At 35.9% G+C, this 1,063,104-nt stretch overlaps 6 protein-coding genes and 1 long non-coding RNA gene across 19 annotated transcripts; 2 read left to right on the top strand and 5 right to left on the bottom strand.

Annotated features, from left to right (window-relative positions):
• Positions 1-13,510: 13,510 nt before the first annotated feature.
• Positions 13,511-190,107, top strand: Dhc1 (dynein axonemal heavy chain 1). Its single transcript, XM_081764457.1, has 57 exons — positions 13,511-13,704; positions 23,297-23,486; positions 25,140-25,375; positions 26,553-26,834; positions 32,381-32,619; positions 36,356-36,596; positions 38,569-38,768; positions 40,230-40,394; positions 43,144-43,296; positions 43,527-43,734; positions 48,464-48,625; positions 50,573-50,797; positions 52,712-52,884; positions 56,812-56,990; positions 59,157-59,344; positions 59,653-59,847; positions 60,183-60,321; positions 65,025-65,182; positions 69,527-69,645; positions 70,097-70,224; positions 75,698-75,894; positions 80,230-80,415; positions 82,661-82,985; positions 85,874-86,016; positions 91,194-91,328; positions 93,336-93,576; positions 98,610-98,815; positions 100,226-100,389; positions 104,543-104,665; positions 109,510-109,702; positions 110,982-111,112; positions 111,501-111,649; positions 114,549-114,718; positions 120,965-121,191; positions 123,074-123,296; positions 125,386-125,584; positions 130,339-130,484; positions 131,985-132,200; positions 137,060-137,325; positions 139,112-139,280; positions 142,513-142,668; positions 144,760-144,915; positions 145,528-145,684; positions 148,606-148,736; positions 153,686-153,939; positions 156,467-156,657; positions 161,241-161,362; positions 164,629-164,797; positions 167,146-167,298; positions 169,403-169,629; positions 172,016-172,093; positions 174,940-175,134; positions 177,225-177,487; positions 181,612-181,768; positions 183,622-183,834; positions 184,836-184,988; positions 188,971-190,107. The coding sequence occupies exons 1-57, from the start codon at positions 13,639-13,641 to the stop codon at positions 189,355-189,357; spliced, it is 10,617 nt and encodes a 3,538-aa protein (XP_081620583.1). The 5' UTR covers positions 13,511-13,638; the 3' UTR covers positions 189,358-190,107.
• A 15,575-nt stretch (positions 190,108-205,682) lies between these two features.
• On the bottom strand, positions 205,683-301,283 carry Fbl6 (F-box and leucine-rich repeat protein 6). 3 transcript variants are annotated; one of them, XM_081764459.1, is made up of 9 exons: positions 301,220-301,283; positions 241,036-242,293; positions 237,246-237,409; positions 234,947-235,116; positions 229,461-229,601; positions 227,630-227,797; positions 224,505-224,715; positions 219,426-219,585; positions 205,683-215,280 (listed from the first exon to the last, which is right to left on the bottom strand). In XM_081764459.1, exons 2-9 carry the CDS (start codon positions 242,118-242,120, stop codon positions 215,028-215,030), a joined length of 2,352 nt encoding a protein of 783 aa, XP_081620585.1. In that variant the 5' UTR covers positions 242,121-242,293; positions 301,220-301,283; the 3' UTR covers positions 205,683-215,027. The 3 variants fall into 3 exon arrangements, with proteins under 3 accessions (XP_081620585.1, XP_081620584.1, XP_081620586.1); XM_081764458.1 differs by having other exon boundaries at positions 301,069-301,246; XM_081764460.1 differs by lacking the exon at positions 301,220-301,283 and adding an exon at positions 297,319-297,339.
• A 35,515-nt stretch (positions 301,284-336,798) lies between these two features.
• Positions 336,799-365,148, bottom strand: LOC145690001 (uncharacterized). The gene is made up of 4 exons (XR_014132134.1): positions 364,901-365,148; positions 344,604-344,807; positions 343,932-344,031; positions 336,799-336,922 (listed from the first exon to the last, which is right to left on the bottom strand). It is a non-coding gene; the product is annotated as an uncharacterized LOC145690001 (long non-coding RNA).
• raw (NDT-like domain-containing protein raw) lies at positions 363,109-845,128 on the top strand. 10 transcript variants are annotated; one of them, XM_081764465.1, is made up of 16 exons: positions 363,109-363,677; positions 498,397-498,625; positions 759,185-759,294; positions 785,269-785,383; positions 794,193-794,272; positions 802,216-802,328; positions 804,937-805,151; positions 808,151-808,259; positions 810,657-810,751; positions 813,949-814,012; positions 817,462-817,531; positions 821,962-822,147; positions 829,483-829,627; positions 830,487-830,631; positions 840,555-840,638; positions 841,642-845,128. In XM_081764465.1, exons 2-16 carry the CDS (start codon positions 498,594-498,596, stop codon positions 841,777-841,779), a joined length of 1,701 nt encoding a protein of 566 aa, XP_081620591.1. In that variant the 5' UTR covers positions 363,109-363,677; positions 498,397-498,593; the 3' UTR covers positions 841,780-845,128. The 10 variants fall into 10 exon arrangements, with proteins under 10 accessions (XP_081620591.1, XP_081620594.1, XP_081620589.1 ...); XM_081764468.1 differs by having other exon boundaries at positions 821,962-822,060; XM_081764463.1 differs by having other exon boundaries at positions 363,110-363,677; positions 817,462-817,540.
• LOC145689997 (uncharacterized) lies at positions 708,496-717,719 on the bottom strand. The gene is made up of 2 exons (XM_081764462.1): positions 716,331-717,719; positions 708,496-711,487 (listed from the first exon to the last, which is right to left on the bottom strand). Exon 2 carries the CDS (start codon positions 711,474-711,476, stop codon positions 709,494-709,496), a length of 1,983 nt encoding a protein of 660 aa, XP_081620588.1. The 5' UTR covers positions 711,477-711,487; positions 716,331-717,719; the 3' UTR covers positions 708,496-709,493.
• Positions 845,129-870,947: 25,819 nt separating the features above from the next.
• Positions 870,948-906,143, bottom strand: LOC145690002 (selenoprotein F). The gene is made up of 5 exons (XM_081764473.1): positions 905,977-906,143; positions 890,304-890,422; positions 881,176-881,291; positions 876,428-876,537; positions 870,948-871,236 (listed from the first exon to the last, which is right to left on the bottom strand). The coding sequence occupies exons 1-5, from the start codon at positions 906,022-906,024 to the stop codon at positions 871,135-871,137; spliced, it is 495 nt and encodes a 164-aa protein (XP_081620599.1). The 5' UTR covers positions 906,025-906,143; the 3' UTR covers positions 870,948-871,134.
• Positions 906,144-945,886: 39,743 nt separating this feature from the next.
• Pep (Protein on ecdysone puffs) lies at positions 945,887-1,016,576 on the bottom strand. 2 transcript variants are annotated; one of them, XM_081764476.1, is made up of 14 exons: positions 1,016,429-1,016,576; positions 999,889-1,000,195; positions 995,334-995,474; positions 990,279-990,487; positions 984,812-984,857; positions 982,524-982,613; positions 976,166-976,267; positions 971,516-971,662; positions 969,349-969,450; positions 968,358-968,442; positions 966,044-966,265; positions 961,201-961,340; positions 953,199-953,261; positions 945,887-947,625 (listed from the first exon to the last, which is right to left on the bottom strand). In XM_081764476.1, the coding sequence occupies exons 2-14, from the start codon at positions 1,000,183-1,000,185 to the stop codon at positions 947,149-947,151; spliced, it is 2,121 nt and encodes a 706-aa protein (XP_081620602.1). In that variant the 5' UTR covers positions 1,000,186-1,000,195; positions 1,016,429-1,016,576; the 3' UTR covers positions 945,887-947,148. The 2 variants fall into 2 exon arrangements, with proteins under 2 accessions (XP_081620602.1, XP_081620601.1); XM_081764475.1 differs by having other exon boundaries at positions 953,193-953,261.
• Positions 1,016,577-1,063,104: the final 46,528 nt, after the last annotated feature.

A 1,063,104-nucleotide genomic window follows, 5' to 3' on the forward strand; every position in this document is an offset into this window, starting at 1 on the left:
TATCTAAACTGAACATGTCATTTATGGTTAAATATAAAAGTAAAATAAGTAATAGTAACATAAATTACATGGATAGCTTACAATTTTGCAGACATCATTGGTAAAACCTAAAGTAGAATGAGCAATTATTACTTGCAGTGTATGTAGAAAATATTATTATTATTATTATTATTATTATTATTATTATTATTATTATTATTATTATTATTATTATTATTATTATTACTTCGGTGAAAGTGTTCTGAAGATTGAAAACAATAAATTTCAAAAATGTGTGTACTAAACTTACACAACAATACAACTAGCTTGCAGGGCGCGTGTCATAAACAGCAGTAATCAAAACACAGCAGTAGACAAGCGAATCAAACTGGGAAGTGTTATGGAAGCTAAATATAACAGAGTATAACTTTTGGGTTGGAGACTGTATTTAGTTAAAAACAATGGTGTAGAATAACGATTGTAAAATCCATCGAACGATACAGTTTTTAGTATAAAATATTAAAGTATTCATTTTCTTTTACGCACTTGTATCTTAATGCACGAGAAGTGGTCAGTAAGTGAGGTAACAAAGCCTGCAGTGAAACCAGGGGCGGATCCAGGGGGGAACAGATCGGGGCAATCGCCCCCCCCCCAGAAGAAGGAACTTTCTTATTTTATATATATAAATAAAACTCATCCCAATGTTTGGAGCCCTTAAAAGTAGCAGTATGACAACCCACCGCCCCCCCCCAGAAGTTGGTCCTGGATCCGCCCCTGAGTGAAACGTGTATATATTATATCTTAACACCAATACAGCCAATAGACAGTGTGCTACATACATTAGGTTATTTTGCGACGTGGTCTCCATTGAGGTACTTGTCGCTTAATGGGATTAGTTTGAAGATTCCTTCCTGATAAAACTCTGTCCTTCCTAGTTCAGCCACGTTATCACGAAGTGTTCATCTCCCCGTCTGAAGCGAAGCAACGGCCTCCTAAGTTCCCAGTTCTGTCATCAAATGCCGTAACATGATTCCCCTCTTGTCCTGAATCAACTCCTCCACGCGAGTTGTGTTCAAATCTGTTGATGCTATGCTGGGTCGGCCAAATGCGCTCCTCATCGGTGACGTTTTCTCTACCAGCTGCAAACTTTCAACACCATTTTGCAAACATGCTGATGAGACATTACAGTCTCTTTGTAAACCTCTACCGAGTGCCGATGAATTTCAGCCGCGGTTACATGTTTCGCCCACAGAAATCGAATAACTAAGTGGACTTCTTTGTGAGGACACTTTTTTTCCAAACGAGTCGCCATTTGTGTTTTCCTATAATCAGCGCCGTAGGTGACGGATGGCTGAAACTGTGCAGAGTTGCCAACTCCATGTGGTAAAATTACCGCACACTCCTCATTCCTCTATCACAAAAGAAACTCCAGAAATAACGGCCTTGTAACTTTAGTTTCTGATCCTTCCTCGTATAAAAATAAAGTAAAATAAAATATTTACCTTAAGTGCGATTATAATTCAGTGGCTTTTTCGCTGTTACTTTCATCAGTGAACATTGAATCGAGGAAAATTGAGAGCCTCGACTGTGTTCACATTTCTCTTAATTTACCAAACTTTGTGTCCAATTCGAGTGTTTCAGTTTCTCTATCCTTCCAGCAACAACTTCTTCTGCCAATCTTATCTCTACTCCTAAGTACTTATAAAACAAATTACCACACATAATAATTAAAAAGAGTAATAAATATTAAATTGTAATCTGAAACATCCGCTATATACACCTTTCTGTAGTTCAAATCAACGTTCCTTAATGAAAGTCACAGCCAAAGAGTTACTGAAAAATTGGTCAGGAAATAAATTACAACCACATTTAAGGTAAACATTTTATTTTACTTCATTAAATAGTTTTCAGTAGTTTGTCTATACCATAAAGCAACTTCTCTTACGACTATATATATATATATATATATTTGGTCTAGGAATTAATTCGTGCGGTTGGTACGCACACATTGAAGCTGTAGTACAAACACAAAATACATAAATACCTTAAGAAAAATATTGTCCATCGCTAGCCACCACTTTCGCCCATCTGTCAGGCAATGTACGGATTCCGTGGCGAAAGAAGTCCTCATCCTTGGAAGCGGTCCAGTCAGAGACCCATGTTTCGATATCTTCTGAAGAAGTAAACCGCTGTCCAATCAAATCGTTGTTCATGCAATCGAACAAGTAGTAGTCCGAAGGAGCAACGTCTGGTGAATACGGCAGGTGGGGTAAAACTTCCCATCCGACATTTTCTAAATATGTTTTGACCGGTTTTGCGACATGTGGGCGAGCGTTATCATGTTGAACAATAAGTTTATCATGTCTGTTCTCCCATTCTGGTCGTGTTCTGGCCAGAGCTTGCTTCAAACGCATTAATTGTCGTCGATAACGTTCTCCATTCATAGTTTCACCCGGTTGCAGCAGCTCATAGTACACCACACCTTTCATATCCCACCATATGCACAGCATAACCTTTGCACAGTGAATATCTCGTTTTGGTTGTGATGGACCTGGTTCACCTGGTTTCACCCAGGCCTTTTTTCGTTTAGGGTTCTCGTAATGGATCCACTTCTCATCACTCGTAATAATTCGATGCAGAAACCCCTTTCTGCTCTGTCGTTGAAGCAGCAATTCGCAAATGGTTTTTCGTCTTTCAACGTCTCTGTCTTTCAATTCATGTGGAACCCAATGTGACATCTTTTGAATCATTCCCATGGTTTTCAAGCGTTTGGAGACTGTTGTTTGATCAACGCCTAATGCTGCTGCAAGTTGTTCCTGCGTTTGACACGAATCCTGCTCGAGCAATGCTGTCAATTCTTCGTCTTGAAATTTTTTTGGCTGTCCAGCTCGCTCTTGGTCTGCCAAGCCGAAATCACCACTTCTAAACCGTGCAAACCACTTCTGACACGTTCGCTCAGCTAGAGCATGGTCACCATACACTTCCACCAAAATACGATGACTTTCAGTCGCACTTTTCTGCATGTTAAAGTAATGCAGCAGGACACCCCGCAAAAACACTTTATCAGGCACAAATTGCGCCATGTTCACTTAACTACAAACTGGTGTTGTTGACGCTTTAATCCACTGCCCTATACTACGAACGATACGCGATGATAGGGGTTTGCAACACATGTGTGGATACACGGAACTGTGGGACGCTCCGTTCGTTGCGCCATCTCTTGTCCAACCGCACGAATTAATTCCTAGACCAAATATATATATATATATATATGTTTAGGATTTTTTCATACTAAAGCATTATAGTGACAAATTAATAAACATTGCCGATTATGCGGGTTTTTCGTTTAGTCATGTTGGTTTGTCAGATGAGTAGCAGGAATAATAGGGAGTTTGCTGTATTATTTATGTGTTAGATAAATATTTTCTAATATCTGCGTGAATTTCTTTTCATAGGGTACAGTTAACAGCAAAAGTTTGTTCGTTTTCTTTATATATGTGTATTATTTTGTTAGAACTTCCGATCCAATTATAGTACAACTTTCAGCCCCATACAGAAAACTACATTTTCTCTACTTCAAAGAAAATCCTATGTAAAATTGGTCAGTTTCAAAATTGTAGGACAAAGAAATGTAATTTCACTGTAGACTGAACAAATATGAAGTGTGTGCATGGATTTCCACAAGGAGAGGCAAGAGGGGCGCGTGGCTTCTCCCTGGAATTCAAGTGAATCAATAACTTAAATTAATTTTTCCGACCACGAGCAATATTCTAAGTCTCTCCAATGATTTCTAAATTTCTTTACGTTTCCATCTTCTGTTATAAAAATATCTGTTGTACTATACTAAGTGGTCAGCTAGAATACGAAAGCATTTGTCTCTTTACTGAAAACTACGCCGTAAATGCCGGGATGGTACTATACAAATCAGCCTCTAAGCAACTCTTATATATGTCCTTTTCCTTGCACCATTCGGAGCTGAACCTTATACCGGGTGAGTGAAAAATTAACTAAGTATTTTTAATACTGCATAAGAATTACAATATTACTGATTTCATGTTGAAAACAGTGCCATAATATAGAATGTTTATTAAGATTTCACATTATTCATTGCAAAATCTTAATAAACACTTTATATTATGACACTTGGTTCATTGACCGCTGAAAGTAACAAGCGCAATGTAAACAAACATGGTGGACCAGAGCATTTTTTAAGCTACCTTTTTGTATCCAAATGGATACCCAGGCCCAGCACTTGGATACCGAGGCCCAGCAGTTTGGATACGCAGTACACTTCATAAATCTTTAAATTACTGGAAGAGTACTTAAACAATAAATTATTTGAATTACTGTAAATTTAAAATTAATTCAACAGGCTATGGTTTTGTGACTATATATATATATATATATATATATATATATATATATATCTTGTATTCTGTGGATAGGTATAAAATAGAGAAGCTTCATTCTTGAAATTTCAAATATTCCTCTTTCCTTCGTTTTGCAAACTAGTTTTCTAGCCACTCTACTCCAATACAGAGATAGTTAATAGACCGACTAAAGAGATAGAAAGGTTGAAGCCGAACTCTCACATATAACTGTTCAAATGACATTTGGCGTATATACCTTTTGAATAATCTGTGAGAGAAAATAACACAAGAAAACAACTTGCTATTTGTATATTTAATTTTTACGAAATTGAATTTTTACTTATCTTTAACTTATAACACTGTTTTGGTTCGTTACAATTAGGACTCATTATTTCTAATAAAATAGTGTGAATAGAACTTTTACACTTTTGGGGAACACTTTGCGTTGCGAAGATAGCCAGTTGTGTTTCCGACATGACAACCTAAGAACGAAAATGGTGAGATGTAGAGCAAGAATGAGCTGCTGATTCAGAGTGTTGACGCTAGAGGCGGATATAGACGTAAAAACTGAGGGACAGCCAGAACCCAGACTATGATAAGTATATCATGAGTTTACTATAAACTTTCAAAAATATATAAATAATAGGTTAAATTATTTTAGCTATTACTTTCAGTGGCGAATTTACGCAGGCGAGAAAGGGGCTGGCTTGTCCAAAATTTTAGGATTTATATAGAAAACGAATCAAATGTTACTCATAACCTTCAAGCCCATCATTTTGTATGTCATTATTTCAAAAGTATACATTATACAATATATATATCTTTGTGCGTTTGAATTTCGCTGTGTGTCAAGGGCCTTTTGCGCCTGGATACCCAGTAGCGATTTCTTAAAAAATGCATTGTGGTGGACTACCTATCTGTTTATGAGCAAGTTCAGATCAATGCGCTGGACCTCACGAATAGACAGCAAAAATCTAGATTTCAGTCTGTTCTTTTTTTTGGGGGGGGGTGGGGGGTCTATACTAAAGAGAAAATGTACAAGTCCAAACCTTGCATAGTAGAGGCACAGGATGCATGGATTCTTCTTCTTCTTCTGAGCCTTTTTCTCAGTTAGCTGGGGTCGGTTTTTGGGATCGCTGTTTTCCACCTGTTTTATCTTGTGTCGTATCCGTTGTGGCATCACACTGCATCATATCATTCTTAACACAATCTCCGCCACTTCTTCTTTGGCCGACCTCGGGCTCGTTTCCCACTTGTATCTACTCGGTGAGCTACGTATTTCAAAGGTTTTCTTCTTACATGCCCAAACCATCTCAGTCTATTTTCTTGCACATTTTCTACTACTGGTCTCACCTTTACTGTTCCCTGGATCACTTCATTCTTAATTTTGTCATTCCGCGTCGCTTCATACATCCACCGGAAATTTCAACCAACACCCCAATTGACTTTCTTCAGAAAAGTATCAATTGTATCCCTGACCGTTTGAGGAAGCTGGTTAACAGCACAGGTGCCCATCTTGAGATTGAACATGTTCTTTTTTCTTTTATTTTCTTATTTAACAAAGGGCATGTACGTGTCTTTTTTTCTTTTTTTTTTCTTTGTAATAAATCAGAATCAATATTACAGAATTTATAACAGTTTTTTAACATCTAGTTACTTTTTACTCACCTGTATACCAAAATGCCATAAAAAAATTACAAATCAAAGGACTACAAGCTTTGCTCCCTCCTGCAAAAACTCCTGTGGACATCCATGAGTATTTGTGTGAATCAGTAGTGTGTGTATTTGTATCTAGTGTATCTTTATATAAATACATGTATGCTGTATTTGTTGTATAATTATGAATAAGATTTCTTTTTAAAAATATATTGCACTTAGTTCTTATTTATACATTTGTAGGAAATGCTTTCTACATATAACGTGTAGTAAGTTTTACCACACAAGAAAGTACACATGCGTTCAAATTGCATGAAGAAAATGCACTGTAACTAGCTTTCAAAGAAGTTATGTCAGTCGGCTGAATCAAACCACTATAAACTGACTAGAGCGAGCAATTCATATCACTAAGTATACATTCTTAACATATGGACACAAATGATCATTGCACAGTATTTAAAAAAAAATCTTAAAAAACACATTTTGTTATAAAACAGTACACAGAACACGCACCACAGAAAAGCACATTCAAAATAAATTGATCTTCAATATTTCTGCTTCTCCTTGTGTGTATTCTAGTCAAATTTTCGTTTCCATTCTGAAATTATTGTCAAGATGATAAAAGTGAAGCACTTGAGAGAGTAAAGGAGAACATAGATTGAGGAGGAAGCAAATTAATAATTCCTTTCGTATACTTGTTCACAAGGAACATAAGTAACACATAGTCTCTGAGCAAAGCATGTAATTCCTTTGTTGTGAAAACGTATACTCGTTCACAAGGAGGATAAGTAACACATAGTCTCTGAGCAAAGCACATAATTCCTACGTATACTTGTCCACAAGGAGGATAAGTAACACATAGTCTCTGAGCAAAGCGTATAATTCCTTTTGTTGTGAAAACGTATACTCGTTCACCAGGTGCATAGTCTCTGAGCAAAGCACATAATTCCTACGTATACTTGTTCACAAGGAGGATAAGTAACACTAGTCATTGAGCAAAGCACATAATTCCTTTTGTTGTGAAAACGTATATTCGTTTAAAAGAAGCCTAAGTAACACATAGTCTCTGAACAAAGCACATAATTCCTTTTTTTATGAAAACATATACTGGTTCACAAGGAGTATAAGTAACACATAGTCTCTGAGCAAAGCTCAATGTTCTTATTAAAATATCGATGTGTAACAATTTCACCCACAAACTAAACCTTTAGCTTAGGTTTAGTTAGTTAGCAAAACTGTTACATGTTTTAATAAAAACGTACTTTGCTCAGACACTATGTGTTATTAGTATTTTGAATTACTAAAGCAAAGCGAACATGAACCAAATAGTTAAAGGAGCATAAGGAATATCGAAGATCAGTTCCTCTTCTTTAGCATTTAGTCATTATTAAGGTTTAATATTCATTAAATAATAGTTTAAGCCAGGGGTTTTCAATCTTCTGATGCTCGAAAGGCTGTAGAAAGTAAGAAGAAAAAACGTTATGAATTTTTTTAAAAATGAAGAAAATGAAGATGTTTTTCAATGTTTGTTTTACTTATTTCAATTCTTTTGCACATGCTTCAATACATGTTTGTTGTAGATATTCGTCATAAGTGGCGTCGCCTGTTTTTTTTAGAAATGGATTTAGCCTCTTTAAAGAGATTAGAAACTTTCGTCAAATATCAGTAACATAATATTTTCTAAACCAAACAATATACTCATACAATTAATTATCTTATTTTCAATTTCAATTTGAAGGAGTCAATCTATTAACCGAATATCCAATTCAAGGGTCTATGACCAACATCATCATAAAGTAATAATACATATTTCTACTTGAAAAGCATTCGTAGACTCAAATTTTACGGAATCTATTTCTGTCCGGACAAGTTTATTGATGCACGGACAAGGAACATCCGTGTCAGGCAGGGTCAGAAATACAGTCATCATGGTGCTGAGTTGAGACCAGTTTCGTGTGGTAATCTCTAATTTCAAAGTGGTTTTAGACGCAAATGATTGTCGAAGATGTTTGCGACAAGGATTTGTAAGCGGTATACCTTCGAAAGCAATAACTGCTTTCGAGAATTTGGAAACTATAGACACTGTATGATAAATCTAGGAGTGGAAGGCTTACAATGCCCAAACTGGGTATCACGAGAAAATCTAAGATCAAACGCTTAGAAATTAGACGAAGAACTGAAGATGGATCGACAACATTGGTCATGATAATAATCTATGAACATTTACAGCTAAAAGATATGTTATCTGCTGGTTGCCACGCGTGTTGACAGAGACACAAAAGCAAACTAGGATCTGTTGGCGTACCGGGTGAGTTTAATGGTGTAACATCAAAACGTAGTCACAGACAATGAAACATAGACATACTATCATTTTGATCCTAAAGTAAACACTAATCAATGTCTATATTCATGATTAAAGTCAGAGATCACGAAAGGTCCGCTGTGACTTCCACGGGGTGTGGGAAAGAAGATGGGTTTTATTATTGTTATTATTATCATTTTCAAGATCAAGTCTGGTGAAAGGTTTCAATTAAAACACAAAGGAATGTAGAGACTACAGTTTAGTGTACAAAAATTTGCCTTCCTTACATCCTCAGGGAATTGCGCAAAGGCAAGGCATCGTGAAATCCTGCTTCACCCCGACAACACCATCTCTCATACGACTATTATGACAGTTATCATCTTGACTGGAAACTAAATGAAAGTATTATCGCATCATTCATGTTCGCCGAAGTTGGCAGCATGCAAGTACTTTCTGCTACCCGGCCTTAAGGAATGACTCAAGGGAATCAAATTTGATGTTATCATGTTGATGTGTCTTCATAGAATTAGAAGGACTGCTTTCGAAGTTGATTTTCAAGAATCGACATGGGTGTTGCTAAGAACTACCTTGAACAGTTATAAAGCTCCGCGAGGTTCGGACAACTGTAAGTATATTATTCTGAAACAAATTCTAATTTACAGAGCAACATTTCTGAGGTAACAATCATCAGGTTTGGCACCTTTTATACTCCGAAAGCCATAGCTAACGCGAAAGATGAATTTAACACTGGAATAGAAGATAAAAATTATTATTTTTAAGAAATATTATTAACAGTCCGGCAATCAGGAAACGAGACTGAGTTTTTGATGTGAAGTTGATTTTGGCAGGGAAGTTTTTCGTTGCCCGAACACGTGCATCTTGCATGTGATCGGAACACGTGCAGAAATTTCCAGTTAGGCCGGTCGCCAGTGTATCGCGTTGCGCGGCTACGTACAGACTGGGCTTATGATATTTGTTCACAGTTTCAACAATGGATAAAGAGTAAATATCAAGTTCTGTGTTTCCTTAGGGGAAACTCCGATGGAAACATTTGAGATGTTGAAAAGATTTATGAAGACAATTGCCTTTCTCATTGTTGAGGTATTAATGGATTAAGAGGATCTGTGCTGGTAGGGAGTCTGTGAAAGATGGCGAGTTCCGAGGTCTAAGCCGATCTGTCAGAGCAACTGAAATAATTGATAACATTCGGAATTCATTTTGGATTACCAAAATGCAAGTGTCAGAGCAAATATCAAATCTCGTGTAGGTGAATAAGGAGACTGTTCGCCAAATAATAACGGAGAGTTTTAGAGAAACGGTAACTCTGTGCACGTCTTGTGCTCGAGTCCTTAATGGAGGACCAGAAAATGGCTGAAAAAGAGCTGTGGTTTTTGCCCTAAAAGTTTTTGTGTGTCACCACACCGCGCATACTCGGCAGATTTGCCCCCTGCGATAACTTTATTTTCCTCAAATTAAAAGTACCACTGAAGTGTTGATCTTTTGACGATGTTCCAATGATCCAGTAAGTAGTGACAAGGGGCTTGAGCACTATTATAGTCCAGGATTTAAAGAAGTCATTCCATGACTTACTGAAATGTGTAAAGCGATATTTGAACTAAGAAGGTTCCTATTTTGAATAACCGAGGTAAGTTGATTCTACTTGTTATTCATTTATTTTCTACAGCCTCAGGCGCCTTTTCTAATTGGCTCACTTGGGTATTATTATTAAATATGGAATCAATAACTTCATACGTGAAACTTAAAAAATAAAATATAAACTTTATAAAATAGAAATTGTTCTCGTCTAAGCGTCTTTAAAGCTGAATTAATGATAATGTTACTGATCGGAGTCAGATTTATTGTCCTGGATAGGTTAAAAAAATATCCTCAGATTGAAGATTGAAACACTCTGGTTTAAACTAATTTTATATATATAATATATACATTCACGAATATTTCCGAAAATTCTAGCTTTTTTCACCTGATTTGTTTCATAACGTTAACATTTGAAGAGCACTGAATCTGGCCGATATAGAAATATGATATTAATGATTAAAAAAAAGAAAAACACACACTTTAAGAAGTTTTACCGTATTTGCCTGCTTATTAGACGCCTTACCTTACTATATTAGACATTTACCTTCATTTTTTCCCCTTTGAAAATTAGTAAAAAAAAAAGTGCGTCTCAAACGCCGAGATTTGGGTTATTTCAATTTCAGTATCCTAAGTTGGTTGATGCCTGCCTTACTGTGTAATATGACTTCCATTGTGTTAGAAAATCGAAGATAGTTTATGATAAATCTTATCAAAAATATGAAACATAAGTATTTCTGACATTTTAAACTTTGTTAATATTAAAACCTCATTGAGAAACATAACTAGATTTACTACTAATAATATGATATTAAATGCAATTAACATCGAATTTTTAGAAATTTAGTTATTATATTCTGCTAGACGCGGAAGTAAGATAGCGTACGCAACAGTATTCCAGTTACGCACCGTTCAATGACTCAGTACGTATAACTTGGATATAAAATCTCTGTTTAATATTTCACAGTATGTATTCTTTTCACTGGGCGCGCTTACATTAAAGGCATTCCCAAATGTGCATCAATTCTGCAGTTTAGTTAAGCATTCGTAACCCCATTCGTACACAGCAAAAAAATGAGGTGGTGAATTAACACAAAATGACTACCACTTTAGCTACTTAGCCACTTTAGATACTTGTGTGTTAACTCAACATCAAGGAAATCGCCTTCCGAACATATCAGAAATAACTAGTTACTGTGAGAATTTGCATTGGTTTTTATTGCTTGGTATAAGCAAAGCTTTATGCAGCATATTTGGCATTTATACCAAGTAGCTTAGTTTAGTTAAGTTTAGTTTATTTTCATCTTTTCTGTACATAGAGGTTGGAGAAAACCAGGTACATAGGACACGTCAGAAAATAATACATCAAATTACAGACAAAGATAATAATAAAAACTAAAAAAGTAAAAAGTAAAATAAGACACTAAAAAAAAAGTTAGATTACAATTGATAACAAAAATAATAGTAGCAAAGAATACACCTAAATATATACATAGTTTAAGAATTACACTCTAGATATTCAGAAACGCTATAATAGGCTTTATCTACAAGAAATTTTAACTCTTCATTCTTAAACATCTTTGTTTTATTAATGTTTTTAAAATGCTGGGGTAAGTGATTATACAATCTTGTACACACAGGGTACACACTGTTTCCAGTTGAGCTATAATTTTGTTGCGAGACATAAACATCCGTAGTTAGCCTTGTATTATGTGAATGTATAGAAGATGTAACTGTAAAGGAATGCCAATTAGTCTTAGTAAAGATAATGCTTTTCTATATGTACAGAGATAGGAGCGTTAGAATTCTATGGAGTTTAAATATTTCTTTACAAGATTATTTTGGTTTCACGTTAAAAATAGTACGTGTGGCTTTTTTTCTGTATGCGGAAGATGTATAAGGCAAGGTGCAATGCTTCCCAAAAAATAACTCCAAAACTGAGAAGTGAATATATCTTACCACAGTGTAATAAAAGCAAGGTATGTGGAGAGACGGTGCCTTTTTGTCTATATAAAGCAAAATTTAGACTGAATAATTTATTGTTTGAGCTTAAAATATGTTATTTCAAGACAAGTCTATCTTGAATAATTAATGCTAAGAATTTTGCTGAACACAAATAATTAAAAGTAGAGAACCGTTCTTTATTGATAGAGTTTTCAGCAATTTGTCAAGAAATATACCACTTTCGAATGAGTAGTTTATTACGTAACACAATGGCTGCAAAAAAAGCTGAATACAGTTTTTAATAACAGCCAATGGGATTTCATCTACACCTGCGGACTGCGAATCCGAAAGATTTTTTTTTTTTTAGAAGAGAAGAGAGTTCACTAGTTGTATTCCTAATAAACTAAAGATGGCGAAAGTTATACCGCTTCACAAAAAGGGCAATACTGATGATGTAAAAAATTACCGGCCGATATCTGTTCTCTCTGTATTCTCGAAAGTTTTATGCTCGATATGCTGCACTATCACGATTAAATAGCCTTTTGCAGTCCTATAATATTATCTCGCCCCTTCAACACGGTTTCAAAAATCTAAATCAACAGACACTGCGGTTTTCGGTTGTTTTGGTGCAAGTCTCCAACACATTAAATGATAAGGAATATGCAATAGGCTTATTCATCCATTTTTCTGAAGCTTTACATAACGTGAATCACGAGGCTTTATTACAAACACTTTACAATTATGGCATAAAGAGTACGTCTACAACTGCTTTTCTTCATGTTTACTGAACAGGAAACAGCTTAATGAATAACGTTCTATGCTTTCTGTAATCAGTCACAATAATATTTTTCTAAATTTACGAATTGTTTGACAACATTTACATGAGTAGCAGTTAGTTCATCTTCTATTCTTACGTGCTAAGACATAAGACTAACAGATAAGGAGAACAAATGGCAGAATTACTATTTATGTAACTGTTGGCAGACAATTCACAGGTTTACAAAACTATTATTGTGGCTGATTACAGAAGACAAAATGTTATTCGTTACTTGGCATAAATGCCAAATATACTGCATAAAACTTTGCTCATACTAAACAATAAAAACCAATGCAAATACTTACAACCAGTAAAGAGTTACCTTTCTGATATGCTCAGAAGGCGATATCACTAGTGTTGAATTAATACACACACGTAACGCTCTAAAGTGATAGTCATTTCGTGCTGTTTCAAGTTTTTTTTTTTTTTCTGTGTAGTCCTTGCTAAAAGTATCACTTGATATTTAAAAAGAATAATCTTTATAATATGAAGCGAGAATACTTTTTCCTTAAAGGCGTGTTTTATACGTCGTTCGATTTACATGTCGGCAAATGCGGTATATCAAACGCACTTTTACTATTAAATATTTTAATTTGTGTTCAGCTTTTAAATGTATTATCTTCCTTGTTCTGTCCATTCATCTCTTTCTTTCTTCTTCTCTTTTGTATTGACGCTTCGTGTAATTGTCGCCGTTCTTCAATTCTTCTCTTTCTCTATCTTTTCCTCTTCTTCCTTGTCTGTCCTTCCATCTGCGTTATGTGTGCTGTATGGTGAACTTGTTCCACTGCGAGAAGTCTGGGTGGAAGAAAATTGCAGCTGCAAGACCAGCTATCCATGACTTTGCCTCTAAACTTCGTCGACAGGCTGGCCACAAGAAGAAGGATGACGCCAAAAGGAGACGTCGAAGGTTCTACCGAGCAACGTCAGAAGAAAAACCTAGCTTTCCTGTTCAACAGAGAAACTTTTACAACCACGTGATGGAAAACAAAGAGATTGTTAAAACGATGGCAATGCTCTCTACATGTACGCAGTATGTAAAGAAAGTAAGATCAGGTTCAAGGTATATTAAGGAACATTCTAAAGATAGTTGATATACATATTAATTTAGATAATCAATACTTTTCTGACCAGAGTATATACTCTTTTATTAAAATTAAAATAAGTCGTGGCAGTTTCAATAACTTATCTTCATCAGACGTTAACTGGCAGAAATATTTTTGTAACGTTAAGTTATTATTGTTGTATAATTTTAATTATTTCATTTTATAATTTTTAAATTTTAATATGTAAAAATAAGGTACTGTTATAACTCACTGTTTTATTTTAATTTTTTTAGTATAACTTTTTTATACGCAGATGAAATTATTGGAGATTATCAGTGCGGATTTAGACGAAATCGATCAACTATCGACCAAATATTTACCATTCGCCAAATACTCGAAAAGAAGTGGGAATACAATACCCCGGTACATCAACTATTTATTGATTTTAGAAAGGCTTACGACTCGGTTAGGAGAGAAACATTATACAACGTTCTTACAGAGCTTGGAATACCGAGAAAGCTAATTAGATTAATTAGATATGTTTAAGTGAATCCCAAAGTAAAGTCCGGGTAGGAAAATTTTTGTCCACGAGCTTCCACGTCGAAAATGGCCTGAAACAAGGAGATGCGTTGTCGCCATTATTATTTAACTTTGTGCTGGAATACGCCATAAGGAAAATCAAAGATAACAACCAGGGCCTAGAGTTGAACGTCATTCACCAGGTTATGGCATATGCTGATGATGTAAATTTAATAGGGGATGATAGGGGAACAGTAGAAATAAATGCAGAGATATTATTAAACGCTTGCATACGGCAAATTGTGGAGGCGTTAAAATATTAAATAATACTTTTGATAAAGTGGATACTTTCAAATATTTAGGATCAATATTAACAGACAAAAATGATATTCACGAAGAAATTAAATGTCGACTAAAAGCAGGGAATTCGTGTTACTATTCGGTTCAAAATCTCTTGTCGTCGCGAATTCTGTCGAGGAATTTGAAGCTTAAAATATATAAAACGATAATCATGCCTGTTGTTCTGTATGGTTGCGAAACATGGTCGCTTACTCTGAGGGAAGAACATAGACTGAAAGTATTTGAGAACAGGATCCTGAGAAGAATATTCGGACCCAAGAGGAACGAGAATGGGGAATGGCGGAAGCTTCATAACGAGGAACTACATAGTTTATACGGTTTACCCAACATTGTTAGGGTCGTCAAGTCTAGGAGGCTTAGGTGGGCAGGTCATGTAGCTAGAATGGAAGAAAGTAGAAACGCTTTCAAAGTCTTGACTGGTAGACCCATAGGAAAACGACCATTAGGAAGACCTAGGCGCAGATGGGATGATAATATCAAGATGGATCTCGCAGAGATAGGAATACAAAGTAGAAACTGGATCCAATTAGCTAAGGATAGAAGTCAGTGGAGAGCTTTTGTGAACGCGGCACTGAACCTCCGGGTTCCATAAGCCATAGAGTTAGTTAGTTTTTTATAACTTTTTTATAATCATTATTATTTTCACTTTTCTCTTTTATTATTAAAATGTTACTTCAAATATTTTAATAAATTACAGTCTCTTGCTCTGGATCTTCATCATATCATTGTGGCATTGGAGTTTTATATTTCCCATCTAAATGTACTAAAAGTCTTTCACCTGTTAAAAAAAAAAAAAAAAAAAAACGAACAATGTATTAAATTTATGCAATCTGTTTATAAAATAAATATGAAAATAAAAAGAAAACAACAAAAAATAAAATAAATTACATATTAAAAATTTAAAATTATAAGATGAAACAATTAAAATTATACAACAATAATAATTTAATGTTATGAAGATATTTCTGCCAGTTAACGTCTGATAAAGATAAGTTATTGAAACTGCTACGACTTATTTTAATTTTAATATGTAAGTATATACTCTGCTCAGCAAAGTATTAACTATTTAAGTAATAGTTCCAGAGTCAGTATGAATGAAGTTTCATATCAATTTAATGGAAATATCTGAGAAAAGGAGTACCTTATCAGATTAATATACCGTTAGACCACCATTCGCCCTCAGAACAGCTCTGATGTAACGTAGAACGGAGTCATAGAGGCCGTGAATGGTAGCAAGTAGAATATTACAGCATTCTGCGTGCAGTGTATCACTCAATTTCGTGAGAGAAGATGAAGACGGAAATTTGCATCGGATTCGTGTATCCAAAATTAACCACAGATGTTCAATTGTGTTTAGATTCGGGAATTAGACGGACCAGGGGAAGTATTCAACTTTACCCCGATGTTGCTCAGACTTCGCTGCAACAGTTCCAGCTTTCCAGCTTTGTGAATGGGCGCATTTTCATCTTAGAGTATGGCATCATTACTCGGAAACAATACCTGGACCATAGGAAACATTAGTTCCCTATAATGGCGACATATTCATGGGTATAACACGACCGGTAGCGTCAGCATATGACCCACTGGAAACCAGAATATTGCAGCCCACAGTGTCACAGAGCCGCTCGCAGACATTGCGGATCATACGGTTCTTTGGGGGTCCTCCACATATAAATACGGTCCGTGATTTAAAATAAGGTGAATGGTGACTCATCCGACCATACCGCACCTTTCCAGTCATCAGTGGTTTATGTTGCACGCTCACAGCACCATTGGTGTCGTGCTAAAGCCTGTCGTGATGGTTCCTTATCAGCTGTTTCGCCCGTGCAACCCGATTCTGCATTTTCTTGTCTCGTAACCCGCGGCGAACTATGATTGTCAACACAAGTTGTAGGAGGTGATGCTTAAGTTCTTCTGTCACTTGCATCGAAATCGCACCACGGTTCTGAGTGACAACCCGTTTTAATACTCGTTGGGACGTGTTACTAAGAATCCGACCACTATTCCTCTTTGCTGATCTGGTTTATAGGCCATCATCCCTTGTGACACACCCTACATACTTGTCTCTTTCATCACGTTCGCACAACATAACCGAACATCAAGAATTTGCACTTTTAAGAAATCAGAGAGGGCATCCGACATCATCTGCTCAATTCATTGCACACTGAGCTACTTCTACTACTTCTCACGTAGTACACGGTTTGCCATAACACAACACTAACAAGGCTAGGCACTGCGGTACCCGCCTGACCATTGTCAATCCAGACATTTGACGTATTTCCAACTCGAGCTGTTTCCATTAAATTCATAAGTAGACTTATCTGTAGAAATGAGTATGAAATAAAGAAACATTTGCAACCATGTGATAAAAACTAAAGATATATATTTTTTTAATTATGGCAATGCTGTCAATGTGTATGCAGTATCTGTAAAGGTAAGAATAGGTTCAAAGTATGTTTAAGAAACACGTTAAAAATAATAAAATTGATTACAAAGGCAAGAAATGTTTACAATCACGTGATGGAAAACAGAGATTGTTGAAGGCGATGGTAATATTTTCTGCGTGTAGGCAATATGCGAAAAAAAAAAGTAAGAATAGATTTAAGGTATATTAAGGAACACATCAAAGATGGTAGAAACGATTATACCATATAACAAAAATATTTTTACAGTTACCATGATGGGAAACAAATAGATTGTTAAAAAGATGGTTATGCTTTCTACTTGTACAGAGTATGTGTGAAAGGTAAGAATAAATTCAAAATATATTAAAGCAACATTTCTCATGTTGTGGCCCACGGACTACAAGTGATCCTCGTGATTTACCCTTGTGGTTCTTTCAGATTAAACATTAGTCTGAAAGGGACAAACAAAAGAAGAAAAAAAAAAAAAAGAAATAAACTTCAAGTGAATTCCGTATCACATACTATAGTTGAGAATTTCAAATAAAGTTTCTCTTTTATACTCTCTTTTGTCCCTCATTCTTTTCTTTCATCGTACCTCCTTTCACATCCGTCCGAAACAGTTATTTCTCAAACAACATCCCAACCACTCTCTCTTCCTAATTAATCCTAAAATTATTCTTTTCCCTTATGCCAGGCTTTCCCAACCTGGGGTCCGCAAGACGATCTCAGGGGGTCTGGAAGCCAATCTGAGAAACCCACACACACGGTGGTGAGAAATACACCATTTTAAGTTAAATGATCGAATTAATAATTACAAGTCAATTTGTGTCATTTTAATCCTGACATTTCCAACTTAATGCCTGAAAGACAATACCAACCATCACATTGACTGAAGTTGTATACCTCGATTAGTCATATACTCACTATCATGTTAACCTGTTGAAGTAAATACATTTCATTTTTTTTTTTTTTTTTTCAGAAAAATACTTTGTTTCTATACCTGATGGGTAGGCTATTGTACTTTAGTTTTGTTTCGTATTTGATTTATTTATATATTTGCAACATTTTAGTCAAGGTGTCCGGCACCAGGTTCAAAACCTAGGACCACTTGATTACGGAGTAGATATCATACCACTCTAATATGATTATACTACATCAAAGAAAAAGAAAAAATACCCACACGCATAAAGATAAAATTATATACACAGTACATATAATATGAACTAACATGGGAAAGAAATATAAATACTAACCGTATATATTGCAAGAAGTCCTTTACATGTATTGTAGACTCTAAAAACGGGCCGCAGTGTGGAAAAGGTTGAGAAAGACTGCTTTATGCTATTTCCATCACTTCCTTATAATCCAGAAAGTATTCTCTATTTTTCTTCACCTTATGTTTTGAAAATTTCTAATTGTTCCCTACTGCTTTTGCGTCTTCCTGTACTCCTTGTCTATAGTGTAAAACTTTGTCTCATAGGTAGAGCATTTAATAAAAGAGCGTCCGGAATCGACTCCCACTACCAGTTTTATTATAAAATCTTCCACTATAAAAGTATTTTCACAAAATACTATACAAAATAATCTCTCTAATATGAAAGGTTAGAAATAGGTAGTCTTTGACCGTAAGGTCGCAGATAGGATCTCCACAGAGCCCCGTAGCAGGCTAAGCGGCTGAGGTTAGGATTCCCAGACAGAGCTCCGTAGCAGGCTAAGCCAGGAGATAGGATAGGCGTAGTCCCGTAGCAGACTAGAGGCCTGGGGTTAGGTTACTCCAAAAGTCCCGTAGCAGACTAGAGGAGGGTCACCAGAAAACTGGTGTCGAGTTGTCTTCGTCCATCCAATTTATAGGGTCCTTTGGGTGGCGGTGGCGCTGCTGCTCCGATGTCTTCTGTTCCGTGGGAGCTAGAAGCCGTCGTCTGCATGTGGCTGTAGATCCATCTGGTGGAAGATCCTCTTGCCGAACCACGTGGTGGTATTTGCAAACACTGATGCGTGGAACTGTTTGTTTATAATATCACATAGGATATTACAATAGAGTATAATACTCTACTCGAAAGCTTCTTTTTCTTAACTCTTTTCGAGAGACTTACACTCTTCTTCCTTCTTAGTCCTCATTGCGCCCATTCTTGCTTTTATTTGATACGCGCGCTTCATGTCTTCACAGATACTGCTACCTAGGCACTGATGACTAATTGTCATCTGTTCTAATGACTAATTGTCATCTGTTCTAATACCTTCTTCCTTACTTCTCTCATATTTGATACAGTGAGTTTGAAACAAGTACCTAATTCAGTTGTAAGAATTATTTACAATCTGTGGACAGAAATCTTTAAAGAGCTTAAGATAGAAAGCTTAAAGACAGGAACGTCATTTCAGATTTTGCTTGGGGGGGGGGGGGGCAAGATCCCTTGATATAAGTAAAATTTCGCGTTTTTCACTAATTTACTACTATTCTATTGATAAAATCTATATACATCTCAAACTCAGGGGGATCAAATGCCCCTCCCTGCCCGCCCCTGCTTAAATATGAAATATTTCCAAAATCACCAAAAGTGGACGTGGTTTCCTTGTACAGTGAACGTTGTTAGAAAATGTTATTGAAATCATAATTGACGTAAAACAAAAAGTTTTATATATATTTATCTCATATCTACGGATGCAGGTGCGCATGTAGATAAAGATGTTGCGAGTGCAAATAAAGATAGAAAGTCTGTAGATAAGACACGCATAGGGATACGATATTTTATATAAACACAGACCTCTATTCATAGTTTTAATGAACTCGATTGGTATATTATTTGTATCTGCTACTTTTCCGCTTCTTATCTCAGATATCGCTTTCTCAAATTCAATAAAGAATCATAAATCCTTTATCATCCTAATTAACTGTATTTTCCTCTTCAACATCTGGGCTACGTGATCTATCCTTGCTTCTATACAAATTCTCAGTGTACTCTTTGCATTCTCCCCAAATTTCGTTTCACATCCTGATGTATTTTTATTTTTATATGCTACTGTCATTTTAATGTTCCCTTGTATCCTTCCAATTTCGATAGATTTCACGTACCTGTACATTTCGTTATATTTTACTACTCTTTCTAACTACCTTACGACATTCTCACATTTTAGTTTGTAAAATTCTTCCGTTGCTCTGTCTTCGAAGTTCGTGATTTATGTTTCAGTACATCTTTTTGTTTCTTTTGTATTATCCTGTTTTCAGTCTTTCCTTTCTCTTATTTTCTGCAAAATCCCTTCTCTAGCCCATGGTTTCTTCGCCATTTTCTATTCATGTTACTCTATTATTTATTCTGCAACTTGATGAATGCATAGTTGAATTTACTCCTACTGCACAACACTAGCTACCTCTATCTTTTCCGCGTTTACTTTTCTTTGTCTTTACATGTGTATTATTTATTTATTTATTTTTATTTTTATTTTATTTTATTTTATTTTATTTTATTTTATTTTATTTTATTTTATTTTATTTTATTTTATTTTATTGTTTTTATTTTTATTTTTTATTTTTATTTTTTTTAATTTTTTTTTTTTTTTTTTTTTTTAACCCAACGTCTTGTTTCTTGCTTTACTCCTTGGTTATATTATTTAATTGGATATCCATTTCGGCCAGCACAAAGCAGTCAGAGAAAATGTCGGTCTTGGATATATGTTCACTTTCTTTGTGTTACTCCGATAACTTTCCTATTTGATACCTTGCCATCTATTCAGGACTTTCGTGTACGTCTTCTTCTCTTGTACTGGTTGAGTCAAGTGTTCCAAATTACGAGTGAATTCTGTCTGTGAAGATTGACCAATCTCCATCTTCTCTTTTATTTCACTCACCCGAATCATATTTATCATAGAACTTTCCTATATTTCCCTAATTTATTTTCTCATAATTTATTTCTATTTTTTAAATTGTTTCTGGAGTGGTCGGTGCTTACGTTACTAGCTGATTTAGAAGAGTGGTTTGTGTGTGTGTGTGGGGAGGGGGTAAGCACTTCCTGGGCAATGGATGACTTTTACATTAAACAAAACAGAATAAAATAGTTCACTATTATAATTAATAATTAATTGTAATGTATTTAACACCATATTACAATAATAATAATAAATTGTAATGTGCTGCGAATAGTATAGCACGCAATGTTCGAAATGAGTCAAGGAAAGTAAGAAAATAGTTCTTACATTTTGTTTAATTTCTCTTTACATCAGGATGTAATTTTGCACAATTGTAGAGGGGAAAAAAGCTAGTACACAAACTGTAATTTTAAAAAGTAGGGGAGCACCGTTCTTCCACTTCAATCGCTTACCATGTGAACATTATGTCAACTGCTGTGAGTAGCATGTTTGAATGATAGAAGTACGTGTCAGTTTAGAGCCTTACAACGACGCCATCGTAGGAAACAATTAAATAATAACAGTTAGCAGGGAAACGTGCTGATGTCTGTGTCACAGAACCAACTCAACTTAGAAGGAAAAAAAATTTTTGGGAGGGGCGACCTGTCCACCCACCTTATGGGTACGCCACTGGCTTACGTCTTTATTACTGCTTGGTCCTTCTGTTACCCTCCAAGTCTTGACACAACAACCGTATCATTATCAAATTCTACTCTTAATATCATCTCTTTCAGACGCTTCAGCAGAATTATTCCCACACTATTATGATCATCTTTGTCAACATCTGAGTGAAATATCATACATCCACGGTTTCTCAATTCCCCATTACCTTCTCATTACTACCTCCCTTTCATTTATCTTTCTTTTTCCTTTTTACTGTTTATTTAGGAATATCCTGTCCCAAAGAGAATCAATACATGCCCAGTTCGCACCGCTTCGCCAGAACCGGTTGTTAAAATATTTCGAGTTCGCAGAACCGTTTGTTATACCGAGACATCAACACACACACACACACATCCACATGATCTAGCCAAGAGTAAAAGAAAGAAGCCAAACAAACTTGTGAAATCACCTCTGTACTTTCCCCCTCGCTTGCATTGTTGTGGAAAGAAACAACTTTGAATTGTTTCAATTCAATGGACAGTCAGAAATTTGAGTATGAATTCCGGAATACTGAGATATGTGAGTGTAACGAATGTGATACTTATCTAATGACTATTATGTGTGTTACCTACCTGTTTTTGAACGACTCCAATATCTTCATTAGTTCCGGAGATATGCACCTTCGAAGCAATGTGTACGAAATAACCTTCGAAGCAATGTGTACGAAATAGAATGGTCTTTTCATCGATATCTCGATCAATTACTTGTCATGACCCATACTATTATTCCATAAAATATAGCCCTTTCCTGGCGGGACACCCTATATATATAAAGAACCGGTTGTAAAAAAAATTAGAATAGTACCACTGTTTATGCCAGTACATTTCTTACGCGTTGCAGATTTTAAATAGGCAGTTTCTAACGTAAAATATATTACGTGAAATATATTGAGTGGAAATACTTGAGAGTTATTTCTTCTTTTTTCTTATACTTTACTTGTCCTTCTGATGTTAGTTCAAACAACAACATTCCATTGCAATAGTGGCCAGACATTCTTCAAAAGTAGAAGACTTTGGTTTCATGTGGTTAAATACTAGAGGCATTCTATTTCAAGTGTACCCTCGGAAAATATGTGAAAAATACTTCAGCTACATCCCCGCCAACCTCTTAAGGACGAAACTTTCTCTTTGCTTTGGGGAAAAAAGTGAACGACCTCGGCTGTGTTTCCAATTTGTCATTCAGTGGTTTGGTCTTGACAAGTGAAGATCGTAGGCTACTTAGAAATGGCTAACAAGATAGTGCACAACGAAGCCCATGAAATAATACGGAATGTTTCAATGTGGAAACCCTGCCCGAATCCAGTTATTGAAAGATCTCGGCCAAAGCAATTTGTCCCTCCTCTTTCGAGGGAGGTACTGGAAAACACACATTGACAGCAGCGTCAGTGGAAAAACACTTGAAATCGAAAGACTCTACCAAAAGTTCTTGAATACATTCTTTAAGAAAGTAACAAGATACTACAGTAATAAGAATTAATTTGTAAGTAGAAGCATAATAATGACAGATTGTCATGAATCGTTATTTTTTGTATCTATTTGTTTCCTAGCAACTTGAAAATAGATAAGGCGATAATAAAAAAAAACAACGTTTATTTTCCAGTTAACTAATAACAGATATCCATGCTCCAATTTTTTATAAAATAAAAGTAGCATTTGTTGTACTTCTAGTGAAAATATTGCACTGAGAAAGACATGAAATAGAAATTCTTAGTTGTTTCTTTTTTTTTTTTTTTTTTTATTATGTAGGATCTAACCAGTTTTCTTAAAAGATGGAAGTGTTATAATTTCCTGTGGAAAAATGAACAATTGCGTAAAGAATTGAATCAAGCTAGTCTCACAGAATTTGAATCGTTGTTACATCTTCATGTGGATATGGATCAACAACTTCTTATGGAGCCTGATCTTCACGTTTTCGGATGCCTTGCAGTTTCTACAGGTTGTTATTACATATAATATGTAGATTGTAAATTAGCTTAGATAAGTAGCTTTTGTTGGATAAGTTTTTACTTGTTGAAGCAATAGTTTTCTCGGGTGCATTATTCAGAATCTATTAAACCATATAGCACATTACATTAATCCTGATATGGGTAGATTATTAAAAAAAAAATCATTTATTTTTCTTTTTTAATATTAATAATGTGTTGGATTGGTCTTAGACTCTGTTTGTTATTGAACTACAAATGTACCCTTCTATTACCTTACTTTTAACATCCTGAAATTGATTATCTTTTCCTCTCAAAAATTAGAACCTGACATTGATTTTTCCAGCTCCAGCCACTTACGAAAAAGGACCTCACTATCAGGGCCGACCCTAGGCAATTTGCTATCCCGTGCAATGGCATCTTTCCCCTCCCCCCTCCCCCGAGAAAGAAAAAATCTTAGCCACAATTTTAAGTATGCTACCCTATTATGAACAACGAAGAGGAGGGAAGTTCACTCGCACTCAGAAAGGCCTAAACACTACAAATACAAACTCGTTCTGTCTGTTTTTCTTTAAATAATAATGTATTATGTTAGTGAAAGATAGCGCACACGCACACCTGCAGAGGGAAGATAGTAATCCTTTTTATAGAATTCAATATCAAGCTTCTTCAATCTCAGTATATCAGTTTACAATTCCAGTACAACTCGCTCTTTTATCTTTATTTCTTGATTTCCCTTGTACACCTGTTATTTTTTTTTAAAAAAAAGAACTTGTTTCCATCTTCAATGATAAGAAACTTGTTTGTGACAAAGGCAAGACTAGTTTTGATATCAAAACTGTGATAACTAGTTAAATGGAACAGGTGTTCGCTACTGTTCGAAAATTGAGTTCTTGTGTTTAACAACAATCAAGCAGTTCATGCTGGGATTTGTTTGACCATTTGCTTTAGCACTGTCCATATAATCTTAAACTAATGAGGCCTTAAACATGATTTATGAATGCAGTATCGAAATGGAAGGTCAGCTTAGTAAATTTATCTACCATCATCACGAAGTCTGTTTCCAACAAGAAATATTTTTTTTTTAAATAATATAGTTATGACAGATTTTGGCGCTTCTCGAAACTTCCCACCTCGTGCAAATGCACGTGTTGCATATATGGTAGAGCCGGCCCTGCTCAACTATTAAACACTAAAATCCGATAGCATATTAAGTCTAGACTGATAGCGTGGGCTTGAATTCCGCTCTCTTGGAGGTAAGATATTATGGTGGTGAACCGCCTTTATGGTGAAGTTGATCTTACATGATGGTCTACAGATACACTCGCCAATTGGATAGGTTTCAAGCTCCGGTCAATAGTATATGTCCTATTCTTCATAAAGTGTTCTCCAAGACACATAGCTGATTTTATATTAAAATGGCAACAGTTATGCGCATTCAACGCTGCACATATCTGATTTTCTTTCTGACCCCTAACAAACAATGAATTCGTTTTTTTCTCTCTCTCCCCTATAAAGTAATAAATTTTACACATAGCAGTTTTTAAGAGCGCAGCGACGATATATCGTTACTTTTGTAATACCATTAACAGCCTTGACCATGTGTAAAATGTTTAAAATTTCTTCATTATATGTTTAAATATAAATTGTATTTGTTTCCTTTCCAGAAAAATTGAAATTTGGTCTTCTCACTGAAATAAAATCTTGCACATACGCCATCGGTCAAGCTTTAAAAAAGAAGTACAAACGAGAAATGGACTACGTGTATGCAGTAATGAGTGACATGGATCGAAAGCTAGAAAGACCAATCAGAGATCTTGATGACGTAAGACAAGTTATGGATATTCTTAAGAAAGTTCGAGAGCAAGAAGTTGACATGGAGTTAAAAATTGATCCTGTAGAGGTAAGGTTTAAGTTAGTTTGTTTATTTGTTTGCTAATACCCCGAATCTGTATCAAACAGAAGTTTACTTAACGTTTGAACCCATAAATATGGACTATCACATGCAAATCAAGGATCAAAGATACAAAAGATTTTTTTTTTCGTCACGTATATTGAGAAACGATTTATTTGGTCGTCATATATAAAAAAAGTTAGAAAAACTTACTTCTCAATGCGTCCTACTTTTGAAATTCCCGTACAGTTTCAACAAGTCTACTTTCCTTCCTCGGCGACTATTAGTACCGGTCAATGGTACAAGATGGCACTGTTCTATCATAGAATGTGATGTAATTTTACAGTAAGAATTTCAAAACTACTATATATGTATGGGGCGGGAACGTGGACTTTACGTAAAGATGATGAAAAACGACTGGAAGCATTCGAAATGTGAGTGTGGAGAAGAATAGAAAGAATTAGTTGGGTCGAGCGGAAAACGAATGAGTGGGTGTTAGAAATGGTGGGGGAGAAAAGAACACTTTTAGATATTGTTAAGAAGAGGAAGAGAAACTTGCTGGGACATTGCCTAAGAAGAAATTGTATCATGAGGGACGTCCCAGGGGGTATGGTGGCGGGAAAGAGAGGCAGAGGGCGAAGGAGACTACAATTAATGGATGATATAAAAACAGAAAGATCATAAGTGAAGACGAAGAGGTTAGTGGAGGACCGTGGAGCATGGAAGCTTCTCAACTGCTGCAAGTGACCTGCCTGTAAGGGCAGAATACCTATGATGATGATATATGTCAATTTCGTTCTTTGAGTGACAGTTTTCCTAGTTACTTGCATGCGTGCAGAATGTGCCCTCTCTACATATTTGATTCAATTTATGTATTATGATGATCATAAATTTATCATGTATAAAAGAATTGGAAGAAAAGTAGTACTGGTCACCCCTTATTTTGGGACAGGGCAGGAACACTTAAGAAACCAGTGTGTTTGTAGAGAAACCAGTGACAATCTTAGAATATGAAAATCTTTGTAGCGCTGAAAGATAAAAATAAATAATTATTCTTGTACTTGTGTAAAAGCTTATTTTTTTATTTTACATATTATTATTTTTTAAAAAAATTTAAGAAACAAACGTGAAAATTAAATAAATAAAATCAAACTGACTAACATTGTTTCCCTTGTCTGTCTTTTAGGAAGCTTTCAATGTGATTACACGATACGACATTCCAGTAACACGAGAAGAACTTGACCAAGTAGATAATCTGAGATATTCGTGGCAAAAGCTCCAGGCAAGAGCACTTGATGTCCACGTTCTGCTTCTGACAATGCAACCTCACTTTGAAGATGATCTCAGCAGAAATTTGATCAAGTTTAAACAAGACAATATAGATTTCTGCAGCGACTACAGGAACACAGGACCAATGATGCCCGGTCTCTCTCCAAGAGAAGCGTCAGACAGACTGGTTCTATTTCAGGTAAATGTTTTCATTTTATAATGAGACTAGCCCTTGGCTAGGTAGGGGCTCTGCCTCCAGAACCCCACAATTGCATCAACAGTGAATTTCGTGCATTTGCTCTTAATATTTCTTAAATTTAGCCAGCTGGAGGCTTCGCCAGCCTTTGCTCGACCTACGACCTCACACCTCTTAAACCCACAATTTTACCGAATTTCAAGTTTCTTTTCGTATTCCAACTATCTAGAAGATAAGATTCTGTATCCCAAGAAAATGATATAACGGTAGACATCATTTAGCATAACATGGGAATTTCTTCATCTCCCCTTTAAACCCCTTAAAAACTAAAAATATTCACTTTTGGCAATTTGCCTGTAGATTAGTCCCGGAAGGCTACAATCATGACAAATTTCATCATTCTAATCCTGCCGGAAGTGTCTAAAAATTTTGGTTTATAGAAAATGTCCCATATAAATAAAATGGGAAAGATTATTTAGTTTCCCATAAAATTACTCTAAAGTTAGAATTTTTTATTTTTGGTGATTAGTTGGGTAACGCTAACAGAAACGTAAAAGCATACCAGATTTCGAGTTTTTACTCCAATTCCAAGTACCTAAAATACGAGATTATAAGTCCAAAAAAAGGTCCATTTAAGTAACATGGAAATCTTTAGACCCCCTAAAAAATTAAAAATATTCACTTTCGGCAATTTTTCTTTGAGTTAGTCCCGAAAAACTACAATCATGCTAAATTTAGTCATTGTTGCCCTACAGGAAGTGGGGTGTAGAAGATGTTCCATATAAATAACATGCGAAAAATTTTTTAATTGTCCATAAAACCACTCTAAAGTTGAAAATTTTTATTATTGGTGATTTACTTAGATAACGGTAACGAAAACGTACAAGCATACCGAATTTCAAGTTGTTATTCCAATTCTAACTACCTAAAATATGAGATTATAAGTTTTAAAAAATCCATTTAAATAACATGGAGAATTTCTTCATCCCTCTTTTAGACCCCTAAAACTTATAAATATTCACTTTTGGCAATTTTCTGTTAGTTAGTCCCGAAAAGCTTCAATCATGCCAAATTTCAACTTTCCACGTCAACCGGAAGTATCCCTTTATTTTATGTCAGTTCATGTAGTTTTATATATAGTTAGGAAAAGATGATCAAACAGCGAGGAAATTGTCATCATTTTGTATGTGTAGAGAAATAATGGAATATTTTTTACAAAAAGTATTTTCAAAGAGGGCTAGCACTTTTAGAAATTAAATGTTATTTCATTTCACTGAAAGAATGATTTGAGTTACTAAAATTTGGACTAAAACTGTTGTAATACTAATAGTGCTCATATTAAATATGGGCCCTAGATCAAAAACTATTCTCTGGTCTTTGTTTCAACATCCTGGTCGTTTGACAACTCAACTCTTTAATAATAATAATAATAATAATAATAAATTTTCTTCAAACCTACCTCTAGTGCCTTTGTCCTCATTGCCTGCTCCCTATGAATAGCACTACTTTATCTCAGTGAGTGATCTCGGACACAGAAATATCTGCTTCATTATAGACACCTATAAGTTGTTTGCACCAATATTCTAAATTAAAAAGTAACAGAGACAGTATTTTGTAAATCCTTCGCCAACTGGATCCAATTTCTACTTCGTATTTCTATTTCTGCGAGACCCATCTTAATATTATCCTCCCATCTACGCCTAGGTCTTCCTAATGGTCGTTTTCCGATTGGTCTTCCAGTTAAGACTTTGAAAGCTTTCCTACCTTCTTCCATCCTGGTCACCCACCTGAGCCTCCTAAACATTGTTCGGCATAAGCTCTAAACTGCGATAAACAAAACCACGTGAAACTAAATCTCGCTGATTTGCTGTTGTCCTACCGACGCTTGTACTCCTCCGCAAAATAGTTCATGTGATTGGATTATTACTTTTACTATGAAGCTTCATATAAAACTGGTATATTATTATAAATGTCAAAAATATAATACGGATTATCTAATAATACTGCAATCGAGTATGTTAATGAAACAATAGAAATAAACACTAAGCATGCGCAGTAATTATAGCGCCAATTGAACTGTGAAGGCGCGATCTGCTTTTAAAGTCTGAAAGATGACTGGCATGAATCCCGGTTCCGCGAGTGTTGTGGTGAAACACCTCAAGGCGAACCTTTACTCACTAAGCAACAATTGTTTACCAGCGAAATTCAAATATATTTTTTAAATCTTTCGAGCTTTTTCTTTCTTTTCCGCTGCTACTGTAAGTATCTGGACAACACGAGACAATATTGTCAAAATGCACGTGTATATTTTGCTCCTCCCCGTGGGGAGTGGGAGTGATACATCACTAGCCAATCGTATTTATGACAAGCGAAAGGATAAAAATATTTTGTTTATCGGAGTTTAGAGCTTACGCTGAACAGGGAATAGATTTGATAATCCTACAACATACTAATAAAAGAAATTCTATGTCATGTGTTTTAATCTCGTACTCATAAAATACTATATTTCTCAGTTCTGGTGTGCCATTTTGCAATAGTATATTTTCAACTCATAAACAAATCAAATCAAATAAAGCATTTAATTATATATATATAATTTTGAAGAGCAATGATCTTAATGTTAAGGCCTGATAATTTATAAGTTCAGGCACTCCATGCATACGTGGTTAATTGGTTCCATGAACTTTCAAAATCCCGTGTTCCCGGTCTATTTACAAGGGATTTAAATTGAATCAGTTCGTTACAAAAATATTGAATAATCAACAAATTAAAAGTTAAAGAAATAATTACTTTCATAAACTAAATAATGCAGAAAATCGTTTAAAACATATAAATGTTGTAAACAGATAGTCTAAAGTAACTCAGTCTACGGCCAAGGGAACCGTAGGTTCAATGCCACATTCATAGAAGCTCTCCATTGACTTCTGTCCTGAGTCAATTGGATCTAATGTCTACTTTGTATTCTAGGGTTGATAGTGGTCAGGGAAGTCAGGAAAATGGTGCAGGTCAGAGAAGTTCAGGGAAAAAGACTGGAAATCAGGGAAAGTCAGGGAAATTTTATAAAATAATGAGCCAACCATTGCTCAGATTTTTATGGGAGATAAGTAGAATGTACGTATAAGCAATTGATTACTATTTGTCTCTATAGAATAAATGTTCTCATATATAAATATTCGTTATTTATTCCTTATTTATATGTCAAGTCAACGACATCCGACACCTGTCATGAAAATCAGGGAATTTCCTGGCAAAGATCAGGGAGAAGTCAGGGAAATACATTTCTCCAGATCAGTAGGAACCCTGTATTCCTATTTCTGTTAGATCCATCCTAATATTCTCCTCTCATCTACGCCTAGATATCCCTAATGGTGTTTTTCTGAATAGGTCTTTTCCAGTTAAAATTTTGAAAGTGTTTGTACTTTTTCCTATTCTGGCTACTTGACCTACCCACCTGTGCCTCCTAGACGTAATGGCCCAAACAGTATTAGGTAAACTGTATATATTATGCCGTTCCTCGTTATGAAGTTTCCCCATTCCTGTACCAGTTGGATCCAAGTATTGGCCTTTAGGATTTTATTTTAAAATATTTTCAGTCTGCATTCTTCCCTCAGAGTAAGCGACCATGTTTCGCAACCATACAGTACAGTGTATAAACGATAATTAAGCACGTTTATATAATTTAAGCTTCAAGCTTTTCTATAGTATTTGCGAACGCCAAAGATTTTGAACTGAACAATAACACGAATTCCCTGCTTTCAGTCGATATTTACTCTTTTCTAGATATGGACAAGAGATTTCTTCCGTTGTAAATGAACTCTTTCAGTTTTTACGTTGTACACCATAAATTCATATGTCCTGGAAAAATTAGGGAATCCGTCTACTAGAGGTCAGTGTTCTACCACTGAACCACTGTGTTTCAATTCTTCGATTCCAAGTAATATCATCATATCGCAAGCCAATACTGTCAATTCGACTTATACATTATTCTATCTGTAATGTATACATGCTATATACTAACTTTAGTTTGGTTGTTTTTAAAAATTGGAATTGGCAATCATATTACCAATTCGTAAATACATGTAATAAAATAAACTGATATGCAAGATATTCATGCATATTACTCTGATATCATAACCATATATTTAAGAAATTATTATGCATTTATTATTTGTTTGTGTAAAATTTCATACACGAAATGACATGTGTATTAACCAATGTAGGATGAATTCTCCATTATATGTTCTGACAAGCCTAATGAGTAAAGCCAATAGCTAGAAAACTTGCTTAAACTTTTTAATATATATATTGACATAATTCTACTTACGAGGGGCGTCCAATAAGCTATCTATCTAAATAGGAAGAAATAGGCCCGTATCCACGGAGAGGCTAGGGGGCGGACCTCCCTAAACTTTGGCTGGCCCCCCTAAAAGTTTCTCAGTAGGGTTGCAAATGAACTATAGTATGGTGATGAAGTATAATATGATTGGGTCGGGCCCCTCCAACTTCTACCGGGCCCCCCTAAATTTTTGGGCTGGCTACGGGCCTGGGAAGAAATGCAGATAGGTTCACCTAGTCATCACCGTTTTTCGATGTAGTCCGCATGGAGGTCTATGCACCGTCGCCGCTTTGTGGGCAACAAAGAAATCCCAAAGAAAAAAAAATTGTATTTGTCATGGCGTGCAAACCACTGGAAAACAGGCTGTGGAGTTTCGTTGTTTGTCGAAAAACGTTTGTCCCTGCAGGTGTTTTTTTCAGGTCTCGGAAGAAGAAATAGTCACTATGGTCCATGTCCGGACTGTACAAAGGAGAATTCAACACTTGAAAACCACAGTTAGCAATGGCAGCCTGAACCTTCCGGACCGTGTGCACTGGCGCTGCTTTTGTGCAGGCGTGAGCATTCTGAGGACCCAACGAGCACAGTTCCTTAACATGCCCAAGGGGTTATGTAGAATCGTCAGGAGGGATCCTTTGGATATGCCACATGCTGCTGCAATCTCGGCGACCTTTACACGGTGATCCTGAGGGACCATGTCCTCAACTTTGCGGCACATTTCCGTGGTGACTGCATTTGCAGGACTCCCGGAGCTGTGGTCATCCAATGGACTCCCATCTCCACTTGAATTGCTTTGACCAGTATTTGCCTAGATGCTGCATTCCAGTACACTTTCGCGAGTCGCTTGTGGATCTCCTTTGGTCCCTTCCCTTCTTTAGTGAGAAACTTGATGACCGAGCGGTGCTCCAACTTCTGCAAATCCATTGTTCGCGGCGTCACACAAACATTCGCTACGCGGCGTAATACAAACACTGCTCACGCCCACCGTGTTGCTCCGACTGACCTCAAATTGCGCAGAGGGGTTCCCCACAGTGATCTTGGCGTACATGTCAGACGTCATTTTCCTCCACCTCTCCCTTCCTGTCTAGGTAGATAACTTATTGAATATCCCTCGTGTTTGAAATTTTTGTTAATTTCGTCTCGTTTTATTATCATATCGTACTAAAACTCATAAATTATTAAGCAGTCTAACTTGCTCGTATAATTGGTTTTATAGAATCGTTTTGATGCTTTATGGAGAAAGATGCAAACTTATCAAAGTGGTGAGGAACTCTTTGGGCTGGAAGTCACTGAATACCCTGAACTGTCACAGATTCGCAAAGAACTGAATCTTCTACAAAAGTTATACAAATTGTACAATGATGTTATTGATCGAGTTGCTAGTTATTACGACATTCCTTGGGGTGAAGTGAACATTGAAGAGATCAACAATGAACTAATGGAGTTCCAAAACAGGTGAGACCACTTCTTTCTCTTTTGTTTATGATCAGATGTGTTTTTTAAGTCTAAATATTTGGGCCTTTAAATACCAGAATAATAATAAAGTTGAAGAGAATGGTGGAATATTTTCTGAAAGAACAACACGTAATATATTGACTTTTATTGGCGAAAATCTTGCAATATTTTCTGAAACTATCTTTAAGGTAACATTGTAATAATTTTATATCACTTGGAATGTCATAATGTTACTTCATCGTAATAAATAAAGTTATTTATTTATTTATATTAGGGATGGCCAATTCCGGAATTATTATTTCTCGGAATCCGAAAAAAGTAAAACAGTGCCAGTAAAAGAATCCAATCATGAAAGGTTCGGCGTAGATTTTAACCAATTGTTAAACAGTAATTCTGTTTTATATTTGCAACGTTATATGCGATACAAATACTACTGAATCACAATTTTCCAAAAGAATTTAAATTTCATAACCTATGGTAAAGGAGGTAACTATAGACTTTAAGACTTCATGTAAACATCAAAATGTACACACAAAATGAATATCAAAAGGAAAATTTTATAAGACACGTGAACTCACTGATTTCACTTTGTCATTTACGTAATCATTTTTAACATGTTATTTATGTTTATTTAACATGTTAATTTTTAACATGTTATTGTTTTTTATCTTTATTCAGTTGAATTTATTAGAAATCCTTATATAATGTGTATATGGTGTTCAAAAAGTAACTATGCAGTTCATGACTTGCCGTCTTTTATTTTCCATAAACCACTTTAAACAACTGAAATTAACTCGAAGCTAAACTTTAATGTTATGGAAGTTATAAGAGATGCTGGAAGTGATCCCCTTGCACTTGAAGACACAGTTATACACGTTTCTGCATGTTCTTGAAGACGTTGTGCAGAACATCGGGAGTGATGTTCCGAATGTGACGTGTCAGTGCAGCTTGGAGTTCTTGCATGGTGTGCGGATTGCCTTCATAGGCATTTCCCTTCAACGTACCCCATAGAAAGTAATCCATTGGAGGCAAGAGATGCAAGTGCAGCTTCTACTGCTGAGGTAAACTTGTCTCCATTGGGGGAACACATGTTCCACAAGTAACAGTCTTTGTTCAATCGTCAGCATGATGACCTGGATCCCAATAATGTCACACAAGACGTTGGTCTTCAATCAAACCGGACCTGTTAATAAATACAAATACCTGGTCAAATATGGTTCAAATATGTTAAACAATGGAAAATGTTGTATTACTAATTGACAATCATATCAGTCATCACTTAGTACACCACAAGATGGCACTGCATAGTTACTTTCTGAATACCCGGTATATATATATATATACTAGCATCAATTGCCCGCTTTGCTGAGTTAAATTAAGAAAATATAGTAATATGTTCCATTAGTCAGTCACTTTTTACTATTACTAAAGCGCACTTTGATATTAGTCATTTCCGATTATTTTTATATATCCACACCTACCCATGTTGCAAGACGCGACATCGAAAGTTTCATTGTTCATCTCAGCGACCCAGAAAACTATAACTGGATAGTGATGTTGGTCATTTTGATCATTTTTATATATCTCTTCCTCCCCCTCCCCCAAGTTACGGGACTGAATTTGGATTTAAACGGCATCAGAAATGTCATCGTTCATCTCAGCGACCCCAAAAACTATAGATTCGACACTAATATCGGTCATTTTCGATCCTATTTAAATGTCTCTCTCCTCCTCCTCCCTTAAGTTACACCATCAAAGTGATATGACAAAAAACATCTCAGGTTCGAACTTCATCTAGGTTGAAAATTTGATCGAGATCGGTCCGGTGGTTCAAGAGTTATCACGTTTTATATATATATATATATCCCCCTTCCACCCCCCTCCCTTAAGTTTTACCGTCAAAGTGAAATGATACAAAGCATCTCAGGCCCAAACTCATCTTTGTTAAAAATTTGATCGAGATTGATCGTTTGCTTTAAGAGTTATTAAGTTTTATTTATTTTTAACTCCTATCTTTCCCTTCCCTAAGTTCTGTCGTCAAAGTGAATAGATAAATACCAACCCAGACCTGAACCTCATTCATCTGTGTTGAAAATTTGATCCAGGTCGGTCGGGTGGTTCAAGAGTGATGAAATCACAAAGACAGTCACTTTCATATTTATTTTTTACATATATCTCTCCCCTCCTCTACCCCTTCCTCAAGTTCTACTGCCAAAGTGATATCATAAAAACCACCCCAGGTCCAAACCGAAAACATATATTTACATCTTTTGTAGTAAACGCAATGAAATCTATCATCCTACTTACAGATTTTTATAATTCCTGAATCTTCTTTATACTTCCGAACTTTCAACTCTCCCTTGGAGTCTTAATCACGGAGGTTAAAAACAGGAAGAAAAAATAGAAACATCGCAGAATAAAAAGGAATGGACTTACCAAGGAAAGAGCTGTGTTGTTTGTACATTCAACAGGTATCAAAGAAAAAAATTGAAAAAAAAAATATTTTTGCATGCCATACGTCTCACTTCCTTAAAAACAGATTTACAGACAGAGATTGAACACCTGATGAAAGTGGGTAGTCTGAATGGGTACCCAGCTTCATAATTAAATAATTGATGTAATCAGGTTAAAAGGAATTTAAGTTCCGATAAACCTGAAACCGACATGAAAGATAAAAAAATGGATTGGATTGCCTATTTTTCCCAGATTGACAACTGAATTAAATACGTAAAATCTATACACAATACGATTTTCGTACAGCCGTAAAACCCCCGAAAACTTTAGAAAGGAACATCACCCAATTTAAGAATTATTACACGGATCCCAACGAAAGATTAGGTATTTACGAAATGCAGTTGCCAAAAGAACTATATAGGCAAAACTAAAAGAAATTTAAAAGTCTGAATAAAGGAACACATTAGGGATTCAAAAGCGGAAAATCTAGCGTCAGGTTTATTGAAACATTTAAAAGAAACGCAACACAGGGTAGAAGATTTAAAAATTTTATTTGAAACAAGAAATGAAGTAGAGAGACTGGTTCTTGAAAATTTATTTATTCATTGAAAAAAAAAAAAAAAAAAAAAAACTAAAGTTAAATTTAGACAAGAGATGGTTAAGTGATGGATCAGAGACGGTAATTACAACATTTTTACGGCATTGGCATGACAATAAAAATAACAATATAAGTTGGCAACTTCCAACAAGAAACAGGAAAGACACGCAAATTGACACTACGATATTTTAATATAGTTCATTTTATCTGGAGATCGCTGACACACTGGATAACGATTTTTTTTTCACAGCTCTTCCCTTGGTAAGTCCGTTCCTTTTTATTCCTTGATGTATCAATTCTTTTTCTTCCTGTTTTTAACCTCCGTGGCCAAGGCTCCAGGGAGAGTCGAAAGTTTGGAAGTTTAAAGAATATTCAGGAATTACGGAACTCTGTAAGTAGAAGGTAGATAGTTAGATAGTTTTCCTGAGCGTGGTTTTGCAATGTTTGTATTTGCTTTTACTCTAATATTTGCAATCTGGAACAAAATACTACTTTCGCTTTGCATTTAGGTCCTTTGCCCATATTTTTTAACAAAGAAAATGGCGATTACCATCATGAGAACTAGAAGAATGTGACGTCACATTACTTCAGTAAATTGGAAACACTAGCAAACAAAAAAAGGTTTGAATTTATAATTTATTTCAAATCATAGTATTTATTTTAATCTTTTTGTTTACGCTGCAGATGTCGTAAACTTCCTAAAGGACTTAAAGAATGGCCTGCGTTTCATGCTCTGAAGAAAACAATTGACGATTTCAACGATATGTGTCCATTGCTAGAGTTAATGGCTAATAAGGCTATGAAACCACGCCATTGGCAGAGGATCATGGAAGTCACTCAATACAACTTTGAGCTGGAAACTGAAGGATTTTGTCTCAAGAATATCCTGGAAGCACCATTGCTGCAACATAAAGAAGACATTGAGGTAAACTTTCGTATAATATAATTAAAGAATTTGTTTTGTAGATTTTTTTCAACAATCAACTAAGAATTTAAAGTTTGTCAAAATACAAATTAAACATAACTTTCTTACAAGGCTGTTTAATTCTTTATTATAAATTAACGAGAAATGTTACAGTTTCGGAAGTATATCACTTCCTTCTTCAGACTACTATTCCAACTGAAATCCTAGGTAACATAACGTAAGAGAGATAACAAATTATGTTATGTTATCTAGGATTTCAGTTGGAATAGTAGTCTGTAGAAGGAAGTGATATACTTCCGAAACTGTAACATTTCTCGTTAATTTATAATAAAGAATTAAACAGCCTTGTAAGAAAGTTATGTTTAATTTGTATTTAAGATGGACACAAGGCCTTTTTATAAAAATTTGTCAAAATAATAACGTAATATATATAGAATAAAATATCAAGAAACGCAATATTGTTCACCAAAGTAATTATATAAAAACGATTATATAAACGTTTCTTTCTATGATTTTCAGGTAACACGTCGTGTATTTTAATTCTAAACCAAAGTTCGTTTTGCTGATCTTATTGCCAGCTTCTGCAAGATTAGTATGGACGGTTTAGAATTAAAATACATAAGATATGTGAAATACATAGACAGAAATAATGACCTCTTGTCGTGAAAGTTTAAAACAACAAATAACCATTATCAAGAGTGAAGTATATCTTCTAAAATTTCAACAAGGAAGTTTTGTATTACATATGAAAATTTGTTAAAGATTAAAAGGATATTTAGAAAAAATGTTAAATGCAGCTTTTCAAAATGTACCATAATTTCCAATAGATTTTTAAGTTCTCTGGTTGATTAACACAAAAGATTAAGCAATTAACAATCTTGTAATTGCTGAAGCTATGTACGAACTTACATGACTTTTAGAAAAGCTTCATTTTAAGATCTTTTTCTGTAATGTTTAAAAATAACTAATATTATGAATGTTGAGAACATTTTATACATGTTGAAAGTAAAAAAATAAAACTCAAGTATTCCAAATCAAAATTTCTTTCGAAACTTGTGAAGCTTAAATGATACTGCACGAAAATTTCATAGAAATGTTTTGTTCTTTAAAGATTAGTATTATAGCAATGTAATCATTCCTCTTTATGAACGAATGTCAATACATGATTTGAGAATTAAATCTTTGAGTTTTACATCCCACGGTTATGCCGGTTAGGCTAAAGGAGACGGTGATGATGAGTAATGAGTGAAATGGTGGAATGGAGAAAGTGGAAGGAAACGGGAGAACCCCGAGAAAACCCACGCACACGGTGTTTGTCCACCACAAAGTTTACTTGGCGGGGACTGGGATCGAACCCGGGACCCCAAGCACCAGAGGTGAACGCTCTACCACTGAGCCACCGCGGCCCCCGATTTGAGAATTATTCTGCAATTAAAACAAAATATATATTCACGGATTTAGTTTGAAAATGTTAATTCCATAATATTCATTATATTTTCAAAAATCTTTTGAAATAATTTATTGAAACTGGTTTTTATGAGAATACTTTAATTTCATGTTTTAAGTTTGACGCAATTATGAAGCTACTTGCCATGTGAAGTAGAGTTCCACAGCAATACATTTTCTCTAAGAATATATGCCTCTATCTCCATTTCATAGAAAAGGGAGTTTTCTTTTTCTCGAACCTTTGATGGAAACTTCTCTTGAGGAATTTACTAATCTTTGTTCAAATTGGTCCGAAATTTAACGTGTTTTGCCATCTCGCTCTCTCTCTCACACACTATGTGTTTCTCTAAATCCTTAAATATCTGCTCCATTCCTCTTTCAGAATCGTTCAAATGTAAGTACAAGTAAGTTCGTTACTCTAAAACTCCTGTGTTCTGTTCTACTTACATCTTATACGTCAGATACTTCACAAATACTCCTGTTTTTCTTTCATTAAAAAGAATACTTTTTTGTGTGTTCCCTTTAGGATATATGTATCTCAGCCATGAAGGAAAAGGATATTGAGGCTAAACTTAGACAAGTGACTAATGAATGGTCCGTGCATGAACTTACTTTTATGACATTTAACAACCGAGGAGAGTTGCTGCTGCGAGGCGACACTACTGCAGAAACTATTGGACAACTTGAAGATAGTCTCATGGTTCTTGGATCGTTGCTTTCCAATAGGTCAGTATATAAGCATTATTATTGTCACATATATACATGTAAATCCTACTGAATCAAGGCTAATAATTACAAGCAACAATTATTGTACTGTTACAGTAAGTTTGCGTTTTTTATTGTATTTATTAGCCTTGACTCAGTGGAACTTAGACTAAGATTGAAAGCAAGGCGGGATATTGAGTATTCACATAAATATGTTCGACTATGGCATTGTAACGAGAATTGTATGTTTTTATTGTGTTTATTAGCCTTAACTCAGTGGAACTTAGACTGAGATTGAACGCAAAGCGGGATATTGAGTATTCACATAAATGTGTTCGACTACGGCATTGTAACGAGAATTGTATGTTTTTATTGTATTTATTAGCCTTGACTCAGTGGAACTTAGACTGAGATTGAAAACAAGGCGGGATATTGAATATTCATATAAACGTGTAAATTTCATCTAGTCAAGCTTAATAAATACAGATATCGACTACGGCATTGTAACGAAAATTGTATATTTTAGTTGTATTTATCAGCCTTGACTTAATGAAACTTAGACTGAAACTTAAAGCAAGGCGGGTTATTGTGCATTCATATAGACATGTAAATTCCATTGAGTCAAGGCTAGTAAATATAACTAACGACTGCGGCGTTGTAACGAGACTTGTATGCTTTTATTGTATTTATTAGCTTTGACTCAGTTGAACTTACGCAAAGTAGATATTTTATATTTATACAAATGTAAACTTCCGTTGAGTCAAGGCTAATAAAACGTAGAAATAAATAACTGCGGTACTGTGAAAATTATTACATCTTATATGTCGCTCTCACTCAGAGGAAATTACACAAATAGATAGCAACGTGGAATAATGTATATCCATATAAACGTGTCGTGCTACTAAATTTGGTATTTTCTTATTTGTAAAGATTCATTCGCATTTACACATACGTTTCATAAACCATGATGCTTAGTAACATGATGCTTTCTTTCCTATTTATGTATTTTGTATTTTTTTAAACTATTTTCTTAAGAATCAAAAATGAAGTATTACGTTTCTGATGCTAATTTTGTAGGTTAATATTTTCTAATTTTGTTAGTTAATATTTTCTAATTTTGTTAGTTAATATTTTCTAATTTTGTTAGTTAATATTTTCTAATTTTATAGATTAATATTTTCTAATTTTGTAGGTTAACATTTTCTAATTTTGTAGCTTAATATTTTCTAATTCTGTAGGTTCTAATTTGGTAGAATCTAATTTTAGAGGTTAATTATTTCTAATTTTGTAGGTTAATTTTCTAATTTTGTGGGTTAATATTTTCTAATCCTGTGGGTTAATATTTCCAGAACATGCAGTTTATTACGAACAACTATTTAAGTATTTTGATAGTTACAAAACAATTTATTTACTATACATTTAATTTTGATAGATATAAAGTATTAGAGTATTGTCTACTTAAATATATGTCTTTTTTTGTAGGTATAATGCTCCATTCAGGAAGCAGATTCAACAGTGGGTCTCTGATTTGTCTAATACTAACGAAATTCTCGAAAGGTGGCTTCTGGTTCAAAATATGTGGGTCTACCTGGAAGCCGTATTTGTAGGTGGTGATATTGCAAAACAATTACCAAAAGAAGCCAAAAGGTAAGTTTTTCTCTTCACTTATTTTCTTAATAAACGAACTTAAATGCAGAAGTATTTATTCTATGGCAGATTTTATCAATATAAGAGGTGGATTAATAATAATAATAATAATAATAATAATAATAATAATAATAATAATAATAATAATAATAATAATAATAATAATAATAAAGAAAGCTAGTAATCAAGAGATGCATTTGCAAAATTTCACAAATTCACTATTATTTTCAAGAAGAATGATAAACACAAGAGTCACGTAGTGTATGGGAGCAGTGTAGTTGGGAGTGTAGTTTTCTTTCTTTTAATTAGACCTAAAGATCTGAATTTTAATAATCAATATATAAATAAACTCAAAAGATATTCACCTTGTTCTTGTGTATCCTGTTACGGATTTGTTAGAAAAAGAAAATAACATTAAACATCGAATTTTCGCTATCTAATGTTAGCATTGTCAAGATACGGTAAAAAAAAAAAAAAATGTTTTACAGGTAGTAGAATGGATTGGAATGAAGCCAATAGATAATAATTATATGCATTGCTATATCAGTACTCTACTTCTTGAGACTTTCGGCCATTTTCACAGTATACAAATCTTAAGTCCTTGTGCTTCTTCTTTTCTTGTTGACAGCGAACACACGATATGCTATCTACTATTAGACTTATAGACCTATCTTTGTACGGGCAATGAAGATTTTTTGATCACTTTATCAATGGCCTGTTCTGTATCGTTCAAGTTATTTGAAAAATACAATTAATACATAAACCTTAATACCTTAATTTCTAATACATCTTTCACTCTAAATGTGTCAGAATGTACAAAGTCCATTCAAATCAATCACCCGAAAAGTTGTACAAAAAATACAAATCTTGGACAAACTTTGTGCTGCTTCGTTATTTTTTTTGTGGTGTCCTGGAACTATTATCAGATGGGCCTGGGACGCCAGCCAGGCGAACGGGATGCTGGGAATCAGTGAAACAAGATGGCAGTACCCTTGTAGATTTGCACCAGCATGGAGCAGCGGAGTGTCACTGGAACACACCTCCCACAAACTTTCTTGAATATCAGTACGTCATGAATAATATGATTGGCTAATGTTCATTTTTACTGTACTATCACTCACCGTAGCAGCCTGTTTTCCCGTACCAACTCATCAACTCTCATAATGTTGTTTCCGTGACTCCACACACAGAGTGTCCTAGGCATGGCGAATCTTCAACACTTGTTACACCCCGTTTGAATTTATCTGCTCACTTGTACACTTGTGTTCGACTCAAACAATTTTCATCATATTGCACCGTCATCCGACGATGAATTTTGATTGGTTTCAGCCCTTCAGCTAATAGAAATCTAGTGACAATCCGCTGCTCCATGTTGGTGCAAACCTGCAAGGGTGCTGCCATCGTGCTTTACTGATTCCTAACATCCTGTTTGCGAGGCAGGCGTGCCAGTCCTATCTGATAATAGTTTTAGACACAAGTTTTGCATTTTTTTATACAACTTTTCCGGTTATTTATTGAATGGACCATATACATTATCCTGACCTTTATTTGGCGATACCTGAACGAAACTCGAAATTTCAGACCTCCATGACTAGTTGTAGAATCAAATTGGAATTATCAAACTGTGCTGAACAAAATAATTTGATCATAATATGTAACGGAATTGATAATTTGAAGCTCGATCCCTACATTTACTATTACTACCAAAACGCTGTGATATTAAGAGCTTAGCTTAGATTATCGGCTTATCTTTTAGCTCGATTTATTAGTAATTAAATGGTATCTCGTCGTATTGTCTTAAATTTTAGGTAGGAGTGACAACTCAGAGAAATAAAATTTTTCTTGGTAAATGCCATATGTATTGCAAGTTTTTTATCTTTATGATAAACTTTTTATTTATTTATATTTATCTTGTAATCATACAATGAACAGTTTCGAAGAAAAGATAAAAAGAATTCTAATTAGTTGTACGACTCCTAGTTGCAGGTCAGTGGCTGCAACTGAGAAGCTTCCATGTTACACGATCTTCCACTAACCTCTTCGTCTTTGCGTGCGATTTTTCGGTTTTCATATCGTCCATTAATCGTAGTCTCTTTCTCCCCATCCCTCTCTTTCCTGCCACCATACCCTCCAGCACGTACCTTGTGATACAGTTTCTTCTTATCCAATGTCCCAATCAGTTTCTTTTCTTCTTAATAATATCTATTTTTTTTCTCCCCCACCATTTCTAACACCCTATCATTCGCTTTTCCGCTCGACCCCGCTAATTCTCTCCATTCTTCTCCACACCCACATTTCGAAAGCTTCCAGTCGTTTTGCATCATTTTTACGTAATACCCATGTCTCCGACCCATACAGCACAATACTCCACACGAAGCATTTTATGAGACTTGTTCTCAACTCTGTATTCAAGGTCCCACAAGATAGACTCTTCTTCCTCCTAAAGGCTTCTTTCGCCATTCCTATCTTTGCTTTTATTTCACTTTCACATTTCACATCATCACTAATAATATTACCCAGATATCGAAAAAGTAGTCACCTGTTCTGTTTTCTACCCTCCTACTTTTATATATGACACCGACTTCTTCATTCCAATCATCATGGCTTTTGTCTTTCTAACATTTGTTTTCATTCCATATTCTTCACAGCCCTTCCTCAAGTTTCCCAACATCTTATCGATTTTCTCTTCAGATTTTTGTGATGTGGGACCAAATAATTTGTTTACTAATTGCTGCTAATTTTATTGTAGGTTTAGTAAGATAGATAAATCTTGGCAGAAGATAATGCAACGAGCTCATGAGACACCAGGTGTTGTGGCTTGCTGTGTAGGAGACGATATGTTAAAACAATTGCTTCCTCATCTCCAGGAGCAATTAGAACTGTGTCAAAAGTCATTAAGTGGGTAAGTACTCATCTAAATTCATATCAACAAATAACAGTTGTGTACTGGAAACATTTGTACTGTATTTAAATCATTATTCGAGCAATTTATTCAAATTTTGTAGAACGCATAATTAACTATTCGAAAGTTGTGAGTTTTAGTATTACCAACTTTTAACAACTAGTTGGGATAAAACGCTTAAGTGTTTGATAACATTATAAACCTCTGATGTTGACAATTATTTCTTACAGCTACTTGGAAAGAAAACGAATGATGTTTCCCAGGTTTTTCTTCGTGTCAGATCCAGCTCTTCTTGAAATCCTTGGTCAAGCATCAGATTCCCATACTATTCAAAATCATTTACTGTCAATCTTTGATAACACTCGCTACGTTCGATTTCATGACATGGAATATAACAAGATTCTTGCCATTGTGTCTTCGGAAGGAGAAGTCATTCAGGTAAATAACAGTTAAAAATAGATCGAATACTATACCGGTATTAGTTCAGTAAACTCACGATTTGATTTGGTTTGATTTTGAGTTTAGCGTCCCTTTCAGTAGCCAGGCTATAATGGGACGGGGACCTACAGCTTAAAATAGGATCCGAACCACATGAGCTCCTACAGGGAATTGAACCGATATCTTGCACGCCCCAAAAGTTCGTACGCCAACCGCTTAGCCAAGAGTGAGCTAAAACCCACGATTTAACGGATCTCGACTGACCAAATGTAGTTGGAGAAAGAAACCGCTGAGGAAAAAAATTCGATAAGGCTTTTAAAAGACATGACGACAGATGTGATTGTAACGGCGACAGATGTGTTTCTAATATGACAATAGTTTTCACATACAGTGTTTTTTTTTTCACCCTTTTAGTGCGCAGTTGTAAAAATTCATTGTTACTAATATGGTACGCACATTAAATATTTTACATTTACATTATACAGCACAACTTCAAGTATAATATCCAATATTAAATGTGAATCATAACGTATAATTAGCGAATTAACGGACTTCCGATTTTATGGATATCCTTCACCTTAATTAACTCGTTAAATGGAGAGTTTATTATGTTGTAAAAGTATCTTACAAAAATTAATCCTGTGATCAACATGTATTTTTTAAATGTAATTTAATTTCGGTTCATAGATCTATAAAATAAATTTTCTTGGTTTTACAACTAATTGATTTGTCGTAATAATGTCACGCTATTTATTTGTAAGATAGTATGCTGCCCTGCTAAGCGAAAAGGCCTTATCTCCATTTCACATACTTTCGAGAAAATAAGCAAAAAGCGTTTTGGCTTAGGCTGTACGTTCAAATTTGTTGTATTTCAGTAAAACTTTATTAAATATATTTTCACGATCTACAATTTGTGTGGTAATACAGTTAAATATTTTTGCTTATGAATTGCCACTTAAGGTCTTTTTGCTTACTTTCAGTTACAGTTTTGAACATAAGGTAAATACTCATGACGTCATTACCCCCTACCTATTGGTCAAACCACGTCAATTTCACTTTAGGTAGATGCAGAATTGTTGTACGAACATTCCCATACCAATATCTCGATTTTCGAAAAATGTGGAGTTAAGGTCTTTTCGCTTAGGACGGCAGTATGATAGTATCATTATTTGGAAGTTTCAGAATAATGGAAACGAAAGTAACAGAACTATAGTTTCCTTTCGAATTTGAATACTATTCAATATTTCTAATGCTATTTAGAACTCTTCGAACTAAAAAGCTTATATATATTAGTATTGCACAACTCTTCCCCTCTGCTAAAATGTTAGTGCCTTTGGCGCCAGAGATCCGGTTCGATTCCATCTGGGAAGTCGCAGGTACAGTGTGTCCATATAGTTGCGCAACCCAAAGTTTGATTGCGTATATCTTTTGATTTAAGAATGATAAAGACCTGAAACTTGAAACACATGTAAGCATGTTCTATGTAGAAATTTTCGAGATTATGACCAATGCTGGAACTTGTAATGTTTTTGTGTAACGAAAGAAATTACCGTAAATAAAAAAATGTGCAAAATGAAGGAAAATCAATATTCAGTTGCAGAAAACTGGTTTCCTGTGGGTAAATTTCTGTATATATGCACAGTATGCATTAATATTTATCCATTGGTGCGAAAATGTGACAATGCTGATGCAGTGTTGCCATATAAAAAGGCTATTTAATGTTAGTTTTTTTTTTTTACAGAAACGCGACCCTTGGCAACACTGTTGTCGTAAAATTATTCCAACAGGTGTATTTTAGGTTAATTAATGATAAGCAATGAGAATTTGCACATAATTAATAACATGAATTTTTGTGCAAAATTCGCTTTTTATATATATATAAATGTTGATGGTACTGTACATATACACAGGAATTCACCCGCAGGAAACCAGTTTTCTGCAACTGAATATTGATTTTGTTCCTTTTGCACATTTTTTTATTTTATTTTTTTTATTTTACACTTAACGGTAATTTCTTTCGTTACTACACAAAAACATTCCAAGTTCCAGCATGGGTCATGATCTCGAAAATATCTACATAGAACATGCTTACATTTGTTTCAAGTCTCAGGTTTATACGAGGGTCACTACGAAAGTTTTGAGATATGAAATAACTTACATACTTAAAATCAATTTAACACTTACACTTTTTCAAAGTATTCATCGTTAGACTGTACACACGTTTGCATCCTCGAAAACCACTTTTGGAAGCAGGGTTGCCAGGCTTTTTCTTCAAGTGTTGAAAGTTCATTCTCGTAAGCCACTAGGGCTGCAAAATCTCTTCCCACGCATGCGATCTTTGATCCTGGGGAACAGAAAAAAAATAACACGGGGCCAGGTCAGGGCTATACGGCGAATGAGTCATAAGTTTGACCTCCGTAGATTCTAAAAACTGAATTGTGATGTTGGCTGTGTGTGCGGACGCGTTGTCATGGTGAAGCAGGATCGCACGCAATCCAGTTCTTGGACGCCGTTCCCGAAGCTTCTGGAACACTTTTGTTAGGCAAACAGTGGCGTACCACTGAGCAGTAACAGTCCTTTGTTCTTCAAGTAGACCAGTTTCAACATGGCAAGATTTGGAGAAGAAAGTTTCTACCATCTTCTTCCCCACACTTCGCGGTCGCTTCACTTTCGTGAGTGGATTTTTGTCTGGAAAGATCGAAACTGTAGACGGCGTTTATTTTCAGGGTCAAATTGATAGATCCAAGTCTCATCACCAGTAACAATGTCCAAGACGCGTCGAGAATTGACTCCATCAAATCTTGCAAGCATTTCTTCACACCATTCCACACGCATGCGTTTCTGCTGTTCAGTCAAAGTGTGAGGCACCCAACGAGATGAAACCTTCCTGAGCCGAAGATGATAATGAAGAATTTTTGTTACTACTGGCGATCCAATGTTCACTGTAGATTCAATGTCCTTGAAAGTTGTTCGACGATTTTCTCGAATCATTTGTTCCACAGCGGTAATGTTTTCATCTGACACAGCTGTTGCCGGACGTCCAGCTCTCTCTTCATCTTTAAGCGATGTCCGGCCTCTTCTGAATTCACCAAACCCCGAAAAATTGTAGCACGGGAAGGAGCAAGGTCCCCAAATGCCCCCCGCAAACGGTCAAGGCTTTGTGGCTCGTTCAAACCACTTTTGAAATCGTAAAGGATCATTGCCCGAAAATGTTCCCTTTCGAGCTCCATTCTAGACAGCCGAATACTGCTCACATCAACAAACAAGTGAAGGCGATACGGCATCGCCGATAAGCGAGGCAAGTTGAAACTTGCTTCCCTTCTTTGTTCTGGATACCACTACCGAACGCAATTGTTGGAATTCAGATACTGTGCCACAACAATGCGTATCTCAAAACTTTCGTAGTGACCCTTGTATCATACTTGGATCAAAAGATATACGCATTCAAACTTTGAGTTGCGCAACTTTACGGAGATATTGTAGTTCAGAGATTGAGAGTTTACTTCACAAGGAGAATATCAAGGTTACAAATTTCGTCAGTTTAGAGATTAACTTTCAAATATTTTGTGATTCCACCATTGTCTCAAAGATACAACATATTGAAAAGAAACTATTTAAAAGTCTAATGATGTTTAGAAAATTATTTCTATGTATATTTTCATATAAGTTTCCATACTCAGCAAGTCAAATACAAGATATATACATGTTTATTTTACAAAATAATGACGGGAAAAAAGCAATTTTTATTCGGTGTTACTACATAACACTAACAATGGTTGGAAAAATAATTTTTGTACATTGTTATCGCATGCTTTTATTAACAATGTTTAGAAATAATAACACGTGTTGCTACGAGAAACTAAAGATGTAGTAAAATAGAGAAAATTGGAGAGTATTTATCGAATACTATATAAAGAATTTGTAGTTAAAAAGAGAGCTAGTGATTATTATGTTTTGTATAAAATAATTTTGTTGGTTTACATTTTCTCATTACTTAGTTTGAAAAGGCAGACACTGAGTATTCTATTTTATATAGATTAATCTTTAGTATTTTGTTTTTATCTTATTTTTTTATACGAGTAGCTACTTCTTTTTTGTCTTATTTACTAGTTAATTGTATCTTATTACTTGATGACGAATTTTTTATGTTAGAACTTATTACCCTGTGACTTAAAAAACTTATCAGTTTATATGTTATTACTTTTATAATTTATTATTAACTGACCTTAAAAAATAAGCTCGTTCTCAGTTCAGCCTTATTCTGGGTATATTCGTGCATAACTTCAATATAGGTGCAACATTTTTTTAAAGAGTATTCCTTCCCGGCAATCCCATAACTTCGATATAGGTGCAACAGTTTTTTATAGAGTATTCCTTTCAGGCGGCCCCATAACTTCGATATGTGTGCAAATTTCTTTAAAGAGTATTTCTTCCCGGCGGCCCCATATAAATTTCTTTAGGATTTGGTGTAGTTTGGAGCTGCACCATGCAACACCTTAACGGATCCTATGTTAAAGTAGGTTAAATTTTTTGTTTAATAAAATTTTATAATTATTGTTTTAGAAACTTTTTCTTCTTTACGTCTTATAACTGTATAGCTTACTTGTTTATTGTATGTCGTTAATTTCAGAAATCATATACTACTCGTTTTTGTATTTCGTATAGAATAATTTTGTGGTTTTGTTTTTATTTTTTATTTAATATTTTTATTTATCTCATTACTTCACAGTTAGAAAAGGCTGTTCGTGCAGAAGGTAGTGTAGAAACGTGGCTAACAGCTCTTCTGAATTCATCACAACTTTCCATCCATTGTATCATTCGACAAGCGTCTACAATGATCAATGATCCAAATGTCAATATGCTTCAATTCTTGGAGAAAATGCCAGCTCAAGTAAGTATACCGTGATATAACATTCAGTTATAATTAACTCATGAGTAGTAGCGCAACTAAATGTAGATGAATACAAATAATTTTGTCATTTGCAACATTAACAAAACTTGTTATTTTCCAAAATGGTTCCGAGCAACTTGGTTCTTAGGGGAAAAAACATGTTCCACACTTGTTTTCGTGTAGATGTATTTCTTTTACCTCATTAGCTTGATCCATTTAAAGTTTTAACTTTTAAGAAAACGGGGGGGGGGGATTTCAATTGGCGGAAAGCCAATAATAACATCATAATAACATAACATATCATAATAACATTTAAAAAGAAAGGAAGAATAAACTCTGGTAGATATAGTAAAGAAGATCAGGCAAAACTTACATTTGTGAATGAATCTATGCTGATAATTGAAGCAGCCATCACCACCACTCCCTACGACGCCTGATCTTTGAGAGCGTTCCTTCGCTTGGACGTCCGGTCCTTACAATAGCCTCACCACTCTCTAAGGCGCCTGGACTTTGAGTTTTATTCTCCTCCCTAGAACGCTATGTCTCTGAGAGGTACCTTACATACACTCCTTGGTCTGGAGTTGGCCTATGGCCATGGACTTCTCATACATACTCATAACGGAGTTGGCCTATCGTCCTAAACTTCTCATATATACTTATAACGGAGTTGGTCTATGGCCCTGGACTTTTGATATATACTCAAAACAGAAATGGCCTATGGCCCTCGACTTTTGATAGACACTCATAACGGAGTTCCCTATGGGCCAGGACTTTTGATATATACTCATAATGGAGCTGGTGTATGGCCTCGGACTTTTGATACATATTCATAACGTAGTTGGCCTATGGCACAGGATTATTGATATATACTCATAACTTAGTTGGCCTGTGGCCCAGGACTTTTGATATATACTAATAACAGAGTTGGCCTATGGCCTCGGATTTTTTATATATATTCATAAGGGAGTTGGCCTATGGCTCTGGACTTTTGATATATACTCATAACGGAGCAGGCCTATGGTCTTGGACTTTGATAAATATTCATAACGGAGCAGGCCTATGGCCCCAGACTTTGATACATACTCATAACGCAGTTAGCCTATGGCCCCAGACTTTTGATACATACTCATAACGGAATTGGCCTATGGCCCTCTACTTTAGGTACATACTCATAACGAAGTTGCCCTATGACCCTGGATTTTTTAGACACTCATAATGGAGTTGGCCTATGGGCCTGGACTTTTGATATATAATCATAACGGAGCTGGCGTATGGCCTCGGACTTTTTATGTATATTCATAACGGAGTTGGCCTGTGGCCCTGTATTTTTTTATATATACTCATAACGGAGTTGGTCTATGGCCCCGGCCTTTGGTAATACTGATAACGAACTTGGCCTATGGCCCCGGACTTTTGATATATACTCATAACGTAGTTGGTTTATGGCCCAGGACTTTTGATACATACAACGGTGTTGGCCTTTTTTCTTGGACTTCTGATACATACTAATAACGAAGTTGGCGTATGGCCCTGGACTTCTGATACATACTCGTAACTGAGTTGGCCTATGGGTCCGGACTTCTGATATATCTCATAACGGAGTTGGCCTATGGCCTCGAACTTTTGATATACTCATAACGGAGTTAGCCTGTGGCCCCGGACTTTTGATACATACTTATAACAGAGTTGGCCTGTGGCCCCGGGAAGGTGTGAGACTTGTTTACAGGTTAGATACATATCGGAAAGCAATGATAAATAAATATTGTCTTTATATCTGTTACGGGTATACAAGCTGGCTTTGAACTCTTCAAGTATGTGAAAGGCATTTTATTCTATTTATTTACTTATTTATTGTGTTTCCAGAATAAGTGTAAAATTATGTGTTACTTTAAGTTAAGTACAAATGTAATCTTAGCAGTAGTAAATATCCTCCCTCATTTCTTCCAGATTGGTCTGTTGGGAATTCAAATGATTTGGACCAGAGATGCAGAAGTCGCTTTGTCTCAGGCGAGAGTAGATAAGAAAATTATGTCCGAGACCAACAATAAATTTTTGGAATTGCTCAACACTTTGATTGACCAAACGACTCGAGATCTTCTTCGAATTGAAAGAATTAAATTCGAAACACTCATCACAATCCATGTACATCAGCGAGACATATTCGATTCTTTGGTAAGCATATTATGTCCTGTACTACAAGTAAAATATGCATCATTATTAAGGAAATGAGCGTCACTGTTAAAAGAATGAGTGTCAGTGTTAATATTCAAAATATATATATATATATATTTCAATCCATATATTGTCTTCACTAAGTTCCTTTGTCACGGCGCTACCAAATCCTTCGAATAGCTTATTGTTTAGGTTTTATTAACTCTTGAATCGATAATCATTAAACGTTATTTATCATATTTTTATACACGCAATGTAATAAACACATATCATGTTCCCCAAGTCCTCTTAAGACTGTTCATTATTCTTTTGAATTGCGAGAACTCAAAATATGTCGTTTAGGAGTTAATCCGGTAAACCAGGGGCGCCCGAAGAAAAGTTTCCAGAGGGGGCCCATCTCCATGATAGCTATATTACGTCTGGTATTTCTAGTATTTAATATACGTGGTTTGCTACATTACGTATACATTTTCGTGAGCCAGAGGGAGGGGGCCCACCCTGCCCTTCCCTTCGGGCGCCCAAGCGGTAAACTCGTTTTGTGGTTTGCTGGATTTGCGTAGTTATGCTACGTGAATGGTAGAATCATGCATTATTGAAAATATACTCTTCTATACCAGTGGTTCTCAACCGGTGTGTCGCGCAGACCCACAGGATGTGTCACGAAATGTTAGAATTAAAAGTTATGATGCATTGAATAATTATTTAGAATCAATCTTGAGACACACTGTATGAGTCAACGCCTTCAGTCAAGGCAGCAATAATTCTCATTATTACATAGAGCTATTACCTCATAGAAACCTATAGTCTTCAACTACTGTAATTTATAATACTGTTAATTTAAAAACTCAAGTAAGTGTGTCGGGATGTCGTGAGAATTCAGTCTGTCCCATATAGGTTGTAGGTAGAACGTGTTAATAAAAAGAGTGTCCGGAATCGACTCCCACTACTGGCTTTTATTATAAAATTCATTAAAAACAGTATTTCACAAAAAAAAATACTACAAAGATAATCTCTCTATTCTTGTAAGGTTAGAGATAAGTAGTATTTGACCGAGAGGTCGCAGACAGGATCTCCACAAAGCCCCGTAGCAGACTAGGCAGAGTGGCGTTAGGGTTCCCCAATGCTCCGTGGCAAGCAGTGAGGAGGTCAGGTGGTCACAGAGCCCCGAAGCAGGCCAAGCGACTGAGGTTAGGATTCCCAACAGAGCCCCGAAGCAGGCTAATCCAGGAGAAAGGTAAAGCCAAGAGTCCCAAAGCAGACTAGAGGCTTGGGGTTAGGTTACTCCTAATGTTCCGAAGCAAACAGTAGGAGGGACACCAGTGAACTGGTACTGGTCCGCTGTCGGCTTCTGAATTTATAGATCCCCAGACGGAGATGGCGCTACTGCTCCGATGTCGTCGTCTGCTTCATGGGAGGAGCCAGAAGTCCATCGTCTGCAGGTTGTAGTGGATCCACGTGGTGTGTAGCATCTTCTCGTAAAACCATGTGGTGGTGTTTACAAACATAAGCGAAAAGAGTTGTTTGTACACAATACCACGTGGGACATTACAATATAGTGTGTCATCAGTCAGAAAAGCTTGAGAACCACTGTTCTATACAATTTATTGACCGTCCGTAATTTCAAGGAAACTAATGATAAAAGATAATTCTCTTTCAAAAACATTTATGGTGACCTGAAGAACTTATCCATTGTATTTTTTCTTCTAATTTTGAAAGATAGTTGCATTGGATAATCAACTATTGAATAAACATGAATATAAGGTTTCTTCAATTAAGTTAGGGATCCAGTGCTAAATTAAACAAATATATTTAACCTTAAGTTATAACGTTTAAACTGTGTTTGTGTGGCCTAGTGTTTCCTTGACTTATAATGACTTTCTTGAAGCTAACGTAATATCAACTTGATTTTCGTAGTGTCGCATGAACATTAGGTCTGTGAACGACTTTGAGTGGCTCAAACAGTGCAGATTCTATTTCAAAGAAGACGCTGACAAGACCTGGATCGCCATAACAGACGTTAATTTTACCTATCAAAATGAATATCTCGGTTGTACAGACAGACTTGTAATAACTCCTCTTACTGACAGGTATTTTTCACATTTCTTTTTGCACAGATATACATGCTTGCTACACTTAGTAACCACAAAAGTTAAAACACTTGTATGAGGTTTTCTGCACTTGATAATTGCATAATTAATATTTATCTGCACCCTTATAGGAATACTGTTATATATTCTTTCTCGTTCAAGCTCTAAACTAGACCATTTTTATATTCTGAAAAGCATTTTTTTTTATCCTAAAATTATACACTTTTGATCAAGAACTAGTGCGATAATATTTTCTTAAGCACATTTTTGCAACTGACTTTAGAACATCCAAGAGTAATGGATAGTATTTTCTCCTGAAACTATCAACGTTCGAACAATATAAGCTACTGATTCTTCATATTTTAATGCATGAATTCTTTAATTGTTGTCTTTTAATTAATTTAAATGAAAATTAATTCTAGAAGCAGGCACCACAAAATGTCCTGCATTGATCCACTGTAGTGTTATTGCACTTTACAACTCTGTTAGAATTAGGAACTGAGGTTGGAAACTAGAAGAGTAGCTATACTCAGCCCAGAAAGGCTTTTTAAAGAAAATTATACACTATATATTCCAAGAGAGTAATTGACATATTTTTATTACACAATTTGAAATCTGAGAAGGACGAGAAACGCTTACTGCAGCTAGCGGCATCCAAAAAAGAAAAGATCATTCCTAACTAGCAGCTTAAATTGTACTAAGGAAGAAGCTGGTCAAGTGACATGGGCGTCTCTGGCATGTTAAAATTAAGGGGGGGAGGGACGGTGACGACTAGAATGCTAGTAGACAACTAAAGTTACGTCAAAATTATGAGTAAACTGGAATCTACTTTACTAATGGCATCCGCTCTTTCTACCTTTTCCAACACACTTCATCATAATTTTCTTCCATCACTGGTAGACTACTTGCCGAAAAGAAATTAAATTTATATATAATATGGTTCTTAGGTAATTTCTTCACCTTGTCAGTCGTACCGGGGAATTCCTACTCAGTGTTCTTAAATGCATTTGCAGCAATGTAGTTTTATAGTCCTCATATATTTCGATTTCTTAGCTAACAAAATCTTAACTCTCTGAAGGAAGTCTTACGATGACACTTGACTTGATTGCGAATTTCGAATTTTTGATATTCATTCTTCTGTATTCTTAATAAATTCAAAGGGTATATTGTCTACCTTTTGTTCTTCATTTCGCAGTATGTTTTTAAACTTGTCCAATGAACCATCCTCGATTACTTCGTTTTCCGTTTTAATGTCTAAAATGTACGGTTGATTCTTGCTGTCATCCGGTTCCTCAATGTATTCTTTCTATGTTCCTCAAACTCAATTCGCTCATTAAACACTCTTTTCTATCTTTAGTTTCTATATTGTCATAGTAGTTGTCTCTTGCTGCCCTTCCACAGTATTCGCATGAGATTTACTCTCATATATAATATTCAAATTTATCTACCTTTTTAAATTCCTCTTGTCATCTTCGCTTCTATTGTAGATTTCCCTTCTTAATTTGCAGATAAACTTTCTATACATCCTTTCCTTCCCTTCCCCAGTCTCCCTTCGTCATGGAAACCAGTTGTTGCTGGTTAAGTAATAAAAAAATTGTGTGCCTGCAGCCGAGACTACTTTGACTAACCAAGAACCATAACTTAAAAAAAAAAAAAAAAAATCCTTCTTTGAAAGTGACACACATCAGGCGGACATTCTAAACACATTAATCCAATGTTTAAGAACAGACATATCTTTAATTTGTTTTTACTTCTTCCACATAGATCTAAATAGTTTCAGCATTGATCCATTTATCTCGTACTCAAAATATTTGGGAAGGGACGCGTCCCCCCGCCAGAGACGCCCGTATATATATATATATATATATATATATATATATATATATATATATATATATATATATATACGTACATGGTGTATTGAACTGTATGGTTTGGAAACTTGGACATTACGGAAGTTAGAGAAGAAATATTTAGAGAGTTTCGAAATAGGGTATTTGAAGGAAGGTGGAGAAGATAAAATGGACAGGGAGAGTAACAAATGAAGATTTTTGAAACAGATAGGAGAGAAAAGGATGCTTTTAGCCAGAATCCTTCGTAGGAAGCAGTGGCGGCTTTAGCGGGTAAGGCACAGGCCTACCCAAAATTTTTCAAAAATATATAAACGCTAAAAGATACAATAAAGAGTAAATATTTTTTCACTATTTATATTAATGGTAGATAATTATTTAACAAATAGCATCAAAAATTACTTTAAAAGTAATTTCCTACTGTCATCAGTCAATCAAATGTATATATGCATCCATAAGCGAGGGAGCGGACCTACCCAAAATTAAAATCCTAAAGCCGTCCCTGGTAGGAAGGCCAATTTTGATTCGACACACCTTGGGAAGAAATTACCTTCATAACGCCGTACAGGAAAAGATGGAATGTAAGTGATAAGTAGGAAGAACACAACTGATCGATGATTTGAAAACTAGAAGAAAATATTGGTAGTTGAAAGAGGAAGCTGAAGATCGAGAAATGTGGAATTAACAATTTCAGACCCGAACCAAATGGTGGGTGGGGTGGGGAAAGTTCTATTAGTCCCATGCTCTGCGGAGAAACAGAATACGTAATAATAAAATAATAATTCGAAATACTTCTTTTAACATTGCTTTTATGAGCTTTTCTAGATTTTGCAACTACTATTGTTGTGGTCTTAAGTCATATTCATGTGAAAATCAAATTACTTTTTATGAAAGCATCTTGCACTTTTGTGATGAAAAAGTTACTAATTGAATTTGGGTAAAACTGGATCGATTGTGTTATTGAAGGCTTTCTGCAATGAGATTTCTTGATGAAGCACTGGAAATTAAAACATCCAATATTGAAAAACTATATATCAAAAGCTTGGATGCCAAATGATTTGACTCCAAACTAAAATTTTTCAGGAGTGAGACTTGAAGTTTACCTCTGTTATGTTGACAGCCAAAACCATAACGTATTGATAAATAAAACCATAAGTATGTAGTTTATGGTTTTATAATTTACTGTTTGTAAAAATCTTTTTTGAAAAGTTGCCCATCTATAAAAGTGAATGAATGCATTAGTCCATTTTTTTTTTTTTTTTTTTTTTTTTATGTTCTGGAGTTAGACCATTTGGCGTCCAAGCAATCCACATATTCATCAACTTCTTGGAATTGCTTTCAATATTCTAGATTTATTAACTATCACTTTGATTTCAATTTAGTTGTTGCAGTGATTACGAAGGCAGTCCAGAAATGGAAAATCCCGCCTCTTGTGAGGTGCGTTCTGTGATTAGGTTTTTTGTTGGCAAAAATTCACAAGTCAATTGAAATTCATCACCAACTGGAAGTGTATGGACATGGAATAATGAGTGAAGGCCGAGTGAGGGACGTCCACACACTGCCGAAGCGTACCCGAGAGCTCTTGGATGGTTTTGTATGGGAGGTGTTCGATCACCCACTATACAACCCGGATTTGGTGCCGAGCGATTATCACCTCTTTCCAGCAATAAAGACATGGCTCACTACACAACGCTTTCATATTGACGGCAAACTGTATGCCGGTGTAAGCCAGTGGTTGAAATCGCAGGCGGCAAATTTTTACCGCGATGGTATTGAAAAACCTATGCCACGGTATGATAAGTGTCTTAATTTGCTATTATGTGGGAAAATAGCTTAAGAGTGTGCCTTTCAAATGAATATAATACAATTTGGTTTGTTCATTCTGTTAATTGTTTTTATTTCAAAATGTCTGTTGCTTTGTGGACAGCCCTCGTATTATTTATAATATTATAAAAGTGTAGTAACTCTTGATAAGATTTTGTGAAAGTGTTGTAAACAATGATTTTAAAAAATATAAACTTTACCGTGTATTTGCACGTCTTGTGATTACTGTAGTAAAACGAAATATTTCTTGCAGATGCTACATTACTTTAGCACAAGCTCTGTCCATGAGTATGGGAGGTGCTCCTTGTGGTCCTGCAGGAACTGGTAAAACTGAAACAGTAAAAGATATGGGGAAAACGTTGGCCAAATATGTAGTTGTTTTCAACTGTTCTGATCAAATGGATTACAGAGGCCTTGGCCGGATATATAAAGGTTAGTTTATCCAGTCATCTACTTCAGTCTTTTCCATAATTGTTTGAAATATTTCACATACACTAATTGTTCGCTCAATGAAGGCTTTGTAACAAATTTTACTTTTCATACTGTTTCTTGTTTACTACATTAAAAACTTTCACTCCGTCGTCGTATCTTTTGATTGGATCATTCGCTCTATAGGATGTTACAAACATTTGTCACAATATTTTAGGAATAGAATTCTCAAATTAATATATATATATATATATATATATATATATATATATATATATATATATATATATATATATATATATATATATGTAAAAGTTCATGTCGACCTGCTAAAAACGTGAAAAAATGAACTCTAAAGGTCCATAGTTCCACTACTGAGACCAATTGTAGTCGCATCAACACATTACTGAGGAACTAGTATGTGAACTACCCAAATATCCATCTTTCAGAACCTCCGTTACTTGCACAATCATTTTTTAGAGAGGCTGTTTGGGAGTACTTGATCACTCTCCACCTACCTCTCTAAAAATTGGTGTGTAAGTACTGGAGCATTCTTAAACATGGATATTTGGATAGTTCGCATACCAGTTTCTCAGTAATATCTCGACCCGACTACGATAGGTCCCATACTAATGGAGCTATGGACTTCTAAAGATCACTTGTTTCACGTTTTCGGCATCCTATAACTCCCAAACTATCCACTTCTGAGCGCATATCCATATGGACTTTTTTTTTTCTTATTTTAATGGGAGGAATCTGTTTCCAAAATATTGTAACACATGTTTGTAACACCCTGTATATAAGTCACGTCGTCATAGCTTTATTTTATTTCTTATCCTTGTATAAATCTTTGTATATGTTACTGATTTACTAGACGTGATCAGTCCATTTTTCCAATGATTATTATCTTCGTCCCGTTGAATAGTGAGGCTTTTGCGTCTATAGCGTGTTAGAACAACTTTTCTCTGTGAAGTTTGGTTTCTATTCTACCCCTTTCGGGTGTTTATCGTTATAGACACAACTATAAAGCCATGTCAACCTTATCACTAAAGTGTTTTTTCAGTATTGAAATTGATTTGAAAGTTACAGCATGAACTGTACCAAATTAGCCCGTTTAACTAGGACAAATAGCTGGTTCGAACTAAAATTATTAACATTAATAATTGTAAGAAATAACGGTAGAAAAGTAACACGAGACATATATAAATTGTTTTAAGATGGTATCAAACTAGTAAAAGTGTGAAAAAAGTAAAATTGTTTAACAATGAAAAATTGAAACTAGTGAGAACTTAACACTCATGTACTTCTCTGTCCGGCAGCCATCTTGATGTTTTAAAATTCAATCAAGTCTTGTTTATCATTTCATATATACTGATTGTCTTCAGTTAAGTTTCCTAGATACAGTACTACTTAATTATTTGAATTTAAGTTTTATTATTACGTACTTGTACAAGTAATTATTAAGCATTGTTTGTATATATTGTCTGATTCACATACACATAATACATATATAACCAGTCTTCAATGCTATTGTTTGAGACACTGAAATAATTGTAACTTGTAACTTAAGGCTATATTATATTGATATCTATATACAACAGTTTGTCAAGAATAAATCATCTCTAGCTAATATCTTTTGCATTTGGCAGTCTAATGGCTTGTTATGAAATTTTTAGTTTTAATTTCAAATTCTGCCACCGTTGTTGAGTTACCAACATAAATAAAAATGAAAACTGACTATGTTTGTGACTTAATAACTCTTGCAGCACCCGAACGATCTCGGTCAAATTTTGAACATAGATGAGGTTCGGACCTGAGATGGTTTTTATCACTTCACTTTGACGGTGTAACTTAGAGAAGGGGGAGGGATATATATATATATATATATATATATATATATATATATATATATATATATATATATATATAGGGTGGGTTAAAATAAGTGTTACAAGCCAATATCTCGCGAACTGTACATCAAATAAGAAAAATATTAAGAGTCAATGTACAGTACCGAGGGGCCTATAAAATGAGTCAAACTAGAGGTTATAACTATTATTATTCTACCAAGAAATGTTTTATTCATATGAATACTATTACAATTCTGCAAATATTATTAGATCTATGATTACAAATTTACATTGTACCGATATAAAATTTTCTTTCCAGGCCTTGCTCAGTCAGGTTCTTGGGGTTGTTTCGATGAATTCAATCGAATTGAACTTCCTGTATTATCTGTAGCAGCTCAACAAGTAGCAGTAGTACTGTCAGCTAAAAAAGAAAAGAAGAAACAGTTTGTGTTTACCGATGGCGATACTATAACATTATGTCCAGAGTTTGGCATTTTTATTACAATGGTAAGTTTTACTTCTAAGTTGTGTTAAGCTACACTTTGTTAAATGGGTGACTAAAAATATTGTGTTCGTTAGATACAAAAGTTTCTATCTATTTTCGGGAAAAACACATTTAACTCACAATAACAGTAACACATTTTTTCGTAGGTGATCGAAAAATACTATTTAGAGAGCAAAGAAATTACTGTAATTTAATACCAATTTGCTACTTAAGAATTTAAAAATAATAATTTATTTATTTATTTTATTTATTTATTTATTTATTTATTTATTTATTTATTTATTTATTACTTACAATATTTACTTTATAGAACCCTGGCTATGCTGGTCGAAAAGAGCTACCTGAAAATCTGAAGATCCAATTTCGAACAGTAGCCATGATGGTTCCAGATCGTCAGATCATTATCAGGGTGAAACTAGCCAGTTGTGGTTTTCTTGAGAACATAACACTTGCTAGGAAATTTTATACCCTGTACAAGCTATGCGAAGAACAACTAACGAAACAAGTAAGTTTATTATATCTTTTTGTTTAAAATATGATTTAAATTGGATACGATTCAGTTATATTAAATATAAAGCTATTCTTTTTCAAAACTTAACAATTGAATGATAAAATTTATCCTGAAAACATGTTACTTTTAATGAGAAATAGTACTAACTTTCATTTTCAAGAAAACTTACAAGTCGAACTTGAAAAATTCTGAGAATACGCAGAGGTTGTATGAATAATACTTTATCGAGGTTTTAAATAAAAATATTTACAATGATAATAATGCCCCCTGAAGCAGAAAATGATTCTGTTTTAACAGGTAAAACATTCTGAAGTACTTTCGTTTTCTAGGTGCACTACGATTTTGGTCTCCGGAATATTCTGTCCGTTCTTCGAACTTTAGGAGCTGCTAAGAGAGTGAACTCGAAGGATTCTGAAAGCACAATTGTTATGCGTGTTCTTAGAGATATGAATCTCTCAAAGTTAATAGGTAAGTAACTAATCACAAACAAGAAAAATATACAGGGTGTCCATAAAAATACTATCATAGTTTAAAGTGGTATTACGTCGCTTTTGAAAATCTGTTTAAATGAAATTGGTCACATTTGAAAGAAAAACTCAAATATTTTTACTGTATTTCATAGACATTGAATGTGGGTCCCACAAGTGGCGATGCAGACATCAAGACGATATTCCAAAATGAAATGAAATGAAATCTTTAAGTTTTACGTCCCACAGTTATGCCGGTTAGGCTAAAGGAGACGGTGATGATGAGAGATGAGTGAAATGGTGAAATGAAAAAAGTGGGAGAAAACGGGAGAACCCCGGAGAAACCCACGAGCACGGTGTTTGTCCACCACAAAGTCCACACGGCGCGAGCTTGGATCGTACCAGGGACCCGAAGCACCGGAGATGAACACTCTACCACTGAGCCATCGCGCCCGCAAGGCGATATTCCATTCACGCCACACATGTTCCAATATGTCTAATGAAGTGAACTGGATGAAATGGATTTGATGACATATGCATCCACGATCCAGAAAATCACGTGCGAAGTAGGAGCCTGATATTGAAACCTTCGCCTAAAAGCACGCTGAACCTGCACCAGACTCTGCGTGATGTGATATTCCGAAACACATCAACTTCGTTCTTGCGGGGTCGCCATAACTCCTTAAAACTTACTCTTTAATAACAGCACAACACAACGAAAGGAAATGAATTTACGTTAGCCCATTATGACATAACAGTAGAGAAACATAAAAGCTTCCCATGTGACCTTCAGTAGAAACAGCAACTGTCTGCTAAATATCCAACAATGAACCCATATTGACTAATCACAAAGTAAACATGAGTAAATTTATTTTTTCTGTGTTCGATCCTATCCATTATTGACATTGTTACCCATTGTTGTTCATTGTTGACATTCACAAAAATATTTGAGATTTTCTTTCGACCAATTTAATTTAAATACGATTATCCAAAGCTACGAAATACCACTTTAAAATATGATAGTATTTTTATGGACATCCTGTATAATGGTACAATTTGAAACTATGATGTCCATTTTCAAATATTTCCTTACGTAACAACTTCGACCAAATGGACTGAATTTTATATGTAATGTCACCATATGAGATGGAGATCTCATTTATTATTATTATTATTATTATTATTATTATTATTATTATTATTATTATTATTATTATTATTATTATTATTATTATTATTTACTAATTTTAGTTAATTGTTTCTCTTAAAGCAGACGATCAAATAGTTTTATTCAAGAGGATTAAGGAGCTAGGTGAAGGTGTTTATGGAATATGAGATTGAGTAACATGCACAGCAGAGTTGCTTTATGTAACTCAATGATTTTGTACTTCCTCATATCTGAATGCAAATTATGCTGTTAGGCGTAATCTGTGTTTAATCCATTTTTGAAATAAAGTAATGCCTCGGCAAATTACTACACATTCGGCAATTCCGGATTGCAACATATCCTCAAAATACCAAATATAAAATACCCGAAAAGCTTTGACAGAAAACAGCTTCTTCTTTGTCGTCTCAACCACAAGTTGGTAGGCAACATAGAAATTTTAAAACTTTTCTCTCTCTTGGAAGAGCTGTTTTATACTTTGATAAGGTTTCTTACTCGTAACTGCGTATAGATATTCTATCCTTGGTCTTCCTCTTCGTGGTTTTCCTTCTATCTTTCTCTCTATCAACACGGTGATCCAATCGGAGTGCCGAATAAGATGCCCAAGCATGCTGTTTCTTCTTTTTTCCTATTATTTTTATGATCTGTCGTCCTTCATTAGCTTCCTTTAGTACGTCTTCACTCCTTTTCCTTTCGGTTCCTGATATGCGCAGCATTCTGCGCCAACACCACATTTCAAATGCTTTCAGCTTGGGATATTTCAGCTTTTCTCAACATCCACGTCTCTGATCCGTAAAGCGCCAAGCTCCATACCAGGGTCTTAATAAATCGTTTTCGAACGTCCAACGACACATTTCTTGACGTTAGCAGTCCTCTTTTCCTATTGAACGCTTGTTTAGTCTGCGCTATTCTTGAACTTACGTCTTTTTCACTTCTTTTGTCCGAGGATATTAGACTTCCTAAATCTTAACGTCTTCGATTTTCTCTCCCTCTAGCCATACATTTGCCTCTTCCTGTCCTGCTCTTGTGCACTTTATCACTGGTTTTCTTCTTATTTATCTTCATTTTGCATGTTTTTCCAGTTGGTCGTTCAAGTTTGAAAGTGCTTCCTGCAAGTCCTTTTCGTTCTCCACTATCAGAGCTATGTCATCAGCAAATCTTATTGCGCTGAAAACATGACCATTTACTTTTACTCTTTTCTCGTTTTTATCAAAGAATTCAGCTAAAATGAAAACCGCTAGAGAGAAAAATTATCTTGGTTGGTTTGTGATGTCACCATATCTGACATCCAGAGATATGATATACAGAATATATCTAAGGAGTTACATTTAGAAAAACCTCCTTAGGAGTTTAGTCATACAAAAATCGTTTTAGTTTCGTGTGTCACACTTTTATATAGATTCTTGTTTAAGGTAAGCTTTTGGATATTCATTTCTATATAATTTACGTTTACATAATACATTATAAAGACGGTATGTTATGTTTTTAGATAGTTCTATGCAAGAAGCATTTAGCTTTTCAGGTAAAATACATTCTATTTATTTAATTTAGTACTACGTAAAATTTTAATAACTTATGTATCAATTTTACATTATCTATTCCATTTTGACGTTGAAAGAACAATATTAACTACAGCGTTGTATCTGACAAACATTTTGTCATGTGGAATTTCTCTAAATATCATTGATGTAGCCTCAAAGTCCGTATTGGAATTTAATAAAACATTATTGACTTTTACTTTTCAGGAAATTTACTTTATTTCATGCTATATGCAAGTTCTACTTGCATGACTATATAAACAGAATAGTATTTCTTACTTGTCGGTACCGATAGATTAACATCTCTTATTTCAAACTGTCTTCTTTCAACTGCTGTCTTCCAATCACTGTTACAGTATTTAACAATTACAGTGATTTCAGTATTTAACAGTGTAATTGTTAAATCAGTGTCAGTATTTAACAATTACACAGCCGCACAAACAAAAATAAATTCTGTGTACCGGACCCCAGGGTATGGATTCGATGAACTTTGATATACAGAATCAAAATTTCGAAACCCCAGGAAGATCGGTTATGTCAGTTTTTTGTTATGGGCGAAATTTTTTGTTCTGGGCGAAACATTTGAGCGATTTTGGATAGGGAGAATATACGTAACACAGCAATACAAAAAAAAAAAAAGTTCTGTGCAGTGAACACCAGGGTATGGAGTCTATGTATTTTGTTACACAGAATCCAAATACAAAACCCGAGGAACATGGATCGTGTTAATTTTTTTTATATGCGAAAAACAGATAATGCATCAATACAAAAAAAAGTTCTGTGCAGCAGACCCCATTGTATGGATTCGATGTATTTTGTTACACAGAATCCAAATTACAAAACCCCAGGAAGATCGATTGTGTCAATTTTTTATGAGCGAAAAACACGTAACACAGCAATACAAAAAAAAAAAAAAAAAAAAAAGTTCTGTGAAGCGGACCCCAGGGTATTGATTCGATGTATTTTGTTACACAGAATCCAAATACAAAACCCCAGGAACATGGATCGTGTCAATTTTTTATAGGCGAAAAACACGTAACACAGCAATACAAAAAAAAGTTCTGTGCAGCGGACCCCAGGGTATGAATTCGATGTATTTTGTTACATTGAATCTAAATTTCGAAACCCCAGGACGATTGACCGTGTCAATTTTTTGTTATGGGTGAAAAACTTGAGCGATTTTGGGTAGGGAGAATACACGTAGCAAAGCCATACAAAAATAAATAAATAAATACATACATAAAATAAAATAAAATAAAATAAAGGTCTGTGCATCAAACCCCAGGGTATGGATTCGATATAGTTTGTTACACAGAATCCAAATTTCAAAATCCCTAGACGATTGACCATGTATATTTCTTTCTATGGGCGAAAAACTTGAGCGATTTTGGATAGGGAGGATACACGTAATACAGCTATACAAAAACAAAGGTTCTGTGCAGCGGACCTCAGGGTATTGATTCGATATTTTGTTATACAGAATCAAAATTTCTAAATTCTAGGACTACTGATTATGTCTATTTTGTTTTGTAGGCGAAAAATGTATGTCCTCCCTATCCAAAATCAGTCAAATTTTTCGTCTATAAACATTTGACACGATCAATCGTCCTGGGGTTTCGAAAGTTGGATTCTGTTTAACAAAATACATCGAATACATACCCTGGGGTCCGGTGCACAGAACTTTTTTTTTATTTATTTATTTTGTGTGTGGGTGGGTAGCTGCATTATTATTGTTTTATCTTATTTATAATATTGATTCCATGAATGCAGAAGATGGAGAGAAGGCCAAAAATTATATATGTAATTCATAGGTCATGAATAATTTACGAAAACAAAAAGAAAATGTCTTGTTTCTTAAACGTCTGACCAAGTGGAGGTAGCAAAATTTCTTGATTGGAATGTTAAAACCTCTGAATTTACTTTTAATATTAAAGGTGGATTTAATTCAAAATGTAAATCTATTTATATGTTTATATTTATTATCTTTTCTTGTGTTTCTAGACGAAGATGAGCCACTGTTTATGTCTTTGGTGACAGACTTATTTCCAAATCAAATATTGGAGAAAACTACGTATGCTGAATTAGAATCCGCCATTGAAAAAGCTACATTAGAAGCTGGACTTGTCTATCATCCACCGTGGGTGCTTAAACTTATACAAGTAAATATATATATGCATTTTCTTTTTAATATTCATGTTTTCGTATTAGAAACATAATACTTGTCAGACATAGTAAAAAAATTCACATTGTCTAAGTTTAATGACATTAGATTGTTGAAATAATAAGCTGTGTCATTTCTGTTGGCTATTATCTCGAGTATCCTTTCAACAATATTCAATGAATTTTGTTTATATTATTCAAAGTTATATTTAATATTTATTGAAATTAGACTGCTGGTATTCGAAATATTATTCATAATATATGCTCTACTGATTATACAACACACCAGTACTTCAAAAGTGATATTATTGATTCAGAAGTAAATTACTTTCTGGATTATACATAAAATTTGTTTTATCGATTTTGTGTGAAACTACATGAGAATATATCCTCAATTACCTCATTTTGTTCAACTTGGCACTAGCTTGCTAGTATCTTTGGAAAATAAATGAAAGTTTTTGAGCTGTAGTTAAACATAAGTCAAAGTTAGTTTTTGAGCTGCAGTTAAACATAAATGGAAGTGTTTTGAGCTATAGTTAAGCATAAATGGATGTGTTGAGAGCTGTAGTTAAACATAAATAGAAGTTTTTATAAGCTATAGTTAAACATAAATAAAAGTTTTGGAGCTGTAGTTAAACATAAATAAAAGTCTTTTTCAGTCGTAATTAAACATAAACGAAAGTTTTTTAAGCTATAGTTAAACATAAATAAAAGTTTTGGAGCTGTAGTTAAACATAAATAAGTCTTTTTCAGTCGTAATTAAACATAAACGAAAGTTTTTTAAGCTGTAGTTAAGCATAAATAAAAGTTTTGAAGCTAAAGTTAAACATAAATGAAAGTTTTTTGAGTTGTAATTTAACATAAATGAAAGTTTTTTAAGCTGTAGTTAAACATAAATAAAAGTTTTGGAGCTGTAGTTAAACATAAATAAAAGTTTTGGAGCTGTAGTTAAACATAAATGAAAGTTTTTTGAGTTGTAATTAAACATAAATGTAATTAAAGTTTTTTAAGCTATAGTTAAACATAAATAAAAGTTTTGGAGCTGTAGTTAAACATAAATAAGTCTTTTTCAGTCGTAATTAAACATAAACGAAAGTTTTTTAAGCTGTAGTTAAGCATAAATAAAAGTTTTGGAGCTGAAGTTAAACATAAATGAAAGTTTTTTGAGTTGTAATTTAACATAAATGAAAGTTTTTTAAGCTGTAGTTAAACATAAATAAAAGTTTTGGAGCTGTAGTTAAACATAAATAAAAGTTTTGGAGCTGTACTTAAACATAAATGAAAGTTTTTTGAGTTGTAATTAAACATAAATGTAATTAAAGTTTTTTAAGCTATAGTTAAACATAAATAAAAGTTTTGGAGCTGTAGTTAAACATAAATAAGTCTTTTTCAGTCGTAATTAAACATAAACGAAAGTTTTTTAAGCTGTAGTTAAGCATAAATAAAAGTTTTGGAGCTGAAGTTAAACATAAATGAAAGTTTTTTGAGTTGTAATTTAACATAAATGAAAGTTTTTTAAGCTGTAGTTAAACATAAATAAAAGTTTTGGAGCTGTAGTTAAACATAAATAAAAGTTTTGGAGCTGTAGTTAAACATAAATGAAAGTTTTTTGAGTTGTAATTAAACATAAATGTAATTAAAGTTTTTTAAGCTATAGTTAAACATAAATAAAAGTTTTGGAGCTGTGGTTAAACATAAATAAGTCTTTTTCAGTCGTAATTAAACATAAACGAAAGTTTTTTAAACTGTAGTTAAGCATAAATAAAAGTTTTGGAGCTGAAGTTAAACATAAATGAAAGTTTTTTGAGTTGTAATTTAACATAAATGAAAGTTTTTTAAGCTGTAGTTAAACATAAATAAAAGTTTTAGAGCTGTAGTTAAACATAAATGAAAGTTTTTTAAGCTGTAGTTAAACATAAATGAAAGTTTTTTGAGTTGTAATTAAACATAAATGTAATTAAAGTTTTTTAAGCTATAGTTAAACATAAATAAAAGTTTTGGAGCTGTGGTTAAACATAAACAAGTCTTTTTCAGTCGTAATTAAACATAAACGAAAGTTTTTTAAACTGTAGTTAAGCATAAATAAAAGTTTTGGAGCTGAAGTTAAACATAAATGAAAGTTTTTTGAGTTGTAATTAAACATAAATGAAAGTTTTTTGAGTTGTAATTAAACATAAATGAAAGTTTTTTAAGCTGTAGTTAAACATAAATAAAAGTTTTGGAGCTGTAGTTGATCATAAATGAAAGTTTTTTGAGTTGTAATTAAACATAAATGTAATTAAAGTTTTTTAAGCTATAGTTAAACATAAATAAAAGTTTTGGAGCTGTGGTTAAACATAAATAAGTCTTTTTCAGTCGTAATTAAACATAAACGAAAGTTTTTTAAACTGTAGTTAAGCATAAATAAAAGTTTTGGAGCTGAAGTTAAACATAAATGAAAGTTTTTTGAGTTGTAATTTAACATAAATGAAAGTTTTTTAAGCTGTAGTTAAACATAAATAAAAGTTTTAAAGTTGTAGTTAAACATAAATGAAAGTTTTTTAAGCTGTAGTTAAACATAAATGAAAGTTTTTTGAGTTGTAATTAAACATAAATGTAATTAAAGTTTTTTAAGCTATAGTTAAACATAAATAAAAGTTTTGGAGCTGTGGTTAAACATAAACAAGTCTTTTTCAGTCGTAATTAAACATAAACGAAAGTTTTTTAAACTGTAGTTAAGCATAAATAAAAGTTTTGGAGCTGAAGTTAAACATAAATGAAAGTTTTTTGAGTTGTAATTAAACATAAATGAAAGTTTTTTGAGTTGTAATTAAACATAAATGAAAGTTTTTTAAGCTGTAGTTAAACATAAATAAAAGTTTTGGAGCTGTAGTTGATCATAAATGAAAGTTTTTTGAGTTGTAATTAAACATAAATGTAATTAAAGTTTTTTAAGCTATAGTTAAACATAAATAAAAGTTTTGGAGCTGTAGTTAACAATAAATGAAAGTTTTCTGAGTTGTAATTAAACATAAATAAAAGTTTTTTAAGCTGTAGTTAAACATAAATAAAAGTTTTGGAGCTGTAGCTAAACATAAATGAAAGTTTTTTGAGTTGTAATTAAACATAAATAAAAGTTTTTTAAGCTGTAGTTAAACATAAATAAAAGTTTTGGAGCTGTAGTTAAACATAAATGAAAGTTTTTTGAGTTGTAATTAAACATAAATGAAAGTTTTTTAAGCTGTAGTTAAACATAAATGAAAGTTTTTTGAGTTGTAATTAAACATAAATGAAAGTTTTTTGAGTTGTAGTTAAACATAAATAAAAGTTTTGGAGCTGTAGTTAAACATAAATGAAAGTTTTTTGAGTTGTAATTAAACATAAATGAAAGTTTTTAAGCTGTAGTTAAACATAAATGAAAGTTTTTTGAGTTGTAATTAAACATAAAGTTTTTAAGCTGTAGTTAAACATAAATGAAAGTTTTTTGAGTTGTAATTAAACATAAATGAAAGTTTTTAAGCTGTAGTTAAACATAAATGAAAGATTTTTGAGTTGTAGTTAAACATAAATAAAAGTTTTGGAGCTGTAGTTAAACATAAATGAAAGTTTTTTGAGTTGTAATTAAACACAAATAAAAGTTTTTTAGGCTGTAGTTAAACATAAATAAAAGTTTTGGAGCTGTAGTTAAACATAAATGAAAGTTTTTTGAGTTGTAATTAAACATAAATGAAAGTTTTTAAGCTGTAATTAAACATAAATGAGAGACTTTTGAGCTGTAGTTAAAACATAAATCAAAGTTATTTGTGTTGCGAAACTATAAATAAAACTTTTTTGAGCTGTAGTTAAATATAAATGAAAGCTTTTTGAGCTGCATAAACAAAACTTGTTTGAGCTGAAGTTAAACATAAATGAAAGTTTTTTGAGCTGTAGTTAAACCTAAATGAAACTTGTTTGAACCGTAGCTAAACATAAATGAAAGTATTTTGAGTTGTAGTTCAACATACATATAACAGCTGTATATCATTAACCATACTACATACTGTGCTCTTGTTATTGTCATAATAAAAGGCCTGAGAGTATACTCTAATATCATATTCATTTTAATAGATGCTATGGTTATTGCAGCATCAATTTTTAGATTTAAGAAAAATTAGTTTCTCTCGAAAACTACACATGAGGATTTACATTCGCCCATATCATATTTTTCAGGCCAATGAGATCTGTCGATTGATATATATGTTCCATCCTTGAACATATTTTTTATTCGTGATACTCAATAATATTGTAAAATTTGATTAATGAGCTATCAAATCTAGCGATTTATTAAGCAATTTGCAAATAATTTACATTACGATTTCTTGTAGTTGTACGAGACACAAAGAGTTCGACACGGAATTATGACTTTAGGTCCGACTGGTGCTGGGAAAACAACTTGTATTCAAACGCTTATGAAGGCTATGACAGCTTGTGGAGAACAACATAGGTTAGTAATGAATAATTGTAGTTGTTATTATTATTATTATTATTAGTAGTAGTAGTAGTAGTAGTAGTAGGAGTAGTAGTAGTAGTAGTAGTATCGGTATCAGACTTCCAAACTATGCTATGTATAAGAATTGGAAATCCTATGGAATAACTATGTTCGTCTGATTTAAACTATTGAACAAGGGTCCAGAAAAGTGGTTGAAACTATGCAGGAATATTCTTAAGACGCAATCAAGGAAGAAGTGTTTCTTCCTGAGCAATTAGATTTAAAAAAATGCGTTAGTCTTTAAGTAAATAAGCTTAAAATAATTTCAGTTTTTTGTATTTCTTTGAAAGCCACAGAATTAATACCATACATTAAAATCACATTACTACGATTATTGTGTATAAGTTATTTGGTGTTGCGCTATAGACTTTACTGTTTCAAATAAACCAGTATTTATATTCTGTAGGGAAATGAGGATGAATCCCAAAGCTATTACAGCTGCTCAGATGTTTGGAAGACTCGATGTTGCAACAAATGATTGGACAGATGGAATATTTTCAGCTCTATGGAGGAAAACGTTGAAAATTAAACCAGGTTTTTATATATCATTCTTAGTATTTAGTGGAGAATAGGATTAAATACCAAAACTAGATTAAGTATTTCTCCTGGTTATATAATTGTTGGTGTAAATGTGAACATACCACAACATACGTGTTGTTTTTTTATCAGTAGCTTCAAAAGAAACAGAAAAGTTTGAGTAGAATTCTCGATAATTCACAATTAGGAAAAGGGTGCTTACTTAATGTGTCATATTCTGTGTTATTAAGAGCAGAAACGGTTAAAGTGAATGCTGTCACTCACCTCAATTGGGGAATCTTCGTCAAGATGCTTATTATATTCCAAATTCTAATGTTGTTATCGTCACCAGTAATTACACCATGACAGATCTGTAAAGAAGAGACACATGATTAACATTTTCATAACCAAATTTAAATTTTATACATAAGTGACCAGATTGGAATGAAGTATTAAATGGGAACAAAGCACAAAGTGAAACGAATAGTGAGAAGTAAAAATACTAAACAAGACAAATCTTCTTTAGAATATTTTTACACCTTAAAAATGAACAAAAATAGTTTAAACTGTTAAGTGTTAAATAGTTTTTTTGTGCTTTGTGAATATTTAGAGTGTTTCGTTAGTGCAGATATAAACATTTCATAATATCTCAGTAATTTCTTCCAGTTTGCGGTAGAAGTGTTAGCGATCATGGCCCAGCCCAGGCTAAAATATCGAGTATTAAGTTTTAATAGAGATTTAAAAAAAACATTAGATGTAAAGTGGCTTTCTTTGCTATCTCACTTTGTAGTAATAAATACGAAAAATCTTCAGCGAAAAAAATAAGGAAAACAGTTTATGATATTATTTACGCTATTTGCAGAACAGGCTCTACTGGTATGTATCATATGCCAGTATTCCCTATGGACGTACTTTGATGAGTTACTAAAATCTGAATTTTAAGCGTAGATTTTTTTTAAATCTTATGCAAAATTGGATATCATATAATGAATTTTGAGAACAATTTCTATTATTGTATAGTATTACTAATACGATTTTAAGAAAAAAAAGTAGTAAAATTTTTACGTTAATAAGTAGTTGATCCTGCTGAAGAACCTCGAGAAAACTCACAGACACGTGTCTGTCCATCACAAACTCACATGGCTTGGATTCGAAGGGAGATTCTTCACACCAGAACTGATCACTCTGTCACTGAGCTATGTTGTCCTCTAACCTGTTGTTTATTGTTGAAATAGTTGATTACGTAACAATTGTTTGTCTATACAATCCCGTTTTTTGTCCAGGCTTTCTTTGTCTATATTCATTCCTGAATTTATGGTTCTAATGAAATATGACTCATAAAAATTTGTTTCAACTAATGATGCAGCTTTGTGAATGACCTCAAGACCTTAATTTTTTTATTGTGACAATTTGAAATGTTTCAATAATCCAGAAACAGCGGACTCCCCCGTTTTAAATACCCCTAACATATTGCACACGCATTAGGTAAGCATCCTTCTCCTTAATTTAATAGCATGCACCTCTGACTTATCAATTTACAAATAATTACTATCACTAAGCAAAAGAAAATTTTATTCGTATTGCTCCATCCATTCATTTACACTCACAAAGAACGTATGAAGTTGGATACGATTTTGCTGGCTATTATGTGTCCCTAAACTTACGATCATGTTATAGTTATCGTTTATTGCAAAGAAGCCTTTGGCGACTCAAATGAGATGCGAAATCGAAATAATGAAATGTAGTAAATGGTATTAAATTTATTAATAAGATTTTGGGTATACTAATAAACCCTGGAAATCTCAGGGTTGTGAAACAAGCTTTTTTCTAGTTACATATGAGATATAATAATATATACCGTGTAACAAGAAAGTCATGAACATATATATAATATTATTAATAATCTTTCAATGATACGAAAAAGTTATCTATATTTTCAAAAAAAAAGTAAGAAAGAAAGAGAAAAAAGAAAAGAAAAAAAAGAAAAACTTCATAGTTTTAATTCATAAGCTTACTGCTTAACATAATACATGCATTTCTACCCCAAAACTTACATTAAGTATTGTTCGTAATATATTTGTCTCTTAAATGTCAATAAAGGGTATTTCGAAGCGGAAACATAAAATGAATTACTTACCGCAAAATAAAGAAAACATTATCTCATACATTTAAAAAGTACACTATATTGAATAAATAATTAATACTTTTCTGACCCGAGTATATACTTATTATTTTTAAAATTAAAATAAGGCGTAACAGTCTCAATAACTTAACGTTATTTTCATCAGACGTTACCTGGAAGAGATATCTTGTTAACATTAAATGATTATTGTTATATAATTCTAATTGTTACATTTTTATAATTTTAAATTTTTAATATGAAACAATTAAGTATTGTTATAAATGATTGTTTCATTTTAAATTTATAATTTAACTGGTTTCTCAATTATTATTATTATTATTATTATTATTATTATTATTATTATTATTATTATTATTATTATTATTATTATTATTATTACACTTTTCCCTTTTATTGTTATTATTTTAATAAATTATTCCAAATATCGGTTAATTTTAAAGTTTCTCTCTATTCAATGTTCTATCACATAATTTTATTTCTATTGCTTCTCTGAATAATTTCGGCCTACACCTAGACAACGAAAGCTTTCGAGTGTCCGTCGCCCTTCGACTAGGAGCAAATATATGTGAACAACATCATTGCCCAAGGTGCAATGCTCTCGTAGATAAAAGAGGTTTACACGCATGTCTGTTATGCAAAAGCACTGCCGGCAGACATTCACGCCATTCGAGTGTGAATGAGATCATTTTGAGAGCCTTAACATCCGCAGGAGTGCCAGCAGTGAGAGAACCAATTGGGTGCAGCCGTTCAGACGGAAAAAGGCAGAATGGTATGACCTTAGTGCCCTGGAAGCAAGGAAAGGCGTTGATTTGGGATTTCACTTACTCAGACACTTATGCACCCTCCAATCTAAAATTTTCGTCGACCAAAGCAGGACTTATCGCTGCACGAAGAGCAAAAGAAAAAAGAAATAAATACGTTAATCTCCTAGATAAGTATTGGTTTATTGCAATAGCAATTGAATCTAGTGGATCCTGGGATCAAGAGGGCGCAAAATTTATTAACGAAATTGGCAAACGTATATCCATTAAATCAGGAGACACTCGAGCTAAATCTTTTCTAATTCAACGCATTAGCATGGCCATTCAACGAGGGAACGTAGCCGCTATTATGGGCACGTTGCCCACTGGTAAAGAACTGGAAGAAATTTTTCTTTTATAATTTCTGAAGGCGTCTAGTACACTAAGAGCATTGAAATTTGGAAATAAAGTTAGAGAGATCTAGAATACATTTGAGCCCCAAATCTTCTGGGAGTTAAAGCGTCAAGCAATACATTATACAGAACTGTTAACCCGAAGAAAACCAATTCTGGTTTTCCCTTTCTCAGCAGAGAGCACAGTAGGTCAAATGCAATGTCCTAGAGGAAAGTAGCATGGCTTTGGAGATCTCGGAGGCAGAAGACGTTCCGGTTAAAGAGGAGTTGATATCAACATTTTTATTGCTGTTTAAAAGTATTTTGATAATTATTTGAATCATTATTATTATTTTAAAAATTTGTAAAGAATCATATATTCAGCCGAGGTTTTCATCTAAGAATATCGGAAAACTAATTGTTGTATACGTTATATTCGAGTTTCTATTTGTTTCTGTAATTTGTAAATTTTTAAATATATACGAGTATATTTCTTCTATCTATGATTTTTATCTTTCAATTCTTTCTAACAATCTATCCTATAATTCATGTATTTGAATTCCATTTGTCCAGTTCATTAATATTTCTTTCTTTCTTTCTTTCTTAATCCTCCGTGCTTCTTTCCAATTTCTTCTTATTGTTCCATTCTCTTTTTCTAGACGATGGGCCCCTTCCTAATGTATATCATGCCCCGTTTCTTTAACATGTTTGTATATAGCATTGTTCTCTCTTTCAAGCCTCACATTCTCCCTATGTTTAACTCTTTCCTTAAGCTTTTTCCCTGTTTCTTTAGTGTATAACATATTACATTTCTTACACTTCACTTCATACACTACTCCTTCTTCTTCTTCATTTATGTCTTTCCTCCTATTTTCTCATTTTCTTAACCACTTCCAGGACTCTGTTCTCCTTTTCTGTATGTCTTCACACCACTCTTTCTTAATAAGTTCTACAAATATACTACTGATTGTTTCATATTAAAATTTAAAATTATAAAATGTAACAATTAGAATTATACAACAATAATAATTTAATATTATGAAGATATCTCCTCCAGGTACAACTGATAAAGATAATGTTAAGTTATTGAAACTGTTACGCCTTATTTAAATTTTTTTTTAAAAAAATAAGTATGTACTCTAATCAGAATAGTATTAATTATTTATGTAGTAGTTTCCGAGTCGAGATGAATGAAGTTACACTATGTTAGGGTTAAGTTCCAAAATTGGTTGCCCGTTTCTAGCAAATCTTTGAAAATTTACTGGGAAGAAGTCGATAATTTGCTCGTTTCTGTGCTTGATAATATATAAGGAGAGCGGAAGTTGTTTTTTTTTTTTTTTTTAAATATAAATTGTTATAAATATGGGACTATTTGGCAGGCGAAAGAAACTTCTTCGCGCAAGGTTACTGCATGGTTGGAATGCGGGAAAGTACCAAACATTTGGGTATCTGTACATAGCCGTAGGTGTATAAAGACGCTCCATTTGATATCCTTACGCAGAGGTGAGAAATTACTCTCTATTAACTTTAACAAAATGGGTCAAAACTTCCCCAAGCTAACCCGACACTAGCTAGCCAAGCGATCCGAAAAATTGATTTTTAAATTTTCGTAGCTGTTATTACGATTTTTGTCGAAAACCACGCGGATGACCAACTTCGGAATAAATGCAGTGTAGAGTAGTAAATGTTACGTGAATTTGGTTTAAACAGGGCAGATGTGGGAAATTTAAGTAAAGTAAAGGGAATGTGTATATCAATTAATCACTTCTACAAATAACAGTAAGAGCGAAAAATACACTTGCTCCTCAACAGCAATTGAACATAAAATGTTCGCTGAAATCAAAGAACAAATCAAAATTTGTAGGTGATTGAAAGTTTCCTTTACCAAAATAATGCTGGTGTTATTTGCACAAATGATCAATTTGCGTTCCAGTGATTTAAGGTTCATGAGGTTACATATTTTTAGAGAAACCAAGAGAAAATAAAATAGTTCCTTGTACTTATTCATTCTGTTTCTACAAATATGAAAAAGATTCAGAGTGTGATTCATACAACAGCGTAAGTTATTTTCACTAAGGATCAGGACAGAAGCCTTTGAAACTGTATACAAATTTCCCTCAAACGGAGACTTAAAGTGAGCCTTTTTTGGTAATACAATATGCTTTCTATCACATGACTAATGCTGCAATTTATAAATTTTAATATTCGATTTCCAGAGGATCACGTGTGGCTGGTATTAGATGGACCTGTGGACAGCATCTGGATTGAAAATCTGAATTCCGTGTTAGATGACAACAAAACCTTAACGCTGGCAAATGGTGACAGACTTCCAATGGCAGCCACGTGTAAAATTATTTTTGAACCTCATAACATTGATAATGCTTCTCCCGCCACAGTCTCAAGAAATGGCATGGTTAGTATAAGAATATATCATGACTTGATGTTTCAGAGGAGTATACAATGGTGCTTCATTATGGATTATATATTTAAACAGCAGTTAATTTAACACATACAGAGCTTCGCGGCTATTTTGCATGTGGATCCGTTTTTTGGAAACTATGTATTGTATCTTTCCAATTGCTTCATCAACTTCCTGGTTTCCTCTTTCTAAAATTTCTCCATCTGAGCCCCGAGCTACGTCTTCAATTTCGTAATCAATTAGTTTGAAACGTCTGAAAATCCCATTTACGCATGGGATATGTTAAGCAATATATCTATATAATAATCAGCAATTGTTTCTGCCTTATCAGTTTCATAGTAGAGGGGAAAACTTGACGCTTAACCCTCTTACTTTTAGTATTAATTTTATAAGATAATACAGATTTTGATGTATCTAGAGCAGTGATTGCCAAACCGTCGATTGCGAGCTATTAGTAGATCGTGTTAACTCTCCGGTTGGCTAACCTTGATTCCTGCACTGAGCTGATGCTAATGACAGGTGCCTCTGACCAAGGACATTATAAAATAGAGGATATGCTCATACGTATCTTCATCATATGAACTCAATGAAGCCAAAAAACAACCGAGCATCGTCTGAGCCGGAACGTCTGATTGGCTACTCACGTTTCCGCCATGATTGTTGGCTCGAAACATTGCGATCTTAGTGGCGCGGTGTGGGCAAAGTAGGTGTGGCGAAGCTGTGACGTATGGCTTCACGATTTTGTTGTATGAGCAGATCCTCTATTTTATAACATCCTTGCCTCTGACGACAACAACTGCTTATTTCTCCCGAGCAACTGCCATTGTCAACCTCATCTCACAGTTGATTGTATACGAGTGGAGATGTGCACGTTATGTTTTTCGTGTGTATATTAGACATTTGCTGTTTTCGTGTGTATATTAGACATTTGCTATGTTTTTCATGTGTATATTAGACATTTGCTGTTTTTCGTGTGTATATTAGTTATTTGCTATGTTTTTCATGTGTATATTAGACATTTGCTATGTTTTTCGTGTGTATATTAGACATTTGCTGTTTTTCGTGTGTATATTAGACATTTGCTATGTTTTTCATGTGTATATTAGATATTTGCTGTTTTTCGTGTGTATATTAGACATTTGCTGTTTTTCGTGTGTATATTAGACATTTGCTATGTTTTTCATGTGTATATTAGACATTTGCTATGTTTTTCGTATGATATTAGACATTTGCTAACTTGAGATTGAATAGCTTGATTTCATATTTACTAGAAATGTAAGTTTATAGGCAATGAACAAATGTATAATTTTGTTAAAAAAAAAAAAAAAAAAAAAAAAAAAGATAGTTCTTTTGGTTGATAGCTCACAGTAGAATTTAAAAACGATACTGTAGCTCAGAAGCTTTATAAGTTTGGCGACCACTGATCTAGAGGGTGGAGGCTTAAGCTCAGCTTTGATTTACAGATTACAGGACTTTTAGATTCAAATCAATTGCTGGATTCATAATCTGAAAGTGGATAGGTATCTTTGTGTACATCAGGATACATTACACTTTTTCGCAACAATTTGCATACATTATTTAATCAGTGAGTTGGAAAAAGGTACAAATTCCAGAAAATAGGCAAGCTAAACTGAGATAACGGTACCCTTTTTTAAATTTAAAGGTACCGACCTCCAGCGGCGTTTTAAAGGACGTTAACGCTCTTTGTAAGAAGAAAAGAGGGTAGTGCAAGTTTTGCTCTTAGTTGGCCATATTTTAACCTTTTTTGCCAGGGGAAAGTAAGAAAACTATCACAGCTTTCATGTTTCTATTCTTTATCAAGAAAAAAAGTGTTAGTAGTTTATCTGACATAGTTACTTGACACTGCACAGTTTATCTGACATGTGTAAAAATTGTTGACGGTGATCGCAAATGAATGCAAATGAAACATTAACATAAATTCAAAATTTAAGTTATTTTTGTTACCGGCGGCTTAGCGCCACTAAGCGGGTGCTCATGGTCGCCTTGTGATGAAAACGCATCTGCCAACATCCCTTGAGAGAAATAAGTAGCATGTTTCTTAATTTTAGATCCTCTATACTGAGATAATGTGGAAAAGTATGAGTAGAAAATGAAACATATTCCTGGAATGTGTTCATTTCTTCACGCAGTGTCGGAAAGTTGAAGTGTTTGGAATATGTTCCTTTGCAACTCATCTAGTCAATTGCAAAGCGTTTTCTTCTTCTTCGGAGCTCCTTGTCTAGCCGATGGGGCACAAATTTTGATAGCTACCATGAGCTAAACAAATAACTAACTAACTAATTCTATGGGCTATGGAACCTGGAAGTTCAATGCCGCATTTACGAAAGATCTACATTGATTTCTATCCTTAGCCAACTGGATCCAACGTCTACTTTGTATTCCTATTTCTGAGAGATCCATCTTAATATTGTCTTCCCATCTGTGCCTAGGTCTTCCTAATGGTCATTTTCCAATTGAATTTTCAGTTAAAGCTTTAAAAGCGTTCCTTCATTCTTCCATCCTGGCTACATGACGTGCACACCTGAGCCTCCTAGATTTAATGACCTTAACAATTTTCGCTAAACGGTATAAATTATGTAGTTCCTAGTTATGAAGTTTCCGCCATTCCCCATTCCCGTTCCTCTTGGGTCCGAATATTCGTCTCAGGATCTTGTTCTCAAATACTTTCAGTCTACGTTCTTCCCTCAGAGTAAGCGACCATGTTTCGCAACTATACAGCACAACGGGCAGGATTATTGTTTTATATATTTTAAGCTTGAAATTTCTCGACAAAAATCGCGACGACGAAAGATTTTGATCTGAATAACAACACGGAGCAAACAAGTAGGTGTTGTAATATTGAGAAGTTACTTGTACGGACTAAGCAATAAACGTGTTTGATACTGTGAGATTTTCATGAAGACAAATCTCAATTTTTCATAGCCAGACGTCCAAGCAATAATCAACTTAAAAGGTGTTTATTCGACACAGTCTCGTCATTATGGGAATAATGTAAATTTCTCATACTCTGATGTATGAGCCATACTTCAAATATATTTAAATGTAGAAAGTTGTTTTTACTTTCCAGAAAACAACTTAAGAATAATAGAATAGCTTGAAAGGCTATTTTCGAAAGTTCAGTCTGAGTTCATATTATGATTGTCTTTGAAAATTCTAACACTTCCAGGCCCTCCTCGTTGGTGTGGTGATAGCGCGCGCCTTTGGTTCACTGGTCCTGGGTTCAATTCCCGGTGGGAGAGCACAAATGTTTACTTTCACAATCATTCAGTTTTATTAATGATCCATCTTCTTTAGCCTAAAGGACATACGCGTGGGACGTTAAACTAAAAAAATTCATTTTTCTAGCATTTGTAGATCACACAATTTAATGGGATACATAAAGAATTAGAAGATTATATCGCTCACTTCTCCATTCCAAAAGAGTTCGGTTTCCCAGATGGGTAACTTGAAAGTAAAGAACTTTCTTTAGTAAAATTCTCCGTTACCTTTTCTATTAGATTGTAGAAAATTATCTCCTGATAACTCTGTAATATTCAATCTAAAAATTATATCATTACTAATTAGAAAATATTTTATAAAATTAAAACTCATAAAAGAAAACCGTAGAATTCGTCAAAATCAAGTTTGAGAGATCACCATATTCAGTGGCGTATTTAGGGGGTGGGCTATCGGGCTCAAGCTCCCCCTTCCCCGAAATAAATTTGTTACATGCACAATTTCATTAAAATTTGTTGGGACCCGAAAGGAAAAATATATGTGCTTATTCACGTATTGTGCATAGCCCTCCCCGAGAAATATAAGTGCTGTTTCTAGTAATAAGATGGAGTAAAACTTTGGACTGCTATGTGTACTGATAAAGTGCTGTAAAACTTTGTACTGCTGTGTGTACTGATAAAGTCTATAAAATGTACTATTATGTGTAGTGATAAAGTGCTGTATAGAATGTATTGACCAAATTAACATGAAAAACATGTCAAGCTTCGTTTTTATATATACAGCAAAAGAAGATATTAACAAACGGATATGTTTCTTTATTCTTTGAACATTAGCTACGATTTGAATTTATTTTTTAATTGTATTGAGTATTTATCTTCATTATTTCGAGTTACAGTTTAGTGCCTATTTCTTTTTAAATTTTAAGTACCTATTTGCCTGCCTATTTTTCAAGTTTTTAATGCCTAAGCATCGGTCTCTATCTATAACATTAAACTTTCCGTTACAGGACTCCTTCGTTATTTATAGAAATAAATTACTATCATTCATGGTTATATATATGAAATAACATGCCTTTGTTACTTGTCATTTCAGGTGTATATGAGCTCGTCCGGCCTTGATTGGAAACCGATTCTAGAAGCCTGGTTAAAAACTCGCACTGTACGAGAAAGAAACTTATTCCATGATCTCTTCCACAAATCGTTTGAAGAATTGTACTCATTTGGAACTCAGAATTTCAATTTTGTTATGAAGGTTCTTCAGTGTAATATTATTTTACAGGTATTGTAAAGCGAAACATAAGCTTTCTTTATCTAATAAATGAATGTTTTGTTAATAATCATAAGAAAAATCTATTTTGAAATCCAAGTATTTTTTCATTATTGCTTAACGATAAATTTAAAAATATTTATCTTGCAAAATGGTACAAATACAGCAATAGTGATTGAGTAATCTTATCAAATCAAATTAGCGTATTGGTATTAACCCGCCGTAGCACGCGCCGCGGAGTCACACTCCGCGGATAGAGAAATTTTAGTTTTCTTAGAACTGTTAAAGGGGTTTGTGCTGTAAAATATACGTGGTGAATTGTCAGAAACATCGCAAAGAAAATATTAAACAATTTAATATCGGTTCAATACAAAATATGCATTAAAATGAGATAAATAAATAAATATTGCGAAGTGAGACTCCGCGCGCGTGCCTTGATGTTACAATTGACCACGCGGCATATGAAGGGTTAATACGCTACAATACGGCACAAGCTACGGTAAAACTCACTATACCAATGAATTTCCGAGAAAATTGTACTTGAATTTGATATATCACTTGCACGTATTCCTATTTGGAAAACCGTAAGTTTAATCCAATATGGCGGATCCAAGATGGCGGCCGGGTTGAATAACATGTGTCAGAAAAGCAGTACTTTATCCAATTTGTTTTGCATATGCCCACATTCATGTCCAGTTACATTTAAAGAAACTAAAAGCAATTTTGTGTCCGAGCGTTATAGTAGTGTATGATTGAATTCTGGATACATATAAAAGCCCATAAATATGCAAATTACCCATATGGGCCGCTAAAATTAGTAGAATACATATTGGGCTGTGCAGAACTTTGCATTTGAATCAATTTTACACGAATCCCGAGGGGACACTTCGCGAATGTACCTTGTTAGAATAAATGAGTAGCTGAATTATTGCTATTCTTAATTACAGATCCACACAAAAGCTATTCACTCATTGAAGACAATGTTAACCCTCTAGAGCGGTGGTTCTCAAAGTTGACCCGCGGGACCTAGCCAGTGGGTCCGCAACGGCTCAAAATTGAAAAGCGTTGAAATAAAAGAACTCACAGCTGTTATGCAAGAAGTGTTTTTAAGATTAAGAAACTGCATCTATGGGCAGTATAAGTACGAAATAGTAACTATTCATCATTTCAAGAATTTCATTGATTGTTCTGGTGAAAAACTCTACTGAAATGCACAAAACACTTGCAGGACACTTGACAGCATTAGCTGCAAGTTTTCGAGAATATTTCCGTCCCACAACCTGGTAATTATTGGATTGAAAATCCTTTCACTAATGTAGAAATCTATGTCACACAAGGTATTCATCTCCCTAAAACAGAACAAGATCAGTTATTGGAACTACCCTACGATACTTATGGAAAAACGTTTTCAAAGAAAATGAACTTTGTAGCTTTTGGTTGCGTGTGCTCTGTGAGTATGAAGAGTTGTCTAAAATGGCGCTGCAATATTTGATGAATTTCCAAGACCTTCTCTGCTCTTTGCAGTATTAAAACCTTAAAATGAAATCGTCTTAATGTGGAATCGGACCTAAGATTGATGGTGACAAAACATTCCCGATTTCAGTGCAATTATGGAAAAACACAAAGAATTTCATTCCTCACATTAGTAACCCCACATTTGAGAACATTATTTATCAAATGGATTTCCTTTTTAAAAAATGATTTTCAGTCTTGAAAGTTACTGTATATTCAATTGAAATTTCGTTCACTAGGAAACAATCCTGTATCTTTAGATAAATTACTTATTGCATTATTTTTCTTGATCTTTTTATTGTTAGGGGTAATTCTAATTAGTATATGTTTTTAATACCATGTGAAATTGTAGATAGCGTTGCAAGGGGTCCGCATATCACTTTCCGATCGAACAGGGGGTCCGCGTTATCGGAAAGTTTGAAAACCGCTGCTCTTGAGTTTACCGTATACTTTTATATTAGCCGTTAGAAATATTATAAATAGTTCAAAACTGTAATATGACACGTGAAGTTTCATTTAATATTTTCCAGATAATACCAGTATATTTCATAAATTGGGCAGGACAAAGGCGATATTTGGTGTACCTCAAGGTAGTGTTCTTGATCCGTTAATCTTCCTATTATCGATGGAAGAATTACTATGAATGCACAAAAGAGCTAATATGTTTAAAGAAGAATTTAGATCGTCTTTGAAATTATTATGAATAATAATAATAATAATAATAAAACGTGTGATTTCTCTTTAGATGTTGATCCTTTTGGATGGTCTTGTTCCACACCAGGAAGAGGATGATAAAGAATCGGAGGAAGCACAACCAGTAGAAGAAGATGATAAAGAACTAGTAGATGAGGAAGAAGAAGAGAAAAATAAAGTAGAAAACCCACGGCTCTCAAATGTACATCTTCAGAGATTGTATGTATTTTCCCTTGTTTGGGGAATGGGAGCATTGCTTGAGAGTGAAGACAGATTAAAAATGGATGAATTTCTTCGCAAAGACTTGGAATTAGATTTCCCTCCCGTTGAAGATACTCCAGGATCAACTGTCTTTGATTTCGTCGTTACCTCAGAAGGTGAGTTATATGTTGGTAAAACAAATATTGTATTCCAGATACGTCTAAATTTGTCCAAGAACTTAGCCATTACAGTATACTAACAAGCAAAATATCGTTATTATTCAGCTAGTCATTCTTAATAAAATTCAACTGTTTGGCCTTGTGAGCAGGTTATATTAAACTGAAACCAACTGCAAATAAAGTACACATACTTCCACTAGCGTCTCTGGCATGTAAAATATGGGAGCATCAAAGAAACTGATTTAAATGGTACTACCTAGCCCAACCTGTTTATTATCTTCGATTCCATTTGTTACCTTTCTGCTTACCTTCACGGACCCCCTGAGATATATCAAGAACTCTGTTATAATCGTTTCACAGCCTGAATGTTGTATTCCAAATAAATATAATTATTATTATTTATTATGTTATTCTGCCGTTAGTAAATAAATTAAATTAGAATAAAATATTCAATATTTTGTAATTCAAATTATTGGGGGACGCGTCCCCCTCGTACACCCCCACCCACCCGCCCCCGCCAGAGTATATTTCACGCCCGTGCATACTTCACAAACAATTATAGAACTTTTCGATACTACTGCATTACCCACGTCAGACAAAGATGTTTGATGAAGAAACTGATATAGTATCGAAATGTTACACTGTATATTGTGTTTAGGGAGTTGAGTTTACAAAAGCTTCTTAATATATTTACTCTTTGTGTCCCGCCCATATTCACGAAGAAATTAAATATCGACTGAAACCAGAAAAATAAACACACTGCTGAACAAGACTGCACTTGTTTAATACAAAAACACATTTACACGTCATATGTGTAAATGTGTTTTTATATTAAATAAGTACAGTCTTGTTCAGCAGTGTGTTTATTTTTCTGATTTTATTCGCAAGACGTTGACTATGAGTGTGTGTCAGACTGAAACCAGGGATTTTTTTTTTTTTTGTTCAAAATCTTTTGTCGTCGGGAATCCTGTAGGGGAATTTAAAACTTAAAATATATAAAACGATAATCATGCCTGTTGTTCTATATGGTTGCGAAACATGGTCGCTTACTCTGAGGGAAGAACGTAGACTGAAAATATTTGAGAACAATATCCTAAGACTAATATTCGGACCCAAGAGGAACGGGAGTGGGGAATGGCGGAAACTTCATAACGAAGAACTACTTAATTTATACGGTTTACTAAACATTGTTAAGATAATCAAGTCTAAGAGGGTCAGGTGGGGAAGTAATGTAGCGAGAATGGAAGAAAGTAGGCACGCTGTCAAAGTTTAAACTGCAAAACGACCATTAGGAAGACCTAGGCGCAGATGAGAGGACAATATTAAGATGGATCTCGCACAAATAAAAATACAAAGTAGAAATGGATCCAGTTGGCTAAGGATAGAAGTTAATGGAGAGCTTTTATGAACGTGGCATGAACATCTGGGTTGCATAGGCCATGGAGAGAGAGAGAGTATGCGTGTGTGTCCGCCCGCCTGAGAGACAAGAAAGCCAAGGAACTGTTTGATGGATCACCAACAATTTTGCCCAGGATGTTGAGGTTTAAGAGTTGCAGATCGAGTTCATTCATGGAAGCAGGCCCGTGAGTGCTATTCTGTGCTCTAGCACAGGGCACAGAATTTAGGGGGCGGCAAAATTTTGATTTTTTTTTTAAATCACAACAAAGTAACATTTAAAACTAGTAACGCGCCGAGTCCCGTGCAAGCGCGAGAAAATATGTTAATGTGTTTAATTCGCTGTAATTACTAATTAGCTAGCTTATCTGATTATTTTTAGAAAGTCATCCTCTCCCTCCCTCAGCCCAAGATATGAGGATGAACTTGAACATCATGGAAACTGATACCGTTAAATTTAACGACCTCGAAAATTACGAATTCAACACTAATATCTGTCGTTATCGATTACTTTTAAAATCTCGCCCTCCCTCCCTGGGGAGTGGAATATGACCTTGAAGTTGAATTGTTTTAAAACTCGCTATTCATCTTAGCGACCCCAAAAGCTATGAATTCAACTCTAATATTCATCGTTTTCGAGGGGGCGGCAAATTTTGTGCGGGGAGGCGGCAAATTATTTAGAGCACAGGGACGCTTAATATATAAATACGGGCCTGGATGGAGGTGATGCACCCACAGTTTTAACATTGATCACTATAGGGCAAAAACGGTAATAGATAGCGAGAAGCGGCTTCCTGTAATAAATTAAGCGTCCCAAGAATACATTTCATCTGCATCCTGAACTCTCTTCTAAGACCGAAAGTGATTGAACCACTACAATTTCCTGTTTTATTATTGATTAACGTAGAGGAAAAATGATAAGAGATAGCGAAAACCGGTTTCTTTGGAATCGATTTAGCGTTCTACCTTACCACTTTCTGTCTTAACCTTTTGTTCAAACCGAAAGTGGCAGAAATCAACCGCTTCCGGTTTTAACATTGATTCGCTATAAAGTAAAAACTGTAAATAGTTAGCGAGAAGCTGTTTTATCCAATCAATTAAACACTCCAAGAATATATTCCATCACTACTCTACGATGGGGACACTCGGTGGAAAAAGGGTAAAAGATTTTTCAGGCCGGCCATCCTGATTGAGGTTTTCCTGGGGTTTTTCTCATTCACACCAGGTAAAGACCGGGATGACGAAAAGGGCCTACTATTATCCAAACCACTGTTCGAATTGATGTACTTCCAGCAGGGTTTGAACTTCCAAACACGCATATCGAAAATAAGCACTCTACCCATAAGGCTGAGAGAAATCCTGAAAGCAAATACGTATTGATAAAGAGTACTTAATACTTTTTTTTTGGTACTATAAAACCAAATAAGAGAATGCTGCTTTTTTTTTTCCTCGATGCTATTTGTTGTTTAAAATACGTATTATTATTTTAGGAAACTGGGATCACTGGAGTAGTTTGGTTACTTCATACATGTATCCAGAACACACCACACCAGACTATAGTTCAATTTTAGTTCCAACAGTGGACAGCGTCAGAATTGATTATCTTATTAATATTATCATTAAGCAAAATAAGGTAAGTACTCGACTTGTAACTATATATATACAGGGTGTTACAAAAATTTGTCACACTATTTTGGGAATAGAAAAAAGTTCACATTGACCTGTGATCGGAAGTGCATAGTTTCGAGTTACAGGATGATGAAAACGTGGAAAAAAAAATTAACTTTAACGGTCCATAGTTCCACTACTATAGGACCGATCGTAGTTGGGTCAAGACATCACTGAGAAACTAGTATGTGAACTATGCAAATATCCATCTTTCAGAACCTCCGATACTTACACAATCATTTTTAGAGAGTCTGTTTGGGAGTGCTTGATCACTCTCCATCTACCTCTCTAAAAATTGGTGTGCAAGTACTGGAGCATTCTTAAACATGGATATTTTGGAAGTTCACATACCAGTTCCTCAGTGATGTCTTGACTCGACTACAATAGGTCCCAATGTAGTGGAGCTATGAACATTTAAAGTTCATTTGTTTCACGTTTTCGGGACCCTATAACTCCGAAAGTATCCACTTTTGAGCACAGGTCGATATGAACTTTTATTATGCATTCGGATTTGTTTACATAAAACATTACACAATGATGGCTTGAAACAAACTTATCATCTATTCTTGTATCAGTGCCGTGCCATGAGGGGAGGGGAAGCGGGGCAACGACCCCGGGCAAAATTCGGGGGTCGAAAGGAAAGAAGGATAGAAAAAAGAGGAGACCTCATTTGGAATCAGGAGGTAAATGTGAGAGGAACGCGAGAGAACGGCGTCCCCCACCTCCAAAAATATGTACAGCGTCCCCCCAGTTCCTAAATAATTACAATGGTCAAAGATAGGCAGGGGGACGTTGTGACGTCATGTCGCTAGTACCATCCCCCTACATTTTCAGATCCACATTTACCCCTGCTTGGAATATTACTAACATGAACTCAAATCCTCTTCCTGCTTTAGGAAGTGGTCCTGTAATGTTACTCATGTTAAAAAATATATATATGTGCACATATATAAAATGTAAAGAAAAAGTAATAAGAAGTGCTCAAAATCAAGCAAAAGCGAAGTTTATTTTTCAAAATTTACGTTTCGCTCCAACCATGGTGGCGCTTCGCTGTCGACCTCACTCAGTTATAGGAGCGCCCGACATATACTCTCGCACTGATTTTCCACGGCACGGCACTGTCTTGTAATATTAGGCCACCAACATAGACAATTACACAAAAATTTGGTTTTATTGTGTATTAGATTATATACTTGATTATAATTTGCCTACCGTGAGCATTTTGGTACAAGCCGCCACTGTTTCGATACCGATCGCTTTCTTTCGTCAAGACGAGTTGATTGATACACACACACACACACACACACATATATATATATATATATATATATATATATATATATATATATATATATATATATATATATATATATATATATATATATATATGGAATCGATGGAAAATACTCCAACCCGGAAACTGTATTATTCCCAAAAATAGATTTTGATAAGCTCAGATATTATTTTGATACTTGGTTGCAAAGTGATATTTTTTTACTAGCTAACACATCTTACTTTTTCTGTTTTCACATTTAGTTTTACCTCTGAATTCTGAAAAACCAACAACATATATATTGTAGTTGTAGTAAATCTAAGCTCAACCTATCCTAAAATACATTCACCTGAGCTTTTGTACTGTATTAATCAAATTCAAACCCGTCTATATAGATACACGTAGCTACAATAATTTACGCTTCCTCACTGTTTATATTCCTCATTTGCCTCAGATATTATGTTATTTTACTTTAACCACCTCTTTCTTTTCCATAAAATCCTTCCGCACAAGAAATATTAATGTATATTTTTATGTATTAATATATTTTTATTTTTATGACTTGAGCTTCTTTGTATTTCTTAGAAAGAAAAGCTAGAGTACTTGAATTTCCCGTCCAACTTTATGATACTTCCCGATAAATACCACCTTTACGAAGACACTTATGTGTCAAGTGGAGAGGATGACGTGCTACAGTGAAATTTAGAGGTATGTCGGTGGTACTTCACTACCAGAAGGTCCACCCCTACCGAATTGGTCTAAATGGAGTAGCCAGACGAAGAATGTTCTGAGAGAAGGCAGCAGTTCTCCAGTAGCCAAGTTGGCGGAAATCATAGTGATTGGTGCGGCAACTTGGACATTAGTCCCAGGCATGGTCAGAGAGACTTTAACGGCTGGGATACTGCGGGGTGAAAGGCAGTATCACTCTAACCACCACTCTATTTTTCCCTAGTTTTCTGGCAGCAAAAAGAGAACATGTGTACGATGGTCTTTCGCAGGTCAAAATATAGCTGCGGAGGTAAAATATCCCCGCATTCGGATATCCGGGAGGGAGATGGCTTGGGAATGACTATTGGACGAGAAAGTAACAATAAGGGGAAGATAGATAGGGAAAGAAAGACAAACAAGAGCAAAAAAAGTTTAGGACAGTGACATGGAACGTATGTACCTTGTTACAGGGAGGGAAATTAGAAAATCTTAAAGAGAAACGAAACGAAATCATCTAGATTTGGCAGGAGTCTATGAAGGTAAATGGAAAAATGAAAATGAAATCTTTGAGTTTTATGTCCCATGGTTATACCGGTTAGGCTAAAGGAGACGGTGATGATGAGTGATGAATGAAATGGTGGAATGAAGAAAGTGGGAGGAAACGGGAGAACCCCGAGGAAACCAACGCACATGGTTTTGTCCACCACAAAGTTCACTTGGCGGGGGCTAGGATCCGGGACCCCAAGCACCAGAGGTAAACGCTCTACCACTAAGCCACCACGGCCCCGGAAAGGTAATGGAGTGTTGAACAGCGAAAAATATTGAATGTTTTACTCATGTAATGAAAAAATTCTTGATAAGCGCTCAAAAAAAGAAGGTAGTGAAAATAAAATTTGTTGATGATAAAACTTACGATGTTAAGACTTAAAGGAAAAAAGAAGGATCTAGTAGTGATACAAACATACGTACCGACGACTTCGCATACATGATAATGATGATTTATGATACTATGTTAATATGAGATTAAATACAAACCCATTTATTCTTTTTTAAAAGTACTAAAAAGTATAATAAAATGACCCAAGTTTTTATTAACTCATGTATTTGATAATGATGTAAACTACTGTATTTATATGTGTATTGATACCAATTGTATATTTAGACTTTATGTAGAAGCAAACCACATGCTAAAAAATCACAAGGAATATTGATAAAGGAAAAAATAATATTTTGTATGCGTGTACTTACATATTACATGAAATCTTGCAGAAGCCTAGTCAAAGTCAATGAACTTCTTGTCTTAAACTTTGTCCAGCTCGTGAAAGAGTCATATTTTATGCACAGATTATACTTAGTTTTGATTTATAAGCAGACTAAAAATCCTTGCTGCCAATTTCCTCTTTGAAATGGCTCTGTCCTGTGAAATTTGTTTGTTCCTTTCAAATTTTCTTCTTCTAAGAGATGGGAAGAATATTTTAATGTACTGAGTGTGTACATGGTATTTGTTACTTTTTCGTTTCTTTATTTTTCATCACTCAGTGGTCGTTATTTTGGCATTTTTTTTAAATACTATTGTTTTATTTATTTTATAATAACTTGTTAATATTTATAGAATTGGCAGTTTTGTGTATTAATTATTAAAGAAAATGTTATTGCTGCCAAGTGATAACTTTGCTATTGTTATGAATAATGATAGTTGAAAAATTGTATGACGAAGACATAACAATTATTTCTATGTTAATTGTTATGAATACACAAAGAAGTAATATAATACAAGGTTAACCTAAATGATTAATCGAGTTTCAAAGCACTGTTTATTTACAAGTGTACGACCTACAAAGATGGGTTATACATGAAAAGATACATACACTCAACAAGCTTTTGGTACCTTCTACAAAAATTTCAATGTGTGCGCCTTTTGTCGCTGAATATCAATTTTCCCGCAATATCATCATCATCTTCCGTAGCTTGCTATATTCGGGTACAAAATTTTTAAAAAATGAAAATCGTTGAGTTTTACGTCCCACGGTTATACCGGCTAGGCTAAAGGAGACGGTGATAATGAGAAATGAATGAAATGGTGGAATGAAAAAGTGGGAGGAAACAAGAGAAGCCCGAGGACACCCACGCTCACGGTGTTTATCCACCACAAGGTTCACTTGGTGGGAGCAGGGTTTGAACCCGGGACCTCATGCACCAGAGGTGAACGCTCTACCACTAATCGGCGGACATAATCATCTGGAGTCAGTGTTGTAACAGTTGCAAACGGTAGTGTTTGAAATGTAAACGCCACCGCAAAACATTCCACACTGTTTTCTGCGGAATACCCAAATCACGGCTTGCACGAATGGTTGATTTTTTGTGAGCTGCGCTCAAAGCTCTGTCTTACGCACTCCATGATTTCCTCTGGGACACGCAGTCGCCCCGTATATTTTCCTTTACATAGACAACCAGTATCACGAAATTGGCGAAAAACAACGCAAAATGCTCTGGTGACCAGATGCAGCTTTTTAACGTATGCATGCTGAACGCTCGTAACCGACGAACACTTCGCATATTCTAATACACAAAAATTCTTCTCTTGCTTTGCCGTCATCTTGTAGAGTACCGTCACAGGCCTGTCATCTAGCATGCACGCGAGCCATGAAGAGGGCTTTTTAAACTTAATGAGTGTATCTATCTTTCCATATATCATCTTTCTTTGTACGTCGTACACTTGTAAATAAACAGTGCTTTGAAACTCGATGAATCATTTAGGCTAAGCCTGTATTACATTGAAAGTTTTATGTTACTTAAATATTTTTGTCGCTGTCGAGAGTGGAATGATTGTCTAAGAAAAATTGAAAGAAAAGTGAATATTATAGGATATTCATCTGTGATGCTTAGTTTTCTTTCGCGTTTACCCTGAACAATCGTCTTGCTTTTAGCTGACAAAAATATTTGACCTAAAACATGTTATTTAATAAAAGATTATCTGAAGTATAACATTAGCGATATATTAATTTATTACTAGATTATTAAATTAAGATTACAGTATTATTAAATTGATATTAAATATATGATACAATATGATTATGAAACGATATCAGGATTATAATGTTATAAATAATAACTAAATATCCATATATTAATTTATTTGACTTCTTTATTTTATAACGTAGCCGGTGCTTCTGATCGGAGAACAAGGCTCAGGAAAGACTTTGATGATGAGTAGCTACATGAAGAAATGCAACCCAGAAACACACATGCACAGAACTTTCAATTTTTCCTCTGCAACATCTCCATACCAGTTTCAGGTGAGTGGGAAACAGAGAGTGTTCTCGCTGCTCTTTCAACACTGTCACAGTTGTTTATGAGTATCCAAACCCACATTTTATTTATTTATTTATTTATTTATTTTTGATATACCAGGATATGATGAATATCGAGTTTGTGCGTAAATGAAAAGAAATGTTACGCTCTGACCATTACTTTTTTATTTATTTCTTTTTGGGAAAGAGATGCAGTAAATCAAGCTTCAGTGATACCTAGCCAGCAATTAGCAAACAGATACATTCCATTTTACAATAAGTCATTTAGAAAAAATAAAGAAATAAAAAGAAGTGTTTGAAGGTTTATCACTTTTTAGGTTGTATTTGAGAGTAAGTATAGTATTCATTTCGTTTTAGTTTAATTCAAGACCTCAGGGAGAATGTAAAAGAGATTATTTAAATAATAAATAAAAGTCATTTGAAAGTAATTCATTTTACAGTCTTGATCTTCCATCTCTAAGGAATGCGTCTTTGAACACTTTTATTGTAAGCCAATTGATCTTTAAAAGAAAAAACCTGCAGATGAATGAACAGCGTTTTGTAGAATTTTATTGATCAACGCTGTTATGGCTATAACTTTAAGAAATAGCTTTGAAATGATATTTGAATTAAGGGAAAGATAATAGATAGTGGCGGAACTATAGAGAAGGATCTAAAAAATCTGCTGAAAATTATTTTCGGTTTGTTTAAAGAAAACAAGGACAGTGATATTTCAAATTTTACACTTGAACAAAGAAAAAACTGATTATATATAGTAGAATTCCGTCACCACTTTACGTGGAAACCCTGGGAAATCCTCAATCAGAGTGTTGCCCAGGTTTTGAACCTAGGCCCTCCCTAATAGTGAGCCACGGCCAATTTATATATAGTCGTGTCTTTCAAAGCATGTCAAACACGAATAGCCCGCCACAAAATTTTAGTGCTCCCTTAAACATATTCTAGCAACACTATTGAGTCAAAGAAACCTGAAAATAAACTTGTAAGTCAATTTAGATACCTCACATCACCACATCGAAAGTCACTTCTCGGGGCCAGCGTTTACTATTGACTCAAACAACTGTATTATTATTATTTACGTAATTCTAACCATAAATACTTATTTCATCACTTACATTCTTTTCTTTCTATGATTTCTAAAAGGAAATTTAGATATAAAATTGTCACCCTGTAAGTCTTCACAACCGAGTGGATGGACAAACTCAACTGGAAGAGTCAGTAAGATCGAATTTCGTAGGCCTGTGTTCCCCTGTGCAACTTAACTAGCCTCACACAGGAGATGTAAGCCTTAGCATTTGTTTTTTTCTGCGTCACTGTTCACTAGCGTGAATATACTTGTTTCAGCTTGATTATTGTGTGTTGCAGTCAAGTTAGGTGCTTTAAATAATGAGTTCGTCAAAACCTAAATGTTTAAGTGGTGCTCAGAAACGCAGATTAGCTCGAGAACGGAAACAAGTAACTCAGAAATTGTCCAAAAAAATCGGGTCCATCATTTTGACTTGCCCTGTACATGTGCATTAGATTTATAATATTATTTAATTATTCAGTGTAGTGGGTTGATTTTAAATGCCCTCTAAATTCTTTTCACTAATGTGAAGGAGTTTATAAACTGTTAATACAAAAGAAGTGACTGTGTAATGACTGATAAATATAATGAATGTTTATCAGAATCTTCCTATTTGTTAAAAAAAAAAAAAAAAAAAAAAAAACTAGAGTTATTACAGTTAAATATTAAGGGGTTCAGGATGATATAAAGTAAAGCATTTGGAGCTCTCGTTTTTCAGTTCCCTAGCAAGCACTTACCAAAAATAAATAAATAAATAAATAAAAATGAAAAGCTGGTGGTTGATCAAGAACATAACACAAACAAACAAAAAAAAGTCCAAGAGGTATTCCTAAGCAGGAAATTTGTGGACGATTCTTTATATTTTTTATTAATTTATTTTTAAATTTAATAATAATAATAATAATACTTAAGATTTTTTTCCTTTGTAGAAAACAATTGAAAGTTACGTGGAAAAGCGAGTGGGGAATACATTAGGACCACCTGCTGGAAGAAAAATGATCGTATTTATTGATGACGTAAACCTACCGCAAATCAATGAATGGGGAGATCAGGTGACCAATGAAATTGTAAGGCAAACGATGGATATGAATGGATTCTACAGTCTCGAGAAACCAGGAGAATTTATTACAATCGTTGATGTTCTGTTTGTTGGAGCTATGGGTCAGCCAGGTGAAGTATTTTAAAATGTTCTGTGTCAGTGGTTCTCAAACTTTCCGATAACCCGAACCCCCTGTTCATTTGGAAAGTGATCTGCAGACCCCGTTGCAATGCTGTCTGAAATTTCACATGATATTAAAAAATATACTAATTAGAATTTTTTTTTTAAAAAAAAAAGTATTATTGTTTCAGAGTTGTTCTTACCTTTGCTGGAAAGGAAGCGGTTAAAAACCAATGTTGTGCGTGTATCTCATTTTAATATTTTTTATCTTTTCACAAATTGATTGAATCAAAGCAACGTTCTTATTTCTCTGTTGCGATCTATCTTCCAAGACAATTTTACATTATCCGCATGCAATTTGAGTGAAAAGTTATTCGCAGTGGCGGATCTAGGAACATATTTTGGGAGGGGTTTCTCATCGTATTTTTTTTAGAAATCCCAGCATTGGAGGGGAAGGCTTGATGTTTATAAGCATAGGAATGACTGACATTTACTTATTTTTTTTAAAAAAAATCTGGAATTTATTGTGGTGGTGGGAGCTTTCCTCCACTTGAAGATGATATCCATGAAATTCCGAGGCGTCGTGCAGTTAATGTACAACATTTGAAAAAGTGGCCTAACAAAGAAGGCATTTCTCTCACATGAAGTAGTTCTGTATAACTGTTGACCAGCTTCAGGGCAGAAATTAAGTAAAGTAGGAAAACATTTAAATTTACGAACGTAGGTATAATTTCTAATTGCTTTCTTTTTAGTAGCTGAAAAAATATTTCTTGCATAACAGCTGTGCATTCTATTTTATTACAACACATGTCAATATTTAGGTGTCATAGACCCCCTGGATAGGTCTCGCGCACTCCACTTTGAGAACAACTGTTCTATGTTGATAAGATTAATGTGACTTAAGTAATAATTTCGTAGTGTAAAATAAGTAAACTTATCGTATCTCTTAATCTTAGAACATTAAGCGATGGAAAGATGGACATAGTGGTTTAGTGGTAGAGTGCCCACGTCTGGTTGGAGGACTCTCTGGTTCAATCTCCGGGCATTGGTGGACAACATCGTGTCCGCGAACTTGCGTGGAGTTCGTCCATTTCTTCCCACATTCTCATACACCAATTCTTTCACCATCATTCACTTTAACCCTCGCACTGCCAACGTAGGGGGCGGGTACTTTGTGCCCACCACAGTATGTTTTTTGTAATTACTGTTTTAATTATTTCTTTAAAATTGTGAAATAATATGTTATTGTTCAACATGTTTAGTTAGAGCGTATAAATTGCGGTAGTACAAATTGAACGTTAGTATGTCTCATAAATTTGCTATTTTAAGTTAGTGGACATAAAGTAACCTCCTCCCCCCGTTGGTAGGAAATGTGACTGACACTTAGAAGTGTCACTCCTAGATGGCGGTATAATAAATATCTATTAGTCTTATCCTGTATACTATTTAGTTCAGTCAATGATGTGTCGTAAACTATAATTTTACGTCTACGCGATTGTCTACTGTAATCTATACGTAATCTAAATTACACCTTTTCCCGTGTAGACAACCACTATCAAATGTAAGGAAGAATTTCGTTGCTCGTTTGTTCATATTTCCTTATTCAGTTGTTTTGCTTCGGTGCAGCGAAAGATTACGGAAACGACTAACATATAAAAAGTAGAGGGAATTATCTAATCTGTATGTTTACTCTGCTCTGCACAGGGGCGGATCCAGGACCGACTTCTGGGGGGCGGTGGGTTGTCAAACTGCTACTTTTAAGGGCTCCAAACTTTGGGATGGGTTTTATTTATATATATAAAATAAGAAAGCTTTCTTTTCTGGGGGGGCGATCGCTCCGATCGCCCCCCTGGATCCGCCCCTGGCTCTGCACATACCACTTCCTTAGATTTTCCACTTCGAGCACTGCTTTTATAATCAAATTTACAAAACTAATTCTCACGTGTGGGCTTCCAGTCTTGAATCTGCTGTATTTGCCATTTTTTTCTTGCATATTTTACAAAATGCATAATATTTTTCATTTTCCTTCATCAAGACGAAACTAAGTATTCGAAAGTTATTATTCGCTGGTCTAGGCATTTTATTTTGTACGCAATTTCGCAAGGTAACGACAAAATAAAGCTCCTTTCTTGTCCACGACGCCATATTAAATTACGTGTTGTTGACATATTCTACATAGTCTACGTTGTTTACATTGTCTACGCATAGTTGACACGAAAACGTAAACTATCGTTTTTTACGCGTAGACGCACATCTCTGACTTCAGTCACTGCAGATTTTTGTAAAAGCTTCTAATTGTTTTCTTGTGCGAGATATATTTCATCTTAACAGCTGGGTACCAAATTACCCTCCCCTTCTTTGGTAGTCCACGTTACAGAAAATACCTAGGTAGTGCGGAAGTTACAAAAAATTCCTAGGTAGTGCGGAAGTTACAAAAAATACCTAGGTAGTGCGAAAGTTGCAAAAAAGTACCTAGGTAGTGCGAAAGTTACAAAAAATACCTAGGTAGTGCGAAAGTTACAAAAAATACCTAGGTAGTGCGAAAGTTACAAAAAATACCTAGGTAGTGCGAAAGTTACAAAAAATACCTAGGTAGTTGCGAAAGTTACAAAAATACCTGGATAGTGCGAAAGTTGCAAAAATACCTAGGTAGTGCGAAAGTTACAAAAAATACCTAGGTAGTGCGAAAGTTACAAAAATACCTAGGTAGTGTGAAAGTTGCAAAATAAATACCTAGATAGTGCGAAAGTTGCAAAAAAAAATACCTAGGTAGTGCGAAAGTTGCAAAAATACCTAGGTAGTGCGAAAGTTACAAAAAAATACCTAGGTAGTGCGAAAGTTACAAAAATACCTAGGTAGTGCGAATGTTACAAAAATACCTAGGTAGTGCGAAAGTTACAAAAATACCTAGATAGTGCGAAAGTTGCAAAAAAATACCTAGGTAGTGCAAAAGTTACAAAAAATACCTAGGTAGTGCGAAAGTTACAAGAAATACCTAGGTAGTGCGGAAGTTACAAAAAATACCTACGTAGTGCGAAAGTTACAAGAAATACCTAGGTAGTGCGAAAGTTGCAAAAAATACCTAGGTAGTGCGAAAGTTACAAAAATACCTAGGTAGTGTGAAAGTTGCAAAATAAATACCTAGATAATGCGAAAGTTGCAAAAAAAATACCTAGGTAGTGCGAAAGTTTCAAAAAATACCTAGGTAGTGCGAAAGTTGAAAAAAAATACCTAGGTAGTGCCCCGAAAGTTACAAAAAATACCTAAGTAGTTGCGAAAGTTACAAAAATACCTAGATAGTGCGAAAGTTGCAAAAATACCTAGGTAGTGCGAAAGTTACAAAAATACCTAGGTAGTGAGAAAGTTACAAAAATACCTAGGTAGTGCGAATGTTACAAAAAATACCTAGGTAGTGCGAAAGTTACAAAAATACCTAGATAGTGCGAAAGTTGCAAAAAATACCTAGGTAGTGCGAAAGTTACAAAAAATACCTAGGTAGTGCGAAAGTTACAAGAAATACCTAGGTAGTGCGGAAGTTACAAAAATACCTAGGTAGTGCGAAAGTTACAAGAAATACCTAGGTAGTGCGGAAGTTAGTCAATCATCCGTCTCCTTTAGGCTAAAGGGCCTAAGAGTGAGACGTTAAAATTGAAATGTCGTTTCATTAAACAAAGAAATACAGTCTTTTTGCGAAAGATATAGTTACAGAGTTACATTGGCTTTTTTTCAAGATTACTAGTATTTAATATTAGTTTGTTAGTGGAGCATTCATAAACCTAATACAGATAGTTATCAAAAAAATGGAAATACCCGAAGAAAATTTAGTTTACTTGATTAATATGTCGTCTGAGTACCTATAGTAAGCTAGATTCATCATGGAAAGTATACATATAAGTCATTAATGGTTTTCAAATGAATATTGTACCGTTCTTGATGCAGTGTAGTACCCAGTTCCGTCTGCTCCGGAGTCTTACAGACGATCACCTAACAGCGACCAGGCTCTATACATGTATCCCCAGTGTTTCTGCTTCACACATCTTATGTATAAGCAAACTATAAGTGTCTCCATTATTTTGATAACTATCTGTACGTCTATTTTGCAAAATATTGTTCGGTATTCTTACTTTTATTCCTGAGATTGGAATACTTAAATTGCTATGAAGTTTTATTTTAAAAATCTTCCTGTCATGTGTTACTATTATAATTTTCTGACTTACTTACTAGTTACATTTCTTATATTTTGCTATTTATTCTTTTAGAATTTTCATGTTTCCTTTGAATTCCATCTTGTTTCAGTATCTTATTGGATCAAAAGATCCAATATATTTCAATCAAAAAGTTTCTTGTACGCCTTATATCTGGAGTCAATATACATATAGTGTAGCAACACCCAAACTATCACTGAACTCAATATGATGTGCTTATTCTGTAGAAAATAGGAAAACTAGATTTAGGGGCCGTTCACAAATTTTGTAGCCCCTAACCCAAAAACTAATTATTGGCCAAGATCACAATCTTTTAATGCATTTTTTTTGGATCATTCCTAAAATTATTGGCTAAGATCGGAATCTTTTTATCCATTTTTTTTATCATTCCTAAAATTCTTGGCTAAGATTGCAATCTTTTGATGCATTTTTTGGATCATTTCTAAAATTCTTGGCTAAGATCGGAATCTTTTGATACATTTTTTATCATTCCTAAAATTCTTCGCTAAGATTGTAAACTTTTGATGCATTTTTTGGATCATTCCTAAAATTCTTAGCTAAAATCGCAATCTTTTGATGCATTTTTTTTATCATTCCTAAAATTCTTGGCTAAGATCGCAATCTTTTGATCCATTTTTTTATCATTCCTAAAATTCTTGTTCTTCTTCTTCTTTGTTCTGATTTTCGTTTCAACACATACACCTCAATTCAAAAAACTCAATTCAGAACATTAGAAATTTTCTCTTTTGTTTAACGAACGTGATAAAATAAATGGTAAGCTGTATATTTATTTCTTATGATGTCCTACTGCACAATAGAATAACTATGATTTCATTCAGGTGGAGGACGAAATGACATTCCATCAAGACTTAAACGCCAGTTTTGTGTATTTAATTGTACGATTCCTACGGATGAATCTATTGATAAGATTTTTAGTGTAATTGGTGTTGGTCATTATAATGCCAAAAGAGGATTTATACCAGAAGTACGAGAGCTTGTCAAACGACTCGTTCCTTTAACGAGACATCTTTGGCAAAGGACACGGGTACGTATAGTTTAAACACTATACTTTCTGTAACTATGAGAAATGTAAGTTTATAAACGGTAACGAAAACCAAAAGGAACAATTTCTTAGACTAAGAACAATAACATGTAGATATACAGAAATAATTATGAAATTCAGTGGTAATATAAGGGAATAAGCCAAATTCGTACAAAATTGTGATATTTGCATGCATGGAATGGTATGTACATAATTCCAATTTATATGGATTTAATTTAATAGATATCTTATATCGTGCTATAAAAGCAAAAAATAGACCGTAATCAATTTGTAATTTAAGACAATAATTTTCAACTTAAGTAGACGATATGGACCAATGTCTGTCTTTACAAACACACTTTTAGGTGTGAACTTGAAAAGATTATATCCGGTATCACTGTTACCAGCTTGGAAATATATGTGATTCCTTTTCACTTGACGAAAAAAGTTAAGTTTGGGTGAGAGACTTTTAAAATCCTAACACGAAAAGTTCGGTCGAAAGTGAAATTGTAATCGTCTGCCTGTTCGAGTATGGGTAAAGGATGAATCTGAGCATTGCAGAAGTAGTAGTAATTGTTGATAAATACAGGGTGATTGAAAGTCCCACTTTCAAAATGCTGTTTAAAAAAAAAAAAAATTAAAAACTGGTAAGAATGAATTCAAATTTGAACTGAATATAGTTGAAGAAAGAGATAATGGTATGGCATAAGAAAAAAGTTCCAAAGATTATCAAAGATGGCGCTATAGGTGGCATAACGAAAGTGGATTCGGCAACAAGTGACATTTTGAATCGAAATATGAAGCCTTTGGCATGAGTAGCACATTAAACAAAGTGTGCTGTTTAATGTGCATGATTGTTCCGGTTTGGTGACGGACAAAATGACTTCCAAGTCATTCTACAGTTGTGGCACTGTTAGTGGAAAGCCCATCCACACACAAGGATGCGCAAGGTCGTACCACATTGAATGGGAAAAATCGGTTTTTAATTATCCTTAGGCCAAAAACCGCATAAAAGTAATTGAATTATTCGGCTTTTAATTGTCCTTGGGTCAAAAACCACATATAAAAAGCAGATAATAATTAAAGCACATAACCCACTTTGGTTATGCCGCTTACAGCGCCATCTGCTGTTACATTTTGGAACTTTTTTTCTTATGCCGTACCGTTTCCCTCTTCTTCAAATATATTCAGTTCAAATTTGAAGTCATTCTGATCAGTAGTTCTTTTCTTACACCATTTTGAAAGTATGACTTTAATTATAATCATCCTGTATATAGAGAGAAACTAGATTTCTCATATGTAAAAAACGGAAACAAATGTTGCCAGTCCTACATTACAGTATATGAGGTTGAAGAAATCGCAATCTAGTTTTAACACTGCATACATTTGTTATAAAATGTCTCTTCTTTACAGGCTACTTTGTTACCAACTCCAGCCAAATTTCATTATGTGTTCAATTTGAGAGACTTATCAAGAATTTGGCAAGGAATGGTGGGTACACTTAGCACAGTCATCGATTCCGAAAAGGTTATGATGCTTCTTTGGAAGAACGAGTGCACTAGAGTATTTGCCGATAGGTAAGTTCTATCCTATAATAATAATAGTAATAATAATAGCCTTTGGTGGTGAGTAATAGGCTTTCCGCTTTTTCTCATTGAATATAATCACTGCTCGCAATATTGTGATATTTATTTCCACGATGCTGGTGGAAATGCGAAAGTTCGAAAAGGATAGACTCAAATTATTCTGCTACATATTTTTTGCGGTGAGTAGTAGCTTTTCCGCTTTTTCTCAAAGTTCTATCCTATTAAGAAAAAATGTGTCTTTCCTTGTAACAAATATAATAGTTTTTTTTTTCGATTCTACTGTTAATTATTATAACATTCAATAAAAGAAAGAAGTGAAGAAAACCTTAATATCGAGAAAAAACTTGAATTTGACATTAAATAAATATTAACGTTCCATGAAAAAGTCGAAAAAGTGGTTTTTGACTGACCTTGTCGATGTATCTACAAAAGCCTAAAGAACATATTGCTCAAGTCTTAAAAGATTTAAGCTTACGATTTTCAAGTAATTCTTCAGCGGGGAAGAGTGTTTGTATTTTTTTTTCTAATCCAAAAATAAGAGAAGTTTACTAGTGATTAATAATCTAAAATTACGATTGTTTCTAAAATCAACTGCTTATGGAACATGAGAAACACATTATAACATAATGAAAGAATTTTGCGACCGTATTAATATTATGTTGCGAAACATACTCGCTTACTTTGAGGGAAGAACGTAGGCAGAAAGTATTTGAGAACAATATCCCGAGACGAATATTCGAACCCAAAAGGAACGGGAATGGGGAATGACGGAAACTTCGTAACGAGAAACTGCATAATTTATACCGTTCACCAAATATTGTTAGGATCAATCTAGTCTAGGAAGCTCAGGTGGGTAGGTCATGTAGCCAGGAGAGAAGAAATTAGGAACGTTTTCAAAGTTTTGACAGTATGGCGCTAAATTCGTTGTACAAAAGCAGAGGAGTGATTCCTGAGAGAAAAACAAGCAAAAAAGTTCCAAAGTTCCAATAAACATAGGGCGAAAACCCCATCATTTACGTGTTATAGGCTGCCGAAAACATGAAAAAATGAATTCTAAAGGTCCATAGCTCCAAAACTATGGAACCTACTGTAGTCGGGTCAAGACTTTACTTAGGAACTAGTATGTGCTCTATCCAAAAATACATGTTTTAGAATCCTAAGGTACTCACGCAACAATTTTTATGGAGGTAGTTGGAGAGTAATTTATATCATAGTCCCATAGTCAAACTCCCTCTATAAAAATTGTTTTGGATGCACCTCAGGATTCCGAAACACGCATTTTTGGATAGGGCACATACTAGTTCCTAAGTGAAGTCTTGATCCGACCAAGGTAGGTCTCATAGTTTTGGAGCTATGAACCTTTAAAATTCATTTTTTCATGATTTCGGCAGCCTATAACACGTAAACGATGGGGTTTTCGCCCTATGTTTATAGGAACTTTTTTTGTTTGTTTTACTTTCAGGAATCACTCTTCTGGTTTTGTACAACGAATTTAGCGCCATACTGTATATATATATACAGTATATACAGTGGCGTATTTGGGGGGCTTCCGGGCTTAAGCCCTCCCGAAATCTTACTATAGTAAAGTATATGAAATATCTTGCTGAATTTTCACATTTTCAAAGCCCCCCCCCCGAAAGTTAGCAAAGCCCCCCCGAAACAAAATCGTAAATACGCCACTGATATATAATTATATAACTCTGGGGTATTGAATAAGAGTGTGATGTCCCTCATAATTGGTGGTCTATAACCACCACTTCGTACTGATATACGAAATGTGTATAATTTCATTATTTCCATTGATGTTGCTGCAACAAGATAATTGTAACGAACTTATTGCAAAATGTAATTTAAGCCTATTGTTCCTAAGGATACCAAACCACTTGGTGAACAGCCCTATTTGGGGTCTCAGCCGCTCCAACGCCATCTGTTAGCGACCGACTGAACTACGTCCAGCGTAGCGAATACGTGGTCAGCGTGCTTCGTCGCCCTGTCTCTAACATTCGTAGCTGTCACGTCTTTTATTCACATGACTCCCCAGTTTGCCTCACGACGTTGAGTGGACGCCGAAATTTGGGAAACACTGATTGGGAATCGAACCTGGGACCACGCGGACGTGAGTCCAACACTCTATCCATTAGACTACGGTGTCCCCTGTTTCTGAAGATGGATACTCAATAAATATTTCCGAAATATTGAGACCTTAAAACAATATTGGTCTACATAGGTACTAAAAGGTTTACCAAACATTGTTAGGGTTATCTAATCTAGGAGGCTTAGGTGGGAAGGTCATGTATCCAGGATGGAAGAAAGTAGAAACGCTTTCAAAGTCTTGACTGGAAGACCAATCGGGAAACGACCATTAGGAAGACCTAGGCGCAGATGGGAGGACAATACTAAGATGGATCTCGCAGAGATTGGAATACAAATAGAAACTGGATGCAGTTAGCTAAGGATAGAAGTCAGTGGAGAGCTTTTGTGAACGTGGCATTGAACCTCCGGGCTCCATAAGCCATAGAGTTAGTTGGTTAGTTAGGTACTATAAAGGTTATTACACTCTTCTTTATTATGATATAGCAATTTCGTTCAAATTCTATAAATAAGTATCTCATTAATAACTCTACAGTGTGATATAATTCATTTTCCTGCAAACATTTTAGAAAGAACAAGCTGAACCTGCGCTCTCTACACAGCGCACCATTCACATATGAGCATGAATCACCTTGTCATTCCTCACAACATCTGTACAGACACGTCTTGATACCATAAAAGGGAGATTTTTTCGATTATTTTTTTCAATATCTCGCACCGTTTGCAAGATTTTAGCCTACTTCCGGTTGGAGTTTCTAATTTATGTACGATCAGTGTTTTCTTACTTCTTGCATGGAGTTTGTAAAGCAAATACATTACAGACACTATTAATTATAATGTCAGTGATATATGCTGTTAATTGGGCAAAACACTCCAAACAATAAAGGCTCATCTTAGGCTGAAGAAATGGTTATCCTTCGTTTACCATTACTATTTGGCCATGAAACAAACGCCTGAGAGTATACAACTTCTGTATACAAGTTTGTTGTGTTGGAATGTATAACTCTTAAGATATGGTGCTTTACTTTTATAAAATTTCAACACTTCCAATGTACCCCTAAAAATGTAATAAAGAAATATCAGGCTTTTTTAAACATTCAATTAGGACTAAACAATGTACACAAAATTTGCAATCGATCAGTGAGAACGACATCTTTCTAGAGCCTGTAGTTCCCGAGAACTCACTGTCGAAAGGATTGGCCACAAACATATAAACTTTTCTAGCATTCTAATATATAGGTAGTTTCCTACGTAAGAGTGAGCTATGGATAATTTTATCGGAAACAACTATAACGAGTTTGGCCATATTTCTAAATATTTCATTAATGCTTCAAACATGACGACATTCCTTTTAAAAAATGTAGTTTACAGATAGCAGTGAATTGGCTGCGCTGTTGGAGAATCCGATAACAGATCTCAGCTGAACGGGAAACCATACCTTTTAAAGGAGATGCATACCTTTTATTATATGAGGCGTATAGTTTCTAAATCCGCCATCTCCTTCATAAAATGTTTCGAGAAAAAAAGGAAAAACTGATAATTCAGAGATTATGTGAGATAAAATTTTCTTTTTAGAAAGACTTTCCTACTTTCTGAACATTCATTATAACTACCAAATGATAAAAATCTCTCTCATCGTGTCGGGCATGGAAAGGAATACCAGTAAATCTACTTATCTATTTTTTTTTTTTTTTTTTTTTTTTTTTTTTTTGAAAATTGGAGATGGCGGATTTAGAAACTATACGCCTCATATACAAAGAGAAATATTGATATAAATTCTTGCATTGACTAATATTTGGTCTTTAACGTTAAATTGACATTATAAGAACTGTAAAATTAATATTCTCTTTACAAATCTTGATGATTGAGATTTGAACCATATGTTCTAGCATATTTTTTTTTAAAATCAAATCTTGGTTTAGATTACATTTCATTGCGTTTACTACAAAGAATGTGAAGTAGATACGTAGTAGAAGTCTGAGAGACTGATATTACCAGTTGAAGTTAGATATATTTGTAATACAATTACTGTGCGTTTCAATTTTCTTTCAAGATTCACACTTGAAGCTGACATGAAGTGGTTTGATAATGAACTGACGAAAGTAGTGGAGGAAATTTTGGGCCCCAACTATTTAAAGATGTGTGAAAAGAGCAGCATATTCGTTGATTTCATGAGGTAAGTTTTATACCTGTTTAAAAGTACTTTTTATTGTTAATTAAATGTAAGCATATTGAAAGGGTATATCGAAAGCGGTTGTATAGTAGTACATTGGTAGAGCGCTCACTTCTGATGCGAGGGGTCTCTGCTTTAGTTCCAGGCCATATCCAGTGGATAACATCTTATCCGTGGGTTTTCTCAAAGTTCTTCGGTTTCCAATTCTTTTATAATCATTCACTTCCACTAAGATCCTGACATACTAAAACTAATACAAAATTTACCATTTTTCTTTTACTTGTTATCCATAAGTGAAAGGAAATAATGAAATGCAACTTACCACAATCATAGATAATGTTATTCTACAACACAAAATATGAACCTGAAGAATTTTCAGTGTTGCCATCTATAGAAATTACAGTGTTGTCAGAATAACATTTCCCCAAAAATCTAAGTTAAGGTAGCGATTAGAGGAAAGAACTCAACTGCATTTGATTACGTGTCATGTTGTTTTGGTATCCTGTGAACTACTTTTTAAATAACATTATTATTTAATTTTAATAACTGTATGTTAGAACTATTTTGTTTATTACGAACTAAATATAACTATTACCTAGGTATACTGTAATTTCTATGGATGGCAACAGGTTCATACTTTCTATTATAGAATAACATTATCTATGATTGAGGTAAGTTGCATTTCATTATCTCCTTTTACTTATGAATAAACAAGCAAAAGAAACCTGATAAATTTTGTATTGGTTTTAGTAAGACAGACTCTTAATCTGCCGTCTTCTTTAGCCTACATAGCCTGTCCATGGGATGTAAAAGAAGATCAAAGAAAGGGTATTCCAGGCAAGTATTTATTGCCAGATGCTACGCTCACCATTCTTCGTATGTAAGAGTCTAGGATGAATTAGCAATTTACGTTAGTTTTGGGTTAAATTGAATTTGAGATAACCCAAGAATGAACTACCTGAGTTTCAAAAAACATTTTCTCTGCTTGACGCTGTGTACTGCTTCATTGTTATACTTTGACTATTTGAAGCAGGACCAGCAATAAAAATGTACTCAAGATTCATATACAGTATTATTATTATTATTATTATTATTATTATTATTATTATTATTATTATTATTATTATTATTATTATTATTATTATTATTATTATTATTGATAGTAGTAGTAGTAATAGTAGTATTTTCTCCACTCCTCATCTGAGCAGGCGATATAGGAATATACAAATCATCCAAGTATATTACTGAGCTCCTCCATCACTAAGTGGTTAGTGTACGCGCCTTCGGCATTTGAGACCCGGCTTCGATTCCCGGCGGGAGCTCATATGGTTCGAATTCCACGTTAATCAGTAAGTCTACGTCTCATATAGCCTCGCTGCTGAAAGGGATGTTAAACTCAAAATCAACTCAACCCAAGTATATTACTTTTCCTCTCTGTTTTTGCATTAGTCTGGGCTTTGTAGGAAGTTTCAGTATCTTTTTTATTCTGAATTTTCTTCTGTATTATTATTATTATTATTATTATTATTATTATTATTATTATTTTACTAGATTAAGTTTAACTCAAAATTAACCTAAATCCTCGGGTTCTCCGATCATTGGCACAGACAAAGAATTCAAAACTTAAACTGCGGATTGTCCACTGAGTACTTGGTTACAGGGTTGTGTTTTACATGTGAAAGATTATTTATGATCTGTACAGATCGTGTGAAACATTTTGATTGAAAAAAAAAACTGTTTCACTTGATCTTCATTGAGATAGAGATTTTGTAATAGACAGTGGCGTATTTACGATTTTGTTTCGGGGGGGCTTTGCCTGAAATTGTTGAAATTCTGCAAGATATTTCATATACTCTACTATAGTAAATAAGATTTCGGGGCTTAAGCCCCCCCCCCTAAATACGCCATTGGTAATAGATAATATGAAATTTAACATTACACAGAGCATTGGTGAAATTTATTCAGCTTCCATTTCCCACGCAACTGTCTGTCATGCGTTGTCGTATTATTTGCTGCAGTAGAAGTTACAAACCGTTCGAGTTCTCCCAAATCACAGGAAACCACTACTCGTTTTCTGACTGCATTAAATCATTAGCACAAACAACAACTACACATTAAAACTCCTCATTTAACATAAATGACAATGCCAGATTTGATTCATTAGTTCTCACTGAACGACAGTAGTATATCTTGATTTATGAACTTTCACTAAATGACAATGAAATAATTTATTGAGTAGTTCTTGCGAAACAACAAGAGCATAATTTGATTGATTAGCTTTCGTTAAATGATAGTTTCATAATTTTTTTTTATTCGTTCACTCTTAACAACAATAGCATGGTTTGATTCAATAGTTCTAACTGGACGACTAAAACATAATTTTATTGAGTAGTTCTCAGTAATGACAATGGCTTGATTTAATTGACTAGTTCTCACTGAATGACGATAAATTAATTTGATTGGTTAGTTCTCATTAAATGATAATATCGTAATTTAATTGATTAGTTCACTTTTAACTACAATGGCATGATTTGATTGGTTAGTTCACATTAATAACCATGCTATAACTTAATTGACTAACTCTTCACTGAAAGATAATGATCTAATTTGATTACTAGCTCTCACTAAACGACGAAACCGTAATTTAATTGATTAGTTCTCACTGAACGACAATAGCAAAATTTTTATTTATTAGTTAGTTACATAGTTACATTACATATTAGCTAGTTATCTAAATTACAATGGCATAATATAATTGATTAGCTTTCGTTAAACAACAATCGCATGGTTTGGTTGATTAGTTCTTACTGAACGACAATAGCATAACTTGATTGATTATTTCTCACTAATAGCATAAGTTGATTGATTAGCTCTCACTAAACACCAATGACATGATTTAATTAATTAGTTTTCACTAAACAATAACAAGATAATTTGATTGATTAGCTCTCAGTAAAGAACAATGGCATGGTTCAGTCGATTAGCTCTCACTAGCAACAATACCATAATTTGATTGATTATTCTCAGTAAACAACAATGTGGTATTTGGATTGATTAGCTCTCACTAAACAACAATAGAATAATTTGATTAATTAACTCTAAGCCAAAATTAACCAAATAGTTTGCCAATTTTATAGAAGTAGATCAGTTTTGGACCGACAAATTGTACAGCCAATTGTTCATGAGATTCTAGTTGATTAGTTAAAATTTTATGGGGTCTATCTAAATTTCGTAACTTCTAATACACACACACACACACACACACACACTAATTATTAATATGCCAATTACTTAGGCTGTATAAGATTATTCGTAACATACAGTACAGGGCTGGCTGGTTTAAACCAAAAAACAAAAAATGTTCGTAAAAGTGTAAGTGTTCGTAAAATCTTGATGAACACACATTTGTGGTTATCACGTTTCACTCCCATATATTATTCGTACTGTATTCAGACCTAAATTCCCCATCCAGTGCTCAAAGAGATTATGCTACAAAAGCAACTTTTGTTCTTTTTATAACGTTATGAATGTTTCTTTTGTGATTTTTTAATAGTTTGTTCTTATTGTTATGCAATTCCTATCAAAGAAAAATTCTAAATATTGTTTCGTTTTAATAATGTTTACTGTTGGTAAAATACATCAAAGTGCCGTACTTTTGGGGGGAAGAGGGTCATACAAAACCCCACCAGAGGCATTTATTGAAATCAGAAGTATCTTTGGTATCTATTTATGTATAAATGGGTCAGAACCAAAGTGGATTCAAATAATTCCTATCTTCATTCACTTTTCTTACTGATATGCAAATTAAGTTGTTGTATTTCTTTAACTTAGACTAATAAAAGTTGTAGTAAACTAACTTGGACTAAATTAGTTCTTCTGTACTCTGCAGTATTTTGAAATTGTCCATATGTGATTCTGTATAATGGTTTCACTTGTGCAACTGTTTATTTTTTTGTCCTTGTGAAATGGCTCTTGACAATTATATTAACAAGTATGTAAAGATCAGTACAATGTATTTTTTATCAGGAGTCCTTCGTGAGTGAGTCGGCAGACGTACCGCCAGTTAATCCTGGTTTCGAGTTCAAATAGAGGAAAATTTCTCTCGGATGTAAGCCGAGAAGCGGTTTGGATTTCGCTTTAAGCTTATGTAACCCGATTGTTGTATAATAACACCAAGGCGAAACAAACTTATTTCTGTCCATGTGTGATATAAATACATAGAGCAAATTATTTAAACCAAAAAAATCTGGTTTAAACCAAAAAAAAAAAAAAACGGGTTTAAACCAAAAACCCTGTTTTTTTTTGGTTTTTTCAATAAAAACCATGGTTTTTGCCAACCCTGATACAGTATATTCGTATTGCAACTTTACTCAAGATGCTCGTTGATTAATTACAGTAGAACCCCTCTCGTCCTCCCACGGCTGGTACACCACTCCGGTTGACTCGACCATGCTCGAACCGAACTAGTCCCGACTCGTCGGTGACTCACAAAGCCCATTGTCATTCAATGCCGCCGCGGCAAGTAATTTTTTACTATAGACTTACCTAGTAACTACTGTACATACAGTATATATTGCTTTCTACAATAATAATAACAGCTTTTGTGCAGTTTTTTTTTGCAATGCTTTTACTGTACAGAACAATGCAGTCATTTTTTAGTTCCGAGATTGTTTATTTTACTGTAAATCCGTGTTTTTCTGTATTTTCAGATAATCCTACCTTTTTTGCATTCAGACCATACTTCCAGTCCCAAAGGTGACGGATTAGAGGGGTTCTACTGTAATATTATTTAAACTGACCACAAAACTGAAAATTTCATGCATGAAGTCTATTTTATTCTATTCCAGGGACGCTCCAGAACCAACTGGTGAAGAAGGTGAAGACGCTGATATGGAGTTGCCTAAGGTGTATGAACCTGTTTATGAACTTCAAACCCTGCGAGAACGTCTTGAGATGTTCCTTTCTCAGTACAATGAGATGGTTAGAGGCGCAGGAATGGATCTTGTCTTCTTTCCAGATGCAATGCTTCATCTTGTTAAGGTTAAATTGCTTGCTTTTATATTTATTTCCTTTAATTCATGCGATCTGCCGCAACTGGGCTTTGATGTTTCATCCAGTCCAGCACTCCAACGCAGTTTCTAACAAATATTCTGTCAACTTCATGAACGGATTTTATTTTTTTGCCTTACAATAACAAAATACCTTTCAACACACCACATTTATAGAATGAAAACAAGTTGTGCTGATTACAATTACGAAAAATAATATGTTATTCGACTTACGAATATTTTAAATCAAAATTACTTGTATTAATTTTCATTTAGTGGTTGACACAAATAGAAAATTTTCAATGTCTCTCTTATTTGACACATTGTGTAATCAAAGCATTAAAACAGAAACATTAAATAACTTACACTAAAAATACAAATCTCTGAGCAAAGCAACGTTTAATTTTAAAAGTAATAAATGTGTGACAGTGTCGCCAACTAACTGAACATGTTGGCTTCATCAAATACTGTGTGACAGTGACAGTGTCTGATGAAGCCAACATGTTCAGTTAGTTGGCGACACTGTCACACATTTATTACTTTTAAAATTAAACGTTGCTTTGCTCAGCAATTTGTATTTTTAGTGTAAGTTATTTAAAATAGCAAAGCTAGTATGAATCAGTTAGTTATAGAAACATTAAAATGTAAACATAACTGTTATAAATAATTAGAAACTCATATGAATGAAATTACATATTTATTTCAAGATAAAGTTGTAAATATCAGTACGAGGGAAAAAGAATTTTCTTTAACTTTTCGCAACTTAGGTAAGATTATTATTTTTTTTTAAATTTCTCTTTTAATTATTGGAGAACCACAAGTGCTTTACTGTCATGATTGGGGCCAGACTTTGTAGACAAATGGCATGTCACATCCTGCTCTCTATTTGACGGATTTATAGCAGGAGAGTTAAGTTCACTAGCTTCAGCCTGTAGTACGTATCTACGTACTTTTAGATGAGGTTCCATTAAGCTTCAATCATCATTTTTACAGTCTATTTATTTCCTCTTTTGTGAGGAATTGTCAGATGTGATGACAAATTTGAAAATAAATTGATACAGCACCTGTTCCTATTTTATTTGTTTCGAGTAATTTCTACTTTATTCTAGTTTACAATATTAAAAACATTACCTTAAGATGAACATTATTCTCAAAGCTCTTTTCACCTTTGAGAAAACACTAGAAATGTCTTAATTACAATAGAAAACTGAATATTCGACCTGTATAATCATTTATTGTTAAACAGAATATTTTGTGTTTTCCACTCACAGGTTTCTCGAGTAATACGTCATCCTAGAGGCAATGTGATGCTAGTAGGTGTTGGAGGTTCTGGTAAACAGTCCCTTACGCGGTTAGCGTCTTTCATAGCTGGCTACAAAACCTTTCAAATATCTCTTACAAGGTAAGTAGTTCATCTTTAATCTCTCTTTAATTTTTTAATAATTTTAGATAAGTGGAAAAATGTTGAAATACATATATTTCTTGGTTTATTGTTAAGTAAGACGGTTGAGGAGATTTCTAATAAACAAAAGCAAACACTACTTATCTTCCTTTATTCTACTTTACTGCGAAATTATTGAACAGTTTCAAGACAGGTAATAAAGAAATGATTACTGGAGAAGAACAAATAGAATTTATTACATATGAACTTTATTCTCCAAAATTAAAATATTAGGTACATAAAAACAAGCATCATATAGAGAGAATTGGTTACCTTGAAATTCCTCTATTGGATTATGTCACTCGTATCGCATTTTAATCACTAATATTCTTTATTTATTTACTTTCAGATCCTACAATGTAAGTAATTTTCTAGAAGACTTAAAAACTCTCTACCGCACTTGTGGAGTCCAAGGCAAAGGAACAACTTTTATCTTTACGGATTTGGATATTAAAGAAGAAGGTTTTCTTGAATACCTAAACAATGTTTTATCATCAGGTAACATTATATGCGCTTTCATATTTCTTAATTTTTTTTTTTTTCACATGATGATTATTTTGTATTTTATGAATTTATCTTCCAGAAGGTCATTTTTGTAAAATCGTACACTTAATCCAAGATATACCTACTGTATAAGAAGAGTGCTTGAGGCTAAAGGTCAACTGAATTCATTTTTGTAAAGCTAAAATTCTAATGGTTGTATGCGTGTGACCTACACTTTACCACATAGAGCATTCTTCATTTCCGAGAATTATTGTCTAACAAGGGAACTTGATCACCTTCGCACCACCATGCTCAAGATACTTAATAAAAGATATAAATATGGCCCTGAAAACAGTCAGAATAAAATAATTTAACAATAGGGGAAAAGTACAGAAGAATCTACAAATGAAGAACGGAAGAACACAATCTGTCTCCCTTACACTGGCAACACTTCTGGAAAGTTTAGCGGACTATTCGCCAGGTACGACATTAGAACAGTACATAAACTTCCAGCAAAAATAAAGAAAACTTACTGCGACCAGCCAAAGGCGATCTGGGCCTTCGAATACCTGAGGTTTACCGCATTCCATGTGAATTTGGCAAGGTATACATTGGACAAACAGGAAGGACTATTGAAGCCAGATGCAAAACACAACAGTTACATGAGATTAAACGAACCAGAAACATCCGGGCTGGCCGAATATAGAATCAATCAGAAACCTAAGATTTTATTCACAGATACTAAAATAATAGCAAAATGCTCAAGAGTTTGGGATAGAAGGATAAAAGAAGCTGTTGCAATCACGCAAGAAAAAATGAACTATAAGAGAGACACAGGATTCTAACTGAGTCAAGCATTGACACCAATCATATCCCACCATTTCAAGTACCAATCAGAAGCCGCCATTTCAACCACCAATCAGAAGAGTCCAATCACACACACATGAAGTATATATTCTATGCACTCTATTACCCCCTTATATTTGCCTGAAGATGAGGACAATGTCAGTCCTCGAAACGTTGCAAGATACAACAGATAGCCTGGCTGCTACCCCGAGAAGACCTGTTTGCGACCTGAGACATTATTCGCTGTAATATGAAAATTATTTGTTTGGTTGGTTTGGAGTTTAGCGGCCACTTCAGCACCGAGTCCATATAAGGTGAACATACGTGGCATCCGAACCACATGAGCCCCTACTGAAGGTTGAACCTGGATCTCCCATGAAGAAAGCGCGTAAACTAACTATATAGCCATGAGAGAGCTGTAATATTGAAGTTCTTGTTACAATTAATCATTGCACCTTTCCTTTTGAAACTTTTTCAAATTTCATCAGAAGCAGATCAAACATATAGATTGAAAAGCTACGGTAAAATTAAAGATAACCAAGTGGACATTTCTTCACTAAGCACGTAGCTGAAACTTAACTTTAAATGAACAATTTTATAAAAACTTTGTACCAGAGTAAGGATAATTCCTTTCTATATTGTAGTAAAAACAAAAAAAAAAAAAAAAAAAAAAAGAAAAAAACTAGTATTATAGCAATTATCCTTATTTATAATTATAATAAACTAAACCTGATCTAATACATTAAAGTCTTTATATTGTTTACGCAAATTATGTATAGTAAAGGAGGTAAAATACCAGTATTAAAGGAAATGATTTTACGTACCTTAATTTACTTTTAATGGTTTGTAATCCTTGTATTTTACTTATTTTTCTTATGCAATTAAAGTTGAAATTATGTTTTTAACCTAACAAACACAACAAACTTCGATATTAATGTTTTAAGTTAAAGGGTTCACAAAAATTTTTCGTACCTCCGTGATTTTTTTTTTTTAATTTTACATAAGTCTAAGAAACGAATAGAGCATAGGAATTGACTACTTTGCATCACAGTGACGAAATTAAGAAGTCTTTCTTTTTCTTAATAACCTTTAAATACATTTTTATAATTTACTGTTGAACATCGGAAGAGTTTTACAGTGAACATTGAGAGGTTGTTTTCAGTGGAATATGTGTGGAGAAGTGAACAAATAACTGACATCTAAATTCCCACTCGGTGTAATCTTCATAAAGTAATTTCCTCTGAAGATGCTCACAGAAGGAAAGTGAGTGAAATATAAAGAATCGCAGGGTTCGTAAAATAAGTTATTTTTTTTATTAAACCTGATCATCTAAATACTACAGATACCAAAGATTATGACCGATTAGATAGTGAACATTCAATCGAATAATACGTGGTTAACATACTGGTACCCCATGCTATTGTTTCTGGTTTTCCAGCCTTAGTTGTATATCACTTTATTCAGGTACACTCATGTGAAAAATTATTGTCGCATGTCTATAAATATGTTGCTCTAGGAATATAATTTGATATCGAATTCGCCCGGTATTTCTTATAATGTTATTGTGTGTATAATCAACAAAGACATGGATGTGACAAATTTCATGTCAAAAGAGCAGTAAATAAGAATAATAAAACGAAAATAAAACTTTATTGTCCATTTAGGAACATTTTGTTTTACTCATTCTAATTTTCGTATTTATAATTCTTTTCCTATGAAATTTACCACAAATATACATTTCCCGATTATACACATAGTATCAATATTAAAAGTACCCTGCAAAATCATTATCAAATTATATTCTTGCAAGAAGACAGTTATAGATATGCGACAATAATTTTGGACATGAGTGTACCTTACTAATTTCTTCCCAATGGTTGCCATTTAAGGAATGTTAGTACAATATGAAGTATTATTTCCTGAAAAATCTTACCAAAGAAACTTAAGTCTTTAGTTACAATTGTCATAATAATAATAATAATTAAATGTTGATTTTCAATTATATTTAGTAGCGTCATAAGACCACTTTTGGTACTAATAGCCTGTGACCACATTGTGTCTATTTCAGGTGTAATATCCAATCTGTTTACTCGTGATGAGCAGCAGGAAATTATTTCAGAATTGACACCAATCATGAAACGAGAGCAACCAAAGAAGAATCCTACACACGAAACCGTAATGGACTTCTTCCTTACTCGTACCTGCCAAAATCTTCATGTTGTCTTATGCTTCTCGCCGGTAAGTAAGCTTGTGTTACAATTTCGTCAATAAGGCTTTAAAATTACTTGTTTCTATCTACTCAAAATACTAATTTGATGTATTTGTTAATTTTTTTTTCTTTTAGAGAAATGAAGAGAAAGATTAATTAAACTATTAATAATCATGTTAGGAAATCAATTCTACCTATATGGGAGCATGTTAGTTTAATGGTGAAGCGCTCACTCTTGGTACTAAGGATCTGAAGTTCAATACCAGGCCATGTGAATTTGTGATGAATAACGTCGGATTTTCTCAAGGCCCTTTCTCCCATATTTTCATTCCACCAATTTGATAAGCATTCAATTTCATTAATCATCCGCCTTCTTTAAGATATAACCATGAAATGATAAGTTAAAGAAAACGTTTTCAGTTCTAACTAGAATATACAGGGTGGTCCATTTATAAGGATAGTAGTAAATATCTCAGAAATTGTAAAAAGCAGAGAAGCGAAATTTTGCACCAAGAAACTATAGGGAAGGGGACAACGTCCTAGGTATGTTTCAACATCATCGGATGAACAGTGTTGCTAACCCAATATAAAGTTATGTTTTTTTTTTTTTTTTTTTCAAATGGTACAACGTCAGATTATTAAATATTTCAAATCAACATGCCAAACGAAAACTTAAAATATCACATTTATAATTCAGTGCTGCAAACTAAGGATGTTATTGTATCACAAACATCCAAAGATTGGAAATCTCTATTACACATGCAGCACATTGGAGATGGATAGGATAATGCACATCGAAAGGAACTTAGCGTTGGATATCATGGTCATGGTATGACTTGTTTCGAATGAATAAGAATGCAGTTACAGGATTGATTTTTTTTATTTTTTGAAAGAATTTAATTCCAAAAAAAAAAAATGCTTAGGTAAGTATCATATCTAGTTGCTTGTATGGTATGTGAGACACATACAAATTATTTTGCCGTTTACAGCACTTTAATATCTCAATTCGTTCCGGAGATACAATAAACATTGCTGAAGTTTGCAACACTGCTTAAATCATGTAATTGCGAGAACTTGTAATTACAGCTACTAAAAGCTATTGCTGTAATGCTAAAAAAAAAAAGAGAAGGAAAACAACAATAATTGTCAATAATTTCCACAAATACGCCATTTTCAGCAGTGTTGGGTACGATCAATGTTTATTGTATCTCCGGAACGAATTGAGACATTAAAGTGCTGTAAACGGCAAAATAATTTGTATATGCATTGCAAACCATAAAAGCAACTAGATATGATACTTACGCAAGCATTTCTTCAAAATAAAGCCTTTCAAAAAAATTCAAAATTTTCAGTCCCCGTAACGTCGTTCCTATTCACATACCATTTACATACAAACAAGTCATACATGACCATGGTATCCAACGCTAAGGTACTTCCGATATACATTATCTTCCTACCTATCTCCGTTGTTGCGCTGTATATGTGATAGAAGCTTCCAAACTTTGGATATTTGTCATACTATAATATTCTTAGTTTGCAACACTGAGTAATAAATGTGGTATTTTAAATTTTCGTTTGGCATGTTGATTTGAAACATATAATAATCTGAGGTAGTGCCACTTGTAAAAACATAGCTTTATATTGGGTTGGCAACACTGTTCATCCGATAATGCTACAAAATACCTAAGATGTTGTTCCCCTCCCTGTAGTTTTGGTATAATATTTTGCTCCTCTGCCTTTTACGCTTTCTGAGGTATTTACTATCATTATAAATGGACCACCCTGTGTATGTTTATAAACTTTTCATCGAACAAATTCATCTTACATGATTTCTTTCTAAATTTGTATGCAGCACTATTTCTACGAGGTAAAAATTATTATGAAGATTATGAGAAAAGATTATGAAAAGAGGAAATAGATATACATTATATTAAAACAATTATTTATGCAATGTGGTATCAAATATAGCTTAATATAAATTCATAATAACTTAGTAAGTTAACAGAAATGTACAGATAATAGTAAAATTTTTGAAGACTTGAATAAAATCATAGATTAGCGTGATTTAAATAAACTGCAACTATATATAATATAAATAAGTGTAAAAGTGTAACCTTTAATAGTAAAAATAAATTAGTTAAATATATATATATACAGAATTAATAATATTCAAATAGAGGCTGTTACATGGGTTAGAGATCTTGGTGTAAGTTTTGATTGTAAATTAATATTTGGTAACCATCAAGTTAGTGTTATAAACTCAGCAAATAGAGCCTTGGGTTTTGTTATCAGAAACACAAAAATATTTTCACAACGAGCAGTAATTATTAAGTTATATGTAATCCTAGTTAGGAGCAAACTAGAGTTTCATCGGCAATCTGGAGTCCCCACTTTAAGAGAGACATCCAATCAATTGAGGTGATTCAAAACAAATTTTTCAGGTATTTATATTATAAAACATTTAAATCAGGTTCAACAACTTATTTATCAGTGTCGTTTTTACGCTCGCTATTCAATCTAAGTAGTTTAAAAAATAGAAGAACTGTACATTCCGTTATTTTAAGAAATATATTGACAAATAGAATTAATAGTTCAATACTGTTGCAATATATTCTTTCCTCTGTACCAAAATATCGCTCCAGAAATCAAAATATCTTTTATATATTTATGTCGAAAAGTTCAACTCATGCATACTCCCTATTATACGAAGCTCGCGCCAAGTGAACATTGTGGTGGACACACACGGTGTGCGTGGGTTTTCTCGGGGTTCTCATGTTTCCTTCCATTTTCTTCCTTCCACCATTTCATTTATTTGTCATCACCGTCTCCTTTAGCCTAATTGGCATAACCGTAGGACGTAAAAACTTAAAGATTAAAGATTTTAAGAATGTTGAGAATCTATAATAAATTAAATAATAGGATAGACTTATTTTCAAATGGAAAATTTAAATTTGTTAAACTTCTATATGAAATATTGAATAATGATCATGTATGATTTATCATTGTTTAACTTACTGATATATGTGTATATTATTTTCTCATGGCTGGATTGTACATTCTTTCCTTTTTATTTTATTTTTTTTTATCTTTTCCTTTCCTTTTTTCTCTCTTTCCATGTTTTACTTTTTCTTCTTTGTAAGATTCATGTTATCTTCAATTATGTACGTCAAAAATGTATGTTATGGGCGTATGCTTGTGTACTTTCATGTAAATAAATAAATAAAATCAATCTCCATTTCATAAAAAGATAGTTAAGAAATACTTTTGGAAATAATATGTAGATAGAAACACTGTTCAGATTACAAACATACTAAATAGTAGATGCCCTTTCCACTGGTCTAGTGGCTAGCGCGTGTGCCTTTAATGCACGAGATCCCGGGTTCGATTCCCGGCGTACGCAAATTTAAACTGTAGACCTACGTCTCATATAGTTTCGGTGCTGGAAAAGGACGCTAAAGTTCAACAAACAAACTAATAAAAAACAAACAAATAAAATAAACAATAGAACTCAATACATTAATATGAAAAAACACTCTTATGATATCGTTGCTTAATGTAAGCTAGTTCTCATTGGGACTTCCTAAATTATCTTTTTTTTTTTTTTTTCGTCTTCTATATCCTAACCCTGTAAGTCTAGAAAACAATTGTAACAGTAACACAAAGTACTGCATAAAGGTTTAGAGTTACTAAAGCTTTGAACTAACGCTAGGGGAAGGTGTTGTACCTTTGAACACCTGTGATTTTCTTGAATTCAGAGCTATCTAGGTACAGTGATTAAAATTTGTTTGAAAGAGTAAATGAAAAAAAAAAAAGCACTACAAACGCGTTTGGCTGTTGTTTACTGAGTGTTGTGCTGAGTAATGTTCCTTTTAATTTTTTCACCCCCAAAACGAAGATTTTTTGTAGTTACCTTTCGAGTTTTGTGCTCTTCGGTTTTCGCAACTTGTGATATTTATTTGTCCAAACTTGGGGTAGAATCGTTGGTGAATACAGTAATATTTTTAGTTTTAACTTCTGTTCAATATTTAAGCTAGTGAAGAATTTTTTTTTTTTCGTAATGATGGCCCTCTTGTACCTATGAACATTAATGCATCGTGTACCTTTGAACGATAAATAATACTGTTTAAAGCTACACCATGTAAGTAGTTAAAACAATTGATATATTTTATATAGGTTAGGTTAAGATATAAAGTTATTAATTATAATTTTAAGTAGTTTCTAAATATTTGCTTATTGTATAATATATAAGGTTATGTTAAAAGAGCTGTATATGCTCAACTTTATTGTTCACAAGTTTTTGTTAGAACTTCTCTTCAATTTTTAATTTAATTAATAAAATTTCAATTCTGGGGAATTGTTTATAGCTAAACCTTTTATTACAATTTATAACTATTAATATTTGTGGCTTCTTTTTATATTATTGCCTTAGAAACATTGTAATTATCAATTTGTTCAAAGGTACAAGAGGGTCTGTTCAATGGTACATGACCATAATGTACCTATGAACAAAACGGATGTTTTCTTATTATATCCTATAAAAGATACTGTAATTATGTAACACGTTTAAAAATCATCCTATCTGATAGCAAAGAGATGGCACTTCAAATATACAACAAAAATTGGGGGAAAAGTGTTGAATATTAGCACCAAAATTTCGAAGACTCTAAAAGTGTTCACAGGTACAACGCCTTCCCCTATAATTTATTGTATACTATAAGTATTGTCAATGAGTGATCGGTCATTGTCCAGGATCAGAACCAATGCAATTAAAAAATTTGTAATAGTATGCGTAGATATTCCACGACTTACAGGAACCAATAAAAACATCTTATCCTTCCATATGAAGCTGAAAAATGGACCATTATATGAGACATGTACTTTTTCTGACCTATTAACAGGGATAAAGGTATCAAAGGAAATTACTAAAATATCGTTGTGTGCCTATGCTACTGAGGCTTACCTGGGCTCAGAGGCACAGCGCACACTAAACGCTCTTTTCCAGATGAGGTTTCCATACCTACAAATCTAGAACGTATTCTCATGTTTATTTTACGAGGGAGATTATTAGAGTAAATGAAAGGTACACAAATTTCGTGGAGGAAATTGTTAGCAAAAGGAAAACATTCATTAATAGCAAAGGTAGTGTGTGAGGCTCAATGCGAGTACCTTTGTTCTCTAAAATGAATCTGATTTGGAATTTAGTTTCTAGAAAAATTTTGATCAGTGTCGGACTGAAAACAACACTTAGCCTAAAACAGACATTCAGACGGGAGAGCGGAGTTATAGGCATTTGTAAAGAAACTGCAATAGATTCAGATTTATGTCAATGAATGCTTACTACTTACGGACTTAAAGTTTTCCATTCCAGTTCATCGCAATTGGCACCAACACTCACACAAACACTTCACTACTGCACAGTTTGTAGAAGTTGTTCGGTGGCACTTGTTTAGTCCATAAAGATGAATGGAAAGTCCTCTAATTCATTGGACATCAAAATTGCTAGAAGTTCAATCCTGAGCGGTGACCAATGAGGAGTTGGGGTCCCAGCATCATAGGTGGCTAGCAATCGTCTTTTCCCTTCTCTTCTGTGAGGGCGATGTTTTTCGGTGGCTTCCCTCTTTTTGGCAGGACGTCGAGGGTATCTTCTAAATACTCTGAAGTATCCAAAGAATTATAAAACAGTCTTTTTACGTATTGGATGTCTTCTTTCTCATATTAAATTTGTCTTTCGATGATTAAGTTAAACAAAATAGGATGAGCTCGCACACGGAGATCTTGCGCGACAGAGTTTTGGAGGCAGAAGTCATCATATTACAAATCGTTGGTCTTATTTGTAGCTTCGAATGGCGTCCTTCGAGCGATGAAGCGTCCATATCTCAGCAAATTGATTTCCTGGCGATGGGAACGGTCTCTTCAATGTATTCCTATCTTAGGTTTGCAGTTTCGTTGATTTTTTTCAATCTTATGCTCTATCTGCATGTCTGTTTCCCGGCTAATGTTGAAGGCCGATTTAATGAAGTAAGAAAAGTAATTGTTTCTATGCAATGAAAATTAATTTAGAATAGTTGAGTTTTTCTCCGATTATTTCCTTTTACTCGTTCTTATTTATTTTTGCTTTCTTTCTATAAATTACAAATTAGATGAATTTTACGATATTGTTAAGCTTAACTTTATTTGGAAATCATCGAGTTGTCAGTATAATTAAATATTGTAATTGAATGTCAACCAATATTGCCAAGATTGTTTTTCTTAAATGATTGATTGAATAATTTCAGGTGGGAGAGAAGTTTCGTAATCGAGCTCTTCGTTTCCCTGCTCTTGTGTCTGGATGTACCATCGACTGGTTCCAACCGTGGCCAAGAGATGCATTGGTCTCTGTAGCTGAACATTTCTTAATGGATTTTGAGATCGCCTGTACTGCCAAAGTTAAAAAAGAACTCGTTTGTGCTCTTGGCTATATTCAGGATGTTGTATCTTCAACATCTGTGGAGTATTTTCAGAGGTAACGATTCCACTGACTAGTCAATACTATAATTAACAGCACGTAATATATTGTTACTAGACTATAAGTACAGGGTAAGCATAAATGATTCAGTCATTTTGAAAAGGCTATATTTTCAAAAGTATTACACGCACACACGTCAAAGATATATGAAAAAGAACCACAAACTCACCAAGTTCGTACACCTTCTGTAAATGTTCAATATGTGCTTCTTTGGTGACATGACACACGTCCAGGCGATACTGGAGTTCATTCCATACATTCTGTAACATAGTCCTGTCAATTTTCTGCACTGCAGCACTGATGCATTCTTTGAGCTCGACTAAAGATTGCGGTAGTGGGGGTACGTAAACACGATCCTTAACGTACCCCAACAGGAAGAAGTCGCAGAACGTTAAATCAGGAGATCTGGAAAGCCAGGTGCTTTTCCTTTTACACAAGCAACCAGTGTCCTTGAATTGCCAATACCACCACAAAATGCTTTGTTGACATGGCTGTTCTTTTCCTTACTCTCTTCCTGAAAGCGCGTTGCACAGCTATAAAGACGAACATCTGGCATATTCAAGCAAACAAAATCTTTTTTTTCTTGCTTTCCCTCCATTTTCGACAGGTACTAACCTCGTACTGCTACACTGTGAGACCCGATCTTAAATATAATGGACTCGTGCTGCCACACAGTACAAACTTCGCGGGTTCGTGGTGCTTTTCATATATCTATCATGTGTGCACTTGTAATGCTTTTGAAAATATAACATTTTCAAAACGAATAAATCATTTATGCTAACCCCGTATAATGTGGTATCAAGTAAATAGTTCGTTGCTCATAATTAGTAGTGGTAGAGATCTAAATTAGTGCAAGGTAAGATTTATAGAGTTAAAGATGATAAACTAAAAATATGAAGTTAGGTCTATTTGCTTCATACTCCATTTGTAATATCTTCATTTAGTGTGTATAAGGTAAAGACTTCTATAATGATAGTTATTGTGCTGAGCTCTGCCAAGACGAAAACTGGCTGTCGTGAAACTCGAAAAGAACCTAATGAATGACTAATTGTATGAATGTGTATCAGTATTGTCTGTTCTCTATGCCCAGGCCCATAGCCAGCCAAAAAATGTAGGGGGGGGGCAATTCAACCATGTTGTAGTTCATCATCATTATATAGTTCATTTGCAAGCCTATCGTAAAATTTTAGGAGCCACTAAAAATTTAGAGGGGATACGTACCCCCGTGGATACGGGCTTGTCTATACTTGTCTAAGTGTGTGAATGATAATAATCACAATATAATTTTTTCTTCATTTAAGAAAGATAGAATACCAACATGGACAAAAAAGGTTGAGTTGAGTTGATTTTGAGTTTAACGTCTCTTTCAGCAACGAGGCTATATGAGTCGGGACCTACTGATTAACGGAATTGGAACCACATTAAGTTCCTGCCGGGAATCGAACTCGGGTCTCCCACGCCAAAGGATCGTACAGGGGTAAAAGAGGGCCCACTTTTGTATGAAAACTATATCTTTTCCTGGATTCTGAAACTATGGTGTATATATATATATGATACTGACAGAAAAGTTGTTGATTTTAGTTTAGCGTCCCTTTCAACAGCGAGGCTATATGAGACGTGGACCTACTGATTGACGTGGAATCCGAACCACATGAGCTCCCGCCGGGAATCGAACCCGGGTCTCCCACGCCAAAGGCGCGTACGCTAACCGCTTAGCCACGGAGGAGCTCCTGACAGAAAAGTCCATAAAATAATTATTTGGATTCAAATTAAGGCTATGTTAAAATTTTAAATAAGTTATATTTTTAGAATATTACCTTTTGTTTTCCGTGAAATTTTAAAAATATATCTTATGGTACATAATATTTCTTGTGAACAGATTTCGACGAGCAACACATGTGACTCCGAAGTCTTACCTGAATTTCATTGGAGGCTACAAAACCATTTATCAACAAAAGCAAGTGGAACTAGGCCAAGGTGCTGAAAGGATGGATACAGGATTAGCTAAGCTGGAGGAAGCTTCCAAGTCTGTCGAAATACTCAAACAAGAACTGGCTGTTATGGAACAAGAACTTGCACTAGCTTCTGAAACAGCAGAGAGGGTATAATCTTTAGTTATTGTTTCCTATGTTACCATAAACTTCAAGATTAGAAGTGTAGTCATCCCAGAAAAGTACGTTTTAATTTAGGTTAATATAAAAATGAAGAACAAATAATTGTGTATATAGTGAAGATGATAATTATGCCGATATCAAGATTCGTAGACACCCCAAAACTGTACTTTTGAGTCTTTTCAAATAAATATTTTTCACTTATTATTTTTCAAATAAATAAATAAATAAAGAAAGAAAGAAAGAAAGAAAAATTTGTAAATATTTTTCAAATAAATATTTTTATTTATTTATACATGTTTCTTGGTATTACCGACATTGATGGTCTTAAGCACGTCACATATGAAGAATAACATCCCTCGGCGAGCACAGTATCTGGGAAGGAGGAAGAAGGAAGTGGCCTGAGATCCGTATGTTAGGTACCAACCCGGCATTTGTCTAGTGTCAATGAGGAAAACTGATGAGAAACCCTCATTCAGGATAACCCTTTGTTACACCTTTTCGACCAAATGTCTTCACCGGGTATCGAACCTAGAACCACTCGCACAAAGGCAAGAACGTTAGCGACTACACTACCCAGGCCACTTTTCCAATAAATAGACACGATATATATATATTTTTTCAATTGAATTATTATATGTATAACTTTCAATATCTGATATTAAGTTCCCACCCATTTGGAGGTATATAATACTTAAAATCTGATTAATCTAATCATTCAAAAAATAATTAAAGCACAGTAGTATTATTTGAGGAATTACCTATTTCATCGATTAATTTTAAGATAAATATTCCAATTAATAAAGTACTTAACTTTCTGAATTACAGCATGAACATTAGTAACGTATAAACTTAGCAAAGCAAAGCAGAAAACTTTGTATATTGTGTAATCATTATTAGATAAAGATTTCCTACACTGCACCTTTCTTTAGTGTTACTTTTTTGTGTATTCATTTATATATTCTTACGTTTATTCGTAGGTAGTTAAGACTTATAATGACTCATTATTTTACACAATATTATTTATATTGCATTACGTAGTTATCTGTCTGTTTCCTCTCTCTCTCTTTGTGTAAATTCAGCAATCAATTTTCACCCACTTCTACTATATATATATATATATATATATATATATATATATATATATATATGTGTGTGTGTGTGTGTGTGTGTGTGTGCATTATTTATGACCAAATTTAACCTGAACTCAGAATGTATTCATACAAGCATTATCCAGATAGTTTCTCCAACACAAGATGTTATAACTTATTCAAATATTCCTTATCTCAACACAAGATGTCATACTTACTCAGGTAGTCCTTATCTCCAACACGTTTTGTACTCAAATTGCCGTGATCTTCAATACAAAATGTTTCTAGTTACGCAAATAGTCCTTTAATTCAACACAGAATGTTACAACTTACTCATATAGTTCTTAATTATAACACAAGATGTTTCGAATAATGTAAATAATCCCTATATTCTACACAAGATTACTACTTACTCAAAAAGTCTTTAGCTCAATATAAGATATTTCAACTTAACCAAATAATCCTTACCTTCAACATGAGGTGTTACTATTTACTCGAACATTCTTTATCTCCAACACTAGATATAACTGCTTACTCAAATATTCCTTATCTCCAACACAAGATGTTACTACTTACTCAAATAGTCCCTATCCAACATGAGATGTTAGTATTTACGAAAACACAAGATATTACTATTTACACAAATAGTCCTTATCTCTAAACACAAGATGTTACTATTTATTCAAAAATTCATTAACGCAAACAGAAGATAGTTACTTACACACATACTCCATCTCTCGAGGACAAGATGTTACCATTAGTACATTGATTGATAAACCAGGCTTTATTTTTTGATTCCGAATCTCGTCAGGCAACAGACAGCGAAGTTAATGATATCTATGAACGTGACTCTTTACTATTAGGAGTTAGCGTGATACAGTGACATGTTTGTCTTTTATAAATAGGATTATTTATTTTTTTTTAATGAATTCAATTCCGTAGATATAAATTTTATATACTACTTCTCTGCATTTTTTGCTCTTCTGAAGGTATTGCAAGAAGTAACGGAAAGAGCAAGCCAAGCAGAGAAAGTGAAGGACCAAGTGCAAAAAGTAAAAGAGAAAGCTGAAGCTCTGGTGGAATGTATTGCAGAAGAAAAAGCAAGAGCCGAGATAAAACTAGAAGCTGCGAAACCTGCTCTTGAAGAAGCAGAAGCCGCTCTCAACACTATTAAACCTGCCCACATAGGTAACAATGTCTTCAAAATAAATATTGGAAATTTATTATTATTATTATTATTATTATTATTATTATTATTATTATTATTATTATTATTAGTAGTAGTAGTAGTAGTAGTAGTAGTAGTAGTAGTAGTAGTAGTAGTAGTAGTAGTAATAGTAGTAGTAGTAGTAGTAGTATTGTGGCATTATGGCAAATCACTTTTTTAAATTCAGAAGTTTCTACCACACTTTCTATCACATTCCTAAGAAAATATTTTTTTTTCTCAAACACTTTTCTAACCACTTCCTCTCTATTGTTCAAAATTAGACGATTGTGGTAGTTCCTGTGGAGATGTGGTTCTTATAATTTCAAGTACTTGAGCAAAAAATCTACAATACTCTTTTCAATTTCTGATAAAAAAAAGAAAAAAAAGAAAAACAATATTCCCAGTTATTACTCCTAATGTTCTTTATGTACAACATTACAAATATATGAAAGTCAATCATATTCAGAATGAAACACTATAAGATACTTAAAATTGCCAGTATACTTTATTATTATAGGAGAAATATTTTTTAGATTGGGAACTTCAGAACTATTTTATAGAAAAAAAAAAACAATATATAACGTACTATTTTTTTGTATAGTTGTAGAAAGTAAAACTTTAAGGAGAAATATTTTCTCAGACATATTCGTTGGAAGTTGTTAGATAAAACTAAACCAATTACTGTAAACCGATTAAAATCATAAAACTTTAAAATATCCGTACTATTGCATTTGAATCCAACCAAACCTGATAAATTTCAGGCGAAATATTAGATAAAATTCATTAAATTACATTTTTTTAGTGTACAGAAATAGGTCAGTTTGATTTTTTCATCTCTTTCCTCCATTTAAAATACACATGCACATTATTTTGAACTAGGAAAACAAATCACTCAACAAAGCAACGTTTATTTTAAAATAAACGTTGCTTTGTTTAATAAACGTTGCTTTGTTTTCCTAGTTTAAGTTATTTAAAATTACAAAGTTAGTATGAACCAGTTAGTTATGCACATTATGTGAAACTTCTTGTCAAATTTGGGAGATTTTTTGTACAAAATTTCAAAACATATTTTGGATTATATTAGTGAATATTTAGAGTCTACAATTTATTATTTTTTTACTATAAAAAGAGAAAACTTCCTTTTATTTTAATATTTTATTCCTTTTAACTACTGTAGGAGCAAAAATATGTAACTCGTATATCTGTAGTAGAATCTAAATTTTAATGCTTCTGCTAGACTGTTAGTATTTGTAAATTTTTGAAAGATTATTAATTATGATCTAGCATAAATTAAAAAGAAAATAAAATTACCTATTTATTTGCTTATATTTTAGGATCATTATTATAAAATTTAGAAATTATTGTCGCAAATTGAGAAGTCCCTTTCATTTTCATATAATAAGCACCTTATATTAAGCAAATCAGTGAGAAACTAAATACATCCTTTTGCATGTCCAGGATAATTTTCTTCCCTTTCTGTCTCATCTTCCACCATACCTCCTATCGCATCTTCTCCCAGAATACGATTTATTTTCCTCTGGCGTAAATATACGGGAACTTATAATTTCATTGCAAGTATATGTGTGTTTGTCGGGGGAGGGGCAGGAACTGAACAGAATTCGGTGGGCGAGTAGCTCAATTGTGTAAGAAATGAAGATCGCTATATTTGATGGCCAAACTTGGCCAAGGTCTCCTTGCATGTGGTACTTTATTTGCACTTTCTATGGAAATTAATGTTTAAACAGGTATGAGGGTCAAAGGCGGCTGTGTTTTACAGCTTTACACGTCGGGGGCTGCTGAGGGGTCACTGACTATGTTCCGCATTTTTTTAAATATCCTAATTTCTTTCCATCGTTTTAATTATTTACAGTCTTATTAATTTAATTAAACTTTTAATGTTGCAATCGTGTTTTGTTTTAAAGACGACTTACTGCATTTGTCATCCGAGTTGCAATAAATTAGGGTCTTATTGTTATCCAATATGGTGGAACAAAAACATTCGAATTTTTAAATTTTATTTCTAGTAGTGTTGAAAGTTTACCTTTTGATGCAGAAAAGACAAAACTAAAATTTTTGGGTAATCGGAGCACGCAAGTACGATAGTGTTTCATAAATTTAAAATTTCATGTACAATTTCAGCCCCTTTCGCTCTTTTATTTGCACTATAAAAACCTGTATTGTACTTGTTATGTCTGTTTATTGATGAAACAAACTTGTGAGCAGGGGAAGATGAAGCAATTTAAATTTATGATGAAGTTAAAAAAAATTAAATCATAAGCCAAAAGTGAGCAAAAAATATATCTTTTTAAACGAAAAATTACTGTATTCGAAGATAGAATTATTACTCCTTCTCCTCCCCCCCCCCCAAAAAAATAGTTTATTTCTTCAATAAAAAGAAATAAGTACAAACAATGTTTTTGTAGTGCAAATAAAAGAAGAGTGAAAGAGACTGAAATGGAATAAGAAATGTCATATTTGTGAAACTTTATCCTCCTTGCGGCACCGCAAGGCATACTTCAGTTACCATAAAATGTTATTTTTCTTTTTTTAACACCAAAAGGCAACTTTTCCGCACTATTAGAAATAAAATTTTACAAGTTCGAGTTTTTTCGTTACTTATTGACCAATCATTGTGATATAACTTTGATTTTTAACATTCTTATAATTTTATTTTTTACAGTATAACCAGGGGTGCCCACAAGGGGGGGGCTATGACGCAAATTGCGTCATTGAAATATTTGGGGGGGAGGTAAAAATCTATATAAATATGTTTGAGAGGGTGTAAAAATTAATCGAAAATATATTTTTTCATGGAAGAACACCTACGGATAGGCAATTGAGGGGGGACATAAGGAGGGTGGGTACCACTGGTATAACTACCAAATATTGTTGCAACGTAAAGTGTGGCCGTAGTACCTCAGTAACTAGAGCTCATCTCTGGTCCGTGGGATCTCTGGTTTGATGTCAATTCGTGCCAAGTGGGCTTTGTGGTGGACCAACATTATGTGCATAGGTTTTCTCGGGGTTCTCTCTTTTCTCTATTTTTTTTATCCCACAATTTCATTCATTTTCATCGTCACCGTCTCTTTGAGCCTATATCAGAACCGGCCCTAGGCAATTTGACGCCCTCCCCCTTTCCTCAGAAAGAACAAATCATAAAAGCCACGATTTTAAGAATGCTACACCATCATGAACAATGAAGTGGAGGGAAAGGAATGCATTCGCACTCAGAAAGGCCTATACACTACAAATACAATTTTGTTGTATCTGTTTTTTTTCTTCTTCTTTAAATAATAATCTATTATCTTAGTGAAAGATAAAGCAAACACACCTGCAGATGAAAGTAGTCCTTTTCATAGAATTCAATATCGAGCTTCAATCTCAATATATCAGTTTGCAATTCCAGTGCAATTAGCTCTGTTATCTTTATTTCTTGATTTTTATTCTACATATGTTAAAGAAAATTTTTTTAAAAAAATGTTTCCACCTTTAATGATAAGGGACTTGTTTGTGACAAAGACAAGACTAGTTTTCATATCAAAACTGTGATAAACGGAACAAGTTTTTGCTAATGCTCGAGAATTGAGTTCTTGTATTTGGTAACACTCAAGCAATTCATGCTGGGATTTGTTTGATCATTTGTCTTAGCACTGTCTGTATAACCTTAAACTAATGCGACCTAAACATGATTTATGGATGTAGTATTCAAATAGAAGGTCAGCTTAGTAAATTTAACTATCATTATCACGAAGTCTGTTTCCAACAAGAAATATCTATTTCAAATAATATAGTTATGACAAATTTTGCCGCCCAGTCCAATGCACGTGTTGCACATATGGTAGAGCCGGCTCTGGCCTACAAAGTATAATCGTGGGACGTAAAACTGAAAAACTTCATTTCATTTTACAAAGTAAAATATAAGTTAAATTGGTGATCTTATTTTTTTCATAATTCATTACAAGTAATAGTGTTAAATCAGCATTTAGCCTGTATAATTCAATACCCCGGAGCGTAGGTAGCGACATCTATTCGAGGAACTATTTATTATTAGAACTAGTGCGACGTACAAACTAAGAATTTCCGGTTTATCATTAAGGTAAAAATGTGAGGGAAAATTTTTAAAAAGAGGAGAAAAGTTATATATAAATTTGAATTGAACTTAAGATTGTGACAACATTTGATTGTTACATATTGCAAAATAAAATTAAAACATTGTTAACAATTAAAATTATACCTGGGGGCCAAGGTGGCTCAGTGGTAGAGCGTTCATCTCTGGTGCATGGGGTCCCTGGTTCGATCCCAACTAATGCCAAGTGAACTTTCTGGTGAACAAACACTGTGTGCGAGGATTTTCTCGGGATTCTTCCGTTTCCTTCCACTTTCTTCATTCCATCATTTCTTTCATTTCTCATCACCGTCTTTAGCCTAGCCGGGACGTAAAACTTAAAGATTTTATTCTTTTATTTTTTAAAAATTATACCTCAGTATTAAATAACTATACCCAAATTTGTTGTAAGTCGGATGAAGCATCAAAAGTTTAATTTAATCAATTATAAATATCTACTTGAAAATTTTAAGGGAGTTACTCTTCCGTCTCTTACTTTTGCTAATACTTAAATATTGCTCTCCTATTCCATCATTCATTTCTATACCCATTATTTTTAATTCTCTGTTGATATTTTGTTAAATCTTATTTATAATTATATTAAACAAAAAATAACTTTTATTTTCTCAGCTACCGTTAGAAAATTAGGACGCCCTCCGCACCTTATTATGCGAATAATGGACTGTGTACTTATATTTTTCCAACGAAAGCTTCATCCAATTATTCCGGACACAGCTGCACCTTGTCCTAAACCATCATGGGCGGAATCTCTCAAGGTAAGTCAGCGTAACATGATTGTACTGTATTTTTGAAATGCTTTTGGGTTCTTATATATATATATATAATTAAAATAACATCAGAATATAATATAAGAATTCTAATGTAATAAGGATAATGTCTGGCACATCACACGTTAACTTAATAATACAACAGACCTTACTATGCCCGTATATATATCCAGTTATATATTTCAAGTACAGGTAATGATGTGTGGAAGCAAACAAGTTTCTCTTCTTCTTCTTCTTCTTCTTCTTTAATCAGATAACAAAATCTCAGATATACAAATATACAAAATCTCATATGTTCCTCTTAACTCTTAATTATGCAGATAGAAATACCAGGGACAATATCGTATATCAAGGCAAATACACACTGCTGTTCCCTTCTCTGTTACGATGTACAGTGAAAAAATTAACATGATGAACCAATAGTCAAAATTAAATAACAGAAATTATAACGTCTTCATTTCTGAAACAGAGTAGTCATTGTCTAAAATGCACTCAGACAACGAATTGTCCAAAAAGCCAGAACGCAAAAAGTATACTAGACTGAAACTTCGAACAAGAATGAGATTTCATTGACCAGCAAACCACTCACTAAATGTACACTTAGTCTGTATAATACTTCACATAGATCCTGTTTCTTCTAGAGAGTGCTCTTGAACATTTGTTCTTTCAGAAAACCTAGGTGTGCTATACCGTATTTATTCGATTATAACCCGACATTGATTGTAAAGCTGCCCTTCCCCTTCGGAATTCAGAACGAAAATTAAAATTTCAAAAATTAAAAAAAAAAAAAAAGAAAGAAAAAAGAAAAAGAAAGAAAGGCTATTAATGAAGTATACAATGCACAAGGAATAAAATTTCTTTTTGTGTAAAGAAAGTTATTCTTCCTACTCGGAATACTTAAACATCTGCTAAATTTAAACGTGTTCGTATTTCTTTCTTGATTACAAACCAAAATCCAATTCAATTGAAAGAAAATCTACTGACTTGGCAGTACTAGTCTACATGGATGGCTTTTGGTGATATTTTTGGAACGTTTTTCTATTGCGTCGATAAATGGTGTCGTCTACTTTACCGCCCTTGCTAAAATTGCTGCTTATAAGCCGAAGTAATTATTTGAACTAGGATTTTTTAGGTGGCTTACAATCAAGTAAATACGGTATCTCATACTGTTTGTGGCGCAGTCTTAATTCTTATCCAAGTGTCCTTCCTCTAAATTGAGTTTAGGCTATTTTGTCCTACTGCTAGTATTATAAGATTCACATAGATTCCTTTTTGTTGAAAAGTTGTTTGGTGGATAATCTTATTTTTAGACGGCAGTTGTGTTCTGTTAACGTATGATGCATTTAATTTTGATCATTAGATATGTAAATTCTTGGTATCACAAACCTTCATCCCATGACAAATAAAGGGAGAAAATAAGTTCTTGAAATATCTCAGTGGATAAATATGCTAGTTACAGTTTATAATGTTTCTAATTTTTTCTATCAGATGATGGCAAGTGCCACATTTTTGTTGCAACTACAAAATTATCCCAAAGACATAATCAATGATGAAATGGTAGAGTTTTTGATGCCCTATTTTGAAATGGAGGACTACAATATGGATATGGCCAAAAGAGTGTGTGGAGATGTAGCTGGCCTTCTTTCATGGACGAAAGCAATGGCATTCTTTTTCAGTGTCAATAAAGAAGTTCTTCCACTAAAGGTTAGTAACGCACCTTTCTTAGAATTATGATACATTGTCATCTGTTGTTGACACATTAACAATTCCACGTTTAACAGAAGAACAGGTTTTTTTTTTTTTTACAACATTTCAGTCGATTAACCATCAACTTTTATCTGATCAGTTTCTTCAAATGTAAAATAAAACAGGAAACAGTTATATATGTATATGTCTCCTATAAGTAATAAAGTATGTGTTAAAACATTCTTAACATTTTGTGCACATAATCACTTAGTTATATGACATATATATACACTGACAAGGAGAATTACGGAAGTGTAACTCAAACATTCGAATGAATCTTTGCATACTTGTAGAACGTCGAAAAATAATCAACACGTATTTTTGTATTTCGGCAATGGTGCAGGTTTAAGGGTAGAAACCACCTTTGAACGTTGGGGATGGTCTCCAAGCATAGAAAACAGTCATTTAATATAGAAGAAAACATACTACCAGGGGAGTTTAGGACAAAATCTGACTTCAAAATTGCAAAATTCAAAATTGCGAATCCAATATGGCGATTGCAATTACAAAAAGTCTTCTGGTTTGAAATGCTCTGCAATTAACCAAAAACAATCATAGTTGACAGAAGTTACTGTGAGAAGGTTGAAGATCGATTTGAAATCCCTTTCTGTAGTTATTTTAATGGGTGCTTAACTAAAGAGCGTCTCTGCACCTCTCACTGTTCGGAGTGCTTATTGAAAGTGAGTCACCTCGCCGCTCACTAGTCAGGGTGCTTAATCATACTGATTTATAGTATATTTGAGTCCCGTGTTAAACTTTGAAGAACGCAATAGGCGCTAAATTGTGAAAGTAGGTTTAATTCTGATAATATAATATATTCGTACTTTAACTCTGATGTCCAAAATTTTTGTGTTCACTTTCTTGAGCGTTAAAATGGATTGTTAAATGGAATTTAAATAAGTATCCCAAACAGTGAAAAGTTAAGGGACTCGCTTTTAATAAACGCCCCGAATAGTGCGAGGGGATAGGACTCGCTATAAATAAGCACCCTGAATAGTGAGAGGTGCAGAGACGCTCTTTAATCAAGCATCCCGTTAAAATAACTACAGAAAGGGGGTTTCAAATCGGTCTGCAACCTTCTCGCAGTAACCTCTGTCAATTAATTGTTCTTGGCTAACTGCAGAGCATTTCAAACCAGAAGACTATTTGTAATTGTAATCACCATATTGGATCCATCATATTGAATTTTGTAATTTTGACGTCAGATTCTGAATCAGCTGTTCTAAGCCTCCCCCCACTGGCAGTGTTTTCTTCTACATTAAATGACTGATTTCTATGCTTGGAGACCACCCCCAAGGTTCAAAGGGTGGTTTCAACCCTTAAACTCGCGCCATTGCCGAAATAAAAAAATACGTGTCGATTATTTTTTGATGTTCTACAAATATGTGAAGTTTCATTCAAATCGGTGAGTTACACTTCCTTCAGTCTCCTTGTGAGTGTTCACTGAATTGCGACCATCCCTTCACACAAAGGAAGTGTGACCAGCAGCCGAGTTGATTACATGATCACTCCGACTGGTAATGTTGCAGAGAAAGAACACACTCGAGGCTACATGTTGGCAGACAGCCTCGGGTACTGTTATAATGGTAAGTAGGCAGGATTTGTTAGTATTCCAATAGAGCATAATTGTGGGTACCCAAGCAATAGGTGCATCAATAACCCATACAGCAATACTTGTCGGATGCGCCCGTTCGCGTGTAGTGAAGATGTACAAGGAGTGGGAAGAAAATTGGGTAACTGTCTCCAAGAGACGGAACTGCAGAGGCGTACGGAAGTTCAAAACGTGGGGTGAGCGTAGCGTCAAGCAGCTCGTGACAGCCAACGCACCATCAATGTCCTGGAATTACGTGACCAATACAATGGTGGGTGCACAATACCCACATCCCACGCAACTATACAGCATACACTGGCACGCATGAAGTTCCACAGCAGACGACTCACCCGTCACCCACTCCTTACGACTCGTAACCTCCGACTTTGCCGCATTGGGGACAAGAACACCCTAATTGAACCATAGATGATTGGAAAAGAGTGTGTTGATCCGATAAATCACGGTTTGTGCTACTCCACTCGGACAGGCGTGTGCATTGTGTGGCGTCAACAGCACGAAGCTATGGAACCCTCGTGCATGGTGCGTACTGTACGGGCAGGTTAGGGCGACTGTATGGTTTGGGGATGCCTTTGTTAGTATGGACTGGGACTGTTGGTGAGTATGGACCACAGCGAGACATCTGTTGTGTGCTTCCATGTTTTTGAGGATCACGTACACCCTACTTTTTTTTTTTTTTTTTTTCAACACTTCTATCCACACGAAGAGGCATTTTCCAGGAAGACAATGCACGATGCCACCAAGTCAGGATTGTACTTACTTGGGATGTTGTGGAACGAGCTCTTCGCACCATGACTCCTGCACCGACATCTGTGGGCTCATTGTAGGATGTCGTCAGGAGTATATGGTGTCAGATCCCCGTGGAAACATATCAGGAACTATCAGAATCCATGCCACGCGTATCCAGGCCGTCCTCTGAGCAAAAGGTGGACCAACAAATTATTAGATAGGTGGTCGCAATTCAGTGAGCATTCAGTGTATATAGAAAGAGAGAGATATATACAGAAGATGTTAACAGTCTCCTGTTTCAGCTTCAATTTTACATTTGAAGAAACTAGCCATGAAAGTTGAAGCCTAATCAACTGATATTGTCTGGAAAATATATATTTAAAAAACTACGCAATACCAAGGTGGGAATATTATTCTTTTACAAGCTTGTTCTTCACACATGGAGAATACGTGTAAGGGAAATATTTGAATTCCCTTCTCTCTTAGGATATACATTTCAATGAAAGTGTAATGCCCAGACTGAAAATGTAGGCGGTTTACAGGCGCCTGCGAAACATGCATAAACAGGCATATTTCTACAGGCGCCTGAAAATGGAACACTTTTAAACGCATGAGACAGGTATCGATTTTTTTCACGATCATTACATGTTCATTTCACGGAAACAGGTAGTTTTCATGTTGATAGGCAATGTATTCAGTTGCAACGTGAAAAATGCGTGTAAACAACATGTAGAGAGTGGAAAGACATGTACGTAACCGGCATATTCCATGTAGTTGACAAATACGTTACCTCATGAGGATCTGACGATAGCTGCTTTTCATACATGTTAAATACATGGGAAATACAGGTGTTAGCGAATTAATGGGCGTGTTAGCGGAATATACATGTAAAGTACATTGCATTAAGTACTATACACGTGTCAGGACCTTACATATGTGCATGACAAACTGGAGACTTGGTGCCTGAATATTACATGTTTCCTACACCTGTAACATTAATGATTCACTCCAATCAACCGTGTTCATTGCATGCACCTTTTTAACCCACTTATTGGCAATCATGATCATTGCATTTTCCGTTTACCTGCACATTGCATATAGGTGAGTTCACACTTCGCATGTACACGGAGATAATACAGGCAATGTATTCAGTTGTAATCCCATGTATTATACATGTGTATTATACAGGACCTTGCATAGCGGATGTCGAATTGGAGACTTGTGCCTGAATATTGCACGTCTCCTATGCCTATAACGTGAATGTTTAGCTCCAATCCATCTTGTTCACCACACGTATCTGTTTAATCCATTTATTGGCAATCATGATCATTGTATGTTCTCGTCCACCTGTACATTGCCTTTACACTGCACGTAGGGGAGTTACACACTTCGCATGTACACGAAAATGATAAATGTAAAATAACATATTCTACATCATGCGTTTTCCATGCTATACGCTAATACATGGTATTTACATGTAATGCGAATGTCACACATGTATATTACATGTTGATTAACATGCACCTTTCTTGTACTTTTCATTCTTAGTGTATTGCGAATGTTATCAACAATCCATTCAAGGTACTTTACATACACATATTCCCTCCATTTACTTGCATGTGAGTGACTACGTGTACATTGCATGTTCTCATTTTAATGTACAGGCTCTGTACAACGCATGTTTCCATGCAAAATTTCCAACAGAAGTTTAATACTTTTTCGACATGCATATCACCTGAAGACAATGTGCCTGTAATATTTTCTTTACATGTGTTTTCGTCGAAACAGGCGCCTGTATAATGCCTGTCAAAATCTGGCAGGCTTTTATAGGCAGTTCCATGTACAAAACATTGCATGTTTCCTCAAAAATTTTCATAATAGATGATAATAATCCATACAGTACTCTGCTTTCGGCATACATTTTGAAATACCTTATTCCCACAGAATATAAACTTTAATTAAAGTGACATTATAAAAATCCACTTTGACGTTGTTATTATATTTCAAAGGTCATTACAAGCGTATCAGCTTTTTTTTCCGACCCCGAAAGCTATAAATTCGACAGTATTCTCGGTCATTTTGGATATTTCTGTAATTGGTAATAAGGAATCGTATTCATAATTCCATCACTTTTAAATTCAAATTCATGTCAATATCCTTATAGGATTCTTTAGAAGACATAGATTGTCTTTTTCTAGAAAAAAAAACTACGTATTTCATACGACATAAAGCATTAAGTAACTGCAAGAATCCTTGATTATTTATTTTCATTTTATTTTCCTCCATTAATATAATGTATTCTCTTCTCTTCTGTTTGTTGTTTATAACTTACTCCTCCCCATACTTCAACAGTGTTTCTTCCTCTTTTTGTAATTACTTTATCCTTCTGTAGCATAATATTTTATCTCGTTAGTAGAGCTATATTTCAACTGTTACCGTTTGTACATTTCTAATATTACATTTTCTACGAAAAATTTAGGCGAATTTGGCTCTACAAGAGGCCCGGCTGAAACAAGCTATGGAAGACCTTGCGTGTGCCGAAAGAGAATTGGAAGAACGAGAGCAAGCGTTGCAAGAAGTTAAAGAACAGTATGACGCTGCTGTCGCAGAGAAACAAAGATTAACGGATGCTGCAAACGTGTGTCTCCGAAAAATGACGGCAGCAACTGCACTTATCAATGGACTGGGAGGAGAGAAGATTCGTTGGACACAGCAAAGCAAAGATTTCAAGGAGCAGTTAGGGAGGTAGATACGTTCAGATTTATAAATTCAGTTTATTCCTGTTGTTTAACACCATATTATTGTACAAATTTTGTACACATGATATAGAAAACAGTCGTTTAACATCATTTTATTGTACAAATTTTGTACACATGATACAGAATGGGTGTAGAAAACTCATTTAACATCATTTAATTGTACAAATTTTGTACACATGATACAGAATGGGTGTAGAAAACAGTCGTTTAACATCATTTTATTGTATTAATTTTTCTACATGATACAGAATGGGTGCAGAAAACTCGTTTAACATCATTTTATTGTACAAATTTTGTACACATGATACAGAATGGGTGTAGAAAACAGTCGTTTAACATCATTTTATTGTATTAATTTTTCTACATGATACAGAATGGGTGCAGAAAACTCGTTTAACATCATTTTATTGTACAAATTTTGTACACATGATCCAGAATGGGTGTAGAAAACAGTCGTTTAACATCATTTTATTGTACAAATTTTGTACACATGGTACAGAATGGGTCTAGAAAACAGCAACGTACCCTCTAGAATTTGAATTAGTGAACGTAATTTTGAATAGATTAACCACTTCCAGGATTTCGAAATTAGTAACTTTCAAGTAACTCCAAGATATCGATAACTGACAATATATCTCGAGTGGAGAACAGGTTGATGACATATTTCTTGAACAATAACATTTTTATTATGAATGGGAGCAGATAGTTTCAGAAATATAAGTTTTTCCGATATATTTTAAGTGCTTATACGGCAATCATTTTTAAAAGTAAAAGTATAGTGAAAACTTAAACGGCAATGATTTAAAAAGTAAAAGTATAGTGAAAACAATACTTGGTTAATAGCAGAAATTGATGCACGTTAATAATAATTATTTAGTAACTTATATTTTATTAGTATAAAAATAAATTCACTGTTGAGAAAAAGAAAAAATGTGTTGAAAAGATTTTTTTTTAATGTAATGCATGTCAAGAAGAAATGGGAGGTTTTGTTAATTGTCTTGTTATCGATGTTCGTATTTAATAATGTAGAGCAGTGTTCCGCGACCTTTTTCTACTTGCGGCACGGCATAAATTACCCATAACTCAACACGACACACCAAAATAATAGTAAATTCGCTCAGAAAAGTTTTATAGGACATTATTACTATGAATGAATATTGTAATCAACCTATTATTAATATATTTTATGATATATTGTTGTTATAGTATGATTATTAAACAGAAATCAGAAACATAAATTAAAATTTATTATCGTAGGTAAATATGATGGATTTAAACCCCACAAATGAAGTTATTCTATAGTAGGAAATAAACTTTCCGTTACAATTAAAGTAAATTGAAAATTCAATGCGTTATTACTGTTCTAGAAGCCTCCAAAGTTTACAGTTTGTGATACTGTAATACTTTCAGTTCGTAACTCTGAATAATTATTGTAATATTATAAGTTTACATTTAATATGTCGATTTGAAATATGTAATATTCTGATGTAGAACTATTTAAAAAAATACAACTTTATATTGAGTTGACAACACTAAAACCTGGTAACATTGCAGACTATGTTAAATAACGCTTCTCTGTCGATATTTATACACTGCAAGATTTTAGCGTTTTCTATTTATTAGTTTAAAATTTACAAGGCGTTACAAGATTAATGGTCCACCGTGTATCTTCAATATTTCCTACAAATATCATATTCAGTTTATAGTACAATAATTAAACATGATTTTGATTCAATTTGACATTAGTTTGTTTTCTTTTTTTCGTCTTTAAGGCTTGTTGGAGATGTGTTACTTGCAACAGCATTCTTATCCTATTGTGGTCCATACAACCAAGAATTTCGAGGAAACCTATTAGAAAGCTGGATGGATATTCTTAAAACCAGGAAAATTCCATTTACTATAGATTTGAACATCATTAACATGCTTGTTGATAGTTCAACGGTATGATAATTATTAACAATAGATTTAGACTTAACCTAAAAAAGATTCTAACCTCTAGTTAATATTTAAGTGTAACGAATAGAACTAGATAATGTGATTATTCATTCTACTAGTCAATGTCAAGAGCAGCTGCTCAGTAGACAACGCTGGCGAGTCCATGAGTTAACAGCTCACCCATCGCTACAACCAAATCAAAGCTAGTTTGCATGTGGTTTGTTCTGCTATAGTATCAGCTGTTTGCTTGTCCTATTGTGTTCTTGTAAATTGTATGTATTACATAAAAACACATATACATTGACTAGAAAAGTAAAAACATTTGAATTTTCGACAAGAACGAAAAAAACAACTTTAAAGTGTGTGATATTCACAAAAAAAAAAAAAAAAAAAAAAAAAATATGACTGTAGGACAGTCTAAAGTTATCTTTTCCCTACAAGCGACAAGGCAGACTTCCAAAAGCAGATAGGAGTAATACCTATGGCACTCACCGGGTAACGGTGACTCAGTGGTACGGCGCTCATTTATGGTGCGTGAGGTCCCAGATTCGATCCTATCTCTTACTAAATGGACTTTGTGGCCGACCAGACACTGCGTGTGTGTGTTTTCTCGAGATTTTCCTATTTTCTTCCACTTTCTTTATTCTAGAAGTTTATTCTTTATTATCCTAGTTAGTTCGTATCCTATGATCATCGTTTCCCTTAGCCTCGGAGCATAATCATGGTACATCAAACTATAAAAAAGAAGAAGAGAGGAAGAGAATCTCTGACACTCATGAAAAGGCATTATTATAATAAAAGTTAACAATAATGGGAAAAAAATATTCATTCTTTCTAGATCAAAATGGAAATAGAAACCTAATTTAGTGTTCCTATATGCCCTAATCTTTCTAAGTATCATAGTAAATCTATTAAGAATCGGACACTCGACCCTTCCACATGAGTCTGTAAGGTCAAAATCTCAATAAATATAAGAACCAGAAAAACAAACTAAATTTAATAAAGCTTAGGAAATTACTTCGTAAGTAACAAAAGATTAATAAGAATGAATAAAATTTGGGATAAAGCAAGAGAACGGCGTCACTAAAAATAAAGTGAAGAGGGAATCAGATGCTCAACAAATATAGCTCGAGAAATCACATGTAAGGAAATCCAGAGTCGAAACAGAAATTTTATGAAGACTCAAGCTAATATGAAATATCAGGTTTCCTGCCTTTACGTCAAACAACTCAAAAATTGTAATAATAATCTGGTCTAACCTTTCTCCATCCCTTCCTTCTAGAATTTCCACAATTCTTGCAACGGAATAAGATAGGTGCATTGTAAACTGGAAAGACCTTAAATATCAATGTCGTTGTTCATGATAAAGAACAGAGGTAACTACATGAAAATTTATGGTGATTTTACCTGGAATGAGTCATATTTCTGATGTTCCTCTACTATTACTGTTATTTAATATTTTATTCTTTATGTTTCTATCCTTCCGTGTCTGATGAAGAAACAGTGAAAGTTCTTATCTGTATTTTACTCTTTTTGTGTGTGAGTGATAATAATATGTCTATCTAATTTCTCGTAAGTAATTTGTTTTCAATGCCTACTTTAGGATTCCTTTGTTCCAATCATATGTAGAAATTCGTTAATACAGATGATATAATTTATATATATGATATGATATTTATATAATTAGACAAGATAGTTAAAATAATTCAATTAATCGTGTTTGAATAAATATAAGATTAATAATGAATAACAAAAGTTACCGAAACACCTAAATGGCGACTGCAGAAGTAAATAATTATATGCAGAAGTAACTGTTGTGGAAAAAGAGTCAAGGTTTGTCAATTTCTCCTCTTAAATTCTGAATTCTTGTAAAGAAAAGAGTGCACAGGTGTAGAGCAAGGAAATTGTTTCATTAACTCTACACTGTTATTTCTATAGAGAAGCTTTTCATAAATATAGTGCAGGTTACAAACAAGGAATGTTAAGAGCATTACATTAGTAATCATTATTTCTACAGTGAAGGAAAGTTATCAAAAATATAGTTCTTCAATCAACGTACATTTTTTAAAGCTAACTCACGGAGTAGTGGAGTATTTTGTGGGCTACCGGGCTTACCGAAGGTAGCCCTAGAATTTTACAAAATAAAGTTATTATAATATAACTAAATTATATTGATAATTTTATACTTTAGTATATTATTTCAATGATACAAGTTTCTGAGAACTGTATGTATTTAGAAAGATCCACTAATTTCTTTGCATGCACTCTGTCTCGCTAACTTAAGAGGTCTTCGATATGACAACGCAGCAGAAACCACTCTCTAGCTACTACAGCTCTAGCACCGCATTCCCCTTCGCTCCATCTCCACCTACAGAGTATGAACGGGCTACCGGGTAACAGCAGTTGCCTCTAGAGAAATCGGTTTCTTGGGTGTGAGCAAAGAGTAAAGGAAAATTATATGTGTACTGACAAGGCATTTTTGGGGTCTCTGGGAATTGTCTCGGATATCTTGAGCCTCGTTCCGTAGCGGTTTGAGTCAACGCAACGAAAATTTTGTTTTATAGTATTTTGCGATAGTTGGCATAACTGTTATAAATACCTGTTTCATTATTTGCGTTTCGTTGCCAAGGCTCTTATAGATTGAGGCTCCATCTTTGGGTAATCTCCTATTTCAGCGTTCTTTACTACTCGGACAGCTTCGATTTACTCTGGTGAGTAGAGTTACGACCTATCCAAAGTAAAATGTAGGGTTACTTCATGGAACAAATGAAGGTAGAAATGTGTGATCGTTTTTCCGTAATTAATATAAGTCTTGCTATGAAGAGAAAACCATATTTACCTATTTGATAAAAGGAAAGTGTGTTCTAAAGTTTTTTCTTATTTTGAATACTGTACGGTATAATAACGGGGAAACTAAACACCAATAATAATAATAATAATAATAATAATAATAATAATAATAATAATAATAATAATAATAATAATAATAATAATAATAATATAATAATAATAATAATAATAATATATGTGTTATAAAAGTTAGTGGTAGTCCAAGCCATCAAACCAGTATACACCACTAGTACGGAGGAAAGCAGAAAATCACTGTTAAAACGTCTGCGCGTAGAATTGCTATTTGAATGCTTTGATAAGTACTGAACTTCTATTATTATTAGGTATGCATTCTATGTTCAATTTAGTAAGTGATTTCTAATATCAAATTGTTCTGTTGCTGTTATAGGTATCAGAGTGGACGCTACAAGGTCTTCCAAACGATGAATTATCAGTACAAAATGCTTTGATAGTAACCAAGTCTAGTTCGTATCCTCTGCTCATAGATCCACAAAATCAAGGGAAAATGTGGATTAAGAATAAGGAGATGAGCAACGAACTGCAGGTAAATTTAATAGTTTGTTTCTTAGTAACGTTACAATGATAGTTGCCAATATCAAGTATTGTATATTTTATGAAGAATATTAATTACTCTAAGCTCCTTTGAGCGACTTAATTGTAGCATTCTGATTGGAGAATTCATTATTTTTTTTAACAAAAGAGACACTGACCAAAGCTTAAAACTTTACTTTATTTTAAATTATAATTTGTAACTGTTTCGGATATCTAACATATCCTTCTTCAGACACGATCGAAATTAATGAAAATACAGACATATATATAAATGTTGTTATAACAAGTTTAAATTAAAGGTTAAAGAATTTAAAGGTTAAAGAATTTAAACTCTGTTATAACAACATTTATATAAATGTCTGTATTTTCATTAATTTCGATCGTGTCTGAAGAAGGATATGTTAGATATCCGAAACAGTTACAAATTATAATTTAAAATAAAGTAAAGTTTTAAGCTTTGGTCAATGTCTCTTTTGTTAAAACAATTAATCCAAAGCCATGAATAGTCTTACTATCATTATTTCTGTACAGCGATTACCTTCTTTCTATTTTCGGATTTATCATCTTGAGAATTTTTGTAACGAAATAACAACGTGAGGTCAAAGACTAACTTTTCTAATGAAATGTTATGTTAATTTACCTCTGAGATGACTTTTGGATGTTATTATAAAGTAAAATATGAACAGTAGCTATGAGGAATGCAAATATTTTAAAATCAATAGTTTTAACCAGCTTATTATTTTTCCAGCTTAAAAATTAACAAAGCTGTTTCATATGTAACTTCCTTACAGTCAGTGGCGTATTTAGCGTGGCTATCAGACTCAAGTCCCCCCCCCCCCCCCCGAAATAAATTTGTTAGTTTTTCGCATTCCACATACAACAGTAATCCTTCTTACTATTTCTAATAATTTCATTAGCTTTTCCATTTTCTTATGCTCTTTGTTCAGAAATAATACTGTATTTGTTAAATTTCATTCCATGTAAGAACTGCGTTCTTTTTCTTCCTTTCGTCCATTCTACACTTTTGTTTTATTTTCTTAGTTGTTACTTTCTTTCGTTTCTCCTATCATACTTTCGACCGTTGTTAGTTGTAATTAAGTCGGCCGTCGCGTTGTCAGTAACACCAAAACTAAGAGGAGCTGAGAAGCAAAACTAGTGTTGCAGACCAACTTGCACGGATGTCAACATAACGGGACTTTAGTTATTATAGCAAAGGAATATTTACATCTTTTAGTTATAAAGAAAGGGAAATGTTTGAATTAAAGAAAATCAAGAGGAGGGAATAAGTAGTCCGGGAAATTAGGTAGGCCAAGAGGATACTTCCTTTGTCTTCTATGAATAGAATAAAAAGTTAGATTCACTGCTAAATTTTTGTGTGTATCGTGACTGACTTACATTTCTTTTCCTTATCGCGGGATCTGTATTTAATTTTAAACGATAGGTTACTTATTTTTCTAAAATGTGCCGCCACCAAATTTCATACCTCCCCTCGTACATTTTCTTCTTGATAATTTAGGTATTATCTTATCTTTCCGTTATTTCTGCCCACTCTCAATCAATATTTTCATTCCTCATACCTGGAAGTGTCATTATACAAATATTAAAGGAAGGAAAATGAACTTCATTAAAATTTCTCGGCACCCAAAAGGAAAAATATAAGTTCTTATTCACGTGTTGTGCATAGCACCTCTCCCTCTCTCTTCGAAACTAAATCCTAAATACTCCACTGCTTACAACTAAGACTGATTTCTTGTATCTACATGTGATGTAAGAGAATATTATACTGTTTATTAATCCAATTCGTACAGATGTATAATGAATAGAGGAAAAAAATATCTTTACATTTTCTGCTTGCCAATATATGAGATTTCTTTTACAATAATAATGAACGATCACATGTATTTTACAAATTGAAAGTACTTTTTGTACCTATAGAACTTCTATAAAATTACTGGAAGTTATTCTCTAATATTGAGAAAATTAAACTGTAAATTCTTGTTAATTATTTTTTACTCTAACATGTTTTAGACAACTCTAACATGTTTGGACATGTTCACTCTTTTTTCTTACGTTTTGTTTCTAGATAACTTCTCTTAATCATAAATACTTCCGCACTCATTTGGAAGACAGTTTATCATTGGGTAGACCTTTGCTCATTGAAGATGTGGGAGAAGAGCTGGATCCTGTAATCGACAACGTATTGGAAAAGAATTTTATCAAATCTGGGAGCATCGAAAAGGTAAAAACATTGTATTGTAGAATTACAGATTTGATATATTTGAACTAATACACTTCTGTCTCTCAGTCTTTGTAAGTTTAATAATAATAATAATTTTTCTCAGTGCCAGAAACAACTTATTAGCAAAAATACAGCACATTGTGTGATATCAGAGTACTTTATTACGATACAAAATATTATTATTATTATTATTATTATTATTATTATTATTATTATTATTATTATTATTATTATTATTATTTAATAATAATAATAATAATAATAATAATAATAAACAAAAAACTGTAAAAAGGAGGAAACTAATATAAAACGATGTAAATAAAAGTCAATTAAACAAAATAATTGGTTGTCATGTTTTTAAAATTCTCCAAATTTGAATGTAATTAAAAACAAACAAAAAAAGTTAAGAACAGCAGTCTTAAAATTACCAATTAGTGCTTCTGTTTTGAAAAATATAAAACCCCATAGCCCAAAATGTATCCCAGCTAGATTTCAATTTCGCTCAATACATTTTATCTACTGTAGCTTTAAATATATCCTTTTAATTATGGTCACAGTGTATTGTTTTATGTTACATTTACATTATTTCATTAATATACTCTTTCGTGATAGGTTGTGGTTGGAGACAAAGAGTGTGATGTGATGCCAGGATTCATGTTGTATATCACTACAAAGCTCCCCAATCCAGCATATTCACCAGAAGTTAGTGCTAAAACTGCTATCATTGATTTCACCGTAACCATGCAAGGACTTGAAGATCAACTGCTAGGTAGATATTTCATATGCAAAAGACGCTTCTTTGCTTTCTTTCGGATGTCTTAATTAAACAAGAAGGTGCAGAATAGTTCCTGCTTTTACCCAGAAAGAGTAGAGCTAGAGGGATGAAATTACAGAGTTATTAAACATATTCCCCCTAAGACTGATATACTTGGTACAGTGATGTTATAGCTTTTCTAAGCTTAACGAATAAAATTCCGTTGATTGGACCTGAAACTAGATCCTCCGTAGCATGTTGGATGTCAGAAATATCCTCAAAATGATGTCCCTTGAGATGTTACTTCAAGTTTGGGAACAACTGGTAAGCAGAGGAAGCCAAGTGAGGCAAACAAAGTGGGACGGCGGATCAATTGGAATTATTCTAGGGTGTTTAATCTGACAGCCAGCAATTTGGGATGTGTGAGCAAAGTAATTAGCGTACAAAATGAGAATCTCTTTGTACAACTTTCTGCGGTGTTTCGTCTTAATTTCCTCATGCAGTTGGTTCAGTAGGTTAATATAAACTCGCTGATGATACTAGAATTTCGAGGTAGGAAGCCCATTCCGTTTTTGGGACAGAATATCGTCTTTGCCCCAGGGAATTGATCTTCTTTGCTGATTTCTGGGTGTGAAACTTCTGTGGGCACGAGACCCGGAGTGGCGCCGTCCCATGAGTGATTCTTCTTTCAGGATCATAGATATGGAACCAGGTTTTATCTTCAGTAAGTAATCGGACAAAAAATTATCAGCACTAGCCTCAAAACGGGCCAAAACTGCCTTCAATGCTTCAACTTGTTCCTTTTTCTGATGATCGTTCAGCGATTTCGACACTGACTTTACTGAATAATTGCCCTGATGCTACTGAACCCATCACGCTTCCGTAAGATGTTCAGTATCTGGGCCATTTTTAAGCAGATATTCGCCCGTTCTGAAGGATCAGTTCATGGGTAGCATCACATGTTGCCAGGTCGGAGATTGAAGGGCACACATTGCAGGGCTCAACTTCAACTGTAAAATGGCCAATCTTGAAACTCGCAATCCTTCCCCAATGTTTGTGATATCTCAGTGTCAATGCCCTCCCTAGACTTCCTGAAGAAACAAAAACTTTACAACAGCTCGATATTACAAAGCTGTGAAACTTGCTTAAGCCTCTACCATCACTGCTTCCAGCCTAAAATACAAAGTAAATACATTAATCAAAAGAAAACTATATTTTCCAAATTACATACTAAGGTACTAAGCTTTCATATGAACTACACTCAAGGATTTATGTTGATGAGAGAGGGCCAAAGACAGGAACTTTTCAGCTTCCCTTCGTATATTTCGTAAACTTCTCATTTTGTGAAATATATTTGGAGTCTATTTTTAAAGCTGCTAATCTTGTAATACGATTTTCACGAGTCATAAAATATCACGAAGCAGAAACAGTAGAATAATAGTAAATCATTTCTAAATCCTAATGCTAATACATCTAGTCTATCATAACTAATGCAATTGTAAAATGTTTTATTTTGAAAAATTTCACACAAGTATTACAAGACTAGTAGTTTTGAGACATAGATCTCTGGTTGTAATAACATTAGTGAATTTTTGAATCTTGTAGAACATGATAAATGATTCGTATGAAAATAAAGCTTAAATTTTACTAATCTTGTTTCTAAATATGAGAATTCAATTGCTAATTCATTGTCGAGTTTTCGTTGCCACACTGACAGCATTTTCAGGATAAAAGATAAGAAAGTAAGTTGTGACGATAAGGTAGATAGGAAAAACTATTTAAGTATCTGTAATATGTAAACACTGAAACACAATTGTTAGTCATTTATTCAATTGCTTCCACAAAGTTGCGAACTAAGCATATTTTTCGTATCTTCGGAAACTTAGATGGCTTATGAAATTCAAAGATCAAATTCATATAAACATAATAATTATTTTTTTTCTTATGTTTATGGAAAACTTCGAAAATAGTTTGATGCAATGCTTATGTAAGTGCATTTTCGAATTATAGACATTTATAACAAATTTTTAATTTCTATAACTTTACCTTAGTTACCCACATTCCTTACCGTGAGATACAACACTGTGGTACCTCATGCGCTTTACCGCCTTTGGTCCGAGCGGTCCCGTGTTTGATTCCCGGTGCAGACACTCGGTCAAAAGATACTTAAAAAATCTTTTTCAGGCCAGTCATCCTGAGTGAGATTTCCCTAATTTACACCAGACAAGTGCCGGGATGGTAACTAACATAACAGTTCCAGGTCGCTTCCTTTCTTCCCCATGCCTTTCTTCCTCCTCAATTTCCAGGATAGTGTGATCGCCGAGGAACGTCATCCTTCATATGTGACATGCTAACATAGTCATAGATGCCGAAAGCCCAGAGCAGGTTCCGTATTTTGACAATTGACAAGAACTATCCAGGAGCACGTGGATGAACGTCTTCCAATTATTGACCTAGAAGCGATGACTACAAGAAATCTAGTCAAAAACTCCTGGAAACCAGGAAGTTGAAGATCAGACAGAGTTCGAATCAGACACGGAGATACGCGAACAGACTTTTGAGAGGAGAACGTCCAACTGCTCTGGCAGATGGAGCCGATTATAGTCGCAGACATCAATGTATACCCTCTACCAAAGTACGGAACTTATGGACTCTCAAGCAACAAACTACCTTTCCACTTTTTTCTGAGTCATGCTGCAGCTATTTGATATTGAATCTATTGACTTTTATTTTTAACTTAATTATTAACATATCACTTTACCTCTGGAATTCTGTGATTCATTCTCCACCACATTATTAGTTTGGAGCATCTCCTACTTTTTGCTTACCCTTTAAGTATTGGTTGTTATTACATTTTCCTATTTCGACTGGATGCTACTCCAGTCTGGTTGAGATACATACATCCCTAAACCTATAGCTCTAACAATATTTTTCAGGTCGGGTGATTCTGATGGAGAAGTCTGATTTGGAAGCAGAAAGAGTGGCTCTTTTTGAGTCTGTTATGCAAAATCAGAGAAGCATGAAGGAACTTGAGACTAATCTGCTATGTCGATTGACATCAATTAAGGTAGAGTAATGTCATTCTAGAACTATTGAGTCTTTCTTTGTGTACACTATAAATCTTTATTTACTCTAAATTTAGCGAATAACAAAAGAGGAAAGTAATCAATATTGGAAATTTTGTCTTTCCTCTAAGATCGTAACATTTCCAGTAACTATTAAATAGACTGTTCTTATTATCTTTCCTTATAACTTAGTGATCTGTGAATGCAATTTTGGAAGACGTGGAACTTTTAGCGCGATATTAACAGAAAAACTATTAATTCATTTAGTAACATTTTATTAATAGATTCTAAAATTATCATAAATAATAATCATTGTTATTATGTTCGATTCAAAATTTCAGAAAAACAGGTAGAGACCGTAAAGGAAAACCTAATGGTCTTTATAAAATATAATATTAAAAGATCTTTATAATCATATGCCTTAGGTAATGATTGTTCCTTCTTGTCTTATAGAAATTCTGGTAATAACATAATACATCATAATACTTTTTGGAAACTCTGGTATTTCTTTCATCGGTAGTAGTTGTAAGAAAATTGGTATTGTTAATTTCAAACAGTTGGAACGTGGAAAGGTATAAACGAAATTGAAATATAGAATTACACATATAGACAATAAAAGCTATTAAGAAAACAAACATGTTTAGAAATAGGCGTTGTGATTTTCAGTCGTTTGTATGAAGTGATTAATCTTTTTAAGCTGTATGGAATCGATTTTTTGTGACTGACTTCAATCATCGAGAAGAATTCAATGACAAGAACCGAAGTTAGTCCAAGTTCCCAGTATCAATGTTAAATATCGATTTAAGTTTCAGTGTAGAAAGTTTCAAATGTTTTTCTATCAGTAATAAAAGTGGATCTTTAAAATGCGTTATATGGCTGTATTGCATGCTTATGTTTCATAATAATAATAATAATAATAATAATAATAATAATAATAATAATAATAATAATAATAATAATAATAATAATAATAATAATAATAATAATAATAATAATAATATGTTCTATTTGCAGTGTTTTCATAATAGAATAAAAAAGGATCCTAATATAAAGTGTCTATATTTTTCTTCGATTTTTCAGTGTAGCGTTACTAATATTGACCTTTTTAATGTTATCATATCCTTTACTAAAACAAAATGTTTACAAATAGATACTCAGTAGTCGAATAGGGCTGGTATGAACTGGTCTGGCGTACCGGTACTAAATTAAGATGCGAAAAATCATACCAACCATAAAATTTTACAATAACCAGTACTATATTGAAGTAATGTCCAAGTGTACATTCATTCATTTGTCGTCTCTCTCTCTCTCTCTCTCTCTTGCTCTCGCTGTCTGTTCTTCATTTAACCTTCGACACATTAATAATGCTGTGCACTTGTTTTAGGCACTTCTGCAGTAACGCTGATAGTATAATTTGCACGTGAGAAAAGTACAGTAACTTAAAAAAGAAAGTGGCAATTTTGATAAAAGAAGAGCTATGAAAAATGATAACTTGTTTAACAGTTTCTCAAAAAATACATCTAAGATAGATCTGTGCATACTAGCATACAGGTAGTAATTTGTTTCCGATTCGATCACTGGATTTATCTTAGTTAATAGATAACCAAAATAAATAATACTTATACGGTCATTTAGATATTAAATAAATACCACTCATAACACGTAGATATGTTGTATCCATTTTAGAAACTTTCTGCTGAGCCCTCGTATTAAAAAATTCCTGGAAATATATTTTTTTTTCAAATGTACACTCATGTTCAAAATTATTATCGCATGTCTATAAGTATGTCGTTGTAGAAATATAATTTGATAACGAATTCGCCCGGTATTTCTTATAATGTTAGTATGTTGTGGATAGTCGGCAAAGACATGTATATGGCAAATTTCATGTCAAAAGAGCAATAAATAAGAATAATAAAACAAAAATAAAATTTTCTTGTCCATTTAGCAACAGTTTGTTTTACTCACCCTAATTTTCGTATTTATAATTCTTTTCCTATGAAATTTACCACAAATATACATTTTCCCGATTATACACATAGTATCAGTATTAAAAGTATCCTGCAAAATTATTATCAAATTATATTCTTACAAGAAGACAGTTATAGATATGCACATGCACATTTTGGACATGAGTGTACATACATATGAGGAGTCTAGTATCAAAATCCGCCACATCCATTTCGCTAGTTGTGAGTAATCTCGTAAAACGTGCTGTAAAGTTCCATATACACGCGTACAAAATCCCATATTTGAACTAGTTTTTTAGTATGAAATATTAAGCTTTTAAACAAAATTCTGTTTCCGTGGATTTCCTTTAGATCAAACATGTAATAAGCGATATATAACTCAATTTCGGTAAAAAATTGATTTGGTGGCTTTTGATACTAAACGCCTCATATACCAGGTACATTTGACAGTGAAAGATGTTGGCTTCGCCTAATGTTGTGCTGGACTCTTTCACTTTTTCTTGTTTGGTAAAGGGAAAAGGAAAAGAAAAAAAAGAGAAAATACCTCAACAACGCCTCTCAAGAAGTGGAATCATTGTTAAATTTTACAATTACCTCAGAGATTCAGTTATTCAGCTTACGTTCTCAGCTAAATTGGGAATTTCCCTTTGGTAAAATGTAGATGTAAGAGCCTATCGACTTGCAGCGACTGTGCTCAGTGCAAATTAGTGTTATAGATGCGCCCCCTAAAATAGATGCAGAAATTAAAACTATTTATGATAGTTCATTAACGTCAAAATACTGTATATGAATAGTGTGATGTTACTGTGAGAAAATCTCATAAACAATAGTTATTTTGTGTACCCGGTTACGAAAAAGAATAATGTTTGGAACTGAATGTTTACGACCCAAGTTTATGTTGTGCGCTATCATCTCCAGAAGAATAAGGATACATCATTTAAAATGCCAGGGAATCCAGAAAAATTTATTTACATGTTATTTAGAAAAAATGAATAACTAATTATCACTAATGGAACAGTGACTGTAGGTGTAGATCGGTGAACCCCGTTTTCTGCGAGTGATATACAAAATGTAATATTTGGGCCTATTACAAAAAAGTGTCTTGTTACATCAAAGTCAATCAAATTAATGTATCAATAGGTATACAAAGTATATTCCAATTTATAATTTAAAGTGTTTCGTGTATTGTTGATGTGCATTAAAATGTAAAAATTCAAGTTTTCCGTATCTTTTCAAAATTATATAATTACGCAATATAACGTAATAGTATAAATCTATATTTTAAGGCATGAAAATATAATATTTAACATGTTCTTTCTGTTTTAGAATATTTAAATTAGTGATTATACAACTCAACAATATTTATATTATTAAGATGTATCAGCACTAGCGGCACAATTAGAATCTACCTTTAGCGTATATTCCCCAAATGTTCTGACCCAAACTCTGGTTTCCGAACTATTTAGTTCAGTGGCTCTATCGTTCGCTTGGATTGGTGTCTCCGAACCAGGCTTGCCAACTATACGATAGTTTATTATGATAATGATAATTTAAGCTTTAATGCTTTATACGATAATGCTTTTGCAATAATAGGTGAATACGGGCCCGCAACCAGACACAGAAGTTTGGGGGCCCATGAATAAGATAGGGGGGCCCAAGTCATTAAAAATTATCTTACAAATATCTAAGTTGTGATTTTTGTATTAATAATAGCATTTTGTATTGATGTCTGCAGGGGACATGAAAAGTTTAGGGGAGCCATGCCCCCTGGCCCCCTTCTAGTTGCGGACCTGAGTGAATATACGATAACTTTAGAACGCACTCTCTTTTGCAGTATTTGAATGTGCAAATAAATTGTAGATGTGCATTAAATAATTATAAAACAAACACACTGAGGTTTTAAAGAGTCTTTCCCGCTAAAATACATCAATAACGATTTGAGAATTGGCAAACGGCAATCCTGCATCCATTTTTCAAATTCAATTACGTTTAGTTGGGGTGGAATTATTGTTGTTGATCAGAGTAGTGTTAATAAGAATTCTAATAAATGGTGAGGAGTTGTTCAGAATAGTGTTAATAAGAATTTTAATAAATGGTGAGGAGTTGTTCAGAGTAGTGTTAATAAGGATTTTAATAAATGGTGAGGAGTTGTTCAGAGTAGCGTTAATAAGGATTTTAATAAATGATGAGGAGTTGTTCAGAGTAGTGTTAATAAGGATTTTAATAAATGATGAGGAGTTGTTCAGAGTAGCGTTAATAAGGATTTTAATAAATGGTGAGGAGTTGTTCAGAGGAGTGTTAATAAGGATTTTAATAAATGGTGAGGAGTTGTTCAGAGTAGCGTTAATAAGGATTTTAATAAATGGTGAGGAGTTGTTCAGAGTAGCGTTAATAAGGATTTTAATAAATGGTGAGGAGTTGTTCAGAGTAGCGTTAATAAGGATTTTAATAAATGGTGAGGAGTTGTTCAGAGTAGTGTTAACAAGAATTTTAATAAATGGTGAGGAGTTGTTCAGAGTAGTGTTAACAAGAATTTTAATAAATGGTGAGAAGTTGTTCAGAGTAGTGTTAATAAGGATTTTAATAAATGGTGAGAAGTTGTTCAGAGTATTGTTAATAAGGATTTTAATAGATGGTGAGGAGTTGTTCAGAGTAGTGCTAATAAGGATTTTAATAAATGGTGAGCAAAGTGACACCGATTTGGAGTTCCAAGCTGAAGATTACTAGATAAGTTTACTATATGTTATTGCTATTATTAGTAGTATTATATTTGTTTCTACAATTATGACGTGCATGACGATTATATGATAATTTTAAAAACGAACATCGATAATTTTTTCTTTGAGGTTGGCAACTCTGCTCCGAACCAATATCGAGACTAACCTAAAGTTATACATTTACTGTGATTTATCTTCTGTCCGCGCTGGGAGAAATAATATAATATTTTATTTTGTTATTCTTGTTTTATTTTAATTAATTAGGGCTCCCTTGTGGATGATGAAGCATTGATCGAAGTACTTCAGGTGACAAAAACAACAGCGGAAGAAGTGAACCAAAAATTGAAAGTGTCTGCACACACTGAGAAAAAGATAAATGTGGCTAGAGAAGAATATCGGGCTGTAGCTGCCAGAGGCTCCATCCTCTATTTTCTTATTGTGGAAATGAGCAATGTGAATGTTATGTATCAGAATTCTTTGAAACAGTTTCTTACAATATTCGATAACTCTATCACAAAGTAAGTATATTTTGTGTGTATTTAAAGAACATTAAAAAAACACTCGCTTATTATTTTAGCACTCATCTCCATTTCCGAACAGATATTTTTAACTATTTATTTGCCATATTTCAAGGAAAAATCGTTTCTTTTCATCAGATAGCAACAGTTGCGTATTTTACATTATGCTGTTTCTTATTCACATATCGTACCTTTTCTAATCCTTATATCTTGTTACAATTGAGAAAAACCAATAAATTTTTATATGTTCCTGTCTTCCCCATTTGTTAGAAATTATCTATACATTAAAATACTAGGCTAATATGGTTGCGGACGTTTACATGTTTGTGGTCAATTTTTTTGACAATGATATCTCGGAAACCACAAGCTCTAGAAAAATGCCGTATTCACTGATCGATTGCAAATTTTACGTAGATTGTTCAGTTCTAATTGAATATTTTTAAAAAATGGCCGTTATTTTTTATTACATTATTTAGGGATACACTGGAAATATTGAAATTTTAAAAATTAAAGCATCATATCTTACGAATTATACATTCCAACAGCACACATTTGTATATGCGGTTAGTATATCTCTTCGGCGTTTGTTTCTTAGCCAAATTATAATGAAGGATAACCATTTCTCAAGTCTAAGATAAAACTTTATCGTTTGGAGTGTTTTGCCCAATGAACATCATATATCACTGACATTATAATTAATTTTGTGTGTGTAACGTATTTGCTTATTATATACTGCACGCAAGAAAAACAAACATTGATCATAGATGAATTAGAAACTCCAACCAGAAGCAGGCTCAAATCTTACAAACAGTGCACGATACTGAAAAAATAATTGAAAAAATCTCCCCTTTATGGTACCGCTTGCTGATTTTTATCAAGACGTCTTTCACTTGTGTCTGTAAAGGGACATGTACAGATGTTGTGAGGAATGACAAGGAGATTCATGCTTATATGTGAATGATGCACTGTGTAGAGAGCACAGGTTCAGCTAGTCATTACTAAAAATCCGTAGACTCCTGTATCTTTTGTCGAACTTACGCAAAAACTAATAAATTTGAACGAATTAAGGCAAACACAAATCAATATTTTTTTTAAGTGTACCTCAATAAATAATTTTGCGCATAACAAGAACTACCAATTATGTACAATATCAGTTGGTATTATTTAACATGAAAAGATTGTTTTCACAATAATACCGGTACCAACTGGTACAGATTATTATTTTCGTTGCTAACCTATGTATATATCATAGTTGCCAATTCATAAATGGAATTTTTCTCACTTAGCGGTTTTTGTGAGAATACATATTTCATTAAAAAATAATAAGGTACGAGTATTAACATCGTTTTATATTAATGTAATTAATGATCATAGCATCCCATTCCTTATCCAAAAATTCTATTAAGCCCCGTTTTACTTCGTCCTTATGTAAGAAACTTCGAACACACTTCTTTCTATTAGAGACGGAAAGCGGTGCAGACCTTTACTACCTTGAATATTATAAGAATATTAAAATTATAAGGATGCAGTGTATGAAACAAGAGTTAATCACCCTCATAATCGTCATAAATTTCCGATTCCATCATTCTTCCGGACGAATTGTATATGAGGTTTCTCAACGACTTATTTCAGTTTCTAGTGTATCTGATTAGTTAGCGCGTGATTTCAGGCTTCATTTTGGTGAGAGAACGGAATTTTCGATGTTGTTTCAGTGTCGTGAGGAAATTGAGAAGCTACTTAAATTAAGATATAATGAACATAGATCTGAAAAACCAAGAATAACAAATACAGAAGCCAAATGTACTGACGGCACAATATCTGAAATAAACGCTATCTCGGGGCTGCGGTGGCTCAGTGGAAGAGCCTTCATCTCTGGTGTGTTGGATCCCAGCTTGCGCCAAGGGGACTTCGTGGTGAACAAACACCATGTGCGTAGGTTTTCTCGAAGTTTCCATTTCCACCACCTTTATTCATGTCACCATTGCATTCAATTTTCATCATCGTCTCTTTTAGCCTGGCCGGCATAATCGTGGGACATAAAACTAAAAATTTCATTTCATTTACATTTTTTCAAGTGCTATCTCGCTGTGATAGTTCATTGCCTTTGGTAAACCCAAGAAATATCCTTATTTTATTTCTTCGGCAACATTTAGAGTTGCTTCAAGGAACATTTGTTGTTCTGCGAAGCACACTTTGATAAGCAACGATACAGAGGAATATTATTATGTAGAAAGAGTCTATAGTCATACCAATTTATCCATTCTGTAGTTATGAATCAAAGAAATGTTATCCTGAGTAAATTTTCTTCTTAAACTGACTGTACAAAATAGTTTATATAACTTTAGATTATATTATGTATCTTGAACATAGATATTCATAATATCTTACTTTGTGTCTGCCATTTTCTTAGTTCTTTCTTGTGACTACTTATATATGAGCGGAATTGTTTGTGTTTCTGTCTTTTATATGTATTATTCAAGAAAATTTTGTTTGAACGTTATAATAATTTTAAATATTATGATTCCAGGTCAGAGAAAAATTCAAATACCGCTGACAGGATTAATAATATCCTGAAATACTTGACACATGAAGTATGGGCGTTCACTATGCGAAGTTTGTATGAGAAACACAAAGCTCTTTTCACCCTCATGCTGGCTATGAAAATTGACTGCCATGCAGGGACAATATCGCATGATGAATTCATGTCTTTTATTAAAGGTAAAAGAAAAATTATTAATTTTTGTAAATATTGCGGGAGGATACAAAATGTCACACCTAAGGAATATATCACATTATATACTTAAGAGCTTGCCTTACTAAAAATAATACAAAATTTACAATTTTTTCCTTTTGCTTGTTTTTCATAAGTGAAAGGAGATAATGAAATACAACTTACCAAATCATAGATAATGTTATTCTACAACAGAAAATATGAACCTGAAGAATTTTCAGTTTTGTCATCCATGGGAATTACAGTGTTGCCAGAATAATATTTCCCCCAAAATCTAAGTTAAGGCAGCGACTAGAGAAACAAACTCAACTGCATTTGATTACGTATCATGTTGTTTTGGTATCCTGTGAACTACTTTTTAAAAACACTATTATTTAATTTTAATTACTGTATGTTAAAACTGTATATTAGAACTAAGAAACTAATCACAACTATTATTTAAAAATAAGTTCACTGGATACTAAAACAACTATACGTAATCAAATGCCATTGAGTTAGTTCTTCTAGTAGTTGCCTTAACTTAAATTTTGCGGGAATTGTTATTCTGGTAACACTGTAAATTTTATGAATGGCAACACTGAAAATTCTTCAGGTTCGTATTTTCTGTTGTAAAATAACATTATCTATGATTGTAGTAAGTTGCATTTCATTATCTCCTTTCACTTATGAAACACAAGCAAAAGAAAAATGGTAAATCTTGCATTATTTTTAGTAAGGCAGACTCTTAAGAATAAAATGTAAAGAGACATGATAGTGAAAATGCGATGAACTAGGGCATCTTAGGGCAGTGGTTCTCAACGGTTGTGTCGTGACACACTAAGTGTCGCGCAGTTCCATAAAGTGTGTCGTGAAATGTGGGAATTTAATGAGCCTAAAAGTCAGAATGAATTTAGAGACAAACTGTAATTGTCAGTGCCTCCAACGGCTGGAGCAATGCTCAATACTATTTATAGAGTCACTACTTTTTAGAAACTTATAGTTTTACACTATTGTCAGTGGCGTACACCACAAGGAGAGTTTCGGGATTTTAACCCTCTTAAGCACGATATTATAACAAAAGCAACATTTATTATATTAAGATATGCATGTCCTGAAAGGAAACGAGATTAAATGCTTGATGAAACTCTGCGTATTCCACTGATGTGAAATTTATATAATTTTAATATATGAAATAAGTGTGTCACGATGTCATAGGTGTAAGTAAAGTGTGTCGTCAGTCAAAAAAGATTGAGAACCACTGAGCTAGGCAAACGAACGTAGTGAACAAGTTAACGTAGTGTGAAAGTGAGTTGTGTATTATGGTAAAATTTCAATATTAGTTATGAATTATTCATTAATTGGGAAATAGAACTCTTTGTTGGGAGACGCGGTGGCTTAGTGGTAGAGCGTTCACCTCCGGTGTTTGGGATCCCTGGTTCGATTCCAGCTCGCGCCGTGTGGACTTTGTGGTGGACAAACACCGTGCTCGTGGGTTTTTTCAGGGTTCTCCCGTTTCCTCCCACTTCTTCATTCCACCATTTCACTCATTTCTCATTATCGCCGTCTTCTTTAACCTAACCGACATAAGCGTGGGACGTTAAACTTAAAGATTTCATTTTTTTAAAAAAATTTGTTTTCGAATGCTTATGGTTGCACTTAGTACATTTTCTTAACAATTCTATCTTAAAATTGCGTTCCAAGCTTCAGTTGGATAGAGAATAAAGAATTTGGGAAATATTCCAGTTTGTGCGTGGGTATAATGAATTTCAGATTGTGTTTCGAGCCTGTATATTTAAGTGATGGGATATTTTTAAAGTGATGAACTTTGGCGATGTTTTTTTTTTTTTTTCAGTACTTTGTGGTGTATTTTAGTTTAGCACTCTCGATGTACGAGGATAAGTAAAAAATTATCGGCAATGTAGCTATAACTTTCCTTACATTGTTTATACTGGTCCCTGTACTTGTTTATTTTATTGTTATGGTGTTGTGGTCATGCTATGAAAGTTTTATCCCAATTCCTCCATTTGTCTTATTTTGTTGCAGATAGATCATGGCCACTCCTTTAGAAGTTTGCGCCAAAGAGGAACAACAAGTAGTGATCCGGTTTTTGTGGTCGAAAGGTATATCAGGGGCTGCAATCTATCAAACACTTTCAGGACAATACGAGAACAGTGTCTTGCCGCAACGGAGTGTCTACGAATGGATTGAAAAATTCAAAAATAGTCGCACGCGAGTGGGCTTATGAAACCCAAGTCTGTTGTGGATTACTTCGTACGCAGAACCATGACTAATTTCCAGAACGATATGCCAATTCATCAATAGTCACTTGTCTGTCTAAGAGAACTATGTCATGTTCTGCTTGTTGTTCCTCTTTGACGCAAACTTCTCACCAAGCCGCCATGATCTATCTGCAACAAAAATAAAACAAACAGAGGAATTAGCATCAAACTTTCATAGCATGACCACAACAGCATAACAATAAAATAAACGAGGACAGAGATCAGTATAAACAAAGTAAGAAACATTATAGCTACTTTGCGGATAGTTTTGACTTACCGTCGTACTTATATAGCATGCTATCATTTTGATTCACAATAGAGAACAGAAGCACAAGGTGGCCCAAAAGTAGGTATACAGTGCCGTACTGATGACATTTTATATAATTTTCTTTTTGTCATCCATTCAGGTAGTGACTTAGTTTCTATATTATTTGTTCTTAATCTGTCTTAACTCATACCTTAAGCTTGGAACAGACAGAAGCAAATAAACTAATTATCTTAATAAACTAAAATGTCATACTTTGTAGTATAATCAAAAGTTAACATTAGACATTGAACGCACATATGCCTTGTAAATACTCTATAGCCGCTTTGCTTTTGATATATTATTGATTGCTATATTGTTGGTAATACATTTGAGTGTGTTTATATTACATATTACATTATTATATATATAATTGCATTGTTACTATAGAAACGCTTAATTTGAGTGATGTGTGATAAGAAGTGATTGTAAACTATATTTATTTAATTCAATTTCCTAATGAGACAAATGTAAGTACATAAATGATATATTTACTTATAGAATAGCTAGCTGAAATGTCCGTTCTTCGCACGAGAAAAATAGGATTACGGAAAATATTTGAATGGTATATTTGAATCCCCTTCCCCACTTAGGATACACATTGTCGTTTCTAATCGTTTCTAAAAACTTTCCAGAAGATTCTATTCGACTAAACTTGGACTTAAATGTCATTCGAACTGTTACCAATCAGCTTAGCGATACCGAAAAAAAAACTATGGACTTGACATTAATATCGAACGTTTTCGATTTTTTTATATGTCACCCCTTCCCACTCCTACTGCAAGGGGTGCTAGGGGTGTGTTGTCCCCCCAGTATTTTTTTTTCAGACTTTAAGTCTTACATGTACTAAGTTTGGTTAAAATTGCTCCACGCGTATCAGAGTTATGATGGAACATATATACATACATATTTATCTATAGAGAGAGATTTATCAAATATCTCAATGTTCTATTCTCTCAAGTAGGAGGGAAGAAAATAGAACAAGTGACTAGTTTTCGATACCTAGGCAGTATTATTAGTGATGATATGAAGTGTGAACGTGAAATAAAAGCAAGGATAGGAATGGCAAAAGAAACCTTAAGGAGAAAGAACTCTATTTTGTAGGACCTTGAATAAAAAATTGAGAAAAAGACTCATAAAATGCTTCATGTCGAGTATTGTACTTTATGGTTCAGAAACATGAACATCACGCAAAAATGATGTAAAACCACTGGAAGCTTTCGAAATGTAGGTGTGGAGAAGAATGGAGAAAATTAGCTGGGTCGATAGGAAAACGAGTGAGAGGAGGTTAGATATGGTGGGGGGGGAGAAAAGAACAATTTTAAATATTATTAAGAAGAGGAAGAGAAACTGGTTGGGACATTGGCTAAGAAGGAACTGTATCATGAGGAATGTGCTAAAGGGTATGGTGGCAGGAAAGAGAGGGAGAGGGCGAAGGAGATTACAATTAATGGACGATATCAAAACAGAGAAATCATACGTGAAGACGAAAAGGTTAGCGGAAGACCGTGGAGCATGGAAGCTTCACAGGGGCAGCAAGTGACCTGCCAATAATGGCAGAAGACCTATAATATAAATTTTTGCATATGTGTGACAAACTATTCTTCTAAAATATCTAAAAAAAAATAATAATAATAAATAAGTACAAGATCAATTTTTTAAAAAGTCATTTTGTTGCATCAAAGATATTTTTACCGAAGAAAAAAGAATTGTATACCGAATTAACTGAAGCAAAATTATTGTGAACACTTATTTGATTGAGCATAAAATAAGGAAATAAGTCTCTTATGACATCAATTATATTGTTACAATTACGACCCCCCCCCAAAAAAAAACTAAACCAAAATTAATACTATTTCAAACTAGAAAGAATACTTTGATGATTATTATACTTTAATTTAAAAGTTTTTAAGTGTTCATTTCCTTCTTAATTTTAATTTTAAAATAAGGAAGTTACAACTTTTAGAACGGGAATTGTGCAATGACTTCTTTTTAATATTGCTTATAGGTGGAGCGTCTCTGGATTTGAATGCTGTTCGTCCGAAACCATTTAGATGGATTTTAGATATCACGTGGTTGAATTTAGTGGAGATAAGCAAGCTAAAAACATTCAGTGATGTTTTAGAAAGGGTAAGTTAAATGTGTTGCTACAGCAGAAAGAAATTTTTAAAAACGATCCATATTAATTTTTCCTTTCTTGTTAATATTGCCGCCTAATCGTCGTTGATATATTTAACATAATATGATGGATGTTCCAAAAATAAGTTTATAAGGAATGTTTGGTAATAATCATATTTTATGTTGTACAATCCAGTGCATTGTGTGCTACAGTGAGCACTTCATTTTTCAACATACTCGCCAAGATGATTGAGTTATTTGTATAATCGTGAGATGAGCTTGTCAATATTACTTTCGTAAGCTGTGGATTCCTGATAGTTGAGCTAGCGTTGTACCCCTGCTTTTAGATCTTCATGACTTTAGAACATGTACCCTTCAAGATGACGCCGTGTAAACGTTAATTCTTCCTGAAGTCTGAACTTCCGCTAAAAAGGAACCAATTTCATTCTAGAGAAGGCATTATGCGGAATACGACGGCCCAGCTCAAAACTATTTCGAAAAATTCATTCAAAAATTGCTTCGAATAATGGCAGGACGGCTGACAGCTGTGCACATTTTCAAGGGGACTACTCTGAAGGATATTATAGAATTATTGTGCGGTATCTGAGTAACGTATTTTTATCAACCAAAGATTCGATATTCTTGAATTCACCTCGTATTTTAATTTATAATTCTTTCCGAGATCGTTTCGTTAGTTCTCAGCTTTCTCTTTGTATATTAACACATCAAAATGAAAGAGAATGCAACCATTTACGTAGCACAAAGACGTCCAAGAGACATTAATCTCGGGATTTGTAACAAGCTGAGATTCTCAACTCAGCTTCCTTCATCACAACCCTACAATTACTATTCTTATGTATTTGTTAGTGTTTTCTAAAAAGACATTTATCTTTCACATGTCTACGATTAAGATAGTGACCAATGCATTCTTGGAAAAATTAAAATGGACAATGATTTACCAGATGTAGAATTTTGTGCTAAAGTTGATTGTCGATATTTCAACAAAACTAACAATGGAATGTTTGTTTGTAAGTTGTGATTTTGAAATCGTCTTAATTTTCTAGATTTTATTTAAGTTATTGCCCTCATGCGTGTCTTAGGACAGCTTGTAATACGCTATTAAAATATCCTAATTAATATTTTATTAAAATTAATCCATTACAATATTATTAGTGTTTTATTGCTAAAAAGATCGTCCAAAAATGGAATATATATACCGTTCGATAAACCACATTGAACTAAACAAAAATGACACACTTAAGAGTATGTAGTTCATGGGTAGTTTTTGAGAAAATAAAAAAAAAAAACATTTTTATGGCGTTAAAAAGTATATCGTTCGTTGCCTTTATCGATTGATAGTTTTTATTCTGCTGGAACAGATTGATTTGTTTACTTATGTAAGTTTTTTATTCTGCTGGAACAGATTGATTTGTCTTATTTATCTAAGTTTTTTATTCTGCTAAACCAGATTGATTTGTTTTATTTATGTAACTTTTTATTCTGCTGGAATAGATTGATTTGTTTATTTAAGTAAGCTTTTTAATCTACTAGAACAGATCGATTTGTTTGCTTATGTACGTTTTTATTTTGCTGGAACAGATTGATTTGTTTATTTAAGTATTTTTTTATTCTGTTAGACCAGATTGATTTGTTTTATTTATGTAAGTTTTTTATTCTTCTGGAACAGATTTATTTATTTATTTATTTAAGTATTTTATTCTGCTGGAACAGATTGATTTGGTTATTTATGTAAGTTTTTTATTCTGCTGGAACAGATTGATTTGTTTATTTTTGTAAGATTTTATTCTGCTGGAACAGATTGATTTGTTTTATTTATGTAACTTGTTTGATTCCGCTGCACCAGATTGATTTGTTTATTTATGTAAGTTTTTTATTCTGCTGGAATAGATTGATTTGTTTATTTAAGTAAGCTTTTTATTCTACTAGAACAGATCGATTTGTTTCCTTATGTACATTTTTATTTTGCTGGAACAAATTGATTTGTTTATTTAAGTATTTTTTTTATTCTGCTAGACCATATTGATTTGTTTTATTTATGTAAGTTTTTTATTCTTCTGGAACAGATTGATTTGTTTATTTATTTAATTTTTTTATTCTGCTGGAACAGATTGATTTGTTTATTTAAGTAAGTTTTTTATTCTGCCAGAACAGATTGATTTGTTTCCTTATGTAAGATTTATTTTGCTGGAACAGATTGATTTGTTTACTTACGTAAGTTTTTATTTTGCTGGAACAGATTGATTTGATTATTTATGTAGGTTCTTATTCTCTGAAACAGATTTATTTATTTATTTATTTATTTAAGTATTTTATTCTGCTGGAATAGATTGATTTGATTCTTTATGTAAGTTTTTTATTCTGCTGGAACAGATTGATTTGTTTATTTTTGTAAGATTTTATTCTGCTGGAACAGATTGATTTGTTTATTTTTATAAGATTTTATTCTGCTGGAACAGATTGATTTGTTTTATTTATGTAACTTGTTTGATTCAGCTGCATCAGATTGATTTGTTTATTCATGTAAGTTTTTTATTCTGCCAGAACAGATTGATTTGCTTCCTTATGTAAGATTTATTTTGCTGGAACAGATTGATTTGTTTACTTACGTAAGTTTTTATTTTGCTGGAACAGATTGATTTGATTATTTATGTAGGTTCTTATTCTCTGGAACAGATTTATTTATTTATTTTATTCTGCTGGAACAGATTGATTTGTTTATTTTTGTAAGATTTTATTCTGCTGGAACAGATTGATTTGTGTATTTTTGTAAGATTTTATTCTGCTGGAACAGATTGATTTGTTTATTTTTGTAAGATTTTATTCTGCTGGAACAGATTGATTTGTTTTATTTATGTAACTTGTTTGATTCAGCTGCATCAGATTGATTTGTTTATTCATGTAAGTTTTTTATTCTGCTGGAACAGATTGATTTTGTTTATATACTGTATATGAAAACTATGCTGTCAAGTAGCAGATTATATATAATATCGTTTGAGCTAATATTCATACACCTCTTTCTAACAGTTATGCTTATACTACTTGTAAATTTACCCTACCATTGATGTGTATTAAATTTGCCAACAAATGCTTTTTTTTTCATACTTTTGTTTTAAATTTGAAGTGCGCATTAGATTTGCATAATACGTTATATACTTTGGAATAATATATTTTGTTGGAATAAATGTCGAACTGAAAAAAAGGGGAAAAAAACTTTGCAGTGTGTTTTACCTAATAAATGAAAAATGAAACTTTTACAGATTGAGCAAAATGAGAAGGAATGGAAATATTGGTACGAGAAGGAGAAACCTGAGAAAGAAGAGATTCCTTGTGGCTACGGGAAATCCCTTGACGTCTTTCGAAAGCTTCTCTTAATTCGTTCATGGAGTCCTGATCGAACGCTCTCACAAGCACGAGAATATATTATGGGTAATTAATTACTACATGTTGAATTTTTAACTAATCAAGAGTAAAAAAAAATAACATGCATTAACTCCATAGTTGGTCCATTGCATATCAAATTAACACAACTCCCATCAGACCAGATCAGATTCTCATTAAATTTTGGCGACGTGGTTAAGGACATGAACTAACATAAAATATTGGGTTTTAGTGGTGTATGATATTCATGTAGTAGGGTTGCCAACATACTAAAAGATACAGTAGTAGTAAAGCAAAACCGACCAAAGTACCAAGTACAGTAAAACCTGTCTTTAGCAGAATCGAAGGAGACTCGCAAAAAATTCTGTTAAAGATAGGTTTCTGGTTAACGAACGTAGGCTTATGCAAAAACAAAAAGTTCATTTATATAATGGACATACTAAGATAAAATAAGATGCTGTACATACCTTAGTTAATTTACAGTATTTTTTTGTACTATGAATTAATACATGCATAACTTACAATGAACAGAAAAAGTACCGTACATACGTTACCTTAAATTTTCCAGTAGTCAAGGAGGCTTTTTTGTACACATCGTTGCTTATCTGCTCAACTTTCCATAGACTTCAACCTGAAAATCCACACTAAGCATATGAGTGTCATTTCAATGTATGGCAAATGTTGCAGTTCCTTTAAACTTTTGACAGAATGTTGATAAGTCTTTAGCCTGTCTTGTTCTTCCAACTGGATACCTTATTTCTCTTCTTCTTCCACCTCCTTTTTTTTCTTCTCCTTTCAGATTTACCGTATAATTCCCAATTAAAGTATGTATATCCATCGTGTCTGCTTCGGTTTGTATATCACTGTCTATTTTGCTAAAAATATATATCTAACCTCTCATAGGATGTCTAAAAACTTTCTAAATCCTGCACTCCGAAACTTGAAATTTTCCGTTAAGAGACTTATTTTGATTTTCGTTGTCTGTATAATATAGTTTCCATTTAATGAAGGGAATTTAACACAATTTTCGCCAGTAAATTCATGGGACCGTGAAATATTTCCATTTGACAAGTTTCCGTTTAATAAAGGGTTCGTCAAATATAGGTTTTACAGTATATGTTAATAATATTGGTGAATAAGGCAATGTTACATTGCCGAAATTGTTACCAAGTATTGTTAATATATATTTGGTGCTTTAGTCAGTTTTGTTGTACTAGTAAAAAGAAAGCTCTAATGAACAAGATACAAGTTAAAAGATGCAGTATTTCAGCATACAACCTCACCGAAAAAATAATTCATAACTTTGTTTCTCAGATAAGACTTTTTTGTCTTAGGATTATTTCGAACTAAAGAAATATAATTAGTAATAATAAGATACTGCAAATTTTAAAATTCATTAGCACATTTTAATGTAACATTTTGCTTTAAATATCTCAAAAAGATTTGTTTTCTGTAAAACTAATACTTCACTATTTCACTCTTTGAATGAAATTTTAAGCACTAAATTGATGTTTAACAATTCTTCAGCATATGTGTATTTGCATATGGACCTAGAATCTTTTTAAATATTTTTTTCTTTTGTTTTTGACAATGACTTATTAGAATCAAAAGTGTTGGCAGTACTGTATTTAGGAACTTCGCTAGTCACTTTTGCTGTCGGCGCCCTCAACTACATGTTTCACCACCCCTTCATCCATAACTTAAAAATAAAACTTATATAACTAATTTATGCTTAATTAGTGAATTAACAATTTATTACAGTTAAATACTATTCAAAGGTGCTACAACTACAACTATGTAACAACAAATAACAAATGGGAAACATGTTCTGAATTATTTTTAGATTTCTTACGCTTTCATTAAACAGAATAGTAAAAAAGGAGTGTTTATGAAATAGTATATTTGCTCTTGATTTTTTAACTTTTTCATACGAAAAAATTTAAAATTTTATTTAATTTTTAAATTTTGAGCCCTTCAAAAATTTTTCGCTCTAGGCATGGGCCTAGTTGACCCAATGGGAAATGCGGCACTGAGTGTTGGTACACATTTTTAGCTTATTATACAGAATATATTTTGGTGTCATCATACCATGTGAATATCTCATACTTACCGTCCATATACTTGTGAAGGACTCCTCTGTATTATATATGTGTGATTCAAATCTACAAAAAAATTAATTTCCAATAAATTTAGAAACTTATTTTATTAAAAATTGTATCCACACCTGTTATGATCACATGAACTAAAATTAACTGACTTACTATAGTTTCAATTTTTTATAAGCTTTTTATATCTATATAAACTAACTAATTTATATTTCATATCCATGAGTCTTATCCTTATATTTTTATTATGTTTTTAAAACGAAATACTAATGAAATATATCGTTTTTACAGAATCCTTAGGACCAGAATATGGAGAAGCAATTATCTTGGATCTAGAGCAAACTTGGGCAGAATCCGAGCCTCAGACTCCTCTCATCTGCTTATTGTCTATTGGTTCAGATCCTTCTCCTCAAATAGCTTCACTTGCTAAGCAGAAGGACCTTTGTAAGTAGCAATTTGTAATAATTGTAAATTATGATTTGGTTGTTCTCCTGGCGCCACATGAGCTTCTATAAAGAATGAATTCGAATATCGCATATCAAAGGCGGAAACGACAACCACTTGATGTTATATTGTTTTGTAAATGACAAGTCTGTTGAATTTAAAGAAAATAAACTTTTCGAACGCTTTTGATTTTCATGCTCATTGTTGAACTAGCTTGAGTTAATTTGTTGTCTTAAGAATACAGTCAAAGGTTTGCTAGATTTATCAAAGCAATATTGGATTAATCAGTCATTTTGACTCACTTGTTTTTGAAACAGATTTTAAAAACTTTTCTCTTCTGTTGTTAGTGAAAACAAGGAAATCTAGTGTATCATCAAATCATAGATGGCCATTTTGCAGTGGACTCGCTCGGGCTCGCGCTCACTTCTTTCAACTGAGCTCGCACCCACTTGGGCTCGCGTTCACTTCTTTCAACTGAGCTCGCACTCACTTGGGCTCGCGTTTACTTCTTTCAACTGAGCTCGCACTCACTTGGGCTCGCGTTCACTTCTTTCAACTGAGCTCGCACTCACTCGGGCTCGCGTTCACTTCTTTCAGCTGAGCTCGCACTCACTTGGGCTCGCGTTCACTTCTTTCAACTGAGCTCGCACTCACTTGGGCTCGCGCTCACTTCTTTCAACTGAGCTCGCACTCACTTGGGCTCGCGTTCACTTCTTTCAACTGGCCTCGCGCTCACTTCTTTTAACTGAGCTCACACTCACTCGGGCTCACGCTCAACTTTCTCAACTGATCTCGCGCTTGCGCTTAATTATTGTACCCGAGCCCAGTTGAGCGCGAGTGACGAGCTTGCAGGCTCGCGAGTTTCGATACCTATTCATCAAAGTAAAAGATCTATGTAATAGTCATCAACAAAGACACGATAAAGAAAAAACAGCTGAACAAAGCGTTTTTAGAATTAGCGTGCCGTTCTTAAACTATAAAAGAGAACAAAGGAAAAAGTAAAAAATAGTCCGTAAAAAATATTGATCACTTGTCACATTCGGCCATATTGAATACTGTGCTACAATGATTTCAGAAAAAATGTGTGACTAGGTCCAGAATTGATATCAACCGAAGAAAAAACACTAGAAATACAGCGAAACAGTAATATACTTGGAGAACTCGTGTATTACTGAAACGCCTGTTCAGATAAGGAGGAACGAAAAATACTACATCTACTTCTTTTTCTTCTTCTTCTTCCTCTTGTATTATTATTATTAATCTTTTCCACTTCTATTATTATTATTATTATTATTATTATTATTATTATTATTATTATTATTATTATTATTATTATTATTATTATTATTATTATTTTACTACAGGATGGAAAGTTGGAAAATACTATTGTAATTCAGTATAAAAAGCAACCTCATGGTATATACTCGTTACCGGTAGATGAAATAAGTTGAGTAAGGAATAGCCAAGCACAGAATAACAGACATAAATTGTAAATGGCAGTATCTGTATGAAAATAATCGTATGTGTATATTGAATAGTCAAAATAACATGGTATATGTCGAAGTGATAATCTAGTAAGGGTAAAAAACATACTGGCACTAAATATGTACAGTATTTACATGTAAGTGTAACATAAAGGTCACATACTGTCGTTTTCACACATTTTGATTACTGTTATCCCTAGATACAATTTTGTAAAGATTTTTTTTTTTTTTTAAGTAGTTTAGACCTTCATATAAGCTGACGACTTAAATACGTTGAATATTTTTCTTATGAAATCAAGGGGCCAAAGGGTTTAAAGAATGGGATTTCTGTTTAAATAACTTCAATAAACATAATATAAGATGAAAATACTATATTTTGTCCATCTATATCTCACCATTTCTCCTACATAACCTGCACATAATTTAATATTTTTAATCTGATAATAAGGTTTATGTGTTTCTTTCTTTCCTCTTTACCCAAAGGCTCTGTCTCCTAATTTTTAGCACCCTAAAATTCGTTAAATGTTGAACTGATGATACGCTAAAGATATTCGAGAGAACATAAATATTAACTAGCAATTTTGTGTGTACATATAATTAAAAACTATTATTATTTACAGCGTTGAAATCTGTCTCTATGGGTCAAGGTCAGGAAAGCCATGCCCGTCAACTAATATCTGATTCGATGGCTAATGGAGGTTGGGTCCTTCTCCAAAATATTCATCTAACGCTACCTTTTTGTAGTGAAATAATGGATGCCATTTTGGAAACTGAAACAGTGAAAGATTCCTTTCGCATGTGGTTGACGACAGAAGTACATACAGAATTTCCTATTGGATTACTTCAGGTAAATGACATGCAAATGTTTTTCCTAAGAGAATACCAAAATCCTAAGGCCATTCAGAAATAAAATAACCGTGTTGGTGTGAAACATAAAACACACATGATGTGTGCAAAACATGTAGACACTACATACCTTATTCTGCTTCGCCATGCACATTCTAGCACAAAAGATTAATCGGACAATAACTACATACCTTACTCTACTTTTCAACACACTCGCCATACACATTCTAGCACAAAAAATTTATGAACAGTAATTACATACTTTACCTTACTTTCAACATTTACGCCATACACATTTTAGCACAAAAGACTTATGAGCAGTAACTACATACTTTACCCTACTTTTCAACGTTTTCGCCTTACACATTCTAGCACAAAAGATTTATGAACAATAGTTACATACTTTACCCTACTTTTCAACGTTCACGCCATACACATTCTAACACAAAAGATTTATGGAGCAATAGCAATGTATCTTACTCTACTTTTCAATGTTTTCGCCATACACATTCTAGCACAAAAAAATTATGAACAGTAATTACATACTTTATCCTACTTTCAACGTTTACGCCACACACATTCTAACACAAAAGATTTGTGTGGCATAATTACATACTTTACCCTACTTTTCAACGTTTACGCCATACACAGCCTAACACAAAAGATTTATGGAATGTACCTTACTCTACTTTTCAGCATTATTAATCATGAACGTTCAAACACTTATCATAGCGTGATATCAGTTTTTCTACACCATCATTATAGTATGTTGCCGTCAATATATTCAAAGCGTTTTTAATCTCACTAGCAATGGAAAAGTGCTTTCGCGACTGAGAATCTTTCAATTTCTGGAACAAATGGAAATAAATGACCTTTGCACCTAACCTATTAGAAAACTTGAGAAAGGGCTATGAAGAATATAGAAAGAAAATAAACAACAGAAAGACAAGAGCTATCGTGATTGGAACGAAGCGATCAGTGTCAAATAAAAAAGTAGGAGGGGAGAAAATAGAACAGTTGACTAGTTTTCGATGCCTGGATAAAATTATTACTGATGACATGAACTGTGAACGTGAAATAAAAGCGAAGGTAGGAATGGCAAAAGAAGCACTTCGAAGGAAGAAAAGTATATTTTGTGAATCCTTGAATATTTTAGAAAACTACTCATAAAATGCTTCATATTAAGTATTGTACTACATAAATAAAAATATGACATTACGCAAAAGCAATTTAAAAAACTGAAAGTCTTTGAAATATGACTATAGAGAAGAATGGAGAAATTAAAACATTTATTTTAATTTAACGGTAACGCCCCACGACTATGTACCATGGCTAAAGAAGACGGTAATGATGATATAGATGATAATGATAGTGTGAAGGAAGTGGGAGTTATCGGGAGAAACCTGAAGAAACCCACGCACACGGTGCAATGGTCACTTGGCGCCGGCTGAGATCGAACCAGGGTTCCCATGTGCCAGAGGTGACCACTGAACCACCGCGGCCCTTGGAAAGAAGGAAAAACGGAGAGAATTCGAAAGGAAAACGAATAAGGAGGTGTTAGAAATAGTGTGGGAGAAAATAACAATTTTAGATCAATTAAAAAGAGAAATATAGACTGATTGGGACACTTTCTGAGAAAAAAAAACTGTATTACAAGGAACGTGCTAGAGAGTACGGTGACAGGAAAAAGAGATAGATGCGAAAGACGCTTCAGTTGAAGACTACTAATACATAAAAAAAAACATGCGTGAAGACGACGAGGTTAGTTGAAGTCCGGTACATTGAAGGTTCTCAGTTACGGCAACTAATCTGCTAATAATGGCAGAATACCTATGATGATGATGATGCACCATACAGTTGGTTGATTCTCAATTTTATAGAACATGTTCAGAGTTCATATTCACGTTTGTACTATCTTGTTCCTTAGCTCAATCTCAGGGGTTCTACGTTAAGATAGTGCATTCTCCAGTCGAAAGCATTTTCTTATTGCAGTTACCGAAATAATGACCAAAGTTTTTAGTAGTAAAATTATTTCAGAAATTGAACAGAAAGTATCTAGTTTTATCAGCGTCATGTAGAAAAAGTCTTAATTATACAAAATTTCCTTCTTTCTTCATCTGTTAGTATTTCCAAAATAACTTGAATATGAAAATAATAGTAATTTATATAAGGAAAATTTTACTATTTCTAAAGCTCAATCGTTACGTACACTTCATAAATTTTCAAACAAATTGTAATGACATCTGATGTTCATTATAACATAGTTCGCTACTCAGAAGTTTTCTCTCATTATTTACGCATTCATATTCCTTACGAGCTGGTATTTTACTTTGTTGAAGTTTCAAAACCAAATGCATGTTCTAATCTTGTTTTTCTTACTATTACAGATGGCCATTAAATTTACTAACGAACCTCCTCAAGGAATTAGAGCCAGCTTGAAAAGAACATATCAAAATATTACACAGGTCAGTAAAATCAATAGTACATATGACTGCGTAATTTTTGTTTTCCATTTGTATTTTTAAAGGAAAATAAAGAAAGAGAAAGAAAATATATCACAAGGACATCGTACGAAATTTACAGGACTCATTCATTCTTAAACAAATATGGCATGGATGTAAATTTTATCTATCACAAAGGCAGTATATGTCGCACGGAATTGACAGGACTCATCCAATCTTTAACAAATATGTCATGGATGTAGATTTTATCTATCACAAAGGCAGTATGTTTCGTACGGAATTTACAGGACTCATCCAATCTTTAACAAATATGGCATGGATGTAGATTTTATCTATCGCAAAGACAGTATTGTCGTACGGAATTTACAGGACTCATCCAATCTTTAACAAATATGGCATGGATGTAGATTTTATCTATCGCAAAGACAGTATTGTCGTACGGAATTTACAGGACTCATCCAATCTTTAACAAATATGGCATGGATGTAGATTTTATCTATCACAAAGGCAGTAAGTGTCGTACGGAATTTACAGGACTCATCCAATCTTTAACAAATATGGCATGGATGTAGATTTTATCTATCGCAAAGACAGTATTGTCGTACGGAATTTACAGGACTCATCCAATCTTTAACAAATATGGCATGGATGTAGATTTTATCTATCGCAAAGACAGTATTGTCGTACGGAATTTACAGGACTCATCCATTCTTTAACAAATATGGCATGGATGTAGATTTTATCTATCACAAAGGCAGTATGTGTCGTACGGAATTTACAGGACTCATCCAACCTTTAACAAATATGGCATGGATGTAGATTTTATCTATCGCAAAGACAGTATTGTCGTACGGAATTTACAGGACTCATCCAATCTTTAACAAATATGGCATGGATGTAGATTTTATCTATCACAAAGGCAGTATGTCGTCGCTGCGTCTCGAAGAATCGCTATGTGTTAAAACCACAACTTTTCAGGAGAAGCAAAAACCATTCCGAACTTTTAAAATTTTGCCAAATATACACGGAAACACTTGAAAAATATAAAATTGGTTCTGCGTTACCTTGCTTTAACAATATTATATTACTCTTTCTGTGTTTACGTAGCTCATATCAGTTTACCTTTTGCGCCTTTATAAGCACATAGAGGATCTGTATACCTTAATCAAGGTGTACGTGATAAGAACCTGAATTTCTTATTATTTTTTCTTCGTTGTGGCGAAACAATAGAATATTCACTTATCACATTATAATGGACGCTGCCTGACAGCTTTCAGGTTTATTTGCACGACATAACTCATTTTCGACAAAAATGTCACATAGCGGTTCTTCGAGGCGCAGCGACGATATGTCGTACGGAATTTACAGGACTCATCCAATCTTATATAAATATGGCATGGATGTAGATTTTACTTATCACAAAGGCAGTATATGTCGTGCTGAATTTACAGGACTCATCCAGTCTTTAACAAATATGGCATGGATGTAGATTTTATCTATCACAAAGGCAGAATATGTCGTACGGAATTTACAGGACTCATCCAGTCTTTAACAAATATGGCATGGATGTAGATCTTATCTATCTCACGGACAAAATATATCGTACAGAATTTACAGGGTTCTTCCGATCTTTAACAAATATGGCATAGATGTATATCTATTTTATTTAATGCTCGTGTGAAATATTTGAACTTAAATAGTATATATTGTACGTGATCTACAGGACTCTTCCAATCTTGACCAAACTTGGCATTGAAGTACACTTTAGCTTGCTTGCTATGTATGTTAATTATTTTCCTGTGTAGATAGAAGTTATGGGCCAGCAAAACTCGGGTTTGGATTTGGTCAAATTTTTGCAAGAGAAAAAATCACTAATTGCAATTTGGAACATAAACTTGGGGAAAATATATGAACAAAAATGTTAAATGTTAAATCGGGGTTAAACATTAAGTAAATGAAGTGTGTAGTTATAATCAAGATTTGCTAAAATCAATAAAGAACGATTAAGCGTTAAGTAAATGAAGTGTGTACTTCTAAAAAAGATTTGCTAAAATCAATAAAGGATGGTTAAATATTAAGTAAATGAAGTGTGTAGTTAGAACGATTAAGCGTTAAGTAAATGAAGTGTGTACTTCTGAAAAAGATTTGCTAAAATCAATAAAGGATGGTTAAATATTAAGTAAATGAAGTGTGTAGTTATAATCAAGATTTTCTAAAATCAATAAAGAACGATTAAGCGTTAAGTAAATGAAGTGTGTACTTCTGAAAAAGATTTGCTAAAATCAATAAAGGATGGTTAAATATTAAGTAAATGAAGTGTGTAGTTATAATCAAGATTTGTTAAATTTAATAAAGAACGATTAAGCGTTAAGTAAATGAAGTGTGTACTTATAATAAAGATTTGCTAAAATCAATAAAGGATGGATAAACGTCAAGTAAATGCAGTGTGTACTTATAATAAAGATTTACTAAAATCAATAAACGATACTTAAACGTTAAGTAAATTAAGTGTGTACATATAATAAAGATTTCCTAAAATCAATAAAGGACTTATAAACGTTCAGTAAATGAAGTATGTACTTATAATAAAGATTTCTTAAAATCGATAAAAGATCATGAAACGTATACTTACTGTATAATAAAGATTTGCTAAAATCAACGAAGGACGATTGTTTCTGCAATTATTTCACAGGAACTTATTACTAGTTAATGTAAACAAATACTTAAAAAAAGAAGAAGTGTAATGTTGCCCTGTAACTTTTGTGTAAATGTTGTAGTCAATCCTTCTTGTAACCTCTTAGAATATTATTTCTTTTAAAGTAAGCTGTTTCTTTTCTTATCTTCTGTAGGACACTTTGGACTACACTTCACAATCTCAGTGGCCTCCATTGCTTTATGCTGTAGCATTCTTACACACGGTCGTACAAGAAAGACGGAAATTTGGACCGCTTGGCTGGAACGTTCCGTATGAATTCAATCAAGCTGACTTCACAGCAAGCGTCCAGTTCATTCAGAACCATTTAGATGACATTGATCCCAAGAAAGTAAGACATTTTTCCTTTTTTAAAAAAATAAGTAAACAACGGTCATAGTTTATTTACGTGAGAGTTCATGTAGCAAATAATAAATTCTACAGGAGCATAGCTTTTTGCAGATGTTATGGTCGTGAAAGTAACCACAACTATGTTTTATTGGTATCCACAGGCAAAATGGTACATGCCCAATCTGTACACGCAATGTTATGTGTATTCTCAGATTTTTTAAGTTCGACTTAGGCAAGAAAATAGCATTGTCAAAAAAGCTACATAACCTTGATATTTCTGTATGAAAATGCACCTGAAATTACACTTTCATCTTCAAAAATGGCGCAAACTTTTGCACAATAGCATCTTTCACTGAAATTATTGGAAATGTACTATGATCACGAATTTATAAACCATGTTATTTATATTAATTAAGCCTGAATGTTTTCCCAGAACATGCTACTCCTGATGCCTACCATTTTCTTTGCATTTCTTAAGTGTTGTAAGAATGGTGTTGTTTACATCAGAGTGTGCATGAGTGTACTCGAAGTTCTCCCGTTTTCTCTCACTTTCTCCATTCCACCATTATCATCAATCTCATCATTACCGTCTTTCTTAGCCTAGGAGCATAACGTGGAACATTAAAGTTAAAAAAAAAAAAAAAAAAAACTTTCATTAGAAATTTGCAATTGTAAAAGAATCTATACTTGATTACTTTCATCTTACATTATAATAGTATGTGACTGTATATAATGTATATTTTCTAATAAATAATTGCTGTTTATTATAGAAATATATGAAGAACATAGGTAGAAATAAAGTATGTCTCAAGAAACAAACTATGTTAAAATTAAACTTTAATGTTTAAAAGTTAATCCATATTCTTCTATATAACAGAACTGTATCTGTTTATTTCTCTGGGATAGCATTTATTTTTACCTTTCCAAGGATCAATATTAACAGAGGAAAACCATATTCACGAAGAAATTAAGTGTCGATTTAAAGCAAGGAATTCGTGTTATTATTCAGTTCAAAATCTCTTGTTTTCGCAAATTCTGTCGAGGAATTTGAAACTTAAAATATATAAAACGATAATCATACCTGTTGTTCTGTATGGTTGAGAAACATGGTCGCTTACTCTAAGGGAAGAACGTAGACTGAAAGTATTTGAGAACAAGGATCCTGAGACGAATATTCGAACCCAAGAGGCACGGGAAGGGGGAATGGCGGAAACTTGAAAACGAGGAACTACATAATTTATATAGTATACTAAACATTGTTAAGGTCATCAAATCTAGAAGGCTCAGGTGGGCAGGTCATGTAGCCAGGATGGAAGAAAGTATGGACGCTTTCAAAGTTTTGAGTGGAAATCCAATCGGAAAACGACCATTAGGAAGACCTAGGCACAGATAGGAGGACAATATTAAAATGGATCTCGCAGAAATAGGAATACACAAAGTCAGAACTGAATCCAGTTGGCTAAGGATAGAAGTCAGTGGAGAGCTTTTGTGAACGCGGCATTGAATCTTCGGGTTCCATTGGGCATAGAGTTAGTTAGTTAGCATAACTAACAAAAAATACGCAACTTTTGTCAGGATGTTGCTCTGTTTTCATAATTGTGTAACACTTTTTGGTTTACCTTCGTATAGCAGCAAATATTGTAACATAATATATTTGAAATAATTGTACTCGTATAATAACTTTTCTAAACATTTCATTTTTACATATTCCCAATGAATTTGGATTAATGTCAAAAAAGCACTAAAAATGTGAGGCTCTAATGCTGGAGTTGGAAAGTGATAAGGATTATACATTTACAAATAAAAACGTTTTCTTTCGAAATATCTCCAAGGAGTGGAGTCTCTCTGGAAAAAAAAAAAAAAAAAAAAGTGAGACCAAAGGAAGATAGCTAACTGGAACGTCCGCCCAGCAAGCAAGAAATAACGATTTTTGTCTCCACCTATATAGCGACCAGAGTTTTCTTGTTTTCTCAGCTTGGTTATTGCCTAACTTTATATACGTTAGCCATCTATGCTAATATTCTTGCTATTAAACTTGCATTTTAAAACCCTGTTTTTGCTAAAGAAAGATTTTATTTTGTGATTTCATAGGGAATATCATGGCCAACGGTTTGCTACATGCTTGGTGAGGTCCAATATGGCGGTAGAGTAACTGACGACTTTGACAAAAGACTTCTCATAACGTTTACCCATGTTTGGTTCTGTGATGCTCTTCTGCGGCCTGGGTTTGAATTCTACAAAGACTATAAAGTTCCTATGATGAAGAATCTACAAGGATATTTGGATTATATCAACGGTCTTCCATTGACTGATTCTCCTGAAGTGTTTGGCCTACACAGCAATGCCGATATTACGTAAGAAAGTTGATTCATTGACTTTATATATTTAACTATATTTTGTTATATTAGTTATACATGGTAATCCGTATAAAACGTTTAAGCAAATCGCAACGAATGTGTGCAATCAATTCTGAATTATACAGTAATTGTGGAAGAGTCATGTTGTCACAATAAGTATTTAAAAATTAAAATGCTCTCCCCCCCCCCCTCTTTCTGCAAATACAAATTAACCCGTAGCGCCACATTCTGTGATTTTTGCTGAACTGAACGAACAATGATGCCAGCTTCATGTTAATTTTTCCAGTGTTTTTGGGCAATTATAGACGAAGTGTGGTTTCATCTCTCAGGCTACGTCAACATTTCAAATAGCAGATATTATGTTACAGAAAAGCCTAATTTTATTGTCACAATACTGCCGCATTCTGAAAAGGTTGATGTCTCGTGTGCATTGTCTTCTTTGTGAAGTGTTAACTTTAATAATAATAATAATAATAATACGTGAACACTGATGACATCGATTTGACAGATGACACTATGTGTCACACATCTAACGCTTCCATACGATTCATAAAGTATCTTCTTTGACGACCGCATAACTTCAAAGAGATCATATAGCCTCCCCAATCACCTGACTTGAACCACTCCTGATTCAGTGAGGACATGAAACGCAAACGTGAAATAAAAGCAAGGATAGGAATTACGAAAGAAATATTTAGGAAAAAGACAAACCGATTTTGTGTCTTTGGGTAAAAAAGTTAAGAAAAAAAGTTATAAAATGTTTCGTCAGAAATATGAAGCAGAATCATGGTTTTAAGCAAAAACTATAAGAAAAAACTAAAGGCTTTCAAAATGTTGGCGTGGAGAAGAATGGGAAGAATCAGCTACGTTGTACAGAAAATGAATGAGAAAGTGTTTTAAAGAGTAGGGAAGAAAAGGACAATTTTAGATGTAATTAGAAGAGGGAGATAAATTGCTTGGGACATTGACTGTATCGTGAGGAACGTGCTGAAGGTATGGTAAGAAGAAGAGAGCTTTTCAATTTGCAGCAAGTGTCCTGCAAGTAATGGCATAATATCTACAATTAAGGATGAGGTGCATGACAGTCGTCCAAGAACACTGGATGAACTGAGCGAAACCATCAGTAATGAAATTAACAACAATATTTCAACAAATAACACAGAATATCGAGTAATGGATGTTCACAGAAAAGTGGAGGACATTCGTAGCACTTCCTCAGACAAAGTAATTCTCCCGAATTTACTGTATAACAAAACCAACTGCACATGCTTATTGTGATTTGTTAAATTGTATGTGTTCGAAAATTATAAAGGCTTATCATTACGGGTCCCAAGACCTGAAGAATGTTGAAAACTCAGGTAGTTCAGCTTCCTCATAAAACATCCTGGAAAAGTCAGGGAATTTCATAAGCTGAAAAAAACATGGAAGAGTCAGAAAATTTTAAGTATTAAATTTTACATCTCAGAATACATTTGGCTTGCCCGGCTTTTTGGTAGAGGATATTTTTGTTTGTAAAATAATTAGTTTGTTTTGCAAAATTTATCTACCTATATACACACTATATACATGTACAGTCAGCGACAAGAGTTCGTTCCGTTAGGTAAAATTTATTTTGGGAATAACGGTGGAACCTACACCGTTTCACCGAGTTTCAAGGATGGAACGTACAGAAAATTATATTCTTTTAAATTTACTGAAAACTGTTCTCAAATTGTCCTTCCATTCTGGAATTATTTATAAAACTAATGTTATCAAACAGAAGGATCTTTTGTCGTTGATTGTTCATGCGTAATAACTGAGTAATCCCCTGATTGGGAAAAATATAGTTGTTTTTTTACACGTAGTATATATAGACCTGGAAAATCGTAAATCCTGTCCTGGAAAGCTTGGAAAATCGTAAATCCTGTCCTGGAAAGCTTGGAAAATCGTAAATCCTGACCTGGAAAGCTTGGAAAAAGGGAATTCGAGCTCGCCAAATAAGTGGCAACCCTGTTTATCTGATAAGTTTAATTAGTCTACGAACTACACATCATCTGCATTTTGTTCGTCCATTTCTTTTTACTTTCTCAAAATGTGTTGTTATTTTCAACTGCCATGTTTTAAAGCTTATTATTACGATATAGTTGTCACTGTTATGCAAATTTATACAGGTTCTGAAAAGAACTGGAATGTATTGCACTGAAACTATCAAAAATTGGAATCGTATAGAGTGCAACTTGTATGATGGCACCTATCCAACGCTGAATCGGAAAACTATTATGACCCTAAATAATGAAAGATAATTTGGGTGCCTACTGTTCAAATTGAAAGATGAGTAGGTTTATTTGTTGATTTCTGCAAGGCATTCGACAGTGTTGAATATTCTCTTCTATTTATAAAACTTCAGAAATTTGGTATTAGAGGTGTAGTACATGAGTGGTCTTGCTCGTACCTGGCAAACAGAAAACAAGTAGAAAAAACACAAAAAACAATTAACAATAAGGAAGTCACGTTTTTATTCAAAACTGCTACTGTGCTGGTGTTCCTCAAGGCTAAATTCTTGGGCCAATTCTTTTTTTATTGTACATAATTGATCTTGTTCAATTTATGTATCACCAACATATTATACTATGCTGATTATGTAAATGTCCTTGTAACAGTGGATAATACAGATGAACTAAAAAGTAAATTAAAGCAAACAGTGGAACGTTTGATAAAATGGGCATCTTAAAATCAAGTGATGATAAATGCAAAGAAAACAAAAGCACTAAATTTTCATTACTCTTGTACACCTCGAATAGTATCTCTCATTATGATAAATTCAACTTTTGTTGATTATTCAAAATCCACTAGATTTTTAGGCGTTAAAATAAGCAATAAATTAACATGGGATGCGCATATTACTGAGTTAAATAACAAATTAAGCAATATATGTTTTGTCATTTATAAATTATGTGATTTGGTGTCAAAAGAAACTTTGTTGTTGTTGTACTATGGTAAGCTTCAATTCTTGTTAAGTTATGGAATAATTTTTTGGGAAGCTTCCTATTTCAGTGTTACTACTTTTCGTCTACAGAAAAAGGCAATAAGATCTATTTTTAATCTATCATCAAGAGCCTAATGCAAAAGGGTCTTTCAGTCAAAAAAAATTTTAACTGTATTTTGCCTATACATACACAAAAGCATCATATATGTAAAGAGAAATGAAAGTATTTTTCTTCATGTTGACGACGTACATTCATACAGCACACAACAAAGGAGTAACATATTCACATCATACTAAAACTCTGCGTGCACCAAATAAAGTGTTCTTCCTATGTCCGCTAAGTTGTATAATAAGCTCCCGACTTACTTGAAGGATCTCAAAAGCATACTGAAATTCAGAAATAAACTGTTCAATTTTTTATGTAACAAAATGTATTATGACATTAATGAATACTTGGTGATAGTTTGCAAATTAATGTAATATCAATTATATTGAAAAAAACTTTATATTATTTGACAAGTCCTATGTACTGGTCTCTGACCGATAATAGATGAAATGGACAAACAAAAGAATGAATGAATGAAAGTAGATGACTGGACTGCGACTTAAACCCGAGATCTTCGGCGTACCGTGCTGATGCATTAAGCACTACGCTACCCAAGCTGCTTCGCTGAACAGCCATACACCTTCTCACTCTTGAAGTCGATTCTCTTTCACTTAGATCACATGGCTTGTACCACAACCTAGCTGTTGTGCTTGTTTATTTTACGCAGTCTAAAAAAAGTGAATAAATAAAAATCCATCATCTGTACACGCACATACACATAAGCAACAGAAATTGATATATTCCCCAAAACATGGCAACATGACAAACCTGTCAGTATCATCGACTACCATGTAACCGCGCATAAATAAGTCCCACACTGAGTTTGGTGATATTTTACCCCGTCTACGATGTGGCGGCACTGGGTAGCATCTGTACAGATAAAACCGTATAGCGTTACTGATGCGCAGATGTATACTATCTAAAATAAAACAACTCACCTCGGAAACCCGTAACTAATTCACATTACAAGACTACTATTGTTACTAATTCGTATAAAAAATGACATTATGAGACTATTGTTGTTTCTAATTCATATAAATAATATTGCAGCTACCAAATCCAAACAGCCAAAGGAATTCTGGACACCATATTAAGTGTACAACCGAAAGAAGGTGGAAGCCAAGGAGGAGAAACCCGGGAGACAGTTGTTTATAGACTGGCTGAAGACATGCTAGAGAAACTACCAAAGCCTTATAATAATTTTGATGTAAGTAGCACATTTTTAAAAGCTATTTTAATACATTTTCAAACTATAAGGGTCTGACTTTTCGTTACTATAGTAAGTCGGACTCATTTTATGTTGGAAGAAATATAAATTGACATTAGTGTATACCTAAGCAATGAAGTCATAATTACTAGTTCTTGCACAAGTGCTAAAACTATCTTAATATTTAAACTATTCATCCATTCATATGTTTAATTTCTAGTTGTTCATATACGTTTCAATTCAAAGAAACTGGCATCCTACCCCTGTGCTACTGATTAGTGGACATATATGTACTAGTAAGTTACCTTGTTGCACTCTTTAGTTAGTACTATACAGGCTGATTATAATTAATGTCCCACTTTCAAAATGGTGTAGAAAAAAAAAAAAAGAATCGCTGGTCAGAATGACTTCAAATTTGAACTGAATATACTTGAAGAAGGGGGAAACAGTATGGCATAAGAGAAAAAACGTTCCAAAGTTTATCAATAAATGGCGCTGTAAACGGCATAACTAAAGTGGATTCGACTACAAGCGACATTTTGAATCGAAATACGATGGCTTTGGTATGAGTTGCGCATTAAACCAACTGTACTGTTCAATATGCATGATTGTTTCGGTTTTGTGACGGAAGAAATATTTCCAAGTCATTCAACAGTTGTGGCACTGTTAGTGGAAAGCCCATCCACCGCAGCAAGGAAGTAATTTTTCCGTCACAAAACCGAGACAATCGTGCACATTGGACAATACAGTTAATTTAAGTGCAACTCATGCCAAAGCCACCGTATTTCGATTCAAAATGTCACTTGTAGCCGAATTCATTTTAGTTATGAGGCTTACAGCGCCATTTATTGATACAGTTTGGAACTTTTTTCTGTAAACTAAAGTCATTCGGAACTAAAGTCATTTTGACCAGTGTTTCTTTTTTTACAGCATTTTGAAAATGGGACTTTAATTATAATCACCCTGTATAATACACATATATTACGTATCTTTATATTTTATGTACCATAATTAGAATGTTTATCGTCTATCCATGATGTATCTTATAACATGCAGCGCTTCCTATACTTTGACCTCTCTCAGAATAAATAAAAATTAATTAATAAATAGTACCTGTATTGAAATCTCTTTCACCGAATTTTCTGTCAACCATTAAACAATATGATAATTTAACCAACTCGACACGATACTTTAGATATAGAAAATTCCAACGCTGGAGGCTCCTAGTCTCCATTTCTCTTATTGAAACTTACGTGTTATGCTTCTATAAGTTTTATTTTGCTATCTGAACCAGATTGTCTACTGTATTTTTAAACAAATTAGAATGGCTTAGAAATCAGAGCAACGCGTCTTTGCCAGTAGATTTACTTAGTTACTTTGCCAACAGAAGAGTCGAAAACATGAAGTAAGAATATTATTTTATAAGAAAATAGAATGTGATCTTCACGCATGTCGGCATCGAGTGATGAAAGGTAATTGGTTGGAAATATTTAATCTCTCTTTAATAAAAACAGTTCCGTTCTTGCATGAAAATAGCATTAGGTGCCAAGATGCTAAGATTAACTCTTAGTTCTGACGGAAAGTTACAATGGTTTTCTTTCTTGCTGAGTACTTGCTTTCTCGTGATTATGTTCTATAGCTGGACTATGCAGTCCACTTAGGAGTAATTTATGCGGAGAAAGGTAAAATAATACAAACAAAATTAATAGGAAAGGCCTATCCTTTTTCTCAAGATCTCATAATATAATTCCCCATTGAACACAATAAAAGAAAGGATACCACATATTTAATATTAATTATGTTTGTAGGAACTGATATATGAACATTACTTTAATTCATTTTTGCTTTAACAGGTTCGGGAATCCCTGAAACAAATGGGTGCATTGTTGCCGATGAACATATTCTTGAGACAGGAGATCGACCGCATCCAACGAGTGATACTTATCGTACGAAGTACACTCTCCGATCTTAAACTAGCAATAGACGGCACCATTGTCATGAGTCAAGGACTACGTGAAGCGCTGGACGCCATGTACGATGCTAGAATTCCAGAAAAATGGAAAAAGGTAAGGGTGTAGAACTAAACAACTCACAAAATTTGGCAATGGTTGAACAATTGTGCTGATCATATTATTATTTCTTTACTTTTAATTTTGCTAGTCTGAGCTCTGTTTATTTATTTAGTTATTTCCTAGACCTGGTCAGCTTGTTGTTGAGATATGACACCTTATAACTGATGACAATATATTTTTATAAATTATAGAAACAGTAATAACAGTTAAATTGTAGAACATCCTTACAGTGTTAAATAGCACACTAAATATACGGGAATGGTAATTTTTCATACAGTAATACAAGAGTACAAACTTGTCATTGTAGTATATCTATTACCGATTGGTTGGTGGGATTTGAGCTTAGCTTCCCTTTCAGCAACGAGGCTATATGAGCCGTGAACATATGCATCAACATATACAGGGTGTTTCAATCATCACAACAATATTCGGGAGGTGATTCCTCAAATGAAATGAAATGAAATCTTTGAGTTTTACGTCCTACGGTTATGCCGGTTAGGCTAAAGGACACGGTGATGACGAGTAATGAATGAAATGGTGGAATGAACAAAGTGGGAGGAAACGGGAGAACCCCGAGGAAATCCACGCACACGGTGTTTGTCCACCACAAAGTTCACTTGGCGGAAGGTGATTCCTGACATCAAGATAAGACAAAAAGTATAGACTAACCTGGGTGCTCAAATACATTCTTTCGGAGTTATAGGCTGCCGAAAACATGAAAAAATGAACTTTAAAGGTCCATAGCTCCAATACTATGGGGACCTACCGTAGTCAGGTCAAAAGTTTATACAGGAACTAGTACGTTCCCTATCCAAATATCCAAGTTTCAGATTCCTGCGGTACTCCCGCAACAATTTTTATAGCAGTATTTGGTGAATACTTCAAATTATATGCCCGTAGCTAAACTCACTACCTACTAAATTCAAATCAACCAATCAAAGATATAACCTAGAGCACAACTGATACAATACTATTTCTGGCTGTATGTTTTATAGATTTCCTGGGAATCAGCCACTCTTGGTTTCTGGTACACAGAACTTCTGGAAAGAGATGTTCAGTTCAGAAAATGGATTCAGACAGGAAGACCCCGCGTTTTCTGGATGACTGGATTTTTTAATCCACAAGGATTTTTAACAGCCATGAGACAGGTAGGTCTCTCATCAACTCGAATCATTACATTTGAGTTTCTGGTCAGCATAAAAATGAAATGAAATATTTTAGTTTAACGTCCCACGATTATGTCTTTTAGGCTAAAGAAGATGATAATTAAGGTAAATGAATGATCATGGAAGAATTGGTGGAATGAGAAAGTGGAAGGAAACGGGAAAATAGTGATACAGAGTACTAACTAATACTTCCTTTCGTGTATCTTGTAATTGTGGTGCCTACAATTCATAGTTCCATATTTACGTTTAAACATGTTTCTTAAGTATATGGATAGGACTTGATACTGTTTTTTTCAGGTTCTTTCATTTTCTCGCTAATTTTACTTTCAGTATCGATTCAAAAAAGCAGCAAATTGAGAACCATTCTTTTAATGTTTCGGGATTCTCGTTTACTTGTGTTACTAAAATCGAATTACTAGAATACAAGCATTCATAATGATCTAACGCAATATGGTGTTTTCTTCCTTTATCATTATTATTATTATTATTATTATTATTATTATTATTATTATTATTATTATTATTATTATTATTATTATTATTATTAGGGTCACACAAGTAGGATTATAAGATTGTAATATTAGTATGACCGTCTGTCCGCTACTTCACACGACAAATCTTGAATAAAAGCGAATTTTTAATTTTTTTCTATAGAGCAATTAGCTGGGTTGATTTCGTTAATAGTCAATCCGTTAAGATCTTCACGGGTAACTGAGACTTTAACGGTAGTTATCCATATCCCATTTTCAACTATTGAAACAAAGGTAATAGAAGTTACGCATTGTGCTGTTAGATGGCAGCAAATATCCTCCAGCGGTTGACATCTATCGGACGAAATTAAAACTTCTAGTGCGTTATCCTTTTTACTGTCTGTCAGTTTATTATTATTATTATTATTATTATTATTATTATTATTATTATTATTATTATTATTATTATTATTATTATTATTATTATTATTATTATTAAAATTGCGCAGCAGAATACATAATTAGGGTTTGTTTCAAATAGTAATAATACGATAACATTGACTAACTGCTGATGGATCCTAAAAGGATATATAATGAATAATTTACATAAGAGCAGTGTTACCTTGTATCGTGAAATAGTTGCACTTCAATCAGATAATTTCGGTATACCATGACACCTTTATTGATGGTTTCTAAAGGCTACTAATCTGGCAACATACATGGCGGTTCCTCTCTAGCAGTGAAATCTTTCTGAGAAGGGGAAGGAGGGAGAATTGACAACCTTACTTCTCAAAACTGAAATAAATTATGCTTCTTGAAGATAGTACGATGTATATAATTTATAAACTTAGCACTGTTTTACTCACAGGAAGGAGGTTAAATCAAATCCACGGGAATGTTGTCCCCAATTTAGAGGCATTTCGATATCTCAAAAGGTGTCAGTGCTTATTGAAACTGTTTCACTAAAGTTCAACTACTTCGTGATGCAAGATAAAACTGTTCTTACTTGAATTAACATTTTGACCATCTAAGAAAATAGACTGATAAAGCAGAAGAACAATGGATCAGAACTAAAAGTATATAAATAAATAAAAAATCCAAATTAACTTGGATATAAAAAGTAGATTGATGTTGGGGTATGTTGGAATCAAAATCTGAAAAAAAAATGTTTAGGTCAAAAAAGAAAAGATGAACGATCGGGTACGAGATTAAGATTTAGGATTTAGATTTCTGGGCTTTCGGCATCTAAGGCCATTTAGCCCTTCACGTTTTGAGAGATGACGTCCCTCGGTGAGCACACTATCCGGGAAAGGGGAAGCAACCTGGGACCTATAAGTTAGGTACCACCCCGACATTTGTCTGGTGTGAATGAGGAAAACCCAGGAAAACCTCATTCAGGGTGGCTGGCCTGAAAAAGCGTTTTTACACTTTTTCGACCGAGTGCCCCCACCGGGAATCGAACCCGGGAAATCGGGTACGAGAGAAAGTCGTAATATACACATCACGAATCAGGGGCGGATCCAGAGGATTGATCGGGGTGATTTCCCCTCCAGAAGAGGAAACTTTCTTATTTTATATATATAAATAAAACTCATCCCAAAGTTTGAAGCCCTTAAAAGTAGCAGTATGACAACCCACTGCCCCCCCCCCCCAGAAGTCGGTCCTGGATCCGCCCCTGTCACGAATGGATATCAAATGAATAATTAAATCGAGATGTCTGCAATTGGTAGGACATGATTTTTGCATTATTTTATCCACAGAAAATTTTAATTAGGTATCTTTTGGATAGGCAAAGAAAGAAAGAAAGAAAAAAGGATGTGAAGGTAAAATAAAGTTGTACGAGGCTTGTTCAGAAATTAGGTTTGTAAAGATCATAAATATGCATAAAATATTTGTTGATTAAAGTACATCATATACACATTGTTTCACATCAGTTATCGTCATTATTAACATATTTAGTAACATTAACTAATTCGTGGAGCCAGCTTCTGTATTCCCGACTCATACAAGATTGCCGGTTATACGTTGAATCACTTAATTTCTCTTGGCATGATTAATCCCACTGCATGTGATATATTGTGGAGGTTCCTATCAGCCATTAAAACAAGAGGAGGGAAATTGGCAAAGCGTGTTTTAGGATGCTTCACAATAACAGTACGATCCAATAACAATTATCATTTTTATGTTTCTGTGAATATTAAACCAGACGCCGTCAGTTTGAGATTTGAGGATTTGGGAATGCAGAAGCTAGCAGTACGTTTTAACAAATATTTAGATGATTCTCATCACTATGTGATAAAATAGATATGTACAGTTGATTTATTCTTAGGTATAGTTATGAGAAGTAATTAAATCTTTTGTGAGTTGTGAAATTACTTTCAGGCTACGCTATATTGAAGCGGTGGGATATAATAATATTAATATTTATTTGTGTGTGTGTTTTGACAATAAATCTCAGGAGTTTCTAAACTATAAGTTATGTAGAATGTAAATCAAATAATATTACTTCAATGTAACACAATATCAATGTTCGTCATAGGTTTTGGACTTTTAATTAGTGGTTGAAACTACCTTATGTTCTTAAAACTTAAGGTTTTAACTTAATGATACAAAACGATGGGTGCTAATTAATAATAATAAAAGTACGATATTCACCTGAAGCATCTGATTACAAAACAAACGCAATTAGTTTCAGTCATAAATTCTTGAATCGTCTGTGCGATTTTTTTCTAAACCTACATAGCAAAGAATCATATTTTTGCCAATTTTTCTTCCTTGTAGAAATTGCAATTTGATAAAGATTTTTCTTAGGCTTCCTTGCTTTATAGCTTGACTAGTTTTCTTATCACCACTATGTAAACTTGAAGTAAAAAAGGGATCGTCGTGGCTCAAAGGTAGAATGTTCACCTCTGGTGTGGGAGATCCGTGATTCGATCCCAGCTCGCACCAAATGGTCTTTGTGGTGTACAAACACAATTTGCGTTGGTTTTCTTGGGTTCCTTCCCCTTTCTTCATTCCACAATTTAATTCATTCTCATCATCGCCTTTAGGCTATACGGCATAATCGTGGAACGTAAAACTAAAAAAGAATCACTTCATTTCCAAGTAAATGAACGTATGTAGATTGCTTATCTGTGCACAAAAAAAAAAAAAAAAAAACAGTTATTTCACGCCACTAATAGCGTATATAAAACCGATTATTGCTACTTGTAAGGCAATAACAAATGAGATCTTAAAGTTGCTTTTGTTTTTTTTAATCAATGCTTCAGAGGAATAACAAGCGTAAGGTGTATAATACAATTTGAATTATTAATATAGTTTTTACCTACAAAAAACTAACACAGGAGTGTCCAGTATGAAAACAACACAGACTATATTTTTAACTTCTGAACTAATGGTATAGGTTAGGAACTCGGTACTAAATAATTTTCTCATTTTTTTGTGAGTTTGTAATAAAGGAATTATAAACTAATTTCTTTAATGTTTTATAACAGGAAGTAACCAGAGCTCATAAAGGATGGGCACTAGATTCTGTTGTGCTTCAAAATCTGATAACACGTTACAATAAAGAAGACTTACAAGATACTCCACCAGAGGGCGTCTATGTTCATGGGCTCTTTCTGGAAGGAGCTAGTCTTGATCGTAAAACAGGGAAACTTATGGAGAGCAAACCTAAGGTTCTCTATGAGCAAATGCCTGTCATATATATTTATGCTATTAATACAACGGCGGGGAAGGATCCTCGCTTATATGAGTGTCCTATTTATAGAAAACCATTGAGAACGGACCAAAAATACGTTGGATCAATTGATTTTGAGACTGACAATAATCCTCGACATTGGACGCTTAGAGGAGTGGCTCTTCTGTGTGACATAAAGTAGTCTTTTTAACAAAACAATATATAAAGTATGTATATTTGTAACTAGTAAAATCTTGATGTAGCGAACTCCAGTATAACGAAATATTAGGAACTGATAAATTATGTTTAGTTCTCTTCCCATTTCACTATTTAATGTGTGCTAGAACATTTTATTTTAAGAAATTTCGAATTTTCAGTATAATAAATGAAAATTTCGTCTTTCTGCCTATACTTACTTTAATTTTTCAAAATATAAAAGAATGTCATCTTGTTCTATATTTTAAATATTTTTCTTGTTACACTACATTTTATTCAGATGATATGGTAGCCACTTTTTATACCTGTACGCGCTCGGTCGAGCAGCATACGATCTGAAAGTAATCAATGAGTGTTATTCGATTTAGTAAACATTGTGTACTTTCCAGTACAAGAAGTAATACTATTGATTAAGTGGGAGCGCATAGTTTAAAATCAACCAATGAACGTGATGATTTTATATCTGTTGACTTACCATTTCGTTTATTCAGAACTAGCTCGGGAAAGTAATGCTTCCGGAAGTACGAACGAAATACACGGTTCTTGCCACGTAGCATTCATATAGCAGAAATCAAACGCTTGCTGTTGTCAGCTCTCGTGACCGAGCGTGCTAGCGCTACGTGCTAGTAATGGAAATCGCTTTTTACGTGGGTTCAAACCCGGCCCACGGAAAGTTTTTTTTTAAATTTTTATAACACTTTTTTCATTAAAATAAGATGAAAATAATACTCAAAAAGTGATTTACTTTACTTTTGTGCAGATAAGTAGTAGTAGTAGTAGTAGTAGTAGTAGGAATGGATTAGAAGCCCTGCAAGGTTTGTTTCGTTCCACCTTAATTCCCATTATATAAATTTTGTGACCAATTTAAAACAGCTGGCTAGGATAGCGCGTAAAACAGCTGGCTAGAGTAGCGCGCGAAAAAACGTACTTCCGGGAGCATTACTCTCCCGAGCGGGTCGTGTTTATTCACGTTGCATCTCGCCAGTGTAACCAGGTAAAGGTATAAATCTCCCAGTGTAGAATTTTTGGAGTGGGAAAAAAGAATTGAAGAAATATTTAATTTGAACATCTGAACTGTACACTATATTATGTATATATAGAGACTTTTGGAAATTTCATGACGGCCTTAGGGTGAGTCCAGAAAATTGACCTATTACCCTTCTCCGCCCATTACATGGTAGTGAAACAGATATTTTTTCTGAAATCCGATGTTGCCAACAAATTCGAACTCCATGACAGCTCTCAGCTAAAATAGGATGGGGTGAGTAAAAACTGATCTCCGTTACTTGAGTAAGGAATGGAATGTTTTAAATGTTTTGGCGAAGAAAAAAGTAGCCTGGAAGCTGCGATTCCTTCGTGTTGCTTTGTTATTTGACACTTCAACAGAATATCTTTCTTCTTCCGTTAAGAACGAGCGAACCATATGTGCAGGCCAGTTGGTTAATGTTTGTTCATCTCCCTGTTCTCTATATAGAAAGAATGACATAAACAAAGAAGGCAAGAAATACATTTTGGCATTTTTTAAAAAGATAAACATGAATGCATCTATTGAAAAAAAAAACACGAGGAAGATTTTAATCTATATAAAAGTATCTTCAATTCTTCAATTCTAGTCGAATAACAATATCTGAAATGCATGATGAAGAAGTAACTTTCTCATTTACATAATAGATAAGGCAACAAGATATCAAAAATTTACGAATAGTGTATTTCAATTATATTTTACATTTTATTAAATTACATTATTTTTAATTATTTTATTACATAATTACACTATATTTTACATCGATTATTTTTATAGAATTCTTCACTAGAGCATAGGCCGTCTAAATTAATTTTCTTTTACTGAGTTTTCCTCATGACACCGGAAGAACATAGACATAATATTAAATTTTCTTCTTTCTCTTCGTTATTTGATAGTGTTATGTATAGGCCACGGGGTATAGATCGAGTTACCCAGGATGACTATGGTTAGTTATTAGCGGAACAACTATTCTCATCTATTATATTATTATTATTGCTGAGAGGTATTTACGTATTTAATAGAGATCTAGGTATAGTTTGAATGAATTTTAACATTATAATGAGAAATGGGGAAAAAATTTGGAAAGGATGCTGACAAATAATAAGTAAAAGGTAGTATCTCACAATTCGTTTGAGAGGAAAACGAAAATCGTAGACAATTCTGTCAAGAATTCTCGCATAATTTTGTAAACTTTCCAATTGTAATGTGAAATTTAGCACCAGGAAATGTTGTTTTACTATTATAGTTAATTTAATATGCTTTGTTTCGGATTGATTCCCGACCAAACACAGAATTTTCAGTTTTTAATTTACATCTTTAGATAATTGAATTAAGAAAGAGGGAACCTTGGCCTAGAACAACAATCAAGAAAGCAATGTGATAACCACACATGACACAATTTGCCTTCGTTGTAACATTAAATTATTATTTTTATTACCGCTAATCATAAAATTATTTATTAACTGGCTGAAGAACCGGCGTTCACGGGAAGAGTAGATTTATGGAGAATATTTGAAATGTGAATCATATTTGAACCCTTTTTTCGCATTTAGAACAGGTATTTAAATGGAAATTAAATTATAAAAGGTTAGACGACCCAAGTACTATTTTCAAAAATTGATTTTAAACTGTTTAACAGCTTTTGACATATTCTATATTTGAACCCTTTCCCCCTAGGATACGCCTTTAATGAAAGTGACATGAAAGAAATCCGACTCTTATAAAAAAGTTCATGTATGTACACTTCTTATAAAAAGTGTAGGTAAAGTCACTTCTTATGAAAAAAGTTCATGTAGGTAATTTTCCTCGAATGAAATTTTCTCAAAACATGTCGCTCGTATTTTATGTTTAAGCAATAACTGCAGCATAATATGATATACTTTAAGAAATTAGAGTGAGAAAATTTAGTGGAGTGGCCTGTATCTTTTATTACATATTGAGAAAATAGTTATAGAATTTTTCCTCTTAAAGTGGAATTTCACAAAATGCTGGAGCAAATGTTCACTTACTTTTAATACTGAGTTTATATACTGTTTCATCTCCCTAACATGTCGCAAAATATCCTATTCTTGAAATACATTTTAAACCCTATTCCTCCACCTTAGCATATACATTTTGATGACATAACAAGTGACTATCGTTTTACTGTAATTAAAACTTTCAAACTATGCGAATTCAAGAAGGAGATTAAAACATATTCTTGGGACACTAAATCGATTGCAAAAAGCCGTTTCTTGTTTTACTCATTTAAAAGCAAATATTTTACTCATTATTTAATTAATATTCTTAATTTTATCGAAACAAAGTTGAAATAGGCAAAATAAATAAATAATAACAGAATTCATTCTCCTTAATAGTTGAAAGTGGTGTATATTTTGTATTTTAATACATACTTTTTAAGAATAAATTATGACATTTGCATTAAATAGTGAATATTACACATGATTTCTTGCTATAGATAGATCAGACAATAAAAATATGGTGTACTCTGAAATATTAATAATCGTGTACTTTTTTTTTTTTTTTTTTTTTTTTTTTTTTTTTTTTACTAGCATTAACACAAAATAGAGCATGTACCTTTCGTTGGCGAGGGGCAGAAAAGAGCAAAGTGGAATCCCAAATCCACGGCAAGGGGGAAAAAGAAAGAGAGGAAAGTGACCTCTTAAACCACGTGTGTAAGTCATAAATCAGAGTATAACAGAGACCAAAACTATGGCAACGTTGGTGGATACACATTTACTTACAATGTCACTAGTAAGAGGATACGAGTGTTCGGACATTGCCGAAACCACCCACGGAGAGCTTTCTTGTTCTTTCTACGACTTTATATATATATATATATATATATATATACAAATTTTCCTCTCATCTTATTAACTTTTCTTTGTCTAAATTCGTGTAGAAATAATGTAGATCGTGCGGTAGACATAACAATAGGCGATTTCTTGAGAATTGACTTATTTCAGTATAAGAAATTTTTACTGTAACATCGAAGGTCCACAAAAGTTCGTTATACTGGAATTCTGCTGTAGTATTTGTAATTTAACAATGTAAATACTATAAATAGGTCGTATAAGCATCTATGTTGGCTTTTCTTTCAAAATCTTTTATTTGCAATCTTCTTCATAGAAGCTCGTTTGTCAATAAAAATGAAAATAATAGAGAAAATTTGTGTTTTTTGTACTTTTTATATTTCAGTGGCGAGTCTTGAGGTAAGTTACATCAGTAAAAATTAAATTTTATCGCTATTTTGTTCTAATTAGCAACCTAGTCCTAATTAGTTAGCTATTTAATTAGTATACAGCAATTAAGACAAGTTTTTTATTCTTAACCTGTTACAATAAAAGTTTAATATTTTTTTACTGATGTGATTTACCTCAAGAGCAACTATTGCAATATTTTATCACATACTGGGTGATTATAAATTATTCATCGGGTTTGAAAAGACTGTATTTAAAAATATATAACACGTTCAATAACGAATAATACGTGAAAATATACAGAATCTGTCCAAGTTTCATGCATCCTGTTACAAATGGCAGGACATCCTGTTGATGTGGCTTCCTTTCGTCACGCGACACACATCTTTGCGGTAGTTTAGATCGCCTCGCACGTGCTCTAGCATATCCCTACTAATAGACTAGATTGGGTTAGATTTAAGTTTCGCGTCCCGTTCAGCAACGAGGCTGTAGGAAACGTGGACCTACAGCTGAATGTGAGATTTAAACCATATGAGCTCCCGCCGGGAATTAAACCGGGTCTCCCACGCCAACGATGCGTACGCTATCCACATAGCCACAAGGGAGTTATGTCTTAGTAATGGCCGTCAATTCAATTCTGGGGCTCACTCAAAGTTGTTGATACATAAAAGTCACGTACACTGTCTCTCTCACATGCTCCCAAACAGGGAAAAGAACACAAACTGTCAGATCGGGAGATCTAGGAAGTCGCAGGAGAAGCGTTAAGTCATCTTCGATCCTTTGTCCAATCCAACGGTGTGGAAGTTCTTTGTTCAGGTAGCGAGGCATTCCAATGTGCCTATGGAGCGGTGCCCCATTAAGTTGGAATGTGAACTTACTGGAATCCTCTCTCACTTGTGGAAGCTCACTCTATATCTAGAAATGACATACCCCTCACAGTGTTTTCCGCGAAGAAAATAGACGACATTTTGGAAACTAGGTTTGTGCTACCATGGTTCACCACAAGTCAAGAATACGAATATGTAAAATTAAAATTATATGTGCGCATGAGAGGATGATTAAAACTAACAAAAAATTGGCTACTTACCAATGAGTCTTCCCTTGGAAAGCCTAAGCACTTTTTAGACGTTTCGGAACTCACAGCTGGTTCCTTCCTCACTGGCAAGGTGAAAGAGATTAAAACAGATAGGAGATAAAAGGTATAAAACAAGGAATACATACCACTATATAAATAAATGTAATGTAAAGAGTCGATCATGAGATGAATGAGCAAACCGAAGTACAAATAAGAGTGGACTGAGTTAAAGAAAGTGCGGTGTCTATTTTACGTCAATATTGCCAGATTCAAAGTAGGTATCAAAGGTAGGTACCCTAGTTCTATCAATGTTGCCAATATCAAAGTTCAATGCAGGTTTGTATTTATGAATAAAGAATGATTCTTTGATCTCCCGTTGTTTCTTTGTTTTCGCTGAACCTATTACATTAACCTGTTTTATATTATGTGTATGTTGTTTTAAATGAAGCGCCAAACCCGACATGCCCTCTTCTTGTGACTTTTTTGATTGTCTAACAGTTCCTTAATTCGAGTGGTAATATTACTTTTCGTTTGGCCTATATATAAGGAGTCATATTCGAATTGAACGCGGTAAATGCCTGACTTATTTAGTGGATCAACAAAATAACTTTTGAATCCGATGAGATGTTTTTGTAGACTTTTTTTTTGGGGGGGGGGGGATACTTGAAGCAGATATGTTATGCTTTGCAAGAATAAGTTGAATTTTTTCGATAATTGTGGAAAGTAAAGAATTCCTATCCGAGTTTTCGCTTCTTTGGAAGTGACTATTTTGGGGACTTGCAACAATCTGCGTGTTTGATTAAACCACTTTTTTAAAATACACAACTTATAACCGTTTTCTTGTCCTATTTTGTGTAAAAACTGTATTTCGTCATTAAGATCTTTTTGACGATTACAAATTAATAATGCTCTGCAGAAGAAATTCTTCCAAATATTAGTCTTGTACAATGGCGGATGAGCTGACTGTTGATGTATGCAAGTAGTACCTGTATTAGGTTTTCGATATACTTTTGTTATAAATTTGTTATGTGATCGGGTAATCAGTAAGTCTAAAAATGGAAGACAGTTATCAGATTCACGTTCAAGGATGAGCTTTAGCCTAGGATGCTGATTGTTGAATTGTTCAAATATTTGTACAAGTGTATTTTCGTCACGTACAAGTAGTAAAATGTCGTCAGCATAACGGTAATATCTAATATATTTAAATGTATTCTGCTGTAAAATAGAAGTTTCAATCTGATTTAAAACAATATTGAGGATAGTGTGTTACCCATGGCTAAGCCATCATTCTGAGAGAAGTAATGATTTTCAAATTGGAATACATTGATTTTTAAACAGACCTCAAGTAATTGTAATAAAAAAAAGTAGTTGTAATTATTTTTGGCGCTTCATTGTAATTATAATTAGTTGGCGCTTCATTTAAAACAACATACACATAATATAAAACAGGTTAATGTAATAGGTTCAGTAAAAACAAAGAAACAACGGGACATCAAAGAATCATTCTTTATTCATAAATACAAACCTGATTTGAACCTTGATACTGGCAACATTGATAGAACTTGGGTACCTACCTTTGATGCCTACTTTGAATCGGGCAATATTGACGTAACATAGACACCGCGATTTCTTTAATTCATTCCACTCATTTTTGTACTTTGCTTTGCTCGTTCATCTCAGGATCGACTCTTTACATTACATTTATTTATATAGTGGTATGTATTCCTTGTTTTACACCTTTTATCTCCTATCCGTTTTAGTCCCTTTCACCTTGCCACTGAGGAAGGAACCAGCTGTGAGTTCCGAAACGCCTAAAAAGTGCTTAGGCTTTCCAAGGGAGGATTCATTGGTAAGTAGTCAATTGTTTGTTAATGTGAAATTAAACTTTAAAATGTGTTCTTTCGTTTTATCACATTAGTACAAACGTATTCTATTAAAATTTTTCGACCCATTTCACTTAAAAACCCGACGAATCATTCATCATCACCCTGTATACGAGAAATGTAAATATAAACTGAAGAGTACAATGTGAAAGCGTCATTTCCCCAACGTATTTTTATTTACAACAAAGAAAAGCAGTTAACATTTATATATGCGTTGAAGATGGAAATATTGTATGGTTTCGAAATATCAGTAACAAAAACGAAAACATCGCACGACACAAAGTTCTATTTTTCTCGATGAACATCAGATATAAGCTGTATATCAAATATAAACAGTATATAAGAATATAAGTTGTAGAAAATGTTCTGACATTAGGTATCTACCACAATATTACATTTGTAATAACGTTGTGCATATAGCAAGGCTAATTTTTAATTTGCCCTTTTCTATTCCGAATGTAAGAAACATCACCTGGTAATTTATTCACATGATTCTATTATAGTAAATATTAAGAATCAGTTATAATGTTGATCATCTTAAAATAGATTTTCCTACATTCGATAGACAATAGAGATAGACGCTTTCTTCACTTTACTTTCTGTCATATTCTTCGAGGAACACAATATCTTTTCATTGTCAGATGATAAATGTAATAGAAATTAAATAAACATAGACAACAACAACACAAAAAAAGAGTCGTTTATCATCCTTAGCAAGAATTGAAGAAAAATTAGCCTTGTATTAAAATAAGGTACAATGATCTAAGAAATTCGATACCAGCGACTTATCGAATTGGCCTGAATATTGTACATCTTCGAATATAATACAAATTTAAATTTTTGAGACAATTTTAATAAAATACACAGCATAAAGTATTATACATACTTTGAAATCATTATACAGGTGTTCTAGGAATAAACCGACAAATTTGCATACGTGTTCAGGTCCTGAGTACAAGAAAAAAGTTTATCTGCAACTTTGGTCGGAAACGTCTAATTACGGAAATGGAGTCAATTTAATGTAATTATTTAATAGAGTTAGTCATAGGGTGGCTACTCTAACAGCACAATTACATAGCAGACATATGCCTATCATTTTCCCTCGGGTACATGGGAATGTGCCCAGTACGTGTCTTATGTACCTATGAGAGAGAAATCACTTACTAGTTAGATGGCAAGTGATAGTCACAGTTTATGTCCGCCCCTAGGCACATGCCTGACATGAACCTGAAGAACGTGTCTAATATATTGTAGGTATGTTCTTGGCAGGAGCGAATATCGTTCACGGCATTTTAAGTACATTCCACTCACGTACAGGACATATGTTTGGGCTGTTCAGTACATGCTTTGCATATGCCTGGCATGTACCTTTCTTCTAAGCGATTGTGTACTAGAAGCAACAAATGCATCAAAGTGGGAGATGAATTTAGAAGAAAGAGATGACATAACTGATGAATAAAAGTTAAGATGGATCTTTCATATACATGTGATCAGTTAATTATTTATGTATGTTAGGGATAAAGAATAAGAACGTACTCAAAATTATCAATTTCACCAAGAGTACTGCTTATGTAAGGGAAGGAGTCCGGGTGTTTGAGATGGGTGTAGAAATTACATCCCTGAGTGCAAGAGCAGTTTAAGTTGACACTGCGAAAATAAAACAGAGAAACAGCGGCGCAAAGTCTATTTGCAGTGTCTTCGACAGCCCCAAATAAAATTTCCCCATTGCATCTCATCAACAAATTATACTACCTAAAAATATTCAAAAAATAAATAGAACAGTTAACATACCGTATACGTACATAAGTACTGCATTTAGGTCCACAATTGGTCTACCAATCTTGTCTTAGGCAAGAACTCTATTTCCATAAGTACAAACCATTTTATAGTAATAGGCTTATTATTTTTACTTCACAAAACACACAGATACTATTATCTCTTGCCATTTGAAACAGGAACAGGGAGTGGAGCAGAAAGCGCGAGAAACCGTTGCATGTTACTGCGCATGAGCAAATGCAGACAGCTGACTGTCATTCGTGCGTCGCTGCAGATATGAATTATGTATCATAAGTATCTGGAAAGTATGTACCTAAAGGACATATCTCTAACATGAAAGGTATATGTCCCAAATGACGACATCAAAACTGTGACAGTGCGAAACTGAGAAAGGTATATAAATGCTATATTTGTGGTATATAGTCGCAAATATCAATTAGGTGTAACAAGTACTTAAAATTTTAGGTAGATGAAGTACATGCTTGACACATGAATACCAATGGGCCAATTGTCGGGTACCTAAAAAGTAGCTGGGACACTTAAATGGCACATGCCTAACACATCTTGTGCTGTTAGGGCACACTGAATAAAATAACCGAGAGGCTTCGCATACGTGTTCATGACCTCAATAAAGAGAAAAAAATATCTGTGGTTTGGTCGGAAACACAAACAAATCAAATATCGTACGACAATAATAGTAAATTAAAGCATTGCTCTAAGGTATTATTTTCATTGTTCACACTGTTTTACTTGTTACACGTTGTTGCGAGGTGATAAAGGGTCATGGTAACACTTTCTTGTTCTAACAGAGAGGACCATAGTAAATTTGCAATGCATAATTTGTTAGTTGTTTTATTCAGAGTATCCACCCTACTACTAATTCCACTAATTACCTTAAATTGGTTCATGCTCCATAATCAAGTGTTTCCGACTAAAGTTGCAGATAAACTTTCTTCTTGTATTGAAGTCCTGAACCTTTATGCAAAGTTTGTCAATTTATTTTCAGAACACCCTGTATAATTGAAAACTTGCCAATTTAAAGCTATTTTTAAGATTTAAATCCTAGAATCTTCCTACATCATCTTCTTCTGATAGTATCACTCTGGATCAATAGTCTAATGATATAATCAAATCGATTTAAATATCTCGTGGAAACGTAGTGAAAATACATTAATAGCAAATTTTTGGTGTCAATCCCAAATGGAATTTCAAGTTAATATTCCATGTATAAACCCTTTAAACTAAAAGAGATGGTAATTAACTCTTTGCGATTCTTTTATATTTTCTGGGTTTATCTGAACAGATGTGAATTAGTTTCCAAATTAAAGCGTTGGTATATAACGATTTATTTTTCAAATATTATACAAAAATACATGGGTGCTTGAAGATATCAGAAAGTAATCCTGTCATTCTACATGTTATGAAGTATTTCTTCTGTTTTCTTTTTTCTGTTCGGTATATTTTGAAGCAAATACCCGCATGTAGTACAGATTTACGTGAACATGTTTCACAAAAATTAACTGTCTCTTTTCTGCTGCTCTTTCCTCCTGTCATTATACAAAATATAGCGCATGTTTCCTTTCCAGCTTTACATAAAAATGCATCATACCGTTCAACCTTTCCTCTTGGTACATACTTGATGCTTCTTCCTGCCTTTCGTCGCCTTCCAGCTGTTTTTTTTTTTTTTTTTCTGAAAACATTGTGACTCATAGATTGTGTTTGATTCAGTTGTGTTCTGAGTGTAAAAGTACATAACTGTTTACTACTGCTACTTCCACAAGCCAAAGAAAGCGAGCATTAACACTCAACATTGGGTGAAATCAACTGCGAAAAGCATATCGGCCATGATTCGACATCTGACTAGAATTAACAAAATTAAATGTCGAGAGTCCCACTTGACAAAGGGTAACAGAGAGTTCATGAACATTGAAATAAATGGTGGAATGCGAATGTGGGACGAAAGGGAAACCCACGGACATTGTGTTAATCAAATCAGATCATCTATTCCTTTTGTATATCTAACCTTGACAAGTCATTCAACGGCATGGCACGGTCCCGTGTCATGCGTGCTATGAAACACACTTTCATTTTCAAGTATGAAAGACTAGTCTATGATTATAATATGAATTTTTCTTTTATACTAACAATATTGTATTATATTTGGGCCAATGTAATTCATTAAACTGCTAGGAAGACACAATTCGTACCTACCTTCATAAATATATTGTACAAAAAAAAAAAAAAAAAATTAGCTTTAATGAAACAGGGTTGATTATGTAATTACATACGTATACTCATCTTTCTGGTCAATAAAACTTTAGAACTACTATAATGTGTGATTTTGTTTTCTCCCAACACTGAAACTACATATTTATTGGGTGGTTGGGCTTTACATATTTATTGGTATTGTAGTGTACCTATGGTAAAACATCCGTGCAGTCAATAGCTGATGTCTGCTACTCGTAAAGGAATAATAGATAAGGGATTTACAGTTTTTGAGGACGGGGGCTCTATATCCGATCATTTCCAAATTCTAATTAACGGTATTGAATGCTGCGGCATCTTTGTTTTTAACCCATTGACTTATATGAGGATTATTTTTGTTTTGTTTTCTTTGACCTGAACTCGAGTTTTAATGGTTTGATTTTGGCAAGCTTCTAGAATACACCTCCACCACTCAGAGGCCAAGTTGGACAAAGTGAATTAGGATAAAGTAAACTATTTCAAACTATTAACCAATCAAAATAGCACTTGCATAAAAGGATTTCTTTCAATAATATACATTATAAAATAAAAATGGGGACAGAGCCTCTCCACACCCCAAATGTATATTATTTTAGAATATATGTTATTAGAAGAAATCCTTTAATGGAAGTGGAATTTTCATTAATTAATCATTTCAAAGAATTTATTTTGTCGTAATTCACCCAACTTGTCCTAAAAAACAAAAGTATCCAGAACATCAATAACATCAATATACCCATTGCGAACAAACGAATTTCGATTTTGTAAACCCACAAAACCCAAATACACATACAAACACAATAAAATCAAGATAGAACACTAAAAGAAACTATAAAAGGTACACAGAACACACAGGGTATACAGAAATATATTGCAATATATATAAGTACTTCGACAGATTCACACAATACAATCGTTTATACATCATATCTGTCCTTAACGGGGCGATCTGTTGTGTTTATACACCACAACCATCTCTAAAGGATTTTTAACTACGCTCCATACATTTTTTAAAAAAAAATATCTAATAGAGAATCATGAATATAAGATATTTAGGAAGTGGGCCAGAGAGCATTTATAAAATGTTATTTAATAAACTACAAACTGCTTCCAAGACTTTCTTTACAGATCTACAATTTTGGGCTGCAGTTTTCTGATGTCATACTTCTCCGACACTCACATTTCTGTACAGCTACTAATTTTATTTAATAGCATTTTGTATTAAATAGCTTACTTTCGAAAATGTCCATTAGCATCGTATTTGCCAACGCATAAGACGCTTTCCTTTTCTTCTTTGAGAAGTACAAAAATTGAATGCGTCTTATACGCCCATACACAGATTTTTACTTCAATTACACTAAGTATTCCCGATTCTGTGTTGTTTTATGTCTTCCTTGTTTCCTTACCGGGTGTTAAACTCACGGCCCTCGATTCATCCCGAGAAAAGAACAATATAATTCACTTGCAAATTAAATAAGTTTTGACGAAAGCAAATGAAAATAAGTTCTGACGAAAGAAAATAAAAATAAGTTCTGACCAAAGCAAACCATTATTATTAATCTATGATACATATAGCATTATATTGCAATATAGCATTGCCTTTATCAGATACATTAAGCATTGCCTTCATCAGATACATTAAGTATTGCCTACCTCAGATACATTAAGCATTGCCTTCGTCAGATACATTATATCTTAAACAGAAAATGTGCACACACTTCTCAAATTGTACTAAGAGCTCCTTCGTGGCTAAGTGGTTAGCGTACGCGCCTTTGGCGTGGGAGACCCGGGTTCGATTCCCGGCAGGAGCTCATGTGGTTCGGATTCCACGTTAAGCAGTAGGTCCACGTCTCATTTAGCCTAGCTGTTGAAAGGGACGCTAAACTAAAATCAACTCAACTCAACTCAAATTGTACTAAGTACAAAATAAGTTGAAGGAAACGTGTACCGGGAAGCTTCAGCGTTGAAGACTGAAATTGAAAAAAGGTTGCGTGATATCAGACCTATCGAAGATGAGCTCTCCGTTTTTTTTTTTTTTTTTTTTTCTTTTTTTTTTTAAACCAACGTTGGGAATGTGCTAGCCCATTTACAAACGGAATTAATAGAAATTCGGTACGTCTCGACTCTTAAAGCAAATATTCAGTGAAGTGGATATCCCAAACTTTTACAAATACTTCCCAGAAATTAGCAAATTTTCATCGTAATCAATTTCCGCGTTCGGTTGTAGGTTATCATTGCGAATAACTTTTCTCATTTACAAAAAGGAAGAAATCCTCAGCAAGATCCAGATTAGCAGACATTTGTCTGACCTTTTTCTCTCAAAATTGCTAATGCGAGTAACGTATCTCCCGACAGACGAAAGTTGGTTGTAGGAGAAAGTTGCTAGGTGTCGATAAAGAAAGAATAAATATCCATTTACTACAATACTTGGAATTCATAATGTTTCTTCTATTTTGTAAAGAGCAAGTATTAGGTAAGGTTTTATGTATTTACTCACTTTTTCAATAGAGCATTAAGTATGAAAATATATATATATATATTTTCCTTCTTTCTTTGCGACCTGCATTATGGAGAAGTCACGTAATTTCGTCACTTCTACTGTCAACCTAAGTGCAAGGTTCCGGACGTCATATTTCGATTCCAAACAACACGTCTGCTAGGTAAAGAAAGATAGGCCGATGTGTGTAATACTTTTATGTAAATATTTTTTCTTGCCTTTCATACTTTTGATTCATTTTCTCTCTAATGTTTCTTCTTTCCAAAATTTACAGAAAAATTGGAATTTCCTCTTCCATTATAATATTTATCGGTCAGCACAAAAAATATAACCAATGTAAGTTCCGTATGTAGGTTTTGACGTACAGTAGGATGTCAAAAATCCGAACGTGGTCCTAAGAAGCTTTTTACATTTTGTCTTAGCGCTAGCGATAAACAAACAATAGGATTGTCCGTCGGTGTTATATGAAGTCAGTGTTTTTACAAAAGCTCATTCATATGTAACTATTTATCATACGTATTTTTATTTTTATTTTCCCTTAGGCTTATACAAGTTATGTTTTAAGTGTGAGTTACAAGAACAGTGTAATTGAGTGTACAAGCAGGTTCTTCAGAAACATTAAATGTAAGTAGCCTTACGTACGGTATTGTAATTACTGTATGTAATGTATAACCATTGTATCGATAAAAGAGCATACCGTACAGTATATTTAAGCCTAAATGGCATTTTCTTGGTCATTTTCGAAAATACGAACTAACTGTGGTCCCAATTAGTTCGTTCATTGTACACTGATGAGTATTTGGGCCCACTTTAGGTACGAGTGCCTTACAGTGTGCAACAACATTCCAGCTCTGTAGAGTTCAGCAACTCAGCAAATGCAGTTTAAATATAATCGCCGCATTTTACTTGTTTCATAGTATGCATGTTTTTCTCTGGACTCAATGAATGTGCTGTATACATTCCCAGACGTGCGTGCGATTATACATTTAGCTAACTTTGTTAACTTCGTATATGTTTCTTGTTAGAATACCACTTTTTTATACTTCCAACAAAAATCTTTGAAAATGCAGTGAAAACATTCTTGTTCAAAATTCAATACAGAACATAGGGTGCGTCTTACAAGTCGGGAATGTGGTACTTATTTTTATTGCTTTACAAATACAAGAAAACATTGTGGGAACACTAAAAGAGAGCATCAGGTAAGAAACTATATGAGCTGTCTGTAGTTAGACTGAACTAACTATATTTTCGTGGGAAATTAGCCTTTTCGGGAACAGTGACAACTTGACACGAATTAACTGCCATTGAGACATGGGTTTCACGTAATCATCGCTTCACTTTCTATACCTAGCTTTTTGAGGCATAAGAATCGGTATGGAATACACGTAACTCAAAAGATTTCATGCTTAAACTTAGAAATTGGCTAAAATGGAGTTAAGTTCACTGCAGTTTCACACAGACAAAATAATAATAGTGTAACTGAGTGTAATTATTATTTGTCTACGTGAATATGGAAGAAGTAGTCACGGACAAAAGAAGCAACTCTATTTTAGGTCATTTATCAACGCTTGTGACTAGCTGAGCTCTCTGAAATTAGAGTGAACTAACTACACTCGCCAATTTAAGCATGAGATTATTTGAGTAACGGGTATTCCACACTAAGGGCCAGCTCTACCATATGTGCAACACGTGCACTTGCACGGGATTGGCAAAATCTGTCATAACTAAATATTATATAAAAATAAATATTTCTTGTTGGAAACAGACTTCAGGATAATGGTAGTTAAATTTAATAAGCTAACCTTCTATCTGAATACTACATTTATAAATTAAGTTTAGGTCGCATTAATTTAAGGTCACACGAACAGTGCTAAAGCAAATGGTCAAACAAATCCCAGTATGAGTTACTTGATTGTTGTCAAATAAAAGAACCTAATTGTCGGACAGTGGCGAACACGTTCCACTTAGTTAGTTATCATAGCTTTGATATGAAAAATAGTCTTGTCTTTGTCACAAGTAGCTTATTGCTGAAGAAGAAAACAAGTTTATTTATTTATTTTTAATGGGAACAGTGACTACTTCATACGAACTGCTGCCATTGGAATATGGGTTTCACGTGATCTTTGTGTCAGTTTCTATACTTAGTTTGTTGTGGCGTGAGGTGTAGTGTAGATTGTGGATAGAGCCAGCCCTAAGCAATTTACCCCCTGCAGTAACATTCTTCGCCCCCCTTTCTCCAGAAGGAACAAATCTTAAAAGCCCCGAGGGAACAACGAAGGGGGAGGGAAAGGGCACTCGCACACAGAAAGGGCTAAACACTACAAATACAATCTCGTTGTGTCTGCTTTTTAAATTAATAATGTATTATGTTAGTGAAATATAAAGCAAACATACCTTAGAGGAAAGATGGTAATTCTTTTTGTAGAATTCAATATCGAGCATCAATCTAGATATATCAGTTTGCAATTCCAGTGCAATTAGCTCTGTTTACCTTTATTTCTTGACTTTCCTTGACTAATTCTCCACAGTACGTAAATGCAGTTAGTTCACTCTGGCTTCAGACAGTTCACATGTTAAAAGATCTTCCATTCAACAATAAAAACTCAATAATGTGAACAGTACAGACTTTTTTTTTTATTATATTATGTGCATTTACAAGAAAACTCCAATAATATCGGCTTTTAAAAACGTTTTAGTACTGTACATAAAATTAGATCTTCATGTTCTACACATACTTGAAATATAATGTCAAATTGATATATTCTGTACAAGTAACACTTTATTTTTTCATATTATTATTATTATTATTATTATTATTAAGGTGGGTGATCTTGGATCATTTTCTTTTCTTTTCTTCAACCAATATTCCATTTTATAAATTCACGTCTGAGGTAGGTTACATGCAGCAGTTTTAGAGCATTATACATGGTAGTTAAAATTAATAGAAAAAAAACATTGTATTGTGCAGTAAAACCTTGTTATAAACATAAAAAAATAATACTTGCATAGAACTCAATATTATTATTATTTTTTTTTTTTTAGAATGAATTTGATTGTACTTTGCATTTATTTGCTTCGTTATATATGTGTGTGTCATACATTTTACATTTATAAAGCACCAAAAAATGTAATAATATTTTGTAGATGTAATAATATTTTGCAAAACAAATAATTTATTAAGTGGCCCATTAGTAACTTTCATAAGTCTGTAACATTTTCATGGATTCGAGGCTTGAATTTTGCATTCTTATTTCAACTTCTGTCACAATATAAATTCATCTACAGACGACTTATCCTTTCCTTCACATAAATACGTTCAACCATTCTATTCTTCCATAAAGGAAATCGATGGGTCAAATATACGGAAATTTACACGATTTCAGAGATAGCTTTTATATTATTCACGTAAGGCTGGGAATTTCGGAGACAGCTTTATATTATTCACGTAAGGCTGGAAATTTCAGAGACAGCTTTTATATTATTCACGTAAGGCTGGAAATTTCAGACAGCTGTTATATTATTTACGTAAGACCGGAAATTTCAGAGAGAGTTTTTATATTATTCACGTAAGGCTGGAAATTTCAGACAGCTTTTATATTATTCACGTAAGGCTGGAAATTTCAGACAGCTTTTATATTATTTACGTAAGACCGGAAATTTCAAAGACAGCTTTTATATTATTCACGTAAGGCTGGAAATTTCAGAGACAGCTTTTATATTATTCACGGAAGGCTGGAAATTTCTGGAGTCGAGTTTAAGATCTCTTACGCTATACTAGCTGAAATTCCCGTTCTTCATACGGAAGTGTAGGTTTATAAAAAGTATTTGAACCCCTCCCTCATAACTTTGGATACGCCCTTTCATCAAAGTGACATGATAAATAGGTCGACTTACAATAGATACTATGATCCAAAGTCCATTTCAAACGGGTCAGCCGTTCTCCCGTGAAGCGATGATGACTAACAACAGATAACAGCCATTTCAGTTTAAATATATAAAGCTATAATCAGGCCTGTTGTGCTGTATGGTTGCAAAACATTGTTACTTACTCTGAGGGAAGAATGCAGACTGAAAGTATTTGACAATAAAATCCTGAGACGAATATTCGGACCCAAGCAGAACAGGAATGGGGAATGGCGGAAACTTCATAACGAGTAACTACATAATTTATACGGTTTACCAAATATTGTTAAGGTCACCAAGTCTAGGAAGTTCTGGTGAGCAGGTCATGTAGCTAGAATGGAAGAAAGTAGGAACGCTTTCGAAGTTTTAACTGGAAATCCAATCGGAAAACGACCATTAGGAAGACCTAGGCTCAGATGGGAGGATAATATTAAGATGCATCTCGCAGAAATAGGAATCCAAAGTAGAAACTGGGTCCAGTTGGCTAAGAATAGAAGTCAGTGGAAAAATTTTGTGAACGAGGCATTGAACCTCCGAGTTTCATAGGCCATAGAGTTAGTTAGTTAAGTTTATCTAAAGGGCATAATCGTGGAACGTTACACTGAAAGATTTCATTTCATTTTCAAATGTTTGTTAATTTGACTAATCAGATCGTTTCTCCTTTACTGGACGGAGAATTTAGAAACGCTAAGCATTCTTCATTTGTTTGTCATGTTATTAATTTAAAAATACGTTAAAAAGCAAATACATCACCGAGATTTCAACATCAAATTAACCAACACAACATTACAAATTCAAAGTGAAATATTTTAAACTTTTTTTTTATGTATGTAATCGAATCAAAAATAAGTCACAGACTTACAATGTTACAACGTTAAATTTATCTATACATTTGCAACGCCATTTTGTTAAAAATAATAAACAATGCACAATTTTATTAACTTTTTTTTGAATCATTATAACGCAAAGTTAGGCAAACATTTTGATCTGTACGATAATAATCACGTACACGTAACCAAAGAAACTAGCTGATTATTATTTAATCCATATTAATCAGATAATTTCATATCTGCACTGACATGTTACCATTCGTATTAATGTAATGGTTTGCATACACAGTCTCCATCTTCAGAACACACATACCTTTTTAATTTAAGATAAATAACAAAACTGAACTGACACTGATTTCTATCTTACTGGGAGTATTGCACGAGATGACTAAAACGTTAAAATCAAGATTTACTCTTGCATACTTTCGACAAAGGTCAAAGACCAGTTATTGCATAGTATTCACAAAGGATCTTGATTTCGCATTAAAAGCATGTAATAGAAGCAACGATGAAAGTTTTAACATGATATGATTGAACATGAACTTCCCAATAACTTTCTTACAGAAAGCTTGATTCATGACGGGGTTAAACAGTCTCACTTCTGATGCCTCCATTATACTTTAACCAATCAAATAAGCAACTTTTGGTAGTACAAAAAGTCATAGTCCACAGCTTTCATTTTTGTTACTCTTACTAAATTTTTCTTTTTACTTTCCTCAGAAGATAAAAGAAATAATCTTTTTTTAGTTTCTTCAGAAGCTAAAATCATTTTTTTAATTTCCTCAGAAGATATAAGCATTTCCTTAGTTTATTGAGAAGATAAAAACATTTTTTTTACTTTCCTCAGAAGATAAAAAATCTTTTTTTTAAAGTTTCCTCAGAAGATAAAAGCTTTTTTAAATTTCCTCAGAATATATTAACTTTTTTTTTTAGTTTTTTCACAAAAGAAAACTTTTTTTTACTTTCCTCAGAAGATGAAAAGCAATAATGTTTAGTTTCCTCAGAAGATAAAAGCTTCTTTTTTTAATTTCCTTAGAAGAGCTAAGCATTTTTTTAAGTTTATTGAGAAGATCCTCAGAAGATTAAAAAAATAAGCTTTTTAGTTTCCTCAAAAAACATTTCCGTTTGGTTTCCTCAGAAGATTAAAAAAAAAATCTATGTTTCTTCAGAATATACAAACAATTCAACTCGAAGAATATTCACAGAATGAAATGAGCATAGGCATACAAAGAGAAAACTAAACTTGATGCTCTGAAATGATCGTGACTCGGCTTTGATTCCTGATAAAGAAAAACGGTTCGGATTCATTTTGAAAATTATTATGCTTAATATTTCCAGCCTGAACATAAAGTATTATTATAATAATAAAAAATAATACCCATAAAACGTACATATACTGGTACATAAGAAATATAATGCACTTTACTTATTGTGATGCACAAACAGAATATACCGTCAAGCACATTGCATGAATTATTTCTGATTAATAGAACTTTGTTGCACTTGTTTTAAGAAGAAACTAGAATCTTAAATATTAACCTGGACTAAGTTACTGATATTACCGCTATATATCTATCATAGAACACAATGTCGCTAGAAAATTAGCGATAACTCTTTATCTGTAAGTAGTGACGATCTATGTTTCATGCTAGTATTGGCATATTTTTCACTATTATTGCTATTTTGTTAAAATAAATAGAAAAAGAAACATTCGTGGTTATATTGCACTATGCAACGCCATTTACCTGCTAAATCTTTACTAAGTCTCATATACGGAATCTGAAAATTTTTGTTTCTTAAAATATCTTGTTGAAGTGCTTTTTTAGTATTTTGTTTTCGATTTCCTAGCCCACTATAATTTATACTGAATTAATAAAATACGTATCTTTTTAATCTATTGTATTAATAACTTGAGGGGAAAGGATTGGTTTCAACAGTAGAAACTCTGTCAGAATCGGAGGTTATTTTTAAATCTTTACTACATAAGCGGCAGTATAATTTATATTTATATGGACATTACCTATATTTATACTATCGGTGTAGTACATATATTGTTAGCTACTCACTTTCTCGCATTTTTATGTTTCTATATGACTTATGTGCAGAAATTCATACGGAATCTTACTTGGTATATATCTCACTGGACACTGATCGCTGCCCTTAATAAGAGTGCTTTAAGTGGTTCTTAAGTCGAATGTTAGCCCCTTAAGAGCCTGACATACTAAAAATGATACAAAATTTACCATTTTTCTTTCGCTTGTTTCTCATAAGTGAAAGGAGATAATGAAATGCAACTTGCCACAATCATAGATAATGTTATTCTACAACAGAAAATATGAACCAGAGGAATTACAGTGTTGTCAGAATAATATTTCCCCCAAAATCTAAGTTAAGATAACGATTAGGGGAACGAACTCAATTGCATTTTATTACGTATCATGTTGTTTTGGTATCCTGTGAACTACTTTTTAAATAACATTATTATTTAATTTTAATAACTGTATATTAAAACTATTTTGTTTATTACAATCTAAATACAACTATTATTTAAAAAATAGTTCACAGGGTATCAAAACAACATGATACGTAATCAAATGCAGTTGAGTTCGTTCTTCTAGCCTCTGCCTTAACTTAGATTTTGGGGGAAATATTATTCTGGCAACACTGTAATTCCCATGGATGACAAAACTGAAAATTCTTCAGTATGGTAAATACTGCAGCAGGCATTGAAGGACACTCCCGTAATCATACAAATTTTGTACAATATTACAATCATGATAAACGTAGACTCATTACTACATATAGCACAAAATATCAAGTGTCCTTACACTTATCACTTGATTAATAATTGCACAACCTTTCATAACCAGCTACCTTTGTTTTCAGACACCTTACACATGTAACCGAAGTCATCCTTTCGTCTGAGTTTCGGGCTTAGATAAATGAACATCAGGGCGAATTAAGAATACACATATTACATTTTAATGAACTTTAAAGATAGAACACGACTGAATTCCAGAAGCAATGTGTCTGATGGTATGCCACACGGGATCCTTTTCTAACTTTCGTCAGAGTACCCGGGTCATATAAGACAAACAAAAACACAAGTAGAACTGTACTTCAGAATCTTGTACAATATCCTTTCTAGACAAATTCGTCATCATTATAATTAAATCAGTAACATTAATTAATCTGTTAACATGAACATTAATGACTAATTGAGCCTTGTGTTCCATTAAATTGACTAGATTGCTTATTGTGTGCACCTATACTGAGGAGAGAAAAAATGAAGAGCCAATAGAATTTACAGCATAAATGATTTTTTAAAAGAGAAAAGAACTTAATAAATGTGAAGTAAGAATGAATTTCTTCCTTACAGAAAATGAAATGTGTGAAAATATGTGAAAATAAATTAGTAATATATATATACGGTAAATGAAGTCCATGTTTAAAACGTCGAAATACATTTCCTTGATTCAAAAACAAATGCCTTCCAATAATCCACAGATTTCACAATGTAACTGCATTTCACTCTGCTTAAAATATTGTCGACAAAGGGCCTTTATACAAATTATGAACATACGGCATGATTTTGTGTTTGCTTTTTCCTTGCTATGTACAGCCGACTTTTAAAACAATGTTGCTTTTGAAGGCAAGTACTTTAGAAAACAAATAATTTATTATAGTTGCAGAGAATAAATAAGAAACCTATTTATATAAACAGAAAACAATTAAACAGGGAACATTTCAGAAGTGTCCATATTAGCAAATAAATATTAACAACCTAAAAAACATCTTGAGAAGAGCCTTAAAAACAGAATAGTGATAATTTAGTTTAAAAGTATAAAAAGAAATATAAATAAGATAATTTCTAAAAGGAAACAGCACTGTTCATGAAACATAAATTAGATATAATTAAATGTATTGTAGATTTGCAATAATCACGTCCGTTCATAAGGTCAATAATTTACAATTGATTAGTGCTATTATACAGGGTGTTACTAATATGTGTGACAAAATTTTGGGAACAAATTCTTCACATTAAAATAAGAAAAAAAAATGTTCATGTGGACCTGTGCTCAAAAGTGGATAGATTCGAAGTTATAGGGTCCCGAAAACATGAAACAAGTGAGCTTTAAAAGTTTAACAACTCCATTATTATGAGACCTATCGTAGTCGGGTCAAGACATCACTGAGGAACTGGTACGGTAGCTATCGAAATATACATGTTCAACCCTTATCCGGGCAAGACATTTTTGTAACGTAAACAGGCAACCGGGGCCTGTCAGGCCCAGTATATATTTTAAGTGCAGAACACTCAAAATTCAATGTCTGTTGCCGCATACTGTTCCGACTAAAGGTTACAATAGTCATGTGTTCAATATATAATTATGTGACAATTTGATCTAATATTTGACAGGAATTTCACTAAAGTTATACGCGGCCTCCTAGGCCCCGGTTGCCCGGTTACGTCAGGAAAAGATTTTCAAATTTAAAAAAAAAAAAAAAAAAAAAAAAAAATAGCTTTACCAACTCGATATGTTCATGATTTTAACTTCGACGAAAGATAGAAGAATTCAGTATTTTATGTCTTCGAAATATGTATGTTATTGAGAAATTTTAGAAAAATGAAGCTACTGGGCCTGGGAGGCCCCGGTTGCCCGGATAAGGGTTAAGAATGCTACAGTACTTGCATACCAATTTTTAGAGAGGTAGGTGGAGAGTGATCAAGTACTCCCAAACAGCCTCTCTAAAAGTGATTGAGCAAGTACAGGAGGTTCTAAAAGATGGATATTTGGATAGTTTACATACTACAAAGTCGTTGCTCAGTGATGTCTTGACCCGACTACGATCGGTTCTATAGTAGTGGAACTATGGACCTTTAAAGTTCTTTCTTTTTCACGTTTTTAGCACCGTATAACTACGAAACTATGCTTTTCCGACCACAGGCTCATATGAACTTTTTTCTTATTTTGATATCAGAATCTATTCTCAAAATAGTGACAATTTTTTCGTAACATCCTGTATAAATTTTGCATAAATATATTAACTATGATTTATTAACATCTAATGTGGTAGTCTATCAAAATATATATAAACAAAATGCTTGCCTTCTATCAGATCTTCAAAAACAACAGGTATAGTTAGAATATAAAGCAGACATATTTATATTTATATATATATATATGTATAATATATATATTGTAAATAATCATTTGGTATTTCGTTGATAAATGGAGAGAATATTTGTTTCTTATAACAAACAACTTACAAAAACATTCATTTATTCCTTACTTGCCTCTTTATAAATTTTTGCATAGTAATATAATACAGAAAGTTTTACATTATTTTTTCTTATCATTTCGTAAATCTAAATAAAGTTTATGTTTTTTTAATCTTAAATTAATTAATTTACTTATTTATAAATAAATAAAAAGATTTCATTAATATTGTTAACAAGGTTTTACTGGTAAAATCATATTCTTTATATATTTATACATGAGAATTATTTTTTTTTGCGAAATATGATCATGGGTGGAGCTATGGGGGGAAGGGGCAAAATAAAAATGCCACCTATAAGATGGCCAGCTACCAAGATTTGTCAAAATTTACCACGGACTGTTCCCCAGCAGACAACTCCGCCCATGAAATGTGATGCAATTTTTTTTCTTAATTTAAAATAATAAATTATTTTTTTTCTAATATAAAGAGTTCATTATATATAATTTATCAACATATTCATTGTATTAGTTTTACTAATACAGTTATTATAAGTACTCTTTATTATTTCTTTCTAAATTTTAAAAAATAATCTTCACAATCAGGAATTAAAAAAACACAAGAAATCTGCATTTTTCCTCAATAACCATGGTAAGATATTTCTTTTCATTTTTTTATTTTTTTAAATGTCTATGATTTGTAATATTTGGCAGTGAATTCATCCTACAAGGTTTCGTCACTAAGTTTCTCAAATGACATAATTAAAATACAGTCTACTGACCAGATAATATATATATGTATATATATATATATATATACTACTTTGCATTGCAACAATACAAAGGTTTATTTATTTTTTTTTAAAAAAAAAAAGATCAACCATTGCTGTAATGTGTAAATTTTTCAATGCTTATCCAAACAAACAAAAAATTCTATAAAGTCTATTTTCTTAGTTTACCAATTCTTTTGTTCCATATATTTTAAAAACATTTTCTTTTTTCACTTATGGAATGGCTTCCAATAAAAATCTGTCTTTGATATTTAACACATAACAAGTTTTCTATATTTTTTTCTTTCTCAATTCTAGTGAGTTAAAAAACGATTTATTAAAAATAAACAAATTTAAAATGTAATTTCTTATTTTTTTACCTTGATATTGTACTTTCTCTATACATTAAAAAAATGACACAATACATACATATATTATATATTTATATTTATATTTATATTTATATAATATACAAAGCTCTTGTGCAGGTTGGCAAGTATATTTTTTTTAGCTTTCAACTTTATATTTTTTTATTTTTTGAAAAATAAATGTTGCTGTAACATAAACACACAACAAATAGAGAATTTTCTTATACATTTTTTTATACAGAATATTCTTAATTTTGTTTTTATTTAAAAGACAGGTCAGTTTGAAAACAAATTGACCTATACACTTAATCACAGGAATTTGCTGATTTTTTTTAGAACACATACACTACTTAAAAATGAAAATTCTGGACAATACATAAAGCATTTTATTTGTATTTTGTTTTTACTTACATATATTTGTTATATATATCTATATATATATATCCTCTCTTTACCACACAATTAAATACATTTTTAACAGTATTTCACACAACAACGAATTTTTGTGTAAAAAGAAGCTCTCAAGAGAGATTTTTTTCCTTTTTTTATTTCTTAAAATAACTCATCATCTCTTGTATTTAACGTTAATTTTACTTCTTTTTGTCTAAGTTTCTCCACAGCTACTCGATGGCGTAAACTATACACGGAGTTCTGCAGGTACACTTCAACAAACTTGTCTTGCACGAGTTTTCACTGGTTCTGTTTTTCACTAATTTACCTTTCACTGTTGACGGTACCATAAAAAATACTAACACAATAATATTTATATTTATATATATATTTATAGATCTGTTTTATACAAATGAAAAAAACCAACTTCTTTCAAGAGATCCACTTTTCTTTTTTTTTTCTTCAGAAAAAACTACACTACTTATCATTATCAGCTGAGCTTTCTTTATCACGATTCTCATCATCGTCTTCGGCGTCGTCTGTTTTATCAAATTTCCCCCCTTCCATTGCAGTTCGTAATTCTTCCAGCTCATAGCCTTCGTATAATCGCTTCATCCCACGAGGCAATGCGCGACACGACGACAAGTTCAGAGAGATCAGCTGCGGACATTGTGACAGGACAGCTTTGACGGGATTCAAGCTAACCGAGGAACCGCATAAATTCAGAACCCTATAGTTCCAAGAACAAAGAAAGAAAAAAAAGTACAAGATTAGATATGAGTTGGGCTACACGATCTCAACATTTATTTATTTTATTCTTTTTAATTATTTTTTTAAAAAATTCTAATAAGTTTACTAGGAATCTCTTTTTCAACTGTTGAAGCTGAAATCACTACAATTCGTTTGAGCCAAGATAACATAGCAATTATACTTTGATTTTATTTTACTGGCTATTCATATACATGAGTCCTTCAATATATAAGTTTCCCTAAGCTGTAAAAAACATATTTTTAAGATGTATTTGTAAACTAAACATACATGTATAGATGGATGATTCCTCCCTTCTCCATATAACTCCCATTGAAATTCAGGGATTTGTTTCACCGTTGTACCAATTTGTCCAAACCCTTTGAAAAAAAAGGGGGGAAGGGGGCTCTGGCTATTTAGCACCCTCCTCATATTCCGCTTCACTTCTTCATAACCAGTTGACAGGAGACCAGATCGCTTATGTCGAATTTCAGGGAAACACAATTCGACATAAGCGACCAGGTCTCTTCTTGGTGATAACGCCCACCCCCACTCAGCACGCAAACAAGTCACAAAACTTAAGCATTAGGTTGGGAACAACTGTCCCACTCTCCATATAGCTTCAATTTAGCACCGGGTTACTTCCATCTTTTTCCGGTGTTAAAGTCTGCATTGCAAGGTGAACGTTTCGAAACAGATGAAGAAGTGAAGGCGGAATGTGACGAAATACTGAATAGCCAGAACCCTGATTTTTTTGCAAAGGATTTGAAGAAATTGGTACAACCGTGAGACAAATGCCTGAATCTCAATGGGAAGTATGTGCAGAGGTAAGGAAGGACCCACCTACACATGTATAATCCAAAAATGTATCTTAAAAAATAAATATTTTATAGCTTAGGGGAAACTTTTATATTGAACAACCGACGTACAGAAGCACTCTACCCTTTTCTTCTATCTTATCCTTCTTATTTCTTACCCTTTCTTTCTTGTCGTTCTTTTTCCTCATCATTTCTGCTTCGGTTTTTTCTTCCTTATCCTTTCTTCTTTCCTACCCTTTCTTCTCTTAAGGAAGAAAGCAACTGAACAACGAAGTGAAATAGTTCCAACAAAATAGCATGGATAATGGCTCCAAGATTGTTTTTACTTATGTATAATTGATTTCTGGTGAGGGAACCACACGTGACAGTAGGTACTGGTCCGTGTGATGTTTTCTTCTCATGTTGGATGAGATTATTGTGTGCACTTTTTTACACCCGACCTAGTAACTGACCTCCTAGTCTTTTCTTTCCTCTTATAAAATTACTAAGTATAGTACTAGTTTTCCATCTTTAATTATTGTAAGATTTTTCAAAACCCTTAATTAAAAAATAAAATCCAAAAATCTTTATCTTGCGTAAAAAGAATAGCTATTTTAATATGTTTGATATTGCTTACACAATGAAACTTATCAACACCATTCTTTAGTTTACTCAAAAGAAAAGAAATGGAAAATGCACTTGCCAATTTACTCGGTTTACCAGTAACTTGTAAGTACGGGGGTGATTCTCAATGTAAGCTACCAAGAACTCTCACGTGTATAATTCCTAGTTATGCTCGAATTCCCAGCCAGGTTGCAGTCGGTATCCACTTTTTGGTCACACACCCGTAGTTAGATGGTGCATATATTGCGTCAGACCCTCCCAGTTGTGAGGTAGTGACCCCTCATTTCTCTATAAAGTACATTACACTATGGTTAGAAGGGATATTTGATAAATCATAGAACAGCACTGTTCATCCTTGTTTTTTTCCGTCCTTTCTCCCGTATTTTTTTTTTCTTTCTTCGCTCGTCTAGCTACAACAAATAGTATATGTATGTTTGGTTACTTTTCGAATTGAGAGATCTGGTACCATTGCTATTGGTAAAAGTTCACGTGACTGCAGTTCTGCATTTTGATTGGTTAATATGTCTTCTCTCAGCGATATATAGGGACCAAGTGAAAGGGCTCATCACTTGTCCTCTTCAATGGTATGTAGAGGATCTCTCTTATAACTTTTGTAAAAGAAAAAAAAAAGTTTATTTTTATTAGTGTTATCACTCGTTACCCTGTTATATGATTCAATATACTAAAGAATTTTGTTAGTTAAATCGAAGACAGTAAATATATATATATATATTATTTTACGTTGTTTCTCTGATTTATAATTGAAGGCAGTAGGCATATTGAAACCAATTTCAAGTTAAAACATGTGGTGTACCATGATGTTATGGAAAAAGCACGTGTATATATGAAATCCATAATCAAAGATAATTCAAGATTCGTATATGTTTTATTCTACGTGCCAACTGTACACGTTTATTCTTGTTATATTTTGATTTATTTTTTTTTTTATTTTGTTAATAAAATTTTGTTATATTAACTTTATTCTAAAGTGTTATTTGTCAAGTTAAAAATATCTACTCAATCGTGCAATTAATGAAGGCTGAATATTTAAATGTGCTTAATAACTCTCTCTTTTCCAGTTATATTCTCACTGTTACGTGAGCTAAGCGACATTGTAAAATACATACTTGTTGGGGATACCTTTCTCAGGAAGGCTAACTTTCGTTTTTGTTTTGCAAAAAAAAGGAAAAGATCGTATTTGACCAGCAGCGTACGCAGGAATTTATTTCGAGGGGGGGAGTTCAAACTCAATATGGGGGTATTTTATATTAAAATTACTAAAATTGCCCCTAAAATTAGGCTAAATTTATATAAGTAAAAAATTTCGGGGGAGGGGGCTGCGTACGTCCCTTTTTTTTTTTCTGCGCTCAAGGAAACACAGTCAAATATGGAAGTGCATAGTGTTATCAAATTTCTGCGTCTATGGAGCGCCTCATCAGCAGAAATCCATCGTCAACTTGTTGAGGTGTATCATTAGTGTTCTGTCACGAAAACAGTGTGGGTATGGTTTACTGAGTTCCATAACGGCTAGCCAGCTAGCAAGATGAGTAAGCGCTTTTATATCATCCCTATCCGAAGACTTTTGGTTGGCGATTGACAACGATAAGAAAACTCAAGCACGCCGTCACGATGTGGTTTCCGAGATTGGACGCAAATTCCTCTCTTGCTGGCATCGGTGCTTGAGTGGACCGTTCGAACAAATGAATGGACAAGCATGATGACTATGTTGAAAAGCGATATGTACCAGTGTCCTATTACTGTATATCTGTCTGTTGAATAAACGGTGTTCATGAGAGCTCTTGTTACCCATACTACTGGGTACATTTGTCTGTTGAATAAAGTGTGTTCATGAAAGCTCTTGTTACCATACTACTGTCTGTTGAATAAATGTGTTCATGAGAGCTTTTGTTACTATACTACTATGTATATTTGCTGTTTGATAAAGTGTGTTCATGTGAGCTCTTGTTATCATACTATTGTCTGTTGAATAAAATGTGTTCATGAGAGCTTTCGTTACCATACTACTATGTATATTTGCTGTTTAATAAAGTGTGTTCATGTGAGCTCTTGTTACCATACTATTGTCTGTTGAATAAAATGTGTTCATGAGAGCTTTTGTTACTATACTACTATGTATATTTGCTGTTTGATAAAGTGTGTTCATGTGAGCTCTTGTTACCATACTATTGTCTGTTGAATAAAATGTGTTCATGAGAGCTTTTGTTACTATACTACTATGTATATTTGCTGTTTGATAAAGTGTGTTCATGTGAGCTCTTGTTATCATACTATTGTCTGTTGAATAAAATGTGTTCATGAGAGCTTTCGTTATCATACTACTATGTATATTTGCTGTTTGATAAAGTGTGTTCATGTGAGCTCTTGTTACCATACTATTGTCTGTTGAATAAAATGTGTTCATGAGAGCTTTCGTTACCATACTACTATGTATATTTGCTGTTTGATAAAGTGTGTTCATGTGAGCTCTTGTTACCATACTACTGTCTGTTGAATAAAAGGTGTTCATGAGAGCTTTCGTTACCATACTACTATGTATATTTGCTGTTTGATAAAATGTGTTCATGAGAGCTCTTGATACCATACATTTTGAATTACCTTCGTTTATCTTGCTAGTGCAATTTCGGTCGAATTACAGGGATGGTAATTTCTATAGATTTTACTGTAAATATAATAGATATCTTCTTACCTTAATGGTGATTCAGCCCCTCTTTCGGCTAAAGCATTAACTGCCATATCAAGCGCTTGAGTAGCAGAACTCCAGGCCAGATCTACTTCAATTAAACTGTGACTCCACTTCTGAGCAATCAGTTCTAGGCCGTCCCCAGATAACCGCGTTGCGTAACATCCTAACAAAAAATATATATGCACAAATAACCAAAACTCATCAATAACAGCATTTTTCATTTGTTCTATATTTGGTTTTTCTACATATAAAACATGAATCATAATGACAGTATTTATCATACTTGTTGATCCTCAGGACTTATCCGTATAACAAACTTCGTTTGGAAGTAACTTTAAAATGCTTAGTACGTGTGTGAAATATTTTGTTGTGCAGACTTTCGATTCCCTACTGCTCACATTATTTACGCAAATTATGTACAGGGTGGCCGAAAAGTAGGTATACAGTTCCGAACTGATCGGCTCATGGCATTTTATATAATTTACTTATTGTTAACCATACATTGGCATTGGCTTAATTTCTTCATTATTTGTTCTTAATTTCTTTTCACTTATACGTGAAGCTCGGAACACACCGAAGCAAATAAATGCATTATCTTACTAAATTAAAATGTCACATTTGATCGATGCTGGTCTGTATTCCTACTTTTGGGCTACCCTGTATAATAAAGAAAATGAATAATTTTACGTACCTTTGCCTAGTTCAATTTATTTTAATCCTTATATTTCCCTCGCTTCAGTGAGATTCTTTGGAGAATATATTTAAAACGTAAATCGAGTGGAGATTCACATGTTGCTAATTTGGTTTCTTTCTCACAGCTATTTTGCCAGGAAAACTTCTCAAAGTCTGCAAAACTCCTAAGAACTTAAACAATTACTTATTTTTTAAAAAATGCATTAATAAACTAATCAGAAAAAAAAAAAACAATTTACGCACTCATCACTACAATTCATAGTTGATAGGTATATGAATTATAATGGCGGATGAATTGTAATGGTAGGTGTATAAATATTTTTTTTTTTTTCCTTGGCTAGTCTATTAATGTATTTTTGAAGTTCTTAGGAGTTTTGCAGAGTTTAAAAAGTTGCTTCTGGTGGAATATCTCTGAGAAAGAGATCAAATTGACAATATATATACATTTTCACTCGATTTAAATTTCAGAAAGTAAAATTCTCCAAAAGAAATATAAAGATTAAAATAAATAAAACTACGAAAAGGCACATAAAATATGCAGTGAGCGGGATTCAAACTCAGGACACCAGTCTAATATTCTCGATCGTTTGACCCATGTTGACATGACCGATGTTTGACCGGCGATCAAAGAAATAATTGACTCAACTCCTGAGTTACGCTGGAATATATTTAAAAAGTTATATATATATATTTTATATATATATTTTTAAAAAAAGACTACCACTGAAAAGTTTACAAACACTTCGGATTTATGTAAATATCTACTGTGAATTTGTTATTTCCGTACGAGAACTTTGCTGCCGCGTCTCAGAGGCACTTCTGCCTACAACATAAAATGAGACGACAGTTGAACCGAGATCTGAGGAGGTACTGCACATGACATGTCTAATTATAATTTTTAAAATTGAAACCAAAAAAAGACAATTTTATATTGATATTGCAAACAAAAGTATGGAAAACAAGGCAATGTATCGCTTTGTTTGAAAGATGTAGACGTAAGGGATCAATGTAATGACAACATTTTGCAATTCTTTATACCTTGTTAATATGTTAGCATTGAAAAAGTCAAAAATGCAATATTTCAAGGTGGATCGCCACCCAAAAGTCAGTAAATATATTAGCTCATTGCCTTAACTTCTGGGCAATGAAACGTTACATATTATAAATATTGTACTATAAGATAGAGTAATGTTTCAGCTACAGCACAAGACACTGATTCATTTGGTTGTGTTTCCTGGTATCGAAAAATGTAACAAATAAAAGAAAATATTTGATTCGTTTTACAATGAGCGCACAAGATTGTACTTACAAGAAGTGCTCAGTTTTACAAAATGTTTATTTGTATGTGTAAAGTAGTTTAAAGTAACCATCTTATTACGAAATAGATATATTGTTTGACCGTTTTTCGTGTTATGTTTCATATTTTATTTAAATATTAATTTACATTTAAGGAAATAGATTTTGAAACGAAACTTGCGCAGAACGTCTTAATGCGTTGTTGCCAAATTTGTACGTTTACTGTAGTAGTCACAATAAGAAAATTCCTGGATTCTAGCGTTACAGTTCGAGAAGCGGAATTGCGGTAAGGGTCGAAAACTAATTTTTCCAGTAAGTATCCAAGCAGAATTCCATGAGCACTTCCTTTGTTATCTGGCAACGCCACACTATTTAAGCAACGTTTAGCATAGCACTGGGAACATCTAGTGATCCACCTTAAAAAGTGTTTACGATGGTTTCGTATGCTCCATTGTTGCTCGTTAAAACAAGATGATGAGCATTAAATATACTCTCCCAATGAGCGACAATTGAGCATAGAAAATTGTACATGTAAACACTTTTCAAAGGTGTGTGTGTTTTTTAATATATATATATATATATATATATATATATATATATATATATATATATACGTTAGCGTATCAACACGATATAAGAAACTGCAAAATTTGGAAAACTGGTTTTCCTTTCAAATTTCTGTCACTCTATTGATCCCCTACATCTATATATTTCTAACAAAACTAATAAATAGTCTCCCTTCCACACTTTTGTTTATACTATGCAATATCTACTTTCTTTTTTTTAACCAATTTAAAAAAAAAAATTAATCATTTGCAGTACTTCTCAGATCCCGATTCAAGTGTCGTCAAATTTTATACTTTAGTCAGGAGTACCTCTGACACTCGCCGCCAAAGTTTTCGTGGCAAAATAATAGATTCACAGTAGATGTTCACAAAAATCCACGATATTCGAACACTTTTGATCGGTAGTGTCGAATAACACCAAAGTTATTTCATTTCAGTCACACTTTGGTGTAGCTTCAAGCTGATAGCTGAATCGTGGTTAATCCTGTTCGGATCAGCCATTTTGTTTTGAATCGTGTAAAAGTATACGGTATTTCTTTGGGCAAGCTAAAGGAAGCAGACATGTTATTTTCTTGAATTATCGGCCAATAAGTGTTAGAAGTTTTTTTTTTTTTTTTTTCTAAAAGAACTACAAACAGCATAATTAAATCAGAACCTATCAAAAAGAATATAATTCAATGAACTGATAGAATACATATAAGATAATAAAAAAAAAAAAAATCATCTTGAGCACTTAAGCAGCCATGCTTTTACTACATGGACACATTTCAACGATTGCTTGTTGACATCCTGACCACGTATCTATTAAGGAATTTTTACTTACTTTTTGTATTCAATTACCGGTAACATTCTTGTACTTAGGGGGGAAAAATTCCCTGACATTAAACACAACACTGAATTTTCTTGAAAAGAACCCACTTGAAGGGATCATGTACAGTACTTCATTATCTTTACAATGTGTGGCTTCATGTTATGTCTTTGGTTCAAACTCAACAATTTTATGGGCGCAGATTCAAGAGTTTTATCTGTGAGTTTGAAACTAAGATATCACAGAAAGCTAGGGCCATGCCGTGAAAAATCAGCGCCCGGGGCGAGAGTATACGACGGCGCCCTCAAACATATTCCAAGCATTTTTTCCTCTTTTTTTTCCTTTTTTCTCCCGAATATTTCGCCCCCCTTACTTCGGCGCCCGGGGTCGTCGCTCCGTTCCCCCTCCCCCGGCACGGCCCTGCAGAAAGCTACACATTGAGAAGGTACTGAAGTACATTAACCCTTCAAATGGTTGTCCGTCTGTTAGGGAGACAATAAATGAATAAATAAATAAAAGTCTGCCCATGTGTTCGTTTAAATGGGAGACAAAAACTCAATAACTACTTGATGAGATAACTAACTTGATAAGATCAATTTTGGCCACGCTGTGGAATATCAAGAGTTAGAAATTAAGTTCGTTGACAAGGATGATCTATCCGCTGAAAGTGATACAAATCAATCATTTCCGGTTTTTATGTTGACCACTATAGAGCAAAAACAGTAACAGATAGCAAGAAGAGGTCTGCTGCAATCAGTTAAGCGCCTCAAGAACACATTTGTCCTCTAGTTTTAACTCTCTACTAAAACTGGAAATCACAGCAATCCACTATAACTTTCAGTTTCAATATTAATCTACACAGAGCGAAACTGATAAGAGATAGCTAGAAGCTGGTTTCCTTTTCTTTTTTCTTTTTTAAATCGATTTACCGTTTTAAGAATAACTATCATTTCTCCTAACTCTCTATTCAAAACGGAAGTGGCAGAAATCAACCATTTCCTGTTTTAACGTTAATCGCTACAGAATAAAAACTGCAATCAGTAGACGGTTTTCTGCAATCAGTTAAGCATCCCAGCATTCCATTTCTACTCTAATCTCGCCACTAAAACCGTTCAGTTTTAATATTAATTGGGGAAATAATATTCACACCATACAAACTAAACTCCTTCGTATGGTGTACACGTGATGCTGTTACTTGTTTCTAAAGTGCACAAACGTTACCGGTAATGCGAGTTTACAAAGCAACGTGAACATTTATTAGTAGATAGTACTAAAGAAGACGACAAGCAGTCGTTAAAACGTGTATACGAAAAGTAAAAACCACGAAAGCTTCAGTCAATTCATGATCATTTTTTTATTATTAAAGATATAACTCAGTACGAAGTGACAATTGCCAACTTCACAAGACAGTGTCAAAGAGAAATTAACGTATTTCTAAAACTGTTAAATATTCCTTTCCACTTCCTACGAAACGTGACCATTCTCCAATAAAGCAAGTTAGTAAAAGCAACAGTAATTGGTAATAGTGTGGTTTTAATACAACCTCTTTGAATATAGCTCGCTCTACAGTTCATATATTAAGTAAGTTACAAACAGTAATCATAGCCAAACTTCTCTAAAAGTGTTCTTTTATTAAAATTGTCAATGACACAAGCAAATATTACGCCTATTATTTTGTCATGCTTCATTCTATCAACAAAAGAGTCTTGCCTTTCTTACCCGACATGAACAAGTGTTCTAAATCCCACGCTGGCACTCGCACTAGACTGGAATCTGAAATCCTCGAGCAGCCTCTAACGTTCAGTTTCCTTAACTTATGAGACAACTTGAGAATTCGTTCGACCGAGCTGTCATCCATTCCAGCCCAGTAGCTCTTTCCGTCCACATCTATGCATAGTTCTTCTAACATAGGAAAACCTGGAGAGGCCACCTAACAAAAGAATAACTCTTTTGGAATCCGGTTCATAAATAATTTTTCAACTTTAATCAAATTTTGTTTTTGTTGAAGGTGATCAGTCATTTTTAAAGAGCTTTCACAATTTGAGGGTACTAGCTTTTGCTCCCACGCCTTTGGTTCTCCGTACATTATAGGTAATCAAAAGCACTAATTGTTTCCATTTAACATGTTTTTTCTTAAGTTTGACCACTACTCAATATGCAGTAAAAAATGTAACGAACCGTTGGAATCGTATTACATTAAGGGTCTTCACTACAGCGAAATTAAACTACCGCTAATTTTAGAGTTTTTCTGTAATATCTTCAAAACAAATAAAAATATTGGAAAAGCAGAACGTAGTAAACTAGACAATACGATTTTGTATGTGATACCTTTACCACAATTCATCTATCTGCTTTTGCTATGCTGCTATTTACAGAACTCGCAAAAAATGCTAAATCTATCTACAGTTGCAAATCGAAAGCAGATAGATGAGTTGTGATAACGGTATCATATGCAAAATCGTATTGTCTAGTTCACTACGCTTCTGCGTTTCGAATATTTTTATTTGTTTTGAAGATATTACTGAAAAACACTACAATTAGCGGAAGTTTAATTTCGCTGTAGTGAAGACCCTTAATGAATACTTTCACTTTTGCCATCTAAATGCAATCAAAAATAAATAAATAAATAAATAAAATACAGAAACACAGAGCATTCAAAAATAAATAAAGAAATAAACAAAGCATCAGAATATGTAGAATGCTTCCTAATTATACGAATTCATCTAATATTAATAGAGAATTGAAAATGGAAGTACTGAACTACAGGGCATGTAAATACTTGTTCCGTTACACAACCAGTAGCATGATACATGCAATGACTTCAAGCTAATACTTGTTCTCACCTCAATCTGATTACTTGTATCTCATAGAAAAGAATTAACTATTTTAGTATGCGGATTGTTAATTTATTTCTCACATCTATTAGTTTGTGGTCACGAGACATGTCGTACCTAGAGCAGACAATTACTAACATAATTTTTGATGTAAGCATGCATATTTTTGTTCTGACTTTCGATGCTTATACAAATAAATCGCACTTCAAATACTCAAAAAGAAATCATATGGTTTAAGTCTGACATAGGAAAATGAACTAAATAGTATGAAAGCATCTTAGAAGCACACAGTTTGTTGAGAAAATTTCTACCAAGTAGGGTTCGGTAGCCGTAGAAGTTTTCATCAAATTTATGAAAGTAAACTTCGTGCATTCTGTTCGAGGGCATATTTAATGTAACTACGATTTCTAAATACACATTCATTCTTCATGATGCTAATTTCCAAACGGTCTCTATATTCTGCATAAAAATACATAAATAAATAAATAAATAAGAAAATAAGAAAATAAAAGTAAGTTTGAGAAAGATTTGATTTAAAAAAAGAAGGGTAACTATTCTTTTCTACAACAAAATACATATTGTACAACATGTCATTGCTCTTGAAATGAATACGAAATTAAGTGAAGTTTCTAGTTAAATGACGCACAATTATGCTCCGAGGCTTAGGGAAACGGTACTATTGCTTTTACACGTATTGACTTGAAATTAACCGAAGATTTTTTTTTTAATAATAATAAAGAGTCGGAGAACTTTAAACCTGCAACTCTGTTTTCTGTGACAGTTGATATTACAGTTCAAGGTTGTTTTGAGGTTAATTTGGTTTGACAATTCATCTGGAATAGACTCAAGCCGGAGCAACGTTTGCAAATTGTGCAACTTTATTTTGAAAAACCATGGTTCATTTCGACAAACTCATCAGGCATTATGCGAACTTTACGGTGCTCATAATCGTCCATCAGAGAGATTAATTCGAGAAACTATGGAGCGTTTTCGCAATACATTTACTCTAAATGATAAGACGCATCCCATAAGATGTCGTCACCGTTTGGTGCGCTCTATGGGCTAGTGGAATCATTGGTCCGCATGTCTTCAAAACTGATGCTGGTCAAAACGTTACAGTTAACGGTGAGCGGTACAGAGACATGATTACTAACTTCTTTGTGCCTCAATTGGAAGACATTAATGTTGCAGACATGTGGTTTCAGCAGGGCAGCGCCACATGCCACAAAGCGCACGCCACAATTAATTTACTGAAAGAAACATTTGACGAACGATGAATTTCACGAAATGGATTTGTTAACTGGCCACCCCATCCGTGGATTTGACGCTATTAGATTATTTTCTCTGCGGATATGTAAAATCGCATATCTACGCCGAGAAACCAGAAACAATTGAGCCAACAGTCGACGCGTTATTGCCGAAATACAGCCTGATGTACTGCGAAGAGTGTCTGAAAATTGGGCCTCCAGATTACGCCATGTACGATCCAGCCACAGTGTTCACATGCCCGAAATCATTATCGAACTTCAATGTCATAAAATGATCTGTTAAATAAAGCCAATTTCTTGGATATTAAAAACATTTTTGTGTGTTTTATTTCAACATAAAATTCTCCGCCTCTAAAAAAAATACCCAATATTACTTCGTCTTTATTATAGCATCCTTATTCAATCTTAAAATTGTGTTTCGAAGTTCAGAAAGGCAGTCGCGGGCTCACCTGGGCACAACACTTAATGTTAGAACAACAAAACATATTGATTGTGTTCAAGAACTGTTGCTCTTGAAGGTTGAGAGTCTACGATCTTACACAAGTCTTTCCCCAAATATCTAACTTTCATACAATATGTTCAGATTTATTCGCACTTACTACATCTCGAATTTCTGAGCAAACGTTTTACCCATTACCCACTGAAAACAACAGATTTTTTTCTAACAACTTATATAAAACGATATATGGCAGCAGAAATGTACATAAGTTTGAAGAAAGAGTTAAAATACTATATTTCTAACCTGCTCTTTCAAGGATGAAGGCGCTAATGCAATTTCACTGTTTGACAAACGCAGAATACGAAGCTTTTGACACCCTTTTTGGAGTTTCTCGATGTTAATAGCTGCCGCCGTTTGAGCCATTGTTCGTATATTTGTTACATCTAGTACTTGGAGGTTTGGACAATTCTCCTGGAATAAAAATAAAACACGTAAAATAATTATCAGATATAAAAATTCATAAGGATTATTTATAAGTATTACACAGAAGAACAAAAGGTACGGGACATCATACTGAACTTTCTCAATCCAAATCTTTATACTAAATCTTGTTATATTGGTCTTCTTAATGAAACCCCTTCTTGTGAAATACGAACAAAATTATAAGGCGTTTCCGGATAATTTCGCCCAAAGAAAACCCATCCCCAAAAGAAAATTACCACTTGTAGATTGCTGCATAAGAAATTACTTATGCCATATGTTTGGGTTAATCATGAGATTATCTGTTTATGAAATATCAACAAAATCATCTGAATTGTATTTCACAAAACTGTCAAAAACTCATCTTCCCTTGTGGATATACAGGGTGTTTCAAAACAATACCGACAACTTTTGGGAGGTGATTCCTGACACCAAGATAAGGCAAAAAGTATAGACCAACATAGGTGCACAAATGATTTCTTTCGGAGTTACAAGCTGTGGAAAACATGAAAAAATTAACTTTAAAGGTCCATAGCTCCAGAACTATGGAACTTACCGTAGTCGGGTCAAGAGTTCACTTAGGAAATAATATGTGCGCTATCCAAAAATACATGTTTCAGAATCTTAAGGTACTCACACAACAAGTTTTATAGATGGAAATTGGCTACGGGCATATAATTTGAAGTACTCACTAACTACCTCTATAAAAATTGTTGCAGAAGTACTGCAGGATTCTGAAACTTGGATATTTGGATAGGGCACATACTACTTCCTAAGCGAAGTCTTGACCCGACTGCAATACGTCTCATAGTTTTGAAGCTATTGACCTTTAAAGTTCATTTTTTCATGTTTTCGGCAGCCTATAACTCCAAAAGGAAGCATTTGGAACCCAAGTTGGTCTATACTTTTTGTCTTATTTTGGTGTCAGGGATCACCTCCCAAACATTGTCGGTGTTGTTTTGAAATACCCTGTATATGGAAGTGATTTACGCAGTATTATAGGAATAGTTACGAAAGATGAAAAAAAAAAATCTCATAAGTTGTTTTTAAGAAAAACCGCCCGAAAAAAAAAATTCCAATAATAAATTACCGCTCGTAAACAACCGGATAACACATGTGCTAAAAGGTTATCCTTCATACCGCACTTAATTGGCGTTGTACAACGCGAAAATTTTCTCTGGTGACGAGAATCGGAAATATTGAATTTTCTCATACTAATCGCTTCTGCATGTTCTCAAATACACTCACAACAAGTTCGGTTGCATTCCGTCACCTGATTACTATCCAGTTTCCTGGACAGCAATACTTTAATTATGATAACCTAGTATATATTTATTACGATAACCTGGCCATTTTAAAACAGACTGAAATATGTAGCAAAGTAGATTTTGTTCTTCTCTTTATATACTGTTTCAGAATTACCTTATAACCATATACTTATAACCAGGCCCGTATCCACGGGGGGCCGGCCCCCCCTAAACTTTGGCTGGCCCCCATAAAATTTCACGGTAGGCATGCAAATGAACTATAATATGGTGATGAAGTATAATATGATAGGGTCGGGCCCCCCCTTACTTCTACCGGGCCCCCCTAAATTTTTGGGCTGGCTACGGGCCTGCTTATAACTATATATACCGTATACCTATATACTTACAGCAATCGCTGAAACAATTTGTGACAATCCAGAGACATGGTTATACGCAAGGACTAGCTGTGTCAATCTACTTCCCATCCCCTTAGCAAGACTGCACAAAGACATCAAGGAAACAGCGCTTCGAGGGTTGCTGCTCTCAGTCTGCAAAACAAATAAGATTGCAGTTCTTTACAAATACAAATTCGGTTGATTAAGTCTTTTCATTAATACAATATATTCCGTTTCAACATACACAGAAATTGAAAAATAAAATGAAATCTTTAAGTTTTACGTTCCACGGTTAGGCCGGTTAGGCTAAAGGAGACGGTGATGATGAGGGATGAGTGAAATGGTGGAATGAAGAAAGTGGTCAACATACACAGAGTTTTTGGACTTCAATTTTAGTTTCGTAACAAATATAAAATTTCAAGTTTCAATCTCGTAACAACTATAAATTTTGCTGATTCATTTTCTTTACATACACACATTTTTAAGTATAGGGTGTTTCAAAAAGAATGTCCTGATTTTAAAAGTCCATATGTATTGATAAAAACATACTACAAAAATGGGATAAATTGCAAGATACTCACAAAATCTTAAAGTTTTAGCTATGCTGTTACAAGTGCCCTATGTGTCCACCACCAGCAGCACGAATAACATCTTGACGATAGCTAAATTTGTCATAAACTTAGGTCAGAGAGGTCGACTTGGACTCTTACCTTCGACAAGCATCCTGTCTCTGCAAATTGGCGATACCAACGACGAATGTTTTTGGCTGCAGGCGGATCAATGCCAAAATGCCAACGAAAAGCACGCTGGACCGATATCACTGACTCAGTCTTTGCAAACTGCAGCACATAAAACGCCTTCTGTTGAGCGGACGCCATCTTACTTCTGACTGATTGCACACTGAGAAGACGCATTGACTGACATCTAACGGCAATTTTCTGAAACTCTAGGCCACGCCCATTTAAACAACACTCATTTCCTTGCCGATACGTCCCATGTTCCGTAATTATTACCGTCCAACATTAGTCATTCTTTTTGAAACACGGTGTAATTGTTTCTTTTAAAAAATTAAAATTTCTTGTTTCAATTCTTAACGAATATAAATTCATTGGTTCAATATACTAACAAATACAAATTTTGATCTAATCTTGCAAAATAAGCCTTACAAACATAAATGTTCTTACATCAATATATATATATATTAACACATTAATTTAAACAAAAGGACAAATATTGTTGTCTCTATAATGTGTCAAGGTTTGTTATTTTCCTACTATATTTCGCAAACCGCACATTCGTTTATTCATCCAGTCCTCCAGATTACTTTTCAAAACTGCTTCTTAATTCATATTTTCTTCTTTCTGTTTCTTCTTGTGTTCGGTAAAAAATTAACTTCAGCACTTAATGAAATTCCAGTACACAGTAATGAAAAACCAGTACACAGAAATTCCAGCTACCTATATGCCTCTATATACAGGGTGTCCCATAAGTCCGTTTACACAGGCCATCTCGGTAACTATTGAAGATACGAAAAAATGATAAGTGAGCAATGTTATTGGAAAGTATGCGTTTTCAATCTAAAACGTTGGAACTTTCCGAATTGGACCAACCGTTTGGTCTCTACACTGTTATATCACCCAATGGTGTATATATATATATATATATATATATATATATATATATATATATATATATATATATATATATATATATAAAAAGCAACGTTGCCATATCTTTGTTGGACAACAATGACGGAAAAAGTGTGTGGTTTGAAGTATCCTGGACCAAGGAGAATAGAAGGGATGACCACAATGAAGGATATAAAGAAAAATCACACGCGGCGTAAATTCAAGGCAGTGGCGTCACCATGAGAAGGGGGACAGGTACGAAAAAGAAAGTGACTTGAATTTAGCCCTTTCTAATTGTGTTCAATTGTACTCTTGTCTAGTCTCGATGACATTACTTAGCCATTAGTACCAGTTTGCCGTGAATAAATTTAATTCATTTTTTTTTTCGTACCTTTTCCCCTCCCTTCTGATGGTGACGCCACTGTTTTGGATTGACGTCGCGTGTGATCTTTCTTCATATTCTTTATTGTGGTCGTCCCTTCTCTCCTTGGTCCAGGATACTTCAAACCGCACACTCTTTCCTTAATTGTTGTCCAACAAAGATATGGCAACGTTGCATTTTTCTTTACCTTTGGGCGCTATACCAATGTAGAGCCCAAACGGTTGGTCCAATTCGGAAAATTCCAACATTTTAAATTGAAAACACATACTTTCCAGTAACATTGCTCTCTTTATCATTTTCTCGTATCTTCAATAGTTACCGAGATGGCCTATGTAAACGGACTTATGGAACACTCTGTATATGTACAGGTACTTAAAAAATAATAAATGACGTCTGTGATGAGTGTTTATACATGTATCGTTTCAAGCTTATCACTGGAGCTCTTTCTCAATATTATCTGGTACAACACACGGATGTTTAATCGTGAATTAATTTTTCTGTACTTTCCCACCGCGACCATACTCACCAAGGCACAGGCGGTAGCCACTAGACCAGTGGGGAGGTCATCTTTTAATCTAGTAAAGTTAATTTTGTTCTTGGTAAGACTGAAAAAAGACCTCCAGTGCTAAGCTCGGGAAGTTTCATATATATTACAAATTCATTTAGAAGGGTAATTGGGAGTTGTTTTTCAATGTAGAGATAAGCTCCCTCTCATATCCGTTCAATACCAATGAACTCATAATTTGGAACAAAGGAATTCCAAACTATCAGGACTGGTAAATGAATTACTCAGTACAAATGGAGATAACATCTTCACACACATAAGAAAAAAGAACATTATAAGTGCTTTCTGGACATTCTACAACTATTTTTCTGCTATTTATTTTTATCTTTAATTTCTTCCCCTCTTTTGATGAAGTATTTAGCGAAAGTCCTTGTAGTATGTTTTCTAGTATGTCTGTGTGTTAGGGATGGCCACATTTTTTTTTTTCGAAAAATGGCTTTTTCGAAAACGAAAAATCAAAAACGAAATCTCCGAAAATCGAAAAACAGATTTTTCGAAAAAGGCCATCCCTAGTGTGTGTGATTATTTTCTGTATTTTCTGGAACACACACACAAAAAAATGCCTGATACATAAACTCTTTCCCTCTTACTGTTTTCGGATTTTAAAAACTTGCTGTCTCGAAAAAAAAAAGTATTCAGAGGAGAGTTTCGGAAAAACTCATTTCCAACGAGTCTAAAAAAAAACGCCTAAAAGTTATGAAATTTGAAAAATAGTTTTCAAGGGTGGAGAGAGTGTTTTAGGTATGTCTTGGCTTTCGGAAAATTAATGCAGGGACGATCTTGAAGACTGGAAACGAAGGGGTTCAGAACTTTACTAAATACCCAGAGTGATTCCTACGATACGATTCAGTATTTTGCATTAATATTTTCCATCGCCGGCAAAAATAAATCATTAAAAACTGGATACTTAAGTTAATTTGCTAACAGATTCCTGTTAGTCTATTGAATTATTAAACATTTTATGTTTGTCTTCATAATGTTTGATTCCCACTAATTGTTTTAATTATAGCAGTTGTGCTACTGAATTGTGCTAAGTAGAAAAGTGTAAAATTTCACACCCGTCTTTCATTCACTTCTCTATCTGGTTACCATCTCAGAATAACAACAGAACTTCTCAAGGCTAGTTTAAAACAAACATACAAAAATGTACATCACAAAGGAAGGCAATTCTGAAATTATTACGAGGTAAAAACAAGAGGTTATGAGAAGTTCTCTGGTTCAATGTTAATAGATGTAGAAACACCGTTAGTTTGAAGAACAAATATGGCAGTCTCGCTCTATTCAGTGCATAGTGTTTTACAGTGAAGTTACTTCATTTCAGGAGCGGACAGGGTTACAGAATTATTTCTCGGGTGGGTGTGTAAAGTGAGATGTTTCCAAAAACTTAATTTTGAGATAAATAAAATTTAAAGTGTATTCTTTGCACACCAAAACCCAAGAAATCGCAAGTTACCTTGAGATATAAATGCTGAAGCTGTCTTTCTCCCGCATATTAGAAGAAAAATAAAAATGAAATACAGAGCACTTCAACATATAATCCTGTGTACTAAAGAATATGATCGTTAAGATGATTGTTCCTTTTATTCATTAACGATCTCCCTGATCATATATTTTAAAGTGACAAATTGCTTTTTGCAGATGACCTCAAAATATACGATAGGATAAAGACCATCCATGACTGTCTTAATTTACAACGTGACATGGAAAATATTGCTAATTGGTGTTCTCTTAACAAACTTAATGTAAACATAAACAAATGTAACATTTTATCGTTTACCAGAAACAAAAGTCAAATAGAGTTTGATTACTCAATGAATCAGATCTTACTAAATAGATTAAATTCAGTCAAAGATCTTGGAGTTATATTTGATACGAAAGTGACATTTAATAAGCATATCGAGAAAATAGTTAATGAATCTCTCAAGATGTTAGGGTTCATAATTAGAACTGGACAGGAATTTAACAATATTACCACACTAATAAAAATGTATTAGTCCTATGTCCGATCAAAACTGGAGTCAGGGTGTCTACTAAAATTCCAAAATGAAATTTCTTGATATTTTCGTGACCTTTTCCTTCCCAAACCATAACATTTAGTAAAATTCTCAAGAGCGAATTGGGCCGAATTTTCATGCATGCGATAGAAGCGTGCTTTCTTTCCGATTTTGTAGCATCTAAAGCCGACCAGAAACATTTTGGTGGTGAATTTTGACGTTTTATAGAACAAAATTTTCCTATCTACACATATTTGCACAGATGAAAAAAATTCGTGACCCAAAAGCTAAATTTCGTGACTTTCATGACCGTATTCTGATTTCGTGACTTTTTCAGGACTTTTGTGATCCCCTGTAGAATATGCTGCTGTGATCTGGAACTCATCACAACGGCAATACCAACACCAACTGGAAAAAGTCCAATCTAAATTTATCAAATACTTGGTATACAAGAGAACTGGAATATACTATCTTATGAAAATTATCTAACATTAATAGACAACTTCCGTATCCCTATACATGAACAAAGGCGAAACGTGATAGATCTTTTTTCTCCATGAAATAGCACAAAACGAGTTTAATTGTACGGATATCGTATCGACACTAAATTTTCGTATCCCAACACTTAGAACTCGTGCTAACTCTGGCCTGTTCTATTGCAAAAAAGCAAGGACCACCAATCTGGAGAACTATATGTTAAAAAAAAATGTAAATTTATTTTGTAAAACACCAACACTATAGTTGGGTTTATGTCTGTTGTGTTGATGACAAATAAATAAATTAAAGTTGTCAAAAATCAAGTCTAAGAAATATCACGACCGAATTCATAGCTAAAAATTTTCATTTTTAGTATAAATGACTGTGTTGAAATGCATACCTTATTTATTTATTTATTTATCCTCTCTATAAAACTGTTTAAATAAACTTACTGTGATGCTAGACAAATCCAACTGCGCTAAATTTGTACATTTTTCCAGCAAGAATTTCATGTGCTCCGAAGTTAGTCGTATCCAACCTGCTAAGCTTATTCCTTTTAGTTGTGGACAGTGATTAGCAATTGTTTCCAGCACTGACGTCGTGTCCATTACTTTCCAACCTCCTAGAAGGAACAATAAAATACCGAAAAATAGTTACAAAAACTTTAATTGTTTGAGTTCGGATCCTTAATTTACTGTTTATAAATTAACACTAATCAAAAATAATTTAAAGAAATGACTTGGAGAGAACTACAACACTAAAGGACATTTTCGTCCGTTATTTGATTTTCCAACAAAAAGGGAGGGGGAAAAATCACTAACTAATAACCCTATGGCCTAAGAAACCTGAAGGTTCAATGCTAAATTCACGAAAGCTCTCCACTGACTTCTGTCCTTAGCCAACTACATTCAGTTTCCACTTTGTACTCCTTTTACTGCGAGATTCATCTTACTATTGCCCTCTCATGTGCGCCTAGGTATTCCTGATGGTCTTTTCTTCGCCTGGGTTTACAGTTTAAATTTTGAAAGCATTCTTAATTTCTTCTTCTGACTACATGGTCTGTACACCTGAATCACCTAGACTTAGTGACCCTAACAACCAGGGCCGGCTCTACCACATGTGCAATACGTGCATTTGCACGGCGCGGCATGTTTCAACGGGTCGCAAAACCTATTGTAACTACATAGGTAAAATAAATATTTCTTGTTGGAAACAGAAGTCAATTCTTGATGATGGAACTTAAATTTACTAAGCTCACCTTCTATTTGAATACTACATTCATAAATCATGTTTAGGTCGCATTAGTTTACGGTCACATGAACAGTGCCAAAGCAAATGGTCAAACAAATCCCAGCATGAATTGCTTGATTGTTGTCAAATACAAGAACTCGAACAGTAGCGAACACCTGTTCCATTTAGTTAGTTATTACAGTTTTGATATGAAAACTAGTCTTGTCTTGGAAGTTCCTTATCACCGAAGGTAGCAAGAAGTTTTTTTTTTCTATTTTTAATTTTTTTACAGATGTAGAAGGAAAATTAAGAAATAAAGATAAAGGAGCTAATTGCACTGGAATTGCAAACTGATATATTGAGATTGCAGCTCGATATTGAATTCTATAGAAAGGATCACCATCTTTCCTCTGCAGATGTGTTTGCTTATTTAAAGAAACGAAGACGCAACGATACTGTATTTGTAGTGTTTAGGCCTTTCTGTGTACGAGTGCTTTTCCCTCCTCTCCGTTGTTCATGATGGCGTAGCATACTTAAAATCGTGACTTTTAAGATTTCTTCTTTTTGGAGAAAGGTGTGGACGGCAAATAATGCCATTGCACGAGCCAGCAAATTGCCTAGAGCGGGCCCTTCTAATAATGTTTGGTAAATTGTACAAATTATGCAGTTTCTCGCTATGAAGTTCCATCGTTCTCCACTTCCGCCCTCTTGGGTGTGAATATTCTCCTCAGAATTTTAAGTGTTTTCAGTCTGCTTTCTTCCCTCAAAGAAGCGACAAAATTACTGCATTGTTAATTACAGTATACAACAACAAAACCAAAATCAAGACCTTCATTAAAAAATCTACATATTTTACGCATTTTGATTTTCCAGTGCCCAAAATAAAGTTTTAGTGATTTTCAGTTCTCAAAATAACGCTCTAGTGAATTTTAAGTAACCAAAATAGTTTTAGTGATTTTTCAGTGGTTAAAATAAAATTTTAGTAATTTTTCACTGGCAAGAATAAAGTTTTAGTGATATTTCAGTGCACAAAATAAAGTTTTTGTGATTTTTCAGTGGTTAAAATAAAGTTTTAGTAATTTTTCAGTGACCAAAATAAAGTTTTAGTGATTTTTCAATGCCCAAAAAGTTTTAGTGATTTTTCAGTGGTTAAAATAAAATTTTAGTAATTTTTCATTGGCCAGAATAAAGTTTTAGTGATATTTCAGTGCACAAAATAAAGTTTTTGTGATTTTTCAGTGGTTAAAATAAAGTTTTAGTAGTTTTTCAGTGGCCGAAATAAAGTTTTTGTGATTTTTCAATCCTCAAAAGAGTTTTAGTAATTTTTCAGTCGTCAAAATAAAGTTTTAGAGATTTTTCAGTGGTTAAAATAAAGTTTCAGTAATTTTTCAGTGGCCAAAATAAAGTTTTAGTGATTTTTCAGTTCCCAAAATAAAGTTTTAGAAAAAAATTCCAAAATATATGAACTAATACATAATCTCTCTATTGTTTGAAGCACGTACGAAGCAAGAGTTTTCTTACCTAAACTTAATTCTTGTACTTCACTTAATCGGTGTTGACAAAGCCAATTAAGTTTGCCATCGGTTCGAAAACGTCCTTTCATCCATTTTGAACTTAGATCAATGTTTCGCCACAACGATGGATTTAATGCCACATTTCTCCACAGCCTGCACACTCGGGCAGCCCTGAAAAATACGTATCAAAGTATTATTGCACATTGAAAACAAAAAATCGTTCTTTTTATATATAGTAAAAATAGACGAACTTTCTTCACACATGAAACCGTTCAGTTTCCAATCAAATCACCCCAAATTTTATTAGGCTTGTATAAAACGCAAAAGCTCTAAATGATATGATAACTTTGAAAATTAAGTCGTGTAGTGCTTACTAGAACATTTTATGGCATGTATAAAGGTCTCACTGTCGCCAATACATAGCAGCACGTTTTTCCTACCTTTCCATTATATTTTGTATGGAGAGACAACATTCAAAATTACCGTATTCAAACCGTGCAGGTCAAGTTTTGGCACACCACTCGAATTAATTGCTGAAAAAATTATAATTCACTAATTTGCTTCTTATTGTTCTTCTATAAGAACCGGAGCGCTGAGCGACATGACATTACCTCATTTAGAATAAGGCCATAAGCGAATTCAAGGCCATGTTTACGATTTGCGTATAAATACGGCGCAGTGTCAGGACGTATGGCATAAAAATTACAGAGCAAAAAACACAAACCAACCTGTCCTGGGCGGCCACTAAAAAGCATGAATGCTACTAGACCGAAACCCAGGGAAAGGCGAAGCTAGTGGGCCCAGGGAGAAGGCATTGTAAGCGAAGGTAGTGAAAACAAGTAGTTTTTGGCAATGATAAGTTTCAATAGCACTTATCATGGTTTCACACTAGAACCGTAACGCTTCATTTGTAAACTTAAAATACAGCTTGTGTACATTGTGCAGAAATACACCGGCGTTAGACAATAGTATTTAATATAGTAATCTTTCATATGCACTCACTTATTTTATACGTCGTAAAGTATTTGTAATGATTTTACACTAGTAACGCTGCAGTTGTAAACCTAAAATACAGCTGTGTTACTTTGTATTTAATTCTGTCGCCTACAGATGTTTGTTCTTAATAAATATGTCTTTTTCATGCAGACTATTGAATTTTACCTGCAAATTTTGCAAACTGTGGTGTCTCAAAACATGACCAGTACTATTCAAACTTTATACTCAACTGCTTCTGCTGCAGTCTTCATGAGAAGTATACAAGAACACGAGTTAAGATTTTACTTCGTTTATGACAGGCCCGCAACCAGAGGGAGGCTAGGGGACCTGCCGCCCTAAACTCTTCGTGGCCCCTAGACCTTAATACAAAATGCTATTTTTAGTGCAAAAAATACAATTTAGATATTTGTAAGGGAATTTTTAATGACTTGCTTCCCCTCCGTCCAAAATCTCTGTGACTGGTTTCGGGCCTGTTTTATGATATTAAGCATAATAGTTAAGCATAAAAGGAAACAGTTACGTGAAAACTATATCCAAAAATTTCTTGATTTGATTGACGAAATAAGCACACAGTAAATTGTGATAAATAGGAAGGAAGCAATAGCTGTTTGAGTGGAAGTCTAAAATTTACCTCAAAAAATGGAAATCCTAAAAGGATTAATGCTGATGGATTTGAATCGTTACGAAGTTCATTGAAATCACTACTTTCTAGCGTAACTTAGAGATTAGATAAAAAGTTGTCGAAAAAGTTATTCTCGAAGGACAGGTTGAGAGTTCTACTACTACTGTAGCTAGGTCAGTGGTTTCCCAACATTTTCTCACTGATGACACACATTACGCCTACGACATCTCGACACATTTGCTTGATTTTTTTAATAAAATAAATTTTAGTATCAGTGGCGTATACAGTTTCCTCACGGCGGGATTTCAAGGAAAAATGAAATCAATCTTATATGCTCTTAGGGAGACCTATACTAGCATGCACTTTCCCACTAATAAAGAAAAGATTTCGACCAAGAATTTGACAATTAATACTATTTCACTCTTATTGATGACCTACTATGCCTACTTCTTGCCTCTAAAGGATTTTGTTGGCGATTAAAGTACACACACACACACACACACATATATATATATATATATATATATATATATATATATATATATATATACAGTTGCGGATCCAGGATATGATCAAGGGAGGGGCTAAGCCATAGTTTGCCGTTTTATCCAGTGTAAAGCAGGATTGAAGTCCAGCTTATCCTGTGTAAACCTGAGCGTCAAGGGGGGGACTATAGCCCCTTAGCCCACCCTTGGATCCGCCTTGTATATATATATATATATATATATATATATATATACAGAGTGTTAATGAAATACACCGACAAATTGTAAGAGGCGATTCCTCACATCAAAATAAGAGAAAAAGTTCATATGGACCTGTGGGGAAAAGTGCATAGTTTCAGAGCTAGGGCTGTCCAAAATCGCGAAAAAAACAAATATCAAGAGGCCCTATTTCGAATTCGAGAAACTGTGGATGGTGTTCGTTATCAGCGTAAAGGAAGTCATGCACATGCAGTACAAAAATGTACATTTTATTAATATTTAATAGATATACAGATTATTCCCTGCAGGATGAAATTCCCAGACAAACCATCAACCGAATTTTGAGATATGCTCTGATTTCATGATTGGCCCGAAGTAGGTAAACGATACGTCTTGATAGCAGTGAACACGTTATCCTTTGGCGCGATGTCGGAAGGATCATCAGCAGCACGGTTTCTCGTACTCGGGAAAACTCATGCTGTGATGTTTTCTTTCACGCTTATAAGTGAAGAAAACGTGAAATATACCGTGACGAAATACATCGCATCACACATTATTTCGAACACACACACACACACACACACACAAAAAAAAAAAAACATGTAGCTTCCGGTTCCTAACACTTCTGACTTCCCTCCGAAGCATTGGATGTCTAATTGTTGTTAAGGCGTACCTCCTGACTACTTTGGACCCTCCTTGAAATCAGGGTATATCTGAAAATACTATTGAAAGCTTATCTGAGAATTACACCCTGTAGGAAATACCCTGTACTCTTATTGAAAATTGCTGAAATATGCACTTTTGGATTGTGTATGGTTGGCTTCCTTTACACTGAGAAGGACCATCATCCACAGTTTCCGGAATTGGAAACAGGGCTTGTTGAAATTTAGCTTTTTGCGATTTTGGACAGTCCTAGCTCTGAAACTATGCACTTTACACCATAGGTCCATATGATGTGATTTCCTCTTATTTTGATGTGAGGAATCATCTCTCACAGTTTGTCGGTATAGTTCATTAACACCCTGTATATATATACAGGCGCGGATCCAAGGGGACGGCTATAGGGGCTACTATAGCCCCCCTTGATGATCAGATATACACAGGTATACACTGGATAAAATGGGCTGCAATCCTACTTTCTTTACACTGGATAAAGCAGCAAACTATGGTTTAGCCCCTCCCTTGATCATATCCTGGATCCGCTGCTAATCCCATATATATATATTTCTCTTTATACCTTTTCCAAAATAATAATAATAATAATAATAATAATAATAATAATAATAATAATAATAATAATAATAATAATAATAATAATAATAATAATAATAATAATAATGCCAAAATATTTCTCTATATGGGATCTTTCCCCTAGGTTGACAATACTGCTCAACACTATTAACGAAGAAGAACACATTTCAAAATAAGATAAAACTAATTCATTTAATTTAGGAGATTAATTAATTAATTCTTACCTGCACAGAAAAGGTAAACACCCATCTTCCTGAATAACCATTGCAAATATTTTAGTAAGAATCTGCGGGTCTAGTTCACACGCCCATCCGCTCTGAGGGGTACCATCGACCGTTTTACACACTTCAAACTGCTTCCGTGGATCCATATCGATGTCCGAGACGTTATTCCTTCTTCTGGACGTGTGAGTGCCGCCATTTTCCTTCCGTTTGTGTTTCTTCGAACGATCCTTCTTCTTATGCTTTTTTGATTGCACTTGAGACGGCGATTTCTTGATTTTAATTTTGATGCAATTTTTATCCGGTGATATTTGACTTTGATACAACACAGCTCCCGGCTTCTTCCTCTTGGAAGAGTTACGAGTCCTCGAACTGGAGGAATTCATTTTGCGCTTTCGGCCGCGATGCACACTGTTCTCAGCTTTGTCATGAATATCATGAATTCTGTTCCTGGTTTCTCTCTTATTCGCGCTCACAGAGCACATAGAACATGCACAGTTGGAATTTACCGATTTTTTACACACAGTATTATCTACGCTAGTGACACGCCCACTTGAGTCATTATTACTGTCCTCATCAACCTCCATTTTAACATTGCACTTTTCGTCCTCGTTATTTTGTACACTGGGTGGATGAATCTCGGAGGTAGTATTATCCACTTCCGATTTGACTTCATTCGGAGGTTCTTTGACCTCAGAGTTTTTACTACTGTTATCGGCTTCTGCTGTCACTTTCTTCTCACCAGACCTATCTGCTTCGCGAACACTTTGCGGGGATGACTTTGTGTCATCCACTTCGGAGGAGTTATTGCCGTTTTCACCAATGGTAGGGTCTTGTATGTCGTCGGGTTGCGAACTGTCTGGAGTTACCACGGGACTCTTTTTGGCATCCACACAATTAACAAGTTCACCACTATCAGTAGTCGAAACGGCAGTGTCGTCATCCACGCTATTACACAGATTTTGCACCGAAGTTATTTTTGACGACGAAATATGTGCTTTTATAACCCCACCCGTTGAAATAATCGTACCAGAGTCAGCGACTTGTGTCCCAGAATTATCGTCACTTTTTCGATCTTTTTCATCCATATTGGTGGCTTCAAAGTGTGGTAGGGAATTTTTAATTTTATATTATACTTCTTGCATCATCATAGCCGTTCGCCAACATCTTGATATTGCTCACTGCAGACAGCAGCTTAGACTAATAGGCCAGTGAGTAATTCTGTGAGGCAGGTGAAGGATTCTGGGCCAACTTCGGCATCCTATAACGAAGAGAGAGAGACAAAAAAAATTAGTAAATCACTTTATTTCTTACACGAAAACTATATTTAGTACATATATACACACTATTTAAATTTTTATATACAATATTTATATGAATGCTAGGTGAAATGCCGGTTCTTGGCACGGAGAAAATGAAATCTTTAAGTTTTACGTCCCACAGTTATGCCGGCTAGGCTAAAGGAGATGGTGATGCTGAGAGATGAATGAAATGATGGAACGAAGTAAGTGGGAGGAAACGGGAGAACCCCGAGGAAACCCACGCACAAGGGCGCCTGTTGTGATTTCCAAGGGGGGGGCACGTATAAGCGACATTTCAAATGTAGTTCAAATTTTGCGGTAAACTATTCTAAAATATCTATTGGGTTTTAGATCTTCCGAAGCACAATTTCATCTAAAGGGGGGCGGGTCGAACGCCCCATCTTGCCATCCTGATGGTCGCCCTTGCCCACGCACATGGTTTTTGTCCACCACAAGGTTCACTTAGCGGGAGCCGGGATCGAACCCGGGACCACATGCACCAGAGGTGAACGTTCTACCACTGAGCCACCGTGGTCCCCTCCTTCTTCGCACGAAGAGAATAATAGCTTTATAGAAAGTATTTGAATCCCTTCCAACAACTTGCAATATTCATTTCAGTGAATATAAAGATAAAAATTTCTAATGTCACCCTTACTCCTACCCACGGTGGCTCAGTGGTAGAGCTCTTACTTCTAATGCGAGGAGACCCTGGTTCGATCCCCGGCCAAGTAATTTTGTGGCGGACAACATCGTGTACGTGGGTTTTCTAGGGATATTCCCGTTTCCTCCCACATTCTCATTCCACCAAACCTTCCATTATCATTCACTTGCTTTAATAATTCGTCTCCCTTAGCCTAACGGGTAGGGCTATAACCGAGGGACGTTAAACTGAAATATTTCATTTAATTTCATATTTCGATTGCAGAAAACTTTTTTTTTTTTTTTTTTTGTTCTATGGCAATCAACGTTGAACCGGAAATTATTCTTTTGCCACTTTCGGTCTGAATAAAGGGTTCAAGGGTGCAGGGGCGTCATATGAGGAGAGCAACCCCGCGAGTTTGAGAAACACATGCTTTTTAATAAATTGTTAACTAATATACTAATAATAATAAAAAAATCGTCAAACTCATGTCGCTTGACAATCTTGCCACCCACCCACCCCTGTGGCAAAATCTGAAATGACGCTACTGCAAAGAACGAGGGAGAACACAGGGCCGGCACCACTATATGTGCAACACGTGCATTATGCACGGCTGTCATAACTATATTATTTAAAATAAATATTTCTTGTTGAAAAGAGATTTTATGATGATAGTTACATTTACCGAGCTGACCTTCTATTTGAATATTACATTCATAAATCATGTTTAGGTCGCATTAGTTTAAGGTTACATGGACAGTGGTAAAGCAAATGGTCAAACAAATCCCGGCATGAATTGCTTGATTGTTGTCAAATACAAGAACTCACTTCTCGAACAGTAGCAAACACATGTTCCATTTAGTTAGTCATCGCAGTTTTGATATGAACACTAGTCTTGTTTTTGTCACAAGTTCCTTATCATTGAAGTGGAAACATATTTTTTAACAGGTGTAGAAGGAAAATCAAGAAATAAAGATAAAAGAGCTAGTTGCACTGGAATTGCAAACTAATATATTGACATTGAAGCTCGGTATTGAATTATATAAAAAGGATCACCATCTTTCCTCTGCAAGTGTGTGTGCTTTATCTTTCACTAACATAATATATTATTATTTTAAAGAAAATAAGACACAACGAGATTGTATTTGTAGTGTTTAGGCCTTTCTGAATGCGAGTGCACTTTCCCTCCCCTTCGTTGTTCATGATTGGTAGCTTACTTAAAATCGTGGCTTTTATGATTTGTTCTCTTTGGAGAAAGGTGTGAGAAATGACATCATTGCACAGGGCGGAAAATTGACTAGGCCGGCTCTGGGAGAATATATTCTTAGGATGCTGATTTTTTTTTAAAATCCCGCTTTTCGCTCTTTCTTACCGTTTTCAATCTGATAGCTGCAGAAATGCGGATATAGCCATTCTGTAAACTTTGCAACACATGCGTAGCATAGTTTGAATTGAAGTGTAAGAAAACAGACACCTTATCTCCTGACAAAATTAGTTTGCGACGCTTTATGGTAAACTATGTACTACACTACTTTATGGTAGACATACAGCTATGCACTACGAGAAAGTACTAACGAACTATTAATAAACGACAATCATGATAAATTGATGGGAACGAGGCAGAATGAGCATTTCGTCGGACACTAATGCAAGAGAGTGAGCGTACGTATCGAGCGATCTAATCGTAGCAGTAGAAGCCGGACGGAGCAAAAGTCTCTCCTCTCGAGGTGCGAATAAAGGAATGAGGCCACACGTCGGTCGGTCGCTGAAGGGGGAAAGGAAACAGAAAGGGTGAAAAGCGCGAGCGAGAGATAGCGATTGGTCTAAAGGACGGGAAGAGCTTGGGAAGCACATATTCTACACCTATATTACACATGTTGTTATAGCATTGTTACCAGTTTATTGACGTCTTCTTTGGCACGCAAAGAAGAATAAAATCATTTTCTATCGATTCTCGTAACCGACATGGAATACAACTACTGGAATCCTTTAATACTAGTCAAGATTTTGATTGTTTAAAGAACAAGGGCGGCTTTAGGATTTTAATTTTGGGTAGGCCCGCTCCCTGGCTTATGGAAACGTATACACATTTGATTGATAAATTACAGTAGGAAATTACTTTTGCAGCAGTAGTTGATGCTATTTGTTAAATAATTATCTACTATTACTATAAATAGCGGAAAATGTATTTCCTCTTTATTGTGTCTTTTACCGTTTACATATTTTTTCAAAATCTTTGGACAGCCGTGCCTACCTGGTCTACCCGCTAGTGCCGCCACTGTTAAACAATCGAATCACTCAATGAATGAAAATTTACAAATACTCCAGTTTAAATATGTAGTCAATTATAAGGCAGTGGCGGCTCTTGAGGGTAACCACATACAGAGTGATCAGAAAGTCCCCTTACCTCCTATGTATTACATAGATGTTAATGATTTATTATTATTATTATTATTATTATTATTATTATTATTATTATTATTATTATTATTATTATTATTATTATTATTATTATTATTATTATTATTATTGTAGGTACTGATGAGCACTTACAACACGGAGGAAAATATCGTAATGAGCACATGAGCTCACGAACAATCTCATACAGGAAAATAAATGAGAGATATACAGCATGATTTCGCTGTAACGTTTCAGAAATAGTAAAAATAGTGAAATATATATAATCACACTACCTCAAAGTTGCCCTGTGCCATGATCCCAGATTAATACAATGTGATCGTCTATGAATATGTGGACACGTGATAAGGGGTCATGGGACTTTATGATCACTCTGTAGGTAAAGATTGGAATTTTATCGCTACACACTTAGAGAAGAGAATTTTACTCCCCTTAGCTCGTAGCGATAACATTTACCTCCTTCACTAAGTCCCAAGGGGCAAGATCTAGCTAGCTCATAATACCAACACACTGTAGCACCTGCGCCATCTTGCGGGGAGCGTCGGAATTGTGTAAAACGTCAGTTATGCTTGGTTTGTCGAAGTATACAGCGCTACCGGTATCTTACAGCGAACAGCAGAACTAAAATATGTTCTCGAAAAAGTTCTGCTGTGTGATCGCTTGTCTGGAAGATTCAAGTATTTTTGAATGTTTTCGAATATGTTCAAAGCACCGAGGACGCGTGGTATGAATACGGGAAACAATCAAGAGTTAGTCAGTTCCAACTTTTCAGTTCGAAGCAACAAGTGTGATCTTAAAAGGGAAATAGAATGCGACTAGTGTGTTTTGGGACTAAAGTTTCTTAGTGAAAATTCAATATGTTTAATTTTGAATATGACAAAACCAGCGTATTTATTTAGAACCCTGGCTTGTAATGGTATTAATTAACACTACTGAAGTGACATGCCTTTTGTGTGAAGTTGTAAAAATATGGAAGAGAAAGGAAAGATGGATAGTGAGTACAGAACATCCAGTGGTGTATTTAGGGGGTGGCTATCCGGTTCAAGCCCACCCTCGAAATAAATTTCTTATATGCACTTTATTAAAATTTGTCGGCACCGAAAAAGAAAAATATAAGCGCTTATTCACGTGTTGTACGTAGCCTCCCGCGAAACAAAATCGTAAATACGCCACTGAGAACATTTAAAGAACAATGGGGATATTAATATTTCGGGATTTCGTCAAGTTATAAAAATAAGGCAATGTGTGTGTAATTTGCAATGAAATAATATCAGTCTTCAAAGAATGCAATATTTAAAACGTCATTTTGAGACTAAACATTCTCAGAATTACTCCAAATTTACAGGAAGCCTACGTTTTTTAAAAAAAATGAGTATTTGAAAGGCGGTTTGAAATCTCAACTTTTTTTTTTTTTTTTTTAAAGAAAGTAAATGCTGAACAGAAAACAGAAAGGGACCTGTGCTAGTTTGCTCGTGGCTCATTCAATACCGAAATGGAAAATCATTTACTGACCGCGAATTAATCAAGAATTGCATGACTGCAGCTCTAGAAGAAATGTGTTCAGAAAAACTCATTTATTTTTAAAATATCAGTTTGTCAGCAAACACTGTAGCTCGATAGGGATGCGCACGAGACAAGATTTGTGGCTCTCTCGTCTCGAAAATGTGCTGTAAAAGTGATGTCTCGACTCGAAAAATGTATATTTTTCTATTGAAAGAGCCGTCTTGACTCGAATTTTGTCAGGAAAACCCGTCTCGACTCGTCTCGTGCGCATCCCTATAGCTCGAAGAGGAGATAATATTGCAGAAAATATCACCTCAATTGCCTGACAAAAATCGACACTTGGAGTAGTTCTCTTTCACTCTGGATGAGTAAACAGATGTTTTAGATAGATACTGCTCAGGTGTTACTTTTTATTCGAAGAATAGATAAAAATTACAAAGTGTATGAGCAGTTGCTTGGTATTCACAGCATTCACTGCACAACTACTGGAGAAGTTATTTTTTTAAAGCAGTTGAAAATGCTGTTCAGAAAAACAAACTTTTTAATAAAATAATAATAAAGTGTGTCACTACCGGTTGTGACAAAATCAACTATAGAAAAAATGCATTCATGAAAAAAAGAAACGTGAATGCGGCTTACTACAAAACATCGGTTGAGCGTCTCCGACAGAGGGTCAAGCGCGTCCGTTCTCACCTCGTTGACAAGTGGGTGCTTCACCACGACAACGCGCTGGCTCACACAGAACTGTTGGTAGGTGAATTTCTGCCCAAGGTAAGCGTGGCAACGCTGCCTCAAAAGGGTGCTCAAGGGGGAGGTGTTTTGCGTTAATGCAAGAGGTTCAAGCCACCACGACCGCAGCATTAAAGAAGTTGTCAGTCAGGAGCTTCCAGGACGGTTACGACCAGTGGAAAAATCGTTATACTCGCTGTATTGAGGCTCAAACAAAGTGCCTACATTGAAGTATATTGACAGCAGTTGCAATTGTCATCAATAAATTGTTTGCGAATAAATAAGTTCGAATACGGTACTTTCAGAACGGGCATTTTAGAATAGGAATGACTATGCCTTAATGGCGCCAATCTATTGATACACTCCTCAACAAGACATGAAAGCAATAATAATAAAAAAAAAAAAGTGCCACCATTTGCTGTTTTGGAGAAGTTAGTTTCAATGAACAAGTTATTTCCCTTTCTCTCTACAGTTTACTGATCTCCAGAAACACACAACAGTAAAATATGGTGTCAAAAGGTTTCTAAGAAATGAAGATTACGTAGGTGTCCAAAATATAGAGGTGAACTGAACATTAGGAACAACGTCTCTTCAACAAGACTAGACATACAAGCGACTGACCTGCCGAGTATTAAGTAATGTATATCTTACGGGAAAGTGCAGGTTCTACATAAATGAGGCCACGTTAGACAGGTGGTCGACTAAACAGCTTTTACTGTATATACAGTATAGTTCACTTTCTCGTTAAAGAAAAAAAAGTTTAGACGCTGCAGATTCAGTGGAAACATGGGAGTAACAAGTCTGCAGGCAACAGCGAATGATAGGGAGAAAATATGAAGGTTAGAGGAGAAGACCGTGACTTTTGAACTAGTGGTTGGCATAACTCATAAACGCAGGGATTATTTAAAAGGAACAGCCTTCCATATTTCCTGACTGCAAGCCTGGAGAGGGAATTTCGCTCAGTTATTTAATTTTCCCACTCTTTTCTTGGTTAAGCCTACGTGCAGAATTATTATTATTATTTTTTTTTTTCAGTGTAGCAACAAACCAGTTCATTCAAGAAAACCAACATCACTAGAAAAGGAGCCAATACTCGTAACTCCGTCTTGAAGTCTGATTTTATCTTACAAAGTTGGCAAACTGTTGTGCATTTATTTTGCACTTTTTTTTTAGTGCAAAAAATCGAAGGAACTTGGAAAGAAAGAAAGAAAAAAGAACTAAACAATCAAAGATAGCTTATTTGTTTGAGCATAAAAGTTGACGGTAATCTTCAGCCTATAAGCACGTAGGTCCCACGACGACAAGCGGCAGCGTATCAACACACATAATCACGGATCACGTGGAAACGGAAGACTCAAGGTCATGTAAGTTACCTTACGGAAGACAACGAAACGAACACAACCAAATATTACAGAATAAAAGAAGTGCAAGTGACGAAATCTCGTGCCGCACACGCAGCACAGGTGCATACTATCTACAGCCAGGGAGAAAAAGAGGGAGCCACTCCACTCGTCTCACAACTTCCGCGAACTGTTCTGCCGATGGCAAACGGCGCAACAAGGGGGTAAAAGAATCCTGCTTTGCGCCGTGTTCTCTCCCTAGTATAGACGTAACTAGAGGGAAAGAGCATACGGGTAACTAAAGGGGGGTCGGCTCCCCTCCCTAGAATACCGTTGGATCACAGACTGAAGGTATGGTAGTCTTTTCAATTCTCAGAAGTAAGGGGCCATGCACCCCAGCAAAATTACGTAAATGGGCAAAATTGGATTAGAGATTCTCTAAAACACGTTGATACCAAAGATTTCTTTTATGGATGCCAATAATGGGTTAACTTCATCATAGTTGTGCAAAGCGATTTTGTATTAACGTTTGCTGTTACTATAGGCTACCTAACATTGTCAAGCTGACTACTTCGTCCTGCCATGTTTATTTTCTGTTTACGGCTTTGAAACCTGAATGTCATACAAAGGGTCGCAGTGGCTCAGTGGTAGAGCGTTCACCTGGCGTGCCTGAAAATAAAGATTCACATAGTACATTTATTTCTTTTATTAAATTGCAGCCAAAAATTAAAGATGCGACTTATACACGTATTTTTTAATGCAGCTAAAAATTAAAGGTGCAGCTTATACACGTATTTTTAATGCAACCGAAATGTAAGATGCAGCTTATGCACATATTTTTAATGCAGCTAACAATTAAAGGTGCAGCTTATACATTATTTTTTTTATGCACCCAAAAAATTAGAGATGGGGCTTATACAACGAGGATGCAGTGAATAGGAAAAATCCAAATGATAGGTCAAGTAATTTCCATGAAACGCACGTAACATAATAGGATGACAGGTTCTGAGAAATTAATTACGCTTACTTGAACAATGCATTAATATTTTTTATGGCTTTATTAAATCATTTCAAACTCGGAAGCCATTTATTTTATTTTATTAGTAAAGAAAGAATAATATGTCCTCATCTCCTTGTTTTGTAATGGTATTGCAGCCGTTTCGCTGAGAATCTTTTTCCCATCTAAATATGCGTTTGGCAAAATAAAGAACTGCTGACAAGGTAATCAGACCATGTTTGTTAGTGCATTAGAAAGTAGGTCTACGTCGAGGCATGCAATCGCTATCATTTTTGTGCAATGACCAAAGCATAAAACGGATAAAGATGCACTACTCTTCCTCTTCGAAAGATTTTTTTTTTAGAAGCTTTTAAAATAGCATTAAACTATGTTTAATGCATTCCATATGATTTTGTTTCTACGTATACCAAGGGCAATGTTTCCAATTGCTTTTGTCTCTGCCATATGTGCACGCGTGAATTTGCACGGAGTGGCAAGTTTCATGGGAGCGCAAATGTGTCATATCTAACATCAATATTTCTTGTTGGAAATTTGCTTCATGATGATGGTAGTTAAATTTACTAAGCTGACCTCCTATTTGAATACTACATTCATAAATCATGTTTAGGTCGCATTAGTTTAAGGTCACGTGGACATTGCTAAAGCAAATGATCAAACAAATATCAGCATGGATTAGTTCATTGTTGTCAAATAACAAAAAACTCAATTATCGAAAAGTAGGGAACACCTGTTAGTAGTAGTGGCCCCGTTATGGCCAGCCGAGTCAGCAAAAATTTTTGTGACGTCATAGGTCAAAGGTCAATGACCTTGGCCCGGGGTCAATGACCGAGGGGTACCTAGGACCACCCCCTCTAAATTTTGGCAGGGGTACAATGGCCCACCCCTTAAATTTTGGCAGGGGTACATAGGACCACCCCCCTTAAATTTTGGAAATTGCCAAATCTAAAAATTGGGTATGGTAGCCTAGGACCATAGTATGTACCTCTATCAGTATTGGGTGTCTATGTCGTTCCCTTTCATGGGTAAAAAATTGCCAAAAATTCAAATTTCGGGGGTTTTTGACCTAATTTATCCCCTTTGATGAGGTGTTATTACCTTATATAGTTATATGGGCGTATACAGGGGTTCATTACCTTTTATAAGACATGGGTATATTAATGCACCCCTTGAAAAATTTGGGAGGGGTACCTTGGCCCACCCCTTCAATTTTGGAAATTGCCCAATTTCAACATTTGGTATTATAGTACAGGACCCTAATATGTATTATGATAAATTTGGATGGTCCACCTCGTTTCCTTTTAGGGGTACCAAATTGCCAAAAATATAAACGTAAGCAATACGTTGTACCACGTGTTTGGTTTTTGGCTCAATTTATCCCCTTTGATGAGATGTTATTACCTTATATGGTTATATGGTCATGTATAGGGGTCCATTACCTTTCATAAGACATGGGTATATTAATGCACCCCGGGAGGGGTACCATGGCCCACCCCTTAAATTTTGGAAATTGCCCAATTTCAACATTGGGTATTATAGTATTGGACCCTAACATGTATTATGATAAATTTGGGTGGTCCACCTCGTTCCCTTTTAGGGGTACAAAATTGCCAAATTTTAGTACAACCACATGTTTGGTTTTTTGGCTCATTTTATTCCCTTGGATGAGGTCCTATTACCTTATATGGTTATATGGTCATGTATAGGGGTCCATTATCTATTATAAGACATGGGTACATTGGTGCACCCCGGGAGGGGTACCTTGGCCCACCCCTTAAATTTTGGAAATTGCCCAATTTCAACATTTGGTATTATAGTACAGGACCTCAATATGTATCATGATAAATTTGGATGGTCCACATCGTTCCCTTGTAGGGGTACAAAAATTGCCAAAATATAAACGTTGTACCACGTGTTTGTTTTTTTTGGTCCATTTTATCCCCTTTGATGAGATTCTATGATTACAGGGGTTCATTTCTTATCATAAGACATGGGCACCCTTCTTAAATTTTGGCAATGGGGGTCCACTGAAATTGTCCAATTGAAGCATAGTACAGGACCTCAATATGTTTCGGTGGTCCTATTACCAAATTTGTTTAGTACAACCACGTGTTCGGTTACTGACTCAATTAAGGTTATAAGGTATGGATGGGTATCCCCTTTTCAATTTGGTAGGACCCTTCGGGTGTAGTACAGTCACGTGATCGATGATTTGGTTTTAATGCGCGACGAGGTCCCTGGTCAATGTTCTCTAGGAATTAGGTGGAAACTTTGCACAGGGTTCTCGTCTTATATCGCACAGTTCTTTAGGAGAATCTGATAACGTTGTATATGGAATGGACAATAAAAACACATAAATAAGCATAAATTGTATTTTATTCATTTTTCTGGTTTCTTCTTTTTCTTTCTTATTGACAATGTTTGTATACTGAGCTGGGTTTCTTCATTAGACTGCCTCCTCTTCTTGATTGCGATGATTTGTTTCCATGTTTTGCAGCATAGCACCCGTTTGCAAAGCTTCGTATTGTGAATTCTGTAAAAAAAGAACGAGGAAAAAGATGATTAGTATAGAAATAGATGATGATAAAACAAATACACTTACAATGATAAATATGATAAAATTACCTGGAAGGTATATTGCAACAGTCTACGATCATTAACCGTGGGTACTGTTGTGAACAAATATTGAATTTCACGCAGAGATTTTCCTTGGGCTTTACAGCACAAATAAAAATAAGCATAATAGCCACATACGGATGAACCAAGACTTTGCATTTGGCTATTATTATATTTATAGTATATACAATGAAGTTTTAAGAATGCAACATGTTGTGGTACATAAGGAGGAAGGCCATAGCTGTCAAAATATTCTCCAACACCGCGATGATCAATATAAATTGCAATCCAATGACTTCCTAGTTTTGTGGATGGATCTGTATTTACAATGATTGCCAGAGGAAGAGAAATCCGTGAGGGCAACTCATCGCTTGCAAATACCCCGGTAAAATGATTTCTGAATAATGGACTACCGTGTAAAGCACTAGCTAATTGTAATGTATTCAACATCGTGAATGGAAATGATACATAACGTATACGTACCTTGTAATTTAAAAGTCCAGGATAATGTTGCGCTGGTGGTCTATCTCTAGGAGTGAGGAAAACTCTCCATACACAATACAGTTTGCAGGTGCTGCTAATTTCTCTTGGAAATGAACTTCCAATCGGATGGCTCCATGTCGTTGTAAATTCCAATAGTGACAATCTCCAGCAGAAGAATCGGGAGTTAGGTCAAATACAAACAGTGTATATCCATTCTTGTAGTCGGCTCTTGAAATTGTATTTCCAGTATTGGTAAAATGTATGCCAGAGCCTGAGAACAATGTGTGGTACGATGAAATGTAGAGATTTTCTTCAAAGTTGGGTTGCAATGGTTTTGAAGGTACAGCTTTTCCATCCACGTACAGTGTAAAGAAATTAATGTTTAGATGTTGAAATTCAAATGGATTGGTGGTAATAGTTCCACTGGATGCTTCATTCGATGTAAATCCTACAATAATACGATTTGGCAATGTTCCCATAAACAGGTTATCAATAGTTTTGGATTGTATATCCTTCGGGATGGTAAATGATTTCATTTGAACCCTTGTCAGAGGATACTTTGCCGGTGTAGATTGTAAAATTTTATTGTGTGCCAATTTGACACTAGGGCTGATGCTGACTTTTTTCACCTGCAACGATGCATCTAGAATATTGATTTTTGCACTGACACCACTTTCACCGGCCATGAGACAAAAGTTTGGCTTTGCAGGAATAAGTTTCACACGTAATTCCACTCCATGAATTAAAAATTTATCTTGATTAAAAATGTCACAATGAAGATGTCCAATCATATCGAATTTCATACTTTGTTTTGTCAGTTCATAGCGTTGTTGAAATCCTTTGTTCTCACTTGTGGTTGCGTTCATATGACCAGCCGTATCTTGAAACCACATTGCTGTTTGTAAATGTGTATTTTTAGCTCCATCACTATAATTGAGTAGTTTTTCCATGTACGAACGATATGGATGATTATGTGACGGAAATGAAATCAGTTTATTGTTCAAGTAGATTTGTACTTCACTAAACATAGCATTTAGAAAATCATTGACAGGTGCAATTGCTTTATCCGTATTGATGAAGGAGGAACCATCTGGTTTCACAATTTGTGCTTGGATGTATAATAAGGTTTGTGGTAAATCAATATATTCATCACTGCTACCACTCACTACAAATTCTATTGGTGAATTTTCAGCTATTGAACTAATTGGTTTGTAGCCAATAATACGATTGTCCAGAACACTGGTTTGCGTGGGCAACGTTGAAAAAATGTCCAATTCACTTTTTACACATTCACAGGATTGATGATGTAAGAAAGCCATCGTTGAATTAATCAAAAATATCTGGTGACGATGCCAATGATCTCTTCTTCTTCTTATGTGATAATTTACGTCTCTTTGTAGGATTGATGGTGTTGTTGATCGTTGGAAGGTCAACCTCAAACTGAGAGCAGTCATCCCATTTTCGTTTATGATATCCACTTCCCAGCATAGTTTTCAACTTGTTTTTAGCTTTTTCTTGTAAATTTGATTTTGCCTCTTGCATACGTTGATGAAACGATTCTTCCAGCGGTTGATTCGAGATCACAACATCATTAATCATATTGGCACCTGATTTTAATAATTCTTTTCCCACAGTTTTAGCGCCTTGCTTCACAAGTGGTAACACTGAACGAAATAAGCCACCAAGGAAACTTCCAATGCCATGTCCTGCTTGATAGGGACTTCCCACATAGACGTTGCCGATACCGGATAACGCTTGCTTTTGGTAGTATTGCAAATACGGATCAGTCATGACGACGACGACGGAAATGTAGTTTTGTACACACCGTTCCAAAGGTGAATGGCATAGGATGACCTGTGCTATCCCTTATATCGATTTGTATTTGCTCAAAATTCATTTTTTCCACCGGAACATAATGTGCAGGATTAAAGATTTGTACTGCATGACTTCCAAAAGTATGATTCACAGGATCCATGTTGACAATTCGTAGCAAGGGTACCATTGTATCTCCAACAATGACAGATTCAATAATGTCACAATAGACGTACATTTGTGATGGTAAGCCTAATCGTACATCCGGTGTATATTGTCCCTTTTCCATATCTTTTAAATCACTTTTCGGGTCAAATCCAAGCATTAAACTAACACTTGGTGACAATTGTACAGAAGTATGGATTTCCTTTTTGGGATGTCTTATGAGGCATATATTATTAGTTGCGTCATGAGATATAAATAAATTGGTTTCTTTATGATGTATATTAATTGCATGAATAAGATCCCGTATATTGTTATAATAGCGTACAGGGATCGTTACAACCTTCCACGGTTCTTGATCATTACTACTTGATGATTTGTAATATATTTTATTGTTTTTACTGTTAATGTTCAGCAAAGAATGTGGATAATGAATCTCTACAATTGCCACATCCCATTTCTGGCGAAACTCTACACGTCGTTGTAATTTCGTAATATATGAAGTCAATGTATTTTCTGGAAAATAATCCATGGAACTATTACTGGGAAGTGTAACGTAAAAATCTTGATCAGGTTCCATTCTTCTTCTTCTTCTTCAATGAAGTTGCAGGGATCCACGAATTGAATGATGAAGGATATCCTTTCCACTGGACGAGATACTCCTTTCTGCGACCTTTTGTTCTTGTACGTAATATTTTATCGATGAGGAACGTCGAAGGGAGCGGTACTGGTTGTAATTCTTCTCTGTAGAAAACACCATCGATAAGTTGATGATTTAAATCCTCTAGTCGATACACTGGTGGGTTTCTTGGTACAATGGCTTTTACTCTGAATATTTCCCAAGTCCAGTTCTCGAGGTAACCCTTGTCAAAGATACGTTTTGTTTTACTTATACGAACAGTATCACCAACAGATAAATCCGTATCTTGTTTTGAACGTTGTAGCTTTTTGTCGTATAAGTTATGCCACACCTCCAGTAAATTGTCCTGAGAAACGTTTGCAGGTGCCATTTTAATACTGGAATGCCGACTTTCATTGTATGCTTTTACAAGTAAAGGCAATACTTTGATGTAATTGTATGTTTGATATTTGGTAAAGTATTTCCACATACGATGTTTCAATGTCTGATTAAATCTTTCTGCGATGCTGGCTTTAATATCTGGATCCTTTGTTGTAACATGTTGCACATTGTGTTTCCTGAGAAACTTTTGTACTGTCTTGTTGGTAAATTCAGTTCCTTGATCACTACGTAGTACAATTGGTTTCCTCTCCTGGAAAATCATTTCAAATGCATTCACTATATCCTCGGCACTTTTTGATTTTAGTGGTACAGCCCACCCGTACCGACTAAACACATCAATCACTGTAAGAATATAGCGGTAATTGTCATTATAGTTTTGAAGGGATTGTAAATCATTTAAATCACATTCCCATTGATCATCAATATTGTTGACAAGATAAAAATCTCTACGGAAACGACGACGTACAGGACGATGTAACGTGTAGGTAGGTTGTTTGTTTAACCAAAGTTTTATTTTGGTTAGAGGTATAGATTTTCCTGTGGCTTGCCATAATTTCTTTGCAGTAGAAAATGATGCAGGATGTGCTGGATTGTAATAAATGGATTTCAACTTTTTGTTCATGGTTTGTACGTTGACCATTGTGGAATGATACGTTTTCTTTTTGGTCGGACTTCTAAAACATCATCATCATCATCTTCTTCTTCTTCTTCTCCGGAAGAAAATAATTCAGGTGCCGGTTTTGGTGGTGCAGATCCTTCAGATGCTGATGTACTATTATGCTTGACAATATAGTTTAATCTCCGTGGATTACCAATCAATTCTTGAGGTGTGTTTGACGATGCAAGGTAGTTGCAAAACAATTCCCAGCCTTGAGGATTAGAATGTTTCCTCGGTCGAGTCACATCGCACATTAAATCTACAATATTGGATCCATATAGTTTATTATCGTTGATGTACACTGTTCCTTTATGATCCCACGTAATTGCGTCATCTTGTTTTAAACGACGGAATAGTAGTTCGGCTTTCTTACGATACATTTGTGGTATTGCGGCTAAAATTTCTTGTTTCGTGCTATCGTCAACATTCGGGACGTCACCATCAGGTTTCATTGATGTAATTGTAAGTGGTATTGGTTCTTCTTGTTTACGTATCACATAAAGATATTTCTGTAATATTCTATTGTACTGATTCCATTTTTCTTCATCACTTGGATACGATGTATTCAATATGGATTGCATTTCACGATCGAGATTAGATTCTCGATTTTCACTCACACGGGATGATGATGCATGCATTCGTTGAAGCATTTCTGGTGGCACTAAAACCATCTTCTTGCTGTGTTCCATGATGTTTATTGTTTAAACAAAATACTGGATAACACACTTCCTACAATAGGTGCAAGTAATGCAGGTAAGAATCCTCCTTGTTGTACGGCTAAATGTTTCTTCTTTTTATCCAATGATTTTGTATTGTCTACGAGATAGCGGAGCGTGTTCTTGTAACGCTTTAATCTTGACTTCTGCGCACTTGTCAGTGGAACATTGCCTTTTAAGACATTATAACAACATTCACAAATACTATGAATCAATGAAGCGTCTGCATTGGCAATAATAGCTTTACGCAATCTTGGTTTAGCTTTGTGCAGAGCACGTAGCAGATCAGCGTGTTTCACTGTAGGAGACATCGTGACAGACTAAGTCATTCTTTTCACATGCACAATAATTTAAACATGTTTTGTTGGTACGTAAACATAATGATGCAAATCGTCGGGAAAAATATTTGTACGAAATCGCATTTCATCGGGTGTATCTTGTTTAAGATCCATCAGTAAATAACCATGTGGATTTCTTGTTGCGTCTGCATAACTTTCTTGTAGAAACAGTGGATGCTCAGGCATGATTTGATAACTCATATGCTTGATTTGTGACTTGTCACGTGGATTTTTAAACAACACCAAATACGAACAATTTAAACTCATATTTCTATTTGCTTTACTTTGATGAAATACATTTTGTGTTATAAAAATCACACTAATATTTCGATGATGTGATCCTTTTGTGAACATATCAACAATATCACTATTCACTTCTCGCATATGGTCATCAATAATAATCAAATGTGGTCCATCTTGAGGCTGAAAATCTTTCATTCGTGGAAGTCCTTCGTGAAATTCTACTGGAACCGGCATTGTTGCATACACGTCTTGCCATTCTGCATAATACCAGTATATCTTACGAAATATTGCATTGATCATGGTTGGAAGATGTGACAGTAATCGTTTCACAAAATACGTTTTTCCACACCCACTAGGCCCTGCGAGAATACAGGTAAATGGATGTTTCCACTGTGTATCCATGATGAACACTAACACCTTGTTTCAAAAATGATGCGTATTTAAAGCGAGTACAATTTTTTTTTGTTTTAGTTTGTAAATTCTTGCACTCACTGGTGTGAAAAGGAAAAAAAACTGTTCATCTGTTTATCGAGTAGTTGAAAACCGTTTATTTGTTAATCGAATAGTTGAAAACCGTTTATTTGTTATTCGAATAGTTAAAAACCGGATAAAATTTAACGGTTAACCGTGAAAGCTGATCACTGTTTGATTTAAATTCTATTTGAAAATTTTTCGTTTCAAAAATTTTGTTGAAAATTTTTTGTTTCAAATTTTTTTCAAATTTTTGTTTGAAATTTTTTTGTTTGTAAATTTATTCTTTCAAAATTTTTTGTTTGAAAATGTTTCAATTTTTTTTGTTGAAAATTTTTGTTTTGAAATTTTTGTTTTCAAAATTTTGTTTGAAATTTTTTTCGTTTGAAATTTTTTAATTTTTTTGTTGCAAAATTTTTGTTTAAATTTTTTTTGTTCGAAATTTTTGTTTTGAAATTTTTCGTTTCCAATTTTTTTTTGTTTAAAATTTTTTTGTTTCAAACTAAAAAACTTTTTGTTTGAAATTTAAGTTTAAAAAATGTTCGAATTTTTTGTTTAAAATTTTTTGTTTGAACATTTTTGTTTCGAAATTTTTTCGTTTCAATTTTTGTTTTCATTTTTTTTAGTTTGAAAAGTTGAAAAAAAAAGTTTTAAATGCCAAGAATCTTTCCTAGAGAACATTGACCAGGGACCTCGTCGCGCATTAAAACCAAATCATCGATCACGTGACTGTACTACACCCGAAGGGTCCTACCAAATTGAAAAGGGGATACCCATCCATACCTTATAACCTTAATTGAGTCAGTAACCGAACACGTGGTTGTACTAAACAAATTTGGTAATAGGACCACCGAAACATATTGAGGTCCTGTACTATGCTTCAATTGGACAATTTCAGTGGACCCCCATTGCCAAAATTTAAGAAGGGTGCCCATGTCTTATGATAAGAAATGAACCCCTGTAATCATAGAATCTCATCAAAGGGGATAAAATGGACCAAAAAAAACAAACACGTGGTACAACGTTTATATTTTGGCAATTTTTGTACCCCTACAAGGGAACGATGTGGACCATCCAAATTTATCATGATACATATTGAGGTCCTGTACTATAATACCAAATGTTGAAATTGGGCAATTTCCAAAATTTAAGGGGTGGGCCAAGGTACCCCTCCCGGGGTGCACCAATGTACCCATGTCTTATAATAGATAATGGACCCCTATACATGACCATATAACCATATAAGGTAATAGGACCTCATCCAAGGGAATAAAATGAGCCAAAAAACCAAACATGTGGTTGTACTAAAATTTGGCAATTTTGTACCCCTAAAAGGGAACGAGGTGGACCACCCAAATTTATCATAATACATGTTAGGGTCCAATACTATAATACCCAATGTTGAAATTGGGCAATTTCCAAAATTTAAGGGGTGGGCCATGGTACCCCTCCCGGGGTGCATTAATATACCCATGTCTTATGAAAGGTAATGGACCCCTATACATGACCATATAACCATATAAGGTAATAACATCTCATCAAAGGGGATAAATTGAGCCAAAAACCAAACACGTGGTACAACGTATTGCTTACGTTTATATTTTTGGCAATTTGGTACCCCTAAAAGGAAACGAGGTGGACCATCCAAATTTATCATAATACATATTAGGGTCCTGTACTATAATACCAAATGTTGAAATTGGGCAATTTCCAAAATTGAAGGGGTGGGCCAAGGTACCCCTCCCAAATTTTTCAAGGGGTGCATTAATATACCCATGTCTTATAAAAGGTAATGAACCCCTGTATACGCCCATATAACTATATAAGGTAATAACACCTCATCAAAGGGGATAAATTAGGTCAAAAACCCCCGAAATTTCAATTTTTGGCAATTTTTTACCCATGAAAGGGAACGACATAGACACCCAATACTGATAGAGGTACATACTATGGTCCTAGGCTACCATACCCAATTTTTAGATTTGGCAATTTCCAAAATTTAAGGGGGGTGGTCCTATGTACCCCTGCCAAAATTTAGGGGGTGGGCCAAGGTACCCCTGCCAAAATTTAGAGGGGGTGGTCCTAGGTACCCCTCGGTCATTGACCCCGGGCCAAGGTCATTGACCTTTGACCTATGACGTCACAAAAATTTTTGCTGACTCGGCTCAATATACGCCGACCCCTACTACTCTGTTCCATTTAGTTAGTTAACACAGTTTTGATATGAAAACTAGTCTTGTCTTTGTCACAAACAAGTTCCTTATCACTGAAGGTGGAAACAAGTTTTATTTCTAAATTTTTAACAGATGTAAAAGGAAAATCAAGAAATAAAGATAGAAATAGTTGCACTGGGATTGCAAACTTTATACTGAGATGGAAGCTCGGTATTGAATTCTATAAAAAGATTACTTTTTTCCTCTGCAAGTGTGTTAGCTTTATCTTTCACTAGCAAAATGAAATGAAATGAAATCTTTGAGGTTTACGTCCCACGGTTATGCCGGTTAGGCTAAAGGAGACGGTGATGATGAGTAATGAATGAAATGGCGTAATGAAGAAAGTGGGAGGAAACGGGAGAACCCCGAGGAAACTCACGCACACGGTGTTTGTCCACCACAAAGTTCACTTGGCGGAGGCTGAGATCCCTTCGTTGTTCATGGTGGGATAGCATACTTAAAATTGTGGCTTTCAAAATTTGTTCTTTCTGGAGAAAGGGGCCCGGAAAACGATGCCATTGCACGGGGCCGCAAATTTCCTAAAGCCGGCTCTGCGTATTAAGGAAAATCATATTTCATAATAAAAGCGTTTGTATATTTGGACAATGTAAGGTGAACGCAAGTCTCATGTCTTACCATGGTCCTGGGTCTATGTCTCATATAGTCAACCTCCTGGATGCTGAAAAGGACGCTAAATTTCAACCATCCATATCTCCATCCATAAAATTTCAGAATTTAACGTCCTCAGTAGCAATACCAGGAGACAATCCTTCCGTTAAGGTTCTTCACTACAGCGAAATTAAACTACCGCTAATTTTAGTGTTTTTCTGTAATATCTTCAAAACAAATAAAAATATTCGAAAAGTAGAAACGTAGTGAACTAGATTATACGATTTTGCATGTGATACCATTATCACAACTCAACTATCTGCTTTTGATTTGCAACTGTAGATGGATTTAGCATTTTTTGCTGGTTCTGTAAATACGGCCAGGGTTGGCAAAAACCATGATTTTTATTGAAAAAAACAAAAAAACAAGTTTTTTTGTTTAAACCAGTTTTTTTTTTGTTTTGTTTTGTTTAAATAATTTTCTCTATGTATTTATATCACATATGGACAGAAATAAGCTTGTTTTGCCTTGGTTTTAGTATGCAACAACCGGGTTATGCTGGAAGGGGTCACATAAGCTTAAAGCGTAATCCAAACCACTTCTTGGCTTACATACAGGAGAAATTGTCCTCCATTGAACTCGAAACCGGGACTAACTGGCCACAAATGCAATAAGTTTGCCGACTCACTCACGAAGGACTCCTGATAAAAATACGTTGACTGATCTTTACATATTTGTTAATATAATCGTCAAGAGTCATTAGGACAAAAGGACAAAAAGATAAACAATTGCACAAGTGGAACCATTATACAGAATTACATATGGACAGTTTCAAAGTACTACAGAGTACAGAAGAACTAATTTAGTCTAAGTCACTTGAGTTGAGTTGAGTTTAGTTTAGCGTCCCTTTCAGCAGCGAGGCTATATGAGACGTGGACCTACTGATTAACGTGGAATCCGAACCACATGCTGCCATTAGTCTAAGTCAGTTCATTACGACTTTTATTAGTCCAAGTTAAAGAAATATAACGACTTACTTTGCACATCAGTAAGAAAAGTGAATAAAGATACGAATTATTTGAGTCCACTTTGGCTCTGACCCATTTATACATAAATAGTTACCAAAGAATCTTTCCTCTCGTGGGGTTTGTATGACCCCCTCCCAAAAAAGTACAGTAATTCGATGTATTTTATCAATAGTAAACATTATTAAAACGAAATAATGTTTAGAATTTTCCTTTGGTTGCATAAAAATAATAATAAACTATAAAAAAATTACAAAAGAAACATCCATAAAGTTACATGAAAAAAGTTGCTTTTGTAATATAATCTCTTTGAGTAAAGAATGGGGAATTTAGGTCTGAATATAGTACGAATAATATATGGGAGTGAAACGTGATAACCCACAAATGTGTGTTCATCGAGATTTTGCGAATAGTTACACTTTTAAGAAAAAAATTCGTTGTTTGGTTTAAACCATGGTTTAACCAGCCAACCCTGATAGCGGCATAGCAAAAGCAGATAGGTGGTGAATTGTGGTAAAAGTATCACATGCAAAATCGTATTGTCTAGTTCACTACGTTTCTGTTTTTCCAATATTTTTATTTGTTTTGAAGATATTACAGAAAAACTCTAAAATTAGCGGTAGTTTAATTTCGTTGTAGTGAAGACCCTTTACTACAACACGAAACGTGTCCTTAGTTGTGGGTTTATCAATTTTCCTTACAGTGCAAGAGTAGCTGCCTCAATTCGAGCGTACATCATAAGAGCTTACATGTCTTGAAATGAACTATACGTATATTGTAACTTATTGTATAGTCAACACCAAAAGTCCATACCTCCCATCTGGCCAATCGTGCTGGTCGATCAGATAAAATTTTTGACTCCAGAAAATTGAACCTCTTTCAATGGACATTTATACTGATCTGTATTATTATTATTATTATTATTATTATTATTATTATTATTATTATTATTATTATTATTATTATTATTATTATTACTATATAAAACTGTGCTATAAAATACTTGAGAACTAGTTGATTACGGAAACACTTCCTTTCGCTCATGCGTTTATTCTAACTAGTGGAAATTTGCTATTGACTTTCGGTCTGTTACTCGTGCAACGTCAAGCAAAATAGCTTGTTTCTGTTGCCTTGTTATAAGCAGTGGATTTTTGCACTGATTGAATCTCTGTATCTCCATAACTAAGAAATATTTTTTCTAATATTTTTGGTGTGTGTTAAGACTAGTTCTAGACGATAATATTATTAAATTACGAATTTTGGTCGGGAAGGAAATGTCCATTTAGTTGAAATTCGATTTTCTAGCGTTCAATCAGTAGACGATTCAAACGAAATTCTGTTTACACAGTCGACTGAGCTAAAAGTAAAGTCATTTTAACTACAATCTACCCATCGACTAACTGAAAACTATCTTTAAGAGCCTGCCATGCTAAAAATAATCAAAATTTACCATTTTTCTTTTGCTTGTTTTTCATAAGTGAAAAGAGATAATGAAATGCAACTTACCAGTCACAAGACAATGTTATTCTACAACAGAAAATGTGAACCTGAAGAATTTTCAGTGTTGCCATCCAAATTACAGTGTTGCTAAAATACAATTCCCCCAAAATTTAAGTAAAGACCGCGACTAGAGGAACGAACTCAACTGCATTTGATTACGTATCATGTTGTTTTGGTGTCCTATGAACTACTTCTTAAATAATAGTTGTATTTAGTTTGTAATAAACAAAAAAGTTTTAACATACAGTTCTTAAAATTAAATAATAAAGTTATTTAAAACGTAGTTCAAAGGATACCAAAACAATCAAATGCAGTTAAGTTCGTTCCTCTAGTCGCTGTCTTAATTTAGATTTTAGGAGAAATGTTATTCTGGCAAAACTATAATTTCTATGGATGGCAACACTGCAAATTCTTTAGGTTCATATTTTCTCTTGTAGAATGACATTATCTATGACTGTTGTAAGTTGCATTTCATTATCTCCTTTCACTTATGAATAAACAAGCAAAAGAAAAATGGTAAATTTTGTATTATTTTTAGTAAGGCAGGCCCGCAAGGGTGGAAACCAAAACACTGCTCAGGTTTGAAACGCTTATGCCTTTTGGCTAAAGGGGCTAAAGGGGGGTTGATTAATGAAAGTTATTGCTAATGAAAAAAAAATGGTCGAGAGAAATTGTGGGAGAGGAACGGGAGAAACCCGAGAACATACACCCACTGAACAATGCTGTTCACGACAAAGCCCACTTGGTACGAGGTGGGATCGAACCAGAGACTCTAGCACCAGAAATGAGCGTTCCTGCTCAGGTTTGAATGTAATTACTATACTTTCAAAAAAAATTGAACTGGGAAAGATTTTCTTAGCGCTTCATTCAATCTTATTCGTAAACATATGACTGACGCAAATGCACAGAAAGGTTTAGATACATTGCTAAAGCTGTCTTTTTGGCACAGACAACCGTCACACCTTTACTCTGATAATATCTTTAAAAAAAAAACGCACTAACTGCGATTTTCGTGAACTCCCGCGAAAACAAGCTTCTAACACAGTCTGGCTTCAGCGGCTTCATTGAAAGAATGGGGGCAAATTATCTTTCCCCCTCCCTTCTTACAATCCATTTCTACTTCACACAGGAGGGAATGCGACGATTACCTACCTGCATCGAAACCTGTTCCCGCCGAGACTTGCCTGCTTGCGCTGAGGAGCAGGAGACAGGTTCTACGCTTGACCCCGGCGATCGTTGCTTTGAAATCCCACGCTGAAAGGTAAGAGAGAGAAGCTTTTGCTCTTCGATATGACAAGAGGAAAGGCAAGAATCCTCGCGAATACATGTTTCCGCAGACACGCCCGTTCCTTCCTCATCTGATCATACATTCCACCAACAACGTTGGTGCTCATAGGCGGTTTTCATAGTGCAAGTTGCGCCCTTGATTTTTTTTTTGGGGGGGGGGGGAGGGGAGTGAAAGCGGCGACATAATTTTCCATTCCAAATAACAAATCGAAATTACACCCAGGGCCGTGTCGTGGGAGGGAGAGCGGGACGACGGCCTCGGGCGCCGAAGTAAGGGAGCGAAAAATTCGGGAGAAAAAAGGAAAAAAGATGTGAAAAATTGCTTGGTATATTTGTATGGGGGCGCCGTCGTATATTCTCGCCCCAGGCACTGATTTTCCACGGCACGGCCCTGCTTACACCACACCATAATGATGCCATATCGAATTACACCATAATTAGGGTGACCAGATGTACACTTTTGAAGGTTCAAATACTCTTTCTCTCTTTTTTTTTTCTTGCCCAATGTCATTATTTATTCATTGTCTGCGCTATATCAAACTGATTTGACATAAAAGCATTTAAAATTGAAAAGTTCCTATTAATTAATTTTAGGAATACTAAAAAATGAGTCATCTTAACGAAAACAGTGACTTAACAATTCATTCTTGCAACCGTACTCAGGTCAGGAAGTAATACAGTAAAACTTGTTTTCAACGGACCCTTTATTAAAACTGAAACTTGTGTTAAACGGTGGCGAAAATTATGTTAAATCCCCTTCAATAAAAGAAAAATGTATTACGCGGACAACGGAAATCAAAACAAGCCTCTGAACGGAAAACTTCAAATTTTGGAGTGCAGCACTTAGAAAGTGTTTGGACGTGGATATCCTATGAGAGTTTGAATATATTTTTAGCAAAACAGGCAATGACATGCAAACGGAAGCAGACACGACGGATATAGATGTTTTAGTTGAAAATTATACGGAAAGACTGAAAGGGGAAGAGGAAGTCGAACAAAAAGAGAAATAAGGCATTGAGTTGGGAGAATAGTGTAGGCTAACGATTTATCAAGATTCTGTCAAAAGATTAAAGAAACTGTAACATTTACCTTACTTCAAAATGACACTGATATGTTACTGTGGTTTCTCAAGAAAGTTAAACAGACAAGCAGCAATGTGTACAGAAAACCCTCTTTGACTAATTGTGTGTACAGTATTTTTTTTTTTCTGTTCATTGTAGGTTTTGCGTATATTAATGCGTAATAGAAATAAGTATTTTATACTTTAAGTCCAACATCGTATTTTATCTCAGTATGTCCATTATACGCATGCACTTTATTATTATTATTATTATTATTATTATTATTATTATTTTGCATAGTTCTACCTTCGTTAACCGGAAACCTATCTTTAACGGAAGCCGTTCGATTCCGCTAAAGACAGGTTTTATTGTATATTCGAACATGTCAAAACTAAAAGTAAATATTATCTTCTCTGCGAAGATCAGCTTACCATTTACCGGTTGGATTCCAGTTTAGTGTCCCCATCAGCACCGAGGTTATATAAGACGTGCACCTACCGATTCAGATTGCATTCAAATTTTTCAAGTATCTCCCATCAGGAATCGAACCCGGGACCTCATGAATGAGCACTAGTCACTAGACCAAGGAGTGCTAGCTTATCGCTTATGTCACATGGTCATGTTCTCTGTTGAAACGATGCAACTACCGTACACACGAACTACAGATCCCCGTCTAACATGGCATAATGTATGTGTTATGGCTGGCTATACGTATATTCTTCTCACACTCTTTTATTTTGCCAAAATACACAAAGAAGAAACCTATGTGGTGTGCGTAGGTTACATGCGTAAATCCTGTAGTTTTTGGACTTAACGTACGACTGGTAACATCCTGCAGCAAACGTGTTTTATACGTATTTTCCGTATAAGAGTTCCCAATAAACGTACTTTCCATACGAAAGATAGAACTGAATATAGGTAATCAGGATTTTACATACAGATGGGCGTATAGAACATATAGTTGACTATGTCATATACGTATACGTACGGAAGACTGTTAGACGTTGTATATACGGAAGACTTAGATATCAGATATCCCGCAGCGGCATGATGTAACATCTAAGTGGGAAAAGACAATATGTATGTAGTATATGGATAGCATATCCCCCCACATATTTCAGTAGTAAACATGAATTCTGTATATTTGTGCAATATACCACTGTCAGGATAACGGATTTTTCTCTGGATGTTTCTGGTCCCCCTAACCATAATTATGCTTCTAACACGGCAAAGCGGGTTATCATGGTTTCGACAAAATCAAATTCGGAATATCGGTCTTTCTACAACCTGTTTTTTTTTTTTTTTTGGTTTTTTTTTTTTTTTTTTTTTAATATACAAGCTGGTTTTGCCCTTCCTTAGCGGCAACAGGACTCGTTTGTAAATTCTCAGTCAAAATCCGCTGGCACGAGCTCCAAACTCACTCCTGTCTGTTCTGAAATTTTGTCGATTGAGAGACGACGATCCTCGTTGATTTTTGGTATTCTTAAATGTTTTCGTCATTTCAAGATAAAGGGCGCCCAGAGCCAACATGACCTTCAACAGTCATTTTACCATGGTTTAAAGCACCCAAACCACTCGAAAACGTGTGCACGGCTCATGACATCTTTCTTGAGAGCCTGTTGAAGCATTTGGTAAGCTTTCGTTGCCGATTTCTTCAAGCTGGAAGCAAAATTTCAAACACCCTTTGTTCCTTTAAATCTGTCATAACGATTTCGCAAGCGGAAAAACGAGAACAGTTAAGAAAAACAACATCATGATCAAACGTTAACCTCCTACGCAGAGTTTAGACCGGCCAACAAAAATCGCCGTCTGGAGGGGTGCCACGTGAGTACCCACCGGCTAACAAGAATCGCCATCCAGAGGGTGCCACGTGAGTTTACACCAGCCAAGAAGAATCGTCGTCTGGACGGGTGCCACATCAGTTTACACCAGCCAACAAGAATCGCCGTCTACACGGGTGCTACATGAGTTTACACCGGCCAACAAGAATCGCCGTCTAGAGGGATACCACATGAATTTACACCAGCCAACTAGAATCGCCGTCTGGACGGCTGCTACATGAGTTTACACAGGCCAACAAGAATCACCGTCTAGAGGGGTACCACATGAGTTTACACCGGTCAACAAGAATCGCCGTCTAGAAGGGTACCACATGAATTTACACCAGCCAACAAGAATCGCCGTCTGGACGGTTGCTACATGAGTTTACACAGGCCAACAAGAATCACCGTCTAGAGGGGTACCACATGAGTTTACACCGGTCAACAAGAATCGCCGTCTAGAAGGGTACCACATGAATTTACACCAGCCAACAAGAATCGCCGTCTGGACGGCTGCTACATGAGTTTACACAGGCCAACAAGAATCACCGTCTAGAGGGGTACCACATGAGTTTACACCAGCCAACAAGAATCGCCGTCTGGACGGCTGCTACATGAGTTTACACCAGCCAACAAGAATCGCCGTCTAGAGGTGTACAGTGCTCTTAGTGTAACAAATGTCAGGAAAAATTACCTGCATTGGATTGTCGCTTCATGTGAACAAGGGATCTACTACGTTAATTGTCAGGGCAATGGCTGGATTGTGATCAACGTCCGCAAGCATCCAGTAATGGTCAAGAGACATGTCTTCACGCTGAACGACAATGCTCGCCCATATGTCGCGCAAAGGACTATGGGCGCACACTTATTATGAGTTGCAGTATGAAACCCATATTCCCCAATATCTTTCCCACTGACTATCAGCTTCTCTGGCATTTCGACCTCGAGAGGGAACCTTCTCTGATGATCAGACAGCAATGTTCGACTGAGAACTTCGCATTGGAGGCTCCTCACTTCTTCTGCCACAGAATCCATTGGCTGGCTGAATGACGGGCGAAAGTATATGCACACGTGCAGCGACTATTTTGATTAATCAGGTATTGTACTTTCCAGCTTTTTCTTTCCTTTTTAAGATGGTAGAGGCTCTGGAAATCTGGAAATCGCGCCCTTGACGGATATTTCATTCGCACCACCATATCATTATGCCATATGATGACAATAAAGTCAACAGTCAATAAGAAAGAGAGAGAGAGATTTGACTTTAACTTGGTAGTCCATGTTTGGGATTAAATAGTACCTCCTTTACGTCCTTTTTACCAGCGAGGCTATATAAGACAAGTGGGATCTGAGCTACCGTAATGAACCTCCCACCGATAATAGAACCCAGAACCTCGTTCAGAGAAGGAACATATGCAAGTTAGTTTAGGTAAAAATAAATAAATAAATAAGGCCTAGATGCATCATTTCTAAAGCCTCTGCATTAAAAAAAGAAAAGAAAAGAATGAAAACTATCTAGCTTCTATCGTGAAGGAAGGTGATATATAGCCTTGGTTTGAAAAATCTTTAAGTTTAACCTCCCACGATTATGCCCGATAGGCTAAAAGAGACGGTGATGACGAGAAATTAATGCAATGGTGGAATAAATAAAGTGGGAGAAAACGTAATAAGCCCGAGAAAACAAACGCATACGGTGTTTGTTTAGCACAAAGTTAACTTGGAGCCAGCTGGAATTGAATCAGACCCCACGCCATTGAGCCACCGCCAAGGGCGCCGATCCTGGGGGCCGAGGGGGCCCGGGCCCCTCAAAGCTAATGTGGGCCCCCTATTATATTTATGAGTATACAATTTTTGGCATAATTTGAGTGCAATTTGTCTTAAAAATCTTTATATATATACCTTCTGCATCTGAATGGGCCCCCCCAAAATTTACAGAGAAATCGGCGCCCTTGCCCACCGCGGCCTCTAGCCTTAGCGTTAATGTCTCCGTTAAATCACCAATCAATCGTTGTAGTACAATATATTCCCTCTGTAACAACAAAACTGAGTCATTCTGCATCACAAGAATAATAAGAACCATTAGGCTGTATATGTACGTATCTAGTAAAATTGACCAACATCACATTCAAGATTCCGTGTAGGACTGGTGTCAGCCAACAGGAATACGAGAGTTTGCAGCTTCAAATTTGACGTCAGTTTACTTGCAAGTGAGGAAACCCTTAAAAGAATTTTGCTAAACTCAACGACTGACTCCGTTCTCTGTCTGTAGCCTTAAAGGCGATAAGAAGCAACATATGCAATATCGATTTCACTTTTCGTGCACCACATTAGCAGCGTTCGAAAAGTACGAAAGGAGCTCTTCATTTGCTAATAATAATAATAATAATAATAATAATAATAATAATAATAATTACAGATTTCTACTTATTAATAAAGAACTCTTAAATTCTTCCTACTATTACATCTGCTTTTGGTGGTTTCAAATTCGAGTGTGAACATAATTTTCACGTGTGAGGCAATCGGGGAATTACTTAAATTAAGATAGAGGCACAGTGGATCAACAAGAGCGTTCGCTTCTGGTGCGAGAGTCCCTGGTACGATCCCGGCGACGCGAATTTATGGTGACAACATCGTGATCGTGTATTTTCTCGGGGTTCTCCCATTTCTTCCCACATTCTTGTTCCACCAATCGTTTCATAATCATTCGCTTCCACCAATCATCAGTCTTCTTTACAAGGGCGCTGATTTCTCTTTAAATTTGGGGGGGGGGCATTCAGATGCAGAAGGTATATATATATATATATATATATATATATATATATATATATATATATATATATATATATATATATATATATATATATATATATATATATTAGGATTTTAAGACAAATTGCACTCAAATTATGCCAAATATTGTATATTCATAAATACAATAGGGGGGCCCATATGAGCTTTGGGCGTTCACCTCTGGTGCTTGGGGTCCCGGGTTCGATCCCAGCCAAGTGAACTTTGTGGTAGACAAACACCGTGTGCGTGGGTTTTCTCGGGGTTCTCCCGTTTCCTCCCACTTTCTTCATCCCACCATATCATTCATTTCTCATCTTCACCGCTTCCTTTAGCCTAACCGGCATAAGCGTGGGACGTAAAACTCAAAGATTTCATTTTTTATTTTCATTTCATGAGTTTTGGGGGGCCTGTCCCCCTCCCAGGATCGGCGCCCTTGCTTCTTTAGCCTAAAAAGGAAATAAATGGATTTATTTGATTCGATTAAGATGCAGAGAATTCCTCTTCAGGAAAACTGTACTAAACACACATTATCGCCAATCAAAATCGTAGACCTACTTAATTTTAAAGAGCTCTGAATATGAAACGCGTCAATGCTTATCGGGAAACTTCTGAATATCTTTAATAAAGCTTTACTAAAACAGAAACGTTTAAAGTTTAGTGAGAAAACGTTTAGATAAATATTTTGCTAATTATACTGAGAGAAATTCGTTATCCGGGCACCGGTATATTGTACAAATATATGGAAACCTTATGTTTACTACGGGAATCTGTACACATATGCTACATACATATTGCCCTTTTCCCGTGCTTAGATGTTACATTATGCCGGTGCAGGATGTCTGAACATCTGACAGTCTTCCGTATATTACGTATGTTACATACATAAGCTATATGTTTCATACGTCCATCTGTATGTGAGATCCCGATCACCTATATACAGTTGTGTCTTTCGTACGTTAAGTATACGTTTATTGGGAACACGTATACGGAAAGTACGAATAACCAGGGGCGTCATTTCAGACTTCGCTTGAGGGGGGCAAGAGCATTACCGACATAAAACTTTCACGTTTTGTACTAGTATATTAGTAGACAATCGATTAAAGTATATGTATTCCTCAAACTCTTGGGAGCGGGGCAATTTCCCCCTCCTGCCCTCTAAATGACGTCCTTGAAACATTTGTTTTCTGTTATATTTTTGCTGCAGGATGTTGCATAGGGTTACGCGTTAAGTCTAAAAACTACACGATTTACGCATGTAACCTACGTATTTACGTATGCCACATACTTTTCTTCTCAATGTAAATATTTCGCAAAACAAGTTTATTACAGATAAATGAAACGATTTGCGAAACGTTTAGCTACTAATGATTAAATGCTTCACAAATTTGTAAGTAACTAATAAGTGTTTTGCGAAATCATTTAGCTGGTTAATAAACGTTCCGGAAAACGTGTAAGTAATTACTTATTTCCCTAAATATTTTAGCTATTTTTTTCTAAAACGTTTTTCCATAACAAAAATGGACAATTATAAACATTTCAAAGATTAAATCTGTAAATCTGTAGTAGGAGGAACTATTCTACAACTTTGTATAGTGAACGTAATTATAAATTCCTTATGGATTGAGGAAATTTCGACTTCGTATGTTTGTATATAACCATAATTTAAAGTTACTTTGCCATAATATAACCATAATTTAAAGTTACTTGCCGAACGACGTGTTCTCTTTATCAACTACTGTATACAGAACGGAAACCTTTTGATTACTTGATTGGAATAAACTCACAGCCACAATCTTATATAGCCTGGAATCGAACTAGGAATCAATGTATCAGAGATGTGTACTTTACCACTGTGCCATCGTGACCCCTGGTTAACTAATTGGAGTATAACGAACTTCTTCAACATTGCACCTATGTCAAGCGAGATTTAGCCCTTAAATTGGGATCCCAGACACTATTCTGATTTGTGTTAGGGATGGGCAAAACTGTTTTTTTTAAATAAAAACCGGAATCAGGAACCGGATTCTTTCTTCAAAACCGGTTCTATTTTTGAAACTGTTTCGGTATTTGTGTCCGCCAGTAATTTGTATCCGAGTAAAGTAACCCGCGAGACGAGACGAGAAAGGATCTTCCTCCGAGACGAGATGAGAAAGAATTTTTTCTGCGAGATGAGACGAAACAGAATCTTCCTTCGAGATGAGACAGAATTTTACTAATGAAGTTCGAGATGAAGCAGAGTTTTCCTCTGGGACGGGACGAGACGAGACAGAATTTTACTGACGAGATTCGAGATGAGTGATTTTTTTTCGAGACGAGACGAGACATAAATTTTCTGACGAGATTCGGGATGAAGCAGAATTTTTCTCCGAAACGAGACGAGACAGAATTTTCCTGACTAGATTCAAGATGAGTCAGATTTTCCCTCCGAGACGAGATGGAATAATTTACTCCGAGATTAGACAGAATTTTTCTTTGAGAGGAGACGACACAAAATTTTCCTGACGATTCGAAAGACAATCTTCCTCCGAGATGAGACGAGACAGAATTTTCCCGATCAGATTCGAGCTCAGAAGAGATGTTTTAACAGCAGAAACATGTACGTTTTCCGATACATGACATCACTTTCAGAACACCTTTTCGAGGCAAGATAACCCCAATTCTTGTCTCGTGGGAAACACTAATCCTAGGTGACCCACCTCCAGTGCAAACTGAACCCAGATCTACGCGCACAAAAAGCACGTATGTTACCGATTTGGCCACAAAGGGGCAGAAAGAAAGTTTTTTTTTTCAACGTAACTTCTTTTCGGTACAAAGCTAGAATTTTTAGAAAAGACATGGATGAAGAAATGAAAGAAGTAGGAACGGATAAAGAAGGCTTCAGCGAGTATCTTCATTGGATTTCCGTCCAATCTGGCCAATTTTATCTATTCTTCTTCATATCTACATTTAGAAACCCTCGCATTCTTTTGCGACACTTATCTTTCTACTTGTAGAGTATAGTATTCCACATGAGTCATTCAATTCAGCCATGTGTAACAGCCGGCCCTCGGGCCGGTTACCGCCCACTGAACCCTTTCATCCGGCCCGCCTGATCCGATATTGGCGATGCATTTCTTACGTGATCTCTTAATCTGAATTGATTTTTTTCTTGGATAACTAATGTCCGGTTAAAAATTTCCTTTGCGTTGGAACATCCAATTTACCATCGATCACTAAGAGATTACTAGCTCAGAACATGATGGATCAAGTTTCCCACTAAAATAGTAAGTACATAGATTTTTCTGAGTTTCTTTAGTAAGTAAATATTTTGATTACCGTTATAGCAGTTTTTTTTTCTGTTTCTGAAGTGTTTCTGTACAATGAACAAGTTTCTTCATTGATGGCGGCTTTAGCGGGTAAGCCGGGTAGGCACGGACCTACCCAAAAATTTTGAAAAATATATAAATGCTAAAAAATACAATAAAGAGTAAATATATTTTCCACTAATTATATTAATGGTAGATAATTTATTTAACAAATAGCATCAATCACTACTGTAAAAATAATTTCCTACTGTCATTAATGAATCAAATGTGTATATCCATAAGCGAGGGAGCGGGCCTACCCAAAATTAAAATTCTAAAGCCACCCCTCCATTGAACTGGCTACTCAGTTCAGCGGCGGATCCAGGGGGCGATCGGGGCGGTCACCCCCCATAAGAGGAAACTTTCTTATTTTATATATATAAATAAAACCCATCCCAAAGTTTGGAGCCCTTAAAAGTAGCAGTATGACAACCCACTGCCCCCCCCCCCAGAAGTCGGTCCTGGATCCGCCCCTGACTCAGTTCTTGTAAAAATGTTATACATTGTCTAGTACGGCTCTCGACACTAGTAAGTCCTTTGTGAGTGGCTCACCCTCTGTTTCAACGTGCGCATGCCTGTTTTATACAAACTGCTTCGTTACAATCAACATTAGCCTGTAGTGGATCTAGGCCGGGGCCGGGGAACCTAGCCCCTCTCCAGTTTTTGAGTGACAAAATTGATTGAAGCTATTATTTATATATTTTTGAAAGTTTAAAGTAAACTCATGATATAACTAATATAGTCTGGGGTCTTGGCTGCCTGCCTCCTCCCCCCAGTTTTTATCTTCTAGATCCGCCACTGAGATGGACTTTTTGTCTTCGCATATTCTTGCAAATTTTCGTCTAATTTCTATGAATTTTCTCTTGATTTTCAGCCACATCATTTGCAAACAATTTACATCTAATCCTCAAGGCTTCTACTGAAATACAGTCTTTCGTATTAAAGTCCGGCATTACTATTTCTTCTAGATAGATATAAAGTAACGTTGGTAAGACGTCAACATTCCTGTACATCTCTCCACTTTCATTTACATTGCCTTCTGTCTACCCTTCCCCCTTGCCATTATTTATAATGTATTGACCTTTTGAAAAATTAACGATAAGCCACGCTTATCGGACAAGGACTGGTTTTTGTATTTATCAACATCGCAAGTACGTTTGATTGTTAGTCAAGAGTTGAATAGCCTTCTAAAGCGTTTAACCGTTTATTTATATCTAGATAAACACTTAAACTATATTGTAATTTTTCACTCTATTATCCCTAATGTAGAATGAACTGAAGGCATACTAAATACTAAATAATAGCGTACTGCAATTTACATGGGCAGTAGGTAATATGCCTATTCATTAGGCGGAAAGAATAGATTTATGGAAAATATTTGCAAGGTTTTATATAGACAGTATCTGAAAGTTCATTCTTTGCATGGGAAGAATAGATTTATGGAAAATATTTGCAAGGTTTTATATAGACAGTACCTGAAAATTCATTCCTTGCGTGGGAAGAATATATTTATGGAAAATATTTGCAAGGTTTTATATGGACAATACCCGAAATTTCTATTCTTTGCGCGGGAAGGATAGATTTATGGAAAATATTTGCAATATTTTATGTAGACAGTACCTGAAAATTCATTCTTTGCATGAGAAGAATAGATTTATGGAAAATATTTTCAAGGTTTTATATAGACAGTACCTGAAAATTCATTCCTTCAGCGGGAAGAATAGATTTATGGAAAATATTTGCAATATTTTATATAGACAGTACCTGAAAATTTATTTTTTGCATGGGAAGAATAGATTTATGGAAAATATTTGCAAGTTTTTATATAGACAGTACCTGAAAGTTCATTCTTTGCGCGGGAAGAATATATTTATGGAAAACATTTGCAAGGTACAGCTATTTTAATCCGTTTCTTCCCTTTGGGTATTTAAATCGAAATACAATTATAAAAATCCTATTACACAAATGTGCCAAATACATTCAAAAATTCATTTCAAAATGATGTAGCCATTATTCCTAGTGAAAATTTAAACCCACTCCTTTCTTACGGTACACATTTCAATCAAAGTGTAATGATCAAAATTCAAATCGACTCAAGAGCTAATTATATCAGAAATTCATTTTAAACAGATCAACAATTTTCTTAGTTCTGTAATTTTAATAAGAGAAAACGAGGAATTAAAATATTACAGAAACGCACCCTCCCCCTTAATTTTCGAAAACGATGGTACACATTTAGGATTATTTTAAAGGGAATTCGAGTTTCATCTCCTTTACATGGTTTCTTGGATACTGGTAGAATGAAGAGAAGGAAACGGGAAAATCCGGAGAAAATCTACGTATATAGTGTCTGTCCACTACAAACGTCTACTTGGCGGGAGCTAAAATCGAACCAGGGACCCTATTGCACCAGAGGTACGCGCTAAACTACTGAGCCACAATAGCCCCAATTCCTTTCCATATCAATTCTTCCGAAAGCACTTATCATGCACTTATATCAACACTACCGTGGTCCTGTAATCTCGTTCTTTCAGACGAGATAGTGTAGTGGGAAACGATTAATATGATTCAAGCCCCAGTCGTCATTCGGAGTCCCTGCCTTTCATAACCTCGGTGTTGCAGGACAAAGATAAAATCTCGAATTCAAGCAGCACTTATAGCACAACATATTATAGACCAAACTGGTTTTATAAAAACCGAAAACCGGTTTGTAAAAAAGTTGAAAACCCCAAACCGAAATTTCGTTTTTAACTGAAGCCAATTTGATATAAAACCAAAATTGAATCCCTAATGAGTTGAAGAAACCGGTAATTGGAATTACGCATTACAAAGTCAAATTATATATAAACAGTGTGTTTCAAAACAACACCGACAACGTTTAGGAGATGATTCCTGACACCAAAATAAGCCAAAAAGAATAGACCAACCTGGGTGCATAAATGCTTCCTTTCGCAGTTATAGGCTGCCGAAATCATGAAAAAAAATGAACTTTAAAGGTCCATAGGTCCGAAAGTATGGGATCTATCCATGTTTCAGAATCCTGCGGTACTTCCGCGACAATTTTTTTATACAGAGTGACTACTTCAAGTTATATAGACGTAGCCAAATTCCTTCTATAAAAATTGTTGCGGGAGTACCTTAGGATTCGGAAACATTTTTTTTTTTTTTTTTATTTGGATAGCGCACATATTAGTTCCTTAGTAAAATTTTGACCCGACTGCGGTAGCTCCAGCAGTTTTGGAGCTATGGACCTTTACAGTTTATTTTATCATGTTTCCGGTAGCCTGTAACTCCGAAAGGAAGCATTTCTGTACCCAGGTTGGTCTATACTTTATCTCTTACCTTGCTGTCAGGAATCACCTCGCAAATGTTGTCAGTGTTGTTTTGAAACACTCTCAGTATATATATATATATATATATATATATATATATATATATATATATATATATATAGGGGCGGATCCAGGATATGATCAAGGGAGGGGCTAAACCATATTTTGCCGTTTTATCCAGTGTAAAGCAGGATTGAAGCCCATCTTATCCTGTGTATACCTGAGCGTCAAGGGGAGGGCTAGCTCCCCCTTGGATCCGCCACTGTGTATATATATATATGTGCCCCTTTTGAAAAGGCATCTCTAAAAATGTGTGTGTGACACGGATCGCTTATTTTTTAACGTGGAGTTTATATACCACGTTTAATTTTTCTAACTTGACAGGATCGCGAGATAATTTTCGAATACCGTATGTGTTGCACCTCACTCTCTCCTTAGGATACGTATTGTAATCTTTAATCAAAAATAATATGATAAAATTATTAAGTTAGGTCATGGTCTACTCAGGAACCCAAATCATGAAAAACGGTGCTGCGATCTAGGAAAAGTATGCCGCCAGACAACGTTAACTTCCATTTTGTTTACAGTACTTATGTAGATTAGTGGTATGACAAAGTGTGGGGGAAAAGAGAATTACGAGAAAACCCATGGAAACGATGTTGTTCGTCTCTTATTTACATAAACTCTGATCAATAAAAAAAATCAAGTCTGCACATTAAAGAATAAGAATTCTATGATCCATCGTCTTAAAAAAAAAATACTGGTTTTTCAAAATATCAGTATATTAATTAGTAGTAAGAAGAAAATCCGGTTATTCGATTTTTGATTTTTTAGATAAACCGAAACTGGTTTTTGTAAAAAAAAAAAAAAAAAAAACTAACTAAAAAGTGTTTTTTTTTTTTAAACAAACAGTTTCGGTTTTAAAACCGATATCATAAATGGGTTTCAGTTTTCTATGAAAAACCGATCCGATTTTGGAGAAATCTGAAATGTTGGTTTTACGTTTTTTTTTTTTTTTTTGTACAAAACGGTTTTTTTTATTTTGATAAAGAAAAGGAAATGTGGGTGTGAAGAAGAAGTGAAAGAATTAGTTTGGGTGAGCTAAAAAACGAATGAGAAGGTGTTACAAATGGTAGGGGAGAAAAGAACCATTTTAGATATTATTAAGAAGAGACAAAGAAACTAGTTGGGATATTGGCTAAGGAACTGTATCATGAGGGACGTGACGTGCTATAGGATATGGAGGCAGAAAAGAGAGGGAGAGGGCGAAGAAGACTACAATTAATGGACGGTATCTAAATAGAAAAATCGTATGTGAAGACCAAGAGGTTAGCGGAAGACCGTGGAGCATGGAAGCTTCTCAGCTGCAGCAAGTGATCTGCCAATAATGGCAGAATAACTATGATGATGATTATTTCAACATCTCTGTTTAAATTAAAATGAATGTTGGTATTGTGGTGTTGTGAAGCGCACATGATCAGAAATGCAGTGCGGAGGGGGGGGGGGCGTCACGTAACAGTAGGGTTGGCTAGTTTAAACCAAGGTGGTTTAAAATAGGGATGAGCACATTTTCCGGAAAAACGGAAAATATTTTTCCGGAAAAACGAAAGACGGAAAATGTTATTTCCGGAAACCGGAGTTTAAACCAGCTGTTTTTTTTTTAAATAAACCAACTGATTTAAACCGAAAAACAAAAAATGTTAGTAAAAGTATGTGTTCGTAAAATCTTGATGAACACACATTTGTGGGTTATCGCGTGTCACTCCCGCATATTATTCGTATTATATTCAGACCTAAATTCCCCATTCATTACTCAAAGAGATTAAACTACTAAAGCAACTTTTTTTATATAAGTTTATGAATGTTTCTTTTGTGATTTTTTTTATCGTTTATTATTATTGTTATGCAACTGCAATCAAAGAAAAATTCTAAATATTGTTTCGTTTTAATGATGTTTACTATTGATAAAATTTATCGAAATACCGTACGTTTTTTTTTTTTTTTAGGAGGGGGTCATACAAAACCCAGGAGAGGCATCTACTGAAATCAGAAGTATCTTTTGTATCTATTTATGTATAAAAATGGGTCAGAGCCAAAGTGAACTCAAATAATTCGTATCTTTATTCACTTTTCTTACTGATATGCAAATTAAGTTATTGTATTTCTTTAACTTGGATTAATAAAAGTCGTAGTGAACTAACTTGGACTTAATTAGTTCTTCTGTACTCTGCAGTATTTGGAACTGTCCACATGTAATTCTGTATAATGACATCAGTTGTGCAACTGTTTACCTCTTTGTCCTTCTCAAATGACTCTTGACAATTAGACAATTATATTAAAAGTATGTAAAGATCAGTACAACCTATCAGCAGGGACGTAGTGTCCATTAAGGCTATAAGGCTTAGCCTATCCATTTATTTATACGTCAGCCTGAAATGTTGCTTTTGGACATTGATACAATTAATTTTATTAAAGTCGATTTGAGAGTGTTTGTGTCTGATGAAGAGGACGTTAGGTCCTTGAAACTGTAACACATTGTAAGTATAGTTTTTAATATATTTCATTCTGCTCTGGTCAGAACTGTGTTTTATTTGTTACTCTACTTATCCAGAGCCATGGAGTTTAAATAATTGATTGGAATTTTTTAGTAATCTATTGACTGTCTAATAAATTGGAATCGTATATGTAAGGAGAGTATGAAGCAAAGCCACTCTTATGCTATTTCTTGCATTATATGATAAACATATTGCATGAATTAGCATTTTTCTATCAAGCATTACAGCCAGGGCCGCAGTTAGAACAATAAGATGTAATCGTTTTAGTAAGGGCGGGATCGTGCTTTTTTGGTGGAGAGAAGAGGTAACTTGAATTCACTTTACACTGATTTATAATACAACAAACAATTATAAGTTTGAGGGAACTGGGCCCCTCTTAGCCATCCTTTAGCTACGAATCTAATTTCAGCCTACCCATTTCAAACTTTCACGCTACGTTACTGTCTATCAGGAGTCCTTCGTGAGTGAGTCGGCAGACGTATCTCATTTGTGGCCACTTAGTCCCGGTTTCGAGTTCAAATGGAGGACAATTTGTTTCGGATGTAAGTCGAGAAACGGTTTGGACTCCGCTTTAAGTTTATGTGAGCCCTACCAGCATAACCCGGTTGTTGCATAATAACACCAAGGTGAAACAAACTTATTTCTGACCATATGTGATATAAATACAAAGAGCAAATTATTTAAACCAAAAAAGACCTGGTTTAAACAACAACAAAAAAGGCTTAAACGAAAAACCTTTTTTTTTGTTTTTCAATAAAAAACCATGGGTTTTGCCAACCCTGCGTACCAGCACAACAATGTTAAGCGTCGTTTCTACGCAACTGTCTATTACAAGTACGCTGTTAAAATTCCACTCAACTTCAACCACCAACAAAACCAATACAGTCGTTAAAGAAATTCTTACTTGTACCCTCTGACTTTATTATTATTACTATTATTCGAAGCAGAAGGGAATACATTAAAAATTCGAGTTACCGAGTTTTTCGAGTTACCAAGATGGCTACAACAAAAATTTGAGATATTGAGGTTCCGCGTTCTACATTAAAAATGACTACATAACCTCTGTAACTGGAAGTTTTATTATTTATTTATTTATTTATTTATTTATTTATTTATTTATTTATTTATTTCGACTTATTTTACATGTCGAGGTTAAGGCTATATGAAGCCTTATCTAACACCTAAACATGATAGAAAATTGAAAAATCAAAGAATATAGTTAACAATAGTAAAAAAAAAAAAAAAAAAAGTTAGAAAGTAAAAAAAACACACACACAAGAAACAGACGGTCATTTGAACACACACAAATACAATATAGTGCTACACGAAAGTACATACATGTTACAATATGTAATAAATGTTGAGTTTTTTATCTTTTCGGACTTGTAAAAGTTCCACAGAAGAAGAGTTATTGATCTAGAAAATGGTGGAGGGGGAAGCTTTCATGTCTAGACATGAGTAAGACACAATTACTGTATACGCATTAGCAACAATGACTACGTAAAAGCATAGAATTATAGCTTCAAGTTATCGAGGTCACGTCACGAGAAATTCGACTTATAGATGTAAACTTCGACTTGAAGAGTTTCACAGATACGAAAATTCGAGAAGCCGAAGTTATGATTATAGAATCTTTAGAATTTGACTTACCGAGATTGTAATTCTTAAATATTCGATTTACAGAGGTTATTTTAACATTGAGTCTTATTGGAGAGTTCAAGGGAGTGTGAAAAAAGTCGACGGATCAGGGAATTCGAGTTATCGAAGTCCAACTATTATTATTATTATTATTATTATTATTATTATTATTATTATTATTCAACTTTCGCTTCTTTTTTTTTTTTTTTCTTACACTGAGAAAAAAAATGTAGGTGACGTACTTAAAAAGATAGGTTCCATGCGTAATTCGTGTAGTTTTTGGACTTAACGTACAACAGACGTATAACTGAAAACGAACGTTTTATAATACTTTCCTTATAAGTGTTCCATCTATACGTACTTTCCATATGAAACAATATAGGCGGTCAGGATCTCACATACAAATGGACGTATATAACATATAGCTAACGAAGGTAACATAAGTATATGCATGTGATATACGGAAAACTGTTAGATGTCAGACATCCTGCAACGGCATGATGTAACATTTAAGGACAGTGCCTATGCAGCATACGGATAACGTATGCTCCGTACTGATTTCTATAGTAAGCAAGAGGATACCGTATATTTGTACAATATACCGCTGTCCGGAGAACGGATTTTTCTCTGTGTATCAAGTTATCCTCGAACATGTGCCCCTAGACCCGAGCTTAGTGATAATCTGGCGCTGATATTATGAGTTGCCTAATTTGAGGGATGTGTCATATACTCCATACTTTCAGAACCTCCAGAACGTGTGACTCCCATTAACCTTTATACACCGGACAGGAAATTGAACGAAATCGAAGACTCTTACGTTGGTGGCCCTGGTGACCTCCCTAACAATCACAGAGTAATGATTGATACCTCGTTGGAAAGCTTATGGAACACTGATTCCAACGAGGTAACACTTGTGCAACTTTAGCCCTATTCGTATAAGAAGAAGAAACAAAACAAATCCTAAAAAACATGAAAAAATAGAATTTGAAGGGACCTGGCAACCCTTAGACACTCTACACTGACAAAATGAAGCTATGTGTAGGCAATACTCTTGTGACAACAATATTAAAAAATGGTATCCTTGTTGCAATACATGGCGAGATAAAATTTCAGAATAAAATTTCTATGAAACGTCCTATATATCATTTTCGAAGGGCTGTTGCACTTGACATAGCCCCGTAATACATGTAATATGCACATCTTTTTTTTCATCATTGTTCGTAGAACATACAAAAAATAATAATAATAATAATATGCTTTTAGACCAATTCAGTGAAAAGATGTCGTATATACAACCGTCCAGAAAATAGATGTAATTTACGCCAATATACTGAGACTCAAAAAAACTGGGCAATTTTGCCCCTCCCCTACTCCCCTTCATATACGCAACAAGTACTTTTGCATGGTATTAGCGTGTAGGGGATTATCTCAATGCTTCACACACCAACTTTTATGGCTGAATCCAAGGGGAAATTTCCCTCAAAGAAAAACTTATGCAAGAAAACAAAAAACATGAACTTTATTTTTCCCTTCTCCGCTGTGGTACCCCACACATACATAAAATGCATATCGGCGACAAGTTTCAACCTTCAGAAACACATTGATACCAAAATTAACTTCCTAGCATAATTAGGGGTTGAGCTATTAAGGTTTAAAAAATTGACGCAGCAGTTGCGTCCTTCGGCGTTTAAAGGTTAATCCCCGCGAGACGAAAATCATAAAAATGTCTTCGTACGCGATTATGTCTAGTAAAGATCCATATGTGTAGAAACGTTTGTGGTGCTAGCTGACATCTTTCTATGCGAAAATCTGATGACACGCACAATATCAACCAGACACGAGTTATGTTAACATCCATTGATTTTCAGCGTCTTTTTTTAAAGATTAAAATGTACTTATTATCGACTTTTGAAGGCATTTTTTCAAAAAGTTTCAAACATATTTATTATTGATTTTTGGCGGTTTTCACAATTTCAAACATATTTATTATTGATTCTTGGCGGTTTTTAAAATTTCAAACATATTTATTATTGATTTTTGGCGGTTTTCACAATTTCAAACATATTTATTATTGGTTCTTGGCAGTTTTCAAAATTGCAAACATATTTATTATTGATTTTTTGGCGTTTTTCAAAATTTTAAACATATTTGAGTTTTGGCGGTTTTCAAAATTGCACACATATTTATTATTGATTTTTGACAGTTTTCAAAATTTCACATTTATTGTTGATTTTTGGCGGTTTTGAAAATTTCATATATTTATTGTTGATTTTTAGCGGTTTACAAAATTTCAAACATACTTGGAAAGAAGGAAAATAAGTTACAACTCTGATGTGACTATTTCTTGCAAATTTTGTAGCTACTGGAAAAAATCTGAAACAAGCAGATAGGATCTTATTAAGATTAACTTAGAACTTAATAACAAATTGCTGCAATTGACCTTTACTAGGGATGCGCACGAGACAAGATTTGTGGCTGTCTCGACTCGAAAATATGCCGTAAAAGTGATGTCTCGATTCGAAAAATGTATATTTCTCTATTGGAAGAGCCGTGTCTCGACTCGAATTTTGTCAGGAAAATCCCGTCTCGACTCGTCTCGTGCGCATCCCTAATCTTTACTCTTACCGTACTCTAAACTGAATGAATGGCTGTCAGTTGCGTTCCTATTATTCACTTGTTAACTTATAGAAATGCTATACACAAGCCACATGGTTGCAATTACAATCAGTGCCGTGCCGTGGAAAATCAGCGCCCGGGGCGAGAGTATGCGACGGCCCCCCCGTACATATGAGTGAGGTCGTCAGACCAGTTGCAAAGCACAACCATGGTTGGCGCGAATAGTAAGAAAATTTTCAAAAATAAACCCGGCTTTTTCTTTATTTTGAGCACTTTTTATTACTATTTTCCTTCCATTTTATATATGTACCATGAATTTTCCTAACATGAGTAACATTATAGGACCACTTCCTAAAGCAGGAAGAGAATTTAAGTATATACTAGTAATATTCCAAGCAATTTTTCCTCTCTTTTTTTCTTTCCTTCTTTTTTCTTTCTTCCTCCTCAATTTTTCGCCCCCTTACTTCAGCGCCCGAGGCTGTCGCTCCGCTCCCCCTCCTCCCACGGTATTGATTACAATGAATAGTAATAATTTACTGTCAGATCAATGTTCAGTATTTTCGTTTGTTAAGGTTTAGCTTTCCTTTTCAGTACCGAGGCCATTAGAGACGTGGATCTGCAGTTTAAAGTCACAGTTTTTTCTCCTCACGTTAAACACTCCGATATAAAACATGCTTCACAGTTACAATATGTGAAACTCATTTTTAAGCATTCCTCTTTATACAAGCCCACTTTCGCGTTCTTACACCATCTTGTGCTAGAACTGAATGCTACTTGAAGAAAATTGGTCGAAATCAAGATTTGGATTACATGGTTAATGCGCTGAACAAAAATTGGAAATTAGATATTGTTTTTACCACAAGTTCTTCATTCATAAATTCTGAATTAGAAAAAAGAAAAAAAAATCTGACACTCTTGATGCTATAACATTACGGCAAAACCCAAGTTGGAAAGTTTAGCACTAAATCAACTTAGAGGCCTAATCACTGCGAAATTAAAATACCTATAATTTTACATTAATTATGTGGTATCTTCAAATAGATAAAAGATAATCAAAATGTGGAACAAGAGCGCGCTAGACAATATTATTTTGCATGAGGTACCGTTATCACGAGTCACCTAGTAGCTTTCCATTTGCAGTCATTTAGAAACGCGAAAAAATAAATGCCGATTTTCTAAATGACTGTAAATCGAAAACAGATAGCGTGAGTCGTGATAAAGGTAACTGATGTAAAATAATATTGTCTAGCGAGCACTTGTTCCACTTTTCGATTACCTTTTATCTATTTGAAGATATCACATAATTATTGTAAAATTAGCAGTATTTTAATTTCGCCGTAGACTGACAACGTCGGTTGTCAGTTATTCGATGTAATTCCACAATAGTTGTTTTAATTGCTCCTTTGCAAGCTTTTTTAACAATTTTATTAGGGCATTATCAATTACACCGACTCAAATAAGTAATTCATGACTGTGTAAAAGGCATTCTAAAAGTGTTTAAAGATCGGAAGAAACTTATGTGACTATTGTTGGTTATACGCAAAGATAGTAAGCTTTTTCATCCCATTAAAATTAAAATAGTGTTTTTTCGTTGTTTGTTTGTTTTCCTTGTTGTTTATATAAGTTTAATACCCCATATTAGCACGGAGGTTGAGTGGCCCAAAAGTAGGTATACAGTCCTGCATCGATTAAGTATGACATTTTAATTGATTAAGTTAATGAATTTATTTGCTTCGGTTAGTTCCGAGCTTAAGGTATAACTGAAAAGACATTAAGAACAAATAATGAAGAAACTAAGTTAACCTTTATGGATAAATTTAAGTAAATGATATAAAATGCCATGAGCCGATTATTACGGGACTGTATACCTACTTTTGGGCCACCCTGTGAGACGTGGACCTAACACCATACCGTTTAAGGAGGAAACCGAACAACTATAATGTTTTTAAATATTCTCCAACCAGAAATCTAAACCGGGATCCCGTATACCAAAGGCGTAAGTTCTAGACGGTATACTAACAGGAAGGCCTGTTTGTCCATTGTAAACACAATGATTATCTTCTTACGCCCTTTTAAGTGACATTTCTTTGTTGATGCTTTCATTTATATTTACGCTGCTTTCAACGCTAAATGTAACCAAATTTTACATACAACAAGCTTTGAAATCAAGTGTACGTGTCCTTTACGTTCTTAACGCAGTGCCGTGCCGTGGAAAATCAGCGCCCAACGCGAGAGTATAAGACGGGTGTTCGTACATATGATAGAGGTTGACAGACCAGCCGTGAAGCGCCACAATGGTTGGCGCGAAACGTAAGACAATTTTCAAAAACAAACCCTGCTTTTCCTTGATTTTGAGTAGTTTGTACTACTTTTTTCTTCCATTTTATATATGTGCAAAAGCATTTTAAAATTAAATGAAATCTTTGAGTTTTACGTCCCACGATTATGCCGGTTAAGCTAAAGGAGACGGTGATTATGAGAAATGAGTGAAATGGTGGAATGAAGAAAGTGGGAGGAAACGGAAGAACCCCGAGAAAACCCACGAGCACGGTGTTTGTCCACCACAGAGTCCACATGGCGCGAGCTGGGATCGAACCAGGGACCTCAAGCACCGGAGGTGAACGCTCTACTGCAAAAGCATTTTCCTAGTATAAATCTGAATATGGTCAAATTACATATTAGATTGAAACACTAGTAATTCCACACATTCCAAGTAATTTTTCCTCTATCTTTTTCTTTCCTTCTTAGCTTTTCTCTTTTTTCTCCCGAACTTTGCGGCCCCCCTTAGTTCAGTGCCCGAGCCCGTCGCACTTCTCGTCCACTACGACACGGTACTGTCTTAACGAGAATGGCACGCGGGATCCTGCAAACCGAAGGCGAAAGATTTAGACATTACGTGTTTGTTGTTTCAATGCAGACACTATAGCTCAGTGTTATTCTATTATGTGAAAAACAGCTGACTTCATACAATTGTGCTGATAAAATTATTTTTTAAAAAAAATCACATTTATTGTAAAAGTACAGTGAATAACTGACGAATACGTTGTCAATCAATCGTTATTAAGTTAGGCAGTGCAAAGGTTTTCAAACTGGGTATCGTATAGTAACATCAACGATGTTATTTTTTTTTTTTTTTTTTTTTAACTCTCTTCCAACCTTCCCATACTACAAAATATCATATTATCATTCATTTGCATTCTGCGGCGCCGATTATCTAAACAGTTTGAGAAGCTCTTCGAAATTTGTACGTTTCGTTATCAGATATCCGAGCGAAGACCGCCAAAAAGGTGAAGCAAACCTTGGAAGGGAAGAGGCGGAGAGATTTCTCGGCCACGAAGGATCGGCGCCCCTACTTGCAATTTCTCAGCTCGCGCTAAGTGGACTTTGTGCTGGACAAACACCGTGTGCGTGGATTTTCTCGGTGTTCTCCCCTTTCCTCTCACTTTCTTCATTCCACCATTTCCTTCATTTCTCATCATTACCGTCTTCTTTAGCCTAGCCGGCATAATCGTGGGACGTAAAACTGAAAGATTTCATTTCATTTCCTATTTGTAATTACACCAGTTTCTAGCCATTGGATTTCAGATATTTTTAAGCTACAGGACTTTTCAATACATGAAAGGTGGGAGTACTGCTATGAAAAGCACAATAGGATCTCTGTCCTCACGAGCCACTTCCTGAAACCCCGTCTCTAGCTTATAAGCGCGCTATTTCCAAGTGGTCAAAATATGATGTCAGACGAGCAGCATACAGAAACAAGCAGGACCAAGGCAAAAGAAGAGTGTAGAGAAGGGTTGCCAGTATACAAATAATTATGGATCCACAAGTGATTAAAAAAAAAAACTTTCAACCTCTTGTTTGTCTTTCATTACTGCCCTCAAATTCCTCTTATATTCTCTATATATTTGTTTTCCTTCAAAATGGGAAATTACGATTCAATAGAGGAAATAATTGCTGCGTATCAGTTTCTGTAAAACTTTGGGAGAGAGTGAGGTTCATCGAGATAATGGTATTTCATTATGACACATCTACAGATATTCAGATTCTAGTGAGTCCAAAGCCCGCTTTAGGGGCTGCGAGTACCCTCTGTCCTCAGAATTGATGCTCGTGACCAGGAGATATTTTAAAAGACTCTAGGCTTCCCGTATTTCTCTACTATAAATGTACAGCACGCATTGTCAAACAAAACAAGAAAACAAAATAAAAGATTTCTACGCATACGTATCATCATTATAGGTATTCTGTCATTATTGGCAGGTCACTTGTCGCAGCTGAGAAGTTTTCATGCTCTATGATATGTCGTTAACCTCTTCGTCTTCACGTACGATTTTTCTGTTTCGATATCGTCCATTAATTGTAGTCTCCTTTGCCACCTCCCTCTCTTTCCTGCCAGCATACCCTCTACCACGTTCCTCATGATACAGTTCCTTCTTAGCCAATGTCCCAACCAGTTTCTCTTCCTCTTCTTAATAATGTCTAAAATTGTTATTTTCTCACCCACCATTTCTAACACCCTCTTCATTCGTTTTCACTCGACCCGGCTAATTCTCTCCAATTTTCTCCATACCCACATTTCGAACGCTTCCAGCCGTTTTTCGAGATTTTTGTGTAATATCCATGTTTCCGCCCAGCATAGTACAACACTCCACATGAAAAGTGTTATGAGTCTTTCTTCTTAATTTTTTATTCAAGGTCCCATAAAACAGACTTTTCTTCCTCCTAAAAGCTTCTTTCGCCATTCCTATCCTTGCTTTTATTTCACGTTCACACTTCATATTATAACTAATAATACTACCCAGGTATCGAAAACTATTCACTTGTTCTATTTTCTCCTCTCTCACTTCTATATTTGATACTAACCGCTTCGTTCCAATCACCATGGCTTTTGTCTTTCTGACATTAAAGTTTATTTTAATTCCATATTCTTCACAGCCCTTCCTCAAGTTTTCTAGCTTTTCGTTTCAGATTCTATACGTCAGGGGCGGATCCAGGACCGACTTCTGGGGAAGAGGGCGGTGGGTTGTCATACTGCTACTTTTAAGGGCTCCAAACTTTGGGATGGGTTTTATTTATATATATAAAATAACAAAGTTTTCTCTTCTGGGAGGGGCGATTGCCCCGATCGCCCTCCCCCCCCCCGGATTCTCCCCGTACTATACGTATGCAATACCTAAATACATTAAACTTACCGTATACTATGGTAGTATACTATGAAAAACATTATAGATCATTACCCACGAAATTACAGCTTTTCTATTATTCAATAGTGGAAGTATTTCATGTATGTACCATACACTATAAAAACTTGAATGTTTAAAAACCGCTGGGGAGTACGAGGGAGGTCCGTATCCAGGAAACCCCCTAAATTTTTGCTGGCCCCCCTAAAATTTTCACGGTAGGCTTGCAAATGAACTATAATATGGTGATGTACTATAATATGGTTGGATCGGGCCCCCCGTAACTTCAGCCGCTCCCCCTCCCTTACATTTTTGGGCTGGCTACGGGCCTGGTATGAGGGTTGATGTTTTCGCTCTTTCTCAACTATCGATTTTAGAATTCGAGTTCGAGATAAAGATCGATTAAGATAAAAGAAGTTCAAGGATGAAATGTTACAGTTCCTCCATGAAGCCAGCTACTGAGAACGTCCTCCCTGACATGGTTTAAATAATGTAACTGCCTGTAATAATGACCAAATCCAGGACAGATGTGGGTCCTGTATAACCTTCACACACAACAGGAAAATGGACTTTAAATTACAGAACGATTGGCAATTCCATATATATGTATATATGCTTTTATATAATTATTATTCTTTCAAGTTCTATCATTGTCACTAGTGTGTGCTGTAATTGTGTTTTAGTCATGTCTAGACATGAAAGCCACCCTCCATCTATTTCTAGGCCGATAACTCTTCTTCTTCCTTCCGTAAATCAACCGAAGCTTGTTTACTGTGTGGTCATCTTATTTAATTTAAGAAGCTTCCAGAACTTATAGAGATTAGTCACTTTTAATGAGAAAGAAGGAACATCGATATCTCTAATTTTTGTTGTCGTCACGTAACTCGAACCTTCAGCTTCGAGTTAACGAAGTCCCCATATATATACATATATAGGGTGCCAGACGTCCCGGTTTTCCGGGACAGTCCCAGTTTTCAACGAAAAGGGCTTTCGGGACGCCTGTTTGTCCCGGGTTTCGTTCTTCAGATTGAAAAAAAATTCAACCCGCAAGAACTAGTATGTCTCATCTGAAAACGAAAGGTACTATTTCTGACTAAAATTATGACGCACCAAAGTAAAAAAAAAAAAAAAAAAAAAAAAAGTATCTCTTCGATCATAAATGGGAGAGTGTGTCGTAATTGCCGCAATATTTAGGGCCTGTTAAAAAAAAAAAAATTGGAATTCGGAATAAGGGACACTAGGCAGCTTTCCGTATGTTACCTTTAAACATTATTTATACATCCTTTGTGGGACTTCATTTGTGTTAACTGTATATAGAATGAAGTGCGAAATCATGAGTACGAACCTGGAAAAGACAGGTGATTGATTGATTCTGACCAAATGAGTAGAAACCGTGATTTTATATATAGCCTGAGATTGGTGTCCCGGTTTTTCGCTTACAAAATCTGGTAACTATATATATATATATATAATTGCTGTTTAAGATTGTGTTTCAGTTGGATGAAGTGTTTATTTGCCCAGTGTTACTGATTAGTTAGCGAGCCCGCAGTCCGACATTCGATTTCCGGTGAAGAGCGATACACTATTTCCGGTATTGATGTACCACTCTTAACGAACTAAGGGAACCTGGATTAAGAGGTAGCGTATTCGGTCTAGGAAACCAGATATTTAAAGGCACTGTACTCAATGCGCTGACCACGCCATCATTTAAAAACTAATGTGTGCGCCGTCTGGCCGTTCATAGCTATTTGTGGACTTATGTGGCAAGGAGTTTTAGTTTCATTTAAGAGTTTTGATCCCGGCGAAATTAAAATACCGCTAATTTTACAGTAATTATGTGATATCTTCAAAATAGATAAAAAAAAATAATTGAAATATGGAACAAGAGCGCGCAATATTATTTTGCGTGAGGTACCGTTATCACAAGTCACCTAGCGGCTTTCCGTTTTCAGCTGTTTAGAAACGCGAAAATAAATGCCGATTTTCAAAATGACTCGAAATCGAAAGCAGCTAAGTGAGTCGTGATTACGGTTTCTCATGTAAAATAATATTGTCTAGGGAGATCTTGTTCCACATTTCGATTTTTTTTTATCTATTTGAAGATATCACATAATTACTGTAAAATTAGCGGTATTTTAATTTCGCCGAGATAAAGACTCTTAAGGGTTATGTTGTTTTTAATGAATAATATACGCGTTATTTGACTGTGTGCTGTTTCTCCCAAAGATAAATTGAAAGAAAATGTCAAATGCTAATAAATTCAAAATAAAAAAGTTCGCTTCTGCACAACAGAATTAAATAAATAAATTAAAATTGAATAAATTACCCATCCTGCGGTAAGCAGTTCGCAAATGAAATCGTCCAGGCACACGCCTTTGATAGTTTTGCTTTAGTGACAGACTGTTTTACAGTGGATCAACTTTTTTAGTATATCACGGTATCTTTGTGGATTTAGGCTTGTTATTTTAGAGCAGTGGTTCCCAATTGGTGTGTCGCGCAGTCTCATAGTGTAAGTCGCAAAATTTTTCAATTTAAAAATCATGAAGCATTTAATAATGGCTAAAATTAATTTTGAGGCAGTCTATGCCTCCAGTGGCAGTAACACTCCCCAGTGCTACATAGAGTCAGTACTAAATAGAAACTTTTATTAGTTTTACACTACCTAGGAACTATAATTTACGACGGATGGTCCAAAAATAAAGTTACAAAGCATAAAATATTTATGCTATTCACTGTAACTTAACGAAAATTTATATGTTGATTAACCCTTATCCGGGCAAGACATTTTTGTAACGTAAACGGGCAACCGGGGCCTGTGAGGCCCAGTATATATTTTAAGTGCAGAATACACAAAATCAATGCCTATTGTCACTTACTGTTCAGACTAGTCTAGAATGTACCGGTATATATTTTTATCAAGCAGCGAAACTTCGTGTCACGCTTTTGTAAGCCGTCCAAGCAGAATAGCATATCCGGTCTAGACATTTTTGTAACGTAAACGGGCAACCGGGGCCTGTCGGGCCCAGTATATATTTTAAGTGCAAAACACTCAAAATTCAATGTCTGTTGCCGCATACTGTTCCGACTAAAGGTTACAATAGTCACGTGTTCAATATATAATTATGTGACAATTTGATCTAATATTTGACAGGAATTTCACTAAAGTTATACGGGGCCTCCTAGGCCCCGGTTGCCCGCTTACGTCAGGAAAAGATTTTCAAATTAAAAAAAAAAAAAAAAGAGCTTTACCAACTCGATATGTTCATGATTTTAACTTCGACGAAAGATAGAAGAATTCAGTATTTTATGTCTTCGAAATATGTATGGTTATTGAGAAATTTTAGGAAAATGAAGCTACTGGGCCTGGGAGGCCCCGGTTGCCCGGATAAGGGTTAATAACGTCTGTCTTGGTGTAGGTTGGAAGACTTCGGATTCTGACCATGTATACCTGGGAAGAGGATATTAAAAATGATGACTCGTCTGGAAAATTGGTCAGGAGAAGTTAGATCGGTGGCACGGTTCCTGTGGGCCAACTACATTACACATTCATAAGCAGATTGTAGAGATGTACGGAGAGGACTAAATTTCAAAGCAATATGTAGTGAAATGATGTCATGCCTTCAAAGAAAGACGGACCAATATTATTCATGACAACCTGGGACACAGCAGTACATCCAGTACTGCAACGACAGACTTTACGCTTGGAATGACTAGAGCACCCCTTCTATAGCCCTGACCTAGTCCCAGTAACTTTCACCTTTTCCCTGTTCTAATGCAAAAAAGGGCTTGCTACCATTATCTGACAAGCGATTATGTCAAACCCGCTGCCTCGCGGTGACTACGAGAACTTGACGCGTATTTCTATGCAAATGGTATAGAAAACTTTATCTGCCGTTGTGATAAGCGGTTGAATAAAAACTATGATTACATCGAGCAGTATTGTTGAGTGCCCTCTATCTTCAGGTGTGTTCATTTTCCAATTATGTCTCACATATACGCCATAATAGGCTTTGTTTCTTTATCTTTTTTTTTTTTTTTTTTGATCATTCCTCGCATATTATTATTATTAATAATAAAAGATCAAATAAGCGTGTCACGATGTATTGCGCGTTCAGTAAAATGTGTCGTCTGTGGAAAAATAGGTTGGGAACCACTGTTTTAGAGTAATAATGATTATATCAAACCAAACAAAATGCAAAACGTTACAACAATAATTGAGAATAAAGAATTGTTCCAAATATTGATTTTCTTTTTGGCGGTTCCTCTGAGTTCTGCTGGCTTAGTCTACTTTGTTTTAGTCAGAAATCTGATACTGTAACCAATGAAAATGCATTAACCCTAGAAAGGCAAACTTCACTATTAACTCATTAAAGGTAAACATACGTAATATTTACGTACACACTAAATAATGATCTATAAATATACGATTCATATAGAAACTCTTATTGTTGGTTTGTTCAAGGTTCCAAAATTGAAGTTTTATTGTTTAGATAGTATTACAGCACAACTATTATCCAGGGCCGTAATTTGTGGGGGCAGGGGTGACAACTGCAACCTAGGAAAGCTCCCCGTGGTTTGAGAGGACCCATTTTAAGAAGAAATTTTCTAACTTCATATACGGTACGAACATGAAATTAAAAATGAAGCATCAAACAGATTCGCTAATTACATTAACAAAACAGCACACAAAAGGTAAATAAAACAAAAATGAATCGTGAGCCCATTTCAGTAAACAAATATTTATTCGTATGGCTTTGAGATTTGTCAATATTGTCTCCTTAATTAATTTTTATGTATGGAACGGGCCCAGGGGTGTAAGTAACGGCACCGCAGATCTTGCCGTGTGGGAGGGCCCGCAGGCTCCGGGGACCCATAAAGAGTAAGAGAAAATGGAAAGAGAGGGGGCACAAGAATTAGAAAAACAACTTTTTCTAGGGGGCCCAAATACACATATTAATGCTTTCCCCCTGCCCCCCAGAAAAAATCTAAGTTACGGCGCTGCTATTGTCCTAAATCCTTTACAAGTACATAGAAAAAAAGCAAAATAAACATTATTAACACTTAAGAACAAACTCTGAGAAAGTCTAGATATATCACTGTTTATTTTTGTTATTAGGAAATATTGAATTCATATTGAATAGTTCTTTCACATTATATGTCAGATTGGTTCGCACACAGTTATAACAATTTTGATTTGATGTTCACCACGTACTGGCTTATTGCAGTTATAGCAGTGTTCCTTCTTGAGATCTTCCCACTTGAATCTGTCATTGGATTTGTGTTCCAAGGACTATTCTTTCCTAGCAATTCACTAATACCACTAACTTCCACTTGCCTTTCGTCAAATGTAAGTTCATTTGCCTTCTCATTTCTAAAATATACTGCCGTCTCTGTGTGATTTTATCCAGATTCCTCTCTTGAATGCGTGGCGAAACTGCTATTTTCGTTTTTACTACATGTGGAAACTTTCCGCTTATTTGGTTGGATTTGAGATTTCACATTCTACAGTTCGAATTCCTGACACAAAATGTTGTTCAATATCATTTTCACTGGGGTATAATCTGGATCTTTGTCGGAGTCATCTGCTTCTTCTTCTGATCTCACATCAAGTTCAGCGTTATCTTCTTCCATTTCTGAATCTGAGGTTCCTCTAATATCCGTAAAATAGCTTCCTCGTTATTTATTGCATCACACTCGACCATTTTTGAAATAATAATTAAATATTTACGAATGACAATAGTCCATTGATGGTAAACATACGTAAAAAATGCGTGCAAGAAAACTAACGCTAAAGGTAAACACACGCTAAACTTACGTATAAGATTTTACGTTAAAAGGTAAACATACGCCAAATTTACGTATAAGGTTCTACACTCAATCGTTTGGCAGAGCCAACATAACACCTATCGAAGTAATTAACGTCGGAACTTCAAGCCAAATAACCCGCGATAGCATATCTAGAGGTTTGTATTTCTACACACAGTTCCTGCTATGTCACATCAGTGTTTCCAACTCGTACACGTAAAATTTACGTAGTTTACCTTTCTAGGGTTAAACACAATAATGTACACTCATGTCCAAAATGATTGTCGCATATCTATAACTGTGTTCTTGTGTAAGAATATAATTCGATAATGATTTTGCAGCGTACTTTTAATACTGATACTATCTGTATAATCGGAAAATGTATATTTGTGGTAAATTTCATAAGAAAATGATTATAAATATGAGAATTAGAATGACTAAAACAAAATGTTGCTAAATGGACAAGAAAGTTTTATTTTCGTTTTATTGTTCTTATTTACTGCTCTTTTGACATGAAATTTTCCACATACATCTCTTTGCCGATTATACACATACAAACATTATAAGAAATACCGGGCGAATTCGTCATCAAATTATATTCCTACAACAACATATTCATAGACATACGACAATAATTTTCGACTTGAGTGTACCTATGCAAAACACTTCTGATTCAATTGCCTTTGTTAATATGCAAAAAATACTAAATTATACACATATGATACATATCAGTGTTTAAAATTTTATATGATTCCTTTTGGTGTATTGTGAGTACATAAGGATAATATGTGAGACGGAACCTCCTGTTTAAAATGAGATCTGAACCACTCAGCGTGTTCGTATCCAAAGTAAAAGCCTGCACTGAAAATCAAAAACTGGAAGCATGTACGTTAGTCACTCACCTACAAACAAACAGAATTTCTTGTTTATGGGCGCTGAGTTCAATTCCCGTTCGGGACACTTGGGTCGAGAAAATGAAAATGCTTTTTCAGGCCAGCCATCTTGCGTGAGGTTTTCCTGGGTTTTTCTCATTCACACGAGACAAATGCCGGGATGGTACCTAACAAACAAGTCCTTCCTTTCCTTTTCTCGAATAGTGTGATCACTGAGGGACATCATCTTTCATATGCGACAGCCTAACATGGTCATAGATTCTGAAAGCCCAGAAATCCTTGTTTATGTACGCATTTATTGTTGATGAAAATGAAATGAAATGTTTGAGTTTTACGTCCCACGGTTATGCCGGCTAGGCTAAAGGAAACGGTTAAGATGAGTAATGAATGAAATGGCGGAATGAAGAAAGTGGGAGGAAACGGGAGAACTTCGAGAAAACCCACGAGCACGGTGTTTGTCCACCACAAAGTCCACACGGCGCGAGCTGGGATCGAACCAGGGGCCCCAAGCACCGGAGGTGAACGCTCTATCACTGAGCCACCGCGCCCCCCACATTTATAGTTGATGTTTCTAATGTAAAATGATCAGCCGTCAAATTACTTCAAATTCTCTGAACAGGTTGAAATCCAGAACAGATCCAGGGTAATCTGGCACAGGGCCGTAACTTGTAGGGAGGAAGGGGGCAACTGTCCCCCAGGGAAGCTCCCATCCGTTCGAGGGGGGGGGGCACTTTAAGACAAAATTTTCTTACTCTATATACAATACGAACATGAAATTATAAATGAAGCATCTAACAGATTCACTACATTACATAAACAAAACAGTACACAAAAGATAAATAAAACAAATATGATACGTAGACCCATTTCAGTGAAAAATGTCTACTATTAGGGGCCCTACAAATAATCATATGACTTTGAGATTTGTCAATATTGTCCCCTTAATTGTCATATACGGAACGGGTGCAGGGGCGTAACTAATGGCCCCGCAGACCTTGCGTGCGGAAGGGCCCACATTCTCCAGGGACCCATAAAGAGTAAGAGAAAGATGAAAAGAAAGGGCCCAAGAATTATAAAAAACAACTTTTCCTAGAGAGCCCAAATACGCGTATTAATGCTTGCCCCTCCGGAAAAAAAAATCTAAGTTACGGCACTGACCTGGCAAGATGGGATTACACGAAAATGCAACTGTGGAGAAGACCAGACTGTTGAGCTGTCGACAATGTCCAATGTCCTGCAAGTAAGATGTCCTATACAGGGTCTCAAACAATGCACTAATTTTAGCTAAGTTTTCGTTAAGTGTTACATATTTGTAAGTCTGTAAATATGCATGTATGTTTCTGATAAGAGAAGAATTATATACATTTATTTATATTTACACTTTATCCTTGACTACGACCAGACATCAAATCACTGCAGGAAAAAAATGTTTCTGGCAATTAGCTAGCGACACAGTGACACAGCGTTAAATGCTCAGAGTGATACACAATGTAAATAATCCCTAGCAACTAACGCCGTACCCACATGGAACTTGGGAGTTAGAAACCTCCACTCCAAAATTCTCTGAGATTTACAGTATATAGGCTAAAATGGATAATTCTAATTCGTCATTTTTAAGCCTCTCTGAACAGGGGCGGATCCAGGGGCGATGGGGCAATTCCCCCCTCCCAGAAGAGGAAACCTTCTTATTTTATATATAAATAAAACCCATCCCAGAGTTTGGAGTTCTTAAAAGTAGCTCCAAGTAGCAGTATTACAACCCCCGATGGCAGAACTTCGTTTGTCTTTCTGCGATGAGCTTTTGTGTCAAAAGTTTGCAGGAGAAAAACACTTGTGATTCTTAAAAATACGCTTTTTGAGGCGTAAAAAACAGTTCAACTATATTTATGCGAGTAGTTCGTGCATTTAAGATACCTACACATAGCAGGCATGCTTTTGTACTTTTCTGTTGACTTTTTTTTTTTTAATCCTCTGGCAATTTTTCTGCACAGGCACGGCAAATTTTCTGCGATCACATCGCAGATCGCGGCATGTTCTGCTATGGGGTTAAAACCCACCGCCTCCCCCGAGAAGTCCGTCCTGGATCCGCCCCTGTCTCTGAATTACATAATTATGATTACTTTAATGAATGATTCAATTCTTCTTTGTGAAGTTAACTGTTTGTTTATCATAATCAAAATGCATTTAATTATGAATCATTGCCTGCTAGCTTGTGTAAGCGCAACGACTAATATTGTTCTTCCAGATACACATCAACAAAACTAAACAGGAGAAAATTAAAAAGAAAAATATATCGATAGGGATTATAAAAGACGTTCCGATGGTGATTTTGATACCGATTCAATTGTTTCTCTCCTGACAAGCAATTGATTAAAAGACTTAACGACAATTGATTAAAATAAATGCAAACGATTCATGTAATCAAATCATTTTTCCATTCAACTTAGATGATCGAAATAAATGATTTACGAGAAGCGAGAAAGCATATTAATCTCAACTTCCTCCCTCCCCCCGCCCGAGATTTTTGTCTGAATTGTAGAGCTGCAATAAGATTATACAGGGCATACAACTCAGTATGATGTGCTTATTCCGTAGAAAATAGGAAAACTTGATTTCGGGGCCATTCAAAAACTCTGTGGCTCCTGATCCAAAAATGCATCAAAAGTACCAATATATTTCAATCAAAAATTTTCTTGTACGCCTTATATATGTCTGGAGAACTACATAGAGTGTACCCAAACCGAAACTATCGGTTAACTCAGTATGGTGTGCTTATTATTTAATATAGTAGCTACATATATTAAATACTCTAGTAGGGGAGTAGCAAATTTAATAAGTTTTGATATGTATTTCCAAAAACCGAACCTCTTTCGAAAATGCAGGGAGGTCAACTGCTCCCTCTTCTCCCCATTGCCAACGCCCTTGTATACAAGTTTTATTTTCAGTCTGTCTTACATGTCCATTAGACCGATCTAGCACTGATTTCTTTTTTATTTTTACTTTATTTATTTATTTTTATTTGATTTCTTTTTTATTTTTACTTTATTTATTTATTTTTATTTGACCTTTTTTATTTTTACTTTATTTATTTATTTTTATTTTATTTTTTTTTTGTATAAAAATATTTCTTTCTCAATATTCGAACTATTATTCCTGTATTAAATTGTTGGACAATTATTTTGAATATTTTATTAGAATAATTAATTATTGATTTTTTAGTTTAACGTCTCACGATTATGCACCGAGAATACGGAAGCCAGTGATGATGAGATGGATGGTATTGGTAAAATGATTATAAAGTGGGAAAAAGCGGGAGAACCCACGCACACGGTGTTTGTCCACCACAAAGCCCACTTGGCGGGAGCTGGGATCTAATCAGGAACCATACGCGCTAGAGATGAGTGACACTGGAATTTTAAACAGGCCCGTATCCAGGGGGTCTAGGCCCCCCTAAAATTTTCACGGTAGACTGGCAAATAAACTATAATATGGTGATGAATTATAATATGGTTGCATCGGGGCCCCCTTAACTTCAACCGGGGCCCCCTTAACTTCAGCCGGGTCCCCCTACATTTTGGGGCTGGCTACAGGCCTGATTTTAAAAGAATCGCTCTGAAGCCTAGATTCATAAAAATTAACAATGCAACTACTTTATGATTTAAACGCTAATTTTCAGTGCTCAATTTCATTTTGCGATTTCTAAATATTAATATCTATATTTCATGGCTCATATCACTCAAAATTAATCTTTGAAAAATAACCCGATGAAAAATTTAAAAAAAATAAAATAAATGGAACCCAAAACAGAATAATTAATCTTAGCAAACCTGCATTAAATAACAATGTTATTAATCAAAGGTTCTCTTAGTTATCAAAACTGCTCATCACAGAACGTTCTGCTGCCGTCACAGACACAGAAAACTTTTATCTTAATTTTTCTTTCAACACAGCCTCAATACATTGTAATCATAGCAAAATTATTTATTTTGGCGCACTCACAAACCATCTAAATTAAAATTAATAATAATTTACATTATAGAAAATTTTAAAAGTAATTAATTAGAATGAAATATTATTTATATATATTAAAACAGTATGTTTGTTTTATTTGTTCTCTGTTTGGTTAAAAATTATGTTTTCATAACAGAACCCATTCATCAGGTCTTATGCCACTGCAGACAACATATCTGTAAATCGATTCTCGTATTCTACGATTTTGAATTTTTGGGCGGGAATAATACATTTTCATCAAAATCTCGCGTTATGCTGATATAATTACCATTATCAAGCGTCTACCACTCATTGGTGACATTTTAAAACATTTTTGTGATTTTTTATACGGATTAAAACGAATAATTATGAGGAAAATTAACGTTAAGCACAGTGTAATCGATGTGGATCAGTCAATTTGTACGTACAATCCGAACTCTCTTCACAGCAGATTTTAGATGTTATTTTGCTGTAATCACCTTTAAATTCAGAAGAATAATATTTATTTTTTGAATATCACGTAACGTTTAAAGGTTTCTTTGGTCGTAACAAATTGTAGACACTATTTTTTCTCCGCTGTATGTTCGCCAGACTATAATTATCGAAGACGCTATCTCCTACGAAGATAAAATACCTGTCAGAAGCACTGTTTTTAACTTTTAAAACACGACTTTCTTTATTCAACAAATAATATAGAACTAAATTTTTACTAGTAATTGGGTCTAGTTAACGAAATCACATTTAACTTTATAATCTTGCCCGTAACTGCTTGCGCTTTCCCGTGTATATATATTATGCTCTACATACTTACACAGCACACCAGCACCAGCATCGTTTGTTGGGGCTGGGCGAAGAAGCTTTACTTCTCTTCGTGACAATCGTTATGCACTAAACCCAACACAAACACGACAAACTTACCTCGACACAAGCACAATCATTTGAAGTTTTGTGATTCTCCGTTGCAAAATAATAACTATTCCAAATAACTTGTTGAAAAACACTTTCACCTTACAGTAAAAACTCACTAAACTCTTAATTTAACAGAAATAATACATTTTGTGCCACTGACCTTCTACCTACCGGAAGCATCACCGCTTCCAAATTTTAACACCAGGTGCCACTACCGTTGCAACGCTACCAGAGTATTTATAAAATTCAGATATATGCGCAACAGAATTTTGAGTCGAAAGAAGAAAAGAAGGGAATGTGTATAAATATTCGTATTGTGAATATGATGCACATAAATATGTAATGTACAGTATTTTAATCTTTTGCTATGAAAGGAAAAATTCTTTCACAGAAGGAAAGAAGATTTGAAAACCCTGAAATGTATTTAAACAACGTAGGAAAGAAATATTGTACAAATGCACAGCGCGAACAATTTAAATAGCAAATTAGCAGCAAAGATAGGTGAAATACAATTAAAAGTGTTCTGTTTATAAACGAAACAAATTAATTTTAATATAAAAAATATAGTATTTTAGTGCTACTCTAGACTGTACGGTAAAGTAAATATATTGAAACTTGTTTTGTTTATGTGGTTCATTGATCGTCCTAGGTCGGTCGTGTACTATCCCATGAATGATAAACCAGTGAGTGAGTGAATTCTCTGTAGGTTTTGTTTAGCTAATCCCTAATCAGGTCTATTGGGACTGAGGGGCATATTAAAACTGTCAGGTGGTTCTTTTTTCTTCTTCTGATTTAAGTAAAGTGTAAACTTCGGATCAAAGATATTCTATTTATAATTAGATTAGGCTGCAGCTGGATTACTGGGAATTCAATTTTAGGGGGGAGCTTCGATCACATATACAGTAGACCTTCGGATTACGAACTTAATCCGTTAGATAATGCTTTTCGTAAACTGAAATTTTCTCCTAAATCGAAATTATTTTTCCAATTGAAATTAATGTAAGTACAATTTATCCGTTATACTCACAGACAATGCTACTGTATGTATATTTTACATTTTAAGTGATTCTCTGTAAATGAAATAAAAATAAAATTATTCTCTGTCAAATGAAAAATTATCTCTTGACAAATAAGTAACACTAAATTAAATGAAGCTGTAGGCTTAAAAACATAAAATGTTAAAAAGAAAGATAAATAATTTTTAAACAGAGATCCTGACGGAGAATGTTTATGACACATATGCAAAAGTATTCCTGCCAGCCTGGAAATTGTTGTACAGGTGTGTGTGTGTGTGTGTTTGCGCGTTCGTTCCCTGAAATATTGTTCATAAACCGAGGAATAATTGTTCACAAAATTTGTTCGTAAATCAGTGGTGCCCCCCCTCATGTCCATGACGCACCCCCCTCAATTGCCTATCCGCAGGTGTTCTTCCATGAAAAAAAATCTTTTCGATTAATTTTTACACCCTCTCAAACATATTTATATAGATTTTTAACCCCCCAAATATTTCAATGACGCAGTTTGCGTCATCGCCCCCCCCTTGTGGGCACCCCTGCGTAAATCCGAATTGTTCACAAAACGGGAGGTTAGTAACTCATAGGTTCACTGTATATCCTCTTATGCCTATGGGTGACGCACCGCATGGTCACCCATAGATTAGTGCAAGGGAGACAATTGCCCCCTCTGGATATTCAAAAGAGGTTCAGACTTGCTTACGCGTATACTACAGCATTTAATGTATTATTATAATATATTTACTGGAGCTAATAGCTATGCAATATACATTATAACTGGGCATTAAGCCTGTTGTGCTGTCCTTATGAAATAAATAAATAAATAAATAAATAAACTACGTAAACAATCGTTGTTTTTCCTGAAGCGTAATACGCACGAGTTTAAAGTGTGTGTATATGTGTACTTCCGTTTGTACTGGAATGTCTGTCTTTCGCCCCTCTGCCTTGGAATAAAAACCTGTGCACATCCCTTAATACTTCTACTGGCATCACTGACGGACCTAGAATGTAAAAACTGGGGGCAGTCAGAACCCAGATTATGATAGGTAGGCTATCATGAGTTTACATTTTTTTCTTGGATCCTACAGAAGTCTCCAACTTTTTCTTACTCTTGCTGGATATTATGGCTAAGTTTGACGTGGATATTGTCGATCTCAAATATTGTTTTACACATTGCATGACAGACAAATTGCAACTGAAAATATATTACAAAGGAACTAGCGCTCTATCTAAATATCTATGTGTAATTCCTTAAACCGCTTGGGATAGGTCCTATAGTTTCTAAGGCAGGGCGTTTCGAAACATGGTTTTTCGAATTTTCGGCGGTTCATAACTCTGAAAGGAGACGTTTTTCGACCTATGATTATAAGAACTTTTTTCTTTCATTTCCTATAAGGAATCACCTCCCAAAGTTTGTCGGCGGAGTTACCTACCACCCTGTCAGTGGCGTATTTAGGGGGGTGGCTTCCGGGCTTAAGATCCCCCCCCGAAATCTTGAAATGAAATGAAATCTTTAAGTTTTACGTCCCACGGTTATGCCGGTTAGGCTAAAGGAGACGGTGATGATGAGTGATGAATGAAATGGTGGAATGAAGAAAGTGGGAGGAAACGGGAGAATCCCGAGAAAACCCACGCACACGGTGTTTGTCCACCACAAAGTTCACTTGGCGGGGGCTGGGATCGAACCCGGGACCCCAAGCACCAGAGGTGAACGCTCTACCACTGAGCCACCGCGCCCCCCCCCCGAAATCTTACTTAGTATAGTAAAGTAAATGAAATATCTTGCAGAATTTTCACATTTCCAGGCAAAGCCCCCCCCGAAAGTGAGCAAAGCCCCTCCCGAAACAAAATTGTAAATACGCCACTGCACCCTGTATATAATATTTAACAAAATTCCAATAAAGGATAGAAGGCAATTCTTACTATAAACTTTGAAAAAAATATAAATAATAGCTTCAATTATTTCTGTTGAAGCAGTACTCTGCTAAAAACAGTAAAGAGGATCATGCAAGAACACTTTATGAATGAAACTGCTTGCTTTTATAATAAGATTTAAGAATACCTATCTAAATATTTTCGCCTTGATGTTTATGCAACCCGTTACTCTCAAACGTTTTGAGATTTGCATATTAGTATCGCGCGAAACTTATATTTATGAATGAATGGTGTGTGGACCGTTACTCGTGAAAATCTTAAAGAATTCACGTCATTAACAAACCCGTCTGAGATAATCGTTCTAGCTGTTTATTGAAAAACCAAAATTCAAAAATTCGCTTTCGTTTTCAAGAGTTATCGTGAGAAATAACAGACGTACGGACAAATGGGTGGGCGTAATAACATTACAACCTTATAAGAATCAATAACATGATCCTAATAGTAACATTACAACCGTATAAGGCACACTGGCGTGATCGTAATAATAACATTACAACCGTATAAGGCCCACTAGCATAATAATAATAATAAATTACATTATAAGGACCACTAGCACGATGTTAATAGTAACATTACAACCTTATAAGGCCTACTACCATGATTTTAATAGTAAGATTACAACTTTATAAGGCCCACTAGCGTAATGTTCATAGCAACATTACAACATTGTAAGGTCTACTAGCGTAATCCTAATAGTATCATTACAATATTATAGGGCCCACTAGCGTGATCCTAATAGTATCATTACAATCTAATAAGACCCACTAAGGTTATCATAATACCAAAGTACAACCTTATAAGGCCCACTAGTGTGATCCTAAGAGTAACATTACAACCTTGAAAGGCCCACTAGCGTGATGTTCATAGCAACATTACTACCTTTTAAGGCCCACTAGCTTGATCCTAATAGTAACATTACAACCCTGTAAGCCTACTAGCGTGATCATAATAGTAACTTACAATCTTATAAGGCTCACTTATGTGATCCTAAGAGTAACAGTAGAACGTTATAAGGCATACTAGTGTGATCCTAATAGTAACATTTCAATCGTATGAGGCCCACTAGCATAATCCTAATAGTAACTAGAACCATATAGGGACCACTAGCATGATGCTAATAGTAACATTATAACTTTATACGGCCTACTACCATCATTTTAATAGTAAGATTATAACCTTATAAGGCCCTTTAATAGTAACACAATAGTAATTACAATCTTGTATGGTCTACTAGCGTAATCCTACACAGTAAAAAATTGTTGTGTTAATTCAACTCAATTTTAACACAGGGTAATGGTTCCAGCGTGACTACCACTATGCCGGCGTTAGTTCAACACATACCCCGCGGTGTTGGCGTGTAAAACAAGGGGTGTGTTACGTCTTTAACACACAACCGGTGTTGAGCCGTGCCGTAAGCGTTAATGAACCACAATATTACTCCCCAAAAATATGTTAAATCACCTATATGCGTAATGTGTTTACATTATGCTGAGTTTAAAAAAAAAACACTTTAAACAAGTAAAAAAAATACTCCAGTGGCGGGGGGCACGAACCTTTCAAATTACTAGCTGCGTGCTTTCCGACTTGGCCACGGAGGCGATGAAGAAAACGTCGCTTGTAGAGGTATAAATTGTTGAGGTCTTTTGAATTTGGCTAATCAGAGTGCTCCTTTAAGCCGCGTATATTCGACGATAACCGTTCGGGATAAGATAAAATCTGCTCGCCATGTAGACCTAATTTTATAACAAAATGACTTCTGTCTATTTACTTTATTTTATAGTTCTTCCATATTCACTTTCAAATGATCGGCTTCAGTTGCCATCTAATGAAGTTGATGCATTTGTTGCTTCTAGTACACAATCGCTTAGGAAAAGAAGCAATAAATGCATCAAATGTAGGAGATGAATTTAGAACACCTAAATTGCACATACCTAGCACATCTTGTGCTGTTAGGGTTTCTTCAGAAACATTGCGCGGTTGAAAACACATTGCGCGGTTTGCATTTTGAAATTTTGCGTATACCTGAATTTGTTTAAGTATTTCTTTCTACTGTGTTTGTCTGTAGCTTCAATTCCCTTTATAATTAGATGCCCAACATATTTGACAATCACGCAGAAAACAACACCGAAGATCAGTGCTTAAAGTGACATCAGATGAGGTGACGGAATGGAACAAATATGACCACTCAGAGCAGTAATTTTCATAGACTCCTAAAGAGCATCTCTACTCCTGAAATTTTTGCACCATTTTTGACGTGAAAAATCTATAGAAAGAGAGAGAGAGAGAGAGAGAGAGAGAGAGAGAGAGGACTAATATGTAAATGTTTTACTCTCCACTATCGTCAGCCTAACAGGAATAAATGTTTATAAAATGATTTTGCTTTCCTAAGATTTTATGATCTAAATGTGGAAAAACACGGATGGTACGTTTACTTAAACATCGCATTTACAATAACATTGTGATCCAACGCAGCCTTAAGTGCATTAAAAGTAGAAAACACATATATCCTCATAGCTTTTTCGTCTCGTTTTCAAGATTTTGTAGACACTCTCGTCTCGTCTGGTCTCTAGTATCTAGTATTTAATTATTCTTTTCAACCTCATTTCCATTTTCAGAAGCTTCTTCTAGTCTCATCTCGTGTTCAACATTAATTTTCTTATAATTGTAAGGACAGAAGTCCAGACAATGTGAAAAGAATAATTTTGATTAAAAAAAAAAAAAAAAAAAGCTCTGTCAATGCCAGGGGCGGATCCAGATTAAACATTTTAGGCTGGTGGTACGGTAGTTAGATTTTTTTTTTTTTTTTTTTTTTTTTTTTTTTTTTGAAGAAGGTGGAATTGCTCGCACAAATGTTGAAAAAGAAACGAAGAGCACAAATTCTACAATTGAATAAGATGATAGGGAATTGATATTTACTTTCGAAACAGCAACAACGAAATCTTTGATAGTACAAATATATTTGTCGATTCAATGCTAACGACGTACTTATTTTTATTTGTAAAATCCGTTTTCTTTTTTCCTAAAAGCAAATTACAATTTAAATCAGTTATTTTTACTGGTATGCCATACCGGCCGATTTTCTAACTTTCGGATGCATAACCGGCTCATACCGGCTCACTTTAAGCACTGCCGAAGATTCTACACTTGTGTTAATTTAACACACAGACTGTGTGTCATTTCAACTACCGGAATTTGACACACAACTCCAAATGGAGAGTGAGTTGTTCTAACCACTTGTTTGTGTTATATTTTTTTAACACAATCGTGTTAACACATAGGCATGTCGTTGAAATAACACAACGATTTTTTTTACAGTGTAATAGTAACATTACAACTTGTAAGACCTACTATCGTGATCCTAATAGTAACATTACAAACCTTGTAAGACCACTAGCGTGATCCTAATAGTAACATTACAATCTTGTAAGGCTCACTATCATGATCATAATAATAACATTACAACCTTGTAAGACCCATTAGCGTAATCATAATCATAACATTACAACCTTGTAAGACCGACTAGCGTGATCATAATAGTAACTTGCAACCTTATAAGGCCCACTAGTGTAATCCTAAGAGTAAAATTAGAACGTTACAAGGTCTACTAGTGTGATCCCAATAGTAACATTACAACCTTAAGGACATATTGCAATATAAACACAATTCAATGAATATACGGCTAGATTAAGTAAATGGTGGCAAAATTTTTATTGTATTTACAAATTACTATAGAACATAATGGTAAATACTTTCGTGACATTGATTGTCTTGGATAATATTCCGATCTGAGACTTCACAGTTCATTAGCTGATAATATATTTAACAACAGACAACAATTATACATCAAACATATTGTTTATATATATATATATATATATATATATATATAGTGGCGGATCCAAGGGGAGCTATAGGGGCTATATGGTTTAGCCCCTCCCTTGATCATATCCTGTATCCGCCCCTATATATATTGTTTATGTTTATATATATAAACAATTATTATTATTATTATTATTATTATTATTATTATTATTATTATTATTATTATTATTATTATTATTATTATTATTATTATTAATTATTTGACGATAACGTTACAAATAGGAATCAATACTGAAAACAGTTATCTAAGCAGAGTTGATTGGTTGATTTGTTTTTACGTTCTGTCAGTAACGAAGCTATGCGGGATGAAATTTAGAGATTAAAGTCAGATCTGAAGCACTGTGGACTATAGTGCCTTCGATGGTCTACCACCAGAAATCGAACCTGAGACCTCATTCACAAAAGATACACTTTAGCCATGAGACTAGAGAGGAGGACACACACCAGGAAGACCTGTGAAAAGAAACCGATCAATCAGGATTTCCATCGTAATATAAACCGCTTAAAGAGCAATCTTATCAATTAACTCGGAAGTACTCACTTTTGCTTTTCTAATTTTCTTTCTTTTTCAGTTCTTTAAGATTATTTATAAAATATTATGTGTTACTAGGAACTTGCAGCATTACAAGGCCAAGGCAAGGAATAGGAGTATTAAAACCAGAATGCCCCCGTAGAGACTGCGCCAAGAGCATTGCCAGAATGAACTTAAAAAGAATTAGAGACATGGAGACGGAAGGATAACTGTGATAGTTCCTACATGTAAAAGTATATATTTTTATCCGCAGCTTCTGTTTCTCGCAGAAATTCGAAAAATATAATCTCTCTTTGACTTACGGTTGCCGAGATATGGATCCTTAAATCTCCCGAAATTCGAATTTTCTTTTGGTCAGTATCTGAGGAACGTCAGTGGCCACCGGTTCCTATTTGGTACCAAAATTTTTACCATCCTCTTAGGTATTGGTCAACACCAATACGATCTCTCTGTGTTTTACGGTTACCGAGATATGGCTCCTTAAATCTCCCGAAATCGGTCAATATCTCGGGAACGTTAAGTCATAGAGAGATCATATTGATGTTTGTCAATACCTAAAAGTATGGTAAACATTTTGGTACGATATTAACTGGTGGCCACTGGCCAAATCAGTGGCCAGTTGGACAGTGGCTACCGCTTCCCATTTGGTACCAAAATGCTCACCATTCTCTTAGGTATTGATCGACACCAATGTCATCTCTCACTTTCTCAGATAAACAGACAGACAGGCACACATAAACACACACACACAGACATAGGGAATTCAGTAACGAACTTTTTAAATTCGTTGAAAATTAAATGTTTATACTCGAAAATAAAAACATTAAATTTGCATACTCCTATCCCTACCCAAATACTGTTTCTTGCCTTGGTCTTGACAATGCTGGAAGTTGTGAGCTAAAATTCTACGCACAGCATTTTTTTTTTAAATAGAGAAACAAGAGTGGATATTTTTTGAGTTTATTGATTGTTGGTACATATTTAAGGGAGCATCTTAACATTTGCCTGATAGGACTGTAAAACCTCAGTCTTAATGGCAAAGCGCAAAAACCTACCCAAGATAAACCATTTTGCGAAAAACTCCTACTTAAAACCACAGCCAATGATGATTTCAAGGAGTAGCCTTGGGAGGAAATTTCCAAGGGAGCTACGAAACCCCTCCGAAAGTATATATCCGATTATGCTCAGTGTGTCTTACCAGTATTTTCAACATTACTTTTCATCCCAGTCAGTGTTTCTTCCAAATCTGTTTTTGGGGCACACTGCCCCCCGGAGCTCTGAGAGTACCCCCCCCCCTTCACGGAGCAGACCAAAATAATACGTTTATAATATAATAATAAATAGAATAGTATCAGCAGTGCCCCCACTCGAAACATTTTTTCAAAAATTTTCTGAAAGAAACACTGATCCCCGTACATTCAACGTATTTCCCAGGAGAAATTTCTGAAATCACTGCTGCCCATGGCCACAGTTTTTTGGAGGTCTGTTTAGGTTCAGGTTGCGTAAAGGTCATGTTGTGTTGTGTTCTCGTGTGGCTATTATCTGTAAAAGATTGTACAGATATAATGTGAATATATTAAAAATGTCTGAGAAGATGTAAGAAAATATAATATGAGAAAGACGAATATCCTTTGATTCCTTCGTACGCATGAAATTGAATTCTGCTTTTAATTGTCTCTTAGTCTTAAAATTTTTTTTGTCAATCGATGTAGTTGCACTAATTTTTTTTTCTGTACCCTTCAAACAATCTTCAAATAGTGCTTAGGGCTAAGCATTATTTGAAAAGATGCAAAACAATTATTGTACTTTTAAAAAACTTGAAAAAAAACGTGAAAAATACCATTTCTTAATTGAAAAAAATCAACAGGAAAAAATTACAAGTCCAATTGGATACCCAGCGTTAAATTCTAGGTTTGTGCATTATTGTAGCTACTGAAAATAAACAGTAATTACTTCAGAAAATACTTTTTTTTTTTTTTTTGTCAAATAAACAAATTTATCCTGACAGGGGCACAACCTGGACAGTTCAAGTGTCGTGGTAGTTGCCTAACATCACGGGGGTTAATGTTATCTCGCCAAGCCAAGTTCTATACTATGACAGTTCGCAGTTTGAGAAAAATTTTCCTAATCGAGGAAAATTTCGTAAGTAAATTTAGAAAAAAAAAAAAGGAAAAAGGGATTTTTTCAATAAAACGTGAAAATCCAGGGAATTTCCCGCGCTGACTGATTGACCAATAAGAATCCTTAAATTTCTCTTTGTTCTTCAGGAATATATCAAAGTAGCATAATTTGGACTCAGTATTGACTGGATGTATTTGTGTATATATATATTTTTTTTTAAATGAAGAAACCAAAAAATAATAAAAAAGAAAAGAATTTAAAAACAATGCCTGGAGTATGCCGTGCTTATATTTAAACGAAGCAACTCAGTCATTTTGCGATTATTCATAATTTCGCTTTCCATGAAGATACTGCAACGAAAATTGACTGTGTCACTAAACTACCCCAGACCATGTTCTATATAAAGCTTCAATGTTTTATCTCAAATCATTTACATGATATAGGGTCGTGAAACCCTTCCTCACTCTCAAATAAAAAAAAAAAAGGAGAGAGAAAAAACACTGAAAAAAATAAAATCTTTAAGATTTACATCCCACGATTATGCCGGTTAGGCTAAAGGAAACAGTGATGATGAGGGAGGAGTGAAATGGTGCAATGAATAAGGTGGGAGGAAACGGGAGAACCCCGAGAAAACCTACGAGCACGGTGTTTGTCCACCACAAAGTCCACACGGCGCGAGCTGGGATCGAACCAGGGACCCCAAGCACCGGACGTGAACGCTCTACTACTGAGCCACCGCGCCTCCCCTCCCCCCAAAAAACACTGACTGACTAATTAAAACCTATATGGTACTTTCTGTAGGCAGTGGTTATAATTTAGCCCAAATGTACGATTGAAATTTGATACAAATTTACGATTTGAGACACAAGTAAAGCAAAATCCAAAAACTGAAAATTTCCCCCTCCAAGGTGTAAAAATAGCGGACAGGAACCAAATTTTCTTACAGTTCCCTCACACGGCTCAAAACCTATGGAGTACTTCCTGTAGACATAGAAACTTGAAATTTGGCACAAATGTAAAATTTGTAATGCACGTAAAGGGGGGAAAAATTCGAAAACTTAATACTGCCCCTTCCAAAGAGGGAAGTTAGGTAGCAAAATTACATATTATTTCGTCTATTATGACAACGATTCAAAACCTATAGAATGCTTCCTATAAAAATGGAAATTTAAAATTTGATAGAAATGTAGATTTTGTAATATAGGGGCATGGAAGTGCGCCAAGCCAAGTTTAGTACGCCGCTTGTTTATTTAGACGACGGAACTTAACACTTTTTTTTCTCCAACATTCATAATTTCATTTCCCATAAGCATAGTGAAATGAAAATTACCTACATTATTAACGTGTACCAGGTCATGGCCTATATACGTAAAATTTCAGTTTTATCTCAAACTTTTTATGAGATAGTTTTTATGATATATGAGGAATGATCAGAAAGTAAGGTTACAAAACCTGCAGTGAAACGTGTATGTATTATTTCATACAGCCAATACATTGTACTATTGAAATGTACGAGGGGTGATCAGAAAGAAAGGTTACAAAGCCTGCAGTGAAACGTGTATGTATTATTTCATACAGCCAATACATTGTACTATTGAAATGTACGAGGGGTGATCAGAAAGAAAGGTTACAAAGCCTCCAGTGAAACGTGTATGTATTATTTCATACAGCCAATACATTGTACTATTGAAATGTACGAGGGGTGATCAGAAAGAAAGGTTACAAAGCCTCCAGTGAAACGTGTATGTATTATTTCATACAGCCAATACATTGTACTATTGAAATGTACGAGGGGTGATCAGAAAGAAAGGTTACAAAGCCTCCAGTGAAACGTGTATGTATTATTTCATACAGCCAATACATTGTACTATTGAAATGTACGAGGGGTGATCAGAAAGAAAGGTTACAAAGCCTCCAGTGAAACGTGTATGTATTATTTCATACAGCCAATACATTGTACTATTGAAATGTACGAGGAGTGATCAGAAAGTATGGTTACAAAACCTGCAGTGAAACGTGTATGTATTATTTCATACAGCCAATACATTGTACTATTGAAATGTACGAGGGGTGATCAGAAAGAAAGGTTACAAAACCTGCAGTGAAACGTGTATGTATTATTTCATACAGCCAATACATTGTACTATTGAAATGTACGAGGGGTGATCAGAAAGAAAGGTTACAAGGCCTGCAGTGAAACGTGTATGTATTATTTCATACAGCCAATACATTGTACTATTGAAAGGTACGAGGAGTGATCAGAAAGTATGGTTACAAAACCTGCAGTGAAACGTGTATGTATTATTTCATACAGCCAATACATTGTACTATTGAAATGTACGAGGGGTGATCAGAAAGAAAGGTTACAAAGCCTGCAGTGAAACGTGTATGTATTATTTCATACAGCCAATACATTGTACTATTGAAATGTACGAGGGGTGATCAGAAAGAAAGGTTACAAAGCCTCCAGTGAAACGTGTATGTATTATTTCATACAGCCAATACATTGTACTATTGAAATGTACGAGGGGTGATCAGAAAGAAAGGTTACAAAGCCTCCAGTGAAACGTGTATGTATTATTTCATACAGCCAATACATTGTACTATTGAAATGTACGAGGGGTGATCAGAAAGAAAGGTTACAAAGCCTCCAGTGAAACGTGTATGTATTATTTCATACAGCCAATACATTGTACTATTGAAATGTACGAGGGGTGATCAGAAAGAAAGGTTACAAAGCCTGCAGTGAAACGTGTATGTATTATTTCATACAGCCAATACATTGTACTATTGAAATGTACGAGGGGTGATCAGAAAGAAAGGTTACAAAGCCTGCAGTGAAACGTGTATGTATTATTTCATACAGCCAATACATTGTACTATTGAAATGTACGAGGAGTGATCAGAAAGTATGGTTACAAAACCTGCAGTGAAACGTGTATGTATTATTTCATACAGCCAATACATTGTACTATTGAAATGTACGAGGGGTGATCAGAAAGAAAGGTTACAAAACCTGCAGTGAAACGTGTATGTATTATTTCATACAGCCAATACATTGTACTATTGAAATGTACGAGGAGTGATCAGAAAGAAAGGTTACAAAACCTGCAGTGAAACGTGTATGTATTATTTCATACAGCCAATACATTGTACTATTGAAATGTACGAGGGGTGATCAGAAAGAAAGGTTACAAAGCCTGCAGTGAAACGTGTATGTATTATTTCATACAGCCAATACATTGCACTATTGAAATGTACGACGGGTGATCAGAAAGAAAGGTTACAAAGCCTGCAGTGAAACGTGTATGTATTATTTCATACAGCCAATACATTGTAGTATTGAAATGTACGAGGAGTGATCAGAAAGAAAGGTTACAAAGCCTGCAGTGAAACGTGTATGTATTATTTCATACAGCCAATACATTGTACTATTGAAATGTACGAGGAGTGATCAGAAAGAAAGGTTACAAAGCCTGCAGTGAAACGTGTATGTATTATTTCATACAGCCAATACATTGTAGTATTGAAATGTACGAGGAGTGATCAGAAAGAAAGGTTACAAAGCCTGCAGTGAAACGTGTATGTATTATTTCATACAGCCAATACATTGTACTATTGAAATGTACGAGGGGTGATCAGAAAGAAAGGTTACAAAGCCTGCAGTGAAACGTGTATGTATTATTTCATACAGCCAATACATTGTACTATTGAAATGTACGAGGGGTGATCAGAAAGAAAGGTTACAAAGCCTGCAGTGAAACGTGTATGTATTATTTCATACAGCCAATACATTGTACTATTGAAATGTACGAGGGGTGATCAGAAAGAAAGGTTACAAAGCCTGCAGTGAAACGTGTATGTATTATTTCATACAGCCAATACATTGTACTATTGAAATGTACGACGGGTGATCAGAAAGAAAGGTTAAAAAACCTGCAGTGAAATGTGTATGTATTATTTCATACAGCCAATACATTGTACTATTGAAATGTACGAGGAGTGATCAGAAAGAAAGGTTACAAAGCCTGCAGTGAAACGTGTATGTATTATTTCATACAGCCAATACATTGCACTATTGAAATGTACGACGGGTGATCAGAAAGAAAGGTTACAAAGCCTGCAGTGAAACGTGTATGTATTATTTCATACAGCCAATACATTGTACTATTGAAATGTACGAGGGGTGATCAGAAAGAAAGGTTACAAAGCCTGCAGTGAAACGTGTATGTATTATTTCATACAGCCAATACATTGTACTATTGAAATGTACGAGGAGTGATCAGAAAGAAAGGTTACAAAACCTGCAGTGAAACGTGTATGTATTATTTCATACAGCCAATACATTGTAGTATTGAAATGTACGAGGAGTGATCAGAAAGAAAGGTTACAAAGCCTGCAGTGAAACGTGTATGTATTATTTCATACAGCCAATACATTGTAGTATTGAAATGTACGACGGGTGATCAGAAAGAAAGGTTACAAAGCCTGCAGTGAAACGTGTATGTATTATTTCATACAGCCAATACATTGTACTATTGAAATGTACGAGGGGTGATCAGAAAGAAAGGTTACAAAGCCTGCAGTGAAACGTGTATGTATTATTTCATACAGCCAATACATTGTACTATTGAAATGTACGAGGGGTGATCAGAAAGAAAGGTTACAAAGCCTCCAGTGAAACGTGTATGTATTATTTCATACAGGCAATACATTGTACTATTGAAATGTACGAGGAGTGATCAGAAAGAAAGGTTACAAAACCTGCAGTGAAACGTGTATGTATTATTTCATACAGCCAATACATTGTAGTATTGAAATGTACGAGGAGTGATCAGAAAGAAAGATTACAAAGCCTGTAGTGAAACGTGTATGTATTATTTCATACAGCCAATACATTGTACTATTGAAATGTACGACGGGTGATCAGAAAGAAAGGTTACAAGGCCTGCAGTGAAACGTGTATGTATTATTTCATACAGCCAATACATTGTACTATTGAAAGGTACGAGGAGTGATCAGAAAGTATGGTTACAAAACCTGCAGTGAAACGTGTATGTATTATTTCATACAGCCAATACATTGTACTATTGAAATGTACGAGGGGTGATCAGAAAGAAAGGTTACAAAGCCTGCAGTGAAACGTGTATGTATTATTTCATACAGCCAATACATTGTACTATTGAAATGTACGAGGGGTGATCAGAAAGAAAGGTTAAAAAACCTGCAGTGAAATGTGTATGTATTATTTCATACAGCCAATACATTGTAGTATTGAAATGTACGAGGGGTGATCAGAAAGAAAGGTTACAAAACCTGCAGTGAAACGTGTATATATTATTTCATACAGCCAATACATTGTACTATTGAAATGTACGACGGGTGATCAGAAAGAAAGGTTACAAAGCCTGCAGTGAAACGTGTATGTATTATTTCATACAGCCAATACATTGTACTATTGAAATGTACGAGGAGTGATCAGAAAGAAAGGTTACAAAACCTGCAGTGAAACGTGTATGTATTATTTCATACAGCCAATACATTGTAGTATTGAAATGTACGAGGAGTGATCAGAAAGAAAGGTTACAAAGCCTGCAGTGAAACGTGTATGTATTATTTCATACAGCCAATACATTGTACTATTGAAATGTACGACGGGTGATCAGAAAGAAAGGTTACAAAGCCTGCAGTGAAACGTGTATGTATTATTTCATACAGCCAATACATTGTAGTATTGAAATGTACGAGGGGTGATCAGAAAGAAATGTTAAAAAACCTGCAGTGAAATGTGTATGTATTATTTCATACAGCCAATACATTGTACTATTGAAATGTACGAGGGGTGATCAGAAAAAAAGGTTACAAAGCCTGCAGTGAAACGTCTATGTATTATTTCATACAGCCAATACATTGTACTATTAAAATGTACGAGGGGTGATCAGAAAGAAAGGTTTAAAAACCTGCAGTGAAATGTGTATGTATTATTTCATACAGCCAATACATTGTACTATTGAAATGTACGAGGGGTGATCAGAAAGAAAGGTTACAAAGCCTGCAGTGAAACGCGTATGTATTATTTCATACAGCCAATACATTGTACTATTGAAATGTACGAGGGATGATCAGAAAGAAAGGTTACAAAGCCTGCAGTGAAACGTCTATGTATTATTTCATACAGCCAATACATTGTACTATTGAAATGTACGAGGGGTGATCAGAAAGAAAGGTTAAAAAACCTGCAGTGAAATGTGTATGTATTATTTCATACAGCCAATACATTGTACTATTGAAATGTACGAGATGTGATCAGAAAGAATGGTTAAAAAGCCTGCAGTGAAACGTGTATGTATTATTTCATACAGCCAATACATTGTACTATTGAAATGTACGAGGGGTGATCAGAAAGAAAGGTTAAAAAACCTAAAACATACCACAACAAGAATTATAACTCTACCTGTCTCCATAGCCGAATGGTGAGGCTCCGAAGTTGACCATGTCTTCTACAATTCATAAATTGTACTCCCCGTCTTTGATGGCCCATTACTTGGCGAGAAAATTTTTTTCGACGAAACAAAAAAATATGGGTCTCTTAAAAACATGTCTAGTTGCTATAAAAAAAAGTTTCAACAATATCTGAGATGGTGATGGTGCAATTTTATATTTTTTTGCCTGAGTTGAAATGGAGGGCACCTACAGCCAATACAGCCAACAAATAGTACATACATTAGGTTATTTTTCGACACAGTCTCCAGTATCGGTTGAAGCACTTGTCACATCGGGATAAGTTTGAAGAAAACAATCCTGTCCTTGCGTGTTCACTCACGTTGTCATGAAATGTTTCGCCTCCTCGTCTGAAACGAAGCAACGTACACCTAGGTGCTCCTTCAAGTGTGGGAAGAGGTAAAAGTCGCTCTTACAGGGAGGTCCGGGTTGTAGGGAGGGTGGTCGATTATGTCCCAGCGAAATTGCTTCAACAGCGTGGGGGTCTTCTGGCCTGTATGCGGACGCGCGTTGTCGTGAAGGAAGATGATGCCCTCGATGAGAAGTCCTGGCTATTTCCTCCTGATTACGGATAGTCTCTCCGTAAACCAGCTGCCGGTGGATTTCAGTCGCGGTTACATGTTTCGCCCACAGAAATCGAATAACTGAGCGAACATTTTCGCGAGACTAGTTTTTCAAACAAGTCGAAAGTTGTGTTTACCTGTAACTAGCGCCGCATGTGGTGGGGCTGAAACTCTCCATAGATGCCAACTCCATGTATTTAAATTACTGTGCACTCCTCATTCCTCTATAACAGACGAAAGTCCGAAAATATCGACCTTGTAACCTTAGTTTCTGATCATACCTCGTATAATATAGCCCCTAATTTTCCTCTTCAAAAACGTGCTACCAACAATGAAACTCTCTCAACAATGGAAGAAACAATAAGTCAGAAAAAACTGGGCGATTTATTATCTACTTGTTGATTGAACTTATCTTTTGAACAAAGTCTGAATATTGATCTCTTGAATTAGATTTAATTATTTTGAATATTGTCGCTTTCTACAAAATAAACTGGAAATGTAGGGGTAATCTGGTGCCATCTATTGGTGATTAGCACTCCTTTAAACTCACCTTAATCTTCTAAGTTTATAAGAAAGAAGTTTTGTCTGACTGATTTACTCCCAAGTCGAGCTGTTTAAACTAGAAACTTGAAATTTGGAGAATACAATACATAGAATTTGTGACGTAAGATATCACTTACGAAGGATTTTTGGAAATTCAATGACGAAAGGGGCGAAATGGGGGAGGTTATAATTACTAGAAGTTGACTATGTATTTGATAGACTCGCCCTATAAAATAATTAAACACTGTTTTATCTTTTATATATCGGGTGTTCTAAAAATGGTACCCATGGACAACAGACATATATTCTACAGGTCAAAATAAAGCGAAAATGCTACATAATGGTAACAGCCTTTGGGGTTTCATTCAACCGCTGTGGGGAAACAAAAATTTCATTAGGTGGCAACCTCGTAAATTAAGTTGGAAACATTAGCATTGTTCGAGGAATCCATCAAGGAATTACAGCGATTGTCAGGATAATAGATGGTGCTAGTATCAACATGTACAGACTATAATTTCCTTCTGGAAAGAATCGGTGTAATTATTTGGTGGATTGATACATCTATGCTATGGTCCTTTATGTACGATGTTTCAGATGTTTCATAATCCTAAGGTATTCACGCAATAATTTTTATAAAAGGAGTTTGCCTACGGGCATATAATTTCAAGTACTCACTAACTCCCTCTATAAAAATTATTGCATGAGTACCTTGGGATTCTGGAACATGTATTTTTGGATAGAGCACATACTAGTTCCTAAGTGAAGTCTTGACCCGACTACGATAGGTCTCATAGTTTTGGAGCTATGGACCTCTAAGGTTCATTTTTCATGATTTTGGCAGCCTATAACTCCGAAATGAAGCATTTGTGCACCCAGGTTGGTCTATATTTTTTGTCTTATCTTGGTGTCAGGAATCACCTCCCAAACGTTGTCGACCTTGTTTTTAAAACCCTGTACATATATATACTAGAAGGGAAGAAAAGTGTTAGTAAGAGAGAAGGATGGAGGTTGCATTTATTATACAATAAGATGATCATATCTCAAAATCACTTACAGTTAGAGACATGCAATTTTGGTATTTAGACTTTTCATTTTAACACATTCGCTGTGTTACGAGTCACCGGTGGCTCGTGCGATATTTCGTTTCTGTGCTGTGCCGTTTTATGCATTCTAGTACCTCTGTTCGTTTGTGGTATTTTCGTTTGTACAGATTTTGAACATTACTGGTATCCATGTGCTACACGAATCACCGGTGACGTGTGACTCGTATAACACTGAGATCCGAACTTAGTTTTACACTGCCGCAGCGAACGTGTTAAATAATTAACACTGGTTTGAACTTTTTTTTTTTCATACTTGACCTAGAAGATGAGTGGTCCACTAAGATTGGGTTCAAATTTCGTGGAAGACTTTGAATTCAGATTAGGATTGCCAACTCTGGAAAATAAAAAAAACCGGCACCCTTTAAAATTCCCCATGATATATGTCTAAGTTTGAAGTATCTCTGTTCGGACTCATCTATGGGATTGAAATGTGCTATCGTGAACAAAAGTGCATTAGCCCCTGTATTCTGCATATCCTTAATACATTCACTAATAAGCTTAATAGATACATTGTGCTATAAATGAGAAATTGAAATCGGCATTGACAGGGGTGGACTGGCCATAATCAAGTACCGGTCCGATGGCCGCTGCGCCCTCCTCACATCAGTGCCTTTGCGCCCTCCTCGGAAGGGGCTAAGACCTGTCTTAGCCTCGGAAAGGCGCACAGTTTCCTCTCTGAACACAATTTAAAAAAAAGAAAACAAAGCTACATAATTATTTTATAAATTCGCTAGCCTTTGGCCAGCTAGGGCTCCACCCCAGACCCCGATATTTGCTCGGCCTGCGACCTCGCTCTTTCTGTATTTGGCTTTGGGAATGTCATTATAATGATCTTAGGGATCTTGAAATTTACAGATTTGACTCTAATATCGGTCATTTTGGATGATTTTTATATATCAACCCTCCCATCCCCACTGCTCCGCCCCCAGATCCCGTCTTTACTCGGCCTACGGCCTTGCCCTTTCTGTTTTAGGCTTTGGTGGTACCATTAATGATCTCAGCGACTTCGAAATACGGTGTATATTGATTTGACTATAATCTCGGTCATTTTGGAACATTTTTACATGTCTCTTCCCCCCCCCCCCCACTCCCGCCGTTAGGGGCACTAGTGGCGTTAGATAAAAACAAGACTCCGTTCAAGACTTACAGATGAACATCTGGAATCATTGTTCTTGATGAACTCAGAAAGAGACATTCTGACCAAAATAGACAACAATCTTATTATTGACAAAATGTGTGAGAAAAGCAAGGAGATGCGAAGGCTCCTTCAAGCATAAAACAGTGACTTTACTTTCATTTTCCAGTTTTGTTTTTGAATTTCTTTTTTCGCTAGGTAGGTATATAATTCTAAATTTACTTTTGTTAATTTGTAGTAAATGTTTCATGTATACTTTTTATTAACGGTTTTAAAAATAGATGAAAAATAATTTAATGTTATGATGAACATAGCTTTAAAAGGACAGAAGCCCCAAACTTTACTCAAATCTACTTTGTGATGGACAAACACCGTGTGGGGGGTTTTTCTCGGGGATCTCCCGTTTCCTCCCACTTCCTTCATTCCACCATTTTCATTCATCTCTCATCATCACCGTCTCCTTTAGCCTAACCGGCATAACCGTAGGACGTAAAACTCAAAAAATTCATTTCATTTCATTTAACTCAAATCTTAGTTATAATTAGCCGTTTCCGGTACCCGGCTTTTTGGGCTATTTTTTAGACTTTCAGTCAAGCAGCTACTGCATCGTCACTATTTATCCTAGGATCATGGTTCATACCTCATTCTCTTCAGAATGGAGCTGGCGTTCAAATGGTACCACTTGCATGCTCATACCATATACCAGGAGCGGGAAAAATGATGTCAAAGGGAAAATTTTGGAGGGAAATTTTTTCTCGCACTTTGGACCCCTCTTGAGTGGCCCTGTGTGAACGTAACCATCTAAAAAAATCTGATAAATAGTACTTGGTATACTGAATGTGTGTGCCAAATTTCAAGTTTCTATCTTGAATACTAAGGGCGGGAGAAATTTTATCAGGAATTCCCACCGTGCCCCAAATTACCGTAAAACACCATGATCTCAGGTAAAAAATTTCCTGAGACATCCCTAATTACCCTAGGGTCATGTGTCGCCCATCATTCTCTTCAGCTTAAAACTGCCTTTCATGCGGTATGACTCACGTGTCTCCATCATGTATCTAAGGCGGGAAAATCCCGAAAAAAAGGTATTTTTTGGGTCTAAATATCCTTTTTTTCAACTTTTAGTCCCTCTGGACCCCCCCTGTTTTAACGCAGAGATCTGAAAAAATCTGATAAATACTACTAGGTGGGCTGAATGTTTATGCACAATTCCAATATTCCAGGTACAAAAGTAAGCCCGCCAAAAAAATATATACCGACAATGTCCCATATTCCCGTATACAGAGGGAAATTTTTAAACATTCCCTGAGACATCCCTACTTACCCCATGATCATGGTGTGCACATCATTCTCTTCAGAATAGAACTGCCTTTCAGGCGGTACCATTTACTTGTCTCCATCATGTATCTAAGGCGAGAAAATCCCATGAAAGGGATTTTTGGTAAAAATTTCCCTTTTTTAAGGTTTAGCCCCTCTGTACCCCCCTGTTTTAACACAGAAGTACGAAAAAAATCTGTTAAATACTCCTCGGTGGACTGAATGTTTGTGCACAATTTCAATCTTCTAGGTGCAAAAATAAGCCTTCAAAAAATAATACCAAAAATGTCCAAAATTCACCTATACAGAAGTATATTTTGATAAAAATTCCCTGACACTCCCCTAATTACCCTAGGGTCATGTGTCGCCCATCATTCTCTTCAGAATAGAACTGCCTTTCAGGCGGTACCATTCACTTGTCTCCATCATGTATCTAAGGCGGGAAAATCGTGAAGAAAGAGATTTTTTGGTTAAAATATCCCTTTTTCAACTCTTTGCCCCTCTGGATCCCCCCTGTTTTAACGCAGAAATCTGAAAAAAATCTGGTAAATACTATTCGGTGGACTGAATATTTGTGCAAAATTTCAATCTTCTACGTGCAAAAATAAGCCCGCCAAAAAATAATGAACATAGACCGGCCCCGCAATATTAAAAGAAAATATATTTTAGAATTATGACGGCATCACCTCCTATGTCTCGACGCAGGAAGGTGTGAAACCATACGTAAGGTCTTCTACAATGCCTCTGGACTTGAAAAACAAACAAACAAACAAACAAAAGAAACCGGACGAAAAAGCTCAAATAGGAGAGTTATAACGCAATGTACCATGAAACACCCCGTATGGTACAAATTGTACCATGGGATCCCCAAAGGGTTAGGCTGTTAACAAATGTAGCTGAAGAATTTAAACAACTGGTGTGATTTTTGTAGTCTCAGTTAAAGTGTGCAGATTTATATAGGCCTAACATATTTAGTACTCAATGTAACTTTGTTTATGAAAATATTGAATTTGTATAATTCTATCGTGATTAACTGCAATAGCTACTTAATCTTTTGTTGTTTTTTGTGTACTAATTTCCCGGGGGAAGCCCCCCGGTACTTTCTTTTATTAGGAGGGGGTATTCCATACAAGCGAAAGCCTCGGATGGACGGCGCCCTCCCAGAGTATGTGACCGCGCCCTTTTTACATAGCCAGTCCACCCCTGGGCATTGATCATTTTATTGTATTTACCAGTATTTTTGCCACTTTTTAAAATATTATCGAAACAGATGAACAAAAGTATTTTAATCTTTACGTGACAATTTTGGATTTGGAGAATGAAATGTATTATTTAAACTTCAACTACAGGAAATTGCTTTAAGAAGTCCTTTTTCATTCTCAATAAATGTATAAAATTCCTTACAAGTAAATTTCAAATTTTCCCTGATACAATCCCTGTAATATCTTTAAAATTATCTAAACACATAAACAAAATATATTAGTTGATAGATGGTGGAAGATGACAATTTTGGATTTACAGAATGAAAGTTTTTTTTTTTTTTAATCTATACTTTGAATTACATGAAATTGCTTCGAACTAGATACACATTTGAAAAACCAGTCATAAAGGGGTTCATAAGAAGTTTGTACCGGTCACCGGCTTTAATCAAAATAACAGCAATATTTTCGACCAGGCCGGTAAAAAAAAAAAAAAAAAAAAAAAAAAAGCCAGTTGGCGACCCTAATTCAGCTGAATTCTGTATGAAAGACGAACAAGGAGAAACATGAATTAAATTACCCACTGTGCCACGTTGCTGTAACATTTGCTACTTTAATGGTAAGTCATCATACCTAAAGTCTTTCCAGCCTTAGAAAAAAGTAGATGTAAACAAACCCACCTGACTACCAGTCGGTCGATGACCAGTGATTGATTGTTAATCTCACTGCACTAGTATCCTACCGCAATATAATCCCTAGTAAAATAATAATTTTGAATAAAGATATCTGAATTTATCCTGCATTTTGTGATAAGAAACGCAAGATATATAATATTTAACAAGAGATGTAACTTTATTTCAACCATACCTGTACTTAGACAAAGTATTCACTGCGCATGCTTATGCGTTCGCGCGCTGGCTCCGCTCATTTGAAATTGTAGAATGCAGAGTTTCATGGCGACGATGAGTGACAATAATCCATCTTCATCTTGTGTTATAAACCACAAGAGAGGACAACAGGAACAGAGGCAATCTCGTTTATAAAACGATTTGAGAAAATACATATTTCCAGCATAGTAGTACTTAGTGTCAGTGCATTAATTATTTACCAACCAAGCGTAGTCTTACACTTCGGAAATTATGCGACGACAGAAAGCTAGCAGACGATCTTGCTGTTCACGCCTCTCGCTGCTGAAACACATGTCAGCCGCGGAGCAATACATTTCGCTTTGTTTACGTCTACTTTGTTCTAAGGCTGGAAAGACTTTATGTCGTGGGTCAACAGAACATGATCCATTCTGATCCATCATGAATCACCAAACTCACTCTGCTCAGTGCGTTGCAGACAGCATCTTCTGAACATTGGTAAATTTGTCTACGTTTTACTTTGAAGGCCACCATTTTTCTTCTCTTTTCGTTTGTTTCTGTTTACTTACCTAACATGGGTATATCTAAGGGAAAAAAAAAAAAACCTCAGGCACTTTTGGATATTGATATTTGAAGCGCTTGCAGGATAAAGGTAGTATGTAACAAATTGAATATGATGGGAAAATTGACTTTTACAACTTTGTCCGTTAACATACCACCTTCATCGTTTCTAAATATCTGCACTAGGACGAGGACTCACCAAATAATATGTTAGGTAGCGTGAGTAGCATATAACACGTGCATGAACAGCCAGAAGGCAACATTTCAAAAAATGAAACATAACACCTTTATTCTCCAAGCGCTTCATTTGTAATTGTAATAATAGCAATAGGACTTAACTACAGCTCACAGATGACAAGAAGAACCCTAAAACAGGGGTAGCGGGAAAAAGCCAACGACACGATCAAGTCCATTTTCGATTTTAGATGTGTGGTCTATACTTAGATGTCGTCTGTTACTCCCGGTAGTTATCTGTGTGCTATTCTGTGGTGTCATTTGAAACCCCCGTGTGAAAAGTGGGCGAGCCCATATCTACGTCGCACTACTTCTGTTAGGGTTCTTCTCGTCATCTGTGAGCTGTACTTCGCTTTCGAGACAGTCGAGTTTTACTTTTTTTTTTCTTTTTACGTTGGTCGTCTTCACCTTGATTTGAGACTACAATTTCATCCTATTTTTCACTGAAGGAAATTGTTATATATGATATTTAAATTGAAATTTATCGCAATATGGAACATGACAAGTACTTTATTATTTTGTATCGTAAAAGTCAGATCTACCGGTATTGTAACAGAACGGTGCTTGAGCGATTGACCGTAGAAATTCAAACTCCGATTAGTGATAATTTGACAGCCTTGTTTTATTACAAGTGTAAACTTTTTAGTCAGTGGAGAGGAGAGAGTGAATCATGGGTCAAAGTTGATGACGATGAATTTTGGTGAGTCAGACGGTGGGTTATGGCGGGTCATGGATCCAGTGGGTCATGGGTCACAGTGAGTGGTGGGTCAGTGGTTCATGGATCAAGTTTTCATTGACCCACGCCATCTCAGATTTATGAATATTCCCCCCTCTCCTGAATCGAAATGGATTCATTCGTGATTAAATGGTTAGCAAGAGAGAGAGAGAAAGAAGAGAGAGTGTTTCGGTATTGGTTGTATTTCCTGAAGTTCATATCCTCCAGTAATCAGTAGATTCACGCACCATATGTGGGCTTAGTACTGAAAATGGATTTTAAGTTTCAAAACTAACAACATCAAATTTAAGTGACCAAATTTTGGAAACTTATGGAGAAGATGAGTTTGCTTGCTGACTACTGAATGTGAAAGCTTCCCAGCTGCAAATTTTGATATTAATTGCCAGCGCCGTACGAAAACTTGCGTGGAAGAGGCTTCAAGCTCCCGCGTTCATATCGATTCAGGACACGCATGATCTTTGTAATCTTAACATGGTAAATAGTATTAATTGTACTTAATATACAGAGTGTCTCAATTTAAATGTATACACTCTTTGAAAGACTGTGATACTAATGATTATTATGATACGGAAAAGTTTCACAATTTAGACGTAATGTGAACGAATGTAGAAACCAGCCATTTATCGGAGATGTCCAAATTGTTGGCCATTGTACAGCTCACAGATGACAAGAAGAACCCTAAAACAGGGGTAGCGGGGAAAGGTCAACGACACGGTCAAGTCCATTTTCGGTTTTTGAGGTGTGGTTTATACTTAGATGTCATCTGCTACTCCGGGTAGTTATCTGTGTGCTATTCCGTGGTGTCATTTGAAACCCCCGTGAAAAAAGTGGGCGAGCCCATACCTACGTCACACTACTTCTGCTAGGGTTCTTCTCGTCATCTGTGAGCTGTAGTCTATACACAGCTGACAACACTCACGGATGGAATCCAAAACATTCCTAATCGTTGCAATTTGTATTTGGGCACATTTGTTTTCAATGGCTTCTTTCAAGTCATTGATTGTAGCTGGTCTTGTGCTATAAAGATTGTGTTTGACATGACCCCCCCCCACACACACACAAAAAATCCATATGTGTCAAATCCGGGGAGCGTGGAGTGTTTCGTCGAATCCATCTGTTCAGTAGATGTTCGTCAGGGTTCGTCTTACGTCGTATGATAATGGAGAGGTGCTGAAAATACCATTTTTAACAGTTATGAGCTGTTGAAAACTGTAACATTTAAATGTAAAAGGTAAAAAATGTTATACAGTGTAAGTGTATACATTTTATTGGGACACTCTATACTGTAAATGGGGTGATTAAAGTTACGTATCACCTCCCCACATGTAACAATTGTTATATAACACGATGATTATTACCAACTTGATGGGTTTGGAAAATATAAAGTTGGAACAAAACAGTGATTTCCTGTTATTGTTCATTTTGTTAGTTTGTTTGCTCCAAAAGTTGAGCATTCCTTTTGAGCACTGAGGTTCAGAGATGGGCACCCTGATTCACTTTTGCCCTCAAGAGGCCCACTCTCACCCTAATTTTTTATGTTGTTATTCATACCTTGACGAGATAACGTTTCAAAATAACCAAATCTTTTATTTTTTTTAACCTTATTCCAACCTTAATTTTTACATTACCTTTTAACATTTATCAGAAACCAGGATAAAATGTGCCGATTGTCTCTTTAATTTCTTATTTTTTTCCAATGACTGAATTTCTTGTAAAAAGTTTGTTTCTTTCTTCAATACACTACTTGTTCATACAAGAAATTAGTAACACTCAGTATACTGTGTAACTAGCAGCCAGAAGCGGAACTTTTTAAAGGGATATTTTGCGAACCGTTTGATTTTTTTATCGAAACATCGGTCGACTTTCTAAAAAAAAAAAAAAATCCCGTTAAAAACGGGACGTCTAGCCACCCTGCACTAGACGAGTGTGAATGATCGGCTAATCTCGTAGATGTTAATGAACACAGATCTGCTCATTGCCAGTGGCGTATAATGGTTTAATGGCTTGGGCTACCACTATAAGAATAAGAATAATAAATATTTATTGTCGTTAAACAACATGATGTAATGGACAACGTCAAAATTTAAGTTTGCGTACATATAATATTTACAATATTATAGTTAATCTATACAATACTTTATATTTTACCCAGTACTACTTTTCTATTCTAATCCTGAAATTTCTTCCTGAAATTCTGAAATACTATATGTACACTTTTCGAACAGCCTTTTTACAAAAACATTTAAAATTTTTAATCTCCATTTCTCTCACTCTAAGTGGCAATAGGTTATACAATTTCATTCCTATATATTTATAACTATTTTGCGTTTTGCACAACCGCACATGGGGAATATCTATTTTATTTTTGCGCCTTGTATTGTGAGTGAACACTACTTCGAGTAACATAATTTGTACAGTTTTCTTTGATATGATGTACAAGGACGGGATGGTCATTATTTCAAAATCTTTGAAAAAATGTCTACAAGATTCTCTCTCTGGAATTCCTGTTATCGTTCTTGACGCTTTTTTTTTTTTTTTTTTTTTTTTTGCCACTTAAATACTGTTTGTGTATGGGAAGAATTACCCCATAATAGTGTGCTATGCGACAGATGAGAGTGAAAGAAAGCATAATATGCAGTGATTAGTAGACTTTTACTTATAGATATTTTTAATTTGCGTAACACGTATACTGCCCTTGATATATATATATATATATATATATATATATATATATATATATATATATATATATATATATATATATATATATATATATATATATATATATATATATTTACAAAGTTGCCTAGTATGCACATTTCTTGTCTAAGTATATCCCTAATAGATTAACTGAGGAACATTCTTCTGAATCAGTTGTGGAGCAGCTGAGATGAAAGTATAACTTATCTGTTTTATTGTGATTCAAATGTGATTATTGTGATTCATTCAATATACCAGAAATAGAAAAGGTCCAATGACATTTCCCTGTGGCACTCCTGTTAATATTTCAAGAATGTTTGACTGTTTATTTTGTACACACACAACTTGTTTTCTACTTTCTAGATAGGACTTGATCAATAAAGCTCAGTTCCTCTGACCCCATAATGGTGTAATTTCTGAATCAATATTTCATGTGAAACAGTATCAAAAACCTTACTTAAATCTAATAATGTTGCGCAAGCGAATGAACTGTTTTAAAAAGGCATCAATTATCTCAGACACAAATTTTTCAACAGCTTTAATTGTGGACATACCTTTCCGAAACCCACATTGTGCACCCACTAACCTTTATAACACCTGTATTATTATTGTTATTATTATTATTATTATTATTATTATTATTATTATTATTAGTAGTAGTAGTAGTAGTAGTAGTAGTAGTAGTAGTAGTAGTAGTAGTAATAATAATAATAATAATAATAATAATAGTAGTAGTAGTAGTAGTAGTAGTAGTAGTAGTAGTAGTAGTAGTTGTTGTTGTTGTTGTTGTTGTTGTTGTTGTATTGGAATCTAGTTTCTACGTTATTATACAGTCTTCAAAATAAGAAAAAGACTTACAACACACTTTCTTTTTATGAAGTAGATAAATATGATTTGCTCTCCACTAGAAAGACTTTTTTTTTCTATTATCTTAGTAGTTACTACAGGAAAACTATTCTACATTTCTATCTTCATTTGCTGCCCGAAGTATCCCTATATTTTGCTTTGGATAAGTTGTAAACCTACTCACACCCAGAAATTTATGTTAAGGGGGATCCAAGCTTTAGGGTGGCAATACTAGAAGACGCTACGTCTATGTAGTATTGAAAGGGTATTTATTATTCTGCATCCGAAAAGACGATAAGTAATTGTAAAATACTTCCATCTACATTTTCAGAGAAAAAGTTATAGAACTAGATTATATGAAATCTAATTCTATTTCATATTCGTACAAAAAAAATATGAAATCTTTCACTTTTACGTCCCACGATTATGCCAATTAGGATAAAGGAGACGGTGATGATGAGAAATGAATGACGTGGTGGTATGAAGAAAGTGAGAGAAAACGGGAGAACCCCGAGAAAACTCATGAGCACTGTGCTTGTCCACCACAAAGTTCACTTGGCTTGAGCGGGGATCGAACCAAGTATACCATCACTAGAAGTGAACGCTCTACCACTGAACTGCCTTATAACAGAAAGAGTACAGATGAAGTGTAAAATCAAATTTTCATGCTACATCAATCATTTCCCTATTAAACAAATATAGTTTTATTGAGAAAGTGTAGAAATAGATGTTGAGTTAGGATATTTTAAAGGAGTTTCGGACCCATTGGATCCCCCATGGGTTCGCCACTGTGTGCGAGTTATAAGGAATACTGAAACAAGCGATTAGCAACGGAATCTCACAAGGCACATTAGCGAAGTGTCCCCTCGGGATTCGTGTAAAATTGATTTGAATCCAAAGTTCTCAGCGGCCCAATGTGTATTGTACTAATTTTAGCGGCCCATACGAGTAATTTGCATATTTATGGGCCTTCATATATCCGGAATTCATACACTACTATAACGCTCGGACACAAATTGCTTTTAGTTTCGTTAAATGTAAATGGACATGAATATGAGTATATGAAAAACAAATTGCATCAAATACGGCTTCTCTGACACATGTTACTCACTCCGGCCGCCATCTTGGATCCGCCATATTGAGTTTAACTTTCGGTTTTTCAAATGGGAATAGGTGCAAGTGATATATCAAATTCATGTAGAATTTTCTCGGAAATCCACTGCTGTAGTTAATTTTACCGTAGCTTGTACCGTTTGGAAGATATTGCATATTAAATCCCTCCAGGCACTTCGCAAATAGACATTTTAGAGTAATATCAGTTAAGGTAACGATGTTGACAAATCAAAACAATTTCTAACTGCAAGAAAACTGTAGGCAGTGGCGTATTTAAGAGGGGGCTACCGGGCTTAAGCCGCCCCCAAAATTTTGTTTACTATCTTAAAGTAAATGAAATATCTTGCAGAATGTTCACATTTCCAGAAATAAAGTTGCAAGGCCCCCGAAACAAAATCGTAAACACGCACTGACTGTAGGTATAAACAAACTCTTTACAACATTGGTGTTATAATCTTATTACATTTCTGTGAGTGGTTGTTATTACTTTCATGTTATACCATAACAAGGAAGTATTCTATTACTGTCAAAATACCTAATGTAAATGAAGATACGACCAGATTTGGGTGAAGACCTACCATTTCCGTATTTATGTCTGTGCGTATGTATGTATTTACGTCCAGGGAATATTTCGTCAACAATAAATCGTTTAAAATATTACATATACACACGGGGAACTGCACAATTTTCTATTTTTTTCAACATTCGTGAAGTGCCTGACATTTAACATGCAATACTTTGCAAACGTTACAAGCTACGTTAAAATTAACTACACCAATGAATTTCCGAGAAAGTTTTATATGAACTTGATGTATCACATGCATCTATTCCCATTTGAAAAACCGAAAGTTGAATCCAATATGACGGATTCAAGATGGCGGCAGGGATGGGTAACATGTATCAGAGAAGCAGTACTTAATCCTATTTGTTTTGCATATAGCCGCATTCATCTCCAAATATATCTAAAGAAACTAAAAGCAATTTTGTGACCGAGCTTTATAGAAGTGGTTGACTAAATTCCGGATTTATGAAGACCCATAAATATGCAAATTACCCATATGGACCGCTAAAATTAGTACAATACACATTGGGCCGCGGAGAACTTTACATTTGAATCAATTTTACACGAATCCCGAGGGGACACTTCGCGAATATGCCTTGTCAGTCTGTAAGTGCCTTCGCAACGTAACGCAAATAATGAAACAAGTTCATATAACTATGTCGATTAGCGGAGAATACTGTAAAACACAGTGGCGGACCCAAGGGAGGGCCTGGGGGACCAGGCCCCCTTGCTCAAAATCTTGGCTTCTCTAGTGCCCCCCCCCCCACACACATACAGAGTGACACTGCTATAGGTCTATAAACGGTGAGTTGATAGTGGCCACAAGTGAAACTACTATCGAAACATCTCTCGTCAGTGAATACCAATTTTTATCACAGATTTATATTTGTTCCCCGTCAAAATATGCATTTTTGAGAAAATTAAGCATTAAGCATCTCTGAGAAAATTACATTGTAGGAATTATGCAGAACAGTAAATCAGTGGTGACATGATTTTTCAACAGGATATACTAATTAATGCCTCTCCTTCAAGTCTAATCTCAAAACTTACAATATTAATTTAGCACCGACTACAGGATAGTAACGTTAAGTTACTTCAACTACATTTGTCTTTGTTTTAAGGCTTTAAAACATCCGAGATTAAGAGGATAGAAATAAGGAAAATGAGTCAATATGGCCATAAAATTTCCCTAGTGACAAAGAGGAAGAATCTTGGTCATCTCCTCAGTCGAAATATTATCCACGAGGGATCGATCACACCATCTTCCGAATCTTAAGCTGATGTTCTACCGCTGAGCTTTGGCCATTAGATGTGGGTGTGAAGTGTTTCTGTATTTGAATTCACGCAAAATTCTAAAAACTAGTGAAGGTAAACAAGCGAAAGAAAGAAAAAGGCCACATATACTTCTTTTGCTGTAAGGAGTCCCGATTGAAATGTCTGTTCTAACACTGTTTGATATTAGGGAAAGATAAACACATTTCCTCTTTTTGCTTCAAGGAGTGCTCACTTTTTTTTATCATTTTAATAAAGTAAAGGCACATTCATTACTCAGTTTTAGAGCTCAAGTGTAAAAGTAATCAAAAATAATTGAACTACGGCCCGATCAAAACAAGATGCTGCAACCGGGGCAATGCCCCGAGCGCCAGCAAACTAATCTGTGTGTTTATTGGTGTAGATGTAGATGAAGGGGATACTAATCGTAAAATTTGCCCTGGGCACCAAATGTCTAGTTTCACTGATTAGGCTACCATATTTTTAGAGCGTAAAATCGGGACATTTCTCTGGGATATTAAGAATACATGATAATTATTGGCAGTTTACTTTAAAGTGAAACTTAAATTTCAAGAGCAAGGCTTATAATTTAAAGTGGGTTGGAACGGCAAATCAGTGTTCTGTTAGAGTTCAGTTCCTGTTTCTGTGCGACGTTTGTCTCGTATGCATTTTTGTCATTGTACATCATTTTTTACTTTATTAATAATACAGTTTATCCACCAAACAACTATTTATATTATTATGCGGTATTAAACCAAATTTGGAACTTGTGATATTTATTTACTTCTATTATTTCATCCGGAAAATTAGTGTGATCTGTACAAGAGAGAAAGCTTTCGGGATGGTAAAATTTGAGATGACTGCTGCCATGCTGTAACTTTGAGCTTTGCCTTATCTCGAGTAGATGCTGACATATCGGAAGGTTTGATTCTTGTAGATTCACTAGTTCAAACGCTGTCGAAGATGAGGTCTGGAGAATATGACTCTCAACGAACAACATTCGAACAAATTTGTCAAGAATATTTGTGGATATGCAAAGAAAAGGGTCTTGAAATTCCAGAGCCGGAAACAGATAGAATATAGGGGTTCCTCGTAGAAACGAACTAGACATTCGCCATCGAAATATCACAAATTTATTTTGTATGAATCTCTTCCTTCATTGGAGGCAGAAAACGAATTTTCTAAAAATAATATACTAAGAGACATTTTTTCTGCCTACTATTGATAAGGCAATCACTGAGGCGGAAAAACGCTTTGGATCATGTAGCAAAATCAATAGATCAATCACCACTCTACATCCAAAAAGTGAAAACTTCCTAAATTACATTGTGGAGCATATGGCCCCGTATTATGGAAGTGATCTGGAAATATTCAAATAAGAACTCAAAATCCTCCCAAACACAATTAAGTTGTATGAAGACGAAAGAAAACCAAAGTTGATTCCTTGATTAATTTCGTTGATCTTTGCGTCTACTAAAACGCATTCCTAGAAAACTACAAGCTAGATATCAACTCTGTGACTGTATCAATTTCTAGTGCTACTTGTGAAAACCCATTTTCATGTTTGAAAAGATTAAAGACATAGGTCTATAGGCTATTCAATAACTGATGATAGGTTGAAAAACTTAGGATTACTTATATTGAAGAAAATTGCTAATTCGTTAGATCTTGAAGAAGTTGTTGATAAGTTTGCTGCTACCCACAAGAATAGAAAGATCCTCTTTTAAGTAGAGGCCTATAAGTTTTTTTTTTTTTTTAACCTGTAAAAGTGTATTTCTCTGCTTCGACTTAAATCAACCAGCCACACATATTTTAAGGCCTTGATTAAATAACTACTTACTTATATTAGAAATCAATTGTATTAATGTATCCTAGTTGTTTGAAGTAGTAAATTTTTACATTTGCACGGTAAAAGAGTAAAGTCATGAACAACAAAGATGAAAACATTCACCTTAAAGTCACACACACACACACACACACACACACACATACATATATATATATATATATATATATATATATATATATATTTATGTGAATTTATGTGAATAAAATTTTTCATTCATTGGAGATGGCCCCCTCAAAATTTTCTTGGACCCTTCATTGGCCCCCCTGAAAAAATTCTAGCTACGCTACTGGTAAAACATAAAATTTGTGTTGCGTTGATGCAAATCGCTACGGAACGAGGCTCAAGATGCCCGAGACAATTCCTGGAGACCCCCAACCCAAAATGCATTGTCATTCTCGTATGACATCCCTTTACCTTCGCTCACGCCCAAGAAACCGATTACTCTAGAGGCAACTGGTGTTACCTGCTAGCCCGTTCGTACGCTATGGGTGGTGGTGGAGGGAAGGGGAATGCGCTCATAACTACACGATTCTTCTTGTAGTTGAGAAGTCGAGGAGGTATCCTGCTGCGTTGCCAGACTGAAAATCTGAAGATAGCAAGACCGAATGCGGGATAAAAATTTAGTAGATGTTTTTAAATACATATATTTCGCAGAAACTTTTAACAATGAAAGAAGATACTAAAGTATAAAATTATCAATATAGATTAGTTTATATTATATTAACTTTATTTTGTATTATTCTAGGGCTACAAAGTACGCCACTGTTCATTGTATCGAATCACATTGTATTGGAGAAAATGTCCGAGAAATGGAACAATAGAATGATAATTTCTATTAGCTACCAATGTTACAAACTATGGTTGGTATATAATACCTACGTGAAACGTGTCTCAATGACATACTTCATAGGTACAGATATCTGGCCAGATTGTACTCACGTGAAACGTGTCTAGATGATAAATTTCATAGTTGGAGATATCTGGCTAGGTCAGTGGTTCTCAACCTTTTTTGACTGACGGCATACTTTACTGAACGTCCTGATCATCACTACACACCTGTTTAATAATAATAATAATAATAATAATAATAATAATAATAATAATAATAATAATAATAATAATAATAATAATAATAATAATAATAATATACCCATTGTAATAGTGAATTCGATTAGCATTTATAATGACTCTATATAGCACTGAGCATTATTGCTACCGCTGGAGGTGTTGACTGGTACAGTCTGTCTCGATTTTAACTAATTATTATTAAAATCTTCATGATTTTTAAATTCTGAAAATTTCGCAACATACCTTAGATGATTGCGTGACACACTAGTGTGTCGCGACACATCAGTTGAGAACCACTTCCTTAAACACATCGCAAGTACAGGTGTATTTTGAACACTAAGGGCAATTCCTGTTATTCACTGTTATAATGCTTTCTAGACATTTTTGTTCATTAAGAGAACACTTAAGGACATTTTTAGACTTTAAACAATGACCCCGTTTCTAAAGTATGTCTAAACATGTTCTCAAGTGTTCTATCAGTGAACAAAAATGTCTAGAATTCATTAGAAGAGTAGTTAATAGGAAGTGTTCAAAATGTACCTGAACTTCTGATTTAACCAATGAGTATCCGGAAACAGAAATAACCTTCAAACAGTGTGTCCGTATGCGGACAGTGCGTTAGGATACATTACACATTACCATTTATGCATATAGAAGTTGTTTCTGCCCTATTCTTTGGAAACATCAGAAGTTCAGGTATTTTGATCACTCTAAAGGCAGTTTCTATTATGCACTGTTATGATGCATTCTAGACTTTTATCTTCAGTAATGGAACACTTCAGAACATCTTTGGACATGTTAAACAATAACCCCGTTTCTAAAATATGTTCAAACGTGTATTTTGCAGAGTAATTTCAGTGACTGTATTGAGCCGGACACAACTAAATTCTAATTACGTCAGTTTTAGAAGCGAAAACCCAAAAACAATGGAGGCGTGATGGCTCAGAAGCAGAGGGTTCAACTTTGGTGCATGTAGCCCCTGGTATGATTCCAGCTTGCGCCAAGTCGTTTTGTTGTAGACAAACACCGTATGCGTAGGTTCTCTTCTTGGAATTCTTCCGTTTCGTCCCACTTTCTTTATTCTTCAATTTGATTCATTATAATGATAATCATCATCATTATCATCTCCTTTGGCCTATACGACATAATTGTGGGCATGGGCGGCAATTAAGGGGGCAATTTCCCCCACTTTTTTAAAGTGACCCTTTAATGCATATAGTTTCACTTGGAAAGTTTTGGTATGTATTACTGTTTCATACAAAAAAATGATGCCATATAATATTTGCCGTTGCATGAGTACGTATTAGTTATTTGTCTTCCCGTGGAGTTAAGAAAGCTACAGGAACTCAGGGGCGCCGATTCCAGGGGGCCGGGAGGCCCGGACCCCCAAAGCTCATGTGAGCCCCCGCATTGTATTTATGAATATACAATATTTGGCATAATTTTAATGCATAATTTGTCAAAAATTCCTCATATATGCCTTCTGCATCTGAATGGGCCCCTTCCAAATTTACAGACAAATTGGCGTCCCTGTAGAAACCGTGTTTTAATTGCCACGGATAATGGTGCAAAAATTAACCTATTGGAGCAACAATTAAAACGTTCTTTCATTTCTTCTTACAAGGGCTCGATATGTTAGTCGGCCGTTTCGAAACTAATTGAGAGAGCATTTCGAAAAAAAAAATCTTTCTGAAGTTATTCTTTAATTGCACAAAAATCGACAATTCCGAAAATGTATTTTCTTCTTTCTAATAATAAGGAATATTGATTAAAAATAGACTAATAAGAAACAACTACCTTATCAATTCTTTAGTTTACAGCATTTATATGATACTCCTGTATCTCATAGTGTCTAATGAAACCAAAAACGTTAGTTGGTGAAACTGTCACAAGTATTTAGTTTTTGCTCAGCAAATAATAAGTTAGCATTTAAGATGTTCCGCAGGAACAAATTCACGGTGAAAGAAAAAAGTTTATTTATTTATTTATTTACTTTTACTATTCTATACTACATGTATGCTGAGAATCTAGTTGAAATATTAGTATATAATTAAGTTTAACAGCTGAGTAGCGTATTTCAGAGTTGATTTTAATGTCTTATAGGTATAGGAATCCCAACTTTTATAAAGTAATTTATACAGAAGTTTACATTAATTCATACGTTGTTTTATCTGAAGATTTGTATCCATCAACGTGGTGGAAAATGTCTGACCTACAAAACAAGCAAATGAAATATTACTTGATACAATAAGAGAAAAGGAAAAGAAGTAAAAAAAATATATGTTTATATAATTAATATATATATTAGGGATGGCCAAAATTTTCCGGAATCCGGATTCCGGAAATTTTGTTTTCCGGAATCGGAAAATTTACTTTCCGGAATTCGGAAAAATTCCGGAATTCGGAAAAATTCCGGATTTCGGAAAAATTCCGGAATTCGGAAAAATTCCGGAATTCGGAAAAATTCCGGATTTCGGAAAAATTCCGGAATTCAGAAAAATTCCGGAATTCGGAAAAACTCCGACATTCGGAAAAATTCCGGATTTCGGAAAAATTCCGACATTCGGAAAAATTCCGGAATTCAGAAAAATTCCGGATTTCGGAAAAATTCCGGAATTCGGAAAAATTCCGACATTCGGAAAAAATCCGGAATTTAGAAAAATTCCGGAATTCGGAAAAAATCCGGAATTCGGAAAAAATCCGGAATTTTTCCGAGATCCGGAATTTTTCCGATTTTACTTTCCGGATTCCGGAAAGTAAAAATTCTGGAATTGCCCATCCTTAGCTAGTAGTTGTTAAAAGAGAAACACAATAATGAATAGGCTATATATACTGTATTAATTTCTTGTAGTTGGATATGTCTTTATCATTTACGTAGACAATTGCTACTGCAGTTATTTACTACTTTATGAGAAAGATCTTATTTTCACACACAAAAAAGTCGCCAGTATGTCTCAAACATTATCGCGTTCCCACCTGCAGCTGCTCCAAAGCACTGGAAACTACTTTTTAATCAGGCGAAAGGCAGTGAAGGAAAATAAATCTCAACAAATATTCTAATAACATTCGCTTATTGTCAACATACCTACAGTGAGCGCAGAAAGTGTTCGTACACCGTGCATACTTTATATTGAAAACAGCTAGCATGAGAACGGGAGGTGGAAAATATATATATAACCAGAATTAAGACTACACATTCATACATTTTATTTCTATATACAAGAGAAAGGCCAAACAAACACAATCACTGTTTTGTTCAGAAGAAAAGAGAGAATTCCTTTTTTGTAAACGCAAAAAGTCACCGTACACTTATGCTTGAATTAATGCTTATAAAGTATATTACGTTATTTAATATTTTGTGGGATTACCCTGTGCGTTAATGATTGTCTGTAGTCTTCGTGGCATTGATTTCACCTGTAGTAGTTCGTAGTTCTGTAGCTTCGGGACTGATTATGTCCCATTCTTCTTGAATAGCTTTTCTTAGGCCTTCTTTAGTAGACAAGCTGTGGCTTCTGATTCTTGTCTCCAGAACAGATCATAGATGTTCTATGGGGTTCATGTCTGGGGATTGGGGAGGTGTGCGAAGCTGTTTCAAGGTATTATAGAGTCAGGGGCGGGTCCAGAGGGGGGCGATCGCCCCCCCCCCACAAGAGGAAACTCTTATTTTATATATAAATAAACCCATCCATAACAAGTTTGGAGCTCTTAAAAGTAGCAGTATTACCGCCGACCGCCCCCCCCCCCAGAAGTCCGTCCTGGATCCGCCCCTGGCAAACCTTGCAGACAGGCCTTGTTCAACAGTACAAACAATAATTGCGATGTATAATGTTTCTATCACTGTGCGAAACCATAAAAAAATAATAATAAAAAAAAAAAGAACTGGAAGACCAAGAGTGTTGAGTGAACAAGTTAAACGTTACATTATTAGGGAAAGAAAAAAGGTTCCAAAAAGTAGTGCTGTGCAATTGGCAACGGATCTGGAAACACGCGGTGTTAAAGTATCAGCCAGTACAGTGCGGAATATTTGCAGGGTATCATGGTCGGATAGCCAGGAAAATGTTCTGGGTGAACAAGACAAATCGTATAAAGAGACTAAAGTTTGAAAAAGAGTATAAAGATAAGGGATCAGGCTTCTTTCTGGAATAGGGTCATATTTTCGGACGAAAATAAATTTAATTTTATCGAGTCCAATGGGAGGCGTATGGTATGGCGCAAGGTGAATACAGAGATGAATCCTCAAAATCTCGTCTCTAAAGTAAGACACGGAGGAGGGTCCGTGCTCGTCTGGAGTTGTATGAGTGCCTCAGGAGTGGGTCGTCTCCACCTTATCGATGGAGTGATGATCCACAAAGTGTATATGAACATATTAAAGGAATATCTCCATACTAGTGCGCAGAAGATGGTTCTTGAAAACAATTTATTGTTCAGCAAGACAACGACTCCAAACATACAGCGGAAAATACTCGATTGTGGCTACTCTATACAGGGGCGGATCCAGGACGGACTTCTGGGGAAGGGGCGGTCGGCAGTAATACTGCTACTTTTAAGAGCTCCAAACTTGTTATGGATGGGTTTATTTATATATAAAATAAGAAAGTTTCCTCGTGTGGGGGGGGGCGATGGCCCCGATCGCCCCCCTCTCGATCTGCCCCTGAGGTTTGCTATCTTTCTCAAAGACTTACCCTTCTTATGCACTTTAATAATTACTTTTCTTGTCTCCTCATTTGTTTCTGTTCGGTTGCTTCCCATTTCGACAGCCCACCGTGCAGTTTTTTCACTCCTATTCACAACTAAACTCATTCTGTTACTCGTCATGCTATACAGAGGTGTATACTCAGGTGAATACTAGTGAACCCCAGTTGTGGTATCTTTGTTTCGTATTCGTACGTCAGGTGTACGATCACTTTTTGCGTCTACTCTATATATTTTCTACGGAATTTATTTACTTTCTGACCATTAAACTTGTCTTTGTGGTTCTTTATTGATATATTCATAAAGCTTAGTTTTCATTATTCATATTGTGTGTGTTATTACACTTCTTAAATTTTCTGTTTCTTTTTCGCAGGCATTCTCGTTTCAATAGCATAGGTGTACGAACACTTTCTGCGCTCACTGTATGTACAGTAAATACAAATTTATAATTTTTGACTTTACGAAGTATACAATGTAATTGTTCAATAATTAACATAAGCAGGCATTCATTAATTTATATTAATATAATAGTTAACAAAACTAATAAGCGGGTGATTGATGACTCAGTGGTAGAGTTTTCATCTATGGTATTCTAACCCAGGGCATGTGGGTTTTAGATGGCTAATTTTGTGTTCGAAAATTTTCCCGGTGGTACTCTTGGTTCCCTTTCTTATATTTGTTCCATCATCACTCATTAACGAATTTAGTTTATCAAAACTCTATAGCTATATATTCATTCTGTCCGTCAGTGTAACAAATAGTCTCAAGAACTATGTGATGGATTACCAATCAATTTTGGCCATGATGTACAGAGTCAATAGTTAAGAATCGAGTTCCCTGATGAATGTAATATTCAAACCGGAAGCGGTACAAATCAACCATTTCCGGTTTTAACGTTAATCATTATATAGTAAATATGGTAATAGATAGCGAGAAGCGGTTTCCAGTAATCGACATATATAACATTCATGTAGATAGAATGTTACCCAGTTTGTGCATCTGCTGAAAATAATGAGCTTAGGTATTTAGAGAGCATTTTCCGCTTTAGAAAATGTGTGCTTGGTAAAGAATGTAGAGAATTAGCTGAGTCAGGCACGTAGCTAGAATATGGTAATAGGAAGGGGGGGATCTGTCACGAAATACTGTGGTTATTTACCAGGGGCTCAATCATTCTAAACTATTTTATTGGCAACATATATTGGTTCGTTTAGCCAAGATTTCTAATGGGGGCATGATATGAAATACTGTGGTTACACACCAGAGGCTCGATCAATCTAAATATTTTACTGACAACATACCCATATTGATTGGTTAGGACAATAAAATGAGGATATATTAGTAAGTATTTTAATAAGAAGCTATGAAGAAATCTCGAGTAAAAGAATATAAAAAAAGTATTGAAAAAGATATCGTCTTCCGAGGTCATTCGAACGGTGTTGAGAATTTTGCGTCTGGGAAATTTGCGCCCTACCTCAAGAACAGGGAAAATTGCGCCTGCGATGTACCTCCACCGGGAAGTTTGAGCCCTGCGAAATAAAAGAACCTATTGGAGCTTACGCATTTCCTCGGAGGGACTGACATTACAGCATAAACAATCCTCCCCCCACAACCATGCCATTTGTGATTTATTTTCATTGTGGCTATATAAGGGGAGAATAAACTTCAATATAAACCAAAAGAACACAACGGATCAACGCAATCACTGCTTCTTCCAGAGATGATTTTGGGGGAACACTGGCCTCCCCAGAGCTCTCAGAGTGCCCCCTCGGAGGAGACCAAAATAATACGTCTATAATATAATAATAAATAGAATAGTACCAGCAGTGACCCCCCTCCGGAATACTAAATGTGCCCCCCGGAACATTTTTCCTGAAAGAACAACTGAACGCAATTGTGTGTTTGAAGTGTAATTCCAGCAAGTAAACACACTGTACATAGTTCTCTTGATAATATAACTGAACTGATTTTACATTCACTTTACATTTTCTTTTCTATATTTTGTGTCCTGAAAAGCCAAACAACTCTCAAGGATTGTGAACAGAGATATCTGGGTAGAGCCAAACAGCCTTTTGTAGATTAAATTATACTCTTTGATTATATTAATAAATAATTATATATCAGTCATTTATACGTTTATTGTAAATTTTGTAGTATAATGAAAAATTGTATTTGTATGGATTGCCCTTTAGTGAACTAAAATTGTATTTTTTTCATTTGTTCGGAATATTATAACGGATGGAGTAACTCACTGAGACGATGAGAGGCAAGCCTAGTTCAAGTGCGAGTGGAAGTTACTTTACACAATACAATAATAAGTTGAATTGTAGGGCGCTAACATCCCAGTGCAAATATATAGCCGGCGCATTTTCCCCTCTTTTTGGGGTAGGGCGCAAACATTCCAGTGCAAATATATTGCGAGCGCATTTTTTCCTATTTTTGTGGTAGGGCGCAAAATTCTCGAATTCAAGGAAAATATAATGTCCGTGAAGTTGACAAGCCACTTATGTCAGACTCCAATTTCGACTTTAAACGTCGCTAGTGCTACGTTAGTGTTCGATAGTGACGCAAATCGTTAGTACTCCAACTGCATGCCAACACGCCCACTTCTAAGAATCATCTCAAAAGTGAGGTTAACCTTTAGAGCAAGTAAGTGCTCATTGGTGCCATTAACATTAACGTTAAAGCCTCCATCGTACGGCCCTTTGAGTAATAATAACACCACGTTTTTTGCTAGTCTCAATGCGTCCCTATATTCTCGCGAATATTCTGACGTGCCCAAGTTAGTTACTTTTTTTGGGGGGACTATTGTTTATGTTATTGTTTATTGTTTATTGCTAATCTGCAGAGTAGTCCTTACATTAATATGCCATTGTCCTTGATAATCATTGCGTATTTACAAGCAATTTGTTATTACTGTTAGAAGATATCAAAAAACAACAGATAAAATCTACTACTTAACGGTTCATATTTTTCTTTTACAGTACATAAACGATTAATAATAATAATAATAATAATAATAATAATAATAATAATAATAATAATAATAATAATAATAATAATAATAATAATAATAATAATAAGACTATTCCAGCATAAAAGTTATCAATTGCATCACACTGGCAACAAGCGACGCATATTTTAACTTCATAAAAAATCGTTTCTCACGATTTTCTGGAAAACTACGTATGATAACATCTTCATTATGTCAAGTTGTTTATCTCAGTGTGATATATGTCTTACCTCTGGACAATATCACAGTAAAACGAAAATTAAATACTAGGAGTGCATCGTACTTTTGGACTACATCTCATTAACCATGGGAAGATTGAGTAGTGTATACTTTAGGATGTAAGTTTCAGCTTAACTTGCATCATACATTCTTAGGATTACAAAAAGGAAATTTGTTCGTTTGCATTTGAACAAAATTCTTAGGATTACAAAAAGAAAAAATAATTTTTCCGAATTCCGGAATTTTTCCGAAATCCGGAATTTTTCCGAATTCCGGAATTTTTCTGAATTCCAGATTTTTTCCGAATTCCGGAATTTTTCCGAATTCCGAATTTTTTCCGAATTCCGAATTTTTTCCGAATTCCGGAATTTTTCCGAATTCCGGAATTTTTCCGAAATCCGGATTTTTTCCGAAATCCGGATTTTTTCCGAAATCCGGATTTTTTCCGAAATCCGGATTTTTTCCGAAATCCGGAATTTTCCCGAATTCCGGAATTTTTCCGAATTCCGGATTTTTTCTGAATTCCGGAATTTTTCCGAATTCCGGAATTTTTCCGAAATCCGGAATTTTTCCGAATTCCGGAATTTTTCCGAATTCCGGAATTTTCCGATTTTACTTTCCGGATTCCGGAAAGTAAAAATTCCGGAATTGGCCATCCCTAATATATATATATATATATATATATATATATATATATTGAAATAAAATAATTATGGTATATAGAGGAATACAGTTCGTATGAGTAAGAAAAAAGAGAAATATAAGATATAATTACAATAAAAGAAACATACATTAACTCTTAAGTAGGAAGACGTTTAAATACTAATGATTTTAACCGAATCTTCGGAGGACACGTTATACAAATAATACTATCGAATCTGAAAGAAACAGAACAAAATAAAGGGATTTGCACTGAAGAAAAACAACTAATTAAGTCTAAATGTTATACGATACTTACACTCACTGTTATAATAAAAGAAAATTAGATACCGAAATGAATAGTATAACTATTGTGAACTGAAGAAAAATGGATGCATTTGGTTTCAGCTCATGTGTTTAATCTTATGGAAGATAAATAACAGAAGCAATAGACTATAATTACATATTCTCACCTGATGCTGTAACAAATTAATTCAATTTGTATTAAATAGTTTTGATGAACATAAAACAATGTTATGAAAATTACGAATTTTCCTTGAAATTTATCTTACTTTATAGTCGATTTAAGAATTACATGAATGTTTTAATGATTTTCTTACTTAAAGCTGTAAATCATATAGTTTCTCATATGTTAGCTCACCTCTCATGAAGAAACTTGTTTCTTTTGATTATAGATCTTTCCCACTTCATAGAAACAGTGGGTGGCGACTCCGATATGCAGGGCCAAAACTTTCCATCACCTTTAAAGAATTATTACCAGTAACATTAGAAGACCGTAAAACGTGTTTTATTTTAGAGTTCGGCTTTAATAATATAAAAATAATGGAACTTTAATTAATTTATATCTTAAAGAAGAAACTATACTATAAATATGAGGAATATATAAGTATTTATTTTTTTGGCATGACACCCTCTACTAAAATAGGAACTGCTAGAAACCTACTACCTGTTCTAGTTTCAATATTAATTGAGAAATGTTCCGCTATACAAACCAAATTCCTTGACGTGGTGTACATGTGACACTGCTACTTGCTACCTAAATAAATCTAGCTTTTTTCCAATACAATTACAATTTCTGTACACCGTACTTTTTGAATCTCATACAAAAACTACGAACGTATATCCAATAAATTCTTGTGTGACTCTTTCCCTGATTTACGGAGTCCAACATGGAGGACCACTTACTACAGCAGCACATTTGCTAGGTCATACATAGGCTATTTTTTTGTGAAATGATTGCAAATTATCAAATGCAAAAGTAAACTTCAAAAGTACATCGATCAAACGTAATTTAAAGTTTATGTTCACCAACCAACAATTTGACGCAATTCATCCAACATCCTAATCGCCATTTTCACTTCTTTCGTAGGAGTTATGTTGGCAATTGGTTGGCAAAGCGGTCCATTACAACGTATTGCAAACGCTGGCAGTTGGCTACCTTATACGGTTTGGCACAATTATACGCTTACTGTTTGTGCTGCTAAACTAATGGACATCGTACAACCGTTCAGAACACCTGCGAAAATAGAAAAGAAAGAAAATGTTATTCCCTAGGGTTTCAAACTTACGAGACAACCTTATATTACAGAGACTTTTGTTTTTCATTGAACATGGTACAATCAAACTGGCGAATGATACATTTTGAGGTGAGAGAGGTAAGATTGACGGTAGAACGGCAAATCTTGGGGAACAGAATGGCAAATTTGATTGAAATGGTAAATTTGGGGGAGAATGGTAAATCTGGAGAACAGAATGGTGAATTTGGCTGAACTCTTAAATATGGGGAAAGAATGGTAAATCTAAAGCGTAGAATGGTGAATTTGGTTGAAATGGTAAATGTGGAGAAAGAATGGTAAATTTTGAGGAGAATGGTAAATCTGGAGAACAAAAGGGTGAATTTGGCTGAACTCTTAAATATGAGGAAAGAATGGTAAATCTGAAGGGTAGAATGGTGAATTTGGTTGAAATTGTAAATCTGGAGAAAGAATTGTAAATTTGGGGGGCCAGAATGGTAAATTTGGGGAGAATGGTAAATCTAGAGAACAAAACGGTGAATTTGGCTGAACTCTTAAATATGGGGAGAGAATGGTAAATCTGGAGGGTAAAATGTGAGTTTGTTTATTATGGTAAATCTGAAGAAAGAATGGTAAATCTGGAGGGTAAAATGTGAGTTTGTTTATTATGGTAAATCTGAAGAAAGAATGGTAAATTTGGGAGGCAGAATGGTAAATCTAGAGAACAAAATGGTGAATTTGGCTGAAATCTTAAATATGGGGAAAGAATGGTAAATCTGAAGTGTAGAATGGTGAATTTGGTTGAACTCTTAAATATGAGGAAAGAATGGTGAATATGAAGGGTAGAATAATGAATTTGGTTAAAATGGTAAATCTGGAGAAAGAATGGTAAATTTGAGGTGCAGAATGGTAAATCTAGAGAACAGAATAGTGAATGTGGCTGAACTCTTAAATATGGGGAAAGAATGGAAAATCTGGAGGGTAGAATGGTGAATTTGGTTGAAATGGTAAATCTGGAGAAAGAATGGTAAATTTGGGGGCCAGAATGGTAAATTTGGGGACAATGGTAAATCTAGAGAACAGAATGGTGAATTTGGCTGAACTCTTAAATATGGGGAAAGAATGGTAAATCTGGAGGGTAAAATGTGAATTTGATTGAAATGGTAAATCTGGAGAAAGAATGGTAAATTTGGGGGCCAGAATGGTAAATTTGGGGAGAATGATAAATCTAGAGAGAATGGTGGATTTGGCTGAACTCTTAAATATGGGGAAAGAATGGAAAATCTGGAGGGTAAAATGTGAATTTGATTGAAATGGCAAATCTGGAGAAAGAATGGTAAATTTGGGGGGCAGAATGGTGAATTTGAGGAGAATGGTAAATCTAGAGAACAGAATGGCAATTTTAGCTGAACTCTTAAATATGAGGAGAGTATGGTAAATTTGGAGGGTAGAATGGTGAATTTGATTGAAATGGCAAATCTGGAGAAAGAATGGTAAATTTGGGGGAGAATGGAAAATCTGGAAAACAAAATGGTGAATTAGGTTGAACTCTGAAATATCTGGGGAAATAATGGTAAATCTGGAGAGTAGAATGGTGAATTTATTTTAAAAGGTAAATATTTGGAAAGAATTGTAAATTTGGGGGCCAGATTAGTAAAGTGTGTAAAATGACAAAATTAGGAAGCAGAATGGTAAATTTAGGGAAAGAACGGTGAGGTTTTGGGGATAATTGCGCCCAAACTCTTAGGGGCGGTCACACCTGAATAGAGACATATATACTCGCATTAGACAGTAAGGGGCAAGAATTGATCTTGGTTGGCAATTATAAAGCTATTACAATTCTAAGCTAAGCGCTAAAGTCTCTGCGGCGTACTCAGAGTTGTTTTAACTTGTGATTAATGTCATATTAAGAGTTAGTCTAATCATATCTTAGTCAAGTCCTGACGCTAATCAGATGTAAGAGAAACTGAATACGGTTTTTTCCGTCTTGGAGTGTGAGAATTATCCTTTTTAAATCTTATAATAAATTTCAATCTTCTTCTCTCCCACTTCAATTCTGCTCATTACGTAGTGTAGAAAGTAATTTCTTCCCAAATGGTGTTCCATCCGGACTCTTTTCTCTCTCTCTCTCTCTTTCGTTCTTACTTTCCCGTCCGAACTATTCTTTTTAATTGCTTAATACTCAAATTTGAGAATCCCGGTGGGGGGCACTCGATTGAAAAAGTGTAAAAAACTTTTTTAGGCCAGATATCCTGAATGAGGTTTAATTGGGCTTTCCTCATTCACACCAGGCAAATGCCGGGGTGGTACCTAACATTTAGGTCCCAGGACGCTATCCTTCCCTTTCCTCGAATAGTGTGGTCGCTGAGGGACGCTAACATGGCCATAGATGTCGAAAGCCCAGAAATCTAAAATCCTAAAACCCAAACTTAAATTTAAGAAGTTTCCAGTCATTCATCAACGATTTTTCGGAATTAATATGTGAGGTTTCTATTCTATATAGTAGTTCGCAAGATGATTTTTTTTCTACTTAAACTTTATCTACTAACTAACTAACTAACTAACTCTATGGCCTATGGAACCCGGAGGTTCAGTGCCGCGTTCACAAAAGCCCTCCACTGACTTCTATCCTTAGCTAATTGGATCCAGTTTCTGCTTTGTATTCCTATCTCTGCGAGATCCATCTTAATATTATCCTCCCATCTGCGCCTAGGTCTTCCTAATGGTCGTTTTCCTATGGGTCTACCAGTCAAGACTTTGAAAGCGTTTCTACTTTCTTCCATTCTAGCTACATGACCTGCCCACCTAAGCCTCCTAGACTTGACGACTCTAACAATGTTGGGTAAACCGTATAAATTATGTAGTTCCTCGTTATGAAGTTTCCGCCATTCCCCATTTCCGTTCCTCTTGGGTCCAAATATTCGTCTCAGGATCCTGTTCTCAAATACTTTCAGTCTATGTTCTTCCCTCAGAGTAAGTGACCATGTTTCGCAACCATACAGAACAACAGGCATGATTATCGTTTCGTATATTTTAAGCTTCAAATTCTTTGACAGAATTCGCGACGACAAGAGATTTTGAACCGAATAGTAACACGAATTCCCTGCTTTTAGTCGACATTTAATTTCTTCGTGAATATGATTTTCGTCTGTTAATATTGATCCTAAATATTTGAAAGTATCCACTTTATCAAAAGTATTATTTAATATTTTAACGCCTCCACAACTTTATCTACGGTCATAGAAAATACTATTATGTAATCAATACTAATCTATAAAAGAGTAGAAGTGACTTATGATTACCCACGCCATACTAGTATGAAATGAATAAAAATTGAAATTTGGACAGAACGTCCTTACCCTTCCCCCCCCAAGAATGAAGTATCTCATGAATAGAGATCGGACTTTTAAGTACTTAAAAAAATTCATGAAATATGCTTGCAACTATACTGTTAAATGTGTTAAAATGTGTATTTAATATGCACTAAGAATGCAATAAAAGAGTGTATTTTCAAATATGCAACTAAGTTGTAACAACGTTTTATAGGTGAAATATAAACTCGAAAGTGTACTTTAAGGTTGGTGTAAAGGGACAAGTTTTGCCGATTGATGTTATTACGGTCTTCGTATCTCTCTCGTGTATCTTTAACCTATCACGAAAATTTACAATTTCTCTTACAAATTTCAACCTAGAGACTTCAAATTTTTAGAGGAGAAACTTCGTAACCTATTGAAGGCAACAAATCAGTGCTGATTTTTTATTTTTAATGTTCTTCATTATTGAAACAGTTCCACTGTTAAAGAATAGGATATCCATTTCAACAATCAAGCTATTTCAACAATGAAGAAAATTACAAATAAAAAATCGACATGGATTGTTGCCTTTAATTGAAGTCTTTTGTTTCTGAATTGAAGTTCCTTCTCTCAAAGTTTTGAAGTCTCTAGGTTGAAATTTATAAGAGAAATCGTGAATTTTTGTGAAAGGTAAAAATACACGAGAGAGATAAGAAGACTGTAGCGACATCTATCGGCAAAACTTGTCCCTTTACACCAACCTTAATTGTTACCTTTCAGGGACTTCTCCTCAGAATGTATTTTTATAGTAGTAACAGTTTATATATTTCTAACTTTTTAAAACAAATAAATTATGAGATTAAAATAAACAGTGATATGAGAACACGGTGCATTTACTTTACACGAACTAATACCAGCCTCGTACAAAAAAAAAAAAAAAAAAAAATCATTTTTAAGGATTTACTTCTTCCCGTAATTAGTTTACAGCAGTGGGGGTCTAGTGGGGGTCTAGTGGGCGGCCCCCTAAATTTTTACTGCCCCCTAAAATTTTCACGATAGGCTTCCAAATGAACTATAATATGGTGATGAACTATAATATGGTTCGATCGCCCCCCTCTAAATTCTACCGCCCCTCCCCTAAATTTTTGGGCTGGCTACTGGCCTGGTTTACACTATATTACGAGATGTTTCTCTAAACTTTTTGATGTCAGTTGGTGACATTTCAAGCCAAAAATGACCTCTCAACATCAACAAATGATACTGAACAATATTTATACATAGAGAGGAAGAAGTTTAGCATCTGTATTTTCTGCCAAGTTGAAATCTAACCCTTGAAGGCATTTTCCTATGACTTCAATTGTTTTGTAGGCGAAGTTTCCGGAAAAAACATTCGTCAATTTCTTTTCCAGAGCGGGCCCGAAATTAGCAAAAACTGACTGGAGTTCTGTCTCCATTACAGCGAAATTAAACTACCGCTAATTTTAGTTTTTCTGTAATATCTTCAAAACAAATAAAAATATTCGAAAAGCAGAAACGTACTGAACTAGACTATACGATTTTGTATGTGATACCATTACCACAACTCATCTGCTTTCGATTTGCAACTGTAGATAGCTTTAACATTTTTTGCGGGTTCTATAAATAGTGGCATACCAGAAGCAGATAGGTGAACTGTGGTAAAGGTATCACATGCAAAATCGTATTGTCTAGTTTACTACCGTACGTTTATGTTTTTCGAATCTTTTTATTTGTTTTGAAGATATTACAGAAAAACACGTAATATTAGCGGTAGTTTAATTTCACTGTAGTGAAGACCCTTAATAAACTTGAGCTAAGCATTCATGAGTGCCATTCCTGGCGTCTCTTGTTTCTGAATTGATGTCGGTGACACGATATTACAATGAGTCTCTTGTCGTTATCAGATTTCTCTTAACGTCTCAAATCCAGCGTGCAGTAAGAGGATATCCAATTACCACCTGCCAATCACTACGCTCAGCGAGCCACAAGTAACCAAGCTGGCAACTCCCCATAAACGTCACTACAACTTTTCGCGGGAAGTTAACGACGTTACACCTTCAGTACTATAGACAATTGAAAGCGTCTTTACTCTGCTGATCGGTTGCTACGAGAACTTAATTGTCCTACGTCCGTAGTAAAGTAGGCATTCTTTCATCCTCCTATACAAAAAGTCATTATGTAGCATAGACAGTGGCGGATTATCAAATAGACCCATACTCATGTAAGCGATGATCCTTTTGAGAAACCTCTAGTTCAATATGAGACCTTATCCCTCTTGAACCAACTAAACAGGCTGGTAACAGCTTTCATGATCACTTTTTGGAATGATATACTGCAGAGGTTCCAGAGTGTCACCGTAAAATTACAAATTGTCAACATAGATTTAACAATAGCACATGATTTATTTGAATCACTTGTGACACCGTAAAATTACAAAGTGTCAACGTAGATTTAACAATAGCACGTGATTTATTTGAATCACTTGTGTACTTTATAACTTCTCTTCGTGCGATGTTCGACTCTTATGAGCAAAAATCCATGGAGAAAACTGATATGGGTTACGAGTGTAATTATAAAAGGTTTAGAAAAAGTAACATTCAAACCGATAAAGTAAGAGACAATGAAGTTGTTTTGTTCTAACAGGAAGAGAAAAATTTAAAGTTGAGATGTTTCTCTTCCTTTGCTTGATAAATTGCACGTTCAATTAATTAGAAGAAAGGAAAGCTATAAAATAATGTCTGACAACTTCCATGGTTTTTAGTAAGTTTCTGCAAAGTTGTTCTTGTGTCATTTCTGAACGCGCAGCCAACCTTTAGGCTGCATATAAAACTGATCTGGAATCAACAATTCCAAATGAGTGTGTACATTTTGCGGGATTTCTGAAAACCAGAGGAATCTGTGACTCACCAGGAGAAATGTTAGCGTTTATGCGTAAAGAAAAGTTGCAGTCTGTGTTTCCAAATGTGGAGATCACACTAAGAATATTTTTATGTACTGCTGTAACAAACTGTTCAGCTGAACGTTCCCTTTCGGCTCTAAAAAGACTGAAGATATCTCCGTTCAACCGTGTGTAATAAATGACTGAACGAGATATCTATTCTGCACATCGAAGCAGACATCTTGACTGAGGGACACATCAACTTTGAAGAACTTATACACGAGTTTGCAGCAACCAAAGTGAGGCGGAAGCAGCTTCATTTATGACTGGTAAATTTAATTTCTCAAAACATTACATAATTTTAGGTATAGCACATACATAAAATGAATTGTTTGTATTACTTTTATTATTGATTTTTATCCTTCGCTTTTTATTTCAGTATGTTCACTAATTTTATATTAGCCTTAAAATACTGCAAATACAATTTTTCTTTTGGGAAGGGCGCACATTAAGTTTGTGCCTAGTGCGCCGACGAAGCTTAACCGCCACTGTGCATATACATTTAAATGAGTTTAAAATACAAACTAAAGCTCGACTGATTGCATACTATAAACATACATATTAAATAAAAACTTATAAAATATGTTGATTATGCTATTAAGCACCAAAATATGTATTAAGCTTTGAAATATGCATTTATATGCACTTTAATTAAAACTTCAAATTCGAACTGTATTATTGATGTTAGAAACCAGTACCATGTTTAACAGAGATGCATATAAGTAAACAAAATATGCATTTGCATAAAAAACCAATGTCTATTCATGCATGAAGTTAAGGATATGAGACCATGGGTACTTTTCATTAAAAATAAATGAACTCTTGTTTCAGCATTTTCAAAAATTCTGCTTTTAATTTGGTCAATTTTTATAACATTCATCTACCTGTATCACAAAATCCAGAAGTTGGGGAGATGAAACTTGGCATATAAGCTAGTCATTATAAATAGGGATGGGCACGAGTCGAGCTAAAACTCGACTAGACTCGAATTCAACTCGAGTTCGAGTCGAGTCAAAGGTAATTCCCTCGAGTTGAGTTCGGAGCCGAGTCACTGTTTTTGAAGTCGAGTTTCGAGGCGAGTCGAGTTCGATAAATAGCTCGCTCGTTCAGCTCATTTTTTAAATCATGACTTGATTAGACTGGAAATTGAAAACCATGAGAAATGTAAGCAGTAATGTGGAATACTTTTAGTGTTGTTCACGACAGGGGCATCTCGTCTCATACTTTTAGTGCATCTCGTGGGGTACTTTTAGTGTATCTCGTCTCGAGACGACAATATATTTTTTATAACGAGACAGCCGCAAGTGTCGTGAGCACCAATATAAGTATATACTGTAGCTCTTACCATCAAGGCTCAGCCATCAAGGCTCAACTAAGCCGATGGCTCGAACCGGCTCGGTTGGGGTGAGCAACCAGCTTGGTTCGGTTCGGCTCGATAGTGAGTGAACTGTGAGCCGAGTCGCTCGAGCCGTTGGCAAGCCGAGCAGTTTTGAATATGTTTGGCAGGCGCTCTATAACTTGTAACAATTTTTGGCTCGAGCCCGAATACTTGCTCCTCCGGAACTCAAACCCGGAACCTCGTGACCAATGTCCTTGCCTCCTGAAGACTTCTCGAAAACCAAGATCGACAGTCAATTAGTTTTTAGTATTCAGATACAAACCGCCTATTTTTCATGATTATATGATGTTGTTTTAATAATAATAATAATAATAATAATAATAATAATAATAATAATAATAATAATAATAATAATAATAATAATAATAATAATTAGTAGTAGTAGTAGTAGTAGTTAGTGTTGCCACGAGACGAGACTTCAGGCTGTCTCGTCTCGTCTCGTGCAAATCATGTCTCGCCTCGTGTCTCGTCTCGAAAAAATGCGCTCGTCCCGTCTCGTGTCTCGTCTCGAAATGGTCTGTCCCGTCTCGTTTGTCTCGTTTGTCTCATCTTGTCTCGTAAAAAATATAGCAGCGTACCATGGGAACGAAAATAAAACATAGCAGGCTGCACCATGCTAATCAAAATACAACTAAGTTACAAGTATTACCCAGAACACACAAGACAAGAAATGTCACGGTAGCTACACCGTGAAGCCTTCACCTCTGGTGTATGCGGTAGTCGGTTATATCTCGGTTAGTGCCATGTGAGCTTTGTGGTGGACAAACATCGAATGTTTGTGGGGGCCGTGGTAGGTCAGTGGTAGAGCGTTCACCTTTGGTGCTTGGGGTATCGGGTTCGGTCCCAACCCCCGCCAAATGAACTTTGTGGTGGACAAACACCGTGTGCGTGGGTTTTCTCGGGGTTCTCCCGTTTCCTCCCACTTTCTTAATTCCACCATTTCATTCATTACTCATCATCACCGTCTCCTTTAGCATAACTGGCATAACCGTGGGACGTAAAACTCAAAGATTTCATTTCATTTTTCGAATGTGTGTGTTTTCTCGAAGTTGTTTAGTATCCTACCACTTTCTTCATTCCACTAATTTTCCCATCAACATCCATTCGGGGTGGGCCAAAGTTGCCTAAAAGTCTTAAAAATGAATTCAAATAAGCTTACAAGGCAAGGACAAATAGTTTTTAAGATAATATATCTCTGCTGTTAGTTGTCTGAGGCTTCTCGACCCTGGCTTTTTTTTTTTTTTTTTTTTTTTTTTACATTCTGAAACATTGAAATTTGTTTTACCAGTTTCAATACACGAATATACAGTAAACTGCTCATAGGTACGTCGAAGATGAAGGCACTAATGTCAAATAATGTTTACACGAAAGCAAAGTTCGATGTAAAGGTGTCACCATCCACGACACTATCGTATACTATCAGCCCACTTGCTTTATAGTGTCTGTATATATATATATATATATATATATATATATATATATATATATATATATATATACATAGAAAGAGAGAGAGAGAGAGAGAGATGGAAAGATATATAGATAAATAGAGAGGTAGATATGTGTGTACGCTTTGATTTCATATATTCCAGCCTTTATGTTACCATACCAATCCAAAAACTAATTTCCATTTTAGCATGTTTAGATTTGTTGCAATTATTCTTTTTTTTTTTAAAAAAAAAAAAAAAGCTCGGAACCAAATAATTTTATTGAGTAATGGAAAGTATTTGATTGAAATTTTATATGTTACTGCACAGTAAGCTCTACTGAAAGTGACATAGTAATGGGAGCTAAACGACACGTCGGACCAAAGAATGCTTGGGGCTAGTCTTCACCTCCATGGTACAAATCTGTTCCCATAACCGCGGGGTGTGTGCCACTATATGGTGGTTGCCCCGTTTGTGTAACAAACTCATGACAGTACACCCAAATTAGCTGGTGGTCTAAAAAAGTTGATTTTTGGGTGGCCATTATGGATTAAAGTTTCTTATATTGTTCTTATATTATATTATAGTGTCTATTCGCAATCATACAACGTACATCTTCATACCAAGCCGAGCGGTCTGCGGCGATAGACCATCGGCTTGAAGGCCCTGGGTTGAGTCCCGGAAGGGTCATGTGTATGGATTTTAACAACATTTGTTTTTTCGTATTGTGTCAGGGGGCGAAATCGTACGGGATAAAAGGATTTCAGTCTGAAAAAAATGGAGAGAATATCCTCCCCAGGATACTTTCATGGGAGTAAGGAAATAGTAAAAATATAGGATATACATTTTATAGCAGATTTAAAATTATGGTTTGGATATCCTATTTCTTTTCTGTTAATTATGTTCTTCAATGTTCGAATTTTGATCATTCTCATGATATTTTCTGCTTTCAACGGAGTTCCATGAATATTATACCAAATGTTCTGTACACTCTGTAAGAAACCATTTCTGAAGATAATTTAGGTCCTAATGAATATTATTCACTAGGAAAGGGAAGTATTCCCCTCCTCTCAACATGGAAGCAGAGGGCAATTTCACACTCTGGTCAGACCAAACATTTCCGCGTAACAAAACGAAGGTCCCCTGTAAAACCTCTTCACTTAAAGTGTTATTGTTAGTATCATAAATTTGCTGAAAGCAAACAATTTCAAGGGTTCGTCGATAATATCTTTGCTTTCGTTGTCCTTCGACCGCCTTCCAAACAAAGAGGTGAATTTTACAACATCACTGCTGTATAATAAGCGAGCGATTGGTAAAATGGTAAAAGTGTGTTTTTATGTGTATGCGTGTGTGTGTGTTTGTGTGTGTGTGTGTGTGTGTGAGAGAGAGAGAGAGAGAAGAAAAATTTTAGTTGCAAGATGACATATTTCAATTGCCTTTTTCGGTTAATTTCGGTTCATATAGAATACCGTCACCAGAGTATAAAGACAAGTGTAGTCTGTTCTGTTCTCTTCCGCCATCTCAGCCAGAACTTTCAACTACAGCCTGTAATGAGTGTAGACCTTATCCAGTTTTCAAATTGAATAGGTGGTAGTGGTAGTTCGGTTTCTTGACCTTGTAAAAATCTTCCCTGTCTTTGATTTTGTTTGTCATCATTCCAGCCAGAAATGAAAAAAATGAGAATTCTTTAGTTTACAGCAAGGGGAATTGGGGACAAGACATTAAGAATGATATTCCTGGAAGCTCATGTGTCATGATTGTTTCATTCAATAGACAGAGGACACTTTTCTATGAAGGCTTTTCAACATGTTTTCACACAAACATGTCTTCTCCTTTTGCAATCTATATGACCACTGGTAATTTCAATCTTGGCCATTCCCGCCAGCGTTTTCATTTTCGAGACGAGACGAGACATTACACGAGTCGTCCCGTCTCGTCTCGTGTCTCGTCTCGTTTTCGAGACGGGACAAATAGTCTGTCTCGTCTCGTGTCTCGCCTAAAAGGTTCTGTCTCGTCTCGTGGCAACACTAGTAGTAGTAGTAGTAGTAGTAGTAGTAGTAGTAGTAGTAGTAGTAGTAGTAGTAGTAGTATCATTAATAATTACATTGTCTATGTAGAATACTTGAAGTTAGTACTTGGAACTACACATAGAATTTAGCTCGAATTGGCTTGTTTTGGCTCGACTGGACTCGAAACTCGACCCGAATTCGAGTAGTTGAAAGAAATTTTTCGAGTCGAGCTCAAAGATGTCTGCTTCTAGTCGAGCCGAGTTTCAAAGAAAACTCGCTCGTGTCCATCCCTAATTATAAATGATTGATTATGTCTTAGTGTTTCCGAAAATTCCATTCCTAAAAAGGGCAAACGTAAGCAATTTCCGACTGTTTGTTCAGAAAACGTGGAATATCAGGATTCACTTAAGTTGGAGACATGAAATTCGTTATTTAAATTCTTCACCAACAAGAAGTGAACACACGTGGCAGCGTTCCTGAAACCTTATTTTAATCGTGCTAATAATGGACACTTCTTCTCAAAGATACCGGTACCGATTTTGGAGGTCTATAGGAGCCCCCAAAGTTATCTTGGGCTCCAGGATATTTTTACTGACAACGAAACACCCAACTCTCAAATCATAGGCTATAGTAATCGATATCGTTGCTTTTGCTAGTTTGTAGTTTCATTTTAAAATAATATTACTGGACCTAAAATCTTTATTGAATCCTAGAATTGCTTACGCTTCATCAAGATCACAAGTAGTATGGTAATAAAGGATCACCCTGGAAAGAATATTAAAGAAGATAATTTACATCTGTATTAAACCGCCATTTTAAATTGAGTGTATATTGCTCGCTCGTCATTTATCTATTTGTGATACGAATTTCGGAGTGGCGGAAATTAAATGGTATAGGCTCACTGCTGAGTATCCTATTATTATGTGCATTCTGACAATTTCCATTGTTGGTAACGCTGACTTTGTTTAAATGAATTGTTGCTGTTGTTATCATGGCAACGAGAATTAATCAGTTATTAAACGATTGTGATTGCATGGCGACGGACACCTTTCCACCTGGAGTGTCATGCTCTTACAATTGTGCAATTGTGAATTTGTTCATAATTTTAAATTTTGACAAAATTTAATTTGTTTACAATTTTTATATATTATTACATCTTTTTTTATATGTCCTGAGCTTCTAACCCCCAAGTAATTTTACAAATAGTGTAAAAACAAATTTACTTAGAACAGGCGAATTCGTTCATGTTGGAACGCGCCATTTTATACAAATCTACGTTTTCAAAAACAATTAAAACAAATTTAGTGAAGAGGTCCAATAGGCTATAAGGCTGGGACATTCTTTATAAATCTCCCGAAAGGGAGATAACTAGAACTAGATTCTGATTCCGTGATATCTTGTAGGCACAGCCCTGATTACCTGTTGAGAATGCAAATTATCGTAGTATTATGTGGACTATTACACAGAAGAATTTCTGGCACTTTCTATTGTTGCTAACTTTCATTTTGTTGCTGCCTATTAAAGGTTACAAATTTACAATGGCAACGAGAATTGGTCAATTACAAACTATTCTGTGAATTATGTGTCATTATCTATCTCTATGGAAATGAATGAGTAACTAACTGATCAATGCCGAGAACAAACCATTTAAGCTAGAAACTTGAAATTTGGCAGTGCATAGGAGTTGAAACGTAAGGTACCGCTAAGAAAGGATTTTTGGAAATTTGACGAGGAAGCAGGGAAATGGAAGTGGCAATTATTATTGTAGAATAGACGTATCTCCGAATCTCTGAAGGGTAGAGACATGAAATTTGATATCTGAACTTCCCATTTAAAACAATTACACGCATATTTAAGAGTAGAGATGCAAAAAAGCCGGCTTTTTTGAATCGATGGTTTTTTTCACATAAAAAGCCGGCTTTTTTGGAAAAAAACCGAGAATTTTGGAAATTTTGGCTTTTTTCATTTTCATGATTTTTCTATCCAAATAGCTTTCTTATAGTATATTCTATAGTTAGATAAGATTTCCACGACCTGAATGCCATATTTAGCTCTGTAATTCACCATCAAGATGGATGGAGCACATATTTTACGAATTAAAGCTAACATGAAGAATGTAGTATTTGAGGGCAATTTTACAGGTTATTTAACTTTATTTTAACTTTTGAGTTATCGACATTTTTTTCCTTCTTTATATGATTTTAGTTTGTCATCCGTGTTTCATTTCTAAGAGCTTAGTACTCCAGCTTCTAGCACGAAAGTTAAACTTACGTTTCTCTATATATCCGTCAAAGCATACGTTTTTCAATATGTCCGTCAAACCGTATTTGCACATTTCTGTTATACTATAGTTGTGCAATGATTTAGCAATAATTTTCCAGATACAACCTTCAATACCAATTTATACAAATAATCAATAGCGGATTTAGAAAAGTACTTTGGGAGGGGTTTCTCTGATTGTTTCGTTTTCTAAAAAGTCCTAATTTTATTTGGGAGGTGCTTGAAGTTTATGAGTACAGGCATAACTAATATTTCGTTTCGTTTATATGTTTAGCAATAATCTTCCGGATACAACCTTGAAGATCATTTTATACTGAGAATCAGTGGCGAATTTAAAAAAGTGTTTTGGGAGGGGTTTTCTTACTACTAATGTTTAGTTTTTCTAAACATTCGTAATTTTTATTTGACGGGAGCTTAAAGTTTATGAGTAAAGGCATAACTAATAGATATTTCGTTCGTTTTAGACATTCCACAACTTTGGAGAACAGGCTTCAGTCCGAAAGACCGATCCTCTAACCTTCGCAAAACCGTCACTGCTGGTAATTAGTAATAATAACGATTTAAAAACAATAAGAAAGGAAGTCGGCCAACTCCTACACTCCTAGTCGGCCAGTACACGCACTATTTCTACATTCTCAGATGGAATGAAGGAAGGCTTTGTCAGAATGATCGAATGCTGGGTGGAATCCCGGACTTCCCGATAGAAGCGCAAAAGCCAACCACTCAGTCACGTTTGTTGTGCAGTTGTATTTAGCTTAACTTAAATATATTCCGTAGTTTTTTTTTTTTTTTTTGTTCCGTAATGATATGTTGAATCCCTCTTGTTAAAAATTCAGAAAACTTGAGGACTGGGTAAACCGTGATGGTGGTCAAGGGCGCCCATGTTGTGGTTTCCAAGGAGGGGAAGTATAAGCGACGTTTCAAAAATAGTTTCAAATTTTGCTGTAACTAATGTAAAAATCCTATTGGATTTTCAATATTCTGAAGTACATTTTCCTCTAGGGGGGGGGGCAAGTGCCCCCTTAACCCCCCTGATAGGCACCCTTGATGGTGGTTATAAAAAACTTGACTGTAGAATTTCAAGAATATACAGAACCATGTGTAGCCTTTAATTGTATCATACAAATCTAAGTATTTCTCTTATGTTTTATTTTAATTTTATTTTGTTTCAAAAAGAGGGTATGGAATATTTTGAAGTAAAAATACTACATACAATTTTGCTAGTTATTTGTGTATTTTTTGAAAGAAGTTTTTACTCTTAGGGTTGGCTCGTTTACACCAGCTGTTTTTTTTTTTTTAATAACTGGTTTAAACTAAAAAAATTAAAAGAACAAAAATGCGAATCGTGTGAACTTCATAGTGACGTTTCACATGTCAAACCATCTGCATTAGTCTGATTTCCTTTTCACCTTTTAATCAAGGTGTCCCATGTTCAATTGTCGGTCGAACCACAACCCTTCTTTCATGTGTAAACCAAGTACTCTTTCGAATGTCACTTTAAGCGAAAGTCTTCTCCTTGATAACCTCGGTATTACGTAAGGATGTTAAGCCTAAACATACAAAACGAAACCAAATTATATATTTCTGCATGCCTATTGTTTTATAAAGAAGCGAAGGTTGCTTAAATATATTGATTAAAATTGGTAAAATTTATCGATTGCCTACTTAGCTTCCAACATTAGCTTGGATTGGACTTTCAATGATATCTACATACTAAATTTGTAATTTAATACCTCAGTTTTAGAAAAATAAACACACTGCTGAACAAGACTGCACTTATTTAATATAAAAACACATTTACACGTGACGTTTCGATCTTCTATCCAAGATCCTCATCAGACGTACACTCACGTCTGATGAGGATCTTGGATAGAAGATCGAAACGTCACGTGTAAATGTGTTTTTATATTAAATAAGTGCAGTCTTGTTCAGCAGTGTGTTTATTTTTCTGATTTTATTCGCAAAACGTTGACTATGATTGTGTGTCACTCAGTTTTAGCGTACTGATTATAATACGTTGACCTTTAAATTTTACATGCAAATTAAATTTTACAGGATTTTCCCGTTATTGTTTTACATTTAAAAGAATGACGGGATTTTCCCGATGGCTAGTGCGGGAGTTTCTCAATTTAAGAAATTTACTGACCGGACTTCTTTAAGCTTATGGAACCTCTTCCAGCATAACCCCGTTGTTGAATAATAACACCAAGGCGAAACAAACTTATTTCTGTGAATATGTAATACAAATACATAAAGCAAAATATCTAAATCAAAAAACCTGGTTTAAACCCCAAAAAAGCCTGGTTTAAACTGCCCCCCCAAAACGGGTTTTTGGCATTTTCAGAAACAACCATGGTTCTTGCCAACTCTGCTTACTTTTGTATATAGGAGGTTAAAATGTGTTTATTATATACATTGGTTAATCCTTTGGAATTCATAATGTAAAAATATTGAAGTAAAATTGTTTAAAATATCTTTTCGAAATTCCTGGTTTACTTTCGAGGTTTTATATTATTATCGGCATCAACCACTAACTAAATGACTTTCTGTGTTATAGAGAAGCGAAACAAAGTCTGCTTTATCGATTTAAAGCAGAATTTTGAAAAAAGCCCAAAATTTCCCAAGCAAAAAAGCAAAGCGGAAAAAACCGAGTTTTTTTCCAAAAAAGCCGGTTTTTTTCCGAGCCCTTGCATCTCTATTTAAGAGCCTGACTTACTTTAAAAAAAAAAAATCAAAATTTACCATTTTTCATTTGCTTGTTTATTCATAAGTGAAAATGAGATAATGGAATGTAACTTATCACAACCTTAGATAATGTTATTCTACAACAGAAAATATGAACCTGAAGAATTTTCAGTGTTGCCATCCATAGAAATTACAGTGTTGCCAGAATAGCATTTCCGCCAATATTTAAGTTAAGGCAGCGACTAGAGGAACAAAGTCAACTGCATTTTGATTACGTATCATGTTGTTTTGGTTTCCTGTTAACTACTTTTTAAATAACATTATTATTTACTTGTAGTAACTGTATATTAAAACTATTTTGTTTATTACAAACTAAATACTATTATTTAACTATTATTTAAAAAGTCCATATGAACATAGGGTGGTGGTTAGGTGTGAGGATTTCAAAAGTAGATTTTGGCTACATAATAAATGAATACCGGTACCCTATAGCAGTAGCGTAGCCAGGATGTGTGTTTAGGGGGGGGGCAAGTGCTGTATAGGTACATATAGAAAAATTACAAACAAAAAATATATAAACATAAAAATATATTGAAAAATTACAAACATCAAAGTACCAAAGTACATTGTTGGACCTCTTTAGGGGGGAGGTGCTCTGGGCCCACCTTCCCTACGCCACTGCCCTATAGGCCTATATCTCAATACATAAAAATGACTTCGAGATTGTCAGTGTCATCATCAAGGAAAAACGGGTGGACCTTTTGAAATAAATTTTTGAACACAGTATTTGGCTCGTCATGGGCTTCTATCATTTAACGTTGATAAAAATGCGTAGTCTAACAGGGAAATTTGTTTAATAAAATTTTCGTAAAGAATAATGTCAAACTATTTTTGAGTGCAGAAAACGGAAGAAAAAGCTGAAGTCTGGGATGAAGGTCATAGCTCCTATTATTTAAAAAAAAAAAAAAAAAAGCCGAGCAAATTTGTGGGTCTGGGGGTGAGGTACCCAGCTATACCTCAATATTTAATTCACTCCTTTGATAGTGGCATGTTGTTGTTGTTTTAATATTAGAATGTACCGATATAGCACAATGACATCCACAGCAGTGGCGACTTTAGCGGGTAGGCACGGGCCTACCCAAAAATTTTGAAAAATATATAAACGCTAAAAGATACAATAAAGAGTAAAAATATATTTTCCGCTATTTATATTAATGGTAGATAATTATTTAACAAATAGCATCAACCATTACTGTAAAAGTAATTTCCTACTGTCAATCAATCAAATGTGTATATATGTCCAGGGCTAAAAGTGGATCTGAAAAGGTAGGGGAACGCATGACGTTACGCCGTTCCCCTTGCCTATCTTTTCTCCATTGCATTTTTTTTTAGAAAGTGGGGGGAGACGCTACAGATATTTTCCGGAAGCGGAGTACGACGTCCTCCACGTTCTCCCTCACTTTTACCCCTGTATCAATAACCGAGAGAGCGGGTCTACCCAAAATAAAAATCCTAAAGCCTCCCCTGACCCACACGACTACCAAAAGATATCCCGCCGTATGCTTTCCCTTACTAAAGTTACTGTGCGTTGTTCCTACACATCACGGAAGAAAATTAAGATTAGGTTACACATGAACGATTATTTATTTAAAACTGGGAAATGGTTGAGGAAATTAGGGTAATTGTGTATAATTAGGGAACTTGCGTGTGAGAAAATTAGGGAAATTGTAGAGACAAAATAAAACAACTTTCTGAGGGGAGTAGATTTGTCTTGTTGGTACCGGTATTCCATTGTTCATTTACACAAATAAATAAAGAAATAAATAAAAAGCGATTTTAGCTATCAATTTAAAAGGGCTTTTGATTCGCTGTAGGTTTATTCTGTTATGTTTCATCCAAGAAGCCTAACGTATAAGCTAACAGTTTTTGCGAAATTTATATTTTGAAAACATATTTTCCTCAATAAATAAATAAATCTTATAGCAAATCAAGGATGCTCCAAAGCAAAGAAAATGTTTTCACAAATGGTACAGAACTACGCTTTGCCTATCCAAATAAGGGATGGCATAACCAAACTAAACCCAGTGGAATGCTGGAAATTTGACCTTCATTTACGATATAACAGCAATTGAGTATAGCGTAATATGTTTATTTTTAATCATTAATTTATTATTCCGAGAAAAATAGACATACACAGTGTTCTTAGAGCGAATTAGCGGAAGAACGCTTAATTTCTAAAGCAAATCGGATCGTCCTAGAACCACAGTTCGGAGAATTCCCAGAGGAGAATATTACTTTCATAGAAGCAAGAGAGTATTGATTTTATCAAAACATTACGTGAAATGTCAGCCACAGCTGGCTAGCATTACAAACAAATTGAAACAATCTATTCCCAGGTTGTTAATCTCACTTTATCTTGAATGGGTGCCGCGTCCATAAACCTCAGTCATATGATTCCCCTGTTCATTCTCTCTCGGATCTCATCTGCCTGTTTCGGAATTTGAAAAATAATAACAAAAACAAAAGTACGATTCCGGGATTGGTTGACGTGACGCGGGCTTTATTGAGTTGGCACCACTCCCATTAGTACAATGTAAACATCACAGTAATAGTACATAAAAATCATGTTTTGTGACAAAAAATGACACGTGAAACGTGATATAAATAAATTAATTGTGATATTGTGTGTATATACACGGAAGTGAGAAAAGAAATATTAATGAACTTGAATAATTTCCCCGGAAAATATACTGTTACATATTTCATAAATTACAAAAAATTGTGGAATTAAATTTCGAAGATGTAGATCGTGTTCGATCTAAGGTAAGAAGATATTCATTTCCTCTACATTACATTAATTCAGTATTTTTTAAATATTATTATTTATTAAAATCTTAAGCGCACAATGCGGGTTATATGGCAGCGCTCCAACAATATGTTTAACAGTTATATAAAAAAAATTCGTAGTCACCTACCGATTTTCAGGCTACAAGACGGCCGACTAGATTTTCAGCTGCACCGTGATCGTACTTGACAATACAGTTGATATTTTAAAACAATTACTTTATTAGAAAACGAATTCGGTTCCGCAGATGGAAGCCAAAATAAATAAATAAATTTTCTAAAAAATTACGGAAACAAACTTGTACACCATGAAAAGTAAGTGAAAGGGTAAGAAAAAAATTAGCCATTTGTTATTGAAGGGTAATCAAACAGAATCTTACCTAATATCTCTCTGGGGAATATCTAACCTATTTTCTTCCCAGTAATTAATGTAACATGTTTCCCCCCATCTGCAGAACCTAATCCAAGAAGACATGATTGTCACTGTATTTATTATTATTATTAACTTCTAAACCATCCGTACAAACTCTGAGTAAAGTTTGGTATGTGGCAATCCTTTCGTACTGGTTTACTTTTGGTGCACTACTAGAAAGAATTGTTGAAAAAAATATAATTTTTCATTGTTTTTTCTTATTGTTTCCTGAATGATTTGCTGTGCGACATGAAAATATCTCGCTTGGCATAGATAAAATATAAGGGTACCATCAGAAGTAATTGTTTAAAAACCAATTCGTTTGCAATTTGCGTATAAATACGGCGTCCAGATATATGGCGTTAAAACAGTCAAAAAAAAAAAAAAAAGCCTAAGCTAGGTGGCCATTAAAAAGCACGAATGCCATCTAACCGAGTGAGGGTAGGGCAAAGCTGGTGGGTATATGCGTAATCGAGGGTAGTGAAAACAAGGTTTTTTGGCAATAATACTAGTCATGATTTCATACTAGTAGCGCTCCACCTGTAAACGTAAAATACAGGTTCTATAGACTATGCAGAAATATACCACCGGTAAAAAATAGTATCTAATAGAGTCATCTTTCATATGCACTCACTTATTTTATCCGTCGTTAAGCACTTGTAATGAGTTTACACTAATAACTCATATTGTAAACTTAAAATACGGCTGTATTACTTTGTATTTAATTCTATCACTTGCAGAAATTTGTTCTTTATAAATATGCCTTTTCATGCAAAGTATTGAAATTTACCTGTAAATCTTTCAAAGTGTGGTTAGCCAGAAGTAAACCAGCAACAATTCTTCTGCGAAAGGTTACTTTACAAAAATAGTCACTTTATGTGTTATCATATCTTTTCTTGCGAGCCCATAGAAATTCCTTTTCATAAACTAACATTTTAAAAGAATTTAACTCTGATAAAATTAGATTGTGTTAGTTGTCTTACAACTGTTTCAGTCATTATAAGAAAATCTTACACGTCGCACAATAATGAACTTTTGTACTCGTTTAGTAAACCACAAATTGGACTTTCTTTTCTTCAGCTATCATTATTGCAATACTACGTTAATTTCAGGTCTTTTTTTTTTTATTTAAGTGTTAAAAGAATAAACGTCAGTATATATATATATATATATATATAAAGCAATAAAAGAAATTTCTGAGAAATAGTCCTAAAGGTCTTACATCATAATATTAAATGTTCTGAAAGCTGGTTTTATCTGTAAATTTTCAAAAATGAGTAACAACAACTAATCAAACTTGACTCCAAATTTATAAACAGTTTATTTCAGAGCATTATTTCCCACAGAAAATTATACAACATGAGTTACAATATATTTATTTATTTTTAATTAAAAAATAGCTTGGTATAAACACAGAGTGGATGCTTAAATACTATGTGGTTCGAGGTATTCTTTAATTAAAACTATGTGTCTGGTGTTATATACAAGGGATCAAGTTGATTCCTATAATTTCTCTTTCAAGCAAATTCTGTTTTCAGTACATCTGCATTATTTTGGTACTAAATATCTGGGCTGTACGGTACTGTATAGGGTATAAAAACTGAATGTTTGTCTTTTCTACCGTATCCAGATTTATTAGAATTAGTTTTTGTACTTCGGTTCTATCTTACCATCAATTTTGAATGGTTTATGCTGTTACGAAATTACTAGAGCAACCCGCATTATGCTTTAATTTTTGTTTAATTATGCTTTATTTTTTCCAAATTATGCTTTATCGTTAATCTCAACCATTGTTTTACATTAATCGTGAATGTATAATATTTACTATACATGAAATATTCTAAATATCTTGATCTATTTATTAATATTTTATGCAACCAGTTTCTTTCATATTTATTGAACTTTCTACTTAATCCACTCTAAAGAGATATGCTTTACTCAAGTCAGTTTTTTCTGTCACTTGTGTGCGCCTTAGAGGTGCATATATACAGAAAGGGAAAGTAAAAGATGCCACCAGAAAGTACAGAAAGTGCTCAAGTTGAAGAGGTACACATAACAATATAATGTGAAGTTCTTGCATACTATTCATTGTCGGTGGAAAGTTTTCTTCTTTTCCTTTTTTCTTTTCTCCACATCAAAGGATTATACCGAAAAGTTTACAGAATAGAAATAAGTTTTTCATTGTTGCATTGTAAATATTCGTTTTAAAAAATATTAATACTGTATGTTAAAATTGCAGTTTAACAGAATTTTCCAAGAATTGTGCTATATATTTTAAATTATGCTTTATGCTTTATTTTCCAAAATTATGCTTGTAAAAATACTTTCTTCTGGACCCTTAAGACAACCACAACCATGTTCAAGGTACCAACCAAATGTGTAAATTGCTGTTATGCTTTTTATGCTTTTGGATTTCCCTAGAAATTACCAATCCTCAGGATAATCAATGAAGAATTTTGAATTTTCGGAGCATAAACTGTGAGTAATATTCTGTGAGCAGACAACCAACAGAATGCGTATGCTAGACTTTTCTTTCAATTAGGAACTAAAATCATTGTTTGAACATTTAAGTAGGAAAACCGGTATAAAACGGAATAGGATTCATACTCTGCTAATGTAATTTTGTGTTTACTACTGTACCATTAGAGTCATAATGTCAATGTTAGCGTAAAAATCCCGATAAGAATCCGTGATTGTCTTCAAATTGGTTTCTATATCCTATATTTCAAGTATTTCGAACTTTTTTCGAATTGAATGGCATTGCGGTGGTTAGCTTCTTACATGCATCATTTCTCTTTTGTCTGTGTCTGTATGAAACGCTGCCGGGTCATGGTGGCTCAGTGGAAGAACTCATCTCTGATACGAGGAATCCCTGGTTCGGTCCCAGGCCAAGTCAATTTGTGATTAACAACATCTTGTCCGTGGGTTGTCTTGGGGTTCTCTCGTTTTTGCCCACATTTATATTTCACCAATCCTTTCACAATCATTGGGCATAAAGGGCATAAGACTTAAAATAAATAATTTTCTTTTTATTGGATTTCTATAAAGTGACCTGCCAAAGAACTCTGCCTTCTTTGATATAGAAAGAGTGAAGAAAAGACACAGCTGGACCGAGAATCGAACCTGGATTCCCAGCTTACCGTGCAAATGGGTTCACCATTTCTTTTCCTGAACATCTATACATTCTATTACTCTTGAAGCGGTGTTTGACCACTCATACCACATGCATGTTTGCTTCGACAACCCAGTCTCAACGTTACAGAAAACCTCTGACAGTTGAATTTTATATTATATGATGTTAGTGGCGGAAGTAACCAATTGCATATCACACCAATTCCTCTATACATATGGCTGAACTGAGAATTGAACCTAGCTTGGGTGTACCGTGTCGATACGTTAACCATTACGCTACCCAGTCCATTTCCGCAACAGTCATACATTCTCTTATTCTTGAAATCGGGAGTCAATCACCCAAACTGTACCACAACTATTGCTTGCTTGGACAGGCCAGTGTCTACATTACAGAATGCGTCTCGTAGTTGAGTTATAAAATTATATATATGATATGGTGGATGAAATAACTTTTTTTATACCACACTAATCCTTCTATAAGTGAGATTTCAATGATATAGGAGTAAAGAGTAAAAAATGCACTTTTGGACTGACAGCAATGAATTCGCACCTATAGAGGTAGCTAGCAAGCGCACCTTTGGTGTACATGGTCTGAGCTTCGATTTCAGGTTGGAAAGCATTAAACCTGGAACGTATTACGGTGATTCGGATTCCACTTTAAACTGTAGGTCCACGTCTCGTATCGTCTTGATGCTGAAAGAGACGTTTATCTCCAATCCAATCAACATTTATAAAGAAATTGGTGTAATATAAAATCAGTATTTTTTTTTTTTTTTTTTTCATTTAACATAAATGCTCTTCTTTCTTCCTCTTTCGCACAGAATGCAAACAGGTGTTGCGTATTGATATGAAGGAGAATGGGAGATACAGTTACATTGTAGTACTTCTTGTGACATGTTCAGTGGTAACCGTACTCTTTACTACTGTTCCATTATATTACTATCAAAGCTTGCTTTACTGAAAGGTTTGAACGTGTACATCTAAATTTCTAGAACAGGGCACGAAATTAAAAAAAAAAAAATCGGTTTTACGTCCCATGGTTATGTCGGTTAGGCTAATGGAGACGGTAATAATGAGAAATGAATAAAATAGTGGAATGAAGAAAGTGGGAGGAAACGGCAGAACCCCGAGAAAATCCACGAGCATGGTGTTTGTCCACCACAAAGTAGCACGAAATTTCAGAAGTTGGTTATTGATATGAGGTAGGGTGAGAGATACGGGTATCTAGTTCTTTTTGTGACATGTGCAGTTGTAACCGTGCTTTTTACTACTGTTTCATTATATTACTATCAAAGCTTGCTTACTGTAACAGTATGGTTTTATTTCCAACATGCAAAATAAGAATAGTTTTTCTCTCTTTTTCGATATTAAATATGCATCCTGTAGTTTCCATAAGTAAGTCCAGCTTCTTTAACCTAAATAGAGCAGGAGGTTTAAAGTAATATGCTACTTGTCACTAAGCTCAGACTGTCCCTCGCAACATTAATCCCCCAACAACAGTACTTCCGAGCCCCAGTAAGTATTCTGCCATTTAATTGTTTCTTAGTTTTGCTTTTACATCTAATCACAATTTCATATCAGTTTGAAAATGAAAGCAGTTCCAGCTTAAGAAGCGTTAGCATCATTATCTTTGAAAATAGAAGCATTTAGCTATAGCTTTTGAAACGTTAGCATCATTATCTTTGAAAATAGAAGCATTTAGCTATAGCTTTTGAAACGTTAGCATCATTATCTTTGAAAATAGAAGCATTTAGCTATAGCTTTTGAAACGTTATCATCATTATCTTTGAAAATAGAAGCATTTAGCTATAGTTTTTGAAACGTTATCATCATTATCTTTGAAAATAGAAGCATTTAGCTATAGCTTTTGAAACGTTATCATCATTATCTTTGAAAATAGAAGCATTTAGCTATAGCTTTTGAAACGTTATCATCATTATCTTTGAAAATAGAAGCATTTAGCTATAGCTTTTGAAATGTTAGCATCATTGCTTCGAAAATGGAAGTAGTTGCAGGTGCGGAAAGGTTAGTACTTCAGCTTTCAAAATGGAAACAATTATAGCTTCTATTGGTTGTTGCTTGAGTTAGAGATTAGCGTCCCTTTCAGCAGCGAGACTATATGAGATATGGTCCTACAGCTTAACATGGGAACTGAACCACATGAGCTCCCACCGAAAATTGAACCCGAGTGTCTCGTACCACAGACATGTAGGCTGAGCATATAAACACTGAGCTCTTATACAGGTAGGTTCGGAAACGTTAACGTCTTCAGCTTGGAAAATGAAAACAGTTAGAGCTTCGGAAACGTTAGCATCGTCAGATTTGAAAATGAAAGCGATTAGAGCTTTGAAACGTTAGCATCATTGCTTCGAAAATAAAAGTAGTTGCGGGTTCGGAAAGGTTAGTACCTCAGCTTTGAAAATGGAAACAATTATAGCTTCTATTGGTTGTTGCTTGGGTTAGAGATTAGCGTCCCTTTCAACAGCGAGACTAAATGAGATTTTTATTTATTTATTTATTTATTTCCTCCAACAGAGAGATCTCTCCAATTATAGGAGGTGTACGCAATTGATTACATTATTATATAATAATAATAATATGTAAAACAGAAATTTATGAATGAAAATAATAAAAATAAAATTAGTAAAAGCAATAAGCAAATACAATACATAACTTTGTATGCGGACATTCCATACATCAATGCATACATTTTTGAAGCACAAACTCATACTCTCATTCTAGAATACATACATAATACATATATACACTTACATAAACATATATATATACATATACATACACCAATATTTATACATACAAATATATATATATATATATATATATATATATATATATATATATACGAACACACACATACGTATCTCGCACATTTCACATGCACACATTTATGTGCTCACCATGGATATTGTACATTACAATAACATGAAAATAGAAAATAATCAAATGTGATTACCGTAGTTAATGTAGTAATATAGCTTAATTTCGCACAAATATCTGTTCAATAATTCTTTAAATATTTTTTCTTTCAAACTTAAGTCAATGTCATCGATACTCTCAGCTATTAATGAACATAATCTTATTAAAGGTGAGTTGTTGTACGTGTTGGTTTTCGCAGTTGTATACCATAATAAGTTCCTCGTTCTTAAAGTCCTTGATTTTATATTGAATTTAATATAGTACAAAAAGTCGGGAACCGGTCAAAACCCCCACAGCCAAAACCCCCACACTCAAGAAATGTCAAAACGCCCACACGATCGGTCATAACCCCCACACAAATGGACAAATCCCCCAAACGCACGAACGGTCAAAACCCCCACAGCCAAAACCCCCACACTCAAGAAATGTCAAAACGCCCACACGATCGGTCATAATCCCCACACAAATGGACAAATCCCCCAAACGCACGAACGGTCAAAACCCCCACAGCCAAAACCCCCACACTCAAGAAATGTCAAAACGCCCACACGATCGGTCAAAACCCCCACACAAATGGACAAAACAGCCACACATAGCAACGGTCACAATCCCCACATAAATGGACAAAACCCCCACACAAATGGACAAAACTCCCACACAATCGGTCAAATCTCCCACACTCTGAAATGATCCTGGTTGTATGTCTTGCCCTTGTACTTTTTAATAACATTTTTTATTCCACTTAAACCGATGTTGCAACTATTCTTCTTGCACTGTTTTGTAATGACAGAAACACTAAGGTGGGCGTCGTAAAGAGCCGCAACAAAGACGTGCAATCACGGTATTTTCAGAGTGTGGGGGATTTGTCCGATTGTGTGGGGGTTTTGTCCATTTGTGTGGGGGTTTTGTCCATTTATGTGGAGATTATGACCGTTGCTATGTGTGGGAGTTTTGTCCATTTGTGTGGGGGTTTTGACCGATCGTGTGGGCGTTTTGACATTTCTTGAGTGTGGGGGTTTTGGCTGTGGGGGTTTTGACCGTTCGTGCGTTTGGGGGATTTGTCCATTTGTGTGGGGGTTATGACCGATCGTGTGGGCGTTTTGACATTTCTTGAGTGTGGGGGTTTTGGCTGTGGGGGTTTTGGCCGTTCGTGCGTTTGGGGGATTTGTCCATTTGTGTGGGGGTTATGACCGATCGTGTGGGCGTTTTGACATTTCTTGAGTGTGGGGGTTTTGGCTGTGGGGGTTTTGACCTAGACCCAAAAAGTCACTGTTATCGAATTTGCCATTTACTATTTTAAATAAACACATTTCTTGTAGAATAACACGTCTATCCGAAAAAGTTGCGTAATTGAATTCACCTAGTAGTCTGGAATACGAAATTTTATTAGTAATTGCAGATTGTCAGGAATACAAAGTAGAAACTGGATGCAGTTAGCTAAGGAATGAAGTCAGTGGAGAGCTTTTGTGAACGCGGCATTGAACCTCCGGGTTCCATAGGCCATAGAGTTAGTTAGTTAGTTAATTGCAGATTGTCCAGTTTTCTTGTAGTATCGATAGCTTAAAAACCTTTTCTGAATTGCTTCTAATTGATTGTTTTGAGTTACGTATTTCGTAGTCCAGATCACCAAGGCGTACCCCATCTTTAATCTTACAATAGTGTTAATACAATGTGGTCCTACAGCTTAACATGAGAACTAAACAACATGAGCTCCCACCGAAAATTGAACCCGAGTGTCTCGTACCACAGACATGTAGACTGAGCATATAAACACTGAGCTCTTATACAGGTAGGTTCCAAAACGTTAACATCTTCAGCTTGGAAAATGAAAGCAGTTAGAGCTTCGAAAACGTTAGCATCGTTAGATTTGAAAATGAAAGCGATTAGAGTTTCGAAACGTTATGATCAGCAGCTTTGTAAATGAAAGCAGTTAGATCTTAGGAAACGTTAATATTACAACTTTGATTCGGAACGTTAACATAATCAAGTTTAAAAATGTAAGCATTTAGAAATTCGAAAACGTTGTCATTAGCATCTTTAAAAATGAAAGCAGTGAGATCTTAGGAAACGTTATCATCAACTTAGAAAATTAAAGCAGTTAAAACAGTGATTCCCATCTTTCTTTACGTGGTGAATCGTTCGTAAACACTTAGCTCCTTCGTGGCTAAGTGGTTAGCATACGCGCCTTTGGCGTGGGAGACCCGGGTTCAATTCCCGGCGAAAGCTCATGTCGTAAGGATTCCACGTTAATCAGTAGGTCCCGTCTCATATAGCCTCGCTGCTCAAAGGGACGTTAAACTCAAATTCAACTCAACTCGTTCGTAAATACTGCGTACTTCATGGTCCACTGGGAGAACCGTATTAGATACCCGGTGGAAGTTAATGTGGTTCGGAAAATGATTTTTTTTAGTTTAACGTCCCGCGGTTACGCTCTTTAGGCAAAAGAAGACGGATGATTCATAAAAGTGAATGATTATGAACTTTAAAATTTTGGTTCTCTCTTATCGGGAATCGAACACGAGACCACGTGCACCAACGAGATACACGCTAGCCACCAGACCAGCGCGAAGGGTTTCCATATGGTTCGGATCCCACATTAAGCTGTAGGTCTGATATAGCCTAGGGTGACCAGACATCCTGCTTTAAACGATATTGTCCCTTGTTTCAGAAAGTCGTCCAGTGTCCCTAGAAAAACACAAACGGGACAAAATATCCCGTTTTAGGCTTGTAGTTACATAGAATACTAGTAATTTCTTGTATGAACTTCAGCAGTGTTTTCCAGGAAAGACCAATGCTTCTATAAGAAGTTAAGTCATCGAAAGAATATAAAGGGATGATCGATTTTGGTTTCTGTTAAAAGTGTTGAAAGAGAATTTAAAAATTAAAATTAGAATAAGCTTAAATAATTAAAATAAAATAAAATAAACTGGTTATTTTGAAAAGCTGGACATATCCCTCACTGGTATAAAAATGAACATAACAATGACTGTACCTAGATAGACTGTCAAATTGTGCCTGTTTGCTAAGGGTCAATTTTATTATTGTTAATTTTCTGAATCTGATCACTAAGGACCGGATTTTAAGGTGCAAAAATGTGGTAGGAAAAGGAAATAAAAGGTGCTGAAAAATCATTCAAAAAGGTGCTAACAGGATACCCTTATTAAGTGCTAGAGTATACAGTTACGTGAACATTCTTTATTTATTACACCAGCAAATATTGTTAAAAAAACTTGGCTTTAAATATTTGACATAAATTGCAGAATTGTTTTATTTATTCTCATAAATTTGTACAACATTCAACATTCTTGTAATAAACTCGGTGTTAAAAAAAAAATAATAATAATAATAATAATAATTTAGCAATATTGTGGCTTGAGAAACCGTTCCATACTACTGGGTTTTCAGAAACTTGTTATACTTGATTATGCACAACATTTCTATGGTTTCGAATGTTAATTTCTGTCGCTTGGAGTTTAGGTGATCCTTCAATATTGCTCGACATCAATGGAAACCAGTGGTGCATATCTTGTAAGCACATGGACAGGAAGTTCAGTTGACGTTGCAAAGGTTTCTACGTCCGAATTGTTTCGCAAATTCAGTTCAAAATTGTCCCTATCAAATTCGTCAAGATTGTGTCTAAATTTATGGAATATTATGTGCAAACCAGATTAAAAATAAACCATATTGTTCTGTCCATTTTTTTTTAAAAAAAAAGGACAATAAAGATGCTGAAGGATAAAAGAAGTTAAAAAAGGGGAAATTTTATTAATTTAGCAAAAAAGGTGCAACATTCACGAAAAAGGTGCAACAAAGTGCCTTCATTTCAGTTCGTTTTACGCTCAGTAATACATATTTTGAACTTTGGTTGTTTAACAACTACATTTTTAGAAAAGGTGCTGCATCTTAAAATCCACTCTCTACTGATCACCTTAATATAGTCTTACTACTGAACAGGACACTAAACTCAAATCATTCCTCCCCCCTCCCCCAATGGTTTGTAGGGTCAATTTAGAATGGTAACTAAAACAATAATAATGGGAAAGTAATTCTCGACAACTGGGAAAATAACTATCTTGTAAGATTCCGACATTCATCCAGTGGGACTTAGGGAAACATCATAACAGATCCTCAATCAGGATGGTTGAATAAATTGTATTCATGACCTAGTGTTTACAAACAGTCTACTCATATTTATTCGAAAATAGAAAATACTTAAAAGTTAAATTTTCCGTCAACATAAATGCTCAATAGAAAGAAATACGAATCCTAGCTCCAGTGGATTTGCTATGTGGAACCCACTTTGTCCGGCATTAGCTAATATGGTAATTAGTCTTTTTAAATGCTGTATTTTAAAGAATCCAGGAAAAGTATTTCAAATGATTTCGTATCCTGATGATACATTGATCATTCATAAGACTGACGGTCGATCACAATATCTTTCGAGACAGCTAAAACTTATAAATTTAGAAATTTATGTTTAAGTTGGAATTAAGAGAAAACAAACTCTATCAATTTTCTGGATCTTACTTTTTATAGACTTCAGCCAAAATTTGATAGAAAACCTACCTCCAGTAATTGCCAGTATTGTGTGCGTAAAAATTCTAGGTATCCATGGAAGGTTAAAGCTAATATAATGGATCAACATGTTCATTAGAGCATATAGATTAATATCCACTAAATAATGTTCCACCCAATTGTGTTCCTTCCCGATGAAGAAGCTATAGCAGGTGTGTCGAAACATCTATCAGCCACTAAAGATTCAGTTTAGAATGTGGAAGTTTTACACCGGGCTATATCTAATACAGTGAAACCTGTCTATGTTGGCCACCATCGGTTCCATTGAAAAGTGGCCAACTTACAGAAAATAAGTGCGATGGTGTATTTTTAGAATAGGATTTCTAGTATTACTTGATTGTAAAATTCTAATAAGCAATGGCACGAAAGCTACTTTTAAATAATGTATATTGAGTAATCATAACAATATGCAGTACTAGAAAAAAACTACAATATGTTTAATATGTGTACATACCTTTCCCTTCCTGGAAACTAGTCTGGTACACTGAATTATTCGCACTGAAAACACAACACAAACAACCACAAAATAGAAACACATGTACGCAGTTCATTGAAGTTAATATTGTAGCACACTCAGTTATTCAGATTTACAACAATAAAAACAAGTTTATAAATTGAACATTTTTATGCAGTTTATACGACCTTTTTTTCCTTTGCTACTGTTCTTGTCTATTGCAAAGTAGTCCCCTATTTTTGTCTGCTTTCTTTTCATTTTTGAAAAAATCCAATGTGATCCAATTCTGTTATACAGACGAAACATATCATCTATAAACTGAGGTTCATAAGTGGATGTGTATGCAAGAAGTTGAGACGCACATTGCAAAGCTTCTGCATGACTCATTCTTTTATCCCTTGCGTCTCCTCTTCATCTTCACTATCTTCAGACACTGACACCTTGTGCTGCCTTTCTTTTACTACAGTTTCTAAGATATATTCTGGTGTAGTTGGAATTTCTTCGTGAACAACTAAACCATCGTCGATTCGATTAATTTCATCCACTGGCACTAAATCTGCTTGAGTGTTTAACGGAAACGTGCTGATGACTTCATTTAGTCTTTCAACAATCTCAGCATCACCAGATTCACTACTTTGCACTTCGTTGTAAAATCCTGCACGACCAAAACACTTCTTTATTGTTTCCTTTGCAACTTGGTCCCAGACTCTGACTAACCAACGGATAGCGTCCAATACTGTTATTGACTTTACAAAGTCTGCCTTATTGCTACTAGCTTCAGCTGCAGTTACAACATATTGTAGCATATACTGACCATACCGAGATTTCATGTTCTGAATTATTCCCTGGTCAAGAGGCTGAACTTCTGCTGTTACATTTGGAGGGAGAAATTTCACTTCGATATTGCTAAAGTCATTTGTTTTGCGGTGGCTGGTTGCGTTGTCAATAATCAACAAAATTTTGCGATTTTGCTTTTTCATTGAACTGTTTAAATTTTCAAGCCAGTTTTCAAAAATGTCCAATGTCATTCATGCCTTTTTGTTCGAGTACCAATGAACTGGCAAATTCTTAACGTCGATTCGCTTTTCTTTGAACACCCTGGGACGTGCGGCACTACCGATCACTAATGGCTTCAACTTTTCATCAGTAGCACTAGAACACAAAAGGACACTTAATCTTTCTTTGGCAACCTTTCCTCCTTTGCATTTCTCGCCTTTCTGTACCAAACTTTTCCGTAGGAGTTGGCGGTAAAATAATCCTGTTTCATCGGCATTAAATATGTTTTCTAATGGGTAACCACTGATAACTTCATGCAATTTTGACTTCCAGTCTTCGACTACTTTTGTGTCTATACCTGCAGATTCACCGGAAAGGAAATGAAAGTTAATGTTATGACGGGATCTCAACGACTCTAACCACCCATTACTAGCATGAAAGTTTTCAATTTGAAATCTTCGGGAAATTTCCTTTGCTTTTTCCTGCAGCATCGGCCCTGTAACAGGAAATGTCCATCGCTCGACACTTATGAAAAAATTCAAGGGCTAACGAATTGACTACTTCGTGATCAGTTTTTCGTAATTTTCTTTTCCTGTCATTATTGCGGTTTTCTTCCCAGGCTTTAATAATTGAGTCCCTGTTTTTATTAATGTTCCCTACCGTAGATTTTGATACCTCAAATTGTACGGATATTGAGCGTTGACTCACATCTTTATCTATCAAATCTAACACTTCTTTTTTCTTCTTTACTCACAGTTCATTCAACTTCGTACGTTTTGAATCCATTATGAATTCATGAACTAAACACGCCCCCTTCCACTGAACACACACTCAGAAATCGGAAATCGTTTTTTCTTTCTTTCTTTCTTTCTTTCCTCTTGCTATCTGTAGAATAAGAAAATTTCATCTGAACTGACTAAACAGTGACAAACATTTTATGGTGGTTCATTCAAGACGAACAAAGCCAAGATGAGCAGGTAGCCAACTTGACAGGTTATATTGTATTGGAAGAAGTGTATTCGAAGGGTATTACATTAGGACAAGGAATCCGTAACTCAACACTTATTTTCATTACTAACAATTGCTTTATTTCAGTTTTTGTTATATACAAAACTTTCAAATTATCAAAATAAAGTTTACATATGATCACTTAATTGAAAACCGGCGTTAGACTTGGCTACACTTTTCACACAGAAATTTGAAATAGTTGTTGGGAGACTGAATATGGTTAAGTTTCAGTAGATTTCACTAAAAGGGCTTCTAAAAAACAAAAATCAGTAAGTTTTAGTTGTAAGTTAGTGCACTAACATTAAATTTATATACTTTAAATGTTGCATAGCTCGTAAACATATATATCTCCCGGGAAAGTAGACAAATGCTGGTATCGTAAAGAATATATTGCGCAATATTTATTATTATACTAGTATATGTTTCAGTGTTACGTCTCATGATTATGTAGGCTAGGTTAAAGGGAGTGGGAATGATGAGAAATGAATACAATGGTTGAATTAATAAAGTGGGAGGAAATGGGAGAACCCCGAGAAAAATATACAAACACGGTGTTTCTCCACTACGAAGCCCACTTGGTGCGAGCTGGGATCGAACCAGGGGCCCCATGCACCAGAGGTAAACGCTGTACAACTGAGCCACCGTACCCTATTGTACTAGTGTTGAGATAAAAAGAAACATGTGATGACCTTAACAAACAAATGAAGCTTTGTTACTCTGACGAAAAGCGCCCAAGGGAAGCACTTGAAATATCGGAAAGAAATACAATTGGAAGAAATATTATTTGATGATTAGCCTATTAATTACAATAATGTATTCTATACGCTTAATTAGTAACGTATAGATTAATTATATTAGTGACTGATTTAAAAGATGAAACTGAACACATAGGTAATTCAGATTTTAATGGTTGTAATTGGTTTATAATGGAAGGCTGGCAGAAATAGGCTTACAGTAGTGTTAACAGGGGGGAAAAAAAAGGTAACCAAGTGGACAAATAAATTTCCGTCCCGTTATTCCATAAGCTTGTCACTTAGACTACGAAAAATAGCAATTAAACGTAACTTACTAGCCAGCTGGAAATCTATCAATTTGGAGAATATAAAATCTAATATAGAATATAAATCTGAGCCAATATAAAATCTAATTTTTGGGTATAAACTCTTTGAGCAACGTTTACGAAATTTCGTGTTCCCGCCAAGATACTTATATTGGTGTGACATAAGCTTGTCACTTAGACTACGAAAAATAGCAATTAAACGTAACTTACTAGCCAGCTGGAAAGCTATCAATTTGGAGAATATAAAATCTAATATAGAATATAAATCTGAGCCAATATAAAATCTAATTTTTGGGTGTAAACTCTTTGAGCAACGTTTACGAAATTTCGTGTTCCCGCCAAGATACTTATATTGGTGTGACAAAGGGAGATATAGATTGAACGAGTAATGAAGGGAGTCCCGAGCTTATAAAGAAACTATTTTTAGGTTATGTAAATATTTACAAACAACTGAAAATATACTATGTTGGAGATTTAACCCTGTGCTATATCAATAACTCAAAGGAACGTTTTCGAGGCATATTTCATTAGGTCAAAAAAACAAATATCAACACCGGAAAAGAGTATTTTGACAGAGATTGGGATAACATTATTCCTAATTTCATAAACAAATGTTAAATATTTACACAGTACTAAACTTTATTTTTATTTATTTATTTATTTATTTATTTATATTTGTAGTGACGATGAACTTTACTCTTAACTTCTTATTAATATTTCCGGCACAATATACGAATGCGATTCATCAGGACGGTTTGTAAGCTTAATTACGGAGATGATATGCTATTCACGTTTTATGGTGTAACAAATAATGATTTTGCAAGCTTCAGTGTATTTTAGTATTTCACCAAATGTCGAAAATACTCTATAAAATTGCTTTATAGCTACATCCTATTTTTTGTATTTGACGTAGTCTAAAAAGTATTGAACTTTCTGCGCACGAGATGGCGGTAGTGTCTTAAATCTGTGGGTGTATGAGTCGTAGCGGGTCAGGCGTAACGTCATTTGGCAATTGACAGTTTATGTTTGTAGATGTGCAAAAAGTATGTGAATTCTTATAATGAGACGTAAGGTATTGCGCCGAGAAGGTGAATGAACTGTCCGTAAACTACATTTTACAATTTTACACCGTATTTCGATAAAGGGGCAACTCCTACGCAAGCCCTCGAAGAAATTTGTGCTGTTTGTGGACTAGATACATATCAAAAGCAACCGGCTCAGTTGCTTTCGTTCTGAAAATTAGGATTTCCGAGATACTTCTTGCAGGGGGCGACCAGTCACAGTGAAAGTGGATGAGATTCTGGCAAAAATCGGGATGGAAACGGTCATGACATCGTCAATGGGCTAAAGATCTGTCACCAAACAGCGTTAAACCATTTGGAGAAAGGTGTTTACAAAAATAACCTCGAAGTTTGGACACCACATGATCTAACTCATAAACATTTGGAACTCGATCGAAATTCTATCTGCGAATCTCGATTGAAACTGAAATTACTCGAGCCATTTCTGAAGCTGTTAATCACGCGTGATGAAAATTGGATGACCTGGGATAGTAATGTGCAAAAACGATGGTAGTCGACGCAAGTAGAAGTTCCATAGTCTTTGGCGAAATTCACACTGAAGCTCAGGAAGGGTTATGCTGTACATTTAATGGGATTGGAATGGCATCGTGCATCACGGGTTGTCGACACCTGTATTGTAGACAATTAGCGCGAGTACACAGGGGCGTAAATAAGGGCCCCGCAGACCCCACATTGCGGGAGGGGCCTCAAGCCACCAGGGGGCCCCCAAATCGTGAAGTAGGATGTAGAGAAGGAGCCCCGCTCCACGGTGTCTGCGGGAGGGCCCCCAAGCCTTTAGTTACGCCACTGCGAGTACACCTAACAATTCAAAAGAAACGGACGGAACTAGTCAACAGAAAAGGTGTCTATACTACGCTGACAATTCCAGACCGCATACATCTTGAACGACTCGTCAGAAGTTTAGAAAATCCGGCTAGGAGGTTGTAATGTATTCGCCGTATAGCCAAGATCTGGCACTGCTAGACTGTCATTTGTTTCCGTCGCTGCGGAACTCCCTGAACGAGGATTGTGAAAATAACGTATCATTTTTGTTTAAATACCAGAAACCACCGAAACTATAGCAACGGCCTTATGATGGAGCAGAAAATGGCATTTTATCGATCAAAATGGCGCATATGTTGTTTTATAATGTTATTTTCAAGTTACAATAAATGTAGTCTCAATTTTGATCTTCAAAGGTTCAGTACTTTTTAGACAACCTAATATATATATATATTAGGGATGGGCAAAACTGTTTTTTTTTATAAAAACCGAAAACCGGTTTCTATAAGAACCGAAACCCGAAAAACCGACATTTCGGTTTTCTCCAAAACCGGTTCAGTTTTCACCGAAACTGGTTTCGCTGAAAACTTTTCGAAAACACATAAGACTATTTCTGTGGAAATGGATTCAGTTTCCGGAGAACAACGAAACACCATTCTGGTCAGAAATAGAACAAATTTTGAAAAAAAAAACCGGAATCGGTTTTGAAGAAAACCGAAACCAGATCAGGTGAAAAACCGAACCGGTTTTGGAGAAAACCGAACCGGTTTTGAAGAAAACCGAAACCGGTTTCGGTGAAAAACCGAAAACCGAGAAACCGGTTTTTGTGCCCACCACTAATATATATATATATATATATATATATATATATATGACTTAAAAGTTCGCTATTTACACCTATATAAACTAATAATTCCTTTCATTGTATTTACAGATTTCTGTAATTTCTGAATATTCTTTATACTTCCGATCTTTCGACTCTCCCCTGAAGTCTTGGTCACGGAGGTTAGAAAAGAACATGACCCAATTTAAGAGTTATTACACGGATCCAACGGCGGATCTAGCCTGGGGCTGGGGAGGGTCTAGCCCCTTCCCAAGTTTTTTGAGCGACAAAAATAATTGATGCTATTATTATTATTATATATTTTTAAAAGTTTATTGTAAATGTTGGCTTTTATTCTTTATTGGAAAATTTTTGAAACATTGGATGTAGTTTCAGTTACAGTTCTTCTGTTATGCAATGTATAAAACAATACTTGAGGTCCACACTAGCGACGTCCAATGTAGCCATAATATATATCCATCGAGGAAGAGTCAGGGGCGCATCCAGGGGGGTGCCCCCCCAGAAGACGAAACTTTCTTATTTTATATATATAAATAAAACCCATCCCAAAGTTTGGAGCCCTTAAAAGTAGCAGTATGACAATCCACCCCCACCCCCAGAAGTCGGTCCTGGATCCGCCCCTGGGAAGAGTTAAGTAGGAAACTTTTTCAGAACCCAATATACTTATCATATTCTGGGGTCTGGCTGCCCCCGCAGTTTTTACCTTTCTAGATCCGCCACTGCTGACGACGGATTCCAAAGAAAAAATCGGGTGTTTACGAAGTAAAATGCAACTGCCAGCAGGCACGTAGCCAGGATATCATGAAGGGGGGGGGGGTCCGTGACATGAAGTACTATGGTCATCACACCAGGGGCTCGATCATTCTAAACTATTTTACTGGAACATATATTGGTTCGTTTAGCCAGGATTTCGTAACGGAGAGCGGGGGTGGGAGGTGGGGGGCATTAAAATCTGAATGCCCAGGAGCTCGATCAATCTAAACTACTTTACTATCAACATATATGGGTTTGTTAGAACAATAAAATGAGGATATGTTGGTGAGTATTTTTAATAACAAACTATGAGAAATCTCGAGTAAAATAATAATAATAATAATAATAATAATAATAATAATAATAATAATAATAATAATAATAACGTGCTGAAAAAGATTTTACAATATTTACATTCTTCCTCTGTTCATTCAAATATAACAATTTTCCTTTCATTATGACCCCAAATATTATAAAAAGTACATATTCACTATTATAAAAAGTACATACTTAATAATGTCTTGTAAAATATTTCAACAATATCTGCGTTTCTTTCTCTGTTGAATCAAATGTTAACAGAACTTTCTTTCCACATAAATTTTTGTTTTTATTATTCCGTCAACTACTGTCTGTTCCAAATGACAGGTTAAAGGAGCAGTAGAAAATTGTTTTTGAAATAACATGTTTGATACTGCAAGGATGTGATGAAAAATTATGATAAAAAAATGTCCTCGCTGTTACACAACAGTACTATACTTTCGGAAGCTTGAAATCTCCCTGTCTAGTAGCAGAAATTCTGAGAATTCCGCAACTTTTCTTGAAATTTCAAATTCCCTGACTCTTCCAGGATATCTCGCTTATTTCGCCACCATGTATTGCAAGTAATACAAATCTCCTTATGAGAAAGAGTAACCAAAAGCTTCCTGATTTTTTTTTTTTTGGTAAATTTTTAACGCGACCCTTCTTTTTCTCATTTCATTTTGTTTCATCCTTCCTTAATTTTTTTTTCATTTCTGGTCTCGAAGGGGGTGGGGGAGTCCGGACCCCCCATGGCTACGTGCCTGCTGCCAGGAGAGTTACATAGGCAAAACGAAAAGAAATCTTAAAAATCCGAATCAAGGAGCACATTAGAGATTCAAAAGCGGAAAGCCCGGTGTTAGGTTTATCGAAACATTTTAAAGAAACACAACACAACGTAGAAGACCCAAAAAAATTATTGAGTGTTAGAAATGAAGTAGAATGATTTGTTTTTGAAAATTTGTTTATTCATTTTAAAAAATAAATTTGGATAAGGGATTTTTAAGTAATGAATCGGACGCGGTAATTACAAAATACTCACATCATTGGCATGAGAAGAAGAATAACTCAAGCAGGAACTTCCAACAAAGAACAAAAGAGTGCACAAATAGCCTCCACCATATTCCAGGTGGCATCATCACCATTTGAAAATCACCGGCGTACGTGAAAACGTGTTTTTCAGCTCAGCTCTTCTTTTGGTAAATCCGTTCTATTTTATTCCTTAATATTTTTTATTCTTTCTGTTTTTAACCTCCGTGACCAAGACTCCAGGGGAAGTCGAAAGCCCGGAAGTATAAAGAAGATTCAGGAATTATAGAAATGATAGAATAGAATGATAGTTGTAATTTCTGAGCGTGGTATTACATTGTCTAATAATTTCTTGGTCTTTTGGCCACTGTCGAAGAATTTGTTGAAACAATGCGTCCTCTCCGTCCACACCAAAGTAGAAAAAAAATGGTATACATTTAAATACGATGTAGATAATGTAAATACGATGGATAATTAATATTGCTATAATAAATTTGTAACTAATTTGGTGGTATTTAAAAAGTCCAGTTGTTATGTACAAAATAATTTTTAATGCCATCTTATGGTAATAATATGAGATTATTGTCAACTATATATGCAAAAAATTATATAATAATTTGTTTTAAGCTATTGTGCAAAATTCGCATTTGTAAAAAGCATTTTTGTGAATGTTAATCTAATTTTTGTTAAAACTTTTAATAATATCGTCCCACTCTCTGTCTAGATACCTTGTTTCATCATTAACACTTGGATTCTTGGCTCTGATGTAGTAGGCCTCACGAACATTTCTGTCAATTTGAGAGGTAGCACGGTGTAATATAGTGATTGATATCTTAGAGAGTCCTGAAATGGTGTCTTTGTCCCTCCTAGAGTCTATAATATGCCCCTTGACTCTGGTGTTCATGTTTCTTTTAGTCATGCCAGCATGCGATTGTTCACAACCACGATGTCCTGATAAATGTCACTTTTTGAAAGTTTGTCAACAAGGTAACCCTCATACTGGCTCTGGCGTCTTTGCATATTCACAAGTATTTTTTTGGACATATATTCAAGTTATGTTTCGAGCTCCTCCGTGGCTAAGCGCTTAGCATACGCGCCTTTGGCGTGGGAGACCCGGCTTCGATTCCTGACGGGAGCTCATGTGGTTTGGATTCCACGTTAATCAGTAGGTCCCGTCTCATATAGCCTCGCTGCTGAAAAGAATGTTAAGCTCAAAATCAACTCGTCTCAAGTTATGTTTCCTTTTTAGCAATTTTAACTATTTTGGATGTCAAACATGAATTTTAGAAATGATTAAAAAAAAAAATCAAAAGTTTGAGATCTTGGTCAAGAATTTTAGAAATGATCAATAAAAAAAAAAAAAGCATCAAAAGATTGCGATTATGGCCAATAATTAGATTTTAAATTAGAGACCACAAAATTTTTGAATGGTCTCTAAATGGAGTTTTCTTATTTTTTTTACGGAATAAGCACATCATACTGAGTTAAGTGATAGTTTGGGTTTGGCCATACTGTATATAATTCTCCAGATATAAGGCGTACAAGAAAATTTTTGATTGACATACCGTATATTGGATCTTTTGATGCATTTTTGGATCAGGGGCCACGAAATTTTTGAACGGCCTCTAAATCGAGTTTTTTTTTTTTTTTTTTTTTTTTTTTTTTTTTTTTTTTAAACGAAATAAGCACATCATACTGAGTTAAATGATAGTTTGGGTTTGGCTACATTATGTGTAGTTCTCCAGATACTAGTAAATTTTTGCGTGAAATATGTTGGATCTTTTGATCAAAAAATGAAAACGATATCTATTTTGGAGTTTCTCTACTCTTGTTACAGAACATAACTATTGTATTCTAAAATATTTTTTATCATAGTCATTAGCTATACTAATTTTAGTGATGTTATTTAATTCTTTGTAATACATCTAGTGCAGGGATGCAAATAACCACTCGCCTGCAGCGAGTGGTTCGTCGGTGTGGGCGAGTATTTAATATCATACCGAAGGTAAGTAAATGATTTCTATTGTGGGATGTGTGCTAGTAGCTTTCTTCTTGGGCGACTAAAATTTTGTTGCTTATTTGCATCCCTGATCTGGTGGTAAAGTCACTAATTTGTATACTCTCAAAATAATATTATAATCCAAATATTGGCTTTAAGCTGGCAAGGATGGATCTATTTTTTAATGTTCGTAGATATAACTTCCTAGGTAATAATAGGTTTCTTGAAGATTTTTTATTGGGAGTTAATGTGATTCCTCTAGAACGTAAGATCGAAAACGTTAGTAGTATTGTCTTTTTCCTATTCCACTGTAAACTAAATTTTTGGATGATTTTGCTCTAACGTATTAAACAGTTTGTAATTATTCTTCTGTCCGATAAACTATAATCGTATCATTTCCATAACGAAAGTGTTTTATGTATCATAATTCCTCTTTTTCCAGAAGTTTGGATTCAAAATGATCAATAACAATGTTGGCTAGTAATGGTGACAGAGGACTTTCCCGTAGCTAATCCTTCTTGTTGCAGGTAGATGTTAATCCTCGAATTTGAAGTAATTGTTGCGTAGGCATACTTTGAAGATTAACAAAAAATTGGTTACTTACCAATATAACCTGCCGTGGGAAAACGAAATATTCTCCAGACGTATCGGAACAAGCTAGTTTCGACTTCAGTGTTAAGAGGCCTCATCCCGGCGAAATTAAAATACCGCTAACTTTACAGTAATTATGTGATATCTTCAAATAGATAAAAGATAATTGAAATGTGGATCAAGTGAGCCCTAGACAACATTATTTTGCGTAAGGTACCGTTATCACAAGTCACCTAGTGGCTTTCCATTTTCAGCCTTTTAGAAACGCGAAAATAAATGCCGATTTTCAAAATGGCTCGAAATCGAAAGCAGATAAGTGAATTGTGATAACGGTATCTCATGTAAAATAATATTGTCTACGGCGCTCTTGTTCCACATTTCGATTATCATTTATCTATTTGAAGACAACACATAATTACTGTAAAATTAGCGGTATTTTAATTTCGCCGGGATGAGGCCTCTCAAGGTAATAAGGACAAAAATGGATGAGAAATAATGGTATGGGGACAGGAATACATATCACCAAATGAATAATGTAAAAAAATGGACACTAAAAAAAAAAAAGAGCAGAGCATAATGGAAGAAAAAGGGATTTCAGTTTGAACTGGCCCCAGTGTACCCTGCTCGTTCTCTTTAGTAACCATTTTTTTACGTTACGTTCATTTGGTGGTATGTATTCCTGTTCCCATACCACATTTCTTTGATCCATTTTTATCCGTATTACCAGGGTTGGCTGGTTTAAACCAGCTGGTTAAAAAAAAAAAAAAAAAAAAAACTGGTTTAAACCAAAAAACGAAAAATGTTCGTAAAAGTGTGTGTTCGTAAAGTTGAGGTGACTTGATTTTGAGTTTAACGTCCCTTTCAGCAGTGAGGCTATATGTGACGGGACCTACTGATCAACGTGGAATCCGAACCACATGAGTTCCCGCGGGGAATCGAATCCGGGTCTCCCATGCCAAAGGCGCGTACGCTAACTGCTTAGCCATGAAGCTCTATAGCGTGTAACGGGTCTACTATAATATTCTTGTAATCCTGACTATTTAATCTATCCAACAGTTTATCCGTATACCCCTATTCATTTGTGTACATTAAAATAAATTTATTCCTTTAATCCGCTTTAATAAACTAGCAGTTGTTTTCTAGTAACCATTTTTTGAATTCTTTGATTAGACTATGTGTGCTTGCTGCATAAAGCCTCTTGTTATAATTGCAAATAAAAATCACCTGGAGCACATTTACATTCTAATTTAAATCTTTCTATATATTGTATATACTGTATTTGTAGTAATCCTTTGTCCACTGAAAAGATAAATTCCGGAAGTAGTAGGCACTTGTTAAAGAAACTAAATTTATATACAAATTTTTAGAATGTCTGTCTAGGACCTTATTAAGTAACTGTAAATCCATGAGGTTAACAAAAATATTGGCTAGTTTAGTATGTGACGGCTTCACAAAAGTATTGCGCAAATTTTCTCTTTGTATCTCGTTGTCTGTCACATCATTTATTATAGCATTACTACCTAGTCTTACCGTAAACATTATTCCAAAGTTTTAAGTTCATTGACACAAAATGGTCATAGATATTTTAATATCCTAATAACATGAGTTACATGGATACATTATGAACCAAAATCATAAATAATTATTCAAAATGGCCACCATTAACATGCATGTAGTCCTTAAGTCTTTGTGGTCACTCATCAATTGCAGTACGGAACATAACTGGAAAATCTACAGTTGCCTTCCTTTAAACTTTCAATATTGGGATGTCTCTTCTTGCAAGCCATCTCCTGAAGATTGGACCGAAATTTGTAGTCCAAAGGATTTAGGTCCGGACTTGCAGAAGGTCAATTTCAAGTGGGAATGAAGTCCGAAACATTTGCCTCCAGCCATTGCTGGGTTGTCCGTGCCTTGTGTGATGGGGCTGAATCCTGCTGGAAACTCCAGTTCTGTCCATGGAAGAGTGTGTTGGTGAGATTCTTGACTAGTCTTTCAAGCACTGTCTCCTGGTACACTTTGGCTGACATTTTGACCCCCTTTTGACAGGAATGGAGCTCCGGTTGTGTCCTCGTTGCTCACATCCCACCACACCATGACTGAGACAGGATGCTGACCCTCTGAGTCCTTGGATCCTTTTCACCAGCTTCTGTAGAGGATGTGGCGTATATCCTGTCATTTTGGGCATTGCAAGTCTCCTCAGCACTGAAAATCGTTTTATCAGTGAAAAGGCTGCGTAACGCTTAAGTAAGCGCTTTGCTTTTAGGAGCCTCTGGCGCTTCAGTTCATGTATGGAGTCCCAGGTCACGGCTTAACGTGCGAGACATAGACATTTTCGTTATGTTTATCTTACGAGCCATAACTGGGTTTAGTAGGACACGCGCCCCGTCACTGCTTTTACAAGTTCCGGCGTTCATATTGTGCGTGGTCTTCCTTGACGCGGATGATCTTTCACAGTTCCAGTCTCAACAAAGCACTGGATAGTGCTTTTTTTCTTTCTTTTTTTTTTTAAAACTAATTTGCAGCTTCGGGAGAGTTTTGAAAATCTCCCCTAGTGATTTGCCTACCTTGTGCAACGCTATAAACTGAAATAGTGATGTCGTCATATCTTTCCTGTTACCACGGTGATCGCAATTTTTTTTCTATACAAACGCGTGAAGCGAATGGTACATTATAAAGCTCAGGTACAAACAAGGACAATGGCTGTAAATTTATTTACAATTATAAAATGTTTTGACGACTAATAAAGTTGGTGGGAAAGGATACACATTAGAATATGGAAGCTTGCGGTTAGAAAACTTACGAATGAAATTAAAAAAAAAAAATCACAAAGAAAGAGTAACATCTAACGAACTTACTTCTAAAAGCACTACATCTCTTTGTGATAAGGTAGAAATCGAATAATTAATGTAAGTGCCGTTACCATGTAATTCACCATAAGAAGCAATTATTCACAAGAACAGCTTCCTAACGTGCAGATTGATAAACTGTCGGCACAAGGAAAGCTGTAAAAATATACGATTTTTAAAAAGAAAAAAAAAACCTTTAGAATAATGTTAATTTTATTGAAGCATTTAGACTTCTTATGCCCAGTCTTTATAATGTAAGTGCACAATATTAGTGTGTACAATATCAAGAAAGAAAGAAAGAAAAAAAACTAGCTTTAGAGAATTTTCAATCCCAAGCATCAGTGAATATAAGTCAGATGTTTTTTATATATATATTCATTATCAATTTTATTTTAAAAAATAATTAGAAACAATATAATAATAAAACATCCAATTTTGAATAGTTCAGCATGTATTTTAAACAACTGTTAAACAGTAATCCTGTTCACTTATGCAATTGTTAGATATATATATGATACTGATAAAATTGAATCAAAAATTTTCCAGAATTATTTAAAGTAAATATCTGATTGTGGACAAGGTAAGTACACTAAGACTTAATTTAACTTAAAAATGTAGAAATTCTCAAAATATACGATATCAGAGGGAAAATTTCACAAGACGTGTAAACTTGCTGATTTCAACTTCAATGCTTGTCTTGCACGTAGCAGTGTTTAACATATTTATTACCTAACTACCTTTTCTGTCTTTTTCAGTTTCATTGATTAGAAATATTTAAAAAGAAACATAAGTATTTCTTTCAATCTAATGTTTGCAATTCCGAAATATTTTATCACTGTTTTTGCTTTGCATATAGATTCTTTAGGTATTTAGGCTACTTGTTGTTTAGAAAATAAAATGGTGATCGCCATGGCAACGAGAGGGATGTGACGTCACAATATTTCAGTCCATTACGACCACACGATCTTCATACTCGCCTCATTCCATCTTGAACACTTACAACTGACTCCTTTACATTTCTTCAGTTCATCCAACAATGACTCACGCTTCTTAATACCGCTCTTGACGTCGCTCGCTTGTACTGGCGGAAGTACAGCCATCCTCAAAAGTTGGGACTGCATTTACGGTAAGACTAGGTAATATAGTTAGACAGGGCCCACAGACCTGGAAAATCAGGGAATATCAGGGGATTTGATTTTGTCAGATAAATTATCTAGAAGTTCTTTAATGTCAGCTAAATTATTGAAATGTTTTTTAATGTCAGAGAAACAAAGTAGTTGTTCTCGATAATGAAGGCAACTTTGAAGTAATAAGGTTATTTGGGATTTAGGGATCAATCAATACAACAATATAGAATAAATAGGTTACAGATGCATTAAGTTATATCAAGGTGTGTTGTGCTGTGATTCAAAGTTAGATTCCTAATTCTCAAATGAATTGAGTTACAGCATCTAATAAAATACCGCTACTTTTACAGTAATTATGTGATATCTTCAAATAGATAAAAATAATCAAAAAGTGAAATAAGAGCTTTCTAGACAATATTATTTTATATGAGATACCGTTATCACGACTCACTTATCTGCTTTCGATTTCCAGCCATTTAGAAAATCGGCATTTATTTTTGCGTTTATAAATGGCTGGAAACGGAAAGCTACTTGGTGACTCGTGATAACGGTACCTCATGCAAAATAATATTGTATAGCGAGCTCTTGTTCCACGTTTCGATTATCTTTTATCTATTTGAAGATATCACATAATTGCCGTAAAATTACTGGTATTTTAATTTCGCAATGATTAGGCATTTTTTATTTATTTTATTAATATTAAAAGTATTCTTTTCTGGAGGTTTCACATACATTTCATGAGGATCTAACAATAGTCTTCAGAACTAAACCACGAAAGTTCTCGGTAGCTGACAGTGTTCATACCATAATTGTGTGTATGATCACATAATTTCGACATACAGGTGCACCAATTTTGTTGATTTATTTTTTGTGTGGAAAAGTATACTCTTCGTGTTGATGTCATGTAAATTTCATTAGGATCTGATGGTTGTTATCGGAGCTAGAGCATCAAACTTCCCAACGTTGATGGTGTAAATATCCTAATTAACCGACTTCATGGCGTGCATGTTGAGGTATAACTTCAATACAGATGTACCAATTTTGATTATTTTTTTTTTTCAAAGTTTCAAAGAATATACTTTCTTGCAGGTCCCATATAAGTTTTATCAGGATCTTACGATAGTCTTTGGAGTTGAACCGTGAAGCTCCTTAACAGCCGATAGTCTCAGTATCGTGTGTATGTTTACGTATAATTCCGTATCGCATAGACTGATTTAAAATTTGGTCGGGAATGGGCAATAGCGGAAACTTAATGACGAGGAACTACGTAATTTATACCGTTTACAAAACATTGTTACGGTCATGAAATCTAGGAGGCTTTTCAAATGGGCAGGTCATGTAGCCAGATTGAAAGAGAGTAGAAATGCTTTCAAAGTTTTAACTGAAGTCCAATAGAAAAACGACCATTAGGAAGACCTAGGAACAGATGGGAGGACAATATTAAGATGGATCTCTCAGAAATAGGAATACAAAGTAGAAACTGGATCCAGTTGGCTAAGGATAGAAGTCAATGGAAAGCTTTTGTGAACGCGACATTAAACCTCCGGTTTCACAGGCCACAGAGTTAGTTAATTGTATATTTGGTCACGTATATTTCCCATACTGACCCATTTTATAGGAAGTTTGTGCCCTACCTTTAGATTTGGTATCTAACTAAACTAATAGTTTTGCGAAAAAGTGGGAAAATTAAACAGTCTTTTGTCAGGGAAATATTACAGGTAAATCTTTGTCAGAGAAAATCAGGGAAAACGGTTTATAAACTTTGTGGGAACCCTGTTAGAACTCCATTGTGGCTGTGTGGTTAGCGTGCAGCCCTTTGGTGCGGGAACTCATCTGGTTTGGATCCCACGTAAGCTGTAGGCCCATGTCTTATATAGCCTTCCTGCTGAACGGGACACTAAACTTATACATTAATAAGGTTATTATATCATTTATTATATATACGATTTTTTTTTCTTTCTTATGAATTCAGCCAGCTGTAGACCGAATGGAACCTAGAACTTTCTGGTCAATCTCTTCTCTTTATCTTCCCAGGACTTTTAGATTCTTTCAATTCTGACCTTTCTCTTCTCCTTGGAAATTACTAGTTTGGGCCTATGTTTAATTTGGTTTCTCCTCGAATGTGTTAATGTTGTTAGCTCGGCTTCTAAACTTCTTTCTGTTTGGATCACATCCATTGCAAGTTCACTCTCCACTGTGTTTCTTTTGACTTCTTCTATCCATTTCGTTGTGTCTTGTGATGTACTTAGAACCTTGTTTGTAAATCAGTTAGATGTCCGCTTTCTCATTAGTAGAATAATTAACACTTCTGACCAGAGTATATACACTTATTTATTAAAAACTAGAATACAGTGTAACGGTTTCGACAAGTTAACGTTATCTTCATCAGACACTAACTGAAAGAGATATCTCCAGAACATAGAAATTTATACCAAAAATGAAAGTAGAAAAGTTTATTGTTTGCATGGGAAGCCACCTGAGTTGTACTTCCCCGAGCGTCATCTGCAGGCCACCTGTCCTGTCTTAATTACCCTCCCACCTGTGCTTATGTTTTTCAAACATCTGTAACACACCTGTTGCGTATACTTGACCAATTACCTTATCGCCCTCCCCCCCTCTGGATCCGCCACTGCTTTGATGTCTATTAGACATAATTTAAAAGTAACAGACTATACTAAATATAACTGATTATAAATATAACAATACAAAAATACATATAGACATGAAAGTAAAGTATAACAATATATAAGTACATTATATAATATGTGTATATAATATGAAACTATATATATTAAATATATGGATATAATTACATGTATATCTGTCTAGTCTTCCTCTTTTTCCTCAATTTGTTTTAATAATTTATCCCATATAGATGTATTAACAGTCCACTTGTCCAGTTCATTAGTTTGTCACTTTTTTCTTTCTTTATCCTTTGAGCTTCCTTCCATTTCCTTATTATTGGTCTATTCTCCCTTTCTAGCCCCTGTACACCTTTCCAACATATATCATGCCCCATTTCTTTAACATGTTTATATATGGCATTATTTTCTCTCTTAAGTCTCACATCATCCCTGTGTTGTTTTATTCTCTCCTTAAGTTTTTTCCCTGTTTCCCCTATGTATATAATAGTGTTAATTATTCTATTAGTGAGTTCCAGAGTCGTGATGGATAGAGTTTCTCATTAGATATTCATTCTCATAAAGTTTCAGCCTTCTTTTGCGTATTGTAAGTGATCTTGTCAGTGTACCTCTAGAATCCTCATTCTTTCTTTTCTTCCAAATGCCATCAGTATTTTGTAGTCCTAGAGTTTTCCTCTTTTTTTTCTGTGTTTGCAGTTCGCTTATTTTACTTTACTTTACACGAGTTATATACTCTAAGGCATAAGACCTTCTGGTTTTACTACTGTGTCGTAGTATCAGAGCTTCTACTTTAGGTTATTGCTCGTTTGTTGTACCTGTTCTAAGTTAACATGTAGGCCAGCTCCAATTTTCTACCTCTTGCCCTGTTTGACTCTTTGTCCAATTCGTTGGATTGTATCCATTCCCCTTCATATTTGAATTTCTCTATTCTCTCAAAATTTCCCTTTTTCACCTCCAGGTGTCTCTCCCCTCGGTATCTCTTCTCGTAGGAGACTTCGAGGCTTGTTTTCTCAGCGATTTTGTGTAAACTATACAATTATATCAAGGAGATCGGGCATCATCTCTGTTCTGAGCTAAAAGTGTAAGATCATCAGTAGGGCAGGAGTTTTTCGCAAGCGAAATCGCGAAAGTTTTGCGACAAAGCCGAGAGTTGGTTTTTCAACGAACTACATCAGATTGAGTAAGGAAACAGGTATTTTGAAGTCGCGACAAAATGTGATAACTGATATTTTGAGTGAAATATGCCGCAAAACGCGACAAATTACAAATTTCTTTAAAACGCCAGTTTCAGTTGTTAAAATGCAGTGCAATGTGCTGCACTTTTCATCAGAATAATAATTTGAAGACGAGATATACAAGAAGATACTGCGCTAATGTATTGTATGTATGTTTTAACCCATTTTGCAATGTATATGTGTTTTTGCTGTATAGTAAGGATGGCCAATTCCGGAATTTTTACTTTCCGGAATCCGGAAAGGAAATCGGATTCCCGAAATATGGATTCCGGAAAATTTTGACATCCCTATTGTATAGCTAATACAATATATGGTGTTTTGAAATGGCAATCCTGAAGATACTGTGCTAGTGTATTTTAAGTTTTTGGACTTGTAAAAGAAGAAAGAAGTAATTCGTTATAACTGCATAGCGAATAAGTTCATTGTCCTAAGTAATATTATTGTTTAATACTTATGTTGGTCCTATATTAGAGTTTGTATAGAGAGCTTGTAAAATACTTTATTTAGCGACAAAATGAGAAATTTTAGATTTCAGAATGCGACAAAATACGAAATTTTTAAGTTCAAATGCGAAATGTTTAACTTCAAATTGCGAAAAATTCCTGCCCCTAATCATCAGCGAAACATTTAATTTCTAGGTTCTGACCTTTCCTCCCGAGATGTATTCTCCTTATTCCTTCCACTTCTAAGGCTTCCTCCCATGCTCTCGTGATTTTCTCCAGAATTATGTTCAAGGGGATTGGTGATAAGCTGTCCCAATGTCTGATTTCTGTTTTTATTGCAAAAGGATCAAAGATTTCTCCGAAGAACGTGATTTTCGAAGTGATGTCAGTCAGTGTTTCTTTTATTATTTCTCTCATCATCAGCGAAACATTTAATTTCTAGGTTCTGACCTTTCCTCCCGAGATGTATTCTCCTTATTCCTTCCACTTCTAAGGCTTCCTCCCATGCTCTCGTGATTTTCTCCAGAATTATGTTCAAGGGGATTGGTGATAAGCTGTCCCAATGTCTGATTCCTGGTTTTATTGCAAAAGGATCAAAGATTTCTCCGAAGAACGTGATTTTCGAAGTGATGTCAGTCAGTGTTTCTTTTATTATTTCTCTCATCATCAGCGAAACATTTAATTTCTAGGTTCTGACCTTTCCTCCCGAGATGTATTCTCCTTATTCCTTCCACTTCTAAGGCTTCCTCCCATGCTCTCGTGATTTTCTCCAGAATTATGTTCAAGGGGATTGGTGATAAGCTGTCCCAATGTCTGATTCCTGGTTTTATTGCAAAAGGATCAAAGATTTCTCCGAAGAACGTGATTTTCGAAGTGATGTCAGTCAGTGTTTCTTTTATTATTTCTCTCATCATCAGCGAAACATTTAATTTCTAGGTTCTGACCTTTCCTCCCGAGATGTATTCTCCTTATTCCTTCCACTTCTAAGGCTTCCTCCCATGCTCTCGTGATTTTCTCCAGAATTATGTTCAAGGGGATTGGTGATAAGCTGTCCCAATGTCTGATTTCTGTTTTTATTGCAAAAGGATCAAAGATTTCTCCGAAGAACGTGATTTTCGAAGTGATGTCAGTCAGTGTTTCTTTTATTATTTCTCTCATCATCAGCGAAACATTTAATTTCTAGGTTCTGACCTTTCCTCCCGAGATGTATTCTCCTTATTCCTTCCACTTCTAAGGCTTCCTCCCATGCTCTCGTGATTTTCTCCAGAATTATGTTCAAGGGGATTGGTGATAAGCTGTCCCAATGTCTGATTCCTGGTTTTATTGCAAAAGGATCAAAGATTTCTCCGAAGAACGTGATTTTCGAAGTGATGTCAGTCAGTGTTTCTTTTATTATTTCTCTCATCATCAGCGAAACATTTAATTTCTAGGTTCTGACCTTTCCTCCCGAGATGTATTCTCCTTATTCCTTCCACTTCTAAGGCTTCCTCCCATGCTCTCGTGATTTTCTCCAGAATTATGTTCAAGGGGATTGGTGATAAGCTGTCCCAATGTCTGATTCCTGGTTTTATTGCAAAAGGATCAAAGATTTCTCCGAAGAACGTGATTTTCGAAGTGATGTCAGTCAGTGTTTCTTTTATTATTTCTCTCATCATCAGCGAAACATTTAATTTCTAGGTTCTGACCTTTCCTCCCGAGATGTATTCTCCTTATTCCTTCCACTTCTAAGGCTTCCTCCCATGCTCTCGTGATTTTCTCCAGAATTATGTTCAAGGGGATTGGTGATAAGCTGTCCCAATGTCTGATTTCTGTTTTTATTGCAAAAGGATCAAAGATTTCTCCGAAGAACGTGATTTTCGAAGTGATGTCAGTCAGTGTTTCTTTTATTATTTCTCTCATCATCAGCGAAACATTTAATTTCTAGGTTCTGACCTTTCCTCCCGAGATGTATTCTCCTTATTCCTTCCACTTCTAAGGCTTCCTCCCATGCTCTCGTGATTTTCTCCAGAATTATGTTCAAGGGGATTGGTGATAAGCTGTCCCAATGTCTGATTCCTGGTTTTATTGCAAAAGGATCAAAGATTTCTCCGAAGAACGTGATTTTCGAAGTGATGTCAGTCAGTGTTTCTTTTATTATTTCTCTCATCATCAGCGAAACATTTAATTTCTAGGTTCTGACCTTTCCTCCCGAGATGTATTCTCCTTATTCCTTCCACTTCTAAGGCTTCCTCCCATGCTCTCGTGATTTTCTCCAGAATTATGTTCAAGGGGATTGGTGATAAGCTGTCCCAATGTCTGATTCCTGGTTTTATTGCAAAAGGATCAAAGATTTCTCCGAAGAACGTGATTTTCGAAGTGATGTCAGTCAGTGTTTCTTTTATTATTTCTCTCATCATCAGCGAAACATTTAATTTCTAGGTTCTGACCTTTCCTCCCGAGATGTATTCTCCTTATTCCTTCCACTTCTAAGGCTTCCTCCCATGCTCTCGTGATTTTCTCCAGAATTATGTTCAAGGGGATTGGTGATAAGCTGTCCCAATGTCTGATTTCTGTTTTTATTGCAAAAGGATCAAAGATTTCTCCGAAGAACGTGATTTTCGAAGTGATGTCAGTCAGTGTTTCTTTTATTATTTCTCTCATCATCAGCGAAACATTTAATTTCTAGGTTCTGACCTTTCCTCCCGAGATGTATTCTCCTTATTCCTTCCACTTCTAAGGCTTCCTCCCATGCTCTCGTGATTTTCTCCAGAATTATGTTCAAGGGGATTGGTGATAAGCTGTCCCAATGTCTGATTCCTGGTTTTATTGCAAAAGGATCAAAGATTTCTCCGAAGAACGTGATTTTCGAAGTGATGTCAGTCAGTGTTTCTTTTATTATTTCTCTCATTTCCCGATCAATTCCAGATTCTTCCAGAATATTAAATAAAGTTTGCCTGTTGATCGAGTCTTATGGCTTCTTGAAGTCGTCTACAAATAGTACTACAATGTTTTGGCTTCTCAGAGCTCGTGTTCTCAAAAAATTTTTGAGGCTGAATAGTTGTTCTATGCATTAACTCTGAAGCCGGCTTGATATTCACCGGTTTGTCTCTTCTTCGATTCTGTTCAGCAGGACTTCGGAGAGTATCTTAATGCGATTGAAAGTAAAGATAAAGAGATCCTTCTGTAGTTATTGATGTCTGTCTGGTTGCCCTTCTTGCAAAGTAATGAAGCCGCCTTCACCTGGTTCTTTATTATTTTTAAGCCCTTTGATTATACCCCTGACCACGTTCAGAATTGGTGTTTGTAGTCCGGGTTCTCGTAGATTAGATTCTGAGTACTCATTCTTTCCATAGGTTCTTCGCAGTTTAACTGCGTTTTGAAACAGTCAGTCTGAAATTCGCAGTTACCTTTGTCGTTCGTCACTACGCTATTATCTGCCCGTTTGAAACACATATTTGGTGGTTGATATCCCTGCCTTTAGTTCCTTTTTGAAGGTTCTGTTAAATTCTTGGGTGTTGTTCTTTTTATAATATCCTTCCAGCTTTTCTATCATTTCTTTCATGGTTTCTCTTGTATGACCGTATGATTTTGGTTGTTCTCTTCTTTTCTTTCTTAAAGTTTTCCCATCTTTCTTGAGTCCTGTTGGAGTGTTACTTCTTCCAGTCTGTAATGTGCTGTCAATAGCTTCGTCATGCTTTTCATCCCACCATCTATGTTTTCATTTTTATGCAGGATTTATGAAGCCTTCGGCTACTTTGGTCATCGACTCCCTGATCTCTTTCCAGTTGTTCGTATCCAGTTGAGACAAGTTTTCACAGTATTTATCTTTGTTCTGTTTCAGAATCTCTGTACTAATTATCGGCTTCTTGTTTGTTATCGGCTTAAACTTGGATTTCTTTACTCTCCGAGAGGTAGTGGTCTGAGTCCATTTCAGGCTTTTCTGTACGTTCAGTATTTCCTTTCAATTTTTGGCCTATGTTGGAACTTGATCGAGCTGGAAATCTGCTCGCGAGCGCCTTAAAGTACGTGGACATGAGTTTCATGCTAAAATGTCTACAGAACCTGACCAGTCTTTCCGCATTTTTGTACGTTCTTTTGTGTGCCGGATACTCTCCCACAATTTTATATATCTTCTCTCCGTGGCTGTATATGTATTGAAATCCCCAATTAGAATTTTTACGTTGCGTTGTAGACTTTTGGAGATTGTATCTCCGAGAATCTCCCAAAAGTCCTTGTAGAGGTTTTTCTCATTATTATTTATCGGGGAGAGTGCGTGAATTACTGTATAGGTTTATTTCCAGATTTACGAGACGGAACCGAGATCCTCTCCGTTGGTGAGGTGAAGTTGATGCTTCTTTTTAACTATGAAAGCCGTAACTAACATCGATACATTGAGTTTTTTTTCGCGGGGTTCCCTTTGAAAATTCTGAAGCTCTCAAATGCTATGGGATTTTCATCAAGATATCTAGTTTCTTCTAGTGGCAGTGTGCAGATGTTTCTTTTAAACCTTCAATCAGTTGATTTAATTATCCAACCTTTACGAGCGTATTGATGTTCAACGTTCACAACAGGTGTTTTTGCTTGGTTCGTATCTTGTATGCTGAGGTTCTCTGAAGCTCCAACTCTTCCTTGCATGATCACCTCTCCAGAATCCAAAGGCCTGGTTGCGCCGCTTCGTACGGTGGAAGATTTCCGTTTTTAGCTGCCTCCTGGGGTAGTTTTTCTTGAAGGTGTTCCCATCATATCCTACGTTAAAGTTGGTTGGGAGAGCAGGCGTTGCCTGTTCCTCAGAGTTGAAATTGAAATTGTAAGCCCCAGAATTGGTTCTTCCGCCTTTCAAACAGTTGAAGTTCTCCTCTTCTTCTGCCCTGGAGACAGTTGATCATTTTCTTTTTTTCGCCTCAGTTAATCCACGGATGTTGGTTTGGCCAAGCTTTATTCACACCTGTCCCGCGTATCTATAGGAGGGGCTTTCCCCATCAGTAGAGACACGATTTTGTGGTAAATAAAAATTCGCAATTTCGTTATAAAAATACGCGTAAAGCGGGATAAAATCGTGAATAAAAATTCAATGTAAGAACAGTATTTTCCTTGGCAATTACAATTAGTTACCTTTTCTTTCACCTTAATTTTCACTCATCAATCACTATGATATGAGCTTATGCAAGACTATATCAAACAATATTTGAGTTTTTTTAAAAAAAACACTAAGCATCCTCACTGAATAAAAGTATTATTTAAAGAAAAACACACACAGAGAGAACGTTAATAGAAAAAATAACTTTAGTGTTCACAGTTTTCTTATGCAAAAAACACGTAAGCATTGTTTCAATGTTTTCTGGTGTTAAATTTGTTCTTTTGTCGGTAAGTATTTCATTGTAAAAAGATAGAGCCCTCTCCACATCAACATTCGAAACTGATATGTACACTCATGTACAAAATGATTGTCGCATATCTATAATTTTCTTCTTGTAAGACATAATTTGATTACGCTTTTGTAGGATACTTTTAATACTGATACTATGTGTTTAATCGGGAAATGAATATTTGTGGTAAATTTCATAAGGAAAGAATTATAAATACGAAAATTAGTATGAGTGAAACAAAATGTTGCTAAATAGACAAGAAAGTTTTATTTTCGTTTTATTGTTCTTATTTACTGCTCTTTTGACATGAAATGTGTCACATACATGTCTTTGCCGATTATACACATACTAAAAATATAAGAAATACGGGGCAAATTCGTTATCAAATTATATTTTTACAACAACATATTTATAGACATGCGACAATAATTTTGGACAGGAGTGTACATTACTTGGAGACATTTTCCAGCGATTTCTGAATGCTGATTTAACATACCGCGCAATATTCTTAACACACTATCCACTTCACCCGTAGATACCATTTGGAGCACGCATGTAAAATTTCAAATATTCATGGTGGTCTGTTTTTTCAAAAATGAGAATTTTCATCACATTGCGTTGAAAAATTGTCACTTTTGAGTAAATTTCGTGGAATATTGGGACTTGTTGCAAATTTCGCTAATTTGACAGAATATCACGTTTAATCGCGAGCGTTATATGGCCTAACAAATGGTGAAAAAGTATATATTTTAGGTACACAACGTTTTTGCACAAAACTGATACATTTCGCGTTTTCGCGTGTCACCAAAAAGTCGTGTCTCTACCTATCAGCCATTGGGACGTACCATGTTAGTCCTTATCCCAGTATCTCATGTGAGGTTATGTTCAACCCAGACTCAGCCCAGAATTGAACCACCACATAAGCATATTGGGTACAAATATATTTAAATGCATAGAATTTCTTCTACTCTGATGTGGAAGCAGGGGACACATTGTTTCAATGAATTCAATTCGTCTTGTGGTCAGAAGAAACGAAAAAAAAAAAGTTTATATAGGCTTAAATATGGGAAAAATTATGGAGTGTCATTGTCATTTGTTGAAATATGCTGATTCTTAGAAATTGGTTATTGCTACGGAATTGCTATACCATAGAATGTGAACGTCTTCCTAACGTCTTCACAATTTAGCTTAGAAAACATCCTGATGAAAGACATTCATGTGTTATGCCGGAAATATCGATGAGAATTTAAGAGTAAAATTGATCACTATAGAAACACATGAAGTTTAGTATTGTGTAAATATGTAATATTTGGTTATGAAATTTGTAATATTATTTATCACATTTTGTAACGATAATGATCCTGCTGCAAGGACCACCAAAATTTATATAACAACAACCGCAATATTTTATATGACGACACTTATACACAGGTCCTCAGTCATAATTATAACTAGATTATATCACTAAAATCACTTAAAACAATCGGTATTGCATTTAGCTTTCCTCTCTTTTTATTGTGGCACGCAATTATTGAAATAAATGCACACCTTTATAATTATGTGTACATACTTCTATATAATGGTTCCTGAATTATATCGTTTATTTACAAAACGTTGTTATGACAACGTAAAGACAGAAACTCATCAAAATCATCATATTAGAATCAATTTTGATTCTCTTTCCTTTTCGTATTTTCTTCTTCTTCAAACTGGTTAGTGCATATTTTAAAATCATACATTGCCCGGAAATATAAGAAAAGATATTTAAAATAACACTGAAAATACAAGATGTCGTTGCATCATGTCGCCCGAACTAGAGGACTTTCTTTTATTGGATTTACAAATAAAAGAAAAGGATCCTGGACCGTTAAGTAATACATATATTAATCATTCAAGTTTTCAAATGCACCTCGTATATATGGAAATTACAATTCATATAAATATATATCATATTTATTTTTATAACAATATTATTATTATATTTATTTTAAAATTTTATCATTGACTTCATTTATTTATACTTTTCAACGACAATAAGGCACATTCGAAATTTGAATCACAAGTTATTTAATTTTAAGTCCTTTTCTGGTCCCTTAAATGCTTGTTACAAGTTAATAATTATTTACTTGGGCAGAATGAAGAAGGTTTTGAAGAAGATGTATTTGTGATATTCATATGGTTGTTCTTTGAATGAGGAAGGATCAAATATAGGATATATTCAACAAAATATAAATTAAAATGAAAATATTGACAATATTTAAAATATAACACAATAATTAACTTCTTATCAAGAACACAAATGTACGAATTGTTCCATCTGTTGATTCATTGAATTATCTGTATAGAACTCAAATAAGGTACGAATAACAAACAAAATCATAATGATATTTCAACCGAAATAAAGCAAATATCAATTGAATACGGTTTTATCTGATGCCGTAACTTTAGCTTAAGTTACATGACCCACAAATTCATTCAAGCTGCTTTGAAAGCCATAAATCGGGATACAGTCTTGCACGTTACTTACTTCTACAGTTCTTTGTTTCTTATTTTGAGAATTTGTACCATCTATGAAATTTCTACGAAATCATATTCGAACGAAATTAGATCTAATGATTACATGCTTTCTAAGTGTAAGTAATCGTACTACACTTGGATTAGGTTCAGTTACACGATCACTATTACTGTTACTACTAAGGTTAGGTTCGGTTATCTTACAGGTAAAATTAGGTTCAGTTTTAATTCGTTTTACTGGTGGCGAGATGTCGTGTCTGTACCTATTTCTTCCACAATATTCACGGTAGTCTGTCCTACCACGGTTTTTGTTTCTTCTGTAATTAGGTTCGGTTACATTACCGGTACATATGAATCTAACATTACTTTCACATTGGGATCACACTTTAATCTCACATGAATGTTTCGAATTTGGTTTCGATTAAGAGTCTTCATCCCGGCGAAATTAAAATACCGCTAATTTTACAGTAATTATGTGATATCTTCAAATAGATAAAAGATAATCGAAATGTGGAACAAGAGCGCCCTAGACAATATTATTTTACATGAGAAATCGTTATCACGACTCACTTATCTGCTTTCGATTTCGAGTCATTTTGAAAATCGGCATTTATCGTGAGGTACCGTTATCACAAGTCACCTAGCGCCTTTCCGTTTTCAGCTGTTTAGAAACGCGAAAATAAATGCTGATTTTCAAAATGACTCGAAATCGAAAGCAGATAAGTGAGTCGTGATAACGGTTTCTCATGTAAAATAATATTGTCTAGGGCGCTCTTGTTCCACATTTCGATTATCTTTTATCTATTTGAAGATATCACATAATTACTGTAAAATAAGCGGTATTTTAATTTCGCCGGGATGAAGACTCTTAAGGTTAGTTTGGTTCAGGTTAGTACTATTGCACCATTGATGGATTTTCGAAATTTTGCAATGTTACAATTAGATGGTTGAAGTCAACGCAGTGCATCACGTTCGGTAAAAGCACCATCGGATTGTTCACTATTATCATTTTGATCTTTTCGTTGAATGAACATTTCAATAGCTCTAACTCAATCGAACAATCACTACAAGCATTGGTGGGAACACACGTTCTCTTTCGGAATTTCACGAATACTGGAATCAATTTTCTCTCAGCTACATGAATCAATGTCGTGTACATATCATTGAACGGTTCTATTACAATTACTTCATCTCTATAATTAATATCATGTTGAAAGCAACCAATAGCATTCACTAGACGAAGCTTTTCGCATATTGATGCATACTAAAATCTTCATTACATGCAGCATCAGTAAAACAATCAAAAACATTCGAATGAAGAGAAAAATCGAAATAATCTAATCCTACCAATACCGCAGCATGTTTTTGTGAAAACTCAGTAAATTTCACCAATGCAAACTAGAGATCTGCATTTTCTGTCGTTTCTGTGGAAGGTTGAGGTTCATTTGGAGCACACATGCTAAGTTGTGATGAAATCTCCTCAGTAATTGACAAATTTTCCTGTAACTCCGTACTTGGATTCGCCACTTCTGTAGAATTTTGAATTTCGATGAATCTATTTAGAATTTGCTCCATTTTAAGGTCACTTTTTTCAATTCGTAGAGTAGTCTGATCGATTTTACTATTGAGTTGTGTCATCTATTCACCAAGATCTTGCTTTAATTGTCCCATCTATTGGTTCATTTGTTCAGCAAAGTCTTGCTTTAATTGTCCTATCTGTTGGTCAATTTTACTGTCAAGTTGGCTTATTCGTTGATCCATTCGGTCACCAAAATCTTGCTTTAATTGTTCTATTTGTTGCTTCGATTGTTCCATTTGTTGTTTAATGAGATCGGCCAGGTTAGAAAAGCTCATTTCCCTGTTGCCGTCTACTTCAGATGTATTTCTCATACCAGTGAGACTCATTTTAATATTTCTCGGAATTTTCGTGCCACTTCTCAACACGGTAAACTCCGTCTTGTTATCTCTTTTAGTGAGTAGCCTTATAGTCAATCTGTACTGCTGAAATTTATTATTTAGGAGATTGCCTACTTTACCTCAACGAATCATCTAAAGGTCCTGGAGCAAACAACCAAAAATTATATAACGATAATGATCCTGCGGCGAAGACCACCAAAATTTATATAACAACAACCGCAATATTTTATATGACGACACTTATACACAGGTCCTCAGTCATAATTATAACTAGATTATATCACTAAAATCACTTAAAACAATCGATATTGCATTTAGCTTTCCTCTCTTTTTATTGTGGCACACAATTATTGAAATAAATGCACACCTTTATAATTATGCGAACATACTTCTATATAATGGTTCCTGAATTATATCGTTTATTTATTTACAAAACGTTGTTATGACAACGTAAAGACAAAAACTCATCAAAATCATCATATTAGAATCAATTTTGATTCTCTTTCCTTTTCGTATTTTCTTCTTCTTCTTCAAACTGGTTAGTGCATATTTTAAAATCACACATTGCCCGGAAATATAAGAAAAGATATTTAAAATTACACTGAAATTACAAGATGTTGAAATACAAGATGTCGTTGCAATTTTCTGTCCATTTTTCGATGTTAAGATTTTGATTTTTCGTTCTAATGAAATATGCCTTAAAAACGTTTCTTTCAGTTAGTGATACAGCACAGTGTTAAAATCTGCAAAGTATGTTTAGTTGTTTGTAAATGTTAAGGTAATCTAGAAATAGCTTCTTTATAAGCTGGAGACTCCCTTAAGTGCTTTTTCAACCTAGTGTTGATATTCCTTTTTGTAATACCAATATAAGTATCATGGCGGGAACACGAAATTTCGTAAATATCGCTTAAAGACTTTATAACCAAAAATTATATATCATATTGACTCAGATCAGAGCTTTTCCAAATTGCTACATGGCTTCAAGCTGACTTCTAAGTTATGTTTCATTGATATTTTTCGTAGTCTAAATGACAAGCTATGGAATAACGGGAAGCAAATCTATTTGTACACTTAGTTGTCTTTAACTGTTAACATTACTATAAGCCTGTTTGTACCAGCCTTCCATTGTAAACCTATTAAAATCACTAAGACCTGAATTACTTATGTGTTCAATTTCATTCTTTAAATCAGCTGGTAATATATCTCATCTATAAGCTGCACTTATTAAGCGTATGGAACACATTATTGTACTTAAAAGACTACTCACCAAATAATATTCCTTCCAATGGTACTTTTTTTTTTTTTCGGTATTTCAACTGCTTCGTTCAGGCACTCTTCGTCAGGGTAACAAGGTTTAAGTCGTTTTTTTTAGGTCATCACATGTTTCTTTTTTCTCAACAGTGATATAATAATAAATATTGCGTAATATATTCTTTACGAAACTAGTAGTTGTCTACTTATCCCAAGAGGTGTAAATGTTTATGAGTTATGTAACATTTAAAGTACATAAATTGAATGTTAGTACACTCACAACTAAAACTTGTTGATTTTTGTTTTTTAGGAGTCATTTTTCCTGAAATCTACCGAAACTTAACCATATCCAATCTCTCAACAACTACGAATTTCAAATTTCTGTATGCACAGTGTAACCAAATCCAAGTTGGTTTCCAATTAAATGATCATATGTAAACTTTTTTTTTGTAAATTTGAAAATTTTGTATATAACAAAAATTGAAATAAAGTGATTGTTAATAATAAAAATATGTTTATTTTTATTAATAAAAATGGTAATAATAACATCCCAGTTATTAGCCATATTTCCCTTTACAGCGTTAAGCAATGGATTCCTTGTCCTAATGTGATACGCTTCGAATACATTTCTTTCGATATTAGAGATAGCCCAATATAAAACTTCCACATTCTAAACTGAATGTGTAGTGGCTAGGAGATGTTTTGACAGACCCAATGTAGCTTCTTTATCGGAAAGAAACACAATTGGAAGGAACATTACTTGGTAAGTATTAATCTATAGGCTCTAATGAATATGTTGATATATATAGTAGGCAACATGGTGGGGTATGTATATTTGTAGGTGACCATTTACGTTTAAAAAAAATAGATGTAAGTCAATTCGTTGTTGAATTGTATTTTGAAATAGTTGCTATTTCAATTGAAAACATGTGTATAATTTGCATCTATAGGTCATCAACAGGAAATATTAATGTATTCTTTAGGAATCTTGAAACTGCTCTTGAGTCTCTCTGTAAGAAATATAGTACGGTAATAATTTGTGGTGATATTAACATTGACTGGCTGGTTCAATCAAGAGAAAAAACAAAATGTCAATATATATTAGATATGTTTGGGTTGCAGCCCCTTATCAGAGAACCAACTAGAGGGAAATCTGCGTTAGATCAAATAATAATAAGTAAACAATACACAGAGTCAGTTACTTCTTTGAATATCTTTAAGCCAGGCTTTTCTGACCATGATGCAATAATAGGGCAAATACACACATCTCAAATATTCGTACCTACTCAATCAGAAGTTATAACAAAAAGATGTTTCTCAGAAACTAATATTAATTAATTTTTACACTTGCTAGCACAAGAAACCTGGCACAAAATATATGAAATTGGTGATACGGATGGTAAATTTAACTTTTTTCTAGATACATTTCTCTTTCACTTCAATATTGCGTTTCCCAGAAGGAACTACAGTAAGGTTAGGATGGGGAAACCATGGGTCACTATAGAAATTAGTACTTCTAAACTCAAACTACTTGAGTTATCAAAAAAACTAAAAACGTGTAAAGATGTAACACCTCAATTTATTGAATATATAAAATACTATAGAAAGACATACAAAAGATTCATAAGAACAGCAAAACTTTTACACAGTACAAATTACATCTTAGCAGCGAGAAACAAAAGTAAAGCTATGTGGAAGTTAATTAATAGTAAGATGAATAAGGTAAAAACAACAGGAATTGATGCAATAAAAATAAACTCTCAAGTAGTGTGTAACCCAGATAAGATTGCAAATCATTTTAATAAATATTTCTTAACTTTAGAAACATTTAACGCAATCAAAATAGCTCATCAAGAAAATAACTAAGCTACAGAGCGGAATACCTAAGTCGCTTTTCCTGAAACCAGCTACACCAGAGGAAATCTTACAAATAATAAAAAGCTTAAAAAGTTCCAGCTCTCTAGGTTGGGATGAAGTGCCATCCATGATTGTTAAGAAAAGTTTTCTTCTTATTGCACATCAACTCTGTAATATAATAAATAATTCATTTTTGACAGGAATTTTTGGTACGCGGCTTAAGTTAGCTAGAGTTACACCTGTATATAAAAAGGGAAGTAAATTGGAGTTAAATAATTATCGTCCTATTTGAGTTTTATCGTGCTTTTCTAAAATATTTGAGTTAGCAATGAGAGCGCGACTAAATCACTTTTTCCTTTTAAATAATGTAATATCCACAAGTCAACACGGGTTTCAAAGCCAGAAGTCAACCAACACTGCAATCTTTAATTTCATCTGATGTAGCAATGGATATAAATAAAGGAAAGCATGTAATTGGTACTTTTGTTGATTTATCTAAGGCGTTCGATTCTATAGACCATGGTATTTAGCTAGAAAAATTGTATTCTTATGGTATCAGAGGTGTGGCAAACAATTGGATAAAGTCGTATTTATTTGAACGTAGTCAAACTGTTGGCATCTGTAGAAAGGTAAATGGCAGAAGAAAAATGTTTAAATCATCTATAATGAAAGTAACAAAAGGAGTACCACAAGGATCAATATTGGGTCCTCTTTTGTTTGTTGTATATGTTAATGATTTGGTTAACAGTCTAGGCTGTGTGAAGTCAACATTGTATGCTGATGACATAAATGTTCTTGTCAGTGGAGACTCAGTAAGTGAAGCAGAAAGGCTCATTACAAAGACGCTAACAAAAATTATTAGTTGGTTAAACATAAATAAATTAACTATGAATTTAGGAAAAACTAACATTGTCAAATTTCAATTCCCGGGCCAAAGAAATGAACTTGTACAAATAACTGTAGACACTGTAGAATTATGTCAAACAACATCTATTAAATTTCTAGGAGTATATGTTAATGAAGATTTAACATGGAATACTCATGTTGAATACATTAATACTAAACTCAGTTCACTCTGCTTTGCATTCCGTAGGTTGCAAGGTAGTTTGTGCAAGGAAGCTGTCATGTCCGTATATTATAGCAAAGTTTTTTCAATAATAAACTATGGTGTTATATTTTGGGGGAATTCGAGAATAAGTGCTAGTACATTCCGAATACAGAAAAAAAATTATTAGAATAATGTTTAGTATGCCTGAACGATCCTCATGTAAAAGTATTTTTAAAAAATATAAATTATTGACATTACCTAGTTTATATATATATATATATATATATATATCGCACAATTATGTATGTAATCGAGCACAAGGATTTATTTCTTTAGCTAATAAGATTCACTCATACAATACTAGGCAGAATTGTAATATGTATATTATCCAACAGAATTATGCAAATTTTAGCAAAACTGTGTATATGAATTGTATAAAATTATATAATAAATTACCAACAAAGTATAAGGACATTAACGAAAAACGGATATTCAGAAATACTCTGTTAGAATTATTGTTAGAAAAAAGCTATTACTTTGTGGAAACTTATCTTACTGATAACATATAGAGAATGTAAATCATATCTGACAACTGTAATGCTTAATTGAGGATTATCCTCATTTTTAAGCTATGAACAGACAAATAAATATGAATGAAAATATATTCGCCTTAACCTTCCATGGATGTCTAGAATTTTTACTCTCATAATATTTGCAGTTACTAGAGGTAGGTTTTCTATCAATTTTTGGCTGGAATTTGTTGTGAAGCCTATAAAAAGTAAGGTCTCGAAATTTTGTAGAATCTTTTTTCTCTTAATTCGAACTTAATTTCAGAATTTATAAATTTTAGCTGGCTCAAAAGATATTGAGATTCATCTTCAGTCTGATGAATGAACAATATCATCAGCATTACCAATATCATCAGAAAGTATTTGAAATACTTTTCCGGATTCTTTAAAGTACAACATTGAAAGTGATTAATTACCATATCAGCTAATGGCAGAAAAAGTGGGCTCCCCATAGCTAACCCATCTTTCTGCCAATAGCAATTATCTTCGAATTTAAAATAGTTGTTAATCAGGTTCATATGAAGAATTTTCGTGAGTTCGTATATTTCAGGATCATTAAATTTGTTCTGTCTCAGCCAAAGTGTATGCAATGGCAAAGAGCAAAGGATGTGGAGTGGTGATTAACATTTCTACTGTGTACGGATGCTATTTTTAACTGATTTGCATTTAATAACGAACACGCTTTTATTTCTTCACAATATTATTATTAACAACAAAGAACCCCGCACAATTCTTATGGAAATCAGACATCGGTGGAATTGCTTGAAACCGTGATATGTTGTAGATATTGTTATCCTGAAAAAAAATCTCAATGGACACAACCACCCATCACTGACCGTTTGGCCACTACAGGGGCCACTTATTTGAAAACAGCCCAAGATAACGATATTCTGGGTTTCGGTGAAAATGACTGAATCCTGACTATCGTTATCTTGGGCTGTTTTCAGAAAAGTGGCCCCTGTGGTGGCCAAACGGTCAGTGATAGGTGGTTGTGTCCGTTGAGATTTTTTCTCAGGATAATAATATCTACAACTTATCACGGTTTCAAGCAATTCCACCGATATCCGATTTCCATAAGGATTGTGCGGGGTCCTTTGAATTTTGTCCTCCCTGCTGATCTAGCGGCTAGCACATATAGCTGTGGTGCACGTAGTCCCACATTTGATCTTCGGTGAAAGAACACACACACAAACTCACACAAAATAATTTCACTATCATTCACTTTAAATAATCATCTATGTTCTTTAGCCTATACGCAGTGGTTAAACTAAAAATTTTCATTTCAAATTTGAATTTCGATGTATTTTCTGAAATATATCTGCAAATCTACTTAGGGAGCTTGTATCCCGGATGAAAATATCCAGAAATAACAGGTCTAAACAGAAATAACATTGGCATTCCATTTTTAGGTATTTTTGGCATTTCGTAATAACTAGTAAGGGAGGCACATGACTCCCCCCCTCCTAAGCTAAACCCTTGCCGAATAACCATGAATGCGAAATAAAGTTATGCAGTTTTTAATCATGTTCAATAACAGATATAGGGTAATTTAATGTAATTCTGAGTTTCTAATTTTATAGAAATCTTTTTCCTTTTATCCATCAGAGTGAATTTATTACCTTTACCTGCCTTCATGCACCAGCATTTGTTATTTTGTAACTATCCCTGAAATTTCTTAATAAGGCAATCAAATTTTGACACGAACGGTTTATGTAGTATTTGTAAATGTAGTTCTGATTTGCGTTTTTACATTCCTATTTAAATATTTCTAGTTTTCCTGCATCATTAATCCAGAGCACTGGAGTTTTCACCGGAGTGACGAAATGTGGGAGGGTTATTTTCTGAGTAAAGGAACTAAATTTGTAACAAAATTTAAAAATACCGTGAAATTTTTTCGGTACCTTCACTTTGTTAATTAGTAAAGTTAACAAAATTTTCGCCTGTACCCATATTGTTATTATTAAAAGTATTAGCCTTAGTCTTTCTACTTGAATCAACATCTAAGCATTCAATTTGGGTGTTGATGTATATGACCTACCTTTTTAAGCATCCTCGCGGTTTAGTAGCTGCAAATTTTGAGGAGCTGAGTAGTACAAAATATGGTTGCTTAGGTTAAATTTAGGTAATAGATGTGTTACAAAGCTGGTAAATTCAGTTCATTCACTGTTCATGGTCAATATCAACCAAAATTTCAATGGAATCCCTTCTATTTACTGCTTTCCCTTTTATTTCTAACTGTTGTCATGAGACGTTGCCAGGTTCCAGTATTATAGTGTATTTATTGCAATTTTTGTTTGAAACTGCTATGATTTCATCCTAGGTTTTACTGAGATCACCTTCCTCACTAATTTAATGACTAGAGTGAGTGCCTTTAGTGCTCAAGGTTCTTTGCTCGATTTCCGATGGAAATGCATCTACCAGACGCATATATTTTAATAACGCTCAACCTTAGCCATAGGAACTAAATACACGCTTCTGATTGTTTGAAGTTATCCATTTCTTGCCACATAGCATAGATATAGCACAAATCAAATGCTAGCTGCTGTCGGTCAACGTGGTCTAGCATGCTGGCGCACGGGCGAGTAATGAAAAGTGCTTTTGGCGTGGGTTCAAACCCGGCCCAAGGAAAAGTTTTATTTTTTAAAAATAATTTTCGTAACACTTTTATCATTAAACCAAGATAAAAAAATACTTATTTGCCCTTGTACGTAATATATATAATGCATAAAAAGTGATTTACTTATGTCATGAAACGGCTGAGCGAGCGTTAGCGACCGAAGGGAGCCAGAAGCTCCGCAGGGTTCGTTTTATTTCACCTTTACCCCCATGATAATACCACGTGACATTACGTCACACTTCGATCTAAATCTAACCTCACCGCTTCTTTGTGACCAACTTAAAAAGAGTTGGCCAGGCTAGCGTGTGAAAATATAAATATGCCTACCAGACTACAGTGACTGAGATCCCATTTTAAACTATAGGTTTTGTCCTATATAACCTCGCTGCCAACAGAGGCCATAAATATTGAGATTATTTTTATCAGCATTGAACTATATATATATTGGTACATATGTGATGATTCGTATTTCTTTCTATTGTGCATTTTTGTTGGCGAAAAATTTGAACTTTGGATATATTCCATTTATTTTCGAATAAATATGGACAGACTGTTGGTAAAGACACTAGACCATGACACATTGTACGTAACTCAAAATTTTGAAAGCAAACATCAACAGCGGTCAGTTTGGTCAAGATGGTTTTACGTGTTAAACAGTAAGTAAATTGAATTTATGAGCTTCCTAAAGAAGTAGGTGTACACTAGTAATTTGCGTTCGTGCTACGCAATCGGAGAGGCAGGTTCGAATTCAGTGGCTGCGGGAACGATGACTCATTCGAGTATATCATGTTTCCAGGTTTCAGCGACCATGTTGCATGTTCGCCCCGCCAATGCTGAAGCATTATGGTCCTTTAATAGCGGTTTCACCCGTGCAACCCAACTGCGTATGTCCGTATCACGTAACTCGGGGCGGACTGTGATTGTCGACACTCGTTGTGGGAGATGCTACTTGAGGTCCTCCGTGATTTTGACCGCATTCGTATAACAGTTGTGTGATAATCCACTTGAATGCTCAGCGCGACCTGTCACTTACAGTTTAGTTCTAATGACTGTTCCTCTTCGTCGCTGTGAATTTACCATAAATTTTGTAAGTCGTCTTCGCCTTGAGCTGTCCCTAGCGACACGCTCAACACAGTTGCCACTTTCTTCACGCTCGCAACACATAACCAAGCGCCAACAATTGGTCCTCTTTGGAAGTCAGGAAGGTCACACATTTTACACTCCCACCATCTGCTCAGTTCACTGCATACTGCCGTTCTACTGCACCTCACGTAGTACAGAGTTTGCCTTAACACGCCACTATCAACAGCCAAGCGCTGCCATAACCATATGACCGTTGTCAATCGAGATATCTCATGCGTTTTCCCAAGTCCAGGTGTTTCAATATAAGTATGTAATACAGTGGTACATGATTCAATTCAATTACATATTTTGGGGGCGCGGTGGCTCAGTGGTAGAGCGTCCACATCCGGTGCTTGGGGTCACTGGTTCGATCCCAGCTCGTGCCGTGTGGACTTTGCGGTGGACAAACACCGTGCTCGTGGGTTTTCTCGGGTTCTCCCGTTTCCTCCCACTTTCTTCATTCCACCATTTTCATTCATTTCTCATCATCACCGTGTCCTTTAGCCTAACCGGCATAACCGTGGAACGTAAAACTCAAAAATTTCATTTCATTTTTCAATTAAATATTTTTGTGTTATTGAAGAAACATACTTAGAAACATACTTAGAAATGAGTAAATTGGGTTAAATTTTTATTTAATTTGGTTAAAGAATCGGAAGAATTTCATATCTAGGTTTGAGCCAATATAAACATTTTCTGCAACATTCTATTTTAGAGGGGGAGGAAGAATAATTTAGGATAGGCACCGTTTGTTCCAGCCCTTCTGTTGATACAGGTCTTATGATAGAACACAGCATGATTAATGAATTGCATCCAAAAATTATGATCAACTCATAAACTATAATGTTTTAAACTATATTGTCCAACGATGAGAAATACGAGGGCCAGGCAGAAAATAAAGATAGTTCAGTTATACAAAATTAAAAACACATTATTTATTGGAAAAATAGTTCTGTTACATACCTAAAGCTTACCTCACTTCTCTGCATTATCACCACCTTCATGTAAACTTTTGTCATATCTGTTCACGAGCTTTAGAATTCTCATGTTATGCTCTTCAGCATTTCAAAAACATTTACCGGTCAGAAACTCTTTCAGCTTAGGACCATCTTCTTTAGCCTAGCCGACATAACCCTGGGGCCTAAAACTTCTTATTTCATTATCTTTCAGTTTAGGGAGAAGGTGAAAATCGCTAGGAAAAAGACCTGAAATATAGAGTAGGTGATTAAAAATTTCTCATTCAAATTGATCCAGCAGGTCCAGGTCCAGTTTTATCGTGCACATTTTTTGTTCATTGTTGAACATTTCTTTTGTCATTACATTATCACCATACACAACTTTCATTTCCCTGTAAATTTCTACCGGTTTAACCTTTTGAGCGTTCAGAAACGGAATAACACTGCTTACCTCACAGTCAGCGGGATTTTCAGTCACGCAGTACATTTTGATCACTCCAACTTCACAAGGGCGACTTCTTCCAATCTTCACTAACAGTGTTAATAAGCACAGCTGTTACGAATCCAATTGACCCTGAAACGAAAAGAAGAGTGAGCTGCGTGGCAAAAAATGTGCGAATGGTCTTTTGTTTGAATGCCTGGGTTAATGAACTGGTATCAGAAGAGTATAACAGGAATTCTGAAGCTCGTGAACTGATACAACAAGAGTTAAATGAAGATAGTGATTATGTAGAGAAGTGAGGGAAGAGTCAGGTATGTGAAACGATTTTTTCCCAATAAATATGGTGTTTTTTTTAATATTTTGTATGACTAAACGGTCTTTATTTTCTGCATGACCCTCGTATATTAATTGATAGAACACATCAAGCTCAATAAAATGGGATGTTTGAGAGTGAATTCTGATGTGCGAGCGGTCCCGGGTTCGATTCCCAATGAGAGCACTCGTTCATAAAAGTGTAAGAATTTTTTTTGGGTTAACCATCCTGATTGAGGATTTCCTAAATTTTCCTCATTAACACCAGGCAAATGCCGGGATGGTACCTAACATGCAGGTCCCAGGCCGCTTCCTTCCTTCCCTTTCCACGGATAGTCTAATCGCCGAGGGAGGTCATCTCTCATTCGTGAATGGACTAACATAGCCATAGATTTAGAAAGCCCAGAAATCTAATTCCTAAGTTCCTTTAACAAGAAGGAGCCACGATGGCTTAGTGGTAGAGGATTCACATCTTATGCGTAGTGTCCCTGGTTCGATCCCAGCTTGCGCCGAGTGGGCTTTGTGGTAGACAAACACCGCGTACGTGGATTTTCTCGGAGTACTCCCGTTTCCTCCCACTTTATTCATTCCACTATTTCATTTATTTCTCATCTTCACCGCCTCCTTTAGCCTAGTCAGCATAATCGTGGGACGTAAAACTGAAAGATTTCATTTCATTTTTTTCTTTTTACAAGACACACAGTTCTAACATGGACACATATTCCTAACAATGACACATGCTTATTTAACAGTGATACACTTACTACTGAAGAAAGAAAAAAAACTATTAGCACTTTCGCCAATGCTTTATCAGATAAAAAGCGGAAAAGAAGGATGTGTGACAAAATTTCGTAGCCACATAGACCCACAAATTGAGTGTTTTCGGTGCTCGGTGTGGCAGTGCATTTTCCGCCAAAAGTAACATTCCTTTCGAGAGCAAACCTCATCTCCTTGCTTTATAGCGTCCCGTAAATTTGCATTCCTCGGATTGTCCCCCTTTATGTAAGTAATCAGTCTAGATCACATCTTTGTGGTGAAAAAAAAAAAAAATAGTAATACGGACAACATGACCTTGCTGAATGAATGCTGTATTTTAGCTTTTTCGGGGAGGGAGACGAGGAGATATGTTTTCATGTTTTCATTTCTGTGTTTTCAGAGTCAATAGTTACACTCAGTTTTCATTTAAAGTTTTTTTTTTTTTTTTTTTTTTCAAAAGAATTCTTGCCTTTGTGATATAGATCTAAAATACTTTGTGTTTATTGCACATATTGCCGTTTTTAAAAAGGTGTCAACAATCGGGCAATCCGTTTTGCTACGAGTTTGCTCATATGTAATTTCATGTAATATGCTGTGAATGGGTTCTCTCTTAATGTTCATTTCCCTAGCTGAACAGTTAACAGGCATGTCTGTCTTCAAGCAGTAGCTGCTCAACTTTTGCTACCATGCTTGAGTCTGTAGCCGCTGAAGGATGGCCATCTCTTGGGTTATCCCTTCCTTATATACTACATGTGCTCCGTATTTATAAACAAAGCCACGTCCTTCTTATTTGTAAACAAAAGCACATGTTCTCTTACTACAACTACTACAAGCAACCAGACGACAGTCATCATTATCATCAGGTCGTATGACAGAACAGTAACAAAAGCGCAATCGTTGTCCAGAAGGGGCTATAAAAGACGCTGCAGGACCTCCATCGTCATTAATTTCGGCCGGTCATCCTCTCTCTTAGCTTGTCTGGAGCTCTGTGGGACTTGTGCAGGAATAGTTGTGCAGACATTTATCCGAAGGCCTCCCTCGCAATAAAAGAAAATCAAGCAGGAGAGCTTCTCGTGAATTAATCATTTTCCGTAGATCTTTGGGGGTGTCTGATGCAATGTTAGGTTTGAAAATATATTGACCAAGATTACTTCATAGTTTATTAGAGGGTGATCCAGATTGTCGATTACAATTCTTGAGGTAATATTGAATACAGTAAGACAAGATGATGACATTCGAAAAGTGTGTTGGTCAGACGAAGCAAATTTTAAACTTTTAGGTGCTCTTAATAGGCGAAACTATCTATCACGCAACAGAAAACCCCCATGTAACACTTGAAAAATAGTTAAATCACCTGGGGGTTACATTTTGGGCGAACCTTTCATGTGAAGGGGTCATTAGGCCTATCTTTTTTAAATAGAACTGTTCTTAATAGAACTGTTTTAATAGACCTGTATCTTAATATGTTACAGGTCACCGTTATTCCGCAATTACGGAGACAACATGATAAAGACGACTTCTATTTACAGCAAGTGGAGCTTTTTCCCACTATGCTGTTAACAGTGCACAGGTTTCTTGACAACGAATTACCCATTCGTTGGATAAGTCGACGAGGGCCAGTTGAATGGCCACCACGAGCACCAGACCTCACCTGAATGGATTTTTTTCTTTGGGTGTCTTCTCAACGCATTTTTGAGAAAACCACACACTTTTGACCAGGGGCGGCGATTAGAGGGGACAGTTGCCCTCACTTTTTTGAAGTGATCCATAATGTGTATAGTTTCATTAGTAAATGTAAAGTTTTTGTATATATTACTGGTTCATACAAAAAAATGATGTCATATAATATGTGCCGTTGCGTGAGTACGTATTAGTTATTTGTCTTCTCTTTGAGTTAAGAAAGCTACAGGAATTGCGTTTTACCTACAATTCAAAGCAATAAATATTGCAATTGTGCATTTCTTTAAATGCCGTAACATATGCTTGAAGTATTTACTTTCATTTTCTAAGAGTAATAACATATATTTAATGGCATGTGTGGAATTAAAAATACAGTGTGTCTCAAAACAACACCGACAACGTTTGGGAGGTTATTCCTGACACCAAGATAAGACAAAAGGATAGACCAACCTGGGTGCACAAATGCTTCCTTTCGGAGTTATAGGCTGCCAAAAATATGAAAATATGAACTTTAAAGGTCCATAGCTCTAAAACTATGGGACCTACCGTAGTCGGTTCAAGACTTCACTTAGGAACTAGTATGTGATCTATCCAAATATCCATGTTTCAGAATCCTGCGGTACTTCCACAACAATTTTTATAAAGGTAGTTAGTAAGTATTTCAAATTATATGCGCGTAGCCAAACAGCTTTTACAAAAATTGCTGTGGAAGTACCACAGGATTCTGAAACATGGATATTTGGATAGATCACGTACTAGTTCCTAAGTGAAGTCTTAAACCGATTATGGTAGGTCCCATAGTTTTGGAGCTATGGACCTTTAAAGTTTTTTTTTTTTTCATGTTTTTGGCAGCCTGTAACTCCGAAAGTAAGCATTTGCGCACCCAGCTTGGCCTATACTTTTTGTCTTATCTTGGTGTAAGGAATCTCCTCCCAAACGTTGTTGGTGTTGTTTTGAAACACCCTGTATAAGTTATTCATTAATTCCCAGTTTCAATGTAACTTCTACAAAATAAGCCTTATTATTCATTACTATGATTAATATTATCCTTTCTCAGGGTGTCTATCGGTCACGAAAGTCACGAATGTCACGAAAAAGTCACGAAATCAGAAAACGGTCATGAAAGTCACGAAAAAGTCACGAAATTTAGCTTTTGGGTCACGATTTTTTTAAACTGTACAAATGTAAGTATTGATTGGAAACTTTTGTTATATAAAACGTCAAAATTCACCACCAAAAATGTCTATGGTCGGCTTTAGACGCTATCGAATCGCAAGCAAAACTCACTTATATCGCATGCATGAAAACTCGGCCTAATTCACACGCAAATTCGCTCTTGAAAATGTTAGGAAATTTTATGATTTGATAAAGAAAAGGTCACGAAAAAATCACGAAATTTCATTTTGGAATTTTAATAGACACCCTGTTTCTATTTATTTGTTTTGCAGCTTTGTTATTAAATAATCTGATCACACAATTTTCCAAACAGAATTTTAAGATGTTCTTGATGTTTAAGAGTTAAAAGGGCTAGTACCTACTTGCGTTGCTCTTGTCAATTTACTTAATAAAATATGAAATACGATATACAGTATTTTAACTAAAAAAAAGATAGTATCCTTTTAATTATACAACCTTTCGTCAAACAAAGTGTTAGAAACAACCAGAAAAATATTGAGATAAAAATATTCAGATCATGTCTTGGTTGTCCACTTTTAACGACCAAACGCCGACACTGCTTTCGACAACATAAATAATTTTGTAAGAGAAACATGACACTATTAAGAGTCCCTATCACTGCGAAATTAAAATAGCACTAATTTTACAGTAATTATGTGATATCTTCAAATAGATAAAAGATAATCGAAAAGTGGATCAAGACCTCCCTAGACGACGTTATTTTGCATGAGGTACCGTTATCACGAGTCACCTAGTAGCTTTCCGTTTGCAGTTATTTAGAAACGCGAAAATAAATGCCGATTTTCTAAATGACTGGAAATCGAAAGCAGATAAATGAGTCATGATAACGGTATCTCGCGCAGAATAATATTGTCTAGGGAGGTCTTGTTCCACTTTTCGATTATCTTTTATCTATTTGAAGATATCACATAATTACTGTAAAATTAGTTGTATTTTAATTTCGCAGTGATGAGGCCTCTTAATAACAAAAACCTCTGCGCGAAAGTACAACTGAGTGTAGAAAGTAGACTGCAAGAATGTGTAAATACTAAATGTCGGCACTTTGAGAACCTGAGACATTTTACTTAATTGTAATTTTTATGTCACTCTGTGACCTCATAAGTCATTGTCTTTTCATAATTAAGAACTCATTATATAGGCTAATATATAACAACTAATAAAGTAAACAAAACTCTTATAACTGTATACCTACTTCAGCACCCCTAAACTATTAATAAAATGGAGGCGCGGTGGCTCAGAGGTAGTGTGTTTACCTCCGGTGCTTGGGGTCCCTGGTTCGATCCCAGCTCGCGCCGCGTGGACTTTGTGATGAACAAACACCGTCCTCGTGGGTTTTCTTGGGGTTCTCCCGTATCCTCCCACTTTCTTCATTCCACCATTTCATTCATTTCTCATAATCACCGTCTCCTTTAGCCTAACAGGCATAACTGTGGGACGTAAAACTCAAAGATTTCATTTCATTTTTCTATTAATAAAATAGAAAACACTCAAAATCTACTCTTGGAAAATGAATGAGAGTCATTAGACCAAACACAGGAAGGGTAATCTACATTCTAATATAAATTGCGTACGTGTAAGCCTACAAGGAACTAACAATATTTGTATATAGCCTCTGAAAAGCCTCGTACCACTTGTTTTAGTGACTGTAAAATGATTTTTTAAAGTATTTAATTTTGTAGGCTACAGCAAAACAATAACGTAAATGTACTGTTTATATATATATATATATATATATATATATATATATATATATATATATATATATTTGGTCTAGGAATTAATTCGTGCGGGTGGACAAGAGATGGCGCAACGAACGGAGCGTCCCACAGTTCCGTGTATCCACACATGTGTTGCAAACCCCTGTCATCGCGTATCGTTCGTAGTATAGGGCAGTGGATTAAAGCGTCAACAACACCAGTTTGTAGTTAAGTGAACATGGCGCAATTTGTGCCTGATAAAGTGTTTTTGCGGGGTGTCCTGCTGCATTACTTTAACATGCAGAAAAGTGCGACTGAAAGTCATCGTATTTTGGTGGAAGTGTATGGTGACCATGCTCTAGCTGAGCGAACGTGTCAGAAGTGGTTTGCACGGTTTAGAAGTGGTGATTTCGGCTTGGCAGACCAAGAGCGAACTGGACAGCCAAAAAAATTTCAAGACGAAGAATTGACAGCATTGCTCGAGCAGGATTCGTGTCAAACGCAGGAACAACTTGCAGCAGCATTAGGCGTTGATCAAACAACAGTCTCCAAACGCTTGAAAGCCATGGGAATGATTCAAAAGATGTCACATTGGGTTCCACATGAATTGAAAGACAGAGACGTTGAAAGACGAAAAACCATTTGCGAATTGCTGCTTCAACGACAGAGCAGAAAGGGGTTTCTGCATCGAATTATTACGGGTGATGAGAAGTGGATCCATCACGAGAACCCTAAACGAAAAAAGGCCTGGGTGAAACCAGGTGAACCAGGTCCATCACAACCAAAACGAGATATTCACTGTGCAAAGGTTATGCTGTGCATATGGTGGGATATGAAAGGTGTGGTGTACTATGAGCTGCTGCAACCGGGTGAAACTATGAATGGAGAACGTTATCGACGACAATTAATGCGTTTGAAGCAAGCTCTGGCCAGAACACGACCAGAATGGGAGAACAGACATGATAAACTTATTGTTCAACATGATAACGCTCGCCCACATGTCGCAAAACCGGTCAAAACCTATTTAGAAAATGTCGGATGGGAAGTTTTACCCCACCCGCCGTATTCACCAGACGTTGCTCCTTCGGACTACTACTTGTTCGATTGCATGAACAACGATTTGATTGGACAGCGGTTTACTTCTTCAGAAGATATCGAAACATGGGTCTCTGACTGGATCGCTTCCAAGGATGAGGACTTCTTTCGCCACGGTATCCGTACATTGCCTGACAGATGGGCGAAAGTGGTGGCTAGCGATGGACAATATTTTTCTTAAGGTATTTATGTATTTTGTGTTTGTACTACAGCTTCAATGTGTGCGTACCAACAGCACGAATTAATTCCTAGACCAAATATATATATATATATATATATATATATATATATATATATATATATATATATATATATATATATATATATATATATATATATATATATATACTTTTAAGCATTAGTTCATAAAAGTCGTTTAAAATTTTATCAAAGTTCAAACTTCATTTACTTTCAGATTCAATGGACAAAATTGCGAAATTATTCAAAAGTTTTTGCTGATTTGATAATCTCAACTAAGTTTTGATCAGTTGTAACTTGAATAAACGCCTTTCTCCCCATGCTACAGTCACTTTGAATTGCAATTTATATGTGTTCTACTGTGTATTTGACGAGCCAAGAGTAGATTACTCCATGGGCGTCAATCCTATTGGGGACGTGTCCCCCCTAATAAGGTGTTTTGGGGGAATAACGCCTGACGAGGTAATAACGCCATGTGCCCGTATCTCACACAGTTTACAAGCAATCAGATATGTGGCATATGCAGTACATGTGTCGTTACTGCTGAAACCACGTGGTGGATTTGCAGTTTATAGGCGCCATTGTGTCGAGCGTGAGTGTGGAAAGAGTGTGTTAGGAGAAGGTTGGCAACGTCTGTTGTAAAATTGGAAAGGTAAGTTGTTAGTGTCCTGACATTTATTGTGCGAGTTAAAAGTTTATATTGTGTATTATTTTTATAGTTCATAGCCTATAGTTTGTAAATACAATGGCGACTAATTATCTTCCTCTCGTGGAATGTGTGATTCACATTCCGAATGAGAAACATGAATGGTTGGGGCAATAACGCCTTTTCCAAATCGGGGTAACAACGCCACGTTTTTTTTATTATTATTCGAAATTCTAAATAGTGATACTTAGTGTTGCGTCTGTCTTATGTTGTAGATGCCACGGAAATACAAGAAACGCAATCTGCGTACAGCTTGGCCCAAAGAGGTACTCGAAGCTGCCTTGACATCAGTGAAGGAAAACCAATTGTCTGTCACAGCAGCAGCAAGACTTTACAAAATACCAAGACGAACACTTAGAGATCATATTGTGAAAGGCACAACAGCAACCAAATTAGGAACAAAGCCTACTCTGTCTTCAGAACAGGAGGCCGCCTTGTGTGAAAGAATTATCAAGTTGTGTGACATTGGGTATCCTCTAACTTCAAAAGTGATTAGAAGTTCTGTGTACAAGTTTTGTGAGCAAAATAAAGTGGCGCATCGATTGCTGGATATGATTGGTTGCATATGTTCTTATCTCGACATCCAGAAATTGCAAAACGCAAAAGCCAGAAACTGAATCCAGGTAGAGCTGCGAAGCTGAATCGGGTTGTTGTAGGAGATTATTTTAATAAGCTTGAGAAGGTTATGACGGAATTGAATGTAATGAATAAACCTGAGCTTATTTACAATATGGACGAAAAGGGGTGTCGTCTAAATTTACATCATGAACCATACGTATATGCAAAAAAAGGATCAAAAAATATTCATATCGTAGGGCAAGAACATGGTGAAAGTGTATCCATTGTTGCTTGTGGTAATGCGATTGGACAAATGATTCCTCCAATGATTTTATTCAGAGGTGTTCGTATGAAGCGTGAATGGGTGATAACTTACCTGCCGGGAGTGCAGTAGGTATGACGCCGAAAGGCAGTATGACGTGTGAAATGTTCATCGAATGGCTTGCCCATTTCTCTCGGTACAAAACAGCCGAGAACTGTCTTATGATCTTTGATGGTGCCAAAAGTCATTTACATGTTTCGATTGTAGACGCTGCAGAGAGGTATGGAATAACGCTATTTTGTTTGCCAAGTCAAACAACACGCGAATTGCAACCCATGGACAAATCTGTGTTTGGTCCATTCGAAACTTACTGGGACCAGGAAGTCCGTTTGTTCCTCAAACAAAATACAGGAAGTGGGATAACCAAACAACGTTTTGGACCAATCTTCAGTAGAGCTTGGGACAAAGATGCCACACCCTCAAACTTAAAATCCGGGTTTCTTGCAACGGGTATTTTTCCCTTTCATCCAGATATTATTCCTGACCACGCATTTGCTCCTAGCCTCGTGACAGATTCATCCAAATGCTCTGATTTACCGCATGATGCTGCTGCTAGTGATAATGATGCTACTGGTTCAAGACATTCCACGTCAACGGTAGGACCGATTACAGCACAAGAAAATCTTGAAGCTGCGGAACCAGAAGATGCAAATGAAGATGAAACATCAACTTCATTCCATGATTTACTTCCAACTCCTAAAACATCAACACTCCGTAAACGATCAGCAAAAGCCATAAACAGTGTTGCCATAGTGGTGCGAAGAAACCTTTTTCAGCCTACAAAAGAACTTGGGAAAGAAACGAAAGGAAAACAAATGCAGACCTCAAAAAGTTTGGATGATATGCCATCAACTTCCAAGGGAAACTTATCGAAGCAAGCAGTAATGAAGAAATCGACTGTAACAAAGAAGCAGAAACGACAGGAAGACGAATCGTGGTATTGCCCAATTTGCGATGAAGATCGAATAATAGACATACGAATGTGTGTTATTTGTACATGAAGAATGTGTAGGCTTAACCAGATATGACAAAGAAAAATTTGTGTGTCCAAAGTGTATGCTAGTTTGAAAGCAAAAACTCATAACTTACCTACCTTTATGACTTTTACGTGTAATAACTTATATTATTAGACCCTATCTAACGTAATATTTGCATTACATTATTTGCAACCTTCGTTACACTATAAGGAAAGGATCCCAACCGTGAGAGCTGAATTTAGTTCAAACTTTGCGAAATAGGTATTTCGATGTCTCTGAGAACGGTGATGATAGTCGTCTATAACAAAGCAGCACTGCATCTAACAACTATCATCACCATTCTTAGTGAAACCAAAAATACCCATTTCACAAAGTTTGAACTAAATCCAGCTTTCACGGTTGGCAGTCTCTCCTTGTTAAAAAAATTTGAATGAATTCATTCAATTTTGGCCTTTTTAAAAGTTTCCTATATGTTCATTTACAATGTTTATTTAGTTTATTGTGTTTCTTTTGTTTTCTCGATTTCATTCACACCTCATTTATTTAACATTCAAGTTTGAACTAAACTTATTAAAAAAGTATGAACTGTTATAAACAATAAAGAACCAGGTATCACTTTGTAAATCATTATATGAAAATACAAGTAAGTGTTTCTTTGTATTTTTCAATCATTTTACGTTTTATTTAATATTTCCCTTCAAGTTGAGTATCTATTATAATTAATCTTAGAGTAAATAATGTTCATGTGTATGCCAAGTAATTAATATGGTGTTGTACTTTAGGTTGTAAGAAATTAATTCCATGGCGTTATTACCCCGGTACTATTGGCGTTATTACCCACACACGTGGGTAATAACGCCAAAATGTCTTTTTGCACAAAATGGCTTCCTCACAGTTTATTATTGCAAAGGGTGAGACGATATTTTTTTCTTGAATGGTGCAAAGACTATTCTATTGCTGAAAGCCTTTTCCACTTTTCTAAATGTTCACATAATAGTGTGAAAAATCAAAGAACCTTAAGGTGGCGTTATTCCCCCAAGTTACCTTATTTGTAAAACGGTTTTCGCCCCCTCCCCCCCGAATATTTTAAGTGTCTTAGATCAACTATGACCCAAAAGAGATACAACCTTATAGCAGTTTGCTACGTTCACAAAACAATGTTAGACAAAGTGGATGTGAAAAAATAGCACAAAAGTTTGTTTCCAATTGTCAAAAAAATGGCAGACAGTTTTAGGTCTTATGAAGGTGGAGCACGGGCATCTCTGGCGGGGGGAGGACGAGGGGGACACGTCCCTCCAATATTTTGAAGTACAAGATATTCAATATTTTATTCTAATTTAATTTATTTACTAACGACAGAATATCATTTATAAATAATAATAATAATTATATTTATTTGGGATATAATATTCAGGCTGTGAAACGATTGTAATCGAGTACTTGATATAGGCCTACTTTAGGGGGTCCGTGAAGGTAAGCAGAAAGCTAACAAATGGAATCGAAGTTAATAAACAGGTTGGGCTAGGTAGTATGATACCATTTAAGTGCCTCCCCCCATAAAGGAGAATTTTAAAAATGCTAGGACACATTCTGTTTATTTTCAATACACTGAAATTCAGCTCCGTAAGTTTAACGGCGTGCGAGGTACTAATTTTTTTTTCTCAAAAATTCGGATCCTCACTACCTCCTTAGAATATTATGCATTATAATGAAAGCAATATAACATTCCAGTTTGGATTAAGGCCTAACTATATACCAAAAGTAATTTCATTTGACTTTGCGATTTGACCGTGATGATCAGGCACACATAGTTACATTCTATTTTTTTTTATAGAATAATTTATATATTACAGTGATTCAAAAATGTATTTTTTCCAGTAGTTAGCTCCTCTAAGAACTCACAGGTCTCGAAAGCCAAGTAGTAGTATAAGTCCTATTGCTATTATTACAATTAAAAATATCAATATCCAAAAGTGCCTGAAGTTCTTTTTTCACTTAGATATATTCACCTCAGGTAAGTAAACAGAAACAAATGGAAAAGGAAGGGAAATGAAGGTCTTGAAAGTAAAACGAAGACAAATTTAGCAGTCTTCAGAAGATACTGCCTACAATGCAGTGAGCAGAGTGGGTCTGTAGATCATACTGAGTCGGTGGGTCGCAGTGGGTCATGGTGGGTGGTGGGTCGCAGTGGGTCACGGTGGGTGGTGGGTCACAGTGGATCGCATGCTGTTGACCCATGACCCACTGACCCACTTTGGAAAACTTGACGCACCGACCCACTGACCCACTCCATCTCTGGAGTATACTGTAAAGTAACAAACTGTTTTTGTGTAGATAACGAGCAGCAACGCGGGTTTAGTTTACCTTTAAAAAAATTAACTAATTTTTTAACTATTCATTGTTGAGCTTTATTTACAATGATTATAGGCTAGTAGACCTAAAACATGTTTCCAAAGCTTTATTGTTTCTGAGTATTCACTTCACATTATCTTTTATTTATTTATTTGTTCTTGACATACACTTGACAGTTGGCATCATTTAAATATAACTAAAATTGTAAAAGAAGGTTGAATTGTACAGTTTGAATAAACAAACAAACTGAAGTGCGCCTGTGTGTGTTTCAGAAAATTAAAACTAAACAATCAAAAATAAATACGTTTTTTAAAAGCTTTTGTTTGGTTTTTAAGTCAAAAATGCTTTAAAATGCAATGTAAGTGCAATGCAATGCAATGTAATATACCAGTAAATATTTTTTAAAATTTTCTTGGAGAGGATCCCCCCCCCCCGCTTTCTTAGGGTATTCCATATACCCTAGTCCGTCAGGTAGTCTGTCCTTTCCCAAAGTTTATGTACTACTAACGCCAATGCAGGCCCGTAGGCAGCAAAAAAAATGGGGGTGGCGGTAGAAGTTAGGGGGGCCCGATCCAACCATATTATAGTTCATCACCATAATATAGCTTAGCTATAGTTCATTTGCAAGTCTACCGTGAAACCTTTAATGGAACCAGTAAAAATTTAGGGGGACCTCGGCCCCCTAGACCTCCCGTGGATTCGGGCCTGCGCCAATGGATTACACTCTAGTGCGTGGCCTAATTGAAGACAATCTAAGCAATCGACCCTAGTTTAAATAAGAGCTAAGACTTACATGATCAACGATTAGGGATGGGAACATTTATCATATGTGCTCGATAGATGGCAGCAGCACTGAGGAACTTAATATGAGAGTTTTGGAGTAAAATCTGCATTGAGGTTAATGTAATAATAAAACGACAAGAAAGGATTTTTAAAAAGGTGCATACTTTTGTAAGGAATGTTTACGGAATTTCAATATAGAGTATCATATCTTCTTGAAAGTAACCACAGCCGGCTAACGTCCATGAATACATCGCTTAATGTTCGGTAATGTAATGTATTGTAATATCAATTTTACAGACCAATAAAGACATTACCGACCCCGTGGTCGGTGGATTATGTATTTTTGGGGCAGCACAACGCAGTTTGTGCTTATAAACTACAATTTGTAATGCCCATGACATCTCTAATTTTAAAGCTTGTTATTACTAACTCCACAGTTTTAGTGTTTTTCAATCAGGAACTAACATTGTTACGGTATACATTCTGTATAGGAGTTTGATTTGTCACAATATATAGGCCTACCACGTAAAAACTGAAGTTTGAATTTTTTAACGACTCAAGAGTGAAAAGTTCCTTGCCTTCGTCTGCCTGTCCATCAGCAATTGTCATTTCTCTCTGTCTTGTCACTCTACACGCAGCCCCTAATGTAAAAGCGATTTTCAAATTTGACATTATTGAGACTGCTCACATCAACTTGCTCTTGAAGTTCGCCATATATACACAATAGGCCTTCCATAGGCAGGGCCTAAGCACTAAGATTTCTGTACCCCGAAGGGTATAGGCAATAATATCATCATAGGCATGGGGGGCAAGAGGGGCAGTTGCACGCCACTTTTTGAAATGACCCCTTAGAGTATATAGTTTCATTTTGAGATGTAAAGTTTTTGTATGTATTACTGGTTCATAACAGAAAAAAATGGTGCCATATAATATTTGCAGTTGCGTAAGTACGTATTGGTTATTTGTCTTCCTGTGGAGTTAAGAAAGCTACAGGAATTGCGTTTTAATTGCAATTCAAAACAATTAATAAGCAATTGCGTATTTCTTTAAAGGCCGTAGCACATACAGTACTTGTAGTATTTACTGTCTTTCATTTTCTAAGAGTGATAACATACATTTAATGACATGTGTGGAATTAAAAATATAAGTTATTCATTAATGCCCAGTTTCAATATAACTTCTATAAAACAATCCTCATTATCCATTACTATAATAAATATTATCCTTTCTATTTATTTGTTTTGTAAATTGATATTAAATAATCTGATCACACAATTTTCGAGACAGGATTTTAAGAAAGGGCTAGTACCTACTTGCGTTGCTCTTGTCAATTTACGTAATAATATATAAAATACGATATAGGGCATTTTAACTGAAAAAGATAGTATCCTATTAGTTATACAACCTTTCGTCAAACATTGTGTTAGAAACAACCAGGAAAACTAATATTGATATACAAATATTCAGATTATGTCTTGACCCCCACTTTTAATATCCAACCGCTGCCACTGATCATAGGTATTCTGCCATTATTGGAGGTCACTTGCTGGAACTGAGAAGCTTCCATGTTTCACGGTCTTCCGGGGAAAGTGGGGTACAGTGAGACAAGAGCTTTTCTTGATTATTTGTTGCATGACGCTGGAAATGATGGATGTACAGCTCACAGATGACGAGAAGAACCCTAAAACAAGGGAAGCGGGAAAAGGTCAACGACATGGTCAAGTCCATTTTCGGTTTTTGAGGTGTGGTCTATACTTGGATGTCGTCTGCCACTCCGAGTAAAGTTATATGTGTGCTATTCCGTGGTGTCATTTTAAACCCCCGTGCGAAAAGTGGGCGAGCCCATACCTACGTCACACTACTTCTGCTAGGGTTCTTCTCGTTATCTGTGAGCTGTACAGACATGGGTTGTTGACCTTCCTATGTCACCTTAGTAGGCTAACGGGTGACGCGAATGATACAGGCTGTGAGAGAGTTAAGTGATTTTCTATTACGCAAAGTAAATTTTCTGTATTTCCTTTATGTCTGACGAAATCAAAGTAAATCAAATAATTGGAGATTAATTTTAGAGCATGAGATGCTTTATTATTTGTCGATATTTATCACAATATTGTTAAGAGTTAAACTTTTTTGTGGTTCCAAGGAAATACGTTTGACATTGATAATATGCTATTGAGGTACAGTGAGACGCTTCCTTCAAACAAAATGGAGATGTGCCCAGAGAAGAAATTATTGGCTGAGAAAAGAAACATCAAGAAAACAACAAAGAGGAAACGAGTACAAAATTAAAAGAGACGCCTTTTTGACTAAGAAGTTGATCCAGATGTAGAGGAAGAATTTTTCGAATTGTCCTCATCAGATGAAGAAATTGAATTATTACTCGAAATTGGTCCAGATGATTTTAAAGACTATCATGCAAACATAAATGAGGATGATTATGTTCTGGTACAATTTCACTGTAAAAAGGACATTTATTATATTGGGAAGGTTCTGAAGCTGGACAGTGATAATAATAACTATATAGTTAGCTTTCTGCGAAAATGTGCAGGAAATTTATTTTTCCAGTTGTTCAGGATATTGCAACTGTAAACGCAAATGACATCAAACTGAAGTTTACCTTGACCGCTAACACATTGTAAAACTAAACATCAAATGTCATACTTATCATTTTCTGTTGGTTTTCATCTTTTGGATATGTGTTGAACTTCGTAATAGAGAACGAAACATTTAAGTATGTGTATGTCTCACTCTACCCCAATAGTGGGGTACAGTGAGACGAATTGTCATATTTTGTTTATGAGTAAGTAAACCAGAGATGATAACATGAAACCAAAATAATCAATACTGTATGATAGCTTAAACTCCAACCTTCTGGTCAGTTTTTGTTTCATTTTAATATCTTATATAATACAAGAGTTATAGCCTACGGGAAAAAATATCTCATTTTACCCTAACCTCTGCGTCTACACGTACGATTTCTGTTTTGATATCGTCCATTAATAATAGTCTCATTCGGCCCCTCCTTCTCTTTCCTGCCCCCATATTCTCTAGCACGTCCTTTACGATATAGTTCGTTCTTAGCCAATGCTCCAACTAGTTCTTGTTCCTAATAATAGGCTGTCTAAAATTGATAGGCCTATTTTCTCTCCCACCATTTCTAACACCCTCTCATTCGTTTTCCGCTCGACTCAACTAATTCTCTCCATTCTTCTCCATACCCACATATCGAAAGCTTCCAGTCGTTTTTCATCATTTTTACGTAATGTCCATGTTTCTGTCCCATACAGCACAATATTCCACACGAAACATTTTATGAGTCTTATCATGAACTCTTTATTCCACACGAAACATTTTATGAGTCCTATCATCAACTCTATTCCACACGAAACATTTTATGAGTCTTATCATCAACTCTTTATTCCACACGAAACATTTTATGATCTTATCATCAACTCTATTCAACTCTTATCATCAACTCTTTATACCACACGAAACATTTTATGAGTCTTATCATTAACTTTTATCATCAACTCTTTATTCCACACGAAACATTTATGAGTCTTATCATCAACTCTTATTATCAACTCTTTATTCCACATGAAACATTTTATGAGTCTTATCATCAACTCTTTATTCAACACGAAACATTTTATGAGTCTTATCATCAACTCTTTATTCAAGGCAGGTGCGTAACTACTATGGCGCGAAACCCCGCAATGCGGGCGCCCGATACTTCCAAGGGAGCCTTTCACCCTTGCCTCCTAATAGGATTTTAGAGATGCAAACGATTCAAAAAGGTCAAACGTTATTTTGATCAGTTATGTGGAAGATAGTCGTCTCAGTGACAGTGAATCAAACTTTAGAATTAACATCTATATTAAACTATTTGACTTACTAAATTTGCAGTTACATTCTCGTTTTATATCACTGCGTAATACTGTATCCAAATTTTCCTTTTTGTTTTCTGCCAATATAATTCATCTCACTGATGATGAAATTCTAAGAAGGGCACATATACTACAAACAACTTACAGTTGTGATATTTGTTCTTCGTTTCCGATGGAAGTAATTTGGTTTTTAAAACAGCTCAAATCTGAAATACGTCTTCGGAATCATGTGTTTGATCTAACAAGGCCCTTAAGTATGAAACATACGTCATTGGCGTCTATCTTTTCAGAACTTATTATACCGCGTATTTGTTGTTTTTGACGCTCCCTGTCTGTCAGTTCTGCGGAGAGGTCGTTCTCAAAATTGAAATTAATAATAATAATAATAATAATAATAATAATAATAATAATAATAATAATAATAATAATAATAATCTGTGAGAAGCACAATGGGCCAAAATAGATTAAGTAATTTAGCACTGTTCTCAATAAGTGCGGACGAAGCTGAAAAAATTAATGTACGAGAGTTAGAAAAGGATTTTGATGACACCAGGAGTAAAAGTGCTGGGGAACGCCGTCCCCCCACCTCCAAAAATAAGTATGCTGTCCCCCAGTTCTTAAAAAAGTTACAATAGACAAAGATATTCAGGGGCTTCCCCTACTTTTCAGATCCACTTTTACCCCTGGATGACACGAAAGCAAGATGAAAACCATGTCACTATAGTAAGACACAGATAACATGATGTGTGAACTCCAATTTTAGGATCAACTAGGTGGTCAGAACGCATATTTTCGAAATACACTCAGCCCTAGCCAGAAGGCATTAGGTTTGGCAACATCGCACGGAAACAAATGAATGCTGAATTGCATTCTAACCCGTTCCTACTACTATTATTACTACTACTACTGCTATTACTACTACTACTTCTTCTTCTTCTACTACTACTACTACTACTACTACTACTACTACTACTACTACTACTACTACTACTACTTCTTCTACTACTACTACGGATCTGTATAAGTACAAGGGCAGTCTTATTTTAATAAAAGACTTTTAATGAAAAATTTAAAACATAATCGTTAAATCACTTTTCGAATATTATTTTAATCTTATTTTAACGAAAAAAGTATTATAAAAAAAATTAAAAATAATAATAAGAAAAACTTTCCTAATGCAGGATTTGAACCCACGCCAACAACGATTTTCCTTACTAGCATGTTGCGCTAAATCACTCGGCTACTACGGCCAACAGCATGTGGACTTTACTTTGTTCTATATGTAGGTCATGACTCGTGATCGCGATATAAACGTCATTCATTTTTCCTACATTGTTGCCAAGCGTAATTCCGTTTACAATGCCTTATGGCTAGAGTTCAGTGTATTTCGAAAATACGCGGTCAGAACACTTCCCGATTTCTGTTTGGCAAGTCGCTGTTGCCACGTTTTCACCCTACCCCTCTTCCCCGTCCCTTTCCTCTTCATTTTACCTAAACGTCAAAAAAAAGGAGGACGAAAGAGTCTTTTTACTTAGGATCATTTAATATTGTGTTGGTAGTAGATACAAAATTTGTTTATTTTGTAAAACTATTTTCAGACTAGCGCATGTCTCTTAATATCTAGCTTCCGTGTAGGCATTTCTATGAGTTCTTTACTCCTTTTATATATCGGCACGTTTAGGTATGTATTCTGCTGTTCCATTATTATAATTGATTTACCTTCTCTTGCACTTCGTTAAAACAAAGACCGCGGAAGATAAAAGACTACGAAAGACTTAATGATGCAATAGACTAGGCCTCCTCAACACGACCCTTTTTTTTATCACACCTTCTTGCCGGCGACCCTTAATTTCCTATTTATAAGTTTTTATTATTATTGTTATTGCTTTTATTATTAGATAATCCGTATTATATTTTTGTCATTTATAATAATATAGGAGCTTTATATGGAGCTTCACAGTAAAAGTAATAATCAAATCATATGAACTATTTTGCGGAGAAGTACAAGCGCCATTAGGCTAACAGCAATTCAGCGAGATTTAGTTTCACGTGGCTTTGTTTATCGCAGTTTAGAGCTTAGGCCGAACAGGGTTTAAATGATTGTCTTCTCACATTGTTTAAATAGGTAATGGGTTAACTCCCTGTTTGAGCTTATGTTTTCAATCCTAAGTTAAGCTGCATCATATTACTCGCTTATCTTCCCTTGCCATAACGTTCACTCAGTTCCTTCTCTGGCTAGAAAACAGATCTTGTTGAAGCATACTGAATAAAAATAAAAAGTTACTTATAGATTAAGAGAGTTTAAAAAGTTTAGGAATCAGTTTTATTCATAACTCACTGTAGAACACGTTTGTGTCTATTTGGATAGCGTACGCGCCTTTGGCGCGGAAGACCCCGGTTCGAATCCCGGTAGGAGCTCATGTGGTTCGGATCCCAAGTTAAGCTGTAGGTCCGCGTCCCACATACTCTTGCTGCTGAAACAGACGCTAAACTCAAATAAAAAAAGATCACATTATAACCAATTGTATTTATATTCATTATATAGACTATATAGACCTCATTGTTCAGCCGAGAAAGAAAAGGATATACAGATGGTGATCAGAAAAATGGAAACACCTGTAGTTGGCAACACGTCAGATGTATGGGTTAGCAGTGGTGTCGTGGCGCCCGCAGCGCCGGACCGCTGCTGGTGGTGTGTTAGGTCGGTCTCCATACTACGTCAGGTGCAGTGGAACAGCAGTGTCCAGTGGCTGCAGCAGACGGAGGTAGTGTAAAATGGGAGACCTCTCAGATTTTCAAAGAGGGCAAATTGTTGGTGCGCGGTTATGTGGAGTAAGTGTGACGGCAGTGGCTACTGTCGCGTGGAACAGTGTTGAAGGTGATGACGGCCTACACAACACACGGGAAAACCACATCGGGGAAGCAAAACAGTGGGCAAAAGAAAATCGTGAGTGACAGGTCACGCCGGGTATTAAAGCACATTGTCACGCAGAACCGTCGTGCCATTGCGGAGCAAGTGACGGAGGGACTCAATCAACACCTCTCCCACCCTGTTTCGACAATCACAGTCCGCCGCGAATTACATGACATGAACTTACGCGGTTGTGTTGCACGGGCCAAACCGCTCATCAGGGATCATAACGCTTTCGCACGCCGGAAATGGTGCCGCGACCATGCAACTTGGACCGTTGAGGACTGGAAACGTGTGATATGGTCGGATGAGTCATCCTTCACCCTATCCCCAACCACGGGCCGTGTTTATGTGTGGAGAACGCCCAAAGAAGCTTATGATCTGCAGTGTCTCCCCCCAACTGTGAAACATGGCGGCGGCTCGGTGATGCTGTGGGCCGCCATATCATGGTTTTCATTGGGTCTTGTGGTCACACTTAGCGGACGAATCACTGCTAACGATTATGTCGCAATTTTAGGAGACCACTTGCATCCTATGGTCCGGATGTTGTTCCCGGACAATGACGCCATCTTCCGGATGATAATGCACCCATTCACACAGCTGGCGTTGTTGCAGCGTGGTTTGAGGAACATCGGGATGAAGTTCAACACCTCCCCTGGCCCGCCCAATCCCCAGATCTCAACATAATTGAACATCTGTGGTCCGTCTTGGAAACACGACTCCGGCGACGATTTCCACCTCCATCCTCTCTCACAGAACTAGCCGATGCCCTGCACGAGGAATGGTGTAAAATTCCACTTGCTCCCATTCACGACCTCTATGCCTCCATCCCACGTCGCATCAAGGCTGTTCTGAAGGCGAAAGGTGGCCCGACACCATATTAATCTGGTAAGTTGCAATTTCGTTCAGGTGTTTCCATTTTTCTGATCACCATCTGTATTTCTCGAGTGCGACTCGACAATGAAGGGGAAGGGAATAACATGAACACAAGAAAATTAAACATTTTTCTTTTTGCATTAATAGTACAATATAGTTCTTATAACAACAGTAACTACTAGAGTTCATAAATTTGCAACACTGTTTTTAGTTCGCATATTTTCCGTCGATGTTGTCATCTGTGGCGCACTATAATTTTTGTTACTGTTCTTGAAGACTGACGTCACTAATTGCAAAGAGGTAAGTCCATCTTCCATTCTGAAGCTTATTGAATAAATTATATGTGTAACAAAGTGGTTTCCATTTATGAATATTTACACTTAGTACTTGCATGCATTTAACTCATTAGTCACAGATATGGGGAAGTATGGTTATTTATTATGTTATCTATCATTTCCCGAAAATTGTTGTTAAGGCGGGGGCCCTAGTTATTCTCTTGCGGGAGGGCCCATAAAACGTAGTTACGCCACTGATTCAAAGTCCCACAAAATAGTATTTTCTTTGTCCTAAAGGCTTCTCTTGCCATTCCTATCCTTTTATTTCACGTTCACACTTCATATCATCACTAATAATACTACCCAGGTCAGGGCCGTGCCATGGAAAATCAGCGCCCGGGGCGAGAGTATACGACGGCGCCCCCATACATATATTCCAAGCAATTTTTCATATCTTTTTCCTTTTTCCTCCCGAAATTTCGTCCCCCTTACTTCGGCGCCCGGGGCCGTCGCCCCGCACGCCCCCCCCCCACGGCACGGCCCTGACCCAGGTATCGAAAACTATTCACCTTTTCTAATTTCTTCCCTCCTGCTTCTGTATTTGACACCGACTCCTTCATTTGAATCACCATGGTTTTCGTCTTTCTAACATTTATTTTCATCCCATTTTTTTACAGCTCTTCCTCAAATCTTCTAACATCTTATTGATTTTCACTTCAGATTCCGCAACAAGCGACGTATCATCTGCAGACTGTATATACCTAATCATTCTATCTCCTACTGAAATGCTGTATTCATTTTGTAGGCTCATCTTCACTATCTCTTCTAGATAAATATTAAATAATGTAGGCGAGAGACAGCATCCCTGTCAAATTTCCCTTCCAATTATACTCTGTCATTTCCTCCCCTATTCTAACACTTACTTGTTAGTTCATATATGTTTCTTATGAGTCTTCGATCTTTCCATTCCAAACCAACCTTCTTTTAGAACTTTCAACAACTATTTGCAATTCACGCTGTCAAAGCCTTTTCTATATCAATAAATAGTATATACCATAGGCGCCGACTTTGGGTGGAGGGCAGGACACTTTTGGCCCCCAAATATTTAAAGGTGGGGTCCTCGTCCCCCGAATATAATTCAGTCGAGGAAGAATTAACAAAGAGAAACAGGAATTTCTGCCGTAAACTTCGTCGTGCCTTTAATTCAATATTAGGAACAGCCTTCGTATTCGATAGAAAAAGGTGTTTAATAGAGAAGTGAAGCTTTAACCAACACTCTGGCAGCACTGATATGACAAGTGAAGATCAATGCAGCGTGAACTTTGCAGCGTAGAAGCGAACCGAGATCTGGGAAGAGGGGGGGGAGAGGGCCTTCATCAAGCAAACGGCTGAATATGCTGATATATGTATTCATTGTTTGGACCCCCAATATTTTCTTCAAGTCGGCGCCTGTGCTATATACGTCGCTTTCTCTTTTTCTATGTATAGGAAGTGGGGGCATAATGACCCCTCGGGGCAGGATGTTCACCCCGGTATATAGCGGTGTCCCTCTGGTGACAAAGAATTGGTGCTACTGCACAAGCCGTAGTTAGTGTGGCACGAAATGTTTAGAAAGGGAGACGTCGCTACCTTCAATAGCGTGTGAAATAAGCGGAGAAAACCATTTTCATGGTACGTCGATATAAGGTATATAGTGAATATTCTACCTGGTGCTGAAAAAAGTAATTACTTGAATAAAACATGATACACACATAGAAAGTGAAAAAGGTGAGGCCATCAAACAATCATGCATGATTTCGTTGTAGAAGATGGTAGATAGCAGATAAAGGGTTTTTTAAAAGTTATATCGGAATTGGGGCAAAATGGCCCCTTAAAATTGTACAGAGGACAAAAATATCCCGTGTCGAATTGAACAGGGTAATATATTACCTTGTGAATAGTATGAAGTCAGTGCTCCCTATGATCGAGCGTGTGTCCCTATTTTATCATCTGTTGGCATGTTAGAGACTTAGTCTCGCAATCTTTTGATAGCCCCTCTTTTCCAGTTTGTATTTTCTTTTTCATTTAGTTTTATTTTAGTATTGTTTTCGTTTTTATAGTTTTCCGCTCATTGTTTTACTGTCGTACAACTAATTGTTTCATTAACATTTTTAATGAATAAGGAAACTAGCATTTTCTTATCGAAACAGATCATAATTTTGGTTAATATGTGTATTAGGGTGGAGTGAAAACAGGCCAAAAAAATTTTTTTTTCGAAATTCGATTTTGGATAGGGGGCAAAAGTTGCATCATATCGTAGTACTTTACCATGCAAAATTTCAATTCTCTAAAATAATTTTTAGCCGGGGCGCAATGGGCCTTAAGTTTGATAGATTTTATAAATGAGTGAAAAGAGCCCAAATTTTTATTTTTTAAAATTCGAATTCGGATATAGGGCAAAAGTTGCATCATATTGTAGCACTTTACCACCGGAAATTTCAATTCTCTAAAATAATCTTTAGCAGGAGTGCAATGGGCCTTAAGTTTGATAGGTTTTGTAAATAAATACACGTTTATTGTTCATTTGTATAATTATTAGGCAGCTCTTCGCTTGAAGGAGACTGCAAATTGAAGGTATTATGATTTGTTGTCGTGTCCAGGTAGATTTCTAAAGCTATCAAGGTTCATATTCTATGTTACAGGCTACATCAACCCAGAACTCACCACATGGAGATGGCTACCGTCGAGTTCCATCCCACTTACCCACCAGTATTCGATTGAATGTTTCATAAATTTCATTGCGTCTTCAAGCAAAATACTGCGACTTTATCTGAAAAGTAGTCATGTATTTTCTTAAGTCAAATTTGGAACGAATAAAGAAATCTCTCCTGGCTCACATACTGGCGAAGAACCTTCACTAAGTATTTTCAGTAATCTTTCCACTGCTTGCGTATAACATGGAAACTCAGGAATATCAATATTTGTACTTTCTCAAGAACAAATTCTCGCAATTTGTCATCTGTGATATGAGTCAGTATTGGCGGTTCTGTTGTTACACCCATTTTAGTTTATCATTTCTGTGTAATTACTAACCTCGAAGTTTAACACTGGCACTTGGAAGGAATGAGCTTCACGTTTACATTTTTTTCTGGATTGGAGGATTTTATTGGTAGCAAGGATTCTCGTAGCTGATCTGAGGCTAGTCACCAATCACGGCAATAAGAATATTTTCAGAATTCTCATAGAATGCATTTCTGAAAATTACTTTATTGACAAAAGTCTTGTATGGTTCTTGCAAACATCTCGAAAGTCTTATGGTCAAGAACAAATGTTTAGCTCCGTATTTGGCAAGAGGTTTCAGTTTTATGCTGAACCACACTGGTATATACTTTTAATACGAATTTAACGAGAGTTTAGAGCTCCTCTGAAGAATTTGGCATTGATATATATATAGACGCGAAAGTCTACGCACGTTTAGCACGCACGTTTAGGTATGTAGGGAGTTCTGAAGAAATCTTTCCGAAGCTGCACACTGGATTCGTCTCACAATTCACCAATGATCTACCAATAGGACCAGACAAAGTACCAGTAGTCACATCATCGATTTCTTTCAGTAAATGTTGAAGTAGTAGTTCAATGTGCAATAAATGTATGCATCACTGCAAGGGTCTCTCTAAATGGTTTTCGAGCACTCTAATCATCATCCTTTTGACTCAACATTAGTATTAGTACCATCGCAGCCGATAGCTACCATATTTCATAGGTCCACATTATTTTTTGTAATTCCCGGCAGAGGAACTAGCAGTATTCTGCTAATGCTGAAACGGTCAAAGAAGCATGGCTGAGAAATTTATTACCCGGTTCTTCAAGGAGACAATGATGATCTTTCCTCTTCATATCTCTATGACTTCCGGAGCCGGACATTGCGAATGTTTGGTCTTTCTTCCCATCAAAATAGATGGTACAAGGTTTCTCTTTATTAATTATCACTTCAGTTCTTGCACTTTTACGATTTTTCGCAATCTCTCTTTGTATTTTACTTCTATCAATTATGTTTTGCAGCTGCTCTGGATTTACAATATTAAAATCTTCCAAAACTTCAGTAGCAATAGCTGCAAGTTTTCTTCCAGTCACGACGGTTTTCTCCTTCACTTTTGCTAATGTTGGGAGGAATTTTCTCATTTCTATGCATCTAATCTGTGATTGCTTTCTTGTCTTTAAAGGATACTTCCAACTAAAATCAGGATCTTCTCCAGCTTTAGCGTGTTCTTTATTGCCTTCGTGTTTTGTTTCCAAAGATGACGAGGAGTCTAAAGATTCAATAATGTAACTGGTAATGTTTTGGTTGAAAGTTTGACAAGTTGCTTTTTGGTTTTCCTTTCTTCTCTTTTCTTTGTCCAAGTAACATCAATACCACCGATTACCATTTTTCTACTTATCCTTTGGCCTGATAAAGCACTCTCTCCGATTCAGGCATTTTGAGTGTCCTGTGCAACGACACATCGTGAAATCTAAACACTTGCAAGCTGCTATATCAAATGGTTTATTGCCCTGCTTCTTCAATTCTTGTAATTTATTTCTTCTTTCATGCTCCCTCTTACTGCCAATTTTAAAAATATTTTCAGTTTCCTGTGGTAACTGTTTATCACTATTGATACACAGCCGAGCGAAACAACAGGAATTGAAACACGTTACCAAATGTCTTTCACCTTTTCTGCTACCTTCGTGGAAACCAAATTCTCTGCTGGTTCTTTACTTCCGCCCCCTTCAGCTGCTGACGCATAAATAAATAACATGCCATAACGTCTTCGTAAGTTGGAAGCGTTCTCCATTCGCGACCTTTGGCACTACGAAACATCTTTTGTGCTCTTGACATATCTACCTTGTTGATTTTGCCATCTTCTTTATAGCACAAAACAAAAACACCAGATGTTAGACTGTAATACAGTGGTAGATAATAAAGCCATCAGTAACTACAAAAGCGCAAAACTAATCAAATCATTAACGTAGCAACACGGCCGCTAACCAGACACGTGCCCCGAGCACAGGTACAACACACTAATAACAATCGTCAAGCTGCCAAACAGTTGCACAATACTTTAGCACTTGCACGAGCGCGCGCCTTGATTTCGTTCTGTACCCTCTTATTTCCACCCACCAAACTATTATACTAGTGACTTAGTATGTCAACAAGTTCATTATACCAGAAAAAGACTGTTACTAAATAGCAAAAAAAAAAAAAAAAAAAAAAACTTCTTTATGGCAAACTAGCCAATTGATTATAGTTGATCACTTTTCGTCTAATTATTCTCATATTTCAGGGCCATTGCGCCCCGGCTAAAAATAATTTTAGTGAATTAAAAGTTATTGTTGTTATCTACTGATACAGGATGCGTCTTTTGCACCCTATCTACACTAAAACTTACAGTCTGCTTCCAGCGAAGATCTGCCAAATAGTTATATAATAAATGGAAATTGATTTACAAAATCGCAAACTTAAGGCCCCTTGCGCCCCGGCTAAAAATTATTTCAGAGAGCTGAAATTTTCCATGGTAAAGTATTATGATATGATGCAACTTTTGCTCCCTATCCAAATTCGCATTTCAAAAAAAAAAAAAAAAAAAAAAAAATTCGCTCCACCCTAATGTGTATGTTCCAATACCAGGGGGTTGGAGTAAAACGGTCATTCGCAATAGGTCCATTTATTTGCACATAGAACTTGTTTGGTAAAACTTTCACGCCTTCCATTTATTTACATATGTAGAACTAAGAATAAAGAATATTGTACTGCAAAATCATCGACTTTCCATTCATAGCAATGTCACTATTTCAATTTCATCCGTAAGATGTCCATTATGCCCCATCTCCCCTAGCTTTCACCGATCATTCTTAACAATTCCTTTGCATCTCTTGTGCCCTTATCTCTCCTGAACCCGAACTGTTCCTCCACTAGTAATGCTATGACACTTTGCGAAGGATCTAAAGTATTGCTTACAAGTACAACAAAACGCAGATTGTATGAAAGCATGCGTTGAACGTGCAAGCGTAGAAAGCCAAAAGCCAACCACGCGCCAACTAGCCGAAAGCTTTCTTCCTACTTGGGAATGCATGATGCAGATACTAATTTCTAACAACAAAAGCTACTTCTTTTGGTGAACATTTCCAATTCTCTCTCTCTTAGTTATACTTATTCATAAACTTTTTGATTAAGGTACAAGATCTGAATTCACTCATATATTCAAGAAAATGAATAACATAACAGTAGTTTTACTTTCCATATTTTATGAAAATTTTGTAGTGCGTGGGAAATTCAAGAGCAAAATGGGAATTTCAGCCTCTCGAGATGTTTTTTTTTAAAATAATGTTTGAGGTTGGCATCACTGAGACACAACCGCAGTCACGTATATATATACACACACACACACTTTTTTAATGTACGCGTGCACAGTGATGCCAACCCGTGGGAAAATTCCATATTGTGGGATTTTTTTGACAAGGATTTCTCGAAATTTAATAAAGGAAATTTTCATGAAATTGGCAGGATTTATGATATTTTTCATATATTTATATTCCATTGACACCAATAGAATTATCTATGTCAGGGTGTCTATCGGTCACGAAAGTCACGAAAGTCATGAAAAAGTCACGAAATCAGAAAACGGTCATGAAAGTCATGAAAAAGTCACGAAATTTAGCTGTTGGGTCACGATTTTTTTTATCTGTACAAATATAAGTGCAGACCGGAAAATTTTGTTTTATAAGACGTCAAAATTCACCATCAAAAATGTCTATGCTCGGCTTTAGACGCTACCAAATCGCAACCAAAGTATGCTTCTATCGCATGTATGAAAATTTGGCCTAATTCGCACCTCAGAATGTTACGAAATTTTATGGTTTGGTAAAGAAAAGGCCACGAAAAAGTCACGAAATTTCATTTTGAAATTTTAGTAGACACCCTGTATGTGTGAGGAATAGACAAATGTCTTCAATAAACGAAATTATTGCTAATTGTGAAATTTTGTTACTATAAATGTTAGTGATTTATTCAGTGACTTGTAAATCTCAAAAAGGAAGAGTCAAGGAACGTTAATTGCACTCTGGTGTTTTTTTTAAAAGAGAAACTAAAGAAAGAAGAGAATTAAGGGAAGAAAATAAAGGGGAAAACGTTCAAGTTCCAAATCGTTCCATACGAAATGACTGAAGAATCAAGTTCGTCTAGTTTTATTACGTTCAATAGAAGATTATGGCAGAAAAACGTGCTGGAAATACTGAACTCACGAAAAAAGTATTTATTTTTAACAACATTTTCAATTGTGTCTTTCAATTAAGGAAAATACTTGTTCATAGACTGTTGGATAAATGTAGATGATCGAAATTTTTGAGTAATCTATATTATAAAAGAGAACGTACAAATCCTTTGTTCCCTCATCACGCTAATACGGCTGAACCAATTTCTTTTATTTTTGGGGGGTTATTAGGATTTGGACCCTAGATGGTTTTTATCATATCACTTTAATTTTTAATTACCAGTGTCTTGAGATAATTGACCATTCAAGTGTCCATAACGTACAAATCCTTTGTTAGTTCATCATAGGTATAAAAATAAACGTATTTATATGCAACCCGCATGACCGTGTCACTCGGCGGGTTAACATAAATGACAGGCGCTATAATGTTAACATTTACTGCAATTTGAAAGCGAAAAAGTAAAAATTATCTAAGTAACAAAGTTTATTGCGTTCCGGGGTGACCGCAGCGAAGCGGGGTGAACGCTGCTAGTTGATTCATATATTGAAGAAAATGGCTGATGTATACTAATTGCACTGTTCATGTTTTTCAAAGTTTAGAAAATTTTGTTATTACTATAGCGTGAGAAATTTAAGAGCAAAATGGGAATTTCTGCCTCTCGAGATGGGATTTTATAACATTTTAGGTTGGCATCACTGCGCGTGCATATAATGCATCTTATAAAACAAATTTTTTACGCAGCTATCTTTATTAACTACAGTAAATAAACTGAAATATTTAATGTAAATATATTAAATACTGTACTATGTGAGTAAGCAAATTAACATGTCTTTCATGTACTTCCAAGATGTGAATATTCATCGAGAATCCAGGAAATGGGAGATTAACTCCATCTCTCTCTGGTCGGCCATTACTACAGGTATACAACACGTTTGTTCTTCAAACAGAAGAACGAACTAGGGCATTTCGAATGTATTTTTTATTACATATAGTTGTAGCGTATAGTCCTACTATGTTCTGCGTAGTAGACCTGCTGTGTAATTGTTAAATTGGAGTTACTAAGAAATGAAAAATGAAAGCTTAAGTTTTACGTCCCACGATTATGCCGGCTAGGTTAAAGGAGATGGAGTTACTAAGAGTATGTTACTTATGCAATTTTTGTTCTCCCTTAATTTTTTTTTTTTTTTTTAGTTAAGCATGAGTAAACCCCAATATCAACAGTGTGGAAAAAATCCGTTGTTAAGCTTAAATTAGACAACTACATGTTTTAGCAGCTGAATTTAGCGACATTTTGCCATTTAGAGTTAGCAACACTGGGTGGGTGCAAGTACAAAAGAGTTCGAGCCTCATCTAAGAATAGCAAGTTCGACACTTTAGTGACCAATGAAGGTAATGAGTGCGAGCCTCATTTAAGAATAACGATTTCGAGCCTTTAGTGACCAATGAGGATAATCAATGCGAGCCTTATTTAAGAATAACGATTTCGAGCCTTTAGTGACCAATGAGGGTAATGAATGTAAGCCTCATTTAAGAATAGCGAGTTCAAGCCTATAGTGACCAATGAGGGTAATGAGTGCGAGAGCTTCATTTCAGAATAGCAAGTTCTAGCTTTAGTGACCAATGAGGGTAATGAATGCGAGCCTCATTTAAGAATAACGAGTTCTAGCCTTTAGTGACCAATGAGGGTAATGGGTGCGAGTCTCATTTAAGAATAACGAGTTCAAGCCTATAGTGACCAATGAGGGTAATGAGTGCGAGCCTCATTTAAGAATAGCAAGTTCTAGCCTTTAGTGACCAATGAGGATAATGAGTGCGAGTCTCATTTAAGTATAATGATTTCGTGCCTTTAGTGACTAATGAGGGTAATGAGTGCGAGTCTCATTTAAGAATAACGAGTTCGAGCCTTTTAGTGACCAATGAGGGTAATGAGTGCGAGCCTCATTTAAGAATAACGATTTCGAGCCTTTAGTGACCAATGAGGATAATCAATGCGAGCCTTATTTAAGAATAACGATTTCGAGCCTTTAGTGACCAATGAGGGTAATGAGTGTAAGCCTCATTTAAGAATAGCGAGTTCAAGCCTATAGTGACCAATGAGGGTAATGAGTGCGAGCCTCATTTAAGAATAGCAAGTTCTAGCCTTTAGTGACCAATGAGGGTAATGAGTGCGAGTCTCATTTAAGTATAATGATTTCGTGCCTTTAGTGACTAATGAGGGTAATGAGTGCGAGTCTCATTTAAGAATAACGAGTTCGAGCCTTTTAGTGACCAATGAGGGTAATGAGTGCGAGCCTCATTTAAGAATAACGATTTCGAGCCTTTAGTGACCAATGAGGATAATCAATGCGAGCCTTATTTAAGAATAACGATTTCGAGCCTTTAGTGACCAATGAGGGTAATGAGTGTAAGCCTCATTTAAGAATAGCGAGTTCAAGCCTATAGTGACCAATGAGGGTAATGAGTGCGAGCTTCATTTCAGAATAGCAAGTTCTAGCCTTTAGTGACCAATGAGGGTAATGAATGCGAGCCTCATTTAAGAATAGCGAGTTCGAGCCTTCAGTAACTAATGAGGTTAATGAATGGGATTCTCATTGAGGTTTATACGCCAGTGAATGTCTCATTCTCAGAAAGCGTAAGCCCAGTGTTGCCAATAACGTTAACAATAATGTCACTAAACGTACTGCGAAAAGTCGCTAGAAACCTTAATTATTATGGAAACAATACTAGTTTATTCGCTGTACGACATTTGAAAAATCGCTAAATCCTTAGTTTAACTGTGGTAATCGAAACATATCTTGTCTCTAAAATAGGCTATATCTATTAAATTACTAGATTTAGCGACAAAATGCCTAAATTCGCAACACTATGTAAGCCTAATTGATGTTAATAAGCTCGACCCCAGAGTGTAAAAGGGAGGGTCATCTACTGCGGCACTTAGTTGATTCGGAGTTCAGTGTACCATTTCAGCATCATAGCTATATGAGACGTTGACAACAGTTTAACGTGGGATCCGAACATCATCATACCCAGGGTCTTCCATGCAGTGTTTCTTTCAGAAAAAATGTTCCGGGGAAGGGCACACTTAGCATTCGGAGGGACATATATTACTTTTACACGATATTATTCTCTTTATTATTATATTATAGACGTATTATTTTCGTCTCCTCCAGGAGGCACTCTCAGAGTTCCGAGGGGGAAGTGCGCCCCCCCCCCAAAAAAACATGTCTGGAAGAAACACTGTTACCACACGCTATCCATTTGGCCAAGAGGAGGAAACTACTAACCCTCTCATTAGGCCTACAGTTATTTTAATTGGTAATAGTTAAGAACAGCTACTTCTCATCTCCCGTGCACGAGGATACATCTTACTGTTGCACTACCTAAACACCCTAAGTACAAGGGCAAGAACTCAGTCTATTACCTACTTTTTAACATCCTAGATAGTCAATGAATAATTCCTGAAAGTATGGCGTTTCTCGTGCTTCCCTAAATGGGAAGTACGGCTCCTTAACTATAACCCTTTAATTATTGTTGATACTATTAAAAATAATATTATTTACTATTATAGATAGTATTAAAATATATATTACATTCAAATATTAATACATATTCCTTTCTTTGAATTATTCAGGATAGGATTTAAAAGAGAATATTAACAAATAAGCTCAATAGATGGCAGCACAACTCAATGTCCGTAATTTGACATCTTTTTAGGAAAACATACCCTTATGTTCTGTAACAATGAAATGGAAAGAGCAAATAAAAAAGTATTCACAGTTATGTAGGGAGAATTTGAATGTTTCCATTGTACGTTGCATAATGATATCATTTCTTTTAAGCAACCACAGTCATTTAATATAGAAAAGAGGACCATTAACACAAGTCCGAGAGCGCGTGTTTACAGAGATATGTTTTTTAAAACTATGACCGGCCCCGTGGTCGGTGGATTGAATTTTTTTTGGAGGGCACAATTTGGCTTGTGTTCGTATGTAAATTTTAATATCTTTAACTTTCGCTTATACATTGTGTGGATTGGATACGTATTATCCTACACCTGAAGTATGCAATTGGCTTGGAAGTCTGGGAATTTAAAAACTCTTTCTTCCAGCTTTTGTTTACTGAGCAAATTAAGATTCCCAAACCTGGACATCTTGTATCAGGAGTGGCCAATCTCTTTACGTTTGATGGTTACTTTATTATTATTATTATTATTATTATTATTATTATTATTATTATTATTATTTCAGAAATAACTGGCACTCCATCTATCTTAAGAGAGACTATGTTAAGATATGTAGTTTATATTATCTAGTAGCATGCTTCCCTGGCGCCCTCTGAAAAAGCAAAAGTGTAACCTGGCCGACCTTATTCATATTTCAAGACAAAGAGTATTTTTTTGATTATCTAAGATAAATATTTTCTTTAGATTTTTGCCTTCCTACCCACTATGATAGTGCTAAGTCCTCTCAGAAGACTCATTGCGACTAAAAGCTTCTACGAAACTAAACCCTGTTCGGCCTAAGCTCTAAACTGCGATAAACAAAGCCACGTGAAACTAAATCTCGCTGATTTGCTGTTGGCCTAATGGCGCTTGTACTCCTCCGCAAAATAGTTCTTATGATTTGATTATTACTTTTACTGTGAAGCTCCATATAAAACTCCTATATTATTATAAATGACAAAAATATAATACGGATTATCTAATAATGCTGCAATCGAGTGTGGCTAATGAAACAATAGAAATAAACACTAAGCATGCGCAGTAATTATGGCGCCAATTAATCTGCAACTGCTTGTCGCGCAATTAATGTAAACATTACTACCTGCCATTACTTATAGTAACAGCATGCCCAATCTTTTAGGGTAACGTTCGTAAGACTTAAACGGCACAAGACCTAAAAATATGATTACTAGACCTAAATTTTAGGTCTTGTGATGTTTAGGTGTTGTGCTTGAAATAATTTTTAGGTCTTGTGCCTGTTTAAGCCTTGTGTTATATAAGTCTTATGCATTTTCCATTTACTTGCCTTAGTTCTGAAATTCGTCACCACTATATGAAACTAGAACAATGCACTAACTAGTTGGCAATAATGTCACGAACGTAGCTACTTCCAACAGTAGGCATAACAGCTAAATTTGTAATATTAAAATTATTATTATCATCGTCTGTTCTACAGTTTTACATAACTTATTTCATTGTAAGAATTAATTGAATAATTGGTAAAGAAATTCGTTTCATTCAAACCAGTGGCGGGTCCAGGGGGGCAATCGCCCTCCCTCCAGAAGAGGAAACTTTCTTATTTTTTATATATAAATGAGACCCATCCCAGAGTTTGAAGCTCTTAAAAGTAGCAGTATGACAACCCCCCCCCCCCACACCGCAGAAGTCGGTCCTGGATTGGCCCCTGCTTCAAATGCAGAAACGAGAATCCCGTGACAAATTCCTAAAATAAATAAATAAATAAATAAATAAATAAACATATTTAAAAACGATATTTTACGAGACTTTTCTGAAACTAAGCAAGCATTCAGAACTTCAGTATATAGCCTACTCTGTGGAGAATAGGGGCTGCGGTGGCTCAGTGGTAGAGCGTTCACTTTTGGTGCTTGGTGTCTCTGGTTCGTTCCCAGCTCGCGGCAAGTGGACTTTTGTGGTAGACAAATACCGTGTGCGTGGATTTTCTGGACGTTCTCCCGTTTGCTCCCACTTCCTTCATTCCACCATTTTACTTATTTCTCATCACCATCGTCCCCTTTAGCCTAGCCGGCCATAATCGTGGGACGTAAAACTTAAAGATTTCATTTCATTCAAAAGAACTGCAATACATGTACTCTGTCGAGTGTAGTTTATTAAGAGCAGGACTAAAGGCCACTCTTGATTAAAAAGTGAATAAAGTTGCCTACTGTCGGAACATTAAATTCCTCGAAGATTGGTGAGATATTACCCTGTTGCACATAATTCGTTCCACGGGCGTCTCTGGTAGGGGGACGAGAGGGACGCGTTCCTCCAATATTTTGAAGTACAAACTATTCAATATTTTATTCTAATTTGATTTATATACTACCGACAGAATAACATATAAATTATTATAGTTATATTTCTTTGAAATATAATATTCAGTCTGTGAAACGATTATAGTAGAGTTCTTGATACACATCAGGGGGTCCGTAAAGGTAAACAGAAAGGTAAGAAATGGAATCGAACACAGATTAGGCTAGGTTACCATTTAAATCATTTTCTTTGATGTCCTGGTGGAAGCAATATCATGGTGGAAATTCATTTCTCTTTCGGTTACCACATCATTGCGAAAAGGTTGCCTGCTGTTGTGGGCAATATTTTGCATTATTTCTTCAAGTTTATTTTTTTTTTTTTAAATATATACAATTCATCTGAATTCAAAATCGCGCACGAAATTCGAACACTTAATCGGCATTTTAGTGGACCATCCTTATATATATATTTTTTTCCTTCTTCGTCAAGTATCAAAGAAGGCTGAAAACACGTGTTTAATAATTTTAAATGAAAACTCAAAACTACTAACTTTCATATTTCTATGTTTTCATTGAACTGGCAGCTTCGACAATGTAAAGTGCTGCACCAGTCTCAAAGAGCAGTATACAGGGTTCCTACTGAGCAGGGAAATCAGGGAAAACTCAGGAATAATGGTACAAGTCAGGGAAATTCAGGGGAAAAGGCTGGAAATCAGGGGAAGACAAGAGAAACTTAATAAAATATAGTTTTTCTAACATTAATTATACATCAATTTGAGCTTAACCAACCATTATAATATCTGTTTGGTAAGGTAAGTGGAATGTACTTATAAGCAGTTGATTACTATTTGTCTCTATAGAATAAATGTTCTCATATATAAATATTCACCGTTATTTATTCCTTATTTATATGTCAACGTCATGCGACACCAGTCATGAAAGTCAGGAAATTTCCTGCCAAAGGTCGGGGGGAAGTCAGGGAAATAGATTTCTCCAGATCAGTAGAAACCCTGGTATATCATCATGCCTTATCCCTTCAGGCCACAGAGGTGTCATCGATCTATCCGAGAGACGACATGGTGCTGAATCGTTCACTGACTACAAAACTTCACTTGTGAGCAAGAATATTTCAGCAGGGTTGTCTATTTCAACGTACCCACTATTACATTACAACTTAACGGCAATCCGCATCACTGGTATTATTAGTGGAGACAAAAATCTTCTTGCTAGAAATTAATTCTCTTATTCTTCTTCGTGCATTTTCATTTCCACGGGGTAAGTAGTTCTTTTTCAGTGTAGACTCGTCTGGAATAAGATGATCTGTATACTTTCCTAGAAACTCCCTTAATTAAAAAAAAAAAAAAAAAAAAAAAAAAATGAAATCTTTGAGTTTTACGTCCCACGATTATGCCGGTTAGGCTAGAGGAGACGGTGATGATGCGAAATGAATGAAATGGTGGAATGAAGAAAGTGGAAGGAAACGAGAGAACCCCGAGAAAACCCACGAGCACGGTGTTTGTCCACCACAAAGTCCACACGGCGCGAGCTGGGATCGAACCAGGGACCCCAAGCACCGGAGGTGAACGCTCTACTACTCCCTTAATTTCAAATCGTTCACTTTCCCGATAGGAGTGTGAGCGGAAAGGTATACTTGAACCAAATCTCTGCAAAATGCTGAATTTGTGTCAATGGTTGTGGATGCTGGAAGGACGACAGATCATGAAGATAATGAAAAAAAAAAAGAAGAAGAAGAAATAGCATACTTGACCATCTTATTCGCAACTCCCATTGGATCACCATGGTGATAGAGGGAAAGGCAGAAGGAAAACCAGGAAGAGGAAGCCCAAGGATAGAATACCAAGCATTTTAAATTCGCTCGACCTAAACTTACGTATAGTAAAAACAGAACCCACACCCTTCTAACCACAAATGTCGGACTAAGATGTAAATATTCATGATGAGCGACTTTCAAAAATACAGCGTTGATATGGACCAACACTCGAGCACGTGATATTCAGCGTTAATTTTGAAAAGAAACTGTTTCGTTCTCTCCGAAACAAACAATTCCTTCTTTATCTTGGTGTGTTGTGTGGGCTGTGAATAAGAAACTCAACAATGTTGCATTTCGCGATTTTTCAGACAACCTTTATTGTTATGGTAATTAAACACAGAGTAAGTAGCGCAAGGTACTATTTAGACAAAATAAAAATTCTTGAACTTACGTTTGCATGCACGCCCGTTTAGGATTCCTCATATCGTAAATAATAAATAAAAATAAATAAAAGACAATTGTGAAAAAACTGAAAAATTTCTTTTAAATGACAGTCATGCAAAATTAAGAAATAAAATCTCCTAACACGAAGCATTTAAAAAAAATCGCAAAATTTTTAAATGTAAAAATTGGTTTAAAAAAACAACAACCGAAAATTACATTTTTACAACCTGATGAGGGTGTTCAGGATTTCTGTACTAGTTAGTAACGTCTGCGTTTCGCCAGTTAAAATAAAGCATGGCATCAAAATCCAGGCCCTAGTGATCAACGTAAAAACCAAAAATAATTGATTTCTCTCAATTTCTATTAGACTGTCAGCTCCATCAACAAATTTTATCTCTAACTTGTGATCCTGTATACCCTGGCCAAAACTGATGGTGATCCATTAAATAGTTCTTGAGGATTTTATGTTTCCCAAACGGACGCACAGACAGGGTAAATCAAACTCTTTAAAAATCTGTTTTCTCGAAAACCACATGTGAGAATCTACATTCATCTATATCCATTTGTTCAGTTTAGTAAAATCACTGAGGTGGAAAACAGCTATTTCTATCATCCACATATGTTATTAAGATGAAACCCCATTCGCACTGATCATGTAAAATTGGATTTTCATGGAGAGGACAATGCTAATAAAATGATTACAAAACATGTTAAAACTTCTCAGGAAACTACACAACCCTAAAGAAAAACATCAAAAACAATGTTAGCTGGAAGTGCCTACTACCGGAAACATCACAACTATACCATTTCATTTATTGTTCTTTATTGTGTTATTATTATTTGTTTTTGTTTGTTTGTTCATATTAAATGCTTTTTTAAATTTATCTTTGCAGGAACAATTGACATTTCTCACCAGAGTATATGCGCTTATTTATTTAAACTAAAATACAGTTAAACGGTTTCGACAACTTAACATTATCTTCATCGGACACTTCTATGTCTCACGGAGCATCAACGGAGGACTAAGAGAAACATTTTTAAGGCAATTGGTCACAATTGGTCAATTATAAACAACAGGTGGATTACAGATGTTTGGAAAAGATAAACACAGGTGAAAGGGTAATTAAGTGAGGGCAGGTGGCCGAAAAATGACGCCCGAGGTTTTAAGACTCATGTGGCTTCCCATACAAACAATAAATCTTAGTATTTTCACTTTGAGTATATATTTCTTTGCTCTGAAGATATCTCTTTCAGTTAGTGACTGATGAAGATAACGTTTAGTTGTCGAAACCGTTACACTGTATTTCAGTTTTAATAAATAGGTGTATATACTCTGGTCAGAAGTGTTAATTATTCCTTTAGTAAGTTGCAGAGTTGTGATGGATAAAACTATCTTTCCAAATTGTGAATTCCTCTGTGTTGCACGTTTGTAAGATATAAAGTCTGCACAACATTATTTCAATACCTTACTCAAACTACCAAACTTTATGTGAAAAGTCTAAGCTTGTAATTAATCCGTTGAAAAGTAAACGATTAAAATAATCAGTTAAAAAAATTGTTAATATTTAATTTAATCAATTAAAATTTCGAGAAGTTAATTTTTAATTGAGAAGCGTTAAGATCGTAACGATTAAAGAAATATTTGTTAATTTATTTTCTCATGAACCATATGAAATGGATAGTTTGCAAAGGGTCTTTGCAGCTTATTTCAGAAACTTTTTTGGCGATTAACAATAGTAATTGTAGAACTAGCAGGAAGAAGTGAGACCCTTAAAATTATTATGTAGGCGCATAAGAGGATGATTCAAATTAACAAAAAATTGGTTACTTACCAACATGGGCGGAGTTATGGGGGGCATTGTCCTCAAACTTTTTGACAAAAAATAAAAATGCCACCTGTAAGATGACCATCTACCAAGACCTCCGAGACCGACCAAAAGGTCTGTCCCCACTGCCCCCAGCAGATAGTTTCTAGCTCCGCCTATGCTTACCAATAAATCTTCCCGTGTGGAAATTTATAACAAAGATATATAGAAAGCCTACTGCGGGCACTGCTTACATACATTAACAGTTAGCCCATCCATCACCGTACAAAGCCAATATTTGGAAAAATTTCTTCCGTAAGGCATTATTAATTTGTGACCGTCCAAATGGTCTTACGAACGAAACACAGTTTACGTAGAAATACGGAGAAATAGGACGAAAAAAGGTATAAATTGCGTACCTTTCAAAAATGGTTTTATCAAACACTCAAGTCAGTGCAAGCCCCTAAAACGGTTATTCCCAAAGAAACAAAACCATGGATAGGAATTCCTTACTTTCCACAATTATTGACAAAAATTCAACGTATTCTTGCAAAACAGAACATATCTGCTTCCAGTATTCCTCGAAAAAGTTTAGAAAAACATCTTACAGAATTTAAAATTATTTTATTGATGCACTAAATAAGTCAGGTATTTATCGTGTTCAATGCGAATGTGACTCCTCATATATAGGTCAAACGAAAAGCAATATCAATACCCGAATTAAAGAACACATTAGACAATCAAAAAAGTCACAAAAAAAGGGCATGTCGGGATTGGTACTTCACTTAAAACAACGTAAACACAATATAAAGCAAGTTTGTGTATTATTAGGTTAACAAAAATAAAGAAACAACGGGAGATTAAAGAATCTTTCTTTATTCATAAATATAAACCGACTTTAAATCTGGATTTTGGCAACATTGATAGAATATGGTTACCTAGCGGTACTTTTGATTTATATTTTGGATCTGGCAGTATGACGTAACATCACGCTCTCTTCAACTCAGCTCATTCTTTCGCATTGTGCTCTGCTCGTGGTATTTTAACATACTTTACCTTATATTTATTCATTCTGTGCATGGGCGGAACTATGGGGGGCATAGGGGGGCATTGCCCCAATTTTTTGAGAAAAAATAAAAATGTCACTTATAAGATTCTTCAATTCTCATTTCTATTTACCGTGCCTCCCCCCCCCCCTCCAGCAGACAAAAGGTCTGTCCTCCCAGCAGACAATTCCTAACTCCGCCCATGATCCTGTGGTATGTACTCCTTTTTCTACACCTCTTTTCACTCATTCGTTTTTCTCCTTGTTACCTTACCTCTGAAGACGGAACTAGGTTGTTGTTCCGATACGTGTGGAGAGTGTTTAATTTCCCCACGGGAGGATTTATTGGTAAGTAACCAATTGTTTGTTAAATTGAGACCCTTACGTGTTTGACAAAAGAGATTAACCAGTGGCTGTAATAGCTTATTTAATTTATCTTAATCAATTAATTTTCAATTAATTACATTTTCTGACACTTGAGTTTTAATTTAATTAGTTATTTTTTCATAATATTAATATTTAATTTTAATCCATTAAAATTTTAATTTTTCAATTATTGACAACTGTGATACAAGACGTACCGATGTTTCTCTCAAAGTTAGTTATAAACACCAGGAATAACAAACATATAAATGTCCCATATCAAGGACTGTCTAAAATGTTAAACAGCTATTAGGTAATCGAAATAAAATTTTGGTGTATCAGGGGCGGATCCAGGGGGGGGCGATCGGGGCAATCGCCCCCCCCCCCAGAAGAGGAAACTTTCTTATTTTATATATATAAATAAAACCCATCCCAAAGTTTGGAGCCCTTAAAAGTAGCAGTATGACAACTCACCGCCCTTCCCCCCAGAAGTCGGTCCTGGATCCGCCCCTGTGGTGTATAATAAGTTACCTAAAACACCCACAAATAAGCATGTTGATCGATTTAAGACTAAATTGCCCAAATGGTAGTGGTAACGCCCTTTTTATTCTTTACAGAAATGTTTTGACTATTCAATAGAAATGTAATGTATTTCCTAATTTTTAAACTATGTAAATAATTTTTAATACACATTATTATTATTATTATTATTATTATTATTATTATTATTATTATTATTATTATTATTATTATTATTATTATTATTATTATTAATATTAATTTTATCTGAATATTTTTTCTAACTTTATCACAGGTTATTATTCAATCATATATATGTACTACTAATATTGTCTATTATGAGTAAGGTTACATGTAACATGACGGGTTTCTGTATGTAATGAGTAGAGACTACGATGTTTAGGCATTAAAAACCTGAAAAATAGACAGGCAAATAGGTACTTAAAATTTAAAAATAGGCACTAAAATGTAACTCGAAGTAATGAATATAAATACTCAATGCAATTTTAAAAAATTAAGTCATATATAATGTTTAAAGAATATAGAAACATACCTGTTTGTTAATATCTTATTTTACTGTGTATATACAGGGTGTTAATGAACTATACCAACAAACTGTAAGAGGTGATTTCTCACATCAAAATAAGAGAAAAAGTTCATATGAACCTATTGCAAAAAGTACATAGTTTCAGAGCTAGGGCTGTCCAAAATCGCAAAAAGCTAAATTTTAATAGGTCTTATTTCGAATTCCAGAAGCTGTGGATGATGGTCCTTTTCAGCGTAAAGGAAATCACGCATACACAATCCAAAAAGCCATATTACATTAATTTTCAATCGGTGTGCAAAGTATACTGTACAGGGTATAATTCTCAAATATGCTCTCAATAGAATTTTCAGTTTTACCCTGATTTCAAGGAAGGTCCAAAGTAGGCAGGAGGTAAGCCTTGAATACAATCGACATCCAGTACTTCGGAGGGAAGTCGGAAGTGTTAGGAACAGACAGCTCCATGTCTTTTTTTGTGTTCGAAATAACGCATGATGCGATGTATTTCATCACGGTATATTTCACGTTTTCCTAACTTATAAGCGTGAAACAAAACATCACAGCATGCTTTTCCCCGAGTATGAGAGACCGTGCTGTTGACGATTCTTAACACTTTCGACATCGCGCCAAAGTATTCCGTGTTCGTTGCTGTCAAGACTTATTGTTTGCCTACTTTGGACCAATTAGAAAGTCAGAGCATATCTCAAAATTCGGTTGATGGCATGTCTGGGAATTTCACCGTGTAGGAATACTGTGCACACCCATTCAACATTAAAGAAATATGCAGTTTTGGATTTGTATGCGTGACTTCCTTTACGCTGATAAGGACCATCACTCCACGATTTTTCGAATTCGAAATAGGGCCTCTTGAAATTTGGCTTTTTCGCGATTTTGGACAGCCCTAGATCTGAAACTATGCACTTTTCCCCACAGGTCCAGAGGAACTCTTTGACTTATTTAGATGTGAGGAGTCACCTCTTACAGTTTGTCGGTATAGTTCATTAACACTCTCTCTCTCTCTCTCTCTCTATATATATATATATATATATATATATATATATATATATATATATATATATATATATATATATATATATATAGTATATATATATATATAGTATATATATATACACATATAAACGAAGCTTGACATGTGTTACATATATGTTTGGTAAATACAGCATTTTATCACTACACATAACAGTTCAAATTTTATACACTCTATCAACACACAACAGTCCAAAGTTTTACAGCACTTTATAGTGCACATAGCAGTCAAAAGTTTTACGGCATCTGATCACTACAAATAGCACTTGTATTTCTCGGAAGAGGCAAAATTCTTTTTTGAAACACTAAATTGTATATTTTTTTCCAATAAAGTCTTATTTTGAAGAAAATACATAGAGTAGGCAACATTAGACACTAAAACAATTATTTAAGCAGGAAGGGGCGAAATAGCAAAATAAAATTGGCTTAAATTGAAACTATAACCCCCATATAAACTTTTAAATGTTATTTTTCATCATATCTTTAATATTAAAGAGTAGGCATTTTGCCTAACATCCGGCCTCTAGCAATGAGCCACATAAGTCTCAGCCTTCATCAGTTTAACTGTTGAGATGTCAATCTATGGGGATGGTAGTCCACCACCAGCATTAACAGTTGGAAAATGAATGAAAATAGCATTCAGAAGACAATAACTAATTCAACTCAAAGTTAAGTTGGGAATGTAGCTCAAAGGTACTTGTTATATAATACAAGAACATAAATATCGTTTTCTATAAAAGTACAACAGATGAGGATAGGTATGGAAGTGAAAGTAAATATTCTAGTCTGGCGTTGTCACTAACTGTTTCAAGATGTATCTGTACCTTCTTCAGTAGATGTAACTCCATACTACTCCTCTGTCTCGATCTAGTTGTTCGTGCAAGAATCCTCCATGTAGTCTGTTGAAACTCTCCAAGCTCACAGTTTTGTCCCTCGAATAGAAACGCAAACCACACCTCCTTTGCTCCTCATTTCCATATATGGTTAACCCATCATACTCCGACCTCCTCTTAACGACGTGTTCCTGATCTAAAAAAAAAAATGTAGATATATTACCTGTAGAATGCCTTAATAAACATGAAAGAATAACCTAAAAACTTTCCGCATCTCGGCCTACTATGTAGCATAGTTTGTTTCCATGTCCTGCGCCTTCCTGCAAAGATTAAGAAATAATGTCTCCAATAAATCATGTAATTATTGTTTAGAATTAAAGAAATTGTATATGGAAAATCAGAAATTGAAAATCAGGGACCGGCAAGGGGAGGGATTTCCTAGGAACACTGCCTCTCTGCACCAAAATACAGACTCCAAAAAGTAACAAATTTAAACGTGAGATATGATTTTAAAGGTATACCACACAAATAATTTTGAAATATTTAATGAAAATGAAAACTCCAAGTTTTTCCATTTACTTTACATATGGTTGCAGTACACCACCATTGTCTCCCCAACACAGGAATAAAGACTAATGTCCGTAGTCCAGAACCTCTTTTTTCTGCTTGTAAATTGTCATAGTATGAGAAAATGTGTTTACCTCAGTGCAAAATCTGGAACATATTGCCAAAATGGAATGGCAAAAAGCATAATAATGATTTACCGAAACATACCAAAAATGTACCATTTTTATTTCAAAACGAAGTGTTATATTATGTGTACTGCATTGTATCCACGATATCAGAAAAAAAGATCATATTTCGTGTGAACTTCCGCCCCCTAATTATGACTTTCTGTATTGCTATGTATAGCTTAGTGACAATAAAAATTAACTAAAGGTACGGTTATTATTATTATTATTATTATTATTATTATTATTATTATTATTATTATTATTATTATTATTATTATTATTATTATTAACTAAAAGTACGATCTACTACACATAACACTAATATGACTCAATACGAGTTTATATCTCCGTATAGTAGGTATATAACAGATTTTCACTTACAACTAATTCCGACTTAAAACATATGTCAGCTTGACAGTGAAAAGCTTCCCACTATAGTTGGGTACTTATAAATATGAATTATGCATCCAGTGGATCTGTATGTGCTTCATTGCATTGTACACACTGATGTATGCGTCACTGTGTACTCCTTGATATGTTGCGGAGTGTCTGAGGAACTATCACTTAAAAGGTTTCTTCCACATTTTCACGCAATTCTTCGTCTGTCCTGTATCGATGATGAGAAACATGTAACTTGATTATTCCCCACAGTCAGTTATTTGCTGATGTGAGGTCCGGGCTTCGCCACAGCAGCATCTATTTCCTTACGAGTCTACTTAACGTCCATAACGCATACTCCGTTAAAAATAGAAAGAAAGGTGAGCATAGACTTCTTCTTCTTGTTCACCTAAACCATAGGTTGGTGGGCAACATGGAAATTTTAAAACTTTTCTCTACCTTGAGAGAGCTGTTTTATAATTTGATAAGGTCTCTTCTTCGTAACTGCGTCTAGATATTCTATCCTTGGTTTTCCTTTTGCCTTTTCCTCTATCAACACTGTGATCCAATCGGAGTGCCGAATAAGGTGGTCAAGCATGCTATTTCTTCTTTTTTCTTAGCTTCCTTTAGTATGTCTTCATTTCTTTTCATTTCGGTCCATGATATGCGCAGCATTCTGCGCCAACACCATATTTCAAATGGTTTTTAGCTTGGATATTTCAGCTTTTCTCAGTGTCCATGTCCACGTCTCTGATCCGTAAAGCGCCATGCTCCATTCCAATGTCTTAATAAATCGTTTGCGAATGTCCAACAACACATTTCTTGATGTTAGCAGTCTTCTTTTCCTGTTGAATGCTTGTTTAACCTGCGCTATTGTGGAACTTACGTCTTTTTCACTTCTTACATCGGAGGATATTAGACTTCCTAAATAGGGGGACGTCTTAACGTGTTCGATTTTCTCTCCATTTAGCCATACGTTTCCCTCTTCCTGTCCTGCTCTTGTGCACTTTATCACTTTGGTTTTATTTTTATTTATCTTCATTTTGCATGTTTTTTCCAGTTGGTCGTTCAAGTTTGAAAATGCTTCCTGTAAGTCCTTTTCGTTCTCCGCTATCAGTGCATAGACTGCGATGATAAAAATAAAGAAGTGAGAGAATTAAAATTTTGAAGTAACACTGAGAGAGTTAGGGTAGAAATTATAGAAAGAGTTAGGATTTAAAAGTTTGTACTTCGGCTATTTTGTATGGTCTTTATGGCATCCCCCCCCCTTTTTTTTCTAAATCAAGATTGAAACTAGCGTCAAGATTGGCGTTAATAACATCTCTTTAACAAATACTTTTTTTTTTTTTTTTTTTTTTTTAATTTAATGGTAGCAGAAACCTCTGATGTTGGATTAAACAGAGTAAGTGCCTATTATATGAAAGAAGAAATTTGAGTCACCAGAATTTTTGATTTTGTTGTTTGATATTGAAAAAAATGAAATGAAATCTGTGAGTTTTACGTCCCACGGTTATGCCGGTTAAGCGAAAGGAGATGGTGGTGATGAGTAATGAATGTAATGATGGAATGAAGAAAGTGTGAGGAAACGGGAGAATCCCGAGAAAATCTACGCACACGGTGTTTGTCCACCACAAAGTTCACTTAGTTAAATTCATCATCATCATCATAGGTATTCTGCCTTTATTGGCAGGTCACTTGCCGCAGCTGAGAAGTTTCCATGCTCCACGATCCTCCGCTAACCTTTTCGTCTTCGCGTATGATCTTTCTGTTTTAATATCATCCATTAATTGTAGTCTCCTTCGCCCCCTCCCTCTCTTTCCCGCCACCATACCCTCTAGGACGTCCCTCATGATACAATCTCTTCTTAGGCAATGTCCCAAGCAGTTTCTCTTCCTCTTCCTAATAATATCTAAAAGTGTTCTTTTCTCACCCACCATTTCTAACACTCTCTCATTCGTTTTCCGCTCGACCCAACTAACTCTGTCCATTCTTCTCCACACCCACATTTCGAAGGCTTCCAGTCGATTTTCGTCACCCTTACGCAATGTCCACGTTTCCGCCCCATACAGCACAACACTCCACACGAAGCATTTTATGAGTCTTTTTCTCAACTCTTTGTTCAAGGTCCCACAAAACAGACTTTTCTTTCTTTTAAAGGCTTCTTTCGCCATTCCTATCCTTGCTTTTATTTCACGTTCGCATTTCATGTCATTACTAAGAACACTACCCAGGTATCGAAAACTATTCACTTGTTCTATTTTCTCCCCTCCTACTTTTATATTTGACACAGACCCCTTCGTTCCAATCACCATGGCTTTTGTCTTTCTAACATTTATTTTCATCCCATATTCTTCAAAGCCCCTTCTCATTTTTTCTAACATTTTATTGATTTTCTTTTCAGATTCTGCAACAAGGGCCATATCGTTTGCAAATCTTATGCATCTAATCATTCTACCTCCTACCGAAATGCCATCATCATCATGTAGGCTCTTTTTCACTATCTCTTCTAGATAGACATTAAATAGTGTTGGCGAGAGGCAGCATCCTTGTCGAACTCCCCTTCCAATTGCACTCTCTTCCGTCAGTTCTTCCCCTATCCTAACACTTACTTGTTGGTTCATGTATAAGTTTCTTATGAGTCTTCTATCTTTCCATTCCAACCCTATCTTTGTTAGAACTCCCAACAACAATTCCCAATTCACGCGGTCAAAAGCCTTTTCTAGATCAATAAATACAACATACACCTCTTTCCCTTTTTCTATAAATCTTTCACAGATCACCCTTAATAATCCAATAGCATCTCTTGTGCCCTTGCCTCTTCTGAACCCGAACTGCTCTTCCTCAACATCTTTATTTGTTCTTCCATATAACCTTCTGTTCAGTATTCGGAGCAGAATTTTAGCTGCATGAGATATGAGACTAATAGTTCTATAATCCTCACATCTCTTTGGGTTCGATTTCTTAGCCATAGGTATCATGATCGTTTTCAGAAAGTCTCTTGGCCATTCTCCTGTTTCATATATTTCATTGCATAGTCGCCACAATTCTTTCTTTCCTTTGTCTCCTATATTTTTAATGAATTCAATTGGTATGTTATCTATTCCTGTTGCCTTTCCATTCCTAATCTCAGATATAGCCTTTTCAAACTCATCCCGAAGAATACTAAATCCTTTATCATCCTCGCCTACTTCATTTTCCACTTCAACATTTAGGCTACACGGTCTATCCCTACTCTCATATAAGTCTTCAACGTATTCTTTCCACCTTCCTATGACCTCATTTCTCTCGCTGACTACCTTCCCATTCTTATTTTCTACTGCCATCATGATACTCCCTTGTTTCCTCCGAAATTCCATAGATTACTTAGTTAAAAGATAAGGATAATATTGAGCATATCCTTCGTCAAGATAAAAATTAATTTGCTACATTTTATATACTTTCATGCAAGCTGCACCACATGGGTGCACCTTGAGTTATAACAATCTGAAATGAAACGAAAAATTTATTTGTATCTTATACTAACATCAATTACCTGCTTCGCTAGGCTAAAATAAGAAAAATTAGTACGAAAAACTATGGATTCAACACTAATATCGGCCCATTTTTATATATCTCTTCCCTCCCTTCCCCCAAGTTGCGGATCTGAATTTGGATTTAAACGTCATCGGAAGTGTCACTGTTCATCTCAGTGACCCCGAAAACTGTGAATTCGGCACTAATATTGGTAATTTTCGATCATTTTTAAATATCTTCCCCTCCTCTAGGTTTTACCGTCAAAGTGAAATGATAAAAACCATCCCAGGCCCGGACCTCATCTATGTTGAAAATTTGATGGAGACCAGTCGGGTTGGTTCAAGAGTTATAGTCACAAACATAGTCACTTTTATTTTTATTTGTTGTTTTGAGGACAAAGACTTTACGAAAAAAATAAATAAATAAAATAAATGGAGATGGAAACATGTTACAAGGTTTTAGTGCTCAAATGTGATGGTTAGAAGAAAAACCATGAGACTGTCATCTAAATGAACTATTAATATGTTTTCTTTTTGAAAGTGACTTGTCCTAAGGGGAAGCTAATGCGACTTTTAATTGCTAAAGAATCATAGTTTTAGCATCTGATTCCAAATGATTGACTTAAAAAATTATAATAAAAAGGAGGAACTGGGAATCGGGAGATCATCACTGGTCTTGGCAACTGCCATAAATAGTGACAAGCGGAGAGAACAGAGGGATTCACGGAAATCGCATTAGCTATACACGTGAGAACGAACTTTGGACTTGGTTTGAGAGGTTCACATATATTCATGTGAGTCTCCTTTATTGACATATGTAAAATTTAGTTAAAAGGCAGAATCTGAGCTTTTAGTTTTGGTCTCTTTGCAAACATATGTTTGTGGCATGTAACTCAGCAGCAGCTTTGAGAAAATGTACATAATGTTGTTATTCTCCTTTTGTAAAAATTATATATATATATTTTTTATGTTAATAAAATTGTAGTACTAGCATTCAGAGGTAAAACGGTCCTTTCACTTAACTTCCACAGAGAAAAGACTAAAACCTATCTCTTATGCTCAGGTGTTCAGTTCTGACAGGTTGGAATACAGTTTCCCATTAAAATAATTTCATTTTGATACATCAACTACCAGTATAATTACACTACACTTACATTTTTATTAATCATTATATAGATAGATTTGTGAGATTTATGGAAGTAATATGGCAAATTATAAGAAACTTTTACTGTCCTAGAATTGATAATTGATTTTAATGTTTTAGTGAAGTATGTGCTATATGTGAATATATGTCGATCATCAAAAACATTATGGCTACGTGCTACCTTTTGACCGAAGTCGTTGAGCTGACTTAGAATTCACAAAGCACAACAACAGAAACACTCGCTAGACGGTGACAAGGATCTTACTCGATCAGTCAGTGTGATAATTATAGGTCAAGCGACATATCAGAGTTTGATAGGAGCCAGATTATGATGGTCGGAAAGCTAGGAAAGAACACCTCGGAAACAACGCAACTTGTCGAGTGTTCGCAAGCTACCGTGGTTACCGTCTCGCGAAAGTGGGGAAAGGACGGTGAATTCAGCACTACATGACAAGATGTGGGGCGACCGGACGTCGCAGAGTGTCGAGCTTAGTACAACAGAGCATTCATGACGCTGATGCATTACTGCCTATACATGCAATGGAAGTTCAAATTGTTTCCACAATGCAACGGAGAGTGATATCAGCGACTCTGTCAGCTGCAGTCATGACTGTACTGAGACTCATCTAGTAACAAAGAGTGAAAAAGTAAATGACTGGACTGTGACTCGAACCCGTGGTTTTCGGCGTACGTTACCGATGTGTTAACGACTACCCTACCCAGTTCACTCCCCAGAACAGTCACACACACTCTCACTCCTGAAGTCGGTGTTCTCCACTCAAACCACATGGCTTGTGTTACACCTAACTGCTGTGTTTGGACAATCCAATGTCCATATATTAAGACTGCCGTTTGATTTCATTTCATTTATTTACTCCATCTAACTAATACAGGTATTTAGAGGGTTCAGTTCACATGTACATATATTCATGTAAGATTATAAAATAAGCATAATATGATTTACAGAAGTGATTATACATATAAATAAAATATTTTACATTGTTACACATATATTTCTAGATATTCTTTTAAACTATAAAATTGTTTCTATATTAGATATGTTTTAAAGTTTTGTTTAAATTTATTTAAATTTTTCTCCATTTTTATGTGATTGAGCAAAGCATTGAATATTTTATTTGCTGTATGTCTGGGGGCCCTGTTGTACCAGTGATAATCTAGTAAAGTAAAACTTTTTGTCTTGATCTCTAGTGCTGTAATGATGATCTTTCACCTCATCTACATTTTGCGTTAGACTGAAAATGGATGTTTCATATGCGTAAAAAGATGGAACTGGTAATATCATTAACTTTCTAAAGTACGATTTGTAGCTTGCGTAATGTAAGTTCGCAATGGTACACATGGCCTGTTTTTGTTTAATAAATATAGATGTGCTTTCAGTTGCGTTACCCCAAAATAGAATGCTATACTTTATGATAGAGTATATAGACCCATAGTAAATTTGTATTAAGCCTTTTAGAGCTAATGTGTTCACAGTTGTAATTTCATATATATTAATCAAAGAAGAAAACAACCGAATTTTTTTTACACAGCAGTTCCTCTGTTGGTGTGAATTCAATAGCACACAAAGATTGGAAAAGTGACTAACTGAATCGGGACCCGAATCCAGGATCTTTAGGATTCATCGTGTGTCCTTATAGAATCGTGAAACCGGTAGAGTTGTATCTTTGGAGTTCCTGATATATATTCGTTTATCCTTGCATTGATATTTCGTTTTAGCATCCCTATATAAGTACGGTTATAGTCATAAAATATCCTATTTTATCACTTGGTACATACAAATAAGTGTGTTAATGTTGAAACTTTAACGTAACTTATTATCACCTGAATTATTTTATGACATTTTTAATTAATTTTCATTTTTTCCTTTTTTTTTCTAAATTCAAAAGATCCAATATATATCAATCAAAAATTTTCTTGTATGCCTTATGTCTGGAAAACTACGTGTAATGTAGCCAAACCAACCCAACCTATTATTTAACTCAGTATGATATGCTTATTCCGAAAAAAAAAAAAAAAAAAAAACTCGATTTAGGGGAAATTAAAAAAAATTGTAGCCCCTGATCCAAAAATGCATTTAAAAAAATCCCATATATTTCAATCAAAAATGTTCTTGTACACCTTAAACCTGGAGTACTACATATAGTGTAGCCAAACCCAAACTATCACTTAACAATGTGATGTGCTTATTCCGTTAAAAAAAAAAAAGCCAAAAATTTTGTAGCCCCTGATCCAAAAAATAATCATTTGCCAAAATCGCAACCTTTTGATGCATTTTTTTAATTATTATTATTCCTAAAATTCTTGGCCAAGATTGCAATCTTTTGATTTTTTTTTGATCATTCCTAAAATTATTGTTTGTATATATTCCCATTGCCTTTGCTTTTCTTATACATGTGTTTTCAAAAGTGAATTGAGGCAAGTAGAAAGCTCTTAGCTTCGCCATTTTAAGTCAGAGTGAATAAGTAAACAAAGCATACAATTTCAAAACAACCAAAAACTAATTAAAAGTTATGATTTTGCATAAGAATATAATTAGGAGATCACATTCACATAACGTTTCATTGAAACTGTTCATTCTGAAGTAAATATAGATCATGGTAATCCATGTAAAATTTGTTCTTCGGATAATTTATTTGAAAATTTTATTTTCAAACCTTTTATAAAGTTTTGCACTCATAGATCTGAGAATATTCCTTACTCTTGCTTGCTTCATAATTTATTTTCGATTTTTCTTTGAATTGTAAGTCTCTTCGTTTCACTCATTTTGCATGAATCCTTTCTGCCTCTGACTCTGTTTTCCTAAAACGTATCAACAGTAATTTATCATGACAATTCCCACAAATTCAGCTGCTTTCTACAATATATATACAGGGTATAACAAAAAGGTACGGGAAAATTTCAGGAGTGGATTCTTTATTGATAGGCAAGCAAAAAAGTTCATATGACCTTATGGTGCAAAATGCATCGTTACAGAGTTACAGCCATTGAGCCACCTGACGGTGTGAAATAGTCACATTCTGGTCGCCTCTCAATATGACTCAATTTAAAACCTCAATAACCCAGCCACTAATTAAGCTATGAAGATAATTTTAATATCAATGTGTTCCTGAAGGACGAAGCTTTTCGCCGATATGCATTTTATGTATGTGAGGGGTACCATGGCGGACGGGGGAGAGTAAAGTACGTACTTTTTCCTTTTTTTTTTTCTTTCTTTTGCATCAGAATTTTGGGGATGGCATTCCTTCTCTCTTGGGGGTACACTCATTAAATTTGGTATGTCAAGCAATGAAGTAGTCCACTATGTGGTAATACCCTGTACGTGTACTTGTTGCTTTGAAGTCTTATATGGAGCCTCCCCGAAAATAAAGGTAATTTTCAAACTGAGACTCAAAAAATTGGCCAAATTTGCCCTCCTCCTTCTCCCTTCATATATATATATATATCGGGTGTTCTAAAAATGGCGGCCACGGACAACAGAGCGCTCTTGTTCAAGTCAAAATAAAGCGGAAAGTGCTATATAATGATATACCTTCCATGACCTCCTTCAGCTGCTAGGGCCGCGGTGGCTCAGTGGTAGAGCGTTCACCTCTGGTGCTTGGGGTCCCGGGTTCGATCCCAGCCCCCGCCAAGTGAACTTTGTGGGGGACAAACACCGTGTGCGTGGGTTTTCTCGGGGTTCTCCCGTTTCCTCCCACTTTCTCCAATCCACCATTTCATTCATTACTCATTATCACCGTCTCCTTTAGCCTAACCGGCATAACCGTGGGACGTAAAACTCAAAGATTTCATTTCATTTCATTTTTCCTTGAGCTGCTATGGCGAATCAAAAGTTTCACTATGGCAACATCACACGTTAACTTGGAACCATTATCATTAGACTAGAAATCGATTGTTATGCTGAAAAGTGGTGCTTGTGTCAACGTCTATTGACTTTAACTGCTATCTGGAAAGCATCAATGTAACTATTTGAAAGATTGGTAGATCTAATCTATGGTTCTTTATCTGCGACGTTTCCACATAATACAGTTTGCGTCTCCAGACAAGGACCTGAGAGTTATACAATTACATATATTTTTCGCTTTATTTTGACTTGTAGAATACTGCTCTGTCGTCCGTGGGGGTGGGCGCCATTTTTTTAGAACACCCGACATATATACATGGGGGTTGGTTTCTTGTCAGCTCCCTTTGAGTCCTTAATAGCAACTTTTTAATCTCAGCATACATGATCACGGTTGGCAAGAACAGCTGAAATATTGAAATTCAAAAGTAAATAATAGTGTTAACATTTCTTAGATAGGTTTTTGTTATGATTTTTCATCCTCGGTACGCTCTAAGATTTTTTTCTTCTAAGTTTAGTTTCTGCATAACCAGTTTTCTTGTTAGTCCAGTTTGAATAAATTTATGAGTTAATGCGGTGTCTGGTACAGTAATGATGAAACAGAAAATCACGTTTATTTTCTTAATAATACAATACTTTCTTCATGTTGCACTGTCGTTGAGCTCTTTTTCTTGAATCTTCCCGTGGACACACAAACATTGATCCTGTGGAAAAAAAAAAAATATATACAAGAACGCATTATTGTGAATTGTCTTTAGTTTAATAACGTGTATAATTAGTCGTAATGTAAGTATTTTTTTTTTCTCACAGGACTTTCATATAACCTGTTACGTCGCAGATTGTGATATATATGTTCAAAGTAATCCATAATTGTGTGGTCATGTTTTTAATACGAATCACCAACAAGAATTAAAAAAAAAAAAAGTGTCGAGTGTAGAGCAGATTTTGATAAACCCATTGAGTGTAAATTATGAATCAGAAGTTATAAATACAGGCTTTTCACATCATGAAGCACAGGTTGTAAAAACAAACGTTTTTAAACAAGCAACTCTAACTAATGCGGAAACAAATGAAACGCATATGATGACAAGGCGTTTTAGTTCAAATAATATTAATTATTTTACTTATTTACTTAGCCTGGAGACGAGGGATAATATTTGAGTCGCTTTCTGTTAAAAGGGCGTATGTGCAATAAAAAAAAGTATTTTCGGGAGGTGACAAAAGACTGTTTTCTCACGAGTCGGTTTGGTTAATCAAAAAAGAAAAATATGTGTCAATGTACATGGTTACTGATTGTTTGTTAGCTATATAGGATTTAACTGAATTATTGTTAAATTTACAAAAAAAAAAAAACATTAAACGTTGGTCACAAACGCCCTTTTAACAGAAAACATGGTGATAAAATGTAAAACCAGCGTTTTCCTGAAATATATCTAAAATTTTAGGTACTATTACATTGGTAGTATATTGATCAAAGACATAGATACTAATAACAATAATTAGTGATAATAATAATAATTTGAAAGCAAACATTTTTGTCTCCTAAAAATTACTTTAAAAAATATTTAATCTCTGTCAGAATAAGTTCTGAATTAACACTTGTCATCACTGTTTGCCTCACTCTGACTTGTAAACTACTTCGACTTCCATGTTTACCGATATCGGGAAATGCTGAGGTTAATGCTGGAATAAACCTTGACCACCTACATGCTAAATAAAAGTCCTGCAAACCTTAATATTTTGTCAGTATAAAACGTGACATTTTCTCACGGTATCTTTTTCGGGATCCAAAACTGTGGCGACAAAGCAGAGACTGATCGTCAGCTAGTCTAACGCCAAAGCAGCCAATTATAAGTTTAAGTGGTTTTTAGTTTTGCAGTGGGAAGAGACATAATTGGGAATGCAAGGAAGTAGCATTGCATAAGGAAATATTATTTTAATTGTTGGGTTTTCATTTTTAAGCCAAGCGAGTTTTCTTTAAATTTTATTTCCCAATTTCCTGACCGTGTGTGCAGATTCCAGTACAACTGATAGACCGACTAACAGAGTACATCAATATAATATAATATAATATAATGATAATATAATCATTACATTTAGTACTGTGATTTTTCAGAATAATGTAGTACTAGTACAAACCAATAGAATACAATATTTTAGGAAGAACAAACAATGCAGTATTCGGAAGAGTGTCAACACCTTATAACATAAAGTATTTTTTATAAGTGACTCTCCTTAATGTCACTGGTTGGACGGCAGAATAGAGTAATTGGGCGATCTAATCTTTATGTTCATCAAGTACTTAATCCATGCATTTTTCTAAGCGTGATCTCGTTCATCTTCAAAGGGACAGCTCCTGTTCGGTTCTGTTTAGTTTTAGAAAGTAATACATTTTTCGTAGTGTTGAAAGACATGATGAAAGTGTGTTTCATTAGTCCATTAACGCTTGGAAAACCTGTTCATACTCATGGAGTGTTCGCAGAATAAATAAAGTGGTGAAGACTGTTGATCCCAAAAGTTACTTTATCCTTTCTCTGTTTCTTGTCTCCAGAGAAACTATACTTTTTTCTTACAGTATTGTCGCTACCATGACCTGAAATCTAAAACATCTTCACCACTGAATTCAACAACAGTGAATTTATCAGACCTGCTACTGTGAATAATCAACTCCGTCAATTCACGTACACTGTAAGGGTGATCACTTTTCCTAAGAGCTCGTTTGATGATGGCGAAAGCCCCGTCACATGGAAGGACGCTGGGATCGCGACCAAGAAGGTTTTTGGACACACTTTCTTGTGTAACGCTCTTTATTATTATGCTTTTGCTTGTTTGATTTACAGTTAAAAGGGTGTATTTGTGGAATTACGCTCTCTTAACAGAAAACGCATATTTCAATGCCTTATATTTTCAACACGTTTCAAGGAATACACGTCCTTTTAACACGAATCGATGCATCTACCTCTAAAATACTCAGTTTCTAAAAAAAAGAAAAAAAAAGTGAAAATCGTAAAAAATGTTACATATGCCCTTTTAAGATAAAGCGATTCATTTATCAACTAACGAACGTAGATGATGTATATGAGATAATAATGATACTGTAAGAGAACTTTGAAATTGTATTCCTAATAAAAAAAATATTTAGTGAAAACAAAGAAGAAAAAAATTAAATGGATTACACCTGAAATTTTTAAAACAAACATATTAAATATACAGCTGAATAAAATTAGAAAGTGTCGCCCTACTAGAATGAATGAAGTGAATTACATACAGACAGCATAAAAATGATTACAAAAATATGTTGAAAATAACGAAATAAAATTGTAATAGTAGGAAGATTCTTCAGTGATATAAAATGTCACAAGCAATGTGGGAAGTAATTAAAGAAAATATCACAAGCAATGTGGGAAGTAATTAAAGAAAATATCACAAGCAATGTGGGAAGTAATTAAAGAAAATATCACAAGCAATGTGGGAAGTAATTAAAGAAAATATCACAAGCAATGTGGGAAGTAATTAAAGAAAATATCACAAGCAATGTGGGAAGTAATTAAAGAAAATATCACAAGCAATGTGGGAAGTAATTAAAGAAAATATCACAAGCAGTGTGGGAAGTAATTAAAGAAAATATCACAAGCAATGTGGGAAATAATTAAAGAAAATATCACAAGCAATATGGGAAGTAATTAAAGAAAATATCACAAGCAATGTGGGAAGTAATTAAAGAAGAGCTCAATATGGAAAATTAAAGTACTCATGTAAGTAGCTTATTCTATGAAGGTGTAAATAGACAAATCCAAAGGAATAGAAATATCATTTAATAAATATTTTACAAATGCAGGACAACTCTTATAAAAAGCAAAGAAAGTAGTAAAACTAACTTAACGGAATTTTTTTTTTAAAAAAAGATGATAAATCGATATTTTTAAAACTAGTACCCTAATGAAATATTTATTTTAATAAGACAAATGAAAAAATCGAACTCGGCTGGGACGGATGAAATATCTAACAATTTGATAAAAGGTTGTTACAAATACTTAGTCAAACCATTATGTTATCTGTTAAATATTTCACTTCTAACGGAAACTTTTCCTGATAAATAAAAATTACTAAAATTAAGCCGTTACATAAGAAAGATAAACGCAATGAAATGGAAAACTATAGACCGACTCCATTGCTGCCAATAATAGGTAAAATTCTAGAGAAAATAATCTTCAGTCGGGTAGTGGAATGTATTTATAAATACTTTAATTTATCCAACATACAACATGGATAAAATATGTAAATTCATGATGTATGTTGGATAAATTAAAGTATATTGTTTTTTTGAAAAGTAAATCCACCCAGACAACAATTTTTAATTTTCTTGAAGCTTGTGGGAAGCTTTGGATAGGAAAGAGTTATGTGTAGGAATAATTTGAGATCTAACAAATGCCTTTGACTTAGTAAATCATAAAGAAAGTTCATTGTTATGGTGTTAGAGTTCTAGCAAATAAATGGTTTGAATTATACCTTAAAGATCGGAGACAATTAACTGAAATATCAGGAAAAGTTAACAACAAAAATAAAAATAAAAATTATCGAATAAAGAAGTTATAAACCAGGGAGTACCGCAGGGATCAATACTAGAACCACTTTTCTTTCTTCTATGTATAAATGATTCATGTGAGACTTTATATGCAGATGATGTGAATATAATAGTTAGTGGAAAAGAGGAAGGCGAATTAGCTTCAAATTGCCAAGTGGCAATAAACTGACTTTCTAGGTGAATGAATAAAAATCATCTAACTGTTAATACTAATAAAACATGTGCCTTAAATTTCCATAGTGTTGAAAATAATCAAACTAAACAACAATAAAAATAGATGATAAAACAATTAAATATGTGGAAACTATTACGTTTCTCGATGCAAAAATAGCTACTCAATTCATTTGGCAGCTTCATATAGAACATATAAGAACTAGGTTAAGCAAACTGTGTTATACAATTAGATGTGTAAGAGAGAAGATTAATGTGTATATATTACTCAAAGTTTCATTCTATAATAAAGTATGGGTTGATGTTTTGGGGAAATATCCCTAAAAGTCTTGTCATCTTTAGACTTCAGAAGAAAGTGGTAATGATACTAGCGGGAGTAGAATGGAACTTCCTATACAGACATATTTTTAAAGAACTTAAATAATGACTCTTTCTTCGATGTATTTGTTTTAAATATTAACATATCTAAAAAAAAAAACAGTAGCGAATTTATGTCAACAAAGATACACACAGTTACAACAGAAGAAGTAAAATAGATATTTACTTACATACACACAGAACAAACATATATAATAAATCTGTCACACATAAAGGAGTCACATAAAATACATATTCCATTTACCCATTGTGCTCCCTATCTCTTCCCTTGTTTTGCCTCATAGGACAATGTCGTCTGCGTGTAGCGTGTGCCATGTCACTTTTTTGCCTTAAATTTCACTTCTACTCCATTTATTTAGTTTTATTTATTTTTCTAAATACGTAGTGATATTTTAGCATCTGAAACATAGGTGGAATTAGGAGTGCTTAACGAAATGTAGAATAGCACGCATGTCTGACCAAGATCGCAATATTTTTATTTATTTATTTTTATTTTTTTTATTTTTATTTTTGATCATTCATAAAATTCTAGTTCTAAATTTCTTTCTAGAATGTGTCTTTTAAATGTAGTTTCAGTAAGAGTGATCTCCTACATCGAGATTCCCTGTGACTACATTTAACTTAGTTATTATTTATTTATTTTATTTAGGTTTAGAAAAGAAAGTTTCAAAAGCTCTCGTTTCTGTTTCATCTTTAATCTTTTTAAATACTTTTTTCATTCACTATCTGTCTTGGATAAACCTATCTAGATATTAAGTTAATTGAATCTCTGATGCCGTTCTTCACATAGGTAACACACTCCACATACCACTGAGTAAAAACCAGTGGAACCCGTAAAATTGCTCTTGTATTTAGTGAAATCCTCTAAAGCAGGGACAGCCAACGCGCCAACGTCTGTGTCATACTGTCTGTATCGATTATTGTTATTGCTTTATGATACGATTCAGCAAGCTAGTGAACGGATGACTGTCTACAACTGACCTCTAGCGAGTTAATTGGCAGTTAGCATCCAAAGAGTGTAAGAACTAACTAACTTGCAAATCCTCTGGATCACTCTAGGATGGCTTTCGGATGGCAACATTGCCCCATCTCGAAAGCTCTCGATTGCAAGACTCTGTACTTGCTGCGACTATAAAATGCTAGTGGAAAGCGACGTGCAATTTAATTGTGACACGAACATTCAAGCTAACCTCGAGGAGGGTGCCTGGAAAATACACCACTAGATTGATATAGACTACCAGTGAAAAGTAGCCCTCAAACCTAAAAAGGTTGGCCATCCCTGCTCTGAAGTTTTAAAAAGCTGGTTTGAAACGATAAGGCATAAACATATTTCCAATATATCTCTGTATTGCGAGCGGTGATAATATTTAGAAAGAAATATAAGCAAAAGGCTAGTATTCACCGCCAAAAACCAAAATATTCTTCTAAGTAGCACTTTCGGAAAACCCTGTTTCCATCTTCAATCTAGAAACAATTCAAAGAGGATTTAAAATATGTGAAGCACGAGTCTTCTTGTGTCAGAAATGAACACATATTAATGTCCACTCACTTATCACTGTTCACAGTTGTTCACTATTTTTTTTTTTTTTTTAACCTTCCTTCACTCTGTTGTTTACTGTTTTTCCATACCTTCGTTACTACATATTTCCACCGTTCCATTACCTTCATTACTACATATTTCCGCCATCTGCAAGGTAATGAAAAAACAGTGAACAACAGTGAACAGTGACAAGTGAGTGGACATTAATATGTGTTCATTTGTGACACAAGAAGACTCGTGCTTCACATATTTTAAATCTTCTTTGAATTGTTTCTAGATTGAAGATGGAAACAGGGTTTTCCGAAAGTGCTACTAAAAGAATATTTTGTTTTTTGCGGTGAATACTAGCCTTTTGCTTACATTTCTTTCTAAATATTATCACCGCTCGCAATACAGTGATATACTGGAAATATGTCTTTCTTCACACACTGTACTCCTCAGATAGATTTTTAAAAATTATTGTTAAGTTTTTAATTATGATGATATAATTATCATAGGCGCACTATTATTTTATTATTACATTACTCTAACCACATATAAGACAAATATCTTACCAATTCGTTATACTAATAATTTAAGAATGGCATGCAACGATATACTTGTAATTGTAGTAATTAATACCATAAATTTAATGTCGTTAATGTTAAGAATGTTTTTTATGAAAAATACATAAATAGATAAATAAATATAAAATCAGGAACCCCGGGTGTGGGCCCTTCATTTTTGAGCCATTGGACATTTGCCAATCCAGCCATTCTATAGTATGCCCCTGATCATCTCTAGTTATGTAAATTGCACCGGATCACAGGATCTGATTTTTTATACATGCAGAGTACCCTTGTGAGTAACTGATTTATTGTGTATATACGAGGGCCATTGCAAAAATCATGGCAACTATTTTTTTTTCTCGAAAATGGTAAAGAATTAAACAATTTGAAATATGCAAAAGGAAAGTTAGTTCATATGTAAACATTATATGTAGGGAGATGTATGAACACACACACCACCATAAAGATATAGCACAAGAAAAAAGACGAAATAAATTGTCGTTTCAACCGTGTTTTTGTCAATTGCAACTGTATACAATAGTACATTAAACTACGTGCATTCCATGGCATCAGGAGTCTTCCCAAGAATCCACAAGATGGCAGGTCCTCTAAGATGTCACAGGTACATGTTCCTGGCCTGTACTATTGTGTACTGTTGTAATTGACAGTAAAACACATTTGAAACGACAAATTTTTTCGTCTTTTTTCTCGTGCTGTATCTTTATGGTAATGTGTATGTTCAATCATCTCCCTACATGTAATGTTTACATATGAACTAACCTTCCATTTGCATATTTCAGATTTTTTTTTATTCGTTACCATTTCGAGAAAAAAAAATAGTTGCCATGACTTTTGCAATAACAGTTGTATTTGTTTCGTGAGTATGCAAATGAACGTCATCTTTACTTCTTGTGTTGTATCTGTGAATGTCTTTGTTAACAATGAATTCACTATTATAGAGATGTTCTCGGGATATCAGCCAGGTGAAATCCGACGATAGAGCCGACGTTTCAAGAACTGACATCGTTGTCGTCTTCAGGGCGATTATACTGAGACCAGTTCGTGTGTACTATATATAGGAGAGGTAAGGGGGGGCTTAAAAATCCGTGCCTCTGATTGGATGGTCTATAGCTTGACGCTGATTGGTCGTATTCATATATGTTTTCTTTATGATTGGTGTCCATGTCTGGCTGAGTTGAAATCCTGTATCCCTGTTGATATTGTTGGGTTCTTGTAGTATGGCAAGAGATTCTTTAATTATCCTATCCCAGTGGTTTGTGTTCTTTAAAATAATTTTAGTGTCTGAAAATAAAATTCTATGTCCTTCCGTTATGCTGTGTTCCTCAGGGCTGATTTCTCCGGATAAAACAGCTTCATGTATCTCTCATGCTCCTTGCATCGATGTTCTATTGTTCATTCTATTTGTCCTATGCAAGTTTTCCCGCATTCGCAAGGAATGCAGTATACTCCTGGGGTTCGGATTCTTAAGGCCTCCCTCCCTTACCTCTCCTATATATATTACACAAGAATTTGTTTCAATATAATCGCCCTGAAGACAAGAACGATGCAAGTTCTTGAAACGTTGGTTCTATCTTCGGATTTCACCTGGCTGATATCCCGAGAACATTCTATAATATTCGCCGCCAGGAAAGCTTCAATTTTTATTTCAATAAATTCACTACTTTATTTTTTTGATATATGTAAATGATTCAAACAAATACATTGAGGGAAGAGTTATTCTTTCAAGCTCCTTAAAAACGTTTCCGCAAGAAGAGTTCCATTCTACTGCTGCCAGTATCCTTATCACTTTCTTCTGTAGCCTAAAGATGACAAGAGTTTTAGGCGTATTTTTCCAGAACATCAAGCCATACTTTATTATAGAATGAAAATTTGAGTAATATATACACTTAGCTGTTTTTACATTAATCTTATCTCTTATACATCAAATTGCATAACACGGTTTGTTTAACTTACTTTTTGCATGCTCTATATGTGATTCCCATTTGAAATTAAAGTCTCCGGATATTTGTCAACCCAACCTTCCTATAGTACGCTCCTGGTTATGCCTCGTTATGTGTCAAGAGATCGATATAAACTTAGGGAGAAAAGGAAAAGAGATCCAAAACCGCAGGAGGTATTTATTATTGTTGATAATTTTACGAGACCTGTCGGAAAAGTCCACCCATGTCGAAGTTATGCATGAACATAGACCACAACATTTTTATATAAAAATTGAGAATCTCGCCCCTTTTTTTGAAGTCGGTTAAAAATAAATTTATTCATTGTGTTTTTATGTCATTAATTCACCAAAGTCTCACATTAAGTGCATTGATCTATACTAAGGATTGTAACTAACACTAATTATTAAGTATGACTTTGAAAGTGTCAAAATAATCAGAACATATCAAAACGAAATAAGAAAACAAAAGTCCCATATGCCAGAAATATTAGTGTATGAATAGAAAACTGTAGCCATGACCAAAAACTATATAATAAATAAATAGTTGATATTTGATAAACTTATTTACCTTCGGTGCTGAAAAGGTATCTTAAACTTCAACAAACAAACAAACAAACAAACATCAGTCATGTTTTTCATGAATTCTGTTGCTCAACTGATTTATCGTCTCCTGTGAGGATCGCGAAATTTCATACTTAACTGTTCAGCTGTATTCGACAGTAGCAGCGAGAAAGGCGACTTTTATTTCCGGTAGGGAGGTGAACAAAACTCAAGAAGAACTGAACTATAAAATGGAAAATGTTGCCAATAATTACAATAAATAGCATTTATTCTCGTTTTTTTTTTTTTTTTTTTTTGTAAAAATTGTAAAATATATCGTATGTGTCATTTTGCTACAAATGCTGATCTTTAGTGATGATATACAAAGAGAAAAAAATAACTGGACCGGGAATCGAATCCGGGTCTCCGGTTTACCGTGCTAACGCATTAGTCACTATACTGCTCACTTTGATTCCCGAAGAGCCGTACATTTTATCGCTTTTGTGAACGACACGGACTGTGCCACAACTATTGTTTGTTGGACAATCTAATGTCCATGTTACAGAACACCTCTGATGGTTGAATAATGGTATGTATGGTTGTTCAGAGAACGGGATGGATAGCGTAATAATAATTGCATCCGCATGGTAACCGGGTACTCAGGTTCAATTCTCAGTCCAGTTGTGCACTCTTTGTACATAATTGAATTCACATTTATAGGGAACTTGGAATGATATAAAATCGGTTATTCCCTTCATTTATCATTCAGTACATTATAAGCTGGATAATGTTTAAGTGAAACTACATTTACCCGTGGTGTGCCGTGTTATTTATTTTCTTAAAATATTTGAAGAGTTACTGCATCCTTCGTCAGTCAGTCGTTTTAAAATGAAGGCAGGTGTCAATGAATCCGCGCATCACAACCACACATGGTACATGTCCTTTTATTTTGTTAATGACTCTGACTGTGGTGAAGTTTATCATGCTATCTGTCAATGCAACGCTACATACATTGGTATAACTTACTAACTAACTCTATGCCCTATGGAATCCGGAGGTTCAATGTCGCGTTCACAAAGGCTCTCCACTGATTTCTATCCTTAGCCAACCGGATCCAGTTTCTACTTTGTGTTCCTGTTTCTGCAAGATCTAAGCAGAAGCACTGTACTACCATTCAGTTCTTCACGAAGAAAGGTTGCATGGTATCGGTCATCCACATGAAGCTACTGAATGTGTGCGGAAATGACAACGTAGACAAGAAAAATGTTCATAGGTGAATGAAGATATTTACAAAAAAGAAAATAAGCATTGAGGACAAGCCATACAGTGAGAGACAATCAACTGTGACCGGTGGATATAAATCGTCAGCAAGTGGATGAGTTGCTGAAAGACATCACAGTCCAAGTGCTTCCTGCATGCACAACTAATGCTAGACGGAAGATGATGGAAAGCATACTTGTAGGGTATCGGAAAGTGTGTGCCAAGAGGATACCTCATCAGCTAACACCCGATTTGAAGAAGAGAAGTCTGGAAATCTGCTCTGATCTGCTTGAGGCATTCAAAGCCAATGAAGACACGCTTTTTTTTTATCTGGATCGCAATGGTGGCACATCTCTTCTACATTGCCTAAGAAGTTCAATAGCCAGTGATGTACACTTGATTTTTTTTTTTTTTTCAAAAAAGTTTCAAGAGTTGGATACAACGATGGCGTAAATGCATCGCTTTCATTGGAGACTATAATAGAATAGCAACTGTGTATAGAGGAAGACTCGCTCTAATTATCTGTGCCCTTTGAACGATCTCCAACAGTTGATAAAGAAGTTATCGACCCTTCAAACATGAAGTGACTTAACTGTAAAAAGCCAGAAAAACGCGCATGTTTAAACCGTAGTTATTCAGAAAATAGTCTTCTCTCTCAGAAACTGTTAGGAATTTAGTTACTTCACTTCGTGATGTGATAAAGCACGTTAAGATATTCTTGTAGCCAGGGTATCTCAAAATTATTACTTTTTTTTAAAGTAACATTACTTCCACTTTTACATTACTTTTGGTACGCACCTCGTACTTCTCATATAGAAAGGGATACTTTAGAAAGGGCGGACTTTAAGTCATTTTATATCAGAACTAAAAATCCAGATTGGAGCATACTAAACAAGGGTTGAAATTCTGTCATTAATAGCTTCAAAGAAAATTTTCAGTTCACCGTCTTTAATCTTACCTAGTATATTTGTACTGCTTTCGCTCAGAGATGTCATATAAGAAAAAATGTATTTAATTGGAATTCACAATTTTGATTCTACGCAATCTCAAGAGATTTACGAGAGATGACCATTGTCCCTGTTGGACAAACTTTAACAAAAAAATGTGTATAGCGTACGCGCGTTTTGCATGGGAGGCCCGAGTTTTATTACCGGCGGGAGATCATGTGATTCTTATTCCACGTCTCATATATCTTCACTGTTGAACGGGATGCTAAAATCAAAATCCCATCTCTTGTAAATTCTTCTCGTCTTTGATAAAATATGTTTTTTTTTTCTTTTATGCATGTGTGTAAAAAGCGGAACAAATTCATACCACTTTGCTCGGGTTGAATACATCAGTTTAACCTCTGCCTATTTCCTTTTCTTCCGCGGTCCCGTCTGCTGACCGAAAAGGATTTCTTTTTTTGCTTTTTTTTTTACAACCACGAAAAATGTGTGATTTCATTGGCAGGCTTTAAAGGCGATCACTAGAAAGATCTAAGCCAGAAAACTAAAAAGAGAGTAACATCAAGCATCGTAACTTAAACTATCTTTGCCAAATCTATCATAGACACCAATCAGGGTTGCAACTTTCATATTAAAATAACTATTTTTTCTTCGGTCGTTTCTCATTCATATACAGGGAAAATGTTCATATTTTTTTTCCTAATTATTTTTCTTCGTATTGGGAAGTTACGTGACTTTGTGAGTACATTATAGAGCCGCCCCTGAAACCTATTTTATTTATGCATGACTAAAAAGGAAAAGCATGGAGAGCGCTCTTATATAAAATAACTTGATTTACATGAGAATTGACAACTTTATAAACTGATTGTATATAATATCGCTTCCCATACGTTTCTTTTAGTCATACATATTTTTTTTTTAAAAAAAGTAATTTTCCTGAAAACAAAATTATTTTTTGCTTTTTAAATACGTTTTGATGTATTTTGTTATTTTTTGAACAGAATGTATATTTTTAAAAATATTTTAATATTTTTTTCTCCTGTACGAAATCATTGTGTGAAACTTTTAATTTGTATGACTTCTTGGGCATTTATATATGTTTGTTTCTCATGAAAACAGGTTTAGTGAAAACGAAAGAAAATTAGAATAAATCAGATGAAAGTGTGATATGCAATTGATACTCCAACGTACCTTAAGAAAAAAAAATATCCATTCTGTCATCTTTCTCTAATGGAAAGTAAAATGTTTTAAGATAATAAAGCATGTGACTAAATTAGGGGTTCTTTCTCTCTTTTTCTTAATCGTCATAGATAGACTTCACGCCCCAGCAAGTTTGCTATTGGCAGGTTTTTGCCCTTCTTTCCGAGCGGTTAAAATTCCCACAGTTAAGCCAGTAGATCTTTCCATGGCATTTACTGTGTGGGCAGTTGCCTTGAAATTGTTCCACTTTTTGTTTTCGTTTTGTTTATGTGTGTGTGTTCATTCTTGATGATGATGCGTTTACACTTGATTGCGATTCTGTAGTTTTTGGACAGGGAATTTCTTTTTTTTACATGGACAAGACAGGTAGTGGAGGTAGTGAGACATGCCGAGATTCTTGCGAACCTAATTTGCCCACGATATGTTAACGTTTTGACGTGTGACACCTGTTAGCAGTAGAACATCTGTTGGGAAGTAGTAGTTGCTGAAACTTTTTTTTTTTTTTCAAGATCTAATGACAATGATGAATATGTATGAACGTGCGTGGGCTTAATTGGCCAAACGGGTGGATATTATAGATATCGATTTAATATGCTTCGCCTCCATAAAATATCTCTCTCTTTGTATACTCTACGTAATGCCCAAAGAGAAAAAGTTCTTCTCTTCCCTATTAACTATTCTATGATAGTAGGTGTTTTAGTATTGTGTCTAGCCTAAGGTTATAAACCGCTGCATTCCTTAAAGTAACTTGGATCAATGATCTTACTACCCGATAATTCTTCACTACTGTACACTTCGCACTTCTTTCATATTTTTTTTTTTTTTTTTTTTTTTTTTTGTATCCTGAACCTGTTTGAATTCCTCAGCTCATCTTCGAAATGGGGAAATTCCGTATTTGGTTGCATTTAGAGGCAAATAACTTTATTTATTTATTTTTTTTAACAAATGCGTCATTTAACTGTATGACTGACTCTGAAGATTTCTTTCAAAATGTATTGTTCTATTCATTAAACACAATGAAAAGGCAATATTAATTCAAAGTTGTGAGCTGATTGGCAATTTTAATATATATACCTAGGTAAATAACTTACATTTAGGGTCGTTGTATTTTGTTGGTTTAAAAAAAAAGTTCAGTCCTCGACGAATAAGCTCTTTCATTCAAAGGATAACTTACAGTGCACGTTGAGAGAGCAGTGGACATTTCGTGGAATTCTGCCACATGTTTAATCTCTATGGTCCTTAGTGTATTCTGGTTGAATATAGATTTTAATTCCATATCTCACTGTTTTTTAGAAACATCAATCCTTGGGTTGCCTACAGAACAAATGATAACGCTTAAAAGATCTGTCTCATCTCGCAAAGTATATCTGTTTCCATTGAAAGAGTTCTGTCTTTCTCGGAAAGTATATCTGTTTGTATTAGAAGAGCTCTGTCTCCTCTCGGAAAGTGTATCCGTTTCTACTTGAAGAGGTCCTTCTAATCTCGGAAAATGTATCTATTTCTATTAGAAGAGCTCTGTCTCATTTCAGAAAGTATATCTGTTTCTATTAGAAGAGCTCTGTCTCTTCTCGGAAAGTATATCCGTTCCAATTGAAAGTGCTCTGTCTAATCTCGGACAGTGTATGCGTTTCTATTAGAAAAGGTCTGTCATCTCGGAAAGAATCTTTTTCTATTGGAAGAGTTGTGTCTCATCTCAGAAAGTATATCTATTTCTATAGAAAGATCTTCGTCTTATCTTGGAAGGTGTGTCCGTTTCTATTAGAAAAATTCTATTTCATCTCGGAAAGTACGTGTTTCTATTGGAAGAGTTCTGTCTCATCTCGAAAAGTACCCGTTTCTGTTAGAAGAGTTCTGTCTTATCCTGGAAAATGTATCAGTTTCGATTGAAATAGCTCTGTCTCATCTCGGAATATGTCTTTTTTTATTATTGAAAGAGCTGTCTCATCTCGCAAAGTATATCTGTTTCCATTGAAAGAGCTCTGGCTTTCTCGGAAAGTAGTCTGTTTGTATTGGAAGAGCTCCGTCTCGTCTCGGAAAGTATACATGTATCTATTAAAAGAGCCCTGTCTCCTCTCGGAAAGTGTATCCATTTCTATTTAGAAGAGCTCTGTCTTATCGTGGAAAGTAGTTTCTTTTCTATTGGAAGAGCTCTGTCTCCTCTCGGAATATATCTGTTTCTATTGAAAGATCTGTCTCATCTCGCAAAGTATATCTGTTTCCATTGAAAGAGCTCTGGCTTTCTCGGAAAGTAGTCTGTTTGTATTGGAAGAGCTCCGTCTCGTCTCGGAAAGTATACATGTATCTATTAAAAGAGCCCTGTCTCCTCTCGGAAAGTGTATCCATTTCTATTTAGAAGAGCTCTGTCTTATCGTGGAAAGTAGATTCGTTTCTATTGGAAGGGCTCTGTCTCCTCTCGGAATATATCTGTTTCTATTGAAAGATCTGTCTCATCTCGCAAAGTATATCTGTTTCCGTTGAAAGAGCTCTGGCTTTCTCGGAAAGTAGTCTGTTTGTATTGGAAGAGCTCCGTCTCGTCTCGGAAAGTATACATGTATCTATTAAAAGAGCCCTGTCTCCTCTCGGAAAGTGTATCCATTTCTATTTGGAAGAGCTCTGTCTTATCGTGGAAAGTAGATTCGTTTCTATTGGAAGAGCTCTGTCTCCTCTCGGAATATATCTGTTTCTATTGAAAGATCTGTCTCATCTCGCAAAGTATATTTGTTTCCATTGAAAGAGCTCTGTCTTTCTCGGAAAGTATATCTATTTGTATTGGAAGAGCTCTGTCTCGTCCCGGAAAGTATACATGTTTTTATTAGAAGAGCTCTGTCTCATTTCCGAAAGTGTATCTGTTGCTATTAGAAGAGCTCTGTCTCGTCTCGGAAAATGTATCTGTTTCTATTTGAAGAGCTCGCTCTAATCCCGGAAAATGTATCTATTTCTATTAAAAGAGCTCTGTTTCATTTCCGAAAGTATATCTGTTTGTATTAGAAGAACTTTGTCTCATCTCGGAAGGTATATATGTTTATTTTTGAAAAGCTCTGTCTTGTATCGTATCTCGTCACGAAAATTATGTCTCTTCACGTCTTGTCTTGTGGCAACTCCAGTTAGTCCTCGCTTTCTGGTTTCAGTTTGTGACACGCGGGAGTTGACGAAACTTTGTAAACGAAAATCATCATAGGTGCAAACAGAAGGATCCACCTTCGTCTTAAGCAAGACATAATTGAGTTTATTTTGCTTCTTTTAACGTCAGAATCAAAAGTTTGAAAATAACCTGAAGCTATAGGAAGGAGGAAGGAATAACGTGATTTTGAAAGACCAAAACTCCTTATAGTGTCTGTGTATGCGTGTGTCCGCCTGGAAAACAAAAATTCTCAAGGACTACTTGATTGTCTATCATCAATTTTAGCCAGAGCGCAGAGGGTCAAAACTGAGGAATCCGGTTCATTGATGGAAGTAGTCCACCCACCGGAAGTATAACAATCAACCATTTCCGGTTTTAACGCTGATCACTATAGTGCAAATACGATAATAGATAACGAGAAGCGGTTTCCTGCAATCGGTTAAGCGTCCCAGGAATGTATTTTGTGTCCATCCTTAACTATACTAAAACCGGAACTAATAGTAATCTACTACAACTTCCGGTTTCAATATTGATCTACACAGAGCAAAAGCGATAAAAGATAACGAGATGTGTGTTTTTTTAAAATTCGATTTAGTGTTTTAAAAATAAATACCATATTCTCTCTCTTAACCCTATATTCAAACCGGAAGTTGCAGAAACCAGCCAGTTCCGGATTTTATCATTGATTGCTGTAGAGTAAAAGCGCTTATTGATAGCGTCAAGCTGCTTTTTGCAATCCAATGAAGCTTCTCGAGAATATATTCCGTTTCCACTGTAAGCCGGAAGTTCGGGAAACTTCTATCACTTCCGGTTTCAATATCACGCCATACGACCAAACTCCTTCATGTAGTGTACACGCGACACTGCTACTCGTTTCAAATTGAAGTAATTCTCTTTACGCTTGAATGTCTGAAATGGAATACATTTACGAATGCCACGTTTATCGGTCTATTCAGCATGTTTGGCCGTGGTTTACTGAGATTGAGAGGAGCAAGTTCTGACGTTACAGAACATCCGAGCTGGAATTATTTGCTGATCTGTATTGTTAATTTGAGAACTTCTTTAGTTAAAGGATAAGAAATTCGATCTAGCAAACCGAAAATAGAAGCATTGAAAACTTATGGCGACAGAATACCTTGGAATGCAATATGGAATGTTCTTCGGAAAAGGAAGGTTAGAGAAAACCTAATATATGTATGCTATACAAAAAGTTTTTACAGAACTGCAAAAATTATGTATGAACATGCATTTTTTCTGAGGGACCTAACTGTTTCCTCGTATAGCGCGAGTCCTGGGGGCTAATGCCCCACTTGGCCTACATGCGGGACGGCCCTAGCAATGAATGTGCTTCTCCCAGTTGAACAGCATAGGCCTTATGCAGAGTCGTTTAGAGGTATGATTAGCGTCATACTATAATAGGCCTGTTTACTGCAGGAAACATATGTTAGTCGAACTCTTTAGTATGGTACTAATCACGCGTCAGAACGACTCTGTATAAGGCCCCATGGGTTTAGCGCCAGAAGTAGCTGAAGAACTTCAAAAATCTGTAAAAAGAATATATTTTGCATTCTTCGATATCTCACGAGCAGCGTTCCATTTGAATGTAGGAGCAGAACACAGGTGACTTTGTCTTCTCCCCTTTCTCTACATTATTAGCCGTGGTAGAGCACAAAAACACGTGATTCGAAGCGTCACTTCCTGCTACAACATCGATCGATCGGCAGTCACACGGCGCCAGCGGTTTCGAAGCCTCAAAGTCTTCACTCGCGTCTTTCATCACGCTAGGTTTGTTGTGTCATCTTCGTAGGACAGGTACAAGGAAATCGTGCTGTGCATACTGTATGCGCTTGAAACAACCCAAGAGGTATGACACAACATAAAATCTAGTAAAAGTAGTAAATACACCACTATTATCTACTGTTTTTATTTTCTCTCTCTTTTTTTTTATTTTGCTTGCAATATTTTTTCATGGCTTATTACTAAAAACTTGTAGCCCTTTTTTTTTTTTTTTTTTTTTTTTTTTTTTTTTTTTTTTTTTTACAAAATTTATGTAATAGCTTGCTTCTAATAACACGGCAGTTTTGAACTTTGTAGTTCAATTTATTTTACATTTGTTTCGTGGCACGTAATTTGAAATTTACCATTTCTTTTAAGAGTCATTACACTACATGAGACATGGAGTGCTTAACTAGGATTTCTCAGTCACATAAACACCTACCGAGAATTAAACACGTTTCTCTCACATCTAAAATGAGAACCCTAGCCAGTTTAGGATAAATGAGGTCGTTTGGTAAATTTCAAGTGAAGGGTGCAATTCAGAATTCGCGGGAAATTGCTGTTTCTATATATATAATATGTAACTTGTAGGCAAGTATAATAATTCTATAGGGAATCGAACCCAGAACTCACGTCTCAGAATTTAACAGGAAATGTATTAACCAATGTACGTATATTTTCATAATCTTTTCTGTTATCTCCGTGTACTTGCTGCTTTATACGAACATAATTAGCGGCACAAATCTGTCTTCAACATTGGGGGGGGGGGCAGTAAGACCGTTCCAATATTTTTTTTTAAAGCAATGTTCAAAATATTTATGAAGTTGAGAAACAATGCTGTGAAGGATCAGGGGAGCAGAGTTGACTTCAACATTGGGAGGCGGGCAGATTTGAGACTTATTCTGAGGACACAATCGGACACAAATCCTCACATTTCTTACCCCACCCCACCCCCAAAAAAAAACAAATTTCAAATCGGATTATTTGAGGGGTCAGTCCCCCAGTTTGAAGATTGGGGGACATGTCCCCTCATCCCCCCAGAATTTGCGCCAGTGTACATAATGAAAGAGAAAACTGTACTCTCTTTTTCTTTTCTTTTTTTAAAAACATTATACACGAGGTTCGAAAACAATTATTTACGAGGGACGTAAAAGTTGTAAATATAGGGGTTTAAGGAACAAGCTGCGCTCAGTACCCAGAAAAAAAAATTATTTCTCGGCTTAGTATCTTACAACTAATGACGTGCACATATCATTGTTATAGAAGTATTTCTTTTGTAAAGACACTCTTAATAGCCAGGGACGTCATTTAGGGGGGCAGGGAGGGGCAATTGTCCCCCCTCAGGTTGAGATTTCTATAGATTTTATCAATAAAATAGTAGTAAATCAATGAAATACGCGAAATTTTACTTATATCAAGGGCTTTTGCCCCTTCCCAAGCAAAATCTGAAATTACGCTCCTGTTAATAGCCAACAAGTCACGGCGCTCGTACAGTACGGCTTTTAAAAGTTATAGAGGATATTTGGCTCAGTGGTAGAGCTCACATGTATGGTGTCAAAGGTTCTTTGGTTTCATTTCATCTCAGTTTTTTTTATAGTACGTGACGAACGCCATCTTCCTTTAACAACACAATACTTTCTATGTCTCTATGCAGTTATTTTACAAAGAACATGCATCATCTCAGGTCACCAATGGTTTCACTCAGCTTTCAAGTCTTCTCTGTCCTGAGCCAGACTTCATTTGTTTGTAGGTATTCTTCTTTTTATTTTGTATTATTTGGCCCGTATATGCGGGGGTAAAAGTGGATCTGAGTTGAGTTGAGTTGATTTTAGTTTAGCGTCCCTTTCAGCAGCGAGGCTATATGAGACGTGGACCTACTGATTAACGTGGAATCCGAACCACATGAGCTCCCGCCGGGAATCGAACCCGGGTAAAAGTGGATCTGAAAAGGCAGGGGAACGCATAACGTCACGCCGTCTCCCGTGCCTATCTTTGCCCATTGTAATTTTTTTAGAAAGTGGGGGGACGCCACAAATATTTTCTGGAAGTGAGGGGACGACGTCTCCCCGTATTTCCCTGCGTATATGTCAATCATAGCCTTCCTCTAGGTACTTTTTCCTTCTGTGATTCCTTCCATAACTACTTGCGTGATTCCGTCCAACGTCTTTTTCCAAATATTCTTCACTTTCTCCATACTCCTCCTTTCCTTTCTTTCCCTACAATTTCCAATACTCTCTCATTTAATAGAGCTCCTTTGTGGCTAAGCGGTTAGCGTACGCGCCTTTAGCGTGGGAGACTCGGGTTCGATTCCCGGTGGGAGCTCATGTGGTTCGGATTCCACGTTAATTAGTAGGTCCACGTCTCATATAGCCTCGCTGCTGAACGGGACGTTAAACTCAACTCAACTCAAGTCTCTCATTTAATACGTTGTCGGCCTACCTAATTTGCAACATTCCTCTATATCACCGCGTTTCAGTCTTCCATTCTCCATTTTCTTCTCATAGTGTCCATGTCTCTCATCCTTACAATGCCAAATGCCATACGCTCACACCTATGCTTTAGTGATGAGCAAATGCAAGACCAAAACCCGGGTGGTCTTGGTCTTGCACATCTAGTCTTGGTCTTGGTCTTGCATGCAAGACTCTTGCAAAGACTGCAAGACCAAGACTCTTGCGCTCATCACTACTATGCTTTCATAAGCCAGAAACGTGCAAGGAGGTTCGATATAAAGAGTGGCCCAAAAGTAGGTATACACCCCTGCACTGATCAAGTATAACATTCTAGTTTATGGGTGAGCGGTCCCAGGTTCGATTCCCGGTGGGGTCACTCGGCCTAAAAAGTGTAACACGCTTTTTCAGGCCAGCCACCCTGAATGAGGTTTTCCCGAGTTTTCCTCATTCACACCAGGCAAATGCCGGGGTGGTACCTAACTTATAGGTCCCAGGCCGCTTCCTTCCTTCCCTTTCCCCGGATAGTGTGCTCGCCGAGGGACGTCATCCCTCAAATCGTGACGTGCTAAATGGCCTTAGATGCCGAAAGCCCAGAAATCTAAATCCTAAATCAGCGTTTCCCAACCGGTGTGCCGCGAATGGACCGCTGGTGTGCCGCGAGGAAATCGAAACAAAATTATTAATTCTATAGCAATCAAATTGCAAGACATAGGATGTATATTTTTGTATTTTACATTACTATGAATCTCTACCATGGAAAAAATTACTGTAATTGTAATATATTATTTTACATCTATTATTGTGTAGCAGACAGTATTTCAGCTCGTACACATTTCCACGGTTAGCTGCTATGTTACGCTTCAATTGAGAGTCATACTAACACTGAGAAATGGAAGCACTTGTACCGTACGCGTCAAGTGAACGTTCGTAGAACACTCTTTCGCACGTGAATGACAGAACAACACTTTGTTCAACAGCTGTGTTTTGACTTCGACGCATCGCAAGCTGTGTGATTGCAATAATATGCACCGGTTTTGGTTAAAACAGCAAAGTTAAAAGTACAAGACATTTGTTTGTTCGTTCGTTATTTAGTGATATTCGTTCTTAGTGAAAGGTTGGATACAGTTTTCGAAAAAGAAAACGTATTTTTAAAAATCTGAGTCCTATATTTCATTGCAATTGTTTTCTATTTTAAAATTAGAATAAAAAATAAGCATAATGAATTAGCGTAGTGGAAAGCCATTGATCGAGTTTTTATCTCTGTGAGTAGGTGATCAGTAATCACAGAAAAAAAATTACCATGGTATTTTATATTTGCAAATAATAATAATAATACCTACGAGTGTGCCGCGAGAATTCAAGTTACACCCGTAGTGTGCCACAAGTTGAGAAAGGTTGGGAAACGCTATCCTAAATCCTAAAACCTAGTTTATGGATTTATTTGTTTCGGCTCTTCCTAGCTTAAGATGTAGGTAAAAACAGATTAAGAATAAATAATAAAAGAAACATGGATAACAAGAAATGTTATAGAATACAAATACAATGAGCTGATCAGTACGGTAATGTATACCTACTTTTGGACCACTCTATGTGTTAGTTTCCTGCTCCTAGAGTCTTTCAGTTTCAAGTATGCCCTCGGAAAATATGTGAAGCTTACTTCGGCCCCACACCCACTGCCTTCTTAGAATAGTGGCATGACGTCACGTCGTTCCCTTTATCTATCTTTACCCATTGTGATATTTTAGGAACTGGGGGGACGCTATACATGTTTTTCGAGGTGGGAGGACGACGTCCCCGCGCGTTCCCCTCACTTTTACCCCCCTGGATTCAGTTAGTAGGATTTACAAGAAATATTTAATTATTTAGGTTGAAATTGTCCACGCGATAAAATTTGGGGCTGTATCGTTTTGAAAAAGTGCCGAATAATGCTATTTCGTCTCGAAAAGTGTATACGTTGCTTATCTTGTAACGAAAATGTGTCTTGTCTCGTTTCGTTGACAATATTACTTCAGGCAAACCTTGCGTTGAAGCAGCGGACTCGTTGAGCACCTGCGGGCTCTTCTATCTTTTAACAGGGCTGCAAAGACCGCACTGGTTTCATAGACAGGAGGAAGCCATGGCATATCAAGAATGCAACTTTTTGTCAGCTAATCAGTGGCGACGTCAGAGAGGTGAGAAAGGGGTCAAGCATTCTAAAGGTAGCAACGCCTGGTCCCCAGACATGTAATATATTCTAGGGATGGCCAGAACCGGTTCCTAGTGGAACCGGTTTTCGGGTCTGAACGGATCCGGTTTTTCGGATCAAGGTCTGAAACCGGTTCTTCGGATCCAGGTCTGGAACCGGTTCCGCTGGAACCGAAACTTTGTGACCATCCCTACGCTAAACCCGAACTGCTGGCAAGCTGTGAACAGTATGCTAGATGAAATGGTGGAAGCGACAGGCAGGCGCCCAGGCAGCGGCAGCTTGTCTCATTTGGCTAAATAAATTGGGTAACTGGCCAACTCATTTGGCTAAAGACCCACTGGTGGACCAAAAATTTTTTTCCTGGGGGCACAAGCGGGTCTGGGCGAGGAAGGCACAAGCGCATGGTCCTCTTTGCATTATTTTTGAAGGTGAACTTTATGCCTCCTTTACGGGTCTTTGGGGGTTTTCGGATCCAGGTCTGGAACCGGTTCCTAAGATCCGGTTCTGGAACCGGGTTTTCAGATCCAGATCTGGAACCGGTTCCTAAGATCCGTTTCTGAAACCGGGTTTTCAGATCCAGATCTGGAACCGGTTCCGCCGGAACCGGAACTTTGTGGCCATCCCTAATATATTCAACGTCAACCGTCAAGTAATATAGAATTATCGTTTCTGATATAGTATAATATAGCTTCACCCTCCCAAAGAAAATTTTTCTCTGTCTCTTCGCCTGTGCCCCAAGAAACTAAAGCTGGCATCGTCACTTTTAGCTAATTCATAATACAATAGAGTCCCTAAAACCCGGCACTCGATAATCCGGCAGTCAGGATACCCTGTCAAAGCGAAAAAACACCGTGTACACATTTCTTTTTCTTTTCTTTCTTTCTTTTTTTTAAATAGCTACTTTTTACAAAGTCGACCAAGTCTTTAATTTTCATTATAGACAGCTTTATGCCTTCATAGAGTATTTTTCTGAGGTCTGTCTTGTCAGGTAAATTAGTGTACAGTGTGTATTCATTAATTTTCATATTCATGTATAGTAAAGGCTCTATACCTTCATAAAGTACGTACTTTTCCTTTATACATACAACCAATACGTACAAGTACAGTATTGTATTTCCTGAAGAAACAGTCGTACTTATTCTTTTTTAAACCCCACTCCCGATAACTCGGCATTTTCCCAAACTCGGCCACCCTACGGTCCACCTTAGGCCGAGTTTTCGGAACTCTACTGTGTCTCTCTCCCTTGTATGCAGGCCCGTATTTAGGTAAGTGCTATTCTGTGCTCGGCAGAATTTACAGGACGGCAAAATTTTGGAATTCTTTTTTAAGATTTACAATAAACTAATATTTAAAACTAGCAACCTACAGAGTCCCGCGCAAGCGCAATAAAATATGTTAATGTGTTTAATTCGCTCTAATTACAGTAGTTACTAATTAGCTAGTTCATCTGATTATTTTTTAAAAAGTAATCCTCCCACACACACACATACACCCACAGGGTAAGGATGAACTTGAACATCATGAAAACTGATACTGTCAAACTCAGCGACCTCGAAAACTATGAATTCAGTACTAATATATCGCACATCCGGTGGAACAAATCAAAATTACACATTTGTGGAAACATGACTTTTAAAGTTCGTTATTCTATCGAATCGCTCCCTGGAATACTGGTATTTGTGCCGTCTAAGGGTTAATTTGTTTAGTTCTGTTTATGCAAAAATACCACCAGGTAAAGCTCACTTTTCTCTATTCTCTTTTGAGCGATGATAACTCAAAATTTCCATTTTTTGAGTTTTAATACTCTTGGGTGTGCGATATGTCGTTTTCGATTAGTTTTAAAATCTCGCCTCCCTCTCTGGGTAGTGAAGCATGACCTTGAAGTTGAGTTGGATTGAAACTATCACTATTCATCTCAGCGACCTCAAATCTAATATTGGTCATTTTCGGGGGGAGGGGATTTTGTGCAGAGGTGACAAATTATTTAGAGCAGAGGGGTGCACGGTAAATACGGGCCTGCCTGTATATTTCTAGCATTATAGCCAGTCTTATGAATGAAAACCTCAAGAAGGACAACAAAAGAATTTCCATTGTTGTTTCTGAGACAACTCTAAACTGAATAAACCTATAAGAGTATTTTGAAACAAAAGTACGTATGGGGCTATGTTCCAAGTTTTTTTTTCTCCCTTTAACGAGACTGTACTTATACGTACAACGGCCATTATTGCGTGATAGCATGGATAACCTTCTTTATGGCTGTATGTGATATACGTATTGATGGTCGGTAATTTACATTCGTCGCTTCTTCCCATTGCGAAAAAGTACCATCCACATAGGTGCAAGGTGGACCATACATGGCACGGCTGCGAGAGAAGTTACACTTTGGTGCGCTGACGTCATCCGACGGTAAATAAACATGACGACACAGCGCTCTGCAGCCACTAAGGTCCTCCGAGACATTAGAGTGGGAGGAGCAAGATACATAAAGAGAGGGAACAAGAGAGAAAAACAGTAGCTACAACTCACAATTTTTGATATCGAAATCAGTTGCTATCAGTGGAATATTATAGGGTGTTAATCAGTGCCAAACAATTGCTAGTACATAACCTAGGTCAAGATAGGAAAGAAATCGTTATAAACATATGTTCAGAAATGCATTTTTAGAACTACGGACTTTAAAAGCATTGAATTAAATGCTTAATTAACGTGGTGGTCCCGGATTCGATTCCCGGCCGATAATACTCTAATTTTTGGCGTTCACCTAGCGTTGTGGGGTGAACGGGGGAGTTACAAGAATAAAATACGTGTTGTTCACTCGGTCCAGAAAGCTCACGCCCAAGCAGAAGCCCACCCCGGGTAGTGATGTCAACCGGCTCACCTCGGTTCAACTGAGCGAACAGCTCGAGCCGGCTCGGTTAGGATGAAACACCGATTCGGTTCAGGTGAACTATCGGCTCGAGCCAGCTCGGTTGGGTGAGCTGTTGGCTCGGCTTGATAGTTAATGAGCTATCAGTCAAGCCGCTAGAGCCGTTGACAACCCTAAACTGGGCCGAACATGTTTGGCCGGCGCCCTATAACTTTTAACAATTTTTGGCTCGAACCCAAATACTTGCTCCAGCGGAACTCAACCCCAGAACTTCGTGAACGATGTCCTTGTCTCCTAGACTTCACTTCACGACTACCGAGGTCAGTAGTCAACTAGTTTTTAGTATTCGGATACAAACATAATAATAATAATAATAATAATAATAATAATAATAATAATAATAATAATAATAATAATAATAATAATGATGATGATTATTATTATTATGATTATGAAGTTGTAGTAAGTATCATTGATAATAATTGTATTGTCTATGTAGGATACTTGTAGAAAGTACTTGGAACTACACACAGCATTTGGCTCGTTTTGGCTCGACTCGACTCGAAACTCAAGTCAAATTCGAGTCGAGTTGGAGGAAATTTTTCGTGCCGAGTTCTCTAGTCGGGCTCAAAGATGTCTGTTTCGAGTCAAGTCGAGTTTCAGTGAAAACTCGCTCGAAGTCGTTTGTGGCCATCCCTACTTTCCTCCCACTGAAAGTGTCATGAAATTGTGGAGGAACTACTTAGAGAAAAAGTTCTTCATGTGCCATGAGACAAGGCAAGAAGTTAATACAATATACAAATAAAACTTTCGCTGCAAAAAGTTCGGTACGAATTACGGATGAAATAATACGGTATTATTGTTTATGTTGATTTTCTAGGTGTGTTTTCTGTATAGAGTTGGCAACGTTCTTGAAAAAGAGAGAGAGAAAGATTTGATGAAACTGCCAGTGGAGAGAAGTCCTTTTAACTTGTATCACTCTTCCTGTACCATCTGTAATTAAAGAGATAGAGAAAGAGACGGGAAGAGAGAGAGAGAATGAAACAGATAGAGATGTGATTTGTTTGTGCCAAAGGAGAAGGGCGTAAAAAAAAAAAAGGCCCGTGTTGTAGGAGGATTAGCTTAAACGTAGTAACGCCAAATGTTTTTGCAACATGATTGATAGGCCTTGGTGTTCTAGCGCTGAAGACGTATTACGCTCTTGTATGCGTGGTTAAGATTTTGCACTCATAACATGTACACAACAATATTTATGCCCAATTTGCGTGCTGAAAGTTGAGTTTTATTTTATTTTGTTTACTTGTATAGGCCGCCCGCGTTGTTGCTTGCGTAATTATTGAATTCTCTGTCGTTGCAAACCGTGACGTGTTACGGCCGGCCAAACTGTTTTAATTGGGTGAGGAAATCATAGGGTATAGCCAGGATGTGAAATTCTGGGGAGTTCATCCCCTCCCCCAGTTAATATTGTTTGAAGAAAATTCCCGCACTACTAGCTTACTGGGGAGATACATAAATAAAGCGACAATATTGTCACAAATTTATGAATTACTTTAATTAGTATGTAATAAACATACAGTAGTGTACGCTTCAGAGTTTTAATTTAGATATAAAAGGGGGTTGCCACGTTTGAAGAACTTGTAACTGTCATAAAAATAAATCTTAAACCCCACCATATTTCACCATATACACATAGTCTTGAAAGGGTCATAAAACATTTTTTTCCATCTTGCAAGGAGTTAAACAGTGTGCAACTTTCTGGGACGTCTTGCTTGCTACCTGCTATCGCCCTCCCGCTGACATAAAGGAAAAACCAGTTTCGCCGTTTCCGAAACAACGGATTCTTTTAGACAGGGAGGGGAAAGTGCGCCAAAATATACGTTTTTAATGATGTGGTTCACTGTTTGTCCACTAGATTGCAGTGCTGCATAGGTTGAAATACCTTTCTTGCTTTCAAGAAGTTGTAATATGTACACAGTAAATAGAAAGATTGGGTTTCAGTTGTTGTTTTTTTTTTTTTTTTTTTTTTTTTAATGACAGTTACTAGTTCTTGTAAACTGATAAGGCCTCTTTAACCACGTAGTCATGAAAGCTAGGAGTAGACCCTGTGGTACGTCCGTTGTGTTTTCTATAGTTATGAATGAAAATATCTGATATTCTGCTAGAACACCACTTCGTAACATGCTCATTTCGATATGCAAAGTAATTCAATTGATCGATTCCTTGAACCCTTTTGCATATACTTTAAGAATAGCTAAAGTAACATTCTTGAATTTTTGCATGTGGAAAAAATTTCTAAAATGGAATTGATATTGACGTTTTCATAATCGATTGTTACCTCTAGCGGATTCCATTACAATTCCCTCTTATTTATGAGTATTATGACTTTTATGACATGTACTTTGTGGACATTAAGTTAGATTCGAAATCAAAACTGAAAATTGTGGTCTGCTAAGAAATGATTTATTCGGAAACGGTTGCTGGATCCTTAGCTTCACTAAATTTAAAAACTCGACTAGTCGTCAGAGTTAAAAAGTGCTGCCTTTGTTTTGTTGCATAGGCGAAGTTGATCTGATCTTAATCTGAAGAACCATTGTTGTAATGAATTGTTGTTGTTTATGTCTGGTCTTAAAGACTCACTTCCTCTCTAAGACCACATGTTTATGTATCTGTATATAACAGAGAGATTGAGAGCAGGTGTATGCGAATTTAACATTTTTTTTTTCACTAGGCTCTCTAATTTAAGATCGAGGGTTCACAGATAAAACAAAGGCTAATGAACTTTCTTCGATTAAAACATTTTTTTCTTTCTTTCAATTAAGGAATGTCGTATTGCTTTTTTTTTCAAGAGGCCAGGTTTTTTTTCTTGGCTCAGCAGTGATGAGCAAACATTTTTAAAACAGGGCTAAGGGAAAAAAAAAACAAAGAAAGAAACATTCTGCTAGGCAAGACAACAATGGTACGTATATTTTACAGAAGTCCTGTAACACTAAGCCCTATTAATAACACAGGCATACACAAACCATAAATGTTCTATGCACCGGCCACCAGGGTATGGATTCGATGTATTTTGTTACACAGAATTCAAAATTCAAAACCCCAGGATAGTTGACCGTATCAGTTCCTTTTTATGGGTGAAAAACTTGAGCAATTTTGTATGGGAGGATACATGTAACACAACCATACAAAAAATGTTCTGTTCAGCCTACCCGGGGTATGGATTCGATGTATTTTCTTACACAGAATTCAAAATTCAAAACCCCAGGATAGTTGACCGCCTTAGTTCCTTTTTATGGGTGAAAAACTTGAGCAATTTTGTATGGGAGGATACATTTAACACAACCGTACAAAAAGTTCTGTTTAGCCTACCCCAGGGTATAGATTCAATGTATTTTGTTACACAGAATTCAAAATTCAAAACCCCAAGATAGGTGACCGTATCAGTTCCTTTTTATGGGGAATTTTGTATGGGAGGATACATTTAACACAACCATACAAAAAAAGTTCTGTTCAGCCTACCCCAGGGTATGGATTCGATGTATTTTGTTACACAGAATTCAAAATTCAAAACCCTAGGATAGTTGACCGTCTTAGTTCCTTTTTATGGGTGAAAAACTTGAGCAATTTTGTATGGGAGGATACATTTAACATAACCGTACAAAAAGTTCTGTTTAGCCTACCCCAGGGTATGGATTGAATGTATTTTGTTACACAGAATTCAAAATTCAAAACCCCAAGATAGGTGACCGTATCAGTTCCTTTTTATGGGGAATTTTGTATGGGAGGATACATTTAACACAACCATACAAAAAAAGTTCTGTTCAGCCTACCCCAGGGTATGGATTCGATGTATTTTGTTACACAGAATTCAAAATTCAAAACCCTAGGATAGTTGACCGTCTTAGTTCCTTTTTATGGGTGAAAAACTTGAGCAATTTTGTATGGGAGGATACATTTAACCCAACCGTACAAAAAGTTCTGTTTAGCCTACCCCAGGGTATAGATTCAATGTATTTTGTTACACAGAATTCAAAATTCAAAACCCTAGGATAGTTGACCGTATCAGTTCCTTTTTATGGGGAATTTTGTATGGGAGGATACATTTAACACAACCATACAAAAAAAAGTTCTGTTCAGCCTACCCCAGGGTATGGATTCGATGTATTTTGTTACACAGAATTCAAAATTCAAAACCCTAGGATAGTTGACCGTCTTAGTTCCTTTTTATGGGTGAAAAACTTGAGCAATTTTGTATGGGAGGATACATTTAACACAACCGTACAAAAAGTTCTGTTTAGCCTACCCCAGGGTATGGATTGAATGTATTTTGTTACACAGAATTCAAAATTCAAAACCCCAAGATAGGTGACCGTATCAGTTCCTTTTTATGGGGAATTTTGTATGGGAGGATACATTTAACACAACCATACAAAAAAAAGTTCTGTTCAGCCTACCCCAGGGTATGGATTCAATGTATTTTGTTACACAGAATTCAAAATTCAAAACCCTAGGATAGTTGACCGTCTTAGTTCCTTTTTATGGGTGAAAAACTTGAGCAATTTTGTATGGGAGGATACATTTAACACAACCGTACAAAAAGTTCTGTTTAGCCTACCCCAGGGTATGGATTGAATGTATTTTGTTACACAGAATTCAAAATTCAAAACCCCAAGATAGGTGACCGTGTCAGTTCCTTTTTATGGGCAATTTTGTATGGGAGGATACATTTAACACAACCATACAAAAAAAGTTCTGTTCAGCCTACCCCAGGGTATGGATTCGATGTATTTTGTTACACAGAATTCAAAATTCAAAACCCTAGGATAGTTGACCGTCTTAGTTCCTTTTTATGGGTGAAAAACTTGAGCAATTTTGTATGGGAGGATACATTTAACCCAACCGTACAAAAAGTTCTGTTTAGCCTACCGCAGGGTATGGATTCAATGTATTTTGTTACACAGAATTCAAAATTCAAAACCCTAGGATAGTTGACCGTCTTAGTTCCTTTTTATGGGTGAAAAACTTGAGCAATTTTGTATGGGAGGATACATTTAACCCAACCGTACAAAAAGTTCTGTTTAGCCTACCGCAGGGTATGGATTCAATGTATTTTGTTACACAGAATTCAAAATTCAAAACCCTAGGATAGTTGACCGTCTTAGTTCCTTTTTATGGGTGAAAAACTTGAGCAATTTTGTATGGGAGGATACATTTAACACAACCGTACAAAAAGTTCTGTTTAGCCTACCCCAGGGTATGGATTCAATGTATTTTGTTACACAGAATTCAAAATTCAAAACCCCAAGATAGGTGACCGTGTCAGTTCCTTTTTATGGGCAATTTTGTATGGGAGGATACATTTAACACAACCATACAAAAAAAGTTCTGTTCAGCCTACCCCAGGGTATGGATTCGATGTATTTTGTTACACAGAATTCAAAATTCAAAACCCCAGGATAGTTTACCGTCTTAGTTCCTTTTTATGGGTGAAAAACTTGAGCAATTTTGTATGGGAGGATACATTTAACACAACCATTCGAAAAAGTTCTGTTCAGCCTAGCCCAGGGTATGGATTCGATATATTTTGTTACACAGAATCTAAATTTCGAAACCCTAGGACGATTAACCGTCTCAGTTTTGTTTTGTGAGCGAAAAACATGTGTCCTCCCTATCCAAAATCACCCAAAATTTTCGCCCATTAAAAGGAATTGACTCAATCAGTCATCCTGGGGTTTTGAAGTTTTGATTCTGTGTAACAAAATACATCGAATCCATATCTTGGGGTCCACTGCACAGAACTTTTATTTGTGTGTGTGTGTAGGGGGGGGTAATTGAAATGTGATCATCAAGCTGAACATAAAAGGGAGGAAGAAAGAAGATAATCAAGATTAGAAAAAATATTTATTTTCGTTAATTCTTCTTCTTTTCATTCATTAAATTAGGAATCATGTCATGGGTTAGATAGAACTCTTCAAGGGGTCGCTTCTGTCTCGCCTGTCGTAGTTTGCCCATCACTGGTTAAGAGGTCCCATCACGGCAAAATTAAAATACCGCTAATTTTACAGTAATTATGTGATATCTTCAAATAGATAAAAGATAATCAAAACATGGAACAAGACCTCCCTAGACAATATTATTTTACATGAGATACCGTTATCACCACTCACTTATCTACTTTCGATTTCAAGCCATTTAGAAATCCGGCATTTATTTTCGCGTTTCTAAATGGCCGCAAACGGAAAGCTACTAGGTGACTCGCGATAACGGTACCTCATGCAAAATAATATTGTCTAGGGCGCTCTTGTTTTACATTTCGATTATCTTTTTTCTATTTGAAGATATCACAGAATTACTGAAAAATTAGCGGTATTTTAATTTCGCAGTGATAAGGACTCTTAAGATTATATCGAGCACTGGGTTGTTGAGACTCAAATGATTGAGGTTCTACTGTAAATTGACTTATGCTTTGCTTCAACATTTTCGTGCAGCGATATTATATTAAGAGTCTTCATCCCGGCGAAATTAAAATACCGCTAATTTTATTGTAATTATGTGATATCTTCAAATATATAAAAGGTAATTGAAATATGGAACAAGAGCGCCCTAGACAATATTATTTTGCGTGAGATACCGTTATCACAAGTCACCTAGTGGCTTTCCATTTTCAGCTGTTTAGAAACGCGAAAATAAATGCCGATTTTAAAAATGGCTCGAAATTGAAAGCAGATAAGTGAGTCGTGATAACGGTTTCTCATGTAAAATAATATTGTCTAGGGCGCTCTTGTTTCACATTTCGATTATCTTTTATCTATTTGAAGATATCACATAATTACTGTAAAATTAGCGGTATTTTAATTTCGCCGGGATGAAGATTCTTAAAAAAAAAAAATCGAATACTGGGGCCATCATTTGGTTTGTCTTATACAAAGTATAATCTTTGTATATGACAATTCTTGGCTCTTATGCAGCAAAAGATATTCTAGTACCAAAATTATCGTGATGTAACACTTTATCATGGCTAACTGTGCCCTTCAGAAGTCAACAATGATGGAAGAATTAGGGGAAGTGTTGGACCTTACCGATATGACCTCGTCCACCTTTGGCGCCCTTGTAAGCCAAGCGAGTGGCCGGCAATCGTCGCATCGAAGTAGATAGTAATATAGAGACCTACAATACTTGTAACCTTGGATGCTTCACCCACCACACCTGTTAACTCAACCTTAGCCTCGTTTTCACATTTAAAGTGTAATGTATGTATGTATGTTCACCTCCTAGCTTTGATTGTTGATGTAGAGAACTGAAATTGTTGGTAGTTTTGGAACAGCTGAAACGCGCCATGTGTATGTGACCCAGAATTGTTTAGGGAAAAAAAAAAAACTTTTTGGCCCTGTCTCCCTGCAACCGCCGCTTTTAGCTGTGACATCACCATCTTCTTCCATCCGAGTTGCTCGGCTGGAGTATTTTCGAGTAGTGCCAACTATTTATTCCGTGTGTGTTTCTTTCTCTTTTACCAGGTGGAGTGTGAGTTCGTGTATGTGGGGATGCATGGCGTCCGTGCTTTATGTGTAGTAGACGGCACCCATCACCACCACCAGCACTAGCGCAAATGACGTTGCTGTGGCCCACGTGAACGTGTGTGTGTGTATGTGTATGCGCGTACGTACGTAATTGCGTGCGCGCGCGCCTTCGTTATTGAGAAAGAAATCCTGCGATGTCCATCCGGGTGCTGGGCGAAGTGACCAGGTGAGTAGTTGTGACGTCAGAAGCTGACGGTATTGTTGTGTGCAAGTACTTGTTTATAGTGCGTACCATAAGAGCAAGAATGTAAACTATGCTGGTTTGATTTTTTTCTTTTTTCTAACAACCGAAGATGATACTTTCTTTTGGATGCTTTGATAACAACTCCACAAGATAAACTGCCCTTAAATTATAGTGATTTATGAAAGTAAGTTCCACCAGTTCGGAAATGTGATAGTTGAATCTTTCACTAAAAGAAATAAATTATGGTAAATGAGAGTAAAGAATAGAATATTTAATTGAAAAACGAATAAAGTGGTAAGAGACGGGACATCCCGACTAGGGTCGGCCCTAGGCAATTTGCCGCCCTGTACAATATCATTATTTGCCACCCCTACCGCCCGCTGGAATCACTTTCCTCTCAAGAGTGGGCAGTGACCACCCCGTTTCTCCAGAAAGAGCATGTCTTAAAAGCCTATGCTATCTGATCATGAATAACAAACGAGAGGGGAAAACACTCGCACTCAGAAAGCCCTAAATATTACAAATACAATCTCGTTGTGTCTGTTTTTTCTTTCTTTCTTTAAATAATAATCTATTATGTTAGTAAAAGATAAAAAAAACACACCTGCAGAGGAAAGATAGTAATCATTTTTATAGAATTCAATATGGAGCTTCAATCTCAATACATCAGTTTGCAATTCCAGTGACACCAGCTCTTTTATCTTTTTCTTCATTTTCCTTCTATATCTGTTAATTTGTTTAAAAAAAATGTTTCCACCTTCAATAATAAGGAACTTGTTTGTGAGAGAGACAAGACCAGCTCTCATATCAAAACCGTGACGACTAACTAAATGGAACAGTGTTCGAGAATTGAATTCTTGTACTTGACAACAATCAAGTTATTCATGCTGGGATTTGTTTGATCATTTGCTTTAGCACTGTCCATGTGACCTTAAACTAATGCAACCTAAACATGGTTTATGAATGTAGTATTCAAATAGAAGATCAGTTAAGTAAATGTATGTACCATCTTCATCATGAATTCTGTTTCCAACAAGAAATATTTATTTTAAATAATATAGTTGTGACAGATTTTGCTGCCCCGTGCACATATGGTAGAGCCAGCCCAGACCCGTCATAACCCAAGGCACAGTATTAGTTCAACCCACCGGAGTGAAGAAATATTTGAATAAATATAAATTCTGTTATTTTCTCGTTAAGGCTTTTAACTGACTTTAAAAAAAAATAGTGGATAGGCCTACCTTAATGAAGGATATGAACAATATAGAAAATGAGCCACGAGGTATCTGCAAAATGCTGCCAAATAAGCTAAAAGCTATTCAAATACCATTTCGTATAGTCCAGAAATTTGAGTTGGTAGTTTATGACGTCAGAAACGTTAGACACTCATATTTATACATTATACGAAAAGTCTAGAAAAAAACAATTAAAGCGAAATGTCATTTTTTGTGCAAAATTGAGTTGGAGGCACGCTGACTCAGTGGTAGATGGCTTATCTCTGGTGTGTGGGGTCCCTAGTTCGATTCCTGACTAAGTAAGTTTGTGGTGGACAACATCGTGTCCGTGAGTTTTCTCGGCATACCTGCGTTTCTTGCCAAATTTTCATTCCACCAATTTTTCCATTATCATCATTCATTTGCCTTAATACATCCGTCTAGCTTAGCGTAAGGGGCATAATCGTAGGACGTTAAACTGAAGGATTTCGTTTCCAAATTGAGTTACTGATATCAGTGTGTACCGCTTGAGGAATAGAATCTCCTATCCTATTATTATAGATATACTTATTATACATCAGGGCTGGATTAACCCATTTGGAGGCTAGAGACAATATGTGGCCCCTGTTGACTTCACCTCTACAGTTACTAACAAGTAAGTCAGATCAATTTTCGCGTACCTGCCAGAACAACACGGTCTAGTGATCTCTTTTACGCTCGAGCTGTGAGAGTTAATATTGTCCAAAGGTCCCTTCTAAACCGAATTGTTAGCACGTATAATCAATTACCAGAAACTGTAGACGTTTTTTTCAAATGAGCATACCTTCAAATCATCTATAAATAAACTATCTTTGTAATGTTGCCATTGTACTGTACCATCTTGATTTCAAATTATTCTATTGTTGTGTTACATAATTGTTAAAATGTTTCAGTGTAAAATGACCTAGTGCTGTATCTGAAACCTATTATAAATAAATAAATAAAATAAAGTACAGTAGGTAAGTTTTTTTTTAATTTTTTTTTTAAGGATAATGATCGTATCTTCGTGATTCTTTTAAGATAGCCAGTTGAGAGTTTGATCACAGTGGAGGCTCCTATCCACCTTGAGGCCCGGGGCTATAGCTGCCCTAAGCCCCGCACTGAATCCGGCCCTGTAGTACATAAGTTATTTACGATCAGTATTTATTTATTTTATTCCTGTTATTTATTAAGCGAACCGTGGTTTTGAAGTTTGAAATGCAATTTCCGCAGAATGAAAAGAATACCTTTCGCCTTTTCTTCCCTTTGGTCTTTAGCCATTAATTCGTGTGATAGCATTTTATTTATTTATTTATTTATTTATGAACATATTTCCAGGTACAGCTGAACGCCTGTTTACACTGCGATATCAAACAAATCTAAAAGACGATAACATTGTGGAATAACAATAACAAAATAACATTTATTACGTAATAACAAGAAAGGTTGATGGTAGCTGACTAGAATTTATCTATTGAAATGATATCGTAGTGCAGAGTTATATGCAGCTTCAGAATTAAATAAATCTACGGGTATATGTGACGTTTCGTTGTATAATTTAGGAAGCTTATAGGACAGAGAACGGTGAACTACTGAAAGTCTAGGTCGTATTATATGAAAAAGATGTGTTTATCTGAATGGAATTCGGAAATACAATCCTGAGAGTACCGTTTCGGACTGAATTTGACCATGTGTGAGGTTATACAGATTAGGGATGGCCAATTCCGGATTTTTTTACTTTCCAGAATACGGAAAGTAAAATCGGAAAAAAATTCCGAAATTCAGAAAAAAATGTGTAATGTAGAAAATTCTGGATTTCGAAGAAAAACTAGATTTCAGAAAAATTCCGGAATTTTTCCGAATTCCAGAATATTTTCGAAATCCGGGAAATAAATTTTCCGAAATCCGGAATACAGATATTTGAGGTCACTGATTTTATGACAAGTGTTAGGCAATTGAATATTTAGAGTTGTTAACATTTCCTGCTTTTCATTGCATGTGTGACATATATTCTAAAACGTACTATTGGAAGGAAGATGTTTAGAACTGGCCTTACTTCCTATACTTTTGATGTTTTTCATTCTTAATTATCTTTATTATCTTTAGTCAGTCTAACCGAAAAGCCTTAAATTGAGTTTTTAAAAAGTAAAAATCATGTCTCTTGGTTTTGTTGAATATTTCCACTCATTTTGTCGAGACTTCTTCAGAGCCACAATAACGATGAGGATCTCTCAATAAAGTAGGACGAAATATACTGCAAGTAAAATATTTAGAATAAACATAAAACGGCAAGCTTATTGAATATGGCAAAGTTCGAAAGTGTTTGGCGCTTTGACGTCTCAGTCTTATGACAAGATATTTAGCAAATACAGTATATCAATTAAATAATAAGCAAATTGTAAACAGTCTAATGCTTTTATTTTGTACTTATTATTTTGTTATTTTCTATTTTGAAAAAATTTGGTAAAGTGACTCTTGTAGCTGTATCGTTCTCGTTTTTGATGCGGAAATCACGGGTTCGATTCCAGGTGGGAATAGGAACTCACGAATAGTTTTCCACTTTCAGATATAAGTGGCGTTAAAGAATGACGTTAAAGTATAGGGAAAGATAATAAATATGGAAACAGAACCAACGCTAACCTCCAATCCAGTCATCCAACTGTATAACAGTGTTCGGAACTTTCTAAACTTTTACCATTATAAAATATTGGACAAGGTGATACAGAGTTGCATTGTGGTGAGAATAAACTATAATATTATGCGTCCATAGTTTGATATATATTTTTTACGCCCATTTCAGCTGTACATGTCTTGTTTCCTTATGTATTATAAACATTCACAACAGATCAAGTATCGCAAAATTTTACATACTTCATTCAGAGGTGATTCCAAATATGAGAAACACAGTTGAGTCTCATATTTTTTTTTACTGACTGATAGTGCAATTATACCTCCACAGGAATGAATGATCCTACATTCTCTTAAATCAGAGAATAAAAACCCACTGTATTATGTGAGTACATGAAATACTGACCCTGCACTTTGTGTCCAGTGACTATAAATTAGGAAGACATTATTTGGTAATTTATCGAGGATTTGTTGTAACTTAATGTCAGGCTGAAGTTTGTGTCTTGGGCAAGGTTAGGAAGATATGAATAGAGGATGTTGTGTGTGGGAAGAAACTAGAAGGTTGCTTTTACCTTTTAAGATGTTGTTTTGTAAGATCAGAAATGTAAAGCAAATTGTTCTTCGTAGATACCATGTGCGACAGAGCAAAAGTCAAAATGATGGACTCGATTTCAGAAGTTTATTCAGTGAAATCTAATAAACACACAGTATCTTATTGTGAGGCATGTGCTTAGAATGGTAAACTGTGAAAGTTTTCTTTAAGAGTCTTCATGCCGGCGAAATTAAAATACCGCTAATTTTACAGTAATTATGTAATATCTTCAAATAGATAAAAGATAATCAAAATGTGGAACAAGAGCGCCCTAGACAATATTATTTTACATGAGAAACCGTTATCACGACTCACCTACCTGCTTTCGATTTCGAGCCATTTTGAAAATCGGCATTTATTTTCGCGTTTCTAAACAGCTGAAAACGGAAAGCCACTAGGTGACTTGTGATAACGGTACCTCACGCAAAATAATATTGTCTAGGGCGCTCTTGTTCCATATTTCAATTATCTTTTATATATTTGAAGATATCACATAATTACAATAAAATTAGCGGTATTTTAATTTCGCCGGGATGAAGACTCTTAAGCATGAGCACTTCGAGTAACACGACACACGTCAAGCCGATAGTCTCACAAGGTGACCAGAACTTTTACTTTTAAAAACGGGACGCATACGAATTGGTGACGGGGGGAGGGGGAGTGACTTCCACATTGCATTTTGGGACTCAGCAGTGTTTTCAATTTACAAAATACACAAGTAAGAATAATAACACAGCGTTTCTAACTTAAGTACTACCCAAAAATACTTTTAACTACTTCAACACTCAGAGTTACCACTCGATTCCCACTTGAACCACAAAACACTCAATTCTCATTTGAATATTCAGAAGTTCTAGGCACGGCTGAACCTTCCCAATGAGTGTTGGTACGGTAGAGTGTAGAATTAGCATTGACCATTTATATTTTGAATAATGATTGCGGGACACCTGGGTCATGTTTGCTTAAAAACGGGACATTTAGGCGTCCCGTTTGAGAATCAGGAAAAAAACGGGACAACTGTTGAAAATAAGGGACTGTCCCGGCTAAAACGGGACGTCTGGTCACCTTGATAGTCTGTCTCCTGCCAAATCTTTTGTAGGCTGTTGCGGTCCATACCAGCAATTCATTTCATGCTTGGTGCTAACTTTTATCGGTAGAAAGTGGAAACACTGCGTGGGAACTAAACTTTGAAAATTAAGAGCCTGCCTTACTAAAAAATAACGCAAAATTTACAATTTTTCTTTTGCTTGTTTATTCATAAATTAAGGAAGATAATGAAATGAATCTTACCACAATCATAGGTAATGTTATTCTACAATAGAAAATATGAACCTGAAGAATATTCAGTGTTGCCATCCATAGAAATTACAGTGTTGCCAGAATAACAATTTCCCTAAAATCTAAGTTAAGGCAACGACTAGAGGAATGATCCTAACTGCACTTGGTTACGTATTGTGTTGTTTTGGTTTGCTGTGAACTACTTTTTAAATAGCATTATTATTTAGTTTTAATAACTGTATGTTAAAACTATTTTGTTTATTACAAACTAAATACGTACAACTATTATTTAAAAAGTAGTTCACAGGAAACCAAAACAACATGATACGTATTCAAATGCAGTTGAGTTCGTTCCTCTAGTCGCTGCCTTAACCTAGATTTTAGGGAAATTGTTATTCTTGCAACACTGTAATTTCTATGGATGGCAATATTGAAAATTCTTCAGGTTCACATTTTCTGTTGTAGCACAACATTATATATTATTGTGGTAAGTTGCATTATATTATGTCTTTTCTCTTATGAAAAACAAGCAAAAGAAAAATTGTAAATTTTGTGTTATTTTTAGTAAGGCAGTCCTCTTAACCTCTCGAAGCACATGTCTCACAATAACATATGTGTATTAGATTTAACACAATAATTTCTGAAGTCGGGTCCGTCATTTTGACTTGCCCTGTATTAATTAAATCCCGCAGCAACCAACAAGTGTGGAATTATGCGGTAGTTGTTTCGCGAAAAGTTTTCTTTGTCATTGTTGCTATGTCTGTGATCGTTTACAAAAAACAAAAAGGTTGTTTTAAAATAAAATACACAGCGAGTTACATCGCAGGCCAAACTTAGAGCAGTAAATTGTAAATTACAAAAATATTTTGTGATGCAGAGTATGTGTGACATAGCCTGCAATAGGTACACGAAAAATCTAATGTAACCTTTTTATTGGAGCAGGGAGGGAGGAACGAAAACATAAGTTCAAAGTACTTTACTGTTGTGAAATGTAGGTACTTCGAATAATACTATATGCAATTGTCTTTATCATAAAATTGATTCAGTATGTGTGGAATGTAAAACACCTCGATTATTCGTAAATGTATTTCTGAAAATATAGGGTAAATGTTGCAAATTTATATACAGTCTTTGTTTTTGTTCCGTTGTTGAGTTCAGTTCTACTCACTACTGAGGACCACTCACGCAATTCCCGGGGGAATGGCGGACATGTCCCCTCCAATCTTGGAACTGGGAGGGACTGTCGCCCCCAATAACCCGACTGGATTTATTTATTTATTTTATTTATTTATTATATTTTATTTATTTATTTATTTTTGGAGAAATGTGATTATTTGTGTGCGACTGCCATCACTGTAAGACGAAATTGATGTTCCTCCAGAAAAATCCTCAAATCTGCCCGCCTCACAATGTTGAAGGCAACTTTACTCCCCTGAACCTACAAGCACTGTTTTTCAACTTTATAAAATTTTTAACATCGCTTATTATGGAAACGATCTTACCCGTTCATCCCAATATTGAAAACATTTGTGCCGCTGCTGAGAACCAGGGATTTGATAACTCCATAAAGTTGGAGGGCGCACCGGGCATTTGCCCAGTTGCCCGGCGAGCCATCCCACCCCTGGATCATAGACTTAACAGGAAAATATTACTACGCTGGAGTTTTTGAAAAATTAGTGTATTGTATATTCCAAAATAGTTTTTTTTTAATGTTTTCATACATTTGTATTACTGTTGATACTAAAATATGAAGACCATGTAAAAATAATCGGTCTTAGTTTGCTATCTAGCCTATAAATACCTTCTAGTAACTTGAACCAAGGAGAATACACAATAGAGACACAAATGCGTTGCGTGTCTTCTTTGTCCATCGTTCTTGTCAAATACTTTAGCTGTTTGCTTATGTCCCTGATTATTTATACAAGTAAGTGGATTGTAAATTAAACCTAGGCAGTTTATGAAGTATCTGAAATATGAGAACCCAGTAGCTATGACATGGTGCTACAAGTCCACCAAGGTTATTTTCTGCTGCTCTCTTCTCAAAAGAGTTTGCAAAAGGTGTTTTTTCTTTCTTTCTTTTTCTCTTTTTTTAAAAAGATCATATTTCGCACGCAATTTGAAGAACGCGGTCTTCGACAATGATCTGCAAGGAACATGCACCTCTTAGAATCCTTTCAGATGTCGCGTTTTATAGTTGACAACGTAGTCATCGGCGTGGTTATTGCACACATTACGACGCATTTCGGTTCAGATTTTTTAAAAAATCAAAATTCACAACCAGTTTCATGAACAGTGACATTGTGAATTTTAGTATGTAAGAGTTCGTAAAGTGAAGGGCTGTTTTAAAGACCATTTACCGTTTGTCAACGTTATTTTACACAAAAGAAGATTTTTGTTTTAAAAAAAATCAAATAACCTATTAAAACAAACGTCAAAGTTAGGGGCCACGGTGGCTCAGTGGTAGAGCGTTCACCTCTGGTGCTTGGGGTCCCGGGTTCAAACCCTGCACCCGGGATGGACAAACACCGTGTGGGTGGGTTTCCTCGGGGTTCTTCCGTTTCATCCCACTTTCTTCATTCCTCCATTTCATTCATCTCCTATCATCACCGTCATCTTTAGCCTAACCGGCATAACCGTGGGACGTAAAACTCAAAAATTTCATTTCAAACGTCAAAGTTCAGTTTACAGAAAAGATGTGAAATTTGACAAAAATTAAAACATCAATGTTACATAAGATTAGCTATTTTTAAGACTTCGTAACGAATTGATTTATTTTGATTACCGCTCTACACAGACCCGGCATTGATGCGCCAAATGTATCGATTATTGACACAGGAGTGTTGTTCCACTCTTCCTGCATCAACAGGAATTTTTCATTGACATTTCGGGCTTCTTTTTCTAATTATGTGAAGCTTGTTCCATAGCTGCTCTATAACATGTAAGGCAGGATTTCGATTGAGCCAGTCCAGGAATGGAATATGGTAGTGGCTGAACTAAAACCATACATGTATATTAGGTGCCGTACGTTTCGTGTTGATAAAGACCTGCACGACCATGAAAATGCCAATCATAAGGCAGAATGGGCCAGAAGGTATGATGAAGTTTTTGCCCTAAAAGTGAGATTTCAAGACATTCTAGAAGACAGGGTGGCTCAGTGGTAGGGCCCTGTCTTGGTGCGTGGGATCCCTGGTTGGATTTTCGCCCAACTAAGACTGGTGGACAATATCGTATCCGTGGGTTTTCTCGGGGTACTCCTGTTTCCTTCAGCATGCTCATTCCACCAATTCTTCCATCGTCATTCACTTGCCTTAATCATCCGTGTCCCCTTTAGCCTAGCAGGGCATAGTTGTGGGACGTTCAACTGAAATATTTCATTTCATTCCAAAAATTGCAACGCGAACGGTACACTCTAAAATTCGAGTTATATTATAAAAAAAACATATTATCTTTTTGGATAGAACCAGGACTTCCCAAGGCAATTTGCCGCCCCGTACAATGTATCATTTGCCCCCCCTTTTCTCCAGAAAGAACAAATTTTAAAAACAAACGATTTTAAGTATTCTACCCTGTCATGAACAACGAATGGAAGGGAAAGTGCACTCGCACTCAGAAATACCTAAACACTACAAATACAATCTCTTGTGTCTGCTTTTTGGTTTAAATAATAATTTATTATGTTAGAGAAAGATAAAGCAAGCACAACTGCACAGGAAACATGATAATCCCTTTTACAGAATTCAGTATCGATCTCCAATTTCAATATATCGATTTGCAATTCTAGTGCAACTAGCTCTCTTATCTTGATTTCTTGATTTCCCTTTTACATCTCTTAAAAATATAGAAATAAAACTTATTTCCACCTTCAATGATAAGGAACTTGTTTGTGACAAAGAGAAGACTAGTATCCATATCAAAACTGTGGTGACTGACTCAAACCAGATACATATACCTCCTTGGTTTGATGCCCAGTTGATGCAGATATGGGTTGAATCCCATGTTACGCTTTTAAGTTCATAGTTCATCAAACTTCATTTAGAGGGGACAGAAGACCGAACTCTTTCACCGTATACAGTACAGCCCATCTTTATCTTTGAAAGTGCTTGTTGAAACTAATGGATCAGATATTTGAGAACTTTATGAGTTTGAGATTAGAACAAAAAATGAAGTTTGGTGCGATGGAGCTCGAACCAGGGTCCCTTCGCACTGGAGGTAGTGCTCCGTCCACTGAACCATCGAGCCCCTAAGTACCTAATTGAGCAAATAAGCATACACATGGATATTTGTCTCCCCTGAGGCTTGTTATCTTAATCCAAAGCATTGGAAAGTGAAAGGTCGCTCGCCATATGTGAAAGATCTACCTATATCTAGTATGAGAGACCAGTTTGCAACCACCAAAGGTTCCATTTGTTGCTGAAAGGCGTCTGAGATACGTGTAAGTTGAAAGAGAAGAATCGAATGTAGGTGTGTTGCCATTCCACGTTTTTTTTTTTTTTTTTCTCGGTTCCTATTCTGAGAGTTCAAACCATTCCGGGGGAGTTGAGTGTGGGCTTTTTCTTACATCAAGCGACATTTGGACATCATCCAGACATAATTGGACTCAAAATTTAAAAAAAAAATCAGTAAGGCTTGTGAAAATTAATAAATATTTTTTTCTATTTTATTCGACTGCTGCTAGTAGAGGGAGGATGCTGAATTTTGTTCTGATTGAAGTGTGAAACCATTAATTTTAATTAGGGTTATCCAGACAGGAAGAGTGTGTCGAACCTGATTCAAGGAAAGCAGCGTGGGATGTGATTTTATGCCAGTCAGGAGGGTGTCTCCTGTATATTGCTCTTTTTATTTTTTATTTATTTCATTGAAGGACATCATCATTTGATTAAAAGCACACCATCTGTTCATTTTCTTGTGATGTTTCACAGTTCTTTTTAGTGATGTAAATAACTGTATGAAAAGCAAGTAAAAATATCTAGCAGTAAAATTAGAATCAAGTATGCTAGATGTATCGTATTTTACACAAAATTACAAATACCGCTGTCATTTTTGTATTAATAGTTTTCCTGTGATGTTTTTTAAGTCATAGCTTCAAAAGATATAGTGAGGAAAAATTTGCATTTATAGTTTTTGCTGTGAAAGTGTCGTGCCATTCTCTGTTCTGCTTGATGCTCTAGATCAGTGATTCTCAAACTTGTTGTTACCGCGACCCACATTAAATATTAAAAAGTACTTTGTGGCCCACCTACTTTTATTCAAATACTCATTTCATTCTACGAAATGATGGTATTTAAAACCAATTAAATTTTGTAAATCATATCTCTAATTTTTCTATATGAAGGTAACACAGAGATAACAAGTAGAGAGATGAAACAAAAACTGAGATAGAAACGATGATAAAGCATATCAAGTGGTGTTGTTGTGGTGACCCTCAGGAAACTCCTTGAAGGGGGCCCAGGTGCCAACTTCAAACTGATACAGGACTTTTTGCGGTTATTTTGAAAACGGTGCCCCAAATCGAAAATTGTTTCATACAAAAGTTGTTTCGTATTTCAAGGACTATTGAATGAGATATGATTCAATACATGTTCCCATTTGAAAATTTGAAGTTGGCCCCTGGGCCCCCTTGAAGGAGGGCCCTGTGGGTCACCACGACAACACCATGTGATGCGCCCTATGACATTTTCCTATCTCAGTTTTTGTTTCATCTTTTTATTCTCAGCCATTTCGGATTTATAAGCACTGGACGTTTTATCTGATATAGGACCCACTTTTTGCGGCCATTTAAAAACGGTGGCCCAAATCGAAAATTGTTTCCTACAAAAGTTGTTTCGTTTTTCAAGTACTATTGAATGAGGTATGATTCAATACATGTTCCTATTTGAAAATTTGAAGTTGGCCCCTGGGCCCCCTTGAAGGAGGGCCCTGTGGGTCACCACGACAACACCATGTGATGCGCCCTATGACATTTTCCTATCTCAGTTTTTGTTTCATCTTTTTATTCTCAGCCATTTCGGATTTATAAGCACTGGACGTTTTATCTGATATAGGACCCACTTTTTGCGGCCATTTAAAAACGGTGGCCCAAATCGAAAATTGTTTCCTACAAAAGTTGTTTCGTTTTTCAAGTACTATTGAATGAGGTATGATTCAATACATGTTCCTATTTGAAAATTTGAAGTTGGCCCCTGGGCCCCCTTGAAGGAGGGCCCTGGGGGTCACCATGACAACACCATGTGATGCGCCCTATGACATTTTCCTATCTCAGTTTTTGTTTGATCTTTTTATTCTCAGCCGTTTCGGATTTATAAGCACTGGACGTTTTATCTGAAACACCCTGTATATATATATATATATATATATATATATATATATATATATATATATATATATATATACGAGGAGTGATCAGAAAGTAAGGTTACAAAGCCTATAATGAAACGTTTATATATTATTTCATTCAGCCAAAACTGCCAACATCTAGTACGTACATTAGGTTATTTTTCGGCAGAGTCTCGATATCGGTTGAAAGAGTTGTCGCATTGTGAGATTAGTTTGAAGATTCCCTCCTGGTAAAAATCCTGTCCTTGCGTCCTCAGCCACGTTCTCACAAAGTGTTTCACCTCCTCGTCTGAAGTGAAGCGACGGCCTCATAGGTGCTACTTCAAGTGCGCGAACAGGTGAAAATCGCTTGGAGCGAGGTCGGGGTTATAGAGAGGGTGCTCCTCTATGATGTCCCAGCGGAATTGCTTCAACACGATGCGGGTCGACCACTGCGCTTCTCGTCGGTGATGTTTTCTCTATCAGCCAAAAACTTTCGACACCATTCTGCCATGCTGACATTACTGACAGAGACGTTAAAGTCTTTCCGTAAACCTCTGTTAGTTGCCGGTGAATTTCAGTCACGGTGAATTTTTCGGCCCGAACCCAATCCAGCCAGAATGTGCCTAGGCCCGGCCCAGCCCGGGCCCGAAAAATTTTGGAGATTTTCGGCCCGAGCCCGGCCCGGCCCGATATGTTTTTTAAAATTCTTGGCCCAATCCCGGCCCGGGCCCGATAAATTTTAAAAGTTTCGTTTTGTAACATTTTTTCACACTTCTTCAACGTTTGCCTTTATTCTAATTATCGTTTAATGAAAGTCAATAATTATTGCAATTAATCGGCCTCAACCTGGCCCGACCTGAAGAGAAATCAGTGTCGGCCCGTGGGCCGGGCCGGGTTTCGGGCGTCGGGCCGAGTCCGGCTCGTGCAGGTCTCTACCTAGAACTAGTGCCGTAGGTGGTGTGTGGCTGATATCCTGCACTGTTGCCAACTCCATGTAGTAAAATTACCGCACACTTCTCATTTCTCTTTAACAGACGAAACTCTTGAAATATCGTCTTTGTAACGTTAGTTTCTCATCCTACGTGTATGAACATGCTACAAGAGCTTACAATACTGTAGGGCAGAAAAGAGTTAATGTTAGAGCCACATGCTTTCTCAGGTTATCTCATTTCCCAAAATTAAGTTGAGATCTTACCGTACTTTCCGAAATCCCAGCGAAGCATTTTATTCCCATATCCTGTACAATGTCGAAAGACACTTGGGGCTCTCTCTCTCTCGTCAATTTTAGGGCAATTCTCCAGTACTATGGTGTGTGGTCCTAGAGGGACGTACGCAGGGGGTAGGTCCTGATGACCCCTCCGAAATTCCGACTTTTCTGTAAATTTAGTCTAATTTTAGGGATGATTTTATAAATTTTAATGTAATTTATATTGAATTTGGACCCTCCCGAAAAACTTCGGGATCGCTGAAATAAATTCCTGTGTACACTGAATAGTGAGAAAAATCCGTTATCCGGAGAGTGGTATATTTTATATTGTACAAATATACGGAATCCATACGTTTACTAATGCATTCTGTACGATGCATGTGTTATCCATATGTTACATACGTACTGTTTTTTCCCCAGCTTAGATGTTACATCATTCCGCTGCAGGATGTCTGAAATCTAACAGTCTTCCTATATTACATACGTATACGTATATAAATATACGTCAGCTGTATGTTTCATACGTCCATCTGTATGTGACATTCTTACCATATACATATGTATATACAGTTCTTTCTTTCATATGGAAAATATTATATGTTTGCTGTAGGTTGTTGATATAGTCGTACGATAAGTCCAAAAACTGCAGGATTTGCGCATGTAACCTACGTTTTCCCTACACCACATACGTTTCTCTTCTATTTGTACGTGTCTGGGTCTACGTGGACCTGGTGAATCTTATTGACAGCCTAAGGTGTATGAAGGAAAGAAAACTATATATTGCTTTTGTACCAGAAATAGCTCACTTCAGTAATAAATTACGATTATAAATGCATCGAATTTTGCGATTGTGTTTTTTACCCGTTTGCATCGCACGTCTAAAACTTTGTGTAACAAACTGCGAGGCGATGCCCCTTAAATAAAACATTGGTGGATATCAATTTTTGCTGCCGACTGTACCAGCTCGTATATACATAGGTGAAACATGTGGGGAAAAAATCTGACGATTAGTTACGCACGCATGCATTTCAATGCTCTAGTTTTGTTTAAGTTTGTTGAAAATTAAGACTTTTAGGCCGGCTAATAAAGTTCGGAGTAGGATCCACATTATTTCAACAGAAAACAGGAGCTTGAAAGAAGAAAGAAGTATCTGCTATAAACAACATATTTGTGTAGGAAGAAGGCAACGCGCCAACGGGAAAGCCGAAAAGTTTTCCGCTAAATGAGAATATTGTGCATTTTTTTTCTTTCTTTTTTCTTTTAGTAAATTTAAGATTCTCTGCCTGTTTACATGTCAGAGGCTTATTTTTGTCTGTTTTGTGTTTACTGCCCACTGCGTATAAAGAGTAGAAGATGCTTACGATAGAAGCTATAATCTTTAAAAAATAATAATAAAATAAAATGAATTCCAATTTGTAACGGGGTATGATTCTTGAAGTTCTATGCATGTGCTGCTTTCACAAATATGATTCCTACTTATTAGCGGACATCTTCCTCAATAACACTAATAAACTAGATAAAGAGGTTGTTTCACGTATAGGTGACCAAATTGCAGTTATCTAGAGTACGTTTGTTTTATCTTGACACGCTTCTTGCCTGAAGGATAGATCTGTCTGTAACGCGTTCTTGCCACGCCACAGTTAAGTTGCGAGTTACAATACGCTACGAAACACAGCAAAAAGCCCACATCACTTACAAGTCACTGTAACACACTTGTTCGCGTGTGGCAACTAAGCACTTCAACTACCCGCCAAATAGCAATAGTGACTTTTGATGGGCTGGCTGACAACTAACGTCACGTACACGTCAAAGCCAACAAGACAGCTATTGGCTTAAAACGTTCACGTGAGTGCTAGCAGAAAGTACTTTAAAGGCCAACTAAGTACACTGGCGGCAAGCGTGCCAAGATATGTACTCTAAAAGTTATGAAGTCCATGAACCAGGCGCGGCAGTGGTTGCTTCATGTATCTCTCCTGGCTCCGAACGATGGCCCAGCAACGTAGTTTCCAGACACTTCTGTTTTAGAACTGCGATGGGGATCTTCCATTCCTCTTTCACAGCTTTCCAGAGTCCATTCATAGTTGTTACAGTCGAAATTTACAGAAGCCCATTGAATTTGTTTCTAGGGACTTATTTTAAGTTTCTCGTTGATAAGTATGGCCCGCACTCCAATAGCTGCCTTGATAATACTACTAGAATGCGAGGGACGATCTTGAAGTATGTGCTTAACCTTTGTCTTGCTGGGTCCGGACCATGTTCATCTTGTTTCCGTACATTTCTGGTAGCTTCTGCTCTTACATCGGCCTCAGGATCTCCTCCAGGTAGCACCGCGAGTAGGGATGCGCACGAGACAAGATTTGTGGCTGTCTCGTCTCGAAAATGTGCTGTAAAAGTGATGTCTCGACTCGAAAACTGTATATTTCTCTATTGGAAGAGCCATGTCTCGACTCGAATTTTGTCAGGAAAATCGTGTCTCGACTCGTCTCGTGCGCATCCCTAACCGCGAGTTGATTTTGCAATTTTTCTTCACCCTACGAATCTTCAATTTACCTCTGTCACCAGCACGAACCTTGTATTTATTTACTTATTTTTCAGCTTCCTCTTTTCTCTACTAGAGCTCCTTCGTGGCTAAGCGGTTACCGTACGCGCTTTTAGCGTAGGAGACCTGGGTTCGATTCCCGGTGGGAGCTCATGTGGTTCGAATTCTATGTTTATGAGTAGGTTCATGTCTCATGTAGCCTCGCTGCTGAACGGGACGTTTAACTCAAATCAACCAACTCTTTTCCCTGCTATGGCCAAGTGTTATGGATTAGAGAGCAAAATCAGTCGCTTCTTTTGTCACTTCGTTCTTTCTTTTCTTACCGCATTTATTTTGTAGATATTTCTCCGATTTTCTGACCTTTCTAACCTCAGCGCAGGAGAGGCGAGGTAACTTTTTTCACACGGTCCCTTAATATTTTAATCCATGACCTTTCATGTCCTTTTTTTTTTTTTTTTTTTTACCATTTTAGAGGATGAGACAAAAGGAAAAAAAAAACTCTGAAGTTTATTTAATTTTCATTGGAATATTTTTTCTGAGGGGAATAAATCATCATTATCATCATAGGCAAAGCGCAAAATTTCAAAGTCAGAAGCACTCGTCAATTCAAAAATGACGGTCGCCACTATCTCTCACGTACAAATTATGAGAGGTCCCCCCCCCCACGGCCTTTGGTTTGATAAAGTAAGATATGACATCAGAGCATAAAATTTCAAAACCAAACAATTAGATTCAGGGTAATCAATTTTGAAGTGGATAATTATTTTCTCACTCAGTCACAAGTATTTTCGTGCGAAAGAAACTACGCAGCCTTGTACGTTTACGCAGAAATCATTCCTACTGAATACTGATCGCCAGCTCTAAATTTCTAGTTACCAATGGCGACCTGGAGACCGAAAATTTGCGCCCCTGTCATAGGTATTTTGCCATTATTGGCAGGTTACTTGCTGCAACTACGGTCTTCCGCTAACATCTTCGTCTTCACTTACGATTTCTCTCTTTCCTGCCACCATACCCTATAGCACGTCCCTCATAATACAATTTCTTCTTAGCCAATGTCCCAACCAGCTTTCTTCTTCTTCTTAATAATAATATTTAAATTGTTCTTTTTCCACTGACCATTTCAAAGACCTCATTCGTTTTCCGCTCGACCCAGCTAATTTTCTCCATTCTTCTCTACACACACGTTTCGAAAGCTTCCAGTCTTTTTTCATCGTTTTTGCGTAATGTCCATGTTTCTGACCCCCACAGTACAACACTCCATACGAAACATTTTATAAGTCTTTCTCAACTCTTTATTCAAGGTCCCAGAAAATAGTCTTTTCTTCCTCCTAAAGGCTTCTTTCGCCATCCCTATCCTTGCTTTTATTTCACGTTCCCACTTCATATCATCGCTAATAGTACTACCCAGATATCGAAAACTAGTAATCTGATCTATTTTCTCCCTTCCTACTTCTATATTTGACACCAACCGATTCGTTCCAATCTCCATGGCTTTTGCCTTTCTAATATTTATTTTCATTCCATATTCTTTACAGCTCTTCCTCAAATCTTCTAACAGCATATTGATTTTCTCTTCAAATTCCTCAACAAGCCATATCATCTGCAAACCGTATGCATGTAATCATTCTACCTGCTACTGAGATGCCGTCTTGATTTTGTAGGCTCATTTTCACTATCTCTTCTAGATAAATATTAAGTAATGTAGGCGAGAGACGTCACGCACGACAGCATCCCTGTCGAATTTCCCTTCCAATTGTATTCTGTCATTTCCTCCCCTATTCTAACACTTACTTGTTGGTTCATATATATGTTTCTTCCATTCCAACCCAACCTTCTTTAGAACTTCTAACAACAATACCCAATTCACGCGGTCGAACTCTTCTTCTAGATCAATAAATACCACATACACCTCTTTCTGCTTTTCTATAAACCTTTCCCCGATCACCCTTAATAATACAATTACATCTCTTGTGCCCTTATCTCTCCTGAACACGAACTGTTCCTCCTCAAATTCTTCACTTGTTCTTCTATACAATCTTCTATTCAAAATTCGAAGAAAAAATTTTTGTTGCATGACATATGAGACTAATAGTTCTATAACCCTCAGATTTCTTTGGGTTCGATTTCTTAGCCATCGGTATCATAGTCGTCTTGAGAAAGTCTTGTGGACACTCTCCTGTTTCATATATTGCATTGCAGAATCGGGAGAATTCTTCCTTGCTCTTGTCTCCCATATTTTTATTGAATTCGATTCAAGACGTCCAAATTGCGTACAAAAAATAGAGCATTTCACGTGACTCATAAGTTAATCAGATGAAACTGCGCATATGAACGCTTCATTAAAAATGAGTAAACTAGTTTTCCAACTTTGTCAAAAATTCCGCTTCTTAAAGAGGAAAAAGGGAATTATTATTGAAACGAATGAACAGTTAGAAATGAATTTTAAACAAAAGTAGGATGAGTTTTGCTGGTTTATTTATCTATTTGTTTATCGTTTTTCACTTTGCCTGGGATACATATCCTAAGGTGGAGGGAAGATTACAGTTTTGGCAAGATCCCGGACAGGCCCCCACTTTATGCTACCTCCAAAAAGTTCGTCCCCCAATTACTAATCACCATTCCTCGTTTAAAGGAATCATCCCGAGAACCGAACTTGTGTCCACAGATTAAAAGCAGCTCATTAACATCTGTGCGCACCCAGGAGGAATAGCATAGTTGAATAAAACAGAAAAATAAATAAACGAGCCCCCCCAAAAGTCTCTCTCTCTCTAAGGAATGTATCGAGTCCGGTTTAGATGTATCAGATTTAAACAAAACTTCAACACACCAAAACAACAATCAAATAGGTAGATCAAAAAAAAAAAAAATCCTAATGGGAAGTTAATATAAGAAAGGAAAACGCCCAAGGGTTAACCAATAATAAATCTTTATTCATACTAAAAAAAAAAAAAAAATCTCGAATCGTTTACTAGGAGTAAAAGAATCCAGCCCTTTATAGGAGAGAACCATTTATCGCGCATATCTCCCAAAATCGGCCGAAAAATACTAAACGAATTATTTTAACGAAAAAATTAGATAAGTCTAATTTTGCCTCCTAATTGAGGTGTCAATCGGGACTTGAACCCCTAGCCTCTCCTCCCTCTAAAGGAGTGGTGTAGCCCCAAAGCCAGCTAAAAAAAAAAGAACGGTTCAGCGACTTAATTCGCATCCCCCTTCACACAACCCTCTTGCTGTGTGGTACAGTTTAAGACCAACAATCTCCGTAGCCCCCAGACTCTCTTCCACTTAAGAGAGTTGTGGTCTGAAATTATGTCAAACTATACTTTTTTGCACCACGGCGATACAACCCTCTTGCTGTATCATGTCAATCTCTAGCCGCCTCTTCGACCGAGAATCTGAGAATTCCAGAAAAGAGATCCCGTCCCCTCTTACCATCTACCTCTTTAGACGGTCGAGCTGGAATCCTCCCCCACCTATGATTTTCCTGCTCTTATATAGAAGATACAACCAACGGTCACCAGCCAGACGTTTGGTTTAAATATTTTAAAATTAACAAACAAAAAATATAAACGGGGAAGATTAGCGTTCGTTTCTGGCTCTCCCCTAAGTGAGCTGTTAAAAAAAAACTGTTGGGAAAAGAAGGAAACTGCTGTTAGTTAACAAGCCACAGAAACAAAATTATACAAAGACAATAATAAATATATAGATTATATGAACTGTAATAATAATTTACCCGGCCGGGATTTCTCTCTAAATCTATATTAACTAAGAATACAATGCACAAGAATAATAAACAAGGTAATAAATACAAATATTAATAGCAGCTCCCTAAGAGCGGACTGCAGGTAGGACGAGTTTTGGTGGTTTATTTATCTATTTGTTTATCATTTTTCACTTTGCCTGGGTTCCATATCCTAAGGTGGAGGGAAGATTACAGTTTTGGCAAATATAGAGTATCTCACAAGCCTTTAGGGAAATAAAACTTGGCATATAAGTTACTTAAAAATATGTGAATCTGTGTTCAGGGCTTTCGAAAATTCCGCTTTTAAAGGGGAAAGGGGGCAATTGTGTGAGGGTTTAAATAAATGAAATCAAACTTGCAGCAACAATATCTTGAAAATAGGAAAAGTTAGTAAATATATCAATAAAACTGCTCGGTATTAAGATTTACATATCGAATTTCGATGTTTTAAATATCAAAGAGTATCAATATATAGCAAAGCAGAAATCCTAAGAGCTCCCTCGTCGCTATATAATTAGCCTACAAGCGTTTGGCACAAAAGGCACCGATTGGTTTCCGGTAGGAGCTCAGGTTGTTTGGATCCCACGTTAGGTTGTTAAGTCGACGTTTCATACAATCTTAGTGGTAAAAGAGGCGCTAAACACGAATACAAATAAACAAACAAACAAGTTGATGATTTTAGTTTAGGCCCCTTTCAGCAGCGAGGCTATATGAGACGTGGACCTACTGATTAACGTGGAATCCGAACCACATGAGCTCCCGCCGGGAATCGAACCCGGGTCTCCCACGCCAAAGGCAACAAACAAACAAGAAATAACACAAATTACCAGAAAATCGAGAAATAGAACATTACCATAAATGCTGAAAAACCTCAAATATCGAAGGAAGACAAGAGCACACTGAAGGGGAAATACTATGTGAGAGTAAAACGTAGGTTACATGCATAAATGCTGTACTTTTTGAGCGTAACGTATAATCCTATGTAACATCACTGAACTAGATAAGTATACTGATAACTGAAAACGTATGTTTTATACGTATTTTCCATGCAAGTGTTCCGAATAAACATACTTTCCGTACGAAGGAAAGACAAAGAACTATATATACATAGATGGACGTATATAACATATAGCTGACGTGTGTAATATACGGAAGACTGTTAAATGTCACACATCCCGCAGCGACATGATGTAACATCTAAGTAAAAAAAGGACAGTACGTAAGTAGCATATGGATAAAATTTGTTCCGTACAGACTTCCATAGTAAACATAAGGATTCCGTATATTTGTACAATATACCGCTGTTCGGATAACGGATTTTTCTTAGTGCAGGAACTTAAAAAAGTAACATAGACGACAAAGTAACCGTAACTAGAAATACTCAACGTTAGATATGTTTAAATAAATAAAAAAAAATGAAAGCACAATTTGAGAATTTTTATCCATTTCATGTGGAAAATTTCGTATGAAATCGGTTTTCATAATTTATTGAGGAAGTTCGAGTTTTGAGTTTGAGTTTTAGTCCTTAGGCAGCATCGAGGGTACGTTGAAAACATATAACGTCGTTTAAAAAAACAAAAAAGAAAGAAAAATGAAATAACCTCGAGTCGTATTTTGATAAAATGTATTTATTCATTCAAGGAAGATAATATACTTTATATTTATTCATACATGAGAGATAATATACCTTGTATTCATACAAGGAATATGCTATACTTTGTATTTATTTATACATAGAAGATAATATACTTCGTATTTATTCTCATTGCCTTGTTTATAAAGGAGAAAAGAAAGATAGATTATAATATTCCGGTTTAACAAGAGAGAATTTTTTTAAAAAATGAAAAATATACAGAAAATGAGTATTTCTATATTTCAGAAATTCTGATACCAGTTTCGGTGTTTCGATATTGTTTAATGTCCTACCTTTCCCCCCGTGCGATATTATGATTGAAATTCTGTCTGAATGAATGTTTTCGCAGAGACAAGCAAACCTCGAGTCCAGCATTTGTGTTTGTAGTGTACACCGTAGCGAAGGAAAGAAATCTCACCTTCAAAGCACTTTTTAAATTGTTTACACAGATTATTTGAAAGGATGTTCTCAGATTGGCAGCGTGCCATTCTGACCTTTGCTGCTTCGGCTGGCGACTAAAACTGACGAAATGGAGTGGATGGTGTGCCTGTGTTGAATTACTGCGTTGTTCTCCATGCTTCAATGAACTTACTTTGTTGATGTTGTGGCAATGCCAATCCACTATGTTATTACTATTATTATAATTGCGCTCTAGCCTTCGGTCCGTGTACACTATAGGTTGTTAATTCATGCTTACTTGAGAACCCTGATTGCTTAATATTTAACAAATTTATTTATTTGTTTGTTTGAGTTTGCCCAGCCCAAATTCCATATCGTATTTTTTTAATTGAAAGTATTCTATGATTTCTTTATATACAAAAATCCTGCAAATAGCGATATCTATCAGCATCAGGCAGAAAAGTGATAGCGCCGTAGCAACAGCTTTTAGCGTCAGGCAGAAAAGTGATAGCGCCGTACCGACATCTATTTTCTCGTCAGGTAGAAAAGTGATAACACCGTAGCGACATCTATTTATCATCAGGCAGGATAGTGAGAACACCGTAGCGACATCTATCAGCGTCAGGTAGAAAAGTAATAATGCCGTAGGAAGATCTATAGCGTCAGGCAGGAAAGTGATAGCACCATAGCGACATTTGTTAGCATGACCATAGGCGCCGACTTTGGGGGGGCAGGACACTTTTGGCCCCCCCAATATTTAGAGGTGGGGTCCTCGCCCCTCCAATATAATCCGGCCGAGGAAGAATTAACAAAGAGGATCAAGAATTTCTGTTGTAAACTTCGTCATTCCTTTAATTCAACGTTAGGAACAGCCTTCTAGGAATGGATACGAGTCGAGTTAAAACTCGACTCGATTCGAAAACGAATCGAGTTCCGAGTCGAGTCAAACGTAATTTTCTCGAGTCGGGTTCCGAGTCGAGTCAAACGTAATTTTCTTGAGTCAAGTTCCGAACTGAGTCGCTGTTTTTTAGGTCGAGTTTCAAGTTGAGTCGAGTTTGATGAATGGCTCGCTCGTTCAGCTCGTTTTAAAAACATGGCATAATTAGACTGGAAAGCGAAAGCCATGAGAAATGTAAGCGATAAAGTGGAATACTTTTAATATTTTTCACGAGAGGGGACACTGCTTGTATCTCATTTCGTCTCGATAACGAGACGACAAAGGATTTTATAATGAGGCCTCAAATGTCGTTAGCACCAATTTAAATATATACTTGTAGTTCTTACCATCAAGGCTGAGATTTGCACGGTCGAATTTTTGAGCCCAAACAGAAGCTCAACCCGGGTAGTAATGTAAACTTGCTCGGCTCAGTTCAACGGAGCGAAATGCTCGAGCCGGCATGGTTGGGATGATCCATCAATTCACCACAACTGAGCTATCAGCTCTGTTCGTCTCGGTTTGGGTGAGCCATCGGCTTAGATCGGCTCACCCAGGCCGACAATCCTAAGCCCGAGCCGAACAGTTTTGAACATGTTTGGCAGCGCCCTATAACTTTTAACAATATTTGGCCTTAGCCAAATACTTGCTTCTCCGGAACTCAAATCCAGAATCTCGTGAACGATGGCCATGCCTCCTAGACTTCACGACTACCGAGGGCGGCAGTCAATTAGTTTTTAGTATTCAGATAGAAACCACCTATCTTTCATGTTTATACACGGTGTTGTTATAATAATAATAATAATAATAATAATAATAATAATAATAATAATAATAATAATAATAATAATAATAATAATAATAATAAAGTTGTAGTAACAGTAGTATCAATGAAATAATTACACTGTCAATGTAGGATAGTTGAAGAGAATACTTGAATCTACATAAAATTTAGCTCCATTTGGCTCGTTCTGGATCGACTCGACTCGAAACTCGACCTGAATTCGAGTCGAGTTGGAGGAAATTTCTCGAGCCGAATTCTCAAGTCGAGCTTAAATATGTCTGTTTCGAGTCGAGTTTAAAAGAAAACTCATTTGAAGTCGCTCGTGGCCATCCCTACAGCTTTCTTATTCGATAGAAAAGGCGTTTTTCAGACTGGTGTTGAATAGAGCACTGAAGCTTGAACCAACACCCTGGCAACCTGACAAGTGAAGATCAATGAGAGTGTGAATTTTGCAGCGCAGTAGCGGGTCGAGATTTGGGGAGGAGGGGGCCTTCATCAAACAGTTGATTGAAAACGGTTGAATACGATGATGATATATTTATTCATTGCTTGGACCCCCCAATATTTTCTTCAAGTCGGCGCCTATGAGCATGACTGTTTACTATTAGGAGTTAGTGTACGTTTGCAGTTTAATATAAGGAATTCTCATTGTGCCCCTTGTATTTCTGCAGCCAACATTACACATCTCTTAAGCAAAGTTGCATACTATTTCAGCTTTTAGGATAGCTAGACGCGTGAAATGTTTTCTAATAATAATAATAATAATAATAATAATAATAATAATAATAATAATAATAATAATAATAATAATAATAATAATAATAATACATGTCTTATAAGTTTCTGAAAATAGCACTTTATATTTAACACCCCTAAGGTGTCGCAGTACTGAAATGACACAATGACCACAGAGTCGATGATTTAAAACTAATTTAGGAAATGTTTTAAACTAATTGTCAATTTGATAATTAATATTTATTAGTTTTATTCGAAACAAAAGATTTTGTTACCTCTAGAAACTAAACAACTTGATTCATTCTTTTACTTTAGAAATAAGTTATATTTTACGAAGAATGCTGAAACTCAGAGTAAATTGAGAAGCCAATAATTCGAACTAACCAAAATGGCGTTACCGAAGAGCAGGAGCGCACCCACGGGGGTCCACCGGGTCTGGACCTCCCGGAAAAGAACTCAACCAACATTTGTAGACTTCCTTAACAGGACTATACTTGTTTAACAGAGAAATGGTTGATGTAGGCTACAGATTTGATTTTACTCCTGATCTTTACTCTTCCTTTCCTTATAAAAATAATTTAGTTCTGTCATATTTTCTAAGAATATAGGTGTCAGTAATTAACAATTACTTATCGTCTTTTTCGGGTGCAGAATAACACAGGTTTATTACTACATAGACGTATTAGACCCCCCGCAAAAGAAATTTGGACCCCTCCCAGCAAAAAAATTCTGGGTGCGCGCCTCCGAAAAGATTGGTTAGTTGATTGATTTTCAGTTTAGCCTTCCTATCAGCAGCGAGGCTATATGAGACGTGGAGCTACAGCTAAACGTGGGATTCCGAACCACATAAACTCACCGGGAATCGAACCCGAGCTTCCCGCGACTTATAGTCAGGAGGGAGCTACGTCACTGAAAGAGCTAAGAGTGGACTACTCAGTAATATTAAATACGAAAGGTGGGTGTGTAATGAATTATTTAAGAAATATTTGGAAAACAATATTTGTTACCACTAGGACATGTTTATGTAACAATTTTTCAAAATTCAGAAGAGTAAATTGTGAAAACGACCTGTCCTAATAATCGACTGTTTCAGATAGAGACCACATCGAGACATCGAGACATGCATCAAATCTTACTTCCAAACATTTTTAAAATTAATTGACTTCCTTTCCAGTTTTTTTTTTTCTTAATAACACCTGTCTACTACCTTCTCTAGCGACACACTTGGTTAAATGCTATTTTATTGTGGATTAATTCCTGAAATTTGCTCATTTTGGACAGAGGTTACATAAAAGCCTTGTACTTTCGCCAAAATGTTTTCTAAAGACCTTTCAAGCGGTATGCTGCCATACAACCTTTATTCCCCTCGTGTGATGCATCTGGTCGAATTCTACTAACAAGGGAAGTATCAACGAGTTCATATTGAAACAAGGAAAGATACACAATAAATATGCCTGTCACTTTATACCAAATGCACGTATCTTAAAACTATTGCTACCATTGTTTTTCTGCTTAAATTAGGGGCCGCGGTGGCTCAGTGGTAGAGCGTTCACCTCTGGTGCTAGGGGTCTCGGGTTCAAACCCTGCTCCCGCCAAGTGAACTTTGTGGTGGACAAACACCGTGTGCGTGGGTTTTCTCGGGGTTCTCCCGTTTCCTCCCACTTTCTTCATTCCACCATTTCATTCATCACTCATTATCACCGTCTCCTTTAGCCTAACCGGCATAACCGTGGGACGTAAAACTCAAAGATTTCATTTCATTTTTTCTGCTTAAATTCTAGCCCAAAATCATGTATCATATTGCCCTATTCTTATTTGCAAAACTTGACCTGCATTCAAGATGGCGGATTTCAGGATGGCTGCCTTCAAGGTTCACCTTACCGTACGACTTCCCCTTAGGTATAGTATGTACCCACATTGTTGTTATTGACTTTTTATTATTAACAGGCCGTTTACAAGGGGTGCTACTGAACGTATTGTGCAATTGTCGACATGGATACGCGACATTTCAATCTGCCATTTTGGTTAATTCCACTTCAAAAACGCAACTGCTTTTTTGTGTGTGGTCTTTCTGTGGGACTACCTTCCTCTGAGTGAAATTTTACGGTAGGTTTCGATATGAGCTCATTGATACTTCCCTTGTGAGCTCAAAATGCCAGCCCCTGGAATTAATGGAATGCGGATTTAAGTATTTTAAACTAATAATATTTTAGATCATACTTCTCTTTTTCTATATAAAATAAGTCCTGACTGACTGATCGGCTCCGAAGCCAAACCGGTTAACCTAGAAGTTCTCTTTTGTAATTTCCATCTTTATTTATTTCCGCGATTATTTTTTTTATTGTCCACTAACTTAAGCATAATGAGTATTTGACAAAACAAGAATCCTTGTTTCGCCTAACATTACAGATACAAATCTTATTTTATTTATTTGCCATGACTGTATGAGGTAATTGGTTAGGTGAAACGATGCGACACAACTGTGAAGTTAAGCATTGGCTATAGCAATCAAGAAGAATTATAATTTGAATTCCGATGGAAAGTTTTGATTTACGAATTAAATGCTTAGCGAGCCAAAATCATCGGAACTAAATGGGACTTTTAAAGTATCCATTACAGGAATAAGAACATGTCTGGAAACGACATGCATTTGTCTTCGTGTGACAACACTGTTGTTTTTCTTTAAGAGGCCATACGTGTGGGTGAAGAAGCGTTATGGGAATCACAAATGGCCAAGACAATGCGTCAGATAATTGGATGAGGAGGCGGGCCAGGCCCGTTACTGTGGGTGCAAATTATATGTACTCAGCATAGATACACAACACATATCACATTAAAGTATGTACTCGCGGTGGTTTCTTCCACGCACTTTGTTTGACATTGGAATGTTGTATTTGTAATACTGGGTGAGTGTAAAGTCATGCTTTTCTTCTTCTTCTTCTTTCTTTTTTTTTAATACGTAAAATTGTCTTAGGTACACGCGTGTATTTTTTTTAAAATAAATAACATTATAATTGATTATTTTTTCCCCTTATTGGGTTAGTATATTTAAACGTATGCTTCATTTGTTGCGGCTTGTACAGGGTGTCTGTAAAATTACTCTGGACTATGAATATGTTTCTGTGGACAAGGGCACCGATTTCTCTGTAAATTTGGGGGGGGGAGCATTCAGGTGCAGAAGGCATATATATGAGTATTTTAAGACAAATTGCATTCAAATTATGCAAAATATTGTATATTCATAAATACAATGCGGGGCCCACATGAGCTTGGGGAAGGGGCTCGGCCCCCCAGGATCGGCGCCCTTGTCTATGGATATAACTATATAATTTTGTATCTCCTAATGAAGATCTTCACTACACTTACGTGCAAAAGTATGTTGTATGATTGACGTTTGCGTTTCGCGCAGGTTCTTCTTTTTCTTCAAATAAAATAGGATCTCCTTTTGGTAAGCGTGAGAAGTTTATTGAAGTTCATAAGAAAAAATAGAAGTTACAAGTTCCACAACAAACATCTACAAAATCTCACTGACTGTTCTTTCAGTAAAATTATTAAAGTTCCACTTTAGATAAAGATTGGAAACACTAGATACGACGAAATACAAAAATATATGAATTCGTAGATATATATATATATTGTTCCAAGATTCTAGTTACATGTAAAGATATATGTATATAGAACTAAGATACTATTTACTATTTAATTCTCGTCCCTAAGATACAGACCGCAGAACGAAAAATGATAATATGATAGTCTATCCCTGGAATGTGCCAAACATTGTATAGTCACTAGTATATAAAACTATCGTAAGCACAAAGATCGAATCATCACATGAGTTTAGGTCGACACGTGGACGCACGTGGAGACCTATCATACAGACTTTGAAACTGGACTTAGTAATCCATGCTCTCACTGCGTGATGTACACGCGCGTACATTATCATACTTCCTTGAAAAAGAAACCATTACAAAAGAGAGCATTTTGAAAGTACATACACTATCATCACATATGTGTGACCCTTCAGTGACCCTACATCCTGTTCTTGGCTGGCACATTATCAATAGCTTAAAGAATAAAGATTCGTCTTTTATACAATATTAACATTGACTTCAAAAATAATAATATAACAACTATGAAATACACTAACTTATAATCGAACCCCGATCCTTTATATACACTATATACAGTGACATTCCAGGTAAGTACTGCTAAGAGGGGAGGTGCATCGAAGGTGATAAACAAAATAAGAAAAAGAAAAAGAAAAAAAATAACAGTAAATATATGTTCATACAACACCTCCCTCCTTTTTTGAATTTTCATATCAAATTGCGAATTTGGTTGCGAATTTGGATACTGAAAATTCACAGTCTGATATGAAACATTAAAAGATTTTCTTTTTACCTTTCCTTACGTAGATTAGGACTTTTCTTAGGGGGAACAGCTACCTGTAACTCATCTGTAATCTCAGTAAGCTGCTCTGCAATTTTTGACATGACTACAGGCTCAGTGGTATCTTGTTTTTGATTTATTTTGGTAATAATAAAAGGTTTAATGCATATTTGTTTACAACAGCTATCATCATCAAAATACCTTTTGAAAAAGCGAAAACATTTACATCGGTAACAACAACAAAATATTAATATTAGAGCTATCAGAACTGTACCAAAATATGAAAACCAAGAGAGATGGGTTACCTTTTCAGAATGAAGTAGTTTCCATTGTTCATCATCTATTTTCTTTTCTACTTCCTGAATTTTATGGCTTGCTACTTTTAAGTCACTAACCGAATTAATTACATGCTGAATAGGTAGGTTAATTTGCGTATCTTCCAGGTATATATGAGAATTTAATATTTCACAACAATTATCAGTAAGATTTAATTTCGGAGTAAAGTCTTTACCTGTAACATTGGTTTCATACCATGTTTGTGTTTGGAGGATCGCCTTCAAACCATAAGCTTTACAATTATTATCTAGATGAATAATACCTGAATTTGTTAGAATTAAATCATAAGGTTCAAATCCATTACATAATATTGTCATTTTCTCTTCCTGTGGAGCAGCAAAAATCCACTCATTATTATTTAAGGTTACGAATATACAATGATCAATTTGTATCACATGTTTTTTACAATCCATGGGAACATAATGAACATATTGTAATAATTTCATTTCACACTCTTGATTTATATGACTAGACAAGATAGGAAACGTTTGTTTACACAAAAACCAATCTTGTTTAAGAATCTTACATTTATTGAACTCAATTTCAGTCATTTTTGCGTAATATTGCTTAATTGAATCAACTAAAAGGTAAGGTTTTTCAGGTTGAATAAAAACAAACTTATTTGTTGTATTCTTTATTTTAGTGGGGAAGGGAGTTAACTTATATACTAGATAACGAATGGAATCTGTCAAAGGGAGACGAATTACATAGGCTAATATTCCATTATTGATAAACACATCTAAATTAATTATTTTCAACAACAAGTAACTATTCCTAGTACTTGTCCCAATTGGTAAAGATAACGCACTATGGAGGTCACTTTGACTAGCCTTCCAATGTTGGATTATTTGATAAGGAGTGATTATGTGAGGCTGTAATACACCTTTCTGTGCATTTAAAATTGCTTGCAAAACAATTTCATACTGATCCTTTAAATCTCTTAAATACCTTTCAACTTTTGCGATATGTTCATTTATTGTATACTTTAAATTTAAATCCAAAAATGCTTCATTTAAATGTCTCTCTCTTTTTGATATCTCTTTACTTATATGCTCTAAACCTTGACTCAAAATATTTTCGTTAGTCTCCACTGTGTGAAGAGTTTTATTAATACCTTGTAGGGTAGATTTAACAATAGTCATCTGCTCTTTACTCAATTTCAAGAAATCTAACTGTTCTTTTTCTAATTTATTGATTTTTTGAGTGTAATAATTGGCATCTTCATCGTCCAAGGTGCCAAATAGAAATTTAGCAAGGTGACCAATACCATCTATTAACCCTCGTTTTCTTCTACTTTCTTGCGAAGAAATTTTTGTTACTTCTTTTATTATTTCCTTAACCTCTTTGATATCAGATACCTTAGTCAAAACTTGATTTACGAACACTGTAGCACAACTTGTTTTATTTGATTTTACCACTGAGTGTCTACACAGGTTTTGTGTCCTATCTACGTAAGTTTCCAAATTACGAAAGCTTATATCTAGCTTAGTTAAGTTAACGTAAGAGACCAATTGCCAGTAAGTATTATATAACTGAACCTCTCCTAAAGAGTCATAATAAATACCTGCCGTATTTTCAAATTTCTTTATGCGTGCTCCAAGCTCTAGACTACTACATATAAGAGAAACCAGTAGAATAGCTTTAAGTCCTATCATTTTGAACAATCCTGTAAATATAGAAACGTTATTTTACTTTCCTTACTTTTTTTTTTTTTTTTTTTTTACAAGATAACATGAAGAATTTGAGTTACTTAATAATACATCTTTAATCTATTGGCATGCACAGTCATCTCTTGTTTGCCAACCTTTAAGGTACAGTTTACACCTTTTGTTCGAATTATATCGTACGGTCCGCGCCAGAGACTGTCAAGTTTCTTTGATCTGCCGCGGCGGACTGACTCATCATATAATAACACTTTATCTCCTTTCTGAAAAATGCATTCGTTTTCGTTTCTATCATAATATTCTTTACTTTTCTCCTTTTTGTCAATGAGGTTTGCTCTAGCTAATCCGTGCATCTCCTGCAATTTGTGTTTCAACTGTTTTACATAATCATCGTAATTGTATACAACTTCAGAAGGTTTTCTTTGTAATACACCTGGTACATTTACAGGTTTCCCGAATAACAGTTCGAAGGGAGTGTATTGAGTGGAACTATGAGGAGTGGTATTATAACAGAAAGTAGCATATGATGCTAATTCATCCCAATTATTCTGATTTTCTGCCACATAACATCGCAAGAAAAATTTTAAAGACTGATGGAATTTTTCTATACCACCATTCGATGCCGGATGGTATGGGGTTGTATGTAGTTTTTCTATTTGTAACAATTTACAAATACGCGTGAAGACATCGCTTAAGAAATTACTTCCGCAATCAGACAATATACTGTGTGGAATGCCAAATTTTAGCACTACATTCTCGACAAAGGCTTTGCTGATTGTATCAGCATCTTGAGAAGGGATGGGAATTGCAATAACAAATTTTGAAAGGTTATCTTGTACAGTCAATAAATATTTGTTTCTGTGTTCTAAAGTTTCTGGGAGAGGCCCGACTAAATCTAAAGAGACCTTTTCAAAAACTGTACTGGGAGTGTCAGTTATTACCATCTTCATTTTTACCTTTTGTTGTGTGTTCCTATTCTTTTGACATATTTCACACCCTTTTATGTAATCTTCAACATCTTCCTTCAGTTTTGGCCATTCTTTAATGTCAATATTACTTAAAGAAAGGTACTTTCTAATCTTTTCATAACATCTATTCATTCCTATATGTCCACCTACAATTTGAGTATGAAACTCTTCTAAAATTTTTTTTTTCGTTTCTAAGTCTAAAGCTTCAGCTTTTTCTTTCTGTTGTGAATCACAATTTGATACCCTATCTTCTTCTTCAATAACGTCTAAAGAATACATTCGTGACAAGGCGTCAGAATTTGTATTTAAGCTTCCTTTCTTATACACAATTTCGTATTGATATTCCTCTAAAAGTATTCTCCATTTTAAAAGTCTAGATGTCGGATTTTGTACTCTAAAAACCCACGTTAGTGGCTTGCAATCTGTGACAAAAGTTACTTTTGTTCCGTAAATGTATGGTCTAAAAACTTTGCTAGCCCACACTAGAGCCGCCAGTTCCCGTTCAGTCGCTGAGTACGATCTCTCTGCTTTATTGAAAACTCTACTAGCATACGCAATTGGAAGATCTTTGTTTATTTCACCCTGTGAGAGAATAGCTCCGCAGGCAAATGCCGAAGCATCCGATGTGATTATAAAAGGCTTTTTAAAATCAGGATACTGCAGAATTGGAGGAGTTGTCAATTTCTCTTTAAGCGAATCAAATGCAACTTGTTGTTTGATTCCCCAAGAAAACTGGACGTCTTCTTTTAATAAGGACGTTAAGGGTAAAGCAATTTTACTGTAGTCTTTTAGAAATTTCCTATAATATCCAGTAAGTCCTAGAAATCCCTTAATTTGTTTCTTAGTCTGAGGAACAGGAAAGTTCTGAACTTTCTCTACTAATCTTGGATCTGGTTTTACTCCGTTAGGTGTAATGACATGTCCTAAGTATGTTAATTCTGGCTTCAAAAATTCAGTCTTATCTACACTTAACTGCAAATTGCTTTTGCGAAATCTTTGCAAAATCTCACGTAATCTACTATTATGCTCTTCTAAAGAACTAGAGAAGACCACTAAATCATCCAGGTAGATGAAACAACTCGTACCTGTCAGCCCTGCTAACACTGTATTCATCAATCTTTGAAATGTGGCCGGTGCTGTCGCCAGACCGAAAGCAAGTCGCTTGAATTGATAATGATTTTCAGGTGTACTGAACGCAGTTATAGGTCTATCCTTTTCCCTAATATAGCATTGATGGTACCCACTATGGAGATCTAAACTGGAAAAGTAACGCGCATTGGCTAAATTACTCAAAATGTCGTCTATGTTAGGTAACGGAAAGGACGAATGGACACATAGATCATTGACAGATCTATAATCGACTATTAGTCTATACTTCTGTTTTCCTGATGCATCGAGTTTCTTTGGAATAAGGAAAATAGAACTGTTCCAAGGAGAAGTAGACACTTCTATAATGTCTTGCTTTAACAACTCTTCTATTTGTCTATTTAATTCTTCCTTATGACATTCTGGCACTCGGTAATTCTTTTTGTTAACAATTTTGCCTACATGTTTGGGATCAATAATAATTTCATGTTCAAGAACATTTGTAGCAGTTAGTTTGTCTCCTGGTAGAAAGAAAACATCATTGAATTCATCACAAAGTTCAAGTATACTTTCTTTTTCTTTGGGTGGTAAATGACCTAGCCTTAAAAGCTTATGAAGTAATTTTAAACGTTCAGTTAAACTTTCTGAATTTGACTTTTGTGGAACCCTGTCTTTTTCACACTGAATATTTAAAACATGGTTTTCTTCTAATTTCTCTAACTCTATCGGATCTAAAGTAATATTCTCTACTGAAGAATTCACATTTAACACACTAGCTATACATTTATTTTCTTTCGCTACTGTCAAACAAGAAGAAAGAAAAACACCCGGTTTAATCTCTCGTTTTTCTACAATTCCAATTCCTGTGCTGTTTGTGGGAACAAAAACTAATTTCTCGCATCGAGCTGGAATACTATATGTCAACGGTAGTATAAGCTTATCGCTGCCCTTAAGGTCAAGTTTCTGGCAAGCTTGTGTTGACAAGGGAGGAGGAGGGGGAGGATGGAATTCTAACAAACAATTTTTTTGTTTCAAAAAATCACGACCAAGAATGTGTCTGTCTTCTGATAAGCATCCTTCCGAAATAACATGAAATTTATGTGAGAATTCTACTCCTTTTATCACTAACGTTAGATAAATAGTACCTAGTGACCTAGTTTTAACATTGTTTAATCCTTTCAATGTCACAGTTTGTGTTGTATCTATATTCTTTCTAAAACTGCATGGAAGTGCATGGATTTGCCAAAGACTTAAGTCACTGCCTGTATCTAAGAGAAAAGTTGCATCAGCATGCAATTCTTTAATGAATGCCGTAATAGTACCTTCTTCTTGATTTGTTACTATGCAACCCTTCGTGTTATCTGAGATGCAAACAGGTTGCTCATTTACATCCATTTGCGGTTTCCCTGACCATTACAACTTGAGCACATCTGACTACTGCAGGCTTTTACTTCATTAAAATGCAGAGAACTTTGTTCTTTATCACAAATTCTCTCATTTCCACTAGTATTTACCCTACTAGTATTTCCACTAGTATTTACCTTACTAGCAACATGCAAACAATTGCTATAACCTTCCGTGCCTCGCGCGGCGCTCTCGGAAAAATTACAATTAACCCCTCCTGTGCCTCTCGCGGCGATCTCAGGAGAATTTCCATTAACACATCCTGTGCCTCTCGCGGCGATCTCAGGACAAATTTCACAAACGTGTACCGTTTTCATAAACTGATTAGAAGAATTTCCTCTTTCCTTTCTTTTCTGTAATTTGCATTGAGCTTTGGTGTGACCAGGCTTATGGCATAGGTAACATACTAATTCTTTCTTTTGAGCTTTCTTACTATTTACATTTGAAAAGGGGAGAGAAGTGTGGGAAGTGATCTGTGTTTCTTCTTCTAGAGCCAGTTCGATAATATATCCTAAGGATGTATCATCATCGCTTTTAGATCTTACAATCATCTGAATTCTGTCATTTGTTAGCCCCTGAATAAAACTTGCTTTAGCTAAGATTTCGACAAGTGCTATAGCTCCTGGCAATTTAGATGCATCTATAACACGAGCAACGGCTTCGCGTAATTGACTTTGAAGAGTATCTACTTTACTTGCCCATGAAGCAATTGAATCAGTTTTGGTTTGTCTAGCACTAAAAAGCTGGCATGCATAAAAATCAATAGTTCGTCTAATGGAATAATTTTCTATTAATATTTGTTTAACAGCTTCCCACGTAGTAGTGGTTTTTCTAACTAACAATTTAGATCTAGCATCCCCAGTTATTTTTGCTTTAACAAATTTCAAAAGGGTACTATGCTTAGCTGGGTCAACCAATTCAAAAGCAGCATCTACATTAGACAGAAATTCTTCTAATGCTTCTCTTTTTCCCGAAAATGGTACAGAAATTAACTTTAGTGCTTCCGAAACACTACAATACTCTACTTCTGTATCAGAAGAATCAGCACTACCAGTGGTAGCCATGGCAATTAGTACTTACGTTAAACTATACAATTTAAATTTACAAAAATTTTGTTAGCGACAATACCTTTCTTACACCTTCTGTTTTGCCAAGTATTCCCAAGATTAAACGAATGAAATATTTTAATCCTTCCCTAGAGGAACGGTGAATACTAAAGCCTTCTATCCTAGACTGTTCTTGTCTTGATTTTACGTTATTCACTTCACAAGTAAACAACAACCGCGGTGACCAAAGAACAAATCTTTTCTAGCTCCAGGCGTAACACTTGAAAATTTTGGAAGTTCAAACAAGCAATGAAAATTGTAACCAACCTTGAATTTCCTGTGATGGGGGGTGCTGCTGACGTCGATCCTGGTACTTTCCTGATGTTGGTTTAAAGATGAGGCCTCTGGATTTCCACAAGATCTCGGCTTGGAATGTTGCTCAACTGGGACCAGCCACACTTGAGAATGGTACTGCTTACTGGATCTCTGGAACTGGTTGCAATAAAACTGGAACACTGGAACGGTGTGTACGCCGAGGTATCCGCTACACCTTGAACAGGCAAGCTTCTTGCACTCACAGTAAAAAAGGTATTCTCGACGAAGTGCGGTCTGTATCTGGACGTAACGATATTTTAAAACGTATCAGCTTCGTGTCGAAGAACGAACTCTGATTACAATGATGAATGTTCAACTTGGTAACTGTGGAACGTGCACTGGAATCGAACTTCAAGTACTTCGGTTGAGATCCTGCCCAGCTGCCACCACTTTATTTTCCTGTTGTATGATTGACGTTTGCGTTTCGCGCAGGTTCTTCTTTTTCTTCAAATAAAATAGGATCTCCTTTTGGTAAGCGTGAGAAGTTTATTGAAGTTCATAAGAAAAAATAGAAGTTACAAGTTCCACAACAAACATCTACAAAATCTCACTGACTGTTCTTTCAGTAAAATTATTAAAGTTCCACTTTAGATAAAGATTGGAAACACTAGATACGACGAAATACAAAAATATATGAATTCGTAGATATATATATATATTGTTCCAAGATTCTAGTTACATGTAAAGATATATGTATATAGAACTAAGATACTATTTACTATTTAATTCTCGTCCCTAAGATACAGACCGCAGAACGAAAAATGATAATATGATAGTCTATCCCTGGAATGTGCCAAACATTGTATAGTCACTAGTATATAAAACTATCGTAAGCACAAAGATCGAATCATCACATGAGTTTAGGTCGACACGTGGACGCACGTGGAGACCTATCATACAGACTTTGAAACTGGACTTAGTAATCCATGCTCTCACTGCGTGATGTACACGCGCGTACATTATCATACTTCCTTGAAAAAGAAACCATTACAAAAGAGAGCATTTTGAAAGTACATACACTATCATCACATATGTGTGACCCTTCAGTGACCCTACATCCTGTTCTTGGCTGGCACATTATCAATAGCTTAAAGAATAAAGATTCGTCTTTTATACAATATTAACATTGACTTCAAAAATAATAATATAACAACTATGAAATACACTAACTTATAATCGAACCCCGATCCTTTATATACACTATATACAGTGACATTCCAGGTAAGTACTGCTAAGAGGGGAGGTGCATCGAAGGTGATAAACAAAATAAGAAAAAGAAAAAGAAAAAAAATAACAGTAAATATATGTTCATACAACAAGTATGTATATGCAAATATGTTTATACGCTCGAAGAGGTTCTTTTTAACATGCTTTATGAAAATTATTTTAAAAAGTATGTTACTTTTAGTCCATAGAAACTTTCTGGTCATCCTGTAGAATCGTTATCATGCGCACTGAGATGCTTCGTCATCAACGTACTACCTGGTGTGGTCATCATCTAATCTCTTCCTCGTAACGTACGTAGCAATTATTTGTTTCAATACCGTCCATCAATTGTAGCCTTTTTTTTGCCGTCTCCCTGTTTTTGCTTCCACCGTACCTTCTGTCACGTTCCTTCTCATACAATGTGTCAGTCAGATGACCTTATCATCAAATACTGTTTTTTCTTTCCTTACCATTACCAGTAATGTTTTTTTCTGGAACCTATCAAATTTGTTCTATTCTTCTTTACATCTACATTCAAAAAAACTATACTATTTTATTGCTTTCGCGTAGTATTTACTTTTCTGGGCTGTAGATTACAATATTACACACGAAAGATACTCCAACGTGAGTTTTCCCTGAAAATCAATGACAATGACACTATATATGATTTTTGTCCTGAAAATTCAATGACAAGGACAGTAGAGATGATTTTCCATTAAAATCAATGACAAAGACCCTGGAGATGATTTTCTTAAAAAATCAATGACAAGGATATCGGAGAGCATTTTTAATTCCATAACTAGCAACTTCTCACTTGCCGACTTCCCAGTTGCAAAAAATCTCTCTTCATTTATTTAACGTTAAAAGGACGTATACTTCATGTTTAACCTCAGGTTAACGGGGTCCCTAATTCTTGTCCTGAACAACAGTGATTTTGTTTTTCGAAAAAAATGACTAGTATCTCTCCATGGCAAATTGCGTCAAGGTCGAATGAGATCTGTAGATTGTGTACGAGTTGATTTTCTTGGAAAAATGAAAAAGCAAATAAGAGATTAAAACTGTCAAATGAAAATTCATCCTGATACCGTGATGCAACCTAAACGGTTTACGTGCTGTGTTGGTTGTTTAACGACACGGGGTTTGTATTCTGTAATAATACTTAACGATAATACTCGTAATGCATTGTGCATACGTTTTATGTTATAATACTGTAGTATTATAAAGCTTTTCCGAAATTTAATCCTACTGTCATCTTGCGGTGACACTTAGACTGCTCAAACTTGGATTTCGGTAGCCAGCTTTAATTACGAGGCCCAAATTCAATAAAATTGGAGTTCAGTGTTTGTCTTTACAATAGTGACGGAATGATAAAATGAAATCAAATATTTCAGTTTTACATTCCACGGTTATGCCTGCTAGGCTAAAGGAGACAGTGAAGATTAGAAATGAGTGAATGGTGGAATGAAGAAAGTGGGAGGAAACGGGACAACCCCGAAGAAACCCACGCACACGGTGTTTGACAACCACAAAGTTCACTTGGCGGGAGCAGGGTTTGAACCCGGGACCCCATGCACCAGAAGTGAACGCTGTACCACTAAGCCCTAAGCCACCGCGGCCCCTGTGATGGAATGAGTCACGAAGTTCGTAACTCGTGACCTGAAAGACCCAGAGGAAGTCTATAGTTAATTCCCCATCCATGATCCACCAGACCTGATTATCTGGACAGACCCACGAACTGGAGTGACTCGGATAAACCCTGCGTAACCCGGAAAAGACGAATACACATGAGAAGTATATGAGAAACTGTTGTAATTCCAACTAACAGTTACTCTGTTCTCTATCTTCTCATTAAATCTGCAGCGTTTGTGTAGAGTGTCAAAGTATTGCACCGAAAGATAACTACAAGATTTATTAGAGTATAAACGCGTGATATTCATAGGAAAGGTAGGCTAGAATGTTATGAGAGATCGTCAAAGTTTAATCAAGCGAACCCTATCATTAAAAATATATAATTTCTTTCCTTAGCTAGCAAAATAGTGTTGTGTACTGTAAAAACGGTATAGTTAGAACAGTCAAAACTATAATTGAATGGGTCCAGCAATACTTATAGCTGGGAGGACAATATTATATGGTTAAAAATATAGCTGAATCAACAAAATGTATTGCTGTCGCAGTGAGTTTTATGATGATAACAACTATCTTCTCATAGTCTTGGTATTTCCAGTCATGTTATAGTTTTATAATTACAAGTACCATAACTGACATAGTTGTTATATCATAAAAATGACTGCAACAGCAATATAATTTGTTGATCCAGCTATATTTTTAACCATATAATATTGTCCTCCCAGCTCTAAGTATTACTGGAGCCATATTGTTGCATTCAATCATACTTCTGGTTGTTCCAACTATAGAGTCTGAGTAAGGGGAATTCCTCAACCAAATTTTTGAAGATATAGATGTAGTATGTAGGTGATGAATGTGGCCTCCATCTTGGAGCTTTAGATTTCCCTCCAAAATCGCAGAGACTGGATAAAACCAGGCCTGTAGCCAGCACAAAAATGTAGAGGGGGCGGCTGAAGTTAGGGGGGCCCGATCCAACAATATGATAGTTTATCACCATATTATAGTTCATTTGCAAGCCTACCGTGAAAATTTTAGGGACCAGCAAAAATTTAGGGAGTAGCCCGCCTCCTAGACCCCACCCTGAATACGGGCCTGGATAAAACATTGCATAGTTACCAACTTCCGATAAGAAGCAACCAACTTTTTTTTTTTTAAGTAATAAACGTAATAGCCATGACCTTATGAAATATGAATGAATAGAAGTGATACAATTAGATCATACGACAGAAGGAAAGGAAGAGTTATTCTCTTCAAAGTCAGTTGATTTTTTTATTTTAAATTCCGTATGTGGCATTGGCCTACATTGGGTGAGTCATCTTCTGTCAATGTTATAAAAACTCGCCATGTGTTGTGGATCTCAGCCATAGCATAGCTATGTTATTCTTGCAAACAACTCAAGTCATAGTAATGATAATAACAATAAAAAAAGAAGACAATGCTTTGTTTGTCATCGTTAATTGACAGGCTGAGGTCGAGGTCAATATAAAACGTGCAATATTATTCCCTCCCTGTCCGTTTCCTACTTTCAGCTCGCCAAAGGGTTTTCGCTGATAGAACTCTTTTATTTTTCCACTTTTCAAAAGAAAATTTGATATTGCATTTCCCAAAATTCCTGTTATACTGAAAGAAACCAAATACAGGGTGACCCAAAAGTAGGTATACATACCTGCATCTATCAAATATGACATTTTAGTTGATTAAAATAATGAATTTATTTGCTTCGGATTGTTCCGAGCTTAAGACATAAGTGAAAATACGCACTAATTATTTGCTGAGCAAAACCATTATATTTTCATGAAATACGTGTTACAGTTTCACCAGCTGATTTTGGGCTTCATCAGACACTATGAGTTACATAATAACTGTACAAAGAAGCACGAAAAGTATCACGCCCCCTAAGTGCTCTAATTCCATTACTTGAGGTTAGCGTACGCGCCTTTGGTGTGGGAGACCCGGGTTCAATTCCCGGCGGTAGCTCATGCGGTTCGGATTCCATGTTAATCAGTAGGTTCTTGTCTCATATAGCCCCGCTGCTGAACGGGATGTTAAACTCAAAATCAACTCAACTCCATTACTTGAGGTCCAGGTAATTTGCAGTTGTGAGAACGCCTGGACAGATGCAACCCAAGTTACACGTAACTTTTCTCGGCACTGACAGCTGTTGGTAGCACTGAGTCAAGTCTTCATGCAAGTAAAATTGTGACGCACGAGACATTTCTCCATTCTGAGATGAATCGCTCTGGTTCAGAGCGTGTTGTCCAATAAACACCATATATTAATCTCAGTATTCTGTGAACATCCTGTATGTAATGTATTATTTCAAAAAAACACTGATCACACATAAATCAGGAAATGCTTAAAATTAGACGTAAATATCAAATCTAGAAAAACTGCTGAAAATAAGTTTGTAAATCACTGTCTCCATTGAGAGACCTCCAATTCTCGTTATTCAAACATCGTTTTCTTTCTAGGAAAGAGAAGATCTTGCTTGTCACACTGAGTATGTATTGAAATTGAAATTGAAACATTTGAAAAAGTTTCAACCTGGCCGGGATTTGAACCCGGGTCTACCGAATAGAAGTTCCTCCTCCAGAAAGAAAAATATGTTGGAATGAGGAGATTTGGAGAAGGTCTCTCAATGGAGGCAATCATTTACAAACTTATTTCCAACTGTTGTTCTAGATTTGATATTTTCAGCTATTTTCAAGCATTTCCTGATTCATGTGTGGCTAGTATTTTTATTTATCTAAACATAAAGTATATCAAGAAATAATACATTCCATACACAGCAATATTGAGATTAATATATAGTGTTCTTTGGAAAACACGATCCGAACCATAGAGATTCATCTAAGAACGGAGAACTGTTTCGTTAGTCACCTACTTTACAATAATACCTGCATAAACATCTGGATCAATGCTACCAACTGCTGTCAGTGCCGAGAAAAGTTATGTGTAAGTTGAGTTGCATCTGTCTAGGCGTTCTCACAACTGCAAATGACCTGGACCCCAAGTAATGGAATTAGAGCACTTAAGGGGGGGTTCATTGTACAATGTCTTAGCTGGTGTATGTATATAAGATTGTAGTTATCGTGTAACTCATAGTGTCTGATGAAGCCAAAAAGTTAGTTGGTGAAACTGTAACACGTATATAATTTTTAATGTAAATATATAAATGTTTTGCTCAGCAAATAATTAGTGTGTATCTTATATATAAAAGAGAACGCACAAATCCTTTGTTCCCTCATCACGCTAATACGGCTGAACCAATTTCTTTCATTTTTGGGGGGTTATTAGGATTTGGACCCTAGATGTTTTTTATCATATCACTTTAATTTTCAATTACCAGTGTCTTGAGATAATTGACCATTCAAGTGTCCATAACGTACAAATCCTTTGTTAGTTCATCATAGGTAAAAATAAATGTATTTATATGCAACCCGCATGACCGTGTCACTCGGCGGGTTAACATAAATGACAGGCGATATAATGTTAACATTTACTGCAATCTACTATGGTTTTTATCATATCACTTGAAAGCGAAAAAGTAAAAATTATCTAATTAACAAGGTTTATTGCGTTCCGGGGTGACCCCAGCGAAGCGGGGTGAACGCTGCTAGTTTAATTATATACAAAGCAAAGCTTCTACTTATGGAAAATATCACAAGTGAAAATAAATTAAGAACAGATAAGGAAGAAACTAAGCCAATACCTGTATGGATACCAATAAGTAAATGATATACAATGCCATGACCGATCAGTACGCGACTGTATACCTACTTTTGGGCCACTCATACTAAAAATACTTATACAATATATTTATTTATTTATTTTTAGTACAATGCGCAGGACCCTAGTCAGAACCCTAGTAGTAGGTAGAAATATACTACAGTGAAACACCCTTTAACGGACATCTCTCAATAGCAGAACACCTCTATAATACGGACATATTTTCTTATATGTCCAGCAATATATATATATTCAGTGGCGGATCCAGGATATGATCAACGGAGGAGCTAAATCATAGTGTGCCGCTTTTTCCCGAGTAAAGCAGGATTGAGGCCCATTTTATCCAGTGTATACCTGGCCGTCAAGGAAGAACTATAGCCCCTCCTTGGATCCGCGCCTATTAGAGACCTGAACGGGCCGGGCCCGGCCCGGCCCGCGGACCGGGCTTGGGCGGGCCGACTCTGTTATTTCTTTGGGCCGGGCCGGGCTTGGGCGGGCCGACACTGTTATTTCTTTGGGCCGGACCGGGCTTGGGCTGGCCGACACTGATTTCTCTTCAGGTCGGGCTGGGCTGGGGCCGATCAATTGCAATTCTTTAATAGTTATTGACTTTCGTTAAACGATAATTGAAATAAAGCCAAACGTTGAAGAAGTGTGTCCGTGAAAAATGTTACAAAGAATGCAATAGCTATTTACAGTTTGTGTTGCTTAGCGGCTCCACTTTCACTATAGAGGATTGCAGGCATTATGCGGTAAATTGAGCTTTGACGACCTTCACTGAACTCAAAATATAAAAAGAAGGGGTGGGAAAGTTTTGCCTGTCGCTAAACAATATTGCCATCTTCACTTTATGCTAAAAATCAATTAAGTTAGATTTTTGTTACAGGGAATGGAGTTTTTGTTCTCTCGGTGACAGGCAAAGTTCTAGGAGGCAATGGTACCATTCGGGAGGCAAGCGTCAGGTTGTGAACCAGAGTTTAGAAAATGTTTCTGAGGGTTAGGTCAAATTTAGACTAAATTTTGAGAAAGATTGGGGCTCGAGCTAATTTTTTAAAAAAATTATCGGGCCGGGGTCGGGCCAAAATTTTTTAAAATTTATCGGGCCCGGGCCGGGCTTGGGCCAAGAATTTTGAAAAACTTATCGGGTCGGGCCGGGCTCGGGCCGAAAATCTCCAAAACTTTTCGGGCCCGGGCTGGGCCGGGCCTAGGTACGTTCGGGCTGGTTTGGGCTCGGGCCGAAAAATTCGGCCCGTGCAGGTCTCTAGCGCCTATATATATATATATTGAGGGAGAGAATCCTCCCTTAAGCCCTTGCATTCCAGGTATGATTTTCCTATGCGTGCTGTAATTCCATGTTTTCATTTACCGTTAAAAGACTGTCGACCGTTATATAGGACACAGTTATTGCACACGCGTTAGGGGAGTAATCACATTACTGATAAAAACAGTTATTTGCATTGTGCAACATTTGGACTCAAAAAGGGAAATTTTGATGTCCTGAAGGTAATTAATGCTACTTCAGGTTGACAGTTAACCGGAAATCGAAGACGAATTTTTTTTCCGATCTCTAAATACGATCTCAAAGTTGCCGATTATTTATCGTCAAAACAACCTCATGTGTGTCGTAATTGAATGCTTCTTTAGGCCTGCCATCTACTGAGACATAAGGAGAAATAGTAGAACTAACTCTTGCTGTGCATCCACTAAAAAATTTCATCATCTCCAGGATTAATACGAACTTTAATAAAGGATACGTTTTCATGACATCCCCATGAATGTTATAGGTACGCAAGGGGTTAAAGGACACCTCCATAATACGGACATACTTTCTTGTCCCAGCAAAATAAATGTTTTATTATGGGAGAGAATTCTTTCTTAACGGACAGCTGTCAATAGCGGATACGTCCTTAGCACGGACATACTTTTTTGTCCCAGCACAAAATAAATGTTTTATTATGGGAGAGAATTCTCCCTTTTACGGACACTATAGGACACTATTCCGGATCAGATTTCTGAGCTTTTGACATCTGTGGCCATGTTAGCCCGTCACGTATGACGTCCCACGTCAATCACACTACCCGGGGAATTGGGCAGTAAGAAATAAATGGGAAAGCGACCATTTTGTTAACATACCATTCCGACATTTGCCTGGTGTGAATGTGTAAAACCTCATTCAGGGTGTCTAGCCTGAAGAAAGCTTTTACATGACTTAAAAAAAAAAAAAGCTTTCGACCGAGATCCATTGGGAATCGAATCCGGAACCATTCTCAGATGCGGACAACGACAGCCAGTCATCTTCTACCCCTAACGTTTTAGTAGCCGTGTTAATAACGGACAGAAATTGGTCTTTGTTTGCAATATTTCCACAGAAAATATTTCTGCAGTTTAGAAAATTAATCTTTAGTTGATCCCTTCAAGTAACCCAGCAGATACCTACAAGCAAGTTGGATCAGAAGTAGAATTACATGTGTAATTCCATTATTATTATTATTATTATTATTATTATTATTATTATTATTATTATTATTATTATTATTATTATTATTATTATTATTGAGTTCATTTGATTAATGTTGGAGTTTGCTTTCTCGAACTTTTTGCGTGACACTCTCATGATCCCTAACTTTTTTTTTATTATTCTTATTGCAACAATGAAATGAAATATTTCAGTTTAACGTCTCAAGTTTATGCCTTTAGGCTAAGGAAGAGTGATGATTAAAGACAAGTGAATCATGATAGAATGAGAATGTGGGAGGAAACGAGAGAACCACCGAGAAAACCCACGCACACGGTGTTGTCCACCACAAAGTTTCTTGGCCGGAGATCGAATCAGAGCTCCATGCACTACAGGTAGGCGCTGTACCACTGAGCCACTTTTATATTTCTGTTATGCCCGCTCACCAGAATGATCTCAATTACAGTACTTGCTTAACATCCTCGTACATACAGGGTGGCCCAAAAGTAGGTATACAACCCGGCATTGATCAAGTATAATATTCTGGCTTATAGGTTTATTTGCTTCGACTCTTCCGAGCTTAAGATATAAATAAAAAGAAATTAAGAACAAATAATAAAGAAACTAAGTCTACCTAATGGATAACAATAAGAAATTATATAAAACGCAATGAGTTGATCAGTACGGGACTGTATAGCTACTTTTGGGCCACCCTGTACATACGAGTGAAGTCTCGATCATGCGCGGAGTTGGATGGCGTGCCAGTCGCGGATCAACTTTAAACAAAATAGTCGGTAAAGGACACAAATTAACTCGAAAATGGTGTTGAATATTTTTTCGTGAGGTAGGAATTTTGAAGAAAAGGAATTGAAGAAGTATGGGTATTATGACTGTGTTTCCATAATAGTAGACACAAAAACATGTTTTTTTTTCTGTTTCCAGATTTTAGAAAAAAAACTAACTCGTTTATTTCTTTAAAGTTTGAATAACCGACGTCGGTTCTCAAAACAGGTTCGATTTTCTATCAGGAACCGGTTTCGGTTTTAAAACATGTATGATTTGCTGTGAAAAACCGGTTTCGCTTAGAACCCAAACCAATTTGGGAGAAAACAGAAATGTTTTCATTTTTCTAAGAAAACAGTTTCCGGGTTCTATGAAAACTAGTTTTGTCTATCCGTAATTGAAAGAAGAAAGATTGGCATAGCGTAACATAGCATAACTTTGTTGCTTTTTTTTTTTTTTTTTTGAGCCATTCCTTAGTAATGACCCATTCTGATGTGGTTTATTGCGTCTTGTTGTTGGTTGTTTGAGCGTAGTGAATCATTTGAAGAATGAGATCAAATGAGCAAGTATAATATAAGAGGCATTTAATACAGTAACACATGCATAAACCACAACGTTTACCACATGATGACTCGGAGCTACATTTCATTACTAACGGAACCCGTCAGAGGTAATTTACATAATGTGCAAACTTTCACAGTTTTTTTTTTTTTTTTTTTTTTTTTAACGTGGATATCCGAAACAGTTTATTCATAATTACTGTACGTTAGGAGGTTTGTACTCAACTTACTGTTTAATAATAGTGCAATGCGAAAACAGTTATATAATATGGCTTAAAAATAGTACCGATGATAAAAATAATTAATTAATAACATAATATATATGCAGTATAGCACTAAATTCGTTGTACAAAAGCAGAGGAGTCATTCCCGAGAGTAAAACAAACAAAAAAGTTCCAATAAACATAGGGCGAAAACCCCATCGTTTACGTGTTATAGTCTACCGAAAACATGAAAAAACGAATTCTAAAGGTCATAGCTCCAAAACTATGGGACCTACCTTGGTCGGATCAAGACTTTACTTAGGAACTAGTATGTAAAATCCAAAAATGCGTGTTTCAGAACCCTGATGTGCTTCCACAACAATTTTTATAGAGGGAGTTCGACTACGGCATATAATATAAAGTACTCTCCAACTACCTCCATAAAAATTGTTGCGTGAGTACCTTAGGATTCTAAAACATGTATTTTTGGATAGAGGAAATACGAGTTCCTAAGTAAACTCTTGACACTACAGTAGGTCCCATAGTTTTGAAGCTATTGACTTTTAGAATTCATTTTTTCATGTTTTCGGCAGCCTATAACACGTAAACGATGGTGTTTTCGCCCTATGTTTATTGGAACTTTTTTGTTTGTTTTACTCTCAGGAATGACTCCTCTGCTTTTGTACAACAAATTTAGCGCCATACTGTATATATATATATATATATATATATATATATATATATATATATATATATATATATATATATATATATATCCAAGGGGAGGCTTATAGCCCCTTCTGACGCTCAGGTATACACTGGATAAAATAATAATAATAATAATAATAATAATAATAATAATAATAATAATAATAATAATAATAATAAAGCTGCTAATTACAGGGTGGTTCAAAAATGTGGAAACACGTAAGTAAAATTGAAACTGTAGAAAACATGGACTCAACGTCTGCGAGTGACATTAAAGAGGGCTGAAACATGACGGATTCAAGAGTACCCCGCAGGCCATCTTGATAACCACCATATTGGATTTGCGTCAGAATTCTCAAATGAGGAGTTTTGAGTTTTATAAGTTTTACTACCGAAATTATGAAGGACAGGTCTTACTACTAATGTTTGTCCAAACTACGATCGGAACTTGAATCCGCTGCAGTTGAAGGGAGAACAGGTCCTCCTGCCAAAACAATCCTCAGGGCAGGGACGTACACAAGGGTTGGGTCCTGGGGGTGCGGACCCACCGAAATTCCAACATTTTTTGGAAATTTTGTCTAATTTTAGGGGTAATTTTTCAAATTCTTAGGTAATTTATCTTCATATTGAATTTGGTCCCCCCGAAATAAATTCCTGCGTACGTCCCTGCCATAGAGTATTTGTCACAACAACTCCAAAATATATTGATTACAGGAACGGCCACGTGTCCCGGCAATCCTTTAACGGAAACCATAGTATCTGCTGCCATTTTCTTCTGTCAGAAAGACTTGAATTATTTTTGTTCTGTCTTTATTATTATTTATTATCGAAATTTACTTGTGTACACTGTAAAGACAGGATATTCAATATCTAAAAGAAAGAATTATCACCGTGTGTTTCAGCGTTTTGAATATATATGGTTGTGTGGGGGTTGGATTAAGATAATAAAATAATTACACTGATAACTTCCTGACAGCACGTGCTAGTAGAAAACTATATCACATCTTATGGATTCCCGTTTGAAAATTTTGACTCAAATCCAATATGACGGCTTTCAAGATGGCCATTGAGGTCTTCATATGCCCTGTTGTCATACTTGCTCCTTTTTTCAGACCCACATGTTTTAATTTCATATTTTGTGCATAGTACTCTCACCCTCAATGTATAGTAACCGAGATTGTGCATTGTGCCCAATGGCGTTTGACATTGCACGCTGGCGAAGTCGCTTACCACGGGAACACTCAACGCCACCTGGATACAAGGCCTTACAGCTCCAAAATGACGTCATCATCAGAAGGCCATAGGAGTCTTAAGGAAAACACAAGCCCTAGCCACATTATAATGACTTTTACAATCATTTTCTTCGTATTTTAGCAAATTCGCGTAGAAATGACTACTTGCAGGATAAAAATAAGCTAGTATTGTCACAATAATAAAAATATAATTTGCGAAAGAATGCAAACTGTCCAGGTGGCGTTGGAACAGTTAACATTTGCTGCCATCACTATAAGAGAAGATGAAGCGAGACTCGTCCAAAAACACGATTGCGAGCTATCTAGTGCGCTGTTCATTTGCGCGTTGAAGCGGAGGCGTTTGTGTTGTGGATCAACAGAAACCTATGCAAAGTAGGGATGGCCTTTTTCGAAAAATCTGTTTTTCGATTTTCGGAAATTTCATTTTTCGTTTTTTCGTTTTTCGCTTTTTCGAAAAATTTTTCGTTTTTCGTTTTTTCGAAAAATTTTTCGTTTTTCGTTTTCCGAAAAATTTTTCGTTTTTCGTTTTTCGAAAAATTTTTCGTTTTTCGTTTTTCGAAAAATTTTTCGTTTTTCGTTTTTCGAAAAAATTTTCGTTTTTCGAATAAAATTTCGTTTTTCGTTTTTAGTTTTCGAAAAAGTATTTTTCGAAAAAATGTGGCCATCCCTAATCTCAAGATTAAAGAGATTCGCAGTCACGTCCGGATGTGTCCAACACTGGCACTAGTACCCGTAGAGTATATTTCTGATGGTTTGTTGATCAACATGGAGGCTGTCCGATTAGACGAAGAGTCGAACTCTTCAATGATTAGGAGCAATGGCTGGAAAATCGAAATTTTTCTCCGGAAAGTTGGAATTGTAGCAGTCACAGGAATCGAACAAATAAAGCAGTAGAAGACTGACACAAATGCTTAAACAAAATATTATCCAGAACCCATGCACATTTCCAATCTTGTGAAGACTATTGAGGGAAGATTCTATATGTAATCATGTTTTCAGAAGAATGGAAATGCTGAGCATTACTCAAAAGAACGGAAAAGCCATGTATATGAAAGTTGACGATAGGATACAGTCAATACTTCATAATTTGAGAGAACATGTTGACCTGAGAAAATGTCTCAGTCGCTTGAGCTTTGTATGTACATAACCTTGAACAATTTCCTATGGGGGCGCGGTGGCTCAGTGGTAGAGCGTTCACCTCCGGTGCTTGGGGTCCCTGGTTCGATCCCAGCTCGCACCGTGTGGACCTTGTGGTGGACAAACACCGTGCTCGTTGGTTTTCTCGGGGTTCTCCCGTTTCCTCATTTCATAGCGTTGCACCATTTCATCCATTATTTTGCTCATCAGCATCTCCCTTAGTTACGCAGCCCCATTCGAGGTCCCTCGTGACTATATGTTTAGCGTATGCGTTTTCGGTTCGGGAGACCGGGTTCGATTCCAGCCTGGAGCTTAAGTGGTTTGTATCTCATGTTATGCTGAGTTCACGTCTCTATAGCTGAGTAGGACGCTAAACTAAAACCAATATCCTCATCATCATCGGAACACATTTGCAAGGTGTTGAGCTTAAAATAAAAACTAGATTGCGAATCTTCTATTTATATGTTTTCTTTTCACTTGAAAAATATTTTGAGTCTCTTTAAAAGAAGAAAACACAACAATCATTTGAGATTTTACATTTAAAGAAAGAAAAAAATGATTAATTAGGCTTAAATTATATGGAACTTCTCCACTTTATAGTATAAAAATTTGAGATGGGCCATTTATCTTGATACGCCCATGTAATTTTGAAACTAATTGACAAAAATGGCTGGAATTTTGTAAGATGCAAATAACGACAAGGGAACTCTGTCTAATAAACTCTGCAGTACCAACAAATTAATAGTGTTGCCAACATAATATAAAGTTATATTTTTAACGCCACTATGCCATGTTATTACATATCTCAAATCTAAATATTAAACGAAACCTTACAACACAAATTTGTTATTCAGTGTTGCAAATTAAGGACGCTGCAATATGACAAGCATCTAAACTTTAGAAACCTGATAATAGTATTAATAAAAGCAGAGGCGGATTCAGGACGAATTCAACGGTGAGGAAAGAAGGTAGTGAAAGATTTTGTTTTCTCTCTCACCGACTTTTGCAGCACTGGTGATTGTGAAACTCAGGGAGATGAATAACCTTTCCCCCCCTGGATCTGTCTATGAATAGAAGTGAGACGGACAGTGAAATGCAAACCCGAAATACCTTAGTGTCGAATACTATGACCATGGCTTATTTCGAATGAATACAAGAAATTAAAAATTAGACTTTTTTCGAAAAATTTCTTACATAAACAGAACGTCTAATCACGTAGGTGATTCTCAAAAGACGTAAACTTCTCGGAGCCGTTACAGCAATTTGATATCTCAAATCGTTCAGGAGATATGAAAAACGTGAATACTGATAGTGATACTCCTAAAAATGACGTATTTGGTGATTGTTCGTAATGTATCTTGATTCTCTTTGCTTTTATAACATTACAGAAACAGATTTTGGTACTTGTAATTACAATAAATTCTTGCAATTACATAATTTTAACCAGTGTTGCAAACTTTACCAATGTGTATCACATCTCCAGATCAGTTTGGACTAAGGACTAAGGAGCATGGAAGCTTCTCAGTTGCGGCAAGTGACTTGCCAATAATGGCAGAATACCTATGATGACAACTTTGTACCTATTTATTTGAAATAAATCATATCATGATCATAGTATGTAATGTGCTAATGTGCTGTGGATGTGCATGCCCCGTCCAAGTTATTATTTATTACTATTATAGAAGCCTAAAACATTTGGATCTTTGAAGGCCCGTGCTGGCCCACCGGGACACCGGGACATGTCCCGGTGCGCCCTCCCAAACATCTCATTATAAATAAAGGTACAACTTTTTTATATATATAGATCTAATAAATTCTTACATTTATTATTGCTAAAGAACTGGTGGTGAATACAGCGCGTTCTTTACATAAGACGCCCTCGCGAACTACATCAAAAATAAACAGTTTTATTTATTCTTCTGTATGGCACAATTTTGTACAATGAATACATACTGTTACTGTTGGTAAAAAACCCATGAAGGTTACAGTGCGCCCTCTATATAAGGCGCCCTTGCGGAACCTCACCAAAGATAAACGGTTTTATTTATTCTTCTGTATGGCATAGTTCTGTACAATGAATGCATACTATTACTGTTGGTAAAGAACCCGTGAAAGGTACAATGCGCCCTTTATGTAAGGCGCCCTTGTGAAACCAAATCAAAGATAAACGGTTTCATTTATTCTGCGGTATGACACAGTTCTATATATAATAAATACTTACTGTTACTGTGGGTAAAGAAACCGTGAAGAGTACAGTGCGCCTTTTACGTAAGGCACCCTTGCAAAACAACATCAAAGATAAAAGTTTAATTTATTCTTCTGTATATTGGTGGATCCACGACCACGTGGGGGCAGAGGGGGCGACCGCTCCCCCAAAGGTATTTTACTTCCAGTTTACTTTCGGAAATAAAAATATTGTCTTTTCAATCTGGCCGATCCAATCTGTGTGACAAGCCTAGCAGAGTCTAATCAAAATGTGTGGTACTTAATACAGACATATTTGAATTGTGAATACTTCTGTCCCTAGTTCCTTGAGACTGTCACCATAAGCCGCAAACGAGCGAGAATGATTTATTCGTTGAACGAACAGCTGTAGGAAGAAGAAAAGATGGATCACTCTTTGAACTAAAAATGTATATTTTAAAACTATATCCTAGAAAAAAATGATGTGTGATTCAAAACCCGAATCTTCAATTACGTTTACTTTGAATAAAGAGAAATATAGAATATTCAGCGCTCCTTACCGAAAAGCTCTCTGAATCTAAAAGGAGACTTTTCGGTTGGTTGATTGATTGATATGTATTTATGTCGTTTGTCAAAAGCGATGCTTTACAGAACGAGAACTAGAGTTTAAAGTTGGATCTGAACCACTGCAGTGCGTTCTATGTTCACTTACCTTGTATCAAACCACAGAACCTCATGCATCAATTATCAAAGGTATGTCCGCTAGCTACTACATCAACAAAGAACTGTGACTTTTGGGGTTCAACACGGAAACATTCATTGTGACTTTTAATGGCATTTCATCTTTTCTTAGGAAATAATACAAGCTACAAGCTGTTATTGTAATCATATATAAAGAAGTCGTCCTGATCTTCGCACAGGCCAAACCGCTTAAGCTAGAAACTTGAAATTCGGACAGTAGATAAGATTTTCGATCTAAGGTATCACTAAGGAAGGATTTTTGGGAAATTCAAAGAAAGGAAGGGGGAATGGGGTGGGAATTATTTTAATAAGATGATCATCTCTCCGAATCCCTTAAGGTTAGAAAACTGAAATTTTGATTTTGATTTCTCATTTAAAATAATGCGTTTCAACATTTTTTGATACTTCAGTAAAATGGGGAAAAGAGGTGTAAAGAAAAGGGGGCGGGGATTGCAATTATCATAATAAGATATCAATATCTAAGAATCTTTGAAGGTTAGAAACATGGAATTAGATATATGGACTTCTCACTTAAAACAATTCAATATATATATTTCAGCGTTTTGTATTATTATTATTATTATTATTATTATTATTATTATTATTATTATTATTATTATTATTATTATTATTATTATTATTATTATTATTATAAGATGCCTATATTTCGGGATTCCTTACGGCTAGAGACATGAAAGTTGCTAATTTGATTATTCATTTAATATAATGAAACATGTATTTGACCTTTTTTTGCCACTTAACGTACAGTAGAAAGGCAAAAAAAAAAAAAAAAAAAAAAAAAAAAAAAAAAAAAAAGTGAGGGTTGACTAAAATGCCTTGCGAGGTGTTTGAATTTCGTGACAGCGTTTTAGCTCGATTCAATTATATGTATATGAAAGAGACAGAAAGGAGAACGCAAAATATTGTGCCACAATACACGTAGAAGCATTTTCTACATTGTACAGGGCCGTATTCCGAACAAATTGGGGGTCTGGGAGCGAAATCCCACCTAGGTAAAGGCTACTATAATATAATTTTATTTTTGTTGTAGGCATACATGTTTCTAAATGCTGCTTTTAAGAAATTAATTAATAGAGCCAATTTCCAACACCCTCTTCCTCGTCTGGTCTTTTTTTTTTTTTTTTTTTACATACTCAATTATACCACTGCAAAAGCAGAGTATTCGGACAAAATACCCTATACGGTGTTTAAAGTCCCCAGTTTGATTCCCGTTGAGGGTACATTTCAACGAAAAATGTGGTTCGGATTCCATTACAATCAATAAGTGCACGTCTCCTTTAGCCGTCATGTCACTACCATGGAACGTTAAGCTCAAGCAACAAATCAAAATACCCTATGTATAGAGGTCTACACTTTTGTAATAGTATCCTATATTTGTCTTCTTGCTCTCTCCTGCTTAAGTTAAAAATTCCTGAATGTACCAGAAATTGAATTCCTTACACATTCATCTTTAAATGCATCAATTGAGTATAGTTGGGAGCTTTTCTTCAGAAATGAACTATTCCATGCACACATAACGTCAAGGCTTATCAATGACTCCCCAACTCCTCGTGAATCCTGGGTTCTATACCAATCATAGAAATGTTTTCTTCATCTTTGATACATCAGAAGATTTTGGTACGACTTATGTAGCCGCAATCTTAACGCGCACTTAAGAAAATGTCAATAATGTTGATAAACTGAAATCATGGTGAAATATTGAGTTTAGCAAAACGAAACGTAACGGAAATCCAACATCTTGCCCTCAGGAAGTGTTCTTTCCATAGCGCCATAGATCAAAGATCAGATCAGAGAGACAGTGAAAAAAAAATGTCATGGATAGGGGTCGACGAACGTCAAGGCATTCTATTGGATAATGAAATTGATAGTTATATCAAACTTCATGTTTTCTTGCGATCACTTTAGTGAAACAAAGGGAAGCTATATTTATATACACAGAGGAGATATGGGAGAGGCTCGTGGCAGATAACAGGTGACATAAATGCAATCGTCAATATAGTACTTTGTGTAAGTACTGTGCAAGACAGTGCATCTGATATATTGTGGTGACTAAGTGTGAAGTGAATTATGATACCGCCACGCCTCCGAAACGGAAGTTCGTATTTAATTTAACTCTAGAGAAAGAATATACTTTCATAATAATAATAATAATAATAATAATAATAATAATAATAATAATAATAATAATAATAATAATAATAATAATAATAATAAAAATCGGGTCACAAAATATAATCTGAGAATCAGGTTTACGCCCCCCCTCCTCTCCAGCCCCGGATTCATATGTGTCCCATTTTTGCAAATTAAAATTCTGGTCACTTTTAGGCTATCTCATCTTCCAGAAAGCGAACCGCACCTCCAAACGATACCTCTGGATCCGCTAGTGCTTCTGTATGGCACAGTTCTATACAATATACATACTGTTATCGTTGAAAAAGAACCCGTCAAGGACCCTTGCAAAACAACATCAAAGATAAACGGTTTTATTTATTTTTCTGTATGGCTTAGTTCTATAAAATGAATACATGCTGTTACTGTGGGTGAAGAACCCGTGAAGGGTGCAGTGCGTCCCGCGCATACAGCACCCTGCGAAACACCACGTTAGAGGGAAGTGGTTTTAATTGTCCTTCTGTATATCAGTTCTATATAGTAAATTCATATAGTCATTGGCGCAAATCCCGAGAGGATGAGGGGGACATGTCCCCAACCTTGGAACTACGGGGGACTGTCCCCTCAATAATTCGATTTGAAATGTGTTTTTGGGGGAGAAATGTGATGATTTGTGTCCGACTGCCACAAAGGAAAGTGAGATGAAATTGATGTCTCTTGGCTTGTTTCATTTTAAAAAAAGAATCGTATTCTTTCATATTTCAAACTGAACTTCGTATCCTGGCGTATTTACGTCACACCAATCTGTATTAATTCAGCTCCCGTTACTTGGACACAAATTGCAATAAGTGTCAGAAAAGGATATGTGCCTCTCCTCATGCTGGAAAATTGTATCAGCTGTAGATAGGGCATAAATCCCGAGGAAATGGGGAGCCTGCCCCCCAATTTCAATATATTAAATTCGTCTTTAATTATTGTTAGTCTATTTATTTAATTCCTGTAACGATTTCTATAATGCTATTGAGATCATCATCATTTTTCTCAAATAATAGTATTCTTGCGTCATACATAATTTATTTTCTTTCTTCATAGTTTTGGGAAAGTCATTATTTAAGTTATTATAAAATAAGTGTCCTAAAATTTAATGCGGTCTAAGTAGAAGCATACCAATTACAAATATGCATGTATTCAGATTTCAGAATAAGTTCATGGCACTGATTTGTAATACTGATATTTACCACTACTTCATCTACATCGCCTGATATATAATATACATGTTCACCTCAGAAAGCAGATTCATCTGAGTCTCATCTGCCCCTTCGCCACCAAAAAAAGCCTTAAATCTGCCCGTCTCCCAATATTGAAGACAACTGTGCTCCCCCAGTTTCTTTGGGAGCCACCCTTGCACCGCCACTGCACTTTATCCGATTGTACACTAATGGAATCTATGACTAAAAATAATGGACATTCACTTTTGCCCAATTTCAATCCGACATTTTGTTCTGGAGTATGTCTGTTTTTGCATTTTTCCGAAAATTTTCGGATGGTCATCGCTCCGAGGCATTTCTACACCCATGTTGGTCTATACTTTTCTTTTTATCTTGAAGACAGGAATTAAATCTTCCAAAAGACACAGACACACACACACACACACACACACACACACACACACACACATATATATATATATATATATATATATATATATATAACGTAATCACGTTTGTATGAGCGCCCTCTTGGTAGACTTGTCCACCGCCCTCATTAGTAAGCCAGCACGGGCCTGGATCTTTGTGGATGTTTGTGATACTGTAGCATCCTTAGTTTGTAACAAAATTTCAGCCTTTTTTTATATTATTCTAAAAGTTACAAGAGTGTAAAGATAAATAGTCCACTAAGTGTGTTCGTGTCACGTTATTTTTTTTATTTTTACTCTAAGAGTGTCAAACACGAGTATCCTCTAAATAAATCTTATCTACCCCACTCAGGGAGGGGGCTAGAAGATTCAAATGACACCAATGTACAATCACTTACCTCTCTTTCTTTTGTGGCTCCATCTCTGGATCACCCTCGGCCTCAATAATCTCTTCCAGTGACTGCTATCTTGATGTTTCCTGTATAACACCAACGTGTCGTGATCTTAAATGGTACCACAAGCCAGTCGTTGAATTTCGATTGTGGATAATACTTCGACAGTAATTGCATTTTGAAGAAACATCATCATTTTCACGAGTGAAATGTTCCCATATATTCGACTTTCCCATTGTAAATACTTCCCGAAAATATCTCTTCTTGCAGTTATCTTATATAGTTCGAAACAAGCTCTGCGTTGGTAACTGATATAATGAACTCAGTTGGGTATTCCTCATAACGAACTAATGCTTCTTCCACTAGGCCAATAAACATATCAGAAGTGTTGATATCGTAGGACACGTGTCCTTTCTCTAAACAACAATCTTTTATTGTTACCAAAATATTCAGTCACAGCGAATACGAAACCACGTACCGTATCAACAAAGGCGAGTACGAGATAGCTATTTAGCTAAAAGCAGTCTCAAATAGCTATTACGATTAGAACACGCCGCATCAGCGAAATAAGATACTATTCAATTTCAGTCAGGGAGTAAAGCTTATCTGTATGTAATGATGCGTTTCTTTTCTTTTGTTTATAACTTCAATCAAACCAGGCAGGGAAGGAAATGTTGCTCTTTCGCAACTTCAAATTTCTCATCAGTTTCGTTTCGCCCCTTCGTGTTCCATCTCCTTCTGTTTCGATTTTTTTCGTTTTTCGTTTTCCGAAAAATTTTTCGTTTTTCGTTTTTCGTTTTCCGAAAAATTTTTCGTTTTTCGTTTTCAAAAATTTTTCGTTTTTCGTTTTTCGAAAAATTTTTCGTTTTTCGTTTTCCGAAAAATTTTTCGTTTTTCGTTTTTCGTTTTTCGAAAAATTTTTCGTTTTTCGTTTTCCGAAAAATTTTTCGTTTTTCGTTTTTCGAAAAATTTTTCGTTTTTCGAAAAATTTTTCGTTTTTCGTTTTTCGTTTTTCGTTTTCGAAAAATCCATTTTTCGAGAAAGTATTTTTCGAAAAAATGTGGCCATCCCTAATGCAAAGGCACGCATGCATTCCATCAATCCAGTGTTAAGCAGGTGCAGCCGTCATAGAAAAGTACACCCCTTTTACCGTGATGCTGCGTCGAGCTAACACTGTGAACTACACTATATAAATGTACGTTAAAGCCAAGGTATCTGTCATCTCGTGGTGTAGTGACATTGAACTATCTGACCATATATACAGTTCTGTCCTATGCATTAGTTCCAGACGTACGCGCGTACCAATTTCATGCGCCTCCCTCTGAAAGTAGGAACATCTCTGCTCTGACATCAATGACAGTTTCTGAACCTCAAAAAATCCGATTACGGCACGTACCTCGCATTCGGCGGGAGACTGTACGTTCATGTGTGTCCGTGTAGCTGTGTTGGCTGTACTACAGTTCTTTCACCACCAGGGCCGGCTCTACCATATGTGCAACACGTGCATTTCCACGGGGCGGCAAAATCTCTCATAACTATATTATTTAAAATAAATATTTCTTGCTGGAAGCAGACGTCATGGTGATAGTAGCTAAACTTACTAAGCTGACCTTCGATTTGAATGCTACATTCATAAATAATATTTAAGTCGCATTAGTTTAAGGTCACATGGACAATGCTACAATCAAGTCAAACAAATCCCAGCATGAATTGATTCATTGTTGTTAAATACAAAATCTCAATTCTCGAACAGTAGCGAACACCTGTTCGATTTAGTTAGTTATCACAGTTTTGATATGAAAACTAGTCTTGACTTTGCTACAAACAAGTTCCTTATCATGGAATTTAGAAACAAGTTTTTTTTTAATTTGTTAATAGATGTAGAAGGAAAATCAAGAAATAAAGATAAAAGAGCTAGTTGTACTTCTGTAAACTGATACGTTGAGATTGAAGCTCGATATTGAAGTCTATAAAAAGGATTACAATCTTTCCTCTGCAGGTGTGTTTGCTTTGTTTCATTATTATTATTATTATTATTATTATTATTATTATTATTATTATTATTATTATTATTATTATTATTATTATTATTATTATTATTATTATCATTATTATTATTTAAAGAAGAAAACAGACACAACGGGGTTGTATTTGTAGTGTTCGAGTGCGCTTTTCCTCCTTTTCGTTGTTCATGATCGGGTAGCATACTTAAAATCGTGCTTTTTGTATTTGTTCTTTCTGGAAAAGGGGGGCCGCAAATGATGTTATTGCAGCAAATTGCCTAGGGCCGGCTCTGCTCACCACTGACTCCGCACAACTCTGCAGTAGGTTATGACTATGTTGCTCCTCCACTCTTGTCCAAGAGCATTCCGCTTTGACCATATGTATCATCTGGAACCAAGGGCGCCCATGTTGTGGTTTCCAAGGGGGGGCAAGTATAAGCGACGTTTCAAAAATAGTTTCAAATTTTGCTATAACTAATGTAAAAATTCTATTGGATTTTCGATATTCTGAAGTACAATTTCCTTTAGGGGGGGAGCGAGCGCCCCACCTTGCCCCCCTGATGGGCGCCCTTGTCTGGACCACTTTTGTTTTCTATCTTTCTTTAATGCGCATTGTACCAATAATCGTATATCATGCTCTGCCGTACAAATCCTGTAAATTTGGTCGTTCTTGATGATCTTTGATGTTGCAATTTTCATGGACAGGAGTGTATATAGGCATTGACTGACTTTCAAATTTTTCTTTTCTTCGCTGTTAATATTGTTAATGTTTTATAGTAAAATGGTCTTTGGGCTATACGAGTATCTAAAACTTCGTTACTAAATAAATATTTAAAAAAAAATAGTACGTAGCGTTCCTTTGTACTGGAAACTTCTCTTCATTTAAACGTCCATGGATCTCGCGTTTAATCTCTAAACCATCATATTTCATAATTAAATTACATTGTAATTTGCATAGGTAGTTGGAAAAGGAAAAAAAGACAAAAACGAGTCAAATAATGGTTTTCTTCCGTAAAAAGTGCGTTGTATAGAATGATCGAAACTTGCGTTACAACATTCTGTTTTGTCTGATAAGTATAAAGCCATTTAGGTCCCATTTTTGTTGAGGTCACACCTAAAAATGGAGAACACAGACTCCAGCTAGAATTGTTAAGTGTTTTGTAACGTTGTATTTATCCAAGCTTTTCAGTTTTTTTTTTTTTTTTTTTTTTTTTTTTTTTTTTTTTATTGAGAAGTTAATTTGACCTTGCAATGATGCGGCCGAGCCCTAACCTGGAAATGCCATACATTCCTCTTTTTTTAATACTTGGTGTAGGCGTTAATGATGCCTGGGATGAAGTCGCTATAAGCTTTTCCTTTCTTCTTCTTCTTCTTTTTTGCGTTCTTGCATTGTCAGTCGATTTTAAGCAAATGTTTATGTTCACAGATATCGTTCAGCGTAGCCTTGGTAGTTTCCGTTGTTAGGCTTTAGTTAGCCCACCCAATGCCAAGTGTCAAGATAACACTCGTTTCATTTGGATTGGTTGTAGGAGAAATGACCAGGGCACGTGGTCTTGGGTTCAATTCCTGGTGGAGATGAATTTGTCTGTGTTGATCTAGCTTCGCGAGAGGCTTCTTGAAATGAGAGGTTTCTAACTCTTTCTAGATATCCAGAAATGGAGGCATTGAAGCCGATGTGCTTATTATGAATTGTGGTACTTTACGAAAACAACAGTGAAAAATATAACAACTTTTGAGACTGGGATGTTTACATAGTCTGTGTCCGAGTGTTCTGCCTGAAGTGGGGAAAAAAGCAGAGGCGGTATGTTTTACTATGATTTTGACTCAACATACCGGCTTTTTAAATAGTCTTGATCACTGAAAAACCAGAGACGGTATGTCCTCATTACTGAAAAACCAGAGGCGGTACGGCATACCACCACATACCGTCTCACTTCGACCACTGTAGATTCTAGTTCACTTACCACAACATATCTCAGTGAGTCACATTGTAACAGGGCCAGCTCTACCATATGTGCAACACGTGCATTTTGCATGGGGTGGCAAGTTTCGAGGAACGACAAAATGTGTCATAACTACATTATTTAAAATAAATATTTCGTTTTGGAAACAGACTTCACGATGTTGGTATTTAAATTTACTAATCTGACCTTCTATTTAAGTACTACATTCATAAATCATGTTTAGGTTTCATTAGTTTAAGGTCACATGGACAGTGCTAAAGCAAATAGTCAAATCCCAGTATGAATTGCTTGATTATTGTCAAATACACGAACTTAATTCTCAAACAGTAGCGAACACTTGTTCCATTTAGTTAGTTATCACGGTTTTGATATATATATAAAAAAAAAAAAACTAGTTTTGCCTTTGATACAAACAAGTTCCTTATCATTGAATGTGGAAACAAGTTTTTTTTTTTTATTTAACACGTGTAGATGGCAAATCAAGAAATAAAGATAAAAGAGCTAGTTGCACTGGACTTGCAAAGTGGTGTATTGAGATTAAAGCTTGATATTGAATTCTACAAAAAGGATTATAATCTTTCCTCTGCAGGTGTGTTTGCTTTATCTTTCACTAAGATAATAATCTATTATTATCATCATCATCATCATCTTTATCATCATCATCATATTATGATGATGAAGAAGATAATAGATTATTATTTAAAGAAAAAACATACACAACAACTTTTTGAGTGCGAGTGCACTTTCCGTCCCTTTCGTTGCTCATGATGAGGTAGCATATTTAAAATTGTGGCTTTTAAGATTTGTTCTTTCTGGACAAAGGAAGAGCGGCAAATAATGCCATTGCACGGGGCGGCAAATTGTCTAGGGCCGGCCCTGCATAGTATACAAGGTATGCACAAACTCGCTTTCCCCAAAACAAGCATTTCTTTACATATTGGGGAAAGCGATTTTGTGCCGACTTTTTATATTTGATTGTTGTATGCGAAGATAGGTTCTAGTCCACTTACCCTAACGTACCTGCAGATTTTAACTCACTCATTGTAACATACTGTATAATTTATGTCCACAAGAGCGCATATTTGCAGAACTACGGTTGAACGACTGTTTGAGAAACGCTACTATGCAGAGGTTGATCAGTCTACATTTGGCCAATTTCGACTTACCTAAAAATTTAGAAGAATCCATGGCGCCAGGTCCGTAAGTGCTCGATGTGTTTCCCTTGGTTCCTAACAATAGCCCGACAGAGTAATTTCCACTGTAATAGGCTTCTCTGAAGAACTGGGAGGGAAATCTTGTCCCATTCCCTTTGCACAGCTTTCCAAAGTCCTTCCCCAGTTGTCACACTGCGTTTTCCCGAAGCCCGCTTCAGCAATCCAAATCCACAATAGTCCATAGGACTTGCATCTGGAGATTTAACAGGTACCTCATTGAAAGGTATCACCTGTATACCACTTGCCTCCTCCATCTCCCTGTAGAATGCGAGGGACGATCGTGAGGTATGTGATGAGGCCTTGTCCATGTGAATGCGCACCAGATTGGCGTCATTTCCGTACATTGTTGGAATCTCATACTCGTAGATCGGCCGCATGATCTGCTCCTGAAAATACTGCGAATTTATTTTGCATTTCTTCGCCACCCTATGAATCTTCAGTTTACCTCGGTAACAGTAGCCAGTAACGACCATGAACCCTTTTGGGAAATATTCTTTACAGACACGGACCCACCTTCTGAAGTTCTTGGCGCCTTTCTCTCGGTACATGATGGCTCTCGGTTTGCCGCAGTCGGAAAGGTAAATCCATGCTTCATCGAGCGTTACGACGTACATCCACCTTTGTTTTGCCAGATGCCGTTCGTACAGCTTCCGGGCGTTACACTTTCGTTCCTTTTGGTGGGCATCCGTGAGAAGATGGCCGCGAGCTTTCATGACTTTTTCCAGCTTGAGTTGATGGTGTAACGTCCGGCGCACAGTCCCCAAAGACATGTCAAGACGATTAGCCATACACCTTTGTGTTGGCGGATTTTCTTGCATTGCCATTTTGCGAAGTTTCCTCTGCATGGTGGAGGTGGCCTTGGTGCATTCCTGCTTCCTAGGCAACTTCGTTGCCCTTGTACTTTTTAATAACATTTTTTATTCCACTTAAATTGATGTTGCAACCATTCTTCTTGCACTGTTTTCTAATGACAGAAACAGTAAAGTGGGCGTCATAAAGAGCTGCATCATAGCCTTCCAAAACCGTCTTAGTTTGGGGGGCATTTTGATCACAGAGCGGAAACCCATACATTTGGAAACAAATTTAACACAACACTCATAACAATGGTCCTGTTTTGTGCGTTATTGTCCTGTTTTGTGCGAAAAAACAACTCCGTTCCCAGGAAGCCACTGCACAACACTGCAGGACGCCACGAGCCAGGTCGGATGAGTCCATTCTGCTCGGGAGGGAGAAGGAAAGAAATCGGCCAAACGTAGGCTGAACAACCTCTGTAGACCACTTAAATTACAATAAAGTGCACAATATCAAAGCGAACTACCTAAGAGACGGGATAACTGTCGGAGTGGGAAAGTAAGAAGGAACGGAAACTGCAGGGACGGAAAACAGAAGGAAGGAAAACATCTAATTTCGTTTGAGTTTAACGTCCCACGATTATGCCCTTTAGGGTAAGAAAGACGGATGATTAAGGCAAATGAGTGATGATAGAGTAATTGGTGGAATGTGAATGTGGAAGGAAACAGGAGTACTCCGAGAAAACCCATGGACAGAATATTGTCCACCACAGATTTATTTGATCGGGGGTCGAACCAGGGATCCCACGCATGAGAAGTAAGCACTGAGTCCCCGTGCCACCGTCTCTTAATTTAAGGAATTCCGAAATGTAGATATCTTGTTATTTGATAATAATTGCAATCTCTGTTACGTCACAAATCCAACATACTGTCCAAATTTCAAATTTCTAGCTTAAGCAGTTTGACCTGGACGTTGATTAGTTACTCAGTCAGTCAGGATTTATTTTTATATGTAGATATTATGGGATTTTCTTATGTTCGTCTTCGTTACATAACCAGGATTGCATTATGCTCATAGTCTTCATTTCTTTGTTATTATTTGTGCTTGCACGTATGCATACACAAAAGAAAAGACATGGAGAGAGAGAGAAAAAAAATGTATGTTCTGCACACACACACATACACAAACACAAAGATATACTTTGTTTACACAAAGTAGAGAGAGAGATGCCTGCCAGCATCAGGATGAATAAAGAGATGTCAGCGTTTCAACAAGGAACCAAGAATGGAGCTGCTAAAGAGATTTAAGTTGTCCATTCTTTAATCTGTCACGATGGGAAATTGTTACTTTGTCCTCGTTTATTTTACAGTAAAAGGTGAAAGCACTTGTTCAAGGCTTCTATATGATTCAGAACAGACCGCAGAGACTGCTAAAGAGAGAACGACAAGTAATAAATGATCCTGTATGATGTTATGTATCCAGCGTTTTTTTTATTATTATTATTAGTGCATACTTTGCAAGGTTTGTTACAGTAGCAATATATATATATATATATACAGGGTTTTCATAAAGTCTGGACGGATTTAATTTGCTTATAATTTTCATAAAAATGCTCATAATGAAATCAAATAAAGTGCAAACGGTAGCGGAAGGATTAAATTTTTAGTTGGCAACACTGTTAGATAAGCGGCAACTCTGAACACGTTGAGAGAGGGAGGGCAAGGGTCAGTTTCTTACCAAATTCCATCCATTGTTGTGACCTCTCACTTCGAGGACGGTCCAGGACGCTTCCTGTCTCCAAGAACTTAGCATGCCACTTTCGGATTGCACTCTCAGTCGGTGCCGGCTTTTTGAACTCTTTGGTGAACTTTCGACACACCAGAATTGGTGATTTTAGCTCTGCGTACCACAGAACACATTGCGCTTTCTCTTTCACCGACGCCATCTTTGATACGGTAAAAAAAAATAGTCTTCTCAGAGGAGTTTTTCATTTATTTATTTCTTTAAAAGACACACACACCAATACAGCTTACAACTTACTTTTAACAGTCAACATTGAAACAACAATGAAAACAACAATAAATGGAATTTGGTAAGAAACTGACCCTTGCCCTCCCTCTCCCTCTCTCAACGTGCTCAGAGTTCCCGCTTATCTAACAGTGTTGCCAACTAAAAATTTAATCCTTCCGCTACCGTTTGCACTTTATTTGATTTCATTATGAGCATTTTTATGAAAATTATAAGCCCAGACTTTATGAAAACCCTGTATATCACCAGTTCCCTTTCGTGAATAAACTTTCAATAGAAAGTTCCAGATAATTGAGTCGTCACTTTATCATTATAATACACTGTATATTAAAGGAATTGTTGACTGGCTGATCGGGTGAGCATGATAGCTCAGTGGTAGAGCGCTTACCTCTCGTGCATGGGGTCTGTGGTTCGATCCCCGACCAACTAAGATTGTAGTGGACAACATCGTGTCCGTGGGTGGTACTCCTGTTTCCTCCCACTTTCTCATTCTCCCAATTCTTCCATCATCATTCACTTGCTTTAATCATCGTCTCCCTTAGCCTCAACGGCGTAATCGTGGGACGTTAAACTAAAAAAAATTGGCTGAGTGATCAACGCCTAGGTTAAACTGCTTAAGCTGGAAACTTGAATTTTGGACGATGTATAGGATTTGTGACATAAGATAACACTAAGGGGAGTTTTTGGAAGGTCAGCGTGAAAGGTGAGGGGGCGGAGGTTGCAATTGTGCAAATCTTATAATCAGGGGCAGCGATTAGGGGGGTCAAGAGAGGGCAGTTGCCCCCCCTCCCCACGCTTTTTAGAGCTGACCCCTTAATGCATATAGTTTCATTTGGAAATGTCAAGTTTTTGTATGTATTACTCAGTGGCGAAGGGTGATAGTTTCAATAGGGTAGGCCCAATGTTATAATAATAATAATAATAATAATAATAATAATAATAATAATAATAATAATAATAATAGTAATAATAATAATAATAATAATAATAATAATAATAATAATAATAATAATAATAATAATAATACCTTGTAAATTAATTCCAAGTGCCAGTCTTTCTTCTCATCAAATATTTCTATTACTTTCTTCTTGAAAACTGTATCCTTGGCTAATATCCTTCAGAATTCATTTCTGTAGCGATTGACGTTAACGCACTAAGTCTGTGGTTACTCATTATATTCCTCCGGAATGTTTTAAGTTTCTTCAGAGTACCCATGTGCTTGTTACACATAGTGTTGTAGTAAGTGGAATACTTAAGCAGATATGTAACAAGTGAAGACTTGCTAGATACACTTCTTTCAGACCGTTTGATGAGATGTCTACGATACTGATTTTCATTGTAAAATACGATTGAGAGTTCATTCCGCAGCTGATTACCGTCGAAAGTGGGATACAGTTTAAGAAGATTCTCTAGTTCCTTCCTAAGAAAATCACTATTGTAATCCTGAAACTGTTCACAGTCAAGTAGTTCTACAGATTCTAAAGAGAATAAATCCCGAAAACTCGTTTCCATCTGAACTTCAAGTGTATCCAAAATTTTGTAGGAGAGTGGCTTTTAAGTCTTGCTTTTTCTTCTCACCGAACTGCAACGAACTAATATTTTAACAAATCATGCAGTTTCTTCTGAACACAATGTTTGCATGACTCCTTTGTAGCTAAGCGTGACATATCGGAAGTATATTTTCTTTTGCAAAATATGAAATAGATTATCGATAGATATAAATATTTTACTACAGAAACACAAGAAGACAAATTCACATGCACTTAACGTAATTGTAGACCATCGACAGTACTTATTCGATCCGGATCTCAATTTTCATAATGAAATTTACGTACCGGTGTGTGGCTCATAGCTGATCTTAATTCGCCTTAATGCAATTTAATTGTTTCAATTGGGTGTGATCGGGTGGGGAAGATGGACTATCACACTATCTGCGCTTCACAAGAAACATGCTGTTTCGTCTATTTGTACTGAAAAAAAAAAAAACTCTGCTTGTAAAATTTCGTCTTTAATTATATTGTTCAAAATACGTGACAAGCATTCAATCAAGTCATTTTGTATGGCACTTGATTCCCCTTTAAAAACTTTCAGAACTTGCAGAACTTACCAATGAATGCAGAACTCTCTTGCCCTCTGTTTGTTCTGTTTTCAACACAGGCGTTGGTCTTCGTTCCTTAATGACACAAATTTTCAAAAGACCACTGACAGAAAATTCTTTAATAGGAATTATATTATGTTAATATTCTCCACTTACTGGCATTTTCTCACATTCACTTTTGCAAATGTTTAAAAAAAAAAAAAAAAAAAAAAAAAAAGTGACACACAATATCTCGAAAATTGACACTTTCTACTGAATTCTAATGAACACAATGACTCTTATTTCGTATGGTTTGCGTCAATGTAACGGAATAAATGGAAATTAGTTTACGATAATATGCGTACCACATTTAGAATTGCGTTGCGTTGCGTTGCGTTAGAGTCTGCAAAATTAAGCAAAGTTGGTACGGAATGGGGCCCACGTTCTCTTGCTCTTTGTTTGACATATCGATTCGAAATCGAAGGTCTCGAGAGAAAAAAAATATGTAGAAACGATAAGCGTTAAGGCCGGTCTCTTTCGCAGGTTATTACCAACACGTTCTCTCGCAGGCTTTTCTGAGTAGCTTGGCGGTAGTTCTACTGCCGTCTGAGACACTGCTCGTTGAGCCTCCCAGCAGTGGTGCTAACCACGATTTCTTTATCGAACAATAAAATGTTTTTTCAACTTAGAAAATTATCACACATTTTATGCAAGGAAAATGAATTAATTATAAATTATAATTTCTGAAAGAAAATGGGTAGGCCGAGCCTCAGGGCCTCTTACCACCCTTCGCCACTGGTATTACTGGTTCATAGAAAAACATGGCGCCATATATTTGCCGTTGGGTGAGTACGTATAGGTTATTTGTCTTCCCGTGGAGTTAAGAAAATTAGAATTGCGTTTTAATTGCCACGTAAAATGGCACAAAAATTACCTATTTGAGTGCAACAATTCCAGCGTATTTTCATTTCTTATTAGAAGGGGTCGATATGTTAGTCAGTCGCTTTGAAACTAATTGAGAGAACATTTCGCAAAAAAAAAAAAAAAAAAAAAAAAAAAAAGTCTTTCACAATTTATTCTTTAATTGTACAAAAATCGACAGTTCCTAAAATGTCATTATTCATTACTATGATTAATATTATCCTTTCCATTTATTTGTTTTGCCAATTTGTTATTAAACAATCTGATCACGATTTTCCAAACAGAATTATAAGGTTTCATGAGCAAGGAATCAAATCTGTTTTTACATCTTCGTTGTTGAAGAGTATAAAGGGCTAGTACCTACTTGCGTTGCTCTTGTCAATTTACTCAATAAAATATGAAATACGATATACGGTATTTTAACTGAAAATAATAGTATTCTATTAGTTATGCAACCTTTCGTCAAACAATGTGTTAGAAACAATCATAAAAACTAACATTTATATACAAATATTCAAATCATGTCTTGCCCCCCCCCCCTAACTTTTAACGTGCAAGCATCGCAACTGGTTATAATCATATCTTCATATTCTCTAAGGTTAGTGACATGAAATGTGGTATTTCGATTTTTCCCTTAATTAAACACGTGTTTCATCATTTAAAAAAAAATGACCTGAAAGAAAACAGATGAGAAGGAAAGGTATGGGAGTTGTTAGAATTGGGAATTAAATTTCTGGGCTTTCGGCATCTATGGTCATGCAAGCCCGTCACGTATGAGGGATGACGTACACACTACCTGAGGAAAGAGAAGGAAGAAAGGATTGGGGAAGGACGGAAGCACCCTGGGACCTGGATGTTAGGTACTATCCCGGCATTTGGTTGGTATGAATGAGGAACACCAACGAAAAGCTCATTTAGGATAGGGGCATCATCATCATAGGTTTTCTGCCATCATTGGCAGCTTACTTGTTGCAGCTGAGAAGCTGTCATGCTCCATAGTATTGAGCTAATCTCTTCGTCTTCACGTAAGATTTTTCTGTCTTGATATCGTCCATTAATTGTAGTCTCCTTCACCCTCTCCCTCTCTTTCCTGCCACTATACCTTCTAGCACGTCCCTCATGGTACAGTTCCTTCTTAGCCAATGTCCCAACCAACTTCTCTTCCTCTCCTCAATAATATCTAAAATCATTCTTTTCTCCCCCACCATTTCTAACACCCTTTCATTCATTTTCCTCTCGACCCAGCTAATTCTCTCCATTCTTCTCCACACCCACATTTCGAAAGCTTCCAGTCGTTTTTTCATCATTCTTGCGTAATGTCCATGTTTCTGACCCATACAATACAGTGCTCCACATGAAGCATTGTATGAGTTTTTTTCTCAACTCGTTATTCAAGCAAGATCCCATAAAATAGACTTTTCTTCCTCCTAAAGGCTTCTTTCGCCATTCCTATCCTTTTTTTATTTGGTATTCGCAATTCATATCACTAATAATACTACCCACGTATCAAAAACTAGTCACCCCTTCTAATTTTTCACCTTGTACTTGTATATTTGACACCGACTGCTTCGTTCCAATCACCATGGCTTTTGTCTTTCTCACATTTATTTTAATCTCATATCAGGATGGAGTTGTAATTATTATAATAAGATATCGACATCTGGGAATACCTTAAGGTTATAGATATGAAATTTGGTATTTGTACTTTTCATTTAAAGTAAACTCGTGTTTTAGATACCCGTACAAGATATTCGAATTTCATAAGAGACATCAAGTTTAGAAAAATTCCGTATGAAAGAGGCAGAAGATAAAATGGCAAATATTGCCCACATTAATGTATGGGGACGTTTGCTAGGCATGATTAATAATTTCTTTACTTGTATTAGATACATCTATTTGTTTCTATCCGATGATTTATCTCAAAGGCAGGTTCTAGCTCATTTACACTAGTATAATTAAATAGAACCACAACAACTAATGAAGTACAGAGAAATGTTTTGCTTGTTTGCTCGCTAGAAAATCATCTTATCCAAAAATCACTTAGCATGAACTCTATCGTATGATTTTCTACGTGTTTTATTGAATCAACGTATGCTGTATTATGTGTATAATTCTCCATTTTGTTTCTATATTTTCTAATTAACTATGTTAAGCAACCCGTGTAGCTCTGAGATTCTGAAGATTGCATATACATCCAGGCGTAAAACATTATGTGAAATCTTGACATAATATTGATCGAGCAGTCGACAGAACTATCAAATCAAATAATTCCTTTCCTATCATGTATGCTGGAGACTTCAGATTGCATGGAAGGTTAGTACGATGCTTAATATGTACGAGAGTAATTTCATGGATTCATTTGTCTGAGACACATGCCTCTAAACGAAGTTCCAACGGATTTAATTAGGACCTTGTTTACCACTTATTTTTCTGTGTACCATCACGTAGTATTGTTGCTCCATTTTGTATTTAAGGTTGCCCAACGGACAAGACGAGACGAGACAGAATTTTCGTTACGAGATTCGAGACGGGATAGAACTCTTCCAGTAGGAACAGCCTCAACTCTTTTCTTGTATCTATCACAATTTGTTGTTAACCATTGTCAGCCCATTGCTTATTGAAGGTCTCTTCAACCCTTCTCCACAACCATAAATCTTGGGTAATTCTTTTCCAGGTTACTTCGCAGTGCTCCTTGATTTCATCACATCACCTTGTATGAGGACGTTTCCTATGCCGTTTCCTGACAGTTGATACCCAAATAAGAGCTACCTTTGTCCATCGATCGTAATTTATTATTGAAATATGCCCAGTCTACTGTCACTTCAGTGCCTTTATTTTTATGATAATATTCGTCGCTTCTGTCACCTTTCTTTATTTTTATGATAATATTCCTGGCTCCTTTCACGATGATATTCGTGGCTTCTGTCATCTTTCTTTTATTTATTTTATGATAATATTCGTGGCTCCTGTTATCTTTCTTTATTTTTATGATAATATTCCTGGCTCCTTTCACTATGATATTCGTGGCTTCTGTCATCTTTCTTTTATTTATTTTATGATAATATTCGTGGCTCCTGTTATCTTTCTTTATTTTTATGATAATATTCCTGGCTCCTTTCACGATGATATTCGTGGCTTCTGTCATCTTTCTTTTATTTATTTTATGATAATATTCGTGGCTCCTGTTATCTTTCTTTATTTTTATGATAATATTCCTGGCTCCTTTCACGATGATATTCGTGGCTTCTGTCATCTTTCTTTTATTTATTTTATGATAATATTCGTGGCTCCTGTTATCTTTCTTTATTTTTATGATAATATTCCTGGCTCCTTTCACGATGATATTCGTGGCTTCTGTCATCTTTCTTTTATTTATTTTATGATAATATTCGTGGCTCCTGTTATCTTTCTTTATTTTTATGATAATATTCCTGGCTCCTTTCACGATGATATTCGTGGCTTCTGTCATCTTTCTTTTATTTATTTTATGATAATATTCGTGGCTCCTGTTATCTTTCTTTATTTTTATGATAATATTCCTGGCTCCTTTCACGATGATATTCGTGGCTTCTGTCATCTTTCTTTTATTTATTTTATGATAATATTCGTGGCTCCTGTTATCTTTCTTTATTTTTATGATAATATTCCTGGCTCCTTTCACTATGATATTCGTGGCTTCTGTCATCTTTCTTTTATTTATTTTATGATAATATTCGTGGCTCCTGTTATCTTTCTTTATTTTTATGATAATATTCCTAGCTCCTGTCACCTTTATTTTTATGATAATATTCGTGACTCCTGTCACCTATCTTTATTTCTATGATAGTATTCGTGACTCCTATCACTTATTTTTATTTTTATAATGTTCATGACTCATATCACCTTTCTTTATTTTTATGATAATATTCGTGACTCATGTGACGTTTCTGATCTGTGTGATTGCTCTCCTGTCTTTGTGGGTAATTCCTAGCTGATATCTCCATCTTTTGTTGTGTATCTGCGGACAGTAAATATCTGTCAAGCTTTTTTTTTTTTTTTTTTTTTTTTTTTTTAAACAAATGTATATGTTCGATGTCTCGACTGGGATAATGAAGGAATAAATGTAAATGGTTGAACGCCTGACTCGTCTTCGGAACACAGATCTGCAAAGATATGATAAAACTCAATATTAAGAGCAAGGAATCGGGCTTAAAATAAATATGGAACAGACCAACGTAATGCTCAACAACTTCACAAGGAAGTCAATAATCGAAGTTAAAATTTTGGAATTAGAAACAGTGAATGCTTACATCTGCCTGGAACAGAAGATATTAATTAATAACAAAATTATAGAAGAAACTAGCGTTGATTACCTGCTTCGCTGGGTTTAAATAAAAACTTGAAATGCACAAATCTTTGTGTCATGTCTTTATGTTTTTAGTGAAAATGAGAGTAAAAATTAAATATTACTATTGTGGGCTGAATTTGGATTTAAACGGCATCGGAAGTGTCACTTTTCATCTCAGCGACCCCGAAAACTATGGATTCGACACTAATCTTGATCATATATATATATATATATATATATATATATATATATATATATATATATACCCTCATCCTCTCCAAATTGTGGGGCTGAATTTGGATTTAAGTGGCATCGGAAGTGTCACTTCAACTCAGCGATTCCGAAAACTATGGATAGCGGTCAATCTCGGTCATTTTTAAGTATCTGTCGCCCCCGTCTCCTACGTTGTGTCGTCAAATTGAAAGGATAAAACCATCCCAGACTCGAACCTAATCTATGTGGCAAATTTGATCGAGATTGATCGGGTAGTAGAAAAGGTACGAAGTCGCAAACATAATGACTTTCATTTATATATACAGTATATTGATTAACCAGTATTAAGTTAGGATGTTGTGCATTCGGCAGGAACAGCCAAATGTCAATATAGACCTGACCTACTGTATATTTGAGTGGAGAAGTGAAGGTGACAATGTCACACTGACTTAGGGAAAGTGAGATGACAAGTTTGTACATTGGAAAGTAAATTTTACTATTACCATACATGAAATTATTGTACTCCTGTTTTTAAACTTTTTTATTCTACTATGCCAATGAAGATAGATTGTGATATTTCGATCCTTGGTTCTGGTTCACCCACATCAGTAAGCTATCTGGTTAGCTTTCCAATCCCACTTGCAGAAATAAATATTTCAATCTTCCCACACAGCCATTTTCATCCATCAATCCCAAACATAGTAGTGACAGGTGTTTGTTAATGCACTGTAAGCATGATGCAAAACTGACATTTTAAATGCGTATACTTTGTGCGCGAAAATAAATTTAAAGGAAAAAAAAAACTGTTTTGGCAACATTTATTAATTTATTAGAGAGGGTAGAAAATAATGGTGATATTGCAGGGGAAGTTTCGTACTTTCGCTTTGATTTTTGTAATGTACTAATTGTTGTAATGTGTGGTGTAGGTGTCGCTTCTGGGGTGTAGGTGGGAATAAGCAGTTGGTTGCGATCAGAGAAAGTGCGAAGATGTGTGTCCACGCATTTTGAAGTATGTGTAGGAGAAGGAAGGTAAACGAACCAACACGCCAACTTTGTCTGTGAGGAGGTTGCAGAACCCTGGTGACAAGCACCCTTCGCTCGGCTAATTTGGGAACGATTCATCTTTACGTAACTTTCAGATATTGCCATTGAGAAATCTTGTGAAGGAAAAACCATCTTGATTTTTCGTGGGCACGGTCAAATGGCATAATAGATTTTATTTTCGCAAATATAGCCCTATATATATTATGTTATATCCAGGCAGTTGCGTATTTACGATTTTGTTTCGGGGTGGGCTTTGCTAACTTTCGGGGGGGGGGCTTTGCCTGAAAATGTGAAAATTCTGCAAGATATTTCATATACTTTACTATAGTAAGTAAGATTTCGGGGGGCTTAAGCCCAGAAACCCCCCCTAAATACGCCATTGTATCCAGGGCTGGCCCTAGGCAATTTGACGCCTTCTGCAATGCCACCATTTGCTCCCCCTCCCTTTACCCAGAAAGAACAGATCTTAAAAGCAGAGGCCTCATCACTGCGAAATTAAAATACCGCTAATTTTACAGTAATTATGTGATATCTTCAAATAGATAAAAGATAATCGAAAAGTGGAACAAGACCTCCCTAGACAATATTATTTTGCGTGAGATACCGTTATCATGACTCATTTATCTGCTTTCGATTTCCAGCCATATTGAAAATCGGCATTTATTTTCGCGTTTCTAAATAACTGCAAACGGAAAGCTACTAGGTGACTCGTGATAACGGTACCTCATGCAAAATAACATCGTCTAGGGAGGTCTTGATCCACTTTTCGATAATCGTTTATCTATTTGAAGATATCACATAAATAATGTAAAATTAGCGGTATTTTAATTTCGCAGTGATAGGGACTCTTAAGTAGGCTACCCCATCATGAATAACGAAAGGAAGGGAAAGTGCATTCGCCCTCGGAAATGCCTAAACACTATAAATACAATCTCATTGTCTGTTTTTTTATTTCTTTAAATAATAATCTATTATGTTAGTGAAAAAGCAAACACACACGCAGAGGAAAGATAGTAATTTTTTTTGTAGAATTCAATATCGATCCTCAATCTCAACAGATCAGTTTGCAATTCCAGTACAATTAGCTCTTTTATCTTTATTTCTTGATTTTCCTTCTACGTACATCTGTTAAAAAGTTAAAAAAAAAAAAAAAAAAAAAAAACTTGTTTCCACCTTCAATCATAAGAAACTTGTTTGTGACAAAGACAAGACTAGTTTGTATACATCAAAACTGTGATAACTAACTAAATGGAACAAGTGTTCGCAACATTTGAGAACTGAGTTCATGTATTTGACAATAATCAAGGAATTCATGCTGGGATTTGTTTGATCATTTGCTTTAGCATTGTCCATGTGACCTTAAACTAATGCAACCTAAACATGATTTATGAATGTAGTATTCAAATAGAAGATCAGCTTGGTAAATTTAAATACCATTATCATGAAATCTGTTTCCAACAAGAAATATTTATTTTAAATGTATATATATATATATATATATATATATATATATATATATATATATATATATATATATATATATATATATTTAGATTTTGCCGCCTCTCGAAACTTCCCATTCCGTGCAAATGCATGTGTTGCACATATGGTAGAGCCAGACCTGATTATATTATTATTATTATTATTATTACCTAGTCCGGGACCTAATGCATCAAAAACGTGCTGGCCACAAGACCAGCTAGAAGAGCTGTTGTCTTCTGTGCAGTACTGAAAACTATTATACTATTCCAGTTGATCAGTTTGTTTTGAAGTTTTGATACTTGATAAAAGACGTATGGGTAAGGCATTATTTAGTAAATCTTTACCTCCTAAAATGGGGAGGAAGAAAGAGTAAAACATTTCTCCTACTATAACATTTTGCGTTTGGATTACTGGACTTAAGGACAAAACATGGTGTATGGAAGAGGAGTGGATTCAGGTACAAAAATTATGAATCGATTATTTAGGTGCATGAACAGTGGCGTAACTAAGGGCTTGGGGGCAACCCCGCAGACAACGTGGAATGGGGCCCCTTCTCTACGTCCTACATCACGATTTGGGACCCCGTGATGACTTCGGCCCCCCCGGAATGCGGGGTCTCCGGGGCCCTTATTTACACCCCTGTGCATGAATGTAATTTGGCTGATTCGAACAGGAAGTTTTCTGTGAATTGCTAGACGTAGGAGGGCACAACGTTTGACAGGGGTGTATTTGTATCAGAGAATACAAAAATCTGTCATTCACTTGCACTAATTCAGCATAGCTGATGCATAAAAAAAGGGAAATTTCCTTCGAATCGCTTTCAGTAATCAGCGACGCAACTAGGCTAATTTAGCCCGGGGCAAGAACTTGCCTTGGCGACCACCTTCCCCTCCCCCCGACCAACCAAACCAAGACGGTTCCCAACTACACTTGATATTGGCATCACACAGTAACTCTCCTATTCCATTTTTTCTTCAAGTGGTAAAGCTTGATTTCAAAATTTCAGTACATAATTTAATTGTTAGTACAAGATAAAACACCAAACTAATTAGGATTTAATTGCTAAATAATCTGAGAGTAGCATGCTTGACATATGCTTATAGTCTTATCTTAATACAGGGATGCAAATAACCACTCGCCCAGTGCGGGCGAGTATTTAATATCATACCGAAGGTAAGTAAATGATTTCTATTGTGAGATGTGGGCTAGTAAAATTTTGTTGCTTATTTGCATTCCTGTCTTAATAACTGCGAATCACAATGTCTTCGGAATTATATCGGGTTGTGCATATGTGCAGAATGAATCAACAGTCTGTTGCTTTAAAATAGAATATTTAATTATAACAAACAGTCAAGCTGTTGTCTCGAATATTGTATTCGGACATGTTGCAAATCTCTTAAAACAATGTAAGTTAAATGAAAACACAAAAAAAGTAGAGCTAAAATTTAACTTTGCGGGCTCCTTTGGTTGCAAAGGTTTTCACAATGTGTTCAAAAGATAGCTTAGAAGCTAACTTATGCTGTATGGATATGATCCTAAGGTTGGTGAGTCGTTCTTGTTCTCTTAAGTCTTTTTATTATTATTATTATTATTATTATTATTATTATTATTTTTTGGTGATCTCTAGTTTGCTAAAACTCCTTTGTTTGCCTTTAGTGAAAATAAATATTTGCCCAGTTGTGTCCCTCCCCCTTCGTTACATCACTGGCAGTAATGCACAAAAATTGGCATATATGGACTATTTGCATCACAGAAGACAAATCTATCATCCATTTGCACGAATTCAATATGGCTGGTGGAAAATCGAACGAAAAATTTCGTTTGAACCGCTGGATGTAAAGGCACAAATGTTTGCAGATAGGAGCTTTTGACGTCACAGAATACATAATATATAATTTTACTAGCACAGTTTCAATATGTCTGCTTCGGAGGAATTGGACGATTCCCTTTGAACTCCTGGACGCAAGGGTGCAAATATTAACATATAGAGCTTTTGGAATTTGATAATAGAAGCCTGTCATTCACTTGCACGAATTCAATATGGTGGGTGGAGAGGGAAGAGGTTTCCTTTGAACCATTGGAGTAAAGTCTCGAAAGATATAGATTATTAGGACTCTTTGCATCAGAGAATACGAATTTCTCATTCACTTGCATGCACAAATTTAATATGGTGGGCGGAAAAAAGGACGGGAAGATTTCCTTTCAACTGCTAAAAGTAACGGCACAAAAGTTAGGTGGGAGCTTTTCGCATCTACCGCTCACTTGCATGAATTCAGGCGGGTAATTCGGAGTAAAGGACAGATTTCCTTTGAATTGATGGACGGAAGGGTACAAAATTAGTAATCTAGATTGTTTAAATCAAAGAATACAAAGTTGCAATGATGTGAACAGACTTTGAGGAAGATGGCTGAAGTTCAGCTCAAATGAAGAAGAGATTATGTAGGTTATAAATTCCAAAAGCAACTTGTTTTAAAATAGATGGAACATAGTCCAAAAACATGGAAAATTAACATTGATGTTCATAGAAATCAATGAAAAACAAATAATTTCTCCATTTATCTCAAAAACCAAAAGAGGGAGATGGCTGAAATTCAGCTCAAATGTAGAAGAGAGTATGCAGATCCTAAATTCCAAAAGCAAATTGACCTAAAATGGATGGAACATAGTTAAAAAAGCACGAAACATTAACATTAATGTCAATGGAAAATCAATGAAAAACAAATAATTCCTCCACTTATCTTAAAAACCAAAAGAGGGAGATGGCTGAAATTCCGCTTAAAGATAGAACAGGCTATATAGATTCTACATTCAAAAAATAAATTGTCCTAAAATTCATGGAACATTGTCCCAAAAAAAGCACGAAACATTAACATTAATGTCAATGGAAAATCAATGAAAAACAAATAATTCCTCCACTTATCTCAAAAACCAAAAGAGGGAGATGGCTGAAATTCCGCTTAAAGATAGAACAGGCTATATAGATTCTACATTCAAAAAATAAATTGTCCTAAAATTGATGGAACATTGTCAAAAAAAGCACGAAACATTAACATTAATGTCAATGGAAAATCTACGAAAAACAAATAATTCCCCCACTTATCTCATAAAGCAAAAGAGGGAGATGGCTGAAATTCAGCTCAAATGTAGAAGAGACTTTGCAGATCCTAAATTGCAAAAGTAAATTTTCCTAAAAATGCACGAAACATGAACAGTAAAGTCAATGGAAAATCAGCGGGAAAAAAAAAATGAAGTCATTCACGTATCTCAAAAGAATATAATGAGATGGTTCATTGAAAGCTTATTTGAAAAGACATAATGGAGAGCTTAAAAACGATGTATAGCACGTAATGCAAATATGGTTAGAACATTGTCAAGAGTCAAGTTGTTTGAGTAAAATCAATAATAATGATAAAACGTATACATCTGCGAATTACCCAGGGCGCCCCACGCGAGAGTTACGTGCTTGAAATAGTCTATCTCACATCTGGATTTGGAATCTCCAGACTCGATTTAGCACGTAACGTGACTTTTAACCCGATCACAGTTTAGTCCTTATGGCAAACAGGATAGGCCCTTCGTCAATATGAATTCAATATTGGCTGATGTAAAAGGAAAGTGAGACTGGTTGATTTGGTGTTCGATTTAAGCATCTCGTTCAACATCGATGCTACATGAGACATGGAACCACAGCTTAACGTGAAATCCAAATCACAGTTTTCTTTGGCAAAGAGGAAGTAATTCTTCGAGCAGCAGAAAAAAAAAAAACTGTATTCCAGTTGTTTGATTTATTTGGAAGTTGTTAGAAAAAGAATTGTAGGATGTATATACCGTATCCTTTTTTTTTTTTTTTAAGTTTTGTTTTGTTTTTGCTTGTAACTGTTGTTAACTGTGCGAAATTGGGTTTCATTATGCATGTACTATAATTACTGAACTGTACATGAAATATTCCATGATAATAGTGAATTCATTCTGTCCATGAACTATATACGTTCCACACAGTTAGTTAGCAAAATAAATTCCTCCAACGTTCTTGCGTCAACACGTCATTTGCTTTAAGGAATGATCTAATTGTGGTGACTGGGAATATGTTTTGTCTGGCACTTGAAAGTGGATTCGAGTTTTGACAGCGGAAATAATGTTCACGCATTGTCAGGAAGATATTGTCAGCTTTACACAGCTGGTTAATACCCCTCATTGTGAAGAAAGACAAGCATACTGAATTTCAAATGGCAAAGTATAAAGTCATGATCGTTGTACGTATCCTGCAATCTGACCGTTTTAATCCTAGAATGCATGGCATAGGTCAAATTGATCAATGCTCGAAAAGTTCATGTGCAGCAGGTTTGCTTCCAGTAAGAGCTCCTACATTACATCTTTAGTATTTTCAGTAGAGTAAGGTAAGCATATATAAATTGAAAGAATATCTTACCCTACCGGAAAAGGGGAGGCTTGTCTCATCTCTCAAATGGGCAACTTGCACGTGCCATTGAGTTCGGTAGTGCATTTGCTATTAATATCTCACCACGTATTTTTTTAAAGCTAGGTTGTCATGCTACAAGAGTCTTGTAGTTGTCATTAAAAAAAAAAAATCTTGCAACTCTATCTTTCTATTTACTGTGTACACAGTACAACTTTCTGAAAGCAAGAAAGATATTTCCACCGATGCAGCACTGCGCTCTAGTGGACAAATAGTGAACCTCCTCATTAAAAACGTGTATTTTGGCTCGCTTCCCCTCCCCGTCCAAAAGAATTTGTCATTTTGGAAGCGGTTATGTCAGTGGGAGGGCGATAGCAGGTAGCAAGCAGGACGACCCAGAAAGATGCACATAGTTTGACTCATTGCAAGATGAAAAAATTGTTGCATGTCCCTTTCAAGATCATGTTTACATGGAGAAATACTGTACAGTTGCAAGATTTTTTTAAATGACAGCTACAAGATTCTTGCAACATGGGAACCTAACTTAACGTAACTGAGGTAGTCAGGGATTGGAGATTTCCCTGTGGAATTCCAGGAGTATCTCAGAAATGTGTTGGTCTCTCCCGACTTGTCATCAAACCGTGTGTTGTAAATTTATGTGATTTAATTTTTACTTGTGAAAATCAAATGCAGAATGATGGCCTGTAAAGGCAAATTTTCACTTATATAGACCTGTATATTTTTAAAAGCGTTCTCAAGCCACGAATAGTGTAAGAAAAACAAAGTTTATTTTAAAAGAGGACGGCAAACTATTATTAAAAATTGTGTATGTCTATATACAAAATACAACCGTGTGACCCACTAAAAAAGGGTAAATTAATAATCTATATAAAAAGTGGTTAACCAAAAAAGAAAGAAAAAAAAACGATCTTATTCTTCAACCTCAATCTAACTGTGCTTGCCAAACCTCACGAAATGTGACCTTCTGTCGTTTGCAGAGTAATCTAGAATGTGCGAGAATGTGCAACAAAGTCTTTTAAATACTAAGTGTCAAAAAACGATTTTCCATGCTCAAAGTAATTTGTTTGGTCTCTTTATTATCTTGTACATGCGCGCCGACTACGTGGGTGCTCCGGCACTCACAAGAGTTTTAGTTTGGACCTGGGTTTGAACTCATTTCTCTTGCGTTTAAGTCAGCCGTGTTACCGGCAGAGCTATGGAGGCCCCAGCTTATCCTTGTAGTACCGGTATATTTTACTTTATCACAGCACAGCTCTTTATGCCAGTGTTCATAATCAAATATGGATAGCTCCCTGAAAACATATAGGCTAACACGTGCCGCCATTGATATGCACACACATAAATTTTGTAAAGTCGGCGCCGTTGCTCTAGTAAGTGCTCATGTCATAGCTGGTTCCCTCAGGTTGGGAAACATTGTTCAAACAGTGCATTGTATACTCTTTTCATTCTGTATTTACTCGAATATAAGCGCCCCTTTTCTCAAAGTTTTGGCCTAAAATACTTTGGGGGGGGGGTGTATGATCATATAGTTTATTTTTTGATTGCTTTATCGTTGCCGTTTTCAGCTTTGTTTTTATGATAAATTTACATAGTTTATACTAACAATGGTCCTTATGCAGAGTCGTTTTGACGTATGATAAGCGTCATATTAAAGACCTGATTAGTGCATGCAACATATGTTAGTCGAACTCTTTAGTATGGCACTAATCAGTCGTTAGAACGACTCTGCATAAGGCCCAATAACTTTGTAACATGAGAATCAGTACGCAAGTGTGGGCATTACGCAAAAACCACACTTATTGATAGTTTTGTGCTTTCCATGGGCAGTTGAAAATGAACAACGTAAAGTTTTAATTTTTCAGTTCAAATTTTTGGTCCTTATGCAGAGTCGTTTTGACATATGATTAGTGTCATACTAAAGGTCTGACTACTGCAGGAAACATTTGTTAATCAAACCCTTTACTATGGCACTAATCACGCGTCACAACGACTCTGCATAATGTCCTTTTAAGTTTTATGTCCCACGGTTATGCCGGCTAGGCTAAAGGAGATGGTAATGATGAGAAATTAAATGATATGGTGAAATGGAGAAATTGAGAGGAAACAAGAGAAACCCGAGAAAACCTACGCACATGGTGTTTGTCCATCACAAAGTTCACTTAGCGCAAGCTGGGATCGAACCAAGGACCCTATGCACCAGAGGTGAACGCTCTACCACTGAATGACTGCAGCCACCAATTTTTCAGTTCATAACACTGCATATGTAAGTTCAAACTTGTATTTTCAGGATGGATTGTATTGGAGTAAATGTAAATACGGTAATTGAAAGACTGTTGTTTTTAGAAAAGGTAACTAAAACAGTTTAATTGAAGTGGAAACGTAAGAGCAATGAAGCAACGCAATTTATAATGTGGCCCACTGTCCTACTTTTTTGTTTTGTCTGTCTCAAAAAAGAAACATAAAACTCTGGCTCTCCGCCATATGAAGAAAATAATACTTTTAAAAATGCATGCCAAACTGCGTTTTATTGGTTGGTTTGTATTTTTGCTTCGCAACATTTAAAAAGGTTAATAAAATTTAAAATAAATGAAAATAAAAACACAATCAATGGAGCTTGATATATGTTTCACATACTGGAATAAAGAGTTGAATTTCGAGTGTTTTTGTAATGGTGCGTGCGGTGATTATTCTAAACCATTGTTCTTTCCTATTGTGTGGCGCCAAGTTATTTCAAAATGTTGCACATTGTAAATTTCGTTTTAAATGCACTTCCAAATGGCTGTTGTGTCTAGAATTTGTGAGTTGGCATCAATTGTTTAAAAATATGAGTTGTCCAGCGCTTTACTAATTCTAGTTTACTTTCTCTCTCTTTCTTTCTCCCTAGCAGGCCCGCAACTAGGGTTTCTGTCACCCGGGGCAAACACACAATTCGCCCCCCCCCCCCAGGTTTAGTCGAAAAGTATCACTTACTTATGGATTGCAACTGTAAATAACATTCTTAATGAAACCAGTTATATCGATTTTTAAGTACTTTAATCAAACTTACTTTAACCACAAAAATATATTACATTCGTTATGTGCTCACAAGTTTTAAGAATAATTTTGTACATACATTTTGTTTTAATGTTGTATGAAGAAATCAAAACAAAATGAACTAGAAAATATCTGCCACATTATACAGTTATTAACTGAAATAACACATTTAGTTTTAATAACCCGAAGAATAATTATGAACATACGCTTTCATATTAAAATAAGAAACTAATACAAAATAAACTAGAAAATATCTAGTACATCATAAAGTTATAATTGAAATAACATTTAGTTCTAATAAACCCAAAAATAATTTTGTACATAAGCTTTCATTTAAAAATATAAAAACAATAGAAAATAAACTTGAAAATATCTGTTATATTATAAATAGAGCAACCCAAAAGCATAAAAAGCATAATAGCAATTTAGACATATGGTTGGTACCTTGAACATGGGTGTGGTTGTCTAAGGGTCCAGAAGAAACTAATTTTAAAGAATAATAAAGCATAATTTTAGAAAATAAAGCATAATTTAAAATATATAGCATAATTCTTGGAAATTCTATTTAACTGCAAGTTTAACATATACTATATTAATATTTTTAAAAATATATTTACAATGCAAAATCATTGAGAACATAACAATGCAACAATGAAAAGCTTATTTTTATTTCTGTAAATTTTTCGGTGTAATCCTTTGATGTGGAGAAAAGAAGAAAACTTTCCATCAACAATGAAGCACACAAGAACTCCTCACTATATTGTTATGTGTACCTCTTGAACTTGAGCACTTTCTGTACTTTTTGTGCACCTTTCTGTATACTTTCTCTTTCTGTATATATGCACCTCTAAGGTGCACACAAGCGATAGATAAAACTGATTCGAGCAAAGCATATCTCTTTACAGTGCATTAACTAGAAAGTTCATTAAATATGAAAGAAATTGCTTCATAAAATATTAATAAATAGATCAAGATATTTAGTTTATTTAATGTATAGTAAATATTATACATTATACACGATTAATGTAAAACAACGATTGAAATTAACAATAAAGCATAATAAAGCATAAGTTGGACTGATAGATAACAATTCAAAATGCCTCGAAAAGCTCTCAAGCAAAACTAATAGATAAAACTTCATACAGCCTTCACTCGCAAAATCCCTTGGTAGGCGTACAAGAAACAATTAAATACACCGAGGCGTGTAACTTATCTTTTCCGCCACAAAACTGCCCTCTAGTTTAAAAACATTGCAGCAATTGCGTAACATTAGAGGGGGCGCGTCTGAGCTAAACTCTTCAACCACCAGCAAGCAACAAAAATCGGTAACTTTTTGGCCCCGCCCCTATTGATAACAGCGTTTTAAACTTCAGAGCTGTTCTCAATGGAATTATAGAGCTTCTTCGTGGCTAAGCGGTTAGCGTACGCGCCTTTGGCGTGGGAGACCCGGGTTCGATTCCTGGTGGGAGCTCAGGTGGTTCGGATTCCACGTTAATCAGTAGGTTCACGTCTCATATAGCCTTGCTGCTGAAAGGGACGTTAAACTCAAAATCAACTCAACTTAATGGAATTATACAGACAAACAGCCTCTTGTGGTAGGAAAAGGAAAAGGGGGCGGATTCTCTGTGGTCGCCCAAGGGAACAAATGCATGCAATATTAGGTTTGTAATATATGACATTACACCTATTTAGATGAGACTCTCTCTCTCTCTCTCTCTCTAAAAGAGGTTCCATGGAAAAGGCCAAGTAAGCTTTTGATTTCTTTTAACCTCTAGAATAAGTTCCTCAAGGGAAAGGGTGCGATTTTTAAAACAATTGATATACTATCTTCTTTCTGGCGCCCCCTCCAACCACGCGCCCGGGGCACGTGCCCCCTCTGACCCCCCCTAGTTGCGGCCCTGCTCCCTAGTTCTAGAACTTATTGAACTCGTGTGTAGGTTTAGATCTTCTAAAGATGGCTCTAACCGTAAGAATATTGAAAAATTAATTTTTCAATGTTATGTTTCTATCAATTAATAGAATTTCTTAATCAGTTTGCGTCATGTGGATTCATTTGTGGTCACTTGTGCATCTAGAAGGGTCATTTGGACGGGGACGGATCACCTCGCAGACCAGCGTTTCTCAACTTTCTTTCTCTCTCTCTCTCTCCTTTGGGAGGCACCAAAGTACGTTTCAAACTTTCGCGACTCCCAGCATTTGATTTTCTTTCTAGATGCAAAAAAGCAAACACATAAAAATACATACACTACATTAAAAAAATACATATGGAACGATTATGTGATATAATTCTCACAAGCAAATTATACAGGGTGACACACGGGAAATGGACGGTTTTTAATGAAATAATACTCAGCCAATTTGAAAATTAATGCATGTTTATTTACACAAAATCAAAGCTCATTATTTGCCATTTTAGTTAACAAAGCTCATTACCTGCTATTTCAGTTATTTGTGAAAAATAATATCGTCAAGGTTATGTCCATCATTTCGAATGCAGGACTCAAGTCTCTTCTCAAAATCCTCCATCACACGGACTAACATCTCTGCAGGGATGGCAGCAATTTCTTGAATGATTGCATAAAGTGTGGATGCTGGTGGATAAGGTGTGAATGCTCTGGAGCCCAGTAACGTAGGCTTTGGTTATTCACGGTCCCGTTTAAATGAAAATGAGCTTCATCGCTCATCAGTAAAATTGCATTTTCATTCGATCCCAAAATCACTTGCATTTTGTAAGCAGTCTTCGCGAACAGCAAAATCAGTTGCCTTAAGTTGTTGGACAATGAGCATTTTGTAGGGATGGAATTTTAATTTTTTATGCAAAATTCGTATAACCTATTCACGATTGATTCGTAGCTCACTAGCATGACGTCTGCTGACCGTCCTGGGCTTCTGACTACCGCTTCCTTTACCCTTTCAACATTTTCTGGTCTCGTTACACTGCGTCTCGAGCCAGGGTGCTTCTTATCCAGTATTGTTTCCAGTCGCTCTGAAGTTTTTCACCCATCTGAGGATTGTGTCAACTGACATTAAACCGCGCACGAAACAATCACTGCGTAGCTGTAATAGACTCACCACTTCTCACGAAACTGTTATATAGACAAACAATCGACGTTGCAAGTCCCACTGCTCCATAGTGACTGAGTAAATGAAATGGCGTCTTGTGTAGAGCAGAATTATCCCCACCACCGCACTCTCAGTACTACGCAGTTCAAAACCGTCCGTCTCCCATGTGTATAAGACTCTTGAATAGAAGCATATTAACATAGAAGAAAGTTGTGACCATGAGTGGAATTATAGGGGGGCATTGCCCCCAACTTTTTGACAAAATGTGAAAATGCCACTTATAAGATCCTTCAATTCTCATTTATGTTTACCGCGTCCCCCAACAGACAAAAGGTCTGCCCCCCCGCAGACAATTCCTAACTCCGCCCATGGATATGACTCTTGCGCAGGAATATGATAAAGAAATATTACTATCAGAAATATAAGAAGACATCAAACTGAAAGCTAGTGAGATATTAGAAGACATTTAAAAAAAAAAATGTCGCGACACACCAATGTGTCGTGACAGCGGTTGAGAAACGCTGTCCTGGACGATTAATGTATACTTAAAATACGGAATGTTACATCAAATCAAAATGAAGTAATAAGTAATTTATATATATAGGTTACAAAAGGGTAGTCTTTGGTAGGTATAGATGGTCGCCCCAACTGCCCTTTCCCGGGATCCTCTCGTGTTTGTGGTCCTAATCCAGAGCCGTAGTTAGGAAGCAAGGGGTTCAGCCCCTTGAAACTTTCAGTTGTTTGCTAATATATATGTATGAATGTAAAGTGAAGTCGTCAGATACCCCTAAACAAAATTGGTCTCTCCTTCCCCCCCCCCTCGTGTTTTAATGTCCTAGCTACGAGCCTCCCTGACCTGGTGTGCATTTTTGGTGTAGATCAAAATTTAACTCTTGACGAGCAGTGGTATAAATATTTCAGAAGTAACAATAGCATTCAAACATGTGAAGGTTATTTTGCAATTCCAAGCAGTAAATGCAGCAATTTATAGCAAGTGTTTTCTCTAATAAACATTCAGTGGACAAATGAAGGAAATAACGTATTAATACAGTCAGTGAAGGCAGTAGTTCCCAACCATTTTAAACTGACGGCACACTTTACTGAAAGCTCACGGCATCGTGACACAATTGCCTGCTTTTATTATTATTATTATTATTATTATTATTATTATTATTATTATTATTATTATTATTATTATTATTATTATTATTATTATTACTATGTACATTCTGTCTCAAAATGGATTTTACCTAATAATTAAATGTCTAAAATCGTGACACTCCGGGTTGAGAAGTTCTGAGTTCAGAGGATCAGTGTAGTAAAATATAATTTCAAATACATAGCTTGTGAAAGAATCTACAAAAAAAAAAAAAAAAAAAAAAAAGGAAGTGTTCGCCCCTTCACCAAGAATGCGAAAATAAACTTTTTCCATGTTGAGATACAGGGTGGCAGGGAAATGTCATACTATTTGTTTTGTTCATTATACATGTATGTATCATCAAAATCTTAAAAATTAGCGCAGAATTAATTGTATGAGCATGGAAATTTAGTTAAATGTAGTATGTGTACAATGTGGTCACCATTTTGTTTCACAACCTCTTGCAAGCGAACCTTTACATTTGTCACAACCTTCCTGCACAAGTGTTCCGAAATTAGACGGCACAACTGCATGATGAGAGCCTTGAGTTGAGCTGTACTTGCAGGCTTTCTTGCAAAGGCATTATCTTTCAAGTAGCCCTACAAGAAGAATTCACATGGATTGATGTTAGGGCTATGCGGGGGCCACTGTCTCCCACCTTGGTGATGCTCAGGAAACCGATGTGACATTACCCGCTCATCAAACATGTCATACAGGTAATCAAGAACAACAATTTCCAACATGTCCTTAAATCGATCTTTGTATACAGTCTCATCAAATAAAAATAGTTCTATGATTCCATGGGATGAAATTACTGCCCATACACTGACCTTTTCTTTATAATTTTTCCTTTTGCGCACAATGTGAGGATGTTCACTTGCCCAGAAACGAACATTTTGCTTTTTCACTACGCCATTTAAATGAAAGTACGTCTCCTCAGTGAATCGCGTATTGTGAAGAACGTGATCCTCGTGCACTAATCATGAGGCAAACTGATGTCTTCGTTGCTTGTCCTCTGCTGTTAATTTATGGACAACTGTTGTCTTGTAAGAGAACATGTGAAGATCAGGACGCAGAAGCCTTTGTATGGACCGAGAGATATTCCTAACTCAGCAGCCTTCCTCGTTGATTTGCTAGCACTTCGTCTGAAAGCAACGCGAACTGCATCAATGTTTTCAGCGGTCTGGACACTTGGTTTTCGCTGTCAATTCTTCTTCACCACAGAGACAGTTGTTTCAAATTGACGATACAATCTCTGAGTAGTCGGTTTACATGGAGCCCATTTTGTACGAAAGTGTTCACGAAAATGTCTTTGGGACGCTACAAAACTCCTCGTTTCAAAAAAAAAAAAAAAAAAACTTTCAGCTTCTATTCAACACTCAATCTGCTCTTTTGCGCCATCTTGAAAACTGCTGTTTGGCGCCAAGTAAATATTCGATACTAACTTTTCGTGACATCTACCGGATTTTCTATAAAGCAAAATATACGAATACGAGTTTTCAACATTCTATCTGTAATATTATATGCGTCATAAACAAAACAAATGGTATGACGTTTCGTGAGACACTCTGTATGTATATGGAAATCCTGAAACGATATGAACTTGAGAATTGAACATCCCTCTCCGTTAGTTAAAATTCTGTGTTCTTAGCTGCTTTTTGCAAATACATAACCTTTTCTTCCTTTTAAAAGTCAGGACTGTATCATTCTTTTCTTGTAACCAGCACAGTTTCAACATTGTCAACTCAGTTACGAGGTAAGCAACATATAGCCTATGTCCGACTTTTTAAAATAAGAAGTCAAGCATTTTCTGTAAGTATATCCGGTATTCGATAATTTTGTTATGATAACGCTCCGCTTTATCCGTAGCTCCATTCGCCCCCCTCTCCACGTGAATCCGCCACTGGTGTTAATTGGTCTCGCGATCTGTATCTGAAAGTTCGTTAATAAATCAACAGAAGTGTAGTGAAGAATTTTTAAGTAACTGAAGTGTAGTGTAGTGGAGAATTTTTTAATTTTTTTTTCAGTCTCCCTAACTATAGTAGTAACTTGAAACTGGAGTGTGTAGTTCTGCTTCTTGATTTATTGCACAGCAAGATTAAAGAGAAAAATTCCATTTGTTAACGATGCTTCAAGCAGCTATTAACTCACAGACATGTCCAGGTACTGGAAACAAGGCGGTCGGTGTCAAAACTATCAACAGCTTCTTTACCATGGTAATTAGGTAATTAACAGCTGGGAGATACATGCTTTATAGTGTGTTTGAGTATAAGTGTGCATATTTTCAAAAGTATGTGTATTGTCTTGTGTCCCACCTGAATATAGGCGGTACATGTGGGCGTGGTTTGCACGTGGGTGCTTCCTACATTTTAGTGGCCTCCCTTTTAAGGAACACTGGAGTCGCAACATATGACGTAAGCAAATACGTCACGGTAAGAAGGCGGCAAACACAACTCATTCACTGTCATGCATTGTTGCAAGCTCAGTGCATTTAGCGTTAAATCTTTCGTGTAATAATTTGTGAAAGTGCGTAAAGCAACATTTCCTATAATGTAAGAATCTGTAGTTAGGTTGTCCCGCCTCAGTGGCAGAGCGCTCACTTCTGGCGAGTCGGATTCCTGATTCGATTGCAGTCCCGGCCAAGTGGGTTTTTGGTGAACAAACACGGGTGCTTGGGTTTTCCTGGGGTTCTTCTGTTTCCTCCCAGCGGCGGAGGTATGCGTATTCGGAATTCGCATTAAACTCCAAATAAACAAGCAATTAAAATGAAGGATGTGACAAGTTTTAGAAGATCTTGCATACGAGATGCATCCAAAAAATAAATTGTGGAGTGCTTCAAGATCTGACGAGTGCTTAGAGCGAGACCCGCTTGTGACAGACTGAAAAAGAAACACGTAATTTGGCGCAAGTGCAGTTGTATGAACTCTGTGACACACATAGTCTCTGTGGCTGCATGCATAGTCTCTCGCCAAGTGCAAGGTACGCGTGGTAATCATTTCCTCCATACTAAGATGCTGTATTCGTCAGAGACCTACCTCCCTGTTGTGTGAAGTGTATGGAATGGATATCATGAGTGAAGGTATGGTCCGAAGATGATGTAGACAATTCACAGCAGGATGCATCGATATATACAAAGAACACCGTAGTGGCTGACCATAGGTAATTTGGATATCTTTGACGATCCCCCTTACAGCCCCGACAATGCGCCCAATAGCGTCCACCTGTTGCTTCATCTGAAGCAACTTCTTGCTGGAACGTTTTGACAGCTCAGCTCGGTTGTAGACTGTTTTAACATCATGGTTCCAGTCTTTGGCGGTAGAATTCTTTTACATAGGCATACGACAGTTGGTGCCGCGTTACAATAAATGTCTCAACAATGATAATACATATGTTAAAGATGATGTTATGTATCACTAACACCATAGTAATATATATATATATATATATATATATATATATATATATATATATATTGTTATGTTGGTCTTCCATTTTACAATCCATTGGAATTCATTTTTTGAGTGTGCCTCGTATTTTACCATCGGAATACTAAGATTATTTTATTTTCTTTTTCCTGTTGTATTTAATATTAACTGTTATTACCTGCATGCCTGAAATTTCGTATAATGCTTCAAGCACTTATTCAGAAACTGAAAAATAAAATCTATTTTGACGATTTAAATACTATCTATGTCAGTGGTTCTTAACCTGATTCCTATCACGACATTATTATTATTATTATTATTATTATTATTTATTTTTTTTATCACATCCTCTTACCAGCGATCTCTTTATAATTTCTGGTTTATAAACTTGTGTGGGATTTTTAATATATATATTGCGGAGATCTCACGATATACATCTATTTCTCATTTCTTATATATAATGGATACATTCAGTAACTTCCCTAAGAGCGAACGCATTAAAACTAAATGTGGTCTGTTCATTCCTATTACAAATATCGAATCCGATTTGTCATACTGTTTCAAACAAAATGGAGGATGTTTGAAAATTTTAAAACTTCATAACTACTTTAATTTTGTGTCATATGATAAAAGAAATAAAGTGATATATAATTTTGGTTCAAAAAGACTTGGATAGTTGTTTCAAAAAAGTCATTGAGCCTAAATGGCTTGGTAATGTGCGTCACGAACATTGGACTGGACATTGCCGCATTAGTGAAATCACACCATGCTCAGGTATCTCATTCAGGCCGGTAGCCAGCCCAAAAATTTAGAGGGGGGGCCCGATCCAACAATATTATAGTTCATCACCATATTATAGTTCATTTGCAAGCCTACCGTGAAAAATTTAGAGGGGGGGCCAGCAAAAATTTAGGCCCCCCCTAGACCGCCCCTGGATACGGGCCTGATCTCATTAGCTTTTAATTTTAATTGTGTTTGAGTATGCATGTTTTGTTGCATTTGTATTTTTCTGGTATTTCAATATTCAGTTCTCATTAGTTCCATATCGTACCTCTTTCATTTAAATTGATTTTTAAGTAACTCTGCACATGTTGAAAATTTTTACTAGATCTGTTTTTTGTTGTTCTTAACAGTATGTATACAAATAAAAATATGTCTATCAGAACAAAATTTAAAATATTATTTAAAAATATTTTCCAGTATTAGATTCTAATGATATTTATCACTTCCGTTTAACTTCGCGACCGCCCTAAGTGTCGCAATCCCCAGGTTGAGAATCCCTGTTCTACACGATAACTCTTGGACGAATGAGAATTTTTGAATTATGTCTTTTGGATGAAATAGAGAGAGAGAACGATTACATTGGTTGAGTTTGTGAATGGACATTTAGTGCACAGCTACTTGATGCGTTCGGAATACCGGCTCATGCATACGCTTGGAATACGCTGACGATGTATTTATATGCGAATTGCTAATCACAATAAGCTGCAAACCCGAAAGCAATGAAAACGCTCAAAATACGTCGGATGGAGCGTATTTGGTGCGTTTCGGAACAAAGTAGACCGCCTGCTGTTTCGGAATTAGTAAAAGATGTTTAAAGGAAAAGGGGGGAAGGAAAGACGTGTTGCCAGGAAAGGGGATTTTAACAAGAAACAGCTGCTTGGAAGATGCTTTGTGCAGAGTATTGGAACTCTGCTATTATAAAGTATGTGTGTGTATATAACAAAAGAAAATTTACAAAAATACAAGGAAATTCCGAAAAATTAGCTAATCACAGAAAAATCTATGTAACACAATAGGGTTATTTGTCGTGATTCGCATGAATGAGAATAAGGATGTGGCAGTATGATTTGGAAACCCTGACTGGCTCACAGTATGATTTATAACTCTATCGAAAGTAAAATTATCGAGTAGCCACCTACGTTGCATTCACTGTGGGGCGTAACGCATCGAAAACGCATCCTTGTATAGCCATACACGTAAGATGATTTTAACGGAGGTTACTTACCTGTATATGGGATGATTCTCTTTTACTGCCTTTTCCAGTTTTTTTTTTTTTTTTTTAATTTACAGTATTGGTTGGTTGGAGTTTAGCATCGCTTTTCAACACCGAGGCTACGAGATATGAACCTACAACTTAATCATAATCATCATCATCATTAGTAATCTGCATTCTTGGCAAGTGACTTGCCCAACTCAGAAGCTTCCATGCTCCATGGTATTCAGTTAAACTAGGAATGTAAAAAAAAAAAAAAAAAAAAAAAAAAAAAAAAAAAAAACCTAGCCCAAGAAAAAAGCTACTAGCCAACATCCCAGTCTTTACAGTTTGAAATAAATAATAGTGATAATAAACCCTTGCCCGCATCGATGAACCACTCGCCCGGGCGAGTGGTTATTTGCATCCCTGACTTAAACCTTTTCGTCTTCAGATATAAATTTTCTGTTTTGACACCGTACATCAACTGTAGCCTCCTTCACCAATCCTACTCTTTGCTGCCATACTCTTTAACTCGTATCTTACAATATAGTTTCTTCTGAAGTTTGTCTTCCTCTTCAACTTACGCGGGAATCGAACCCTGGACCCCGTGCACCACAGACACGCACGTTAGCCACTGGGCCAGGGTGGAAAACGGGTTTATTATTATTATTATTATTATTATTATTATTATTATTATTATTATTATTAGCAGAAGTAGTAAAAGTAGTAGTGGTAGTAGTAATAATAGCAGCAACAGCAGCAGAAGTAGTAGTAGTAGTAGTAATAGTACAAGTAAAAATGAAAAATGGAATCCGTAAGTTTTACGTCTCACGGTAATGCCTGCTAGGCTAAAGGAGACAGTGATGATGAGAAATGAATGAAATGGTACAATGAAAAAAGTGGGAGGAAATGGGAGTGCCTCGAAAAACCCACGCACACAGTATTTGTCCACCACAAAGCTCGGCGCGATCTGGGATCGAACCAAGGATCCCCTACACCAGAGATAAGTGGTACAAGTAATAATAGTAAAAGTAATAGTAGTAGTAATAGTAGAAGTAGCAGTAGTAGTAGTAGTAGCAGAAAAATGTAAACCAAATTACCTGACATGAAGGCTCGAAAGGTCTAAGCCAACGATTGTACCTAGGTAAGTTGTATGTGGTGAGCATTTCTCTAACAATATAACCTGTTATAATATTGTTGTTGTTATTATTTCTCTCTCTCTCTCTCTCTCTCTCTTGAAACAGAAATAATAAAGAAAAGAAAGCCAAGTTACGATACATGAAATTTAATCGTATCCAAGTATGCTTCTGTCGTTTCTTTCTGAACTATTTCAATGTTTCATTTAAATATTGGCTAACTAAAAAGTGCTTTGTTGTTTGTTTGTTTGTTTAGTGAAATTACAAACTGCCCACAATGATTCTGAACATTGCGTCTATTACAAATATCCTGTGCACAGGTATGACTTAATAGAATTGGTGTATCGTATATAAGCAAGAAACAAAGATAGAGAGGGAGAGATGTGGAAAGCCGCTTGCGGCTTGTGGTCTGAAGGTTGGATCAAACGGTTCTATCTGACACATACACACACACACACACACACACACACAAAAAAAAAAATGAACAGAACAGAAAATTACAGAGCAAATTAGCTTATTCGACCAGAAAAACAATAAGGAAGTGCTGCGAGTGAAGAAGAAAGAAAAGATGAGGACAAAAGATAATGGACCTTCTGAAGCGTGATTAGTGCTATACTAAAGAGTTCGACTAACATATGTTCCCTGCAGTAGTCAGGTCTTTAGTATGACGCTAATCATACGTCAAAATGACTCTGCATAAGGCGGACTATGTTAAGGGACAGGTTTTATGGCGTTTGAAGGCATTACCCCAAGTTCCCTTTAAAAATGATTTACGCAAATCAGAGGGTTGCGGTGTTGCCACGTATTTGTTCTCACTAAAAATGTGCCTCTTATGTACTCACTTGCTCGCCTGTAGTGCGTTCGCTTAGCCCATCCTTTTACTACACAGCTACGTAGCGCCACAGCATTCGTTTCATTTGCCGAGTCCACACGCGTCAATTGTGTCCCAAAGATGCCCAAACTTGCGAGCTTATCTATTGGCTTCAATTGGCCTCGAGCTTAAGAAATGTACACGAGCAAGCCTGATCCAAGCTAGACCCCAAGGTCAAGGGAGCGCGATCCTCAATGAGATACAAAAGTATGATTAAAGAACAAATGCGAAGCATTTTGACAAGAGTGAGTCGAAGCCCTTAGACACCGCGAGTCAAATGTGGTAAATAAAGCAAGATGGAGCTCGCGCGAGCCTTATGGATCATTAGGAACAATATGTAATCAAAGAGGTGTGACAGATAGTACGGTGGAAGGAAAAAGAAGGAGAGATTACAACTGGACAGGTTATAATAAGGATTACAGTATTAAACATAGATAATTCCTACCGACCATTCAGTGACGAAACGGGTCACGCCCTTCATGTCCTGTGACCCGGAACCAATCGCACTCGGTGACCCAGAAAGATGACGAAACATCAGCATAAACATGAAGCGTATGTTTCAGGTTACTAATACACAAGTGATTCTAACAGACATGGGTCTGTCTTTTCTCTCGATGTTTTTTCCCCCTACTTATATGCGTATGTGTCTCCCTGTGTGTGTGTGGGTGCGTCAAATCCTGCACTAAAAAATAACTACAAGATTTATCTAAGTACCAACGCTGAAAATTACAGAAAACAAAAGCTACCTATTTTTACGAGGGCTTGTCAAAATTTAATGCAGCGAGCCCGTAAAACTTTTCGTGTAGAATTTGCAAAGATTCTCTTTTAAGTATGGGCAAGCCAATTTACATGAAACTGTATCTAGACTAGTTATGACATAGTTCCTTGATCAAGAAACGTCATGCATGTAAATACTCAAGCTCGAGTAGTGAGTCATTAATCGACCATAAAATTATGCTGTAAATCCTATAGAGCCGATATTTCCTACTGCTTCCGGGTCGTTAGGTTTGTCTGAGACCCACACAAAAGTCGTGACTCCCTCCACTGTCATGGTATATGGAAGCTTATTTCCCATTTTGGAATGACCACCCAATGATGGCACGATATCTATAATCATAATGATGGCGTTCTAAACAGCAAAAATATTTACATTTGAGCAGTTCACATACTTATGTGTTCTTTATACAAGGTATTTCAAAGCAACACCGATAAAGTTTGGGAGCTGTTTCCTGAAACCAAGATAAGACAAAAAGTGTAGACCAACCTGGGTCCACAAATGCTTCCTTTCGGAGTTATAGGGCGTCGAAAACGTGAAAAAAAAAGAAAGAAATTTGAAGGTCCATAGCTCCAAAACTATGGAACCTACCATAGTTGGGTCAAGACTTCATTTAGGAACTATAGTCCAGAAGGTATAACGTCGTTAGCTTCCCGCGCTTGGACCTGCTCGTCACTGAGGGTGTGGTAAAAGAGTAGCCAATCACCACCAACCGTCTACTGCGCTCAGCGAGCCACTAGTAACCAAGCTGGCCACTCCCCATAAACGTCACTACAACTTTTCGCGGGAAGCCAACTACGTTATACCTTCTGTACTATAATATGTGAACTATCCAAATATTCATGTTTCGCAACCCTACAATACTTCCGAAACAATTTTTATAGAGATAGTTGGTGAGCACTTCAAATTATATGCCTATAGCCAAACTCCCCCTATAAAAATTGTTACGTGAATACCGCAGGATTCTGAAACATGTATTTTTGGATAGAGCACATATTAGTTCCTAAGTGAAGTCTTGGCCCGACTACACTAGGTCCAATAGTTTTGGAACTATAGACCTTTAAAGTTCATTTTTTCATGTTTTCGCAAGCCTGTAACTCCGAAGAAAAGCATTTTTGCACCCAGGTTGGTCTATACTTTTTGTCTTATCTTGGTGTCAGGAATCAGCTCCCAAACTTTGTCGGTGTTGTATTACTATACTGTAAATTTATACGAAGGGCCATTTTTTTTTTCAAGTGTAAATTTTCATAGAGTGTTTCAGTTTTGTAATCTGAAAATCTAGCAGCTATAAACAAGAAGCATTGTCATTTTGCGCAGAAATTAGTGAAGTCCGGTAATTTGAATTTAATTTGGTTACTCCTAGCTAGCAGGCTTAATATTGAACTAAGGAAGAAGGTGCTCGATATACAGGGTGGCCCAAAAGTAGGTATACACCCCTGCATTGATCAAGTATAACATTCTAGTTTATGGATTTATTTGTTTCGACTGTTCCGAGCTTAAGTTATAAGTAAAAAGATGTTAAGAACAAATATATATACTAAGTCTACCTGTTTGATAATAAAATACAGTGAGCTGGTCGGTACGGGACTGTATACCTACTTTTGAGCCACCCTGTATATGGAGTATTGGATTGTACGTCTCAGAGACTTAGCCATTACGGAAATTAGAGAAAAAAAAATATTTAGAGAGCTTCGAAATGTAGCGTTGGAGGAAGATGGAGAAGATAAAATGGACAGAAAGAGTAACAAACGAAGATGTTTTAAAACGGATAGGAGAGAAGAGGGCGCTTCTACCCAGCATCCTTCATAGGAAGGTTAACTGGATTGGACACATGTTGCGAAGAAATTGTCTTCTTCATACCACCATAGAAGGAAAGCGATGAATAGGAAGAAGAAGAACACAAGTGATCGATGATTTGAAAGATAGAAGAAAATATTGGGAGTTAAAAGAGGAAGCTGAAAATTGAGAAACATGGAAGAAACATTTCTAGCCCCAAATCTAAAATTGAAATAAAGAAGAAAGAAAGAGAAAACTCATTAGTCTCAGGACCTGCTAAAAGGCGCAATAATAATAATAATAATAATAATAATAATAATAATAATAATAATAATAATAATAATAATAATAATAATAATAATAATAATAATCTTCGTATCTAGTTGTTAAATATTTCGTATCTAGTTCTAAATGAATTTTAAAAGACTCTACAATGTTTTGTTTTGAAGGGGACAAAAATAATTTAGAGTGGACATCTCCCACCCCTAGCCCTTCCCTGGCTGCAAATCTGCGAATTACTGTTTGTAGCTGATGTAGTGTGTGTGCAAGAGTTTAAAATTCCAAGCTCTTTTATCTGAAGTAGTTGGCAACCCTGGCTGTTACGTTTCGATGGTCCTTTTCTTGTATTCTCATTTTGGCCTTTTTGTTTATCTGTTGAGCTCTCCCACAAACATGCGAGAGAGACGAAGAGAAGATCAGAGTAGGTTCAAAAACATGTTTCCAGTGGAGGTGTTAAAAACGTTTTGTTCCACCTTCGCCTAGTGAGTGAGTGAATGGGCGGTCCATCCGTTATTCTAGTTTGTTTGCACAAGTTTTTAATTCGTCTTACATACGGCACTGTGTGAATACTTACTTTCGGCACAACAGCGCGGTAATTCATGGTAAGTTCTGTTTTTTCTTGTAATATATACATACGTATTTCATTTATTAGCCTCTTTTTCTTTCTTTTTCTTTGTTTTTTTAATACATACATATTTAATTTATTAGGCTGTCTCTGTATGTAGGGAACGCTTAGGAATCTGAGGAAGGAATGTTTGAAAAAAAAATGTGCATGGATAAAACTGGTTTTATCTTGACATATTTTTTTCTATGTGTCTGTCATTCAGGTCGCTACATTAGAATTAAAATACGGCTGGTTTTCCCGCCTTTCTGGATTTTCCTGAAATATTCGAGTGTCAATGAATATATGTTAAACTTTATCAAGTTATTCTGTGGTGATACCGATTTTTACTAGTTATGAAGCTACTGGCCCTGCAACACCTGCATCAGTGGACACCAGTGTTTCTTCCAGACATGTTTTTGGGAGCACTGCCCCTCCGAAACTCTGAGAGTGACCCCCCGGAGAATACCAAAATAATACGTCTATAATATAATAGTAAATAGAATATTACCATGTGAAAATAATACATGCTCCTTTGAGCACTGTGTGCGCTCCCTTGAACTTTTTTTTTTTTTTTTTTTTTTTTTTTGAAAGAAACACTGGTGGGCACCCTTATCGTTAACTTTTACCAATGCAAGATAAATCTATCTCTTGTTCGTCTTCAATATTTTAAACTTGCGATTTCAAAAAAAAAAAAAAAAAAAAAAAAAAAAAAAACGAAGCTGGAAATCCTTAAGGGATTCCCTCACTTCATATTTTTGAAATAAAATTCTTTCACTAATTAATGATTGAGGGTGAATAAAGTGACAGTATTGTCAGAAGTAAGCAGATTAATTAGAGTAACAGGGTGTCTATCGGTCACGAAAGTCATGAAAAAGTCACGAATTTTAGCTTTTGGGTCACGATTTTTTTTTTTTTTTTTTTTTTATCTGTACAAATATAAGTGCAGACCGGAAAATTTTGTTCCATAAAACGTCAAAATTCACCACCAAAGATTTCTGTGGTCGGCTTTAGACACTACCAAATCGCAACCAAAGTATGCTTCTATCGCATGTATGAAAATTCGACCTAATTCGTACTCAAATTTGCACTTGAGAATGTTACGAAATTTTATGGTTTGGTTAAGAAAAGGTCACGAAAAAGTCAAGAAATTTCATTTTGAAATTTCAGTAGACAACCTGATAATTGATGAACTAGTGGCATAGAAAGAAAAGAAGTAGAGGTAGTTATGATCTTGCAACATTGTAAACAAAATAGAAGCGAACTAGTCATGCTTTGTATCATATATATATATATATATATAGGTGCGGATCCAAGGGGAAGGCTAAAGCCTTAGTCCTCCTTGACGCTCAGGTATACACTGGATAAAATAGGCTTCAATCTTACTTTCTTTACACTGCGTAAAGCGGCAAACTATGGTTTAGCCTCTTCTTTGATCATATATATAGTTCTAAAAATGGTGCCCACGAATGTGGCAACGCCACAGATAAAGAACCTCACAAAAGATCTACCAATCCATCAAATAGTTACATCGATTCTTTCCAGATGGCAGTTAAAGTCGATCGACGACGCTAGCACCACTTATTACCTAATTACCTAACAATCAATGTAACTATTTGATGGACTCGAGGAGCAATGCTAATGGTTACAAGTTAATCAGTGACGTTGCCAGATAGTGGAATTTTGATTCCGCACAACGGCTATATACAGGGTGTCTCAAAGTCCCCTGGCATAGGGTAGCTCTATTATTATCAGTGTTACAACAAGATGTAAGAGGAGGAACCTTCTCCAAATATGATGTTTTCAATCTAAAGTGAATATTTTTTTTTTTTTAATCGGACGAGCCGTTTTAGCTGTACACTCTTTATGCGCTCAACGTTAAATGAAAATGCAACTTTACCATTTACCTCGACCCACAACATAAATAATTGAAGTTATTGTTTAAAATGGGGGTTGGCCATCGACACGTTAGGGTAAAAGACAGTGACTTCATTAACTTATGTTGTGGGTCCAGGTAAATGACAATGTTGTAATTTCATTTAACATTGAGCGCATAAAGAGTGTATAGCCCAAATGGCTCATTCCGGTTTTAAAAATTCCTTCACGTCAGATTGAAAACATCATATTTAGAGACGGTTTCTCCTATTACATTTTGTTGTAACTAGGATAATTAACAGAGTTACCCTATATCGGGGGACTTTTGAGACACCCTGTATATTCACCCCAGTCTCTTTGTCACATCAATTTCAATTGTGATAATTTAGCGATTAAACTTCATAAACTGATCTTTTACCAAACGAGTTCCTGTTTTTGTAGATCCTTCATTAAGGAATTTATTTTACCAAAATTCCTTTATATGTTTATCATGTCTGTCCGTGTGTCCGTCCGGAAGATAAAAGTCTCAAGAACTACTTGATTGTTCACCATCAATTTAGGCCAAGACGTAAGGGATCAAAACTTAGGAGTAGAGTTTGTTGATGGAGGTGATCCATGTGCCGGAAGTGATAGAAATAAACCATTTCCGGTCTTAACATTTATCACTATAGAGCAAAAACGGTAATAAAGAGCGAGAATCAGTTTTTTTGCAATCGATTAAGTGCCCCAAGAATACATTTCATCTTCATCCTTAACGCTCTACTGTAACCGGAAGTGGTAGAAATTCATGACAACTTCCGGTTACAATCTACACAAATTTTCGTAGCGTATGAGACGTGAACCTACAGCTTAGGGGTCTTCACTACAGCGAAATTAAACTACCGCTATTTAAAAAAAAAAAAAATCCGTAATATCTTCAAAACAAATACTAATATTCAAAAAGCAGAAACGTAATCAACTAGACAATACGATTTTGCATGTGATACCTTTACCACAATTCACCTATCTGCTGTCGGTATGCCGTTATTTCCAGAACCCGCAAGAAAAATTTTAATCTATCTACAGTTGCAAATTGAAAGCAGATAGATGAGTTGTGATAACGGTATCACATGGAAAATCGTATTGTCTAGTTTGCTACTTTCTGCTTTTCGGATATTTGTATTTGTTTTGAAAATATTACAGTAAAACTCTCAAATTAGCGGTAGTTTAATTTCGCTGTAGTTAAGACCCTTAATGTAAAATCCAAACCACATGAGCTCCCACCGGAAATTGAACTCGGGTCTTTCACGCCAAAAACACGTGCGTTTGATCTACATAGAGTAAAACCGATAATAAATTATGAGATGCGTTTTTTTTTTAAATCGATTTAGAGTTCTAAGGATAGGTACCATCTTCTCCCCTTGCTCTCAATGTAAACCGGAAGTAACAAATCAATTACTTCCTGTTCTAATGTTGATCGCCATAGATTACAACGGTAATAGATGTAGCGAGAAGCGGTTTTGTTCATGGTTCTAGTTAGGAGCTTATATGAAGCATAGACCTACAGTTTACTATGGGATTCGAACCACTTGAGCTCTCATTGGAAATCGAACCAAGGTCTCCTTTGTCAATGATGTGTTTGTTAACTATTTTGCGACGAGGAAGCTAAAGTCTCGTTGTCGAGACGAGTCGAGAAACAGTAGTTCACCCAAGTCTTAGACAGGGGCGGATCCAGGACCGAATTCTGGGGGGGGGGCGGTGGATTGTCATACTGCTACTTTTAAGGGCTCCAAGCTTTGGGATGGGTTTTATTTATATATATAAAATAAGAAAGTTTCCTCTTCTGGGGGGCGATCGCCCCCCTGGATCCGCCCCTGGTCTTAGATTTTCAACACTGTTTTGTTGTTACATGATCCTTAATATAAAATTATAAATTGATAAAGTGATCATGCGAAATAATGAAGAGCATTTATCAACTTTTAAGATATGTAAATCATTATACACACTAGGTAGGAAAGAAATATGTAGGATTGAGATTTCTGGTCTTTCGCCATTTATGACCATTTAGCCCGTCACGTTTTGAGGGATGACGTCCCTCGGCGGCGTGAACCCCGGGGTGATGAGGGGGTCATGTACCCTCCAATCTTGGAACTGGGGGGACTGTCCCCCCAATAATCCCGTTTGAAATGTGTTTTTTGGGAGAGAAATGTGATGATATGTGTCCGATTGCCACAAAGGAAAGTGAGATGAAATTCATGTCCCTCCCAAATAAAGCTCAAATCTGCGCGCTTCTCAATATTGAAGACAACTCTGCTTCCCTGATCCTCCACAGCATTGTTTTTCAACTTCACAAATATTTTAAACAACGCTTAAAAAAAAAATCAACGGTCTTACCCCCACCCCCTCAATGTTGACAGATTTGCGCCACTGATTGTACAAAATACTTCAATAAAATTGTAGTAAACAAATACTGGGCAGATGTAAGTTCTGCACAATCTTCACACAGATTAGGAAAATATATTAAAATGCTGGACAATCCTGTGTATACAGGCCATATACAGGGTGTCCCAAAAGTAGGTATACACTCCTGCATTGATCAAGGCCGCGGTGGCTCAGTGATAGAGCGTTCACCTCTGGTGCTTGGGGTCCCGGGTTCGATCCCAACCCCGCCAAATGAACTTTGTGGTGGACAAACACCGTGTGCATGGGTTTTCTCGGGGTTCTCCCGTTTCCTCCCACTTTCTTCATTCCACCATTTCATTCATTACTCATCATCACCGTCTCCTTTAGCCTAACCGGCATAACCGTGGGACGTAAAACTCAAAGATTTCATTTCATTTTCCCTGCATTGATCAAGTATAATCATCATTCTAGCTTAAAGGTCTATTTGCTTCGGCTGCTCCGAGACTAAGATATAAGTAAAAATACATTAAGAACAAATCGTAAAGAAACTAAGTCTACCGGATGGATAACAATAAGAAATGATATAAAAAGCAATGAGTTGAACAGTACGGGACTGTATACCTACTTTTGGGACACCCTGTACAGGCACTCTTAATCATACAGTTGTAGGCTATTATTTCTAAAATTCATTTCTCTAGATACTATCAGGGTGTGATAAATGCTAATCAATAATAATAAAACTAACAAATAAAATTATGATTAGATGATTCTTAAATGACTTAAGCAAAGAGTTCATTCTGTTTGAACTTCTTGTGGAACCTCTTACAATTACAAGAGATTAGATGATTTGACTTCCTTTCAACAGATGGCAGAGAACTTTGTTTCTACAATGGCAGACAAACTTTGTCTGTAGTTTTTTGACTCATTAAAGACCGCTTCCGACAAGGAAACTAACATGTGTTAAATTTAGGTAGCACTCGATTTTCTTTCTTTTTGGTGTTGAAATTAGACGCACGTGTAACATTGACAGCTATTTCCTAGTTGCTTCAGCAAAAAGTTCATTTTGTAATCATTTTCCCCCTGCTTGCTTTTTTCCTCCTCTTTCGTAAGTTTGATTTAATTCAGTCACAGCATTAGCTTACATTGAAAGAAACGAAGTAATCCAAAGATAAGATAGGTATACCTTCATCGATAGAACTTACCAAAATTGAAAGTAAACTAAACCTTTAGTCTTATGATCCACAATTGCATCCTGTAGGCTAAAAGAGACAGGTAGGGAGTGGCGGATCTAGAAGTTAAAACTTGGAGGACACCTAGAACCCGTTGCTCTGTCTTTCTTACTGGGAAATCTTAGGCTCGCTAAACCATAAAGAAGGAAAGGAGACAATATAAAGCAGGATCTTAGCAACATTTTACGTAAAATAAATAAATAAATAAATAAATAAAATAAATAAATAAATAAACAAAAATGCAAGAACAAATAAATCGTGAATCACATACTGTTTCATGAACCACCTTTCTATATAAAAGCGACGTTTCTATGCATGGGGTATACGTATTGAGTGTTTATATATATATCTATATCTATCTATCTATCTATCTATCTATCTATCTATCTATATATATATATATATATATATATATATATATATATATATATATATATATATATATATAGAGAGAGAGAGAGAGAGAGAGAGAGAGAGAGAGAGGCGGGGAAGTTTAAACTGGCAGCACTGTTTTTTGTGACAGTTCTCATGTAAACCATGGTTCAATTCGATAAACTCATCTGGCATTATGTGCATTTTACAGTGCTCATAATCGTCCATCAGAGCGATTACTTCGAGAAACTATGGATCGTTTTCGCTCAGGGGCGTTATTTCAGACTTCACTTGAGGGAGGGGGCAAGAGCACCACTGATAGAATACTTCCATGTTTTGTACTAGTATATTAGTAGATAATCGATTAAAATATATGTAAACCCTCAAACCCTTGGGGGGATGGCAATTGCCCCCTCCTGCCCCCCTAAATGACGTCCCTGTTTTCGCAATACGTTTACTCTAAACGATAATATGCATCCCGTAAGACGTCGTACAATGCGGTCTGCAGGGGCTCGGGCCGTAAATTTTTAAACATACAACTATATTTCTCGGGCCTTTTCGGGCCTAACTTTGTCAATATACTGTACAACGATATTTATGGGACTGTTCTTTCTGGAGAACTTTTAAAGCACAACTGCAAAATTAAACCTCTAATTTTTGTTTTAAAAAGAGTTATTAGGTTTCTGTAATTCGGGCTTATTTCTGGCTCATTTGATTATCGCACGAGTTCGGGCCTAAATGCTAAAGCATATTTCGGCCTGTGGTCGGGCCTCACATTGTAAATTCGTGGGTCGTGCCGGGCCCGGGCTAAAAATTTCAGCGCGTGCAGACCTCTACAGTACGGACATAACAAGCAATTGATGGTGTCCAGCTCAACAATTGAACTTGTGTCCAGCCAATTTAGAGGAAATTTGCGTAGAGATCTTGTTTTAGGTGCTTACAAAATTCAACTGGTACAGGAATTGGAGCCATACGATCATTGTTCGCGCCGTATATTTGGTGAATGGACTGAAGGAAATATTGCTGTTGATTTCATTTTGAAAATTGAAAATTGGAAACTTCATTTGAAAATTTTGTTCAGTGATGAAGCACACTTTTGGTTAGATGTATTTCAGTATTGTCAATAGATTATTTTCTCTGAGGATATATAAAGTTGCATGTCTATACCGAGAAACCAGAAGCAATTGAGCACTTGGATGCCAACATTCGACGCCTTACTGCCTAAATACAGCCTGATTTACTGCGAGGAGTGTGTGAAACTTGGACCTCTAGATTACACTGTGTACGCGCTAGCCACGGAGGCCACATGCCCGAAATCATATTCAAACATTGATGCAATATAGTGATCTTTCAAATATAACCAGTAATTTTTTGTGTGTGTGTGTTTTATTTTAACATAAAGTTCCAGGGATGCAAATAACCACTCGCCTACTCGTCCGGGGCGAGTGGTTCATCGGTGCGGGCTAGCAGTTTTTTTCTTGGGCTAGTAAAATTGTGTTGCTTTGTTTGCATCCCTATAAAACTTTATATCATCATAGATTTTCTAACCCTGTAATCTAATGCATTCATTGATATATCAGAGTGTTGATATAGCCCATTTCTCTGCTGTTTATTAAGACATTCCCAATGATTTACAGTAACAGTGATTGAAACCTGCTGTGTGAGGTAAAAAGAGTTTCGAGGTGTATTGACTGGTCTACCGCGTGGAAGTTGTAAAATGCATTCGCTGCCCTTCCTTGTTTAACAAAACAAGGCAATTGGTATGTGTGTTGTGTTTGTTATGTTAAGAAGGAGAATGAACTTTCGAGTGTTTGTCCAGTGCCTCTTCATAGTTCACTAAAAATACTTCACGCCTACGTCATTAATGAAAAGGTTATTGCAATTGGTTGTTGGATGTCGTACACGGCAGTTGTTTGGAGATTCTTAACCCAGCACTTCACAGTTGCCGAAAATCTGTGCTTGGTAAAGACAAACTTGTCGTATAAAATTATCAAAATTAAAATGAAATTTTTGAGTTTTACGTCCTACGGTTATGCCGGTTAGGCTAAAGGAGACGGTGATGATGAGAAATGAATGAAAGGGTGGAATGAAGAAAGTGGGAGGAAACGGGGGAACCCCGAGAAAACGCACGCACACGGTGTTTGTCCACCACAAAGTTCACTTGGCGGGAGCAGGGTTTGAACCCGGGACCCCAAGAGGTGAACGCTCTACCACTGAGCCAACGCGGCCCCTTATCAAAGTTAAAGAATGCGGGACTGAATTTCATGTGTCCGAACAATATAGTTGTAGATTTACAGTACCTTTAGCTCTTGGTGTAGTTAAGAGAGATCTGCGAAGTTTATAACGTTTAAGAGAGATCTGCTATGCTGCGCAATATAAATTATTTTCGAATTAAATGTTTAGGGTGAGAAAAATAACGATGATTGGATTAAAAGCAATTGTGGCAACTGAAACATAATGTTGAAAATGATAAAAATAAAACAAACTTGTCAAACCTGTTTTATTTTATCTTTTTCAATCTTTATAGTTGTGCCACAGTTGCTTTAATCCAATCACCATTACTATTCTCGAAAAAATCATTTATTTTTCACGTATTGATAGCAGTTTTACTGATAAACGATTCAACCTAAAAATCCTTTAATGGACGAGTCAAGAAAATTCATTTCCGCTTGCAATACAAATGCAGGGTTTCAAAACTTTCAAATTTGGTTCCAAACAATATGTCTGCTTAATTGAGAAAGTATAGGCTGGTGGTGTATATTTAGAAATTTAACCCTAAAACGCATGATTTGTTTGTTTTCTGTGAAAAAATAGTTTTGAAAGAAAGCAAAAATGAGTAACGGAAGTGCCGGTATGCTTAATAGTGCTATCTATGCGGATATTATGGAATTACATCTAGTTTCGACCAGGGCCGTGCCGTGGAGGGGCGAGCGGGGCGACGGCCCCGGGCGCCGAAGTAAGGGTGGCGAAAAATTCGGGGGAAAAGGAAAAATATAGGAAAAAATGCTTGGAATATGTGTATGGGGGCGCCGTCGTATACTCTCGCCCCGGGTGCTGATTTCCCACGGCACGGCCCTGGTTTCGACGAACGTTCCTGTTCCCAATCTGATTCAACATGCATTAGCAACTACATATCGTTATATAGGAGATTATTTACCACTATGACCCATATCTGTCCCACTATGCATTGTAGGGTTAAAGGAAAGTTGCAGTTCTTTTTTTGATAAGGTTAGTTTAAAGCATAACCCTTACAAGATCCATGTGTAATGCATTTATTTGGATCCCATTGGAAACAAGTGATGCTGGTGATATGCCATGCTGGACCCATCATACTATGGAAAAAATAGTACCATACTGGATGCAGGGATGCCAACGTGGAATCTTATAAAATCCCATCTTGAAAAGCAGAAATTCCCACTGTGTTCTTAAATTTCTCAAGCGGTAAACTAATTAACAAAATTTTCAAAATTTATAAAATAAGAAAATTGAAACTACTGCATGTCCAACGCCGTAACCTTTTTTTTCTGGGGGGGCAAGCATTAATACGCGTATTTGGGCCCCCTAGAAAAAGTCATTTTTCTAATTCTTGGGTCCCCTCTTTCCATCTTTCTCTTACTTTTTATGGGCTCCCAGAGCCTGTGGGCCCTCTCGCACGACAAGATCTGCGGAGTCGTTAGTTGCGCCCCTGGACACGTTCCATACATGACAAATTAATTAAGGGGACAATACTGACAAATCTCAAAACCACACGAATAAATATTGTTTCTAGAGCCCGTAATAGTAGACATTTTTTACTGAAATGGACCCACGACTCATTTTTGTTTTATTTACCTTTTGTGTGCTGTTTTGTTTATGTAATGTGGTGAGCCTGTTTGATGCTTCATTTTTAATTTCACGTTTTGTCTTCAAATGCCCCCCCTCGAATGGCGGGGAGCTTCCTTGAGGGGGGCAGTTGCCTCCTGCCCCCACAAGTTACGGCCCTGTGCATGTCATTTTTTTTTCAATATTTGAGTGAATTATTTGTAAATTCCAATCTTCTAAATTCCTAATACGTATTTTTCTTAATTAAAAGAGATTGCTGAAATTGTTCATGAAAGCAAGCACGTTTTATTGTCAGAATTTAGTATTTCAAGCACGATTTTGTGCCATAATATTCTACTGAACGTAATGAACCTATTCCCTGTTCAGCGTAAGCTCTAAACTCCTCTAAACAAAATATTTGTGTCCTTCCGCTTGTCACAAATACGATTGGCTAGTGATGTATCACTCCCACTCCTCACCGGTAGGAGCAAATTATAAACTTGGTGCACCAAATGTGCACAAAAGTTAAGTGCTTAGAGGCTGTAAGGGTGTTAATCCGGCTCTATGCTAGAAGGATGGATAAGAAATGGATAAGAGAAGTGATGATGACATAACGTCAGAAGTAGAGCAGGTGACTGACTCGCTTTTCTCGATTCCTTTCTTAGCCTATTGAGGATCAGGAGTGTGAATGAGAAATAAAAGGAAGGATAGAAATGGTTAAAGAACCGATAAAGAAGAACCGTAGGTCGCTGAAACGATCCATTTAAAAGCACATTTATCTTATACAGACACAAAGTGGATCTTACACAGAGTAACGCAGTGGTTCTCAACTTTTTTTGAGTGATGGCACACTTCACTGAAAGCTGATGACGTCGCGGCAAACTTCTCTGATTTTTTAAAAATTACTGATGATATAAACTATAATAGTGTAAGATTATAAGTTTCTACAAATAGTGAGTATTTTTTGTAGTACTCAGCATTGTTGCAACTCCTGGAGGTGTGATCCCGCATAGCGTAGTCTTACCTTCGAAGCGAGCGGTCCCGAGCTCGATTCCCGGTGGGGATACTCGGTCGAAAAAGTGTAAAAGACCTTTTCAGGGCAGCAAGGTTTTCCTGGGTTTTCTTCATTCACACCAGACAAATACCGGGGTGGTACAATACGAAGCAAAAAACCTGCAACATGAAAGTTTAAGTTCATTGTGAAACTACGCCAACAACATAGGCAACCAACCTAACGTCTTTGTGGCACTGATCACGCCAGGATAACCTTCGGCTTCGTCCCCCTGCACACTTCGTTTGGAGCAAGAAATGCATAGACCACGTGACTACAAACCACAAATTTCTCACAAGATGGAGTAATAGATCTTCTCATTTCTCTTCTCATTTTACATCCTCAGTTTTAAAGAGAGAGAAAGAGAAAAAGGTCAACGTGATAAAAACTAAATAAAGAGGAATATGCGAAATATAAAGGAAAAGAAAACGTGCGCATATATTGACAAATGACACATGCACTTCAAAGGAGACCACCTCAAATTTTGTTATGAACCATATATAATAACTGTGAGAATCAGCAAACCACAAAGACATAATTACACACAGTAAGTGTTATATAACACATATTTATTTAAACAAATAAAAATGCTTGCAGAAAGCTGAAAATGTCTTTAAAATCTCAACCATAACTGAAACAAGAGATTACTTCTCTATTGTTTTTCTTCGTAGCATCCATCTACATGGAGAAATGAGAAAGAGAGAACATCTTAAGAGATTCGCACGTATACAATATCGGAAACTGCTAAATGGAAAAAATTACAGTCTTTGGATGGGATTCGAACCCAGAACCATAGTGTTAGAAATCCCACACTCTACCGATGTAGCTAGTCTGACAGTAATACCCTGTTCCTCCATCATTACCTATGAAAGATGGAATGGAGTCTGCAGAAAACTACGTCTAACATGTCCACGACAGACCGCCTATAACCTATGTCTAATTGGTACTTAAAAAAGCTAGTTCTACACGTGCATAGAAAAGTAAAATCAAATGAGTAGTTAGTACACATCACTTTGTCTGTCTCACTCTATCTCTGACTATAGAAATAGAGGAAGAAGAAAAAAATATAGAGGTGAGAACACAGGAAGAACAAGCAAAAATATAAGTTTCAGGAAACTGAATATCAAGGGGAGAGAGAGAGAGAGATAGAGACAGAGAGAAAAATAGAGGGAACGGAGCAAATGATTTAATATACACCGGAAAAGAAGGTTCACAACTGTGCTATACATTTAATGTATTGAATACTCTGCAGGCCCGTATCCACGGGGGGGGGCTAGGGGGGCCGCCCCCCCTAAACTTTGGCTGGCCCCAATAAAGGTTTCACGATAGGCTTGCAAATGAACTATAATATGGTGATGAAGTATAATATGATTGGGTCGGGCTCCCCCTAACTTCGGCCGCCCCCCCCCCTAAATTTGTGGGCTGGCTACGGGCCTGATACTCTGTTTCTTCTAAATTGCTTGCTAGACGACAAATATTAATTTGTAAAAACGTAGCAAATGCCCGCGTTGTCTTGTTTTCTTACTGTTTCAGTAACAGTGGAAAACGTGGTTTATGCAACATAATAAATTACTAATTTTCCCACAACAACCATGTAGATGTTGTTGATGATTTTGAGTTTAACGTCCGTTCAGCAGCGAGACTATATGAGACGTTGACCTACTTATTAATGTGGAATCCGAACCATATGAGCTGCTGCCGGGAATCGAAGCAACCATGTACTGTTGGTAAGAAATTTCTAAGCAAAAGAAAAAACTGATCAGCAAAATACATAAAACGATAGTCCTGCAAACTATTACTTAAAGAGAATTTATTGTAAAATCAATACATCCATGTGGCGGTATATAGTCGTAAAGTGATTAGAAAACTTAATATTAAACTGTCGATCACATTGTTTTACTTATTTGAATTCAATGTCGTATAGGTTCGGTTTTAGCTCTAGATTTCAGCGTTCTCACTTCGATTCTTAACTTGTTGGAAATATGCATTAATCGAAATTATAAAAATATACGAAATTTAACTAGCTAAAAGAAGAGAATAACATAAAAATCCGGATTAGAGTACGTCGTCGGCAACTGTGGTTTTATTTCAGGGAGCATAAAGTCGAGAAGATCATTTTTTTACCATTAAGTCGGCCTATAATTCGATGGATACCACCTCAACCTGCAGTCTCGCATATCCATCCCCAACAGTGAATCGTCACATGACCCATTCGCGCTGAACGGGCCATATATTGTGGATCAAACCGTCTTCCAGATGGGCGATACACACGTGTTGACCCAAAGTTTCCAGTGGAAAATATTTTCTCATCTGTAAAGACAACAGTGTCCCAGTGACAAGTAATATTTAGCTCTGCAAACGCCAGTCTATCGACTTTGTGATCTTCTGTCAATCTCTCCTTAACAGCAGCCCGGAAGGACCTTAAGCCTGCGGCCCGAAGTCGCCGTCGGACTGTAGTTACATCACCTGGAAAGACGGTAGACTGCTGCAGTTGTCGGGCACACATGAAAGGCTGTCGACAGCATTGATCAACTAATCGTTGGTCTTGTGTCGGTGAGGACACTCGTGGCCAACCACTTCCAGATTTTCGAGTTAGCCTTCCAGTTTCCTCATATTTTTTCCACCATCTGAACGCTGTTGCACGATGCACTCCTAATCGAGCGCCTGCTTCAGGAACACTCAATCCCGCATGTTCAATAAGAGCGATAACACTCTCACGTAAAGAATGATCATATTGCGCCATTCTTACACAAAAGTAAAAGTGCTAAAAACGTCTTTGAATATAGGATAATGCACAATATTGCTATACATGACGTCGTATTATGGAAGACATGCGCCGAAGAAGTAGATGTGCCTGTAATCAACTGTTGTTGTACGCAAAAATACTCACTCACTGTTAGTAACAAAATATTTTCCATTTTTTTAAATCCAATACATTAGAATATAGTAGCAGTTACTATCTTTCAAGAACATAACTTCCATCGAGTGGTGGGCATAAACAAAAACTCGTAACTATGCAACAGTTAACTTCCATCAAAACCCACGAAGCACTTTACAGATTTAATCTGATTTATTTGTGCAATTTAGATACATATAAGATTACAACTTGTCCGGGAAATTTGTTCATACTCGTCTAAAACAGTTCTATTCTATTATTCGCCACTCGTATACATTATATGACAAACAACAAAACAGAAACAAGTAAAGTGCAAATACTCTAGACAATATTTTTCAAAAGTTACTAGAGAATTAAGATATAGCCGAGCGGTTTAGTAGAGTAGTCTACTACCTCCGCCTTCTCGTGTTCAAACCCACCTGAGGTTTGTACCTATTCTCTGTTTTTTTTTTTTTTTTTTTGTGCTTTCACAACGAACGTTTTTTCTATAATTCCTATAAGCTATGACTTGCAAACCCTAAACAAAATACACATGTTTATTGTAATACTCTAATCCGGATTTTTATGTTATTCTCTTCTTTTAGCTAGTTAAATTTCGTAAATTTTTATAATTTCGATTAATGCATATTTCCAACAAGTTAAGAATCGAAGTGAGAACGCTGAAATCTAGAGCTAAAACCGAACCTATACGACATTGAATTCAAATAAGTAAGACAATGTGATCGACAGTTTAATATTAAGTTTTCTAATCACTTTACGACTATATACCGCCACATGGATGTATTGATTTTACAATAAATTCTCTTTAAGTAATAGTTTGCAGGACTATCGTTTTATGTATTTTGCTGATCAGTTTTTTCTTTTGCTTAGAAATTTCTTACCAACAGTACATGGTTGCTTCGATTCCCGGCAGCAGCTCATATGGTTCGGATTCCACATTAATAAGTAGGTCAACGTCTCATATAGTCTCGCTGCTGAACGGACGTTAAACTCAAAATCATCAACAACATCTACATGGTTGTTGTGGGAAAATTAGTAATTTATTATGTTGCATAAACCACGTTTTCCACTATTACTGAAACAGTAAGAAAACAAGACAACGCGGGCATTTGCTACGTTTTTACAAATTAATATTTGTCATCTAGCAAGCAATTTAAAAGAAACAGAGTATCAGGCCCGTAGCCAGCCCACAAATTATGGGGGGGGCGGCCGAAGTTAGGGGGAGCCCGACCCAATCATATTATACTTCATCACCATATTATAGTTCATTTGCAAGCCTATCGTGAAACCTTTATTGGGGCCAGCCAAAGTTTAGAGGGGGCCCGGCCCCCCTAGCCCCCCGTGGATACGGGCCTGCAGAGTATTCAATACATTAAATGTATAGCACAGTTGTGAACCTTCTTTTCCGGTGTATATTTAATCATTTGCTCCGTTCCCTCTATTTTTCTCTCTGTCTCTATCTCTCTCTCTCTCTCCCCTTGATATTCAGTTTCCTGAAACTTATATTTTTGCTTGTTCTTCCTGTGTTCTCACCTCTATATTTTTTTCTTCTTCCTCTATTTCTATAGTCAGAGATAGAGTGAGACAGACAAAGTGATGTGTACTAACTACTCATTTGATTTTACTTTTCTATGCACGTGTAGAACTAGCTTTTTTAAGTACCAATTAGACATAGGTTATAGGCGGTCTGTCGTGGACATGTTAGACGTAGTTTTCTGCAGACTCCATTCCATCTTTCATAGGTAATGATGGAGGAACAGGGTATTACTGTCAGACTAGCTACATCGGTAGAGTGTGGGATTTCTAACACTATGGTTCTGGGTTCGAATCCCATCCAAAGACTGTAATTTTTTCCATTTAGCAGTTTCCGATATTGTATACGTGCGAATCTCTTAAGATGTTCTCTCTTTCTCATTTCTCCATGTAGATGGATGCTACGAAGAAAAACAATAGAGAAGTAATCTCTTGTTTCAGTTATGGTTGAGATTTTAAAGACATTTTCAGCTTTCTGCAAGCATTTTTATTTGTTTAAATAAATATGTGTTATATAACACTTACTGTGTGTAATTATGTCTTTGTGGTTTGCTGATTCTCACAGTTATTATATATGGTTCATAACAAAATTTGAGGTGGTCTCCTTTGAAGTGCATGTGTCATTTGTCAATATATGCGCACGTTTTCTTTTCCTTTATATTTCGCATATTCCTCTTTATTTAGTTTTTATCACGTTGACCTTTTTCTCTTTCTCTCTCTTTAAAACTGAGGATGTAAAATGAGAAGAGAAATGAGAAGATCTATTACTCCATCTTGTGAGAAATTTGTGGTTTGTAGTCACGTGGTCTATGCATTTCTTGCTCCAAACGAAGTGTGCAGGGGGACGAAGCCGAAGGTTATCCTGGCGTGATCAGTGCCACAAAGACGTTAGGTTGGTTGCCTATGTTGTTGGCGTAGTTTCACAATGAACTTAAACTTTCATGTTGCAGGTTTTTTGCTTCGTATTGTACCTAACTTATAGGTCCCAAGTCGTTTCTTTCCTTCCCTTTCCCCGGTTGGTGTGCTCGCTGAGGGACGTCATCCATCATACGTGGCGGGCTAAATGGCCATAGAATGCCGAAAACCCCGAAATTTAAATCCTAACTTCTGGAGGTGTTGACTGGTACGCTGTTTCAAAATTGATTTTAATAAATGCTTCATAATTTTTAAGTTCTAAAATTTCGCGACATATCGTATGGAACTGCGTGACACACCGTTTGAGAACATATTGGACCAACGCATTATCAGATTTTTAAAATAATCTCTACATTTTAACTTCTTCCGCTGTTTTCATGGACAATCACTGCTACTGATCGGCAAAAGTTTAAAATATTACGTCATCATTATTTTTTTCCCCACGTAGATTGATTGCGAAGATTGATTATGACGTTTACGAAGCTTCCTCTTTCTCAACTCCCAAAAAGAAACTTCAATGTTTTCCTGTATATATGGTACCTGTGCTAACAAGTTTCCCCTCTCCATTTTCTTTTAAATATCATTTTCTTCCCTTTCTTTCGTCGTATGTGTTGTATGTCAACTGAAAGTGGTTTGACGTTGTCTTCCGCGTGTCCACAAGAGCTGCGAAAAGGAGCCCGGAGAGCGCGTATAAGGAATGGTTATTGCCTTTGGGTTTACGAGGAAGGAAAAGGTTAACGCGAAGTTTAGATTGGGTGGAGAAGTATAAAAGCTACGGTGGTCCAACAGGCTGGGTGTAAGAAACGTGTAGGTTTTTTCAAGGTCCATTTGATGGAATGGAACTGGAAAGCCACACAGATGGATTTCTCTCTATGACGATCAGCATCCGGATAGGGTAGTAGACACAATACGCGAATCATATCAAAATAAGTGAAAAATTCTGATCCCATTTTTTTTTTTTTTCAAAACACTACAGAAATCGGTAAACAATATACGAATACATTGCGTAAGGCGAGTAATTGCTTGTAAGAAACTTTTGCGCTGTTCAAAACCATATTGTTCGAGGTTTACGAAGTGTGTGAAATAGTAATGAGACTGATTTTCTATTAACGATGAATTTTAGTACTTTTACAAATCTAAGTTATTTCCTTTCCCCGTGTGAAATAGTAATGAGACTGATTTTCTATTAACGATGAATTTTAGTACTTTTACAAATCTAAGTTATTTCCTTTCCCCGTGTGAAATAGTAATGAGACTGATTTTCTATTAACGATGAATTTTAGTACTTTTACAAATCTAAGTTATTTCCTTTCCCCGTGTGAAATAGTAATGAGACTGATTTTCTATTAACGATGAATTTTAGTATTTTTACAAATCTAAGTTATTTCCTTTCTCCGTGTGAAATAGTAATGAGACTGATTTTCTATTAACGATGAATTTTAGTATTTTTACGAATCTAAGTTATTTCCTTTCCCGTAGTCCCCTTGGGCAACTACACAACGATGAAAGTGTGTTGTTTCCATTTTTCCGTAGCAGTGCTGAAAAGCTTTACCCAAATACCTTTCAGTTCATCGGTTACACACTTCTGCATATTATCCAAGCTACCAGAATGGCAGCCTTTCAGGTGGTTTTTGAGCAAGGAAAATAAAAAGAAGTCAGAGGGATTGAGATCTGGCTAATAGGGGACCCTAAGAACCTCAGAAACACTTTTTCTGTCAAAAATTCATTGATGGAGATGTCTATGTGAGATGGTGTGTTTCCTAGTGCAGCATAGAAATGCGTGCAACGCCTGGTCGCAAGCGTGCCAACCTTTTCCTGAGTCTTTCAAGGAATTCCCGATAAAAATAAAAGTTTCATTGACAGTTAGTTTGTCCTGGTGACGAAACTTCCTTGTGGACAATCCTTTGACTGCCTTCCCCCCCCCCCCCAAAAAAAAGCAATATTTATTTTGGATTTGCTCATTCTTGCCTTTCAATTGTTCTCGGCCTTCTAAAAAGAACTTGTGCCGGTCTGAAAACGTGTGCTGTAAATAGAGAATGTTCTCCATTAGCCCTTTGTATTTATTTATTTATTGTCCATCACCTATAACAGAGCATAAGCTCCAATTACAATAGGCATTATAACTATGTAATTTGTAATAAACAGATTTACAAACATACAATACATCACAATATACACAGGCTACCACATTGTACAAATATATAATATAATATAAATATTCTAAATTACATCATATTACGCAACCACAGCACAATATTATAACCACAGCATATTATGAGGAAGAAACTAAATAATATACCAATAACAAAAATAAGAAAACATAGAATTAAAATAAAGAAGAATTGTAGCTTTTCATAAGTCACAGTAGCAAATTCGCCAAGCTTAATACAAAATTTAATTGTACAACGTTGCTCAAACTCCATTTTCGGTTCATTTCCGTAACACATTTTCACTATAGACACACTCAACAATCATGACAACTGGAGCAAGTTCACATTCGGAGTTTGATACGGAGACAATGGCAAAGGTTAAGGTGGATCACCACCCGGAAGTCAGAACGTATTTTAGCTTATTCCCTTAAGTACTGCGCAATGAAACATTAAATATTATAAATATTGTACTATGAGATAAGAGTTATGTTCCAGTTACAACATAAGACACTGATTCATTTGGTTGTGTCTTCTGATATTGTAAAAGGTAACAATGAAAAGAAAATATTTGATTCGTTGTACAATGAGCACACAAGATGGCACTTGCTCTTAAATCATAATAAAACTGCTCAGTTTTATGAAATATTTATCGGTATGTGTAAAATATTTTAAAGTAACGATCTTATTACGAAATTGATACATTGTTTGACCGCTTTTCGTGACATGTTTCACATTTTAATTAAATATTAATTTACATTTAAGAAAATAGATTTTGAGAAGAAACTTGCGCAGAACGCCATAATGCGTTGTTGCCAAATTTGTACTTTTAGTGTGGTAGTCACGATAAGAAACTTCCAGGATTCTAGAGTTGCAGTTTAAGAAGTGTAACTTAGCTGTGAATTGCGGTAAGGGTCGAAAAGTAATTTCTCCAGTAAGTATCCAAGCAGAATTTCATGATTACTTCTTTTTTTTTTTTTTATCTAGTATCAGTAAACAATCAACACTATCTGACAACGCCGCACTATTCAAGCAGCGTTTAGCATAGCACCGAGAGTTCAGTTCATTGAGTTCAGTTGAGTTTAACGTCCCGTTCAGCAGCGAGGCTATATGAGACGTGGGCCTACTGATTAACGTGGAATCCGAACCACATGAGCTCCCGCCGGGAATCGAACCCGGGTCTCCCACGCCAGCATAGCACCAAGAACACCTAGTGATCCACCTTAACTTAGCTGCGAGGCAACAGTGTTGTCAGTTCGTGCAGTTATATTAGTTTTATAACACACCTCGTATTAACTATGGGTTGAAATTGAATTGGTTCATTGCAATTAACTAATACTGAAAATTAATTAAAGCATATAAAACTTTAAAATACGCACATATTTCTTTGATTGTAAATGAAATATTAACTATTTCAGATTTACGTCCTACGTTTTATTGGGCTGCAGGCTAAAGCAGATTAATGAAAGTGAATGGTTTGGAAAGGAATTGATGGAATGTGAACATGGAGAAGATTGCACATTGCCATAAAACGATTTCTTTCGTTTTAAAACAATAAATCAAAGAAATGATAGTCACGTGCAACTTTGGTGACCTTAACACCTCGATTAAATGCGAAAAGAAAAATGGCATTGAAAATGCTTAGTTTCGTCCACTTGAGATTCCCTGCCCTTTCAATAGACCCCTTTCAGGATCTACTCTGAAAAGACATACACACACACAAAAAAAAAAAAAAAAAAAAAAAAAAAAAACAGTAAAAATAAAAAATCAAGTCTATGTTAAGATAGTTATAATATTGGTTGTAGACAGACAGTGAGCGTAATAAGAATTCCTTATAATGGCAAACGTCTGTGTGTCACCTTAATTCGTAATAAACAGTCACGCTAGTAGGTGTCTCTACGGCGCTATTACTTTCTATACTAAATATAATAGATACTGCTACGGGGAAATCATTTTCGTGCCTGACGCTAATAGATGGCGCTACGACGCTACCATTTTCCTGCCTGAAGCTAATAGATGTCGCTACGGCGCTATCACTTTCCTGTCTGATGCTAATAGTTGTCGCTACGGTGCCATCACTTTCCTGTCTAATGCTAATAGATGACGTTACGGTGTTATAACTTTCCTGTCTAATGCTAATAGATGACGCTATGGCGCTATCACTTTCCTGTCTAATGCTAATAGATGACGCTACGGCGCTATCACTTTCCTGTCTAATGCTAATAGATGACGCTACGGCGCTATCACTTTCCTGTCTAATGCTAATAGATGACGCTACGGTGCTATTACTTTCCTATCTAATGCTAATAGATGACGCTACGGTGCTATTACTTTCCTATCTAATGCTAATAGATGACGCTACGGCGCTATCACTTTCCTGTCTAATGCTAATAGAAGTCGCTAAGGCACTATAACTGTCCTGGCTGACGCTAATAGATGTCGCTACGGTGCTATTATTCTCCTGCCTGACGCGATAGATATCGATACAGCGCTATCACTTTCTTACCTGTGGGATTATTGTCTATAAAAAGTCCTTGAAAATTACATTAAAATATGCTATGGACGTCGGGGTGGTTTGTGAACAAACTCAGTAATAATAATTAAATAAAGTTTGATAATCGTATTCATAAAGATTCTGACTATGAAGATGTCTTTCCATCAGTGTTACATCTTGTAAATTGGCATCAGTTCAGTATCAGAAACATTATATATTATGTTTTAACATTCTAGAGCAGCGTTTCCCAACCTTTTTCAACTTGCGGCACACTACGGGTGTAACTTGAATTCTTGCGGCACACTCATAAATATTATTATTTGTAAATATAAAATACCGTGGATTTTTTCTATGATTAATGATCTTTTTCACAGAGAAGAAAGCTCTATCACTGGTTTTCCCCCGTGGTTAATCATTATGCTTACTTTTCATTCTAATTTAAAAATAGAAAACAATTCAATGAAATATTGGACTCAGGTTTGCAGCACTACGTTTTCGTTTTCGAAAACTGTATCCAACCTTTTCACTAAGAAGATAGATCACTAAATAACGAATGGAGAAACAAATCTCTTTTACTTTTAAAACACAAATGTAGGTAATTTGTATGCATATTTTCTTTGTCGAAAATATTGAATGATATTTTAAAATTTCAGGTTACGAAATAGTCTCCAACAATAAAGGAACAATAATGGTCATAACAATAATAACAAATACTTTTTTCAACATTAAAATTGTACACAAGAGTAACACGGTATGAAACTTAAAATTGTAGATTCATAGTAGAGGTTCATAGTAATGTGAAATACAAATATACATTTTCCCTTATGTCTTGCAATTTGATTGCTATAGAATTAATAATTTTGTTTCGATTTTCCCGCGGCACACTAGCGGCCCATTCACGGCACACCGGTTGGGAAACGCTGTTCTAGAGTGAAAGATGCTGTTTCTGTGATGAGATAATAATTATTATCTCATCACAGAAACAGCATATTTCACTCTAGAATGTTAAAACATAATATTTAACAGCGTTATGACAATTAACGTGTAGTACATATTTAATATGTATAATTTAAATAAATAATAACAACGTTAGCGTCAAAGAAAGAAAGAAAAACAGAAGAGGCATCATCCCAGGAGAGAAATGACAAAGCTGTAGTCAATCTTCTGCAGCGAAAGTGGTTGTCCATTTTTAGCGATGATGCAGCTTGTATTGTTCAGCATTGTAGTAAGTGAGACACAGATACATACAAACACACAACACAGCAGAATGGAAAGAAATAGCAAGAAGGGGAAATGCCGAGGTCTGTTACAAAAGAGAAAGGGATTACATTACTACGAACGGGTATTTCAACGTGCCATTGTGAACAGTGACGTCACTGCTGTGAAGTAGATTCAGAGATTTTGAAGATACAACCGGAAAAGAAATCAAGAAAGTGAAAGAAGAAACTATATTTTAAAGAAAATTACATTTGCAACATTTTACTGTGAGCATTTCATACAGTGGCGTACGCAGAATTTCATCAAGGGGGTTCATGCACAGAACCTTGTATCCTTTCAGGACACGAATATTTTATATCTTAGCACAGTAAACATATTAACTTTTCCATAACATCTTCCTCAAAAGTAGGGGGTTAAAACTCAGAATCGGCCGTTGGGTACGCCACTGACACCATATAGGGTGGTCCAGCCAATAATGGGCACAGGTCCAGTAATGAGCCCTAGCTATGGTTTTTCGATGAGAAGTTTTCTATTTCAGCAAGTACACGGAATGCAATGCTCGGAATTTGAACTGGGATTATTCAGTTCTGCCCCACCTTTTTATTTAGCACGTCTGTCATTCGATTGTGTGTTGGTGGGAGAGAGAAGAAGGTGACCTGGAACTATGTGCGTGTTTTGCTTGTTTTCGGAAATTTTTTAAGTTCGACGAAGATTATTTCAGAAGAATATTAAAGTTAGTATTGTTAAAGGTAAGTGAAATACATTGTTTTACTTTATTTATGGAAGTCTTAATATGTGATAAAACGTAGAATTTCAAGTGTAGAACCATTCTTGTACCGTCTGACCTGGGGTGATCATTACTAGATGGCTATTTTATCTCCTGACAAGTAATGAGCCCCCCATGCCCACTTCTGGTTCAAATGCTTGGCATGCTAATAAGGCACAGAATTGTTTTAAAATGTATCATAATGTGATCCTTATTTGCCTACGAAATATCAAGGAAATAACGTAACTCCTTCCAGTATTGGGCATGGGGGTGCTCATTTCTGGTCGGGAGGGGCCCATTACTGGTTTTCACTTATATTGAAGACGCAGTAATTTTCTATTTCGAAACTTTAGGCCTTAGGCCTAGAATAATATAAGCTAATTGATTTGTTTCCCTTATATTAACATTACTAATTGTGGGTAATAGCTTTTCGCATAGCGCTGCTAGACCCAACTCAGTCATAAATTTCTCTGTATAAAATTCTTTTTCACTCATTATTTTGTAGAGTATATTCATTACTGTAGCTAATGTGCACAGAAAACTAAAAGATTATTTTGTTTTTAATTATTCATATCTTTAACTAGTTGTCATGAAGTGCCCATGTAATTGAAATAAGAATAGCTTTTATTAAATTATGTAAATAAATCCTAAATTGTTTTCTTAATTTTGTTCCAGGATTATTTTGGATCCCCAGCTTTGACAATGGAAGGCACTAAGAAACGTAAATCCTTAAATTACACCACTGAACGATTACAATCAGCGTTGTCAGCTATCGATTTAGAAATGAGCTTTAAAAAATCGAGCACAAAATTCAATGTTCCTAGTGCAATATTACAGAAGAGATTAAGCAGCCCACCGAAAATCAGTTAGAAACATGGGTCCTTCTACTATCCTTACACATGCTGAAGAGGCAGCTTTAGAAAACTGGATTTTAAAGATAACAATATTTGTGTTCCAAATCAGACAAGAAGAACTTCTTGTCATAGTTAAAAGTCGTAGATGACGACGGAAGAGAAAATTCTTTCAATAGCAACAAACCTAGTTGTAACGCAGCAGGTATATTTCCATTTGATGCAAATGCCGTAGATTATACCAAGTGCATAGATGTAAGACAAAATCTTCAGGAAAATCCAGAAGAGGAAAGACAGTTTGTGCCCAAGGACTTAGGTTATAAAGCACTCATTTCTTCACGAACTGGAGAGTAAAATTGATATGGAATTATTGGAGCAGTTCTATGCGCAAAAGGAAAGTACCGGTCTGAATGGAAAGAAGATTTAGCTTCTAAGTACTTGTTTGTTGTGTGGAAATCATTTTACACGTGAAGCGCCAGGAAGAGAGGAATGAACAGTCGCTACCTGGTCCTGATCCTGATGTTCCAAGTTGTTCATCAATGCAAAGTTGAAGAAGTAATTCCTAAAAAACAATCCGAAAGTTCCCCGAACACAGAAGATCCTATGCGTTTTAATATTGATAATAGGATGTCTCAAAGCAACAACGGAAAGTTCACATTCTCAGAGAGCAAGAAGAAATTATCGGAACACCAAGCGAGTGGACCATCTTTTCAGACCATCCTTTCAGACCTTTGCAGACCATCTTTTCTGGGAGGACTTGAAGAAAGACCCCCCCCCCCAAAAAAAAAGGAGCGTAGGAGAGTTCCAATGGCCAATGCTGCGAGTTCTGAGAAATAGCAGCAATACTGCGAAGAAAAAGAATAGAATAAAAAAGCTAAAAGTAAGAAACCTGAAACTAAGAGTCATCCCAGTGTCATTTGCAATTCAGCAAATAGTGTTGAGTGAAAGTGTAAAAGTTCGAATCCTTCCTCGAAAGAAATCAAAGAACTTGCTGTCAGAAAGTGATTCCTTGTCTGAACATTTACCAAGCCGGAGACACAGATCTCGAAGTTGACCTTGTTGAACATATTGGGCCAGATGAAGATACCGGCAACTTGCCTAATGTTAATGACTTTGTACTGGTTAGTGTTGACCGTGGTCACTCCAAGCAAGCAAGTGTTTCATAGTGTAGGTAAATTCACGAGCATTGCAACCGTTAAAGATAACAACAACACAGGAAACACATCATTTCAATTTCAAGTAAAACTTCTGCGCTATGAGACTGGTAATTCGTTCAAATGGCCTGATCCTCAAGAAACAATAGAAGTGAAAGATTGTGATATTGAATTTACTTTGAATCAGCAATTTATTGATAAAAGGGGTAAATGTGTGTTTGGAACGGGATTCCATGGGTTTTACAATCATAAATAAAGCATCATTGATGATGCTCTTTTTCATACAATATTTCCAATAATTATTTACTTCTATTGTATACCATTATAGTGTTCTTTCCTTTAGATTTTTGATAAGGGGAAAACTTTGGTGGAGAAACTGAGAAATATCCAACCAGAACCTGCTTTTTTCTACTCCACGCTATACTTTAATGAGTAATACTTTGTAAGCTCTAGTAAAACAATTTAGGAACCTTTACACAAATATATAAATCTACATTAAATTGAAAGGTGCTCATTACTGGCATTGAACGTGTCCACTACTGGTATTTGCAGTGCCCATTACTGGACTTTTAGTAGTTCTTTGGCTTTAGTTTCTACTGTGTCCAAATTACTTTCAAGAAACAAATCTTAAATAGCTGATCATGAAGAGGGATCACCAATATATGCACAAGAAAACTTTTCTTGAAATACATTCAATATTTAAGTCTAGAGAGCTAAATAATTTTGCATGTTTCGAAAAAGTGCCCATTACTGGATGGGTCACCCTACTGTATCCTATACATCTTTCTCTTATTGTCACGTTTCTTCTGACTGTGTGTTGTTCAGTATATATACAGTGTGTTCCAGAATAAGTGAGAAATGAGCAGAAAGTGATTGCTTGAGGCCAATAAATGAAATATCTTCCTTAGAAGTACAGGTGAAAAGTTAATTTACCCGCTAGATGGCTCTAAAAAGTTTGGGCTATGGATAGTAAGGGATGATAAGTGATAGTAAGGGATAATAGTGGATAGTAAGGATAGTGATAAGTGGATAGTAAGGGATGATAAGCAGTGTTCGAAGTGGAAAAAAAGCAGAGGCGGTATGTTTTATTATGATTTTGATTCAACATACCGGCTATTTAGATGTTGTCTTGATCACTGAAAAACCAGAGACGGTATGCCCTCATTACAGAAAAACCAGAGGCAGTATGGCATACCACCGCATACCGTCTCACTTCGACCACTGATAATGAGGAAAGCATAGGAATAGTAACCATTTAATGGAACAAGTCAAAGTATCACTACGAAAGATGTTCGAAGTCTTGGCATTGACTTTGAGACTTTCGCAGGCGCGGAATTGTATGGAATCTCGAACAAAGGTCAAAATACCGAGCATGTGTTGGATGTGAATGAACGCTGCTTGAATGTGTTCATGTAAAATAGGCAACACTGACGATTTCTCTATGTTACCGCGTTTGCCGCCAGTGAATAAATAATTAGAGCAGAATTTATTATGAAAATTTCTCAAAATACAACTTTAAAATATCCCTCTTGAATTCACTATGTCCTCTGTACTTCCGTTCAAGCAAGAAAGTACCAACACCTTCTAGTGAATGAAAAAAAAAAATATTCAAGTATATCGCTACAGTACGGTGAGCAACAATCCTATACCTATCAATGGTACAAGTCGTAAAAGAATATTGAGCAGATGCGACATATCCCAAATAATACGAGGGCCATCCGGAAAGTGGTACCCGTTTGCGCCGCATGAAGCGCTGACGATTTGGGGAGCCGCTGGGCAAGGCCAGACCTCGTCAGTGGCTTGTCTGCCTGCTCTGTGCGAGGTTGCGTGACGCTAGCAGTGCCTGTGTTGTGTCTGTGCTCGTTTATAATGATTAAACGAATTGAGAACCCCGCCAGTTGTGAAGTGATGGCCGTGATTAAATTTCTTAATACACGAAACGTTCGACCTTGTGAAATTCATCGCCAATTAAAGGAGGTGTATGTTCGGCGCTGGTGTCGCAACTTCAACCTGGGGAGGGGAGTACACACGACGAGGAACGTTCAGGGAGACCATCTGTCATTACAGACGAACTGCTGAGGTCAGTAGACGAATGCGTGAGGAACGATCGGCGCGTCACAATTGAACTCTGTGAACATTTTCCTAATGTGTCTCGAACAATTGTTCATGAAATTGTCAAAGACCATCTGCATTATTCAAAAATCTGTGCAAGGTGGATGACTACGTGTCTCAATACGCTGGCGGCGGAGGACTATGACGCTGGAATACAAAAACTCGTCACACGGTATGACAAATGCCTTAATTTGCTTGGTGATTATGTGGAGAAGTAGTGTAAAGTGTGCTCTTTCCAATAAAAATGTTTATATCTTTTAATATGTACTACTGTGTCTTTATTGCACAAACGGGTACCACTTTCCGGATGGCCCTCGTAGGTAAGTTGACCGCTAAGTGTTTGCGGAAACCTCCAGGCTTTCTGCCCAATCGTACAGATTGGAACCAGCAGAAAAGGAAGCAGTTTAGGTGTTCACCTGGAAAACATTTCAAGTTGTAAGCAGATGACGTAAAATTTGTTGCTTCGGTCAACATAAAATTAATTGTATGTGGACAACACCATGTGCGTGGGTTTCTTCAGGATTCTCTCGCTTCTTCGTCATTCCACTATCACTGTCTCCCTTAGCTCCGATGCGTTAAAGTGGGACGTAAAAAATGACCAGGAATCAAAGCAGAGACATATCGTGCGAAAAGTTTATTCACTGAGTTAAGTAGTCAAATAATAATAATAATAATAATAATAATAATAGTAATAATAATAATAATAATAATAATAATAATAATAATAATAATAATAATTTCTTTATCCCAGGACAGTTTACAGGGTGATGAAAAGGAAATTCCTCCTTCAAATATCCATCACATTTTTCTTTACCAGTTTTATTAAACATACACTCGAAAGCTAAAGTTGTTTTCCAACTGCTAGATTTTGGCAGAATTTGGCAAATTTACTAGTTGGAAATAATTTTTGCGTACAAGTGTATATATCAATGTACGCCTAGTGTGACCAAATTTAGAAAAAATATTAAAATTAAAAAATAGACACTCGGCAAACTGGTCTAATTTGACAATTCACGTATAAGTTCGATATATTATGTCGTTATAGTCAGACAATTGTTACGAGCTCATACGTCGTTAATCATGGCAGTGCGAAAGAAGTAACCTTCAATTATACGGAAAGTTATCGAAAATCGAAAGATGGAGTTTACTATGAAGCCATCTGTTTGAAAAGCATAAAACTATTTTTACAAAATTTCGAAATACTATCAAAGACTCAACTGTAGGGTCTAAGAACACACATAAATTAGACTACGTAACTACGAGTCAAAAACAAAACGCTTTAAAAGAGGGACATTTTATGTCTCATTTGCAGTGTTTCTTGGAACACCGGATAATTTTCTGAAAAAGGGTAAGCTCCGTTAAAAACGGGTCATCTGGCCACCCTAATTACGACAGTGGTCCTAAAAGGGTTAATGCTGCCAAGGAAAGTTTCTTCTACTTTCGTTGCAAGCAGAACGGAAAAGAAATTTATAAATATTTGTTTTCCTTATCTAATTAATTAGATCCATAGTAATCCCAATATTGATCACACCTATAAATTCTAATGAACTAAAGTGGTTAACTTGTGCTTTTTTTTTTTTTTTTTTTTTTTTTTTTAACAAACGTGTTGCTTGCTAGAGTTTTCAAAACCGGATAGTTAAGCTGATTGGCAATTACAAAATATTTCATCCTGCTCTCGCGTCATCGACACTCGTAGTCCTATCATCTCGCAGGTGTAACAACCCGCAAATCACTAGGAGGAAATAAAATAAAATAGACCAAAGTAGCATGTACCACAAGAACAGAATACGAGTATTGTATATATATATATATGTAGCTACAAGTTAAAGCAGGTGCAGCGAAAAGTTACTAATGACAAAAGCAATGAGAAGAACAATCAGATGTCCAAAAGCAAGTTGTTTCTTGAATGAAAAGAGGTTTCCGACAAATAAACAAATGGCTTTGCGAGCGTTTTAAGTCTCGTGTAAGGTGACAAGATAAAGAGGAGTTTTGGCGCCAGTGTTGCCAGGTTATGTATAGAATAATACTGCTGATGTATAGGAGATGTCCAGAAATGACTGTCAGGGTGCTTACGAAACGTGATTTCGATGAAAATCAAACAAACGTTGGAAATAAAGATTTATACAGCGTATTCAATTTGTTAACATACTGTTGGGTTTCTGGTAGGATGTCCAAACGATAGACCAACCGACCCGCTTACCTTGCATATTTTCAAGCGTTACAGAAGTGAAGGTTCTCTTAATGTTTTCTGAAATATTATCGACAGACCTCACCTTTATCCTGCGGACCATATTCTTGTTAAGTCTCATAGAAAATAATCATATGGAATTACATCAGGGGAATGAGTTGGCCTATCAGACAAAGCAGCTACTACTTTCTATTTATTAAGCCTACTAGCGCCACTACTTGGCGGAGTCCCAAATTAATGCATCATTATCAGACTTTTGGAAGTTGCCAGTTGAATTTCTAGAGCAGAGAAGACATATGTCTACCATTGGAGAAGTCGTATACATCATTTATAGACATGCTGTTTTTTTAATAAGGGAAGCTGGTGAAACTCTATTCTACGATCATCGTACATCTATAGTGAACATAATTAAACATCCATGGTCCGTGTTGGAGACAATCCGGCACAGATTTCAGTCTTCATCCTATCTCACGAACTAAGTGATACACTTGACGGGGGAATTGTGTAATATTCTATATTTGCTACGATTCACGCCTTCTCTGATTCCATTCCACATCACATCAGAACTATTCGAAGAACGAATGACGATTCAACGCTATATTAAACTGGTAAATTGGACTTTTTCAGGTGTTTCCATCAAATTGATAACAATCTGTACATAGAACGTTAAACTAAATATTTCATTGCATTTCAATTTACCGAGTATAAAATATGAATGCAAAATATAATTCTTCACATGCGACTGTACTAACGAAATTACCGACAATTGAAAATTATATCAGATAGTCGAAAATCTACTGAGCGTTTGCGTACGAGATAGTGTTAGTGTTCCAAATTTTAGGGCTATATAGTAGGGATGCGCACGAGACAAGATTTGAGGCTGTCTCGTCTCGAAAATGTGCTGTAAAAGTGATGTCTCGACTCGAAAAACGTATATTTTTTTATTGGAAGAGCTGTGTCTCGACTCGAATTTTCTCAGGAAAATTCTGTCTCGACTCGACTCGTGCGCATCCCTACTATATAGACTCAGCGAGTGAGGCCTAACGTAATATAACAGCTGGCAGCAATAGAAACCAATAGATGTGCAAAAGGTAATAGTACCGTGAACATGAGTGAATCTTCCGCAAAACTGTGCTAAATTTTATTTTCAAGAAAGGCACAAATAATGGGCAGCCCCCGTGAAGAAATTTGTGCCATGAAGGAGCAGGACCTCTTCTCTTAACGTACATTTTTTTTCTGTTTTGATGGTTTTCATCAATTATAATCTTCTTTCTCCCCTCCCTCTTTTTCCTGTCACCATACCCTATAATTCTAACACGTCCCTCGTAATATAATTCATTCTTACGTAATGTCTCAGTGAGTTTCTCCTCCTCGTTTCAATAATATGTAAAATTGTTCCTTTTGTTCCCCACCATTTATTTTCCGCTGGACCCAGCTAATTTTCTCCCTTTTTCTCCACACCCACATTTCGAAAGCTTCCAATTGTTTTTCATCATTTTTGCGTAATGTACATGTTCCTGCCCCATACAGGACAATACTGTACACGAAGCATTTTACCTGTGAGTCTTTTTCTCAACTCTTTATTTAAGGTCTCACAAAATAGACTTTTTTTCCTCCTAAAGGTTCCTATCCTTGCTTTTATTCCACGTTCGCATTTCATATCATCACTAAGAATACTACCCACGCATAGGCGCCGACTTTGGGGGGCAGGACACATTTGGCCCCCCAGTATTTAAAGGTGGAGTCCTCGCCCCTCCAATGTAATCCAGTCGAGGAAGAATTAACAAAAAGAGCAAGAATTTCTGTCATAAGCTCCGTCGTGCCTTTAATTAAATATTAGGAACAGCCCTCTTATTCAATAGGCGTTTCAAAACTGTGCTTAATAGAGCTGAAGCTTCAACCAACACTGGCAGCACTGATATGACAAATGAAGATGAATGTGGTGCGTAAAGTTGCAGTGAAGTTCCCAAATTTTGAACTTGAATTTGTTTTATTGGCTTTAGGCAAAGTTGACTTAGGTCGTGAATTTCGCAGCGGAGCGGATGAAGCGGAGTTGCGGACCCAAACCTTGGGGGGGAGAGGAGAAGAAGAGGGGCTGAATATGGTGATGTTCATTTTTGGCCCCCCCAATACTTTCTTCAAGTCGGCGCCTATGTACCCAGGTATCCAGAATTAGTCACTTCTTATTTTTTCCCCTCCTACTTCTGTACTGTATTTGACAACGACTGCTTGGTTCTAATCACCAATGGCTTTTCTCTTTCTAACATTTATTTTCAGCCCTTCCTCAAATATTTTAACATCTTACTGATTTTCTTTTCAGATTTCGCAACAGGTGCTAATATAATTTGCAAATCGTACACATCTAATCATTTTACCTCCTACCGAAATACCGTTTTCATTTTCTAGGCTCTTTTTCACTATCTACTCTAGATAGATGCTAAATAATGTGAAATTTGGGACTTGTGCTTTTTATTATTATTATTATTATTATTATTATTATTATTATTATTATTATTATTATTATTATTATTATTAAGGATTTCTGCACTTTAGGATTTACGAGCATCACTCAACATTGTGAAGTCAGAAAGTGGCAGGAAGGAAACATGTAAATCTCGAGGAAATCTACGGACAGGATTGTTGTCCACCACAAACCAAGCCCGTATCCACGGGGCCCTAGGGGGCCAGCTCCCTAAATTTTTACTTCCCCCCCTAAAATTTTCACGGTAGGCTTGCAAGTGAACTATATATAATATAGTTGAATCGGCCCCCTAACTGCTACCGCTCCCCCTACATTTTTGGGCTGGCTACTGGCCTGCCACAAAATTCCACATGGCCGAACCAGAGATTCTCCCATTAGGGTTGAACGCTGTACTACTAACTGAGATACTGTTTTTCTAACTTAATCATACTTTACTGTTTTTACTTTGTACGAAACCGAAGATTAATTTGTATGTACGAGAATTGCAGTGCATCTGGCGATGGTGTTTGGTATTCAAGAAGTGTTGGGAAGTAGCGATCCTAGCGAACGGTGTCATCTACTTTAACAAGGCATCCAACGCTTTTAAGGGCGGTGCCTGACATCAAATCAGTAGTTCAAGGACTACATATTGACTATACACATTCGCAGTGAACAAAAGGCAATTTAATTAGGTTCTAGTTTTACCTCACAACCAATACATATAAAACGAGATCTAATAATAATAATGATAACATGTGGTGGGAAAAGCCCAAAATAATTTTGTTCAAAAATGTCTCACATCAATGTTATATGTATCCACGATATACTAGGGAGGAAGGTGAACTTGCATTTTAAGCGCGCAGAAATTGCGGAGTATGTTAAAAATAGATCATAATCAAGTTTTCGCACTTAGCAATGCAGTACTTCCTACGTGTGTTTATGTAACCGATACAAGCTGGTTGGAATCATAATGGATTAGTTCTTATTTAGAGCTGTTCTTGCCTAGTTGATAATGGTTTTCCGTTTATACACAAGCATTCTCAGAGTATCCTTCCGAAACTAGGAGTTGTATCCAGAGTATTCTCATTAACGAGGGGTAAGTCAGAATGATCTGGGGAGGGTTTTCCTCTAGTTAAAGATTTTGGTTTACCAAAACTCCTTTAAAGATGGGTTGCCACGTTAGAAAAACTTGTAGCTGTCATAAAAAAAATCTTGAAACCCTACCATATTTCACCGTGTACACATAGTCTTGAAAGGGTCATTAAACATATTTTTTTCATCTTGCAAGGAGTTGAACAGTGTGCAACTTTCTGGGACGTCTTGCTTGCTACCTGCTATCGCCCTCCCGCTGACATAAAGGAAAAACCAGTTTCGCCGCTTCCGAAACAACGGATTCTTTTTGACAGGGAGGGGGAGTGCGCCAAAATATACGTTTTTAATGAGGAGGTTAATTGTTTGTCCACTAGACTGCAGTGCTCCATGGATGGTGATACCTTTCTTGCTTACAAGAAGTTGTAAAATCTAAATAGTAGATAGAAAGATCGGGTAGCAAGGTCTTTTTTATGACAGCTACAAGATTCATGTAAAGTGGAAACGTGGCTTAAAAGATGGAAAAAAATGTTTTATAACCCTTTCAAGACTATGTGTAAACGGTGAAATATGGTAGGATTTCAAGATTTTTTTTATGACAGCTACAAGTTCTTCTAACGTGGCAACCCATCTTTACTCTCTAGAACGCCTGGTTTTTGAGTTTTATCCTCCCCTCTGGTATGCTCGGTCTCTCTGAAAATGAAATACCTACACGCACACACACACACTCCTTGGCCACAGAAGCCTTGAATCCTGTCACTCTAGGATGCTTGGTCTCTGGGGTCCAACAAACCACCAAATATCTAAGAGAAACTTATATTTGAAATATAATTATTATTACCACTGTGCATAAGAGGAATTAGATTTCTGGGCTGTCGGCATCTAAGGCCATTTAGTCCGTCACGTATATGAGGGCGAGCACACTATTCGGAGAAAACGAAGGAAGAAAGAATAGGCCAGGGACCATTATGTGAGGTACCATCCCGGCATTTGCCCGGGAACCCAAGATAAACCTCATTCAGGATGGCTGACCTGAAAAAGATGTTACACCTTTCCGACCGAGTATCCCCACCGGGAGTCGAACCCGGGACCGTTCGCACCAGAGACAAGAGCGTTAGAAACTACGCCACGCGGAGCCTGTATATAAGAGGAATTTTGTAATAAAACGTGCTTGGGAAAGTCCAAAAATTCCCGTGTACCATTTCTAGCTGTAACCTATACACTCAGTGGTTCTCAAAGTGGTGTACGCGGACCCCTGGGGGTCCGTGGGACGTAGCCACAGCCAGGGCGTCCTCGACGCCTAAAAATTGAAATGTGTTATAATAAAATGGAACTCACAGCTGTTATGCAAGAAGTATTTTTTTTTTCTTTTCAGTTACTAAAAAGAAAGCAATTAGAAATTATACTTACGTGTCTAAATTTAAATGTTTTTCTACTTTACTAAATTTCTGCCCTGTGAGTATGAAGAGTTGTTTAAAAAGGCATTGCAACATTTGATGCCTTTTTATACCACTTACTTATGTGAACAGACCTTTTCTGCTCTTTGCAGTATTAAATCCTAAAAGCGCAATCGTCTTAATGTGGAATCGGACCTAAGATTAATGATGACAAAACGTATTCCGGAGTTCAGAGCAGTTATGGAAAAACAGAAAGAATCTCATTCCTCATATTAGTGACCCACATTTGAAAACATTGTTTATCAAGTGAATTTCCTTAAAAAAAAAAAAAAAAAAAAAAAAAAAAAAGTGCATTGATTTTCAGTCTTGAAAGATACTGTATTTTCAATTGAAATTTCGTTTACTAGGAAACAATCATGCATCTTTAGAATAAATTACTTATTGCAATATTTTTCTTGATTTTTTTCTTGTCAGTGGTACTTCTAATCAGTATAGTTTTTAATACCATGTGAAATTTCAGATAGCATTGCAAGGGGGTCCATGGATCACTTTCCGAATGCACAGGGGGTCCGCGTTATCGGAAAGTTTGAGAACCACTGCTATACAGTATACATAATTGAATGTGAGTATTTATTTTCCTCGTAGTTTACAAGTTATCCCGTATTCCTTTCTGCCTTCCCCCTCCCGAATTAGCCTAAATTTCCCCTTCCCGGCGCTAAGATAAATGAAAGTGAGATCACATGACAAGTTTTGTGCAAGGCAGGTCCAAATATTGTTGTAGAGTAGCCCCCTGACATTTTATTACCCGTTCTCCGCAGACCCAATCTTCTGGAAGATATTTTTGTTTCTCTTAGTATGTTTGCTTCCTTCTGCATGTTGTTTGTTGTCAAGGTAAGGAAAAATGCTCTTTCTGAATCCTCCGAATACTACGTCACTGATGGAAATGAAATAATTCCATTACTGCACTGTAAAGTTTACTGTATGCATAAGTTTACACGTTAAAATGTCGTCTACATGATGTGAAAACCCAGATATGAAGATTATGTCAGAATGACTCAGCTGTTGAGTTTGAATCAGAAAAAAACTGCATTTTGATTAACATCGTGTTTTGGTTTTACAACATAAAATACAATAAAGTTGGAATAATCAGAACTTCCAAGCTTCAATCTAATTGTTTTCACTTCGAATAGTCAGAGAAGAAGAGCATATAATATATAAAGTCTTTCATTTGTGCATGTGCTTGTGTTCTGTCTGCTTTCTTTGATTCTGAATTTATTGTACTTTTATTTTAGAGACGTTATAACTAATTTTGATGGTTAGAAATTAAACATATTGGGAGGTATTCAGAGGGAATTCGTTAATCGCGCGTTAGTCACGTGATAAGTAAGTGTCCTATTAGCTCAAAAAAGGGGCCAGTAGCCAGCCCAAAAATGTAGGGGGCGGTAGAAGTTAGGGGGGGCGACCCAACCATATTATAGTTTATTTGCGAGCCTACCGGGAAAATTTGAGGGCCCCCTATCCCCCCCCCCCGTGGATACGGGCCTGCTCTGTACTAAGAAGGGTGTACTTTTTGGTATTCAGAGTCTGCTTAGAGTTAAGGTAATAAGCTGATTTAGACATGACTAACTAATGCAACCGCAGTACATCGGGTGAGAAAAATAAATGTAGCAACTACGGAAACCTAGACTTACGCATGCGTAGTCTGTAAAAATGAAAATATATGAAATACGAAATTCGAAATGTTTTCTTTGTGATTTGCTATCACAACAACTTATAAATGGTTAGAAAATCAAATTATAGGTAACATTCATTTCTGAGGGATGCATTTAGGGGGAATAAGTAGAAGTATAATAAATTAATGTCAGGGGCGGCCCCCCCCAGAGCAGTAAAACTTTCTTATTTTATATATATAAATAAAACCCATTCTAAAGTTTGGAGCCCTTAAAAGTAACAGTATGACAACCCACCGTTCCCCTAAGAAGACGGTCCTAGATCCGCCCCTGATTAATATTAGCGAGAATAAAAGGATTATGTTGTAATTATAATTTATAAGGGAAGATAATTTATCGATTAGATGTGTGTATCGCTCAGAAAACTGGAAATTGTCTACTCATTTCTCACTGTTCATTTTAAGAAACAGTTCTGCTACTGTAGAGGACTCGGCTTAATAGCTGCTTCATAGTTAACTCACCCGATGAGGTGAAAGGATTCAAAGAAGAACAGGTTATTAATTGCCTTTGTATTCTCATAATGTATTTGTAAACCTGTCAAAATTATTTACGATATTCACAAATGATTCGCTTCCAGACCTAGTGGCTGTCAGTTATTTTATTCACGTGACTCCCCCGTTTGCCCCACGACGCTTGTTGGACGCCAAGAATTGGGAACCATCAGCCGGGAATCGAACCCGAGATCACGCCGACTCTAGCGCTCTAACCAAGGGCACCCATCAAGGGGGGCAAGATGGGGCGCTCGCCCCCCTAAGAGGAAATTGTACTTGGGACTATCGAAAACCCAATAGAATTTTTACATTAGTTACAGCAAAATCTGAAACTATATTTGAAACGTTGCTTGTACTTGCCCCCCTCACTTGGAAACCATAACATGGGCGCCCTTGGCTCTAACCACTAAACCACGGTGTCCACTAACTCACAATAATACACCCGTTCTCATTAATCTTGAAAAGTGTGTGTGTGTGTCTCCAATAAGGGACAAGGGTAGATAATGGGTTAAGAAATAGGCATTTTCGCTAATATCCGGTATCTGATTATCATTCTTCCTCTGATTTTGATTGGAGCTGATTTTAATGTTTATTTATTTATTTATTGCCTAACCTTTGTCTTTGTATTTTTTTTTCTCTCTGTACTTCGAAATTTTATTGCTTCCCTTCTGATGTCCTCGCCTGATTTATAAATTTGTTCACACACATGTGGCTAGGTGATGTCATAGCATGATGTAACGAGAAGAGAAATGGTCGTTGTTTGAATCTTGAGAAAATAGAACCTTTTAAGTGTCCATATATTAATTAGATAGAAGCCGAGAACCATGGGCGAAGATACAATAGAAATAGGATATCAAGGGACACGACCGCTCCGATTTAACTAAGTTGTCGTTTATGATCGGACTTCATTATTAATTTTTTGAAGTATAAATACTAGTCTACACTAAATGCAAGCCTTAAAAAAAAAATATATATATATATATCCCACTAATTTTTGCCTAGTAAATTTCACATTTCCCCCCCCCCCCAAAAATTAAATTTAAATAAGGACATTACATTTTGTTTCACCTTTTCTCATTACTGTACCAAAAACATTTGTTCCTTGTTTTATTTTTTGTAAACTTAATTTAGTATATTAAAAACTGAAAACTAGCATAGACGAAGAATACACTGGAAAATTCTTATGCGATAATTTTAGAAGTCTTGTCTTTAAAATGGTGGGAAAATGAACAATTTTAGTTTTATGAAGAAGAGAAAAAGAAGCTGGTTGGAACATTGGGTAAGAAGAAACTGTATCATAAGAGACGTGCTAGAGGGAATGGCGGCAGTAAAGAAAGGGAGAGGGTGAAGAAGACTACAATTAATGGACGTTATCAAAAGAGAGAAATCATACGTGAAGACGAAGAGGTTAGCGGAAGACCGTGGAGCATGGAAGCTTCTCAGCTGTGGCAAATGACCTGCCAAGAATAGCGGAATACCTATGATGATGATGATGATGTCTACGTGAAAATTGTATATATTGAACTGAAGGTTTGACAAAAACATGCCTGTTAGCAGGGGTACCGATTCTGGGGGGCCTCTCGGCCCCCCCAAAGCTCATGTGGGCCCCGCTATTGTATTTATGAATATACAATATTTGGCATAATTTGAGTGCAATTTGTCTTTAAATCTTCACATACATACCTTCTGCATCTGAATGCCCCCCTCCCAAATTAACAGAGAAATCGGCGCTCTTGTCTTTTAGATAACGGACACAGATTAGAAAACAGTTTTTGAAAACAAACTTGATACGAACATTTTCTTTTAAAAAAATGCTTTAATAAACAAAAACAAATACTTTTAATGAATTTGTTTACTAAAAATTTAAAAGAATTGTATTGCTTTAGGGACGATTCCATAGAAGAGTGAGACGTAGCACCAGTTCTAAACTCTGTGAACGGTATTCAGAGAGAATTAGTTAATCAAGCGTTAGTTATGCGATTGGTTAGTGTCGTATTAGTGCTGTACTAAGGAAGGTGTACATTTTGATATTAAGAGTAAGCTTGAAGCTCAGCTAATAAGTTGATTTGGGTGTGATTATTAATACACGGTGGTCCAAAAGTAGGTATACAGTTCCGTACTGATCAACTCATTGCTTTTTATATCATTTCTTATTGTTATCCATCAGGTAGACTTAGTTTCTTTATTATATGTTCTTAATGTATTTTTACTTATATCTTAAGCTCGGAACAACCGAAGCAAATAAACCTATAAGCTAGAATATTATACTTGATCAATGAAGGGATATATACCTACTTTTGGGCTACCCTGTATAACTCCAATACATCGGATAAGAAAAAGAAATGTGGCAACTACAGAAATTTAGACGTGACATGCGTAGTCTGTAAAAATGTAAATATATAAAAAATCGAAATTCGAAACACTTTCTTTGTGGTTTGACATCACAACTTATAAATAGTTACGAAATCGGATTATAATTAATTAGCTTTCTCACTTCTGAGGGATGTATTTAAGGTAGGAATAAGTAGAAGTCAATTAATATTAACGACAAAAGAATGATTATGTTGTAACTGTAAGGGAAGATAATTTATCGATCAGTTGTATGTATCTTCCAGAATACTGGGAATTCTCGATTCATCGCTCATTGTTTACTTTAGGAAACAGTTCTGCTATTGTAGAGGACTCGCTGCTTCATGGTTAATTCACCCTATGACATAAAAGGAAAGAAGAAAAACAGACAACTAATTGATTTGGTATTCTCATGAGTTTACTGTGGCTAAACCAAGGTACCCTTTGCTCGTAATTAGTCAACTACTAGATGTTAATCAGAGATTCTGAATATACTTCTGATAACCATGCATTAGTCAAACCCTTAGTATGATGCTAATCATACGTCAAAACGACTCTCCCTAAGGCATTGTATTCTAAACATAGTCATATTCAGTTTTTTTAAAAAAAATCATTTTCTTATCAGATCCAAAATGACATTCTTTCAAGTTTTGTTTGAGTTTGAGGAATAAGTAATACTCTGAAGGAGCTTGATCTGGGTAATAAGGAGGATAATAAATAAATAAATAAATAAATAATCTAGACATCGAAACCCTATATTACGCAGGAGCTCCTCCATGGCTAAGTGGTTAGCATATGCGCCTTCGGCGCGGGAGTCCCGGGTTTGATTCCCGGCGGGAGCTCATGTGGTTCGGATTCCACGTTAATCAGTAGGTCCACGTCTCATATAGCCTCGCTGCTGAAACGGGACGTTAAACACAAAATCAACTCAACCTATATCATTTGTGTTTGAAGTGCTCAGTAGACAGGGGCATTATCCTGAAAGAACATTTTTTTAGTTTTCCGCGCGTCGCACTTTCAATTTGTCTTTCAGTTTTATGAGTAATGCTGAGGACAACCTCATCCTTATCCTAGAAGAATGTTGCAAACATTTTCCTAGCTGTCCCTTGTACTTCTTGGAGGGAGGGAAACCTAAGTACCGCCACTCTATTGACTATTGTTTGGTTTCAGGATCGTAGTGGTACAACCATATTTCGTACATAGTTACCATTCGTGACAAATTGGTCGGGATTGCGGTCAGCATGAGAGGTGACTTTTCTTGATGCCCTCACTCTTTCACGCTTTTGATCTGTTGATAAATTTTTGCTCATCTATTTTGCCGAGAGCTTGCGCATGCCCATGTCATTATGAATTATGCCACCAACGCGTTCCAGAGAAATGCCCACAATTTCTGCCACACGCTTTGCTGAGATTCTGCGGTTTTCAAGAATAATATCGTGAATTACATCCACGAGTTTGGTCTTCCTACATGTAGAGCATTATGTGTTTGCAAATAGCCATATTTAAACTGTACCACCCACTTCTTCACCACTGACGGAGGAGAGACCCGTAGTGTTCACTGAGTTCCTTATGAATTTGCTTCGGTGACTTTGCTTGATGGAACAAAAATTTGATGACAGCCCTGATTTCGATGTTCGTGAAATTCGCTGGTTGGGCACACATGATCACTTCCAGAGCCTGAAAAATACAGTAAGCATTTCGTTATTAATATGAAAATTTGCATTTGTGCGTACAGAGCTACATTAAAAAAAAAAAAAAAAAGTGTACGATTTCATTATTCTACGTGCACTCCTTCTGGGTTGGGCTACGAATTTTTCTCGAAAAGAAGTCTTCAGTCAAGTCCCTTCTTGAAAAGTGTATGTTTCTATTAGAAGAGCTCTGTCCCGTCTCGTGGGCGATCCTAATTCTAAAAAAAAAAAAAAAATAAAAGTATTATTATTTTTAGAAAAAAAAAGAAATAATCAAGGAAAATTTGTTCTTTAATCAGGAATCAACGGGCAAACCTCGGACGTGATTAGTTTATTCAAATAAACAAAACTATTCCAATGAGTATTCGAATTTGAGTAACTTTAGTTCGAATAAACGAAGAAATATTTTAACAATTATTAGAATTTTAGTTCAAATGAAGGAAGAACTATTCTAATAGACCTAAGTGTTTGAATTCGAGTAACTTTAGTTCAAGTAAACAAAGAAAATATCCTAATGTAGGTATTCGAATTTAAGTAACTTTTATTTGAAAAAACGAAGAACTATTCTGGTAAGTATTTGAATTTCAGTAACTTTAGTTCTAGTAATCGAAAAAAAATTCTAATAGGTATTCGAATTCGAATAAGTTCGAATAAACGAAAATATATTTTAACAAGTATTCGAATTTGAATAACTTTAGTTCAAACAAGCGAAGAAATGTTCTAATAAGTGTTCGAATTTCAGAACTTTAATTTGAAAAAAAAACGAAGAACTATTCTGGTAAGTATTCGAATTTCAGTAACTTTAGTTCTAGTAGACAAAGAAATATACTAATAAGTATTCGAATTCGAATAATATAAAAGTTCGAATAAACGAGGGAACATTCTAATAAATATTCGAATTTTAGTAACTTTGGTTTCAAATAAACGAAGAACTACTGTAATAAGTTTAAATTCGAATAATTTATAAAGTTGAATAAAATCAGAACTATTCTAATAAGCATTCGAATTCGGGTAACTTTAGTTCGAATAAACGACATTTTCTCTAAGTATTCGAATTCCAGTATCCTTAGTTCAAATAAATAGAGAACTATTCTAATACGAATTCCAGTAACTTTACCTACCGTCTTTGGTACTAAAATAGTTGTGAATCTGATATTCGGTTTTCTATGCTTTGTTCTGTACATTTCCTTTTTACTTTCTTATCATGATAAGCACGTTATCATCCACATTATGATTATCAATACTTCCCTAAACATTTATCATCATTATATATATCACTCATGTCACAAATGTGGTTATGTCCAGGAGCATCCTCAGTGATACATACATATGTATATATTACACACATATATGTATGTGTGTGTGTTCATATATATTACTCAATTGACCACATATTGCAACAGAGAACCACCACAGATTTGTTTAGTATTTGTGTAATATCCGCTTCCCTGATAATGCGGTACATTATGAAGTCAGTATCCTCCTGCCACTGGAAGATCTGATGGAAGTCAGGAAGATTTATTATGTGTATATACGATGTTGCGCAATTCTCTTTCTGCTTAATGGTTAACATCACAGCATGACACTGAGAAATCTATAGGTTCTGTACATGGAAGGAGAGGGTGTAGGATGATGGAATTTCATTCGAAAACTTGTGTTGAGCCTTTTTTTGAATTTTAACTACATGAACCCAGAGACTAGTGTCGAGGTCATTGCATAAAGAGGACTCTTGGCTGTCGCCAAAACTTGTTTTTTCGTTAAGCGGAATAAAAGAAGAAAACAAAGAAAAAAACTTGTCTTGTTGTAACGTGTGATGTGTGAATGTGAGTGTGTGTTATTGCGTAACTTTTAAGCTATTTGATTTACGTTTTACTTATTTCTTCACCTCTTATTTTGTTCTCTTATTTCGTTGATTGCAAATTTCCTTTGTCAAATTTGCGCAAATTGTTTATGATTTTAAAAAAAAAAATTACAAATGGTTTAAATTTATCCGAACAGTTCAAAGCTATGTATCAATACAGAATATGAAATACTAACAGATAAGTTTTTAAAAAGAAAGAAAAAAAAATGAGAAATATAACGCGAAATCAGTGTAGGAAAATATAGCTTTATCTATACAGGGTGGTAGGTAACTCCACCGACAAACTTTGGGTGACGATTCTTTATACGAAATGAAAGAAAAAAGTTCTAATAAACATGGGCCGAAAAATGCCTCCTTTCAGAGTTATGATCCATTAAAAATTCGAAAACTCATTTTTCAAAATTGCCTAATTTAGAAACTATAAGACCTATCCCAAGCGGTTTAAGGAATTACAAAGGAACTGGTATACGCTCTATCTAAATATCGATGTTTCAGAATTCACCGGTACCAGCGAAACGAAAGCACCACTAGTACTTAAAGGAGTATACCTATACTTCAACTTCCTTTTTACAGTTCCTTTCACCGATAACGGAGGATGGTAAAACATGGATTTTTAGATTCGAAAATTCACGTTTCGAAACGCTCTGCCTTAGAAACTACAAGACCGATCTCAAGCGGTTTAAGGAATTACAAAGGAACTAGTATGCGAACTATCTAAATATCCATGTTTTACCATCCTCCGTTATCGGCGAAACAAACTGTAAAAAGGAAATTGAGGTATAGGGATACTCCTGTAAGTTCTAATAACGCGTTTGTTTCGCCAATAATTGAAGATGGTAAAACACGGATATTTAGATAGTTCACATACTAGTTCCTGTGTAATTCCTTAAACTGATTATTATAGGTCCTACAGTTTCTAAGGCAGGGCGTTTCGAAACATGATTTATCGAATTTTCGGCGGTTCATAACTCTGAAATGAGACGTTTTTCGACCTATGTTTATAAGAACTTTTTTCTTTCATTTCATATAAGGAATTACCTCCCAAAGTTTGTCGGTGGAGTTACCTACCACCCTGTATATGGGTGAAGTTAAGGGTCTTCATTACAGCGAAATTAAACTACCGCTAATTTTATAGATTTTCTGTAATATCTTCAAAACAAATAAAAATATTCGAAAAGTAGGAACGTAGTGAACTAGACAATACGATTTTTGCATGTGATACCGTTATCACAACTCATCTGTCTGCTTTTGGTATGCCGTTATTTACAGAACGCGCAAAAAATGCTAAATCTTATCCACAGTTCCAAATCGAAAGCAGATAGATGAGTTGTGGTAAAGGTATCACATGCAAAATCGTATTGTCTAGTTCACTACGTTTCTGCGTTTTGAATATTTTTATTGGTTTTGAAGATATATCAGAAAAACTCTAAAATTAGCGATTGTTTCATTTCGCTGTAGTCCAAACTAGTGTTGTATTTAGGATAATTTTTCGCTCTTTTCTTCTTCTTCTTCTTCTACCACTACTACTACTACTACTACTACTACTACTACTACTAACACTACTACTACTACTACTACTACTACTACTACTAACACTACTACTACTACTACTACTACTACTACTACTACTAACACTACTACTACTACTTTTCCTTCTTCTTCTTCTTCATATTACTATTATTATTATCACTTCAAATGACCAGATATCCAAATGTGTATATCCTATAGACACGTCTTTCAACCACCTAATATTTCTAGAAGATTGGATTAAGCTGCCTTCACACTAGGATATTGTGATTCGCTCATGCGAACCTGTAGTGTGAAGGAATTGAATATTTCTGAGCCGCTGAAAAGATCGTGATACCAAAATGGCAGCCATGCTAGAGCCGGAAGAAGTTGCAGCTTTAATCTTGGCCATAAATTGCAAGAAAAAACGAAAAGACAATATAGAACAATGTGGATTCATCTGATAAATCGATCAAGACTGGAAGAATGTTCATTTTACATTCTGTTTCCTAAACCGAGAGAAGATGAAAGAAAATTTTTCAATTACTTCAGGATATCTATATCTTCATTTGACGAACTGTATAATACTATAAAGTGTGCATTTCGTTAGAGTAACACCAAAATGAAAAAAATTTCAACATGAAATATTTCTACACTTTTCTCCATTCCAACTGAGCTCACGCTCAAGTGTAAAGGGCTCTCATAAGACTAGTGATATTTTCTTCCCCGCCATCGGCTTGCTCGTGCCAGCTGTTGGCGGGGTGATCTTCATAGCAGCTCAGAGCCGCGGCTCACTTGCACCGAAGCGCATGTGTGAAGGTGTACATTTAAGACAATATAAAGCTACCAGCTACAGCTTACAAGTAGGGATGCGCTCGAGTCGAGTCGAGACAGAATTTTCCTGACAAAATTCGAGTCGAGATACAGCTCTTCCAATAGAAAAATATATATTTTTCGAGTCGAGACATCACTTTTACAGCACATTTTCGAGACGAGACAGTCTCAAATCTTGTCTCGTGCGCATCCCTACTTACAAGATCCTAGTGTGAAGGCTACCTTAAAATACGACGGAGTAGGATCTCCAGAAGGTGGCCAAAAATTATCCTGATTGAATTGATGTACTCCCCCTCCCTCTGAATAAAAAAAGTTGAAGGAAAATATTGGGATCATCTGTATGCCTTAATTCTTAGTTTATGTTATATGACATTTCATGTCCCTCTCTATTTTTCAATAAAATTATCTTTTGTTTTTTGGGGTTACGTACGTGAAGATGACAATTCGTTCTTCTGGAAAGAAACCCTCCATTTAATTAGTACAAAGGTCATGATAAAAGTATCGAACATCCACACTTTATAACATTTTACGTCAAGAGACATTCCCATAAAGAACGGTCAGGCCGACCAGTGAGTGTGCGGACCGATGTGTCGCGTACCGTGTTGGAACATTTGTTGGAGAATGTCAAATGATGGACACTGCGTGAATTAGAGACGTAGACTGGGATTGAGAAGTATGTCTTTCATAAAATTTTGACGCAAGATCTGAACGTCCGTAAAGTTGCGTCGAAATGGGTTCCGTATGCCTTCACGGAGGATCAAAAGTGGACACGATATGCACTTTGTTTCGATCATCTATGAGAATTAAGACAACCAATTTATATCCAAAATCACTGCCATGGATAAATTCTGGGCCAGGGCGTATGAACCTGAGTTGAAGTCACAGTCCTCGGAGGGGGGACATCCAGGATCACCACATACGCTGAAGTTTCGGCGAAATCCTTAACCTACATGATTGATGCTGATTTTTGCATATGACGCAAGGGGAATACTTATTTGTCACTTCGTTACTCATGACACCAGTCACATCAGCGTATTGCAAACACTTTCTGGAGCGACATATACGACATTTCGTTAGGGAAAAGTGCCCAGATCTGCTGCATAATGCAATCATGCTGCAAGATAGTGCAAGGTCACATAACGCAGCTTGTGTACGGCACATTGTGCGCCGATTGGGATGAAAAGAGTTGGAACATCCAGCGTATTCACGAGATATTTCACCGTGATTTTGACCTCATCCCTAAGGAGAGCTCACTGCTTGGTGCACGATATGCGACGGACCTAGACATTGAAAATGGTGGGCACCAACAGATCAAGCGCTTCAGGCACGATGCAGAGGATGGTACTGTCGATGGTATTCTACCAACAAAATATTCATTGTGGATACTCTTTCAGTTGTATACAAAACATTTTTAAAACATTGTTCGATTGTCAAGAGGTTACTGGGTTGCTATGATTTACTCCCCTTGTAATTTCCGTCTTTTTGTATAAGTCTGCAGACGCCGCTTGTATGGTAGAAATTTCAAGATAAACGAACATGGTTAAATGTGCAACAAACTCGTGAAGTTAAGTCATTTGAGCATGTGCACAATAGTACTAAATCTTTCCTAACAATTTCCTCGAATATTCAGCGAATTTTTATTATGTATGTTGATGACGTTTAGGAAAATAGACGAACAAAAAACAGTGCACACACGCAATTATGGCATAAAACCGAGTGAGTGATTGTGCTTTCATTACAGCCGCAGGCAACCAATTCTCCTGAATTACCTAGATTTCTCCTTAATGTGAAACAATTACCAGCCAGCCTCCTCTCCTACACACTCGAGTCTTTTCGGCACTGCGTGTGGTCGGGGTTTAAGGTTTTACTGGATTAGTTCATCGCCTGGTTTAAATATGTTCCTCCTGCATATATATCAATGTAGGGAGAGGAGAGCTTTTTTTTTTTATTTGCCTCTGGACAAGAACAGTCTCGCTGTTAGCTTATCTAGCAGCACTTAGCAGGAAGTTTTTCAGTGTCAAAAGAGTGTCAGTATTGAAAATCCACTACATATTTTCCTCTTATTAGTTTTTTCGCCTCACTTCAGAAGGTCACTACTTCTATTCCATTGCGTGGTAATGTGCTCTATCATAAAGGGAATTTGTTCGGAGTGGTAAGTACCTATATTTTGTCGTTACCCTCAGGGAATAACAAGGAAACTGCTAAAACGAAATTTTACAACAGAGTATTTTTTTTTTTACAACATTCTATGTAAATTTATAAAATTAATACTTACTTGACAGATTTACTTCAAGCCAGCCACAGGGAAATTATTATACGCTTGTTGTTTCTCCGAATAAACATACCCCTTCGTGCCATACCAAGTCGTTACATTCTTATTTACTTTAGGTGCCACATAAAGAAAATGAATTCAAATATGCATTTTCTTGAAATAAATACAGTCTGTACGAACAATAAATATAGATTGTTCCTAAATAAAAAGAAGGGTCCAGAGTGTTGTTTATAGAGAAAATATATTTTCCACACACACGCGCAAATATAAGACTTACTTACCTATTTTTTTAAAAAAATAAAGCCAGTGATTTATGTAAGATTCAATCATGTATAGTTATCCAATTGCGTAGTCTTGGCTCCCTCTGGTTCCCAATAGTACTCTCTCCAAATTTGGCCTTGTAAAGGAGCGTGTGGGTTCGATTCCTACTGGGGTAAGGTGTCTTGAATTGAAAGTCTTAGCTATTGAGTCATATCTATTGTTGGGATTAGCCACTCAGAATCCTTAGAAGGAAAGTCAACGAGGCCATATCGGAATTTATTTTGAGAGCAATAGAGATACGAATGAAAACTACAACATAATAAAATCGAAGGTTGAGTCTTATTAAGGATAACTTGTCATTGTAGCAACTACTTTCCGTGCGAAAAACTTGTTGCTAAAATGCCCATAGTGAGCGCAAAGAAAAGCCTTTAAGAGTCTTCATCCCGGCGAAATTGAAATACCGCTAATTTTACAGTAATTATATGATATCTTCAAATATATAAAAGATAATCGAAATGTGGAACAAGAGCGCCCTAGACAATATTATTTTGCGTGAAGTACCGGTATCACAAGTCACCTAGCGGCTTTCCGTTTTAGAAACGCGAAAATAAATGCCGATTTTCAAAATGGCTCGAAATCGAAAGCAGATAAGTGGGTCGTGATAACGGTTTCTCATGTAAAATATTATTGTCTAGGGCGCTCTTGTTCCACATTTCGATTATCTTTTATCCATTTGAAGATATCACATAATTAATGTAAAATTAGCGGTATTTTAATTTCGCCAGGATGAAGACTCTTAAGTGTTATCCACGAGAAATTTCACAGATCTCGATTGCAACATCAGTTCACGCAAGTCTTAGACCTGAAACAATGTTTTAGTATTACACGGTTCATTATATATATACGAGGGCAAGTCAAAAATTATCTACACTTTTCATTCTACAGTTTATTTACATAAATCTAGGGTTATACTATGCACAACATTTTTCTATGTAGTCTCCCTCCTTATCAACGCACTTGGCCCAACGGTCAACGAACTTACGTATTCCTTCCAAATAAAAGGTTTTCGGTTGGTCGTGAAGCCACTTTTGCACCGCATTTTGCACGTCTAAATCTGAGCCAAATCGGCGACCGATCTCGTCATGGATGATTTGATGGGCAGAGCCATGACTAATGTTCAAAGCAGCTGCTATTTCATCGATAGTGATTCGCTTATTCGCCAGAACCATCTCTCGAGCTTGCTGAATGTTCTCATCTGTAGTGGAAGTTGATGGCCGTCCTGCTCCCTCTTCATGCGTTACACTTGTTCGATTACTTTTAAACTTCTCGAGCCACAAAAAACACAGTTTTACGTGATAATGCACTTGTCCTATATTGCGATGAATGTCTGACCCTTTGACACCCTCCGACCAAACGAATCGGATCACTACTCATTGTTCCTCTTTGGTGCAAACTTCTAGTATAGCAGCCATGATATATCTGCAACAGAAGGAAGAAAAATGAAGGAATTAAGATCACATTTTCACAGCATTACCACAACAGTATAATAATAATATATGCGAGGACAGAAGACAAAGTGCGCAATGTAAGAAAAGTTATGACAAAAGTGTAGATAATTTTTGACTCTCCCTCGTATATATATATATATATATATATATATATATATATATATATATATATATATATATATATATATATATATATATAAATTGATTAAGTGATGGTACGAACATAATGAAAAGAATTTATCAACGCCTTAAGATACACAAGTCACTACACAATATATTTCAAGAATAAATATGGTTTGAATGTTATTATACCTCACCCTTCGTGGACCTCTCGTGACTCGGAACGATTCTGATAGCTTCTACATGAAATTAAAAAAAAAATAATCAGTATATAAATTCACAAAAAAAGATATGAGAAGGTTTTCTTCGATAATCGAGACGAGACGAGACGAGACATGCCAAAAATTCGAGACGAGAATATAAAAAAAATATTTCTCGTCTCGTCTTGCTGACAATACTAATAACAATACTATCGATAAAAATATTCGTGGAAAGGTATGAGACTAGATAATCGTTACGGGAGAAAGTATAGCCTCCATATAGATGCCAACATCTTTATTAATCTTCTACAGGGTGTTTCAAAACAACACCGACAACGTTTGGGAGGTGATTCCTGACACCGAGATAAGACGAAAAGTATAGACCAACCTGGGTGCACAAATTCTTCCTTTCGGAGTTATAGGCTGCTGAAAACATAAAAAAAATGAAGTTCAAAGGTCCATAGCTCCAGAACTATGGGAGCTACCGTAGTTGGGTCAAGGCTTCACTTAGAAACTAATATGTGCGCTATCCCAAAATACATGTTTCAGAATCGTAAGATTCTCACTCAACAATTTTTGCAAAGGCAGTTTTGCTACGGGCACATAAGTTAAATTACTCACCGACTACCTCTATAAAAATTGTTGCGGAAGTACCGCAGGATTCTGAAACTTGATATTTGGGTAGAACACATATTAGGTCCTAAGTGATTGGAGCTATGGACCTTTAAAGTTCATTTTTTCATGTTTTCGGCAGCCTATAACTCCGAAAGGAAGCATTTGTGCACCGAGGTTGGTCAATACTTTTCGTCTTACATTGGTGTCAAGAATCACCTCCCAAATGTTGTCGGTGTTGTTTTGAAACACCGTGTATAAATCAATGAAGTAGAGGTTTCTCTCTTATATCCGTAGTATTGCATTTGAATTGCTATATGAAATTATTATTATTATAATATAGCCCTGCTGATATACTGCTGTATGTAGTGTACTTTGTGAGTTTGAAACGCGAACTGTTTTGCAACACTCTTCATTATACTCTATTATAAAAGGCAGGGGGTGGGCACAGTGGTTCATTGGTAGTTCGCTTACCTCTGGTGCGTGGGGTCCCTGGTTTTATTCCCGGGCAGTTTATGGTAGACAACATAATGTTCCCTGGATTTTCTGAGTACTCTCGTTTCCTTCTCCATTGTCATTCCACCAAGTCTTCCATCATCATTCATTTGCCATAGAGCATAATCGTGGGACGTTAAACTGAAAAATTTCATTTTGAATTGCTACATTAAATTATTATTATATGGCCCTCCTGACATATTGCTGCATGTAGTTTACGTTATGAGTTGAAAACGCGAATTGTTTTACAACACTCTTAATTACATCTTAACTATATAAAAATCCTATTATAAAAGGCAAACATGCAAGTTTGAGAGTTACACTATCCTGAAATATTATACAACCTTGCTTAAGAGGTTTGTAATGTTGGTTGTAGAAAGCCAGGCGCAATGAGATTCCTTATAATAAACGACAAATGTTTCAGTGCGTTACGCAAAGTTCTTATAATTTCTCGCTCTCTTGCTAATAGATGTCGCTACCTGCGGTATTGTTTTGTATAGCGAAATTCTTGAATAATGCATTAAAAAAATACGCATATGGAATTAGAAGTATTTGGTGGACAAACTATAAATAAATACATAATAATAAATAAATATAAATGATTAGAGCTTTAATTGACTACCTATACGATTCTAACCTATAGTCTAGCAAGTCGCAGTGGCGGATCTAGAAAATAAATACTAGGGGACAGCCAAAATCCAGACTATAATCAGGTATATCATGAGTTTACTATAAATTTTCAAAAATATATAAATATTAGCTTTAATTATTTTTGTCACTCAAAAAACTAGGAGCCTAGGCCTCCCAGCCCCGACCTGGATCCGCCACTGGCAAGTTTAAGGCTTCGGCACAACAACTAATCCTGCTAATTCAATATCTTTTAGAAATAGTGGCATTATGGTGAGGAGTGAAGGAGAAAATGAAAAACCAATGGCAAGAGTATTTGAAATTATTACGGTATTTTTTTTTTTAAAGTGCATTGTTAAAGATAGATTGTAAATGAAGCATTTATCACATACTGTAGGTGCGCTAAATTGTAAAACAAATGCGTTTATTTATTATTATCATTTTAAACACCCCAGTCACGTCCTTGGACTGGGAAACAAAACGCCTGTTATGAATGGAAGTGGTTACAGCGGAAGAAGCTATCACATACGAGATTGCCAAGTTCCTGCTTCCATTCAGTTCCTACACTCGAGGCGACCATGACAACAACCTGGATATCACTGCGTTTCTTCTCATGTACTTAACACCAATTTGGATAACAAAAGATTCCTCTGGGAAGTAGTGGTTCCCAAACTTTTTAAGTAGGGGAGCACTTTTCAAGGAGGAAATTTCTCATGGAGTACTAAATGAGATCTTATGGCTTTTAGAATATTAGATTATTGAATCGATGATTACAGAAAGGATCTAAGTCACGTTTTTCTAAAATTAGTTTATGAAATTTTCTGTACAGAGTTTTTCCTGTAGTATCTTCAAAACAAACAAAAATATTCGAGTTGAGTTGAGTTGATTTTAGTTTAGCGTCCCTTTCAGCAGCGAGGCTATATGAGACGTGGACCTACTGATTAACGTGGAATCCGAACCACATGAACTCCCGCCGGGAATCAAAAATATTCGAGAAGCAGAAACGTAGTGAACTAGACAATACGATTTTGCGTGTGATACCGTTATCACAACTCATCTGTCTGCTTTCGATTTGCAACTGTAGATAGATTTAGCATTTTTTGCGGTTTCTGTAAATAGCGGCATACCAAAACCAGATAGGTGAATTGTGTGTAAAGGTATTACATGCAAAATCGTATTGTCTAGTTCACTACGTGTCTGCTTTTCGAATATTTTTATTTGTTTTGAAGATATTACAGAAAAAAACTCTAAAATTAGCGGTAGTTTAATTTCGCTAGTAAATAGTGACAACGAAATTGCAGTAATTTTTTGGTTGTCCCTCGTATATGTTGAGTCACTCCATTGATCAGTCTCGCGGTGACACACTTAATTCTGCATTTAATCTTTTAAAGTACGTAATTAGAGTAATATATGTCACACTGTCTTTAAAGAAAAATGTGTTCCTTCTTTATACACTGTATATAGTGGATACTTTGTATATTCTCATTTGATTAATAATAGCGGTAAATGAAGGTGGTTATAATTTCGTAACATAAAACAGGTTGCGTTTTGGCCTCTCCTCGTGAGAAACACTTTCTTTATTCTTTCAGAGCAGTAGATTCAATTTGCGTTATGACGACATAAAAACTAATTAACACTGAAAGGTTATGATCCATGGATCCCTGGGAATGGGCCAAATACGCAACCTATAAATCAGCAACCGTAATATTATAAATCTTTTAACAGTACTGCATAGCGAGTGCACATATAGACAGTGTGGCTAACTTTCGATTTCTATTATGCAGATGTTTTTTTTTTCTCATGTCTTATTATTGTATTATAAAAGAAATCTGTATGCGATGAACTGTTTATATTCATAATTTCCAATTCGGTGCTCTATGACGTAACAGTTTCTCGCTCCCATTCTTGGTAAACTACAGGAATGGACCAGAACCACGCGAAGAACTTGATGTGTTGATAAAGGCATTAAGAAGCAAATAAGGACTAGGTGAGCAGAATTAATGGTTTGTAAAAAATATTACTCTTGTATCCACTGTATGCCATGAACGGTTTTTCGCCAATGGCATGATACTTCAGTATGGGGCCGTTACTTCTTCTATAGGTAGCACTGTATACCATGAACAGCGTATTACCAATGGCACGATACTGCAGCATGAGACCGGTAGTTCTTCTATATGCCATGAACGGCGTATTACCAATGGCATGATACTTCAGTATGGGGCTGGTATTTCTTCTATAGATGGCATTATATGCCATGATGACACGATACTTCAGTATGAGACCGGTATTTCTAGTATAGGCGGCACTATGAGGCCGGAAACTTTTGGAAATACACTTTTACTCTATGCCACCCTAGAAACAAATTGTCTACCTTTTTCTTTCTTTTATTTTCTCTCTCTCTCTCTCTCTCTCTTTTTTGTTTTGTTTTGTTTTGTAATAAAATAAGGTATTAGAATTTCTTGACTGGTTAGTTGTTGAGCATATACAATTACTTATTTTAACAAACAGCTATAAGTTCAATGAAAGGCTGAGCCCACTCTGACTATCCCTCAGGCCCGTATCCAGAGGGGTCTAGGGGGGGCGGGCCCCCCTAAAATTTTACTGGCCCCCTCTAAAATTTTCACGGTAGGCTTGGAAATGAACTATAATATGGGATGAACTAATATTTTTGGATCGGGCCCCCCCTAACTTCCACCGTCCCCCCCCCCAACATTTTCGAGCTGGCTACGGGTCTGCTATCCCTTACAGAGGAGATTGGATATAAAGAAGAACGCTGAACAGTTAGACAAATCAGCTTTTCTAAAGAGTTAGTTGAAGATATTGCACCATCTGCATGATATATTGCTGAAATAGGTTGGCTTTAACAATCATTTAATTTACGTAAAGAACGATCGTTTCCTCCTAATCTATTCCTGTAAATATTTCCTTATTTCGTTCAGCGTTGGAGGACCTGTTCCGTTATTTTCATCAAACAGAGTCAAGATTAAGCAAATCAAGTTTCGATCCAAACGACGTGTTTAATTTTATGGCTTCTTGGAAATTGTGTCGCAATATTTTTTTTTTTCTTACTTTGTTTTTCGCAATGTCGCATGCAAACCGAAACATAAGAGACTAAACTAAATCCCTTAGCCCTACAGTCACGAAGGACTTGGCCAGTTGGATGGTTCACACACTCAACTGGTCAATCAGCACGTAGACACACAACAACATTATTCTGAATCCTATTTATTTTTAGTTACGTGTAAATTCCATAAAAAAAACAAGTACGAAATCCAGAAAGTGAAATTTCCCATTGTGAAGAAGTTGGGTGTTGTGGCATATTTTCTCAATTAATATTGAAACCGGTTTCCTACTACTTCCGGTTTTAGTAGAGAGAGAGATTTGAGTGGGAAATGGATGAAATATTCCAGTTTAACGTCCTACGATTATGCTCATTAGGGTTGCCAACTCTGGAAAATAAAAAACCCGGCACCCCCTCAAAAGTCCCTATGATGTAGGTCTAAATGTGAAGTATCTGTCTTCGAACCCATCCATGGGAAGGAAATGTACTATCGTGAACAAAAGTGCATTAGCACCTGTATTTTGCATATCTTTAGTACATTCACTAATAAGCTTAATAAATACATTGTGCTATAAATGAGAAACTGAAATCGGCATTGATCATTTTATTGTGTTTACCAATAACTGCCACTTCTTTAAAATTATCGAAACAGATGAACAAAAGGATATTAATCTTTACGTGACAATTTTGGATTTGAAAAATGAAATTTATTCTTTAAACTTATACTTCAACTACAGGAAATTGCTTGAAGAAGTTCTTTTTCACTCTCAATAAATGTGTAAAGTTCCTTACAAGTAAATTTCAAAGCAGGGGCGTCATTTAGGGGGGCAGGGAGGGGCATTTGCCCCCCCTGAGTTTGAGATGTATATAGATTTTATCAATAGAATAGTAGTAAATCAGTGAAAAACGTGAAATTTTACTTATATTAAGGGGTCTTGCCCCCCCCCCCAAGCAAAATCTGAAATGACGATCCTGTTTCAAAGTTTTCCTGATACAGTCCCTGTCATCTCTTTAAAATAATCTCAACAGATGAACAAAATATATTAATCGTTGATAGATGGTGATAGGTGACAGCTTTGGATTTACAGAATGAAAGTTACTTTTTAAGTCTATACTTCGAACTAGATATAAATTTGAAATGACTGCTCATAAAGGGGCTGGTAAGAAGTTTGTACCCGTCACCGGCTTTAATCAAACTAACAGCAATATTTCCGGTCAGGCCGGTGAAAAACCGGCCAGTTGGCAACCCTATGCCCGTTATGCTAAGAGAGGCGGACGATTATGTCAAGTGAATGTTGGTGGAATAATAATGTGGGAGGAAACGGAAGTAGCTCGAGAAAATCCCACGAATACGATGTTGTCCACCAGAAAACTTACTTCGCCGGGTATCGAACCTGAGACTCCAAGCACAAGAGGAGATTTGAGTGGAGATGGAACATATTCTTGGAACGATTAATTACAAAAACCGGTTCTCGCTATCTATTACTGTTTTTACTGTAGCGATCAACTTTAAACCGGAAATGGTTGATGATTTCTTCCATTTCCGGTTTGAATAGAAGGTTGAGAGAAAAGATGGTACCTGTTTTTCGACCACTAAATCGATTAAAAAAAACAAGCTTCTTGCTATGTCTTATCATTTTGTGTTGATCAATATTCAAACCGGAAGTTGTAAATTTCTGTCACATCCGGTTTTAGCAGAGACTTAAAGATTAGGATTAAATATATTCTTAACACGTTTAATTGATTTCAGAAGACCGCTATTCGATTTCTATTTTCCTTTTTCCTCTATAGTCATCAGATGATAAATACCGAAGTACTATGATAAAAAATGCATTTTATCCACTTCGACGTTTTCTCACTTTCGTCATTTTGTGAATACAAATTGGGGAAATTAAAATGTAGTAGAAATTGCTCTCCTTCCTCCTTCAATGAAAGCGGGGATTTTAGAGAGCGCTCGGATACATGTTATATATATATATATATAATTTTTTAATAAGGAGCTTATATTTCGAATTCCATTGACTGGCTTGAGCAGCTCATGAGATGTTCTATTTCGACTAAGGATAGCTAAAATTTTCCGGAATCGGAAATTTCACTCTCCGGATTACGGATTCAAATTTTTTTCGATTTTACTTTTGGGACTCCAGAAAATAAAACTTCCGGAATTGGCCATCCCTAATTTCGACCATAAATTTTGAACCTCCGATCGCTCTTTTAGAACTTGCATTTAATGAAAGTGGCATGATAAATAAATAAATAAATAAATAAATAAAAATCCAGTTCAAGTTAGGTGCTAACTAACAATGTTCAAAAATTCATTTCGAAAAATTCAGACATTTTCCGTGGTAAGCAGCGGACAACGTCGATTTGAATATGGAGAACAAACAACTATAGCAATTGTCCCCTTCCTCCATTAAATAAAAATAAAAATAATAATTCGGAAAAACTGTCCTTTTATTTTTAATTAGAAGATTCTAATACCAAGATTCATCTTTGTAACTTGAGGGTTTCGTGTAATACTCTACTTTTGTATTCATTTTGAACCTTCTCTTCGCCTGAGGATACTCTACATATTTTAATCAAGGTAATATAATAAAAACCCAGTTGAAGGAGGTACATATTAAATGTATTCAAAATTTTATTTCAATTTCGTTCTGTCATTTTCCTATGATGCGATCACAAACAAGATTATTTGCACTTTTACAGTAGACATTCTTCTTCATGGTTAAGGGGTTAGCGTACGCACTTTTGGCGTGGGAGACCCGTCTCATATAGCCTAGTTGCTGAAAGGGACACTAAAACCAAATCAAAGCAACTTTTACAGTATATTTATATATGATATGATTTTCTTGTGCATTGCAATGTTTGTCGTCATGTTTCAAATACGAGATATACTAGATTCCAGTTTTTTTTGGAAAGAATGGATCACTTCTGCTATACATTATAAGATAAAAAGTTACTTGATTTTAGTTAGTGGTCGAAGTAGTTGTTAACCCACGTCACTTATTGTTTCTTTCTTTCTTATCTTTCAGGTAAGTGTGTTGAGGAGAGAACTTACTCATAAGCTGCAAGAATGGGGCACATCAATTAGTTCGAACCGATATGGAAGTAAGGAAAGATATTTTCCATATATATTTATTTGTTGGATAACAATATTTTCTATCGTTTCTAGCAATTGTAATTTTCTATTATTTTTACAATTCTACTGTTTTTTTCTCCTTCATTTGATAACACTTTATTTAAAAGTAATAACCAGAGTAAGATTGTATGGCGTACTTGATCTATAGGAGGCGTGAGAGACCCGGGTTCGGTTCCCGGCGAGAGCTCATGTGGTTCAGATTCCATATTAATCTGTAGGTCCACGTCTTATATAGCCTCGCTGCTGAATCGGGCGTTAAATTCAAACTCAACTCAATCTATAGGATAGTTTCTCAAATGTGGTACGCGAGCCACTGCTGGGTGGTATTCACTTCTACAACAATTTTGGGAAAATATTCTCTTACTTGAGACAAAAAAATGTGAAGTATATTCGAGTCAAAAGACTAGCCTAAGAACTTTCACGACTAAGAGAGCCCCTCTGCTCCCCCTCCACAAATTAACTAATTAACTCTACGGCCTTTGGAACCCGGAGGTTCAATGCCGCGTTCACAAAAGCTCTCCACTGACTTCTATCCTTAGCCAACTGGATCCTGTTTCTACTTTGTGTTCCTATCTCTGCGAGGTTCATCTTAATATTGTCTTCCCATCTGCGCATAGGTCACGCTAATGGGCATTTTTCGATTGGACTTCCAGTTAAAACTTTCAAAGCGTTCTTACTTTCTTCCATTCTGGCTACATGGCCTGCCCACCTGAGCCTCCTACATTTGATACCGGTACCCTAACAATGATTGGGTATATATTACGTAGTTCCTCGTTATGAAGTTCCCGACATTTCCCATTCCCGTTCCTCTTGAGTCCGAATATTCATCTCAGGGTCTTGTTTTAAGATATTTTCAGTCTATGTTCTTCCCTCATGATAAGCGACCATGTTTCGCAACCATACAAAACAACAGGCATGATTATCGTTTTCTATATTTTAAGCTTCAAATTCCTCGACAGAATTCGCAACGACAAGAGATTTTGAACTGAATAATAACACGAATTCCCTGATTTTAGTCGACAATGAATTTCTTTGTGAATATGATTTTCGTCTGTTAATATTGATCCTAGATATTTGAAAGTATCAACGATAATGAAAAATATTATTCGATATTTTGACGCATTCGTAATATATTGTTCCAATATCTGACCTGACCAGGAACTATTCCAAAAATGTGATTCATCCTGTTCCAAGTGGTTTAATATTTTATCAACTGTATCTAGTATAAATAGGGTCAAGGGAACAAATTTAACCCTGTTTTATAGAAAAAGTATGTAAATGTTATGTCGCATAAGTACTTCATGTCCTCAAACGATACACTTTTATGGTCTGTGCTTACAAATAATTCGTGTAAATTTGTTATTTTCTCTTGATGACGGCGATAAAAAGAGTTTTCTCATTGCTGTAAATAAAATTCTAACGCAATGCTAATGGACTCCATCCATGACTTCATTTCGAAATTACGCGGCCCCAAACGCTTCTCTTACACTTTCTCATTAACGAAAACGTGACTGCGGGTGACATCATCATGTTTTTATCCCGTCACACATCATTCTTATACAGTGATGGCTTCAATCTACGTTCCATGTTTATACAGTTTATTTGTTTCTGTTGCAGAGTTTGGTATGATTGGTGTTTGTCTGCGTTAAGTCTCCGGATACTGCTCAGATAAATTCCTTGTATGTTATGTTCTGTTATGTACATCGGACAAAGAAAGTCATAACAAATATTAAAAATGGACTAAACTGCTTCTAAAAATCTACTACGTCAGATCGAACTCGTTTTTCCGCGTAATTTTGAAAAAAAAAAAAAATGAAATGAAATGAAATCTTTCAGTTTTACGTCTTACGCTTATGCCGGCTAGGCTAGGCTAAAGGAGACGGGGATGATGGGAAATTAATGAAATGAAGAAAGTGGGAGAAAACAAGAGAACCCCGAGAAAACCCACGCACACGGTGTTTGTCCACCACAAAGCTCACTTAGGGCGAGCTGGGATCGAACCAGGTGAACCAGAGGTGAACGCTCTACCACTGCGTAATTTTGGAGTTCGATTCTATGGTATACTTGGATCTGAAACCTAGCGGTATTCTTCTAGTTGTAAAGGTTCTTCTATCTATATTATGTTAAGGACTTACATCCGGGTCCTGCTTGAATTTATAGCGTATGAAGGACATCGTGTTCGGACTAGATTTGACCCTACAATGAATTGAGGACATTGGCTTTCAGGGCCAAACTCCCGTTTATTAAAGTCTTCGAGTCCGAGACGGGGCTTCAGTAACCTAGAAAATATTCAAGGCTTATTTCCGGGATTGGCTTTAATCTGTAGAGCATAGGGGGGCTTCGTATTCGGGCTGGGTTTGATCCTGCAATGAATTGAGGACATCGGCTTCCAGGACCGAACACCGGTCTACAGCATTGTTGAATGAAGTCTTCGAGTCTGAGACGGGCTTCAGTAGCTTGGAAAATATTGAAGGCTTATTTCCGAGAATGGCTTGAATCTATAGCACATGCAGGGCTTGATGTTTGATCTTGCAATGAATTGAGGACGTCGGCTTCAAGCCGAACTCCAGTCTACAGCATTGTTAAAGTGTTCGAGTCCGAGATGGCCTTCAGTGACGAGAAAATATTGACGGCTTATTTCCGGGATTGGCATGAATTTATAGCGCATGGAGAGTGGACTAGATCTACAATCTATTGATGAGTTCGGGCCATTGTTAAGCTCAAGTGTACAGCTAATTAAGTACTTGGGATCCGGGTTGGGCTAAGTCTAGAAAATAGCCGAGGTTTTCGAATTTGGGATAAACTTTACTTTACGGTTACTGAGCATTTTGGGTCTGGTTCTACTACAGTGTGTTGAAGACTTGGTATTCGGTACTAGCTTGAGCCTACAGCGAATTGAATGAAGACTTCGGGTTCGGTTTAGACCGGGCTTAGTCTTACTGTTTTGGAAACGATTTTACAAGATTTCCTCCTTTGAAAAATTAAATTAGGGGTGGCTTTGAGAAAGGAGATACCGAAACTCCAATTGAACGGTAACAAATTTAGAAATCAGAAAGTTGTATGTGTTTCAAATACAGTGTGTGCGTGGGTTTTCTCGGGGTTCTCCCGTTTCCTCCCACTTTCTTCATTCCACCATTTCATTCATTTCTCATAATCACCGTCTCCTTCAGCCTAACCGGCATAACCGTGGGACGTAAAACTCAAAGATTCATTTTTCAAATACAGTGTGAGTCGCATTATCTCAGCAAGACATCAGAAAGTTGCATATGTTCAAGTACATTGTTTCCCGGCTAGGCATCGAAGTTGTGTATGTTTCAGTAATAGCATTTTGTATTTCCTTAGCTGGACATCAGAACGTTGTATATGTTTGAAATATAGTATTTCGCTTTTCTTCAACCGGATACCACAAGATTGTGTATGTTTAAAATACCAAATTTTACGTTTTTCTCAACCCCATTGAGGGTTGTATGTGTGTCAGATACAGCATTTCCCGTTTCCATAGCCAATAGAGAGTTGTATGTGTTTCAAATACAATATTTCGTTTTCTCAAGAAGAAAACGGAAGACTGTATGTGGTTCAAGCACTATATGTCGCAGTTCTTCAGCAGGAGGGTTGTATATGTTTCAAATACAGTAATTCGCTTTAACTCAATCAGACACCGGAATCTATCTATATATATATAAAAATGAAAGTAACTATGTTTGTGACTCCCCTCTTGAACCTCCCGAGCAATCTCGGTCAAATTTTCAACATAGATGAGCTTCGGGCCTGGGATGGTTTTTATCATTTCACTTTCACGGTACATCGTAGATGAAGGAGATGAGGAAATATATAAAAAATAAATAAAACTTGATAAATCTTGAACCACGCGACCGATCTCGATTAAATTTGCCATGAGGTTCGGGCCTAGGATGTTTTTTACCGTTTCACTTTGACGGTGTAACTTACGGGAGGGGAGGGGAGAGGAGGAGAGGGGAGAAAGATGTAGAAAAATACATAAAAATGAAGTAACTACATTTCTGTCTTAATAACTCTTGAACCACACGACCGATCGCGATCAAATTTTCAACATGATGAGGTTCAGACCTGGGAGTACTTGACGACGGTACACTTCACTTTGACGGTACAATGTCGGGGAGGGGAAGATTCTTAAAAATGATCGAAAATGACCGATATTAATGTCGAATCCATAGTATTCGGGGTCGCTGAGACGAACAGTAACACTTCCGATGCATTTTAAATCTAAATTTTCCCCTTAATGTCCAAAATGAAACGTATTCTCTCCATACGAAGAACGGGTATTCTACTAGTATATGTTTTAAATACAGTATTTCATGTCTTCTCAGCCAAGCATCAGAAGGTATGTTTCAAATAGACCTTCTATCATCCTGAACAAACAACGAGGACTTCAGCTGTTGAATACATAAATCCTTTTTGGATACGTCCGCGAGTCTCGACCTCACTACCGTTGAAAATCACTCCTGTAGTGGACAAGCGGCTTCTGTATCGTATAGCAAGGCATCCTGTAACTAAGTGAACAAAGAAAACAAAAAAGAAAGACAGATAGAGAGGAATTGTATAGGAACGTGGAGAAGTGCCAGTGTTAGGTATGTTGACATGTGAACCTGGCAACTTTCTTTGGAGCTAAGCCAAATACTCGCCGCCCACCTGATAGCGCGTCGTAAAACACTTTCTTCCCTACGACAGCCAATTACACTCTTGTGATCTCTACCTTATGTGTGAATGTGTGTGTGTGTGGAGTATAGTGCAGAGTGAGAACCTTTTTTACTAAGTAGTAGCCTCTGCATACAAATTGAAAACAAGTCGCGGGGGGGGGGGGGGTAGAAAAAATGCCTCCGCTAGTACTGATCGCTAACTCTATATTTGGACGTGGGATTTTTATCATTAGATTTCGTCAATATACACTCCCTTCCCCCCTTACCCCCAAAAAAGTAATAGGCCTACATGCTAGCACGCATAAATTCATCCCACTACAATGATGTACCGAAAGGAATTTGGTCCACAATATAGTTGGTACAGAAAAATCTTTAAGATCCCATGATAATGCCGTTATGCCAAGGGAAACGTATGATTAAGGCAAGTGAATGATGACGGAAGAATTTGTAAAATGAGATGTAGGAGGAAACGGGAGTACTCCGAGAAAATTTATAGACAAGATGTTGTCCACCACAAACTTCTTGTCCGGGGATCGAACTAAGGACCCCATGCACCAGAGGTAAGCGCCCTACCACTGCGCCACCATGCCCCCTCGTTGGTACAGAAATAAAATGAAAATATGGTTTGAGAGTATCGTCACCATTTTGAGGGGTTAGTTGGTTGAGTTAGTGTTTAGCGTTTCTTTCAGCATCTAGATTATGTGAGACGTAGACCTACAGCTTAACGTGGGGTTCGAACACACTGGGAATCGAATCCAGTCCTCCCGCGCAGAAGACGTATACACAGAAAAATCTGTTATCCGGACAGCGATATATTGTACAAATATACGGAATCCTTATGTTTACTACGGAAATCTGTACGAAGCATTCGTTACCCATATGCTACATACGTATTTATCCTTTCCTGCTTTGATGTTACATCGTACCGCTGCAGGATGTCTGATATCTAACAGTCTTCCGTATATTACATGCGTATACGTATGATACATACGTCAGCTATATGTTACATACGTCCATCTGTATGTGAGATTCAAACCGCCTGTGTTGAGTTCTTTCCTTCATACGGAAAGTACGTTTATTCGAAACACATACGAAAAGTACTTATATAACATACCTTTTCAGGTAGAGGTTTGCTTCAGGATGTTACATAGGGTTGTACGTACGTTAAGTCCAAAAACTACAGGAGATATAGAATACATGTAACCTACATTTTTACGTACGGTACGTTTTATTTCTCAGTGTACGGTAACCATGAGGAACCTCAGTTTTGGACTTAGATTATAGATTGCATATATACTAGTAAATGCCTCCACCTGTTCCTGCTGGCCCAATATATTCCGTTCTTTCATCTACACCTTTCATAAAGAATTCGTTTGAAGTCGGAAGTTTACTGCACGAAATTCGAACGTCTCGTATGGGAATCTTAGTGAACTCCTGCAGCTTTTTCTTCTATTCTACCTCAAACTAAAAATGCTGAAACGCGTCTTTAATTAATTATTTTAAATGAAAATTCGAAGTACCAAAACTTCATATCTGTAATTTATTAAGACCCAAATGTGTTTGGCACTGCTGGTAAAAATTTTAAAATGTAATGATCCACCTTGAACTCTCTAATTAGCTCTTCTATTCATGAGTTTTTTTTTAAAAAAAAAAAACAATGCATATACTAACGCTGATAGACATTTCATATGTACTCACTACAAGTATCAAAATACAATCGTGCTTTGTAATACATATCTGTCTAAAACGATATTTTGTGGATGAAAATATCTCAGACCATAACATTGCGTAAAAGAAAAAAAAAATCCGCAATAGCTACTATTTATCGAACTGAACCAAATCTGTTACGCAATTCCATTAAAAAGGGACCGCGGTGGCTCAGTGGTAGAGTGTTCACCTTTGGTGCTTGGGGTAACTGGTTCGATCCCAGCCTCCGCCAAGTGAACTTTGTGTTGGACAAACACCGTGTGCGTGGGTTTTCTCGGGGTTCTCCTGCTTCCTCCCACTTTCTTCATTCCACCATTTCATTCATTTCTCATCCTTACCGTCTCCTTTATCCTGCGTTGGTCGTAAATCTTAAAAGATTTCAAGGACAGCCAACCAACCAACGATAGAACCTGAAATGAGCACTTTATACCTTTGGTCCTTTCAACAGATTCAATTCCATTTCGCGATTAGAAAGCATTGCTTATTGGGAGTGCAGAGAAAAAGATGAATGCCAGAATATATGCCTGTATGGGATGGGTGAATCGTGGGTGAAATTTTGAGTGTGGGTCAGTGTGTTGTGGGTGAATCTTGACCTGCTGTGACTGTCATTAAAAGCTGGCTTTCCACAAGCAAACAAATGTGTAATGTTTATTTATAAACTTACTCTTACGCAGCAAGAAACGTTTAAGTAAATACAAGTATGTAGTAGGGATGGCCACGTTTTTTCGAAAACGAAAAATGAAAAACGAAAAAAATCGAAAAACGAAAAGAAATTTTTTTCGAAAAAACGAAAAACGAAAATTTTTTCGAAAAAGCGAAAACGAAATTTTTTTTTTGAATAAACGAAAAATCGAAAAATGAAATTTCCTAAAATCGAAAAACAGATTTTTCGAAAATGGCCATCCCTAGTATGTAGATTTTCATTTATTGCAAAAAAAAATTTTCAATGAACTCTGAAACTGATTTTCGTATTTTAACGTGTAGTATGTTCTAAGAGTATCCTGTAAGGTAATTCAGGCATGTCAAACTCACGGCCTTATACCAGTGTTGGGCAAATTTCAATTGAATTAACAATTAACAATTAATCTGTAAATTTAATTGTTAATTGCAATTAACAATTGAAATAAGTAATGGTTAATTGTTAATTGCAGTTGACCATTGAAAAAGGAGAATCAATTGCAATTGATCAATTGATTGAAAGTAATTGCAGTGGAAAGTAATTGCAATTGAATTCTGTAATTCAATTGCAATTGAAATTAATTGGCAATTGATTCAATTGCAATTGATTTCCACAGCAATTACTTTCAATTGATTGATCAATTGCAATTGATTTTCACTGATTAATTTTCAAAACTGTAGTTCAGAGAGGGCGTGGGGCAATGAAAACTTTAACCACGACCAATTGACTCACCACCCGTCGTGACCCACGACCCACCGTGACCCACTCTAACCCACCACCCATCATAAACCACTCTTACCCACTGTGACCCACAGACCCACCAAAACCCATTGTCATCAACTCTGACCCATGATTCACGCCCTCTTCTCTACTGACTAAAGAGTTCAAACTTGTAATAAAACAAGCCTATAAAATTATCACTCATCGGAGTTTGAATTTCTACGATCAATCGCTCAAGCACCGCACTAATACAATAACGGCGGATCTGACCTTTCTAATATAAATAAAATAGAGTTTGTTCGTGTGTCTGTCTGTCTATCTTTGTGCGGCCTGTGGACGAGACGAGTGGACCGAAACTTTTCAAAATTTGGTCACGGGTAGCTTAGTCTAGGCCCCAGAACAAGACGAAGAATTTTTTTTTTAATTCCTTACTAGGAGGTCTCCAGGGGACGTTTACCGGGACCGGCCTGGGGATCAGAAAAGTCGACCGAGAGTTACCAAATTTTGGTCAAAGATACCTTGGTCCAGGTCCCACACCAAGGCAAAGCGTTTTCAACAAAATTCGAACCAGGGGGTCTCAGGGGGGCGTTTACCGGGACATGTAAAAGTAGAACGATATCAGTGTCGATTTCATAGTTTTCGCGGTCGCTGAGATCAATGGTGAAACTCCGATCGCATTAACTTCCAAATTCACCGTATTCGGCTGCGGGCCGTGGGTCAACGGGGGGGAGGGGGATACCGAAACGTAAAGTAATCCAAAATGACCGATATTAGTGTCAAATCCATAGTTTTCGGGATAGCTGAGCTCAATGGTGAAACTCAAGACCGCGTTTACTTTCATATTTAGCCCCCATCAGCTAGAAAGGGGGAATTATAAAGGGGATCACGAGACATGTAAAAATAATCCACAATGACCGATGTCAAATCCGTAGTTTTCGCTGTCGCTGAGATGAATGGTGATACTTCCACAGGCGTTGACTTCCAAATACAGCCCCCATCGGCTGTAGAATTTGTAGAATTTGTGTCGAATCCATATTTATTGGGGTTGCTCAGACGTATAGTGACACCCCCGATAGTGTATACCTTCAATTTCAGCCCCCATCGGCCTTCCGAATAAAAACACATGTACGTTGTTGGATATATATTCACACAAAATATATCCAATTTTAGAAATGTTTTTTAATTGTTCTCCCGTTGTTCAGTTCGTTTACATTGATATTTTATCTGATCCATGCGAAGAACGGGCATAACAGCTAGTACGAAATGGTAAAGTGTTTGTTATGGAACAAATTACAATGAATTCAATTATATAGATAATAATTATAATTAATAATTATTTCCTTGTTGAATTATAGATACTTTTCAGTGAAAACTGAATAAAATTTAAGAGTCCCAAATTAGCGTAAAGTGGACCAACGTAAAGGAAACATGTATAAAATTTTCCATATAATTAAGCTTACAAACTTAAATGAAAATTTAGCTTAATTACATGGAATTTTTTGTGTCGTTTTGTGCGCCTATTTCCTCGTTTTCTGCGTCACCGGAAATGGGTCAATGTTATCCTACAAATATGGCGGAACAAGTTAATGCTGTTCCGTCAGGAACGATTTCGAGGTCGTTTCCTTCACATCATCTTGTGCGTGTTTTCGACCGTTTTGTAAGCCTATTTCCACGTTTTGTGAATCAATGGTAGTGGGTCAAAATGGGCATTCAAAGTGGGAAGAAAAATGATCCACTCTCCCACCAGTATCGAATTTCAAGGTCGCTTTTTCGCATTGTTTAGTGCATGTTTTTACCGTTTCTGCGCACATTTTCACGTTTTGTAGGCCAACGAAAGTGGGTCAAAGACGACCTACCAATATGGCAGAAAAAGACATATCCATTCCACTTTCAAGGTCCATTTTGACCCTCTCCCACTGATGCACAAAGCGACACAAACCATGCATAAAAAATGTGAAGGAATTATGTTATTCTGCTATACTTGTAGGCCCTTTTGACCCATTTTCGTTGTTGCACTAAAGTGGAAGTAGGAGCACAAAACAGTACAAAGCAGGCACTATACGATGCGAAAGACCTCCAAATTCGATAGTGGCGGAACAATGGTTCTATTTCCTCACACATTGATGGACCATTTTGACGCATTTCTGGTGATGCTCAAAACGTGGAAGTAGGCGAACAGAACGGTACAAAATACACACTAAACGATGCGAAAGAACCAACCCCGAAATTCGATAGTGGCGGAACAGTGAGCCATTTAACTCCCACTTTAAAGCCCCGTTTAACTCACCTCGGGTGATGCACAAGACGAGAAATAGGCGCAGAAAACTTAAAAAAAAGGGACACTAAACGATGCGAAAGTTGTCGGAACAGTGGATCATTTTCGTCACACCTTGGAGGCTCATCTTGACACACTTCTGGTGACGAACAAAACGTGGAAATAGGGGCACAAAACGTAACAAAACAGGCACTAGTCAATGCGAAAGGAAGGACCTCGAAATTCGGTAGTGGCGGAGGAGTGAGTCATTTTCGTCACACTTTGGAAGCCCATTTTGACACACTTCTGGTGACGTACAAAACGTACAAAACAGGCACTAAACGATGCGAAAGAACCGACCCCGAAATTCGATAGTGGCGGAACAGTGAGCCATTTAACTCCCACTTTAAAGGCCTGTTTAACTCACTTCCGGTGACGCACAAGACGAGGAAGTAGGTACAGAAAACTTTTCTAAAAAATAGGCACTAAACGATGCGAAAGAAACGATCTAGAAATTCGATAGTGTCGGAACAATGGGTCATTTTGGTCACACTTTGGAGGCCCATTTTGACACACTTCTGGTGACGCACAAAACGTGGAAATAAGGGCACGAAACGGCACGAAACATTCACTAGTCGATGCGAAAGGATGGACCACGAAATTTGGTAGTGGCGGAGCAGTGGGTCATTTTCGTCCCACATTCGAGGCCCATTTTGACCGTCTTCCAGTGGCGCACAAAACGTCGAAATACGCCACAAAAGGGTACGCGATGTGAAATTAACGACCTCGAAATTCGATAGTGGCGGAACAGTGGGTCATTTTCGTCCCATCTTGGAAGCCCATTTTGACCCACTTCTGGTGACGCACAAAACGTGGAAATGGGGGCACGAAACAGCACGAAAATTCAGTAGTCGATGCAAAAGGAAGGACCTCGAAATTCGGTAGTGGCGGAGAAGTGGGTCATTTTCGTCCCACCTTCGAGGCCATTTTGACCGTCTTCCAGTGACGCACAAAACGTCGAAATAGGCGCACAAAAGGGTACGCGGTGTGAAATTAACGACCTCGAAATTCGATAGTAGCGGAACTCTTGGTAATTTTCGTCCCATCTTGGAAGCAAATTTTGACCCACTTCCGGTGACGCACAAAACGTGGAAATAAGGGCACGAAACGGCTCGACACATTGACTAGTCGATGCGAAAGGAAGAACCTCAAAATTCGGTAGTGGCGGAGCAGTGGGTCAATTTCGTCCCACCTTTGAGGCCCATTTTGACCGTCTTCCAGTGACGCACAAAACGTCGAAATACGCGCACAAAAGGGTACGCGATGTGAAATTAACGACCTCGAGATTTAATAGTGGCGGAACTCTTGGTCATTTTCGTCCCACCTTGGGGACTCATTTTAACCCACTTCCCATGACGCACAAAACGGAAGTAGACGCACAAAACGGCACAAAACGATGTGAAGGAAACGACTCGAAATTCATTGGTGGCGGAAGAGCAATAATTTGTTCCGCCATATTTGTAGGCCCATTTTGACCCACTTCCGGTGATGCACAAAATGTGGGAATAGGCGCACAAAGCGACACAAAACACGCACAAAAGATGCAAAACAAAGTACCTCGAAATTCGTTGGTGGTGGAACAAGTTAATGACGCCGTGAGCACCAATATAAGTATATACTGTTGTTCTTACCAGGGGGCGCGGTGGGTCAGTGGTAGAGCGTTCACCTCCGGTGCTTGAGGTCCCTGGTTCGATCCCAGCTCGCGCAGTTTGAACTTTGTGGTGGACAAACACCGTGCTCGTGGATTTTCTCGGGGTTCTCCCTTTTTCTCCCACTTTCTTCATTTCATTCATTTTCCATCATAACCGTCTCCTTTAGTCTAACCGGCATAAGCGTGGGACGTAAAACAAAAATTTCATATCATTTTTTGTAGTTCTTACCATCAAGGCTGAGAACTGCACGGTCCAATTTTTTAGCCAAAGTAGAAGCCCAACCGGAATAGTGATGATGTCAACCGGCCCGGCTCGGTTCAACTGAGCGTACAGCTTGAGCTGGCTTGGTTGGGATTACCCATCGACTGGGCTCAATTGAAAAAAAAAAATGAAATCTCTGAGTTTTACGTCCCACGGTTATGCCAGTTAGGCTAAAGGAGACGGTGATTATGAGAAATGAATGAAATGGTGGAATGAAGAAAGTGGGAGGAAACGGGAGAACCCCGAGAAAACCCCGAGAAAACCCACGCACACGGTGTTTGTCCACCACAATGTTCACTTGGCGGGGGCTGTGATCGAACCCGTGACCCCAAGCACCAGAGGTGAACGCCCTACCACTGAGCCACCGCGGCCCCTTGGGCTCAATTGAGCCAATGGCTTGAATCGGTTCGGTAAAGACGAGTTATCGACTCGGCTCGATTGGAGCCAGTGGCTCGAACCAGCTCCGTTGAAACGAGTCCATAGGCTGGGTTCGAGTTAGCTTAACTAAGCCAATGGCTCGAACCGGCTCGGTTGGGGTAAGCAATCAGCTCGGTTCGGTTGGGCTCGTGTGAGCCTTCGGCTCGAGCTGGCTCGGTTGGATGAGCTGTTGGCTCGGCTCACTTCTCGGTTCGGCTCGATAAGTGAATGAGCTGTGAGCGAGCCGCTTGAGTCGTTTACAACCCTAAACCCGGGTCGAGCAGTTTTAAACATGTTTGGCTGGAGTCCCATAACTTCTAACAATTTTTGGCTCGAGCCCGAATACTTGCTCCTCCTGAACTCAAACCAAGAAACTCGTGACCGATGTCCTTGCCTCCTGAAGATTTCTTGACTACCGAGATCGACAGTTAACTAATTTTTAGTATTCCGATACAAACCGCCTATATTCCATGTTTATACATGTATACGGTGTTATAATAATAATTAGTTATAGTAGTAGTAATAGTATCATTGATAATTATATTGTCTATGTAGGATACTTGAAGATAGTAGTACTTGGAAATACACAAAGGATTTAGCTCAAATTGGCTCCACTCGACTGGAAACTCGATCCGAGTTCGAGTCGAGTTGGGGAAAATTTTTCGAGCCGAGATCTCGAGTCGAACTCAAAGATGTCTGCTTCGAGTCGAGTCGAGTTTTAAAGAAAACTCGCTCGAACTCGCTCGTGCTCATTCCTATTGTATGCATGACGGGCATATAGAGTTCTTTCGAGGGGGATAGAACCATAAACATAATATATTTAAAAAATACTTAGTTTCACGGCTTTCTTCCCAGGGGGGGGGAAAGGGATGGTAGGTATCCAGCATTTCTTATAAGTACCTTATTTGAAATATGTAAAACAGTAACAAGTGGACAATACAATATACACACATCTTCTTATCTTCAGTTTTAATTGCTGATTTCAATTGCAATTAACAATTACAATTAACAATTACAAGTTTCAATTGTCAATTGCAATTAACAATTGAATGTTTCAATTGCACCCTTTGCAATTGACAATTAACAATTAAAAGTTTCAATTGCCTGGTGACCAATTAACAATTAACAATTGACGAAAATTTAATTGCAAATTTTATGATTGAATTCAATTGCAATTGAAATTAATTGTCAATTACAAATTGAAATCAATTGCAATTGAAATCAATTGCAATTGATTTTCAGAGCAATTACTTTCAATTGATTGATCAATTGCAATTGATTTCAATTGATTTTGCCCAACACTGCCTTATACTCATTTTACTGCTATCCTTGGTTCAAACATCCGAAATGTTGTTGTAGGAAAAAGATGTCAGACAGTTGGGAAAGAAAATAGTTATCCATGTAATATTCAGATTTCCTTAATTATGTGCCTAAAATACTGTTTTACATGTACAGTCAACTACAAAAGCTCTTCCCGTTTGGTAAAATTTATTTGGAGAGTAACGGTGGTGTGAATGGAACGTGCAGAAAACGACATTCTTTTTCATGTACTGAAAAGTTTTCTCAAATTGTCCTTCCATTCTGAGGTTGTTTATGAAACTAATTTCATCAAACGGAAAAAAAACTTTTGTTGCTGACTGTACATCAAATATAGTGTATCTATTGTACATATGGATGGCTACGAGTTCGATTCCCATTCGTTATTAGAAAAAAAAAACATAGTTGGAATAATTATTAGAAACTTACAGGCCTTATTACAAATGTCATAATGTAGGCTAATAGGGTATAATAATTATACACTGGAAAAAATTGTAGTTTAATTGCCAAATATCAATGTAAAATCATTTACCCTTTAGTTTGTAAGTTGATATACATTTCCTTAGAATAGATTACAAAATTTGCTTTTTTTTTTTTTACAAATTTACAGTAAATTTATAAGAAAATATATTTTATTGATAAAAATTTAAAATTTACACCATTTCATATTACTTTATAGTGTACCGTAAGCCAAAAAAAAAAAAAAAATAGTTAAAGAAATAAAGATAAAAATAAATTGTGTTATATTATATTCCAAAAGGCATAGCGAATTTGTACCTTAGTTAAAGAGTGAAATTAAACGAATGGTTGTAATTTCTTATTGTTATAAATGATAATATTTTATTGAAGATTTAATTAGCTTATAATGGTAGTATAGTGTATAGTTAGGTGATTATTGACTATTTTGCTTTTGCTTCCAACGATTTCTTGATTACAAATACCGTCCTTGTGATTTTTTTTTTAAATAATGTTATGCACATATCCAACAGTTAAAATATTACAAAAAACTTCGTTTCATTTTCACCTACCAAATTACCATTATAATTTTTATAAATAAGAATGATAATTTTTAAAATCTTTAATTCATAATTTTATTACAATAGTTTTAAATTGATTTACATATTGGGGGGGCGGTGGCTCAGTGGTAGAGCGTTCACCTCCGGTGCTTGGGGTCCCTGGTTCGATTCCAGCTCGCGCCGTGTGGACTTTGTGGTGGACAAACACCGTGCTCGTGGATTTTCTCGGGGTTCTCCCGTTTCCTCCCACCATTTCACTTATCTCTCTCATCATCACCGTCTCCTTTAGCCTAACCGGCATAACCGTGGGACGTAAAACTGAAAGATTTAATTTTTTTTTATTTACATAGAGGCTTGGCAAACAGATTGGCAACGTTTTTTGTAAATTTACCTATGATTTTTTTTTTTTTTTTTTACAATGTATAACCAGATAGTTAGCACATAGTTCCGGATTGAATCTCGCTTGGGACATAGAAATTTTTTATTATTGTGAGACAATTTGGGAACTGTGTGTGACATTAGTGACATCAAACTCTGGTTTGTAAAACTGGAAATAATGAGCTAGAGCCGCCATTCTGACCACACATCAATGAAGTAAAAGCCATCTGGTCATCGATATCCTTTTGCGGGTTGTAAAGTAGGGGAATTTCGGTTTTGCACAACAAAATAGATTTTAAAAAAACTCGTTGGATGCTAATGAATATGCATAATCAGGCAAAGTATATCTTGTAAGAAGGGCTGCAAGGTGTAAATGCTACAGCATCTGCGAAAGGAAGAGAGATAAAGAGAAAATCAGAGACAGACAAATTACAGGCTGAATTAAAATTTATGTATCCCTTCTGCAGGTAGTGCCACTGATCGTATCGGGCTGAAATAATTGAAAGGCCATTAAGATGACTCGTGATAACAGAAAGTGAATGTTACTTCATAAGCTCTTCCCCTTCTTTTTATCTTTTCTTTTGGTTAAATTTTTCTGAGCCTGGTCAGTTGAGTTTCTGTTAGAGAGAGAGAGAAAAAAAATATAGCTAATGATGATGTGATAAAACGATCACTGCGATGAATGTACCGGTAATGGACATAGAAAAACAGCGTGTGTAATTTGTACATTGCAAGTAATTGACCATGTAAATTGGCACATTTTATTGCAATACATTAAACCAAGGTGTCTACTGATCTGGAAAAGCTGGGATTAGCCTGGAAATGATTTTTGGGTGTGTAAACTCGGAAGAAGCCTAGGATTTTAACCGAAATTCGTGAAGTCACTATTCTTATTTCTAGAGTGTCCACTCTGTTAGCCTTTCCCTGGTTACCGACGTGACATGAATAATGTATGTATGCGAAAAATATTTTAAACTATTGGATAAACGAAACATATGACAACATCAAAGTAGATATCAGAATGTATAATCTCTTGAAAGATCCAGGGGCGGAACCAGAACGGACTTCTAGGGTGGGGCGGTGGGTTGTAATACTGCTACTTAGAGCTACTTTTAAGAGCTCCAAACTCTAGGATGAGTTTTATTTATATATAAAATAAGAAAGTTTCCTCATCTGGGGGTACAATCGCCCCAAAAGCCCGCCTGGATCCACCCCTGGAAAGATCTCAGAAAATTGCATACCAGTATTCAGAATTGAATGAATGAAAATTGCATATTCAACATTGAACAAGTATTGACCAGGGTTTGTTCCATCATGAGATACCGGTACTAGGAGTTACATGACTTTTTTAAAAAAGAAGTTTAACGTCTGACGATTATGCATCGATGCTAAGGGAGACCGTAATGATGAAATCGATGATAATGGTGGAATAAAACTGGAGAATCCCGAGAAAACCTACGCACCAGAGGTTAGCGCTCTACCACTGACCCACCTCACTTATTCATAGAAATACGTCATATGTGTGTTATGAACATTTCACATTTAGTAATAATATTCTGTGTAAAATACGTATAATTATATAGTTCTTAAAATACCTGCTGATAATTGTTCGTGAGTATAGTATTTAAAATGACGTAATCAGAGGTTTGCATTTCCATTATTAGCTTATAGGCATTAACCTTGGCGAACAAGTTTAGAAAGATGATTTAACAGAATTATTAAAACTCGTCACCTCATTCATAAGGCGGGAAAAAATCGTATGCAGTGTTTATCATAAGTAAGAATAGATCTAAATGATGCTGGCTTATAGTAAATAAGGGAACGATCATCTTTTGTTTTATCCATTCTTGTGAATTGAGGAAAAGATAAGTTGGTTTAAACAATTAAAGCGTGTAACGGGATGTATGGATTGTGGTCTACTAAGGGAATGAAACAAAAATTGTGACGCGAAGTTCCCGTATGGTGAAGGGATGTGTCCAAGCTGACACACCACAGGCAGAGCTGTCATTTGGGGAGGGCAGGGAGCAATATTGTCTTCCCTGAATTCGAGAAACATATGCTTTTTAATAATAATTGGTGTGCACTAATAGGGTAACTGATGCGAATATCGCCACCAATTCGGAATATTGGGAATATTTCATTAATCTTCAACAAGAAAAAAGAATATAAATTCTACATCAACTACCTAGGACATTATAGTAAAATATCCACCAGCTGAATTTTCAGTATGAGAAACCAGCTACAGTTTATTAATGGTTTTGTTACAATAGGCAAAATGGCGGCATTGTAAGCATCTGAACCTAATATCGCCACTTACAAATATCAGGGTTTACAAAATAGATAAATATAATTGAAATAGCATTTTGAGGAGTTGCAGCGCTGTACCATACTCGAGCAAAGAGTCTAGGAAACTGTTGCTTGCTTGATGATTTCCCACGATACTTTCGTCGAAACGTGTCTGTGGCTTCATTCCATGCTACGTTGAGGAATTTGAAACAGCTCACACGAAGTGGTTGCAGTTCGTGGTTAAAATGGTAGAGAAGACAGAACATTACAATACCACACTTTTTGACAGCCAATTCAAGTACAGATTTATCCAGGTGAGAGTGATGTCCATTGGCGATATTGCTAACAAGAGTATATGGCAGTATTGTCTGCATTATACTATTTTAGTTCATCGTTACTAAGCTTCTACTAATGAAAGGAAATACATTTTCTTTATCACCTGCAATGAACTGAAATCTCACGTGATGGAAACATACAGGGTGGCCCAAAACTACGTATACAGTACCGTACTGACTAGCTCATTGCATTTTACATTATTTTTTATTGTTATCCATTAAGCAGACTTAGTTTCTTTATTATTTGTTCTTAATGTCTTTTTACTTATATCTTAAGCTTGGAACAGCCGAAACAAATAAACCTATAAGCTTGAATTTTATACTTGATCAATGCAGGGGTGTATACCTACTTTTGTGCCACCCTGTATATTAGAGATCTATGTCTAGAAAGCAAAGAGAATAGGAGAGTAATTAAAAATTGAGAAAGTTTGTGTGGCTTCAAAGCACACAGTGTGTCTTCTTCCACAAGGCCCCAGGCAAATTAAAGGAATGAGCATTTTCCCGAAAACACGTCAGCACGTACCAGCAGACAACGACAAATATACGCAGAAGAAAATAGCTCTTCAACTGTGTAGGTAACTTCTTAAACTAAAATTTTCCGTATCAGCGGCGATATTGTCGACATGGCGATATTCGCCACAGTTACCTTATGCTACAAAAAATAAAATAAACCGCAAGACTTATGTCGGTGGACAATCTTCCTTGCAAAATCTGAAATGTTCCTACTGACTACAGCGCGAGCGGGCAAAAAATACATCTCGTTCTCTAGCAACATCCCAGTTCTCTTATTTGCTACAAGTGTTTAAATGGAACTCAGAACGCGCCCTAAAATGCAATAAACGCTGATCTGGCGCATAATTTAGTGTTGACGTTGCATGAATGAGATCTGTCTGAGATTAAACTTTAAAATTTAAAAGAGTCAATTTTTACTTGCGAGCAGGGGCGGATCCAAGACGGACTTCTGAGGGGTGGGTCTGTGGGTTGTAATACTGCTACTTAGAGCTACTTTTAAGAGCTCCAAACTCTGAAATGGTTTTTATTTATATATAAAATAAGAAAATTTCCTCTTCTGGGGCCCATCTCTTCTTCTTGATGAAAGTACATACTATACTACTACTGTCCATACTATTCAACATATACGAATTGAATTTAAATTTTGGATTTTTGTAAGATTCTTCTGAGTATCTTTTTCATTTTTCTTCCTATCCCCAAAAATAAGGGTTTACTGAAAAATGAAAAAAAAAACAAAAAACACTTGGGCGTAACAACCCGATTTTTGGGCCTAAGCCACTCAACGCCATCTGTTAGCGAGTGGTGGAACTACGTCTAACGTATCGACAAGCGCGTGGTCAGTGCGCCGTGTCGCCCTATCACTAACTAGCGTATCGGGAGCTTTCTAGACCTAGTGTGCGTCACGTCTTTTATTCACGTGGCTCCCCAGGTTGCCTCATGACGCTGAGTGGACGCCGAAAATTGGGGAAGCACCGGCCGAGAATCGAACCCAGGAAAACCCGAACGTGTGTCCAACGCTTTTACCACTGGACTACAGTGTTCTTCAAGATGATAATTACAAAAAAAAAAGTAAATAAATAAATAAAAATGCGAATATCTCCTAGAGAGTCTCCAATGATTTTATTTATATATCTTAAATCAATAGTTCATTAAAGAAAATGAAATGAAATCTTTAAGTTTTACGTCCCACGGTTATGCCGGTTAGGCTAAAGGAGACGGTGATAATGAGAGATGAGTGAAATGGTGGAATGAAGAAAGTGGGAGGAAACGGGAGAACCCCGAGAAAACCCACGAGCACGGTGTTTGTCCACCACAAAGTTCACTTGGCGGGGGCTGGGATCGAACCCGGGACCCCAAGCACCAGAGGTGAACGCTCTACCACTGAGCCACCGCGCCCCCTCAGTTCATTAAAGACTCTATAATATATATTAAAGTCATTTTTCTGTGATAAATCTACAGTATAACGGGTAATAAAAATCTATTAGTCGAAAAAAAAGTGAAATGTCGATTATAAATTCCTGTGATTATGTCACAAGACTAAACATGACTGTAAATTAATGGTGATCAACGTGTCGACCAGGAAGTCATGATAGGTAGCCCGTGGTGGCCTGTGTGAAATTGTCTGTATCAATGATTGTTATTATTTTTCGATTCTCATGAATGGGCTAGTGAACAGATAAGGGAACCGAGAGTGATTTCTGAAATGAAAAGTAGCCCACAAACCATAAAGGTTGACCACCCCCTGCTAAATGTTGGAATGATTTTGAAATTTATTTGCGAACCTATAAAAGTTAGGGATGCGCTCGAGACAAGATTTGTGGCTGTCTCGACTCGAAAATGTGCTGTAAAAGTGATGTCTCGACTCGAAAAATATATATTTTTCTATTGGAAGAGCCGTGTCTCGACTCGAATTTTGTCAGGAAAATCCTGTCTCGACTCGTCTCGTGCGTATCCCTAATAAAAGTAATACGAAATGATACAAAAAAATATTGTGGAAACCTCGGACAGAAACACTTTATCGTAATGGGTCATATTTAAGCCTGAGTTTTTGACAAATAATATTTCTTCAGTCAGTCTACTTGAACGTGACTGTACATGGCCAAAGCTATATATTAATATGCATTGTTGTGGGTTCTTTTTTTATTTTTATTTTTCGCACGAGCTGAGGTCTATCCTTACCAGTTTTATCTCCAGAGGAATGCATGCATGTTTGCATCAGAGTCCGGTATGGCAATGCATATCGTAATGTGAAGGCCTTCATGTCGAAGATCCGGGTTCTTCCCTATAGTAACCTTCTGTCCTCCTCATTTCCTGGCCCCTCTTCCCCCTGCTGTGTTATGGAGGTTCAATCGTCCGTCTCGAAATCAACCTTTGGAGGGAGTGGCAGGTCACATTCAGAAAAGTGATTTGAACAGAAGTGGTGATCCATTGCTTTGATAGGCTGTTAAAATTAGTTTTATTGTTGGTGCTATTAATTTGATTCAGAATCTCCAGGAAACATCTTTGGAAGGCGAATATTTTTGATTAGCGATATTCAATATGTATTTCATGTGTATTTGTGCCGAGTAGAGAAAACCATACAAGCTCAACCAAAAGAAGCCAATAGACTTGACTACGGTATATTATTAAGTTTTAATGGAAAGTTATAGAAAATGAAATGAACTCTGTAAGTTTTACGTCCCACGGTTATGCCGGTTAGGCTAAAGGAGACGGTGATGATGAGAGATGAGTGAAATGGTGGAATGAAGAAAGTGGGAGGAAATGGGAGAACCCCGAGAAAACCCACGAGCACGGTGTTTGTCCACCACAAATTCCACACGGTGCGAGCTGGGATCGAACCAGGGACCCCAAGCACCGGAGGTGAACGCTCCACCGTGATTTCAGTCCTTTGTTCGAGTGGTTGTCTATCTGCAAGGCAGTCTTTACTTTTAAATGATTACACAGATATATTTTAGCACTATTTTTTTTGATTATGCATTATGCTGATCCGCGATATCCGATTATTTTGAAAGAAAGTAAATGTGGGGGTTAAACTGAACATCTTCCTATCTATTGCGACACTCAGAAATAAAGGATTATTATTTTTTTTTTTAAATCTTAACAATATTTTTTGCATGTTTTCAACGAATAAAATTATCAGTAGTGTCGGTCATTTCAAATTTTGCCGGGAGGAGGCGGGGCAAGGATATCCACCGACAGGACTATCATGTTTTTATTAGTATACTAGTATATAATGTGTTGAAAAGCATGTTTCTTAAACTCAGCAGGAAGTTGCACCAGTCCTCCCCAAATAACGCTTCTGAAAATTACCTTAAAAGTGAAGATTTTCGTAATCTTTCAGATTGAACGTCTCACGATTATGACCTTTACAAGGGCGCCGATTCCAGGGGGGTCACCGCCAAAGCTCATTTGGGCCCCCGCATTGTATTTATGAATATACAATATTTGACATAATTTGAATGCATGATTTGTCTTAAAATTCTCATATATGCCTTCTGCATCTGAATGCCCCCCCCCCAAATTTACACAGAAATCGGCGCCCTTGGCCCTTTAGGCTAAGGTGGGCAAATGATTAATGCAAGTGAATGATGATGGAAGAATTGGTAAATTGAGAATGTGGGAGGAAACGAGAAAACCCACGGATACAATGTTCTCCACCCCAGTCTTACTTGGTCGGGGATCGAATCAGGGATCCCACACAAGTAGAGGTAAGCGCTTTACTACTCCAGGGTTTTCGAAAACAGGACCTTTTATGAATATATTTTGAAGCTATCAAAATTTGATGATCAAATGGGTACAATATATCGGCATCAGCGAATATCATGCGCTAACAAGTAAACTCACGACATTTTTATTTATTACTTCATCAGACGCAAGGATTGTAACCCTCCCCTTAACCTGGAAGTGAATCTACAAATGAGACATACAAAACAACAGGTGCCTTCTTCGTAGCTGGCAATTTGCTCGTGTGTCACTCCCAGCCGAATCTATGGAAACGCTACCGCTACATTAACAACAAGAAATACAAAACATGCCAGGCTTCTGCCAGGTTTACACTAACAATACAAATGTATACAGTGTGTGTATATATATATATAGTGCATTGACCGAGAGGCTGTCTCGAAAACATCGGTCTATTTTGTTAGCTGAAAAAATTAGAGAAAAAATCACATACAATCTTGTGAGAGAGAAAAATAGATACACATTTTAGAGGAGTTTGGTTCAGTGACGGCGATGGAGAGAAGATGACGGGTGCTTCACGATTGGCATCATTTCTCCGACAATTGTAATGTAGGTCAAGTAATATCAAATTATTATTGTCGGTATAACTTTAATCACCTTCAAAGTACTCTCCATTAGTACTAATACACTTGTTCAAACGCTCGTTTTGTTGTTGGAAGCACCTTGTAAAGTTGGTCTACTTGATACCTGCTAGCACCGTCGTGACATTGCGTTTGACTTCGTCAATATAGGCTAAACGCTTGTCTCTCAAATCCCTTTTAATCCGATGGAATACGAAGTAGTCCGCGGGAACCAAATCTGGCGAATAAGGCGCGTGAATCGTTTGTGACTGAATCCTTCATTGCACGACAGGCTTCCACGTGACGATCCCTTTGCTCTTCAGTGAGAAATCTGGCCACAAACTTACCAGCTACTCATCCCATTCCCAAATCGTCGTGCGGAACGCGCTGAATGGAGCTTCAGAATAACCAGATAAAGTCTTCGAATTGGTCGATTGTTCTGCGTCGAACTGCCCTGATAAGATCACATTTTGGCGATGTTGCCCTTCGTTCGCGCACTTGAAGGACGATCGGAACGGGGGTGACTTTCCTCCTTTTAAACCGAGAAATCCATTCGTACACTTGCGTTTTGCTGAGAGCATGTTCTTCGTAAGCTCTTTGCATCATCACAACAGTTTCTGCTGCGTTCTTGTCGAGTAAAACCCAAAACTTCATAGCTGTACGTTGTTCGTGAGAATCTGTCATTTCTTCGTGTCAAACGAGTGCACTGTCACAGAAACCACACGCGTCGCTGTCGGTTGGCGCCATTGCAGCATACTGACTCAGGAGAGGTTCTCCCACAGCGTCCTAGCGGCGCAACCGCATACTGCAAGTACACGATGCGCAGGAGTACGGTTCCAGTTATTTTTGGCTTCACCTCGTATATATTGTTTCTGCCTCAAAAATATCTCTGTCCATCCCCTACTCCCTCCCCCGGCAAGAATTTAAAACTGGCATCGTCACTTGTTTGGTTTACCAAAAACCCTTTATATAATTATTTACTGTGTCCGTGTGTCCGTCCACTCCCAGCGGAATCTATGGAACGCTACCGGTACATTAACAAGAAGAAATACAAGACATGCCAGGCTTCTGCCAGATTTACACTAACTATACAAATATGTACAATGTGTGTATATATAGTGCATTGACCAATAGGCCAGGACACAAATCTCAGAGGCACACAAATCCCAGGAACACAATAGATGGATCACCATCAATTTTGGCCAGGGCGTAGAAGGTTAACAGTGAGGAATTGAGTTCGCTGATGGAGGTGATCCATCTGCCGGAAGTGGTAGAAATAAAGCATTTCCGGTCTTAGCGTTGATTACTATAGAGCAAAGACGGTAATAGAGAGCGACAAGCAGTTTTCTAGCAATCGATTAAGCGTCCCAAGTATACATTCTATCTCCGTATGACGTGATATTTTCTAAATGAATATTGAAACCGGAAGTGGTAGTTGTCCACTGCTTCCTGTTTTAGTAGAAATGTCACATTAGAGGTGGAATATTTGCTTGGGACGCTTAATAAATTCCAGAGAACCGCTTCTGTTTATATAGGCTGGACATCTGCACGGGCTCGGGCCAGACTCGGGCCTACAAAATATATATCACTTCGGGCCCGGGCTGGGCTCGGGCCGTAAATTTTCAAATGTACAACCATATTTCTCGGGCCTTTTCGGGCCTAACTTTGTAAATACACTACACAATGATATTTATAGCACAACTGAAAAATTAAACCTCTAATTGCTGTAAATAAAAATACAATTTTGCGTTAATTATTAAATTTCTGTAACTCGGGCTTATTTCGAGCTCATTTGATTATCTCACGAGTTTGGGCCTAAATGCCAAAACATATTTCGGACTTGGGTCGGGTCTCACATTATAAATTCACGAGCCGGGCGGGTTCGGGCTAAAAATTCCGTCCCGTGCAGACCTCTAATATAGGCCTATGTGTTTCAAGCCAAGTGAACTTTGTGGTGGACAAACACCGTGTGCATGGGTTTTCTCGGGGTTCTCCCATTTCCTCCCACTTTCTTCATTCCACTATTTCATTCATTTCTCATCATCACCGTCTCCTTTAGCCTAGCCGGCATAAGCGTGGGACGTAAAACTCACAGATTTAATTTCATTTTTTTCTATATATATGTTATAGTTTTTATTCTATAGCGATCAACGTCCCTCATTTCCGGTTTGAATACAGATAACATGGTACTTATTCTTATAACGTTAAATCGATTAAAAAAAACTGCTTTTCGCAATCTTATATTGTTTTTGCTCTATATAGATAAGTATTGAAACCGGAAGTTGCAGTGGATTTGTATTACTTTCGGTTTTAGTAGAAAGTTAATGATGGAGGTGAAGTGTGTTCTTGGGGTTCTTAATTGCAGGAAACAACTTCTCACTATCTGTTACCGTTTTCACTCTATAGTGATCATTAAAGCCGGAAGTGGTTCATTTCTACCACTTCCGGTGGATGGATTACCTCCGTCAACGAACTCGAATGAGTGGCGGCTTTAGTGGGTAGGCACGGGCCTTCCCAAATTTCTTGAAAAATATATATAAACGCTAAAAGATACAATAAAGAGTAAATATATTTTCCACTACTTATATTAATGGCCCTCCCCGATAAACACCACCTTTACGAAGACACTTATGTGTCGGGTGGGGAGGATTGCGTGCTACAGTGAAATTTAGAGCTGTGTCGGTGGTAGTTCACTACCAGAAGGGCCACCCCTACCGAATTGGTCTAAATGGAGTAGCCAGACGAAGAGTGTTCTGGGAGAAGGCAGCAGTTCTCCAGTAGCCAAGTTGGCGGAAATCATAGTGATTGGTACGGCAACTTGGACATTAGTCCCAGGCGTGGTCAGAGTGACTTTAACGGCTGGGATACTGCGGGGTGGAAGGCAACGGGAAACCACCACTCTATTTTCCCTAGTTTGCTAGCAGCGAAAAGAGAACATATGAACAATGGTCTTTCGCAGGTCAAAATGTAGTTCCGGAGGTAAAATATCCCCCCATTCGGATCTCCGGGAGGGGGATGGCTTGGGAAGGACTATTGGACGAGAAAGTAATAATGGCGGGAAGACAAACAGAGAAAGAAAGACAAGGAAGAGCAAAAGATTTAGGATAGGGACATGGAACGTACGTACTATGTTACAGGGAGGAAAATTAGAAAATCTTAAAGAAGAAATGAAACAAAATAATTTAGATTTGGTAGGAGTTTGTGAAGTTAGATGGGAAGGTAATGGGGTATTGAACAGCGAAGGATATAGAATGTTTTACTCAGGTAATGAAAAGGGCGGTCATAATGGCGTAGGAATAATTCTTGGAAAGCGCTTAAAGGAGAAGGTAGTGAAAGTAGAATTTATTGATGATAGAGTTATGATGTTAAGACTTAAAGGGAAAACGAAGGATCTAGTGGTGATACAGACATATGCACCGACGACTTCGCATGCAAATGAAGAAGTAGAGGAAAATTATGAGAAAATAGAAGAAATTATAGATAGGGAGAAGAAGGGTGCATGCATAATTCTAATGGGAGATTTCAATGCAGTTGTGGGAGAAAAACAGGAAGGTAGTATCGTAGGCAAATATGGTTTAGGCGAAAGAAATGAAAGGGGAGAGGGACTGGTGAATTTTTGTAGACAGAATTCACTAGTAATTGGGAACACTTGGTTCAATCAGCACAAGAGAAGAAGATATACATGGAAATCACCAATAGACGGCGGAAGATATCAGATAGACTATGTTATGATTCAGGACAGGTATCGGAATAGCTTAAAGAACGCGAAGACCCTTCCCGGGGCTGATATTTTCTCTGATCATAATCTTGTGCTGGCCGAAGTAGATATTCAGCTGAAAAATGTAGGCAGAAGAAAAGTAGGTAACAAAGTGTTGAATACTGAAAAGTTGAAAAACGAGGAAATTAGAAATCTTTTCGCTGAAAAATTCGAAGAAAAATGTTCAAACGAGGAAAGGATAGGCGCAGGTAGTAACGCACGGTGGGAACATATTAAACGTTGCTTACAGCAGGCTGCAGAAGAAACAGTAGGTTACCGCGAACACAAAACTGCTAAGAAACCATGGGTTACAGAGCAGATGTTGCAGAAAATGAGGGAGAGGAAGATGTGGAAACAGGTTGATACAGAAGAGGGCAGAAAGATGTACAGAAAGTTAAATAATGAATTACGAAGAGAAACAGACAAAGCGAGGGAAGAGTTTTACAAAAGAAAATGCGAGGACATAGAAGAATTAGAAAGAGTTGGGAAATATGAGGAAATGTACAAGGAGGTGAAATCTATGGAATTTCGAAGGAAACAAGGGAGTATCATGATGGCAGTAGAAAATAAGAATGGGAAGGTAGTCAGCGAGAGAAATGAGGTCATAGGAAGGTGGAAAGAATACGTTGAAGACTTATATGAGAGTAGGGATAGACCGTGTAGCCTAAATGTTGAAGTGGAAAATGAAGTAGGCGAGGATGATAAAGGATTTAGTATTCTTCGGGATGAGTTTGAAAAGGCTATATCTGAGATTAGGAATGGAAAGGCAACAGGAATAGATAACATACCAATTGAATTCATTAAAAATATAGGAGACAAGGGAAAGAAAGAATTGTGGCGACTATGCAATGAAATATATGAAACAGGAGAATGGCCAAGAGACTTTCTGAAAACGATCATGATACCGATGGCTAAGAAATCGAACCCAAAGAGATGTGAGGATTATAGAACTATTAGTCTCATATCTCATGCAGCTAAAATTCTGCTCCGAATACTGAACAGAAGGTTATATGGAAGAACAAATAAAGATGTTGAGGAAGAGCAGTTCGGGTTCAGAAGAGGCAAGGGCACAAGAGATGCTATTGGATTATTAAGGGTGATCGGTGAAAGATTTATAGAAAAAGGGAAAGAGGTGTATGTTGTATTTATTGATCTAGAAAAGGCTTTTGACCGCGTGAATTGGGAATTGTTGTTGGGAGTTCTAACAAAGATAGGGTTGGAATGGAAAGATAGAAGACTCATAAGAAACTTATACATGAACCAACAAGTAAGTGTTAGAATAGGGGAAGAACTGACGGAAGAGAGTACAATTGGAAGGGGAGTTCGACAAGGATGCTGCCTCTCGCCAACACTATTTAATGTCTATCTAGAAGAGATAGTAAAAAAGAGCCTACATGATGATGATGGCATTTCGGTAGGAGGTAGAATGATTAGATGCATAAGATTTGCAGGCGATATGGCCCTTGTTGCAGAATCTGAAAAGAAAATCAATAAAATGTTAGAAAAAATGAGAAGGGGTTTTGAAGAATATGGGATGAAAATAAATGTTAGGAAGACAAAAGCCATGGTGATTGGAACGAAGGGGTCTGTGTCAAATATAAAAATAGGAGGGGAGAAAATAGAACAAGTGAATAGTTTTCGATACCTGGGTAGTGTTCTTAGTAATGACATGAAATGCGAACGTGAAATAAAAGCAAGGATAGGAATGGCGAAAGAAGCCTTTAAAAGAAAGAAAAGTCTGTTTTGTGGGACCTTGAACAAAGAGTTGAGAAAAAGACTCATAAAATGCTTCGTGTGGAGTGTTGTGCTGTATGGGGCGGAAACGTGGACATTGCGTAAGGGTGACGAAAATCGACTGGAAGCCTTCGAAATGTGGGTGTGGAGAAGAATGGAAAGAGTTAGTTGGGTCAAGCGGAAAACGAATGAGAGAGTGTTAGAAATGGTGGGTGAGAAAAGAACACTTTTAGATATTATTAGGAAGAGGAAGAGAAACTGGTTGGGACATTGCCTAAGAAGAGATTGTATCATGAGGGACGTCCTAGAGGGTATGTGGCGGGAAAGAGAGGGAGGGGGCGAAGGAGACTACAATTAATGGATGATATTAAAACAGAAAGATCATACGCGAAGACGAAAAGGTTAGCGGAGGATCGTGGAGCATGGAAGCTTCTCAGCTGCGGCAAGTGACCTGCCAATAAAGGCAGAATACCTATGATGATATTAATGGCAGATAATTAGTTAACAAATAGCATTAATCACTACTGTCATTAATCAGTCAAATGTGTATACTGTATGTATCCATGGCCCACCCAAAATTAAAATCGTAAAACCGCCCCTGACTCGAATCCTACCTTTTGACTCTCTACATCTAGGCCGAAATTGGGAGTGATTCATCGAGCGGTTTTTGAAACTTTTTGTCTCCTTTATGGACACACGGAGTAAATATATAAGTAAGAAGCTTTTGGTAAAATTGTTCAGCTGAGGAAGTCTCAACAATTGGGACCAAATATTGCAGTTATCTATTTATTTCTTTTTATAACGAAACAGGCTCTACATTTGAATCAAAAACGTCATATTTTGTCCGTGGAAGCATGATTATCCAGTTGAATAATTGCTGATTGGACAGCGAGGCACGGGCTTGAAGTAATTTATAGAATTGTCCTACAGATGGCAATACTATCAACAAAAAGTAATGGCTACTAATTGGGGTACGGAGCAACAAAAGAAAAAATAGTTATTTTTATAAACTTAAGTATTGCTGTATTCTTTTAGAACTTGTAACAGAATCTAAAATTATGGAAGTTTCTCAGAATAATATTATTTAGGAAGTTCGATTCTGGTACCATTTAGTCACAATTCTACGAAACATTTGAAGTCCCATATCACTATCCAAATACTCCTTGTAGATCTTCTGAGTTTTAATTACAGTATATCATTACACCGCGAAATCCGTGTTTGAAAGATAATGAAACAAAAAGGACATCTTATGTTTGAATTAAGTAAAAGAGCCTTTCTTTTTATTTTTGTAAATAACTATAATCCGTTGATGAAACGGTTCAGTAAGTAGTAATTGTGTTTCAAGATGAAAGCGTTTGGTTCATAGCTCTTGACGCATATGATAATATAAACAGAAGCTTTTTCTTCAATCTCATTATTTGCTTGGATTTTGATGGTGCATCTCAACAGTTTCTTCCTACGTCAGTTTTCCTCTGTAGCCAGCATGTGTTAGGCGTACTTTTACGTCGGTGGTGGTGGGTCTCTATTTTGGGTATGTGACGTCAGCCGCAAGACCAGCAGCCACCTGGCCACTCGAGACTTCTCGCTTACTCTTCTTCTTCGTCTCTTCCTCTTCTTTTATTTTATATATCTTCTTGTTGCTTTCTCTTCTTCCTTTAGCTGTTCGGTTGACCGTCGTCTTCAAAGCAGCGAGTTCTCCACGCTCAACCTGTAGAGGAGGAACTCTTCCATCTCTTTCTCTTGGAAATGTTGATGTTTTTGTTTGGCTGCAAAGATTTCAGTGGAGAATCAATTGGACGAGATGTAACTTAACACATTATCACGTACAACATTTTTCGCCAACAGCATTATACAGTGAAACATCTGAATAACGAACACCGATGGAAGAGGTTATTTGAAATGAAATCTTTTTTTTTTTTTTGAGTTTTACGTCCCATGATTATGCCGGCTAGGCTAAAGGAGACGATCATGATGAGAAATGAATGAAATGGTGGAATGAAGAAAGTGGGAGGAAACGGAAGAACCCCGAGAAAACCCACGCATACGGTGTTTGTGCACCACAAAGTTCACTTGGCGCGAGCTGGGATCGAACCAAGGATCCCATGCACCAGAGGTGAACGCTCGACCACTGAGCCACCGCGGCCCCGGAAGAGGTTATTTGTCCGTAAGTTAGAGATGTACAGTCAGGAACAAAAGTTCTTTCCGTTTGGTAAAATTTAATTTGAGAATAACGATGGTACGACTGGAACGTACTGAAAATTGCATTCTTTCTAACTTATTGACAAATGTATTCATATTGTCCTTCCATTTTAAAGTTATTTACGAAACTAATTTCATCAAACGGAACAGGACCGGAACCAGGATTTTCTGAGGGGGTGCACCAATAGCTATCAGTACATTTGAACCATTTTTTAAAAATGCCTTTAGTCATCTCGATGTGTATGAGGAACTGACTTAAACTATTGTCTTTAGCAAAACTGCTTTCTTTTAAGCCCGAAACGGAAACATGACGTGAAATTTTAGAAAAGTATTGCTATTTCCACTGCCAGTTTCTCACTTTAGATAGTGTATATTCAGAACGGAGGGGAGACGTGGACCTACTGATTAACATGGAATCCGAACCACATGAGCTCCCGTCGGGAGTCGAACCTGGGTCTCCCACGCCAAAGGCGCGTATACTAACCGCTTAGCCACGAAGGAGCTCGTTCGTACGACAAAATATACCGTATTCTCTCTCTCTCTCTCTCTCTCTCTCTCTCTCTCTCTCTCTCTCTCTCTCTCTGTGTGTGTGTGTGTGTGTGTGTGTGGTCATTATATCCTCAAGTACGAGTTATCTTGTAAAAATCTCTTAACATTGACTATACTAGAAGAAACGGAACATGACAACAAGTACTCCCATGCGCAAAAAATATTGCGCGTATACTGTAACTCACGATTTTTCGCAATTATTTCATTTTCCATATGTTTATGGGTAAAATTTAGTTATTAGTAAGTGGAGATAATAGAAAGCAATCCATCTAAGGAGATATTTCCAAAAAATATAATAAAATAATAAAAATATAAGCAAAAAACAAAATTATGTTCGGTTTTGTGTATACTGGCAATAATGTTTTCGAGGGAATTTTTGGAGTAGCACAGCACGATTGCAGAGGGAATAACAAGATTAGTAGGAGAAGACCTGAACCAAGGAATGGAAATTGGAGTAAAATATTGCATTTATTGGCTTAAATCTAGGGTGAAAATTGTCTGCCAAATATAAATTAGCTTCTGTAAGCAAGATGTTATACGGAAATATATAAACAAAGAGAAAAACTGTTGTCTTAAGTTTGGAAGTGACATGCTCTATAGCCATGAGCATTTATTTCTTAAGAAAAAGATAAGCAACAAAAGAAAATCTGTGTGGTCAAGTGGGTAGAGTGACGGACTAGTAATTCTTATACTGTTTTGACACCAGATCGAATCCCATTCGGTCCTGTTCAATTTTTTTTCTTTACAAAACGTTGTAGAAAGTGTATAATTTTTATGTTGATAAAACTGAAACAATGCAATTAGGAAATAACTTTTTGTTTCCTCTGATGACGTATTTATTTAGAATTAGTGTACTATTAGTAATACCGATTGCTTTCAGTTTATGGTGTTGTATAGCTTCCTTTATCATCCTCTTTTCTTGAAAAAAAAAATTATCTCCAATAAAGTATGAAAAATATATATAGTCAGAAACAGACATCTTAGTATCAAACGTGATTTATAGTGATGAAATGAATAAGTTTCCCGTTATTAAAAAAGAAAACTATAGAAAATCATTGAATTTGGTCTTAAGGTTTTTATTGTGCTATATATATTCTTTACAAGACTATACTTTATAAGGGAAGATGAGCGATCATACCCTCAAATTTAGCTAGTGAGTGAAAGATGTTTTCGGCACAAATATTTTACAGGTTTAGGTGCATGAAACACCAATACGCCATGGTCTTGACCTTCGTTTATTTCACATTATTATCCGACATATCATAGCAGGTAAAAAGCAGCATCAATCGGCAAGAAGAACTGCAAGTTGTGGTCTTAGTCTGTTTTTGATGCTCCGGACTCGATCGCCTAGCACGCTCGTCTATACCTTGACTCATACGTCTATCATTCAGTGCAGGCACATATCCAGCTTTTCTTTTCGGAGGGGACCCGATACGAATCCTGGTAAGCACGTAATTCTAATGTTTCAAAAATATCAATAATAATAATAAAAATAATAATAATAATAATAATAATAATAATAATAATAATAATAATAATAATAATAATAATAATAATAATGGAACAGTTCTGTATTTCTCTTAAACGTTTCTTACTTGTCATTTATGAACCGGTCAAACTTAATTCTAACTCACACGAAATCGAAAAATATTTTCTAGAGACATGTAAGGAAAACTGTCTGCTACGTATATCACATAACAAAAATAGCAAATGGCAATGAGTGTATCGTTCTAATAAAGTAATGTTATAAACAGACCGGAAACGAAATTGTAATCCCATTTAAAAGTGTTCTTTAATTCCACCTGGTATCAATGGCATTACGGTATATTCTTACAAGTAACACTTCCCAAGTGTAACACTCCGATTTTGATAAAATTTGACAGTCAGATACTACACATAAAATGAACGAATACATGTTTTTTATTTTCTGCGGAAAAACTGTTTTACGGGGGCAAAAGCACTCACCCAAAATTTTGAAAGTTGACGCCCGAAAGACAAAAACAACTGGACCAAAGTGTACGAAATTGTGCACAGATATGGCAGACGTAAAATGAAGGAATACGTGTTTTGTATTTTCCTGGAAAAAACGGTTAGGTGGGACGCAGACCCCTCCAAACCTTTGATCATGAAATATCAAAAGTGCTAGTAACAATATGTCTGATGTGTGTAAAGGACGAAGAATTCCGATGACACTTTGTGTATGGACAATACGCAAAAACTAAACGAATGCCTGTTTTAGGGGACAAAATCCCCTATCCAGAATGATGAAAGTTGACGCCCGAAAGGCAAGAAGAAGTGAACCGAAATGAATGAAATTGTGCACAGATATTGTAGACGAAAAATGAGGGAATATGGGTTCCGTATTTTCCTGAAAAAAAAAAACGTTTCGGTGGGACACAGACCCCTCCAAAACAGTATGTCAGAAGTGCTTAAAGGACATGAAGAATTGGAACGACACATTGTGTAGGGACAATACGCAAAAAAAAAGGTTTATTTTCTGCGAAAAATTGGTTTTAGGGGGCAGAATTCCCCCCCCCCCCCAATTTCGAAATCGTGCACAGATATTCTAGACGTAAATCGAGGTAATTGTGTTTCGTATTTTCCTGGAAAAAGCGATTGAGTGGGGCTCGGACCTTCTAAGCTGTTGATTAGGAAATATCAAAAGTGCAAATAAGTATGTATACGTCAGAAGTTCCTAAAGAGTATGGAGAATTGCAACAAAACTTCGTATAGGGACAATTTGCAAAACAATAAATGAAATGCATTTTAATTTGTATGAAAAAACAGTGTTGGGGCCTAGAGCCCCTCCAGAAAAAAGTTAATATTACCGTAAAAGTGCAGGAAGGAGTGGACCGAAGAAAACGAAATTGTGTGTAGATATTGTATAGACTGTATGTAAAATAAGGACTTTCGTGTTTTAAAGATGTCCCTATCAATTTTGGCACATCAACAGCAAACAGGAAATTAATCGGCACGAGTTTTTGTTTATGCGGAAAAACATTGTAAGGGTTAAACTTGCCTCGTGAAATACTACAAAATACGCTATACTGTTTGTGCTTGTTGTTGATCTGCCAAATTTGAAGAAATCTGATGGAGACACTTGTGAAACACGAGGGCTTTATTTTTCATATCCAATATCTACAGACAATTTCATTCGCTTCGGTCCAATCCTTCCGACATTCAACGCCTCGGTCCACTCAAAAGGTTTTTTTCTCTTTTCAGGAAAATACGAAGCACGTATTTCCTCATCTTACCTCTACAACATTTGTGAACAATTTCATTCAGTTCGGTACATTTTTTCTTGCCTTTCTTGCGTCAAATTTCAAAATTCATGGGGGGGACCTTTTGTCCTCTAAAACCGTTTTTTCGCAGGAAATAAAAAAGCCGAATTTGTTTATTTTTTGCTTATTGTCCTAACACAAAGTTTTGTTCCAATTCTTCATGTAAATTTAGGCACTTCTGACATACTGTTATTAGCACTTTTGATATTTCATGATCAAAGGTTTGGAGGGATCTGTGCCCCACCTAACCGTTTTTTCCAGGAAAATACAAAACAAGTATTCTCTAATTTTATGTCCGCAATATCTGTTCACAATTTCGTTCACTTTGGTCCACTTGTTTTTGCCTTTCGAGCGTCAACTTTCAAATTTTGGGTGAGGGCTTTTGCCCCCTAAAACCGTTTTTCAGCAAAAAAAAAAAAAAAATAATAAAATAAAAAATAAAAAAGCACTTATTTGTTTATTTTATGTATAGTATCTACCTGCCAAATTTTATCAAAATCGGAGTGTTACACTTGGGAAGTGTTACTTGTTAGAATTATAACAACAACGCATTGTCCACAGTTTGGACACTGACTCAAAGTAATCTGACATAAAAAAAAACTCAAAAGGGAAAAAGTAGGTTTATTAAAAAGTGCTTGAGGTTTGGTAAGGGACAGCTTCCAGGACCTCACGCTGGATATCACTGAGTCAATGCATTATATTTGTTTCTTGCAAAGATGATAATTAGATGCGTAATGTGTAAAATTATATCATAGTTTGACTTTTTATAGGTCTTTCCTTAACACATCCATATTATCCGGCGTTCTGCCTGCCTGTTTTATGTCGGATAAGCGAAACTCTACTGTATTTTCAGATAGCATATACACAGGAGCTAGAGGTCTGCACGGGCCGGAAATTTTAGAACGGACTCGGCCCGTCCCCTTTAACTTATAATCTATAGGCATTAGCATTAAGGGCAGAGCCAATGGAGCCCAGGGCCCCCAGCTCAGGGGGCTCTTTAAAATCCCTCTGTTTAATACTTACGCTCGCGGTATCGCTAGATTTAAGTCTTTGCATCAGCAGAATTTACCTGTTAATAATGATTGCAATTATTTAATTGTTAATAATGAATTTAACTAAACTAATTATTGTAAACTTAGAGCACATTCAAATATTACAGCATAGTTCTCGGTAGTTCCATAAGTAATTTCAGAGACCACGGTGTTTCAGTGGAAGAGCGTTCACCTTTGGTGCATGGAGTCCTTGGTTCGATCTATGCTCGCGCCAAGCGAACCTTGTGCTGGACAAACACTGTGTGCGTGGGTTATCTCGAGGTTCTCCCGTTTTATCCCACTTTTTTCATTCCACCATTTCATTCATTTCTTATCATCACTGTCTCTTTTAGCCTATCCGGCATAATCGTGGGACGTAAAACTTAAAAATTTCATTTCAAATCATTTCAATCAAAAAACGGTTGCAGGAAGTACCGGTATGTAATTTCGAATAAAACAAACTACTATATACAATTCTGAGTATATTATTCTTTTATGAAATTCTCGCGAACCTTATTTCTAAATTGAAGGGTAAGAAGACTAAATTCATTCTCTTATTATTATAGATCCATTTCAATTGAAGCAGTTGGAATAGTTGAAAAAAAAAAAACATACCCTATATTCCAGTGTGCCACAATCGGTATAACGCGCCACACTGGTGTGTCCAGCAAAGTGAACAGTGTGACGCAAACATTTTCCTATTATTTGCAAGAATATTTGTCGAGTTCCTGTTATTTATTATTATTATTATTATTATTATTATTATTATTATTATTATTATTATTATTATTATTATTATTATTATTATTATTATTATTATTATTATTAACGATTTTTTCATGGATCAGCTGTCTGTATACGGTTAAGCAACCACAAGTATGACATTGAAGGAATGAGTGTAATTATTTACTTTAATAGTAATACAAAAGTCTATTTGCTTGTATATTCTACCGGTAATAACTGCATCCGTCTAGAAAGCTAGGACTAACAACAAAGGGATACCAAGTTGTGACCACACACCGCCCCAAATCGTGGGTGCCACAAGTTCTCTTCTACGCCTTAGAACAATAAGGGCTGTAGCGTTCAGGGAGAGAGAGAAACAACTTAATTCCATTGCAGTTATATGCTTATTAAATGTTAACTTATATTTATAAATTGTGTAAGTGATCGTATCGTTTTCTGTTTATTATTATTATTATTATTATTATTATTATTATTAATAATAATAATAATAATAATAATAATAATAATAATAATAATAATAATAATAATAATAATTCTTATTATTATACATTTCTTAATACGTTGATTGCCATGTGTATGGAATTCCATACACACGGCTGTCCTGTACAGTAGAGCGTGATTATTTTCCATACGCAAACAATGTAGATATTCCAAGTTTGTTGTGTTCGTTCTATAGGTGTGTATGTAATTAGATACATATGGCGTAGAAATCAAAATTTAATGTCCATGCCACGTATATGCAAAACCATACACAAAGACATTTATGAACAAAGACATTGAGTTTGAGTTTAACGTCTCGTTCAGCAACGAAGCTATATGAGACGTCGGCCTACTGATTAACGTGGACTCCGAACCACGTGAGCTCTCGCCAGGAATCGAAGCCGGGTCTTCCACGCCAAAGGCGCGTACGCTAGCCACTAAAGAGCTTATGACTGAGACATTTATGAGCTAAAACAAAGGCGAAAACAAAGATGTGTGATGTGATTTTGAGTTTATCGTCCCTTTCAGCAGCGAGGCTATATGAGACGTGGACCTACTGATTAACGTGAAATCCGAACCACATGAGCTCCCGCCGGACGAAAACAAAGACCTTTGGAATTGACAATTGTTTGGACATTCCAGTCGAACCTACCTAATATTAACAACGTTTCTACGATAATTTCGTAACTTGTATTATTTCTTTTGTTGATTAGCTTGGTTAGGCTTATTTAAACACTTGCTTCTTTGCACCGACGTGTCACATCTCTTGGATGAAGATACACTAGCTCTCACTGGAAATCTAATCCAGAACCAATGCACTTGAACCATTTGACCACAACAAGGCACATTTAAAAAGAAGTTTCGATTTTGTTCGGAAAATTGCGATTAGGTGTAACATTTAAAAATATATTTAAGAAAGGGTACGGAGTAAACGCACTGTACTTTCTCGCTCGAATTTTTTACACTGACTTATGTTAGGCTGCAACTGTTATTGAAACATTTATTTGGGAAATTGCGAATAAAATAATGTTTTGGAAAACTTTGCTAGAAGTAACTTCAGGCCCAAAAGTAAAGTACCCATTGATCATATTTCCGTTAGAAATAACTTGATCCATATATTAGAATTATAAAGGATATAATTGTATGTGAACTATAAGCAAAAGCGTCTGAGTAATTTCTGAGAAAATTATGCAAAAAGTCATCCCCAAGAATAAATTATCCCTTGTGGATCTTTTCAGTACAAACGAGCTATGCTATATTGTTAGTGTTTTCATAAAACATTTATTTATGAAATACAAACACAATCGCCTGAGTCGTTCTTGAGAATATCGCAGGGTAAAACTTACTGTCAAAAGCAATATACCATTTCTAGATTTTCCGGATGAGGGAATTATACCATATAGCTAGGTTATTTATGTAACACGTATTTATAAAATATGAACAACAAACATCTCCTGAGTTGTTTTTAGGAAGGTCATCGGGAAAAGCTTACCCCCAAAGGTAAACTCTTCTATCTGTACTTTTGAAAGTATATCGAGTAATTTTTAAGCAAATCGTCGGGAAAAATTTCACTGTCAAAGTAAACTCTCTCTTTTGGATTTTTCTTTTCGGAACAAGCGAGTTATACCATATTGTAAGATTATTACAGAAAATATTTTTACTGAAATTAGAACAAATTTGTCTCAGTTATTACTGAGACAATTGTCCAAAAAAAAATCAACCCTTGAGAAAACCACTTCTTCTGTATGTTATCGGAATAAACTATTTATGCTCTATGTTAGTTTATTAATGAAATATTTCTTTACGAAATATGAACAAAATTGCCTGAGGCGTTAATGGGAAAACCATCGGGGGAAAGCTCACCCTAAGATTAAGCTACTCCTTCGAACGAGTTGTCATATTGTTAGGTAATTAATGATACGTTTATTTATGAAATGTGGTTGAGAAAATTGTGCAAAAAGAACGCATCCCATACAGTAAATTACACCATATATATTTTTTCAGAAAAAATATTCATATGTGGTGGAGATTTGTTAATAAAATATATATTTATCAAAAGTAAATAAAATCGTCACAGCTTTTTTTATTTGAGAAAATTGAATTATTTTAAATTTTAATCCTTCAGTAAATTACCCTTGCTTTTAGGTGTCGAAGGACATAAAATTCGAAAGATATTATGTTATTAAAACGTTATGTCTAGAATTCGGTGCAGATAAGTTGAACAGTATGGCCTCTATTTGAGTGCGTGTAAAAGCGTGACGAACCGAGAGACAAATAGATGGACAGACATCGAAAAATCATTTTTTTCGATATGTAGGAGCCATGTAACTTGAATTTATTGAAATCTAGTATTCGGTTTTTATAACTATCACCACACTTTCTTCTTTCGTCGCTCGAATGTGAAAACGAATAGGCCTACACCGACACGTACTGTGATAATTTGTAATCTCAAAAATTTAATTTGTTATGTTTAATGTGTGGTTACTCTAGAAAAAAAAAAGCTTATGCATGTTACATCATTTTATTATCAGTTTTTCATGCTACTGTATAATTTGGTACGATTATAGTTAATATTCATGGCATCTTTTGGAAGCATTCGCGTTCCTCACAAAGAGAGCTGTAAAATTTACTTTTGTTTAAAGAAAGCACTCTTGATTTTTTTTTTCACACAGACTTGCATTTGTTGCACTTGTGGATATGAAACAAAAGGAGAGAGAGAGAGAGTCAATACTTTAAAAAGAAACACACACACAGAAACACTAGAACAGTTTTTTTTCTTCATGACAACGAGCTATCGCTGTGACTGTGTTCCTCACGCTGTGTGTAAGCTGCAGGTTGCTCTTGTTTTGTTTTTTTCTGTTCCTGACTCACAGACACTCGCAGTGAGTTGAAGCTGTGTAAAAACGGAGAGGGAACGGTTAAGCATACCATACCATAAACTAAAAACAATCGCTATTAGTAATAAATAGTAAGCTAATTCTGAAAAAATACGTCATCAGAAAAACAAAAAGTTATTTCATTATTATATTATTTCGTTTCTTATTAACATTAAAAATTATACACTTTCTACAATGTTTTGTAAAGAAAAAAAATTGAACAGGACCGGATGGGATTCGATCTGGTGTCAAAACAGTATAAGAATTACTGGACCGTCACTCTACCCACTTGACCACACAGATTTTCTTTTGTTGCCGATCTTTTTCTTAAGAAATAAATGCTCATGGCTATAGAGCATGTCATTTCCAAACTTAAGACAACAGTTTTTCTCTTTGTTTATATATTTTCGCATAACATCTTGCTTACAGAAGCTAATTTATATTTGGCAGACAATTTACACCCTAGATTTAAGCCAATAAATGCAATATTTTACTCCAATTTCCATTCCTTGGTTCAGGTCTTCTCCTACTAATCTTGTTATTCCCTCTGCAATCGTGCTGTGCTACTCCAAAAATTCCCTCGAAAACATTATTGCCAGTATACACAAAACCGAACATAATTTTGTTTTTTGCTTATATTTTTATTATTTTATTATATTTTTTGGAAATATCTCCTTAGATGGATTGCTTTCTATTATCTCCACGTACTAATAACTGAATTTTACCAATAAACATATGGAAAATGGAATAATTGCGAAAAAATGTGAGTTACAGTATACGCGCAATATTTTTTGCGCATGGGAGTACATACAATATTACTATTTACTATAAACTTAGATATAATTCACCAATCATGTTGGTTTATGAATTTCTTGCAGAAAAGTTTGAAATAGTTGTCTGCCGTCCTCCCTTCTGCGGACATAATTTCTTTGAAATTTGTAACTGCTGCTTCATTGTCACAGGCATTAATGGTAAACTTCCTTAATTATGCTAGATACGTATGAACGGGGGAATATGTTATGAACAGGTTATGAAAGTTTTTTTTTAAAAAAAAAAAGAAAAAAAAGACTGTCTGTGTTCTAAAAAGGGAAAAGATTCTGTCCCAAAGTGATACATATACGGGGTGCCCGAGAAATCCCGAACTCTTTCTGGAAAGGAGCACTTCAATTTCAAATGAAGTGTTTATATCTTTCAATTTAATTGTATCTTTGAATTGTATCTCACGATTATGTCTGTCAGGCCTGGCATACACAGTCCGGTATACCGGTGAGGTTTACCTGTACAGGTAAACCGGAGCGTGTGTGCCAGCTGCTGCAGGCCAAACAGCACAGGCGTAGCGACCTGCGCAGGCGACCGGAAAGGAATCCAAATTCAATTCTTACTACCTGCGCAGGCGTGTAGACCTGAGCGTGTGTGTGAGTCACTCCGGCACACCTATACAGTGTTTAGGTGAGTCGTGGCGCTAGTTCTTTGAATATGGAGCGTCGGTCGTCGTCTTCTTGTTTGCTCGCCATCTTCAGGTTTACAGTTGCGTGTGTGTGCTCTAGCCTGCACAGGAAACCCTGGGAACACGATGTCGCCCACCAAAAACTTACTTGGTCGGGGATCGAACTATAGACCCCACGCACCAGAGCTAAGCGCTTTGCCACTGAGCCACCGTGCTTCTTATAGCAGTTCATGTTAAAGTAATGTGAAAGTAAGATTTCTCATGTATCCTTTACTAATATTTTAATGTAGAATTATTTGGAGTGAACTGAATTGATTTGAGTTCTTCATTGAAACAGGGAAAGATAAGGCTGAATAGTGTCATATCCGACATGAAATAAGCCAGATATTTATAGACAGAATGGCAAAGTTAGATGAAACAGACGTGGCCTACTGGGATCGAAATCATGACTCTACTCACAAAACATGGATGATAGTCTATTAACGTACTGCATGCTACAGACTACTTTACTTTTGCAAAAGCGGAATTATTAAATAAAATCCTTTACTAGAGTTCTGCCTGATTATCTGTTCAACATGAAGATGTAGAATCGCAAAATAAAAACTGTTGATAAATGATTGTAGCAGCTGAGAAGGGAAATATAGCGTTGGCTTAATAGTGTGATCGTAACCGTTAAAAATATCACCAGCTGTCTGGACTGGATTTAGATTCGACAGCTTGGTGGTCATGAATCTTGTGGTGAATTCAAGTCATTTTCACTTCTGTGCTGGGTGGATGGTGTAGAAAATAAAAAAAAAAAAAATACGGCGCAAAATAAGAAAAGCTTTGGCAGATGAGTTAAGCATTATTTGGGCCATCAACTGCGAAGTTTCTATCTGATAAGGGCGTACACACCATGTTATTTCTGCGGGATCTTTACATTACAAAGTGTAGACACAATGTCCGTTGTGTTTGTTGCCAAACGATGCAAAGCATCTAAACAATGGAATTGGGAAGAGGATTTTTTGTGTTTGACCTATTGAGTCTTTCGAGTAATTAGTTATAAAGCTTTAACATTTTTGTGTTACATTGTCCGTTATCAGATAGTCGATGCAAAGTACGTGGTACGGTAGCTCAAATCATAGATCGCTCACCTCTGGTGCGAAAGGTTGTGATTTAAAAAAAAAAAATCCTTCCTATAGTTACTCCTAACTAGCAGCCTTAATAGTGGATTAAGGAAGAAATTGGTCAAGTGTTATATATGGAGTATTGGACTTTTTTGGTTCAGAGACTTCTTGGATATTACGGAAGTTAGAGAAGAAATATTTACAGAGCTTCGAAATGTGGTGTTGGAGAAAGGTGGAGAAGGTAAAATGGACGGAGAGAGTAATAAACGAAGACGTTTTAAAATAAATAGGAGGGAGGAGAACGCTTTTAGCTAGCATCATTTGTAGGAAGGCCAATTGGATTGGGCACATCTTGCGAAGAAATTGTCTTCTTCATACCGCCATAGAAGGAAAGCGAGGAATAGGAAGAAGAAGAACATAACTGATCTTTGATTTGAAAAAAATAAAAGAAAATATTGGGAGTTAAAAGAGGAAGCTGAGGATCGAAAAACGTGGAAGAAATATTTCCAGGCCTAAATCAAAAATTAAAAAAAAAAAAAAAAAAAAACTCTTTAGTCCCAGGACCTGAAGAAAGGAAGAACACATTAATAATAATAATAATAATAATAATAATAATAATAATAATAATAATAATAATAATAATAATAATAATAATAATAATGTGATGCTTGTGGTTTCGCGCATTGTCTTGCTACAGGAATCGATAAGCAGATTCAACCAGCTTGCAGTAAGAAATTTGTACTTCGAGAACAGAATAACATAACCCTTCGTAATTCGATTCTGTACATGACAATAAAAAAATGATCTTCGGGAGTCCCCTATATATTTTTTAAAAATTCTAATCATATTTCAGATCTCTATATCGAAAAATTATGCAGTTACACTGATTCCACATATAAACATAGAAGGCAAGTCATCACCTAATATTATCTATTATACTTTTGTAAAACGAAGTATACTTAAAATTTTATTGAAGACCTGTTTCATTTAATCTCACAACTCAAGGCAAAATTTAAATATTTACAAATACGTATGGGAATGTTGAATCATGGCGCGCGGACTGTAACGAATGCAGACGATAGAAAAAAAAGATATCAACCGACCGAAGAACGCCAACATCCGGCGGAGAAACAAAAACTGGGATGTATATATAGTAAAATTTCGCGGTTATGGTGCATAGACATCCAACTGCCAATTTATAATGACGGGTTATTTGAGCTACTGAGTTCCGAAAATTTTAGTATCCCTTGCCTCGCATGTGAAGTAGATGGAGAACTGAATAAACTTATAACGTAGAACTCAATAATGGCCGGATACCGACGCCGACTCATTGAAGTCTTGTATGAAGATTTGAGTAGTTTTGTAATGTGGATGAAAGCTGGTAAAGTAGAGTGATTGGAAGATTTGAAGGAATGGCGGTCTGGGATTGGCTGGTAGAGAAGGGCCAATGGAAGTTAGCCAGTACAGTGGCTCTAAAAAGGGTGCTTTTGGGTCCAGTCAGCCTCGGGATCAATAAATGAGAGCGAGCCCTTAGTGAGCGGGAGATCGAGTTAGTGCGGTTCTAACTGTTGAAGATACCGAGCACGAGGTCGAACGAGTGCCAGGAGACCTAGGGTGACTCCTTGTTCAGATTAGGGATAAGCAAAACTTTTTTTTAAAAAATAAAAATGTGAAACCGGTTTCTAGAAGAATCTCCAAAAACAGGTTCGACTTTTCATCGATACCAATTTTGATTTTCATGAAAAACCAGCTTTCGATTTCTCTAAAAGATTTTTTTTTTTTTTTTTCAGCAAGCAATGTGATTTTCGTCGAAGCCACTGTCTTTTCATGTTTTTCTTAGCATCTTAGCATCCATTTCCAAACAAGTAAACAAAGAAGAAGCGACATCTTTCCGATAGAAAATCGAACCTTTTATAGAACCGAAACCGGTTTGGTGGAAAATAAATCGGTTTAAACTTTTCAAAACCGGTCTCGAAAAACCGAAAACTGATTTCTGTGCTAATAGCTGAGGTATGAGATTAGTGAGTACGAGCTTTATTGAGGGCATTGAGCCATTGTCTACGCGAGCCCGAGTCGCAAAATGACCATCTGTGTTGAGGAGAGGACTTACTATAATTTCAGTAATAGCAAATGTGTTGAGCACAATGTTTCTTTGAGCGCAGGTTCATTGTCTCCACTGCACAAAGAAGCACAGCATTGGATGATCGTTATCCAACCTGTCGCTTTGAATACCTGAAACCTCCACAAGTTTGTTATATCCGAAAAGTTTCGATCTTAGTTTATGTTTTGTGTTGATCGTGTAGATAACATGAAGTCTTCAAGTGTAAAAGGTTGCGAGTGAGTGATGATGCTGGTGTGTACAGCAATTTGTTCATCGTCATTGTTCGTAATTTCCTTGTCAGTGGAAGATGGAGTGCCATTTATATTCCGTTGCAGACTCCGTGAGAGGGTCAAGGGCAACACTGCCTTTGCTCATCATTGACAAAAGGAACCAACCGTGTTCTGTTGTGCTGAAAGAAAACAATGCATTTAAATTTGAAGTTTCTTCTTTACGTATTTATACTCACATGTTGGCAGAACATTTTAGCATACACTTGTAGATCGAAAGCTAGCGAGAAACTTTTTTTCCCCTTTCTTTTGTATTTTTTCTTCTTTGATAGCTAATTTTGCAACTTCGTGTTAATATACTTTTTTGCTTGTCACACAGACTATCTTCACACTTCAAATCACAGTAGGGTTGCCAACTTTTCCGTATTATGCAGGAGTAGGATGTAGATCCCTCCAAGGGCTGGAACAGGTGAAAGTCGCTTGGAGCGAGGTCCGGTTTGTAGGGAGGGTAGTCGATGGTGCTAGCTATGTTCAAACGTGTTTAGTCGGCCACTGCGCTCCTCATTGGTGATGTTTTTTCTACCAGCCGCAAACTTTCGACATCATTCTGCGATATGGTGACGAGACATTACAGTCTCTTTGTAAACCTTTACCAGTTACATATTTGGCTCACAGAAATCGTATAACTGAGCAGATTACTTCGCGAAATATGTTTTCCAAACGAGTTACCATTTGTGTCTAAAACTTTGGACAATTACCGATTCAATGTATTAAAATTACCACCCACTCCTGATTCCTCTATAACAGACGAAACTCTAGAAATATCGGCCTTGTAACATTAGTTTTTGATCCTCCCTCGTAATTTGTACTGCCGTTTCCCGCACTTCTTTAGTTTTAAGAGTCCCTATCACTACGAAATTAAAATACCGCTAATTTTACAATAATTTTGTGATATCTTCAAATAGATAAAAGATAATCGAAAAGTGGATCAAGACCTCCCTAGACGATGTTATTTTGCATGAAGTACCATTATCACGAGTCACCTAGTAGCTTTCCGTATGCAGTTATTTAGAAACGCGAAAATAAATGCCGATTTTCTAAATGGCTGGAAACTGAAAGCAGATAAATGAGTCTTGATAACGGTATCTCACGCAAAATAATATTGTCTAGAGAGGTCTTGTTCCACTTTTCGATTATCCTTTATCTATTTGAAGATATCACATAATTACTGTAAAATTAGCGGTATTTTAATTTCGCTGTGATGAGGCCTCTTATGCCGCCCTTAGTATTTTATGATTAAAATTCAAATAATAGCCTCATACTTACGACATTTCTAAAACTGTTATTTCGCGATGATATTTCTCAAATATTTTGTGGCGCCGCGACACACAGTTTGGGAAAAATATTGTAACTTCATTTTCTTTACGGGTTCTAGGAAAATAGAATAAATAAATGAAGAATGTAGTGTAAAACTTATTTTCATTAACTTATCTTGAGATCTTAACAAAAATAATTTGTAAGAGAATTTAAAGTAACGATTTCTTTTAAAGATAAGGTAACTTTTCATTTTTACGAGAATTTAAAATAACTTAGTTTTAAAGATATTTTAAAGTGTCTTCTTATTTCAAAGCGAATTTAAACTAATTTTTCAGTTTAATAGAGGACCAGCTGAAATGCTCATTCTTTGCACGGGAAGTAAAAGTTAATGAAAAAATATTTGAATCTCCTTTCTCCTTAAAATACTTATTTCAATGAAAGTGCAGTGATGAAAATACAGAAAATACTCTACTTTTGGTATACATATTAAAACACCCTACCTCCACAGAATACACCTTTAATCAAATGGATATGATTTAAAAGCCCAGCTTTAAGTGGGGCTACTGTATCTTCCGAAAATCATTTCGAACGGGTCGGACCTTCTTCCGACCCTGAAAACTATGAATTCACACAAATCTCAATAATTTTTGATATTTTATTTTTCACCTCCCCCACCCCATCCACTTAACTTCGACTTAAACGGAATTTGGAGCGTCACTGTTCATTTCAGCGACCTCGAAAAACTATGGATTCAACAGTAATATCGGTCATTTTCATTTTCAGTTATTTTTACATGTCACAATTTTACCGCCACAGTGTCCTAATGGAGGCTGAACTTTAAACTTAATGGCATATGGAGTGCCACTCTTTATCTAAGCGACCCTGAAAAAAAGTATGGCTTCACACCAATATCAATCGTTTCTTATCATTGTTATGTCTGCTCCTCCTACTACCCTTAGGAGTGCTCAGGGGCTTTTGCCCCCACTGGAGGCTGAACTTAGATTTAAACGGCATTACCCAACTAACTTACTTACTGAAAACTAATGATTCGACACTATACTCTGTTCAAAATAAGAAACGAATTGACATTTAGAGAAAAACTGTTAACATGTCGCCACATCATGAGTATGCCGCTAAGGCGTCCTCTATAACCTTACCCTCTCTAATGAAAAAGAGTTATAGAGGACACTTCAGCGGGATAATTCATTATGTGGCAACAGGGTAACAATCTCTCTCTAAACGTCAATTCGTTTCTTACTTTGAACATAATATAATATCGGTAGTTTTCAATATTTTTACATGTAATCATTTCCTCCCTCCCTCATGCGGGTGCTAATGAAGACTTAAATCGAGCTTACACGGCATCGAAAGTATCACTATTTACATAAACAATTCCAAAAACTACAGATTCGACACTAATATCAGTTGTTTTAAATCATTTTATATGGCTCACCTTTTCCTCCCCTAGGAATGCTAAGGGTCTTATCCCAACAGGGAGCTGACTTTGGACTTAAAGCGCGCCCCAACCCTCACCAGTTAACTTAGGGATCCCGAAAGCTATGGATTCGATACTAATATCAGTCATTTTCAATTAGTTACATATCAGCGTCCTCCCTCCCTCTGGAGTAAGAATTTTTGTGGCGTTAAAATGTAGAAAATCAAGAAAAATAACTTTTGGTGCCGTTAAAATATGGAAACAAACAAAAAGAGTTTTTCTGGCGTTAAAATATAGAAAATCGAGAGAAATAATTTTGGTGACGTTAAAATGTAGAAAAAATCAAGCGAAAGAATTTTTGTGGTGTTAAAATGTAGAAAATCAAAAGAAAGTATTTTTGTGACGTTAAAATGTAGAAAAGAGAAATATTTTTGTGGCGTTAAAATTTAGAAAACCAAGAAAAAAAGAATTTTTGTGGAGTTAAAATGTAGAAAATCAAGAGGAAGAATTTTTGTGGTGTTAAAATATGTCATTCGTTTTCTATCTGGTGCAGCTGATACTGTATATATACTCGAATCTAAGACGCACTTTTTCTGCCAAAATTTCAGTTATAAAATGCGGGGTGAATCTTGGAATAGCATACAAAATCGCTCCGCCAGTAGGGTTGACTAAAGTGCGTGGCAACGCTTATTTCCGCTCATTTGTAAGATAGTACCTTTGTTCTCTTTTTAATCTTGAGATTTAGATATTTAGTTTGAGCAAATAAGCCCGTATGATTTAATTTGTACTGTCAAATTTGAATATCCTGGATGCGTCTTAGAGTTGAGTATATACCGTAGCTTTTATTCTGCAGGAATTGTTTATTATTATTATTATTATTATTATTATTATTATTATTATTATTATTATTATTATTATTATTATTATTATTATTATTATTATTATTATTATTATTATTATTATTTAAATAGGTGATTTGTTTAGTCAATTTCGCATGATGCGTGGAAAATTAAAACGTTTTCTCTACTTTGTCCCATGAAAGCAATTTAATGATGAGTAAAATATATATTTGAGTTTGTATTTTTCTCCTCAATTTTTTTCTTTTTATCCTTTTTTTTTTTTTTTTTTTTAATTCATGCTCAAGAATCCAACAGTTGTATGACAACTCTGGACAACGTACGGAACAAAACTGTATAATTACGTCCATTTTGGAGAAGATATTTAGCCTTGGGGAAATGGCTAAAAAAGAGTACTTACTTAAAAAGGTGTTACGGCAGGCGTATCAATGATCATGTGTTGTTACGTGATTATTACCGGTTAGAATCGAATTGGTTCCTTGCGGCCACGATAGAATCAAAAAGGCATGACATACTGATAAACTGGAATCGTCCCTACCCAATTTACACGTTGCTAACGCATTACGTCAAGTCAACATACGTATATATTTCTAACTACTATGCTATTTTGCTACTTAACTACTCTAGGGTTGGAAGCAAGTGTCACACTTTTATTTAGATCTTAACAACATTGCGATTTTTTCTTTCTTTTTTTTTTCCAATTGTGTATACAGTTTATAAATAGGAAGATATGGAGCTACCAAGTTGAAATGCGCATCTAGAGTCTAGCTACTGCTTCTGTTGCAGTTTATTTGGGTGATGTAATCTTTTGTTCTGTGCGAAGCAGCTGAATGGAGCTTTAGATGACCTTTTGTTAAGCTGGATCTCAGTACTATTTATCCGTTAAGCTTTTGTTTTCTCGGCTTCTGCAAGCAATCAAATATTTGTTGTTACTCTACAATATCAGTGGATGACGTCTGTTTTGCTGGGTCCATCAAGATTTTTTTTTTTTTTTTTTTTTTGCGCGCTTTGGTAGACATACAGTAGCTGATTCAGTTTCCACTAAATCAGGGATGCAAATAAACAACAAAATTTTACTAGCCCAAGAAAAGAAGCTACTAGCCCACATACCACATCCCAATCTTTACTGTTTCATAACTAGGCTTCGGATTTTTGCATATTTGCATATTTCTTTCCTGATGTGATATTGATATGCTCTGTAAACAGAAATTCGTTTTAGGTGTTTTGGGGTAAAAGAGCAGAGTTTTATAGTGCATATATTTGCATATTTCGGAGGTTAATGCATGTTTATGACGTTACTGCATATAAATGCATATTTTAAAAAAAGTACTAAATTGATATTTTTTAACGTCCCTCATAAATGGAATTTCAGGTTTCTAATATAAAGAGACTCTTAAAATCTTTAAATGGTTCATTGTTGTCAGTTTAGGATATTTTCCAAGGTCATGCGAAAGGACAGTAAGAAAAGGGGGAGTGATTTATCCTTCCGGCAATGATGCATGACTGTCACCTTTTTGGAAGAAAATATAAATGTCGGTGTCAAATCACCTACAACAAAATTTCTACGTCACCCATCTCGGAAGTTAAATTTGTTACTGTTGTGTGTGTTTGTGGATTTGAAATTGGTGGTCCTGTACCAGTATAAGAATACCAAAAGAAAAATCTGGGTCCATTTAGTTGTAGTGCGACATCTTCAAATTTGAATTTTATTTTGATCAGAATTTGGCCATTTTTATCCACCCAAGAAAAAATATTGTACCATTCAAATTAACAAAGGAGGACCATTTCACAATTTCGGTCACTTCGATCACCTCCACTGCGAAAGCTTCAAATTCGAATTTTAACCTGCTCAGAATTTTAATTCATTTTTGTCCATCCAAGAAAAAATTTTGTACCATTCAAATAAACGGGGGAGGGTTATTTCAAACTGTCGGCCACTTTGATCACCTGTAGTACAACATTTCCAAATACGAATTTTAATAAGCTCAGAATTGTGACGAATTTTTGAACATTTTTGTACAACCAGGAATAAATTCTGTACCATTGAAAAACCAGGGACGGTCATCTAAAAATTTGGCCACTTCCATTATCTGTAGTGAGACCTTTTCAAATTCGAATTTCAACTATCTGGTGGTACAAAAATCTAAAAAAATAAAAAAGGGAAGATTCTAAGCTAGTTAGAATTCGAATTTAAGACGTTACATTACTGGTGATCGAAATGGCCAAAATTTTAAAATGCCCTCCTTTATTAATTTAAATGGTACAAATGTTATTTGTCAAATAAATGAGGGAATTGGACACAATTCTGAGCTAATTAAAATTCGAATTTGAAGATGCCACGCTACAGATAATCGAAGTGGCCAATTTTTGAAATGACACTCCCTTGTTTATTTTAATGGTAGAAAACGTTTTGTTGGTGGTACATGAATGAACAAAAATTGAACAAAAGTTTAAGTTTGTTAAAATTCCAACTTAGAGATGTCGCACTACAGGTGATCGATGTGGCTGAATTTTGAAATGGTCCTCCCTCGATTATGGCATAAAATTTGTTCTTGGGTGTACAAAAATGGACAAACATTGTACAAAATTCTGAGCTAGTTAAAATTCAAAATTGACAGTCGCACTACAGGCGATCGAAGAGGCCGAAATTTTGAAATGTTCTCCCTCGTTCATTTGAATGCTACAAAATTCTTGTTGGATGGACAAAATGGACAAAAAATTTGACAAAATTCTGAACTAGTTAAAAGTCGAATTTGAAGATGACACAGTACAGGTGATCGAAGTGGACGAAATTTTGAAATGGCCCTTCTTTATTAATTTTAATGGTGCAAATTTTTTCCTTGGATGGAGAAAAATGGACAAAATTCTGAGCAAATTAAACTCGTAAGGAGTTTATACAACTATGAAACAACCCAGATGTGGCTTTTTTTTTTTTTTTTTTTTTTTTTAGGAAGACAGAGTTCATCCCAAAGAAACTGTTGAAAAATGTATTTCGGGAAAAAATGAATTTGAGCTCTAAATTAATTAAAATACTTGCTTTACAAAATCTAAAACTTGTCACACCAGTTCAGAGATAAGGAGATAAGTTCCCAAATTTTCCTTTAAGAAGTTTATGAGGGTATTTAAATATAAGCTTGTGTTGCTTTGATACGCACCTCGGTCTCTCAAAACTAACTTTCCTACTAAGTCTTCTATTATGTTTTCGATAACTTTACCTTTCTTCCATTCATGCTCCATGCCTCGCTCAAATCACTTTATTCCATCTAAAGTATCAATATTATACATTGTAAATTATTGCTGTTTGAAACGGACAATGTTACGCTACAAGAAAATATTTTAGGGTTTACACATAATTGGATACAAAAATTACTATTAAGTGGATTTATTTTCTTTTAAACAAGACCATAAGGTTTTTAAATACAGGCTTTTAATACAGTAAAAACTGCCTTCAGCAGGCCCCTTATTAAACGGAAATATTTCACGGTTCTGTGAATTTAAAGGTAAATAAATGTGTTAAATTCTCAGGATTAGGCAGAACCTGTGTTGCAAACAACGGATGTTAAAATATATATTTTTTTACGGAAATTTCAAGTTCCGGAATGCAGCGTTTAAAAATATTTTAGATCTTTCCAAAATTCTGTGAGAGGTTAGGTATATGACCTACATTGTCTGTAAAGGTCTTCGTTTACTTGTTACCCTACACATCTAACCTTTAGTCCACCATCATAAGGCCCTAAATACCGTGCGAGTATTTGAACGAAGTGCAATTTACATAGTAATTTCCAAATACCAATAACTCGTTCTCTAGCTGGCCTAGAGACATGGAACAAGAAGCATAATATACACAATAGACCAAAAGGGAGCCAAAAGTAGAAGGAGGAGCGCTAAAAAGGGCAAAGCATCTACATTTTGTCTTGGCCTTTGAAACCATAGGTAGCTTTTTGTTCATTGTAAGTTAAATGTGTATTAATTCGTAGCATAAATAAATACTGTAAAATAATACGGTAGGCCTATGCACAATATTTTATTCTATCTCACTATGTCCATTACTATGTATATACTTTAACTTTTTAAAGCATAGATCTATCTTCGTTAACTTGAAAACCTTTAACCGAAATTTTTGTGAGTTCTGTTCAATTTCGCTAGGTAGGTTTTATTATATGCTTATGCCACAAATACTTATTTATTTCTCTGAGTATATTTAGTCTTTATTCACAGATACTTGGTGCATTCTTTTTTATGTGTGTATATATATTTGTATTTTAATTTCACATACTGACTTTGAGCTGTTTGATTTAATAACGAAACAGACTCCGCCAATAACCAATCGGACAAGCATTTCTTTGAAACGCATAGTCAATAGACACGAAGAATCCTGGCATAAAATTCTTGTCTGATGTAAATAAAGTGTTCCTGGGAACGACACACAAATTTTAGATTTATCGGCAAGCAACATTGCTTCTTTGAAATGCTATCCCTTAACGACCCGTGACACGGAAGGAACATTCTCGCTGTACAGTAATATTTTGACTGATAAATGCAGGTTTTTGCCAGAAAAAAACCGAAAACTACATAATTGTGTATTGTAGCATGAATGCATCATAGTTATACACCAACAATGTGTAGTTCGAGTAATACAACTTTTTTCTCTAAACATAAAATTCCTCACCTAACTTTAGCTTTTGATTGGTGCATATTTACAATTTTTAGTGCATATTTGCATATTTTCAGTGCATATTTTCGTACTTTTTAGCGCATATTTGCATGCATATTTTGCAGATTTTTAGTGCATATCGATCCGAAGTCTATTCATAACTCACCCGCACCGATGAACCACTCGCCCCGGGCGAGTGGGCGAGCGGTTATTTGCATCTTTGCACTAAATGTTAATTCTGGGTATTGAAAGCTCCCCATCTAACTCGAAGAGCTTAAGTTTTTTTTTTTTTTTTTTTTTTTTTTTTTTTAAACCAACAGCCGGAGTTATGAATTGAGAGATGAAATAATTAGTTTCATCGCTTGTTACGTGGTGGGATTAATTGGAATTTAGTCTCTTTTCAGCAAAGGGCGCCGATCCTGGAGAGCCCGGACCCCATGTATTTTTATGAATTTGTTTTTTTTTTTTTTTAAATTAATATACAATATTTGGCATAATTTGAATTAAATTTGTCTTAAAATCCTCATATATGCCTACTTAGACACTATTCTGCAACCAAACACCCATCTAAATGCCCTCTTCCCCAAAAGTTACAGAGAAATCGGCGCCCTTGTTTTCAGCATCGAGGCTATATGAAACATAGACCTACAGTTTTAAGATTGAAATTCGAACCAATGTAAAACATTCAAAGTTTAAGGCTTTCCTACCGGGAATCGATCCCCGGAACCCTGTGCTTACTATTTCCGTTTTTTTTTTTTTTTTTTTTTTTTTTTTTTTTTTTTTTTATGGAGCTGATATATCCCAACTCAGAAGCCATACTTTCGTTTGAACCCTATAAGTTGATAGTGAGATAGAGGTCGAGTAAGCTCAAGCCCCAATCCAATTAGCGAATCTGAACACTTAGCGCGAGCTTAGAGATGCTATAAGTGTAAGACCGAGCTTGTACAGACCTTTATTGAGGATAGTGAGCTTGAGCTATCTTCATTCAAATTAGAAGGGTGAGCTCATTGAGGAAAACGAGCCTCAGCTATTACGAGCTTCATTGAGATTAGGATCGCGAGTTTCATTGTGGGTAATGAACCTGAACTATCCTTATTGAGATTAGGAGGGCGAGCCTCATTGAGAAAAGCGAGCCTGAACTATCACGAGCCTCATTAACATTAGGAGCAGAGCCTCTTCGAGGATAGTGAATCTGAGGTATTCTCATTGAGACCAGGAGAGTGAGCTCATTGAGGATAGTGAGCCTGAGCTATCTTCATTCAAATTAGAAGGGTGAGGTCATTGAGGAAAACGAGCCGGAGCTATTAGGAGCTTCATTGAGATTAAGAGCGGGAGTCTCATTGTGGGTAATGAACCTGAACTATCCTTATTGAGATTAGGAGGGCGAGCCTCATTGAGGAAAGCGAGCCTGAACTATCACGAGCCTCATTGGCATTAGGAGCAGAGCCTCTTCGAGGATAGTGAATCTGAGGTATCCTCATTGAGATCAGGAGAGTGAGCTCATTGAGGATAGTGAGCCTGAGCTATCTTCATTCAAATTAGAAGGGTGAACTCATTGAGGAAAACTAGCCTGAGCTATTACGAGCTTCATTGACATTAGGAGCGCGAGTCTCATTGTGGGTAATGAACCTGCTATCCTTATTGAAATTAGGAGGGCGAGCCTCATTGAGAAAAGCGAGCCTGAACTATCACGAGCCTCATTGAGATTAGGACCGCGAGTTTCATTGTGGGTAATGAACCTGAACTATCCTTATTGAGATTAGGAGGGCGAGCCTCATTGAGAAAAGCGAGCCTGAACTATCACGAGCCTCATTAACATTAGGAGCAGAGCCTCTTCGAGGATAGTGAATCTGAGGTATCCTCATTGAGATCAGGAGAGTGAGGTCATTGAGGATAGTGAGCCTGAGCTATCTTCATTCAAATTAGAAGGGTGAGCTCATTGAGGAAAATGACCCTCAGCTATTACGAACTTCATTGAGATTAGGAGCGCGAGTCTCATTGTGGGTAATGAACCTGAACTATCCTTATTGAGATTAGGAGGGCGAGCCTCATTGAGAAAAGCGAGCCTGAACTATCACGAGCCTCACTGATATTAGGAGCAGAGCCTCTTCGAGGGTAGTGAGTCTGAGGTATCCTCATTTTAATCAGGAGAGTGAGCTCATTGAGGATACTGAGCCTGAGCTGTCGTCATTCAAATTAGAAGGTTGAGCTCATTGAGGAAAACGAGCCTCAGCTATTACGAGCTTCATTGAGATTAGGACCGCGAGTTTCATTGTGGGTAATGAACCTGAACTATCCTTATTGAGATTAGGAGGGCGAGCCTCATTGAGAAAAGCGAGCCTGAACTATCACGAGCCTCATTAACATTAGGAGCAGAGCCTCTTCGAGGATAGTGAATCTGAGGTATTCTCATTGAGACCAGGAGAGTGAGCTCATTGAGGATAGTGAGCCTGAGCTATCTTCATTCAAATTAGAAGGGTGAGGTCATTGAGGAAAACGAGCCGGAGCTATTAGGAGCTTCATTGAGATTAAGAGCGGGAGTCTCATTGTGGGTAATGAACCTGAACTATCCTTATTGAGATTAGGAGGGCGAGCCTCATTGAGGAAAGCGAGCCTGAACTATCACGAGCCTCATTGGCATTAGGAGCAGAGCCTCTTCGAGGATAGTGAATCTGAGGTATCCTCATTGAGATCAGGAGAGTGAGCTCATTGAGGATAGTGAGCCTGAGCTATCTTCATTCAAATTAGAAGGGTGAACTCATTGAGGAAAACTAGCCTGAGCTATTACGAGCTTCATTGACATTAGGAGCGCGAGTCTCATTGTGGGTAATGAACCTGCTATCCTTATTGAAATTAGGAGGGCGAGCCTCATTGAGAAAAGCGAGCCTGAACTATCACGAGCCTCATTGAGATTAGGACCGCGAGTTTCATTGTGGGTAATGAACCTGAACTATCCTTATTGAGATTAGGAGGGCGAGCCTCATTGAGAAAAGCGAGCCTGAACTATCACGAGCCTCATTAACATTAGGAGCAGAGCCTCTTCGAGGATAGTGAATCTGAGGTATCCTCATTGAGATCAGGAGAGTGAGGTCATTGAGGATAGTGAGCCTGAGCTATCTTCATTCAAATTAGAAGGGTGAGCTCATTGAGGAAAATGACCCTCAGCTATTACGAACTTCATTGAGATTAGGAGCGCGAGTCTCATTGTGGGTAATGAACCTGAACTATCCTTATTGAGATTAGGAGGGCGAGCCTCATTGAGAAAAGCGAGCCTGAACTATCACGAGCCTCACTGATATTAGGAGCAGAGCCTCTTCGAGGGTAGTGAGTCTGAGGTATCCTCATTTTAATCAGGAGAGTGAGCTCATTGAGGATACTGAGCCTGAGCTGTCGTCATTCAAATTAGAAGGTTGAGCTCATTGAGGAAAACGAGCCTCAGCTATTACGAGCTTCATTGAGATTAGGACCGCGAGTTTCATTGTGGGTAATGAACCTGAACTATCCTTATTGAGATTAGGAGGGCGAGCCTCATTGAGAAAAGCGTGCCTGAACTATCACGAGCCTCATTAACATTAGGAGCAGAGCCTCATCGAGGGTAGTGAATCTGAGGTATCCTCATTGAGATCAGGAGAGTGAGCTCATTGAGGATAGTGAGCCTGAGCTATCTTCATTCAAATTAGAAGGGTGAGCTCATTGAGGAAAATGACCCTCAGCTATTACGAACTTCATTGAGATTAGGAGCGCGAGTCTCATTGTGGGTAATGAACCTGAACTATCCTTATTGAGATTAGGAGGGCGAGCCTCATTGAGAAAAGCGAGCCTGAACTATCACGAGCCTCATTGAAATTAGGAGCGCGAGCTTCGTTAAGACCAGTGAACATAAGCTATCCTAATTGAGAGTAGGAAGTCGAGCCTCATTAAAGAAAGCGAGTCTCATTGAGAATAGGTGCGCAAGCCTTAGGGTAAGAAAGCGAGCCTGAGCTATCACGAGCTTCATTACAATTAGGAGCGCGAGCATCTTTGAGGATAGTGAACCTAAAATATCACTAGCTTCATTGAGATTAGAAACGCGAGCAACATTGAGGGTAGCGTGAGTTCCAGGGTCAGATTAACCCTTCTGGAGACCCTGTTGTATGATTGACGTTTGCGTTTCGCGCAGGTTCTTCTTTTTCTTCAAATAAAATAGGATCTCCTTTTGGTAAGCGTGAGAAGTTTATTGAAGTTCATAAGAAAAAATAGAAGTTATAAGTTCCACAACAAACATCTACAAAATCTCACTGACTGTTCTTTCAGTAAAATTATTAAAGTTCCACTTTAGATAAAGATTGGAAACACTAGATACGACGAAATACAAAAATATATGAATTCGAAGATATATATATATATATTGTTCCAAGATTCTAGTTACATGTAAAGATATATGTATATAGAACTAAGATACTATTTACTATTTAATTCTCGTCCCTAAGATACAGTAGTCCTAGATACAGAAATCCGAGATACAGACCGCAAAGAGTTTAATAGCAATATCGAAGTGCTTCCCGGAATGTGCCGAGCCTAGTATAGCAACTAGTATATAAAACTATCGTAAGCACAAAGATCAAATCATCACATGAGTTTAGGTCGACACGTGGACGCACGTGGAGACCTATCATACAGACTTTGAAACTGGACTTAGTAATCCATGCTCTCACTGCGTGATGTACACGCGCGTACATTATCATACTTCCTTGAAAAAGAAACCATTACAAAAGAGAGTATTTTGAAAGTACATACACTATCATCACATATGTGTGACCCTTCAGTGACCCTACATCCTGTTCTTGGCTGGCACATTATCAATAGCTTAAAGAATAAAGATTCGTCTTTTATACAATATTAACATTGACTTCAAAAATAATAATATAACAACTATGAAATACACTAACTTATAATCGAACCCCGATCCTTTATATACACTATATACAGTGACATTCCAGGTAAGTACTGCTAAGAGGGGAGGTGCATCGAAGGTGATAAACAAAATAAGAAAAAGAAAAGAAAAAAAATAACAGTAAATATATGTTCATACAACACCTCCCTCCTTTTTTTGAATTTTCATATCAAATTGCGAATTTGGTTGCGAATTTGGATACTGAAAATTCACAGTCTGATATGAAACATTAAAAAGATTTTTTTTTTTTTTTTTTTACCTTTCCTTACGTAGATTAGGACCTTTCTTAGATGGGACAGCTACCTGTAACTCATCTGTAATCTCAGTAACCTGCTCAGCAATTCTTGACATGACTACAGGCTCAGTGGTATCTTGTTTTTGATTTATTTTGGTAATAATAAAAGGTTTAATGCATATTTGTTTACAACAACTATCATCATCAAAATACCTTTTGAAAAAGCGAAAACATTTACATCGGTAACAACAACAAAATATTAATATTAGAGTTATCAGAACTGTACCAAAATATGAAAACCAAGAGAGATGGGTTACCTTTTCGGAATGAAGTAGTTTCCATTGTTCATCATCTATTTTCTTTTCTACTTCCTGAATTTTATGGCTTGCTACCTTTAAGTCACTAACCGAATTAATTACATGTTGAATAGGTAGGTTAATTTGCATATCTTCCAAGTATATATGAGAATTTAATATTTCACAACAATTATCAGTAAGATTTAATTTCGGAGTAAAGTCTTTACCTGTAACATTGGTTTCATACCATGTTTGTGTTTGGAGGATCGCCTTCAAACCATAAGCTTTACAATTATTATCTAGATGAATAATACCTGAATTTGTTAGAATTAAATCATAAGGTTCAAATCCATTACATAATATAGTCATTTTCTCTTCCTGTGGAGCAGCAAAAATCCACTCATTGTTATTTAAGGTTACGAATATACAATGATCAATTTGTATCACATGTTTATTACAATCCATGGGAACATAATGAACATATTGTAATAATTTCATTTCACACTCTTGATTTATATGGCTAGACAAGATAGGAAACGTTTGTTTACACAAAAACCAATCTTGTTTAAGAATCTTACATTTATTGAACTCAATTTCAGTCATTTTTGCGTAATATTGCTTAATTGAATCAACTAAAAGGTAAGGTTTTTCAGGTTGAATAAAAACAAATTTATTTGTTGTATTCTTTATTTTAGTGGGGAAGGGAGTTAACTTATATACTAGATAACGAATGGAATCTGTCAAAGGGAGACGAATTACATAGGCTAATATTCCATTATTGATAAATACATCTAAGTTAATTATTTTCAATAACAAGTAACTATTCGTAGTACTTGTCCCAATTGGTAAAGATAACGCACTATGGAGGTCACTTTGACTAGCCTTCCAATGTTGGATTATTTGATAAGGAGTGATTATGTGAGGCTGTAATACACCTTTCTGTGCATTTAAAATTGCTTGCAAAACAATTTCATACTGATCCTTTAAATCTCTTAAATACCTTTCAACTTTTGCGATATGTTCATTTATTGTATACTTTAAATTTAAATCCAAAAATGCTTCATTTAATTGTCTCTCTCTTTTTGATATCTCTTTACTTATATGTTCTAAACCTTGACTCAAAATATTTTCGTTAGTCTCTACTGTGTGAAGAGTATTATTAATACCTTGTAGGGTAGATTTAACAATAGTCATCTGCTCTTTACTCAATTTCAAGAAATCTAATTGTTCTTTTTCTAATTTATTGATTTTTTGAGTGTAATAATTGGCATCTTCATCGTCTAAGGTGCCAAATAGAAATTTAGCAAGGTGACCAATACCATCTATTAACCCTCGTTTTCTTCTACTTTCTTGCGAAGAAATTTTTGTTACTTCTTTTATTATTTCCTTAACCTCTTTGATATCAGATACCTTAGTCAAGACTTGATTTACGAACACTGTAGCACAACTTGTTTTATTTGATTTCACCACTGAGTGTCTACACAGGTTTTGTGTCCTATCTACGTAAGTTTCCAAGTTACGAAAGCTTATATCTAGCTTAGTTAAGTTAACGTAAGAGACCAATTGCCAGTAAGTATTATATAACTGAACCTCTCCTAAAGAGTCATAATAAATACCTGCCGTATTTTCAAATTTCTTTATGCGTGCTCCAAGCTCTAGACTACTACATATAAGAGAAACCAGTAGAATAGCTTTAAGTCCTATCATTTTGAACAATCCTGTAAATATAGAAACGTTATTTTACTTTCCTTACTTTTTTTTTTTTTTTTTTTTTTTTTTTTTTTTTTACAAGATAACATGAAGAATTTGAGTTACTTAATAATACATCTTTAATCTATTGGCATGCACAGTCATTTCTTGTTTGCCAACCTTTAAGGTACAGTTTACACCTTTTGTTCGGATTATATCGTACGGTCCGCGCCAGAGACTGTCAAGTTTCTTTGATCTGCCGCGGCGGACTGACTCATCATATAATAACACTTTATCTCCTTTCTGAAAAATGCATTCGTTTTCGTTTCTGTCATAATATTCTTTACTTTTCTCCTTTTTGTCAATGAGGTTTGCTCTAGCTAATCCGTGCATCTCCTGCAATTTGTGTTTCAACTGTTTTACATAGTCATCGTAATTGTATACAACTTCAGAGGGTTTTCTTTGTAATACACCTGGTACATTTACAGGTTTCCCGAATAACAGTTCGAAGGGAGTGTATTGAGTGGAACTATGAGGAGTGGTATTATAACAGAAAGTAGCATATGATGCTAATTCGTCCCAATTATTCTGATTTTCTGCCACATAACATCGCAAGAAAAATTTTAAAGACTGATGGAATTTTTCTATACCACCATTCGATGCCGGATGGTATGGGGTTGTATGTAGTTTTTCTATTTGTAACAATTTACAAATACGCGTGAAGACATCGCTTAAGAAATTACTTCCGCAATCAGACAATATACTGTGTGGAATGCCAAATTTTAGCACTACATTCTCGACAAAGGCTTTGCTGATTGTATCAGCATCTTGAGAAGGGATGGGAATTGCAATAACAAATTTTGAAAGGTTATCTTGTACAGTCAATAAATATTTGTTTCTGTGTTCTAAAGTTTCTGGGAGAGGCCCGACTAAATCTAAAGAGACCTTTTCAAAAACTGTACTGGGCGTGTCAGTTATTACCATCTTCATTTTTACCTTTTGTTGTGTGTTTCTATTCTTTTGACATATTTCACACCCTTTTATGTAATCTTCAACATCTTCCTTCAGTTTTGGCCATTCTTTAATGTCAATATTATTTAAAGAAAGGTACTTCCTAATCTTTTCATAACACCTATTCATTCCTATATGTCCACCTAGAATTTGAGTATGAAACTCTTCTAAAATTTTGTTTTTCGTTTCTAAGTCTAAAGCTTCAGCTTTTTCTTTCTGTTGTGAATCACAATTTGATACCCTATCTTCTTCTTCAATAACATCTAAAGAATACATTCGTGACAAGGCGTCAGAATTTGTATTTAAGCTTCCTTTCTTATACACAATTTCGTATTGATATTCCTCTAAAAGTATTCTCCATTTTAAAAGTCTAGATGTCGGATTTTGTACTCTAAAAACCCACGTTAGTGGCTTGCAATCTGTGACAAAAGTTACTTTTGTTCCGTAAATGTACGGTCTAAAAACTTTGCTAGCCCACACTAGAGCCGCCAGTTCCCGTTCAGTCGCTGAGTACGATCTCTCTGCTTTATTGAAAACTCTACTAGCATACGCAATTGGAAGATCTTTGTTTATTTCACCCTGTGAGAGAATAGCTCCGCAGGCAAATGCCGAAGCATCCGATGTGATTATAAAAGGCTTTTTAAAATCAGGATACTGCAAAATTGGAGGAGTTGTCAATTTCTCTTTAAGAGAATCAAATGCAACTTGTTGTTTCACTCCCCAAGAAAACTGGACGTCTTCTTTTAATAAGGACGTTAAGGGTAAAGCAATTTTACTGTAGTCTTTTAGAAATTTCCTATAATATCCAGTAAGTCCTAGAAATCCCTTAATTTGTTTCTTATTCTGAGGAACAGGAAAGTTCTGAACTTTCTCCACTAATCTTGGATCTGGTTTTACTCCGTTAGGTGTAATGACATGTCCTAAGTATGTTAATTCTGGCTTCAAAAATTCAGTCTTATCTACACTTAACTGCAGGTTGCTTTTGCGAAATCTTTGCAAAATCTCACGTAATCTACTATTATGCTCTTCTAAAGAACTAGAGAAGACCACTAAATCATCCAGGTAGATGAAACAACTCGTACCTGTCAGCCCTGCTAACACTGTATTCATCAATCTTTGAAAAGTGGCCGGTGCTGTCGCCAGACCGAAAGCAAGTCGCTTGAATTGATAATGATTTTCAGGTGTACTGAATGCCGTTATAGGTCTATCCTTTTCCCTAATATAGCATTGATGGTACCCACTATGGAGATCTAAACTGGAAAAGTAACGCGCATTGGCTAAATTACTCAAAATGTCGTCTATGTTAGGTAACGGAAAGGACGAATGGACACATAGATCATTGACAGATCGATAATCGACTATTAGTCTATATTTCTGTTTTCCTGATGCATCGAGTTTCTTTGGAATAAGGAAAATAGAACTGTTCCAAGGAGAAGTTGAAACTTCTATAATGTCTTGTTTTAACAACTCTTCTATTTGTCTATTTAATTCTTCCTTATGACATTCTGGCACTCGGTAATTCTTTTTGTTAACAATTTTGCCTACATGTTTAGGATCAATAATAATTTCATGTTCAAGAACATTTGTAGCAGTTAGTTTGTCTCCTGGTAGAAAGAAAACATCATTGAATTCATCGCAAAGTTCAAGTATACTTTCTTTTTCTTTGGGTGGTAAATGACCTAGCCTTAAAAGCTTATGAAGTAATTTTAAACGCTCAGTTAAACTGTCTGAATTTGACTTTTGTGGGACCCTGTCTTTTTCACACTGAATATTTAAAACATGGTTTTCTTCTAATTTCTCTAAGTCTATCGGATCTAAAGTTATATTCTCTACTGAAGAATTCACATTTAACACACTAGCTATACATTTATTTTCTTTCGCTACTGTCAAACAAGAAGAAAGAAAAACACCCGGTTTAATCTCTCGTTTTTCTACAATTCCAATTCCTGTGCTGTTTGTGGGAACAAAAACTAACTTCTCGCATCGAGCTGGAATACTATATGTCAACGGTAGTATAAGCTTATCGCTGCCCTTAAGGTCAAGTTTCTGGCAAGCATGTGTTGACAAGGGAGGAGGAGGGGGAGGATGGAATTCTAGCAAACAATTTTTTTGTTTCATAAAATCACGACCAAGAATGTGTCTGCCTTTTGATAAGCATCCTTCCGAAATAACGTGAAATTTATGTGAGAATTCTACTCCTTTTATCACTAACGTTAGATAAATAGTACCTAGTGACCTAGTTTTAACATTGTTTAATCCTTTCAATGTCACAGTTTGTGTTGTATCTATATTCTTTCTAAAACTGCATGGAAGTGCATGGATTTGCCAAAGACTTAAGTCACTGCCTGTATCTAAGAGAAAAGTTGCATCAACATGCAATTCTTTAATGAATGCCGTAATAGTACCTTCTTCTTGATTTGTTACTATGCAACCCTTCATGTTATCTGAGATGCAAACAGGTTGCTTATTTACATCCATTTGCGGTTTCCCTGACCATTACAACTTGAGCACATCTGACTACTGCAGGCTTTTACATCATTAAAATGCAGAGAACTTTGTTCTTTATCACAAATTCTCTCATTTCCACTAGTATTTACCCTACTAGTATTTCCACTAGTATTTACTTTACTAGCAACATGCAAACAATTGCTATAACCTTCCGTGCCTCGCGCGGCGCTCTCGGAAAAATTACAATTAACCCCTCCTGTGCCTCTCGCGGCGATCTCAGGAGAATTACCATTATTACATCCTGTGCCTCTCGCGGCGATCTCAGGACAAATTTCACAAATATGTACCGTTTTCATAAACTGATTAGAAGAATTTCCTCTTTCCTTTCTTTTCTGTAATTTGCATTGAGCTTTGGTGTGACCAGGCTTATGGCATAGGTAACATACTAATTCTTTCTTTTGAGCTTTCTTACTATTTACATTTGGAAAGGGGAGAGAAGTGTGGGAAGTGATCTGTGTTTCTTCTTCTAGAGCGAGTTCGATAATATATCCTAAGGATGTATCATCATCGCTTTTGGATCTTACAATCATCTGAATTCTGTCATTTGTTAGCCCCTGAATAAAACTTGCTTTAGCTAAAATTTCAACAAGTGCTATAGCTCCTGGCAATTTAGATGCATCTATAACACGAGCAACGGCTTCGCGTAATTGACTTTGAAGAGTGTCTACTTTACTTGCCCATGATGCAATTGAATCAGATTTGGTTTGTCTAGCACTAAAAAGCTGGCATGCATAAAAATCAATAGTTCGTCTAATGGAATAATTTTCTATTAATATTTGTTTAACAGCTTCCCAAGTAGTAGTGGTTTTTCTAACTAATAACTTAGATCTAGCATCCCCAGTTATTTTTGCTTTAACAAATTTCAAAAGGGTACTATGCTTAGCTGGGTCAACCAATTCAAAAGCAGCATCTACATTAGACAGAAATTCTTCTAATGCTTCTCTTTTTCCCGAAAATGGTACCGAAATTAACTTTAGTGCTTCTGACACACTACAATACTCTACTTCTGTATCAGAAGAATCAGCACTACCACTGGTAGCCATTGGCAATTAGTACTTACGTTAAACTATACAATTTAAATTTACAAAAATTTTGTTAGCGACAATACCTTTCTTACACCTTCTGTTTTGCCAAGTATTCCCAAGATTAAACGAATGAAATATTTTAATCCTTCCCTAGAGGAACGGTGAATACTAAAGCCTTCTATCCTAGACTGTTCTTGTCTTGATTTTACGTTATTCACTTCACAAGTAAACAACAACCGCGGTGACCAAAGAACAAATCTTTTCTAGCTCCAGGCGTAACACTTGAAAATTTTGGAAGTTCAAACAAGCAATGAAAATTGTAACCAACCTTGAATTTCCTGTGATGGGGGGTGCTGCTGGCGTCGATCCTGGTACTTTCCTGATGTTGGTTTAAAGATGAGGCCTCTGGATTTCCACAAGATCTCGGCTTGGAATGTTGCTCAACTGGGACCAGCCACACTTGAGAATGGTACTGCTTACTGGATCTCTGGAACTGGATGCAATAAAACTGGAACACTGGAACGGTGTGTACGCCGAGGTATCCGCTACACCTTGAACAGGCAAGCTTCTTGCACTCACAGTAAAAAAGGTATTCTCGACGAAGTGCGGTCTGTATCTGGACGTAACGATATTTTAAAACGTATCAGCTTCGTGTCGAAGAACGAACTCTGACTACAATGATGAATGTTCAACTTGGTAACTGTGGAACGTGCACTGGAATCGAACTTCGTGTACTTCGGTTGAGATCCTGCCTAGCTGCCACCACTTTATTTTCCTGTTGTATGATTGACGTTTGCGTTTCGCGCAGGTTCTTCTTTTTCTTCAAATAAAATAGGATCTCCTTTTGGTAAGCGTGAGAAGTTTATTGAAGTTCATAAGAAAAAATAGAAGTTATAAGTTCCACAACAAACATCTACAAAATCTCACTGACTGTTCTTTCAGTAAAATTATTAAAGTTCCACTTTAGATAAAGATTGGAAACACTAGATACGACGAAATACAAAAATATATGAATTCGAAGATATATATATATATATTGTTCCAAGATTCTAGTTACATGTAAAGATATATGTATATAGAACTAAGATACTATTTACTATTTAATTCTCGTCCCTAAGATACAGTAGTCCTAGATACAGAAATCCGAGATACAGACCGCAAAGAGTTTAATAGCAATATCGAAGTGCTTCCCGGAATGTGCCGAGCCTAGTATAGCAACTAGTATATAAAACTATCGTAAGCACAAAGATCAAATCATCACATGAGTTTAGGTCGACACGTGGACGCACGTGGAGACCTATCATACAGACTTTGAAACTGGACTTAGTAATCCATGCTCTCACTGCGTGATGTACACGCGCGTACATTATCATACTTCCTTGAAAAAGAAACCATTACAAAAGAGAGTATTTTGAAAGTACATACACTATCATCACATATGTGTGACCCTTCAGTGACCCTACATCCTGTTCTTGGCTGGCACATTATCAATAGCTTAAAGAATAAAGATTCGTCTTTTATACAATATTAACATTGACTTCAAAAATAATAATATAACAACTATGAAATACACTAACTTATAATCGAACCCCGATCCTTTATATACACTATATACAGTGACATTCCAGGTAAGTACTGCTAAGAGGGGAGGTGCATCGAAGGTGATAAACAAAATAAGAAAAAGAAAAGAAAAAAAATAACAGTAAATATATGTTCATACAACAACCCGGGGCTAGAAAAAAACTATGTGGCCCCTGCTGAGTTCGCCTAATACATTTCTGTGAAAGTACAGTAGCTAAGTTAAGGGAATATGTTTCATATTTTTTGTCATGCTTTATCTTATGATGATTGTATCTTGTATGATTCTTTTTTTAAACAGCCAGCTGAGATTTTGATTAGAATGGAGGCCCCCGTCCACCTGGAGGCCCGGGGCTACACTCCCTCAATCCGGCCCTGGAGCTATCTCTTTAAGTACTGACCATTCCCGATTCTGCTTGACTGCAGTCATCTTACGCAGACTGATAGAACAATGCGGTAAATGCGTTGGCTGGGTATGAGGAAGAAATAAGGAAAATGTAATCTTTTTCAGTTTAACGTTGCAGAATTATGCTCTTCATGCTAAAAGAAATTTATGGAATGAGAATGTGAGAGGAAACGAGAGAACCTCGAGAAAAATATCGCGGACGTAATTGTATCCACAACAATCTCAGCATGGCCTGGAATCGAATCACGGACCCTCGCACCACAAGTGGCTGCTCTGCCACTGAACCACCGTGCTTCCCAATACGGTTTGCTGAGCTGTGCTTTTGTTTTAATCGTATCATGCAAAATATATATGGGATTAAGCTGTACGCTTCCTTATCTTTCAAATGACCATGAAAACAACAAATAAGGAATATCTCATCGAGAAGAATTGACCATGACCATTCAGATAACGGCGCCATAATCGCAGGGTAAAAGCTTGATAAATGTAGTAGTCATTAGTTCCGGAAGTTTTTGAAAACATTATTTCTTTAGTTTATCCATCAACTACTCTCGTAACCATTTCCTAAAATGATAGCCTGTATAAGTCGTAGAGTCGTATTGTTTAGGTTAAGAAACACAGTGTAAATAAACTTTGGTAAACAGTAAAAAGGATCACGCACTGAAAGTTTCAAAACAAGGCGTTCGTTTGTCCGGATACTTCTCCTAGATACTTGAACCGTTCTTTAACCAGATTTGTCATGCTGATTCGAGAGCACGCGCTGAGTGTTGTAAGGGGTCGCATGTCTCGATCGGACATAACATTGAGGAATAATCACCGAAAAACGGGATGCCCGTAGAATTAATATTGGAAAATCATTTGGCGTGTAAATTCTTATGTGGGGGTGGAGGGCGTGAATCATGGGTCATACATAGTTGATGACGATGGGTTTTGGTGGGTGGTGAGTCATGGTGGTCGTGGGTCATAATGCATCATGGTGGATCATAGTGGGTCACGGTGGGTCGTGGGTTTCAGTGTGTCGTCAGTCACAGTGAATGATGGATCAGTAAGTCCTGGGTCAAGCTTTGATTGACCCACGCAATATCTATGCCCATCACCGTAATATATCATTAAAAGGAAAATATCCATCTCATCCCCTATAGCCTTTCATGGCTTGTAACGACATTAAGTTTTGACTTTCTGTATTTATTATTCATAACAATGCAGCACTTTTCGTTGGATCGAACATCTTTGGACGCATTTGTATTGTCATATTTTCCAATGCATCGCCATGTGTCTAGTAAAGCGTTTTAGTACATAAACTCTCAATTTTATGCAGATTAACATGTCACTGAAATAATAATAATAATAATAATAATAATAAAAAGTCATTCTACGTGTAGTAGTTTTATCTGTCTTTATTCGTATGCTATGTTTACTCATTCAGAACGCAAATTCCAAATTGCTGTGAGCATTTTTTTTTTCTTTAACGTTACAAATATGGGAAGAAGGAACTTTGTTCTTTCGCCCTTCAGGCTTGTGAGTTCACAGCTATTTTCTGTCGATCTTCGCTAAAATAAATAAACAAGAGAGAATGTATCTAAAGCAATGCCATGCCAAGAGGCGCCCTCTGTGATATACTTGTTATGAAGGCTATTCTCAAGAGAGAAGATAATAATCTACACTTCTAAAATTGTATTGAAATAGTAGTTTTCTCCCCAATACTATAGGATTTTTCACTGATACCAGAACTAAACAAATGAGTGATATTATTGTGACACTGTTGTAGTATACAGTGAAACCTGTCTGTATTAGCCACCATCGTTTACATTGAAAAGTGGCCAACTTACAGAAAATAAATGTGATTGGTGTATTTTTTAGAATGGAATTTCTAATATTGCTTGATTATAAAATTTTAATAAGCAATGGCACGACAGCTACTTTTAAATAATGTATATAGAGTAATCATAATGTGCAGTAGTAGAAACAATTACTACAGTGTGTTTAATACATATACCTTTCACTTCCTGAAAACTAGTTTGGTACACTGAATTATTCGGATTGAAAACACTATAACACAAACAACCATAAAATAGAAGCATATGTACGCAGTTTATTGAAATTGATATTGTAGCACACTGTGTTATTCAGATTGAAAACAAGAAAAACAAAATTATAAATAGAACAATTTACATGCAGTTCATATAATTGTTTTTTCGGCAGTGACAAATATTTTCTGTAGATATCTTTCGAAAAATAGCGAATCAGTTATTAATAACAAATTTATTCATGGTGGTTCGTTCTAGACGTATTTCTTTTATTCTTTTTGGCGCATACGCACATTCCAATTTTGTAGTTAGCAACCTCTTGGTAATGAGCTACAAGTGTTTCTCTTAGAACAAAAGATGTTTTGAGAAAATCTTAAAGGATTTCTTATCTCAAAACCTCCGCTACCTTTTGACAAGGCGTCAGGCGCCAATAGTTGACAATTAAGATTTTTAGCTTTGACCCTGAGAATTTTTCGGAATTACTAAAGTTCCCCATTAATAAAAGTAGCCGATATAGCTAATGGTTTTACCAAAAAAAAGACAAGGTAAACAAATAAATACAACCATTTCCTGAATTCTGGCCATGGACCTCCAAGAACAAATAGCGGGAATCCATGCTTCATGTCTCGAGTCACAATACAGAACTTCTGCCTCTGATATGGGGATACGAAAGAGTACCCCAAGGAAAATAACAAAACTATTTTGTGTGACCAAGATATGCAGGTAAATTTATCGTTATCATCATAAGGTAAACATTGCTTCAATGCAGCCAACTTCCAAGATAGACAGGTGGCCAACTTACAGAGTAATAAGTAACGAATGTCATATGGGAGAATGCAGGTTCAAGACGAACCAGGGCAAGAATGAGCAGGTGGCAAAGTTGACAGGTTTTACTGTACTTTCAGAGTATGTGAATTCGATGCTGAAACCGGAAGTTGTAAATGAATTTACTTTCGGTTGCAATACAGGGATAACCCGTTTGAGATGTAACCTGTTCTTTGGAGGCTGAAATCACTGTGGCGATCAGTGTTGAAACTGACAAGTGTAGATTTTAACCACTTCCGGTTTAAATGGAAGTATAAACTTTCAAACCAAATTATTCGTAGGACGCTGAATAAATAATAATAATAATAATAATAATAATAATAATAATAATAATAATAATAATAATAATAATAATAATAATAATAATAATAATAATAATAATAATAATAACTTCTCGTTAAGCCGTATCTCTTCTGTTGTAGGTAAATCAATATTGAAGCCGAAAGTGGATTTATATCAACTTCCAGTTTTAGTAGAAAGGTTAGCCTTTGGCTAGTTGGGGACTCCGCTCCCAGACTCCCACGTGTGCTAAGCCTACAGTGTCGCACCTTGTAAACATACAATTCTACCAAATTTTAGGTTTCTTTTCGTGTTTCGACTACCTTTTGTATCCTAAGAAAACACCCATTTAAAAATAACATAGAGATCTTTCATTTCCCCTTTAGACCTATTAAAAACTAAAAATATTCACTTTTGGCAATTTTTCTGCTGGTTACTCCCAGAAGGATACAATCATGCCAAATTTCATGATTGTAGCCCTACAGGAAATGCTTAAACATTTTGGGATGTAGATGTCCCAATAAATAACATGGGAAATTTTTTTTCAGTTCCCCATAAAACCACTCTAAAGTTGGAATTTTGTTTTTTATTTTTGGTGATTTACTTAGGTAACACTAACGAAAATGTACAAGCATTCCGAATTTCCAGTTTTTATTCCAAGTGCATAAAATATGAGATTATATAAGTAAAAAAATAAATAACAATATGGAATATTTCTTCATCCTTCCTTTAAAACCCTTTCAACTTAAAAATATTCACTTTTGGCAATTTTCCAGTGGGTGAGTCCTGAAAAGCTACAATCATGCCAAATGTAATAATTGTAGCCCTATAGGAAGTGTGCAAAAATTTTGTGGCGTAGATGATGTCCCATATGAATAACATGGGGAAGATTTTTCAGTACCCCAATAAAACTACTCTAAAGTTGGACATTTTTATTTTTTGTGATTTCCTTGAATAACGCTAACGAAAACGTATGAGCATACCGAATTTCATTTTTTTTATTTCAATTGTAAGCAGTGGCGTAGGGAAGGGGGGGCGGAGGGGCCGGGCCCCCCCAAAGAGGTCCGACAATGTACTTTGGTACTTTGATGTTTGTAATTTTTTATATATTTTTATGTTTATATATCTTTTTGTTTGTAATTTTTTTATATGTACCTATAACAGCACTTGGGCCCCCCCCCCAAACACACATCCTGGCTACGCTACTGATTGTAAGTATTTAAAACATGAGATTATAGGGCCAAAAAGACTATTTAAATAACGTAGGGAATTTCTTCTTTTGAGCCATCTAAAAATTAATAATATTTACTTTTGGCAATTTTGCTGTGGGCTAGTCCCAAAAATCTACAATCATGCCAAATTTCAGCTTTCCACGTCAACCAGATGTATCCATTATTTTATGTCAGTGAGTGAGTTCGTGTATAGCTAAGGATAATGTTTGAGTTGAAGCCTCTGCTTGGGACGCTAGATTAATCCCCAAAAAAAAAGCTGTTTCCCTCGCTATTTACTTTTTTTTTTTTTGCTATGTGGATAATCAATACATATTTTTTTATTATTCGTTAATACATATTTTTTTGTTAAAAGAAAATAGCCAGAGAAAACACATTTTTAAAAAGTTTAGGAAAAAGGTGCTGGTATTTCCTACTGTTACGTATCACACGAAAAATGTACTGGTTTCAACATTTTGCTGTTTTGTTGTTATTAATTGGAAAGGATGGTTAATCTTCATGGTAAACATCCTTTTTTTTTTTTTTTGGCGCTATTGCTTCCACTAAGTCAAAAACAAACAAAAAATGAAGAAGAAGAAGAAGAAGGCGAATAAAATAATTTTGTTGGTGAACTAATCCGGGAATAAGCGAGGGAAATATTTGTGTGAGTATTAAATGGAATTGGAAGATGAAATAAGTTATATTCTCACGCGAAGAAGAAGCATGTTAACAGCTATTGTTCACCTGTCTTTTTTTTTTTTTTTTTTGTAATGAAATGATTTTCGTAGTGTGTCAGTTGCTTCTTTTTCTATCAGGTACAATCTGTTCTCTTGTCTTCTCGTGTGAGAAGAAGAGGAAGATTTAAAAAAAAAAAAAAAAAAGAAACACAAACAGAAAAGAAGTTTTCATCCAGTCAGAACGATGATGACGTAAGAAGCGATTTCTACAAGCTCACAACGTTGCCAGATGTACTACTTTTTTCTTCCCTCCTCCTTTTCCACGATAAGGCAATATTTGATTTTGAAACATATCGGAACATCCCCCGTGTTTTGTTGTTCTTCGTGTTTTTACTATTTTCTTTGTCATACATCTTTAAAACGTCTTATGTTTGCGTCTCTGACCTTTCCTTAATCGTATTTGTCTTGCCCGTGTTTTACATTACAACGGGTAATTAATTGTCAATTTAATTATGAGAAAAATTATACAATATTGTGATCGTTTAATGAATAAATAAATAAATAATGTCTGAAGATAAGACGTATACGAGGGGTGTATTGATCATAGTCAAGGGCGCCGATCCTGGGGGGGCCGAGGGAGCCCGGCCCCCCAAAGCTCATGTAGGCCCCCTATTGTATTTATGAATATACAATATTTGGCATAATTTGAGTGCAATTTGTCTTAAAATCTTCATATATATATACCTTCTGCATCTGAATGCCCCCCCCCCCAAATTTACAGGGAAATCGGCGCCCTTGATCATAGTATGTACTTTGCGATACCTTTAACGGGGGTATTGAACTGATAAGTAAACCGCCAGTGATTTTTGAAATGAAAAATAGACCTCAAACCTAAAAATGTTGCCCATTCATCGACAGATCTCATTTGAGTGAAGAAAGTGAAGTAGGTGAGTGTAGATTCTCATGCTTAATTTTCGAGAAAAATAATCTTAGGCTCGCAGTCACTCGAGTTCAGGCTTGCTACCCTTAACCAAAACTCATACTGTCTTAGGTTCTCATTCTTTCGAGTTTCGGCTCGTTCTCAGTGAGGCTCGCACTCACTAATCGCAAGAAAGCTTACGCAATCTTCGGCTCGAAATGTCTTGAGTCACTATTCTCAACGAGAACTCATATTATCTTAGGCTCGGAGTCTCGTAAGTTCGGGCTCACTTTTCTCAACAAGAACTTGTATTATCTTAGGCTCGGAGTCTTTTGAGTTCGGGCTCTTTGTTCTCAACGAGAACTCGTTATCTTATGCTCAAAGTCTCGTATTCGGGCTCGCTATTCTCAATGAGAACTCCTATTATCTTAAGCTCGGAGTCTCTTAAGTTCGGGCTCACTATTCTGAACGAGAACTCATATTATTTTAGGCTTGGGTCTTTTGAGTTCAGACTCACTATTCTTGACGAGAATTATCTTAGGCTCAGAGTCTCGAGTTCGGGCTGGCTGTCTTCAATAAGCGTTACGTTATATGAGACTCGCACTGTCTTGAATTCAGGCTCACACGAGATCGCACTCACTTACTCAGCTCGAGACCCGGTCTCATCGAGTTTGGACATCTCTGGTGAGCAGTAATTACCCTAAGAAGATTGGATTGGCACAGACCTGCGAGATTTTGTTTCTACGACGATGAATTTTTGTGTCTGTGAAGTAAATGGATTAAATTAAATGATACAACGAGAAAACGCAAACCCTTTTAAAGAAAAGAAAAAAGATGCAAAGATATATATTTTTTAAATGTCGAAAGATGTAATAAATTGTTCACCGCGTTGCAGGTGTATCCTTCTTCTCTTTTCTGTACCAAGTCCATAACATCCCGCCCGCATCCAGCCCTCCTGACAGACAAGCCGCCGCACCAGCGGAAGGTTTAGTCATGACGTCATCGCCTGAAAACTTCGGTGTAGGGTAGTGTGTTGGGCGGAAAGCGAATAGCGAAGGCAATGCCAGTCTTTGGTGAACGCTGGGCCCGGAGAGCTGCTGGCGTGTATAGCAGTCGTCATGACTGCACGGACACGACACACGACCTCGTCCGCCAAGGTAGGAAGATTACACGCAAGTTCCTCTTCTTTTGTTTTTTCTTTTTCTTTTTCGTAGTCAGACTTCCGTTTTTATCTTCAGATTATATTGTTTTGTATTCAGATTGCATGTCTTGTGATATATAATTATTGTTAGGATTACGTAATTAGAGTCCGTATTGCTTTCACTTAATAGTTGTTTTTTCAGTGTTTATTGCAAAAATATTTGTAAAATCCGTTTAACAATCCTCTCTATGCGTTTTTTAAATTTTTATTATTGACAGTTTATGAAGTTTGTTTGAGTCTATTTACAACATTAGATCTCTCATTGTTTTATAGACAATTAGTGTTTACTTTGGAGGTCTGTGAACTTGGCAAAAGGAGACAAACCCACACTAGCGATGGTCGCTCGCACAATTTCTCAGAGGGGATCAAATTAACGTTAATAATAATAATAATAATATTAATAAAAACTGATTGATACGTTGGTTGATATAAACATTGTAAATAATAACATAATTATACATACATAACACAAGGCTGAACTAAACAATTTTAAAATTTCAAAAATTTGCCAATCATGGCGATTCATGTACCACTTCCGATTACCAATTCAAAGTTCTAGTACTGTAAGTTTCTGTATATATTCGCAATAGCGATTCGTGATTGGGCCTTCCCTGTTGGGCTACCGTAGTGCAATGGCCGCCAAACTTAACGAAGTTTCTGAGCTACCGTACCGCTTCGAAATCCTACTATGAACTACCAACAGAAAGAACTAGCAACTTTTTTTTCTTTTTTTAATCTTACATTTGTTTATTGCCTATCAAGTGGAGGAATCAAGGTTAGCCAACCAGAGTGTAAACGCGATCTACCGAAAATGTCTCCACGCGCTACTTAAGTACCTTGCGATCGACGGTTTGGCGATCATTGGTGGTGTAGTGGATACCGCGCGTCACTTTGGTTCACCGGGTACGATTCCTAGTATGGGGGTAGGGTTATGAACGAGGGAAAAGAGGCTGTCTTGTCTCAAAATTGGGTTGTAAAAGTGATGTCTCGTCTCGAAAAATATATAGGCTTATTTGTTTCTATTGGAAGAGCTACTGTATGTTCCGTCTTGTCTCATCTCGTACACAATTCTAACTGTGGGGAAAACATTGAACACATTACATGGTTTTGATTCCACCTTAGACTATAAGTCTATTTCTCATATAGCCATGGTCCTTAAAAGGGATGCTAAGTTTTCGCGTTTTTAACTAAGGCAAGTTAATTTTGCATAAGCTGGAGGCGGTAAAATAGCAGAAAGCGATAGACCAGTGGTTCTCAAACTTTCCGATAACGCGGACACCCTGTTCATTCGGAAAGTGATCTGCGGACCCCCTTGCAATGATATCTGAAATTTTACATGGTATTTAAAAAATATACCGGTACTAATTATAATTACCACTGACAAGAAAAATAATGCAATAAGTAATTTATTCTAAAGATACATAATTGTTTCGTAGCGAACGAAATTTCAATTGAAAATACAGTAACTTTCAAGACTGAGAATTAATGTATTTTTAAAGAAAATTAACTTGATAAACAATGTTCTTAAATGTGAGGTCACTAATGTGAGGAATGAAATTCTTTATAGGCTATTTGTTCATAATTGTATTGAAATCTGGAATAATTTTTGTCACCACTCATGTTACGTCCGATTCCACATTAAGACGATTTTGCTTTAGGGTTTTAATACTGCAAAGAGCAGAAAAGGTCTGTTCACATAATCAAATGTTAATATGACTTTTTTTTTTTTTTTTTTTTTTTAAACACAACTTTTCATACTCACAGCGCACATGCAAACAAAAGCTACAAAGTTCATTTTCTTTGGAAACGTTTTTCCATGAAGTATCGCTGGATAGTTCCAACGGCAGTTCTTGTTCTGTGTTAGAGAGATTCATACCTTATTATGTCATGGATTTCTACATTAGTGAAAGGATTTTAATCTAACCATTACCAGATTGTGCGACAGGGAAATATTCTCGAAAAGTTGCAGCTAATGCTCTCAAGTGTAATACGAGTGTTTCGTGCATCTCAGCAGAAAGTTTTTCACCTGAAGACTCAATGAAATCCTTGTGCACTGGAAGTTATGAATAGTTATTGTTTTGTACTCGTAGTGCCCACAGCTGTGAGTTGTATTCTATTACATCACATTTCAAATTTTAGGCGTCGCGGACCCCCTGACTAGTTCCCGCGTACCCCCAGGGGTCCGTGGTTCCACTTTGAGAACCACTGCGATACACAATCTGCAAGGTTTCGGAGCAACAAAAGCGACATTTTTATTAGATCACGAGGTCCTGGAATAGAATAAAAGCATGAAGTTATAACCATTCACTTTCCTATTGAGAATTTACAATCCGAGTGATTGATATTTTTCTGTAGAGCCTATAGATATTTTAATAATTTCAATAAGTTATTTTTATTACTAGGAGAAAAACAGTTTGTGATAATTATGAAGAATAACTGATAAAAAGTAGCTAATGGACGTTCTATCCGTGTCAGTAGTTCTAGGTTTGATCAGTGGCGTAACTAAGGGGAAGGGGAGCAAACGGGGCTCGTGCCCCAGGGACTGCACACAACTGTGCAAATGTTTATTTTCACTGTAAAGCAAAGAAAGGAGTTATAGCAAACCAAAGATTATAAAACATTACCTCAGAAACTTAATAGGACAACAACGACTCAACAATCTTAGGATTACATCCATAGAGCATAAGTTAGCTAGCTTCAAAGCTACTTTTAGAGGACATTGTGAAAACCTTTGCAGCCAAAAGAACCCACAAAGTTAAATTTTAGTTCCAGCTTTTTGAGTTTTCATTTAACTTTCATCGATTTAAGATATTTGCAAAATGTCCGAGTATAATACTCGAGACAACAGCTTGACTGTTATAATTAAATATTCTATGCTAAAGCAACAGGCTATTGATTCATTCTGCACATATGCACATTCCTACAGGGTTACAAGTGGATCTGAAAAGGAAGGGGGACGGTAGGTAGCGTCATGACGTCACACCGTCCCCCTGCCTATCTTTGCCCATTGTATTTTTTAGGAACTGGGTGACCCCGTATACATTTTTTGAGGTAGGACGGCGTCCTCCCGTGTTCCCCCTCACTTTTATCCCGATGTAATTCCAAAAACATCGTAATTTACAGTTATTATGATAGACTACAAGAAAATGTCAAGTATGCTATTCTTAGATTATTTGGTAATCAAATACTAATTAGTTTGGTGTTTTATCTTGCACTAAAAATTATGTACTGGAATTTTGAAATCAGGCTTTACCATTTGAAGAAGAAAAAATGGAATAGGAAAGATGTGGGATGCCAATATCAGGTGTAATCGGAGAGCGTTCTGGTTTGGTTGGTGAGGGGGCCGCTAAAGCGAGTTCTTGCCCCGGGCGACAAAAAGCTTAGTTGCGTCGCTGGGTTCGATTCCCATTTTGATATGTGTGGCTAGGATTAGTTTATTCTCGAACATGCTATTATTGTTCAACTCGATGTGAGATATCGAATAATAAATACGAGTAGATGTCAGATCAGTTGGACACAAAATAAACTTTTAAGAGTTAAGACAGTTTTGTACTTTATCTCATTGGCCAATACTGTAATTGTCGTCAGAAAATATCCTGTCACTCTCCTGTTTCATACATTTCATTGCAATACATCTATAGTATAAAACAAAGAAGTACCACACATTAAATTTTCCAAGTCCGATGTAAATTATAAAACGTACTAATCACCAAAAATATTTTACTTAAATTTCAAAAATCTATAATGAGAAAAAAAGATGTGGCGTACTAAAAAACCGTAGGTTACATCCGTAAATACTGTAGTTTTTGGAATTAACGTACAACCCTATGTAACATCTTATAGCAAACCTATAATTGAAAACATTTTTTTAAATACATATTTACCGTGTGTTCCGAATGAACGTACTTCCCGTACGAAAGAAAGAAACTGTACATAGGCGGTCAGGATCTCACGTACAGACGGACGTATATAACATACAGCTGAGGTATGTACAATATGTATATGTATGTAATATACGGAAGACTTTAAATGTCAAGACATCCTGCAACGACATGATGTAACATCTTAGCGGGAAAAAGGCATTACGTATCTAGCTTATGAATAATGTATGTTTCGTACAGATTTCCGTAGTAAACATAAGGATTCCGTATATTTGTACAATATACCGCTGTCTGTATAACGGATTTTTCTCAGTGTATTCACTAAAACATTACTAACTGATACATTGAAAATGAAACGAAATTTCTAGTGTAGTATGCGGTGTCCTTTAGGATAAAGGTGACGGATGAATAATGAAAAGTAATGCTTATGTAGTAACTGATGGAATGCGAATGTGGGAGGAAACGGGAAAAACATGAGAAAACCCACGAACGTGATGTTTATTTTATTTTATTAATACATATTTAAAAGCATTACCGGTATCTATGGCCAGGCGGGGCGCGGTGGCTCAGTGGTAGAGCGTTCACCTCCGGTGCTTGGGGTCCCTGGTTCTATCCCAGCTCGCACCGTGTGGACTTTGTGGTGGACAAACACAGTGCTCGTGGGTTTTCTCGAGGTTCTCCTGTTTCCTCCCACTTTCTTCATTCCACCGTTTCACTCATTTCTCATTATCACCGTCTCCTTTAGCCTAACCGGTATAACCGCGGGACGTTAAACTTAAAGATTTCATTTCATATTTTTCTATGCAGGATCCAGGATTGTCTGATGGGGGGTACCAATAACTATCAAAATAACCAATCACACTCAAACTCTTCAAAGTGACATGCGACAATATTCTTTACCCCTGACAACTGATCCAAGGGGGTGTGGGAGTATTTTAAAGAGGGTCGCAAGTGTTATGCAGGAAAAAATGTTCTCTCCTCCTGGGTTCTGTTTTCTTCCCTACTTGACAAATGTTATATTGTTTTGCTTGATGAATCCTTTTTCTTCAGCCTTTCGAAAATTATTGCTTTTGCTATTGCTTTTGCAAAACTCTGCTTTCTTTTAAGTCCCAAACGGAAACATTATGGCACAAAGTTTTGGAAAGTGTTGCTATTTTCACTGCTAGCTTCTCATGTTAGATAGTGTATATTTACAACAAAGGGGAAAGGGGTGCACGTGCACCTTTGCACCCCCTAAATCCGGCCCTGTCTATGGCCTTAAGTCCGTCTCGTATGAGAGGTGACGTCTCTCGGCGAGCACACCCTCCGGGAAAATGGGAAAAAGTAGAAAGCGGTCTGAAAGTTGTAAGTTCAGTATCATCCCGGAATTTACCTGGTGTGAATGATGAAACCCCAAAAATTCTTACACCTTTTCGACTACTGCTCGAACACGATGTTGTCTACCATAACTCTCATGACCTGAGATAGAATCAGGGACTTCTAACACCGGAGATGAGAACTGTAGCACTGAGTCACTGAAATTCCATAAATGAGAATGGATAACGGTCATTATTATAGTAAATAATTTAGTTCTACTGGACAGGTACAAATGGTAGATTCCATACACTGGTTGGGATTAATAACAATAATTGGTCTATAAGAGTGCAAAAGCGTGATGAAATGTAAGAGAAAAAAGTACTTGAATAATAAATATTATTTTGTTATAATTAGTCTTTGTTTCGGTTTATGTTGTGCATTGATGCGATATTATTATTATCCACGGAAGAAATCGGCGCGTGGCACCAGTGTGCATGTTGTGTGCAATGGTGACATAAGACATGTGTACAGTATAGTGGTTAACTCCATGCGTTTATCACACGTGTATGTGTCTTCGTATTATATGTTTGATGTGATTGTGTTCCGCAATTGTAAATTCCGTGTAGGCCTATATACTTCAGGAAGAATGTGCGAATTTTCCGTTCTTTGTGTGGATGTGAACGTCAGGTGAGATTTTTAAATATACATATACATTGTCGTATTAAAGATACTAAAGTCTGCAAACATTTAATATTATCCCGAGTAACATACTTTTAGGTGCTACGTTAGTTGTGGTACACATGTTTTAAGAATTGTGAAAATACGTTGCTAAGTTTGTTTTCCAATGTAGTTATTGTGTGTATTGCCCGACCAACACGCACTTTTACTTCTTTTGTGGGAAGTTACATTCGGAACTTTGTTTGACAAATGCTTGCCAAAGCGTCGAATTACAACGTAGGTCCAAAGTTGGCAATTGAGTTTTTTAGGCAAATGCTCGGCAAAGCGGCCAATTATAACGTAAGGCCAACGTGGGGGCACTTACGTTTGTTAGGCAAAATGCTCCGCAAAGGGCAAATTTCAACGTACAATCAACCTAAGCAGTTGACAAGCCTAAATGCTTTTTCGAGGGGTATGGACCTTATTCCGTAGCCAGTTTTCACAAAAACCAAAAAAGCGTAAAGCAACGCAAAACATGCAAAAATCAATTATACAACTCCTATGCCTATTATCGCGAACGAAAGCGCAAAAGTTTGTGTTGCATAGACGCAAATTATTACGGAATGAGTCACTTTGCCAAAGGTTTCAGTTACATTTTTGAAAAGCATTGCAAGGAATCGAGAATCCAGGAAATTTCGGAGTTAAAAGCTTTTAAAAAGCGAATTTTGAATTTGTGAATCAATTGAGAAAGACTTCGCTCCTTTTACTCCCTTCAGTCCTTCGTCGTAATTTTTTGCATTAGCATCAAGGCAACTTGATTGATTTTCAACAACAACAAAAATCGTTATAATGAATTGGAAAGGAGCTCCTCCGTGGCTAAGCGGTTAGCGTACGGACCTTTGGCGTGGGAGACCCGGCTTCGATTCCCGGCGGGAGCTCATGTGGTTCGGATTCCACGTTAATCAGTAGGTCCACGTCTCATATAGCCTCGCTGTTGAACGGGACGTTAAACTCAAAACTCAACTCAACTCAACTCAATGAATTGAAAAGGGAAGATATTTAAAAAAAATAATATTGTTTTTAGTTTAATGCAGGGGTAAAAGTGAGGGGAACGCGGAGTACGTCTCCCCAGTTCTATAAAAATCTATGGCGTCCCTCCACTTCCTAAAAATTACAATGGGCAGAGATAGACACGGAGGGCGGCGTGACGTCATGCGTCCCACAATCTTTTCAGATCCACTTTTACCCCTGGTTTAATAACCCACGGTTATTCCCTTTAGGCTAAAGTGGACGGATAATGAATGCTTTCGAAATTAAATTTTTGTGCTCTCCCACCAAACATCGAATCTAGGACCAGTGCACAAAAGGCACACGCATTCGCAACTAGACCACCGCCGAAGGCTAGGGGAGATATTAAGATAAACAGTTGATCGAATTCAAACCACAAGCTTAACACCATATATATGGATGAGAGCAGCGGGCAAATCTATCTTCAACATTGGGGGGGGGGGGGGGGACGGGTAAGGTCGTTCCCATATTTTTTATTATTATTATTATTATTTAAGCGATGATCGAAATATTTATGAAGTTGAAAAAAATGCTGTGAGGATCAGGTTTGCAGAGTTGTTTTCAACATTGGGAGGCGGGCAGATTTGAGGCTTATTCTTGGCGGGACATCAATTTCATCTCACTTTCCTTTGTGGCAATCGGACACAAGTCATCATATTTCTCTCTCTCTTTCTCTCTCTAAAAAAATCAAATCGCATTATTGCGAGGACAGTCCCCCAGTTCCAAGAGTGGAGGGAACATGCCCCCTTATCCCCCGGGGTTTGCGCCAGTGAATGATAGTATACTTCTGTATTAATTTCATCTATGCAGAGAGCGTGGTTATCATAGGACATCAATTTTTAGGTATACAGAAATAAATAACACTCGTTATTCTCGATTATCTCAGAAACTATTCATGAAAATCACGAGCGCACCAATGTTGGGGGAACTAGATCCCACCTCCTAACTTCCGTAGTCAACATACATTTATTCACTTTCTTACCAAAACTCTATGGACCTTATGCAAAGTCGTTTTGACGTATGGTTATCGTTATACTAAATGCCTGAGTACTGTAGGAAGCACATGTTAGTCGAACTCTTTAGTATGGCACTAATTACGCATCAAAACCACTCTGTATAAGGCCCTATTTGTTTAGCATAGAAAAAAAAATTGACGTACCATAAATATTTGATCTTATAATTCATATGTGCTCTTTCTTTTCTTGTATTCCCCCCTTTCCCTCCTCCAAGTTGTACCATCAAAATGAAATGATAGAAAACATCCGAGACTCGAACTTCATCTATATTCAAAATTTGATCGAGATCGTTTGGGTTGTTCAAGAGTTATTAAAGTTACAATCATAGTCACTTTCATTTTTATATACCGTATACTGTGTGTAGATAAATCTAGTTGTATCATATGTTTCTGAGAACATAGATGTCAGTATTCAACAATTACATCTTTATTTAAGGTGTGTAATAACTAGAGAGCGGATTTTAAGGTGCAGCACCTTTTCTAAAAATGTAGTTGTTATAACAACCAAAGTTCAAAATATGTATTTTCGGGCATAAAACGAACTGAAATGAACGCACTTTGTTGCACCTTTTTAGTGAATGTTGACTTTTTTTTTTTTTTTTTGCTAGATTCATAACATTTCCCTTTTATTAACTTCTTTTAGCCTTCAGCACTTTTATTGTCCCTTTTTTCTTTCTTTCTTTCTTTTCTTTTCTTTTTTTTTTTTAATTTGGACAGAACAATATGCTTTATTTTCAGTCTAGTTTACACATTACGTTCCATAAATTTAGACGCAATCTTGACGGATTTGCTAGGGATAAATTTGAACTAAATTTGCGAAACAATCCGGACATAGGAACCTTTGCAATATTAACTGAACTTTCTGTCCATGTGCTTACGAGTTATGTACCACTGGTTTTCGTTGATGTCAAGCGAAGTTTCTCCACATTCAAGGATCTCCTGAGCTCCAAGCGACAAGATAATAACATTCAATAGCGACAGCATTAAATAATAACATTCGAAAACATAGAAATGTTGTGCATAATCAAGTATAACCAATTTCTGAAGACCCAGTAGTATGTAACGGTTTCTCAAGCCACAATATTGCTAAATTAAAGTTTTATTTTTTAAAATACCGAGTTGGTTTAAACCACAATTTTATTACAAGAATGTTGAATGTTGTACAAGTTTGAGATTAAATAAAACAATGTTGCAATTTATGTCCAATGTTTAAAGCCAAGATTTTAACAATATTTGCTGGTGTAATGAATAAAGAATGTTCGTGTAACAGTATACTATAGCACTTAATAAATATATCCTATTAGCACCTTTCTTGCACCTTTTTGAATGATTTTTCAGCCCCTTTTTATTCCCTTTTTCCTACCACATTTTTGCACCTTAAAATCCGGTCCCTAATAATAACATCGGTTCAATAATACATAGACGTAAGTTTTGTAGTTTTTGACCGGCCCCAAACTTTGGATCCCTCCGAACAAAAAATTTCAGGGTGTGCGCCTCATGCGAATGTAAACTCTCATACAATCGTATTCAGTTCAATGAGGCCTGGCTGTCATTTAATAAACAATATTGTGGAATGTGTCTCATCTTTGGACATATCCAATTCACCAGCCATTCCGTTTACAACTAACAATATTGTAGAATTTCTGTTCAGAACTTAGGAAATTAGGATTAGGACAGTGGCGTATTTACGATTTTGTTTCGGGGAGGGCTTTGTTAACTTTCGGGAGGGGGAAGGGGGCTTTGCCTGAAAATGTGAAAATTCTGCAAGATATTTCATATACTTTACTATAGTAAGTAAGATTTCGGAGGGGGGGGGGCGGGCTTAAGCCCGGAAGCACCCCTAAATACGCCACTGGATTAGGAATTAGATTTCTGGGCTTTTGGCATCTATGACCAAGTTAGGCCGTCACGTCTGAGTGATGACGTCCCTCGGAAATCACACTATTGGAGGAAACGGAAGCGGCCTGAGACCTGTTAGGTACCATCCCGGCCTTTTTCTTAGTGTGAATGAGGAAAACCTCACTCAAGATGGCTGACCTGAAAAAGCGTTTTACACTTTTTCGATCGAGTGTTCCAATCGGGAATCGAACCCGGGACCGCTCGCACCAAAGACGAGAGCGTTAGCTACTATGCTACGCGGAGCCACCTATGAGAAAACTTATATCTCGATGCTGTTATAGTACATTGTAACTAAATGAAATAAGCATGAAGTATGCTGTAAGGCATAGTGGTGGGCTCAAAAACCGGTTTTTCACCGAATCCGGTTTCGGTTTTCTTCAAAACCGGTTTCGGTTTTTTCCAAAATTTGTTCTATTTCTGACCAGAATATTGTTTTGTTGTTCTCCGGAAACCGATTCCGTTTCCATAGAAATAATTTTGTGCTTTCCAAAAGTTGATACCGAAACCAGTTTCGGTGAAAACCGAACCGGTTTTGAAGAAAACCGAAACCGGTTTCGGTGAAAAACCGAATCGTTTTTTGGAGAAAACCGAAATGTCGGTTTTCGGGTTTTGTCTTTCGTAGAAACCGGTTTCCGGTTTTTATAAAAACCTATTTTGTCCATCCTAGTAAGGTATGAAGTGCGTGTTAAGTAACGTATCATCCATTTCATTTACGGAATTAAAAACAAACATACTACACATTTTCCACACACATACACACGAATTTGTAACCATATAAATCAAACTTTTAAACACGATTGGAAACAACAGGTAGGAATGTCACGGTGAAGCTTGGTTTGTCTCAGTCTACACAATTGAAGTTTGAATTTTTACACTTAATAGCATCCTCCATTCTCCACTCAAATAATTTTGTAAACCTCAAATTAAGAGATTCACTTTTCAGATGAATGAATATTAAAAAATAAATAAATAAATAAGTCCTTTGGATTAGCATTGTATTCCACGGACAAATTAGTAATTTGTATCCTGAGCATTATACTAACCGCAAGCTACAGCAGCACAGCTGGTAGTCTATGAAGCAAGGATGCTATCCATAATAATACGGGCACATTGGAAGACGAATTTTGATAGTTTATATCTTGGGATTAACTAAATGCATCACCCCCACCAACTAATTTGTTTCCTAACTTTTACACTGGCCAAAATTGATAATGATCCATCAAATAGGTTTTGAAATTTTATGATTCCCAGACGGACACACGGTGAGACAGATTAAATATATATAGAAAGAAGTTTTTGGTAACCCAAACTCCTTAGAAACTTGCACGTAAACTCTAGACAGCTCCCTAAGCGACAGGATAACTCAAATTCAATTGTATACGCCATCACTATACACGTATTCGTTCTTTTTGCAATGCGGGTTTCGTGTTTTGTGAGTTCTTTTCCTCTTTCTTATAAGTTATTGGGACTCACCCCTTCTGCCATTTATAGGGTCGTTGAATGAGCGCTACTAAATGGAAATAACCTTACCTTTTATGGTTATCAAGTGACTTCAACTACTTATTAACAATAGAAGATGGGAGCAATGCACAGAAGGTAGATATACGCTTTTCCATGTTAAAAAGAGAGAAGTTCTCTGCCCTATGCCCAATGTTAATAGTCCTGGTTGCAACGCTTACGCAACCGCAGACGCGAAACCGTTTTTTCTTGCTGAAATTCTTTGAAAAATCTCTAAATATAGTCTTGGGCTGAATAATGAATGCATTGTTTTCATCAAACACTGCATTTAATATTTGAAAAATATTTTTGGGATTAAAAATACAGGTGGTTGAATAACCACGGAATCTAAATCTGTAGCATTGCGTGCTATCCTTATTCAACATTATTATTATTATTGATTACTGTTTTAATATAATGATTGTTGTTTTAAAAGCGAATGTGTACATCGCGTTAAACTTTATTGTAATTTTACACTAAATTATTGGCAGTGCAATTGTCGATGTTTAATTATAATTTTCTGATTTTTTTTTTAACAGCGCATGGTATTTACATTATCAAAAGACAAATGTCATGTGATCTATAGATGTATGCAAGTAATAATTAACCTGCCTTAAGATTTCAGCAACAGTTCAGAGTTCTTAGTCGCCCGTGCTTACAATCAAATATGGCTGAAATTGCTTCTTCGTGTTCATACTTACGTCATCAAGTGAAGGTGATGCACTGAGATGAACTCTGCAACAACATGTAACTATGAAGTTTAATATTCATGTAAATGCCAGTTTGTTATGATTCCTAGAGTAAATAAGTACGTGACTTTGTTCAACCTTTAACAAACTTAACTGAGGATTGTGATGTAAGTTTTACGTCTTTGTGTAACAACGAGGTCATTAATATAAGATAGGAACCACTGCTAGGCTTTGTATCAGTGGTGCAGGAACGCTGCTAATTTGGAGGATTATAAACAGTAGCGAAATGTGGCGGCAGTTTTGAGTAAAGTTGATTTAATTTTGTGTTTAACGTCCCTGTCAGCAGCGAGGCTATGTGAGACGGAACCTACTGATTAACGTGGAATCCGAACCACATGAGCTCCCGCCGGGAAACGGTTTTGAGTAGAGTAAGTTAAGGTTGTACTCCAGAAATCAATACATTTATAATGACTTCAATACTAACACGGCCGCGGTAGCTCATTGGTAGATGGGTGTGTAGGGTTCTTGGTTCGATCCCAGCTCGCGCCAAATGCACCGTGTGCGCGGGTTTTCTCGGGGTTCCCACTTTCTTCATTCTACCATTTCATTCATTTTGCATCGTCACCATCTCCAATAAGTCTCGGTGCATAATCGTGAGATGATAAACTAAATAGGGTCTATTTCATTTCAATACTAATGTTTCAGCCTGTTGCACTGCTGTACTTTATAATTTACAAAATCTATTCATATAGAATAGAGATTAATAATATTACTTAATTCATGGGAACATGTTAATTTGATTGTCTTTCACATGATGCATCTAGTCAGCAATACAAGACAAGTTTAAAATATTAATGACAATAATAATAAGACAGTCGCTTTCTTTAATATGATCATGATTATTTTGGGATCAAAAGATCGAATGTATTTCAATCAAACATTTTCTTGTAGGCCTTATATCTGGAGAACTACATATAGTGTAGCCAAACCCAAACTATCACTTAACTCAATATGATGTGCTTACTCCGTAGAAAATACGAAAATTCGATTTAAGTTTGGCCCCTGCTCCAAAAAGTAATTATTGGCCAAGATCACAATCATTTTATTTATTTATTTATCTTATCTTATCTATATATATATATAAAAGAGAACGTACAAATCCTTTGTCCGCTCATCACGCTAATACGGCTGAACCAATTTCTTTTATTTTTGGGGGGTTATTAGGATTTGGACCCTAGATGGTTTTTATCATATCACTTTAATTTTCAATTACCAGTGTCTTGAGATAATTGACCATTCAGGTGTCCATTACGTACAAATCCTTTGTTAGTTCATCATAGGTATAAAAATAAACGTATTTATATGCAACCCGCATGACCGTGTCACTCGGCGGGTTAACATAAATGACAGGCGTTATAATGGTTTTTATCATATCACTTGAAAGCGAAAAAGTAAAAATTATCTAAGTAACAAAGTTTATTGCGTTCGGGGGTGACCGCAACGAAGCGGGGCGGGTTAACATAAATGACAGGCGATATAATGTTAACATTTACTGCAATCTTCTATGGTTTTTATCATATCACTTGAAAGCGAAAAAGTAAAAATTATCTAAGTAACAAAGTTTATTGCGTTCCGGGGTGACCGCAGCGAAGCGGGGTGAACGCTGCTAGTCTATATATATAAAAGAGAACGTACAAATCCTTTGTCCGCTCATCACGCTAATACGGCTGAACCAATTTCTTTTATTTTTGGGGGGTTATTAGGATTTGGACCCTAGATGGTTTTTATCATATCACTTTAATTTTCAATTACCAGTGTCTTGAGATAATTGACCATTCAGGTGTCCATTACGTACAAATCCTTTGTTAGTTCATCATAGGTATAAAAATAAACGTATGTATATGCAACCCGCATGACCGTTTCACTCGGCGGGTTAACATAAATGACAGGCGTTATAATGGTTTTTATCATATCACTTGAAAGCGAAAAAGTAAAAATTATCTAAGTAACAAAGTTTATTGCGTTCGGGGGTGACCGCAGCGAAGCGGGGCGGGTTAACATAAATGACAGGCGATATAATGTTAACATTTACTGCAATCTTCTATGGTTTTTATCATATCACTTGAAAGCGAAAAAGTAAAAATTATCTAAGTAACAAAGTTTATTGCGTTCCGGGGTGACCGCAGCGAAGCGGGGTGAACGCTGCTAGTTTTACCTAAAATTCTTGTTTGTGTAAGAAATCTTATATACAGTTTTGCTTGAAAAGCTTAATATCGTCGCATGGGAACCAGAGGAACGTAACTCCAAAAATGCGGTTTTCGTTACTTTCATGTTTGGAAATAATTTTGAAAGCCCCACTTGGTGTAAATGGAACGTAACGCCATTTGTTCTCTTTGTCAATCATCTGTTGTAATGTAGCTCAGTTACCATGTTATTAAAAATACATCTTTCTAAGAATATATATATATATATATATATATATATATATATATATATATATATATATATATATATATATATATATATATATATATATATATATATATATATATTGTTCTCTCGCCTATAAACGTACGAAAATGGAGTTGCGTTCCTCTGGTTCTCATGCGACGATATGTCAGTTACTGAAATTCTTTATTTGGCTTATTATTGGATGTTTAATTGGAGCGTCAGCAAGCAACGAGACTCATTGTCCCTGTCACGAAACTGAACATTTTTGCAGCGATGACTTTTTTCAAAAATAATTGCTTCATCCCTCTAACAGTTTTACATCTCTTGGTTTAAATATGCTAAGTGAGTTTTCCAAGAGAGAAAAAAAGAAATAACTCTTCCTTCATTGATTTTTTTTTTTAGCATATACCTTTATTCTAAGTTCACAGTGCATTTACTTAAAAAAAATTAACTCCAAACCCGAACCTGATGCCGGAACTCCTTCTTGGCTAAGCGGTTAGCGTACATGCCTTTGGCGTGGGAGGCCCGAGTTCTATTCTCGGCGGGAGCTCATGTGTTTGGGATTCCACGTTAATCAATAGGTCCCGTCTCATATAGCCTCGCTGCTGAAAGGGGCGTTAAACTCCAAATCACCTCACCTCACCGAACTTGTTGCCCAAGTAACTAGAGAACCGAATATTTATGTCATATAATGTTTTCTATGCATACTATGCTAATTTAGATCCACCACCATGACAGATTTTTGTGAAAGTCGAACGAATTCCATCTTTCGTGTTTTAACGGAAATTAGTGATTTTTCTTTTCTTGTTTGAATCAAATCTTGTAACTTAAATTTTACACACTTCAATATTAAAGTAGATGTTCGAAGTCTTGTACAGGTATGTAAACTCGATGAGAGAGTAGTAGTTACCGCTTTGCTGCAAAATTAAATAATTAGAATTAATTATCGAGAAAGGCATGGTGGCCCAGTTGTGGAGCGTTCACCTCTGGTGCATGGGGTCCCGGGTTCAAATCCTGTTCCCGCCAAGTTAACTTTGTGGTGGACAAACACTGTGTGCGTGGGTTTCCTCGGGGTTCTCCCGTTTTCCCCTACTTTCTTCATTCCACCATTTCATTCATTTCTCATCTTCACCGTCTCCTTTATCCTAACAGGCATAACCGTGGGACGTAAAAAATAACAGTATGTACAAATTCACCCATTAATTAGGGTTACATATAAAATATATGTTAATTAATCCTATGAATTACTGAAAATTTATTTGCAAGCCCTTACAACAGTTTCATTTTATTCACACACACCCACCAAGTTTTTAGTGAGGGAGAATTTTCCTCCCCCCCCAAAAAAAAATGGAAGAGAATTTTCATCTCACCGGGATTTCGTACTCTGCTTCAAATGGCGTCGTCAGTAAGCAATTTTCTCTTTATCAGGGGTACAAGTGAGGGGAACGCGAGGGGATACCGTTACACCACTTCAAAAAATATCTATGGCATCCCTTCACTTCCTTAAAAAAAAAAAAAAAAAAAAAAAAAAAAAATCAAAGGGCAAAGATAGGCACGGGGGATGGTCTGACGTCATGCGTCCTCCTACCTTTTCAGATCCACTTTTATCCCTGCTCGTTGTTTCTTTCTTTCTTTCTTTCTTTTCTTTTCTTTTTTTTTTTTTTGTTTTGTTTTTGAACCATAAGTTTTTGTGTATTGCCAGGATTGTATAAATGTTTTGCGTGCGTGGGGTGGATGAATTAACCGTTAAGTCTTACTTTTTCGATAAAAGAAAGAAAGGAAAAAAAAAAACATTCATTCAATAATTGCTCGATCCCTTTTCTTTTGTCTTTAATCGAACTATATGCCATTGCATCATAGAAATTATCATACGGGAAATTGAAATGTCGTACAATGTAAATTAGATTTAAAGGACTGTTGTTTGGCGAGAAAGTGACATAAGGCTTAATAGTGGGAGTGGGGCGTTTTGGGGGGCGGGGAGGGAGATGTAAAAGAGCAGGTGTTCCTACGCAAACAGGTCGCTCAGTATGCTAAAGTGTTCTCATTTCTTCCGTTTTACTTGTTTTCTTTTTAATATCGCCATTATATACAAGTTGTTATTGGTGGGTAGGTGAAGCATAATTTAAGCTTCAAGTAAGTGGGTGTAACATTTAACCAATTTATGAGATCAGATAAACCAGAGGAAAATTTAAAATTAATCCAAAGGATTTACTTCCCATCTCAGCTTGAGAAATGAAATAAACAGCTTCTGCTTCCCAATTTTCCGTGCAGCCAATCATATTGCAAGATACCCCTAACGCCTCTAGCGTCAGAATTGTGCACTAATCGCATCGTCTGCTCTCGTTCCCCAGGCGTATTTTTTTTATTTTGTATCGCGATTGGTTAAACCTACGTCTCCTAAAGGTGGCAATGTAATCAACACGATTTTTTTTTTGAAACTGCAATAAAATGAGGTGTATTTTTTTTTTTGAATTTGTCTGTGCTTTTTCAACTTGTTTCGATATAAAGATATGCAACAGATTTGCATATTTAATTGCTGTTACAAGGATAAGAGAAGCTTAAGTTCATCGTCAAATCTATCGTTCAAGCGTACACATAGGGTGCAGCAAGAATTTTAATTTTGGAAATGATTTAAACTTTGTGAAGGTCTCTGTATTAGTTACGTAACTTGTGAGTCCCGGATTTTTTGTCAAAAAAGAAAAAAAATAAATGACTAAAAAAGTGAACAGGAAAGCGAACGAATTGCATATTTGAACGAATGTGGAGGTAGATAATTTATAGGCCTATTCATTAAATATATATATATATATATATATATATATATATATATATATATATATATATATATATATATATATATATATATATATATATATATATATATATATTTTCATCTAGTTATTTTAACCTTGGGGGGGGGGGCAAGACCCCTTGATATTAGTGAAATTTCGCATTTTTCACTGATTTACTACTATTCTATTGATAAAATCTATATACATCTCAAACTCAGGGGGGGCAAATGCCCCTCCCTGCCCCCCTAAATGACGCTCCTGGTACTTCCTTCGGCATTCTTGATGTACTTTTTCCAGGTTTGGCTGTCAGTGCAGCTGCACATAATTCACTCGCTTTCTGAATTCCTTGGCATTCTTTCTGAGGTAAATTAAATTAAAATCATCAGTTACAGTTCAGTATTCAACCATTCAGCCATTTGAAAACAATAATCACAGACAGAGTTACATTTACACTTACAAGAAGCATAAAGGGCCTATTGTGTGCAGATAATGAATAAAGTACAGGGTGTCTCAAAAGTCCCCTGACATAAGGTAACACTGTTATTATCAGAGTTACAACAAAATGTAAGAGGGAAAACCGTCTCCAACTATGATGTTTTCAATCTAAAGTGTAGTTAAAAAAAAAAAAAATCGGATGAGCTGTTAGGGCCATACACTCTTTATACACCCGATGTTAAATGAAAATGCAACGTTGACACTTACCGGGATCCACAATATAAGTGAACGAAGTTATTGTCTTTTATGCTAACGTGTCGATGGCCAGCTCCTATTTCAAACATGCCTCCATTCATCATTGTCTTATAAAATTTATCTACCTCTCCTTAAATGGCAACGTAGAGCTCCTCCGTGGCTAAGCGGTTAGCGTACGCGCCTTTGGTGTGGGAGTCCCGGGTTCGATTCCCGGCGGGAGCTCATGTGGTTCGGATTCCACGCTAATCAGTAGGTCCACGTCTCATATAGCCTCGCTGCTGAATGGGACGTTAAACTCAAATCAACTCAACTCAACTAAATGGCAACGTTGCATTTTCATTTAACATTGGGCATATAAAGAGTATACACCACAAACGGCTCGTCCGATTGAAAGAAATTACTTCATTTTAGATTGAAAACATCATATTTGGAGACGGTTTCCCCTCTTACATTTTGTTGTAACTCTGATAATAACAGAGTTATCCTGTATAAGGGAACTTTTGAGACACTCTGTATATTAAAGGTATGTTCAGTGCTTCTTTTGAAAGGACACATAATGGTGAACAACTTATATCAGGGATGTTGTGCCTGTAATTTTGTTACAAAGTCACATAATTACTCCGTTAATCTGCCATAAATGACCACCAACGGCGGCCATATTGGATTTAACGATCTTCCAGACTGAAGATTCTTGAGGACTTTTTCAGGTTTGCGTAGAATGTGTTCAGCATCATTTTGGCACGTGTTTCATTTCTATTGCAATTGTTCAAGGTAAAGTTTTTTTTTTTTTTTTTTTTTTTTTTAACGTACGTTGACTGGACTAGAACCCTCTCTTGGTTATATGGTTATCGTAGTCGAAAGCGTAGCAGACCTTGGCTCGATTTCCGGTGAAAGCTTATGTGGCTCGGATCTCACCTTAAGCTCTAGGTTCATATCTCATATAGCATTTGTGCTCAAAGGGACGTTAATTTCCTAAGAATTAACTACCTTCCGTGCTGGTCAAATGGCTAGGATGCACGATTTTTGTGCATGCAGTTCCGGGTTCAATTTCTGGTAGGAAAGCATTCAAGTTTGAACTGATTACATTGGCTCGGATTCCACCTTAAACTGTAGGTTCAGATCCAAAATAGCCTCGTTGTTGGAAGGGACACTTAACTAAAATGCAACCAACTAACGAATCCTAAGAAAACTGCCAGTTTAACGTCCCACGGTAATTCCCTTTAGGCTAAGGTAGACTGATGTATTAAGGCAAATGAATGATGATGGAAGAATTGGTGGAATGAAAATTTGGCAGGAAACGCGGGTACGCCGAGAAAACCCACGGACACGATGTTGTCCACCACACTTACTTGGGCGGGGATCGAACCAGGTACCCCACGCACCAGAGGTAAGCGCTCTACCAGTAGCCATGTGTGAGCCACCGTGCCCCCACCCGCCCCCGTGAATCCTAAGAAATAACCAATGTAAATGTCATATGCACTAAGACATTTAAACTCATATTTGTAAACGTTCGGTTACGCTATATTTCCTGGTTAAACGAGTTGACCTACAGTAAGCGTATGTTAGTGATTTATGATAAAATAGGCCTACCAGTTTCATGCAGTGGTGATTAAAGGGTCACGCAATTGGAGACAGTGTTGCCAACAAGTTGATGCAAAAATCGCTAAATGGGAGATGAAATGACTCCAATTTTCAGTGAAAAGTCGCTAAAAAATATTAGTGGAATTTCGTTCTTCTCCCTCTGTTTCTCTCTCTTACACACACGCACGCATATATATATATATATATATATATATATATATATATATATATATATATATATATATATATATATACACTTTATCATAAATTTTACTTCAACGAAATCTAAAATTAGTGTAGAAAAAGGAACAAAAGTAAAAGTCTACAAAGAATAAATCTTACATCCAATTCATTTTTACTTACACTTGTACAGATAATTTGCTTTTTATCGGTAATGTATTATTTATGCCTCTCAATGCAAACTAAAGGACATTAAAATTTGGAGTAGCGGGAATGTAGAGATAAATGCTACATATATTTTCAGCTCGCTAACACTTACGCTGATTCAAATAAACAAAAGAAAAATAAACATATATGTGAACTAATTAGAGCTACACGTAATAGTACGTAATAGTACACGAAAAATTGTTCGCAGCACAAAAGTCGCTAGATTTGTAAGTAAGTCGCCAAATTGTCATTCAAAAATCACCAAAGAAGTCGCTAATCGGAAAAAATATTTTTTTTCTCGCTATCCTAAAAGTCGAATCCCTTAGATTTAGCGACTTTTCCCCCAAATTGGCAACACTGATTGGAGAAAATGCACGGACACAAGGTTATTCACTACAAGCCTACGTGGATTGGAGTTGAACCTTGGACCCTTTGTGACAGAGTCGAGACTGAGTTGTCATTCACTTCCCTTATCAGTTCCTTTCTGTGACCTTGAGCTTAAAAAAACTAACTCATAAAAATTGTTGATTTCGGAAAATATGTTTTTCATATCACAATATCACCGAAAATCTACATCCAAATTTATTTATGGTTTCGTGTGGTACGGTAAACCAGTGGCAGAGTGCTCGCTCACTACCGGTAGAAAGGGTCGGTCTCTGGTTCTTTCTCAAGCTATGCAAGTTTGGTGGACAACATCATGTCCGTGTGTGTGTGTGTGTGTGTGTTTTTTAAATCTGGTTCTCCCATTTCTTTCCATCAATTGACGTCGTGATCATTTCATGAATCCTCTGTCTCCTGTTGCCTACAGGGCATAATTATATAACGCAAATCTAAAAGATTTCATTTTTCTCAACCCTTCGAATTTCGTTACCGTTTTTCGTGCTGTCAGGAACTAGGGTTGCCAATTTGGTAACCCTAGTTACCAACAGTTCAGTTTTAACCTCCTTGCCCGGTGTTCGGGTACAACCTCAAAACCGGACGTTAAATGTCCGGCATTTTATTTTGTACTCGTTCTATTCTTCCGTGGAAAGTAGATTTAGTTGAATGTGGATTTTGAAATGAACCGGCATTTGGGAACCGGCTGATCACAGCGCAATTCCATTCCGTAACGAATTTGTTGTTCCCTTATCATTTTGATATCGACTTGTTCTGCGTGGAATTTGCTGAAGAGTTGAAGGCAGGAAAATTTACTGAACTTATCAAAACTGCTAAAGGTCAACAAAAGTACATTTTCGAGAGCGCAGCTAACACTGCTTCATTCTCAGCTACATCTTCCAATTAAATAACGCATCGAGATCCAGTAGAAGTATGTAGGCATTATGAGACATCACCAACAGGGCCGTGCCGTGGGGGGCGACGGTCCCGGGCGCCAAAGTAAGGGGGCGAAAAATCGGGAGAAAAAGGGGCAAAAGAAAGGGAAAATTACTTGGAATATATGTACGGGGGCACCGTCGTATACTCTCGCCCCGGGCGCTGGTTTTTCACGGCACGGCCCTGATTATCAACCCCACCGAAGCTGGTAATAAATAGCCTATTTGTTTTTCAAGTATATGTTGTGCATTCCGTAATTATATTGCCAATTATACTGGCTTCCCTGTTTCAAATGCGATGTATTATTGATGGTAGACTACAAAAATTACATGTGTTGACTCGACCAAAACTTTAATAAGTTTAATAAATACTTCTAAAATAATTAAAGCTATTAAATTCGAACTCCGAATCGCTCAATTTTATGTGAAGTAACCACTTTGAGGTTGTCCACATTTTTGACGAGCGATGATGTAAGTCTTAAGAGGAGTGTCCAGTACTTCAATTTTCAAAAGTTGGCTAACCTATCAGAAAGCCACAGAAATTTAAACAAGATTTTATTTTATTTTATTTTATTTTATTTTTATTTTATTTTATTATTTTTTTTGTGTGTGATTTATAAATTTTGCTTTGTGAATTACAGGTCATATTTGCAGGAAATTTTCAATCATAAATCCAAGATACTAAAAGCTTGTGACAAACATCTTGGCATTTCAGCTAAGCGAATAAAACGCTAGCTCTGACGCGACGTTGCCGAGTGCTAAGGGGTGTGGCTATGGCTAAGCAGACAAACTACAGCGTGATCAGGTGACAGAGGATAGACGTAGATGTGTACAAAATAAACGTGGCAATACCGCTGGCCTCGCATTTACTAGCAGCATTTAAAGGGAACTTGGAGCGCCGCCTTCAAATGCCAAGATGTTTGTCACGCCGTTTAGTAAGGACTTGAATATTGTGAACCCCTTTTGCGCAGGAAGCGTAGAATAATTTCGTTAATGACAAGTGTCTAAAATTGCAAGAACAACTTTCATGCAATAGTGGCTTGCATTGTTTCCCATCTCTGCATAGAATATAGTTTCCATGGCTTTTTTTTTTCCCTACTGAACCGTGAATTAAAGGTGTGGCGATAATAGACATAATGAATAAAACCGCCTGTTAATTCGTTTTTTTTTTTAAATTCACATGGATTCGCCTAGTAATTACGGCAATATGATATTAGTAATGATCAAGACACGATATAACGTAGCAGGGTGGAGTTGCCACTCATAGGCTGTGTCGCCGAATATGGAATCAAATATTGACATATTTACTGTAATTTTTTATCCACGTATATCAATTCTACAAGGTGTCCCAAAAGTACGTATATAACCCTGCATTGATCAAGTATAACATTGTAGCTTATAGGCGTATTTGTTTCGGTTTTTCCGAGCTTAAGATATAAGTAAAAAGACATTAAAAACAAATAATAAAGAAACTAAGTCTACCTGATGGATAACAGTAAGAAATTATATAAAAAGTAATGAGTTAACTGTATACCTAAGACGAAAATTTATTTATCATATCATCTGAAAAGGAGCCACATAAAAAATATCCGAATTTCAACTCTGAAGGGTGCGGCTTAATGCAGTGTTGCCAAACCATTGACACATAACGTCACTAAACGAGAGGTGAAATCACTCCAATTTTTGGCGAAAAGACTAAATATTGGATTTATAATACTTAGGTACTTCCAACACAAGTACTTACGTTACACTTTAAAAAAAAGTAACAAGAAATCTAAAAGAAAGACTTTTTCTTAGACTCGAATGTCTGCGTAGCCCTTTTCCCGAATGAAACATGAAATTGAATCACTGCTTGTTGCTCAGTTGCGATTTCGTGACGCAGTAGCGTTGACCCACGGCGGTCACATGTCTGTTAACACTGACTGCTCACAACTGACTGACCGAATGTACATATGTTGTTTACGTGTGTTAGTTCAAGCTGCCACCGTAGTTACAGCGCTGATGTCGCATATAATCCGGAAAGAAAATCAGTCCCGGAACTTTTTGAACAGACAGAGTATATTGCAATGTTTTGTTCGGTAGATTATAAATGATAGGTCCGGGATTTGAACCGTACACCTTTTATTACGAAATATGGTTGTATGTCTTAGCCCAGAGTACCCAGAGTAATTAAACGATATTTCCTTTGCTCATGGCAACCTCCGGATATAGTGTAGTTAAGGATGACCCCTTTTGCTCGTAGGTTGATTAAAGAAGAAGACGGTTTAGGTAGGTCAGCGATCAGCACTAGCATTGATGGCTGTGTTCTCTTGAGGTCCTCTTTTATAGGCATTCTCTTGAAGGGGAGACCCGTAAAAAAAGGTCGCCCGTCTTCGTTGTCCTACCAAAATCTCTTCGTGTTTTCCTGATAGCCTCCTTCCGTCGTAGCTGCTGTTTATGTTTGAACACAATAACACGTGTTCGTGATAGGAGCATGCGTTTATAGGAAACACACACAGTTCTTATGCGTGAGGGCATAGAAGCTTACAATAGTGTTGAAGGAGAGGTTAAAATCTATAACTCCTCTGTGCGTACGCCACTGTTCGGAAGTGATTGACTAAAGAATATCCTGTTGTATAAAGTGCATACTACCTTGATCAAAAAGTTTCCTGAATTCACTCACAAAATTAAAAATACAAGTATGTTCCTGAAAATTGATGTAGCCGTCTTCGAAGTAATCCCTATCGACTGCAACGCACTTATGCCAGCGCGTGATCCAGTTCTCATCACAATTGTGGTACTCGATTTTAGGTATGTCCATCAGAGCTGTCTTTCGATTTTCGTGTTATCTCGATAGTGAAATCTTTCGATTTCGTGCTGCTAAAACGCGTTTCCTGTAATAGTTACTTTAGTCGACCAAACAGGAAAAAGTCGCACGGAGCTAAATCCGATAAATTCGGTGGCTGCGTGTTACACCTGTATAAAACTTGTTTGTGATGGAGACTGCACTATACATTTTAGCCGTATCGTTCACTATTAACGTTAGGCTTACAAGTTAGGCCTAACGAATTACAATTTTTTCCATACATGTAAACTCTTACCAAAGCCAATTAGTACCAAAATGTAAATATGAATGTTTACTTTAATATAATCTATAATTTCAAGTAAAAGATGAAATAAACAAAAACATATTTATAAAATATAGAACCATGAACAAACACTCAATACATCATAGCAAAAACTATATAATTTGAATTTAAACAATCCACATAATACACTATTCTGTTTTCTTCTTTTAAACATCTTTACACTTTTGCTATGCGCAGGTATTTATTACGGCACTTATATCCCAACACTGCGGAATGATATTCGATGTGTTTTTGGTGAGAAACTCGTGGATAATGATAGCATTGTGCGACGCTGCGTTGTCATGGTGCAAAATTCACGATTTGTTTGTCCAGAGATGGTTTTCATTTTTGGGCTAATTGCTTCAAACAAACGCTTCATAACGCCCAGATAATACTCCTTGTTGACTGTCTGACTTTCTGACAGAAATTCATGATGTGCAACACCGATGTAATCCATAAAAACTGTGACCATAACCTGTTTTCGACTGAAAACGACGTGGATTTTTCGGTCTTGGCTCATTGGGTGTTCGGCACTCGTAAACTTATATATATATATATATATATATATATATATATATATATATATATATATATATATATATAAAGAGCATCATTGCCGAAATACTTTTCTAACATTTTCGAGGTCTTTGCACCATTAAATCCGTTTTTAACGCACACACTCGTTGTTGCAAAATTAACTCCATTGCAAAAATCGAAACATGCACCCAAAGAGAGGTACTCAACACTGCGTTACTTTCACAAATGGCAAACTAGAATGTTCAAATTGGGAGGGAATATTGCTGAGAGGTGTGCTGCCGTGTCGTGACAAAACGCTGTAACTTTGGCGGAGCAGTTTTGCGAAAAAGAGCCGTAAAGTTCTGTATCGTGTAAAACCAGTGTAACTAGGCAATAATGGTCAACCAATCAATTTTCACCAAATTTAATCACACAACATGCATTTACGTAACATTACATGTAAAAACGTGTTTCCAAAGTCAAGATACACTGGTTCTACACGATACAGATCACATTTTCGGATGAAAACTTTACGGCTCTTTTTTGCAAAACTGCTCCGCCAAAGTTACAGCGTTTTGTCACGACATGGCAGTATGGCAACCCATAAAAAAAAAAAGTAAAATCAGGTGACGGACAGGTGATTCCGGGAACTTTTTGATCAAGGTAGTATGGGTGTCCTTTTTTTTGTGTGTGTGACTGTACAACATATAAATGAACAGAACACGCATTTTGTAAGCTGCTGGCGCCAGTACATAGAAGCGACAAATGTAACGAGAGTGACTACATGAACTTTGTATTATGTAATTGCATTCATCATATTTATTTAAAGCTCAGCAGGCCAGTTGTCATTGACAGCATTTTCTCGTTCGAGCGGAACGAGAGAATTATATAAACAAGTGAATGCGATAAATCGTTAATGAGTCGCTAATCTTGTTTTTGTTTCTGGTTTGTTCTGTAAACATTATCATTACCAGAAGGAAGATTTAATTTTAGCTTAAAATTTTCTTCATTACATCCGATCCACATTCTCGAATGTTTATGTAACTTGTACCTAGGTATATTTTAAAACGTAAAAAGAACTGGAGTACAAGGGATTGAAAGGATTTTTATTTTTTTTTCTGAAAAAAGAAATGAACTGTTTTGGTTAGGGATGCGCACGAGACGAGTCGAGACAGGATTTTCCTGACAAAATTCGAGTCGAGACACGGCTCTTCCAATAGAAAAATATACATTTTTCGAGTCGAGACATCACTTTTACAGCACATTTTCGAGACGAGACAGTCATAAATCTTGTCTCGTGCGCACCCCTAGTTTTGGTAAAAATGTTTTTTTTTTTTTTTTTTTTTTTTAACTATTAAAATTAATGCTGTCTTCTCACTACGATCTTGTGACCCGCTCATGTGAGCCTGTATAAAAATGAAATGAAATCTTTGAGTTTTACGTCCCACAGTTATGCCGGTTAGGCTAAAGGAGACGGTGATGATGATAAATGAATGAAATGGTGGAATGAAGAAAGTGGGAGGAAACGGGAGAATCCCGAGAAAACCCACGAGCACGGTGTTTGTTCACAACAAAGTCCACACGGCGCGAGCTGGGATCGAACCAGGGACCCCAAGCACCGGACGTGAACGCTCTACCACTGAGCCACCGCACCCCCTTCCCCGGGAAAATTTAAAATCTACTGGTTGCACGAAGTACAAAACTTAGATTATGTTATGGAATTTAATGCGTATCAAGTTCAATTAATACTTCGATATGTCTTTCTATTGGGTTATATTTGGAGTTCTGGCATAATAAAGGGGTAGGTGGATATTTTTGGAAGAAAACAATCTCATTGACATTTTGAAGGCGCATGAAATAAAACCAATTTTGATTAATAGCACAGCACTGTCATATAAAAAAAATCGTGTCCGCTAGTGTCACACTATCCTCCCATCATAACAGTGTTGCCAGTTGATAAAGACATTTTTTATGACAATTTTCGATTTCTTGGTGATTTCGATTCGATATACGTATTTTAAAATTAAGAACGTGAACGTGAAACACAAATTACTGGACAGTTCACTGAGTTCAGCGTTTCGAAAAATTTTGTAGGAACTTCGGAACACAACCTTGTAATAAAGGACAGCCCGGTAAATTATACACAAACCCACCTATAATGCAAGTAGTGTAATGTTCAGTAGACATCAGCAAAGATTGTTCTGTGAAGAGATTTTTTCGACGCATTTATTTTCTTGTCCATCATGCGCATATGGTTAACAGAGACGTCATTCGGAATGTCCTTGCGTGTCCGGCATCATGTAGTTGCTGTGACGGTCGATGAGAGAGAGAGAATTAAGCGAGGTCCTCGTTTTATAAATCTCTGCAGACATTTGAGCGACCAAGCATCGCCAACCCATAATGCACCTCGTTTCTTCGTCGACATTGAATGAAATCGCTTGCGTCATGATCACGCCTGGAGGCTGAGGCAATGAAAACAAAACGTTCCTCTGCAGCTGATGCCAATCGGTTGCGTGAATTCACAGAAGAAAAAAATAAGTAACAGCCCGGTGACAGCCAATGGATTAGGGTCAATCAATTAGAGTGGACAACGTGTCATCAAACCTTCCGAACTGATTCTCATTTCAATACATTGACTTTTGACCTAACGTTCTCCGTGTCAAGTTTATGCATAATGTTTTTCCTCAGCTGTGTGTGTGTGTTAACAGCGTTGTCATATCGTTAGAAGTGACATCTATATAAATTTTCTTGTAACTACGAAACTGTTTAATAGCTATATTGTAATAGCGCGAGATGGATATTTTTTTTTTCCCTTCTGTCCTTCTTTCCCCTTCTGTGTTCGTTACCTCGCCTTGACGTGCCCATGTACAAATACTATGGCGCGTTGTAATTTTTGCGTGACATCACTTCCCATTGTAGAACATTACGTCATGGCAGTTGGAGTTGGTGCCCCTCTTATCATGCTCGCGCGATAACATTAGGAAGGTTTACAAAAGTCAACCTCGAGCTCTCAGTAGTTAGTGAGTGTAAATGATTTTTCAAGCGTGGACTGGTGCACGATACGAAGAAAACAACGATGGCCGCTTTTATACCTGCAACAACTGCAGTACTTTTCGTTACAAATTGTGTTCTTTCCAAGGACTGACCAAGAGAGAAGATGCGGAACTTCAGGCGAGTTTATAGTGTTTTGTTTACATTTGTATAAGCCTAACGTGGCGATAGTCACGTGTTCTTTTTTTTTTAATTTCCTGTATTTACTGTGTGTGTTATTTTGTTGAACTAGTAGCGCGTTGATTTTATTTCAAAGCAAACAAATGAAAGGCGATATTTTACTTATACTTAACTGCCTGGTATAGCCAGTTTGAACTAGTATGTTAATATTTTTTTTTTCTTTCTAAAATAATTTTTAATTGATACTTAGTTGCTTTTTAAAGCGTTCCATTCATTGTAGTAAATAAGAGTTTTATGTCGGTACTAAGTTGCCTCTTTTGTGCAAGGTGTAATAAATAAGCGTTAAGACTGCAAGTGGCATCGGTTGCAAGGTGCTTTCGTGCCGACAGAAAGCAGGTGAAGTCACAGCCCAATATAGAACAGGCTGTTGTGTTGTATGTAGTATATGGAATGGACGGCGTTTATTTTTGTTTACGTCGGGAGTTATTGACCTAGAAACTGTCTAGCAATGAACATGATTTCACTGTCAACACTAAAATCATGTTTATTGTGGTATTGTGGTTTAATTAGCAAAAACAGATGGCATATTTGAAGGTGTGCTTTTTTTTTCGTATTATTGTTAACAAGCATTTATGTAAAATGATAACATATCTAGAGCAATAGAAATACAATCAACAGGACGTATTTAGGGAGGCTTCCGGGTTTAAGACTCCCCGAAATTTTATTTACTAAAAGTAAATGAAATATCTTGTAGAATTTTCGCATTTCCAAGAATAAAGTTAGCGAACCCCTTCCCCGAAACAAAATTGTAAATACGTCACTGGCAATCAATATAAAGAATAATTTAATGTACTGAGATTATATCTTGTAGGTTAAGGGAGACGGATGATTAATCGGAATGCTTGTAAATGAAAGAATCGGTGGAATGATAAGGTGGGAGGAAAGGGAGAACTTGTAGACCAGAAACCCACATGGTCTGGAATCGAACCAAATATAGGTCTACCCCGGAATCAAAGATGAGCATTTTATCACTTAGCCTCCGTAGTCTCATAAGATGCAGCTCATGTTGGAGGCAAGCCCTTTTACCGGACATCGAATCAGGAACCCCACAAAAAGTAAGTACATTCTTAGCTAATTCGAGACGAAAGGGTATTCTACTTGGGCTTATCTGAGACAAGCATCCGTATAGGGAACCCGGCCACAGGTTAACTGGAGGAGGCCTTTTAGGAAACTCTGTTAGGTGCAGGTGTCATGACTTTGGTAAAGGACGCACCCACCACAGAAGCGACATAAAATCTGAATTTAATTTAGCGGTAGTCCGGGAAGGGAGGATAAAAACAAGATGTAGGACCTAGTGAACTTTTTTAGGTTTGAGGGCTACTTTTCATGTCAGAAATCATAGCGTTCTGCTTATGTGTTCAGTACCCCCTAAAGGGAATTATAAAACAATAGCAGTGATGAAAATGAGCGGAGGACGGCAGCCTCTTAGTACAAATTCAAGAAGGAAAGGAATTAGAATCACAGAAAGATCAGGACACAGGATTTTTTTCTTGATTTTGTTCCTTTTAGGACATAAGGACGTTGGTTCTCAGAAAAATGATTCAGGTCATAAAGCAGATCAAGATAGGTTTGGAATATTCTGGAAATTAGATAAATGTACGAAACTTGGAGTGGAAAGGGGCGGTTTTATAATGCAGTCACAAAGTCACGTGCCTTCCCAATTAGTACGAAGAAAACTAAAAAAAAAATATATATTGACATGGATTCCTGTACATGAATCAGGAACAACTGAGGAAGAAGTTTAGTTATTCTAATATGTAATTTACAACACTAATTGATGTCTGAGTAATTTGGCAACAACGTAGAGTCACGATGCTTGATATTACTCTGTTAACATGTTCTGGCTAGCCTCTTTCTAGCGGTCGTCTGTCTCACAGAGCAGCCTTTTAAACGCTTGCCCTTATGTACAATGTAATCACACATGTGGTTTGTGATGGAAAAAGAAACAGTTTTGGTCGGCAGACGGGACCGCTGGAAAACTAATAGGGCGGAGCCTAAGCACTCATCAGAATGAAGTGGGATGCATTTGTTCTTTTCTCGTACATACACACAAACGAATGACCCATATCAAAGACGAAAAGTATCGTAGTAGAATTTCGAATCATTGTTTGCGACGATCATATTCAAATTATTATAAAAGAAATAATAATACCACAGATAAAAGTATAAGGGTATCCGTATCTAACGCTGAAAAATGCTCTTCATTGTGCTCGTACAATCAATTTATCCAGTGATCGAAGTGAGATGGTATGCTATACCGTCTCTGGATTTTCAGATATAAAGGCATATCGCCTCTGGATTTTCAGATATGAAGGCATACCGCCTCTGGATTTTCAGATATGAAGGCATACCGCCTCTGGATTTTCAGATATGAAGGCATACCGTCTCTGGATTTTCAGATATGAAGGCATACCGCCTATGGGTTTTCAGATATGAAGGCATACCGCCTCTGGATTTTCAGATATGAAGGCATACCGCCTATGGGTTTTCAGATATGAAGGCATACCGCCTCTGGATTTTCAGATATGAAGGCATACCGCCTCTGGATTTTCAGATATGAAGGCATACCGCCTATGGGTTTTCAGATATGAAGGCATACCGCCTCTGGATTTTCAGATATGAAGGCATACCACCTCTGGATTTTCAGATATGAAGGCATACCGCCTCTGGATTTTCAGATATGAAGGCATACCGCCTATGGGTTTTCAGATATGAAGGCATACCGCCTCTGGATTTTCAGATATGAAGGCATACCGCCTATGGGTTTTCAGATATGAAGGCATACCGCCTCTGGATTTTCAGATATGAAGGCATACCGCCTCTGGATTTTCAGATATGAAGGCATACCGCCTATGGGTTTTCAGATATGAAGGCATACCGCCTCTGGATTTTCAGATATGAAGGCATACCGCCTCTGGATTTTCAGATATGAAGGCATACCGCCTCTGGATTTTCAGATATGAAGGCATACCGCCTCTGGATTTTCAGATATGAAGGCATACCGCCTCTGGATTTTCAGATATGAAGGCATACCGCCTCTGGATTTTCAGATATGAAGGCATACCGCCTATGGGTTTTCAGATATGAAGGCATACCGCCTATGGGTTTTCAGATATGAAGGCATACCGCCTCTGGATTTTTAGATATGAAGGCATATCGCCTCTGGATTTTCAGTGATCAAGACATATCGTCACTAGAAAGTAGGTACCTTTATGAAACCCATTTTTATACATAATAATTGACGAATAAGTTTGCGCGTAAAAAGATCTTATTTCTTATGTAGAAATAATTTCTAAGTTCACAATACCAACATTTTTGTTCTTTTTCCTATCTTTTGTTTTTAAAATGAGATGTCTTCAATGAAGTTTATCTAGTTTATATTTTGATTGCCATATTGAATTGTTTATAAATGCCGTGCTTTGAGCATGGGCGGATTTATGGGTTGTCTGCTGTGGGAATGACCCTGCGGGAGTTTCGAATACCCCACAATCGAGAGGGGAGTCGGGAGTTTACTTGCAGGAAATACTTAATATCCTCATTCTGTTTTTGAGCATTTTCCTATATAATTCTCTGTAATGCAACATAAGGGGATATTTTTATATATTGTTTTAGAAAGTTGTCCGCGGGCGATGAAACTCTCTGCATGTCCCTCCCCCCTTCTCCGAACTACAGAGAAGCTCTCCTATGTTTTGTAGTCATTACGTAAAATAGAAATGCAATCTTTTAGGCAACATACCCTCACTGTATTTCAACATTTAGGTAGCTGGTATATCGAGACAAAATCGCAATAAAACATACCACCACTTCTTTCTTTCCACTTCGAACACTGTCTTTATTCATTTATAAATTTTATACGATGAATCATATAATACTGGAACAGTGTTTGAGAGGTAAGAGATGGATTAACTAGTGTTATCCATGAGACTCGTGAATTTTATAATTTTGTCTCGTCTCGAATTTGAAAAAAAAAAAAAAAAACTCGTTTTGTGGGTAGTAGTACTGGAAAAGCTTGAAATATAAGTTGCAGGATTTGACTCTAACAAGCAAACGAACACACAGAGAAGTAAATAAATGCACCCTGTTTTTTCTGAAAGGCCCTTTTCCCCTTTCCAAGAAAATATGTGTGAATTCACCAGTGTTTATTGCAATCTTGTTTCAGAAAGAATACCCGTAAAACAAGAACACTTGACGTTTCCTTTCGGCGCAACACGTGTCGTACTTCATATAGCGTGATACATTTTGTAACTCTATATAATGTTTGTCCTCGAGTTACATGGTTATTGAAAGTTTTCAGGGGGAAAAAAATCTGTCGCAAACACACAGCCTGGAGTCTGACACGCGACTTTGCGTTTTGGGTACTGAAAATGTTGTTGTTTACTCCCAGACATTTTATTTTACATATTTTTTTTTCTTTTTAATGCCACATGCATTGGTTTTTGGTCGCCTTTGGGAAGGCCGAATAAATTACTCGAATCCTTCTGAAATTAGCTTCCAGTTTTGTTAAAATATGCCAATTTACTACTAAAACACACTGAGTTGCACTTGGTGAAGTGGCCCTCAACTTCAACGCTTCTTGACCTCATACTAACCTAACCAACTGACCTCGTTAGGTCTAGGACCTTGACTGCACGACTGTTAAAACAGCCATAACCAGAGGCGTCAATTTCCGAGGAAGCAGATTTGAAAAGTTCTTGTTACAGTAAGGTGTTTTGTATTTGGGGCCCAGAGAAGCCCGGAATTTAACCAGAATTCTTTTTTTTTTTTTTTTTTTTTTAATTGTGTTCAATTATCTGCTTCATCTTTGCCTTTTAGCCTATTGGTTTATGTATTTGGGGAATACTCTTCAAGTGGAATTAGTGCTACTTAGAGTTAGACTTACTTTAGTTTTATTTATGAACTTACCCGGGATTTGCAACACAAGTGCCTGCCGTTAGGTGGAGGGGACCGCCTGGATCTACCTGTAATCTGAATACAATTACGCACTAAGATCATGCTATGATTGATAACGGAAATAGTTCTTGTGCCGGAAATAGTTCTTCTTGAAATAGCAGAAGATGTCTGCCAATATTTTTTGCAAAAGCTTTTATATCCTTAATACGACTGACGCACTAAGAGTATTGATTTTGATACACGGGTTCGATTCCCGGTGGGGACACACGGTCGAAAAAGTTTAAATGCTTTTTCAGGCCAGCCCAGTAGCGTAGCCAGGATGTGTGTTTGGGGGGGGGGACAAGTGCTGTTATAGGTACATAGAGAAAAATTACAAACAAAAAAATATGTAAGCATAAAAATATATAAAAAAATTACAAACATCAAAGTACCAAAGTACATTGTCGGACCTCTTTGGGGTGAGCCCGGTCCCTCTGGGCTCCCTTCCCTACGCCACTGGGCCAGCCATCCTGAGTAAGGTTTTCCTCATTCATATCACGTAAATGCCGGGATGGTACTTAACATACAGGCCTCAGGGCGCTTCCTTCCTTCCCTTTCCTCAAATAGTGTAATCGCCGAGGTACGTCATCCCTCATACATGACAGGCTAACATGGCTATACATGCCCAAAAACCTAGAAATCTAGGTCCTAAATCCCAAATCTCTTGATTTTGGTATAATTTAAAAATATATATCTAACAAATTTAATTATTATTTTTTAAATGCGTTTTTTCAGGAGCAAAGAATATGTCACCCTTGATTATAAATGTGAATAGGATGAAAAATGAGAGAAAGTCATTATAACTGCTATCCCGATTACCACAAGCACAAAATTTGCGTTCCGTTGACGCAAACCATTACGAAATGTGCTCGTTAGTTTCAAGGGCTCGTGTGAATAACAAGAATTTTTCTGTGTATTGTTCGTTAGTGTATGCAAAAATTTTCTTTTATAATGTAAGAGCCATTGATTATACATGTTCTTAACTAATACTTGAAATTGAGTTTATTTTGTTTCATTTTATTTTATTTTCTCGCTGTTTATTTTCTTTTCTGTTTTTATTTTTTAGGGAAGTTTACGCGGTGTGGTATGGGAGGGTTGGAGCTACAAACTATATTCCATCTGATAAAGTGCAGCAGCTTTTCAATGACATGGAATTATACCCTTCAAAATCCCAAGGTAGGAGACAATCTTCCTTAATTACAATAGGCCTTACGCAGAGTCGTTTTGGTGTATGATTAGCGCCATACTAAGGGCTTGATTACTGCATGATTCAATGGTTAGTCAAGTCGTTAGTATCACGCTAATCGCATGTAATAACGACTCTGAATAAGGCCCAATATTTTAAAAGTAGCCCCGGTAGTCCATTGTATGAAGCATGTATGGGGGAAGGGAGGTGTGATCACCACATTAACTTCCAGTATTGTATTTATTTTTTTCTTTCTGACTGAAAGTGTAGTAGAATTTTACTTGTTAAAATTTTCAATTCCTTTTACACATTTGATATACAGGGTATATCAAAAGTCCGAGGCCACAGGTCAGCTCCGTTGTGAATAAAGATACGACGAAGTGCAAAAAGAGGATAATTGTTAGAAATATGTGATTTTTCAATCTCAAATGGTGCACTCCGTTATGAATAAAGATACGACGAAGTGCAAAAAGAGGATAATTGTTAGAAATATGTGATTTTTCAATCTCAAATGGTGCACTCCGTTATGAATAAAGATACGACGAAGTGCAAAAAGAGGATAATTGTTAGAAATATGTGATTTTTCCATCTCAAATGGTGCACTCCGTTATGAATAAAGATACGACGAAGTGCAAAAAGAGGATAATTGTTAGAAATATGTGATTTTTCAATCTCAAATGGTGCACTTTTTCAATCACACTAATTGTTTGGGCTCAACGTTGGCAGGACGACATATGTTAAATGGAAAAGCAACGTTACCAGTTCAGCAATTTGTTTCCTTGAATCCTCATCATACCAATAATATGACATTGTTAGAGAATGGATTCGCAGTGTTTCAGATTGCTTCGCATGACAATGTCCATGTTTTTGCCACGTGTTATTTCTTCGTGCCTTTACGTTCTGCTCGAACAGTTCCGCTGAACTGGCAATAGTAGCGTATCCATTTAACGTGGGACGCTATATCAATGTGGAGCCAAAACGGTTTTTGCGATTGGAAAAATTCCGCCATTTTAGATTGAAGACCAGCTATTTCCAGCAGCTTTTTTGTGTTTTAGTTTTTTTTTTTCTTTTTTCGTATCTTTATTTATAACTGAGCCGGCCTACGATCTAAAACTTTTGATGGACCACTTTGAATTCATCTCGCAGAAAATTCTAATACCTCAGATGGGCATGCTAATAAACTACTTTGCCCTCTATTTTTAATCTTTCTTTCAAGGTCAAGCAGGGGTAAAATTAAGGGGGAACGCGGGGGTATGTCATACCCCCATCTCCAGAAAATGTATGTGGCGTACCTGCACTTTCTAAAAAAAAAAAAATACAATGTGCAAAGATATACATGTGAGACGGCGTGAAGTCATGCGTCCCTCTAGCTTTTCAAATTTAATTTTATCCCTGAGGTCAAGTATTAAAAAACGCTGAAACACATATTTAGTTACGTTAAATGCAAACCTTAAAATTAGTCAAGGATGGGGTCCATTGGTCATCTCCAAGAATGCATTAATGCAGCCATAGATCGTGTTAAGTTTCGTCCTGACATAACCACTGCCTATAGAGAACAACGTAACTGATGTAGTGTGATGTGTGATACAATGTTCTGTTACGTTACGTGAATCTACAGAATTTAAAGATATAGATCATCAGTCTTCACGGTAACTCATAAAATACCATGTTATCCATTTTGCGGAGCTTTTTCGCAGTTCAGTGGATGTCTTTCTGTATAGAGTTGACTAGTTTTAACTATATTTTTATTCATCAGGTACTAAAAAATCTGTGTCGGTTTGTGAATCGACATATCTACCGTGGATCTAGTTTATTGCCTGATTTAAGAATTGCCGATTGTAATAATAAGGATCTCTGTTGCTCCACAGAACACTTCTCTGCTGATAACATTTGATAAACGCAAGTGTTTCTTCTTGCGACTATTCCATGGCTAGATATCGAAACGACTGTGTGTATGGGTTGATGTTACTCGTGTGTGTGTGTATGGTGCGGAAAGCTTCCAGACTAGCACACGCCGTCAAACGTAAACATTTCTTTGATGTGACAGGGAAAGACCGACGCCACTCATTAAACATCCGCACAGAATATCGTAACATGATTTGTTATGTGTGTCGTACCATTAAATTGGCCGCACAGGTATTATCAGTGACATGTGCTGTGCGATGATTTGTTAGGACTATCCCAACTGAACGGCTGACATTCTGCACCGTACGTTGGTGGAATTGGAATACACTTTGGACGAGCAACGAATAGTGCACATACAACATAACTAAAATTCAGATCTTGTAGACCCATAGACATCAAGTTACCAAATTTGATGATACTGCTACTCGCAAGAACACAACGCAACTTGGACGATCTTATCTCTGTTGGAAGCATAGAATCTTAAGGCATACTCCTGCGTATGCTCAACTTCATCAATGTTGCCAGCCTCACGTAAAAATGTCGGCTTCTTTTTGACATGTGCCTCGTATATAAAGAGAATACGCATATATCATTCACTGTTGCTATAAACAAAGTTCGGTAATTCCACCTCGAAAGGATAACGAAATGGGGGCGAATTCAATTTGACGGGCAGAGTGGGAAGCTTTTTACGAAACTGAATTGAGATGCGACTTTGAAGTCGGAAAGCTCAGAACTTCATTGAATTTTATCTAGCGTCAACGAGTTTTCCAAATCAGAAATCAAAGAGTTGAATATGTTTCAAGAGTCAACGAGATTCCCAAATCATAAATTACCAAGTGTCAATGAAATTTCCATATCACAAACCAAAGATGTGTATGTTTCATGCGTCTACGAAATTTCCAAATTACAAAGTAGAGGGTTGTATATGTTTCAAGCGTCAACGGATATTTGTAAATTAGAGAAGAAGAGAGTTCTATACGTTTTTAGATCGATGAAGAATAGGCATTTTAGCGTACTAATTCATTCAGCACTAAAAGCACGCCTCTCTTGTGTAGCAGAATGAGTCTAAGAATCCTTAACTCTTGTGAAACGATTGGAGCAGATGAGTAACTGCGTTCCAGTTGGAGAAGAATTCTCTTGAATGTCATTTATAAAAGATTGAACTCGTCGTAAAATATGATTGATGTCTTCACTTGAAGGCGGCGTTTTTCCTATTAAAAGGTCTTCATTGCTGAAAGATTGTATCGTGCTTCTGGTGAATGGCTTAGTGGTTGTCCGCTCATATAAAATGACAGAGCAGACGGCTATTAATTCGTTGGTAGCATTCCGGGAAGTATTCTGTGCAGCCGACATACGAATTAAACGTGAAAACGATACTTATTCAACTCTCTTTGTGTGGTGTGTGTGTCACCGCGTTGGCAAATGGCCATCTGGGGGGAGAAAGGATAAAGTCATGATAACAGACAATAGCGGTTCGTTTCAACAGCTCGTATTAAATCAGTTCTTGTTACGCTTTCAGCGTTGACTTAAGTAGATAATGTGTTTCCAAGAAAGCTCTAAATTTCACAGTTTATGCTAGGCATCGAATCTCAAAAGGACAATAGCCATTCTCCTGCGCATGCATTTGGTGTAGGCCTAGGTGTTGAGTTCGATTCCCAGTGGGAGAGCGGCAAATGTGCTACAGTAGTTCATATTCCACCCTGAACTATATAGCCTTGCTGCTATATAGCCTATAATTGATTCATCCTATATAGCCTTGCTGCTGGGAAAGGACGTTAAGGTTGGTGTAAAGGGACAAGTTTTGCCGATAGATGTCACTACATTCTTCGTATCTCTCTTGTGTATTTTTTACCTTTCACGAAAACTCACGATTTCTCTTACAAATTTCAACCTAGAAACTTCAAATGTTTAGAGAAGGAACTTCATAACTTATCGAAGGCAACAATCCGTGCTGATTTTTTATTTAGAATTTTCTTCGTTGTTGAAATGGCTTGATTGTTGAAATGGATATCCAAACGTTTAACAACATAACTGTTTTAAGAATGAAGAAAATTCTAAATAAAAAAATCGGCACGGATTGTTGCCTTCGATAAGTTATGAAGTTCCTTTTCTATAAATTTGGAGTCTCTACGTTGAAATCTGTAAGAGAAATCGTGAATTTTCGTGAAAGGTAAAAAAAAATACAAGAGAAAGATATGAAGACTGTAGTGACATCTATCGGCAAAACTTGTCCCTTTAAACCATCCTTAACACAAACCAATGACTCAATAGTAAGCAGGGGCACCCCCACTGGGTCCGGATCCTTCGAAACTTTCAAACTCAATATACATTTGTACAGGCCTCTAGCCCCCAAAGTATTCATTTCTGCCCCCCCCCCCCCTTAATAAATCAGGCTGGCTACGGTCCTGCATTTGTACACTTTTTCAATAAAACTATACTTATTTAGCAGAGAGATGACGGATGTAGCATGAAAATTTTATCTTACTTCATCCGTACTCTCTCTTACAAAAACAAGTCTGGTTCTTTCATATTTTTTTTTCTGAAAATATAGATGGAAGTATTTTATAATTACTGGGTGAACAATAATACCCGTTTAATACTGCATAGGGTAGTGGTTTGTAGTATTTGACCCTCCAAAGCTTGGACTCCTCGCAACAAACGTTTCTGGGTGCGTACCTGATTGTAGGGGTATGTGATTGCAACGTCTGAGGTGAACAGGACACGTTACTCACATAGCAAAAATTCGCAGTGTAAGGTTCTAAAGCCTGTGACAAACATCTTGGCATTTCAGCTAAACGAATAAAACGCAAGCTCTGGCACGACGTTGCCAAGTCGTAAAGGGGTGTGACTATGGCTAAGCAGACAAACTACAGCGCGATCAGGTGGCAGGGGATAGACGTGTATGTGTACAAAATCAACGTGGCAATACCACTGGCCTCTTACTGGCTAGCAGCATTTAAAGGGAACTTGGAGCGCCGCCTTCAAATGCCAAGATGTTTGTCACTCCGTTTTAGTTGGAAGCCTATAAAAGAAAAGGCCGTTGGGTAGACCTACAATGAGGTAGGAAGAAAGAAAATATCTTAGCGAAATGGGTAATGAACGAGAATCATAACTGGATTGCTGTCACTTAAGATAGTAGCTATTGATTTTTGCGTCGATAAATCTTTGGTTATCTTTTTTTTAAAAAAGAAATAATCGGTTACACTGTAACTTTTTTTTTTTTTTTTTTTTGGTTCGGGATAGTACACTTTAGAAAACGTATATATAAACTGTCAACTTAATTAGCAATGGATACATACAGAAAATACGCCGGACAACCCAGCTTTTAAAGATCCTGTCCCATGTCCGGCTTAGTAGTCGAGCCGGACCCCCATTGGTCCTGCGTTTCAGTTGTTTCATTGTAAATATTTAACTTTCCATTATTCTGATCAGTGGTCGAAGTGAGATGGTATGCGGTGGTATGCCACACCACCTCTGGTTTTTCAACATCTTTAAGAAATCTGTTTTTATACACAGTAATGGACGAACAGCTTTGCAAGTAAAAAGATGTTATTTCTTATGTAGAAATAATTTCTAAGTTGACAACACCTACATTTCTGTTACTTTTCTACCCTTTTAAATGAGGTATCTGCAAAGAAGTTAATCTAGTTTATATTTTGATGTGCCATATAAACTAGAACTGTTTCTTGTGTGTGGATGTCTTCTTGCCTTAATTCATATAAAAGTTGTGTTTTGAGCATGTGCGGATTTAGGGGTCGTCTGCTGTGCGGGGCGGATCTTCCAGGGGTTTCGAATACCCCTCACTCGAGTGGGGTCCGTGAGTTTTTCTGCAGGAAACTGTTTATATAAAAACTCGGTTTTTTTAACACTTTCGTATATAATTCTCTAGAGTACACCATAAGGGGATATTTCTTTTAACTTTTTTTTTTTTTTTTTTCAGAAAGTTGTTGGCGGGGGATCAAAGTCTCTCCATACCCCTCCCTCCGTTACTACAGATAACATCTTCAATGGTTTTGAGTCATTATGTAAATATAATGCAATATTTTAGGCAACATACCCTCACTGTATTTCAACATTTAGATAGCTGGTATGTCGAGTCAAAATCGTAAAAAAAAAAACAAAAAAAAAACAAAAAAAAAACAAAAACAAAAAAAAACGCCTCTGCTTTTTTTCCGCTTCGAACACCGATTCTGATGGCTCGATGGTCCCGTCTCAGACATTTCAGAATTTGCAAATTATTATCAGTACGTTACATTAGTACAGTTTCGAAAATTTAAAGAAAATCAATCCATATATTCTTTTCATTAATGCTTATTGCGAACTGATAAAGCTGCTTGGACAAAAGAACGCAGCCGACTTAATATCTCCATTGTTAAGTCCGAACTTGAAGTTTGTTTCAACTTTGAATATAAAAGTGAGAGTGGGACGTGCAGTGACATATTTAAAGAATTCTTGCAAAACAAACGTCTATTGAAAGCCGCTCGAGTACCAGGGAAATATCAATGAGGTAAGAATTTTAACATGTAAATGTAGCTTTCCCAGCTTGCTTTAGCCAAAAATGCCGAAACGCAGTTAATGAATTGAATTGTCATACGTGGGGAAAAGGTTTACAAAATCATAAAGTCCGTCTTTTTAAGTCAATGTGTCCGGCTTTTTAATCATTGCCTTCTGGTCACCCTACGCAGAGATCCTTGACAGATTTGATGGAATGATCATGAAATGAAAACGTAGAAGTAAATGGGCGAAAACTCACGGACACGATGTAGCTCACTCACCATAAACTTTCATAGCCTAGGATCAATTTAGGAAGCCTTTTGAATCAGGGATCAGCGTTATGAACTACCGTGACAGAGCTTTTCGAAAGTAAATTATGGTTGTGGTACTGCCTTGCACAATTAAAATGATCACAGTGGATCGTGGGTCACGTTTTCATTCCTACACAATTCCTATTGCTGACCACTTAATTTTTAATCCATAAATAATTGTTTTGGTTTTAAGAGTGATCTGCGAAAAGTGGTAACGTGTATTATTTCCTTGAAGCCTCATTTTCTCTCCTCTCTGTTCTGAAAATTGTGCAACTACGACGGCGAATTGAAGAATCTGAAATAATGATGCAGTGACTCATAGTTGTGCGTCAAGAAAATGTGAAAAGGAGAAAATACGAAACGGAACCTCGAGAGAGAGAGAGAGAGAGAGAGAGAGAAAAAAATCAGTAGCCACCAAAACAAGATAAATGAATACGAGTAGCAGACAAAAAGTTTCCGTAATTTTGTTGTAGCTCTTTATTACAACAGTACAGGGGCGTATCCAGGGGGGACGATCGGGGCAATTGCCCCCCAGAAGAGGAAACTTCCTTATTTTATATATAAATGAACCCACCCATAAAAAGTTTAGAGATCTTAAAAGTAGCTCTAAGTAGCAGTATTACTACAGACCCCCCAGAAGTCCGTCCTGGATCCGCCCCTGCTACAATATAAGTACACATTTACTTAATCGAGCTCCTTCATGGGTAAGCGGTTAGCATACGCGCCTTTGGCGTGGGAGACTCGGGTTCGATTCACCGCGGGAACCCATGTGGTTCGGATTCCACGTTAATCAGTAGGTCCCGTCTCATATAGCCTCGCTGCTAAAAGGGACGTTAAACCCAAAATCAACTCAACTCAGCATTTACTTAATCGCCCTCAAAGTTGGCATCTTCGGAATACGATTGGTGGAAACACCAACGTAAGGCCTCTTTTGGTATCTTTCGGAGTTCAACCGTCGTGTTTTGACCTCTTCTACGTTGGTGAAACGGAAAAGGCCCATTGTTAGTTTTGGGAAGAGCCAAACATCCGATGGTGCTAAAACTGTTTTTAAGGCTATCAGACTCTCTAAATGAGATTTTTTCCAATTTGCACATTAACTTAACGTTTACGCGTAGCTCGATCTGTGAAATTGCGGTATCTGATTACCACAAACTCCTCCGTTCAGCTACACAACACGAACACTACGTGTTAAGACATGTTCACACTTGTTAAATGGAAAATTACACTGTATTGCCCAAGATTCATTGCGATTGTGTCACAAATACCAGAATTACAACATTCCGGGAACGTTTTGACAGCCCCTCGTAGATAAAATATACATTTTTTTCTAACATCGAATTTTATTGCGCTGATTTTCGAACATGATGGATATATGTAATAGTGCAATTAAAATTCGAAGTTATTCGGATAACGAATAATTATTCGCGCAGTTGTTCGAATAACGAAAATGAATATTCGGATATTCGAATAACCGCTGAATATATATATAATTTATATATAATATATATATAAATTTCAGTAATTTCCAGTATCAGTATATATATGTATACATATTATTTTCGATATACAAAAAATAGTTGCCCCCCGAAAATATATCTCCTCTTCCGCTTCTCTCCACCCCACGCAGAAATTAAGGCTGGCGTTGCTACGGATGGAAACTAGTAGAAGCTTACTGCACGAAATGTTTTTTTTTTTCCATTCGTTCTTTGAGAACTGCAGAATTAGTCATTCAGTTTCATGCCCTCCGCGACAAGTACAACTCTGATAAGTTTTTCATTTACATTTTACAGCTCTATATGTAGACGCTTCGTTTCGTTACGTGCACAGAATTCATTCCACGCGTCGTTTAAGTTGAGCATTTTATATTGATCGAAAGTTCTTGAAGTGTTCAAATCGGGTTAGTGTGCCTACATTATCTTTTGATCGATCGTGACTACTCGATTGATATGGGAAATCTTAACTCGTAATCTTCTGTTAGTTATTACTTTCATTATAGGCGAAGTAGGCTAATTGATAGTGTTTCTTATTACTGTTTCGTTAAAAGAAACGCTATGATTTGCTATTATTGATGTCTCTGTGTCCTTTACCAATTTTAAAAATTAAGCATAGGATTTACATTTTCGGTGATAATGTTATTTTGATTTCAGCACAGGATGTTTCAAAATAAGTAATCGCATTTCAGATGTTCGTTTGAAGTTCACACAAATGGATGAATATGCCCACGTTAAAGAAATTGTTTTAAAGCTATATTATATTAGGAGTAGTATCATTCAGCCTCTTTGCATGAACGAGTTTTAAAAATTGTCTGTCCACCTCTAGGACCAGTACGTACGAAAAAAGAGTTCATTCTCTAGTACTAGGGTAGTTACGGGACATTTCGACACGCTACGGGAAAGCTGGTAATAATATGAACTGAAAATTGTAGTTTAACGAAAACAAAAGGGCAAAATGTATACATGAATCCTTCCACGATCTGTAAATCACAAAATGAGTTCATAATATTCATGAGCAGACAACTTGTGTATATAAACACGTATTAGTGCAATTGAAACCAGTTGGAAAAATGTGGGGGTGAATTGGGCACTAAGGAGGGGAGATTTCGACAGTGGGAAATGCTTCACTGATGTTCAAGATAGAACTGTCACACGCCACAGAATACGCTCTTAATCACAAGAGCCATACGTGAAATGTACTTCAGACCCATTTTGTACACATCGCTCATGGAACCACTTATTATACTTCCCCATACAACATACCCACAACTGGCTATCCATGTCGTCAAAGAGAAAGCCATTGCAGCATGTGCCACAATAGTTGCTGGGATCCGTTACTGCACTGGAGGTAGAAGATTGAGAGTTTGTGTTGCTGACACGACCATTGCTCAGCTTCTTTCGAACAATTTCCATCTTTGACAACCTTAGTGCCGTTATGTATTCTGTCGGCCCTCGTAGCCGAGCGAGCTAGCGCAACATGCTAGTAACGAAAATCGTTATGTATTCTTTGGATATTTCAATGTGGGATTCCTGTTATACACAGGATAAAATGGGCTTCAATCCTACTTTCTTTACACTGGATGAAGCGGCAAACTATGGTTTAGCCACTCCCTTGATCATATTCTGGATTCGCGGCTGTATATATATATATATATATATATATATATATATATATATATATATATATATATATATATATATATATATATATATATATATATGAAACTAAAAACAAATATTAAACTTACATGTTCCAAAATTTGTTAAGGTTTCAGCAGATTGCGCTCTTTGCAACTCTTTTTCATTACCATATGCATCGAATTTTACCATCTGCGGGGGCGAATAAAGAGCGTTGAAAACAAAATGGGTGTTCAAATGTTATTAATATTATGTTAGCCCCTGTTTAGCTGAATTGTTCACGTGCGCGACCTTGGTGTAGCTACATGATCCCTGATTCTGTTTTCAGTAGAACTAAAATTTTCCGGTATTGACCCAGCGTCATGAGGCAATTGAGGAGTTGCCTAAATTGAGAGATAGCGAACTCCAATTCAAAAAGCCAAAAATAATGGCACCTGGGAACGATTATGCCCTTGCCATTCATCACCGAGTTGAACGTGAGCCGTCTGGCTGGCCATAGTATTTCTTTAAAAGTAAGAGTTCTTTTTAAAACTAAGAGAATATGTTTGACTTTTCGACAAGTCTGCTTCTAATACAAGAAAGAAGTGTTGTATAAGATTCAAATGTTTGATTCTTTATTCAAACAAAATCTGTGAGTATTCGTTGGGGGTATGAGATCCGGTATATAAATTCCTAATTGAAATAATTAGAAAAATGTGTTTCAGTCTTTTCAGAAATTCGACTCCTAAAGGGGACAGTTTCTAATATGTCGCTCCCCACCATTGAGTATTGTTCTATGTGGTCTATGGCCTGCTGTACTCATCTAAAAGAAATAAATTCTGTAATTAATTTCTTTTTAGCCATTGTATCCTACCGAGTACGGTACTTCACCTCCGAACATTTCCAAAAGATGACGTTTTAAAATCTCTCAACATCAAACGTCCTCTAGTGAGAAACAAAATTTCTGACCTAATATTTTTGCATAAAATTGTAAATGGCCATATATCATGTGAACAGTTATTAAGCCAGATCAATTTTCGCATACTCGCAAAAACAACACGGTCTAATGATCTCTTTTATTGTACACTCGAGCTGCAACAGGCCCGTAGCCAGCCCAGAAATTTAGGGGGGGGGCGGTCGAAGTTTGGGGGGGCCGATCCAACCACATGATAGTTCATCACCATATTATAGTTCACTTTTTAAGCCTACCGTGAAAAGTTTAGGAAGGGCAAGTAAAAATTTAGGGGAAGCGACCCCCTAGATCCCCCCTGGATACGGGCCTGAGCTGCAAGGGTAAGTATTGTCCAAAAGTGCTTTTTAAACCGAATTATTAGTACGTATAATAGTTACCAGAAGCTGTAGACGTTTTTCTAATAAGTATCCTTTCAGATCCTCTATAACTAAGCTATCTTTGTAATGTTGCTATTGTACTGTACCATCTTGAGCTCAGGGGCGGATCCAGAGGGGGCGATCGGGGCGATTGCCCCTCCCCCAGAAGAGGAAAATAGCTCTTAAGTAGCAGTATTACTACCGACCGCTCCCCCCCAGAAGTCCGTTCTGGATCCGCCCCTGCTTGAGCTCAAATTGTTATTCTACTGTTATGTTACATAAATGTTAAAATGTTTCATGTAAAATGGCCTAGTGCTGTATCTGAAACCTATTATAAATAAATAAATAAATATTAAAATGTTTGACTCTTTATTCAGAAAATGTCTAATGTAAGGAGTAGTTTGAGTTAGAGGTATGAAATTCGATATATGAACTCATAATTAAAAATAGATGAACATGTGTTACAGCGATTTCGAAAATTCTGCTTCCAAAAAGAAAAAGAGGGGGATATTATTATTATTATTATTATTATTATTATTATTATTATTATTATTATTATTATTATTATTATTTTGAATATTCAAAATTCCGGTTTTACGAGGCCTGTCTAAAAAGTATCCGACCTTAATTTTTTCCACGCAAAGTAGTGATTCTCAGGCGGCGCCACCGTGCACGGTGAAAGGAGGAACCTTAATGCGCATGCTTGAATTTTTTCACCGCGTTCGCGTGTGCCAGTCGTGAGCTGGTGGTCGCGAAGTGAGGTGCTGTTGGTAGTGTTCGTCGGATTTAGTGTTTCTCGCAAGATGACTGAACGAATTGAGCAAAGATACTGCATCAAATTCTGTCAAAAGCTGGGTGATTCTCAAAGCCAAACAATTCGTAACATTCAGCAGGTGTTTGGAGAAGATGCGATGGGTGTAACACAAATTAAACAATGGTTCAACCGATTCAAAGATGGCCGCACATCAGTCGAGAGTGAGCAGCGTAGCGGCAGGCCCCAAACTGCTCGGAATGCAGCTGTTGTTGAGCGGGTGCGAAATTTGGTGATGGCAGATCGCCGTTTGACAGTGCGGGAGATTGCAGAAGATGTTGGAGTGAGTAAAGATTCTGCACATGCAATTTTGCGTGACGATTTGAACATGAAACGAGTGGCTGCTAAATTTGTACCCAAGTTGTTGTCTCAGGAACAAAAAGACACCCGTTTTGACGTTGCACAGGACCTTCTGTACACCACCAACACTGATCCTGGGTATCTGAATTCCGTGATAACTGGAGATGAGTCATGGGTGTACGGGTACGACCCAGAAACAAAACAACAATCGTCTCAATGGAAGCATCCCGATTCTCCAAGGCCGAAGAAAGCGCGGCAGGTGCGAAGCAAAATCAAGGTGTTGCTGACTGTTTTCTTCGATGCCCGGGGAATTGTGCATCACGAGTACGCACCGGAAGGACAAACAGTGACAAAGGAGTACTATCAAGATGTTCTCAGGCGACTCCGTGACGCAGTCCGGCGCAAAAGACCAGACATGTGGACAACGAAGAACTGGCACGTCCATCATGACAACGCCCCAGCACATTCATCCCAATTGATCCACACGTTCTTAGCCAAACATGGAATTACAACCGTTCGCTAACCTCCCTACTCTCCAGACCTGGCTCCTTGTGACTTCTGGTTGTTTCCAAAATTGAAGACGCCTCTGAAGGGATCCCGTTTTGAGAGTAGAGAAGACATAATGCGGAACACGACGACGGAGCTGAACAACATTCCAAAAGAAGACTTCCAGCGGTGTTTCCAGCAGTGGAAGGATCGGTGGGCTAAGTGTGTGGAAGCACAAGGGGCCTACTTTGAAGGGGATTAAGGTCCCAAATCTGTCAGGTATTCGCAACTATTTTTCTGGCCAAAGGTCGGATACTTTTTAGACAGCCCTCGTATATTCATTAACCTTCATTTTCCCTATATGAAGAAACGTGCATTTCAGTTTGTTCTATTCAGTGGCGGATTTAGAAGGTAAAACGGGCTGGTGGCAGCCAGAATCCAGACTATAATAAGTCAGGGTGTCTATCGGTCACGAAAGTCACGAATGTCACGAAATCAGAAAATGGTCATGAAAGTCACGAAAAAGTCACGAAATTTAGCTTTTGGGTCACGATTTTTTTTTAACTGTACAAATGTAAGTACAGATTGGAAAATTTTGTTCTATAAAACGTCAAAAAAATTCATCTTCAAAAATGTCTATGGCCAGTTTTAGAAGCTACCAAATCACAAGCAAAGTACGTTTCTATCGCATGGATGAAATTTTGGCCTAGTTCGCACCCAAATTCGCTCTTCAAAATGTTAGGAAATTTTATGATTTGGTGAAGAAAAGGTCACGAAAAAGTCACGAAATTTCATTTTGGAATGTTAGTAGACACACTGTAAGTGTATCATGAGTTTACGGAAATCATTTTAATTTGAAAGCGGTTTACGCAGTTCGTTTACAGGGACTAGGATAAAGAATAAATGGCAACTCTTAACTATAAACTTTCAAAAATAGTTCAGTTATTTTTGTCACTCATAAAACTCGGGGGGGGGGGGGGGCAGGGTTTGCCCAAGTGGGCCCAGCCCGAAAAAACCCGGCGGGTTTTTTCGGGTTGGACCCACCTGAAAAAACCCACTTTAAAACCCACCTGGGTTTTTGACCTTTTTGTTAGTATATTATTGGTACAACTAAGGGGATCACATTGAAATTGATTTTTATCAGATCTTGGACTTTCCTTGGGTGAATTTAGTGATGAGCAAATGCAAGACCAAGACCGGGGTGGTTTTGGTCTTAGTCTTGCACACCCAGTCTTGGTCTTGGTCTTGCTTGCAAGAGTCTTGCAAGTCTTGCTTTTAACAAATCTTATGCTTTTCAAAGGCAAATTATACTCTGGGTATAAGAGATAATAAATTCTATAATGTGCCAATAGTAACGGAAATACAACGTTTGTTTCTAAATATAATGTAGTTTACCTTCTAGTAAGTATGATGACAGTGTACAACATAGGTGACGACCTTTACTTTTTTTCAATGGATGCCCACGCTTCATTACTTATAAGACAAATCACAATGTTTCGAATATTTTTATATTTTTTTAACAGATGAAACACTCCACAGGTTCCCAAACTGGGGAGGCCACCCCTGAGACGCATAAAAGAGAATCAAGACGGAACAGATTAGTGAAATACCGTGAATTGCAAAATTATTTTTATACTCTAAAGGAGTCAGATATTTTCTTTCCAACCACGATTAGTTAATCTTTGTATTGAACAAATTTCCAATTGTTTTATTGATTCTAATATGTACTCTATGGAGGTTTTTGAAACATGTACATGAAGAAAAAAGGAGAGAATTAACTTGGTTGAAGGGAAAACGAATGAGAAGGTATTAGAAATAGTAAAAGTAGGAGAGAAAAGAAGGATTTTAGTTGTAATTAAGAGGTGGAAAAGGAACTGGTTGGGACATTTGCTGAGGAGGAACTGTATTATGGGAGACGTGCTAGAATGTATGGTGGAAGGAAAGAGGGAGAGGTGGAGACTGTATTTGGAGAAAGATAGTAAAACAGAAAATTGCTACCATCAAGACGAAGAGACTAGTTTAATGCTACCATACATCGAAGCTTTTCAGTTCCAGCAAGTAACCTGCCAATAATGGCAGAATAGCTATGATGATGATATTTTTTAGAAATATTGGCCAAAAAAGAGAGAGAGAAAATTAAAATAACAATGATTATTAATCAAACGTCTTAATATTTTAGAATAATTTGAGTGAGCCCTGAAAACGACTCAACTGTGTCTTTTGTGTAAACTCAATTTATAGCAATACTTTTGACCTATATTAGAAATACAAAATAACGGCATCAAACTCCAAATTATTTGAAGTAATTGTACAAAATCACTCTCACTTGTGAATATGGGTTATTTACTGTTGTATAATGTTATATCGCTCAATCCTCGATGTGCCGTATACCTAAGGAGGCTAAACGTTATACTGATAAACCATTATTCAACGTATAAGCATCCGACTATGAAATCAAACTTGTGGTCACATGCACTAAGTTTTTGTCAATGTCATGAAAATGTTATTTCGATATTAAGCACAATTCGATATGAGCACACATTAAAAATTTCCTACGTATGCTTAAGCCTCGGAGCCAAGGCCATACTCATGTAGTCGGCACCTGTGTTGTACGGAATTACTGATGTTCAATACTACATTTCTCTATAGTTTTGGAAGAGGAACACCACGAACGTGTTTTGAAATGAAACAATATATCTAAAGCCTGTGACAAACATCTTGGCATTTCAGCTAAACGAACAAAACGCAAGCTTTGACTCGACGTTGCCGAGTGCTAAGAGGTGTAGCTATGGCTATGCAGACGAACTACAGCGCGATCAGGTGGCAGAGGATAGACGTGGATGTGTACGAAATAAACGTGGCAATACCGCTGGCCTCTCATTTGTTAGCAGCATTTAAAGAGAACTTGGAGCGCCGCCTTCAAATGCCAAGATGTTTGTCACGCCGTTTAGTTTAAAGTCCCACGATTTTGCACCGAGGCTAAGGGAGACGGTGATTATGAGAAATGAATAAAATGGTGGAATGAAGAAAGTAGGATGAAACGGGAGAACTTGAGAAAACCCACGTGCACAGTGTTTGTCCACCAAAAAGCTGACATGGCGTAATATGGGATCGAACAAGGGACCCCGTACGCAAGAGGCAAACGCTCTACTCTTGTAAACGCTCTACTCTGACCCGCTGCGGCCATAACATTTTTAGTTTACTTTTTGCTTATCCGCTTCTTATGGACACAACTATTCTTCGTATGATTTCCCAAAATCCAATCATGGGCTGCCGTAAATGAATCAAATGATGACCACAGTAAATCAGACACTGAAGTTCTTACACGTTGTAACAATTCATATTATGCTCCCGGTCATCTTCTAAACGCAGGAATGCATCGTAACTGAGCACCAATGATATATTTCTTTGCGTGCAACAAGCTTTGATTAGAATGACACCTGTGTAGTTTGATAACGAGTAATAACTACAGAAAACGGGAACAACCAATTCAGAAAAAAACATACCGGACCTATATACTACAGGGGCAGCTCTACTCACATGGATAGGATTGCTACTGGGAACACATTCACTCTAGCAAAATTTTTACTGAAGCCAAAAAATTCAAGTAATGATTTTTTACCTTCCGTTTTACATCTATCTAAAAAAGTAAGTAGTATCAGTACTTGTGCAAAACTCTTGCGTAAGAGTCTTAGTCTTGCAGGTGTGGTCTTGGTCTTGCATCGGGATTCCTGGTCTTGGTCTTGGTCTTGCATGCAAGACTCTTGCAGAAACTGCAAGACCAAGACATTTGCGCTCATCACTAGGCGAATTAGATGCTTTCATGTTAAAGTATACAAAAACATTCAACGTTATACCTATATAAAGTTCTGAATGCATTGAACGGATAAAAAAATCTTACTTTAGCTTGAGATAATTATAGAACAAATTAATGTATGGATTGTGTTTATAGCCTACTTGAAGTAAAATATGCAATTTTATATTTTAGAAAATACTTTCCGTTGAATAGTGTGCTTGCCAACTCGGCGACGCCGGGGAGGTTATCCCCCATACATTTGACAAGTTTAAGGCCATAGGTGCCTGTACCAGCAGTAAATATGCAAATAATTTGTATTATTTCATACATTTGATGGTAACACAAGTATTCTTACGTAAAATTTTGTTTTCCAACAACTGTAGTGTAGTACCGTCATTACTTGCTACTCTTCAAATAAGCATTCTGTAGAATCAACACCAGCAATAGCGTAAAAAATTCTTGTCAGATTTATGAAGCTTAATGCTCGGAGTTCCGAAGACAATGTAGCCCTACTATTTCAAGTGCTGAATTCAAACTTCCGTACTAGTGGAAGTGTCGATGTACAGTAAAGAAAGCTACATTTTCGGGGAAAACACGTCGTGAAAGAAGTGCTCGGGAAATTCCCGCAACTGAATGCACAAAGCATCGAAACTGAATACTTCAACAATAAAACTATTTATTTTAAGCTGGAAGATATTTAATTTCATTTAAGGCAGTTTGAAACACTTACTTTATAAAATGTGAATTATCTCTGTGTTAATTGTTTTAAATTCATTTTCAGGAAAGAACCGTCTTGCTAGTACTAGGGAAATTCCCGTAATTAAACGCGCAAAGTATCGAAAGTGAACTTCAAAAACAAAACCATTTATTTTACGCTGTAAAATATTTGCCATGAATGATATCTTTGATTTAATATATTTGATATTCATATTTGGCGAACGTTACTAAGGCTCATGGGATGACTTGATCTACACTTGTTCGTTTGTCTGCCTGTACCACACACACACATTACAGGGTACAACTTTGGGTCTTAAATTTTCAGGGTACAAGCACGAGACACATTAAATTTCCTGTATAGATTTTGGCGGTATACCAATGTAAAATTTCAAAAATGTCGGCAATTTTGTTTTCAAAATAGCGGGTATCCACACTACAAGGCGCAATTTTGGGTCTTTTGAATATAAATTTTCAGAGTAGAAGCACGAGACACTCTAAATTAGCTGTATATATATTTTGGCGGCCATCCAACGTAAAATTTCAAAATGGCGCCCAGTTTTTCAAAACAGTAGTGAACAGAATATTGTTGCAAGTTGCGACAATGATAATCTTGAAATACAAATAAAATTTTAACACTTTTACCCCAAAGACATTGAAATATTTCGAAAAAACCCAATTAAACCCGAAAAAACCCAATTAAACCCGAAAATACCCGAAAAAACCCATATGGGTCCAGGTGGGTTGGGCTTTTTCAAAAATACCCGGGTTTTTTCAAACCCTGGGGGGGGGGGCAAGGGCTAAATCCGCCACTTTTTCTGTTATGAACATTCTTCATTTGCTGTAATAAACAGGTTTAAGTAAACACTTAACAGACGAAATCCATTTGAGTGAAAAGTAGGAAGTCGTTCGGGAAGCCGAGTTTCCATTGGCCTCCGGGTCCTGTATGTAAGGGCACAGCGTCGGGGAAGTAAAGGGAATTTGAAATAAATAGCCCATGGTCTTTGAATGTTAGTATAATGCGGACGTGCATTGTCGTTTTGCTCTGTAGTGATGTCCAGACAGCTGCAGTGTGTTATCTGTGCTTCTAATTCAGTTTGAATTGGTTTTTCTTTGAATGGACATTAATTAGAGTATATAATATTATAAATTTATTTAAATAGGAACTTTATATACAAATGATGAATTCACTGGTACTATTTACATTGTAGTTAAATCACACGTTAAAATGAGTATTTTTTATTTATTTTTGCTGTGATTCTCAGCAAGATGTTTAAATGTATTTATTTTTCTGCAAAATAGGCTAAATTACAATACATTTTACTGTAGTAAGTGCATCATTTCATTTCATTTCATTTTATTTATCCTCCATTCTGTACAAACTTGGAAATAATTTTCCGATAGTACATGGGATTCGTCATGGTTAATTGATGCAGTACATATATATTAGACATATTTGTTAAACATAATTCATACTTTTATACATTACAGTAATTTGAAATGTCATACCAATACTACAGCATACCTTATACATAAATGAACCTATCTTGTTACTTTGCTACTACTATTTACATTGTGACTATTTAATTGATTATATTCATCTATTGTATAGAAGCAATGTGACAATAGTAGTGTTGTAAAAAAACGTTTTTTTTTCTGTGAAGTTTTTTTTCAATAAAAAACATCGTTCTTTTTCATGTTTTTTTTCAAAAGTCTGTTTTTTTTCTGGCAACTATTATTTATTTATTTATGTTGCAGATTATTGAAATAATCAACAGAACTTGAGTCGAAGCCCTCGTAACTTACAAATCGTTTGTTTCTTTGAACCTATACGAGCAAAATTGTGTGATTATTTCTTTCGGCCCCAGGTCATTTTTGGCGTTTTCCTACATTTCCAGTTAGTCACTTATTGCTCAAAAACTATTCATTCCATTGATATGGTTAAGGCCTTGTTTTTAAGAAAATGGATGTGGCTATTTTTTGGTGTAAGTTGTATTACAGTGTTTCCAACGGGTGGGAAATTATTGAGGGAAATGTAGGTGTGAAAATTTACAAAAAATCCCTAACCGAATTTCAATTTTTTTTGTATCTAGTACCACTGCTGCTATATGGGTTCAAGTCACCTAAACAAATCTTTGGTGTGTTGACAAGGTACAGTGAAATCCTGAAGTCGCTGGCTTCCATTCAAAGAGGGAAAGAAAAAATTCTGTCATACACATGAAATTTTGACACTTTTTACGCCTCAGAAGCAAAAATCAAATATGCCGGGGTACAGCTTCTCTAATTATCCTATTGAAACTTTTTATGGTGCGTTCTATAGGGCAAAGAGGAAGCTTTCAGGTAGTGGTACGTTTGTTTCAATGTAGCCAATAAGAGGGTAATAATAGAGGGGAAAAGGGAAATTTTCCGAATTTTTCACCCAATAGCGGGAATTAATTGTTTTGGCTGAAAACGCTGCCATCAGACAGACGAAAACTATCTGAAAATAAACCGTAGTGCTCCAAGAATATATCCTACAAGTATCATGGCAATATATAACAAAGTAAGCATGAAATTAAAAAAAAATCTCATTCTACCTCAGAAATTCACCATTTTCTTACCATTTCCAGAACATGTTTTATTATAAACCTCAACTGTACTTCCCCTAATTATTCTAGTAAAACATTTTATGGTATGCTGGGTAGGCTAAGGATGAGTCTGTTACACACTGGTACATTTGTTTGAATGTAGCCAACAAGAAGGAAATAATAGAAATAAAAAAGGGAATTTTTCCCAAAATTTGCCCCTAAAATCTGGAATTAAAATTTGTTGTAGTTAGCAACACTATTATCAGACACACACAAACTATCTTAAAATAAGCTTTGGTATCCCTCTAATATATCCTACAAGTATTGTGACGATATCTAATGAAGTAAGCATGTCAATTAAAAATATCTCATTCTACCTTTAAAAAAATCACAGTTATCTTTCCAATTAGAGGACAAGGTCCACTGTAAACCTCAACCGTACTTCCCCTAATTATTCTATTGAAACATTCTATAGTGCATTGTGTAGAGCAAAGACGAGACTTCCAGCCACTGGAACGTTTGTTCCGATATAGCCAACAAGAGGGAAATAATAGAGATAAAACATATAATTTTTCCAAAATTTCCCCCTAAAATCTGGAATTAAAATATTCTGTAGCTGGCAACACTGCTACCAAACAGACGCAAACTATCTTAAATCAAATATTGGTATACCACTAATATATCCTACAAGTATTATGGCGATATTTAAGGAACAAAGCTTCTAATTACCAAAAATATATTACGGTTAACAGAAAAGTAAGGGAAAACTAGAAAAATCAAGGGCTAGAACCTAAATACGAATTTTACGTGCGCCCCCTAATTACCCCATTGTAACGATCTGTACTGTCGTTTGTTAAGTAAGGACAAATGTTCGATTGGCGTAAGTTGACTTGCACTCGGACGTACAGGTACGGATTTATAAACAAAAATTTCTAATTTTTTGCCCAAATATAGGAGAATTTTAATTTTCCTAAATGGCAACACTGCGCGCAGACCCGTCCAATTGATGTCAACAGTTAGGTATCCACCCGAGGTATCTACCTGGCAAGTCTTAAGGATGTCTTTCTACAACGAAGGAAGCTACAGGAAAAAAAAGTAAAGGAAATTCAAAATTAGAAAATTCTCGAATTTTTGACTGGGGTGAAATTTGAGAAAGAAATTCGACACCAGAAGAAAAAGAAATTAATATGATAAACTGTAGTCCAACCACATTTTGCAAGAATAATATCCCGATATCTTAATTAGTGTCCACACTTGAGCGGATTAAACAAGTGACACACCCGTGTGTGCCACTTTGGCCACCTGGGCCACCGAGTATACATTTGATTACATTTTTTGACTACTAACTCGTGTTGTTGCTGTAGTTATAGTCTCGACTAATAATAATATCGTTGTAAACAATAACTTTATAAGGAAAATTTTCTCTCCTTTTTACATCTTACAAGGAACCCTAGGTATATATCAGTGCCCGATTTTCACGAAACTTTGTATATAGAGAGAGTACCTCGGGAAACTCGCACAGCCAAAATTACAGCTGCAGAGTCCAAGACGTTGGGACACTAGGGCCCGAGAAAGATCAAAAGTGGAACATCAGTACATTAAGGACATGGTGAGAAAATGCATGTTTTTCTTTAAAACTAATCATTGTAGCGACACGAAATGAGCATACATGGATACGAGATGATCGATATGATTAGTTAAAAGTTATGAAAAGAATATCCGCCATCTTGAAAGAGGCCATGTTGAAACTAGTGCGATTGGTGTAAATGAGAAGAGGGTCATCCGATGCATTAATTTTAATGTAAATAGCCACAAAATCCTGTTGGTGAAATCTGTTGTTGGATTACATTATTCCTGTGCTTCTGGTCTGTTGGTGAAGTCTGTTGTGGTATTACATTATTCTTGTGCTTCTGGTAGAGTGGTTTAGGTACAAGATAAGCAAAGTGTATCTCATGACCTCGAGCAGATGCAGGGTATGGAGCGCTATAGGACTGATATGACGTTCTGATTTCTGTTCGAATTAATTAAAGTTTAATAAAAAGTTACAAGTTAATGTCAACCATGACATTATTATGACGATTGAACCCGTCATATCAGCACATCCACACCAACACAGGTGACTGTAACACAGATGATGTAGTGCTAAAATTATATTTCGCTCTGTTTTCTAGTTCCACTGATACCACTCATAGCGCTCCATAATCTTCATCTGTTTGAGTGTCATAGGATACACTTTGCACATCTTGTACATAAAGCACAGGAATAATGTAATACCACAACAGACTTCACCAACAGACCAGAAGGTCTTCTCATTTACACCAATCACACTAGTTTCAACATGGCCTTTTTCAAGATGGCGGATATTCTTTTTATAACTTTTAACAGATCAGATCGACCATCTCGTATCCATGTATGCTCATTTTTCGTGTCGCTACAATGATTAGTTTTAAAGAAAAACGTGCATTTTCTCACCATGTACTTAATGTACTGACGTTCTACTTTTGATCTTTCTCGGGCCCTAGTGTCCCAACGTCTTGGACTCTGCAGCTATAATTTTGGCTCTGCCAGTTTCCCGAGATACTTTCTCTATATACAAAGTTTCGTGAAAATCGGGCTCTGATAGATACCTAGGTTTCCTTGTTAGTTCCAACACTGTTGGTGAGAAATGTAGGGTGTTTCAAAATAAATTTTGGGGTTTTAAGTCTTCATAGTACTTATTACATTTTACGTACAATTATAAGCAATGCATCAAGTAAAAGAGCACCTCAAACAGTTTTTGCTACAAGTGTTCAATGTGAGATTCATTCGTCACACGGCACACATCTAGTCGATAGGCGAGAAAGGCCCATAAACTTTCCGCCATATGGCACAAAACACATTCAATTTAGGGGAGTTTCGTTTCAATTGTACCATCTCCTGAGGATTTGCTGACGGTCAGATGCAAACATTATGAGTGTTCACATTAGCTCTTAGGTGAAAAGTCGATTTATCACTGAAGACGACACGATCCAGAAAATCTTCATTGTTATGCAATAATATTTCACTTGCAAAATTGGCACGTAAACCGTAGTCTGTAGTCTTTAGACCTGTAGCAACTGCAAACAATAAAGACGTAGTTGCAAGCGTCTCCTTAATATTCTTCACACAGACGGTTGCACTGTACAGGTTCTGTCTTTATTAAAACAAAAAGCTTTCTGCTCTCTAGTCTCCATCTTTGCTATTTGCTCTTTCTAACGGCAGACAGAAGAAACAACGCATGTACATGCGTGCGTACAAAACTGTTTGAGTTGCTCTTTCATTTGATATAATATTTATAATTGTAATAGATACTACAAAGTTTCAAAACCCTAATATTAATTTTGAAACACCCTGCATTACTTCAAATTGAGTCATCCTATATTCAGGTCCTAGTCAATTTGTCGCCTTGTGCAATGGCATAATTTGTCGCCTCCCCCTTTCTCCAGAAAGAACAAATCTTAGAAGTCATGATTTTAAGTATGCTACTCCAGCATGAACAACAAAGGTGAGGGTAAGTGCAGTCGCGCTCAGAAAGGCTTAAATACTTACTAAAAATGCAATTCCGTTGTGTCTGTTTTTTTTCTTTAAATGTTAATCTATTATGATAGTGAAAGATGAAGCAAACACACCTGCAGAGGAAAGATGGTAATCCTTTTTTTTTTTTTTTATAGAATTCACTATCGAGCTTCAATCTCGATGTATCAGTTTGCAATTCCAGTGCAAATAGCTCTTTTATCTTTATTTCTTGATTTTTCTTCTACATCTTCTAACATTTTTTTTAAAAAAAAACTTGTTTCTATCTTCAATGATAAGGAACTTGCTTTTGACAAAAACAAGATTACTTTCATATGAAAACTGTGATAACTTACTAAATGGAACAAATATTCACTAATATTCGAGAATTGAATTCTTGCATTTGACAACAATCAAGCAATTTGTGCTCGGATTTATTCGACCATTTGCTTTAGCATTGTCCATATGGCCTTAAACTAATGCAACCTAAACATAATTTATGAATGTTGTATTCAAATAAAAGGTCAGCTTAGTAAATGTAACTATCATCATCATGAAGTCTGTTTCCAACAAGAAATATTTAATTTAAATAATATACTTATAACAGACTTTGTCGGACCATCCAAGCTTGCCGTTCCACGCAAATGCACGTGTTGCATATATACAGTGGCGTATTTAGGGGGGTTTCCGGGCTTAAGCCCCCCCGAAATCTTACTATAGTAAAGTATATGAAATATCTTGCAGAATTTTCACATTTTCAGGCAAATGCCCCCGAAAGTTAGCAAAGCCTCTCCCGAAACAAAATCGTAAATACGCTACTGCATATGTGGTAGAGCCGGCTCTGCATATCATATATATCTAGTCGACAAATTATTTATATATGACATTTAGAAAAATACTATTAGGCAAATTAGTATTAGTTTTTATCTTTAGTCAAATTATTGGAATTTTATACTGTTCGTGACATTATTTTCGTACTTATTAAAGGCCTGCATTCACGAAAAAACAAAATTCCATTTCTACTTTTATTTCTTAGTTGATATTGATGAAAACTGCTGAAACCCGAATTGTTAATAGGTATGGTATTCATGTAAATTGTAAAATATTTGTAGCGTATCAGTATCTAGCGTTTAATTTATGTTGCATTTTACGGTGATTACACCTACATAAAAATATTTCATACTTAAATAGACGTAAGATGCATTACAAATGACTATTTGAAAAAAAACGAAATTTAGAAAAAAAACGAGAGGCAATGTTTTTTTCTAAAAAAAACGTACATTTCTGAAAAAATACAAACAGTTTTTTTTTTATTTACAACACTAGACAATAGGTATTCTTTCAATTTTCTTTTGAATGTAACATTAGACTTGATTACCTTTAATTTGTTTGGTAACTTATTGTATAGCATAATACCAGCATATTTTACTCCCTTTTCGTACATTGCTGTTCTATGGTTTGGTGGATGAAAATGAGTCTTATTTCTTGTGTTGTATCCATGTACGTCACCGTTTGTTGTGTACTCATTTATGTTGGATCTTACAAATTCTATTAAGCAATATATATACAAACATGGTAAAGGTAGTATAGCTAGTTCTTTAAAATATTTCCTACAGGACTCTCGGGGTCCTACACCAGCTAGGATTCGTACAACTCTTTTTTGAAGAACAAAAATATCTCTACTTTTTACAGTATTTCCCCAAAATATTAATCCATATCTTAGTATAGATTCAAATGAGCAGTAATATAATATTTTTGCTGTATTTCGGTTTATAGTATTTTTGATGGTTTGTACGGCAAAACACATTTTTCTTAACCTATTCGCAATTTTTTCTATATGATAATCCCATTTTAAATCTGCTGATATATGTACACCTAAAAATTTTACAGAACTAACTTGTTTTATATCGTTTTCTCCTATTTTTATACTTCCTTTATCTAGATTGTTGTTTGTTAATTTAAAACTTATTGACAAGGTTTTTTTCTGAATTTACTATTAACTTATTGTGATCAAACCAGTTCGTTAGCTGTTTTACGGTGTTTTCTATGTTAGTATTTAATCGTTGTTGGTTTTCGCCTGTTATTGCTACACTTGTGTCATCCGCGAATAATGTGGCTTTTGCAAAGTTTAAATTATCCGGGAGATCGTTTATATATATCAAAAACAGTAATGGCCCAAGAATTGATCCTTGTGGTACGCCGCATTTTATTTTATTCATTGTAGATGTGAAAGTAGTTAATTTTGAATTTCTCCCATCTACTCTAGTTATTTCTACCACCTGCATTCTATCTGTCAAATATGAACGAAACCAGTTTCTTATTACTCCTCTTATTCCACATTTCTCTATTTTATATAAAAGTTCTCTATGAGGCACTAAGTCAAACGCTTTTGTAAGGTCTAAAAACAATCCTATGCACTTATTTCTTTTATCTAGTAGTTCGCTTACGTAATTCAGATATTGATAAATAACGGTTTCCGTTGATTTTCCTTGAATAAATCCATGTTGATCTTTTGAAATTGTTCCAGTATTTTGTAAATACAGTGTAACCTGTTTGTTCATTGCTTTTTATGTTACAGTTATTAATTAATATATATGTTTTTATTTGCAGTCTATGAAATGCTGCAGTGCGCCAAAGAATGTGCTCACCGTAACACAGCAGCTTACTTGACGTTTGGAGAGTTTTGTGTGTTTGCTACAGAACTGAAAAGATGCTATGAAAGAGGGTAAGTACAAGTTGCAGAATCATTTTGGATTTTGCTTTGTGGGGAGGGGGAGGAGGTGCAAAACTTCAGATGTCAGTAGATTTCAGTTTTTTTCGTTGGTATATTATTATCGTATGAATTAAAATTTATACAAAGTCCAACTCGGGGGGAAAAGTTCCTCCCTCGGAACATCAAATGACTCCCCTGACTACAAGCTTATACCCTAATTCTTGTGTCCAAGTATTATTGTTATTTTGTATAGGAAGGAAACAGATAAGAACGAAGAGTATAGTATCTTGCTTTAAGGGAACAATTAAAAGACGAATTTTGACCAAAGCATATACTATTTAATAAATAAATAATATCGTTACGGTTTCGGCAGAGTACCTTTGCCTTCGTCAGATACATTATTTTTGATGAAGGCAAAGATATTTTGCAGAAACTAACGATTGGTTTATTTATTAAATAGTATATGATTTGGTCAGAATTTGTCTTTTATTCTGTACAAGAAGTTCCAAAGCTAAAATGAGTGGTATTCAGGGCACAGTTATTCTTAGTTCAACATTGTTGATTGAGTTGAGTTGATTTTGAGTTTAGCGTCCCTTTCAGCAGCGAGGCTATATGAGACGTGGACCTACTGATTAACGTGAAATCCGAATAACATGAGCTCCCACAGGGAATCAAACTCGGGCTTGATTCTTACGTCAAGACAAGAAATGTACGTTGGGGGAAGGGGATAGGGACTATTCATTTGGTATCCGATTCATTATTGAAATTCCAGGACAGTCGAGAACACTTTTTTATGGGGTTATTCTTTGTGTGTTTGTGTGTGTATCTGTGTCAAACACGGTACCAGTATTTGATTAGTTGATTTGAATGTTACCGTCCCTTTTAGCAATGAGACTATATGAGAACAATTAGCCTATATTTTATCGTGGAATCCGAACGACTTGCGCGCCCCAGCAGCGTTATTTTCAAGTTTTGCTTTAGGGGAGACAAGTCTCTCCGACATAAACAGAAATACACTTTATTCATTACTATATCATTATAATATGTGCCCCTTGACATTTGCGAACAAAAGAAACTAGAAAAATGTATGCAGTGGTCTTTCGCAGATCAAAATTGAAAAGACGTTGTGTGGTAAGTTTTCTCTCAAATATCACATATGCCACCGCTCATTGTACCAGTAACCCATATTTCAGAGAGAAACCTCATAGTTGCAGGGAATGTGGTAAAGCTTTCTCTTGAAAATCAAATTTTAAAACGCACATGTTAATCCATACTTCAGAGAAACCTCACATTTGCCAGGAGTGTAGCAAAGTTTTCTCTCATAAATCAGATTTGAATTGACACATGTTAACTCATATCTGAAAAACTTCACACTTGCCAGGAATGTGGTAGGTCTTTCTTTGAAAAGTCCCATTTGAGAACACCCATTTTAATCAATACTTAACCCTCGAGAACTCGCAGCGCGGTCTTTTCGACCGCACCTATAAATATTCTTTGATTTTGTTTAGTGACTTTGAGCAAACTTCCCCTCACCCCCTCTAAACCTACCCCAGACTGTATTGTTGCAACACTCCACCGCTTTTGGTAAGTATACAATTCATTTAAAATTATGAGATTCATTCTTTAACGTCAAATTTTACAGCGCGGTCGTTTCAACCGCGTGCGAGTTCTCGCGTGACGGTCTGTGCGCGAGTGCTGAAGGGTTAAGAGAAATCTCATAGTTGCCAAAAATGTGGTAAGATTTTCTCTTGAAATCACATTTGAAAACGCACAAGTTAACTGATAATACAGTGAAGCTTAAATAGGTATATCAAATGAGTCAAGCGTTGCTCTCAAAAATTTTACTTGAGAACGCGTATCACGTATTTTACTCATACTTTAGGGAACCTTACATTTGCCAGAAGTGTAGCAAAGCTTTCTCTGAAAGATCAGTTTTGAACAGGCACATGTTAATCCATACTTCAGAGAAATATCAAAAGATGTCAGAAATGTATATAGATTTTTTCTCGAAAAATCATATCAGTTCGCAGCAGTTGTCTACCTAATAACGGGAAATTGTTTGTATCGAATCACCATGATGCGTTCAATGCTCTTCAAACCGGGAATCAAACCAGGCGCACGTGCACCAAAGACACGCGCGCTGGCCACTAGACTAATAGGAAGGGCTAATAATTTAATAAGACCTGTGTTAATGATGATGAATAAGATAGAAAATCTCGTGACTAAACCATTAATGAGCATTTTGATGAGCTTAAGCGGATGTACAGTATGTGCATTTCTTAATCTAAATGTGTTCCATTCTCAATATATTCAAATCCTAGGGAGTACACACCAACTGCGAGGTTAGGGTGGCATGGACCTCTTCGCAGCATGTACTTAAAATCAAATAAAATGAGCACAGGAGAATGTTACAGTGAGAGAGTGTGTGGGCTTTTAATTGCCTTTGTGTACACCCATATGAAAAGATCTGCTGTAATTACCTTTGTGCACACATATATGAAAAGATCTGCTTTAGTTACATTTGTGCACACACATGAAAACATCTGCTTTAGTTACCTCTGTGCACACACATGAAAAGATCTGCTTTAAATACCTTTGTGCACACACATAAAAAGATCTGCTTTAAATACCTTCTGCACACACATATGAAAAGATCTGCGTTAATTACCTTCGTACACGCTCATATGAAAAGATCTGCTTTAATTACCTTTGTGCACACACATATATGAAAAGTTCTGGCTATATGACTTGCTGAATGTATAATTGACTATAGTACGGTTTCGTCACTGTATAAATACGTGAAACTTTATATCCCGATGCTTGAATGCAGTGGTGCCCACCCCCCCCTTATGTCCATGACGCACCCCCTCCTTAATTGTCTATCCATAGGTGTTCTTCCATGAAAAAAAATCTTTTCGATTAATTTTTACACCACCTCAAACATATTTATATAGATTTTTACCCCCCCAAAATTTCAATGATGCAGTTTGCGTCATAGCCCCCCCCCCTTGTGGGCACCCCTGTTGAATGGGATTCTTTTCTGTGTGGTTGAAGAGAGAGAAGATCTGGATCAACAAACCTATTTGATTGTAAAGAAACGTTTAACGTACTTGTCCATTCTTTAATGCATTCTTTTCAGCACAATCTCGAAGTAAACAATATGCCCAAATACATCTGTTGTCAGCGTACAGATATGTCTATCATATGGTAAATTTATTTGTCGATGTTCTAATACATCGTTATCTCTAGAACTTAAAAAAAAAAAAAAAAAGTATTTACGTAAACAATAATATCGTCAGCATATAATTTTCCTAGACATTTCAATACATTGTTTTTTTTTTCGTACATGATATTACGTGACATATTCTTATCGAAAATCAGTTTCCGTTGTTTCTTACGGAGTTATTTTTTTGACATGTTTATCAATAGTGCCAGTAAGTAGAAGGGAGTGCTTTATATATATGATTTATATACGATCCAAGTATTAACTAACATCATATGCTTCCTCTTTTTGTGTAACGATATCATTTTTATCGCATATGTTTACAGAACTGCAACACAATCCATTATAAACAAAAACGAATCGAGTAATTCTAAAGATCACAGCAGAGCTAAAAATGGTGATGATCCTACTATGTGACTTAACATTTTTATCTTTTTGATAAAAAATAAAAAAAGAGTTTTTCACCTGATAACCTGTTAATATATAACTATAGTCTCATTCCAAGTTTTCCGTAGCGCGTCACAAAGATAGAACTTTGTAGGTTTTATTCTTAGCGATACAATAGTTTCCCATGATAATGATAATAGCCAGTTGAATACTAATAATAATCAGCTACTGCACTGTTCCGTTTTTATCAGTTGAAGGTATTAAAAGTCAAACTGATTATATAGTAATATAAATTAACAGTAAGATGGTTGTGCACATTAACATGATTGACAATCGACATTTACCGTCATTTTACTTGTCATACCATTTGTGTTCGGAAAGTTGCGCAACCCGAGCTTTGGAACATCAGTACTTTCAAACTGTAACTGTGAATGAAACGAAACTGCCACCCAGGGAAATCCTGTTTGTGTATATATTTTTGAAATATAAACCATGGGAGGAGGGTGACTCAACATTTGTCCTCGCAGATGTTAACTTAAGGGAGCCATAGATGCACACACTTGTGTAACCAACTTACATGAAAGATTTGTTTCATCATGTTGGAAGAATTTTTACCCACACACCATTATAGTTCAACTTACGAGAAGAATGAATCGGATTTTAGTTTGAGAAAAGAATCACGTAACTTCTTCCGCTGTCGTGATTGGCGTGTCGCTAAATATAAAACAACCAACTTGCATGAACGAGCACATACACGATAAAGTTGCATGAAGAACGGCAAAACCATCATGCAGGCTTACAGAAGATTTTGAAAACTTTCAACATGCATGAACGAGGCCACGCACGATCAACTTGCCTGTAATTTTATCATTTTTCATGCATTTTTTTAATAAGTTGGACAATTTCTTCCTGCATGTGTGTGCGTGTATGGACCCCTTTACTTACAAATACATAGGAAGTAAGTGACTTTTTAAAAATGAAACGTGAAAAAAAATCACGAATTAGAGACAGGTGGTGTGGCATTATTTGTGGACACATGGGGACGTTAAATGGGTAGGTTGGATGGGAATGTATCGTTCTGAAACAAGAGATACATATTTGGTACCCATGGCTGTGATGATGGCATGCCGTAAAAACGCACATATTTTCCTGCATTATGGAGTAATATAAAACACTGACGGTACTAGATAGTGTCAACGCATTGAGTGGCCACCAAATATGTTACGGGTAGACTGTTGCAAACAAACGAGAAATACAAATCGTCGAGGGAAAGGGATAATTCACCTACCCCTGGCAAGCATGAAAAAAACGTACCTTTAACGAAGAAGCTAAACTTTTTTTTTTTTTTTTTTTCAAATAATCTTGTCTTTCTTCTGTAGGGAAAACATTTATCCTGAATTTCAGTGAGTTCAGTCTACGAAGTTAAAACTATAGAAGGTATTTTGGATATGATGTTGGTTTAACATGATTATTCTCACAGAATTCCTTCGTTATTTACTGTTATTTCGTGTCGTTTAGAATGTGCTTTTTCTCCAATTTAAGCGGCCTCAAATGTTATATATAGTTATGAAGTTTTTGTTTATGCGTAAATTTTAAATGCTAATTTTGTTCTTCGAGATTAGTACAGTTTTAGAACAGGTATTGCTATCACTGTTACACTTTTTTGTAGATCATTTGTTTGTCGTTAAACGTTAACCTAATAGCTGTATAAACAATTCGATGTAACTAAAGTGCGTCCACAGATTCGCACTTTTTCTCTTCTATCGAATCACCTATTTTCTTTGATTTTAGGATTTTCTCCTCAGAATATAGTAATAAAATGTTTTTTCGTGTTATACTGGGAAAACCAATGAGGGAAGTACTGTTATCTGTCCACTAAACTTGAAGGGCCTTATGCAGAGTCGTTGTGACGCGTGATTAGTGTCATACTAAAAAGTTCGACTAACATATGTTTCCTGCAGTAGTCAGGCCTTTAGTATGACGCTAATCATACGTCAAAACGACTCTGCATAAGACGGGAAATATTTAAAAGTGCCCAAAATTTTCCAGGCAAAAAAGCCGCGAAAAAAATATTTGATTTTAAAGAAAAAAAAAAGTTTTTTCGATACTGCATCTGAAGTTGGCCGCTTTGCTGAGCATTTGCCAACGAAATTCTTATAAAAGAATTAAAGTTGCGACGGAGAATGCAAGGCCTAAACTGTTCGATAAATGACGATAAATTGTTGGTTGGCTAACACACACTTCAAAATACGTTGGGCCAATATACAGTCCTGAACCGTGCCGACCATTGGCCACGTTGGATCAATGTACAGTCCTCAACCGTGCCGACCATTACCCACGTTCTATCAATGTAGTACTCAACCGTACCTACCAGTAGCCACGTTGGACCAATGTAAATCCTCAACAATGTCGACCATTAGCCTACGTTGGGCCAATGTATAATTCTCTACCATGCTGTTCTCTGAACTATGAGGCTCTCTAACCCCCAGTAGTTAAATGCTCATAAGGATTGGCGTAGCATGTAAGGAAAGTCGGGCCTCAAACCCCCTTTGAACGGATATGGAAAAATAAACGTGATATAGTAAAACATAGTAACCTTATATATATGTATATGGGTTCATACATACAAAGTTTCATTCAACAATTATCGTGTATAAACTGGGAAGTAAACATTAAGTATGATAATTTAAATGCCAGCGATACATTTGATCTTTTTTAACTAAGTTTCTAAATATTTTTGAAATGTGTGTGCCCAAAAGGGTGGTCCGATATAATTCATCAAAGAAAACAAAGTTAGGTAAAAGAACGTGGTATACCCCAGAACTCTCTGCCATGAAAGCTAAAGTAATGCAGTATTATAATATATATAAGAATAAAATGACTAGTGAATCCAGTGATATTTATAAGTCTCAAAGGAGTAAATATAAATCTGCAATAAAGGTAGCGAAAGCAACATACAATGAAAACTGCATGGAAGTTAATCAACAAGGTAAGCAATAGTAATAATAATAACAACAATAATGTTACGCTGTCGCCTGATACTCTTAACACGTATTTTGTTACTTCCGTAGAGGAAATCAAGAAAAACAATGCAGATACTAATGTAAATATGTATCAGTATTTAAGTCAACATAGTCCATTTAATAGCTCTTTTGTTATTAACCATGTTAGCCCTGATGATGTCATAAAAGTAGTTAAAAAAAATGAAAACTTCTGACAGTAAGGATATATTTGACATATCGAACAACCTTATAAAAGCTATCATTAATCACGTTGCGCAACCCCTTACAATATGCTTCAATAAATGTTTCTCTCAAGGTATTTTTCCTAAAGCGCTTATAATAGCAAGTTATACCTATATACAAAACGAAAGATCGATCGTGTTCGTCTAACCGTCCAATATCCCTTATTCCAGTTTTTTTCTAAAATTATGGAAACTATTATTAAAGATCAGCTATATAAATATATGACTGAGCAAAACATAATTCTAGAAGCTCAATTTGGATTCAGATCTGGGAAATCCACAATTGATGCAGTAGAATCACTAACGAAAAAAATATATGAAGTTTTTGAAAATAAGGGTTTTGCTCTAGCTACATTCTGCGATTTAAGTAAAGCATTTGATTGTGTATATCATAAAATTCTATGTGATAAGTTAGCGTATTACGGATTCCATAGTAGCAGTTTAAACTTTGTAAAATCCTATCTAAATGAACGTAAACAGATAGTCAGTGTTAACAACATGCATTCAAACATCTTAGAAGTGAAATATGGGGTACCGCAGGGTTCTGTTCTGGGTCCGGTACTATTTTTAATAATGATAAATGATTTGCCTCTAAATACTAATACGAAATCAATTCTATACGGGATGACACTACCCTACTTAACATAAATACAAGCTTTGAAGAAGTGTATATAGAAGCTTAAGCTGCATTAAGACAGGCAGCGACCTGGTTTAAAAGAAGTAATTTTGTGCTAAATCAAGATAAAACAAAAAAAAAAAAAAAAAAAGTAACCTTTAGTCTCAATCACTGCAATGATAGAGGAAACTATGATGTATCTGAGGTTAAATTTCTTGGTATATGTATAGACAGCCAACTAACCCGGGAACAACATGTCAAATATGTATGTACAAAGCTCTCCCGAGTGCTCTTTCTGTTAAGAAAACTGAAAGATACAGTTCCCTATGAGTATCTGAGGAATTCATATTTTGCATTTTTTCACAGCATAATTGGATATGGGATTTTGCTTTGGGGTAACAATAGCCAAGCACATGATGTTCTAGTTTTGCAAAAGAAAGCCATCAGGATTATTGTTGGAACACATGATAAAGAACACTGTAAACCACTATTTATCAGGCTTAAGATAATGACAGTAGTTAATGCATATATTTATCAAGTGCTACTTTACACCAAGCAAAACCTCGAAAATATGACACTCAGGGATGAAGTACATACATATAATACTAGATTGTGTAAGAAAATTGATATACCCTTCACTAGATTATCGAAGATCAAAAATAGTTATTTAGTTATAGGACCAAAGTTGTTTAATAAACTAACATCCTCCATACAACAGCTGCCATTTAAGGTCTATAAGAAAAAGTTATATGATTGGTTAGTAACGAATCTATTTTACTCGATTCAAGAGTTTAGTGAATGTCAAGACATTGTGTCCTAATTTCAAGTGGCACTTTATTTCAAATATTATTAGGTTGTTCATTATACAATTAACCAATAACTGATTGTGTGTATGCAATGATTATTTTTTATATATATATCTGTATCTATATGTATATCTCATTCGGACGTTGTCTATTGCTTGTAAAGCTCAATGACAATAAAATATTCTATTCTATTCTATTCTATTCTACATCCACCGATTTGCACTCTTTCCATTCTGCCGAATGAACGATTTTATTTGATTCTTGCCATTTTTGAAATGATTTTCTCCTCAGAACGAAGTAATGAGATGGTTTTCCGTGTTATAATGGGAAAGCCGAGGTAGGAACGTACTGTTATCTCTCCAATAAACTTGAAATATTTAAAAGAAATTCCAAGAAAAAAAAATCGTTTTTGTTTAAAAATACTTTTTTTTTTTTTTTAGCTCTTTAGAAATGCTGTTATTTTATGGTATTAGCATTGTACATAATATATAGGTAATATAAATATATTAAGAACTGTATTGTGTAATAATTGTGATTTTTTTCAGTGTGCCTCGCCCTGTGCAGCTATCCAAAATACGAGATAGAGATGGAGAGGAGAAAAAATGGAGGAATAGAAAAATGTCCAGTAAGTTTTTTCCGTGCAGTTTTGTTTTTAAAAATCCTAACCATCTACCTCACCATAAAGAGCCTTGTACTCTTATTGATAAATGGAACAAAAGAAGTAAATGTGATATTCCTTTGGTTAAGATAATTTGTTTCATACCAAAATAGTAGTGTTTTGGGGGTATATTTAGATGAAGGGGGTCAGAACTAGTTGAAAAACTAAAAGATTTACAAGAGAAATGAGTTGAAGTAAGAGAAACATAATTGATTTGGGCGCCCGCCTGGTTTTCCACAAAAAGCTCGATAACAGCTACGAAAATTTAAAAATCTCAAAATTTTTAAGGATCGCTTTAAAAGGATACAATACAGTAGGGTAGGATAGACTAGAGATAAGTAGGGTAGAGTCGGGTTAGCTGAAGTTAGCGAAGTTTGGACCCATTTTGTTAAAATTAATAGAGTGGAATTTTTCGTCTCTGCGTAAGGATACCAAATGGAGCGTCTCTGTACGCCTGCAGCCATATTCACAACACCAATGCTCGTTACCTTCCCACAATCCAACCTTGCGCGAAGTAGTTTCCTCAGCTTGCCAAATAGTTCCACGTTTATAACCGCTTATATGAAAATAAGAAACACAACTTTCGCTCTCCTTACATATTATCAAACACCAAACGACCAAATTATCCATTTCTTCCCCAGTAAATTTTCAAAATTTTGCTAGAAATGGGCGACCAACTTTGGAACTTAACTCTTGATCAGTGTCTCATTTATGAATGGAGTAGAAGTACTTGTTGCAGAAATGAGGAATGCGAATTGCCAGATTTACTTACCGAAAGCACACATAAGAAAATATGAATACAGTGATACAAGTAGTTAGCCCTAACCTAACCTAACCTAATGTTAACAGAAATTAGCGAAATTGTAACTTTTTTTTTTTTTTCGAAAAAAGAAAGGTTGACCCCTTCAACTAAACATTTTTCTTTGTACAGTTATAACAATACAGTGCCATATTTAATGCGAGAACATTTTCGCTTGTCACGCTAATTCCTGCAATGTTATGCAAACCTCCAAACATTTAAGAGTTTAGATGTTGCATAAACATTTAGGCGAAATATGTATTTAGATATCCTTAATAGACGAGTCGAGGGGGAGGGGGCAACAGTATTTTAAAAAAATACAGGTGTGTGAGACCAGATTTTTTTAAAACAAAATATACCGGAATTTTTTAAAGCTTAACTTACGTTTATACTGGCACACTAAAAACGAAAAATGCAGGGTGGCTCAAAAGTAGGTATACAGTCCCGTACCGATAAACTCATTGCTTTTTACATAATTTCTTATTGTTATCCATCAGGAAGATTTAGTTTCTTTATTATTTGTTCCTAACGTGTTTATATTTTAAGCCCGGACCAACCGAAGCAAATAAACTTATCAGCTAGAATGTTATACTTGATTAATGCAGGGGTGTATACCTACTTTTGGGTCACTCTATATCAATACTTCTCTGTGTAAGGCCGTGTCTAATGTTTTCACCTGAAATCATTTCTCCGGTACGATAACATGGTGAATGACTTTCCGAAATAGTGTGAAAACTATTTGTTCTAGGCAGTTCGAAAGTTCTCCAAATGTTATCCTACCTCAATACTACATGTCCACTTTTTGTAAATTTTTAAAACTAGCGTTCATACTTCATTAATATTATCTTTGATAAAGAAATATGACAGCACAGGTGAAAACAAATATACACACATACAGAATTGCTAGGGGCACGACTTTCTCGCAATGCGCGATAAAACGAAATGCGTCTGAATTAAGTAATTTTCAGCTTCTCGATGTTTTATTATATTCTGTATGTATATTGGGTTCGATTCCCGGCGGGAGCTCATGTGGTTCGGATTCCACGTTAATCAGTAGGTCCACGTCTCATATAGCCTCGCTGCTGAACGGGACGTAAAAAACTCAAAATCAATCAATCAATCTGTATGTATATTCATTTATTTCCTTTGCGCGATAAAACGCGAAATTGGCAGTTTTGTACGAAATTTCTAACAGTACGCGAAATAACGCGATTTTTAAAAGTATGGTTTCATTAATTTAAAAACGCCAGTTTTTTTGCTGACGAAACGGTAGAGCGTGGCATGAACGGTGCATTTTGGGTGATTTGGACACGGTTATAGAGAACATGTTAGGCATTAAAGATATACCACATTGACTTGATCCCTAGTCTTCCGTTGCAAGCGCTGCTATCGGCTGAAGGAAATCCACTTGCTTTCTCTCGCTTAGCAACAGCTGAACCCTTATTGGCTCAACGCGTGGGTGTGTGAGGGTGTGAGCTTTAGTTCGCATTTTTGCCACGGCTCAAGACATTTTGGCAGCACAATAGCAATCTCCATCGCAGCTGGATGGGGGAGGAGCCGTTTTAATTAGCTAGCCAATGGCATCACTGCAGACACCGTCTGTCTTCTGGTAGAACGTTTTGAAAGAACTTAATAATTTTGTCTGCAAAGTGAAAACTGCATTTTTTAACGCAAAGAAACTCAAAAGCAAGTACAAGAGTTTTCTTAAAGAAAACTATCCTGATCTTAAACCCAAGTTGTTTCCGGAGCCTGTTCTGACTAGGTGGAATAGTTGGTTCCACGCTGTGCAGTATTTAGACAAATACTTAGAACCATTAGATCAGTTTCTATATGTGAAATTTAAAATGTCAAGTGCAATGTTCAATGTATTTTGTTTTTAGGTAATTAATGGTTTATTTCTGTAGTGATCAATGAATAAAAATGTCAGGGAATATCTTTTCCACAAGAAATACAAAATGCGAAACTTTATTTGGAATATGCGACAAAACGCGAAATATGAAAAACGAAACACGAAATTTTCCAATTCTTAGTGACAAAAACTCTTGTCTCTAAGCGGGGAGGAGTGCGGTGGCTTAGTGGTAGAGCGTTCACCTCCGGTGCTTTGGGTCCCTGGTTCGATCCCAGGTCGCGCCGTGTGGACTTGTGGTAGACATACACCGTGCTAGCGGGTTTTCTCGGGGTTCTACCGTTTCCTCCCACTTTCTTCATTCCACGATTTCATTCATTTCTCATCATCACCGTCTCCTTTAGCCTAACCGGCATAAACATGGGACGTAAAACTTAAAGATTTCATTTTCTTTCGTGTCCCTAAGTATTGCCAGATGTGCGGCCATTAGGGGAGGGTGGGTTTGTAGGTACAAGTAATTTTAATATGAAAGCTATTATTCTTGACTGATCATCAAAAGGTAGGCGGGGGAGGATATCAAGTTATGGAACAAGATATCATGAATCTAATAATGTCAAGAATGCTGCGGTAGCCCCTTAGCACCCGCCGTAAGAAATGTGGGAGATACGGCTTTGGGAAAGGAAGGGGTGGGAGAGGCAAGACTGGTTGCTATTTGAAGTGCCAACGCTAGAAAAATTATCTGGGGGTGTCAAAGGGAGAACAAGACTGATCTTCAAGGGTTGAGTTGACGTGGGCAAATTTAGAAACAGTTCATTCAACCCGATTTCTGTTTTTAATCGTAGCTCACTATTTCTCAGAACCTACATCTGTTTTTGATTTACCGCTAAACATGGTATCTGTTTTTTTTTTAATACTATTATTTTAATTTCACTGAAAACTCATGAAACGAGCAAGGAGTTTAAAGTGACCAATTTGTGATATAGCGACAGTATTACCAGTTCAGGGGAAAATTTCTTTTGAAGCGAAATTTACGGCTTAAATGTACCATCTTGCACAGAAATCTGTGTAAAAGCAATTTTTTTTTCCAATATGATTTACTTGTAACATTTGCTACTTTGGCCATACTCATTGTTATGTGTAATTCTTTGGATTAAAAACCACAACCCACAATAATTAGAAACATTTGCATAAATACTCATTGTTAGCAATATATATATATATCAGTTAGTATTCTTAACTCCGAGCATTAAAAAAAAAAAAAAAAAACTCTGTTTCTGCGACACAAATATCAACTGAATAATTGAATAATAAATTATGTATTATTGAAGACATACCGCCTGTTTATTTCAAGAACGACATAACTCAAAATTCCTAACTTTTCAGGAGAGGTGTTTAAAGTTTCAAAATGCAATGAAAACAAATGGGCGCAAGAACGACACAAAGTGCTCTCTAGAGCCCAGTTTTGGAAGCACATCTGTGAAATTCTTTTACCAGAAACACATCAAGATTTGCCTCCATTTTCTGCCCGTAAGTCAATAAGGGCAATTTTTGAGTTATGTCGTTCTTGAAATAAACAGGCGAATAGACTTTCTAAAATTAAACAAAAGGACAGTGGAGTACCAAGAGTTATTTGCATATGTAAACAAAATTATTTGAATAATTGTTAATATAATTATAGGGTGTATAATTACGGTTCACACTGACGTTGAAAGTCAGGGAAATTAAAGTGAATCAGGGAGAATCAAGGTAATGATTCAAAATGCACTGAAAGTAATGAAAATTACTATATTTCACAGAAGAGTTAGGATTTTTTTTAAGCTGCGTACAGAAGAAAGATATAAAGAACACCTCAAAGAATCAAGACAGATTCAAAAAGAATATTTAAAAAGAAAGGATGAAAAAAGAAAATTAGAAATAAAGAACTTTAGAAAGGACAGAAAGGTGTTAAAACTTCAAGCTTTGAAAGAAAATTATAAAATCAAATCAAATCAAAAATTCAAATACTACAGAAGAAAATAGATTAAGATTTTTGGTTGTAGACAGCCAAAGAGATAGGCCAAATTATAATATCTGACTTGTATGTATGTATTCAGAATGCCGAAATATTAAATATATCGTTAGTGTATAAATATTGTTTGGTACTGGTATTTTATTGTAGTTCAAATAGAGAAAGTTTGTCTTATAAGTATTTACAATAGGAAAATAAGCTTACTTAAAAAAAAAAAGAAAAAAAAAGAAAAAGAAAAGCGTTTGGTGGGTATGGAGGATGGCGGAGTCGATTAAAAAAATATTTTTTTTCTACACCTAACCATAAACGATAGTGTTCTCGGATCAGGGAAAATTCACTGACTTTGTGTTGGAAATTTAGGGAAAGTCAGGGAAGATTAATAGCAGAATTTAAGTGTGGACCTGACAATGAATAACTCAATATATAGAAACATCTAAAGTAAAATTATTTGCAAACCTACTACGGAAGAATTGTTATTTATTCATCTGATTCAACTTCAACGAATAGGATCCACATTGGTATACTTTGAAATATATTTAAATGAACTAGAGCTCTAGCAAACCTCCCTACATTTTGAAGCAGTAATAATTAATTAATAGGTAGTTTTCTAAAGTAGGTACTCCTCTGTACGCCCCATTACTGTCCTTATTGAAGGTCATAAATTATTTATTGCTGTTTTAAATAGCAGATAAGTATTTTTTTTTAATCGTAAATTCTGTATGATTATAACAATAAAAACCGATTGAGCTAAGCTATATTATAGTAACACGTCGTTAATAAGATCGTTTGCGTCAATATTTGTGCAAATTATCTGATTATCTGTTATCTTGCCTTATATTTCTGTTTATTTATATCGACGACCTCATACATGAGATAATCTTTGTGGCACTCAATCAGTATTTCTGGGCTACCAATACGAAATAGAAAAGATTACACTGCTATTATTTGTTTGAATGTTGTCATAAGTAGTTGGATAGTGGTTTTTTTTTTTTTTTTTGCATTAACAGGAAGTAAGTGAAACAAACTTGTAACCACTTAACACAAGTAGAAAAATAATCCTTTCAATTGTTTTGTTATCTTGTAAAAATAATGTCTTCATTATTATTTTTTTTCAGAGTAATCAATTGACACAACAATTGCAAGAGAACGAAGTGCTTTTAGTTAATTTAAGATATGGTACACTTTGTTTTTGCTGTTCTGCTTGTTACGAGTCAGAATACTATTAAGAGTCATGCTAGTAAAAGCACGGTGCTAAACTAATTTCCATTGATAATAAATAGTCAATGTACACTCACGTCCAAAATGATTGTCGCATATCTATAACTGTCTTCTTATAAGAATATAATTTGATAATGATTTTGCAGGGTACTTTTAATACTGATACTGTGTGTATAATCGGGAAATATATATTTGTGGTAAAACTCATATTATTATAGATTAATAGATCAAAATTATAAATACGAAAATTAGAATGAGTAAAACAAAATGTTGCAAAATGTACAAGGAAGTTTTATTTTCGTTTTATTGTTCTTATTTACTGCTCTTTTGACATGAAATTTGCCACATACATGTCTTCGCCGATTATACACACACTAACATTGTAAGAAATATCGGGCGAATTTATTATCAAATTATATTTCTACAACAACATAATTATAGACATGCGACAATAATTTTGGACATGAGTGTACATGCTGCATAAAATGTTAGTTTCGTGAAATTGATATTGAGACTGAAAAATAATTGATATTGGTAGCCTGTATGTTGTTCATAATATTGTAGCGATTAAACTGTATTAAAGTGTACGATTGTAGCGATTAAAATTAGAAAAAAAATATTTTATTCTAATTTAATTTATTTACTAACGAAGGCTGTGAAACGATTGTAATCGAAAAATGAAATGAAATTAAATCTTTGAGTTTACGTCCCATGCTTATGCCGGTGAGGCTAAAGGAGACGGCGATGATGAGTAATGAATGAAATGATGGAATGAAGAAAGTGGGAGGAAACGGGAGAACCCCGAGGAAACCAACGCACAGGGTGTTTGTCCACCACAAAGTTCACTTGGTGGGGCTGGGATCGAACCCGGGACCCCAAGCACCAGAGGTGAACGCTCTACCACTGAGCCACCGCGGCCACTACGGTTGTAATCGAGTTCTTGATATACCTTAGGGGGTCCGTGAGGGTAAGCAGAAAGGTAACAAATAGAATCGAAGTTAATAAACAGGTTGGGCTAGGTAATACCATTTAAATCACTTTCTTTGATGTCCCCCCAAAATTTTACATGCCAGAGACGCCAGTGAAAGCACCTGCATCTGTGTCATAGAATTTGAAAATTTGGATTAGTGCACACCTATATTTAAAAATCCGTCGTCATAAATTGTAAAGTGTATTTTTGTACACTCTATTGCAAAGTTTGAAATGTATCAAAATAAACCTAAAATAGATCAATGTATAAATAAATATTGAATTAAGTCAAAACACTGTATAAAGAGAAAATACCCAGTGGAAACCCCTAAATTTATTTCTTTTAGAGTAGTAAATGTTAGTCAAGAGTGCGTAATCATATGCGAAAATAAAGATGTACAAAATATTATAATGATTATAGTGCAAGTTGTAGAAATTGTAACTGTTAATGAATTTGTATGAATTTGAATTTTCAGGCCTTTTAGTATGTTAATAATAAACTAAACTAAATTCCTTGTAATAGGGAGAATTCAAACTTTCAATTTTGTCAATATCAGATGGTGCAGGACGTCCTTTGCAGACTACTATAGTAGGTAGTCTTGGCCCCTCCCGAAATAAAATCCTGGTTGTGCCATTGGCCACAGTGTTAAAATAAATTAATCCGGAGAATCAAAGTTCCATGTAAGTGATGAGACCATAAATGTAAATAAAATTAAACGATATTTTGAAAGACTCAAACACAGATATTAATACTCAAATGTAAATATGATTACAGCTGTTGTCCTATTTTGACATAATTAAACTGAAACAATATAGTTTTTAAGTTACAATTAAATCGACAAAATGCCTGCACGCTAGTGACATCTGTTAGCGTAATTTTGATTATTGGAAATTGGGGTGAGGTATTAAGGTGTTTGCCTTTTATAAATAGGGTTATTATTATTATTATTATTATTATTATTATTATTATTATTATTATTATTATTATTATTATTATTATTATTATTATTATTATTATTATTATTATTATTTGAATATGTAAATAAATTGCTTTTAATGTTCTTTTGTAGAGTGTGTCCCAAAATATGAAGTATTTTTGGGTGGATCATGCAATCCGACAACGTGGAGGCAGGACATTGCAATTCCTAGGCTCAAAAGTTATGGAATCACATATTATAATCCGGTAAGTAAATATTTAATGATCATATATCATTAAAAAAAAAAAAACGAAAATACAACAATAACAGTATAAAGTAGTGTGAATTTTGTTAACTCTGAAGTCCGTGCTTAACTTGTCTATACCTAAGTTTTCTCTAAATCACCAGTGACCTTCCTTTACACATAATGTAAGGAACATCCACAGCATATAACTGAAACTAGAGTTTGGTGTTTAACACATTGACTGCCGTATGAGCCACATGTGGCTCACACTAAAATAGACAGTGTGGCCGAGTGAGACATATATGGCTTATGGGCTTCTTTCAGTGAAGCCCCGTGAGCCACCGGTTGCTCACTTTCCATTGAAGGTATTTGGACAGGTCTATTGGTGTATTGCTTGGTCCTTAGTTTTTTCGGAATTGCTCATCTGGCTTTACTAAAAGCAGCTGAGAAATTAAACTTGCCAAAGCGCACACAAGTAACTGTTTGTGCAGACCACGTAGTAAGTGCCGAGAGACCTAAATATTCTGTGTTACTATTTTTTTTTTATCAGATCTGCAATGTGGTACCGGTATATAAAAATGGCTCACGCTGCCTCAGACGAACATATTTACCTCCAGATCGAGTGAGCAATCGGTGGTACACATGAAGAAGCACTCAAATGATCACTTTCTTACTGATATAGAATAGAATTCCATCTGAAACATATTATTTTATGCATTTATTATAGGTAACAAACTTATTATTTGTAAGGAATTGGCACCTTTTTGGCGCCAGGGTACAAATTTGGTAAGAAAATTAGTAATTCAGAATATTTAGCTCTCTAGGTACTTGTTATTCGAATATTTCTGAGTGTCCTGGTGATGTGTATACTCCCACTGTACGTGATTGCCCGGGTTACTGGTCCAAAATTATCTTGGGAGTCGATGTGTTAAAACACCAGTCCCTGCTCGTTGTGTGGTATGTTAAGTTCATTGTATATTTTCTTTTGGACTGTTGTGGAATTTATTCAAACTACTTTATTTTCTGTGAATATTTGACAAAACATCACTATTCTGATTGGCAGATGTAATCAAAGTGAAAACTATGTTGTCAACATAGGCCCCGGTAACAATATTGAAAAAAAAAAAAGACATTATATTAAAACGAGCAGGGGAATTAATGAAAGGGCAAGCTAGTTGGAAGAGTTCTAGTTAAAAAAAAAGATGGAGCATAATATAAGAAATATCTTCAGGAGATTGCTAATAATGGTTTGGTTTGACACTGAACACTCAATGGTGATCTTTAAGTTAATTAAGTAGTGATATTGAACTTTATGTGAATCTACACAATTGTCGTGATATTTCACTTACACTTAATAATACACCGTGTTTCAAAAAAGAATGACGTGATTTTGAACGGTAATAATTACGGAACATGGGACGTGCCTGCAAGGAAATGAGTGTTTTTTGAATGGGTGTGGCCTATAGTGTCAGCTAATAGCCGTTAGATGTCAGCCAATGCGTCTTCTCAGTTTGCAGTCAGTCAGAAGTAAGTTGGTGTCCACTCAACAGAAGACGTTTTATGTGCTGCAGTTCGCAAAGATTTGAGTCAGTGATTTCAGTCCAGCGTGCTTTTCGTCAGCGTTTTGACATTAATCTACCAGCACCCAAAAACATTCGTAGTTGGTATCACCAATTTGAAGAGACTGGATAATTGTGCAAAGGTACGAGTGCCAGTCGGCCTCGCACTTCTGATGAAGTGATGGAAGCAATTCGGCAAACGTTTGAGCGGAGTCCACGAAAGTCTACTCGCCGCGCAAGTAGACAATAGCATAGCTAAAACTTGAAGATTTTATGAATATTTTGCAATTTATTTTTGTAGTATGTTTTTATCAATACATATGGACTTTTAAAATCAGGTCATTCTTCTTGAAACATCCTGTGTGTGTGTGTGTGTTTTTTTTTTAAATTTTTAAAAATACCATTCTATGTTAATGAAAGCTTTTTGTTTTTCTAGGTGATAAAATTCCATGAACTAATTAATAATAATGTTCCAAGTACTAATTTTAATGCATTTTTATAATGCTAATTTGTGTAGTGAAAAAGGTAAGTTAACCGATGTGTTCATTTTGTGATGTGGAAAAAAAAAAAAAATGATTATAGGTTAAGTTGTGGTCGAAGTCAAGAATTATGAAATTTTAAAATTCGCGTAAGAATAATAATTGGAAAATCGTTGAAATATTTCAGTTTAACGTCCCCACAATTATTTCCGTTAGGCTAAGGGAGACGGATGATTAAGGGAAGTGAATGTTGATTGACAAAATGGTGGAATGAGAATGTGGGAGAAAACGGGAGTACTCCGAGAAAACCCACGGGGCACGATGTTGTCCACAACAAACTTACTTGGGCGGGGATCGAACCATGGACCTCACACATCAAAGGCAAGCGCTCTGCCACTGAGCCAACGTGCTCCTGTACTAATTAGAAATGTTGTGCATTGTCACTTCATAAAGCAGACCTCCCCTACCCGTTATCCAAACCGTTTTGCATCTGAATTATGTGTACAACTCATGCATATATTAGCGTTTATAAGTTGCAAAATAGTGAAAGGAACAAATAATATTAATGCTTGTTTGCTTTTATCTTTTGCAGCAAGTCTCACATTGGGGTCCTGAGTTGATTGAACTGGAATACCAGGCGAAACAAAATGCTTCTGTGTTATTTTTCGTAATTGACAACGAAACTCGGAGCGTAGCATCGATTATTGAAGCAGCTCATTCGTCTGGGAAACAACGAAAACTCATTCTTGTTATTCATGGTTATCAGGGCCCAGGACAGAAAATCTGGGGAGAACCATTGTCTGCAGAGTAAGTATAGATAGATGTAGTAGTAAACGTTTTCTTCTTTAGTTGACTAGCAAATACGAGGTCTAGGCAATTTGATTTAATCGCCTTTGATTTAATTTAACTTACATAGAATTCGATTTAATCTCCTTCAAAGTACTGTCCTTCACTAGCAATACACTTATCCCAACGTTGAATGCATGCCTGGAATCTTTTCTGGAAGTTTTCTTAAAAGGGCGTTCAGCTTCTTTGTCTTGGCCCTCTCAGTGTCGAGAATGGTGTTCACACATTTTCGTTTAATCACAGTTTTAATTTTTTGGGAAGAGACAAGTCGCGTCATATTATATCTGGAATGTATGATGGATGTGGACAAACAGGAATATATATATATATTCAGCCAAAAACTCCTGTTCGTCATTTAAAAGTCGGGGAAGGAATTTCGCACTCACTCTTCTTATTTCCAAATTGGTGCTTAAAATGCTTTGTACGGACCCGTACGAGATGCTTAGTTCTTTGGAAAGCTCTGGAATTCCCCGGTTTGAACGAACATTCGAATAGTTTTTTTTTTTTTTTTTTTTTTTTTTTTGTGCCACTTTTTGCACATTTTCTCTTGTTTTTGGGGTTAAGGGACGCTTGTCTTCTACCGACTCATTTCCGCTTTTAAATCGCTCATACCACTTGTGAACAGTCCTCAGAGTAACAGCATTATCGCCATACACCAATTTCAACATTTCATGAGTTTCGTGGGCACTTTTTTCGCAAATTGAAACACAACTTAATGTTCATGCGTTGTTGATGCACGACGGACATGATTAACGCAACCTCACTCTGGACGTTGGCTAACAAGTCAAAACGTGTTCCAGTTTGACGATGCCTGTCTCAACTGATCAAGCTATTGTAGCGTCAGTAGTTGCTGCTAAAAACATTCATTCACCATAGTTTTTGATCACAACTTGTAAGTTATTTGAATTTGAAATTAAGGACATTTGTATGTGTGAGGGAAAAAAAAAAAATACATTCTCGAAACAAATATACAGTGAAACCACCAGTTTACTTACATTTCCTAGTTGTTGTCTAACTCTTCTCTTACAATGTCAAGTGAACCTGTGAAAGGCGGGACTTACTTAACCATCCAGGATCCTATTTTCTCTCTGTTCTCTTTAATTCATCTTTTTATTTATTTATTTATTTATTTAGATGTGTACCCTCGATAAAATAGCATAGTTGATTTACAAAATCACCTGGAAGATTACTGTAACAAGCTCCCCCACTCATTTTTTCCTCCCAATATGTAGGGCTAAAATTCTTGAGGGGCGCTTATAATTGTACGATACGTGGCCTGTGTTTAGTTAAAGGGTCCAGCCTTATTTTCGAAAAAATGGTAAAATTTCCCTTATTTCTGTTACTATTAGGTTAGTTTATATTAGTTTAGGTTAGGTTTGGTTTGGTTTGGTTTGGTTTGGTTTGATTAGGTTAGGGCCAGGGTTGGCTGGTTTAAACCAAGGTGGTTTAAACCAGCTGTTTTTTTCAAAAAAACCAACTGGTTTAAACCAAAAAACGAAAAATGTTCCTAAAAGTGTGTTTGTAAAATCTTGATGAACACACATTTGTGGGTTATCACGTTTCACTTCCATATATTATATTCAGACTAAATTCCCCACTCATTACTCAAAAAGATTATACTACAAAATCAACTTTTTTTTTTTATAAGTTTATGAATGTTTTGTGATTTTTTTATAGTTTGTTATTATTGTTATGTAATTGCAGTCAAAGAAAAATTCTAAATATTGTTTCGTTTCAATAATGTTTACGATTGATAAAATACATCGAAATGCCGTACTTTTGTGTGTGTGTGTGTGTGTAGGGGAGGGTATCATACAAATCCCACGAGAGGCATTTAGTGAAATCAGAAATATCTTTGGTATCTATTTATGTATAAATGGGTCAGAGCCAAAGTGGACTCAAATAATTCGTATCTTTATTCTTTATTCACTGATATGCAAATTAAGTCATTGTATTTCTTTAACTTGGACTAATAAAAGTCGTTGTTAACAAACTTGGACTAAATTAGTTCTTCTGTACTCTGCAGTATTTTGAGATTGTCCATATGTAATTCTTTACAATGGTTTCACTTCTGCAACTGTTTGTCTTTTTGTCCTTTTGAAATGACTCTTGATAATTATATTAACATGTATGTAAAGATCAGTACAACATATTTTTATCAGGAGTCCTTCGTGAGTGGGTCGGCAGACGTATCGCATTAGTGGTTTATTAGTCCTGGTTCCGAGTTCAAATGGAGGACAATTTCTCTCGGATGTAAGTCGAGAAGCGGTTTGGATTCCGCTTTAAGCTTATGTGACCCTTTCCAGCATAACCCGGTTGTTGCATAATAACACCAGGGCGAAACAAACTTATTTCTGTCCATATATGATATGAATACATAGAGCAAATCATTTAAACCAAAAAGCCTGGTTTAAACCAAAAAAACCTGGTTTAAACCAAAAAAACCGGTTTTTTTGGTTTTTTTAATAAAAACCATGGTTTTTGCCAACCCTGGTTAGGGCTAACTACGTGCATTTTTGTATTCATATTCTCTCATATGCGCTTTCGTAAGTACATATAGTCTCTACAAGACTTCGCATTTCTCATTTCTATAACACGTAGTACGATTCCATTCTTAAATGACACAGAAATCAATCACAATTCCGTTACTTCAACTCATTTCTCCTGTAATTCTTCTGTTTCTACTTACTTGTGGACCCCTTTAACTAAACATAGCCCCAATACGTTTCTGGACAAATGGTAAAATTACCGAGAGACACCAATAGATTTTTTTTTTTTTTTTTTTTTTTTTAAATTGTTGTTTGTAATAATTTGTAAACGTAACAGTGATTTGAATATTTTGAGAATATAAAGTCCTATTATCAAGTGTTTAATTTTAAGTTCATAACACTGCACATAAATTCAAGCATAGCGTTTTTTAGAATTAGCACTTGTAACACCTATGTGATTATCTTCTTTAGGGAATATGAAGATTTAACAAATGGGCAGATGGTATTACAAGATCTCGTAGAAAGGCAAGGTATACCTGTTTTCAACAGTATACCAGTAGCTCTTAACTGCACCGCAAAGGTTAGTATTATTGTTTTTAATTGATTTTGTTTGTTTATTTTGCTCCTTTCCTGTATGTTTGTTTATATTTGAGGCGACCGTAGACATATACTTCTGTATTTAGATGAGTTTTACAATGCATTATTAACAACAGTGATGGGCTTCCTGTTTATCTAATGGAAGATCAGTTGGAATTTATTTTACTACAATTAAATAGCATTAACTAAAAATTAACTTGAAAAAGCAAGAAAAATAAACCTTTAACTTATTTACAAATAAATATTCAGAGAAAGTGCAGTAATTTTGTACCTAGGATTTTCCGAACACACACTGCCAACAAGTACTTTATTCTCAAACAATTAACACATTTATGTAATTATTTACTTATTTATGAAATCTTTCAGTTTTACGTCCCATATTTATGCCGGCTAAGCTAAGGGAAACGGTGATGATGAGAAATAAATGAAATGGTAGAATGAAGAAAATGGGAGGAAACGGAATAACCCCGAGAAAACCAACGCATACGGTGTTAGTCCACCACATAGTTCACTTGCCGCGAGCTGAGATCAAGCCAGAGACCTTATGCACTAGAGGGGAACGCTCTACCACTGAGCTACCGCAGCCCCTATTTTACTTATTTATTTATTGTAAGGGCTTATATGTGGTTTCATTGAAAAAAAAAAGAGTGTTAAAATTAGAATTGAACGTATTGTCATCGTAGGTCAAATAAACGAATATGATTCTAGCACTTTCTTAAAGAAGCAGACAGAAAATAAAATAAAGAGGCCCTAATATTGTCTATAAAATAATTTAGATAAAAGTCAAGTTTGAATCAATCTGTTTCATAAACTAACTTACAGGATTCACAAAATTTGTCAGAAAGATAACTAATGCCCAGCGTAAATCCATTTATGAACATAGGCACAGAAATCACTCGTGGAGTTATCACGTGACTCTGATTATAATTGTGTCTTCGTGTGTCACTCAGCTACTTACATTTTCTAAGACATATCTTTGCATTTTGCTTCTTTCCTCTCTTGTTTCATAAAGCATTTGTGCGAAATCTTATCTGCTCATTTTTTCCTTGTGAAATTGTGTGATTTTATGTATGTATAAACATTAAATCAAATTAAATCTCAAGGCCCTGCAAACGAACCTATTAGAATAATGTTTAGTATGCCTGAACGATGTAAAAATATTTAAAAAAAATATATAAATTATTGACATTACCTAGTTTTATATATATATCGCATAATTATGTATGTAATCGAACACAAGGATTTATTTACATTAGCTAATACGATTCACTCATACAATACTAGGCAGAATCGTAATATGTATATTATCCAACAGAATTATGCAAATTTTAGCAAAACTGTGTATATGAATTGTATACAATTATATAACAAATTACCAACAAAGTATAAGGACATTAACGAAAAACGGATATTCAGAAATACTCTGTTAGAATTATTGTTAGAAAAAAGCTATTACTCTGTGGAAACTTATCTTACTGATAACATATAGAGAATGTAAATCATATCTGACAACTGTAATGCTTAATTGGGGATTGTTCTCATTTGTAAGCTATGAACAGGCAAATAAATGTGAATATGAATATGAATATGAACTTTCAACTCAAAATTCATTTCATTTCAATTTGAGAAAAAAAAGTTAGGAATAATATATCTGTTAGTATTTTATAATGAAAATAAATGTTAATTTTCATGTTATTATAATATAAATTATCGTTGTAATGTGTGTGAATTTATTTACATAGTTCAGTGGTCACTAAACTTACGAAGCTTCAGAGCTACCGTTCCGTTTTTAAATCCTACTGTGAGCTACCAACCAAAACAACTACCAACTCTTTTTTTTTTTTTTTTTTTTAAATCTTACATTTGTTTATTGTCTATAAACTTACATTACTAGTAAATATGAAAAGAAGCTATCCAAGTTAGTAAATGTCTAATATACACACGAAAAACATAACGTGCACAACCCCACGCGTATACAATCAACCGTTAGTTGACAATGGCAGTTGCGCGGGAGAAACAAGCAGTTGTTGTCGTCATCGCCCCCTGTCGTTAGCGTCAGCTCAGTGGACGAATCACGGTTAGCCAACCTGAGCGTTTATGGCATCTACCGAAAATGTCCCCGCGAGTTACTAGTAGCTTGCGATCAACAGTTTGGCGATCACTGATACAGTTGAAGATAAAATGTGACAAATGAGCTATAGTTACTAGCCATATCAATATAACATAAAAATTGTGCCGTCCTTTCTGGAGATGGCGTTGCTTTCGTTGTTATTCACCAGATACTTTGTATAATTTTTTGTTATATTTCATACTTAATACTTAATGGTTGCAAATGAATGTCTAAAAGTACGTTAATAGTAAATGTAAACTTATTTTTCAGGTATTACGGGAGAATATAAATGTACAAGATTTAGGACTGAAAGACTATGCTCAGCCTGTGAAAATGGCTCATGTGCAGCTAGGAGATAAGTTAATGTAAGTTCTTTGGTATTCATTGTCTTTTAGGAAATTTTACAAGCGTATACTTAATGCGTAGAAAAATAAATTCTTGCTTCAATTTTTCTGTGTGATTCTTGGCGATAGCCTCTTTATATATCAAAGTTTTCATATAATGTATTTTGTAATGATCAAAAGGAAAGAAAAGTTTTATTCACCAATGTATTTTGTAACGATCAAAAGGAAAGGAAAGTTTTACTCATCAATACGTCTCTTCTACCTTTAACAGGATAACTTTTTTTTTTTTTTTTTTTTTTTTTTTAATCAAAAGATCCAGTGTATTTCAGGCAAAAATTTTGTTGTAGGCCTTATATCTGGAGAACTACATATAGTGTAGCCAAACTCAACTATCACTTAACTCAGTATAATGTGCTTATTCCGTAGAAAATACGAAAATTCGATTTAGGGGCCATTCAAAAATTTTGTCGCTCCTGATCAAAAAATGCATCAAAAGATCCAATATATTTCAATCAAAAATTTTCTTGTACGCCGTATGTCTGGAGAACTACATACAGTGTAGCCAAACCAAAACTATTACTTATCTCAGTATGATGTGCTTATTTCGTTTAAAAAAAAAAAAAACTCGATTTAGAGACCGTTCAAAACTTTTGTGGCCTCTGATCTAAAAACTAATTATTGGCTAAGATCGCAGTCTTTAGATGCATTTTTTTGGGGAAACATTCCTAAAATTCTTGTCAGTAACTTCTGTTACCTATTTTGGATCTATGTACTAGCGCCCTAGGCACCTTGTGAGCACTGTTACCTATTTTAGATTCGTCTATTAGCGCTCTTGACACATTGTGAGCAAGCGCCTTTTCCCGTCATTACTTTTCAACCCTTACAATAACAACAAGGGTATGCCAGTTTTGGAGAGGGCGATCTGCGCACATACCTACTTGATAAAGCTTACACCTATCACACACCTCATCTCAAACTGCCCGTACTCTGACTTTGCACAGAGTCAAAGCGCATCACCTTCCGTTTTTGCTGCTGATAAAGTTAATAAAAGTATAGGCAAATACGATTCAGAATAAGGGGAACGTGTCATAGTTGTATTTGTCGTATTTTTAGTTATTTCTTAACAGTTCTTTTAGGTTAAGAAAGTTCTCTCTATTTCTTTTTATCTCTTGGTACGTGACATTGTGTCCGTTTCTAACAGGGCATACACTGACCTTGAAAGTCAGGGAAATTTGCAGGGAGTCGGGGAAAGTTATAGAAATTCTCCAAAAGATGTCGAAACTCAGGAAAACGAGGACATTCATGAGTTTATTGCTTCTAGTATTGTACGAATGGATATCTTGTCTGAGTTGTAAATTTTGGTAATTACTTTTTATATAGAGGAGTAATTAATTAATACGAGGGCTAGTCAAGAAAGACTTGGACTGATTTTTTTTTCTAGGCAATTTATTATTACTCAGCAACAGGCACATGATCTTTTTCAAAGTAGTCCCCGCCCATTTGAATGCACTTTTTCATTCGAGTCTTCCAGTCCTCAAACACGTGTCGCAGGCCATTCTTTGAGAGGTCCTTCAAAACCGCCTCCGATGCCTTCAGAACCTCGGAATTATCGGAGAAGCGGCGTCCACGCAGTCCGGATTTTAGGGCAGGGAATAGAAAAAAGTCGCACGGTGCGAGATCTGGGCTATACGGTGGGTGTGGCACACAGTTGATATTGTGCTGATGTAGGAGGACAGCATGTGCCACGTGTGGTCTCGCGTTGTCATGGTGGAGTCTCCAGCCGCCATTGCGAAGGTTTGGTCGTTTCTTCGCAATGTGCTGCCGTAAGGTCTGAATGACTGACACGTAATATGTTGCAGTTACAGTAGTGCCGGAGGGAACAGCATGCTGATACACCATACCAAGATGATCAAAGAATGAGATCACCATCACCTTGCCTGCCGACTTCACAATCTTTGCCTTTTTTGGTGTGGGCGAACCTGGTGTCTTCCACTGCGTACTGGCTTTCTTGCCCTCAGGATCGAAATGATGAAGCCATGACTCATCGCCGGTGACAATTGATTCCATATAGGCGTCTCCACCATCCTCAAACCTTTGCAACAGCTCCCTGCAAGTCTCCACTCGAACGGCCTTCTGCTCTGGTGTCAGGAGTCGCGGAATCCATCGAGCACACACTCGGCTCATGTGGAGGTGGTCATGCAAAATTGTGAAGGCACTGCCATGAGATATGCGTAGTGCGGCTGCCAGATCGTCGATACTGATGCTGCGATCTTCTCTAACAATGACTGCTGCCGTGTTAATGTTCACCTCAGTAACAGCTGACGCTGATACACCTGGTCCACCAGCTTTCGTGATTGTCATTCGGCCCTCTTTAAACTCTTTGAACCACCAGAACACGGTACTTCGTGGCAGAGCGTCATCTTTGTAGGCTGCTCTCAACATTCCTAGAGTTTCTGTTGCACTTTTCCCCAGGCGATAGCAGAACCGTATAGCTGCAAATTGTTCATCTCGTAATGACTCCATTTCTTCTACAGGCGACTTCTAGAGGCGGTGCAGAACATCACCTGCAATAAAAAGTCGTGGTTACCAAACATGCAATGATTCCTTAACAACATTTTATATATATGCACAGCAAGACCCACCCTACTTGTATGCCAAACTATGAAGCTCCAGCGTTAACAGAACTGCCGGGAAAAAAATCAGTCCAAGTCTTTCTTGACTTGCCTACGTAATATAGAGGAGGAGTTATTAATCTACAAATAAATTTTCGTTAAGTTACAGTGAATAACATAAAAATTTTATGCTTTATAGCCTTTTTTCGATTATTCCTCGTATCATTGCCTTTGTCAGTTAATATTATCAATGTGTTTAATGTTTTCTTCCATCATGGTTCGTTACTAGAAGTGTTTATGTCTAGAAGTAATAATTACGCTCATTGTTCTCAATTGTGTGTTATTATTATTATTATTATTATCAATTAAAATAAAATCAATTTCATTATATATTAATCCAAATATGTAACCCTTGCTCAGTGTAGAGATAGAATGACCTTGTGAACAGCCTCTCCTAAAGAAAATTCTTGATGAGATCACTGCGTAAATTATGTAAACATTAGCATAATCGTTAGTTCGTTATAATATCTGACATTAAGTGACTAAATGTAGAAGTGTAGTTTAACATAAGAATATTGACTAAACTATTTAAATTTTATTTCACAGAAAACTGAGGGAAGCTTTCGATGCGCTTGATACCAATAATGCAGGGGAAATCAGTTTAACGGATGTGAGTATCAGATGCTTTGATTCATTGATACGTTTTCAAGTCTTGAAAGCTCTTTAGTAACGTAAACATCTCGTGCAACAATAATATGTGAGTGAATTATAACGTTACTTTAAGGTAACTTACTAACAAATCCAGTTTTTATTATTTATACATATTTCTTTTTTTGTGTGTGTGTATTGTAGTTGCAAAACGATAATCATGCCTGTTGTTCTGTATGGTTGCGAAACATGGTCGCTTACTCTGAGGGAAGAACATAGACTGAAAGTATTTGAGAACAAGATCCTTAGACGAATATTCGGACCCAAGAGGAACGGGAATGGGGAATGGCGGAAACTTCATAACGAGGAACTACATAATGTATACGGTTTACCCAACATTGTTAGGGTCGTCAAGTCTAGGAGGCTTAGGTGGGCAGGTCATGTAGCTAGAATGGAAGAAAGTAGAAACGCTTTGAAAGTCTTGACTGGAAGACCAATCGGAAAACGACCATTAGGAAGACCTAGGCACAGATGGGAGGACCTCCGGGTTCCATAGGCCATAGAGTTAGTTAGTTAGTTAGTATTGTAGTTGCAAATAATGAGGGAAAGAATTATAAAACAAAAGTAAGGTAAAATTCAGGATAGGTCACATACGAAGGAGAGAGCTTATCTACAAACATTTATTTAAAGACAGTAATTATACATTTTTTTAATACTAATGTTCATAGGAGAGAAATGTAACGGTTTGTTAACAGCAACTATGAGTTTTCTGGAATAATTTCCATCATTTATTCTCTGGTGTTTTTCACTAGGTTAACTGACTCGTGTGAAGATCGAATCATATTATGAAAACGTTTGATATTTTAAGTGCAAGGGTTTAAAAATTGAAATAGAACCAGGGTGCCCAAAATAAGGTTTTTAGGGAGAAAACATCGTCTTAGATCTTAGTTAAGGCATCTTTCTCGTTAATTAACATATATACAGGATGTTTACAAAAATGTCTCACAATATTTTGGCAACAGATTCGTCACATCAAAATGAGAGAAAAGTTCATATTAACGTGTGATCAGAAGTGGATAATTTCGGAGTTTTAGGGTGCCGAAAACGCGAAACAAATTAACTTTTTAGAAGTTCATAGCTCCACTACTATGTGGGACCTATCGTAGCCGGGTCAAGACATCACTGAGGAACTGGTATGTGAACTATCCACCTATCCATGTTTAAAAATGCTCCAGTACTTGCACACCAATTTTTAGAGAGGTAGGTGGAGAGTGATCAAGTACTCCCAAACAGCCTCTCCAAAAAGGATTGAGCAAGTGCCGGAAGCTCTGGAAGATGGACATTTGGATAGTTCACATAATAGTTTCTCAGTGATGTCTTGACCCCACTACGATCGGTCCTATAGCAGTGAAACTATGGACTTTTACAGTTCATTTTCTCACGTTTTCTGCATCCTATAACCAGGGGCGGATCCAGGGGGGGCGATCGGGGCGATCGCCCCCCCCCCAGAAGAGGAAACTTTCTTATTTTATATATATAAATAAAATCCATCCCAGAGTTTGGAGCCCTTAAAAGTAGCATTATGACAACCCACCGCCCCCCCCCCAGAAGTCGGTCCTGGATCCGCCCCTGCAACTACGAAACTATGCACTTCCAACCACAGATACATATGAACTTTTTTTTTTTTTTCTTATTTGAATGTGAGCAATCGATTTTTAAAACATTGTGACAAACTTTTGTAATAACCTATATATCAACTCTTTTACTTAACAATGTTTTGTCTCAAACTTATTGAGCTGACGAATTTTTTGTTTTTAGTATATCTATAAATAATTAATTGTATGCGTGTATTAAACTACTTGCTTTAGTTTGTAATATGCCAAATTAAATACACCCAACTGAAACATCAATTAACTGTGCACAAATAAAACATAGTAAAAGTTGCTAGCTTCTTTAGACTAGGGAATTTTTAATTAAGTTATTCATAAGAGAGCTTTAACTTCGTGAAGATGAAAAAAGATATTTCCTCCTTTTTTTTTAAAAAAAAAGAAAAGAAAAAAAAAGAAAAAAACGTTATATCCTGAGAAAGATATCGCCGTGTAACGAGTGAAATTATAGGTAGAGAAAAGAATCGTAATTTCCATTGTACGCACAGATCAAGTAGTAAATAATTGAATTCAGTATACCAGGGCAGTCAAAAAGTTCCCGGAATGTTCTAGTTCCTAGTTTTGTGTTTCGTGATGAAGTCACAATGACTCTTGTACACAGTGGCGTATTTAGGGGGAAGGGGGCTTCCGGGCTTAAGCCACCCCCGAAATTTTACTTACTATAGTAAAATATATGAAATATCTTGCAGAATTTTCACATTTTCAGGCAAAGCCCCCCCCCCGAAAGTTAGCAAAGCCCTCCCCAAAGCAAAATCGTAAATACGCCACTGCTTGTACACCACAGTGCTTAAGTTTTCTAATTATGAATTTGACAAGTGTGAATAGGTTATAACAGGCAGTATAAGAATAGCGTAGCTGGACAGAAGAGTGCGTGCTGATCGGCTGGCGCAATGTTGCAGTTTAAGGTTAGTTTAAAGGGACAATTTTTGTCGATAGATGTCACTACAGTCTTCGCATCTCTCTCATGTATTTTTTTTACCTTTCACGAAAATTCACGGTTTCTCTTACAAATTTCAACCTAGAGATTTCAAAGTTTTAGAAAAAAGAAACTTCATAACCTATCGAAGACAACAATCCTTGTCGATTTTTTATTTAGAATTTTCTTCATTGTTGAAATGGCTTGTTTATTGAAAGGGATATCCAAACCTTACTTTTAACAATATAACTGTTTCAACAATGAAGAAATTCTAAATAAGAAATCGGCACGGATTGTTGCCTTCGATAGGTTACGAAGTTCCTTCTCCAAAAATTTGAAGTCTGTACGTTAAAATTTGTAAGAGAAATTGTAAATTTTCGTGAAAGGTAAAAAATACATGGGAGAGATACGAAGACTGTAGTGACATCTATTGGCAAAACTTGTTCCTTTATACCAACCTTAAGCAACGCGCAAACGTTAATTTCTTGTGCAAATTGGAGAAATCAGCTTCAGGGACTCTGATAGTCTTAAAACAGTTTACGGTGACAATGCTTTAAGGAAAATTGGCTTCAAAGGTCCCCGTTTCTACACCGTAGAAGACGATCAAAACCAACCTGACGGTTGAACTTCAGAAGCCACCAAAAAAGAGGACTTTCGTCTGTGTTGCCAGCAAACAGGAGCAATTTAGCAAGTGTGTGTTTTCCAAAGAAGGCTACGTTGAAAGCGATCAAGTAAGTGTGTACTTATATTGTGGCAATAAAAAGCTACAACAACGTTTTTGACTGTCCTGGTATGTTCCCTGCATATCATCTTAAATAATCTCTTATTTATTTATATTTCATAAAGTTATATTAGAATTTAATGCTTATTTTTATGTTGTATTTGCAGGTATGTATGGCGTTTCGGATATTAACCAATCGGAACCTGTCACTAGCGGATCTACGAACTATAGTTGCAGGTCAGAAAGGTGTGTGTATGTGTTGTGAATGTTTGTAGTGTTATGAATACCGTTTGTCTTACCAAAGCAGTTTTCTTTCATCCTTAGCCCTCAGTAGAATTACTTTATGTCTTGTCACTCATCGTTCCAATGGTACTTAAGGGTCTTCACTACAGCGAAATTAAACTACCGCTAATTTTAGAGTTTTTCTGTAATATCTTCAAAACAAATAAAAATATTCGAAAAGCAGACACGTAGTGAACTAGACAATACGATTTTGCATGTGATACCGTTATCACAACTCATCTATCTGCTTTCGATTTGCAACTGTAGATAGATCTAGCATTTTTTGCGGGTTCTGTAAAGAGCGGCACACCAAAAGTAGATAGGTGAATTCTGGTAAAGGTATCACATGCAAAATCGTATTGTCTAGTTCACTACGTTTGTACTTTTCGAATATTTTTACTTGTTTTGAAGATATTACAGAAAAACTCTAAAATTAGCGGTAGTTTAATTTCGCTGTAGTGAAAACCCTTAACTCTTTGCAATGAGAAAGGAAGAGGGGGGGATAAAATGAAATAAAATTAAAAAATAAAAGTAATGAATTGCATTTGCAGGAAGGTTTACATTGTAAACGTGTGAACTGTTTTACTTTGTTTCTTCGGTGGTGCATAAAGTGTGATAAAATAGCCTTCGTTTCTACCACCAGTGCCAGCAAGAAAACACACGTCTCGTCGACGAACACAATTGGTCCCATCTCCTGTCCAAACATGCTATGTCCAAATTACATTACAATTCAGTTGAGAACATTGGTGCAAGTACCCAGGGCCGGCCCTAAGCAATTTGCCGCCCCGTCCAATGGCATCATTCCCCCCTTTTCTAAAAAAAATCTTAAAAGCCACGTTTTAAGTATGCTACCCGTCATGAACAACGAAGGGGAGGGAAAGTGCACTCGCATTCAGTAAGGCCTAAACACTACAAATGCAATCTCTTTATGTTTGTTTTTGTTGTTTCTTGAAATAATAATATATTATGTTAGTGAAAGATAAAACAAACATATCTTCAGAGAAATGATGGTAATCCTTTTTGTAGAATTCAATATCGAGCTTCAATCTTAACATATAAGTTTGCAATTCCAGTGCAACTAGCTGTTTTATGTTTATTTTTTGATTTTCCTCCTACACCTGTTAAAAAAAATTAAAAATCTTGTTTCCACCTTCAATGATAAGGAGCTTCTTTGTAACAAAGACAATACTAAGTTTTCATGTCGAAAGTTTGATAACTAACTGAATGGAACAGGTGTTCGCCGGTGTTCGAGAATTGAGTTCTTGTATTTGACAACAATCAAGCAATTCATGCTGTGATTTGTTTGACCATTTGCTTTAGCACTGTCCACGTGATCTTAAACTAATGCGACCTAAACATGATTCATAAATGTAGTATTCAAATAGAAGGTCAGCTTAGTAAATTTAACTACCAACATAATAAAATCCGTTTCCAACAAGAAATATTAGTTAGACAGGTTTTGCTGCTCCTCGAAAGTTGCCGACCTTGCAAGTATTTTTGTTAGTTAAGGTAAATGTTCGATCGTAAGAATAGTGCTAAGGATATTTATGTTTTGTTTTCGTTTAATAATAAACTAAAGTTGTTTTAAATTGATGGTGCGACATATAACGGAACCAATGTAAGTACGAGGGATGTTTAAAGTACGGTACGTTTGGCAGTAAAAGCGCAAGCGTTCGTAATTTTGCTCATACACAGTGTCTTCCGGCAATCTTTGAGTATAAATAGACGTAATTTAGAATAGCATCGGCAGTCTGTGAGTTTTATGGTGTGTGATGGAAGAATTCAAGAAGATCGAGTAGCCCACTGCCTGTGAAATAAGATCTGTAGTTCGATTCTTGTTTGCAAGAAATGTGACATCGGCAGAAATTCATCGCCAAATCTGTGAGGTGTACGGTTCAAGTGCTACGAACGTTAGCAAAGTTCGTAACTAGTCGAGACCTGATTAAGGAAGGGTGAGAGGATATTCATGATAACCACGATCGAGTGAGCCCTTTGTATTCATTAACAATCTTGTCCGTGCGACAGAGATCAAGATTCGTGAAAGCAAGACGATTCACCATTTTGACGCTGTCAGAGAATTTTCTGCAAGTTACACGTTCTGTTCTGTACAAAATTGTGTCGGAAGAATTGACTGTCAGGCAGAAAACTTCTATGACACGAGTCTACAGAAATTTGTCCTTTGATAGAACCGAAAATGATGTTGAAAAGTACGTTCATGTATGCAGAATCCCCTGAAAACAGAATGTACTCGAAATGTTTACAGATTTTGTTTTATGTATAAAATTAAAAACGATCCTTACTTTAAAATCATTCCTCGTATTATTGCTGTGAAATACCAATTAGATTGTTTTTGTAAATTTTTGGGCCCCAATGACACTGTGCTCATTTCTCGAACGTAAGGGAAGGTTGGATGGAAAACTGACTTTAAATACCGAGTCAAGGAACATATATGTGATGCAAAAGAAAATAGTAAAATTATTTTGCGGTTTGTTTAAAACATTTATTTGAACATAGACAGAACACACACATAATGCAAAAGGAAATATTTACAAAGGATGTTATATTTAATAACACAAGTATTTATTCATCAGAAGCTTATAGAGATTTGTTTTAACTTAAGAAACGTGCGAACATTTTAATGAATCAGGCTAGTGATGGCCAAATAGTAGGCCATAAGCCCATGAATAGAAATGTATGTTTTAGAAGTAAAAATCTTTTCCCTCTTTTTTTTTATTATTATTATTTTTTTTTATTACCAAGCAAAGCAAGATAAGGTCGTTAGGAACAGGTTGGTTTTTAGAAAATGTAGTTACTTTTAAATGCTCATGGCTTATGGCACTAATTGGCCCAGACAAGTGAAACAATAAACAGGATATGCAGAATAAAACAACGATTGAGAAAATGTATGAATAATACACACATTCAAGGTTCTGTTGTCTGGGCGATATTAAAAATGACCACAAAATATGGATCTTATTTTGTCTTGGCCCGCGGAGCGTGACGAATTGACCATGACTGAGTTAGACTCTGTTCTATAGCATTTAAGACACCTTTTCCTTATTCTTAAAAAAAAAAAAAAAAAAAAAAAGTATACATTTACTTGTAAATATATTTTTATATACCGGGTGTATCAAAAGTCCGGGGCAACCAACTCCTGTATGGTTAAAAGTATGAAAAAATGGAAAGAGAGAAAAATTGTTGGAAATAGGCAGTTTTATATTTTAAATGGCGGATTTTTTTTCCAGTCGCACTAATCGTTTGGGCTCCTCACGTTAGTTAGGCACCTCACGTTTAATGAAATAAATAAATAAACAAAACAAAAAATAAAATAAAATAAAATATTGCTAATTCAAGAGCTGTTTCCGTGAGCCCTTCATCGTATCAGCAATACAGCATTGTTGGGAAGCCGATTTGTGATGCCCTAGATTTCTTCACGTAGCAATGTATACGTTTCCTGTGTAATTTTTGCGTGCCTTTATTCCGTTCGAACAGCTTGCATCTTCATTTAACACAGGGCGTCTTATCAACATGGAGCTCAAACGGCTGGTGCGATTTAAAAAAAAAAAAAAAATTCATTCTCATTCCATTTTTTCGTATCTTCAGTTATAACGGAGTTGACCTATGGTCCCGGACTTGTAATACACCCGGTATAGACAGAAGTAAGTAGTATGCAAATCATGTTTTAAGGATTAGCGCAACGGTTTGGCGTACCGGCACCTTTTTAAATGAGAACGGAATATATCCTCTTCTGTCTTGAAGAAGGGGTTGACGAGAAATTTCGAAAATACCAAATAATAAATATATAATTTTATTGAAAAAACAGAGTTTTTATTTTTCTTCTTTTTGTTTTCTTTCTAGAAAAAGAGTTGCGGATCTTTGTTCTTTTCAGGAGTCAGTTAATTGTATTCAGGGACTAGAAATATTTGGGCTTTTTTGTCTTTTTATTCATTATTCGAAAGAAGAATAAGTGAAAACGTCCCCTAGTTTTTTTTTTCCCTCCGCAAAGTTATCTTGTATTATAAAATTAAGATGTAAGAATCAGACATTTTTAAAGCATCTTCATGTATATGTACTTGAGGTTTTAGTTACAAGACTGCAGTGATATGCTATTGAACGTTATTATTATTATTATTATTATTATTATTATTATTATTATTATTATTATTATTATTATTAATAATAATAATAATAATAATAATAATACCCTGAAAGGTATGCAGCTTTTTAACCATTATGAACCTGAGGTCCGCGTACCGGCACCTTTATTTTTAAAAAACGTTTTATATATATATAAGTAATTATGATTATATATTTTTCATAACTATGTTACTAGGAGTGTTATATTTCTCCTGCATATTAAAATCCGTTTTTCTCTCTATATACAGGTCTCCTGGGGAAAGAAGTGAGTGACATTCCATACGATCGTATCAATGTGAACTTCGACCAGTTCTGCTCCATCGTGGCTGAATTCAAGATGCGTGAAAGTGAGAGTCGGAAATTATGGGACATTGTTCTAGCGAAAGCTTACAACCTCTTTCAAGTTCTCTTTAGTCCACTGATTAAAATTTTAGGTATTTTAAAAAATGTAAACAAACAATCTGGATGTTCACAGCACTATGTAGAGGCCTTGCCTGCTTCTTCGTACACCACCGTTTTTTGTCACACCTTAGTCGTTCTAGAATTTGTTTATTTTTCGTTATGTACGCACTATTTGGTTCATATTGGGTGCACTTTATGTCAACTTTATTTCGCGTTATGCATCGTTTAAGTTTTTTTTTTCATAAAAGTATTAAACAAACAGAATTTGTATTATAAATAGGGATGGAGTTTCAGATTTTGCCTTAAAATGAATAGAATGATACAACCTGAATGTGTTGCAATGCATAAAAATATAACGAGGTGAATAATTTCAATAAAGAATATGATCATCATCAGTGGCGGCGATTGGACGTTAAAAGTGGGGGGGGGGGGGCAAGACTTGACGGAAGGTTGTATAACTAATAGGATACTATCTTTTTTGGTTAAAATATCGTATATCATATTTCATATTTTATTAAGTAAATTGACAAGAGCAACGCAAGTAGATACTAGCCCTTTGTACTCTTAAACAACATAGGTGTAAGAAGAGATTTGATTCCTTGCTCTTAAAATTCAAAGCGACTGATTAATATATTGAATCCTTGTAAGAAGTGAAAGTATGCTGGAATTCTTGTGTTCCAATAGGTTAATTTTTGGGTTATTTTCCGTGGCAATTAAAACGCAATTTCTGCAGCTTTCTTAACTCCACGGGTGGACAACCATCACGTACTCACGCAATGGCGAATGTTATATGGCACCATTTTTTCTATGAACCAGTAATACATACAAAAAGCTTACATTTCCAAATGAAACTATATACATTAATTGGTTACTTCAAAAAAGTGTGTCTGTGGGGGAGGGGGGGAACTGTCCCCTTTTGACCCCCTAATCGCCGCCCATGCGCATCATCATCATCATCGTAAAGATTCTGCCATTGTTGACAGGTTAACCTGCCATGAACTAAGAAACTATCATGCTCCATGGTCATCAGCTAACCTCTTCGCCTTGACTGGCAGTTTTGTGCTGTAATACCGTCCATTAAGTAGCAAATTTTTCCTACCACCGTACCTTCCATCGCATTTCTTAGAATAGAGCTCTTTCTCAGACAATGTCACAACCAGCTTCTCTCTCTCTCCATTTTGGTTGAACTGTTATTTTCTTCCTCACTATTCGTAATACGAGGGATCGTTAGTTCGGTCCCCGGCCAAGTAAGTTTGTGGTGGACAACTTCGTGTTCGTGAATTTTCTCAGGGTACTCCCACTTTCTCATTCCACCATTTTTTTCATCATCATTCACTTGCCGTAATTGTCGTCTCCTGTAGCCTAAAAGGGTTAATCTTGGAACGTTAAACTGAATTATTTCATTTCCTAACATTTCCTCGTTGGTTTTCTGTTAAAGAAGAAGGAAGTTTTATTTCTTCTTTCAAACTGCGTTTTTTGTAACGTTATAACGTCAGTAAGTCATTATTAAAGACCGTGTAGGTGAAAACTAGTTTTCTCGAAGATATTCTTCTTGAATATTTCGTTAAGAATAATACCTGTCGGTTTTCGATGTGTACTTTTCTTTTGTTATTTTCACTCCGTAATATAAGGTCTTTTAATCAAAGCTGTTCTTGCCATTGTAATGGTTGATTGGATTTGAGTGTAGCTTTACTTTTAGCACCGAGACTATATCAGACGTGGACCCGTACAGGTTAACGTGGAATCAGAACCACGTGAGCTTCTACCAAAAATCGAACCCGGGCCTCCTGTGCCGTCGGTATTATATTGTTTGAATTTTTTAACGTATATGTTCATCTACGTAATTATATTTTATCAATTACTTTTTCTTAGTGATTTTCATTAATTGCGTTAAGGCATGTATTCTTAAAAGACCCCATCACAGCGAAATTAAAATACCGCTAATTTTACAGTAATTATGTGATATCTTCAAATAGATAAAAAGGCAATTGAAAAGGGGAACAAGAACTCGGTAGACAATATTATTTTACATGAGGTACAGTTATCACGACTCACTTATCTGCTTTCGATTTCCAGCCATTTAGAAAACCGGCATTTCTTTTCGCGTTTCTAAATGGCTGCAAATGGAAAGCTACTAGATGACTCGTAGTAACGGTACCTCATGCAAAATAATATTGTCTACCGCGCTGTTGTTCCACATTTCGATTATCTTTTATTTATTTGAAGATATCACATTATTACTACAAAATTAGCGGTATTTTAATTTCGCAGTGATTAGGTCTCTTAAGAAAAAATGTCATAACCTGTTAGTGCATTTCTAACTCTGATGTAAATTATCCTTAGTTAAATTCCGAGCCGTTGATATCACTAATTCGTTGGTTTTCATAAGTTGCTATTGAATTATATATACTATCAACTCGTACATACAGCTATTTAATCATCTAAAAAAATCTTCCAAATGTTTCTGTCAGATTTTCGTGACAGATTATTCCGAAATCAAAGAAAATACCATCCTGCCTGGGAGGAAATTCGTCATTTTGAAGTTTAAATCTGTTAATTGCAGCACATTCAAGGAGTTTCATATATCCCTGTGGTATCTCTCTTCATTTGAGAGATTCATCAGTTAATTTTGTGTAAGAAGATAATTCACGATAATGATTTAGAAGAATAACTTCATGTGTATACTCATATTTTTATATGTAGTTTATTATGTTGGAAATTTTTAAAAGAAAGTAATTTTAATTTGCTTTCGTTTGATAAGTTGCAAAAGTAGAAATCATCTGAGTTTCATAAATAGTTTTATTCTGCGCTTTTCAAAGCAACTTGATATTTCTTTTAATAGATTTATAAACATCATCGATATTTCTGATGCATCTTATTATTAAAGCAATAGTTTCTTTCACGCTATAGAATATAGAAGTAGCATTCGTAGTTTTTTAAACAATTTGCCAAAGTTATAAATATATGGTTCTATATTGAAGTAGATTTTGAGATACAAATAGAGACCTTGTACTCACTTCGGTATCCTTGCAATTGGAGTACTTAAATGAAAAATAATTAAATAAATAACTATATTTCTGAAAGCTCTTTTGTACTCTCCCGACTTTTTTGTATTTTCGTAAATAATATTAACGACCAGTATGAAGATTTGGGAAAGTACGCAATTTAATATTTACAAAATGCTTGATACAAGCCTGTTGGGAAACTGCCAATACAATGTCCTAGTTGATAAGGTAAAGCTAATAGACGTGAAATGAGCAAATACTGAGCGGCGTATAAGTGAGAATACAAGTATCATAAAGTTCACATATTTCCGTCCGGGTCCTTGTATATACGACTTTTAAGTTTTTAAATGTGGAGGGTTGTTGGAAACACATTGCGAGAAAAACAATGTATTATATTGTAAATTTATTACAATCACGCTGGTGGGCCTTATAAGGTTGTAATGTTAGTACGTAAGTCCGTTGCTCCACTCGATAATTGAAACGAAAATGAATATATTTTCATGTTCGTTAATGGAATCAGTCCGTTAACATCTTCACGAATAACGAGGACTTACATCCACCCGTTACTCCACGTGTTAACTAACTCACTCACTATGGCCTATGGAACCTGGAGGTTCAATGCCACGATCACAAAAGCTCTCCATTGACTTAGACCAACTCTCCATCTTATAGGTACCACACTGTAAATAATGCGTCACAAATATTTATAAATTCTCTGTACATACAAGCATCTGTATGCACTTAACTACGAGTCGTTTTTGAAACCAGGCATACTCTTTTTAACCCTTTAAAATTATATCAGCTATTTTTAGGTGATAGGAAGAATCTTTATTATTCGATTAAAAAAGTAACAATAAAGCTTTTTACTTCGATTTTTGTTTTGTTTGTTCAAGCCTAGACACATTCAGTGCACCCCTTAGTATTTTTCAGATTTGTTTCAGTTCTCTGCGTTAAAACAGAAGAGGGACAAAAAAGGTTTTTTAAAAAAAACGACGATTTTTCCGCCTCAGATACATGATGAAGACATGTGAATGGTACTGTTTAAAAGGCTGTTCTATTCTGAAGTGAATGATGTACGAACCATGACCCTGGGATAAATAGGGATATCTCAGGGAATTTTTATATATTACATCCGGATCATTTCGGGCATTGTGGGGATGTTCTTAGCTTATTGATAAATATTTTTTCCCGCCATTACTATTCAAGATAGAAGCTTGAAATTTTGTGCTCATATTTAGTGGATATCTTGGTAGTTTTCAATTGATTTTGTGATCTGTGCGTTAAAACAGGGGGATCCAGAGGGGCTCAAAATTTTAAAAAGATCATGATTACTCTCAAAATTTCAAATGGTAGGGAAATGTGAATGGTACCCTATGAAAGACCGTTCTATTCTGAAGAGAATGAGGTGCAAATCATGATCCTAGAATAAATAGGGATGATGCTGTAGCTGTTTGAATGAAAGTCTATAATTTACCTTTAAAAAAGCCATAATTTTAAAGGGTTAATGGAAAGTGATTTTATACGTAATGACCTATCCATGAAAATAAAAATAATATAATCGAGGCTTGTATCTAAAATGTTCTGTGTTTTGGGCACCTGTCACAATTTGTACACTTCATGGGGAAAATAATTCATGGAAGGTTGTGTGCTGTGAACAACTGAGTGATTGCTGAAGGAAAGAATGAAAGAAACTAACATTGCATGCTTTCACCAATTTCGATCTTTCTCATCTTCCTGGGAGAAAAAAAATGCTGCTTTGCTTCTTGTAGTTATTTATTCTTTTAAATTTTAGTTTTACTATTATTCTGCATGATTTAATATTAACAAATTTGTATTTGCTTGTTTAATTTTATACTTGTTCTCTAAGTGTAAGGCGATAATTTAGTTAGTTCTAAACTTTTGTCATGATATACTAGGGAGAGTCCGAAAATAAGTTTTTCCTTTCGTTTTCCCCCAGGAAAGCGAAATCAATGAGGAAGCAAGACAGAGGTTGCACACGCATAAGTGGGTATTGTTCGGCCGCGATCCTGCAGATGGCGCCGTAGCGGCGCCTGAACAAAGCGGAGACGTTTCTCAGTTTGAGCCTGGTAGCTATGGAGAGAAGGCGCGTTTTGACGCCGTGGTCGAAGGGAGAAGTGCGAGTGGTTGTCTACTATGAATGAGCACGTGGCATATCGGGAGCAGAAACCCATAATCTCCTGGAAGTCTATGGGCCTGATGTGATATCGAAACAAATGGTGCGGAGATGGTGTCGCCAATTTAGTGAGGAGCCTTGTCCATCCGCCATACAGTCCTGATCTCGCACCAAGTGACTTCAGTTTCAAGTTTTGAATTGAGTTGATTTTTTAGTTTAACGTCCCTTTTAGCAGCGAGGCTATATGAGATGGGACCTACTGATTAACGTGGAATCCGAACCACATGAGCTGGCGCCGGGAATCGGAACCCGGGTCTCCTACGCCAAAGATGCGTACGTACGCTAACCGCTTAGCCATGAAGGTTCAAGCTTTGAAGAGGACTCTTGGTGGTACACGCTTTGGAAGCAATGCTATTCAACGCTTCTTTCGTATGCAGAGCTCTGATTTGTTCCTGGAAGGGTTTCTGAAGCTTATAGACCGATATGACAAATGTCTCAATGTACGTGGTATTAGCTTGGAAAACTAAAGGTACAACTTATCTTTAATGTCACATGCAATTTTTGGTCTTGCATCTCCACCTCTGTCCACAGTCGCTTGGGGAAACTTATTTTCAGACTTCCTTCCATATTTGAAAAACTTAGATGTTTTTTACTCTTGTTGCTACTCTATTCCTATATACTGTAGTATGTTCCGACGCCTTCGTAATCCTAAATGACAAGTTTAACTTCATTTGTAGAATGATAATGTAAGTGTGTTGCAAGCCAAATTTTTCACATGCGATTGGGTTGTTACATTTTATAAATATCTGTCCACATTGAGAAGAACAAAATGGGTGTGTTGAAGTGAAAACAAAGTTCCTATCCAGTGAGAAAATTTTAAACTATATCTTTTATATTTTATTATTCATCTGGAATGATTATTGGATTTTTTTTTTTTTTTAAATGTTAAATAAGCATAAAGAATTCACATAACGAGCAATATTAAAATGTGTGTGTTCGGCGATATTAATAGTGTATTAAAATATCATTCATTTGTTTTTAGCTCAAAGATGATGTACTTTACTATAAATCTTTGTTTCAAAACAATGCTTTTATTTTTTTTTCATTTATCTGAAAATAATTTATTTACTTATTGTAATGGTTACTTCATTACTACTGTTCGGACGCACAAGTAATTTCGCAGCGCACAAGGACTACAGTAATTTAATTACTTTCTTAAATTTGAAGTAAGCATACGTTGAACTATAATAATATGTATACGCGTTTACTCCCGTATACGGCCCATTACATCTCTGGTTAACGTCTAATTGGCTGGATTTTTTAGTTAATTTCCATTAATGAAGTAAAGTTAACCATAAAAGTTGCTTTTAAATAACATGCAACCTGTCAGATTCCTTGTACACTCATGTCCAAAATGATTGTCGCATATCTATAACTGTTTTCTTGTAAGAATATAATTTGATAATAATTTTGTAGGGTACCTTTAATACTGATACTGTGTGTATAATCGGGAAATGTATATTTGTGGTAAATCTCATAGGAAAAGAATTATAAATACGAAAATTAGAATGAGTAAAACAAAATGTTGCTAAATGGACAAGAAAGTTTTATTTTCGTTTTATTGTTCTTATTTATTGCTCTTTTGACATGAAATTTGCCACATACATGTCTTTGCCAATTATACACATACTAACGTTTTAAGAAATACCGGGCGAATTCGTTATCAAATTATATTCCTACAACAACATATTTATGGACATGCGACAATAATTTTGGACGTGAGTGTACGTAAAAGGATTACAAAACTAAAGTGTTGAAATCCCATAATCACATATTTAATCCCAGGTCATGATAGCCCAGGTGTCCTGCCCATGGATTTCGTTCGAATTTCTTTTCTTTTTTTTTTAATTTTCTTTATCAATTCCTTTACGTGCGTTTATCATTCATCTCGTGTAGCCTACAGGGCATCATGAAACTAAATATTTAATTTCTGTCATAATCTCATAGTTCCGGAATTGTTATGGTTTCAATAAAATTATGATTTATCATCCATACTTATATTTTGAATCAAAATTTTCATATATATGAAAGTATTGTTTCGTTGACTGGATGCAAAGATAATTATGAAAAATCTCTTTGTTTCCAAAAGAAGTGGAATAATATTGAATGTGTGATAATATAAATAAAGGAAATCAAAACTAAATTATAATATTTTGTGTATTTTTTAGAATGGGTATTTCCACAACAGAATTTTCGTTCTCTTCAAATGGGTCCTTCAGTAAATGGACAAACAAATTGTTTACGAGATGTTTACTTAGGAGGCTCGTGCGGAGACTCCACGTGGCGAGAAGATATAGCCATTCCATTGTTGAAGTAAGTAGTCAAATTGAGTGCTCTTGAAATCATGGTCATTTCATTATTGAAGTAAGTAGTATAAAGTAGTGCTCTTAAAATTATAGCCCTGTCATTGTTGAAGTAAGTAGTAGACACTAGTCCTTAAAATTATAGGTATTCCATTGTTGAAGTAAGTAGTAGAAAGTAGTGCGCTTAAAATTATAGCCCTTTCATTGTTGAAGTAAGTAGTAGAAAATAGTGCCCTTAAAATTATAGCCCTTTCATTGTTGAAGTAAGTAGTAAAAAGTATTCCCCTTAAAGTTGTAGTCACTTCATTGTTGAAGTAATAGGAAATATTGCCCTTAACATTGTAGCCACTTCATTGTTAAAGTAAGTAGTAGCAAGTAGTGCCTTTAAAATTATAGGTATTCCATTGTTGAAGTAAGTAGTAGAGATTAGTGTCTTGTTTTTAAGCATTTTACAAATTTCAAGTAGTGGAATTTGTTAACGATAATCTCAGTGCTAGATACGAAACATGTTTAAAGGGAAGGTGTTGCAGATAAGAAAATATACTAATTATGTGGGAATTTTAAGTCTATGATTACTTTCCTTTTGTGAAGTTACTAAATCAAAGCTAACATGAACCAGATAGTTATTTTCTTTCATGATTTCGGCAACCAATCCTGTTGTGATCGATTGTTAAACACTACTGGTTTTCACTGTGTACACGCTAACTTTTAAATCACACCTTAGTCATCAGAAAGAATATATTCAAGTATTAGAGTGAGAGAAAATATCTGTTCACAAACTTGAATGTAAATTGTGATTAGAGAAACTGTTACTATACTTACTTCACTACTTTTCTAAGGGACTGATTGTATTTTCGATATATTTCCAGAAAAAGCGGCCTTACGTATTTCAACCCTCAGATGTCGCAGTGGAGTAAACGGTTAATTCCTATTGAAGCAGCTGCTATGGACAATAGCTATATTCTATTATTTGTTATCACAAATACAACTCGCTCACTAGCGTCGATGGCTGTAGTAAGTAGTAAAGAGTTTTATTATTATTACGTCGTCTCCTTGAGTGCTGAAATCAAGTGTGGAACCTTTATCTTCATGTATAGCTAGAGACACGAGTTTATCGCAATGCGCGATAAAACGAAATGCGTCAGAATTAAGTAATTTTCAGTTTCTTGACGTTTTATGATATCCTATATGTATTTTCATTGGTTTCCGTTGCGTAATAAAACGCGAAATTGACAGTTTTGCGCGAAATTTCTTGCAATACGCGATATAACGCGAAATTTTAAAAATACGTTTTCATTACTTTAGAAACGCTAGTTTTCCGCTGACAAAACGGTGGAACGTGGTATCAACTGTGCATTTTGGGTGATTAGGACACGACTATACGAAACATGTTGCCCGTTAGCTATCACCATCGCAACTGGATGGGGAGTTCCGAAGTGATGATTGTTTGAAGTTTGTTGTAAATGTACTTACATATGTGTGGGTTCCAACAAGCAATGCCAATTGTGAGAGATTTTTTCCAAGTATAGACTGATGATAAGCGACATGTAGCAAGCTTATATTTTAATGCTTAAATGCAACTTGTGCCTATGTATTTTCAGAAGACAGCAGAACTTTTCTACTCATAGTAAGTTTAATTACTGATTTTCCTGTTTGATTTGAAAAAAATATAATTTTCTATAAATGAAACTGACATTGTCAAGTGAAATATTCAGTGTATTTTGTTTTTAGGTAATTATATGTTTATTTTTATAGTGACCTATGAATAAAAGGAACAATTTTTAAAATGTCAGGGAACTCTTCTCCACAAGAGCTACAAAAGGCGAAATTTTATTTGGAAAATGCGACAAAACGCGAAATATGAAACACGAAACGCGAAATTTTCAAATTCATTAGTGCGAAAAACTCGTGTCCCTATGTATAGCTATTAGGCTTTAGTGTCCTGTATTTATTTATTTATTTATTTATTTACTTTTTATTGTCTTTCCTTGTCACTCTTTCCTTCTTTCCCGCCACTACAACCGTGTTTCCACGAAAATATGATACCGAATTGATGTTTTGCCCGATAGACGAATTAGGGTTCATTTTCAGGAGACACTGTATCTGTCAACTTGAAACGTAACCGTTATTAAAGTACTCTGTGATTGTTGCAAGGAACGCTTAAAATTAGTTGGTTTTTGAGATTTTGCGTACGGTCAGGCACGTAGCCAAGGGGTCCGCCCCCCCTTCTTCTTCGAAACCAATAAACATAAAAAGATAATACTAAAAATAATTTTTCACCATCATTTCTCTGCAGCATCGAACATGTCAAACATACAGTAGTTGACGGAATAATAAAAACAGAAAAGTTATGTGGATAGAAAATTCTATTAACATTTGATTCAACAGAGAAAGGAACGCAGATATTGTAAAATATTTTTTAAAGACATTATTGGATACGTACTTTTTATAATAATGAATATGTACTTTTTATAATAGTTGAGATCATAATGAAACGAAAATTGTCATATTTGAATGAACAGAGGAAGAAACATAGGGTACATATTGTAATTTATTTTAAAAATATTCTTTTACTCGAGATTTCTTCGTAGTTTGTTATTAAAATACATACTAACATATCCTCATTTTATCGTCCAAACAAACCAATGTATGTTGTCAGTAAAATAGTTCAGATTGATTAAGCCCTGTACGTGTTAACCATAGTATTTCATGTCACCTTCCCCCATTATGAAATCCTGGCTAAACAAACCAATATATGTTGCCAATAAAATAATTTAGAATGATCGAGCCCCTGGTGTGATAATCACAGTATTTCATGTAACGGACTCCCTTTCCACCCGAATTACGAAATCCCGGCTACGTGCCTGGTAGGGCTTATTCTTGAAGTAGGGCAATCTCAAAATTCATACTAGGGCTTATTTTTCCAGTTAGGTCGTATTTTCAAGTAAACACTGTACTATTGTTACAGCGTTATTATTGTTACTATTATTAGTTGTTGTCAGGGGCGGATCCAGGATAGACTTCTGGGGGGCTAGCAATGGGTTTCTACTTAGAGCTACTTGTAAGAGCTCCAAACGCTGGGATGGGTTTTATTTATATATAAAATTTTAAAAAATCCCCTTCTGGGGGGGGGGGATTGCCCCGATTGTTCCCTCCCCCTATATCCGCCACTGGTTGTTGTTGTTTTCATATTTTTATATGACGCTAATGTGTATGGCATACTGCTGAATATCAAAGGTAGTCATCAATTTTCAGTCTCTCTTATTATCAAAAATGAAATGGAAGTAAAGGGACTGATGACATAAGTTGAAACGATAATACTGTAAGATTGAGATTAGGTGGTGAATTGATTGGGTGGTCTTGCTTTATACTCTTACGCAACACGGAAATTATAATGAACCAGACCTATAATGTTAGAAAATTCACCTAAAGCGTTGTATTATTCATTTGACCGTACAGTTTCAATAGGAAACCTCCATCTTTATCGGTGGGAGAGTGAAAATGCTGACCACATTATATTGTGTGGAGTTGCTCCGAGGTCATGAATTCTGAAAGCTATAGCGAACTTTTTTCAAATTCTAAGTAAAAACTAACTCTATGATCTCTGAAACCCCGGAGGTTCAATCCAGCATTCACAAAAGCTCTCCATTGATTTCTGGCCTTTGCCAACTGGATCGAGTATCTAGTTTGCATTTATATTTCTGCGAGATCCATGTTGTTTTCCCATCTACACGTAGGTCTTCCTAATGGCCGTTTTCCAATTGCATTTCCAGTTAAAACTCTGAACTTCTTGGATTTCTGTTTGACAGAACACGAAAAAAGAATTCGAATTATCCGAACTTCAAATTCCCCAAAACATATTTTTTTAAGTACTTAAAATCAACGAAACCAGTAAGTGAAAAAAGAAAGCATTTTATCTTTAACTCTTTCAGCCCTGATTTTTTGTTTACTCATCGATTTTTATTGTTTTGCAATATTATGTTTTTTGACTTAACAAATGAAATGCAATCACTATTTTGGTTGCGGTTCCCATATTTACATAATTATGAGACGTACACATTTGTGTACAATAGGGTTAAAACATCTATGAAAATAAATAATAAAAAAAAGCATTAATCAAAAATATAATTGTATTGTGCGTAACTTAGAGACTCGAAATGCATCAGTAGGAGTAGAAAAATTAACTTACCGCATTTTTTTTTCGCTAAAAACAGAACAGCCTACATGGCTGAACTTCGTCCATTATGGTAAAGTCTACAAGTATTGTGCGTATCTACATAATAATAGATGAAAGCACTAGAGAAATAGCGGGAAATGATTTAGATAAGTTCAAAGAATGTAGACATTAAAATCAGCCATTTTGAATCCTGTATAGTAATTATGCTAACAAATGAAAATCTTTGAGTTATTGGATACGTACTTAAATTATCCCACGGTTATGCCGGCAAGGTTCAATGAGACGGTGATGAGGAGAGATGAATGAAATGGTAGAATGAAGAAAGTGGGAGGAAACGGGAGAACCCCGAGGGAACCCACGCACATGGTGTTTGTCCACCACAAAGTTTACTTGGTGGGGGCTAGGATCGAACCCAGGACCTCAAGCACCAGAAGTGAACGTTCTACCACTGAGGCACTGAATTGTGCTAACTTTTAAATATAGTGTACACATATGTTTTCGCCAGGGCCGAAAGGCGAGCCTATTATTTGAGTGATTCAACACTGCGAACAAACAAAAAAACCTTTACTCGCATATAAATTAGGCCTCACACCATTTAAAACACATTCAAGTACAGTACCATATACACTGAATTAGCTCAAAATGAGACACACACACTAGTAACAATCTTATTTGTTCTCACTGAAAGAAGTTCATGATCTTCGATTGCTTGAATTTGATTTTCCTTTACACGGCTAGCAAAATCTTCAGTTTCCCTTATTGCGTGGAATACATTTGGTTTCACATTCAGTAAACCCTCTTAAATTATTAATCATTTAAAAAAATTAGATAAGTTTGAAGTTTGGTACTTACTCTTTCTTTATTTCATCACCTGCCTCTTCTTCATCATCATTATCATCAGGTGAACTATGTTTAGTGCTACTCTTCCTTAAGTCTGCCTCTGGATAACTGAAAACCAACTGAAACTGCATTCTTGTGTTTGCAGTCTGTCCAACACTGAAAATTCTTGTACTGTAATTACTTCCAATTATCCAAAGAGAACGTTCAAAAGTTTGATTTACACAGAATTTTTACTATCTAGGTATTTATTTTCATTACAGCTATCAAGGGGAATAAAATTTTGTTCGGATTATTCAAAGTCGAATTAAATTAAAGTCCACTGTATTCAGGGTGCGAAATCCTGAGGAGAGAAAGGGGGAATTCATCCACTTAATACTTTTGGAAGAAAATTCCTCCTTACTAAAACCTTACTGGGGGGGGGGGGGAGAGTTAATAAAATTATACTATTATAAGAAGCGTGGAAATTAATTACAGTAATTCACATATAGGACTAATTAATATATGTTTCACATGTAGGCCTAATTAATGGATGAAGTAGTGGTTAACAGTATCCCTAATCTTTCATAGTTTAATAAATTGTGGATATTCAAATATGTAAACTCTCCCTTTCGAGACATTTCGGTGCGTTTATATACAGGGTGGTGGTAACTCCACCGACAAACTTTGGGAGATGATTCCTTATATGAAATGAAAAAAAAAAAAAGTTCTAATAAACATGGGACTAAAAACGTCTCCTTTCAGAGTTATGTACCACCGAAAATTCGAAAATTCACGTTTCGAAACGCTCTGCCTTAGAAACTACAGGGCCGATCCCAAGCGGTTTAAGGAATTACAAAGGAACTAGTATGCGAACTATCTAAATATCCAGTTTTACCATATACATTTCTGTCTCTCTCTCTTCCCCATCCTCACCCACACACACACGCTTGGAGTGCTATGATTTTGTACCCTGAGTTTGTATTTACAAATTAAGTGATTGAAACCTTGAACTCTTTGAAGATAACACCACCGTTGTGGTTAAAATAGAAATCATTAAATATATACTTTCGAAAGAAACAGCTGTTAAAACTCTGAAATCTTCCGTCCCAAAACTTCGAACACTTAAAAAAAATAATAATGAAAGTAATAATAAAAAAACAGTCGGTTTACATTCTTTGGCAGATATATAAACTCATTACCAAGCGTAATGATTTCACAAATTTCCTCAACTTGTAACAAAAAAAAAAAAAAAAAAAAAAAGATCGACAAGTGTTCATAGTTTTTTTTTTTAATATGTGTGCAGTAATCCAGTTAAAAAGTTGTTTGATTAGACGTATAGTTGCATGGACTCCGAATCGCGCAAAAGTGTGAATCTTACTTATTTCATTACCTCAAAAAATCAATCAAGATCAGCCCACACTACAGGTCCTGACTAAAGCTGGATGAGGTTAAAAATTTATCACGTGACGTAAGTTAAGGGGAAGAATTGTTATGAGGTTGAGTAAAGTGAGGGAGGAGAGAATACTGGTGTCTAGTTTAATAATTGTGTTTATGCTGTTAACCCTCCTCATGGTCTACACGTTGTCGACGTAGGAGGGCTTGCGTGCTTCCGTGATGCTGTGAGCGATGCTGGTGGGAGCAGCAGCTCCTGGTAGGGTCACCCAAATCAGTAAGGTCACAGCGGAGAGGCCAGACAAAAGGTAGACCACTTAGTTAAGGGAGATTATAAGATTAGAATGGACTATACTTTAATATTATTGGAATAATAGTGGTAATTATATCTGGTTGTTTTCGAAATGTTGTGAAAGGAAAATTGTTAATACAAGTTCTGCCATTATTTTCTTTTACACTAAAAAGTCTTGATATGTTTCTAGTATTGTACTATTGAAATGTACGAGGTATGATTAGAAAGTAAAGTTACAAAGCCTCGCATCGTGGGGTGAGTTTGAAGATTCCCTCTTAGTAAAAATCCTGTCTGCGTTCAGCCACGTTGTCACGAAGTGTTTCACCTTGTCTGAAGCTAAGCGACGGCCTCCGATATGCTCCTTCAAGTCGCTTGGAGCGAGGCCCGGGCTGTAGGAAGCGTAGTTGATGATGTGCCAGTGACAGTGCTTCAATAGGCGTGCTGGTTCGGCCACTGCACTCCTCGTCGGTGATATTTTCTCTACCAGCCGCAAGCTTTCGACACCATTCGACGACATGCTGACGAATCATTACAATCTCTCCGCAAACTTCTACCAGCTGCCGGTGAATTTCAGCAGCGGTTACATGTTCCGTCCACAGCAATCGAATAACTGAGTGAACTTCTTCATGAGACCAGTTTTCCAAACGAGTCGCCATTTGTGTTTACCTAGAACTAGTGCCGTAGGTGATGGGTGGCTGAAACTCTGCGCAGTTGCCGCACACTCTTTATTCCTCTATAACAGACAAAACTCCAGAAGTATCAGCCTTGTAATCTTAGTTTCTGATTCTCCCTCGTATATTCCGGACAGAGTAAATATTGTAAACGCGTGAATCTGAAAGGAATTAGCTGTTTTTAAGTGCATATTTGCATCCATATTTTCAGACTTTTTTTTTTTTTTTTTGGCGTAAATGAATACAGGCCTTACTTAAAACTTTCCGGGTGGTAGTTGTGTAACTAGATTACTTTATGACTTAAGGAACCTGAAGATTTACTGCCGCATACATAAAACCTCTCATTGGATTCTATCCTTTGCCAAGTCAATTCTTTGAATTATTATTATACACAGCCCTGATATCTCCAGTAGTTACGAACAATAAATACATGCTTCTATGTTGTGTACACTATTGTACTACCGCACAAGACAACAGGGCAGTGCGCGACATGGCATCAGACACCAGTCGTTTTTTCGACTATACCAGGAATTTTCCCCGTTTTTTTGACAATTTTCCACATTCCTTGGACTCAAATTTCATAATTATACGTTCGTACCTTGCTGAAGTATTTGAATTTAGTACCGAAAGAATAACTTTGTGTAATGATGATGATATAGTTAACATATAGACACATTTTTATTTAAAATGTTGGCAGTCTTTTGAATACCAAAGATTGTCTGGAATTTTAAACAGAATTTCCTGCAACATTTAACCCGGGAACGGTCGACAGGTGAGCGCAGCGCTCACCCTGGTTTATGTTTTCGTTTCAAAGCCGCCCTAGTAGGGTCACAGACTTGAGGCGCCGTCTAGCTGTTTGTTGATGTGTCTTGTGTCTGAGAGTCAAGTGTAACCTTTTCATTCTCTTCTGTTGGAGTAGCACTGGCTTCATAAATGTGTCTATGCGTAATTTGTGAGCGCCACGCTCACCTGTCGACCGACGGCGTGAGTGATTATTTCGAGATCATGGACAAAAACAAGGAGCAGATTCAACTATGGTTTGCGAAAAACAGAAGAAAACGGTACGATATGCTGCCTGTCAAGTGATAATCTGTGGGAAACACACTGTCAGCATCTTCTGAAAGTATAATGGGTGACATCAGTACAGTGATGAGACATGCAATAGAACAGCGTCTTATTGATAACAGAAATTGATTTCATAAAAAAAACCTTTGATGATAAAAATATATATAACTTTAAGAATAAATGGTAATAAGAAATGGTTTTATATAAACGCATCATAATTTTATTTGTGATTTTATTTTAATAGTAATAATAATAAATCACAAAATGTCAACACTTAGAAATGTGTTGAAAATAAATCCCGTATAAAGTCATAAACAGCTATAGAAACGATTTTATTGTAAGTGAGCGCCGCGCTCACCTGTCGACCGCTCGCGTCACAAATCAACAGTCCACCGTTCCCGGGTTAAAGAAGCAATGTAAAATGAAGAACGAATTATTTCATTATTTGAGAGATGTGCTGAACGTGTCAATCTCTTATGAACTTTTTGTATCAAGTGTAATTACTTATTATTATTATTATGATTATTATTATTATTATTATTATTATTATTATTATTATTAGTAGTAGTAGTAGTATTAATAATAATAATAATAATAATAATAATAATAATAATAATAATAATAATAATAATAATAATAATAATAATAATAATAATAATAATAAAAAATATAACTTCATGGTAAAAATTAGATCTTTATCTTTTAAGTTTCAATTCTCCCTAAGACAGCGTTTCTCAAACTGTGGTTCTCGATGTATGGCCTTGTAATCCTCTTAGCTTGAATTAAACCAAAAATGACAGAGAAAAATCAAATTTATGTGAACTGAGTGTCACAAACCATAGCTGAAAGTCTCGAACAGGAATATAATGTATATATAATATTGTTAGTTTATTGATGTTAGCGTTCTCTTTCAACACTGGGGCTATATAAGACGTAGACTTATATAGGGTGTTTCAAAGTGAATATCGGGGTTTCTAAGGCTTTGTAGTACTTATTACATTTAACTTACAATTATAAGTAATACAGCAAATGAAAGAGCAACTCAAACAGTTTTTGTTATATGTGTTCAATGCGAGCACCATTCGTCACACGACACGTATCGAGTCGATAGGCGAGTTCTTCCCTAACTTGATCAGTGTGTTAGGATTAATTATTGCAATAACTGATTGAATTTTCTTTCTTAAATTCCCCAGTCTTCTTACAATTCTCCACACAGACATCATTAGAATTGATAATTCACGACTAGCATTCCGAATTGATTTCTTGGAGTACGCGAGAAATAGTTACACGGCGATAAATCAGGGGAATTCAACAATTTGGAAGAATACAGATCTGTCTTTTAGCCAAAAAGTCACTAACTGCGACTGTTCTGTGACATGGTGCATTGTCGTGCAATAAAGACCAGCTGCCTGGCGCTCGATACTCGGGCATTACGCGAACGATTCGCTTCCACAAACGCTCCATAACAGCCAGATAACATTCACCATTAACAGTTTGACTCTGTGGAACAAATTCCCGAAATATGTCTTTGGAATCGTAAAAGCAAATTAACATTGTCTTCTCCCGTGACTTTTGAAAGCGCAGTTTTTTCCCTTTCGGAGAACCTGGGGACTTTCTACGTAGCACTTCGACATTTTGTTTGCGGGTCGTACTTGAAACACCAAGTCTCGTCACCAGTTGCAATCGATTCCAGGAATGTTCTGTTCCGTCTGGCTGTTTTAAACAGGTCCTTCCAATGTTCAACACGAGCAAAGTTTGTGGTCGTTAGTCAAGATGTGCGGAACAAACCGAGCACAGAATTTTCGTTTTCTTTAAATCCTTTGTCAAAATTTCGTGAATCATGTCTTTCGTCGTATTTAATTCCACCGCCATTCATCTCACAGTCGAATTCGCATCGTGGACGATCATTTCACGCACTTGTTCCATCAACTCATCGCGATTTTGGTTTTTCGGTCTGCTTGGCTTTGGGTCGTCTTCCAAGGACTCGCGACCGTCCCGGAGTCGCGTATACCACTCGAACACACGTGTACGAGATAAGCACTCATCACCATATACATATTTCATCATTTCCAGCGTTTGTGTAAAATGTTTTACCTAGACTCTTTGCTCCAACGTATTTTTGTGACGAGTTGACACCAGATATACTAACTTTTCTTGCTAGAACTTGACACTGCGTTAATCGGTTTTCATGATTGTGGCCTCGTTTTGTTGAGCAGATTTTCCAGCTTTCCGATGATATGGTGCTCCAACAGATGGAGCTAGTGGTTATCTGTAAAGAAAAAAAAGTTCCATTACTTTTCCGACATACTGTGTATGGACACCTTTCGAAGAGACAAGAGTAAGATGGTCTGTAGAGCTTTCTGTCTTTAAAAAAAAAAAAAAAAAAAAAAAAAAAAAAAAAAAAAAAAAAAAAAAAAAAAAAAAAAAAGTGACCGTTTGAAAAAAAAAGTTTTGAGAAACGCCGTCATAAGGGATCATGTTTTAATTATTAAAGCTTATTTTAATCCTTGTCTTTCTGTAGGCTGCACACTACATAGGTCTAGGTTGCAACGTTGTACTTTGCGTCCAGCATCTTGTAGAAGGCTGTGTATTAGGAAATGAAAAGGTAAGTGTTACACAACGAAAGAGAATTTTACAAATTCTTAAAAATTAAATATGCTCAACGCTTTGTAAGCGTACATTAACTTGTTCTTGATGTTTTAAACCCAGACGTAGTACTTTCTTGAAAGGTCAAAGTTATTATAAAATGTGAATTACGTAAAAGATGAGTCGTAAGGTTGAAACGAAGAAACCATCGTTAACTCAAGCATCTAAATTTGTCAAGTCACTGTAAACAACGAGCTTTGTAGAAGATGAAAGTTGTGAATTATAAAATTGGACATATATTAAATAGTTGAAAAGACTCATATCTATTTAAGCGCCCTTTAAATGTAGAGAAACTGCATGTACGTACTTCTTTTTTCTCTCAATTATCTTGCATATAACAAAAAACAGTGAGCTTTCATGTTCTGTGCAAGTATCGTATTTTAATAAGATTAATTGTATAGAGCGTTTCACCCTTAGATTGCAGTACAGGGTAAACGGAGCGCGCTGTTGCCACATTTTTTCCGCCGTATGTTTTCGTCTGAAGAAAGATCAAGAAAGAAAGAGTGACTAGAGTCTGTAAATAAAGCCTTTCTTAAATTCATATATTTTCATCCTGTTTGTCATTTCATTCGCGCAAATTCACTTGGAACGGCGAATTGGAGGGTACGAAACAACAGTCTAATAATTGTGTGTTAGAGGTTTCCTGATGGGAACAATACGAAATCGAGAGAACATATGATTGAAATAAATGACAGGTTAAACAGTTTCATACAGAAATTTCCTGTACCGATTGTGCGGCAAATTAAGGAATAGCAATGGGTAAGATACTGCTACTGAAGTTGGATAAGAGTGAAGACTGGATTAGGGTTAAGGCTAAGTTTGGCAAGAATGGGCATAAGGAAAAGCATTGCTATTTACTCCTGTACTGCAATCTAAAGGTGAGACGCTCTATAGAAAGAGCATTTTTATTTTCTTCATTAACTAGAATTTTCTAATGCAATGTATGTTTTCTTTGTTTTCAGCTTTCGAAGCAAGCTATAAAGGACTACAACAGAGGTAGAATGTACTTGTCAGATTTGGCGAATAGAGAGGGTGTCCCCGTTTTCGATAACATCGCAGAATCTGTGGAATGTGCCGTTCAAAAGTGTAAAATGCGGTAGTAACATCTCAGCCTAGGAATAGAGAAATATAAACAAAAGGGATAGGGTAATATGTGAAGAAGAAAACAAGTAGGAACTCACAGTATTGATGTTGTGTGTATATATATAAAACATTTAAAAATATGAACAATTGAATGATTTTTTTTTTCGTTTTCGAGAAGGAGAGAGATTGATTTGGTTCTACCTCACCAGATGACAGATGCGCAAAACAATTGAGTCTTTTATTTTTCGTTAAGTTGAGAGACCTGCACTGGTTTTGTATTTATGTTGTAATAATAATAATAATTTATGCACTCGAGAGAAACTTCTATGTGTAAAAAAGAGCCAGGCGCAAGCACGAAGAAACTTAAAAGAATGGGGACCAGGATATGTTGAGGAATAGCAGAATGTGTTAAAGTACCTGACAATAGTGTGAAGAGGGTTTCGCTTTGGTGTTTAAAAGGAAATGTTTTGTACTTACAGGTGTCTTTTTGTTTTTGTTTTTGCATTTACAGATATAGATAGTAACATGTGTACACATGGAAAACACTTACAATACATACATACACACAAACACACATGATGTTATATATGTATATTGTGTAGTGTTTCATGTAATCAGACGTTGTACTCCATTATACTGTAGGTGATTGGTTGTTTTTAACTTTTTGTCAAAGAAAGAATTTGCGTATTTAAGTGCTGTTTTGAGCAGCTTATGGACTTTCTTGAAAGGCAGCTGTATTTAGCTTTATATCAAGTGAGAGAATATTTCACACTTTCTAATAATAATACATTTAATACAACAAGAGTGAATTTGGCATTAAAAAAATAAACAGACTTTGTTTTCTGTATTTTTAAGAAAAGGTAACTATTTATAATCGAAAAAAAAGAGATTTGTTCTTTTTTTAAAACGTTATTTTTATTTTCTACAATTCATTTCCTCACAGTAGGGTAAATGTTTATACGATCCCCTGTTGCTAATGTGAATTTTGTTCTTTTTTTAAAGTCTGTACTAGTTTTTGTTCTATTTATTTTATTAGTGTAAACAAGCGCGACATTAATAGCTGTTTTTAAGATGTGCATTTGTAAATATTCTGTAGATGTAAGCCACGTTTGTAATATTACAAAAAAAATCAAATTGTAGAATGGTTGTATTTGTATATATACATATGTGTATAATTAATTTTTTTTTTTCTATCACGCATCTTTTGTTTAACTGTTTCATGTGGTCCCTTATGTGATTGTGAATGTTCTACCATATGTGGGTACGTACAAGCGTGCAGCAACAAACACCTCTTTGTACTCTGTGTCAATGGCAGCGAAAATGTATATATATATTTAAAAAAAACACCGATAAAAGGAAGAAATAGTTGCAGGCAGCTTTTTAAGGGTGTAGAATAAAGACACTATCTTAGAAACTTTTTTAAATGTATTTTTAATGTTCACTTTGAAAAAAATACAGTGCGTTCGATTTAAAACCGGCCCCGAGGTACAGATTTGGAGAAAATTTTGAAGAATGTCAGACCATTTTCTTTTTTTTCTTTTTTTAATCATTTCCCATTCTTGTTTTCTCTTGTCTTTTGTACATTCTGATGACGATTAATTCATTGCTCGTATTCCAATACGATCACAGTATGTATACAGTGCGTAACAGAACGTAGTTTTCTTAATGAAAACTAAAAATAACAAGAAGATATGCCTTGAATACTTCCCATTGTCGTCGATATATTTTTTTTTTTTCGTTCCATATTTTACTGCCTGAGGATGGTTTCTGTTTCACTTTTGAAAGCTTTCACAATTGTATTGTATTTTTTCACCTGCTTTCTTCACGCAATATCGTGTATTTCGATTTCCCTGCGTAAACGTTCATAAACATAATTAATTTAAAATGTAGAATGTATTTTTTTAAAAAATTGTGTTTAATGGCGGTTCTTGGGAAGTCACATAGGTAGAAAATTAAATTTTGTAACTACATAGCTCCCTGAAGCTATATGGAGCTTTCTTTCTTTAGATTGAAGCCGTGGTGGTTATTTGGTTGAGCGTTCACCTCTGGCGCGTAGGGTCCCTGATTCAGTCCTAGCTCGCACCGAGTGGACTTTGTGGTGGACAAACACCGTGTGCGTGGGTTTTCTCGGGGTTCTCCCGTTTTCTCCCCACATTATTCAATCCACCATTGCATGCCACCGTCTCCTTTAGTCTAGCCGGCATAATCGTAGGACGTAAAACTGATTTTTTTGCCTTAGATTGTAACGGTAAAATGTACCGTTAAAATTAAAATTTAATTTTAAAATTTTACCGATGTGACATCTCTCAAGAACCGCCACATGTATTTCAAATAACGAGGATGAAATATAGAAACACATTTTCGTATAAACAAAATAAATTCTTTTGTAGATTGCGTCTATATTCTGCAATCCTAAAATTATATGATGTGAACAAGTACAACTCTTAGCTATGCTCCCGACACAGGAGAAAGGATAAGTAATGTGTGTGAATTGTTTTAGAACATTATCGTTGTCAATGAATGTATTGGTCCTTAAAAATATCAACTGATGATTTCTTTCTTCTTTGTCTCTTGTAATCACACATAATAAAGCCAAGACATCGTATCGTATTTAATCACTTTTTATTGTATTTAGCAACTCTTGTTTGAATACGCAAATGTCTTACAATATATTTATTATATGTGTGGTGATGATTTTATGTAGTACTCACTATTACTACGTGTTTACTCTTATTAGGTCATGGGATGTTTTTAATCAGGCTTGATAAATAGGTTCTTGCTTCGATCGAATGCTTCTAATTAAAAAGTTTACAGAATTACACGTTCAACGCCTGACTGGTATATTATCGGTAGTTGTTATTTGGTTTCTCTTACAATTAGTCAGTGGTATTACGAGTGATAGTGACGCCTTCACATAACACTAAGTACTTAGACACTTTTTAGTGCTGTGTGATATTGTTTCTATATATATGCTTCAAACGTTTTTCTCTCCAGATTTTCACAAATAAACTGAATATTTCACAGTTGCAACTTAATTTACATGTATGTCTGTAAAAGTTTTGAGAATTTGAAGAAATTAGATATTTCGGTAGACATTCTTACACTAAAAGAAAACACGTTAAATGTAAAAATCATTTCAAAGTAAGTGTAAAGGTTTAGATGCAAAGCTCATATTCTCCACCTGATTTGAAACTGAATTATATATACATGTTTTTTTGAATTATGTATACTGAAAACTACACTTTATTGCACGGATTTTAGGTTAAACAAACATATTGATGTTTCACAAAGTGCGTGTAAATGTAACAATCCTCAGAAACAGTCATAGCAGGGTTATTTTGCGTAGTTTTACGCTTGTGGTAAAAAGTCAGTTAGGTGCAAAATGTGAATGTTGTATCAGCCTTTCTGATGTGTATTTCAGAACGTGGTAGACAAAAACTTTGTAATTGTTTTGATTATTTATTTGTACATTCATTATTAATTTATCGTGTAGAGTATCAGAAGTTGTAGCTATTCACTAATTTGGCATTGTTTTTTTTATTCTGGCAAGCGTCACTCTTCATACTTCTTCATCACAAAGTAAAACAGATATTAATGCCTCGATAATTAGCTTCGATCGTATTTTCTTTTCTAGTATAAGTTTGCATAACTTATGCTAGTATGCGAAATAATTTTGTGCAGGGCTAAATTTTCTTAATTTTTTCTGCATATGTATTTTTCAGATTTATTTTCATGAGTAGACCGAAAGCTTATATGAAATAACCAAGAATACATTGTCGTGGTAGAATCTTCATAGGCAAATCTTCGGCCCTTTATGCAGTTTTTGTGCAGATGTAATAGGGTGTGATTATTAATTGCAACAAAATTAATTTATGTTATCGTAGAGCTTAATTGTTTATGAAAATATTAATTTATACGTGTTAAGTGTCGTAAATGAAAATAGGTTGCTTAAATGCTTCTGGTGATATCAATATGTATATAGGGTATTTAAAGAAGTAAGCAGGTTTTTCTTTTGTTTCCAATGTGATTTCAATATTGAAAATACTTGCTTATCTCTCTAGTTTAAATTTCAGTTTGTTAATATTATTTTAATTGCTGATTTATTCTATTTGTTGTTAAAATTCTTTTTACCATAAGAAAACAACTATAACAAAAAAAGATAATAATAAAAAACATCAGAAACTTGTGCCATTTACACATTAAATGTCTGGATGGAAATGATTTAAACAGTGCTGTGCCGTGGAGATGAGGGGCGAACGGGGCAACGGTCCCGGGCGCCAAAATAAGTGGGCGCAAAATTCGAGAGTAAAAAATGTGAATGTTGTTAGAGAAGCACAGAAGGAAAAAGGAGAAGCACGATTTATTTTTTAAAAAAAATTCTTGCGATTCGCGCCAACCATGGTGGCAGTTCGCGGCTGGTCTGTTCGACCTCACTCATATGTATGAGGGCGTCGTCGTATTCTCTCGGCCCTGGCGCTGAGTTTTCCATGGCACGGCACTGGGTTTAAGGATGGAGACTACTGAAGCCATCTTGAAACGTTAACTTAAGTTGGGTTTATTATATTTATTTATTTTGGGAGTTCAGGGAAAAATCGAGAGTAATACAGTCCAGGAATGAAATATTTTTGATCGAATCTTCAAAAAAGAAAATATACCTACAATTAAATATGTCAGACTTAATATTATCAATCTGTTATATATAATATAGGAAGAATGTTTTCTTAATTTAAGCCATCCGTAACGAAACTCCAATATTATCACCTTCTATGTTCTCCTGGATATAGGGGACTTCCAGCAATTTGTGTCAGCCACTCTAAAGTTCTAAATTTTTTAATTTAGTTTTTAGTTTTTCTATTATGCTCTATTTTGAACCATTCAAAACGATCAGTAGATATCAGTTCTAGATTTAAGCTTCATGTCGAAGCAAAACAAGATGTGAACTCTTTACTTCTTATAAGGATTATGAGAATTACTGTGTTACGTATCATTTTTTTTCTTTTAGAACTAAGAAATAAGAGTTGACTTAACCACATGATTGTCTTAACCATTTACTAGACCTTTCTTCCCAATGATTTCCACTGCATGGATTTAAAAACAGTGGAAAATAAGGGGTGAGTCTTTTTTTTTTTTTTTTTTCAATTTTAGAATAAAAATGTTTTACAATAACAAAAAAAAAAAAAAAAAGTGGAAACCATTCCTGATGTTTTGATTTAATTAGAATCAGTAGAGAATGAGGGTGTGAATTTACCCATCTCTTTTCCTTTCCTTTCGCGATTTAATATATACAGGGTGTTACAAAAATGTGGTACAGTATTTTTGGGAACAGATTCCTCACATCAAAATAAGAAAAAAAAATATTCATATGGACCTGTGCTCAAAAGTGGATAGCTTTGGAGTTATAGAGTGCCGAAAACGTGAAACAAGTGAACTTCCACTACTCTGGGACCTATTGTAGTCGGGTCAAGATATCACTGAGGAACTGGTATGTGAACTATCCAAATATCCATGCTTAAGAATGCTCCAGTACTTGCACACCAATTTTTAGAGAGGTAGGTGGAGAGTGATCAAGTACTTCCAAACAGCCTTTCTAAAAATGATTATGCAAGTACTGGAGGTTCTGAAAGATGGATATTTGGATAGTTCACATAGTGGTTTCTTTAGTGATATCTTGACCCGACTACGATCGGTTCCTATAGTAGTGAAACTATGGACCTTTAAAGTTCATTTTCGCACATCTTCGGCACCCTATTAACTACGAAACTATGCACTTCAAACCACAGGTCTATATGAACTGTTTTTTCTTTTCTTATTTTGATGTTAGCAATCTATTTCCAACAAAAAAGTGACAAATTTTTGTAACACCCTAAATCTCTCTCTCTCTCTCCTATATATATATATATAATATGGTGTATATAATCTGTGAGGCTTTCCCAAATCCCTGTTGCCAGGGGTTGAAATCAGTCAATAATGAGGGAAATAATTACTTTTTCACTCCGATTTTTTTTTTTTTTTTTTTAAAAAGGTAAATTTTGTGAATTTAAAAAAAAAAATGAAATATAGGGAAACTGATAAAGGATAAGGCGATAAAAATTTCCAATTAAAACAAAAAGAAAATCGCTTACTTCTACCATGGACAGCATAGTATTACTAGTTTCATTTGTATTATTTTTGCATTAAAACTCCGTTCTCCATATTAATTTTGGCTTGGTAGTCTTTTTTTTTTTTACCTCTTTGTAAGTGTCATAATCCTGTCTTAAGTTTTGTTCTTCAATCACTATGGTACATACTTGTTTCGAGTGTATATAACAAACTGAATGGTAAGTCTGGAACGTCTCCCCTTTGTTGAGGGCAGTTGGAAATAGTTAAAGAACCCACTGTGATAGGCTTCTTGCTGTAACTATAACAAGGTTTTGCTGGATAAATAACTCAAGTGATCTCTGTCTATACATACATATATATATTAAAAAAAAAAAAAAAAACGGTTGCTTTATATTTTATTATATAGTTTAACGTTCTGGAGGATAGTTCTGAAACATAAAAGGAGAATTTGTATCGGAGAGGTTGTAACAATGTACAACAATAAAACTCAACGGTTCAGCTGGTTTTTGCAACTTTTATATGAAGGTTACCATTTATTGTTTTTGTAATACTATATTAATTTACTAGTTACATACTGTACGTAGAAGCACGTAGATTTGTTTGCTGGTCTTGCAAATAGTATAAGCGTTACCGGTACAGTAAGAAGTATGTGCATCACTGATAAAAATCGAACAACAAATAAAGTTGTCTCCTTAGCAGTGTATATTTTTCGTATACAGTACATACATATATACAAATAATATATTCCAGCAAAATAAGTTGTATTTAAATAATAACGAACAGCACCCTTTTAACGCTTATTAAAATTCGTTTTTCTCAAAATCTACTCATGAGAATTCACCCTTAGCCATTTCATTTCGTTCAGTTCGATGTGATATATCAACCAGGGTGTCTATAGGTCACGAAAGTCACGAATGTCACGAAAAAGTCACGAAATCAGAAAATGGGTCATGAAAGTCACGAAAAAGTCACGAAATTTAGCTTTTGGGTCACGATTTTTTTTTTAACTGTACAAATGTAAGTGCAGACTGGAAAATTCTGTTCTGTAAAACATCAAAATTCACCACCAAAAATGTCTATGGCCGGCTTTAGACGCTACCAAATCGCAAAGTACATTTCTATCGCATGGATGAAAATTCGGCCTATTTCGCGCGCATATTTGCTCTTGAAAATGTTAGGAAATTTTATGATTTGGTAAAGAAAAGGTCACGAAAAAGTCACGAAATTTCATTTTGGAATTTTAGTAGACACCCTGTCTACTGACATATGCCTTATCTTTGGAGAACATTTTTGAATGACCAGAAATTAAAGCTTAAGAGATAATCTTCATTTTGGGCTCTTATCTCATTACTCATTGCTGCGTATTTTCATGAAAACAACACTAGAAATTGTACAATTGCTGTGGGTAATTAAATCTAGTCTTGACCTCTGGTGATACGAAGGGATGTTCAGAAAGTAAGGTTACAAAGCCTGCAGTGAAACCAATAAACCAACAGATAGTATATACACATTACGTTATTTCTCGACATAGCCTCCATATTGGTTGAGGCACTTGTCGCATTGTGGGATGAATTTGAAATTTTCCTCCTGGTAAAAATCGTGTCCTTGCGTGTTCAGCCATTTGCCACGACGTGTTTCACCTCCTCGTCTGAAGGGAAACGACGGCCCCTTATGTGCTCCTTCAAGTGCAAGAACAGGTGAAAGTCGCTTGGAGCGAGGTCTGGGCTGTAGGGAGAATGGTCAATGATATCTCAGCCAAACTTCATCAACAGCATAGTGGAAATGGACATGCTGGCGAGTCATTACAGTCATTCCCGTAAATCTCTATCAGCTGCTGGTGAATTTCAACCGCGGTTACATGTTTCGTCCATAGAAATCGAATAACTGAGCGTACTTGTTCGCGAGATGAGTTTTCCAAACGAGTCAACATTTGTGTTTACATACAACTAGTGCTGTAGGAGCGGGTGGCTGAAACTCTGCATAGTTGCCAACTCTATGTACTAAAATTAACGTACACTCCTCATTCCTCTGTAACAGATGAAACTCCAGAAATATTGACCTTGTAACCTTAGTTTCTGATATTTCGTCGTACATACTATAGAGCCTTTCCATCTAAACTCTGCCTCTGCGGGCGCTGCTGTCGCTATCTGATTTCCCGTAGCTCCCTCGAAAGAGGAGGAACAAGTTGCTGCGACCGACATCTTTCAATTGTTAGATGCGGAAGCGTTGCCACAATAAACCATTTCACGGACTTCGCTGTGCTCTGTCTTATTAGCCATTCTAAGTAGCCTACGATCTTCACTTGTCAAGACCAAACGACTGAATGGCAAATTGGCAACACAGCTGAGGTCATTCACTTCTTTTCCCTAAGCAAAGGGAGGGTTTCCTCCGTCAGAGGGCGGCGGGGGTTGGGCCGAAGTATAGTTCGCATAGTTTCCGAGGGCACAGGTAGAATAGACAGGTTCTAGGCGAGCTGATTTAAGACAAAGCCAAGTTAATTACGTTTCACACTGTGAAATCAACGATATACTTCTAAACTATGAGGGTCCCTGTATCGCTTGTGATTTCACTAGAGTGATAAGGGTGAAGCTGAAACTTCTTGGGGCGATGAGCCTCATATTAGAAAATCATTTCTCGCTATCTATTACCGTTTTTTTTTCTAATAGTTTTGGCAAGCAGGCGGACGAACAAAAACCTACCATACTTACATGTATCGTGCTTTGTAAGCCTAAAAATGATTTCGGGGGACGGGGAAGGACCTGTATACCCAATCCAGTCTGCAATTTATGTTCTAAAACATGATGTACGTAATTTTATTATTTTTTTTTTCTAAATAAAGGGTTATATTGTTATGTATAGTTGATAATGAAAGCCAAATCTTTCTGTTGCTGTATGTTTCTCTTTCTCAAAAAAAGTCTCAGTAGTGCAGAATCCATCACAAATTTGTACGTGTTTCTTCGTACGAATAATTATATTTTGAAGGAGGAGTAGTAACTTTTTAATGTTAGTTTTTATACATAGCATAATACACAAGTTACAGAAAATAACACATAAGAAGATGCCATATAGTATATACATATATATGTATAAATCTAATACATATTTATTTATATAGTAGTAAGCACCAGAAGCTTGTTAAGGATTAACTACAGACTATAGCAGCAAATGTGCCACAAGAAGCAGGAATATTTTTTAAGGACAGAAGCAGAATTCTATTATCAGCGGGTTAGAAAACCATTAAATAGTCCAATACAATTGGAACTCAAACATGTATCCTTAACTCGAGAAACAACTGGTAATATAAACAATTCACAGCGTATATATTGATATAAATAAAATGGTTACTATGTTATGAAATGAGCTTTGTTTAAGAAGTTTGATCATTTGACTCAGATCTTTGTACTATTGGTTGCAAAAGCTGTTTCGAGTCAACTGTATTCGTAATAATGTTTAAATTATCCAGTAAGCAAGTGTAAGCAGAAAATTGGTTGACTTTTTCCCGTCATAATTTATTATGCTATAAAATGAATGGAATTCACACCAGACATTTTTCAAATCATTTCTGCTTTCATAAGCAGCGGGAGCTCAATATTTGAAACATCCTGTAGAAACTGGAATCAAAATTACATGAATTTTATTGTGCTCTGGAAAAGTGTGTTAAAAATACAAAGACATGTAGGCTCCAGAGCTGTGAGTAGAAATGAAAGCTGCTCACTTGCGTGATTTTGGTACTTACGAAGGTACCCAGCACAACGCTCTTTCCTCGTTACTTTCCCACGTACCTATTTTTAAAGAGGCTGGCAACCTCAGAGCTGCATCGAAATGAGGAAAATTTTCCGCCTTCATTAGAAACTATCTAATTCAATTTTTCTTTGATACCCTGAAATAAAATGTACAATATTTAAATATATTGCCGTTCAGATCGTTAAAAACTATTGATCTGATCGTTAAAATCTTTACTCTGAGTGCTGGCCACACTGATGTACCGTACTACTAATATTAAGGTTTGTCCCGTTTCTGTTTTTTTTTTCTTCTTTTTTTTCTTTTAAAAAATCTTTATTAAGTGTTGTCATGCTAGAACGATTATAGACATGTCTTGAGCCACAGTTCGAATGCGAAACATTATAAATACTGGTAATGGATTTCCTAAATAATTTAAGGATGCCAGTTTTATCGATTTTTGCAGATCAAGATTTGAAATAAGGATCAAAATTAATCATATTTTTAATTAATTAGATAATGACCAAATGAAAAAAAATAGAATTCACTCATTTCATGGCTAAAGGTTCATCAGCGCAGATCCTTCGTATGGGAATCCAATTCAGGCTGGATTACATAAGTGTTTATTGTATGTTACACCCTTTTCCTTGATCTACCCGAAGGCCGTCTTTTCAGGGGATGCTTTCGTCTTGAAATTATTGGTGGATATTTTAAATCCAACAATTCAGTTTTCCGTTGTCGAGACAGACATTTTGTACCCGGTTGTACTCTCGTTCATTTAAGTTTATAAAACAAAATGGTTTGATATTTTCCTAAAATTCAAAAAGCTGTTACAAATATGACATGTGATGAACGATGTGTATTTCAATTTAAAATATTCCTTGTATCCAATTAAGGGTAGTAAATTCAGTGTACTTTCAGTTTTTGAAACTATTGGTATTTCACTTAAAAACTGTATTTCCTAGAAATGTTACCCAAGATTTTTTTTCTTTTAAAATTTTCCAATGTTGTCCCTTTTTTGTTTTTGTGTAATGGAAAGATGTTCTGTGTAGCTTTATTATTTAAGATTTTTTTTTTTTTTTTTTTTTAAATCGTAGTATGTTTGTTGTGCAGTACTGGATTCCTGTTCTGTATTTGTTGTTATTATTTGCTACAGCAACATGTCTGACTTTTTATATTGTTTACGATATTATTTTTCTTCTTTTAACCGTTTGTTTTCAGTAGTATTTCCTTGTATGTATATTTGTCCTTTCTTGATAAAGTATGTTTTTTTGCAGTATTTACGCCTTTTAAGTTTCTTTTCCATTCTTTGAATCAATGAACTGCCTTTTAGTTGTTTATGTTTAGTTTTAAACGTTTATGTTTTTCTAAGTTCGTATATTTCTATTATTATTTTATGGATTTTGATAAATGCAAAATTTGTTGCCTGTTTCACTGATGTTTGCTAAATACTGCTTAAGAGTTATTTCATTAAATGATCCACTCAAATTATAGGTTTCTAGGAACTTCTTTTACGAACTACGTATTTTTAGTATACATTTCTAAAGTGGTTATTTTCATAACAAATGGTTCTATAATTACTTAAGAGACCTAATAACTGCGAAATTAAAATACTGCTAATTTTACAGTATTATGTGATATCTTCAAATAGATAAAAGATAATCGAAATGTGGAACAAAAGCGCCCTAGACAATATTATTTTGCATGAGGTACCATTATCGCGAGTCGCCCAGTAGCTTTCCGTTTGCTGCCATTTAGAAACGCGAAAATAAATGCTGATTTTCTAAATGGCTGGAAATCGAAAACAGATAAGTGAGTCTTGGTGACGGTATCTCATGTAAAATAAATATTGTTTAGCAAGCTCTTCTTTCACTTTTCGGTTATCTTTTATCTATTTGAAGATATCACATAATTACTGTAAAATTAACCGTATTTTAATTTCGCCGTGATGGAACCTTTGAATGAACTAAATTGATGCATTAATACAAATATTAACTTAAATTTTGGTACGCATCGGTATATTTAATTGCCGAAATTTTCGACGGGAACTCCCATCATAATTATCATCAGGTGCTATGTTTTTTTTTCTCTCTAAACATAATCTGCCGTCTTGCAGCGAAGTTTTTCAAATTTCTTCAAGGTTGCTTTAGCTAACAAGCCAACTTGAATAACTACTTAGTTAGCGTACGCGCCTTTGACGTAAGAGACCCGGGTTTGATTCCCGGCGGGAGCTCATGTGGTTCGCATTCCACGTGAAAATGTAGGCCCATGTCTCAAATAGCCTCGCTGCTCAAATCAATAATAACTAATAAAAAAAAATAAAAAAAACACCGTTTGAGGTGATGGGGTTTCCTATCGAAAATTTCGGCAAATAAATAAATAAATACATTGACATATACTGTACTTAGGTTTAAGTTAATGAAGGATTTATATCATAAGTGAAACCAATTTCTACATCTTATTAGACATGCCTTTATTTATTCGTTTTTCAACAACTTCGAGTTTTATCTGATTCTGATAAGGCACTGTGTATGCTTCGTGAATATGCGTATCTGTTAGATTGAAATCGGTCAGTAAGAAGATAGTAAATTTCACCTATAAAAGGAAGTCTTATAACAAATTTAATAAGAACTCTTCGATTTTCATCAAACATTCCGTTTTACTTATTTATTTACTTGTTTTTAAGATTTAAGAATGATCACTTGGGGTTGAAATTGGTGTGGGCCAAGAGGATGAATTTATCCAAAGAATTTAACGTTAATTTTCTTTAAAAAGTACACAATTTTCGTGAAACATGATATGTAGAGTCAACAGCAAGAGAATATGGATCTGTAAGTGCTGTAATTCCATTGCTTTGAGTCCAGTATATGTGACACTTTCAAACACTTGGGCAGACGCAACCCAGCGCACACCAAATATTTCAACACATCAAGTGCAATTGATAGTCGCACTGAAGTAGGTTTGTATGCTGTAGGGTCGACTATGTACGAATCGTTTCTCCATTCTAAGAAGGATCTCTCAATTATTTGGAACTTGTCCAATGAACACCATATATCGTTCCAATGATATTATAACTCGTTGTGTATATAATGCACTATTTCATTATATATTGTACGTAAGAAGAAAAACATTGATCATACACGAGTTGGTAAATGGTTGAACGAACCTGAAAATATCATCTTCATAGGAGATCTTACGTGCCACACTGAGTATGGATTGAAATTAAAGCTTGCTAAAAATTTCGACCTGGCGAGATCCGAACTCTAGTTTCTTGAGTGGAAAATCAATGCGGTAACCATTTAACTATCGCATTCAGTCAATTACTATTGAACAAAAACTGTTGGTCAGCTAAAAACCTTTGATTTAAAAAGATTAGACAAGATTTTAAGGCACGAATGAAGAAAGATGCCTTAGGTGATTAACTCAATGAGTTACTAATGATTTCCTTCTTGAACTCAGAAACAGGTAACATAGACCTTCGTCAATGAAGAAAATATAACATTCCTGAAGTTGAGGCTCCTCTTCTTCTTCTTCTTCTTTTTTTTTTGATTGATTGATTGATTGATCCCGATTTACCTTAAAATTCTTCTTTAGCTTAACTTCTACTTTGAAAGGAGGCTGATATTTTGAATTCCTTGAATGGTGTCAAGACGTGCAGGAATATTCAGATCTGTATTTTGATTTCGAGATTTTTAAAGTAAAATGTGGAATGGAAACGTATATCTTTCCTAATTAATAGTCTAATTTGTTAGCTTTATATGAAGGATTTGTGGCGTAATGGTAACGCACGAAACTGCCAGGCAAAAGACTCGCTTTCGAACCTTGTCATGTCAATTGTTACAGCTCATGGCTGTGGCTGGCCGAGTTCGCACGTGTGAGCAGCATTGTGCGAACATCGAGCAGACATATTCAATTGGGGGTAACGCGCGGGCCAGAGAAATAGGGAAACCTGTCTAGTCAGGAAGTATACAAAAATACGTGCAATATGAGAGCGCGTGTTAACCTATTGGAATGTAGGCTCCGGCAAGACTTGCACTAAGAGGACCACCATCAACAGTGTATCGTTAACTAGTCAAATCCCCGTCAATGCGAAGACACGAACGGGTATGGAATCCAGAACACTAGGGTGGTCCTTATTTTCAAGTTTCGGAATATTGGTGGGAGCACCTTTTTAATCTGTTCCTTTATTTTAAGAAATATTTTTGGCAAAATTTGGTTGATTTTGAATATTTACCGGCGATTATTTATCATGCATTATTCATCTGCCATATTTTTATTTCAAGCAGTTTTTCTATTTAATTCCGCTAGATGAGACCACGTTTAAGAAAAAAAAGTAATATTTTCATGACTAATTCTCCATAGGTCTTTTCTTTCTAAATGAAAGAAAAGTTTTATATGTTTGTAAAAATCTGGTAAACTTATTTATTAACTGCGTAGATTATAAAATGTTGTATTAACTACTGTGGTATATTACGAGATTGGTCAGATAGAAACAGGGAAGCTATTAAATACTATATTATGAAGCATTTTGTCCATGTAATCATATGTTATCTGCGTTGTGTGTTGACAGTGAAAAATTTACTTCATTTTCTGTGTATGTTCTACTCGAAGATGCTTTCGGATACAGATACACTGTCTTGATCAATTGTTCACTGTTCAGATACAGTGTGTGTAAGTTTCTTGCTTCACTGTGATGAATTTCCATAGTACAGGCTACAAACAACTGAAGTCAATTAGTTACTTTTTTATTTTAGTGTAAACTGTGATTGATGTGCGACTAGATTTAGATAAGTTTCTATGACGACATGGCCAATGTAATGACTACCACTACACGTAAAATGACTAATGTATGGCTAATCGGACAGCAATCACATGAAATACCTAGTAATAAACTACCTTCTAAGCGAGAAGTATGGCTTATTTTTTCATTTTCATCTGACTGAAAAGAAAACTTCGAGAAAGTGCGACTTCTGCTGCTGAAGCTACCATGAAAATTTTGGGATAAAGCACGGATCTCTACTCGACTTCGGAAACACGTAAGTGAAAAGCTGTTGAAAAAGTTTTCCATGAGTGGCAGAAGAAAAACAAGAACAATAAGAAGAAAAGATCTGCAACATTGTTTGAAAAGGAAACAGCCTTCAGTGCCAGCCTTGATGCGCTTTTTTTGACATTACCCATGCAAACGCACGCACAATGATTAAAATAGAAGAGGACCGACAGTTTCTTCAGGCGCAGAGGGAAGAAGGGCGACGGGGGGAAATGTCAGGAGTTGATAAGGCTCTAGAAATTCAAGAAACTAGAAGAAAGGAGCGAGAGACGAAATATCAACAACGAATTAAAAAATGTAAGAAGGAAACTGAAGCGAATTATGTTGTTACCTTGTGTTTCTCAACCTCCAGCAGTGATTCTGAGGAAATGGACCGTTGTAGTTACCAAAGTCAACAAGACCGCACAACATCTCTTGAAAAATCGTCTCAAAAACGAGGAAGAAAACAGTTAATGATATCAAGTTTGGCATCTGTATTGGATTGTAGGAAGGTGAGCAACTGAAATGCTACAGCGTTACTTCTGTCTGTTGAGGATAGTCTAGGAGTGAACATATCCGACTTTTCTGTAAATCGTTCATCAATTCGCCGCAGTCGGAATAAACAAAAGAGAACAATGGCTATGAATATAATGTCTACTTTTAATTCAACAGTGCCCCTGCCCCTGGTCGTACATTGGGACAGCAAGTTACTGCCAGATGTTATTAGAATGGAAGTTGTTGACCGTCTTCCTATTATAGTTACAGGCGATGGAATCGAAAAACTGCTTGGAGTTTCTAATCTTTCAACAGGGACTAGTTTGGAAATGAGCAATGCTGTTGTTGATACTTCAGAACGGTGGAAGCTTGCAGAGAGAGCGAAAGGGATGTGTTTTGACACTAGTGTGTCAAATACTGGACGAAAGAATGGAGCTTGTGTTTTAATTGAACATGAATTAGAAAAGAACCTTCTCTACCTACTCTGCAGACATCATATACTCGAGTTACTACTAGAAGCTGTCTTCTCTGTCACCAAAATTAAATCAGCAAGCCCAGAAATAGCAATTTTCAAGAAATTCCAAGTGCAGTGAACTTCACTTGATAAGGCTGTATGCAGAACTGCATTAGATGATCACTTTACTGACAATGCTGTTTCCGACATTAGGGATGAAATACCTTTGTGTCAGACCAACTAAACAATAACCAACCTCGCGATGACTGCAGAAAGCTTCTGGAAATCTCATTCATCTTTCTTGGAAGTCAACCCGCCCGTGCAGTTAGATTTCTTGCTCATGGTGCAGTACACAAGATGGCTCGCTGGATGACCAAAGCCACTTATGCCATGAAAATATGGACGTTTCACGGTCAGTTTAGAAGAGGAATCTGGGCTACAGGAGCCATTTTTGTTGTCAGATTCTATTTAAAGGCATGGTTCGAAGCTGCACTTCCAATTGCTGCTTCTTTAAATGACCTGTTCCTATTGAAAAACCTCCAAAGATACAAGACAGTAAACTTCCCAGTTTGTAATGTTGCTATGAAGAAGCTTGGCGGTCATCTATGGTACCTCAGCGAAGAGCTGTGTGCCTTTGCTTTCTTTGATGAAAGAGTGCCAGCAGACACCAAAGCCAAAATGATTCAAGCTCTCCAAAATGAAGGTTTAGAAAACACCCCAAAGCGAGTAAGAGTTGATCTGGATACCATCTTGGAGAAGGATTTGGACCATTTTGCATCAGACAACACATTAAGATTTTTTGACATACTAGGATTTGACTCGAAATTCACTGAATTAGATCCCGAGCTGTGGCCTTTTGATGGGAACTACATTGTCACGAAAAAAATGATCAGGTCCGTCAAATGCGTTAATGACACGGTAGAACGCGGAGTTACTCTGATCGCGGAATATTGCTAATTGCATACCAAGGATGAAGAGCAAAAGCAGTTTCTTTTGCAAGTTGTCAGTAATCACCGAAAGAGATATCCGGACTTGAGTAATATCCCACTAGTCTTCTCAGCGAGATGAAAAATATATTGTAAGAATCCCCACGTCGCCGTACCATGCAATAGCCATGTGTACTACGCGTGTTGATGATAAACACAAGCAGACGACGGTCCCGAAGATGAGTCCACCATGGGCCCACCATCGCCAACAGTCGGAAGGACGAGAATCAACGAAGGAAGCCGACAATACAGGATAAAAGGGAGCTGCACGCCTCGACCAGTATCAATCTTCCCGGATTGATCGAAACACCTAAAACCCCTCTCACGACGCTTGGTCACCGAGAGGTACCCATCCTTATACCCACGACGCTTGGTCACCGGGTTCCTTTCCTCTTTCTCACGAAGCATGGTCACCGAGAGTACCTCACCTCAAAGCCCACGACGCTTGGTAACCGGGTTCCTATCTTAATCTTACGTAAGTAGATATTAGAGAAATTGCTTATTATAATTGTGTATATAATAAGATTTTTTTATAATAAAAAGGTGAAGGGAAAGTCCAAATCTCGAGTACATTTTATTGCTCTACCCAAGAAATTTTACAATATTTTCTTGCATATGTAATTACTCTCAAACGACAAAGAAGACTGGCGGAGGCTTAATATATATGTTGGCAGTTCTTATCATTTCCAGCGTTGCCACGTCTTTCAGTTCTGCAGTATGCTTCTGCGTGATATTACCCAATGTTGCTAAAAGCCTGTAACAAACAGCTTGGCATTTCAGCTAAACGAATAAAATGCAAGCTCTGACGCGACGTTGCCAAATGGTAAAGGGGTGTAGCTATGGCTAAGCAGACAAATTACAGCGCGATCAGGTGGCAGAGGATAGACGTGGATGTGTACAAAATAAACGTGGCAATACCGCTGGTCTCTCATTTGCTAGCAGCATTTAAAGGGAACTTGGAGCGTCGCTTTCAAGTGCCAAGATGTTTGTCACGCCGTTTCTTTCTTTCTTTCTTTTTTTCTTTTCTTTCTTTTTTTAAAAGAAAGGTTTGGCTATAAGCGCAGACCTTCGCTGTTTGTTTTACGTGATGTCACTAGCGAGAAGCAAGTAGGTATTGAAGCGTACGAAGCAGGCAGAATGTCTTTTTTCTTTCTTTAAGAGTAATATTTTTGCTGTCGCAACACTCTTCTACACACAAACTACAAATAAATAAATAAGCCAGCAACACAGAACATTTTCTTAATGCAATTTACATTATGGAAAATTAACAATGTATAATTGCATTATCGTTTATTTCTTTTTGATGAAATAGATAATTCTTGAATTATAAGTACATTTTAAATTTATTAATGTTTGAAATGTTACTGTGAATGTATTTATGCAAAGTTGCAAAAATTTATTAATGTTTGAAATGTTACTGTGAATGTATTTATGCAAAGTTGCAAATAAATATGTGTTTTACCAGGACAGTCTGAAATTTACAGGCCCTAGAGCTAAAGTAATTGCGGAACCAATGATGAGGTGAGTTCCACACCCGACATGAATACGAAGGACACTAGGAAAGTTTTGAGACACGGGTCCCTGGGTATGCAAAACTTCTCCATAACACTCCACACAAAGTCTCATCCTTCCGAACCAACTCAGGAAGCATTGGCGCCAGTCTGCTTCAGACACTGCACTTAACTGCTCTGTGTAATCAGTGACATTTTCAGGGGAAAGAAATATACGTCCACGAAGTTTATTCTTCATCGTAGGGAACAAGAGAAAGTCACATGGTGCCAGGTCAGGACTGTAGGGTGGTGGCTAAGAAGTTTAACACGAATGTCTTCATTGAATTCAACTGTGATGTTCGCTGAGTGAGCAGATGCATTGTCATGATGCAGCATGATTCTCCGCAGACCAGTTCTTGATCGTCTCTCCTGGATTTACTGGAATACTTCTAGAAGACAAACATCTATGTACCATCTCGCTGTAACTGTTCGTTGATTTTCCATATGAATTGTGACTACATGTCCAGTTGGTGAGAAAAATGTTGCCCCCATTTTCTTTCCAACACTTCTTGACGTTTTGACTTTTATGAGTGCTTCTTTACCAAGAAACAACCACACAGACAATTCGCGCTATTGTTTAGGGATCAAATTGACATATCCATGTTTCGTCACCAGTAACTATGTCTGACACCCTCCTAGAATCAGTTATTGTTAAATTTCTGGACCTGTCTTGACCGTTCGACACGAGTCTGCTTCCGAGCATCTGTCAAGTTTATGGCACCCAACGTGACTAAACCTTCCTCACAACAGGTGTTTGTATAAAATGTTTGAAACCTTGACGAACTAATACCAAGGACACACTCAATGTCACTGTAGGTCACACGCGCATCTTCCCCATAGCATCAATGTTTTCTTCCATGACAACTGTGTACGGCCTCCCACTGCACCCCTCATTATCGAGCGAGACCAGACGCTGTTTCAGCATACCCGCGAAAAACTGTTACACGTGATGCTACCCTGTCCCTAAATGCAGCAGACAAACGTTCAAGGCACAGTTATTCATTTAAACCACTCTTTTGGTCGTACAAAATCATTGCACGAAAATCTCTCCTTTCCAACTCCATGGCTGAAGCTTAACTAACGACAAATGCAGAAACTTGGCAACACTGCTCTTCCTAACGATTGGCGTGATTGTTACGAAACTGATTGAGTTCGCTTGTGAAGAAGGTTAGGTCTTTCCAACGGAAAATTTTATCACTCCCTGTGTTCTAGTTGTCCAGAAATTCAAAACTATCCGAATGTCCCTCGTAGATTACTTTGTGATCACTGATAGGAATATGTCAATAAATATCAGTGGCGGCGCTACGGGGGGGCAAAGAGGGGCGACCGCCACCCCAATATTTGTACTCGCTCCCTCATTTTTCTATGTACAACCGGTGAATAATAATAATTATAATATGTACAACCGGGAAAACAAGCGTGGGTGCCTCGCCTCCCCTCTTGCTCCTACTATTACGAGCGCCTGTGAAGAAAGCGTAAAACTAGATGTTCTTGCACAGGTTAAGAGCACCTCCTAATATTACCCACTACACGATATTCCCTCACATTTCTATACTGTAAATAATTTGCGAACTTTTGACAACAGTGAATCTTTAAATTCCACTACGTTATTAGTGTGTGGAATTTTGTTCAAAAAAGTCTTCCCGCCATTAGAATTTTCGTACCTTATGCCGGATCGGAGGCAAATCTCGCACAGAGACATGTAACTTGTCATTTCTCGAGCTATAGTTTCGGAAAGGAAAACTGTAGTATTAATAGAGACTATTAGATGGCAGCACAACTCAAGAGTGGTTAATTTGAAGTCGCAACAATAAAAGTCACTCCTTTAATTTTCTTTAAAGATGAGCAGATAGCAATTTAAAATGTAATTCGAACTTTTGCTACAGAATTGCATTACACTGTTTTACATATATAGGAAGCGTTTTCTCCGTGAAAACAACCACAGTATATTTAACGATAAATTTGGTATGTTACGATTATAATCTGGCCTGCAGTTACCACCTAGAAGAACTTCCAAAGTCCGTCGAAACCCACGCAATCTCTCTGAATGTTGATGGGGTGCCTATTCAAATCAGTAACACTGTCACATATCTGGGAATTACCTATGATCACCACCTTACTTGGTCGCAACATCTGAGAACCATTACCATTAAAGCTTATAATAGACTCAATCTCCTGAAACGATTGACTGGTACCACCTGGGGCCATAAAGCACACACCATCCTAAATACCTACAAGGTTTTCTTACGACCTGTCCTTACATACGGGTTTACTGCTTGGATAGCTGCCCCAACTAAGTTCTACAATAAACTTTTAATTCTAGAACGCCATGCTTTCCGTACAGCGTTCCGCATTAAGCTGCCTAGTCCTACACAGGATCTATACCGCAAAATCACTTTTCCGACTTTACAATATTACCTTGAAAAGCTGCGGCTAACATTCATCACCAAACGCTTCGAAACACGACATCCTTTACTACAGGATACAATGCGATATTTAGCACTTCACCCAACACCTCACCGTTATTATCATCCTCCACTTTCGCTTCTCTTTACGCTATATCACTACACTCTACCACCGTTAGATCCCGCCTTACTTATCATCACAGATTACGTCATTCATGAACATCTTCCTCTCATTCATCCATCATTTCCAGCACAGTGATTATCATTATTTACTAACATGGGCCTCATTCGTCTTCATCATTGCCTAGAGCAGCCCCTAGGCTGAAGATAACCTCATTTATCTAATTAACATCACCCATGTGTTGTCCTGTGAATGCACCTCACCACATCTCTCACGCTCATAGCTATACTTGTACAAATCATGAATGCTATACCTAAGCACTGTTATCATTTTGTTATAATTTATTTGCTTAAAATATACCGTATTCTCTTCTCCTTTGTGTTTATACCTGCACCTAATATTAAGGATTAATATTCCTTAAGTCTCCACCTTCAAAATTATTTATTTATGTAAATGTTGCTGCTAATAAAGATTAAAATCACTTAGCCCATCCAACATACTAATTCCATTGTTAACCGCCAATCTCGTTCCTAAAAGAGGGCGTAACCCTCTGAAAGGCTGCTAGTCCTTCAGGCTAGCCTGTAAAAAAAAATTTAAAAAAAAATGGCCTGCAAATAGTAACAACGAATTTTCACTTTTGTATTCCAAAATTAAACTCCATTTTTTAGAAGAGCACAATATAAAAAAGTGTGCTTATTTCATTCACAATTTAATTGGTACAAGATTGAATATTAGTGTACTCGTACTCTTTCTTAATTCAACACTAATTATACTGTACTGAGCTCAAGCATATTTTGGATGGGTATTTTCTGTATAAAGAAAATCCGCCTTATGCAGAGTCGTTTTGACTTACAATTAGCATCATACTAAACGTCTGACTACTGCAGGAAACAAATGTTAGTCGAACTCTTTACTATGGCACTAATCACACGTCAGAAAGACTGCATATTGCCCAATAACTTGGAATATTATAGAAATTATTCCTTTTTCACCCTTAAGCATACAAATTTTTTACAGGGTTCCTACCTGATCTGTAAAAAATCTATTTCTCTGACCTTTGGTAGGAAACTTCCTGACTTTCATGATGTGTCGGATGAGGTTGACATATAAATAAGAGATAAATATAAGTAAATATTTATATATCAGAACATTTATTCCACAGAGACCAATTGCTCATACGTACACATTCCACTTACCTTACCAACAGTATTTCTTTCAGAAAAATGTTCCGGGGGAGCACTGCTGGTACTATTCTATTTATTATTATATTATAGACATATTTTTTGGTCTCCTCCGGGGGGCAATGCCCCCAAAAACATGTCTGGAGAAACTGCTAACCAAATAGGTATTATAATGGTTGGCTAAGCTGAAATTGGTGTACAATTAATGTTAGAAAAAAAATATATTTTATAACATTTCCCTGATTCCCAGTCTTTTCCCCTGAACTTCCCTGACCCGTAGGAACCCCATTTTAGAAACACTAAAACACGTATTTTCTTGTTTTTAATTAAGAGCTTATTTACCGAATTTTACATCTCCGTCTTAAATTCTTACATTTCGCACTTTCAAAATGCCCAAGGGAAAACGAAATATGCATATAGAAATAGTCCCCTCACAAGAGTTTTATTTATTTATTTTTAATTTAACGATCCCTGGATTGGGCGTATTGGTGAGAATGACGTAGCTTTGTTCTCATGGCTTCCCAGATCTGATTTAACGCCGTGAGACTTCTTCCTGTGAGGGTACGTTAAGGACCTTGGAAGCGCAAAAGGAGAGGAATACCATGCCTTCAAATACACTGCGACGACAAATATGTTTAAGTCGCGAAGTCCGTTCAGCTCACGAGGTGTAAGGTGAAACTGCGATCGGAAAAGATATATCTTCAATTTCGCAATCCATGGTTGCACGATGGTAGGCTCCAGGAACATAGAATGTGATGCTTTCTGGAAGAACTTCGCCAAGAAATATGAGAAAAATGCAAAATTTCTCTCTAATCATCTCTGGGCTGATAGTGCGCCAGTTGCTGCTTGAAGAAAGATATTAGTTCATATTTTACTAGGGTCAAAACCTCTGCGACAACTTCGACCAGGATTCCAGTGTCGAACTTCAGCTTTGCAATTGAGTTCCATGCCTCAGAGAAACGTTGAAAGAGTTTTATGCGTGGACCCATTGAAGCAACGAAAATCATGTCGAACACTCTCACCATAATTAGTTTCATTATGTGATGCCTACAAGGACTCTGATCAGATCCTTCTGCACTTTCAGTTCCAGCTGAGTACAAGCTCCATTTTACACCCCGTGTTAGATACTGTTGTGTCAGAACACGTGAATTGCACACGTGTGGTTGTTACAATCCTCCAGCAATTTAAAAACAACTTCAGATTCGGAGGCACCACTTTTATTTGAAATAGCAGGCAGTCCTAATAGTTTCGTGTCGCCATTCCCTGAAACGAGAACCGTTATGTAATTAACTGATTCCTTAGAAGTGAGAACAGGTAACAACTTCTCATCCCAATGCACTGTAAATGGACCACCAGATGAAAAACACGAACACGTTTCACTAGCGATTTCCTTGCGGGTCCCTCTGCATGCTCTTCTAATAAATTCCTTATTAACACAGATTTCTCGTGAGCTGTGCCCCAAGGCTTCCACTAGAATTCAAACAGCTAGAATTTGAATGGCATTTCTGTCGCTGAGTTTTGCACGATCCAGTGCTGAAGACAGCTCTGGTGTGATGGTGTTGGCTGGTCGACACAACTTTGGCTTCTTTATAACAGACAGCTTTCGGGAAGAAAGACCTGCATAATATACTCACAAGCGTCCAATTTTATATACTTGTCACGCACCCTAGATATGAGACCTCTAAACATATCATCAAACTTTACAATACGTCGTAAGTACACCCGGAGGTCATATATTGTAAGTGTGAAAACTGTATCTCAAACAGAGAAAGTTGGGTTGATGCAGGTTAAGACACGCTGAGTTTCGCAAGTAATGTAAATGTAGCTATAAGTTTGAGCGCGTTGAGCGACCTTTAAATATTAAAATATTTTCAGGTAATTTTGCCCGCATGCTTAAGTAACTAAAAGGAATACATTTAAGGGGATGAGACTGTTAAATAAATTTCGAAATTTTCCCTTGTAACTAGTTGCCACCCTAAAAGGATCGAAATCAAAGGCCTTTAAGAATTAGGCGTTCGTTTGTCCGGATTCTCCTCTGAGACGCTTGAACCGTTTTTCACCAGTGCGCGCTGAGTGTCGTAAGGGATTGCATGTCCCGATCGGACATACCATTGAGGAATAATCACCTTAAGACGGGACGCCCATGCACTTAACTTTGAAAAAAAGCATTTGTCGCACGAATTCTCATTGTAATCATTGGAAAATAAGAATTTTCAACATTAAAAATAGTGCGAAGCCCTTTTTCGTTTTGTTCTGCGAACACAATTTTTCAAAGTCATTATAATCTTCGCTGATTGCATGTCGCGTTCGTTCACGAAAACAATCAATGTACATAAAAAAAAAAAATCTATGAATAATCAATAAAGGTCGAAGACTTCACTCCAAAATTGCAATTAATGCACACCTGGTAAGATTTATATACAGCAGCCTTCCGTTAAATAAACAAGAACATATACAGTACCTTTTATTTATTCATTCAACTCACTGTATAATTTCAGTTTAATTTCAACTCGAAACAAGTCACTCATGCCGTATAGTTTTGGTCTATTTTATTAGTTCATTACAAGGCGAAGGTACACGTTTTATGAGTGTAAAACTAAATTGTGGTCATGTATTATTACTCATTTTCTACCACTTTTTTCTCATACAAAGTTACTAAAAAAAATTGTAAAAATATCTTACCACTTATTTTGCTTTCAAGGGAAACTCATTTACATATTAACTATTGAATCAAATATTTACGCTATGAATCACTTTAATAAAAATCTCATGTCCATTTCTACATCGTAAACGTAATGCTCACTATTAATAGCTGTTTCTTGAATTTTACAATATACGGTCCCTTTTCTCAAAATTTCACGAAAATTTGTTAAAATTTGGTTAGCTTACATCCTTTCTTTTGCACTATGTTCCACCATACCACCATGAGTGCACCTCCTAAAACCTCTTTAAGCACTGTGGCTATGTGAACGCCTTCATTTGCTACACTAGGAAAATGCGAGTAATTCACATATTTTTCGCATACACCACTTTATGGCGCATTGTAGCTTTCTTTCTAACACATTTTTTTTTCTATTCTAATGTTTACCTGATTATTTCTTGTGATATTAAAATAATCAGATTTTGCTTAGGTTAGGTTTTGGTGGTTTATTATTACTCTACCTTATTTTGGACATTAGTTACTCGGGCAAGTATAGGAAGTAAAGAATTTCTTGGAACGATTAACATGAATTGTTTCAAAGGTACTGTTTTGAAGAATCGGTTCTTTCTGAATGAAATGACTAGGATGATACTAGACCATCTCATTCGGAACTTTATTCAAAAAAAGTTGCTGCACCCAAGTCCCATTTTATGGGGACATGCTTATATTCATGAAATGCACTCTTACTGCCTTAGATAGTTTCAAGAGAGGAATCATATTACCGGTAATGGGTGCCGATTAACTTTCGGATGACTGAGTATTAAACACGAACCTTAGAAGCAACTTGTGTTAAGTGGCGACTTAAAACCATGAATGCTATCTCTATCTAGAGGTGGAACGCAGCAGCACTGAGGGGATGCATCCGTAGAACGCAAACGATGGTGGGTATGCGCATAAACAACTTAACTAACTTTCCAGTGGAAGTTTCACCAACTTCTTTTGCGTTTCTTATGCACTTTTTAGTATTAATTTCTTCCTTTTTATTTCATGTTAAGGCATCAACTGATTAATTTCTCTTCGTTAATGTCAAATCCTCTCGCATTTCTCACAAATTACATCACTCTTGAGTAACTCAAACTCTTGCAAACATTTAATTACATTCTTTTTCCTATAACCTAGGAATATGGGAACTGAAGATCACTGGGGTCCAATAGACCTCAAAATCTTTTATTATTATTATTTAATATTTTAATTTTTATTTATTTATTTATTTATTACTATTCTGTGAAAGATGCAGTGTACAATCCGCGGCAAAAAACCTGCAACATGAGGATGCAAGTTCATTGTAAAACTACGTCTAACAGCACAGGGAATGAACATAACGTCTAAGTGGAACGAATCACGCCAGGATAAGCCTCGGCCTCCTCCTGTGCACACTTATTTTGGAGCAAAAGACTTCGTCATTTCACAATAAACTTATATGCTTATGTTGCAGGTTTTTTTGCCGCGGATTGTACCAGCCATAACAACAGGCAATGTTGTCAATTGAATTTACATGGGTGAGAAAATTGTCAAAAAACAACAGGAAAGAAATCAGCACTAAAAGTATTTCTCTGGGGGTCTGTCAGACCCCAGTGAGACCACGGAGGGTTAAAACCTGCCCATTATCGTTCTTATGTGCTCATAAAGGTAGACTTGGTATTAGATATTAACGTGTTTTACGCATGGTACAGGTAAGATCCACATATATTCCAATTTCCTATATGTTCCTCTTTCGAAATCATAGTTCATGTTTCTTTCGTAAATTTCACAAAATTGTGCCCCCACAACCTGAAGCAGCACCATGATTCCTACACCAGTTTTACACTTTAAGTGTTAGAGTGTGTATCTTAAGAGTCGTAAGATTAACCTTTGCAACAATAATAATAATTCCATCACTTACTTTTCGCTCGTAAACTTAACGCAATACTGTTATGAAATATTCGGAACTCAGAGAACAATTCTGTGCAAGTCAGAAATAATAAGTAGGGAACAATATACTTAAAACATATACATACACATACAATGTCTTCTATTGCTCTATTTACGAATTTCATTGCTTATAATTTCGACGCCTTTTTTCTTTGCCACCATCATCAGAACGCTTAGAAAGGGCAGGTAAGGCAATATGAGTGAGACATAAAGAAGGTAAAAGCGTTTGACGGGATTCATTCCTTTGATAACGAAATATACTATATTATACGAGGGATAATCGAAAAAAATTAGAATGCCTAGAAATGTGGTGTTGGAGGAAGATGGAGAAGATAAAATGGACAGGGAGAGCAACAAACGAACATGTTTTAAAACGGGCAGTTGAGAAGAGGACACTTCTAGCCACCATCCTTCGTAGAAAGGCCAATTGGATTGGACACATCTTGCGAAGAAATTGTCTTCTTCACACCGCGGTAGAAGGAAAGATGAAAGGGAATCAAGGAATAGGAAGAAGAACACAGCTGATTGATAATTTCAAAGATAAGAGAAAATATTGGGAGTTAAAAGAGGAAGCTGAAGATCAAGAAAAGTGGAAGAAACATTTCCAGGCCCAAATCTTAAAAAACCTCCTCATTAGTCCCAGGACCTGCCGAAAGGCAGCATACTTCATAATAATAATAATATGGCTTATGTGTGAGACATAACAGGAAGATCAATACAGCTGATGATAGAGGGCACTCAACACTAGTCCTCGATCTAATCAGTTTTTGTTTAAGCGCTTATCACAACGGCAGATAAAGTTTTCTAGACCATTTGCATAGAAGTCCGTGTCACGTTCTCGTAGTCACCATGTGACAGCGGTTTTGACATTAACACATGCTAGATAATGGTGGCCGACCATTTTATTGCTTTAGAACAGGAAAAAGGTGAAAGTCATTGGGACTAGGTCAGGGCTGTAGAAAGGGTGCTCTGGTTGTTCCAAGCGTAACGTCAGTGGTTAAAGTACTGGATCTACCGCTGTGTCCAGGATTGACATTAATAACACTGGTCCGTCTTTCTTTGAAAGGCACAATACCACTTCCCCACACGTTGCTTTGAAATTTAGACCTCCCCTTCCACTGACTTCTGCAATATGCCAATGAATGTCAGCAAGTTTAGGGTTTTTGGCCCACAGGAACCGCATCACTGATCTCTCTTCTACTCTTGATCAATTTTCCAGACGAGTCATCATTTTTAACGTCTGCTTCTCGAGTATACCTGGTCAAAATAGGAAGTCTTCAAACCCGCACCTAGACATGCATGTTATTAATCTAGAAACAAATTTTCGTTAACTTACAGTCAATAACCTACAAGTTTTACGCTTTGTAATCTTTTATCTTCCATCATCCCTCGTGTGTGGAAACGTCGCAGATTAACTTGGAGCCATTAGCATTATTCTACGAATACAACAAGCAGTTGAATCGATTGCTACACTAGTAAATGATGCTAGTGTCAACCAATATCGACTTTAGCTGCCATCTGGAAAGAACTGATATAACTATTTGATACATTAGTATATATGTACCGTGTTATGCAAAAGTGAACTAAGCGCCAAACTTTGAAAATCCACGTAAATGCGACGATTGGTTCCTGATAAGCATTAGAACGTTTTGCACAATCGAAAAGAGAGGAAAACCAACAAATTTCCAAAAAAAGAAACATAATTTCACTTTTGATTACGGCTACATTAATGCTGGACATCAACCTTTATACGTAATTTTCTTAAAAGTATGAAAGTGGCGCTTAGTTCGTTTTCGCAGGACACGGTACATATAATCTATGGTTCTTTTTTGTGACGTTGCCACATAGTGCAATTTGCGTCTCCAGACGAGGACTCAAAAGGTATAGAAATATATATATTTTTTACTTTATTTTGACTTGTAGAATAATGCTCTGTGGTCCTTGGGCGCCATTTTTAGAATACCCGATATATATATATATATATATATATATATATATATATATATATATATATATATATATATATATATATAAATGTATCAACTTATTGTGTCCAATTGTACTTTACCTATAACAAACTTTTCCAGTTGTTATATATTTTACAAATTATAAAATATGCTTTAAATCATATCTTTAAACACCATATTCTTGGTTTTACAGTATTATTATACTTATGGCTGCGTTTCTTCTTTAACTTTCTCCCTTTCTCTTTTCAAAATAAAAGAAATTAAATTTCTAGTCACACGCTTATGCCTTGAAGGCTAATGGAGACTGAAAATTAATGAAAATAAATTATTATGAAAGAATTGGTGGAATGAGAATCATGGAGGAAACATGAGAGGTCCAAGAAAACCCACGAACAATCTACCACAAACTCACATAGCCTAGAATCGAGGTGAACACTATACCATTACATCACTGTGGCTCCCCATTTTTTTTTTTTTTTTTCCTAAAATGAAGGTAAGTGCTCTGACAAAAATGTCAGATAAAAAGATGCGGAAATTATCACCAACAAAACCTTTAAATAAAACACAACTTTAAAGTGAATTTTTATACGCTTTTATAATAAAAACTTATACGAACTGTGAATCAAACTGAGTCACAAGTAAGCAGAATTTCTGTTGATGAATTTTACTTGCGTTATCATACTTTCACACTTGCGAACACACACGTACACACACAAAAGTTCACAGTTTTCAAGTTTCTTTTGTCATGAACAGTCTTCATATCATGTTATCTTCTCTATCATCATAATCATCATTAATTAAATGGGTGTTCAAGAACTCTTCCACTGAATCAGTGTTCCATTTATCAATGGCCAGAATCTGAAAGATAAATAAAGAACAAAACATTAACGCTAAGTAATTGAGGTGAAAGGGCGAGACTTCACTTCCGATATCCCGTTTCAGTGAGGTCACTATAGTCCGCGTCACCCGAATTGACGTGTAGCATCAGCCAATAAGCTCGCTGTGGCCTGTTACCAAACTTTCAGGGAGGAATCTAATCATTCATAACTGTCCACAAATATGAACAAAATCAATTATGAATGATCAGATTCCTCCCTGAAGGTTTCGTAACAACCCACTGCGAGCTTATTGGCTAATGCTACAAGCCAATTCGGATGATGCGGAGTATAGTAGGTCAACTAGTTACAGCAACCGCTGCACATGAGAGATCGGCTTTTGATTCTCTTCTATTCCAGACATTCATACACATTGTTGACCTACCAGCGACCTCACCCCAAATGGGATATCGGAATTCAAGTATTGCTCTTGATATACATTACCGGTCAAAGTATAAAACTACCAATTCAAATTTTACTTTTGTGCAGTGGTGTATTTTAATATTTTAACGATTGGTTCTACCTATCTATATCTATATTTTATATATATATATATATATATATATAGATAGATATAGATAGATAGATAGATAGATATTGAGGAATGATAGTATGGGTTATAACAAGCAATCGTTCGAGATATCGAAGGAAAGACACTATTTCGTAGGCGCACATCTCCGGGACTAATAAAGATATCGAAGTCATTCAAAAACAGCACACGTAATAGGCATTAGATACGTATCACATTCATTACCCTCTCACAGATCCCAGTGTTACAAGCAAAATTCCGGAATTCATATTCAAATTTCTCTCTGCCCATTGAATTGAAACAATTCCAAGTTAATTGCTTTCACAACAATGCAAGCGAACGGAAAAAGTACAGAGGTGTTTTCACATATTTGTTTGGTTTTCTTCTTTTACTCTTGGCTAGGTCATGCGTGTGTATGTTTATTTATGTCTGGATATAACAACCAGTTCTAGCGAACTGGCTCAATAGCACCTGCTTTTGTGTGTCTTAGGAGGATAATATATGTGTTTATATTCACCACTGAAATTTACTTCTAGCAAAAAAAGAAGGATACTCAATTATTGCAATGTTAGAAATTTTTAAAACAAAATTAACCGACCCGATCATGAAATAACTGCCCGATCAAAGTATGTTAAACGTCAGATATTAATCCCTTTGCATAGTAGTAGTTCCTGGAATATAACTATGGCAGATGTGCCTTATTTAACATAGATAATGACGAAAGTTTACATTAGTAGTGAACGGTGTTATAAGATACACAGTGCGGTGACGTATTGAATGGTCTTTGTGTGGATTTTTTGCGTTTTCTGAGGTTAATTGCCGTGATCGTTGGAGAACATGGGCAGAGGTAAGATTTTAAGTGTTGATACACGCTCTGGAGTTATTGCACTTCCTAATGTGGGTTTTCCTAATTGCCAAACAGTTTATAAACTGGAATTGCTTCCATTTACTGTTGGCGATGCCGTCAAACGTTTCAGTAAACTGGAAAGAATGCGGACAGAAATCGAACTAGAAGGCCTCGTATTACGTCAATTGCGGATTGTACTATTTTAATGTCTGAAACACGAAGTTTACTGCATTAGAACTTTAATCAGAACTGAACCGTAATCACCCTAGAGATATGTCAGTTAGTACCGTGTAACGACGATTAAAACTCGCTCGATTCTGGGGGAGAACTGCTGAACGGAAACAAGCAAAAGGGCTTCAATGGGCCTTGAAGCACAAGAATTGGACAACAGTACATGCCAAGGTGTATTATAGACGGCAGTCAAAATTTCCCCTTTTCGGTCAACGACGTCGAGTTTATGTAAAAAAGATCTGTTCCAAAGGAGATTCATCCTCACTGTGTAATTCCGAAATGAAATCTTTGAGTTTTACATCCCACGGTTATGCCGGCTTGGCTAAAGGAAACGAGAAAATCCCGAGGAAACCCATGAACACGGTGTTTGTCCACCACAAGGTTTCCTTGGCGGGGGCTGGGATCGAACCCGGGACCCCAAGCACCAGAGGTGAACGCCCTACCACTGAGCCACCACTGAGCTACCACTATTCAGTACATGTATGCAAAATCTGAAGAGCACGGCAAGTTCCTATCTTTGATAGTTAGATGGTTATGGTAAGTAACAAAATGAAGTACTACACCGTCCGAACGTGCTCTAACACGTCGCGTCTGACAGTTTCCTTGGAGACAGCCCAGTAGATCAGATTATTGTCAAGTCTGCGAATTTGTTCATTGAAGATTAAGGTGTTCTTGGTCGAATTTCCCCATCTGTTGACATGAAATCAACAAATGCGATATTGTATTTTTCTTTATTTTGGTCACTTGTATGCTGATTAAGCTTAAAGGTGAGTAGTTCTTAATCCAAGGATAGCAAATGGAGCAATCCTGTTCTCGTTCCTAAGTAATGGAGCAATCCATAGCATCGAGTGGTGACGTTCGAATGAAACAGCGGGCTGTCACTGAATTTCTGACTGCGGAAGGTTGTACGTCCAGGAACATTCATCGCCGGCGACGAATCGTAAATACAACATTACAACCTGGAAACGAAGCGTCAGTCGTAGGAATATTGCCATACATCCTCTCCTCCGAGAGAAAAAAAAGTTGTTCCATCTGCTGGCAAAATGTTGACATTTTGCCTCATTCTGCCTGTAGTCCGGATCATGCGCCCTGCGAACTTTTGGCTCTTCTCTAAACTTAAGAATCACCTTGACAGCTAACGCTACAGCTGTGATGCGGAGGTGGAAGCAGCAGTTCGGCAATTGTGTCGCCAGCAGCCACCACAATTCTTCGCCGACGGCATGAAAAACCTTGTTTCGCGTTGGTGCAAGTGTGTTGCTCATAATGGAGACTATGTAGAGAAAATATGCCACCATACAAGGTCCATCCTTAAAGTAGTAGGACTGATTTTTTTTTCTTTTCATTTTACAGACTGACGGCGGTTACTCCACCTGTTGTTGGTTGAGGTAGGAAGAAGCGCTAGTCGGCTGCCAGCAGGGTAAAGATCGCTCGTCATCGTAACCTCTGCGAGTGACCCTCGTCACGCTGCGTCATGGCCAATCTTTTGGAACAGCGTTACGCCATCAAATTTTGCGTGAAGCTCGGTAAAACTGGGAAAGAGACTCATGAAATGATCAAGACGGCGTACGGTGATAACGCCATTGGAAGATCGAGTGTGTGTGAGTGGCACAAGCTGTTTAGGGAGGGGAGAGAAGAAGTTGAAGACGCTGCACGGCCAGGACGACCTTCGAGCTCCAAAACGGAGGAAAATGTTGCATGAGTGAAGAATTTGCTGGACAGTGACCGAAGTTTCACTGTTTGCATGATTGCCGATGAACTTGCAATTGCTAAAACCCAAGTTCACGAAATTGTGCACGAACAATTGCAAATGAGGAAAACTGTGCAAAGTTGGTGCCGCGAGTGCTGACAGGCGAGCAAAAGGACGTTCGCAAAAGGACTTCCGAGTGGTGACGTATCTGGCCCAACATAACATTGCAACCTTGCCTCAGCCACCTTATAGTCCCGACCTTGCCCCACCAGACTTTTTCCTCTTCCCCCGCCTCAAAACCACCCTGAAAGGGCATCATCACGGCTTGGTGGAAGCATTACAACCGGCCGTGACGAGGCAGCTGAACAGCATTCCAGTTTCCGCCTTCCAGGAAGCGTATGAAAACTGGAAATCCCGCTGGCAGCAGTGTGTGGATGTAGCAGGATCATATTTCGAAGAATATTAACCGTAAGTGTTATTTCTGTCAATATCTTATTTTTAATTGACTCAGTCCTACTACTTTAAGGATGGACCCTGTATGTAGCTGACATTGCAAATTTTTCACTGATACCTGTATCGGTGCTATTTGTCAAACAGAAATAATGGTATCACCTTGGAGGCATTACTTTCTTAATCACCCACGTATTAACTTCATAAGCTTGATAAAATCTGTCATATATGCAACAGGCATATCTGTTTTCGTTTAATTTTGGTAGAACTATAACAAACAAAATACGCACTTATAAGTTAATCTGTGGAGTTGAGACATAACCAACAATTATTTATTATAGCAATATAATTAGAAACACTATACGAACCTCCTCACTCATCTAGCGCCTAGCGACAGTCTCGGTGCTGGAAAGGAACGCTAAACTTCTAACATAACAAACAACAGTCCGTATGTTAGCTGCAAGAACTGACTGGAGATTTAAAATATAAGCACCATCGGACAAGAAAACTTTTCATGAATGAAATAAACTGTTTCCGTATGAAATAATAATTATTGGAATAATTTTTCTTCTGTTATTCGAACGCTTAAAGAATTCATTATTCGAATTTTAACAGCACTACTACTTACACCATATATACTATAAGTGTACCTCAGGCTTTTCAATGCTCCTATATTTCCTATATTTTATTGAAACCTCCTATATTTTTGCCCAGACGTTAATGTTGCCCAGGCAATGATCCAAACTGCATCCTTAAAGATAAATGAACTACAGAAAATTCAAGACAAGCAGAACAAAGAGAAACGGAAAATGGCAAATAAGCACATTCAGGCGCTGAAGAAATTGAAAGTGTAACTGATACCTTTACTGTTGTATATATTTCCTTAGATGCACTAAGTTCTGTGTCCAATTGTGTATTTAGATACTTACAAACCAACTCTTTGTATCAAATTTTTGTGATTTTTGAAATGAATTTTTATTGATTTTTACAATTTTTTTATTATTTGAAAAAAAAAATTAATATACGCGTAGAAATGATAGTACCTTGCAAGTGATGAAATTATTCACATCTTGGAGACGTATAGTTACAAACACTGATTTTCTGATGCAGATCCTTTTTATACTTTTCTTATGGTCGTTGCTTAGTACTGGTGAGCTACGTACGAAAACATTAAGAAACTCGAATAAAATTTTGCAACGAGATAATTACCCATTTAGTTATATTTAGAGTAGAATGTATATTCATACAACAATCTGTGTAATTTCCATGTATGTGTTTTATTATTATTATTATTATTATTATTATTTCTACCTATTGGATAATTGAAATGTTACTTTTCTCAGCTTCACGAAATCTCCTATATATTTTCGTCGTGATTTCCTATATATATATATATTTTTTTCATTAGCATTGGAAAGTTTGGTACTTACATCCTGTACATTTCCATCCTTATCCATTAGTTTAATAATTGGATCCAATCCTCTTACGTATCTGATCTTCAAATTGGGAAACTTTGACGGCCTGTCACTCTTAATGAAAGCTGGAAGTTTAAAAAAAATTAATATTCAGACTGAGATCACTCTACACTCTAAGTATTCATAAATAATTTCGTTATGTTTATAATGGCACAATTTCCCTTCACGAAATGCATGACACCAAATTTCTTTCATGCATTTAAGCGTAATTTAGTAATGAAGAATTTATAATATTATTACCATATGAGATGGTTAATTAATTATTAGCATTTAATAATTTGACAATTCATTAACGTACTAATTTATACAGAACAGCAAATAATGTTACTTATGGTGCGTCGTGGAGTTCTATTCGCAAATCTCATTGCCAGCACGTTTATTTCTCTGGATTATTTCTTGAACTGCTACATATTTATTCAAGGCTGTCCATCCCCCTTCCCCCATCCTAAGGTTTGGACGCAAAGCTGTAAATTTACCATTCCTCTCCCCCAAATTTACCGTTCTCCTCCAAAGTTACCATTCCGCTCCCTCAAATTTATCATTCTTCTCCTCCAGTTACCATTCCTCTCGAAATTTACCATTCTTTTCCCCCAAATTTACCATTATTTTGCCCAGAAGTTACCATTCTTCTTCTCCAGTTACCATTCTTTCCCAAGTTTACGACTTTGTTCCCCAAATTTACCATTCCGCTTCCTCAAATTTACTATTCTTCTCCCCTAAATTTACGATTCCCAGTTTCATTGTATTATATTCAATGAAAAATTATGCTCTCTGACCCCAAATAATTTTATGGAGTAACTGGCCCTAAACACGCCTATGGACACCCATGTATTCATGTTATTCCTTTTGTTTATAGGAAAAATAATTACTTCGTACTTCAAGTCTAAATGAAGTAGATCAGTGACTTTTCCTCCTTGGAATATTGATACATTGTATACAGAACACTTTATAATGAATGAATACTATCTGACGTATGCCGTTTTTGAAACAACAGTGTTTCCACATATAGCAAACAGTGAGGTTTGCGAAATATAGCAACAAAACACAACGTCACGACGCACCACATAGATAACTATATTTCTTGTTTTATATTATTATTAACTCGATACTGAATGCAAATGAATAATACAAACATGTCAAAAACCTATTTAACGCCCATCTTGCCTAAGGAACTTCCCTAAACTTTTTTTTAATTTGCAGCCTAGGTCCAAAGAGAACATTAGGGTTCTACGTCTAATAGTTTCGGAGATCTAGCAAAGGAAAAAAGAATAAGAAAGAAATATTTAAAACCTCATCCCCCTTACGATATGCGCAATTCCGAAAATCTCACCTTATTTGAAGCCTAGGGTGCAAGGAAAATATTTACAGAAAATTTCAAGGCCCTACGTGTTTAATAGTTTCGGATGTAGCGAACGACAGAAACCTCCCCCAACCCTCTTAGAATAAGCATTTCGCTAAATCTCCTCTTACCTACAGCTTAGAGTGCAACAGAAACATTTGCACAAAATTCTAAAGTCCTAGGCCTCGTAGTTTATAGATCTGTTGATGGGTGTGAATCAATCTGTCAGTCGGTGGACTTACTTTCTCATACAGGGTGGCCCAAAAGTAGGTATACCGTCCCGTACTGATCAGGTCACTGCATTTTATATAATTTCTGATTGTTATCCAAAGTTTCTTTATTATTTGTTCTTAATGTCTTTTTACTTTATCTTAAGCTCGGAACAGCCGAAGCAAATAAACCTATAAGCTAGAATATTATACTTGATCAATGCAAGGGTGTATACCTACTTTTGGGTCACCTTATATATATTGTGGACGTCCAAAGCCAAACTTTTATCCATGACTGTATTTTATGTCTCTCACACAAATATAATACACTCAGCACACAAATGTAACAAAGTAATATAACCAGACACCTGTTATTTAATCACCTTGTAGATTTACATGAACTACCGTCCTGTTTAAAGAGCACTGTTCTACTATTCCCACCAATTTCACTAATAAACTTTTCTACCCGGTGATGTTAGATAAAATGTTTGAGGGAAATCTCTCAACTGCTTAATAGCTTTCACTCACTGCAATTAGCATGTCGCCATCACACTCACCCACTCTCAACTCAATTATACTAAGTCTACATCAGCCGCTAGGGGCAGAAGTATTGATTCTATCTACCGGCTTTTTACACCGAATAATTTATACGTTCGTGAAACCCACCATTATGTTTTGAAGAGAACGTCATCCAGATATACTCAGCTTCGATGCGTGAAAAGGATTCTGAAGGAACAATCCTGCACCACTTCTGCACATATATTGCGCAGTAAATTTGCAGTGGTGCTTTCAATGTTTCCTCTTAGTTCATGAATTGGTGACAACTTTATAGAAAATAATCCAGGAAGAAAGGTCACATGATGCGGGCGGCCGTTTACATAACTATTTTTCGACAGAAACCATCCGCGGAACTTTTCGTGCAACAAGTCCAGAGCAATCCTTTCTAACCACCGAAGCAAAGGACATATGACGCCATTGATTACTTCTCAAACTAAATTAAACAAATAAAAACATATCATTGTAGTTTTCATTTACTTAATTTTACCATTCATAATGGTAAAACATTTATATATATGTACAAAGGAACCAAAATACTTCTTGCTATTTTTGACGTCCCCATTAATCATGCGCTCAGAGAGAAAATGAAATGACCATCGACCTTCAGTAATACAGGCATGTTGTGCACAGATAGCAGTCATAGCTCAAGTGTCGAAGAGGAACGGAAGTATCGAGGCAGTTTGTTCGCGTGTGTTTGTTGTATGATTTGAAAGCGGACCTGTCAACTGCCGCATCTAGTGACCGCATATACCAGGCGCTGAGGGAAAATGCCGTGACCGAACGCACCCCCAGACATTGATTCCTGAAATTCCATTCAGCAGATGTGAGCCTTTCGGATGAATCTCGCAGTGGACGACCACATGTGTTGGATGATGAGACCCTGAAAGCAGCCATCGAAGAGGACAGTGATCTAACGTGGGATAAACTTGCAGAAACAGGGTGTCTACTAAAACTCCAAAATCAGGGTGTCTACTAAAATTCCAAAATGAAATTTCGTGACTTTATCGTGACCTTTTCTTCACCAAATCATAAAATTTCCTAACATTTTCAAGAGCAAATTTGGGTGCGGATTAGGCCGAATTTTCATCCATGCGATAGAAACGTACTTTGCTTGCGATTTGGTAGCGTCTAAAGCCGACCATGGACATTTTTGGTGGTTAATTTCGACGTTTTATAGAACGAAATTTTCCAATCTGTACTTATATTTGTACAGTTTAAAAAAACCGTGACCCAAAAGGTAAATTTCGTGACTTTCATGAGCGTTTTTTGATTTTGTGACATTCGTGACCGATAGACACCCTGAAAATGAAATTTCGTGACCCTTTCTTTCCCAAACCATAAAATTTAGTAACATTCTCAAGAGGGAATTTGGGTGCGAATTACGCCAAATTTTCTTGCATGCGATAGAAACGTGTTTTACTGCGATTTGGTAGCGTTTAAACCCGACCATAGACATTTTTGGTGGTGAATTTTGATGTTTTATAGAATAAAATTTTCCAGTCTGTACTTATACTTGAACAGATATATATATATATATATATATATATATATATATATATATATATATATAAATATAAAAACTAAATTTCGTGACTTTTTCTTGACTTTCATGACCGTCTTCTGATTTCGTGACTTTTGTGACCAATAGACACCCTGAGAAAGGTTTCATGCTTTCGCTGAAACAGACAGACTGCACCTGTATGGGATAGGAAAGCCATACAAGTTAAGCAGCAAGTGGATACCCCACAGACTGTTGGCAACCAACAAGGAACGAGTGACAGTGTGTTTGTCCTTGCTCACTTAGCACCTAAACACACCCACCTTCGATCGATTGCTAACTGATGATGAAGAGTGGGTCCTCTGCGACACTTCCAACCGTACCAAACATTGCCTGTCGCCACATGGCCCTGTTTCTTACATCTCAAAACCACCTTTGCACCTACGAAAGGTTATGCTCTTTGTATGGTGGAATTGTCGGCAAGTGATGCATTACGAGGTTCTTCCACCTGGTCAGACCATGACTGCTAACCTCTACTCTCCGCAGTTGCAAAGGGTGCACTGTGCATTGCAGCAGAAGGAACAGACATTGGTGAATCGCAAAGGTGCACTGTTCCTCACGACAATGCCAAGCCATATGTGGCAAAGAACCCGGGAAACATTTCAGCAACTTGGCTGGGAGATACTGTGCCATGCACCATATTCACCGGATCTTGCGCCAATATATTACCACCTATTTTAATCCCTCGATAACCAGCTTCGTAGGAAATCTTTTGCAAATGAGGAAGACCTGTGGAACGCACTCATGGACTTATTTGCATCCACAACCGTCGAGTTTTATCACCAGGGTATTGTGCAGCTGTACGAACGTTTTATCTATTGTCCTATTTTGTTTGAATAAAAACAGTACTTTAGGCCTCGCCACGGAAAGCTGAAAATTTCGGTTGGTTGGATAAGGGTTTAACGTCCACTTCAGCACCAAGGCTATATAAGACGTAGATCTACAGTTTAAGGTGGAATCCGAACCACCATAATTCGTTCATGTTTAATCTGATTTTCTTTTCTTAACTGATTAAAGCAAATACAGAAATCAAACTTACCTTGAATCTGAGGATATGCACCGAACTTGCAAGTGCATACTTCAAGTTGCGCTCGTGGATACCGCTTAATTACATCGCCACTTTCATCTCTGTGGCAACATTGTTTGCAATGGTCTCTGTAAAATGTAACAATATTATCGTTATTTACTTGTTTTCATGACACTACAATTTAATTAAGGTAAAAAATGCGGAAAATCAAACAAGATGAAACGTCCCAATTCCATCAGATCAAATCTTGAATAAGAATCGACTCTTCTTGATCTTAAGTACATTCTAGAACAACACATCTATTTTCAGAAGTCCCAAGTTTGCTAGATGTTATCTGTAATATCACCCTGTAGATTCGTGTCGAATCACCAAGAGAGTTTTAGATAAAATTCACGTTTTTATTTTATTTTTTTTTCTCCTCCTGATCATGCGAAAGGAAAACTTTCACTAACGCGATTTAAATGGCTTTAACAGTGTTGCCATTTCCAATGTAATTGTACCAGACACAAACAAGAGTATATACAGGGTGTATCAAAAAGGACTTTACAACTTTGAAAACTCATATTGATTTATTCTTTTGTATTACAGACATGGTTTTGGTGTCATTTTGTAGCAAAATACATCAAGTTTTGACTCACGTAGTACAGTAGTTCAGAAACAAGCCACCGCAAGCGCTAGCGACAGTTGCAGCAAAGATGACTGCCTTTACTGGTCCCGAGTGTGCTAGCTGTGGGTTTTACTTTGAAGAATCCAAGTCTACGACAACTGTGCAACGTAATTTTCGTACAAAGTATAGTAATGATCCTCCCAGTAGGCCTGCTATTTATCAGTGGCTTAAGTTTTTTTTATTATTATTATTGAAAAAATAGATGTTCGGTAAGAGAACAAATCTTCATGTCATCCTTGTAGTCTGAAGATGTTGTAGAACACGTGTGTGTGCAGCATCACCAACAGAAGTCACATTAAACCTCTTTAGGTATACGGTTAAAAAGATGTATTTTGCTATAAAATGACACCAAAACCATGTCTGTAAGCTAAATAAAAAAATAGAAATGAGTTTCCAAAGTTTAAAGTGTTTTTTCATAGACCTCTCTCTCTCTCTCATATATATATATATATATATATATATATATATATATATATACAGGGGATAGACAAAAAGATCTCAAAACACTTCATACAGGACACGTAAGTTTGGCCCTCCACTGGACAACACGTGTTGGGGTTGCCGATCGTTTGTTGTTTTCAATGCGTCATGTGGACCTTCCTCTTCTGTCAGCAGTAACCCGTTCACCTATGAGTGTCGTGGTCTGAAAGTGGTGCGGTAAAATGGGCGACCTGACAGACTTACAAAGAGGCATGATCGTTGGTGCCCGTCTGGTTGGAGCTTCAGTGGCAACAGTGGCGAACATTGTGGGGGTATCGAAAGGCACTGTATCCAATGTCACGAGGGCATACACAGTTCATGGCCAGACGACGTCTGCAAAGCACAACAGTGGTCGAAAGACAATCCTGTCAGATAGGGACCGGAGGGCATTAAAACGAATTGTAGCAGGTAAAAAGAAGACCACTGAAATGAAAATTACGTCTGAACTCAATTCCGGATTACAGGATCCGGTTTTATCGAAAACAGTGCGACGGGAACTTCATAAAATGAAAATTCATAGCAGGGCCGCTATCGCCAAACCCCTGGTCCAGCAGTAAATGCGAAGAGGCGTATCCAGTGGTGCAAGGACCACAAGGCATGGACTCATGAGCAGTGGAAACACCTAATGTGGTCCGATGAATCGACCTTCACCTTGTTTCCAACAACCGTGTTTACGTATGTAGAACACCGTCGCATGCCTATGATACAGACTGTCTGCTCCCAACTGTAAAGCATGGGGATGGTTCTGTTACAGTATGGACAGTGATATCTTAGTTTTCCGCAGGTCCCATCATAACCCTGCATGGAAGATGAATGCTAAGGCGCATGAGGCCATTTTGGGAGACCAGGTTCTACCCTTGGCCCAAATATTGTTCCCTGATGGTGATGCCATCTACCAAGATGATTTGGCACCCTGTCACGCTGCAAAAACGGTGAAATCATGGTTTGAGGAGCATGACCAGGAGCTATCACACCTCCCCTGGGTCTTACAATCACAAGATCTGAACATCATTGAGCCATTGTGGTCTGAGTTAGAAAGGCGTGTTCGGTCTCATTACCCTCCACCAACATCCATTAAGGAACTGGAGCATGTTTTGGAGAAACAATGGTACAAAATTCCACATACCACGATTCAAGAACTGTATACGTCCATTCCACGTCGGATCAAGCTGTTATGGACGCAAAAGGGGACCCCACACCAAACTAGGTATGATTTTCACACTTTTGCAAACGATTTAGATTTTTTGTCCAACCCCGATATATATATATATATATATATATATATATATATATATATATATATATATATATATATATATATATCCTGATAAGCGGTTAACAAAGGATATATATATATATATCCTTTGTTAACCGCTTATCAGGAGCTTATTACACTGGTGCACTACTTTCACACAAAATCTTTAATGGAAAAGAAAACGACGGAGCATGTAGCGGTGCACCTTGCTTCTGAATGATTTCTATGAAGTATTTGAAATTATTTAAAATGACGCGAAAATAAATGATTTTTGGTAATGCACAACCACATTAACATTACAACTGTCACTGAAGACATGCCTGTCTTATGTGGATTAGAAGCACACACAATATGTAACACAAAGTCAGTATTAGAATTCCTGTAATATCATACTTCCTTGTTGAAAGTATCTTTATTATTATATTTGTTATACACTATATGTCTCATGGCTGAATTTATATTCCATAATCGACTTATGAGACAAAGTAGAAGAAATACATATTTTGCTAGATGCTATCCCAAGTTTGCTTTCTTGTTTAGGAATACTACCTACATATCCAATAGTTCATGATAATGAAATAGCAATTCAAATCAAGGACGAAGTGAAGGTTTCTCTCTAAAATATTACTAAACAGTTTTTTAGGGGCCCCTTTTAAAGGTAATATGCCGGTTTTTCATTTGGTTTGCCTGGATGACACGGACGCAATCATCAAAGAAATATAGCAATTTCTACCATTTTTTCATATTTCCGGAATGGTTTGAGATATAGAATTCTGTAAACGGTATTATGATCTTTATATTTATTGTAAACCAATTAAGTAATTGGATTTGATACTTATTTAAATACCTTTACAAAATAAAATCCTTTGAAAAAAAAAGTCAAATTTTCAATTCCTGATAACTTGGCTTATACTTGTTTGAAATATGTTATATAACGACTGTGGTATTCGATATTAATGTACTTTGTATGTGCATTACCCCGTCCGTACTACAGAATTATTTAAAGAAACGGGAAATTTTGAACGTTGTGCTGGCAACAGTGGGCGTTTGGTAACACTGGATAACGTACGCAAGCCTATCAACGACACCCTGCCATTTAGTTATTATGAATGCTTGGAGTGGTAATTTTAGATATTGAGCACAAGACAATCCTATGGAGCTACACCAGCGTTCATTGCATAGCAACAAAGTTACTGCGTGGTATGCTATGTCATCATACGGTGTAATGGGCCTTAATTTTTTATTTATTTATTTTTTTGAGAACGAGAATAGCCATAAGATAACAGTCAAATCGAATCATTATGTCACTATGCTTGAAACCTTTGTTGTGCAACAACTACCGAGATTTCCACACATTATTTATCTACACAACCGTTTTGCAACAAGATGGATCGCCGTCCCACAAAGTACGAATATCGACGGGTGCTGTAGGCCAATTGTTTAGAAAAATGGTGACATTCAATAGCCTCCCAGATCCCCTGATTTTTCAGATTGTGATTTCTTTTTGTGGGGTCATCTTAAAAGGAAAGTGTTCCTTAGTCGACCTGCTACAATGGAAGAATTAAAAGCCAAAATTAGAGAAGCAACTGCCGAAATTACAGTTGAGATGAACGTTAAACTATGAACAATGTAACAAAGAGACTGCATAAATGTTTGTATGGAGACGGAGCTCGCCTGCAAGATGTCATCATCAAAAAATAAACTGTACTGTATGTATTCTAAAATTAATTTTTTTTTACAATTAAATGAGATTATTATTTTTTTTTTACGATTTGTTTTCATGAAATCATTTCATTTTCAAAATTTCCCGGCTTTTTTTTTTCTTTTTTTTTTTTTTGAATCACCCTGCAACATTTGGTCGTTTATCGAAGTTTGTGATACTGTAACGTTCTTAATTTGCGACAGTGCTAAAGAAGTGTGGAATTGTAAATTTTCATATTACACGAGAAGTTGAAATATGTGTTAGCCTGATGTAGTGTCACTGGAAAGGAGATGCTCGTCAAATTTTAACGCCTACAAATGGATATTTTCTTGTACAAGAAAAGCAAAAGTTAATAACAATAGTATATATTCCAATCTATTTCGTGTTGACATTTTCTCTTTTTGTACAAGAAAACATCCATGTATAGACGTTGAAATTGAAGAGTATCTCATACTTTTCATACTTTTGCGAAAAAATTACATTGGCCCTTTTAGATCCAACCCCCCCCCCCCCCCCACACACACACACGAATAATTTGTATATATATAAAACTTTAAGTTGCATTGTGTTGCAGAGTATGTCAATGTACTTCTTCCGATATTTGCATGAGTTACAATTATAAATTAGAGAGTTCTAAAAATACAAATTATTCGTCATATAGAGTATGTTAAAACGATGATAATACATTGTTCCATAAATGATCTTCACATTTAATCAAAGTTATAAAATAATTAAAAGAATGCTTGTTCGTTTAATTTGATTTCAGTTTAACGTCCTTTTCAGCAGCGAGGTTACACGAGACGTGAACCTACATCTTAACTTGGAATCCGAACATGAGCTCCAGCCGGGAGTCGAATCCAGATCTCCCACGTCATGCTCTTAGCACGGGAAGGATAAAGTTTTAACAAAATATTGGAAGATAATTTTTTGTGGTAAAAAAAAAAAAAAAAAAAAGTTCACTGGAGTTATGTAAATGCTCAGTCCGTATGACATACAGCTGACGTTTTGGAAAACTCTATATAATCAGTTTAGAGTGAGGAATATTTATACAAAACTAGCGTTGATTATCCGCTTCGTTGGGTTGAAATTAAATTTTAAATGAACAGTGGATGGTGGTCCTTATCAGCGTAAAGGAAGTCACACATACGCAATCCAAAAATGCATACTTCATTAACGTTCAATGGGTGTACAGTAGAGACCTGCACGGGCCGGGCCTGTCCCGAAGCCCGGCCCGGCCCTGGGCGGGCCGATTGTATTATTTCTTTGGGCCGGGCCGGGCTTGGGCGGGCCGACACTGATTTCTCTTCAGTTCGGGCCGGGCTGGGGCCGATTAATTGCAATTCTTGACATTCGTTAAACGATAATTAGAATAAAGGCAATCGTTGAAGAAGTGTGCCCGTGAATGTTACAAAATGAAACTTCGAAAATTTATCGGGCCCGGGCAGGGCCTGGGCCAAGAATTTTAAAAAACTTATCGGGCCGAAAATCTCCAAAACTTTTCGGGCCCGGGCTGGGCCGGGCCTACGTACATTTGGGCTGAATTGGGCTCGGGCCGAAACATTCGGCCCATGCAGACAGAGTATTTAATACAGGGTGGAACTCACAGACATGCCATCAACCGAATTTTGAGATATGCTCTGACTTTATGATTGGTCAAAAGTAGGCAAACAATAAGTCTTGATAGAGTGAACACGGAATCCTATGGCGCGATGTCGGAAGTGTTAAGTATCGTCAGCAGCACAGTCTCTCGTACTCGGGAAAACGCATGGTGTGATGTTTTCTTTCACGCTTATAAGTGAAGAAAACTTGAAATATACGTGACGAAATACACGTCATCACACGTTATTACGAACACAAAAAACATGGAGATGTCGGTTTCCAACACTTCTGCCTTCCCTCCGAAGCATTGGATGTCCATTGTTGTCAAGGTTTACCTCCTGCCTACTTTGAACCATTCTTGAAATCAGGATATATCAGAAAACTCTATTGACAGCATATCTGAGAATTACACCCTGTAAGGAATACCCTCTACACCTATTGACAATTGATGAAATATACACTTTTGTATTGTGTAAGCGTGGTATCCTTTACGCTGATAAGAACCACCATCCAAAGTTTCTGGAATTTGAAATAGGGCCTATTGAAATTTGGCTTTTTCGCGATTTTGGACAGCCCTAGGTCTGAAACTATGCACTTTTCGCCATAGGTCTATATAAACTTTTGCTCTTATTTTGATGTGAGGAATCACCTCTTCCAGTTTGTCGGTATAGTTCATTAACACCATATATATATATCTATATCTACATCTATATCTATATCTATATATATATATATATATATTCCAAAATTCTACTCCTTATAGTTTCAGAGACCTGGAGAACGTCAGGAAAACCTTCAAAAGCCTTCTTTTCTTCCCTTACGATCGAATCTTGCGAACTTCCGTCTAGTCTTCAATCTACGATACGATATTTTTCCTGTAAAATTTGAAGGTTCTTCTTCCAATAGTTTCGGAGATCTAGTACCGAGTGAATCAGTAGATTTATTCTTATAGATCTGAGAGTTGAATCAAGATGTTTCTTTCTTATTGTTTATTGGCTAGAAGAATTGTATCGACCTTAACTGTTATATTTTAAGCAGAAAATATTAAAGTTCATTAAGGGTAATGTAATTACATTAGGGGAAATGATCAAATAAAATTCTTTCATCACCAAACAGAATATAAAAGTTACTATTTGGAAGGCAAGGTTAATTGAGAAAAATGAAATGAAATCTTTTAGTTTTACGTCCTATGGTTACGCCAGCTAGGCTAAAAGAGACTGTGATGATAAGAAATGAAGGAAGTGGAAGAAAACAGGAGAACCCCGAGAAAATCCACGCACACAGTGTTTCTCCGCCACCAAGTTCACTTGGCGCGAGATGGGATCGAACCAAGGACCCCGCGCACCAGAGGTGAACGCTCTACCACTGAGCCACCACGGCCCCCAAGGTTGAGTATTTTCGAGGTGATTTATGACTGTAACCAGACTTACATATGGATGACAAAGAGAAATATGAACACTAGAATAGAAGAAAATATAAGGAACTCCAAAGATACAACACTAGCAGTTTCAGGACACTCTAAACATCTAGATCAATTTAAGAATTTTTTAAAAGTAAATATATTAAATAAAATTTTCTCATTTATGGAAATATAGTCTACGATTCTTATTTTATTAGGACAAAGGACCACAATTAAATCTGGACAAAAGTACCTGCATAAGCAATGGGAATATACGTATAGTTAACGACAAATAAAGTTTTCACAAATAATTAGGCATCAAAATTTTAGTTGGAATCAACTAAAGAACGTCCATTATGGAAAAATTCCAATACTAACTGTATAATGGCAACACTAAACATTTCAAAAATTGCAAATGGCAGACACATATGGTTGATTTTTCAGTGTTTTAAAACTTTATTTTTCAATTTTGGATATTATACAGCTTTACTATTTATATTTTTGTCATTTTAAATGGTAGTTTTGTGTTTTCTGGAAACCGAAAAGTTAGAAGAATGTAAATACGAAATAACTCGGTGTTATTACGAGAAAATGTCCTTTAAAAAGTTCTCAGCAGAAGACAGAACAAAATGTCGCAGAATATCATTAAACAATGCCATAGAGGTTAATAACTACTTTTATCATTCAATATATATACAGTGTGGCGCACAAAATGTCATACTATTTGCTTTGTTCATTACACATGTATTTATCATGAAAATATTAGAAAATTAGTGCAGAATTAAATGTATGAGCACGGAAATTTATTTCAATGTAGTATGTATTCAGTGTGATCACCATTTTGTTTCACAATCTCTTGCAAGAGAACTTTTACACTTGTCACAACCTTCATGCACAAGTCTTCCGAAATTAGACGGCACAACAGCATGATGAGAGCTTGAGTTGAGCTGCACTTGCAGGCTTTCTTGCGAAGGCATTATCTTTCAAGTAGCCCCACAAGAAGAAATCACATGGATTGATGTTAGGGCTATACGGGAGCCACTGTCTCTCACCTTGGTGACGCTCAGGAAACCGATGTGACATTACTCATCTATCAAACATGTCATGTCATACAGGCAATCAAGAACATTTGCAGTGTGTGGGGGGCGGATTCCGTCTTGCATGAACCATTGAGTCTGTAATAGGAGACGTGTTGCCAAGAGTTCTGGAATCTTTTCCAACATGTCCTTATATCGATCTTTGTTACCGCCTCACCAAAGAAAAATATTTTCAGTGGTACGGACATTTGGTTCGCGCCGTCGATTCTTCTTCACCACAGAGTCAGTTGTTTCAAATTCACGGTACAATCTCTGAATAGTCTGTTTACATGGAGCCTATTTTGTACGAAAGTGTGTATAAAAAAGTGTTTGTGTCGCTACAAAACTTGTTTCTGTAAAAAACAGTGTAACTTTCACCTCCTGTTCAACACTCAATCTGCTCTTATTGCACCATCTTAAAAAAATGCTGTTTGTCGCCAAGTAAATATTCGATACTAGCTTCTCATGGCATCTACCGGATTTTCCATAAAACAAAGTATACGAATACAAGTTTTCAACATTCCATCTATAATATTACATACATAATGAACAAAACAAATGGTATGACATTTCGTGGGCCACTCTGTATATATAATCTGTGGCTTGCGTCTAAAAGAGCCAATGTTACTTCTTGGCAAAAATGAGATACGCTTAAAATTTAACGTCTATAAATGAATGTTTTCTTGTACAAGAAGAGCAAATGTCAACACGAAATAGTTTGGAATATATACCATTCATATTAACATTTGCTTTTCTTGCTAAAGAAAATATCCATTTATAGGCGTTAAAATTTGACGAACATTGGCCCTTTTAGACCCAAGACGCTACAGATATATTATATATATAATGCTATAATATGCAAACTTTAAAGTATTAATATTGCTCTTCCATAAGATCCTCTCTGAGTTCTATATTCAAGAAAGTAGACTTTTAACTAAATTAGGTAAGATTATATAACTTACTTTAAAATATCTAAATCAAATTTTCCTAGTTGATCACATGATGAACACAACAGGTTAGCCTTGTTAAGGCCTAACGCCCAGCAATCTTCAGCCGTGAATTCACTGGATGTAATTGTTACCTGCAAATACGCACCCAGAAATTTATTATATCAAACACAAGGTTTTGCTTTCAGAATGCAATATTACTAGCTAATTTTTTTTAAACATGGTTACAAATGGACATGATCTTTCTTTATAGTGACAAATTTAGACATTTTTTTTTTTTTTTTTTTTTTTTTTTTTTTTTTTTTTAAATAGAAACTTGATTCTCTAGCTATTTGATTGCAGACATAAACATTAAGGAATGAGATATTTGGATTCAGGTTGGTTAGAGAAAACAGATAATTACGGAAGTGAATGATTTGTTGGCTGGATTTGAAATGAAATGAAATACTTCAGTTAATCGTCCCACGATTATTCCCTTTCGGCTAAGAGAGACTATGCTTAAATCAAGTGAATGATGATGGAAGAACTGGTGAAACGAAAACCCACGACACGATGTTGTCCACCACAAACTTACTGGGCCGGGGATCGAGCACCAGAGGAATCACTCTACCACTGAGCCACTTTGCTCCTTTGGTTGGAATTGAGTTTAGCGTTCCTTTTAGTAGCGAGGATATACAAGACGTAGACCTATAGTTTAACGTGAGGTCCGAACAACATGAGCTCCCGTCAGGGATAGAACTAATTTCCCGCGCGGAAGAGAAGTGAATGATAGAAGAACTGGTACAATGAAAATAGGAACGAAATGGCGGGTCGCTACAAAAACCCACAGATACGATGTTCTTCCATCAGAAGCTCACATAGCATCGCGTCCGCGGATTTTCTCGGGGACTTCCCGTTTCATCCCTCATTTTTTGAAAGTCATTCATTTCCAATTATCACCGACTTCTTTAGCTCAAATGGCATAAAAGGGGCACGGTGGCTCAGTGGTAGTGCGCTTACCTCTAATACGTGGGGTTCCTGGTTCGATTCCCGGCCTAGTAAGTTTGTGGTGGACAACACTGTTTCCCTGTGCTTACTCGGGCCACTCATTTCCACCCATTCCTCATTCCATCAATTCCCCCACCATCATTCACTTGCTTCAATTATCGTTTCCCTTAGCCTAAGGGACATAAACGTGGGGCGTTAAACTGAAAGAAAAATGTTTAAACGGCATAAACATGGAACGCTTAACTAGAAAATTTTTATTTCACTAACTTACATGTGCTGGGATAGAAACAGCAACTCATTGCATTAGGGGTAAGCACTACACCATTAAGCCACCATGCATTCAAATGTACTGTGGCAGTACTAATCTTAGATTTTATTTTCAAGTTAAATCTGATTCTCATTTGAAGGGTAAGGGAAAAAAAGAAGGAATGTCACAAAACTGCATTTTCGAGAAAACCGCGTAAGAAGAATAGGGTTAGTTATATCTTTTGCCCCTTTCTACATGGACATTTTTACATCTACGTATGCATGGCATATACAGTCAAATAGTACCAAGAATCACCAACAGATAGGACAAAGCACCCGAAAAAGCACATACATGGACATTCCTTGTTTTTTCCTCCTTACCCTTCATTTTTAGTTCATGAAATAAGAAAATACGAAAATAAGTTCATTTGTAAACAATTGTATCTGAAGAATTAGATCACTATGTAACTGTTCTACAATCATGTCTGTGAATTTGTCTTATGCGCTTATGACAGCTTTACTTACATAATTGAACTCATTACGAAAAGCTAGCACAGACATACTTGAATTCCGAAATTTGTTCTGGAACTTCTGGAACCCGGACTCAGAATACTTTATTACTGCACGTGGCTTTACGTCACGTCCACGAGCTATTAGATTATCAACCTCAGCAAAGATCCTGATATAAAAGATTAGGCAATTTCAAGAAAAGGGGAGTTCCGACAGATCCGGGAGTTGATGCAGTTTAGGTAGTTCATGGAGTTGGATCAGTATCTCTATCTATCGTCATCATGGACATAACAACTCCTATCAAGTTTAATACCGCCGAAACAATAGGTGTTCGGCATAACCACTATGAGCCTTATGCAGAGTCGTTTTGACGTATGATTAGCGTCATACTAAAGGCCTGACTACTGCAGGAAATATATGTTAGTCGAACTCTTTAGTATGGCACTAATCACGCCTTAGACAACTCTGCATAAGGCCTTATTAACTAGTAGTCATCAGGCCTATATAAAGGACTACTAGTCATCAGTACTCTGTATCCGAGGTAATAATTCGCCAGCAACTAGAACCACATCAGGGTCGGAGCTGAGCAGCAATCAATAGCAAGTAAATGGAAGCTTCATCCTTATCAGAACATACCAGGTATGTGTTAGAGAAATCTGTTTGTGCTAGGCTTACCGAATGCATAAGATAATTCATTCACAGACACATAAATTCACATTAAAAATTAACTCTATTAAAGCTCTTTTTAAGTTTGATATATGAGATTTAATTATTGTACCTCTCGCTATACACCCCCAAATTAGAACCTAGAATTAGAGAATAATTTCATATAACAACAGTACAACATAGTAATTGCTCGTTCTTATGAAATATTTCGCTTTCTTGCCTCATCGCTGTGATAGAGGATACAACTTCGAAACTAACATTTACAATTTGTAAACACGTTTGTTCCGTTTTGAAGAGATCCTCTGCCAAATATCAGTCGAAGTAGTGTCACTGCTATCCTTATAGATGAAGGCGAATTGGGGGCGGAGCCTTCAATAGAATTTCTGAACGTTAATACGCAAACTTATATTTCACTCGTAACACTATAAAAGTGGTGTTTGAAGGCGGAGCGACCAACCTTGACATCACAACTCTCATATGACTGCTGTTAATAACTGATAGATGTTTTACGATGCATATTTAAAAAGCTAAAGCGGAAGGTAAAACAACCACAAGTGTGAAAACACCTTATAATTTGATGGAATATAAAATCTTCAATTTATCTTCATTTTATGTTGTAATAAAAAGAAATACTTGATACAGTTTATGCAAGAATAAGTGTTTTAAACATTTAAAACTCCAAGTGTAAAGTTAGAAGTAAGATTATGAACGCCTTTGATGCATTGTTCTGCTACCTGCGTTCCGCGCGGAGTCGAAGTACTAATCTCCTTATAAAGGTACCTGATACAGATGAAAAGTTATTTTATAGGCAGTTATGAACAGAATGATAATTTTATTCGAAGAATCGTAACTTCTGTTCAATTATTTCTGTATACATACCCATAACGGTTAACTCATCCTTAAGTGAACCTGCAACAACGCAACTCATCCAAAAAAAGGAACATTTGTTAAAGGTACTGAGAGTAGATTCTGTGAAGAAACAAGTAAGTACACGAAAGTGTCATTATTTATTCGCATTAGTTGGGATTGAAGGTTTTGCGGATAATCAAACATGCGTTTATTTAACAAACAAAATCACACAAAGTAAAGATTTACTTTTCTTACAATATACTGTACTTTATATAAAGAACACAAGTTCTCAGTTATTCAAAGAAACACTCTCACAAAAATACAAAAATGCTTTTAGTACTATACTGCTTGTTTCTGATAAGAACAAAAGATTGACGAATTCAAATATGATTGACGGGTGTTCTTACCCCTTCAGCTAAATATCTGAGGAGTCCGTTCTGAATTTTGCTTCTGCAGGATTGTTGGTATTAAATACATAAATAAAAATAATCCAAATTATGAGTTAAGTGCCGAGTGCGGATTTACTGTACTGATCTACATATTTGTGAAATTTAGAGAGCAAAGGAGTGTTCCAAAAGTGCCCAATTTTCCCGTTTGCGTTGCGCGCATACAAGTTGGTGTGGGAACAGGTCGTGGCCTAAGACGTATACGTATAAACAATGGTGGCCATAGCTCAGTGGGAATAGGACCAAAATGAGTCAACAATACAATGGAAATGCCCATAAGGCACCCACGTTTTTGACATATTTTGTTTATATTGCCCAAAAGATGGGGGTTCGCACCGTTGAATTTGAAGGAAGTGAGACTACATATTGAGCTCTGTAAGTACTATGAGTTTCATCGCATTGGAGCCTGCGGAAAAGGGAAACAAATTGAATTGAATTGAATTGAATTTCTCTTTATTTCAGCGGGCGAGGTTCAGCCGGAGGCTGCTCTGCCACCTAACCCTTGTCATCATTACAAAGAAAAGAAAGAAAAAAATAAAGACACAAATAAGATACAAAATACAAATAACAACATAACATGATACATTCAATAATACTAATGATAAATAAAACACTCAGTAAATGTAAATTAAAAAAAAAAAAAAAAAAACTATACTCATACTGCTAGTCCAATTTCATACCAATTTCAGTCCAATTTCAAACTGTAGTAAACCTGTCATGTGTGCCAATGCTTTGTTTCTGATCTCTAAATAATAATGTTTGGAGTGATGATTTAAATAAATTATACGGTTTGTCAGTGATTGACTTTGGTAGGGAGTTCCAGATTCTTACTGCCGAGATTGAAAATGCCTTCTCTGTTATTTTTAAAGAATGCCGGGGCATATTCAGTTTATTACTTCCTCGGGTATTGTAACGGTGAATTTCTGATCTACATGTTAATTTATGATGCAAGTAAGGTGGTGCTTTATGTGAATTTATTTTGTACAGTAAACAACAGTATCGGAGATATCGTCTTCGGGACATGGTTAGGATATTGTTTTCATTAAGTACCGGCAGAATATGCTGAGACTTCCTGTAATTGAGAGAGAAGCGTATAGAGTAATTCTGTATTTTCTGAATTGCTCTAGTATTTTGAGTGGAGAGAGAGCTACCATATAGAGGCAATGGTAGCAGTAATCGAACTGTTCGAGTAATCGAACAGAGGCAAAATCAGAGTGTTAACAAGATATAGTCTTGTTTCTTGCGATAAATAGCCTTTCAATTTATAAAGCTGTCGTAAGATGCGCTTAGCTTTAATACACTGTTCAGAAATGTGTTTATTCCAGCTAAGCCCTTGGTCTATTATTAAGCCTAGATCTTTTACAAAGGGAGAAAATGGAATACTGGAATTCACTACAGTTACTTTTAGGTCATCAGGGTTGATTTTGCTCAACAGATGTGATGTTCCCAATACAGTGAAAACACATTTTAATGGATTAAGTAAAAGACCATTCTTAAGGCACCAGTTGTTAACAGCTGAAAGATCCGTATTAAGTAACTCTATTGTGTCCATAATATTTTCAGGCGTACTACTGATGAAGATCTGGGTATCATCCGCATAGAAGTGAACTGATGAATGTTTTATGACTGTAGAAAGATCTGCTGAAAAGAGTGAAAATAATAGGGGACCTAATATTGAACCTTGCGGAACTCCTGCCTTTTATCAGGGATGGGGTAGATACCTCTCCCAGTCTTTTCTCCTCTTAGTATTACTTGTTGCTGTCTACAAGAGAGATAGTTGTGGAACCATTTAATAGCTGATTCCGAGAAGTTGTAATATTTCATTTTGGCCAGTAGGAGTTCATGATTTACTAGATCAAAAGCCTTCGAATGATCCAACAAGACCAAAACTGTTACCATTGAATTCAAAATTGAATCTGTAATTTCTAAAAGGGCTGTGGTTGTGCTATGTTCTTTACGGAAGCCGGATTGAGTAACAGGCAATATTTCATTTTTATTGATAAAAGTTGTTAATTGCTGAAATGCTACCTTTTCTAGTACTTTGGAGATAATTGGAAGTATACTGATGGGACGAAGCTCATCAAGCGACTGTACAACTGTCTTGTTAGGCAGTGGAACCACCTTCGCTCGCTTCCACAGTTCTGGAAAACAACCTTGAGTTAATGAGTAATTCACTATGTGAGTAAGTGGAGTTAAAATAAACGGAACAGACAGTCGAAGCATTTTTCCTGTTATTCCATCAAATGCACATGTGTTGGATTTAATACTGTGTATTGCAGTTTTAACTTCTGTTTCGTTTACAGTGTGAAACTTAAACGTTTCAATATTGCTATTTAGTTTACGCGATGAAAGCCAATGCGTTTGTTGATCAAGTACTTCAGTGCTTGTCTCAGACATTTTATAGACACTTGTGAAATGTGAATTTATAGCTTCAATGTCATTTACATCATCTGGAAGAATCAAGCATGAATCGCTTTTACCTACACCAAGATCACGCAAAGTTTTCCAAATGTTACGTACATCATTAGTAGATCTCATACGATCAGAAAAATACGCAGTCTTTTCTTGTCGCACAACAGTAGTTGTGAAGTTACGCAAACGTCTGTAATCTTCCCAATGCAACTGATTCTTCGTTCTTTTATATTTTCTGTAAGCACGGTCACGCAACTTCATTAAAAGTTTTGTGTTACTTGAAATAAAGGGAAGAGCGTTCTTAGATAGCCTTTTCGTTTTGAGCGGTGCATCGGTATCAAAAATGTCGAGTATAGAGTTTTGTAAAAATTCAACTTTATTATCTAGTTTCTATTTGAATAATATCATCCCAGTTGTAATTTTGTGCATCATGATAAAACGATTCGGTATTAAATGAAGCGTAAGTACGACACTGAATTAATCTACTGGGAGTTTTGGATATTGTATGAAGCTTGAGAGTGACGTGAATTACGCTGTGGTCTGATGTTCCAATGGGTGGACTAACTCCAAACGAGTGTACCTGTTCCGGGTTGTCAGTAATAATTAAATCTAGCAAAGATTCGGTAGTTTCAGTGACTCTCGTGGGTTCATTTATTAACTGTGTGAAACCTAATATGTTAATAATAGATTTCAAGTAAATAGTTTCTTGTTTATCTGGACGGAGTTGATCGCAATTGAAATCACCAACAACGAATATTTGGTCGACTTGTGGATCTAGTTCCAATACGGCATCTTCGATCGCTGACAATTCCCTATATGGTATGCTGGGAGATCTATATACAGCAGTAATACCAATTGGCAAGTGGTTCACATTAACAACAAGATTTAACATTTCTATATCTTGATAAACATCGTTAGATTGAAAGTCAACAACTTTCACTTTAATATGTTTTAAGTAGTAAATCAGCATGCCTCCACCCCTCCCTTTGTCACTGCGAATGACTGAATATTCTGGAATCTCAATTTGCCTTGTACTTATAGAATCGTCCAACCATGTTTCCGATATAATCAAAATGGAACATTTTGTGGAGACAGCGAATAGCCGTACTTCGTCAATTTTAGGAAAAAGAGAACGGACATTTGCATGCATAATCTTAAAATTTGACGAAGCAGAAGATTGAGTAAGGATCTGGAACCCCACATTGTTTATGTTTGTACTACCCATATTCAAATACAAAGATTATAATTAAAATGTATGTAAAGAACACCATTAAAACAGTAATTGAGCCCTGACGAAACTGAAAGGCTACACTGACACACATGACATGATGACTGCCTTTTCTACCGATAAACATAAAATAAAATACCATAGAACATAGATGACTAAACTTACAGTAAAGAAGAAATAACAGTATGGGAAAAAATTGCCTTATAAATGCAGTTCTAACATAGGCGTTCTTGTATTTATCACTTAACGCACACTTAATAAAACAATGCTTAAAATTAAGCATTTTCATCGTGTTGTTAAGTTGTTAACTTCATCGTGTCCAGTTGAGATTTGTAACGTGATGAGTAACTAACATACAACATTGGTACAAGTACCCTTGTACAAGTTCAACTTCTATATCCACTAATATATTAAAAATTTGTCAACTCACGGTACACATTTAACAAAAGAGCAAAAATTGATTTCGACTTACCATAGTTGTCCTTTAAATATAAAATATATTTCTAACATAGAACAGAACAGATAACTGTAACATAAATACACTTTTGCACTACACACAAGGTCACTGTAGAGTGCAAACTTTACAGCTCCTGTAATTGAGAAGCGTTCGAAACGTAGTTCTTTTTGCCATTGATGATGACAACAATTTTTCCGTCCCTTGTATACACATTCTTGGGGTCAAACTTCTTAAGTGCCTTTTGCAGTAGCTGCAATCGTGAACTACATAAATCTTCTCTTATTACAATTCCAGAGTTCTTTAGCTTCCGTTTCTGTTTAAACACTTCAGCCCGTGAGCGATAACTAACAAATTTAACAATAATTGGCCGTGTACTACCAGGCTTCTTCTGTCCTACTCTATGAGAACGGCAAATGTCCCTTGTACTTAAATTTACGCCCAGTCTCTTTTCAAAGATTTCCAGTGCAAGGTTGTCTGTGTTTTCATTTATCTTCTCAGGTACACCGAAGATTCTTAAGCTGTTTCTACGCTGATATTGTTCTAACTCATCTATATTTTCCTGCAGATCACTTATTTTCTTGTCTCTTTGTACCAACTCTTTCCGTAAGTCCTCAATCACTTCACTATTGAAATTTAGCGTTTCTTCCAAACGTTCTATCACAACACGCGTTACAGATTCAATTATTGAATCGACGATTAGCTTCATGACTTCAGGTGTCTGCACAGTACGTTTCACTTCATCACATATATCCTTCATAATTTCTGACCTACTTGAAGCTGCAGCCGGTGACTTCAGTCCATTGTTTCTGCTGTTATAACGAGTGTTGTTAGCCATTTTGCACAGTAATTCTATTAAATTGATTATAATTACAAAGATTATATGTTCTGTGTGTTTCTTCTTGATTAAAACACTGACTAATTGTATTCACGCTACATTATATGCGAATATATGAATATAAATTATATGATTTTTCTGGAGACGATGATATCAAACTTTCACTACGCCGCCATCTTCTTCCGTGTCGGGTCAAATACAGGGGACGTACCATTTGCAATATTCAGACTGGCTTGATATGGGGCAAACACCTTACTTTGTTCATGCACATATCCACTCAAGGCACAGTAATCGGTTCAAGTATTACGCTTTCGTACGATCTTGCTCGGGAAGGGGACGATGCATTACAGGATATTTTTGTCAATATGCAAATAGAGCACGAAAGGTTGGATGTTGTGCCCATGTCATGCTCATTATTTGGTATCTAGGAATGTGCAAAGCTATGCACCACGTCCGAAGACACCTGCATTCTTGGATATTTATTGTATTCTTCGGTGAATCCAGGCTCTTGGGCGATGAGGATGAACCATTCCTGTCAGACGATGAGGAAATTGACAATTGAACCCTTTTGCTTACTTATGTATAACACATTACACCGTACATAATAATAACTTTAACTGCCTGAGCGGTACTTGGAGTAAGGGAAACCTTGTAGTTCAGCTCAAGTAAAACATCAATCATTTTGTACCTTTCAATACCACGTGTCACGCTACTGCATTTTTTTTTTTTTTTTTTTTTGCGTTTTTTTAAAGATATGGTGCACAATGTGCGAAATCCTAACTGCTATTCAATTCCACTTATTTCATCTATAGTAATGCCACTCAGCGGAAATACGACACATGGTTACAGCATTCACTTCCGAGAGGATTGCCTCAGATCAAGCCAGTCTGAGCATCGGATATGGTACGTCCCCTGACTTTGACCCGATTTGTCACGGCCATTTTTGAATTCTCGCACCCACTTACGCACTTTGCTTGCACTCATAACAGTATCACCGTACATTTCGCAAATCTGTCGATGAATTTCTGCAGCAAACAGGTTTCTTGCTGACAAAAACCGTATCACTGAGCGAACCTCACACGCGGCGGGCGACTTGATAATCTTAAACATTGTGAAACCACAGAACACAACCGCACAGATCAGCTACAGAGCTGAAACTGAGCACAGTTGTTCCCGAGGCATGTCGGTACACGACGCACACGCTTGTTGCGGTATGCGCGCGAACTACTAGTGTCTACAACAAAACGGACCTCACTTAAAAAACACGCCTCGTACTTTTGATAAAGTGGATAGGTTCAAACCCAAACCGCTTCACGGCTTACATCCGAGAGAAATTGACCTCTATTTGAACTCGAAACCGAGACTAATTGGCTACAAATGCGATTCGTCTGCCGACTCACGAAGGACTCCTGGTAAAAATACATTGTACTGATCTTTACATACTTGTTAATATAAATGTCAAGAGTTAATTTAGAAGGATAAAGAGATAAACAGTTTCACAAGTGAAACCATTGTACAAAATTACATACGGACAATTTCAAATAACTGCAGAGTACAAAAGAACTAATTTAGTCCAAGTCAGTTCACTACAACTTTTATTAGTGCAAGTTAAAGAAATACAATAACTTAATTTGCATATCAGTAAGAAAAGTGAATAAAAATACGAATTATTTTCAGTGGCGGCTAATGGTACTGTTGCAGCGTTGCACAATGACCAAAGCATTTCAAGAAAAAAATATTTCATCAATAGTAGTAAAGAACAGAAAATACTTTTTAATACTCACATATGTACACTTTAAATAACATATTTTTTACTTCTGTAACTGTCCGTTCCGTTAATCCGTTTTAAAAAGCGAAAAATAATCCGTCACAAAGCCTCTAATTTATATTGTGTTGCAGCGAGCATACAACGACCAGATTCCTTCAGCGCGACAATTGGAGCGAATGTTAAGTCTCCTTTCCCCTATCTCAGAAGTTAAAGGGACTGGTCGTTGCAGTGCTTCTGCAACACAGCACGGTTTCCAGTGAACGAGAAGGTTTATCGCGCTAAATAAGATTACTGAATTTTATTTCACTAGCAATTAACAAATGGAATTTGTTTTTATGCATTCATATTTTTAAATTACAGAACCATACTGAAGCAAATCAATATAATGACAATTAGAAAAAGTGATAGCAGAATTACAAAATAAGAAAGAAAATATGTAGTAGAGCAGAAAACAAAATGAAAGTAGACCCGCGTTTTCAAGTTAATTCTTAGCTTATATAGATAATGAAGGCTTCTACAGTAATTTGTGAACCAAATATTAGTAAGTCCATATACATATTTCTTTTATAAAGTATTTTTATATATTTTATACTCTTGATAATTTCCACATAAAACTGTATGATGGGGAACGCCACATTGAATTTGGGACTAGTTAACAATGCTCAGGGGCGTAGCCACGAGAGGATCCACCGGGTCCGGACCTCCCAAAAATTTCGAATCTTGACTAACATTTGTAGACTTTCCTAACGAACTATACTTGTTTAACAGAGAAGTGATTGATGTAGGCTAAATATTTTATTTTACGCCTCATCATGTACTCTCTATTTTCTTAAAAACAATCGTTCTTTTTTTTTTTTTTTTTAAAGAATATAGGTGATAGTTACTACTTATCATCTTTTTGGATGCAGAATAAGAAAGGTATATTATATTGCATAGACGTATCGAACCCCTCCCAACACACATTTCTGTGTGTAGAACTGGCAGTGCTGTTTCTTTTGATGTTCTTCGACTTTTACCTTCTGTTAGGTATACATGCTGATCCTACATCTAGCGGGTTTCGAGGTTTCCTTTCCAGAACATGTGACATTGATAAGCATTGTTTCGCCTCATGTGGAAGTATATTGTGTTCATCGTGCATTGCGTAACAACCAAGACGGATGATTTGGAATGTAGTTTTTTTCTTTTACGCACATGTGTGTGTGTTAATGTATGAATATGTGACATTCGGAATTCATATACCAGTACCTCTTTTGTATCACTGTTTTGGTTTTTATTTATTAGATTTAAATTTATTGTGTGTGCTTTAATTCTGTAAATAATCTGCAAATTCTGAATGAATTGTATACCGTGACTTCTGTATAAATAACTTACAAAAAACATTGACCAGCTTTCAACTAAAGAAAAGCTTGCAATTAAGGCTTAGACAAAACATGCAACGGACAATTCAGGAGTGTTCGAAAAAACATCCAGTTTAAATTTACAGAATGTTTTATAGTAGTAATGTTGTTTTGCACTAGATATATTTCCACAATTTATTTTAAATTTTCCTAGATAAACTGTGAATAAAGTATGTTCAATGGACATTTTTTATAACACTAATATCTGTTACGAATTCTCTTCAGTCAACGCTGAAGAGGAATTCGGGTCACTGTCAAGGACTGAGTTTGCTAGAATGAATCGTTCGCAATAATCTAGAAAAAATATTTAGTAAATCTACAAAGCTTCTGAAATTAATATTAACTGTACCTATGGCGTCAGCAAAAGACGAAAAGTATTTTTCTACATGAAAAAGAATTGACATTTTCAAGGAACTGAATGTCCCAAGAAAGGTTATCACGCTTTCCATCGAAAAAGACCTGATAATAAGAATACCAGAGTTCAACCAGCATGTATTAGACAGATTTGCTCCAATCAAAGAGGGGAGAATGAACTTACTAATTAATTAAGGTGATTAATCGTATAAAATGTTCTGCATTTTATATTTTTTAAAAACAGAATTTTATTTAATTTCACATGTCACATAGCATTTGAATCCGGAGTTATACTGATTAGTAAATGAGTCCACTTTACATCTTCTGTCTCTTATCGTTCGTACTGCAACACCCGAAACCACAATCCATCGGCCGCCACTGATTATTTTTAATCCACTTTGGCTCTGACCCATTCATACATAAATAGATACCAAAGATACTTCTGATTTCAATAATGCCTCTCCTGGGGTTTGTATGACCCCCTCCTAAAACAAAGTACAGCATTTCGATGTATTTTATCGATAATAAACATTATTAAAACGAAACAATATTTAGAATTTTTCTTTGATTGCAATTGCTTAATAATAACAACTATAAAAAAATCAAAAAAGAAACATTCATAAACTTATAAAAAAACAAAAGTTGCTTTTGTAGTATAATCTCTGAGTAATGAATAGGGAATTTAGGTCTGAATATAATATGAATAATGTACGGGAGTGAGACGTGATAGCCCATAAATGTGTGTTCATCAAGATTTTATGAATATTTACACTTTTACGAACATTTCCCGTGATGAAAAAACCAGCCTGGGGGAAAGAAGTGAGTTTTGGCAAAGATAGGAGTTTCAATAGTACTTGCCATGATTTCGTACTAGTAACGCTTCACTTGTAAACATAAAATATATGTTCTGCACACTTTGCACAAATATGCAATAGAGCCACCTTTCATATGCACTCACTCATTTTATCAGTCGTAAAGCACTTGCAATTATTTCATACTAGCATCCCTACACTTGTGAACTTAAAATACAGCTGTATTACTTTGAATTTAATTCTGTCGCCTGCAGAAATTTGTTCCTTACAAATATGTCTATTTATGCAAAGTATTGAATTTTCCCTGTGTCTTCCAAAATGTGGTGCGCCAAAAGTACACCTGCACCAATTTTAGATTCCGGGGGGGGGGGATTAGAAAAAAAATGATCACAGCGGAAATGAGCTGATGTTATGGAATTGTAATTATTAAGTTCGAAGGCAAATACTAAGTTAAACTAACCTAACGTGAAGAAACAAAAATACAGAAAATATAGCCAGAAAGTCGATCTCTGCAAACCATGGAGGTAAGTACTAACTTAATCTAACCTAACCTGAAAAACAAAAAATAGGGATAATTGTCCCCCCCCCCAATCCAAAATTATGCCACATTTGGTATTTTTACCTTGGGATGCGTATCTACGTACTTGTTAGTGTATACCTGACGCGCGTACTCCCCACGGACGCGCCCACTCGCTATCGCGCGTTCTGTGGCCATCTACTACACTAGATAGTGTCCTTCTGGCTGTCGTTTAGCTTTGGGGGGCCAGATTTTTAACCGACTTTTTTGCGATATTCTATTCTCATTCGGTTAGGTTATATTAACATTTGGAGTATGTATAGCAGAAGCACGTAAAAACATAAAATTTACAGGAGAAATGCATGATACAAGTACTTAGATTTAACATAATGTAACAAAATCTAACCTAACCTAATATTAGTAGAAATAAGCTAAATTTTGTCATTTTTTTAAAAATTATGTTGGACCCCTATACTAACATAGGGTTAAGTGCCGTATCGCCGGACCAATTTTAGGAAATTTACCGGGCCAATTGGAGAATTTATTTAAGTTTGTGAGAAAGAGTGAATACAAGGCAGGTAAAGGGAATAGTAAAAGTTAAGAAAGTGGTTGTATTTGTTGATTGTTTTTGATGTTTGCGGCACTGTATGTGGAGGCGGATGGACTATTTCGCGGAGAGGTACACTTGTTTACTATACGGATCCATAAATTGTAAAATGTACAGAAAAAAATTTGGCAAGTCTTTAATTTGCCCACTTCATGTCACCAGCAGAACCCAACCAACCCCTGCCGGGCTTCTAACTCGTTCCTACTACTACTATTACTACACTTACTCCTGCTCTTACAACTACTAATACTTATACTATGGATCCGTACTAAAGCAGTACTGCACGCCTAATGTAACGTAATCCAACGTAACTTAATGTAATCCAACAAAATATAACAGAATGCAATACATTTTGGTGCTTTTCTTCAGTTTTCAAAGTGGTCCGGCGATACGGCACAAATGCCCTAACATAACATAAACTAACCTTACCTTACCTTACCTAAAGCAACGTAATGTGAAAAAAAATTACCAAAATTGTAACTTCTTTAGATCAAAGAGTTGGACCCCTTCTGCTAAACATAGGCCGTTTTCTGTCTTCGTTAGTGTTGGCCCCCCATTATTGAACTATTACCGTCTTTCCTACAATATTTCTCATCGTGCACGTATACTGAAGCCCTCCTAAAGTGAATCCACACCCCAAAAATAATTGTTCAAGGTTCAAAAACTCAATTTACTGCAAATGAAGTGTGTATATATACACGATAAATTTATGTATGGATCCGTACAATAAATCTGTTCCAAGTTTCGCACGGTAGGCCCTAAGGCTTGTGGATAGCCCGCTCCCCCCAGTTCCTTGTCACCGGAACTGGAAGTCGTCGTCACCACCACTACTACTTACATGGAGAAAAGAGCCTAACCTACCCCTGCGGGGCTTCTAACCCGTTCCTACTACTATTACTATTGCTACTAACTACTACTACTACTTATACTAAAACTTCCTTACCCCAAGATTTACATCCTAAATCTTTATAACAAGCGATTCCGATTCATTATGAACTAATATGAATCGTCAGAATCACTATGATTCGTTTAAAATCACTGGGGGGAGCGGGCTATACTCAATCCGGCCCTAAACTAACTCAACCTAACCTGAACTAAACAAACCTACCCTACTCTAAGATAGCCTAAACCTTAATATGATGACCACTTCGCGGCACTAATGTCCAAGTTCCAATTGAAGAAACTGCTAAAATTTGTTTAAACTGAATGAATATGCTAGTTACGTTTAAATTTAATACATCTGGACCTACTCTGCGGCACTTAAGACAAAGGAACTAATGCTGATGGCACTGAGAATCCATTTTGTCAATAGACACGGTATATGTACTGAATTTCTAATGGTATTCCTCTTGTAAACCTGTATCGTTGAAGTATGGTTTCCTGACTTTATCTCATCCAAATTATAGTTATTTGTCAAAATGAGATATAGCCTATATGAATTTGGCTTTTTTTTTACAAACTAGGTAGTCAATGAATAATTCCTAAAAGTATGGGGTTTCTCGTCCTTCCGTAAACGAGAAGTGCGGCTACTTAAGTATAACCGATTAATTCTCGGTGCACTAGTACATAAAATTACGTTAAGTTTACAAATACTTACGAAAAAACTTAAAGCGATCACAGAAGTTATTATGTACATTTCAGCCATTTTTGTATATTATCTTATCAACAACTATTTTCTTCACTCATGCTTCCTCAGACAAGAATGCGATTCAGACGACACACACGAGAAACAAATGAATATCAATTGTTGCAACGTTGCTGTACACTATTGGTTCAAAGGATCATCGGTTTGTTTACCACCCAACCTTGTTTGCTCCGGGCTGGAGGAGAAACTTTGAGGTATTCAGTACATAAAAGAGTGAAAGAAAAAAATTAGATACTGATTAATAAAGTTAATATAACACGTAAAAATTAATTTAAAATAATATGTTTACAGTTAATTATCTTCTTTTCATAATACTAGTTTCTCTATATTTTCGCAAACGTGAATACGTACTAACTTCTTAATCAACCGTTAAAGCTTAAAACGCAACGCTACTCTCTCGCTTTGCCATTTCAAGGTTCAAGGTTCAAGGTAGTTTCCTTCCGGAAGTTTGGTTCCTGAAATAATAAAAATAAAAAATAGTGAAAAAAAAGTACTGTTCTTTTTCATTTAACATTTTCCATTTTCTCTTTCAACCAAAATTCAAGAAGTTCTTTGGTTCTTTCCATTCCTTTCTCACATAGTTCCCTTCCATTTACATTAAAGCCTAGCCTCCAAGCTAATTTAACCAAATTCCCTTCCTTTTTCATATCATCGTTCCATTTGCATGTTTCCCTTATTTTTAGGGTTTCTTCAAATTTTAACAATAAGTGTTCTAGTGTTTCATCTTCTTTAAAACATAATTGACATTTTTCGTTCAATTCTTTAATTTTTTTCAATCTTACCCCTGTTTCAAGGCTCCCTGACCAGGCTTTGAAAAGTAAAATGCTTCGTAAATCTTGTCCATACATTTTCTCATAACGCTTTTCATATGTGCATATTCCTTTCAAACTGCTCTTTCTTGACAACTTCTTCATACCACTTTTACTGCGCTTTTTCTTTAATTGTTTTTTCTGTGATTTTTTCCCAATTTTTATAATTTTCTTCTCTGTGCCAGCGGGTAGTTTGATCATATTTTCTTTCTAATTTCGTAACTCTCCTAAACCATTTTGTGCTCTCCCCTATTCTCATATGTTTAGTGGCTTCATGCACAACTTTTACTAATCTTGTTTCTTCCATAAATTTTAATCTTCCAAGATATTTTATTTTACTCATAACTTCTCTTTTTTCAAAATCACTCCATCTCATCTCTCCTGTTATTGTTACATTTGCAGTTAATTTATTTGATCCTAGGGCAAATCTTCCTATTTGATTTTGTGCTAGTTGTAAAATACTCTTGTTTTTTTTCGTTAAAGTTATTACTTCATTTGCATATGTTAGCGCCGGTACTGTCACTTGCTTCCATAGTATTCTTGACACCTCATATCTATTGTATGACCACATTGCTTTATTTTTTATAATTGCTGTATTTTTGTAGTTTATTTCTCAGTTTTTTTCTCATGTTCAAGTAAGTATTGTTCTCCTTCTTTAACTGTACTTTCTAAAAATTCTATTTTTTCAGTCCTGCTTATTACTATGTTTCCTGCTTGTATATTTTGATCCTTTATGTCTACACTAAAAACCACGAACTTACTTTTTTCTTAATTTATTTTTAAACCAATTTCTTCTCCTTTCCTAACTACTGTTTATAACATTTCCTTAATATCGTCAATATTAGTACTCATCAAAGCTACATCGTCTGCACATAGAGTGCCAGGGATTTTTCTTACTTTTTTTTCCTTGCAATCTTAATTCTAATCCTCTGTTTGTTTTGATCCATGCTTCTTCCACTTCGTATATGTATATCAGGAATAGAACTGGTGATAGAGGACATCCTTGTTTCAAACCTTTGTTACTATCTATCCACTTTGATTTTATGTTTTCCATTTCATATCTTTATTTGTTATCCTTATATAGTTCCTTAAGAAGAAGAATAAAATTTCTTTGATATTCCTATGTTTTCCATCACTTCCCTTAATATCTTTCTCTTGACAGTATCATACGCCTTTTCAATATCAATAAATGCTACTATGAAATCTTCTCTTCTTTCTCTGCATATTTCTATCAGTTGTGTTATAATGTAGATGTTATTTGTTGTTCTTCTATCTGTTTTGAATCCATTTTGTAACTCACTTAATATTTTGTTTTTCTCTAGCCAGTTCATTAATCTGTCTCTTAGAAAAATTGCAAAGAACTTATATACGCAGCTGGTAATAGCTATTGGTCTGTAATTTTTTATGTCATGTTTATCTTATAACAGTATGGATTGGCTTGGATTTTTAAACCAACCCTCGTATTTCCCCAGCGTCAATTCTTAGAAATATAATGCAATCAGCTAACAGTTGGAGGAGAACAATGCTTAAGAATTTGTCACCCAAAGGGTGCCTCACTTTGCCAGACAGTCTTACTTCCTCCCGTCAGCCCATATTTGGAGGAAAAATTTAGCTACTCTCGTTGTAAACGCCCACGCACAAGCCCTCATGACGATGACAGATTTTTACGTGACAATGTAAACATTATTAATAATCGTCAATTCCACAACTTATTGGAACAATCAGTGTTTTAATGTGATTTCTATTAACCTATGGACCATTCATTATATATTATTAACAATATAATAAAGCAAAAACTTAATGTTTTCTACGAACTATATTTTAGTTTAGTCAGTGTATTCTTGCGCTGTGAACTGGCAACTATGTGACGCAGGAAAAGAAGCGGGTGTGTCTTGCTAGCCGTCATGTGAAGTAAATGTACCAAGTTTCTGTCTTCACTAAAAGTATCGACATATGTAAAGTTTCAGTGTCTAACTTCCAAAATAATATAAAATGATTTGAGGAACACAACACTCGAATTTAAGTAAACAAAACAGTACCTTTTCACATACTAGTGAATAATGAAAACCATATAATCATACAACTATAATTCACAAGCCGCAATGTCAAGGAGAGCACCAACTGTTAGTTAGCAACGTAGACATATTCATCAATTATAGTTAAGTTTTCAAATGAGGAAACTTATAGAAGACGACGCAAAACTCATTCTTATGTAACTGTGCACTAGTGAATTTTATTCCGTGTAGTTGCCGTAATCGTCGTGCGCGTTAAAATGTCGTTCGATCGAAACTTCACGTATTATTTCGTTTACAGATCGTTCCGCAGTCGTGCATAAGGGCCAATTTGTTTTGAATGAAATACTAATCATAATTTGAAAATATTAGTGTTGTTTTATATTATATGTGGTTGATGTAATCAAAGTGAAGTGAATATTAATACAAAGTTACCTACAATTCTTGTTATTATTCCTAGAAGTGAAGAAAGTGTTAACTAGATGTGTTTAATAAGTTATGCTTTTCTTTTAGCTGTCGAAATGTGTACAAGTTAGAACATATGCGACGTAAAGTGTTTATCAGAAGGTAAGGTATCTACCAATAGAGAAGTTCAAACATTTACTTTCGCCTCCCACTACTCATCTGGTGTTAATCACGCATGACTGTCCTACCTTGCACTTTTTTTTACAGGTATTGACCAGTGTAACTTGGAGCTGACGCAACAGCGACGGTGGGTATACGGCTCATGCCTCTGATATGTATAACGCCCGAATCTTAGGACCGCGGAGGAGTGAAGATACTTGTTTATTGCCAGTCTCTTACGTCAATTTACTAATTTGAGCATTTGAATGATGTTGTAAAGGAGATTTTTGAGAGATCCAAGGTTCGGATCCCAACATTATTATTAGTTAGTCTTCTCGAACTGGAACAAACGAGTATCGAACCCCATTCCCTTTATATCTGGCGCTTCAAACACGGACATCCGGAACTCGAACCCAGGATCGGCACTCCCCTTATATCTGTCGCTCCAAACAGGAACACACATTATATCTGACGCACCGAACAAAGACAGATGTTTTAGTGGGGAGAAAGCGAATATTTGAACTTCACTGTTTTGTATTCAATGCCATCGCAGTGATTTTTGTGTTGTGTTTTGTAGTATAATATTTTACAATGTCACCTTATAGCGAAATGGAAACACTGCTTGAAGCAGTAAAAAAGCTGTCCGCAGATTTAGCTAATACTAACCAAGTGATAAAAGATAATCATAATGAGTTAGTCAAACAAGGTAATGGTGTAAAAGTAGAAATTATAGAGTTACGGGAAAAACATGAATTTTCAACTCAGGAACTTACGAATGGTATACAGAGAGTAGAAGCTGAGTGCAATGCCTTTAAAGTAGAAATTAAAGTTGAAATTGAAAATTTGAAACATGAAGTTAGGGATTTTAAGGCAGAAGTAAATGATCGTTTCAATGAAATGAAAATTCAAACGAACAATCAGCTGATCGAGACACGGAATGAGTTGTCATTAGTTACCCAGCAGGTTGAAGCCCAAAGTTGTAGTTCACTAACTCAAATGAAGCATGATTTTCAACAGATTTCTAACACGTATGAGTGTAAAATCGTAGACCTTGAGGAGAAAATACGTATCAATCGAAATTCATTGGTAGACATTGAAAGTAAAATTCAAGCTCACCAAGCACAGGTAGTCCAGTGCATGCAAAAGGTAACTCTAAATGAAAGTAGTGTAAATAATTGCGGCATGGAAGTTGATCGGATTAATCAATCGTTACTTTTTCTCAAAAATACAGTAGATCGTTGTAACAACATTGTAGTAGACTTAACAAATGATAGGGAAAAAGAATCAAAACAGTATGTGCAGATCCAGAGTACTGTTTTGGAGGTTAAAAATGAAATTGGTAACCTCAAACAAGAACTGCAAATGTTACAAGCTCAACTAACCTTAACGCAAAAACAAATTTTGAACTTGCACGTGGAATCTAGATCTAGTAGCATTGCTAATACTCGTAGTGTAACTAATTCACTATACAGTAGTGTAGCTAACACCTCATCAACTCGAAGTTCTACTAGTCGTAGTAGCAGTAGCGGCACTAACACAAGTTATGAATCTAATAGCAAACCAAAATCTAAAAGTAAAAATCGTAGTCGTATTCATCACAGAAAACCAGTTCAGATTACGAATGCTAGGCCCATTAAGCGTAATGATATTGAATCGTTTGAAAAGTTCTTAGGACATGAAAGCGAAATCACAGCTTCAAACTTCTTGGAACTGTTTGAGAAAAATGTTAAATTAATGCAAATTCCTGAAGAGCAGTATTTAGATATTTTAGATTTTTTGATGCAAGGATCTTCCAAATCTTGGTTCCTTACTCGTAAACCTGACTTTAAATCATATAGTGATTTTGTTTGTGCTTTCAAGCAACAGTTCGAATCTCCGCAAGTTGTAGCTGGTAAAATGTCAGTATTGCAATCCAAAAGGTATGACCCTAAAGTCGACGGTACAGTTTACCAATTTGTAGCAGATCGCTACCATAAGATTCGAGAATTGAATGAAAACGTTAGTGAAGCTTTTATTTTGAATACAATTAAATTGTTATTGCCTAATTATTTTCAGAAACAATTGGTTTTGTTACCATCCTTGGATTTGCAAACTATGTTGAACGTTGTTCAAAACCTTGAAACATTGTCAAAAAACAATTACAACTTTAGAACAAATAGTGGATTTCTTAAGAAACAGATTCGTGTAAATCAGGTTAACGTCCAGGAAAATGAAGGTAATGAACATAATTTTAGAGAATCACAACATCAAAGCAAAAACAAAGGTAAAAACCAACCCCAAAGCAAAGGTAAAAATCAACATTTTAAGAATAAGAATAAACCAAGAAACGTCCATCCCCAGCGTAATCCTGAAAACGATAATCAGTACGATAGCCAAGAAGCTATACATTACACTGATACCAGGCGCGCTGATAATGGTGGGCACACGCCTCAACCATTTCCAACTTTTCATCCTGGTAACCAACCACCTTTTATTTCAAATTTTAATCAACCTCGTACCTTCCCTCCTCCTACATCATCAGGTAATCAGAGTAGACAAACACCGTTAGACTAGAAACGCTCTGCCGAGAGAGTGCTTCTGGCAGAGCTTGTGAAAACTTTAGTAATAGTCACGATTTTAGTAATGAAGATGCACTCACCCCAATTTTTCCTGTGGAATACGTAACGTTGAGTAAAAATATTAATAATGTTGTTAATTGGGACGTAGATATTTCTGAAGATGAAATAGAAATCGATGAAAATGTAAGTAAGGGTAATAACACTCGCACTGCAGAAATTTATTGTAAAGTATTAGATACTCAGTTGAAAGCATTGTGCGATACAGGTGCTTCAGCATCCCTTATCAGTTTTGAGGCATGGAAACGTATTTCTTCCGTAATTTCACATCCGCAATTAAAACCTGCACCACATATTCTCTTGGTAGATTATTCTGGTAAACGGAAAAAGCAGGTTAAGGGTGAAGTAAATATTTGTGTGGAAATAGAACATTTGATGTTCGACATAAGAGTTCTGGTAGTAGATGAATTAAATACAGAATGCTTGTTAGGTCGTAATTTCCCCACAATCGCCCATGCGATGATAGATTTTTCGAAGAACGTAATTAGTTTTTCTGACGGAAAAGAAATTGTTGTTGTTCCTATGCTCATTGAAAAATCTCATAGCAAAGAAAACAGTTGTTGTCAACCTAAGAAGATTTTGACTTATGCTGATCGAATAAATAAACCTGTTGACACTGAGTTAGGTATTTCTGTAGAAAATAATAACTTGTCAGATGAAAGTTCAGAGTTCGAACCCAATCATGACTATACATCTTCAGCATGTCCTGTAATTAATAGTTTGGTTTCACAAAAGGGTAAATTAGAACAAGAGTGGATCCGTGTTTTATATGAACGAGATCAGGCGTATTCACAGTTGAGAAAAGAGTCGAAAGATTTTCGAATAAAAGATCTTAACATAAATCAAGCAGTAGAAGAAAAATTTTTACTCGAATACTATGGTTTACAAATGTCAGAAATTGATAATGAGATTCAAAATGCTCATGGTAATAGCCAAAGTAAACAGGAAAGTTGTGGGGATAAGGTATCAAATGATAATGTTATTTTTGAAAATGTGTATGTTGTAGCAACAATAAACGAAATTAGGGAAAAGGTACATGAATGTGATCATTTAAGTAATGAGGAAAAACAGCAATTATTTGATTTGTTGGTAAAACATCGTGATGTATTCACAGATTATCCAGGTAGATGTAATCTATATGAATATTCCATAGACGTTGACACTACTAACCCCATTGTAAAAAGACAATATACTTTACCCTACAATTTCAAAGAAAGCATTGACAAGCAAATCGATGAATGGTTAAAAGTAGGTGTCATTGAACCAGCAGTGTCGATACATAGCCACCCAATTTTCTGTGTACCTAAGAAAAACACAACCAAACCTAGAGTTGTAGTTGATCTGACTGAGCTGAATAAGCATGTTAAATTAAAACAATTGAAAGTAAACCGAATTGATGATTTATTGTTGAAATTTCAGGGTGCTAAGTTTGTAAGTTCAATTGACCTTGTGTCATCGTATTCACAAATTCCTGTGTCTGAGGAATCTCGTGATTTCATTGCCTTCTCTTGGAACGGTCATACGTACAGATTTACTGTTATCCCATTTGGATACATCAATGGTTCTGTCGCTCTCATACATGCATTACAGAAGGTGCTAGGTTATGCATTGTATAATAAACTTGTTTCATATATTGACGATTTAAGTATTCCAACCTTTTCTCTTGAAGAACAATTAAATTTATTAGATCAGTTATTTACTAAGCTGAGTGAAGCTAACATGACTGTTAACCTTTCAAAATCTTCATTTTGTAAAACTAGTTTTAATTTTTTGGGTTTTGTTGTAACACCTGAAGGTATTTGTAAAGATCCTTCTTACGTAGCAGTTATTCGCCAACTACCTCGTCCAACCAATATAAAACAATTGCAACGAGTTTTAGGCCTTTTCGAATGGTGTTCTAAATTTGTACACAAGTTTGCTGAATTAGCTGTTCCTTTATTTGAACTTATCCAGAAAGGGAAAAAATGGATTTGGACTCCAGAATGTGAACATAGTTTTCAGTCCCTTAAAGACAGTTTGGTTCAAGATGTACTACTCACTCACCCAAAACTTGATTCCGATTTTTCATTGATCACCGACAGTTCACAGGTGGCCGTGGCTGGCATACTTTTTCAAGAAATTGATGGTAAACGTAACATTATTGGATTCTGTAGTAAAACTTTAAACAAAGCGCAGCGTGCGTATACTACAACTGAACAAAGGCGTTAGCAATAGTGATTTCTATTCGTAAATGGGGACAGTTACTGTATGGTAAACATGTTAAAGTGTATACTGACCATAACTCTTTAGTGTACTTACATAAGATCAGAAATTGGAATTCTCGTTTAGCTCGTTGGAGTCTTGAATTACAAAGTTTTGATTTGGAAATCATCCATATTCGTGGAATTGACAATAAAGCCAGTGACGCCTTGTCACGTATAGTTTTAGCTCCTAAAACTGAAACTCATACGGTGAATAACCTCGAAGTGTTACCGTCATTTTTCGGAAATATGACCATACAGGAACTAGTCGAAAAACAACATGAACATGCAGAATATGATTCAATTATAAAATTTCTTCAAAATCCTAATGACCCATACTCTAAGGTGAAAAACAGAAATCTTGAAAAATTTTATAAACTTGAAAATGGTGTACTTTTGAACAGAAATTTCCATTTCCCAAATTCTTGGAGAATTTGTATTCCACCTTCATTAGTTCGTACTGTTGTAGAACACATGCATTGTCAACGAGGTCACTTTGGAATTGAAAAAACATTTGGTTTTGTAAATGAAATTTGTTACTGGAAATCCATGAGAAAAGATATCAGCAATTTTATCAATGATTGTATTGTATGTAAAGAAACGAAAGTAGAAACATCACCTCCGGCTAGACCAATGGAAAGTATTACTGTCAATGGTCCTCGTGTGCTTATTTCAGTTGATATTTTAGGACCATACGTTTCTTCTTCCTCAGGTTATAAATATGCATTGTCAATTTTAGATGTTTTCACTAGATATTACACTTTGTATCCTATGCGAAATGCTACCACCAAATGTGTTTTACGTTGCTTAGAATCATTGTATTTCTTGCATTTAGGTATTCCTAGTGCTATTTTGGTTGATAACGGTAGCTGTTTCCTTTCTCGAAAATTCAAAGAAAAAATGTCAGAATATGGAATTAAAATACATTACGTAACACCATATCACGCTTCTTCTAACCCAGTTGAACGAATCCATCGTGAGACTAATCGTCTATTTAAATTGTTTTGTAGTGAGGATCACACTGCTTGGGAAAAATTCATTCCTCAAATTGTAATTTTGTTAAATTATTCAATCTCAAGTAGCTTAGGTGTAAGCCCCGCCAGCTTGCATTTGAATGTAAAACCATCTGAATCAGTATTTAAGAATTTCGGTATTGTTGTTACTGAAAAGGACACAGATGAATATGTTTTGTGGGATAACAAATTAGTTATGGCAGATCTGAAAAGAACTGAAATAATTCGTAAAAGAAATGTTAAGCATAACATGAAACAAGAAAGTAAATATAAGGTAAGAGAAAATGATTTAGTTTTCTTGAAGCAAACAAATTTGAGTTCAGCCATAGACAAAAGAATCTCAAAATTTCTTTATCTGTACAAAGGTCCCCTGTTGTGTTCTAAAAAGGTCTCAGAAAAGGTTTTTGAGTTAACGGATCCACTCACTGGTAAATGTTTAGGATTACATTCAGTTGACAGATTAAAAGTTTGGAAACCTACTAAAGAAACAAAGAGCATTTGGCTTAATTTAGCTACTAAACACTGTGGAACCAAAAGTGATGAAATCCTAAAAGAACAGAGTAAAAGCTCAGAGTTGAATAGTTGTATTGAAGAAGTAACCTATGATTCTATCAATGTTGTAATGGTAAATCTTTCAAACCAATGTGATTCCAAAATCAACTTGAATAGAATTGGCAAAATCCTTGATGAAATTTTAGAATTAGATTCATATTTAAAATATCTCACTGAATCATCATGGTGTAACGTACATAACTTAGAGTTTGCATTGACAAATTTTATTAATCCTCTCGTTTTGTTTAATTAGCATTCTGGTAAGATCACAGTGATCAACTTAGGATGACTGACTCCTACTGATGTGGTGGGCTACCGCAGCCTTGTTTTCCAACTAAACACGCCTACGTGGTGAACCACTGAGTCACAAGCGGGAGAATTAGAAAAAAAAATCACAAAATCAATGTTCAAATGCAAATGTGAGATTAGTAAATGAATACTTACATGATAATTGTTAGCAACTATTGTTGCATTCACTCTATATTAATCTTTTCGTTGAATACGAAAACATTTCAAGTAGTACTTGAAGACATTGAAGCAAAGGTCCCTCCAATATTATGGGTTATTCATATTATGTAATGCCCAGAGTAGGCAATTTTCTTATTAGTCCCCTCTGTATTATTTTTGAATTTTAACCAAACGTTCTATTTTTTCACTTTGCTTCGGGGATGGAAATATATTAACTAATAATTGGGGTAGGGTTTTGTTAACTTAATGCAGGCAGTATATTTTTATATATTTTGAGCGTGACGAGCTCACATGTGCCTAGTCTTTCATTTCATAGTAAATGAAATATTTTTAGTGTTATATTTACACATGTGTTTTTAATATGTAATCTTAATAAAATATAAATCAATCGTGTGCACTATATCATATGTTTTAGTTGTGTTGAATTATTTCGAATATTCTTGATAAATGTCTTGTGTTAACATGTCAATGAAAGTACATTTTTGAATTTTATGAATAATGTTGATGTTTTCATTGTAATAAATTTTCTACACATATAGTAGGAAGGAATATCTCATTTTCGTGAAAAATAAAATCATGATAAGTTGAATTATTTTATGATGTATGCTATTTTTGAATGATATTGTGTGTTTTATTTTAGAATTAAGAAGTATTATTGCAAAATATTAAGTTAATTTTACCATTTTAAATTTATTGGTATATAGTTAGTTTGTACTATTTATATTTTACTGTGCATTTTTAAATATGGCATTGAATACGATACCTCATTGAATACAATACCTTACCAAATGTAATGTTTTATTAAATATATTATTGTATTGAATATATTAATATGTTTGTGTAATTTAGTTTGAATTTTGAAAAACATTATGAAATATAATGTTGAGTAGTATTTTGAATTACAAATAAATATTGATTTATATTCAAATATTGAAATTATATTTGTGTTTACATTTCAAGGAATAATTGAAATAAATGGAAAATATAAACCAATAATAAAGATAAAAGGACTCAAAAGACATTTACGAAATGGCCCTCGCGTTATCGTAAATGGCCCTCGCGTTCGTTATTCTTCGAATTTCGCGATTATGTGCGTTCGAGTGAAGCTACAAACTGTTATTTTTCAATGTGAACGAACTTAAAATGATATTAACCCTCTATGGACTAATGGAGTGCTGTGTTTGCTGTTGTGTTACAGTATGGTTAGGAAGACTTGGATTCCAGGGTTCTTGCCCACTTCTGTGATACATTCAGTGGACATTCCGTTCGACGCCATCTATAACAGTATGGATTGGCTTGGATTTTTAAACCAACCCTCGTATTTCCCCAGCGTCAATTCTTAGAAATATAATGCAATCAGCTAACAGTTGGAGGAGAACAATGCTTAAGAATTTGTCACCCAAAGGGTGCCTCACTTTGCCAGACAGTCTTACTTCCTCCCGTCAGCCCATATTTGGAGGAAAAATTTAGCTACTCTCGTTGTAAACGCCCACGCACAAGCCCTCATGACGATGACAGATTTTTACGTGACAATGTAAACATTATTAATAATCGTCAATTCCACAACTTATTGGAACAATCAGTGTTTTAATGTGATTTCTATTAACCTATGGACCATTCATTATATATTATTAACAATATAATAAAGCAAAAACTTAATGTTTTCTACGAACTATATTTTAGTTTAGTCAGTGTATTCTTGCGCTGTGAACTGGCAACTATGTGACGCAGGAAAAGAAGCGGGTGTGTCTTGCTAGCCGTCATGTGAAGTAAATGTACCAAGTTTCTGTCTTCACTAAAAGTATCGACATATGTAAAGTTTCAGTGTCTAACTTCCAAAATAATATAAAATGATTTGAGGAACACAACACTCGAATTTAAGTAAACAAAACAGTACCTTTTCACATACTAGTGAATAATGAAAACCATATAATCATACAACTATAATTCACAAGCCGCAATGTCAAGGAGAGCACCAACTGTTAGTTAGCAACGTAGACATATTCATCAATTATAGTTAAGTTTTCAAATGAGGAAACTTATAGAAGACGACGCAAAACTCATTCTTATGTAACTGTGCACTAGTGAATTTTATTCCGTGTAGTTGCCGTAATCGTCGTGCGCGTTAAAATGTCGTTCGATCGAAACTTCACGTATTATTTCGTTTACAGATCGTTCCGCAGTCGTGCATAAGGGCCAATTTGTTTTGAATGAAATACTAATCATAATTTGAAAATATTAGTGTTGTTTTATATTATATGTGGTTGATGTAATCAAAGTGAAGTGAATATTAATACAAAGTTACCTACAATTCTTGTTATTATTCCTAGAAGTGAAGAAAGTGTTAACTAGATGTGTTTAATAAGTTATGCTTTTCTTTTAGCTGTCGAAATGTGTACAAGTTAGAACATATGCGACGTAAAGTGTTTATCAGAAGGTAAGGTATCTACCAATAGAGAAGTTCAAACATTTACTTTCGCCTCCCACTACTCATCTGGTGTTAATCACGCATGACTGTCCTACCTTGCACTTTTTTACAGGTATTGACCAGTGTAACTTGGAGCTGACGCAACAGCGACGGTGGGTATACGGCTCATGCCTCTGATATGTATAACGCCCGAATCTTAGGACCGCGGAGGAGTGAAGATACTTGTTTATTGCCAGTCTCTTACGTCAATTTACTAATTTGAGCATTTGAATGATGTTGTAAAGGAGATTTTTGAGAGATCCAAGGTTCGGATCCCAACATTATTATTAGTTAGTCTTCTCGAACTGGAACAAACGAGTATCGAACCCCATTCCCTTTATATCTGGCGCTTCGAACACGGACATCCGGAACTCGAACCCAGGATCGGCACTCCCCTTATAATCTCTACCTTTTCCTTTATATATTAACTTAATCTTTGCTTGCTTCCAACTTAGAGGAATGATTCTTGATTCTAGTATATTACCCATAATATTTTATAAACTTTCCAAAGATTTCTTATCTAAGTTTATTAACATCTCATTTGACACCTCATCTGTTCCTGTTGTTTTTTCTCTTTTTAACTTTTTTCTATCCTTCTCTATTTCCATATTTTCAATATCATATGTTAATTCCTGATTTCTTCTGCACTCTTATTACTTATTTTTGCTAATTTATTTGTTTCATTTTTCCGTTCTTCATAATTTTGCTTCATCGCCCAATCTGTTAAGTACGCCACAATTTCCATCCTGTCCTTCAGCATTTGTCCCTTTTCATTTCTAAGAATGATTTCTTTCTTTGTTTCGTTTTGTTTTTGTTTGACATATCTCCAAAATCTCTTCCCTTCTTCCCTCCCTCATGACTTAATTTCCTCTGCTATTTCTTCATTTGAAATTTCTTTCATTTTAGCTATGTGTGCATCTTTCTTGCTATTTATATATTTGTTCCATGCTTGAATTACTTCTTCTTTCCCAATTTCTCCTTTCCTGAATTTCTTTAGTATTAATCTATGGGTTCGGCTTTTTCTTTTCTTATATTAATTTTTGTTTCTGTATCTTTGGTCCAATTGAACTTACTACTTTCTCTATAACCTTTCTTGCCTTCCTTCGCATTTGTAATTTCAGCTGCAGCACTTTTAATTTTTGTTACTAAAGATTCATAGCTTTGTTCATTTCTGTATTCTTTTTCTAACTTCTCTTGATATTTCTTTATATCTTCTTCTTTTTCCAGTCTTCTAATAGTAGGTTTGTTTTGATATCTTTTATTTATTTTTTTTTGGGTAATTTCTCTTGCCCTCTTGATCAAATAGTTCCATTTTTTAGTAATCTATGATCATTTCCTACACTGTAAATTCTCTCTTCAGCAACATCAAATTCTTTAACCATTTTCCTGCTTTTTTCACTAACAAGAAAGTAATCAATAGTAGTAGCCATCTCTCTTTTGAAGTATGTCTTCTTAACTGGTGTTTGTCTTATGTTCATTATTTTTAAATAAAATCCTCTACTAGTGAGTATAAAAGTTGCTCATTTTTATTTACTTCTCCTTCCGTTTCTATCAAATGCGCATTTTAATCTCCTCCTATTATATAATCTACACTTTCTTTTCTTATTCATTTAAATCTTCATTTACACAAGTATATATTTCCGTGTTCCACTCTAGATTTTTTTCGGGTCTCCAATATATTACACCTACATAAAATTCCTTTTTTCCCAGCTGTACCTTTATCCATAAATGATCCTTTACGTCTTTGGTTTTGCATCTTAATTTGTTTTCTATGATACTTATATTTTTATTTATTAGAACTCCAATTCCTCCTCCTTCAATTTCTCTAGTCTTTCTATTTCTTCCTTCCCACGTGTACTTAGTATCTTCCAAAGGTGGGGCAATTTCATCCCTCACGTTTGTTGCTGTAATTAGCATTATGTTTATATTTAATTCCTCCATATTATCAATAATTTCCTTCCATTTTTCTATTTGATTTCCCCTTTCCTGAATATTTAAACAACCTATTTTTATGATATTTACAGAATTATTTTTATTTACCTTTTCATTTCTGGCAACCTTACTCCATCTTGCTTTCCCTTTCAGTCAGTAATTCCGATCCATAATTCTTACTTCAAGAATTTTTTCGCATTCTTCCAAGATTTGTTGTCCTAAGAAACACCCTCCTCTCCAGTTTGGTGTTTCCATCATTTGCTGCTTCATATTTGGTTAGTCTTCTATTTGCATCTACATAAACCATTTCTAACTCTTTACAGACCCAATTTATGCCATCATTCAGCTTTTCTATAGTATCCTCATAAACATCATTTCTATATATTAATCCATTTACGACCCATTTACTTTCAGGATATAGTTCCTTACCTTTTTGTAGAAACTCCCACATTTCTTGGATTAGGTGCTTTCCATTTCTTTTTCCCATATTATTTGTTCCTACATGCATTACAATAACTTTTGGGCTTTTATATTCTTTTTTATTTTCCTCTAACATTTTCTCTAATTCATTTATTCTAATTCCTGGAAAAACCTGGGTCTTTACTCCATATTTTTCGTAGAATTTCGCTGCAACTTTTTAAATTGAATCTCCTATTGCTAATACATCTCCTTCCTGTAAGATATTTTTAATATTTGGATTTTGTTGCTTACTTCCTATATTTGCATATGATCTTTTTCCTCTTTTTACTAATTTCCAGTATTTTTCTTCTTGTTCACTTACTGCCTGTTCTTTCTTATTGTGTGTAACTTGCTGTTTTTCTTCTCTTTCCTGCTCTTTTACATCATTTTCTCCTTTTTCACTTTTATTACCTCCAATTGTCTCTATGTGTGTTATTTCCTCAAGATTATTCTGGTGTTGAATTTCTTTTACCTGTTTCTTTTCCAGATATGCTCTCTCTCTGCTGGTTTCTACTCTCTTCATTTACATTTTTACATACTTCGGAGCTTCTTTCTCTTGTGGCTTCTTGGAGATTTTGTTCCTTGCTTTTTGGCTTGGGCACCTTCTTTACTCGATTCTTCATTTCTGTTTTGTCTTGTTTCTTATCCTCTACCGTCTCTGAATTTTTATCTTCTAAGTTCATACCTGTGTTTGCTTGACTGGTTTATTCTCCGCACGTACATGCCTTTTCTTGTATTACTTTCTTCAGTTCGTCTATTTCTGTTTGAAGTTGCTGTATTACAGTTAATAGGTTTTGAATGTTTTCTATTTTACTATATTTCCCCCTTTTTAAAGTCTATCCATTCCCGTCTGCAGTTTTCACAGCTCCAAAAGCCTTTTTTCTCTATTTTTAACTCGGCGACCTCAAAAACTATGAATTCAACCCTAATATATGTCGTTTTCGATTATTTTTAAAATCTCGCTCCCTCCCTGGAAGTGGAGTATGACCTTGAATTTGAATTGCACTAAAACTGTCACTACTCATCTTAGCTACCTCAAAAATTATGAATTCAACTCTAATATTAGTCTTTTCGGGGATGGAAAATTTTGTGCGGGGGAGCGGCAAATTAATTGGAGCACAGGGGCGCACAATATATGAATACGGGCCTGACTACAACTACACAATAGAAAAACAATAACCTACCGCCGTTGCTACAATCGACAAAAGATTAACGATTTGTTCCTGCTCCTGTTTTTATGACTTGGCTTGCAGTAAGTACTTCACACTTCGTCTCCTACCTCCCAGATTGCTATTATAACTCTGGCGTGAAATATTATGAACATATTCCTTCTTTTCGGAAAACTTGCTTCACTATGTTTTGTGTCATTTCATATCGAGATCCGAGAAGACTGATAAACTTTACTTCAACTCCTTTGAAATATGTTTAGAAATGTTCGTCAAATAGCTAAAATGGAAAAATTCTTGGAATAATCTCTTTTATATTGCATTTTATTCTTAATGTTTACACATACAATTAATCGAGATTTTTTGCAAGCCTTCGGTGAAAATTTTAGGGAGGCAGTAAAATTTAGGGGGGCGTCCCCCTTGCCCCCCGCGGATACGGGCCTGATGAGCAGTGATGAAAATTTTCCGATTCATAAAATCCTACTCCACTTATTCCTACATCCGTGATGTGAGGTAGAAAATTTTCTTCTATATTTTTCCGGAAAATTTTCCGTTCTTAACAAATATATGTGATCAAGTAACAAACCCTCAGTATTCATAAAATTGATTTAATTCATGTATAGATATTGTTAAAAAGTGAAAGATCGTTTAAAGAATCTGAAAAATTTCATGGCTCAGACTATTTTCAGTACTATGTAGGAACAAGTGAAACAATATTTCATGAATTGAAAAATTGTCCGTCCTGTAGATTGATGAAAATTTTCCGGAAAATTTTGAAACGGAAAATTTTCGATTCATAAAAACATACTCCACTTATTTCTACATCGTTGTTTAGCCGTGAACTGAGGTGGAAAAGTTTCTTCTATATTTTTCCGGAAAATTTTTCCTTAACAAATAGTGATCAAGTAACAGTTCCTCAGTATTCAAAAAATTGATTGAAATCGTATAGAAATGATAAAAAGTGAAAGATCGTTTAAAGAATCTGAAAATTTTCATGGCTCAGACAATTTTCAGTAGTATGTAGGAACAAGTGAAATAATTTTTCATGGATCGAAGTATTTTCTGTCTTGTATGGAAAAATTGAAGAACTTTTTATGAGTCGGAAAATTTTAATCATTTTGAAGCAAAAAGTAAAACAACTCTTTGTGAATCGGAAAGTTTTATTGCTCTGTAAAAGCAAGTGAATGGAATTTTCATGAATCGGAAAATTTTCATCACGATGTAGAAACAAGTGAAAAAACTTTTCATAATCCGGACAATTTTGGATATTATGTATAGTGATGTTTGGTGGAAAATTTTCCACTACATTTAACTGCAAATTCAGCTATAAAATTCAATTCCTGTAGAGGGAAGTTACAGCAACAAATTATCATTTTTTCAGTTAGCTTTCGGAAACCAGAAAATTTTGTAATATTTCAAGTTGGGAAGTAAAAATATACAGTGTTTCTCTCTCTCTCTCTCTCTCTCTCTCTGTCTGTGTGTGTGTGTAAAGTGCAGGGAACCTACATCGAATTCGTAGAGAACAAATATCCTATTCCAATATTTAAAATGTAACAAGAAATTGAAAAGAAATCTTTGTGAATTTATCAATTTCAGAAACAGAAAATTCCACTATTTGTTCACATGTAGGACTGCCTATGTCATGAAATAACTACATAAAAGTTCCTTATGAAGATTATTTTTGTAACAGAAAATAAGAAAAAATGATTTTATTGTGTTTAACATTCGTGAATCATAATTTCAATATTGGTATATCGTATAATCAACATCTTAGAGCAGATATTTGTATTGTAAAACTACCATTATTATGTATAAAATGTATTAGAAATAATGACGATTCGATAGAACAATTATATATATATAAGAAATATGTTCTTTATTTTGTAAATTAAAATGAAATTACTTCTTGCTTTTAGAACGCAGCGCTAATAGTGCAGCTTTTTATGTTTCTTTTATTATTTTATTGGAAGAATTACTCACAAATCAGCTTCCTTATTATTTATATTTCACTTTCTCTTCTGAATAAATATATGAATAAATAAATGTTTATTTCCTGAAAATGGTCAGTATTTGCTTTCATGAGTTACTTAAATTCGAATTTTGGGTAGTCAAAAATTTACAGTAGGCACTTTATATTATATCTACGTATTTATAAATGTTGCAGTATGTAAATCTATAAAAGTAGTAAAGCTATGAGAAAACCGTCTTATGCGTATTAAACTGACGAAATCTAGTATTGTAAGATCAAAGGTGGATTCTGAGGGAAGAACGCATTGAAGTTTTTGAAACATTCTTGAAATGAAGAATCGTTAGATTTTCACTTCATGAAACTTTTTAAGACAATATTTGTTACCAATAAATTTTACAGCAAACAACGATATAGGAATAAGTGAAGTATGTTTTAATGAATCGGAAAATTTTCCGTTTCAAAACTTTCATCACTGATGTGCAGTTCAATATAATGGAAAATTTTCACCTAACATCACTATACATAATATCCAAAATTGTCCGGCTTACGAAAAGCTTTTTCCACTTGTTTCTATATCGTGATGAAAATTTTCCGATCTATGACAATTCCTTTCACTTGTTTCTACAGAGCAATAAAACTTTCCGATTCACAAAAAGTTGTTTGCTTTTTGCTTCAAAATGATGAAAATTTTCCGAAAAGTTCTTCAATTTTTCCATATAAAACACAAAATATTTGAATTCATGAAAAATTGTTTCACTTGTTCCTACATACTACTGAAAATTGTCTAAGCCATGAAAATTTTCAGATTCTTTAAACGATCTTTCAATTTTTAACATTTCTATACATGAATTCAACCAATTTTATGATTGCTGAGGAATTGTTACTTGATTACTGATAATTTTGTAGAACGGAAAATTTTCCGGAAAAATATAGCGGAAAAATTTCCACCTCACATCACTACTGATGAGAGATCTGGAATTGCCGAAAGATAAAGTTGAACTCTTGGCGTCAAGACTACAACAGTGGAATTGCCTTGATAAGACGGTAAATGTGACTGCATTCCGTAACCGCCATATGTCATTCCTTCCATTTTTCGAAAATGAAAAGAATTGGTATTTTGTAGTGATGTAGAGTGATTAATGGCAGCTATGGGCATTGACTATGAAAGTGATGAGTGGAGGTTGTCATCGACTTTTCCAAAATAAGCCTCAAATGTGTCCTTCTGCATAATGACAACGTGCTACCATCGATTCCGATTGGGTATGCACCTTACATGAAAGAAACATATGATAACATGAAACAATTGTTATTGCGATTGAACTATGACAAGTTTAAATGGCAGGTTTCCGGGGATCTAAAAGTCATAGGCATATTACTTGGACTACACCAAATACTGTTGCTTCCTGTGCCTCTGGGATAGCCGCGCCACAGCACTTCATTATAAAAAGAAAGATTGGCCTAAGCGTCAATCATTTGAATCAGGACCTTACAATGTTATGCACGAAGCACTTATCGAATCCAAGAACATATTCTTCCTGGTCTTCATGTAAAACTGGGCCTAATGAAAAACTTTGTTAAGGCCATGGACAAAACTGGGGAAGCATTTCTCTATTTGCGCGAGAAATTTCCACGTCTTAGTGAGGCGAAAATAAAAGAGAGGATTTTTGTGGGTCCCCAGATACGTAAACTGTACAAAGATGAGCATTTCAACACCATCCTGACAGGTGATGAAAAGTTAGCTTGGGATGCCTTTGTTCAAGTATCAACAAACTTTTTAGGATATAAGAGGACGGAAAACTATAAGGATCTTGTGGCAAATCTTCTGCTCTGCTACAATAGACTGGAGTGTAACACGTCCTTAAAGTACATTTCTTAGATTCCCACTTGGACTTCTTTCCTGGTGGTGCTGTAAGCGACGAGCACGGGGAACGCTTCCACCAGCAAATTTCGGACATGGAAATGAGATACCAGGGAAAGTGGAATGCATCAATATTGGCCTATTATTGTTGGACACTAATCAGGGAATCACCAGCAGAAAACAACAAACGCCAGGCAAAGCGGTTGCGCCTTCAGTGACATTCCTCCGAGGGATAACAACAAGGTAAATGCACGGATAAGCTTATATAGGCAAAAACGTAAAATTATCATAACTTCAAAACGAGAGCTAATCATTTTCGTTATCAGCACACCCGTAAACATAAAGATTAGCTGTTCTCATACCAGTTACAGAAAAAAAGTAAAATTTTGTTGGCTAGTGTAATCTGAGCATTGTTTTCAACAAAATCCGGAACTGTACTGTCTTGAGTCCATTTCAGATTAAGAATCCTGGAGCTCAGATTAAAAAAAGAAAAAAAAACAGTGGTTCTCACTTTTTTGTAAAACTGCTGCTTGGCAAGAGTAACAAATAGTAGCAGAGCTTCCACATCCTTCTTCTCTGAATTTTTGATTACCGGTTGGGCTGGTTTCTTGAAGAAGACAACAAAGGTGTCCATTGTGGTGCTTGCACAGAATAAGCTTTTTCTCCTATACCGCTATACGATTCTGAAACTGACACAGATCTGTGTGTTTGGGGAAGTAGAGAGGGGTCACTTGGGGCTTTTTTTCCTACTGCGCATGCGCAAACCCTTGACGCTGATTGGCTGGCGCAGGTCACGTGACCCCGCCCCCTAGGCCACGCACCTTCACGCTGATTGGCTGGCCACGCCCCCTTGACGCTGATTGGTTGACACTGGCCACGCCCCCTCACGCTTATTGGTCACGCTCTTTTACGACCTCCATTTTAGAAGTATCTACTGCGCCGACTGGCTGGCGCGGGACCCCCGCCGATTGGCTGGCGCAGCACCCTCTCCCCCTTAACGCCGATAGGCTGGCACCGGACCACGCCCCCTTGACGCTGATTGGTCGGTCGGCGCCGGATCCCAGTCACATAAGATTCGTTCCTTTTATGAGCACTCTTTTAAACATAGCAAAGACTCGTTCCCTTTTATGAGCACTTTACAACCACATAGCAGAGCAGATATCACATTCTTCATCCACCTATTTAACATACCACATAGCAGAGCTAATAAAAGAGTATGGCTTATTATAACATAACAGAGATTATTTCCTTTTACGGGGGTAGCAACCCCCAACCCTCCTCCTTTCTCATCCAGGGCTTGGGACCGGCAATGGCGGAGTTTAAAAAATAATTCCATCATACTCTAATAAATGAATAAAGCATAATATCATTAGCATCAATAGTGGTGAGTGAGAATTTGTTTAAGAAATCGTGCAGTGAATAACCAGATGCACGACATGCTAGATATAGAAAACAGTAATGTCCACAAAATTGAGATAAATCACCTTGAATACGTCTATCATTCCATGTATAATACAGACAGTTTCGTTTTAAAAACCTTATATGATGTTGTATATAGGGAGGTATACCATAGCTATCGAAATACTCTCCCACACACATATTAGATATATAAACAGCAACCCAATGTTCACCAGGCTTACCACTAGAATCAGTGTTTATAATTATGGCGGCTGGAAATGTATGAATAAACAAAGGTAACTCATCAGCAGCATACACACCAATAAAATGATCTTTAGGTAGATTTTGTTGAAGTGCCTCATAAAGTTCAATTGTATTTAACATTTTTTTTAAAAGTTAATTAATATATATTTTTCTCTGGAAATCAATTTCTAATTCTGAAGAGAATTCACCATAAATAGTTGTTGTTACAGGAGATGGCAGTGCTTCTTTAAAATGAACATCTAGGCGTACACTTCCTTGCCGTTGTGGACTAGTATGAAATCCAGCACTAGCACTAGAATCGGGAGTTAAATCAAACACCAGTAGAGTATAACCATTAGGATATTCGGCGAGTGAAATATTATTACCTTGATTAGAATAATAAATACCTGAACCTGTAAATAACGTAGAATATGCTTGTATATATAGCTTATTATCAAAATCAGGTTGTAGTGGTTTGGATGGCACAGGCGTTCCATCAACATACAGTGTAAAAAATGACATATTAAAATGCTGAAAATTGAATGGATTTGTCTGATAAGTACCATTAAAAGCAGTATTACTAACAAAACCAATAATAATACGTTTAGGCACTAGGCCTGAAAATAGACCTGGAAGTGTACTATCCATAATTCCTTGTGGCAGAGTTTCAGTCTTCACTTGCACTTTTGTTATAGGATATTTTACTCTAAATTTAGGATTTTGTAATACTTTATTTTGTGCTATTTTAACGGCCGGTGACACATCAACCTTTTTCACAAGCAATGTTGCATCTGTAATTACAACTTTCCCATCAGCTTTTGCGTCACCCATTAGACAAAATGTAGGTTTAGCTGGAATTAGTTTAATACGCAGTTGTACACCATTCAGTAAAAATTTCTCCTGATTAAATATATCAGCATGAATATAGCCCAATAATTCAAATGACTGACTTAAAGTAGTGAGAAGAAAACGTTGTTTAAATCCTACATTACTATCGGCCACACTGTCCATATGCCCTGCAGTATCTTTAAACCACATTGATGTTTGAAGATGCGTTGATTTAGCTTCAGCATTATAACTTAGTAGTTTTTCAATATACGATCGATATGGATATGTATGTGAAGAGTAGGAAATAAGTTGATTATTTAAATATAATTGCAATTCACTGAACATTGCGTTGAGAAAATCATTTACAGGGCCGATTTTCTTATCGGCAGAAGTTAAATTAGAACCATCTGATTTAGTAATTTTACCTTTAATATAAAACATTGTGTGCGGTAAGTCAATATAGTCATCCCCATGACCGGGGACAACAAATTCTATTGGTGCATTATCAGCTATCGAAGCCACAGGCTTATATGGAACTATTTTATTACCTATAATACAGGTTTGAGTGGGTAAACCAGCAAATAAATCTAATTCTGATTTCATACACTCACACTGCATTTTTGTTTCTTACTATTAATATTCACACATGGTAAAATTTATAATACCGTATTACGTTTGCGAAAATGTAATTTTACACATACACTGCCATGTTGGAAAGGAAGTGGATTACCTGTACTATCTCTTAAATCAATAATAATTTGATCAAATTGTTTACGTTGCACGGGGACATAGTGAGGATTGTCAAAAATATGTACATTATTACCATACTCTGTAATATTTGTATTTATAATACGTAACAATGGAGCTACTGTGTCACCCACCATTTGTGGTTCTACAATATCACTGTAAATATACATAAGTGTAGATAGTAAATCAGGTGGATAACGAGCATGATGCACAACTGCAATATCTTCTTGTTGTATGTGATCAAAGCCTAGTATTCTGGCTAGTTCAGGAGATAGACGTACTTCTATATGCTTCTCTTGATCTTTTATTACTCTACTGACTTCAATTCGTTTTACTGATGCTTTAACTTTTAATTGTAAATTTAATATATCACTTTTATGATTAATTTGAGATAGAATATCATCAACATTATAATAGTGTCCTGTTAAGATTTTAGTTATGTTCCAGCTTTTTGTATTCATGAGACGGTAATAAATATTATTAGTATATTTGGAAACATTCTGAAATGAATTTGTATAATGTACTTCAACAACCGCCGTGTCCCACTCACCTTTCTCTAGCACCAATGGATGATATAATTTGGTAGTACAACATGACAAAGTATTTTGTGGGAAATACTCCATAGAACGGTTACTCGGTAATGTAAGATAAAAGCTAGTAGTACTCTGTTCCATATTAATCAAAAATATCACTCTTCCTCTTCCTTTTCTTTTTACCACCAGTCTTTGCAAAATGAACTTTTTTCTTTTTCTTCCAGATCCTTCCAACACTTGATTTATTTTATTTTGAGCTTTAGTTTTTAAATTATTTTTAGCTTCTTGCCAACGTGATGTTAAAGCTTCGTCAATAGGTCTATTATCACCTAATACATCTCCAGCTACATTAATTCCTGTACGTAACAATTCTTTACCAACAGTTTTTGCTCCTTGTTTAATTAACGGAAATACACTTCGAAATAGACCACCTAAAAAACTTCCAATACCATAACCTTCTTGATATGGTGCACCCCTATACACATTATAACCACCTCCTGCTTGGTGCGTATAGTATTTAAAGTATGGATCATTCATTATTATTTTTTCCTATATACACAAATATAACAGTCGTTTATAATACTATATTGTGGCTAAATGTTTTTTAAATGTGACACAGGAATCCATGAATTAAAGGAAGGGGGTATCCCCGCCAACGAACAAGTACACGTTTACCTTTAACTTCTAAAATTTCGTCTATTTCATAAAGTTTCGGCAGAGGCACTCCTTGTAATTCCTCATCGTAAAATGTACCATCAATTACTTCACCATTTAAGTCCTCCAACACATAAACCACTTTCTTTTCCTTATGTATCACCTGTTTTATTTTAAATATTTCTACAGTCCACTTTTCTTTGTACCCTTTTTCAAAATGCCGTTTTGCTTTAGTAATGCGCACAGTATCACCTTTTTTATATTTTGCAATGTTAGTATGTGGCATCGGTTTTATTAATTTATTCCAAACTTGTTGAAAAGTGTCCTGGTTCACACTGGCGGGTGGTAATTGATGAGCTCTATGTGGTCTAGAATTATACGCCTGAACAAGTTTCGATAGCACATCTATGTATCGGTAAGTCTTCTTTGCTGTAAAATATTTCCATATTCGTTCTTTAAGAGTTCGATTAAAATGTTCCACTACACTTGCCTTAATATCGGAGTTTTGTGATGTGAAGAATTTAATATTTTGCTTTTTTAAAGTATAACTGAAATGGCTTATTAACAAACTCTGTACCTTTATCTGTTTGTAGACGTAAGGGTCTACGACGGGTAGATGCAAATATTTGCTTAAATGCTTTTATAATGTTTTCACCAGTTTTTGTACGTACAGGCACAGCCCATGCATAACGACTAAACAAATCAATCACTGTTAAAATATACCTATTGCCATCATTATACTTCTGCAGACTGTGCATATCGTTTAAATCAGCTTGCCACTGATCGTCAATATTGAACACTAAATAGGGGTTACGTGGAAACTTTTTACGTACTGGCTTATGCAGAGTATAAGTCGGCTGTTCTTTCACCCACTGTTGCACCTTGTGTAAAGGAATTGATTTCTTCACAGCTCTCCATAATGACGTAGCAGTTGAAAACGAGGCAGGGTGTGAAGGGTTATAATAAATATTGGCCAGCTTCTTCATATTTTATAATCACGCCATCTGTTGACAACTTTACGTTTACGTGGTGGCTCCTCCTCTTCTTCTTCCTGTTTTGGATCAGCAGCAGCGGCAGATGATGATGTCAGCTTACGAATATATTCTATACGCTGTGGGTTACTCTAAAGGTATATTGGATTTTGCTAACAGTACAGCAAAGGGTTCCCAACCTGTAGGGGGAATATTTTTCTTGCGACACCTGACAAAATCTGCTATTAGATCTACTATATTAGCTCCAGGAATTAATTTATTATAAATATTAACATTACCATTGTCATCCCAATGAATGTTGGAATTTTGTTTTAATTTACGTAATAAAGGTCTTGCTTTACGCAGACAATTTTCGGGGAAAGTAGATAGTATTTCATCCTCCCCGTCCTCGTCCTCCTCCTCCTTCTTAGTACCAACACTAGTTGATGTTGTTGCAGTAGGTTTTTGCACAATGTGTAAATATTTTTGTAACACCTCTTTATAGCGTATCCATTTTTCTTCAACACTCATATTTTTATTATTTAAAATATTTTTCATCTCATCATCTAAATTAGATATAGTTTGATATTGGTGCAATTTTTCTGGGGAATTAAAACAAGCTTTTGTGCATGCTGCATAATTATTTAATTGAACCAGATAGTATACCTCCAATAATAGGTGCAAGCAAAGCAGTAAGAAACCCACCTTTTTGTACAATTATTCGTTTTTTCTTTTGTTTTAATGATGGACCTTTTTTCGCTAAATACCTCAATTCCTTTCTATATCTTTTTAATCTATTTTCCTCTTTTTTATTTAACGGAACATTTCCTTGTAATACGTTACAGGAACATTCACAAATAGAGCGAATTAATTCGGGATCAGCATTTTGTAAAATTGCTTGGCGTACTTTGGGTTTTGCCTTTGCTAAAAGTTTTAGTAAATGTGCACTCTCTTTGCTAATCATTTTTTCTGTAGCTATTATACTAAAATTGAGTATTAAAATATATCAGTTATTGAGATTATTTTTTTACTGGTACATGAACATAATTGTAAGAATCTGAGGGGAAAATTTTTGTTCGAACACGATGTTCGTCGGGAGTGCCCTGTTTTAAATCAAAAACCAAATAACTATGAGGATCTCGTGTTGCGTCCTGATAGGCCTCCTGTACAAATTTTGTGTTACCAGGATATAATTGGCGTGCTAGATAATTAATTTGAGCCTGGTCTCTGGGGTTTTTAAAACATGGCAATTTAATGATATGTCTCGCATACCTTTAGCTTGATGAAACATATTTTGTTATAAAAATAACACTTAAATTTCGGTGGTGGCTACCTTTAGTAAAAAAGTCAACAATTCGTGTATCACATTCTCGCATTAAATCATCAATAATTACAAGATGTGGGCCCGCTTGTGCTGAAAAATCATCTATTTTGGGAAGCCCTTCTTTAAATGTACAACCTGAGGATAGAGTTTCATACAGAGGTTGCCACTCACCATAACACCATACTATATTTTTCCATTTTTCGGCATAATGTTTTAAAAACTCTTTTACAAAATATGATTTAGCACACCCAGTGAGGCCCGCTATAATACAAGTAAATGGATGTTGAAACTCCATATTCTGATACACCACAAAATAATTATGAATATAATAACATATTATTATTATTACGATTCAAAATGTGGATACTTTCAGACATGTTTACATCTTTACATAATTATGGTCCGCTGAATGCACGGCAAATGAAGCTGGAGTTTTCGCCATGTACAAACACAGAAATTTACCTGACCATTACTATCGTCATCTGACGAATACCTTTAAGAGTATCTGACAATGATATTTTATAATTTTCACTAATGGAAAATTGTGTAGGCAATGAAGAATTTGTAACAGCATTAAAGTAGTTTTCAATATGATAGAAAAGTATACGATTCATCAGGTGAAAGACGAATACGATCATAGTAATTATGTAAAATTCTCCCTCATCATCGTATGCTAGACCAACACATACCTTTATTTCATTGAAATAATAATAATAATGATTATCCATTTTTTTACTCTCTCTACTGTATTTAACCTATTCGTTTTCTTTTATACCCGTAGGGAAGTGTATCAAAATTTTCTATTCGTTTCCTTTTACTAGCAGTAACCTGATAGATTTTATGCGCCTCCGGCTTAGTAATCAATTTATAATCTTTAGTACGTACAATTTGTCGACCGAGAGGAACGCTAATAGAAGGTGAATTATTTAAAATCATATCTTTCATCTGTTCAAAGTTAACATATTTTAATGTTTTATTATTCAGTGTGATTCCCTTGATTTTACATATTCTTTGTTTTACCATTAAGTGTGTTAAGAACGGAATAGCCGTAACATTTGGGACCACCAGCACAAAATTCTTCAATATATGCATCCGGACCATATTCCGCCAACTCATTCTTCCATTCCCCTAAATGCACTCCTATTTTTAACTGTGGCTCACCAGGCGATTGAGTGTAAATAATACTATCGGTATCATAATATAACACACGCTCGCCAAGTAAATCCAAATAACGAAATAACTCGAGGCGAGCGTGTGTCGTGGTGTATGCGGCGATTATCACGTTAATATTTTTAGCAGGAGCAATAACGCTCTCATTAACACTCCAGTTGAGCACACGGAATTTGTCGCCGATTGGAATACACGATTTAACCTCAATATTCGGATTTGTTAATTTATCGAAATACTCCTCGGGAGTTTTAATGATAGCGATTTGCTCCATGTTTTCTCTTTGTGCGAACTTACCCCACAGGCTGTTTACTCCTAGCTTTGTAATTCGTTTCTTAGGTTTGTTGCGCATAATCTTTTCCCGGTCTAATTGAATACCCTCTTTCTCATAATACTCCTGTATGAACTGATCTTTTTGTTGTTCAGTGACGCATCCTGCAGGCCAACCGTTACACTCAGTCTTGATCTTCATAAACAGGTTAATGTATTCCGTGAAAAGACCGCCCTCTTTCTTTTCAGCGTCATACATTACAACCTCATAGCTCCATACCTCGTGTTTTTCTAGCACTCTATATCCTTTCTCGACAGCTACCCGCACTTCGTCTACAACCCATACTCCAGTCAAAGCTCTCTCCCCTTCCGAATGCGTGCATTCTTCTTCATTCAGAGTGTCCGCGCACGTTCGGCATAAGGGGAATAATAACTTTTCACCACTCCGATAGGGCAGCACCGGGTGGTAGAGATCGGCCGGGGGTAATACCGTGCACTTGATTATTCCCTCAAATCCCGAAATATCAGGACACTCGTCATCACCCACATAAACTTTCGGATGACCCACAGGATATTTTTTCACCTTACAACAATAAGGATAAAGGGAGATTATATCGGTATACATGATTCGTTCTCCCCCTTTCCTTTTTGTAGAGCTTCATGGCGTCGACTCTACCGCCATACAGGGCATCCCGCGGATGAATTGGGGATTTCTTAGCCATGATGTGGTTTTTTACAAATATATTCACCGGCGGGTGTTCTTTCAAAAACTCACGCCCCCGGTATTCCCACATTTCATGCACTATATACCCCAGCTCTTTTAATCGATTAATTTTGTTTACACTACTCTCATAACGCATATTAAAAGTAGTGTACGCGTCGTTATATATGGGGTTATCACGGCCTGTGGGGTAACACTCCCGGCATCCGTGGAATAGACACCCCTGGTACTCCCAAACATGTTCTGCACCATTATAGTGCGCATAACCATCCACTTTATACCCACCTCTCACCACAACCTCTCGTCCGTTACCAGAATGCTGGATTCGTGTTTTTAATCTGTCGGCCTCGTACACGAGCCACTGAACGGCGCCGATAGATTGATTATCACGCCACCTGTACCCACTATGTGGGATAATACCAATGGTGTCTGTTCGCAAGAACTTTTGTCTATACATTAAGTTGCACGCGCTGGCAATGCTTATACTTTCTAGGAACGGGTTGACGCCAGATATAACCTCAAACTCGTTCATAAATTTTATGCAAGCATTGCGCAGCACGTTCACATCGTTTATACAGTATTTAATAACCTGTTCTTTTAAAATGAAACCCGTCTCTCCAAGTGTTTCCTTTTCCTCATTATACCAACGCAAAAACCTCTTTCTGCTTCTTTTTCAAGCCCCCCACATCGTAATACTCGATGCCTGGTAAAGCACCCCTATACTCCTGATTAGCTTTTGTGTTGAATAAATGAGGGAAATGACCCTTCGAGACGGGCAAATCGAACGCGTCGCCTAATTTGGCCAAAGGCATCGGCAAGAAATTTAGACTATCGATAAATTTTAAATATAAATACTCCATCGATAAAATTTTGCACCCCCGCATAATTATTCGCGGTGTCCACTCTTTATGAAGCACCATTGCGCGTAAAATAAAATGGGCGTCGTAGCCCTTTGCGTTATGAGCTACAACGACTATTTTATTTATTTCAGAACGCCTTTGTGCTAAATAGTCTAAAAATTCGCCAATGCATTTGTCCCCGTAAAATACATGTGTTCTATCGCCGCATACACCACACCGTTCAGTCTCACTGTTTCTACAACAGTAGCAAACTTGTTGGCTGACTAACAGGTTGGGCTCATGCTCAAAAATACCACCGGCTACTTCTTTATCTTGGCGGCACTCAATGTCGTAAAACACTAATAGCCATATCTGTGGAGTACGCGTTCGGCACGGTTGTATGTAACATAAATGCCCTGACGGCATCATATTATTACACCCTGTGCAGAATACTTCCCCACAGACATGGGGATTCCGCCCTTTTTTGACCACGTAGGCTTTACGACATTGAGGACACACTTTCAGAATATCGCACAATGAAGCCTTATGGTTTTTGAGGCACTGAGCCCCATAAAAGCATCTATTGCATTCCCGGCAGTATATTACACTTTTCGTAATTGTGCATGGTGGTCTGTTCTGGCATTTATTGCATAAAGCTTTACACTTCCCCACGTGCCTGTCTTTATTCTGAAATTTTTTGTGGCATTCTTCGCAATAGTAAACACATGAAAAGGCTGCTGTTAGGCTAGTGATGACATTATAATGGTTGTTAATATATAACAAATTAATCTGTTTGCCATGACCGTGACCCTCAAAAATATTTTTTCCCCCGATAACCCATCATACACTGTGATTTTATAATCCGCTAAATATGCCTGAAATTTTTTTAATTCCGGTATCCCCTCGCCATTCTCTAGGCTAACACCAGCCTTTTCACTTAGTTCGGATACCTTCTGAAACATGTTTTGCGTATTGATGGCGATATCTATCTCTTTCTTTTGTATCATTTTTATGTTCAATAAGCCCTATAGCTACCACCAGAGCTTGACCCAAACAATACTATTCAGGGTTTTTAATGACTATAATACCATACCAATAGGTAATTCGACGTGGTGAAAATAGAGAATAAAGCGATCTTGATATAAGAATGAAGTATTGGATTGAATTACTTTTTCTAACGCACCCCACACATTTTCAGCAGTCATATTATTAGCAGTTCGAAAAGACAAATAGAATGGCTTATCTGGGTGATTTTGGTTTATAAAAGTCAACCCTACACGATGATGAGGGAGCACTCCTCTCATTACATACCGTACCAAATCATTAATGCCGTTTTCTACCCATTCAAGGGGGTTTTCTCCCTCTGGGGGAGGAGTTAATTCAATTGTCAGTAAATTCCCGTTATCTTTAAACTGTCTATAATATTGCTCAGATTCGGATATTATATTAAATCGCTCCATTTTTTTGCTGATTATCTAACTTTTAGAATATTGTAAAATCGTTAATGCTTGCTGTTTTTTCTTAATTGTGGTCTTCCAACTATAGAACGCCAATTAGTATTTTTTCTAATAACCTATTATTTTCAACGATCAACAATTATTCACTGTAACGCTATATTGAAAGCAATGCTTATAGATTTTTTCCTAATAATTAAGTATTGTATTTTTTTTTGCAAAACTCTTCTCGGAAAAATCAGGTGTTTGCAAGAAAAAAGTAATTGGGGCTGTTCCCACTATAGAACGCCGATTAGTGTTTTTCCCAATAACGTATTATTCTTAACGATCAATAATTATTCACTAATTATTGTAATTTTTTTTGCAAAACTCTTCTCGGAAAAATCAGGTGTTTGCAAGAAAAAAGTAATTGGGGCTGTTCCCACTATAGAACGCCGATTAGTGTTTTTCCCAATAACGTATTATTCTTAACGATCAACAATTATTCACTAATTATTGTAATTTTTTTTTGCAAAACTCTTCTCAGAAAAATCAGGTGTTTGCAAGAAAAAAGTAATTGGGGCTGTTCCCACTATAGATCACCAAAAGTGTTTTTCCCAATAACGTATTCTTTCTAAACCTGTAAATAAAAAAAAGGAATCTTACATTGCAAAATCATCCAAAAAACCATCAAACCACCACCGAAAATTTTGACAAAGTTCAAAAGTACTTAATTTCTTTAAAATTGATATTTTGCTTATTTTTGACCGCTGTGACCTCGGGTTTTCACGAACATATTAAACACAACGTATATTTCAAAAAATAATCGGTCTTGGGTGCGGTTATGAGGAACACTTAAAAATCCGCACCGAAAATTTTGACAGTTCAAAAGTACCAATTTCTTTAAAAATCGATATTTTGCTTATTTTTGACCGCTGTGACCTTGGGTTTTCACGAACATATTAAACACAACGTATATTTCAAAAAATAATCGGTCTTGGGTGCGGTTATGAGGAACACTTAAAAATCCGCACCGAAAATTTTGAGTTCAAAAGTACCTAATTTCTTTAAAAATCGATATTTTGCTTATTTTTGACCGCTGCGACCTCGGGTTTTCACGAACATATTCAACACAACATATATTTCAAAAAATAATCGGTCTTGGGTGCGGTTAGGAGGAACACTTAAAAATCACCACCGAAAATTTTGTTCAAAAATACTTAATTTCTTTAAAAATCGATATTTTGCTTATTTTTGACCGCTGTGACCCCTGGTTTTCACGAACATATTCAACACAACGTATATTTCAAAAAAATAAACGGTCTTGGGCGCAGTTATGAGGAACACTTAAAAATCACCACCGAAAATTGAAGTTCAAAAATACTTATTTTTAAAAAAATCGATATTTTGCTTATTTTTGATCGCTGTGACGTCTGGTTTTCACGAACATATTCAACACAACGTATATTTCAAAAAAATAATCGGTCTTGGGCGCGGTTATGAGGAACACTTAAAAATTCGCACCGAAAATTTTGACAAAGTTCAAAAATACTTACCCTTTAAATTCACTTCAATGTTCTCACACACTACACACGATGTTGTATTTTTACAATCCAACGAATAACTGACTGAGAATTGCTTCGAACCTCAGCCCTTATATAGTTGTTCTGCTTTCCTCTGATTGGTTAAAATAAAACTATTTTTCATTGGAGCAAAATCTGCAAGTCAAGTACCCCATTGGCTAAAATAAAACTATTTATTATTGGCTCCAAACAAAAACGACTAAGATATGTGCTAAATATTTTCTAAGTCCATTTGAGCGTCCAAAATTCATAAAATGCCCCATATCTCGAAAACGGTCAAAAATAATCGAAAAAATCTCCCCGTACCTCACCCCTTGCCGTTTTTACACATGAAGAACCCATGGAACCATGTTTCAATCTTGTACGACAAGGGTGGGCCAAGGTGCCCAAAAAAAACTTCCGATCGTCATATCTTGAAAACTGTAAGAGATAGAGCAAACATAACATATTGAAGCACTGTTTCTCGTCTTTCAGGGCGCCATTGCAAGAAATACTCCAGACAAATCGTCTAAGTTCATTTTTTGGGTGTCCAAAATTCATAAAATGGCCCATATCTCGAAAACGGTCAAAAATATCAAAAAAATAATCGAAAAAATCTCCCCGTATCTAACCCCTTGCCGTTTTTACACATGAAGAACCCATGGAACCATGTTTCAATCTTGTACGACAAGGGTGGGCCAAGTTGCCAAAAAAAACTTAGGATCGTCATATCTCGAAAACGGTGAGAGATAGAAATAAAATTTTAACGGCATTCGATTTAGGATCATCAAATGTATAATCTACCCACGTTTGGTAAACATCGCCCAACTTTCAACTTTTTTTCGAAAATCGCAATTTTTGACTGCTTTGTTCATACAAAAGAACAAGTTTTTAATGTGTTACATTGTCCACCAGAGAAAGGAGGAGGGTTGGGGGTTGCTACCCCCGTAAAAGAAAATAATCTCTGTTATGTTATAATAAGCCATACTCTTTTATTAGCTCTGCTATGTGGTATGTTAAATAGGTGGATGAAGAATGTGATATCTGCTCTGCTATGTGGTTGTAAAGTGCTCATAAAAGGGAACGAGTCTTTGCTATGTTTAAAAGAGTGCTCATAAAAGGGAACGAATCTTATGTGACGGGGATCCGGCGCCAGCCAATCAGCGCGGCACCCCTAAAAGACCGTGCGCGTGGCCAGCCAATCAGCGTCAAGGGGGCGGGGTCCGGTGCCAGCCAATCAGCGTTAAGGGGGAGAGGGTCCTGCGCCAGTCAATCGGCGGGGGTCCCGCGCCAGCCAGTCAGCGCAGTAGATACTCCTAAAATGGAGGTCGTAAAAGAGCGTGACCAATCAGCGTGAGGAGGCGTGGCCAGTGTCAACCAATCAGCGTCAAGGGGCGTGGCCAAGGGGGGCGGGGTCACGTCACCTGCGCCAGCCAATCAGCGTCAAGGGTTTGCGCATGCGCAGTAGGAAAAAACAGCCCCAAGTGACCCCTCTCTACTGGGGAGTCATTCTTTTCCCCCTTGTTCGATTTACTAGTAAATCCGAAAACCGTATTCGGATTAGATATCCGAATTACAAATCATCAATTTTGATCTTCAAATCCGACATATGAAATCTGGATTTAAATCTGAATCCGGATATCCGGAATTAGATTTTTTTAAACACCGAATATTCCAATATAAAGATTTTTGACAGCACTGTTTGAATTTACATATTAACATCGAAGAAAAAACAAAACAAAACATTTAGCCCTGATTTTGCTAAATTTCTTTTTTCTTTTCAATTGCCTTTCATTCCCATGTTGCGATGGGTGGGCTGTAGAAGGTTACGCCTTCTCTTTGGGCAGTGTGTTGCTTTATTGTTTCGTGATCGGTATGGAGATGGTAAATAGGCTGCAACAGAGGTTTAGACTAGATCAGAAAAATGTCTTAGTAGCAGGGGTTAGTCAGCTGCATTATTTGTAGCATCGTAAGGATTTAAGGGAGGTCTGTGACGGTGGATGGATTACGAGAGTTTGGTGATAAGAACATTGGCATAGCGTGAAGTGTGGCCAGGCTGTTATCGATATAGATGACGATGGTTTTGGTATATTCTGCGCTCGGGGTTGTAGTCATCTGAATTGGTTGCTCTTTCGTATATTGCAAAGAGATGGTCTATAGGAGGATATCAGGAACAGGGGAGAGCAGGAGTCTGATCTAAGAGGTCTATGATTGTAATATGAGATGTAGCTATGTGATGGGTAATGTAGCAGGTTCCTAGGTTATACAGTGTGTTTGAAAAAGGACTAACTAGTTTTAATGTGTCCTAGAATCTGTACGAAGTGACATACACTATTCTAGTTTGTGGTGTTTGATTCATCAACTCTCCAAGTTTGGCTCCCCTGCAGTTGGCAGGTCTGCTTGACCTTGAAACGGCACCAGTGCTGTTTTTTCCCCTCTGTTTCCTCAGTCCAGTCCAGGTAGGTGGATAGCTGGCCCAGTACCTTGGCCACCACGAAGCTCAGACTTAACCCCATTGGACTTTTTCTTTTGGGGCCACATAAAAAAATGTTGTGTACAGTGAAAAGATCAGAGACATCAATCATTTACGGGAAAGAATCGTCGCGGCAGTTGGGACAGTTACACCTGAAATGTTGGTGAATACGAGGTGGGAAGTGGAATATCGTCTCAACGTGTGCAGGGCCACAAATGGATCCCACGTTGGTCTACCAACATTAAACGAAACTTGAAGGAATTCTTTCATGATATGTACTCATTGATGTAAGTTTTCATTCATTTCCCAATTAAATTTATACTTAAAACTAGGGAGTTCTTTTTCAAACACCCTGTATAGATGGTCCAATATAGGAAGTATTGTGGTATGTTGATAGATCTCGGCATTTGAGGTTTGATAGGACAGAGAGTAAGCAATGGGTATCGCTTGGCACTCAAGGAGTTGAAGGCGGCCATAAAACTGGGGAGTCGCTGAAAGCCAAGTTAGATGTCCATAGGTCATAGCTGGCCGAACGAAAACTTTGTAGGTATGGAGTAATACTTTGGCATTTAAGCCCCACGTTGTGCGTTTCAGGTAATAGATTCAAACGACGGCGGATGTTTTTCTCGAGACCGGCCAGGTGGGTTCGGCATGTGAGATGTTTATCAAAATGGACCCTGCACAAAATGGCGGCGTTCGCCCCGAACCTAGCGCACACCGTTGAAATATAGACTTTCTAAATACTTCTCGTAATAACTGAGCGTCATGACCTGCCTGTGCTAAAGGAGAGAATGTACACAGAGTATACCTTCTTCCATGTTAACTGTGTACGTTAAAATCTGCTGCGACGTAGATACGTTACTTGTTGCCCGGGGCAAGAACTCGTCTCAGCGACTCCCTGTTCAACCAAACCGAAACACTCCCCCAAATATTTGCTCAATTTTGCACCCGGTTTTGTCCCCCTAGTTACGTCACTGAACTTCAGTGCGGAAGGCCCGGGTTCGAATCACGGTGGGAGTATGTGGTTCACATCCCATATTAAGCTGGAGATCCATGTATTATATAGTCTCATCGCTGAAAAGGATGCTAAACTCAATCAATCAATCAAAAATTGACTTTTGCTGTGATCGTACTCTCGCTTTTGATTCCCTGGAAGTCAGAAGTATGTTTATCTTGTAATAGTAGTTCGGGTTGTAGTACTCTTCCTACTGGAAAAAATAATAATAGACAATGAGAGAATATTTTACGTGGTATATTGCCCTTCCACAAAACCAGTAAATTATTTTTCTTCCGGTTTATTAAGTTATTCGAAAAGTTCTGAATAACTGCACTACGGACATTTCTTTTTAAAAGAAAAACATAAAATTGCAAGGTTTAGTAACATACATTTCATCATACTAATAATCAGTAGCGGCGCTAGACTCGTAATAGTGGGGGGCAAGAGAGGAGGCACAAACATTTTTGGGGAGACTAGGCAGCCACACTTGTTTTGCTTTGAATATTATTACCGATTGTACATAGAAAAATAAGGGCCAAGAAAAAATATTGGTGTGGCGGTCGCCCCTCCTCGCCTACTGTTAATAATACTGTATATGTGTGGAAGTAGAATTTGCTCTGCAGTTCAGTGGTTCAAATTGTGTGGTTTTGACCCGAACAAATTTGCAGTACTAAGGTTTCCAAATCCCGATATGTAAAGGGTGTGTGTGTTTGATTCTTACTAGGGCAAATTATCTTGGTTGAAAGTCGTCGTGTCTATTGAGTCATAGACCTATCTATATTGCCGGAATACTGTCTGTGATTTCTTACGAAGAATCTCTCAGAGGTGGCCATAGGGACACTCAGTGAGGATTGTCCACTGGGAAATTACCCCGTCCTAAGAATCTCTAATCGTGCTTAACATGCTAGTACAATTTTTGCAGTATTACATTAACCCCCTATATAGAAAGTATCCCTGGGAGAATGTTCTGAAATCACCATTGTCGACTTTTATCTTTCAAATTTTGCAATCAGTTGAAACATCTAAAGAAAAAAAAGAGTTGAAACTATAACATCACCAAATATAAGGTTAGGTCCTTTGAGGATAACGTACAGTAGCTGATAGAAAGAGCAGCATCGCTACCCATTAGGACACATAATTTAATCAAGGTTAGATGATAAAACTCTTAGCTTGAGGTGAACACTATGTTCAAAAATTCATTTCAAACTGTTGAACCGTTTCCCCGTAATGCGATCACAAACATCAGAAAACATTGATTTCAGTGAGAAGAAACAAATTATACAAAATGCTCTTCTTCTCTTTAAGCGAAAATAAAAGAGACGTCCCTTTATTTTTAATGAGAAGCGTATATAGGGAGGCCCAAAAGTAGGTACACAGTACCATAGTGTTTCATTCTTCCTGACTCGATCGGTTCGTGAGATATGTATTATTGACTGAAATTTGGAACCACCATTACCCTTGAATCAAAGTAACATGATAAAAATCCAATTCATGGTACGTGGAATTCTCAAAAAACGATAGGGCACGTGTCCATTTGTTTTTCATACACCACCATGTGTCTCGCAGGAATTTGCTTCTTTGTGCATGATGAGGCATGTTCATACTTGCACAGTAATTGTTGCGCTAAGTTATTCATTAGCACTGATATTCGAATAAAGTGCTTGCCAGGCCCGCAACCAAAGAGGGGCTTGGCCTCCCTAAACTATTCGTGGCCCCTCCAAACCTTAACACAAAATGCTATTATTAATACAAAAAAAGAAAAAAATAAACAAATAAATAAATAAATAAAATAAAAAAAATGTAGCTATTGGTAAGAGAATGTTTAATGACTTGGCACCCCCAAACCTCTGTGGTTGGTTGCGGGCCTGGTGCTTGCTATGGAATCTTGGTCATGATATGAGATAAAAGCAGTTCTGTGGTAGAACTTCCGAGTGTGGTTTAAATGTAGACCAGTGCTTAGAAGAAATGACTCTTGCACTGGGTGATGTCTGTCCACATCATACGGCTATATTTAGGTGGTACAGAGAATTCCAAAGAGGAAATTTCACTCTGGAGGACTGCGGACGACAGTTACGAAGGAAAATGCTTGACGAAGACAGGCGAGTGACTTACTAGCAGATAGAAGATACCTTAGGCCTAAATACATCAGCAATTCGTTCGATTCTGCATGATCATTTGCACATAAAGAAACTTCGTTCACGATGTGGTGCCGGGAGATGCTGTAAATGTTTTATAAGGGACAATCTCGATATGCGAACAACATTCTGACAGATGACCAAACTTAGCTGTATTATGATGATGTACCGACCAAGACTCAGAAAATCACCATCAGTAAAGAAGAATTGATAACTGGATTTTTTAAATCGAGTAGAATTGTGGAGCTTGTCGTTTTGGACATACAAAAGAGTGTCACAGCTAAGCGGTACACTGAATAGTGCTTGTCTAAAAGTCATCGAATCTATGAAGAACCTACGACCAAATTCAAGAATGGGCAGCTGGTTCCTCCATCATGACAATGATCCAGCTCACTGTACCGAATATTTAATCACTACAGGACAAACTTCTTAAGCGCCCTCCTTTTAGTCCAGACCTTACTCCCTGCAACTTTGCACTTTCCGTATTTGAAAATGAAGCTGAGAGGGGTGAGGTTTTCCAATGATGATGATCTTCTGAGGGCTTGGGACAAGGAGTGTGTATTACTCCCTAGTCAAACTTGGCGGATCTGGTTTAATGGTTGATTTCAGAGAATTGAGAGGTGAATTGTATGTAATGGAAATTATTTTGAAAAAATAAATAACTTCAAGAAGGCACGCCAATTTTCTTTGAAAGGTACCCTTGGAATATAACAATATTGTACATTCGCAAAAGCTGACAACTTCTGAAACCATTCTTCGAGCGCACAGTCCACTAAAATAAATGAAGTATAACCAATTTACTATATTTGAAGTTTTAATTATTATTACAATATGTAGTATGGTGCTTCCTCAACAATGTTGGTACTCTCATGGCTAGCAAGTGACGTATAATGAAACAAAATGGCGGGTGAACGCCTGACATTTGAGGAATGCAAGTCCATTTCAAAGTGGAATTTCAAGTTTGAACACGTCACTGTAGTTCACAGTTAGTGGAATATTAGTTTGAAACAGACGTCTTACAATCTTGACAATTACGCGACGATGTGACTCATCTGAGACGCATAGTACCACTTGTGATGTGAAGGAAAAGTTCTGGGGCCTCTTTTCTCAAAGCTACTTGTCCTGTAAAATGTTTCCAAACACTAATTTTGATACCTCTAATTTGTCATGATTTTATGGTATATGCAATTGTAAAATGTTTCATTTTGAAAAGTTTAACTAGTACCGTATTACAAGACTAGTAGTTTTGAGAACTAGGTCCCTGAAGAGCCTTGTACAGCTACAAATTTTGCTTCTCCGGTTACGGTTTTAGAAATGTATTGCAGCTATTTTGAATACCTTCAGTAACTGTACAGGTGTAGGAGCTGTACTTTTGTACGATAGATAATGATACAGCCTAAGTTTCATGTTAATGAGCACAATGATGATAAAAACACAAAAAAATCTGATTTAATATTTATTTCCACATTAAAAAGCATTGTAAAGAATGGAAACACACACAAAGGAACATGGAACGCTTTAGACAAGAGAGAGAATTACAGGATTGTGATGATAATCCTAGTTTAAAATTAAAAAAACAAGTTACATTATTATTATGCTTTTATATTTTTCATAATATTTAAGGTTTACCATTACTTCCAGTTTTGGTATATCATCTCCAAAAAAAGATTCCCGAACTACAACTTGGTTTAAAGAGAGACGCTTGAAATGCAATGAAATATTCGGGATATTAGTATTATGCGCTTTTACAGTACCTAAAAACGTGAATGATTTCTTTTTTTCTGTTAGTATAGCATACAACGTTCGTGCACAAAACTTATGCCAATTATGTTATACACATACACACACACACACACACACCCACACATCCTACAAGTTTTACTGAAACATTGCCTTGTTACCACAACGCCTATTTGTATTTTATTATTAGCTATATTTATGCCAAAGTGTTGAAAATATTAACGACAAGAAGACGAATGAGCATTTTTTTTTTCATTTCCAAATACGGTAATCCTTACAGTACTTCAACAACACTTATTTTTATACGAACATAGATTCGTTTACAACTTCCAAATAGTAGTACATATAACGAAACTAGCAGCCGATACTGCTCTACCATCACATTGATTAAGTATCTGACACCGCTCTATTATGCACATTCACATCCTAAAGGTCAGAAGAAGCCTGCCTACAACACCGTTTGTTGTAAAAATCGAAAGTGAGCTATAAATGAAGACGACTACAATTATTACTATTATTATGCCTAACTGTTAAAGACAATCTTGTCAACTTCTTAGAAGTTAACTTCCTCATTTTTAAATAGTACTCTCTCAATTAAAAAGTATTTTTTTTTCTACTTTTCTAAATTAGCCTTCATATCTCGCTTCATTTATCCGTTAACATAAAAAAGAAAAATAATCTATCGTAATATATAAAATAATAACTGGAGGGAAATATTAACATATATTTCCACAAAAATATGCGTGACATTAGGACTTATTTTGTAGCTCACCTATTTACGGAATATAGCTTAGGGCTACTTCATACAAAAACTCCACGAACATAAAAAGAAGCTTTTTTCTTTTCTTTAATTATACAAAAAACTCAGACTTTATGAGACCATTAAGTGAAATGATTCTCATTAATGGTATTGGTTCAGAATAAAAAGAGAACATGTATTTATATATATATTATGCTGATATTTTTTATTTCTTCCTTCTTCCCCGACCTCTCCCAGCGGCTGTGGGCGTTGCCGGCGCTGGGGTAGAAGCAGCCTGTGGTTTCTTAGCAGCTGTTCTTGAAGATCGTTTGGGAGACTCTTGTGCCTCTTGAGAGGATTCCTGGTCATCGTGATCAGCCTCACCGTCAACCGTCTCCATCAGATTGTTGATGTCACGGTCCACCTCTTCCCACATGCCTTCCTCATTATCCTTCTGCTTCTCGCCGTCCTCACCCTCACGACCTTCCTCCTCTTCATCCTCTTCCTCTGCATCGGCCTCCAGAGGATCGTATTTGTCACTGCCGCTCGATTTCTTAGCTTCATTCTGTGCCTGAGACTCGTCAGCATTTTCTTCATTTTCGGCCGTTTCCTCATTCTCTCCGTCCTCATCCTTGGAAGACAGTTTGCGTCGCTTCCAGTTGCCTCCATCGTCCTCTCCGTCCTCTTCATCGGAAGTACGTTTCTGAAGAAGAAAAATTGTTGATTTGAAATTTTTGCTTGATAAGCTTTTATATTAATAAAAGAACATAAGAAACATATCTTCGCTTCGTTTCTTTATTTTGTTGGATGATTATTTCGGCTCCTTGTTTACTGCTGGAACCCTCGTCAGATTCTCTTCCCTTGTAGTTGAAAAAGTGGCTTTTACCTACATATTAACTTTCGCTCCTAGAATATTTATTCATCGACTTGATTTTAACAAGTCCACTTCAATCCATTTTGCGATTTTAATTAATTTTAGTGCATGTATATGTTAATCAAGTCAAACATTCCACGCGCGAATCTAAATACTGGAAATTTCGATATATGAAGAGGATCTTGCGAAGGTTTTAGCAATAAACAAGGTGCCCAAAAATCATCCAACAAAATAAAGAAAATACTCACAAGGTACGTTTTTCTCTTTACACATTCCTTAATTGTGTTAGTTGCCTTTACTCAAACACACAAAATACAACACTTTAAAAATAATAAAAGTGCAGAAACGAGTTTTAGAAACGAAGTCATTATGTAGGGGTTCCCATGAGCCTTTTGTAGCTTTATATTTTTTATTGTTCGCTGGAATCATGCTCACATCGGACAATTAAATGAGTTAGGTAATTATGAACAGGAAACAGAACATCCACGTAACAATACTAACTAGAAATCTAGTAGTTAAATTCATGAAGAACCTTCGTGTTCAACTGACGAATGACGAGCAGCAAAACAGAAAAGTTTTTATCTTAAGGATAATAAAGTAATGTGTGTGTCTGTCAGTCACCTACAGCCACTAAATTTTATGCATACACAGGTCTCATCACATACGAAGCAGTTTCCTTTTCAATCTCCGACTTGGGAGAGATTATCGGGGGGGTGTCTAAATGTATGCACGTTAGCAGCAGTTTCTAAGAATGCTTTGCAATAAGCAACCAACATTCAATATTGATTCTGAGAACTTACTTAACAGCAGAGGATAAATACCAAGACAATGCAATGACACTTTTTTTTTTTTTTTTTTAACCTAGGTTTTGAATTAAGATCCGGCAATAGCGGGTGCATGTTACGAGGGCAATTCAAGGAAAAAAAACCTGTTTACGCATGTGCGAGAAATGGCCGGGAAGAGCGACGTCAGTCCTATGGCACTGTGTGCAGAAGACCAGTGACCAGTGAAAGGAGAAGGTTGTGTTGCAGTTCACTTGTTCGCTAGAACAACTGGAAATGAACGCTCCAATAGAAAACGCGCCGAATGTGAAGTGTGTGTGGTAATATAATTTCTGAGTGTGAAAGAACTTTCGCCAGCTGCAATTCATCGCGAACTGTGTGGTGTTTACGGACCAAAGATGATGAGCGAAGATGTACGTGAATGGTACCGCATATGTTTCAAGATGGACGAACTGTGTGCGATGCGGCAAGAAGTGGGCGCCCATCTAGTCAGCAATACACTTGTGCAGGAAACTGAGAAGGCTGTGCGTGAAGTCCGTCAGCTCACGACATCTGAACTTTGTGATGTATCTTTAGGCACACGAAACAGTGGCTTATGTTGCACCGCTTCGACAATGTTGTTAACGGATGGCTTCATTTCCAAGCGGGAATTTTTTTTTACAGAAGAAATTTCAAACCTTGTAGAACGTTCTGACGAGCGACTTAATTTGAATGGTGAATATGCTCAAAAGTAATGTAAAGTTATACTTTTCTAATGTGTATCATAGAAATTCTGTACCTGCGAGTGTATGTCATTGACAATCAGTTTTTTATTTATTTATTTTCCGAACTGCCCTTGTATAATAATAATAATATGTTGATTCTAGCTGTCTACATAAAAAAAGTACACCCAAGAAATATATTCTGAAAAATAAGGTCTAAGCATTTGGCATACATGTTTTCATTCATCTGCACCAATTAAAAGGTACTTTACTTTTACTACCGGTAACTGAAATGAATTATCTATTTTACCGTTTCAAGGTTGTATACTCTTTAGGCTAAAGGAGACGGATAATTAATGAAAGTGAATAAATTCCAGACGAGTTGGTAGAAACAGAACGTGGGAGGAAACGGACGAACTTCGAGCAAACCCACGGAAATGACGTTCAACACTAACTTGGCTTGGGATCGATGCAAGAACCTTCTACAAAGTGGGTACAAGCTGAGCAACGGCTTCGTGACTTCACTCATAACGTTATACTACTGCTTTCTACCAACGCTAATTCAATCACCGGCGGAAAAAATGAAATGAAATCTTCCAGTTGAATGACCAACGATTATGCCCTTTAGACTAAGGGAGGTGGTGATTAAAGATAGTGAATGATTATGTGAGAATTGGTGGAATGAGAAAGGGAGAGGAAACGGGAATACCCCACAAAAAAACCCACGGGCACGCGGTCGTACACCACATATTTACTTGACCAGGGATCAAACTAGGGATTCAACGCACCAGAAAATGAAATGAAATCTGAGTTTTACGTCCAACGGTTATGCCGGTTAGACTAAAGGAGACGGTGATGATGAGTAATGAATGAAATTGTGGAATGAAGAAAGTGTGAGGAAACGGGAGAACCCCGAGAAAACCCACGCACACGGTGTTTGTCCACCACAAAGTTCACTTGGCGGGGGCTGGGAACGAACCCGGGACCCCAAGCACCAGAGGTGAACGCTCTACAACTGAGCCACCGCGGCCCCCATTCAACGCACCTGAGGTAAGCGCTCTATCACTATGCCACCTTCGCCCCACCACCAGCCCCCTTCGATCACAGATGGAATTGGCTGCGGTATTCACAACTGCAGGATACCAAAAGAGTATGAAAACATTATGGTGGATATCTTTCGAGTTTTCTCTTTTGGTATTGTGCATAGGTCGACCATACTTATCAATCACACTATAAAATTTTATACAAGAGATTGAAGTCACCGTACTTTGTTTATTCTTGATGGGATTTTAAGGTGTTAAAATAATAAGCGTAATAAACGTACCAAGAATACCCAAGGTACGCTGACTTCATTCTCTTTTAGTTTACGTTAAGTGTATATTATACAAAAAATTGGTACCTTTTTATAAATTTTTAGACAATAAGTAATAAGTTATGCTACATATCAAGAAATTATGAAAAAGAACAAAAAAGAAGTTTCGGCGAGTATATTTTCAGGAAGTGTATTATTATTAAATTATTTTAAGTACTATAAAAAGTTTAGAATGAATAATAAGGAAAATTACTCAAGGCTTTTTAAGAACATCTCAGAAACTTATGCACTCCTTGCAAGGTTTCAAATATAAATATGCCATGAAAGTTGTAAGCATTCACAAGCAGTCAAGAGTTTGAGTAAGACTGTTACGGAGCCGAAATGCTAGTTTTTTTTTTTTTTTAAACAATTTCAATACAACAGAATGTATTTTTAAGTCTTGCCGTAGTGAGATTTTTTTTTTTTTTTAAAGAAGTCAGGATAATGTAAGTTACTTTTTACTACATTATGAGCGTTTGTATGTGTGTTTCTGATTACACCGATTGAAATTAAGAGTGGATCTTACTCTAATACAATATTCAGCACCGATTATACTGAAACATACCTGAGACCATCGCAAAAATTTAAGTGATGCAAGAAGCTGCCAAATAAATTATTTTAACTGATAATATCAGATATATATCTGCTGTTTCTATCCTGATGTGACTGAAATTGCTCATATTTCGGATACCACAGCTGAATCCTTTGGTGTAAAAGGAATCGGTAAACATAAGGTTTTATGAAGGTAGGAAAATTCACACAAGCTAGGAATTTGTTCCAAAAATAACAGAAACTTCTCTCAACGATCACCCCCCACCCACCCCGGAACTGATGTGTTTCGTGAGGTTAATGTTCCTTGAACGTCTATGAAACGACCATTTATTTCACTACCGGGCAGTTGGGAAAGGAACATGCGTCTTCACAAGTGTTTAACTGCTTGCTTGCACGAATGAAACAACACTTTAATAACAGCGTACTGTTCTACACAGATCAAACACTTCATATTCCTGCAAATTACCGTGTAATGGATCAAAAGTTATTTTGCTTTTTAATAATGCTCTTGAAAATAGGGAGTCAGAATTCTCAGTGTCATTACAGAATGCTTGCTTGTATGTTTTGTTAAAGCTTAGTGTCTCTCTTCTGCAGCTGAGAGGTGGATTTACAGTTTTAGATGGAATTCGAACCACCGTAATGCGTTCAACGTTCTCCCACTGAAATCACTAAACATGTGAGCTAGCCACAAGACCACTAGGAATAGCTCACTGTAGGATGCAAGCAAGTGCATAAGAATGGACTATCATGAAAAGGTGCGTATTGCTGATGTATTACACGCTCACAGACTCATGTAATTAAAAAATCAATTACCTTACAATTGATTAACGAGTGATTCCACAAAGGAAAAAGTAGCGGTTCGTAATTCATACACTTACAGTGAAACATTACTGTACCGTGCGTGTTTCGCATTAACTCAAAGCAAAGATATTGTATTGAGAAAAAGTCAACTCTCTATTAAGAGGTTACTTTTCTTAACGATCAGTTAAAGACTTGTCTTCTTATCTTTCTTTCTTTTGGAGACTTTCAGCCTCTACCCTCAGACGATCTTGCTTTTTTTTTTCTTTTCGCTTCAAAGATTACAGCCATAGATAACAGAAACTGAATTTCAATTACCACATAGAGATACAAGTGTATCTGATATTAATAACAGCTGTCCAATGTATTTAGTTCCTGAACACAATTTGTTATAAAAGCTTCAAGGGTGTTTTGAAACTCCTACTCTGTTCTTTCTCGATCTCAAAATTAATCTACGTGCAACAATACTCTGAACTTAATATGTTTCGTAACATGGGCAGTAACGACCACGGTTCTTAACCACTATTTTCATTGAAATCTACAGTGTGGCAATTAGGAAACTTTTTATAGTGGTAAATCTTGCGTGTGACGTGAAAATATGTGTAGCTATTTTCAGACATTCAAAATGATATCCCGAATTTTATTAACTATTCCAGTTGTTCTGATGGACATACTTGGACCTGGGCGCTCATCATTTTTCAGAGCATTGAAACTCTTGCCAGTACAGGACCTCTTATATTGTTCTAAAGCACGGGAGCGAGAAAGGCAATTGTCTTCATAAACATTGTTTTCAACATCTCAAATGATACCGTTTGAGTTTTTCCTCAGCGGACACAAAATTGGATATTCATTCTCTATTCCATTGTTGAAACGGTGACAAGATATCACATTTCCTGGAAATTTTTGCATGTGTTCTCAAGATCACACGCAAGATACACCACTATGAAAAACTTTACTACCAAAAGCAACTTTGTAGAAAAGTATCACAGAGTTGAAGTCATGTAATCAGACAGATATATATATATAAAAAGAGATGGTGCTTACGACAGTGCAATGACAGTTCCAACAAAGTTACCATTTTGAAAGAAACACTTGCATTCAGAAACAATTCAGTGCGTGTAAATTTTTTTTTTTGTTGGTTAGTGTGAACAGACTGTTAGTGTTTGGAGATGGTTGCCGCCACCTTCCCAAACAAAACAGAAAGTTACTTACTCTTACCTTCTTCTTCTCCTCTTCCTCTGCCTCTTTAGCCTTCCTCTCACGGGCTTCAACAGCTCTTGCCTGGGAAAACACACAAACAGAACAATTAACACTTCCTCTCCGGTAGTTTTCAACATTAATATAAAAAAAAAAAAAAAAAAAGTCTACATACTATTTACTGAAAGCTGCTGTAGGATACATATTTAATATTTAAAAGACAAAAAACATCTTACATTACAACCTTGTACAATCGTAACACTAACATTCATTCGGTATTTAAAGAAAAATATTTCTGAAGTTTATTTATTTATTTATTTTTATGAAAATGGTGTTAGTGCAGTAGTTCCCAACCGATGTGTCGCACGGTTCGATTGGGGGGGAAGGAGGTACGGAACTTTAGAAAAAATGAAATCTTTGTTTTACGTCCCACGTTTATGCCGGTTAGGCTAAAGGAGACTGCGATGATGAGAAACGAATGAAATGGTGGAATGAAGAAAGTGGGAGGAAACGGGAAAACCCCGAGAAAAACCACAAGCACGGTGTTTGTCCACCTCAAAGTCCACATGGCGCAAGCTGGGATCGAACCAGGGACCCCTAGCACCGGAGGTGAATGCTCTACCACTGAGTCACCGCCCCCTTCCCCCACGAAACTTTAGAATTAAAAACCATGAAACATTTAATAATTGATTAAAAATGTTTGAGAGAGAGAGAGAGAGAGAGAGGGAGTGAGTGAGTACTGGTCAACGCTTCCAGCGGTAGCAACAATACTCAGCACCATATAAGACTCCCTACTTTATAGAAAAGAACTTACAGACTGACACTATTATATTTTACATTATTACTAATAACAAATCAATCTAGTATGTGGCGATATCATGGACTTTCAGTTTAACGTCCCAGGGTTATGTCTTTTATTCTAAGCGAGACGTGATTAACGCAAGTGAAGGATTATGGAAGAGCTGGTGGAATGATAAAGTGGGAGAACACGGGAGCACTCCGATGTTGTCCACCACAAACTTACTTGCCCGGGGATCGAACACGCACCAGAGGTAATGGGGCGTTTACACTTGGTCGATTTAGTCGCACGACTAAATCGATTTAGTCGGACGACTGAATCGACTCGCTGCATTTGCCACTAAATCGAAGCAACTAGGCCGAATCAGATCGATGGATGTGTTCAATTATTTCAACCACAGAAAATAGAACGTCTTTTAATTCAGTTGCCAGTCGATTAGTCGCCTTCGATCAACAAGCGATTAAGTTGAAGTCCCGTTTACACGGTCGATTAAGTTGAAAGTGACGTCAATTCAACTGAATCGAACGCTAATCGACTAAGTGTAAACGCCCCATAAGTGCTGTACCACTGAGCCACCGTGCCCCCTATGTTCCAGAAAAGACCGGGAAGTACTGTGTTAGTGCAACGATTTTATCATTAAAGTCTTAAAATATTTAACACATTATACATTTAGTTAAATTGGTTTCAAATGTTCTGAAGCTTCCAGCGACAATATAATGGCTAAATATTTCGAACACAGACCCGGATATCCGTCATCGCTGGAACAATGTCACATTATTTTCCTTCATTGATCTTCATGTAGAATTCCTTAACGACAAATATTTAAACTATAAGATTTTGAAATATTTGATTCTTCAGTGCCGTAGACGCAGTAGCTTACTAAAAAGGAGAATGTATAACCTAATCAGAATTTAAAAAAAAAATAACCAAGGCGCACATTTTAAAATTAATTACGCGTTAAACTAATTAAATGTTTAGTGAGGAAACTAAACTTGCTCATGATCACAATTGAAGGATTTGGTGCAAAAAGGAGGCAGCTCCACTTTTTCCAGTATGTAGCAAATTAAAAACAAAACGTTTTAAAAATTCAGTTTTCACCGAAACCAAACAATATTCAGCTCCATCTGCCGCATTTCTTTGGAACTAGCGGGTGCAGCTGCCTCATTCTTGTACCAAACGAAGCGCCTTTTTCTTTTGTATGTGATAGGGTGTGCATCTCAATAGCGGCACAAAGTGGAGCTGCCTCATTCTTACACCAAACCCTTCAATTGTTAACTCAGGAATGCCATTTAAATATGTAATAATGCCGTAGTTTTTAATAGAAATCTTAATTTCGTCATCGGCTTATTTATTCACATATCCCCTCCCACCTCGAAGTTTCTAACACGTCTCATGGTTTCCATTATAGCTATAATGAAAAGATCCAATTTCAAGTACGGTTAGGCCAACTTCCAACATTCGCCAGACGAAAGACACAAAGCGTATAATGACGGACAGTTTGTAGCAAATACAATAGCTACAAATAGGCCTCGATTGAGATTTTTGGTTATATAATGAAAATCGTGAGATGCGATTGAAATAGCATTATATGTTTATAAATATGATGAATACGCCGCAGAACAAGATGGGGTTCCCACTGAAAATTTTGGCGTTATTAAACATTTAGAAATATTCATTTATTTAGCAAGAAAATATTTGTTAGAGAAGTACTTGAAAACTAAGTACTACCGAATCTACAACCAGACGGCCATGATAGATTTTTATTTTTGAATCAATGCTGCCAGCTTCAACCTTAGATATTATCACTGCGATTTTTAAAAATACTTGATTGTTAAAATTTTTGCACTGAGAACACTGACTTTAAAAAGTCATGACAAGTGCTCAATTTTTCAGGTACAGGATATTAAACCTTGTTTCTCAAACCACTCCAGAGATATCAAGAAAGAAAGAAAAAAGTAAAATTTGATTTCTTAAGATGGCGTATTTGTGATAACTTTTTGAAACCAATTTTGATTTTGTTTGCCCCTAACAATACTTTTTACTAGGTGTAATTACAACTTCTCGGAATTACATAATTTCAAGCAGTGTTGCGAACTTTTGCACTGTTTATCGTATTTCCAGAACGGCTTGAGATATCAAGTGCTGTAAACGTCATTGCAGTACTCCCATTTATTAAAAACTGTCTGTTATTGGATGAGGTACTCATCTAGGCATTTTTATATTCGTAATAAAGGCTTTTGAAAAAAGTCTAAGTTTCAATCCTTTGTAACGTTGTTCTTATTTCCTCGAAATCCGTCAGAACATAATAATAATAATAATAGATACCAAAGTACTTTGGAAGTGCATTATTGCTCCAATCGTCTATATTGGGATGTTTGTGATACTGAAGCATCGTTAGTTTGCTAATAAAACTCCAACTGACCAAAGTTGTATATATAATGGTAACCAAGAAACTTCTGTCGCTTTTCCACCAACCAATTTCGAACAACGATATGTCGCGTAAGAAGTACCAGGAAGATCAAAAATTCTCTCTTATCAGCATCGACGACCTTCTACCAACGTTCTCGAAGGCCATGGATTCCATCGCGGTAGAACTTGGTGGGCCATGAAGCGAAGAAGGTATCAAGTGCATTTTGCATCTCTACTAGGGATTTGAACTGGCGTCCTCTAAGGTAACTGTCCAAGGAATGGAACAGATGATAATCGGAGAGTGCAATATCTGGGGAGTATGGCGGATGCAGTGTTTTCAAACCAAGGCGTTGGTTTCCCGGGTCATCCTATCCACGTGGGGCTTAGCGTTGTCTTGTAACAGGAGGAACCCTTTACGATTCAGAAATACTGGCTCCAGAGTTTTTAGTTTTTCTTGAACATAACTCAACTGCTGACAGTGCACAGTTGAACTGATGCTCTGGCCAGCTGGTAGCAGTTCCCGATGCACGATGCCGAGAGTAGTCCACCGGACACACAAGAGGACCTTCTGGTACAGTGCTGGTTTCGGTTGTTTTGGAACTGGTTCATGGGATGCTAACCAATGATGACGGCACCGTGGCGCTTCGTGAAGGACCCACTTCTCATCACGTGTCAACATCCTGTTCAGAAATGGCTCCTTCCTCAGACGAGCAAAGTGTCTGTTCGCGTTGCCTTCTGGCCCGGAGTCAAATCATGTGGGACCAATTGACCCAACTTGTAGTGTTTCCCAAGTTGCATACCTTCCGTCCCGCTGCAGCGGCGTTTGACCCCAGTTTGAACTCGTACAGTATACACGCCCTTATGACGCTCTGTGGAGGTTCCATGTTCACTCTGTCCTTACGCCACAACCAGGTAGTATGTTGGATATACCCACACCAACAACTGACCTTCGCCTTATCTCTATTCGCATTCAACTCACGGTGTGAAGGAGAATTGAACACAAACCTCTACAAAAAGCGACAGAACTTTCTTGCTTACCTTTATATATACAGTAGAGCGTCGATTATCCGAAGTAATTGGGGGACATGGGTGTTTGGAAAACTGGTTTGTTCGGATAATCGAACTGTACATGTTTATTTGCCAAAAAGAAGTACTGTACAATAAATTTATTCATAAAAACAGGCATCTCTTTAAGTATTACAAAGTAACATACAAAGGCAACTTTAGTAGGAATATATAGTATGTGGTACAGTTTATTAAACAAAAATATGTACATATTACATACGCATTTTATGAAGGCCCCATTAGAAGCAATGTTCCGCCAGCGGTGGCTCAGTGCGGCGACTACTGTGGGAAACTTGGTTTGGGAGTGAGGGGGATGATGAACGGTAGGGGGGAGAGTAACAGGTGCGAGCAAGTACACAGTTCGGTTGACCGACGTTCGGATAATCGACGCTCTACTGTATATATATATCACTGCTTTCGACAGTTGGAGTTTTATCAGTAATCTTGAATTTTCTAAAGCTACAATGAACAGTTTACAAGTATCATTAGTTTGCAACACTGAATAACAAATGCGCTATTGTAAGCTTTAGCTTGATATCTAGATTTGAAATGTGTAATAAATTGACGTAGTGTCATTTGAAAAAAAAATAACTATTGGGTTGGCAACACTTAACCTGTGGTATCACAAAGTGTGGCAAACAATGACCTGCCGATATTAGAATGGTACAAAATCAGTGTTTTAGTCTATTAGTTTAAAAGTTACAAGTATGTGTCAAGATAAATGGTCCACGCTGTATATACGTAATTTACACATTGTGAAAATATCTTCAATACAACAAACTCTCATCTTCGTAACTTGGTAATATGAAATACACTTACACTGAAATTCACATTAAAAAAGACGAGAAAAGCCTTGAAACAGTCTGTAAAAAAATCTAGATAGGATATTTTTAAATATATAGAGTGCCTCATAAAGGGATTTATACCATTAACAGAGAAATTATTGAAGGAAACCTGATCAAATAGTTATTATTTGGCGCTCTCACGACTAGTGTGTGTGTAGCCGTTTGTTTTAGTTTTCTTTCCAATTCATTTGTTCTCTTTTTAATTCTTTTCAGTTCAGTTGCCAGTAGTAACAAGTAACTGACAAGATGGTTGTGAACCTTTCCTTGGAGCAAGGAAAGCGGATTTTAAAATGTTTCTGGAAATGTGAGAAGGTGAAAGAAGTGCAGAAATAATGGCGGGTAGAATTTGATTGTGCCACCGTCATGGTAACAATTACGATGTTAAGCGACAAGTTTGAGAAGGAAGGAACTGTGTGTGATCTGAAGGGTAGAACCAATGTTAAGAACTTTCACAAGATTCCCTGAGAAGTCCATACGGGAAGCTTCGCGTGAATCATGTGTAAGCAAATCAAGTGTTCACTGCATTTTAATGTAAGCTAAGTGCAGACCCTATATTCCAGATTGCTTCACGCAATCATTGAAGACGATTCGGATAGGTGCCTCCAATTTTATGAATGGATTTACGATAATGAACAGTTGACTGATTTCATTATTTGGTCTGAAGAGGCGTCTTTTAAACTGAATGAAACCATCGATCACCACAACTATATGTACTGAGCAAGAAAATCTTTTGTGGAAGAACGAGCTGTTAATCTTCCTGGGTTATCAGTATGGTGTGGTATGTCTGTTAGGACTTGTCGGGCCATTATTTTTTGAAAGAACAGTAACAGGTGTAGAGTGTCGAAGGAAAGGAAGGAAAAAAATTGTGCCAGCTGTTCTCAAATGAAGATGTGTTTTTCCTTTTTCTTTCTTTCTTTAACGAGACGTCACGCCGCAGCATTATAATCGAAAAGTGCGGCAATTCCTGGAGAATACTCTCTACACCACAAAACCACGTACGCTGGATGCCGTAAGAAAGGTAACTGAGACTGCCTGTGAATCCATTCCACTGGAAACCATATCACATGTTTGTTTGTTTGTTTGTTCCACAGCGTTGCTGACGATGTACTGTTGCCAATGGAGGACATTTTGAATATATTTCACACTAGATATTCACCAGTAATGTTTGACATCTTTGTGAATTAACAAAAAATCGTATTTTATTTATTTTGGTTCACGTTATTCAAGTTCAAACAGGGCAAGCCCCTTTGTGGGATACCCTGCACTTAACATAAGCTTGCATTAAACTCTACATTTTAAAGATAACGAAAAGTTCACTTAGTATTGGAGGCTTCCTAGAAATTAGGTGATAACTACATTTGGTGCTACGGTCCAGATTGTAATCAAACTGTTAAACATGAGATGCAGATGGTTTAAACTCGAAATCGTAGGGATGCCATAGTTCATTTCTTAACACTAATTGCAACAAATTGATGAATAGTTACGATATTTTCCATAACTATTCCATTACCAGAATTAATGGTTGGCCTGATATTCATGATCGCAATCAAGAGAGTGAAATCAAAGAAGTAGCACATTCAGAATCTGTAATTTCAGAATTTCCACCCTCGAGCCTCGCTACGTTTCCATCAATGCCAATCTAATACATTTCAATATCACAAGTTTCGAACTTAGCTCAATACTCTTGGAGCATTGTAGTAGCTTTACGCGCGCCACATAACGTCTTTTTCGCCTCCAGAAGAAGAAAACTAATGAATAAAGTATTTTATGGTCTCATGCAGGGAAGCGCAGATGGTTATATAGTAGAATCTGTAATATTGTCTTAACACCAAGATTTGATTCTGTCAAGATTTCAAAAGTACCTTCTCCACGTCCTTGATACCATTTTTTTTTCCTCATGGATTTACTTTCCAATTTTAGTAACAATACAAGCTGGTGTCAGTTAGTATGTCACTATCTTCTTGTAGGATTATTTTTGTAGCACTGGATATTACACGTACTCTATGTTACCTTACAGCACCGAACCTAGCCTTCAAGGCAGTGAAAAAATCAACAATATCGCAATCTCTGGCATCAGAAAACAACAATGAAAACTAGAATCTTAATTTCACGGTATAACGCATTTCGCTCTATTTTTCAATCTCCTTGTACCAAGATTATAGTACGTCTGAACTACATCACGTAAAAACGTGTCGGAACATGAATGCTTAACGTTCCTGGAACAGTTATGCACCACCTACAGGTACTACTGTTACAAACGGTTAAGAAACACTACTCGAGACTGTGTTCGAGGCGTTGTCCCGTCAACATAAGCACTGAAAACGAGAATTGCAGTCAAAAGACTAGAAAGAGTGCTCTTGATGTTTTCTCAAGCGGATGTTTTTCTTCTCTCCTTTAATAATAATAATAATAATAATAATATACGATAACTCCTCCCTTTTGGTCCAGTGGTCAGTGTGTGCGCCTCTTCTACCTTAAATCATACGTCCACGCCTTGTATAGCCTCGGTGTTGAAAGGGGACGTTAAACTTGAACAAAGAAAATAACGGTAGATGATAGAAAATCTGGAACCAATGGGAGAACTGACGGTGATAATACAATATGTAATGACAACACGACTACCAGCATTCATTACTTTCTCAAACATTTCAACATTACACACTTTGGAATCTATAACAGCTGTACTGTCTCCTATTGGTTTTCACAACAATATACTAGGAAGATATACCAAATTTTTCACATGGCTAAGTGCACGAGTTTAAATTAGGTGACCATTGTGTCCTTTTCAAAAGTTTCCTTTTTCTCAGTTCAGTCTAATCAGTGTCTCTTAAGAAAACAAGACTGCTATTAGTTTCAATCTCATAGCATATATTATTTTCAAACTAATAAATTTTGGATATCTTACCTTTGCTTTCATCAATGCCACGTAGTTGTTGTAATGGAACAATGTACGACAATGCACTTTCATTGCATCGTCTTCACGCAAGAAGAATCTACGACAAATACGACAGAAGAGACCATTCACCTTCTTCAGGAGGTTTTGACCTACAAAGAAAAAAAAAGCATAGTTAGTACATCTCTCTTTTCAGTTTAATATTCCACGATTATCCCTTTTAGGCTAAGGGAGACGGATGATTAAGGCAAGTGAATGATAGAAGAATTAGTGGAATGAGAATGCTGGAAGAAACAGGAGTACTCCGAGAAAACTCACGGACACGATATTCTCTACCACAAACTTACTTGGTTGGGTATCGAACTAGGGACCCCACGAACCAGAAGCAAGTACTTTACCACTAAGCCACCGTGCACCTCGCATAGTTAGTACACAAAGTTCACCGAAACTATCGGTAACTCTACACACTTATTCACTGATACAACATAACCTGTAAGGCTAAAATATATACATGTTAAATGTAAATGAAAGATGATTATGGATGAACATTACAATCTATCATACCAGGAGTAAATGCTCCACTAGGGAGCATATATGTTTATATCCTACACACTTGCACAGAAACTAGGAATTTGTTACACTGAACTTTACAGAGCTTTGATAGCTGAACAATTGTTACACATGTAGAACATCAGGTCATATGAACTGCCTAATTATTGTTATTATCTCTTTCACGTTTTAGTTTTATTTCTCAAATTTTGGCTAACAAACAATCTGCTATTCATTAAGAGGTACTTCATTAGGTGGAGACTTTGAGGAAGAGGTAGTTGATTAGTTTAAAAAACAATATCGGGTGTTCTGAAAATGGCGCCCACGGAGCACTATTCTACAAGCCAAAATATAGTAAATTTAATTCTATAGCTTCCAGGTTCTCGTCTGGAGACGCGAATTTCATGTCGCAGATAAGGAACCACGGAGTAGATTTACAAACCTATCAAACAGTTACATCAATTCTTTCCAGACGGCAGGTAAAGTTGATATAGATTGACACTAGCATTACTTATTAGTCCAGTAGACGATGTAACTGCTTGATGGACACCTAAAGAGTAATGCGAATGGTGGGAAGTTAATCTGCGACGTTGCCACATAGTGAAATTTTGATTCCCTACACCGGCTGAAGGAGACCCCGGAGGGCACATCATCATATAACATTTTCGCTTTATTTTGACCTGTTCACTAGTGCTCTGTAGTCCGTGGGCGCCATTTTTGGAACGCCCTATATATATATATATATAAACGTGTCGTTAACACCGATAAATGACAAAGCAGTCATCCAGCAGGCGGTAGATTGATGTTTAAGTTAATCCAACAATCAGATTTCTCTATGTTATTCTAACATAATGTGATATTTCTTTGAGGAATATTATTGCAAACTGATATGGTCCAGCAGTCTAATGCAGTCGACTGGTGATTACAGGATCAGTCTGAATATAGCTCAGGGCATGGATGTCATGTATTGTCCTTTCGCCACTTACTATATTATCATTTATTGCCTCTTTTAGCCTAATGGATGGACATATTGAAGAATTATAAAGAACCGATACATAAACTTACAAGTAACTGTTAGAATAGGGGAAAAAAAATAACAGAGGCGATTGTAACTGGAAGGAAAGATCGACATGGATGTCTCTCGCCGACGTTATTTCATATTTAGCTGAAATGGTCGTTATTTGCAGGGGAAGAAAATATTTATGAAAAATATTTGAACCCCTTCTTCTCTCAGGATATGCACTACAATAAGACCGGAATGATACGAACTTTTCTCATAAATTTAATATATGATCCTTAGGAGGGCAAAGTTTCATTTTAATTGGTTTAGTAGTTATTGTGTGATGCGAGCAGACAAACTATCACCCATTTTTATTACTATATAGACAAATCTAGGAAAGATAATGAGAAAGAGTATATAATGAAGATGGTATTTCGGTAGAATGATTAGGTGTATAAGGTTCTAAAATGATACGGAGCTAGTTGCGGAACCTGGAAAGAAAACCAATAAATTAGGAAGACAAAAACCGTGGTTAATGGAACGGAGCGGTAGATCCAATATAGAAACAGGAGGAGAGAAAATAGAACAGGTGAATAGATTTTGATATCCGGGCAGTATTATTAGTGACAATATTGAAGTAAGAACGTGAAACAAAAGCAAAATAGAAATGGCAAAAGAAGCACTTAGGAGGAAGAAAATTCTATTTTGTGGATGCTTAGAAAACAAACACAATGTTTCGTATGTACTATGTGGGGCAGAAGCATGGACATTACGCAAAAGCGATGAAAAAAAAAAAAAAGACTGGAAGCTTTTCAATTGAGGGTGTGAAGAAGAATGGCAGGAATCAGCTGGGTCGAACGAAAAATGAATGACGTGTCAGAAATAGCTGGGAGAAAAAGAACAATTTTGGCAGCTACTGAAAAGAGGAAAAACGTGGTTGTGACATTGGCTGAGGACTGTACGAGGTCTGACAATTAAGTTCGTGAACTCGCCACCGTGTGTACTACATATGTAATTTTGTATTTTTCCAGAAGTCTATTATTTCAGTGTCTCACAGTACTATTTGCGATGACGCGTGACAGTTTCATGCTGAATGGTGTGCATTGTTGTTTGTGCTTGCGCGCGTGTTCTGTAGTAAAAATGTCTGAGCCGAGATTGGAGCAACAAATAAACGTGAAATTTTTGGTGGAGCTGAGAAAGAAAGAAAGAAAGGGCAGTGAATGTTAGAGCACGTGTACGGCATGAATGCCATGAACAAAACGGAAGTGTACAAATTAAACGGAGAGGAGGGAACAAGTAACTGATGACGAGACGGTGGGGCGACCTATAACGAGTCAAACAGACGCAAACATTGGCAATATTCGTCAAAGTGTACGTACAAATCAGCGACTGTCTGCGCCATTCATAGCAGAAGTGAACACTGACAGACACGTTAATTGACAGGTCCGTGCGGAAAATTTTAACTGAAGACCTTGGCATGTGCAAAGTGTTTGGTCCCAAACGATCTCACCGATGTACAAAAGCGGAGGAGGATGGAAATGTTGGAGAGGCAGGACGAAGTTTTAAGCGGAATAATCACAGATGATGATAAAACCTGGGTCTTCGCGTATGACCCTGAAACAAAGAGACAAATTGTCTAATGGAAGACAGCTGACTCCCCACGACTGAAAAAAAAATCAGCAATTAAAAATCAGAAATAAAATTATGTTGGCAACATTTTTCGAAATTGGTCGGATAACACACCATGAGTTTGTACCATGAGGTCAAACAAGTGTATTATTTGGGAGTGGTGCAAAGATTGGGTGAGAAGGTCAGACGAAAACAATCAGAACTTTTCTCGAGAAACTCATGACTTCTCCATCATGATAATGCATCTGCCCACACGAGAGTTTGACCAGTAAACAAATAACTGTAGCAGATCACCCGCCGTACTAATCTAATCTTGCCCCGATGATTTTTTCTTTATCCAAGGATCAAAACACTGTTGAAAGGAAGGTATTTGGATGTCATTAAGACTAATACGACGGTAGTTCTGAAGACCGTTCTAGAAATAAAGTTCCAAAAAATGCTTCGGTGGGTGGAGTAAGAGCTGGCATCAGCGTATAGCTTCCCAACGGGAGTACTTTGAAGGTGATCACATTAGTATGCAACACATTTTATGGAACGAGTTCGCGAACTTCATTATCAGACTTCGTATCAAGAGTGATGTGCTAGAGGGTATGGTGGCGGGAAAGAGAGGGATGGGACAAAGGAGGCTACAGTTGATGGACGGTATTTAAACAGAAAAATCGCTGTACGTAAAGATAAAAAGCTGAAAATCGTGGAGCATGGAAGCTTCTCAGTTGCAGCAAATGACCTGGCCATAATGGCAGAATACCTGGTAATGATAATGAATAGCCTAAAATGTACATTCGTGAGACGTAAAACTAAATAAATAAATAAATAATAAAACTATGCAATAATAATGCGCAAGGCCTTTTTCAACCAAAGAAGAGCCCGGTTGGTCGTGTTTGATATTTATTCACGCAAAAGATACGCGCGCGATACTCCAAGATATTGATGTACGCAAACAGAACCGGTATACTTCTGTACACATACGAGGTCACTTATCTAGAATACTCTAACATTTATTCTAAAGTCACCCACTACGACGAAGCCAGTAGCTACATGCTGCCATCATCACACGTAAAAAAGTACTGGGCTTTAGTTGGAAGGTTTTATCCTATCCGTCCTATTCTTCTGACTTATCCCCTACACATTCACCTGTTTCGTACGTTACAGAATAGCAGCTCGTGAAACCCATGTTGATGTGGAGGCTGTGAAAACTGTTCGATACAGTTTGTGTTATCCGTACTTCTACCTCGACGCAAAAACAAAGCATTTCGGAGAACCTACGCTCACTTTCAGAGCGAAATATTTACATTACGGGTTGTAATCAAGCCATGGAAATTAGATTAGTACGATGCATTCTAGAAAAGGCAAGATAAAATAATAAAACAATCAGGAATAAAGTCAACCAAAAGAACGTCACGTGCAGAAAAATCTAAGCTACGATGGTATAGAAACAGAAAGAAAAGGCTACACGGAAAATGAAGGAATAAATAGCAGGATATGCAAAGAATGGGGAAAAGATTTACAAACTAAAATAAAAAGTTACGGATGAAGAACAGGGAAATTACAAAATTGTGACAGAGGCCTTATACACATCCATACCATGCAGGCTGCTTGAATCAAGAATTATGAGGAGGATCTCAGGGACAAAGAGAAAACCTGTGAACAAACCAAGGTAATTAATCTCATGCTTACCAACAGGGGTATCAGGATTGTATTTGGGAATCTTGAATGTTCCATCTGCGGCTGCCTCAGGTTCCTTTTGCTCTTCATTCTGAGCTCCTTCCTCCTTGTTTTCTTCTTTCTCTTCCTTTTCTTCATCCCCTTCGTCCTTTGATTTATTCTTATCTTCGACAACCTCCTCCTCTTCATCTTCACGGGTCCTCACTTGGATGTCACGCTCATCAAAATCGGAATCTATCACAAAACAAATACACACATGAAGATATTAATAAAATACGAAGCATGGTCTGTGTTTAAATCATGCTTCTTGACATCAGAACTATCTATTAATCAAATTAACGTAATTCCAAGAAGTACAGCATGCGTCTAATTCTCGATCGGTTCGAATTTAGGAGTCTAAACTTATTGTTCAATTTTAATAAACTTTGCTCCCTAAAGTTATGGCATTAATCCTGCTGTTACTTTTGACTTACTAGACCAAAGACATAAGTGATGTTCACCCGGTTTCAGAGATTACTTGAGAGCCAAAATATGTCGATAATACTGAACGATACTTTTTGTTGCAAATAATCGTTCATATAAACAAAATATGACATTTGACGGAAATTTAACTCACTGGAACATTATCATGGGCACTTTCATCATTGAAAAGTTGCAAAGCCACTCTATATGCGGTAAGTATCCTACGACGTTATCAAAAAAAGCTATTTTTGAAAATTTATCACAGCGGAACTCAGAAATCTGCTCAAAGACATCAAAAGATTCTATAATACCATGTTCCGTGCGTGAACGACAAAATGAAGTGAACAATAAATAAACAAAACTTACCACGTAACACTCTTGCTACAACAGATTTGCTTGTCTTATGATTATGAAATGTTAAAAAAGTATAACGTATTGCCACTACCAATGCTAGTAAAAATCGTTGTGTTAATCTATAAGGAAAAAAGTTGCCCATCGCAACTGAAGTAAGTGGATAAATGTCAGTGCAAAGTTTTTTTTCTTATAAATTAACGTAACAGTATTAGTGACCATACTTGCTATCGTTTCCAAGTTTCTCATGTAGGATATGATTTCTTGCACTAGCCTTACAAACAGTAACTGCTCCTTTTAAAAAATTACGATGTAGAACACACAGAATTGCTAATCAATCAATTACAGTGACTGATAATTTCGTTCTCTTAACAGCTGTAAATATTTACTTCTCGACAGACGATCATTAATACATTAACAAGTCTCCCAATTTGAAAACTACTGCAACCAGTGTGTGTGTCCTAGAAAAGCATGTTCTACATCATGGCTTAAGAAAAGCAATTCTTGCTTTTAAGGTTATTGCAGAAAGCTTATTTCACGTCAAAAGTTATGAAGAATAATTTATAGTTTATTAAAATTTGTTGTCACCTCTGAACAGTTTTGAACTTGGTAAAAAGCCATACTTGTAAATTTTTGTGATGTGAGATTTTCCAGTAATGTACTCTACCCAGCCGAGGGAGACAGTCGTGTCTTGAAAACAATTACGAAAGTTCATAGCGAGATGTATGAAGTGGTAAGTTTTGTCTCAATGCATTACAGTCGTTCAATAAGAAGCGAAGAATAATTGTGATCTGATGGGTCAAGTTATAATATACAGCGAATTAAAATTTATTTTGTTTCGTTTTAGTTTTCCGCTATATTCATCACAAAGAATACCACACAAATCAACATTTATTGATCTTTTGATTGAAAGAACTGTGAACTAGAATTTTCGTTTAAGAACTTTAAACTTTTAGATTGTTTGAAATAATTTATTTATATTTTGGAAGTTAAATTGTAAACAATCGGGACAGTCCCAATTTGTACAGTCAGCGGCAAAAGTTCTATCCGTTTGAAAATTTATTTTGTAAATAACGGTGGTATGGCTGGAACGTACACAAAATTACTCTTTTTAATTCACGGGAAACTGTATTCAAATTGTCCTTCCATTCTGAAGTTATGTACGAAACTAATTTCATCAAACAGAAAGAACTTTAGTCACTGACTGTACAATGCATATCTAAGAAAGTAAAAATATTTAAGTGGTTCCTTTAATATGCCTTACCTAATAGTTATTATTATATTTTAACAGATGCCTGCATAAATAACGAATAATGTAGCATGTTATATAATAATAATAAAACCCTTTGCGCATTTCCATTATTTTCTTGGAAATATTATGGAATATTTCATATAGATGCTTTTTTTCTTTACATCTTTTTATTATATATAAAAGCGTATTAAGCAAAAATAGTCCTCAACGTTTATAGCACATTGCTTGTTATTTCCTATGTTTCATTATACGTAGTCTTACCATGGTCAATAGGAATAAAATCTTCCAGATCCAGATCATCATCATCTAATCCAATCCTACGAGCTCGTCGGGCCTCAGCTGCTTTCTGGAAAGATATGATGGCAACATTAAACACACTGTGACTGAGACTATGGTAACGGTACACAATTATCAAGTTTCAACTATAAACTGTACTAAGATCCAGATACTTCCTTAAAATACTATTCTATCCATGCATCACAGTTATAGGTGAAGACTTTATGTTAAACTGGGTCAATCAGACAAAACAAGGAATATCCTACTTATTTACTGCAGATAAATTTTAGTGAAAGTATTTCAAAAGCACGGATAACTTGAAATAAAGTAATGTACTCCTGGTGTGTAATTTTGGTCGTAGCTATTTCATCATTTTAAGTCTATCTACAATGTAAGCGCTACATCTTTCAATAAGGAGGTAGATGAGACTAAGGCCGGTGCCTATTTAGGACTATTCTGAACTGAAGACAATCCTAGTTATACATGCTCAGATGGTGGAAATAACATTTCCAATGTAAAATGAATGATGAAAAAACAACAAGCCAATGATTACAATCTCATCTTCAGTTAGTTTGAGTTAATTAGATAATCTTTACAGATACAGAAATTGCTAATTATAGTATTAAGAAAATACTACTGCACCGCTATGTTAAGATTTGCTTTCGTAAGTTTGAACATTAAAAAAGTTAAATATGTATAATTATAATATTTAAATTATTTCGTATGGCAGTGGATACTGCTCAAGCAATCGACCAGGGTCGAAGTTCAGACTGAACTTTTTACGTTCTTCCATCAACTCAAATATAGTTCAACAGTATTTTCGCTTCCATTTTCTTAAGTATCAGCTGAAGTGAAAATCTGGATATTGAATCTAGGATTTCTTGATAAAAAATTTAGTACTGAAACTGATGACTCCTTTACTAAGTAACAATATTTAAATGCTGTTAAACAGTTTATCTGTCAATTAAGTACTTACTCTTAAATGAATGGGTGTTAACTTATGCTTATCCCATTCGACTCGAGTTGCGAACTCTTTTCCACAAGGTGTGCATTTAGGGTGAAGGAATGTCTTCAATTTCTGAAATATAAAACATATGTACTGTTAAAAAAAGAATAGTGCAATAATCACAGTATTAATTCTAGAATCGTGCACTCAGGGCGTACGGTAATTATTTGGAACAAAGGATCCTTAAGAAGTTAATTTTACTGTTCGAGAATATTAACAGGGATACAGCCCAATTAACTGTTTGCATGACGTACTTTCAACATAGTAGTAAGTAAATTCCCATGTCAGTTTCTTGCATTGCAGATCGAAATTCGATACTTCTTAATTCAAATGGTTCTACAATTTCCTCAAATCATCTGAATCAATACTGAAAACTGATCAATACTGGGAATCGAATCAATGTCCCATTTTAAAAATGATGGTAGAAGATCAAAACAAGTTTCCTCCCACTACACTCATGCCCATGGTATGATAAACGGGAAGTTTGGTGTTCCTCTTTCCATCATCAACCCAAGCATGCGGAAGTACAGTATGTCTAAAGAAATCTTTAAGTTTTACGTCCCACGGTTATGCCGGTTAGGCTAAAGGAGACTGTGATGATGAGAGATGAGTGAAATGGTGGAATGAAGAAAGTGGGAGGAAACGGGAGAACCCCGAGAAAACCCACGAGCACGGTATTAGTCCACACGGCGCGAGCTGGGATCGAACCAGGGACCCCAAGCACCGGAGGTGAACGCTCTACCACTGAGCCACCGCGCCCCCAGTGTGTCTAAAGAATCATAACTTTTATAAGAGTTCTAACAGTAAATTAAATGAACAGTTGACGTTTTCTTAGAAGTCGTTCTTAATGAAATTGCAAGCGATTACAGGATTGTAAATTGAATACATACTTCTGTATACATACAAATACCTCATGTTAATATATATATATATATTCCAAGAGCAAATACGATCTATATGGGGAAAGTGTCAGAACGCTAACATGATGACGGCGGAATTTGGAGTAAGAAAAGCATGTTTCGTTCAGCCTTCTTATAAACAGATGTCCTTACAATAAATAAATAAATAAATAAATAAAAGACCTAGAATTTACATAAGATTGGTTGATTCACAATTTCTTGCTATTCTTCAATGAAAGAATATGGAAATCAACTGTATAATGAATGAATTCTCGTATTTATAAATTAGAATACGATTAAAGTCAAACCTTTATCATTACTTCTTTTAAAAACAAGAATTAAAGTGAATTGTTGGTTGCGGGATTTTATATAGTTGCTGAATGGAACAGCAATGCCTAGGCAGCCACAAGCGAATTACGGTAAAACTTTAGATTTTGTACAATATTGTATCTTTAAAAAAAAAAAAAAAAAAAAAAAAAAAAAAAAAAAAAAAAAACTTTCAAGATTAGCGTCTTGTTTTCCCTTCCTGCAATAGCAAAGACATAGAAAGAAAAGCTTATTTTCATTGGCTACCAGTTGTCTCGAATGAAGTATAGTACCACGTGCACCCAAAAAGTACTAATAATTCGGCTACGAAGAACACTTCATTACGCACTTATTAAGACTTCCGATTTCTTTGATTTGATTTGATTCCCAGTTCAGAGTCCCTTTCAGCAGAAGCGAGGCTATGAGACATGGATCTACAGCTTAACGTGGGATCCGAACTACATAACTTCTATCCGTGAATCAAACCCGGGTCTCGCGTACAGCAACAAATATTAAAAATTAACATGACCTATAAACTTATAAGGAAAGAGGGAATTGTTACATCAGCATTTCACAATAAATTCATTACAGCAGTCAGTTTTCTTTTTGAATTTCCTATATAAAGTTGTGGTCAAAGTTAAATGACGTCGAAGTGTAATCAAACGGAAGGCATACTGTTAGCTACTGGGTAAAGAACTATTACTTGCTTTAAGTGCTGCCGACTTCACTATCATAGTACGAACAATGAAACATCTTTTTTTCTGCACTTTAGGGTCAAGCTAATAAGATTAGCATCTAAATCCTAAAAGCTGTAGTGCAAGAAAAGATGTTGGAAAACATACGGTAGTATCATTTCTAGTTCTAGCTGTTCTGATAGATTAAACTTGCAATTTCTATAATTACGAACCACCCACTACATGATCTTTCCTTACCTGGTGACGTCCTGTCTTGCGATGGACAAGAAGATTTCCAAAAAAGTGCAGATCGCACATCATGCAGTATTCTCGATTGCTCGTGTTCACCTTCTTTCCTTGGCGACGCATACGCTCCAATTCAATTTCACGCTGCTGTTCAGCAACCTATAAAACAATATTTAACATATATATATTGTATAAAAGGGGAATGTATTTGCCTAGTGGCATCACGTAGTAACCACTTAACTACGAGTTACAAATCTTGCAATATTAACCCAACTCAAACAGCAGGCGTGTGTATATCCCATGATCGACCATAATATGGGTACGAAGAGTAACTGACTCAAGAGGTAGTGTGGCAAGCCGACAATTTAACACGGGGGCTGCCCACTCCCGTCAGTATCTTCAGACAGTTTTTAGTGGCAATGATGAGTGCTCAACAATATCTGATACTGAACCGTTAAAGTATGACTTCGAACTCGAGCATAACGCTGTGGTAGCAACGCAAACTATTTGTCACGCGAAATGGGAAACTGCAGTAAACCACAACACAGCAACTGGTTGGTTCCAGAAATTTCGTGCAGATTGTAAAAATGTCGAAAATTAGGCAAGAGGGTAACAGATTTTGAGGTCATACGACAAGCATCGAGGAAATTTCATCTATCAGCACACGCCGACTGTCAAACTCAGCATCTCCTAGTCCATTGCACCTGCGTCATCTTCACTAACTCAGAAAACCATTGAAAGCTGCTGTATTCTGCCACAAAAGTTGACCCTAGCTAAGGCCTACAGGAGAGTGAATGTTTGCTATCAACTACTGCACAATCCGCGTCCGTTTCCTGGAACGGATTGTTACATGCGACGAGAAGTTGTTTTTGCAGAAATCCGAATGTGCAAGAAAATAGTGGTTGGGCAACGGCTAACTTCCAGAACCGATAGTCAAACAGAGCCGTGCTCTGTGTGAGTGTGGTAGAATTACAATGGGGTACACTTGCAGTTCATTCCTAACGGTCCTATCACCAGTAGTAATCTTTATTACAAACAGTCGGGGCGGATGTATGTCGCACTACATTAATAATATCATGAACTGATGACCCGAAAAAAAAAAAAAAAAAAAAAAACGTCCTTCTGCAACAGGATAACGCAAAACCACACAAGGCTCGAAAAACGCAATGAAAAATCAAGAACTTGATATCACTGAATTGCTGCACCCGGCATATAGTCCTGACAAGGCCCCTTCGAATTACTACCTCTTCGGTCCATGGCGCACTTCCTGAAATTACGATGCTTCACCAACCAGGAGGTGAAAACAGCAACGACTTCTCTGCCTCTAAGGACTAGACGTAGAATCGAGGAACTGGCAGGAAGGTGATTCCAGACAGTGTAACACAAGGAGCTATACTTTGAACCATAACCTGCTTTCATTGTACTAATAAATACACGTATATTGTGTACAAGAATATTGCAAGTCTTATATAAAACTCACCCTTGTAAAGTTATATTGGGCATGATTATCAGCCTTAGGCCTTTAAGAATCATATTAATTTCATGAAAATTCATATCCTAAGGACTGCAGCGGTGGAATTTCAAAAGAAAATACTTCGTGTATATATATATACCGGGTGCGTCATTTATAATGTCGAACCTTGATGACGGAGAAATCAAAAGAGAGAGAGAAACGAAACTTCGCACGAAGCAACTATACAAAGAAGCACATTGGTAGACGTATTATTTGACATCACCGAATTAACAGTGTAGCCAACCGAATATAAAGTTATGATTTTTTAAATGGAACGACCTAAATTTTATTTCATAATTGAATTCAACACTAAAAAGGAAGACGAAAGATATGCATCCCGCAGGTCAGTGTTGCAAACTTCTCGAGAAATAACGTTAAATATGTGTCACATTTAAACGCCTTTTGCACACACAGGGAGTGAGGTACACAATAGTTTTGCACAATAATTTAAATATTGACCAGAACGGTTTAAATTGACACCAAGTTTAGATGGGTCCGTTAAACAGTGTTGACATAACAGAAAAGACAAAAGTCGAGGTTGGATCTGGTGCAATAACTCGAGAAAGGCCATAAGTACATTACGGTTTAAAATTTATAGGACAATTTGGTATGTCATAAGAAGCATTCTCACGTTTATTTGAAGTCGATAAGTCAAGTACTTACCAAGATATTCGGAATGTTGTAAAAGCTGAGAATTTTGCGCTGTAGAAGTTGGTAACTGTCAGCTTTTACAAAATTCCGAATATCTCGGTAAGTACTTGACTTATCGACTACAAATAAACGTGAGAATGCTTCTTATGACATACCAAATTGTCCTATAAATATTAAACCGTAATGTACTTATGGCCTTTTTCGAGTTATTGCACCAGATCCAAACTCGACTTTTGTCTTTTCTGTTATGTCAACACTCTTTAACGGACCCATCTAAACTTGGTGTCAATTTAAACCGTTCTGGTCAATATTTAAATTATTGTGCAAAACTAGTGTGTACCTCACTCCCTGTGTGTGCAAAAGGCGTTTAAATGTGACACATATTTAACGTTATTTCTCGAGAAGTTTGCAACACTGACCTGCGGGAGGCATATCTTTCGTCTTCCTTTTTAGTGTTGAATTCAATTATGAAATAAAATTTAGGCCGTTCCATTTAAAAAATCATAACTTTATATTGGGTTGGCAACACTGTTCATCCGGTGATGTCAAGTAACACGTCTATCAATGTGCCCCTTTGTATAGTTGCTTCCTGCAAAGTTTCGCTTCTCTCTCTCTTTTGGTTTCTCCGTCATCAAGGTTTGACATTATAAATGACGCACCCGGTATATATATATATATATATATATATATATATATATATATATATATATAACTGGTCAAATTGAGAACTTAAGTCTATTAAAAAAGATGTATGTATCTCAGTTCAGAAGGTTAGAGAAGCCACACACTGTATACATAAGGGATTCAAAATACTGTAGATAAACTGATTTCAGAGTTTAGAACCTAACCACAAATCACAGCACTACACACACACCTTGATATAACTTAATGCATCTGTAACGTATTGCTCTATACTGTTGTCTTGTATAATCTCTAAGACACAAATAACCATATTACTTCACAGCTGCCTTCATTATCGAGAATGCCTACTTGGTTTTCCACACATTAAGACTTTTTCAATAATTTCCCTAAATAAAGTCAAATTTCCTGACTTTCAAGGTCTGTAGGAATACACACACACAAGCGAATCGCCAACACAAGTAGGGGCCTACATACCCGTTGCGTAACTGTTCTTCATAAAACTTTGGAATGCATGAGAACGTTACTGCTGAGTTGTCAACACTTCACTAATGAACTTCTTCTCAACTATTAGGGTATGTACAAAAAACCTACGCATCCTTAACTGAAATGTTCGGAAACTGTTTCAAAGGCTCAATGCTCCCTTCTATACTGTAGAAAAGACTTATGTTGCTACACGTATTAAATTCTGAATTTTCTTATTCGTAGAAACACGATGACTGAGTGCAGGGGCGAAGAAGTCTTTTGATTCTAGTTTTTCTATGCGCTGTGTGAAACTTTATAACTTCTAGGAACATCAATTAGTGGAAGAAAGAATAATCACTTATGCCTTTAGTATTAAAAAACCTTATATCTAGGGCTTCTTTAAGTTCTAGAAGATTAGTTTTCTCTGAACTTATTTTCTTATTCTTTTCACCGAACGCAAGAGAAGAAATATGAGGCACGCGGTTCAAAAAGTAATCTAGAGATTTGGACTATTTGAGTAAGCAAGACATGGTAGAAAAATAATACCGCAAGACGCACAACACAGGTAACATAATTGCTCCCTTTAGTAGAAGAATGTTTACTGCACGTAAATTCTGTCTGGTCATATATGACTGAAGAAAAAAAAAAAATATCAACGAATGATTATTGGATGTCTTCTGACTTGAAAGGATATATATATCTCTAAACACTAAACTCACGAATCGAGATACACAGTTAAGTTCCTCTGCTGTCAGTAGCAATGCGACATCGCACTATGCACACCGGTGCGGAAGAATTTTGGCTTTCTTCGTAGCTAGATAAAGGAACATTTCCACAATATTGGGCATAATAATATTTCTACGAAGAAGACTGTTCAGAATGTAATACGTATAGCACTACAAATATTTTCTGCGTTAGTGAAGAAAGGAGAAAGCCTTCGAAATATTTCGCGACTATTTCAGTTAACAGGCAGGTGAGTTGAGTTTTTCTTTTGTCATATCATCCTTCGCTATTACTTACCAAATGTGCTTTAACTTCTGCCCTCATTTCAAAATGTTTGACAAATGTAGGTGAATATCACCTTTTGTTTGCGACTATGTGACATGTTAGCTTCAACTAACAATTAAGCGAGTAAGTTTCCAGGACTCGTAAATACTTTGGCAACTTTCTATTCAGGAATGATCGGGTAAGCATTATACTACTGTATTTTCTTCTTAAAATGTAGGAATCTGGAATCTATTATCTTTAAGCAAGTTCCTTCAAAAAGTGGCTAACTAACAGGTTTGTGACAGAGTTTAGGCTCCCTAACCTACATATATAAATATTTTATCCGTTCCAGGAAAAGATGCAAAAATACGGAGTCCAACTTTAGGGAAATTTTAACAGAAACTAACCTTTAACTCATGCCTCATCAGTTCCACTTTAATTCGGTAACTCTCTTCCAGCTTATCCATCATCAATTGGTGAGCTCGACCTTTCACGTGATTCTCGAAAGACTGCAATGTAAGAATTATAAAAATATGTAACAATAGTATAGTATACACTTTCAAATTATTAATTTGAAAGTAAACCTAAGCAAACAGCGACATATAATCAAGCATAAATTTCTACCTGACCTTGTTTTCATATTGTCAAACTAAACACAACTATACACTCAGCAAGGCTATGTGGAAGTCTGATGAAGTCACAGTTATTGTGTTAAAACTTATGTGATTGTGTGTTTTATATATTATCACATAGCCTTGCTCAGTGTGTAGTTGTGTTTAGTTAGATAATCAAGCAGTTCCAGTTCATATATTTTATATTACTTTGTTTCGAGTTCAGCATTCTTTCTCAGCACTAATATATGTTTATATAGCTACTTATGTATCAATCTATATATATATCTGTATTTATCTGTATACATATACAGGGTGTTTCAAAACAACACCGACAACGTTTGGGAGGTGATTCCTGACACCAAGATAACACACAAAGTATTGACCAACCTGGGTGCACAAGTGCTTGCTTTCGGAGTTATAGGCTGCCGAAAACTTGAAAAATTAAACTTTAAAGGTCCATAGCTCCAAACCTATGGGACCTACTGTAGTCGGGTCAAAACTTCACTTAGGAACTAATATGTGCGCTATCCAAAAATACATGTTTCAGAATCCTAAGGTACTCATGCAACAATTTTTATAGAGGAAATTTGACTGAAGGCATATAATTTGAAGTACTCATCAACTACCTCTGTAAAAATTGTTGCAGAAGTACCGCAGGATTCTGAAACTTGGATGTTTGGATAGGGCACATACCAGTTCCAAAGTGAAGCCTTGATCCGACTGCGGTAGGTTCCATAGGTTTGGAGCTATGGACCTTTAAAGTTTATTTTTTCAAGTTTGCGGCAACCTGTAACTTTGAAAGGAAGCATTTGTGCGCCCAGGTTGGTCTATACTTTTTGTCTTATCTTGGTGTCAGGAATCACCTCCCAAACGTTGTCGGTGTTTTGAAACACCCTGTATAAAAGATAGACTAACTATTTATTGCGATTAAATTTAGATTGAAACACTCATCAAAAACATGATAAGCCTTTAGTGTTCACTGCAATTTGTGTTCCATTTCACTAGATAATTGGCCATGATGGGTTATCTGCAACTGCAAAAGATGCCTGAGAATAAAAAACACAAACAGAAAGCTGATGAAGCCGCTGCTTACTCAAGCAACAGAGCCTCTGCCCAGCGACTAAAGTCCATTCTAAACAAGAAGCAAATTGACAGCTCAAAAACACGTGCAAGTTTGTTTTGAAGAAAGGAGTCTACGTCACACAGTTATTGCGGTCACTCAGCGAGGGTCGAATCATAAACGCCCTTTTACCAACAGTGGGTGGAGGGTTTCCTTGGCAACAGACCTTAACATTCCAATGTTGCTGCTAGTAAACACGTGTTTTCAGAAAGAAAGAAGATATTTTTAGTGTTTCGTTTCCTTGTGTGTGGGAGTGATTTCTAGATTATTCTTGTGCATTCGAGTTTTATCTTTGTGTACAATTCTGTAAATATATTTGTATATGTGAGATATTTTGTTGTATATATCGTGCGGTGTTGTGTGTTTGTGTATATATATATTTATATTTGCGTATATAACGAATATATAGGCTATTTTAAATAATGTCCAGTGAAATGGAGGACATTCTCCCTGCAAAACGGCCGAGAACACATTCTTCTGAAAGAAAGAACGTTTTAGGGAAAGGTATTCCTATTAAAGGACAATCAAGGGAAATTATTTGCTCGGTTCGGGACTATTTCGAACAGGAAAGGGACAATGGAGGACCGATTATCCCTGTAAATAAGGTGCTTGACAGGACTGCCGCTGCTGTAAAAGTAAATAAATGTACCATCGTGAAAATTGGCAAGGAGAAGTTCGAAAATGAAGAAAATCAATCCAGGTCTTCAAAATTAGAAACTCCAGGCAAGAAGAGAAAAGTAAGTAAACGTGTGACGAATTTGGATACTTTCCAAAAAGACGCTATACGGCGACATATTTATTCTTATTATCAAAAGAAGGAGCACCCCACTCTCCTGAAATTACACGCGTCACTCCAAGAAGCCGAACTTTTTCAAGGAAGCAAAACATCCTTGTATAGTATTATTAAAAAGTTGGGGTTTTCGTATAAGAAAATAAATGGAAGGAGACTTTTAATGGAAAAGCCGGATGTTTCTGCGTGGCGATGTAGATTTCTTCGGGAAATATTAAAACATAATTTTGATAATATAGTGTGGCTTGATGAAACCTGGGTGAACGTGAACCACAGCGTTAGTAAAGGATGGACCGACAACACGCTTCATGGCACAATGGGATTGCCGTTAGGTAGAGGGGGAAGGATTATACTTCTTCATGCCGGTACGTCTTCTGGGTTTTTCCAAAACTGTTCCCTTCTCTTCACATCGAAGAAAACAGGAGATTATCATGAGGAAATGAACCAAACGAAATTTCTTCAGTGGTTTCAGGAATCTCTTCTCCCCGAACTGCACACGCCATCCATTATTGTTATGGATAACGCAAAATACCATTCAGTTATTGCTGACAAAGCTCCTACTATGGTCACTAGAAAAGAGGACATTGTTCGTTGGTTAATTCAACGCAACGTGGAGGTTCGAGATGATTTGAGAAAAGCAGAATTAATGCAACTCGTGCAAAGATACAAACCCCAATTCCCCACATACGTCATTGACAAAATCGCTACTCAACATGGACATAAAGTAGTGAGACTTCCCCCTTACCATTGTCACTTCAATGCCATAGAACTTATTTGGGCACAAATTAAAGGGTACGTTGGCCGTAAAAATAAAAGTTTCACCATGTCGTCTCTTGTAAAATTAACAGAAGCCATAGCCTCAATTACGCCAGAAAACTGGAGAGATGCAGTTAACCATACGTATAAAGTTATTCAAGATGCATGGAAAAATGAAGGTGTGCTTGAAGAAAGTGTAGAACAATTAATAATAAGTGTTGGTGGTTCCAGTGATTCATCTGGTGAAGAGGAGCTTAGTAGCAGTGACATCAGTAGTAATGATGATGATGACTTGAGTGGAGTCTATCCACTGGAATAAATTACATTTCAGGTATGTCTGATTCTAAATTATGCTTGCATTTACCTTTCTAGGCCTATACTGAAATAAAATGAAAATAGTAGTTCTTTCAGAAAATGTGTTACGGGGGGAGGACACAAGTAGTATTCTGGGGGGCACTGCTGGTACTATTTTATTTATTATTATATGATAAGACGTATTATTTTGATCTCGTCCGGGGGCACTCTCACAGCTCCGGAGGGGCAGTGCCACCCCAAAAACATGTCTAAAAGAAACCCTGAATGACAAAAGCAAACTTTTTTTTTTTTTTTTTTTTTTGGGACAGCACAATATATATAATATGTTCCAGTGACAAAAAAATTGAAAAAGCAAAATCGTCGCGGGAACCAAAAATTGTTTACTGATCTCATTGCAGAAATACTTGTTTCTTACGTTTAGTCAGTATAGTACCGTAGAACGGGGTGAAATAGATCACTAGCACACACCTACATTGAAAGAGTGCTGTCACCTATCGTTTCAAATTGAGTGTAGGAAATATATCATGAAAAGAAGGGTGATTAGACACGAGATCCGTGAGCATAGAAAGTTAAAGTATGATGCATGCAGATTGTGTGTATAGTGCAAATTTGCTTAATGGTAAAAACGTAATTATTGCATCATCTTTGAGTTTTACGTCCCACGGTTATGCCGGTTAGGCTAAAGGAGACGGTGATAATGAGAGATGAGTGAAATGGTGGAATGAAGAAAGTGGGAGGAAACGGGAGTACCCCGAGAAAACCCACGAGCACGGTGTTTGTCCACCACAAAGTTCACTTGGCGGGGGCTGGGATCGAACCCGGGACCCCAAGCACCAGAGGTGAACGCTCTACCACTGAGCCACCGCGCCCCCCCCCGTAATTATTGCAGAACCCTGTTTCCGTTATATTGGCGTGACTACAGTACGCAGTTATAGCTTTTAGCATCTGCTAGAGAAACAACACAGAAAACTAAAAAACTAAAGATCATTTATTTGTAAATATTTGTTGACAAATTTCTAACAAATGCATATTTCTACCAGCTCCAAATTTCAGATGAATCCGGACATTCAGAAGTGTTTTGTAAGTTCTTTTTATCCTCATGATTTGTTTATATTTTTCATTTATTTTTTTCCTCATAAGCATTTAAAAGATGTTCTACTGTATTAAAAAAAAAAAAAAAAAAAAAGTACTTTCTTTACAATCACAAGCAAGATTTCATTTCTCTCTCTCTCTCTGTCACATAAACACACACACACACAGCCCTCCCCCTTCCCAACATGCAGAAACTGGGACGACAAACATATCTTTTCATCCATCCAAACAAATCAATATTTAGAGATTTCCTTTTTCGTTGAGTCACAAGACAGTTTTAGCCCGAGAACTAACCGGGATGCGCACGAAGTGGCAACAGCGTACCACGTGCTTCTCCAAACGTCAATTTGCTTCTAGTTTAGAATGGACTATAGGAACTGGGATTCATGTTCGGATTTTTCATCGTTTATCAAAATCAGATATATCTTTTTCTACGACATTTTTAATTTAACATACTAGTTTCTGCGCCCAAGTCTTTGGCCCATTGTACACTGTAAGTTAAAATCAAGCTTGTTTTCATTTAAGTTTTACCAACCAACCACCCAAAATTATGTACCACGTACACTGTGTTGATTTAAATCGCTGAGTAGCAAGCAATATGCATTAGTCTGACTGTCTTACTATCAGGAATTAGCGTGACCCACAGACTGAGATGTTAAGTCTTTTATTACTAACCACATACAACACCCACATATAATAATATATAACCACATATAACATTCACGGTCTGCAGCTTATGCCTTTAATAAAAGAAATACAAATTTCGCTGTATTCGATTCCGGAAGTCTGCGCATATATCTATAGTCAGTAAAGAAAAATCATGTGTGGCGTGCACGTATAGAATTAACAAATTTTCTTTTCAACTTGTATGACACGTATTTAACCGAGGACTAACGATAATGTTTCCAGCAACACGAATGTTCTTCAAGTGGGACAAAGAATTTCGAGTAATGAGCAGTGCTGCGTCTAAGTGTGGAAAAATTTGAAACGCGTGTCCGAGCAAAATATTGACAACATTCAACGAAACTCGAGTCCTAGGAAACCAATTTAATGTGCCAGTTTAGAGTTTCACATTCCTCCACAGTCCACATGCATCTATCCTCAGTGACGAACATAAAATGGCAGAGATCCGCCGAAGAATGTTGGCCACAATCGAGGAAACATGATTTGTTGGACAGTGTGTATACTCCCTGTAAAGCAATATTTCATGTGAAATAGATAAACCAAAAGTTAGCATTTGCGGAAGTAAAAATCCACACGATGTTCGTAAAGTTGAACGAAACATGCTGGACCTGAATGTGGTGTGAATTAATGAACAACCAGGTAATCGGACCTTGCTTTTCGCTGAGGCAACGGTCACTGCAGCAAAGATCTCGGTATGTTGGAATTGTATACAGCACTTTAACTTCTTTTAGGGCCGACAAGATGAGTGGGCCCACGATACCCCACTTTGTGGTCCTGGTTAATTTCTAAATAGGCAGTTCTCCATGTGGTGGATAGAAAGAGGACCAACTCTTGCTTATCTGTACGATACTCCTCTCTTATGTCATGGATTACTTTCTATGGAGCTTGTGAAAGACTAGGCATATGCACACCCTATAGGTCTTGGGCGATTTAAGAAGCATCACTTGTAAGGCTATCGACATCACGTTTTAAATGATGCTGAATAAGTGGGCATATCAAAAGTTGAGAATTGTTTGAGTACGATGTAAAATGCATTAATCTTTGTTTACATATTACAGAGATTAGTGGAGCAATGGTGACTCACTGATAAGACTACTCATGAGGTTCAAAGGTTAGATCCCACCTCGTCTGAAGTGAGCTTTGTGGTGGACAGACATCGTGTGCGTTCGTTTTCTCGTATCTTCCAACTTTATTCATTCTAAAGTTTCCTTAATTTATCACAGTTTCGGAGCGTAAAAATTCAATTCCATTCCACAAAAATTATTAGCGAACATTACATTACTTTTCGAAACTACATTAACACGGATATCGTGTATTGTGTTAAATATAGTTTTCAATGACACATTTATTTGTTCCTTAATGAAAAAGAGATGATAATAGTAAATATTACTTACAGTTTCATCCCACATATGTTTCTTGCACACATGACAGAACAGGAATGACTGCGGAACTCCGGCATATCTGGAAGCAATGTCCTTGCCACTCTGAAAATAAAACAACCATACACATTATCATTTTAATATCACATATAGTCAAGTTATGCCAGAAGATAAAACAGCCGAATATAACAAAACAGCTTGGCCACCTATCGAATTCTGTTCACTACGCGGTATCATTGCTCCATACACTGGCTACTTATGTAAGTCGGACAATGGAACCAAAAGAATAGCTAACCAAGGGTCTCCGTATCTTTTTTTCATACTTAGATATTTATAAAGCTTTTATCTATTTATTAAAATTATACCATGCCTGTTGTCCTGTATGGCTGCGAAGCATGGTTGCTTACTCTGAGGAAAGAACGTAGACATAGAAACTGGATCCAGTTGGTTGGAAGTCAGTGGAAAGCTTTTGTGAACGTGGCATTGAATCTCCGGGTTCTATAGGTCACAGAATCATTTATTTATTTATTAGGATTAGACAAGTGGGACTTCTAATACTATAATATTAGTGGTTCGTCCATCTGCTCCATACTACACACGATAACTCTTAAACGGAAGCTATTTTTCGCCATAGATAGATACAAGAGCAATTATCTTGGCCGAATTTGTTAATGGAGCCAATCCGCTACGATCTTCACAGATAACAGAAAATTTTATATTATATATATATATATATATATATATATATATTAGGGAGTCGAAAATCCGAACTAATTGGGACTACAGTAGTTCGGATTTTCGAAAATGAAAAAAAAACATTTAGGCTTAAATATACTGTCGGTATGCTCTTTTATCGATACAGTGGTTATACAGTACAGTAATTACAATACCGTACGTAAGGCTACTTACATTTAATGTTTCTGAAAAACCTGCTCGTACACGAAATTACAATATTCTTGTAACTCACACTTAAAACTTAACTTGTATAGGCCTCAGGGAAAATAAAAATATGTATGACAAACAATTACATATGAATGAGCTTTCGTAAAAACACTGATTTCACACAAAGAAAATTGAATTAGTGTACTGTCACTAGCTTCTAGGGACCGCGTTCATATTTTTGACGTCCTATTGTATATATGGAGAGAGATTATCCTGCCGTATTTGAAACAAAAGTAGTATGAGTTGCACGTCTCGCCGCTAGATGACAGCAGACATTTCCAGCGGTTGACATCTACCGGACGAAATTAACACTTTTAATGCGTGACGAATAACATGTTACATTTCTGCCAACTGCCTACAGTGCAAATGTAACCTGCGATCGTTATCCTAATTTCCAGTATTTAAAACTCATGAAGTACACAACAGTTGATTTGTAGAAACTGGAATGTTAGAAGCAAGATGGTTTAGATATTCACAAGATACCAGATGACAGATTCTTCGACTTGATAACGAAGGCAGCCAAATCTTCAATCAAGAGATGAATACTTTCCAAGATGAGTTTTTGATTTTAGACCACCATGTATTTTCCACGTTTAGTTCCTAAAATTCTAGTAAACAGTAACTGTTAAGAAACCTTCATTTACGTTTATATTTCAAATATTAGGTTATATTCTCAAAAAACAGATGCTCATATTTACAAACATTTACCATGTGCGTCCTACTACAAATTACTAGTGGCAAAACAACAGACAAGTGACATCACTGGTCATGTGACGACGAACCAGCGCTAATGCCACACTAAAGCAGCTGTAAGACCAGGAGGATGATAACTATTGCAGCTGGTCACCTTTACTTTTTCTTTAGCTTGCTTAGAACTGGGCTTTTTTTTTTTTTTTTTTTTTTTTTTTTTTTTTTTTTTTAAATACTTAGTTTGCTTGAAACTCTGTGGGACTCTTAATTTTAGCTACCTAGCTTGCGTGAAGCGTTGGGGCTCTTAAATCTACTCCATTTAGCTTGCTTAGAGCCGTGTAAAACCATTTTTTTAGACTGCTTGGGCCCTGAAATACTTTTTTTTATTAAACCTAGTATTAATGAACCATTAATATTAAAATAATTTTATATTACACTGTTTATAATTAAAAAAAAAAAAAACATTTCGATGTATAACTTAGCTCCATCTATAGCTGCATAAGGGAAACTACAATATACATTATACGGACAAAGAGACTATTGAAAAGCTAAACTCCTAAATGATGAACTTTGATTTTTAACGTTGATGAGAGTACACTAAACTATTGATGAAAGTGCAACTGTTTTCATCACTTCTTGAACAAAGGAATTGTAATTTTAAGAATACTAACCTTTTCATCCTCTTCATCATCGTCTTCTTTCTTATCATCATCTTCCCTGTAAACAATAGTTTCTTTTATTAATAATGACATCATTCATATATACAAAAAAAAAAAAAAAATAGGAACGACTTAGGAATGAGTATTAACTTAAAAAAAAAAAAAAAAATACTGATCTTAACAGATCAAACTGCAAATACATAAATATTTTCTGTGAAACTCCTTACATTGAACATTTGAAAGGATCACGAATGGAAGCTCACTTACTTCATTTAAATATGAACATCCTTAAATAAACCGATAAATGCGCCACAGCTAGAATATTTATCACCAAGGTAAACTTATATTTTTCACTCCTTATTACTCCAGTTTCTTTCCCCCCCCCTATCAACACGCAAAATGCCCCTTGTTAAAATTTAAAAAAAGCAGATTTTTTTTTAGTTCGTTGAAACTAATTTTACGCTGATTTGAGTGCCTTACTACAGTTCTTCTGTTTGTGCATTCCCCAATCACTAGACGTAGAAAACGTGAACTGTAGGCTCTATGCCTTGTTGTGGAATTGCCGATGACAAGAATATAACTTTTATTATCCATTTTCATCAACTCCAATTATACCTAATCCACTTGTTTTAAAAACGAATTTTAACATAAATTATGTTAACGACATTGAATTTAGTGTATTATTATTATTATTATTTACAACCTCACATAAAACTGTGTTATCTAATAATTCCTGGTGTTTTATTTCTTTAACCATCGCACACGGTTTCTCCATCATCAATCAGAAAATTGTCCGAACAACTACTGTGACTTTCAAGAAAGAAAGAAAGAAAGAAAAAGTACTTATGGCTGTTACTGAGTGTATGAACAAGGACCTAACGAAAAGAAATCGGTATGTAACTTCCAAACGGAATTTCTGAACTGGTATGTTCTATTCTTCAAATGAGTACTGAACATATAGAATTTACAAATGTACCCAGAGCACATAAAATCTTACAATTCATAGTGCAAAGGTCATTTTATCCGGTCCGTGTTAGCGTTAAGTGTGTAGTAGTGTCCCTAGGAAAGATTGGTCCAATATTTACTAATAAAACTAACCAATACTCGAGGTGTCAAAGTACTGACCCACTCTTGAACTTCACCATGGCCTGGAGTATCAAAAATAGGGTCCATTGGTTGGTTGGTGAATTTGGGAGTTTAGCGTTCCGTTCAGCACTGAGGCTATACAAGACGTGAACCTCGAGTTTAACGTGGAATCTTAACAAGATTCCCTACCGGGAATCGAATCAGCACTCTCACACCGAAGGCGTTTACGCTAATCACAGTCACGATGGAGTTCAATATGTGGTTCATATAAGACGAGGGACTACCGCATCATACGAAGGATGTTGTCACGTCAACGACTGCATTATTACATACCTATATAGACAGGGATAAAAATAAATGTTAGGAAGACAGAAGCTATGGTGACTGGAACAAAGGGGACGGTGTCAAATATAGAAGTAGGTGGGGAGAAAATAGAATAGGTGAACAGTTTTCGATAGCTGGGTGGTACTATTAGTGATAATTTGAAGTGCGAACGTGAAATAAAACCAAGGATAGGAATGGCGAAAGAAGCCTTTAGGATGAAGAAAATATTAATTTGTGGAAACTTGAACAAAGAGCTGAGAAAAAAAAAAGACTCATAGAATGCTTCATGTGGAGTATTGTACTGTATGGGGCAGAAACATGGATACTACGCAAAATGATGAGAAACGATTGGAAATTTTCAAAACGTGGGTGTGGAGAAGCATGAGTTGTTGTGTTGAGTTGATTTTTAACGTCCCGTTCAGCAGCGAGGCTGATTAACGTGGACTCCGAACCACTTGAGCTCCCGAACGGAAAACGAATGAGAGGATGTTAGAAATGGTGGGGAGAAAAGAATAATTTTAGACATTATCAAGGACATGTTAGAGGTTATGGCGGCAAAAGAGAGAGGGAGAGGACAAAGGAGAATACAATTAATGAGTGATATCGAAATAGAAAAATTGTACGTGAAGACAAAAAGGTTAGCAGAAGACCGTGGAGCATGGAAGCTTCTCAGTTGCAGCAAGTGACCTGCCTATAATCGCAGAATACCTATGATGATGACAGACAGCAGAACTGGACTAGTTATCCTACTTCCCTGATCTTCACCCAATGACTTTTTACTTTAATATTACCTAAGAACATGAAAACAATACCTACAACATAGCTAACAATAAGAAATTAAGTTCGGTCATCTACTTTCGTCTATGGTAGTTTTTTTTTTCTGCCTTATTATTACTTGATAGTTCTTACATTGATTATTTCAGAAACTCTGTCGGTTACGTAATGTTTGTCCTTAATATAGTATCTACTTTCATTGACAAATTGGAACGATTTCTTGTCGTTAAGTCCCATCCCCCTTTTTTATTTATCACTGTGATTTAGTGTAAAACTTTAATAGTTGTTATTTACAAAGTTAATTATGCTTTTTAAGTTCATTACGATACTATATTCTATCAGGCTGTTGGTGACAAATCTACGACTGAAAATCAACCTACTCTCAATCATTAATACAAACAATATGAACGAAGGATTCCACAGAAATAATTTCCATAACATGACTATTACACAATTTTCTTGTTATATGTAATTAAGCACTGAGGTAAACATTCAGACTTTATTTATTTACGGTAATTACGCAAAGTTAACCTTTTACACGCTTGCGAAAAGCAACTCGTATTATTTTCTTCTATAGGTTTTATAGCATTAAAAAAAAAAAAAAAAAGTCAAGGAACATATAAACAACAATGATTTTTTCTACTTGGTAGAAATGTAAATATTTGGTGATTTTTGAAAACCATAATAGACGTAGGTTAACAATAACAATAAAAATATACGCACCTATTAGCGAGAACGTATTAACCCATAGTATTTATATATTAACCGGTTGCTGCTACTTTTAATTATAAGATTAAACAATCATTACTACTACATAAATACAGATATAATTACCAATGGCGGTTAGCACACTCCTGCAATTTTAAGATTTTAATCACGATACATTCCTAGTTTATATACATAATAAAAAATCAAATAGTGTCATATATTCTTACACAAACTTCACTAATTCTTAAACCACTACACTTATTACGTAAGAGCACAAACTTATCCTTAATGAAGCAGTACAATAAGTAACTAAATGAATACTTGTTATTTCATTGCTGTAAACTTTTAAAGGTATCATACTTTTTCACAACCACTTGCTTTCTAGATCGAACACAAAACATAAGCGGACCGGTCGAAAACTGAAACCAAGAGCTTATAATGAATAAATCAAAAACATTAAAGATCTTATTTTAATGGATACTATAAAACTAGCATATCACTTTTATAAATAAACCTTAAAAATGTATGCAGATCCAGTTTCGTCCAACTAGCATGTTGGGTAATGCTTATTATAATTTTGCGCAAGAAAGTGCAAAAAACTTGCTTAACAAACACGAAAAATTGATTATACTTTTTATCTTTCTAAATACAGAAGAATACGATCCCTATGGAGCCCGAAAATAAGACAGCGTTATCACTACTCTTGCAGCGTCATCAAGCCCTACATTATAGCCATCTACAACTACAAAACATGCGTTTCATTCTACAATTTGTGACTTGACTCACTAAAAAGTGCCTTGTGTTCTTAATGCACTGAAAATACGGCTGTCGGCTACGAACCTTATTACTAAAACTAAATTCAATCTATGCTTATACTTTTATAGAAATTATTCTGCAATAATGGCCAATACTATGTGCTCTTCTGGTCCTTTGTTTAAGCCCCTTAAATTTTACAAATTTAAATCACAACCTCATTTCTTTCCCGATTAGTTTAAGTTAACATTACTACTTAGTACGAAACAGCAACAATAATTTACAACCTTCCACTAATATCTGACATATACTGCATACGAGAAATTACATTTACAATACACTGTAAACCTTAAATTTATTTATTTACTGATTCTACATACATGCTAAAAACCACGATACTATCTTAATATATGAATCTTGTCGTATGTCGTCACTTACTGGTATTACTTACCGGACCCATGTCACTCAATCCGTGTTGAAGTTTACAAAATACAATCTTAAAATATCCCATACAACAGCACGATGGGTTCATTTACTTTATTTTACTGATAAAAACGAAAACAAATTATCACTTCATTGTCACACACTTATACGTTTATTAAGCTGAGGCCATCATTGAAATTAAAATGTCTTTCCGTAACAAGATTGACGAAGAATTTTTGACTTTTCAGGAAAATTGGGTAGCGGTACAAGTTCAAATGTCAAAAGTTTGTAGACTACGTACGAAACTTCATGGAATATGACGAAGCATATTCTGTACATGAACTTCCAACATGAGATTTGCTATGCAGAAATATACTGAGATACAAAATGTAGTTTTCACTTGCAGCACAAATGAGCACCAAGCTATTTTTCTTCTGTGTAATCATGTCACTAACGTGACAGCATATACAGAATGTCTTGCAATAAAGGAACATTGGAACTGGGCATACGTAGCTGAAATGTCACGGCTACGATGTCTGTTTATATTCGATGTGCATTACGAGAACTTCAGGGCGACATCTTTGTGTTTAAGGCTGGCATAAAGAAATATTAACATCTGTCTTAAGATATCAGTAGAAGAATACTTGCTGATGATCTTATGATTGTGTGCATAAAAACAATGAAAATTCCACATATTTTTCTTCACTTTTATAAATTGCAAGGTTTAAGTCCTTCAGCCTCCTGTTTTAATCTTCTGTTGAGTGGCAAATAATAATGAACAATACATTTAACATATAATGAAGATAATTTACTACCTGAAGTGTTTTCAGAATACACCATACATTCTTCACATAAAGCATAAAAATTCTGTTACTAAAAAGATTAGTTTTCTTTCATATGAAGGTGGAAATACTCATTTTACCAGAAAATTATGTGATGTAAAGAGGTAAAAAAATTATATAGTGCCTGTTTTGCTGGATAAACTGGTAAACATTTCTACTTTAGAAGGCAGAAATAGCTGTGGTCTAATAATATGCTACATACATAAAGAAAAAAAGACCAGTAATAGATGCTTTGATGTAACTTACAGGTTATAAAACAAGAGTCGATGTGAAAAGAACAAAAATATTCATTACCAAACCACCTTTATATCCTCTCTTGTCCAACTTCTGATGTTGTTCCGAAAAGGGAAACACTAGAAAATCAGTGGCTTACGAAAAACATGCAGGAGTTCAAATGTTTTATGTTGTCATGGAAAGGATTCAAAAAAGATTATATAATTTGTGAAATATACTATTACAAAGGAGAATTGCTTTTTGTGAACTGTACTGAAAGACTAACAGAAGAAATGGAAAAAGTCAAAAGAAAATATTTGTTTTTCTTTTGGTTGTTTTATATGGCCACAGCTTACCTCTTAGAATCCTCTTCCGGTTGCTCATCTCCGCTTTTAGCATCCTCTTTATCCTTTTCATTTTTATCATCCTTTTTGTCAGATTTACCAGTTTTTGCGACAGTTTTTCCATCTGAAGTACGGCCTTTCCCTACTCCCTGGTTGGCTTTTCGGTCTTGACCCCTGGGAGTTCGACGATTTTGCATGGAGTCCCGATTACGATTGCCCATCTAAATGGTACAATGTGAGAAGGGTAATGAATATGAACAAAATTGGTAATAAAATAATAAAAAAAGAAATCTCCGATGAAGGATAGTTTTCTTTCGCTATCCTTACGGACAGCTTGAAGAAATTTTTAAGCTGCAGTAATATACCTGGAGGCAGAAAAAAATCAATATTGTGATAAATTTGTGTTCTAAGTAGGATATTATATAAATATATATATATTTATGGAGGCTAAAACTGAGGCATGTAGGGATTAAGAGATGAATAAAATAAAAATATTTTCTCTGGTTAAACTGAGAACTTTTAATCTGCAGCGTTTTGCTGGAACATTCTGGAGACAGGAATTGTTAAACAGGAACAGGACACGGCAGTCAGTCATCAGCCTGAAGAATAAAATAAGCCTTATTCACAAAAGTTGTGTTCTTTTTCTTACTTTTTTATAAAAAACGACATATTCCTCCTTCTTCCAAATAAAAGAACAGGCAATGAATATGTGTTCTGAAGTACTAAGATTAATGAAAAAAAGAATGAATTATTTTCAACAATACTGTTTTGTTGTAATAAATTGAAGGTCAATATTTTTTTCGCTTAGTGCAAATATTATGATGTAACAAATATATATTTTTAACAGATGAAATGAGCGAGAACATATAAATATATATAAAAAATTGGAAAAAAAGGAAGAGAATATGTAGGTGAAGAACCCTTAAAATCAAAGTAAGGTATCTACACACATTGTCATTAACAAAATCATAAAATGGTTACCTGCTCTTCACTGGTTACAGTTATCAGGAAGCATTTTGATGTTCAGAAGAAATCAGGTAACATGGCATAACAGAAGACGAATAGAAAAGGTATCCAAATTATATATATATGTATATATAGTATACATTCCTGCAAAAACTTAGTTAACAATTAGAGATGTGTAAACAGAATGTATTTTCTTTTATAAAAAAAACAATTCCATAAAGTGACTGCATTTGTCAATATACAGCAGATGAGCTCTTGGATAAGACATAGGAGAGTTTTTGGCGAGATATATATTATGTACCGGTAATGCTGCATTGGAAGTTGGTTTCCCTTCTCAATCAAAATACTAATTGAGAATGCATAGATAGTTCATGTGCAACTGTATGAGAAACAGGAACCAGCAGCATGGGACTCTTAGACTGGCTTTTAAATAAGATCTGTATCAAGAGACTGGTGTCGACATGACTTGGTGATAGAACTTTCCTTTCTGTATCCCTCCCTTTCTTCAAAAGTATAAGTAGTCGAAGTTTTGGTTCCAAGTTACTTCTTGCCACAACATATCTTTTTACGAGGGACTAAATATCATACGGAAGCCCAGCACGCGATCCTCCGATATGAGTTATTGCCTGATGTTCTCACATCCCATTCTAGTACTTTCCATTATGAAAATTTTTACATGCATCTAAATCCTGTCACATATCTGTACAACAGGATTATGTTTACTCCCCCGTCAGATGTTCACATTCTACGAATTCCACCCAGAACATACTACACTACGTAACTATCCGCCAGAAGAGCCCGCATAACAGCTTATTCTATCTGCCACATTCCTACATAAATACAATCAGTACCAATGCACCCAAGAACTTGTCTTTTTACATACCAAGTAAGTTTAAAGCATAAAACAACTGTTAATTTCAAAAGTTGTTTTCAGAAGCTTTGATGCAATAATAACTGATGTAAAAGAAAACAACTGATTACACTTTTTTTTTTAGTTGCTTCAATGTATTTCTCTATTATTTTATTAGTCATTATTTAACAGAAATTAAAATATCATGATCAAGATTAAAGGATTATTACGTATATACTACTTTCATTCTGTTAATACAATAATATACTTAATAAAGAGAGTTGAGTTGAGTTGATTTTAGTTTAGCGTCCCTTTCAGCAGCGAGGCTATATGAGACGTGGACCTACTGATTAACGTGGAATCCGAACCACATGAGCTCCCATCGGGATTAATAAAGAGAATACGAATTGGAAGAGAGATTAAAATCTTCTGTCGTTTGAAATGTTTTAGGATTAGGATTAGGAATCAGATTTCTGGGCTTCCGGCATCTATGAACACTTTAATTTGTCATATGAGGGATGACGTTCCTCTGCGATCACATTATCCAGGAAATTGAGAAGGAACAAAGGAATGGGAAAGGAGGAAAGGGCCTGGAACTAATATGTCAGGTACCATCTCGGCATTTGACTGGTTTGAATGAGGAAAACAAGAAAACCTACTTCAGGATGACTGATTGAAAAAACTTTAAACTCCAGCTGGGATCAAACCCGGGACCGCTCGCACCAAAGACGAGCGCGTTAGCAAGGCCACCTTGGAACTGTTTTTGTGGATATGGTAGATGTTTGCTTGGCGCAAGTGAGGTCCAATTTTATTTTCCTACAATTCAACTGACAAACATTAGTGTAAGTTGTACTAATATGAATGCTATGTTTGTTCATTTAGTTTCGTGTCCATCTGTAACTTATAGATTAGTGAAGGCGGATGGAAACAAGACTCAAATTCCAAACAACTAATACAAGGTTTCAGGTCATCTCAAAGCATCTTACTAGCTTTGTACTCATTCTGTTCACTTCTATGTATCACCGAGAACATATCCAGACCTTTTGGCGTTTTCCCCTAACTCTTGATCTGACTTACTTCTTTAAGACAAGGACTACAAAATTGTTAAGAAAATTCTAGTTCTTAAAATGTTCCCTTTTTACACATATAAAATTCATCTACGTGTAACCACTGTAGTAAATAATTTGAGGTGAGCCATGAATGAAGACGTATTTATGTTCTCTGAAGCAAAATCGCCATAAACATTTCCCGCCTTTAAATATTTTAAATCAAACAAGAGTACCATTTTTCTCTTTGTACTACGTGGAAATAATGTAAAGATATTCGTCCTGCATTCTGTAACAAATTTCTAAATATACACAACAGTCGACGATTTCTTTCTTATATCTTCACGTGTAAACCTCTGTTTTCCAGGTTTAGTAACCTATTTCTGCTAACATTTCTGATTCTTTACATACCTTGGAGACAGAGTGATTACTGGGTAAGAATCCACGTCCGAGAATATGGAAGTGAAAAATTTAATCCGGTAAGGAGACACATCATGAGCTCCGTTCCCCGAGTGCCTAAGTAAGAGTAGATCGAGAATCCAGTCATTAAAGGTTGAATATTAGAAGCTAAGATGAGTTCACTGTGAGAACCTCAACTGATCAACCTGAACCCTGCATAGACAACAACGGAAGATGTTGGACATTAGGAAATCAATTCAGAACGTGTAAGGTGCTGTGTTTGAAAACGCTCTGATATCTCGATCGTCTTCCTTTGCATTTTACTTTTATCCCAAGTCTCTTCATTTTTCCTACAACTCTTCAGTTTTATTTCAGACGCTAGGCGATCAATCCCCATTACTTGTGTATATGGAAAGCTTAGCGCAACGAATGTTAGCTTGTTATCCCCGTACATCCATTGAGTACAGAGCTATTCCTTCAGTTACAAGGTAAAGATCTATCAGAAGGCAGTCATGTTACAGACTCCGTGCTTTTGTATTTATTATTTATTCTTTCCACTGTATTACTGAAGCTGAATTCGTGCTATTAGTTGCATTTTGAGAAACTAAAACTATTTATGTATCAAATTCCGTTTTTGACGTATAACGATTCAAAAGACACATATTATACTGCAATCCTCAACTTTCTTGTGAGGTTAAATTTTCGAAAATTGTTTTATGCCTACAATGTAACACACGTGAAGACCAGTTTCATATAGAAAGGTAGTTTTGGTGTGACGATGAAACCTACTAACTGCTGTTCTTTTATGTAACAGCATAAGCTTGCAGATAAAGAGTCAATGCCAACATCATATTCGAGCTACAATAGAATGTTGTTAAGCAGGCAGCTACGAAATGAAAACTTTCAGGCCATTGCAAAGTTTTACAGCTAGGTAATGCTAATGAAATACTAAAAGAATGGTCCACTCTACGTAAGTTCTACGTTCATTGTTCTTCAGATACGAATAATGCGTTTCTTAAACCTATAAGAATCAATTGTTTAATAAACGTTCTTCTTGCTACAACTACTTCCGAATTAATATTTACATTCATTTACTTGTGTTAATAAATTGTGTATCCAACACATATGTCTAGTATTCTACTGCATATTCTCACGGTTCACAAAAAATGACAATGCGTATCAAATTATTTAGGTACGCGGGTACCGCAGGATAAGACTGTTCACTTTGGTGTTCATTCATTAACAATAGTGCAATAAATTTGCCCAGGCGAATCCGTATTCGCCAATCAACAACTTATAATTTAAAAAAAAGTAGGCACTATACGAGAAAACGACTACCACATTTGTAAGTTGCATACAATATCTCAAGTTGATGCTTTCAAGGCATATAAAAACTGCGTTGGAGGTTAGAATCTGTGTTATATGGATGAATGCATAATACTGTAGTCTATATTAACAATTGTATTACTGAAGTATAGTAGTAATACACACATCAGAGAATTCATTCATAAAGCACTGTTGAAACTGTTAGTCATTTTAACACAATTACACAATATAAACGTCTTTATACAGTTTGGCTTCATTATATATATTTTTATACAACTGTCATTATGCTACATTATGTTATCAGAAAGACTGGGATGCAACTAAGGACTGATTGTATCTATGCAAAATTCGTGGCAGACCACAAGCATATTCTCATAAAATCGGCTGCTGCTGTACAATGACATGATTACAATCCGTTGCATTCCTGATGAAATCCAACGTCTCTTCGAGCGCCTGAAATGCATACTTTTCCATACTAACCTTGCCAAATTGATCTCGACGTCCATCTAGACGTCGCCGTCGGTTCTGCCCATCCTGAAATCTTCCACCAGATCCCATTCCTAGACGATTCATAGAACCTCCCAACTGATTCATGGTGCTCAAATTCAACAATGGAGGTGCCTGTAATAATTAAAAATAAAGGTTTCATTTATTATGAAGAATGTTTAGCTACAGTTATTCAGTAACATTTGTTTACAAGGTTTTATTGACGGGTACAAATGTAACAATTTTTAACTCATATTTGGTGTCCTTCCTAAGAATTCGTGTAGCGAATTTGTTGTCTGTCCTGTAGATGAAAAAACCCAAAGATACATCAGAACAATTAATTAAGTGTTATGAGTCTATATATAGACTAATGATTTATTTTCCAGGTTATCTTTACCCGTGTTCTAGTCATTATCAAAGAATTCCTTTAAATGATGATTCCTTTCTTCCATACCAAAGCAGCCCGATGGCAGAACTTTCTTCGTCTTTCTGCGATGAGCTTGTAAGTCAGATATTTTCTGCAGGAATTTTGCAAAAATTTTCTGCAGAAGAAATACTTGTGATTGTTAAAAATACGCTTTACGCGACGTAGAAAACAGTTCAAAGTATTATTATGCGAGTCGTCCGTGCATTTAAGACATCTACGTATAGCAGGCATGTATTTATACTTTTCTGTTGGCTATTTTTTTTTTTTCCTCTGGCAATTTTTCTGCACAGGCGCGGCAAACTTTCTGCGATCACATCGCAGATCGCGGCATGTTCTGCTATGGGGCAAAGCAGTAGAAAATTCTATGTATTTTACATGTACTGAAAAAATGCTTGTAAATCTTCCAGTTTTACGTTCCACGATTACGTTGTGTAGGCTAAAGGAAAATGTGACGATGAAAATGAACGATGTTGTGGACAACTTGATGATGCATTTTAACTTGCTCACTTGTGACTTTTTAATGGCTGGGCAATGGAATTCTATTCAAAATATATTAGATAGCCAAAATGGAAATATAATAAAACTGCGTAACTATAAATGTACAAAATTGTATCTTGTATCAACCTATTATCCGAAATTCGCTTATGTAAAATGGACTTGTGTGAATGTTAGCTTTCCTTCATAAAATTTTTAATATCCCACTCTTTTTTGTATTTTCTATATCAATATTACGAAACCGGGATTCTGCCTCTGGTTTAGTAAGCCTCAAAAACATTTGTTTCAATTTGGAAGCGGCGCGGTGTAATATAGTGATGTCCTAAGCATTTACTGCATTAACTCTAAAACGAGTTAAATTGATCATCACTATAGGTACACACACACTGTATATTTTGAAATGTGTTCTATATATTCCACAAGTTGTTATATTGAGTTACCTCAGTTTAAGAATAATATATATATTTACGAGGGGAGACCCAAAAGAAACCGAACTTTCGTTAAAAAAAAAAAAAAAAAAAGTCAACTTTTTTACAAAATTCTTTCAGTCTCTTTCAGTGTACTCTCCATTAAGTGCGATCAGACTTCTTTCCCACTGTTTGAAGCACCTCTGGAACTCTTTAACTTTTATACCGTCCAGTGCGCATTGCGAAATTCTTTTTACAGCCTCTACACAATCACAACACTTTCCTTTTGGATTTTGTTTAATTCTCGGAAACCGTTATCACGTTGGTCAAAATGTTTGTATTACTTTGAGTTTTTAAGTCCTGGTTCAAATTCAGACGAATGTGAGCAGGCGAGAAACAAACTTAGCGGCAACACGTCCAACTTGAAAAAACCTCACGCTGGCACGACCTCCAACTCACTCTTGTCCGTTTTGAAATATCAGATCATAAAACGACGATCCTCGTTGACGTTTTGGCAGATTTTGTAGAGGTTTTCGTCGTTTCGAAATGATGAGCACCCAGAACGTGCAGAATCTTCAACACTCATCTCACCACACTTAAAGCGTCCAAACCACTCAAAACATTGTGTGCGGTTCATAGTAGTATCCTTCTTGAAAGCCTATTGAAGCATTTGGTAAGTTTTCGTTTCCGACTTTCCAAAGTAGGAAGCAAAATTTCAAACACATTCTTTCTTCCTTTGAATCTGCCATAACGATTTCGCAGGTGGCAAACGAGAACAGTTTGGAAATACAATAATACGATCAAACGTTAACCTCCTACACAGACGCCGCTTGGCAAACTGATTTGGGAAGGTCTCTACTAGACCCACCTAGTGGGAGTGTCTAGGAAAGGCGGCGCTCTATCAATTCACTTTTGCCCCTCCCCCCTCTTGAATTTGCAGTATATTTACAATAATGCAAATACACAATATACGTGTGTAATATATATTTACTTATTTGCAATATATATTTACATTTTTTTTTGAAAGTCTACTATGTTATTGATCTTATTTACCAGTAAATGCATTTCTATTACTGTTTTTATGGTTTTCAGTTGAAAGAAAAATTATTTGTGTCAACATGAGAGGAGGAATTGAATTTTCCTTTATTTAAAAAAAAAAAAAAAAAGATTTTAGAGGGAGCAATTTCCTTCAATGTGGTATGCCTATCATATTTCACAACTACCCCTACTTTTACGGGAGACGAAAGAAATACTATTTTAAGTGTAACATCCCACGCGTTTTACCTTTTAGGATAAAGGAAACGGATGATTCATGGAAGTGATTTATGAATTTCCATACTTGTATTCTCTCACCTGAATCGAACCCAGGATCACGTGCACCAAAAGAGCACGTACTAGCCATTACACCAGAGGGAAGGCTAGGGAGAGGAAAAGGAGTAAATTTCATTTTACGTACAAATGATAACAAAAGGAATTTTAATTTCCGACGCCCCTTTAGGCTACGCTTGCTTCAATGAGGATGATGATACCCTTTTCACATCTTTGATCCATCCTGTGTATTTTGCTTCTTGTTTCCTGTCTAGACCAATTCGAGAATGAACTACTAACATTCGAAAATGAAATGTTTCAGTTTTACGTCCCACGATTATGCTGGCTAGGCTAAAGGAGACGGTGATGACGAGAAATGAAGGCAATGGTGGAACGAAATGTGGGAGAAACGGGAGAACTTCGAGAAAACCCACGCACACAGTGTTTGTCCACCACAAAGTCCACTTGGCGCAAGCTCGAATCGAACCAGGATCCCCGTGCACCAGATGTGAACGCTCTACCACTAAACCACCACTACTGACATACAGGGCTCCAATAAAATTACATGGTGGAACGGGTTTGGACTTCTAATGTCACACGTAAAGCGTGGGGCTTCCTATTAACATTGTCTCCGGAACCGGGATCAAGGACTGAATCTGGTGAACATATCATCATGCAAGATCAACCCTTACAGTATACCTCATTCCCATGCCACTACTTCCGAACCCCCTTCCTTCCAAGAAAGCTGAACTGCAGTATCACGTCACCGATTTGGGCTGTGTTAAGTAACCGAAAATTGGTGAAAAAAATTAACAAGTAAAAGTTAAAGTTAACATTTTTGTTATTTCTTGATTAATTTTCGTTTTCAATCCTTCTCTCTTGCATTATACACTTACCGGTATTCTCATCATTAATATATATTAGTATTATTTCGTTCTTCTACGTTCCACTAGTTCTATCTTCCTCCATTAAATTCCATTTACTTAGTCTGGTAATACTGCTACACGAAACTCCATACTGATAATGAGCCTACCTGAATACTTCTCAGCTATTTCTCTGTTCGTTTGCATTCTCCCAACCTCTTGCCCTCCCTATTTGATAAAGTATTTTAGTGAAACCACTCAAGTTTCTCTTTTCATAATTAGTGTTTTAATTTCCATCTGGTAATATGTTTTCTACTTTCGTTTCGGGATTCCTGTTATATATTAGTGAATATTTTCATAATTAGTAAACTATTACAGGAATAGACACATTGTAAGAAAAAATCCAAACAATAAAACCTATAACATAAGTATAATAAAGGGACTAGTGAAAAATGGTCAGAACAACTAAAGACTTTACTTGTACATGGAGTTTACCGTCACCAAGAACGTGCTTAGTTTTTCCTTTCAATGAATTCAGTGAGATTTGATATTGATTTTATTAAAAACAGTTCTCGGAAAACAGTCTTAACCTTAAGACAGTGATCAGGTATTGAAAAATGCTTAGTACAGACTTTTTTTTTTTTTTTTTTTTTTATTTAACGGAACCAGATACTTAACACTAACAAGATTAAATAATAGCGATATCCCTCCTTACATACAACATGGCTCGAGTACATGGTTACAGTGCTTGCCGAAATATAGAATATAATTAGATTCTGAAGATAGAAGACTGGACTGTAGTATAAAAATAAGCGTAATAGTTTTGGGTGTAGCATTTTCCGAAAATTCCGACTTAAATACGGCCTATAGTATACGGAAATAATTTTTATAAAATTTCAAGGCTGTACATCTAATAATATCAAAGACCTTATCAACGAAAATAATAAACAAAATAAAAGTTCCACTTTCTCCGTTCCGTGTAGCGTTTTGCAAAATTCTTTTATTAAATAAGACTTCCTTTTAAATAACGTACGATTTGCAATACATACCTGTTGCTGCTGCTGTTGAGGTCTCAACAATGTTGTCAGCAAATTACTCGCCAATGCCAGCTGCGCTTCAGGGGATGATAACTGATTCAATAAGTTCGACTGAGGAGGCGTCGGCAGCAATCCTCCTGATCTATGTCCCCCAACTCCAGGGACTACACCTCCCTCCCATGGACTCACATGGGATCGTCCGCCACCACCACCACCATAATTGGAGCCACCACCAAATCCAGATCCGCCTCCGCCGAAATTTGAACGATATTGCCTTGAATCACGGCGGGGTCCACGATTTTGTGACATTCTGAGTTACCTGTCTAACACAAACAATATGTTAGTATTGTAAACCTCACAAAAATTAAAACTTACATGTAATGCAGATTATAGAATGTATTAGTAGTCTGCTGAAATAAATAAAAGTTGAGTTGAAAGATAACAATCAGCGAAAAATGGTAGCAAGACAAAACAGCAAACAAAGGGTTTATTAACTGCAACTCCACATAAATCCACGCTGCAAAAGTAAGAAGCCATTACTAGTCATAACTATTTTATCAGGCCTTGTTTTCATTTTGTACTAATACACAATAACACACTAAGCAAGGCTATGTGATAATATGTAAAAATCACTTTTTTTTTTTTTTACATATTATCACATAGCCTTGCTCAGTGTGTTATTGTGTATTAGTCATAACTTTCAAGAAAACCGATGGTAGGTTCACATCGATTCTAGTGAAAACCTGATATTAAATAGGGATTTTAATTAGTTTTGGGCTAGTAAGTTAGGTTTAACTCTAATTATGTTACAAACACTGAAGTACCTGTAACATCAGTGGTCGACTGCATATGAAAATTTTCTCCTTAGAAATTGTTCATTTTACTACTATTACAGGCCAATATTGTTATAAATGAACAAATATGTAGGTAAATTAGGATAGGATTATATATATATATTATAGGTTAGTATACATATATAATATATTTTTCATATTTATCTTGAGCGGTAATATTTTGTTCGTTTTATTTCATGGCTAATGATTTGGTAGCGGTTTCTATGGCTACATCAAGGAAAAAGTTTCCCACTACTTTTAAGGTAATTTATATTCTATTTTTAATCATTTTTCTATCCGCCATATTTAGTTGGTTTTTCAATTACTTTTTTATTCCTTACCTTGCTTCTTTTATCCAAGGGGATACGGTGGTTCATTGGTACAGCGCTTACCTCTGGTGCTTGGGGTCCCTGGCTCGATCCCCGGTCTAGTTAGTTTATTGTGGACAACATAAACGACGAAGTGTAAGTGTTCATTACTGGCGAGACATCTTTAACCATCCAATTACGGACAGCTAATATCATCCCTCTTGCCCTTCTACCAAATCAAATCCAATCTAATGAACAGAAGTTAAGAGAGAACATGGTACCTGTTCTCAGAGTAATAAATCGATTCCAAAAAATTCGATTCTCTTTCTCTTTTATAGTTTTTGCTCTATGTAGATCAATACTGGAAAAAAATCTTTATGTTTTACGTCCCACGGTTATGCCGGTTAGGCTAAAGGAGACTGTGATGATGAGAGATGAGTGAAATTGTGGAATGAAGAAAGTGGAAGGAAACGGGAGAACCCCGAGAAAACCCACGAGCACGGTATTTGTCCACCACAAAGTCCACACGGCGCGAGATGGGATCGAACCAGGAACCCCAAGAACCAGAGGTGAACCCTCTACCACTGAGCCACCACGCCCCCCCAGATCAATATTGGAACTGAAAGTTGCCAGTGGACTTCTATTATTCCTGATTTAGTAGAGTTAAGAATGGAGATGGAATGTATTTTAAGGACGCTTAATCGATTGCAGAAAACCGCTTTTTGATATCTACTATCTTTATGCTCTAGATCAATGGTTCTCAACCTAATTCCTATCACGACCCCAATTTTATCACATCCTCTTGCCAATGACTCCCTTCTAATTTCTGGTTTGTAATAAGCTTGTCTGGGATTTTTAATATACCTACTGCGGAGATCACACGATATCAATCTACTTCTATAATAGTAGAATCCATTTCTTGTATATAGTGAATACAGTAACTTCCCTGAATGCGAATGGATTAAAACCAAATTTGGTCTGTTCATTCATATTACAAATATCGAATTCGATCCGTCAGACTGTTTTACAATAGAGGATGTTTGAAAATTTTGAAACTTCATAACTCCCTTAATTTTGGACATGATTTTTTAAAAAAATTATTTCTAATTTTGGTTTTAAGAACTTGGACATTTGTTTGAAAAGCTATTGAGTATTTTAAATGACTTGATGATGTAACGTCCCGAAGATTGAACCGTACATTTCCGCACTAGTGAAATCACACCATACTCAGGTATCTCATTAGCTTTCAATTTTAATTGTATTTCAATATGCAGGTTTAATTGCATTTATATTTTTAAGGTAAAAATGAAATGAAATCTTTGAGTTTTACGTCCCACGGTTATGCCGGTTACGCTAAAGGAGACGGTGATGATGAGTAATGAATGAAATGGTGGAATGAAGAAAGTGGGAGGAAACGGGAGAACCCCAAGCACCAGAGGCGAACGCTCTACCACTGAGTCACCGCGGCCCTATTTTTTTGGTACTTCAATATGCAGTTCTGATTAGTTTCATATCGTACCTCTTTCATTTAAATTGATTTTTAAACAACTCTGCAGATGTTGAAAATATTTAGTAAACATATTATTTTGTTGTTCTTAACAGTATGTATAAAAATAAAAATATGTTTATCAAAACAAAATTCAAAATAATATTTAAAAATATTTTCCGGTATTAGATTCTATTTCTCTCTTCCGCTCATCTTCGCGATCCCCATTAAAATGTCTCGCGACCACAAGTGGAAAAACCCTGCTCTATAGTGATCAAGACTAAAACCGGAAATAGTTGAGTCCTATCATTTTCGGTAGATGAATGATCTCCACCGAACTCGTTCTTTAATTTTTGACTCTATATCCTGGCCAAAATTGGACGGTGACCCACCAAATAATTCTTGAGACTTTTTGTTTTGCTGCAGGATTGACTGGTTTAAACCAGCTGGTTTTTTCAAATATACCAACTGGTTTAAACCCAAAAAATAAATAAAATAATAAAATAAAATAAAAAAAAAACGAAAAATGTTTTAAATCGTGTGTACTTCATGGAGTCGTTTTCACATATTACACCATCTGCATTAGTTATCTCGTTTTCATCTTTTAAACAAGGCATCCCATGTTCAATTCTAGGTCGAACCACAGCCCTTCTTTCAAGTGTAAACCAAGTGGTGGTTCGGGAGTCACTTTAAGGGAACGTCTTCTCCTTAATAAGCTAGGTATTACATAAGGATGTTAAGCGTAATCATAAGAAACGAAACCAAATTGTATATTTCTGCTTGCTTGAATGCTTGTTGTTTTATAAAGAAACCAAGGTTGCTTAAATATATTGATAGAAATTGGCAAAATTATCGACTTTTGTTTTCATTTAACTGAATGATATCTATATATCAAATTTGTAATTTAATACCTCAGATTTAGCGTACTGATTATCATACGTTGACCATAAAATCTCACATGACAGGGTTGGCAAAACCCATGGTTTTTATTGAAAAAACCAAAAAACCGGTTTTGTTTAAATAATTTGCTCTATGTATTCATATTATATATGGACAGAAATTAGTTTGTTTCGCTTTGGTGTTATTATGCAACAACCGGGCTATGCTAGAAGGGGTCACATAAGCTTAAAGCGGAATCCAACTTACATCTCTCGACTTACATCCGAGAGAAATTGTCTACCATTTGAACTCGGAACCGGGACTAATTGGCCACAAATGCGATACGTCTGCCGACTTACTCACGAAGGACTACTGATAAAAATTCGTTGTACTAATCTTTACATACTTGTTAATGTAATTGTCAAGAGTTTTTCAGAAGGACAAAAAGGTAAACGTTGCACAAGTGGAACCATTATACAGAATAATTTATTAACATGGTTAATATACGTTACAATTTTAAATATAAAATGTAACAATTAAAATTTACTTTTCGACTTGAATGAAATCACTCTTAACAATGCATAAAAATAAAAATGCTAAATGATTCAACAGACTGTAATATACATGGACAACATTAAAAAGTAAACGTAACAATCTTCCCATTGTTACTTGAAAGCAACGTTTCAACAATAATAGAATAACCACAGCAACAACAAAAGAATCTACATGAATTGAAAAAACATTCCAATGAACATAGAACTGCACGTATATATATCGCATGAATAGCAATTAAGGAACTAGACATGAATAATTTTACACATAGAACTTTTGTATTAAGTCTGCTGGTAAAACTACAAAAGCTTTTTTATTTTATTTTATTTTTTTTTTTTTTTGAACAATGTAAAATTTATATTTTACAGAATATTAAAATATAATTATTTACTAATATACATTATTGTGATAACCTTTGCAACAGCATTTTCAAACCTTCGCCGAGATTACAGAAAAAAGATCTCCAGTTCCTTACCAGAGGGTAGCGTTCCCAAAACTGATGCAATGTTCCCTCTTTGTACTGCCATACTGATGCGTTGTAGTAGAAAAGAGGTTACTCTAGCGTCTCCTGACGATAAATAAATGCGGTGACCGACTTCTTTTATAAAGTTAAGGACTTCGGGACCCCATGAACCACTCGATTGGATAGCTATAGCGACAAAATGATATTTGTTGAGTACATTGCTGTACTTCTTGCGTTTTTCTGTCTCATGGCGAGCAGCCACGTTGCCAGCTTGTGCTGAAGAAGAATGTAAATTTAAAGGCGCGAATGTGTCGGAACAAGTAAAATCCCACAGAAGTGTTTTTCCTTTTCTTCCACGGTATTAGGGTCATACCATCTGGCGTCTTGCCGTCTGCACTCCAACGGTTCACATATAGAAGGAACGCCTGCTGAAATTAGTGCCCTTATGATAATGTCGCTGACGCTGGAGTGGCGTATTATACACAATTACATATGGACAATTTCAAAGTACATTATATATAATTCTGTATAATGGTTTCATTTGTGCAACTGTTTACCTTTTTGTTCTTCTGAAATGACTCTTGACAATTACATTAAAAAGTATGTAAAGAACAGTACAATGTATTTTCATCAGGAGTCCTTCGTGAGTGAATCGGCAGACGTATCGCTGGAGAACAATTTCCCTCGGATGTGAGCCGAGAAGCGTTTGGATTCCGCTTTAAGCTTGGTGATCCCTTCCAGCATAATAACATCACGACGAAACAAACCTATTTCTGTCCATATGTAATATAAATACATACAACAAATAATTTAAAAAAGTTTAAATTAAAAAACCTGTTTTTTTTTTCAATAAAGAACATGGTTTTTGTCAACCACGTTTAGCGGACAGACAGAATAAATGTATAAAAGGGTTTTGACAAATCTAACTCTTCCAAAGAACAGTGGAAGTTTATTTCCTAAAATAGGGCTGAATAAAATAAAAAGTAACTTGTCTGAGATAGAAGGAAGTGACTTATTTATTAATTAATTTTTTTGTTGCAAGGTATCATTGACATGTTTTCTAGACAATCACTTCATACTGGTCTAACATTGTATTTCTATGTTGCTACTTAATTACTTTTTTCTCACGAAACTTCCTTTAAAACACGAAATTAATTATATTCCGAGTGAGAATGTACGACTAAACCAAGAATCAAACTCAGGTCTCATACTCACCGTCTTCGTGAGTTAATCACAACGTTGTCCAGACCTTTACCTATCTTCTCACTCTTGAGAATTTGCATCTCTATAGAGGAATCGATGTACGAAATTATTTCGTCCATTTATAATTCAACCGTCAGAGGTATTCAGTAATATAGTAACTGGGTTGCCCACATATACTAGACTTACCTAATCCCTCTGGTCTGTGTTTGGGCAGTTGTGGTCAATGCACCGGAACAGTAAACTTACCAGACCTGTGTTAGGTCTCCGGTTCTATTGTGCATATTTTATTTATCATGAGGCTGTATTTTTGTACTTAGATCTTTGGCCAGGGTGTCTATTAAAATTCCAAAATGAAATTTCGTGACTCTTTCTTTACCAAATTATAAAATTTCGTAACACTCTCAAGAGTGAATTTGGGTGCGAATTAGGCCGAATTTTCATCCATGCGATTTAATAGCGTCTAAAGCCGACCACAGACAATTTTCGTAGTAAATTTTGACGCTTTATAGAACAAAATTTTCCAATCTGTACCGGTACTTACATTTGTACAGTTAAAAAGACCCAAAAGCTAAATTTCGTGACATTCGTTACCAATAGGCACCCTGATAACACAAGATGAATCTCACAAATACACATATACACACAACGCTGAGCGGAGCGTTAACTATTACGAGAGAAAACTAAAAGAGTATTATGATAGAAGAAAGAATAGACACAGAAAGGTTCTCAACCCTACCTGGAGAGCTTAAGTATCCACCAACCATCCACTGTACTTTAGAAAGAATATAAGCTGAAGTGAGAATAAAACTGCCTGTTTCACACATGTGGCAGCAAGTACTAAAGCTTTCAGAAGAGTAATGAGTAACAAGGCTCTGCCTTTTCCATTTATTTTTTAAATAATTTTCTTAGAAAACTGCCAATGCAAAACATAAATCACACGAAAAAGTCACTTTACCTCCCAAAAAAGTGACTCGCTATGAGCTATTTTACTAATACTTTCGGTTTTAACACTGATTTTTACAGAACAAGAACTAAGAGAGATTGAGAAGCGGTTTTCTTGCAATCGATTCGGCGTCCCAAGGGTATGTTCTCTTTCTTCCCATAACCCTCTATTCAATCTTGACGTAGTTCACATTAATGCCATAGAACAAAAACAATGGCGAGCAGGTCTGATGGATTTTTAATATTCGTCCAGCGCCCGAGGAAAAGGTTCTAATATTTGATCTTATTCCTCTAATGCAACCAGTAGTTATACAGTGATTCCATTTCAAATCGTCCAGGGTGGTCCACACGACTATCGCAGATTTATTTTATTTTTTAAAATAAGAAACTACATACAAAATTATTAGACCCATATTTTTTCTGTTTGCTGAAAAAAAAATTTCCTTCGATATACAGCCTTGCAAAATGACTCCCCTCCTCTCGGATTGCTCGAAAAAACTGAAAAACATGTCAAATTAAAAGTTTTGTTGTAGAGAAACGAGTGTAGTTAGTAACATAATTGCAATAGCAGGAAGAGTACAAAGTTGTATGTTTCGGTAGAGGGACAAAATACGTCTATTGGTCTAATAGGAATCGCGCAATTCACTCACAATGTTGCCAACTTTGGTGAAATTTTTGCTAACTTCAAACATTTTTTTCTGTCCTCACGAGCAATATCAACCATCTGCTTCTAGCATCGAAATCTAGTCTATAAAGTCTCTTGAAAATGTAAAGTACTCACGTTTCTGATTATTACATCCCACGTTATAGCATCATGAAAAAGCTGAAAATTTCAATAAGACGCCATTTTCTCAAAAACCCCACCTTCTAAAAATCTGATTTTTTTACATGTATTGGAGTAGTACCTAACTATTCGTTCATGCGACTGCAGCCCCTAACATTCGCAATTAATTATTGAAATTTCGACTTTTGTACTTGAAATGTAAATATTTCCTATGGGCATTTAGATCCTATACACAAGGCGAATTGAAATGGAGTATGAAAATTTTGAGAGATGAATCCTGACATCAAATCCAGTAAAAAAGTTTCTATAACCATGAGTCGAATTCCGCTTAGTTTTCGAGTTACAGGGTTTCCAACTCGGGACCCAAAATCGACTCGGGACAATGGAAAATAAAATATAAATTTCGCGTTAAATCAGAAGCTATATATACTAAAGCTTTGATAGAGTTCAGAAAGTTGATTTGTATCAATATGATTTTTACGTGTGTTGCAATTCGGTTGGCAGTGTTGCCAACTTGGTAGAACTTTTATTTGTTTCTAAATGACACTATGTGGATTTTATTTGATATTTTGTATTCATTAATGATTGTAAACATCACATGAAGCACAATTTTCCCTACATCACCACAGTTTTCGAAATCTTACATGTATTTCATTAAAAGATTTTATCTCGTGCGTTATTGATAGTTTGTGAGATTCGGTGTCGTGAACATCGTCCTTGTGTTCTCTGGAATCATGAAAATTTTCACTGGTAGCATGACATTGTAGTTCACTAGTTAAATGTTTGTGTGAATAACAATGGGGAAGTCCTATTACAGTGAGGACCGTATTAAATGTGTTGATTATTCTAAAAGCCACAAGAGGATTGTGCACAGTAAGAATTCTCGACAAAAAATTTACCTTGCGGTAAAATATATGGATTGCGTACAGCGTGTCTGCCCAAACGTACTATTAGGGGGGATGATTATTTGTGTCCTGTACACAAGGCGATTTGAAAGGCAGTATGAAAAATTTTGAGAGGTAAATCCTTCACCGTAGCCTAGGTTTCACCGATAACGGCTGTTTTTAATAGCGACACATTCAGGTTTGGCATGCTAACTGTCTGGTTAATGGTTTCCAAATCTACATTCAGAGGAACAAATTCTTTATCTTGCTGGTGCATAATTTCATATTTACACCTTCTTTCGTGGTCAACAATATCTCAGACATTCACGTTGTTCACGGTAAATATTCAAAGCACCCTTTACACAAATAATCATCCTCTCCTAATACTATGTTTTGGCAGACGCGCTGTACACAATACATATATTTTACCGCAAGATAAAATGTTTGTCAAGAATTCTTTCTGTACACAATTATCTTATACCTTTTAGAATAATCAACACATTCAATACGATCCTTACTGTAATAGGACTTCTCCATTGTTATTCACACAAACACTGTAACTAGTGCACTACAATATTGTTACCAGTACAAACAATTTTCATGGTTCCAGAGAACACTAGGAAAATGTTCACGACAGTGAATCACGTAATAACTGTTTCGTGAAGTTACGACAGGTTTTGCAATAATAAAAGATAAATCATCATCATCTTCATTATTATTATTATTATTATTACAACTTACACAGACGTAATTTTTATTCGACATTTTGGTTTTAATAATGATGGCAAACATCAAGTGAAATTCACACCTAATGTTGCAAACTATCAATAACACATGAGATAAAACCTTTTAATGACATACATGTAAGTTTTCGAAAACTATGGTGATGTGTGGAAAATTGTGCTTCATGTGATGTGTACAATCATTAATGAATACCAAATATCAAATAAAAACCACGTAGTCATATTTGGAAACAAAAGTTCTACCAAGTTGGCAACACTGCCAACCGAATTGCAACGTACGTAAAAATTATCATATTGATGCAAATCAACTTTCTGAACTTCATCATAACTTTAACACACAGTTTCTGATTTAACGCGAAATTTATATTTTATTTTACATTGTCGCCAGCCGATTTTGGGTCCTGAGTTGGAACCCCTGTAACTCGAAAACTAAGCGGAATTCGACTCATGGTTATAGAAACTTTTCAAACTAAATTTGATGTCAGGATTCATCTCTCAAAAATTTCATACTCCCTTTCAAACTCGCCTCGTGTATAGGACCTAAATGCCCATAGGAAATATTTACATTTCAAGAACAAAAATAGAAATTTCAATAATTGCGAATTTTAGGGACTGCAGCCGCATGAACGGTTAACTGATATTAAATAGTTAGGTACTTCTCCAATACATGTAAAAAAAAAATAAAATTTTTAAAAGGTGGGTTTTTGGGAAAATGGCGTCCAAACATTGTGTCGTAATGAAATTTTCAGCTTTTCATGATGCTATAACGTGGGATGTAATAATCAGAAACGTAAGTCCTTTACAATTTTTAAGAGACCTTATGGAGTAGATTTCGATGCTAGAAGCAGATGGTTGTTATTGCTCGTGAGGACAGAAAAAAAATGTTTGAAGTTAGCAAAAATTTCTAAGTTGGCAACATTGCGCGATTCCTATTGGACCAATAGACGAATTTTGACCCTGCAACGAAACATACAACTTTATACTCTTCCTGCTATTGCGATTATGTTCTCTACAACAAAACTTTTAATTTGACATGTTTTTCAGTTTTTCGAGCAATCCGAGAGGAGGGCAGCCATTTTGGAAGGCTGTATATCGAAGGAAAAATTTTTTTCAGCACAAAGAAAAAATATGGGTCTAATAATATTGCATATAGATCCCATATAAAAATAATAAATGAAATCTGAGACTATGATGGGGACCAATTGTGGTTTGCCTGAACGATTTGAAATGGAATCGGTCTTAAACGTACTAATTTAAGCTGAGTACTGAAATCGTATAGTTCAGAAGTTTGCCGTAGTTTCACATTGCAAAATGAGACTTACTTTATTTAAAAGAAGACTTTGGACTTCTATAGGGCGAATTAGACATTTTTCCATATTAAGATATGCTATGTCAACTGAATATATTGAATGAGTTAAAAAATCTCTGCTAATTTGACATAATTCAAGAACCAATCAATGAAACTATTAATATTTGAAACTAGTAAGCACTTGTCACTGCTCGATCCCAATTCAAAACCTGGATAAAAAGAGGGCGACGAATGTCTACATCCAATTTCCCGGTTATTTATTTTCTACTGTTATGTACTGACAAGGTGTTCCTACAAATTAAAATTAGGAATTATAATTTCTGAACTATGATTATCTTAGTCTGTTCCCTTGGTGATAGCACTACCCGCGGAAGCGAGGACGGAGCCTTGGAACTTTGTTAGCTTTCATCCCGGTATTTGTCTGGTGCAAAAATTCAGGAAAAAAATCATTCAGTATGGCTAAGCTGGAGAGATTTCTACACCTTTTCGAACAAGTGTTCCCACCGGGAATAGAAAATGAAGTTTTACGTCCCACGATTATCCCGGCTAGGCTAAAGGAGACAATGATGAGAAATGAATGAAATAGTGGAATGAAGAAAGTGGGAGGAAACGGGAGAAACTCGAGAAAACCCACGCACATGGTGTTTGTCCACCACAAAGCTCACTTGGCGCGAGCTGGGATCGAACCAGGGTCCCCATACACCAGAGGTGAAAGCTTTACCACTGAACCAGCGTGCCCTCCACCAGGAATAGAACCAGGAACCGACTACACGAAAGGTGAGCGCGCGAGCGTTTTTCTACGCGGGGCCAACCGTTTATAGAAATAGTCCGGTAAGAAACGTTCATAACTTTTGACTTCCCCGAGTCGATAAAACTGTTTCTTACACAATTAGATCTGGGATGATTGTGTGTGTATCAAATTTGGTGCGTCTCGATGCTCTTTTCTATGTGAAATTCTGTCCACAGACACACACATTTTATACTAAGGAGACAACTTAAACAATTTTACTTTTTAAAAAAATCTGAAAACGAAAAGGCAATTAAATTTCGAGAATCTAGTGGCCTACAAAGTAGGAATTACCGATTTGGTCCAACGCTGACACGCAGGTAGGCCTGGGAATGTTTCTTTACATGTATTTTATTTTTGGTGTGGTGAACAAATGCGCATAAGAAATGAAAGGGGCCTGAAATAAGGACGTATGGGTAGCATTATACAATACGAACTAACCACTTCGAGATACTTTCGCCACAAATCAACCTTGGAAAATTTACATGGGCTTGTACTTATCTTTGCGCGGGACACATGATAAAGAAGTATGTGGCAAAATTCAATTATAAGTAGGTCTATTTATTTTGACGCGGGAAACAAAGGAGTCAAGTGAGTAATCAGGCTTAAAATCCTAATTCAACTGTATCACGCAGAAACTTTTCGACTGATTTTCAACATTTTTGGTATATGCACGAGCAGACCTTCAGTCTACAATGTCCACGTTAACACAGCAGTCAAAAGGGTTAAAAGAAAATTATAATCCACGTAAAACCGATTTGACTTATTTATTTTCATTTCGTCACCAGTTCCAAGTCTTTCCATTTTTAGAAATTTGCAAGAAATTTATAATAAATGACGACGAGATTCATGTTACAAAGTGAAAAAGAAACTTAATCCTACTCCGTAGTGGCCAAAACCTACTAGCAAGATAAATTTGCTTGTGAATACAGAAATAGAATTAAATCCAGTAGGGGTGAAACGGCATATATATATTCCAGTTTTTCTTTAGCTGACGAGTTTATCTGCATCTATTATCATACATGGAAGTTAAAATGGAGTGAAGAATGAACGATTCAAAGGGACACGTTTTGCCAATAGATGTCACCAAAGTCTTCGCATCCCTCTCATGTATATTTTACCTTTCACGAAAATTCACGACTTCTCTTACAAATTTCAAACTACAGACCTCAAATTTATAGAGAAGGAATTTCTTAACCTATCAAAGGCAACAATCCGTGCCGATTTTTTATTTAGAATTTTCTTCATTGTTGAAAGAGTATATTGTTAAAGATTTGAATATCCAATTTCAACAATGAAGAAAATTCTAAACAAAAAAATCGGCAAGGATTGTTGCCTTCGATAGGTTATAAAGTTCCTTCTCTAAAAATTTGAAGTATGTAGTTTGAAATTTGTACGAGAAATCGTGAATTTTCGTGAAAGGTAAAAAATACATGAGAGAGATATGGGGACTGTAGAGACATTTATTGCCAAAACGTCTCCCTTTAAACCAACCTTAATTAACAGGCTAAAATGACAACATTTAAATAAATGAATGCGAATGCCAATCTCAGATATTCGTTACATATAATGGTTTTATACTGCAGAAGTAAATATTACTGCGTATCATTTGTTTTTGTTTATTCACATTTTTATTTGTAATTTAAACTATTTTTCGTATTTATGTGTAATTATCCAGTTGTAGTGTTCAGAAACTAGAGGTAGATCTTTTGTAATTTTCTTTTTTGAGTAAAGAATTTGTAGTTCTTTTTCTTTAAAAAAAAAAAAAAGTCTCGTGTATTTGTAATTATTATAAGAAAATATACTGTTCCCTTTCTAATGCACACTTTCGTTTGTATGCGTGTAACTACCCAAACGTAGTGTTAAAAAATCCTTTCTTAAATTAAGCATTATATATATGCAATTAATTGACGCATGGAAAAAGACATTTCATTATTGGTTTTGTACTAATACGTGAGTATGTACTACAAAAACATGGAACACAGTTGCATTGTTTCCTGTCCGAGATTACAGTCGAACATCATTACAGCAAATCTGATCGAGCGCGAACAAAATTTGTCATGCATGATTCCCGAACTAAATTTTTCAAATAGTATTCTGTTCTGGATGTCATTCACAAAGGCACCTCCCAAAATAAATGCCACTTTAATGGTTCTGTTTTGGAGAATGACACTTTGCTGACGCATCCCAATGATGATTTACACCCATCATTTTCGAACGTAGAAACACTGCAACGCGCATAAATTCTATTTACGGGGAGCCAGAATTATTCCCTAAGAGTTCATATTTTCTTGATAAATAAAGCCCGGTTAGGTTTGGCTTGGTTAGGTCCGGTTACATTACGTCCTATTTACCTTCATGGTTTGTATTGGCCCTCCGCAATTATAATTAACCCCTACAGCGCGAAGTAAAAATATCTCTGTTACAGAACGGAAATTCTGCGGCAAATGATTGACATACTAATGGTTCAATGGGCTTAGCCTCTTTCAGCAGTAAGGTTAGGCCTATATATGAACTAAAGCTCAACTCCAAACCACACGAACTCCCGCCAAGAATGGAACCCGGGTCTCCAGTGCCGATGACGCGTACGCTAACCGTGTAGCCACAAAATATATATATAAGTAAAATTTTACTACCATTTTACAATAGAAACATGCAAAGAACGATATAAACCTACCGCATGAGGGAAATTCGTATGTTAATTAACAGCCAACATTCTGAGCTACTAAATATCGTGATACGCGCATTGACTGCAAATACGGCCGGCCTGCACCCACTTCGGCTCTTATACTGCTGGGGATTAACGAAAGCAATTCATTTTTGCATACAAACAATAAAAAGTTTACAGTCTCTAATAGAATATAACCTTCTAAGCAAGTGATGATGCTACTCTTATGTTCTTTAAGCTAACCGAAACGGATGAAATATGGAAGTGACTGGCTATGAAATTATTCGTGAATGAAAACGTGACGGAACAGAACCCCAACAAAATCTCCAAACACAAAGCTGCCCACAAGCTCGCGTGTCCGGAATCAAACCAAGAACCTTTTGCACGAGAGATGTGCATTATACTATTAAGCAGGGGGGTAAAATGCGGGGGAACGCCGTCCTCCCAGTTCCTAAAACATTACAATGGACAAAGATAGGCAGGGGGAACGGAGTGAATTCATGCTGCTACCTACCGTCCCCCTACCTTTTCAGATCCACTTCAACCCATGCTAGTAAGTCATCCTATCCTACAAGGGGAAAGTGTATTAATTTTCAGTGCATAGCACCTTAAGCAATGTAACAATGAAACTAGATAGGTGCCATTACTGGCAAAGCCAATTCCTTTTGTAATACTTATAGCAATAGACAGGGTAGCCCAAAAGTAGGTATACAGTCCCGTACTGATCGGCTCATAACATTTTATATTATTTACATATTATTATCCTTACAGGTATTGACTTTGGGGAAGGTTCTAGAACACAGGTCCCCCCATGTAGGTTAGTTCCTTTCTGTACCAAAGTTTAATATTTAAATCGCATAGTATTGCCGAACGACCATTAGCGAGTGAAGGCGGGTTAGAACCCCGCAGGGCACGTTGCTTTCTGTCTTTATTACAACTATACGGGAAGGGGGACCTGTGTTCCAGAATCCTGCCGTGACTTTGTATTATTTGTTATCATTATTACTGCTTATATCATTATTATTTGTTACTAATACATTTTCACTTATCCGTTATACTCGGAACAGATCGAACGAAATAAATCTATTATTTAAATAAAGTAAAATGACATATTTGAACAACACAGGGCTGTATACTTATTCTTGGGCCACACTGCATTTAAATGGAAGGAGTGATTTCATTCAACAAACTTATTAGGATGGTAGCTGTCATCTGCATTCAATAGATCAAATTTGCAGTCTGTCACTGGAAAAGCTATGATGAAGACTAAAGACATAAGTTATAGCAATAAATCTCAGTGTTTCTTGTTGGTCTGGTACTGACATGAAATTAGTTCATTCGAGAAGAAGGTTGTCTGTAGGACTAACCTAACGGAAACTTCATTGAAACCTTCATTAATAAACTTTGTGTGAACTTCAGAATACAAGCTGCAGATGCGAATCAATAAGTAGAACAGCTTTAAAAGGAAAAACAAAAATGAAACTAAATCGTTCCCGTTTAACGTCCAACGTTACGCCCTTTAGGCTAAGTGATGATGGAAAAATGAAATGGAATCTAAATTTTACGTCCTACGATTAGGCCAGCTAGGCTAAAGGAGACGACGATGATGAGAAATGAAAAGAAAAAATGGAAGGACCCGGAAGGGGTATCTTCTAGTTTCTCAGCCAATTTTGCATATATAAGGTCTCCGGTGTTATTTCACAAAATATAGCCGAGCGAGCACAGGGGGCCAGGAACCCCGCAGGACTCGTTGTTTTCTACCTTTATCACAATTTAGACAAAAACAAGGTACGGTTCTGGAACCATGAAACGAGTTAGGAGATTCTAAATGCCATCCAACGGGAGAATCCCGAGAAAATCCACGCACATGGTGTTAGTCAACCATACAGTTCACTTGGCGCAAGCTTGGATCTAACCAACGAACCTAAGCACCACACGTGAACGCTATACCACTGAGCCACCGCGGCCCAAGTGATGATGGAATAATTGGTGGAGTGTGAATTTGAGACCTCTGAGAAAACCCATAGACCCCATGCACCAGAGGTAAGTGTTCCACCACGGAATTACCATGTCCCCCCGCGCTTTAGTAGAGAAAGATAAAGCAAGTAGGCTCAGGCTACGTGAGTCGAGACAGTTTTTTTTTTTTTTTTAATATTAATAGAATGCAATTTCTCGTGTCTGCGTAGGGGTATCAGCTGGAGCGGGCATTGTAAAGTTTACTCATAACTACTTCTTTATTCATACGTTTTAACATGTATGCATAAATACTCCTATCGCTATTAATAGCATCTGCTTCGGAAATTACGTACTGGATATTACGCGCATGTATGACAAAAGCTGTTCATAAATTATTTGCATGCAAATAACGTTACTTACACAACGAAATGAATATTATAATAACATCCTGCTATAGCATTATTTAACAAGGACCAAACAATCCTTTAATTTAAACACCAAATACCTTATTGTCAGTTTTTCTCCGCAGTAATTCGAAGTTTTAGTACATTCACCTTGTGCCGGCAAATGGCTTTCCCCGAAGAAAAAAAAAATCAAGCCACTATTTACTAAATTTCCTTTTAAAATATAACATTATTCGAAGTTTTAACATCCTACTAACACTATAAGAGACAAGGATTAATATATCACTATATTTACTAATATATTATAAATAAATTATACAAGATTTAAATTTTACAAAATACCGCACTCACCTTAGACGCCAACAAGATGTCCGTCTGTAAACGCAGAGAACACGCCTTGCTTATAGACGGCACAATGCTATGTAGAATGTGAACAAAAATTTAGCTCACTTTCATCCGCTCACTCAACAAAACAAATCATATAAAGGAAGGAAGGTTCGGTGCAGAGAAATTCGAAAAGAAAGGCAAAATAGAAATGATAAAATAGATCAGAAATAATAAAAGTTAGTTTTGACTTGTTAAAAAAATAGTATTTCTAAATTGATATAAAACAAACTCAAGTTGTATAGAACAATAGCTTTTCTGTAAAGCGATTAGCTGTTTCTTTATTCAAAGAGTGATCATAAATTTTGAAACATTTCCCTACAATAAGGATTCCTTTATAAACACTTTGTATGTTGTTTGTGCACTGTGTAAATAAACAAATGTTCGATCGAAAATAAAAATAGTACTTAATGTCTCCTATTCAGAATAATAAGTAGAAGCCTTACTTAAACTGGAAGAAATTAATAATGTGAAAAGTACAAATGAAAGTGAAATGAAATCTTGCCTTTTAACGTTCCACAATTAAACCCTTTATAATAAGGGAGACGAGTGGTTAAGGCAAGTGAATGATGATGGAAAAATTGGTGGAATGAGAATATGGGAGAAAAAGGGAGAATCCTAAGAAAATTCACGGACACGATATTTTCTACCACTTGACTGAGGATCAAACCGGATATCCCATGCACCAGAGGTAAACGCTCTATCACTGATCCACTGTAACTCCGTATATGAGAAGTACAGGGAAACATGAATGTGATATACTTAGAAATAGGGGGAAAAAAAACTTGTGTCTTTTACATACAGCTAGGGCCTCATTCTTTAACAGGTTAAGTCAATATAAAATTTATGTTTTAGTTTGCACATAGCAGCTATAATTACTTTCTAATTGTATGCAAATTTTGTTAAAACACGTATGGAATGAGACCGTTACTCGATTTTGTATTTGACTACCTTTAAAGTTTATCTTTTAGTTAATTGATACTTATTCTATAAATGGGTTTACAGTGGCTCTGTTGTAGAGTGTTTACATCTAAAGTAAAAGGTTTCCCCCTTTTTTTAAATCTGCGGATACGGGAAGTTGTTGTGATCAACATCCTACCCGTACGTTCTCCTCTTTTGTCCCACATTCTCATCCAACAATTTCTTTCAGAATCATTCATTTTTATCAATAATCTGTTTCCTTCAGTCTAAAGGAAATAAATGTAAAACATAAAACTACAAATTTCATTTCATTACATTCATTCTATAATACTTTATAACAATTTTATATTATCCCCCCCAAAAAAAACACCCTACAGACTTCCTCTCATAACGTATCATTCTCAGCAGTAGTTTCCAGATCTTAATACTTATTGTGGATATCCGAGATAGCTCTAATACACCAAACTGAATAATCTTAAAATTATCAATTATAAAAATACGCTAATATGCATTGACAGTAGTAGACAATCTCTTAATTTGTTTTTTTCTTATACCAGGGTTTTATTTCATAAATATGTTATACGTAACCAGGGTCCGATTAAGGGGGGGGGTTATAGCCCCGGGCCTCCAGGTGGACAGGGGCTTTCGGGGCACGGACAAAATCCAAGCGGATAAAGGACAAAATCCAAGCGGACAAAATCCAAGCTAAATTCTGACAAGGCGGACAAAATCCAAGGAACAGTAGCATGTTCACAGCTGTGATATATGCCTGTGAACACCCTAATTAAATTGTATGTTTGTTTCTTTCTTCAATTGTCATGCATTCTAAAGTTTTATCTGCAAGTCTTCAATTTATTGAAATAATATTTCATTTACTTATAAAGAACTGAAAATCCAATAAAACATGTAAGATTGTCACAGTAAGAGTGCAGATGAGCTTTAATTACTTATCACATCCATATGAAAGTATGTAAAAATATGTGTGTACAAATATATTGCAAAAGTATGTATTTTCTTCTCAATTTTATTATATACAGTATAATACATTTAAGACACTCAGCATATTATTGTGAGACCAATCATTGGAGTATTTTAATTCCATTCTTATAAGGTGGCATACAGAACTCTTGATTTGTTTGTTGGTAGTGTTTTATGTATATTTGGAAACAAATAATTATGATATACTAATCACATTTTCGTCAGAAATGATGAAAATGTGAAATATGTAGTGTGTATATTTTTATAATGTAATAATGTGTGTGAATTAAATAATGTAAAAGTGTTATTTAGAAAATCGAAATGTGAAAATGTGTCTAGACAAACTAAATGAAAACGTATATATTATTGGTTATTTTGACAGGTGTAACTGAAGTAAATACTTTGAGGGTAGAGAAGTATTTTTTTTTATCTAAATTATATCTTTTTAATTTTATTTTTACTTTAATTCTCAATAAACATAATAGAATTAAGTAAGTAGTGTACTCTTTTTAAGACAGGGCTGCTTTGCTGTTATTTATCTCTGATATAGCAAGCCAGTGCTTTCATTTTCTGGTTAATATATGTGAGTATACTCTTTTTAGTCAAAATATTTCTGATCACCCTAAATTGGATTCACCTGGGCATGTCCTAGCAGTGACCAGACTATTTTATGAGTAATTAAAGCTCATCTGCACTCTTACTGTGTCAATCTTACATATTTTATTGGATTTTCAGTTCTTTAAATGTGAATGAAATATTATTTCAATAAATTGAAGAATTACAGATAAAACTTTAGAATGCATGACAATTGAAGAAAGAAACAAACATACAATTTAATTAGGGTGTTCACCGGCACATACCACAGCTACGCACATGATACTGCTCCTTGGATTTTATCCGCTTGGATTTTGCCCGCTTTACCAGAATTTAGCTTGGATTTTGTCCGCTTGGATTTTGTTCTACACTCGGGGCTTTCACTGTGATAAAAATCTCGAGTGGCTATCTAAAAAGAATCATGAAGATACAATCATTATCATAAAATAGAAAATGATCAAAAATATGAAACATATTCCCTTAACTTTCCTACTGTAGTTTCACAGAAATGTATTAGGTGAAATCAGCAGGGGCTACATATTTTTGCTAGCCCCGGGCCTCCAGATGGGTTAGTCCAGCCCTGTACATTACATTATTTAACAACATGGAAATTGCTGAACATTTAGTATTATAAATTACAATACGATATTCAGTGTATATATGTAGGTCATTCCATACGTGTTTTGGCAAAATTTGGATGATTTCAGCACATCTTAAAAACTCTAATAATCAATTGTTACTCTTATCTGAAGAAAAGACGCCCATTTTGCGATAAGTTGATGGAAACCCATATAAGAGGAAACTTATAATGTGGAAATATTCATTTTTATCTGTGCATTTACATTATGAATCAGTTGAATTTTTTCTTTGAATTTCGCCTAATAGGCCTAAAGGGCCTATTACATTTGTTAATAGGCCTAAAGGGTTATTATGTAATTTTTCTAAATAAATTGCGAAGGGTTACGCAACGCAATATATATACAAGAATCAATTTGCGTTACGTTGATGCAAATCTGCATGTAATTTAACCACATATGCAGCCCTAGCTTATGAGACTAGAATTAAGGACTTCTGTACTTCTTTTTATCATGAATCCGACTCTTAAATACGTTACAGGTTACTTATGTAATGAGTTTCATCCCTAGGTATTGATTCACTTTAGGAGAGCTTAACCTACAAGTATAAATACAGCGGCGAACACAATAAGAACAATAGTACAAAGAGCCACCAATCAACTTGTGCTATTAAGTGGGCGAAAAAGTAAGAATTGCATCTAGCTTGCGTAAAGGCAGGGTTAATCTAATGAACCCTGGCAATAGCGTGGGGGTGCGTTTCTGTCAGCGACGGTAGGTATGCGCATAAACGTCGATAGTAGAATCACTTTGTATTCTTCATGTTACTATATGCGTTACCCGTCAACCAGATTTATGGTTATGGATCATTACATAATACACTGCATTCAGACACAAATTTAGTTCATCATGGGGTTCTTTATGGACTATTATGTGATTAAATGTATACAGTTTGGACTGCTTTTAAAACATTATTAGGGATGTGGAAGTAAGATTGCTACATATTTTAATCACTTATGCGTTCATCTTTTGAAATAATATTTGGTACTACCGTATATTTTCCAAATCAATGCTCCCATAAACTAGACCGGCACTGTTGGATTTATCAACTACATACCTAACGACCTGAATGTGGGAGGATTAATTACTTAGGAATGTGTTCCATGAATTTTGCGGTGTGTATACGAATATCCAGAGTTATCCTTCTGTTACTACTTAACCACTAAAGTACAGTTATTTTTCTACTTATCTTAAAAGCGTAGCGGTTAATTCACGTAGTTGTACCTAGAATAATTCCGGAGACCTGATGAAGAGTATGTCTAGTAACACGGTGTTTCAGTCGAATAAAATTAATGTAAAATTCTATCTAACACTTTTTACACATTAATGTAAGATTCTAAATTGCTCTTAGGAAGAGTATTGCATCGATCCGTTTATGTCAGCAAGGTAGCTTAATACAATTTAGATCAGAAATTGTCTCTGAAGAAGAAATGTCATTTTGTTGGAAACACCCTCTTAAGAAGAAACATTTTAATTATATCCAGTAAATATACAAATGAAAATGTTTAAAAGGATTTTAATATAATTTAAGGAACAAAGCGATTTGATGGACGTATATTGAAATAAACAAATCACACCCTGAAAAGCAAATATCAATAATGAAAGCAGCTTTTATGTAAATAGTGATAACCCAAATGAACTGTATAAAGATGTTAATTTATTAGTGTATATGTGTGTGCATATTTAGAGTACGTAAACGCTTTAAACAAACGCTAAATTAAAACAAGAATAATGCCCAATAAAATGTCGATTTACATGTCAATAACGGTGCCATAACTGTACAATGCCCTCCGCTGGTCTAGTAACTAGCGCGTGCACCATTCTTTCACATGGTCCCGGGTTCGATTCCTGGTGAGGATTTAAAAGTTTTGAACGCATTATGGTGGTTTTGATTTCACCAAAGGTACGCGCTAGTAATTCCCCGCAACCAGGACACTGGTCTCCCTGGTCACACTATTATCTTTTCTACTTTATCCATTACAACAGGGACATGAACCAAGAGACTCCGAGGACAGGTCAAAACCAGATCATTCCCTACAGAGGGACGGGAACCCCAATGAATTTTCCCACGATCATGGACTAGACATTCTTCAGATCTATTGACATCAAGGAGAGAGGGCATCCTTGACCACGGCCGGCCTTAGCTGGTGCGGGATCCGAATGGAAACATTTTGCGGAGCCCCAGGTTTACAACTAACTTACATCAAGTCCTGTAGAATATATATATATATATATATCACTCTCCCTGCTGGTCTAGTGGTTAGCGCGTGCGCCTATGGTGTACATAGTCTCGCGCTCGATTCCCGGTGGACTTCCTTTCATTAATCATCATTGATTACTTGAAAAATTCTTGGTGTCATATCTTCTTATTGATGAGTGTGGAAATACCCTTAGGTTAGATTGAGAGCAGTGGCGTATTTACGATTTTGTTTCGGGGGAGCTTTGCCTGAAAATGTGAAAATTCTGCAAGATATTTCATATACTTTACTATAGTAAGTAAGATTTCGGGGAGGGCTTAAGCCGGGAAGACCCCCTAAATACGCCACTGATTGAGAGTAATGTAAAAATTATCTAAGGTTGATGGTAAAATAAACACACTGCTGAACAAGACTGCACTTACTTAATATAAAAACACATTTTTATATTAAATATTAAATACCGGTAAGTGCAGTTTTGTTCAGCAGTGTGTTTATTTTTCTGATTTTATTTGCAAGACGTATGACTATGATTGTGTGTCAGGTTGATGGTATGATGTATAGCTTCTTCTGTAGAATTGTACTTTTACATATAGTTTCAGAGTAATAAACTTTGTAGCACTAATAATACATAACAACAAATTTCAACTTTCAAAAATGTGAAGAAATGAAACAATGCATTCTTTACTAAATCACACGTCCTGAAAACGAAAATGCAATCAGTTTTTTTTTTTTTTTTTTTTTTTGTATCATCCTTAGATTTTCTGCTAGGTTAACGATGATGAGTAACTGCCGAAAGGAATACATGTCATTTGAGATATAAAACAAAAGGTGTTTATGAAGATAAAATCTAAGTTTCAATGAAAGAAATACATGTCTGCAGGGCTGGATTTAGGGGCGTGCATTGGTACATGTGCACCACCCTTTAGTTGTAAATATACACTATCTAAAATGAAAAGCTAGGAGTGAAAATAGCAATACGTCCCAAAACTTTCTGCCATTATTTTTCCATTTGGGGCTTAAGAGAAAGAAGAGCTTTGCAAAAGCAAGTTTAAGTCAATTTTCTTAACGTTGAAGGAAAAGGATTTACCTAGGAAAATAATAAAACATTTGTCAAATCGGGGAATAAAGCAGAAGCCAGGAGGAGAGAACATTTTTTTCTCCTGCATATCACTTGCGACCCTCTTTAAAATACTACCCCCTTTCCCCAGGGGCGGATCCAGGGGGGGGACGATCGAGGAAAACGTTCTTATTTTATATATATATATATATATATATATATATATATATATATATATATATATATATATAACCCATTCCTAAGTTTGGAGCCCTTAAAAGTAGCAGTATGACAACCCACCGCCCCCCCAGACGTCAATCCTGGATCCGCCCCTGCCTTCCTCCGTTCTGTATCAGCGTTCTGTACCAGCGTTGCCAGGGATAAACAATATCGTCGCATGTTACTTTCAAGAGTTTCAATGTGATTGATTATTTTGGTAATTATTGGCGCACCACCCCCCCTCAGAAAATCCTGGATCCGACCCTGCATGTATGTCATACTAAATATTGCAAACACACCATTTACAAACTTATGTGTATATCGTTATTACGTATTCAAATACAGGGTGTTCCAGGGAAAACCGACAAACTTAGTATATGTGTTCAGAACCTCAATATAAGAAAAAATCTGCAAGTTTAATGGAAAACACTTAATTTTAGAATTAGGGATAATAAAAGGGTAACAGGAATGACCAATTCCACTAATTACTTTTAATTAGCTCTCTCTCCGTAATTAAGCGTTTCCGACCAAAATCGAAGAAAAATATTTGTATTGAGATCCTGATCCTGAACACATATGATAAGTTTGTCAGTTTACCCCCGAAACACCCTACATGTTTACTTATAAGCTTGATTAAGGAAAGTTATTAACAGCAAATACAATTTCGAAACACTTTCCCATTGTTGTGGAGTCCTGTTTGAGGAGGAACTATCAGTAATCTTTTATTATGGACGGATCCCATTTCCCTTTATAACGTTTTTCCATCTGCAAAATGTTCTCGTGAAAACCCTCACCCCAGGACCGGATTAACTTATCTGGAGGCCCGGGGCTAGAAAAAAATATGTGGCCCCTATTGACCTTGCCTAATACTTCTCTGTAAAAGTACAGTAGGAAAATTAAGGGAATATGTTTAATATTTTTGTCAAATTTTATTCTATGATAATGATTGTATCTTTATGATTCTTTTTAGGTAGCCAGTTGAATTTTTGATCAGAGTAGAGGCCCCTATCCACCTTGAGACCCGGAGCTGCAGCTCCCCTTTAATCCGGCCCTGCGTCACCCTGTTCACTGCTTATAGCAGTTAATTTTTTAAGAGAAATAGCTCAAATGGAAATACAGGCAGTGACTGAATTTTAAAATACATATTTCACCCTTGTGCCTCGAAATTTTTCAAGAAGGTTCTGTACCAGTATTTGATTTTTCTTCCCTTACAAGTAGAGTAAACCTATCGATGTTGAAATCTAGTTTCTTGAGCAAAGTTGGCAGAGAAGTGTAGAATATCAAGAAATGAGCGCAAGCAAAATTTAAAGTGCTTCCGTCTAGACACAGCTGCAGTGGCCAAAACCTGATTGATCAGAATAAGCCATAACAATGTGTTTCAAGTTTCAAAATTTCATTTTCTTTGTAAGACGGGTAATAGGGTGAAAAACAAAAACATTTAACCGACACCGGGCGGAAATAGAACGTCCGTAAGGACAGAGTGAACATGGAATCTCCACAGAGCGTCATAAGGGCGTGTATGCTGTACGAGTTCAAACTGGGGTCAAACGCTGCTGCAGTGGGGCGGAAAATATGCCAGCCCTTTGGTGAGGGTGTCGTGACTACGCGGACAGTGCGGCGGTGGTTTAATAAGATTAAGGACGGTGACGAAACACTGGAAGACGCACCACGTGCCGGAAAGCCAACACATGTACAAAATAAAGATCTTCAGGCAGCAATTAAGGCTAATAGTGGCCAGACATGTGAGAAACTGGGACTATAATTCAGTGTAAGTGGAGAAACCATTCGGCAGCACCTCCATCAACTTGGGAAGCACTACAAGTTATGTCGATGGGTCCCACATAATTTGACTCCGGGCCAGAAGGCAACGCGAGCAGACACCAGTGTTTCTTTGCTGTCTCGTCTGAGGAAGGACAAAGTGTTGACATGTGATGAGAATTGGGTCCTGTACGAAGCTCCATGGCGCTGTCATCATTGATTAGCATTCCATGAACAGCCGAAACCAGCACTGCACCAGAAGAAGGTTCTCCTGTGTGTTTGGTGGACTTCTTGCGGCATCGTGCATCGGGAACTGCTACCAGCTGGTCACAGCATCAATGCAACTGTGTACTGTCAGCAGTTGAGCCGTATTGAAGAAAAACTTAAAACTCTGGAGCTAGCACTTCTGAATTGCAAAGGGGTCCACCTGTTACAGGATAACGCTAAGCCCCAAGTTGCTAGGATGGGCCTGGGACACCATTCTATGCCTTGGATGGGAAACACTATTGAATCCGCCATGCTCCCCGGACATGGCACTGACCGATTATCATCTGTTCCATTCCTTGGACAATCACCTTAGAGGACGCCACTTCAAATCCCTAATAGTGGTGCACTCGATACCTTATTCGCTTCACGGCCCAGCAAGCTCTACCGCGATGGAATATATGGCCTTCCAGAACGTTGGCAGATCGTCGATGCTGATGGGAGCTAATTTTGATCTTCCAGGTACGTCGTATTTGACATATCGATGTTCGAAGGGGGTGGGTGAAAGAGCGACAGATTTTTTTCGTTACCTTTATAGAAGAAGAAGAAAAATAAATTTGCCGCTAACTCTTTTTAATAAGGCGGAATTTCCGAAAACACAGGTTTATGTACCAATTTTCATCTTCCTAACATGAGAGGGCTTGTAAGATACTCTTACTTTGGGGGTATATTTTAATTTCCCATCTCAAGTTAGAATACGCATTTTGATAAAGTAAAATGATAACATTTCGCTCCGACCCAGGTCCTTATTATGTTGAAAAAATTAACTTCAAATGATTCTGACGGTTTGCTGTGATGATAAGAAAAACATTGTAAGGGTTAAAGTCGCCTCCTGAAATCTATAAAATACGCTATACTGTTTATGCTTGTTGTTGATCTGCTAAATTTGAAGAAATCGGATGGAGACACCTGTGAAACAGACAGGACCTTATTTTACATATTCAATATCTACATACAATTTCATTCACTTCGGTCCGTTCCTTCTGCTATTCAACGCCTAGGTTCACTCAACAGTTTTTTTCTTTTCAGAAAAAAACGAAACACGTATTCCCTCATCTTACCTCTACAATACTTGTGCACAATTTCACTCACTTCGGTCCATTTCTTCTTGTCTATCGGGCGTCAAATTCCAAAATTTTGGGTGTGGGCTTTTGACTCCTAAAATTGTTTTTTCGCAGAAAATAAAAAAAAATCCGTATTTCTTTATTTTTTGTTTATTGTCCCTACACAAAGTTTTGATCCAATTCTTCATGTCCTTTAGGCACTTCTGACATACTGTATTAGCACTTTTGATATTTCATTATCAAAGGTTTGGAAGGGTCCGTGCCCCACCTGACCACTTTTCAAGGGCAATACGAAACCCGTATTACATCATTTTACGTCTACAATATCTGTACACAATTTCGTTCACTTCGGTCCACTTGGTTTTGCCTTTCGGGCGTCAAATTCCAAAATATTTGGTTGGTGATTTTCCGCCTAAAACCGTTTTTTTGCAGAAAAAAAAGCTATTCGTTTATATTTTGTGAATAGTTCATACACAAAATTTCATTGCAATTCTTCATGTCCTTTACATATATCTGACATACTGTTGCTAGCACTTTTGATATTTCATGAACAAAGGTTTCCAGGGGTCCGTGCCCACCTAACCGTTTTATCCAGGAAAATACGAAACACGTATTCCCTCATTTTAAGTCTGCAATATCTGTGCACGATTTCATTCACTTCGGTCCACTTGTTTTTGCCTTTCCGGTGTCAAGTTCCGAAATTCTGGGTTTGGTCTTTTGCCTCCTAAAACCATTTTTCCGCAGAAAATTGAATTCGTTTATTTTATATATAGTATCTACCAGCTAAATTTTATTAAAATCGGAGTGTTATTATTGGGAAGCTTTGCTTATCAGTATAATCTATTACATTGACAAGAGTGTAGTAATCTCAGATTGCTCCAGGCCATGTGAGGAACATTAATATAAAAAACAAAGAACAATTTTGATTTCATTTGTGTAAATTGTGAAAATGATCTTAACGTAGACACCGTTTGTTGTAAAAATGGTGTACATTCAAGTCGTAAAGATAGTGTTCAAAGAAAAGGCGATGCGTATTAAAGGTTACGGAGAAAGAGTATTAAAAAATAGCAAATTTTAAAAATGCAATTAATTCAGGTAGGCAAAAATTTTTTCCAGAAATTTCTGACAATTTTACATTACAAGTTACAAAAAGCGAAACTTTAAGTGAATCCCAGAAAGTGAAAAGTAAAAGTGCGTTGTTATAAGTTACGCTTTCGTATTTGCTGTAAGACCTTGATCGTTTCTTCCACCCATATAGGCAAGCCTTGCTCTAAGCCCACATCGATTATACGGTTCACAACACTTCATAAACATATTTCATCAATGGGAGTGTGAGCATATTACAATGAAGCCAAAATCTATCTAGTATCAATGATTCTAGCTATTCATTGAGATGGATTTCACCAGTGTTTTTGATAATGTTGATGTAAATGTGTAAATTTTTGATAGCAAAGGAATTTTTCGTACTTTGGGATGGATTCACTGTGTCACGCAGATACCTGTGTCAAAACTCAGTTAATAGTCAAGAAAATTCCAATCTTTTACTAACACCACGACTATCCGAGAGTACTCATATTCGATGAAAAAGAGAAATACAAGTCTTAAGTCAATGGTCATTCAAGACTTAACTGAGCTTGAAGCAACATCAAACACCACTGCAGGTTGTGACACAACCTCTGCTCTTGGAAAAAAAAGATCACTGACGATACTTTTTTTTTATATATATAAAAAGCCCAATCACAATCTTTGGTGGTTTCAATGATAGCGTTTCCCAACAAGTGGACATCAACTAAATAATATTTTATCCTAACTCTGTAGTATAGAATGAAATGACACTCTAACTAACAAAGCTCGCTACTTCATGTTTACTAGGCTGACACAAAAAATCTAAATTAAGTTCAAATTTTGACCACGGAAAGCTTCCTCTGACATCTTATGTTGGACACTTGTGTCGAGTGTATTTACAAGTGCCCATGACGATGAGTTTGATCAAAGTAGTATTTTGTTTTATCCAGATTGGACTGAGAGCTGAATTTACTTTTATCAGTCAACAAGTTAATATCGTTCGTATAAAATGTGTAGAAATATTGTAGAAAATAGAATTTATACATACATATTGTAACGCCCCTGTCCCCCTGGGCAAAAACCGAAATGAATTCAGAAAAAAAAAAACAGCTGACTTCAACCAGTAAACCCAGGAAGACGGAACTAGTTTCGTAAAGACCTCAACCGTCCTCTAGTGGTGTGACAACTAGCTAAATCAATCTATTGATCGAATACTTCTTTTCAAAAAGAACACAGGATATACAATATAATATTACAGAAAATAATAACACAGAAAAAATTCAATTTTCAATAATAATTTTATTAACAACAAATAAAGGGTCGTGTATATGCACCAATACGTTAGATTGATGTATATACACACTCTTAAACAATCAACAATTAATCATATAAAAATTAAAAAATGACCGAAAATATATATGTAAATATAAATATATTTTTTTGAAGTCTCCAAGGAAAAGAAAAAAATGATAATAATAAAAATAATAAGTCAAGATATTATACAGCCTAATCCTTCTCTACAATTTCTTCACAATTCTTATTATCTTCTTTAAAAATATTATTATTATTTTTATGTGCTTCAATTTCACTAACTAGTTCTACAATCCAAATTAACTAACTAACTCACAGTAGTCTTTGTGGAAAGAAATTTAATTGATATTTAAATTTCTAAATTCAAAAATATTTTCGAAAAAGGCAATTCTTGCGTCAATTGGCTTCTAATTTTATACACCATTTAAAATTCTTTGTTTCCATTTATAATTCATTTTTTTAGAAAAATATTCTAACCTAATTCCATAATTTTTATTCAAAAGTTTATTCAATATTTCTAGCCTAAATTTAATAAGTCTTCGCAATCTCTTTAGGATCCAAAAAAAAGTTACTTCCTAAACACCCTATTAATATCTGTACAAATACTCTTTCCATAAAAATATTCAATGGTATTCAAATCTTAATTTAATATTCAGTTAAATTAAATTTCAGAAATGTCAATGCAAGAGTTGTCGTTGTCAATTCTGATCAATTAATCTTTAGACGGCTAAATAAACTCGAAATATCTAGCCACGAAACTTAAAAAAAAACTAGAAAAAAGGAAAATATAAGAAAAGAAAAAAAGTAGAAGAAAAATTTTTCTTTTAAGAGGAATATTGGATTCTTATTATGCATTCATTTCCAAAAAAAGTTCCAAGTAAATTTCAGTCAAAAAAATACAAAATAAAAATGAAAAAGAGGGGGGGGGAAATAACTATAGCTAGGAGAATAACACTAGTCCCTGACGGTCCTTGAGACCAATTCTGATATTTACCAATACAAAGCGGAATAAAATACGATTTCCAAAAAGGACAACCTTCACAAACGTAAATTAAACACAACACAATTACTATTAATAAAAAAAGAATATCTTCACTCACCTCTCAGACTTATTCTTTCTGTTATTATTTTTTTTACCTCCTTTTATACTCCTTCAGCAGCTCCTTTGGAATTTTATCTGACTTTACTCCGCATACATGCTCACAGAACAAACTGATTCAAATGCCTCCAATTACTAATCTGAATAAGGAGTGACCTAAAGAGCCAGAAAATAAAAGTAGACTATATACCGGTCTAAATGAACGGAAATGTCAATTTAAGAATTTAAGAAAGGAATCCAAAAATAATTACAAAAATTAAAGGCTACTTTATCTAGTTTTTTTGTATTAAAGACATTAACTCTTATAAGCATGCTACCACTGAACCACAAAGCAAATGTCTTATTAAAGGAAAAAATCACGAAAGACAAAAGAGCATTCAACAGATCTTTAAAAAAATATTAACAAAGCATTTACAAGCATTCTGAACAGGCCCCTTTTTGTCCTCTCATATCTAGCATGCAACCACTGAGCCACGATGAAATTAGAATATTAAATAAAAAGTTACAGAATGCAATAATCATTCAACAGGCCTTTTGAAACCAATTTAACCAAGAATTAACGAGCCTTCTGAACAGGACTTTTTGTCCTCTCAAATCTAGCATGCAACCACTAAGCCACAATGAAATTAGAATATTAAAGAAAAAGTTACAGAAGGCAATAATCATTCAACAGGCCTTTAAAAACTAATTTAAACAAGCATTTACGAGCCTTCTGAACAGGACTTTTTTGCCCCTCCATTCAGTGAGTCCTCAAACATTACTTTTAACACTTTTAAACAAAATTGCACTATCAGATTCACTCCCGAGCATCAAAAACCAATCCTTTAACGTTATAAGGATAGATATTCTTTCCCTTATTCTGCAGCATTCAAAACCTTTTTGTTCACTTTCAACCTCACTCCACAAAACATTCACAGCAAATACTAAGACAGCGAAAACCAAACGGACCAACACAACCACATGAAGACGGGAGTTCTTCACTCGACGTAGTTCCTAAACCGTAAGACGTGGCTGATCCCCAGCGCATCAAGCAGGTAGCCACAGAGCAGAACAACCACGTCTATTACGAAACGCACGCAATATCCCACAACAACTCTTATATTGGCGCGCTCTCTCAAATCTTTTATTATTATCTTTTAAAATTTTTTTTAAACAACCAGAGTAAATTTACATAATTTTTAGAAGACACTTCGACAAACCCATGTTGTAAGAATATTATACCTTCTTTTATATCAAAAAGTATTTTTATTTTTATTTTTGTGGAAAACCATCCCGGAAGGGAGAGAGAAGGAAACAACTACCGTAGGATGGTTTCTTTACAATATACAATACATTATTTTGCACTGTTAAGCACCTACTGATTGTTGCCAGTCCAGAACATGGTGGGGTCCATAGGTAGCTGATAATGGAACAACGCTGATCTAAGTTAGGAATAATATCCCAAAATAAAATTGGCCATATTAATTAGCAATACTATAAGTAATAAAGAAATTAATAAAATATAATGACCAGGATATGAAATAACCATTATAAATAAGTTATTAACTTATGTCTACATTAATAATGTATATACATTATATATTTTAAAGCGAGGAGTTATATTTTGTTGCGTTTGTCATATGTTCATGCTTTATTAGAAGGTTAAGGGTGCTGTTACTGGATTCGATTTTCCGAAAGTATATCATCGGTATTGTCAAACAGAATAAAAGCAATATTTTTATTTTTGTAGTTGTTCTAGATATTGTAACGAAACTTGGTACATACGTTATGTATAGAGAATAGCATATTTCAAGGTAGATTCCCTTCAGACACCTATCCCCGGTACCCCTCCCCCCAGGGGACCGGAATTTCGAAAAAGGTTTTTGTGGTGGGAAATTTTCATTTTATTTCAAAATCTTTCTCTTGTACATTATAAACACATGCGCATGGTACCACTTAGAATCTTGTGTCATTCTGAAGACAATGGCGTATGAACCATGTTACTTGAATGAACAGTACTGTGTTTGGAAACAGAGGTACGCACTCTACCACTTAGTTGCTGTATTCCCCAACGGCGCCGGACTAACATGCAATAGCGAAATGTTGCTTGTGCACGATTAAATATTTGCGTCCCTTATATCGGGTGGTATGGGGAGATTGAAATGCCCTTACAGAAAAGGAAGGTACCCAGAGGCTCCTGCCAGAATTTAAAGAAAAAAAAATCAACAATTGGAATCAACTTCAGACAAATATACATTTTTAACATCGATTTCTTAAAGTAATTTCAAATGATAAACACATATTTTAAATCCAGGTGTTTAATTTGAATTGTAATTCGCCGTAAAACAAAAGGTGTCCTCGTCTGTACACTTACCACTACAGCAAGTAATGCAAGTGTTATTATTAGGTGTGGGGGCCGCGGTGGCTCAGTGGTAGAGCGTTCACCTCTGGTGTTTGGGGTCTCGGGTTCGATCCCAGCCCCCACCAAGTGAACTTTGTGGTGGACAAACACCATGTGCGTGGGTTTTCTCGGGGTTCTCCCGTTTCCTCCCACTTTCTTCATTCCACCATTTCATTCATTACTCATCATCACCGTCTCCTTTAGCCTAACCGGCATAACCGTGGGACGTAAAACTCAAAGATTTCATTTCATTTTTATTATTAGGTGTGTGTGTTACTACTAGGCTTTCTATTATTGTGGGGAATGAACTACATACTTCTTTTAGTACTATAACAATTCACCTTTCTTGAGTATCTCGAAAACTACGCATGAAAATCGACCCTGAAGCATCTCATTTTATTCAGTGCATTTCGTTCAAAGATCAGACAGGTGATCATATAATCTATCAGTTGATATGTGTCGCCATCTTTGTACCAAATTAATTAAACAAGAATCGAAGTTTCAGAGGTGATTATAATTGAGTTCTATATTACATTAACTAACATCTCAATTTACTCAGTGACTCTCTATTACATTAATCCATAGTGAGTGTTCTCGTCTTCAGGGGCGTCATTTAGGGAGGGCAGGAGGGGGCAATTGCCCCCCCCCCCAAGAGTTTGAGGAATACATATACTTTAATCAATTGTCTACTAATATACTAGTACAAAACCGGAAAGTCTTATGTCTGTCGTGCTTTTGCCCCCCTCAAACGAAGTCTGAAATGACGCTCCTGCTCGTCTTGCTAGGGTCACAATGGATAGCTTGATGACGGTGTATAATTCAGTTTCTGTCTCATGCGAACACATGGCGTGGTTATCGTAAACAATCAGTTTCTTATAGCATCAAATTATTATTATTATTGCAAAAACTACTTCCAAGGATTTAAACTTACCTTACTTTATTTTGCTCTCCTGAATGAGATTTATCGACGGTACACGTCTCTGTTCTCGAGGTTTTCTTACACTAGTATTAGTAACTATCTTCATGAAACACTTGACCTTTATAAACCAACTTAAATTGTTTGTTTATACTGTTTTGTCTTTCCACTTTAGTGCAAGTACAATGAAGCAAATGCTTCCGTACTTACACGTACAAAAAATAAATATAACGTTAATAAATAAAGTACGTATATATAAATCCCGTTACCGGCCACTGGCCTTTAACAAAAATATTGGTAGATTCATTTAATTACTCGTGTTTGGTGTCAATTTGTTCAATGTTACTTAATATAATAACGATAAATACAGCAGTAGTATAATGTATTTCAGAAAAACAGAATCATTAACTTGTTATGCATTGAAGAAAATGAGGTACCTTTAGGTATGTCATAGCTAAATTTAAGTATTTGCAAACAGATTTATGCTGCCATCTAGTGACAATAGATTCTACTATAAAATAACGAGTGCTTAGTTCGTCAGTGATATAATGCTAATTTTTTAAGTGGGTACATACGCTCCATCCCTTGTCACATATCCAGGTCAGGCCAGTATATATATTCAGGTAGGTAAGTGTTATTCTGTGCTTGAACACAAAGCGGTAGAATTTAGAGTTTTTCTTATTCGTTCGAGTAGCGTAAAAACGTATGAAAGAATCAACAATCATTTGGCGCCATGTAAACTATAAAGATGACCAAGAAAGTTCTGTCGCTTTTTGTGGAGTTCTGTGTTGAATTGGCTTTCACACCGTGAGTTGAATGCCAGTGGAAACAAGGCGAAGGTCAGTTGTTGGTGTGGGTATATCCAACATACTACCTGGTTTTGGCAAATCAGTGACACCGTGAACTTGCGTAAGGATAGACTGAACATGGAACCTTCGCAGAGCGTCATAAGGGCGTGTATGCTGTACGAGTTCAAACTGGGGTGAAACGCCGCTCCACCGGGGTGAAAGATACCCCAGCCAGATACGCCAGCCTATTCTACCTCTCCCTTATGTCCGTCTCATTGAAATTTTTTTTATCCCACAGGCGTGCTTTTATACAAATCAATGGCGCACAGTCAACAGACTTGCCATTAAAAGCTGGAATACCCCAAGGGTAAGTTCTCTCCCCTCTCTTATATATCTGGAAACATTGCCGACATGCCTCTACCACCTCCACCGGTGCATGTCTTACAATATGCAGACGATACCGCCTATCTTGCCTTGGGATCATCAGTGGACCGCATCTTAATACACCTCCAATCAGCAATAGATATCCCGCTTGCTTGGTGCTTAAAATGGAACCTTAAGATCAAGCCGCTTGAAACCCAAATGACGCTCTTCGGTCCTAATAAAAATAATTACTGTCTTTCACGAAATCCTGAACGTCTCCGTATTACTGTCTTGGCATCATCCATCCCTCTCCGCAATAGTCTTAAATACTCAGCGTGCTTTTCGACAGCCATCTGACTTGGCGATCTCAGTTACAGACTCTGGAGCAAAACATACGCAGGCGCTTATATTTGCTGAGTCGTTTAAAGGGCACCACCTGGTGCTTAAATTACGAACTCTTACTCTACACCTATAAGCCCCGCAATCGCCTACGGCCCGCAATCACCTACGGCCATCTCGCCTGACTCTCAGCCAATAAACAATTTTACGATCGCCTCCAAGTCCTCGAACGCCGAGCCATCCGCATAGCCTACTAACTTCCAGCACGAACACCAACTGCACTCGTTTATCAACAAACCTCAATGCCGTTTCTTCTAAACTACCTTTACCGCCTCAGAACCCGATACATCATGCATCACATCACAAACAATTATCCACTCATTGCCGAACTTCTGGACCAATCTTCTACCCTTCCTCGCCGTGCATATCCACCCTTGTATCATCTCCTGGCAATCTACGAACGACAGGCTCAAACACCTGACTATAACCCCGCTCGCCGCATATATCACAGCCATCCGTCCATCTATCCTTCCTAAACTTCCATTCCTTGGATGCTCATTCATCTACACTCTTCTCCGACCACACCTATCCCCATCATACTTTTCAACTCAGCTAGCCACAAAGGCTGAATACTATACTCATCCAACATTAATTGCATCCTGATTTTTTTCTATCTTTTCTTGTACCTCTAGTCTTGTTACTCTGGCCAGAGAGAAGGCGTAACCTTCTACAGCCCGCCTATCTCCGGATGGGATTGAAAGACTTTGTTTATTATTATTATAACACGTGCGCATCAACATCTCTACCTTTGAGCAAAACCCAGCCTCTCTTATAACTGTTAATCTGTTAGCGAGGATCATGTGTAGCATACGCAATTGTGAACATCACAGACGTACGTTATTTAGAGGATTGACGAAAGTTGACGCTTTCGGAGGGTCGCTTATATTTTTGGACTATTGTCATAATCATTTTCATAACTTCATTTCTCACTCTTGTCAAATTACACGGATAGGTTGTGCTGGTCCTCGGAACAATGCACAGGGACCTACCCCCGTATGTGAAGCCACAGGCTCCTGGCCCTTCTGCAGTAAACCGTGAAAATGTGTCTCATTCCGGTCGCACCAGGCATCTTTCATGGGGCAGTCAAATCAGTTTGCGAGCAACTAGACCCAGAGATAGTACTGATTCTGGTGACTCCGCTCATTCCAGTAAACGGCCTCGCGATAGATCTCGATATTCTGTTCTAACTACTAACGTAGACTCTGTAATGGACACGGCTTCCGCTTCATCTTCTAATTTCTACAACGCCAAGGAACCAATATATACGTTTCTACTTACCGATTTCGACAGCAAATACACCCATCCTAAGAATGCAGATTATAAAGTATCTACCACGAACCAGTATGGAAAATATCGTTAAAATTCGCAATGGATTTAGCATTTGTTCTAAGGACCCAAATTTCGATAAGCCTACCACCTACAACACTCCGAAACAAAGCTTCTTATGAGATCTTCGGCAAAACTGCGAAACTCACAAAACAAACCGATAGGAAAACAAAGCAACCACCACCTACTCGAAAACCACCCATGTTCTCAGTTGTTACCAGAGGAGTGATACGAGGAATAAGTGACGAAGAGGTTCTAGAAGGACTCAAACAAGAGGGAATTAACGTTAACAAATGTATTCACATTAAAAATATTAATGGCCCCACTTACATGGTTCGCTTTCTCTCTTAAAATCTGACTTCATTAGACTATCTATTAGCTCATGGAGCTCCTATCTATAAAAACTCCATCGTGTTGAACCTTCTAAGACGACAGGGTCTCTACCACTCCGGTGTGAGAAATGTGAAACATACAATTCTCACTTTACACACCAGTGTCCAAACGCATCTAAATGCGGGTATTGTAGTGGACCTCATGATACAAAATCCTGTAAAAATCAGCAACAACCACAAACTTGTTCTGTGTGTAACGAAAATCATCCAACCTACAGTTACCGCTATAAGGGTAAACCCCAAGCACAACCAGTACGCTCAGAACTCACAGTACCAATACAAAGCTTCGATAAAACCACACCACCCACTCATCTATCGCTCAGCCTCTCCCTGTCGAAGATCTTCGTTACATTACAATAGTACTCCAAAATGTCTTTCCATTCCAACGCGAGCACATTCTTCGTGTTGCCATTTCAACGGCAAAATCTCTGTTCAATCTACACTTTACTGCAACATACTCAGGTAATATTGCCCATTTCCACATCGTACCTCTAGAAACAGCAGTTTAAAACCAACATGGCAGTATACATAATGGCTTTAACTTTACTCTTTGTTAACATTAGATCATTTCATCAACACAAAGTACTTTTCGAGCCTCTCTTGCTAGAAGAAAAAGTTGATATTGTAGCTCTGAACTGAGACAGCATTAAAACCAGCCATTTCTGCGCGACTTTCCGGCTATCAATTTCAACGTTGTGATTACCATGATGCACAAGCGCGCGCTCAAGGAGGAGTACTGATTGGCTTTTCACCAAAACTTCCTTATCGGCAATACAATCCTCCTGCATTACATCTACCTGAACATCTTTTCTTCTCTATTTATTATCCTTCCCACAGTTAATATAGCTACCATCTATATGCGCCCTGGTCATCTCATACCGTTCTCGTTTTTCGATTATATAGCCCATAATTTTAAAAACATAATCATCATGGCTGTCATAAATGTTCATAGCAGAAGTGCCAGGGAAAAAGAACGCTTTAAGGAATTTATTTCCACTACTTTACAGCTTTACATTCACAATCTTCCGGCTCCCACTAGACCAGCCAGTCGAACATCCCCGGATGTAGTAATCACTTCCTTATCGATTGCAAATGACTGTGAGCTGCAGGTTCTTGATACGATTGGAAGTGATCATTGTCCAATCAAACTGTCCATTAAGAAGGCCTCCTGTCTATACAGCAGCTCGAACCTCATATTATTCACCGTTATTATAAAGCCGACTGGCCTCAATTACGGCAATTCGTTCATAACTAGGTCCCTACTCTTCATCCACCAACTTCTGAACAAGAAATGTATTCCACAGTCAATCACATCACAGACATCTTACATGCCAGTGCTCAACAAACCATCCCTGAGGAAATAGTTTATCCTTTTAAACCTAAATTGCCTCCACAATATCTGTCTTTAATACAAAAATCACGGTAACATTTCCGATAATTCAAACAAATCGGAAACGGGGAGTGTCTTCGTTATCACCGGAGATGGCATCGCACAGTAACTAATTATCTCATAGCCTATAAACGTCGAACTTGGATCAGTGCATGTAATAAACTAAATGACGAAGCATCTCCAAGTTGGTATTGGAAATCTTTCCACAGGTTCACAGGCAGAAGTACCAAAATTTCGTATCCTTTGTTTGACAATGGTGTCCCTCTCTTTACTGACCTACATAAGGCCAACGCTTTTGCAACAGAATTACTGTCAGTTTTCACGCCTAGGATATCACCTTATTCTCATGACCATTTAGACTTGGCTACTATTCCCGCTCTACAACCATCACTCTCACACATAATTGATGATGAAGATCCTCTTACATCACCAATCACTACACATGAACTCCAGCGAACTCTTCAGAAGAAACGCAACACCGCGCCAGGCATTGATCGAATTTCCTATCGGCTACTAAAAGAAGCTCCGCTTTCTTTACTCACGTTACTTGTTGCATTCTATTTCTTGTTACTTGTTGCACTTTATTCTCCGCACCGGTTTTTACTCACTGGATTGGAAGATTTCCAAAATATGCATGTTTCTCAAACCTCATAGGGTGATGTAAGTTCTTATCGCCTTATACAGCTCACAACAGTCTTTAGTAAACTGTTTGAAGAAATCATGGTACAGAGGCTTCATCTACATATCGAAGAACATAATTTATTACCCGTACATCAAGCAGGTTTTAGGCCAACATTTTCAATTAACGACCAATTACTTCGTCTGTCAACACTGATCACCAATCAGTTTAACAAAGGCCTTCCATCTTGTCTCGTCTTTATGGATCTCGAAAAAGCTTTCGACAAAGTTTGACACTACGGGCTCATTCAAAAGTTGAAGAAATTAAACCTTCCGACCAGTTATTTACCTTTCATATATACCTTTTTAGCTAATCGAATCGGATATGTCTACATTGAATCTGCTGTCTCACACCCTATTTTTCTCTATTCTGGTGTTCCACAGGGTTCGGCGCTCAGTCAACTCCTCTATATACTGTACGCCGACGATATACCTCAACCCACGCAGAATGTGTACTTATTCCAATACGCTGACGACACAGCCTTTCTAGCTCTGGGTAAGACCATGCATCAGATAAGCACGTGTTTACAGTCAACTCTCAATCATTTTATGCAATGGTGCAACACATGGCGATTAAGTTTAAACGCTGCCAAAACGCAAGCACTGGTCTTTCTACCTCCTTAACGCCGCTCGAAAGTTCATCATAACCCACGGAACCTTAACGTTACTCTGCAAGACCATCAACTTCGTCCAACTCCACGGCTACATATCTCAGGATAGTTTTTGACTCTAAATTAACTTGGAAAGCTCATCTAGAGAAAATAACGCAAAAGACCAATTTACGGCTCAATCTTTTACGGCGTCTCACAGGAACCACTTGGGGATTACACATACCTCTCTTAATTAATACATACAAAATGTTCCTCAGGCCCATTTTAACTTTTGGCCACAATTTACCTTTTGGTGCAATGCTCCAACAAAGTTCTGCGACCGATTATCCATACTAGAATGACATGCTATTAGAACTGCGTATCGCATAAAGTTACCATATCCGAACTTCCAGACTATGAACACATCAATTTTCCTCGCCTTATCCATCACCTTGCCGATATTCGTTTGAAATACATAGTCTCTCGCCTGCCAGTCTCCCTTCCATTACTTCTTGATACTTTACAAGCTGATACCGAAACTGACGCACCGTATAAATATTTGCATACAACGTTAAACGTTCTTATCACGTTATATATCAAAAACGCACATCCTACAGCTGAAGAACACGACACCCGATCACCTTCCTCATTTATTTCCATTTTAGCACAATGTCTCAGTTCAATACTAACTTTGGGCTTTCCCCTTGTTGCCATCAGTCTCGAGTGGCCCCGAGACAGAAGAGGACTAGCTCGGGAGAGTAATGCTCCCGGAATTAGAAACGAGAAACACAGTTCTGATTGGTTGGCGTTATTCACTTCTTGCCATGTTGCCTTAAAATAGCAGAAATCAAACCCTTGTTGCTGTCGGCCTTCGTGGCCGAGTGGGCTAGTGCTATATGCTAGTGATAGAAGTCTCTCTTGGCGCGAGTTCAAACCCCGCCCGAGGAAAGTTTTTTTTTACATTTTTATAACACTTATTAAATTAAATTAATATGAAAATAATACTTAAAAAGTGATTGATTTACTTTTGTGCAGATAAGTAGTTGTAGTACTTATGCCCTTGTACTCCATGATATAGGGCTCGTTTTGTTCCCCTTGTACTTCATGGTATAAATTTTGTGACCAACTTAAAACAACTGGCTAGGATAGCGCGTAAAACAGCTGGCTAGAGTAGCGCGCGGAAAAACGTACTTCCGGGAGTATTACTCTCCCGAGCGGGTCGTGATAGAAGAACTAAACTGCATTCGTTTATCTAACACCAGGTTTGTGACTATAGCGCGTAAGCACTGCATTTCATTTTACATCATCATGTTTATTTCATAAAGCGCAACACACTGCTCCTATACCAGTTCCCTTTATACTTGCACTATTTAGATTTGTATTTTGTTTTCTTGTATCCATATTTATATTTATTCACTCATCTGATATTTTTTGTTGTTATTGTTTGTCACTTTTCAGCACTATTTGTTTATAAAACGGAACTTAGACCATCATACATAATTTAAAACAACAATGTCTACAATTCTGTGCCAAAGAGAGGGCGTAACCCTCTAATAGCTAGGGCAATGAGTCATACACCAAATTATCTAATTTTGAAAATAAAAATGAAAATGGATGCATAAAGTACAACCTACAACTCCCTGACCCTTTACTTAAAAAAAAACACGTGAGGTTTATATAACTTTTATTTGGGACATAATAGGAAATAATTTTATTTTCTTGTATTTTTGTACGTGTAAGTATGGAAGCATTTGCTTCATTGTACTTGCACCAAAATAAGAAGACAAAACAATAACAAAGTTTCCTTTAATTCTATATTGCTTATAAAAGCCTAATGCTTTATGAAGATAGAAGTTAATGTTCGGATAAGAAAAACTCCAGAACAGAGTCGTGTACCACTCAATAAATCTCGTTCATGCGTACAAAATAAAGTAAGTTTATGTCCTTACCAGTAGTTTTCGGAGAAGAATAATTTGATGGTAAAAGAAACTGATTGTTTACGATAACCACGCCATGTGTTCGGATGAGATTGAAACTGAATTATACAACGTCATCAACCTCTTCATTGTTACCGTAGCAAGATGAGAACACTCACTATGGATTGCTATTGCTATGATAATTGCGGAAGGCTACCAACTCGTCACATGACAATTTGATTGTTCTAGCTAAGAGGGTTATTTCTTCATCTTTTACCTTCGAGTCAACCAGATTTCCCACGGCACTGATGACTCCAATAGTTTCTTGACTAAATCTCTGATCAATACCACAAACAACTGAGTCTAAAAGAGAACAATAACAAGACATTCTTATTTCCTCTTTCTTTGTTTCTTACAAATACTGTGAGCTAACTGATTTATCAAGACACTTTGCAATTTTGCGACTCTTCATTGGAGGAATTCAAATCTCCACACTGTCACAGATCTTAATAGCTTCCTTGTAAAGTTCCATGAATTGAGACAAGTTTGCACATTAATTGATTACACAGCGTTGTGAAGCAATCTGACACTAGATACAGCCGAAAGTAGATTTACATCTGGACTTTGGAGTAACTTGGTAACCTTCAAGATCATTTGTAGGATTGGATTTTGCATTGTGAGACAAAGTAGTTCCTTTTCACTGCAGAAACAGCTTCAGTACACCACAGCCTTCTCGCTGGTGACAAAGACTTCAGTGGTCTTACACTTAGACAAGTTTCCTGACATACATTTTCAAAAGCTACATGCCTTGATGAACTACTCTCAATGAAAGAGTAAAGGAGTTGAATTGTTCCGAAAAAATCTGAAAGTAATTTTTTTCGGGTCGCGAGCTATATGAGTCCACAAGTACAAGATTCAACCAATGAACATACCAATGAACCTACATTATTGAATTATTCTTTTCTTTATACTTCATTTGCATCCCAGATAATGTCCCAGACATTGTTAAGGCTCCATCGAAGCAAACTATATATATATATTCAGTAGTAGGGACCCCGTTATATCTAGTCGAGTCAGCAAAAATTTTTGTGACGTCATAGGTCAAAGGTCAATGACCTTGGCCCGGGGTCAATGACCGAGGGGTACCTAGGACCACCCCCTCTAAATTTTGGCAGGGGTACCTTGGCCCACCCCTTAAATTTTGGCAGGGGTACATAGGACCACCCCCCTTAAATTTTGGAAATTGCCAAATCTAAAAATTGGGTGTGGTAGCCTAGGACCAGGGTATGTACCTCTATTAGTATTGGGTGTCTATGTCGTTCCCTTTCATGGGTAAAAAATTGCCAAAAATTGAAATTTCGGGGGTTTTTGACCTAATTTATCCCCTTTGATGAGGTGTTATTACCTTATATAGTTATATGGGCGTATACAGGGGTTCATTATCTTTCATAAGACATGGGTATATTAATGCACCCATTGAGAAATTTGGGAGAGGTACCTTGGCCCACCCCTTAAATTTTGGAAATTGCCCAATTTAAACATTTGGTATTATAGTACAGGACCCTAATATGTATTATGATAAATTTGGATGGTCCACCTCGTTTCCTTTTAGGGGTACCAAATTGCCAAAATATAAACGTAAGCAATACGTTATACCACGTGTTTGGTTTTTGGCTCAATTTATCCCCTTTGATGAGGTGTTATTACCTTATATGGTTATATGGTCATGTATAGGGGTCCATTACCTTTCATAAGACATGGGTATATTAATGCACCCCTTGAAAAATTTGGGAGGGGTACTTTGGCCCACCCCTTAAATTTTGGAAATTGACCAATTTCAACATTGGGTATTATAGTATTGGACCCTAACATGTATTATGATAAATTTGGGTGGTCCACCTCATTTCCTTTTAGGGGTACAAAATTGCCAAAATATAAACGTAAGCAATACGTTGTACCACGTGTTTGGTTTTCGACCTAATTTATCTCCTTGGATGTGGTCCTATTACCTTATATGATTATATGGTCATGTATAGGGGTCCATTCCTTTCATAAGACATAGGTACATTTGTGCACCCCTTTAAATTTTTGGATGGTCCACCCCCTAAATTTTGGCAGGGGTACATAGGACCACCCCCCTTAAATTTTGGAAATTGCCAAATCTAAAAATTTGGTATGGTAGCCTAGGACCTTAGTATGTACCTCTATCAGTATTGGGTGTCTATGTCGTTCCCTTTCATGGGTAAAAAATTGCCAAAAATTCAAATTTCGGGGTTTTTTGACCTAATTTATCCCCTTGGATGAGGTGTTATTACCTTATATAGTTATATGGGCGTATACAGGGGTCCATTACCTTTCATAAGATATGGGTATATTTGTGCACTCCTTTAAAAATTTGGGAGGGGTACCTTGGCCCACCCCTTAAATTTTGGAAATTGACCAATTTAAACATTGGGTATTATAGCACAGGACCCTAATATGTATCGTGATAAATTTGGGCGGTCCACCTCATTCCCTTCTAGGGTACAAAATTGCCAAAATATAAACGTAAGCAATACGTTATACCACGTGTTTGGTTTTTGGTCGATTTTATCCCCTTTGATGAGGTGTTATTATCCTATATAGTTATATGGTCATGTATAGGGGTCCATTACCTTTCATAAGATATGGGTATATTTGTGCACTCCTTTAAAAATTTGGGAGGGGTACTTTGGCCCACCCCTTAAATTTTGGAAATTGACCAATTTAAACATTGGGTATTATAGCACAGGACCCTAATATGTATCTTGATAAATTTGGGCGGTCCACCTCATTCCCTTCTAGGGGTACAAAATTGCCAAAATATAAACGTAAGCAATACGTTATACCACGTGTTTGGTTTTTGGTCGATTTTATTCCCTTTGATGATGTGTTATTATCCTATATAGTTATATGGTCATGTATAGGGGTCCATTACCTTTCATAAGATATGGGTATATTCGTGCACTCCTTTAAAAATTTGGGAGGGGTACTTTGGCCCACCCCTTAAATTTTGGAAATTGCCCAATTTAAACATTTGGTATTATAGTACCGGATCCTAACATGTATTATGATAAATTTGGATGGTCCACCTCGTTTCCTTCTAGGGGTACAAAATTGTCAAAATATAAACGTAAGCAATACGTTGTACCACGTGTTTGGTCTTTTGGCCCAATTTATCCTCTTGGATGAGGTTCTATTACCTTATATGGTTATATGGTTATGTATAGGGGTCTATTCCCTATCATAAGACATAGGTACATTTGTGCACTCCTTTAAAAATTTGGGAGGGGTACTTTGGCCCACCCCTTAAATTTTAGAAATTGCTCATTTTATATATTTGGTATTATAGTACTGGACCCTAACATGTATTATGATAAATTTGGGTGGTCCACCTCGTTCCCTTTTAGGGGTACAAATTGCCAAATTTTAGTACAACCACGTGTTTGGTTTGACCTAAGTTATCCCCTTGGATGAGGTTCTATTACCTTATATGGTTATATGGTTATGTATAGGGGTCTATTCCCTATCATAAGACATAGGTACATTTGTGCACTCCTTTAAAAATTTGGGAGGGGTACTTTGGCCCACCCCTTTAATTTTGGAAATTGCCCCTTTTTACATGTTTGGTATTATAGTATAGAACCCTAATATATATTACTATAAATTTGGGTGGTTTACCACGTTTCCTTTGATGGGTACGAAATTGCCAAATTTTAGTACAACCACGTGTTTGGTTTTGGCTCAATTTATCCCCTTGGATGAGGTCCTATTACCTTATATGGTTATATGATCATGTATAGGGGTCCATTCCATATCCCCTTAAATTTTGGAAATTTTCCAATTTAAGCATTCGGTATCATAGTACATGACCTCAACATGTATCATGATAAATTTGGGTGGTCCATCTTGTTCCCTTTCACGGGTAAAAATTACTAAAATATAAACATAAGCAATATGTTGTACCATGCGTTTGGTTTTTGGCCCAATTTCTTCCCTTTGATGGGGTTCTATTACCTTATATGGTTATATGGTCATGTATATGGGTTCATTTCCTATCATAAGACATGGGTACATTGACGCACCCCTTGAAAAATTTGGGAGGGGTATCTTGGCTCATCCACTCGGTTTTAGAAATTGTTTTAATATAAGCATTTGGTATCATAGTACAGGACTTCAATATGTACCACTATAAATTTGGATGGTCCACATCGTTCCCTTTCATGGGTAAAGAACTACCAAAAATCGAATTTCGGAGGTTATTGACACCTATTTAGCACGTTATATGGTTTATTACCTTTATATGTTTATGTTCCCTTTTAAATTTGGGAATTATCAAATAACAAAATTCGGTAAACGTTTTCTAGGACCCATTGGTGTTCCTCTTATGGCCAAATATTCAAAATTTAAATGTTATTGACCGGCTTTATTATTGAATAAGTACAGGATTTATTACTTTTTTTCATAAGACACAGGTGTATTTGTGTACCAATCTTTAATTTTGGGAGGGGTACATTTCTTATTGTCATATCAATAATTGGTAATTGTTCTTTGGGTAAATCATTATGATCACGTGATCAGTTATTGACCTATGATGGGATTAGGAGTCCAGGACATTGGTACATTGAAACTTTGTAGGATAATTTGAGAATGCGTCATTGGTATTGATTATTACAGCCAAATATAAACGTAAGCAATACGATGTACCACGTGATTGACCTTGATGAGGTAGTGTACAGGGATACATAGCTAACCTTATTGAATCTTATGACTCATAGTCTTAAGGGAATACATGCTACAACACTGGCAAAGTTATTGTTGATGCAATTTGATTGGTTGATCACTATCTTTCGTGCAATCTGATTGGCTGATCACTATCTTTCGTGCAATCTGATTGGTTGCTGATTTTCAAATCTTTGCTGCATTCAGTTTTTAAGTTTTGTTTATCATTTAAAAATCTTGGTTTCGTTCAACATTTTGGACTCACTGATAAATATGATCAAAACCGTTTATTTGTTAATCGAATAGTTAAAAACCGGATAAAGTTTGACGGTTAACCGTGAAACGTAAAATTTTTTTAGTTTGAAATTTTTTGTTTTAATTTTTTTGTTTCAGAATTTTGTTTGAAATTTGTTTCAAAATTTTTTGTTTGAAAATTTTTTTTTGAAATTTTTTGTTGCAAAATTTTGTTTGAAATTTTTTTGTTTAAAATTTTTTGTTCGAAATTTTTGTTTTGAAATTTTTCGTTTCAGAATTTTGTTTGAAAATTTTTTTTTGTAAATTTTTTGTTTGAAATTTTTTTCGTTTCAAATTTTTGTTTAAAATTTTTGTTTGAAATTTTTCGTTTCCAAATTTTGTTTGAAATTTTTTGTTTCAAAATTTTGTTTGAAATTTTTTTGTTTCAAAATTTTGTTTGAATTTTTTTCGTTTGAAATTTTTTGTTTGAATGTTTTTCGTTTCAAAATTTTGTTTCAAAGATTTTTGTTTGAAATTTTTTGTTTCAAAGTTTGGTTTGACATTTTTAAAGTTTGTGCACTCATTAGTAAAGAACTGGAACTGTTTAGAACAAAAACCTTTGACAACATTGTGGTGCAATAGTACACGTCAGAACCTGGGGTTGTACTTGAAATGAAAAAACACAATTCATTGAAATGGATCATTTTATTACACTCCACATACATCCATACCAGATAGTGGTTCTGGATATTGTCGATACAATGTATTTTGAACTTCTTGCACTAGTTTGTCTTTAGCATATAATTTTAATTCCAATTGAAGTCTTTTAAGGTCTAATGCGATATCAATTGGTGGAAACTCAATGTTCATTTGATCACAAATAAACTGTTTATCAATACAGGTATGCACCCACGAACGATGTTGACAACCATCACAATATCTAGATACATGTTGTACAATATGCATAACACATTTTTCAAAATAGTACTTTTTCAGGAATATACTTGTTTTGTTACACACTTCCACTGCATGTTTAACACACTGAAATACGTTTATAAATTTGTTCCATTCTGTTTCCGTTAGATACACCATATTGCGAGGGACATGAAATGTACTCTTTTTACGTAACAGCACCATCTTCTCTTCGAGGACTGTACGCAGCACCACTTCATGATTTGAGCCTAATGATTTGACTATGGTCACATTTAGCTCATCATGAAAATAATCGTTCATTTGGTTGATTCGTGAACATAATATTTGCCATTCTTCACAGGTTAGTTGTACACCAAATTGTTCTGCTTTGCCCAATCGAATCACTGGGTCAAATGTTCTAGCACTGATACCAATCATCACATGTTTTGTTTGAAATATATTTATTGGATAATAGCTTGCGAAGATGAATTCTTTATCGTTAGAAGTACACATCTTTCCTCCTGAAAAGCACTTGCTCAAATGATTTCGTGGGATGACACTGTATTTGCTGGTTTATAGTTATTGCTGACGTCATTGGTAAGCAATGTGCAGACGTTTGAATTCATGATTTCATCACAGTTGCTGACGTCATACCGACCAACCAAATTCATACAACTATGTCTGACGTGCTGATTCATGATTTCATCACAATTGCTGACGAATCTGGCTGTGTACTAAATTCAAGTTGACGACTTCGACCCAAGAGTCTTTTATAGCATAAAGATACAGATCCAGTATTTAAGAAACGCAGCAGTTCTTCTTGTTTTGATGCTTCCATGGGTAAATATCTTGCTGGTAAAATTATATTCTTATCATTTTCAAGCTTCACTACGATTCTTAATCCAAACTCTGTAGGGATCATTTGGCTAGCTAAGATACTATAAGGTACATTCTGTTGTAAATCAGTAACCTTGGTAAATGATTTCATCACATCACGCGTGTTTAGAAACTGCAGACAAGTAGCCATGATGATGTTATCATGAATACTAACGCGAACGATAATGCAAACTGATGACGTTTCATTATCATGTTCTGACGTGTACTATTGCACCACAATGTTGCCAGAGGTTTTAGTTCTAAACAGTTCCGGTTCTTTACTAATGAGTGCACAAACTTTAAAAATGTCAAACCAAACTTTGAAACAAAAAATTTCAAACAAAAATCTTTGAAACAAAATTTTGAAACGAAAAACATTCAAACAAAAAAATTTCAAACGAAAAAAATTTCAAACAAAATTTTGAAACAAAAAATTTCAAACAAAAAATTTGGAAACGAAAAATTTCAAACAAAAATTTTAAACAAAAATTTGAAACGAAAAAAATTTCAAACAAAAAAATTTTAAACAAAAAATTTTGAAACAAAAGTTGTCAAAAAAAATTTCAAACAAAATTCTGAAACAAAAAATTCAAACAAAAAATTTGAAAGCAAGAATTTTCAAACAAAATGTTTCAAGCAAAAAAATTTTCAAACTAAAAAATTTTTACGTTTCACGGTTAACCGTCAAACTTTATCCGGTTTTTAACTATTCGATTAACAAATAAACGGTTTTGATCATATTTATCATTGAGTGCAAAATGCTGAACGAAAACAAGATTTTTAAATGTAAAACAAAACTTAAAAACTGAATACAGCAAAGATTTAAAACTCATCAACCAATCAGATTGCACGAAAGATAGTGATCAGCCAATCAGATTGCAGGAAAGATAGTGATCAGCCAATCAAATTGCATCAACAATAACTTTGCCAGTGTTGTAGCATGTATTCCCTTAAGACTATGAGTCATAAGATTCAATAAGGTTAGCTATCAGATTTCTAAAACTCAAGGTCAATCACGTGGTACAACGTCTTGCTTACGTTTATATTTGGCTGTAATAATCAATACCAATGACGCATTCTCAAATTATCCTACAAAGTTTCAATGTACCAATGTCCTGGACTCCTAATCCCATCATAGGTCAATAACTGATCACGTGATCACAATGATTTACCCAAAGAACATTTACCAATTATTGATATGACAATAAGAAATGTACCCCCTCCCAAAATTTAAGATTGGTACACAAATACACCTGTGTCTTATGAAAAAAAGTAATAAATCCTGTACTTATTCAATAATAAAGCCGGTCAATAACATTTAAATTTTGAATATTTGGCCATAAGAGGAACACCAATGGGTCCTAGAAAACGTTTACCGAATTTTGTTATTTGATAATTCCCAAATTTAAAAGGGAACATAAACATATAAAGGTAATAAACCATATAACGTGCTAAATAGGTGTCAATAACCTCCGAAATTCGATTTTTGGTAGTTCTTTACCCATGAAAGGGAACGATGTGGACCATCCAAATTTATAGTGGTACATATTGAAGTCCTGTACTATGATACCAAATGCTTATATTAAAACAATTTCTAAAACCGAGTGGATGAGCCAAGATACCCCTCCCAAATTTTTCAAGGGGTGCGTCAATGTACCCATGTCTTATGATAGGAAATGAACCCATATACATGACCATATAACCATATAAGGTAATAGAACCCCATCAAAGGGAAGAAATTGGGCCAAAAACCAAACGCATGGTACAACATATTGCTTATGTTTATATTTTAGTAATTTTTACCCATGAAAGGGAACAAGATGGACCACCCAAATTTATCATGATACATGTTGAGGTCATGTACTATGATACCGAATGCTTAAATTGAGCAATTTCCAAAATTGAAGGGGTGGTCCAATGTACCCCTACCAAAAATTTAAAAGGAGTGCACAAATGTACCTATGTCTTATGATAGGGAATAGACCCCTATACATAACCATATAACCATATAAGGTAATAGAACCTCATCCAAGGGGATAACTTAGGTCAAACCAAACACGTGGTTGTACTAAAATTTGGCAATTTGTACCCCTAAAAGGGAACGAGGTGGACCACCCAAATTTATCATAATACATGTTAGGGTCCAGTACTATAATACCAAATATATAAAATGAGCAATTTCTAAAATTTAAGGGGTGGGCCAAAGTACCCCTCCCAAATTTTTAAAGGAGTGCACAAATGTACCTATGTCTTATGATAGGGAATAGACCCCTATACATAACCATATAACCATATAAGGTAATAGAACCTCATCCAAGAGGATAAATTGGGCCAAAAGACCAAACACGTGGTATAACGTATTGCTTACGTTTATATTTTGACAATTTTGTACCCCTAGAAGGAAACGAGGTGGACCATCCAAATTTATCATACTACATGTTAGGATCCGGTACTATAATACCAAATGTTTAAATTGGGCAATTTCCAAAATTTAAGGGTGGGCCAAAGTACCCCTCCCAAATTTTTAAAGGAGTGCACAAATATACCCATATCTTATGAAAGGTAATGGACCCCTATACATGACCATATAACTATATAGGATAATAACACATCATCAAAGGGAATAAAATCGACCAAAAACCAAACACGTGGTATAACGTATTGCTTACGTTTATAGTTTTGGCAATTTTGTACCCCTAGAAGGGAATGAGGTGGACCGCCCAAATTTATCAAGATACATATTAGGGTCCTGTGCTATAATACCCAATGTTTAAATTGGTCAATTTCCAAAATTTAAGGGGTGGGCCAAGGTACCCCTCCCAAATTTTTAAAGGAGTGCACAAATATACCCATATCTTATGAAAGGTAATGGAGCCCTGTATACGCCCATATAACTATATAAGGTAATAACACCTCATCCAAGGGGATAAATTAGGTCAAAAAACCCCGAAATTTGAATTTTTGGCAATTTTTTACCCATGAAAGGGAACGACATAGACACCCAATACTGATAGAGGTACATACTATGGTCCTAGGCTACCATACCAAATTTTTAGATTTGGCAATTTCCAAAATTTAAGGGGGGTGGTCCTATGTACCCCTGCCAAAATTTAGGGGGTGGACCATCCAAAAATTTAAAGGGGTGCACAAATGTACCTATGTCTTATGAAAGGAATGGACCCCTATACATGACCATATAATCATATAAGGTAATAGGACCACATCCAAGGAGATAAATTAGGTCGAAAACCAAACACGTGGTACAACGTATTGCTTACGTTTATATTTTGGCAATTTTGTACCCCTAAAAGGAAATGAGGTGGACCACCCAAATTTATCATAATACATGTTAGGGTCCAATACTATAATACCCAATGTTGAAATTGGTCAATTTCCAAAATTTAAGGGGTGGGCCAAAGTACCCCTCCCAAATTTTTCAAGGGGTGCATTAATATACCCATGTCTTATGAAAGGTAATGGACCCCTATACATGACCATATAACCATATAAGGTAATAACACCTCATCAAAGGGGATAAATTGAGCCAAAAACCAAACACGTGGTATAACGTATTGCTTACGTTTATATTTTGGCAATTTGGTACCCCTAAAAGGAAACGAGGTGGACCATCCAAATTTATCATAATACATATTAGGGTCCTGTACTATAATACCAAATGTTTAAATTGGGCAATTTCCAAAATTTAAGGGGTGGGCCAAGGTACCCCTCCCAAATTTCTCAATGGGTGCATTAATATACCCATGTCTTATGAAAGGTAATGAACCCCTGTATACGCCCATATAACTATATAAGGTAATAACACCTCATCAAAGGGGATAAATTAGGTCAAAAACCCCCGAAATTTCAATTTTTGGCAATTTTTTACCCATGAAAGGGAACGACATAGACACCCAATACTAATAGAGGTACATACCCTGGTCCTAGGCTACCACACCCAATTTTTAGATTTGGCAATTTCCAAAATTTAAGGGGGGTGGTCCTATGTACCCCTGCCAAAATTTAAGGGGTGGGCCAAGGTACCCCTGCCAAAATTTAGAGGGGGTGGTCCTAGGTACCCCTCGGTCATTGACTCCGGGCCAAGGTCATTGACCTTTGACCTATGACGTCACAAAAATTTTTGCTGACTCGACTAGATATAACGGGGTCCCTACTACTTATTCCCAATCAACACCGAACTCTGACACTACTTGTGCTAACGTATTAAGAAATGTTTTTACATTTACAGAAGACAACTTTCGATGTGCCACTAAATGCTCAACAGTTGACTGTTTATTGGCATCAAAAAGTCGAAAAACTATAGACATCTGTTTATGATGACATAATCACTCATTTCATTAGCGATAATGCCAAGGATGTTATAAAATAGAGGATCTGCCCATTCAACAAAATCGTGAAGCCATACGTCAGAGCTTCGCCACACCTACTCTACTCACTCCGCGCCACTAAGATCGCAATGTTTCGAACCAACAATCATGGCGGAAACGAGAGTAGCCAATCAGACGTGCCGGCTCAGACGATGCTCGATTGTTTTTCGGCTTCATTGAGTTTATATGGTGAAGATACGTAGGGGCAGATCCTCTATTTTATAACATCCTTGGATAGTGCACACATTTGTACCAAGTTTCCTTACATGTACATTTTTCAAACTACTGATTATATCATTCTGAATTATTATTTTTAAAATAAACGTTGCTTTGATCAGCAATTTTGTGAGCTTGAGAAACTGCAATTTTTTGGCCCGTTAGTTAAGTGTTCCTTCAAACCGGAGCCATATTTGGCTAGAAATAACCCCCTGTCATATGCTTCTTTATTCTGTCCTCTCAATGGGCAGCCTCCCTTTATAAGACAAAGAATTATGTTTATTAGCCTCTCCATGATTTATCTACAGTGTTTTGTAGTGTTGTTTGTTCTTGTTGGGAAATAAAAGCCTTCTTACACTGATCTAATTGGACGTTGATTGGTTTATTTTTATTGTAGTTTGATCAAGAACTTAAAATCTAATGGTGTCATTTAGATTTTTCATGACTTCGAAAGCATTCGTTTGGTTTATGCCAGTTTCTAAAACCTCATGCAATGAATGCTTGATCAATTTGTCCTCTCACATATGCATTGTTTGAAGCAAAAACTGCAGTAAAAACAAAATGCAGACTCAATAGCTATACTATATTCCAACTATTTGTAACTTTGAAAGCAGCTAAAAACCCTTTCTTTCCCACCTATTCTACTTCTAGGGGAAACGACCAGGTTTAGTTAGTACAGTCCTAATTTCGCTGTGTTATGTAGTAATGTATTCACAGGGTCACAACCATCTACTGATATGTCAACAGGCATACCTGATGTTTGTTCAGCGCCAGGGGCATCGAAACAAGATGGTTTGATATTTACAAGTTCACTCATACCACTACAACTGGCTCAATCACAGGCGTTTGAACTTTCAACTGTCTGCTTTTGATTGGAATCACTTTCGTTTCTTTTCAGTTTCACGACGAAACGGTCCATTTTATTTTAAAGCATAAACTCGGTATTTTTTTTTTTTAAAGTACGGTAAGTTTACACGAACGAAATATCACATCCAACAAGCTGCAATTTTCATTAAATGATTGCTCCTTCGATCATTCCAAGATATGAACTTGCAACAGAATACGAAATAAAAAGTACAACCAGTACCACAGTTACAACGAATTAAACTAGTCGATAAAGAGATTAAAATATAAGCCACCTGCGACATCCATAAATAACTTCCAAATTTAGTACATTGTCAAGATGTTTACTGATCAGCCTTCTGCACCAAAGAAAACAATAATTAGTTGTTTGTAAGAATGGAGTGGAAGGCAATTGTTGGCAGCTAATATAGTAAACATTGTTATTGTTATACGTATTGTTTCCGTGTATTATATCAGTTTTTAATTTCGAGCGTTCAGGAAAGAAGAGAATCAGTTTCCACATTTCCACAAATATAGGTAAGTTTTACACCAGTATTTAGGAAGGGGATATACTCAGCGAGTTCAATAGTCTGTACTTTTAATAATTCTGTCCTTTGAAACGAAAGATGTCACTTATTTGTTCTCTTATTGAAATATCTGTATTGAATTATCTTTGAGAAAGCAGCCCATTCGGCACACCCCATGGCTACGCCTATTCTTCTTAGTGAATGTCCTAACACATTTTGAAGGACATAATTGCGTTTCGAAGACACGTGGAAGAAGGGTACTAGTTCTTGAACACAACTAACAGTGTTGCCCCTACACTCTGAACCTTGCTGCATTTTGAGATAGAGAGATTCAGTGCATGATTTTTACACACATAAAGGCAGTAATGTATTGCTTCCTTTTTTTGTATATATACGTTAAGCTGTGCCTCGAATAATAGCTATATTTACAGTAAAACCGGCACATCGTGTTCCTACACAATTGTTCATATTAAGTCCCGGATTTTTCATGAGTTCTACAACTGTATGTCCCAAAATTTCACCCGTTATAGTAGGTTCACTTTTCACTTCAGAGTTCGAATAGGATTTGGATTTTAGTTTTCTAGGCTTTTAGCTTCTAAGGCCATTCAGCCCGTCATGTTTTGAGGGATGACGTCCTTCGGCGAGCACACTATCTGGGATAAGTGTAGGAGAAAGGATGGAGGAAGGAAGGAAGCGGCATGGCACCTATAAGTTAGGCACTATCCCGGCATTTACCTCGTGTGGATGAGGAAAACACAGGAAAACCTCATTCAGAATATCTGGCCTGAAAAAGCTTTTTACACTTTTTCGACCGAGTACCCCCACCTGGAAGCGAACACTTCAGAGTTCGAGTAATTAGCTTTGTGAATATCAAGGGAACCAACAAAGTTCTCTCTTGTAAATAGAATTATCATGAACATAGCGTAATAACAGACTCAGTTGCGGAATGTGGGAGACATCCGTTATTTATTCAAATATAATACTGTAATACGTTGCTGCAACAACTCTGTTGAATCACTTCTAAAACCAAAGTGAGAATTGATTTTTTTTTCCGGGGGGAGATGAACTTCACCCATATGCGCACACAGTCGTCCCATATATATACCCAAGCGGTTTAAGGAATTACACAGGAACTAGTATGCGAACTATCTAAATATCCATGTTTTACCATCCTCCGTTATCGGCGAAACGAACACGTTATTAGTACTTAAAGAAGTATCCCTATACCTCAATTTCCTTTTTACAGTTCGTTTCGTGCGTTCAGGAAAGACGAGAATCAGTTTCCACATTTCCACAAATATAGGTAAGTTTTACACCAGTATTTAGGAAGGGGGTATACTCAGCGAGTTCAATAGTCTGTACTTTTAATAATTCTATCCTTTAAGAAGAAAAATGTCACGTTAAGTACTAATAACGAATACGTTATTAGTACTTAAAGGAGTATCCCTATACCTCAATTTCCTTTTTACAGTTCGTTTCGCCGATAACGGAGGATGGTAAAACATGGATATTTAGATAGTTCGCATACTACTTCCTTTGTAATTCCTTAAACCGCTTGGGATCGGTCTTGTAATTTCTAAGGCAGAGCGTTTCGAAACGTGAATTTTCGAATTTTCGGCGATTCATAACTCTGAAACGAGACGTTTTTCGTCCCATGTTTATTAGAACTTTTTTCTTTCATTTCATATAAGGAATCACCTCCCAAAGTTGGTCGGTGGAGTTACCTACCACCCTGTATATCTACTGAGAAAAATCCGTTCTCCGGACAGCAGTATATTGTACAAATATACGGAATCCTCTTACTTACTACAGGAATCAGAACGGAGCATACGTTAACCATACGAGTATGCTACATACGCACTGCCCTTAGGTGTTACATCATGCCGTTTTGCATGATGTCTGACATCTAACAGTTTTCCGTATATCACATTTATATACTTATGTTACATTCCTCAGGTATATGTTATATACGTCCATTTGTGTGTGAGATCCTGACCGCCTATATTGTTTCATATGGAACGTAAGTAAAAAGACTTTTTTCAGTTGAAAAAACTAATTTGATCTTCGATGCAAAAATTCAATTGGAAATGTTTAATCTTGTCACTCAGCAGTAGAATATCAGGACGCTATCTTATACGGTTTTAACCAAGCGGTCTCCTTCCTCAATCATTCCTTCGGTAAGGATCATTTCTATCTATATGTTCAGCTAGAATATTTTGACTCAGTTCTATTAGCACGAAGCTGGTGCCACGCAAAGTCAGTAATATACATTGAAGAAAGAAAAGTGCATCTATGCTTAGAGTCTGCAGATACAGAATACAGCCTGTCGCAGACTGGATTGAAGTAAGGATGCGATTCACAATTTAAAACTCACGACCTTACTTAACGATCGTGTGAGAAGTAACTTGCCCTTAGTCCAGGTTGAAGTGTTCTGCTGTCATTTGGATCCTGAAATGGAAAAAATAGAATCAGTTTCTAATTTCTCCTGGACTTGCATACAACTACCAATCAGAAAAGAGTAGCGCCTGACGACATTCAACTTTATTTCTTGCTGTCATTTTAAAACAATGCTGCCTAAACAAGAGAAACAATGGTATTAACAGAGTCATACGGAAAATATGATTTTTTTGTATAACGTAAGCACGATTTATATTATTAAAAAATGCAAGAATAAAGGTATGCAATGAAATATGAACACTACAGGTGTGAACAAATGTAATTACATCTTCTAGAAGAATAAAAATAGGTGATTTAAGTAGATTATGCAAATTTAATACCAAAAGATAATGTAATAATATATTATAGAGAGCGTTCAGTTTTACTTTTGGCACACCATTCGAAATAATTGTTCAAAAATTAGAATTCCTTCACTAATTCCAATATTGTTTCCTAAATGATTTGCAATGGGCGACATAAAAATATCTCATATGGCATACTCAAAATTCAAGGGCGGCCATCATAAGCAATTGTTGAAAAATTACAATTCGTTTACGATTTTCGTTTAAATACAGTGGTCGGATATATGCATAGAAACTACAGGGCAAAAAACACAAAACAATCTGTGCTAGGTGCCCACTAAAAAGCACGAATGCTATCTAACCGAGTCAGGGCATTACAAAGCTCGTGGTCCCGAGCGTTAGCTAGGGAGCGCATCCAAAGGGAGCGAAGGTGAGTATATGCATAAGCGACAGTAGTTTAAAGAGTGGGTTTTGGTAATGATACGAGTTTCAATAGCATTCGTCATGGTTTCATACCGTTCCACTCGTAAACATAAAATACAACTTCTGTACACTGCGCAGAAATACAGCACCGTTGGAAAATATTTTATATGCACTCACTTATTTTATCCGTAGTAAAGTATTTGTAAGGATATTACACTAATCATTCACTTGTAGGCATAAAATGCAGATGTATTACTTTGTATTTCATTCTATTGCTTGTAGAAATTTGTTCTTTATAAATATGTCTTTCATGCAAAGTATTGAATTTTACCTGTAAATCTTCCAAAATGTGGTGCACCAAAAGTAAACCAGCGCCAAAAATAGAAACGATGAGAGTTAATTGTCATTAGTGTTGTATGGCCTTTGTACAATTTTAGGGAACAGTTCTAGAATGCTGGCACAATACAAAATGTCCAGTGTAGCGCATGAGAGGGACCCTCGGTGCGGTATAAATTTACTTTATGGGTTATGTGGGTATATTTTGTTTGTAGTGAATTGAGCAGATACCCTCAGTACGTATACAAGAAAATTGCCCTTCCTCCTTTATTTTAACTTTCCGCGCCTGATAACTGCCTTCATTTAAATATTTGGCCATGTTGTTTGAAAATGAAAAACAATAATATTTATGATTACGATAGTTGATTGCCCTGTACGTAACACATTCATCAAGTGTTTCTTGCTTGTTTAATACAGCGGCCACGAGAGGCTTAGCTGGTAAAAGTCACTTAGTTTTATGGATCATCTGAGGCCCCTACATAACCTCAGAATAAAAGAAACTGCATGGAAGTTTGAGTTAAGCAATGCTGTCAAGTTGTAACCTGGTTTGAGGCCTCAGTTTAGGTCCGTGTGAGACGGGCTTAAGCAAATAACTCCCATTCAGCAAAATACAAATGAAATCGAATCGGAAAAGAACTACATGTAGTATTAGATAGTCTTTCTACATGAATACGAGCTTAGTTCTCATTCTTGCGTGTCTACTATAATAGTGAGTCACTCACTCGGAGCAGTGAACACTCCCTTGGTCTAGTGACTAGCACACCTGCCTCATGTGCCCGTGGTCCCGGGTTCGATTCCCGGTGGGGGTAGTGTTGAACAATAAAAGTGGTTCGGATCCCACTATAATCAATAAGTCCACGTCTACTTTAGTCATCCAGGCATAAAGTGGGACGCTAAACTCAAAACCTAACTCACTCACTCAGAGCAGTGTTGGAGAAATATTTAATAATAGCTACATGCTATTACAGGGGCGGATCCAGGGGGGTGCGATCGGGGTGATCGCCCACCCCCCAGAAGAGGAAACTTTCTTATTTTATATATAAATAAACCCATCCATAAAAAGTTTGGAGCTCTTAAATGTAGATCTAAGTAGCAGTATTACTACCGACCTCCCCCCCAGAAGTCCGTCCTGGATCCGCCCCTGTGCTATTATTGGGTAAAACTTAAATAAAATATAATTTATATCCGTGAGAATTTTCAATTTCTCTACAATAAAGACAATTACCGTACCAGAACTTGAGAAAAGTAACTTCTAACTCTACACGATAAAAATTATTACCCAAGCCCTTGTAAAAGGATAGCCTACTCTAAATTTTCATCTATGGTATTTATAAAACATATATTCTAAACCCTAATTCAGTATATTACTTAAACAACACATAACTTCATAAATAGGAGAGTAAGAAATCTTACCTTCCTTATTGGCTTCTTATCTCCTACGAAATAAACAGCTTTCTTGCATGTGTAGAAGATTGATCCGTTTCTCTACGAGAAGGTTTGTCACTTGCGGAATGATGTCCTTCTTTGATCCACATGGCAGCATACTTTGTAGCCGGAAAATCTTCCAAAGAGGGACCATTAATAGAGATGAACATTAGTGACGACAAAGTTTCTATGTACATTCTTTTCCTTAATTTCGTTAAGATAAGGTTCATCTGACTAAAGATACGCTCACACTCTACTGACGAGACAGGTACAACATCAATTCTTCACATCAACTCTTTCAACAAAGCACTAACCGACAATATATCCTTTTTTTTTTTGCATGACCTGAAGTCTTTTATAACTAACCACGAAGAATTGCTACTATCACATAGGCCCATTTTCAGAAAATTACATAGAATTTGTATTTGTTCATCACCATATAAGATTAATTCGTTCTCATTGCTTGGCCACTTCTTTTGGTTCAACACTTCACAAGTTTTTATGAAGTTGTTGGAGTCACTGAATCGCGCAACAATATTATCAACAAGTCCCTGCAGTAACTGTTTCCGAAACGATACAAAATTATGTATTTCAATGACTGAGGGACATTTAATTTCCAAGGCCTTCAACGTCATTTTTGCTTCGTATTCCTGTTTGGCAGATTTAAGATATGGCCCAGGTAAATTTTTAATTGCACTTAGGGCACGAATGGTATGCTGAACTTCAGAATTTACAGTAATTGTGTTTGATGACCTCATTTGTATGTATAATGATAATTGTTTGATACTATCTAAGATGTCTTTGAACAAACAAACCTGCTTGACAACAGACCATTTTGATATTACTTCATACATTCCATGAAACTTGTCTTCAGCTTTTGACAAATATGTATCATCCGTACTACATTCATTAAGAAAGTGAATAAGAGCAGAATAATCTCTCAATACAACGTGACTGTAGAACAGCACGAGGCTTCCCACCGAATATCATAACTAAGACCGACTGTTTGTAATTCAAAATGAAGTTTCTCTGCAACACCTTCTAAATGCCGTTGATTCTTTAGACTTGCTGAGAAAAGGATGTATAATTAATCCATAAAGGACTTAAAATGAAGAGAAGTTGATTGTTCGTTCATTAGGTCATGAATGAGAGCTCTAATTTGTGATTTAGGCAGTGTATTACAATTAAATTTGAATTAAATCTGTTCTTGAGAATTGATGCAGCGCCCTTATAGTGTCCCTGAAGATTTGCTGCATCATCAGAAACAAAAGCAACTAACTGTTTTTTTTTTTAGTTTTTTTTAACATTTCTTCAGAAAGTCCTTCTTGCCCACAAAATGATAGCATCTGCTATTGAATTACCTGTAAGAGAGGATAGTTCCAATATATCGAAGAAGTAATTGCATGCTTCCCGTCAGAGTACAAACATACATTATTAGACAAGATTTATTCGAAATTGTAGTACTTTCGCCTACTAAAATGCTAAAAATAATGCATGAGCGTACAATATGGTTAATTAAAGTTTCCTGCATTTTCTTTAGCTGTGAAATTAATTATATTTGCGCGAGAATGTTCTCAATGTAGCATTTGTCCCATATTAGCCCCGTTAAGGCGTTGTAAAGTGCACACATCTTTAAAGAATTTAAAATAAAAGATTCATTTCACTTACACAACAAATAGACAGTGCGGAAATTATGTGAAGTCACTTCCACATTCGATTTATTTTGCTCCTCCCCACAGACATACTGTTAGATGACGATGATTTTTGCGTATCCCCTTTGTCTCTTTTCCATAACTCTCTCACAATCTATGTGATAGATTTCGAATGGTCTGATATTTTAATATTTAATTTTTTACTGTTTTTGCAACAATTCCGTTCAGAAATGCAAATTCCACTCGCGTATTGCTGTTCTTCAGAACTCCGAGTTTTTGCACATCACTACAATACAAACAAATCACTTCTCCACTATGTTTTGCACTCAACCAGAGTTAATTTTGCTTCCATTTTTCAAATCTTTGCTTTTCAACATAACCACCAATAACTGTACAAGTTTCTTTGTATATTCACTTAAATTAACACTTTCTGAATTTTCTGAATTAATCGCACACTCATCACCTTGGGTTGGTATAGCCACACTTTTCGCTTCCGTTTTCCGATTACTACTTTCTGAATTATTTGAAAAATGGATTTTGCTTTTTTTGTCGAAACAATCTAACATTGTTTTTTGACGCTTCATGTTTTCCGAGCAGTGACACTATAACTGCGAAACGCTAATGCTCCTTACGGGTCCGACAAAAATACTTCTTTACAAGCTAATCGGAGATGCAGGGCCGGATTTAGCATTTTGGCGCCCCTAGGCCCAATAATTTTTTCCGCCCCTAGTCTTGTTAAAGTTACTTTTCTAAAAACCTTTAATAAAAATTATATCAGGCCTATATGTTAATTGCTTAAACACCACTCCACAGTGGAAATACGATGCGTACCGCTCGACGACATTCCTACAGCCAGTTCTCCCGTGTTTGAGATCAATGTTGTAACGAAGTTGATGCATAATGTTTGAAAATAGTTTAACTTTACCAACAATTATTTGTTCCAATGAACTTGAAAATCAGAATGCTTTATTAGCCTGATTTTTAATCATTTTCTAAAAATATATTAATTTATGACTATTTATTTTTATTTCTAGATATTTTTTAAATTTTTTTCTCTCTCGGCCGTGCGCCTCCTGGGAGCTCTGCGCCCATAGGCCCGGGCCTATTGGGAAATCCGGCCCTGCGGAGATGGCTATGAATCAGTAGCCGTAACGTTCATTAGAGCGAGGAAGGGGATCTAGATACAAACAACTATTAGGCTTCTATGAAATTAGTTATTTCCGTAAGTATAATTTCTCTTAAAGCTAGATTTACTATCCTGATAATGAAAATCATATTGGATTGTCTTAATCTAGTTATCAAACACATACACAACTTAACTAAAAGCTACTCGATATTGAAATCTCTACTTAAGGCAAATATATATATATATATATATATATATATATATATATATGTTTGTAGATGAAACTAAATCATCATCCATTTGAATAAATATGGTGAAACGAGTTGTTTTTCAGTAACTGCACACTCAAACATTTGGTGACCTTTCCACCCCTTTGAGTTTCCTTGCATATTTCGGACCCAGCCTGTACTAATTACCTCATAATTTCGCGCGCAACGTTGACATTTCATTTTCTTCCAGTTTACCTGTCCATAGCATGGACTTAAGTGAAACTAATCTAATTTGGCCCAGTGTTCTTAGTCGCCACCGCAGCAATCACTACGGAAATATTAAAAGTATGTTGTCCGGGAACGTAGTCGCGAAGAGATAAATGCCGACAGTGAACACATTTGGATTACTTCATACAGATGAACTTATCATATGTTATTGTTAGCTAATTAATTCAAAAGTAAACAGAAACATACAATTACTATTAAAATAATATATGACTGTGAATTTTATGAAATTTTATATTGCTTTCGATTATTCATGAACATAATAAAACATGAAACACACAAGATTAACATCATGTCTAACGAAGTAAGTATACAGTAAGTAGCAGGTAATTGACAACAGTAATTTATATATATAAATATGGCTAAATAGGATAGATTGTGGGCTTATTGCACGCAGTAGCATTTTTCTTTATTTAATGTGCTTAGATTTAGCTATAGTATGTTAATGCATATTTGCACAGTAGCGTAGGATATTAAGTATATAGTAATGCTAGATGCTTCACGTAGTTTATGTACAATTAGTAGTAAATATAGTATCTTCTGTCGAATATTATATATTTGTAACCACATTTGTTATGTCTCATCTTCGTTGCAGGTATCCCATCCTCCACATACTATGCTGTTTAACCACGACTTGTAAGTATTCTTATTATTTATTTACCATTTATATCCTTTCTTTTATTTATATTCTATTATTTTACTTTTATCAACTCATTTATTATTATCAATTGTATTTTATATATCTTCGCCGTACTTAATTACATATATGTATATATTCCTTTATTTATTTATTTATTTATTTATATCTCGCCGTATCCTTTTATTAATTGAATTTCTTAATGTCGTGTTACAGGTTTAACGCAGCTAACTCAGTGATACGCTGAAGTAAGAATGATGAAACTACAGAAGACAGGAGTAAGAAGTCGACAGAAATGTACATAAGAAGCAGATATATTGATTATTATCGCTCTAATGCGTATTTAGATTCGAATTGCTACGTGCATATTATAGTAATCAAACAACTGAAATTAGCTAAATTTGTATGCCACAATCTTTGTCAGTGCCATCATTTTTTAACTGCAGATTATACTAAACAGTAAGAATCAAATAAATGTGAATAAGTAACAGGATTGAACGAGGTATTCAGTCACAGCAAATTTAGTTGATCTGTTGATCGAGATAAGTATATAATTTACCTCATTTTACGAGTGGATAGCAGATAAGAGGAGGGAATGAAGATTCCACTCCCCGAACCGGTGACTTCTTCAATGATACATAATTTTTGTTATCATCATCTCACTAAATATATGAATAACAATGAGTAACATTGAATATACCTTGAAGTTGATTTTACTTTCAACAGCTGTCTAATGTTTAGCCCTCTGGATATACATATACAAATTCAAACAATAGTAGAC

Source organism: Thermobia domestica, chromosome 7, assembly GCF_964235325.1.
Source record: "Thermobia domestica chromosome 7, izTheDome1.hap1.1, whole genome shotgun sequence".
NCBI classification, from domain to species: Eukaryota; Metazoa; Arthropoda; class Insecta; order Zygentoma; family Lepismatidae; genus Thermobia; species Thermobia domestica.

Bases quoted from the DNA above. Each gene is read 5' to 3' on its own strand.
- Dhc1 (XM_081764457.1), top strand. From the start codon at position 13,639: ATGGAAAACAAAGAGATTGTTAAAACGATGGCAATGCTCTCTACATGT. The intron at 48,626-50,572 runs GTAAGTATACCG...CATTTCTTCCAG, and splicing joins TGGAGAAAATGCCAGCTCAA to ATTGGTCTGTTGGGAATTCA. The intron at 82,986-85,873 runs GTGAGTTATATG...TTATTATTTTAG, and splicing joins TTTCGTCGTTACCTCAGAAG to GAAACTGGGATCACTGGAGT.
- Fbl6 (XM_081764459.1), bottom strand. From the start codon at position 242,120: ATGGATGAAAAAGATCGAAAAAGTGACGATAATTCTGGGACACAAGTC. The intron at 229,602-234,946 runs GTAAGTTTATTT...TTTGTTTTGCAG, and splicing joins TGGATTTGTCTAGCATCACA to ACTGAGAGCAGCAACCCTCG. The intron at 224,716-227,629 runs GTTAGAAATATA...TTCTTTTGTTAG, and splicing joins CTTCATCCTTGAAAGAGCAG to GTGGCCTCTCCAGGTTTTCC.
- raw (XM_081764463.1), top strand. From the start codon at position 498,594: ATGTCCATCCGGGTGCTGGGCGAAGTGACCAG. The intron at 759,295-785,268 runs GTAGGAGACAAT...TTTTATTTGCAG, and splicing joins ATACCCTTCAAAATCCCAAG to TCTATGAAATGCTGCAGTGC. The intron at 785,384-794,192 runs GTAAGTACAAGT...GATTTTTTTCAG, and splicing joins AAAAGATGCTATGAAAGAGG to TGTGCCTCGCCCTGTGCAGC.
- LOC145689997 (XM_081764462.1), bottom strand. From the start codon at position 711,476: ATGATAGGACTTAAAGCTATTCTACTGGTTTCTCTTATATGTAGTAGT.
- LOC145690002 (XM_081764473.1), bottom strand. From the start codon at position 906,024: ATGGCTGAAATGTACATAATAACTTCTGTGATCGCTTTAAGTTTTTTC. The intron at 876,538-881,175 runs GTAAGTTTGATT...TTAAACTTCCAG, and splicing joins TGCATATCCTCAGATTCAAG to CTTTCATTAAGAGTGACAGG. The intron at 871,237-876,427 runs GTAAGTACCAAA...TTTATCTTTCAG, and splicing joins AGGATGGAAATGTACAGGAT to ATTCTGGCCATTGATAAATG.
- Pep (XM_081764475.1), bottom strand. From the start codon at position 1,000,185: ATGTCACAAAATCGTGGACCCCGCCGTGATTCAAGGCAATATCGTTCA. The intron at 982,614-984,811 runs GTTAGTATTCTT...TTTTATTTTCAG, and splicing joins ATGATGAAGAGGATGAAAAG to AGTGGCAAGGACATTGCTTC. The intron at 968,443-969,348 runs GTAAGTACTTAA...ATATCTTTCCAG, and splicing joins TAACACCCATTCATTTAAGA to AAAGCAGCTGAGGCCCGACG.